The sequence below is a fragment of the Rhipicephalus sanguineus genome, chromosome 5, assembly GCF_013339695.2.
Source record: "Rhipicephalus sanguineus isolate Rsan-2018 chromosome 5, BIME_Rsan_1.4, whole genome shotgun sequence".
Lineage (NCBI taxonomy): Eukaryota > Metazoa > Arthropoda > Arachnida > Ixodida > Ixodidae > Rhipicephalus > Rhipicephalus sanguineus.
The window spans coordinates 186,907,105-187,969,604 of NC_051180.1; the positions used below are offsets into that span (position 1 = coordinate 186,907,105).

General features: G+C 47.2%; 7 protein-coding genes, 2 long non-coding RNA genes, 1 other non-coding gene and 1 pseudogene across 17 annotated transcripts; 4 read left to right on the forward strand and 7 right to left on the reverse strand.

The window, feature by feature from the left end:
* Positions 1–25,856: 25,856 nt before the first annotated feature.
* Positions 25,857–25,928, reverse strand: Trnar-ccu (transfer RNA arginine (anticodon CCU)). Its single transcript has one exon. It is a non-coding gene; the product is annotated as a tRNA-Arg (tRNA).
* Positions 25,929–63,269: 37,341 nt separating this feature from the next.
* LOC125758496 (uncharacterized) lies at positions 63,270–64,826 on the forward strand. Its single transcript, XR_007416129.1, has 3 exons — positions 63,270–63,349; positions 63,797–63,869; positions 64,741–64,826. It is a non-coding gene; the product is annotated as an uncharacterized LOC125758496 (long non-coding RNA).
* Positions 64,496–68,176, reverse strand: LOC125758495 (putative nuclease HARBI1). Its single transcript, XM_049415807.1, has 4 exons — positions 67,743–68,176; positions 66,870–66,987; positions 66,389–66,801; positions 64,496–64,927 (listed from the first exon to the last, which is right to left on the reverse strand). The coding sequence occupies exons 1-3, from the start codon at positions 68,031–68,033 to the stop codon at positions 66,533–66,535; spliced, it is 678 nt and encodes a 225-aa protein (XP_049271764.1). The 5' UTR covers positions 68,034–68,176; the 3' UTR covers positions 64,496–64,927; positions 66,389–66,532.
* A 13,058-nt stretch (positions 68,177–81,234) lies between these two features.
* On the reverse strand, positions 81,235–166,272 carry LOC119394517 (metaxin-2). 2 transcript variants are annotated; one of them, XM_037661841.2, is made up of 9 exons: positions 166,088–166,272; positions 165,895–165,942; positions 165,662–165,781; positions 165,529–165,605; positions 141,306–141,398; positions 128,192–128,230; positions 109,058–109,183; positions 96,355–96,431; positions 81,235–81,496 (listed from the first exon to the last, which is right to left on the reverse strand). In XM_037661841.2, exons 1-9 carry the CDS (start codon positions 166,131–166,133, stop codon positions 81,343–81,345), a joined length of 780 nt encoding a protein of 259 aa, XP_037517769.1. In that variant the 5' UTR covers positions 166,134–166,272; the 3' UTR covers positions 81,235–81,342. The 2 variants fall into 2 exon arrangements, with proteins under 2 accessions (XP_037517769.1, XP_049271762.1); XM_049415805.1 differs by lacking the exon at positions 128,192–128,230.
* LOC125758494 (uncharacterized) lies at positions 122,646–124,491 on the reverse strand. The gene has a single exon (XM_049415806.1). It carries the CDS (start codon positions 123,429–123,431, stop codon positions 122,694–122,696), a length of 738 nt encoding a protein of 245 aa, XP_049271763.1. The 5' UTR covers positions 123,432–124,491; the 3' UTR covers positions 122,646–122,693.
* A 7,660-nt stretch (positions 166,273–173,932) lies between the features above and the next one.
* On the forward strand, positions 173,933–175,334 carry LOC119394518 (pyruvate dehydrogenase protein X component). The gene has a single exon (XM_037661842.2). The coding sequence runs from the start codon at positions 173,963–173,965 to the stop codon at positions 175,316–175,318; it is 1,356 nt and encodes a 451-aa protein (XP_037517770.1). The 5' UTR covers positions 173,933–173,962; the 3' UTR covers positions 175,319–175,334.
* A 42,351-nt stretch (positions 175,335–217,685) lies between these two features.
* Positions 217,686–302,774, reverse strand: LOC119394520 (uncharacterized). Of its 5 annotated transcripts, none has more exons than XM_037661843.2 (6): positions 302,528–302,774; positions 302,175–302,247; positions 294,711–294,850; positions 265,372–265,569; positions 237,063–237,431; positions 217,686–218,025 (listed from the first exon to the last, which is right to left on the reverse strand). In XM_037661843.2, the coding sequence occupies exons 3-6, from the start codon at positions 294,819–294,821 to the stop codon at positions 217,792–217,794; spliced, it is 912 nt and encodes a 303-aa protein (XP_037517771.1). In that variant the 5' UTR covers positions 294,822–294,850; positions 302,175–302,247; positions 302,528–302,774; the 3' UTR covers positions 217,686–217,791. The 5 variants fall into 5 exon arrangements, with proteins under 5 accessions (XP_037517771.1, XP_037517772.1, XP_037517773.1 ...); XM_037661844.2 differs by having other exon boundaries at positions 302,470–302,774; XM_037661845.2 differs by lacking the exon at positions 302,175–302,247.
* Positions 302,775–338,115: 35,341 nt separating this feature from the next.
* On the forward strand, positions 338,116–340,695 carry LOC119394521 (uncharacterized). Of its 2 annotated transcripts, XR_005184163.2 has the most exons (4): positions 338,116–338,562; positions 338,647–338,768; positions 339,522–339,678; positions 340,494–340,695. It is a non-coding gene; the product is annotated as an uncharacterized LOC119394521 (long non-coding RNA). The 2 variants fall into 2 exon arrangements; XR_005184162.2 differs by having other exon boundaries at positions 338,116–338,768.
* Positions 340,696–353,856: 13,161 nt separating this feature from the next.
* On the reverse strand, positions 353,857–875,569 carry LOC119394522 (tight junction protein ZO-1). Its single transcript, XM_049416099.1, has 23 exons — positions 875,368–875,569; positions 847,731–847,778; positions 847,554–847,678; positions 826,892–826,994; positions 784,198–784,273; positions 756,341–756,444; positions 720,779–720,981; positions 666,430–666,521; positions 645,429–645,480; positions 603,337–603,496; positions 576,441–576,885; positions 540,058–540,105; positions 499,527–499,622; positions 470,375–470,958; positions 454,987–455,074; positions 450,484–450,488; positions 448,047–448,695; positions 438,997–439,092; positions 430,965–431,099; positions 408,879–408,985; positions 385,279–385,406; positions 378,573–378,620; positions 353,857–355,107 (listed from the first exon to the last, which is right to left on the reverse strand). Exons 1-23 carry the CDS (start codon positions 875,422–875,424, stop codon positions 354,894–354,896), a joined length of 3,663 nt encoding a protein of 1,220 aa, XP_049272056.1. The 5' UTR covers positions 875,425–875,569; the 3' UTR covers positions 353,857–354,893.
* LOC119394523 (uncharacterized) lies at positions 502,710–511,151 on the forward strand. Of its 2 annotated transcripts, none has more exons than XM_049415808.1 (3): positions 502,710–502,847; positions 505,264–505,446; positions 508,694–511,151. In XM_049415808.1, the coding sequence occupies exons 2-3, from the start codon at positions 505,443–505,445 to the stop codon at positions 509,806–509,808; spliced, it is 1,119 nt and encodes a 372-aa protein (XP_049271765.1). In that variant the 5' UTR covers positions 502,710–502,847; positions 505,264–505,442; the 3' UTR covers positions 509,809–511,151. The 2 variants fall into 2 exon arrangements, with proteins under 2 accessions (XP_049271765.1, XP_037517777.1); XM_037661849.2 differs by lacking the exon at positions 502,710–502,847 and adding an exon at positions 503,317–504,103.
* LOC119394524 (uncharacterized) lies at positions 711,106–712,519 on the reverse strand (annotated as a pseudogene).
* Positions 875,570–1,062,500: the final 186,931 nt, after the last annotated feature.

The window sequence follows — 1,062,500 nt, forward strand, 5'->3', positions numbered from 1 at the left end:
AGTGATGAAATGAACAGCAGGAGCACGTGTAATAGAATTCAGACACTCACTGCTGGAGCTGCGCAGCAAAAGGTTCAACGATGACTGGGAAACAACTTTCGTTAGTAAGATTATTCCATTCGGTAATTGTCCTAGGGAAAAAACGAATACTTGAATGTGTTATTACGGGCGGAGAATTGGATTATTGTAAAGGCATGCCTCTGCCTTGTGGCATATCCTGTGGAGAACAGAAAGTATATGTGATAAGTCTAACTTAAAATACCCTTTAACTACCGAAAGCAAAAGGTCAATCCCAATACTTATTTCTTTGTGTAGGTGTTGGGAGGTTGGCTTTTGCTAATTAAACATGTTATTGAAGTACGGCCGGACCGAACACTTATAATAAACCTAACAGCTCTCTTTTGAATTTTTTCCATTTCGCTGGTATTTTTTTCTAGTGTGAGGGCTAGAGCACTGCACGGGGCCGTGATTCTCGGCCCGGGCCCGGCCCGGGCCCGGGACTCGTTGAAATTTACCCGCCCGAGCCCGGCCGGCGACTCAAAGCGAGACCCGGGCCCGGCCCGAACCCGAGAAAAATTCGCCTACCCGCCCGGCCCCGGCCCGACCAAGATCTGGCCCGACAGCGGCCCGAGCCAATAATCTAGTGGTGTTGGCCCGAAGATAGAATCGACCGCAAGTGAGTTTTAAGTGCAAATATCTACGCATGCTTGACGCATGCTTCGCTAGTGGTATAATTATTCTACGGTATTTTCTGTAAAGGGGGCTGGTTCACCATGGAAACAGTGAGCGGACATACTGGGTACGATGAACATTTGTTTCGGCAGTGGTATACTGTACCTAATTTTCCAAGAATACAAGCGGGGATCATCAATAGCGTTTTGTAGCAGATATTGTAGGAATAAAAGTGATTTGCAGGATGAGCCCGGTTTTGATAGCAGCGCAATAAAACAGAGGGGACAGAAAACAGAACGCTCTCTTCACTTTGTTTTATTGCGCTCTCTATTGAAATTTCAATGGACACGAAAGTGAAACAATAAATCGGCTTACATTGATAAATTGTACTCTGGGAAATCTAATGTCGTTCGTTTCGCAAACACAGATGCATTAATGAAGGAGAAAATCAAGGTCAGGGTTTGATTTGTAAATTTCGCGCCAAAATCTCCACGCGCCTGTCAATTCATCCGGCCCTCCGGCGTGACAATAAGGATTTCAAAGAATATTTTTCGTATTTTGGCGATTTTGTCTTGTCGAAATTTCCTAAAGCTTCGTATGTCAAGTCTATGGCCCCCACGGAAGACAATGTACTTCATTTTTACCGATTAGGAACTGCGTAGGACTGAGCAGACACCAACAATATCTATGATGAGCTTGATGCGGAAATTTCAAAGTGGCGTCGCCAGCCGTAATTTCTGTTTGCGCGTTTTCGCGCTTCCCATGCCTCTTATCGAGGCAGCCGCGGTGATTTTGGAATTATGGAAGAGTAATTTACTAATATGTCAAAAATCGTTTTTTCCCCTTTAGTGTCCCTTTAAAGCATGCGGCTGTAACGAGGAAAGCCAACCGTGCAGCCTTCTGGACATGCTGGCACCTATCTTCATCATAGTAGCACCTTGCCACATCAAGAGAAATAGAGGGAAAAGGTCAACTTTATTACATTTGTTCTAAAGACACTAACCTAGATAAAAATTATAAACGAACAGCGCACACCACGTGCACTTTGGAAATGCGTACAAGAAGCCGAATGGAAAAAAAAGCAACCATTTGTCATAGCAGTCTTTTCATATATCACACCACTGCTATTATATACAGTCTATAAGCTTTTGTGTCATAGTTTATAGCTTATTTGTTCGCATGTTATTGTACAAAAAATCAATTATAAATAGATTCCACTATAAGCACACCATGCGCCGTTCCATCACATGTCCTACCGTGCTAAAGTTTCTTGCACTGCTTGCGCTAGCCGCAAAGGCGCACATCTGCCTTGAGAAATGTGAAGGCGTCGGCAGTCGTACAGTTCTTAACTTCCACCACTGGAGATAATTTAGGATGTCTTTTTGTTGGACCTCGCAGAATGAAAATAGCTGTCCAGCTAATCCCTTCATTTCTCTCGTTCCCGAACGTTGTGCCACTCTTCAATATAATCTATAAATGCTTCTGAGGGCTTCTCCTTGCAATTTTCAGCAGTGTTTGTTATGCACGGCTTGCACAGGGCTCTTTTCTGTCCATATTATAATGGTGGCTGCCTTCCTATCGATGTTGTACAGGTAGAAGGTGGCCTACGCTGGTAAGACTACGCTGGTAGGACTGGCAATAGGTGGACGAAGTGATTGCGACCTATTTTCGGGGTTCATTCCAGTTTGGTAATAAGGTGCGAATAATACTACTACTAATAATAATATGTGGGGTTTAACGTCCCAAACCGCGATATGATTATGAGAGACGCCGTAGTGGAGGACTCCGGAAATTTCGACCACCTGGGGTTCTTTAAAGTGCACTTAGATCTAAGTACACGGGCCTCAAACATTTTCGCCTCCATAGAAAATGCAGCCGCCGCGGCCGGGATTGATCCCGCGACCCTTCGGGTCAGCAGTCGAGTGCCATAACCACTAGACCACCGTGGCGAGCAAAGGTGCGAATAAGCTTACCGACGCTTACTCATTGGATGCATATGATTCGAGGTAAGGGGACATCCCCCGGCATAGACTTCGTGATTCTTATTTCAAGCCAGATATTTCGTCACGCTAATATACTTTGCCTTTAAACATGACCATACATGTTTAATGGACTTATGCTATTCCTGCACATTCCAACGCTGTTGTGGCAGTATCATGTAGCTCTCGCAATATATAGTGCCGGGGTCTTAAACACACGCCCCGTGGACCTCTCACTAGCGGCCTGCAGCCCGCAGATAACGGTCTTTGTCCCGTTTTTTTTTTTTTTGATTCATAAGTACGTTCTTGAGCTATACAGGCATGACAGGTCTAAAACATTTTTTTCGTGAGGCACCGCCTGCAGCCACCACGTGTTGATACGCAACCGTGAAACAAAACTGTTAGGGGTGTGCGAATATCAAATTTTTCGAATACGAATCGAATACGAATATCCACCTTCGAATATCGAATCGAATATCGAATATCAAAGGAAAAATGCCTCGACAGTAACAATATTTTATTTAACATGTAGCTATTTGAAAAAAAAAATAGCCTGACTGGCAAGACAACATACACTGCTATCTCCAGAAGACAATGTCCAGGCTAGCACAGTGCACATCACAACACAAGCGAATATCGCGGCACAATGAAAGTAATGACTAGATGTTATCATGAAGAAATATGAGTTTCTCCACATGATCAGGCAGCAGGCGCTCCCTTCTAACAGAGACAACCCCCCCCCCCCCCCCTGCCACTGAAAAGGCACGCTCGCTTGGAACAGAAGTGGCTGGTATAGGGAGGTGCATGGGGCAAAACTTTGCCAGACTGGGGTATCTGAAGGTGCCTACAGTCCGCCACCAGTCACATGGGTCACTGTCTTTCTTCAGAAGTGGTCCCGCATAGTGAACGAGTGGTAGTGCGGCACGTTACGGCCGCATAATATTGAAAATGTATGGTTACATGATCGCCAACAGCGCTGCACGTCGGAGATGCACCAGCAATAAATCATACATATTGGGACGCTCGTCGCAGGCAGATATCGTGCCTCCGTGTACTTACGATGTTTATCGCTCCTCTCGGCAACGTTTTTAGCTATACGAACGCAGCAGAAATGTGGAAGACGAGTTATTTTATGCATGATTCGAAACTATTCGAATACACGATTTTCGAATCGAATACGAATATTTCCAATGTAATATTCGACGAATATTCGAAACTTTCGAATATTTGCACACCCCTAAAAACTGTATATTGCAGAATTGGCGTCCAGATTTTAGTGCTTTTGGAGATAGGTATCGATATACTGGTGGAAACTTGCCGCCAAATACCCTTCAGAAATGACCCATATATGAAATCTTAAAGAGGTCTTTAAATAGCAACGTTAGCTTACATCTGGTAGAACCTATCCCCCCCTCCCTTTACTCCTACCTTCGTCACTGTCCTGGCCTTTGCGGAAGTAAATTTTCGTGAATGCGGCCCGTTAGCTGAGGCGAGCTTGAGACCCCTGATATAGCGGAACGAGACGAACGTTCATATGTTAACAATGTGGGCAAACAAAGCAGGCTGTGCATGACCATCTCGCGTCACATGACCACTGGGAGACTAGACGGAGCCACGGAAAAAAAAAATGTCTTTATAGGGGTTTTATGCAACGACACTGCGCGCAGTCTTTTCGTTTTAGTGGAGAGCTGGAACTTGCAAGAACGTTTCTAGCTACTCCCCTGCGGGTCGTAGCCAGAAATCTTTTTCGGGGGCGGCACCTCCTTGATCTGAAGTGGGGGCCGGGCAGGCAGACGCGATCGAGTGTCATTTTGAGCTCTGTATGTCATGGTAAAAAAATTTCGGGGAACGGGGCACGGTCCCGGTGTGCCCCCCCCCCCCCTGGCTACGCCCCTGGGGCTCCGTGATCGCACTTGCGATGATAAGTTATAGGTATAATTTTATTATGTTACATTTATTACTGCGATTACAGAATAATATTTGGAATATGAAATAATAAAGAATGCAAATAAAGCACGGAATGGCGGGATGTTAGCTGTATAATCGCCTGGTCTATTTACTTTCAGCTCGCCCGTTTCAGATAAATCAAGCAGCTCTATGTGCAAGAAGCGAAAGAAGATCAGTACTTGTCGCTCATAAAACTTCTTCAAATAGCTTGCCGCACATAAAAAAAAAAGAATCATTTTATCGAGATAAAATGTGAAACGTATATGTACGCGCAACGTATGAGGAACACACTTGAAAGGGACAGACACTAAAAAAAAAACAATTCTTCTATTATAAGTAAATTACTCGTAAAATTCCATATGCCACGCTCGCTGCGACAAGTCTTGGCAAGCGAGAAACACGCGCAAAAAAAAAAATGCGATTGCCGACGCCACCTTGAAAATTGTGCAACAAACACCGTGACGTCATAGATTCTGACGGCGTCTACTTAAATCTATGTAGTTCCTAATCGGTAAAAGTTAAGTACATTGACCTCTGAGAAAGCCATAAACTTAACGTTCCAAGTTTCATGAAGTTTCGCTGAACCAATGTCCCTAAAATACGACAAATACAGTTTGAAATCCGTGACGTCACGCACAGAGATTTCGGCGCGAAATTGAGAAATGGAACATTGCCCTTGATTTTCTCGTTATGATGGTGAAACTAATTACATTCGAGTTCACAGAGTATCAGTTTGAACCGATTCATTGCATCACTTTAGTGTCCCTTTAAGAACTGAGCAAAGTCCGAGCCCGGCCCGACCCGAGCCCGCCACCTCAAACCCGGGCCCGGCCCTAAGCCCGGAGCTTCAGACCCGAGCACGGCCCGGGCCCGCCGTGAAAACTACTTTACCCGGCCCGGCCCGGCCCACGGGCCGGGCCGGGCCCGGGTTTTCGGGTAGGCCCGAGCCCGTGCAGTGCTCTAGTGAGGGCACCAAATTATAGATGCATAATCTAAAGTAGGTTGAACAATTGCCTTAAATGCAATAAGGTGAACGGCGGGAGTGGAGAGCTTGAGAGCTCGTCTAAGATAAAATAGTTTGTAATTGAACGAACTTATTACAGTTTTAATATGTCTCGTCCAGTTAAGGTCATTCGAAACCCAAAGACCAAGGTAATTGTAGTGTTGTAGCTCCTGCAAAAAAAAAAAACATTATTGGCTGAATGTGCAAAATGAAGAGGGTTACGTTTGTGAGAAATTTTCATGAAAACGGTCTCTTTATATTTAACTGACATCTGCCATTTATCGCACCAACTATATAATGACCTTTTGAAACGCATCGTTTAAATGAATTTGGTCTGTATCGTGTTCTATTTCCGAGTATAGGATGCAGTCATCCGCATATAACTTGACATGTGCTATAACATTTATAAACAATAAAAAGAGGAGGGGCCCGAGCACGAATCCTTAGGGGACACCAGAGTCAACCGGTACTGTACGAGAACAATGATCACTGAAAAAGACATACTGTTTTCGATTCGAAAGATAACCGAAAATCCAATTTAGAAGCTGAGTATTTTCAAGAAATAAATCCAATTTGAAGAGTAATTTATTGTGAAAGAACATATCAAAAGCTTTAGCAAAATCCATAAAAATTGCATCTACCTGTTTTCCCGAATTAATAGATAGTGCGAAATTATGAACTGTAGTTACCGGCTGAGTACAAGTAGGAAATCCTTTCCTGGATCCGTGTTGTGAACCTGACAAAATATTGTGCTTATCTAGGAATTCTCAAATATTCTTATGTATTATATCCTCAAGTAGTTTACAGGAAGTTGAAATTAATGAGATCAGCCGATAGTTAGTAACAGAATGGGGATTTCCACTCTTATGTAGGGGCTTGACTTTAGCAGTTACCCAGTCATCCGGAACTTGACCATCTTTCAGAGATTTAGAAAAGAAAATTGTTAGGTAGTTTGAAACTCATTGTGCATAGCGTTTTAAGAACTCATTCGGTACTCCATCAGGACCTGAAGATTTTTTAACATCAAGCTTCAAAAGCAAATTAAAACCTCCCTCTTCACTTATGACAATATCCGAAAGGGGTGGGCTTGCCACATCAAATGTTTCCAGGACTTCATTATCCCTCGTAAAAACAGACTTAAAATGATCATTGAAAGCATTAGAAATAACAGACGAATCATTGGTTTCTACACCGTCAATTTCAAAAACATCAGTAGTCACAGAATTAGGCGAAATTAAACTCCAGAACCTCTCGGGAGACGAAGACATGAGACTCGGAAGTTGTTGGCCATAATAGTGTTCCTTGTCAGACAATACATTTGCTTTCACTTGAGAAGCAAGTTCAGAAATTCTTTGCTAGAGGATACCTACTTCTTTAAGTACCTTCGTGGATTTTTTAAACATTTGAGCCGCCTTCGAAACTGCAACGTTTCCCGAGAAATGCATGCGTTCTTTCCTTTCAATTTTTTTACAATGCGTGGAACAAATCTTTCAATACACTCATTCATAATGTCCTTGAAACGCTTCCACAAATAGTGCATATCAGCAGTGCAACTTGAAAAAGAATCAAATTCAAGTGATAGTAAGTTCAATATTGAAGTGTCATGTGCACGTGAAAAGTTTGGGAACGAGACCCTCTTGCAATTTTTCTTTAAAACAACATCAGAAAGCGTAAGTATCACAGCGTGACGATCAGATAATCTAGGGAGAACAGAGCACCTCGCTTGAGCAGAGATTGAGCCACTAATGAAAAAGAGATCTAGAATTGAACAAGAGTTCGCCTGTATTCGAGTAAATTAATCAACGATTTGCATCAAGTCAAAAGAAAACGCTATGTCCATCATTCTTTCACCAATTTTACAGTTAGGTTGTTGCAGAGAGACAGATCTCCAGCTAGAATTATCCGATCCTCAGGCTTCACGTGCGCGACAAGATAGTTGTGTAATTCATCCAGAACATCCATAGAAGAATTGGGTGGACGATAAATAGCCCCAATAACATACCTGGTCTTTCCGTAATACGCTTTGTAAAATATGCCCTCGACATTACGTATGTCATGCAATTTTGTAATTTGCAATGACTGTCTAAACAGGATCGCCACTCCACCACCTCTACTCCCACGGTCATTCCGGTACACACGGTAGCCCCGAGGAACAAATTCACTATCAAGTATATTATCGTGCAACCATGCTTCGGTTAGGATAGCAATGTGGGGACTATAGGCCAGGAGGGTTCCTTCCAATTCTGTGGTTTTGCTAATAACACTTCTACAGTTTAAATTTGGTATTTTCAGCGACTGAATGCTGCATATGTTCCGTCATTTTGCATTCTTTAGCTTAACACATGCATTTTTCGCTTCATCCCAACTAAACAAGTTCCCATCCACACTCAGTCGATTGTAGACAAGCTTTACTTTAGCACCGTTCTCTCTCTCTCTTTTTCGGAACTTTTCCACGGATTTCTGCATGCCTCACGAACCCTGTATGAAATATCTTCAGAAAAGGACAATACCGAGCCCTTTAACTTGTGCGTAACTTTCAAAACAGACATCTTCTCACAATAATCAATAAACTTTAGAATAACTGGTCTCTCTTTGTTTTCAATTATGCGGCCAAGCCTGTGGCATCTTTCAACAGTAATTGGCCTTATACCTAATTTATTCTCGAGGATTTCATTGACGCTATCTTGGAGCATCGGAGGTGTTTCCCTAGGGGATTCTTTTAGGCCATAAATGATTAAGTTATTTCTAGGCTCCGATTTTCAAAATCATTAACTTTGTCTTCAAGGGATGCTAATTAGATGCGAAGTATCTTATGGCGGAGTTCAATGCGGTGGTGGTGGTGGTGTGCGGCGTGACCACCCTTACTGCGCATGCGCATACCCTCTCCACTTCCCCTCTCCCCTCCCCTCTCCACATCCCCTTCCCCTTCTCCCCTTTCCCTCTCGCCTCCCCCTTTCCACTCTTCCTCTGAAACGCGGGCTAGACATGCCGAAATTCTCTCCTGCGCAACGCCGCGATGAGCACCAGCGCATGCACGTCCCCTCCCCCTCTCTCTCCTCTCCTACGGTGCCCCCCTCTCGCGTGCCTGCCGACTTCGTTGCCCGCTCGCCCTGTGAGAATTAACGGCCAGGCTAGAGCGAAGACAAGACGCGCGTAGCATTCCTCTTCGCGTTCCACGACGCGAGGTCGGTAGCATGCCCAAAGAACGCCAACGGAACGCGATCGTGCAAGTGCACCGGCTTCGCATCGCCTCATGGTCGCCTTTAGCGGGAAATGATGTAATTTTTAAAGACGATAGTCTTTCTTGGGGAACTTAAACGCAGAAATTTTGGTCTGTCTTTCTGTCTGTCTTTCTGTTTGTCGGCACGTCACTCGATTCAGCCACCCGGCCAAAGTTGAACCACTTGCCCAAAGGCCAGCCATCTTGAACGGCTTACTAGGTTCATACTTGTGTACATTGTTGATCAAAAAGCAAACATTACGCATATCTGAGGCGCAACATCACTAGGTAAGTATTAGGTGGTGTGTTCCTTTAATAGAAAATACATAGATACGTAATTCTAGAGACCCTAGTTTCTTAAGCTGCGCTGAAAATGCGACTGCGCTGAAACTTGCCTTCCTCCGTGCCCTCTGCACGAGCTCATTGTTGTGTTTCGGTTTCGGTTCAGTATTGCACTGTACGAATGCCATGGGGCGCCGCTCAGGCATTCCTGTTTTACCCAAGCGACGTGTAAATAAAAGAGTGTGTGGAGAGTACTCGTTGAGTGCAGACGTTTCTTCTGCTTCGGCGCTTCGCGCCAAACCGCGTGTTCGGGCTGGCTGGCGTCCCCGCCGGTCGCGTTGGTCACCGCCGGTCTTGGCCTGCCGCTGCGCCGGGACTACCAGCCCGCAACACAGCACTCATGCTTCCCGACATATTGCCAGATGGCGTCCATATCTCACGCAGCGCCTCTTCTATCGTCTTTAGACGACATTTGCAGCGAAGCACGCAGATACGCGGCCAATTTTTTTTTTGTTGCGTTTGAGTCATAGAATCTTCCATTTCTTTCACTTGTTTAGGTAATGAAGAAAATTTATTCATGTGACGCTCAATGGCATCAACTCGTTCTGCTAGCGTGTAAAATTTTTCTACTGAGTCTTTCTGATTGGCCTGTACATCCTCAACAGCTGCTTTCGTTGTTTTTTTTTTGCCAGTGAGTAGCTCAGATAGCATTTCCTTTACCGTAAGAGGACCACGATTAGTCTCAACGTCACCGCAAACCAACGGGTCAACAGGTATAGGTGCGACACAAGCAAAAACAAGTTTAAGACTCACGATAAACGGCAGCGCACGCTGGGTTAAGACCGAAACACAAAACACGAAAAAAGGACGACACAAGCGCTGAACTTCAACTGATCTTTATTGACCACCACAGTTGCTTAAATAGCATCTTGTTGCGCATGCGTGTAGCATCTGGCAGAGCAAGTTCAATAGACAATCCCATGAGCAGCAAAACCCAGAAGCCGCGATCAAAGCACAAAGCAAAAGCGAAAGATTACAAAATAAAAAACCCGATAAAACCAACACCAAAAACCAAACCACATCACGTGTTAATACCTAAAAACTTCCGCTCTTTTGAAGATAGGCCCTTCTGGCGTCAGTGGCGGAAGTACTGCTTAAAGTACTGCTGTGCAAGTAAGACACGGGATTCAGCTAAGACATTGTGCCTTACGTGCGCTCATAGACATGATAAACATCTGCACACAGGCATAGAAAGTTTATTTCGTGCTTTCTGTCAGGACAAAAAATAAAATAAAAAAGAAGCAGCCGCAGGCCCGTCTTCGTGCAACTCAAACAATCTCTTAGTATTTTTTGGTTCGCCCCTAGCAGCCAGTGCCATATCGCCAAAGCGCGCAGAACGAGAACGAGAATCTCTAATCATAAGGGTGCGAACTGTACCATGCGCACCACTGCTGGCGTTTCATTCGGAGCCGATAGTACGTGTAACAAGTTTTAATGTGCATCCAACTCGCCCAGTCTACGCTAGTTGTCCGCAATAACCCGCTGGTCAATGAAGTTAAAGGGACCGACAACCAATTTTTATGGTGCCCATTTTCTTTAGCGCAACGGAAAGCTTACCGGTGAGAGTGTTTAATCACGGAACGGTAACGTGGAAAACGCAGTGAAACATTTGTAATCAGAATTTTTCTATTTGCGGAGAATAAGAAGTCGTAAACACGAGTGACAACCCATGCTGCAAACACTGAGCGCGAGAGCGGTTCGTGTTCGAGCGCGGCGGTTTGCTGCGCATGCGTGCACTCCGCGCGCATGCGTCACGGCTCGACATGTTCCACTGGCTACCTACCGCGAAGGCAGCGCCGCTTCTCACCATGCAACTCGTTTTACCTCGTAAGCAGCACAAAATAGAGCGCGGGGATAGATAATAATATACATACTCTAATATTCAGGACTGATTATGGCACGCATGACAGCATCAGACTACTTGACTACGTACAGCAAAAAGGGATCGACTCCATAATCCAGCTTCAAGGCTCCTCTGCTAGGCTGCGCGACGTACCGGTTTTTGTTACTTTTAAGCACCATTTAAAAATATAAATCCTAATGACAACGCGAGAAGGATGCTGGACTCTCTCACTATATTTCACTGTCTTTTCATTTTTACCAGGATTTAATCACCCGTTGTGGCCAGTTGTCGGTCCCTTTAACTATTTTATTTTGTCGGCAAACGTTTCGTGTACACAAGCCCACATGACTACAATTGGGAGTGGATTGTGAATTTTAGTTCAGCTCGTGTCTGTGTACATAACGCTAAGTTTTGCGAATGAGCCGTAAAATTGTTCGCGCTTCTCTTCCAAAGCAGCGTAGACTCTCTTTAACTCGATTGGCGGGACGTTCACGCTTTCACGTAAGCTTATTCAACGCCATCCAGCCCAGTGAGTGACGCTACGAACTCGGGGGCATGATCCTGACCGCGATGGCTCTGTGTATGTAGAAGATTCGTTAAATGTTAACGTTTCTTGACCTCCTGCAATGCTAGCAGCCGCTTAAGAACTATCATTACAAGAAAGTACAGATAGTAGTCGAGGAACGCCATGCGACGCGAGCGAAATATAACGAAAATGCTGCTGTTCTAGCCAGAACCTAGCAGACGACAAAAGCCGAATCCCCGCCTTTGCGTCACCGGAGCGCCGATCGCAGAGCCGGCATCGGTGGCGCACGAGGCGAATAGCATGAATAAAAGCGGGGACAAAGGACATCCCTGTCTCAGCCCCTGCTTATATGCACGTTCTCCTTGCTACTTATTCATTCCCATTCTACGCAAACTGTATTAAATGCGAAGCATTTCTTAGCGAACCTAAGACACTTTGAGCGTTTCTATCTACGTATCTATCTATCTAGCCGCCTACGTCCGGGTGCTCTCGTGATCGCCTCCTTAACTTGTAGACAAAAATTGGCATGGGAGGGTAAGAGGGTTTGACGAATATGACTATCTGTAAAGTGGAGCTTTGAACTAGTTGGTTTTGCATTATGAAATAGTAACAGCGCGATGTTCTGCACGTTCTGTGTTGCTTCTCTTGTGTGTCCCCGTGTTACTTCACGCTGTTACTATTTGATAATGACTCCCTGGTCACGACATGAATAACGTGAAAATCCTGTCATGTACTATCGCGCTCAGTATGAGCTACATCATGCGAGCGCGAGGTCGAACGCTCTGCAAGGTTGCACAGTGGCGCCGACCATGGCATATTTTCGAGTTAACGGGAAAGAGCTTGGCTGCTCGTGCGAGCGCGCATCGCCCCCACTTGCTTGCTTTCACGCTCGAAGTTGTCGTTTTCGATGCTGATATCACTGCAGGGCAAAACGAGGGCAAGCGTGAAGGCAAGTGGAGGCGATGCACGCTCGCAGGGACAGCAAAACTCTCTCCCGATAACTCGAAAATATCCCATAATCGGCGCCACTGTACAGCCTTGCAGAGCGCTCGGCCACGCGCTCGCTTGATGTAGCTCATACGGAGCGCGATAGTACGTCGTCAAACCCGTTTTGGCCAGACACGTGTGACACATACCCGTATACCAGGAGCCGGGGTATACGGGTATACGCCACAGGTGATTGACAGTTTATATCTATGCCCAGGAAGAGCGAGAACAGACATTGGTAATTTAAATGCGTCGGCGTTAAGAAAAACCGACATCGGCAGCGGTGACCCGACAAATGTAAATAATAAAGATCAGGATCCCAGCAAGAATCGAACACAAGCATTCTGTGTGGCAGTCAGGCATTCTACCACCGAACCACGCCAGGTCTTGAAGCTACATTGGAAAAAGACCCTGTGCAGGCGTAACGTCGGTGCAACGTTAATTCTGGTTGCAGTGCTGGTTATCTAATTTTATAACAAAGCAATAAACGTTACATAAGTACTCCTATCATACAGGCTTCATGTCAGGTTAACGTCAGTTGTGGTTCCAGTGTTGGCTCCACTTTTGTAGCGGTCTAATAAACATTACATTTGTGTCTCTATGATCCCACAAGCTATATTCAAGCGTTGCCCGACCTCGGAGGAATACATTAACAAAAGTTACGTATGATATTCACATCATCGCATCGTAATGTGCACTTCGGTTCCACAGTACGGACGTCTGTGCTCTAACGTGAGTGCTGACGCACCCTTTAAACGCCAGTGTAGTCGACGTGCTTGGTAAGCCCACAATGGGTACACAACTTCTACACTGACGAAAACACGCCGATCCCCATCATAACGCTTGACTCAAAGCCAAAAAATGCAGCATAGAATACTACTCGCCGAGTGCTTCGCATGAAACCGATTCCCACAAGGCGTGGGATCTGCCAAAATATTTTTCTCGGTATATCTCCCTCAAAAGCTGTATACAGTCGTCGCCTACGCCCACTTCTTTCAATATGTCCCCCAAAATTTCCTCATAAACGTTGTCAAACGCTCCAGTCATGTCTAAAAGAGCCACGTACAAGGGCCTGTTTTCTATTTCAGATATTTCTATACACTAGGTAAGAACAAATGGGTTGTCGTCTAACCGCCTGCCGAATCCAAATCCATTCTGAAGTTCTCCCAAAATATCGTTATCTTCTGACCACATTTGTATTATTAATTTTACTGCCTGCATCGCCAACCTGCAGGGGCATACGTAGAAATTTTTTCGGGGGCGCACCTCCTTGATCTGAAGTGGGGGCCGGGCAGGCAGATGTGGTCGAGTGTGTTTTTGGGCTCTCTATGCCATAGAGTTTCTCACAATAATACCTAGAGGGAAATCTGGCGCCACCGTCTATGCCACTTTCTTCAGGGGCACCGTTACGGCGATGGAAATGACGGTATATGTGTCAATAAGGTTTGTGTTGGCTGGTGTTGAGCGAGGCTTCGGCTAAAAAGCGGATACGACTGCGCAAATAAAGCTTCTCTAAAACAAAAGTTTTATAAATGGATCTTATTCACGCGTATTATACTCTAGAATAATAGTCCACCCACCTGTACGGCATAACCAACCAACGAGAGATAGAAACACACGACAAGCTATTGCAGAGTCAACGCTGGCCTTGTCGTCTACCTTCCAGTTTTAGCGGCCGTTCGTTACTTTTTACGCTTCGTGAAACTGTATATCGACGCAGAAGTTTCCAAAGTGAAAGAAAACTCGTTTTTGTGCAAAAATAAAAAAATAGCTTACCACGTGCTCCTTCAGTACGAAATCAACCATTTTGACGCAAGGAACGCGTTGAAATCAGACGCGTCTTCGAGATGTCCGGGCTCTTCGTGAACGATACTAATCCGAGCCAAGTCCGAAGCTCACATATCCCAGCATTTCCATGCGTACAACAGCTCGCAGCGCCAGTTTTCCCTCTAACTAAATGTAAGAAACTCTACGCTGTATGCCATGGCAGAAAAATATTTCGGGGCCGGGGGGTGAGGGGGGAGGTAGGCGCACGGGCCCGGTGTATCGCATCCTGGATACGCCACTGCCAACCTGTATTCGTCTCGTGCGCCACCGATGACGGCGCTGCGAACGTCACTCCGGTGACGCAAAGGCGGGGATTCGGCTTTCGTCGTCTACTAGGCTCTGGCTAGAAAACCAGAATTTTCATAATAGTTCGCTGGCGTCACACGGCGTTCCTTGACTACTAGCTGTATTTTCTTTAGTAGCGTACGCATTTGGGCTGGTTGGTTCATCATCACGAGTGAAAAAACAGCGCTAAAAAGACGGGACAAGAAAGGACACGGGACCACGGCGCTGACTAACAACCAAATGTGTTTTATTCCTTCAGTCAGCATAAATATACTTCACCACTATCGCAATGAAACTACAGAAAATTCAGCCTGCGCAGGCAGTAAGGCGATCAATGGGACATGAATGCTATCTCCTTCGGAAGGAGGGAAATCGAGGGGAGGCTCACACATGCCTCGCCGCTATTGTGGTTGTGATAAGCCTCTGAAATGAGACGCGCGCGCTCGTCATGGTATTTTGACAAGAAAGTAGTATCTTTAAAAGATGGATGGCAACCGCAACTGTTACAATGGAGAGATAACTGACTATCGGTAGCTTGTTTCTGAACCTTGTTCGAATGCTCGCGCATGCGGTCATTAGCGCACCTCCCCGTTTGACCGACATAATAACGCCCACAAGAAAGTGGAATCTTGTACACAACACCTTGACGACATTCAACAAACTTCTGCCTGTGCTTCTTAGTGCACCTTCTTTTGTTTTCTACCTCTCGGTTGGCTTGCTGGCATAGGCTACCAAGCTTATTTTGGACAGAAAACAAGAGCCTAACGCCTGCCCTGCCGACAACTTTCTTGAGATTGTGCGCTACCTTGTGCACATACGGGATAACCGCAAGTTTTCTTCGAGTTCGTCTCGGATTGCACAGCAGCTGAGCGCTTGTTTTTAAAGCCTGCTACGAGGCTTTCGGCAACGTTAGTCAAAAGTGTTGCTGGAAAACCTGCGAGCTTCAGGCGTGCTACTTGTGAAAGAAAACTTGCCTCAACTTGGTGGTCACAAGACCTGTCTAGCGCCGCCTTCATGCAAGCTCTTGCAATTCCGCTTATTTTCTTCTTATGACAGCAGATTGGTGATCTGCACCAGAGATCACCAATCGGTCAACGTGCCCAGAGATCACCAATCGTCGTCTTCTTCCGTACTGTGCTCATCTCTGGCGCCCCGTGGCATCACCACCAGTGGCGAAGGCACCATCCCGGTGCTTGACTGGTCAGAATGACACCGCTTCAGCCGAGTGACGTGAACAATATCGCCACGCGCGTTTCTTTTTGTTATTTTTATGTAACTAGTCCATTGCACGCGTAGCCGCTGCCTTGCGCAAGCCGCGCCATAATGTCTGGGAACCTTCCAGATTATCTTAGAATCTTCTTATAGGTTTGAGCGCCCAAACGCGAACAGTTGAGATTATTCTGGAACTAACACGGCCACCAGCTATAAGGCTCGAATGTTCGATGCCGAATGTATAAATGCCGTCGCGCCTTACTGCAGATCAGATCATCAACGGCCTACGCTCTGTTCACCGCTATCAGTATACTGCGTGCCTTGCTTGCAATTTTAATTTCAGTTTGCCGGCCACAAGTTCGGCCAAATAAATAGTTACGTATTTCCGAGTTCTGCTGGAGTCTTCTTCGCCGTCACGACCACGTGACATCTGCTGGAGGTCCTGGATCGTCAATGTTCCGGACGCCCACACGTAGTCGGGATCCAAGTCCAAGTAGTCAAAAGGAACAACCTAAAGACATCCCGGACCGTCGAACTAGCCGCTGGCAGCTAGGACTCAAGGCAGAGTATGGACCCCTTCCGGGCAACGCCTGGCAACCAAACGCTGTGACCTCGACTGCAGCGATGACCGCCCCAGTAGCCCCTACATCGATCCGGCAACATCAGCCCCGGGAGCCACCAACCTTCCACGGGCCATCGCTAGAAGGTCCGGGGAGCTGGCTGGAAAGGTACGACCAGGTCGCCGTTTTCAACAATTGAACAAGTGAAGACAAACTACGGCACGCTTATTTCGCCTTAGAAGACACCGCTCGGACGTTGTTCGAGGACATGGTTCGAGAAGCCACGCTGACGACCTGGGACCTTTCTCGCGCCGCATTTCCGGACACCTTTGGCTGCGTCGTCCGCAAGGAAAGAGCCGAAACCCTGTTGGAGACCCGTGTACAGCTCCCGAACAAAAGCATCGGGATGTGCACTGAAAAAATGACCCGATTCAACGTAAGCAGACCACCGAGACGTTGAGTCCGAGAACCGACGGCGTGTTTTTATGCAGCAGCCAAGAGCAAAGACATAAACAAAAGCACGTCGTCTTCTTTTGTCAGTGTCCCTTTTCACGAGACTGTTGGCGCGCACATCGTATTCGTTCTCTGTCTATTTCGAGCGCGGCATTTGCCTCCCCTTAAAAGAGCATCGCCCCGATGCTATAGCTGAGCCAGTCATTCGCGCATAAAGTCACTTTGTACAAGCGACGGTGCTTCGTAGAGTCACTCGCTGACGTATGGTTTAATGCGCACTACGTGCACAAGTTCAGGTCGGTGCTGGCGACGCCTTGTACAGTTTGGGCTATCCGGGACGACCTCGTAGGTAACGTCACTTAGTCGTCGCAGCACTCGATAAGGTCTGAAGTATCTTCTGAGCAACTTTTCGGATAGTACCCGTCTTCGTACAGGCGTCCACACCCATACCCTGTCCCCGGTTTCGTACGTTACAGGTGTATGACGTAGGTTATAGCATCCTGCGTCGTACTCTTGCTGTTGGTATGTTCGCAGACGTGCGACCTGCCCGGGTGGAAGCCTACAGGTCAGCTGTGTCCGAGCAGCCGGTGCCCTGAAGACCGAGGTGGATCAGCTCCGGCGCGAATTGGAGGGACTCAAAATCATGCTTTTGAAGAACCACGACGCCGCTAAAGACGACGAAGCACCACAGCCGCCTCTTGACCCGCAGCTGCAGGCAATTCATGACTTCTTTTGCAACTTACTCGCTCCACTTGTAGAACGCATCGAGCACTTGGAGTCGAGAACGCATGAGGATTCTGACGCCGCATCATGCACGAGTGCAGAGGAGAGCAATGCGTCGATGAATTTTAAGTGCCGCTCGCGGAATCAACACAGCAAAGCCAGAAGCGATAATACCATATGCATGTCTAACGGTGAAGACGCTCGCGACCGACTTTCAAGTTTCGCGGCGAGTTCCTTACCACATATTGGGAAAGATCTTAACGCCTGGTTTCACCAAGTCGACTATTGGTTCAGAACCTTCAGCGTTCCTAACGAGGTCGCCATACCGTTCATTATTTCGAGCCTCCCAGCTAAAGACTTTACATGGATGCGTCACCACACAAAGGTGGCGGATATCACTACTTGGGCGGATATGAAAGCAGCGTTCCGCCGACGGTATAAAGGGCGAGACAGACGGTCCGATTTTCCATGCGATCCGACGGCCGACACCGCGGTGGGGGAGAGGGAATGGTGGCTGTACGATGCTATGAAAGGTCGCCATTCCGGTTTCCCCTTCGCCGTGTCGGACGTCGAATCGCATGAAAAATCGTACCGTCTGTCTGGCCCTTGACATGGACTGCGATGTCACGGCTAAGCAGCGAATGTTCGGAGCAACGCAACTGCGCCGGAGAGTCCTGTACAGACTTTGCATACCGCAAGTTGGACCTCATGGAACAATGCAATTATCCTGTAATACAACAAGAGAAGTGTCAGGTCATCATGGCTACGTTATCACCTAAAGCAAAGAAACATTTCTTCGACAAGACTTTTAGGCAGCTAGACGACATGATAAGTTCCTTTTTGTGCTTTGACCAGATCAGAAATTCTGAGGAAAGTGTTCAGACTGTGGTTGTGCAAGAATGCGAGAGTACGTCCGGAACGCAGTCCGCCAAACGCCGCGTTGACGCGAAGCGTTCGCCTCGAAAGCTTCTGCGCAATCGTCAGCGCACGGATAGTATAGAGTCCAGCGGTTCCTCAGATGATCAAGCAGCACAAAGAAACGCGCCTAAAAAAGATGACACAAATGGGAAGCCGTCTCCGTTGCGGCATTCGACGCATTCCGGGACGCGTGTTTTTGAAAGATCCCAAGGAAACGCCCCGAAAATTCGTAAACTGTGCTTGAACTGCTCCAGAAGTGGTCATTTTGTCACGCAGTGCCGTCTACCGCTAACTGCAGAATTTTTGAAGTGGCAGGAAGAATTTGAATCTTCCAGTCCAATACAGCGGGGAAACGGACAGCTGGTGACGCCAATACCCGCGAGCAGTCGCCAGTAATTGAGAAGGTGTCGTGTGCCTCAGAAGCGGGTACTTTTTCCGTTCCTGTCACCATCAACGTACAAACACCTAAAGGCATCTTGGACTCTGGAGCTGTCAAAAGTTTGATTACGGCACCACTAGTTGACAAACTCAAACTAAGAATAAGGCCTTTGTCCCTACGTTTGGTAGGAGCTAGCGGCCATCACCTGCAAAATTTGGGTCAAGTCAGAGCTGTGGTAACAGTGGATGACCAAACACTGCACCATGACTTTGTCGTTGTTCCCCGGTTACTTCACGAAGGAGTCCTTCTAGGTGACGACTTCTTGCGGGCCTCAAGAGCCGTCATCGACTGGGGCTCGGAGAGCTTTGCTATGTCTGTTCCTCGAAGGCTACGCAAGGTCTACCTGGTTAGGGAGCAAGCACTGCCAGCTTTATCTCGGAAGTTCGTTCCCGTGACCTGGCATCGTACAACTGAAGACAAGGATCATGTAATGGTCATCACAGGGACAAAGCTCTTGTACGACCGCTATTCAGTAATTGTGGAGCCCATGGTTGCAGACGCATCAGAAAATTCAGTCAAGGTCTTGATGACGAATTGTTCATCTCAAGCCGTCGTGCTTCCACATCAGATGACAATTGGTCCCATAGAAGAAGCAAGCGGAATTGAGGATATTGAGCTCTCTGCAGACGACTGCCAAGAGATCCTCCAAGTTTCATGCCTGCCTTCTCCTAAAGACCTTGATTCATCATCAGCTCGTACAGTCGTCGACCCGCAGCATCGGTCAATCTCAATCGGCGACGTTAGCTTTAACATCGGAACAACGTTATCTTCCAGCGAGCTGCAGGTCATCAAGGATTTGTTGGCGCAACATTCTGCTTGCTTTGCGCAATCAAGTACGGATGTAGGCTCCTGCACAGTTGAACGACATTGCATTCCAACTGGAAACGCAAAGCCAATATCGCAACGTCCTCGCAGATTGTCACCAGCACAGCGTGATCTCGTCAAAAGTATGATCAAGGACCTCATTGATGCCAATATAGTGCGACCTTCTCGGAGTCCTTGGGCGTCACCACTGGTCCTTGTAGCAAAGAAAGACGGGACGACGCGCATGTGCGTCGATTATCGACGTCTCAACGCAGTCACTGAGGACATCGTTTACCCTTTTCCGAGGATTGAAGATGCGCTGCAGGCACTCACTGGAAGCAAGTACTTCTCTGTTATGGACTTGGTGTCTGGATTATATCAGATCGCCATGCATCCAGATGACGTACAGAAGGCTGCCTTCGTTACGCCGTGGGGTCTTTACGAATTCCTTCGGATGCCATTTTTATTTATTTATTTATTTATTTATTTATTTATTTATTTATTTATTTATTTATTTATTTACAAGATACTGCAGGCCCGTCTTGGGCCCTAGCAGGAGGGGCAAAAGTGTACTCGTAAAGGCAATACATAGACACATTTACACACAGTGCATTGAAAGGAAAAACAAAAACAAAAGACAGTGTCTAATTTGTACAGCAAAGCACGCAAGTAATAATACCTTGAACATCTCAAAAAGTATGAGGAAAAGAAAAAAAAAGCAATATTCACACAAAAAGGAACATAATTAAAATAACCTATCATCAATCCTGAAAACTTTCAATTATTTTTATACTTTTGGCAGCGAGTTCCAGTCGTTAATTGTGCGCGGGAAAAATGAGAACTTGAATAGGTTAGTTTTGGTGCTGTATGGGGTTAGTGATTCTTCATGTCGATGCCTTGTAGTTCGCGACGCCAATGATGTCACGTAGGGCTCAGGGGGAAGTAACAATTGACGATTCTTCAAGTGAAACAGAAATTTCATTCTGTCATTTTTTCTTCGTAATTGCAATGATTTTATGCCATAAAGATTCATTAGTTGAGTCGGAGAGTCTGATTGGCGGTATTTAGAATAAATAAATCTGATTTTCGTTGTATCATCTCCAATGCATCGATATTCTTTTTCGTATGAGGGTCCCAGACAATGGATGCGTATTCCAGCTTGGGCCTTATAATGGATGAACATGCGAGTAGTTTGACATCAGGTGGTGTGTGTTTTAACTTATGTCGCAAAAAGCATAGCTTACGGAAGGCGGATGTGCAAATGTTCGAAATATGGGTGTTCCAACTGAGTGTACTAGTTATTGTGACGCCGAGGTATTTGTAGAGAGAGACCTTCGTTAGCTGTTCTGAAGGGAGACTATACGGAAAAGGTAAAATGTTTTTCTTTCTACTCATATTCATGAAAACCGTTTTGTCAGCGTTAAGTTGCATTTCCCACTCTTGACACCACATATGTATGTTTTGCAGGTTAGTATTCAGCAAGGCTTGATCACCCGGACATTTAATTTCATTAAAAAGCAAGCAATCATCTGCGAAAAGTCTAATTTGAACTGGTTCATTAATGACCTGGACGATGTCGTTGATGTATATGAGAAATAAAAGCGGGCCTAGTACGCTTCCTTGCGTCCTTGGCCTTAAAGGTGCCCCATTTACTTGTCAGCGAGCCGTGGATACAATCATTGACGGTATTAAATACGACAATGCCCTTGTCTATATGGATGACTGCGTAGTCTTCAGTCGGACATTTGAAGAACACGTTTCGCACCTTGAAAACATCTTTACAAGGTTCGAAAAAGCATCCTTAAAGTTCAAGCCACAGAAGTGTTTCTTCTTTTGCACTGCCATCAATTATCGTGGGCACGTTGTTACAAAAGATGGTGTATCTCCTGACCCATCGAAACTGGCAGCTGTTCAGATGTTCCGACCTCCTCGAAACGTCCAGGAACTACAGTCATTCATCGGGCTTACATCGTACTTCAGGAAGTTCATCCCGAATTACAGCGTTATCGCCGCACCTCTTCGATCACTCCTAAAGAAGAATTCTACTTATTCTTGGGAAGAGGATCAGCGAGTTGCCTTCGAGACATTAAAGCGCACTTTGTGTCAGCCACCTGTCCTCAAGCTGTTCTCTGAGAAGCCGGAATTTAGTGTCCAAGTGCACACAGACGCCTCTCGGCTCGGCTTGGGAGGTTTGCTGCTGCAAGAGGATGAAGAGCGCCGCTACCGTCCTGTACTATACTTGAGTAGATCGCTCAAAGGCGCAGAGCTGAATTATTCTTCGACGGAACTGGAAGCTCTCGCAGTTAAATGGGCATTAGAAGAGCTGCGACCATACCTGATAGGCCGAAAATTTCAAGTTGTCAGCGACCACCACGCGCTTTGCTGGGTTTTACGCTACAAGGAAGGAAACCAACGTCTGCTTTGTTGGTCGCTGATTTTGCAGGAGTTTGATTTTGACGTCATCTATAAGTCAGGAATCCTGCACAGCGCACCGGATTGTCTTTCCAGGAACCCTCCTATTGCTGCTGACGCAGACCAGATTCTTGCAGTGTCATATCCCTCACTGCGATCCTGTGACAACATGGGTGAGGAACAGCGTCAGGACGCATTTTGCGCTAAAGTTTTGGGTGTACTTAGGGGTGCGCTGGGCACAAAGAAACAACAAAAACGGGCCCAGAAGAAGTTCGTTACGCACAATGAAGTGTTGTATAAAAGAGACCAAGGCCCGGTCTGCAATCGATTTCTCCTCTGCCTTCCTTCCCAGCGGCAAGCTGATGCACTTAGGGAAATGCATGAAGGCCGATACGGTGGCCACATGGGCATCAGGCGAACATTCGATGCCTTAAGGTGCAAGTATTACTGGCCGAAGCTCTATGCGGATGTCAGACGGTACGTGCGTCACTGTGACCTTTGTCAGAGGATGAAGATGTCGACATCGGTGCCTTAAGGTCTACTACAGCCAATAGAAGTCCACAGCCCCTTCCACACAATTGGGATGGACATAATAGGACCCTTCAAGACTTCAAGAGGTTACAAGTACATCATCGTAGCCATTGATTACCTCACAAAGTTCGTTGAGGCAAAACCACTGAGGAACATAGAAGCTGCAACCGTCCAGAAGTTTGTTGAGCGACGGATCATCTTAAAGCACGGATGCCCAGCCACGATTATCACAGACCGCGGCACTCAAATGATGGCGCGCTCTACTGAAGCCTACTTCAAGCATCGGGGCATCAAACATGCTGCCACCACCGCATATCACCCCGCAGCAAACGGCTTGTGTGAAACGGCCAATAAGACAATCAAGCAGATGATAACCTTGACTACCGCCGGGGAGAAAAGTGGGCCGATGTTCTCCCATACGTTGTATTCTGTTACAACACGGGGTACCAAGACACGGTTCGCCAAACTCCATTCTTCTTGGTGTACGGTAGGGATCCGGTGCTGCCGTTAGATGTTGTATACAGCCGCCGAGAGCTTGAAGAGCTCAAAGAAGAATCTTGCTATTTCGCGGTATTGCGCGAACGACTGCAAAAAGCCAGGGAGCTCGCGGCCGCGCACATCCGACTGGCTCAAGATAAACAGAAGGAGCACTTCGACAAGCACCACAAGGACGTTGTGTTTGAAAGAGGGCAACTGGTGCTCCTCAAGGCTCCACCATCGGGTGTGAAATCCACAACGTCGTACACTGGTCCTCACAAGATAGTGAACAGACTGTCTCCCGTGAATTACGAGATCGAACTCGCAGACAACATGGGAAGTGACATAGTGCACGTAGAAAAACTGAGACCCTATCTGAGCCCCATTGCTCACATGGAGCAACCTCATGCTTCGGACTAGTGCGTACATGTGGGCCGTGAAGTGTAAATATTCGTTTGTGTTTGTGTGTACTTTTGCGTGCGTGAAAGTGGAAAGACTTTGATTGACTTTTGTAAATATTTATAAATCGGACTGTTTAGGTTAGTTTAGTTATGTTTCACCAATCTTCTGTTTGTGTTACTTGATGTATTACGTCGGGGCGACTAGTTTCAAAACCCGGGCATGTCACGAGCGATAGCAGACGACGCTCGGTTTGTGTCTCGCGCTTTCGCGCGAAGAAAACGAAGAAGATCGACGCCGAGCTCGCGCGCGCTCGGGCAGCTTCGCAGAATAAAGAAAAGGGCCTAGTAGTCCCTTCCTGGTCTCCAATGTGTTCGGTCGTCTTACGCCGCCTCGGAACCCATAGATTCTGACGGCCACAACGGCACGTCACAGTCACGGAGATCATTCCGGAGGTCACAACGATTGAAAAGGCCCTAGAAATGCTGGCAATACAACCCCCGCATGCCGACTACAAACTACGGGGAAGCACGTGCGCTCGACACCGGCGACCTGCGTGAGACGATCAGAGCGGTCGTGCGTGAAGAGCTGCAAAAGATGTTTTCTGCATTGCAACCCCAGGTGCATTCCATAGCGGACGTCGTTCGCGAGGAACTTCAGCATGCGCTGGGAGTTGCTGTACTGCCGCAACCTGAGCCGGAAGCCATGAGCTATGCTGCCGTTCCACGCCATGCTCTCGCCACTTCGCGCAATCACCAAAGCCTCGCGCCATCGCAGTTCCGTTGCCAAACACCGCCGCCACCTCCGACGCCATCCCACCCGCCTGCAGGCCAACGCTACGCCCCCCGCAAGACCGACGTTTGGCGTCCCCCTGACAACCGACCGCTCTGCTATCACTGCGGGGAAGCCGGCCACACCTACCGCCGCTGCCAGTACCGCCACGTACTACGGGTCTACGTGACTTCGACGTCAACGCACCGCCTCCACAGCGTGGTGAGCTCTCACGCGACATCGCCGACTACTTGGCCACCACTGCGTGGGCACCTCGACGTACGTCGTGTTCGCCGTCACCTGGACACTACTGGTCCCCTCAGCGACGACAGCAGTACAGCGGCCCTAACCGGGGCCGTTCCGCAAGCCCATATCCGGAAACCTAAGGGCAGCAACCGACGGAGGTGCGGTTGCTGTACGACGAACTACCGAAGATCCTCCGCCAGAACACGACGCGAACCAGATAGACTCCTGACGACGAAACCTCGCGCACTGAAGAAGACCTGACGACGCAACGCGTAAGCAACGGAACAAACCGACGCAGCCGTGATCCGACGCCACGACCTAATCGCAGCGCAAGACGACGAACTAGCGACCTCGACGTTCTTATCGACGGCCACAGCGTCACAGCTCTCGTCGATACTGGAGCCGGCTATACCATCATCAGTGGACCATTCGCCGCGAAGTTTAAGAAAGTTAAGACTGCTTGGGAAGGCCCCGAAATCCGTGCCGCTGGAGGCCATCTAATAACGCCGTCTGGAATCTGCACAGCAAGAGTCACCAGTAATAATCTTGCTTGTCCTGCGAGCTTCGTAATCTTGCAACACTGCTCCAGCGCTGTCATACTTGGCATGGACTTTTAGACCATCACGGCGCGGCCATCGACTTAAGAACTAAGTCGATAACTCTATCGTCGGGCAAAACGATAGCGCCGGATACGAATCCAGGTCAACGTGCCCAGAACGTGCTCGAGGATCAAGCCACCATCCCGCCTCGCTCCCGCGTCATAATTCCGGTTGGCTCCGAAAAATCTGAAGACATCGAAGGTGTCATCGAAAGCGATCAGCGTTTGCTGCTAGACCGTCACATTTGCGTCGCAAGAGGCATTGCTCGGTTGCATGAAGGAAAAGGAAGCGTGATGCTAACGAACTTCAGCCAAAAATACGGACACCTGAGCAGGGACAGGACGATTGCATACGTCGAAGAAATCATGGCCGCCAGCGATGCGTTTGCCTTTTCAGATACTGACGAAGCTACAACCACAACCCTAATACCTGAGCCACCCTTCGACGTAAACCCAAGTCTTCCCGCTCGCCAAAACCAACAGCTTCGATGCCTTCTGCTGGAGTACAAGGACCGTTTCTCGTCGTCATCGCGGGTCCGACAAACGCCCCTTGCTAAGCACCACATCATAACAGAATATTAATGAGAACTAACAGACAATAATGCCTAAGAAAGTATAGGGGATGTAATTCGTTGTAATTAGGATAAATTGTGAAGAAAGTAAAGTGGATGGAAAGATAACTTGCCGCCGGCAGGGACCGAACCTGCGACCTTCGAATAAGGCGTCCGATGCTCTAACACTGAGCTACGGCGGCGGTCATCCTCCCGTCCACTTTATGGGGTACATATGTGCATTTAAACCTGGGAGTGTTAGTCAGCGCCAGTCGCAGCCATGGCGGCGAGTGTGGAACACTTTTCTTTTTGCCTGTTGGCGTCACGTAGCACGTGATCTTTTTACGGGCTGGCAGCTGACCAATAATCCCTCGCATACTACCTGAAGGCATCAAGTCTGCCAGAACGAGACCCTCGCTATGAATGAAGGAAAGACGATTACTTTTAAGGGCTCGTTTCTTAGTTAGACACAATATTAATGAGAACTAACAGACAATAATGCCAAAGAAAGTAAAGGGATGTTATTCGTTGTAGTTAGGATAAATTGTGAAGAAAGTAAAGTGGATAAAAAGATAACTTGCCGCCGGCAGGGACCTGCCGGCGGCAAGTTATCTGGCCTAATCTCGCTATTAAGCGAGATTAGGCCGGAATAGTGTGGATTACGTCGGATTAAGATAATCCGGACCAAGATGAATGGCCTTGCGATCAGGTGATTAAACCCGACTAGATTAAATTAATCCGGATTAAGCTAATTCGGAATAATCTAACCTTGAACAAATCAATTTTGAGTATGCTGAGATTGCCTAGCCAGTTGGATGACTGAGTATAGCCACATTAGGCCAATCCAGGTTAAACCGGATTAAGCTAATCCTGCACAAGTCAATTTTGAGTAAGTTGAGATTGCCTAGCCACTTTTATGACTGAGTATGGCTAGATTAAGCCAATCCGAATTAGGCCGGATCAAGCTTTTTCGGACTGACCCGAACAAATCATTGACAAACCTGTGTTCCCGCCAAAACTACGCGAAGCTCAGATATGCCATCGCGAAGCTAACCTCAAGAAGAGAACAGCCATTTGGGCTAGTTGGTATCTTAAAGCAAAAAGGCGCACTGCGGGAACAAGGACATAAGAAGGGAGGAACCGACGACACAATGCGCACTCTCGCAACTGAAGGTTTATTGAAAGAGCACACATAAATACGTTACAAAAAAGGCACGTGGTGCAATTTACCTCGCCGAAACAAAACAAAACAAGATGGATATCCCCTTAACACTTGTCCGAGCACTGCACCACGTGCGGATGCTCACCTTTTTTCGTTGACGCGATGGTTCTATCTAAGCATCGAGATAAAACCACGCGCAAACTAATTGAAGCTTTTCACATAAAGAGATACGGGGATAGATGCTTTAGCCACCCTTCTATCGCCATAACAGAGATAGAGTATTCATATTTGATCAACACACTGCATTAAACTTGTGTGCCCTCCTCTCCCCCTCCCCCCCCCCCACGCAGTTTGAATTTTCTTTTTTCTTTTGTCCAGTTTTCTTCGAACTTCCTTTTTGTATAGACGCATGCGCCTTCATGATCTGTTAAGGGGATATCCATCTTGTTTTGTTTTGTTTCGGCGAGGTAAATTGCACCACGTGTCTTTTTTGTAGCGTATTTATGTGTGCTCTTTCAATAAACCTTCAGTTGCGAGAGTACGCTTTGTGTCGTCGGTTCCTCCCTTCTTATGTCCTTGTTCCCGCTGTGCGCCTTTTTGCTTTAACACAAGAACAGACCCCGCCAAAACTCCTCGACGCCTAAAGCACTATGACGTCCGCTGCAGCACCATGACTAGGTCACGTGTGGCATGACGCACATCACATGCATGACATTTTCATGTTATGTCCAGTCATTTATGCCCGTCATATGCTCTTGTCATGCCATGTCAATTTTGGTATACATCGAGTTAATAAAACGGCTGTTAAAGCCCCATGACCGGGTCATGTACGTCATGATGTACATTACATGATATTCGTGTTATGACCAGTCACTTATGTTCGTCGTACAGGGCTGGGCAAAGATACTTTGAAATTGTATCGCGATACGATACAAGGTACTTGGGCAAGAAGTGCTTGTGATACAGATACAAGATACTGGGGTAATAATTGTATCCGATACGATACTTTTGTAATTTTATCTTACGATACTTCGATACATTCGATACATTCGATACACCTCTGCAAGTAGTTGTGTGGTCAGAGGGATACAAAGTGAGATGGGAATTATCGCTGTCAGCAGCCCAGCTTACATGTAACGATGGACTTTTTATTGGCTGCAATGAGCATGCATGTTTGTGTGGAAAATTTAGAGGCAGTCTCTCTTCTACACAGTTCAAGGTGTAAAAATTCTTCTACCATATCCGTGCTCCGACATATCCAAAGTTTAATTGCGGTTCGAATGATTACGCATGCAAGATAACGAGGATCGGCGCAAGGTTTCTCTGTTATGTGACGCGCAGTCATTCATTGATATCGTCAGCTGGTAATAAAAGGGTAACTCAGTCAAGCCATTGGTCTGGGCGTGATAAGGCGTTGAATGTCGCAAGTTGGAGGAACACAGACGTAGAAGTTCTTCAACCACATTGGCCGTGAACTGACGGCCACGGTCACTAATTATCACGCGAGGGGGACCATGACGAAGTATTATGTAATGCAGCATGAACTGCGACACTTCGCCAGCAGTTGCAGAGGGTAGTGCTGCCGTCTCGCACAACCGAGTCAGGTAGCATGATCCAGCGGTTGCCTTTGAATGAACGTGGAAACGGTCCGATCAGGTCGATGCCTACTTGTTCGAAAGGTGAGCTGGGAAGTGCTACAGGCTTTAGGCAACCGGAAGGAGCGTTGGTAGGTCTTTTGTGACTCTGACACTCAGCGAAACTGTCTACGTATGTCTCCGTTGTCCATCTTTACGCAGCGCACGAAATTGACAAGGACACAAGAGAAGAGGACGGGACAAGCGCTGAGTCCAGCAAAATCTTTCTTTGGCACGATGGAGTGTCCGCATGGATCCTAAATGACCTGCAGTTGGGTCATCGTGCACGACACGTAAGACAGAAAAGAGAAGGGCTTCTGGCACCAGCAGAAGGTAGCGTGCACCTGTCGCGGAGAAATTGTTCTTATAAAGCACCCCATCCCGGACACAAAAACGACCTGCTCATGAGTCTTTCGCGGCAGAGAAAAGAGGCTCTAGAGTCGGATCCTCACTTTGCTGTCTCGCGAAGGTTGCGACGTCTGGGAAATCTCGGCGTACAGTTGCCATTACGTGGTCGAAGCTATCTGCATCACATTCCGTTGTACGCAGAGGCATCCTGGAAAGACAGCAGCGTCAGCATGTCGTCGCCAGCTCTTGTATGAGACAGTGAAGTTGTACTCTTGCAGACGCAGAGCCCATCGTGCAAGGAGTCCTGACGGATCCCGGATTGACGAGCCAGCACAGAGAGTGATGGTCCGTGACGATCGTAAACTGACGCCCGTACAGGTATGACCGAAACCGCTGAACAGCGAAAATAACAGCGAAGCATTCTTGTTCATTTACCGTGTAGTTGCGCTCGGGTTTGCTTAATGACCGACTTGCGTAGGCGATGACGTGTTCCCTGTTATCCAAGCGTTGGACTAGCACAGCACCAAGACCGACGCCACTCGCATCTCTGTGGACCTCTGTTGGCGCGGTAGGATTGAAGTGTCGGAGTATCGGCTGTGACGTCAGCAAGAACTTCAGCTGCCGAAATGAAGCTGAACACTCGGGCGTCCACTCAAATGGGGCATTCTTGCGCAGGAGGCTTGTCAAGGGATAAGCGACATCAGCAAAACGAGGAATGAATCGCCTAAAGTAGGAGCACAGCCCCAAGAAGGTCCGGAGTTCTTTGACAGACTGAGGTGGCTCGAATGCTTCAACAGCCTCTGTCTTTGCAGGGTCGGGCCTGACGCCGTCTTTGTCCACGAGATGTCCCAGCACCAAGGCTTGGCGTTCACCGAAATGGCATTTCTTGGAGTTGAGCACAAGAGAAGCCTTTTTTATGCAGCTGAGCACAATGCCTAGACGCTCGTTGTGCTCGTCAAATGTGCGTCCAAAGATAATAACATCATCGAGATAGCACATGCATATGTCCCATTTTAAACCCCGCAGAATGGCATCCATGAATCGTTCGAAGGTGGCGGGCGCGTTGCACAAGCCGAATGGCATAACGTTGAATTCAAAAAGCCCATCGGGTGTTAAGAACGCCGTTTTTTCTTTATCCTCGGTATGCATCGGGATTTGCCAATAGCCAAATCTCAAGTCGACGGAAGAAAAGTAAGAAGCCGAATAAAGACAGTCCAACGCATCGTCTATACGCGGAAGCGGGTAGACATTTTTCTTAGTAATGGCATTGAGCCGACGGTAATCGACACAAAATCGCCACCTTCCGTCCTTCTTTTTGACGAGAATGACAGGTGCGGCCCAAGGACTCGCAGACTCCTCAATTACTCCCTTTTGCTGCATTTCTTCAACTTGCTCGCTAATTATCTTGCGTTCAGTCGGTGATACCCGGTACGCCTTCTGTCGTATAGGGTTCGTTGATCCGGTGTTGATACGATGGCGTATTCGAGACGCTGGAATAGAGGATGCCTTATCGTTTTGCGAGAAGTCGAAGACTTGCGAGTGCTTGGCGCTCACTCGTGCTAAGAGACTTGCTTACCATCTGTAGTAGTTTCGAGTCCGAGGGGCCCGAATGGAAGGACTCGTCTGCGGCAGCCTCGAGTACAGCCAGTAAAGCAGGTGTTTCTTCTGTGAAGAGTGCGAGCTTCATGCCAGAAGGTAGAAGTATGGGCTGGGCCGTGTAATTCATCGTCCATAATCCAGAGCGTCCGTCAACTACCGACACCAAGCAATGTGGCACCAGCACGTGCTTCTTTACACAGGCTGAGTGGAGAGGTTCTGTTGCAGCGTCAAATGTAGTAGGAGCTGTACCGGAGGAAATTACCAGAACACACACGGTACACCACGCTGGAACAACGACATCATCGGCAACACAAAATACATTTTCTTGACGCGGCGAGTTCTCCATGAGTCCGGTCATAACCTCGGGATGTACCGAAAGCTCCCCACTTCGACAGTCAACAGTAGCACCGCACTCCCGCAAGAAATCTATGCCTAAAATAACGTCGTGTGTAGATCGAGGAATTACGGCGAATTCAGTGGTAAATACTCTGCCACACAAACATACATCTGCAGTACAAACACCGACCGGGCACAGTGTGTCACCACTAACACTACAAAACGTCGGCATTTTGTTCCACAAAAACATAACTTTTTGTCCCAGTATAGTTTTAAAACTAAGGCTCATCACGGAAATTGTTGCCCCAGTGTCTACAAGAGCCATAGTAGGAACATTGTCAACACACACGTGAACTTTGTTTTTCAGCATGAAGGCTGACGGAGGTGTATCGGTTGGCAGCGCACAGTATCCAGCGACCTCACCCCCATCGGCCGCACTGCCTAGTTTTCCGGTGGTGGTGACGGAAGGCGACGCCGCGGCGATGGCGATCGCGGAGCACATGAAGTAGGCGGTGGCGTTAAGCTGCGGTCGGAAGCTGGTGACGAGTTCCGGAAGTTGCCTTGACGAAGTCGACGACTGGAACTTTGACGTGTTGGCCATGACGTTGAAAAGGGTCGATCGTTAGACTGGTAGGACACTGGTGAAGGCACTTCTCGGAATTGCCGCCGACGGTCACAAAATCTGGAAATGTGGCCTGGGACGCCGCAACTGTAGCACACACGAGGAGGCCGAAATGAGCGGTGCACCTCGAACCCTTCATTTCCGTCAGCTGGCATGGGATATTTGTTCTGATCGTTGTAATATCTGTATCCCGTTGTCGTCGAAAATGTAGTGTGGAACCGTTGCGTCGGATAGGTGTTCTGTCGCTGCTCCTCGTTGGTGAAGCGAGGTCGGTTTGCCGACTCGGGCCGAAGCACAGCTCGGTGATTGTCCATGTTCGCGGCGTTAATAGATGGTGGTGATGAGACTGGAGGTAGTCCGGGCTCGGTACCTCGGGAGTCATCACGGCCGCAACGACCCATTTCGTGGCATCGGAGCAGCTCTTCCCGTACTATCTGTCGTATTGTCGACGACAGGTCGGACAGCGGGCTAGCATCGACGCTGGCTAGTGTGGGCACATTAGCCAAACGGCCAGATTTCGGCGCTATACGACGCATCTTGAGTGCTTCGAACGTCCGGCAGTGCTTCATGACGTCGGTCACAGATGTCAGGTGCTCTTTGGCAATCAAGAACTGGTACACATCTTCCGCTAAGCCTTTAAGAAGATGACCCACTTTATCTTCTTCGGACATACTGGGGTTCACCAGTTTACAAAGCTTTAAATTTCTTCAATGTACATAGTACAAGTCTCGCCAGGGAGCTGAGCCCTTTGGGACAGGGTGTGTTCAGCTCGCTTCTTCTTCGTGATGGAGTCCCCGAAGCACTTCTTTAGTTCCTCGACAAACGTTTCCCATGTCGTCAACGTATCCTCGTGGTTGTCGTACCACAGGAGGGCAGCGTTGGTGAGCGAAAGCACGACATGCGACAGCTGAGCGGTGGAGTCCCATCCGTTAAGTTTGCTCACCCGCTTGTACTGCTTCAGCCACTCGTCCACGACCTCCTCGCCAGTCCCGCCAAAGCTGGGTGGCTCCTTGTAGAGATGGGAATAAGCCATCGTCCTCGGAACTTCGGTTTCACGAGGCATGTCTCCTGTTGAGGGTGGTGGTAATCCCGCAAGGCGACGACTCCAACGAGGGCCAAGGTGTGGTAATTCCGTTGTTAGGTACTCAGGTTACCCCGCTCCTCCACCACTCTGTTACGAACTCGTAAACGAGGTTAATAGAGGTTTATTTACAGGGGACGGACGGCGAATGCGTGCCGGTACTGCGCGTCGTTCTTCTCTTCCTCACACCTCTATCGTTGTCGCTGCTGCTGCTTCACTGGATTGGACCCACTGTGACAATATCTTTCGGTCTTTCCTATCGTGCCCAAGCACCTCGTGGTACGTGGCCGGGAACTCTTCGGCATAGCAGTCGGCGTACATCTGGTCCCTTGCTCCTTGCGCCACGACTTCGGTTGCCGCAACAACGGAGGTGGTGGTGGTGTCAACAGCGGCGGCGCCGTAGCCGGTGGCCTCCACCGCCGTTCCTCCACCGGAGTCCCTCACAACAATGGCGGAGCCTGCTCCCTGGGTGACCGCGTCGCGGCGGGTAAGTTGCCTGGCGACGAGGTGGGCGCGCTCATTGTGGTTGGGCAGGGTGCCGGTGGGTCTTTGGCCGTTGGCATTGCTGCTGTTGCTTTTACGGCTGCTGGTGTAGATAGCTGCAATGTCCCCCATGTACGCGGGGAACCACTTGAGGGCTTTGTCCGTAATCGTGCCTGACCTGAAGTCCCCAGCCCTGGCGTTTAGCATGCGAGCCACCTCCTCGGACACCCAACCTTTGATGTAGTTGCGAATCGCTGATTTTGAGTCACTGATAATCAACGTGTCTTCCGCACCTCCATGGAGTACCGCGAGGGCTATGGCCATCTCTTCCGCAGCTTCGGCCGACCACAGCCTCGCAGATGCCGTGACCCGGACCTTTTCAGTCGTATCCACGACCGCCATGGAGAAAGCAGGTATCGCCGCTGTTGGCCGGCCTTGTCGTTGATGTTGCCGCTGGCGCTGTTGCCGTTGTTGTTGTAGCAGTAGTAACGGTGGTGGTGGTGGCGCCCCCAGCTCGTCTCGTACGTTCTGTTGGAGCGGCGGTGGTTGTGGTTGTTCCCCGTCGCCGTCGCCGGAGTGCCATGGATACCTGGCCGCATCGACGAAGAGGACGCCCTCTCGTCTTCCGTGTTGCTTCAGGATCGCTACCGCTCTGCGTTTTCGGCGTTGCAAGTCGTGCACGGGGTGCATGTTTCTGGGGATGTTTTCTGTCAGTATGGCGTCCCTGACTTCTGGTAGCAATGCTTCCTTCAGTCCCCGCGCCTCGTGATTCGAATCCCGAGCTGGTTCAGAATGTGTCTTCTCGTTCTGGTGCCCGACAGCCTCTCGAGCTGTGCGATTCTCTGCGCCTCGGCGATCTCGTCGAGCGTGTTGTGCACGCCCAGCTCGAGAAGCCTATAGATTTCCGTGTACTGGGGCACACCCAGGGTTGTCTTGAAGACCTTACGAATCGCCACGTTCAGCTTGTCGGTTTCGCTCCTGTTCCAGTCGGCGTACGCGGCGACGTACGCTATGTTGTAGCTTAGCGCGTACGCATGTAGCAGCTTTGTCACGTCGTGTTCCTTCAGCCCTTTCCCCTTTTTCGCTACCCGTCGCACAAGGTGCGTGGCGGCGGCCACTTTCTTCTGCAGTCGCGCAACCAGCTCGCGGTTGGCACCGTTCTCTTCCAGCCACAGGCCGAGCACTCGTATTTTGGACACCATCGGTATTCGGGTCCCATCCTTCGTCGTGACGTGGATTCCCAAACGACGGGCGTCCACTACAGCCTGCGGGTGAGGTCCTTTCTTGCGCGAACTATGCAGCAGAATTTCCTATTTATCTGGAGAGCAGACGAGTCCCGTGTCTTCGAGGTGCCGCTCCACCTCCCGGACGGCCCGCTGTAGTCTGTCTTGCATTTCGCCGACGCTCGTATTCTCCGTCGTCCACACGGTCACGTCGTCTGCATAGATCGTGTGATTGATACCCTCTATCGCGTCAAGACGCTCCGGTAGCCCGATCATGACGAGGTTGAAAAGCATGAGGGAAAGCACAGAGCCCTGCGGCGTACCCGCACCCCCATGCCAACCGTTCGCGGCAGAGCCCCGTCGATCTTGACCATCGCCTTGCGCCCGTTCAGGAAGCTGCTGAGGTAACGGTGGAACCTCGCACCGAGATCAAGTCGGCTTACCTTGCCCAATATAGCCGTGTGTTTCACGGTGTCGAAGGCGCTCTTCAGGTCTAATCCGAGCAGGGCGCGCACATGCGTGCTTGGTGCGTTAACGACCTGTTCCTTGATCTGCAGCATGGCATCCTGCGTGGAAAGCCCCCTCCGGAAACCGATTATGTGGGTGCCGAAGGCGTCCCGCTTTTCGAGGACCGTCGTCACCCTGTTGAGGCAGGCGTGCTCCATGACTTTCCCGACGCAGGACGTCAGGGAGATTGGCCGCATGTTTCGAACCTCTAGCGATTTACCTGGCTTGGGTATTAGAATCACGTCCGCGGTCTTCCATTCGTGCGGAATGCGGCCTTCTTTCCAGCACGCGTTGATGTACTGGCATAGCTTCTCGATGGCGTCATCGTTCAGGTTCCTCAGAACTTGGTTGGTGATCTTGTCACGACCGGGCGCCGACTTGGTCTTCAGTAGCTGGAGGACCGCTCTGATTTCCTGCACGGAAAAGTCCGCGTCTAGTTCCTCGTTGGGAGCCCCGCGGTATTCGAAATGACTCTGGCCTGCCGGGCGAGCGAGGTGCGTCTGCACGATCTCCTCCGCGAAGGCCTCCGGGTCGTCTTTGTACTTGTGTCGCAGTTTCGCCATCTGCACACGGGTCGCCGTTCTGGTGCTGATCGGGTCCAGCAGGGGCCTGCGAATCTTCCGGGTCCATCCTGCGCTCATGTTCCCGTCCATCGTATCGCACAGCTCCTGCCATTCCTGTTCGCACAGCCGAGCGCAGTGTGCCTCAATCTCTAGGTTAATCTCGGATATCTTCTTGCGCATCTTTCGGTTGAGTTTCTGCTTACTCGATCTCCGTTGCATGGATTTCTTGGCCGCTACGAGATGTCCCAGCCGGCTGTCCACTCTGGTTGGTTCGGGAACGCCATCATCGACGCCTCCGCGGGACCTGTCTCCGTCTTCTCCGGAAGGTCGTTGTCGCCAGTCTGTCAATTCGATTTCTTCTGTAGCTCTCTTTACGTCCGCGAGTGGTCTTCTGCACCATTCTCCGATATCCTCGATCGGACCATCCTGCTTCTCTCGTTCTCTGGTCTCTCGGAACTTGTCCCAGTCCACGACTCTGGCCTTTCAGCAGACATCCACCTCGCTTTCGTACTCTCCCACAGTCACGCACAGTACCCTGTGGTCGCTCCCCAGGTCCTCGAAGGAGTTCGACCAGGCGATCGCGCCCGCGTCCGACCAGATGAAGAGGTCGGGGGACGTGTCGCGGCACGCGCCCTGTCCGATCCTTGTGTGCGACGCCGGTTCATTGAGTAAAATCAGGCTGAGCTCGTCCATCAATCCGGCTAGCCTTTTCCCTTTCGGCGAGTCGGCTCCATATCCCCATTGCGTGTTCGGCGCGTTGAAGTCTCCGCAGATTAGGAGGGGACAGGAGGCGGCCTTGGCCATTGCTTCGCGAAAGAGGGCGCCGAAGTTGTGCGTGAGGCCTCTTTTTGAGGGGATGCTGTACACGTTAAGAACGAATAGGCCGGTCTTCATTGCTCCTCTGCAGGGCACGACTTCGATAAGGACGTGGTCCATGTCCGACTCTTCGCTGATATCAAGTGCATGTTCGATGAAGGCCGTCCCTCTCTTAACCAGGGTACACACCCTAACGTCCTTCCCCGTGCATTCGCAAGGGGGACCGCTAGTGACATAGCCCGGTAGCTGAGCCCGGTCGAAAGGTTCTTGCAAAGCAATCACATCGGGAAGTTTGTTTTAGGGGCGAAGCTCCTTAAAGCGGCACCCGTTCGTCCCTCGTAGTGCGTAACCAGTCGTAACGCTAGTACCAGATCTTGACCTCCAAGGTGGTGCCGGTGGGAGATTTCTCCTGTGCGTTGTTGAACAATAAAAAATTTGCAGCGTGCGCGTTAACTAAGAGCCGAATTCTTCTGTCTCTCATTCCTCATTAGCAGCCATTGGCATGTTCCAGTAGGAAACGTTAGTAGAAGTAGAAGTGTAAGTGTTAGCTAAAAGCCGACTTCTTGTGTCTCTCATTCCCATTAGCAGCCATTGTTTACCTCCAAGGTAGTGCCTGGTGAGATTTCTCCTGTGCGTGAAAAAAACAATAAAAATTTTGTTCAAAACGCCGTTGATTGATGAAATAAACCAACGAAAGACGCCAGATGTTTTCTAAAAGCAAAACGAAAAGACGTCAGATGTTTCTAAAGCAAAACGAAAGACGCCAGATGTTTTCTAAAGCAATGGTTTTCTAAACAGTGAAAATTCACAGCGTACATGTAAAATTAAAGTGAGCTGCAAGTCGTCATAACTCTCATCGAACCTTTAGTATAAACGCGCCCGATCTCACGTCGGTGATGATGTACTGGGCAGAATTCACGGAAGATTCACGGTTTACCGATGAACCTCCGCAGCTTCCCCACTCATCATCATTCACTCCGTGGATATGCTGTGATTTTTTCGAGAGCGTTTTCATGTATTGCATCATCGTTGCTTTTTTGTTTTTGAAGCCCCTACAGTTCCACTGCCAGACTATGCGTCTGCCGTCGGACTTGCGGGACGCAGCCATGGTGGTTATTCAAAGGTGTTAGGGGGGGGAGGCGACTATCCGTGCGTCCCTCCTGTCATTGTGGGTGGCGCTGGCGTTGTGGCCTCTGTTGAGAATGGTCGGAACGTTGACTACTTGTGGTAACGGTAACTCGGCTCCTGCGGGCTCGTGGCGTTCTTGTTGCTGTTGCTGCAGCTGCACGGTCCCACGTTCCAGATCTTCAATTTGCTTGCTCACGGCCGCGAGTTGGGTGTTGACCGCGGCATATTGCGCGTTCCGTTCCGCGTCGGATTCGTTCAGCCTCGTCAGGAGCGTCTCAAACATTCGCTCCGTCTTGTTCGTCAGTTTGTTCACAGTCTCTTCCATCACGTCTATCTTTCGGCCCCCGGGTCTGGGTCACTTAGGTTCTTGTGCGTGATTATCCGCGTCTTTCGAAGGCTGGGCATCGCTCGGGCTCTTGCGCTTGGAGCCCACCGCCGCCGGCGCTTCATATTCGCCGCCGCAGCACATGTCCCTCTCTCCTTCTCCTCCTGTGGCAGTCGCATCGCCTCGCTCGGCAGCCCCGCGGGGAGCAGAAGTGCAGAAGGATGGAATTCCTCCGAAGGGTCCTCCCATGCGCTTAAGCAGTTCGTTCAGCGTCTGTTGTAGCTCCTCGATTTTCCTCATTGATTTTTCGTTCTGCTTTCTGGCCCTGGTCAGCTCTTCTCTAAGTTCCTTATTCTCTTTCTCCATGTTCTCCATCCTCGCCGCCAGGTCGGGGTCGGGCGCTGCCCTCGGGCTGCCAGAGAGAGGGGGGCTCTGGACAGAGTCACCGTCTCTTTTCGCGACTGTCAGACCAGGTGAGCCTACGCGGCCCTCTCTGTTTCCCGCCAGGTGTGGGCCGCACTCCGTCTTGTGAGGGGTAGTTTCGGTTCTGGCTGTGGCTTCTGCTCCGACTCCGGCTTCGACTTCTGTTCTTACTTCGACTACGACTTCGGCTTTGGCTTCTTACCGGCGAGGGGGATCCGGATCTGGGTGGACCGCCAATGCCCCGTCGGGAGCGGGATGTCGATCTCGAGCGACTTCGGCGTTTTCCTTCCGCCGCACTATCACTGCACCCTGATGGTGATGGGGTACGCTCTTGTAAGCTTCTGCACCTTGCCCGCCACCTTCTCTGCTTCACTATGTGCGGCACCTTGTATTTGGCTTTGCACGTTCTGTCGGACGTACTCACAAATTCTCATATTCTGCAGCCTAAAGTTCACAGCAAGGTGCAAAAACGCGCTCGAAGAGAAAGTGAAACCATCAGTACGAACACATGCAGACGCCGATACATGCAGAAGCACCGTCGGTCGCCGCGAACCCGTAAGATCGCTGGCTTGAGGCTTCTTTCTGTTATGGAGCATTTGGTTATGCATGCAGTCCGCTCTAGCACTAACACGATATTTCACATAGCGTGCACTCAGCTACCGACTACATTTAACGCAAAGAGCCGGTTCAGGGATCTCCATCGCGTTGACCGCGTGAAGCGGGCGCTCCGTTTTCTGAAAAGAGACAGCGACTGTAAACTATCTTGTGCTTTCTGTTCGTCAAAAATTATTATTTTGACAGTAAAGAACATATTTCGCTTCGAAAGTACTAGCAGAAATGTCCTGGAGGGCTTCCACAAGGTGTTTTTGCAGAGCGCCGACAGCAAATCTTATGGGGAGCGCGCAGCAGTATCCTGCCTAGCACGCAGTCGAGGCGCGTCCGATAGAGGGCGACTTCGTAACTCCTCGCGCCCAATAGTACCGATGTTAGCGGTCTAAATGAGCGAATGTTATCCTTTTCTCCCTCGCCTTTATAGATCAAGTTCATTGTACTTTTTCGCCAACTGTCCGGCATTTGCCTTTGGCAGTGCGCTTTGGAATTTTTTCTTCAACCTTCTTCCAGTTGACATTCTCAAGTACTAAATCTTCCGCGGTAGCGCTCTCCATAATACCTTTACTCACCGGGGAAATCCCATGGACGATCTTTTTAACGAATCGGCTGTTACCTTTCGGATGTAACCTAGCGTTTTGTTTCCTTCCACTTTATTTCCTCCATCTACAATGTGTTGTTGCATCGCGACAGACTTCCTACATAGCGCTTTTATGTGGCTCCAAAATACTCTAGGCGCGGCCTTCTTTTTAGGGGCGAAGCACCTTAAAGGGACACAAAAGGCAAATAATTTATGTCAGAGTGAAAGCTCAATGTATGACAACGTCTAAAACGGCAATATTATCAACAGCAGTGTCCTGCTTACCGAGAAATTAAATTAAATGTATCACACGATGAGCGCCACGAGCGGCACATTTTGGAAATGATCCCGATGACGTGAGAGAGTTCGACAACGATTATAATCACTCGTGATCAAACTAGCTGCAATAAAAAAAAGAACATTCCGTGCATCAAGAGTCGTAATAAAATGCTGCTTGTTCGTTTCTGTTTGATTCATGGAAAACAGAACCTCTTTGGCGTTACCGAGGGGAACGGCGCGCGTGGTTCAAAGGTTCCGTTTTCGCTGAACTGCGCTTCGCCCGGCACCCTGCTTCGCTGACGCGGTCGCGTCTTAGTGGTAGTTTCGGTATCGCGTACTACCGCGTGTGTTTTGCGCGCTCGTGAAATTCGCTCTGACAGAAAGTTCGACGAAATGCCGCATGCATGTGATGTTGCCGGATGCCCGAATGGCGCACGCCGCCAGTGCACGCCGCCGCGCAGTAAAGGCGGTCAATGTTGGGCACGGCTAAAATCACTGGAACGGGAAAAGTACTGCGACCATCCTGCCCGCCGCCATATTTGGTCCAGCGCAGCCGAAGCTGCGGCGGCGCGGTGTTGATTTCACGCGGAGTAACGCATGTTTTACGCACTGCGTGCGCTTTTGCAGCCCCGAGAGAAGCATGCCGTTGTTCTCTAACTGATTAGGAAAGAAACAGCCGCAGTTTTCACACGCGCACGCACGCGTACTAACGCGATAAGGAAATGCGAACTGCGCGGCGTTTACGCGCTCCGCTGTCGGCATTTATTAAATGCGAAGCATTTCTTAGCGAACTTCTGCGAGTTTGAACGTAGTATCTATCTATCTATCTATCTATCTATCTATCTATCTATCTATCTATCTATCTATCTATCTATCTATCTATCTATCTATCTATCTATCTATCTATCTATCTATCCGCCCACGACTATGTGCTCTCCTGGGCGTTTCGTTAATCGTTAATGGGATGTACACCAAATTTCATATGGCATAACATGACTGTATGACGAATATAAACTACAGATGGTAACATGAAAATAATGATATGTACGCCATGTACGACATGATTTACATGCCACGCTCATGGTGCACTCGCGGCCGTTTCGCTAGCTTGATGCACAACAAAATTGATATGGCGTGACAAGAGTGTATGACGAACATAAGTTACTGGTCATAACGTGCAAATCATGGCAGGCATACCTTGTAAAACATGATTTACGTGACATGGTCTCGGGGCGCTCGCGGTCGTTAATGAAATGCATATATACCAAAATTTATATGGCGAGGTATTTCTGTATGATGAACGTTAGTGACAGGTGGTAACGTGAAAATTATGACTTGCATGTCATGTACATCACTTACTTGCCACGCTCATGGTGCGCTCGCGGCCGGTTCGGTAGATTGATATACACGAAAATTGGTATAGCGCGAGGTGACTGTATGACGAACATGAATGACAGGTGGTAACGTGAGAATCATGACATGCATGACATGTACGGCATGTACGGCATGGCTTACTATACACTGTCTTTGTGCGCTTCCGGCCGTTTCGTTAACTGGATGTATATCAAATTTGGTATGGCATGAGATGGGTGCGTGACGAACATAAATTATATGTCATGCGTTGTATATACCAGATTCTACATGCATGCATGAATGACAAACATGCGATATACAGTGAACTAGATGTCATACGCAGCTCTTTGCTGGCTGCTCCGCATTAGATTGATTTCCACAATGCGTGGGATCTGCCGGATTGACACAAAAGGCACAACTGTATGCAGTCACGTCACGCGCTATAGCATGCATATAAGCCAGCGAACCGGCCGCGGGTGCACGACGAGCATGGCATGTAAATCATGCCTTACATGACATGCGTGTGATTATTTTCATTTTACCACCTGGTATTTATGTTCGTCATAGTCACGTCACGCTATACCGATTTTGGTGCATATCAAGCCAGCGAACCGGCCGCGAACGCACCACGGACTTGGCATGTAAATCATGCCTTACATGACATGCGTGCCATTATTTTCATGTTACCACCTGGTATTTATGTTCGTCATACAGCCACGTCACGCAATACCGATTTTGGTGCATATAAAGCCAGAGAACCGGCTGCGAGTGCATCATAAGCATGGCATGTAAATGGTGCCTCACATGACATGCGTGCCTTTATTTTCATGGCACACACTGTCTTTTATGTTCGTAATAGAGTCACGTCACACAATAGCAATCTGTAGCAGTCAATCTTCATAGCGCACTGATCGTTATATGTGAGGCCAAAGGCCTCGTTTTACGCCAAATATAATTAAGAGCTGCCCGGCAATGTTATTGTGCATGAGCCTTCTGCGGCAACCACGCGTAACAAGCTGCACTGGTGCAGCGGAGACGCAAACATTCCCCGAAACAACATTTGCGAATTCTAAATGAAACGCTTGCCTCACAAATGCGGGTATCAGTCGTGGGAACAAATTTTTCGCGCCGTATTCTGTGCATCCACACAGCCCGTCACTTGGCATCTTTTTTCCCGCTGGGAATAGCAAAGAGGGTCTTGGCCGTTTCCCGCCTGTTGCTGCACCCAAAAGCGCAGCACCAGGCCTTCTGCGATGCCTCGAAGAAGTGTAAAATAGGTGCCTCGAAGAAGTGTAAAAGAAGTGCCTCGATAAAGTGTAAAAACGATACGGGATGTCGTAATGTTCCTGCACGCTTTTCTGAGGCTATAGAAACAATCGCCCTTCAAAGCGCCGTGCGTCGGCGGCCGGGAGACACTAGCGAGGCGAGCGAGCTGGACACTTTATGTGGCGAAGCCGCCGAAAGGGCGCGGCGGCGAAGAGAAAACGAACGCGGTACTTTTACCGTTCCAGTGACTTTAGGCACGACAGCAGTGACGTGAGAAACACGCTTTCAGGCTGGTGATTTGAAGTGCGCTAACGCGATGCGGACCACTAAAACGTGATGTTATTTCAAAATAAGCACTTCCTTGGCACAAAAGTAGCACTACGAGGTTTCTAGACCGTTATTTCAACAATCAACCAATCAACGTCGACTTAATATTTGCCTTTAGTGTCGCTTTAAGACCGAGGCATGTCCGTCCGTCCGAGTTGTCCGTGTTACACATCTAGTCGACTACTCGTCACGATTCGCTTCGTGGAGGTGCGTAGTTTTAACAATAGGTTTAACAATAGACTAATATCAATCATAATTGTGACAGAACAATATAAAACACCTGCAAGCACAAACCCTTTGTACTAGTTGGCGACTTCAACGTACACATTATGGACCTTACAACCTAGCTTTGTCGTCGGCTCTCACTGTCGAATGTCATGGTATATAGAAAACCGTTGCTATAGTCGAAACTTATATATGTGTGTATGTGAATAAAGAAAACAGGTTTACAATAGATGCACATCAATCATAATTGTGACAGAACAATATAAAACACCTACAAGCGCAAACCCTTTATACTAGTGGGCGACTTCAACGTAGACATTATGGACCTTAGGACCTAGCTGTGCCGCCGACTCTTTAAGTCACTTTATGTCACTCAATTTACATTATATGGGGCAACGCTCGGGTAACGTACGGTAACGGTTACTCACCCATACGATACCCAGAGCTTCGCCCACTCGTTGATTCACTTCGTGGACATGCGTGGATTTTTTTTTTTTTGAATCCCTCTCTCCCATCGTTCCCTTTCACATTTCATTTTTGCCTCGACCAATATCTGTACAGAAGGACAGACTAGTTGGTAGTGCATAATTCAGAACGGTAGCGCAAAGCAGCACACGGACGGCGACAGATCAAGACGGGACACAGCGACAGATCACGCGCTGTGTCCCGTCTTGATCTATCGCCGTCCGTGTGCTGCTTGCGCTACCGTTCTGAATTATGAACAATATCTTCTGTACAATAGATTTTTTCTCTAAATATCTCATTTTGTTGACTTCGTCCTGCGGCCGCTTCTTTTTTGTCTCTCTATGCTCCCGTGATGCTTCACGTCGCTTCTCGATCGCTTCCCGGATTTCCTTGTTCCACCAACTTTTTGGCTTTCTCTTTTCCTATCTCCTTCGTCATTACACGTAACAGCTCACAATACTCCCAGTCCTTGCCTGGCATTTTGCCTGCTTCTTCCTCGACTCATGCGGCTATATTTGTTATTCGTTTGCCATTTAAATACGAGCTGCCTTCGTTCTGGTAGCATGGATGGATGGGTGCTATGAGCGTCCCCTTTATAACGGGGCGGTGACAAGTGTGCCACCAGGCTCGACAAATAAAAAAAAGACTTCTTTTTTTTATGTTGTCCTAATGCATCTACTTCGATTAAATCTATCTTACTACAGAAAAAAAAAAACGTAAATTCACAGCCCAGTTATCTTCCCTTTACGGCAGAATGGCCTCATTTTTCCCTCTATTTATTTTTTCCTTTCTCTCTAATTTTCTGCCACCAATACTCTAACCGCCTCTAACTTATTTCAATCGCGGGTGTGTTCAGCTTTCCATCGTTGTCCCTAAAACCCAAGGCATGTAGTCTCGTGCCCAAACGCCTGGGTGGATATCTCCACATTCTTTTTTTTCTTTATTTTTTTTTATTCAGATACCGTAAGGGCCCAGAAGGCATTACATAGGGGGGGGGATACAGTTAATGTGGCAAATAAATAAAATACACACTGAACAATGAAATCAGAGTACATGAATAAGTAAACATCGAATGGTGTAAAAGCAGCTACGTGTGACAGTATTATAATACGTAAAAAAACAATCATAAAGTAAAGTTTCATAACAATAAACATCATCAGTATCACATGAAACTAATAGAAACAACACTAAATAGACAAGCGGAACAGAATAAATAAAACGCAATGTAAAAAAAAGAAAAAGAAAAGAACATAGAAAATCAGCACTAGTGAATTGAGAATTTTTCTATTGGCTTCCATTTTGTCCTAGAAATGACTTTAGGCTAGTTACAAATGAGTCATGATTCACAATGCGCACAATGTCAGCAGAAAGAAGATTCCATTCACGAATGGCGAGGAGAAGTGGCAGGGAGTGAAAAAAGAGATTAGTGCGGGCGAAAATAGGTTCAATTTTATGTTGGTGATCGAGTCGCGAAGATATATGACGAGCTGGCCTGATATTGAAGATATCGTGGGATGACTGATTGAAGTGAAGCTTATGAAAGAATGACAATAGTGTCAGCAACCTGCGATTTTCTAGAAGAGCTAAATTGAGTGAAGATTTTATTTCAGTTACGCTTGATGTTCGTAAGTAGTTTTTTGTGATGAAGCGAGCAGCCTTATTTTGTACCGACTCCAGTTTCTGTTTGAGGTAGGCCTGATGCGGATTCCAGATGAAGGAGGCATATTCGAGTTTTGAGCGTACTAAGGTTTTATAAGCAAGAAGTTTAGTTTCGGAGTTGGCCGGATGCAAATTACGCCTTATGAAGCCAAGTGATCTGGATGCTTTACTGACAATTGCGTCTGTATGGGTGTTCCATGACAGGTCTGATGACAAATGTACACCAAGGTATTTTATTGTGGATACAGAGTCTATGGGCATGTTGTTCAACGTGTAGTCGTAAAACACGAGGTTAGCCGTTGTCCCGAACGTGATAGCTTTTGTTTTGTTAACGTTAATTTGCATTTGCCAATTGTTGCACCATTTACTAAGATTTTCAAGGTCAGACTGAAGGAAGCTGGTGTCCTGAGGGTTACTGATTTGCCTGTAAATCACACAGTCGTCCGCAAATAATCTAACTGTGGAATGCATACCATTACTAATATCGTTAATATAAACTAAGAACAAGATAGGCCCGAGCACGGAACCCTACAATCAGAACATGCTCCGCCGTTTCTTTATCTTCCCCACAGCATGTGCATTGTTCTTCTTTACTGAATCTCGCTTTATAACTACGCGTTCTAAGGCAACCCGATCTCGCTTCAAACAGTAAAGCGCTTCCCCTTGAATTATCGTAAAATGCCTCCCTCCTTATTTCGTTTTTGCCCTTTCGGTAGTTACTCGGAACGGGCGTTTTTTTTTTCTTTTTTTTTTTTGCTGTTATACAATGAATCCTCTACGCCTCTCTGACTTTTCGCTCAACGCTCTTTGTTGCCGTATCCCCTACACTGCCAGCCGTATACTTGTTGGTGACTGTCCTAGTTCTTTTTCTCCACTGTGTGTCAACGCTCTTTCTATACTTCAACAGAATGCGTTGGTGGGCTAGTTGGTGAGAATCCATAGTGCTATGTTCTGTCTTCTTTCTTGTGGTGTCGTTTTTTGCGCTAAAAAAGCCCTATGGACTCTTCCTATACAAATAGCGGAACACCTTCTCTGCCCATCTACTCTCCTTCATATTCCTCAGCCTCTCTTCTAACCTTATTTTGCTCTGAGCTCCCCTTGCCTCAAAACTAGCTCATCCTATATCACCCTTTACAGCTTCATCTGTCGTCTTCCCGTGAGCACCCAACGCGAGGCTCCAACAGTCCTTTGATTTACATCCATGCCTGATTGCACCTCTGACCTCATGCACACCCCTACGTTCCCGGAACCATTACACCTTTCCACAGACCTCGAAGCACCTCGTACCTATTGTATCCCCACTACGCTCTGTGCTTCATTATTGCAGCACGTCCTGCGTCGGAGCGCCCCTAGCACAGCGAAACCCTCATAAACTGTCCGGTGATGGGATTGTGGCGCCCTCTCTCGGCCTAGCGGTGAAGCTCGGCGGCTGTTTCGCTTGGAACTGCGTGGCCATGCCGCCGTTCGCCTTTGTTCTATAAGTGCATTGCACTTAATAAATCTTGCTGACGGCGCGCGCAAGTCGCCGTAGGCGCCAATTTCCTTAAAGTTTTAAGAAATTACTTTCGAAAAGTTCTCATAACGTTCACGCAACAATATGGTTAGCTGTGTAATGGTGCAGCCGCGCGATCGCTTAAAGGGGTCATGAACCACTTTTCCAAGTAATGATCTAATGACCTCAGTATCGGAGTGTACTGCCTCCCGAATCGATTGCAGCAAAAATTTCTCGAATCCGTCAAGAATCAGCGGAGTTACGGGGTTTTGGCGCACGCTCCCAGCGCTTTCTCTCTTTTCTCGTGCCGACGAGCGCACTGGAAGCTAGACAGGGAGGGATGGCATGGGGGAAAGAAGTTACGTCAGCGCGCGTCATGAAACGCGATCGCTCTCCCGCTGTGATTCGCTTGCGCGAGTGCGGCTACCGTGTACTGAGGAGTGCGGCGCCGGCAAGTGGCGGCACCCCGCGGCAAGAAGCGCATCTGATCCGAACGCCACTCTCGATTTACGTCGGCTATCGGCCAATAAGCATGCCATGTCTCTTGCGACGTAAACTGACAGATCCGCGACGTAAACGGACAGACGCCCCGCCCACCGACGAGAGTGAGAACCGGCCTCTGTTTGAAAAGAGGGTACCTGGGGAAACGGCAACTTCGCGCTCCGCTTGTGGCCATTACGCGGCGCGCACGACTGTAATATTTGGCAGAGCAGTTCATAGCCGTGTCAGCTTTCCGCAGGATGTGTTTTAGGGGCGAAGCTCCTTAAGGCGGCACCCGTTCGTCCCTCGTAGTCGTCGTCATCGTAGTAGTCCGTAACAAGTCTTACGCTTTGACCTCCAAGGTGGTGCCGGTGGGAGATTTCTCCTGTGCGTTGTTGAACAATAAAAAATTCGCAGCGTGCGCGTTAACTAAAAGCCGAATTCTTCTGTCTCTCATTCCCCATTAGCAGCCATTGGCATGTTCCAGTAGGAAACGTTAGTAGAAGTAGAAGTGTAAGTGTTAGCTAAAAGCCGACTTCTTCTGTCTCTCATTCCCATTAGCAGCCATTGTTTACCTCCAAGGTAGTGCCTGGTGAGATTTCTCCTGTGCGTGATTAAACAATAAAAATTTTGTTCAAAACGCCGTTGATTGATGAAATAAACCAACGAAAGACGCCAGATGTTTTGTAAAAGCAGAACGAAAGAACGCCAGATGTTTTTCTTAAAGGGCCCCTCACCAGGCCACATAGCAAATTTTAGTTAGACGCTGGAAGTTCTTGTATGCCGAATGAAGAGCAGTATGCCGCAAGAATTTTTCAAATCGGTTCATTACGAGCTGAGAAAAACAATAATTTGTAGCGGCGCGAAACCATGATGCGAGGAGGCGAGTTTCAAACCCTTGCCACTCGCCCCGTGTAGCCTTAGCAAGCCAAATCCCTTCCCTGTCCTCTTCACTTGACACATACGCATGAACACGTCATGCGTATGCATGGTCACGTGCGCATGACGTGCCCGAGCCAGCCCGAGCACGCGAGCGGCGTTGCACGGCCACTACCTTTTTTTTATGTAGCGGCCGTGGGCGTTTTGTCGGCGTTCTCTGTGGTGTACTGCCTCTTTCTGCGGGACGGGCATGAAAGTTGAGACATTTGTGCGGGCACGAGAGTGGCGGTATCATGAGCCAGTTCCACATTAACGTTTACTTGGACGCGGTAGAATAAATGAGCATAATGAGTGCTCGAACGCGCCGGAACATTACTTTCGTTTCCAGGGCTGGCGTCTGCTCGATGCGCTAACCGCGGGGACACGAACGCATGGGAAACGGAGGCACATTAGCCCCGCATCTCGCTGCAATTCACGAAAAAAAAAATTAAAAAGACGCACACATTGCCTTTGTGCGTCTCATTATTTCTCTCAAGTTTTATCAATCTATTCAAGCAACAAATTACACAAACTACACATGTGTCAAATAATTATCGCAGTGTCACGTGCTACTGTTGGCGGCGTCAGAGCACAGTCGTCTACGTAGAGGAGCGACGTCACAGCATTACCATCTACGTAGGGCCATTTTCTCATGTACGTCATCCCCTCATTCTCTAAAGCGCGCGCCCGCGAGAGGAAGGGCAAGCAGCGTTCACCTGGAAATTTGACCCATTTCCGCGGCGCGTAGCGTTGCAAATTTTAGCAGACGTAATCGTGAACGCCAAGTGTATGCATTGCGCTCGTTAGCTCAAAACTGTCAAACCTGGTGAGGGGCCCTTTAAAGTGTAGTAGTAGTAGTTGTATGTAGCCACCTCGCCCGATCGTCAACGGGCGAGGTGGACCGGCAACGGCGCGAGGACCCTGCCGTACGAGAGTTAAATCACACTAAAAGACATACTTTGCGGGCGATACACTCTAGTGAGCTTTCAACTTTTCGTCTTAATGTACATGATAAAGAAATTATTTCTACGAAAAACGCAAGGCACACCTTGAGCAATATATTTGGTTTTGGGACGCTAAATGGAACCATGAGGCGATGCGAAGCCGGAGCACTTGCACGATCGCGTTCCGTTGGCTTTCGTTGGGCATGCTACCGACCTCGCGTCGTGGAACGCGCGTCCTGTCTTCCCTCTAGCCTTGCCTTTAATTCGCACAGGGCGAGCGGGGAATGCGGTCGCTCTTGGCGCTCTTTCGCTCGGGAGCGGACTTCTTCCTTGCATTTCACCGATCATAAGTGATAATGAAGGGACAACGTAAACCAACAGTACAATAAAAGTTTGATGTTTAATATATACACGATGTTTCACACTCTTTATATTATGTACTGGGCGCATTTCACGGAAGAGTTTCACGGTTTACAGATGATTCCCTCCGTAGCTTCGCCCCACTCATCATCATTCACCTCGTGGATATGCTGTGATTTTTTTTTCAACAAGCCCAAGGGGTGCTTCATGACCCCTTTAATTGAGGCTTCGTTATGGTATGCACCATTTATTCATACAGACAGACCAATGTAAGAGTGTCCGTCACATACAGTGAAACCTAGGTGATACGAATCTCACGGGACCACCAAAAATATTCGTATCATCCGAAATTCGTATCACCAGAATGCATGGAAAATCAACATGCGACAAAAGAAAGCTGGCGTACATTTAATTTATTGTTTTTCAGGGCCACAGCAACGTCACGAAGAACCCTGAATGATTGTCAGTGAAGTTTTTAGATGTCGGTAATCATACCAGCACTTTTAAATATACGGCCCGTACGCGCGTATTTAATTAATGAACCAGGTGCGTTGTGACCCGCGACAGCAGTAGCCCATTCCAAATTTTAGTATGCTTATTTGCATGACGCCGGAGTACTGCAGAGAGTGTAACAAAAGAAGCGCTTTGACGCTATGGATCAAGGCCACAAAGTTACAAGAACCACGGTCCTGCGTTATGATTTTGTTATCGCGGAGGTGCTGGCGATGTTTTTTGGGAGATTTACGGCCGTGCCCGCACAAGTGCAACCTCAACGGTCGCGCAAGTTGGCGTTGTGAGGCCTGACTCCTTCGCCAAGACCGTCCTCGCCTTCTTTCGGTCCTCGTCCACCTTTCATAGGATGTCTGATGCACGAGGCAGGCACGTGTAAACACAGTACAACGACAGCAGCCCGCCTCGTCGCGTTATAAAAAAAAAAAAAAAAGCAAGGCGCTAATGTCCTCAGTACAGTAGGTAGATGCATCTACGCACACTGATGTTCCCATTCTGCATGTCGACGTGGTACTAAACGCTCTAGCGATGCGAGCAAGCGAAACCGAAACTGGAACTGAAATCGGCTGCAAGATGCCTAACCATGGCCTAACTACTTGCGTAGTAACACAAATGTGCGGATGCCCCGGCCTCCGTAGCCTTCGCTCCAATGCCAAGATAAGTTGTCGCCGAGTATAGTATTCAATCCTCGGTGGATATACGCAGCATTTTTTACGCTGAAGCTTTCATCGAGCATTACCTTGGGGTGTTATCAGCACTCGTTCTTTGCCAGCGCGTGTTTTTTCGTGGTTTGAACGTCCCAGGAACATGAACCGTGCGTTGCTCGCGTGGCTTATCGCGAGCCGGCAACATGTTGAGATCTTGAGACGATGTCGCTGCGGCGGCACGCTACAGCTGAACTCTCCGAGTACGCCGTGTTGAACTCTCAACGAAAATACATCTCACGCAAAGTTGCATTCTTTAAATATTATACTGTGCATTAAATATTCGAACAAAAAAACGTTGCCTGTACACGTTACCGGCATTTTCTAGTCATTACGTTGACAGTTATTACGTGTAAAGAACGGCCTCATAACGAGAAGGTGCAAGTTTGTCGCCGAGTCACATGTAAGGCTGTCATCGTTAAAAATGAAGTTTTGCGTTAGGTTAAAAATTTTGCTTCTTTTGTTTTCAATGTAGCGAATAAAGCGTTGTTAGCTATCTGAACATCATGCGTGTAGTGTAGGATGGTTGGGAGGAGGCTACAGCGTGCAACACTGCTAGGCACAGCGATGATGGTAAGTGCACGTATTGTGCATCTAATTTTAAACGAAACGTTGCTCTCGTTTTTATTTTTGAAATAAAAAATATTTCGCTGCTGTGGTCACCGACGTATGTTATGTATAGAATTATCGCACGATTAAAATGCAAAAAAAAAAAAATTCCGTGTCTCACGCACGTGAAAAGTGAACATGAAAAGTGTTAGTTGCTCCAAGAAGTCGATGCCGATTAGCTGATATTTTATGGAATATCCTTCCGACTTGTGCTCGTAAATAACATGATACGCCGAGAATATTCGCGCTGACATCATTGCTTTCGGGGCCTACTGGCACCATTACAATTTCAACCCGTTGCAGCAAGGCAGTTTTGGGTCGCCGACTGAACGCTTGCCAAACTACCTCAGCGCGTAACCAAAGGTAGAGCACTCACGGTCGAATGTAACACATTTGCCGGAACAGCATTTTTTTTCAGTTTCGTGTGAAAAGTGCCACACACTCAAAACACCTGTTAACATTTCATACCAACAGGAGCGGATAAAGAATTTTTCCGAAGGAGGTCAGCTTTTCGGTGAACCTGATGTGTGCTCTTCTTGGAGTGTAATTTAAAAAAAAAATATGTAAGGGGGCGCGGTCAGGACATAAGGGCCACCCCTCTGAATTTGGCAATGATAGCACATGAAATGCTTGAAAAATACGCGTAGTGAAGCGACACGCGCGAGGCATCCCACCAAACGCTACCTTGTTAAACTTCACAGTCGAAAACAAACTACAAGCAACACGCTCCAGCACAATTGGTCCGTTCGCTGAGAATCGATGACGCGCACGAGCTACCTGTCTAACATCTCATTGTTATCGCAATGTAACAAACAAATTAAATTTGTCAACAGCAGCACAAGCATGCGCGAGTAGCCGCGATGCAGCTTTGAAGCTCGTACACGAAGCCAGTTTGTCTGTGCCTGCAAGCAAACGGCGCGAAAACTGTCTCCTTCCGCCATGTCACGAAAGAGTATTCTGTCAATACCCGGAAACACTGGCGCTCCGGCGTCCCAAAGAATTACGTCGTGATTACGTCACCGACACCATCTTGAATAATTTGCTAGTTCGGCGGCCTTTTAAAAGGGGCCGTAACTGAAGGTGAAATTGGCGCTAGTGTTCATGGAGATTCAAAATTAGAGCAGCCAATGGCAGCCTGCCGCCGTGCCGGCAAAGCTGTGCGCCCCGCGCCGGCCGCGCGCGTGCCGCGACCGGCCGCGATGCTATACTCGGCGACAACTTATCTTGGCATTGGAACGAAGGCTACGGAGGCGGGGCATCCACACATTTGTGTTACTACGCAAGTAGTTCGGCATCTTGCAGCCGATTTCAGTTCCAGTTTCGGTTTCGCTTGCTCGCATCGCTGGAGCGTTTAGCACCACGCCTACATGCAGAATTGGAACATCAGGGTGCTTAGATGCATCTACCTACTGTACCGTATATTGTCACAGGGTTGTTATGTTGACGAAGGCAGCAGTGGGCGTGTCGAAGATGAAATTCTTTATTTCGCCGAACTTGTGGGCGGGAACGAGTCAGTCAGAGCGTCGTCTGTCAATAATTTTGACAGTGGTGAAGCGTGTCGGCTTTTATACATGTTCTAGCGAATGTTCCAGCGTTATCGCTGGTGGCCACGTAATCTTTCGACTATTCGCATACCGCGCGCAATCTTAACGGAAAGATCTAGAACAATCGTGACGCTTCTGGAACATCGCATCGCGGTCTGCGCGCAAGATTCCAAACAGTCTTTGCGGATGAAGCCCGAAGACAACAAAATAAGACACATGGGAATATGATGAACGCCACCAAGCGCACACCGCAGCCTGAATACGGTGTTTGCTCGATTGTAACGCGATCACGATTGTAACGCGAGGGGCGACTTTAGTAGCAAAAATTTGGAGAAAAAGCTCGCATTGTATTCGAATAAATACGAAATGCAAGTACCATGATGCCGCTGAATTGGGTTTAGATTTAAGGAGAGCTCACGCTAAATTAAAGAGACTGACGCAGAATATTTTATCAAGCTTCGCTGGTCACACACCTTCACAGAGCGTAGTTTTTCGGCCGTAGGTATTTCATTGCGCATGAAGTAGCTGTGCACTTTGCGCCGCAATGCTGCCAACGCAAACGTGTAATAGCGCAGCAGCCGCGTTTTGCCGGTGATGCGCTTCTCAGTTTGGCCCGAGAAATTCAATTTCTTGCGCTTCGGGGAGGCAAGAGGAGCCCGCAGAGCTTCAGCCTTGATACGCTTAACTGTTCGCTCACTCATTCCGGTGAGCTCGGCGGCAGTCCGGCACACGTACTGCATTTGCAGACAAGTCACGCTGACGGCGCCTCACTCCAGCGATGACATTGCAGATAACTTGCGTCGTCTGGTGTGATAAGCCACTTTCTGTCACATTTAGAGTACAGCTTCTTTGGAGAACGAAACGGCGAGTTTGCGGCCGCACACGGTTCAGGCCAACGGTTCGGGCGGCATCGCGGACGCCATGTTTACTGAGACTCTGAGAGAGCAGGCGTGAGGAAAACGTGGTGCTGTCCAAAAAATAAAGACAGAAACAAACTTGAAGTTTACAATAACATTTTTTCACGAATGGCTTCCCATACTCGCTCTCTTTTTATAATGAAGGAGTCTTTATTTATTCGAGCTAGGTAACTTTTCGAATTAGAAAATAAATATAGGTACTATTTCTTGGGGCGCGCGCATGCAGGCACTTTGGCTCTGTAGCTTCCACAGTGGTGCCAAGAAAAGTTGTCGCCGAGTATAGTTTTGAATTCCTCGAAGAAAGTTCCGTTGTAGCACGAAGCGAGTGTTGAGAGCGGGCACCAGGCTGGCCGTGCAGGCAGGCTATGCTTGGCGGACACCTGCAAGTCTCCCGTTGTGGTTGGCGGGTCATTGTTCGCTCTTGATACTTACCGGAGTGGTCGTTACGTCAGCCGTGCTCCGTCGCCGCCGTACAGGAGCCCGTCCTAGTCGCTGGCCTTGACATAAAGTTTCGTGATGGTCCGTTACATGAAGCGAGCTTTGACCGGCGTGTGGAGTTTTTGTGGTGTTTGCGTGTTGTGCGCTCTTGCCTCCGTGGTGGCTAACGGCACGCACCATTCGTACATCATGCAACGGTGCACGGATACTTCAAGATCGGCCGAGTTCCGCAAGATTCTTCGAGGTTCCGAAAAACTAAAGGTGAGCATGCGGCTTGCGTTCGCAGCCACACATTTACGAATTGCAGTTGGACAACACAGTTATTGTTTTTTTTAATTACGGCTGAATCGTGAAAAGCACGATGTTGCAGTTAATATCGCTGTTCCTAGAAGGAATGAAATTAAAGCACTTGAGACTCATAGTTTAACTTTTGCGTCTATGACAGAACTGCGTGATGGAAGTGCGTTTTGCTTTTTTTGCCTGTTTATCACTCGCCATCGTTTAAATACGCGTTTCTGAGACTCAATAGGCAGTTTTAGAATAGCGTACGAAAAGCTTTGCGTTGGCTTTTCGCGCAACTGTGCATGCGTCGTAAACTAACCGCTTGCGGGCTCCCGTAGTGACGGAAATAGCGAGCCGCAAACGCTAACATAGCGTACGCTATTCTAAAACTGCCTAATGTATCGCAGCTTACACTGAGCCGAGACGACGAAACTACGTTTGCCTCATGCGACTGCGTAATTTGTATCGTTGGAATTAATAGTTTTCAATTGCTTTATTTCAGGACGGAAACGTTTTCGGAGTATTCGAGAAGGCAAGAACTGATGCGTTTGCCCAAGGAGGGGTTAACAGCTGTAGAATCAGCGCTCTGCGAAGTCTCGATCCGCAATTCAAGTGGACCAGCTTTCTATCCTGCCCCCAGTGCTTCTTCTCGGTGCGTGAATATGCTATGTGCTTACGGCTGAAGAAGTAGTTTGTGTGTTTATATATTGTCTCTGTTATTACCTATGGAAAAACCGCTCTAAGGATTCATGCATAGGCATGAGACATGTCCTATATGCAGAATTTTACTGTTTGTGTTTATCACAATGAAGTGCTCAGTGTACCCAACATGATGTCCTCCCTTCATTGGCGTTATATTCAGCTAGGCATTGTATTCGCGGTGAAAGAAAAGCTGCGTATAGGCTTATTTCACCTGGTCGTTGAGTAATACGCTTTTCTTCGAATGTCATGTTCTGCTGCATAAACTGACCATGGCCTGCATCCCGTTGCCACCAACTAACTTTCAAGTAGTGTTCAAGCACCATATATTGTGTCTTGCTCTTTTTAGCGCAATGTACTACTTACTGTGCTAAATCTTATCTTTTTCATTTTGTTTATCTGGTGAAGGTGTCCAGCATTTCATGTATATTTGTGCAAAATCTGAGCAAATATGTAAGTGGTTGTTTTGTGTTTCGTATCATTTCAACGGTTAATAAGTAAATCATTGCAATATTATTTCATATTTACATATTTTGCGCTTCGTTATGTTTTTGTCATGCACTGACATTTCGTTAAACTACATGATTACCTCTCATCAGAGGCTCCTCTGCACTTTGCTCGGTATTGCACCAAATGAAAATCGTGTTTCTTATATGTGTGTACGTCAAAGGGCCTACACTTTCAATGTGTTCGATTTTTTAATTTCTAAATTTTACAATGAGCTTTTGTGTTTAGTCATGCACACACTGTGAATTCTTCCCTTCTGTTCTTCTCCTGAACTTGTATCGTGCCCCATTACATGCAAATCTTGAGTTTCGGAAACAGAACAATAAAAAGAGGTAAATAAATGTTGTAGGTGGATTCATCCTTTATGCTCTAGCACATGCTGGCTGCGGGCAAACGCGAATGCGCGGCCAAGCACAGCACGCGCGCGAGCGCACGCGAACAAAAAAAAAAAAAAATCCCGGCGCGGGGCATAGGAGAGGAGAAAAAGCAAGCGTACAAAATAAAAAACGGTGCGCAGCATGGGAGAGGAGGAAAAGCAAGCGCACAAAAAAAAGAAAAAGAAAACGGCGCGCGGAGAGGGAGAAAGAGGGGTGGAGGCGAGCGGCTGTTGTTACTGTTGCCCTGACGACGTAAGCAACGTAATCGCTACGTCATCGCCCTTTGAGCTTGGCGGCCTTCTGCAAGGAGCGTAACTCAATAGCGCTCTCGGCGCTGTCGGCGCTTGCGTCGGCGCAGCGTTTGAATTTCGCGTCCTGTGGGAGGTATACGAAGAAACCGACCCTTGATTCTGTGATGAGTGCCCATGCTGTCACATACCGCATCTACTAAGAACGGCGAACGTAAATACGGCGTTAGTCGTAAGCAGTAGTCGCAGCAACGGAACGACCTGCCGCTTTTCGTCGGCCGCGAGGAAATCTATATATATAGTAACATCGAGGTTAGTTTCCTGCAAACATTTTTTCAGCATACCAGTTTCCTCAATCTGAGCAACACGGTACACGAAAATGTGCCGGCATTGCCGGTCCTATCCGCTCAACATGGCGGAAATGCACTCGACGGCCGCTACATGGCAGCAGATTTTGCATAAGGTTAGAGTGCCTCGATGCGCGCGCCCCCGCTTAGAGTGATGTCAGCTTTTGAAAGGGCAGGTGCCGCCTCCTCGGCCTTGGTGGCAGCGTGGCCGCCATTTTGAATCCCCCGCCCGGTCACTTGTGCGTGGAGCGCGTGCTGTTTTTAGGTCGGTGCTCGTTTCCCTCCAGTTTTATGCGCTCGCTACCGTCACCATGGCCGAGTGTTGCGTTCCGCTGTGCACCAATCATTCCAGAAACGCTGGGAGCTGTATCGTTTTAGAAGATACGAGGTTTCTTTGGACAGTAACAAGGAGGTTGAAAAAAACCTCCTTGGACAGTAAAAATCAAACGTGACAAGCGGCATCCGAAGAACACATTATGCACTTGCAGCGTAAATTTCCGGCCGGTATTTTGAATGCACATGCAAGGATAACTTCTGCCGGTGTTAACCTTGCGTAATAAATGGACACACTGATATCAGCTACATGCTTAAAATGCTTTGGTTCACGTGTGCATGAATCCTGCATTTTTCTTCGCATGCATTTTTTACTGCACTTGGTTGGTCCTGTATCTGCCTTTGATAATTGCTTTCGCTAATTTTGTGATTTGAAATGTATCATGGAATATATTATGCGCGTTTGTCTGCAGATCAGATCCTTCTTTTTTCCTAATAATAATTATTTGTGATAATTTACGTTCCAAGAATCCCGATATGATTATGAGAGGCGCCGTATATAGTGAAAGGCTCCCGAAATTTTGACCATGTGTTGTTCTTTAACGTGCACCTATATCTAAGTATGTGGGCCTCTGTCATTTCACCTCCATCGAAATGGGGCCGCTGCGGCCGGCATTCGATCCCGCAACCTTCGGGTCAGCAGTCAAGCACCATAACTAAAATCACGGCGGGTTCTTGTTTTTTATATTCTTTTCCGTGTTTCAAGTACGCCTTCTGTGCTGGTCTGATGCCCATGTATTTATGTGTGCAGTTAAATGTTATTTATCTTTCCCTGTTTCCGTGTTTGAAGGTTACAATTTCGTCCTGTTTTAAATAATTACGCAGTTCCTGTTTGTTTAATCATTTACGATCACTGTGAATCGACTAGTACTGGCACTTGTGTTTTATTTGTGTAATTGCTTCTGTCAGCGCAGCATTAATGAGCACAAATAAATGACCTGTACACTGGATATTAACGCGCGCGCGCCCACACACACACACACACACACACACACTCACACACACACACACACACACACACACACACACACACACACACACACACACACACACACACACACACACACACACACACTCTTATTTCTTTGAGCAAGCATAATTTATTAATAATGTAAGCCCTGAAGGCTCATACAGGAATGCGCATACAAACAGTTCTCGCGAAGCGTCTATACAAAGAAGACGGGGAAGCATTGTGTACAGTAGACACGCTATGTCAGTAAAAAAATACAAGAAACAAAGTCAAGTTGTACAATGAGTACGTCATGGAAAACCAGTTAATGAAATAAAAACTCACAGGCTCCTTTATGCGTTCGCTTAAGACGGCTCGAAAGCGAAAGCCATCTTCTTCTTCTCAATTTTTTGCGCACAAAGCGCGGTTTTGCATTGCCTCCAAGATCGGAGGCACCTCACCTGGTTTTGCACTGCCTCCGTGATCTGCCCACTTTTGACCAAGATACGATGTCATGTGATAACGGCATCATATGACGTCACGCCAAAATTTGTGAAGCCATGATGACGTCATATGGTGACGTCATCACGTGACGATGATATTTTGCATTTCTCGTCCCCAACGTCGTGGTACGCTGACGCCGTAGACGCGGGACGCCGACGGTGAAATTTCGCGTTTGATGAGGCATTTAAGGCTTTCGCCTTAAAAAAGTTGGCCGCGTATCTGCGTGCTTCGCTGCAAATGTCGTCTAAAGACAATAGAAGAGGCGCTGCGTGTGATATGGACGCCATCTGGAAATACGTCGGGAAACGTCAGTGCTGTGTTGCGGGCTGGTAGTCCCGGCGCAGCAGCAGGCGAAGACCGGCGGGGACGCCAGCCAGCCTGAACACGCGGTTTGTCGCGAAGCGCTGAAGCGTAAGAAACGCCCGCACTCAACGAGTACTCTCCACACACTCTTTCATTTACACGTCGTCTGGGTAAAAGGAATGCCAGAGCGGCGCCCCATGGCATTCGTGCAGTGCAATACAGAACCGAAACCGAAACACAACAATGAGCTCGTGCAGAGGGCACGGAGGAAGTGAAGTTTAACGCGCAGTCGCATTTTCAGCGCAGCTTAAGAAACTAGGGTCTTTAGAATTAAGTATGTATGCATTTTATAATAAAGGAACACACCACCTAATACTTGCCTAGTGATGTTGCGCCTCAGATATGCGTAATGTTTGCTTTTTGATCAACAACGTACACAAGTATGAACCTAGTCAGCCGTTCAAGATGGCTGGCCCTTGCGCAAGTGGTTCAACTTTAACCGGGTGGTTGAATCGAGGGACGTGCCGACAAACAGAAAGACAGACCAAATTTCTCTGTTTAAGTATCCCAAGAAAGACTATCGTCTTTAAAAATACGTACGCCACGGTGGTATAGTCACGGCCGCTACATAAAAAGAAACAGGTGTGTTTTTTTTATGTAGCGGCTGTGGTATAGTGGTGACGGAGCTCGGCTGCTGACCCGAAAGTCACGGGTTCGATCGCGGCTGCGGCGGTCGCATTTAGGTGGAGGCGAAATGCTAGAGGCCCGTGTACTGTGCGATCTCAGTGCAGGTTAAAGAACACCAGATGGTCAAAATTTATGGAGCCCTCCACTACGGCGTGCGTCATAATCATATCATGGTTCTGGCAAGTAAAACTTCAGATATTATTATTAAAAGAGACAAATAACCGACGCCGTGCATCTGCCGCACAAAGTGTAAAACAGTATTGGAAACACTCAGTAATATGTGCATTTCATTGGGCATGCGAGAAAACCAGCAGATACTCAGTTTCTAAGAAGTTGATTGTTGTACTCACCTGGTGGCGCAAGAGTGGTGCATAAAAAACTGTGTGCTCAGGAAATAAACTTTTGTTGGTAGTTTGCGCTCTGTGTGTTGTCGTCTCTTCTTTTAGTCCCTGTCTCGTTTGCGCGATTCAACCCTCAAGAACAGCAGATACAGAAAAAGAAACTGCAGATACAAAAAGAAGAAGGAAGAACGCACTGATACTGCGCGCATGCAAAGTTTTACGGCATACTACTCAACAACGTATTCATCGTTTTGATAAGGACTCAAGGGGCAACTCGAGTGCCGATACAGTAGCGCCTACAGATTGTGAGCGAGAAATGTGAGCAATATTAATGATAAAGAAGCTTTCGTTTTATTTTAGCAGGGTATTCGCACCATACTGCCCCTCGGCCCTTTATTCTGTGTACAATATGTATGATGGCATTTATAATAAACAAGTAAATTCTTTGCGAACTTAGCAAAATGAGCCAGCTTAGTCGCACTTAAGTAGCTTCGCAACACTAAATTGTGTGTGTTCATATACATATACTGCTGCTGCTGACATGTATACAAATACTTTAAACGATTGTTTGTGTATTTGGAATGCACAGCTTACGAGAAAATTAAGTAAGGCTTTAGACTGTCGTTTCCGGCGTAAGGAAGAGGATTGGTTTTCAACATAACGGAGTCTACGTCTACCCCTAGTGCATAACACATGCACAGGCCGTCAGCTTACATGAATTACATGCTTCCTTAATAAACATTTAGGCAACAACAGCAATAAAAGCTGCCCAAGCTTCAAAAAAGAAAAGAAAAAGAGAAAGCTCACTAGCGTGCACTTATTTCGGGACGTATCCGCGCACCGCAAGCGCTTTGTGTAGCGCGTTTCGCATACTGCCGAGCGGCGGCGGGATTCGCAATGGCGGCCGTCGTAGCAGACGAGGCGCCTGTCCTCACCCTCACCGGAGCGCGCGGGCATCAAGGCACCCTACATAAGGTCTATAAGAAGCCTCCACACGATGGTGCAAATACCACTGTGGGTGGAGTTCTACCTTGCCCGTAAACGTATTACGGTTTTCGCAATAACGGATCACCGGACAGGTCTACGTCACCAAGAACATGTGCCGCCCAGAAACGGTTCAGCCGTATTGTACAGTGGCACAAAGCACCACAGGACACCGCCGCTATTCAGACTAATGCCACTTATAGTTCCGATTACCTGGTGATTAGTAACAGAAGTAGAATTCAGGAAAGCTTAAACAAGGAAACCAAATATATCTAAGTAAAATAAAACAGCGGTTGCGTATCAGGCACAGCGAATAGGCATAGAAACACGATACAGGCAGTGCCCCCAAGAGCTAATAATAATTGTTGTGTTTGACGTCCCAAAACCACGATATGATCATGAGAGACGCTGTGATGGCGGGCTCCGGAAATTTTGACCACCTGGGGTTCTAAAACCTAAATATAAGCGCACGGGCCTCTAGCATTTTCCCTCTATCGGAATGCGGCCGCCGCGAACTTCGGGTCAGCAGTCAAGCGCCATAACCACTAGACCGCAGCGGCGGGTAACCCTTAATAGTTAGGAGAATTCAATTCAGTGCCTATAAAAAATTGCGTAAAACGGCTCTTTGGGACGATGTATGTTGGGGCGTATGTTGTCTGTTGACAAATAAAACACAACTGCCACTAGTCGATTCACAGTGATCGTAAATGATTAAACAAACAGGAACAACAGGATTAAACAAACAGGTTCCACTTCGAACCCGCAGACGGGTTCGAAGTGGAACAAAGGGGAGGCCTCGGGCAGTTCTATTTAGCGCTGTGCAGTCGGCGTGGTACAGTGTCTCTGTCGAGTTTCCCACCAAACCGCCGCATTCCCAAGTTCCGAACGCAAGACGTGCAAGTTTGTGCGAGTTCCAGTGAGCCGTCCGTCTCCCCCTCGAGGTCAGCGACACTTCCCGTCCCTTCCACCATTTCGGACTCTCATCCTCGCCGTCAGGGCGTGGCACTTGGATTGTGTGGTTCATGGCCTTCTGCTGGAGCACGGCCGGTCTAGAGGCGCGCGCTCGCTCCTTCGAGCGCGCGCCTCCAGACCGGCCGTGGCTGGAGGCAGAATGTCGGGTCGTCGAACCATGGGATACCATGGGAGAGGTTCTTTGCAGTACGTTCCACATGGGTCTCCTTTGCGCATGCGTGGCCACGCCTGGCAACCATGGGCAGCGCGCGCTGGCACCTAAAGTCCCTAGATTTTCCCCTGTTCTTTCGACTTTACTGGCACCCGCCTCACGCAAACGCCTGGCCTTGGAAAATATGGGCAGCGCGCGCTAGCAGACGCCGCACGCCGACGGCTATGAGGACCCAACTAAAAATGTCGCTCTACAACAGCCGAAATCAAGCTTAGAAAAATAGGAAAAAGGGACGAAGGCTCCCACGCGGGCACATTTGAAAGAAGTATTGGGCGTGCAGCTGCTACGATGGGCGATTATATGCGCTGCACGCAGGCATCCGCAGCGGCCCGCGACCCATGCATCTAGCTTCATGAAAATATTAAGGGTCTGTGCTTGTACTAGTCCATTCCATCCGATACAGATGTTACTTCAGTACATTTTGAAGGTGAAACCTTCAGCGCCAATAGGGCGGAACACGCGCACTGCGCCAGGGCTCGTCTCACCTCTTTGTAATTTGTCCTCGTTTGTGCTGAAGTTCTTACCTGCGAGGTTATGCAGCAACTAGGCCTATTAACGTGAGCGTTCGAACGGGTTGGTAATTCATCTAGAACATCTTGATGGCTTTCACCTTCCAGTCGTCTCAGGCAAATGCATAAGGGACCCTGAGTTTTTATTGTACTTCAGTACAGGCCATTTCATTGGGGCATCTTAGCACCTCCGTACGGTAAACGCCATAAGTACGGCAATGTCTAACGCACGCAAATGTCAGTCGCTACTAAAAAGTCCCGCAGGTGCTTACATCTTCTTCAGGTGCTGTCGCCACTGCAGGCTCCACAGTGACTCGCGCCGTAGGAAAAGTGGCACGGAATCTGCTCTCAACAAGTGCTGAGCGTAGTCGCAGCCGCGGCAAAGCGGCACTACCCCTACGCTCAGTATATTCTAGGGACCGTACTACCGCACTACCACACGCCCGACATGCCTGTGCCACAGAACACGCGACGGCCACGCATGCGCAAAGGAAAGCCATGTGGAACGTACTGCAAAGAACCTCTCCCTCGAACCATCCGATCGGCGGAAGCTGCGGCAGTGGAGTGACATACCCATAGGGCCAATGGGGACGTTTTTCCGCTTCCGGCGACGGTGGCGGTTCCTGAGGGGCGATCGGAGATCTGTTCGTTCCGCGTTCGTTCTGCGGTGCCTACGTCACAGAAGTGAGAGGAGGCGCAGCGCTCCCGCCTAGAACCGCCGAGAGGAAGAGAACAGCCAATCGTGAAGCGGACAGCTTTCCGGAAGTAGACGCGCATCCTGTGACGTCGGCACAGGGACCGTGAAGCGTTTCTCGCCTTTTAATAAATATAATTACTTTACAGAAAATTATTGTTTTTGCTTCTCAAGCTCAAACACTCTTTCAAACAGCAACAGCTTTGAGTGATGATATTTAATAATGGTAGTTTTTTTTGACGTCGTCGCTAGATGGTGTCGCGCACGCGAAAAAAAAAAAGAGAAAAGTAGCGGCTGACGTAGTTTCAAAATGTCGTCCGATCGCAACGTCTGCGTTGGTTCTCGGGTGTCGGATCGTCAAAAGGAGCTTCTGCTGGCTTTTGTGAAAGAGCACCCACAGATCGCGACGCTGTCGTGCCCGCTGGAGCCGTCTTTCACGAGGGAGGACCGGGACGACATGTGGCAGGAGCTAGTAGCGCTTTTGAACGAAGAAGTCCCTGCGCGTAACACCAGGGCCCAGTGGCAGGCCCGATGGAGGAATGAGCGCTACTATTCGCAGCAGGGTCTTGCCAAACTCCGAGGGCAGCAGAGGTGAGTGCGAGCACAATTGTATTGTGGTCGGTCATCTTACACGTCCCGCTTGTGCTTTACAGCGGCACCAGAGGCGGCCAGATTTCGGATTACCGCGGCCGCGTCGTGCTTGATAGGGACGAGTGTGCGAGGCCCATAGTTCGTGTGGTCTGAATCGGTAAGCACTGGCTTAGAATATCATTGTTACTTGTATGCTGCGAACAAGTGGGCTCGTTTGCTTCGAGCCATTACGCGCTGTTAGTTTTACTTTTTCAAACAATATCGAGTGGATCACCCGGCCGCCGCGTTAGCTGAGGTGCTAACACGTTGCGCCGCCCAGAACAGAATGCGAAACAGCCACATTTGCGGTGATGACGAAAGAACAGCCGCGAACTATATTTCGAAGCTCATTAGAGCACCCTACGTGTTCCAACCCATTTCTCAGACCCTCGAGTCGAGTGAGGTGCGTAGCCAGTAGGCTTGCCTCCCTCCACCCCTCTCTCCGAAGTCTGTGTGTCATAGCATGCCGCTGTTGAAACATTCTAAAAAAACATTGCTATTGTCCACTTCCATTCCATACTTCTTATTGCACTCAGTGTGTCAATCAAGAAACTTCTTATAACAGGTGAGCCCTGCTCCAGCTGCTACTGGTGTGGCTGAAGAGGATGTGGCCCAGGATCTTTCCCGTGCCCCAACTCGTAAGTTTCGCTGATGTTTTTGATTAACTGTAGATGGTGTTACATGCTCACAGGTGATGCTCATGCGTGCAGGCATATGTTTGTGAAGAGATGACATCTGTGGGCATAAAGACAAAAGGCTGCACAAAAAAAATTTGGCAAACGGTTGCAGGAGCTAGTTGTATGCATAACTGTCAGATGGAATAAACAGGTGTCCTGCCTTGCAGTTATGGTGAAATGTAGCAAAAAGGTAGCATTGCAAAAATGTTCAACATCTTGAAATGTTTCCCTGTTTTGTCAATTGCTTCAAAAGTGAAACTGAAAATGTGCTATTGCTAAATATACTGTTCAAAAAGCAAGCTCGTTATATAACTTTTTCACATACCATCATACACAAATGCACATGTTTGCACCTGTGTTACACCTGCTTGCTGTATGTTTCGCATACTGCAGCAGCTAGGGTTTCGGAAGGAGATTGTGTCAGTCATCGCGTAAAGCCGGGCAAACGATTGTGTAGCCCTGAAAAGGGCTGTTTGGTTGCTTCTCATGCAGAGATGGTTAGAGGCGTGAGATGCGTTTGATGAGATGAGCGAAAATGAATTCCGGCACCGCTTTGGTCTGTCCAAACGAGTGCGTTGAGAGAGAGAGAGAGAGATACGAAGAGGAAAGGCAGGGAGGTTAACCAAGCTTTGGCTCGGTTGGCTACCCTGCACTTGGGGTGCGGTTGTGCGGTGAACCAAGCACCATTCATGGATGCCGTTGGGTCAGTGGATTTTCAACAGAGAGGAAATTGTTGCACACACTGAAACTCTTCACGAACAGAAGCTTCCAGCGAAGAGTCGGTAGCAGGAAATTTATAGATGATAATGGCAACACATTTCTTGGTTTCCAGCTCATGCCGCAGCTGCGAGATGGGGGCAACCGGCAGGCCGAGGCGCTGGAGTTACTAGCCGCAAACACCAGGCGGCAGGGCCAGGCATCATTGGAAAGCTGCGCCAGGTTCAACTTCTCGGTGACGCGGTCCACAAATTGCAAGGCGTTGGTACCCTCGCCCGGGCCCTCATTGCAGCGGAAGGCACCTGCACAGTGATTTGTAAAGACTAGTTGTACATATATGTAGATTTATTTTTGTTCACATCACGAGCTATGATACGCTGGTTTGCTTCAATGGTGCCCTGCAATTTTCTTTCAGTTAATTTTCTTTTTCTGCATATCAGAAGCACTGATGTGCTGTTTCATTGTACATAGTAAAGTGTAGAGCAATGGTAAATCGTGTCCTGCGATGTCATTTGTTTTTAATCTCGTCGTGCGAGGTGATGCATTCAGCAGTTTTGTAGTACATGTGCATAGCACAGTGTGGTTTCATTTATAAATCATGTTTTGCCATGTCATTTTTTAAAATCTCATTATACAAAGTCATGCATTGAGCAATTTTGTAGTATATGCACAGAGTGCACTGTAGTGTATCTTTAATGTTTATAGTGTATACGTGTAGAATATTGTGGCACACTGTACGTTTTCTATCGATTTTTACACGTCCTAGAAAAAAAGAAAAGCGTTTGTGAAAGGTCTAGGTTGCACAATTTTGAAATATTGCAAGACCAAAAAACAGTTGACGAATACGTGTTCTGTTGCTTAGAAGTGTTTAGATAACAGGATTGGGTACAAACAGAAATCAATAATAGAGGAAGACATATCAGCAACCAACAACTTGCATTTTTTAGCGAGTTCAATTAATACCGGTTCGACTGTGCCTTGTTTTCATGTAATACAATGACTTTCGTGCTGCGAGACGCGTGTGTTGTTGCAGAGGAGCAGCAGGCACTTTGTAATAACTCCATTTGTATATTATAAAAGGAAGCTACTTTTGTATTCTTTTCCTTGGCATTAAATTTAAAGGATATTTATTTATTTTGCTTTTTATGTGCATTGCTCGTGATACTTGTAATAAAATTTCAATTCTGACACCACCCTTGTTGTTCATTTCATTTACAAGCACGATTCTTGTTGCACTAAAGCTACCGCATCTTGCTGTCCTGATTCAAACAGCCTTTTCCGGTTACCACTTTGGCTGTGAATGGCACCATGTGCCATTCACAGTTGAGCTCTCACTTGTGCTTAGTGTGAAGCGCCATATTTTACAACCTGGTCGAAGCATTTCATCAGCATGGCGTTGTGTGACAAGGGGGCATAGGTCGGCAAAATCACTCATGAGTCGACTCACTCAGATTCAGATCGAGCTGTGAGTCCAAGTGAGTAATACATTGGTGAGTTCGAGTCCGGGTGAAAACATTTTAGTGAGCCTGAGTCCGAGTGAATCCGCTTGAGGAAAATTTTGGTGAGTCTGAGTTTGAGTGAGCCCCAAGAGCAAAATATATTTCACGAGTGAGTCAGGGTGAGCTTCACATTTTTTGCCAACCTATTCAAGGGGGTTATTCATTGATAGGAGAACGCTGTTTCGTTGATATGTGTAGCAAACATTTGAAGCGTAGTAAAAAAAAAAACAGTGACAAACACATTGAACAAAGACAAACACGCACCACGCAATGCTGCCGAGGTCGTTGCAGGCGGCGGCGTACTCTGCGCAGGTGCTCAAGCATGCAGGCCCTGTAGTTCTCGAAACAGGTTCACTACACGGTTGCGCTGCTGCTGGCTCCCGTTGTGGTGGTGGTGGTGGTGGTAGCTCAGCTGCTGCTGGCAGCAGTCAGCATCGTCGGTGTCGTCATCGTTTCCTTCGAGAACAGGCTCATGTGCCGCCAACGCAATGTCGTGCAGAGCTGCACAAGCAGCAATGATGCTTGAGCAGCTGTGCACAAGCTTACAGCGATGCACCACTCCACAACATTGCGCATGGCGGTGTGGGCCTTGTTGTAGTGGTCATCAGGGGTGCCACGAGCTGGTCGTCCGGGCACTGGTGTCAGGAACCACGGTTCTAATGTATAGCTGGAGTCTCCTGCACGAGGTCGGCATGACAGCTGTAGTGATAACATCTTGAATGTGGCAAGCATTGACAGCACTTACCAAGCAAGCCGAAGTTTTGCTTCCAGGTGCTGACGGAGAGGGCTCCCCCGCCATACCCACTAGTCATGACATGACCCCAGGAAACATGGACTGACATCCAGAGGTCGGCATCACATGTCTGCAGAATTCAATTCAGTCAAAATTGTACCCATAAATGACCTTGGGTACAATGTTGGGTATTATGTTAATGTAACTACATCTGTCTTCACTGTTACTGACTGTTGAAACATAGCTATGGACAAATCATCGACAGGGTAGGACTTGTACCATAAGTTCTAACACGAGGACAATGCAGTGTCAAAGGGTAGTCTGCATGTTTACTGCTTGGAACAACCCATCTTTCAGCCACCAAAGCCTTTTAACCAAATTATTGCTGTATGTTTAAGGCAATGTATCACAAAATATCTACAACACGAAAAACTTCGACTGAAAAAAGGGTTATGAAACAATCCGTATTTAATGTACATGCTAGGGCGCGTTCCGAGGGACCGAAATAAAGTTTATTCATCCATCCATGTATTGATCCATGTAACGTCCATCACGACAATGAACAATAAGGACATACTACGGCACATTCTGGGAGCGCTAATCTCAACAAATACAAATCGAGAATCAAGCTTCGGGTACACATGGCGAACGAGCAACGGTAATATTATGCACTGTGCAGGCCGCTGAACCAAAGTGTACTCCGCGTCACATGATTTCATCGCTTATCCTAAGCGAAGTGCCCTGAAACGAACCAATTCCCGTTCTGGATAGATCGAAAATGCCGCTCCCACTTATACTCAGTTGCAACAGCCTCAGTAAAGCGGAAAGTTTAAGCGATATAAATGAAACAATTCGCTACGCATGCAATGCATGAATAATACTCACGATCATGGTGTTGAATGCGTAGAGTCCCTTCCCCGACATGTAATGCGTCGTGTCCGCGGAGCTCAGGCCATGGGGCTTCGGGATTGCGATGAGCGTACCATCCACGCACCCGACCACAACGGGAATCTGCCCGAGCCGCGCGAACGCCGCCTTTGTTCGCTCTTCGCGTCTGTGGTCTCCGGAAAAGGCCACCCACCGTTTTTGCCCGTGAGCGACAGTAATGGCGTGTTCCTGACGGACGACTGCGACAGGCCGCTGAATTCCTCGCAGCCGACAGCTCGCTGGAAGCATCCGATCGCAAAAATCTCAGCGCGCACAACGCCTTCCGCTCTGTTTAAATCCCACTGGTTCGTTGGCACCCGATGACGGGGCCGAGATCGTCGCACAACCAAGGTACAGTACGTTTCGAGAAACGAAAGCGACGCCGGAATTCACACTCGCTCATCTCTTCAAACGGATTTCGCACCATCTGCTTCGAGAAACGCCAACGTAGCAAGGAAGCACCGTTGCAAGCGCCATTTCCTCAAAATCAGCTGTTGCGGCAGCCGCAACCGCCGCATCACTCGAAATACATGCCGTGCGACGCCATTGTTCGCTCGAGAGAACGCGAGCGAACGGGCTCGCTCTCCGTTCACTTTTAGCAGACGACATGCTCGTTATGACGCGGCATGACGTCATCAAAAAAGAAAACATCAAGAAAAAAAAAGAAATGGCCACGCCCCTTAGAATGGCGTGAGTTGTCCGGCTTCAGCCAATCAGCGCGCTTGTTCTCCCCCAGGAGAACGAACAAGCGGAACGAACAGATCTCCGATCGCCCCTCTGGGCTGGGCGGTAGTTGACTGGATTTTGGATTTCTGCTGGAGGCGAGCCAATCCGAAAGGAAAAAATCCAATATGGCCGCGCCCGTTTGCGGTCGCTTCCTCGCTCGTGGTGCCGCCGGCCCCGCGGCCGCGACGTCGGTTCGAGCGTTTGCGCACTAATTGCTACTGCACTGTCTTCTCTCTTTATTGCCGATGTACGTACGTAATGTGTGTAGTTGTTTTTCTGCTTCGTTGTAGCCTCTGTGGTAGCATGGCGAATGGTGGCGAGCGGCGCCGTCGCAGCTGCATAGCAGCCGCTTTCGGCGCTCGCTCGAGAAGCAAAAAGCGCATATAACTTTCTTCGCATGACATTTTATTGAAGGAAACGTAAATTGCTGCACGTTTAGGCAATATTTGGGCTATAATATCGGTAACAATAACAAAAGAAAACGAAAAAGATTCGAAATACTGCTGTGGTAAAACCTGAATACAGGAATGCGTACATCGAGCACGCGTACAATATAAATAGGATACGAAAACGCATAATACAGCATAATACAATCACATAAGCAGGGTAAGCATATAAAGTGCTACATCAGCGTAAATAAGTGTACACATACGAGTTGTACAGATTATGACTAGCAGCATGAAGCGAAACAATCCCGCGCATTGAAATATATCATAACAAAACAAGTTGTTCGAATGGTTGGTGCATACTGTGCAAAAGATAATGACGCAACGCAAGCCGAAGAAAACAAGGGGTATAGGAAAAACACCCTTTCCTGTACTTTTTTTTTTATTGCCCTGCGTTGTGTCACTCCCTTTTGCACATACACACACACACATACTTATGCATATATGTACACAGAAAGTGCACCTAACAGTCATAGCCTTTGGCTCATGTAGACGAACCCATGGAGCATAAGTAGATCAATGTCATAATATGCTGCAGTGCTACAGCATATTGTAAAAGCAGTGAGACAAATCTACCATTTGGCTCAGCTATCCCTGATCATGTTTTCCTCCAGGTAAATGTGTTGTAGGCAAGCTCACGTGATGTGAACAGGACACAGCATGCTTTAATTTTCAAGTAATAAAGGGAGAAGAACGCAACAAAGTGTGGTCTAGACTCAGTTGCAGAGGTGACCTTTGAAATTTGTGGAAACATTGTGGTTGTGACTGGTGCATAACAGGAATGATCACAGGTCATTAGTCAAGTTCGAAGTTGTGCGAAATACTCAAGGTAACATGAAATATACACGAAGATAAGCATCTTATCAAAGAAATAAGTAGAGTAAAATGCAAAGTTGAACGCAGCTTCCCTATTATTTTTCTACCAGGTATCATGTTGGATCCATCACAATGTCAGAAGATTTTCTGAGCAGTACTTAAATTGCAGATGGGGAACGCTGCACAGTTTCATCATAATGTGTCACTAACTAGAACTGCATCACTTGTCATTCATTGGTTCAGGAAGTGGAATGTCGGAGTTTGCAGAGTTTAGTTAAACAAGAAACACAGTTGCTCTACACAAACAGTACGTTGTGAATAGTTTCAGTGAGTATGGATGCATGCTTCTACTTCAAACTAACATGCATGTCAACCGAGTCGCAGCTTCTGCACAAACCCCTCTGGAATCCTCACAGAGCTGAGCACTTCATCAATGTATCTTTTATGCCTGTGAATAGCTGACACCATCAGTTCTTTGCAGTGGCACAACAGTCATGACCAGAGGTTTGTAAGTGAAAAGTGAGAGAGCCCCTGGGTGCTGAAAATCTTTTGGACTTGGTGAGCACCTGAATTCATGCATGCTTCAACCTTTGTGGCCCGTTGCAGTGGTCTAGTGGTTACGGTGCTCAACTGCTGGCCCGAACGTAGTGGGATTGAATCCCGGCTGCATATCAATGGATGCAATATGCTGAGGACCATCTGCCTAGATTTAGGTGCACGTTAAAAAAACGCCAGATGCTCAAAATATCTGAAGTGCTCCACTACTGCATGCCTCATATTCGTATCATGGTTTTTGGACATAAAACCTCCACACTTTTTATTAATCAAACTGTTTTTGCAACGTTCATTGTGAATTAATCACACTGTTACTGTTTGTAAAGACTGCTTCAGTGTAAAACGAGTCGTCAGTATTATATAAATTTTGGCATTTTTTGGGAGGCTGGATGTTTGATTGCCTTCCAATCCATGTCAAGCAAACAGAAAGAAAGCAGAACGAGCAGGGTTTTCCAGTGCATTTTGGGAAGTGTTGGCATTTCCCAATACTAAAGCAATCCAGAACCTCTGGTTGTAATACTCATGCTGATAGGGGCACACAAGGCTTCAAAAAAAAAGTTAGTCGGTTAAACTTGTATAATACAAAAGTAACACAGCAGGAGCAAAAGTAGTCAATGCATTACATACAACCACAGCGGAATTATAAATACACATATATAAATATATACCTACATAAAAGATACATATATACATAAAAATACGTACATATACACATAAAAAAAGAAATAGTGCAACACATCTAAAAAATGGATAGGAAATGGGTGCAGAAGGCTGCACTAGAAATCCAATTTACATAATCATGTTCTAGAAAGGCACAGGATAAATTTAGCCTGCTACTTTACGTTATTGCTGGCAGAAGCACTGTGCCTTGACTTTGTTTCTCGTGTGTTTTTGTTTACAAATGTAATGTGCCAATGTAGCCTTGTGCGGCAGAATATTAAGAAATTTCTCAGTGCAGCCAACTGAACAGAAAATAGCTTGCCGGATTGGCATCCTTTCCACCAGATTTTTGCACACATTGGAAAAATGTGCACAATAGTTGATTTCATGTCTGAAGGCCGAATCTAATTCCTTTATGTAATTCAGACATGATTCAGAGGTTACTGCAATGGAACCGAGGAGTTTCTCGGGTACACCACTTTCCTTGAGTAGTGCAAAGAATTGGTGTCGTCCATGGAGAGAGCCTCCATCCACTTCAAGGAGTGTTCTCTCACATATGCACTCACTAGTCCTCAGTTCAAGAAAGCTGTTCACAAGAGTACCAGCGACATGGTACACAACATTTTCATACACCATGTCGGTCGCATCTTGTGAAGATGCCTGCAGATCAGATGAATCAGAGGCCTGCTGCGTGCTGTGGCTTGTGGTTGGTGTGCTGCTATAGTTGACAACAATGCAGATGCACTCTCCAAGTTGTTGAGGAAAGCAATTGTTGTCACCTCACAGTTTCCTTGAGAAAGCTTGAAGAGCTTGCCAATCCAAATATGTTTTAGAGCCGCCACGAATTGGTACACATTTGGTGTCTCATTGCAGCCATGTTTTTGACAAATGATTCCAAAAAAGTTTTCTAGGGGATCTTGCTGCAATCAACGTGTGAAAAGATGAGTGAAATCAAAGTCCTCTTTTAAACCAGTCCACAGCAACAACAAGGCTTTGATTGTAATCTGCCAACCTTTAACAGTGCGCGGCTGCTTGTCCCGAGGACTACCAAAGTGCCATTGGGCAATCCAACTGATGCATGACTCAAGGGAAGCACGGTGTTCCGACCCATCAATCATTGCATACCACAACTTATCATCCTGATTTTTTGGGGTTGAATTGTTCTGGCTGTCAAAAATCTTATCCATTCTTTCTGTGAACAGAGCTGTAAATTTAGCATCAAGAGGAAGCTCTTGAATGGCAATGAGAGTGGGGAGTGCCACAGAGACAGATTCACTGAATACTTGTGTGGCATACTTCACTCTTATGTCAGCCACGGCCGCTGGATGAAAAAGCGCACTTTTTATCCAGCGGCCGTGTGTCAGCAAAGGGCATCTTGTAGATATGTTGCTCTTTGAGCTTCCTTAGCAATCTTTCTTTTTTAGATGTTCAGTTGGTGTGTTAGAGGCGTGATTTGCGAGTATTTTTGTAAAAGGTTTCAATGTACGCCCAGTCAACAACCTCGGAGCCAATCGTGAGCTTGTGTTTTCTCAAATTATTCCGCGTGCATTTTATCAGGTGTGGGATGTCAAACATGAAGTATAGTTTGCAGTTGTTGACAGTAAAACATGGTTAATGAAGAGAATGGATCAGCATTCTTGACAGGCTGACATTGTTTGACCCTTGATCATAGATGACCACTTTTACCAAAAGACCTTTTTTTTTCAAGCTGCATAATTACATCTAATAGCAGCTTGTGCATTGCAAGAGCTGACGTTGCATTGCGGGACACTGCAAAGGCTACTGGCTGCATCCAAATTCTCGATATGCCAGACACAGCCATTAGAATGGCTGCATTTGCCACACGAGAAGTCCTTGTGTTTACATCATATGTGTAGCCAATCACTATATCTTTTGATTGATCGTACATCAAATGTCTTTTCAAGGCTATTTAATCGAATAAAAGACAGCATGCTTTGTCTTGCAGAGGCCAAGCTTTAATGATTGATTCTATTGCATCCATGGCACCTGGAATGATACCAGGTGTCATTGGGATTGTAAAAAGACAGGGCGTGCAAACATGGACACAAGAAGGAAGTCAGGACACCACAAACGCCGACTAACAACTGTTAGTCGGCGTTTGTGGTGTCCTGACTTCCTTCTTGTGTCCATGTTTGCACGCCCTGTCTTTTTACAATGAATACTTACCAACTAGCTCAGCTCTCTGTTATTCTAAGCGTCATTGGGATGTCTGCCAGCCAGCACCTGAGTGTCCGCACATGTGGCAAGTGAAGCATTTCTCTGAGGAAGCGTGAATTGAGAGTGAATTGTTTCATCCATTTGGACCAATGTTTTTTTGTTTTTTTTTGGGAATGTACCAAGCCTGATTCGTGCTTTAAGCAGTTCAAAAAAGGTCCTTTGACAAATCCGGTTCAAGCTTGTTTAAAACCTCCTGCTGCGTTACTCGCCTCGCCTCGTCCCTTTTTTTCATCTGACCGACTGCCTTGCGGTACCTTTCACTTCGTGAGTGAAGTGTTAGCAGCTTCTTTTTGGTGCGAAGGGTGTGCACAGAGCTGCGTTTTCTTCGCCCACTTTTTTGGCGTTTCTTGCATCTGCTCCGCGCTGCTGCCCTCCTTGGAAAATTGGAGGCCGCTCGGACTAGGCTCAGCTGAAAAAAAAAAGACATGGAAGAATGCGAAGGTATAGGCTTTCATCAGTCTAGTAGAGAAAAAAAAATCACGATTAAGCTATCAGGGCGCAATCACAGGGCTACTAATATACGGACCACTATGTGCTGCCATGCCATTTTTCATTGGAAGCAATGTGTATTCTGCGACTGAGACAGGAATCATAATTGATTTATACATTCCAAGCATTTTATCTTCAAAGAATCATCCATGATTAAGGAAATATCACAAAGCATTGCAAAAATGAACATTTCATGAAATGCTGAACAGAGGCAATGACATTTACAAAGTGGAGGATTTTGAATTATTCATCTCATAAATAGCTATCTGGGCTGCATAAGCCACATTTACATGAATGCACACCTTGATTGTGCATGATATTCCGCTGGCCTATCTCGCAGAGCTACACTCATCACAACAAATCGGACAGCACAATTTTCAGTGTGAACTATGTAGGTCCAACTGCACCCACCTTATATTTGAAATATAAATAATTGCGTGAACTAAATCACGGGTTGCAGGCCCTGAACTATATGTATGGTTTTGTCAACATTATAGGTTGTGACAATATTACACAGGCTTAGGTGTCCATATCTACTAGGAAAACATCACTACTACTGGTCCATACTTCCTTATGCAGATGCAGGATGTGTACTTTGCAATAATTTTCTCCCTCACTTTTGGCACTTACCATCACTTGGTGAAACCTGTGATGGTGGTGTGGGCCTTCTTGTGGTTGTGCTTGGCGAAGCGGCTGTTGAAAAAGAAATAAATATGCTATAAAAGGCTGGCAAGCAGGTATTTTAATACCCTCACTTTGCATTGCACGTGTGAATACTGAGCGCAGACTTATGGAGCGATTTTCACATGTGCCTGAGGAAAACTACTCAGTGTTTTCATCTCTATGGAATGAGCTCAACAAAGAAAGCACTGAGTCTATGCATTGATGTAGAAAAAGAAAAGATATCTATACCACGCAACAAAGTTTTCTTGCAGGGAGGTTGGTTTGTTGTGAACTCATACTGAGCTCCCCAAACACTAGAGGAGTAAGGACGGAAACAGGACAGAGTACAAACTATTTATACTGTGAGATGCCAAAAGCCATTTTCACTGCTCTATCTCCCTGTTTCTTCATTTTGCGTTTGTGCAGCATGCTATCAGTTCATCCATACCATGTAAACAGTGCACTCAGACATTTTTACTGGAAAGCATGCAAAATGCTTCTCTATGAGTGCAAGCTAACAACATTTTTTTTCCCCTAGAGTACATTTCCTGCATTTAAGGTTTACGCACAGCAATTGTTCTCATAGCACTGGTAATTGAAAAACAGCTGTGGCATTTCTACCTGCTGTTCTAATTTCAGAGAACAATCTGCTCGAGTGTGCAGGTGTAGAATACAAAATAGTACCGCTCTTTGTTTTTATTTTTTGCAAGCTATTCGTGCAGTATTACAGTGGCACCACCAACCAAATATTCTGTACCCTTTCATTCCAAGCAGAAAGGTGAAACAGATCCTTGTTCGGTACACCTACCTTCCACACTAGGGGGGCAGTCTCAGCAGCAGGGACGGCAGCTCGCTTGCAGTAAACTGGTTGTCTGCAATTAAAGTACTCGAACTTAGTCACCCTACGGTGAAAAAACAGCTGGTAGAGTAAATACACTTGCAAGCTTTTAAAGGCATGGCACTAAGCTTAATAAATGTGCTTGCTTTTAATCTCCACTAAATTATAATTACAGATAATTACATATATCCCGACAATATTCTCTGAATTAAAACTTGATATATGAAACACAACTCGATCGAGTTCTTGTTTTTCCACTGCTTTTGCGATTCGAAACGATATTGAAAGCTTATAAGGAATTATGGTGTATAAACGCTAAGCGCAAACAGCGCATTGAAAAAAAATACAGAAAAGTGAAAGGGTGGCGGTGGGGATGGGTCCAGATTAGAGAGGGAAAAAAAAAGTGGCCCCGCGCGATAAGCGCGGCCTGTTTCATGAACATCCAAAACCGAGCTTGGCCATGCCTTCGCCCGTTGGAAGCATCACGAGGGAGTAATGAAGAGATAAGCGAAACTGTTTCCGGGAGCTTCCCGAGAGCGAAAGGGGGCAGGTGGGTATCACGCTTGGTTCAAGGTCCCCCGTCGAGCAGCGCGGCAAGGTACGCCGAAGGGAAGGAATGCGGACAATTTACGGCGACAAAAATCCGAGCAGGCGGTCGGTGTGTAAACAGACACACAGATGAGGAACGCGGTGGTTTTCACTTGTGCAACACCGCAGCACACATTTGAATCTGAGGGCAGTGTCCCGAGTTCGCTACTGGGGCCTCCGCAATAACTTTGCGAGCGATACTTTCGTCGGCTACGAGCACCACCCATAAACTACACGGACATGATGTATACGCACGCATTAAAGCGCTTAAAAAAACAGCTGCAGCGAGCACAACAACTATCCCACTCCGTTAATGTTACTAGCACGCATAAGTTAAAGTAACACGTAACAAAACACCCTGAAGACACGGTTGCATGACACGGTAATCCGAATTGGTTAGATTTCATGAGATAGTAGAGGTAACGTCAGGCAGTGAGGCACGCACATATATACTAACGTGAGCAACCACAACTAGCGAACAGCTCCGCTTTTGAGAGGTGACGCGCGTCGAGCCACAAACTGCAGCCCGCCCACTAATTTTAACTTATTATCGTAACCATTTCTCAAACAGATAGCTGCAGCAACGGATGGCAGCAAGAAAATTCGCTGTTCATTCAGCAGTTTCAAATCATAACGGTCAACGACAGTCAAATCAAAACTTTGCGAACATCTTGGGAAATATATAATAGTGAACGTATAAATACCTGTGGTCAGCAGGGATTCTGAAGAAGTGTTCGCCTTCATTCCCCGAGGAATCGCACCACTTCACGCCGCAATAAAGGTGCGACATCGCTGCTCCTCGCTGCGGTGGTAAAGTTTGCGTTTCTACGCGCTCTCGTGCTTGCGCGTCGTCTGCTTGTGCGCTGCGCAGGCGTGATGGCGGCGGTGCCTAGCGGAGCCACGCACAGTCATGTTTACAAAACTTCTTTAAAACTTTGCCTTGTAATACTCGTAGCTGGTTATAGTTTAATGCAGAAGCACGTTTTTATTTACTACTGTGTACTACCGTGGCCGCGTTATTTTATTTTAATTAGGCTTACTGAGGCCTTCAATCCCCGCCCGTACCAGGTTCGCTGCAATCGTTTCGACGGTAGCGACGCCCCATGGCTCGGACGCCAAACTGCCATCATGCCTCGGGCCTGGCTGCGGAGGCCGGTTGCCTCAGTGTTGTCTGACTTGTCGCTATATAAACTGTAGACTCGTGTACATATTTTCTCTCTTCTCGATCCTCTGGGTCTGATGTAAATAAACATCCGTCCTTCTGTACGAGCGTCTCTCCTCTCTGCAAGGGATGGGTCCGGTGACGAGGGCCAGCTACCAAACGTAACCGGTCGGACCCGAGACTCAACAGCGTACGTTCGCGCGAGACGACGCGAGCACCACCACGTGACTCTATTCCATCAATAGGGACGCTCCCAGTTCATGTCTATCCTCGCTGGAAAACTCTGGTGGAAAGATAAAATAATGTCACGGCTTTTAGTTTTATATTCTGGTGATTTAGTGGCAGCAGTATCTGCTTGAGAAGCGGCGTTCAGCCAACGTTTATCGTTTCGCACGGCGGTGGTGCGATCGCAGTATCTTGTATCTAAGATACACGATACATACTTCAATGTATCGGAAATACAGATACTGATACGCGTCTTGCGAGATTTATCGCGATACAGATACAAGATACCCAAAGAGTATCTAAGATAGTGTCTAAGATACATGTATCTTCGATACTGCCCAGCACTGGCCTTTATCCCTTTCTCGTTCTCCAGCTTACAGCAATGCAATCATATGATTCCAAAAAAAACGCTTGTTCTGCTAGCGTGCCTGGATAGTCGAGTGGTTACGACGCTCGCCTTTGGACTGTGGGTACCTCAATTCGAATCCCACCTCGCAAAAAAAAAAAATGTTTTTATTTATTCTCCTCCTCCTCACGTTCCTCCAAGCGTTGCTAGGCGACGCATTTTTACGTCATCGCTCGACGGAGTTTCGCGACCACCAAGCTCGAGCTTAAACAGCTCCGCTGTTAAAAAAGGAAAAATAAACAAATAAAATAACTAACGGAATAATTACTTGTCTTAGTCTTTGTACGTACAGTCTGAATCACACTTCTCTTCAGCCACCGTTTACTGCAGAAAAAAAAAAACAAATATGAAGTGACCGATGCCGTACTGACACCAAACAGTCAGACCGCATATGCTCGATCATTGTGCTATAATTCAAGCACGAACGGAAGCAGTTGCGGAAGGCACCAGCGTCCACAACCATGTGCTCAATCGCTGTGTGATTCAGGCTGTAGCTACATATTTCCCTCAAAATATTTGCAAAATGAAAACACGCGTACAGCCGCGCTCAAGTTCTGCATTAGAGAGCACAGTAATACCATGAGGATTTTTTTCAGCAGCACCGCATTCAAGGAGCCGCTGCCGATTTCGGAAGAACGTGTCTGTACTGCAAAAAAAAATCGGCAGATCCCACGCATTGTGGGAATCGATGTAAAGCGAAGCAGAAAGCAAACAGCTACATACACCGTCTTGTTTGTCATTGAGGTTAATGAAGTCATTCATGTCGTGACATCTAGTTCGCTATATATCGCGAGATTGTCATACATGCATGCGTGTACAATTTGGCATATGCCATGCTAATGAAACATATATTCTTCTACATGTATACGATGCGTGACCTGGCATGCGTGTCGTGATTTATGTTCGTCACGCACTCCTGTCATGCCATACCAATTTAGGTACATATCCAGTTAACAAAACGGCCGCGAGTGCACCGTGAGCGTGGCGTCTAAGTCATACCCTATATGACATGCACTTCACGATTTTCGTGTTACCACCTGTTATTTATGTTCGTCATACAGTCACGTAGCGCAATACCAATTTTGGTGTATATGAAGCTAGCGAAACGGCCGCCAGCGCACCGTGGGCGTGTCAGGTATGTCATGCTTTACATGACATGCGTTTCAAGATTTCATGTTAACTCCTGTTTGTGTTCGTCACATAATGATGTCGCGCAATACCAATTTTGGTGTCGATCAATCCAGCGAAACAGCCGCCAGCGCACCATGAGCGTGGCACGTAAGTCATGTTGTACATGACATGCGTGTCATGATTTTCAAGTTAACTCCTGTTATTTGTGTTCATCACATAGTCACGTCGCGCAATACCAATTTTGGTGTATATCAAGCTAGCGAAACGGCCTCCTGCGCACCATGAGCATGGCACCAGTCATGCTTTACATAACATGCGTGTCATAATTTTCATGTTAACTCCTGTTATTTGTGTTCTTCACATAGTCATGTCGAGCAATACCAATTTTGGTGTCGATCAAGCTAGCGAAGCGCCCTCCAGCAAACCATGACCGTTGCACGTAAGTCATGCTTTACATAACATGCATGTCATGATTTTCATGTTAACTCCTGTTATTTGTGTTCGTCACATAGTCATGCCGCGCAATACCAATTTTGGTGTTGATCAAGCTAGCGAAGCAGCCGCCAGCGCACCATGAGCATGGCACGTAAGTCATGCTGTACATGACATGCGTGTCATGATTTTCATGTTACATCATTATTTGTGTTAGTCAAACAGTTACGTCACGCAATACCAATTTTGGTGTATACCAAGCTAGCGAAACGCCGCCAGCGCACCATGAGCGTGGCATGTAAATCATGCTTTATATGACATGCGTGTCATGATTTTCATGTTAACTCCTGTTATTTGTGTTCTTCACATAGTCATGTCGAGCAATACCAATTTTGGTGTCGATCAAGCTAGCGAAGAGCCCTCCAGCAAACCATGACCGTGGCACGTAAGTCATGCTTTACATAACATGCGTGTCATAATTTTCATGTTAACTCCTGTTATTTGTGTTCGTCACATAGTCATGCCGCGCAATACCAATTTTGGTGTTGATCAAGCTAGCGAAGCAGCCGCCAGCGCACCACGAGCGTGGCACGTAAGTCATGCTGTACATGACATGCGTGTCATGATTTTCATGTTACATCATTATTTGTGTTTGTCAAACAGTTACGTCACGCAATACCAATTTTGGTGTATACCAAGCTAGCGAAACGCCGCCAGCGCACCATGAGCGTGGCATGTAAATCATGCTTTATATGACATGCGTGTCATGATTTTCATGTTAACTCCTGTTATTTGTGTTCTTCACATAGTCATGTCGAGCAATACCAATTTTGGTGTCGATCACGCTAGCGAAGCGCCCTCCAGCAAACCATGACCGTGGCACGTAAGTCATGCTTTACATAACATGTGTGTCATGATTTTCATGTTAACTCCTGTTATTTGTGTTCGTCACATAGTCACGCCGCGCAATACCAATTTTGGTGTTGATCAAGCTAGCGAAGCAGCCGCCAGCGCACCATGAGCGTGGCACGTAAGTCATGCTGTACATGACATGCGTGCCATGATTTTTATGTTACATCATTATTTGTGTTTGTCAGACAGTTACGTCACGCAATGCGAATTTTGGTGTATACAAAGCTATCGAAACGCCGCCAGCGCACCATGAGCGTGGCATGTAAATCATGCTTTATATGACATGCGTGTCATGATTTTCATGTTAACTCCTGTTATTTGTGTTCGTCACACAGTCACGTCGCGAGATGAAAATTTTGGTGTATATCAAACTAGCCTAACGGCCGCCAGCGCAGCATGAGTGTGGTACGTAAGTCATGCTGTACATGACATTCGTGTCATGATTTTCATATTAACTCCTGTTATTTATGTTCGTCACACAGTCACGCCGCGCAATATCAATTTTGGTGTATATCAAGCTAGTGAAACGGCCACGAGCGCACCATGAGCGTGGCATGTAGATCATGCTGCACATGACATGCGTGTGATGATTTGCACTTTACGACCTGTCACTTGTGCTCGTCATACACTCTTGTCACGCCATACTAATTTTGGTATATATCGAATTAACGAAACTGCCGCAAGAGCACCAAGACAGTGGCATGTAAATCATGTCGTTCATGACATGGCTTTCATGATTTTCATGTTATGACCTGTCATTTATGTTCGTCATAAAGTCATGTTACGTCATACCAATTTTGGTGTACTTCCTATTAACGAAACGGCCAGGAGAGCACAAAGTCGTAGGCGGACGGACAGACAGACAGACAGACAGACAGACAGATAGATAGATAGATACGCTCAAAGTCACAGAAGTTCACTAGGAAATGCTTCGCATTTAAAATAAAATTATGATGATGATGTGTGACATCGCTTTGACTGCTCCTTGTATGGTATAAGAAGAACCAATTAAGCACCCGATTTATTGAAGAACCTTATTGAAAAAACAAATCCAAGGAAATCACTGCACAAGGAGTACGTACGCCAATAATTTTTCTTATTCGTTATTTTTATTTTTTGTATCGTCATGCATTGAGGCAGCACTGTAAATAATGCAATACAGCTCATCAACAACATGTCTATTTATCGAGGAGGAAGAGCACAGCACAAGGGAAATAAAAGTTCCCTGCAGTAATTCTGGTGATCACAATTTCAAGCTGTTAAAGTACACGCTACGAATCAGCAAAGTACTGTGATTCAACTCGGTGACACAGGTCGACTAAGTTGCTGAACCCACTGACAATCTGGCCCAACCGCCCATCAACAAGCTCCGTCGTCATCAGGCAATACAGGTGACCAAAGGTCAAGGCATCCAATTCAGTTGGCCTGCAAAAATAACAATTTGCATGATTATTCGCAGCAACAAAATAAATCACTCAATTAAACCGAATGTGGTCAAGTTCGAAACGGTGAGGACATACATTCCAAGGCGAACAGAAGTATTCTCGAATCATATAAGCGAAAACGCCACCTAGCGAGAGCGCGCGAAACAGGCTATCGAGGTCCACATAGCAGGCGACATTCATTTTCGCACGCGCGGTAGCAGTTCTAGCGGATCGATTCGTCGTCGGCAAAAGAAGGCATATGCAGTTTTTCTGCGTTTCACTAGGCACATCGGCGAGGATGATGGGATAGTATATTTTCACAAGTTTTCGCTTTTTGAGTGAACGGCGAAGAACGGTGAAAGAAATAACCAGCCTCCACATCGGCGAAGTTACTCTGACAATAGTTGTTTGCTCTCGGCACTTGAAAATCAAGTAATACTTCGCTAAGCTAAAAATTTGTTGCACTCTTTGAACGATATCAACGAATCATACGAATAACACAGCTGGAATGAATCGAAATCAGTTTATTGGGACGTCCCGAAGCGACTCGAGCTATGAGAGCAGTGGCGTAAATCCGGAACAATCACAAGGGGGGACACAGATCTTGCCATGGTGGCCATTTTGTTTTTTATAAATATAGGTTCTATTTTATTTACACAAGAACAAAATGATGCTTTGAAATAAAATTTTAAAAACTAGCCTCGGGTCCTAGCTCGCGTATTGCGTTGTTCTATAGAGTCTTCTCTGAACCAGTCGAGCGGCAGTTGCGATTTCAGTAGTCTTACACCTGAAGGAGTACTCAACACAGGTAACACAACAATATAAACAGCCATTTGAAAAAGCTGACTGCGCTATATTTAACTGTCAAGCAATTCAAGTGTATGATGTTTGAAAGACAAATCTTAAGGGAGGACACATTCAAGGGGTGCCTCCCCCCCCAACCTGAACACAAGGGAGGTCAGGTCCCCCCTGACCCCCCCCCCCTCCCGCGATTTATGCAAATGTATGGGACACTGCAGTGGAGGGCTCCGAATAATCTCGACCAGCTGGGTTTCTGACATCGCACAGTGCGCAGGCATCTAGCATTTCGCCTCCATCGAAATGCGACCTCCGCAACTGGGATTGAACCCTCGCCTTTCGGGTCAGCAGTTGCTCACCGTAACCAGTGCCACAGCGGCGGAGAGAGACAGATATTTTGAGCAGGCGCCCTGTGCGCCCAAGGTGGGTGACCTCCTTATAGCAGGTAGCCGCGGGCCTTCGCCATTTCTCGTGCCCGTTGAGCCAGGCTTCGCTGATTCTTCAGGTCTGGGCCCGATAGCTTGGCCTCGCACCATTCTTCGGTTAGTGTAGCGGTGCTAGGGTTTTGTATGCATCCCCATACCATATGGCATAGAGTGTCCGGGTCATCACAGTACTTGCAGTTGTACGAGTGCTCAGTCGGTGAGATGGTGAAGTAATATATGGTGAACATAAGTGCTTGTTTGCAATTCCCTGAGGGTTACCGCCTCTTCCCTAGTTAGGCTGGGGTGAGCTGGCGGAAAAGTTCTTCGGCCTAGCATATAGTGCTGTAAGATGTTGCTGTACTTTTTGGGTACATATTCCTTCCTCCTTAGTGGGTCTGTGGCGGCAGACAAAATCGAAATATTCGTAGCGCTGGTGTCAGCGTGCTTGCTGCATGCGCGGGCGTCAATGTCTCGTACACGCACTGGGGATGGCATCTGAGAAATAATTGACAGTTATAGTTTAGCGGGCTCAGCAGAATAGCGGGATCGAAATGCGCATGCACAGTACACTGAACGACCCGTAGCGTTTACCGCACGCACGCTATTTTTCAGATTTACCGTTACCGTATTTGCGTCGTTAAAGGGACCGACAACTGCCCAGAATATGAAATGAGTTGACTCCACTGATGTAAAGATTGTCCGTCGCATTGGCTCAAACCAACCCTGTTTTTTTCGTGAGAGATGGATTTATATTTTTATTTCTTAATTGAAAGTCGCGAAAAATGACCTGTGGCGCCTCTGGCGGCAAAAACATGAATGATCCAATAAAGACGGCCACGTGGCCGTTGATTGCTGTACGCGGTCGTCGATATTTTTGTTAGTATTGAAATATTGTTCGTTTCTTTATATTAAAAGGTATTACTCAATAATAATGCACATATAGGCCTGCGTTAGTAATAAGCATTAAAGTGGCGCTGCCTTTGCGTGACGTAATGATCCCATGCTCGTCAGCGCGTCTAGAGCAACTTTTCAGCGTGCTCATGCAACCGTGCACGTAGTTTCCAGGTCGCTAAGATTTTGGAGCGACATAGTTTCGCTACCTACACCTCGTCTCAGAAATGCGCGCTGCGACTCGGCGCGGCCGCGCATATGCGTAGTGACGTTTTCGATGACTTGGCTCGGCTCGTGCATCGAGAGAGTAACGACGCCGGGATAAGCCACCCATGACATAGGCGCAGGCAACCTTGGACACGTGCACACAACGCAGTACAAATACAGGGAAGGTGTATAATGCCCAAGGAGGATACGAGTGAAGCCGGCCGTCGCCATCTTGCCAGAGGCAGAAAGCGCGCTCCACGCCGTCGCGCACTGCTGCTTGCGTGCGTTATTTGACGCTGTGGGCATGTAAACACCAACGGTTTGACGATGGTTGCCTCTTGTGTCGCTTATGGACGTGCAAACAGGCTGAAGAAAGGTTGTGGCCTCACATTCTGCCCGTAAGTACGCGAAAATGTCTTCAATTGAGCCATTCCGCTCGCGTTACTGAGGGGTGCTAACTTCGCGCCGGATTGCTTTGACTGCTTACTAGAAGCCGTTTTTTTTCTCAGACTCGAGCATACGTAAATGGGCTGAGAGATCCGGCAGGAAGTGCAGTGACAGAAGAACTGAAAAAAAAAAAAGCTGGATTTGTTGGCTTTTTGATATGCATATGGGAACCACCGAAAGAATACTTGACGAGGTTGTTGGCCAGGATCAGCTGAAATACTTGCTGACAGACAAACGCAGTCAATGCCGAAAACCTCTTTGGGTTAATACGTGGATGAGGCGGACATAACAATGCAACAGCTGTATACAAGCACCTGTTGGTTCAGACGGATGCTATAGTTCAGGAAACTGTTCCTAAGACATTGTCTACATCTGGAATGCAGCCACTTGAATACAGTAGACTCTCAGTAAATGGAACCTGAAGGGACCAGGAAAATGTATTCCGTTTAACAGGAGCTCCGTTTACTGAGAGATGAACAGGGGGACAGAATCCAAGTATGAAACCAATCGTGTTAGATGCAGTTGTTCCGTTTAAGCAGCAGTTCCGTTTAAGAGATTTCCGTTTACTGAGAGTCTACTGTATATCTTGTATGCAGCCGCACTCATTCACATGCGCAGATCATCAGCCCTGCAGGCCGATACTGACCCGAAAGCCTCTCTGATTTTGCCGGTTTTGTGGTGCCATACATAGCAGGCTTCAATGCTCGAAAAGTTCGTGCAACAACTACATGTGAGCAGTGCATCACAGCCCTGCACTCAGGTGAGTTGCCCCTTTGATTAAATGGAAGAGCAGAGGTGGAACTATTTCACCATCGTAAGACGTAACTGACATGTGTGAAGAAGTAGAGAAAGGACTGGTACCTACAGGATGAATGTGATGCCATCATAACGGTGAATTATGGCAAAACACCTCATCTTGGAACTTGTCCTGGTAGCTTCCTCCGAGAAAAAGTGGTTCCATAAACTGGAGCAGCACATCCTTCACTTCGACCCGCTTGAATGTTTACAATTTGTGCAAGAAAATAGCTGAGGAATACGTAAAAGTGAGTATACGCCACATGACGAAGGAACGAAACGGAGAATGGATCAATAAAAGGTGAGACCACCTCTATCAAGGGCAATTTTACCTTCGGTAGGGCACCGGTCATCATGTTTTTCAACGTGCGTCTGATTTAAGCGTCTCTACCTAATGCATGTGCAGGCAAATTCACTTCTATATATGCCACTTGGCTGCTTACAAGTCGGAAATAAATGTTTGCAACGAGAACTACTTGATTTCATTGCTTTACAAACGTGAGCAACTTCATCGGCAGTGCCAAGAAGCGTGCGTGGGGCAGCGATTCGCTCCTTTCTGCCACTGGCAAGATGGCTGCCGTGCGCTCGGCGCGGCTTCACTCTCTCCAATAGGGGCGCATAGGCGGCTTCCACTCCAGCAAGTTCTATGTGTCCTCCTTGATAATGCCACATCATCTCATTGTAACAGCTTGTTATTTTCAAAAATAGTTGAAAAGCTATAAATAAAGATGGTTAAGCATAGTTACAGGAACTCCTGCGAAAGCAGAACGACGATAGCTTTCACAAATCGTGAAAAGGGCTGGCGGCATTGCTATCAATTCTCAGCGTTGCTGGAGGAAAGCTGCATCCGTGTTTAGAGCCTTTAAAGGAGTCCTGACACAAAAATTTTCGCCCCGCGTTTTTTTGCTGAAATGTGTTGCTGGGGGCCTGTTAGTCATAACACGGCACATCGTTTGCTGCAGCGCGCGACAGATGATTAATTACAAGCTCCTCATTACCGACACAGCCTCAGTTTCGGTTTGACAGAGCTCCAAAAACGACAAGCCGCCGGGTGCGACTATCACCACCTAGCGAGTGAAACGCTCGGTCAAGTGAGCACACAGAACAGTGACACGTTTCCGCGCGGTCTGTCGTCACCGGGCTCATCATCGTCTGATGGCGACGATTTTCTTGCGGTGGCGATGGAAGGAATTTTCGACGTGGCGAATCACTTCAGGTTTGATCCGCTGGTGAGGAGCGCTTCGTCAGGAAGCGCGTCAAAACAGAAATGGCGGCTACGACGTCATCATAACTTGTACCGCCTGCATTAGTTACGTAGGGGAAGTAGGGGGGTCACCTCGGGTCACCTCAGAGGGTGTCAATGCACCCGGTGCGGCCTACAATGCTGGATCGCGCTCGCGAACTTCAAAATTCATATAAAATACCTTCCAAGCTTTATTCGCTGTCGATATTTTGCAGATGGTACACGCACGTACACGAGAATCGATCCAGCCGGCTATCTCGGCCGCGAAATTTTGTGTCAGTACCCCTTTAAGATCGAAAAATACTGCTTGTAAAATAACTACGTGCTTTTGAGATTAACTACTGCAGCTACAAACACTGCGAAGGGTGAGCTTTCTGTCGTGTCGTAAAAAAATGGGTCGAGAAAAATCAGTTGTCGGTCCCTTTAATGTAGTGTACGTAAAACACGGCGGCGGTTTTGGACGCCCGCTTCGAACTGAATTTAGCGTTGATGTCGCCGGATCCACTTCTTTAAAGAACGGCTATTTGGGCTAGTTGGTTAAAGTGCATATCGAAAGGTTTGCAGCGCAAGCATGGTAGTGCTGAAGGAAAGACATAAAAGCTGGGTCGAGATACGGTGCGGATGTGGTGTTATCAGCCCCATGCAAAGTTGGCCAGATATGTAGGTTGATAGATGAACGCCTCAGTGAAATGTCAAGTATAAGGGGACGGGCATGCGCAGTGAAACATGCAAATAAATTTGTAGAATGCTCCGTGGGCGTGGTGTATAGGCTTTCTTTAACGTGTGGGCGCAGTTACATGGGACAGACTGGACGTTGTATAAGAGGTTAGCGTAACATAAGAATGACCTATGCAAAGGGGTAAGTTCCAACCTTGTGATGCACTGCAAAAGTTGCAGCTGTCAGCCTCAATTTCAAGCTGGGAGTATGTTCGAACGCCATAAAGACAAACTAACACAGAAAATTACTTAGGCGTATTATATTCGGAAATATGATGGCGAATGCGTGAGCCAGGCTTCGGTGGCCTTGCATGAAAAAGAATTCGTGCTTTTGGATAAGGGTTAGTCTGTTAATAGTTATCATTGTGCCTTAGTTTTATCGGACATGCCACCGAAATGTGTCACGTTACTGATGTCTGCTTGAAAAAGTTTTTACCTCTGTGTATATATATGTACATGGGCAGTGCCTCCTCTATAACTTTCAGTGCCTGGTAGAACACCCTCCCGCGGCCGTCGGCGCTTGCGTTTCCCCCGCTCGCCGCGACTGCGTGGTGGCGCTGTGCAAACAGGGTCGGGCGCTGAGCCGGTAGTGCTGGTGCGGGCGCGGCCTAGAGCGCTTGTTTGCTTTGCTCTGCCTTGACACGTGCGGTTGGGTTTAGCGAGTTGAATGCGATGGAAGATTTTTTGATCCTTTGTCGTGACCACGTAGCTTGCATGAATTGCGATGTCGTACTGCTGCGTGCCGCTGTGCAAGTCGGACGAAAAAAAGAAAGTGCCCGGACTGTATCCATCTGACCAGCTCCTTTTTGTCCTTGATACTTTGCGAGCTTTTGCAGACGGTGCGCTCAAAGGCAACCCAACTTTGGCGAAGCCGTTCAGTACCTTGACAAAGTACACAGTTCCAGCCCTCTGTGCATCAAGGCTCCTTAAATGCCAGAGTGATGGCAGCTATGACCACAGGGTGCGACACGTGAACCTCATATGTATTTACTTCCTCAAGCCACTCCTCTCGAACTATGCGTTTAAAGGGACACTAAAGAGAAACAATGAATCGGTTTAGATCGATAAATTGTGCTCCGAGAACTAATGTCGTTAACTTCGCCATCACTATAGGTTTATTAATAGAGGAGAAAATCGAGTTCAAAGTTTTATTAGGGTGATTCCACGTAAGATCGAACAATCGATGGCTGGTCGACCTCTCAAATTTGTTTCAAAATTTTATATATTATTGCCTGATGACTGGAAAGAAGAGATCCGCAATTTGTTTTGCCAACAAAAATTTTTTCGAAGCACAGGAAATCAATAATGACGAAGAGGCGGAGTACAGCGCTCATCCGCTCTGCTGTTTTGGCCAACTTTCGTTATGAATTGCACAAAATATATCAAAGTTAGGTAGCTGAAATTTCTTTAACTAAATATATGCATGTTTTTGCTTCTGCTCAGGTATTTTTAGTTTTGATGTGTAGTGTAGATCTTTTTATAAAAAACCTCAAAATAGTCCCAGGAGACGTTATTTTCTTTACTTTGAAGGTCTTTATCTCGAAAAATCCTTGTAGCAGAGCGACAAAAATTGCGCATTACGTTCTTCGCATCCTTATCTACCAAACTGCCGAATCTTATATTTATATAACTTTTCAGTAAAGAGACATGATCGGGCTACGTTAAAGAAAACACCGGACAATGAAAACTTCTGACAACAATTAAAAAAAAAACCCATTTTTCATATTTCTTAAACTTTGTCCACTTATTGTCCTCCACATCAGCTTTCATAATCATTGAAAACATGTAGCATAATGTCGTTGCACTAATAGTTACGACCCCTCCAATGAGACCCTTGGGCAAGGATTGGCAATTCCGACTTCTTGCCCAGCAAGTGTATAAAATGCAGGCAGGATTGAATTGCTTTTTTATTAAAAGGCCAGCAGGTACCGAAAAAGGTGTCGCCGGCACTGAAGACGTTAATTTTGAAATTATTTGGTCACTGCAGCAGCCACGAGCGCGGGGCTAGCGAGCAGGCGCGCGCGCACCCGAGATGCTCGTTGTAAGAGACGGCGCAGTGAGAGCTCGTTTCCGCGTCCTCAGACCGATTGAGTTCGAAACAGCAACACCTCCCGGGTGACTTGAACGGACGTGCACTGGAGCTTCGCTATTCTATCCGCCCTCTGTTCGCATCGCAGCTAGGCGCTGATAACAAGGCAGAGATGGAAGCAAGATGAGAACTCTATAAGGGAGCTATGAGCACTCGCTTCACGCACGCTGCTGCCAGAGAAACTGCGCTGCGCCAGTTGCGATCAGTGGAAAGCATTAACGTGGCGCTCCAGTGGCAAAGCAAAATATGGAATGTCAAAGGAAAGAAAAGCAAAACTATCGGTAACCGGACGCGCTTGCCTATTTTAGATGTCGGCAGCAGACGGCCTGAACTAGCCGCGCGTTCAGAGCTCTGTTCACACTTCATTCGGCGTGGATAGTTCTTGTGCTTTGCTCTTACTCTACTCCTCCTGTGCGTCTCATGGCGAGAAGGTATAGCTCGGAATGAGTGATGATGGCATATACTGTTGACGACGAAAAATAAAGTTAGTTGAAAGTTTGCGCTCGTCCGAGTCTCCTGAGTCCGTGTTTTTATGTGTGTGCGCATCAGTATTCTTTCCTTGCAAGTATGAACCAACTCGCCCAGCAGCAAGTTTTATTGGGTGGAACGTAGACTGATTTTGAATCGGGTTTTGTATAAGCTTGCTCCGCGGCCGAGTGCCAACAGCAACAGCAACTGCGGGTTTTGCCAAGTCTTGTGTTTGTTGCGAGCGAGCTCAAGAGCTTAGCGGTCGAGTAGGCCTTGCTTCTACCGATCATTGTCAGCATCTCAAGATATCCTGAAGTCGAGAAAATCGGGAAACGAAACTAGCAGCCGCACCTGCGCAAGTGATGCGCGGGCAGCGAGCGAAAGACCGCGAAACCCTGTTTGGGTGGCGGCGCCTGGCGGTGACCGGTTGTACTCGCGCCGACGGTCGCGCCTTTTGTTCTCCTCCCCATCCACCAGGCACTGAAAGTTATGGAGGAGGCACTGACATGGGTGTCGTGAACAATAAACCAGTTGGTAGTCAGCGCTCGTGTCGTCACTCTTTGCTTTCCGTTCCTCACTTTTACGTCTTTCTTTCAGCACTACCGTGCCTGCGCTGCAAACCTTTCAATATCCACTTCTTTCGTGGCAAACGACTGCTGCGTGAAGTCACCAGAATTGGTACTGTAGCCTGACGTCAAGCTAGTGTCGATGAAGATAGGTGAACTCTAAAAGAACTTGTTGTTGGGCTAGTTGGTAGATCATTTCCAAAACTTAATTAGAGCGCAACCACACGACACATTCACACACCCACACACCCAGACATGAGCGCTGTACGTGGTTGATGTCTGGGTGTGTGGGTGTGTGAATGTGTCGTGTGGTTGCGCTCTAATTAAGTTTTGGAGAAGATAGGTGAGCCACGGAAAAATTGACTTTATTATCGAAATAAAATATCTTATCAGCGTTTGCTGAGCTTCACATTTGCTCAGCACCGTCTCTGCATACAGGAGATTTGTATGACAGAGTAAATAAACTCGCTTTTGAAAAAAGGTGTCGGTACCCCTTTAAAGTGCAATACACAGTAATGGGCATGTTACCAGTAAAATGTATCAGTGTTACAGTTACAGTTACCTAAGCCAAAAAAGTAGCTCTGTTACAGTTACAGTGTTTCTAAAAGTAACCTGTTACAGTTACAGTTACTCTGGAAAAGTAACGTCATTACTTTTCCGTTACTGTATAAAATATGTAATAGATCACAAACCAAATTATGGAATTTATTTAATTAAAACGTACGAACGCATGCGGGTAGTTAAAATTGCATGAGGTAAAACACTAAACGAAGGAAACCTAAAAGGTGGCCCAACACCAGCATTTTTTGTGTAGGCCTCATTTTCTTGCATCATATTCTTTGTTCATGCACCATTGGTGAAAATGGACTCTATTTGCAAATAATAATAATAAATACCCTTCGATACTAAAAGTGGAAAATGTAGTTGATGCACTGGAACGACAGCATTATCCTAGGACGTTCATTAGCGATACCCAGAAGCGCATGCGAAGGGGAACGGAGAATGCGTCACAAGTGAAGACGACATCCATTGTGTTTATTCCCTATGTTCAAGGTGCACCAGACCCTGTTCGGATACACCTTGTTCCCCTGGGCGCAAAGCTCTCCTTGGAATATGTGTTCGTGAAACCCAAAGGCCGCACACCTGTGGACGATCAGAGTGGGGTGATCTACAAGCACGATATGGGGATTGCAACGCGACTTACATCGGCGAAACGGGCAGGAAAGGATAGACAAACGGGATATTGCTAAAGCAATCCATGCAACGCATCTAAGAAGGAGCTTGTTGAACACTGCTGGACAACTGGACATTGCTTTGACCTAAACAATGCGATGACGCTGGCTTGCGAACGGTGTTGGGGGTGGAGAAAACTCCTGGAATCGCGGATTATTCGCCGCGGCACATTGGCTTGCTACAACAACCGTGGCCCCCTACCAGACGTTTACAAAGACATGCATGACTAGTGCACTAGTCAACCTCAGCTCATTTTCTTTTCCTTTTTTGTTGCCAGAGTATCCTGAGGATATGCCACCTGCATAGGTCATTTTGTTAATAATTGTTGTCGGAGTAAACCTTTTACAATCAGTTCCAAAGAGCTTTTTAAAAATGCTTCGCTAGATATTTTCTGGCTCTCACCTGTTTTGCGCTCTGCTGCTTTCTAGCCACCTGTCAACACGATAAGCTCGGAGGCTCGGATGAAGGAGACTTTAAGCTTCGCGTCCTAATGATCCACCGGTACACCAAGAGCAGAGCTAGCAGCTCAAGTAACAAAAAGGATATATATATCGAAAAAAAAAAAAAACGGACGTGACCTTAGTAAGCTGTTTAGTGGCAACATGATTGATTTACGACATTTAGTTTGGAAGTACAGTCGAGCGTGACTTGAAGGTTATCGCGCATGCGTCGACCGAGAACTATAACAGCGCCACGTCCCAGAATCCTCTTTCGAGGAGAGGGAATATCAGGCAAGCTCCACTCACTCTCTTTGCTGTTCCTCAAGCTGCCAGCACTCCCATCTGAGGAAGGCATATTTTCATTTCCTTTTTCTTTTTTTTTATGGAGACACAATGTGCTTTGTTGAACTTGGCCAGCCGTTCAAACGAAGCAGTGCCAAGCACCAGCTTTACCAGATCTTCCCCAGGAATATTGTTATCCGCGGGGATAAGAGCCAACAAATAATACACTTGATCGCAAAAAAAATGGAAAGCTTAAAATAGAGAGCAGGGTGTACAGTTCGTCGTAGGGGTGATTGTTGTAGCATATGGAACAGCGAACGAGGCAGCGAAGACTGCATAATCTTGATTTTCACTGTTCCGAAACGTGCCGCTAGGCTGGTCGATGCTCGCGCGATAACCTTCAAATTGCGCTCGACTGTAAGCTTGAAGTTGCATTAAAAACCAACCTCGGTCTTCTCCAGGGAAGACAATCCTCTTAGCGACCTCCCCTCCTAAACTGCGAGGGGAGAGGTGTTGTGGAAAGGTGAAAGTGGAGAGGATATAAGAAAGTAACTGTAACAGTATTTCTTGTTACAGTTACTGTGTGCAATACACAGTCATGGGCATGAGTAACAGTGTTACAGTTACAAGTTCCTCTAACTTAAAAGTAACTAATGACAGTTACAAGTTACTGAAAAAATGCCACGCCTGCACGGAAAGCGCAGCACAGTCACAGCGAAAGCTCGAAGAGCGGCATTTCTAGAGCCCGTTATAAACTCTCTTGTGGCTACTAATACAACTACACTAGCAACGTACCCACTACGCCACAAATGATAATTTTTGTGAGGTTGGAAGCACCCACCACGACATTACTAGTCATTCTGCGGAGAAGCGAGGTGCCATCTGTAAATCATTATGTGCAGTTTCTTGATGCGACGGCTGATGACGATGAAAAATTATGACTGAGCCTTTTGTAATGGGTTGGAAGCTTTAAATGACCCACTAGTTACGTAATTTGCATTGTGTGACACCCGGCCGTTATTTCATTCTCCCACCACGCTTTATAACATACGCTAACTTGAGAAAGAGGTAGAGAGAGGGAATTAACTTTATTGAGACCCTCAGGAAATGGATCATGGGAGCCTTATGGGCTTCCTTGGCAGCCAATAGAAGTGCACTTGCGAGGAACCCACGACGCTATACATCATAATTTTTGTGAAGGAAGGAAGCAGTCACTACGCAATTTTTCGTCATTCCGCGCAGAACCGTGGTACCTACTAAACACCTGTAAGGCATTTTGTGCACTTTGTTGATGCTTTGGCTAATGACGATGAAGAATTATGGCAGAGCCCTTTGTAATGGGTTGGAAGCATTCAACAACTCACTCGTTGCGCAATTCGCGTTGTGTGATGCCTGGTTACAGAATTCGCATTGTGTGACACTTGGTTGTTATTTTACTCTTCTACCACGCTACATTACATATGTTAATGTGGTTCCTTCCCAACATGAAGACTGTATAGGGTCTTTTTGCAAAGCAGTTTCAAGCAGCAGCATGGCTCTAGGAGGAGGAGGAGGAGGAAGAAAAAGGGAAAGACAGGGAGGTTAGCCAGTTCTCAGACTGGCTGGCTACCCTGTGCTGAGGAAGGGGGAGTGAAAGATGATAGAAAAGAGATGTTACAAAAAGGAGAAAAAACAAAGAACAATAGTACGATAAACGACACTGCTTAAAGTCTGTCTATGAGACTAGTTTTGCGGAAAAAGCGCAATAACGCTTTCAAAGCTTTCCGTGCCGAGGATGGTTTCGGCATGGCTCTAAGGTAGGATACTGGGCTCCCACGCAGAAGGCCCAGGTTCGAACCTCGTCCCATTCTGGAAATTTTTTCTTATTTCGAGCAATAGTGGTTACGGACACCGGCGGCGGCTGCGGCGGACAACTACGGTGCCAAAAACGGCCCTTGTTGTGATCTCATAACAGCTTTCGCTGTAATAAAGTAGCTAGTTACCAGTAACGCATTACTAGTAACTAGTTACTGCCCAAGACTAGCAATACAGATGAGTTGCAAAAGACTGCAAGGCAGCTTACCTGCACAACAAAAATTCATGCACAATTGCAGTGCCTCCCCTCCTTGCTAAAACGCCGCCATTGTGCATGAGTTTTTGTTGTGCAGGAAAGCTGCCTAGTAGTTTTTGCAACTCGTCTATAAGCAGCTGAAAGTATTGCATGTTTCTCTCCCTCTTCCACCATCAGTGGCACTACGGCCTTGTTGTAAAAATATTTCCTATGCATCATCCTTTTTCTTTGTCAAAAAACTTTGGCTTAAACTTTCTTGGCAAACTTAGGTACCCTGACAGTTACTCGGCAACATTCTGTTCACGCTTTCCAGGTGGACGTTGTAGACCTTGCTCGAGCTGAATGAGTGAGCCCAAATATTTCATTTCAATAAAATGAAATGAAAGGTTCAAACTTTATCATGACGTAAAAAGAAAAGCATACCTGCCAAGTTTGGAGAAACGGAATCTGGGAGATTTACTCAACGGGGGGGGGGGGGTTATAAAGTATGCCGACCGCGGGCGGGGGGTACTGCGATAGCAATTATATGGACATTAGGCAGTTATAGAATAGCGTACGCAAAGCCTTGTGTTGGCTTTTCGCGCAACTGCGCATGCGTCGTACGCTAACTGCTTGCGGGCTCCCGTGACAGAAATAGCGGGCCGCAAACGCTAACTTAGCGTACGCTAATCTAAAACTGCCTACTGTCAGCGGGATTTTGCGGTCGCCGCTGATCTGTACAGAGTCCAAACCGATAACATCGCTTATGCATCGTCTGTTTCACGTGCGAGTAAAAGCGCGCTAGCGCTAGGGACGAACGAGGTTGAAGCAGAGATGAAACGACCAGGCCGTCACCGTCGCGCGAAGGGCACATGCGATAACATCACTCCGCGTGCGAGGCCTGTCGTCGCTTGCTTACCAGTTATTTCGTCGGGCAAGGGACCATAAGGGGCACCGTTGAAACGGGGACAGTCGCGATCTCGACAGACATCGGTAACGGCTACCCTTTTAAGTGCTGGTCTCTCCACTTAAAGCAGTAGTGACACAAAATTTTGAGGGCGAGATAACTTGTGGGATAGATTTTTTAAATTGCGTGTAGCGCATCTGTACGCGAAACGTCCCACCTCGCGTCACGACATCAAACAACAGCCACCTGCATCACGAGCTTGTGTTGGCGCCATAATTCTTGCGAGCGCTCTCTCCGAGCGAAAACGGAGCGCATCTTTTTTATGTACTTATGTACGCATCACAGGCAAGACGCGGCTGCAGCGCTATGACACGTTTGCGTTGGCAGCACTGCGGCACAAAGTGCACAGCTACTTCATGCGCAATGAAACTGAGTTGAACGTTTCTACCATTGTTAAAAAAAAAAAAGAAGAAGAATCCTTTCTACTACGTGGCCAGACAACTCTGCTCATGTGGCCAGACAAAGCACTGGACGCGCGGGGCAAAACTGGATTTCTGGGAGATTTTCCTATGACCCGTACAACCGGGAGAAACGTTCAAAATCCGGGAGTCTCCCGGGTAATCCGGGAGACTTGGCAGGTATGGAAAAGCTGGATTATGCAGAGAGAAGTATTAATGTTAATATGACACACCTCTGAGATTTGTCATGTAGTCTGGTGAGGGAGCCCGAACTAAATAACTGTACTTTCAAACACAGGATGACATTGGCACAATTGTTGACATGAAGCAAGATGACAGAATTATGTGCTATATAGTGAATTTCTATGTCCCATTGAGCATGCTTGTCCAATTTGTGTATGTCTACAGAAAAAAGGAATGCTGTGAACGGCTGCTGAATTGCATGTGACAAAATTCCTTTACACGTTTCTGGTGGCACATCCTGCTACCTGCTGAGGTGCACATCCGCGTAAAATGAAACAGATGAGGCTGAGTTTGTGGACTGTACACACATTGCCTAATGGGTGCAAAATTCATGGTGCCTATTTTCAGCACCCCACAAACCCTGTGAGAGTGCTGTCCGATAATTTCATGGCTGAGGCTGACTTGGCAAAAATGACAAGCCCAAGTCCATCAACTATGACGGAAGATGACCACTCGGCAAAAGCCTAATGATGCATATTTCTGAATTAGCAGGACATACAGCAGTGCATGGATACCCTCACGTTGCACGATTTTGTACATTCCTTCTCATTACTTCCGACACTCCAAATAATTGTTAAAAGGTTAAGCAATTGCTAAAGCAGGTGCTCAAGAACTACTCACTTGTCTCCGAAGAAGTAATTGCTTTGGCCCAAGCGTTCAGACAGTGCAGCACAACATGACTGCACTTCTTCAAACACCTTGACATGGAGATATAAAAAGAACACAAGCACAGCTTACAACACTAAGAGGCAGAACAGAAGAGGAAAAGACATCACTACTTCACTACTTGGCTATTCATTTTGGAAATGTGAACAAATGAGTCATTCAGAGAACGAGCTAGCAAGATTTATCACAACTGTAACCCACATCTACAGTGACCACTTTTCGAGTTACGACAAGGGTACATGCATGCCGACCAGCCAAGTTCAAATAAAATGGTGAAAGTTAATTTCAGAATTCAAATGACCAAAATCTGGGCTCACATAAAGGTGTGGGTGACAGTGGGGACCGTTAGTCATGGTCAGTGACCAAAAGATTAGACTGGGCAGAGCTGAATTAACACTTTTATTATCATCACCAATGCACGTAGGGCAATAGGAACATTTTAGGTACGTGTGATATCATTTGCACAGTTCAAAGAAAAAGCCCCAATGAAACCAAGCTCACAATACCATGGTATTATGCCGCACGTACAACCTAATTATATCGACTTTCAAATCTGGTGCACTTGGAATTTTTTTTTTGCGATAGGACTTAGAGGAACAATCCTAGCGAAAAACTTATAGGACTCATTCATTGCCATTCTCATGGCCCTAAGCATTGGCATTGTTGTGATGTCCTGTATAAAGTCCAACTGCAATAAAATCCTGCTGTGCCACGTGCATGGCTCGCTGTTTGATCAAAGAAAAGCATGCTGCACCATTTTCACACGCTGGTCAGGAAAGTGAAATGGGAATTGAGTGTGCGCTACTACAGGGAGGGTTTAAGGTTGATTAAGGTGGGTTCACACAACGAATCGATCCGCGGATGGCTGAGTCACATGACAGGAGAACTGTGAGCAGCCCGCTTGTGCCGTACACACACATAGGCCAGAAAGAGGGGAGAAAGCACGGGTTGAGGCCGGTTGAAACTGCAAACGATGCCGCACGCGTTTTCAAACAGAAACCCCATGTTCAAAGAGCCACCAGTGTGCTTGGCTGCCAAAAAGAAAAAAAGATCACTACCCTTACACCCTGTGGGGACAGTTGACCAGCGAAGCTGAAAGGGGTGGCCAGGGGTTTATCGCTGGGTTTATCATGGAGCCATTTCACTCTGTGAAGGTGGACAGCCAGCGAAGCTGTGTAGCACACAACACAGAGGTGACAATGAATTCTGATAAAAGGTACAGAAAGGTAGAGAAAGACCCTTTTTAATGTAGCGTATGCTCCTTTAACGCAAGGCGTGTTGTTGGGCTAGTCGGTTCATGATTTTGAGAAGGTTTTAAACTGCGCAAAGAAGACAAGATGAAAACAGGAATGCATACGCACAAGCGCAGAAGAACTTCCAACTGACTTTATCTATGGAAAGCAGGTGATTTATAGGTTCTTCAAAATAACAAAACATAAGAGCAAGGAACAATTGAAATGATGCTGTTAAAAACAACAACAAGAAAGCATGTGCATCACGTACGTGGGAGTGACCTGATGTGTCCATCTAAGAATTCTATTTCATCCCTTGATAGTGGCATGGAAGGAGAGCTGACACAGCTATCTCCCCTTTTTGCAATGAAAAACGCCTCAGTGACTTCCCTTTCAGCTCTAGACTTCGCCTTTGATAGGAATTGAGCCTTTTCCAGATGAGGCAAACAGTTTTTATTATTGCATCTCTTGCAATGCAAGGCAAAGTTGCTGCCCGTGCCGGTGCACAAGGATTGGTTGTGCTCCTGTGCATGCTCATTGAAACATCGGCTGGTTTGGCCTATGTAAGACAGGCCACATAAAAGGGGTATCTCATATACTATAACGTTAAAAACGCAACTAGTCAACTTCATATGAAGGTTCTTCTTGCATGACATCTCTTGTTTCAGGAAAGAAGGGAGAGGCAGGCAAGTGCTGTCAGGGGAGATGCAGATGAAATGTGCGTCCCCTCCCCTTGTCAGTCCAGTGTTTGTGTTGTGGGAATCGAGCGCGCCCTCCCCTTTGGCGCCTCGTTTCCCGGCTAGCGTGTGTATTGGCCCCGCACGGCTCGAGCGCCGGGAACCGCTGTTAATCGGCAGTATGGCGACCACGGCGGCGGCGCCAGGCCTTTTGTCTGGTGCGAGCCATGTGTCAGATTCCCGGCGCGCAGGCACACGTCCCGTCATGTCTGAACAAGCCACCACGCTAGCTTACGTCACTGCGCAACGCCTGTCCTCATTGGCCGCTAGTGACAACCCCCTTCCCCCATGAGTTCGCTTTTGTCTGGTGCGGGCCAGAGCCGTATATTCCTTCGGAGAGTTCGGCGGAGGGGCGGAGCCAACAACCATCCAAATTTAGCGGCGGTGCTGTCCGCCATTTTGTGCCGCGGCACTGTAAGCTCGCGTTGGCGTGCGCCCGCAACGCTCCGTCTCTGGCGAACCCTTTCTTCAGCGAGTTAAGGGGCTGATATACTCCAGCGTAACGTCGACGCGCGCGTACGCTCGGCACAGTGACGCTACACTAACAAACGTGCAGCACTCTATAGGCCAACACGCGATGCGACTGACACGCCCAGCGTCCGTCAAAGCGCCCCGGCTGCAGCCGGCGCGAGATGCGACATGCTGCATTCCACGCCGGCGACGTTATCCAGACTGAACTGCGTCTGTGTCTCTACGTGAAGAAGGGACGCCGAGTGTGCTCAATTGCGCATGCGTCAAGGCGACGTAGTGCGTCGCGCAAGTGGTAGTATAGAGTGCTCTGTTTTCGCGTCAACGTAACGTGACGAACCTAGCGTCGCCAACTCCCGCCGCCGCGGGGTGACGCGAACGCACGTCGGAGTATAACAGAGCCTTTAGAGCAGCCTACTGCGCTGCAAGCCCCCATTGCGACGTCCGTGCAGGTCCACGATGTTCCACGAAGCCGACACGTGCACGAACAGCAGCAAAGACACACCAGGTCGGTCACAGAGGAAGCATAAATGCTGACAGCGACGTCACGGGTACAGCATCACGAGAAACCTCGGCACGAAATGGCGTCGGCGGCGCGGAAGCGCGCTGTTGCGAGACTGGCGGCGAGATCAAAAGAGCGCCGAACTCTCCCAAAGGGAATATACGGCTCTGGTGCGGGCTTGCCCGCGTCAGATGCTCTCAGGCCTGCACGAGAGGTTGACGCGTTGTCCTGGCAGGTGGCCTTTCATTGGTGTGCTCGACTGCTGCCCTTTGTATGAAAGTCGTAGCGCCGCTGGCAAGCGTACTCGAACGGTCTTGCGGAGTTCCCTTTACGGCCTGCAAGCCCAAGACTGTCGCACTGTGCTGCATCTTGGGTTAATAAACCTGTGTTTGTTGACATCCTGCCTCAAGTGCCTTCCCTGTGCCGTGCCGGAGAGTCGACGAACCTGGCCGTAGCGTCTTTGTCCGCTGCGGCAGTGGAGAATGTCGTGTCCCTTGCCGGTCGCCTCGTAGGGTAAGCGTGTCGCAAACCCATCTCCACAGTGTTTGGATGCCTTACCTTCTTTATCTTTAGTAAAACTTGTTCTCGGGCTAGTTGGTTTTCCAGTGTAACCGTTCTTGGTAAGAGTGAAAATACCCTAGCGCGTGAAATCATGGAAGCATACTACATTAAAAAGAAGTGACACATCAGTGACACAACAGTGACACATCTGTTGTTCTGCGTGGTGGTGAATTTAGTTTCTTGCAATCCTTTTTAGATGAAACTGTGTTTGTCATTCTCCTTATCACGTGTATTTTGACAAGCGTGTGAGGCGATGTGAGTGCACATGGTTGCTACGGTTATATATGTTGCTGATTTTCTGGGAATAAAGTTAGCTGTGAGTGACGCCCTATTCTGTTCTGTCTTGAATCTTTCCTTGATGGTATGCATCTTCTTCTGTATTTCAGTAAGCTTCTTTATCCTGTTTTTCAACCCCTTGATTTTGGTGGTTTAGCAGGGTCTTTTACTGAACAGCCGCGGTTTTGCGTACCTACTGCCGCTTCAATTGGTACTATTATGTTTTGCCAATTCCATGTGCCGTATGCGCAATTCAACATTCACAAACTTTTTATTCAGTGCCACAGGAAGTGCTAATATCCCAAGGCAGATAAGCTTTCGTGCCTTCTTTCTTTTCCGCCGTTGTGTGCCCTTGCAGTTGTCAGTCGGCGTTTGTGGTGTCCTGAATTCTTTTTTTGTCCGTGTTTGCCCGCCCTGTCTTTTGGAATGAATACTTACCAATTAACTCAGCTCTCTGTTATACTAAGCTTCATTTATAGTACTCTGAGCCCTTTTCCATGTTCTCCTAATTATCTGAATAACCCCGCTTCTATGGCTTCTTTAAGTGCTATTTGTTTGTTCCGTGCTAGGACTATGTCGCGGTTTTTTAAGAATAGAGTTTGCTCTCTTGAAGTTCAACTTTTGTGCGCCTTTCTGCAACCGGACATGCAAGGAGGATTTGTGCCATACCATGGAATCCTGGTGTCAAGTCACATTCTACCAGGAGTGCCTCAAAGTCAGTTGCTCTACTCCGCGTGACGATCACCACCAGAAGCAGCTCTATGCCGATTGCATGAAGGTAGCTAACCAGCATGCGGAGGAATTCTTTCGGAGGGTGAAACTTCGTGAACTTCAGCCATGTAAGAGGAAGATTTTTTTCTACTGTTTCACCGCAAAGTAACTTATTAGTCCTCGGAGGAGCTGTCTTAGTGATGGTCAATGCAAAACCCCAGCCTTAGGTCCAAAATTTGTTTTTAAGCCTAACCTCAAACCAATAGACGTTTTAAGTCTGCCGCAAACTATCACTAGACTAGTCCCTGAAGAAGAGCGCTCGCACTGTATTTCAGACTGCATTGCTAGTACGAAGGGATCTAATATGCATGTTGAAAGTCCGGATCCTATGCGGCCTTTCGTTAAATATTGTGTGGAGAAGAAACTCAGGCCAGTTATTTCAGATGAGGAAGGGTATTTCGTAGTTATGCCGGACAGTATGTTCTCATAAAAAGCGTCAACAGCCATAAAAAGGAATTTTAGGACGGTGAAACTTAAACCATCGGTACTTGGGCAACGTGCTGTCGCCCTTTTGTTAGGACATAATCTAGACAGGATCGCTTCTAATGTCAAGAAGGCTAAATCGCTTTCTTTAGAATTGTTTTTTTCAGAAAAAACACATAAGAACAAGATTCCTTTTTGAGCAATTGTTTCAGAGAAAGGCACCTGGCAATTCGCTGTATCTAGCTACTTGTAGAACTCTTAGCCTTCGAGTTTTTCAGTCCCTTTTCGTATGCGTAATTCTCAGGCGCTAGGTCAGTTTCTTTCAGAGGAGAACTCCGAAGCTTGTAAGGCTTTTAGTATGGATATTGAAGACATTTATTACTCCCTACCACATCAAGGGTTGTTAAAATGTGTTAATGACTGTATTAATGAACAAGTGCAGGAAACAGTTTTCACCAAGAAATGTGGTGTTTCTATGGGGGCTTTTCTAGAAATTCTTTCCGTGTATTTAGAGTTGACACTGGTAGGTTGGAAAGAAGGCGTTTATGTGCAGAAATCAGGAATTTGTATTGATTCCAAGCTTGCTCCGATTCTTAGTTATGCATTTATACCTTAGCAAGATTGACAAACGTTAAGAAGGCACTTTGGGTAATTAATTCTATTAAGGTATGTCACCAGCTTTGAAAACGCATTTTGAAAAAAAAAACATTTTTAAAAATGTTTAGATTCTAAGAATCCCCAAACATTCAAGAATATCCTGCCGAAAGAATTATGTTTCTATCTTATTTAGTTCCGAAGTTATAGCCAATTCTCGAACATGTGGTGAATGGTTGCGAAACCGAAACTAGTGTTGTGTGGTAACAGAAAATGATGAGTTGGCGATAATTTTTCTGTTATATTTTGGTTTGATAAGTATAAACTTGTTTAAAGACAACTTGTAAGTCTTTCTTTTTTCAAACGATGCTTTAAATAGGCATAGGGACGCGTGAAGCTACGAGCGTCTCTGCTGTTTACTTTGCGCGCGCTTCATGCTACTGCTGTTAATGCTGCGTAGTTTGTCATTTTTATGATGGTAACAGAGTGTAGGAGCTATTTTCAGAGAAACAGGCATCGAACCTGGCCACCAAACTATCGTAGCATGCTACACTAGGGACCGATACCGTGTAAGAAAAGCCCAGCGTCAGTCGACTGGCGAAGCAAAACAACACCGGAAGAAAAGATGGGCAGCAACAAAAGCCAAAAAAGAGCTCATGGCATCTAAGGAGGGCCCTAGCTATGAGCCTGGTGGATATGAACTGTTTAGGGCATCATCATCATCCTGTTTGTCAAGCATTGGAAAACTTTAAACTCGTTTTTCTCAAAACTTGATTTTTGCACATTTTTGTTACGCAAACAGTAGTAACTTCATAGGGAATAAATATTTTCCACTGAAACTTTGTATCCTCGCTCCTTTATTACTGACCTGTGCACTGAACTAGTATCAATACAAACCATTGGTAAGTTTTTATGCAAAAATGCTTTATTTCAAGCATTGCAAAAAAAGGTCACCAATTTTTTCGTTTTCGTTCGTATTTTTACTGTAACTTGATTCCCAATCATCAAATGGCAAATATCCTAGTTCATTGCACAGTGTGTTAAGTTGGCTACCTTTGTGCCAACGGCACTCCATTCTCAAGTTATGACTGTTTGCGTAGAGGCTGAGTTTGGGCAATGTTTTGTCAATAACAAATCCCATTCTGATTTCTTTCACTCTTTTCTGCATATGAACATCATTTAAAATGATCCTTTATAAGCCCATTTTAAAATAAAATTGTAAAGGTCAAAATTTAAAAAAGTCTACAAAAAGGTGGTGACATACCTTAAGGTTTTTCGTTATGTGGATGGTTACTTGATATTTTGTAGTGGTGAGGACTGTCAATACGTGGTTACCTCAGTGGGTGAGAAATTTGAATTAAGTGAAGGACTGAACGTTACTAAAGAATTGCCTCATAATGATGTAATGCAGCTTCTGGACATTTCGTTAATGTTTCAGAAGAAACACATATGCTGGCAGTATTCTCCTAGACCAAAACCACTGTTAAACTTCTCCTCGAAGCGTTCTAAGGTAGTAAGAAATGGTATAGACATGTCACACCTTAGGTCTTCTTTCATTAAGTCATGTGAACACAAGATGAGTGCCAGCTTTAAAGCACAGGTTACGCATCTTTTAGATGTAGGTTCTCCTCACGTTGCAGTGGCCACTGCCCCTGAACGTTTAAAGAAGTAGGCTTTATTATGTCCGAGCATGGTTGCAGAAAGCAATAGGGAAAAATGTGTTGTAGGTACACCTTACATTCAGTGCGTCGTATTTCACAGGCTAAAGAAAGTGGGAAGTAGATACGGCGTTAATGTTGTTTTGACGGCTGCCAATAAGCTAGGTAAGATTTGTGCCGCTGTGCAGTGAAATAATGAGCGAGTAATAGATAAGAAGTGGACGGACATTTGCTTCGTAAAACACACCAACAAATTTACTGACTACCGCGCAAGTGTGGTGTGTAAGTTTCCTTTCAGCTGCGGCCGCTTCTACGTAAGACAGATGGGCCGCTGTATTAACCAGAGATTATAGGAACATAAGAGATCGCTAAGAGGAGGCTAACTTCTAATCTATCTTCACATTGTCGAGAGTGTAAGTGCATGCCAAAATTCGATGAATGCGCACTTTTGTACAGGCACAGGAATGAAAAAATGAGTAATGATTGAGGCATGGCATACCGATAATAGTGGTAGTGCATACGTGAGCCAACCGTTGATTAACTTGCATAAAGACGAAATCAAATGCCTTAACAGTTATCTTTCACGTAGACCTTCACATGTGCCGGATTGATAGGTTCACCTGTTGCCTGGGTATGCACAGATAAGTTTTCGTGCCTTGTTTCTTTTCTGCCGCTGCGCACCCATGCAGTTGTTAGTCGGCGTTTGTGGTGTCTTGACTTCCTTCTTGCGTCCTTGTTTGCACGCCCTGTCTTTTAGAATGAAGACTTACCAACTAGCTCAACTCTCTGTTATTCTAATCCCAAGGCTTCAAAGCTGTACATGGCACGATGTTCTTGCAGCAATGAGAAGTCCAGGTTTCCCAGTGAACAGGGAGGGGGAAGAGGGGGCAAGTTGTGTTAATTGTGCATCTAGATGAGAGTGAGTTTCACCAACTAACTGTTGGGATTTAGCATCCCAAAACCAGGACATGATTATGAGGGACACCGTAGTTGAGGGCTCCGAAAGTTTCAACCCTCTGAGGTTCTTTAATGTGCCCCTAAATCTAAGTACACAGGCCTCAAGCATTTTCGCCTCCACCAAAAATGAGAGGTGCACCAAATAAATGTCATTCCTGTGACCAAAATTTGGAAGTTTGCTTGTGCAAGGTTTATTCCAGCATTAGACTGCATGTCCTATACTAAATGCAGCTGCTAATAAGGGACGCACATGGGTGGAGGGCAAAGGCTGGCGTCCACTCTCCCTCCCCCCCTTCATGACACCTCTGATACAATGTACTATACGTGTGCTTGATCCCCGAAATTGCACCATTCGGGCAATGGGTGTGAAGAAGTCGTGGCAGAATTGCCGGCAGCTATAAATGGACTCGCGGGCATATTGCAGTTCGTAACAGCGATATTTAGTAACTGTATGCACTGTATGCTGTACACAAGCACAATTGTGCAGCCTCTTATGGCACTGCCACCATCTGTTGCTCATATTAGGTACTTCCAGCTGGCAAGCGAAAGGGCAATCTCCGTCAAGTCACCGTCGCTTGCAATGTCCCTCACGTTTTAATTATTGCGATTGTTGTGGTAGCTGAGGTGCCTTCCACACCACTGTAGAGTTTGTCATTGCCAAAGCGTCTGACACATTCAAAGCAGCACAAAGTCTTGTTGTCACATTCAAATTTCGTATTCGAATGCAAAAAAAAAATTATGTTCCATGTAATTTAAGCGTTCATTAATGTCACTTTTTTGTAAAATATCACGAGCAGGTGAGCGTCCCTAAATAGCAATGAACACATTTGATGAGAAGCCAGCCTATAACATAGACCCCTTCATGATGCTATGAAGTGTGGCAACTTGGCCAAGTTGGTGGGACATAATTCAATAATGAGAACAGCGCAAAAGCAAGGACTGACAAAGAAAACACCACACAGCGCTTGTTGAAAGTCAGCGCTATGTGGTGTTTTCTTCGTCAGTCCTTGTCTTTTGCGCTGTTCTCATTTTCAATTATGCCGCTTCATGAACAAGGGGTGGCTTCACCGCACAAACTTAGATTGCAAGATGGCGGACTTATACACAACTCTGGCTCCTAAAGGAGCCACATACAGTAACACTACCGCCGCAGAGTGCAGGCCACGTGCTCGTGTGTTCTTTTTCATATTTTTCTCTAGGTGGAAACTTTGCACGTGGCTGTTATGTTGAATTTGGAAACCAACTAAAAAAGTGGTTGCTCCCTAATCCCTAATCATCCTATTGCCACGCCCACTTCTTGTTCTTGTTTTATTTTGATGTATTTGGATTTGACCAGCAATGACGGTTAGCAATGCTCGGCGCTGAGAAGCTTCGTGATTGTAGTAGATCACTTTGTTAAGACTGCGCAAGCCGCGAACAGCCTAAATTATTCCAGAGCTAGCGAGACCACCAGTGATAAGACTGGAAAGTTCGATGCATGATGTATAAAAGATGGCACGTCACAGCCATGATCAGTTTTTATCGACGGCCGACGCCCAGTTCGCCGCTATCAGTGTACAGCATGTATTGCTGTAGTTTGAGTTTTCATTTCCCGGCCACAAGTTCGGCCAAATAAAGAGTTTCATATTGAACACGACGGCTGTTCACTTCGTCGACATCATGACCCCGTGACACTATACTCTAGCGGTGCATTTGTTGGTTATATTGACGTAGCCAGAAGGTGCTTGCCATACATTGTGGGCATGTTGCAAAACTTTTACATGAACCTAAACAATTGCTTGAACCCCAAAGTTTCTGCTGCCACAGAAAAAAACGGCACTTATACATACAGAATCCCAAAGAACAATAGTAGCATAGTGCTGCCTTTGATATCCTTACGACTCCTTTCCAGAACTAGTGCGGCACCTCTTCAACTTAGATTGAATAGAAGACAGTAGAAATATATTCAACAGAATTTGAATATAGAGAAGGTGAAATTACGTTGGATATTTAAGCAATGGATGATCCAGAAGGATGACTGTTCATTGCACTCATGCACTCAAGGAAGTGTGAACATTAGTTGTGCACCTGCCCTGCGCACGCACTCACGGACGCACGTGCACATCCCCTGTCACACTCCCTTATGGCAGTTGCGAACCTCTTCCTTGCATAAACAACATTCTAAATTGACAGAATGGCATGTCAGTAATTCCTCTGCTAGTACTTAACTGCCTCACCACGATCATCAAAGCAAAAATTGTCGCATTGATGTGAACATTCCTTAGCACATTTCCCTGCCTGTTTCCAGAAGTACCTCCTTTCCTAGACTACCAAGCTGGCAGACACCCCAGACGATACCAAAAGCTCCAGAACTAAAAGGCAGCAGAAATTTTGTGACACTCACCATAACTTGGCAGGCTGATTATGCCTGCTTTTGAACATAGCCCAAATCACGGTGTTAGAAGTACTATAGGTGGACCAACGGCACCTCCGCAAGAGGTGAACTTCTGTCCGTGGTTTGTGGCGCTTTGTGCACAGGGCCCTAGATGGCGCTACACTACCGGTGGCTCATGAGCAGTATCAGGCATGGTTGCTTCGGAGCCGCGAACGCCCCTCGAAATGAAGAAAAAACTGTGCTTTTGCGCTATAACGAGCACAAAAATAAATAAATAAATAAAGGCTGCGAATAAATTGAAATTTTGACGATACAGCCGTTATCCGTTGAATATGTTGACTTTGCCACCTCGAAGGTTCGTAATAGGAGGATGCTTTCCTCATTCGGAGATGTTAAATCGTGCATTTAAACATATGACAGTGACGTCACGCTGAAATATGACAGAAATTAGTTCTATTCGTAGAAGTATAGTTTAGATAGGAAAAATAACGTGTTAGCCGTAGTTTTACATCAGAAAATGAATACTGTCTTTGCTGTCCCGAACATTCGAAGTAATTTGCAGTCGTTGATCGTAGATAAAGAAATGTGTGACGAATACGACTTTTTAGCTGGTCGTGCATAAAATACTGAATTTTAGCGAATGCCAGCAGCTAAGTTTGAGGCGCCGACGAAGGACATGAAAAAGCATCCTGGTTTGGCACTGCGAGAAGGGGAGACATTAAGAGTGGTGGATATGTGTTTCCGATTCTTCTCTGTTGCTAACTGAGGGATATTTTTCACTGTTTATGTCTCGCATAGTCACCCGAAGACAGCATTACTACTTTGTATTTCAAGGAACACGTCGATCGCGGTGTGTGGAGTCTTTACGAGCGTAGCCAGTCAACCGACGTGGTACACCGGTTACGGTACTCGGCTGCTGACCGAAGTTCCCTAGTTCAATCCCAGCCGCGGCAGTTGCATTTTGATGGAGGCGACATGCCAGGGACCCGTGTACTCTACGATGTCAGTGCATGTTAAATAACACCACACTGCCGAAACTTGTGGAGCTCTGCTATGGCGTGCGTCATAATCATAACGTGGTTTCAGCACGTGAAACCCCAGATATTCTCATTGTTAACAAGCGTAGCTTTCCCACGGAGAGAGAAAGACTGCACACGCATGTACTCGTAGGTATGGTTAAAAAAAAAAAAAAAAAACGGGCCAACTCACGGCGTGGATGAACTCAAAATGAACTCAAAACTTTGTCGGCATGGCGTCATAAGCCAGAGCCACCTTTAGAGGTGTGCTCACAAGAACGTGCCCTTTGTACACTGCTTGCCACGTCTTCGTTATGTACCTCGGCTCGAAGTGCTTCTCGCACACGTAATCAGTCGACTGCAGCACGCGGTCCTTGAGCGGAATCGCATGGTGCCAAACCTTCAGGCGTTCCGCATCTCGGGGTGCAGCAAAAATAGACTTTTTCAGTGCAGGTCTTGTACCCAGAGTTGCACCGTGGCACAAAACACTTTTTGCCCATTTCACGGCTTTCTCACTCGAATAGCATGACCTGCCATCGCACAAAAAGAATTAAACGAGAAAGCAACGTGGTGACAACTGCTTTGTCCCCGTGGCTTTGTCTAAGGCGGAACAGAGATCGGCGCGCCGCTGCAAGCCCCATGACTGTTCCTGCCATCTCGTGGCGTGACAGCGCAGAGGAATCGAAGTTCGACGCAGCGAGCGCATGGCGCCGGTGCTGCGTCGTTCCACCTGTACTTCTAACACCGTGGCCCAGATGCAAAAGAAAAATAGCCCCTCTTTCCAAACATGTCAAAAACAAATCCACAAAACGTGAGGACAGCCAACATGAGTGCCGTCAATGAAGTAAAACGACTTTGACATTTTGGGCATTACATGCCAAAACCGTGTGATTACGAAGCAGTTTTCACTGCATGTGCACATAAATTAATGAAAATGAGCATTTCGGCCTTGCTGAAATGTGTCCGCTGCTGCTGGCAATCAAATTGGCAATCTCGTGCTTAACTGTGCTACACCATAGCCACTAAGGCTGATGAAATGGCAATATCACCCATCTTAGTGACTGAAGCTGTACAAGAAGTAATACGCACCTCTTCTAATGACTTTTCACTCCACTCGGAAACGGAGAGCTTTGCCAGAATCTGTCGTCTCCTTCGGAAGGACAGAATGTGGTTGAGGGGCCATGGATACACCGAACCATACCGTGGTTTTGTCACCTGCATGCACGATGCAAAAGCACAGGATCATTCAAGCATTGGAGCACATCCACAAAACAAAACAAAGAGCAGCATACTGTACGCAACAAAGACAATACAAAGGTCTACACAAGCAGAACTTGATTTAACCTCAATATGGATACTTCTATCCCAATAGAACTAGATTTATGGTTCACAATAACCTTTTGTTACCTAAAGTTCGCACTAATTATGGAAAAATGAGCCTTGTTTTTTCATCAATTTATTATGGAATTCACTATCACGTGATCTAAAACAAATAATGCACATTCATGTTTTTGAGCCAAAATTTAAAATGTGTTTATTCAACGTATAACTGCTGCGTTCCGTTAATTTTGTGAAGTTGTTTTGTATGTACAAAATTCGCTAAGTACTAACCTGAACATTTAGTATAGTACCTGTTGTTAGTAACACTTCAAAAAGGCTCTTGCTACTCCTTGTTCACTGTTTAGTTTTTCGAATGTATTAACAAAGGAGGTCCCGCCTGCGGTTTGTAATTTTGGGACCTCCTGACTGATTGCCTGACTGACTGATTGATTGATTGATTGATTGATTGATTGATTGATTGATTGATTGATTGATTGATTGATTGATTGATTGATTGATTGAGTGAGTGAGTGAGTGAGTGAGTGAGTGAGTGAGTGAGTGAGTGAGTGAGTGCTATAGAACAAACTACAAATGCAAAGGTGTCTGACGGGCTCAATATAACTTGCAACACAGAGGCGCGTGGCCTCACGAACTAAAAGATTGTGCATGGCTTCAAGTTGCCCTTATTTCCACAATCGGGGATAATCCCCAAGTGACAGAACATTGTTTAGTTGTGGAAGTAAAGGTTAGTGGAGGCCAAAAGCAATCTTTCATCTCTTGAGGCCACACGCTCCCATGTTGCAAGTCATATTGAGCGCGACTGTACAAAGGAGCCCCGCAACACCTTTCTAAGTAATCACTGAATGACCTCACTGTAGGAGCTTATTGCCTCATGAATCTCTTGGCACAAATTCCTCTTCGAATCCATCAACTATACATGAGGTTATAGGGATTTCTCGCAAGCTCTGACCACATTCTTCTTTCATCCCGATAGCACACTGGAAGCTACACAGGGAGGGATGACATATCCAGGTAGCACATTTCAAAGCAGTTTCAATGCACTAAACATCAAGCAATGTCTACCAAGGCGTGTTGCTCACGACACGCTTAGGAGTGAGCAAGCGTGCGCTGACAAACGTACCAGTGGTTTTGGAAATGAGAATGTGCATTGGTAGGTAATGTCATAGCGGGCCAAGTATTAGACAAGGGACAGACTCAGGCATGCCGTGTTTAAAATAGCACAGGTGTAGTATAGCTGGTGCCAAGGCTCATGAATGTAGAAGAATGCCATACATTTGGCAGACAACCATCGATCGTGGTCAGAAGTACAAATATGAAATATTTTCTCAGTGTTATTGAAGATGGAAACATACATACTTTTTATGTATTGAGCTTGGAATGAAAAATAGAAGTATTAAGGATGATATCACAACCATGAAATCAGCCTACGGCAGTGTCCATACATTCTACTATGTAGTCGGTCCATTTGACTACATAGTTGAAAAGGCACGAACAGACAACTACAAAGGAAGGCCAGAAGAAACAGGTCAACGCGCTACTAACAAGAGTTGTTCATAGCGTGTTGTCGTGTTTTTTCCAGCCTTCTTTTGTGATTGTATGTCCGCGCCTTTTCAAGTATGAATCCGAACCAACTCGCCCAACTTTCTGTCATCCCTTTGACTACGTTGTTTCAGAGGCCTTTCGAAACAACATTGTGTACAGTATTGAAACAATCCTGTTTCAAAGTCCTCCGAAAATTGCTCACTCTTCTCTTGTCAAACAACATAGTCAAAGGGACAGATTACGTTGTAAAAGAGATGGACACTCCCGTTGGCTGATTTCATAGTTGTGATAAGATCCTACACGATACTTGTATTCATATGAAATTAAATAAATGAATAATATGTACCGTTCCTATCCCTGTTATGTACAGTGCTACAATGTTTGACTCACATGTTTGACTCACATAGCAATTATATGGACATTAGGCAGTTATAGAATAGCGTACGCAAAGCTTTGCGTTGGCTTTTCGTGCAACTGCACACGCGTCGTACGCTAACCGCTTGCGGGGATGACGGAAATCCGCCTCGTGCATCGGTATGGTGGCGCCACCTCTCGGCTCAAGTGGTTGCACCCTCTCCCAACCCCCCATAGGATCCCATGCATTTTGAATGAAGTTTGCGATTCCGTTGCGCAAAAACAAACTAGCGCCATCTCTCGACAATACACCACACCGACGACCCAACACTTCTTGCTTCCACCGATATGCTAATGCTCCAAGGTGACCCCTCTCTCCACTTTCTTTTATTTCTTTCGGTGGCCATGAGAGCGCGCGCTGTGCACTGTGCAGTAGTGCACCCGACAAGACCGGCTGGGCGGGCTGGGCTCGTCGCTTTCGTCGCGTCTTCCTTGAACGTTGCAACGTTAATATTGTGTTAAGGCGGTGGCCACACGTCGGACGATGAGCCCTGATTTCGTTCAGCTGCCATCTCATCAACGGCAATGTTTCAGACGCCTCAGTTGTGTACTTTTGTCCGTTGGTTGCTGGACAAGATGGCCTCCTGCAAGACCGCGTTTTTCCAAGTCAGCTGTGTGTGTAGTTCTCGGCGTCGTAGCAGTTTGATGACGCGAGGACGTCAACTGGTGCTACATCGTGGGAACCGCTGAAGTGACTGCAAGCTTGACGACATTGTGCCAGAATATTCTAGCGTACTGTACGCGCACGACTGTGCTACACTTAAAATACCGCGCTTGGCCTCGCGCGTCAACCTGGTACGCCTGTGTGCAACAGTGCGTTGTTATCGTTGTTGCATCGTTTAATATTGAATAGCAATTGGAATACCGTTCTTGCAAAGGTAAGTGAAGCTGTAAGTAGTTGCCCTTCTATGCTCGCTACTCCATGAACATTACTTCTAGAATCGCATTTTATGTTGAGCTGCACATACCAAAGGAGAATCTAGCATACGCGTGCGCATTTCTTATATAAGTCTGAGTAATGCCATGCTCAATTTTAAGCGCATGTGTTAGAGGATTGTGGCTTCAATGGTGAAAGTGATTAGATATTCCGAAATATGTGATTGCAATGCAGTTAGAACTTTCTCATATGTTAACACGGTCTGTGAACAAAAAATAAACGCTGTGTGAATGTTTGTTGGTCATTTGCTAAAGTACTTTTACGCATTATTATGCAGCTGTGTCACGGCTGTTAAAACGTTCAGCAAGTTAGATTTTGGTTTTCTTGGCCTAGTTGAGTGCTACGAGTGTTGGGCGAAGATAAAAACGCGTGTCTTTTGTGCGTTTCTTAAGCAGGCATACAGCCGTAATAGTCATTGTTGTTGTACTGCTTGGGGTGTTCAATAAAACAAGAATGCTGTTTTGTACTGCAACAGTTTTTGTTTCATCTGTGTTAACAGATCACGCAAACAACTTGGACACATGCACGTAAGAAACGTACGCAGTGCATCGCGCGCACGCATAAAAAAACGGGCCTGTCATTTTAAAACAAATAATATAGAACAATCGACGTAACAAACGGCATGGTTGTCTAGTGGAGCAGCGTCGGCAGTACAAATATCAAACCAGAATGAAAAATGAATAGAAAAACGGCGAGTAACGGGCGCTTTGCCCATGGCTTCTACGAGCTGCGCGTATCCACCTTTCACCACCGTTCGCCGTTGGTGGCGCCACTAGTACAACTCAAAGCAGCAACGCACAAGGCGGATAGCGGGCTGCAAACGCTAACTTAGCGTACGCTAATCTAAAACTGCCTACTGTCAGCGGGATTTTGCGGTCGCTGCTGATCTGTACAGAGTCCAAACCGATAACATCGCTTACGCATTGTCTGTTTCACGTGCGAGTAAAAGTGCGCTAGTGCGAGGGACGAACGCGGTTGAAGCAGAGATGAAACGACCCGGCCGTCACCGTCGCGTGAAGGGCACATGTGATAACATCACTCCGCATGCGAGGCCTGTCATCGCTTGCTTACCAGTTATTTCGTCGGGCAAGGGACCATAAGGGGCGCCGTTGAGACGGGGACGGTCGCGATCTCGACAGACATCGGTAACAGCTACCCTTTTAAGTGCTGGTCTCTCCACTAAAAGCAGTAGTGACACAAAATTTTGAAGGCAAGATAACTTGTGGGATAGATTTTTTAAATTGCGTGTAGCGCATCTGTACGCAAAACGTCCCACCTCGCGTCACGACATCAAACAACAGCCACCTGCATCACGAGCTTGCGTTGGCGCCATAATTCTTGCGAGTGCTCTCTCCTAGCGAAAACAGAGCGCACCTTTTTTATACCCCGGTCACACTGGCAAATTTAGTGTCATTTTGAGCGAGTGCACTTACGCTCGCAGAGTGTCACTTTTGCAGCGCGCTGCTACACGAGAAAGAGAAGTGTGCTTTGCAAATGATGACAGTGGCAATTGGTGGTTCAGTAGCGCAACATATAGTTGTTATTTTTGGCAATGCTCGCAGTTTAATTGCTTATTATAGGCATGAACATAATTTACAACGAACTTTGCGCGTAAATGAAGTAAATATTGCAACCGCATAACGTCATTGGTCATCGCGATCCGAGACAATACAGTATCATATCCAACACGAATCGAAAACAAAAATGGCGGACTCCGGTGCAGAAGGGACGCGTAGTGGTGATGGACGTTTGGAGCGTGTTTTGGCAGCAATCATATGCTGCTCCCAAAGGCGTATGAGCGCCCACGTCTCTGCGTCGGACCACGTTGTCTTCGCGGAAGGGGCACCCGTGACACACGCCATCGCAAATGACCAAAAAATGACTGACCTGCACATGTGCAAGGAAGTAAACAACGTGACGGACGTGGCCATTGCACGTGCACGGCATGTGCTCACTGCTCCCGCATACCCCTAGCGGACGTGACCGCAAACTGCCCGAGGGCGAGAGTAGCGACGTTTTTGTTTTAGTATCATTTGTTTGAATACATGGCAGTATTCCTAATAACGAGAACGATGGTTTAAAAATACCATGATCATCGCTGTAGCGAGGCCGGCAGTCGGGTGAAGAACAACTTTATTGCCGTTTGGTTAGAGCTATATAAAGAGAAGAAGCGTGACGTAACATGTCACGTGATTATAGGTGTTAGGTGACGGCTGCACACCCAGCCGTGCTACATCTTCCTTCAATTGGGAACAAATCAATTATGCCTTTCCGGCTGCGGGTATCGACAGGGCTGGCGGCGAGTTCTGGTGCTTCGGCGTAGCTCTTGAGGATAGTGGTCTTCTCTTGGGTCATCGTCGCTGTGCGTCGTCCTCTCCCTCAGGTGTTCTCTTGTTCGCCTGAATTCTCGACCATCTTCTGTTCTTATGATTGCTGACCGGGGCGTGTTTGCTGGCCTCAGAAGTACCGCAGGCGACCACGTTCGCTGGAGGGTGTCGTATGTGGACACTGGCTGGCCTGGAGAATGGGGCAGTAGATCGTTCGTTCCACGGTTGTAATACACCTTCTGGCTTTGACGGATCTCCTGGAGCCTGCTGTGAACGGCTTTGCTTGGAACTGCCTCTGGTTCCAGGTGGCTGGTTGGTACAGGCAATAGGGTCCTGGTCTGCCGTCCCATGAGTCTCTTGTTGCTGCGAAAAACAAGACCATCCTGTGTGTGCAGTTCCTCTTTGTAGGACCAGTACTGATGAACACTTTCGGGCACCTCGCTCTTTTCAGGCCAGCTTGTTTCGGCGTAACCTCGAAGCTTGACCAGGGCAGGATCGTCATTCGTTGCCGCACGAAGGTCCCTCAGGCGCTGCTGCGAAGAATTCTTTGGCAAATTCACAGATTCCCAAATTCACAGTTCTTCGCTAATACACGCAGTTCTGTTAGCCACTCGTTAAACGTTTCACCTTCCTTTTGGTTTCTTGAACCAAATAGAAATTCTTGAAATGTTAAGTTGGTTGCGGGCCTGTAGTGCTCCTCAAATTTCTTAATTAGAACTTCAACATCATTTCTGTCTTCCGCCTCCTCGAACTTGAAGGTACTGTATGCCTTTCGAGCTTCTTCGCCTATGGTGACTAGCAACGTGGCTGCTTGAACATCCTTTGGCTGATCATTCAATCTTGTAGCGGCGGAAAAGAGCAGAAACTCACTTTTCCAAGTTTTCCAGGCAACCCAAGGGTCCTGTGACGTCTCCATGGGCTTCGGGGGCGGTAGTAGTGCGGACGCCATCGACGCATCCGCTGGGTTTCGCTGCCACCATGTAGCGAGGCCGGCAGTCGGGTGAAGAACAACTTTATTGCCGTTTGGTTAGAGCTATATAAAGAGAAGAAGCGTGACGTAACATGTCACGCGATTGTAGGTGGTGACGGCTGCACACCCAGCCGTGCTACAGTCGCGTTTTGCATTAGCGTATTTATTTGCAAGCCACTGCTGCCGAGGATAGACACTCCGTCGCAGCGAAGTGAGTTTGGCGAATGCACTTGCCGGCAAGTGTACTTTGCAGCGAGTGTCACTAAGCGTTCCTGTGTGACAGCGTGCAAATGACACTACCGGCGAAGTGCACTCGCTCAAAGTGCACTTAAGTTGCCCTGTGTGACAGGGGTATTAGTACTTATGTACGCATCACAGGCAAGACGCGGCTGCAGCGCTATGACACGTTTGCGTTGGCCGCACTGCGGCACAAAGTGCACAGCTACTTCATGCACAATGAAACTGAGTTGAATTTTTCTACCATCGTTAAAAAAAAAGAAGAAGAAGAATCCTTTCTACTACGTGGCCAGACAAAGCACTGGATGCGCAGGGCAAAACTGGATTTCCGGGAGATTTTCCTATGACCCGTACAACCAGGAGAAACGTTCAAAATCCGGGAGTCTCCCGGGTAATCCGGGAGACTTGGCAGGTATGCGCACTTCCACGCGGTTCGCGAGCAGCTGCCGAGAAGTAGGCTGCTCGAGCGACCGTGGCAAAAAAGTGGCGGCCATGATGTCATAACTTGTTGCAGCGTGGTCACATCAGGGAAGTAGGGGGCTTACCAAGAGTCACTTTTGAGGGTGTCAATAATGCGAGGGTGTCGATCACTGACGCAAACTTCAAGATTCATTTAAAATACCTTCCAAGCTATATTTCCTGTTGATATTTTGGAAATGATATACGCATGTTCACGGGAATCGATCCCGTAGGCTATGTCGGCCACAAAATTTTGTGTCAGAACCCCTTTAAACACTTCTTTTCCATGAGGGTCATTACACGCCAAAAGTTGCAGCCGTTTTGGTGACCATCTCAAATGTACTTGAAAAAAACTGTGTGGATTTATTGCATTGAAAATAGGGAAGTGCTAGAATATTTCGGAGAGAAAACATTTTTTGGTCACGTGGGAGCCTTCCGAATTTAGCAGAATGTCACCCGAGTGTGGTTTGTCAGAAAAATTATTCTGAGAGTATCGTTTGTTTCAATACAAAATTTGATTCAGATATCAAATAAAGGCCTTTGTGTAAGGTGTTTGAAGCTCAATAATATTTCTGCAATTTTTCTGCCATATACACCTCCAGAAATTTCGCTAAGTGTTCTATGTTTGCATTTTTTTTCCTTTAATATTGCACTATGTATGAATATCTGAGTCATGAATACTTACTCTACAGAAGGTATATTCTGCGTTAAAAACATTTTCAAACAACTGATGTTTCTAAATTTTACGAGAAAAAATCACAAATTTGAGAAAATCATCATTTTTTTCCACATTGAGCTTCCAATTTACCTTTGTGTGGAGACCACATTTCAAATGCCACATGGTGATATTTGACGTATCCACGATGTATCAAAATTAAAGCGAGTTAGCCAAAAACGCAACGTGCATGAAAAAGTAATTTAGTCAGCGTGGACAAAGAGAAATGTGCTCAAATTCACATAAAAACTGAAGTTCAAGGAGGCCTCTCTCATCATTCCTGAGAGTCAGCGCTGCCATCTTGGTATGGTTTGAAAGCCCCTACCTTCGCCTTTCTGTTCTCGCCCTCCTCGTATACAACGGGTCAAGAAAGAAAAGAATGACAACAAAGGCAGGTCTGACGAAATTCGCAATGTATACAGACCTCCAATTGGCTGTGGCTACGGCAAATTGCGCACCAACGCTACCGGTCAAGTGCTCGCCTCTGGCTTGCTTTGAGAACTTTGCCGATCCGCCGCTTCTTTGTTGGATAACTTCGCGACAGTAAATAGCAGTGAATCAACACTCAGTTTTGAAAACTTCGAAAAAAGACTCACGTGGCAGCGCTCCAAGAGCTGAGCGCACCTTAACCTGATGATATGCAGCGATAGAGAGGAGCCGCTTACTAAGGTTAGGCTCAAAGGAGACATCGATCGCACTGGACAGAAAAAGTCGAACACCTGCAATTCAGTACCGCATCGGCAACTAAAGCAAAGATCCGTGTCATCGAGCCACGGGGCAATGCAAATGTTACAGACATTGCGCCTGCACTGGTTCCCATAACTCGCCGGCCTCGCAGCCTTGCTTGCGTTCTTGCCGACTCATTCACCGTACCTAGCAGCATAGTCTGACGTTGATACCTGTTACTCAGAGGAAAATTGCTGGGATGTTTGTACACCACCTAGATGATAACAACACCCAAGAAAGCCGTTTTCCCTCACATGTCTCGCTCGTATGACGAATTCCCTGACTTTTACCAGCTTTCCTGGTCACTAGACATTCTGGTTACTGCATGGAAGTGCAATCTGCATAAATATTCTACGCATTTTTTTTTACCATCGAAAAAAAAAATGTTGTTATGAAGTTTATGTTTTCAGTACAACCTAAGACTATGTTGTGTGGTAAAGTGAATGCTGTCATGCTTCATAAAGAGAACTACTGGGCTGCTGTTTTGTGGGCAGTTTCGTGGACAGAATGCAGGGTTTATTAATTAACTGGTCCTCTGTAAACGAAATATTTGCTGTGTTAAACGAAATTCATGGTAATGGAAGGCTTCGTATCTCATTCGACAAGTTCTTTAACATGAACTTTCGCCGCAGTTGAGAAGCAGGACCAAGACACCAGTATACATATGCCGCGACCCCGTGTTTCCTCAGCAAAATTTCACAGGTGTCTGCTGCAGTTGGAGATGCTGATAAATCCTGACAGTCGTATCATATTAAAGAAAGTGCTCTATGTGACCTCTGCTTGAAGTTAGTTCAAACGAACAGTACTATTAATTTTCATGGAAAAAAGACACAGCAGTCTGTAAAAGCACATACGTGTACTAATCACCGTAATTAATGCAATCAGTCAATTTGTAGTAAATCAGTCGGACCCCCAGTGGGGAAATGAATATAAGTTTACTGACGCACACTCCTTTTATAGCATGAGTGATAACTCGTGATAAGGCCACTGCTATTTGCGTGGCTGATAAGCGATGAAATGTACATGTGACATCAGTACATAACACTCCTTCCTTCTAAGATTAGTTATACAAACAATACAAAGCTATGTTGGGCTTTCATTAATGCCATAATGTAGGACAGGCACGAAACGCGCCTGTCCAATGCTATTCACCGCGTGTTTACAGGAGGTTTACAGGGCCCTAGATTGGGAAGAGTTAGGGATAAGAGTTAATGGAGAGTATCTCAGTAACCTGCGATTCGCTGATGACATTGCATTGATGAGTAACGCGGGATATGAATTACAGCTCATGATTACTGAACTGGATACGGAAAGTAGAAGAGCAGGTCTGAAAATTAATATGCATAAAACTAAAGTGATGTGGAACAATCTTGGCAGAGAACAGCGCTTTGTGATGGGTGGCGAGACACTGGAAGTTGTAAAGGAGTACTTAGGACAGGTAGTAACCATGGAGCCGAACCATGAGAGTGAAATAACTAGAAGAATAAGGATGAGATGGGGCTCATTCGGCAAGCATTATCAAATCATGAATGATAGTCTACCACTATCCCTCAAGAGGAAGGTATATAACAGCTGCATCTTACCGGTACTTACCTACGGAGCAGAAACCTGGAGACTTACAAGGAGGGTTCAACTTAAATCGAGGACGACGCAGCGAGCGATGGAAAGGAAAATGATAGGTGTAACCTTAAGAGACAGGAAGAGAGCAGAGTGGGTCAGGGAACAAACGGGAGTTAAGGATATCATAGTTGAAATCAAGAAGAAGAAATGGATATGGGCCGGGCATGTAGCACGTCGGCAGGATAACCGGTGGTCATTAAGGGTAACTGACTGGATTCCAAGAGATGACAAACGCGTGAGGGGGAGACAGAAAATTAGGTGGGTAGATGAGATTAAGAAGTTTGTAGGTATAACGTGGCAGCAGAAAGCACAGGACCGGGTTGATTGGTGGAACATGGGAGAGGCCTTTGCCCTGCAGTGGGCGTAGACAGGCTGATGATGATGATGATGTAGGACAGGCCGTCGAACGTGCGTTGACCTTCGAGGCGCGATCGAATCTTTGTTGCCTTGGCTGGGGCAGTGTTGCCATGGGAGAAAGCTCGGCGTGGCAGCCCTCCCCGGTACCTTTGTCTGCTTCGGACCTCGTCCAGGCACTTCTCAGTTGGTTCCGATGTCGGTGATCGCGCTCGCCATTATCCAGTTGGACCGTGTACAACACTGGGCCTCTGACCGCCACTACTCTGGCCGCTTTTCACCTGGGACCTGGAGTGAAGCTTTTAGAGTAGACAGTGTCACCGACACAGTACCTCTTTGTCACTGGGTGGTGAACCTCAGGTGCATGTTGTCGGTCCGGATGAAGATGATCCAGCGCAGTTATCATTCTTCGCCTTGTCATCATTTCTACTGGCGATTTCCCTGTGACAGAATGTGGTGTCGTGTGCTGTTTAAACAGGAACCGCGAAATCTTGCACTGTGTTGATCTTTCTGTTGCTTTTTTAAAGCTTCTTTCACTTCTCTTTCCATCTTCTTGGCTCTGCCATTACTGGCGGGATGATAAGGTGCAGTAAAAACAGTACGCACACCATTACACTTCAAAAAAGTTTGCAACTCAGCACTTGTGAAGGCCGTTCCATTATCCGAAACGATAACGTCTGGCACACCATGTGTCACAAACGTTTTTCTTAAGCTTGTCACAATGGCCGCAGCTTTCGTTGGTGACATGATTTCAACCTCGACTCAGTAGCTGTATGCATCTACCACGATAAGGAATACATCTCCCTTGACTGGGCCCGCGAAATCCATGCGTAGACGACTCCAAGGTTGGTCTGGTTTGACCCAAAAGTGAATGGGAGCGTTGGGGTCACTTTGTCGGTTGCTCTGGCATGGCTGGCAGTACCGCACATACTCTTAAATCTGGTGATTCATTTTTGGCCACCACATGAGCCCTCTAGCTGCTGCTTTCATAGCGCTCATCCCCGGGTGATTTGCATGCAGGAGTTGGAGCACTCGCTCTCTTGCGGCTTCGGGAATTATCACGCGATTTCCCCAGAGTATGCAATCCCGGTGCAACGACAACTCTGTCTGCCTCACCTCGTATGGTGTACACATGCTCTCTAGTTGTGTTGAAGGCCACCCACTCAAGATCCAGTCCTTCACCTTGGCCAAGACGCTGTCTTTTTTGATCAGCTTGATGTCCGGTGCCTGTAACGGTGCACACTCGACAGCTTCCAGTAGAAGCACGTCTCCAGGTGGTTGTGGTTCGTCCTCATCCCCAAGGGCTGGCAGTCGACTGAGTGCATCAGCGTTGGAGTTGTCCTCGCCTCGCCTGTACTGGATGCGATAGTTATACACAGACAACAACAAGATCCACCGCAGCATTCTGGGCGACAGTACTTCTGGTACTCGCTTGTCCGTGTTAAATAAACCAAAAAGCGGTTTGCGATCTGTTATCACCATGAATTCTCGCCCAGCCAGGTACTGATGAAATCTTTTTACCCCGAAGACGATGGCCAGACCCTCCTTGTCAATTTGGGCATGGTTACGCTCACTTGCGTTCGTGAAGCATAAGCTATGGGTTGCTCCCTCCCGTCAGCTGCTTTATGGGCCAGCACCGCCCCCACCCCTATAGGGGATGCGTCACAGCACAGCATCAAGGGATGCTCGGGGTCATAAGAAACAAGCACGGCATCGGAGCTAAGTAGCTTCTTCAGCTTCTTGAAAGCTCATTGCTGTTCACCTTTCCACTCCCATTCGTGGTTGTGGTCTAGGAGCCGGTATAGAGGTTCCGCCGCTTCGGTCCTGCCCTTGAGGAAACTGCTGTAGAAGTTCAGTAGCCCCAAAAAGGCTTGCAGCTCCTTCTTGCTAGTTGGCGTTGGCACTTGCTGGATGGCGTCAGTCTTGCTTTGGCTCGGGTGGATCCCTGTATTATCAATCCGATGTCCCAAGAATTCAATGCTCGTCTGGTTGAATTCACGCTTTCCCTTGTTAACTCTTAACTGCGCTCTTTGCAAATGCAACAACACAGGCTCCAGTCTTTCTGCGTGCTTTGCTGCGTTACGTCCGGAAATCAGGATATCATCAAGATAAGCTTTAACACCAGGAATGCCTGCCAACAACGTATCGATGACTCGTTGAAACACCCATGGTGCGACAGAAATTCCTAACGGCAGCCGCCTGACCTTGTGTAGCCCCTTGATAGTGTTAAATGTGAGCACTTCGGCCGACACATCATCCAAAATAAGCTGTTGATAAGCTTGAGCTAGGTCGAGCTTAGTAAATATTTTGCTTGACCCAAGAGTCGATAATATTTCCGCGGCAGTAGGCAAAGGATACCTGCTGGTTTTAACTGCCTTATTTACCGTGCTACGGTAGTCACCGCAGAGACGTAAGGTTCCGTCTTTTTTCCTTACCACCACGAGTGGAGTTGCCCAGTTCGAGTACTCGACTGGTTCCCAGACTCCTTGTTCCACCAAGCGGTCCACTTCCTTGTCGACACCGTCCTTCAGTGCTAATGGAACTGTACGACTTTTGAGGAACTCTGGTTTGGAGCCGTCTTTCAGTCCGATGTGCACTGGCGGTCCATTTAAGCCAGGAAGGTCACTGTGAAACACCTCCGAAAATCGTTCATTCATTTGCAGAATTCCATGCAGCCCAATGCCAAAAGGGCTAAACAAGTTCCGCCCAAGAAAACTGTTACCTCTTTTCTTCACTACCAACAAAGGCAGTTTTGCCGTCCGACCCTTGAATTCTACCACAACACTTGCGCGACCAACTACAGGCAACGCCTCCTTTGACCAGGTTACAAGCATTGTGCTTGATTCTCGAAGGGGTATTTTACTTTGCCTTCCCTCGATTGAGCGAAACGTTTCTTCACTCACAGTTGAGCACGATGCTCCAGAATCAGTTTCCATGGCTACATTCCGCCCTTCAATCTGTTCTTCAACCATGAATTTTTCTTATTGTTCATTCACCTCACAAAGGGAAAATAATTCGGTCATTTCATAGGCGCCCTTGCTTCTTTCTTCTTCTGCTCGTGTGAAGTTTTTTTTTGAAACTTTCTAACCTCGTCTTTTGAACGACAGGCTTTCACTATGTGTCCGTTTTTTTTTGCACTTGAAACATGCCGCCTTTATAAAACTGCATAAATGCGGAGCGTGCTTACCTTTGCAGCGATAGCAACTGAAATCTTCTGCCGCTGTGTTTTGTTTTGTGCTAGTTGCTTGAATTAGGTGCTGGCTGTCTTTTGTCTCGTCTCGTCCCTGGTTGCGTATGTTGCACTGCTGATTTGCTGTAGCTTCAGCTGTCACGGCCATGTTGTACATGACCTGGAACGTAAGGTTGTGCTCGGCGAGAAGTCTCTGCTGTACTGCTTCTTTCCTGATGCCGCACACGAAACGATCCCGCATCATGATATCCAGTGGTAATTGCTTGTCCCCGAAACCGCAGTCTTCAGTTAGCTTCCGCAGAGCCGTGACATAGTCTGCCACCAATTCATCAGCCGCCTGGTTTCTTCTGTAGAACAAAAACCTTGCGTGCAGCTCGGAAGGCCTCAGATGCAGGTGCTTGCGAACGGTCGGCTTGACTTTGTCGTAGCTTGCCATGGTCGGTCTTACTGGCTTCACCAGGCTTACGATGAACCCGTACGCTGCTTCGCAGCAACAACTCAGCAGAACTGCTCTTTTCTGCTCCTCCGTTGTCATATTGTTCACGATGCAAAACATTTCTAACAGCTCGACGTACTCATCCCAAGACGCGTCCGTGCCAAGGCAATACTCACCGATCTTGCCGACAGCCATCCCGCCTTCTTCAACGGCGGCCTCGCTGGGCCGGTCCGCTTCGTCGCCAATGTAGTAAATCAGTCGGACGGCCAGTGGGGAAATGAACGTAGGCTTATTGACGCACACTCCTTTTATAGCATGAGTGATAACTCATGATAAGGCCACCGCTACTTGCGTGGGTGATAGGCGATGGAACGTACATGTGACGTTAGTACATAACACAATTAAAAGACTGCCATCCTACAAAAACTTTTAATTACTTTTCTCTAACTTCACAACAGTTAGAAACCATATTTACTTGATTTAATAATGTTATGATACAGAATGAGATGGTATAGTAGAGGCAGAAAACTTTCTTTCCACAGTATGGGGTAGTTGGCACTACTTGAGAGGGATACACCCCCCGCCCCACCCCTTTCGGCACAAAACATTAACCTCCAGAATTACCTCTGAATGGATTCCACAGTCCTGTGCAACTTTAGAAGGCAGCGGCCGCGTCAAAAGCAGATGCACACAAGCCTGCGCTCTACACTGATGTCATGAGCCGGAAGGATGGTGACCCTGACATCAGAGAGCACGGCAGAAAATATGAGCTGGACTAATTCTATAGTTGCGGAGGAAACCGGCTGCCGCGCTTCAATCACATGGGCTGCGCCTCTCCCTTCTTGCTTAGCTGTAGCCGACTATAAGTACGTAGTAGACCGCTGGAAAAAAATGCGGGCAGTTTGCACTAAGTCGCACAAAGCTCGGCACAGCAAAGCATGGGCCCCTCGTCGCTCGTACTCCCCGTCGACCAACACATCTAGCTTCGAGATGCGTGGCTTCCTCCTGGGGAGTACGCACTTTCTTAGGACGCCCCACAACTCTGGACACGATCGGACACAGCCAGGCTATGTGCTATAGAGCGGAGGATATGCACTACAGAGGTTGTGCGCAATGTCTCCGTCGGTGGGCGTGGCTTAGCTACTGCACATGCACAGCTTGGCCAGGTGGTGCGGTATCTGGTCGCTAGATGACGCGATGCTCGCTTTCACTTTCTTCTATTTTTTATTTCTCTCTATTTCTTTCTCTCTTTTGCTGACCTTCTCTTTTTCTCTCTTTCTCATTCTTTCTGTGCTACACTTTACTCTCTCCCCTCCATCTCTGCCTCCTCCTCACCATCACATCTCTCCTCCTCATGCTCGCTTCCCTTTCCCAACCCCTTGCTACACTATACTATGCAAGGCTATGCTATGTTCTGCTAACGTGCCTGGATAGCAGTGGTTAGGACGCTCGCTTTCGAATCAAGGGTACGCGGGTTTGTATCCCGCCTCGTGAAGAATTTTTTTTTTCAGTGAGAATTTTTCTTTTTCTTTATGTCTTTCTTTCTGTCTCTCTGTTTCTCTCTCTCTCTTTCTGTACTCGTTCTCAGGGTTATTACAGGCCACGCCATAGCAGTGAGTAGTGAGATTTGCCCAAGCTCTGTGGCACACACCCGTTCATGATGATGACAGTTTTCGGGCACGACCACTCATTCTGGTGCCGAGTTAGAACAGCTTCGCTGTTAAAAGCCTTGCACACACCAACTTAAACTATGATAAATCAATCAGTTATATCGATGCACTTGGCACAAGTTACAAAATTTTGCCAAAATGTAGCAGGTTTCACCACTCGGCACAGTTTGGCGCAATTGGTGCAATTGGCGCAGCTATCCCATCACTGGTCATTGCAATGCACCAAAGCAAGGTGACCAGAATACTACTGCTGATGCACTTTCAAGAATGCCACTCACAGGCGATGTGGAGGGGGAAGAGACAGGGGAGACCATTTGTGCTGTCTCACCATGCGTTACTCACGTAGAGTTTGCCACTGAAACAATGCCGGACCCATCGCTGCAACAGGTCATAAAGTGGGTGACTTCAACATGGCCTGCAGTGAAGATGTCGCCAGCCAAGGCAGTTCCGTTCTAGAGGGTGCGGACTGAGCTCTCAGACATTGGAGACCTCCTGCTTTGTGGCGACAAATTCGTTGTAACTTCATCTCTCGTAGTACGGCTGCTCGCCGCAGCTCACGTGTCTTATCCAGGAATAACAAGGACAAAGCAGAGACTACATGAGCAATACTGGTGGCCTGCTATGTGCAAACAAATAGAACAGTTGACTGCATCTTGTGGTGTATGCCAACCTGTTCACAAGTCTACAAAACTGGTGACACCACCTCTGCGGCCAGCTGACTTTTCTATCGGCACCATGGCACAAGCTAGGAATCGATATTGTGGGCCCCTTTTTTCAAATGTGCCTGCAGATTGTCGCGTCGCCATTACAGCCATTTATTCAGCAAGTGGCCATAGGTTTGTTTCTCAGCGAAAGTGACTGCTACAACAGTTAATTCCTTTCTACGAAGCATCTTCAGCAGGGAAGGACACCCAGACGAGACTGAGTGACCATGGTCTTCAGTTTAGAGCCTGTGAGTTAGACAGTTTTCTCAAAACATGGCATCAGCCACACATATATGGCAGTCTACCACCCGCAAGCTAATGGCCAGATAGAGAGGTTTAATCAGGTACTCAAAGAGTACGTTCAGGTCTGTACACGGGAACTGGGAACGTTGGCCTCTGCAGGAAGCCATCACCAAATATCCAAGAGTTTCATGCTGCACGCCACCACAGGAGTGAAGCCTTCTGCACAGCCGTCACCCCCCGAACAAAACTGGATCGGGCAGGAGCACCAGGTAAAATTTTTCCAACACCCGCAGGCAGTGTTGAAGGTCGTCCGCAATAGGGTAGCAGAAGAGCAGCAAGTAAGTAAGACCTACACCAACCACAGATGAGCTGTGAAGCATTCTCTGTTAACAACAGGTCAGCCCATAGGTTGCCAGACTACGTGCCTAAGGGCGCTACTCAAGCCCGTTCCCCATCCCTGACCGATGAGGTCAAGCCACTTGTAAACTTAATGAGGACCGCACCTGAAATCGGAATCAGTTGGCACCCTGCCCTCAACCAGTTACACCACCTATAGCCGCAAGAACTGTTCACCTGAAGCAGTAACATCGCTTGACAAGCCACAACAGGAAGACCATGACCAACTACAGCTGCCATCCGCTCGGATGTCTATGCACTCGTTGTGCAATACTTGGCGTTTTTTTGTTGTTGTTGTTGTTTTTTCTCACTTATTAGAGAATAATGCCCTCATGCCCAGCAAAGGTACGCAACTCCTTTTGATGAGTTTATCATTTTTAGTGGGAATTTTCGGTTTTTTTTAGAACAACAGCTTTTCAAAATAACAAACGATTGTTAGTGGTTCCTTGAGAGTCATTGCATCAAGATTTGACTGTATATAACTAAGTCGTTTAGTCTTTCTGAAAATGTACTTTATAAAGATTGGTAGCAAATTCCAGAATAACACCTTCAAATCCAGGCCACCATGTGTGTGTGTGACGTAGTAACGTGCCTTATCTCACCACCTCCCCTGCCTTACCAAGCATACAAAGTGACAAAGGCCTCCGCAGATAAGGGTTCGGCTTTCGAAGCTGTAGCATGTGCGGTAAAAAGTGACGAGGGGCACTGAATGTTCCAAGAACAGAGCAATGGAGACGAGGCTTGTCTGTAGCCACTTGTTTCTCTCCAACAGCACTCTTCGGGAGAAGCGGCTTAGTGCTGTTCTGTGCGTCAATTCGTCCCCCGGCAAAAACGCTCTAGTGTGTGTTTTCACTGCGGCTGGGTACTTAGTGACATCATTGTACACGTTGCCAGAAATACCTGCTCGTTTCAGTTTCAACACATCGGTTTATGATTTTATAAATTTACTGATGAGTCTCTAAGCAAACTGAACCACCCTAGCAGTTACAAGACTGTTAATACCATTTGAAAACGGCAATATTTTAATATGGTAAAAAATACACTGGAATGCCCCTCTAACATCAATGCACTAGAAAATCTATGGTTACATTGAACAGAAACAGCCAGAACACTTCATATATCGCACACTGGGCAGTGTGAAACATCTCAAGAAGTTGCCTTTTCCTCACAGAAGGGGGGTGTAATTAGGAATGGGCCGCACAGAGCGAGCAGAAACTTGCCATCGCGTGCAATGTGAAGAACGAAAGTCTGATGTTGCTTTTGCGTACAGCAAAAGCAATATACTGGACAAGGGTGTCAACGCCGGCTAGTTGGTATTTCATTGCAGGTTTTTTGGGTGTAGCGCCGCGTAAGAATTGGTAAGAAAGAAGATGAATGGTAAGAAGAAGATGATTCCTGTCATCTTCTTCCTTACCAATTCGTACGCGGCGCTACACCCAAAAACCTGCAAGCAAAAGCAACCCAAGAAGCGCGATACTGAAGAACAATGCCAACGTTAGGAGCAACAAGGACTAGAGACTTTGGCGCCCGACAAGTAATGCACAGCTGTGTATGAAGAAGCTGAGGCACTGTTTACATCGATACCATGTTTTCTCGAGGTACAACCCACACCCACAACTACAAACTGCGAAAATATAAACTCTACAAAAAGAAACTACATAACACCATGACGCTAACTTGCGCACCGAAGCTTGCACCAAAAATACAGCAAATTCCTTAAATATTTATATCGAATTATACAACATGTTGCACTAATTCTCTTTTTTTTAATGCAAGCTCGATATATGTGGGTTTGACTGCATCAAGAAGGCCCTACCGCTATTTCAAAGCAGTGAATATAAAATCACTGGTACAGGCATAAATTAAAAGGAAGCAAATAAGAGTCCCCTTACACCACCATTATTAATGGTTCAAAAAAGTGTTTGCGAGTAACTTGGCTTACCTCATAGTAAGTGTCGTCATTAGCCCAACAGATGTAAAGCTGCAAAGAAGTTTTGAAGATGCCAATAATTAGCAAATGAAAGACATCACAGTTCTACAGGTACAGCCAAGTGTACTGCGATTTTAATGCACTGTTAGCATGAAAAGTTTCAAAGCTATGGTATCTGAGGGAAAAAAACATTTCTGCAACTTGGGTATGCAGCCTGGCATTCAGATTTCCAGTTTGTGCTAGTACATACAAACGAGGTGTTGGCACTGTATGGCTGGCTATGAGCAGAAAAAACAGTTCAAAATGCTCTGTGAATTTTCGACGCTGACTGTATGTTGCAGACCATGATTACCTACGTTACTTGCACTATTCTGCCAATGGCCAAATGTTTAATTATAAAAAATCAGTTTCGCCTCAAGCGCGAACCAATGAATACGATAGCAAGAAATTGGAATGTCACAGGAAGAACGGCAAGCAGCTAGAAACTTGCTGCGAGCTGCTCAAGCACAAAGGTTGCGGGAAAAGAAAACACACAACACGAGTGAGAACTAACAACTGTCACCAGCTCGACACTTGCAGTGCCCTGCTCAAGCGCAAAGAAGGACGCACGGAAAGGACACACAGGTATACACAGGACGAGCGAGAACTGTCACAGCTGTTACTTCAACTAGCCACTACTTAGGCTCTTCTAGCTAGCAGCTCACTCCTTTCACAAACGTGGCCACTGCAGCGAGCAAAGTGACCTTCATGCGTTCTATAGCTTCAATGCAAACATTGCGGTGAAAGCACAAGACGTACAAAACTCCCCCCTCAAGAGATAATCATGCGAGCACGATCGACCACGCCCTGTATGTCAAAGTACAAGTCGGAGGCGCACATCCCAACTCCGGCGAAACACTAAAGTTTTAAAATTGGGGACCCAAGAAATTTTCTAGCTGCCAGGATGCATGTGCAGAACGCAAGCCACTCTCGGAATGCGAAGCGAGGAGTCGCAGCTTCGAATCCCCGGTGGCACACTCCAGAATTTTTTTTTGCAGCGACAGCAAAAGTCCGCCAAGAGCATCCATATAATTGCTATCGCAACAAAACATGCACACACACACATACACACAAAAAGTTAAGGCCATAGCTAAGGGCTGCTAACTTTTTAAGTACACAATGATTATGACATCTTGACAGCTGCATGCTTATATGTCAGGAGCAACTTTGCACACTCCAAGTGATCAAACTGATGTTGCTACATCATGTACATTTCTTACAAACTTTCGTTTTCACGCAATTCTGTAGGCTCCGAATAAAAGTGCATTGATTAGGAAAGTCGAGAGAGACATTTGACGTTCCCCCCAAAATTCAGGTTACATGAAAGTTCATGTTTGCCTCATGATGTGAACTTCGTTCTTCTGCAAACATTACATTTGACACAGGATCCGGAGAGTTACGGCAAGCGCTCAGGTTGTTGTCACACTGTACTTTCGAAACTGGAGCACTTATCGCCCCAAAACAGGCTAGCAAATATGTGTGGAGCTGGTAGCTGCCGGTCTTGCCAGTGGGTGATCAGCCTGTAACAATTACAACTTGTAACCATTAACAGGCTGATGAATATTTTCTGTGAACATGATGTTGACAGGGATGAACAAGCAGACCACTGAAATCTACTGGTATAAGGCAAAGAAGCGGATGACTGTTGCCAGGACCCCAGAGTTACAAGCAAAATGGATTGTTGGTTCAGGTGCAAGGATCAATTTCATGACATTATGGAGGCGGTAGCTAGACAAAACCAATTCTGGATACCCTATTGGACCTGCCATCTTTAAGGGAAGACGCTAGTATAAAAAAAAAACTAGGTGCCTTTAGCTGTGCTTAACAGACGTAATGGCACTAGCTGGATTAACTTCTGATGATGGCAACTATGTATGGAATATACAATTTTGGTAAACTTTGAGGACCCTTTATGTAAACTTATGTGTGTGAATGTACTCAGTCCACTAGGACCTGGTTGTTGGCCGTCGTCCACCTCCATTTTATGTGAGCGGAGCGAGCGTAAGCCAGTGCTAACGTGCACACGTCTAAAGGCGCGTTTATAGTCTAACGCGCTCGGTGCGCGAGCGAGCGTCGGTTTGCACCCGCAACACGCACCAAAATGCCACCTCGTCTATAGTTCGACGTGTGGTCCGATGCGTGCACTGACGGCTGCTCTCTTCAGAGTATGTGCAGCACGGTTCCCGACCCATGCACTGCTTTCAGCAACAAAACACCAGGAAAAGGCATCGACAAAACGCCGTGCAATGCACTGTGGACTGACCAAGCCGGTGCGAAGAACGCACTATTGGAGCAAAAGCAATCTCGACATCGATCGCATTGGAGAGCACTCGGAGTCGCCAGTTTGTTCACATCACATCTATCCCCATTCAATTAATTTCAATTATAATTACCCTTACAGTTAACTGGCCTTTTTCTGTATTAAGCTTGTGCTCCTATGTCATATCTATCATATAGAAACCTTACCAGCTCCTATTTATGCTGTTTTATTTTTGTTGGTTCTTTTTTTTAGAATTTATGGACTACCCACACTTGGTAATGAATCTGGGGCGCTCCGCAAGGAACTTGCTGTCGCCAGGTGCTAGCACCTAGCACCATAAAATTTCCTTAATATAAGGCCTAAAGCAAAAAAACTTTTGCTGTATACATATTTTTTAATGCTGATTTCAAATACAGTAAAACACTCATTAATTCGAACTCGGTTATTTCGAAATCTCGCTTAGGTTCGAAGGATTTGTGCGGTCCCGTATTTCGCAATGTAAATTTGAATGCATAATTTGAAGCGGCAGCCAGCACGAGCCTGGTTAATTCGAAAACTTTGGGTGCCATGTGCCAATTAATTCCTAATCCCGACTATGCAGCGAATCCGCGGAAACGACGGCCCTTAGGTGCCACGAGGCAATGTAATGTAGTGATACTAATGCGTGACAGGTGAAGTGCCCCTGCCTCGCTGCTGCCAGTGCAAAGAAAAAAAAAATCAAGCCATATTCAGGAAGTGAATAATGATTGAGGAGCTGGCTCGGAGATAATCGGGTAAATCGTGAATGCTCCGTACAATTCCTCTACTGTCATATAAAGACGTGACTACGTTGTTATAGTAGCTATTGTAGTCGGGCTGTTGTCGAACCACAAGCAGTCGCAGACCTTGCAGCTGTGGCCGAACGTATGGTCGAGGAAATCGAGGAAATGTGGTTTTTTTCTGCGTTAATATCATCATCAAAGCGCTCTAAGAACAAGAAGACTTCTCTTTCGCGGTGAGCTGCGCCTGTAGCGGTCGCCTCTGGAACTAAGGTTACGCTTACGGTGCAGGACTTTGCCCCAGCTTAAAAGAACCTGGCGAGCCAGCTCCCAAAAAGAAAAAAAGCAGTCTCGTAGTCAGCTGAAATGTGTGCCTGTGGAAAAGAAGACATGCTTCACTGCAAGACAGCAGTGACACGTGGGCAGCATGTCGCATGCTTCAACGTCAGCGCATCATGATTTACCCATTCTTTCTGGGAAAATAAAGAAATTAATAAAGGACATTTTGACAGAATTCGCGATGTATGCGAACCTCCAAAAGGCGGTTGTTCCGGCCATTTGCGCACTTGTGCTGCTGGCGGAGTTTTTTGCCAGCAATACCTACTTCGAAAACTTCAATGATCATGTTTTCCAGCCAAAACACCTCGCAAATTCCGTCCCACTGACCATTATTAAATTCTTGATTTTACCAGAAAGAATGGGCGAATGGTCGCATCATGACGTGCTGGCGCCGCGAGGAGCAGGTGACATGCTGCCCGCGTGTCACCACTGTGTTGCAGTGAAGCACGCCTTCTTATCCGCAGGCACGCATTTCAGCTGACCATGAAACGGTCTTTTTTTTCCTTTTCATTTTTTTTTTTTTGTGCTGGCAGCAGTGAGGCCGGCCGTTTCACCGGGTTTCCGGCAAAACTGGGACCGGGTATTGCTAGAAAACATAACCCCTTGGAGCCGCAAACTAGCAGGCACAGCAACGACCACCTCTGATTACTTTCAGTAATTCGAAGTTCCTTCCATCCTGCTTTTTTGTATGTTTCGTTAATTCGAAAACCCCGCTTAATTCGAAAATTTTTCGCAGTCCCAGTGACTTTGAATTAATGAAGTTTTACTGTATCTAAGCAGTTTTAGAGTGAGTTGCAGTTTTGTTCTGTATCAAGAAAATGTGTCAAAGGTAGGCATTTTTGCCTATCCCCCCCCCCCTTTTCTATAACGTAACTTCTATATTTAGGAACTATTAATGGCTCACATTTCTCTGCATCAACTGTAGAATGTCAATGCCAAAAACTTAGTGAGTGCAAAATATGTTAATGAGCATGAGAAATCAGAACCTGGGACATCTTAAAATGTTGAGACTGCAGTAACCAGTTAAAATTTGTAATAATTACACAAACAAGTTATCAAAATTTAAAGGAGATAATGCTACTCCTCACGTGTAAAAGAAAACATGGAAAAAGTCTCATCCAGATACCAAAAGTAAGGCGGGCAAACTCAAGAAGTTGCCAAAAATATCATCTTGAGAAAAAGCACGTTTTAAACTCTTCTATGTGGCAAAGATGCGCTTTTTATTACTTCTTCCTTCCTGGGAATTCTTGTTATACTGAATACGTGGTTTTGGGGAACCACTCATGACTGCTTGCCTTGTGGCTAACACCACAAGGCAAGTAGCCTAGTGATGTTAGCCAGGGAACTCTAAACAATGTGCAGTTTACGTAGTTTCTAACGGCCAGGTTGCACTCTTCACAGTTTTAGAAATGTACTGACATGAATTTTCAGAGGCGAGTTTACTCAGTCGTACAAATCTCCCGTATACAGATGGCTCTGCACTAGTGTGACGCTGAGCAAATGCCGATAAGATATATTATTTTGACATTAAAGCCCATTTTCCATTGGCACACCTACTGACATCAACACCAGCAATGACGTCAGGTTACAGTGTCAATTCTGATGACTTCACACACCAGTATCGCAGGCTGTGATGACATCAGGCACCAAAACATTCAAAATGGCTGTTTGTACATCACCAAAACATCACATCATGAGTCACCATCGAAGCCAGGAACGGAGCGGCTGAGGAAACATCACAATAACTTGCATGAGCACGTGACGAGAAGCTCATACTGTGTTGTGGTATGAGGGTACATTAGGAAGTGAAACTAGCTCTAAAAACCTACTGTAATTACTTTTTAGGGTGCACTCACACTTACCAGTACATTTCCTAGGATCTTGAGGGCTTGGCCTTTCATTAGGCGCGATAAAGCGACAACTCTAAGTTTTCCTGTCCGTACCCCTTTACAGGTTAAATGCAACCTTGACTTTCATGGTCATGAAAGTACTATACAAACTCAACTTGACAAAATAAGTAAAAACAAAGAACAAAAACTGGGCAAATTTCGAAAAAGCTTGCGTTTTTCGAGTAGCATTTCCCCAGAAGGCAACCTTTTGGGTCCACCTCACTAAACCAGTTCATTTTACCCTTTCTCCTTAGAGTGCATAGTTTTCTCGATTTCCATCTCGATCTGTCTACTTCACCACCCTTTGCCCGTACTTATCGCAACCTATATAAACACAGTCCTTATCGCTTTGAAACTACTGATCTAACTACTTCACCACCCTTTGCCCATACTTATCGCAACCTATATAAACACAGTCTTTATCGCTTTGAAACTACTGATCTAACTACTTCAACACCCTTTGCCCATACTTATCGCAACCTATATAAACAGTCTTGATCGCTTTGAAACTACCAATCTATCTACTTCAACACCCTTTGCCCATACTTATCGCAACCTATATAAACACAGTCTTTATCGCTTTGAAACTACCGATCTATCTACTTCAACACCCTTTGCCCATACTTATCGCAACCTATATAAACACAGTCTTTATCGCTTTGAAACTACTGATCCATCTACTTCAACACCCTTTGCCCATACTTATCGCAACCTATTAAACACAGTCTTTATCGCTTTGAAACTACTGATCTAACTACTTCACCACCCTTTGCCCATACTTATCGCAACCTATATAAACACAGTCTTTATCGCTTTGAAACTACTGATCTATCTACTTCAACACCCTTTGCCCATACTTATCGCAACCTATACAAACACAGTCTTTATCGCTTTGAAACTACTGATCTAACTACTTCAACACCCTTTGCCCATACTTATCGCAACCTATATAAACAGTCTTGATCGCTTTGAAACTACCAATCTATCTACTTCAACACCCTTTGCCCATACTTATCGCAACCTATAAAAACACAGTCTTGATCGCTTTGAAACTACTGATCTATCTACTTCACCACCCTTTGCCCATACTTATCGCAACCTATATAAACACAGTCTTTATCGCTTTGAAACTACTGATCTATCTACTTCAACACCCTTTGCCCACACTTATCGCAACCTATATAAACACAGTCTTTATCGCTTTGAAACTACCGATCTATCTTCTTCAACACCCTTTGCCCATACTTATCGCAACCTATATAAACACAGTCTTGATCGCTTTGAAACTACCGATCTATCTACTTTAACACCCTTTGCCCATACTTATCGCAACCTATATAAACACAGTCTTTATCGCTTTGAAACTACCGATCTATCTACTTCAACACCCTTTGCCCATACTTATCGCAACCTATATAAACACAGTCTTTATCGCTTTGAAACTACTGATCTATCTACTTCAACACCCTTTGCCCATACTTATCGCAACCTATATAAACACAGTCTTTATCGCTTTGAAACTACTGATCTATCTACTTCAACACCCTTTGCCCATACTTATCGCAACCTATATAAACACAGTCTTTATCGCTTTGAAACTACTGATCTAACTACTTCAACACCCTTTGCCCATACTTATCGCAACCTATATAAACAGTCTTGATCGCTTTGAAACTACCAATCTATCTACTTCAACACCCTTTGCCCATACTTATCGCAACCTATATAAACACAGTCTTTATCGCTTTGAAACTACCGATCTATCTACTTCAACACCCTTTGCCCATACTTATCGCAACCTATATAAACACAGTCTTTATCGCTTTGAAACTACTGATCTATCTACTTCAACACCCTTTGCCCATACTTATCGCAACCTATATAAACACAGTCTTTATCGCTTTGAAACTACTGATCTATCTACTTCACCACCCTTTGCCCATACTTATCGCAACCTATATAAACACAGTCTTTATCGCTTGAAACTACTGATCTAACTACTTCAACACCCTTTGCCATACTTATCGCAACCTATATAAACAGTCTTGATCGCTTTGAAACTACCAATCTATCTACTTCAACACCCTTTGCCCATACTTATCGCAACCTATATAAACACAGTCTTGATCGCTTTGAAACTACCGATCTATCTACTTCACCACCCTTTGCCCATACTTATCGCAACCTATATAAACACAGTCTTTATCGCTTTGAAACTACTGATCTATCTACTTCAACACCCTTTGCCCATACTTATCGCAACCTATATAAACACAGTCTTTATCGCTTTGAAACTACCGATCTATCTTCTTCAACACCCTTTGCCCATACTTATCGCAACCTATATAAACACAGTCTTTATCGCTTTGAAACTACTGATCTATCTACTTGAACACCCTTTGCCCATACTTATCGCAACCTATATAAACACAGTCTTGATCGCTTTGAAACTACCGATCTATCTACTTCAACACCCTTTGCCCATACTTATCGCAACCTATATAAACACAGTCTTTATCGCTTTGAAACTACAGATCTATCTACTTCAACACCCTTTGCCCATACTTATCGCAACCTATAAACAAAGTCTTGATCGCTTTGAAACTACCGATCTATCTACTTCAACACCCTTTGCCCATACTTATCGCAACCTATATAAACACAGTCTTTATCGCTTTGAAACTACTGATCCATCTACTTTAACACCCTTTGCCCATACTTATCGCAACCTATATAAACACAGTCTTGATCGCTTTGAAACTACCGATCTATCTACTTTAACACCCTTTGCCCATACTTATCGCAACCTACATACACAGTCTTTATCGCTTTGAAACTACCGATCCATCTACTTCACCACCCTTTGCTTATACTTATCGCAACCTATATGAACACAGTCTTTATCGCTTTGAAACTACCGATCCATCTACTTTAACACCCTTTGCCCATACTTATCGCAACCTATATAAACACAGTCTTTATCGCTTTGAAACTACCGATCTATCTACTTTAACACCCTTTGCCCATACTTATCGCAACCTATATAAACACAGTCTTGATCGCTTTGAAACTACTGATCTATCTACTTTAACACCCTTTGCCCATACTTATCGCAACCTATATAAACACAGTCTTGATCGCTTGAAACTACCGATCTATCTACTTTAACACCCTTTGCCCATACTTATCGCAACCTATATACACAGTCTTTATCACTTGAAACTACCGATCCATCTACTTCACCACCCTTTGCCCATACTTATCGCAACCTATATGAACACAGTCTTTATCGCTTTGAAACTACCAATCTATCTACTTTAACACCCTTTGCCCATACTTATCGCAACCTATATAAAACACAGTCTTGATCGCTTTGAAACTACCGATCTATCTACTTTAACACCCTTTGCCCATACTTATCGCAACCTATATACACAGTCTTTATCGCTTTTGAAACTACCGATCCATCTACTTTAACACCCTTTGCCCATACTTATCGCAACCTATATAAACACAGTCTTTATCGCTTTGAAACTACCGATCTATCTACTTCAACACCCTTTGCCCATACTTATCGCAACCTATATAAACACAGTCTTTATCGCTTTGAAACTACTGATCCATCTACTTCAACACCCTTTGCCCATACTTATCGCAACCTATATAAACACAGTCTTTATCGCTTTGAAACTACTGATCTAACTACTTCACCACCCTTTGCCCATACTTATCGCAACCTATATAAACACAGTCTTTATCGCTTTGAAACTACTGATCTATCTACTTCAACACCCTTTGCCCATACTTATCGCAACCTATATAAACACAGTCTTTATCGCTTTGAAACTACTGATCTAACTACTTCAACACCCTTTGCCCATACTTATCGCAACCTATATAAACAGTCTTGATCGCTTTGAAACTACCAATCTATCTACTTCAACACCCTTTGCCCATACTTATCGCAACCTATATAAACACAGTCTTGATCGCTTTGAAACTACTGATCTATCTACTTCACCACCCTTTGCCCATACTTATCGCAACCTATATAAACACAGTCTTTATCGCTTTGAAACTACTGATCTATCTACTTCAACACCCTTTGCCCATACTTATCGCAACCTATATAAACACAGTCTTTATCGCTTTGAAACTACCGATCTATCTTCTTCAACACCCTTTGCCCATACTTATCGCAACCTATATAAACACAGTCTTGATCGCTTTGAAACTACCGATCTATCTACTTTAACACCCTTTGCCCATACTTATCGCAACCTATATAAACACAGTCTTGATCGCTTTGAAACTACCGATCCATCTACTTCACCACCCTTTGCCCATACTTATCGCAACCTATATAAACACAGTCTTGATCGCTTTGAAACTACCGATCTATCTACTTTAACACCCTTTGCCCATACTTATCGCAACCTATATAAACAGTCTTTATCGCTTTGAAACTACCGATCCATCTACTTCACCACCCTTTGCCCATACTTATCGCAACCTATATAAACACAGTCTTGATCGCTTTGAAACTACCGATCTATCTACTTTAACACCCTTTGCCCATACTTATCGCAACCTATATAAACACAGTCTTGATCGCTTTGAAACTACCGATCTATCTACTTCACCACCCTTTGCCCATACTTATCGCAACCTATATGAAACACAGTCTTTATCGCTTTGAAACTACCGATCTATCTACTTAAGAGCCTTTGCCCATACTTATCGCAACCTATATAAACACAGTCTTGATCGCTTTGAAACTACCAATCCATCTACTCCACCACCCTTTGCCCATACTTATCGCAAACTATATAAACACAGTCTTTGTAAGTATGGCCCCAAAGTGGTGTGGTACTGTACCATACAGCATAGTGTGAGACACAGTAGCAGCCATCCATGGGAAGTGATGAAGTGGGGTCCCTTTTGTAGCCATTAGAAGTTTTTGAAGGCAGCACACATATTAAAGGGCTCATGAACCACTTTTCCAAGTAATGATCTAATGACCTTAGTATCGGAGTTTACTGCCTCCCGAATCGATTGCCGCAAAAATTTCTCGAATCTGTCAAGAATCAGCGAGTTATGGGGGTTTGGCACACGCTCTCAGCACTTTCTTTCTTTTCTCGCGCCGACGAGCGCACTGGAAGCTAGACAGGGAGGGATGGCACGGGTGTAAGAAGTTACGTCAGCGCGCGTCAATGAAACGCGATCGCATCTCCCCGCTGTGATTCGCATGCGCGAGTGCGGCTACCGTGTAAAGTTAGCGGACTGAGGTGTGCGGCGTGGGCAAGTGGCGGCACCCCGTGGCAATAAGCGCATCTCATCCGCTATCGGCCAATAAACATGCTATGTCTCCGCAACGCACGTGCAGACGCCCCGCCCAGCGACGAGAGTGAGAACCGGCCTCTGTTTGAAAAGAGGGCGCCTGAGGAAACGGCAACTTCGCGCTCCACTTGTGGCCTTTACGCGGCGCGCACGACTGTAATATTTTGCAGAGCAGTTCATAGCCGTGTCAGCTTTCCGCAGGTTGTGTTTTTTTCAACAAGCCCAAGGGGTGCTTCATGACCCTTTTAAGTACCATACTTCTGTGAAATTCTTTTTCCGTAACAAAGGTTTCAGTCAGTACCCCAATATTCAAATCAGGATAAGAGACTGAAAAATATTTCCTCCGGGAACTGCTTTCAAGGCTAAAGGTGCAGTGAAGTGGTTAACCAATTGTAGCGCTTACAGTAAAGATTTTGTTGGGGAAGTCCTGTTCAGTGAAAATGTGTGAATTTTTTATGGTGCCTATTAGACGGCAGTAAATTTTGTAATCTTATAATATCTGTTATAATCCTTTTTATAGTAGACAGAAGCTTGTCTTTATAAACACTGTTCAAATTTTGTCCCGCATCTTGAATTTGGCAATTTATATCACTTGCATAACTTTTATCTCGTTAATGAAACTTGTATGCATGAAAAGTTCATTCCGCTTCTTGTTTACGTTTTACATAAAATATTAGGTGCAGTAGTCCCTTCAGCAAAAAATATCTAGTGCAACCTACAAAAAAACACCTAAATTTTCCCATAGTACGGAAAGAGTTAATGTGCACCAAAATCTAAGTAACCGGTTGGTCTTTTCATCTCACTGCATCAAAATGTGGTCGCTATCAATCTAATCAAATCAAGCTTTTTTTTTTTTTGCAGTCTGTCAAGATACATGAACAAGGAGTGTGACAAAAGCTGTCCTGAAAGGGCTTGAACCACCCCTCGTGCTTGATGAAGAAACACAACAGAAAGCAGACACTGCTGTGAACAGCTCAGCCAAACCTTGCAGTCGCAAGAAGAGTTCACAAGGAAAGTTGCCACTTTCTCAAGTACCCTCTCTTATACGAGGCCCGTACGCTTTCTTCGGAGGGCTGTCATACAGCAGGTCTTTTGTGACACAACAGATTGCTGCTATTGGTCGATGGCCAGAATAAATCAAGAGCGGCGTTTGGATCACATGCGCGTCTTGCCGTGGAATGTCACCACATGCCAGGCACCGAGACTATACTTAGCTAGAACTGTTTTTTTGCAACACTAGTGCGCTCTGGAAGCACACCTGGAAAGAGTGACTGCGTTCATGATGTGCTCAAGCTCACAATGTGGGCGTCACGTAGCTTCTTTCCCCTATGTCATCGCTCGCTGTGCAGCTTCCAGTGTGCCCATCGGGACGAAAGGAGATAGAAGGTGCTTAAAGGGAAACTAAAGGCAGATATTAAGTCAATGTTGATTGTTGAAATAGCGGTCCAGAAACCTCATAGTGCTACTATTATGCCAAGGAAGTGCTTGTTTTGAAATAAAATCACGCTTTAGTGGTCCGCATCGCGTTAGCACACTTCAAATCACCCGCCTGAAATCAGAATTTCATAGTCACTGCTGCTGTGCCCAACGTTGCCCACCTTTACTGCGCGGCCACCGACACTACTAGCAGCAGAGCGAAAGTAGCGGGACCCACAGCAGCAACAACGGCCATCGAAGCTTTCCGCAATCACCGCAATGGATGTGGACGGAGAACTTGACAACGAGACATTGGCTCTTGATGCTAGGCTGTACGTTGCGGCAGTATGCGATCCCGAAACTACCGCTGAGACGCGACCGCATGAGCGAAGCAGGGCGCCGGGCGAAGCGCAGTTCGGCAAAAAACGGAACCTTTGAACCAAGCGCGCCGTTCCCCATGGCAACACCACAGAGGTTCTTTTTTCCATGAATCAAACGGAAACAAACAAACAGCATTTTATTACATCTTTTGATGCACGGAAGGTTCTTTTTTTATTGCTGCTAGTTGATTACCAGTGATTTATTGTAGGCAGACTCTCATACGTCATCGGGATCACTTCGAAAATGTCCCTCATGGCGCTCATCATGTGATACGTTTAGCTTAATTTCTTGGTAAGTAGGGCACTGCTGTTGATAATATTGCCGTTTTAGAAGTTGTCATACATTGAGCTTTCACTCTGATATAAATTGTTATTCGCCTTTAGTGTCCCTTTAAAGCATGCGACAAATCCCAGCAGCTCCGCTCGTTTTTGACAGATTTGAAAACTTTTTGCTGCAATCAATTCGCGAGACAATAAACTCCGATACTGAGGTCACTCGATGATTACTTGGAAAAGTGTTTTCAGCATCCCTTAAAAGCAACTTGATTATTTCACAACCCCATAAAAAACACAGAAAGAAAGCACAACAATGGTGCATATTACGCTAATGCATCAACTGCCAAGTCCATATGATCCATGGTAACTCAATTAAAAGTTCACGACTACTACAACAAGATTTTCTTTTATTGATAAACTATGGCGTACCTCAGAATTCACCAGTACAGTGTTGATTAAAGACATGTAGGCCCTTATGTCAGCTTTCTGTTGCACAGACAAGTTCTGGGTGAGCTGGATGCCCTGAAATGTAAGAAAAAAACACTAAATAATTACCCGAACTTATGCTTCAAGTATTGTCCACAGGTGACTTATGACTTGCATAATAATATTAATAATAATACCTGCGGTTTTACGTGCCGAAACCACGATATAATTATGAGGCATGCTGTAGTGGAGGGCTCTGGAAATTTCAACCACCTGGGGTTCTTAATGTGTACCCAAATCTAACTACACAAGCATTCAGCATTTTGCTTTCATCGAAAATATGACCGTTGCAGCCAGGATCAGACCCGCGACTTTGAGGTCAGTAGACGAGGCCCCGTAACCACTGCAGCCTGTGAGTGGCTGAAGTGAGGTGAATCCCGCAGCCTCCCATACGTCAGATGTCCAGCCGGTGTTTACTCTACTGCCACATTTCAAGGTGGTGCTGATATTGTTCACAGACTGCGCTGCTTTCTAGCAGGGCAGCTATGTAGCGCCAGTGCCATCACCACCAAAAAGATGATGAGGCCAGGCCACGAGCGATGCAAGAGCCTTGACGACCCTCAGACCCAAGAAATACAGAACTGAAGAAATCAGGTTCTTGTGCTGGAACTGTGTCTTGTTGGGTTAGTTGGTCTGTCATTACTGCTGCAAGAATCTAGCGCAAAAATTGCACATACACAAAGAGAAACAACAGACAAGGACAAGCGTTACTACCGACAGTTTATTCCGTCAACACTCCGCCGAAATATTTAGACTGAAGCAGGCCGTCATGTCCCTTTTATTTTTCGCGTGAAAGAGTAAATACCTTAACAAGTGAACAAAGCTGCTGTGCTCTTCAACAACCGAGTTCAAGACATCAATTTCTGCATTGTGCAAATAGATGGACGCTTTACTTATGCAAAGATCAGATTTTTTTTTTGTTGACAAAAATGATTCCAAGACCACTCGAGCCGTGTTGTTTGGCAATTTGCCTGAAGTAGTGGTCTCACAAAATGATTGCCTCCTCACTACATGTGCTAATGTGAGCAAACCAAATGTGCTAATCTGTCATTTTTTTTCTCACACGCTCCCGGAGCCATCTGTTGAACCAACATTTGGTTTGACTGATGTACACTTTTCCGTATGCCAAAGGAACGGTGCATACTACTACTGTCGCGCAAGGAGTGTTCATGCCTGCTTTGACAACCTCGTAGCGGTATTAGCGCGGCACATAAAACTCTGATATAAACCAACTCGCCCGATCAGCAACCCTTTTGACAACCTCGTTTGCTGTCATCACGAATACTCAGGAAAGAGCCTCGAAAGCTTGTTAGGAGACTACAGGAAAAGCATGCCTGTTTGCGACCTTCCTCAAGGCATAAACTGTTGGTCTCAGTCTCTAGCTGGGTCTATGCCCTTATCGTTCCGGTTCTGTTCTTTACCTCTTGCAGGAGTGATTAGGCTACGCACCAACCAGAGCCTGAGGGAACCCCCGCTGCCAACAGGCGGCGGCCAATCTGATTATCGAAGCTATGCTGCACTGTATGCGAGCACGACATTCAGAGCCAGGCACTGAAGCGCCCCTTTTTACGACCTTGGAGTGGGCCGAATCAAAACCCTTTCCGGCATGTGCCCTTCATCAAACCTTAGCCTGAGGCAATTCAGAAGTGAAGCTTAGACCTATCCTGCTTGTGTAAAAACATCTAAAATGCTCCCTGGGGAAGTAATGTCACCCTGCCTCCTTCGAAGAACTAAAAAGTTGTCAACATATCTAAAAACATGAGGTATTTCCCCTCCTTTAAATTCGTTTTCAAGTTCGCTGCAAACATCAGCTAAAATGATGCCACATAAATAGGGGCAACACTGGACAATGTGCAAACACCCCTACACTGCAGAAAAGCCTGCTCATCAAAAACAATAAAGGTCACACTAAGATAAAGTTCCAAAAGCATCAAAAATTGTCAATAGTAAGTAAGGCATGATTCTGGAAGTCACACACTCCACTCTCTTCAATACAATTCCTAACAGCACTAAGAGCCTACCCTGAGAAACAGAATACAGTAAAAGCTCTTTAATTCAACCCGTTAATTCGGAAAATCGGATAACTCTGACGTGTTCTCTTGCTCTGCAAGCATACGTACTGTTTAATGGCATCAAACTCTTGTTAATTTAGTCATACTTGGCTGCAACCCAGTTAATTCGGACGATCCTCGGAGCGCACCAAGCACGAAGCGCCCCAAATGTGCAACGCGAGGAAGTGAAAACGGCATACGTGAACAACCAAAACGGCCATGGGCCTTCGGATAGGCCTGGTAGCCATCTGAAACCTTACCACAATCGTGTTTTTGGCAACCAAGGCTTCAGCGGCTGCGGCAAACTTGTTTCGTTTTCGATTTTACTAGGCGCACACGAACTGCGTAAGTGCCATCTAGGATCGCTCTGATAGTGACTGGGCTCAAAGCTGCGACAAGCAGTAGTTTTGTGTTCGCCACGTGCCTTCAGAACTGTGTAGTCGCCATCTATGATTCTGTATTAGCGAGCCAGGTTTATTCAGCAGCAGGTGCGATGCTCAGCAGTTTCGTTTTGACTCTGTGCGTAGGCCGCGCACGTGCCTTCAGAACTGCGTGGACGCTATGCTCGTGTCTTTAGCAACCACGGTTTGCTCCACAGAGCATACAGCATTCAGTAGTTTCGTTTCGACTTCGGGCAATGTGCACACAATCTCACAAAACTCAAACATGGCGGAAGCTGCTGAAGAAGAAGAGCTTCAACTGCAGTCCGCATGCTGGCGCTGGCATAAAACACGCTTGCTCCATCGCGGTGGACCAATAATCAGTTGCCGTTCATTTTTTTTGGCGAAAAAATTATCGTCACGTGTGCATGGTAGTGTTGGTGATGCCGGTACGTAATAAGGGATGGGCTCAGAGCATGTTCCAGCTTAAGACATGGGGGTCTTGAGCCACAGTCACATCGTGAACGAAGTCTCGAATGACGAAAATTGCGGCTTTCACACTACTCCAGTGATGGAGCAACAATTTGATTTTTTGAAGCAGATTCTGGAGCAGAAAAAATGGTGCTTTGGAGCGGCCATAAGTGTTTTCGGAGAAGAAAAAATGCCAGTTTAGAGCAGCTATTGGTGTTTTCAGAGCAGATGGCAAAATATTCCAAACTCCTGGAGTTTAAAGCATTGTTTAAGCATCTCATAAACTATTAATATTTATTATTAAGCATATTGCAGATATTAATATTCTTATTAAACATATTACACATACAATAATCACTTCAAATTGCAAGAAACACAAGCACATGAATGGTCATTGAACAAAGTAAGATGAGCAACATATATTTCAAATACGAGTACTTGCAGCAGAAATGATATAAAAGCGATAAAATGAGCAGCAAATTACAAAAATTGCCACAATATCATGTAACTATTACCAAAGCAGCAGTTTATAATCGGTACGAGTTCAATATGTAATTTTCATATTTCACCAGAATAGCCAGCATTGAAAATTTCAAAAATAAAATAAGCTAAATGAGCTATACACTTAAAATGCCAGTTCTTCTGGCACACATAAGGTCAAAGCTGATAGAGTGGTAAATGTAATCAGTCACATATCAAAGTCGTCACAGCAGCAGTTAGTAATCAGTATGATAAACCAGGGATGCAACAGCTGAAATAGGATTTGGAGCAATTTTTGGAGCAGCAAAATGTTGCTTTTGGAGCAAAAAAATCCAAATTTGGAGCAGGTTACGAAAAAAAAACCTGAACTTTTTAGGCCGAAGTCCCAAATTTGGAGCAGTATAACAGAGAAGGCTTATTTTTAGAAAAAACAAAACTATGTAAAAACCATTTAACATCAGCTAATTCGTGCACAGTGCACATGAACACTGCTATTCCAATATAAGCAGTGTGTTGAGCTAAAGCCCCTCCATCGCGTCTGCTGCCGGCAAACACATGGAGGGGCTTTATGTTGAGCCACCCCACAGTGCGAACAACTAAGTCCACATTAGCATTTGCAGGACCTGTCAAATAATTCGACAGGCACTGAAATACTTATGTGGACCTGCGGACCGGGCAACCTGGAAATTTGGGAGATTCGTAAAGAAGGAAAAAGTGGGGGTAGCGAAAAAACAAACTGGCATACGCTTTTGTCTATTGTTTCTCAAGGCCGCGGAAACGCCATACACAGCAGCTCCAAATGATTGCCAATAATTTTGTAGACGTCAGCGATCATACTAGTACTCGTAATTACATGGCGCGTACACGAATGAGTAATTAAGGAACAAAATGTGCTGTGTCCCTGACAGCTAGCACCTAATAGCCCCTTCTAAATCTCAGTATGCTTTTCCATAGGACACCGTTGTACTGCAGCAAAAGTGGCTTAAAAAGCGTTCTGCACGCAATAAAACAAGCAACAGGAAATTTGAGAACTACTGTCCTTTTCTATTGCGATAGCAACTATATGGACACTCTCGACAAGTTTTTGCTGTCATCTCCCGTACAGTCGAACCCGACTATATCGAACCCGTTTACATCGAAATATTCTGTATATTGAACAACTTCTGAACACGGTATTAGTTACAGTGAGAATTATAACGAAAATTACGGTTACATCGAACAAGAATAGCAGCGACTCCCGATATATCGAACGTCAAGCGGGCAAAAGTACCCCCGGAAGTTGGCTTTCCCTCGTAGCGGCGGGGAAACTGGTGCTTTTCCCCTCCGCTCACTCCAAAAGTGGTTTAACCCGGCGGCGCATGACCTTCTCTCCCTACTGTGACCGCGCTGCGTCAGTCGAGCTTCCATCACCCCCCTGCAAAAAATGATCCTGACCCGCCCGCAGCGCTTGCTGAGACAGCCAATCGGGGCCTCTTGTACGGTCGTTGTGCGAGCGCGCGTGTCGTGCGAGTTATCTCCCTGCATTTCTCGTTCGTTGTGCTTCGCACCGTGCGCCTGTGCCGTGATGGCTAGTGTGAAGCGGCAGAATTTGCCTTTCGCCGTGAAGCTCGAAATTATAAATTGAGACGAATGCGGTGAGAAGAAGTCGGACGTCGCGGCAGCGTGCAAGATTCTGAGGAGCACTCTCGGCACGATCTTGAAGAATAAGGCCGAGATTAGGGATAAGCGGATGAAAGACCTGGTGCCCGTGGCGCCCGATGCGTACGCACGGCTGTGTATGAAGACGTCGAGGCAGCCGTGTACAAGTGCTTCATCGACGTTCGGTCGCGAAACGTGCCCGTCCGCCCCCATGATCGAACAAAAGCAAAGGACATGGCTTTTCTCCTTGGCAGGGAGGATTTTCAATGTGGCTCCGGTTGGCTACAGCGGTTCAAAGAAAGGCACGAGATTGTCCGCCAAGCGGTTACTGGCGAAAGCCGAGCTGTGGACTTCGACAGTGTTAACAAATGGATGCAAGAAACTTGCCCGACATTACAGCAACCATCCGAAAGTGCTTCAAACGTGTTGGCTTCCATGTGCCCAGTGATGACTGAAAATTCTCTGAAAATGACTCTGAAAATGAGTGCAACGAAGCCATTGCCGGTGTTGCCGAAGTTTGGAGCGAGCTGTCGAAATTTCCGGAAGCTGTTGACAGATCAACGGTCGACGAGTTTGTGAGTGCAGATGATGATGTCGTGACCGTGGATGAGATCGAAAACGAAGACTGCATTACCAACATCGTACCGAGCACAAGTGAAAGCGGGCACAATGAGCAAAGCAACGACGATCCTTTGCCCACATCCTCAGAGGTGATTGGTGCCCTCACACTAGTCCGGCGCTTCTGTGCGAATGTGGAAGGTTGCGGCCTCACCTGCTCCGACTCTTTAGACCATGTTGAGAAATGCGTGCTGTCGCAGGCAGCGAAGTTGCTCAAACAGAAAAAAATGGAAGACTATTTCAAGCGCAACTAAGCTAGCTTCATCAATAAAGTGCTTTTATGAATGGTATGTGAATTTATGACGTCCAATTCTTTAGCATGCTTATATCGAATTATGCCCTATATCGAACTGACAGGCGTTTTTTTGCGAGTTTGATATATCCGAGTTTGACTGTATAAAGTCCAAATTGATAACATACCCCTGCGCATAGTATGTTCTACCGCGGGTAAAAGCGCGCGAGTGCAGGCGACGAACGTGGCTGAAGCAGATATCAAACGAGCCAGCCCATCTCCGTCGCTCGGAGGACGTATGCGATAACACCACTCCGCTCAGGAGGCCTGCCGTCGAAGCATAGAGGAAACGCCTCGCCCCTCTTGAACGAGCATCAAAAGACGCGAGGGGGGGCGGGGGGGGCTGTCGCTCAAGTAGCAACTTTGAACTTTGATTCTGAGGACGCAGTCGCGATCGCTGGCGCATGCGCTATCTCGGCAGCCATCAGCGGGCGGCTCGTATATTCTGCTACGTACTGCGCTCTCAATGCGAAGACACTCTGCAGAAAGAGCATCTTTCCCTGGAGCGGCCGTATTCTCTTACACCAACGTTTTGTAGAGTTACGCGAGATCGGATACAAAAGAGTTTGCTGCCAGCCTCACTTCGTATAACATTACAATTTGTTGCTATCGCATTCACTGCTTCGTCCTTGCGGTGAAACTGAGTTTTTTTTTTTTCGCAAGGGGTTAGGGTCTCCGCGTCTGTATTGGATGACGAAGCCCACACTGCAGATGACTAATGCGGCCTCCATTTCTCGCTCAAATTTGCGCAACTGAGAAAATTTTAAGCTGGTCGGGCATTTTGGCACAGCGTGGCGCAATTTTAACCAAGTTCACGGTTTTGACTCAGCATGGCGCAAAAATAAGGAATTGTATCAAATTGGCGCAATTGGCACAGCTGTTGCATCCCTGGATAAACTAATCTCACACACATTTCACCGAAATAGTCTGCTTATAAGGTATACAACGAAATCAGATATATATCTACAATGCCAGTATATGTAGCATTGTCAATGTGCTAGTATACAGCTAGTATACAAGCTGCATACTAGATGACAGTACACAGCTTGTTTTGGTTTTCGTTTACAGGGCGTCTACCAAGTTGACATTTCTAAATTCCCTGAGTTTTCCAGGTTTTCCCCGAGTGCTTTTGCTAAAATTCCCTGAGTGAAACAGAACTTTGTTTTATGTCAAGATGGGTAGACACCATGTCACTCGATGATTTCACTGTCTAGTACGCACGTTAAAAAATAAAAATGACTTAATCCCATTTGAGTAGCACAGAGAACAGTTAAACCTCAATATAGCGAAGTTGGTAAAAGCGGCAATTTACTTCGTTATATCAAAACTTCTTTAAACTGAAATTCGACCTTTCATGCAAGGCATAGTTACCGAAGGATTAATTTTAAACTGAAAATGCCACAAGAATGCTCGACTAATACGGCAAAATGAATAAAAAAAACTTTCTTTTTTCGTGAAAAAAAATTTTTTTTGAGCCTGAGGTGCAGCAATCACATTTAGATGACTTGCCAGAGTGTCACGTGTAAGGACGAAACAAATTCAGGTTTAACGCACTGTGAAATTGCATTTATTCTGCTGCTGTGGCTTGCCAAATCCTCGTGCATTGCCCAAAGCAGTGTGACGCCTTTGCTATCATGTTGCCGAGCCAAATGATTTGCTCTCCACAAAAGCGCAACATCGAAAACCGTCGCACATTAGAAAAAGGAGTCACAGTTTCAACGCGAGAGCGAAATAGTGAATCCGACAGCAAGAACTAGGAATTTCATAAGAATATAGGCTAGCAGCTCACTCCTTCAGAAAACGCTGCCACTGCAGTAAGAGAAGTGACCTATCTATGGCTCAGGGGTGGATCCAGGTGCCTACGTTGAAGGGGGGGGGGGGTGTTCATCATTCTATCTGGTAGAGAGAGGGGGGGGAGTACAAAGGCTGAAGCCACCGCCTCAGCAGTGCATTTTGGTGGGTCACGCATGTTTACAACAGCCTAGAGGGGATTATGGCGGCACCTAGGAAGCCTTCGTTGGAAATGTGCATAAAGAAGCAAGAAAGGGTAGAGCGATGAGGAGAGAGGTAGAGAGCGGGGACAAGAGCCTCTTTACCCCTTTTAGGTAGTGGTAGGCAATGCAACCTGACAAAGGGGGAGGACGACAGGCACTGAAGGGAGGGGGCAGGGGCTGGCTTTGGGGGGCAATCGCCACTACCACTATGTAGCCCTCTGGATCCGCCACTACTATGGCTTCAACGGAAATTTTGCAATTAGAGCACAACACCTAAAAAGGTATGAGCCGTCTGCTGACCCCCTCTAAAGATACCGCGGAACACGTGACCACACCCACTGGTACAAAGTACGCCCTTCCTGTCGGACTCACGCAGCACCCCCCCCTCTATCTCCATGTGCCCATCGCGCAAAGGAGACGGTCGGCTCGTTTCATATCTGCTTAATAATCACGCACTTTCACGCGCACACACAGAGTATACGACGCGCGGGGTGATGTAATCGTGATTTGGACTTGATAAGGAAGATCATGGCGAAGGCAAAAAATTCGCCTGGAGTGTCTATATAATTGCTATCGCAAAAAGAAAACCAAAATAGCTGTGGCCTAAGATCGCATGAAAGCACGGCAACAGCCTGAATTATGGCACATCCGATTATGGTGGCCACATTGCTGTTTGGTGATTATGGATTATGGTGACCACACTGTTGCCGCCTCTGCAACTAATCATGTTTGTTACTTGGCACGCGGCGATAACAAAAACACCATATCGGGCACTAACGCACAGCACGCCAGACAAAGAATACAGAACTACACGGCGTAGTCACAGAACACTCTGAAAACATTGCGCAATACGATGTGCCATGGTTCCCGCATGCCATGCATTAGCCGGATTCTCTCCCACTCCACCGCCCCGAAGGCGAGAGCAGCATCAAAGTGCGCACTTTCCCCGCAGCCGCAGCGGCCGTTCGATTTGAAAAATGCGCTCACAAAACCTCGAGCCGGCGTTACCGCGACTTTCGTTCCCTTTCATTAAGGTTTCTGTGGATTTTCCCTGATGGGAGCACAATTTGCCTGAGTTTTCCCCGAGTATTTCCAGACCTACCCAAAATCCCTGAGATTTCCCGGTCGGTAGACACCCTGGTTTAGGCTCGCTGGATGGTCACATGGTTAAAGTTCTCTGTTTTCAGTTTCCCAGCACCATTATGGAGCAGGTTCGGAGCAGTTACTAACAATATTACACTTTGGAGCAACATGGAGCAGCATTTTTTCTTTGGAGCAGTTTGGAGCAATTGGAACAGCACTTCCATCACTGCTACTCATGTGCCCTTATTGTGCTTCATGAAATCAGCGTCATCTTCAGAGTTCCCCCCACGGAAAGGATCAGTAATCACAAGTGTCTTCAGATTCTTCCATAAAAATTTGCTGCCCCCTTTGCTCACTGTTGTGTCGTGCGACCCCTGGTGCCATGCTGAGACACCAGTGCTGTTGTGCTTTCTATTCATGCTACTGGGGGGAGCTGGGTCTCTGCCATGCCTCTGTGCTACCACCAATCCGGCGTGGCCATGCCGGTCATGTGACCCGTGCCTCGATGACCAATAGCCTTTCTTCTCCCTCCTTAAAACCGCCTGCAATAAACGCGGGAGAGCAGTCTCCCGTCAGTCTCGCCGAAGCTTGGTCTCTGCGTCGTCACTCCGCGCGCCCTCCTGTCGTTCGGCCTCTCCGTCGGCCCGCCGCGGGTTACGCCGCGCTCCTGCCCTACACAACAGCGTCGCCATCTGTATTTTCTTTTTGCACGTTTTCTCGCTTATCAAGCGTCTTCTCGCAGCAAGCATGGTGTTTTTGGTATCGTGGAAGACTACTTTATTAATGCGAGAAAAATCGTTTTGCTCTTTAGTGTCCCTTTAACAAACTTCCACTTTACGCTAGAAGTTGTGCAAACTCAAGGCACATTGTCAAGACAAGAGTGTCTCAAAACGGGTATTGTCAGAGGCTTTGTAAAGCCACATCACAACTGCAACACTGCATTTGTCTGAATGAATGCTGTCAAAACACACACACGTGCAGGCCACGCCCTAATACAAGTTCATAAAAGAGCAGACACTGAGTCACTTCTTGCATGGAGGCAGGCATACTCTAACATGCTGACACTGGAAAACTCCATAACCGGCCTGCTAATTCACAACTTACGTTACATTTACTTTTACTCGAAAAACAAAGGGTCTGTTTGCACCTCGGAGGCATGGTCTGTTTTCGTTGACTGCCAGCAACATAAAATTAACGTGCTATCCAATGATGCAAGAACTTGCGCTGAGATTTATTTTGTGACTGCTTTTCTGTTTTCCTGCTGAGTTGTGCCTTTCTATTGCCAAACTTGAGTCGATCAGAGAAATGAATTCATGTGGCTTGAACGATTTTGCGAAAGCTATGTCTGAGAAGCAACCGGGCAGCATAAAGGAAGTTGTTAAATATTGACAGAGTTGGTAACTAAGTTAGATTCATTTGCGTCAGACATTAAGTCTGACGTTGCTCGTATCAGTACCTCGAACGGAGAAGTTCGGTCTAGTCTTCAAAGATCTGTGCAATTCTTGAGTGATGGTTTTGAAAAACTCAAACTTGATGTTCAGGCTGTCCGGGGCGAGCTTTCTATGGTTGCGAGCTGCGTCGACTCGAGGACAACGACGTCATCGAGCGGGTGTCGGCATCCGAATGGGTGTCGCCACTCGTGGTCGTCCGTAAGAAGGACGGGGACATCCGCCTATGCGTCGATCTGAGAGAACCGAACAAGGCCATCGTCGTCGACGGGTTCCCACTGCCCCATGTGGATGAACTGCTTCAAATGTTGAATGGTGCGTCACACTTTTCAAAATTGGACTTAGCATCAGCATACCACCAACTGCTCCTAGAGGAATCTAGTAGAGATTTAACTACGTTCATTACACATGAAGTCAGTCAGTCAGTCAAGAACTTTATTCATCGGTCCTGAGGAGTTTAGGCCGCCGGGGGATCCAGGGGGGACACCCTAGCAGCCGCTACCGTAGGCGACGCCCGAGTCGGGGCGGGAACGTGATGGCGTTCCGCCAGTTCTTGGGCCCTCTGGACTGCCTTGAGTTGTTGGTGGAGCTCGGAGCTCCTGAGTGCCTCTTCCCAGTCGGACTCACTGGTGAGAGGTCCCTGAGGTAACGCGGGACATTGCCATAGCATGTGCGAGAGTGAACAATAGAGTTGTCTGCAATCTGGGCATTGGGGAGTGATTTCTGTGTTATAATGGCTCAGTCGGCCCCGTGATAGGTACGATCTTGTTTGTAGCATTCGAAAGGCTACCGCTTGCGCACGTTCGAGCTTTGTGTGTGGTAATGGGTATTGGCATCTGTTGTTGCGGTAGTGAGAGGTGATTTCGTGGAAGGTTAGTAAGGGGTCGTTAAACTGTATGTCTGGGCCCAGCTCTTCGGTGGCTGATTGATCGTCGCGGCGGGTGAGCTCTCGCGCTCGGTCATGAGCCGTTTCGTTGAGGTTGGGTTGTTGGGAATGGACGTCTTTGCCCATGTGGGCAGGGAACCAAGAGAGGCAGTGCGAACCCGTGTGCTTTCGTATTTGTAAGATGTGGGCTGCTTCACGCGCGATGTTGCCGGTTTCGTAAGCCCGAATGGCGGCGCGAGAGTCAGTGAAGACGCTAGTGTGCGAGGGGTCGGTCATCGCTAAAGCTATGGCGACCTGCTCGGCTATGGCGCTCGTTGCTAGCCTAACCGAAGCGGCTGAGCGTAGGGCTCCATCGCCATCTACTACTGCGAGTGCAAAGGTGGAGGAGTTGCCGTATTGCGCCGCATCGACGAATACGGTAGAGCCGCGATTCGCGGCGGTACGGTCGAGGATAGCGCGAGCGCGGGCCAGGCGTCTGCCTTTATTGTGGTGTGGGTGGACGTTTCGCGGGAATGGGGTTACCATGTAGGTTTCTCGGACATCTCTCGGGAGGGTTACTGCGCGTTCAAGGTAGGGGTGTGAGGACATGCCGGCTTCGTTTAGTAGTCGACGGCCTGCCTTGGAGGAGGAGAGGCGGACCACTTGGGCTGTGGTCTGGGCCTCGATCACTTCATCGATGTCGTTGTGCATACCTAGTTGGTCGAGACGGGAGGTACTCGTGTTTTGGGGTAGGCCGAGGACTTGTTTAATGCTTTTGCGCATGAGTGTGTTCAGCTTAGTCTTTTCCACTTTTGTCCAGTTGTGGGCAGAGGCGACGTAATTGATGTGGCTCATTAAGAACGCGTGGTATATGCGCAGGAGGTTGGCCTCACCGAGACCTTGCCTGCGACCCGAGACTCGCTGGATCAGTCGGAGCATGTTTTCCGTTTTAGTTGTGATATGTGTTATTGTACGTGCATGGCACCCGGTGGCCTCGACTAGGAGGCCGAGAATGCGTATGGAGTCAACGCGGGGTATTCGTTGCCCGTCTTTGGCTTGTAGTGCTATGGGAAGCTCGTGTAAAGGGGTTAGATTACGAACGCCTTGGCGAGATGGCCGGTACAGTAGCAATTCGGATTTCGTGGGTGACAGTCTCAGTCCGGTGTTTTGTAGGTAGGCTTCTGTGATATCGAGAGCGGTTTGAAGGGCTTGCTCTACTTCCGCCAGGGAACCTCCCGGGCACCAGATGGTGATGTCGTCCGCGTAAAGAGCATGGTTTATGTTGGGGATGTCGCGGAGTTTGTCAGACAGTCCCTTCATTACTATGTTGAAAAGAAGGGGCGAAATGACTGCCCCTTGTGGTGTCCCGTTGGGACCTAATGTGTATGTGTCGGATGTGAGTTGCGATACTCGTAGTTGAGCTTTCCTGTCTTGCAGGAAAGAACGGACGTATGCCTGGAATCTTTTACCGAGGCCAAGGCTGGCAATGGATTCCAGTATGAAGCGGTGGGAAACGGTGTCGAATGCTTTGGTGAGGTCTAGGGCGAGGATGCCGCGGACATCTCTCGTTTTTGAGTCGAAGATGTGCTTCTTTAGCAGTAACATGACGTCTTGTGTTGAGAGGTGTGGTCGGAACCCTACCATGTTGAATGGAAAGAGTTCGTGGTCCTCTATGTAGCGCGATATGCGATTAAGGATAGCATGTTCAGCTGCTTTACCTATACATGAGGTTAGGGAGATGGGGCGTATATTGTCAAAGTTGAGTGGTTTGCCAGGCTTTGGGAGGAAGACCACCGTGGCCGTGCGCCATTGTTCAGGCACGTGGCCGGTTTCCCACATGTGGTTTATGTCTTTCGTGAGTAGTGTGATGGCTTGGTCATCTAAGTTTCGCAACAGGCGGTTGGTTACCCTGTCGGGACCAGGGGCCGATCTACTGTTGAGGTTGTGCAAGGCTTCCCGAATTTCAGACTCCGTGAAGGGGTCATCGAGTTCGGGTATTGTTACACATTCTATTTGGGGGTAGTCGGTGGGGTGTGCGGTGTGTAGAGGAAGGTGTCGTTTGGCGATTTCCTCAAGGAAGGTTGTCTCCGTTCCTCCCGTCTTTTTGTGCGAGTGAAGGAGACGGTCTATGGCGTGACTCTGGTTGTCTTTTGTTTGGCGGTCGTCGAGCATGTGTTTTAGGAGGTTCCATTTACCTCCCGTTCGCATGCGGCCGTCGACCGCTGAGCAGAGTTCGTGCCATTGGAGTCGTGTGAGCTCCGTGCAGTATTGGGTGATGTCTCGGTTTAGTATTGCTATGCGTTTGCGTAAGCGTCTGTTGAGTCGTTGTGTTTTCCAGCGTGCAAGTAATGATGCTTTTGCCTCGAGCATGTGTGCGAGGTGTGGGTCCATCCTCGGGACGTCGAGCTCTATTTGTATGGTTTTCGTTGTTTTGGCTACGTCTTCCTGGAGTGAGGACAGTAGTTCGGTGAATGTGTTGTATGCGGTTGTGTTGTTTTTGCGGAGGGTGCGGAAGGCATCCCAGTCCGTTAGCGTGAATGTACGGGGTGGGGCTGTTGCGTTGGGTAGTTCGGTGCGTATGATGAAGTGATCGCTGCCCAGGTTCTCCTGCGTATTGGTCCAGGTATGGCCTGTGACGTTACGGGTGAATGCTAAGTCAGGTGTAGTGTCGCGGCGTACCGACGTGCCTAGTCTCGTAGGGAATCGGTGATCTGTAATTAGTGTGAGGGACAGGTCGTCTATTGCTCGCGTGAGGTTAGTGCCCTTGGCCGTTGCCTGGGGGTAACCCCATGACGGGTGGGGGGCGTTGAAGTCTCCCGCTATGATGAGCGGAGAGTTTCGCGCGTGGGTTGTGGCTTTTGTTAAGAGCGCGTGGAAGGACTGTCGATACTCCGACGGGGAGCTGTAAACGTTGAGAACGAAAACGCTTTGTTTTAATAATCGGTTTGGTATGAGTTCGATGAGTATCGCCTCTAGGCGGCTGCGGGTGGGTAACACGTCGTGTTCAATGAAAGCGAATTTCTTACTGATGAGTGTGGCTATGCCTCTCTTGGTCTCCCGTCGTTGTGAGATGGGGTGGTAACCCGATAGTGTGAGCTTGTCACATAAGGTTTCCTGCAGTAGTATTACGTGAGGCTTTTTGGGTTGAGCTTTAATGTACTGCTGCAGTGGGGTTTTGCGTTTCGCGTAGCTAGCGCAATTCCACTGCCAAATTTCTAGGGTGTCTTGGGTTGTGGAAGCCATGGTGATTAGATTAGAGTAGCTGGCCCAGGCAGGTGTGCCGTTGGATCCGTAGGAAGTGCTTGTTTCGCTTTGTGTTTAGCTTTTATGGTGGCTTTTTGCTCTAGTGCTTCTACCCGGCGTGACAAGGTGTGGATACTTTCGTTGTTTTCTCGTGTGAGACGGAGGATTTCGTTTAGAGTGTCTTGTGATGTGTCGCTGTCACCACTGACCGTTTCTGAGAGTGAGGGGGCTCTGCGCTTGGGTTTGCTAACGTCTACCGAGGGTGAGGGTACAGGTTTAGGGGCTGTGAGAGTTTGTATCTGTTGCCTCGCATCATTTAGTTGCGTGGTGAGCTGTTGTATGGTGGCCCGAAGGCCTGCTAGTTCTTGGCGTAGGGTTGTGACTATCTCGCTTTCATGCTCTGGCAATGAAGGCCGCGTTACCTGTTTAGTTGGTGGTGGGCTCCGTTGCGATTGTTGCTTCCCTTGGACTCGATCCGCCCATGTCAGCCCGGCCTGATGGGAGGGGGAGCGTCCCCTGGAGCGGGAGCGGCTGTGGAGGGCGCTGCGACGTCTCGCTGCCGGTGTGACGGAGCGGCTTCTCCTGGATGCCGCGGAGGTGCTCGAGGTGGCGCTGGAGTTGCGGGAGCTGGCTCCGCTCGGTCCCCGGGAGCGGCTACGGCCACGTTGACGACGTCGGCGCCGTCGTTGTCGCACGATGTACGGAACTTGAAACTTGCGCTTGCAGTCCTTGTCGGCGGTGGGGTGCGGTCCGCCGCAAAGGGTGCAGTGGGGCTTACACTGGTGGTTCTCGGGTGGGGTTTTGAGCCCACACGTCCGGCACCATGTTGTGTTGGGGTTGGGACAAACGTCTGCGCGATGGCCGAGGCTGCCGCAGTTGTAACAAACCTCCGTGTGCCTGCGGAAAAGCGTGCATCGAATTATGCTCGCCCCGCAGTACACATAATTGGGAACTTGCATTCCTTGGAATAGGATGGTCACGGCTGGGGTGTTCTTGATGCGTTTCACCTCCAGAGCACTGGGGTTGCGTTTTGTGACGATCAGTTCTCGGAGCTGGTTATCGTTGAGGTCGAGGTCGATGCCTCGGATGACGCCTTTGCAGGTGTCGTCAGGTGGAGCCGGGTATACCGCAACTCGGTACAAGGTGTCTCGCAGGCGGAGTTGCTGTACCGTGGTATAGGCTCGTGCGTTTCGTTCGCTAGGGGTACACACGACGAAAATGTTCTGGGTTACGTTAGGGCAAATTGAGTCTTCCGTGAGGTCCTGAGGAGCCAGGGCTGCGGCCATTGCCAGGGATTGCTCAAACTGCACCGGTGTGATTTTAGCCACGTTGAGGCCGTCTCGGGGCCTGACGATGATGCGGTATGTGTCCCTCGGTAGTTGAGGGAGTCTCGAGGTGGCGACGAGGCGTTCATACGCGCCTCTCGGTCCGGTGGTGCGGCCGCCGTTCCTTCGTCTGCCTCGTGTACTTGCGGGTCTTGCGTCTTGAGATTGCTTAGCTTTGCTCTTGCTTGGTTTACGGTTGTAGGCCGTAATCCAGCCCGGTCCATTCGCTTCTTCAGGCGAAATTGCTTCGCCGTCTACGATTTCCATGGTGAACGGGGGAAACTTGCGGGTTAGGCCTAGGCCTACCCGCCTTGGGTCGCCGGAGCTAGGCTTAGCCCGTCAAGGTTAGCGAGGCTGCGGCGTGGTTGGCACTTCGGAAGGCAAAATATGGAGAAAGAGCCTACCCACCGAAATAAATCCGGTGTCCACGGAATCCGTGTAACCTGCTGCGTTCGTTGGCGTGAAATTGACGGTGGGTTGAGGTGAAAAACCTCGCACAGTCATTGAAGATAGCGGAAGCCGATGTTTCCACGTCCGCACTGTTCGGCTTCTTCTTCTTCTTCCACACATGAAGGATTGTTTCGTTTTAAAAGAGTATGCTTTGGTCTAGCCTCCGCACCTGCGGTATTTCAAAGAATGATGTCTAGTATCTTGCAAGGCTGTAACAATGTTGCGTGTTACTTGGACGACATACTAGTATGGGGAAGCTCAAAGTCTGAGCATGATGCGAATTTGAAGAAAGTGTTAACCTGCATTGCGCAGAGTGGCATGAAACTGAACCAGAAATGCATTTTTGCGGTGAAGGAGTTAACGTTCCTGGGGCATAAAATTTCTGCAGAGGGTATATCGCCCATGGAAAGCAAAGTTCGGGCAATCCTTAATGCTCCTCCTCCTACGTGCCTGAAAACCCTTCAGTCCTTCCTTGGCCTTACAGGGTATTACGCAAAATTCCTTCACCACTACGCAGACCTCGTTGAGCCACTCCGCAACATGCTCAGACAGGGCCAACAATTTTCTTGGTCAGAAGATGCGCAACGCAGCTTTGAACAAGTGAAAGCTCGCCTTGCATGTGCTCCTGTCGTAAAAATGTTTGATCCTTCATTACCGGTGGTTGTTACGACAGATGCTTCTGATGTTGGTCTGGGTGCAGTGTTACAGCAACTTGTCGGTTCTCAGTTACACACCATCGCCTTTGCATCTAGGACCTTAACTCCTGCAGAACGAAAGTACTCTGTGGGCGAGAGAGAAGCATTAGCATGTCTATTTGCATGTGAGAGGTGGCACATCTATCTGTGGGGAAGGCGTTTCACGCTCAGGACGGATCACCAGGCAGTAGTTGCCCTGCTAGCGGCAGGTAACTCGGGCAGACGTCCTCTCCGTATCTCCAGGTGGTCGGCCAGGCTAATGTATTACAACTTCCACATAGAGTACTGCAAAGGGTCTGAGAACCGTGTGGCTGATGCATTGTCGAGGCTTCCATTACAAAATGATAGTTCTACTGTTCAGGACGAGGAGATTGTCTCCCTTGTAACCACTGTAGTCGACAAGCAGACTGTTCAGGCAGCTACTGCGTCTGATGAAGCATTGCAACGGGTCATTCACTACGTAACTCGAGGATGGCCCCAAAAAAAAACTCTAGACACAGCACTGATGTCCTACTCCCACGTACAGGAAGAGCTTTCTTTCGTTGACGGACTCCTGATGCGGGGCGAACGTGTAGTTATTCCAAATGTCCTAATACAGACTTTCTTGCAGTTAGCCCATGAGTCGCATCAGGGTATTGTTCGCACTAAGCAGCTGCTACGTGAGCGCTATTGGTGGCCTCACATGAATAGGTGTGTGGAAGAGTTTGTAAGGCAATGTCACATCTGCCAGCTCGCTGATAAGTCAGCTAAAACTACAGTACCTCCATTTCAGCCAGTACAGTGGCCTGAGCAGCCATGGCAGCAGTTAGGTATGGACATCATAGGTCCTCTGCGTACAGCTCCTAACCCTACATATGCTATCACCTTAATGGATTATTATTCTAAGTGGCCTGAAGTCCTTTTTACCAATTCAATCACGACGCAAGACGTCATTAAGCTGCTCAATGCTGCTTTCAGCCGTGAAGGTCTCCCTGAAACCTTAGTTACAGATAATGGACCCCAGTTTACGTCCAGAGAATTTCACGATTTCTTAAAGGAAAGAGGCATTGTCCATCACTTCTCATCCAACTATTACCCGCAGGCAAACGGGCTAATAGAGAGATTTAACCGTGTTCTCAAGGAACACATTCAGGTAGCTAAACTGCAACAGAAAGATGTCATTCAGAGCACTACAGAGTTCTTAGGGTCTTACAGGATCACTCCTCATTCTACTACTGGTTGTTCACCAGCTGTTCTGCTTCACGGTCGCCAACCGCGATCAACCTTAGACATCAGTAAACATAAGCTTCCGGGTTTGCCACAAACCTCTCCTGCAGCACTTCGTGAAAAGGTTCAGCAAAAGCAGCAGAATACTAAGTCCTATGTAGATGTGCGCAAGGGTGCCAAACAAACTCTGATTAAAGTAGGCGACAAGGTAAAGGTTAAGCTACATACGAAAAGTCCATTCAGGTTCAGCAAACCCCTTACAGTCCTACAACAAGTCAATCCGTCCACATTCCTCCTCAGCGATGGCAGGAAGTGGAATGCTTCAAAGTTAACGCTCGTTCCACATGTAGCTACAGCATCCCTTCCGTTAATGCCTCATTCTGAGCCCATCACTGATGCAGATCTCCTGTCTTGTTACGATGACTTGGGTAATCTTCCCTCTACTTCCAATACAGAGCTGTTGCCTCGGCAATCCATTCCTAGTGCCCCGGCTGTCCAGTGCGACGGCGCACCAGCTGAAGTGCACACTCCGATGCCTGCGACCCAGGATCAACCATTGGGACTTCAGGAGGAAAGTCCTGGGTGTTCCTCCTCACCTACAGTAAATGCACCAAATTCCAACACGGGGGAGGGAAGAGATGGGAATGGGTCTTCAAAGTCGGCTCAAGACAGCCGCAGCCCACAAAGTTTTTTGCCTGGGAGTGATGGGAATGGGTCTTCAGAGTTGGCTCATGGCAGCCACAATCCGCCAAGTTCTTCTGGGAGAGATGGGGACGGGTCTTCAAAGTCGGCTCCCGACAGCCGCAACTCTCAAAGTCTTCCTGCAGGGCCTGGGTCACGTCGCCCACAGCGGACGCGCAAGCCCCCAGCCCACTTGAAGGACTACATCACAGACTAAAGTAGTCCGCGTCTTCTGGGGCTATACTGCCTTAAGAGGCCCGCAGTATAGCCGCAGAGGTCTGTGCGTTTGTGTGAACTTTTCGTGAATAGTGCAAGCTGGCACTTGTGTTGGTATGGTGAAGTGACTTTTTTTTGTGTGTGTGTAACATCTAGGACTGAACTTCTGCGTATTGCAGGTGCCATCTTTATCGGAACTTGAATGTGAATTTTTTTAGTGGTTCCTGATGTACCACAGTTACAATTGTATAAGGATGCAATTCTTCCCAGGGCGGGACGATGTTGTGTCGTGCGACCCCTGGTGCCATGCTGAGACACCAGTGCTGTTGTGCTTTCTATTCATGCTACTGGGGGGAGCTGGGTCTCTGCCATGCCTCTGTGCTACCACCAATCCGGCGTGGCCATGCCGGTCATGTGACCCGTGCCTCGCGGACCAATAGCCTTTCTTCTCGCTCCTTAAAACCGCCTGCAATAAACGCGGGAGAGCAGTCTCCCGTCAGTCTCGCCGAAGCTTGGTCTCTGCGTCGTCACTCCGCGCGCCCTCCCGTCGTTCGGCCTCTCCGTCGGCCCGCCGCGGGTTACGCCGCGCTCCTGCCCTACACAACACTCACCATGTTTCTAAAAGGAATGTTATTGTTATGGGTCTTCGCAGAAAAGAAAATCTTCAGGCTACATAGTGGCTGTTAGGAACTAAATCATCATCACAAAACAGCACACTCACACGAAGATGAAAAAAAAAAGAAACAGACGATGCGAGTGCCGACTATCAACGAGCGTTGATAGACAGCGCTCGTATCATCGGTTTCTTTTCTTTTCGTCTTTGTGTGGGTGCGCTGTTTTGTGATGAAGCTTGGACAGGACAGGTGGTGCACACCACCTGTCCTGTAATCCCTGTCTCGTCCCTATCTCGTAATACAAAGCGCAAGAAGAAAACATATACAATGCAGCATAGCTTCAATAATCATGAAAGAATGTGAGCTTGGGCATGTTGGTATTCCATCTTAACACCTATCGTGCACAGAAGGGACAGGAACACAAGAGGTGCAACGCGGACACAGCACTAACTTCCAACAAATTATTTATTTACGAAGCAGTACAGGTAAAAATATGGGAAACAAGAAGCAACGCACACAGGCACATAAGTGCGAGATTAGACTTTTAAAACATCGATGATACATGTGAAAGATGTGCAGCCAAAGATAACATGAAAATACAACAAAAGAAATATTTACAAGATTACCAGGCCATGCTGCAGAAACCATCTGCAGCATGGTTTCTGCAGACCCAGCAACAGACATCTAGACCAATCATCATCATCGGCCTGCAGGGCAAAGACCTCCCCCATGTTTCGCCAATCAACCGGATCCTGTGCTTGCTGCCCACTTAACCCTCTGCATCCTTGTCCAATTTAGTAATCATGATTTGCAATTCGTCCCCCATGTCACTCATCAAGGCAATGTCATCAGCAAATTGCAGGTTACTGAGGCGCTCTCCATTAGCTCGTATCCCTAACCCTTCTCAATCTAGGGCCCTGAAAACCCCCTGTAAGCACGCGGCGAATAGCATTGGGAATATCGTGTCTGTCTTCCTTACATCCTTCTTTATTGGAATTTGATCACTTTCTTTGTGGAGGACTATGGTGGCTGTGGAGCTGCTGTAGATTTCTTCCAGTATTTTTATATCTGGTTTGTGGACGTCCTGATTCCGTAATGCCTGCACGACTGCCAAGATTTCGACCAAACCAAATGCTTTCTCAATCTATAATAGGGGTTGGTCATACTATTCCACGAATTTCATCACCTGTTTGTTTGTCCAGTAGCCTGCACGAAATCCTGCTTGATCCTTTGGTTGATCGACTTGTAAGGTAATCCTAATTCTATTAGCTATCATCTTGGCAAATAGCTTGTAGACAACGGACAGTAAGCTGGGCAGCCTGTCATTTTTGAAGTCCTTGACATCCCCTTTCTTATTTATTAGGGTGATGTTAGCATTCTTCCAAGATTCTGGTACCTTCACCATAAAGATACGCTTTGTATACAGGGTGGCCAGTTTTTCTAGCAACGTCTTTCAATAGATCTCATGCAATCTGATCCTCACCAGCAACTTTGCCTCTCTGAATTTCGTACAAGACTTCCTTTACTTGCCCTGCCATTACTTGTGGAATGACTAATTCCTCTGGGCTTCTTACATTATTGTCCTGGTTGTCCCAGACCGTACAGATCTCTGTAGAACCCCTCAGTGACATTGCCTTCCATGTCTCTGAGTGCATACATCTTGTTTTTGCCTGTACCCAGTTTTCTCTTCGCCACTTTTAGGCTTCGTCCGTTCTTTAGAGCATGTTCAATTCTCTCCATATTATACCCTCTTATCTTGGTTACCTTACACCTACTGATTAACTTTGAAAGCTCTGCAGTTCTATTTTGTCTGTCGGGGGCCATATTTAGTGAGAAAGAATGCAGGACACAGTTAAGCACTACGTCACCAGATGCAAACAATGTCAACTCCACAGGTGCCCTATGACCGCATCACCAGGTCTTCTTCAACCTATGCCACCAGCTTCACGATCATCCAGTGACAACCAATGGTTGATCGTATATGTTGCCTACCAGAACAATTATGCATAAACAGCAGCCATACCATCTTCCATGGCTGTGTGCATTGCAATGTTCATGCTTCGATTCATCATCCTTCGGCACAGTCTCCCCAATGTCATCATTAGTGACCGTGGTCATTAGTTCTTGCTTGGCTTCTGCAATCTGCAGGTCTGCCATTCAATGCCACATCACCTTCAGACAATTGGCATGGTAACAGAGCGTAAGAATAGAGCTAACATGCTGACCATGTACAGGTTTGTCCACTCTTGGATGAAGACGGCCAAGCGTGGCTATGCACACGAAGTGCCAGTGCATCTACAGCAAAGCAGCAGCTGTAGTGACAACACAAAGCGCCTATCATGGACCTGCGCTACCTCGCTTCGATGCATGGTCGACATCTTCCAATCACAAATGGTGGGAACACGTTCTCGACTTCATCCCCCATGTTTGTAATACTGCAAAGCATGAGACAATGTATTGCAGTCCTTTTAATCTCGTTTATGCACGTCCACCACTAAGTTGCACTGACACAATATTACTGTTAGACTTTCACAGTGAGTGCTCAGTGGTCTTGCTGAAGAAACCCAGCATATTGCTCGTCTTCACACTGTGGCATCGCTTTGTGTTGTCTGCTACAGCTGCTGCTTTGCTGTAGATGCACTGGCGCTTCGTGTGCATAGCCACGCTCGGCCGTCTTCACCCAAGAGTGGACAAACCTGTACATGGTCAGCATGTACAGAGGCGTCCACTTCCACCTTGAACACCGCACCGTGTGGCCGGCGCTCCGCGGGGCGCCTCTCGCGGGCGCTTGAGGAATAAGCGTGCAAGCGCAGTGACAGCTGTAGGTGGGGCCTTCGTCGAATCGTCTGCTAACGCGTGGCGGCTCCGCCAAATCGCGCTTGCTTTGCGGTGAAGCTGCCTTCGCTCTTGCTCTGTGCACGCAAATTGAGAATCCGGCACGGTTCTCGAGAAGTGCAGCGACTGCGCCTTGTTCCGTCAATCTTTTGCTCCTAGTGTTTCCTTTCTTTTCTGCATGCGATCTCACAAGTAATAAGCCTTGGCCCGTGCATGAGTAAAATTTCCAAGCCGCGCCGGAACTCCCACAACTAAGCTACTCAGCAGCTTTGTGCCCTACCAGAATGTTATCGCTGCTCTCGCGATTGTTCTTGGTCCGCCTAAAAGTTAGGCGCCGCAGAATGGGCGGTAAATACATTGTAAGGTCTGACATAACAGCTTTAAATGGTTGAAAGTTTCGATTGGTTAGTCATCTGAAAACGAAAGGATGTTGGCAGTTTTTCAAGTTCAGAGAAGTTGCATAACATTCGGGTCTTGCCAGCACATGCGCTAGAGAATCTATTTCGCCAATACGCCGCCCTAATTTGCTGCTCCTTTGCAAACGTGTTTCTTCGCACCATTCATGCAGCCAAATTAAGAAGCATTCGAATCGAGTATTCAGCTGAACTCATATCAGCCAATCAGTGCACCAAAGAAGCGCCGCTGTCAAATCTTTACTTCTGGAAGCAGGCGCTGAATGAAGCTTCTCTCCTGTGTTATGACTAGGCGACCCAAGGCCCGCTTATCGCTTTATATCTTTCTTGGCTCAAAATTTTAGCTCAACGCGGAAAGCTTTCAGTAAGCCTTCCATTCGCAGTGCAGTCAAACTTAGCTTTTCACTTAGCATTCGCAGTGCAGTCAAACTTAGCCAAAGTTTCAGCTGATGCGAACAATTGTGTTAGTCGCCGGAATATTCAAGCTGTTCGGCACAAAGCAGCTGAGTTGTTGTGGGAGTGCCAGTGTGGCTTGGAGATTTTACTCATGCAGGGACCATGGTTTATTACTTGTGGGATCACATGCAGAAAACAAAGAAAACAAGGAGCAAAAACTGGACAGACCGAGGCACAGTCACTGCGCTTCTCGAGAACCGTGCCTGACTCTCGATTTACGTGCGCATAGCAAGAGCGAAGTTAGCTTTACTGCAAAACAAGCGTGATTCGGAGGAGCCGCCGCGCTCTAGCAGCCGACGCGGCGAAGGCCCCACCTACAGCTGTCACTGCGCTTGTGCGCTAGTTCCCCAAGCGCCCGCCAGAGGCGCTCCGCGGAGCGCTGGTCGCATGGTGTGGTGTTCAAGGTAGAAGTGGACGCCTCTGCACAGCAGGAGCACTACAACAGCCAACATCAGTATGTCTCGTAAGCATAAAGGCCCAATGTGTTTTTCCTTGTCCGTGTTTTCTGGCACTGCTTAAAATGAATTTTGCTTATTTTCGAATTTACAGAGTAATTATAATAAGGGGCTCGTGACAGGAGCGTCTAAGGAACACAGGAGCACCATTACTTTGGCATGGTCAAAAATAACCGGAGTTGGGTTTTCACGCAGTAATGAAGTCACTCAAAACTAACAATGACTAGTTGAAACTTGCAATGTTTGCATACCCTTACCTTTGTATTGACAAATGCGACAATGGGGTCCATCTCGGCAATGACGAATGGCCCGCACTTGAGCACCGGCACATTGCCTAGAAAGAAAACGAGCTGCGTCATCGTAACTTGTGCACGCGTCCGTTTCCATTACCAGAAGGCGAAATGCTCTCGACGTTGGGGCGCATTTCCACCTCGTGGTCGAGGCCGGCCATCCGAAGGAATGTCTGGACGCCCAGGGAACTCGTACTCTCAGGTAGAAGTACCTGAGACTCTTTTTTTTTTTCACACGTACGTCCAAGGAAGACCACAGACAATTATTGCACACGGGACGACCTTGGAAACGGTGGCTTAAGATTTAAACAAAAAAAACAATCAATGGCTTACTTTCGAAAGACTGCAATACCTTAGCATCGTCGGGCCACGGCTGGCTGGCTGAGAAAATAAAAATGCAGGGAGTTGACTGTTATACACAATGCACACACGGAGAAGACCTGCACGGTTGTCCTTCTGCAGAAGGACGTAACCAGTTTCGCATGTCAAACAATTAAGAAAATTCACTAGGAGAATGAAAGCTTACCGCCCAGCTCAACAGCGATTGAGTCAGCCAAAAGTACTGAAGGCATAGCCACCGCAGGCACTGACAAAATACAGAAATAATGACTTAAACTTCGCTTTTATCTGCCTAAACTTTCACATGCAAATGCATGTATGATGCACGCAGACGCCCGCGATGCCCGCGACTATGTCAAGACGTGAGAATTGATGATGATGTGTGGCTTTGGATTTTGTAGCCGGTGTTACCGGTGTGGTGCATGGAGAGAGGAACACTCAAGGAGGTTAAAATAAAATTTGCTGGAGTGGAGGAGGCGCCCCTCAGCTGAAGCCGCGTGCCGCCATCTTGCCATAGGCAGAAAGCGCGCCTTCCGCAACGCATGCTGCAGCGGCCGCATAGATGTTCTAGCTGTTCTCTGGCGTGGTGGCGTCCGGACGCTGTTGGATACATTGTGCGTTGCGTACGGCTGTATAAATCGAGTGAAAAGGTACTCTGGGATGAAGTTTCAGTTGTAAGCAGAACATTTCGAGCTCGATGAAAACTTCTCTATATGCCGGAACATATGCTGACAGCCCGCAATCTGTCTGTAATTTCACATCTGACGGTCATTCTTTTTTCCTAACCGGTTTCGTAAGGACTCAAACGTTCGAAGCACGTCGGGGCAGGCTGTTTGACGGGAAGTCTGGCAGCCAAAAGACGGCGATCGCATATGTTAGAGGCACTTTTCGCCGAATTGTTTCGACTGGACTAGGCTGCGACCTGGGAGTTCTTCGACTAGCTGTGCTTGACGCATTCGTAAAACACTTGCAAAACCCAGTGATACACATTCTTGTGCTTGTTGCAGGGGCGTAGCCAAGGGGGGGGGGGGGGTTGGGGGGGTTCAAACCCCCCCCCCCGAAATTTTTCAATTTTGCTTGCGTATATAGGCACGCACACATACAAACGCACGCACGAACATACATAAAGTATGGTTGAACCCCCCCCGAAAAAAATTTCTGGCTACGCCCCTGGCTTGTTGATACCACTGGTGCGAAGCGCGAATAGGAAAATAACGCACCGCTTGCTATTCATTGAAATTATATAAATAGGCGAGATTTCGTTATCGGTTGCCCTGTTCGTGCTATAAAAGGGTAGCTCGCAACTACGAGGTTAAGTAACGTCATTTGGGCAATATACAAGGACCTGTTTTTTCTTACATTCGTGCATTTTTTCTTTATATTTGTATTTTGCTTTATGCAGTGCAGCGAGTAAAACCAGCGGGTCTGAACTGTGCAGTGCTCTTTCTAGCTGCAAATAAAGCGACCTAACCGATCGCCCAGGGGTACTCCGGCCGTTAGATGCGTTCAAATTGAAAAAAGTTGTTGAAGATGTGACAGTTGCATCACCTATACGGCATCATTACGAAGAAATGCTTCATCTTTTCCAAGAAGAGATAAAACAGTTCAAGATGAAAATTCTGCAGCAGAAAAATTGCACACTAACCAAAAAGAGCGAGGCTCGATCCTCAAGCGATAATAAAGGAGATCAAGGATCAAAAGCTCATGTCTGGGGCAGGGCGATGTTCACTGCAGCCTTCCCCCATACATACAGCAAACCCTAGGGCACGAAAAGACCAGAAAGACACGTATTCCATCCGTGCTGCGGGCGTTTGCGTTAACGCTGCACTTCTATTCTCCATCAGCTTACGAGTATGTACGCACGAAGTTTAATCGCGCACTGTCAGCAGAGCGCTCTATACGAGAACGGTGGACAGAATTCCATCAAAGGAAATGCTGGCTTCACAGATGAGTCACTGTCTCGAAAAAGCTAGCCCAATGCCGCACAAAAAACTCTACTGTACTTTGATTGTTGATGACAAATGAGAAAATATGTTGAGATTGTGACTAAAGTCACTAAACGGTTAGATATGCGGACTTTGGGACTGGAATACATGATGAGAGACTATGCTCGTTGGCTTAAACTTATGACTTATGCCACTTGGGCATTTTTAATTGATTCATTGACAGGGTAAGAGAGAGCAGCCGAGCCTACGAAATAGTATCGAAAAAGCTGTATCTATTGAAATAGTGTCGACTGGAAGCTGAATGCCCTTGAAGCACGTCCATGCAAAGCCAAAACTATTATTTTTGGAGCTTTTGAGCTTGTCTTGAAAAAAGAGATGGCTTTCAAGCCTTGACGAATATATATCCTTCTCGATGAGCATATCGAGTGTGGTGCTTTGGACCCACATTTATATTCCGCTCAAAGAAAGTGGCCGAACTCCATATATGCATAAGACTCCGTCACATGACGAACGAAATAAACAGGAAAATGAATGCCGAGAAGTGAAATCTGCTCTTACGAGGATAATTATTTAAAAAAAAAAACAGTGATACAGGCCCTTCGGTGTGCATGCTTGCAAGGAAAACGCCAAAAGAAACAGAATAAAACTGACCGCATTCTTATCTGCGATTTCGCTTCTTATTCTTGACAACTTCTCCCTTAATGTTCGCCATTATAACCATTAAAAACCACGGCGGAAAGACGCGGTCAGCGCGGCGGGCGCGCTTTGGCTCCCGTTTCTTGCCTATGGCAAGATGGCCGCCGCGCGCGCGGCGCGGCTTCACTGCGGCCCATTGGTAAGTATAGGCGGCCTCCACTCCAGCAAGTTTTATTTAAATATAGTGCCTAGAATATACTGGCTAGTGTGCTGAGCGGAGGGGGTTTCCTGTGGGAGGAGGTGGCAGGGCTGGTGATGCCTTCCAACTTTCGCCGGCAGGCGGCGACGCTTGTCGCAAAGGTGTAGCTGGGTGTAGGCCGCGCGCCGGTTTGGCCTCCGCAGCTTTAGTGTCTCGTGTCCGAATTTGTCTTGGAGACGTCTGCGCTGCTTTTATCGTGTTTGCGCTGTCCTTTGTGTACGCACGAGTAAATGAGAACTGCAAAGAGTAATGATGCAACGGGAGAAGCATCAGGGCAGGCAGAAAACATGCTTCGTTCCGCTGTGTCGGAGTGGCTATCACATTTTCTGTTGAAGTACAGATCGGGTTTTTCACTAATATGTTTGTATTAAGCAGTTGTTTGAGTATTTCCCTGCCCGTTTAACATTTTTCACTGTATTTTGCTGATTTAAGAACTGGTATTATGACTATTTGTATTGTGTCTCTTCTGTTGAGCGTTTGTTTACATTTATGTGTGCGCTGTGTGTTTTGAACATTACTTATGTTTGATAAGTTGATGGTTAAGTTGTGGAACAGTGGGATTTTTCATAGTGAAACTCAGATTATATTCTCAGTTATTAAGGTGGGGTGAAACTTCGAAAGTGAGTTTCAAAGCTTGGCTGTACAGCAGTGGTAATGAAAGCTATGACTAAAATTTGCGAGGTATCTTAAGGTGGATGCAGGTTGCAGTAAAGCTCAAAAATGGTTTGAAATTGTTTAGTATTTTTTATTTGTGTTTGTTTTTCTACTAATGTACTTTTTAAATAAGATCTGCCAGCTGCAGACCATTGCAATTTTGCATAAAGGTAGCTACTAACGCTTTACAGAAGTGGAACTAAAATTGTGAGCGTACAACAAAAACTATATTTGTTATGTTTTCTTACGTTTGTTGATTTATGAAAATTGCCACTTATGACTGATTTTTATACTAAAAAATACAAATGCGCATAGGCTACAGCTTCTAGTGCCAGTTATGTAAATGCCATTAGTTAACACGTGGAAATTTTTGTTTTCTAAGCCCACTAGTTCTCGAGAAAAAGGTACAGAAACTACAAAAATGTTCTTTTGAGAAAAACGCAGAAATAACGTAGGGGTACGCGAGCATTACCTCTCAATGTGTCAAACAAAAAGGACCTAAAATTCTTTTTGAAACTGTGAGTACCCAAATGTGATATCTGAAAGATAAAGAAATGTTGTATCAGGTAATTTTGAAATCCCAAAATTGAATTTTTTTTTTTTACCAAAGGAAGTCTCATCGCGCCTTAAACTGTTAGTTCATTGCGGTTAAAAACAAAAGCCCATATTCACAAAGGTGCCTTGCACTTGATTTTTTCAGGCAATATTTCAGCTAATCACAATGCTAGACTAAAGAAATTATCTAATTGAGATGTCGATCTTGACTAATGACCCTTGTTCGGTTTATTTGCACTTATCTTTCCTTCTGTTAAAATGAAATATTCAAGCTCCAGACACATTCGTACTGTTTTTTTTTTGTTTTTGTTTTTTTGTGAAGTCAGTAGTACCTTTCAGATAAAATGCATGAGTAGTGAATCCTATTCAGACTGGCTTGTGTTCATGGCATGTGGTCTAGAAAATACGGATGTCATGCTGGAAAACGCAGAACAGTGAAAGTGACCCCACCCCACCCTACATTTGCGTATAAACGATGCTCTGTTAACTACAGACTTGCTCATGTAGATACAACAATGCAGTAGCCACAGCTGAACTGCAGAAACACCGAAACAACCGATCCGAGAGTATGGGGCTTATGTTGATATCTGCAGCACTGAGTGTGCAATGTTCATCCTGCTTGAGAAAGCGAACAGTGTGCAAAAACTAGTGTTATAATGTCTGCAAGAAATATTAGTGTATTTGTGTAATACCAGCGTTACGCGGGAATTTGCGATTACTGCGACCTGCACCGAGTCAAATATCTGCTCGCAAGAATTATCGTAGCCACCGATCCGACTACCTCGGCGCATAATACACTCTTCAAATCCATGATGGTGCATCATACCGAGTGCGATGCGCCGCTAATATAATAAATTTGACCACGACTGAGCGGTGCGAATTGCAGTTGGCTGGATCGACTTCGAGTAAAATCGCTGCGTTGAAAACAGCGCGAAAACGGGATGAAGGCTAAGGATAACAAACAACACAAGCGCTGTTCCTTAGCCTTCGTCCCGTCTTCGCGCTGAACAGAATAAGATGTACTAACTGGCCCTTCAAAGCACCCTGCTATCGCCAGCGAATGTTCACGTGTAGCAGCGAAGAATCCGAGTCGGACTTGATCGCGATCGAAATTGCCGTGAGCCATCCTTACGACACGATTGCTTGCACCTAACGTGTCAACCTTGGCTGATTGTTTTCAACTGGCAAGTTGGGTGTATCGTAGTATATTAATTGTGACTTTTCTACTTCGCTTTGGTGGTGAAGCACAGTGTCTCGAAAGCTAGCAGACGACCGTGAGGTACGTGTGAAACCTTCATTTTGTAGTGCCCAATCAGTTGAGGATTCTCTGCGGGCAGTAATGTGCCGCTAAGATTTCCTTCTTGCGATCGAGTGTTCTGTCGAGTGTGTTAAAAGGAACGAAGAACACTGTATTCGCAGCAGAAAGCGCCGTGCTACGCAACCGCAAGCGCAGGAGCCACCGACGCGCGATGGACCTTAGTAGAGTCACTGGAAAATCAGAGTACCGCAAAGGTAGGCTGCACGCGGGCAACATTTGGTGGCGGCGGCCATGTCCCTTCCAGACCGTCCGGCGCGTTGCTAGCGTGTGTTGAGAAGTGTCCGATCTTTTAGCCTCAGTGCCGTGTTACGCTCGGCAGAACGGCATTATGTGTGTGTGTTTCTTCAAGAGGATATTAGAAGTGATTTCGAGCCATCGACAGGTATGGATCGACTGCGCGGTTAGCGGTGTAACTAATGAAACGTACGGCGAATGTTGCCATGTGCTCGCGAACTCTCTTCATGGCTTCATCGGTCTCTTTTCGTGTTACGCCCGGGCGTGTTCGCTGGGTCCGGAGCTGTAAACATAATTGCATTAGTGCAGTGACATCGTGCGAGATGCCAATTACTTCGACATTTGGTGAATCTAGACTCTTTGCGCTAGCTTTGCAGTCGGTGTTCCAGGTTTACTGCACTCGAGAACGTTATCGAACAACATCGAAAACATTCAGCATTGCGTCCTTCGATTGATCGCTGACGCATAGCTTGCTTGCGCACCGTGCTGGCTGTTCAACTGGTTGATATGTGTAATAGACGTTGTGTGTGTACGGTAATTGGAAGTTGTGCGCGACGTCTTGATTCGGAACGCCAGCAGCCGAACGCACGGGCGAATCGGCGTGCGGTAGGTAAGGTGCATCTTGCGATACGTAGAAAATAGGCCATCAAAAATGATTGACATCACTACTTAATTGTTTGATTTCCTATTTCTTGTCTCCTTAATATTCCCAATGTTGCAATGAATTTGCAAATATTTTGCTGTGTTCCGACAAACAGTTCTTTTTTTGGCGTTGCCAGCGCGTAAACAGCTGGGGTTCGGTTTCTGCACTGCTGCACATTTTTTTCATAATGCACTCTTATCAAAACTTCCTCGGCACGGTGCTTTGTGTTCTTTTGATCAGAAATAGCACATCCCGGAATTTCTAAAGCGCATGCTACTGCAATACAGTATGTAGACCTAGGGCTCGCGTAAAATCGACTCCCTCAATGCGTGGGATCTGCTCTTTTTTTTTTTTTGCTGTGACCATTTCTCACCAATTATACAGTATTTTAAGGGTACGCTCGGCGCAATACAGCATTAGCAGCATTTTTTTGCAACAAATTTAAAAATACGCTTGATAATATTGCCTTATACCAAGTTTATCAACAGAATTCCACGCTTCTGTTTCGTGCAGTGCCAAATGATCATGCCAAAATTGCCTTCAAGGTGTACCAGTAAACAGTTATTATTTTATTAAATCTTCGATTTCGCTCTCGTGCGTGATACGCTTATAACTCGGATAGCATGTGTAATCTGTTCAACGGATCGAGATATGAAAGCCGAGCAAATAGAAAGGTATGTAGTTTTCAATATCGCTGACCATAGCGAACCGAAAAAAAAAGTAAAGTTAATGTGATGATGAATCAACTTTTGTTAAGCCCAACTGTGCTGGTAGTGCACGCAGGCACCAGACGGGGCGGTTCCCTAGTTTCGGGACCCGTATGTATCTAGCAGCTCCTGGCCCCTGTCCGTCTGTGCAAGCTGAGTCGGTAGGGCGGGGCTGGATAACAAGGTCTCCCATCGCTCAAGTAAAGTTAGTGTAGTTCACTGCAGGAAGGAGTGTTATTCGAGGGGGGCGAATTCGTTCAGGCGAAATATGCAGCCACGTAGAACGGCGCTCTTTGACATTAATTTTTCCCACACGGCAAACAAGATTCCCAGAGTAGCTCACCAGTAACGTTCGATTGATGGTGAGCTACTCTCTTCTGGCATCTGCATGCAGTGGCGTAGCCAGGGGGTGGCACACCGGGCCCGTGACCCTCCCCCCCACCCACCGAAAAAAATGTCTGCTTACGCCCCTGTCTGCATGACGCGTTTAAAAAAAGCGACGAAGTACTTCTGGGGACCGTGGTACTGCTAAATGTCCGGCCACGCTCTGCATTGAACGCGCCTGCACCCAAAGCGCTTGGAAGGGATATGGCGGCGAAAGGTCACGTGATGCGAGTAAGCCAATCGCGTCGGCGGCGGCGCGCGGAAAACAGATGCGATACTCTGAAATTTTTCCAGTGACTCTAGACCTTAGCGAGTCGCAGCGCCGCCATGCGGTGACTGTGGGAAGGCATCAGCGCGGTGGCCACGCCAAAGCGCGCGCTCAGCACACTAGCCAGTATATTCTAACACTCCATGGTTGATAAAGAGCGCCAGTTTCCTCTCTAGGTTATTGTATAAAACTCTATGCATGGGGAGTTTCGCAATTCGTGTGATTGAAAAGAACATTGAAGAACTCTTGACTCTAGTCACGCTTCTTTCACTATATTATATAAACTCTATGGTATAAACTAGCGACTCCTCTAGCTTTTTAATAAAGAGGAGCCGCTGGTGGAAACATATGTTGTCAAAAAAAACAAAAAAATAGAGTTTGCTGAAATACGAAAGCGAAACTCTGCGTTTGGCGCTAGTCGCGAAACGGTGCGCCTACACTGGACGGCTGCGGTCGCTATGATGGCGCCCTTGGGGAAATGCAGCCGTCTCGTCCAAACATTTCGGCTGCTCGCCAAACTACGGTCGGTGTCACGCCATATACCGCGGCACAATGTCCATCAGACAGCGTACGTGTTGGGCGTCAAAGGCATCGAGCTTCGCATGCCCGCGCTGTCGCCCACCATGACAGAAGGCACGATCATCAAGTGGCTCAAGAGCGAAGGTGACACCGTCCAGCCGGGAGACGTTCTCTGCGAGATTCAGACCGACAAGGCGGTCGTCGCCTACGAAGTCGAAGACTCGGGTGTCCTCGCCAAGATTCTCAAACACGCAGACTCCGGAGTGCAGCCGCTCAACACGCTCATCGGACTCATGGTCGAGGAAGGACAGGACTGGAAAGATGTCGACGTCCCCGAGGAAACGGCCGCCGGCAGTATGCCGGCTGCCGCTGCCCAACCGGCAGCTTCCCAACCGAAGCCGGCGCGCGCAAGGGCGTCCATGGTTGGTCCGGCTGTGAAGCACCTCTTAAACATGTACGGGCTGAAAGCGGAGGACGTGCCGGCTACAGGTCCCCATAACGTACTGCTCAAGGCGGACGTCGCTCGGTATGTGTCCTCCAAAGGCGTCTCTGGAACAACTCCTCCCGAGCCGTCGCTTACTCAGGCTAGCCAGACGTTGGAGTACGAGGACGTGCCGTTGACCAACATGCGACGTGCGATCGCCAAGCGGCTGACCCTTTCGAAGACGACGATCCCCCACAGTTATATGAACGTCGTGTGCGACATCGACGAAACGCTCGAGACGCGAAAGAAGTACCTGGCCGAGGGAGTCAAGGTGTCTGTGAACGATTTCATCATCAAAGCGGCAGCGATGGCCTTGCATCGAGTGCCCGCCGTGAATGCTACGTGGAAACACGAAAGCGTCCAACTCTTGTCCGACATCGACATCTCCATCGCAGTGGCTACCGACACCGGCCTAATCACGCCCATCGTGAGATCCGCGGATGTTAGGGGCATCGAGGAAATCGCCGCCACCGTCAAAGAACTGGCCGGCCGAGCGCGCGAGGGCAAACTGAAGCCGAGCGAGTTCGAAGGGGGCTCGTTTTCCATCTCAAACTTGGGCATGTTCGGCATCTCGCAGTTCAGTGCAGTGATCAACCCTCCGCAGGCATCCATACTGGCCATAGGAGGATCCGCGCTGGTGCCTGGCTGCGATGGAAAGCCACGACACGCCATGGCTGCCACACTGTCGTACGACGCACGGGTCGTTACCGAGGAAAGTGCGGCCGAGTTTGTGAAGGCATTCAAAGATCACATGGAACAGCCACTCAACATGCTAGGAATGCCTCTTGCGAAGCACTCTGACAGACTGTAGGATATTTATTGCATCACTGACTGCTAGTCCTTGATACGTGTGTAACGCTAAAAAATAAACATTCTCGGCTGTGATCAGCATAATTTATTCAGCCAATAGGAAAAATATGAACAGGGGTAACCAAACAGAAAAAAAAAATAAGTACACACTCAATTTATGCAATACAAGCCACCGGAAATGTTCAACTTTGTCGCACATTGGGTTGATGATAATTGGCAGTGCGGAAGATCGCAAGCTTGCAGCACACCGTTCCACAAAAAACTATGATGAAAGTACATGCACACAAAAGCCTTCCACCAATGGTTGAGACAACAGCTTCAAAATCAAATCAGTGTCAGTAAATAATGACAGTACAAAGGCGCCCTCAATAGTCTACCACATTCACAACAGCTTAAAGGGACCGACAACCAATTTTCATGGTACCAATTTTCTTCAGCGCAACGGAAAGCTCACCAGTCAGAATGTCTAATCACGAATGGTAACGTGGAAAACGCGGCGAAACATTTGTAATGAGAATTTTTTCTTCTGCGGCGAATATGAAGTCGTATACACACGAGACAACATATGCTGCAAACAGTGAGTGCAAAAGTGGTTTGTGTTCGAGCGCGGTGAGTTACTGCGCATGCGCCGCGGCTCAACAGGGTCCACTGGCAGCCGCGAAGGCAGTGCCGCTTCTCACCGTGCAGCTCCTTAATATACATACTCTAACTTTTCAGCATCAGACTACGTACAGCAAAGTGATCGACTTCATAATCCAGCTTTAAGACTCTTCCGCTAGGTTGTGCGACATACCAGTTTTTGTTACTTTTACACAGATTTAAAAATATAAATCCTACTCATAACGCAAAAAGGATGCTGGAATCTGTTACTATATTTTACGGTTTTTTTCATTTATACCAGGATCTAATCACACGTTCTGGCCAGTTGTCGGTCCCTTTAAGTGAGCCCAGAATTATGGTAGTGAGAGTTGATGGCCATGTTTGCTGCCTGAGCTGTAAGGACTAAAAAATATTATATCACATCTGTCCACAACCTTGAGTGTAATACCGCCTACTCCTAATGCAATGAAATTTGTACAAAGAGTTGCGGCTGACTAGTCCAACTAGGGGTGTGTGTGAATATCAAATAATGTCTAATTTAGTCCTTGAGTCAAAGAATTTGTCAACTGAATCGTCGAACATTTCAAAACTGCACCAAATAAACAGAATTGGTGCAATAAATTTCCTCCCACAGTGTTAAGAGATCTTGCACAGCGTTGCCTGGAAAGCCTGTTTTTGTCATTCTCTAAAGGCTTATGTGCTTGTGGAGAATCTCCTCGCTTGTTTCTAAGGACTCATTTGTGGTTTTATTGCTAAAATACTAGAATGTGAATATCGCTTTACACTAAAATTCTAAAAACTGCTGTTCAATGTTTGAAAAGTATTCGATTTGATTCAGTTAGTTTCTGGCACTAATCAATTTGGTCTAAAAAATCGTCACTCACACTCTTGTGACAAGCACATAATGACAAGCAGCCACCTGGCTTATCAAATAGTGGTGCACTTGTAGCCAGTCTGGGTGACCAACTAAAAACTATAGTAGGATACAACTTTAGAAGTCTGCAGCATTTGCTCCCCAAAGGCGGACAAGCCTCCACCAATGGGTGCACACTCCAGAGTGAGGTCATACACGAACCGCGTGGCTGGTGCCAAGGGGGACTATTTCTTTAGCCGTGGAGGTGGTTGCATCCTACTATAGTTGCTCAGTTAATCGAGCGCTCCTATGTTTTTTACAGCGAAAGCTGTTATGAGATCACTTCAGCGGCCTTTTTTGGCGCCGTAGTTGTCCGCCGCCGGTGTCCGTAACCACTATCGCTCGAAATAAGAAAAAAAAAAAACGAAATAAGAAAACAATTCCAGGATGGAACAAGGTTCGAACCTGGGCCCTCTGCGTGGGAGCCCAGTATTCAACCTCTGAGCCATGCCGGTGCTTGAAACTGCTGTGCAAAAAGGTCCTACACAGGCTTCATGTAGGGAAGGAACCACATTAACATATGCAATATAGCGTGGTAGAAGAGTAAAATAAGCATCGAGCGTCGCACAACGCGAATTCTGTAACCAGACGTCACACAATGCGAATTGCGCAACGAGTAGGTTGTTGAATGCTTCCAACCCATTACAAAGGGCTCCGCCATAATTCTTCATTGTCATCAGGCACAGCATCAACAAAGTGCGCATAATGCCTTACATGCATTTAGCAGGTACCACCGCTCTCCGTAGAATGACGAAAAATGGCATAGTGCCTGCTTCCCTACTTCTCAAAAATTAGAATGATTTATGGCGTAGTAGGTTCCTCGCAAGTGCACTTGTATTGGTTGCTAAGGAAGCCCATAAGCGCGTGATCCATTTCCTCGGGGTCTCAGTAAAGTTCTTCGCCCCCCCTCTTTCTCCCACGTCAACGTATGTTATACAGCATGGCAGGCGAGGGAAATAGCGACCGGGCGTCACCCAATGCAAATTGCATTACTGGTGGGCAGTTTAAAGCTTCCAACCCATTACAAAGGGCTGAGCCATAATTCTTCATTGTCATCGGTCGGTGCGTCAACAAAGTGCACATAATCCTTTACAGATGTGTAGCTGGTGCCTCGCTTCTCCGCAGAATGACGAATAATGGCTTAGTAGGTGCTTCCCAACATCCCAAAAATTGTGATTTATGGCGTAGTGGGTACCTTGCTAATGTACTTGTATAAGTAGCCCCAAGAGAGCTTACAAGGGGCTCTAGAAACGCCGCTCTTCCAGCTTTCGCTGTGACTGTGCTGCGGTTTCAGCGCAGGCCTGGCATTTTTTAACAGCAAAGCTGTTTAGGCTGGAGCCAAGGCCGTTGATGTCTGCACAAAATAGGGCGGGCATGTGCCAAGCTGTTCTTAGCATAGCATAGCCATGCATAGCAAGGGGGTGGGAAAGGGAGGGTGAGGAAGAGAGAGGGCAATATGGAAAGAAGAAATAACTCAATCTGCATTGGCCAGATTGCACAGGTGTGTAACTGGCTTCAATTTTTGTCCACATTACGTGTATGCTTGCTTTCCTTTTTCTTTTTTTCAACTGATAAAAAAAGGTTCCAATCTAAGTGAATCTGGGCCAAGTGGAAATATGGGCCTGCTACAGCACTGTTCAATTTGACAACATGCAAGAGATTTACCATTTCACTATAGAAACATCTTCCAACTACTCCTCCCTCACACCCACAACAAAAAACAGAAAAAAAAAACTGCCACACCTAACTGGAGAAACTTAACGAGCATGTTGCAAAAGGCAACAAGCCTATGTCCAATTATGAAAAGTCGAGTTGGTCATGTTGATTATATCAGACAATGTATCTGGCTCTCATCTTGATTTTGCGACCAATTAGTGATGTCACCACACACGTAACCTTTCCCTTTGTGCAAGAACACAGGAGTATTTGCAAGTGTTAAAGAGGCCCTGCAACACCAAATGATCTCACTGCCGGAGTCTCTTGCCTCACGAATCCCTTGCTGCAGGAATTTTTAGAATCCATCAAGGAATAAGTCCCAGGCCCAGAGCACTCATTCAGATGGGCACGCTGGAGGGATGACAAGAAGCTATGTGAATGCGAGCCATGGCTTTGAGCATTTCAGACAATTGCCATTGTGGCCACCGTACCTACATGGCAAAAGAAGCACCACTGTTGTGCTAAAGTCTGCCTGAGCTTCGCGAGAACCTAGTCGTCCTCTGTCAGCTTGACTGACAGATAGTAGCCAAATACAGATTGCGCATCTTGAAGCAGTTTCAATTAAATAAACACCAATCAATGTCTTCCAAGGTGCGTAGCTCACGAGGAGCTTAGGAGTGAGCAAGCACGTACTGGCACAATGATTACATCGGGAGGTAATGTCATGGCAGGCTGTGACTGACTTGGGCACATAGTATTTGAAATAGCATGGGTGTAGTATGCCACATGCCGCCTCACATGAGAAAACAAAATGTTATGCAGACAACCGTTAGTCATGGCAGAAAGTACAAAGAAAATCCACACAGAATCTGTGATGCGTTGATTTTTCTGCAGGCCATCCCTGGAAGCCTGTTTTTGGGCGGCAGTGGCATGGCGTCTTTCATGTTCTTTGCAGCATTTGTCAGCCTATGGAACAGCCCAACAAAAGCAACATCATTGAAACACGGTTTCTGCAGAGGGCTTTCATTTCACCAACACAAAACATTTCAATCAGGAGCTCATAGCAATTGTCTTTTGTCGGATGAGAAATGTTTCCACGTTTAATACTTCTAAAATGTTTTTGAATACAGACACATACATCTATTTTATCCATTCAACTTCAATCAAGGAATACAAGTATTACTGAGAATGTTACCGCAATCAGCCAATGGCCGCGCCTATTTCTTCTACAACGTAGTCGGTCCTTTTGACAATGGAGTTTGCCGAGAGGAGAGTGAGTGATACATATTTGGCTGCCTCTGAAATGAATTCCCTGCTGCATGCAGTGATATAATGTTTGGCACACATGTTCAAAAGGTGTAACAATTGCCATAAAATTTCACTTTTTCCGATTTGTTTATGAGCAAGTAGTATATGGGTTGTCCCATCTAATAGCATCATAAAAGACACTATCAATGAGGTTACAAAGGCCCTACAAGGTATTGTAGGGCCCTTGTGACAAGCTACTACAGGACATCTTGCATTGGACATGCATAAAAAAAAAACACCACCTTGCCCAATGTAACAGCCGTTATGGTTTAATCAACACCATTCCTGTCTACTAATTTCTTGGTTAATTATAAAGGAAAAGTGAAACAAGTGACAACTTGGTTAACAATAGCTTGTGGCACCCCATATACCATTTTATATCGATGCATGCACCTGGCACATGGAGGGAAAAAAATAGGAGCGAGCATGCCTAGCATCCACAAGCCAACCTCCTCTGAAGCTGCTTGCGTTCGTGTCGCACTTCCCATGATGCCCCCATTTCATTTCCTTTTTGGGTGGACCCATGACCAAAAACAAAAATTGAACAGCGCGCGCGCCTAGCGTGCGCAAGCCATCCTCCTCAGACGCCACTCCACCCCTTGTTCTCCATGCACTGGTCACAATTCCCAGCATGCTCCCGTTTCATTTTTTATGGCTGGGCTTCAAAATTTTCACATCACGCTCCCTCCAAGTTTTTTTTCTTCCTCCATGACCTGGCAGATAGTGGATGTGAGGAAATTTTAGCAAATTGCCTCCAAGGTTCGCAGCGTGTTGGCAATGACCTCCGAGGCGATGGCAAAAAGCTGATCTGGCTCTTTCTGCGTTCTGCGTCACTTCTGGCCAGCAATAACAGTGGAACTTTTTCTTCTTGTTGGTAATTTTACGAGCTTTCTGTGACAGTTCTATATCAAGCATGTAAGATTTTTCATGGAGGCTGCTATATATTCGCACTATATGAAAGTGCAGTACTACTACTGGTAAGTAGGTTTTTCATGAACGGTCCAAAGCTTCATGTCAGTTAACTTAGGGACACTAAAGAGAAACAATGAATTGGTTTAGATTGATAAAGTGTGCTCGGAGAACTCTTGTGTAGTTTATTTCACCACCACAGGTTTATTATTAGAGGAGAAAACCAAGTTCAAAGTTTCATCTTTAAATTTCGCGCTGAACTTTGCAATTCGTGACGTAAAAGATTTCAAAGAGCATTTAACGTATTTTGGCGCCACTGGCTCGACGAAATTTCCACAAACTCGTTATGTCAAGTCTCTGGCCCCTTCAGAGGACAATGTACTTCGATTTAACCGATTAGGAACTACATAGGCCTAAGCAGGCGCCGTCAAAAATATGTGACGTCACGGCAAATGGTGCGGGAATTCCAAGGTGGCGTCTGTTGTGTCGTGCGACCCCTGGTGACTTGCTGAGACACCAGTGCTGTTGTGCTCTCTATTCATGCTACAAGGGGGAGCTAGGTCTCTGCCATGCCTCTTTGCTACCACCAATCCGGCGTGGCCATGCCGGTCATGTGACCCGTGCCTCGATGACCAATAGCCTTTCTTCTCCCTCCTTAAAACCGCCTGCAATAAACGCGGGAGAGCAGTCTCCCGTCAGTCTCGCCGAAGCTTGGTCTCTGCGTCGTCACTCCGCGCGCCCTCCTGTCGTTCGGCCTCTCCGTCGGCCCGCCGTGGGTTACGCCGCGCTCCTGCCCTACACAACAGCGTCGCCATCTGTATTTTCTTTTTGCACGTTTTCTCGCTTATCAAGCGTCTTCTCGCAGCAAGCATGGTGTTTTTGGTATCGTGGAAGACTACTTTATTAATGCGAGAAAAATCGTTTTGCTCTTTAGTGTCCCTTTAACCCTTTCGGCCCTGGCGGTGTCAATTGACACCATGACACAACATTTCCCCTAGCACCTCGGAAATGAAACCAAAACTCGCCATTCTTGAGGGAATACTTCTTCAATGATCCCCACTGCATTTGACACCAAAATGGTGACATGCTTGCGGAGCTGGGAGCTGTAGTGAAGTAGAAGCTTGACCGAAGTCATGGGTGACGCCGTGGCGGGTCAGCTGAGGCGGCTAAGCGCAATTTTAGGGTCGACGTACCGAAGCTGTTTCAATGAGTATCACTATGAAAAATGAGGCGTGGTTCACATTTTGTGTACTCTAGTGAATAACGGGAAAAAAGATGCCATTTTTCTCATTTCACAACCGCTGAGCCCTGATGACCTAATTTGATGTCATGTCTGTAAATCCATTAATAATTGCACCACTGGCTCAATTTTTCGTTTGTGGTCTTCTGAGGACATAACTATTAGGAAAACAAACACAAAAAATGTCCCCGACCAAAATAAAAAATCCAGGGCTGAAAGGGTTAACAAAACTTCCACTTTACGCTAGAAGTTGTGCAAACTCAAGGCACATTGTCAAGACAAGAGTGTCTCAAAACGGGTATTGTCAGAGGCTTTGTAAAGCCACATCACAACTGCAACACTGCATTTGTCTGAATGAATGCTGTCAAAACACACACACGTGCAGGCCACGCCCTAATACAAGTTCATAAAAGAGCAGACACTGAGTCACTTCTTGCATGGAGGCAGGCATACTCTAACATGCTGACACTGGAAAACTCCATAACCGGCCTGCTAATTCACAACTTACGTTACATTTACTTTTACTCGAAAAACAAAGGGTCTGTTTGCACCTCGGAGGCATGGTCTGTTTTCGTTGACTGCCAGCAACATAAAATTAACGTGCTATCCAATGATGCAAGAACTTGCGCTGAGATTTATTTTGTGACTGCTTTTCTGTTTTCCTGCTGAGTTGTGCCTTTCTATTGCCAAACTTGAGTCGATCAGAGAAATGAATTCATGTGGCTTGAACGATTTTGCGAAAGCTATGTCTGAGAAGCAACCGGGCAGCATAAAGGAAGTTGTTAAAATATTGACAGAGTTGGTAACTAAGTTAGATTCATTTGCGTCAGACATTAAGTCTGACGTTGCTCGTATCAGTACCTCGAACGGAGAAGTTCGGTCTAGTCTTCAAAGATCTGTGCAATTCTTGAGTGATGGTTTTGAAAAACTCAAACTTGATGTTCAGGCTGTCCGGGGCGAGCTTTCTATGGTTGGGGATGGAGTCACGCAGTGACGCACTGAGAGTGAACTCCTCAAAAAAGAGCTGAAGCAGGCTAGGAGTGAGTTAACTGAGCTTAAACAATGCTCAAGAAATACGAATGTAGAAATTCAGGGGCTTCCAGTTGTTCCAGAGGAAGATCTTCTGAAAGAAGTTGGGAAACTTGCGGGGTGTCTAAAGGCCAACATAAGAGACAGTGACATAGATGTTGTACACCGTGTGCCGTCTAAAGATAAGCGCAGGCCGCATGTGATCGTAAAGTTTCGCTCGAGAGCCGCCAGAGACAGAATGCTTTCGGCGGCAAAGAAAACTGAATGCAAGGGATTTGGGGTACGACGCAGATGCTTCCATCTACGTCATTGAACACCTCTGTCGCGAAAACAAAATTCTGCTAGCTAAAGCGAGACAAGCGAGGAAAGAAAAGAAATGGAAGTTCATCTGGGTGTCACAGGGCAAGATTCTGATGTGGAAATGAGAAAAGACGCCAGTTTTCTGCATAGCATGTGAGGAGGACTTGGCGCAAGTGGTTTAAGGGGGGAGGCTACCTTCGGATACCAACTTTTTTGTTTATTGAGATATCTTAATGAAATTTTCATGATAGACTCACAGCAAAAGCATTAGAAGAATTACAAAATTTCATGAAGTTATGTTCACTGGTTCTCAAGTTATGGCAGTATGTCAGAATAATGCACATGGTTCTCTTATCCCAGGCCTGGAGAACTTTCAAAAGGTACTGGAACTGTGAAATTAACTGTGATGATTCCCAGATTGATACTTCAGGGGGTAACAGAGCCCTTTTTTTGAATTTCCTTGCTGAAAAGTTTTAGCAGACCATCAAATTTAGTGTTGGTGATTAGGATATTATCAATCAAATTTTGATTAACTATAATAAATAACAGACACAATATATTGAAAAAATGGGCTTGTCACCCCCTCAGAAATTTATTCAAGTACATAATAAAAAAAGACTTATGGAAATTCGATGAGTGGTTCCAGAGATATGGCTGGGATAAGCAGCCTCACCAGCCAAAAAAGTCATTTTGAGAAAACGACGTTTGAAAGTTTTGAGCACATATGTAGTTCTAAAATGATCCTGCAGCATAACTGGAGGTGTCCTTTGGCACTCTCTTTCTTTGCCGCCTTTCCATCTTCTCTAGTGATCGATTCTTAGCCTTTTTCAAGCGCAGAGAATCTTTCTCGGCTGCCCGTTATATTGTAATGTGATTAGGCCATATGCTGTGGTGCTTTGCCAGCTTTCTTGTATTCGTGCTATCACTAAGTCTTTATTGCAATTGATCATTGAATAATTTTTATAGGATACTAAGAGTGGCTCTCATCATCACAGCCTATCCCTTCCTCCTAAATAACAGGCAATTACGGCCAAAACATTGGGGGAATAGAAATTCCTTAGCTGTTTATTCAAGACGCGAATTGGGCAGATGTAAATTCATCTCCCTGCTTCACTCAAGCTCACTTGTAAACCTCGAGTGTGATGCGCTTCACAATTCACCCGGTTGCGGCGAACACGGTTATCTGCGAGGCTTTTATTTTTTTTTTTTTTCAGATGATTCATGAGAGCTTGCGGCGATACCACGCACGGCTCCAAGCGCGCCTAAATTGCATCAACAGTGCTTTATTTCACCTCGAAGTGCTCGGCCGCGGAGTCCGGGAAATCTGCACGCGATGTTCTGGGTCGCGGCATTCGGTGACGATGCGCAATATCCCTAGGTGCGGCGACGAAAAATCGGCGCGCAACGTGTTTGGTCTCGCATTTCGGGACGCCGACGCGCGGCCGCTGCGCGACGAGCTTGGCTGTGGGGTCCGCTGCCGATGCGTAAAATTACCATCCGCGGTTCCGAGGAGCCGGCGGGCGATGCGCTGCGTTGCTTACGAAGAAGCACACTGCCGCTATTCCTCTAACGCGTTGTTCTTGCCCGCAAAGTTCGAGGTTCGTCTCGCACGCCGGCGCCGTGAGCGGAGTTAGGCCTAGCGACGACTCCGAGCAGTAGACGCGCCGGCCGCGGTGCCCGATGTTTGTTTCAAAGTACGTAATGCGTGGTCGCGAGTACAAGGAGTCGTCCCGCGATTATCTTCGTCACTACGTACGAAGTGTTGATAGCAGACCCTCCAACCGCTGATCCGACGAGTCAACTAAAGGGTCGGACCGAGACGCGCGCTTACGACGTTCGCTACGAGCGCGGCGTGCCATCTTAATCTGATCGGGCTTCCGCTTGCAGCTCCTAACTAAAACGTAGTTAAGTTCTAAGTGATCGTCGACTTCGAGCCGTGAACACATAACGAGTGCGAACGCGTCATAAAGACCGCGACTTTCGACAGCCGTGACCTCGCGAAGCGCAAGCAGCAGCCATGGCAGCAGCCGACGATCCCCCGAAGCGCGCATCGGACCAATGGCGAGGCGCGCTGGGGCAACATGGCGGACGCGGCCAATCGGAGGCCTCGAAACGACCTTCGGACATTTGCTTTTTGTGCGCTTGTTTTCGAAGGGAGGAGCCAACTGAGGCGGGGAATTCGAAGACGGAGAAATGCTCGTTCCGACGAGACCAAAATATCGGCGAACGGTGGCGCCGTTGCGGAGCTATTATTTTTTGAAAATCAGTGTTTTTTTGCGATTTCCGCAATAACTTTCGCCACCGTGGCAGGCGTAACAAATTTTTTAAAGCACTTCTACGTGGTTTTTGGTGAAGATATTTTGGAATCTGATAGAAAAGTGTCTACAGAAACTGAAAATGCGATTTTCAAAAAAACCGATTTTATGCCATTTTTCGCGATACGAAAGGCGCGTCCCCCCTTAAGAAGTTGTCGCGATAGAACTATGATTTTCTTAGTGGTGATCCTGTATGTTATTTTTCTTTTTGTTTTTTATTGCTTTGTTAAACAGGGAAATGTATTCCTGACGCTTTCTTACAGAGCTTTTGCATTCTACACGGCATATTTGTGTAACCATTGCCTCTATTTTTAATTGGTACTGTAGAAATGAACATATGCATTATTTGAGTAATATTGCTGCAAGTTGGATATGTGCCATTTTACTGAAAATTATATATCACTCATCTGTTTGTTATGCCTGGTTTTCAAACGTTGCACAATCAAAGTATGGTATCGTTGGTAACGACAAGCAATCGTTACAGAATGTTTTCATCTCTTTTTATTTATGCATCCTACTTAAGAGCTGGTACTTTGTTATATTCAGTATACCTACTGTCTGTTCATATGTGTTATCACCACTGCCTTCAAATGGACACTATACTCGGGGACAACTTTCTGTGGCAATGAAGGGAAAGCTACAGAGCCACAATGGACGTACCCTACCACTAATGAATGTAGTCCCACAATTGCGTCCATATTTTCTGCGTGAGATATATAAAATACTCCTTCATTTTCTACATGTAGCTTTTTGAGACGGAATGCAGCGCTCACAAGCGAGATATATGTATTTCTTTTACTTTATACGTTGTCACTTTGCGTTTTTGCGTGCGTGAAAAAGTCGCGCCTTTTACCCGTACCTTAGACGCTAAGCAGCGTTTGCATCAAAATGCAACGCTAGCCATCACTTTCCACGGCGTTACGAGACGCACGCCAAACCGGGCTACTTCGCGTAGCAGTACATGTGCAGACGCTCCGCCCTCGTAGCTTTCCCTTCAATGCCACAGAAAGTTGTCCCCGAGTATAATATGACGGGTTCTACTCCTTCTCAAGTGAATTCGCTTCTTAATGATCAAGGCATGTTACCCCTATCTGTGCTTCACATTCATGTGCAGTCAGCATGTTGCAAAGAAGCCGACCTCTGTGTTCTCCTTGATCAGTTTAAACATGAATTTTCATAGTTATGCTTGCAGAAACGTGGTACCTGGATGACTCGGACGTTATCAGTATCGAAGGCTATGATCCAGTGTACATAAATAGAAAAATAAGAGCCGGTGGCGGTGTATGTATTTACCTTAAACATGAAATGAGATGTGAATTTCCAAATGAATGGTCTCAATGCCCGAATGATATTGAAGTTGTATCTGTTAAAGTGGAAAACTTTGTGTTTGTGGCAGTGTACAGACCACCCGATGGCAATATTAACAATGGTATGCAGTTCTTAGATAACATGTGTTCTTTTGTTAATGGCCATAATTATAAGCTCGTATTGGGAGGTGACTTGAATGTCGATATGTTAGCAAACAGTGACAAGCAAAAGCATCTTTCCACACTTCTTGATTCCCACTTTCTATCAAATGTTATTGCCACTCCCACTCGTATTACTCAATCAAGTGCAACACTAATAGGCCTGTTCGTAACAAACTTGTCCTCTGAATCCATATTTGCAGGCACTATATCTACCGCTATCAGTGACCACCTTCCTATATTCTTTATTGCCCCCAAATCCCATTATCAGCCTAGGCAGCTCGCTTCTGGTATATATTATCGACCTGTTAATTCAAAATCTCTTTCGCACTTTCGTGAAGAAATTGAGCAAACGAATTGGGTGGAATTATTTTCTTTGTCCTCTGCTGATTTAGCTTATGACAATTTTATGCGAACGTTCAGTTCAATTTACAACAAACATTTTTCTCTTAGGGCTTTCAAAAAACCAAAGCGTGCTCGCAAACCTTGGATGACTACGGAGATTCTAAAAATGATGAAAGAGAAAGATAGATTATTTCATGTATTTCTAGGTACCCGAAATTTAGATGATTTGAAGATGTTTAAAAAACATAGAAATTCAGTTATTTAATTACAACAGCAAGCAAAACAAAATTATTACTATTCCATGTTTGAGGGCGTAACAGATACCAAACAAATGTGGAATAAGTTACACTCCGTCATATCTCCAGGTAGAGCTATAAATAACTTAGAACTTGTAGTTGACAATGAATTTATTAAAGGTAAGGAGTGAGTGGATAAGTTTAATGAATACTTCGTATCTATAACTGAAAGCACAAATCAAACAAGTGCTTTTGAGTACTTGCCAGTGCCGCTGAAGGAATAAATATATTTTTGTCCAACATATGGAGAAGAGGTAATAAAAGTATTTAAAAGTTTCAAAATGACTATGAGTGAGGATTTAATTGGTCTAAAAATGGAACCGATTAAACATGTTGTTGATCTTCTTAGCCCATGTCTGACACACATTTACAACCTTTACTTCAAAAATGGTATTTTCCCACAGAATATGAAGAATGCTAAGGTGGAGATAAAACAAAAATGGACAAAAAAACATTTTAACTAATTACAGGCCCACTTCCACTCTCCTGCTTTTCTCCAAAGGACTTGAAAAAATTATCCATATTAGACTATCAGACTTCTTTAACAAACATTCTGTTATAACTCAATCACAATATGATTTTAGATCAGATTTTTCAACCGAAAGCACCCTTCTCTTTCAAAAGGAATTGATTCTAAAAAATACAGAAGCCAAAAAAATAACACTGGGAATATTTTTAGATATGTATAAGGCCTTCGACAAGATTAACCACGATACATTATTAGGAAAGCTGCAGTGTTATGGAATTCGTGGTGTAGCCTACAATCTAATCCAGAGTTATTTAACAAACAGACACCAGTGTGTATTTATAGGCAGGATAATATCTTCTGTGCAAACTGTTAAATGTGGTGTTCCCAAAGGCAGCATATTGGGGCCGCTTTTGTTTATCACATTTATAAACGATATTGTACACGTTGACCTTTCAGCCCAATACATCATCTATGCAGATGACACAAGCCTATTCTTTTCAGGTACACACATAAATCATCTCGTGAATGTACAGTAAAACCTCATTATTTCGAACTCGGTTATTTCAAAATCATGCTTAATTCGAAGGGTTTCTGCGGTCCCGTATTTTGCAATGTAAATCTGAGTGGATATTTTGAAGCGGCGGTCAGCGCCAGCCCGGTAAATTCGAAAACTTTGGACGCCATGTGCCAATTCCCGATCCCGATTTAGCCGCAACTCCCCAGAAGCGACAGCCATTAGGAGCCACAGGGCAATGCAGTGTAGCGATATTAATGAGTGACAGTTGAAGCAACCCAGCCTCGCTGGTGCTAGACGCAAAAAAGTAATAAAGAAAAAAAGAAAACGTGGTCTCGTGGTCAGTTACAACGTGCACCTGCGGAAAATAAGACGTGCTTCACTGCAACACAGCGGTGACACGCAGGCAGCATGTCGCATGCTTCTCACAACGTCAGCGCGCCAAGATTTACCCATTCTTTTTCGGAAAAGAAAAGATAATAAAAGACGACCTGACGGAATTCATGATGTATGCAAACCTCCAATTGGCGGTTGCGATGACAATTTGCGCACTTGCATTGCTGGCGGAGTACTTGCCTGTAACGCGTACTTCGAAAACTCAGTTCGAAAACTTCAATGATCATGTGTTCCAGCCAGACCACATTGCGGATTCCGTCACACTGGACATTATCATATTCTTTATTTTACCAGAAATAATGGGCGAATGGTCGCATCATGACGCGCCGATGCTGCGAGGTGCAGGTGATATGCTGCCCGCGTGTCACCACTGTGCTGAAGTGAAGCACGCCTTTTTTTTTTTTCCGCAGGCACGCATTTCAGCTGACCACACAACTTCTTTTTTTTTCTTTTTTCTTTTTGCGCTGACAGCAGCGAGGCCCGCCGTTTTCCCGGGTTTGCGGCAAAAATGGGACCGGGTATTGCTGGAAAACGACCCTTGGAGCAGCAAACTAGAAGGCCCAACGACCACCTCCCAGACAACACAATAACAACCTCAGGACATCCTCAGTATGCCACCTTGAGGACATTATGATGCCCTCAGAACGTCCTGTTAAGGTACTAGAATGGCACTAATCCAGTCCTGTTGTCCATACTCATAACAACCTCAGGACGTCCTCAAAACAACACTTCAGGACTTTTTTAGTATGTTTTCAGAACAACCATTGTGCAGCCGGTTCGGTACCGTAGGCTGTGATATTTTGTATTACTACATATGATTTATTTTTTTAAGGTATTTACATACATTAAAGGAAAAACACCTCTGTAAGGTCTTATGTATGTATACTGCGTCAAGAAACGGAGAGGTGACAATAAGTGCTTGACTATGACAAAAAAAACAAAAAACAAAGCTTGTTGACTGAAATTCATTTATTTAAACAGTAATTAGTCCCGACTGGTTATGAGGACCGCTTTCTCAGGCATCCGAGTCCGAGTAGTCAGAGGCAGTGTCTGAAAAAAAAGCAATATTAAGGCATTCAACACAAATTTGCAAAGATGTTTTACTGTACCGGGCTACTCCTGCAGAAAAAGAGAAAGACGTCAAATAAAGGCAGTTACGATTTTAATGAAAAGATTAATACATGCAAAAGGAACCAGATGCTGTCCCGTGTAGAACAATGCTACATTTCATTACAGTCTCATGTGATGTCACCGCAGCATGCGACGACTGCGACTCAATGGCCCACGTTTGTAAGCTTCCTTGGAAGTCTGGCACAATGTCCTTGTCATCACGTGTATCGTGCACAGTGCACTCATTAGTGCTAGAGGCTCCGCTCTGACAGCCCACCAGTGCACTCGACACGGGCATCGAGTTAACTTGCCCGAGGTCGGGCCATGTGTTAGACGCAGATCGATTCCCCGTTATTCACATTGGGACTTTCCGAAGCACAATTCACCGCAATTTGTTCGACTGATGCCGATCCATTCATTGGAGCATCAGTCAGAGCGTTGAGTAACGTGAAGCACCCATCAACACGGCGATTGACCTCCCGTCGACGTCTACGATTTGCACTTTCAGATATCTCACTTTTGTTAACTGTACACTACACTGTACTGTACACACAAACAACAAATATGCGGTTTGCACTAACCTTCATTGCAAGATCCCACTCCTCCGTGCAAGATCCCATCTTGACAGTCAGTTGACTTGGAATGGCTTGGCTGGTTTGGCTACTTGACTATCCAGAACGGCAACGCATGGTCAATGGTTGCCAGCGGCTAGTTTGTTATTACACGCTACAGCGGCGGATATTCACTAATATATGGCTGCCACTTTTAAGAACATGTTATTTTAAATGACCATTTCGCAATATCAGCTTCGATACCCAAGATGATTAATTACTTGTGTTTCAGAAAGCGAAACGCGTAATTTGAAGCTTTTCAACCAAAAGAGAAGCAGCGAGGCGAAAAAATGCAATGACTGTGTGAAACAACCGTGCTGAGAAAATTTTCACGTAGGATATGCATCTACTTAGCGTGAAAAGGACGCGAGGAATCATATGTAAGCGCTCAGTGCATGCGTTGCATTTGTCATCCCCAAAAGGTCCCTGGAAGAACCTTTTCAGGATGATGATGATGATATGTGTTGTTTTGTGGCGCAAGGGCCAATGATGGCCAAAGAGCGCCAAAAGGTATTTGATGTGTAGGAGATGATGCGGTCAATGACAATGGCAGTGTGTAACGTTGGCTGTATATGGGCCTAAAAACGTTTGCTGTAAAGTGCGTAAGACATGAATAGCTGTTAAAAGAATGTTATGATTTCTGAGACATACAATGAGTGTGCTAGTATGGTATACATAAATGAACTTATCAAAGGAGATTCGTATGAAGGTAGCACTTCATACCTCGTCAGGGTCCTTGGAGACAAGGGCGACGAGTACGTGCTATAAGGTGTACAGTCATCGCAGCAGCGGCCTCTCAAGGTAGGCCGTGCTACGTATTTTTAGGATTAATAATATGCAGTGTGGTAGTTCTGTCAACAAAATTCAGGACTGTGTCTGTGTCAAATATTGGATCTCTTCCGAGGAACATTGCTGGGTGCAAGGGAATGTTTTCTCGGTAAGCCTGCTGAAAATACTTTTTTCTTTCAGGTTCAGCGTGCCGACACTCTAGGAGAGCGTGAAGAACTGTAAGCCCTTGACCACATTTATTGCAGGTGGGAGGGTCCTCACCAGTCAGCAAGTAGTTATGGGTAGTATAGGTATGACCTATTCTTAAGCGGCAGATCAAGTCCTCACGTCTACGGGACTTCGTCGTTGATGGCCAGTTACCTAAATAGGGTTTAATTAGGTGAAGTTTGTTTGATGTTTCTCTGTCCCACACGTTCTGCCAACAGCTTCTAAGTTTACTGCGAAGGAGTGGTTTCAAATCTGTAACAGGCACCGCTAAGGAAGTGTTGCCACCTTTCATCCCTGTTGATGTAGCAAGTTCGTCGGCAAGGACGTTTCCTTCAATCCCCCTGTGGCCCGGCACCCAACACAGAGTGACGCGCTGGTTTAACACGTACATGCCGCATAAAACAGAGTACAGATTGTGAACTACTGCATTTTTGTGCTTTTGGACTTTTACTAAGGCTTTAACTACGCTTAGAGAGTCAGTAAATATTACTGCCTTTTTTAACTCAAGGCTTTTTATGTGCTTTGCGGCAGTTAAAAGAGCGAAGGCCTCTGCTGTAAAGATGCTCGTTTCCGGGTGCATAACTCCCGATTGTGAATATGACGGGCCAATCGCTGCATATGCTACACCGGCATGCGACTTGGACGCGTCAGTGTAAAATGCTGGGCAAGCATATTTCTCTTTAAGTTCAAGGAAATGCATGTGGATATGCGCCTCTGGGGCATGTTTCGAAACTTCGACAAATGTCATGTCGCAGTCTATCTCTTGCCATGACCAGGGCGGTAGAGGGTTCGCTGGTGCCATTAGCGCATGCGTAAAAAGTGGGACATCCATGTCTTCACAGAACCTCCTCACGCGCAATGAGAAGGGCTCTCTAGCTGTAGTGCGGTTATGAAAAAGGGCCGCGCATGCAGTGTCATTAATGACAGAGCGATAAGGATGATATATATTTGCATTCACCTTCCAAAAGTATGCAACGCTAAGGTATTGCCTCTAGAAATTGAGTGACCATTCGTTGGATTCAACATAGAGACTTTGGACAGGACTAGTCCTAAAAGCACCGGTGGCAAGGCGGATGCCCAGATGATGGACCGGATCCAATACCTTCAGGGCGCTTGGTGCCGCAGAAGCATACACAATGCTACCGTAGTCCAAACGTGATCTTACAAGGCTTTTGTGTAGATTCAGTAGACACTTTCTGTCACTGCCCCATGTCGTGTGTGAAAGTATTTTGATTATATTCATAGTTTTTAGACATTTAGCTTTAAGGTACTTAATGTGGGGAAGGAAGGTGAGTTTTGAGTCTAGTATTAGACCTAAAAATTTGTGTTCTGTGCTCACAGGTAGTAACTGCCCGTAAAGCTGAATGTGAGGCTCTGGAACTAGTCCCCTCTTTTTTGTAAAAAGGACGCAAGAGCTTTTCTGGGGGTTAAGCTTAAACCCGTTTTGATTAGCCCATTTTGAGACTTTATTGAGGCCCAGTTGGATATGTCGTTCACAGATAGCGATATTACATGACTTAAACGCTATTTGCACATCATCCACATATATGGAATAAAACATGTTATGTGGGATAAAATTGCGCAGGGAGTTCATTTTTACAATAAAGAGCGTACAACTTAGTACTCCACCTTGTGGTACCCCAGTCTCCTGCACATATGGCTTAGATAACACGTTGCCAATTCTTACTCTGAACGTACGGTTGCTTAAGTAGCTTTCGATAACGTTTAACATATTACCACGGATACCAATTGCCGACAGGTCCTGCAGAATTCCGAAGCGCCACGTGGTGTCACATGCCTTTTCGAGGTCAAGGAACACTGCCAAGAAGTACTGCTTATGAACAAATGCATCGCGTATGTTAGCCTCAATGCGAACAAGGTGGTCGGTTGTTGAACGACTCTCTCTGAAGCCACACTGGTGTGGATCGAGCAGATTGTTCCATTCAAGATAATGTAACAGACGGCGATTTATCATTTTTTCAAATAGCTTGCATAAGCAACTGGTGAGCGCTATCGGGCGGTAGCTTGTTAATACAGATGGGTCTTTGCCATGTTTTAAAATGGGGACAATGATAGCCTCTTTCCATGCGACAGGAAGATATCCGGTGGCCCAAATATTGTTAAGTAGCGCAAGCAGTGTCATCTGAGTGTCTGCATGGAGGTTTTTAATCATGTCGTATACGACTCTGTCAGCTCCCGGTGCTGAGCTTTTGCATGTATTTAATGCAGCTCTCAGCTCGGCCATGTTAAAAGGACGGTTATATGGCTCATTTTGCTGGCAGTTGCGGTTGAGTGCCTTGCATTCCTCGGTTTCTTTGTATTTTCGGAATGATTCGGTGTAGTGCATGGAACTAGAAATGCTCTCAAAATGAGCACCAAGGGCATCTGCCTGCTCTTCCAAACTGTTTCCTTGCTCATCTACCAAGGGCAACGGATAAGTTTCCTGTCCCTTCAGCCTTCTCAGCCCATTCCATACCTTTCCTTCCTGCGTATACGAATTTATGCCAGAGATAAATTTCTCCCAGCTTTGTCTCCTGGCTTGCCGTCGGGTACGTCTTCCTTGTGATTTAGCCTGTTTAAATTCAACGAGATTTTCAGCGTTCGGATAACGGCGTAGTATGCCCCAAGCCTTATTTTGCTTCTTTCGCGCCTTTCTGCAGTCTTCATTCCACCAGGGAACACGTCTTTTGGATGAATAACCATTTGTTTCGGGGATGAACATTTGTGCAGAGTCAATGATAAAAGCAGTAAAATAGGTGACTGCGTCATCTATGTTTAAATTCTTCAAGAAATCTTGAGACAAGCGAGATGATTCCTTAAAACCCTTCCAGTCAGCCGACGCTAGCTTCCATCGAGGAAACTGTGGCAGAGAGCTTTGTTCCTCCCTTAACTTTAACAATGCAGGGGAGTGGTCACTTCCATACGGATTTCTGATCACATCCCATTCTAGATGTGGAAAAAGTGTTGCAGAACCAATTGCCAAGTCTATTGAGGAGTAAGAGTTATGCTGCGTGCTGTAGTAGGTCGGTTCCTTTTTATTAAAGAGACAGGCACCGGAACTAACTAGGAAGTTTTCTATCAATCTGCCTCTTCCGTCGCAGCGGGAGTCTCCCCACAGGCTGTTGTGGGCGTTAAAGTCACCGGCTAGAATGTACGGTTCCCGAAGCTGGTTAATTAAATTGTAAAATTTTGTCTTGCTCACTTGACAGTTTGGTGGGAGATATATTGAACAGATAGTAATTAATCGATTGAAGAGAATCCCTCGTATTGAGACTGCTTCAAGCTCGGTTTGAAGTGTGATCTGTTGGCAGGCAACAGACCTGTCTACAATAATCGCCACCCCACCGGACGAGGCATTAGCATTGTCACGGTCTTTGCGGAAAATAGCGAATTGTCGTAGAAAGTTCAATTGTTTCGGATTTAGATGTGTCTCCTGGACACAGAACACCTTAGGCTTATGGTTGCAGAGTAGTTCAGTTATGTCATCGAGATTGTGAATAAGTCCTCTCACGTTCCATTGCATTATCTGTGTGACCATGATGACAGAATAGAGGAGGGTGTTCTGCGTCTACTGGAGAACATTGGGTTATCAAGAGTCCTTTTCTGGACACTGGATTTTCTGCTTCCCTTTCGGGGCGCGCTCGATAGAGCTGCGCCGGTCTTTAGGCGCCAGAGGTGCCGGTGTTGTGTCCATTGCCTCCCGCGAGGCGCTGGACGCCCGCGCACGCAGGCTGACAGTCCGTGCTTCAGACCTAGCCTCGCGAGGCGTGGTCTTGAGGCCCGACGAACCTGGAGTCGCGGGACTCTGTAACTGAGTCGGTGGAGCAGCCTTAGCTACTGCCACCACGGGGGCGGGCGCCACAGCCAGCGGCTCGCTACAGGCGGGTCGTGGGAGTGACGCAGGCTGGTTCGACGCTGCCCCCTTACGCGCCGCATCAGCAAAGCTTCCTTTATGAAAAATGGAGCACCTTCTTCTGGCATCTTTATACGATATGTTTTCTCTTATTTTCAAGGTGATTATTTCTTTTCCTTTCTTCCAGGTTTCACAGGATCGAGAATATGCAGGATGATCGCCATCACAGTTTATGCAGTGGGCTTTGTCAGAGCAGTTTTCCGAAGAGTGGTCTTTCTCTCCACACTTTGCACAGGTAAGGTGGCCTCGACAGCTTTGAGAGCCGTGGCCATACTTCTGACATTTGAAGCATCGGCGCGGGTTTGGAATATAGGGTCTTACTCGGGTTTTTGTGTAGCCCGTTTCGAGGGTTTCTGGCAGGGTGCTTGAGGCAAAAGTTATGATTAAATGCTTTGTTGGTATTTCGGTGTTCTCTCGTCTGATCTTTATTCTTTCTACAGTGATGACATTCTGGTCCTTCCAACCATCCAAAAGCTCTGCTTCTGAAAGTTCCAGCAAGTCAGTTTCAGAGACTGCGCCTCGGACAGTGTTCAAAGATCGGTGGGGCGTTACTGTTACTGATGTGTCAGCAAAAGCTCTAATGTTAGCAAGTTTTTCATATTGTGCCTTGTCACACAGCTCCAGAAGGAGGTCGCCGCTTGCCATTTTGCTCGCTTTATATCCCGGTCCGATCGTTTGTGTCAGTGAATTCGCCACGAGGAATGGAGAAATCGCTCTTACTGGCTTCTCAGGTCTGTTGCTATGTATAACATGAGGCGGGGGAAAGACTCATTCTGCTTGAAAAGGAAGTTGACGGAGGCTTCGGTGCGCGCCCGCTTTGTGGCGGTGCGATCAGCTAGCAAGGGAAACGCTTTATGCATGACATGTATATTTCTTTCGGCAACGATGGCGGCCACCCACCACGGAGCCCAACGAGGGGACGGTACGAGTTTAGGATTACTTGCACGCGTCAGCCGTACATCATTGCTATAACCTAATGCGTCTAGACCAAGGTTGGCTATTTGCACAAGGTTAACCCTTGCCGCCAGGAAAAACGGAAGTTAATTGAAGAGAGGAGAGGACAGGAAAGGTGAACAGTGAGAGAGAAAGACGAAGATGTGGGAGAGAGATAGGAAAAGGCGACTGCCGATTTGCCCTGGGTGGGTCAGCCCAGGGGTGCCGTCTACGTATAAAGCGGCTCTGCGACTACCACAAAGCACTTCAACTGCGAAGCTGTTAGCGCTTGGACTCCACAATACCTTTGATGAGTTGGCTGAAGCGCAAGTGACCACACAGATTAACCGCCTGCTACAGACGCCAACCGGCAGAGAACTTCTTCAGAGGATCGGTCTCGGTGGACAAGTACAGGCACATGGAAGAGCTAAGGAATTGTCGTGCTTAGTCAGAGCCTGGTACAAGATATGTCCCCTACCGAAGAACATGGATCCAATTCTACATGCTGGAAGGCGTAAAGCAAGAGCAGCTTACATAGATAAAAAGACAAAATATTTGAATACGGCAAGATTTACAGACGCAGCACCATATCAGACTAATGCAAAAAATATGGTGGCTGTGGTCACAGACCGAAAAGGAAACATTACAAGTTGTGCCTCCATAGCCCAAGCCTCCATTACAGAAGCGGAGGAGATAGCGCTAGCACTGGCAATCAAGGAGGGCAGGGAGCGAAAAGCCCCACTGACAATAATCACGGATTCGAAGGCTGCATGTAGGAACTACGAAAGGGGTAGAATATGTACGAAGGCCTTCCAAATTCTAACCAAAGCTCCTAGAGATTTTCCAATTGAATACACCCAAACGATTATCTGGGCGCCAGGGCATGCGGGCGTCACCGGGAACCAGTTTGCGGATGAGGCGGCTCGAGGCTTCACAAATCACCGAGCTTCCTTGCACACTGCAATAGAGGACCCAACGCCCCTAGACCCTAATTTTGCTACAATTCTTCAGTATTACAGGGAGAATAGAAAACTCTATCCAGCACCGCATAAGAACCTCACAGCAATGGAATCTGCGGCGTTACGCAGACTCCAGACAAACACATACACGAACTTACACAGGCTACATGTATTCTACCCCACAGCATACAGAGATATATGTCCGTGGTGCGGGGCCCCACCAACTCTGTTTCACATTACATGGGAGTGTACACTTCACAACGAAGAACACCACAACATGAATAACACAGAGGAAAAATGGGAGGCACTGCTGTCCAGCTCGGCCTTTGATGATCAGCTTTGTCTGATCCAACGGGCAGAGAAGATGGCAAGGGCCAGCGGAGCCCTGGAATAGGGGCCCGACCATTTGCTTTGCTCCGCGTTATACGCAAATAAAGTTTCTCTCTCTCTCTCTGCCGGGGGGCCTTAAAGGTCCAATCACCCGGCGTCGGCTCAACCCCCAGGATCCCCTTTTCCCCGGACACGGCAAAGCCACGCACGGCGGGGCGTGGGAAAGGGTCGAAACCCCCCCGTTAGCTCGGGTCCGTGGTGTCGCTACACACCAAACGCCTGCTTACGCAGACGCCCCTGCGGGGAACCTTTTCAGGACAACTTGTTAGCGCGCTCTCGATATTGCTTTTGTCATCCCCAAAAGGTATCTGGAAGAACTTTTTCAGGACAACTTGTTGTCCTCAGAAAGCACTCGCAAAGACGTTTCCGGGTCAAACCAGCTCGTGTCGTACTCAATACGCACCAAGGACATCGAGAAATGTGCGAGGACGATTGTACCATTTGAGGACGACCTCGGGACGTCGAGTGTTGTCTGGGCTGATTACTTTCAGTAATTCAAAGTTCCTTGCATCCCGCTTTTTGTATGTTTCGTTAATCCGAAAACCCGCTTAATTCGAAAGTTTTTGACAGTCCCAGTGACTTTGAATTAATGAGGTTTTACTGTAGCTGACTCAACATTACAAAAGATATACACCTGGACTCTTAATAATTCTTTACTCATGAACTGTTCTAAAACAAAAGCTGTTCTTTTTTGTTCAAAGTCCCCACTTAATGAGGTCACTAGTTCCTATAATCTTATGTTAAACAACAGCAAAATTCAGTTCTCTTCTACCGCAAGATCTTTAGGCGTGGTTATTCATGAACATATGAAATTGGATCACCATACGGATCTTTTGTACAATAAGCTCTGCAAGGTCCTAGGTGTGCCGAGGAAATGTCAGCGTGTGTTAACAGTTGCTCAAAAACTTTTGGTATTCAATGCTCTCTTTACATCACATCTACGTTACTGCAACTTAATTTGCGGTAATAGAACAAAGCAATCCATAAGCAATCTCATTATCCTACAAAAAAAGGCTCTTTGTTCGGTTGCAAACCTTCCTTTTAACGCCCACACTTCACAAATCTTCGTTAAATATAATATAATCAAATTAGACATGCTCTAAAAATACTCCTTATTAATCTCCTTCAGGTCTGATACCATTAAAAGTCGTGGTTATACACGCAGTTGTGCTAATCTGCAAGCAAATCCTTCTATACGCCTAAACCGACACTCTCAACATTGGTATGTTCCGAGGCCAGGCACTAACTACGGTTTCGAGGCACTGTGTTATTGTTTCCAAATACTCTAAATAATTCTTCTATTATAAATATGCTTTGTTAAATATTTCCATAATAACATTTCCTTTTTGTAGAACTTATTTTCAATGTATAGCAAGTGCCTTGTTAGTTTGAATTGTGCTTAAATTTACTTTGCTTTTGCCGTCATGTTTTGCCACAGTGAATCTGGGACGTGGGGCACTGTCAAGCTGTTTTCATGCAGCTTTTTTTTTTCCCTGTCCCAACCACTTACTGTAAAACTGTACGTGGTAAATAAACTCAACTCAAATCAACCCTGCAGACCAAAAATGTAATGATAAAAACGTCAAGCAAAAGTGGCACAGTAGAAAGTGCGAAACTTTCTTTTAGAATTGTTTGATTAAGATCCACCGTAAAATCCTGAGCAAGCACTCCCCTCTCCTTTTCAGGAGATTTGAAATATGTGCCAATGACTGGGCAAGCCCCCTCCCTTTGCTGCCATTTTTTTTCAACCTGTTCTCCGTTACAGAATCCTGCAGCAACGATAACCAGGAACGCAAGTTCAGAAAGTCTTTAGATATGAGGACAATTCCTTAGTACTTTTACAGTGTGGTGCCTCAGGGTTGCCTTCCGAGTACTTTCATTCTCAAATTGTTTCACTCACAAATCGTCGGAACATTTCGCCCTTGTCATAACATGTGAAATTTCATACGAGGATTCTCTCTGGTTCAGTAAAAGCAGTAAATGCATGCACATTCAATAACGCATTTAATTAGAAGCACGGGTGTGCATTCTTTATTCTCAGCAACTATTCCGCCACCATCTTGAATTTTGGTCCGCGACCGAGCAAGGACTGAAATCTTGTCCATTGCTCGGGATTTTACGGTATCTAGTTTACACATGAATGCTGCACTATATGTTGTGTCTGCAAAAAAGTAAACCTCTACTACCAATCTAAAATACGTAATGCCTAGATTCTTTTAACTAGCTGCCAAAGTACAAGTAGTTCTTGCCAAGTTCAGTAGAATCTCACTACAAGAGGCAGTGTTACGAGGGACACTTGGTTATAAGAGACAGGTGAAAATTGTTTAGTTAGTTTTCCTATGCTCACCATGTTAACAAAATCACATACCAGAGACATGGTTACAAGAGACACTAATTTACTAAGGACGAGATTTTTTTTAGCTCCACAGAGTAAATTCTTCACTAGTTACAAAAGACGTAGCAGGCTCATGCAACGTGGCCTACATCATAGTACCAACTGGAATGAGCTGCAATTTTCACTCCCTTGGCTCGATTCTGTTTCGCAGCTGGATGGCGTTCCTTCCACAGTTGCGACTACAAAGTGTGCCAAACTTTGACGTTATGCTTCTATAATCACTGTCATTAGCATACTGACATCACTCACTGACAGAGTACCATGGAGTTGGCTTTCCATTGCAACGTCTGCGGTGCCGGCCGATTTTTATGGCAGTCGTATCGGAGAGCACTTAAAAGGCATTGTGAGCCACAGGAAGGCTTGCAGAGTGGAGTGCTTTAGCTCCCGACATTGGGAAGGAAGCTGACACAATCTGTAGTCACTGAAGAACAAACTACTACGAATGACTTCTTAAAGTCACCCAGTAGATTTCTTTAACACTGTTTGATGCTGATGTATAATGAAGTGATGTAATCTTGACTCCTCAGTGTTTTTACCATTTTTGGTTCTTGAGTCTCTTGAGTGTCTCTTGTAACAAGGTTTTACTGTACTACGGTTATCACTTCCAGGTTGTGTTATGAGGAGAACTCTAAGCAGGGAACCTTTAATTAAATTAGAAATTGTTGGGCATTTGTTTCAATGTAAGAGGAACACTGAAGTCTGTGGGATAGATCGTTCTACTGGAAGGAAACCATGCTGGGCTGCCCCGCATGTTCAATACTTGTTTTCCTGACACCATCCCCTTTCAGTGATTACTCATTTACAAGCTTTCCTCTCCACCCTTTACATGTAAAGGAAATTCATCAAATATTAAGGATGGCACACACAATTTTCCAAATCATGACAGGCAATTAACAGCTGTTTCTAAAGCATATAATCACTACATCTTGCTAGTACTAACACATGTGGCTGGAACTTGGAGAATAACAAAGAAACTCAAGAAGCAATTAAGAACTACATGGCATACAATGGAATGGAAAGTGATAAGCATAACATTATGAGATCAGAAGGGAGCAGAATAGGTCAGAGAACAAACAGAGGTAGCTGATATTTTTATATTTTAGTTGACATTCAAGGGACAGACAACCGCTCAGAACGAGAATTTAGATAACCCCTGTCGGGCGGGGCAATGCAGCGCCTCCGACTCGTATAAACAGAAACGAGCTGCGGGCGAACACCGGGGCTCGGCACGTATATCAGCTGGCTTCGGCGGTGTTTTCCTCGAAGCGCGCCTTCGGAAACGCGTGGTGGTGTTGGCCAGAACATCTCCATCAGCGCCTCGTACAACCGTGCGGGGGGCACAAGCCATTGCGGGGGACTCGGACAGCGACGGCAGGGAGCGTCTGCTCAACGAGCTCGGGGCTCCGATTTACGACTTGAAGTGCTCGCCACGGACTGCGACTCTGCCGAGCTAAATGACCTGACGACTATGGTGTTGAGATCTGGATGGCTGGAGGCATCCGAGCACCATGCTCGAACCGTGGGAACGTGACCTTCGCTCGAGAGCACCGTGCATGAACTTGTGAAGACCCCGTGCAGCAGTGTTTTTAAGAGACCTGGAGGGAGGGTCCGGGGGAGACGGATTTCGGAACGTGCCCCGAGTGCACATCGGAATAAACAAACTGCATTTTACCCAGTCTAAGTCTCCTCTCATCAGCGACATACGAGAGCCGGCTTTCTCGGTTCACACCGAAGAAAGGGGCACACGAACTTCACTGGCACAGTCGACAGGATGTCCTGCTGAGAAGACTGGGGAAAACATCCATCCTGGTGGAAGAGCAGACACGGGCCGACTCCACGGTGACGGACTCATCTCGGGTGTGAACTCAAGAGGCCGTAGCCGCTACTGCTGGAAGCGCGAGGTGCGCACGTGGGTGTCTCATTCCTCTATTGGCTCGCAGCTTGATATGACCAGTGGGTATAACTTGCGTAGTGGCGGGGTGAGCGAAAAGGAAACCTGACCAGAGTGGAGGGCTGACGAATGTGGGCTCGAACGCCGAGATGACTAGGGCCACGGGAGAGCCTTCGGGGGCGTCAGGCTCTGAGCAAATGGCGATGTTACAGATGCAGCTCTGCATTACAGAAATGGAATTAGCAATGGAACGGCTTAGAAACAACAGTGCCAGTGCCACCGCAAATGCCAAGAACGCAGAGGCAGCTCGGAGTGAGGACAGGAAATTGAGGTACACGAGCCTTTCGAAGGATGTGTTGGTGCCCATGCCTACTCAGGAATCACTCGTTCCATCGTGGTTCGACGACGTTGAGGCCACATTTGATTGCTATGATGTGCCACGTGAGTGGAGAGCGGAACTTCTGTTGCCTCGACTAAATGAGAGAGCCAGGGGCCTGCTCGTTCGACTCAGTGCGGATGAAAGGAAGGATTATTATATCCTCAAGGAAACCGTACTCAAAGGTCTCAGACTGTCTTCTGCTGAGTATTGCTGCCTCTTTACACAATCGAAAAAGCGCCGAGATGAGACATGGCCCCAATTTGCAGTGAGGCTTGAAAATTACTTGACTTATTACCTTAATGGCTACAAGCTTTGCAGCGTCAAGCAATTCAGAAATCTCATAGTAACGGACAGGCTTCGCGACACTCTGGGTGCGGAAGCCCGTTCTTTCGTCATTCAAAAAGAAACCCCGAACAAATTAATGCTTCCTGTGGAGGTCGCTGAATTGGCAGAAAGCTTCGAAGAAAGTAAGAGAGGATTCGCGAACTCAGGCGAGATAATGGGAGATGGAAAGCCAAAATCACTCCCTGATGCATGAAGGACTTCAGTAGGGGCAAACAAAACCGACAAAAAGAGCAGAGGTTACTTTGTCTGCAATTCCATGGAGCATTTTGCGCGAGACTGCCCGACAGCACGGGCAGCTAAAGCAAATTTGGTGCGGAAGGAAAATGCAGACAGTGATAGTGTAGTCGGTGTGGAGATGATTGCACAGGAAAACGCTGTGAAAGCACCTATATTTCACTCTATCGAGACAATTGACCTTGCGTGCGGTCAGTCACAGTTTCAAGGCAGCATAGATTCCGGTGCCGAGATAAGAGTCATCAGGAGGGCTGTAGTGCCGGGATATCAACCAACGGGAAACAACCTAAAATTGACGGGTGCATTTGGTGAGCAGGCAGTAGCTGAGTTAGCCTATGTTCCACTCAGATTGATTGGGAAACCCAGATACATTGGTCGCAAGGAAAGCGATAAGGGGATACTGTGCGCGGTCACTGATAAACTTGCAAGTGGGGTAGACACGCTCATAACCCCAGACACGTACCAGCAGTTATTGGAAGAAACTGCGGTTGTTCATGAACGCCCTGTCATGGAAAAGGTGCAGCTAAAGGCTAAGGAACGTGGTGAACCGTTACTAGTTACCGCGGAAGTTGAGGCGGTGTGCATCGACGATGGGGCACAGCAAACAGATCCGCTGGAGTGCGATGCAGATGTCGGTGAACGAGAGCGTTTCAGGCTAAGCCAGGTGGCTGATCCCAGCCTTAAAGAAGCGTGGGAACAAGCACGGGCGCGAACCGATGGAATGATTGGAATTGACGGGTTGCTGTACCATAAAGATAACGTGGCTGGTAGGCCATGCAATCAACTGGTGCTGCCACAGCCAAAACAGGCAGATGTACTGTGGTTAGCTCATGATTCGGGCTGGGCGGGTCACCTTGGCGAAAAGAAGACACTACAGCGGATTAAGACCGCTTTCTTTTGGCCCGCTGTGTCAGGTGATGTCAAGCGATACTGCCATAGCTGTCACCAGTGCCAGATTAAAGCATGTGTGAGAACACGCGACAGGGTACCGATGGTTCCGATCACGAGGCCAAACACCCCATTTCAGATAATCAATATCGATTGCATGGGCCCCATTGACCCGCCTTCTGCGAGGGGGCACAAGTACGCTTTGTGCGTGGCGAACCTCTGTACCAGGTGGCCTGAGGTCGTGTGCCTCCGCTCATTAACCGCTAAGGCAACTTGCGAAGCTCTGCTGCAGATATTTTCACGCATGGGCATACCTGAAATGATTTGCTCCGACCGCGGCACTAACTTCACAGCCCAGCTGACGCAAGAGTTTCTAGCTAAGATGGGTGCAACCCCACGTTTCTCTACTCCTGACCACCCGCATAGCAATGGCCTTGTGGAACGGTTCAATGGCATCTTTAAGAGCATGCTCTTCGATGTAATGCGCAAACATGGTCAGAACTGGGACAGACACGTGCCATTTCTTTTGTGAGCCTATCGTGAAGTTCCCAACGCAACCACAGGAATCGCTCCATTTGAGATGATGTTTGGGAGGACGCCTGTGGGACCGCTAACAATACTGCAGAAAACCTAGTCAAGGGTGTGGGTAGTGCCGGAGGGCCTAAACACTTCTGCAGTTGAATACTTAAACAAGCTAAAAGCAACACTACGGGACGTTAATGAGGAAGCAGAAGAGCTATTGGCTATAAATCAAGCGAAATCTGCAGCTCATTACAATCTAAGAGCTAAACATAAGGAATTCCAAGAGGGGGACCAAGTTCTTATGCAGGAGCCTAGCAACACAGGAAAACTAGCTCCGAAATGGACAGGACCGGCAACAGTGGTTTGCCCCGAGAGGCCGCACACATACTTAATCGAGTTAAATGACGGCAGTCGTCGAAGTGTTCATGAGAACAAGTTGCGTGAGTACGTAACTAGGGTAAGCTCCGTGGGAGTTACATTTGAAACCGACCAGGAGTTCGGGGATGTGCCAGCGCTCCGAGGAGCACGCAGGGAAGCAACAACTTCTACGCGAGAACAGATCACTTTAAAGACGGGCAGAAGCAAGAGCTAAGCGAGTTCGTAAGTAGCTATTCGCAAGTGTTTCAAGACACACCGGGCAGATGTAATGGATGAGTGCACAGCATCTGCCTAAAGACAGGGAGTAAACCCAAACGAGCCTACAACTACCGCGTGCCTCATGCCCTAAAAGGAGAGGTGAAATGTCAGGTTCAGGAGCTCTTGCATTTGGGGCTGATATATCCAACAGAGAGTAACTTCATGCACCCTGTGGTATGCGTGGCGAAAAAGGATGGGGGCATACGCCTATGCGTTGATTACAGACAGCTGAACGCCATCACTGAGCCCGATGCGTTTCCCATGGGCCGAGCAAATGAGTCTTTACGAAGTAGCGGTAGCCAATTACATCACAATAATCAACATGCTACGCGGGTATTGGCAGGTACCTCTAGACGAGGAGGCAAAGAAGTACACGGCTTTCGTCACACACAAAAGGCAGTATGCGTGGCAGGTGATGCCGCATGGTCTGCGCAACTCAGCTGCCACTTTTCAGCGCATCATGAATCAGGTTCTGGAGCTGCATAGGGAATATGCCTGCTCGTACATTGATGATGTGGCAGTGTACTCAAACACATGGGAGGACCACATGGGTCACTTAAGGCAGGTGCTACAGACGATAGCTCAGGTGGGACTAACTGCTAATGCTGAAAAATGCAAGTTTGCACAGCAGGAAGTCAGGTACCTTGGCCACATTATAGGTTCAGGTAAACACGCACCCGATCCAGAAAGGGTTTTGGCGGTTCAAAACATTTCTCGGCCGCAGAACAAACGCGAACTGCGGAGCTTTCTCGGGCTGTGTAATTATTACCGCGACTACATGCCCGGGTACTCTACATTAGTGTTACTGCTAACCGATTTGACAGGGCGACGGGTCCCACAGCAAATACCGTGGAGCAACGCCACACAAAAGGCCTTTGAAGCCATTAAGGAACAGTTATCAAGTGCGCCGACACTTCACGCGCCTGACATAAGCAAGGCCACATTCTGGCGACAGATGCATCCGATGTAGCTTTAGGAGCATGCCTTGCTCAAATCAATGAAAAAGGCAGGGAAATGCCGGTGGCTTTCCTCAGCAAGAAGCTAACACCGGCCGAAACCCGTTGGGCCACGATTGAGCGAGAGGCTTATGCTGTTATATGGGCATTACAACGTCTTGAGACGTGGCTATTTGGTGCAAGTGTCACGGTGGTGACTGACCATAATCCTCTAAAGTTCCTCACTTTGACGTCCCCTCAGAGTGCACGGCTGATGCGCTGGGCGCTGGCACTGCAGAAGTTCAATGTTACGGTATGCACAAAAAGGGTAAGCTTAACACGAACATGAACACGTTGTCTCTGCTGGTGAGCCCACACTCGCTGAGGTAGGATATGAATGCATGCATTGGAATTATGCTGGTCATGGCACTGTGAGCTTTTAGCGGAGTGGTACATCCCTACTTTGCACTCCCTCCGTGATTGACCTGTGTTACCCAGCCTCTACAGGAAGCAACAAATACTATACACATCAGACATTGGTGTGTTGCATCACGAGATGTTTATGCAACACAGTGGCGGCGGAGGTGTCGGGCGGGCCAATGCAGCGCCTGCGACTCGTATAAACAAAACCGAGCAGCTGGCAAATGCTGGGGGTCGGCACACATATCAGCTGGCTTCGTCAATGTTTTCCTGGAAGCGCGCCTTCGGAAACGCGTGGTGGTGTTGGCCGGAACGCGGTCAATAGCAGCTTCATCCAGCGAAAGGGAATTTGTATTGGTTCATGTGTTGCCCCAGTGCTCTGCAATATTTTTTTAGCTGCTATTGACCGCGTCTTGAATAACCTATTGGACAGCGAGAAAGTTCTATGAATTTTTAGATATGTAGACGACTTTCTCGTGATTTTAAGCACTAATCCCTTCCAGACGAATACTAGTGCTGTTGATTATATTTTAAACCTGTTTAGACGGCATGGAAAGGGTTTAACCTGCACCCATGAACTTCCTAACAATGACACCTTGCAATTTTTAGATCTTAATATGCTTTTAAGGGGGCAGCATATTTGCTGGAAGTACTCTCCGCGAGCCCAAAAAGAGCTTTTACCCTTTGACTCTGCTCGTAGTAAGGTTGTAAAACGAGCTATTGCATCACAATGCCTTGAATCGGTGCTGGCCAAGTCCTGCGTTCACTTGGCCCAGGATAGTTTTAATAGCCAGATTGAGCGCCTACAGGCGGCTGGGTTCCCCTGCTCGAACTTAACTGCTGTGTCCGAAACCCTCCTTCAGAAACTGAAGGGGAAGAAGAGGCCTGGCTCTGTTCGTGCAGCAAAAAGGCCGGAAGTGGTGCCGTATGTGCACAAAGTGGCACACAATTTAAAAAATGTGGCAAATAGGTACAATGCACCTATAGTTTTTTCAGCGCCGCATAAACTGGCTGGGCTATGCCCTCGCATTTCGGGACCACTTAAGAAACCAACGTGCGGAAAAAAGCACGTTTGACCCTACGTCACATGCGCCGTAGGCGTCGTGTACGAAATCCCACTCACTTGTGGCAAGGTTTATATCGGACAAACTGGTCGTTGTGTCAACGATCGAGCACGGGAATGCGAGCGATCTGTTAAAAATAATTTGACTTTTCATCTGCCTATGCATTGTAGGACCTGTGCCTGTGAGCCAGTGCTGTCTGGCATTCGAATTCTGGGCAGAAGTGGGAATACGCTGGCAAGAGAACTAATGGAGGCTTATCACATTAAAAAGAAAGACCGTGAATGTATCAATGACACTTCTGTTGTTCTGCGCAGTAAGGAAAGACTGATCTTAGAAACTTGGTTATGATGCAAATATGTTTTGCTATCCCGATCCTGATTAGCATTGTCGACTGTCATGTGCATTGCGCCTGCGCGCGCCACTCAGCTGTGTATATATGTAGGAAGACTTTTCTGAATAAAGCTTAGTTGCGAGTAGCGCCTGTTCTGTACATCAGTGTTCCTTCTTAGTCCTTGTCGATTTCGCGCTAGCCAATTTTGAAGATAAAAGATTTATGATGTTTTCCAGAGCGCCAATCCACGTGCATCAGTGGAAATTTAAGCGAGGCTGAAGGGAGTCAACTATGCTCTGGACTATTTTTTTCGGTTATTAAAGACATTTTTGATTGTGGCATTTGTAAATACAACAATACTGCCGGTCTCGACGCTTCTTTTTCCTCGTTTGATGATCACGCACGGCGGCATGGTTGACGTTAGTAGCTACTTGTGTTTGTTTGTATGTCCAAGTGTTTCCGGCCGTTCCCGACAGGGCGGCGCAACCTGTCCGCGGAAACTCCAGTGCTAGTTCCCCATTGGAATTGCTGTCAATTCTCAGCGTTGCTGGAGGAGACAACTGTACTTTTTTAGTGGTTTCTCAGATCGAAAAATTCTTCTTGCAAAATATACATGCACTTTTGGCATCAACCACTACAGGTTTAACCACCACTAAGGGGGAGCTTTTAGTTGCGCCGTAAAACAGTGGGTCGAGAAAAATCGGTTGTCAGTCCCTTTAGGCAAAAGAAAAGTGGGCGGGCCACATAATGACAGACAGTCGAAATCACTTCCGAGGGATGGAGCCATGGACAGCCGGATGGTGTGAGGAAATCAAGAAATTCGTCGGTATGTAAAACTGAATAGACTAACGAAGGCAAATCATTGGGAGAGGCCGATGATGATGGCCGCAGGCTCCAGTTGTGAATGGCACTGCACATAGCGTGCAGACACTGCATAAACCTCAGCGGCCATAAACAACTTTGCTGGGTGTCCCCAGACATGCCGTGATCCAAAAGAATCAGGTGCATATGATCCAACACCTGGCAAAAATTCCTCAGCCCTCCCTTTGCACTCAAAGGACATACTGCTAAACTACTTAACTGTCACACATCTTTCTACACAGAATAAGCAGGACATTGTGTCTGAAAAGGCATGTGCATAGTATTTTATAATTAGAAAACAGATTTGGTACGATATTTAATATCTCACAGTCATCTTTCCAAAACAGCATTTGTAATTCAATTCAATTAGACACGTTGTAATTGAAGCAGCCATACATTGAATGGTATAAAATGAAAAGGCTGCTCCCCAAAAGAAGAATTGGCTTTCCCATTTTCCTCTAATAAAATACAGAAAAGTTGAACTTTAAGAGAATCTAGGAGAAATTCAAACCCCCCTAGCTGTTATAAGCCTTCCAAAGCAGCAAATTTCTTTCTAGGTCGAGCAACAAGATGTATTTGTCAAGGCTAACTTAAATGCATCGCTCATTTTGTCAATTTCACTCCCTGCCGTGCAACCTTCATCTGCGATGCCATTAAGGGCAAGTCGACAGCAGCTGCAGCTGAAGCAGCTCAAGTCCACAGCAGGAAAAGAACTAAAAATATGCCACAAGGGATAGTCTCAGAAACAATGAACTGCTACCCATCTTTTGCATTAACGAGCAAAAACAAAGTATAGTTCACCCAATTGGCTGTCAATGTGAAAAAGACAGTAAACTTTTAGCTTTGCCAGGAAAGGTCAACACTACTTGCGAGGGCTTGATCACAGGATAAAAAAATTGCAGACAAAGGTAAGTGCCAAAGTCCAACAGAGTGTTCCAGAACGCAAAGCGATTGCACTGTTTTTGCTCAATTACGTGTTCTTGTTTTTCTTTCATTCAGCTAGAGGTAAACGTCGATATGACAAGCTTCAGTAGAATGAAATTCTCAATGCAATGAAGCATTTCAGTTTTTATAACTTCCTGTCCACAGAACACCGTGTACATTTTCAGCCTCAATGTAAAGAGCATGTTTATCCACAATTTTGATATACTAACAGTTACATCACTGCCGCAAAGGAATACTAAGGCAATAAATTGGAGCTCCCTCTGGTGCCAGTGATCAAATGTGGTTTTAGTGAACAGTCGCCGAAGTGGAGCAGCCCCTTCACCAGCCACGCCAAGGAAGAACCCGAGTCCTGGCCTTTTTCTGTGACAAGCATGAGTACACATAGAAGTGGCAGTACTACACACAGCGACCTCTCGCTTATCTTGCAAGCAATTGGGATTGTTCAGGAGAAAGTTGTCACCGACGAGGCAGCTTACAAGTAATCTCGATCGCTCACTCCGTGAGAAAAGAAAGATGTGGCCGCTTGTTTTCAGCTATCACAGAGCCAAAATGATTTCCATGATTTCGAATTCTAAAGGTGTTCTCGACATTCAGAAGAGTAGGACTCAGTCTCAGTGAAAGCAACTGGAACTTTCGTGCTTTCACTTTCGGTGTTTTTACCGCAAATGAAAGTTTTCTTTCGTCAGAGCACTGCTGCAACAAGTTCTGAGTAGCAGATATTTTTATTTATTTATATTTTTTTATTCAGCTCCCAGTTACCCACAAAGCTACCACTTCCATAAAGTTATGCTGGTGTTTAGTGATAATGCCAACATGCAGGACTTCTTTGATGCATAGCAGCGACAAATTTGCCATGTTGGAAAACAGTAAACGCAACAACTAGCAACCAAGGTGCCTCAATTTAGGTTGGCTTTCATGTGACTTTAGACCGAAGCTCTAGTTTTCGTGGGTGCAACGTTCTGAAGTTCATCGGACTAAATGGGGAGCGAGTGGCTCGGTTCGGCAAACATGACAACCTCGGCTAAACCTGGGCAAAACCTGAAGTTTCGATAGCTTCGCTTACTACCACAGCAAATTGGACCTGCGTTTCTTTTGGCTCTACAAGTGGCGTACAGAGTTCACCGGAGCAGCCATCATTGCTGGATTACTGGATTAACTTTCGTGCAGCACTCCCCGTGTAAAAAAGAATCCTTTGGCAACTATACTTGACGAAAGCCAGCAAAAGAACGGGACACGAGAAAAGGCAGACACACACACTGCTGGAAGCCTTTTCTCGTGTCCCGTTCTTTTGCTGGCTTTCGTCAAGTATCATGAACCAACTGGCCCAGATCTCAACTTTTTGGCAACTATACCTTGCAGAAAAGCTCAAATTTCAATTTAACAATGTTTAGATATAACAAAGTAAATTTGCAATTTTGCCGACTTAATTACATCCAGGTTTAAAGGGACACAGAAGGCAAATATCTAGTCGGCGTGGACTTTTGTAATACCATTCTAGAAATATCATAGTGCTTGTTGCATGCAGAGGAAATGCTTATTTTGAAAGAAAATCACGTTTTAGTGATCCACATACCATTAGCACAATTCAAACTGCCTGTCTCCGAAGGACTCGTGACGTAAGCACTCCCTAAAGCTGCCTTTAGCATGCGCTGAGCCAGCGCTTTCCATTCTCCGGCAACGTTGTGCCTCCATTAGAAATGCACGCAGGAATACTTCCTGTTATGCTTGTTTTCGTATCCTTTGCTGGCTGCTGCATTGTAATGCGATTTTTTCTGTGGATGCAATAATTACAATAAAGTGCCTGATACTCAGACACTGCTGTGTAGTGTCGGGAAGCTGTATGCAATCCAAGTGACACTGCGGGAGTATGGCCGCCCCACGTGTGCGTGTGTATTTGTGCTAGCGACGTTCGGTGAGCCTGTTTACGCTGCGGGTGCACCATGCCGCCGAAATGCAACTGGATCAACCCGTGTATACCGTGAAATCTGTGTGCACAGACTTCACTTGTATGATCCACGTCGGACCAATGTTCACCCCTCTGAGGAGCCGTGCAAAGGCACTTGAAGGCTTTGAAACGCGTAGAGGGATGGTTCACGAAAACAGCCACGATAATAATATTGTTACGGAGATGAAGTAAAGGAAGACGAAGGGCTGGTGAGCCTGACTGGCGCGCGAGTGCGGTCGTCAGCCATCTTGACTCTTTTTACAATTCTCTGTAAATACATATTGTATATACTCAAACAACCCCGTATCATATACGGTGCGTCGTGAAGTTGTTCAAGTCTGACAGGCCGTAGATGTCGAGGAACGACAAGCTCAGGACCTTCAATGCTGATGTTGCGACGGTAGAGGATGCCGTCATACAGCACGAACATACGGAATGTGGTGTCGGTGCTGCCAGACTGGATGGCGTCGATGATACTGCGCAATGACATATCTCGACGTTGTTCGGTACGCATATCACTCACAGTCAGTAAAAGCCATTACGCAGCTGTCTGGATCATGCGCAGCGGGGTCAGGAGGATCCACCGGGTGATGAAAAAGATAGTCTGCATCCTCGTGCAAACGTCCAGACTTGTAGGCATAGGTCGGCAAACTCACTCATGGGTCGACTCACTCAGACTCAGGTCGAGCCGTGAGTCTGAGTCTGAGTGAGTCCGGGTGAGTAATATTTTGGTGAGCTTGAGTTCGAGTGAGTTCGGTTGAATAAAACCTTAGAGAGTCTGAGTCCGAGTGAGTCTGGTTAAGGAAAATTTTGGTGAGTCCGAGTACAAGTGAGACCTAAGCGCAAAATATATTTCTTGAGTGAGTCTGAGTGAGCTCCACACTTTTTTGCCGACTTTTTTGCTGAAAGTGTGTAGATAGTTGTGCTCTATCTACAACTTCAGCATCGCTATCACCCTTATGTCTGCTCACGTTTATACTCCTGCCAACTCACACATACTTCAAAGCACTAGCATTCATATGCCAGCTCAACATTTATCAGTAAGGGCGTGAGTTACGGAGAAGGGGGGGGGGGGGGGAGCCGGGGAGCCGTTTGACCCCCTCCCCCTCTCTGCAAACTCTTTCACAGGAACTTCTTGATAAAAATATCTCGTGTGAGGCACCTTTTTCAATAAAAATGTCCTTACTGGGTTGCAACCACTGATAACTTATATTTGAAGGTACGATATCAAAAGGCATCAAGTAGAGCATCAAGTATGCAAGCTATTGGTGTTAAAGAGCATTGACACCATGATCGAAAAAGCCAATTATACGCTAACGGACACATGAGTCGACTCACTCAGACTCAATCAGACAGAACCGTGAGTCTGAGTCTGAGTGAGTCCGAGTGAATATTTTGTTGAGTTTGAGTCCGAGTGAGTCCGGCTGAGAAAAATTTCAGTGAGTCTGAGTCCGAGTGAGTCGAGTGGAGGAAAATTTTGGTGAGTCTGAGTCCGAGTGAGCTCTACGGACAAAATATATTTCATGAACAATTCTGAGTGAGCTCCGCATTTTTTGCCAACCTATGCTTGTAGGCGACTGTAAACGAAAATTCCTGGAGCCGCAAAGCCCAGCGAGCAAAACGTCCGGTCGGGTCCTTCAGAGAAGTGAGCCAGCAGAGAGCGTGGTGGCCCGTAACAACAGAGAACATGCGGCCAAATAAATATTGCCGGAACCTGGCGACAGCCCAAACTAAAGTCAAGCACTCTCTTTCGGTGATGGAATAATTTCTCTCGGGTGGAGAGAGCAGGCAACTGGCGTAAGCTATCACGCACTGTCAACCGTGCTGCCGATGAGCGAGAACTGCTCCGATACCGTGCCCGCTTGCGTCGGTGCGGACTTCTGTTGGAGCAGATGAATCAAAGTGGGCAAGTATGGGGGGAGTAGTCAAGAAGCCGATGAGAGCGGTGAACGCTTGAGCCTGCTCAGGGCTGCATGAGAATGTGGTATCCTTCCTCGGCAGATCTGTTAGTGGCCTAGCAACGTCGGCGAAGTTTCTCACAAAACGACAACGGTAAGAGCATAGGCTGATGAAGCTCCGCACGTCAGAAGTGGGGCACAGGAAAGCTGCAAACGGATCTGGTTGGACTCCGTCAGCGTTTACAACATGTAGCCCTTCCTATAAAATGTTTTACCTTTTTTGAAATACTGAAACCATTTCTTTATTCTTCCATTTCCCTTACATGGGCATGCATAATCCTAATAACAATATCTGGGGTTTAACGTCCCAAAACCACGATATGATTATGTAATAATAATAATAATAATATCTGGGGTTTAACGTCCCAAAACCACGATATGATTATGAGAGACGCCGTAGTGGAGGGCTCCGGAAATTTCGACCACCTGGGGTTCTTTAACGTGCACCTAAATCTAAGTACACGGGCCTCAAACATTTTCGCCTCCATCGAAAATGCAGCCGCCGCGGCCGGGATTTGATCCCGCGACCTTCGGGTCAGCAGTCGAGGCATGCATAATCCTGATGAGACTGATAAAACAGCACCGCAGGGAAGCAGTACTTTGAAGTGCGCATTACACAACTCGCTTACGTTACGGTTGGTTTTGCATTCCTCTGCACAAAAATGCAGCAAGCACACAATTACATTTCTTCTGTTCATCCCACTGTCACAGAAGCGCGTAATTTGAGGGTTGTGGGTTCAGATCCCACCGACGAAAAGGGTGATTCTTGGCCCATTTTAATTCATTTTCAATTTATGTCATAATAACTAGACAGCAATTAATGTCCCCTATGTTTTCCTTGGCCTAATAGTCAGTCGAATTCACTTGGTTGTGTCTGAAGAAGCATGGCACATGTCGAGCATAGGAATTCCCTCCATTGGAAAGTCACTGATTTCGTTGCTGCAGCTGCTCTTGGTGAAGTGGCATACACAATTCAGGCATCCGAAGACATTACTTGGACGGGGCTTTTTCTCTAAATTGCAGTTAGAGTGATCTTCACAAACCAGCAAAGCCTGCAAAACCGGAATAAAAGTCATGTTTATTTTCACCACGCATGTCACTAGGTTGCAGCCTTGAAGAAGACAAATCCGCTTGTCGGAACGTCGGCTCCAGCACGCACCCCTAGTTTTCGAATTTTTCAAAGCAAGCTTCAATCTTCCCCCGCCTCTTTTTATGGGAAGGAGGGGCTGGTTTTGGTGTCATGCTGGGGGCCGCAGGTTGCCGACCCCTGAGCTAGCCCAACCCACCAGCCTACCATATAAACACGTGGAAGGGTTGTGGGCCGCGCCCCGTTTTTCCAATCACATATCCGAATAAAAATAATAAATTTGCATAAAGGCCACAAAAACTCTTTACTTGACCCATGTTTTCAAAATTCAACAGGAACGACAAGTGCACTTCACGATGGTGCCAGCAGAAAGAAACTTTAACTTTTAAAGAACACAAGCAGCAAATAGGTTGCCTTCTGAGGCAAGTCATGCAAGTTTTCCGAATTGAAATAAGTGCTCCTCTGCTATGTGATGGAAGTGCGAAACGATGGCTATGCATTGACAATGAACATGTTGCGCATGAAGGCTCAAGCCGCGACACATGCGAAAAGCATACCACGTGATGAATTTAAAGCCAACTGAGTGCAAAAGGTTTTTGAAAAGAAAGGGCCTCTCCTTTTGGCTAAAGACCCTGCTGTGCCAGGGCCTTTTGGATGACTACAATGACATGGTGCTCAGCTTTCAGAAGCATGTTATTGGCCTGCACCGTGAATGGAATTGCATATTGTCCTAAACAGCAAATGCTGACCAGAACCCTGTGTGGTCTGACTGTCCTGAAAAACTGTACAGTCGAAGTTAAGGGTAAGAAGAGCGTCATCGTGCAGACAACCCGCGCTGAGAACCAATGCTGCACAGTTACGCTCTGTATTACCACGAATGGGCAGAGGTTATATGTTGTATTGAGAGGAAACAGAATTCCCAACAAAGTTTTCCCGAGGGAATCAGTCTGTGCCCAAGAAAAGGGGTGGATGATTGTGTGCTGGTGACGAAAGGTCTGGCAGAACAGCCCAGGCACCTTGTTGGCCAAGCAGTGACTCTTGGTCTTGGAGAGCTTCTGTGGTTACTTGACGGACAATATCAAGGAACAGCTGCACCAGATTGGCACAGACATGGCTGTTATTCCAGGCAGTCTCACAGGCATGCTGCAACCACTGGACTTCAGCATGAAGCGGCCTTCTAAGCTTGAATACCAAACACAGTAGTACACGGAATGGATGGCAAGCTACCAGCGGATGCCAACCAGACGGCTCGAGATGCCACGTTTCAGTTTCGAATGTAAGTCACTGTGCTGGATAAAGCCTGTGTGAAGCTTGCTGTCAATGGACATTGTATCCAAAACCTTTAAACTCATTGTAATCTCAAAAAGCTTGGATGTCGGCGAAGACGATTTCCTGTGTGACGAGTGTGCACCACGACACAGCACCAGCTCGAAATGGACTCTGCAAGCGGCGATGATTGAGCACACCGCAGTTACATGAACACAAGTCAAGCCCCAAATATAAAAAAAAGACACAACCGCACTCCATAACGAATTTCAATTAATGTAATCACTGGACTTGCACGGAGCACTGTGTGCTGTCCCAACCTTTTATTATTATTTTTTTTTGGCTTGGAGAATAGCAGCCCTCTTGAACTCAGCTGTGAATGAGCATCGAAAGATTTTATTGCCTAGAGCATTCTTGAAAATGGAGCACAACAAGGTGCAGCAATAGTACGTGGTCTTAAAAAAAATATGCACAACAGCCAAAGAAAGCTCTTTCATCGATTACTGGTACTTCCCAAACAAAGTGCTGCTGAGCCGCTGTTTACTGTCGGGTGTGGCACTGCTGACTGGAACAGCAGCTCGATTTCTATCAACGATCGACACTCCATATATGGCATGCACGGCTCTTATGGGAGTGTCGATTGTTGATGGAACAGCCGCTGTTCTAATCAGCTGTGGCATTCCTGACGACAAACAGCGGCTACATAAGTGTGAAAAGATGTGTGCGGCATTATATGTGATGGGTAGAGCCAGACAGCAAAGGTAAAGTGGTAACCATGCTGTAGCATCCCTGATTTCTAATTTATTGTGCAGTTACTAGTGGGACATGTTTCAGTTTCAAATGTAAGTCAACCCCCCCAACTTCAGATTTTAAATTTAAAAAGAAAAGGTTCATGCACTATATATGGTATATGTTGTATACTGCAATAAATGCTCTTCGTCTGGTAAGTGGTACGTTGTTTTTACTAGAAAAAAAATTTTTACACATTGCAGGTATATTATTAGGTCAAGTTCCAGCAACAATGCTTTCAGAAAGCTGTGGTCAGACATGGCCAGCATTTTTTTGCCAGACTGCAACAATGTAAAAAGAAATGTAGTAATAAATGTATAGGACATACAGCTAAAGAACGACCTACACTGCGCACTTCAAGAGAATCAATCGACTGAGACACACAGACACAACAGTTCTACGTCGTGCAGTACAACTTGTCAGCATAAATTACAATTCAGTTACAAAGCAGGCTGGACAAAACCACAATCACGTGTGACAGCAGTTGAAGTACGACAACATTACCCAGCAATTCTGATGTCTCCGCTTTGGCAATCTCTATGTTTCAATCATAAGCAAAACTGATTACCACAGACACGTTAGCAAAAGAGAGCGGCTGACTATGACTAACAGTGTTCAGGGCCGTCACAAGTGCATGTGCCTGCAGTGAAAAATAGCTGACAGAGCAGAAGAACAAAAGCACTAAAACTAGTTGAAGAGTAAGCAACCACACGCTTGCACCAAACTAAAGTGTCCCCAGTGGACTCACTGGTGTCGGAGGGCACAAGAAAGATGGTAAAAAAATTTGTTGAGCTCATCTAACAACTCACGGGATGAGTAGCTGCACACCAAGCTGGATTTCACTCGTGAGGAGGGAAGGCCAACAGAAAAGCTCCTTTGAGCGAGCAGTCATTACTCGAGAGTCCATGGTGAACATCAGCACCACAGCTCTTGCTTGCACATGGGACAAGTGGTGCGATCCTTGATGCTCCGGCGCAGGCAGTCGCCGTGAAACATGTGGCGGCACGGGGTGACACGAGCCAAGCTCATGCGCTGAAGGCACACGGGGCAGACGTCGTCGAGGCCCTTGAGCTCCTGCCGTGTGGCAAAGCGGAAGCGTCCCAGTCGAGCCCGCTCCTGCAGCAGCACCTTCAGGTGCCGATCCATGGCCTGCATTGAAGTAAAGCACTCCTTTGGGCTGGCTGCTAGTGGTTGAGAAACCCTGCGCTGCACATGCAGCACGAAACACTTACGGAAGGCACAATATGACAGCTGGGCGCAAACTATTCACCTTCAAAAGGCACCAACTGAAGCTGCTCTCAAAACGAAAGGAGGCAGTGAAAGTGTGAACAGAAAGGTAAGAAAGATTGCTTGCCCTTGTGCCAGCGATCCTTCCCAAGTTTGAGCAGAACAGGTTCATTGCTCATCAAGAGGCCTGTTTTATGCAACTGACAAACTGGTGAAGCTGCTCATAGGTCTTCGAAGTTTCCTCATTAACCTGTAGCGAAGACCCTTGAACTTTGCATGCAGAGCATTTTACAAAAGCCTCTCAATGGTGAGCTGTCAAAACACCGACCACCGCTGCCGCTCAATGCCAGGAAGTTCATCAGGCCACCTTTTTAAAATTTTGCTCGACGAGTAACTGAGAGAAATGCTGCCGCCAAGATGCTTGAAAGGAAGTCCCTGTCACAAAGAGTTCCTACGCTATAGTCTAAATTTCTTCAAGAAAATGAAGAAAATGAAAATGAAGAGTTCCTACGCTATAGTCTAAATTTCTTCAAGATGTGTGGCAAGAAATCTTGCCACACATCCCAAAAGCACAATTTGTGAGTCACAGAAGCAAAGAAGTGACACCTGGATCTTGTCTGGCACGCCAGTCTCCGTGCCAGCGCACATGCTGCCCCTTTTATAATTCGCAAGTGGGCCACGTGCACCACCACTCTGGAGCACGTGGTGCTATCTCGAGATAGCTGGTTGTGCATGGTTCCCACAAGTGTTAACACGTTAGCATCCCCTTTCTCAGAGTTGTTTTGAAACTTGGCCTCTGTGGCGGGCAGCAGCAAAACAGAGAAATAATGCAATCAAATAAACAAGGGATAAGCAAAGCATCCGAAGTCATGCTGAAAGTGTAAATCAGCACAAAATGTCCACTTTAAGTTATGGCAAGTATTCAGTGTAATTGAAGATTTGTCTCGTGCATGGCACTGCAACACAACACTATTCCTCAAAAGTCAGAGATGTAAAATACAGTATGAATGCTCGCAACACCCACTGGCGATGTACTTTCAAGCACAGCAGAGCAGAGAAATGAGCCTGGAGTACCCTTGCTGCCCCATTGTGCAAAGTGGCGCCATTTGGCCACCTCTCCTATTCTACCACCGTGGCCCGGATAATTGATTGTAGAGCTGGCTGTCCAAAATATTGGTCGTTGTTACACATTAACTCAATGGGGCCACTGACGGTTCCGTGAAGCTGTCTGAATTATCAAGTATGACTGGATTATTGGTGTCTTATTTATCAGTCAGTGAATGTATCGTGATACTCCTGGGTGGGAAGATACATGAGCTATGCTACCTGATTTAAATTTAAAGTGACTGCCAGATAAAATCGGAAAAGAGAAGCCGGTTGGAACTTCAAGGACGACGAAAAATGTACACAATAACAGTGCTCTTGAGAAGAGGTGCACAGGAGAACAGTTGTAGAGGCACGCGTTTTCGAGCACACTGTAAGAAAAATACTTGAGGTGTCGACACTCCACCCCACGGTGCGACCAGATAGTGTTCGGCGCTTCTGATCGTCTCCTCAAACGCCACTAGGTGGCGCCATGACGAGGAGTCCCATAGGGTGCCTCAATGCCAGCGCCTCTGCTACCAGGGTGGAGACACCTTCTGACCCACTCCGCAACGCTGTTTCTTCGTAAAGAGCCATATTGGTTCAAAAGTGCCAGGCGGAGTGCAGTGGCTAGCGCAGGGACGGTGCTCCTAACGCTTTGGTGTTTAAGTTATTAGATCAGTTCTTTGACCGCTATGACATGCTGCTGTGTGCCACTGTGTACTATTTCACATGCAAAAGGCCAACGAATGTTTCAGTTCCCTCGTAACAGCGAACGAAGAAAAAATGGGAGGAGCAAGTAAAACGTGACCGCTGGCATTCGACAGACAGTACAGAATAATGATGAACCACACAGCGCGAGTAAACAACGGGGACACAGGAAGGGAACACACACAGCGCTGACTTACAACAAAATTTATTGAAGCAACATTTCACATATATACAGGGGATCAGCCAACCACTGCGCATGTCATAGCAGATAACTTTCTAATCAACTTGGAAAAGCCGAACGGAGAAATTGCAATTCTTTATCTGATAAAAATATCGACGGCGAACTAACACATTTGTCACCCAACCTTTGAATCATCTCTGCTTCAATTATTTCACGGACATATTTATTTCTATGTTTACAAACCACGTCAGCTTCCTGAAAGACTGGTTTGCACGTGCAGTCATTACAGTGCAGAGCGAGAAGGCCTCCCTGTCCTTTCGTGACATTGCTGGCATGCTCACGGAACCTTTCATTGATACATCGGCCCGTTTGGCCGATGTAATGTTTACCACAACTTAGCGGTATAGAATAAACTACGCCTACTGCGCAGTCTTGAAAAGGCGCTCGGTGTTTCTTTGCGCAAGAAACTTCTTCATCGATAGCTCTGTCTGGTTGAGTTAACCTACACAAAGAGGCCAACTTAAGCGGGGCAGAGAATGCAGTTGGAACATGTGACTTCTGAGCGATTCGTTTGAGATTGTGTGCCACCTTATGAATGTAAGGGATGACCACTTTGTTCTTCGTGTTACTTGGTCGCGCCTCAGGTGGTCGCACCAGTTTTTTGAGCAGTCCTTCAGCTAGTGAAATTTGCAAATGCATCGGATAGCCCGCTAGAGATAAGCGCTCAGATTGGAGCTGCACTGCTTCTATCATTAGATGGGCACATGACTTTGACACAGCATTTCTGAAACAAAAACAAGCCACGCTTCTTTTCACCAATTTGGAGTGAGCTGACTGTATTCTATACCGCTAAGTTGTGGTAAACATTACATCGGCCAAACGGGCCGATGTATCAACGAAAGGTTCCGTGAGCATGCCAGCAATGTCACGAAAGGACAGGGAGGCCTTCTCGCTCTGCACTGTAATGACTGCACGTGCCATAACCAGTCTTTCAGGAAGCTGACGTGGTTTGTAAACATAGAAATAAATATGTCCGTGAAATAACTGAAGCAGAGATGATTCAAAGGTTGGGTGACAAATGTGTTAGTTTGCCGTCGATATTTTTATCAGATAAAGAATTGCAATTTCTCCGTTCGGCTTTTCCAAGTTGATTAGAAAGTTATCTGCTATGACATGCGCAGTGGTTGGCTGATCCCCTGTATATATGTGAAATGTTGCTTCAATAAATTTTGTTGTAAGTCAGCGTTGTGTGTGTTCCCTTCCTGTGTCCCCGTTGTTTACTCACGCTGTGTGGTTCATCATGCTTAACCAACACGCCCAAGTTCACTCTATTGCAAAGTACAGAATAGTACAGATTAGTTGTTGACTTGTCGCAGCATATGACTGTGCATTTTGATTGCTGGCTGTGAACATGCTCTTGGACAAATTCATGCTCAAATTAAATACTTGTCTTGCTATAGCTGCATGGCATAACCATTGTGTCTCTATTACAGCTTCTATTACCGAGGAGCTGTTACGCTTTTCATTAGGCCGTGCGGAGTCAACAGAAATTCAGCCCATATTGCCTATGCCTACTTAAGCCTAGATAAGCCTAGTTAAGACAAGTTATTCATAGCTCAGGCTAATTAAGCTTAATGAAGCCAATCAATACTAATCGATATCAATCGTACTGATCGATACTAATCGATACCAATAAGGCTGCCGGATTAAGCCAAGTTAAGCTTAAAAAAGCCTAGTTAGGCCAGTATATACCGGCCCAATTAAGCTTGGACCAATACTAGTGGATGCGAACCAATTAATCCAAATTATGCCAGATTTGTGTGGATTATGTCGGATTACGCTAATTGCAGGACCAAATAAGGCAGTGTTCAATTCAATTCAATTATGCTAATACGGGCCAAGATGAGATGGCCTAGGCATGAGGTAGATTACACTCGACTGGATTAAGTTAATCCGGATTCAGCAGGATTAACCTAATCTGGATTGAGGTAATCCTGAACAAGTCAATTTTGAGTAAGTCGAGAATGCTTAGCCAGTTGGATGAATCAGTATGGCCACATTAAACGAAGCCAAATTAAGTTAATCCGGATTAAGGTAGTCAAGTTAATTTTGAGGAAGTTGAAATTGCCTAGCCAGTTGAATGACTGAGTAAGGTCACATTAAGCCAATGCGGATTAGACCGGATTAAGCTAATCTGGATGAATGTAATCCTGAACAAGTCAATTTTGAGTAAGTTGAGATTGCCCGGCCAGTTCACGGAGTATGGCCAGATTACGCCAATCTGGATTAGCCCAGATTAGGCTCCGGATTAAGCTAATATTGAACAAGTTAATCTTGAGTAAGTTGAGATTGCATAGCCAGTTCAACGACTGAGTATGGCCACATTAGGTAGATCCGGATTAAGCTGGATTAAGCTAATCCTGAACAAGTTAATTTTGAGTAAGTCGAGAATGCCTAGCCAGTTGGATGGATCAGTGCGGCCACATTAAGCAAAGCCTGATTAAGCTAATCCGGATTAAGGTAGTCTTGAACAAGTTAATTTTGAGTAAGTTGAGATTGCCTAGCCAGTTGGATGACTGATTAGGCCACATTAAGCCGGTCCGGATTCAGCTGGATTAAGCTAATCCATATTAACGTAATCTTGGACAAGTCAATTTTGAGTAATTTGAGATTGCCCAGCCAGTTATTGACTGAGTATGGCCAGATTAAGCCACTCCGGATTAGCCCGGTTTAAGCTAATCTTGAACAAGTTCATTTTGAGTAAGTTGAGATTACGTAGCCAGTTCGATGACTGGCTACGTAATTAGGCCAATCCAGATAAAGCCGGATTAAGCTAATCCAGGTTCATCTAATTTTGAACAAGTGAATTTTGAGTAAGTTCAAATTGCGTAGCCAGTTCGATGACTTAGTATGGCCACATTAAGCCGATCCGGATTAAGCCAGTGTAAGCTAATTTGGATTAATCTAATCCTGAACAAGTCAAATTTGAGTAAGTTGAAATTGCTTAGCCAGTTTTATGACTGAGTATAGCCAGATTAAGCCAACCCAGATTAGTGCAGATTAAGCTCATTCGGATTGACCCAACCAAAGCATCACTGACGAACCCGTGTGAAGTTAGACACCCGTTCCCGCCAAAACAACGCGAAACTATGGTGGCTAGAAGGAAAGGTGTCAGCATCAGCGTGCCAGAGAGGGAGCGAGAATTCATCCAGATGCGGTGGCGCTGCTGTCGGCTCAGAGATGCCCACGCGCGCGTAGCAGCCGCTTTTCGTTGCAACTATTTCACGCTACCATGCGGATTATAACAAAGGCTAGCTGGCACTTTTCTGGCGGCTCGCTACAAAGCGTGCATTGGCACTGAAAACTAATGTTTTCAATTTACTTCCTTGTATATCAGCTACGTTTTCCACTCGCACCCCGAAGCGCTGGAAGACAGGGAATCAAGAATGACTTGCCGTGAGCTTGACACCAAAACAACGTCCGTGCAGTTTTCACTTTGATGCCACAGTGTTCTCCGTGACGTCTCAATGCAGGTAAAGGTATCAGCAACCATACTTGAATGCGTTATTTTTATTAGGGGTGTGCGAATAGTGAAATTTCATCTCGAATCGAATTCGAATCGAATAGTGCTGAATAGTGGTAAAAAATATGGAATAGTACGTATATTTACATGAAACTTGTACCACCAGTTACGGCAAGACAAAGGAAAAATCGGGGACGCTACGGGTTGGTGGCAGCTTTATTACGCGCTTGTTCAGAAGAGTATTTTTCTTCTGCTTTTCTGGGCGCGCAGGCATGTTGATAGAAGAACCGTCACTCCAGTTAGCAGGGGCCCTCTCAACGGCTAAAAAAAGTGGGTACGGTAGCTAGTTTTTTTTCCTATGGTCGTGGAATACGGCTTCAAATGTGCTCCATCTGTGGTCGTGCAATACTGCTTTATTTCGATGTGTACTCGGGGCCCAACAATCTTTGGGCACTCATTGACAGCAGTGTTTCACTACGCGCCGGAGCGATGGGAGTTCTTGAACGAGTGGTGCGGTGCGGCAGTGACAACTGCACAGCGGGAACAAATTTTCATATATGAATCCAAGCACCGCGGGTTTCGCGGGCCGCAGTCGGAATGTATTAGGTCGCCTGCAGCATACGCGACCGAACTAGGCAAGGAAAGTCCATGCCTTCGTTTCAGAGGCGAAGTTGTGAAGAGCTTGGCAGTTTTCTCATGTTCTTTTTTTTTTTACGCGTGCAAATTACGTGATCGTCTTTGAAATAAACATGCACTCGCTTTTGTAACAGATATCATATCGGTGAAAGTTTTCACGAAAGGCCTACTGTACCGATGTTAGCGTTACTTTTATCCACTCCACCCTAACCAAGTTGCACCTTTGTCGCGTTTTAGATATTCGTCCTGTCAAATTATACGAAACTTCGAATACTAGCTATTCGAAAGTCGAATTGAATTATTCGATTAGGTTATTCAATTCGAATTCGAAACTCAAATATTCGCACACCCCTAACTTTTATGACTTGCGCATCGAAAACCAAGGTCTGTTTGTACAAGCAAGACATTTATTTTGACACATTCTTACAATGCACCCAGGTGCAAAGCAGTGTCTTTGCTGTTTACACATCACTGTGGCATGGTCACATCGGTATGTACCGATCAAGTTCAAATCGGCACACCGCAGACGTTGTGAGAACACGTGCAAGCGAAACGTGCGGCGCCGGCGGTCGGCGGGTGTTCGCGACAGATCTCGGTACTGACGTGCGTGCCGCCCCGCGGCGGCATGAAATACCAGCATGCCTCCTTTGAAGGCGCGGCCGAGACGATGCTGACACCTCTCCTTCTAGCCACCATAGCGAAACTCAGACATGCCATCGCGAGGCTAACCACAGCACCAGGTGCCGCCAAAACTCTTCCGACGCCTACAGCAACACGACCAGGTCATGTATGTATGGATTTTGACACTGGCATGACCTCCAGCCATAACCAGGGCCACCTTGCAGTGCTGGCAACCTAGCAAAAACATTGTAAACATCGTTGACAGCTTGTCATGGCGTTCAACTTTGCACCCTATCAGCCAGCCAGAGTCTGAAAGGACGAATGGCGCAGTGTGGGGCATCCCAATTTTGGTCGTGGGCTTACATTACTTCAATGGGACGAGTGGCGGTGCCCTGATGGTGTCCAAATAATATAATAATTGTTGGGGTTTAATGTACCAAAAGAATGATGTGATTATCAGTGATGCTACCGAGGACTTCTGATTTGGAGCAATTTTTGGAGCAGCAAAATTTCCATATTGGAGCACTTTAGAGCAGCAAAAATTTCCATTTTGGAACAGATAAATTTGCATCTGGGAGCACTCTGTAGCAGCTAATTTTACATCCTGGAGTGCACTAGAGAAGCATATTGCATTAACATCCAAGCACCTGAATAATCATGATGGGGCTCTGATGAAGAGCTAGAAATATTTCGATTCATTGCAAATCTCATGGAAAAAATAATCTCAGGAGAACTCAATATTTCACTCAATAATGCAAAAATAAGGGCTCATGCAGATGAGTGTTCTGGATTAATCACTTCGGTGATTATTTTCGACACTAGCAAAAAAATGAAATACTGGATCAATAAAATTGTACGTTATGAAATAACACTCTAAATACATCTATGTGGTTATCAGCAAACGTTGTAGACAAACGCCGTGAAGTACAACTATGCCTCAATACCAAATAGTCCCACTGTCCTTAATGCATTCCCCTAGACAACTCCAAGGCAAACGCCAGGTTCTTTTTCTTCTCGATCAATGTGTCGATCCTCCCCCTCCCTCTCTGCAAGCTTTCTGCAGCTCACCTGATTTTGCACTACCTCCATGATCGACGCACCGATCCCGGAAGCAGTGCAAAGCGACGATGTCATATGATGATGTCATCACGTAACATCACGATATATGATGCCATGACAACGTCACAAGGTTTGACGATATACGACGTCATGATGACACCATCACGTGATGATTACTTTTTGCGTCAATCGATTGACGCTGCCGACGGTCAATTTTTGTGTTTGATGAAGCACCTAAGGCTTTCGCATTCATATTGCATATTGAACGTTAACAGCCTGGCCTTGCATATTGAACGTTAACAGCCTGGCCTTGCATACCAAACTGTCCTCCACCATGTCACCTCTGTGCCGTGCGCGAAACAGCTTCGCTTATCACCAACTTCACAGAGTGAAATGACTCCTGAATTTTCTTTTTATTTTTATTGTGATAGCAATTACATGGACACTCTTGACGGGTTTTTGCCGTCGCCCTAATTTTCCGTATAAAGTCCAAATTGATAACATCACCCCGTGCATTCTACCCACGGGTAAGAGCTCGCAAGCGCTGGCGACGTACGCGGCTGAAGCAGAGATTAGAGCCGGCCGGCTCCGTCACACGGACAGCGCAAGCGAAACATCTTCCCGCGTGCGCCACCGCCGTCGATTGCTCATTAAACAGAGAGGAAACGCCCCTCCCATCTTTCGTAAAGAGCATGAAGAGACGCCAGGAGAGGAGAGGGGGGACTGCATCGCTCGAAGGGCGCAGTCGCTGGCACGCACGCTATCTCGAGGCATCAGGAGACGGCTTGCAAACTTACGGTGCTCTCAACGCTTACTTTGCGTTTAGAGGACTCACAGAACGAAAACCGAAATCGCTTCGGTTCCTGGAGTGGCCATATTCCCTTAACCCAACGTTTTGCTGAGTTACGCAAGATCGGATCCAAAATAGTTAGCTGCAAGCCTTACTTCGTATAACAATACAATTTGTTGGTATCGCATTCATTTCTTCACCCTTAAGTGAAACTGAGTTTTTAAACCATCAGCAATTGACCCTGGAAAGCGAGGGGCGGATGTGTAACATGGCGTAGCCGCTTCACAGTGGGCTGTCAGCGACGGGCCCGCTACTGACAACTGCGCATATTAAAACGCAATTGTGGCTGCTCCGACCAGGAGGCATGCTTTTAGATAACAGGGGGACGACACAGGAACACAGACGTGCGCACGTCTGTGTTCCTGTGTCGTCCCCCTCTTACAGTTTTTAGCGCAGAACAAGAACAATGCAGTACCAACTAGCCCCCATTGAATCCTTATTGAATGCTTTTAGATGTGAAGCATCTTATAGCGGAGTTCAATCCGGTGGTGATGGTGGTGGTGTGCGGCGTGACCACCCTTACTGCGCATGCGCAAACCCTCTCCACTTCCCCTCCCCTTTCTCTCCCCCTCCCCTTTCCCACTCCCCTCTCCACTTCCTCTCTCCGCTCCCACTCGCCGATTTCCCTCTCCCCTTCCCTCTCCCCCTCTCCACTTCCCCTTTCTCCCCTCTCCACTCCCCCTCTGAAACGCGGGCTCTACATGCCGAAACACTGCTTGGCATCGCCTCATGGTCCCCTTTAGCGGGAGATGATGTGATTTTTTATTAATGAGATGACATTTTTAATAAGCAAGCAAAAAATTCGAATTGGAACCCTAGCACTAACAAGCTCGAAAGGGCAGGGCCTTTTAGGGGGTATTTACCACAGAGTGATTACAAACACGGATGTGATGGTGGAAGGAATTGCGAAAAAGCTCTTCTGTATGAAGATAAATGGATGAAGTATATCTCAGGAAAAGTGTCAACGCGTTCCCACCGGTCACGTGCTCTTCCATAGACGCGAAGCATGGGAGATTCGATATTGTTCCATATATCGATTGCTAGTGATCCCACATTTTATTCCGCTGTAGCACTCTGAAACGCGGTTCCGAAAAGACAGCACGGTTTATTAATGCATCTCCGCCATCGTTCCAACTACCTCTTCTTTCTCCTCAGCAGACCACCCACTATCAGTTCATGTCCCAAGTGTGTCGTGCCAGAAGAAGAAGAAAAGGATGCCACAGATGGGCCCCCCTGCAGACAAGTGGCCGTGGGCACCTGAAAAAGAAAATGATCAGACGGAGCTTGTCAGAATGGATGCCGGCTTGATCTTTTCAATGCTGACTGTGTCATCATGCCCATTACGCAGGATTGTAAAATGATGTTCAGAACGCTTGATGATTGGGAAAGGACCGTCATAGCGAGGCTGAAGAGCACGGCGAGACACATCAACACGAACAAAAACATGTGAAGATGTTTGTAGGTTTGCCGGCAGAAAAACATCATTCTTAGTGTGAGCTGAAGTTGGTGATGGGCGCAAGTTTTGCATGAAGATCCGCAGACGCTGGACGAAAGAAGATGGATCCGAAACACTCTGCGTAGTAACGGGGCTGACGAGGTCACCAGGCAAACGGAGTGTGCAGCCATAAACCATCTCGGCTACAGAGCAGGCAAGTTCTGGCCGAAGTGTTGAACGAAGACCGAGAAGCACGATGGGTAGCCAGCGCTGCCCAGGTGGGGCACCTAAAATGTACAAGCTGCGCTGCCCTGGAGAGCTAGCTGAGAAACATCCAGTAATATAGAGCCGCCGCGAGGCGTACGACGGCACGTTTCAACGTGCCCTCACATACCTCGTGGCATGTTCAAACGCATGCTGAACGTCATTCGACACTACCGCGGCTTTTGCTCGATGTGCGTCGTTTTGTTGGTACTTTGGAAAGCACAAGACTAGCGAAGATCGGGACACTTCGCTGCACTGTGGCGCAGCAGGCGAGCAGCGATGCCACCGATTATTTTCAGCTGCGGTTTCAGTGATGTGATGTGTGTGGACGGGTACCTTCGCGAGTGTGTGCTGTCGAAAGGACGGAAGCTGTCAAATGCGAATTATGTCTATGACGTGGAAGAAGCGGTTTTTCGCAAAGACAGCGATTGTGACCTTTCGGCGAAGTGCCAAGCACCGTACGACGTAAACTTCAGTCATAGCGTAGTTTAGCGCAAAAAACAGGCAACAGACGAGTGAGAGGACAAGGACACAGCGCATGCGCTGTGTCCTTGTCCTCTCACTCGTCTGTTGCCTGTTTTTTGCGCTAAACTACGCTATGACTGACTCGTTCCAACTCGCCCAACAAGCAACGTTGCTAAGACGTAAACTTACAGGTAAGTGTGTTCAAACTGCGCTAGCAAGCTCGACGGTGTATGCAGTGTGCTCGTTGTGTGCCCGCTTTGAAATAAAATTAGTGCCTCATGCAGCAATGAGAACATTCAGCTGTTTTGAGCCAGCATATCACATTTACGTAATCTGTAGTTACAGCTCTCGTATTATATTACAGAAGCTGTTTCCCTACACGCTTTCCTTTACGGTGTTTTTAACGGCTTGCATGTGCCCACTAAATGCTCGTATCGCAGTCTTTAAAAAAACGTTTTTGAAGCTGACGGTGAAGCGTGAAATAAATGTAAAAAGGCCGGTGTAAAGTGGAGATCAGTGGTGTTAGCGGAAATACAAACATGTCGCAGGTTTCGTGCTTTAACGACGTCGACTCGCCATCGTCTGCAGACCGTTTGCAAACTTGCGAGCGACCGTTGTCTAAGCCTGATACTTAAAAAAGAAATGCCTTTGAGGAACCTAGCGGTAATTGACTTCGTGGTGGTTCCGAGTTTGACATGCAGTGTGTGATCAGCAATGGAACATGCGTAGACAACACAGTTTTTCTAGCGGTCATGAATTTGTAACCGGTAACCGGTCTAGAGCTATGCACTAGAGAGTGACGTATAATACCGTTTTACTCGAATGTAACGCGACTTTTTTTTCTAGAGTTTTGCAACCTAAAGTCGACCCTCGCGTTACAATCGAATACCGAAAATTCTATTTTTTCTTCCTAGACGTAATGAAATGTCACCCAGGCGTTACAATCGAGTAAATACGGTATGTGTAATGTATGGTGCGATGCTTACACAACCTAAGCTGTCATGTGCTTTATTTAACTTTTTCAAGGCCAGTTTCAAATAAAAGATCTTTGATGTTTTCCAGAGCGCCAACCCATGTGCATCGGTGGAAAGCAAAGCCGAGGCAGTTAACTATGCTCTAGACTTTTTTTTTCAGTTATTAAAGACATTTTTCATTGTGGCATTTGTGAATACAACAATACCGCCGGTCTCGACGCTTCTTTTTCCTCGTTTGATGATCGCGCACGGCGGCATGGTTCACGTTAGCAGCCACTCGTATTTGTTTGCATGCCCGAGTGTTTCCGGCCGTGCCCAGCAGGGCGGCGCACCCTGTCCGTGAAAACTCCAGCACTGGTTCCCCATGGGGAGGTGCGATACCCAATCTTCGGCGTGAGGCTGCTAGGCGAGTGCTGCTTTTAGATGACGATGGAGTCTTTCTACAATGCCATTTGATGCTGGATGATACGCAGTTGTGCGAATGCGCTCACAGCCCAGTAGAGATGTGACAGAGGTGAAAAGCGCTGACTCAAACTGTCTGCCTCGATCAGTAGTCACCGTTGATGGTACGCCGAAACGGCTAATCCACGTAGCAAGAAAGGTACGAGCAACTGTTTCTGCCGTGATGTCAGGCATTGGAGCTGCTTCAGGCCACCTAGTGTACCTGTCAATACACGTAAGCAAATACGTATATCCCCGGCATGGAGGTAAAGGCCCGACAATGTCCAAATGAATGGTGTCGAAACGTGCATCAGGGAGAGAGAATTTTCTCCATGGAGGCTTGCTGTGCCGTTGTACCTTGGTACGCTGACACGCTGTGCAAGTGCGAACCCAGTCACGAATGTTAGCGCGTATGCGCGGCCAGACATAGCGTTCAGTGACCAGGCGTTGCGTAGCTCTTACGCCTGGATGGCAGATGGGGTGGAGGGTGTCAAAAACAGCACGACGCTGATGTGAAGGAACATAGATACGAGTGCAGTTGTGTGAAACATCGCACCAGAGCGTAACGTCGTCGTCGGGAAAGTTGACTTGTTCCAGTCGGAGGGAAGTTAGAGGATCGAAGTCATGGAAGCTCATCGTCTAATATCTGTGCCTCCGCAAGAGACAATGAAAGGTCGGTGGTGCCTGTCGTGGCATTGATGGTAATACAACTGAGAGCGTCCGCTGCACTGTTAAAGCTGCCTTTTACATAACATATGTCTGTGGTGAATTCGGCAATGAAAGCAAGGTGTCGAAGTTATCTAGGAGTGTGCGTGGCACTGCAGGAATGTAAAGCCGAAACAAGTGGCTTGTGGTCAGTAAGAATGGCAAATTGTCACCCATTCAAGGCAGTACCTGAAATGTCTCACCGCAAGGTAGGCCACGAGGAGCTCCCGCCCGAAAGTACTGTATCGGTGCTCAGTGTCGCGTAACTTTCGGGAAAAGAAGGAAATTGGAGCCCATGCACCATTGATCCATTGATGAAGGGCGGCTCCAACTGCTTCTGAAGAAGCGTCCACCATGAGGCTAGTGGGAGCAGTTGGTGAAGGGTGGTGCAGGAGGGTGACCTGGGCGAGTTTGGTCTTAACGGCGGCAAAAGCTTGATCTGCGACCGTGTCCCAGGGAAGTGCGGCTGACTCGGCTTTCAAAGTCGAGAGCAGTGCTTCCAGAGGCTGCAGCAGTGTAGAGCATGTAGGGACGAAGCGGCGATAAAAATTGACGAGTCCGAGAAAACGTCGCAGACTACGTATGGACGTGGGAGGCGGGTAGTCGATGATGGCTTGAACCTCGTCAGGTAGAGGAGTGATGCCATCTTTAGAGATTTGCTGTCTGAGGAATGCTATCTTCGAGACTCCAAACTGACACTTTTCTACATTGATGACAAAGTCGTAATCACGCAGTCGAGTGAAAAGCTCACGTAGATGTGCCTTGTGCGTTCCAGCGTCCTTGCTGGCAACGAGAAGATCGTCTAGTATATAGGCAAAGCGAAACGGCAAGCCTCTTGTGACTTCGTCTATGAAACACTGAAATGTCTGAGCTGCGTTTCTCAAACCGAAAGGCATTCGTAAATACTCATAAAGCCCAAATGGGGTAGCTGTTTGGGCTTGTTGGTTTGGCATCACACAGGTTGAAAGCGCAAAGGACGAAGACAGAGAAGAGGCTTGACACACACGAGCGCTGACTTACAACAGTATTTTATTCGGAACCAAGCAACCACATATATAGCTCAAAAATCGTGACACATCACGTGTGCGCTGTCGGCACAAAATTCATCTCACGACGCAAGAAACATAAGTCTTTCCTAAAAAGAGCAATAGACGGTTGTGATACACATGCGTCACCTAATCTATCAATTAACTCCGCCTCAGTGATCTCACGGGTTAACCGATTTCTATTTCTGCTCACAACTGAACACTCATCGTAAGACGGGTCACACGTGGTCATAACAGTGCAAGATCTACAGTGCTCATCTAAAAACCCCCCTCTCATCTCGGACACGTTGTAACGATCGCCAGATAAACTGCGATCTTTGTGCAGATTGACTAGCGTGTGTGCCCCAAAGAATAGTGAGTGCGATAAGAAGCATAAAACTTCTTTCGTTGACTGCGCAAAAAATACAGTTTATAAACTGCCTTTGACTTGTGGTAGCTGTTATGTTGGCCAAAGTGGACGATGCCTTAATGATTGTCCATTGTCCAATGTCCATTGTTTCTCAAGGCCACAGAACCACCGTGCACAGCAGCTCCAAATGATTGCAAATAATTTTGTAGGCGTCAGCGATCATACTAGTGCTCTTAATTACACGACGCGTGCACAAATGAGTAATTAAGGATCAAAATGTGCCGTGTCCCTGACAGCTATAGTACTAATAGCCCCTTCTAAATCTCAGCATGCTTTTCCGCAGGACACCAGTGTACTGCGCCAAAAGTGGCTTAAAAAGCGCTCTGCAGAACTACTGTCCTTTTCTATTGCGATAGCAACTATATGGACACTCTCAACGAGTTTTTGCCATCATCTCCCATATAAAGTCCTAATAGATAACATATCCCTGGGCACAGTATGTTCTACCGCGGGTAAAAGCACGCGAATGCGGGCGACAAACGTGGCTAAAGCAGATATCAAACGAGCCAGCCCATCTCCGTCGCTCGGAGGGCGTATGCGATAACACCACTCCGCTCGGGAAGCCTGCCATCAAAGCATAGAGGAAACGCCCCGCCCGTCTTGAATGAGCATGAAAAGACGCGAGAGGGGGCGGGGGGGGCCTGTCGCTCGAGTAGCAACTTTGAACTTTGATTCTAAGGTCGCGGTTGCGATCGCTGGCGCGTGCGCTATCTCGGCAGCCATCAGCGGGCGGTCGTTTTCCTTACACCAATGTTTTGTAGAGTTATCGGATACAAAAGAGTTTGCTGCCAGCCTCACTTCGTATAACATTACAATTCGTTGCTATCGCATTCATTGCTTCGTCCTTGCGGCGAAACTGAGTTTTTTTTTTTTTCGCAAGGGGTTAGGGTCTGCATGTCTGTATTGGATGACGATGCCCACACTGCAGATGACCAACGCGGCCTCCATTTCTTGCTCAAATTTGCGCAACTGAGAAAATTTTAAGATGGTCAAGCATTTTGGCTCAGCATGGTGCAATTTTAACCAATTTCACGGTTTTGGCTCAGCATGGCGCAAAAATAAGGAATTGTATCAAATTGGCACAATTGGCGCAGTTGTTGCATCCCTGGTTAAACTAATCTCACACACATTTCACCGAAATAGTCTGCTTGTAAGGTATACAACGAAATCACAGTGAAATGGAAATGGTGACACGCCACTTTCCTTATGAAAGCTCACACCAAAGAAAAGTTATTTCGCTACCCTGCGATGGCTCACTTTGTGCTCTACTACGGTCTGCCTGTGTCGAATTCGTTCGCAGCGAAATGGAAATGGTGACACGCCACTTTCCTTATGAAAGCTCACATCAAAGAAAAGTTATTTCGCTACCCTGCGATGGCTCACTTTGTGCTCTACTACGGTGTGCCTGTGTCAAATTTGTTCGCAGCGAAATGGAAATGGTGACACGGCACTTTCCTTATGAAAGCTCACATCAAAGAAAAGTTATTTCGCTACCCTGCGATGGATCACTTCGTGCTCGACTATGGTCGGCCTGTGTCAAATTTGTTCCCAGCGAAATCAAAGTGAGTATTATTAAAATGCCACTGTAGTAAAGACGGATGCCTTGATCGTGAAGGGATTATATATTTTGAGCCAGGAAGTACTGAAGGGGGTGTTCGAACGCTGGCCGGCGGCGACGACGTTTCGTTGAAAACCGGGACAGCATACCCCGAACCAGATATGAACAGCACGATGCACCAGCTAAGAACCAGGGAAAAGAATGTTTCCCATGGGAAAAACTGCAGGTAGTCATGCGTATGAGATTGCTTTTGTGGGTTATCACTCTGGCTCACTTGCAATCACAGTCATGCCAACTTTTGTTTAATTCTTTAACTTTCGTTTTAGTTAACCGCTGTTAAGTTTGTTTTTGCAGTAGTGAATTGGCGATTCGCGCACTGTCCTAATTTCTGAATTCGTTTTTCTACTTGTAGTGTGCGGTATCCACTGGTCAATCTCATATACATTTTGCTAATTTAATTGTTTCTCTTTTGTCGCCATTTGTATTATCTTGTGCATTGCTGTGCAGTGTATGTAAAGAGCTTCTTTTGTTTCCTGCTCCACACTCTACTTGCGTACTGAACGTCCAACAACCGCTTAATGAAATCGACAAACAATTAAGCCAAGGAAAGCATTGGGAACATTATTTGTGGTTTCTTAAAGGGACACTAAAGGCAAATAACAATTTATGTCAGAGTGAAAGCCCAATGTATGACAACTTCTAAAACGGCAATATTATCAACAGCAGTGCCCTACTTACCGAGAAATTAAGCTAAATGTATCACATGATGAGCGCCACGAGTGGGACATTTTCCAAGTGATCCCGATGACGTAGGGAAGTCGGCCTACAATAAATCACTAGTAATCAAACTAGCAGCAGTAAAAAAAGAACATTCTGAGCATCAAAAGACGTAATAAAATGCTGTTTGTTCGTTTCCGCTTGATTCATGGAAAACAAAACCTCCGTGGCGTTGCCATGGGGAACGGCGCGCGTGGTTCAAAGGTTCCGTTTTCGCCGAGCTGTGCCTCGCCCGTCTCAGTGGTAGTTTCGGGATCGCATACTGCCGTGCGTGTTTTGCGCGCTCGTGAAAGTCGCTCTGACAGAAAGTTCGACAAAATGCCGCATGCGTGTGATATTGCCGGATGCCCGAATGGTGCACAACGCCAGTGCTGCAGCAAGGAAACCGGTGTGTCTCTTCACTGGGTGCCGCGGAATGAACCCTTACGCTCGAAGTGGCTTAGTGTCATGCCATTGCGCCAGTGTGCTAAACAGTCAAAACCTCTGCGTGTGTGCTTGCTGCACTTTCGTACTGAGGATTACGAGACCAATCGCAACTTGGTGACGGCTTTGAATGTGCCCATCCGAGCAAGTCTTTGCCGCAGCGCCGTTGTTGCTACTGTGGGTCCCGCTACTTCCGCTCGGCTGCTACTAGTGTCGGCGGCCGCGCAGTAAAAGCGGGTAACGTTGGGCACGGCAGCAGTGACGTATGAGAGTCGTATTTTCAGGCGGGAGATTTGCAGCGCGCTAACGCGATGCGGACCACTAAAAACGTGATTTTATTTCAAAATAAGCACTTCCTTGGCACAAAAGCAGCGCTACGACGTTTCTGGACCGCTATTTCAACAATCAACGTCGACTTAATATTTGCCTTTAGTGTCCCTTTAACTGTATTGTAACAATTGAATGATTACAATGCAGTTAACTTATGTCCCCCATGCTTTCCTTGGCTTAATTGTATGTTGGTTTAATTAGTTGTGTATAATATAGAAAATGAGCCCCTCGGACAATTCCCCTACTTCGAACCTACAGGCTTGTCTTTCCTCGTCGACAACTTAGCATCAACAGTGTCGAGTGACTGCTTGTGACATGCAACATAGCCCAGAAACTCAAGTTCATGCAGTCATATACGCCGCAGCATGACAAAACACAGACAAAGCTTGAGACGTCACTGAGAAGAATTTCGCTGACACCACTTTGTTGGCTTCGTTAGCCGAAGGAGAAAAACAAAAAATGCCTCTGTCTCGTCCCGCTTGGCCCCCACGCTGCAGCGCTTCCAATGGAGGTGCGGCCGGCACATGCACTATAGCTAGAGTTGCCACCTTTCCCAGAGGCGGATGTCGCCGAAACTCGGGCAACGCGGTGGCGTCATTTCGGTACAGTCTGGCAACTCGGTTGTCTTCAGAGTTTTTTGAGGCGGTGTCTGATCATCCTGCGCACTTGTTTATGTGCCTAAAATGGCGTCATTTGACTCTGCTGTATGAGCTGCTGATTTGCTTCTTGCTCTGAGTGATAGCGAAAGCACAATTTGTGGCAGTAGTAGCAGCAGTGAACAATTTGTGGCAGTAGTAGCAGCAGTGATGATGATGAACTGTATGTGCTCTACAACATGATGATTAAAGAAATGTTCCCTGAGCTGCTGTGCACACGCCCGAAGATCATAGACTACGACGAAGAAGATAGTTCCATGTGCTCGTCCACATTTGTCAGCACAACACAAGAAAACGGCCCGCCTGCTTTATGAAACTGCATGGTCGAAATGTGCATTTTGCAGTGGCGACCCACGGAAACGCACAGAGCGGAAGCAGAAATAGTTTCCGGAGCCGGTTTACGTGACATATGCATAAACAACTTCCAGAGTGACCTGATGCGGAGCATTCACGTGTTTTACTGGCAAATTTGGCTTGGTGCAATCCGAGTGCTCGCTCCAGGATTTCGGCGGCCACTCCAGGTCTCCCAGTGGAATTTGCCATTATTGTTGAACAATAGACGCTGTAAGGCCGCATATGTCCGTAACATTAAGACATTCCCCTCGGTGCTGCATCACAGGGAACACACTGCAATTGAAAGCAGTGCTAAAGCCCTGACGGATGTCTGCGGAACGACCAGCTGAACATTCAATCTACCAATTAGTGAACTGACCAATCGACCTCTCACATGGCTGACAGTCTGGCTCTGTACTGCAAAGAAATTTGAGGAGTTGCATATAGCATGTAATAAATGCTTGACAAGTGGTTCTCACTTTGAGGCCCAAGTAGACGTTGAAGTAGCTGGCAAGCAGGCAGAGACCCCAGGCACCCCCACCATGGCCACCACCCCAGAAGGAGACGGCCACCACGAGCAGCAGGGTGGCCAGGGAGGAGGCCAATCGGCACAATACAGGCACCCACAGGGGTTCCAGATTCTCCAGGGAAGCCAACTGCAGCCAGCCTAGCACAGTGGGCAGCCGATCCTGGCATGCGCGCTCGGTCAGGGCAAAGTAGGCACTCGTCAGTGCCACGTACGGCCAGCTTGGGCTGAAGTGCTCCAGCCCTTGCTCCAAGCCAAACACGAGCAGCATGAAGACGCCCGTGATGACAAACGTTACACCCTTAGTCAGATCCAGCACCACCTGAGCATATGGGGAGTGTCACTCAATGTAACTCAGTTGCATCCCACACAAAATTACACTAGACTTCCAGCAATCCAACTCTGGTTAATTACAATCTTTCAGTTACGGTAATTCGATCTTGACTGAAGGTACTGGTTAGTGACCATACATTATTTCTATAGGACCAAACTTTCATTACTGCTATCCTCAAGTTAGCCTTTGCTAGATAATTCAATGTCAAGCGTTTGTCTTATATGCACTCGACACCAGTGGCGACCATATTAATGATTCTTATACTGTGACATCTGCTACGCAGCACTTGGATACACTGAACATGTTGAACACACTTAGAAGGTTGGCACATTGGACTAGTTGGTGCTCCATGATCAGAATCGTAATAGCGTGGAAGCAACACAAAGGACAAGAAGGGACCCAGACGAGCGCTATCTTTCAACTAAACTTTATTGTGAAACGAAAGAGCTTGTCTGCATCCCTTCTTGTTCTTTGTGTTGCTTCCGCGCTATTATGATTCTGATCATTGAACACACATCATTTTCCATTGAAATCACCTATTTTCAATCTGCCCCAGGGAGATTTAAGCATAAAAAAAATATACTTAACAATGAATTATTACACAACAGAGTAGTGATTTGGGCTAGTTGGATCAAATCAACATATCTTTTGTCCCTCGTCTTGCGTATGCACTTAGTACCATCATGAATGAATCATTACAGCATTTATCCACTTCACATGCGTGCCTATCTTATCTTTCATGAAAATGACTGGAATCATCCATGGGCACTGGTCATCTTTGGGCACTGGAACACTGCAATCCGATACAAAACTAAAACCAATACAGCAATCGCAATAATGTAGTTGACCTCGCCAGCGCCACTGCCATTGCAATTTCGAGGTCACGCAGTTTGTACAGCAGGACAATGATAAAAGCACTTTGGTCGGATTACTACGAGCAGCACACATGCACTTTCAAACGATAAGCTCTATCACTTGTACCGCTACCAGTAACAAGGCACACGACGTGTTCCTGCCGTTCTGAACAGTCACACATGTTGCGCGATGAACTAGCCTAGTGGTTATTCTGGTGTGGGTTGAGGAATCATTCAATATATGCCAGACTAGACCTGTACGCCGCCACCACCTATTTTTACTCACGCCGCTCGTGCCGCCTCCGAAGTCCCGAGAGTGATGACGCCGCCGCCGCCGTGCGCAATAATTGTGGCACACTGCCGTTTCCCAGGCAGCACAGCACATTGGTCCAATATTGTTTATACGTTGGCAAACGATGGCCCAATGATGGCCCATACAAACCACTATAAAACCAATGTTGGCAAGCCAGCCTACAAGGATGCCAATAATGGTCCATCTTTGCCAGCCAACATACAATATTGGTCGCGCCATTCTTTGAGGTTGGCAACAACGGCCCATGGTTGCCGATGTACATACGATATTGGCAGAACCAGGCCGTATGGATGGCAATATTGGGCCAGCTTATCCGTTGGTAAAACAATATTGGGTAAGTAATGGCAGTAGATCGGATATATTGTCCAGTCAGTCTGACTGGTTAAACAATATTGGACGGCCAATGCTACGCGCCGGACAATATTGTCCAGACTTACACGTTGTCGCTCCAATGTATCGGCAAGAATGTTTTTTTCCCCTCTTACCATCACTGAGTGAAGGTTAGCCCGAATCAAGCCACCACCTGCGCATGCACGCTATTATGAAAATCACTTTGTCCGGCATCCAGCGCACCTCAAAGAAGATTTCTGGTTATTATCAGATTGCTTTATTCTACAAATATTCTACAAAAGCCCCGCGTTACACGGCGGCGAAGGCATCACGCCATCCAACTGGGAGGCTGCATGCTTTTACTAGCCCCGGACTCGAGAACAGCTATGGGCCGTCCAACGGGCCCGCGACGCAAAAGAGACTTGGTATTTCTGTTCCGACGTGGGAGCGGCCCGGTCGAGTCCTAATCCGAAACGTGCTCTGAACCCATTCCTTATTACGTATAACAACGCGATTGTAGATGACGACCCCGCATTTCTGAAAGCCAGCGGCCGTTTCGGCCGTCCGCGAGTGTCGTTTTCGCTCCTTTGCATCGCATATTTGCGGCGCTTGGCGCTTGGCGCGTTCTGAGGTTCGTCCGAATTAACCCGGTTGCGGCCAAATATGACCGAATTACCGAGCGTTCGGAGCCATTAAACAATAAAGATGCTTGGCGGGACCAGAGAACAAGTCCTAATTATCTGACTTTCCGAATTAATGAGTGTGGAAGTAACGAGCTTTTACTGTATAAAGATGGCAAAAACAGTCCATTGTTGTCAGTCAACAAACAAAACTGGAAATTCCATTCTATAAGAAAGGGAACAATGGCGCACACAGGGTCTTGATTTTTAAGTTGGCATTTAGTGTGGCACAAAATATATCCTAAACAGTTGGACAAAATTTGTTTTAGAGATGTTGAGCAATGTAAAATAAGTACCAAGTTTTCAAGTGAGTTTTGCGCGCTGCTGGAAATACATCTATGAGAAAGGAAACACAGCACAACATCTCACTTTTCAATGCTTGTTAAAAGTTAATTGTGTGATACAGCCAACGTACACAACGCAACTGTATAAAAAAAACCCTGCCTTTACATTGATTGAAGCTGTATATAGCGTTGATGAGTTAATGGAGTAGAATAGAATTCTAGTATGCTTCTTTTGCGCACGCGCACCGAAATTTTTCTGACGGCTTTATTAGCGGCGAACAATCAAAACATTTCATGTCACTTCAACCACACCACGTATTTTTGTGTTTGCTACACGACTGGTTGGATTACAGGATTGTAACTTATTTGTGTGCGTGCTACAGCGACGTGCTCTCCAATACTACGGTATCGCCCGCGGAATCTCCAAATGAGCGATGAGTTATGTTTGGACTCTCAACGCTTCACGCAACCAGACGTGTTCACTTCGAACAAATGTTCTCGGTGATCGGGAGGCCGGAGAAGCAGCGCGACGCCATGTTTTGCTCAGCAATTTTACTTCCTTTCCTCCCGGCAGTGGGGTTGCGCGGGGGTGGCTGGTCATAAAACACTTGTCACTTGACGGCTGCTCCGCCCACGACGGTTCAAACGTGGCTCCGGGCTTTCAATGCCTTTGAAAACGAGAGGGGGGGGGGGGGAGGGAGATGGCGGGAACGACGGCACCTCGGAAGATGCGTACGCGTTTCGGCCCCTTCTGGCCGGCGGCTATTCTTCGTCAGTCAGTGGCGGACTGGCGGTTACTTTCCCTCGTTCGGGCTCCCGGTATCGGCGGGCGCGCGCGCCGCCGCGCGCCCCTCAGTATTCAGTCAAGAGTCATCGGGAAAAAACGGAGTCGGATACCGAGACAGGATGCCGCGATTCTATGGATACGGAGATTCGACGACGATGCCATAGTGAGAAGGCAGCTGTCCTGTTCTTCATCGGACTTGATTGTTTTGACTTTTGAAGAGCGATCCGCAGATGAGCGCCGATGTGTCCTGACAACTCGCAAACTTTCCGCCGGATTTTTGTGTTCGTATCGCGTTCAGTAAGTCGTTTCTTTCCTTAATCGCATGTTACTTTCCGTGTTTTTCATACGTGAAATATGTGCTGCGTTTATTAACGTCTACATTACCGTGTATTTTCTCTAAAATTGTTACTTTGTGAATACCCATGTGGTGGGCTTTGCTGTGCGCGTCGAAGCAGGTTAGTTAAGTCCTCGCCCTTAGCGATGTTTCTGCATTTGCGTTTGTTGTTTTGTTCTTTTCTCGCGTTGTAGTACGTCAGCTTAACACCCGTTTTTCATTTGCCCTTCGCCGCTCAATTCGCGCAAAGAAATGATGGATTTGTAACACACAAATTTTTATTAGTTGTAAAGTTGTCGCAGACTTTCAAGCTCTTGCCGCAGTCACCTTTTAATTAATAAATAGGCGATGAACTTCCTGGTAGTTCAACGTGGCTATGGATCTCGGCTGTATCGAATGTCTGTTCACGTGTAGATGTTCATTTATTTCATTTTGTATCACGCTTCGCTTTTCACTGACTTCCTTTTGAACCTTCGGTGAACTGACAAATCAAATAAGCGCTAACACCTAGGGAGGGCTGTGCGTGTTTGTGAGTGGTCTCGTTTCCCTGATTTCTAATATAAGGGCGTTATTCAAGGTAATTAGTGTAGGTTCTGTGCAGCTGTTATCTGCCAGCAAGCGGTCAGCAGAACAAAGCGCGAAATGCGAAATTATTTTCAAAACTTGCAGTATCTTTGCCATATGTATACATGCAGAATAAACTTGTGTGTACTCTCAGCTTTTGTACGCTGATTATCCCTGCTGCTTGCCTAAAAGCAAAAGCGTGGGCAACATGCATTTATTTACGTGCACAAAAATCTACCTCACGTTAAACTACACATTTAGTGGAAAATGTCGTAAAGATATTGACATAGCTAACGAAAAGGCTGGCAAGAACCAGCGTTAAACGCTGGAAATGAAAGAACGATGGTGCAGCCAACTATAAAGGCTGGCAAAAAATATTGGAGCTGCCAATATTTATACAATGTTGGCGATACGTACGACGGACAATGTTGGCTACAGCCATCCTTGCCATTATTGGCGATATGTTGGACGGACAATGTTGGCTACAGCCATCCTTGCCATTATTGGAAAGTCATTGGCATCCAATATTGGACCAATGCACATTTAGGTGTAGCAAACCCCCAAAAGCCAACGCAGGACCAATATTTCTGCCAATGTTTACCAACATTGTTCCGAGATTGGTCCAATGCCGGCGTGCTGCCTGGGTTGTCTTTTATTTTAATATGAACGGGGAATCTGGACCTAAAATACACCGCTTCACCATGGGAGCTCTTCTCGAATGTGTCCATGTAATGGACTGTCCATTTCAGCCGCCGATGATTGGCGGGAGCTCGGCGAGCAGCTCTCGACACAAATGAAAGGGACTGAATGCGCTTCAGCCATGGAGAAGAAAAATTTAGGCGGGAGTGCGACTAGCGTCTACAAGACAACCTCCTCTGAAGCCACTACCTCCTTGGGTTCGTGTCACAATTCCCACCATGCTCTTGTTTCATTTACTTTTTGTGGTGGGCTCATGGAAAAAAAACAATGACAAGCGCGCACGCCTAACGTCCACAAGCCAACCGCCTCCAACGCCGCTCCCCCCTCGTGCTCCATGCTTTGGTCACAACTCCCAGCATGCTTCTGTTTCATTGTTTATGGCTGGGGAGTTATTCTCGATGTGTCCCCCTAGTGGGCTGTCCAGTTCGAATGCCGCTGATTGGCTGGAGTTCGGCTAGCAGTGCACCCCGTTTCCGGTTCTTCTTCCTCAGCCTCATTTTGACGTCATGAAGCTTTCGCAACTCTCGACACAAATGAGAGGGATGGAATGCTCTTCAACGCAACAAACGCAGCCCACAGAGATTCGCTTTTGGGCGCCCGTCTCAGCAGCCCTGCATAAACTCTGATCGCGTTAGCCATAGAATTAGGTTTAATGCAGCAGCCCATTTAACGCACTTGTGAAGGTCGGTACGCATTCCCTGCATTGTTCTCAAACATCTGTGACACATTCATATGCAAGTTCAGGCTTGACAAGTTCCTGTTTTTGTACATTTTGTTCACATACTTCTTGCGATGGGAATGTGCTGGCGGTGTCAGTGCGTCGGCGTGGTGAAGAGTGAAGTGACACGACGGCTCACCGCTTTTTCGAAAAACTGAATGCGCTCTGCCAAAATGGACTGTGGACATCTCCTTTAGATGGACACACTGAGAATAGCTCCCCGGAAGTCGTATCTTTCTCTCCTTCAGAGGTCTCCGAGTATTGCCCGACCTCAACGCTGCGGTGTCCTCCAGCCTTAAAGGGCGACGAAGCAACTCACTGGATAGCATATTCGTGGAGACTTGGACCTAGTGCACTGTGCATAGATAAATAAAATAGATAAGTAATATATATTGATGCATTAGTACACTTTTTTCCTTTCATTTTTACTCGAGCGAATCGACAAATATATATAGAAGTAAAGGTAATGAAAAACTTGCAATAACAGATAGCTGAGCTAGTTGGTAGGCATTCATGTTAAAATGACATGACATGCAAACATGGACACAAGACAGCAGTCAAGAGAGTGACCAGTTATCTCTCACATACACCACCACGCACACTTGATTGATAGGTATCGCCTCTTCCCTGGAAATGAGCAAATGAGTATTTGTGTCTCTTCTTCTCTGCCGCTGTATGATTTTTCAGTTGTTAACGGTGTTTGTGGTGTCTTGATTACTCTCTTGTGTCCGTCTTTGCACGTCCTGTCTCTTTAGAAGGCCCCAAAATAGCCTCTGAAAATACAAAATCTAGCGCATTATTTTCTCTTGCTGTTTCTTGTCTTTTTAGCACATTTTGTGACTCCAGAACGGTGATTCACGTGACATTATTAGGGCACATACTCTCAATTCGTCCATATACAAGAAATATCAGTTGTGAATTGTCTCCCACCCTACTTTGCCATGCAGTCGCCTACCCGTTCTTCCTTGTCTCGCGTGACTAGTGTGCCCAATCAACTGATTTTGCTCCATTGCGTGTGTTTCCGACTGCGCAAGCAGATATGAAAGGTTTTGTCGACAAGTGCGAAATCCTGATTGGCTCAACGCTTGGTGCTGACATTGTACGCGTGCTTTATGAAGAACTATGTGCCAAGGAGATATCGCCTGCAAGAAGGGTAGTGAAGGCGAGAATGAAACCAATGGAAAAGGCATCGGATCATTTGATTCTTCGAACGGACGAATTCTTTACAGTGGAAACGATACAGCTTCACAGAAAAAAGGCGAGCCTACTTCCACAATTTTTGTATGTTTTTTGATTGCGATAACAATTATATTGACACTCTGGACAGGCCTTCACCGTCGCCGTCATGTTCTGTATAAAGTCCAAATCGATAACATCGCTCCGCGCATCCTATGTTGTACCCGCGAGTAAAAGCTCGCGAGGAACATGGCTGAAGCAGAGATGAAACAAGCTGGCCATCTCCGTCGCTCGGAGGGCGCATTTGATAACATCACCCCGCGTGCGAGTCCTGCTGTCAATTGCTCCTCAACCAGAAAGGAAACGCCCTGCCCGTCTTTCGCTGGGCGAAGGAGCATGAAAGGACGCCTGGGTAGGGGGGGGGGGGTGCGTGGTTCGAGCAACAATTATGAACTTTGACTATAAGGGCACGGTCGCGAGCGCTGGCACGTGCTATCTCGGCAGACATCAGCAAACGGCTCGTATACCCTTCTGCACGCTGTGATCTCACCGTTTCGTGCTGTGACCGCTGATATGACCAACTGCGTGAAAACCGATTGTCTCCCGGAAGCGGCCGTATTCCCATATACGAGCGTTTTGTAGAGTTACACGAGGTCAGACCAAGAAGAGTTAGGTGCTAGCCTTAGTTCGTATGACATTACGACATGTTGCTATCGCAATCAATCACTGCTTTGCCTTTTCAGCGAAACAGATTTTTTCCAGAATTCAAGGGACAAATTTCTCTCTCCACAAGCTCTTGAATATACCCCCCTCCTCCCAAGCCCACGCCACGCCGCCGCTGATCCGATGAACCCCGCGCTGTTCATGTGCCATCACTGGAGGTGGAAACACCGGCCCGCCGCCGCCGGCGAATTTGGGACCGGCGCACAGGTTTATGCCAGACATCATACACACTATTACATGCCATATATTCCGGTGTATAAGTCGCACCTTTGTATAAGACGCACCCCCTACTTTTTACAACTTTCGCGGAAAAAAAATTATAGATAAGACGCATCTATATTTAACTCTGTCAACATAATAAAACACAATGATGCACGCAGAGTACATTCATTGCAAAATGCGTAGTATGGCACTGAATATCTCTGTAAGCAGCAGTTTTATTAAGGTGCAGAAAACCGTTATTTATTCCACTGGATTCGAAGCCACATCCTCCGGTGCACTGTCAAAAGTTCTTCCACCTCGGTTGGCAGCATCGTTGGGTTGCCTTTGTCGGCCTCTGAGTAACTTTTACGCAGCGTTGTAAGCACCTTGAAGCCCATCGTTGGCGTTGCCTATATGGTGGCTACCATACCTCTACGACATTATGAGACTTGGCGGGAACACATAAACAACGAACGCCAGGGGCGTAGCCACGTTAGGGCACACCCGGGCCCGTGCCCCCCCCCCCGAAATTTTTTTTTGCCATAGCATACAGAGCAGAAAATGACACTCGACCACATCTGCCTGCTCGTCCCCACTACAGATCAAGGAGGTGCCCCCCCCCCGAAAAAAATTTCTGCCTACGCCCCTGACGAACGCACCACCTACACACACGCATACAAAACGTAAATGGCGACCGGAAGCCGGATGCTGCGGCTACTGCTGGACTGCAGTGACGTCTCACACGGAAACTGATGATGATGATAACGAAGTGGTACTTTCGCTTTTGTAACTGATACTGTGGGCGTTACAACGTTACAACGAACCATTGCGGTGCCCTTTGTTATTTATTGCCTCAGTTCCATGGGTTTAATGCTTCGTTTAAGAACAAACAATTCAAACAGTACAATGGGGCACGCGACAGTGGTGGCTTTTATTGCGGCCGTAATCTCCGTGGTGGCCGCACTGCTTGAACAGCAAGTAGCTGACATCTAAGACTGCAGCTGCTTCGTTGTTATAAAAAAATTAGATATATTTTTAAGAATGCTCTCGGCCTCAGTTTATCGTACTCATGAATTCTATATGGGGACAATTGGTCTCGCAGAATTGCATGACTTTTTGCATATACAAGACGCACCGTTGTATAAGACGCAACAGCGAAAAATATCAGAAAAAAGGTAGGTCTTATACACCAGAAGAAAATACGGTAGTTAGTGTGGCAATTGCAAAGGAGTCATTCAATAAAAGCTGGACATGCCAGACCTTGAGGAGCCTTAAGGAGCACCTTAACCTTAAGGAGCATGATATATCTTCTTTTTGAGAGTTATAAAGCAATGCTCAAGACGGACGGGCGTTAAAGGGGAACTCCAGCATATTTTTTACCATGTTAAGATATTGCTGTTTTCAGATGGCATTGACAGCGCTGCAATTGCTGGGGTGGTTCAATCTGCTTAGAGACTCGTCAATAATTTTAAATAACCAAAAACCAATGAGTCGAAACCGAAACGGGCAGCTGTTTCGTGCAATGTTTACAGTGACACAAAAGCGTTCTTGCCAGGGGATGAGTTGACTGTTGGAGGGAAACGAGTGACAACAGACATTCCTGGTCTTCATTGCTCTGTTCTTGGAACATTCAGCACTACACCAGCTTCCCCTCCATCACTTTTTGACGCACACAATACATCTTCGAAAACCTAACAATTATCTGTGGTGGCCGTCATCGCCATTGTTTTGTTGGAAAAAGAGCCCTTTTCATCGGGATCAGAGTCAATCCCAATCAAACTTTTTGATCGCGATCGACAATCATTGCTACTATATAGAGTACAAACTAATCCGGATCGAGTTTAGCGCAAATGTAAGTCAAATCGCAATCTGGAAGCCAGATGTCGATGAGTATATTGCGATCGTCTCGATCAAACCCAATCGCTATTAAAGTGACCGTGTAGCAGCACCTGATCCAGATCAAGCCTAATCCGGATCGGCCCTGATCGCGACCAAAAGTGCCCACAGGGCATTGTCTGCTATATGACGATTGACCTAATGGATGCCTATGTTTAATGTAAAAGAACTGCAGTTGCCCCTATTAAGCTGTATACTTTGAACAGACCTTCGAAAACAGCGCTTGTTTGCGCCACGAGATACCACGTCTAACAATGCTCACTGCACGTAGACTTATTTTTTAAGTGCTCTTTGGGCTGTATCGGATAGTACGCTCATAAAATTAGTGGCTTGGCTGTGAAGGCGCAGCCAATCTCAGTTACACTGTTGTGTCGCCGCGCCCTACTGGCCTCGGCACGAAAGGAACGCACGTTCACACGTTTTGCAAAGGCAGGTAAAGAATGAATGTTTATTATCTGCAGTAGGGCGTTAATATAAGATCGTGGTGAGGGGAAAGGGAGAAGGGAACAGAGCAAAGAAACTTTACGCGTGCGCAGTGGACAGCCAGTCTGTGACACAGCAGCCGATACAACATACACAAATATCCGCATGGAATATTCTTTGCAAAAAGCAGCTCGGCTAAAAGCAAATGTGCTACCTCTCCTGCAGCGCCACTTCCGAGAAAATAGAGCCGCTGTTTGTAAAGAACAAGCTTATAGTGCGAGATATCATCTTCGGTCCACCTTTTGTGGCAGTGAAACTTCTGTGTCATGTGTAAAACGGTGTATATTTGTGCAGTGATATACTGTTACCAGTGTTCTTTCTTGACAGTGTCTTTTTCAAAACATTACTACTTCATAACATACTTATGCACTAGCAATGATTCTGGTGTTGAATATGGTACAATGCTTTTTTTGGTAACGTATCAACCAACAAGTTGCGCGTGCATGAAAATAAAATATCCTGCTGAATTGCACTCTGATTATGGCTCTGATAATTTTCTTTGCCTGATAAAAATCACAATTGCAGCTCTGCTACTATAGTAACGTCATTTTTGTGTGAACTATCATGATACGTTACTCGGGGCATTTACTTATCCTCAAAGTACGGAATGTGTCCTCTCACAGGTAAACCGAGATCCAGTTTCTTTGACACCAACGTTAAAATACTGTTCTGAAAAATTTTTCTCCGGCGCTTCTGTTATTGCGGTAGATGAGTTAATAATAATAATATCTGGGGTTTAACATCCCAAAACCACAATACGATTATGAGAGACGCTGTAGTGGAGGGCTCCGGAAATTTCGACCACCTGAGGTTCTTTAATATGCACCTAAATCTAAGTACATGGGCCTCAAACATTTTCGCCTCCATAGAAAATGCAGCTGCCACAGCCAGGATTCGATCCCGCGACCTTCGGGTCAGCAGTCGAGCTCCATAACCACTATACCACCATGGCGGGGCACGGTAGATGAGTTACTGTTGGCGCCGCTTGATCGCACTGACACTGCGCAAGCATAATATTCAGTTTAGAGACCATCGCCCAAACCTACTTCCACGTGAAGATAACACATGGATGGACAATGTATTATCAATGAAGTCATTACAAAATGCGACGCTGTAATTACCGGTGTTGCACATGAGCGCAAAGTAAAGAGAAAAAAATCCATGCACAGGCGGACATGACGCAGCTAAACCATATCAAATGCAAATTTAAAGTATGTTATCATGTGGCAGAAAAAAACGTCTGCATGATGGAACGCTCCATAAAGCTCCTTTTAAATTAGCATGCCCCATTTACACAACTTTCGGAAGAAACAAATTTTTTAATAAACGTTCATTTCAGTGTTCTTGATCTTGTTATCACCATTTTTCAAAGTTTACTACACCACTGGAGCGAGCAAGTGGCTCAAAATCACGCGCCTCTGTTGAAGTCTGCGGTGAGTCTGTGAGAGCCGCGGCGAGAAATGGCGCCGTGCACAGGGCGCGCCGCCGCCTGGTGAGGAGAATTGAGGAGGAAACACGCGTGCAGAGGAGAGTGTTGTTACTTTCCTAGATAAAGGGGCTTTAGCTGTACTGGCGTTCCATGGATGTGAGGAAGCGCGATGCGAAAGCGACGGCTCGACGCTCACCGGACGGCTGTTCTTGGAGAAGTACTGCCCCAAGATCATAGGAGCTGGTGTCAGCTGAGATCGTGGTCTTGTATGCGGTGTTGCAGTGAGCCACCAGGGGCGTAGCCAGGGGGGGTTGGGGGGGTTCAAACCCCCCGAAATTTTTCAGTTTTGCTGGCGTATATATACACGCGCACATACAAATGCACGCACGAACATACATAAAGTATGGTTGAACCCCCCCCCGAAAAAAATTTCTGGCTACGCCCCTGTGAGCCACACAGTGGTCTGAGCACAGTAGCTTCTTCAGTTTGGAGAAGACAGACTGCTGCGCGGGGCCCCAAGTCCAGGCAGAGTTCTTGAGCAGCAATGCTCGGATCGGCGCAGTCACCTCCGAAACATGTGATAAGAAGCGTCCAATGTTGTCCACGAGGCCTAGTAGGCGACGGACCCCTGTGACATCTTCGGGTGGATGCATGGCTCGAATCGCTGCAACCTTGTCTGGGTCTGGAGAAATTCCTTCCGCGCTGACCAAGACGCCAAGGAACTTGACACTCAAAGTTGCAAACGAGCATTTCTCGCGGTTGAGCGTGACTCCTGCCTTTGCTAGCCCGTCCATGACTTGTCGGAGACTGCGGTCATGCTCAGAGCGTGTCTTCCCAAAGACGAGGATGTCGTCAATCATGTTCACCACACCCGCTTGGCCTTCAAGGATCCGGGACATCTGCCGCTGGAAGTATTCCAGTGCAGACGTGATCCCAAACGGCAGCCGGAGAAAGCAATAGCGTCCAAACGGGGTTATAAATGTGGTCAATTCTTGGGACTCTGGGGACAGCTTAACCTGGTGGAAGCTTGATGTTGCGTCTAACTTGGAGAAAACTGTAGCCTCTCCAAGCAATCCGAGGCATTGTTCCACTGTAGGGAGCACGTGACGCTCTCGAAGAATCACCTTATTGAGGCGAGTCAAGTCCACGCACAGCCAATAGCCGCCCGAGACCTTGGGGACGACAACCAGCCCAGCACACCAGTCAGTGGGTGTGTCCACTCGACGAATCATGCCCTCTGCTTCTAGCTTGTCTAGCTCAGTCTTGACGACGTTGCAGAGAGGGGGTGGAATGCGAAGGGGTACGCACAACGAGAAAGGCGTAACATTGGGTTGCAGCCTGATAGTGTAGGTTTCGGGGAGCGTCCCAAGTCCTCGGAAGAGACTGGGGTCGAGACAAAAGTCGGCCATGGGCTGTGAAGTCCTCGCGACTTCGTCGACAAACATGCAGACGCCCAAGGCTTGAATTGCCGGGAAGCCTAGCAGCGGGACCGTCTTGGTTGCTAGGACGTAGAGAAGCTGCTTGGTTGATTTTCCGTGCCACCACAGGGTAGCGACGTAAGTGCCTATGACCGGCAGGATGTTGTTGCCTGGGCCTTTCAGCTCACTCTTGAGGTCTTGAAGCTTCCGACGGGACGCCGGAAAACGTACTGGATACAACTGAAACTTCGGCGCAGGAGTCCACCTTGAAGGAAAGTGGGTGACCATCAACGAATATCTCGACGAACTTCGCGTTCAGGCGCTCTCCCGCAACTGCATGCAACAAGATGGAGCTGGCTGAAGGATTCCGTATGTGCTTCCCATTTACGCGCTTCTTTTTGCAGCACACGTTCTCGAAATGGCCACTCTTGCGACAAAAGTTGCACGACGCACTCCGAGTGGGACAGTCGGCACGAGGGTGTGACGCTCATCCACAGCATGGGCACAGCTGTTGCACTGTTTCACAGCTGGCGCTTGCTCTACCTTGCAAAGGCGAGCAGCATCAACGGCGAACGAAGATGCCTCTGCCGAGTCACGAGCTCCACGCTCGTTACCTGCATCTTTGTGCAACGTCACTTACGGGTTCCGACAGAGCTTGTCAGAGAGTTCGCGGTCGAGCAAGGCCACAAGAAAACGGTCTCGGACGAGCCGCTCTTTGACGTCGAGCGACGGATAGTTGCAAGACTTGACCATTGTCCGGAGCGCCGTAAAAAATGCGTCTGCCGTTTCACCTGGTTGCTGTGTATGGCGGTGGAAGCGCGTTGACTCTCACAGCTCATTCGGCGGGTGCACGAAGTGGTCGGTGAGCGCCTTCTTCACGGCGGCAGCGTCCTTCATATCCGCCTCGCCTAGCGTGGTCGACACAAGGACAACCCTGACTTGCGGGCCCATACAGTAGAGCATGGAGCGCACTTGTACCTCTGCCGGAGCGACGTAAAGTCCGGTAGCAAACGAGAAGTCCTCGAACTGCAGCAGCCATGTACACCATGAGCTGGAGTTATCAAAGTCGAACGGCGACGGTGGACGTAGCTGGGCCATGCCTTGCAAGAACGGAGGCCGACATCCCAGCGGAGCTCTCAACACCGGTTGTCGTCATGGCAGAGCAGCGGCGGCGGCGGCGGCGGGGCCGTGTCACAAGGATGCAAGCACGGGATGAGCGGAGATGGATCCCACCCACTTCTGACACCATGTCAAGCGCATCGGGCGAGTAAGTGACACGACAGCAGAGTCCCCTGGCGGACAAGACACGTCAGATTTATTGGCAGTCCTTATTAGATGCGAAGCATCTTATGGCGGAGTTCAAACCGGTGGTGGTGTGCGGCGTGACCACCCATACTGCGCATGCACAAACCCTCTCCACATCCCCTCTCCCCTCTTCTGTTCCCCTTTGAAACGCAGGCTCGACATGCCAAAACGCTGCTTCGCATCGCCTCATGGTCCCCTCTAGCGGGAGATGGTGTGATTTTGTTGAAACCAGTACATGCCGCGCTGCCATCTGGCGGTACTGTTGCACACCACATTAATGGTTGTAGCGGCATCATCATCATCATCATCGTTTTACCACTTACGCGCCGTGCCTCTCGCGCAGCTCATGCTCAGAGCTCGAGGCGCGAGCAGTAGAACGAGCTCACGCTGCTGGCGGTTAGGACGCTTGCAGCCGCCGTCGCAAGGTCGGTCGTCTCTCGAATAAAGTGGCGAGATTTCAGCACAACCACGTCGGCCGCCTTCACGTCTCTCTCTCTCTCGCTACAATTGGTGACCCGGACAATGGCGCCCTTTGACGACCGGCGCTGCAATGCTTCTGCAACTGTGCCCGCCGGTGAAGCCGTTCCTTCCTGCTTACCCACGAGCGTGGTTCTTACAGCTCGACACCTTCCTCGCGGTGAATGGCGTCACCGCGCAGCCACTAATGCACGACATCCTGCTTGACACCCTCCCGGCTAAGCTGCGTCATCTGTCCTTCGGGTCATCCTCCAGCCCGCAGCCATATGATGACCTCTGCCCTGCGGTGCTGGCCCGCTACGGCGAAATATACCGCCCGCTACCAGGGACCCGCGAGTTCCAGGTTTCCCCTCCGCCAAAGCGAGCGGTACCACCCAGCCCGCACCCCTCCCATGACCGCGACCTACCTTCCCCGGCCATGTCCCTTTCTCGCTCTCGTCCAGCCACCAGCGCAGCAGTTCCTGCGCCCGACCAACCACCCAACGAGGTTCCGAATGATGCTGCTACCTTCAACCGGTCCACCACGAGGTGCGTTCCTTCGCCACCCTCTGCCGACGGTCCATCAGGCATGCCCGCCATCCGCACGTCTTCTCCGACCTCGACGGCTCGCGACACCTCGGAGCCATCAGACTCCACGACCGTTACCCTGCAGCATGCCCTAGAGTCAGACACGGACATCGCATCGTCCACTATTCGCTCCCCAATTGTGGAGGATTCACCGTCCTCGTCCATCGACCATCACTACGTTTCAACAATCTCGACACAATGTGCGTCTTGCCAGCAGCGACCAGCATTGACCTTGCAGTCCACCGCAGCTGATGTTCGAGCACCGAACCAACACCGGCCAAACTTGCGAGACGCTGCTACGATGACAGAAGCGTCTGAGGACGAATGGCCTGGTTCGCTGATGGCAGAGCAGCCCGCAGACGCCACGTCTGCCACAAAGGCAGACATCCAACATGCTGACCTACACGCCAGCCCTCGTGTGCCGCCAAACCAAGGTGCTTCAACGGGCACAGGCGCGCTGTCGGACCCTCCGGCAGAGCCCACACCTGCGGTGTTCCACGACATACCTCCTCCGGAGTTCTTAACCCATATATGCCCAGTGTCCTACATATAGGACGCTTCTTTGGTGCACTGTAACATCGCTATTTCTTTAGCTGATGACTAGCGCCACCTACAGCACCTCAAGCAGGCCTCATTCCCAACGTGTGCAAGCCTAGACATTGCTTGCTCTTCATGCTGCCACGTGCCAACCACTTTCTCCAGGCAAACGCGTGCTTTGCATGAAAGATGTCATGGAGAGGAAGAAGTGCACGTGAAATGCCAACCGCTTTCTCCGGGCAAACATGCTTTGTATGAAAGATGTCATGGAAAGGAAGAAGTGCAATGTCGGTGTGCACGTGAAATGTTTCAAGGCTTACCAAACCCTCACATAGCACCCCTAATGCCCAGTGTTCTTTATGTATAGGACGGCTTGAAAAACAGTGTTGCGTTTGCCTGGCAGTAAATAAAGAACTTGTGCTTTCTTTTGAGGGTAGAAGTACACTTTCTGTGAAAATAAATAATTGTTTTGTCTTTGTAGAAGTACACTTTCTGTGAAAAAAAATAATTGTTCTGTTATTTTTTCTGAGTTTGGGCATATATGGGTTAATGGGGGACGCGAACCAGCAGCGGTGCACCTTGAATGCAGGCATGCCCTTCGACACGGCGCAAGTGTCTTCTACCGCTGCCCGATGCATTTACCTACCACGTGCCGTACACCTAATCACTACTCGCATTGCACGTGGCATGGTTCTGCAACCACGACGTTCCCGCGTCCGTTGACTTGTATACCCGTGCCAGCACGCCGGCCGCAATGCAACGCTGAGGTCGGCGTTGTGCAGCCACCGACGTCTCCATCACTACCCCCCCACTACCCATGTAAGCGGCTAAGTTGACCCTTTAGACACCGCTCAGGTCACAATGTCCACGTACCGACATCCGTGTCCGCGCTGTGCCCGCACAGGAAAGACCCATCGCAGCAGCTACTCGTCGATGGTTGCTCGTCGTGGCTTCACTGTGCCATTTCGCACTGTTTCGCACACATCGCCCGCACCGGCCCTTGTGCACCCGCCCTCAACTCCATCTGCAGGCACCACTGCCAGCCGCGCTACCGAAAGGCCCCATCAAGTCGTCGTGGGACCCGCCTGGGCACGACCCCAGCGTACTTTCGCCCAGTTCTCCGCCTGCTGCGCTTCTCCCAGAGCCGCCCGCAAGAACCAATGGTTCACGATAGTCCTTTATCGTTGACGACCTAGACTGCCCACGGACATTTTGTCCCGCGTCACCAGCCTTGTATATACGCCCCCATTGTTTTTCATTTCGGCTTCATTTCTGCGGGGGGGGGGGGGGGGGAGTAATCTGTAGCGGCATCATCATCATCATCCATCACGATCATCATCATCGTTTTACCACTTACGCACCGTGCCTCTCGCGCAGCTCATGCTCAGAGCTCGAGGCGCGAGCAGTAGAACGAGCTCACGCTGCTGGAGGTTAGAACGCTTGCAGCCGCCGTCGCAAGGTCGGTCGTCTCTCGAATAAAGTGGCGAGATTTCGGCACGGCCACGTAGGCCACCTTCACGTCTCTCTCTCTCTCTCGCTACATGGTACAGCCATCTAGTGGTACTGCGGTACACTACACTATCAACCAGCTGTGTTTTTCAGCACTGCCTTTTTATTTAGTGCAGAAAGACCGACTAAGGCTGGTCTGCCTCTCAGTAACACTTGCACCTAGCAAAGCTTTCTCGAGTTGCTTAACATATCGCATGTGGCGATCCTCTGCGCCGCTGCACTCAACCTTATTTCGTATCAAGCAAAGCATGTTTCTTGTTTCGGCTGATGTCATCACCCCTGGAGTAGCTGCGTCGACACTGCCGTGATCACGGTGCGTGACGCCACATTGTTTCGCTGAAGAAAATGGTCAAACCGGCTGATCTTGCAGGCAAGATCAGTGATAAAAAAATCCGTAAACAGGGGGTGGGTGCTCGAGCCAACGTTTCGACAAGTGGACTTGTGGACTTGTCTTCTTCAAGGCTAAGTGGACTTGTCTTCTTCAAGTCCACTTGTCGAAACGTTGGCTCGAGCACCCAACCCCTGTTTACGGATTTTTTCATCGCAGCTTCCATCTTCCACTTCCTGCCGTTTTTTGGAGTTCCTTTGAGGCAAGATCGGTGTAGCCCACCACTAAGTCCAGAGAATTGGCCTTCTCTGTCAATGTTGTGACTGGAAGGGGCTCCTCTCGCACGATACAACCAAACAATCAGCGCCGTTTTGACGTCCACAAACTTCGAGCCTCGAATACGCTTCTTTGATTAGGGCTACCTTTCTTTGCAGCATCAGTGACTTGCTTTGCTTTGGCTGCGTTATTCTCACCACATCGCACGGCTGACGAAAAAATCTGTGCGGCATGCCTTGCATAAATAAAATGGTGAAATAGCATGTCTGACAGTAAACAAAACGGCGTGTACGACCCGTGCTATTTTGCAGGGCCTGCCTCTGTGCACATCTATAGCGTCACATGACGTGACACAGGGTTGCTTGTCAATGTTGTTATGCCGCTAGGTTCAGACTTCACTTTCGGGAACAGAGTCTACTTCGTCGTAAGCACGGCAGCCTCACGCAAACCTTGCGAAACGGTTCGGCAGCAAAGCTTTTGTTACACTCTCAGTCAAGATTTTCGAGATAACCAAAAGTGGGCACAGAAATACTTCGAGATAAAGGGCAATAAATACATTGCACCTATGGGAAATCGTTTGGTACCACGAAAAACTTCGACTTAGCCGATTTTTTGATATATGCGAGTTCGAGTTAACGAGGTATTACTGTATGTCGATTCCAGATCACAAACTAGCCCAAGCTACTGTACTATGAAGTCATAGAGGCACCGGCAGAGCGAGAGGACTGACGGACCGGACAGCACAATCCACCACTTGTAAGACAACGTTCAGGCCGCAAGACACTTCTTTATTGTCTTCCGAGCCTAAGCCCCACTGCTCAGGCCCAAGCGGTGACAAGTATTTAGAGGTTAGAAGATGTTTCTAACTGGTGCGACAAGTGGCTCATGAAATTAAACATTAGTAAGTGTAAAGTTATGAGAGTAATGCATCACAATAAAGTTAATGACAATTTCTCCTATACCCTTAAAAACTCCACTTTAAACCCCGTTAGTAGTTACCGTTATCTTGGCGTGCATATAACCCACAACCTCTCTTGGAATATGCACGTTGAACATGTAATTAACAACGCAAATCGCATGCTTGGATTTCTCCGCCGTAATTTTTCATCCGTTCCTTCAGACTTAAAACTTAAATTGTACACAACACTCGTTAGATCCAAATTAGAATACTTGTTCTATTTGGGATCAATTTAGCTCCGTATTAACTAGAGCCCTTGAGTCCGTTCAGAACCGTGCAGCTCGTTTTGTGCTTTCCAATTACAACCGCTACGCCAGTGTCTCTCCAATGAAAGCTACCCTAGGTCTACCAACACTTAAGTCACGCCGTAAGTACTTCCGCTTAAACCTATTTCACAAAATCTTTTAGTACACGAATCCAACACTTAAAAATGATCTTTTCCTTCCCCCAGATTATGTATCACCACGGTTCGACCATAGTCTCAAAGTTAAAATTCCCATATGCCGCACTAACACTTGCCATGCTTCTTTTTTGCCGCAAACAAGCAGTGACAGGAACAACCTTCCTGCCTCCATTGCTGCAATCGAAGAATCTGCCGCCTTCAAAATAGCAGTTATTGATGTATTGTTCTCAGACCACTCCTCTCTGTAATGCCCTCGGGCCCTGAGAGTATGAAAATAAATAAATAAATAAATAAATAAGTGTATGAATAATGTTCACAATAGACAAGATAACAGGTCAGTAATTCTTGTACAAACAATGCACACTAATATGTTCTGAAAAACTGAACGCAAGAACAATAACGATACATTCAACGTCTGATTTTGGGCTGCAAGATCATCCAAAAATCAGGCAGCCCAAAAACATGTTTCTTTGACTTCGCTCAAGCGGTCAGATCACCACAGCCAAGTCCAAAATGGCTCCCAAGGCGTGGCAGTAAACATATCAGGCCTTTCACACAGGCTATCGTGAATGTGTTCGGTACCTGCCGGCTACCCTGCTTAACTATTTGCCAAGTGCCCATTGCTAGTTTGCGTCTAATGACAAGCGTCGCAAATAGCAGCGAAGTGTGAAAAAAAATATGGCTCTCCCGCATGACTGTGCCATGGCGCCAATTGTGAGACCAAGGTGCGAGTGTTTCGAAACGATGACACAAATGCTGTGGCGAGAGAGTGAATGATTCATCCGGCTATCGCCGATGCGTGTGCGCACAAACGATGTGCTAATGTCAGAAAACCTCTGCCACTTCACTGAAATGCAGCATTTGCTGTCGCAAGGTCGGACCCAAAAGAGTCAGCTGCTAGCCTTACTTCGTACAACAATACAATTTGTTGGTATTGCATTCATTGCTTTGCCCTTAAACGAAACTGTCATATTTTTCTTAACTGTCAGCTGTGACCCTGGAAAGCGAGGGGAGAATGCGTAACATGGCATAGCCACTTCACATTGGCCATTCCGACGTCAGGGCCGACAGCAACGGGCCCACTACAGACAGCTGAGAGTATTAAAACCGAATTACGGCTGCTCAGACCAGGAGGCATGCTTTTATTAATGAAATTACATTTTTTAAATCAAACAAAAAATTCGAATTGGGACTACCCTATCAGTCACAAGCTCGAAGGGCAGGGCCTTTTAGGGGGTACTTAACCGCAAGAGCAATTACGAACCCAGATGTGCTGGTGAAAGGAATTACGAAAAAGCTCTTCTGAAGATACATGGATAAAGTACATTTTCCATTCAGCGATGTCCAGAAACAGAAGTGACAGACATTTAGCGTCGCACGTACTGTTATATTAGGGAACACTGCTTTAATTACGTACCGTGCGACGCTTGAAACGAGCTATCAGCAGCGTTTCTGGAACAAACAACGTCCACCAATGAATCGCCGCCACACTTTCTCGTTACGGATTGGCCTAGACGTCACGAGCCTCTGCAGAGAGTGCGTTTTGCTGTCGAGCGGACATACACAATAGCAGCTACGTCGGCAACGAGCATGGCGTTATGGCTTACTCGGGACCACGTGCTCGGGACGCACGCGCGAGCTATGCAGAGGAATAATTATTGGTCTGTGGTTTTGACTTTGGCGGCGCCAAGATCAGACTGCACATGTTTTGACACGCCGTGACTGCCGGTGATAGACGACCCACAACCCAAGACTCTGGCGCAGTTTGGTGCAATTTCCGTCAATATTATCAGGATGGCGCAGTAAATCCTATTTGGCGCACTTTGGCGCAGGAGTAGAATCACTGAGTTAGCTGAGGACTATTATCATAATAGGGTTGTCAGCGATTAAGTCTTACTGGCGCGTTTGCTGCCTGCCACCATCACACGCCAGTATACAGTATAACCTATGTTGAAACTAAAGAAGTGGGGCATGGGCTTAGGGAGAGGCACGAGAGACAAAAAGGAGGGAAGAGAACGAAGGGTGATTCGGAGCTAGCCCGCATGAAGTAAAGACGTGTTCCAGATCTACGACCACGCGTCCTCGTTATTTATATTTGGTGCTGTGAAACCCGGGAGTGGTCATTCGTGGACTACAATGACTTCAGCCGAGCGTCTTCGGAAGGTGCGTGGAACTCTCAGGGTCAGTGTCTCTCGGATTATTACGCTCCTGACAGAACTGCTGCAGAATCCCGATGCCGAAGCGCGCCGTGTCATGAAGCACGTCAACGTTTTGAAGAGCAAAGAAGGAAGATCTTTGACATTATTGAAGACGAGGCACTTGACAAGAAAATCGAGGATTCTGCAGCATACCATGAGAAGGTTCTGTATGCAATTGCTGATGGGCAGTATTTCCTGTCTGAACGCGAACAGTCTGTTCACCTCCTGACAGGTGCTATCCGCCTTTTGCTTACGGCAGACATGACAGCGGAAACTACAACCAAGCTGGTTTGTGTACAATCGCCGACGACTGTGGCAGCATCTCCGAAGGCATGGAAGGAGACATGACAAGTTTCGATGACTCAGATTCCAACCACGAAAGCGGATTTTCTGCGAATCCGCAAAAGGATGAAAGCATTTCGATTGAAGTGGAAGGGACTAACACCGAATCTATGGTCATGACCTGCAGAGACATGGAGTTACCGAGCCAGGATCCAACGACTGAGGTCTCTTTTGGCGGTGGTGAAGCAGCGACGACGTGCGTGAAAGATGAACTTCTTGAACAATCACTTGACTCTGTTGATCCAGCACAGCTGTTAGACTACTGGACTGACGTGTCCGAAGAAATTGAACGTTTTGGCAGCATTTTGAAGTCCATTGTAGAACCAAGAAAAGAAGATCAACCAATGACTAATGTACAAAGCAGCCCAGTGGTAAATCAAACAAATAGTGGAAGCAGTGCCGTGAAGGTCAAGGACGAAGATGAACAGGATTCTGTCAACCACCAACTGAGGAAGCGTGCAAATGAAGAACCTGCTGACCGCCTTCCAACCAGCAATGATGGCTCCTTCGATCTCCCTGGCGGGGAAGCTAGCAGTCCTACTGCGTCTCCTGTGGCGTCTTCGTCGTTGGATGCACAGCCTGGACGTCAGGAATTTGTTTCGCTCAACTTCGAAGAACTGGACCAGCTTGTGACAAAACAAGGGGATGTTCGTCTAGAAAAGAAAGTGAAAGCGCTGCTTCTGCCTTGCGGACGTCGCCGAAGCGAACTCATCGCACGAGCCGAGTGCGCAAGCACATCAACCGGATTGTTCCCAGGCAGCAGAAGGAGAGCCAGGCACAGAAACACGCCGCTGATGTGATGAACCTATCGGAAGGAAATGCGTCCATGCCGGCATCCATCTCCGAATTCGGGATGTCGCAAGTTCGTGCTGCAGAAACAAAGATCGCCGCAGGTGTCCAGGCTCTTCGTTGAGGACACAACGCCATTACGTTGTGGTAAAGCATGGGCAGGAGAATCAGAATGCGGAACACACCACCAGTGTCGTGCCAGGATGGAAACGGCGGAGATGGAAATGCGCACATCATTTTCATGCCACCTCGGCGTGCTACCGCCCAGACCAGGCTTCAACGCAGATTCATGTTGGAGACGCGGGAATGGTGCAAGAAGAGGACATTTCTTCGAGTGACATCACTGTATTCCGGGCGAGATGCAATGGACAGAGCTCACTCGTTTCGTTCATCTTGAACCGGACCACGTTCTGAAGCCCTGTACATGGCTTGTGCATGTTGTCCCAGTGACTTTGAATTAACGAAGTTTTACTTATGTCACGTTCATCCCGTGCCCTCGGAGGATGTTGAAAATATAGAAGTGGGCTCAGGGAGAGGCGCGAGAGACAAAAAGGAGGGAAGAGAACGAAGGGGGATTCGGAGCTAGCCCTCATGAAGTAAAGACGTGTTCCAGATCTACGACCACGGGTCCTCGTTATTTATAACCTCGTTACAACGGACCTGTTTACAACAGACATTCGGATATTACATACCATTTTGCGGCCTTGTGCCGACCTCCGCATTTGTTCCATTGATTGAGCTTCGTTTACAATGGATTCTGGTACAACGGACATTCGGATATAATTGACTAAAATGTCAGGCCAGCAAGGTGGTCGGGACTCCTTTAGGGCGGACTTTTCTACCACGGACATACCAAATTCAATAACTTCCGACTTCAAACATCGCTTAGCATCCTTTCGGGACAGGAGCAGCACGCCGCCGATCTCCTGTCTGTCAATGATCAGCTATATGTCTATCTGTAGCGACAAAAAATCGGCGCGCAGCGTGCTTGGTGTTGCATTTTGGGGCGCTGACGTGCAAAATTGCTACCCGCTGCCACCGCTTCTCCGAGCGGTCGCTGCGCGGCGAGCTTGGCCGGTGGGTCTGCTGCCGATGCGCAAAGTACCCATTCACGGTTCTGAGGAGCCAGCGGACGATGCGATTCGTTGCTTGCGACGAAGGACATTGCGGCTTCTTCGCTTTCGCATGTCTGTAAGTGCGATGTTCTTGCCCGCAAAGTTCGGATTTGTCTCGTACATCGGCACCGTGTGCGGGGTTAGGCCTAGCCACGACATCGAGTAGAAAGCTTGGTTGCGATGTGCGTGGCCGCGGTGCCCAATGTTTCAAAGTACGTCATGCTCGATTGCGAGTGCAAAGAGTTGTCCCGCGGTGGTCTTCGTCATAAACTCCGAAGTGCTAAGAAGAACCTCTAACAGCGGGTCCAACGAGTCAATGCTATTAGAGACGCACGCCTGCGATGCTCGCGACGATTGCGGCGCGCTATCGCAATCTGATGATTGAGCTTCCGCTTGCAGCTGCCAAACTAAAGCGTTCTAAATTATCGTCGACCCGTGAACACAGAACGAGTGCGAACGCGTCACTAAGTAGCGCAATTTTCGACAGCCACGACCTCGCGACGCACAAGCAGCAGACAATCCCGAAGCGAGCACCACGGCAGAAGCAGCCAATCGGAGACCTTGAAATGAACTTCAAACGTGCTTTTTGTACGCTTGTTACAGTATGGAAGAGCTAGCTGAAACAAAGAACTTGAACACGGAGAAATGCTCTTTATGAGAAGCCCAAAACGGTGGCGCCCGGTTGCACCGTTGTCGAGCTATAGTTTTGAAAAACGCTTTTTTTTTGCTATTTCCGCAATATTCGCCAAGTCGGCAGACGCAAAAAAAAAATTTACAGCACTTCTACATAGTTTTCTGTGAAGATATTTTGGAATCGGATAGAAAATGGGCTACAGAAACTGAAACTGCAATTTTCCAACAATGGCATTTTTTTTTCTTTTTTTTTGGTCCCCCGTTAAATCTAAGACCATGTTCGTGACTCGTAATTCTCTCCGGTTATAACAGACCCATTTAGCGTTTACTTAAAAGTCTGTTGTAACAGTACTTGGATTTTAAATACTCCCTTTACAACAGACCAAAATCCTCTTCACTATGAAGGTCTGTTGTAATGAGGTTATACTGTATTTCCGGTGCTTGTCCTTAAAACAGTGCCACACCGCACTGTGACAGGGACCCCTTCAGATGCTGAGTATGCTTCAACGCATAACACCTTGGTACAGTCGAACACGAATATATCGAACTCGAAGGGGATCGCAAATTAGTTCGATGTATGAAAAATTCGATATAAAAAAATACAGGTCCCGGTACTTACCAGTGGCGAACGATCACCTACAATAGGCGCATTCAGGAATGACAACTAATTCCGCACACACGATGCAACAAAATGTTTTATTTGCATGAAAAAAAATCGCTTATCTTGGCTGCTTCTTTGTCTTCGAAATGAAGTTGAAGACACTGGCCTCGACCTTATTGAGGCTGTCTAGGTGCGACAGCCCGGTTCCCTCCATGTCGCCGCAACAACGGCGAACAAGCCGAATGCTGCTGCCACTTCAGCGGCAGAGTACACGTGTGCAGCCGCCGCCTCGTCCAGACGATCTTCGTCGCCACTTGAGCTGTCGGCCTGGGCATCCTGGGTCCCTGCGACCGCAGCTACAATGTCCTCATGAGCGACGCTCGCAACAGCCTGAACACTGCAGTCCGCTTCCATGAAATCGTTCGCAGACATTTCGGGTGGTACGGCAGCCATGAAGAGGAACGACAACTCGCGAAACAGGTTGTCTATGCGATCGTCGTCGCAGTCTTCACCGGTTTCCGCAAGTTCCGCCATCACGAAGCCTGCCTTCCGGAAGCAGTTGGCCACAGTGTCCGTCTTCATGTCTTGCCAGGTGCCCATCATCATTTGAATGGCACCAAGCAGGTCAACCTTCAGCTCGGTCGGTGCCCATGCATAGAGTGCCTGTTCAAGAACCAGGCAGAGAGTGCCTGTTCTACTTTCCCGTGGGCAGGAGCGCGCACACGACAGGCTCCCGACGTCCACTGCTCTGCTGCCTTTGCCTTGATATCTGCCTTGTTCTTCAACAAGGTGCTCAGCATGCTCCGTGGTATCCCGATGTCGTCCGCCACCGCCGAACTTTTTTCGCCCGCCTCAACACGCTGTATGGCTTTCAACTTCATCGCAAAGTCAAAGTTCTTGCGCTTCTTGACGCTAGCCATTGCTACACGAGAAGTGGAAAATTCAAATAGTCCGCAGCACCTTTGCAGAGCTCGCACAGCACGCACGCAAAAGAGGAATGCAGTGGTATGCGACAACTACGGAAGTGGACTCCGCCAACAAAGCGCTCGTGATCTGTCGCGATGGCGGCCCGCGATGGCTACCCGGGCTACCTGCGAGGGCAGCAGCAATGTACAAAAGTCGCGAGCTGTGGTTGGCTGAGCAAATACGAAAGGTGCGGGCTGTGGTTGGCTGATCAAAACTCACAAAACACCAACAAAAAAAAAGAAAGAAAAGGCGAAAGGAGGAGGTCGCCAGCTCCTTCATTCCTGCTCTCCGAGCCACCGGTAACGTGGAGAAAGCATGAGAAAGAGAGAGAGAAAAAAAAGAAAAAAAAGCCGTTCCGCAAGTTGGAGAATGCACCCAACAGGAGTGCAGTCTGAGCCCTCTCGCCCTCACGTTTTTCGAGCGTATCGGATGTCGGTGGAGGCGCGGTGCTGCAAAGGTCGCGGGGCGTAGCGAGTGCCAACGCACGCATACCTGCCAAGTTTGGAGAAACGGAATCCGGGAGATCTACTCAATGGGTGGGGGGGGGGTATAAAGTATGCCGACCCCGGGGGGGGGGGGGGGGGGGGGTACTGCAACAGCAATTATATGGACACTGTCAGCGGGATTTTGCGGTCGCCGCTGATCTGTACAGAGTCCAAACCGATAATATCGCTTACGCATCGTCTGTTTCACGTGCGAGTAAAAGCGCGCTAGCGCTAGGGACGAACGCGTTTGAAGCAGAGATGAAACGACCCGGCCGTCACCGTCGCGCGAAGGGCACATGCGATAACATCGCTCCGCGTGCGAGGCCTGTCGTCGCTTGCTTACCAGTTATTTCGTCGGGCAAGATTTTGTGTGTACACAAACGCATCATCTACGAAATATTAACGGCTGATATAACCTATAACACATTTAGGATGTGGCCAGACAACTTTGCTCATGTGGCCAGACAAAGCACTGGATGCGCGGGGCAAAACTGGATTTCCGGGAGATTTTCCTATGACCCATACAACCGGGAGAAACGTTCAAAATCCGGGAGTCTCCCGGGTAATCCAGGAGACTTGGCAGGTATGCGCACGCCTTCCAGCTCGCACGGTGTTCGATATATCCGATGGCGGGTAAAAATACCGTTCGATATAAACGTGCGGATTATATACTTTTACAGAGGATATTCAAGGGAACAATTTACGAGTTCGATATAGCTGAAAATTATATATATGTGGGTTCGATATATCCGGGTTGGACTGCATTGCGGCAAAGCTGACTTTTAGAATCTGCTACTGTCGCAAATGGGTGAACTTGCAAAAGTGCCGGTTCGAACCTGCCATATGTTCGAAGCAGCACAGGTGGTGGCTTCAGTTAATGCCGTTTCAGAGCTTGCAATTTGAGCAGAAAAACTGAAATTTCAGACGTTCTTGTACACTGACTCCATGTGGCTTGTGACAGTGCTGCGAAAGCATCAGAATTTCAAACATGTCCTAAACAATGGGCATCCAAAAAGTCGGAAGTTGACTGTAATTTGTTAAAATTCTCTAGTTACACAGAAAAAAATTTATTATCTGACAGCAATGTCATCAGGAATGTGTTTCCATTGCCAGAATATCATGGAGAAAAATGAAATGCCTGGAAGTATTAGTATTTCCAGTTTGAATTCTGACTTTGTTGTGATGATTGTTATGGTATGATAAGTAATGAGGCTATGAAGTCATTCAGAAAGGTTGGGTGATGGATGGTTTATTTGCTAGGTGCACTCAAAGCTTAGAAATTGAAAAATGGGCCGAAGAAAGTGTTTTTAGAGCCAAAATATGTATTTTTTTCTTAGGCGAAAAAAAAATTTGTTTCCACGAAACCAATTTCGAAATATTTCTCCTGGGTCTAAAACCTGTGCCTAGAGTAAATTTTATAAAAATTGGGAAGGATGACGTTCTGTTCCTTCTTATCTGGACACACCCTCGGAATGTGGGATGGTGGCCATGCCTAATGCACTTCAATGTATTTTTAAAGACATGATGGAAGGAGGCAAAAGTGCACCAACCTTAGTGACACTCATGGCAAGGTGTCGAATCTTGGATGTGTCGGACACATGTACGTAAGGTGTGTAGTCACGCAGGCTGAACACATTGGCAGCATAGTGGCACAGGTAGCAGAGGATGTTGTAGAAGAGTAGCGAGTAGAGGCCTGTCAAACGATCGTCCGGACAGAACCACCGGTCGCACAGCATGAAGAACAGGACCTGAGGAGCACCATTTCCCCCATTAGTATTCGCGCAGTACACAACAACAGCCAGCTCTCTAAATCACACAACGAGTAAAGTATGTTCTGCAGAACAGTGCTCACAAATTTAAGTGTGACAATTGAAGGCTATAAACCGTTTTCACAGAGAGGAGGAGCGTAGCCTCGAACCGGTGCATTTTCACCACTCTCTCTCTCTCCACCGCGTGTCCGACCATCCGGCCACTGCCGCTGGTGTGTGCGGATTCCCGCGTTTTGCATTGAGTGGAGCGTGAGAGGTCAGTGTGTTTCCATTTTTCGATGCGTAAAACAATTGTGCTGTCAAAAATCGAAATGTCCGACGAGAACAGGTCGACACGCTACCACTGCGCTGAGTTTGGCTGCGACAATAGCTATCGGAAGCGTAAAAGACTGGCAGCCGAGGCATGCGAAGTGCACCATGCTTTTAAATGACTTCGCTTCTCTTAGGTCGCACGCCTTCTTCTCCAACAAACAGTATATTATATGTGGTGTCTGCACTTATGGCCATTTCTTCGAGTCATCACACCAGCTTGCGATTGTACTTGGGTGCTGGTACACTTTATCATCAGCACCAAAGAGAACTGATGTCAAAGCTGACGATTAGTACACACAAAATGTTTCGCCGAGAGTTGTTTCCTCATAACATCAACACCTCCGATTTCTATGCTACAGCACATGATGTACAATGCCTGCGGCAAAAAAGTATTCCATCTTACTGCGTGCAATTACGAGATTATTGAATTAGCACTTTCCAATCTACATGACAGAAAGGCCCGCATGACATGTGTTCTTTGGCGCAGGTACGCGCCTCTAATGTTTCGTCGAGAGCAGGTGCTTTCTCGACTTGTCAATTTTGCAACGATAACTAGGGTGGAGTTATGACAACCGCACTTCTTTTTTTCACGCGGCAACCTGGGTGTTATGAATAATCGACCCACGTTCGTTAAAGCCAGGTTGTTACCTGAACACGTGCGCTCATCGTAATGTTTCTCAAATACTCACCAAAAAACAAACTGACAACAATGTTACCAAAAACGGGCGCCCTTTCGGCGTATCGCTTGTGGCGGCTTATGGCACCAAAGCAAACGTATACACCATGCCGTGCTTCCAGATGTGCAGCAGGCTTATTTCACTTTATGATCGTGTTGTTTCTATGCCGAATGTTTTACTCACCCGTCGTGCATCTGTTTCTTACACTGCGCAACGATTAGAGGCCACAAGCTTTTAACTACAACGACGATGACATGAATCAACACAGGCATCAGTGTCTGTGCTCCCTTCATTCTATGATCTTTGTATTGCAACGTGCCAAGCGGAACCAAATGGTCTTTTAGGGATTAGAGTTCCTTTCAACTTGAATAATCACGGCAAATAACCCGAGAGTTGTAGTGGACGCTGAGTGCTTTGTATAGTCGCTAATAAAGCCCCTATACCTTCAGAAAAGTACAGCTTTCTCTTGATCTACGCCGCTTCCTCCTCTCCACTCCTCTAATAAGGCGGCTGCGGTCACGTGGTAGCACGCGCCCTCTTTTTCGGTATTTTGTTTCCTTCGCCTCTCGGCGCCATGTTGAACGCTCCAACTTGCCATGTGCTGTGTGTTCGCCCCATGTGAAGTGCACGAAGTGTGAAGTGCACGTGTGCGTCTCGCTCGTTTTGTCGCGATGCCAGGTTGCTGTGCGTTTGGCTGCCACAACTGTGACACCCAAGGGAAAAAGTTTTCTGCCATTCCTCGCGGAAAAGAGAATGCAGGTCATCGCAAAGTCTGGCTCCACAGAATAGGTCAAGCAAATTTCGAGCAGAGATCAGCGCGGCTTTGTGAGGTATGTGCTCGTGCGTTTTAACTCTTAACAGGCATCTTGCTGTGCCGTGTAACATATGTGGTGTATTGCTTACTTAATGTCACGCAAAATTTTGTGTAATTTGTCATGCACAAAGACAGTCACTTGCTTGAGCAAGTGACTGTCTTGAACACCAGATGGTCGAAATTTCCAGAGCCCTCAACTACGGCGTGCCTCATAATCATATTGTGGTTTTGGCACGTAAAACCTCACATATTATTAACTCTGAAAGAACGAGTGTCATGCACTGCAACACTAGGTTGTGTTCCACACATTCTACTAACCTTTCACTGTGATGTGCGGATGGAAGGGCGAAGACAGAGCGAGCGTCGAAATGAAAGTGCAATAGCAAAAAAAAAAAAAAAACCTAGCGCGCAGAATTTATCGAAAGCCGTGCATTTACGTGCAGCTCCTCCATCATATCGTCTAATCTGGCGAACCACTTCTGGGTGACAGTCAGAACTTTCTGCAAATTCGGAACATGAGTGGGGCTTTAGTTCAGCGGACCACGGCTCACCAGCCGGCGTGTCATCATGATTTATCGTGTCACACATTTAGCGCATAAGTTTCAAAACGCTACAAATGGCATATATCACCTTTGCTGTACTTTTGCAAAATATCTCGCTTTGCATAAAAGTACGGCAATAAAAACATGTTTCAGAAAGGTATGCTCGTTGAGTGGGATCTTTAATCGATCTGCAGCCGCTGAAGATATTCGTTTGAAATTCGACACTTCAATAAAATGAGTGGGTTAATGTCGTTGGTTTTAGCATACTGGTTTTAAATCTTCATTTATTGGTTTAATAACTTCATTTATTGTCAAGCTGCTCCGCACAGGCCAAACGTCCCAGAACAGCGTACTGCGAGCACACGTCATTGGGCAGGCAAAAGAGATAATAATGATACATGTGGTTTTATGAGCCAAAACCACGATATGATTACGAGGCACACCGTAGTGTAGAGCTCCAGAAATTTTGACCGTCTGGTGTTCTTTAACGTGCACTGACATCACACAGTACGCGGGGCCTCGAGCATTTCACCTCTATCAAATTCCGACTGCCGCGGCCGGGACCGAACGCGCGACCTTTCGATCAGCAGGCGAGCGCCGAAACTGCTACATCGCCACGGCGGGCAGGCCGAGGAGATGTAACATATGTGAAATGTCATGAAGTTTTGACCGAGAACCTTCATGGGAATTGCAGGCATTGCTCCAGTTATACAGTAAAACCTCGGTAATTTGTACTCGGTTAATTGGGAATCCCGGATAATTTGTATTATTTGCGCGGTCCCAAATTTTTACATGTAAATTTAACCGGATAATTGGTGCGGCCAGTCTGCGACTTCCCGGTTAATTGGCACACTTGGCCGCCACTTCCAAGATATGCAAAGGGTGTTGCGAATCTCGGAGGCTGTAACTAAAACATGCATTTTTTTTTTGATGTACGGATCTCGAAGGCCATGTTTTTTTTTACCGGAAATACGTCGTAGACGCCATGTTTTAGCAATTGCCAGGCGGCGATGCGTGCGGTTGCGATCATGATCATCATCATCTCAACAGCGATGTTAGCCACTCTAGCGAAGTGAATGTTTTGTGGAGTCTTTGTGCCATTTGGATGTCGGCTGGCGAGCATTGTGCGATTCGGTGCGACTGCTCCATTTGTCTCCTGTCTCCGCTTGAGTGTCTTCCCTGTGAATTAGTTGATTGAGGTGTGCTTGGAAGGAAGATGCCGAAGTACAAGAGCTTGTCCCTGCACGAAAAGGTGTGCTTAATTGAAGAGGCCAGCAAGTCGACGGTGTCGAAAACGGCTCTCGCCGAAAAGCACCACGTGCCTCTGTCAACGCTGTGCAACATCATCAAGAATAAGGAGAAAATTCTCGATGCTTACAGCAAGACGCACTCGTCAAAGCGTACACGAGTACGCCCGCCTACGTACGCCGATGTTGAAGCAGCTCTGATCGACTGGCTGCAGAAAGCCAACGCAGCACACCTTCCTGTGAATGGGACCATATTGCGTGAGAAGGCCAACCAGCTGGCGCTGCAACTTGGACATTCTGAGTTTAAATGCAGCAATGGATGGTTTTGCCGATTTAAGGAGCGCAACAACCTGACATTCGTGACTGTTTGTGGCGAGAGTGGCAGCGCGGATCAGTCTGTTGTCGACGGCTGGAAGCAGCACACCTTGGCTCCACTACTCGCCAAGTACGAAGCAGCAGATGTTTACAACCTTGATGAAGCTGCTCTGTTCTACAAAATGTTGCCTACGAAGACGTTCGCTTTGAAGGAGGCAGACATTAAGGGGCGGAAACAGAACAAAGATAGAATCACTGTTTTGTTTGGTGCAAGCATGTGCGGTGAGCACAAGCTGCCACTGCTTGTTATTGGGAAGACAGAAAAGCCTCGTTGTTTCAAAAATGCACGACTGCCATCCAAGGATGACCTGATCTATAAAAACAACAAGAAAGCTTGGATGATGGCTGCACTCTGAAGAATACGTGCGGCACCTTGACCGCAAGTTTGCGGCCGCAGGGCGCAGCGTTTTGTTCGTCGTCGATAATTGCCCAGCTCACGGCGACATTCAGAACCTGCAGGCAATCAGGCTGGTCTTTCTACCCCCGAACATGACGTCCCTATCGCAGCCGATGGACCAGGGCGTCATACACCATACCAGGAAAATATATCGCTACAATCTGTTGAAGCGAATGCTCCTTTGCTATGACAACGGAAAGGAGTATAACATTGACCTCCTCGGTGGTATTTGCCTCATTGTTCACGCATGGAGGCAGGTGGAGGCCACCGTTATTCGACGGTGTTTTGAGCACGCCGGTTTTGTGAAAGAAGAGGCAACCTCCGCTGAGTTTGCTGTCACCGCTGTCACTTGCCCGTTTGATGAAGAAGGGGAGACTCTCTGCGCTCGATATGAGGCTTTGCACGCGGACGAGGAGTGCACTCCAATCGGATTCTCCGAGTACACAAATGTCGAGTGCACAGTGCAGACGTGTTACGCCGACATCGACAGCGAGATAGCTGCGAGATCGACCGATTCGGCCTCTAATGTTGACAGCGATGACGAGCCCTCCCGAGCACCCCCTTTGGCGGATGTCATCGATGCCTTGAGTGTTGTGCGCAGCTTCGTCGAGTGCAACGGCGGCGAGACTGAGATGCTGCGCCTCATTGACAGGCTGGAAAATATGACTTTCAGTGCTGAGAACTACTGAACGCGTCAGTCACGCATGGAGGAATTTTTCTCCAAGTAGGCTGACTTGCCACAATAAAGGTGTGACTTCCGTACATCACGTTTTCTGGCTGATTTCTTTGATTTCGCGTTGTTTAGGATAATTGGGAATCCCGCTTAATTGGGATATTTTTCTCGGTCCCGAGGCCTTCGAATTAACGAGGTTTTACTGTATGTGATAGAGATAGTTTATACGCATGGGAACTATTCCTTCCCAAACGGCGTGGCTGGACATCACAGCTGCCATGTAAATATTTCTTACCGATGCAATAAATTGCATGTCGTGTTTACAGAATTTTATGTCAACCTTTTTTAAGTAAACCCAGTTACCGATATCCGCGCCAGATACACAGGGAAACGCTACACTCCGAAAAAAACCGTAAACGACGCGCAATTTGCTACAAGTTGTACATGGCTTGCAGCAGCTCTTCTGGCGCACTATAAGGGAATTAGATGGTGCGCACACCCACACCAACTGAGAAAATGAACACAGAAATAAAGAGAATGATTACACACAGCCGTATGCGAGACATGGCACGCGGCCACGGCTGGACTGTGGCTAAAGGCTGTGGCTAAAGTGGCAGCACCAGCGCGCAACCGGCCTGAAAGCTTCACGCGTCCACCTGGCGCGTTCGAGGGGGTGCTGCCATCGCATGCGAAAGATGCGCAGGAGAGGAGGCGTTGGAGGGGACAGCAGATGGCAGTACTTTTACGAAGTATAGGGGCTTTAGTCGCTAATGGATGGCGCTGTCGGCATGCAAGCGCCCCCTGACATCGGGTATATAGTAGAGGGGCGGGTCGAATAAAGGGATTCTTGTTGCTACGAGCCGCGCTCGTGTCTTTACTCAGCGTCTCCGAACATAGTGTCAGACGCGCAGTTATGGACTCGACCAGCGTTGACCCGACAACCGGTACAGATGCTTCCAAGCTCAACGTTGTGCACGTCGGTACGCCGGGACTTCAGCCTCCATCACCGTTCAACTTCACAAGCCCTGGGGAATGGACAACATAGATAACAAGGTACAAAGATTACGCCTTTGCTGCCGGACTCAACACAGCCACCGTCGAGGTGTAAGTGCGAACACTCTTATATTGCATGGGTTCTCAAGCACATAGCGTCTTGTCATCGCTAGGACTGTCTGCTCCGGAAAACCTCCCATTTGCGGAAGTCAAGGCTAAGCTCACCTCGCATTTTGTTTACCCTGTCAATAAGATTTAAGAGAGCTGTCGATTTCACCGCCGAGTACAAGGAGAGCCGGTGGACGAATTCGTTACGGCACTTCGGAATCTTGTCAAGCGTTGTGGGTACAACAACGCCGACGTCGAAGACCGACTTGTGCGAGACAAGTTTGTCGTTGGATTGCGGAACGAGACGCTGTCAGACCAATTGCGCCGATGCACTAAACTTTCGGCAGAGGAAGCGTTGTGCCAAGCGCGTATTCATGAAGAGGCCGAAAAAGAGCGTCTATCCCGCACAAGTCTCAGCGAGAGCGGGGCCTTCGAAAGCTTAAACGTGGACGCGGTGCAATGCGCGAGGAATGCGCCACCGCATCGCAGCAAGTCGGTGCAGCCAACTCAGTCTACTTGCGATTACTGCGGCCGTGGTCAACACTCTTGAAAACAATGCCCAGCTCGCAAGGCCCCCTGCAATTTCTGCAAGAAGCAAGGTCACATTATTGCTGTTTGCCGGGCCAAGCATTGGAAGGTACTGTTAGGTTCAGTTGAACTTCACACGCTCAGTATGCGTCGGGCACGATATGCCGACATACATGTGAATGGTGTTACGAGCGGCGACGTTGACCGACGCGGACTCCGGGGGTAGCGTGGAGCTGAGCGGCGGGGGTCGTACCGCAGGCCCAGGGATGTCCAGAACAGCAGGAAGCCGAGGCAGAGAGACCGGCGTTGAGGAAACTTAACAGACGTTTATTTACAACATCATAGAGGACAGGATCGTCAGAACGACATCTAGTCCGACCGATCCGTGCCGAGCAGACGCTCTGCTGCTCCTTAAATACGCTTCATTCCCAAGATAGGGAAACTCCTTAATCAGCAAATGTCCAATCACAAATGAGCATGCCTTTGAAGCTGCATAACTAGCAAACGTCCAATCACAAGCATGCATGCCTTTGGAGGGTCCGTCTCTTCGACACATAGGTCACTGCCCCCAGGATGGCACGCCAGGGACCACTGCGCTCTCACTCTCCACGTCCGACCAGTTCGGAAGAAAATGGGGGGGGGGGTGTCCAAGAAGCAGGAAAACTCGTTTGGAGACAGCTGGCCCAGGACCTTCGTATCTGCTTTGTAACAGCTTTCCTGGCGGCAGGCCGAGACCTCGACGTACAAAGGTTAACCACCTTTGTGGGGAGAGGTCGATGAAGACAATGCTGGTATGCCGAAGTCGTGCACACCCCGATGCTGCTCTACTGCATTCCTCTGCCACCTCCGGTGATCTCGAACATCTAGTAGCGTCGTCCAAGTTCGGAGAACAGCTTCTTGCTCTGCTGGCCCACATTCCTTCTCGAAAGACAGCACCTGTGTCGACCCCGCGAGAACCACAACCGCCAAGCAGACAAGCGCCCGTACTCTCTCCCTGAGACCCACCAGGCTTTCACTTCAAACAAAATGACCTGTTCTCAATTACAATAGTAGCAGCAATTCCAACAGCCAAACCTGAAATAGGCTGCTCAAATCCACAAACCCATGTCGTGATGAAGCACGACCACAACAACAAAAAAAGGCAATTGTAAACCTGTCACATAAAAAAAATGAACCTAAATACACAAGCCAGAGTACTCGATGCCATCAAGTTCCCAGGGAACAACGAGTAAAGCCCTGAGCGTTGCCACTGTTCAATTCGTGGGACACCCTGACGTAATGCTTCATTGTGTCCTCGCATGACACGCAAGTGAAACCTTACAAAATATTTTCAAACTTAGCTTTCGTAAAACTCATGGAGGGCATTCTCCTTTTACGCACTCAACTCGCTCTGATGCGTGTCCCTATTCTCTTGATAGATAACATCGCACGCATAACGATAAAAAAAGAAAACATAGCTCTAAAACTAGCTATTTAACCATCAAAAGACAACGAGACCACAAAAGAAAACTATTTCATACAAAAAAAAAACAACTACCCTAAAAAAATCCCTTTTCAGGTTTCCAACGTCACCATTCCCCGAAAAGCTTACAGTCGCCTAAACAACTTTTGCGTCTCCCTCGTGGTTTCCAGCGAGTGAGCGCGCGCACAACCCTCTTCCCGAATGTGAGGTTCTTCTGCCGCAGCAACAAATCTGATCTGTTTGAAAACAGATAGGAATACTGTGTCGGCAGATAGTCAGACACAGCAGCCTTTGTATGCAATACGCCAAATGGGCCCTCGATGCAAACCTTAGCAATCGGAAGGCATACGTTTCGCGCTTCCGCTGCTTGCTTAAACCAAGCGCGTTCTCCTGTGAACTGCCCCGGTTCTACATAGGAGGAATGCACCACGTCCATTGTTGCTGCCGAATCTCGCAGCACGCGACACTCCTTTCCATTTACTCTGAGCTCTCGGATATATGGCTCCAAAAGTTGCGTGCTTTCCTTCCCGCTGTCAACTGACAGGCAAGCAACCTTTGGATTCTCGCAGTACGCCGCCATATGACCCGGCTTGTGGCAATTGTAGCACACAAGCGGACGCCTCTTTTCAAAAGCCCTCTTTTGGTGCTTTTCTTCAGCCGGACTGGCTTCTTTACCTGCCTCCCGTTTTTCTGCGGTTTCAGCGTTGCGCGCTCGATTATTTTGGACTGAATGTCCCTTCCACCGAGTTGCCTTTTTGATCTGGCCCTCCCGCTGGGGAATTTCTCTTCTATCAAACGCGCGGCGCGAGACGAACTCTTCCGCAAGCTCCGCGGCCTTCGAGACAGTGGTTACGTCCTCCCTGTCTTGCACCCAGAGCCTAACGTCTTGGGGCAAACGACGGTAAAACTGCTCGAGTCCGAAGCACTCCATCATTTTCTCTTTATCCTCAAACGCTTTAGCCTCTTTGAGCCACTCCCTCATATTAGACATTAACTTGTATGCGAAGTCAGCATACGACTCGTCTTTCTGCTTTACGGCGTTCCGGAACTTCTGCCTGAATGCTTCCGCTGACAATCTATACCTCTTTAGCAGGCTCGACTTGACCTGGTCGTAATCATCTGCTTCCTCTTTTGTCAAGCGGGCAATTACATCGGCAGCGTCACACGGTAGTAAGGTAAGCAAGCACTGCGGCCACATCGTTTTGGTAACACCCGCCTTCTCGCACGTGCGCTCGAAGTTTACCAAAAACAGACCTATGTCCTCTCCGGAGCGGTAGGGTTGCATTAGGTCTTTCATCCTGAACGACTTCCGTTCTACTCTACTAGACGCTTCGTTACCTCCACTATCACTTCGAGCCTTGAGCAGCTCGACTTCAAGGCGCTTCATCTCAAGCTCCCTTTCTTGCGCTTCGCGCCTTTCTTTTCTTTCTTCCGCTTCGCGCCTCTCATTTCTTTCTTCCGCTTCGCGCCTTAGCCTCTCATTTCTTTCTTCCGCTTCGCGCCTCTCAGTTCTTTTTTCCTCAATTAGCTCTAGACACTCTGAGAGCTCGTCGTCGTCTGCCTTAAGGTTCTCAATAGCCTCGATAATCTCTGGCTTTCTCATTTGTTCTCGAACATCCAAACTCAAACTTTTAGCTAACTCTAGCAAAAGCGGTTTTTTCAGTGCCTTCAGATTCATGGTTGCTGCAAGTGCTGCTAACTTCACTACTACTAAGACGCTACGTTCCTATGCACAGGTCAACGTAGAGTAGTTACCCAAAATTACCACCTTTAATACAAAACTCGAGACAAAGCCTGGTAAAATCTCAGTGAAGAAAAGTCAAGCACTCACCACACCCTGCAGCCATGATCTCGGCGGAGACGATCCCGATGCTGGCACGAGCTTGTTGCGACTTGTCATGAGCAGAATCCCGTCGCTGCCATCCAGTTGTTACGAGCGGCGACGTTGACCGACGCGGACTCCGGGGGTAGCGTGGAGCTGAGCGGCGGGGGTCGTACCGCAGGCCCAGGGATGTCCAGAACAGCAGGAAGCCGAGGCAGAGAGACCGGCGTTGAGGAAACTTAACAGACGTTTATTTACAACATCATAAAGGACAGGATCGTCAGAACGACATCTAGTCCGACCGATCCGTGCCGAGCAGACGCTCTGCTGCTCCTTAAATACGCTTCATTCCCAAGATAGGGAAACTCCTTAATCAGCAAATGTCCAATCACAAATGAGCATGCCTTTGAAGCTGCATAACTAGCAAACGTCCAATCACAAGCATGCATGCCTTTGGAGGGTCCGTCTCTTCGACACATAGGTCACTGCCCCCAGGATGGCACGCCAGGGACCACTGCGCTCTCACTCTCCACGTCCGACCAGTTCGGAAGAAAAGGGGGGGGGGTGTCCAAGAAGCAGGAAAACTCGTTTGGAGACAGCTGGCCCAGGACCTTCGTATCTGCTTTGTAACAATGGTCATCTCGCACACTTCAAGATAGACTCGAAAGCAGAAGTAACGGTGGTATCGCCTTCTTTCCCGGGATTACCGGCCCTTTTGGATAAAGCGGACGCCGAGGTGTCTGGTCCTGGAAATCAAAGATTGTGCGTTCTGGGAACTTTCACTGCTACAGTAGAACCCCGCTGATACGTTTTTGAAGGGACCGTAGGAAATAAACGTAAGAGACGGGAAACGTAAGAGCCGAAAAACAGGAAAAACGGCAAAATATTTAGTGGTACAGAATATTATTTCAATTCTTACGAGCAGCACGAAAATTGGAGCGCTCAGCCGCGATCTAGTCGATGGATAGAAACGCGGAGCTTAGGACGGCCTCATCCACAGAAATGTAATCAACGTATGTGATTTTTTTAACACCAACAGCTGTATGCATGAAAGAACTAAGCACACGCAATCACGAACGGCGCGGCGAGTCCGACCGCGAACCGCGCGCACGACCATGCGAGCTCCAACCAGCTCGAACTCCTCCCGTTCTCTGACAAATAACGATGATGATGAGTCTACGCCAACGCGATGGCAGAAGTGAATGCCAATCTCGAAGGCCTTGCTTTCGCAAGCAATTACGTCATACACGCCATGTTTGTGCAATACGAATCTCAAAGGCTATGCTTTTGTCAATAGTGAATGCCAATCTTGAAGGGCTTGCTTTCGCGAGCAGTTACGTCATAGACGCCATCTTTGCAATTTGAATCTCGAAGGCCATGCTTTTGTTTGCATCAATTGCAAGATTCTGTTGCTTGCACCTCTCATGCGGCTAATATTACGGTCAAATGAGGCCAAGCTGTGTGAAAATGCACCATGGCCGCTCTCTTTGGTAGTCACTCGGTCGGCTCCGAGCGCACTTCGCGACGTATCATACGGGAACGGTCCGACAGTTACGACGTAAAAGCGGGGTTCCCAATACATTGTATCCTATGGGAGCTATGCCGGGACCAGCGGAAAACGACGTAACAGCCGGGAAAACGCAGCAGTGAGGAACGTAACAGCGGGGTTCTACTGTACTTTGCAGTGGCATAACAAGGTCTCTGTGCAAACACTGTACAGTCAAACCTCGTTAATACGTACCCGCTTTAAGCGTACTAACGGTTAAAACGTAGTTGCGATGAATCCCCGACTGAGTCTCATAGAGCCTGATGCATTCGCTGACCGCTTAAGCCGTAGTGCTTCGTCCTACGCCTACCGGTTAGTGCGTACCCTACGTACCGCGATAACTTTTTGTGCCATAAAATTTTACTGCGCCGCTGAACTTCCGGACCCCCCAAAGTGCCGCCAAAGGTTTTCCATCTTCGAGAAGTGCGTAGATCGGTCGATCGCTGATTCCGACTTCCGCGCGACTGCGACGACGCTTTTGCGAGTAAGCACAGGGAAAGAACGAAGGTGAGGCGGCGGCCACCGAAGAACGTGCTAGCATGACTTATCGCCGACAACCTTATCACAATAAGTATCTTCAGATATCTGGTCGGGCTCGTGTGCGGCGCAGCACTACTTTAAGCCTACTGCACGCTTTTAATAGGCGACAACCTGAACGCGCTGGGCCGCCGATCGCTGCCGCCTCGTTGTGCGGGGCCGTGTTCAAGCGCGCGCCGCTTTGTAGAAACGAAAGCAGCTCGGCGTTGCGGATTTGAGCGTTGCTGGTCGCGGGCGACGAGAAACCTCTTTGTATTGACGCTATCACGATAAACGCACGCGTACCTACAGCAAGCGTAGCGCTGTTGTAACCATACTGCACGCTTTTATTGGGCGACCACCCAAACGCGCTTCCGTCCGCTGCCAGCACCGCTAGAGCGTCGCAGAGTGCGCATCGCTTGCAAGAAGTTCGTCATCGCCGCCGGCGCGTTAACTGAACCAGCTACTCGCCGCATCTGTGCACGGTCGGAGCTAAGTGGGTACGAAGCACACTCCCACGACAAATGCGCGCGTGCAGTGCAGCAAGCAGCCCAGCAGTGACGGCATGAGCTGAGAAGGCCACGCGCTGCACGCAACTAGCCAGGAGACGATCGGCTCCACGCAGCCGTACCGCGTTTCACTGAAACTGTCAGTTTTCGTTTAGTAGCAGATCGCGGTACAGACGCACACACACATAACCGACACTGTCCGTTCCGTCGCTATGTCGGTCACTGCGTATACCGGACCCTGTAATAGTTCCGAAATGCTCCTTCGCGTCGCCACCGCGCGCTATCGGCACTACCGGTCGGTCGTGCGAAAGTGCCAGAATCTTTTCTCCACTTTGGCAAAAACAAAGAAAAGGCTTTGCAATGGGTAGTTTAGGCAATATTTGCTGTGGCACTGTATATATTTCTTTGCTGGCGGCGATGGCATACGCGAGGAGATGCAAAATTTCACTTGGTGGTTAATGCGTACTACCGTTTAGTGCATAGTTATGCGGCGTTCCCGACAGGTACGCATTAACGAGGTTCCACTGTATGTCATCAAGAACCAGACGACACACCTTCTGGGATTACCGGCAACTGAAGACTTGGGCATCATTCAGTTTTTGGACTCTGTGGAAGGTATTCAGTCACCCCAAACTAGAATTTTTCGTGGCCTCGGGGAAGCGCAAGAAGAATACCATATTCGCATTGCTCAAGACGCTCACCCCTTTTCATTGAGTGTTCCTCGACGAATACCTCTGCCGCTACTTGAGCAGGTGAAGAAGGAATTGGATGAAATAGAAACCCAAGGAGTCATTCGCAAGGTTGACACGCCTACCATATGGTGTTCAGGCCTCGTTGTTGTGCCGAAGCCGTCGGGCGGGTACAGGCTATGTGTAGACTTAATGAAACTTAACAAGGTTATCCAGCGGGAACGCTACATTCTGCCAACAGTTGAAGACATCTTAGACCAGCTTGGTGGGGCACGAATTTTGTCTAAGCTCGATGCAAGATCCAGCTCCCACCAGATCGAACTAACTCGTGAGAGCAAAGAACTGACAACATTCATCACACCTTTTGGCCACTATTGCTACAAGCATCTTCCCTTTGGCATTGCGACAGCACCCGAGTATTTCCAACGCTTCATGTTGAGATTGCTCGAAGGCATCACTGGAGTCGTCAACATGATAGACAACATACTCGTCTTCGGCAGGAACCGTCAAGAGCACGACCAGCGTCTAGCTGACATCTTGGCGCTCAAGCGGGCATCACTCTTAACGAAAAGAAGTGTCAATTCAGAGTCTCTTCTGTCAAGTTCTTAGGAGTTGTCATCACCCAGCAGGGAATTAGTCCAGACCTGGACAAAGTCACGGCTATCATGGATCTTCCACCACCAATCGATGTCAGTAGTGTTCACCGATTACTTGGAATGGTAAACCATGTGGCTAGATTCATTCCAAACCTGTCTGAGATCTCTGCACCTTTTCGTGCTCTCCTCAACAAAAACAACGCATGGAGTTGGAGTTACAACCAAGAGCAAGCGTTCAAGAACATCAAGTCTTTGCTCAGCTCCGACGTATGTATGGCTATGTACAATTCCCATTACCCAACTGTAGTAGTACCAGCTGACGCAAGCTCTCATGGCCTCGGAGCCGTCTTACTCCAGGATCAACCTTCGGGAAATCGACCTGCCGTCGCCTGTGCTTCTAGATCTCCTACTGCTACAGAGGGACGCTACAGTCAAACAGAAGAAGTCTCTGGCTGTCACATGGGCTGTCACCCGGCATAGGCGTGCGCAGGGTTCCCCATCAGGGGGGGGCGAATGTTCATCGCAGCGCCCCCAACCCTACTAAGTCAATGTATGGGGCAGATTTTGCCCCCCCCCCCCCCCCCCTCTTAGTTGACTAGATGGGTCAATGTACGGGGCAGATTTTGCGCCCCCCGTCTTAGGTGATTAGGGGGGGCGGCCGCCTCCCTTGCCCCCCCTCTGCGCACGCCTATGTCACCCGGTTCGACCAATACCTACACGGACTAAGCTTTGAGGCCGAATCCAATTATCTTCCGCTTGTAGCCCTCCTTTCAAGTAAAGATCTGGACGTCTTGCCACCTCGAATTCAATGCATGCGGATCAAACTGATGTGCTATCAGTTCTCTGTCAAGTATGTTCCCGGAAAACTGCCAGCTACAGCCGACACACTATCACGAGCACCTTGCGACTTGCCAACTTCCAAAGCGGTCAGCAGCTTGGAAATCTATATAGGGGAAGTTCTTAAGAATCTACCTCCACAACTGGCAAGTCAGCTTGACTAGATCCGTCGTCTTCAAGCTCAAGATAGTGAATGCTCTTCGATTATTACTTATTGTGAGAGAGGCTGGCCGTCAAGAAGAGAGTTCCGACCCATTTAGCACCATACCGGAAGGAGCGAGAAAGACTGAGTGTTTACGATGGTTTACTCTTACTGGATCGCCGCATTGTCATCCCGTCGCCTCAACGCAAGGACATCCTCTCACTGCTGCACAAAGGACCTCAAGCTGTCCACCGCTGTCAAGAGCGCGCCTGAGAGTGCGTTTGGTGGCCCCATTGCAATCAGCACATCAAAGACCTTGTGACTCAATGTGCTAAGTGTGCTGAGACTCGAGCCGTGCATTCTGAGCCACTGATACCAACGCCAACACCAGAAAGACCATGGCAACGCCTGGGAATCGACTTGTTCCACTTGGAAGGACTTGACTACGTCCTGATTGTCGACAACTACTCCAGATTTCCCGAAGTAGTGACATTGGGAACTTCTTCAGCAAAAGCGGTCATTGCTGCAATCAAGAGTAGTTTTGCTCGCTTTGGGATACCAGACGCTGTGCGGACGGACAACGGACCTCAGTTCGCGTCCCAGGAGTTCGCCAACTTTGCACAAGCGTATAGATTCTGCCACGAGACCAGCAGCCCTCGATACCCTCAGAGTAATGGAGAGGCAGAGCGCATGGTGCGCACTGTGAAGGATATGCTGATGAAAAGCTCGGATCCGTACCTCACCCTGCTCGCATACCGAGACACACCCCCCCCACCTGGGGTTTCGGGCGTCTCTCCAGCTCAGTTACTTATGAGGAGGAGACTGCAAACTAGTCTTCCGGTTCTGCCTGAACGACTTCTTCCGGCCTTACCAAATCACAACGAATTTCAAGCACAGAATACTGCAGTGAAGTTGCAACAGGCGCAAGACTACAATCGCCGTCACGGTGCCACTCCTCCGATTCCTCTCAATATGGGGGAGGAAGTGTGGATAAAAGATATAGGTTGCAGCGATCGTGTTCTCAGCCCAGCTCAGCGACCAAGGTCGTATGTGGTCGAGACTCCCAGTGGTGTTGTCCAGAGGAACCGTTGCCATCTGGTGCCGTCCGTGGGTGTCAAGATGTCCAAGGACATCTTGACACCCACGCTATGGCTTCATCACCAACGCATCGAACCTTAGCTTCAAGTCCACCGAGAGCACTAGCCTCGAGGTCATCACCAGAAGCATCGTCACCAAGTGCTTCATGCGCATCACCTGTGCCGCCTGGAGAGATGCCTCCCTCACCTGATGTGCTAACTTTACCTGTGCAAGCAAGTGTGCCCCAGTGTAGTGAACCTAAGCGTACGTGTTGTGGCCGTACTGTGAAACCATTGCGCAGGTTGAACCTGTAACTATCCCGGGAGGAAAGATGTAGTGGACGCTGAGTGCTTTGTATATAATGGATGGCGCTGCGGGCATGCGAGCGCCCCCTGACATCGGGTATATAGTAGGGGGGCGGATCGAATAAAGGGATTCTTGTTGTTGCTACGAGCCGCGCTCGTGTCTTTACTCGGCGTCTCCGAACAAGTCACCTTAAACACTAATGCGCGCAGCTAGCGTGCAGCCGGACAATGGCCTACGTGTTCGCTCGTCTCCATTTACGTTTCACCGATTACTTCGAGAGTTGTCCTAAAACTTAACGCTTTTTTATAGTGCAAATTCCAAGAACCCCACAAGGCCAGCTATACCAAAACATACAAAGGAATTACCAATTTACACGTGCTGCTTAAGAACTGCATTGGCATTCTACTCACCGTCAGCGCTGCTGCGGGAACGTCTCGTGGCCCGCCGCTGCTTGCTGTTTCAGCCATTTTGAAGCTGACAGCTTAGCCATTACCTACTAGCGCCTTTACTCTCACGAAGCGTTGCTGTGTAGTGCTCGTGTACCGCGAAGAACAGTAATACCTTGTGAACTGAGTGCATATGCTGCATACACCGCCGCGAAACCCCACACACTGGAAGGGTGGCAAAAGATTGCAGACGCTAGACGGCGCTGCGGCGGTGAAGTGCTTTAAAAATGGCAGCCTCCTTGTGACTTGTGAAATTGGTGTATATAATGCAAGTACTTTCATTTCTAGAGTCTTCGGCTTGTGTCATAACCCCGTAATTTCAACTCGAATGCTCACATCAGAGCTTATAACGGCCAGATCATGACGTCATCATCTTGAGCAATTGTGCATGTGCCAGTTTTTATACTGAATGTTTTGATGTCGCGTTTCATACCATGGGCACTGCATCCAGGTCATTGCTTCTAAGCACTTTGCTTTTATCTTTTACTCTGTGCATTTTTAGCACCAATTCGTTCATTGCAATAACGTTACTGGTGCTCATGCAGTGCTTGTTGTACAGTCTATATTAACACTGTCTCTACTGTCAAGGCAGTGAACGGAGCTTTTTGATGCAATGGCGAGATGCTGAGCTCAAATGCAGTTATCGGAGTGCTGTGAAGGACACTAGCTAGTTAACATTCCGATAGGTCTGCAACAAATGATTGTGGTGGCATAAAGGGGTCTGCAACAGACAGGAGAAGGGAGGGCCTTTTCCCCAGGATTCCATGCCATTTTATACCCTGGGTGTCTCACACAGATGCAGCCATAAGAGCAATTCGCTATCCTATCAATTCACTGGAGCACTTGTTAGTCACTTTTTGTCAACACAAACTGCAGCATTTTCATAAACTTCAAATGAACAAGCCATAATGGCAGCCAACAGAACTGATGCCACTGCTTGCATATCTAGGTCAAATACCAACAGGAGAGCCTACTCATGTAAAAGAAATTCGCCAAAGAATAAGGATCGGCTGGTACACATATTGTAGACGTTAGGAACTAATGATCAGACTTATTAGTGTCACCAAAGCATGAAGTGTGCAACTACTGCATTTTATAAGTTTTAACATATGGGGCAGAAAGTGAGACAATAACTGTTGTGTTTTGAGTTGGCTTAGACGCTGTGCCCGTCAGAACCAGAGATGAGTCACCAGAGCACCGGTTGGGGCCGCAACATCAAGTGATTTATTTTTAAATGCCCATCCCAGTCCCCAACACAGGCGGTGCCACCAGACAGCGGGCTGAACACAGCCCTTCCTTCAAGAACTTGTTGCATAGGCTTACAAATTCAGACGGGCTGGTGGAACTACACGGCGGCCACTGCATGTTCTCATAACACCATCATCTCTAGAGTCGCTGCTGATGTCTGGTACTATGTTCAGTGCAGTGTCCAGTATGTCCGCCGTTGAATTTGCTGGAGAAGCACCCTGCGTTGTGTCCGTAGGAGTTGCAGGGTCCGTCTGATTCTGCTGTGAGAATCCCGACAGGTGTCAACGGTTACACTGCAGGACTGCACCTTGATCAGTCTCAATGATGCAACAGTGAGGTAATTGGCCCTCACTTACCACAGTAGCTCTAACTCCTGCAGGTCCAACCCATTCTCCCGTTTCCAGTAGAGGCCTAGCCCAATGACGGTGGTTAAGGTTGCGCTCACTTTTCGTCTTGTAAGACGCATCACTTGTGGCCACTGTGTCTCTAGCAGGTCAAGACGGTTGCAGGAACAGTTTCGTCTTCGGTATGCAAGTTCTGAGTTGTCTCCGACACCATTAGGAGCTGAGCAGGGTGGAAACCATTTATGCCCGTGGTATCTTTATAGCTGAGTAAAGGTCGCTCGATTTGTCAAGCAGTTCCTTCACTGTACGGACCATCCTTTCAGCCTCTCCGTTTGATTGAAGAGAATGAGGGCTGAAGGTCACGAGGGTCAAACCATGGCAAACTTCTTGAGCTCATGAGAGGAAAACGGTGGTCCATTATTTGATCTCGCAACTTCTGGGAATATGCTCTTGAGCACCTCGACGACCACAGAAGCTATTGAAGGTTGAAGGGTAATAGCCTCAGGGAAACGAAAGTAATAGTCCACAACGAGCAAAAACGTTTGCCCTTTGTTGTGGAAGAGATTTATACCAAGAACCTCCCATGGGGGACCCGGTGAAAGTGTGGACATAAGTGGCTCTGTTGGATTTATGCGAATACGAGCCGACTGTTCGCATCGAGCTACCATGGACTCAACGTCTCCAGCAATTCCCGGCCACCATGCCGAATTTCTGGCTTTCACTTTGCACTGGTTTATACCTTGACGTCTGTCGTGTAGCAAATTCAGGACTGCTGGTCTCAAAGAAGCAGGAACCACAATGCAGGGACCTTTGAGCAGAAGACCGTCGCAGACTGTGGTCTCGTTAGCTGCCATAGCATACTTCGTCATGTGTAAGGGCAGCTTCTTCATCTGAGGCCAAGCACATAGGGCGAAAGAAATGAGGGGTGTGCACTCACCATCTGTGCTTCGGGCTCTTTTGATGTCGTCCGGATTCAACGGCGAAGTTAAGGAAGCGTTAACAACTTCTGTTTCGAACATTTCCACGGTGTCAACGGGGAGAAAAAAACTTTGGTGGTATCCTCGAGAGAGCATCGGCAGCTGCTAGTAGTTTGCCCAGAACATACTGCATGGTGAACTGGTAGTGCATGAGCTTGAGGCGCAGCCTTTGGATTCGAGGAGGGAGCATATCAAGTTCCATTTTGCTGAACAGAGTGACTAGTGGTCAATGATCCGTTTCCATGACAAAGTTTATGCCACAGACTCATCAAACCTACACATTGCCCATGTCATCGCCAGAGCGTCCTTCGCTGTCTGACAGTATCTCTGTTCCGTGGCCTTCATGGAGTGAGAAGCAAACACCACTGGTCAACGTTTAAGTAGGGCAGCTCCTAGGCTGAAAGGACTGGCATCCGCCGAAATTGTGGTGGCACAGGAGGAGTGATACTTAACCATCCACCTATCTGATACCAGCAGTTTGATCTTGCTGAAGGCTGACTCTTGTTCGTAGTGCTATGACCAGGCCGTTTTTACACTCAGAAGAGCATGAAGGGGTACCGTGATCTTGGAGATGTTAGGAAGGTTAGCTAAGGGGTTCACCATCCCGAGAAATTGGTGAAGTTCGGCGATGGTCCTTGGGTGCTTCAAGAGTCTTGATAGCCTTTACTTTCACTGGATCGGGTCTGATGCCATATGCTAAGTAGACCGCACCTAAGAAAGGCACTTCGGACACACCAAAGCAGCACTTATCTTGGTTTAGAGTTATACCGGCTTTGGAAAGGCAAGAGAGGATTTGTTCCAAGTGGGCGTCGTGCTCTTTCTGGTCGCAACTGAAGACAAGAATGTTGTTGTCTATCATATTTGCCACACCTTCTTGACCATCGACGATCCTTGCCATCTGTTTTTGAAAATATTCCGGGGCCGATGTGATACCAAAAGGCAGGTGACAAAAGCAGTATCAACCAAAAGGTATCACGAAAGTTGTCAGCTCTTGAGACTCTGGAGCGAGCTTGACCTGGTGAAAACCGGCTCTAGCGTCCAGCTTGAGAAAACTTTTGGGTCACCTATCAGACCAAGAAGCTGCTCAACTGTTGGCGATATGTGGCGTTCTCGAAGCACAACCTCATTCAGACAAGTCAGGTCAACTCAAAATCTGTAGTCACCCACTGGAACTACTATAGTCGAGCCCGACTATATCGAACCCGTTTATATCAAATTATCCCGTATATCGAACAATTTCTAAACACAGTAAATTTACATTGAGAATATATAGTAAAAGTTACTGTTACATCGAACGAAAATAGCAACGACAACCGATATATCAAACTCCACGTGCCTCAAAAGTGCCCCAGCAAGTTGGCTTTCCCTCGCGGTGGCGGGGAAAACTGCCGGCACCACCCTAGAAAAAGTGGTTTAGACCCGGCTGTGCACGGCCGAACACCCCCCTGCAAAAAATGATCCTGGCCTGCTCGCAGCGCTTACAGCCAATCAGAGGCTGTCGTGCTTTCTCCGAGGCGTGGAGGCGGTACAAGTGAGCACCATTTTTTCTTTCTTTATGCTTGCGTGCCTGCTGCTGCCTCTTTTCCACGGGTTCAGCGTGGTCCGTGCTGGTGGTGTTGCCTGTTGGCGCTCTGTGAACTTTCTTGGCGCGCTGTCGTCATGGCTTGTGTAAAGAGGCAGAATTTGCCGTTCACCACGAAACTCGAAATCACAAATCGAGTCGAGCGCGGTGAGAAGAAGTCCAGCGTCGCCACCACATACGGATCGACATTTGACGAGTTCATCAGTGCGGACGATGATGTCGCCATCATGGGCCAGCTACAAGATGAGGAATACGTTGCAGACGTCGTGCCGACCACGAGCCAAAGCGACAGCAATAAGGAAATTGACGATGGCCCGTTGCCTACATCCTCCGAAGTGATTAGTGCACTTGCACTGGTCCGGCGCTATTGCGTGAATATACAAGGCTGCTCCGACTTGTTGGAAGTGGAGGCGTGCGTGCTGTCGCAGGCAGCGAAGCTGTTGAAACAGAAGAAAATCCAGGACTATTTTGTTCCAAAGTAGGGCACGCAAGTAAGCCACCATATTAATAAAGTACTTTCTTATTTGTATGTGCCTTTGTGTCATTAAATCCTATAGCGGGCCTATATCAAATTATGCCATATATCAAACTAATAAACGTTTTTTGGCGAGTTCAATATACCCGGGTTCGACTGTACTATGATTCCTGCCCACCAGGAGGTTGGTTTATCTATCCGATGAATTACTCCTTCGGCTTTCATTCTGTGAAGTCCCTGTCGAACCAACCCTTGCAATGGGATAGGGATACGCCTAGGTGCGCTAAGTGAGAATAGTACGGTGTCAGGTTTAAATCTGATGTGGTACTCATCCTTCAGCGTGCCGAGGCCCTTAAACAGTTCTGCAAGATGCTTCAGCCGGGGAGTCGTGCTACGTCTCCAAATAATCTGATGACCTGTAGTGCTCGCAGCACGGGGAATCCCGGTAGTGCAGTAGTGAGTGACTGCACTACATAGAGTCGCTGAGCACATCTTTTCCCTTGCCACAAGAGCTGGGCAACGTACAATCCCAGTACCCGAAGCGGTTGCATTCCTGGACCTGTCACCAACTTGTACATTTTGTTGAGCTGAAGAGCTATTGCAGGGAAATCAGCTGGCACTGCTGAGACTTCCACACTAGAGTCCACCTTGAAAGAGGCAGTATAGGGTAATCATCTATCGTGACGTCAACGTACTTAGCGTGCTCAGGTGCGACGACTCAGGTGCGCAAGCGCGCCGCGTGCCGGCTATCGCTTGCGCAACCGAGCGCGCCCGCGGTGCGGTTGGTTTCAAACGCGCGCCTTCTCCCATTTCTCTTGCTTGGAATGTGCTGCCACGCTTCGGGAATGCGTGGAATTTTTTTAATGCACCGATGTGTCTCAGTCATTTTTTTTTTGTTTTCCAAAGAGGCGCGGCGGCTTGCAGTTGCGCATCTGAACGCGCGCACGCGGTCCGGCTGGTTTTGTTTTCGTCCTTCGGGTGGTTTTCGCTTCTTGCGCCCGCAAAGCTGATGGCTCTTTGATTTCTAATCTCTCAAAGGGTGACCGCTTGTTACTCTCTCGTTTATTGCTCCCCGGGGCGCGATTACATCTGTTTCCGTGCGGCGCTAAATAACACAAACGACGCCGCCGTGATTGCGTTTCCTGTTTTGGGGTCTCGGAAACGTCTTGTTGGCGATAAGACGAAGGATTACTCTAGCTTTTTCACTCGTTTTGCTTTCCGGACGGGTGCACAACCATAGAGTTTTCTTCCGTGCGCTCACTGACGCAGTTCGCTTATGCTATGGAAGCGCACGCCGGTTGCTCTGCTGCCGGTGAGTCGAGCAGCGATTCTTCCGATGCGGACCCCCAAGTGCCGAATCAGAATCTGATTCATTGGATTTCAGTTTGTAAGACGAGGATTTTTTGACGAGTTCAGACTCCGATGACGATCAAGGAGCGACATCTGAAAAGCGTGCGCGCCAAGCCACGCTTCAAAAACTATCACACGCTGAAAAGTTTTTAGTGTTAGAGCACGAACATTTTTAACCGGAAAAGTACTCTGGTGCGCTTATTTTTGTATGTCTGTGAGCTATGTTTAATACAATGCATAATTTTTATTTATTACAACACTGTTAAAGTTTTTTTTAGGATTTTGCTTGATTTTACTACGAATAAACCATGTGTATGTAACAACAAAAATGATTTTTTTGTCACTTTACGGTCACGAAAAAAAATTTTAGACAATTTTTTTCTAAAATAGAACCGTCTAAAGGATTGATTTTGGCAATAAAAAAATTACACATTTTTGGACTGGATTACGCGAAAAAATTCGACCCTCAAAGGGTTAATGACGACTTGAAGTTACGCCACAACTGGTCCGAGAGGCAAGCATCTCTGAGGCCAGCCACGAACCTGTCATGCATGAGGTGCTCTTCGACTTCAACAGATGGGTAGCTGCGAGGCTTCACAAGTCCGCATAGTTCTGAGTAATAAGCGTCAACACTTTCGCCCAGTTCCTGAGTGTGCCTGTGAAAGCAAGAAGACTTGTAGAGCTCGTTAGTTGGGTGAATGAAGTGTTCGGTGAAACATTTGAAGACGGTCTCGTAGGAGAGCAGCTCATCCGCAGAAAGCGATAAAATGTCGAGCGGGGGACGACTTTTGGGGCCCATTGAACAGTGAACATACAGTATAACAGTGAACAGCGCTGCTACATGTGGCATCGTTGATCGTGACAGCATTCTGCACACAATGCGCATGTCTACTGGAAATGTCTGAAAAAATATCGAAGGTGGTTTAGGGGGCCCTTTAAAGTAAAGTTATTCGGGCTGCGTGAGCAATACGTGCCATTGTGGAAAATGACGGCGCGCTGCAGCAGCAAAAGTAAGCTGCGATGTACTACAGAAGTCAGTAAGGTTACTATGCATAGGCACCGTGCGTACGCTGCTTACAGGGCAACACCCCTCACCGTCAACGAAAGATAAGTTGACACATGTCACAGCGGAAATGAACATTGCCGTTGAGCAAGCCAAAGATGAAGCTTTTTCTACTTTACATATAAGGCTTGAAGATCGACCTAAAGGATTCTGCCGTTTAATCAAAACCAGCAAAAAGGACAAGATAACTACACCGGCCTTGCTACACAACGGCACCGCTGTTCACGATACCCACGCTAAGGCAATATACTTTAACTCTTTTTTCGGCTCATAGTGTTTGTGTGCAGTGATACCAATGATAATGCGCTAGTGTCCCGTTATGATAAATTGTGCCCAGTATGAATGGATGATTTGATTGGTGAATGGATTTACCCAGCATGGGATTGAATTACTTCTAGAACACGAACGCATGCAAAACGGAAGCACAAACAGAGCGACATGCGGGGAGGCACCCCACACCTCGCTGCAATTCACAGAAAAAAAAAATGAAAAAGGTGCACACATTCCCTTTATGTGACTCATTATTTCTCTCATATTTTATTCATCTATTCAAGCAACAAATTACACAAACTACACGTGTCGTGTCAAATAATCATCACAGTGTCACGTGCTACTGTTGGCAATCTCAGAGCACAGTCGTCTACGTAGAGGACCGACGTCACAGCACTACCGTCTACGTAGGGCCATTCCATCGTGTACGTCATCCCCTCATTCTCTGGACGTGCACCCGCGAGAAGGGCAATCAGCGTTCAGCTTAAAATTTGACCCATTTCTGCGGCACATAGCATTGCAAGTTTTGGCAGATGTGATCGTGAACGCCTGGTGTATGCACTGCGCTCGTCAGCTCAAAATTGTCAAACCTGGTGAGGGGCCCTTTAAGAAAGTCTGCAAGCTTTGCTTCGAGGTCTGGATATTTCCCCATTTTCAGCCCGTAGTGACTCTTCCTGATAGACGTGCAGCTGCAGATCTCCCTTCGTACTACTCACAGTCACAAGCCTCGGGCACACGAGAAAGATGAGACGCAGCTATATTCAGTGTGCAAAATAACTTTTCTTTGTCGTGCGCTTTCATAATGAAAGTGGCGCATCACAATTTGCACCTCACTGGGAAATGATACGATGTGCACAGGTCCTATGCGAAACAACACAAACTGACCACAAGTGCTCGGCTGCCCTTGTGTGACGGCGATAGCAATGCGTCTGACCTCTCTGATGGGAGTGCATAGCGCCACAAATGTGGTTTCAGTCTTGTACTCTATTCTAACGCACAGGCAATCTTTGTTCCCATTGTCGCTCTTGCTTAGCTTTTTTTTTTCACTCCTCTTGCGTTTGCCCCTCTGTCCATGGCGGATGAGAGAGCCCCAAGCTCTTGCATTCTTCGGTTCTCCTTTGTACTCCAGCAGGGGGAACCGAAGAACGTGGGGAGAATACAGGACACAATGGCTGGGGGTCCCAGTAAATCCCCCAATTCTTTTAGTTTCTTTCTTTCCTGATAAAGCCAGCACTATCCCCACATACAGGCTGTGAGTGAGGGAGATACCGGCTTTATCCGCTGACCTTTCTTTTTCGCTTATCTCGTTCCCTCCCTCCGTGTCGGGATTTGCTTCGCATCTTTGCATCATGAAGCGCCTCTTTCTTCTTCTTTTTTTTTTTTTTTTTTTTGCTTTCTCTCATTCACCTGAATGCCCCCACCAAGACTGCAATGTTAGTTGCACAGAATCGACAACATTTTCGATTACTGCGAAAGTTTGTCTGAAGCGGATTATTTTTTGCGTGGAGTCTATGGGAAACTAAACAAACATTTCCGTGTTGTTTGGCATAAGCGAGAATTCATCTTCACCAAGTTCGTCTTAATGAGATTTCACTGTATTTGTTCACGAATTGGGCATCTCAGTCGCCGCCGATGTCTTTGCTAACTGTACTGAACATTGTACCACATGGGCAATGAGCCCGTAGCTCCCTTTCCTTTGTCCTACTGCACCGTTCTGTCAAGAGTGCTTTGAGTGTACACAACAGGAGTAATATAACCCACGGCTGGCTGTCTTCTGCCCATCACCTTCGCCACTGGCCAGGAATGTGGCCGAGACATCTCAGGCAATGGACATGCCTGTGACCTGCGCAGCTGCCTTCAAACTTGCGCCCTTGTGAGTGCTACTTGCAACGAGAAGATGTGTCGGCACGAGCGACGCTTTCTCGCGCCGACTGCCATGTTGTCTTTGCAGATCCGGACATAGGTCAAGTCATCGAGTCAGGGCAGCTGTGTCAACCAGCGGCTGTGTCGCGGTGCACGGACATTCTTTACGGACATTTACACCCCATGTGTTGTCTTCTTTCGTAGAGCTTGTGTAGCTTTTTGTTTTAAGTTTCTTTGTCGACATATGTGTTGATTTAAGGTTGGGGGGATGTGGGAGTGCTATCACTTCCCAGTAAAGTTGTTTGCACCTCATGGCACACGCGTGTCCTGCGGATTAGTCGCAGTTAGGTTTAACAGCCACCAAGTGAGAGGTGGGGCTGCACTCGTGCTGGGTAGGGTTAGCGCGGTGGCGCCGCCTGGCGGCAGAGAGGTTAGGCCAGTGCACAGGAAACAGCAGAGAGTTTCTTTTGGGGTGTGGCAGCGTGCGTGGACAGACGTCTCTTGTGGTGGGTCCATGGGGGACGATACCGCAGCTCGTTCCCCGTGGGCCCCTCATGCCGAGTCAAACATTGGCGACGCCACATTCGCAATACATTGTGTGTGTTACGCTTTCTGCGTATTGTATTGGCATTGTACAGTAGAACCCCGCTGTTACGTTCCTCACTGCTGCGTTTTCCCGGCTGTTACGTCGTTTTCCGCCGGTCCCGGCATAGCTCCCATAGGATACAATGTATTGGGAACCCCGCTGTTACGTCGTAACTGTCGGACCGTTCCCGTATGATACGTCGCGAAGTGCGCCCGGAGCCGACCGAGTGACTACCAAAGAGAGCGGCCATGGTGCATTTTCACGCAGCTTGGCCTCGTTTGACCGTAATATTAGCCGCATGAGAGGCGCAAGCAACAGAATCTTTCAATTGATGCAAACAAAAGCATGGCCTTCGAGATTCAAATTGCAAAAATGGCGTCTATGACGTAACTGCTCGCGAAAGCAAGGCCTTCGAGATTGGCATTTACTATTGACAAAAGCATAGCCTTTGAGATTTGCATTGCACAAACATGGCGTGTATGACGTAATTGCTTGCGAAAGCAAGGCCTTCGAGATTGGCATTTACTTCTGCCATCACGTTGGCGTAGACTCATCATCATCGTTATTTGTCAGAGAACGGGAGGAGTTCGAGCTGGTTGGAGCTCGCATGGTCGTGCGTGCGGTTCGCGGTCGGACTCGCCGCGCCGGTCGTGATTGCGTGTGCTTAGTTCTTCATGCCTACAGCTGTTGGTGTTAAAAAAATTACATACGTTGATTACATTTCTGTGGATGAGGCCGTCCTAAGCTCCGCGTTTCTATCCATGACTAGATCGCGGCTGAGCGCGCCAATTTTCGTGCTGCTCGTAAGAATTGAAATAAAATTCTGTACCACTAAATATTTTGCCGTTTTTCCTGTTTTTCAGCTCTTACGTTTCCCGTCTCTTACGTTTATTTCCTACGGTCCCTTCAAAAACGTATCAGCGGGGTTCTACTGTATAAGGTTTTTGAGCGTGTTACTAGTTATGTATTAGATACAGCTGGCAAGCTCGCCGTGTTGCAGAAGCAGTTAATAAATGTACACGTATTTGTTCATTTGCCTGATGGCGTCTACTGTGTCTCTTTGTTCCATGAGCACAATTCATCTTCGAGCTCCTACAAGGTACTAGAGAGGGTACAGAATTTAGCGATAAGGCTTGTCCTCAATAACTACAGATGGCAATTTAACATACCCTTTGCAAAGGAGAGTTTAGGGTGAGAAATGCTGGAAATACGAAGGAAAAAGTTAAGATTAAGAATTTCATAACATATTTCATTCCAGAACAAGTATTGATAAAGGTAAGTACATATTTCGCCTGCACTACATCTCATCACGAAATGACCATACAAACAAGGTTAGAGCATACAAGTGCAGAACTGAGTCTTTCAAGAACACATTTTTTCCACGCACATATTCAGAATGAAATTTCCTAACCAATGATGTTGCCACAATGAACTCCAACACTGCCTTCTACTCCTTGTTATGATGCTTTGTTTCCTTCCAATACAAAAGTTCATGTTACTATTTCTAGCATACATGACTGTGTTGTCATGAAGAATATTGAGTTCGGTGTCCAATTCTTGTTACTCTTGCTATGATATAGAATACATTTTTATTGCGATAGCAGTTATATGGACAGTCTCAGCTGGTTTTTGTCCGTCCCCGTCGCCGCCGCCGCCGTCATTCACCGTATGCGTATAAGTATGTACTTATATATAAAAGTCCCAAAGAAAAATAATTCAGAAAAATGCTTCCGAAGCGCGGAATCGAACCAGGGACCTCTCGCTCCTTAGTGCGTGGCGGTAACCACTACGCCACGAAACACGGATCCTTTAGGTAGCTAACGGCGAGCGTTATATACACACCCTTTACTGCTGGCCGGACTCAAGAGACGGCAGGCGCTTATAAGCATTTCTTCATTACCAGCGAGATGGCACGATTGTCGCGCTGGGTGTTGGGCGCTCGGCGCGCTTTGAAGGTCGTCGTCCCGCTCCTGCAAACGCTGATGCTCTGCACCCTACAGGGTGCGGTCGCCTTCGTGCGCTTATCTCAAGGAAAGAAGGGGGGCGGGCGGAGGGTTGTATGTCTTGTGCTTTCCCCTCGATGTCCGCGCTGAAGTCACAGAGCGTACGAAGGTCACTTGGCTTGCCGCAGCGGCCGCGTTTGCGAAAGGAGCGCGCTGCGCAAACAGAAATAAGTAACAACTGCGACATTTGTTCGCGCTCGTCCTGTGTGTACCTGTGCATTTGTTTCGTGCGTCCTGCTTTTTACTGCAACTGATACCTGTAAATATAAAATGTCATTATTACCAATTATGTACTGTGTAGCGCCCCTCTGTAATGCCGTATGGCACTGAGGGTACTGCGATCAATAAATAAAATAAGAAACCACGGCTGCCCATTCCACTCGTAGCAAGCTAATGATGCATCTGCTGTGATAATGACCAACATGTGCACGACGCGTGCAGAGACATGCTGCTGCACTGATAACTGCTCACAAAAATGCAACACCCGATGAATCACACAAAAGTGAGCTGTTTACACACTCATGGTCGTGACGTATCCACGAGTAGTCTTGCGAACGAAGACGCATTCTTTGGTCGAAACAATGCTTGCTGCGCGAGTCCTCTCTTGTTCAGCCACTGTCAATCGTAGCCCCACAAAGAATCCTACAAGTGGGCACATCAAACGCACAGTGCTGCGACATTGTGGAACATTGTTACAAACCACAGAAAATATGCTAGCCAAGACAAGACATTATTGAATGCCCACCTGGTTAAGCAGTAGCAGCATGCCTTCACAGCGCTGAACAACGCCTTCTAGTCGGTCTCTGAAGGACTCCAATGCCTCCCACTGGGAGCGGAGCAGGCTCAGGAGCTCCATCTTGGGAGCCCTCTCATGGGTCAGACATTCTGTCAAAAGGAAGTGGCATGTGAAGTTTTCAAGTCCATATGCCTAGAACATTACAAAAGTACACCAACAAAATATAATGCCTCCTAAGAAGACCATAGAAGAGCATTTTGTAACAGGTAAGTTATACAGTCAACATCCTGATTTTTCAGACTTCCTGGGGGCCGCAAAATCATCCGAAAAGTGAGGTAATCCAACAACAAAATTTTCAAAGAAATGTGTCTTTCACTGCCCTCAACGATTCAAGTCTCCACAGTCAACTACAAGGCAAATATGGCTTACCGGTACACTTTTTAGGAATCTACGAGCGCATGCTTTGACAGGGTACAGATGTGTATTATTAACAAGTGTGTTATGTCCTTTGGCCCTCTTCCAATCTTGGCATGCCTGGTTGCGTAACATAGCGTTGTGGCAAAGCTGACACATGAAAACTGCTATGGCTGCCAGGAGATTTGCGCACACACGCTAGTTAGAGGATGTGAGACAATCAGCATATCGCCAGTGGCAGCTTTGATCAATACTGTTTGAAACCAGCATTTGTGGCTCAATGTGTGAAAAATTGGACAGTGAAGCACTTCACCATCTGACATTTCAGACGTCCTAAAATACTGGCTTTATGAAATATGTGCTTGTATCAGGTAGATAAGCCGAAGTGGTGCTTGCCTGCAAGCAGCATCTTCGGCACGTGCTCACCACTTGTGTGCCCTTTCCTGTACAGGGTACAAAACGTGTGCGAATAATGGCTGGGGGCTTTTTCTATTTACTGAAAACTGGTCCCTACTGTTACTCAGTCGATACCACAATCGATACATGGTATCAGAACGCGAAGCCACGACCACAGTGTTCGTGCTTGATAACGCAGAGGCGCGGAACTTATGAAGCCACCGGAGCCACTGCACGAATGTCTGAAGCACAAGCATTACAAGATGCCACGTCGAGAAGATATTGAATCGGAATTAGCTCGAGCACGCTTTATTACGCACCTTGACGCCAACTCGAGGTTTCACCAGATACCGCTGCATGATAAAACGTCAAGAATCTGTACGTTCCTGACTCCCTTCAGTCGTTACCATTTCTTGAGGCTGCCCTTCAGCATAGCCTCCATCCAGAAGTGTTTCAAAAGTCTATCAGCGAAATATTCGAGACGCTGCCAGGAGTGTTAGTATACGTCGATGACGTCATCGTATGGGGTACCACAAGACAAGAGCATGATGAGAGGTTACGAGCGGTAATGGAAGCAGCACAGAAAGCTGGCCCAACGTTCAATGAAGATAAATGCATCATTGGAGAGAGCAAGATATTTTTTTCTTGGTGACGTTATTGCAGCAGCGGCATATGCCCAGATCCTACCCTGGTCAGCCCTCTGCTAAATATGCCACCGCCGACGGACAAGCCACAACAGGCTCATTATAGCCCTGAAATTTGATGGCACCACCCCTTTAATGGGGACATTGAAGCACTCATCAGAAGATGCCCAGTTTGTCAGAAGTATGCATACCGGCAGCAAAGTGCTGGTATGCATGAACCGTGCAGTGCTGGAGCATGCATGGTACCAAGTAGGTGTCGATATTTTTCAGTGGGCCGCAAAATCGTATCTGGGCATTTTTGATGCACTATCCAACTTTCCAGAGGTGGAGCTTCTACGTGACACAAGAAGAGCCACAATTGTGACAAAGTTCAGCGCAGTCATTGCACGATATGGAATACCTATTGAGGTGTGTACAGATAATGGTCCGCAGTTTGCGAGCCATGAGTTTGCGTTGTTTGCAAAAAAGTACGACTTTAACACATTACGTCCAGCCTGCAGTTTCCTCGCTCGAATGGTCTCGCAGAAAAAGGTGTTCAAATAGTAAAACAAATTTTAAAAAAGACTTCGGAGATTAGAGATTATTTGTGGCTTGGACTGCTCACTTACAGGACCAGTCCGATAGAAGACGGTCAGTCACCTGGAGAGGACTGCTCACTTACAGGACCAGTCCGATAGAAGACGGTCAGTCACCTGGAGAGTTACTTCAGGGCAGATGATTTCGGACAACTCTTCCAGACTTGAGCGAAGCTCCATGACAGTCGGTAAAGAAACATGAACAGTACCGACCCCCAAGACATAGTCTTGCACCGCTACAAAGAGGCCAGGTTGTCAGAGTACAAGGAGACTCGTGGTCACTGAAAGCAAAGATTCTTAAAGGGACCGACAACTGATTTTTCTTGACCCAGTTTTTTACGGCGCGACAGGAAGCTTACCCTTCGTAGCGTTTGTAGCTGCAGTGGTTTATCCTAAAAGCACGTAGTTATTTTATAAGCAGTATTTTTCGATCTGAAAGGCTCCAAACACGCATGACGGCTTGCTCCAGCAATGCTGAGAATTGATAGCGATGCCGCTAGCCCCTGTGAAAGCTGTCGTTCTGCTTTCGCAGGAGTTACTGTAGCTATGCTTAACCACCTTTATTTTGAGATTTCAAACCATTTTTGAAAATAGCAAGCTGTTACAATGAGATGATGTGGCTTTATATACACCTTCTCGGTATTTGTACAGCGTTGTGTGCACCTGCGCCCAAGGTTGCCTGCGCCTATACATGGATGGCTTGTCCCGGCGTGGAATCATTACGCAAGCGAAGGCAGCGCCACTTTTGTTGCATACAACTAACGCAGGCCTATATGTACATTTTTATGGAGTAATATCTTTTAATATAAAGAAATGAACAATATTTCAGTACTAACAGAAAAGTCATCGAACGCATACACCAATCAATGGTCACGTGACCGGCTTCATCGGACCGTTTATGATTTTGCCGCCAGAGGCGCCAAAGGCCATTTTTCGCGACTTTCAACGAAGAAATAAAAATATAAATCCACCTCTCACGAGATAAACAGGGTTGGTTTCAGTCAATGCGACGGACAATCTTTCCATCAGTGCAGTCATCTCATTTCATGTTCTCGGCAGTTGTCGGTCCCTTTAATGCGGCTGATCAACCCAAGTAGTATCAGATTGCCACCGAAGACGGCAGGGTCTTGCACCGCAACCGACAACACCTCAGGGCTATGGCTGAGCCTTTCAGCATTTCGCTTAGTGTTGACGACATCCCCGATGACTTCAACGAAGACGGACACCCTTCCCAGGTCCAACCAAGTGACAGAAGCGCACCCAATGCAACACCCTCGAAGCGAGAACCAAGAAGACCACAGTGCGAAAGAAGGCAACCACGGCAGTTGAGATACGACGACAACTTCGTGCAAGTTCCGTCAACTCAAAACCTTCTGAAGTGCGTGCACAAACTTTTGATCGGTGTTTGGTGCTGTGCATTCTTTTGAATGGATTTGTGTTTGGTCAAAACGTTAGCAATTTAGTTTGTCATTCCAAGAGAGCAAGATGTATCATGAAGAGTGGTAAGCGCGACTAGACAGGGACGAAGAAAGAAAACAGACAAGGACACAGCGCTACTTTCAACTGATTTTTATTTTCGCTCGAACCGATAAATATATACCGAGCGAGCGGAAACAGCAGAAACAACAAATAGACAATCGTCTATTCGTCCCTGTCTAGTCGCGCTTACCACTCTTCATGGATGCAAACCAACTAGCCCGCCAACGTGTTTTAGCCAAGATGTATCAGGTAGATAAGTCAAAGTGGTGCGTGCCTGCAAGTAGCATGTTGGGCGCATGCTCACCGCTTGTGTGCCCTTTCCTGTACTGGGTATTAAACGTGTGCGAATAAAGGCTGGGGGGCTTCTTCTGTTTGCTGAAAATTGATCCCTACAGTTACTCAGTCGATACCACAATCGATACAGTGCTAGTGCCACAAAGGTGTCTGATAATTATTGAGTATAAACACTTAGTTGACTGCGTATGCAATGATTCATGACCCCGTAGAAGAGCGTCCATGAAGTAGGCTGTCACTGCATGAAACATGAAGGTCAGTATTGTTGGCGGCTGCATCAGCATTGCCACTGTTGTCAACTAACACTGCTCTACTGAGGAGGACACAGTTGTGGTGGCATATAGTGCAGTTTATTGTGCATTCTTCATAGGTATACCCAATGCTGCTCTATTAGCATCTTAAAACCTCCTCGTACAATTTCCTCTCCCTTTGTCCCTCAAACCCTTCAAGACTAACCAGTGTTGAAGGGGGTGGAGGAGCACAAGGAAACCTTGACAAAGCATCTGTCACTGATACACACACAAAAAATGAAAACAAGTTGTGTGGCACAACTACCTGTCCAAGAACTCGTTCATTTTCAGCGATGTGGAAGTGTCTCAATTAGGGGTGTGCGAATAGTGAAAGTTCATCTCGAATCAAATTCAAATCGAATAGTGCCGAATAGTGGCCAAAAATATCGAATACCAAAAAAATTTACTGAGAATTGAATGACAGAACAACGGCAATGCTGCGCCTCATCGTCATGACTGCTCCGGGCCCAAAAATCTTCAGGCGCCCGTTCAAAGCAGCATTTTAAATGTGCACCGGAACAATGGGGGTTTCTAAACGAGTGGTGCGGTACGGCAGTGGCGACTGCACAGCTTGAACAAATTCTCACGTGAAACCCATCATCATCATATTGCGGGCCAAAGTTTGGACGTTTCACGGTACTTGCAGCATACGCGACCGAACTACGCAAGAAGTCCATGCCTTCGTTTCGGAAGCCAAGTCATGACGGGCTTGACAGTTTTCTCATGTATTTTTCTTACATGTGGAAATGACATAATCTCCTTTAGAATAAACATGCGCTCGCTTTTGAACTAGGATATCAGTGAAAGTTTTAACGAAAGGCCTACTGTAACAATGTTAGTGTTAGTTTTAGCCACCCCACCCTAACCAAGTTGTACCATTGGCCATTGTCGTGTTTTAGATATTCATCATGTCGAATTATTCGAAACTTCGAATACTAGCTATTCAAAACTCGAATCAAATTATTCGATCAGGTATTATTCAATTCGAATTCGAAACTCGAATATTTGTACACCCCTAGTCTCAATGCATGATCCAGGTAGTGTCGATCTCATAGTGGATGCGGAGATCCATTTTTCTCAAGCGATCAAGTATTCCGTAGGCGACTTGCGTAGTTGTTAGAAATTGTTCCTCAAATGTATGATTGACCTTAAAGAGACAGTAAGTAAATCATCGCTATCATAGCTATGACTCTGGTTAATCTACTGTGGTCAAATGCTTTGCTGAAATCAATAAATGTATCTACACAATCTCTATTTCTTTCTTCAGTGTTATGCAGCATGATTGCCCTTTGTAAAACTATAATGCAGACTGTGTTAATTTCCTTTCAATTCCCTTTCAGAAACCACAGTGGGAGTGCTTATCATATAAGTGAGCTGCTATTTTGACTATTACTTTTTCCAATGCTTTTTAAAATACAGCTAAAACAGAGATAAGGTCATTTCTGACACACCCTCAAATGTGTGGTATTTCAGCCATCTTCTCTCTGCATAAAATAGTAAACGAGCTCTCTGCGTAAAAATAGTAAACGAAATTGCCCAATTGAAAATGTGGGCAATACAATGTGCCATAGTGTCTGGTGCATACTTCACAAGTTTTAATTGTCAATCAATATAATCGGTAGTTAATCCATTAGTACAACAAAAAACTTCCTTAGTGCTTGTGTAATAACAAAACTGCTGATTCTCTCATTCCGTATAAGACACGTGATCAGTAAAAGCTTTACCAGGTCCTCATGATGGCATAAATTTGATAAAAGAAAGTGTTGAATATTTCAACCACCTGTGGAGGACCTGTGTCAGCTACTAATTTCTAGAAAAATATGATATAACAAAAACGTTTCCTGAACAGTCTAGGATCACTATTTCTGGCTTTGTCTAGCAAATGATACTGGAAAAGTAGTTTGAACTTGTTCAGTTAATTTCACTGTGACTTGAAAGCATTCAGATCAGCCGAGTCACACATGAAAAGCTCGCTTTTTGTTATCATAGGTGCAGTTTACCCGGCCTCAGTATTTTGTTCTTTTGATTTTCTCACAGAAAGCGCGTAGAAGCCATAAATTTTATCTGGCACAGAACAAAGCAGTACAGCTGGCTTCAAATGAGTTGATGCTGTTGACAAAGTGCTCCACAGCTAACCCATTGATAGAAATAACAGACTACTTGACATTATCATGCCTGTGGTAATCTCATGATGACCCTTGTTTGTTTCGGGTAGCAGCTGTCAGTGCCCTCAAAGCCTTTGTTTTCTTAGTCTCCTACAACCTTAATAAATGTTAAGGCAATTTCTCTACTTGTTACTTTCCACATTTGTTTTTTTTTGTTTTTTTCAACAGAGCAGATTTTGATGCAAAGCCAGCAGTGCTGAAACAGTCTGGTCTCTCTATAATCCCAGGTGATCAGTACATTTTCTGTCATGGTTTCAGCACCGTGGCTATGCCCAGCTGTCAAAGTAAGTAGTCATGTCTACTTTCACCAAGTGCAACAGCAGTTAGCAACAGAGTTTTGCCTGTTTTGAAGCCACTTTATGTCTGCCAATAACATGTTACATGTACAGGTGCAACATACATTTATTATGATAATTTAGGACAACTGCCATTTGGGCATGTTGGTATAAGATCACGATTACAAAAGCACAACTAGAACTAAGTAGAACCCAGGACGTCCTGTGTTCTTAGTCTCCATTCTAGTTGTGCTTCTGTGATCATAATATGATAATGCAAGCTCATAATGCTACCATAACACAAGCGCCAATACAATGCCACGTTGCTTTTAGATGCAGCTTAAGAACACTTCTCTGACTAAAGCTGCTCTGCGGTTTCTCCGCAGGCACAACTGTCACCCACCAAGGCAAATGGGAAACATACGATTCCCGGTTAGCACACCGCATAATGCTACAAGATGAAGCGTCATGAACAATTGGAAAGCAGCTGCCCCAAAACGAAGTCCTTACTCTAGCAATCAGTTATGTCTTGTCCAGACGCGGTGCGTACGAAAATGCGTAGAAGCGTAAAGCCAACCTTCCGATCATGTTCAGCAAACCTCACGGTATCTGGTGAATAATAATAATAATAATAATAATAATAATAATAATAATAATAATAATAATAATAATAATAATAATAATAATAATAATAATAATAATATAATATCTGGGGTTTAACGTCCCATGGTATCTGGTGAAGTTTCCACGAAAACGAATAAAAGCATTGCGGACAACACTTACTCGCATGTCGAACATCATCAGCCGAGTGTCGCGCGCGCAAGGAAAAGAGCGAGCTCCGGCGCTAGGTCGGGTTATGCTTCAAGCACGAAATCTCAGCTGCGAAGGAACCGGACGAGTGTGGACCGCAAGAAAGTGCCGCTCAACTCAGCATGACTCACCGGCACAGAGAGCGTCGCACGCCTTCGGCTGGGATGACAAGCTCAGCTTCCAAGTGCGGATGAAGAAAGGCGCCTGGAATAGACGATATTCTCAGAGACGTGAATCTTCCCGGCTCTGGTTTTGACAGAACCTACAAGACGGCACTGCGCAAGGGACCCCTTTCCCACCGCGGAGATCACCCAAGATATGACAACATGTCACGATCAACTAAACAAAAAAGGATGCCCATAATGCGCACTATGAAACGGCGCTTTCGAATATGATAGGCCAGTAACAAAATACGCGATCACGTACTGTGTTCGTGGTAACCAGTTGACGTGCTACGCTGACTGATATATCGTGCGCGTCTCACCAGCTCAATCACCGATGGCGCGAACTTGCAGCGTTCTCCGAAGGCTGCTCACGGACGCAGTAGCCGCTGCTGTCCTTCCTGATGAGGTCGCACTGAAAGTTGCTCCGTGCTCCACGATTTCGAGAAAACAACCGAAGAAGTGAAAGACACACAACTTTCACCACGTTCACGACTACCGCACGCGCTCGTTGAGGAAGTAAACAAAAAAACTCAAGTTACAGTCTCTCGGTCACCGTGGTCTCGGTTGCCAACTTCGCCTTCTCTCAACTGTCCTTCTCTAAATTTGATAACTGTAATCACAACATTAAGCGTTTGCTTTTACTGGAATTTTAAGGGAAGATTGTAGCAATGTGGGGCATTCAATAACAATACGTGAAAGAAAACCGAGAGGAGTTTCGGTTTCGCTTGTCACGTGGTATCAGCGGCCGCGTCAGCTGTTTGTGGAGCGCTGCCGCGTCCTTTGAAAACGAGTTTTACGTTCGACCTGCGCTGCGGTCTCTTCATGCGCAGAGGTTTTCTCGAATTTTGAACGCAGTTGAACTCATTGTAATAAGAGTGGCTGCCTCCGAAGGCGACGAACATGCTGCTCTACTGCTCGGTGCTGCAGTGCCGGACGTAGGCAACGGAGTCTGCTGTCAGCCTGCACCGGTAACCGTGGAACAAGAAATTGCGTTAAGCGTGGGTTATGAAGCTAAGAGCCGGCAAGCAGCCATCGGCTACGAGTCGTGTGTGCAACAAGCACTTCCGAGACGATCGAAAAACTTTTGAGACGATCGTTCGCGCGCGCTTCCCGCCGTCCTTATCTCCAGCGGGATGGAAAAGGCGCTACCTTTTAGCAAGTGCAATACCATGTCAGAAACTTCCCGTGCGACCTCTTGATCGTCGGCGCCGTGCTCAGCGTCCACGAAATCGGCTGCAGATACCTAAGTCATTGTTTAGATATGTTGGAGTTAAAAACTCACAGGGTCCCTTATGCGTTCCCCTCAGATAACTGGAGGGCGAAAGTCAGCTTCTTTTTCTTGCTTCCCCACCCCTCTCCGAAAGCTTTCTTCACCCAACGCGGTTTTGCACTGCCTCCGTGATTGGTGGGCCGATCACGGAGGCTGCAGTGTGCAAAGCGACCATGTCCTGTGAATACGTCATCATGTGACGTCACGTTATAACGTCATAATGCCGTCACAAATTTTGGCGATCTGTCACGTCATCGCGTGCTGACGTTCTGCTTCACTCGTGTTGACGTCGCCGACGCGGGACGCCTACGCCGACGGTCAATATTCCCGTGATGAGGCATCTAAATCTTTCGCTTTCATAAGCTACACGACGGTTGCTGCTGGATGTACATACCGAGCGAGTCGAATGCTGCGGCTTACGCGTGCTGCATTTTTATGTTGGCAATAATAATCTTTCAGAGCTTGCGTTTTCCTGACGCAAACAGCTACGGGCTAAAAAAGCCCAAATTTATTTGTGCCACTCTCAAATTCAAGTTCGGCCTCTCCAAGGTTACTTTCTTGGAGTGTTACATATTTATGTGGGAAAGATGCCACGCTGTTTGCGTTAGGCACGACATGCTGCCGAAATTACTGGGCAAACTCGCCAAATAATGCTGAGCATTAAAATTTTGCATTTTACTCTTTATGCGTTGTTGTTACCGTGCTTTACGGCTACAAGTTGTCAAGTTGATGTGGATCCTTGTTCACAGACGACGTTTGCAGAACAAGTCCGGCGAACGCTACTGTATTTTCATAATTTTTCTTAGCGTTGCATGCTACTAGCGTTGCGGAGTTGCCACTCCGGCATTGGAATGACTCCGGAATCATTCCACATTTTTGCGACCCCTGAATGGAATGGGGACTCCGCTTGGAGGAATGGAATGGGATCGACATGTTCAGCGCAAAAAAGGAACACGAACACACAAGGAAGTGCACGACACAAGCTCTGTCGAACAACTGAAAGTTTAATGGAAGAAACGTCTCATATATAAGCATAAAGAAAAACAAAAAATCTTATCCCCCACCGTACTCACGTATGCTGTAGATATGTAATCTCAGCTTCTGTGAGAGCGATTGAAGGCTGGCCCGCATGTCTCTTGCTTTTATAATTTCAAACGCTTCAGCGATTTCACGCGTGCGCTGGTCCATATGTGCCTCATCATCACGACGGTTTTGTTTAGCTCGGCTGCGCATCCGCACTGCCGGCTTAATTCAATGGGAATTGAATTAAGCGCATTTTGAACGGAATGGAATTACGTCTTTTTCCGAAAATAGAGAACGTTTTCGTCTACGCGCTGTTTTTCAAACTTCAAACATTAGTTCTCGAATTTAACAATAAAGCAGTATTTTCACTGCGCGTAATTATCCCCGCGCGTTGGCTCCCATTGATACCCCCACACGAAAATGGCGAATACTCTGCCCAGCCCGATCTTTATCTCACGAGTAGTTTAGTACCTGACACACGTAAATAACCTTTGCGACAAGGAAGACATATTGCATGCCTGTGCACAGGCGAACACAGAAAGTTATCCTCACATTAGTATCGAAGCTTGGGCGTGTTGGTTAGACATCGAATATGTGTGCGTCGCCCTTCCTTGTTCCCATCTTCTCTTGCGCTGTATTCCCTCCGTTATGCTCACCCCATCCATGCTTACGAGGCGCGCTTGACGAGCGTGAGCTAGTGCTGAAGAGCAGTGCGGCCCAGTGTTCCGTATTCGATGCAAAGGCACAAGGTGCGCGAGCGGTGCACTGTTCCAACTAATACCAGCAGATGTAGAGGGTTTTGTTCCCCATTTACCAAATCTTAGTTTTCTCCATATTCACGACCGCTCCAGACGCGTGACAAAACTGCTTAGTCCTCTTGAACACTACTTTTGTCAGCATAAAAATGCGCTATGTCGTCATTTTATAGCATTAACACATTTAAGCTTAAACATATGAAAACACCATTCGTTCAAACATACTGATTATGCAAGTAGCGGGAGAACCGCCCCTATGGGAATTAGTAAGGTGGTTGTACTGCAGGAGATATGTCACCAAGCTAATAACCCTCGACCTTGGTGACGCGTTTTGCGCACCTTTGCAGTTCTTAACGCATCTGATATGACATCAGCTGTTCACTACTCGATAAAACTATCAAGATGCCTTTCCGACGTTGAGGAATTACAGGAATGTAATTGAACTGCCCGCGGCCATTCCTGGAATGGGCTAAGTTTTTTCATTCCGAGGAATTGAAAGGAATGGAATCGCGGCAAGTTCTAATTCCCCGGAATGGAATTGGAATGCAATGGAGGCGCCCATTCCGCAACACTGCATGCTACTACATGCTTGGCCTCGTAGACCGCTTCTCCTTCCATCAGCAATCTCTAAGTGGTGATGCTTTAAAACTTCACTGGATGGATGGATGGATGGATGGATGGATGGATGGATGGATGGATGGATGGATGGATGGATGGATGGATGGATGGATGGATGGATGGATGGATGGATGCTATGAGCGTCCCCTTTATAACGGGGCGGTGACATGTCTGCCACCAGGCTGGAAGAAAAAAGAAAAAAAAAAGAAAACTTCTTTGTTTCATTAAATCTATGTTATTATACCAAAAAATATAAATTCACGGTCCATCTCTCTACCTCTTAAGGCAGAATGACCTTATTTTTCCCCATTATTTATTTATTTTTGTACTTTATCTCTACTTTTCTGCCACGAATACTCTAACCGTCTCTTACTTATTTCTATCGCGGGCGAGTTCAGCTTTCCATTGTTGTCCCTAAAACCCAAGGCTTCATGTAGACTCGTGCCCACACGTATACCTGGGTGAATATCGCCACATTCAATCAGTACATGTTCCATCGTTCCCTTAGTTCCCCCGCAGCATGTACATTGTTGTTCTTCGTTACTGAATATCGCTTTATAACTACGCGTTCTAAGGCAGCCCGACCTTGCTTCAAACAGTAAAGCGCTTCCCCTTGAATTATCATAAAACCTTTCCCTCCTTATTTCGTTTTTTCCTTTTCGGTAGTTACTCAGAGCCGGCTTCTTTTCCATCGCTGTCATCCAATAAGTCCTCTCCACCTCTCTGACCTTCCGCTTAATGCTCCTTGTTGCCATATCGCCCGCACTGCCAGCCGTATATTTACTGGTGAGCCTCCTAGCTAGTTCTTTTCTCCACTGCGTGTCAACGCTTTTTCTATACAAATACCTGAAAACCTTCTCTGCCCATCTACTCTTCTTCATTTTCCTCAGCCTCTCTTCGAATCTCATTTTGCTCTGCGCTTCCCTCACTTCAAAGCCTGCCCATCCCATATCACCCTTTCTTCCCGTGAGCGCCCAACGCGAGGCGGCCCACCGTCCTTTGATTTACATCCATTCCTGATTGCACCGTTGACTTCATGCACATCACTGAGTTCCCAAATGTAAGCCCCGGAACCATCAGACCCTTCCACAGCCCTCGAAGCACCTCGTACCTATTGTATCCCCATAAAGCTCTGTGCTTCATAATTGCAGCATTCCTCTTTCCCTTTGCAACCGATGCTTTCTCTTGTACCTCCATATATCTATCCCCCTCATTTACCCATACTCCGAGGTACTTATACTCGCTTACCCTCGGTATATTTTTGGCCCTGTATTAAGACCGCATGGTCTTCGCGATCATTGAATACCATCAATCCACATTTTGTTGCACTAAATCCTAGTCCTAGAGCCTCACATTCCCTTCCGCATATATCTGCCAGTCGATGTATATCATCTTGACTGTCCGCAAATAAGACAATATCATCAGCATAAAATAGACCTGGAAGCTTCTGCTCAACCATCGTGGCGACCTGTTTGTGTGACAAATTAAATCCTATGTTGCTACCTTCTAGCGCTTTTTCCATCCTCACCATGTACAGCATGAATAACAGCGGGGACAAAGGACATCCCTGTCTCAGCCCCTTGCTAATTTCAACGCTGTCCTTGCTACTTATTCCTTCCCATTCTATAGAAACTCTATTTTCTCGGTATATTTCCCTCAAAAGCTGCATACAGTCGTCCCCTATGCCCACTTCTTTCAATATATCCCACAAAATTTCCTGATTAACATTGTCATACGCCCCGGTGATATCTAGGTAAGCTACGTATAATGGCCTGTTTTCTATTTTCGATATTTCTATACACTGAGTAAGAACAAACAGATTATCGTCTAACCGCCTGTCGATTCGAAATCCATTCTGAAGTTCTCCCAAAATATCATTTTGTTCCACCCACGCTTCTATTTTTAATTTTACTGCCTGCATCGCCAACCTGTATAGCACCGATGTAATGGTTAGCGGTCTATAATGTTATCCTTTTCTCTCATGCCTTTATAGATTAAGTTCATTCTACTTTTTCGCCAACTGTCTGGTATTCCCCTCTCCCGTAAGCCCTTTTCTACGGCTTTCAGCAGTGCTTCTTTAGTGTTATGTCTGAGTTCGTTAATGAGGCTGACGGGAACCCCATCTAAGCCCGGAGTAGTGCGCTTAGGAATTTTTCCTTCGGCCTTCTTCCAATTGAAATTCTGTAGTACTACATCTTCGTCGGTTGCACTGCTTTGCGTACTTTTACTCACCGGCTGTATCCCCTGGGCGCCCTTTTTAAACGAATCGGCTGTTATCTTTCGGATGTAACCTAGAGCTTCATACCCTTCCACAAGGGCGTCCGCAGAACTTTTTGCAGGGGGGTGCATCAGCAGGAAGGGGGGGGGGGGGGCTCGCATCCAACACAGGTAGCTTTTCTTTCACTGCCGTGACATCACCGGCAAGATTAGTCAATAGTAGTGTGTAACGTGCAAAGTTGGCAGGCAATCTTGAAGCTACTGCATAGAAAATTATAATCCGAAAATTCCAAGGGGGGGGGCAGCCGACCCCCCTTGCACCCCCCTCCGGACGCCCATGCCCTTCCAGTTGATTTCCTCCATCTACCAAACGTTGTTGCATTGTGACAGACTTCCTACCCAGTGCTTTTAGGTGGCTCCAAAATATCCTAGGCGCTGCCTTCCTCTTTTCGCGAATCTCTGTCATCCAGCGTTCACTTTCACCTTTAATTTTTGCCTCGACTAATTTCTGCACAATGGATTTTTGCTCTATAAATATATTTCCCATATTTGGTTGACTTCGTCCTGTGGCCGCTTCTCCTTTTTTGCCTGTCTGTGCTCCCGTGATGCCTCACGTCGCTTCTCGATCGCCTTTGTTCGGATTTCTTTGTTCCACCAACATTTTGGCTTTCTCTTTCCTTTCCAACAAATAGTTTTCTTCTCTTTTTCCATTTCTTTCGTGATTACATGTATCAGCTCACTATATACTTCCAGTCTTTGCCTGGTAGTTCGTCTACTTTTTCCTCGACTCTTGCAGCTATATTTGCTATTTGTTTGTCATTTAGATACAAGCTGCCAAACTTTGATTCTATGTTCTTACTTTCAGTTTTATATCCCATTTGTAATATTATGCGTTTATGATCACTACCCAAGCTGTTAATGCCTTCCTCGTCTATTCTCATCTCTCTAAGTTTGTCATATATTCCTTCTGTCATGAGACAATAATCAATGCTCGATTGCCTGTTTCCGACTTCCCACGTGATCTGCCCCTCACACTTAGGCCCCACGTTAACTATCTCAAGACTATGTTGCTCGCAGAGATCTAGCAATAACTTGCCATTGGTGTCTGAATATCCGTCAAGGTCATGAATGTGAGCTTTCATGTTCCCTAGAAGGATTATTTCGGCATCATGACCAAATTCTTTAATATCGGTGCTTATGCATTTCACTATCTCCAGATTCTTTTCTCTGCAGTTATTCCCCGTCCACAAGTAAGCTACACCTAGCCACGTTTTCTTTCCACCTACTGTGCCCGAAACCCAGAGGTGCTCTGAACACGTCTGTTTCACTCTATCCCATTTTGTTCTGCTATGAATTAGCATTCCAACACCCCCACCTCTCCTTTGTGATGTGATCCTGTTACATCCTTCCCAAATATAATTGTCAATATGTGGTGGCTCTTCCAAGTCCCTAAGGTGTGTTTCTGTAACCGCATAAACACCCATCTGTTCCTTGTTTAACTGTCCCTCAATCTCTAACCATTTTGCCTTTTTTCTGCCACCCTGCATGTTAATGTAACTAATTGCAACACGCGCCTTCTCCCTTCTTTTACCTTTTCTCTGGTTTTTCGCGATACTGACTGTCAAAGATTCCCGTTGGTTGTTTTCCTCGTTACAAGCTGCCCTGGACACCGAAGGGCCCGCGTGCCTCCCCTAAAAAGCTACTGCGCGTCCTGCAAGTCGCCAACCCACCTCATGACCAAGCCTCCTATCGAAGTGTATTCCGTCTCTTCGAAAACCACCCCACATGTTCACCTCTATGTTTATTTCCACTACCTCGATGCCTTTCTCTCGACTCATCTGCCATATCTCTTTGTTTGCGTCGACAACCGCTCTTTGCAGGTTGCAGTCACGCACCGGTACCTCCGGTATTGTGCATACCACTATCTGCACCTGTGGAGAAATGGCGCGCATGTCATCGAGCCCTTTCGCCAATGTGGTCGCTAGTTCGGCTGATTCTTCATTCAAGACGCCGTTTAGACCTCGCGCGATTATCACGAGGTTACGTCCATTAGCCTTAGTTGCGAGTTTTGCGCTAGCTTGTCTCATCACTGATCCCAGCCTATGTCCCGGGAACTTCCCTATTAAATCTCGTTTGTAGCCTCTCACCCTTTCCTTGACTGCTTCTGCGCATCTAACTAAATTCTAGTCCCCGGCGATTATCACGTGCTCCGACTTTTCTGCTGGACTGTCCCGCACCTGGCCACTGCCTCGGTTACTAGCGCGTGCCACTGCTGCTGTTTTGTCCCCTCCCCTTCCCAAAACTACTTCGCGGAAGGTGGGTCCTGTGACCCTTGCACCTGTCTTTTCCAAACCTGTTTCCCCCTTCGCGCCTACCACTGTTAGGGTCGATGCCCCATTGTTCCCGCTGTCGCTTGCTTCCTTGTTCACCACGGCTACCTTTGCAGGCATGGCTACCTTTGCTAATCCCTCCTCGGCTGACTTAAGCCTTTCCGCCATAGCCGTCGTTTTTTCCCGCTCTGTCGCTACCGCTTTCTCCAGCTCGAAGATTCTCACCATGAGCTCATTCTGGGCGGCCATAATTATTTCCATTTTCGCCTCTAACTCGCATTGCTTACACTTGGCGTCAGCTCTCTCTGTCGTCTAATCCTCACAAACCTCTATTTTCCGCCCCATTCCGCATCCTGAACACTTTACGGTCTTTTTGACCATGGCTATAGATCGTTCACACGGCGGATTAGATACACTTAAAGCCAAATGATATCACAAAACTCCGCAAGTATGATACACTTCAAAGCACCTGTGCACCTTTCAGCCACGTGGTGGCCGAACAAACAAATATTAAAAAAAAACACCCGAAGCGACTGTCACACCACTTTGTACCAACAGTACAAAGTTGTAAGCTCTATTAAGCTGCAATCTAGTGGCTTAACTAAAAAAAACAAGCTCGAATCATGCAAAAAAAAAAAAAAACACTTATCTGACGCTGTCATTCCGGAGCCCACGAAAAACACGTCCGTCCTCTAGCAGCACCAGTCCACCAAACATGCGAGAGGCGCCCCGACGCGCGGTGCTCGGAGGCAGCTTTTGCAGCTGCTGCGCCAGTTGTCACGTGATCATAGAGGGCGGTAGCGCGCTTCAAGCTGGGCCGGCTGGGCGGAGCCTACGCGCCGTGACGTCGCTACAAGGGCCCTACATATATCGACGGCGCCTACCGCTGCTTACAAACATGGAGTTTAGCAAAACTTGTGTTTGGGCAAGTTGGTTCATACTTGATGCGGAACAAACGAGCGCTATGGAACGGGGACATAGACAAGAGGCACACAGGACAGGCGCGCTCAACTTTCAACTGAGGTTTATTGAGCAAACATGAAAAATTTATACCAGCAACCAGCAAGAACGATAACATTTGTCACTCGTCCACCCGATGACAAAAGTGCCGAGACCTCTCCAAAAAGCCACTTCATGGCCGCGCACCAACGCTTAATCAGCTTCCTAGCTACCGCTCAAATGCGGCAGAAAACGTCCAAGGTTAAGGACCATGAAACACTTGCGTTTGCGCGCACTGCCTTTCTCAAGCGTTCACATGACAGAACAGAAACGGAAATCGTAGAAGCATACCATATCCACAAGTCCGGTGATAAGTGTATCAGTGTACCTTCTATCACACTCTGTGACAAGGAAGTCGCCTTCCTAGAAGGTTATCTGTAAGCTTCCTTTCCTTGGCGTACCTGTTTTGTTGCTGTTACTTGTTACTAGAGCTAAGCGGGTTATTTTTTAATTTTTTTAATTACTTCGTTTTCCACTGTTGTTCTGACGCAGCTCCTTGTTGTTTATAAGTATTGTTAATGACCTATTGTCGGTTTTCTTATCGTTTTTGACGCGACTCTTATGTGTTCAAGTTTTGTTTTTGATTTTTTATGCTGTTGTCAAAACTGTTTTCTTTTACTTACGCGGCTCATGGGTAAGAACTTTTTCGAGTTCCGTTCACCATATGCGCAGTGTCTATAGCCAACAAAAAATGTTTTTCCTGAATGAGTAGTTTGTTTCCACCTTTTTAGGAGGGTTCGTTGACGGCCTGTTTAGTCTATAGATGGCGCTAGCTTCCTTATGATGTTAAGCCTTGGTGAGTGCGCATGCATCTTTTGAGGTTTTTTTTTTTTTTTTAACGCAAGTGTTTCATGGTCCTTAATCTTGGACGTTTTCTGCCGCATTTGAGCGGTAGGAAGCTGATTCAGCGTTGGTGCGCGGCCATGAAGTGGCTTTTTGGAGAGGTCTCGGTACTTTTGTTATCGGGTGGATGAGTGACAAATGTTATCGCTCTTGCTGGTTGCTGGTATAAATTTTTCATGTTTGCTCAATAAACCTCAGTTGAAAGTTGAGCGCCTGTCCTGTGTGCCTCTTGTCTATGTCCCCGTTCAATAGCGCTCGTTTGTTCCGCATCACGTACAGATAGTCACGCCCCCTTACCCTAAACATGGCGAATTCTATCCCAGAACTCTTTGCAAAATCGAAACTGACGAAAAGACAGATCGAGAAGTGCTCCCCCGGTGAAGTGCTGTATTTTATGTCCAGATTCCCCGTTCGGATTAAAAGAAGTGACTAACGGCGGCGCACAGGTCTACGCGCGACCAGCAACTTTGAACCTAAGGGTGCGGTCGCGAACGCTGGCGCGCGCGCTATCTCGACAGCCATCACAGCGGGTGGCTCGTATACCCTTCTACGTGCTGCGCTCTCAACGCGAGGTGACTATGCGGACAGAGCATCTCTCCCTGCAGCGGCCGTATTCCTAACACCAGCGTTTTGTAGTTACGCGAGATCGGATACAAAACAGTTAGCTGCCAGCCTCACTCGTATATAACACTACAATTGGTTGCTATATCGTCATTGGTTCGCTGGTTCGGGGAGGGGGGCGTTGCCCAACTTTAAAACTTCACGTTAGTAACCAAATGCTCATTATTTTTGTTCTCAGTTGCATTGCTCAGTGCCATTTCATTATCTAAAATTTCGCATATTTCCGCTAAACATTGGGGAACACGTATCAGTGTTGTTGGTAAGAGGAGGGTGAAAGAGGGAAGGGCAGGCCACCTGCTCGATAAATGAGTATTCCCACAACGGCGAGCTCTAGTATTCCTTGAACGTAGTTTCGGAGTAAGCCTCCCTTTGTTACCCCGCCCCCTCCTCCCCATTGCCTTTTTTTCTGGCCGGTCGTGTTGCCAGAAAATGCCCTTTCTATCTCCGCAGCCTAAGGACGGTCAAACGGAGCTTTCGGAGTCGCGCTCGATTATACCCCGCGCACGTGCTCTCGGAGGCTTGCTCGGTACTTCGGCGAATATAATTCACAGCACCACTGCCTGCCTTCCTTTTTTTTTTTTTTTTTGGACCAGCCGCTGAAGGTTGACTAAAAGGTAACTTGTTCTGCACGCTTTGTGGGACCACGGCCGGGCTAGACTGCACGTGCGCGCTCAAGCGCGCACGTGCAGTCTAGCCCGGCCGTGGTGGGACGAAAGATGCCAGTTTGAATGACACAGAACAGACTCCTGTCTCTGAGAAAAAGATGGGAGAATTTGAAGACCCCTCGCTTTGCTGAAGAGCTGATGGCCCTGGGAGTGGGGAGGAAACTTTAGCTCGCTTCCATAAAGGCAGCAGTTGCTTTAGCAAAATAGTTGAGGCTTGTGCTCGTCGGTGCCTATTTGAAAGATGCAGGACGCAGAAGAAATCTTTTCTAGAAAGCCTGTTTCGCTCTTAACAAAAGCGCTGGGCTGTGTGAGGGGTGCTTCCCTAGTCTCGGATTGGGATGGACACAGCGACCACCTGAAAAAATTCTACGTTCTGAAAAATTGCCTTCGGTGAGGTGAAAAGCGGGGGGGGGGGTTGGGTTGGCTTATAGCTTTGGGGGGGGGCGATCGCCCAATCGCCCCCCCCCCCCCCTGGATCCGCCACTGATGCCAACTGTCCCAGTCGGGGCGCTCGACAAAAATCAATTTCTCTGAAAACATCTGAGAAAATTACACACACATAGACATTAGTTCTACAGTATTTTCCCAAAATAGTTTGAGCGGAAAAAATTTTTCGGGCACGTGAGCGCCATTTGAACTTCTAGATATGGTGGAAAAGCAGGTACGAAAGAAAAATTCGCTATAAATGGACCGTTTCATGCATTCATTCGACACTTGCTTTTTTGTGTTTTTGGAGCATCGCGCTTTCATTATAGGATAGTTGCTTAGAGTAGCTTTATATTTTTCACTCCTTGGCGCGTAGGTAAAATTGAGTAAATTGCAGCTGTAAGCACATTTATCGTACTTCATCGCTCTCACTTGTACATAACCATCATCATCGCCAGTGGGTTGGTTGGTTGCTGTTCTGAGCCGAGGCAGACATCGCGGAATAAACGCTGCTGCTGGCCCTGCCTGGTGAAGTCTTCCTGCGTCTTTCAGAGTGGTGGAGGTGGGTCAAGATCCCGACGTCCTCCTACGTTCGTGTCCCACCTGGAGCTACGATCCGGTCGCCGCTGGCGCCCGGCCACCCCAACACCACCCCCACAGCTATGCAGACAACGGAACCAACACCTAGCCCTAACCCTACCGCGCCGATGCCTGCGGCTGCCCTCCCTTCGTCCACTGTCACCAGCCCTCAGCGCGAACCACCCGTATTCGCTGGTCTCCGCGGTGACGACGTCGAGGACTGGCTCGACCTTTACAACCGTGTGCGTTCAGCCAATCGGTGGACCGAAGCGGAGAAGTTGAGCTATCTCCCATTCTACCTGACCGGCGTAGCCAAAACGTGGTATTTCAACCACGAAACTGACTTCGTCGATTGGTTGACCTTTGCCACCAAGCTGCGACAAATCTTCGGATGCTCGTCAGGTCGTTCCGAAACCGCAAAACAGAAGCTGGCTACGCGGGTTCAACTTGCACACGAGACATACACTTCATATATCGAGGATGTTTTGGCCCTCTGTCGCCGTGCGAACAGCGATATGACGGAAGCCGAGCGCGTTCGCCACATCCTTAAAGGAATTGGCACGATTGCGTTCAACGCCTTGGCTGTTAACAATCGGTTGAAAACATCATTTCCACATGCCAACGCCTTGACCAATTGCAGTCCCTCCGCCTTCAACAAGACAGCGATCCTCGCCTTATGCCTCCCTCTGATTTGAAAGCTCTTATCCGCGCCATCATCCGTGAAGAACTTCGAGACCTGGAACAGCAGCGGTCCACTGCCGTCTCAACTCCACCCGCACCGTTCGACCTGCGGAATCTTGTGAAGCAGGAGTTGGCGGCGTTTTCGGGAATTTTTTTTACAAAAGACGATTGCAGACCAAATACATCAATTATTTTTATAGAACTCTCCATAAAACGTACTATCTCCTAAAATTTTTGTTTTGCCTGTGTGCGACGCCCAGGCTCTAAAATAAAATCCTGAACTCAGAAAAAACGCTACATTGGCCTATGTTCAGACGTCTGTAGCACCCTAAGGTGGTCCAAGAAAAAATAAGCAGAAAAGCGCATACGATTGAGAATCAGATTACCTTCGTCCACAGAAAGTTTAATCGAAGTAGTTTTTGTTTTAGTCAAGAAAAAAATTTTTGAATTTTAGTCCCACCATTGCATTATTTTGCTATGGGGGCAGTACAAACCGACTGAATTTACTGAATAAAAAAAAAAGAGGTAGTGTATTCGTAGCACATGGTTTTCAGCTCCTTTTGTTAGTGCTTTATAATGTATATTACATATCAAGGAGATGATAAACAGAGGTAAAAATATAACAATACCATTGGCTTTGATGCCGAAATTCCCCAATAATGACTCGCGTTACTTATTGCATTGTTTACGCACACCGGAGGCGGCGGCGCCGGACAACTACGCCATAAAAATAGGCTGTTGTGATCTCATAACAGCTGTAAAACAATGCATGTTCCCAGACAGAGAAATTCTACTTTAACCAAAATCTGCTGCCTGCAACCATCCAAATAAGGATGCGAGAAGTAGCTTGGCATATCCCGTCCGTAGTGTCTCAGTCAACGGACGGAATGCGTGAATACGCGGCGCGTCGTCATATCGCGCGCCGTTCGTTGCGGAATACTTGCATGAACTCCGTTTGGATCCACTACAAATGACCACGCTCACGCCTCCTTTCTCCGGTTTCTATGAACTTTGAGACTTAATTTATTTTGACGCCAATTGGTTCTCAGAGCCGCATGCAATAAGTAACGCGATTCATTATTGGGGAATTTCGGCATCTAAGCCAATGGTATTGTTATATTTTACCTCTGTTTATAATCTCCTTGATATGTAATATACATTATAAAGCACTAACAAAAGGAGCTGAAAACCATGTGCTACGAATACACTACTTCTTTTTTTTTTATTCAGTAAATTCAGTCGGTTTGTACTGCCCCCATAGCAAAATATGCAATGGTGGGACTAAACCTCAAAAATTTCTTTCTTGACTAAAACAAAAACTACTTCGATTAAACTTTCTGTGGACGAAGGTAATCTGATTCGCAATCGTATGCGCTTTTCTGCTTATTTTTTCTTGGACCACCTTAGGGTGCTACAGACGTCTGAACATAGGCCAATGTAGCGTTTTTTCTGAGTTCAGGATTTTATTTTAGAGCTTGGGCGTCGCACACAGGCAAAACAAAAACTTTAGGAGATAGTACGTTTTATGGAGAGTTCAATAAAATAATTGATGCATTTGGTTACAATCGTCTTTTGTAAAAAAATTCCCGAAAACGCTGCAATTTACTCAATTTTACCTACGCGCCAAGGAGTGAAAAATATAAAGCTACTCTAAGCAACTGTCTTATAATGAAAGCCCGATGCTCCAAAAACACAAAAAAGCAAGTTTCAAATGAATGCATGAAACGGTCCATTTATAGCGAATTTTTCTTTCGTACCTGGTTTTCCACCATATCGAGAAGTTCAAATGGCGCTCACGTGCCCGAAAAATTTTTTCCGCTCAAAATATTTTGGGAAAATACTGTAGAACTAATGTCTATATGTGTGTAATTTTCTCAGATGTTTTCAGAGAAATTGATTTTTGTCGAGCGCCCCGACTGGGACAGTTGGCATGGAATGACCCTAGTTTTATCGAGTTAAGAGTGAACGTAAGCGATGTCATATCAGATGCATTAAAAACTGCAAAGGTGCGCAAAACACGTCACCAAGGTCGAGAGATAGTAGCTTGGTGACATATCTCCTGCAGTACAACCACCCTACTAATTCCCATAGGGGCAGTTCTCCCCCTACATGCATAATCAGCATGTTTGAACGAATGGTGATGTTTTCATATTGTTTAAGCTTAAACGTGTTAATGCTATAAAATGACGACATAGCGCATTTTTATACTGATAAAAGTAGTGTTCAAGAGGACTAAGCAGTTTTGTCACGCGTCTGGAGCGGTCGTGAATATGGAGAAAACTAAGATTTGGTAAATGGGGAACAAAACCCTCTACATCTGCTGGTATTAGTTGGAACAGTGCACCGCTCGGGCACCTTGTGCCTTTGCATCGAATACGGAACACTGGGCCGCACTACTCTTCAGCACTAGCTCACGCTTGTCAAGCGCGCCTCGTAAGCATGGATGGGGTGAGAATAACGGAGGGAATACAGCGCAAGAGAAGACGGGGACAAGGAAGGGCGACGCACACAGATCCGATGTCCAACCAACACGCCCAAGCTTCGATACTAATGTGAGGATAACTTTCGGTGTTCGCCTGTGCACAGGTATGCATGCAATGTCTTCCTTGTCGCAAAGGTTATTTACGTGTGTCAGGTACTAAACTAATCGTGAGATAAAGATCAGGCTGTGCAGAGTATTCGCCATTTTCGTGTGGGGGTATCAATGGGAGTCAACGCGCAGGGATAATTACGCAGTGAAAATGCTGCTTTATTGTTAAATTCGAGGCTCTGACTAACTAATGTTTGAAGTTTGAAAAACGGCGCGTAGACGAAAACGTTATCTATTTTCGGAAAAAGACGTAATTCCATTCCGTGCAAAATGCGCTTAATTCAATTCCCATTGAATTAAGCCGACAGTGCGGATGCGCAGCCGAGCTAAACAAAACCGCCGTGATGATGAGGCACATGGACCAGCGCACGCGTGAAATCGCTGAAGCGTTTGAAATTATAAAAGCAAGAGACAGATGCGTGAGCCAGTCTTCAATCGCTCTCACAGAAGCTGAGATTACATATATCTACAGCATACGTGAGTACATGCCTGGTGGGGGATAAGATTTTTTGTTTTTCTTTATGCTTATATATATATATATATATATATATATGACACGTGGCGCTTGTGTCGTGCACTTCCTTGTGTTTTCGTGTTCCCTTTTTGCGCTGAACATGTCGAGTCCCATTTCCATTCCGGGGTCGCAAAAATGTGAAATGATTCCGGAGTCATTTCAATGCCGGAGTGGCAACTCCGCAACACTGGTAGCATGCAACGTGAAGAAAAATTATGAAAATACAGTAGCGTTCGCCGGACTTGTTCTGCAAACGTCGTCTGTGAACAAGGACCCACATCAACTTGAAATAGCGGTGAAAGAAAGAGAAGTTATTGCAGCAACCTGTAGCCGCAAATCACATTAACAACAACGCATAAAGAGTAAGATGCAAAATTTTAATACTCAGCATTATTTGGCGAGTTGCCCAGCAATTTCGGCAGCATGTCGTGCCTAAGCCTAACGCAAACAGCGTGGCATCTTTCCCACATAAATATGTAAGACTCCGAGAAAGTAACATTGGAGAAGCCGAACTTATTTGAGAGTGGCACAAATAAATTTGGGCTTTTTTTAGCCCGTAGTGTTTGCGTCAGGAAAACGCAAGCTCTGAAAGATTATTATTCCAACATAAAAATGCAGCACGCGCGTAAGCCGCAGCATTCGACTCGCTCGGTATGTATACATCCACCAGCAAACGTCGTGTAGCTCAAGGAGGTTTAAATAAAACTCGCTGGAATCTGTAAAGTGAGCGACCGCCATATTAAGAACATCGAGTCGGACTGCGCGTGTGGCTTACCGCCGCGTCGGAGCTTGTCGTCGTCGTTTGATTTATTTTGGGCGATACGGCGAAAGAAAACGTGCACGCGCTTTGCCCGTCGTACTTTGAAGAACTCGTGGGACTGACTCGAGTACGTTACCGAGCGTTACCTTATTTATGGCCTCGAGGGCCACCACAGGAGAGACCGGCGCTGCTATCGCTATGACGTGGTAAACGCCATCACGTGTCTAAGGTAGCCACCCTAAAGGCCGAGACAGACGGTACGATTTTGCGTGCGATGCGGCGTCCGACACGGCGGTGGGGGAGAGGGAATGGTGGCTGTCCGATGCTATGAAAGGTCACCATTCCGGTTTTCCCACCGCCGTGTCGGACGCCGCATCGCATGGAAAATCGTACCGTCTGTCTCGGCCTTAACGTGTCTCTCCTTTGCCGCCGAAAGCTTTGCCAACGCTGCTCGCTGCATCTCATGCCCGAGGCTGAAGCTTTGTTTTTTCTTCAGCATGGTCTATTTCTCTGCGCCGCAGTGCCGAACGTATTCGACCGAGCCCGGTGTGCGTTTCCACGCATATCCCAAAACTAAGAAGCAGCGAGATGCGTGGTTGATAAAGCTTAGAATGGGGAAGCAACGCAGCATCCATTATCGCGTGTGTAGCAAGCACTTTTGCGAAGGAGATTTTGTGTACTGCGTTGGAGCTAAAATGTTCGGTAAGTAGTACGTGAGCCTTTCCGTGACTGTACACATAGGGATTTACGACGTTTATTCACGCCAGGCTGGAAAAGACGGTGCCTGGTTCCCGAAGCAGTGCCGTTGCAAAACCTTCCTGTCCGGCCCTTGGACCGTCCAAAACACACCGAGCGTCGCCGGAACCGGGAGCTGGATTATACAACGTGACTGTCTTCCTTCGGTTTACGTAACTTGTGGGGGGTTACGCGCAGCATGCGATGCGGAAACTGACTATTTGCTAGTCTTGCTGTAACTTCATTACGTAGGCCGCGGCGGCTGCATTTTCGATGGAGGCGAGAATGCTTGAGGCCCATGTACTTAGATTTAGGTGCACGTTAAAGACCCCAGGTTGTCGAAATTTCCGGAGCCCTCCACTACGGCGTCCCTCATAATCATATCGTGGTTTTGGGACGTTAAACCCCAGATATTATTATTATTTCATTGCGTAGTTTTTTTTTTCTTGCCAATTAGCGCACATGCAGCATCTCGCGATACCGTGTAAAGAAATTCCGTCGTAAACAAAAGCGGTTGGTGCGTTTGCGTGTTCTCTTGTGTGTGGTTGTTGTCTCAGTTTTATTTGTGAAGCGCTGTCATGTGGTTATGTATCGCCAGCTGCAAGTGATAGTCTAGCGAGCAGGGCTGTGTAGAATAAAGTTCCACTATACGAATTTGTTTTGTGCAGCGCTGGACTTAGGTAGTGTCAACATTCGGGGGAACTCGGGAACAGCTGTGCTTTTATGTGCAATGTTTCGTGTAGCTTATAAGCAAGTATTTACGGTGTCCCACGTGCAAAGTCGACCATTCATGAATCCAAAGAGAGGCTTTTTGGGGGTAGTTGGGGTGTGTGGAATGAATTGATAAAAAAGAAAAGCAGTGCAATGGAAAGCTTAGCATAGTGCTACACATGCACAATCAAAGCAAATCACTGCAATTTGCTAGAATGCATGCAGCTCGCTCTAATGCACTGTTAGAGTGTACACCATAATGAAAGCTGAAAAAAAAAAAAAACGCCAGGCCTGTGCTGAACCCGCAGCACAGTCACAGCGAAAGCTGGAAGAGCGGCGTTTCTAGAGCCTGTTAAGCTCTCTTGGGGCTACAATACAAGTACACTAGAAAGGTACCCACTACGCCATAAATCACAATTTTTGTGAAGTTGGGAAGCACCTACTAAGCCATTATTCGTCATTCTGCGGAGAAACGAGCCACCAGCTACACGTCTGTAAGGCATTATGTGCACTTTGTTGACGCGATGACTGCTGACGATGAAGAATTATGGCTCAGCCCTTTGTAATGGTTTGGAATCTTTAAACGGCCCACCAGTTATGTAATTTGCATTGGGTGACGCCCGGTCGCTATTTCCTACTCCCGTCATCCGTCATGCTGTATAACATATACGTTGACGTAGAGAGACGGGGGGGGGGGGGGGTAAGAACTTTACTGAGACATTTAGAAGAGCGATGAATTGGGCTAGTTGGTGGTCGTTCATGGTTTCCTTGTTGTGCTGCAGACATAGGCGTGCGCAGGGGGGGGGCCAAGGGGGCGAGAAGGGGGGGCGCAAAGTCAGCCCTATACATTGTAGGGGGGGCGAGAAGAGGGGCGCAAAGGCAGCCGCATACATTGACATAATAGGGAGGGGGGCGCTGCGACGAACCTTCGCCCCCCCTGAAGGGGAACCCTGCGCACGCTTATGGCTGCAGATGACGAGACGAGGACGGTAGGTCGATACAGGGACACAGAACAGGTGGTGCACAAACTTACAAGTGGTTTATTCACATCTTGCGAAGTGTCATATATAGGTTAACAATCAGATGGGATAGGGTGAAGGAAGGGAAAGTGCGAATAAGGTAGGCAAAAAGTAAATATAGATAATGCAAGCATATGACGTGTGCCATCTTGAGCTCAGACTAGAGCACTGCACGGGCCGTGATTCTCGGCCCGGGCCCGGCCCGGGCCCGGAACTCGTTGAAGTTTACCCGCCCGGGCCCGGCCCGGTGACTCAAAGCGAGACCCGGGCCCGGCCCGAACCCGAGAAAGTATTTCGCTTACCCGGCCCGGCCCGGCCCGACCGCAGATCGGGCCCGACAGGGGCCCGAGCCAATAATCTAGGCGGTGTTGCCCGTACATGGAATCGACAGCGAGGTGTTTTAAGGGGCTAATGTCTACGCTTTGTTGGTGCATGCTTCGCTAACATTTATGCTTTAACCTACGGTAACTTCTTGTAAAAAAGGGGCTCACGGTGTAAACTTGTAGTTGAGCGGGGGTATTTTTTCTGCAAATGCAATGGGGATCATCAAGAGCGCTTAGTAGCAGATATTGCAGTAAGGAAAGTGATTTACAGCATGGGTTATGTTTTGATAGGGAGCGCAATAAAAACAGTGGAAACAGAGAACAGTACGCTCTCTTCACTTTGTTTTTATTGCACTCTGCTGTGAAACTTAAAGCGTGCTCTAACGACAAAGTAAATTGTGCATCCTTCTGGACAAGTAGCACCTGTCTTCAGCATAGTAGCGCCTTGCTACAGCAAGAGAAATAGACGAAAAAAAGGCCATATTTATGACCTTCGATGTAAATAGACTAACCTAGATAAAAATTATAACGAACCATGTGCACCGCGTGTACTGTTTGAAATACGTACACAAGCAGCCCAAACGAAGAAAAAACTATTTGTCAAAGCATACTTTTCATATATATACCACACCACTGCTAGTATAGTTTTTGTGGCATAGTTTATAGTTTAGTTTTTCACATGTTATTGTCCCAAAAATTATATTATCAAAAGATTCCGGCTTGAAGCACACCATGCGCTGTTACATCCAATATCCAGCCGGGCTAAAGTTTCTTGCACTGCTCGCGCTAGCCGCAGGGGCGCACCTCTGCCTCGCGGATTGTGAAGGAGTCAGCAGTCGTTGTTCTTATCTTCCACCACTGGAGCAAATTTAGAAAGCATATGTGGACCTCTGCAGAATGAACATAGCAGCTGTACCTCATCCCTTCATTTCTCTCATTCCCGTACATCGTGCCACTCTTCAATATCATCTGTAAAACTCCTCTTTGGGGGCTTCACCTTGCAGTTTTCAGCAGTGTATGTTATGCCCGGTTTGTACTGTGCTCTTTTTTTTTCCATATTATAATGGTGTATGCCTTCCTAACGGTGTTGTACAGGTAGAAGGTGGACATTGCGCTACGCGGGTATGACTGGCAGGAGGTGGACGACGGGATTTCGGTCTAATTTTGGGGTTTGTTCCAGTTTGGTCATAAAGGCGCGAATAAGCTTCTCGACGTTTACTCATTTGATGCATATGGTTCGACGTAAGGGGGACATACCCGGTACGGTGGACCTATGCTATTCTTGCACATTCCAACGCTGTTGCGGCAGTATCATGTAGCTCTCGCACTATATAGCGCAGGGATTTCAGACACGTGGCCCTCGGGCTGCACGCGGCCCGTGGATCTCTCGCTAGCGGCCCGCGGCCCGCACATCGACGGTCTTCGTCCAGTTTTTTTTTTATTTTCTTTATAAGTACGTTCCTGAGTTACATAGACATGAAGGTCGAAAGCATTTTTTTTTCGTGAGGCACCCCCTGCCGTCACCATGTATTGATACATATCCGTGAAACAATTTAGTCATTTTAGAGATAGGGATCTATATGTTGTTGGAATCCTGCCGCCAAATCCCCTTCAGAAATGACCCATATGTGAAGTATGGGAAATTTTTTCTTTCAAATGGCAACGTGAGTTGACATTTTGTACAACCTATCCCCCCTTACTCCCTGATCCTCGCTCCTACCTTCGTCACTGTCCTGGCCCTGGAGGGAGTAAATTTTCGTGAATGCGGCCCGTTAGCTAAGGTGAGTTCGATAACCCTGATATAGTATAACTAGTCGAAAGCTCAGACGTTAACAATGTGAGCACACAAAGCAGGCTGTGCATGTCGAGCTCGCGTCACATGACCACTGGGAGCCGTGACGGAAAAAGAATGTGTGTTTATAGGGATTCTATGTAAAGATACCCCGCGCAGTCCTTGCATGCGTTTTAGTGAAAGGCTGGAACTTTCAAGAACGTTTCCCCACTTTGGAGCTCTGTGATCGTTCTTGAGATTATAAGTTAGAGGTATAAACTTAGTATATCACATTTATTACTGCGATTATAAAATAACAATTGGCATATAAAATAATAGCGAATGCAGTTAATAGACCACCGAATAGTGATATGTTAACTATGCAAGCGCCTGGTCTATTTACTTTAAACACGTATGTTTCAGATAAATGAGGTAGCCTTTATGCAACAAGCGTAAGTAGTTCAGTACTTGACCCTCATAAAACTTCTCCAAATAGCCTGCCCCAGATAAAAACAGCGTTTTTTTTTTCCGAGAGAAAGTGTGGAACATATATATGCACAACGTATGTGTAACGCACTTAAAGGGACACCAGGAACGTAGGCAGAAATTTTTTTCGGGTGGCGGCACCTCCTTGATCTGAAGTGCGGGCCGGGCAGGCAGATGTGGTCAAATCTCATTTTGTGCTTTGTATGCCATGGCAAAAAAAAAAAACAAAAAAAAACATTCGGGGGGGGGGGGGGGGCACGGGCCCGGTCGTCCACGCCCTTGCTACGCCGCTGAGGGAGACTAAAGAGACAAACGATTTTATTAGTGCAAGAAAATTACCATTTTAAAATTCCGAAATGACCACGCTCGCCGCGACAAGACACTTAGTGAGCGAGAAAACGCGCAAAAAGAAAATGTGGGTAGCGACGCTACCTTGAAATTCGCGCAGCAAGCGCCGTGACGTCACAGATTCCGACGGCGTCCACTGGGGCCTACGTAGTTCCTAATCGGTAAAAATGAAGTACATTGACCTCAGAGGGGGCCGTAGACTTAATATAGGTACCAAGTTTCAGAAAATTTCGTTGAGCGAATGTCGCCAAAATACGACCAATACACTTTGAAATCCGCGACGTCCCGCGCAGATATTTCGGCGCGAAATTTAAAAACGGAACTTTGACCTAGATTTTCTCCGCTATAAATAAACTTATGATGAAATTAATGACATTCGAGTTCTCAGAGTACACTTTACCAGCCTAAACCGATTCATTGTTTCACTTTAGTGCCCCCTTAAAAACTGAGTAAAGTCCAAGCCCGGCCCGACGCGAGCCCGCCACATCAAACCCGGGCCCGGCCCTAAGCCCGGAGCTCCAAGCCCGAGCCCGGCCCGGGCCCGCCGTGAAAACTGCTTTACCCGGCCCGGCCCGGCCCACGGGCCGGGCCGGGCTCGGGTTTTCGGGTAGGCCTGAGCCCGTGCAGTGCTCTAGCTCAGACAAATTTTTTCGCAGATCAGCGTACGCCACTTTCTAGAAATATAATAAATTTCTGCTTGCGTTAAATGTAACGAGGGTGTGCTGATGCGTTCCTCTTTTGCAGTTAAGATGAACAGGGCTTCTTTTATCTCCCTAGTGTCTTTATCACCACCACGTGCTAGCAGCGTCGTGTCGCGAAACTTCGGCGTGCAGGAACATCGTTTGCAATGCGCCGCAAGGTGACCTGCTCCTTGTAACTGCTGGCAAGCTTATCTGTGTTCCAAGAGGCGTTCATTGATGCAGCGTCCTGTCTGTCCTATATATTTCTTGCCGCAGGTTAAGGGAATACTGTATACAGCCTTAACGGCACATTGCACGAAGGGTTCTCGGTGGTTTATTGAGCACTGTTTCTTTGATTGGCTATTGTTTACTGCTTTGCAGAGCCCCTTAAGCTTATGAGGCGCTGAAAACAGGACATTGACTCCATATCTTTGCCCTACTTTCTTGAAACGGTGCGATATGCCATGCGCATACGGAATTACTGCCGCTTTGCTGAAGTCAACTTTCCCCCTTTCTTTTTCTTCGACTGCACGTGGGTTTTTGGTCTCTTTCAAAAGCTTTTCGCTGATTGCTACAAGCATGCTTTGGGGATAGCCACTGTCTTTTAATCTCTTCAACTGGTTGTTAAGGCCTAGAAGATGGTGGCAAGACTTTCTGAGCGCTTGCATGACAATGCTATGCCTCTTTTGATGAGTTTTGAATGGTTAGACTGGAAGCTTAGGATTTCTTTCTTTCCTCTGGTGTTATAATGCCAGCACGTGTGCTGCGTTTCGAACCGTATTTCTATATCGAGGAACTGCAGTCTAGATTGTTCTGGGATTTCGCAAGTGAAATCAAGACCTGAATGTGCGGTTTGGAACGCTTTGACAATATCTTCGGTGTTACGTACTACGCCTGGTTTGAGACATACTAAGAAATCGTCTACGTATCTGAAACAGGCTGATATGTCAAGGTCGTTCATTCGTTGGGCTAATTTACGATCGCCTTCCGCCAGGAACAGGTCGGACAACGGAGCAATACAGGAGCCAATTGAAATGCCTTCTCTCTGCATGTAAAAATTGCCATCATATTCAATGATTTGTGAACGTAGGTAAATCCTTAACAAGTCTAGAAAGACGTCTGCGCCACAGCCACACTGATTCTGAAACTTCACACATCCAAACAAGTTAATCGCAGATTCAACAGCACCTAACACGGCGCTTTGCGGAATGTTGAAAAATAAGTCTTTGGCATCAATGGAAAAACAATTTACAGTAGGGCAGTCCCTAAGGTACTCCACTACAGCGTCGGAGTTCCGGATCCTGAAAGGGTCTTCAATAGGTAGACTCCCCAGGTGAATCTGCAAGTAATTCGCAACATTCCTTTGCCACGTCTCCTTATCTTCTATAATAACACGAAATGGGTGTCCCTCTTTATCCGTCTTGACCGAGAAGAAGGGCTTGAGGCATAATTCCTTGCTTTGACGTACCGCTTTTTCTAGCTTTTCAAGTTGCGCCCCAGAGCATAGATGCACTGCTTCTTTCTTCAATTGTTTCGGCTTAATTTCATTCTTCGCTGCCTTGACAAAATTCTTTTCTATCGCACGGGTAGCTAAGTCCTTGTACGTTGGGTCGTCTATGACCACGAACGCTCCTGTCTTGTCAGAAAGCAGAAGCTTTAGACTTTGGCTTTTCAAAAACTTGGCCGCATCTGCAGATTCTAACTCTCTACGCTGTCGGCATAATTTGTTGTAGCTCGTGCCCTTTAAAATTTCCATGACGCAAGCAGACTTTTCTTCGTCGGGCGCGCGTCTGGCAACTGCTCTTGCCATGCTGAGAAACCTCAAAGGGTCAACCCGCGGTGGGGCAGCAAACTTCGGGCCTTTTTTTCAAAATGCTGGAAATTTCATCCGGTATAGCCTTCCCGGATAGGTTAACCAGTCCTGCTTCGTCCTCTTTCTTTCTGGTCCTCCGTCTAGGCAGGCCACCGAAAGAAGCCCTCCAAAAGATTTCCCCCCGTTTTTCGGCAAGTTCATGAAAGTACCTTGTCATGGTCTTTGAGGCAGTTTCCTCCAGTGACGTTTTGCAAATGGCCGTGATGTGGTCCTTGAAAGCTCGCACTTGCCTCCAGGTTTCGGTGCGAATGATTTTGCAGTCGCCTTGCGGTCTTTTCAGTCGGTGCCTTTTTTGTAGCAGTCCAGCCAAGATAGGAGTCGATAATCCATTTGAAAGCGCGTAGGTGAGAACACGGGTTCTTTGTCTTGCTTCAGCGATGGCGTCAACGAAGTAGTGGATTCGGTGAAGAAGTGAAGCGTGGGGAACATAGATGCCCGATGTACACGAAATAACGTTTAGAAGAGCGATGAATTGGGCTAGATGGTGGTCGTTCATGGTTTCCTTGTTGTGCTGCAGATGACGAGACGAGGACGGTAGGTCGATACAGGGACACAGGACAGGTGGTGCACAAACTTACAACTGGTTTATTCACATCTTGCGAAGTGTCAAATATAGGTTAACAATCAGATGGGATAGGGTGAAGGAAGGGAAAGTGCGAATAAGGTAGGCAAAAAGTAAATATAGATAATGCAAGCATATATGACGTGTGCCATCTTGAGCTCAGATAAATTTTTTCGCAGATCAAAGGACGCCACTTTCTATAAATTTTATTTCTGCTTGCGTTAAATGTAACGAGGGTGTGCTGATGCATTCCTCTTTCGCAGTTAAGATGAACAGGGCTTCTTTTATCTCCCTAGTGTCTTTATCACCACCACGTGCTAGCAGCGTCGTGTCGCGGAACTTCGGCGTGCAGGAACATCGTTTGCAATGCGCCGCGAGGTGACCTGCTCCTTGTAACTGCTGGCAAGCGTATCTGTGTTCCAAGAGGCGTTCATTGATGCAGCGTCCATATATATATATATATATATATATATATATATATATATATATATATATATTTATTCGTGCAATGTGCCGTTAAGGCTGTATACAGTATTCCCTTAACCTGCGGCAAGAAATATATAGCTATATATATATATATATATATATATATATATATATATATATATATATATATATATATATATATATATATATATATATATATATATATATATATAGCCAGCAGTTACAAGGAGCAGGTCACCTCGCGGCGCATTGCCAACGATGTTCCTGCACGCCGAAGTTCCGCGACACGACGCTGCTAGCACGTGGTGGTGATAAAGACACTAGGGAGATAAAAGAAGCCCTGTTCATCTTAACTGCAAAAGAGGAATGCATCAGCACACCCTCGTTACATTTAACGCAAGCAGAAATAAAATTTATAGAAAGTGGCGTCCGTTGATCTGCGAAAAAATTTATCTGAGCTCAAGATGGCACACGTCATATATGCTTGCATTATCTATATTTACTTTTTGCCTACCTTATTCGCACTTTCCCTTCCTTCACCCTATCCCATCTGATTGTTAACCTATATTTGACACTTCGCAAGATGTGAATAAAACAGTTGTAAGTTTGTGCACCACCTGTCCTGTGTCCCTGTATCGACCTACCGTCCTCGTCTCGTCATCTGCAGCACAACAAGGAAACCATTTACTGAGACCCCGAGGAAATGGATCATGCGCTTATGGGCTTCCTTGGCAACCAATACAAGTGCACTTGCAAGGAACCCACTACGCTATAAATCATTGTAACTTTTGAGAAGTAGGGCAGCAGACACTGTGCCATTTTTCGTCATCCTACGGAGAGCGTTGGTACCTGCTAAACGCATGTAAGGCATTATGCGCACTTTGTTGATGCTGTGCCTGATGACGATGAAGAATTATGGTACAGCCCTTTGTAATGGGTTGGAAGCATTCAACAATTCACTCGTTGCGCAATTCGCATTGTGTGACGCCTGGTTACAGAATTCGAGTTGTGCGACGCTTGGTGCTTATTTTACTCTTCTACCACGCTATATTGCATATGCTAATGTGGTTTCTTCCCGACATGAAGCCTGTATAGGACCTTTTTGCAAAGCAGTTTCAAGCACCGGCATGGCTGAGAGGTTGAATACTGGGCTCCCACGCAGAGGGCCCAGGTTCGAACCTCGTTCCATCCTGCAATTTTTTTCTTATTTCGTTTTTTTTTTCTTATTTCGAGCGATACTGGTTACGGACACCGGCGGCGGCGGCGGCGGACAACTACGGTGCCAAAGACGGCCGGTGAAATGATCTCACAGCTTTCGCTGTAAAAATTCATCGCATAGATGCTGCGGTTGTTACGTCTGCAAATGATCTGCCATTGGCAGAGGTCTTTGCCAAGGACAAAGAAGAAGCAGTGGACAATGAGCCGCAGCCCTCCACCAGTACAGCGGAATTCATAGACGAACAAGTGACTGCTGCTGCAGATATTGGTAAGCATACTGGTAACATTTTTTCACATGCAATAATATTTCTGCTTTCAAGGGTCACTCAAATTTATTCTTCGTGCTTCAGATGATCCCGTCAACATTGAAGTAGTGATGGCCGACATCGGTATTCAAGTTGACACAGCCAATGCCAGAAGACACCAGCCACTAAGTATATCAAATGTTCGGCACACGAGAGCCCTCAATGAGCTGACCGGTGTTCCATGTCGCGAACTTTTCTATAATTTACGCAATATCTATACTGACAGCTGCATATTGATGCAGTCTAAGAGCTTCTGCATATCTAATGAAGATGTAGTGCTTTTGAGTTTAAGTTGCGCCACAACCTGCCATTTTCTTTTCTGGGTGTCCTTTTTGTTATTCACCGCACCACAGCGTCGGATATTTTTAAGTCGACTGTCACCGTCCTTGCTGAAATCTTGAGGAAAGCAGTATACTGGCCAACCAAGGAAGCCATAGTTGACAATTTGACTGTGCACTTTAAGGACTATCCTAATGTGAGAGCTGTTCTAGACTGCACAGAGATTCCACTTCAACGACCAAAGGACATGGAGTCCCAGTTATTGACGTACAGCTGGTACAAAGGTACATACACTGCTAAGGTATTGGTGTCTGAAACCCCGGGTGGGCACATAACCTATGAGTCAGGCTTACGGGGGAAGGGCTTCAGACACCCACATAACTAAGGAAATAAGATACTGGAGAAGTTCCTTCCTTCCATTGATAGCATCATGGTCGACAAAGGGTTCCTTATTGATCAACTTTGCCTAGAGCATGATAAGGCAATGGTGCGTCCACCATTTTTACGAAAGCAGAAGCAACTTTCAAAGAATGATGCTGAAAACAATCAGAGTATTGCGGCTGCTCGTGTACATGTTGAGTGGGCTATCCAGCGCATGAAGGTATTCAAGATTCTCTCAGGGAACATTGGAATTGAGCTCTTTCCTTACATTGCCATTGTAAACATTGTAGCTGGCATTGTCAACCTCTCCAAGCCCATCTTCAGTCAGGATAAATATTTACCTCGGTAACCTTGTTTCAACATTTAAGTTTGGATGAATGAAAATTGTTGGACAGTGGTGCGGTCGTGTTGTTAAAGGGGTCATGAAGCACCCTTTGGGCTTGTTGAAAAAACACAACCTGCGGAAAGCTGACAAGGCTATGAACTGCTCTGCAAAATATTACAGTCGTGCGCGCCGCGTAAAGGCCACAAGCGGAGCGCGAAGTTGCCGTTTCCTCAGGCGCGCTCTTTTCAAACAGAGGCCGGTTCTCACTCTCGTCGGTGGGCGGGGCGTCTGCACGTTGACGTCGCGGAGACATAGCATGCTTATTGGCCGATAGCCGGATGAGATGCGCTTCTTGCCACGGGGTGCCGCCACTTGCCCGCGCCGCACTCCTCAGTCTGCTAACTTTACACGGTAGCCGCACTCGCGCATGCGAATCACAGCGGGAGAGCGATCGCGTTTCATGACGCGCGCTGACGTAACTTCTTACACCCGTGCCATCCCTCCCTGTCTAGCTTCCAGTGCGCTCGTCGGCGCGAGAAAAGAGAGGAAGCGCTGAGAGCGTGCGCCAAACCCCCATAACTCCGCTGATTCTTGATGGATTCGAGAAATTCTTGCGGCAATCGATTCGGGAGGCAGTTAACTCCGGTACTAAGGTCATTAGATCATTACTTGGAAAAGTGGATCATGACCCCTTTAAGTCACATTTTTTTTTTGCGGCCTGTGTGTCATCAGCGACATACTTTTTTTTTGCTAGATAACTGCCTGTATTTTATCTATTATGAGATCGTCCATTACATTTTGTCGACACTTTCATAGAGCTACTTCTGACATGCCTCTGAATTTTACATAATTAGTGCATAATTTTATGTAAAGCATGTATTCATGAAATGTTTGTATAATGTTCTACCTCCATTGTTTTGCTTACATTGAGAATCATGTACCTGCATGCTGAACTCGCAGTGGAGTAAGAACCTGTCAGGCCACACAGCCTTTAGCTCTTGCTCCTCTTTGTTGATGAGAAACAAATAAACATCAAACAACCAATGCCAGCCTGACATAGCATTCGCATGAATTGAAGTCATTCATGGTGAGGGAGTGATCAGCTCTCATGCAAGCTCAGTGATACAGTGACGAAAGGGAAGTCACTTGTATGGCTGAAAAAACAAACTTTCAGGATAGTCACCAGACTGAGCACGAATGTCTATATACTCTAGGTGTGTTGTGAGAACTAAGAGCATTTCATGGACATGTGCTATTTTTACTGCTTTATTTTGTCCTAGTGATTATAGCCATGGAAAGACCAAAGTTAGTTGCATGCTGAATGTCTTGAAATAAGTTTGTTTCGTGAAACAAGGTCAAAACACCTTCCTCCACATGTGTTGGATCCAAGCTGATTTGCGAGTTCCTGCATCAAAGATTTTCCAATCCAAGTGAGGAACTTGCTGCTGTTTGTGTCAGTGTTCGAGTATCCCATAGGGAGTATGTTTGATAGTCCATTTGCAATGCCTATAGTCATCACTCAGATCTGTAAACGTATAAGCAATGCGTATGTATCTTGTCTCAGCGGTAAATGGCCACACCTGTCACACTGTTGCCTTGTTGATGTCAAGATACACAGCAGTGCATGTCGCCTGTAGTGGCACCTCATGCTCTATCGAAATGTCCTAAAAATGCTGTACTGAGCAAATCTTCAATGCGTGGTCATGGCAAGTGCCTGCTGCATGTGCTGTCAAGTAGTGTACATTGACTGCTGTGATGTAGAGAGAACACAGTTGCTTGTGCATGCTTATGCAATTTGATTAAACAGAGTCAAGGTGGTGTGACGAAACTTGTGTATTTTCTTTGTAACAGTACAGTGATTTTCGAATCAGTTAACACTTCAACCACTATTGTCTTAATGCGACCTTACGTTGGCACAATTTCGTGAACAATGTGTAGTAGAACATAAAACAAAAAGAAGTACACATCTCTCTACGACATCATTGAATAAAACAACATCAAAGGGCACAGAAAGCAGCACACAGTTTGCATCGTTTTGGAAGACGAAAAAATCCGCACTGCTGACTTTGCAAAGTGGCATTTGGACTTGCACATGGCAATAATATTTGCTTGTTTTCTTCAGGTACAACTTTCCATTGTCACTGCTCATTTCCTTTACTTGGAACCTTTCCAAGCTAAGAGGGCACTTAATTTCTAGAACCCTGTTTGGGCAACAGTCACAACTAACTAGACCATCTGGGCTAGCCCCAATACACGGGTGGTCTTCTGAAACTAGAAGGCCACTGTTCTGAACTATAAGGTTTTGGTGGCCTGTGCAAGATACATGGGTTGCTCTTGCTGTTGCCTCCATCACAATGCCCCTAGCCATTGGGGCAGTTTGTATGGCCTGCGCCCGCAATCACAGTTCTTAATAGAGGTCTCGCGTCGTGTGGACCCATTCTTGTTCTCAACGTGTGCACTCTTGTGTACACAGCATATGCAATTGATGCAGTTATTAATACTTTCCTGTACTCTATCCAATCGGGTGATCTTGCTTGGTCTAATGTAAGTCTGAAGATTTCATTTGTGTGCATGTTAGTGAATGTATTAGTAAGGTGTGCATAAGTGTCCTGCATAGAGATGGCTCCAGCTGAAAGGGCCACTTTCACTGCCTGTACCAATGTTGGCGACTTCCTCGGGGAATAATCGTCTACTGGAGTGGCTGCACTGTTGCTTGTGTCCTTTCGGGCGGTCAGGAGAGGCACTGGACAGCTCCCTTCACTGGACTGTACCAATGTTGGTGACTTCCTTGGGGAATGATGGTCTGCTTGAGTGGATGTACTGTTGCTTGTGTTGTGCTGTACAGTCAGGAGAGGCACTGAACAGTGTCCTTCGCAATAGATTGAGCGCAAATGGACGGGACACAAGAAGACAAGACGACTACACGAGCGCTCACTACCAACTGGTTTTTATTCAGAAAAAACATGAGTATATAAAGCATAGTACACCACAAGTGCGCCTGCGCACACATCAAGTGAGAAAAAATTATTTTAAAAGTTATCTTAAATTCCACTGAATCAACTGAAACTCACTCCCCCGCCAGCATACCGACGTTTGGCTAACACAATCGGTGCCTTTCTTTTGGATGTGAAATGCCTCCCTCCAGAGCGCTCGTGTAGTCGTCTTGTCTTCTTGTGTCCCGTCCATTTGCGCTCAATCTATTACAGAATGAACCAACACGCCCAACAGAGCATTTTATTAGTGTCCTTCGCTGCACCTATTCTGCCTTTCAGATGTGTGGCATGTCATCGTTGAAGCACTGCTGCTCCGTCTTTCTGTGAAAAATAAAATGTCACAAAAAGCAATGTAGAGCACAGTACCCAAGAATTTCATCCTGTATAGACACATGACATGAAGCTGATCACACTATTAAAAAAAGTGTGATTACTTCTTGTGTTTCTTCAATGACAGTTATATAACATCATGCTGGCTAACATGAGAAGAGAACACAATGACGCTAAATGTGCAGCTTTGAAGTGTGACATGACAGATAAAATGAATAAATCTAAAACATGAAATAGGCACTGGTCATTTTCAAGCATGACTTACCGGCCCAAGCCTTTGAGTTTTTAATGCAAGACACATGACAACAACTAACTGTTTGTATCACATTCCATTCACTTTGGTACATGCACATACTGCAGTCATGGAAGGGCTGCTCCAATTGCTCCAAACTGCTCCAAAAGAGAAATGCTGCTCCATGCTGCTCCAAACTGTAATTTTTGTTAGTAACTGCTCCAAAATCGCACTGGTAAACTAAAAACAATGAACTTTAAGCACATGATCATCCCGCGAGCCTAAACGTAACAAAAAACAAGCTGTCTACTATCATTCTATATTTTGCGGACATTTTTCTTGGCAATGAAGAGAAGGCTGCAGAGCCAAACTTTGCGTGTGCTACCGCTGAAGAAAAATGGCCCACAATTGCGTCCTTGTTTTCTGCGTGATAATTAAGCAAAACAACATTGCTCTATTTTCTATGGGACACTGTTTGAAAAGAGGTGCAGCACGCACCAAGGAGATATAAAATTTATATCTGTTTTACTATGTGCAGTGTCATTTCACGTTTTTGCACGTGTGAAAACGTCGCAACTTTTACGTGCTCCTCACAGTCAAAATGGTGCCTTCCGGGCTCGTCGCCCTCCAGCTTTTCCGATGAGTCGCCGAAAGAATTTGTGACGAATTTCACTAGTAAATGGCTGTCTAAGCAGACGAAGCAAATAGTATGCAATATTATTATTCGACCATGGCCGCTCGAATAATTCAACAGCCATCACAAGAGATACGGAAGGTTCGCAAACTGAAACTAAATTCGAAACGCGCGCCAAACCGGACTCCTTCGCGGAGCAGTAATGTGCAGTAGCTCAGCCCCCGTAGCCTTTTCTTCATTGCCAAGAAAAGTTGTCTGCGAGTATAGTATGTACTATAGTATGCTAGTATAGAGTTTCTATACTAGCTTGATACTAACATATCAACAATGACACAAGTAGTGCCATTGTTGATATACCTATATCCGATTTAGCTGTATGTAGCTGTACATGACAGGCAGACTATTTTGGTAAAATGTGTGTGATACTAGTTCGATATCTTACTGATTACTAACTGCCGGTGGGAGGACTGTGACGTGTGACTGATCACACTTATCACTTTGTCATTTCCGACCTCATTTTTGCCACAAGAAATGGCAAGGCTGTTTTTTCAGCCTATCCGAACTTGGTTTCTTGTCTTTTTTTTTTTTTGAAATTTCAAATGCAGGCTATTTTGGTGAAATATGAAAATAACATATTCCTTTGCTCTGTTACCGATTATAAACTGTTCTATGTGATTCTAGTTTCTCTTATAATTTGGGGCTCAGGTTCATCGGTGTTATATCATTTTTGTCACAAATACCCAAAATTTAAATATATAGCTCATCTTACTTAGTGTTCAATGCCCACCCATCTGCTTAATTCTTTGTTTGTTGCAATTTGCAGTGATAATTGTACGCGCAATATCTTTAATAATAAGTAATAATACCTATGAGATGCTTAAATAATGCTTTAAACTCGAGGAGTCGTTTGGAATATTTTGCCATCTGCTCCGAAAATGTCAATAGCTGCTCCAAAATAGCATTTTTTCTGCTCCAGAGTGTGCTCCAAAAAAGCAAAATGTCGCTTCCATCACTGATACTGTTTTGGCTGTGGCAAAGTGCGGGTGACGTGTATGGCAGCTGGTATAATAGCCTCGCGAGGATGTCTCCTTCGGGAAGCACAACATTGTTTTTCCTTTGCTGAAACAAATGAGAAGCAATTTGCAGGATCGGAGCCAAAAACAGATAAAATTACAATTTACGACAGCGTATATACAAATTGGAGTTACTTTTATCCATTGTAAAAATGCTCATACTATGGAATATCCATGCAACCTACTGGGATAGATATTTGCCTTTTTTGCACACGGCAAGTCAACAACTTTTCTTGGTGCATACTTCTGTGATACGCCTGCCTTCTGGGCTTTAGCCCACCGCTGGGGCAAATCAGTTGAGGACAGAACTTCAAAGCTCTGTTTTGCATGTATGTGCAGGGGCACGGCTACCATGTGCTTGCATTTGTGTTCCCTAGCAAAAATTCTAATAGAAGCTTGTATTAGTCTAATAAGTTTTTCTATTAGATGTATTGGTCTTATAAAAATTTTTATTAGCCTAATAGATGGATGTATTAGTCTAATACATTCTCCTATTAGCCCTATTAGTTTGTATTAGTGAGCTGTATAAGACTTGTATTAGTCTAATAGGTCTCGTATAAGTTTTGGTCTGGCACCTATTCGGCTAATAGAAATATGGGTATTTGGTTTAACAAGCTGGATATTTGTATGTAAGTGTTCAACTGCAAAATTGATGACTCAATTGGTTCATCTATTAGCCTTATTAGTTTGTATTGGTATGTTATATATGACTTGTTGAAATTGATATTAGCCTAATAGGTAGATCGTACGGGCTTTTGTCCTGCACCTATATTAGGCTAATAGAAATATGGTTATTCTCTTAAACAAGCTAGGGCATCAAGTAAATGTTAAACCACAAAATTTGTGACATAAGGATGACCTCTGGGTTACTAGCATGTTTATGGTGGCGCATGTCAGGCATGCATCATTCTGATTCTGAAGAAGATTTTCTCGCGCTGTGCATAAAGTATATGTTTCACGAAAGAAAAGAGTACGGCATCTATTAATATGTGCCTCACATTTTGGAATTAACATCACAGAGCTATTGTGATCTGCACAATTTTCATAATAGCCTTGTTGCCCATATTGGCCAGACTTAAGGTTTTGATCCTTGTTCCTTGTAAATGCGACCATCACTGATTCCTTTCACAATGCCATCATGAGTTTCAGGTTGCCTTCTCTTCAACGTGTCCATTAAGCCCTATGACACTGCTTTGTCAAAAAGCATGACTTCAATTTGTTTCTTGAGGTCCAATGTAACAACAAATTTTGACCAGAGATTTCGGTGGTACAATGTGGGCATGAAAAAACCTTCTGACGAGGATTCGATATCACAGCTTCGCATGCTTGACAAAAATAGTGACGCTTGACAAGGTCATCCATCCACTGCCTGCACGCTTTCCTTAGCATCCAACTCGAAGTAGGAAGGACGGGCTTGCCCAGGAAAAGGTTAATTATTCCCACAAGCTTCTCCATTCCTGTCCAGTTCAGTGCTACTGACACAGTGTACGCCATCAGCGTAAGCATGGCATCTCTAACAGTCATGTCCGAGTTGGGAAGGCGTTCGCCAGAGAAGATGAGACAAAATTCACCAGCATCACCTTCGCACCTATATGTATCGCTGCAATCTTCAGCGGAACCACTAGATTCACTGTCAGACAGATTGCTAGCGACGCCGCAGCTTTCTGCACGATCACTTGCACTTCCACTTTGGTCGCTTGCATCGTTGTCAGAAGCTTCACGGGGCGAGTCACTCACGCCGGTATTTGCACTTGCGGCAGCACAGTTGACAAGAGGCGACTACCTGTGCGAAGGTGGCTTGGTGCACTGGCGGTTATCCTGGTACCTCGAAGATGTAGTACGTGATAATAAATAAGCCGCCTCCGGCTCCAAATAACGTTTCCTCCGCTCTGCAGTTTCAGACGTGCCGCCATCATGACGGATAGCGCCTAAGTGCCTTTTATCACTGCACCATATCCGAAAAATGAAAAACCAAGTCAGGACTCGACTGATTCAATTTGACTGAGACCGCGACTAAAAGAACAACGTTTGCTTGTTTGTTTTCTTGCTTTTTCCCTCTATGGCGATGGCGATCCTACTGTCCCATATAGACGGTGTATTTTATTAACTACTCATACAGTATAAGAAAGCAAAAAAAAAGCGAGAAAAAAATTTTAACATCGGAAAAATTGAACAACAAATTACACAGGCACGCAGACGCGTATTTGGTTTGGAGTGTGAATGAAACGTACTTACCGCTGGTGTCATGCCAAAAGCATAAACTTGCGCAAAGAACTCATACTTTTGTGATTACTTTTATTCCCGCGCAGATTCAGTGAATTTTTCCTCCGTAATGGGATTTGTGAGGATTTTAGAAATGTCCAAATGGTGCAAACTAAATTAGGATTTCTAGGCGCAAACTCACTTCCCACCCCATCAGCATCGTCACCGCCATCAGCTTTAACACGTGTGTTTCGCCGCTGGGCCTTCCGCCGCTGGGCCTAACGTTTCTTTCTCTGCGGTCTACGGCAAGCGAAGTTTGACAGCGCAGTTATATCACCACGTGTAAAACCTGCACAACGTACGCTTTACGCTTATGTGCGCTTCAAGGACGACGGCGTGAAGGTTGTCTGCACGAAGAAAGAATTAAGAGATTCTCTCCGTATAGTATCAAAGACTTCGACAACAAACAATGGTACAGTGTACGCTGGGATGACGAAAACAGCGGATATTTCAGAGCCCAGATTATGAAGTTGTTTGGTGAGTATGCTTTTGTTGTTCATTGTTTGATGGTGCAATTTCAGGGACAATCGATATATGCACATCGCGTGTACCTGTTTTCAGTAACCAAAGAGGAGGCTGATGCTTCCGCGGAAAGCTCGAGCAAGAGATTTTCCTGCCCCCAAATGCCTATGGACAGCAGTTTAGAAGGCGACACCGAAGCGAGTGGAGAATCCTACAGAAAGGTGAATCTTGCAAATGTTTGTTTAGCACTACTCAATTATTTAAGGCTGGACAGCGCTTTTTGGCGACGCCGATTTGCTGATGGCCTGCATGGTCGGATGACTTGTGCCTCACGTGTACCGATCTATGGGCCGCCGAACATTCTTTAACAGTGTTCTCAGTGTCCTCGTTCCCGTGAAATGAGTGAAGGCTTACAGCAAAGCTGCTGCATAGCCCCAAGCAACTGTACTGTGTAGTCCTAAGTCCGCTGAGTAGAAAATCGGGAGGAGCTCGCATATCATTACAGGATCATCAAAAATTAAATCCTGTTTTTGTCATTCCTTTGTTTGTTTATTTTGCCTACTTGAAAGCATGAATGGTTTCCCTACTTTAGCTATTTCATGACCATCTGCAAGTGAGTCTGTTTACTGACGCACATGCACCAGTTTGCATGGAGGTACAGTCAGTGTAGAGACAAGTAGCCAGCCAGACCGAAGGTATCTACTGCATTTCAGATAATCAATAACTACACATGCAACATCTCTATATGCGGCCAAATTTGTTGGCGCTGGCATACATAGCCAACAGAAGAATTGCACTGAGTTGGCACCGTAGTTCTTGCAAAGTTTAAGGCTGTAGCCGAGGCCAGCTTGAGTTGCTGTCAGCTGTTCAACCAGTAGAGAAGTGCAACGTACCATATCTGTGCATGCATACATACATTTCTGTGGTTTCTAGTTTTCACCAAATTATTATTTTTTTGCTTCTGCCTGTACCAGCACAAAAGAGAAAAACAAGTGCCAAAATCTCGTGTGAAGGATACCGAGGCACAGTTTAGGAAAAAACAGCTGGACCTTTTGTTTCCTCCTGAAGCATGAAAGGGAGGAGATTGTCTTCGGCAAGAAGTTGTGAGGCTGCGCAAGATCTTCAAAGCAGGTTTGTGATACAATTATCATGTTGGGCACTTCATTGAGATCATCCACTTTGCATGCACTTTCGATTTCTCTTTTGATAATTACTCTGTTGCCTTTTACCGTGCCCAGTAATGTAAGTTGTTTATCTGTTCTTCTATTATGTGACCTGCACAGCATGCAGTAGCATGTCACATTTTGTTAGAAATGATGAAAACACTCATAGTTATTTGTTAGTGCATTTTCAAATATCTGCTGCTTTATTTCGTTTACCTTTAATCTAATTTTTTTTCTCCATATTTTACTATGCATGATCCTCGGCATCCTCAATTATATGTCAAGTTCCCAAACCTGAAAGCTGACATAGCACGCCCTCTGAAATCTGAAGCTGAGCAGCAACAGTGCCCTTTATAGGGCACTGTTGCTGCTGCTAAAATTAAACATTGACAGCTGCGCAGTCTCATCTTCTTTAATTTAAGCTGGGGGAAAGAAGCAGAATAAAATTCCACTGGTGTTAAATTTTTTGCTGTTGTCTGATCTGATGTCAGCAAATGAGAAATTGTAGCATGTGTCAGCCATGTTGTTAATGGATGAAGCTCTGCCTCTGTAGTTTTTATTGCGACAGATGGTTGCCTGTTACTGCAGCTATTTGAATATTAGTTTCCGATTTAGTGTCGTATTTGTTTCATGTTTTCTGGAATAACGCATCTCGAGCTAGTTCGTTGAACATAACAAGGCAAAAACAGCGCGCACTTGACGTGGACGGACAGAAGGAACACAGTGCCTGTGTTCTGTGTTTGTGAGCTTAAAAAAGTGATTTACTTATGTGTTTGGTTCTAGATTTCTTCAGCCACTCCTCGGCCAGAAGTATCCATTTAAGGAGGTTGACCTCGCGGTAAAAATTGCGGACATCATGAAGGTACCGACGCCACCAACTCGGCAGCTAACACCACCACCTCAGCAGCCAAATGAGGAAGGTTAACTGTAGAGGGCTCACCTCACTTGACGATTTAAATAAAGTGTGTTTGTGTTTGACAACTGCCTTTGTGTCATATGCAGGGACATGCATGCCGCTGCCGCATGCTACGAGCAAAGCCTGCTCGCTGCCTGTGCAGGCACCTATTGATCTAATAGAGGCTATTAGTTTATGCGTATTAGCCTAATACAGGCTATTAGCTTATGCCTATAAGCCTAATACAGGCTATTAGTATATGCCTATAAGCCTAATACGGACTATTAGGTTATGCCTATGAGCCTAATACAGGCTATTAGTTTATGCCATGAGCCTAATACTGGCTATTAGTTCATGCCTATGAGCCTAATACAGGCTATTAGTTTATGCCTATGAGCCTAATACAGGCTATTAGTTTATGCCTATGAGCCTAATACAGGCTATTGGTCTTGTCCTATTAGTGTTGTCCAATAAGACTTGTACAGGCTATTAGTCTTATATACTGTATTAGTCTAATACATGTATTAGTGTCCATAACCTAGTAGGCTATTAGTTTTTCTATTAGAATTTTTGCTAGGGTTGCCTGTAACATTGTCAACTGTGCATTAGCATGGAGAAGTGAACCTTGTTTCTACAATTGAATATGCATGCTTATTACCTTAGTTCAATTCCAGTAGCAGAATATACAACTTGTGCAAGTAATAAATACATATTTATGCATGAAATATGCACATACACAATGCAGAAGCTAGGTGCGAGTGAAAATTCAGTGTTTCACATAAATAAATTCCCCTTTTTTCGAGTAAGAGCACACAATCATACCCTGCTTTGCAACTACACGATGCGGTGTCCACTTCTCTGCCCTTGATCACAACCTCGACCTCATGGGGAGAATGGCTTATTCCAGCTGTTCGCAGCACAAGGGCGGCGAGAGTGACTTTGTCTCGATGTTGCTCTTTTATGCTGCACATTCGGACATGGTCGGCCCCATACACTGCCTCTCCTTCCGTTAGCAGCCGCGATGTGCTGAACTGCTGGTCAACGTACTCGTTGATGCCAGAGACCGGCAGAGTCGCTGAAAACGAGATACGGTAATTGTAATTAGTAGTCGAACAAGCGATTCACACGTGCTGGCATGATATCACATCAGTCAATGTACCCCTCGCAGAGAAGCACAAAAAGCGGAAGTGAAGATAAAGGAGACAAAAATATATGCGGTTGAACTTCCACTTATTAAAATATATCTGTTATAAATCATCGCCCGGCAACATTTCTGGCTAAAGGGGTGAGCTGCACTCACCACGAGCGTTTTGGACATTGCTGTTATTGCGGCAAGATAACTTATGGCTATCTTTATGAAAGATCTCGCGAACGTAATAACCAATGTCGAAGCATCGTTAGCACTCGGCCATTTGATTACGCGCTGAAAACTAGGGCGAGTCGTTGCCGTGAACTGTACGCGGCAGTCTGCACTGATCGAAACGGTACCTCTCGGTCGCGCACCTTCCACGTAAAAGCAAGAGATAGGTGCGCGATGTCGCGCTTGCTTCAGTAAACAAATGTACACGAGATGCGAGGATGCTTCGAGTTACAGATTATTAGGTAAATTACTTAACTCACCTTTTACAAAAGTGGCCTTTCCACGTTCGGTATCCATGGCTCCGCGCGCACTCGCTCCGTCGAGAGTGCACGACGCGACGATGAAAGCGTGTTGGCTCATGAAATACCTTTTCTGGCAAACACACTGATTATTTCACAGCTAGTACAAGTGCATTCAACGCTTGCAAAACGAGAAAAAACATGGCTGAACACTGGCGACGTCGAACACTCCGCTCACTCAGAGCCACGTGATGCAGTTTTCTACGTCACAGAAAGATTCCGGCAGATGGTGCCACGGTATGTCCTCGCCACCAATATCCAATTTGTAATGTTATTCGTTTATGATCACTACCGAAGCTTTTAATCCCTTCCTCGTCTATTCTCATTTCTCTCAGTTTGTGATAAATTCTTTCAGACATGAGACAATAATCAATACTTGATTGTTTGTTTCCGACTTCCCATGTGATCTGGCCGTCACATTTAGGCCCCGTGTTTACTATCTCCAGACTATGTTGCTCGCAGAGATCTAGTAATAACTTCCCACTGGTGTCAATATCCGTTAAGGTCATGTATGTGGGCATTCATGTCCCCTAGAAGGTTGATTTCGGCCCCATTACCGAATTCCTTAATACCGCACTCATGCAATCCACTATCTCCTGATTCTTTTCTCTGCAGTTATTTCCCGTCCACAAGTAGGCAACCCCTAGCCACGTTTTCTTTCCACCTACTGTGCCCAAAACCCAGAGGTGCTCTGAACACGTCTGTTTCACTCTAACCAATCTGGCACCGCGGTGAATTAGCATTCCTACACCCCCACCTTTCCTTTCTGATACGATCCTATTGCACCCTTCCCAAACAGAATTTTCAATATGTGGTGGCTCTTCCAAGTCTCTAAGGTGTGTTTCTGTAACCACATAAATGCCTATCTGTTCTTTGTTTAACTGCTCCTCAGTCTCTAACCATTTTGCCTTTTTCTGCCACCCTGCATGTTTATGTAACTAATTGCAACACGCCCCTTCTCCCTTTATCTTTTACCTTTTTTCTGGTTTTTCGCAGTACTACCTGTCAAGAGTCCTCCTGGTTGTTTTCCCTCTTACTAGCTACCCCAGACTCCGAAGAGCCCACGTGCCCCCCCAAAAAGCTACTGCGTGTCCTGCCAGTCGCCAGCCCACCTCATGACCAAGCCTGTTATCGAAGTGAATTCTGCCTCTTTGGAAACCGCCCCACCTGTGCACCTCCCTGTTTATATCCACTACGTCGAGACCCTTCTCTCGACTAATTCGCCATATCTCTTTGTTTGCGTCGACAACTGCTCTTTGCAAGTTGCCGTTGCGCACTGGTACTTCCGGTACTGTGCATACTACAATTTGCACCTGGGTGGACACGGCGCGCATGTCATTGACCCCTTTCACCAAGGTCATCGCTAGTCCTCACGATTCTTTATTCAACATGTCATTTAGCCCTCCCGCAATTACCACGAGGTTACGTCTGTGAGCTTTAGCTGTGAGTTTTTCACTCGCTTGCCTCATGACTGTCCCCAGCGTGTGTCCTGGGAACGTCCCTATCGAAACTCTCTTATCACCTTTCACCCTTTCTTTGATTGCCTCTGCGCATCGGACTAAATTTGAGTCACCGGCAATAATGACCCGCTCAGGCATTCCTTCTGTAACCTGCACCTGGCTGCTGGCTAGGTGACTAGCGTGAGTCATGGCTGCCGCTTTGTCCCCTCCCTCCCTCAAAACTACTTCCCGGAAGCTGGGCCCTGTGACCACTGCACCTGCCTTTGTCATGCCTGATGTTCCCTTCTCCTCTCCCCCACGGGGGGCCGTTGCCCTGATGCTTCCACCATCACCTGCGTCTTCTTCGTTCCCTTTGATGACCTTCGATAGGCCCTCCTTGGCTGACCTGAGCCTTTCTCCCATGGCCTTCGTCTTCTCTCGCTCTGTCGCCAACGCATTCTCCAGCTCTGAGATTCTCATCGCGAGCCCACTCTGGAGAGCCATCATGTTTTCTCTTTTCTCCTCGAACTTGCATTGTCTACACTTGGCGTCAGCTTCTTCTGCCTTCTCGTCCACACAAACTTCCATCTTCCAACCTACGCCGCACCCTGAACACTTTACGGTCTTTTTGACCATGGCGAGATCTGTTCACCGATGCCCACGTGGTAGAAAACTGTCACAACAAATAATCACGGTGTACTAAATACACTGCCCTAAGTCAAAAGGAACCACAAAATCAATGAATAAGCTATACTTCAAAGCACCTGCGCATGCACATGGTTGGTTTACGTGCAGACCTCAGCCACGTGGTGGCAAAAAAAAAAAAAAAAAACCCACAGTAGAAAATAATACACAAAAAAAAAACAGTACAAAGTAATAAACCCAATCAAGCTTTACGCTAATACCTTATATACTCATAAAGCTACAGAGAGGCAAGCTCAAGTCATGCAAATACACTTATCTGTCACTGTCGTTCCGTCGTTCCGGAGCTCTAAAAAAACACGTCCTTCCTGCCTTGCTTCGTCCCGAAATCTCTAGACCTTATGCAAGATTGCTGCCATTTGTCGGAGGTTTGACGAAGCTGCCAATTCGGCGCCATGTTTGAGGCTTGTGTCTGAATTGTGTACTTGCTGTCGCTGCTATAACTTCTTGATTGTATTTGCTATGATAGCAGGCAATTGGGGCATGAAAACGTCAGACGAGTGTGTAAGAGTCAGCACACGTTACCGGCATTTCCTAGTTATTACGTTGACAATTATCACGCGTGTACAACTGCCTCACAAGGAGAAGGTATAAGTTCGTCACTGAGTCACATGTAAGCCTGTCGTCGTTGATAATGAAGCTTTGCGCTAGGTTATAAATTTAGTCTTCCTGTTTTCAGTGTAGCGAATGAAGCGTTTGTTAGCTGTCTGAATATCATGTGTGTAGTGTAGGATGGTTGGGAGAAAGCTTTAGTGCGCGACACGGCTAGGCACAGCGATGACGGTAAGAAAGTGCTCTTGACCCATTTTAAAGCGTATTTCATAAGGGACAGCCTACGTCAATCTGATGAATCTAATTTGAAATAAAACGTTGTCTTCTTTTTTATTTTTGAAATAAAAATATTCGACTGCCGTATGTTACGCATAGATTTACTATACAATTAAAATGTAAAAAAATTACGCATCTCTCGCACACGAATAGTGAACATGAAAGGTGTTAGTTGCTCCAAGAAGTAGGTGTCGATTAGCTGGTATTATATGCAATATCCTTCCGACATGTGCTCGTAAATAACGCGATGTGCCAATAATATTCGCATTCACATCGTCGTTTACGGGGGCTTACTGGCACCTTACAATTTCAACCCGTTACAGCAAGGCAGTTTTGGTTGCCGAATGAATGCTTGTGAAACCACCTCAGCGCGTACCCAACGGTAGCGCACCCACGATCGAATGTAGCATATGTATTTGCCGGAACAGCATTTTTTTTTCAGTTTTATACGAAAAGTGTCACACACTTGAAGCATCTGTTACCATTTCATAGCACACAGGGATGAATACAGGATTTTTCCGAAGAAGGATCAGCTTAAAAAATTGGGGGGGGGGGGGGGGTGCGGTCAGGACATCCGGGCTGCCCTTCTGAATTTGGCACTGACAGTACATGAAATACTTGAAAAATAGGCACAGTGAAGGAGTACGAGCGCAAAGCAACCCAACAAACGCCACCTTAAACTACGAACAACACGCTCCAGCCCAATCTGTCCGTTTGCTGAGAATCTATGACGCGCACGATCCTACCTGTCTAATATGTAATTGTTCCTGCAATGTAATAAACAAAGTAATGTTGTAAACAGCAGCGCAGGCATGCGCGAGTAGCCGCGATGCAGCTTTGAAGCTCGTACACGTAGCCATTTTTTCTGTGCCTGCAGGCACACGGCACGAAAACTGACTCGTTAGGGTATGACACGAAAGAATGTTCTCTGATGCTGTCACATAACGCATCTATTAAGAACAGTGAACGTAAACGGCGTTAGTCGCGAGCAGTAGCCGGAGTGACGGAACGATCTGACTTTTCTTATCGGCCGAGAGGCAATCTAATAACATGGAGGTTAGTTTCCTGCAAACCTTTTTTCAGTATCCCGGTTTACTCAATCTGAGCAACATGGCCACACAAAAATATGTCGGCATTGACGTTCCTATAAGCCGCCACATGTCGATATGTACGCTCCGTGTGTGCATATGTGGAGCGCGCTTAGCCTTCAACATGGCAGAAATGCGCACGGCGGCCGCTAGATGGCAGCAGATTTTGCATAAGGTCTATATTGCCACGCCCGCTTCTTCTTTTATTTTGATGTGTTCGAGTTTGACCAGCAAGGACGGTTATCAACGCTCGACGCTGGCCGTGAAGCAGTGTTCGAGAAGCTTCACGATTTTAGTAGATCGTTTTGTTAAGATTGCGTGCCGCACGCGAATGTTCCAGCTTTGTCGAGAGATAACGCCGCCACCAGCGATATTGCTGGAAAGTTCCATAGCGCCTGTATAAAAGCCGACGCGCTTGACCGCTTGTCAGTTGATCGACGGACGACGCCCTGTTCGCCGCTATCATTGTACAGCGTGTATTGCTGTAGTTCTAGTTCTCATTTTCCGGCCACAAGTTCGGCCAAATAAACACTTTCATCCTGCAAACGCCGACTGCTGTCTTCGTTGACGTCACGACCACGTGACATCTGGTGGAGGTGCAGCTTCTTCCATGATCCGGACGCCCCCGCGAAGTGCTGACCCAAGCCCAAGCCGCGACGAGGACGACGGCAAGGAGAACCCGGATCGTCGAACAAGCCGCAGGCAGAAGGGACTGCCGCCAGAGCACGGGCTCCTTCCCGAAAAAGACAGACAGCCGCAGATCCCAACATCGACCGCAGCGACGATGACCGACCCCGTGCAGCCTGCGCCGATCCTTCTTCGGCATCCCAAGGAGCCGCCAACCTTCCGCGGATCGTCGTTTGAAGACCCGGAAACCTGGCTTGAAACATACGACCGTGTCGCCATCTTTAACAACTGGACCAATGAAGACAAGCTGCGTCACGTGTACTTCTACCTCGAAGACGCGGCCAGAACCTGGTTCGAGAATCGGGAGTCCTCACTGCAGACCTGGGATCTTTTCCGCAGCGCATTCCTGCACACGTTCACAAGCGTCGTCCGCAGGGAAAGAGCCGCTTCTTTGCTGGAGACCCGGGTGCAGCTGCCAAACGAAAACGTCACCATCTTCACGGAAGAGATGACTCGACTTTTCCGTCAGGCCGACGCCGCGATGGCGGAAGACAAAAAAGTTCGCCTGCTCATGCGGGGTGTCAAACAAGAACTTTTCGCGGGACTTGTCCGCAACCCGCCCACGACGGTCGCCGAATTCCTCACCGAGGCTACGACTATTGAAAAGACACTGGACATGCGGACGAAACAGTACAACCGCTCGCCGCTGTCTGCAACCTATTCCGACGTGCACTCACTAGCCACCGACGACTTGCGCGAAACCATCCGAGCGATCGTGCGGGAGGAGTTGCGCAAGCTGTTACCTTCGCCGCAGCCTCAAGTGGATTCGATCGCCGACATTGTCCGCGAGGAAATCAAAGAGTCACTGGGTGTTCTTCAGCCGGCTCCGCCGCAGCTTGAAGCAATGAGTTATGCTGCTGCAGCCCGACGCAACGCCCTCCCTCCTCGCCCGCAGCAAGACGCCGCGCCGCCCCAGCTACCGCAAGGATTAAATCATGATCATGGGCGTTAGTTGTCAGCTACCGCAAGGATTAAATCATGATCATGGGCGTTAGTTGTCGGTATGGAGATGTGGCACCAGGCGTGAACGTCCACATTAAGCGGTGTTACAGTAGACCCCCGTTATCTGTTCGTCTTATCAGGAGTTCGGCTTATCAGAAGTGCCCTCAAAAAGAGACATGCTAACATGCCAAGTGCATCCAAATATGTTACTTGAAAACACTGAATGGAGTAGACTTACAATGCGGGCAGAAAGACAAGAAAAAGCATTTTTTTGGCTCGTCTAGATAAAAACTATGCCTTCAAGCAGAGTATTTACACGAATCTTACGAGCACCCGATTTCGTGTGTTCAAAAATAAAAATGCCCATGAAGATATTTGCTACCACATTTTAATGATAAAACTGTAACACGCTCCTATGTTGACGATTAGGAAAAAAATTTAAGAGACAAGCACAATTTTCCTTCAAAGAATGTAAAATTTATTGCCCTGGCAGTTCCTTTTCTTCTGTGAGCCTGTTTTGCTGGCTCTAAAATCACTTCTGGATACGCCTCGGTTGCGTGCTGTTGCCTTGACAAAGTCATTATACACTGAGTTGCTTAAGAAAGTCTGCAAGGTTTTCTTCGAGGTCCGGATATTTTCCCGTTTACGGCCCATAGTAACTTTTCCTGATCGACGTGCAGCTGAAGATATCCCATCGGGCTACTCACGGTCACAAGCCTCGCGACGAAAAAGACACAACGCAGCTATATTCACTATGCAGAATAGCCTTCCTTTGTCATGCGCTTCCATAATCAAAATGGCTCATCACAATTTGCACTTCACTGGGAACAGATACAATGTGCACAGGTCCTACGTGAACCAACACGAACTGACCACAAAATACGTGTGCTCGGCCGGCATTGTGTGATGGCGATGACAATGCACCTGACCCCTCTGATGGGAGTGCGCTGCGATCGTGGTTTCTGTTTCGTACTCGATTGTAATGAGCAGACCATTTTTGTTCCTGTTGTCGCTTTCTTTTTTTTTTCCCCGACTCCCCTTGCATTTGCCCCTCTGACCACGGCGGAGGGGCCCCAAGCTCTTGTGTTCTTCTCTTATCCTTTGTACTCCAGCTGGGAAACCGAAGAACGGGGAGGAATACAAAAGGACGCAATGGCTTGGAGGTCCAAGTTGTAAATCCCCCACTCTTTTTGTTGCTTTCTTTGCTGATAAAGCCCACACCTCTCCCAACCACAGGTTGAGGGTGAGAGGGGATACCGGCTTTATCCACTGACCGGTCTTCTTCTAGAACACATAATTAGGTTGCGCGAAAAAACACAGACGAAGAGGAGTACACAGGACGGGCGCAAAACTTCAACTGTGAAACGGAAGGCCAAAGCCGCCCAAACTGAATAGATATCAGGTCTTCTTCGTTTATCTCGCACCCTCCACGTCGCGATTTGCTTCAAGTCCGGGAAGTGCTGTTTTTCTTTTTCTTTTTGGTCGCCTGAATGCCCCACCAAGACTGCAGTGTTCGTTTCCAGAATCGCTAGCGTTGTTGATCACCGCGAAAGTTCGTCTTAACAGAAGAGTACAGCTGGGCGGTTCGTCTTAAGGGGGGAGGCTACCTTGGAAGGGCAACTTTTTTGTTTGTCGAGATATCCTATTGAAATTTTCAGGGTAGGCTAATAGCAAAGCCATTTGAATAACCCCAAAATTTCATGCATTTATGCTCACTGGTTCCCAAGTTACAGCCATTTATCAGGACAGTCCACATGGGTTTCTTAGTCAGGCTCTGGTGAATTTGGTAAATGTGCTAGCACTGTGAAATTCACTATGATGATTCCTGGATGGGTGCTCTACACTAAGACAAAGCTCATTTTTAAAATTTCCTTGCTGAAAATTTTTAGCAGGGCACTGGATTTAGTGTTTGCAGTGCGGCGGTTTGGGCACGTTGGTATTCCATCTTGAAAAAACTATGAGCACACAGAAAACACGGACGACAAAAAGACACACATATGCACACACGTAGGCGCTACTTCCAACAAAATTTATTCTTGTGATCCACTGCTACTTATAGCACACAATCAGCCCATATCGATGCGCCATACTCCCAACCCCCCCCCCCCCATTTGACACATTTTTATTTTGACGTTGTCATACCCAGGTATTCAAACTCTTTTTTTGTTAGTGCAATGGACGGCATGCTTACGCATTTTTCGCCCATCTTTTCAATCTGCTCTGCCTCGATTATCTCTCTTGTCAACTGATTTCGATTCTTGTTAACAATTCTACATTTGTCAAACAAAGGCACACAGCCACACTTCTTGCAATGTATCCCTAAAAAGCCACCAGCCACGTTCTGGACATTGTACGAGTGCTCACGTAAGCGGTCGTTGACGCAGCGACCGGTTTGTCCTATATAGCTGCGACCACACGACAACGGTAGGCAATAAACAACGCTATCAGCACATTCTACAAACTTGTTTTTGTGCTTCTTTTCACAGACACGTTTTCGCTGTGCTCCTGGAGCTGTCATCTTGCAGAGCTTCTTCAATTTTGTCGGGGCTGAAAAAACAACCCGCACATTGGCTCGCTGTGCGATTTTTTTCAAGTTATGGGAGACAGTGTGTATATACGGCAACACACTCATGTGTCGTCCGCGCTCGAACAAGTTAGTCGGAGGTTCATGTACACTTTTCATGTCTCGCAAGATGCGCTCCGCTACAGATACGAGTACAGGCTGTGGATAGCCAGCATCAGTCAGTCTTTTCCGCTGCAATTCAAAGCTCAAGGAAACCGAGTGGTGACACGACTTCCTCAAGGCGTTCTTGAAACAGAGGTTGGCAATTGCCCTCTTAACCAATTTAGAGTGACCATTCGGCACACTCTAAATTGGTTAAGAGGGCAATTGCCAACCTCTGACAATTTGACCAACCTCTAACAATTTAGAGTAACCATTCGGCACACTCTAAATTGGTTAAGAGGGCAATTGCCAACCTCTGTTTCAAGAACGCCTTGAGGAAGTCGTGTCACCACTCGGTTTCCTTGAGCTTTGAATTGCAGCGGAAAAGACTGACTGATGCTGGATATCCACAGCCTGTACTCGTATCTGTAGCGGAGCGCATCTTGCGAGACATGAAAAGTGTACATGAACCTCCGACTAACTTGTTCGAGCGCGGACGACACATGAGTGTGTTGCCGTATATACACACTGTCTCCCATAACTTGAAAAAAATCGCACAGCGAGCCAATGTGCGGGTTGTTTTTTCAGCCCCGACAAAATTGAAGAAGCTCTGCAAGATGACAGCTCCAGGAGCACAGCGAAAACGTGTCTGTGAAAAGAAGCACAAAAACAAGTTTGTAGAATGTGCTGATAGCGTTGTTTATTGCCTACCGTTGTCGTGTGGTCGCAGCTATATAGGACAAACCGGTCGCTGCGTCAACGACCGCTTACGTGAGCACTCATACAATGTCCAGAACGTGGCTGGTGGCTTTTTAGGGATACATTGCAAGAAGTGTGGCTGTGTGCCTTTGTTTGACAAATGTAGAATTGTTAACAAGAATCGAAATCAGTTGACAAGAGAGATAATCGAGGCAGAGCAGATTGAAAAGATGGGCGAAAAATGCGTAAGCATGCCGTCCATTGCACTAACAAAAAAAGAGTTTGAATACCTGGGTATGACAACGTCAAAATAAAAATGTGTCAAATGGGGGGGGGGGGGGGGGGTTGGGAGTATGGCGCATCGATATGGGCTGATTGTGTGCTATAAGTAGCAGTGGATCACAAGAATAAATTTTGTTGGAAGTAGCGCCTACGTGTGTGCATATGTGTGTCTTTTTGTCGTCCGTGTTTTCTGTGCGCTCATAGTTTTTTCAAGAGTGTTTGCCATTTGGCTTTTATCAATGAAATTTTAATTAATTATCACAAATTACAGACACAATAAATTTAAAAAGCGGCTTTGTCTTTGTTTGGGCAATTTATTCAGGTGCATAATAAAAAAAACCTGTCGGAAATCGGATGAATGGTTCCAGAGATATGTCTCGACTAAGCAGTATCACCAGCCAAAAAAGTCATTTCGAGATATTGGGCTTCGAAAGTTTCGATCACATATCTTGGTCTGAAATGACCCTGTAGATTAAAGAAAATGCGTTTTTATTGATTTCTGTTCTTTGCCACCTTTACTGGCTTTTATCTATTTTTCATACGAGTCGGGGTTGCGATCGCCGAGGTTGATTCGAGACGCCAAGCTCATTTCAACTATGCATTCACGTGCCGCTGGCGCACACTGGAGATACGAGGGCTGACACCGTCGATGCAATCGTCTTTACCGATACAGAGGTTGCTTCGTTGTGAAAAGGGCCATCATAATCGTTGTTGGAGGTGCGCTTGACCACGGTAACACAGTTTATATAACGATTCAGCGCACCAATCCACCGAACGCGCGTACCGTGACCAGCGGCGTGTCCGATAACACAACGATCGCAGGCACATGACACTTCTTAGTCGGCGGGCAGGATGCGATATCGTAAACACGGTGTAGAGTTCAGAAAGTGCCGCGAGCGATAACGAAATGCGAAGCTGCGATAACAAAGGCTGGCTGCACGACGGTGAGGCAGCTAAGAACGAAGCAAGCGCTAGCACTAGTCGCAACCGACGACGCACGGAGCAAGCCGCGGAGAAGGCCATCGCGTCATCGCGCGCGGCAGCCAATAGCAGCCGCGCGTTCCCCCACTCTCTCGAGGAACGCGCGCTTAGTCCAATGGTAGCTGCGCGTCGAGACGCGGGAAACTCAAACCCCTGCGAGCCCCCCCAATCATAAGCGAATCATGCTTCGGCCGCGCCACCACCCCTACCGCCGCGGGTGGTAAAGAAATGCGCGGGAATTCACGAACAAAACAAAACCAAGATGGCGCCGATCGGTTGAACGGCGCGGGAACGGTGCTCGCTCGAAGTTGGGCTTGTTTCGGCGCTTCTTTGGCCGGCGCAGCAGCTGCCGCTGCTCGTTATTACCCGATTTGACGTACTTTTACGATGTTTTAGGCGTTCATAATTACAGGAAAGGTCGTTTGTAATACGTACAGCCCAAATATACGGTTTTTCAAGAACCGAGATTTTCGCGATTTTTCGATTTTCAAAGGGCGCGTCCCCCCTTAAGCGAATTTTTTTTTGCATTGGGTCTATGGGAAACCAAACAAATGGTCCCGTCTTGTTCGGTATAAGCGATAATTCGTCTTAACCGAGTTTGTCTTAATGGGAGTTCACTGTATATCTGCCAAACAACAATAGACATTTTACAAGCTCTCATATACCAATGCACTATAAACAATCAACTACTTTTTTGATGACGCGTTTCACTTTCGTGTTATACACCGATTCCTATGACGGAGGGATCAGCCATAATTTTTACAACGTTTCGAATAACAGAGAGATGAGCTAGTTGGTAAGTATTCATTCTAAAAGACAGTGTGTGCAAACACAGACACAAGAAAGAAGTCAAGACACCACAGATGGCGTGGTGCGAAAACCAGAGTGGCGTTTGTGGCGTCTTGACTTCTTTCTTGTGTCAGTGTTTGCACACCCTGTTTTTTAAGAGTCATCAGTTGTCCCTGGATGCAGACTCGAAGAAACTAGTCATGAGGAACACTCGCAAGGGCCTCTACTGTCTTAACAGGCTGGCCTTTAGGGTATCTTCAGCGCCAGAAACCTTACAGCAAGGCATGCGAACCATGCTCAGTGGAATCCTCAAAGTACAGGTATACATGGCCGACGTTACTGTAGCGGAAACTTTGAACTTTGGTGAACCAGTCATGAACTGGTTGCATGTTGCAAACCAGTTAGCGAACAGTTATGAATATTGGTTTCTCTGAACTGGAAGTGAATCAACGCTAAATAGAACATGTTGACACCAAGCCCAAAATTATTGCACGTTTGACACTGCTTAAAACTGAGATTTATAGATTTATTAGACATATATACATAGTCCATTGATACATTGTGAGTGAGGCTCCTGTGTGGAAGTCAGAATGCTAGTTACTTAAGAAAAAATAAAATTCATCTTGGTCAGCACCAGTTCCTGTCTTCGGTACAAGATGTTGATCATTGTAATCACTCAGTTGATTGTCTTATGAGTGTGCTAAGCACAATTAGATGCTTACAGGACCACAGACCAAGTGTGGCAAATGAACAAGCGTGTAGATCACGCAGTGATTTTTGTGTCAAGAAAGAACTGTGCACCTTTCTTCTCAAGGAAGTTATTTGAGATTTACATAGGGATGCCCTACGCACTGCTTCATTGAGGATGACATGTGACTTTGCTTATCATCCTGCACAATGGCACCGCTTGAAATGAGGTGGGGCATGTTGCATGAACATGAACCAGAGCCTCTGGTACACAGGAAGATGCAGCAAAGGAACACGAGTTGCAGATGCTATCCAAGGCAAAAGGTCTATTGACAGTGATGCTCCCCTCCAAGTGCAAATGTAACAGCACATTTCAATATCTTCTAGCTCCTTAAATATTAAATTGGTTCGATGATTTGACTAATTTGTCTTGGAAAACGACACGAGATGGGATGTTAAAACTTGCCATGTATACAGCCCAAGTACACCTGGTGAGGGGCACCTTTAGCAGTAGATACACAGCATTGGTATTGCAAATTTCACCGGTAACTATATTTTTTGCCTATTTTAGTTCCAAGACTGTTCAGCAGTTGGTCCCTTTACCGTTGAAGTGCATAGTTCAGTCTAAAGAGGTAAGTTCAGCATCAGGCATGTATTTCACAACAGCTTTCATTGGAAGAGAACAGAATGTCAGCACATAAAGCAGCATTTCCCACTCTCACACACGCATTGGGCCTGGGAAACAATTCTGCTTTTTGGGCACCACTCGATGACCTTATCTGACTGTCACTGGTCTTGCACACAAGATGGCACAGGTTGCATGGCCATAGTTTTGGGCCACTAGGGAGCTTGGGGAGGGGGTGGTCGGGTTGGCTCTGGTTTTCGGTACAACTCAAAAGCAGAACCTCTGTGCTCCCTGTTAGACAGGTCGAGTGCAGAACGTGGTGGCAGGTTGAGGTAGGGGCCTCCATAGGGTGGTGGCTCCTCCGATGCCCCCGACCACGGCCGTGGCCGGGTAGGCTTTGGTGGAGGTACGGGCCGCCCATCAGACAGCCTGCAGTGTGCAAAGCGTTTCTTTCAAAAATCTACTTTAAATAATTTCACGGTTGATCACAAAAAAGAGAAGGGCGAAAACACAGGCCATGGGCTTTCATATTACTTTCTTTGCGCTTACGCACACACACACACACGCACACACATATAAAAATAGCAGTGGCAAAGGAATCACGCTCGTTCATCCAGTGGCCAATCGTAAGAACTGAGTTTTGCGTATAATGCGCGATATGGCTGTGCTGCGTCGTGCCGCTTTTAACGCGATCGCGTTAGAGAGCTCGTGTCGCAGAAATTCCGGTGTTGGTGTCGGCACCGTTGGTTGTGAGCGAACAATCGAGAAAGATGCAAATAAAATAAACATTAAAAATCTTCGGTCCCATTGAGGATTGAACCCGGGCTGTTTGCGTGGCAAGCAGATGTCCAACCACAAAGCCACGATGTTACTTGCAGCTGCTTCGAAAAAAAAAAAAAAACACTACATAAATGCCATGTAGTGGAAGGAGTCTCTTTAATGCATTTTGTTCGGCAGGTGTCACGACGAAAATGAGCCCATTCGGCGATTTGTAGGCGCATTGGGGAGGCCATCAAACTACGTCAAAAACGGCTGGGATAGTGCAGCCATCGCCGCTAAAAACACACACAAACTTTCAAACAGCTCTAAAAATGGACAACTATGTCCATCTAGTGGAAAACATATCAAGCCAATGCCTGCTAGGAGGCGTTGATCAAGCAAACAGCAAACGCTAGATAATGTGCTGCCATCTGTGAGGCATTGTGAGAAATATGTCTCGACTCTTCATGGCCTCCGAGATGGCGGGCGCGCGGCGTGTATCTCAGAGGCCATGCGACTCTTGCGCAGGGAAGTGCTTTAGATCGAAAACCTGTACCATTTGCGTGCGTGCGTGTGTCTGTGTGTGTAACAATACACATTAATAAGTATGCACTTAGTGGTTGAAGTGCGCACTAGGGGCCGAATTTCGCTATCGCGTTCAACTCTTAGACTGTCTACCATCCTTCATCACTTTTCTGTTTTGTACCGCAATAGAAAGCGTACCGCCTGAAGTGTCCAACCTTGCAGCGGTTTCTCTGGAAAGTGAGTAGAAATCTTTAAAACAGAATTTCTCTATCTGCGTTCGGTCTTCTTCCATTGGCGTGAAACATGCCCACAACACTGGTTGGTAGACGCGATGACGACTGTAGTGCCGGTAAAAATTAAAAACGAAAGCACGTGATTTCTATAGGATTACTTTATTTTTGCTGAACCCTATTGTAATGAATGTAACAGTCGTTTTCAGTGCCCTAGTGGTTAAATGAAGCCTTATTATACGATTACAGAACACTTGTTCTGCTGTAATCGCAGTCTATGCATTTATTTTAGCACTGCTGTTGCAATCCAAGCCAAGTCGATTCATAAAAAAGAGACAATAAATGCGCGTCTTCACAGCGCAGCACATGAGACATCCTAACAACAATACAGCGAGTGGCACAGTACGACCAGTGCGGAGAGCCGCATAGCATAGCGCATGAGTTGAAGCAGACAAAATCGAAGACGGTGCCGCAAGCAGCGCCACCGGGCACCTTTTTGGATGCGTGAGAAAAAAAAAGCAAAAAATTACTCTCTGACGCAATCGAAAGGTGCCTCAAGTGCGTGAAATACAATTTCAAGTTATACGTGTTTGTTTTTAAGCAAAATGATTCTACCTGCGAGGATTTGTCATACCAGTAGATTAAACCACATTGCCGTTGGGTGACGCTAGCGGTCATTCCTTCACAATCTTCAACATCAAATTAAAAATATAATTCCTTTTTTATGGGGCAAAAGCATGCTCGTTGCCGCCGATGTGACGAATGATCTTCTCATTTTCACCGCAATCAGAAAAATTTTTCCGAGCGGTAGACAGTCCCTTTAAGGGTCCCCCAATTTTTTCAACTTTGTTCTCTTATTAACCTTGTGGCACTTGAGAGGAAGCTAAAAAACTAAAACAATGATCTCAGTGCTGCGTGCCATGTTCTGTTTTGAGACGTTAAACCCAAAATATTATTATTACTGTTTGCGATCTCAAACTGTTTGCAGTATAATGCTAGCATGTGATTGTGTTCCTGCTGGAAAGAAGTACAGAAAAGGTGTAGCTCTGATGTCATCCCTTACTTTTTATTTTTTTTAATTTCTTTTACTCCATGTGACGTGCAATCTAGTAATACTGTCATATTACCAGTGTGCAGTGACGCTACCAAAGACTTCTGATTTGGAGCAATTTTTGGAGCAACAGAATTTTCATTTTGGAGCACTTTGGAGCAGGTAATTTTGCATCTGGGAGCACTCTAGAGCAGCTAATTTCACATTCCAGAGTACATCAGAGAAGCAAGTTGCATTTACATTCAAGCAACTGAATAGTTATTAGGGGGCTCTTATGAAGAGCTAGAAATATTTGGAGTCATTGCAAATCTCATGGAGAAGATCATCTCAGGAGCACTCCATATTTCACTCGACAATGCAAAAATAAGGGCGTCATGCAGTTGAGTGTTCTGGAATACCCTCTTAAGCAATTATTTTTGACACTAGCATATGAACAGAATACTGGATCAATAAAATTGTACTTCATAAAATAACACACTAAATACATCTATGTGGTTATCAGCAGACGTGGTAGACAAACGCAGCGACGTACAACAGTACCTCAATGCTAGAGTCACACTGTCCCTAATGCATTTACCTAAGATGACCCCAAGGCGAAAGCCGGGTTCTTCACTTAGCTAGCCCCAAAAAGCCAACATCCTCTGTCACTCGGGCCTCTCTGTGCTGTAGCAACAGCATTCTTGCAGTGTTTCCAGACTATTGTATGCGCATGCGCTGGGTTGTCTGGATGATGGAGATCAGCTTCAAGTGAGCTTCCGCGGAAATGTCCGAGAGTGCGTTCAACGGGGGACTACATAATATAACAAACATCATTTTCCTTTACATCAAAGCAGCATACAGCTAGGACATTCCGTTTGTATGCTGCCGAAAACCCCGTAGTGCCCTTTAGGGAGCAGTGCAAAAGAAAAACTCACGGAGTTCCTATGCGTTTGCCTAATATGACTTGAAGGCAAAAGCCATGTCCTTCTTTTTCTTCCCACTTTATCTACTGACCGTCCCTCGCACCTCTCTGAAAGCTTTCTGCACCTGACGTGGTTTTGCACTGTCTCCAGGATCGGAGGCATTGCAAGCTTTCTGCTCCTCACCTGGTTCTGCATTGCCTCCATGATTGACACACCGATCACGGAGGCAGTGCAAAGTGACAATGTCATGTGATGACGTCATCACGGGTTGTCACGGTGTATGACGTCATCACGTGATGATTTCTTGCATCACTCGTGTTGACGCCGCCGACGGTCAATTTTTGTGTTTGATGAGACGTCTAAGGCTTTCGCATTAATATTGCGTATTGAACGTTAACAGCCTGGCTGTTAACAACCTGGCATTACATACCGATCTGGCCTCCACCATGTCACCTCTGTGCCGTGCGCTGAACAGCTTCTTTCATGGTGCACCTCACAGAGTGGAATAGCTCCTCAATTTTAGAGCGCAGCTCTTAAGCGCCCGTCGCCGTCGCCATTGGTCATCGCCGTCGGTGGCGTAACCGATAAACATGAAAAAAATAAAATTAGAGATACCCAGGATCGAATGGGATTAGAACTCGAGCCCTCTGCGTGGCAATCGAGTATTCTACCACAGGGCCACGCTGGCGCTTGAAACTCATTTGCAAAAAGACCCTATGCAGGCGTCATGTCGGGCAAGGAATCGTGTTAACCGATGTAATATAGCGTGGCAGAAGAGTAAAATAGCAACCACTCATCACACAACACTAATTGCGCAACGAGGGTGTGGTTTAATATTTTCCACTTGCTGTAAAGCGCTCAGCCATAATTCATCATCATGAGCCACATCAACAAAGTGCAGATAATACCTTACAGATATGTAGCGGGTGCCTCGCTTATCTGCTGAATGACGAATAATGGCATAGTGGGTGCTGTCCTATTTAACGAAAATTATGCTTTAGGGCGTAGTCGATGCCTTGCGGAAAGCACAGTTGGCCTTGCCCCAACATGAAGCTGCGCTCAGAATTCACATTAGGCAGTACCGTAATCGTCGGTGAATTTTTAGGTGCGAAACACCTTAGGGTCTCTGCGTGTCGGCGGGCATTGTTGTCTGCTGTCGGGGCATGCAACGTCGAGTCCTGTCCATTTGCTTGCGTGCATCATCGTGTCCTGTCGATTTAGTTGAGTCAGTGATGCTACCGAGGACTTCTGATTTGGAGCAATTTTTGGAGCAGCAGAATTTCCGTTTTGGAGCACTTTGGAGCAGCAAAAATGTTCATCTTGGAGCACTTTGGAGCAGATAATTTTGCATCTGGGAGCACTCTGGAGCAGCAAATTTTACATCCTGCAGTGTACTACAGAAGCATATTGCATTAACATTCAAGCACCTGAATATTACTGTGGGGCTCTTATGAAGGCTAGAAATATTTCGATTCATTGCAAATCTGATGGAAAAAATCATCTCAGGAGAACTCCATACTTCACTCGCTAATGAAAAAATGAGGGCTCATGCAGTTGAGTGTTCTGAATTAACCCCTTCGGCGATTATTTTCGGCACTAGCAAATAAACAACTACCGGATCAATAAAATTGCAATTTATGAAATAACACTCTAAATACATCTACGTGGTTATCAGCAGGCGTGGTAGACAAACGCCGTGACGTAAAACAGTGAATCAATGCTAAAGAGTCACACTGTCCCTAATGTATTCCCCTGAGACGACTCAAAGGCGAAAGCCAAGTTCTTTTTCTCGATCGATGTGTTGATCCTGCCCCTCCCTCTCTGCAAGCTTTCTGCACCTCACCTGGTTTTGCGCTAGCTCCATGATCAGTGCACCAATCACAGAAGCAGTGTAAAGCGACGATGTCATGTGATGACGTCATCACGTGACATCACGATATATGACGCCATGATGACGTCACACGTTTTGACGATCTATGACTTGACGATGACATCACATGATGGTTATATTTTGCATCAATCGAACGCCGCCGACGGTCAATTTTTGTGTTTGATAAAGCATCTAAGGGTTTCGCATTGATATTGTGGATTGAACGTTAACAGCCTGGCCGTTAACAACCTGGTCTTACATACCAAACTGGCCTCCACCATGTCACCTCTGTGCCATGCGCGAAACAACTTCGCTTATCATCCACTTCACAGCTCCTCAATTAAAAAAAATTTATTGTGATAGCAATTATATGGACACTCTCGGCGGATTTTTGCCGTCGCCGTTGCCATAATTTTCCGTATAAAGTCCAAATTAATAACATCACCGCGCTCATTCTAGCCGCGGGTAAAAGCTCGCGAGCGCTGGCGACGAACGCGGCTGAAGCGGAGATTAAACTAGCCGGCCGTCTGTCTCCGTCGCACGGAGAGCGCATGAGATAACATCTTCCCGCGTGTGGGCCTGCCGTCGAATGCTCATCAAACGGAGAGGAAACGCCCCGCCCGTCTTTCGTAAGGAGCACGAAGGGACGCCAGGGGAGCGGAGGAGAGGACCGCATCGTTCGAAGGGCGCAGTCGCTTGCGCGCGCGCTATCTCGAGGCATCAGGAGACGGCTCGTGAACTTGCTGTGCTCTCAACGCTTACTTCGCGTTTAGAGAACTAAGAGCACCAAAACGCTTCGGTTCCTGGAGTGGCCATATTCCCTAAAACCAGCGTTTTGTTCAGTTACGCGAGATCGGATCCAAAAGAGTTAGCTGCTAGCTTTACTTCGTTTAATGATACAATTTGTTGGTATCGCATTCATTGCTTCGCCCTTCAGCGAAACTGAGTTTTTTTAACCGTCAGCTGTTGACCCTCGAAAGCGAGGGGCGGACGTGTAACATTGCGTAGCCGCTTCACTGTGGGCCGTCAGCGACGGGTCCGCTACTGACAGCTGCGCATTTGCGGCTGCTCCGACCAGGATATATGCTGTTATTAATGAGATTACATTTTTATAAAAGCAAGCGAAAAATTCGAATTGGAACCCTAGCTAGTGAGCTCAAAAGGGCAGGGCCTTTTAAGGGGTATTTAGCGCAGAGTGATTACAAACTCGGATGTGCTGGTGGAAGGAATTACGAAAAAGCTCTTCTGGATGAAGATCCATGGTTAAAGTATATCTGAGGAAAAGTGTCAACGCGTTCCCACCGTTCGCGTGCTCTTCCATAAACGCGAAGCAAGGAAAATTCGATATTGTTCCATATATCTACTGCTAGCGATCCCAGATTTCATTCCGCAATGTCCAGAAACGGAAGTGACAGACATTTTAGCGGCACGCATGTAGTTATTACTGAACACTGTTTTCATTATGTGCCGTACGACACTTGAAACGAGCTATCAGCAGCGTTTCGGGAACAGACGACGTCCGCCGATGAATTGCCGTCGCACTTTCTCGCTACTGATAGGCCTAGACGTCACGAGCCTCTGCGGAGAGCACGTTTTGCTGTCGAGCCGACTTGCAGAACAGAAGCTGCGTCGGCACCGTGCATGGCATCGTGGCTTACTCGGGACGCATGCACGAGCGCTATTTATTCAGCCGAATAATTCTTGGTCCATGGTTGCGACTTTGGCAGCCCCAAGATCAAGCTGCACATGTTCTGACGCGCAGGCGGTGCGATTGCCGGTGATAGACGCCGCCAAACCCGAGACTTTGGCGCAGTTTGGCGCAATTTTCGTTGATATTATCAGGATGGCGCAGTAAATACAATTTGGCGCACTTTGGCGCAGTTGGCGCAAGAGTGGAATCACTGGTTGAGTGCAAGAGAGGGCACCACCACCTCAGCGTTCGCCGTGTGGCGAGAGAGCGAATGGCGCGCGTTGACTATGGAAATGCTCTTTCTACAATAAACGCTGAACTACCAGCTCGCAAGGAACGAGAACGCACCCTCGCCCACGAGAGATAACGCTGACGATGGCAGCGTCTGCTAGCACTGCACTACCGTTCACCGGCCACCCCGTATATATAGGCACTGGACCTTGACCTGCAATGTAGTGCTGGCGGGAGATTTCTCTTGTGCGTAGTTGAATAATAAAGATTCACAGCGTGCATGTTTACTAAAAGCGGAGTGCGGGTCTCTGTGTGTAATCTTTCTTCTGTCTCTCATTGCCCATTAGCAATGATCTTACTGAGGGAAACACCGGCGCACACTGCATGCTTCGCCCCTCCACAGGTTTCACGTTAGTGGAGCTGAGACACCTTTTTTTAATTGCGAAGCATTTCTTAGCGAACTTCTGCGACTTTGAGCGCATCTCTCTATCTATCTATCTAGCCACCTACAACTTTGTGCTCTCCTGGCCGTTTCGTTAATGGGATATGTATGCCAAAATTGGTATGACATAACATGGCTGTATAAAGAACGTAAATGACAGGTCATAACATGAAAATCATGACATGCACGTCATGAACGGCATGATTTACATGCCGCGGTCTTCATGCTCTTGTGGCTGTTTCGTTAATTCAATATATACCAAAATTGGTATGATGTGACAGGAGTGTATGACGAACATAAGTGACAGGTTTTAAAGTGCAAATCATGACATGCATGTACTGTACAGCATGATTTACATGCTCGCGGCCGTTTAATTAAATAGATATATACTAAAATTAGTATGACGGCACATTTCCATATGATGAGCATAACTGACAGGTGCTAACATAAAAATCATGGCATGCATGTCATGTACGGCATGACTTACATGCCGTGCTCATGGTGCACTCGCGGCCGGTTCACTAGCTTGATATAGACCAAAGTTGGTATTGCGCGACATGACTGTATGACGAACATAAATGAAAGGTCCTAACATATAAATCATAAAAGGAGGAGTGCTACGCTGAAGCGATGAAGGAGACAAAGGAAGAGGATAAGGAAGTGTGTGTCTGTCTTGGAAGCAACTCGGGGTCAGCGTAGCAACCCTTCGCTCCTTTCATCTATTCATTCTTAAATTCTTAATTCATTCATTCGTAAATAAACACACCCTATCGTAACAATATGCATGTCATGTATGGTATGATTTACATGACACTGTCTTGGAGCGCTTCTGGCCGTATTGCTAACTGGATATATGCCAAAACTGGCATGGCATGAGATGAGTGCGTGACGAACATAAATGACATGTCATGCATTGTATATACTGCTAGAATATACCTTTCATTAGTGTGGTAGACACCAGATTGTACATGCATGCATACATGACAAATATGCAATATAGAGTGAACTAGATGTTATGAGATGAATTATTTCATTTGCCTCAAAGAAAAACCGGGCGATATATGCAGCTTTTTGGTGGCTGCTCATCGATTCGCACAGTACGTGAGACCTGTCGGATTTTTTTTATTGCGATAGCAATTATATGGACACTTTTGACGCGTTTTTGCCACCGCCGTTGCCATTGCCGTCATTTTCCGCATGAAGTCCAAATTGATAACATGAACCCACGCATCGTATGTTCAACCCGTGAGTAACAGCTCGCGAATGCTGCCGACGAACGCGGCTGAGGCGGAGATGAAACAAGCCGACCATCTCCGTTGCATGGAGGGCACATGCAATAACATCCACCAGCGTGCAAGACCTGCCATCGATTGCACATCAAACAGAGAGAACATGCCTCGCCTGTCTTTTGTAAGGAGCATGAAGGGACACCAGGGGAGAGAGGGGAAGGCTGCGTTGCTCGAAGGGCGCAGTTGCTGGCGCACGCACTATCTTGAGGCTTCAAGAGACGGCTCGTAAACTTGCTGTGCTCTCAACGCTTACTTCGCGTTTAGAGAACTGACAGCACGAAAACAGCTTCGGTCCCTGGAGTGGCAATATTCCCTTAAACCAGTGTTTTGTTGAGTTACGCAAGATCGGATCGAAAAGAGTTAGCTGCTAGCCTCTATCTTTTCGTCCACTTTACTTTCTTCACATTTATATCCTAATCACTACAAATAACACCCCCTATACTTTCCTTGGCATTATTGTCTGTTAGTTCTCATTAATGTTCATCTAACAAAGAAAAATGAGCCCTTAAAAGTCGCCTTCTTTCCTTCATTCATAGCGAGGATCTCGTTCTGGCAGACTTGATGCCTTCAGGTAGTATGCGAGGGATTATTGGTCAGCTACCAGCTCGTAAAAAGATCACGTGCTACGTGACGCCAACAGGCAGAAGAAGAGCGTTCGACACTCGCCACCATGGCTGCGATCGGCGCTGACTAACACTTCTAGGTTTAAATGCACACATATATACCCCATAAAGTGGACGGGAAGATGACCGCCGCCTTAGCTCAGTGGTAGAGCATCGGGCGTGTTATTTGAAGGTCGCAGGTTCGGTCCCTGCTGGCGGCAAGTTATCACTTCGTCCACTTTACTTTCTTCACATTTATATCCTAATCACTACAAATAACACCCTCTATACTTTCCTTGGCATTATTGTCTGTTAGTTCTCATTAATGTTGTGTCTAACAAAGAAAAACGAGCCCTTAAAAGTCGCCTTCTTTCCTTAATACAATTTATTGTAATAACGTTTAGTAGTGCTTCCACTGGGGCTAGTTGGTATGGCATTGCGAAGTGAGAAGAACTTGAAATAACGTTTAGTAGTGCTTCCACTGGGGCTAGTTGATATGACATTGCGAAGAACTCGAAATAAAGTTTAGTAGTGCTGCCACTGGGGCTAGTTGGTATGACACTGCGAAGTGAGAAGAACTCGAAACGACATTTAGTAGTGCTTCCACTGGGGCTACTTGGTATGACATTGCAAAGTGAGAAGAACTTGAAATAACGTTTAGTAGTGCTTCCACTGGGGCTAGTTGGTATGACATTGCGAAGAACTTGAAATAAAGTTTAGTAGTGCTTCCACTGGGGCTAGTTGGTATGACATTGCAAAGTGAGATGAACTCGAAATAACATTTAGTAGTGCTTCCACTGGGGCTAGTTGGTATGACATTGCAAAGTGAGAAGAACTTGAAATAACGTTTAGTAGTGCTTCCACTGGGGCTAGTTGGTATGACATTGCGAAGAACTCGAAATAAAGTTTAGTGGTGCTGCCACTGGGGCTAGTTGGTATGACACTGCGAAGTGAGAAGAACTCGAAACAACATTTAGTAGTGCTTCCACTGGGGCTAGTTGGTATGACATTGCGAAGAACTTGAAATAAAGTTTAGTAGTGCTTTCACTGGGGCTAGTTGGTATGACATTGCGAAGTGAGAACTCGAAATAATGTTTAGTAGTGCTTCTACTGGAGCTAGTTGGCATAGCATTGCGAAGTGAGAACTCGAAATAACGTTCAGTAGTGCTTCCACTGGGGCTAGTTGGTATGTCATTGCGAAGTGAGAACTCAATATAACGTTTAGTAGTGCTTCCACTGGGGCTGGAATAATGTTTAGTAAACAATAAACAACCAGGAGCCGCAGCAAGCGGAAGTGCAATGCGACTGATCGAGCTCGCCAATGACGTCAATTGCTGACATTGTGTCACGTTGCCGAAGTGGGCGGAGTCATGATGACGGGCTACGCCTCCTCCTCCCTGTGGAGGAGAAGGGTGGCGAGGCCGCGCGAGATTTTGAAACCAGCTGAAACGGATGTTCTAACCCCTGTAACTTCCTTATTATAGCACATACTCGCAAAATTCTTGTGGCAGCATGTTCACATAGCAAAAGTGCGCATATTTCTCTTCATTACAATTTTTGGACCTTGGGGTTGTTTACTGGCCCTTTAAGGCTTCTTAAGATACATTTTCTCTAAAACTACTATACGTACAGCGTTCGGGTTTGCTAAATTTTATTTGTCAGCATCTCTTCTTTCAATAAAACTTGAATTACAATTGCATTAGAAGTACTGACATTTCTGAAATTTTTTTAGCAAAGCAAGTACTTTTTGTCCTTATTTTTTAAGTAAAACTGGCAAAAAAATTAGAACTATGCCGCATGCGTACACCATTCTAGTTTAGTAGCTTCGTATCGATGTTTGGTTTATTCTGGCAAAAAATCAACTTTCTGTTTTTTCAAATCCTTTTGATAATGTGGCTAATGTAACAACAAAATTGATTTCAGGATACTGAGAGTTAAAGAGGAAAAACAAGTTTATTTCATGTTTTGTTCAAAAAGAAGATTTACTGAACAATTTAATTAATAGCAACCAGCCATATAGTCATCAGACGAATCAGCTTCTAGCTTCTTTTCTTGTTTTCTTGGTTGCCTGGCTTGTTTTGTCATCTTTTCTGTCTCGCAACTGGCCAAATACTGTCGATGGCAGTCAATCTCATGCAACCATATACCAGTGTTGCGCCTCTGTGATATGTCAAACGGCCTTGAGAACGTTTCCTCGGGCCATGCAGGCCTTTTTGAAAGTTTGAACGATTTTAAAGGTGGCAGTTCTGAGGGTTTCTGCTCCAAGGAACACGATCCATTGTGTTCTCTTTGAGTGCCATGGTTCCTCCGCATTCTGTGCAGACACAGTTACTTGTAATCGTGGTTAGTAGAAGCTCCACATTAATCAAAGCGTAGCCATTGTCACTACAGGTAAGATTTTGTCCTCGCGGTAACGCGGAATGAGGTCAAAGATTACTTGCTGAAAACTCGACTTGCTGCGCAACCAGCAGGAAAGAAGGAGGGAGACAGGAAAGAGCGCCCTCCTTCTTTCCTGCTGGTTGCGCAGCAAGTCAAGTTTACAAGTATGAACCCACTAGTCTGCAAAGAAGTTTTGCTGCTTGCTGAAGTGCTTGCACGACTGCTCCCGGTCTTGTTTCTGTTAGCAGCCAAAGCGTGTCGATTTGCAATTATACTGCGCTTTCTAAACAGTTGCTTTGATTTGTGAAAACGAGAATATCTTTTGCCGCTGCAACAAAATCAACAAAGGCGAAACTAAACTTCAAATAAATGCAAAGAATGGCGTCTCACTCACACAAGGCAAGTGGACTCGGTAAATGCCACGCGTGTTAAAGAAGACTGCACCACGTGCCTTTAGGTAGCTTATTAGCAGCTGTCAAAACAACATGAACACCGTATCTACTTGCCACTTTCTTCAGTTTGTGAAATACACAATGAATGTAAGGAATACCTACGACACGTTTTTTGCTATCACTTCCTTCAACCATGCTCGGATATAATAAAACCAACTTCTTTAAAGGAGTACTGACACGATTTTGAGACATCGCAAAAGGGACATTTTTTGTTTCCTCAGTATGCAGCGTCAACGCTCCACACACTGGAGACAGAGAACACGTATAAAATATTTTGCTTTGATTTTAAAGTTTTCGTCGCGGAGCATCTGCAAGCCAGCGTTGCTGCAATGAACATTATCCCGACGAGTCAACACAGTTCGCCTGAGTTTGCGTGCTCTGCATCATGCATGCAGGCTAAATCGCAGAAATCACTGTCAGGATCACTGGACGACGATTCACTCATCGTTGTTTATGTGCACCATGAGCAGATGACAGATTTCCGCTAGTATACGTCACGAGTTGCTGTCTCCTCGTGACATCACACTGCTATGACACGTCGCTGAGAAGCTGCCCTGTCGATATTGAAACCGAAAGTGTTTTTTTAAGGTAGCGGTAATAAAAATATATTCAATGCATTCCCAGGCACCACCATACTCGTTTCAGGTTTCTCGACACCAGTATTTGTATTAAGAGCAATATGCCTAAAATTTTTAAAATTCGTGTCAGTATTCCTTTAAACATTCAGTGACAGTGGCCACTGTAACGCGAGGATAACCTACATATTTTAGACGCATAACTTGTGTGTTAAAGCTGGCACTCATTTTGTGCTAACACGACTTGGTGAAGGAAGACTGAAGGCATGACATGGCTATACCGTTTTTAACGCAATAGCATTAGAGCTTGTGTCGCAATAATTCCGATGTCGGTGACGGTGTCGCAACAGACGCTTGTGAGCGAAAAATCGTCCGCGAGCGAAAAATCGAGAAAGATGCAAATAAAATAAACAATAAAAATCTTCGGTCCCATTGAGGACCGAACCCGGGCAGTTTGCGTGGCAAGCAGGTGTCCCACCACAAGGCCACAATGTTACTTGCAACTGTTTCGGGAAAAAACAGTACATAAATGCCATGTAGTGGAAGGAGTCTCCTTAACGCATTTTGTTCGGCAAGTGTTACGACGAAAATGAGCACATTCGGCGATTTGTAGGCCCATTGGCAAGGCCATCAAACTACGTTTTTTGCATGACGCTATGCTTCGACAAAAGCCGGGGTAGTGCAGCCATCGCTGCTAAAAACACACACGAACTTTCAAAGAGCTCCAAAAATGGACAACTATGTCCACCTAGCGGAAAACATAGCAAGCCAACGTCTTCTTTTATGGCCTCCGAGATAGCGGACGCGCGGCGTCCCCACCATCTCGGAGGCCATGCTCCTTTCTAGAGGAGGCGTTGATCAAGCAAACAGCAAACATTAGATAATGTGCTGCCATCTGTGCGGCATTGTGAGAAATATGTCTCGACTCTAGCAGAGGGAAGTGCTTTAGATCGAAAACCTGTACCAGTGCCTGTACCATTACTATAGATACACAGCGCGCACGTGTGTGTGTCTGTGTGTAACAACACACATTAATAAGTATGCACTTAGTGGTTGAAGTGCGCACTGGGGGCCGGATTTTGTTATTGCGTTCAACTCTTAAAGGCGAAGCTTAACACTTTCGTGACCGCACCTATTCCCATCGATAGTATGTTATCGATGACTTCAAGTTCAATTTTTGGCATTCTCTTAGCGGTTCTAGGCAGCTAACGCAATACAAAGGGTAAAATAGCATGTATTTTATCAGTTTTGTTTGCAAGCTTCTTTTTTCCACCGCGGGGAGATTTTTAAAGCTCGTTCGCAGTCGGGTAGGTGAGTGCTCGTTGTTTCAGACTTTGCGTCGACGTCGCTCGCGGGTGCTCCACAGAAACGGCGAATTTCGATGGATTCCGATTAATCTGAGCGGGAATCTCTGGATGATGGTAGCACCACACACACGGAAGACGACTTCGATTCGCCAGGCTTCAGTACAGAGGGCGAAAGTGCGTCAAACCTCCCTGGAACATCAGCAGCTATCCGCCGGTAAGTTTCGTCTTCTCCTTGGGTCGTTTTATGGCTGCCACGTGTCGATGTAAATGTATCCGGTGTGTACTAAAAATAACAGCTCTTATCTGCAAGGTGTTAATTTCATTCGGGCGGGAGCATTTGGCGCCGGCTGCAGAAAGAGCGCAGTTCTCTCCGCGAAGACGGCGCAGAGTGGACTTTGACCCAACGCTCCGGTGTGCTGCGCAGCAGCGTCTTCGTGTTGTTTTTCACCGCAGAAGTCGTCAGAGAGATATGCAACCACACAGATAAGTATGCGTGGATGCATACTTTCGAAAAGCTAACATACAGTGAGAGGATGGATCCATGGAGGGAGGTTACTAAAGAGAAGATGAGCAAGTTCGTCGCACTCCATAAGTACATGGTAATCGTTGAAGTCCCGCGCTTGCATTGGTGTTGGTGTCGACGACACATATTTCCAGACCTTCGTCCACCGTCAGTGATGCCACGGAAAAGGTTCAAGGCTTCTTGAATGTCTCTGATCTGAAGAAGACGACCGTCTCATCCCACGAGAAGCTTCACCACGTGTCTTCTCTATTGCAACACATGAACGATTCTTCTACGCTATTTTTAACCCCGTTGGAACCTTTCAGTGGATGAAAAAATGGTGAAATCTGAAGGTCGGTATGGTATTCGGCAGTATATGAGGGAAAAAGAAGTCAAATGAGGGTACAATTATGGATTTTTGCAGATTTAGAACAGGCTACACTGTTCATTTCAACGAATACAAAGGAATATTGAAAAATACCAGAACTGCAAACTATGCTAGGAAAGCTGAACAGAAAAGTTTTTTTTTTCCCCGAGACATGTGCAGCCAGCCTTTGTTTCACCACGTCGAAGGAAGGAAAACGGGAGAGAGGAAAGACAGGGATGTTAACCAGTTTGGCATAACCGGTATGCTACCCCGTACAGGGGGAAGGGATGGGGGAGATTGAAAGAAGAGTAAAGAAAGAGAGAAAGAGAGGGGAACACACACGCACACACATAACTTTACAGCACAGAGCGGCAGTCTTGTGCGGTATGCGGCATCATTAAAAAGTCTACAGCCACTCGTGTAAGCCTGTTGTCCTTAGGAATTTGAGCAATGCCTTGGTTGCTTGAATTCTCGATGACTTATCAGGATGACATTGTAGAACTGTTTCTAGTGTCAACGGTCTGTTGTGAAGACGAGCGAGAGCGAATATGAGGGATCGTCTCTGCGCATCGTAGCGAGGACAGTAGCAGAAGATATGCTGAAGGTCTCCTCGGTGCCACAGGCGTCGCAAAGAGCGTTGTCGGCCATCCCTATTCGAAACGAATATGACTTCGTGAAAGCCACTCTTAGCCACAAGCGGCATAGCAGAGTGGCCTCTCTTTGGCGGAGTCCAGATGGTAGTTGAAGTCGCCACAACTCGTTGAGGTGGTGTTGCCGATAGTTTTGGCTTCTTGAGGCATTCAGTGTTGAGTGCGAAATATTCTTTGCGATCCTTTGAAGCATGGCAGCAGCATCAGACCTTGAAAGGGGTATAGCCTCTTCCTTGTCGCTTTGCAAAGCTGACCGAGCAGCATTATCGGCATGTTCGTTGCCAAGCACGCCGCAGTGACTTGGCAACCATTGAAATGTCACTTGGTGTCCTTTCTCGAATGACGTATGAATGAGGTGTCTTATCTCGAATACCAGTTGTTCATATGGTCCATGCCGCAGCACCACATCGAGAAACTGCACTTTCAGTGGCATGATAGGCGCTAGTGCCTATATTCCTTTATTTATTTAAATAATCTTTGTACTTACAGAGCTTATATTTCCACTATTATTCTACGAGGGCTTTGCATTCAAAACGCATATTTCGATTTTTTTTTAATGTTTACTCTTTGCAGAGTAGCATTGATGTTTTTATGAATGTTTTTTTTCCTTTTGATGCATTTTTCTTTGTTTGATAATTTTTTTATTATATTCGAAATAAATCTGTTGTTTGGAATTAATACTTTTGGAAAGACCAATTCTTCTATCATTTGATACCCTACATTTAGCATCAATTATTTTCTGTGGCAAGAAAAAAATATTTCCTGGACTAGCCAAAAACAACCAATTTTTCCACGGTCACGAAAGTGTTAAGGGTCCCCCAATTTTTTACAGCCTTAGAATGCTTCGACAATTAGTTTTGAAGATCTAAAAGAATACTGCCGACATTAGTATGACAGAGAGCTGAGCTAGTTGGTAGGTATTCACATTAAAGGCTCAGGGCATGCAAACACAGATGCAAGAGAGAAGTCAAGACACCACAAACGCCGACTAACAACTGCAAAGGTGCACAATGGCGGAAAAGAAAGAAGGTATGAAATCTTATCTGCGCATGCTCATGCAGAAGGCGCATGCCCATGCAATGAGTGACTGGTGTCATCTACGAAATTCCGCTATGACGTGGGAACTCCTACTTAGAGCAAACTGGACGTTGGATGAACGATTGCGCAAAAGATAATGAGCTCTTAATTAAGAAGGCATAGGGAGCATTAGCTATAACACTAGATATTTCGAAGATTAGGTGCGTCTCAGCAGAACTATGGTGAAGAAAGGCTGTGTTTCCTCATTAGTAGAATATTAAATCACTTTTATGAACACAATTTACATATAGAGTGCTTTACGCTCGACCAACCTAAGCAGTATTATCTATAACATGGATTCTATACAGTATTCTATTTTTTCGTCCTCTTTCTGTGACCGTTTGTCTTTTGCTTTGAAGTAAACTGAGAAGTTTCATTATTTGTTTACCATACCAGGATTCATGCAAGATTATGTACCATATATTCACTGTATTGTTTTTCTTTGATCCTTTGCACTACTTTTTGGGATGATCATAGTGTGCACCTTTGCTATTTCAACTGTTTTGTATATATGATTTGTATCTATTCTACTGATTGAGGCACTGAAATTATTGAGACATTGTATTGATGTATTATAGTGATAGTAGGTTTGTGGCCAAATGCTGACCCAAGTCCAAGATACAGGGGGTGAGAGCATTGTCAAGCTGTGTAAAAGCAACTTTTTCTCTCACTCCTCATGATCTGTATATCTCATGAAAAAAATCTCCCCATCTCCCCGTAAAAGGGAACCCTGAGTAGTATGCGAAGCAGCCATGAGTAGACTTAAAGTTCTGTAAATCTTTTATTTTCTTCATCACTGTTCATGGTCCTCCCATTTGAGGTTCCCCTGATGTTGTTACTCGTCATATATGACTTTAAGCTCAGGGGAACGTTTCTACTTGAGTATAACAGCCTTGTGGTCCGTAAAGTATAAAGTTAATGGCTCTTGCTGCAAAGGAAAGTATGGGACATGTTATTTGTAATAATTGGAATATGAATGTGAAGAACGTAAAGTGGACGAAAAGATAACGTGCCACCGGCAGGGACCGCCGGCTCGGTCCCTGCTGGCAGCACGTTATCGTTTCGTCCACTTTACGTTCTTCACATTTATATTCCAATTATTACAAATAACATATCCTATACTTTCCTTGGCAATATTGCCTGTTAGTTCTCATTAATAATGTGTCTAACAAACAAAAACGAGCACTTAAACGCCGTCTTCTTTGCTGCAAAGGTTGTAGCTTGAAGTTTGAGAATGCGATGTCAATGCACGGACAAGCCGGGTCGGCTTGTCGAGGTGCCCGTTTCGCTTCGGCTTCGCGAGCCCGCTGCTCCGGATTGGCTTGATGATGTGCCGCGCTGCTGCTGTAGAAGAGAGCACGCCGGAGGAGAGGAGAGCGCCGCTAGCGACTTCCACTCGAACTAGAATGCGCGCCGGAGTGGAGCGAGCACTCTACTGCAGAGCCATCTAGTGAGTACTCCGAGTACTAGTGGCGCACTGGTTACGCCAGGGGGACAGGCCTCGTCATAAGCTGCTTCGCATCTAAAAACATCTATTCTATTGCATAGTATTATCTGCAGTTTTTAACTGTAGTGTAGTAATTATGAGATAAGTGGAAAGGAATAAAGGGGGATGAAAAAACAAACTGCCATCGGTAGGAACCGAACCTTCATATAATGTGGAGAACACGTGGAAGTATCCATTCATGTGCCCCTCAGTGGCACCATGAAGGTCAGCAGTATAGACCGCTTATAACGTAAGTCGCCGGAGTCGCGAATATCCGCACTATAACCAAAACAACCTTCTTCAAAGGCTGCACTTGCGCAAAACGTGTTGAGCATGTAGCCTCGCGTGTCCGATAATCGACATATGTGATTTGGGGCGCTTACAACCACTTAAATCTCCGAATGTTCAAAAATTAACCGCCATGACCCGCATTGCCAACGAAATGAACACGGGGAAAAAAAAGCAAACAAAACAAAGTGCCACCGTGGAAATTCGCCGACTACGTTTCAAGCCACCTCGAGGTATGCGCATTACACAGAAACCATGTTGAATCGCGACCGAAATTTCACGTGCTGAGCGGAACCGATCATTCGTTTTCACGGGCGTGCACGCGATGTCCAAAACATTGCAATCGGATCCGGAACCACCATTCGAGAGCTGCATGTGCCAACCATGCCCTCGTTTTCGTTAACGATATGATTCCCTTCCCTTCAAGTGCAGCCATCGCAAAAAGTTTCCTTGATTCTGCACCAAACTGCAACTTTTATCGCCTGCGGCCGCTACCGAAAAGCAACCAACGCTGATTAGGCCTAGCCTGCGGTTCAGCATGTTGTTGCGGGAAGTTTGTCCAAGACAACATGAAGATCGGACGTCGAAAAGATCGCACTCAAGCACTAACCCAAGCATAGGCGGAGAGTACGGGGGGGCTGAGGGGCTTGGGCCCCCCCCGGACTGCCTCATGGGGGGGCAGAGCCCCCCCTGGGGCCGGCCCAGGGTATTTTTTAAGAGCTTGGCTTAGGTCCCCGGGTCGTCCTGTCTGGCAGCTATTTCACAGGAGGCTGTTTATGCCTGCTTCTTTTTCATTTCAGCCATTTAAAGTTCGGCACATGGGCCAGTGACAAGTCAAACATTCAATGAAAAAATGCCCCTCAAACGGATTTTTACGTGCAGAATATGTTGTGCTGATGAACAACTGAAGCGACGACTTAAGCTATGACAAATTAAAAATTCACCGGCAATTACGATACTGCCTAATTCGTTGAGCGCAGCCTCGTGTTCGGGCAACGCCAGCTGTGTTTGAAGTTTTGACTATCCGCAGTTGTAGCAATGTAACATTCGTTACATATTGCCACAGAAACTTCCAGCGCTCGAGTGCTACGTACACTATATACTCTGTGCATTGCAGCTGTCGCGAACCAAGTGAAACGCCCACCGCCCCGTTACGACAAGCGAAGCCAGCCGCAGTGCACGTGCCAGCCCTGCATGCGCACGAGCGACAGAGGAAGAAAGCGAGGTTAGAGGCCAGTATCTCGTGATATCGACAGGTTCCGCGTTCGCTCTCTTTCGTCCTCGTTCGCGCTATCGGTTACGCTGCCGACGCCAACGGCGATGCCGCTCAACACAGGAATGCCTAAGAGCTGCGCTCTAATTGTCTTGAACCTCTTAGTGAATGGTTTTGAGAACACAAAAATGATACTGAGGATACAAAGCAATCCCGACACAGTCAGTCAGTGAACACTTTCGCACAAACTTACTCGCAAAAAAAAAAAAAGGGTAATTTCTTGGTTGCCTACATATTGGTACCCTTCGACATGCCTACTTATAAAAGTGCCGAGAAAAGATGGTACGCAGTTTTGATTTATCAGTAAAGGGTTTTACTAAAAGTTCGGCCACCAATGAGCAACTCCATTACTCGTCCAAATTCATAACCGCAGCTTCGCACAAGGTGTAGTGGTATCAAATGGTATTTGCTACCATCTCAGAATTACTTTCGGCCATCTTGAATTGAATTCACTGGCATATAATTAAAGCTTCCCGTGATAGCGTTAGCCCACTCTCTCCTGTGTGGCGCATGTTTTGACAAAGTAAAGCCGAACCCCACGCATTTCATGAATTGATTTTACGCGACGCAGTCAACGAGTCAGCGAAAAAGGTCGCCTGCGCGACCTTTCTCGCTTCGAGCCAAGAGTTACGAGGTGGATCGATGTCTGTGTAAACTGAAAAATAAATCTAGGGTCTTCCACTTACATATCTTCATTATGATATCGCGGGCACCTAAGAGACTAAAGTTACATTAAAATTCTTTAATTTGGAAGTTGGACTCTCTCTCTCTCTCTGTATATATATATATATATATATATATATATATATATATATATATATATATATATATATATATATATATATAAACTTATATATATTACTTTATATATTACTTTGTCAAAACATGTGCCACACAGGAGAGAGTGGGCTAACGCTATCACGGGAAGCTTTAATTATATGCCAGTGAATTCAATTCAAGATGGCCGAAAGTAATTCTGAGATGGTAGCAAATACCATTTGATACCACTACACCTTGTGCGAAGCTGCGGTTATGAATTTGGACGAGTAATGGAGTTGCTCATTGGTGGCCGACATTCTGACGAAGGCTGGCCCACCAGCCGAAACGTTAATAAAACTACATTTCGTACATGAGTCCTTCTTCTCACTCATATACAGGGTGTTTCAAGAAATGTGTCCAACCTTCTCAAAAACTCAGGAAAATGCGATATTTGCTCAGGGCTTTCAGAATTGCTTTTTCTGTAGCGGCAGGAATCTTAAGGTAGTTAATGACATCATTTAGGACAGTAATTAAGAAAGTTACAATAATTAACTTTTTAATTAGTGGAGTTAGGTGATTATGTTAAATGGGAGAATTGAAGTACTTCATGCGAGGAACCCTTCCGCGCTTTGAGATTTCGAAAAAGCGTCCTCTAGTAATTGTTGTGGCATAATGAAATTCAACCAAATGCAACGGCTTTCAACAGCGAAAGCCATCGAATTCGGTTGAATATCATTACTTCGTTATTTTTACTAGATGCCGCTTTTTCGAAATCTCAATGTTGGGATGGGTTTCTGGCACGAAGAACTTCAATTCCCCAATTTGAAACAGTCAACTAACTGCACTAATTAAAAAGTTAATAAATTTAACTTTCTTAATTACTGTCTCAAGTCATGTCTCTAACCATCTTAAAATGCCTAGCGCTACAGAAAAAGTCATTCACTCATTTTGGACGTCTCAGAAGAATGTGGCAGTTGCGTTCTTTCATGTTTCTGTTTAGGTTTCGCCATTGAATTTGGTTGAATTTCATTACTTTGTAATTATTACTAGATGCCACTTTCTCGAAATCTCAAAGTTAGGTTATGTTTCTGACATAAAGAACTTCAATTTTCCCATTTGACACAACGACCTAACTCCACTAATTAAAAAGTTAATTAATTTAACTTTTTTAATTACAGTCCTAAATAATTTCTTTAACCATCTTAAAATCTCTTCCACTACAGAAAAAACAATTCTGAAGTCAGTAGTCAAACATCGCATTTTCCTGATTTTTTTGAGAAGGTTGGACACATTTCTTGAAACACCCTGTATGTATATATATATATATATATATATATATATATATATATATATATATATATATATATATATATATGGAGAGTGAGAGAAATGTGGAAGAGCAAGTCGGGCCCCCGCCCCCTCCGGTAAAATGAAAACTCTCTGCCTATGAACCCAAGAACAGCGCGTGTGATACGAAGTTTGTGTTCGCGGCCGGCAGATCAACGCCGACAAAAGCCCGCCAAGCTCGTTTAAAGGGACACTAAAGGCAAATAACAATTTATGTCAGAGTGAAAGCCCAATGTATGACAACTTCTAAAACGGCAATATTATCAACAGCAGTGCCCTACTTACCGAGAAATTAAGCTAAATGTATCACATGATGAGCGCCACGAGTGGGACATTTTCGAAGTGATCCCGATGACGTAGGGAAGTCGGCCTACAATAAATCACTAGTAATCAAACTAGCAGCAGTAAAAAAAGAACATTCCGAGCATCAAAAGACGTAATAAAATGCTGTTTGTTCGTTTCCGCTTGATTCATGGAAAACAAAACCTCCGTGGCGTTGCCATGGGGAACGGCGCGCGTGGTTCAAAGGTTCCGTTTTCGCCGAACTGTGCCTCGCCCGTCTCAGTGGTAGTTTCGGGATCGCGTACTACCGTGCGTGTTTTGCGCGCTCGTGAAAGTCGCTCTGACAGAAAGTTCGACAAAATGCCGCATGCGTGTGATATTGCCGGATGCCCGAATGGTGCACAACGCCAGTGCTGCAGCAAGGAAACCGGTGTGTCTTTTCACTGGGTGCCGCGGAATGAACCCTTACGCTCGAAGTGGCTTAGTGTCATGCCATTGCGCCAGTGTGCTAAACAGACAAAACATCTGCGTGTGTGCTCGCTGCACTTTCGTACTGAGGATTACGAGACCAACCGCAACTTGGTGACGGCTTTGAATGTGCCCATCCGAGCAAGTCTTTGCCGCAGCGCCGTTGTTGCTACTGTGGGTCCGCTACTTCCGCTCGGCTGCTACTAGTGTCGGCGGCCGCGCAGTAAAAGCGGGCAACGTTGGGCACGGCAGCAGTGACGTATTAGAGTCGTATTTTCAGGCGGGAGATTTGAAGCGCGCTAACGCGATGCGGACCACTAAAAACGTGATTTTATTTCAAAATAAGCACTTCCTTGGCACAAAAGCAGCGCTACGAGGTTTCTGGACCGCTATTTCGACAATCAACGTCGACTTAATATTTGCCTTTAGTGTCCCTTTAAGTCCGCACACTGGCAGAAAAGGCGAAAGCTCGCGTCATGAAGCCGCGAAACTTTTCAATTTGCGGATGAGGTAGCAAACGCGATATCTGTAGCAAGTGTGATAACGACGACGCTTTTCCAGACAGGAAACTTACTTTAACGCGCACTTGACGAGGACGCGATGGTACGTTCCACGCGGAATGCACTGCCGGCAAGCGGCCGCGGAGCCTTGCCGCCGCCGGTGCAAAGGCTACTTCGTCGCCTAGGCAACCACCATCCTTCCCCACTCGGCGAGCCCGCACAGCGCTGCCGCGGTCTTTTTCCTCCCTCCGCCCCTCGTTCGTTCACTGTGCGTGCCCTCGCCCTTCGTAGCGACCTCGTCGCTCCCTCCCCAGCGGCGTACCTCCTTTGCGAACTGCACTCACTACCGCGTTTGTCAGAAATATTTTCCCGCAACCGCATTATAAACGGTATTTCATCTTGGGGGACTGCACAATAAGCGGTACGCATATACATGCGGTTCTATGGGAGGGTAAACAGCAGTCAAAAAAGACCGCATTATAACCGGTCCTGCACTATATGCGGTTACGTTATAAGTGGTCTGCACTTATTTGGCACTTTCATTGCTGCAAGTATTTAGAGCACCCAAAGTAAACGACAGCACAGACTGACCTGGGCTGGTATGGAGCTCTCTGCAGTTGGCTTGGCCGGTCAGGTGTCCTGCACAAACACAGCATGACACACTCACTTAACCATTGCAGCTGCCACTATGGTTATATATAAAAGAAAATACTGGGCTCTCAATGCATATATTAAAACAAAGTTTCAGTGTGAAGTTGCTCCGCTCTTACCACCAACAGCCATTTTGGCATTAACTTGAAAAAGTGTGTGCCTAGTGCTGTGTTGTCTGCTCTGAAATACTATGGATGCATGTTGTGCCGAGCTCCACAAGCCTTGGCAGCCAATAGCTCAGCATACATTTCCTTTATATAAATGAAGATTGTAACAACATCTAGGTCCATGGGCTGTACACAAAGACAATCACAAAGGATTTTGTGCCATATGAAACAAGGCAATATTTTAAAGAAACAAGATTAATTAACAGGACAAGAATTCTAACTATATTGTCACGGGGTCGTGACTTCAATGAAGGCAGCAGTCGGCGTGTCCAAGATGAAACTCTTTATTTGGCCGAATTTGTGGCCGAGAAACGGAAAGTCAAACTACAGCAATACACACTGCACACTGATAGCGGCGAACAGAGCATCGGTCGTCGATAATCTGATGATCGCTGGTACACGCTTCTTTTATACATCATGCATCGAACTTTCCAGCCTTATCACTGGTGATCACGCAAGCTCTGGAATAATATTGACTATTCGCGTCATGTGCGCTATCTTAACAAAATTATCTACTACAATCTGGAATGTTTCAGACATTCTGGCGCGGCTTGCGCAAGGCAGTAGTGACACGTGTAAGAGGGCGATAGCATAAAACATTGAAAGAAAGGAGCGCGTGTGCCCCCCTCTGAAAAGGCATCGTCCCGATGCTTGAAAAGAAGATGGAAGTGGATACAGAAATAAAGTGCAATAATAAAGCAAAAAGTACAGTCCCCAGGTTCGCTAATGTGCAAAAAACGGCTTAAGAGACACAACATGGACGACTTCAGGACGTGCGCGGTGCCGTTGAGAGTTCGTTATGCCGTCCGGGATAACCTCGTAGTCTAATAATAATAATAATAATAATAATAATAATAATAATAATAATAATAATAATAATAATAATAATAATAATAATAATATTAATAATAATACCTGAGGTTTAACATCCCAAAACCACGATATGATTATGAGAGATGCCGTAGTGGAAAGCTCCAGAAATTTCAACCACCTGGGGTTCTTTAACGTGTGCCTAAATCTAAACACACGGGCCTCAAACATTTTCGCCTCCATCGAAAATAACCTCGTAGCCTAGGGTGCCGAGACATTGGAGCATCTTGTATGGCCTGAAGTATCGCTGAAGAAGCTTTCTATGGTTGAGGCTTGGGCTAGTTGGTTCATGGTTAAACAGGGGAGAAAACAGTGCTAAATTGAGACAGGACACAAGACGAAAAAGGCACGACAACAGTGCTGACTTACAACTGATTTTATTTTGACATGTGGGCGCATATATATATCTTAACAGTCAAATAAAAAGAAAACAAACATGGTTCACTGGTGCCCGTCTCATCGACGTGCTTCATCACTGAGCGCCACAAGCACGTGCTGTACATGTCACCTACAGTTCAAAAAATCAATTTCTTTCTTTGACAGGGTTAGAGATGGCATGCTCTCTAAGAAGAAACTTCTCACTAAGTCCCCGTCGGCGTATCGGCGTCCAGACCCACACACGGTCACTGAGTTGGTATGCCATGTGGCGTCGTCGAAGATTATGTAGTGACAGCTGTCAACCCTCAGCTGGTTGCTGCAAGCTGTGGAGCTTCTTTGGCGCATTGCAAGTAAGCAGCGACGTCGAGATTGTCCACATCGGTGGCAGTTGGCATCACTGCGTTGAGCGTCGTTGCTGAGCTCCTTCCGTATACCAACTTGTATGACGTCATCTGCGTCGTTGTGTTGTACGCGAAGGTCACATACGAAAAAATGCAATCCCAGGTCTTGTGCTCGACGTCAACGTACATGGCCAGCATGTCGGCGATGGTCTTATTTAGACGCTCGGTGAGGCCATTGGTCTGCGGGTGGTAGGCAGTGGTCCGGCGGTGACTTGTCTGGCTGTATTCCAAGATCGCCTGAGTTAGTTCCGCAGTAAAGGCCGTACCTCTGTCAGTAATGAGGACCTCTGGGGCGCTGTGACGCAGAACAATGTTCTCAACGAAAAACTTGCCTGCCTCAACAGCACTGCCTTTGGGCAGGGCCCTTGTCTCTGCGTAGTGGGTGACGTAGTCGGTAGCTACGACGATCTATTTGTTTCCGGAATTCGACATCGAGAACGGCTGTAGTAAGTCCATCCCGATTGGTTGGAACGGCCGTTGAAGTGGCTCGATAGGCTGCAAAAGTCCGGCCGGCCTGGTCGCCGGTGTCTTGCATCGCTGACAGTCTCGGCAGGTCTTTACGTTCCGAGCAACATCGGTGGCAAGGCGCGGCCAGTATAGTGCTTTTCCTGTATTCTAGCGAGCGTGTGGGAAACACCGAGGTGTCCAGCCGTGGGATGATTGTGTAGAGCCTGGAGGACTTCTGGTCGCAATGCTGAGGGCACCATGAGAAGGTAGTTGGCTCGAAGTGGCGAGAAGTTCTTCTTTAGGAGAACGCCGTTTCGCAAGAAAAACGACGCCAGTCCTCGCGTGAATACCTTCGGAACAACAGCGGTCCTGCCTTCGAAGTATTCCACAAGGCGCCTGAGTTCCCGGTGGGCTCGCTGTCATTCGGCGAAGTCGTCGGCACTTATGGTTCCCAAGAAGCAGTCATCATCCTGTGTCATGAGTAAGGAGAGGACGTACGGACGACGAAGACGACAAAGTAGGAGGAGAAGCACGCGGAACAGGCACGAGCGCGTGCAGGGTAGCACACGGCGCGATGCGCGTGACACGAGCCGTAAACGAAGGCAGCAGTTCGATGAGCTGGCATTGTCTGCGTGGCTACTGGAGAAGAAGGTCGCATTGGCAGCTACGTTCTGTCAACGGGAAGGCAGCGGGCGTTCGATTCCGGAGGCCGTGACGCTGGCACTCCGTGGCGTGGCCGTTGACCTCGACGACGCTCGGGCGAGGCTCCTCGGAGGTGCTGCAGCACCTTGCGGCAATTCCGGACGCACCAGCAGCAGTCCCCCTTCAAGCTTCAGCCAGCAACAATCCCCGGGACGCCACGTCATCGGGTACAGCAGGGGCCGAGCTCGTACTTAGGCCTAAGCGACAGAGACGCCTTGCCACGTCAGCGACTGGGAAAAGGCTTACGGCAGCTTTGTGGTCTGTTATGCATCGGGACGACAGTTCATTGGGACGACAGAAGATCGTCGGCGACATCGACTGGGGAAACAGCACAATGGAGGCTGGACTTACGGCGTGTAACGGAACCAAGTAAGAGTGTTCCATTGGCGAGGCCTAAGTGGCCAGACAGACTCTAGTAGCGACGCGAGTCGGAGGTGTAGAAGTACTGAGAATTGTGTTTGTCTATTTTCGCATATTGTTCTAGTGTTTGTAAGATTTTCATTGTTAGTTGTTTTGAGTGTTTTTCTTATAGTTTTTCTTGTGTGCAATTAAATTATGTTTGCTGTGCCTACCTTCGCCTTTCAATCTATCTCAAACGCACACGCCTCTGAGATCGGTGACATCCTGGTCGTCCTGCGGCGGTGGGTCGATGGGGGCACGAGACAGGCAGTCGGCGTCAGAGGTGTCTTCCAAACTTGTAAACAACGGTAATGTCGAATTCTTGAAGTCTCTGACTCCACCATGCGAGGTGACCTGAAGGGTCTTTCAAGTTAGCTAGCCAACACAAGGCATGGTGGTCGCTCACAACTTTGAAGGGTCCGCCGTAGAGGTAAGGGCAAAACTTTGACGCAGCCTGGATAATGGCAATACACTCCTTTTCCGTTGTGGAAGAGTTCACTTCTGCCTTGGATATCGACTGACTAGCATAATTGATAACCCTTTCCAGTCCGTCCATCTTCCGCACAAGGACGGCGTCGAATCCTACACTGCCTGCGTCCGTATTCGTCGAAATGCACAAGTATCCGAGGCAGCTGCAGGCGTCGTTTAAGTTCTTGAAATGCTTCAACTTGCACTGTTTCCCACCTGAATTCAATGTCGGTCTTCGTGAGTTGCATTAGTGTGTCGGCGATCCGTGAAAAGTCCTTGACGAAGCGTCTGTAATAGGCGCGCAAGTCGAGAAATCGGCGTACAGCTTTCTTGTCAGTGGGTGGTGGGAAGGCAGCGATGGCCGCTGTTTTCCACGGGTCTGGGCGCACTCCGGACTTGCCGATCACGTGACCCAAAAGCAATAGCTCCTCGTACGCAAAGTGGCACTTTTCAGGCTTCAAGGTGAGGCTAGAGGTCTTGATTGCTTGAAGTACAGCGTCAAGGCGCCGGAGGTGATCGTCGAAGTTTGAGGTGAACACAATGACGTCGTGCAAGTACACGAGGCAAGTCTGCCACTTCAATCCTGCCAGTACTGTATCCATAATGCGTTGGAAAGTCGCAGGTGCCGAGCAAAGGCCAAAGGGCATGACCTTCAACTCGAAGAGGCCGTCTGGTGTTATAAAGGCAGTCTTCTCTCGGTATCTCTCGTTGACCTTGATTTGCCAATAGCCGGTCTTGAGGTCCATCGAAGAAAAGTACCGGGCAATGTGGAGTCGATCCAGGGTGTCGTCAATCCATGGGAGAGGGTACACGTCCTTTTTCGTGATCTTGTTCAGGTGGCGATAATCTACGCAGAAGCGTAGGGTTCCGTCTTTCTTCTTCACTAACATCACAGGTGACGCCCACGGATTCTTGGATGGCTGGATAATGTCGTCGTGTAGCATTTTGTCCACTTGTTTCTTTAATGCCTCGCGTTCTTGCGTCGAAGCTCTGTTTGGACTCTGACGGAGTGGTCTGGCACTTTCCTCTGTAATGATGCGATGTTTTGTGACGGGAGTCTGCCGAATTCTTGACGACAATGAAAAGCAGTCCTTGTATTGCAAGAGCAGGGTTTTGAGCTGTTCTTGCTTATGCTTCAGAAGGTTTGGATTGACGTCGAAAGCTGATTGAGGAGCTCAGTTCATCGGAGTAGATTCGGTAGAATCGGGGAGGGCGAAAGCACTGGTGGCTTGCAGAATTTCTTCGATGTAGGCAACCGTTGTGCCTTTGTTCACATGCTTGTACTCGGTGCTTGTGGTAGCGGCAGCGGCAGTAGGTGTGGCCGGCTTCTCCGCAGTGATAGCAGAGTGGACGGTGATCGGGGGTAAGCCACACGTTGGTCTTCCTTGGAGCGTTGCGCTGGCCGACAGTTGGGTGGTATGGCGTCGGTGGCGGAACTGCGATGGTGTGGCGTCTTCCTGTGGGCACCGAGGGGGAGTGCTACGACGTGCTGCAGCAACGTAGCTCATAGGCTCCGGATGAGGCTGTGGTGGTTTGGGAATGCCCAACACATGCTGGGCCTCTTCACGAACAATATCGGTGATCGAGTCCACTCGAGGCTGCGATTCCGGAAACATGTTACGCAGCTCTTCACACACGACCGCTCGGATGGTTTTGCACAGGTCATCAGTGCTGAGGGCTTGAACTTCGGCGTAGTCGGTTGTTGGTGAGCAGTGGTTGTACTGCCTTGCCCACATCTCAAGCGCCTTTTCTATTGTTGTGGCCTCTGTAAGGAATTCATTGACACTCTTGGGTGGGTTGCGAACAAGACTTGCAAACAGCTATTGCTTGATTCCTCGCATTAGGAACCGGAGCTTCTTCTCCTCAGACATGGCGGGGTCGGCATGACGGAGGAGGCGGGTCATTTCTTCAGTGTACATCCGGACGTTCTCATTCGGGAGCTGTACACGACTTTCCAGCAGGGTTTCCACCCTTTCCTTACGCACGATACTTGTGAAGGTTCCGAGGAATGCGGTGTGATATAGATTTCAGGTCGTCAGGGCGACCTCCCTGTTCTCGAACCAGGTCCTGGCTCTATCTTCAAGGGCGAAGTATACGTGACGAAGTTTCTCATCACAGTCCCAGTTGTTGAACTGGGCAACTCGGTCGTATTTTTCCAACCAGCTTTCTGGGTCCTTTATACATGCTCTTTTTTTTTTTAGAATACTACATACCTTACATATGCCACCCTCTATAAGGAGGCGGGGTGATTTGTCTCTTCGTGGTTCTGCTCTGCTGCAGGGCTCCACTGTGGCTTTGTAAAGAACGTAGTTGGGCAGTGTTGATTGAGTATGAGTTGCACTGGATATGACAAGAGCAGCTCCCTTACGAAGCACGTTGGCGTGAACAACAGTACAATCGACGGCAGTGTGCGACAAATAGCACAGAAGATAGTGCCTGAGAGGCTGACAGTAAGAAGTAGGCCTGATGAGATGACACGTGTTGCGAATCGGAGAATGCAGCGAAGAGACGCAGGCACCACGCCACAAAACTGAAAGACACCAAAGGTTTGTTAGTTGGCTCATGAGGTTCGGTTTTCCAAAGCTACTCAGGTGAAATTCAGAAGACTTTCTGAACAAAGGTTTTGAATTTAGTTGCGGTGTGTGCCGCAGACTGTGGTTTGATGACTTTACCACAATTGGCAATGTTAGAGAGTTGGCAAAGCGTAACCACATGTGCTGTCTCGGACAGTGATTGGCAATGTTCTTTGCTGAGCATAATGGCCTTGATTTTGAGTCTGCATCCCCCTATAGCCAAACAAGGCATGCTGCTCACCTGGGAGGTGGACGGGCTGCAGGTAGCCTCAGTGTTGCAGGTTGAGCTGTGCTACGAGTGAAGCGGTACGGGTCATGTGCTGCCACCTGTCGTCCGTATGCATCATAAGCTGGAGCTTCATAGCCAGCCTGCGTGAAGTTAATATGGACACAATGTGAAAGCAAGAATGCACTGTTTTCTCACATTGATGTACAGTGGCAAAAATGTAATGAAGACATTTTAAATTAAATCTTTGGTTTTATATGCTAAACCGTGACATAATTAGGAGGCATGTAATAGTGGGAGACTCCGATTAATTATTACCCGCTGGGGTACTTTAACTCGCACTCCCAAATCTAAGAACATGGGTGTTTTTGCATTGATCATAATGTGGTCGCTGTGGCTGAGAATAGGCGGATAGCAAAAACCCAATTTTTGCAAAAAATTGTGGGCCACAGTGCTCTTCTGCGCTGATTTCTGGTTTGAGATGCTGCGCCACTGTACGGGCACTGTTGCCTAGGCTATCACTTTTTCCATGTTTCAGCTAGCAGTCGTGGTTGTTTATTCTCACAAATTACTGCACGACATCTTGAGGGGTTGCGCAAATTAGCCGAATAACAGACGCAACCACTACTGGACAGTTATAAAAGGTGTGAACTCCCTTCACTCCTTCATTCGTTCGTTCATTCAAGTGGCCTGCACGTTCGGCCACATGCATGTTGTTTTGTAGCAGAGTCTTTTCACGCATGTTTTGTGCTTCATAAAGATTTGTTGGACGACACAGTTTCATGAAATATCTGTCCAATCTAAGACTTGTACATCTGTTTTCATGCTTCGAACTCATAAAATTGATTTGCTTTTGTGTTGCAAGGATACCATCTCAGGTTTGAAACAGTGAATGGCGATAGCAAAATATTTCTTACTGTAAAAGTGAACAACTCACGCAGTTTTCAGTTTTCTTTTCTTTTTGCGCCTCTGAATATTGCTTTTGTGAGTGTTCGTTCCCTCACACACTCAAACTCTGTGTCTCAAGGCATGCATAATTGTGCATGCTCAACATACACTTTTCTTTCAAGTTCCAGTCAAAGGTATCTGCACTTTAGACTTGCAAGTCTCTGAAATACTATAGACACCATACTATGTCACTCGTTCCAGAAGCAACACTGATTGTTCCACATCCTAGGCGATGTCATTAACTGAGCGGCCGTTTTGTTCTACTGGCCTTTTCCGCGCTCAGCAGTTTCCGTACATATGACAGAAAGTAAGCAATGCAAGTAAACTGGATTAGTGCACTTGATTGGACAGAGTTCCTGAACTGTTGTGATAAGTCCTTAAGTGATTAGGGAACGCATGAATTGACATTTGGCACCATGTGCTCAACAGAGTGTGAGTGATTCTGAGGTACGCAATGTTGATGCTTGAAAATACGAAATCAAGCTTATTCAGCAAAATATTACGGCATATTTTAAAGCATAACCGTATGCGTAAACTGGCTGCTGCAATTGAGACCCACCCCTCACCGTTTTCCATGTTTTATTCACTACTGCCCATTTCCACTTTCCACTTCGTTCTGTGAAAAGCAAAATATTTTTATCCGTTCCAAAAATAATTCAAGGACGCAATCACTGAACAGCCGGTAACAACCATGTCACAGATGTACAGGTGTTTCCTCCCCAATTACCCTGAACAGCACGCGCCATGATGCGCCATTTTGCTATCCACCTATTGAATCTGCACTTTAGTGCTTCGCTGTGTGTAACTGCTAAGCCATCACGACGAGTCAGCAAAAACAAGCCTCAATTAGTCATGGTCATGCATGTACGGCTGTGAAAGAACATTTAAAAGCGCACTCGTAGAACAATAACACACTTGTCACATGAAGCACATTTGTGTGAAAGTATCCCAGCCATCATGCACCACATTCTGGCTAAACGAAGTTCTCTATGTTGGTAACAACCAGAAGCTTGTTCGGAAAACGAGAACTTGCCCAAGTGATGCACACACTAGCAATTTACAGCCACATTAAAACAACAAGAAACTATGTTCTGCAGGAGAAGGGAAGAGGTAGAGCTGCGCGAATGGCAAAATTTTGGGTGCGAAGCCAATTCGAATATTGAAGTGTGAGTGCGAATCGAATCGAATATTTTTCGAATACTGCGAAGTGAAATCGCAGAAAGAAAAGTTAGAGAGGATTCCTAAACATATTCTTATGAGATAGCAACATGGAAGTGCTTCTTTTCGCTAGGTTAATGAAGCGCTGGCAGGGTGGTGTTTCATAGTTGTCTTATCAAGAATGAGGCAATGTAGAGGCTGAATTGTACTTGTGTACATGATTTGGTGCAACCAAAGTGTTGCCGACAACACTTTACACGTGATAGGCAAAGATGCCATTTCCTCAGCCTCTCTTCCTCTTTCAACTTCTGTGGAAGCCCAACTGATGTGGTGGACAAGGGTGTGCTCCCTTCAAGTCGGGAGTTCCAAATCTGCCTCGTAGACATCGATATATAAGAACATCTGAAATTTTGGATGCTAAAAGGCTTCGGCTTCCGATTTGTCGGACTTCCTGCCCAAATTTCAGGTCCAAAACAGCATTAATTGAGCCCCCACCTCTGCCACATCTTTCATCTCCATGTTGGAACCAGCGTTTTCTTGAGTTAATACATTTGCGACCATAGCGGAACTTGAAAGGTAGCTTTGCCGCAGTACCGGGGTGTGATGAAGTGAAGCATATTGAAAATCTAGGGACCACTTCCAATCGGATGTTGACTGTGCCTTGGCTAATACCTGTGACACACGGGCATGTTTGAAAGGCCATTGAGCCGATGGCCATCGAAACGCTACAACTCCATCGAACTCGATGGAGTTCTCGCGTTGCCACACGACGGTTTTCAACGGCCGTTGACTGATTCAGGTGTTTCTCGCAAACATTTTGTGGCGCTGCTAATCTTATTTTCGTTTTCATGTCGTCGTAAGTGAACTAAAATGAATCCACTTAAAAGCACACATTTGTGCGTTGTCTTGTTCTGAAATATAAAAAAAAATGTTTATACGTAATTATAAGTGCATTATTGGTTATAAGCAGAGTTGGTTATAAGTTTGCTGAACAGCGAAACTGTGGCTACGTTATAACCGCTTTACCCGTCCGGCCGCTTTTCCGAGTTCGCGAAGTTTACACGTAGTTTTGCCTGGTTTTGCGGTTACGTGTATTCATTTTGTTTCATTGGTTTCATCACGTGCCTGTTCCGCCATCATGAGTGACCGTGAAACAGATGACAAAGCCGCTATGGTGTTCTACGCGGCTGCGATCATGCAGCTTGATGCTGGGATCGAAGCGGCGAAAGAGGAAGCCGACGCCATCGAGAATGAGCTGTTGCTCGTGAACAATTTGCTGACGACTATGGATGCGGTGACAGAACGAAGCGTGAAATCACACAAATACTTTAGTAAATAAGTTACAACGCCCATGCACACTACTTTTAATGCATACTCGTTAAATTTTTCCTTTTCTAATCATGAGTACGAGCACACTGGGAATGAGAGGGCGCGGTGACGCTGTTTCCGCTTGCGCCGCTCGATGGCCGTCGAAGTTTCAATGGAGTTGTGGAGTGCTCCGTCGACTCGATGGGCCACTGACTCAATGGCCTTCGAAACTGCCCGTGTGGCAGCGCGTGCACCCCCGTTGAGTCAATAGACCATCGGTTCAATGGCCTTCGAAACGCCCGTGTGACACGGGTATAAGTTAAACTGTAACGGAGCTTGAAAGGCAGCTTTGGCGCAATACGGGGGTGTAATGAGGTGAAGCATACTGAAAATTTGAAGGGGTCACTTTCAATTGGACGTTGACTGTGGCTTTGGGAAGTTCGAATAGTAAAATTACAGTGTGAATTGAATCGAATAGCAAACACTATTCGAAAAATATTCGAAATTTCGAATATTCGCACACCCCTAGGAAGAGGCTTAAAGGGGTACTGACACAAAATTTTGTGGCCGAGATAGCCTATGGGATCGATTCTTGAGAACATGCGTACATCATCTGCAAAATATCAACAGCGAAGCTTGGAAGGTATTTTAAATGAATTTTGAAGTTTGCGTGAGCGATAGACACCCTCGTGCTATTGACACCCTCAAAGGTGACCCTCAGTGACCCCCCTACTTCTCTCACATGACCACGCTGCAACAAGTTATGATGACGTCATAGCCGCCATTTTTTTTGCCACGTTTGCTCCAGCAGCCTACTTCTCGGCAGCTGCTCATGAACCGCACGGAAGTGCATCACAGTTACTGTGTGCTGACGTGATCGAGCGCTGCACCCACTGGGTGGTGATAGTTGCACCCAGAGGCTTGTCGTTTTTGAAACCGAAACTGACACTGATTGGTAATGAGGAGCCTGTGATTAACTATCTGTCGCGCGTTGCAGCAAACGATGTGCCGTGTTATGACTAACAGGCTCCAAGCATCACATTGCAGCAAAAAAAAACGCTCAGCCAAAATTTTTGTGTCAGTACACCTTTAAGCTTACACAAGGATCTTTTGTTTTTTGGCAATAAAGAAGACATCCTTCAGCTTCCCAGTTTTCAACAGGGTGGTGCTGTGACAAGAATTCTAGATGGAGTGCTCTTAAGGTGAGCTTACTGAAGAGTAGCCTATCAAGATGGAAACAAAAAAAGTGTTGCAGAATCTCCTGTAGGAGTTGTCTAAGTGATGTGTGAGCATTGCATTTTATTGTAGGTAGCGGCCTACTCTGGAATGCCATTTTCGGATGGTATCGGCATAGCGTCTCATCATTTCTGTAGCGCCTGTCAGCGTTTCATCTGTATTGCACTCGTGTGCATGCCATGGGACAGCGTCTTGAATGCTGTGCCATAGCACATGCATCCTGCGACCACTGAAACGAGTGTTTGGCATTAAAATTTCACAACGTTTCAATTTTCCCGATGTGTACAATCCTTCTCAGCTTTACATCTTGTCCTGCAGAGGGCTTTGATTGCACTTCCACGAAATTCAATGAGACCTTCATAGAGAGTGTTATCTTGCTACAGTTGTTTTGCACAGTGGGTACAATGCATTCATTTAGGTCACATATGCTCATATTTTTCAAGAATTGGTAGCGTAAAGACAGCACTTGCCTTCAAAGCGTGAGGACCCAGGTTCAAACCCAAGCACCAGAGTGAAAACATTTTCTTTTATGCATTTACTTCTTTACAGCGGTGATTGTATGATGCAAAAAACAGACAGTTTTATTGTTGAATCAACATAACAATGCTTACACATTTAAAAACTAGAGGACACTTGAACTCTGTCTTCAAGAGCAGAATGCGGTACGTGAATGGGCCCCAATCGCATCATCTTCTAATTCGCTTACCAGGCTTTGCTTCCTGGACACCTCAACTGTGCTGCGAGGAAAACACTGACTGTTTGAAAGTCTCTTAGAATGCATGCCTACTGCAAGTGCAGTTGCAACGTGCCGACTATGCCATAATTCATGATACTGTCATGGGCGAGCCAAGAAAGAGAGCCAGGATCCCAGGTCTTCCCCGAAACTAGACCAGAGAAACGTTCTCTTCTTCTTGCATTCCTAAGCGTGCACGTGCTACAGCGGATGGCTCATACATGATGGCATGTGGCATTAGTCAGTCTCCTAGAAAAGAATTGTCTCCATGCTGTTTACGAGCGTAAATAAAATGAGAAAAGAAAGAGGGTTACTATACAAACGAAACAACTTTGACGTAAGGCAGAATGAATATGCTGCTGTCACAGAAAAAGTAAATAAAACAGGACAAAAGATGCAACAAAAACAAACAGAAAAGCAACAAAAAGAAGCTAAATAGTCTTTGTAGTAACGGTCACTCTGGTTGATTAATGGCGCGAGAAATATGGCATGAGCTGTGAAACATGAACGACATCAGTTTGGGGAAGCCGACAGGAAGGTCTTGAGGTGCCTTCGGGGAGAACATCGTAGGTTACGTTGCTGAGTCGCTGTGGAACCTTGTAAGGGCCAAAGTAGCGACGCAGCAACTTTTCTGACCGGCCACGCTGTCGGATGGAGGTCCACACCCACACTTCATCGCCTGGGTTGAAGGCGACAAGTCGGTGACAAAGATTGTAGCGGCGTGCGTCTGCAGTTTGGCGACACCGAATACGGCGTTGCGCGAGTTGACGGCCAGCCTCGGAGCGTTGAGCGAACATGGCAACAACCGTGTTAATCATTCCCAGGTTATTGGGAAGGAGCATGGCGTCGAGCATTGCGATGACCTCTCGACTGTGGATTAAGCGAAATGGGGTGAACCCTGTACTTTCTTGAACTGCAGTATTGTAAGAAAAAGGTATGTAAGGAAGAATGTCATCCCAGTTCTTGTGGTCAATGGCTAGATACAGTCAACATCCGATTTTTCGGACTCCCTAGGGACCGCGAAATCATCCGAAAAAGCGAATTCATGCTTTTTTACTCCGCTCAAGCAATCAAATCGTCACAGCCACATCCAAAATAGCTTTAATGCCTCCCAGTACACTTATCAGGCATTTTGGTGCGCGCCCAGGCTCTCGAAAATACATTCGGTACCTGCCGCGAACACCACTTAATTATACGTGCCAACCGCCGCTTGCATTTGCGTCTCGTGATGAGCGACGCTGATACCAGCAAAGCGCGGAATAAATTACGGCTGTCTCGCATGGAGCGTTTGGAAACGATGACGCGAAACACAAAGACTGTGGCGGAAGAGCGGACGACTCGTCTGGCTTTCCTTGATGCTTGTGCGCATCGATGTCGCCGAATCTCCGCCGATACAGCGGAGCGGAGGGCTCGCAAGGTGCAGCAGTGCGGAGGGCTCGCAAGGCAGCAGGAGCGCGGGCTCGCGGCCAAGAGCCTGCGGTGAGAGCTCGCGAGGCCGAAGAGTGACGTCAGCGTCGTGCGGACCCCGAGATACAAGCCCGCAAAGCTGAACCCTTTCATGACAAATACGTGCGTACGGTACAGCAACAGTACAGTGACGGTGTCAGCTTAGTTGGCGATGTGCTGCACACTGTGGCATCGGAGACTACCATCATCATCACTAGCAAGCATCACGGCTCGCCGGCTGCGTGTTCGGCTCGTGACACTCGCGCTACGAGTGAACTCGGGTGGGCTTGGTTCCATGCTGATGTGGATGTGGTTCCATGCTGCAGCAAGTGAAATTTTGGATCAAGAAAGGCTGGCCGAAATTTTTGTCTGAAGAGCAGATCCGCTTCCGGCCATACTTCAGTAAGAAGGCTGAACTCACGTACTACCAAGACTTAGTCTACTGGGGACACCGCATCGTGCTTCCCACCGCTCTAAACCGACGTATCTTGGACTTGCTCCATGAAACGCACCCAGGCATGGTGACCATGAAGAACATTGCAAGATCCCTGTTTTGGTTTCCGGGGCTAGACGGTGAGATCGAGCGATTGGTGCGGGAGTGTCCTGCTTGCGTACAGGCTGCAGCGATGCCTCCAGCGCAAACACCTGTACCATGGCCCACGACGGGAGAGAAATGGAGCCGGCTGCACGCTGACTATGCTGGTCCTATTGAAGGACACATGATACTGGTAGTCGTGGATTCCGAAACGAAGTGGATAGAAGCAGTCCCAACGAAATCTGCAACAGCAGAAGTGACAGTGGAGGCTCTCAGGGCGATGTTTGCAAGGTTCGGTCTACCTCGTACTCTTGTGACGGATAACGGACCTCAGTTCACGGGCTTCCACTTCCACAATTTCCTGGCTCAGAACCAAGTAAAACACTTGGCTACAGCGCCCTATCATCCACAATCAAATGGTTTAGCGAAGCGGGCCGTAAGAACGTTGAAGGAAGGCTTGAAGAAAAACTATGAAATTCCGCTGCAAACTCGAATATCTAGACTTCTGTTCCGTTATCGCCGTACGCCAGTGAAGGAGGGCAAGTCACCAGCGGAGCTCTTGCTGGGATATCAAATAAGAACAAAACTCGACTGCATTATGCCGACCACCGAGGCCGTGAAAGCAAAGCCGTGCAATGAACGTGAACAGCGATGGCAGGCTGGACAGCGTGTTTGGACTCGAACTTTTCAGCCACGCAAAAAGTGGATACCAGGTATCGTGCGTGACCAGCAGGGAAAGCGCATGGTCACAGTGGACACGACTCAGGGAACGGAACGGCGGCATTTTGACCAAGTGCGACGGCGGGACGTTTCGGTCGACGAATCGTGCGACACCGACACGCTATCGCCCCGTCAAGAGCTTTCGGGCGAAAGCGCAAGCGATTCGCTGACTCCGGCAACTCAACCTTTGCGGCGCTCAACGCGACAGCGCCGTCCTCCAGATTGTTTGAACTTTTAAGAAGGGAAGAAGCTGTGGCATCGGAGACTACCATCACCATCACTAGCAAGCATCACGGCTCGCCGGCTGCGTGTTCGGCTCGTGACGCTCGCGCTACGAGTGAACTCGGGTGGGCTTGGTTCCATGCTGATGTGGAATAAAGTGACACCGATGTTTCGTTAATTGAGTGGCGTGCTTCATAACACACACAACTAAAAACAATCAGCTTCACACGGCAGCAAATGCTGCCGTGTTGCTATACCGCACGCACGCATTTGTCATGAAAGAGTTCGTGATGCCTTCTCCATTCCTGTACGCACACGGGCACGGCAATGGCGAGCGGGTTTTGTTCGTGAATGTGACGCGTCTATGCGGCGCACTTGGCAGTCTCGCACAAAGAGGCAGCGTGAATGGCAGTGCGGCGCGTTTGGGTTCTCGTCTATTAAATGCGTTCAGTACGCATGCAACTGCGCTAGGCCACATGAGGCGTTTTTTTTTCGAAATGGGTCAAATCCATTCAAAGAGAATTTGAGAAAACGGCAAAAATTTGCTATGCAAACTAAATACAACGCTGTCAAAGCTATCCTATGATATGTTTTACATGTCGGCTAGGAGAAGTTTCTGGCCACAATCAATTAAAAAATATGCAGCGGATTTCACCATTATTAGCATGATAACTTTGGATTTGGCTCATTTCGAATTGAGACATGGAATTCAATGCGGTATTCTTGAAAAAACTTTATTGAAATTCGGGCAGTGGCACATTCTTGCTTCGTCGGCGTCGACATTGCTTTTGTTCATGATGTCGTCGACGTCTCGGGACCGATCTCTCGCCGATCTCTTCACTTCCATCAGAATCCATGATAATCCAGCTCCGAAAGGGCAAAAAAAGAAAAAACTTGCACAAACACCCAGAAAACAGGCAGAGTGGTCAGGCTAGGCGGGAAATCACACGGAGGCTTCCACGCTCGCCGAATCACGTGATTGCCGAAGCGCTCTACTATCGGCATACTGGATTTGACTCATTTCGATCCATACAGCGCATGGATCTGGCTCAATTTCGTTTTGAAACGGGATCTGTGAGCACACGTAGCTGTTGGTATTTGACTCATTTCGTTCCGATCTCTCTTTTAGAGGAAAGTTGAGAGAATGTACTTGCCAATGGAGCAATATTTGAGCTAGTTTCGGTTTCTGGATTTAGACCAATTCGAAAAAAAATGCCACACATGCACTACCGAGCAGTTAACTGAAGATGCTTATCGTAAGGGTTGTCAGTGATTAAGCCGTACTAGCACGTTTGCCACCTGCCGCCATCACGACTCCATGCATTTCCGCTGCTTATTCGTAAGACATCGCGGCACGGCGCCATGATAGCGGCCCCTTTGAATTTCTGGTCTGCTTCACCCCATAACACTTCGGCATTGCGGCAAAGCTGACTTTCAGACTCAGCTACTGTCGCAAACTGATTGACTCGCGAAAGCGCTGCTTTGAACCTACGAGATGATAGACGCGGCAGAGGTGGGGCTTCAATTAATGCCTGTCGGACCTGCAATTTGGGCAGAAAGTCCGAAAAATCGGACGCCGAAGAGTTTCAGCGTCCGAAATTTTGGACGTTCTTACACATCGACGTCTAGGCGCTGGTGCCGGTGCCACGAAAGCGTCCGAATTTTCGAGTATGTCCGGAAAATTGGGCGTCCGAAAAATTGGCAGTTGACTGTACATTGACAGCATGTCTGCAATTGTCTTGTTCAGTCAGCCTGTTTGTTTGAGGGTGACATGCCGTTGTGTTGCGATGTTCCGTGCCACTTGTCCTCAAGGCTTCCTACAGCATCTCTGCGGTGAAAGGTGTCCCACGATCAGTAATGACAACAGCTGGCGCTCCATGACGGAGGACGTACGATGCTGTTGACGAAAAAATGGGCGACGTCAGCTGCGGTAGCTTTTGGCAGTAAAGTGGTTGCTTGGGCGAGTTGGTACGACATACTTCACATAAAAAACAGCGCTAAAAAACGGCGGACAAGAGACGTCTGTGTCCTTCTTTCTCTTGTCTGCCATTTTTTAGCGCTGTTTTTTATGTGAAATTTTGGCAGTGCCTTTGTTTTGCAGTATTGTGTTAAGTAATCAGTGGTGACCACAATCCACTGATTTCCAGACGAAGACGGGAATGATCCCAGCAAATCCATGTCAACCTGATGAAATGGCGCCTTTGGTGTGGCTATTGGTTGTAGCAGTCCCGCTGGTCATACAGGTGAAATCTTACGTTGCTGACAGTCGCGACACGTGTGAGCATAGTGCTTTACAGTCTTCGCGAGACGTGGCCAATAGTAGGAGCGGTGAATTCGTTCCAATGTTCTGGTGTAGCCAAGGTGTCCGGACGATGGTTCGTCATGACATGATGATGATGATGATGACAAACTTTATTTATGTACAGGCAAAGCTCCTGTGGATTGCCTCGTAGGGGCCTTGCTGATGGTCGGGGCCCTTAGTCCAGGGCTCCGCTGGCTCTTGCCATCCGCTCTGCTCTCTGAACGAGCCTGATCTGGTCGTCGAGGGCCGGGCTGGACAGCAGTGCCTCCCATTGCTCACATGAGGTGTTCATGTTGTGGTGTTCGAGGTCGTGTAGTGTGCACTCCCATGTAATGTGGTACAGGGTTGGTGTGGCCCCGCACCATGGGCATTCATCCCTGTAAGATGTGGGGTGCATGTGGTGTAGTGTGTGTAGGTTTTTGTAGGTTCCGGTTTGGAGTTTACGCCATGCAGTGGCCTCCTTCGTCGCAAGCTTTTGATGAGGTGGTGGATACCGTAGGCGTCGCCCTCTGTGGTAATTCAGTATTGTGGCATACTGGAGGTCAACTGGCTCCGGGTCCGCTGCAGTCGACGTAAGGAGCGCTCGGAGCGCACGTAAAATATCTCCACGAAGTGAGGTTGGCGCAACTAGCCTGCATATGGCCAAAGTTCTTATAAAGGTCTCCATCCTGGAAACAAAAGGAGGCTAGGTGGCATGCGAAACTTCGAGGAAGACTGGATTTGCACCCTTCCAGGTAGTCAATGAGCGGGCTGAGCTCCAAGTAGTCGCACTGTTGTTGAGCGAAGTCAGTTGCTGATACAGAGGAAAATAATGTGTTGTCCTCTTCAAGATCAGCGTTGGCACTTCCGAATTGTGCAGGTGAGAGATGGTCAGCGTCGGTGTGTTTGCATCCTGACTAGTGAATGATGGTAGCGTCAAATTCTTCCAGCCAAAGGCTCCATCGTGCCGGACGACCTGAAGGATCTTTAGATTGGCGAGCCAGCAGAGATAATGGTGGCCGCTGACTACTCTGAATTGCGGCCATACAAGTATGGCTGAAACTTTGTTATGGCCCAAACAATGGCTAAGCATTCTTTTTCCGTTGCAGAGTGGTTTTCTCTGCAGATGATAACGCTCGGCTTGCATAGGCAATCACACGCTCTACGCCATTTTGCCAATGAACCAATACAGCTCCAAGTCCGACGTTGTTGACATTGGTGTCAGTGGCGTAGCCAAGGGGGGTGCTGACCGGGCTACAGCCCCCCCCCCCCCTGAAATTTTTTCGTACCGTCATGTACCGCCGACCAAAACAGCCGCCTATGCCAGAAATTATCTGGATTTTTTTCTAGGATTCTTTTCCACGGTCGAAAAGACACTTCGGAGCGAACATTGCTGATTTGGGCTGGCTGTCCTCGCTGTGCCCATGGCGTCCCTGTAACTGGCTGCCATGCTGGCTGCGCAGCGCATATGACCGTCGGAAATACCCTGCAAACAGTGCCATGGATTGCCATTTTGCGACGCAGAGACACGCTCATTGACGGGCTTCACTCCCCCATGCTGATGCCGTGCTACCGCGAATGAGTAAGCCGGACGCTCGGGATTAAGCTATAGAGAAGGTATTGTGAATACACCGTTGCGGCGGGGACGTCTTGAACTGAAAGGGTTACATATATTGTGCTAGCGGAGGGCCCAAAAAGGGGGTGGTCATCTTTGACAGCTGTTCAGGGATGTTTCGTTCTCTTGCCCCTGTACGGACAGCAGGGAATCGTTTTAGACAGTCTTCTGGCTTCGTCTTTCGGGCGAAAAGTACAGTACATCACAGTAAGCCAATTTCGTTGCTCTAAGGACCCTTTGCAGAAAAGTCATGTGTCTGTCACGGATTGCCAGTTTTGCGACCCGGCGCCACGCCGATTAACGGACGCTGCGCTGCCCCGCTTACCCGCGGGACCGCATGACCATGAGGGTTGTCTTTAGAGGCGAAGGGGTATTCTTCTTCGAACGTTCGCCACTGACGTTTGATCCTTTGTACCTGTACCGGTGGCGACGGCAGGGTCGTTGAAGGCCGCGATGTACCCCGAACCAGGCATAGACTGCAAGACGTACCGGCTGAGAGCCAAGGAAATGGACCATTCTCACGGTGAAGACTGCAGGTGGGCAAGCCATATGCGATCGCCGTAACAGGTTGTCACAATGAAACGCGCATGATTGGACCCATGTGGAGGTCCCTTTTGCCCCCGTAAGAGAAGCTGGGGACACGAAGCGATATCGGCCTGCTAATCAGTCTAGTTGCTTGTCTAACATCGTGTAGAAGCAAATCAGCAAATATTAGGGGCATGCGAATATCAAATTTTTCGAATACGAATCGAATACGAATATTCACCTTCAAATATCGAATATCAAAAGAAAAATGCCCCCACAGTAACAATATTTTATTTAACATGTAGCTATTTGAAAAAAAAAAACATTAACAGCCATACACTGCTATCTCTAGAACACAATGTCCAGGCTAGCACAATGCACATCACAACACAAGCAAATATCACGGCACAATGAAAGTAATGACTAGATCTTATCATGAAGAAGTATGAGTTGCTCCACATGATCAGGCAGCAGGCGCTTCCTTCTAAAAGAGACACCCCCCCCCCTGCCACTGAAAAGGCACGCTCGCTTGGAACAGAAGTTGCTGGTATAGGGAGCTACATGGGGCAAAGCTTTGCCAGACCGGGGTATCTGAAGGTGCCTACAGTCCGCCACCAGTCACATGGGTCACTGTCTTTCTTCAGAAGTGGTCCCGCTAGTGAACAAGTGGTAGTGCGGCACGTTACGGCCGCATAATATTGAAAATGTACGGCTACATGATCGCCAAGAGCGCTGCACGTTGGAGATGCACCAGCAATAAATCATACGTATTTGGGCGCTCGTCGCAGGCAGATATCGTGCCTCCGTGTACTTATGATGTTTATTGCTCCTCTCGGCAACGTTTTTAGCTATACGAACGCAGCAGAAATGTGGAAGACGAGTTATTTTATGCATGATAATCGAATCGCATATCCGAATTTTTCGAATACAAGATTTTCGAATCGAATACGAATATTTCGAATGTAATATTCGACGAATATTCGAAACTTTCGAATATTCGCACACCCCTAGCAAATATCCCTTCTGGAAGATTTTAGTGTGGCTCTGTATCAGCTGGCCACCTAAACTTAGCCGTTCGTCTAGTTGATACGCGTAAATAATATCTGCAACGTAGGCATCAGGACTTCAATCTCAAGTTAGCTCAACTTGCTTGAGATAACTTTCAAGCGCTAGCCCCCGGAAAGATCAACGTTGAAACTCCGCCGACATCGAGTCGTGCCAGACCTCTCTGTGACTTCTCTCATCCGATCGTCGGGGACTCAATGCTTCCGTTCATCGCACGTATGCCTTCATATGTTGATACTTTTGAACTTTCACATCTTTAGCTACCGTTAACTCGATTAACGTCCGGTGTTAACCTAGATGTACAGCCTGTGTTAATATCTACTAATGTTTGTTAATTGTATGATACTTGCCTCTTGTAAGCTGATTGATCGATTGTATACGTATGTTAGCTATGTTGGGTTTTATGGCTCAAAAATACGTATGTTAGTTTGCTTTAAGTGTTGTACTGCTGAAATTTCTTGAGCTACGATACCGCTAGATAAAGTTGTTTTGTTTTCCAAACACGTCTCTGATCTCTTCGCTGTGTTTGCTTGCGTATGGAACAACCTAACCTGCTGACTTCGCGCTGGCGACGCTAAAGTGGCAATTTGTAACAGTGTCACTGCACATTAAGGACTTTCCGGAAGATGTCCCCTCCCGTAAAGGACTTTAGAGTGCCCTTGTGTCAGGGCTATGAAACGATGAAATGGCCGTGTGCCGCGCGGGCTTGAAACGAAGAAAGTGCTCCGTTCCCATGATAAAATTGCAGGTGCAGGATGTACACATCTCTTTGAATGCAAAAATGTTCTAAAATATGGGTGAATTGATTATTGTAAAAGGTTTACTCCAATTTAACAAAACAATTATTAACAAAATGACATAGACGTTACGCCACATATGCACCCATGCACGCCCCTGCACAGGACATAGCTTCGACTCAAACGATGTGACGATATTGGCTCGGGAACAAAAGTGGGGCAAAGGAGAACTACTGGAATCGTGGTTCATTCGTCTTAAACCATCGGCTTGCAACAACAGCCGACGCCCCCTACTGGACATTTACAGGGACGTATGCGACATTGGTCGATCTCTGCTCATTTATTGCCAGTGTATATATACTGAGAGTGCCACCTACACAGGTGGTGAAACTAGACCCTCGAGAAAAACTGCTCTGCAATCCCATCCGCCGCAAGAAGACTCGCCAGCATAGGCGTGCGTGCACAGGGTTCCCCATCAGGGGGGGCAAAGGTTCATCGCAGCGCCCCCCCCACATCCTACTAAGTCAATGTATGGGGTAGACTTCGCCCCCCCCCCTCTTAGGTGATTAGAGGGGGGCGGCTGCCCCCCCCTGCCCCCCCCCCCCCCTTGTGCGCACGCCTATGCTCGCCAGCACTCATGCAGACTGGTCGACTCCTTGGCTCGTCGCACACTAGCTTTTGTTTACTTTTGAACTTGTGTTATAACAAGCCACTGTTTAGCATATGCTTTTGAACTGCTAGCGAATTGCGACTCGAGCTATATATGTTGACATGCCAGCCCCCCCTGAAAAAAATTTCTGGCTACGCCGCTGATTGGTGTGTAACTCTGCGTCAGCATTCTTGTCAAAGTGACCGAGTACACGCGGAGCCTGGAGATTGTTTCAGACGGTATTGAAGGCACGGCACTGACCGTGACCCCAAACAAATGGGACATCTTTTTTTGAACGTTGGTTGAGGGTTTCAGTGATATCAGAAAAACTTTTCCCAAAGCGTCTGTACTATGCACGCAGCCCCAGAAATGGGCGTAGATTGCACTTGTTTGTTGGCTTGGAAAATGCGGCAATGGCTCACAGCATGAACAAGAAACTGGAGTTCCTCGTAAGCAAAATGACATTTCTCAGGTTTCAAAGAAAGTCCAGCTGCCCGAATAGCCTGAAGAACTGTCTGTAGGTGCTGGACGTGCTGTTGAAACGTGTCTGAGAAGACCACCAAGTCGCCTAGGTAGACAAGAGATGATTGCCATTTCAGCCCAGAAAGAACAGTGTCCACCATTCTATGGAATTTCGAGTTATGCTCCGCTGGCGCCGAGCATAACCCAAAAGGAAGGACCTTGAACTCGTAGAGGCTCTCAGGAGTAATAAAAGTGGTCTTTTCGCGGTCACGCTCATCAACTGCGATTTGCCAGTAGCCACTGCATATATCCATGGAAGAGAAGTATCGAGCGTTCTGTATACGATCCAAGGGTTCGTCTATTTGGGGCAGAGGGTAAATGTCTTTCTTCGTGATTTTGTTCAGTTTCCGATAATCAACGTAAAAGCGCAGGGTACCACTTTTTCTCTTTACTAACACAACAAGGGAAGCCCAGGGACTGGTTGTTGGCTGGATGACATAGTCCTTGAGCATCTGCTGGACTTGATGATGTGTAGCGTCTTGTTCTTTTTGCGACACCCTAAAGGCATGCTGTTAAACGGGTCTCTCGGTGGGTTCGGTGATGATACGATGCTTGGCAAGCGGCGTCTGGTTAGCCTTCGAGGTTTTAGCAAAACAATCTCGAAATGAATCAAGTACTATATCCAAAACATGTTCCCGTTGTGCTGAAGGCAGACCCTGGTTTACGTCAAGAGTGCTCATGAATGCCTTGGCAGAATGGTCGCACAGGCAGCTAATGTTGAGGGACTTGGGTCGTCGGTAATATTCTCAAAGTATGCAATGACAGTGAGTCTTGTGAGATGACGATATTCCTCGCTGAAGTTCATGACCAGAAGGTGGGTCTGTCTGTCTGTAGGCTGAATAATTCCTCGGGCAATGCAGACTTGTTGAGCAAGAAGGAGAAAAATTCCCTTCTGCGATTTCAGCGTCAGGGACCTCCTGTTCACATTCAACGCTAACAAAGAAGCTGCTTTGAGGGGGAAGAGTCACAGATTTGGCAGACACTTGTAATTATACAGCGCATGCAGGCATGTGTAACTAAGGAAAAGAAAACTTGCTGTGTCTCACAGCTTGCACTAGTAGCCCCTTCCCAATCTCCGCATGCTTTTCCGCTGTCTACTGCGGCAAAAGTGACTTGCAAAGCATTCTGCACGCAATAGAACAGGGCGAGGAAATTTTAGAACCGCTACCTTTTCTGTCGCCGTGTCGTCTGTTCATCGAGAGATTTATGGTCATGGCCATACCATCAGAAGGATTGCTCAAGATTCGCGAGTCTCTCGGGCAAATAGGGCGATTTGGTTGGCAGGCAAATGGCCAATGTTTCCATTGAATACAGCGGTGGCACGCTGTCAACATTTTTACGTGAAGCTTCCGCTTTAATTTTCAAATGTCCATGTTGTAAAGCAGCATTGCAACCAGCAGGAAAAAAAATGTTTCAGGGTGTCCAACATAATGCGTGCCTACATCTTTTCTGTGCATCTGGATTGGATTGGATGATGATGTCCGAACTGCAGATGCCCAACGCGGCTCCTATTTCTCACTAAAATTAGTGCAACTGAGAAAATTTTCAGGCTGGTTGGGCATTTTGGCACAGTGTAGCACAATTTCAACAAATTTCACAGTTCTGGCGCAGCTGGCACAAAAATAAGGAATTTTATCAAATTGGCGCAATTGGCGCAGCTGTTGCACCCCTGGTTGCTGCTGTTCATGGTGCCAACGGGTCTCTGTCGGAACACTCGAGGCTGTGCTTGGCACATCATGAAGAAGAGTGTTATGAGTTGAGTGTACGCCTCTGCTTGGATTTAGGCCTAGATGCCGTAGCTAGTGGTGGAAGCCTCATGCGGCGCCCATGATTTTTTACCATCCCCAGCCGCTTTTGCGTGAATGATCTGCCTTTGCAAACAGAAAAATGCCACGATGGTGTCTTGACTTCTTTCTTGTGTCTGTTTGCACGCCCTGTCTTTTAGCTCCGCTCTCTGTTATTCTCAGGAAAAGAAAGGAGGTAACCACTCATCAATTAATAAAATGCACAGCCGTCATGGGCATAGGATTTCACAGATGTCACTGACAGCTTTCGCATAAAACAACTAAACTGCCTCAGGTGTTTGCATTGATGGACGTGTTGAAACCGTAGGCTTGCCCAGTAACCATCTTCGTAAGAAGCGCAAAATGCGCATACGTTGGACAAACTGAAACCATCTTCGTAACCATCTTCGTAAGAAGCGCAAAACGCGCATACGTTGGACAAACTGAAAGATGTGTCAATGAGCGAGTAAAAGAACATGATAATAAGGTGCAGAAAGGCGTGGATGGACACCTGGCTATCCACTGCAAGAATTGTGGTTGTGTGCCATACTTTGATAACACTTGCATTTTGTATCGCAACAGGGATATGTTAACGAGATTGATAGTTGAAGCTGCAGAAATGAAACGGGATGATATTGATTGTGTCAGTGCACCGTCTATCTCGCTTACGCAGAAGGAACTTCGTTTTTTGGATGGTGTGTTGGGCAATAATGGATGAGTAATAACCGGTATGACACGTGGGCTTTTTGTTTGTCTTCTTCCTTTCCTTTTTATATGTCGCGCTTCCGAATAAACGCTTAGTTGCAGTCAAGCGCTTGTGTTGTGTCTTTCTTTCTTGCTGTCCCTGTGTGTAGTTTTGCGCTTCTTACGAAGATGGATCTATACCAACTAGCCCGTTACACTTGTTTATTAAGTTGCTGTCATGAGTAAAGGGGCACGGGGCGCGCGCCGGACAGCGCAAGGCGTCGATGGTGTGCGGGGAATGGAAAAGTACCCGATGGTATGCACCCCCGCCACGTCGACGCAAGCCATTGGCCGGAGAAAGGCGCGTGCCACGCGACCCGAGCCGAGGTGAGAGACCACGGAAGCAGAGTTAGTCATTGTTCGGTGGAGTCGTCGAGGAGCAAGGTGGTGCAGGCCAGCGTCGCGTCCGCGACGGGAACAGCAGGGCTGAGTTCTGGAGGCAGCGTTGTGCATGCCCCGGGAGGGTGGCCGTCGACCTCGGGGTCTACCGAGCGAGGCGTCCCGGGCTTGCGGCAGCCTCATCACGCAGTTCTCGTGGCACCTGCGGCACTACCACAGCTCGGCAAGACGACGGCGACCCACCGACAATCACCGGAGAGCCACGTCGACAGTTAGAGCCCGTGGCACTGAGGAGAGGCCGACAGTTAGGCCTAACTGGGAGAGACCGGTTTTCTCCGAAAGGAAGGAAGCATCGGCGAGGAAGACGATCAGCGAGGCGTCTGATCGACGGCGATGGCCCGGAGACGTCGACAGGAGCTGCGACGACGGGACTGGGCGTCGACTTTGGACCACGAACCGAGTAAGCGGACACCGCGAACCGTAAGAACGCTCCATGGGTATCGCGAGTGACTGAGAGGAGCCAAGCAGAGCTAGAATGCTTTTCGATGTTTTGTCAGCGATAGCGCACTAGCCTAGGAATTTCCTAATGTACCAATATTGTTGTAAATTTTGAGTGTTCATTTTTGTGTGCCATGGTGTGTTAGATAAAGTTTTGTTTGCAGTGCCACCACGGTCTCTCCCGAGTCTCTCTTCTCTCTCCCAACTCCACTCCGCGTTGCAAGCGCTCCCGAGATACGTGACAGTTGCCCAGTAAAGTGCACTATAACGTATATAAATTTGAAGGCGCAAGTGAGCTCTTGTCGTGTCACAAATTATATATGCAAGCATCTGACCGGCGACAGTTTTGCGAGTTTTTTAGCGTGCTGCTAAGGGGGACATCACGCTCAGTGAGTGCCAGTGGCTAAAAACATGTTCTCTTCACAGCTGAAAGGCAATTGCTGGATCCATAGCACCTTACTTTTGACTGTCATGAAACACCAGGGGCCAAAAACGTCGATCTCCAAACGCGATAAATGCCTACGAAGTCATATGAGCAATTCGCAATTGTTGCAAAGAGTGTGCTATTACTAACAGTTGTTTAGTTAATAAGGCATAGGCTCAAATAATACAAATCACCGAGCAGACAGTTGTAGGAGTCCCATGCATGGTACCCTGCGACGTCATTCTGCAACGGCCACCGCTCACCGAGAGATCTGTTGTGAGTTTCGTACACATGAAAAAGAAGGCTGAATAAAATTATTCCATTTGGCTTCGAAAAATCACTGTTGTACTTTGCACATGCACAAACACATAACACACCCAACAGTTCATAATGTTTGAAATATGACCGGACAATCCCTTTAACTCTTTCAGTATGGCACCAGAGGCCATCAGACATAGAGTTCTGATGGCTTCAATTCTTCTGCAAAATGAAGTAGCAGCGCCTTGCAGAAAACAAATGCCATCTGGCATGCTCACTGACAACTCTTCTTCTTTGAGTTTCAGTTTCGTTTGTTTACATTTTGTGTCTTCCCTGCTCGCTAAAAGCACAATTTGAACCCCGGGTGGTTGTGACTTGTGGAAATCTCGCTGCCATTGCAAGCACTTTGGCCGCTTCTGCTGGTGATTTTTCCGATCCTAGCTGCAGTAATGACTCGACTGGATCATCTGATTTGAGTTTAAAGAAAGAAGCGCCAGCTCAGGTGCCGCTAACTTGGAATAACAGAGAGCTGAGCTAGATGGTAAGCATTCTAGTTAAAGAGACAGCGCGTGCAAACATGGACACCACAAATGCCCTCAACTTAATTACAAGCGCTCGTAGGTGAGTTTACTTTTGGACTTCACACTGTATATATAAAAAGAAAACATGCTCCATACTTCGTGACTGTGATTTAATTTTTGTGCTTAGGGCCTCGACAACGTATGGCAACTATATTTTGCCAAATGCAACAGGCCGTGTGAAGTTTCTGCCCACGTGACAACCAGGTGGCATGTTGGAGCAGCGCTGCAGAGCGACGCGTAGCGGTTCTCATGAGAAGTGGATTTCTATTTTTGTTTTTTACAAGTGAAGTTACCAAGACATTGTGTGAGAGCAGAAACAAATATGCCTGGATGAACATTTTGGATCGAGAGACTTACTCTCGACGTGACAGCTCCTGGGAGGAAGTTACTCCCACAATACAGAGATGGTGAAACTTATTGGGATGATTGCCTACATGGGTGTCGTGAAAGTGCTCCAACTCCACATTTACTAATGGGAAAGTAGAACATCATTAACCAAATCATTGGCACACGTGTACGTTCGTGGAAAACTATTTTTTCACTCTATAGATATCGTGTGCATCAACAGCTTCATTTTCTTACAAGAACACCGAAAAGGCAACCCAGCAGCCCCAAAGCTTTCAAGAAGCACCTATTTTAACCAATTGGCATTTATAGAAGAACTAATTCAGCAGATGTTTGAAAATGATGTAGTTGCACAAGGACATGCCCCGTTCTTCTCCCTGGACCCTGTTCGACACCACTGAAAGAGGATGGAGAAAAGAACAAAGTGGACGATTTGCTATGAGAAAACAAAGACACAAAACCGAACAAAAGTCACCTGCTCCACATGTGAAGTTCATCTTAGTTTCCTGCCTTCATGTGACTGCTTTGCCGAGAAAACGAAACAGTGGGGCTGATCGAGGGCTCGTTTCTTTGTTAGACCCAACCTGATGAAGCTAAGGAAGGTATAAGGGACATTGCTTGTAGGTTTTAAATGTAGCGCAGTAATTATGACATTAAATGGAAGTGCATGAAAAATCAACTTGCTACAGGTAGGAACCGAACCTAAACCTTCCGATACAATCTCGGATACAAGACCCCGAGTACGTACAAGGAGAGAATACTAGGGAATGGGAAAGGCAACGGCGGCTGCGAGAAGACCTCGGAGAAGGCCTACACCAATGCCCTTAAATCTACAAGAGGTGCGAACGCTTGGTTTAAGCGCGAGGTTTCGTCTCTGGAGTTTGGACATTCGTGTCGTGTCTGAGACTGTGTGCAGCTTAACTCAAACCTCTCTGCACTGAGAATCAACGTAGAAACAACTTAGCATCACCTAGCTGAAGCCTAGCTACGACCTAGAAGCAACCTAGAAACAACCTAGAAGCAACAAGATCAGTCTTCAGAATCGTCCAGTTTCGCTAAGCCTTGCGTGGCTTAGTACAAGCTTACCTGATTTTCTTTTTATGGACAGGCACCATTCGCACATTTTGCCGATCATGAGGTACATTGCATGTGTGTAAGGAAAACCTAAATATGTCAGCAAGAAATCTGCATATCTGTGCGGCATAACGTCATAAAAATGCATTAGAAATACCATCTCGTCCTTGAGTTTTTTTAGCATCAAGATTTAATAGCATCAATAAGACACCGTCCCTACTTATCACAATATTGTGATCAGGAGATGACGGTACACTTTGATGTTTATGTTCAGTCGGTTGAGTAAGAACACTTTAGAGGGGAATGCTGTGTGGTCTAAGGTCATCAGACTATTGAAAGTTAGGGCTGTTCACACACACACAAAAAAAGTGCAGTAACAACTTCATATTTTTGGGCATTCTAAGCAAACATGCATGCATGAGTGCATACATCATTTTCGTTTGACACGGTACAACTGCAGCAGCTTAAAGAGGCCCTACAATACTTCTCCAAGTAGCCATGGAATGGCTTCATTAACATTAAAGAAGCTTATTTCCTCACGAATCAACCGCAGAAAAAATGTTTAGAATCCGTCCAGTACGAGCAGAGTTACAAAGATTTGTCACATGCTGTAATTGCTTTTTCTCTTCTGTCGTCCTGACGAAAGCGCTGGAAGCTAAACAGGGAGGGGAGGCATGGGGGAACAAGGTACGTCACCTCGCGACCTTGAGCACTTTTTTTCTTCGATTGCACAACGTACTTTCAGTGCGATCGCGCGCGTGCGGGCAAGTGACGGCCTCTCGTAGCGGCCGCAGTAACTACCGTGCGCGCCATGTTCAAATCAGCCAATGGTGTGGAACTTCTGTCAGTGATGCCGTAAGCATCACTTGTTGAGAGAAGAGGAAGCGATTTTTAGCCGACTTTGAGAATTTATTGTAAATAGCAGGCCACATGTTGCGCTATAATGTTTGGCTCGCGTGTTCTCGGAAGCCTCGACTATCGATCGGCAGCGTTTTCTGACCATGCTGAAAAAGTGTTGCAGGGCCCCTTTAAACAAATATTTGCATTCCAAAAAGTACGACTGGTGACTGCTCTAAAAGGTTGTACTGCTGCTACAAAGTGAGCTTTTAGCTGCTCCAAAAGCTGTGCCAAAATGGCTTTGGTCAGTCACATCACTGTTACTAGAATTAGCTCTGAAATTAAAATTTTTATAATGCCTAGTGCACTTGTTTCTTAATTTTAATGTGACCAGGCATCACTCACAAAAACTGCTGCCCGTGTTGTTGCTCAGTGCAGCCACAATTAAGATTTATTGGTATGTTCTTGGTGATTCTACACAACACGAAAAGTTGCATACATTATGGAACTAGCGTAAACACCTAAGATAATGCTACACCATACAATGGTACATGTATAAAGGCTGATGCGTTTCACCAAAGATCAGATTACTGACAACCGCACTCACTGCTATCATGTACTGCGAGTGTTGCTTGTACTTAAAATACCAGACAGCTGAGCTAGTTGGTAGGTATTCATGTTAAAAAGATGGGGCGTGCAAACACGGACACAAGAAAGAAGTCAAGACACCACAAACAACTACTAACGACTGAAAAAGGCTCACAACAATGGAGAAGAAGGTAGGCACAAAAACTCATCTGCGAATTCCCAGGCAAGAGGCGATACCTATCAACCCGACTTGTACTGTCAGTGTTCCTTTTGCTGGGCACAAGTTTGCCTAATATTTAACTCAATCTTTACCGGTTTAACTGCCGAGTTCCCCGTCACAACTGCGTGACAATATTTGCACACCCCTACTTTTAACAGCTTCCCACAGCTCTATTTGTTTGTTTAAAATTGCTACCCCCAAATTAGCATACAGCAATTCTCACCAGAGGAGTACGCCCATTGGGTCGTTCCAAAGAAGCTGCCTTGTGTGCTGTGTTGATGTAGTCAGGACCACTAGGAAGAGCAGGTGGCGGCTCTCCACCTCCACGGCCTGCACTCATGATGACAATATTTTATTATTCAGCACAGACTGTGCATTGCTGACAGCTGTGAAAAACGATAAACATACTGCAAAGGCTCCGCTATACTTCAACATGGGATGTGTGCGGTTTGAAAACATCATGTTGGCTAAGCGTTACACGATACAGTCCAGTGGCTACTGACCACCGATGCATCCAGCAGCTTCTGGTGTGCTAGGACGTCACCAGGCTCCGCATAAAACAGTCTGCATTTCACGTATTTGTGACAGGCAACACTGCATTACTCCACATGCACTTCTCAAACTGCAGCCGGGAAGCCCGACTTGCACCTGGCATGGCATCGTCAACTTGACGTGACAGAACATTACCGCTGCATGCCCAGATGCTGAGTACGTCGGAGTATAACAGAGCCTTAAGACTGTGTACAATGCAAATTATCAAGCCCCACTCACTGGTAGTGCTATTGACAATTTGGTAAAAATGAATAGTCGTGCTCTGCTAACAGCGACCATTGCCATAGCAGGGTAGGAGGGGTTCCATCCTCTATTATCCATAGTTTTACATTCTTTACAGCTTAATCAGCCTAATTTCTTAAAAACTTATGGTATGTACGTACATCAGATATGCATACATGCACACACTTAGAAGTGAAAACCCACCCTGAAATAAAATTCTGGCTATGCTTCTGATACTGACAGTCACTCTGTCTGCATCACATAATCGGCATTCCAAACAAGTGTAACACAGCACTTCCAGTTTACCTAACACTCCACACTTACTTGGCATTAAGTTCCTTGCCCATTCAGCCAGTTCAATAAAGCAAAGGAGAGTTCATTAGACATGTCACAACCAGCGCTTAGACCCCTTTCAAATGCCAGTGTAAAAATATGGCGTCGACTGCTACTTTCAATGGGACACACATGCAACACTCATTGCAAGTTGCCACCAACACACGAGAGTGCCCACTCTCCCCATCTGGAGAAGACAGCGAGTGCACAAGCAAAAGCTGGAACAATTGAGAAAGAGGTTGTGATGCAGTCTCTAACAAAACAGACACCGCTGACGCGTGCCGAACATGCGAGAACATGCCCTTTCTCAAACACCCCCGATCCCGGAGCCATGACAAAGCATCTCAAACCCGGGCGCGAACCAATATAAGCCCACGGAGCTGACGATCGGTGTGTGAAGGAGTTGAGCAGTGAAGAACTCAGCCAGTCTTTCGGGACAGTGGTGCCGAGAGAAGACATGTAACCGGTCAACTGCGAAAGAAGAATTCCTGGTTAACTCTACAGTCAATGTGATCCAACGTGTGTCATGTTTCAGAAAGAAGTATCTCTGAGCCAAAACATTTTCCGCTGTTGACTGGACTGTGGACAAGCCTGGCGTATAGGAAAGGACATTCAGTGTTCTTGAATATTTTCTAATGCATGAGTGTATATTTGGAGCCCGATTGAGAATATAAATCTTTTTGTGTTGTCAACTGACTCAGTCCTTGGACCACAACCGGCATTCGCTGGTGCAGTAAAAGGTCTTAAATTGTGCATGCTTTGCTTCGGGGAATTGATATAATGTCAGTCCTTGGAATCTGCCCTGTGACTGCATCCCATTCACGGGAAGTGACATTCAGGTAAACTCATTGTTAGAAATGAAGCAGGTCAGAGACCATAACCAAAACAATATTATGTTTGAGGTCCATGAGCATAACACGCCAAGTAGACAGAAGGTTCTTAAAAGTGGCCTTGCAATGTTTTCTCAACATAATCCGAAAATGCTGTCGGTCAATTTTGTGCCTGGTTCGGGCCCAAAAGCACTGTGCTCTGACCCGGCCAAGCGTTTCTAAGTATGGGCCGTACCCAGCCAGGGCCCGAGAGATTTGGGCCTAGCTGATCCGGCCGCATTTGCCTGTTAGCCCTGGAGCATTTCCCAATCTTCAATTACCCTAGAGTAATGCAAAACCACCCAGTATTAACATATCCAAAGCTTCAGAATTCTGAAAATTATATGTTAAGTGTCCACCCCTCCAGTGTGTGTCAGCCGAAATATTCAGCCCCCTGCGGTCGTTGCAAGACTGCTGGAGGGGATGACGGAAATATTCAATAACTTGTAGTAGAAAGGGAAAGGCCAATAGGGGTGGAGATCATGCAGAGTGACAATGAACAGTCATTGAAAAAAAAACCAAAAGCGGTCCCAAGTGTTTGTTGATAAAGCAAGCCAGTGTTCCCACACTTCTCAGGCAATCCGCTAGCCAGTGTCATGTTGACGGCAGTGTGTGTAGGACAGTGTTGCACTGGACAGCAGCAAGAACGGGCACTTGCTCACTGCTTAGTGTTCAAGGGGCCCTGCAACACCTTTCTGAGTTATATTGGAATTCTCATTATTGATGTATGACTCTTCACGAGTCATATGCCGCAAAAATTTTTCAAATCCGTCAAGTCTAAGTGGTGTTACCAAATTAGAGAAATCACGTTCCGCAGCTTTCACCCTCCACTCTACGCCGCAAGCGCGCGGAAAGCTAGGCAGCGAGTCGAGGGAGGGATCGCAGAGGAGCGAGGCTCCGCCCAAGAGCGCCGGCGGAATTGTTTTCTTCATTTTTTTCTCTCTGACGTCTGGGCGCAACCACGTGGTCTGTGCCGCCACTTCCGGTCGGCTTACGTCGTTTTCGTCAAATGAGCCGATCGCACTGTGTATCGCGCGTGCTTGAAAACTGCGCGTCGGTTTGGTAATGTTGGGTGTGCACCTCGAACGCCGTAGTGTTTTCATCGCTCTGCCAACCATGGAAGCAAACCTGCGCGCTCGTTTGGAACGAATGACAGCTGAGATCGGTTTCGGCCCATACTCCGATACACCGCCTCGTAAGACGGCACTGGCAGACGACCCCGAAGCGCCGCCATTACCGGACGCCAGCATTGTTATCGGAGACATGCTGCGCCCCTGCCTCGGTCGGTCGTGAGAACGTGCCGATGATGCAGTTCCCAGCTGATGAGGCAACACTCGAACGGCCGCCACTCTCAACGGCAACCGGCGATGGTCAAAAGCACAGAAATATTCACGTTTTCGGCACTGCGCATGGCGAAGAAAACGGAACCATGCAACTACGAGCAGACGAGCTGTCGGTGAGACCGGAAGTGCTAACGGTGCTAATATTAATGTTTGTTCGGTGTTTTTAACGCGATAACAGAATATAAAACATACATATTATCTACTTATTGAACTCAAAATTAACAACGAAAGTAATAATGAGGGTGTTATCGTGATTATAACATCAGCCAATGGTGAAACTGCCGACAATCGCGTCATATTTTGCGGACTAATACATCATTTGTCGAGAGAAGAGGGAGCGATTTTCAGCTGACTTTGAGAATTTATTGTAAATTCCAGGCCGTGCGCATCGCTATAATATTTGGCTCGCGTGTTCTCGGGAGCCTCGACTACCGATCGGCAGCGCTTTTTGAGAATGCTCGAAAAGTGTTGCAGGGCCCCTTTCAGTGATGATGAGCAGGCGTTGGTGCATCCCGTTGTTTATACATTTAAAACAAACATGCTTTCCGTAGCCACCGTAGCGCTGTCTCAAAGCTTTTTGTTGGCCGTCTTCATTTTTGCTGCCTCGACTGGACAAGCGCCCATATCTAGATTAATGCATTTTCAGCGAAGTGGGGTGGGTGCTTCCACGGTATTTCATGGCATGTGAAGATGTCAGCCAGACACAGGATACTTCTGTGGAGACATTGGTAAGAACTTGTCACTACGTATGATTTCCCTTGGAATTGTTATAGCCCGACTATATCGAACCCGTTTATATCAAATTATCCCGTATATCGAACAATTTCTAAACGCGGTAAATTTACATTGAGAATATATAGCAAAAGTTACTGTTACATCGAACGAAAATAGCAACGACAACCGATATATCAAACTCCATGTGCCTCAAAAGTGCCCCAGCAAGTTGGCTTTCCCTCGCGGTGGCGGGGAAAACTGCCAGCGCCACCCTAGAAAAAGTGGTTTAGACCCGGTTGTGCACGGGCGAACACCCCCCTGCAAGAAATGATCCTGGCCCACTCGCAGCGCTTACAACCAATCAGAGGCTGTCGTGCTTTCTCCGAGGCGCGGAGGCGGTAGAAGTGAGCGCCATTTTTTCTTTCTTTATGCTTGTGTGCCTGCTGCTGCCTGTTTTCCTCGAGTCCTCATTCAGTGTGGTCCGTGCTGGTGCTGTTGCCTGTTGGTGCTCTGTGAACTTTATTGGCGCGCTGTCGTCATGGCTTGTGCAAAGAGGCAGAATTTGCCGTTCGCCGCGAAACTCGAAATCATAAATCGGGTCGAGCGCGGTGAAAAGAAGTCCGACGTCGCCACCACGTACAAAATTCCAAGGAGCACCTTGAGTACTATTCGCAAGTTCCATAGATTGTCACGCCGCCCCGCGGCCACCGGCGCAGTTTTTTCAAAGAGTATCGGAGTAACGCCAGGCAGCGGGGTCACTGGCGAGGCGGCGCTCCTGGGGTGCGATTTTTTTTTTTTCTTCGAGTTGTTGTTATCGCGGCTAGAATTGGCCAAATTCAAGGAATACAAAAACAATCGCACGTGCTGCGTGCCGCAGTGTACTAATAGAGCATCGATAAGAGTCAGCCTCCACTCCTTCCCAAGAGATGCAGCGAAGAAAAAGGAATGGATCGTCAAGTTGAAAATCGGCAAGTCGTTCACGCCGTCAATGAAAGTGTCAGCATTGACTTCTTCTGGAGCAACATAGGCAAGAAAATGAGAATACATGACTTATGTGCATGCCTTCGTTTATTTTTCTGAAGAGAATTGAGGCGTTGATTAAAAAAACAAAACAAAACAGAGCTTGCGACAGCGTGTGTCAGTGGCACTAACAGTGGCGTGGCTTTTGTGTAACATTTGTTCAGGTTTTACTTGCGTCCGGCCGCAGTTTGTGGTCGCCGCAACATCTCGCCTCGTCAGAAACGCATGTGCTTACATCTTGGGCCGCACCCCGTATGTCATCACTTGGACGAGCTCAAGCTGCCCAGTTGCGGTCAGCGCAGCGGGAACGAGTAGCTTAGGCAATGTCATATGCTCTAGAAAGACGCAACAGTTCGTGAAATACGCGCTCGGAGTCTTGGTATTTGTGGTTTTACGTGTCAAACCACGTTATGATCATGAGGCACTCTGTAGTGGAGCGCAGGCGTTCGTTAATGTGCAATGACATCGCACGGTATACACGGGCTTTTCGCATCCCACCTCTATCGCAACGCAACCGCCGCGACCGGGATCGAACACGTGACGTTTGGGTCAGCAGCCGAGCACCGTGACCGCCACACTACTGCGGCAGACAAGTAGAGAGCACTGAAGAACAGTAAGATTACTTTGTGTCGCCGAACGAAAGTGCACGAAAGGCACGTCTTGAGGACCGGCACAATTAGCGCGAAGAAAAAGATGAAAGACGAGCTAGAAACCTTCCCTGCCATCAGGGGCGTAGCCAGAAACTTTTTCGTTGGAGGGGGGGGGGGGGGGCGTGCACCTTCTTGATCTGAAGTTGGGGGTGGGCAGGCAAATGTGATCAAGTGTCATTTTGAGCTCCGTAGGCCATGGCAAAAAAAATTTCGTGGGGGGGGGGGGGGGGGGGCAAGGGCCCGGTGTGCCCCCCCCCCCCCCCCCCGCCCCCCTTGGCTACGCCACTGTCTGCCATATGTGAATTCCACCTCGTGGGGCTTCTGACGGACATGAGATGTCTGCAGGCAGAATCCTTGCACGACGACAGACGTACGATGCGCTGCAGGCCTTCACGCCACAACAAATGATGTGTTTGATATTCAGGACCTCTTCGCCTTCAGTGAGGCATCATATCCGCGTTTCTGAAGCGTCTAGGTGGCGCATAATATCTCTTAGCGACAGCGACCGCTAAAAAGGTAAAGCCATCGTCTTGCACAGAGCCAAAGAAAACACTGAGGTGCATGTCGCACATGTGTTAAGCGACCCCGATACTCTCTGTGGGTGCCATATTGACTCACCCTATGCGCCCCCTATAGGCGACGAAACTTGCGAATCCTGAAGAACAAGGCAGACATCAGGGCCAAGTCGGACAAAAGGCCAGGTGCCCGTGGCGCCCGACGTGTGCGCACTGCTGTGTACGAAGATGTTGAAGCGGCCGTTTACAAATGGTTTGTGGATGTTCGGTCGCGAAACATCCCGGTGTCCGGCCCTATGATCGAGCAGAAAGCCAAGGACCTTGCTTTCCTGCTTGGCAGGAACGATTTCCAAGGCGGTTCAGGCTGGTTCCAACGGTTCAAAGAACGGCACGACATCGTTGGCAAAGCTGTTACAGGTGAAAGCAGAGCGGCGGACCTGGACAGCGTAGACAAATGGCTCGAGCAAAACTGGCGAGATATCGCAGCAAGATATCAAGCCCAAGATATCTTCAATGCGGATGAAACCGCTCTATTTTGGCAAATGTTGCCAAACAAGACACTTGCGTGTCGTGGCGACAAGACTTGCGGCGGCAAGGCAAACAAAGCTCGTGTGTCGGTGCTGTTGGCAGCTAATTTAGACGGATCGAAAAAGCTTCGACCTCTGGTTATCGGGAAAAGCATGGCACCGTGGTGTTTTCGAAATGCGCTGTCGCTTCCAGTTACCTACCGAGCAAACTCAAAAGTGTGGATGACCGGGGAGCTTTTCGGCAGGTGGCTATCGTCGTGGAATGATGATTTGGTAGGCGAAAATCGCAAGGTGTGCCTGCTCGTGGACAATTGTTCATCGCATCACTGCAGTACGACCTTCAGCAACATCGAGCTGCGTTTTTTGCCCCCAAACGCTACGTCTGTACTGCAACCACTGGATCAAGGAGTTATACGCGCACTGAAAGCTGGCTATCGGAAGCGCCTGGTGGAGAGGCTGCTGCAGAACCTTCGTGTCGGCAGGGAGCTTAAGATTGACTTGCTCGGAGCTCTTTCTATGTTGAGTAGATCGTGGGCAGATGTCACGAAGGAGACAATCCAGAACTGCTTTAGGCATGCCGGCTTCCGCATGCCAGGTGATGACACCCGAAATTCCGATGACAGCACTGAAGACACCGCAGGTGTTTCCGCCGAAGTTTGGAGCGAGCTGGCAGAGTTCCCGGGAGCTATCGACAGATCGACATTCGACGAGTTCGTCAGTGCGGACGATGATGTCGCCATCATGGGTGAGCTACAAGATGAGGACTACGTTGCAGACGTCGTGTCGACCACGAGCCAAAGCGACAGCAATAAGGAAATTGACGATGGCCCATTGCCTACATCCTCCAAAGTGATTAGTGCACTTGCGTTGGTCCAGCGCTATTGCGTGAATGTGGAAGGTTGCGGCCTCAGCTGCTCCGACTCATTGGACAACGTGGAGGCGTGCGTGCTGTCGCAGGCAGCGAAGTCATTGACACAGAAGAAAATCCGGGACTATTTTGTTCCAAAGTAGGGCACGCAAGTAAGCCACCATATTAATAAAGTACTTTTCTTATTGTTATGTGCCTTTGTGTCAAAATCCTATAGCGGGCCTACATCAAATTATGCCATACATCGAACTAATAAACGTTTTTTGGCGAGTTCGATATACCCGGGTTCGACTGTATCTTCGGCTTATGCCTGTGAAACTTTTGCAAAATAGTTACAGGGCAATGTACGCAAAGACATAGCTGGCTGTCTCGTGGTTTAACTGCTGAAAGTGACTCAAGCAATGAGATGCCGCAGTGCAGGGCGTTAGATAATTTCAACCACCTAGGGTTCTTTAATGTGCACTGACGTCGCACAGTTCGTGGGCCTCCATTATTTTGCCTCCATCAAAATGAGATCACTGTAGTTGGGATCGAACACACATCTTTTGGGTCGACAGCAAAGCACCGTAACCACCAAGCCACAGGAGTGGCCCAGCTGTCTCATGTACAAAGCACTTAAAATTTAATCTGAATATTTATATCTGAAAAAACAATTGCGATATACAATGCCCAAGTTAGGTCATTAAACATAGTAGACATTTGTAGTTGAATCAAGTTTATATAAATTGGTGATGTGGAATTGCGATATACAATGCCCAAGTTAGGTCATTAAACATGGCAGACATTTATAGTTTGATCACGTTTATATAAATTGGTGATGCGGTGGGCTAATGCGAACATTTTTGAGCGCCATGACATCGTCCACATTTTGACGATAGAGGAAATTTATGCATTACTGACCAATCGTGACAAAGACAAGGGTGGCAGTAATGATCACCAAAAAATAAATGTTTTATACAATGGGCATCTGAGTTAAATGCTAATCCTTAATCGCTAATTGCTTGATGTTACACATGTGCAACTGCATTGCTAGTACAAAATTCCGGCAGATCCCACACATTGCGGGAATCAATTTCATGCGACGCAGTCAGCGAGTCGCAGCCTATGCCGGATTTTTGCTTTTAGCCAAACATTAGGAGGTGGATTGACATCTTCGTGAAAATTTAGTAGTTGTGTGCAATCAGGGAAATCGTCTATGAATCTGTGGCGTGTGACGGTGCTATGGTGTGTCTAATCTTGGCGTTGCGTTAGGGTGTTTTTTGTATGCTTGCGCAAGTCTACATATTTGATGCATTTGGACAATAAAGCTCAGTTGGAAGTTAGCGCTCTGTCCTCTTGTGTCGGTCTGCTCGGCCGTTTCTTCCCCGTAATGCGCTATACCACTTCAAGTACGACGAACCAACTCGCCCAATCTTCAACACTTGTGCATATCAGAAATTGAGTAGTGTGCGTATCACGAAATGCTAGTAACAAATGTTCAGAAATCCACTCAGACTGTTCTCTGTTTTGTATATGTGGTTCTCATTTCGGAATTATCTTTATTGCATGTATTTGTACTCGGCACATTTGCAAAACTAAGAATGTGTTCCAATGTTTTATGTATTTCTGTACAATTGTCAAGGGTATGCTGTTTTCTTGCCACACAGCCATGTGGGGAATAATGGGGTTTTGTCAAGCCGCTGCATGTGGCTTTTGCCCTCACGTTTGCTCTCTTTCTGTATATTGTGAAGAGAGAAATAAAGATATCGTTTCATCATGGGCTTACCAGGCACGCCGAGTACACTTGCGTGTAAAGGGTTGTTGATGGTCTGACGTAACGTCGGCACTCTATGTTACGAGCAGAGATATTTGCTTTATCGCCACGAAGTGCACAGTGCAGTGATGGAAGCGACATTTCACTTTTTGGAGCAGATTCTGGAGCAGAAAAAATGCTCATTTGGAGCAGCTATTTGTGTTTTCGGAGCAGATGGCAAAATATTCTAAACCACTCCTGGAGTATAAAGCACCATTAATGCGTTCCATAAATATCAATATTTGGTATTAAACATTGCACATACAATAATCACTGCAAATTGGAAGGAACAAATAATTACGCAGATGGATGGTCATTGAATACTAAGTAAGATGAGCTATATGTATAGTTAAAATACCAGCGTTTGCGGCATAAGTGATATAAAAGCAATAAATTTGAGCACCAAATTGTAAAAGTAACCACATTCACAGCAGCAGTTTACAATCGGTACAAGATCAAAGCAATCTATTATTTTCAGATTTCACCAAAATAGCCTGCATTGAAATTAAAAAAAAAAAAAAGCGGAATGAGCTATACACTTCGAATGGCAGTTCTTGTGGCATAAATGAGGCTTATCTGATAAAGCGATAAATGCAAACAGCCACACATGACAGTTGTCACAGCAGCAGTTAGTAATCAGTATGATATCAAACTAATCTGACAGACTTGTCAGGTACAAACATAAAGCTAAATCAGATATATATTGTGACAGAGTACTTGTGGCATTGTCAATATGATACTATGCAGCTAGTATACAACCAGCACACTATCATACTAGGATGATAGTATACAGCTTGTTTTTGATTTCGTTTAGGCTCGCTGGATGGTCACGTGGTTAAAGTTCATTGTTTTCAGTTTCCCAGCACCATTTTGGAGCAGGTTCGGAGCAGTTCCTAACAAAAATTAGTTTGGAGCAGTTTGGAGCACTTCCATCACTGACAGTGCGTTGCGATGATGTGCATATTGTAAGTAGCTGTTGTAAGTGTATTTGAACAATGCTTGACGGACATACGTAATGTTTGTATGTCCGTCACTACGTATGTCGTATGACATACATGTTTGTAGGTGTACATACGTAATGTTTATACATCGATATGCAAGTGGATAGCCAACACTGCAATCACAGTGGGCATTGTTCTGAAATAACGCTTGCATAGGGTTTCTTCTAAAGGTGTGTGAATATTTGAACTTTCGAATACAGTCGACGACCGATAATTCGGACTCCACGGGGAACGTAAATAAGTCCGAACTATCGAATGTCCGAAAAAACGAATGCGTCAGAAAAAAAATGCTTTTATTGACACTTCAGGGTCCCGGTGGCCGAAAAAAGTTGTCAATGCGTTGCTGCCCGCACTTCCGCTTACGTGCGACGAAGTCCGCCTGTATCTCCGCCAGTGCGATGTGAATGCTGTACGATGAGAGCTGGTTTCGTTCGTGAAGGCAACACGTCTGTGCGGTGCACTTAGGGGTCGCACAAAGAGGCAGCATGAATGGCGGTGCGGCGCGTTTGAGTTCTCCCGTATTAAATGCTTGCACTACGCATGCAACTGCACCAGGCCACATGCACTATCGAGCAGTTGACTGAAGATGCTTATCGTAAGGCTTGTCAGCGATTGAGCAGTACTGGCGCGTTTGCCACCTGCCGCCATCACGCCTCCGTGCATTTCCGCTGCTTATCCGTAAAGACATCGCCGCACGGCGCCGTGACAGCGCCCCTTTGAATTTCTGGTCTGCTTCAACCCATAACACTTAGCATTGCCGCAAAGCTGACTTTCGGCCTCTGCTACTGTCGCAAACAGGTCGACTCGCGAAACTTCTGGTTCGAACCTACGAGATGATAGACGCGGCAGAGGCGGGAGCTTCAATTATTGCCTTTTGGACCTGCAATTTGGGCAGAAAGTCCGAAAAATCGGACGCCGAAGAGTTTTAGCGTCCGAGATTTCCGCCGTTCTTGACCACTGACGTCTATGGGGCTGGTGACGGTACCGCGAAAGCGTCTGAATTTTCGAGCATGTCCGGAAAATCGGGCGTCCGAAAAATCGGCAGTTGACTGCATCTGCCGCGTTTCATTGTCGTCGGCGCGGCCTTCGGCGCTGGCTGTGAGGGCACCGTTGGCGCCATTTAACTCAGATCTTTTGAGACAGCAGAGCGTAAAATAAAGCAAGTCTCAAGATAAAAATGAACGCGTGCGCAAAATGCTTTACCGCAGACGCATTCGACAGGATGGCGGCGATAGCAGCGTAGCACGGGCATACAGGAACCAGAATGTAGGATGTTCGCAATGTCGATACGATTTCCCACAGTTGACCAGTGCCTCCAAGATCGGCATTTCCATTCACAAATCTCTGAAGCATAAAGTAGCGATTGAAATAAAGCCTCATAGATCACCAATTAGCTTTCATTTTGATCTCTGAGGCCATGGTACGGGTGCCGGAGGAGATTCGGTGTGCGCGACAGTCTCGGACAGGGTCCGGATTATCGAATGTAGATCTCGCAGCTGTCCGAATCGCAGCTGTCTCTCGCAGTCCGAATTACCGAGCATGTTTGAATTATCGGTGTCCGATTTATTGGTCGGCGACTGTATTTTTCGAATAGTGTTTGCTATCTGATTCAATTCACACCGGAATTTTACTATTCAAAGTATTCAAACTTCCGGGAAATAGATATAACGGTTTCATTCGCTTGAAATCAAATTACAACGCTTCTAAATGATGTGCGCAAACCAAATTCCATCTGCGCGTAGTGTTACAAGATCTTTCAAAACTATGGCATGCCGCTATGTTGACGATCAGAAGAAAAAAAAGGCAAGCACAATGCACCTTTAAATAATAAACATCTCAGGTTCGAGTGAGAATCGAACCCAGGCTGTCTGCGTGGCAAGCAGGTGTTCTACCACAGAGCCAAGCTATTGCTTGAAACTTCTTCGGAAAAAACATGTAGTGGAACAAGTATTCTCAACGCATGTAATATTTTATGGCCGAAGCGTAGAATTGCACCAGGTGTCAAAACATATGAATTGCGCAACGAGCGGGTGTTTTAAAAGCCCACCCATTACAAAGCGCTCAGACATACTTAATTATAATCAGCTGCAAAAGCATCAACGAAGTGAGCAGCTGCGTAGGCTCGCATGTTGCCTTACAGATGCATAGTAGTCCCTTCGCTGATTCGCAAAAGGAAGAATTATGGCGTAGTGGGCCCTCAACAACTGTACTTGCAGTAGGCATTCTAGGATAGTTCGAAATGGTCAATGTTACGTGCACAGTCGTTCGTTTCCGTATGGCATGATTGAGGCACGCGCCGACAACCGAAGCCAGGCTATCAATTGAGAAGGCGATGTGCACGGGGCCCGATTACGCTATCGCATTCTACTCTTGAAGGTAAAGCTCGAGCGTCCTTCAAATTTTTTTGCTGGGCTCCTGGGAAAAAAACAAAAATTAACGAGTGCGCGTGCCTAGCGTCCACAAGCCAACCTCTTCCGACGCCGCTCCCACCTCATGCTCCATAATCTGGTCACTATTCCCAGCATGCTCTTGTTTTATTTTTTTACAGCTGGACTTGTCTCGTGATGCTCCCTCCTAGCTTGTTTTTTCCCTCCACGTTAAGAATGTGCTCCGTCGCCATTTTGTGATGGTGATGTCACTACATCTGCCACTGACGGTCAGCTGTTGCTAATGCCGCGAATGTGGTTTCGGTTTTGTACTCCATTGACTCATTTTGCGAAACGTGCTTTCCGATTGATGTCCTGGTGCCGCGAAATCAGCCTCCGAGATAAACATTTACAGTGCAGACCACTTATAATGTAACCGCATATAGTGCAGGACCGGTTATAATGCGGTCTTTTTCGACTCCCGTTTACCCTCCCATAGAACCGCATGTATACGCATACCACTTATTGTGCAGTCCCCCAAGATGAAATACCGTTTATAATGCTGTTGCGAGAAAATATTTCTGACAAACGCGGTAGCGAGTGCGGTTCTCAAAGGAGGTACGCCGCTGGGGAGGGAGCGACGAGGTCGTTACGAAGGGCGAGGGCACGCACAGTGAACAAACGAGGGGCGGAGGGAGGAAAAAGACCGCGGCAGCGTTGTGCGGGCTCGCCGAGTGGGGAAGGATAGTGGTTGCCTAGGCGACGGAGTAGCCCTTGCACCGGCGGCGGCAAGGCTCCGCGGCCGCTTGCCGGCTGCGGAGCCTTGCCGATCGCGTCCTCATCAAGTGCACTTTAAAGTAAGTTTCCTGTCGGGAAAAGCGTCGTCGTTATCACACTTGCTACAGATATCGTGTTTGCTACCTCTTCCGCAAATTGAAAAGTTTTGCGGCTTCGTGACGCGAGCTTTCGCCTTTTTTACCATGCAAAAGGAATTGTTTTCTTTTTGGCCATGTTTTGCACTAAATTTTAACGCGAAATCATTACTTGGCCAGGAGGTTTGCGAAAGCGTGCACTTGTCAAGTGCCCGCAAAAGCCATGTGCCGAAAACATGTTACCTCTCCCACCAGAACTGACACTGGAGCCAATAACTGCTGTAGAAACCATCCGCAGCCACTGAGTAGGAGAGGCAAATCCACGCAGCAGATGAATAACTCCAGACTTGAAAGGAGCGCCCTTGTCTGCCACATCAGTTGAGCCTCCACCGAAGTTGGAGGAGAAAAGGTTGAGGAAATTGAGGAAATAGCGTCTTTTCCTTTCACGTGTAAAGAGTTGTCGACACCACTTTGGTTGTACCAAATCATGTAAATAAACACAATTTGGCCTCTTCATTGCCTCATTCTTTATAAGAGAACTAGGGAACGCCACTTCGCAGCACCCTTCCAGGGCGGCACCAACCTAGCCAAAAGAAACGCTTTCATGGTCCTGTATCATAAGAATATGCTTAGGAATCCCCAGCAACTTTTTTGCTGTAATTTCACATCGAAGTATCAGAAAAATATTCGAGAAATATTACAAGAATATTTGATTCGATTTGCACTTAAACTTTGCACTTAACTTTAATATAAGTCCGCGCTTGATAAATCCTGCGCGCACAAAGTGGAATTGGGCTTCAATCAGCAAGTTGGGCGATTCCTTTTGGCTGGCTACCCTCATAGCTTAATTGCAGGTGCTTGCGAAAGTCTCCTACAAAAACTGAAAGGTAAGAGGCCAACAAAAGAGAATGTTCAGAAAGATAAACTGCAGGTCATGCCTTACATCCATCGAGTATCTCATAACGTTGAAAAGGTGGCAAGCCGGTACGGTGTAAAGGTCGTCTTCTCAGCTCCATGTAAACTTAGTAGTGTATGCCCCATGGTAACAGGAAAGAGTAACAGTAAGCCTCAGTGTACAACAAGACACAGAACGAATTACACTGAATGCATTTGGGGGGTGGTTTACTTCATTCCACTGACTTGTGGCAGCTTGTATATTGGGCAGACGGGAAGGTGTTTTAACAATAGGGCGAGGGAACACCATTGGCATGTAACCAACAATGCAGGGGGTACTTTGGCGCAACATTGTAACAGATGTACGGGAAAAGATGAGGGTGGACTAAACACTTCAGGCAGACCTTTTCTTGAAAACACCAAGTTCCTGTTTAAATCGAGGGACCAGACTGAACGGGAGATTGTTGAAGCATATCACATCATTAAAGCTGGAGAAAAATGTATTAGCACGCCGTCTCTTTCATTATCGCTAGAAGAAGCTTTTCTGGAGAGTGCCCTGTAAAAAGCCGCTTGTTAGGGGTTTCTCCGTTGTTGGTTTGGTGGTTTTTCATGCAAAACTAGGGTGAGCGCCAGATGTGCGGATGGGTCTTAGTGTTTCACTTGAGTGCTTTTAATTTTGTCGCCCCCACCTTTACTCCTGTTATTTGTTGTATCTCATTGTGCCATACTTTTAGGTGTTCGGATGGTTTTACTTATACATTTGTTGAGCGTTAAATCCTTTGTTTTCATCAAGCGTTGTGACGTCATTGTCGTTTCTCTTTCTCCTTTGTTCAGGTTATCTGTTATGTCACAACCGCCTTTTTGTTTGCTTGTTTTGCTTTTCACATGCATTTTCATATTATTGTTTTTTTCACATGCGCAAAGTGCAGCGAGATTGGGGCCACGTTTTTTCCGATGTGCGTTTGGCCGCTATCTTGGGCTACGCTCTTATTCAGCAATGATAGTAAATTTGTCGGCACAGGAGAGATTGAAAAGATTGGTCACGTGTACAGGTTCCTGCTTTAAATATCTGTCCCTTGCTTTCCAGAAAATAAACAGTTGGCAGTCTGCGCTCGTGGTGTTCTGAATGTTTCTTTACTTGTGTTCTCGTCTTCTCGCGCAGTTTAAGAAAGTTTAAGATGACAGTGTCGGCTTGATTTTCGCGACGTCTTCGTTGAAGAAGCAAGGAAGGCTTGTTACCGCATTTACCCGCATAATTTGCGCCCTCGCATAATTTGCGCACCCCTAATATTTAGCCAGCTTTGCTAAAAAAAAATATTTACTCGCATATTTTGCGCTCCCCGCCCCGCTCGAGCCAGCTCGCCGGCGCGCGCTCACGGGGAAACATTGGACAACCGCGCCCCGCGGCCCTCACCGAGCAGGCGAGCGCAGTCATACACAAGACAGGCCGCGAGTGCGAAGTCCCTTCTTCTGATTACTTCATTCTATTCTCCGGAAACCGCTGAGACCGTACGAACCGTACCCGAACACCCAAACCTGTTCACGGGTTGTCGGAACTGTTCGGGCGTTCTCCCGCCGTGAGAATGCATGCACGCGACACGGCACGGACTACTTTCTGCATCGGAGGCGTGCGAGGGCCAGTCGCGCCAACATTTCCCCTCGCTGACCCTCCTCCTCTGCGTCCGCGCTGCGACGCAGCCTTCGTTGATTTCGGAAGTTTAGGTTTCGCGATCAACCAGTTGCGTTTTCACTGTTCTCTAGCGCTGGGCTACAATAACTATTCGGCAAAATTCAAGCTCACTGTTATAGAATTTGCCTAAGGAAACGGGAACCGTGCCGCGGAAGAGTACGCTTTTTAATACAAGACCGGGAAGGAGACCGTTCCGAGGACCGAAGCACGGAAAGTTTCCTGTTTCAAATATGTGCGAGAGCTTAGGCCCACCGGTATCGCCGTGCCGTGGCTCCTCGTTACTCCCAGCATTGTCGCGAAGAACTTCAAGAAGACGCCTCAACGTACTCGATGGAACCAAGGACGACGCGCTTTGGGAGGGCGGTGACAGCGGCCGCGGCGATGATTCTAAGTCGGACTTCTCAACCAGTGATTCTGACTAGACCGTGCATGACCGAATCTGGCTGGTTAAAGTACGTGCTAATTCTGTTAAAAACCCTTCGTTTGCGCTATAATTTATTTTCTTCTTTAATGTATTATATCGTACGTGTTAAGACTATATATTGTGCGTTATTTCAGATGTACTCGCGAAATCTCCGCTTAATTTGCGCACCCCCTTTTCGGAGCTCCAAATTCGTGAAAAAAAAGTGCGCAAATTATGCGAGTAAATACGGTATTTGTCATGAGCGAGCTGTCATTTTCAAAAAAACCGTTAGGGGACGAAGTTTGTGCTGCCATTTATTGTCAAGGCATTCTGTGCTCAGAAAAAACAATCGCCTCCGTTGGCGATGCTGCAGCTGTACTGGATGATGCCATGGCAATGTGTGTTTGCAAGGGAGCAATATTGGACAACGAATTCAGGCAAATGTTGCCGGTTTTGACGGTGAAGCAGCAAGCAGCAACATACATCAACAGAATCTACGTCTTCAGTGCCAAGTGCTCCGGGAAGGTCTTGTCCGATGCTAAGTGTGTTCAAGTGCTTTGATCTACAAGCGCCGCATGTATTTATTGTTCGGGTATTTAAACAATTGTGTTTTTTTCGTGTACAGGACTTATTTGCCCAGAGTGCAAGTCGCATCGAAAGCTACTGTTGACCAGAAAGTCATGCCAAAAAGCTCATGTGCCTAAGAAAGGAGCCCTTGCCCAGCACCTGAAGCTTCAGAGGCAAAAAAACAAGCATTTGAAGTATAGCACGACTGCATTGAAAAATCAACCGAAAGCAATGTCAGCTAAAAACAAAGCCATCACTGAGGAGGAATTTACCTCTAGGATAGAAGCCCTTCCTCCAAAACAGTGGGAAGCAACGCTTCACACGTTTAAATCGGCATCACGAAAAAGCTCAAAAGGCATGAGATATTTGAATGAATGGGTTTTGGAATGTCTTATAATGAAAATGAAGAGCGCAAAGCTTTATGAGCCCCTGAGGAAAGAAAATATTCTGTCACTGCCAAGTAAAACAACATTGCTCAAATATTAGAAGTCGTACAGAACAGGGTTTGACTTCTCCCCAAAGATTTTCAATGTGGTGAGTGAAAAGACAGCCACGATGGAGGAATACGCATGCCACGGTGGAATTATTGTAGATGAAATGCACCTTTCTGAGCATCTTTCTGTAACAACTGCTGGCCACATAGCTGGTTTTGTGGATCTAAGTAACTTTACATCTCCTAAAGATAGGCACATACCGTGTGACCATGGAATGGTTTCGATTTTCGTACCGTTCATTCGGAAATGGACTCAAATTCTGGCAGCATTTGCAACAAGAGGAAATGTCAATGGAGGTACCTTGACCAAGATCATGCTTGGCAAGAATTTTGGCAGAAAAAGCAGGCCTGAAAGGTGGACTTCATCACATAAGACGGTGCAAGTTGGAACAGACGCACGTGGACGCTAATGGGTGTCAAGTAGGGGTGTGCGAATATCAAATTTTTCGAATACGAATCGAATACGAATATCCACCTTCGAATATCGAATCGAATATCGAATATCAAAGGTAAAATGCCCCCACAGTAACAATATTTTATTTAACATGTAGCTATTTGAAAAAAAAAAAAAACATTAACAGCCTGACTGGCAACACAACATACACTGCTATCTCCAGAACACAATGTCCAGGCTAGCACAATGCACATCACAACACAAGCAAATATCACGGCACAATGAAAGTAATGACTAGATGTTATCATGAAGAAATATGAGTTGCTCCACATGATCAGGCAGCAGGCGCTCCCTTCTAACAGAGACCCCCCTCCCCCCTGCCACTGAAAAGGCACGCTCGCTTGGAACAGAAGTGGCTGGTATAGGGAGGTGCATGGGGCAAAGCTTAGCCAAACTGAGGTATCTGAAGGTGACTACAGTGCGCCACCAGTCACGTCGGTCACTGTCTTTCTTCAGAAGTGGTCCCGCATAGTGAACGACTGGTAGTGCGGCACGTTACAGCCGCGTAATATTGAAAATGTATGGTTACATGATCGCCAACAGCGCTGCACGTAGGATATGCACCGGCAATAAATCATACGTATTGGGGCGCTCGTCGCAGGCAGATATCGTGCCTCCGTGTACTTAGGATGTTTATCGCTCCTCTCGGCAACGGTTTTAGCTATACGAACGCAGCAGAAATGTGGAAGACAAGTTATTTTATGCATGATAATCGAATCGCATATTCGAATTTTTCGAATATTCGGAGTTATCGAATATTCGAAACTTTTCGAATACACGATTATCGAATCGAATACGAATATTTCGAATGTGATATTCGACGAATATTCGAACCTTTCGAATATTCGCACACCCCTAGTGTCAAGGCCTCCTTGAATGAGATCAAGTGTAGTGCACCACATCCAGCAGACGAGCTCCGTCAGTTCTACTTCATATATCAGATTTCCCTCATCTCCTCAAGTGCCTTCGAAACTGGCTGGTATGCTTGGATTTTCAAACACCGAAGGGTCAAGTAAGTACCTTAAGCATCAAAATAACGTGCTATTTAACCTACCACAATTTTTGTTCCAGTCACTCTAACTTTCAGTGGATTATCACTGCTTTGGTTATATGCAGGTGACTATGCGAGCTATTCGCAAGGCTTTGGAACTGGATGGCAGCAAAGTTACCCTGCAGGCTATGCATGGCATCACATCCAGCCATACACTCCCTAACAACTTCCGAGAAAATGCGAGTTGGCTTGGCAGTCCAGCTCTTCAGTGAAAAAGTAACACATGGGCTTCAGCTGCACAAAGCCAAGCTGGAACATCTGCGTGGTAGCATAGCAGCAACAATTCACTTTTTTTGAGTAAGCATTGCATAATTTAATATTTACCTAATTTTGTGCAACTGTAACTCTTTGCAGCTTTCTTAGCTGCACATACAGCTCACTGAAACATTCTTTTGCAGGATCATACATGGTCTTATAGAAGTCATGACATCTCGTTTTCCAGCTCAAGCACTCCGTCCCAACTCTCGATCAGCTGAGAAGTTAAACTCTTTTCTCACCTTTTTGTCAGAGTGGGAACGCCACACAAATGGGCAAAGGAGCTTTCTCAGTCAGTCCACAGCAACTGGACTAGTAACACTATCCAGTACCGTGTCGCTGTTGAAGTACTTGACCGAAAATGTAGGTTTCAAGTATTTGATGACAAGCAGGTTGAGCCAGGACCCTGTCAAACATCTCTTCGGCATCCTTAGACAGTCGTCAGGGTGCAATAGCCACCCGACACCTCAGCAGTTTATTGCTACAGTGAACTGTCTCAGCTTCAGCAATCTTGCGCATTCTGTTTCAAGGGGGAACTGTGAGCCTGCTGTTCTCAGTTCACTCTTGAATGCAGATGTTGGTGAGCAGAACACTTGCACTGGGAGGCAGAAGTTGATTGACAGGTTTCTCGACGATGGAAACCCAGATGCCGCAGATGCCTTACTCACTAAGGCTGAGCCAGATCATTCTCCTGTTGTTGTGGCATCAAGAGATCGCAGACTAATCTTTCACATTGCTGGTTATGTTGCAAGAAAGTTCATTCTTAAAACTGGTGGTGAGGAGTGCATTAACATTCTTTTGCTCACCAAGGAGGCAGCTGATGATTTGAATATGGCTGAGCTTGTCCGTTTGAAGGACAATGGCGGGTTACTTTATCCTGCAGGCAAGCTGTGCAAATTTGTGGCCGACCTCGAGGAGTCATTCACAACGTGCTTTAGCCTTTTAGAGCTGCACTCTGAAAGCATGCTTGACGTGTTAGACCTTGTCAAAAAAAGCAGCAAACTACGCTTGGATGCCCAGAACATGCTGAAGCCATAGCTGCTGACGTAACTGCATTTTACTTAACGACACGCCTGCATTTCTTCATGAAAAGTATCAATCGAGCTAACGACAAAAGGCGGCAGGCATCAAAGCATTTGAAGTTGAGTAGATGCTAAATGCGTGTGTACATGAAAGCTGTTGATCATGACGATCAAGATTTTTCCTGTCATTATTTTTGTAGTGAAGTAAGTTGTCAATAAACTCTTGAAGTGTGGTTTCATATGAACATGACTGTGGTGTCATTTTTCATAATCACACGTAAATCAAACGGCCATAATCGCCAAAAAACTTCGTGGCCATAACCCTGTTGTTTAAACAATGATGGAAAAGGTCCGACTGAGTAAAAGTATGGGGCAAACTTTGTGCCCATTAGGTCATTAGGGGGGACTTGTGCGCAGGCCTATGGTCATGCGAACAGTTAGCTTTGTACCTCATCACAATGGTACGTCGTTGTTTGGTGGCATTTGTAACCAAAAAATTACTCTTGAAGTCAAAGTTTCGCTGACAACACGAAAATCAGAATGCGGTATTCTTCGCGACTTAATAGTGATGTGGCCTTCGTACACGCCTTTTAAATATTTAACAACACTAGCCATCAGAACTTGTGGGCTTTCACCAGTAAGAAGGATGTAATTTTCGAATGGAATCGATAAACCAGCTGAAAAATGCAAAATAACAAGCAAAATTCTAAAAAATGCCGCGAGGTCTTGTCTTATGAAAAATTGCAGTGGCGCCACCTCGTGGCGTCAGTACGAAAACGGCTAGCTCACGCCTCGCTGCTCGCGCCGCTAGAAGTCTTCTAGTTCACTATAGTTGCGCCACACAAAACAATAATGACGCCGTTGAGGTCGGCGGAAGCGGAATAGGGAGTGGAAATGTGTCAGCACACCGTCGATAGTGTTGTCAGAAAAATAAGTTATGTTCCTCAATTCGTCAGTGCGCTGAAATTGTCACGTGGCCATAAAAGCGATGTATATATGTAGGGCAGATTTTCAATAAAAAACCAGTTGCTAGAGCGCTTCCGTCTGTGTGTCCGTGTGTCTTCCTCTAGTCCGTGTCTACTAGCGCTACCCTTCCAAGTATGGAAAAGCTGGCAGTGCCATCTAGCTGCAATTGAACCGACTACACCTTCCTGGTGGGACTTTCTGAACTTTTTTTTTTTCGAAATTCCCCCTGCAAAGTAGGGGTGCAACTCTTACACAAGTATATACGTATTACAAAAAAAAATAGTTGATGCTGAGAAGCGGTGCTGCATTTGTGGCAACCATGGGAATCGAAAATCAGTCTAAGCCATGGCACATGCACGTAGCATGCAAGCATGCAAGCATGCATGGTGCACAGCGAAGCACAAGCTTGAACCGCCGCAACACAGACTTGACTGACAGGGCCTCACTAGCTTGCTGGAGTATAATTGCTATTGCACTAGCGAACCACTGTTTGCAGCATGTGTAGTGCAGGACTTTGTTGGCACTGTACATCATAACATTTTAATAAGAAATATTTCGCGGCATTTTCTGCGCTACCATTCCATGATAACACAGTCTGACTGGTAAGCTTTTAGTTGCACTTAAGAAAACAGATACTATAGTGAAGACATGATGACAACAAACCAAACGAGCAAGCAAGCCACAGTGTCAATGGTAGCCAGGGGACACGAAATCGTGCCTGCAGGGACAAAGTCTGCTGGATGCCCACCGTTCTTCGACGCTCCACCCTTGACATTTCTTGACGTTCCACGACATCCCCGCATCAATAAATGATGTCACAATACCATAAAAATTGGTTGCCAGCCCCTTTGAAATTAAATTTGCACTGACCTGGGGAGCCAAATAGCCTTTCCTGGGCAGAACGTGAGAACCGAGGGGGCTTGCTACCTCGGTCCACCTGCGGTGGCTCTGGCAGCACTCGGGCCAGCTTGCCACCACCACCAATGCTGGGAGCCGAGTACAAGCCTGTGCAGACAAGGAGGGCAACAAGTGAACCGATATCAAAATCACTCTATCAGAGACATGCCAAGCAGATCTGCACAAGTGTGTGCACATCAGCTGCTCTATCCAAATTTCACAATAGAGTGAAACCCTGTTAATTTGAATTTACAATACCCGTAAGTATGCCCAAGCTAACCCAATGTGAAATTGCTTACTACATCAAGACCCATGTCTTGATCGCAGAAATGCCATTCACTACAGATTGCAAATCAGTTCTGCGGAACACTACAATGTGCACATCCTTGCTAGTGATGTGGCTGGCAACAGCATCTATCCATTTCACTGTAACCAGTGAGATTTTTTAGAAGCTGAAATGGCTGCAGCCACCATTTTTGAAATTTGGTCCCTTCCTCAGGGGGTGACTATAGTGGTTACAGTCGCTTCTCATCCTCTCACCTTAGCTCCTCCTTTCCATGGCATCTCGAAAGCCATGCACGTATAAAAAGGGCATCATTTCTAGCGACCAGTTGACGTTCCCTGACAGATCTCTACCAAGATGTTTACATTCAAGCCAGTGAAAGTGTACGCAAGCTGCAGCAGAATCAAACCTCAATACTCTGTAGCTTCCTCCCTCCTCGTTTGTGACATGCATCACTGAATGAAAAAATTACCGTGGTTAAACCAAATTTGTGAAGCAATAACTCAGTTTTGCTTGCCTTGGGACAGGTCGAGGCCATTGTTGCACAGAGATTCAAATCTAAAAAATTCAAAGCACTAACACGACAGAGAGAAGGAAGGGCTCAACACAAGCACTTGCAACAGAAAGTTTTATTGCATCCCAAGACAATATATAGCCAACCCTCTCCTTGCATACCACCCATGCATGCGCACTGTTACTTAATGCAACCACAGGAAAGAGACGCAGGCGTACAGCTGGCAGACAACTCCCCCCCCCCCCCCCCTTCCCCCACCTAACCCCTCTTTCTCCTTGAGCAGTAGCACCTCGATGGCAGACATGGCCAAAGATGGGTGACTGATACAGATGGATGCCCCACTCAGGGGTGAAAAAGCTGAAACTGAATTGGGAGCAGTTTTTGGAGCAGCAAAATTTTTATTTTGGAGCAGAAGAACCTCTATTTGAAACAGTTAGCGGCATTTTATACCTGTGTCGCACGTGCACTTTTGAAAGGCCTTCGAGTCAATGGCCATTGAAATGCCGCAACTCTATCGACTCGACAGAGTTGTCGCGCTGCTACACGGCAGTTTTTAATAGCCGTTGAGTGGTTCAGGCATTTTCCGCAAAAAATTGTGGGGCGCTGCAGATCTTTATTTTCGTATCCACGTTATCGACAGTTAAATAATATAAAGTCCCTTAAAAGCACAAATATGTCTGTTGTTTTCTTTAAACGTTTTATAAACTGTTTACGCGTAGTAACAAATACATAACTTGAGTTTAAGTTGTTGAGCAGCGAAACTGCAGTGAGCAAGAGACGGCCAGACAGCATGCACATCGCTGTTGTCGAGAGTATCGGCAGTTCGCACATTTCAAGTGGCAAGAATACTTCATAAAATAATTTATAACGCTCACATATACTGCTTCTAAAGCATACTGGTTAGATTTCTTTTTCTATTTGCGAGTGCGAGCACACTGTGAACGAGAGGGCACGTTCGCGCTGTTTCTGCTTCCGTTGCTCAATGGCCATCGAAGTTTCGGTGGAGTTGTGGAGTGCTTGTTAACTCGATAGACTACTGACTCGACGGCCTTCGAAACGTCCCGTGTAGCAGCTCGTGCTTGACCATTTAGTCAATAGAGTATCGGTTGGAAGGCCTTCGAAACGCCCGTGTGACACGGGTATAACATGTCTTAGGAGCTTGAAAAAACAAATTTTTTGCAACTTGGGGGGACAAGTACATATTTTAATTGGCTTAGAATACACCAAACACTAAAACAGCCTTTGGAGAAAGTTTTTTGAACAGATTATTGCTAAGTATGAACTACACTGCCTTTTTACATACCCTGTAAACTATCTAGCCCGTGTAACAAGCATATGCAATAATTGAAAAAGGGTTCTGCAAACTCGGTTCACCTCACACATTTGAAAAAAAAAAAAAAAATAAAACATCACACTTATCATAAAATTTAAAAAAATTGTGATTACACAAAAATTGTAGTTACATAGCAGTAGTCTTCTGCTTAAGATCAGTGATATAACTTAGCATATTTACTGCTTAGACTTTTTGTACGTCTGCTTATTAGCTTTTCAAGCTTACCAAGAGCTTCCTGTAGGTCAGTGTTACTATTTGGCAGGAGAACATCACAGTAAGCGCCTTTAGCTATCTGCTCAGCTGTGCGGTTGGCATAGCGTCAGGTGCAGGCCCGAAATTTTGGTGAAGTAGGTGTTTTTACCAAAAATAAATAATGAAAATAGGTGTTTTTCTCAAATAGTGAAGGTTTTTAACAAGTGCCCCCCCCCCCCCCCGGAAAAAATTCCTGGCTACGGGCCTGGTCAAGGGTACTGCACACTTTTAACAGACAAAAAAAGCGCGCTGCACCACCGTTCGCTTCTCGACGTACGCAACCACAGTATTAGCACTGCCCGCGTTGGCCTGTTTTCTTTTCTTTAATGTCAAAGGCCATCGGAAATTGATGCAGTACTCCCAATTCGCCCCCCTTACACCCCCCACCTTGAAGAAGGCTGCAGTCAGCGGGTTCAAAAGGGAACTTTTTATTCGTGTGAACTAGTGCCCAGGAAATGTAAACTTAATGTACAAGCAATACATGCTGTACACTGATAGCGGCAAATAGAGCGTTAGCTGTTGGTATTCTGACCATCAGGAGAGCGCATTGTCTTTTATACAGCAGTCATTGAACCTTCTAGTGTTATCGCTGGTGCTCGCGTAAGCTCTCGAATAAACTGGACAATTCGCGTCCTGCGCGTAATCTTAACAGAATGATCTCAAACAATCGCAAAGTCTCCAAAATATTGCATTGTGGTCTGCATCGAGCGTTCAGAGATCCAGCAATTCAGAGAAAACGCGGAGGGGACAATTGAGCAAAGCACAGAAAGCGTGGAGGGGGGAAAGGCACTGCGGAGAAGCCGCCTGTCACATGTAAGAGGTGACAGCAAAGACGCGGGAAAAGAAGAGGAAGATGCCAAGGGTAGCGTGACGTAAAATTAAGAGGATGGAAGAAGATGAGAACGAAGTGGGAGATATAAAAAAGAAGGTGACGTGGCCAAAGGGGGCCCTGAGTGTTCAAACGGCAGCACGTGAGCTTGGGACGAGCGTCGCCGGCCTGTGTTCCGAGCGCTCCGGCTCTTCCTCGTGCTACGGGATTGTACCGTAGCCACCGCCTGTTCGAGGACACGTCCAGGGACGTGGACCTGGGACTACCAGCAACGCCCAGGACGCGCCATCGGCTGTTGGCCCGAGCGCACCGACCTAAGGCACCGCTCCGCGGGTTTCGATCGAGCCAGTTTTTCTTCCTGGGAGACGGTGGCCATCGCAAGGACCTGCGACGCCCAGGTCACTGAATCCTGTGCTTCCCACCCTCAACCACAACGCCAGCCCACATTCTGCCACCGTTAAAGCCTGCGGCGTCGACTCGAACGCCGACTTCAATGCCTGTGCCTCCGCAATGCCTCGCCTCTGGGACAGAACGCCGTGAGTGGTGTAAGCGATGAACACTTCGTACTTGTAGCTGTGTATTTCCGTTACTCAATTGGTAACTGTGTTTAGCTCTAGTTTTATTTAGTGTGTTCCTTTTTCATGTTTGCAGCGGTTTGGGGTAACAATGTGTGTTTTTCTTTTTGTGTATAATTAAAATAGGCGCTTCTAACACTCTCGCCTCGTCCGTTCTTTCTAGCCAGCTGTTGTCCGAAGATCCGTAACTAAAGTAAGTGGCGAGCCTGCCAGGATACTTTTTCTTATTTTTTGTCATGGATCGCACGGATTTCGATGGGGCGGAAAGGATGGACTTGACGAAGATATTAGAGCTGGCTGCGAAGCTTGGCATGTCGAGTCAGGAAGCAATGAGGCTATGTGATCGCGAGGAAAAGAGGCTGAGGGATGAGCGAGCGGAGATACGCGAGGAGAGGCGTGAAGAGAGGTGTGAGGAGGAGGAACGCGACAAGAAGAGAATTGAGCACGAGAAAGCATTCCTCCTGTGGAAACAGCAGACTTTGGAGGTAGCAAGATGAGCACAGGTGATAGGGGCTCCACAGTACAAGGAGAACCTCAGAGAGTTACGCGAGTCTGCCCCAAAAAGTTAATGGCTCCATTTTACGACAGAAGAGACGACCTGGATGCATACTTGCACCGGTTTGAGCGAGCAGCCCTAGGTCAAGGCTGGGAGCGTAGTGAGTGGGCGACAGCGTTAAGCATGTGCTTAGTTGGTGAGGCCTTAAATGTCTTTGGTAGGATGACCGCCAGTGACTCAATGGACTACGACAAAGTCAAGAGGGTTCTCCTGAAGAGATTTAGGCTTACTGCAGAGGGTTTTCGCGAGACATTCCGCAGCGTGAAACCCGAGGACTGCGAGACAGCTAAGCAGTTTTCTTGCCGCTTGGCAAACTACTTTGACAGATGGTTAGATATGTCGAACACAGGAAAAGCCTTTGAAGAGGTACGTGACAAGATGATCACAGAGCAGTTTTTGGCCTCTTGTGGTCCAAAACTAGTGATTTTTCTGAAAGAACGAAAGCTGAATACCTTAGAAGAATTCGCCGATGGCGCAGATCAATTCCTGGAAGCTCAAGGGCTCAATAACTTAAGTAAAGTTAGAGAGGACGAACCGATGGTCCCGGAATTAAATTGAATCGTACCAAAGATGTACGGCGGTGCGCCTAAAGCCCCCATAAGATGTTTTCTTTGCGACAAGGTCGGGCACCGTGCAGCTGACTGCCGTACTAGTGCTGCAGCCCGAGAGATGCAGACCGCATGTCAAGGTTGCGAAAAGATCGGGCATACGTTGGAAGAATGCAGATATCGAGCGCAGGACAGGGTGGCGTGTGTTGCTGACTCGCATGCATCAGCTGCACTTCCTCAATCCAAGAAAGAAGGGACGCTACGGCAGAGTAGTGTGGTAAATGGAACGCCTGGTTTGAAAGCAGCAATGCTGGTGGTTGTAGGACGAATAAGCGATCGGCATATCTTGGTCGTAAGGGACAGCGGGGCCAACACAGTTCCGGTTCGGAAAAGCCTTGTGAAGGATGAGGACTTGACAAGAACATTGTCCTCCGTAACTCTTGTAGACGGCACGGTCAGGCACCTTCCCGAAGCCAAGATTTTTGTATCTACGCCATACTACGCAGGGCAGCTATTGGCGAAGTGTGTCGAACAACCGCTGTATGATATTATCTTGGGCAATGAACCAGGAATAAGAGACATGAATGAGCCTGATGTGGAGTGGAGCAGGCGTGAAACAGCACAGGAAAGAATATGCGCGGTCAGTTTTGCAGCGGCCGTAGAGACGAGGACTAAAGACAAGGCCAATGCACAGCAGCGTCTGCTTCACGCGTCAGCTACGTCGGTTTTAGGTGTACCACCGGCAGACATTGCGAAGGAGCAAAAGCATGACCCTAGCCCGCAAAGATGCTTTGAAAAGGTAGGGCAGGTACTAAAAAGGGGACGCAGTCGCACATCGTGGCACTTTCAAGTAGTCGATGGTCTTCTTGTTAGGAAACGCACATTAAGGTACGGGCGGAAGGTCCAGCAGTTAGTGGTACCAGACTGTCTTCGAGAGACAGTGTTGCACTGGGGACATTACAGCATTATGTCCGGACACCATGGTGTGCAGCAGACACTGTCGCGAATCACAGATAAATTCTTTTGGCCAGGTGTCCAAAGTGACATTAAACGTTATGTAAGGTCGTGTGAATTCTGAAAGCGCACATTTAGAAATAACATAATGGAGATGACTTGATCAGTAGAGTCAAATGGTTGTACCTTCGGACTCCTTCGTCTGTGTAATTTGGTTCGTGTTTCGAAGAAGTCAGGGTTGTGTTTGTGTTTTTGTGCTGTGTAAGGACATTGAGAGTGATGGTGATGATGATATGAATAAGAGTTTCAAGTGAACGATGGTGGCGATTGTGCATCAGTGGCGTACATTGAATGCATACAAGGCAAGGATGGCAATAGAGGACGAGTACTACACGGCAAGCTTGAGACTTATAGCCGACAACATTGTATTGGTGCTCGTCTGAGGAAAACGGAGGTTGGGAGCAGTTTTCTCCTGGAGAAAACTGTCGAAGAAGGGGGCCTTTGTCACATGTAAGAGGTGACAGCAAAGACGCGGGAAAAGAAGAGGAAGATGCCAAGGGTCGCGTGACGTAAAACTAAGAGGATGGAAGAAGATGAGAACGAAGTGGGAGACATAAAAAAGAAGGTGACGTGGCCATAGGGGGGCCCTGGGTGTTCGAACGGCAGCGCGTGAGCTTGGGACAAGCGTCGCCGTCCTGTGCTCCGGGCGCTCCGGCTCTTCCTCGTGCTACGGCATTGTACCGTAGCCACCGCCTGTTCGAGGACACGTCCAGGGACCTGGACCTGGGACTACCAGCAACGCCCAGGACGCGCCATCGGCTGTTGGCCCGAGCGCACCGACCTACGGCACCGCTCCGTAGGCTTCGACTGAGCCAGTTTCTCCTCCCAGGAGACGCTGGCCATTGCAAGGACCTGCGACGCCCAGGTCACTGAACCCTGTGCTTCCCACCCTCAACCACAACGCCAGCCCACATTCTGCCACCGTTAAAGCCTGCGGCATCGACTCGAACGCCGACTTCAATGCCTGTGCCTCCGCAACGCCTCGCCTCTGGAACAGAACGCCGTGAGTGGTGTAAGCGATGAATGCTTCATACTTGTAGCTGTTTATTTCCGTTACTCAATTGGTAACTGTGTTTAGCTCTAGTTTTATTTAGTGTGTTCCTTTTTCATGTTTGCAGTGGTTTGGGGTAACGATGTGTGTTTTTCTTTTTTTGTGTAGTTAAAATAGGTGTTTCTAACGCTCTCGCCTCGTCCGTTCTTTCTAGCCAGCTGTTGTCCGAAGATCCGTGACATTGCCATTGCCACGCGGTGGCTGTCTGCCACTTCATGCTTCACAAGTACAAAAGAGGGCCATTTTTGCACACCTGAATGAAAGTTTCTGAGTACAAAACGTGTCGTACGACCGCAGTTTTTCGCGGTGCTGAACATTGCTGCCGAATAATCGTATTTTCCGGTAATGTATTACACACAGCTCTATTGGGCTATTTTTATTTTCGCGATTGCGAGTGTAGGAACCGGGAAATCGTACTAAGCGGGAACGTATCAACGAGGTTCTACTGTACTCCTCCCGACATGACTTGTCCCCGGTCGCACAGTGCAGGACAAAACATTTCTTGCCCATCACAGGTTGACAAAACGATTTACGCCAAAAGGAATTATGCAAAAGCAACACACCTGCACCAACACACAGCACAGAAGTACTTGCAACTGCATGCGACATATGCGAATGGTGGCTCCCGAACATGCAGAGCCAACCCTCGGAGGATGGCTGAAATGCACTCAGCTCAGGAAGATCGGTCATTTCGCAATTGCACGGTTTGCGTGTGTGACATCATTAGGACGTCACAGCCGAAGCGGTATGATGCTCCGAACGTCGGTCAACTATGGCTTAACAGGCATTGCTGCTTTGCCATGTTTTGTTGACAGAAATTTTTGATTGGCTGACTAAGATGATGTGAGCTGTAGAGTTGAGGGGAACACACACTGGGAAATGTAAATTGTGCTTTTATAGCAATTAAATCAACCTGGATGATGAAATGAATCAAGGTATATTATTGAATGGACGACCAGCATTCTGAATACACATGTCATTCAAAATTTTCTGTAAACGCTTCATGATCCCTTTAATTAAGCATCTAAACTGGGCTATGTAAAAACTTACCCAAAGGACGCCGTCCATCGTTTGCAAGTGGTGGCCGAGTGCCTGGTTCTTCGTACACATCCGTCTCAGGGCGTCCGTAGGGTAGCCGTGTCTCAACTGCACAGGATTGCAAAATGTGCAGTTCTACAAGCAACAGCGCGTCTCAAAAGAAGTCATAGGCCTCAATGAGTGGAGCTGAAAAACTCTCACCAGTCAACATCACGAACCTATGTTATGTCCACCAAAAAATATAGACAACATTCTTTAATTGCTCCTGTCTTCTTTAGTGTACCGAACGCCATGCAAAACTTGGTGGACGCATACGCTTCGCCTTTAATAGTCAGATAACGTAATTGGGCCTATGACTTACAAACATGTACAATGTCTTGAAACATCTGCACTATCCCAAGAACTATGGCTGAAAGCACTGGGTACACAACCGGGCGGTGGTTGGTAGCGATGAATTGCTGGTGGTATCCATGGCCCATGTTGGCTACGATTCTGACTCCAACCCTGACTTCTTTTCTTACATTCATTGATTTTCACTCACAGACAACACCAGTTTTTCACTGACAACTAACGCCACCGACGCCAATGCCAACACTGGATTTTCTGTGACACGAGCTCTAAAATGCCACCGTGTTAAAATACACAGCAATCTCAAATCATGCCTGTCAGTTGTCAGTGTACTACATGCTATGCAAAAACATTTAGCAATCTCCAATCACCCCACTCTTTTGTCAACGCACTTGGTCAAGAAGTCATCCACATAACAAGTGGTCCTACTGTCTAATTCTTATGGTGCTTGTATTCTTTTGTATTGAGGCAAAAGCTTCAAATAGTTCATTGAACGAAAAAGCTGACAACCGACTCCACACACAATGGTTGGATGCCATGCACGCATCCACATAGCTGAGTGAGGAACACATGTTGTCCCACCAGATGTTGAGTGAAAGGAGAGAGCGAGGAGTGGTTTGGGGAGATACTCATTTCTGCAACCCTTCAGGCAGGGGAGTGAAAGAAGAGAGTGGTGCCAAACATAAATAAGCAGCACGAAACATACTCTCCCACAACACCCCCAAAGGTTGCTATTTTGAGCAGTAGACAGCATATGTGGCCCAAGTACAAACAAAGAAAAAGAAAAAAGAAGAAAAAGTGGCGCATAAAATAAATGGTATGTCCCTGTTACTTAAAATTTTTTTTGCGAAGTGCAAAGTCATTTTCTTATAAGAGAAGAACATTCAAGAAAAAACGTTCTGCAAATCTGTTAGCCGGCATCGCTACCAAGTGAAGTCAGACCAGCCATTAAAGGAGGGCTGTTCGCATGCGTGAATGTTGGTGCACCTGTTTTTCTAGTTCACCCGTAGGTGTCAAGAAGTTTTTGTAACAGTGGCACTCTGGCGTCACCTGCTGCAGTTGATGATAGCAAGCTGAAAACCCTAATTTTTGTGTCCCTGAGCACACTGTGTAGTAAGGTTGTTTCCTGCAGTGCGCTGCGTAGTTAAGCAAAGGGCATGTTGACTGCTGTAACTGTGTCACAGCTAACGATCAGGCACAACGATGAAAACTTAGTAAAGGTTCGTGATTCTTTTTGCTCTGTTGCGGCATCTAAAATGCTTGCTCTGCACCAATGTATGCGCATGCGCGCTCAAAGGCACACAGCATAAATACAGTTACACTATCTGCAATAAACGATTCTTGGCCTGTGCTTACTGACTGTGTTACTGCCGTGGCGCGACATTACAGTGGTGACGAGGATGGGACCACTTCGCTGGATCACATCATGGTAGTGTGATCGGCAGCGGGCACGCATCGGACGATGGCATCACGCCCCCCGGTTTTCGACGAAACGGTGAGGAGCTGGAGCACGTACAGGATACACCTGGAGGCTTATTTCGAGGGAAGTGAGATCACCGACAGAGCAAAGCGCCGAGCTCTTCTGGTGTCTTTGTTGAGCGATGATGTCGTCCGCCTATTGCAAGGTCGCCTTTCAACCGTATCAGTCAACAGCCGAACCTACAAGAAATTGTGTAATACCTGGAGGAACAGCACAACCCCCAAGTTAATGAAACAGCAGCAAGTTTCTCGTTCTTCATGCGCAGCAACAGAATGGTGAGAGCGTTCGGGAATACATCGCCGACCTCTGAAGATTGGCGAAGAATTGCGACTTCGGCGACTCCCTGAATCGGATGCTGCGAGACCGCATCGTATGCGGCATTCGGGATGATGATGCCCGTCGTTGCCTCCTCACGCGCAAGAAGCTAACTGTCGAGTAGGCGGAAGAATTTGCCATAGCATCGGAAAAAGCACTGAACGACGTGCGAGACATGCATGAAGGGCTCCCGGAGACGACGGTGAGCAGCACCAACGTTTTGCAGTCACAGCGAGGGCGGCGGCACTGGGCACAGTGGGGAATTAATGAAGCAAGCAGGCATTCGTGTGATCGATGTGGTGGCCCCCACGCTACGTGCACATGTCGTCATCGCAACGCAAGATGCTATCATTGTGGCATTAAAGGACAGCTGGCAAAGGTTTGCAGCCAGGGGCATTCCCGGGTGACGGGCGCATTTGCCGTACAGCCAACTGAAGGTGAGAGTGAAGAAGAGATGCTGCTTGCTCTCGTTGCTCACAGATCTAGCGACGGTGCTACACTGAAACCACACGAGGAAAATTTGGTGTGGTGGGGTCAGAATCTGTGTATGATCATAGACACGGGTTCTCCGAGAAGCATCTGAGAAGCATCACAAGTGGTGGCCGGCTCTGGAGAAGACGTCGCTCCGGTTAACATGCTTCTTGGGGCCATTACCTGTTGTCGGCCGGATAACTATGAATGTACAGTCGGGTTCAACGGTGGTAGAGAGCACGGTGATCGTTGTTGGCTGTCAGGAACTGCTTCTCTGTGGCCGGAACACTATAGAAGCATTTCGCAGGGCAGGGGTGTCCCTTTGGGACGACGGGAATTCCTCGAGTGTAAATGTGGTGCGTGAAAACGCCAAAGTGAATCCTCTGCTCGAAGAATTTTCGGATCTGTTTGAAGACAAGCTTGGCTGTTGCAAGCGGCCACCTGTGAAACTGCACCTCAAAGAGGGAGCCTGCCCATATTTCTGTAAAGCACGTACAGTGCCCTATGCTACGCGTGCGAAAGTCTCAGCCGAGATCGACCATCTTGTGCAAGGTGAGGTGCTCTCGCCGGTAAGTGTTTCAGAATGGGCAACTCCGGTGGTTCCAGTCGCAAAGAAGAACGACAACATACGGTTGTGCGGCGACTTCAAGTTGACCGTCAACCCAGCGTTGCACTTGGAACAATATCCCCTGCCCAAGGTTGAAGACAATTTCGCGGCTCTTTCTGGAGGCGAAGTCTTCACAACGCTGGACTTGCGCAATGCCTACAATCAGCTGCCGCTGGATGCAGAAGCCAGGAAGACAACTGTGCTAAACACACACTGAGGCCTGTATTGCTACAATCGACTAGCATTTGGGATTGTTTCAGCCCACGCCTTGTTTCAGCAATGCATGGAATCCATACTGCAAGGTGTGCCGAACGTCCAAGTGTACCTCGACGACATCGTCGTGGCGGAAAAGAGAAACGACATTTCCGTGCTCCGGCAGGTGTTTCAGCGGTTGCGGGAAAACAACCTGACGCTGAACAAAGCAAAGTGTCGATTTAGAGAAGCGCAAGTGTCGTTCCAAGGGCATTGCATCGATGCGGATGGCCTTCATCCCCTGCAAGACAACCTGGAGGCGGTACTAGCAGCGCCAAAGCCAGCATCGGTAAGCCAGCTGAAGTCTTTCGTGGGCTTGGTGACATACTATGCGAAGTTTTTGCCCAACTTGTTAATGACACTAGCACCTTTATATGGCCTACTGGCAAAAAGTGTGCAATGGAGCTGGGGGCCAGCGCATGACAGGGCATGTGAGGCAGTAAAGATTGCCTTAAGCAAGGCTAAATTTCTCGTTCACCATGACCCGCAAAAGCCTCTACGACTGGAGTGCGATGCGTTGGCGGTCGGCTTGGGCGCAGTGTGACAAGTGATCTTGTGTGCTGCACCAGCTGTAGTGCCGCCGGCTACTAGCGCCACTACTGCTGCGAGCGGAAGTGGGAGTGAGGAGACCAAGGCTGGGGCAGTGTGAAAGGAATAAACAGTTCATGTTGTGTTCTCGTTGAGCTCGGGTCTCGGCTCCACTTATTCCAGCAACATATAACAACTGGTGACGAAGACTGAACCGCCTGAACAACCATGCCTACTTTCGGTAGGATCGAAGCGTTCGAGGGGGAAGGCGACGCCTGGCCTGCGTACGTGGAGTGTGTTCCAGAGTTCTTCGAAGCCAACGACGTCGTGCCAGCAAAGAAAAGGTCAATATTTTTGAGCTGCTGCGAGCCTCGTACCTATGCACTACTTCGTAACCTCGTAAAGCCGGAAACGCCCCAAGATAAAATGCTCGACGAGATACTGGACGTACTTGGCAGGCACTACGCCCCCACCCCATCCGTCGTGGTGCAACGGTTTCGCTTCAATTCGAGGGGGCGTGCCGAAAGAGAAGCAGTCAGCGACCTTTTTGCGGCGCTCAAGTGTCTGTCCGAGCACTGCAGTTACAAAACCGAACTTAACAACATGCTAAGGAACCGAATTGTATATGGCATAAACAACGCAGTGATTCAGACGCAGCTACTCGAGATTCCCGACCTCACATTCGAGGACACGGTGAAAACTGCCTTGGCGATGGAAGCCGCTAAAAAGGATGCCAGTGAACTGTGCCAGGCAACTGCAAGTAGTTTACCGGGTTTGCCAACTCACCGGGTATCGTCCGCGGCCAAGAGCATCGTGTGTTACCAATGCGGCGACAGAGGTCATTTAGCGTCGCAGTGCAGACACAGAAAGTCGCAGTGTCACTACTGCAAGAAAGTGGGGCACTTGGCAGTCGTCTGTAACTTGCGGAAGGCCGAGTCATTCGCGAAGGGCTCAGGCAAGTTCGGACATGTGGCTTGTGCGGGGAAGACCAACGCATGGCTCGCACAGAGCAAAAAGGCCTGGCGGCGTAGCCACGGTAGCCATGTCGCCGATTAACGGCGGTTCCCGGCACTCGAGCCGCACGGGGCCAGCGCACGCGCTAGCTGGGGAATGAGGCGCCAAAGAGGAGGGCGCACTCAATTCCCACAATTTTTCTTTTGTGTAGTTACAGATGCTGAGATGCGCGTTTAGGTCGGTAGGAGTGTTTAAAGAATGGCTTTGTAGTCGGCATATCTGTGAATAAGCAGTGCTTGACTGTTGCGTGGTAAGTTAGTTTTAGCACGCAGTGTTGTTCCTCCGCTGCCGTTTTTCCAGGAAAAAAAGCTGCCTGTCCCATCAGATTAATGGCAAAGACTACCTGATAGCTTTTCGCTCAAGAACCTTAACACCGCGGAGCACAACTACTCGCAACTGGAAAAGGAAGCGCTCGTGCTAGTTTTCAGGGTTACAAGGTTTCGAGACTACCTTTTTGGTAATAAATTTTGTTTGGTGACTGATTATAAGCCACTGACGGGGCTGTTCCATCGCGACAAACCTATTCTGCAAATGGCGGCGGCCAAGATCCAGTGATGGGCACTACTATTATCCGCATATCAGTATGACATTAAGTACCGGAAAGGGCCATTGAATGCGAATGCTGACGCCTTGAGCCGTTTGCCTCTACCGGAACCAGCGCACCACGGTAAAGATGATCCAGTAGAATATGTGCTGCATGCACAAGCATTGACAGATTTATCTCTTTGCACGCAGCAGTTGGCTGACAGCACGAACGATGACGCTCTTCTGAGGCAAGTGAGGACATAGATTCTGCGTGGCTGGCCTAAACAACTCGGGCAGGAGCAACAGGGTTTCCTGTCATAGGCTTCCCAAGCAACGCTTAGCGGCGCTGCTGCTCTTGACAGGCAGCGCCATCTCTGGCAGAAAAAGGGAAACTGGGGCGTGATCAGCGAGCGCTTTCCCTTCTCGCCACCGCGTTGCCGCTCGCTTCCGTGCACGTGCAGAGCTCTCGCGGTGCACTTGCGGCGTCTCACGATGTACCGCGTGCAGTGCGGCTTCAAAAGGATCTTCAAGCTTGACTGGCACTTCCGCAAAGCGAACTTGATAAAATGAGGAAAGCTCGTCAATCACGTTAACGGTGAAGAGCAGACGATCGACGACAACCACGCTCGACTCAAAGCGAAATGCATTTCCCAAGTCGCGATTACGCCGTGTAGGACGTATACCTCGAGGTAAGTCTCACTCTGTCACGTTGAAGATGAATAATGGTCCACATGCACTCCGAAATGAAGCCGTACAAGCTATCGATGTTCTGTGGCGTGGACTACGAATCATATGATTGTTGTTTTGATATGGCATGCTTACAGTAGCAGCCGTGTACTTTCGTGAACAAACGTTTGCGGCGTGCGAAAAAAAGATTATACGGCCATGGCACTGCTTTCTGAGAAGGTTAGAGTCAAGTCCTCCATGCCGCTGGAGAATCACCCGCCGATTAAGACGCGAGGCAGCTAGCTGAGCTTCAACCACTGTGAAGCAAGATGAACTGCTCGCCTCGTTTTTTCGGCTCTCGCGTCATGCTTGCAGTCTCTTTTTATGATACCGACTTGACAGGCGTATAAGCCCTGTTGCGTGAACGCGGCTAGAAAATCGCACAAAGTCAGAAGGTGGTTAATTCAAGGTTGCAATTGCAAAGCATGTATGAAGTGCCAGTTATATTTAGCGGCTTAAATATATATCACCCCAATAAAGTGACAAAAACAAAGCAAACCTGCAGAACGATGTCAAAGCTTGCTGAAAATGCACAGACGTCCGTTCCGGCGTGATAAAGCAGCCTTCCCGACGCGTGAAATGCAGGCGCCGAACTTCTGACAATGTGCGGAGTTCAGTTGAATTCAACCAACCGCGCAACGCTAACGGTATAACGCGAATGTCAACGTTCAACAACGACGGGTAGGTCTCACGAGCACGGGGAATCAAAACACAAAGTTGCTTCACCTACAACCGTAACTGGACTTTAACAATGCGAGAAGACAGCGAGTAATCATTACTGTAGTCACTGCGTGCATGCGCCCTGTTACTTACCGATTCAGGTAGTCGGAACAAACGAAAGCGATGAACTCAGACAGCCAAAATAGAAGGCGAGACAGCGCTGTCAGCTATCCACGCTTGCCGCCTTTATTTCTCGTGCGACACGCCCGGGAACCGATACAGTTTAACACGTGAATCGTGTGCCTTGTCTGCACTGTTGTGGCTGGCCACTAAACCGCAATACTTCGGACCACGCTTGCGCTTCCGCGGGGTCGCTTCTGCCATCCTGGAAATGCGCAGCTTCGCACAGCAAGCCTCTCGGTTCAACGTGCCGAGCTGACGGCCCCGCAGTTACCCGCACCGAGAGAAGAACGCGAGCGCACGTGCGCTACCGCTACTGTGAAAGGGGCTGAGTCGGCCGCGCGACGGTTCAGTGTTGTCCGACAGAGCCGCAGCGCGGCTGGCGCGGCGCTGTCGTCGCGCCGCAAACTTTAGCTTGGGTTCCCTATACTTCACCCGCAGACACGAGCTTACTGTGAGTAAGGGACTAATCTACTGGGGTCATCGGGTTGTTCTGGCCGAAGCAGTGCAGTCAAATATTCTTCAACTACTCCACGATACCCATGCCGTCATGATGGCTATGAAGCGCCTGGCGCGCTCATTGTTTTGGTATCCCAGATTGGACCACGACATTGAAGAGTTGGTGCACAGCTGCCAGCCATGTGTTCAGAATTGGCCCATGCCAGCAAGGCAGGCCCCTTTCAGCTGGCCGAAAACCAACAAACGTTGATCTCGTTTGCACATTGACTACGCTGGACCGGTCAAAGGGCATATGATCTTGGTCATAGTGGATGCGGAAACTAAATGGTTGGAAGCAGTACCCCTCAAAACGGCTAGTGCAGAAACCCCAGTTGAAGTGCTGCGTGGTATGTTCGTGCGTTTTGGCCTGCCTCACACAGTGGTCTCCGACAATGGGCCACAATTTAACATTTCAGTGACTAAAAAATTCTTGGGAGATAAACATGTGCACCATGTCAACTCCCAGTAAAATGGATTGGCAGAGCGTGCTGTGCGCACCATTAAAGAAGGAATCAACAAAAACAAAGCGGGAAGTTTGCTCAGTTGAATTAACAAGTTCTTACTACGTTACAGGACAACACCGACTCAAGGCGGTCAATCGCCCACCGAGATGATGCTCGCTTTTCAGCCAATGACCCGTCTGAGCGCACATTTTCCAGAGGAGGTGGAACGGGACCCCGTGGTGAACACACCCACAGCACCGATGCAGCGTTTTCCTCATAGGGCGCCCGTGTGGTCACACCAGTACAATCAAGCCGGCGAGCGATGGTTACCCGGCACAGTGACCGCATCAACAGGTAGGCGCTTAGTCATGGTGGACAATACCGGAGGAATGCAGAGTCGTCACGCGGACAAACTGCGGCCACGTCTCCTCACAATGGTGGCAAAGCAGGAGCTCTGAGCAACCCGGTCTTCAGAGCAGCAACCCTCACCCTGCGATCCACCTTCACATGACCAACCTTCGGCAGGCGATAATATCGAGCCAACAGACTTATCGCTGGGCACATCGCAGTCTCCCAGTGAGACAAATTCAAGGACACCGACAGCGTCGGAACTTCGCAGGCGTTTTACGTGCATAAGAAGGCAGCCTGACAGACTTGGCTTCTAAGGGAAAGGAAGTGCCATGTCGCGGCATCCAAGATACCATAAAAACCCGCATATAGCTCGGACCCGCAATATAGTCCGGGGTGTAATTCGAGGATAGCAAACGCGAGAAAAAACGTTTTCACCTGAATATAGTCCGAGGAAAACAGAAAAATGCATTCAATGACACACTTCATTCATCGTCGTCATCGGACGCACTCTCTTTCGCAGCTCCCTTGTCGGAAATGTTCACCCACAGCACATCATCCTCAGTGCCATCAAGCGCGTTCGAGATGGAGCACTTTTTCAAGGCGTGGCAAACGAGCGCCTCGGGAATGCAGGCCCAAGCCTCGACTATCCACGAGCAGAGCATACCTGGCGAGGCCCGTTTCAGCCGTCTGGCAGGGGTCACTTTTGGTTCTCCGGACCTCATCCGCTCCACGTACAGGCGCTTGACATTGTCCTTAAATGGCTTATTAAGGCACACATCAAGCGGCTGCAGCTGTGGTGTCATCCCGGGAGAGATGACGACGAGCTCAGAGCAGGAGTCGCGCAGCAGTCGCTTTGCGGAGTCGGCCAGGTGACACCGAAACGCGTCGAGCACAAGCATCGAAGGGAGCCCCAGCAGTGCTCCGGGCCGTCGACACCGCACGGACTTTATCCAGTCAAGGACTAGCGATTCGTCCATCCACCCCTTGTCCTGGCAGCGGACGACGACATTTTTTGGGAACTTCTCCCCCTTCGGCAGCGTCTTTCGTTTGAACACCACGTAGGGTGGCAGCTTGCTATCGTCTGCCGTGCAGGACAACATTACAGTTACCCGCGTTTTATCGTTCCCAGTCGATCGCACGATAACTTGCCTGGAGCCTTTCTGATGCACCATCAGTGCTGAGGGCATATCCAGGTAGACCGGCGTTTCATCCGCATTGCCGATCTGGCCCAGCTGAAAGGGGACTGCCTTTCGCAATGCAATTACGTACTTTTGAAACGTCACAAGGTCCTCTTCGTAGCTCTCTGGCAGCTTCTGCGAGATCGACGTACGCCGACGTAGGGAGACCGTAGGAAGAACCCAGCGCGGCGCATGAAGCGAGACACCCAATGCTTGCTCGGTTTGAAATCCTCCGGCTGAATGCCTTTGTCTCGAGTGATCTCCCTTGCCTTCGCTTGTAGCAGCTCGATGTGCAGCTCGCTGCTCCCGCACAAAGTCTGTGAGTTCTCGTTCCATGTCAGAAACGCTCCATTTTTTGGTCCGCGGAAACTTTTTCACTGGCCGCTGCATGCAAAGAGGGCTTCCTTCTGCTTCCGCCAACCGCGAAAACTCCGCTCGCTGACTCCGAACTGTAGCTCCGCAAGCACAGTTGCCGATGGTTTCGGCAGCAGCGATAACTTTTCTTTTAAAAGCAGCCGAGTACTGCCTGCGTGGTCCTGACATGGCGTAAAATCACGGGAGCAAAATCGTGGCCGTCGTTATGGGCGCCAAGTTGAAGCAAAGGCCATTGACCACTGTAGCATGCGTGGGTCTGTAAGACTAACGCCGCTAACACTACCTAGCGCAGAAGCGCGGACACCTGATGATGATGATAGCACTGCGCTATGCCGAAACCGAAACTGAATTTGGGCCGAAAATTCTTGGGACCTGCATATAGTACGGGGCTGAAATTTCGCACCCTAAAATTTAGCCTCGGGCTATACGCGGGTTTTTACGGTACATGCTCTGCACCAATGTATGCGCATGCACGCACAAAGGCACACAGCATAAATACAGCTACGCTATCTGGAATAAACGATTCTTGGCCTGGTGCTTACTGACTGTTACTGCCGCGGCGCGATACTACACTTTACTTAGAAGAACTTCTAGTTGGGCGAGATGGTGCATGACTTATTGTAGGATATGTGTGCAAAGCTCGGATGAACACAGGAAAAAACGATGTAGACAGAAGGAGCGCAAACTATCAACTGATTTATTCGTTCTTGAAACAGCTTATATAAGCTTCTTCAAATGTCACAAGGAAAGGGGTTAAGGAGATAAATCAGTTGATAGTTTGCGCTCCTACTGTCTACGCCATTTTTTCCTGTGTTCGTCCGAGCTTTGCACACATATCCTACAATAGGACTACACTTTTCACAGCCCCAGACATGTATAACTCGTTTCTGAACTTGTGTTATCAGTTGATGGTAGTACAGTGACAACAAATGGACAAGCATGTCAATAATACGAGTGTTTTGAAAGCATGCATCACTCATGCTTTTAAACGATCAAGTATTAAAATTCCTCAGCAATAGAAAGTGCAAAGGCTAGTTTTGCTGACATCGTCTCACATTATTTGCTCCACAGAAAGCATGGCGCATACGTGGGGGATCGAGAGAGAAAAAAGAAAGAAGGAAGCTGCCATTCTTCGCATTTCTTATGTCTAGATTAATCGAGGAATGACTTGTAGCGCCACTCAATTAGAAAACGAACAGTAGAAGAATAGGACATAAGTGCTGAAGTGTCAGTGCTTGTGTCCTTCTCTCTGTTTCCTAATTGTCTTGTGCTTTAAGTCATTCCGCGACGAACATTCCCAAACCAGCCCAAATCGCTATACTGTGTCTGTACGTTTGCCTTCATCTATGCTGTATCAAAGCAATTTGGCTTAAACTGCACTGTGCCAGAAAAAGTAAATTAGTCAACACAGATGATGAGAAATGAGCTTGAAATTGCCAGCAACCAAGTTCACGGGGGCATCTGTCATCTTCCTCACCGAGTGCCACCATCTTGGTATGGCTCTAAAAGCTCACACTTTTACCTTTCCGTTTCCCCCTCCTCGTATACAATGGCTGCACATATAAAAGAGAGAGGGAATCAAACAAAAAGAATGATGATAAAGGCAGGCCTGATGAAATTTGCGATGTATGTGGGCCTTGGATTAGCTGTGGTTACGACAAATTGTGCACCAGTGCTTACGGCAGAGTGCTTGTGTGCGGGGTTGCTTTGCAAACTTTGCCAATCCACTGCTTTTTTGCTGGAACGGTGGACCTAATTTCTGTTCTGAAAACTTTGAAACCAGAACCGTGTAGCAGCGTGCGGGGATCCGAGCGCACCGTAACCTGATCCTGCGCAGCGATAGAAAGGAGGCACTTAATTGCTTAGTAACCCTTTCACTGCCCGGTTTTTTAGGGGCAAAGCACCTTAGGGTCTAGGCTTGTTCGTTGTGCGGTGTCCCTGCTCACAGCACAGCACCGTGTAAAATCCCCTAAAAAAGGTTTAATAATAGACTAATATCAACCATAACTGTGTGTTCCATACCACACATTCTCTTTTGGCCACAAAATAAAAAGGTCAAAACACCATAAAAATACTGACATTAAGCGCCCATCAATCAAGCATATGACAGCACAGTGCACGGTGGAGTGAAAATACACGAAAGGACGCTGCGTTGCAAATGCGTACGTAAACGCGTTCCAGACCACACATTCTCTTTCTGCCATGGATGAAAACGAACGTAAGGCGCGGCATGCGGTGGCTCAACGGGAACGCTGATGACAAGCTACTACGCTGGAGGTGAGGGCGCGGGAAGCGGCGGCAAAACGGCAAAAACGACAAGCTGACCCGAAGTTGAGGGCACGATCCCCAGTTCTTCGCCCACTCATCATTGCTCACTTCGTGGATATGCGTGGATTTTTTTTTGGCACAGCTACACACCCCATGCCATTTTTTTTTTTTCTGCATGTTATGCGGAAATTTTGTTAGCAATGCAGTAGGATGCTCTTAAGGAGATGTGAACATCTTTATGAAGCATTATGTCATCAAAATAAAAGTAGCACGCATTAACCCTTTAAGGCTTTTCGCCGTACATGTACGGCATCACCGCACAGGCACCAAAGTGTTTTCGCCGTACATATACGGCATAGATTGTATGTTTAAAACATGCGCCTTTTTCAATCATTTCTTTTGCCTGTGGAATTTTTTTCGTATGCCGATGTCTCTCCATTGTTGCTGTTTTGCTTCGCAAAGCGGTGCGCCAGCGGAGTGGCTGGTTTAAAGCATGTGCCTTTTTTGATCATTTCTCTTGCTTGGAATGTGCTGCCACGCTTTGGGAATACGTGGAATTTTTTTCATGCGCCGATGTCTCTCAGTTTTTTTTTTCTTTTTTTCTTTTGCTTTCCAAAGCGGCACCACGGCTTTCACTTGTGCATCAGAATGCGCGCACGTGGTGCGGCTGGTTTTGGTTTTATCCTTCGGGTGGTTATCGCTTCTCACACCCGCAAAGCTGATGGCTGTCTGGTTTCTAATCTCTCAAAGAGTGACTGCTTGTGACTCGCTCGTTTATTGCTCCCCGGGGCATGATTACATCTGTTTCCGTGCGGCGCTAAATTACACAAACTACACCGCCGTGGTTGCGTTTCCTCTTTTGGGGAGCACGAACATTTTCTACCGAAAAAGTACTCTGGTGCGCTTACTTTTGTATGTCTGTGAGTTATGTTTAAAGGGGTCATGAACCACCAAATGGCTTGGCGTGAACAACACCCTGGAATGAGTCGGACCCTTCCAAGGAATATATAGCCGAAAGGATTTTTTGAAAAGCTAAAGTAGGAACGGAGATATAGCGATTGCTATATTTACCCTCTCACCACCCTCTCAACTTGCTTCATTCCAAAGACGAGAGGGAGCGTCGTTCGAGGTGCCCCACCCAGTGCATTACGTCACCTCGCTTCAATGTTGTGTGGTTTCCTTTCCGCGTAACTTGGCGGTGTTGACGGCTGCTGCTGGCAACTAATAGTTCCGGTCAGCTGGTTCTCGCTGCGTGGTGCGGTGTGTCGCATCTGGGTTGTAAGCGCTGCCGCGACCTACTTGCATTGATACTGTCGTTACTTCGCTTATGTCGCACTGATACTGATATTTTGCATTGGTACTGTCATTACTTCGCTTCGTGACTTCACTTATGTCGTTCTTCCATCAAATCAAAACTAAACTAAAAAGAAAAGCTGGCAAGCCCTCGATGTAGCCGATTGGCACGGAATGTACACTCAGTATACACTTTTAGATAACGAACTGGCCAAGGCAGCCTGCCTCAACGCATGGAATAAAATCCAGTGCAGAAAAAACGCGACGCAAAAGAAAAAAAAAGAAAAAAAAAACGTGATTTTTTTAAAAGCGGCTGCTGTAAACGGGATGAAACGAGATAAAATGCCCTTCGACCTTCGGACGGCTGCAGCCCGCGTGCTCATCGGCAAGAGTGAGGAAATCAGACAGTCAGACGCGTCGGAATACAAGCAAGGTTTGAGAAAGCGTCGTGACGTATGCGCGCGCGAAGGAAAAAAAAAGCAAAAAAGAAACACGAGAAGAGAGTCGTTTTAGGCTGGCCCCAGCACCGTGCAGGATGCCCAAGCAAAGCCGTCATGGGATTACCTTGGCCTTGTGAACGCCGCTTCTGAACTGCCCAGCTGTGTCGGCCGTGTGTTGCGTGTTTTGTGCCTGCTCTCGCCACTGGACGTCAAATGCGTAGTTTGACGACAGTGCAGTATGCCTTACTGGCATAGGTCGGCAAAAAATGCGGAGCTCACTCAAACTCACTCATGAAATATATTTTGCCTTTAGAGCTCACTCGGACTCAGACTCACCAAAATTTTCCTCAACCGGACTCACACGGACTCAGACTCACTGAAATCTTTTACATCAGGACTCACTCAGACTCAAACTCACCAAAATATTACTCCCTCGGACTCACTCAGACTCAGACTCACGGCTCTATCTGAGTCCGAGTGAGTCTGAGTGAGTCGACTCATGAGGCCATTAGCGTATAATTGTCTTTTTCGACCATGGAATCAATGCTTTTTAACACCAATATCTTGCGTAAATGGTGCTCTACTTGGCGCCTTTTGATCTCGTACCTTCAAATAGGAGTTATCAGTGGTTACACTCCAGTAAGGACATTTTTATTCAAAGAGGTGCCTCACACGACATATTTTTATCAAGAACTTCCTGTGAGAGAGCTTGCGGGGGGGGGGGGGGTCTATCTGCTACCCCCCCCCCCCCCCTCTCCGTTACTCACGCCCTTGTTAATAAATATTGAGCTGGCGTATGAACGCTAGTGCTTTGAATTATGTATAAGTCGACAAGAGTGTAAACGTGAGCGGACATCAGGCTGATAGTGATGCTGAAGTTGTGTAGATAGGACCATAAGTCGGCAAAAAAGTGTGCAGCTCACTCAGACTCACTCAAGAAATATATTTTGCGCTTAGGGCTCATTCGGACTCAGACTCATTAAAATTTTCCTCAACCGGACTCACTCTGACTCAGACTCACTCGGACTCAAGCTCACCGAAATATTACTCACCCAGACTCACTCAGACTCAGACTCACGGCTCGATCTGAGTCTGAGCGAGTCTGAGTGAGTCGACTCATGAGTGAGTTTGCCTACCTATGCTTACTGGCATGGGTTTTACTGTGGGTGGGATATGGAGTGACAATGTCCCGGCGACTCAAGCGAGCCTGCCGCTGCGTATATTACCCAGCGAATGATGGGCACGCTGCATTCGCGGTACCATCGGAAACACAATGGTAAGTAATACTTATGTTTCCTTTGTTCGTGTGTCCTTATTGTCGATCGGGCAGCTGTAGGTGTTGTTCTGCACACTGTGTCGCATGATAAGTGCAATGAAAAATCGAAAAAAAAAGAAAGAAAAGTCGTTAGGCTCATATAGCGACGATGTGTAACGCGTGTTTAGAAATTCCTGTGAATATAGCCCATGCTTTGCACGCCCAGCCAATCGATGCGCGAGTGCGCCTTGAAAAAAGATGTTTGTACAACATAATTTCCTTCCTTGCGATAAAGCATAAATGAAGTGGAGTGCTTTCAAGGAGTATACACTAAAGAAAAAAAAAAAAAGGCCACTATTATCACGCAGTCATGTGATGAAGTGTGCATTGAGGCCAAATTTGTTTTCTGTTTATGCTGTTTCATGCTTGATTTGCTTGTTTCGGTCCTCCGTCTCGATGTCAATTTGTGAGCGTTGACATGTGGCATAATCGTCACATAATTATGACCATATGATGAAACATAATTATGGTCATATGATGTGACAGACATCCGCTAAGTGACAGTGTGTGTTGTGAAGAACATGCATTTTATGGTGTAGTCACTTCATTAGTCACATATCAGCACTGGAACTCGCCAGGGTTACATATGCATATTTATAGTCTTTAGGAGATGTATTAGTTGTGCAAGGCTATTTTAATCCCCATGTGTACCTTAGACAGCTTTAACCATTTAAATTAAATTTCAAGGTGTTACTAAAACTTGCCAATTGTGATTCTACACAAGTGGCCACTCACAAGTGTTGCGGGTCCCATAGTCCTCCTCTGGTGCACCACATGGCCTGCATTCACTTGGTGCTCGAGATGGGCTGCTCGGTGGTCCAGCCTGCAAAGCAAAGGGGTTGTGTACTCTGAAAAGGAAATGGCAAAGCAACACATAGACAAAGGACTACTTGTTCTCAACTGTCTCATTCAAAGCGTTCTTGGCAAGTATCTATTGCCATATATGCTACAGCTGTGAGCGATTCTGTGAGGCAGGCGAGTTGGCTTCCTGGTTGTGAAAGCAAAATAAACGGGACACAAACAGGAGGCACTTGCAACGGAATCAAAGACCATTCGTCGCAATGCTTGCCACTCATCCTTATAAATAGTTTATTTATTTAAAATATATTGCAGGCCCATATGGGCCCAGCCATGCCGAGTAAAAAATCAGGAGTAGCATACAAGTATTCCAAAGAGAGAAAAACAAATGTCAACGTCTCAACTGCAAAGTTAACAGATGCAGAATAAATCACATCTAATGAGTGAACAGAGTTTATCAATGATGTGTTCCATTAGCCAATAGAGCAGGAAAAAGAGTTTAAGGCATTAGTTCTCGCTTGATATGGAGCGAAGGATTCAGGGTGATGATGCCTTATTAGTCTGTAGTTAATGGGCTTAACACTTTTGTGACCGCACAAAAAACTGTTTTTGGGTAGACCAGAAAATACTTTTTTCCTGTCACAGAAATTGATTGATGCTAAAGTGTACAGTATCAAATGATAGAGGAAGAATTGGTCATTCCAACAGTATTAATTTCAAACAGATTTATTTCGGATATTATAATAACAAAGAAAATTGTAAGAAAAAGAAAAAAAATGAATAAGAACATCAATGCTACTCTTCACAAGGTAAATATTAAAAAAAATCAAAATATACACTTTGAATAAAGGCCCTTACAGAATAATACTGCAAATATAAGCTCTGTAAGCACAGAAGTTATTTACATATATACAAAAATATAAGCACTACTGCCTATCATGCCACCGTGCGAAGCAGTTTCTCGATGTGGTGAAACAAAGGTAGGCTGCACATGTGTCGCTGAAAACATTTTTTTTCTGCTCAACTTTCCTTTCTTCTTAGCATAGTTTGCAGTTCTGGTATATTTCAATTTTTGTGGTTGGTGCTGGGCACCCTGAGGCAACTTCCTGTGTATACGTTGAAATGAACAGTGTACCCACTTCCGAATCTGAAAAAAAACCCCCATAATTTGTATCCCCATTTGACCACTTTGTCCCTCATGTACTGCCGAATACAAGAACGACCTTTAAATTTCACCATTTTCTCATCCACGAAAAGGTTCCGACGCGGTTGAAAAAATTGTGCGGATGAATCGCTCATGTGTTGCAATAGAGACAACAAGTGGTGAAGCTTCCCGTGGTATGCGATGGTTGTCCTCTACGGATCAGAGACATTCAAGGAGGCAAGCAATGCCTTGAACCTTTTACGTGGCATCACTGACAGTGGACAAATGCCTGGAAATACGTGTCATTGACTCCCACGGCAATGCAGGTGCGGAGCTTGGATGATTCCCTTATACACCAGAAGTCCGGTAAACTTGCACAACTTTTCTTCAGTGGCCTCCCTTCAGGATCCATCCCTATCACTGTAAGTTGGCTTTTCGAAAACATGCATCCACACATACTTATTTGTGAGGTTGCATAACTTTCCGACAACTTTGGCGGTGAAAAACAATATGAAGAAGCTGTCGCACGGCACTCTGGAGCACTAGTTCAAGGTCCACCCAGGCACTTTTCGCGAAGAGAACTCCGTTCTTTGTGCAGCCAGCTCGAAGTTGCCCCGCCTGAGCAAAGTTGACGCCCTTCAGATAACAGCTGTGACCTTTAGTATCCGCCGGACGTGTTTGCATCAACACGCAGCAACCAGGGGTGCAACAGCCGAAATAGGATTTGGAGCAATTTTTGGAGCAGCAAAATGTTGCTTTTGGAGCACAAAAATTCAAATTTGGAGCAGGTTACGAAAAAAAAAACCTGAATTTCTTAGCCCGCAATCTCATATTTGGAGCAGTATAACAAAAAAGGCTTACTTTTAGAAAAGAAAACAAAAAAAGTCACAGCTTCGCCGCAAGGGCGAAGCAATGAATGCGATAGCAAGAAACTAATGCTATACGAAGTGAGGCTCGCCAGCGGATACTCTCAGTTTGAACAGCGCTCCTGTTGCAAAGGCAGCCAAAGCAGCGAAGGAAACTAGAGTGCTTTAAGTGCCGCGCTGTGACATTTGATAGTTCGCGCTCATCTTCTGTTTGTTTAGCGGCGTCCCTCGAGCTCGAGTGACTTTCGTACGCTCCGTAACATGAGCGCGGACATCACGGTGAAAGCGTGAAACATCCCTCTTCCCCTCAGCACGAGAAAACCGCGCAAGCAGACAGCGGAAGGGCAAGGTTCTCGCTGCGCAAATACAAGAAGAAGCGAGCGAGCTCGCCGACGACTTTTAGATCCGCCCGTCGCGCTCCTAGCGCCATCTCGCTGGTAATGAAGAAACGCTTATAAGCGCCTAGCGTCGCTGAGTCCGTCCAGCGGTAAAGGGTGTGTATATAACGCTCGCCGTTAGCTACGTGGAGGATCTGCGTTTCATGGCGTAGTGGTTAGCGCCACTCGCTGCAGAGCAAGAACTAGGTCCCTGGTTCAATTCCGCGCTTCGGAAGCATTTTTCTGAATTATTTTTGTTTGGGGCTTTTATATATATATACATACTTATACATATACGGTGCATGACGGCGGCGACGGCAAAATTCAGCCGAGACTGCCCATATAATTGCTATCGAAATAAAATATCTAAAAACCACCCAACATCAGCTAATTCGTGCACAGTGCACGTGAACACTGCTGTTTCAATAAAAGCAGTGTGTTGAGCCACCCCACAGTGCAAACAATGACTAAGTCCACATTAGCATTTGCAGGACCGGTCAAATAATTCGACAGGCATTGGAAATGCTATAGTGGAACTGCGAACCTGGAAATTTGGGAGATTCGTAAAGCAGGAGCAAGTGGGGGTAGCAAAGAAAACTGGCATACGCTTTTGTCTATTGCTCCTCAAGGCCGCAGAAACGCCATACACAACAGCTTCAAATGATTGCCAATAATTTTTTAGACGTCAGCGATCATGCTAGTACTTGTAGTTACGCGGCACATATTAACACTTTCGTGACCGCACCTATTCCCATTGATAGTATGTTATCGATGACTTCAAGATCAAGTTCTGGCACTCTCTCAGCGGTTCTGGACAGCTAACGCAATACAAAGCATAAAATAAACTTGTTTTTTATCAGTTTTGTTTGCGAGTTTGATTTTTCCACCGCGGGGAGATTTTTAAAGCTCGTTCGCAGTCGGGTAAGTGAGCACTCGTTGTTTCAGACTTCGCGTCGAGGCTGCTTGCGGGTGCTCCACAGAAACGGCGAATTTAGACGGATTCCGATTAATATGAGCGTGAATCTCTGGATGATGGTAGCACCACAGACACGGAAGACAACTTCGATTCGCCAGGCTTCAGTACGGACGGCGAAAGTGCGTCAAACCTCCCCGGAACATCAGCAGCTATCCGCCGGTAAGTTTCGTCTTCTCGTCGGGTCGTTTTATCGTCGATGTAAACGTATCCGGTGCGTTCTAAAAATAACAGCTCTTATCTGCAAGGTGTTAACTTCATTCGGGCAGGAGCAGTTGGCGCCGGCTGCAGAAAGAGCGCAGTTCTCTTCGCGAAGACGGCGCGGAGCGGACTTTGACCGAACACTCCGGTGTGCTGCGCGGCGGCATCTTCGTGTTGTTTTTTACCGCAGAAGTCATCAGAGAGATATGCAACCACACAGATAAGTATGCGTGGACGCAAACTTTCGAAAAGCCAACATACAGTGAGAGGGACGGATCCATGGAGGGAGGTTACTGAAGAGAAGATGAGCAAGTTCGTCTCACTCCATGTGTACATGGTAACCGTTGAAGTCCCGCGATTGCATTGGTGTTGGTGTCGACGACACACATTTCCAGGCCTTCGTCCACCGTCAGTGATGGAACGGAAAAGGTTCAAGGCTTCTTGAGTGTCTCTGATCTGCAGAAGATGACCGTCGAATCCCACGAGAATCTTCACCACGTGTCTTCTCTATTGCAACACATGAACGATTTTTCTACGTTATCTTTTAACCCCGTCGGAACCTTTCAGTGGATGAGAAAATGGTGAAATGTGAAGGTCGGTATGGTATTCGGTAGTATATGAGCGAGAAAGAGGTCAAATGAGGGTACAATTATGGATTTTTGCAGATTTGGAACAGGCTACACTGTTCATTCCAACAAATACACAGGAAAATTGATAAACACCAGAACTGCAAACTATGCTAGGAATGTTGAACAGAAAAAAATTGTTTTTTTTTTCCCGAAACATGCGCAGCCAGCCTTTGTTTCACCGCGTCGAGAACCTGCATCGCGCGGTGGCATGATAGGCACTAGTGCCTATATTCTTGTATTTATGTAAATAATCTTTGTACTTACAGAGCTTATAATTCTACTATTATTTTACGAGGGCTTTGCGTTCACAACGTATATTTCGATTTTTTTTAATGTGTAACCTTTGCAGAGTAGCATTGATGTTTCTTATGAACCTTTCTTCCTTTTTGATGCATTTTTCTTTGTTTGATAATTTTTTTATTATATTCGAAATAAATTCGTTGTTTGAAATTAATACTGCTGCAAAGACCAATTCTTCTTCTATCATTTGATACCCTACACTTTAGTATCAATTATCTTCTGCGGCAGGAAAAAAATATTTCCTGGACTAGCCAAAAACAACCGATTTTTCCGCGGTCACGAAAGTGTTAAGGAACAAAATGTGCTGTGTCCCTGACAGCTAGCACTAATAGCCCCTTCTAAATCTCAGTATGCTTTTCCGTAGGACACCATTGTACTGCGGCAAAAGTGGCTTAAAAAGCGTTCTGCACGCAATAAAACAAGCATCAGGAAATTTGAGACCTACTGTCCTTTTCTATTGCGATAGCAGCTATATGGACACTCTCGACAAGTTCTTGCCGTCATCTCCCGTATAAAGCCCAAATTGATAACATATCCCTGTGCATAGTATGTTCTGCCGCGGGTAAAAGCGCGCGAGTGCAGGCGACGAACGCGGCTGAAGCAGTTATCAAACGCGCCAGCCCATCTCCGTCGCTCGGAGCGCGCATGCGATAACACCACTCCGCTCAGGAAGTCTGCCACCGAAGCATAGAGGAAACTCCCTGCCCGTCTTGAACGAACATGAAAAGACGTGAAAGGGGGGCAGGGGGGCTGTCGCTCGAGCACCAACTTTGAACTTTGATTCTAAGGGCGCGGTCGCGATTGCTGGCGTGCGCGCTATCTCGGCAGCCATCAGCGGGCGGCTCGTATATTCTGCTACGTACTGCGCTCTCAATACGAAGACACTGTGCAGCAAGAGCATCTTTCCCTGGAGAAGCCGTATTATCTTACACCAACGTTTTGTAGAGTTACGCAAGATCGGATGCAAAACAGTTTGCTGCCAACCTCACTTCGTATACCATTACAATTTGTTGCTATAGGATTCATTGCTTCGTCCTTGCGGTGAAAGTGACTTAATTTTTCTTTTCTTTCACGGGGGGTTAAGGTCTGCGCGTCGTATTGGATGGCGATGCCCACACTGCAGATGAGCAACGCGGCCTCCATTTCTCGCTCAAATTTGCGCAACTGAGAAAATTTTAAGCTGTTAGGGCATTTTGGCGCAGCGTGGCGCAATTTTAACAAATTTCTCGGTTTTGGCGCAGCTTGGCGTAAAAATAAGGAATTATATCAAATTGGCGCAATTGGCGCAGCTGTTGCATCCCTGAGCAACGATAAAACGGCCCGAGGAGATAGCGAAACTTACCGGAGGATACCTGCTGATGTTCCGGGGCGGTTTAATGCACTTTCGCTATATGTACTGAACTCTGCTGAATCTAAGTCGTCTCCCGTGTGTGCTGCTACCATCATCAAAGGATTCCCGCTCAGATTCATTGGAATCCATCGAAATTCGCCGTTACCGTGGAGCACCCGCGACCGACGTTGATGCCATCACTGAAAGCACGAGTGCTCACCTTCCCGGCTGCGAAGGAGCTTTAAAAATCTCCCCGCGGCAGAAAAAAGAAGCTCACAAGCGAAAATGATAAAATACTTCCTCATTTACGCTTTGGATACCATGTTAGCAGTCCAGAAGCACTCAGAGAGCGCCAAAATTTTAGCTTGAAGCCATCAATAACATGCTATCGATGGGAATAGGCGCGGTCACGAAAGTGTTAAATATGGACCAGGATGTAAAGGGAGTTTGTTGTTTTGAAGGAGAAAAAGAAGCTTAGGCCTCAAAATTTTTTATCGTAATTGTAAAGTCTGTATACCATAAGTATGCATGATGGCTGTTGGCAAGTTTCTGCTACGATACAGCCAACAACAAAAAATTGGGATATGCTTGGTAATGGACGTTTTGTAAAAATCTGTAAGACTGCTTTCCTGCAAGGTTTTTAAATGCAAAGCAAGGGAACTTTTGCCATTTCTTTTCTTTCTTTCTTTCTTTTTTTTTGTGCTACCTGCATAGGAGGACATGAGTGTATGACAAACACGATTCACAGGTCATTACATGAATAACGTGACTTCCGCCTTGCATACGTCATGAAATCCTTTCCAGCAGTCATGTGTGGCACATACCCGCATACTGTGACCCATGTATGCTCCAGAGGTGATTCCCACTCTACATTAGCTAAGACTTTAGAAATCTTAACAGGACAGCATGAAGGAGCCCGTACCATAGACAGTGCAGTGCCAGTCTCGGTGGCACTGTCAATGGGTGAAATATCTCGATGGAAGCAAAGAACAAAAATCATGGATGGAGCTGGAATCAAACCCAGGCATTCTGTATGGCAGCACGTATTCTACCACAGAGTCACATTAGTGCTTCAATGTGCTTCGGAAAAAGTCCACAGGCTAGTGTAGTTTTGGCTATCTGCTTTTATAAGAATGTAATAAACATTACGTATGTACGTATGGCTACGGAAGCTATAGTGAAGTGCTGCTCGAATACGGCAACGACCGTCACTTATGATATGGACATCATCGCACTGTAGCATGCATTTCGCTGCAACAACACACGCCTCTGCCTAACGTGAGTGCCGGCGTTATGCCGGGCCATGAGCTACCCTTTTTATGCCAGTGTAGTCAGCGTGCCTGTTGAGCCCACAATATACACACTACTCAGTTTATACAATGACGTTGATCCACCTCGTAAGGCTTGGCTTAAATCAAAAAGTCCCGCTTAGACAGCTACTCGCTGACTGCTTCGCATGAAATAGATTCCCATAATGCACGAGATCTGCCCTATTTTAACACGAAAGTGTTTTATGCCGGGGTCCACCAAGACTTCACTGACGTATTTCCGTCACGGAAATGACGTCGAAAAAATGTACACGATCAGATGGCAAAGAAAAAAAGTTCCGTCAACGGGCATCGAACCCACGACTGCTCGGTCCACAACAACAGATGCCGGGCACGCTATCCACTGCGCCACGGTCACAGACTCTAGAGGCTTTACAAACGCGCCTTTTATATCTACCACTCTCCCTGTCGGTGGGGTGGTGTTGCCCTCTGGGAGTGGTAAGGTAGAGTAATTCGTCATTACTGTGGCCTCCGCAATTAGTACCTACAACGGGTGATACGTTCGTCCCATTCGGCGCGTTTTCAATAGAAGTGCAATTTTGTCAATGCCTTAACACACTGCGAGGTGGCGACCTTAACCCAAGCGTCGTAAAAGCGTCAGCCTCGCTCATAGCATCACGCTAATAAAAACCCAAAATAGCTCTGCGACGCGCGCCTGCCTCACCTCGCTGTAACGCCGCGTTACCCACTCACGCGCTCGCCCCGAGAAAAATTGCGGCCGGGCTACCGGGGCAGCACGACGCGCTTTGCGTTTCCCTCTAGTGCGGCCGTGGTGTTCAATCACATTTTAACATGCCACAGGATGGCGACCAAGTTCTGCGTCCAATATGCGACGCTCTTCTGGCTACCACAATTCGTTCTCTGATTACGCTTTCACCATTAACTAGTATAGCAACCACAAGGGTTTGTTTATTCATTGAACATGGATGTTGGTCGTCAGCATGGAGATCTACCACCAAGCATCAAAGTAGGTGCATCCACGCTAAATGGTGTTATAGCTGCCAGGCATCAATATACATTGTGCTAACTCTCTTATATCAATGTACAGTAAACATTCAGTTACTTCTATAAGGCCACGTTTTACTTTCGTGTTATTCCGATTCCTATGACGGAGGGATCAACCATGTTTTTTTTTCAACCAAGCACTCTCATTCACAGACTGCTTCTCTTGCTAATGCTTGGTGTTGCGACAACACTGGGCACGTCCACCATTTTTCGCTGGGTACAGTCGCGGAAATATCTGCTAGCACCTCCATTATGGGAGGCCGAGCAGCAGTCGTCAGCGAAACTTTCAGGCCAAGAAAATGCAGCCGTTTCTTTCAACATTCAGCACTGAATGGTCAGGCTGCGGACATCACTGTGCTGCCACAAATCGATGAGAACATCATACCAAGAGTTCTGAGAGCATAAAAACTAATCCGCACAGCCGCTGCAAGAGGCGCACCACTTTGCAAAGCTCGACTGTTGTTCTATAGTGACGTGCACTTCTGATCTGAGGTAGGCGTTTAAGAAAAGCATTTGTTGCCGAGAAGATCTGACTGTCAAACTTCTAAGATAAGCTTGCACTGCAATACGGTACGGTATTTAAAGATCTGGAGAAGTGCCACCCCTTAGGGTGACACCGTGGGCCGCTCCCAGTGGGGACAGTTAGACCTAGTCTAACCACCGCATCGCAGGCTCTCTGGACAGCAATACATGTACATTTTATTTACCAATGCGATTATAAGCACGCATCATGAACACATCTCAGATATCGAAACCAAACAGTATCTGCATGACTTGTGCAATGCTGTGCTGCTTTACGCAGTTCATTCCTTCAGCTAGAGGTATCTCTATACCCTTCGCGATGACATGTGTCATAGATTTTTCTAAAGAAGCAAGGCATGTACATTTACGTGAGCAGTGTGACGCAAAACAAACAAGACTGACCACGCATCTCAACTGCATACAAAGAGAGTGGCTCGAGTACGTATGTTTTTCTTTACTACACAGTGGTTGCTTATGGCATGTTTTGGACGTAATCTATTGTGCGGATTTAGTATTGTCATTCTGGTTTTCTTGAACGCTATATCTGTGCTTTCCTTTACACATTTTTTAAAAAGATTTCGCTCCTTTCTTTTGCACTCCACGGCAGCATCGCATTAAGGTGCGCTATTTGCAAACAGTATATGAGGGTCCGCAATCAGCAGAACGATGAGTGTGATAATCTACCGAACAAATGGTTGCACTATATGGGTTCCGTAACTCTTGCTCTAACGTACGTGTTCACAGCGCATGCTGTCTGAAGGAAGCAAAAAAAAGAAGAAAAAAGTCCCAGCTTCACCGCAAGGGCAAAGCAATGAATGTGATAGCAACAAACTGGAATACAAGAACGGCAGACTGGGCGTGTTGGTTCAGCGTACTTGAAGTGTAAGGTGCGATGACAACAACAGACAAGAGCACACGAACAGGGAGCGCCACTTCAACAATCGGAGCTAGGCAAAGATACTTTGAAAATGTATCACGATACGATACAAGATACGCGGGCAAGAAGTATTTGAAATACAGATACAAGATACTTCCTGAATTATTGTATCCAATACGATACTTCCCAGTGGTCTCTCAAGATACTTCAATACATTTGAAAATTTGTTATTATAGATCTATATAATGAAGCAGCAAATGCCTATTTACAAAAACATTTGCTCAAAATTTTCTTAACTGTGACCAACTTTGTTTAATTTTAATGAAATATTTATTGGCATCCTAAAACTTATGTCTTTCTTGCTCAAAGTACATTAGTTTCATTCCAAAACAACTTATTAGGATTGCTTTGACTGCTTAATATGACAGCGTTTTACACTGCGCTGACGTGGTTCTTGCTTGTCAGTTTTGTAACTGATAGGAGTCACTGTTCTAATTGCCAATCAGCTAGCGGTTTGTCATCTATTCACAAGAACGTCAGCAAAAAGCCTTCGCACGATGGTGCAAATACCGCTGTGCAGTCCTACTTTGTCCTTAAGCGTATTACCGGTTTCGCAGTACCTGACAACCTGACAGGTGTACACAGCAACAACGCTGGTAGCAATATATATCTTTTTTTTTTTTGTGACGTATCGTGTATACATTGAGGACATAGCTCCAATGACTTTTCATATTGTACTTATCAGCTGTCATAAAGCATTCGCTAGACGTGCCTTGAGCGAAACCGGCGCGCGGACCGTCAGCCTACCGCTTCTCAGGGACGATAGTTTCCTTGCAGCATGCGGCTGTCAAAAATACTGACGCACTGTGAAGCCGATGCCTAGAGCTGCAGCCGCTGATTTCGCCATGGTCCATGCGCTGGTTGTTTTGCTTGACGGTAGCGAACAAGAGCAGTCACATGGTCATATTTCGCAGGCTTTCTTTAAATGCTGGAAAGAATCGCCACGCAGCATGTACGGTACCACAAAAAATTGCATTGGTCGTTTTAGAATGCCCTCAACAACAGAACGAAACACACTTGGCCGTATCGTGAATTTTAAAAATGTTCCATAATTGATCATAGTTAATTAATCAATTAAGCACAATATAGAAAATACCGTAACGAGCACGACATCACGGGAAGTCACGTCGTTGGTTTCATCAGTTGATGTTCACCACTTTTTTTGTAAATATTTGGTTCTAGTTACGTGAACTACTGTAGAAACATGGGTTAAAAGCTGTGACAATTGAGCATTATGCATCATCAACTTAGATGTTAAGGTCAGACAATAGAAAACTCAGCACCTATGAAAAATTGCATAAAATAGCTCGTGGGGACGCTGATGAGAAAGATGGAGTTCTTGGTATTATAATGTTTCTCGAACCCCCTTCCTAACATCTTTAAGACATTTTCTTATAATTTCCATTATTATAATGTAAGCTCAATTTCGCTAGTTTACTAAGTCATAAGCAGAATTTTTGTTTCTGTATAATCAGGCATGGCCAGATTATTTTACCTTTGTTCTCAACATTGCCTTGACATAAAAGGAAACTCAAATGGAATGCAGATATGTTAATAGTAGGAACGATGCATACAGTAAAAAAAAAAAAAGAAAAACAATTAAGCAGGGAACGTATTTTAGCAGCAGGTTATAAAAACACATTGCAGTAAACAGATAGGAAAAACTATACAGATGCCTAGGTATTGTATGGGATGCAAACCGAGGACAGCAAAGAAAGCACATGTGCTCACTAGCAAATTATGATTACAAGTACTCCTTGAATAATTTGGCAGGAAGAACGCAGATACAGTGCGGCAAGATATCTTCTGTTACGTAAGTGCTTGTTCTGTTGGATTTAGCATCGGCACCGGTGGTGCGACGGTTGTTTTGATTTGCATATAACTCAATCGCATCGTATAATTATTTAATAAGTGTTGGGGTTTAATGTCCCAAAACCACGATATTATTATGACGGACGCTGTATAGTGAAGGGCTCCGGAAATTTCGACCACCTGGTATTCTTTAACATGCACCTAAAGCTAAGTACATGGGCCTCAAGCATTTTCGCCTCCATCGAAATGCAGCCGCCGCGGCTGCGATTCGATACCGTGACCTTCAGGTCAGTAGTCAAGCACCATAATCACTAGACCACCGTGGCTGGTCAATCAATAGCAACGTACATAAGACAAACTTACATCAACGAGACCTTTCAAATGGCTTATGTGTGAAAGCTTCAAGATGTACAGCAACCCCATTCTTGCATTCTTCAGACATAACGAAGCATCACGTAAAAGGAACTTTGAAATGACACTATAACGGCATCATAATGTGCGCGAAAGACACACCACCTATTGAAGTATCCAGCACAGTACAATGGCTAGGAGCAAGTGTTATGGTACCAAGAAAACTAAAAAGGAAGAAAATATTGAGGAAAATGAAGGTCGGCTGTGCGTAGACGTTCGCACGCTTGTTTTTGTCGAGATGGCGCAAGCGCCACCACATGACTCTGCTCCCCCAATAGGAACACACAGACCTCATCACATGCCCTCACTGGACGACACTGGCATATATAAAAATAATGTCACGGTCTCTAGTTTTATTCAGGTGGCGTAGTGGCAGCAGTATCAGCTTGAAAAGTGGAGATCAGCGAACGATTACTATTTCACACGGCGTTGTTTCTATAGCAGTATCTTGTATCTTAAGATACACGATACAGTATTGAATGTATCGGGAATACAGATACAGATACTCGTCTTGCGAGACGTATCGCGATACAGATACAAGATACTTAAAGAGTATCAAAGATAGTATCTAAGATACATGCATCTTTGATACTGCCCAGCACTGCCAACAATGCTTATTACGAAATGAGCACAGTATATATATACACCATGCACTGGCACAAATCATCAGTGCGCAGTCGCATTCAGGTAAAACAACTCCTTAGGTGATAGTGAAATTAAAGACATGCTAACACACTTATCGCCGGCTTCGATGATTTTCTTGGCCTCAATGATTAATCTGACCCATTTATCATGGCTTCTGGCGACAACAGAGCAGGTGCGAAAGCCAGGACTACATTGACAATCACGGAAATGAACTGCGAGGTGGCCCATTTCTACCGTTGTTATGGTGTCTCAGTGTATCGTTCAGGCATTGCTCGGTGTGGCCTTGTACTTCCTACCACAGGACAAGGGGATCTCATAGACCACACCCGTCTGACAGCTGACGTACTTGTTCTTGCAATTCACGATGCAGACCAGAGCTCTTTGGAAACGAGGGTTGGTCATCCTGCAGAACCTGGAAAGCTTTAACGGGGCAAAGAAGACCACCTTTACAATAACATGTTTAGCGATCTTTTTCAAATTATGGGACACGCGATGCAAATAGGGCATCACGGCTAGCTTTACGTTCTCTCGAGGCGGCTCGTCATTCATCATTCAGGTGGCAGTTTCGTGATTTCTTCAGCATCTTTTCCGCAACAGACACCAGAATAGCCAGTGGGTAGCCTGCCTCTTCTAGACGGTCAACCTGCTTGAGGAAACTAACTGTTGCTCTGTGTGGGCAGGAATACTTAAGAGCATTCAGCAAGCACATGTTGACGACACAGTCTTGCGAAGCTTGCATAGAGATGTGTGTTGGGGCCTTTGCGCCAATCGAGTCTTGTGTTGCAGACAGTGATTCTCCGTGGACGCACATAGCAACGTCTATAGGGGACAATGGCACTAGAGGGGTGCTGCCACTGCATATGGAGAAAAACTCATACCATAACTGTACACCTCTCTGCTCTTCCCTTCATGCTGCCTGGAGCTCTTAGTAAACTCCACGTGCACTGCACATGTTTCCGCGGGTTTTGTGGCACGCACGGCATTTTAAGAAGATCCCCGTGACTGAGGACTCTTTTTGTGGTGGCAATGCGACGAAAGGGCAGTGTCTGCTCAGCCACGTAAGAGATGCGGAGCAGGCAATAGCAAACAACATCATCCTGCTCTGGGCAAAGCCTATTTTGCAGTTTCCCACAAAATATACCTGCTACAAAATCGTGCTGCCTCTGTTGGTGACCATACATTTCCATCAGCGCTGCGTAAATATACAAAATACACCACCGCACAGCACAAATATAACACATGTGTACAAGCCTTTCGATAGTATGATATGGAATAGCGGCAGCAGCGTAAATATGGGGTGGCGCCGAGTCAACAGGCATTTCTCAACTAGTTATATATTATATATGGAGCAGGGAAAACATAAGTTAGCATCTATAAATAGAACCAAGTATGCCATTTATTTACCACTAATTACAAGGTCATTTTTTGAAAACTACATCTGGCAGGTGGCCTCCGTTTACACCAATGCATTGTTGCAAATGTTTCTTGAAGTTGCACAAGCGCCTCCATAGGACCTCATGAATGCCTGCAACTTCATCACCAATAGCTTGCTTGAGTTCTTGGATACTCATGATGCGCCTCCCGAACACACGGTCTTTCAGGAGTCCCCACAGAAAAAAGTCTGCTACACTGAGGTCGGGCGATCGAGCTCACTAATTGGTTACACGAAAATGAGAAATAACAGTTCCGAGCATTTCACGAACTAATCTTTGCCCTGACATACCACGGTGGCGCATATCATGAAATGGCGTCTGCCCCTTTACAATTTTAATTCCCGCCAACCACTAGAAGCTATCGCGGCAGCGCACTATTTACATTTGAAATGTGTTAGTTGGCTCCGCGCTACACTGTGTATAGCTTCGAATTTATAATACTGGTCAAAAGACAGAAGTTGAAAGCATTACAGTACTTGCTGCTTCAAGGCTGGTGCGACGAAGACATGGGCGTCCATCACCCAGTAACTCGACTGATCAGTGCAGTAGTGAAACATGAATGAATTCAGGTTATGTTCAATGCTTCATGGAAGTTCATGCACATACTCATTTTCTCTGCGTGCGTGAAAGCTGTTTAGAGCTATAAGGTGGGCTAATGGGTGTTCATTCATCTTAAAAGGTGCGCAAAGTAAATATAGTCACTGCACAGCACAAAACTATATTTACTCAATTTAATAATGCTAAGCCACAGATTGAGATAATAGTAGTCGTAGGAAACTTTATTTACACGGTATGGGGTAGCTGTATTGCTTGACAGCAGTGCACCCAGCTCTCCCCATTCTCAGCAGGAAACATTACTGTCTAGAATTCCCACTGACTAGATTCCATGGCCCTGTACAAATTTAGAAGGCCATGTCAATGCCATATGCACACAAGCCTACACCAATGTGCGTGCGCTTTCAATTGTCGTCATGAGCTGGACGAACGGTGACCCCACTGTCAGAGAGTACAGCCAAGAACATGAGCGAGACCATTTCACCCAGGCTGTGCCTCTCCTATCTTCTTAAATTGCACCAAACAATGAAGATGTAGATTGCTGGAAAAAACCTTGCACACATAAACTTAAAATTGAAAAAACACAGACAGCTGCACAGCAAGCACGCTGCATTGAAGAAGAATGAATGAAAGTTGCAGAACAGTCGAAGTCAGAGGAATAGATACACTACACCATGTGCATGTGTCATGCAAGAAAGTAATTGGGCACTCTTGGCCAAGTCGGCAGTATTAATGTACTACATGAAAAACCGAAAATATGGACACACACAAACTGCTGGGACAGTCAGAAAAGAAGTGACAGAAGAAGGGTCTAACATGCAGAAAAGTACACTATGGTGGGGAAATCAATGACATACAGGTGGTGGCCGCAGAGGAGGGAGGTAGGGTGGAGGCGGTGCCAAAGCATCCTCTTGGGTGGCCACACTGGGGTCACTGGAGGCCCGCACCAAACCCAAGCGGCGAGCCCCCTCTGACGCCAGCTCCAGGTCACTCTCGGGTGATGAAGCGTAGCTCAGCCGTGACGTGACAGGGAAGAGGAAGTCGTCTCCGATGGCCTCCTCAGGCTTATTCTCCGAGCACCAGATGCTGAGCTGCTGCTGCTTGTCCAGGGTCTCGCGCAACTTTTTGTACCACATGTCAGCACCTGTCAAGGCTACCGTGGAAGTGAACAAATGTCCCCACAGCCGCTCCAACTTGAGGGCCCTCTCGTAAAGCTTGCGCGCACTCTGTCGCATGGGCAACCGTGATCGCAACTCTTTGACGGCCTGTTTGCTTTCGGCTCGCAGGAACACAACGATGGGGTAGAACTGGGCATAGTTGAGTCGATCCACGGCTCCTGGGCTGACATCAAGAAGAGCGTGCTTGCCCTGCTCGACCACTTCGCGGATGGCACTGAGCCGAACAGCTGCTCCCTTGGGCTCCTCGACAGGGCCCCCCGGCTCTGCAATAAAAATGCCATCAACTTCTTGAGGCATACGTGGCACTGGCTAACACTTGAGGTTGCATATTGCACATAAATAAGCGTGAATATTGATGCACAGACATTCACCAACACAGCTCAACTGCTAGAGCAACGTACATATTGTGTGGAGGATGTGGGTTCAGCTCCCACAGGTGAGAAATTGTTTTCTTATCCATTTTGATTTCTGCACATTAATTAAGATGGCAAATAATTCATGTTTAAAGCAAAAGCTTTTTAAGCGCACATAGAACGAGGACAGAAGAACTAAGATTTTGACAGGACAGCGCTTAGCTCTTCTGTCCACGTTTTATGTGTGCTTAAAAAGCTTTTGCTTTAAACATGAATATTCATCAACTAGCCCACCTCACTGTCTTGTGGCAAATAATTCCCAAATAAGTCCCCCTCGTATTAAAATGGTTATAACATTGCAAGTGGAACACGAAAACACAAACAATGTCTGGTGAGTATGCTGACGCATTGCAGTTAAACCTTGACATAGCAAAGTGGGTAAAATCGGCACTTTACTTCGTAATACTAAGACCCGACCATCAATGAATAGCTTAATCATTTCATCATCATCATTTTCAGTTTATTTTATGTCCACTGCAGGATCCCCATCTCCATATACCTTTCCTGGTGTGAGCTGGTTCCATTTTTTTTAACCTGCAATCTTCCCAATTTCATCACTCCATCTAATCATCAGCTGTCCTCGCTACATCTTCCATCCCTTGGCATCCATCCCATTGCTCTAACCGAACAATGGTTGTCTGTACTTCATATAATGTGGCCTGTACAAGGTTCACTTCTTAATGTCAGCTACAATGTTGGCTACCCTTCTTTATTCTCCTATCTACTCTGCTGCCTTCCTGTCTCTTTACAGGGGTAAGCTCACAACAGCAGCCAATTTTGGTGGCAATGTTGTCCACTGCTGGCATCGGTGTCTGTGGCAGTCATCATGCACAATAATGAAAAAAATAGGGGCAAAACAGGAATCGAACCTGGGCAGGGCAGTTAAAGGGACACAAAAGGCAAATAAAATTTCTTGTCAGAGTGAAAGGACAATGTTTCAGAATGCCTAAAACGTCCATATTATCAACAGCAGTACTCTACTAATAGAGAAATTAAGGTAAATGTAGGAAACAACATGTGCCACCAGTAGGAAAATATGGAATGAGCCTGCTGACGTCAAGAGTTCCGAATGCAATTATTTACTGGTACTCAAACTACTTACAATAAAAAAATAACATTCAGCGTAATGAAAGACATAATAAAATTCCTCATGTGTGTTTCTCGTTAATTCCTGGAAAAAGGAAGTTGGCTTTACCATGGCGAATGGCGCGGGTCGTTCAAAAGTTCCGTTTTCGCCGGGCTGCGCTCCGCCCACATGGCTCATTTCAGTGGTAGTTTCCACTTGCGTAGTCGCATCTCAAAGGTAGTTTCATTATCGCACATTGTTGCGTGGGCTCTGCTGGCTCACAAAACTCACTCTAACTGCAATTTAGAGAAAATGCCGTGTCCATGTAATGTCTTCGGATGCCCGAATTTTGTACACCACTTTACCAAGAGTAGCTGCAGCAACGAAATCGACTTTCCAATGAGTGCCACGGAGGGAACTCCTACGCTCGAAGTGTCGAAGTGCCGCACTTGTGCTCTGCTCTCCTTTTTTGTGCTCGTCAATTTTTAGCACTTATTCTTTTAGTGTTCATGTATAGCAAACTAGCCCAGCAGTCTGTTCTGAGAAAGTATTCTAGTTCTGGTGAAAGCGCAACAGAGAGAGAGAAAGGCAAAGGAAAGGCAGGGAGGTTAACCCGGTTGTACCCTGTTTGCTACCCTACGGGGGGGAAGGGGAGAAAAGATGGTTAGTTGATCCCTCCGTCATAGGAATCGGTATAACACGAAAGTGAAACGTGTCGTCACAGAAGTAGTTTATTGTTTATGGTGCATTGGTATAGAGAGCTTGTACAATGTCTACTGTTGTTTGACAGATATAGCACCGCTTGATGCGGACGCATTGCACTCACGTTGACGCCTAGTGGCACATCCTACCTCGACAAACACCCACGATCATGATTTAACCCTTGCGGTAGCTGAATTTCTTAACATATACGTGGACTCCGCATATGGTGAATCCCGCGCAATGATGGCATCAACAAGCACATAATAAACTAACGCTTGATACGCACTCCTTCAAACCGTCGTGAAATGCGAACAGAAACGCTACGTGCGTCGTGTCTTCCCTCTAGCCTGGCCGTTAACTCTTGCAGGGCGAGCAGGGAACGCGGTGCGACAGCCAGGCGAGCGTCGGAGAGCTATTTGTCGATATGGATGGATGCTATGAGCGAGGCTTGCGCTAAAACCGCCACCTCACGGTGTGTTAAAGCGTTGACGAAATTAAACTTGTATTGGAAACGTGCCAAATGGGATGGTCGTTGCAACGGTGCATTTTTTTTGTTTTTTTAGCCTGGTGGCACAGATGTCCCCGCCATGTTATAAAGGGGACGCTCATAGCATCCATCCATTTAAGGTCACTGTGGGAGGCAAGTGTGAAAGATAAAAGGCGCGTTCATGTCGCCTCCGTAACGTGTTTGGCGGTAGCTCAGTGGGCTAAATGCCCTCCAGCCAACGTCGCGGACTGAGAGGTCATGGGTTCGATTCCCGTCAACGGAACTTTTTCTTATAGTTTTTTTTCTTTGCGATCTGATGGCATTCATTTTGCTGACGTACCTCCGTGACGGAAATACGTCCTGAAAGTCTTGGTGGACCCCAGCATAAAACACTTTCGTGTTAAAAAGAACATAGAAAGCAAAGAGGGAACAAGTAATACGTGCACACACGGACAGTCACAACTGACAAATATTTGAGATCTGTTCCTCTGCGGTTGTCCAAAAGTAGGCTAGAATTTGAGATGTTAAAAAAGGATTGCAAGGACTGGCTCGAAGGAATCCAGAACTTGCAGTGCGCATTGTTCTGACGAAGTTGTCATTTTGTTGAGGAGAGCGCGCATCATGGTCGTGATAGACCTCAACGAAATGTTGCTAGACAACGGAATGTGCTGGCGATGTGCCCGCTAAAGGCGGCTTTGGGGCTTGCTTACGTCACGAGTCTTTGAGAGGCGGGTGGTTTGAATTGTGCAAACACTATGCAGACCACTAAAGCGTGATTTTCTTTCAAACTAAGAATTTTCTTAGCCCAAAAGAAGCACTACGAGGTTTCTGGAATGGCATTTTCAAAAGCCCATGCCAAATTGTAATTTGTCTTTAGTGTCTTTTTAAGTATTATACCCGACAGCCATGCCAATGCTTGAGCCTTCTTCAGAAAAATACCTTTCCAGGCATCATGTCGGGGGAGGAATCATGCTCAGAGATGTGATATCGTGTGGCAGAGGCATAGAGTTGCACTAGATTTCAAAGCTTGCCACACATTACAAAGGGCTCAGCCATAATTCTTTATCATCATCACTCACAGCATCAACAAAGTGTGCAGCTGTAGGTGCACGTATTCACAGATAATCAGAGCCATAGCGCCGCACCTAGAGGAGAGCATGTGAAACAGACAATAGAGGTTCATGCAAAAGACTATATTAACTTTTGCACATGCGGTCGGAGTTATGGCGGATGGATTCCTTGTCAGTGAAGAAAAAAATGCATGACAAAGACGCTTTCTGCATGTCGCAATGCACATCGGTGAAAAGGTTTTGATATTTTTAATGATTGGTGAAGAACAGCGACAGAGATAGCCAATCTCCAAAGTTACTCCGATGATAGTTCTTGACAATTCACGTACTATAGCCGGATAGAACTTTAGAAGTCAGCGCCATTTCCCCTCAGACGGATGCACACAAGCCTGCACCAATGGCCGCGCACTGCAGACTAATGTCATGAGCCGGATGGCCGGTGACCCCGCCTTTGGAGAACATTGCCGAGTGCATGAGCAGGACTATTTCTTTAGTCGTGGAGGCGATCGGCTGCCACGCTCCAGTCATCTGGGCGGAATCTCTCCAGACTTCTTAAAGGAGTGGTGACACAAAAATTCGGACACAATTTAACTGTTGCATCACATTAATGGGTGCATATAGGTGCCATCTGTACAATATTAGCCACAAACACAGCCTAAAATGTATTTTAATTAATTGAGTTCTGAAGTTCGTGAAAGTGCCGAATTGGAAATAGAAGCAAAAAGTGATGATGTCATCATGTGGGGCCTTTTTGTAAACAACGTACGTCACGACTTATGGCTGGGTCACCAGAGGCGTGTACGAGATGGACAATGCTGGTGGCGACACCTGAATATGCATAGCATAATCAGAGACCTACAAAATAACACTGCAGCGCCTTACCCGCTTACTGACTCTGTGTAAAGGATTAGCAGTGAGATACTTAGCAACTCACAGTATTCTCATTGCTTTTTACGTGACAAGAATAGCAACGCGATGGAGAAAACAGAAAAAAAAACGTTATTGTAGTTGGACAAAAAGCCACAATATGTCGCTAACGGCTCCGCGGCTGCTGCTGCTACTGCAGCAGCTAGCAACAGCTCCGGTAACCAGGTATCCGCAAATGTTAGGAAGTCTACATAGAAACTAAAGCTCTCTACTGCCGGGATCGCATTGCGTTGTGGACAGATAACTGCTTCAGCGTTTCGACGTACGTACATGGGATTGGTATGCCTTGAGAACACAGCGTTGCCCAATCTAAATACGAGTCAGTAAAGCGTACATCACGTCACTTGCATGTTACACATAAACACGGTTACAGAACGCCAATGTTGTGATTTCACTGCTTGCTTTGTCACTTTTCAACCTGCTACTTTACAAATAATCTAAGCGAAAGTGTTTCAGCACGTCTAATGCTGCGGCTGCTCCAAGCCCCATGGAAAACGTCGCCTCAGTTGGACGATGATGACAAGAACAAAATCTCAACCACCGGCGAGATTCGCGAAGTGAATCAAGCTCTTCTGACTGATTTTTACACTCCTTCATCACCTATTCACCTCATCGGATGTTGCAGAGAAACGCAGAGCCGATAGTTTCCTCAACAGCCCACTTCATTAGGTTGGTCACTCAGCTAAGAGATGTCTACGAGCAAATGGAATATCAACCAGAATGGTATACGGCATTGGTGAGGTGCTTATCCTTACCGCTGTTCTAGCACACAATTGGAAAATCAGTTATGTGATGTATCCGCTATAGAGGTGATTGCGAATTCCGTAGTGCCTTCTGTTCGTCATTGTGTTGCGATAAGAGCATAATCAACATATTAGTTCTTTGTCTGTATTCAATTGCTTTCAAGTGCTATCCTATGTTGAATCATCATCATCATCATCAGCCTGTCTACGCCCACTGCAGGGCAAAGGCCTCTCCCATGTTCCGCCAATCAACCCGGTCCTGTGCTTTCTGTTGCCACGTTATACCTGCAAACTTCTTAATCTCATCTACCCACCTAATTTTCTGTCTTCCCCTCACGCGTTTGCCCTCTCTTGGAATCCAGTCAGTTACCCTTAATGACCACCGGTTATCCTGCCGACGTGCTACGTGGCCGGCCCACATCCATTTCTTCTTCTTAATTTCAACTATGATATCCTTAACCCCCGTTTGTTCCCTGACCCATTCTGCTCTCTTCCTGTCTCTTAAGGTTACACCTATCATTTTCCTTTCCATCGCTCGCTGCGTCGTCCTCAATTTAAGTTGAACTCTCTTTGTAAGTCTCCAGGTTTCTGCTCCATAGGTATGTACCGGTAAGATGCAGCTGTTATATACCTTCCTCTTGAGAGATAGTGGTAGACTACCATTCATGATTTGATAATGCTTGCCAAATGAGCCCCATCCCATCCTTATTCTTCTAGTTATTTCACTCTCATGGTTCGGCTCCGCGGTTACTACCTGTCCTAAGTAGACGTACTCCTTTACAACTTCCAGCGTCTCGCCACCTATCGCGAAGCGCTGTTCTCTGCCAAGATTGTTCCACATTACTTTAGTTTTATGCATATTAATTTTCAGACCTACTCTTCTACTTTCCGTATCCAGTTCAGTAATCATGAGCTGTAATTCGTCTCCCGTGTTACTCATCAATGCAATGTCATCAGCGAATCGCAGGTTACTGAGATACTCTCCATTAACTCTTATCCCTAATTCTTCCCAATCTAGGTCCCTGAAAACCTCCTGTAAACACGCGGTGAATAGCATTGGAGAGATCGTGTCTCCCTGTCGTACGCCCTTCTTTATTGGGATTCTGTCGCTTTCTTTATGAACGACTATAGTGGCTGTGGATGCGCTGTAGATTTCTTCCATTATGTTTATATAGGCTTCGTCGATGCCCTGATTCCGCAGTGCTTGCATGACTGCTGATGTCTCCACCGAATCAAATGCCTTCTCGTAATCTATGAAGGCTATGTATAGGGGTTGGTTGTATTCCGCGCATTTCTCTATCACCTGATTGATAGTATGAATATGGTCTATTGTTGAGAAGCCTGTACGAAATCCTGCCTGGTCCCTTGGTTGATTAAACTCTAATGTCGTATTAATCCTGTTAGCAATTACTTTTGTGAATAGCTTGTAGACAACGGACAGTAAGCTGATGGGCCTGTAATTTTTCAGGTCCTTGACGTCCCCTTTCTTATGGATCAAGATGATGTTGGCATTCTTCCAAGATTCTGGTATCCTCCCTGTCGAGAGACACTTCGTATACAGGGTGGCCAGTTTCTCTAACATAATCTCTCCACCGTCTTTCAACAGGTCTGATGTTACCTGATCCTCACCAGCGGCTTTGCCTCTTTGCATTCCCTTTAGGGCTATGTTGAATAAATACCATGAAAGAAAAAAAAAAGCACCGGCATGGTCCTGAGGTAGAACACTGGGCTCCCACCGAGAGGGCCCAGGTTCGAACCTCGTTCCATCCTGGAAATTTTTTCTTATTTCCTTTTTTTTTTCTTATTTCATGCGATAGCGGTTAAGGACACCGGCAGCGGCGGACAACTACGGTGCCAAAAACGGCCGTTGAAAGGATCTCATAACAGCTTTCGCTGTAAAACAGTGAATGCATGCGTGTTCCATAAAGCATTTCATTAGAAAGCACGTGTGTGCTTTCTTTATTCTGAGCAGATCTTACGTTCACAATGTCACTGGGTAGATGATTCCAGGCTCCAATTGTATTGGGGAAAAATGATTTGTTATATGCGGCACTTTTACAGAATATTTCTTTCACTTTTAGATTGTGATCCACTCGCAGACACATAATCAGGGCCATGCAAATATTTCGTCCGATCAATACCTGTTCGTGAATGGTAGATGTGAAATAATTTGAATTTATGAGTGAACCGTCATTTTTGAAGACTGTCCCATCCAATTAATTTTTCTGCTTTAGATGCACTGAATTGCCTTGAGTAATTTCGAATACAAACCGCACGGCTCTAGACAACTTTTCAATTAATGGGTCATGGCATACAACATCGAATGCCTTCTGGAAATCAAGAAATATGCAGTCTATCGTGCCACCTTTGTCCAACGCACTCGACAGGTCATGAGTCAATTCTGTTAGTTGCATGACACAGGAAAATCCACAGCGGAAGCCATGTTGGCCATTGTTTAGTAACGAGTTCTCGTTTAAACGTTTCATTATGCTTGAGAAAAGTACATGTTCGAGCACTTTGCAAACCGTACTGACTAACAACACAGGACGGTAGTTTAAAACCAAATTATGCGGTCCAGATTTGTGATTCAGTACAATGTGCGCCTTTTTCCAATCAGGAGGTAAACGACCCTCCTCTGTCGAATAATTGAAAAGTAGGCATAAATATTTAGAAATTGAGTGCGCACATAATTTCAATGAAACATTTGGTATATCGTCTGGACTGCTAGCTTTCGTAGGATCAAATTTTCTTTAGAAAGGCTTTGATTGCGTGCAAACTAAACTCAACCTTTTCCATAGAAATGCCAAAAAGTTTTCTGGGAACTTTTGTGAGTGTATGCGCATGGCTAGAAAATACCGATGTTAAAAAGAGATAAAGCATTCAGCTTTTTCACGGTTGTTACACAAACATGCTGTTGTCATCAATAGTCGGTATTGTTAAATTGTCTTTTCCATTTTTTTTTTTTTTGAAGACTTGCCACAATTCTTTTGGCCGATCTTTTATTCGAAATTCTAGGATTTCAAGGTAATTGGCCTTTGCTTTTTTTATGATGTCATTATTTTAGCCGTAAGCATTTGCAATTTTTCCTCTGCCGGTCTCTTTTTAAATTTATCGTATGCATTCAGCCACTTGCGAATTAATCTTTGTACATCTCTTGTAAACTAAGGGTTTATTTTTGCTGCGTTGCGATGTGATCAGCCATGAGGGTATGTGTTGCTGACGTAATTCGAAAAGCCGTCTTGAATTTTGATCCATGACCGAGCAAGCACCCCCCTCCAAATCTTGTCAGATTATCTTTCACCGCAGGGGGGGCACTTGCTCGGAATTTTACGGTAGTCTTATGGACAACACAACAAAAATTAATCGAAAACTGTATATTTTATGGGGTCAAACGTCCTGAAGCCACTCGGGCCATAAGAGGTGCTGCAGTGGAGGGCTCTGGATAATTTCGACCATGTGGGGTCCTTAACGTGCGCTGACATCACACGGTACGCGAGCCTCTAGCATTTCGCTTCCATCGAAGTGCAACCACCGTGGCTGGGACTGAACCCGTGTTTTTTGGGTCAACAGTCATGCACCGTGACCACTGCATTTAAGGTGAAAACTTCAGCGCAAACCAGGACGGACCACATCCTGGTTTGTTGTGACGTGGTCTGGACCATAGAGCTATGTGAATAGCAAAATTTTGGGTGTGAAGTGAATTCGAATATTGAAGTGTGAGTGCGAAGCGAATAGAATATTTTTCTAATACTTCGAAGTGAAATTGCAGAAAGAAAAGTTAGAGAGGATCCCTAAGCATATTCTTTTGAGATAGCAACATGAAAGTGCTTCTTTTCGCTAGGTTGACGAAGCACTGGCGGGGTGGTGTTTCATAGTTGTCTTAACAAAAATGAGGAAATGTAGAGAACAAATTCTATTTATGTACATGATTTGGTGCAACCAAAGTGTTGCCGACAACACTTTACACGTGATAGGCAAAGATGCCATTTCCTCAGCCTCTCCTCCTCTTTTAAGTTCTGTGGAAGCCCAACTGATGTGGCGGACAAGGGTGTGCTCCCTTCAAGTCCAGAGTTCCAAATCTGCCTCGTAGACGTCGATATATAAGAACATCTGAAATTTTGGATGCAATTTTTCGAACTTCCTGCCCAAATTTCAGGTCCAAAACAGCATTAATTGAGCCCCCACCTCTGCCACATCTTTCATCTCCATGTTGGAACCAGCGTTTTCTTGAGTTAGTACATTTGCGACCGTAGCAGAGCTTGAAAGGCAGCTTTGCCTCAATACCACGATGTAATGAGGTGAAGCATATTGAAAATCTAGGGACCACTTTTAATCGGACGTCGACTGTGTCTTGACAAAATTCAACTGTAACGGAGCTTGAAAGGCAGCTTTGCCGCAATACGGAAGTGTAATGGGGTAAAGCATATTGAAAATCTGAAGGGGTCACTTTCAATCGAACGTTGACTGTATTTGTTTTTGGGAAGCTCGAATAGTTCGAATAGTAAAATTCCAGTGCGAATCGAATCAAATAGCAAACACTATTAAAAAAATATTCGAAATTTCGAATATTTGCACACCCCTACCGGACCACTGTACCACACCGGCAGACAAAATCGGAATCTTCGCAGGGTCAGTGTGCTTGCTGTGTGGCGTCAACGTCTCGTATGTGCAATGGGGACGGCGTCAAGGCTCGAGATGATGGTTCCATTAGGGCAAGTAGTAGGTTTGTGCCTTGCTCTACAGGTGTCACGTGCTTGATTTCGTTGACTTGTGGGTACACGTACTACATGGGATAACCTGGCCGATGTCTCATCGCACGGTTCAGGGGGCTATGAAAGAAGCAGTTCACAGCAACCTTCAACGATACATAGCCGTAACAGCAGTGTAACAGCAGAATTGAGGGCACTGCAAATCTGCTCACGTATGTGGATCAGCTGACACACACACAGACAAATCAATAAGGCTCTCTCTGCAATACATGAAATGGTAGAACAAGTTTCTTGCCATCGTTTTTTTTTGGCCATGACTTCTCTCAACCCTTTTCTTGTAGGCCCGCTGAATCTGTTACGTGAAACCTTGTTAATTTGCTCAATTTATCATCATTGCCATATCCTTTGGATTTGAACATACCCAAGGATGCCATAAAGTAATTGGCAGACTAAGTTGCTGCAAAACACTGGTATGTCCTCAGGCTGCTCTAGGCAATCAGTATTTGATAAAACATGCCCACTGGCAACTCCCGACTGCGTTAGCCCACCTATCTACCAAACCACTATTGAAAGCTGCTGAAGACATCAGTTTCTCTGCCTTGCTGAGAGCAGCACTTACCTAGACGTGGATGAGAACAGCTGACATGAGTTTCCCCGTGACCGAAAGGCCAGTAGTGCAGAAGCATTGGCCATTGGTGATCAAATGCTCAGTAAAAACACTTCGCAGCAGCACTGTGATTTCATGTCCGTTCAAGATCATGCCAGACATTTACACGAACAATGCAACAACTTTTATTTCATTGTCAATGCTGTCCTTCATGATAACCAAAATGAAGTACTTGGCAGCAAGGACTCTCACCTTTGACAAAACACCGTGTTTTGAAGTCGCAGTCTAGAAAATGCTGTAGTTCCCATAGCGCAGAGCTGCACATGGACATTCTTACAGCGGCCATCTTCACCATTGTTGCTTAACTTTGCAGCGCCCCCTGAAATTTGCTTACACGCAAATTGCCTTGCAGATGCATCAAAATGCTGAATTATGGCATAGTGGGTACTTCATTACTTTGCAAAATGACTTACGGCATAGAGGGTGCTTCGTTACCGGACTTGCAATAGACGCCCTAAGAGACTTGAGACTGCGAGTTGGTAACCCATATTTAAATCAACAGCACACCAGTGAACCGTGCCCTGCAACTTGCCCTAGGAGAGTTTACAACGGGCCATATGAAAGCCACTCTTCCAGCTTATGCTGTGACTCTGCTACGTGTTCTGAGTAGGTTGGGCATTTTCATTCCATCATATATTACGTGGTCCTTAATTTCTTCTTGAGTTTGTCTTCATCCTCCAGGTTCCCACCCTAATAAAGCTTTGGCTGGGCTTTGTTGCTACATAACTTTTAACCCTTTCAGAAGCCACCGAGGAAGAACTGTCTCTAAGTGCGTCAAACCGATAGAACATTATTTCAAGGCATTGAATATTCTATTGAAACAAGAATAATGTCATAATATATTAATTTTTGTGCCTTATAGTGATCAATCGTAATTAAGTTGTAATTAAATATTTATTTATTGTGAAGCCATTCATGCTCTGTTTTTGCATGAATAGAATCAAATCTCAGGCTAGAAATATGGTGCAAATTAGTTTTTGGCTATGCCCATGTTGAGCAAAGAAAGATTACACTTTTGACGTGGCTCGCGGGAAGCAGCACATCGAACATGGTAGTGATTTCAGCAAAGTGACCATATTCAGCAGTACACTGCAAAATGAAGTTAAATGAAGACAAATTTATTATGTAGGAGGTTCAATTCATCTAAAGCTCTTTGTTAGCCACTAGTCGATACAACTAGAAGAAACATGTGGTGTACACAATTGTGTACATAGTGTCTCAAGGGGTTAAGGTGAAAGCTTCACTGCAAATTAGGACGGACCCCAAAGAAGAGATGAGACAAGCACTCATCTCTTCTTGGTGGTCTGTCCTGGTTTGCACTGAAGTTTTCATTTTAAAGAGACACTAAAGAGCAAAACGATTTTTCTCATATTAGTAAAGTACTCTTTCATGATACCAAAAACATCACACTTGCTACTAGAAGACGCTTAGTAAGCGAGAAAACTCGCAAAAACGAAATGTGGGTGGCGACGCCACCTAGAAGTTTCCGCACCATTCGCCGTGACGTCACATATTTTGACGGCGCCTACTAGAGACCTACGTAGTTCGTAATCTGTAAAAATAAAGTACATTGTCTTTTGAGGGGGCCATAGACAACATACCAAGTTTGGGGTAATTTTGTTGAGTCAATGGCACCAAAATATGATCAATACACTTTGAAATCCGTGATGTCACGTGGGGAGATTTCGGCGCGGCATTTAAAAATGAAACTTTGAACTTGATTTTCTCCTCTATTAATAAACCTGTGATGGCGAAATTAACAACATTAGATTTCTTAGAGAACAATTTATCGATCTAAACCGATTCATTGTTTCTCTTTAGTGTCCCTTTAAAGGCTTCCGCCCCATATGTTAGTAATGACAGTATACAATAGGTGTACACTTTCCACTTTAGGCAGAGCAGTTACCTTCCTATCATTAGTAGTGAGCGTCTGCCATAAGCCCTTCAGTCCATCCTTATTCTTTGGTAGGCTCCCCTTGATTCCCCTAGGTATTGGCCTCGAGGGTGACCTCTGGAGAGACTGGCGCTGCTGTCGCTGTGACGTAGTGACTTTTACTCACTCATTCTTCCTCTGCACAGCGGCACAAATCTTACGTAGCTTATTGGCAGCCGTGAAAACAACATTAACGCCTTATCTACTTCCTACTTTCTTTATCCTGTGAAATACGCAATGGATGTACAGTATACCTACGACACGTTTCTTCCTATCGCTTTCTGCAACCATGCTCGGACTTAACATAATGGACTTCTTTAAACGTTCAGCGACAGTGGCCGCTGCATTACGAGAATACCCTACATCTAAAAGACGTGTAACCTGCGCATTAAAGCTATCACTCATTTTGTGCTCACACGACTTGGTGAGGGCTGACTTAAGGCAAGACATGGCGATACCGTTTTTTACAACCTTCTGGTGCTTCGACGAAAAATTTAATAGCAGTTTTGACTATCTAGGAGCATACTGCCAGCACACGTGGTTCTTCCGAAACGTTAAGGAAATGTCTAGAAATTGTATTCCATTATCCTGAGGCACCTTTTTAGTAAAGTTCAACCTTCCTCCATTCAATTCAAATTTCTTGCTCACTGAGGTTACCACGGTTTCAAAGTCCTCACCACAACAAAAAATCAAGTAATCATCCACATAATGAGAAACCTTAATAACTGAATTACCTAAGGTGCCTTCCAAAAGTCTGTCAATCTTGCTAAGGTATAAATCACTAAGAACCGGAGCAACCTTAGAACCGCTGTGCAGAGGAAGAATGAGCGAGTAAAAGACAAGAAGCGGACCAATATTTGTTTCGTAAAACACGCCAACAAATTCACTGATTGCCGTACAAGCGTGGTGTATAAGGTCCCTTTCAGCTGCAGCCGCTTCTACGTAGGACAAACGGGCCGATGCATTAACCAGAGATTGTTGGAACATAAGAGATCGCTAACCAGAGGCTCACCTTCTAATCTATCTTTACATTGTCGAGATTGTAAGTGCACGCCACAATTCAATGAACGCGCAGTGTTGTACCGTCATAGAAATGAAGAAACACGCCTAATGATTGAAGCATGGCATATTGATAATATTGGTAGCGCATGCGTGAGCCAACCTTCGATTAACTTGCATAACGATGAAATCAAATGCCTTAACTACCACGTAGACCCCCACGCGTGGCAGATTGATAGGTTCGCCTATTGCATGGGCATGCGAAGATAAGTTTTCGTGCCTTCTTTCTTTTCCGCCGTTGTGCATCTCTTCAGTTGTTAGTCGGTGTTTGTGGTGTCCTGACTTCTTTCTTGTGTCCGTGTTTGCCCACCCTGTCTTTTTAGAATGAATTTTCGCATATATCGTCAAACCAATTACTCCAAACACGTGTGGCACATGCCCCTATATCGCGGGCCGTGGTATACGGTGTCACATATAGGAGGTGACAAAGAAAATGTGATAGAAGAAGAGGAAGACGTCAAGCGTAGCCTGACGTATAACCGCACGACGAGAAGAAGAGAAAAACGAAGGAGAAGATATAAAAGAGAACAGGACGTGGGCATCGGGGCCCTGGGTGTTCAATCGGGAGCGCGTGAGGCGGGCACGAGCGTCGCCGGCCTGTGTTCCGGGCGCTCCGGCTCCCTTTGTTCTACGGCATCGCACCGTAGGCTCGTGCTCCATCGCTCTACGGCATCGCACCGGCCGTTCAAGGACACGTCCTAGGAACTGAATGGCCGTCACGAACACCTGCAACGGCCAGGGAGCGTCATCGGCTTGTGTTCCGAGCGATTCGTCCTACGGCACCGCTCCGTAGGCCTCGTCTGAGCCAGGTCCTGTTCCCGGGTAACGCTGGCCAGCTCAAGAACCTGCGACGCACAGGTCGTTGAACTCCGAGCCTCGACAACGCCAGCTCCCGTTTCGTACCAGAGAAAGACAGCGTCGCCGACTTGTACGCCGGCGTTGACTCCAGTGCCCAACGCAACGCCTCGCCTCATCGTGAATCGGCACAGAACGCCGTGAGTTGTTTGAGCGAAGAACGCTTCGTGCTATATAGATGTTGGTTTCCTTCATTTTTTTTTGTGACAGCTTTATTTAGTGTCGGTATGTTTTATATGTTTGCAGTGGTTTGGGGTAAAAATGTGTTTTTCTTTTTGTGTGTAATTAAAATAGGTGTGTGTAACGCTCTCGTCTCGTCTGTTCCTTCTGGCCGATTGCTGTCCGGAGATCCGTGACAAAAATAAGTGGCGAGCCTGCCAGGATCCTTTTTCTTATTTTTTGTTGTGGGTCTGACGGATTTCTATTTGGCAGGGAGGATGGACTTGACGAAGATTTTAGAGTTAGCAGTAAAGCTTGGTTTGTCGGGTGAAGAAGCCATAAGCCTTTATGATCGCGAGGAAAAGAGGCTGAGGGATGAGCGAGCGGAGATGCGCGAGCAGAGGCGTAAAGAGAGGCGCGAAGAGGAGGAACGCGAAATCAGGAGGATTGAGCTCGAGAAGGAGTTCATTCTGCGGAAGCAGCAGACTTTAGAGCGAGGTTGTGAGAGGAGCACAGATGATAGGGGCTCCATAACAGAGACAGAACCTCCCAGATCGACGCGAGTCTGTCCCAGAAAATTGAGGGCTCATTTTGACGACCGACGAGGTGACATGGATGCATACTTGCATCGGTGTGGGCGGACAGCCGTAAGTCAAGGCGGGGATCACAAAGTGAGTTTGGCAAAGGCCACAGAGGAGAGACTAGACATAGGAAATAGAAAAGTGGATTTACTCCGGGAATTTGGAGGGCCTGATGTTCACAGCTGTGATGTGGTAGAAGAAATGACGAGGGACCATGGCAGCTGTATAACAGAAAAGGGACAATTAATTAGCAATAGCAAAGAATTGGACTCAGGTGTGGCTTGTAACTCCAGTAATGATGGTGGTAGCGAACGGCTCGCCGAAGATGATGATCAGGGACCTCAAGAAACAGTCGCTGCTTTGACTGGGGTCGCAGAAATCGAGAGCAGCAGTTTGCTGAAAGATACGCATCTTGAAGAAAAAAGCACAGGGCATACGCAAGACAAAGCAGTACTGGAGAGTGAGAGTTTCATTGGCTTGGCTGACACTTGCGGTGTTGCTCAGTCAAAGCATTGTAGAAAGAACGCCCTGAAAATTAATCACAGATACCTGGATGCTAAGAGAGTTGTGCAGAAGCTCGGCCATGGTTACGTAGTGAGGACGCACCCTAGAAAAGTCGTGTGGATGAGGCGTTCCATGATCGTTAGGAGCAGGAATAAAGGCAGCGTTTGTATTGAGCGTTCGCGACGATGCACAGTAAAAAGACGCGGAAGAAAGTCGCAAAAGACGCGCAGCGTGAGGAGAAAACGAATTTGGAATTTGATATTTCTTATGCGCTAGAAAAGGGATTGTGATTAACCAAAATGCGTAGCGCATAGAGCAAACGGTTTAACGGTGAAAGTCAAAAGTGTGTTAAACAGTCATGTGCAACAATTTGAAATGTGAGTACATGAAGTGCCTTGTGTAGTGTTCCTGAAACTGTTGTGCTGAGCGTTCTGCGAGCCTTGACGGTGATCAGTGAGGTGTTCTGAGTACATTCAAGACTGTGATGGCACTGGAGGACGAGTGTGATGGGGCTTAAGGGTCAGATTGAGACGGGTAGCACAAACTTCAGATAGTGGCGCGTCGGAAGACACTGAAGATTTTGAGCAGTTTTCTTCTGGAGAAAACTCTTGAAGAAGGGGGCCATTGTCACATATAGGAGGTGACAAAGAAAATGTGATAGAAGAAGAGGAAGACGTCAAGCGTAGCCTGACGTATAACCGCACGACGAGAAGAAGAGAAAAACGAAGGAGAAGATATAAAAGAGAACAGGACGTGGGCATCGGGGCCCTGGGTGTTCGATCGGGAGCGCGTGAGGCGGGCACGAGCGTCGCCGGCCTGTGTTCCGGGCGCTCCGGCTCCCTTTGTTCTACGGCATCGCACCGTAGGCTCGTGCTCCATCGCTCTACGGCATCGCACCGTAGTCACCGGCCGTTCAAGGACACGTCCTAGGAACTGAATGGCCGTCACGAACACCTGTAGCGGCCAAGGAGTGTCATCGACTTGTGTTGCGAGCGCTTCGTCCTACGGCACCGCTCCGTAGGCCTCGTCTGAGCCAGGTCCTGTTCCCGGGAAACGCTGGCCAGCTCAAGAACCTGCGACGCACAGGTCGTTGAACTCCGAGCCTCGACAACGCCAGCTCGCGTTCCGTACCAGAGAAAGACAGCGTCGCCGACTTGTACGCCGGCGTTGACTCCAGTGCCCAACGCAACGCCTCGCCTCATCGTGAATCGGCACAGAACGCCGTGAGTTGTTTGAGCGAAGAACGCTTCGTACTATATAGATGTTGGTTTCCTTCATTTTTTTTTTGTGACAGCTTCATTTAGTGTCGGTATGTTTTATATGTTTGCAATGGTTTGGGGTAAAAATGTGTGTTTTTCTTTTTGTGTGTAATTAAAATAGGTGTGTGTAACGCTCTCGTCTCGTCTGTTCCTTCTGGCCGATTGCTGTCCGGAGATCCGTGACATACGGTTATGCGCCACAGGTGATTGACCATCGCGTGAAGTGATTGAAGCGTACGAAATTGATTGCCAAAAAGGATAGTTGTGTGAGCGCTCCCTCTGTGACCCTCTCCACTAAGTAGATAGAGTTTTTGAACGTAAACATGCCCTAGGCTGCGTGCAAAATAATGAGTGTTAGGTTTGTTGTAACTTTATCTTGTGTTGGTGCTGTGCCTAATATTGATTTCATTGGCTTGATGTGCGCATATAAGGTTCCTCCTTCAGAGAATAAAGTATCAGTTGCAGTTTGGCACTTCGTCTTGTGCATTCTTCTGTTGTCCCCATCTTTGTGCGCTGTAGCCCTTCAAGATGATTGAACGTTAATATCTACCCAGGAACGGTGAGAACAGGCATAGGCAATTTAAATACGACAGCGTTAATAAAAACCGACACCGGCAGCGTTGACCCGATGAATACAAAGAATAAAAATTAGGACCCCAGCAGGAATCGAACCCAAGCATTCTGCATGGCAGTCAGGTATTCTACCACAGAGCCACGCCAGGTCAATAAACTGCTTTGGAAAAAGACCCTATGCAGGCGTAATGTCGGTGCAACGTCAATTGTGGTAGTAGCGCTGGCTATCTAATTTTATAACAAAGCAATAAACACTACATATGTACTTCTATGATACAGGCGTCATGTCGCGTGAACGTCAGTTGTGGTTCCAGTGTTGGCACCGTTTTTGTAGCAGTCTAATAAATTGTTGCTCCACCCCGGAGGAATACGCTGACAAATGTTATGTATGACATTCACATCATCGCACCGTAGTGTGCACTTCATTTAGATAACACAGACGTCTGCGCTCTAACGTGAGTGCTGATACAATGTCAGACCACAAATTACCATTTTAACGTAGTGTAGTCGGTGTGCCTCGTAAGTCCACGATGTGCACACAACTCCTCCATTTACAAAAAAATGTCGATCCATCTTGTAACGCTTGGCTCAAAGCCATGAAATACAGCATAGGAGTACTCGCAGACTGCTTCGCATGAAACCGATTCCCACAAAGCGTGGGATCTGCCGAATTTAAAAAAAAATCATTTTGTTTGATGTCCGGATGATCTCTTCTTTAAAAAAAAATACTGGATCAATAAAATTATACTTTATGAAATAACACAATAACTGCATCTATGTGATTATCAGCAGACGTGGTAGACAAACGCCGCGACGTACAACAGTGTCCCAATGCCAAAGAGTCGCACTGTCCTTAATGCCTTGCTCTATGACGACTCCAAGGCGAACGCCAGGTTCTTTTTCTTCTCGATCGACTGTGTTACTGGGTGCAACATGACGTCACTTAGCTAGCCTCAAAAAGCCAACCTCCTCCGACACTCCATTTCCTCTTTCTGAGGCCTCTCTGTGCTGTAGCAAGAGCCTTCTCTTCCAGACTATCGTATGCGCATGCACCAGGTTGCCTGCAAAATGGAGATCTGCTTCAAGTCGTGCTTCCGCGAAAGTGTCTGAAAGTGCGTTAAAAACGGAGGACTACATGATTTAACAAACTTCGTTTTCCTTTCACAGGGAAGCTGTCTTTGGCTAGAACATTCCGTTTGTGCTTCGCAAACCCCCTACTGCCCTCTAGGAATCGGTGCAAAAAACTTAGAGGCTCTCTTATGCATTTGCCTAAGACGACTCGAAGGCGAAAGCCGCCATCTTCTTCTTTTTCTTCTCACTCGATGTACTGAACCTCCCCCGCCCCTCTCTGAAAGCTTTCTGCACCTAACGTGGTTTTGCACCACCTCCAGGATCAAAAACATTGCAAGCTTTCTCCACGTCACCTGGTTTTGCGTTGTCTCCGTGATCGGCACACCGGTCACAGAGGCAGTACAAAGCGACGATGTCACGTGATGACTTCATCATGTGATGGCACGGTGTATGATGTCATGATGATGCCACAAGTATTGGCGATCTATGATGCCATCACGTGATGATCATTTTCAACAGCAAGGCTGTTCTTGGTCGATCCTTTCATGTCCGGGATTCGTAACGCTTGTGGGCCTCATAAACAGGAATGTGCCACAGACATTAGGTAAATCCCACCACTCACCACTAGTCGACTAAAAATAAAGGCAACGGTTAGCCCAACAAACGGGTATGTGCCACAGAAATTGGTTAAACCCCACTCCATACGACTTCCACTAAAAGGAAGAAAGTAGTCGAGGCTTTCATGTCCGCTGCCGTGCTAACGCTGATCATAAACGGGTATGTGCCACACAAAGTGAGTAAATCCCACTACTCAACACCGGTTCACTAAAAATGAAGAAAATTCGTCATCAAACGCTGATCATAAATGGGTATGTGCCACAGAAATGCTTTTTCAGAGGGGGGCACTGCCACACGTGCTGCTTGCTTTATTTTAATGTATTCGGGTTTAATCCACAAAAACTGTTAGCAAGGCTTCAATAAAACTTCTTCTCGGGCTAGTTGGTGTTGTATCCCAGACGTCATACTTTTAGCGCAAACACCAAGCCCTGTACTTGCAAACAGCTTGCCCTGTGCACTGTCTTCTTCTCTTCTCAGCCAGTTCGTTCTTTTTCTTCCTGTTTGCGCTAAAAGTATGACGTCTGGGGTGTTAGCAAGGCTCGGTGCAGAATGCGTTGCAACGTTCATGAAGCTTCGAGATTGTTTGGCATCATTTAATTAAAATTACACGCAGGAGGCGAATGGTCAAGTTTATTCTAGAGCTTATGCAAGGACCAGCGATAACGTTAGAAGGTTCGATGACTGACATATAAAAGATGACGCGTTGCAGCAATGATTGGATTACTGATGGCTGAAGCCATAGGTCGGCAAACTCATTCCTGAGTAGACTCACTCAGGCTCGGATCAAGACGTGAGTCTGAGTTCAAGCGAGTCTGTGTGAGTAATATTCGGGTCAGTTTGAGTCCGAGTGAGTCCGGTTGAGAAAAATTTTAGTGAGTCTGAGTGAGTCCAGTTGAGTAAAACTTTGGTGAGTCTGAGTCCGAGTGAGCCTTAAGCGCAAAATATATTTTTTGAGCGAGTCTGAGTGAGCTCCACATTTTTTGCCGACCTATGGTCCTGTCTACTCAGCTTCAGCATTACAATTCAGGCTTATGTCAGCTCACATTTATACGCACGTTTACTAAGGTCTACTCCCACATACTTCAGCGCACTAGCGTTCATACACCAGATTAACATTTAATGATCAGAGGCGTGAGTTTTGACCGCCCTCCACAAAATTTTTCACAAGAACTTCTTGATAAAAATATCTCATGTGAGTCATATCTATCTTTCAATATAAATGTTGTTCTGGATTGCGACCCCTGTCAACTCCTATTTGAAGGTACAGTATCAAAACGCGGTGTTAAAAAGCATTGACAGCGCGGTTGAAACAGCTAATTATACACTAAGGGACTCATGAGTCGAGTCACTCAGACTCCGATCTAGCCGTGAGTCTGAGTTTGAGTGAGCACAAGTGAGTAATAGTTTGGTGAGCTTTAGTCTGAGTGAGTCCAGTTGAGAAAATGTTTTGTGAGTCTGAGTCCGAGTGAGTCCAGTTGAGGAAAGCTTTGGTGAGTGTGCCCTGAGGGCAAAATATATTTCAGGAGTGAGTGTAAGTGCGCTTCACATATTTTGCTGACGTATGGCCGACACTCTGTTTGCTGCTGCTATTATTGTAAAGCGTGTATTTTGTATACATCGACTTTTTGTTTCCCGGGCACAAGTTCGCCCAAATAAAGAGTTTCGTCTTGAACACGCCGACTGCTGCCTTCAACATCACAACCGCATGTTAAAAGCACCGTGATTTGATTTTTAGCGAATGAAACCGTTATATTTATTTTCTGGATATTCGAACGTTCGAATAGTAAAATTCCGGTGCGAATCAAATCGAACAGCAAACACTATTCAAATAATATTCGAAAGTTCGAATATTTGCACACCCCCAAGGAAAGCCTAGCAGAGATCGCGAGATAAAGAGAAAGAGAGAGAGAAAAAAAAGGAAAGAAAAAAGAAAGAATACAAAGCCAAGCATAGGTAGCAAGAAGAAAGGAAAGAAAGTATAAACAATAACTTTCATGTGTGCGCAAGCTGCGATAAAATATATCTTTGAAGGACAAGTGGGAATGCTGCATGGGAAACAGAGACCATTTCTTGAGAGTTTATTCGATTGTTTAATTGTTCATGAAAAAATATGAATATTTAAGAAGACTAATTCTGGCAGCAAATTTGTGCACCTTTATTGTGTCATCAGTACGGGCAGATATGTACATAGGCTGTAATATGTAGTGTTCTCTTTGAATGCCCGTTAAGGCATGAAACAGAGACAAACGTAAATGTTTGTGCCTGTCTTCAAGAAGAAGCAATCCTGAAGTATTGCTGATTTCAACAGACCCTTCAAAAAATTCATGATCACCAGTAGCGAAACGAGCCGCTCTCAGCCATGGACATAGGACGCCATCCTTCCGTACATAACCTTCACTAATAACACGGCAGTGCAAGAAACAACACACATCACGCCATTCAGGCTAGTTTACACAAGCAGCCCCTCGGCTATGCTTGACGTCATGCTGCCGGCCATCAGTGACGAAGACAACCTGGACGTTGAGCTCTACATTCAGCATGCTGAAGAAGCCCGACAGCTCGCCCACCCATGCATCAAGAATCAGCAGACAACCAAAAACTGCCATTACAATCTTCGACGATGCTTTGTGGAATACCAGCCCGGCAACAGCGTCCGGCTCTGGACACTGATGTGGACGATGTGGACTCAGCGGAAAACTTCTTCGGCGATACTTCAGCCCATACAAGGTGCTTTGACGTCTCGGCACTCTAGACTGCAAGGTGATCTCAGACGGCATTATGATCTCTCAGCGGCGCCGCACACGACCTGAAAGTCATTGTCTATGTCATGCACCCTTCAACTCTTTTATACGAGTAAGCGAACCTGAGCATTCTACTTTTTGGTTTCTTTATTATTGTTCTTTCTTTGTGTATGCATGTGTCTTCCCCATCCATGTTCTCTTTTAAACATCATATTGTTTCAGAGGGGGGCAATGCTACACGCTTCTTTTTGCATTCTTATGTAACCGGCCTGTCACACGTATAACCATTGCCTTGTGCAAACTGCGGCCGAATGCCTGGGAACCTTCCAGATTATTTTAGAATCTTCTAGAGTTTAATCTGGAATTAACCCGGCCGCCAACAACAACGCTGGAACCTTCGATGCCACAGGTAAAAATGTCAACACGCTTTACTGCTGATCAGATTTCTCGATGGTCGACGACCGTTCTTGCCGCTATCAGTTTACAGCGTGAATTGCCATGTACTTTGACTTTTCATTTGCCAGGCACAAGGTCGCTCAAATAGTTAGGTATTTCCCAGTCTTGCTGCAGCCTTTGTCACCGTTACACCACATGATAATATAAAGGTAGACTTTCAATAGGCCACTAATAAAGTTAGAAAGTTAGCAGAGCTAAGTCCCATCAGGTTCTGGAAGGAGACCTCTGCATTTTCTGCTATACAGTCGAGCCCGACTATATCGAACCCGTTTATATCAAATTATCCCGTATATCGAACAATTTCTAAACACGGTAAATTTACATTGAGAATATATAGCAAAAGTTACCGTTACATCAAACGAAAATAGCAACGACAACCGATATATCAAACTCCATGTGCCTCAAACGTGCCCCAGCAAGTTGGCTTTCCCTCGCGGCGGCGGGGAAAACTGCCGGCGCCACCCTAGAAAAAGTGGTTTAGACCCGGTTGTGCACGGGCGAACACCCCCCTGCAAGAAATGATCCTGGCCCGCTCGTAGCTCTTACAGCCAATAAGAGGCCGTCGTGCTTTCTCCGAGGCGCGGAGGCGGTAGAAGTGAGCGCCATTTTTTCTTTCTTTATGCTTGTGTGCCTGCTGCTGCCTGTTTTCCTCGAGTCCTCATTCAGCATGGTCCGTGCTGGTGGTGTTGCCTGTTGCTGCTCTGTGAACTTTATTGGCGCGCTGTCGTCATGGCTTGTGCAAAGAGGCAGAATTTGCCGTTCGCCGCGAAACTCGAAATCATAAATCGGGTCGAGCGCGGTGAAAAGAAGTCCGTGTTTCCGCCGAAGTTTGGAGCGAGCTGGCAGAGTTCCCGGGAGCTATCGACGGATCGACATTCGACGAGTTCGTCAGTGTGGACGATGATGTCGCCATCATGGGTGAGCTACAAGATGAGGACTACGTTGCAGACGTCGTGTCGACCACGAGCCAAAGCGACAGCAATAAGGAAATTGACGATGGCCCATTGCCTACATCCTCCGAAGTGATTAGTGCACTTGCGTTGGTCCGGCGCTATTGCGTGAATGTGGAAGGTTGCGGCCTCAGCTGCTCCGACTCGTTGGACAACGTGGAGGCGTGCGTGCTGTCGCAGGCAGCGAAGTCGTTGACACAGAAGAAAATCCAGGACTATTTTGTTCCAAAGTAGGGCACGCAAGTAAGCCACCATATTAATAAAGTACTTTTCTTATTGTTATGTGCCTTTGTGTCAAAATCCTCTAGCGGGCCTATATCGAATTATGCCATATATCGAACTAATAAACGTTTTTTGGCGAGTTCGATATACCCGGGTTCGACTGTATATGCCAACAGTCCATGCTCAGATACAGAATAAAAAAAAATCCTCGGCATAACGAAAAAGGCATATCGAATAGCAAGTTTATCCGTTAAAAGCTAAACCAATTCATCAGATTTGTGAAGAATGGAAGGATCTCAGACTTTCAGCTGTTTTAACAAAAAAATTACACCATTTCCCACTAAAGGGAACCATGTGGGGATGCGAAGCAGCACTGGGTGTTCACTTGTGTTTCCAGTGTTGTTCCATTTGTATGTTTCAGTGTATGTTTCATTTGTGTGTGGAGTTGTGTATATGTTGTGTACCGCTTATGTTACCCCCCCAGCTCGATGTTTCCGTTGCGCTTCAGCTTCGCGTTGCCTCGCAGCTTTGAGATTCGCTTGCCAGCATTGCAGTTTACGTTCAGCTTCGTGAGCGTCCATAGCGCTGTTGCGAGTGCAACGCTTGCCGGCGTTGCCGTTTATGTTCAGCTTCGCGAGCATCCATAGCGCCGTTGCAAAGGAAAGTGCAACGGGAGCGAGCGCGCCGCATTATATACGAGCGCACAGCTGTGGTGGAGAGAGAGAAACGGGAGAGGAGAAACGAAGCGGAGGCAGCGCTCACGCCGCCTCCTCCACCCCACCTCCTCGCGTGAGCGCGAGGAAAGGGGGGAGAGTTGCCGCATGCGCAGTGGGGAGCGGACACGTGAGGGAAGGACGGACAAAGCCCCGAGCAAAAGCTGCTTCGCATCTAAAACATACTAATGTAGTGCTGCCACGAGCTCTTCTCCCTAACAGTTCACCGAAACGAAAGATTTACTTGGTGAGCTTTTGCAGAAAACAATATTTACAATGCATTTACAGAAAATTTGCTCATGCTACTTGGTAAGTGAGTAAGCGCACAAGCGCTCAAAATCCTTCTCCAAGAACGTTGTTTTCATCTTCACTTCCTTGGAATTATTGTGAATTGCTTCTGAGGTCTTGTCTTCAAAATTTGAATTAGCAGGAACAACTAATTCACGTTCCTTGTCCTCTTGTAACAAGCACAAATAATTCGGCGAAAATGAGACACCTTTTCCAAAGTGTTGATTTCTCTTCACGACCTGTCCGGGGTTCCTGGCTTGACGGGGCCATCTACACGTTCAAGAAGGCAACTTGCAATACACTCGGTCAGCTTTGGTCTCTTTACTTATGGTCTACAGCACGGAGTAAGATAAGAGATGAGTGCAAGCTCCGCCGCCGCTCAACGCATTCACTCAGGACAAACCGTGCAACACAGACGGGGATGTCTAGTTCATTCCTTTGCTCTCTCCCTCCGCTCCTCTTCACGCTTTCCCCTTGTGCTCCTAACCAACTACTCACAACGTGTAGTGCCACCTGTCGATGCACATGGAAATCATTCTACACCTGCTCTCATGAAGGCATGCGCTGACTGGTGCACGTGCACAGATTGACCGTGTGCGGCTGGAACCGGAGCTAGGTTTAACATCAGCTGTGCACAGAGTGAATTCCTTCTTCTGGGGTGACGCTGAATTTTGGTTCTTTCCTAAGCATTGATGCACCATCTTCAGGTCTATTTACCCCCCCAAGTGAGATCAGACAACTAGATTTGTTACCTTGCGTCTTTAAGATGGGAGCAAATAGCGAAAGATACGAAACGGTAAAAGAGCAACAGCGAGGACACTCACTGTTGTTCAGCACCCTGCCGGTGGTTCTCTCACCGTCCCGTGTGTAGTGCTGTTTGTTCCTAACTTCATGATGCACCAACCGGCCCAGTTAGGTGCACATCTTGCATCTTGTTCTTTTATTCAGTATAGCCAGAGGCAAGCAAGGCATGTTGTTGGGCTAGTCGGTTCATGGTTTCAAAAAGGCTTTAAACTGCGCGATGAAGATGGGACGACAACAGGAACACATACACACAAGTGCAGAACTTCCAACTGACTTTATTTGCGGAAAGCAGGCGATTTAAAGGTTCTACAAAATAACAAACATAAGAGCAAGGAACATCACTACTTCACTTCTCCACAAGTTTCACTCGACAGGTCGAGCGTCTGCTCTCTGCTGGCTATCCACAACACTTGCTTCTCAGCACATCCGAAAGCCTGCTTCAAAAGCTAAAATCCTCAGAAAAGCAAGAGAAATGTTTGGACCAAAAGCCACCTTTTGTCGTGCCTTATTTGTATTGTCTGTCCCACAACGTTAAGAAGGCCGCACAACGGTACGGAATTCGCGTCGTCTTCCCTGCGCCTTGCAAACTTCAAAAAGTGTGCCCAGTCCAGACAAGAACAAAACAAGATTCCAACATTATTTACGAGATACCCCTTTTGTGCGGTCGGTCTTACATCGGCCAAACCGACCGATGTTTTAATGAGCGAGCACAGGAGCAACCCCGATCTTTGTGCACCGGCACGGGCAACAATCTCGCCCTGCATTGCAAGAGGTGCGGTAGCAAGAGCTGTTTGCCTCATCTTGAAAAGACAAAGTACTTATCGAAGGCTAAGTCGAGAACTGAAAGGGAAGTCATTGAGGCGTTTTTCATTGCAAAAAGGGGAGACAGCTGTGTCAGCTCCTTCGATATCGTTATCAAGAGACGAAATAGAATTCAATTCTTAGATGGACATATCAGGTGACTCCCGCGTACGTGATGCGCATGCGCCTTTGTTGTTGTTCTTAACTGTGTCATTGCGATTGTTCTTTGCTCTTATGTTTGTTACTTTGAAGAACCTTTAAAGGGCTCCTAAACCACCTCCGATATTTTTTCAAACATTTAAAGTAAACATGCACATTGTGTGCAGAATACCGTCACGATCAATGATGCCACACGTGACAGTGCTACAAGCCGCGGGCGTGCCACAAATTCCAAGAAACAATCCCTTCTCCTGTCCGGGGCTTTCTGGCTTCGCTAGTGACGTGTGTGACGTGAACGTGTTGAATCTGTGATGCGGTATGCAGGTGATGCTGAGATTGGTCGAACAAGAACCTATGACTTCCGGTTAGTCTGCAAGCAGCTACCCCTGCTCCTTGCTGTTCTTCGTCGTGTTGCCTGCATGCGCGTGCTTGCGAATAGACTAGTGTGGCCCGTAACGCAACTGCCAAATCGCTAGCGTACCGGCACAGTCAAGCCTAGCGGTCTGATAAGCTGCGCAGACTGAATTCGACAGCATTTCACGATGGCTTTCACGCATCAGTGTGCGGTGCTTGGCTGCAAAAGCGCTGACTGGGAAAACAAAAAGACGCGACACGTGTTACCGTATGGGTCCATCATGCTGGTGATCCTTTGAAGGTGTGCACGCAACACAGGGTGAGTACCGACACGATTCGTAGGAACGCGAGCCGGCACGGCAACAACAGCAGTTAGCCGAGAAGCACGAAGTTCACGAAGTCGCGGCAACCGGAAGTGCCCGCTGTTTCGAAGAGCGCGTCAACGATGACGGTATGTCACGTGAGACTGGGAGGAGCACTCGGCGAGGAGGGCGAAGCGGCTTTGGGAGAGGAGACTAGCTGACGAGCGGTGGGTAGCGAAGGAAAGAGTGAAATGAGCGATCGCAGCGTTTTGATTGTCAGACGCGTGTAACTCCACTATTACGGCACCGTTTTGAAAAATTCTCATGGCTACGTGTTCGTTGTAGACTCATGAACAACTGTCACACCACAACTAAATTTCCACCTCTAGGTAGTTTAGGGGCCCTTTAAATCACCTGCTTTCCGCAAATAAAGTCGTTTGGAAGTTCTGCGCTTGTGTGTGTGTATGTGTTCCTGTTGTCATCCCGTCTTCATCGCGCAGTTTATAACCTTTTTTGGAAGACAGAAGTAAGTTGCGGATGACAGAAACTTCGTTTCTGTCATCCCAGCTACCAAGGGCTGGTTGTATTGCAACTTTTGCGCAGCAGTCCAATGGTAAAAGCAGATGACGCGTAACCCGTCCCGATAGAAGTGTAACTTGTCACCAGAGTTCGGAACAGAGGATCTTGCAGAGGTGCTTGACATGCACGCAAGAAAGGCACTACCAAAGAGAAACAGCAGCTCAGTAGGAGTGACACCGTTGCAGATGCAATAGGTGTAAAATCTAGAGCGGCACATTGCTACTTCGCTTCTCCACAAGAGAAGCAATAGAACTGCAATAAAGAAAGGCCTCAGACAAGAGATACAATTTCTTCAATGTTCACTGCATGCTTAGAAGTGTTTAAACAACTAGACTGGGAAGAAATAGGCATAAAGATTTACAAAGAATATCTTAGCAACTTACTATTTACAGACGACATAAGGCTCTCTAGCAAGGATAAAGGTAGGCCTAACTGAGAAAGTACTAAAGCAAAACTAAACATGAATATGTGAAAGAGAGAGAGTTCGTATTTGGCAATCAATCTTTGCAGCCTGTACAAGAGACCGAGGTCAATTACTAACAGGAGAGCCAACTCATGAAAAGAAAATTAGTCGAATAAGGATAGGCTGGAGCGAATGCAGCAGGCAATCTACCAATGTCTCAAAAGCAAAAAGTGTACAATCGTTGCATACTGTCAGTTATGACGTATACGGGTTTGAAACTTGTGGCATAACAAAGAAACTCGAGAAAAAGACCACACAGCGTGCAATAGAACGGAAGACATTAAGCAATAGGAAGACAGTTCAATGGGTGAGAGAACAAATAGTGCAAGACATTGAGCAAAAGAAACAGACCTCGGCTGGCCACCACAGAATGGATACCAAGAGATGCAGCCGAGGAGAGCAGTAAGTTAGATGAAGTAAAAAACTTAAATGTTTGCAAGTATAGAATAGTATCAGCGTGCACAAGAGAGGGCTCCATTTACCCACCCATGCTTTCCTTGGCCTTACTTGTTGGATTCATGTGGCTTTGTGATCTCATCGAAAGTCTTGAAATTTAAAAGCCCGAACCTAACATGACATCTGCCGAGAAAGGAGTTGACTCACGTGGGCAGGCGTACTTGTCCGGATAGTCCCTGAGAAGCCTCTCTCGAGCCACATCTGCCATAGGTCCAAACAGCACCACAGGCCGGATGAATCCCGCTGCACAAGTTGTTCTCTTTGCCAACACTTCTTTGGAACCACATGACACCTCAAGCTTATGTTAAATATATTCCAGCGAGGTACAGACACAAGACCATACAAGTTCCATATTGCCCTTGCCTAGCAACGTGTGCAGATGATTTGCCAGTGTTTTGATTGAGGGGAAGAGACTGGAAAGAGAGATAAGTAAAGTCCTTGCACATCAGAAAGTTGGGCACTCAGATGTGTGCGAGTGAACCTTCTTTTCGATAAAAAAACTTCAATTTTTCACATGTCTCTAATTTTACATGCACTAATCGTGTTAAGCTCTGTGAAAGGGGGTGGTGGTGCTAGGTTGTGTTTGCATGTTTCTTACCGCATTGGTTCTTTACGTGTGCGTGGCAGGCTTTGACAAACTATGTTCGTGTTAACTTTCAGACCACCATTTGTCCCGTGTGTTTCTTTTTTTGTGTGCTTGCGTCTGTACTTTGCTGGAAGCTCCACATTGTCATCATATATCAACTGGCCCAAAAAACCACACTACTCAAATGTAAGAGAAAATGAACAAAAATATGCCAGTGAAGGATATTTATTAAAGGGACACTAAAGAGGAACAATGAATTGGTTTAGATCGATAAATTGTGCTCTGAGAAGTCTAATGTCGTTAATTTTGCCATCATAGGTTTATTAATAGAGGAGGAAATCAAGTTCAAAGTATCATTTTTAAATTTTGCGCCGAAACCTCCCCGCGTGACATCACATATTTCAAAGTGTATTTATCATATTTCGGCGCCATTGGCTCAACAAAATTACCCCAAACTTGGTATGTTAAGTCTATGGACCCCTCAGAGGACAATGCACTTCACTTTTATCGATTAGGAACTACGTAGTCCCTAGTAGGCACCGTCAAAATATGTGACGTCACGGCGAATGGCGCGGAAACTTCTAGGTGGCATCGCCACCCACATTTTCTTTTTGCGCGTTTTCTCGTGTACTAAGCGTCTTGCAGCAAGCGTGGTGTTTTTGGCGTCGTGAAAGAGTACTTTACTTATATGAGAAAAATCGTTTTGCTCTTTAGTGTCCCTTTAATTACTATACAGTGTTTAGGAGTAGGCCGCAGGCTATTAAATGTGTACACAACTGCTGCTGTAAATCTCTGCTCACTACATGAATTTGCACACATGGATGCCCAGCTAAGCTTCCTTGATAAGTTTCTGTTCATTACACTCAAGAGACTTCACTCCTGTTAGGTTTCGATAGCATCATGTGCATTGGCTTTCTGTTTTTTAATGATTCCATTCCCGGCTATTATGCCAAAAGATTGTGATGCCATCTATATTGGCTGCTACATTTCACCACTGAAAACAACCGCAGCATCTGCCGTGAGGTGCATCTGCTGTGAGGTGCATCTGCCGTGTGGTGCAACATCTACATGAAAACGAAAAATTGCCTGTTGTGTCTCATTGGAACTTTGCCAGGCCATAAAGTGCCGGTTGGCAGCTACATGAGGCATTCCTCAATGTGTCCCATGTGGCACCACCAATGAAGCAAACAGTAGTTGTGTGCTGTAGCCTTCTTTTCATCCCAGCTCTGTGCACTAACAGTCTGAAGAAATTGTTATTCAATGTTTGTTTAGTTTGCCCACAATTTCTGAGTGGTTAAAAATAAGTGCATTTTAAAGCAGCAGAGTTTTGTCGCAATGAATCCAGCTACTGCTTGTTCACAGCAAAAAAGAGGCATGGAAAGGGCAAGCATGGAACAACCAAACTTTAAGTTGAATCTTTTTTAAAAAAGGATGTATAAATTGAGGGGGGCAAATCTCGCTTTTTTTTTTAAATTTAACTTGCTGCATCCCGCCATCAGTAAGAAAAGGTGTTGGGAGGTGGGGGCATGTCTGCCCTTGCACGATGATTATGCCAGCTTTGGTGGCGTTAATGTCGGCAGGATAGAGCAAGAGTAGGCTCATTATTTGGCAGTGAAATTGTAGAGGAATCAAAAACAAAAAGGCCACAATGATGCAATACATAAAATCACTTTCAAGTAAACAAAATCCTGGACATTATCATTCTCCAAGAACCCAATGACAATGTCAAATTATTGAAACTGAAATCAAACTGCATGGGTGACGAAACACTCGTAGAAGTTGACAGGACGGGCGCAGACTAACAGCTGAATTTATTGAAAACGTCAATCTTACATTTCTGACAACACACATGCGCACAAGCACTCGCGACAGTATCACACACTAGTATATTCAAGGCCATTTATCTACCCTAAAAATTCAAAATCTTTTTTTGTGTAGATAGACAGATGGTTCACTAATGCACTTATCTGAACCAAGCCTCAGAATCACAGACGCTTATCAGGTTACACTAAATGCAGCCCATACATATCCAGAATGGGGTGAGCGACAACGGTTGTCACACTAAAGGAGGTAGGACTGCATGGGAAGACACCAAATCTGAATGGCGGGAGGACACTCACGGAGACAGTAAACAAACTCGTGGTCCGAAATTTCTGATGTAGAAATAACCGCACACTTGTAGGATGTGAACGTGCTGCCGTGAGTTTTCCCAATAAGTGCTGTAATAAAGAAGTTACAGAGTATAGAACAACCCGCTTCGGCTGGTTTAGGTTTTTTGCCCGGCCTTCCCAACCTTCTCAGCGGAGGAAAGGGGTAGGCAACCCTTTGTCGTGACTCCACCTACTTGGGAAAGGTAACACAATGTCAGCAATTACGTCATCGGTGCACAGCCAACAATCGAGCGAGGCTTCCTCACATGTAGCTCATGTCATAGCGGCACGAGGAGAACAAGGCACTGGCGAGGTACGCACCCTTCCCTTAATGGAAAAGTCGCGGGACACTTTTTCATTTCGGAGGCTTTCATTCCGGCACTACCGCTTGTCCCGGTAGTCTCGGGGCTCTAGCAAAACAACAGAGGGCAGTACAGGACAATGAAAATGCGGACTGCACAGTGAAAACTGCATCACCACAGGGCTAAGGCGCCATTTCGTAGTGCAAAGGACCAATAGACCTTTTTCAAGCACCGCAGCGCCACCCGTGGGCGCGCAAGCGCTTATGGGAAATGTGTGTACATCCAGCCGCCCAGCAGAGTCAAGCGTAGCCTTTCCCAGCGCGTCTTTCGCTGATCGGCAGCTACCGAATCGAAAAGATTTTCTGCAGCGCCTTTTCTGGTGAAGACATCGTACCAGCTTATGTGTCAGCGTCGTCTGGAACACTCAGAGGTAGGAGGGGGCCATCAATCAGTGCATTTTTCCTCAGCATTGTAGGCGTTGTTGGGAGGTAGTCGCTTCGCACATAAACGAGGAGACATGTTGGCGCGGCGTGTTGGCAGTATTCTAATATTCTAGTAATATCTCGCGACTCGACTACAGGTGCGTGCGATTAAACAAGCGAGGGTGTTCCTGCGTGCACGCTCTCACAAATTTGGAACGTGCGTGTTTCGTGCGACGAGAACGCTGTCGTATGAGCGATCCGCAGTGTCGGTTGTCGATTAACCAAACATGGCATGTAAGTAAAAAGCATTTTCAAGAATGCACTATCTGGTATACAGCCTTTCCCCGGAGCGTGTGTTGAACATTGCAAAATGAGCTCTAGATTATGCAGCTAAACTACAACTACGGTGATTAGCGTGAAATGTCCGGATCCGTATCATCCTAAAGTGACGGGTGCAATCGCTAGCGTACGTGCGCCCGTATTTTGTAGTGATTTGTTTTCTAGTCCTCTTCATCTGTGATCGCGAAGGCACGAGCCAACGCCGAAGGGCGAAAATAGGAGCAGATGAGAGGGAAGTAATCTTAACTGCCGCACGATGAAGAGACGATTTGCGAGTGCCTAACGATCTGCTGTGTGAACATCTAAGCGAACTTTTATATGTGGAGATTTCGTTTTTGTAAAATGTTATGCTATGTGAACTATCCTGTTGCGTGAACATTTTTATTGCAGTATTGAGACTGAGTGTGTGAATGTTAGTTTATGTGTTTATTTGTCGAGTTTTGTGATTGTTGACATTACGATCACAGCTGTCATGTAAGGGAAGAAGCCACACATAGGCCCCATAAAATGCAGCCTCTGGTTGTTATTAGCATCGTGAGGTTTCACAGTGGCACATCCTAATATATGTCATCATCTGCTAAGTACATGCATTTTCACTTCTACGTGTGTGTTCCTTCATTTAGGATGGCGCCAGCTAGAGGAAGAACTGGGCAAACATGCTGTGTGCCGGGGTGTGACAACAACAGCATAAAAGACAAAGGCTTGTCGTGGCACGTATTTCCAAGTGACCTCACCCTGAGGAAAATATGGCTCAAACGAATAAATAGGAAAGGGCCTGGAGGGAAATATGCTCTTTGGCAACCAAAACCGAGCAACAGAGTATGTGGGGTCCATTTTAATGTTACAGGCCAAAGGGCCTACGAGGATGTTCTTCCAAGGTTTTTCCCATCAAAAACATACCCACCCTGGACAAAAGAAACTCATCGTAAGTTGTGCAAGGTTACAAAATTCAAGGCATTTTTTACCTTTCACTGAGCTGGTCCATGCCACCCTTTTTACCACCAACAAGAACATGCATTCGTAAGCATGCATGCCAGGCCGCAGCATGTCTGCGAGATTGCTTAAATATATCATGAATATGAATGGCCTAGCGAACTGCCCATGCCCGCAATACCTTGTGTTGACCATTGCAAAATTAGCTCCATAGACATGACGGGGAGTGTAGCTGTACATAAACACATAAACGTGTGTAAGACTCATCGGGAAGTGGTGTCTAAGATCAGCCTAAACAGAGACATGATAACTGAACTACTGTGCTATTGGCTGTGATATATATAATGATTTTGTTCAAAAGTCCTGGTGCTTGTGTTAAGGCTTATGGGACAGCATAGCAGCAGCACTCAGTTTAGTATTCTTGTTTGGTCAAGTTATATACTTCCAGCTGGTATGGTTCTGATAGTTGTGAACTTCTAGAGTGGGTGCCATTCAAGCATGAATTTAGAATGTAAGGGCCTGTTTGTTGCAATATGAGAGGGTTGTAAAATTAGTGTTTCTTGAACAAAATCAAGTAAAATGAATTACTTTGCATGCAAAGAAATTTTTAATTTAGTAGATAGATTTTGGGGCAAGTATGCATGTCTACTCGCGGACAACTTTTTTGGCAATAAAGGGAAAGCTATGGGGATAGAGCTTCTGCACATGTACTTTTATGCAAGGTTCGGTTCAGCACGCGTCTCGTGCCACTGTGGAAAGTGATGTCTTCGAGAAATCAGCGTTGCATTCCGACGCAGACACCGCTTAGTGTTTGAGGTACACGTAATAGGCGGGACTTCCTCACACATCCAAAAACGCAGTGTGACAGCGTATGAAGTGATATAGAAATATTTCACTGGTGTGTGTTGCATCCTGTCTCAAAGAGCTGCATGTAGAAAATAAAGGAGTAGTTTTTGTATCTTACTTGAAACTACTGACTATATTGATTGGCGATAGGATACACGATTTTCCTCTGTAGCCTTCGCTTCATTGCCAAGAAAAGTTGTCCGCGAGTACAGTGCGTTCTTTTATGAAGGCTGTGTAGGTTGCCTTATTACTGAAAAGTGCACCATGTCTCAAGAGTACAGCCACAGCTGTTCTGCATATTCATAGGTTCTGCAAAAAGACAGAAACAGCAACATGAGCCCACACCACCTTGTGGAGAACAGCCAACAGAGGAGCTGGTATTCCTGCCTGAACTGGATGTGGCCAGCGTGGTGACCTTGGGTGCCCCAGCCTTGTTGTCTGAACAAGTTGCCACTGAAGAGCAGTGCCCCTCAAAGACTCAGCATATGGGTAAATTGTTCTGGAGTTTTGCAATTTTTAACAATTTCACTGCAAAAATTGACAGCGTAAATAAAAATTGCTTTCTTCAGTCACTAGAATTTCAGTTACTTTTAGATGCAACATACATCAAATGTGGTGCAATAGTTGTCGAGGAAAACAATTTTTTTCATTACAATGTACATAGATCAGAGCCCTTGAGCTAGTTTCTTCTTGAAGCTACAATGTTAACCACAAGAGAAAACGAACAAAAAAATACACGGCATAGCAAAGTGATCAAAGCTTTGCCTGCAACTGTCACATGCATAACAATCTTAGAAAGGATCATATGACAGGCAGTTGTTACACAAGTCTTTCATCCTGCTAATCTGTACTGCTCGAATGCAAAATAGAGCTCTGTAAGTAAGTCTTAACAGGAACTCCGGTGATTTTTCGATACTCACCGATTTCAATTAAACTTTCAAGATATGTTCTCTTCGGTACCTTGATATGTGCCAAATTATACAACCTTAAGTCATTTAGTTTTTTTTTTACAAAAGGCATTTTAAAAATTGGTAGCCAATTCCGGAATCACGCCTGTTAACGCGGGCCACCCTGTATATGTGACGTAACGTGCCTACTCTTCTCCACCCCCGCCTTGCCCAGCAGGCGGTTGCAGTGCGCGTTTTCTTCTATGAGGCAGCGACGCAAGCACAGTTGTTCGGTTTTGTTAGCTGCATAGCGTGTTAGTCGTCTATGACATCCGTCTTTGCAGTAAGCACGCACAATATTGAGCAACAAGGAGATCAATGCAGGGCACGTCAGCTACTTCACGTGCCGGCGGGTCGAAATCAAAAGGCGATGCTTCCGCGCTGAGATAGTAGCTGCAATTATCGCTGAACTATATTCACTGGTAAGTTCAGACGGGCTGGCACAGCTAGATTTCGCGTCGGATGACATCACCGGCTTGCTTTTCGCGCGATAGAAGGAGCATGTGGGCTATGTTTACTCCTTGGCAAGCTGCGGCGGCGTGTAGCGTATTTCGTGACGTCATCGCATGCCCAGCACGGAGCAGCTCCCTATTTCGGTTTCGATTTCAACTTACCGTGTACTGCTCATTTAAAATTATTGACTAGTCTCTCAGCAAAACAAACCCCTCTCGCTGTTACAGGACTGTTAATACTACTTGAAACTTGCATTATCTCAATGCCAATGCAATGTCGAAAATGCACCGGAGTTGCCCTTTAAAGGAGTGGTGACAGAAATATTGTGAACTTCCATTCCTTGTTCCTAATGAGTGGCTACTGACTCGTTAATAGCAGCAGCAAAACACATTTTTCCCAGAACGAGACGAATGTTTAATTATAAGCTCAAATGTTGCGACAGAAGGTGATTTCGAAGAGCTCTTGGGGGTCCGGTGATGTGGTCGGCCTACTTGTTAAGAAATACCATTAGGTGACCGCGAACACCAGTGACTTCACTGGCTAGCTGCTGCCATGTTGTCAGCGCTGCTGTTTCATCAGCTGTGTTGAGCACTGCTAATGCTTGTTTCCTCTATCATCATACTACATTGCTTATTTATTGCGGCGATTGATGAAAGAGCCGGGAGGAGTGTAAAAATATGTCAGAAACGCTTGATTCACTTTGCGAATCTCGTCGGTGGCTGCGATTATGTTCTTGTAATTATCGTCCAACTCAGGCAACGATTTTCATGAGGCTCGGAGCAGCCGCAGCATTAGGTGTGCTGAAACATTTTTGCTCCAATCATTAGTAACGTAGCGGGTTGAAAAGTGAAGGAAACAGTGAAATCACAACATTAGCGCTCTCTAACATTGTGTATGTGTAACATGTGAGTTGTGTGATGTAGGTTTTACAGACTCATATTTAGACTGGGCAACACTGCATTCTAAAGGCATACGAATCCCACGCACATATGTCGGGAGTTCCGAAGTAGTTATCTGTCCACTATGCAGTACGACATCAACAGTAGAGAGCTTTAGTTTGTCTTAGAATAACAGAGAGCTGAGCTAGTTGGTAAGTATTCATTCTAAATAGACAGGACGTGCGAACACGGACACAAGAAAGAAGTCAGCACACCACAAACGCCGACTAACAACTGAAGAGATGCACAATGGCAGAAAAGAAAGAAGGCACGAAAACTTATCTGCGCATGCCCCTGCAATAGACGAACCCATCAATCCAGCACGTGTGGGGGTAGGAAGAAACATGTCGTAGGTATACTGTACATTCATTGCGTACCTCACAGGCTAAAAAAAAGTAGGAAGTAGATGCGGCGTTAATGTTGTTTTTACAGCTGCCAATAAGCTAGGTAAGATTTGTGCCACTGTGTGGAGGAAGAATGAGCGAGTAAAAGACAAGAAGCGGAGCGATATTTGTTTCATAAAACACACCAACAAATTCACTGATTGCTGTGCAAGTGTGGTGTATAAGATCCCTTGCAGCTGGGCCGCTTCTACGTAGGACAGACGGGCCACTGCATTAACCAGAGATTATTGGAACATAAGGGATCGCCAGCCGGTGGCTCACCTTCTAATCTATCTTTACCTTGTTGAGAGTGCAAGTGTACGCCAAAATTCGATGAATGCGCAGTTTTGTACTGGCATAGGAATGAAGAAACGCGCCTGATGATTGAGGCATGGCATATCGAGAACAGTGGTAGCGCATGCGTGAGCCAACCGTCGATTAACTTGCATAAAGATGAAATCAAATGTTTTAACAATTATCTTTCACGTAGACCCCCACGCGTGCCGGATTGATAGGTACACATATTGCATGGGCATGCGCAGATAAGTTTTCGGGCCTTCTTTCATTTCCGCCGTTGTGCGTCTCTTCAGTTGTTAGTCGGCGTTTGTGGTGTCCCAACTTCTTTCTTGTGTCCATGTTTGCACGCCCTGTCTTTTTAGAATGATTTAGTTTGTCGGTAGACTTCCTAACATTTGCTGACACCCAGTCTCCGGAGCCGTTGACGGCACCAGCAGCAGCAGCGTAAAGCCCCTGGAAAATAACTTTACAGAAGTGGAACTGGTAGCAACATCTTATGGTGTTTTTCCAAGTACAGTTGAGTTTTTTTTTGTATCCTCACTCGTGTCACTTTTCGTGTCGAAAACAAATGAGAATACTGTGTGTGGATAATTCCTTACCTGCCATTGCTTAGTACGCAGTCAGTAAGCAGTTAAGTCGCTTCAGTGTTGTGTTTGTAGGTCTCTGGTTAAGCTTTGAAATACAACTAATTTGCATCCTTAATGCTCTGAATTTACAGATCACCCTTACAGTGTTGCCCAAACAAGCCCCCGGAAAGCAGTCTCTGAGCAGAAGCTACTTGCTGCTTCGCTGCTGGAGTCAACGAACCAACTTCACAGGGAAGTTCAAGAACTTGCAGCACGTAACACAGACCTCCAGGACAGAGAAAAGCACTTGGAGAGAAAGCTTGCTCACATGCAAGCTGAAAGACTTCGGGCACCTCAGCTACCTGACACAACAAAGTCGCAGGAAATGTTAGCTGATGCCAAAATGTTGAGATTCTACACAAGCTTTCAATCTGCGCAGAGATACATGCTGTTCATTAAGTTTGTAGAAGATGGGTTATCAGCTTATCAAGATGTAACGGGTCAAGGTATTCCATGTGTAATGCACATGATGGACCAAGTGACACTCGTGCTCATGAGGTTCAGATTGAACCTTCCTGAGCAAGATCTTGCGTACAGGTTTGGCACGAGTTTGACCAGTGTAAGCCGCATCTTTTCATTTTGGACTGAATTTCTAGCGGCTTACCTCGGACGGGTGCCTCACTGGCCCAGTCGTGAAATCGTCAAAAGATTCATGCCTCAGGTGTTTAAAGATACCTATCCAACTACAAGAGTTATCTTAGACTGCACAGAAATATTCATAAAAACCCCTAGTGATTACACTGTGCAGAGTGCCACTTATTCAGCGTACAAAGGTCAGAATACAGCAAAAGGACTTGTTGGTATATCTCCAAACGGCATGGTGACTTTTGTTGCTGACCTTGCTCCAGGAAGGCTTTCTGATAAAGAGATAACACGGTGCAGTGGTCTGTACAAAAAGCTGGAGCAAGGCGACTCAGTAATGGCTGATAGAGGATTTTTGATTGAAGATGATCTTACTGAGCTTGGCGTGTCACTAAATATTCCGCCGTTTATGAAAGGAAAATCCCAGCTGTCATTACAGGATGAACAAGAGACGAGAAAAATTGCTAAAGTCAGGATTCATGTTGAACGTGTGATTGGCCAACTGAAGACTTTCAAAGTTCTTAAACAGGTATACCCAATCACAATGTCACGGAAGCTGAACTCTGTGTGGAAGGCGTGTGCCTACGTGTACAATTTCATGAACGAACCTTTGGTTGATCGATGATCATAGAAGAGGAAGCATTGAAAAATTCTGTCAACATTCTCATAGCACTCGTGTCATTCTGCTCATGGGATACGAAGGACACTGCAGAGGAGGATCCCACATTATTTTTGATAACGTGCAGTGCCTTTGTGCGCATAATTTGGCATCTTTCTTCACGTTTTTTTTTTTTCCTAGACTTCAATTTTTAGGCTGTGCTCGACCTGTCCGCTTCCTATAAGTGTTGCTGTAATTTTCTCATGATCATCCTTGCCCTATTTAGTTCCAGTCCTGGACTAAGGCCTCTCCCAATGATCTCAATGCACCCTATATCTTGTACAAGCCGATTCCATTTTATCCCTGCGTACCTCCTTTCATCACGCCATCTAACTTGCTGTCTTCATCGAGTGCATTTCCCCTCCCTTGGTAACGATGCTGTTGCTTAATCGTCCACGTGTTCTCTGTCCTACACATTAAGTGACCAGCCCAGGACCATTTATTGAGCTTGAAGTCAACTAGAATATCCGCTACTTGTGTCTGTTCCATGATCCATTTGGCTGTTTTCCGCTCTCTCAATGTTGCTTTCACAATTTTCTGTTCCATTGCATGCTGCATGATGCTTAACTTTTTCTGTAGTTTCTTTATGTTCTCTGTTTCAGCACCCATATGTTAGAAATTGCAGTATCGAGTTATTGTATGCTTTCACTTTTTAAGGATAGTGGCATGTTGCCGCTCATTAGTCACGAGTGCTTGCCGTATGCAATCCAGCCCGTTATTCTTCAGTGAATTTCCTTTTCCTAAGCAAGCTCCCCTATTAGTAATTGACCTAGGTATGCATATTATTGTGGAGACTTTTTTTCTAATCATAACCCCTCTCTCTTTCTAGGCTATTGGGCATTATGCTTGTGTTCAGCCTATTTATTTTTGGCCCTATTATATGCTTTCTTGGTTTCAGTTCTGAATTTTTGGGGGGAGGAGGATTTATTCCCATTGTTGCGTAATAATGCTATGTCGTCCCCAAATCGCAGATAGCCAAGATATTCGTCAGGTTTTATTCCTAACCCCTCTTTCTATTGCCATCTTATTCTGCCTTTTGTGAAGAAGCAAGGTAGCTGTAGAGTCTAGATGTCGGCTTGCATATTTATACATGTTACAGGTGCTCCTTTCTAACTCTGTGCTATCAGGACTGCTGGTATCTCAGCCAAGTTGAAGGACTTTTCATAGTCTATGAAAGTTAAATAAAGGGGTTTGTTATACTCGCCACATTTCTCAATTACCTGTGATTCATCGAAGAATATCTTGCCTGAAGCTGCCTTGCTCATCAATTTCAACTAGCCGAGCTTCCCATCTTGCTGTTTTGTGTACTAGTATTTCACATTTGTGACCTGTTAAAAAAGATGTGTTGTTGTCGTAACAAAAAAATCACAGTTGTTCGTTCACATATGGCCTTGTCGATGGTTGATTCCGCGAAATGGATTGATGGATTACGCAGTACATGTTTACAAAGTTACGATTTTCATGTTTAGCATGTGTCCCATGCTGTCTATATGGCTGATTATTTGTTGAATACACAGCCAGAAAATCATTATGAATGTCTTTCAGTAAAGCATTTTGATGTGCACTGTTTGATTCAATCAAGACCAACTTGTTGGTAAAACCAATTTATTGCACTTCATAAATATGCAGCATAACATTTTGTACAGGTACACATTCAACACCCCTCTTAGCACTTTTCGACATTCAAGAACGTGCACAAGGGATGATCAGCAGTGATAAAAAGTAGGAGTGTGCGAATATTCGAGTTTCGAATTCGAATCGAATAATACCTAACCGAATAATTCGATTTGACTTTCGAATAGCTAGTATTTGAAGTTTCGAATAATTCGACAGGACGAATATCTAAAACGCGACAAAGGTCAATGGTGTTACTTAGCTAGGTTGGGATTGCTAAAACTAACACTAACATCGGTACAGTAGGCCTTTCGTTAAAATTTTCACAGATATCCTGGTACAAAAGTGAGTGCATGTTTATTTTAAAGGCGATTATGTAATTTTCACAAGTAAAAAAAAAACGTGAGAAAACTGACAAGCACTTTACAACTTCGCCTCTGAAGCGAAGACACGGACTTTTTTTGCGATAGTTCGGTCGCGTATGCAGCAGGCGCCGTAAAACATCCTGACTTCGGCTCGTGAAACCCTCGGTGATTGGATTCACATATTAAAATTTGTTCACGCTGTGCAGTCGTCACTGCCGCACTGCACCACTCTTTAAAAAACTCCCATCGTTCCGGCACGTAGTTAAAACGCTGCTGTGAACGGGCGCCCGAAGATTTTTGGGCGACGCGGGTACCCATGGAGATAAAGCACAATCGCGCGACCATACATGACGCGAAATTGAATCCGTATTCCGCGACCAATAGGGGGGGGGGTAGAACTAGCTACCGTACCTCCTTCTTTTAGCCGTTAGAAGGTCACAAGAGCCCCTGCTAACTGGAGTGACGCCTCTTCTATCAACATGCCTGCGCAGTACGCGCCCATGAAGGCAGAAGAAAAATACCCTTCTGAACAAGCGAGTAATAAAGCTGCTACCAAGCTGTAGCGTCCCTGACTTTGGCGGTACCGCTTCGTGAAAATATACGTACTATTCAATATTTGATATTCGATATTTTTGGCCACTATTCGATTCGATTCGAGATGGAATTTCACTATTCGCACACCCTTAATAAAAAGCCTTGCATACAGACTGTATCCAAAGCACATTCTCATTGTGCCTTGAATAGTAGCAAATGACTAGAAATTCCAATAGTTCTATTCTGGCAGTGCTGTTGCCTACTCACAACATATAATTACACAAGGCCCGGCTCCACCTTGATTGAAATTCTGATAGAGGGGGTGTTTTATAGAACATAAATATTGAAAAGTGCCCCCTTCCTTGAGGAAAATTTTTGGCTGCAGGCCTGGTTGGCATAACACAGGACACACACACTGTTATCTATACAGGATGCTTTGTACATACCATGCAACAAGGGGCAGCCTTTTGCTGCTGTTCTACTCATTGTAAAAGTGGCTATGCTTGCAAAAGTTCATTTTTAACACCCTGAAGAAAGAAAGCGCTGAACACCTATATATATCACAGATGCCTTTTAAAATAAGATGTGTATTCTGAACAGCTAACTTATGTGAAGGCTTTTTTAAAGAGACCGACAACCAATTTTATGGTGCCTATTTTCTTTGGCGCAAAGGAAAGCTTGCTGGTCAGAGTGTCTAGTCACGGAATGGTAACGTGAAAAATGCCGCGATACACTTGTAATCAGAATTTGTCTATATGCGGCAAATATGAAGTCCTATACACACATGAAAACACAGGTACACTGGGGTTTACACACAAACCTATGGGGAAAACTTCTACATTTTGCAGGTCTTTATACTTATTGATGGCACTCGCTTCATTTTCCAGGCCTGCCTTCATGAATTTAGTAGCAGGAGCTGATCTTGAGCCTCTGATAGAGGCAACAAATTTTTCAGTCACAGGGGCTTTTCTTGTTACAACGTCTCTAAAGCGAGACGCAGTTATTCTTTTCTTTCTTTCTTCATGCCAGAGAGGGACACTACTCTGGCCCCTTGTCATTTCTTCTAGGGCGTGAGCTTCTTCAAGTGACAGAGCACAAGCACTCATGTCCTCTTGTGTTTGATAGTCTGCTGCACACAATGGCAGCCTTATTTGTTGTTGTGGTGTGGGCACACTTTCAGCTGGCTGGTCAAGTTTATTCGGTTCATATCCGGCCTCCTCAATCACCGCAACTAACATGGGAGAGAGCCCGGATTCTTGGAAACCTGTACATAATTTCTTCAGGGCAGACACTTTCATCGGAACGTTCAGCTTTTCAGCTGAGCATTCTTGTTGTCGAGGCACTTTACCTGGCTGGTGCCTAGTAAATTGCAGATCTGAAAAGCTGGTCACCCCAAGTTTACGCTTTGTGCTCCGACACCCCCATGCTTTTGGTTTCGATGTGCACGATACACTATCTGGTACAAATAGGTGGCCCATGCGTTGAACATCTAGCAAGTACCACAGTAAAGCAGCGACATGCTTGCACACGCCACCTGCGCCAGCCGCACATGTGCACCTGCCGCTTTCAACTTTGCCGCCTGAGGAGAGTATGCAGCTAGTCTCGTATATCTTGGCTAGTGAAAAGGATGCTTGGACACTTGCTTTAACAAATGTACTGTCCTTGTCATAGTGCAAAAGCACAGATCCAACCTTGTCGGCTTTGAACATGCGATATCCAGCAGTGCAGTGCTTCTCGGCGCCATGGGCTCTTTCATGCTGCTTGATGCTTTCTTCACAAAATTCTGCAGGAAAATCTTTGAGTTGCTTGGTCCATGGGCCTCTTGGAACCTGAAGTTCTTGTTGTGGAGTGAGCACCGGCCTGCAATGAACAGCACAAACATAGCAAATCAATGTAACAAATAAAAACATGGTAGATATAAAACTGTTACTTCAACACCTGGAACAATATGTCATAGGCACGCTTGGTCCTGGTAAAACGTAGTTGAGTTGTCTATTTTAATCTACACAGAACAGTCTCAAATGCACCACTGATTCTTTTTGCTTGCTTGCATTCCTCTTATTCAAGAATGCAGTGACAGAAATGTTGCAATAAACTAGTCCTGGAATGTTTCGTTTTGTAACCTGTGTGTTGTGCTCTAAAATAAAACATTGCTCAACCCTCGCTCAACTATATCACTGTGTTTTTGTTAGAGTTGATGACATTTCCAATCATCAGAAAAGCATTGCTTTGATGTACACACGAGGTTATGATTCATTTTCTGCGCTTTCATATATCGTATGTCTCTTGCCTTTTAGGTTGTATGAATAAATTTTTGCACCATTTTTTGTAGCAATATAAGTGAGCCCACTTGAATAGTAAAAACAAAGTTGTACACGACGTGGCAGTTGCATGAAAAATAATACATCAGAAAAGAGGATGGGTATACAAATACGTACACAGCTGAACACAACGAGATGACACAAACGCTGACTAACCAGCTCAACTTTCTGACATTCATAAAAATAGAAAAGCATAATTACAAAAGTCTTGGAAGCCTATGCTAATCATAGCGGGCAGATTATTTTCCTTGGCACATGAATTTGGGCACTTCACAAATAAAATGTTCATAATATATCATCTGTTATAACTTGTTTGTGGCCACGAGTGGAAAACAGCACTTAAAATATGGGACAAGGAAGGACGCAAGACCACAGCTACATGGTGTTGCGTCCTTTCTTGTCCCGGCTTTTAAGCACTGTTTTTCCCACTCGTAATAACACACAAGCCCCCACAATGAGTTTTAAACACACTGTCAGTTCATAATAGTGCAGACTGCATCATATTATTTTTGTCAGTATTAATAACCTTCTAGAAATATCAAATCCGATCACTGTGACTAAGAAAATGCCCAGTTACAGCACATTCGAAGCTTTAGATGCTCAGGTCATTCTGCTCCCGAAATTGCTCTTTAATACAGAACCTAGGTATGACAAGTTTCGGATAGGATAGAGCCCAAAATATATAGGTACAGGACTGCATGTCAGTGTGTGCTAGCTTTGGGCATGTTGACACGTGTTTGAACGTTTGAAATCTACGCAACATTATGGCTATCAGTGCGGTTCCCGTAATTTCGCTAGTCGATGCTCTTCGATAACTGCTGTCGTACAGTTTTTCTAAAACGCCACGCTGAGTAGATATAACTGCAGCCGGCACATACATTAGCAGCTCAAAATCTTGCACGTTCGTCAGTCGCTGTAAGTTCAACATTAACTCATATTATCTGCTCTTGAATAACACTGTTTGACCTCCGAACCATACGAAAGAAGCACCCAAGTGCGTCACCCGATTCTAAATGCAACATATCGCCATGCTACCCCGGGCGGCGCAGCCGGCTGTTTACAGTCTGGACAAAGCTCCAGTTTTCTAGTTTTTTCAAAATGAACACTCACCTCTTTTTCACAGATGTCATTGCTGCAGCACACGCGAAGCAGTTGATCAGTTATTCTGAAGATGCGACCCTGAAAATATTCGAGAGCAAAGCATAGTAGTCACGGTGAGCGTGCGCCTGTTTTGTGCACGTATATCTATTTTGGACGCGCAAATATAAATGATACGTACGTTTCACGATGCGGATGAACAGGCTACGTCGACAGACTGCATTCACCAAACTCGGATTTTTTTTTTTTTCGTGTCGTAGCTTCGATCACACAGCTGTCACTGCGTCGGGCGCTTGCTTAACCGAGCTCGCCTCCGCCGGTGTACACACATTTCCCATACTGCACTGCGCGCTCGCAGTGGCTTCTGGGATAGCTTGAAAAAGGTCTATTGACCAAGTCGGTGCTGCATAATATTGCCCATGGGCAAGATTACATTACTTTGTGTATGAGCAGGATTGGACAGGTGCTGGAGAGGGGCACGGGAATAGTTTTTTGAAATGGAGTGGCTGCACGGTCCGCAGCACTGTGACATTCGCAAAATGTGATCACTGCGGCCTTCTGCACAAATTAGCGAGCTTGTTTGGGAGGTGTAAAAAAAAAGTTGGAGCCTGTTTACTGGCCCTTTAATAACACTGACAGGAACGTGCACGGCAAGAGTCACTGTTCATGATCGGACTTACCCTGCGACATTCGTCACCTTGAAGGAATGCTCGCAAGAGAGAATTCTCGGTATGGACTTCTTAAGGGGGGACACTGCCCTTAAAAAATTTTCTTTACTTCTCGATCGATTTTGATGAAACTTGGTGACTTTATGTATATTTGTGTGCTGATTTCAAATATGCACTTACTTTTGTAGTATAATGTGTAGTTTTTAAAATAGAAAATATTTCATGTGCCTTTTGGGGAGCAAGATTATTTCTCAACTGAGTGTGTTACAAAGTTAATCAGCATGTCACAATAATCTGCAACCAGAACTGTGTGCAGTGCAACAAAAATGAATGTTCTAAACCCATTTGAACAAAAGTTATAGTATGTTGAACATTCGCGAGTGAGTCAATTTCAAGCTGGAATTTCACTCGTGAATGTTCAACATACCATAACTTTTGTTCTAATGGGTGTAGAACATCCATTTTTGTTGCACTGCACACAATTCTGATTCCAGATTATTGTGATATGCTGATTTAATTTGTAACTCACTCAGTTTAGAAAAAATATTGCTCCCCAAAGGGCACATGAAATATTTTGTATTTCAAAAAATACACATTATACTACAAATATAATTGCATATTTGAAATTAGCACACAAATTTACATAAACTCTGACAGTTTCATCCAAATCGATCCAGAAATAAAAAACTTTTTCAAGTGCCATGTCCCCCATTAAACCAGCATGGTGCTGTCATCAACCTGAGATCCGAGTCGATAATGCTATCTTCAGAACAAGAGTTACAGTGACACAAGAAACCGGGCCTTGAGTGTACAGAGGCAACGGAAATAAACGCAAACATTGCGGCACACAGTTTTTATCGCTCTCCAATTTTGGTGGCAATAAAAAGATGCTAGAGTGGTCCTTCATTGCGTCATGGATGACTCTAGTGGCTTCTTATTACCATCCAGGCTACAACGGCTTGAAAAGAAATGAGAAACAGCAGAGGACACAGATGCCGCACTGTTCACGTTTCTTACCATCGCAATGGTACTCAAAGACCAGGTCACCATACTGCCTCACTAGAGCGTCATCATTTCTGTAGGCATGGAGAAATCCGCAGATATAGAAGGCATCATCAAGGACAACCAGCACCTATTGGTAGACCGCGCCATTGACAGTTCTGACGAAATCTGCTGTGAACTTCAAGTGAGAAACCCCTCAGATCAAAGCATTCGAGGAGCTAAAACAACTCCTGCAGTTGCCGCGCGTTCTTTCTCACTTACACAAGCATACCAAAACCGAAATTTACACAGATGCAAGCACTGTAGGACTCGGCGGCGTGCTTGTACAGAGAAGAAACGGTCTTGAAAGACTCATTGCCTATGATAGCCGGTCGCTGTCAAAAGTCGAAGCCAACTATTCAACGATGAAAAAGGAATGCCTTGCCACCATCTGCACTGCATCAAAGTTATGCCCCTGCAAGTGGCGAGCTACCATCACGTCTTGAGTTGGCTGACAAACCTAAAGAACCCTTTCGATCGCATTGCACGGTGGAGCCTCAGACTCCGAGAATTCGACATCACTGTGATGCACAAGTACAGACAGAAACACTCAGAAGCTGACTGCTTGTCTACACCCATACTGATCCGCTGCTGCAAAACTAGAAGGATCAGAACACATTCCTGAGAACCTTAAGCACGGACGAATTTACCGAACGACAGTGGACTGATCCACAACTATGAAGCCTTGTAGAGTACCTAGAAGGCAATACCGATGTCATCCCGACAACATTCAGGCGTGAATTGTCTTTCTTCCGCTTGCCAAATGGCGTACTTGCAAAGAACTTCTTAACAGACCGCGCCAACTACCTTGCTGTTGTTCCCTCGGCACGAAGTCTGGAGATTCTCCAGGTCCTGCATGACGACGTAACTGCTGGTTACCTCGGCTACTTGCATACACTTGCAAGGATTCACGAGAAGTATTGTTGGCCGCACCTCAATTTTGATGTCGCCCATTATGCAAGCACTTGCGATGGAAGACACTGCCAACTAGCTCAGCCGGACTTCGGTAGTCCATCGAGTCACCTCACCAACTGTTCTAGCAAATTCGAATGATCTTAGTGGGGTTGCTCCTGACGTCGACTTCTGGAAGTAAATGGATTGTCATAGCCACAGAATACTTCACCCCCTACGCCGAAACAAGGGCCTCGCACAAAGCCAGTGCTGCCGAGGTAGCCAAGTTTTGTTGAAAACATCGTCCTGCGTCATGGTGCCCCAGAGGTCTTCATCACCAAGATAGGTCCTTATCCAGGGTTCGCACAGATTTGAAAGGAGAAAATTCAAGAATATTCAAAGAACTTAAAAGACCTGTCACACGTTTTTCAAGGATTGAAATATGGCTCAAATTGCTTTGTTAAATCAGGAAGTTTATAAAATCGAGAAAGGGGTTTTTCAATCCTTCGAAACATAAAACTGTAACATAGAGACACCCAAAGTCTACCACGGCATGGCTTCTGCCGCTTACCCATGCATGCTCGTGTGAAAAGTCTGTTGTACCGAACATTGAGCCTCACATATGTGGTCCAGGCGATGCCGGCCAGGTGGACAGTGCTGTGAAATACTATGACATGCAGAACGAATGCAGTGATTATGCGAGCAGGGCGAGCAAGAAAGTTGCGGGGAGACGATCAGTGTTAGTTGTCACATAAATCATGAAATAACGAAAGCACACAGTAGTGTTCCTGCGGGAGCATAGACAGGAACAATAAACCACCGCCACCCATAGTACCCTCTGGTACGCAACAGCGCGACTGTTGCATCCACTGTTCCATGCATGTGGGTGCGTGTAGCATTGATGTGATTGACTGAAGCTGTTTTGGAGCAGGTTTTTGGAGCAACAAAAAGTGCGTTTTGGAGCAGGAAAAAGGGCTTTTGGAGCAGACAAAAGTGCATTTTGCAGCAGAAAAACAGTTTTTGGAGTAGCTAAAAGCTCACTGCCAAGTGGAAAAATGGACCGTATGAAGCAAAACAGTCAAATAAGGAGGAACTCTTCTGAAATAAAAAGTTCTGTTCAATAATGAGTGTTTGCATAACACCAGTGGATCACCGCACAGCCCCGTAAGCGTAAACATTGGCATTGCAGTCTTATAATGGCTTAGAGTGGCCAAACAAACAACGCAGGTAGGGTTTCCCCGACTACATTTTTCAAACCACGATACACGCACAAAACATTTATTTCCATCAAAGGAACTCGCGTACGCCTTTCTGGGACACACACACGTGAATGGACCAATAAGGGACGGCGTAGCTGGCTGTCGCAAAAGCAGACATCAAAGCTTCGCTTGAGGCCAAGTGAAAACTAAGTGCCAAAGTCCGCTCCACCATAGTGACAAGCGATGATAGACACGAAAGCCGAAAGGCTTCGTGCCTTTTTTTACCTGCCTTTAATCTACTGCTGCGTTAGCCGCATACCTTCGGAGCTCGTAGTCGCTATCGATGATCGCGCTGATAGTGACCGTGGTTTCGTGAGCGGCGAATGCGGCAAACGGTAGTTCCGTTTTCAATCCACGTGCGCTGGCCGTGCACGTGCCCTCAAAACTACGTTGTTTGTTGCTATCTACGATTGCATCTGCCGCTGTTTTGACCGTGGCGTTTGCGGAAAGCAGCGTCACTTCGACAGGGTGAGCGTTGGATGCGCATGCACTTTCGGAGTTCCGTCAGTTTCGTCGTCGCCATACATGATCATGTCAAAAGCGACCGCAGTATCGTCCACAGCGGTTGTGGCAAACGACAACCACAGTTATGATAGTGTGCACGCTGGCCGCGCGCGTAGTTCCGAATCTTCCAGCATTCTGCTCTCGGCCGTCGCTCGACGGATTCGGTACTAAAGTTCGTAAAACCTGCCGCGACGCAAAAAAGTGTTCGGAACATCCGAATTTCGGCCCATTTGACACAGTGGAAGTCGGCTGGGGAATTGCGTGAATTCGTATCAGCCAGTTACGTTTACATCAATGCCTCCTAAATTCGTTTACTATGGGTTCGCAAAAAGCCTGGATCGGATTGGGTTGCAAATTTTGTCAATGTGGCTAGATCACGCACAGAAATTTCGATATCCGGGAGATTTTCTTGCCAACCATACCAACGTAAGAAATGGTCGAAACCCGGTAGTCTCTAAAAAAATCCGGGAGACTTGGCAGGTATGCACTATGTAGGAGGCTTCCGTTCGTTTGCAGGAAAACTGTTTAGCGATTTCGAAGTCCGTGAACATCCTCAGAAATAGAGATGTGGCCGTATCTGCTCAATAGAAAGCAATTTATTTGAAAGTAATTCCCAGAACAAAGAGAGAGTCTGCACGAACCACGCGGTCGCCTGAGAGCGTAGCTGAACACTGCGAGAAGTCCAAATATGTCTGACATGCAGGTCTTTGGAGTTTTCAGCACACCTGCTGAATTCCGGTGCTGCTTCGTGGCCTCAATATGCCTCTCGCTTGTAACATGCCGCTTTATTGCTGCAAAACCATGCTGTTCACAGTTAATAGTCTGACTGCAGACAATGCAAAATCCACTGGCATCACTGCATTGGCTACAGCAAGGTGATATAATATCACCATTTTCATCCATCTTGTTCAGGATGTCGACAATGAACTTGGTGGAATGACCTGAGGCTCATAGACGGCGAGACACGAAGAATGCGAAAAGCAAATCTCCTCAAGAAACGTGCAGCGATATGCTTTTTGCAAATACCGCCGAGGACGGAATAGTCTTTGTTGCTAGTCGTTCCACGGCAAACCTAGTTTTCCATGAGTTTTACTCCCCGAGTGGAGTCGCATTCCGTGAAAATCCTCAAACACCACCAAGCTGCCAATTAACTGCGCCAGTTCACGGCTGGTGCGAAGCTTGCCCGCCATCTTGCCAGCTTTTCGGTTTGCGGTAACCGCGGTTAGGAGACTCTGCTGTTATGTCTGCTTTAGAGTTACTGTATATGCTACCTTTGGCAGCATATACAGTAACTCCAGTCTGCTGTGTAGCTACCCCTAACCGTAGTCAGCTTAACCACGGTTAAGGTTGTCCGTGTGACAGGGGTATAACACTGGTTCGAGCAGCGGAACTTAAAAAAGGCGGCAAAAACAAGACAGACAAGGACGTCGCTGTACTAACGACTGAAATTTTCAGCTCGTGGCGAGCCGCTCCTACCAAAGTGCATTTTACAGCGAAAGCTGTTACGAGATCATTTCAACGACCATTTTTGGTGCCATAGCTGCCGCTGCCGGTGTCCATACCCGCTATTGCACGAAATAAGAAAAAAAAGGAAATAAGAAAAAATTTCCAGGATGTAACGAGGTTCAAACCTGGGCCCTCTGCGTGGGAGCCCAGTGTTCTACCTCAGGACCATGCCGGTGCTTGAAAATGTGTTGCAAAAGGACCCTATACAGGCTTCATGTCGGGAAGGAACCACATTAACATATGTAATGTAGTGTGGTAGAAGAGTAAAATAACAACCAGGCATCACACAAACGCGAATTCTGTAAGCGGGCGTCACACAATGCAAATTGCGCAACGAGTGGGTTGTTGAGTGCTTCCAACCCATTACAAAGGCCTCTACGATAATTCTTCATCGTCATCAGCCACAGCATCAACAAAGTGCACATATTGCCTTACAGGTGTTTAGTGAGTACCACGGTTCTCCGCAGAATGACGAAAAATTGCATAGTGGCTGCTTCCCTACTTCACAAAAATTATAATTTATAGCATACTGTGTTCCTCGCTAGTGCACTTCTATTGGTTGCCAAGGAAGCCCATAAGGCTCTGATGATCGATTTCCTCAGGCTCTCAATAAAGTTAATTCCCTCTCTCTCTCGGTCTCCGTTTCTCCGGTTAACGTATGTTATAAAGCGTGGTGGGATAGTTAAATAACTACCGGGCGTCACACAATATGAATTACGTAACTAGTGGGTCGTTCAAAGCTTCCAACCCATTACAAAGGGCTCAGCCATAATTCTTCATCGTCATCAACCGTCGCATCAACAAAATGCACATAATGCCTTACAGATGGTACCTCGCTTCTCCGCAGAATAACGAATGATGTCGTGATGGGTGCTTCCCTACTTCCCAAAAATTATGATTTGTGGCATTGTGGGTACATTGCTAATGTACTTGTATTAGTAGCCACAAGAGAGTTCATAACAGGCTCTACAAATGCCGCTCTTCCAGCTTTCGCTGTGACTGTGCTGCGCTTTCCGCGCAGGCCTGGCGTGGAATTTTTTGGAGGGTCACGCCAATTTACAACAGTCTGGAGATAATTATGTGGGCCCCGAAAGCCTGAGCAAGCCAAACTAGCGCTTAACGAGCCTTCCCATCAATCTACGTCTGGTCAGGTCCCCCAGAAAGCGCCGGGCCGGGGAATGGGTTCGTGCTTAATTTTTCGCGGAGAAAGTACCGCGAAAAATGAAGCACGAACCCATTCTTCTCGCAGCATGAAAATTTTGCCGGGCGGAAGCTTTGGAGTGTCGCATTTTGCCGGCGGCGGCGGGCTGCACACGTTTTTACGCTAGTGTGCTTATAGTTTGGCGCAGTTTTGGCGCAGAACAGCGGAGATGAAGCAGGATGTAGCAGGTTTGACTGGTTTCACGTCTTGGTGCAATATGGTGCAATTGGCGCAGCTATCAAATCACTGGTGTAGCCTTGTCAAAATAAAACCAGGCGTGACTATGGGTGACATATGTTTTAACGCAATAGCGTTAGTGCCCGTGCTAGAAGAAAAAAGCCATATGTGTAAGAAAAAAAAAGTTAGCGCTTATTTTTACTAATTTATTTCAGAAAAAAATTCCTTAAATTGGTTTTTGTTTCAAGTTAGTTTCGTTCAGGTTGACAACAACGTTGAACCTAATGCAAGTTTCTTCCTTATATTTGGGACTACGTTGATTTGCGCCGTTTCCCACTTGAATGACACGTCAGTCTTCGTAAGGTGTGTTAGAGGCTCGGTGATTCGTGAAAATTCCTTGACGAAGCGTCTGTAGTAGGGGCACAAGCCGAGAAATCAGCATATGGCGTTCTTGTTGGTTGGTAGCAGGAAGGCAGCGATGACACCTGTTTTCCGCGGGTCTGGGAGCACTCCAGTCTTGCTGATCACGTGACCCAAAAAGAACAGCTCCTCGTACATGAAGCGGCACTTTTCAGGCTTCAAGGTGAGTCCGAAGATCTTGATTACTTGAAGTACAGCTTCAAGGCGCCGAAGGTGTTCACCGAAGTTTGAGGAAAACACAACAACGTCGTCCAGGTACACGAGGCATGTCTGCCACTTCAAGCCGGCCAGTACTGTATCCATAACACGTTGAAATGTCGTGGGTGCTGAGCAAGGACCAAAGGGCATGACCTTGAACTCGAACAGGCCCTCTGGTGTTCTAAAGGCAGTCTTTTCTCGATCTCTCTCGTTGACTTTGATTTGCCAGTAGCCGGTCTTGAGATCCATTGATGAAAAGTACTTTGTGTTGTGCAGTGACTTAGCAAGTCCATCCCCGGTATCACATTTCTGGAGCAATGTTGTCAGATTACTAAGCTCGCAAGATAAGTCCGGTTATTAATAGTGACTCTTGCAGTGCAGACTCCAGCCGGCGTTATTAAGTGGCCTCCAGCGGTCCGGATTTCGGGGCCTTGCCACGCAGTCCTAATTTTCTTCAACTTTGTCGTGAACGGTCCACTGGTGACAGAATAGTGTACTCCAGTGTCGACAAGAGCGGTGACATTGCGGCCGTCGAACAGTACGCCGAGGTCATTAGTCCGTCGCCTTGCGTTCCCGTTAGGTCGCGGCGTCGAATCACGGCTACGTTGGTTTGCTCCGCTGCTTCCATGTTGCGTCGTCAGGGCTCTGTTCGGCTTGCGGGGTGTGTTCTTTAGATTTCATCGTGGCGTCGAAAGATCTTCGATGTTTCATCGTACAGCAACTGCACCTCCATCGGTTGCTGTCTTCAGTTTTCCAGATACGGGCTAGGCGACCGGCCCCAGGTTGGGCCAGTGTACTGGCGGCGCTGCGGTGAGACATAGCAGCCTGGCGATGGCGAATGGGAAGGTTGTCGAGGTATCCACAGCGCTCTTGCGAGGTAGTTGGTGATGTCGCGTGGTCGTTCACACAGCTGTGGACGCGAAGCGTGAATGGCAAACCTAGACAGTCGCATCTGTCGGTACTGGCAGCAGTGGTAGGTGTGGCCAGCTTCTCTGCAATGGTAGCAGAGTGGGTGGCGGTCGGGGGTGCACCAAATGTTGGTTTTCCTAGGCATGTATTGCTGGCCTGTTGGCGGGCCGTATGACATTAGTGGGGGTAGCGGTGGTGCCTGGCGGCGGAACTGCTGCGCCGGTGCAGCGTCTTGACGTGGGTGTGGAAGGGGAGGGGTGTTGCCTCGAGCTGCAGCAGCATAGCTCATTGCTTGCAGCTGCGGCTATGGCGGTTTGAGGGTACCACCCAATGATTGCTGGATTTACTCTCGAACAAGATCTACGATTGAGGAAACTTGAGGTAGGGACGACGGGAACATACGAAGAGGCTCCTCACATACTATGGCCCTTATGGTCTCGCGCAGGTCATCTGAGCAGAGTGACTGAATGTCTGCGTAGAGCGGCGATTGAATTGCCAGGTGCTCATTTCCAGTGTCTTTTCTATTGTTGTTGCCTCTGAGATAAATTCCTGGACGGTATTTGGTGGATTCCTCAGAAGTCCAGCGAAGACCTGTTCCTTTACTCGTCGCATGAAGAAACGAACCTTCTTCTCTTCAGGCATGTTGGGGTCAGTGTGGCAGAACAGTTGGGTAATTTCTTCCGCGAAGATGGTCACGTTTTCGTTAGGGAGTTGCACCCATGTCTCCAGGTTGCGGCCCTTTTCTATCGGACAATGCTCGTGAACGTCTTCAAAAAAGCACTGCGAAAGAGGTCCCATGTTCAAAGTGTGGACTCCCGGTTCTCGAGCCATGTCCTTGCTGCTTCTTCCAGGTAAAAGTACACGTCGCACAGCTTGTTGTCGGCGTTCCAGTTGTTAAATGTTGCAACCCTTTCGAACGTCTCCAGCCAGGTTTCGAGGTCTTCACATGGCGAACCACCGAATGTCGGCGGCTCCCTGGGCGGCTGCACTACTATCGCAGCAGGGGACGCTGCGGCCGTCATTGTGCCTGTTGTCTTTGTCGGCGTGGCTTTTGGCTTGTCCGGTAGGGGTCGGTATTGTGGGGGTAGTCCTTTCAGTCTGTGGCTGGCTCGAATGTCGCTAATGGTGTCGGTGTCTTCTTCGCGACGTCGGCTGGGTTCACTGTTTGACGGGGGCGCCCGGAACATGAACGAACAGCACCTCCACCAGATGTCACGGGGTCGTAACGTCAACGAAGGCAGCAGTTGGTGTGTCAGACTAAACTCTTTATTTGGCCGAACTTGTGGCCAGGAAACGGAAAGTCAAACTACAGCAATACACACTGTACACTGATAGTGGCGAACAGAGCACCGGCCGTCGATAAAACTGGTCCACAGCAAGGCGTGTCGGCATTTATACATGTGGCATCGAACATTCGAGCCTTATCGCAGGTGGCTGTGTTAGTTCGAGAATAAACTCAGCTGTTCGCGTTTGCACGCTCAAGCCCAACAGATGATCCCAAAACAATCTCAAATGTCCCCAGACATTTTGGCACAGTTTGCGCAAGGCAGCAGCTACATGTGCAATGGGCTGGTAACAGAAAACATAGAAAGAAAGGAGCGTGTGTGGTAATATCCTCCCCGTAACAATATTTTTTAGAACATCACACTGAAGAGCCACTATATTACAGTAAACAAAGCGAGAATGCTACGAATGAAAGAGAAAGATAGAAATACTTTTACTAAAAAATACCTTAGAAAATAAAAAGCTATGAACATCATTTTCCTAGGATAGGAAAACTCTCTGCAAGGCCAGTACATGAAGGAAGCAAGGTATTGCAAAAAACAAAGCAAACTCTGAAGTACAATGTTAAAATTTTATTAAATTAGCTTAGTTCACATTCAGTCAATAAAAGTAGAACAAAATGCTTTTTTTAACAACGACAAAGAAGGAAACAATGCAAAGCACACAATAAGCTGAAAATAACCTAAAAAATTAGCACGCTGCGAAAGAAAGAGCGCTGGCATGCAGCTTTGTCTTCTCGCGCTGCAAAAACACATTTTCTCCATTCACCATGAAGTCATCCGTTCGAATAATATCGGTGGCATATAAAAATGTTTTTCGCACACTATAACGTCTTCAGAATCGAAGATAAATCCGCCAGCTTCCTGTCGTGGTATTACACATTTCCATTCATCTCTCTCATCGCCGTCCCTCAGCAAATTAAACGAAACCTTTTCGCTAGTACCTCTGTAGCCGGAGTGACAACCCGGTACACTGCAAGTCTTCTGCATTGTCACTCACGTACACCATCCATGTCTTCGCACACATTTCTGACAGCCGTCAGTCACACAAATTTAGAAAAACAAGAAAAAGTGAACGCCGATGCCGCCAGATTCCTCGGGACCATGCTCTCCCTACGCAGCAAAGCTCTGATGATGTGTTGTGTTGAATGGCACAAGGGCCAGTTATAGCCAAAGAGCACCATGTCATGTGGTAGTGAATTTCCAGTGTAGTCTATGCGATGAATAAATGAGTTGCTAATGGTAGATGTGACGTGGCTGTATAAGGGCCTGGGTATAAATGCGGAAGTTATCCAAGTAATAAAACTATGAGAATGACGAATGATGTGAGCTATGCGCATAAAACCTCCATTACAAAGAGATGATAGCCTAAAATCCATGGAAAGCACTAGTGTTCGAGAGGGTGCTTGAAGTCAAGAAGTGAGCACTTGTGCTATAAAAAGTTGTTTCACTGAAGCTTCAGCTGCACTACGGATGACTAAGCCAGATTATTTTGTAACTTGTTGACATCTTTTAAAAACTTTAGGACTGTTTTGAAATCAAAAAGCGTCTGGCTCATTGCTAAGAAAAAATGCTGGATGAAGAGGAATGTGTTCACGATATGTGAGGTGAAAGTACTTTTTATGCTGAGTTTCTATTTTGGGACACTGGATGAGAACATGGAGGACTGTAAAGGTGTCGCCACACCCGTCACATCTGGGGGATCACTTCCATTAAGGGGATAAGAGTGTGTTCCATGGGCATGTCCTATCCTTAACCTGCAAAGAAGTACTTTCTTATACAGTCGAACCCGTTTATAACCAACACGAAAGTGCCATGAAAACTGGTTGTTATATCAGTAGTTCGTTGTAAATGGACTCGCCCTCAAAAACATGCACTAGCGACCAAGCCGCTTTTTTTTTTCGGAGCATTTTTGTTGAAACCCCTCTGGTGAGAAGTTAGGCCTTTTCACCTTGTGAAGTGACGCCCACCGCGTGCACGAGTGAATCAAACTGCCTTTGCAGTGAACCGACACCGTTTCACTGAACCGCGGTACCGCCACGTGGAGCCGATCATCCCTGGCTAGTTGCGTGCAGTGCGTCGCCTACATGGCTCCCGCCATCATTGCCGGGCCACTTGCTGTATGATGTGCATCTGTGCGCTCTTTGTGCCCGCTTCACTTGTTACCGTGCACGGGTGCGGCGAGTAGCCTGTTTGTTCAACGTGGCGAAGACAAGCATTTTGCAAGCAACGTGCACTCTACGTCTCCGCGATGCTCTGACGGTCCTGCACGACAGGCGTGGGGCGCATTGTGTTGTCACCTAATAAAGCACGAAGTATACGCTCGCTGTAAGTGCATCGACGTTTCTCGGTGACCGTGCCGCTCAACACCAGCGAGCTACTTTCCTTTCTACGAAGTGATGCGCACTTTATCTCGCACGGCGCGGCGAACTTGCAAATGGCAGCATTGTGCGCTTGTACTGCTTGTACCGTTGTCAATCCGAACAGTGTACGCCACACGTGCAGCCAAGCCGACAGCTGCAGATGACTGTGATAAGGTTGTCAGCAATAAGTCATAATGGCACATTCATCGCCGGCCACCACATCGCCTTCACTCCCTTCTGATGCTTGTCCCATCGCCGCAATCGTGCCGAGGTCATAATCATTGATCGGCCGGTCTCTGCCGTTAACGAAAAGACATTTTGCGGCACATTGTGGCATCGGTGCAGTTAACTTTTAAGCACCGGAAAGTTATCGCCGTCATGGCTTCTTGTGTTCAAGGCCTAGGTTCATCGTAGGCGGTCGGAGCTGCAGAGAACGGCACCAGAAAAGGCTGCCGTGTGAAAGCTGACCACAAGGCTTCATGCTGCCTCCTATTTCTTTTTTCTTTTTATTTGTCACTGCCATTCTGCAACTGAAGAAATGCCAGAAAAGTGAGTGACCTCGCTTGCAGCGTCTGAAATCAGCATGCGGTGCTCGCCGATCTAGGGTATCTTCGTCACAATTAAACTGGAGTGGGGCACACGTGAGACTGCCCCTCTCATGCTTTAGAAGGCCCGGTTTAACTTTTTTTCGTTTCGTATACGCCATATTTTTACCGCGACTGTGTCTGAAGTGTTCGTTGTAAAAGTAGGAGGCTTTGAAAAATGTTCACTATATGTGGACGCAATTTCAATGGGTAGCATAGGAAAAACGTAAGTGCACCGAAATATGGTCGTTATAACCGATAAATTGTTATATCTGGAATCGTTATAAGTGGGTTCGACTGTACTGTACTAGTAGCGGTGGTGGTAAGAGAGTGGGAAGAAGAGGCCACCTTCTCGAGATATGAGTGCCCACAGCAGTGAGTGCCAAGCCAGGCTACCTCTTTCCAGTATGAGACCAGCACTGGGAATCAAACCAAGTACTTCCCGCATCGGAGGCGGATCATCTATCCACTCAACTGCCGCTGCAGTAGGATGGTTCATACTTATGCGAGATGGTTACAACACAACACCAGGAGAAGAATCCAGGGAAGAAAAAAGTGTCAACTTGCAATTCGATTTATTTGAAGAAGGCAAGTTACCTTTATACCAGACAGCCATGTGTAGCCATACATGTGTAGAGAATGTGCAGCCATACATGTGTAGAGAATAATCAAAGAATAACCACATGTTTATGGAAGCATTCTATCCAGAATTGGAATTCTACTCTGTGCAGGGTCACTGATGTATCACTGACACAGACACCACATTCCACATTGATAAAATGAGCCCCATTAATTTTTGTGCCACAGTATTCTTGCTAGCTCCGAGTATGCGGATATTTGAAACACCCAGCCTACCCACGCAGGATTCACAGGGGTGAGATGGCTGAAATCGATTTGGGAGCAGTTTTGGGAGCAGCAAAATTTCAATTTAGGAGCAGGTGAACCTTGTTTGGGAGCAGTTAGCGGCGTTTATTATGTAATTTTTGGAGCTTGAAAAAACAAATTTGTAGCAACTTGGAGGAACAAGCACATATTTTAATCGGCTTAGAATACACATAATATTCAAAAAGCCTCTGGAGAAAGCTTTTTTGAACAGATTATCGCCTGGTATGAACTACACTACCTTTTTACAAACCACGTAATTTATATAACCCTGGTAACAACATATGAAATAGATTAAAAAAAAGTTTTTCCAGGTAGGTTCACTTTACATTTGAAAATAAGAAAAGAAAAAATATCACACTTCTCAAATAATAAAGGCATGTAGGACTGCATGTCTTACACCTTTCTACAATTTTTAGATACCGTATTTCCTAAAGTAGACCCTGCTACTCTATATAACCTGAACCCCCAACTACAAACCACCAGAAAATAAGGTACTTAAAAAGAGTCTCTGCGTATTGCCACGTGCAGTCTTTTTTGTATTTCCATGTAACCGATCTGTTACACACATAGCCACTGCTTCTTGCAAACCGCACCCGAATGTCTGGGAAGCTTCCAGATTATTTTAGAATCTTCTGATAGGCTTGAGCGCAAACGAGGACAGTTGAGTTTGTTCTGGAACTAGCGCAGCCTGTAATTTCACTTCAAAGTATTTGAAAAATATTCGAGAAATATTAGAAAATTATTCGATTTGCACTCAAACTTTCTTATTCAAATTCGCTTCGCACTCAAAATTTTGGTATTCGCACGGCTCTAGTTTTGGCACCTTAAATGTGCGAACTGCACATACTCTCGACAACAGCAACGTGCTCGTCTTCATCATGCTGTCTCACCATGTCTCACTCACTAGAGTTTCTTTGCTAAACAAGTTTATAAGTAAATCCAGTTGCAGACCGTTTTTCAGACTCGACAGGAACCACCGAAAAATCCGAATAATTGGGAGTCCGAAAAAAAAGATTCGCTGGTAAAAAACACCTTTATTGGCCCAGCGGCCAGGAAAAACTTGTCAATGCGCGTCTGTACACATGCACGTTTACGCGAGACCAGATCGGCCTGTATTTCAGCCAATATTTGGCCACCCCTGGTGGGTTGGCAAGTCATCATGGCAGTCACTGTCCACATGCGCCGGTTCGAGTAGCTAATGGACGATCTCATCGCCCAACGAAAAGTCCCAAGAAACTTTGGATTGAGGTCGGCTGCCTTCCACCTGGCGAATAATCGCTGCTTTTTTCACCATCGCCAGGGCCTTGTAGTTGCCGCTTTTCTTTAGTTCCGATGGTGCACATGGAACACGCGGCATCGTACCCACTTCAGCTGATCGGGCCTCGCACGCCAAGCAACAAACAAGGGAGCGAGACACAAAGCTCGGGATGGAAATCAGGCCTAGCCATAGAAACATCTGACAATGCAAACCCTCAAACACCAAATGGGAACGACGTTGGGCTAGTTGATGTTGCACCGCTCGTGTTGTGCTCTCTGTTGTGTCGTGCGACCCCTGGTGCCATGCTGAGACACCAGTGCTGTTGTGCTTTCTATTCATGCTACTGGGGGGAGCTGGGTTTCTGCCATGCCTCTGTGCTACCACCAATCCGGCGTGGTCATGCCGGTCATGTGACCCGTGCCTCGCTGACCAATAGCCTTTCTTTTCTCTCCTTAAAACCGCCTGCAATAAACGCGGGAGAGCAGTCTCCCGTCAGTCTCGCCGAAGCTTGGTCTCTGCGTCGTCACTTACGCGCCCTCCCGTCGTTGGGCCTCTCCGTCGGCCCGCCGCGGGTTACGCCGCGCTCCTGCCCTACACAACACATGGCGACGAGGTAGTTGAACCGCTACGCTACTACGACAGGCGACGCCAGGAAGAGCACGACGTACGTGACACTACGCTACGGGTCACATTTTTCTGCTGCGCGTCGGTGCTGCTTCCTGCACGCTACAAGCGCGTCTACCTGACTTTTCTTTGTTCCCGCTCCGGCTCCCTCTACGACGCCACCTTCCTGCTTGAGCCTACTGCCTACCTCCTGCACACATGGCGGCCCATTTTGCAAACCTTCCTCCGTTCCTCAACGTGCCCGGCACGCCTCCTATTCCGTGGCATAAATGGAAAAAAATTTTCCAGGTACACCTGAAGGCGGCCGGCGGAAGCGGCTGGGAGGACGAAAGACGCGCGTCAGCACTTCTCAGCGCGCTCGGTGTCGAAGGCCAGCGGAAATACTTCGCCGCGCAGGAGCAGCTCGAAGCTCAAGGCGTCCAAAATGCTCCACACACAGCCAGCACGCCGGCGGCGTTGGGCACAGGTGCGGTGTCGACGACGGAAGCGGCGGCGGCGACGGAGTACGACACGTTGCTACAATTCCTAGACGGGCTCTTTGCCGAGACGACTAACGTGCTAGCCGAGCGGCACCTATTCACGAGCCGCGAACAACTGCCCGGCGAAACCTTCCTCGAATTCGTCGCAGCTCTCAAGGAGAAAGCCCTCTCGTGCAAGTTTGGCGCCACTTACGACGACAGAGTGCGGGACCAAGTAATTCACGGAGTCGCCAACGCACATGTACGCGCCAAGCTACTGTCGTACGGGGAAGCCCTTACGCTGCAGAAAGCCGAAGAAGTTGGACGCGACTTGGAAGCGCTCAACAAAGCCAACGCGGCATTCGGAGAAAATGAACGGCTACTCGGCTCGCTCGCCGGGGACGGCGGTAGCGTCCAGCGCGTCGCACGTGGCTACGCAGCAGCATCACAAAATGGCGGGTCGGCTTCCTCGGCGGCCCCGCATGTGACTCAACATGGCGGCGGCTTCCCCCCCAACTCGGGTGGCCGCGTCCAAGATGGCTACGTGGGCTCGTCAGCGCGCCTCCAGGACGGCGTTCGCGGCCAAGATGGTCAGCCTGCTTCCAAGCCTCTAGTTGGCCCTTGTTTTCGCTGCGGCAAGTCAGGGCATTTGGCCAATTCCAGAAATTGTCCGGCAAAAAACAAAACTTGCCAATTTTGCCACATCAAGGGGCATTTCGCGGCAGTCTGCCGTAGACGGCAAGCGTCGGTGCAAGAAGTTGCCCCCGTCCAAGACGCTGACTCCGGCACTGCCACAGTCCTGTCCGTGCAAGCTGCGCCGACTAGCCCAAGAGACTTGCGCATCCCTGTTATCGTCGGCGGACATAGCCACATGTCATTGCTGGTGGACACCGGAGCGTCGTCATCATTGATGACCAAGAAGGACTTCGACACGCTTTTCGCTTCGAAGCATCGCCTGCTGCCAGCGTCAGTTCGCTTGAAAAATTTTTCGAAGCATCGCATACCGGTTCTGGGCTATTTCCGCACAGACTTGCAGCATCATGGCAAGCGGGCCTTTGTCACCTTCTACGTGACAGCACACGGCACTTCACTGCTGGGGCTCGACGCCGTCCAGCAGTTGGGACTCCTGATCGACGGCGCAACGTTGACGTGTCGTCCGGCTACACCAGTTTCATCGCAGCTTCCTACAGGTGTACCTCCGGGGTTCGAGCACCTGCATAGCGGAGCCCTGGGACGTGTCAAGGACTACGTCCACCGGGCCAAGAGGCGGCAGCACATCGTGCCACTGTCTGCCAAGCTGTGTCGGCTGCCTCTGGCGCTACGGCAGCAGGACGCCGACGGCTCCAGGACGACGACGGCCGCGGTCGGCGGCCGCATTCAAGATTGCGCATCAGCAACCAGGTGTTCCCTGCGCAGGCCATTCGCGGTGGCCCTGCTGTCCAGTGGGACTCTACATCTGCGGAAGCGCAGCTTCAATTGCCTGCGACCCAGTATCACCCGTTGGGACTTCAGGAGGAAAGTCCTGGATATTCCTCCTCACCTGCAGTAAATGCACCGAATTCCAACACGGGGGAGGGAAGTAATGCGACTGGGTCTTCAGAATCGGCTCACGGCAGCCGCAATCCACCAAGTTCTTGGAGAGATTGGGACAGGTCTTCAAAGTCGGCTCCCGACAGCCGCAACTCTCAAAGTCTTCCTGCAGGGCCTGGGACACGTCGCCCACAGCGGACGCGCAAGCCCCCAGCCCACTTGAAGGACTACATCACAGACTAAAGTAGTCCGCATCTTCTGGGGCTATACTGCCTTAGAGGCCCGCAGTATAGCCGCAGAGGTCTAGTGCGTTCGTGTGGAACTTTTCGTGCATAGTGCAAGCTGGCACTTGTGTTGGCGTGGTGAAGTGACTTTTTTTTGTGTGTGTAACATAGGTTGTAATATGTACATCTAGGACTGAACTTCTGCGTATTGCAGGTGCCATCTTTAGGGGAACTTGAATGTGAATTTTTTAGTGGTTCCTGATGTACCACAGTTACAATTGTATAAGGATACAATTCTTCCCAGGGCGGGACGATGTTGTGTCGTGCGAACCCTGGTGCCATGCTGAGACACCAGTGCTGTTGTGCTTTCTATTCATGCTACTGGGGGGAGCTGGGTCTCTGCCATGCCTCTGTGCTACCACCAATCCGGCGTGGTCATGCCGGTCATGTGACACGTGCCTCGCTGACCAATAGCCTTTCTTTTCTCTCCTTAAAACCGCCTGCAATAAACGCGGGAGAGCAGTCTCCCGTCAGTCTCGCCGAAGCTTGGTCTCTGCGTCGTCACTCCGCGCGCCCTCCCGTCGTTCGGCCTCTCCGTCGGCCCGCCGCGGGTTACGCCGCGCTCCTGCCCTACACAACACTCTCTTTGTCCAAGTTAGGATCCGTGTCGTACTCATGCGCGCTGTTATTCACCTCAAATGCTGCACCGAGCTGACTCAAATCTTGGCTTGGCTTGGCCTGCTGTTCGGCCATGGTAGCCGTTCAATGGATACTTGACTGGTTAAAGCCAAAAGGCAACCATTACCTGTAGCCAACAAACATAACCTTCGAGATCCTTAACCCCTTGAGGGTTTTTGCCGTACATGTACGGCAGAAGCTTCCTGGTACCAAAGGGTTTTCGTCGTACATGTATGGCATAGCGTTTATTTTTAAAACGCGTGCCTTTTTCAATCATTTCTCTTGCTTGGAATGTGCTGCCAGGCTTTGGGAATATGTTGAATTTTTTAATGCACCGATGTCTCTCCGTCTTTTTTTTTTTTTTTTTTTGCTTTCCAAAGCGGTGCGGCGGCTTTCAATTGCGCATCAGAACGCGCACACGCGGTCCGGCTGGTTTCGGTTTCACCCTTAGGTTGGTTTTCGCTTCTTGCGCCCGCAAAGCTGATGGCTGTTTGGTTTCTAATCTCTCAAAGGGTCACCGCTTGTTACTCGCTCGTTTATTGCTCCCCGGCCACGATTACATCTGTTGTTCTCCCCAGCTGGTTCGAAAGAGAAGTTAAGAGTTGCACCTCGACACCGCCGTTGTCACTCCCCCTGAGGAAGGAATCAAGTTGATTCCGAAACATCGGGAATTAAACCCATTTTTTTTTGGTTGGAGCCTTTTGAAAGTCTTAATTAATTAACCCAACCAGACAGGCAAATCTGTCAAAATGTTCAGCTTTAAGTCTATACGTACTGACTTTGGACTAGAGGTAGCGCAACTTGCCAAAAACTACATAAAGTCCATGAAAGGAATATCCACCTTCAAGACTCATCTGGAATTCACCAGGAATTGCAAGGAAAACAACATCGTGCCACAAAGCCTCCGGCTACGCCGCCCTGTGAATACCCCGGAAGGTCGGGAAATCATCTACAAGGCCGAGCAAAGACTGGTGACCGCTCGGATACATGAGTGCCACGATGTGCTCCGAAGGAAAGAAGTGGACGAGTTCTTCGACCGACAGCAACTGGAACACCAGGTACTGAATCTTCCCTCTTCAATAGAATCGTTTGCAAAAGCTACCGCCTCCTCAGAAGCTGCAAAACACCGTGCATCACAGGAGAAGAAACTCGCCGTTCTTGCCAACAAAACAAAAAAACAAGAAATGATTGTCCAGCATCTTGTAACCAACCTATCGACAAGGGGTCTCACAGCCGAAGAAACTTCAGTACTCTCTAAAGGTCAAAAATTCAGTGTTACCACGGACAAACCCCCCATTCCGAAGATGGTCGCCGCACTGGAAAACGGCATCAGAAACCTAGAAGCCAGTGTTAGAGATCAAGTGAGACTCAAAGCAATTGGCATTATCAGCTCGACAAAAAACCGCACGAAAGAGAGAAACCTGTCTCCAGGTGAAATGAGCGCACTAAGAAACCTGCGAAAAGACACAACCATAGTAATCCTACCAGCAGAAAAGGGCAACTCCACCGTTCTCCTGAACACACGCAACTACGAGGAGAAAGTATCAACATTGTTAAGCTCTGTAGACTACGAGAAGCTAAAAAAGGATCCCACCACAGGAACACAACAGGTATTGACCAAAACACTGGCAGAAATATTCCGGGACAAACCAAAACTTTCACTACCTTTACCTGCAACTAATATGCAGAAACGGGTCAGCCCCAGCGTTCTACGGCCTCCCGAAAATTCACAAATCTGGAGTCCCCCTGCGCCCAATAGTAGACTTCTCGCGCTCACCTATGCGATCACTATCCACGTACCTGCACCGGATAATTTCACCCCTGACCGGAAAGACCACGTCTCATGTGTGCAACGCGGATGACTTCGTCGGACTAACATCAAACCTGTGACTGGGGAACGACGAGTGCCTGGTATCGTTTGATGTGGTGTCTCTGTTCACCAGCATACCGATGCAACTGGCAGTCGCCGTGACCCGGGACGCCCTAGAAAGCGACAGTGATCTGAACGAGAGAACTCCATTGAGTGTGGACGAAATTTATCGACTCCTGGAACTCTGCCTATCAAATACGTATTTCAGGGTGTCTACCGAGTTGACCATTCTAAATTCCCTGAGTTTTCCAGGTTTTCCCCGAGTGTTTTTGCTGAAATTCCCTGAGTGAAACAGAACTTTGCTTTATGTCAAGATGGGTAGACACCATGTCGCTCGGTGATGTCACTCTCTAATACGCATATTAGAAAATGAAAACGACTTAATCCCATTTGAATAGTACATAGAACAGATAAACCTCAATATAGCGAAGTTGGTAAAAGCGGCAACTCACTTCGTTATATCGAAACTTCGTTAAACTGAAATTCGACCTTTCATGCAAGGCATAGTTACTGAAGGATTAATCTTAAACTGAAAATGCCACAAGAATGCTCAACTAATATGGCAACACGAAAAAACTTTTTTTAAATTTTTTGTGTGAAAAAAAATCAATTTTGTTGAGCCTGAGATGCAGCAATCACAGTTAGATGCCTTGCCAGAGTGTCACATGTAAAGACGAAACAAATGCGGGTTTAATGCACTGTGGAATTGCGCTTGTTCTGCTGCTGCGGGTTGTTGTCAAATCCTCGCGCGTTGCCCAGAGCAATGCAACGCCTTTGCTATCATGGCTCTTTGCTATCATGTTGCTCTCCACGAACGCACAACACCGAAAACCATCCCACGTTAGAAAAAAAGAGTCACAGTTTCACCGCGAGAGCAAAATAGTAAATCCGATAGCAACAAAGAGGAATTTTATATGAATATAGGCTAGCAGCTCACTCCTTCAGGAAATGCAGCCGCTGCACTAAGAGAAGTGCCCTATGTATGATCTATGGCTCAGGGGCGGATTCAGGTACATAATGGGGGGGGGGGGGTAAAAAGGCTGAAGCCAACACTCAGCAGTGCATTTTGGTGGGTCACGCATATTTACAACAGCCCGGAGGGGATTATGGCGGTGCCTAAGAAGCCTTCGTTGGAAATGTGCATAGGGAAGCAGGAAAGGGTAGAGCAATGAGAGGTAGAGAGCAGGGACAAGATTCTCTTTACCCCTTTTGGACAGTGGCAGGCAAAGCAACCTGACAAAGGGGGCAAACTCGACAAGCAGCCTGACAAAGGAGGTGGACGATCGCCGCTACCGCCCCCCCCCCCCCCCCCGGGATATGCCACTGCTATGGCTTAAACGGAAGTTTTGCAATTAGAGCACAACACCTACAAAGGTATGAGCCGTCTGCTGATCCCCACTAAAGATACCGCGGTGCACGCGACCACGCCCGCTGGTACAAAGTACGCACTTCCTGTCGGACACACGCAGCCCCCTCCCCCCACCTTCCCAACGCGCCGGCTCCTATCTCCATGTGCCCATCGCGCGAACGAGACGGTCAGCTCGTTTCATCTCTGCTTAAGCCCCGTTCGTCGGCAGCGCTCGCGCACTTTCACTCGCACATGGAGCATACGAAGCGCGAGGTGATCAGGGGTGAGACGGCTGAAATCGATTTGGGAGCAGTTTTGGGAGCAGCAAAATTTCAATTTAGGAGCAGGAGAACCTTGTTTGGGAGCAGTTAGCGGCATTTATTATGTCATTTTTGGAGCTTGAAAACACAAATTTGTAGTAACTTGGAGGAACAAGCACATATTTTAATCGGCTTAGAATACACATAACATTCAAAGAGCCTTTGGAGAAAGCTTTTTTTAACAGATTATTGCCAGGTATGAACTACACTACCTTTTTACAAACCACGTAATTTATATAACCCTGGTAACAACATATGAAATAGATTAAAAAAAAAGTTTTTCCAGGTAGGTTCACTTTACATTTGAAAATAAGAAAAGAAAAAATATCACACTTTTCAAATAATAAAAAAAAGTCACAGTTTCACCGCAAGGGCGAAGCAATGAATGCGATAGCAACAAATTGTAGTGTTACACGAAGTAAGGCTGGCAGCTAACTGTTTTGTATCCGATCTCGCGTAACTATAAAACGATGGTGTAAGAAAATACGGCCGCTCCAGGGAGCCATGTTCTCCGCATAGTCACTTCGCTTTGAGAGCGCAGCACGTAGAAGCGTATACGAGCCGCCCGCCCCGCTGTGATGGCTTTCGAGATAGCGCGCGCGCGCGCGCCAGTGATCGCGACCGCGCAAAGTTCAAAGTTGCTCCTCGCGCGACACTACCCCCCCCCCCCCTCGCGTCTTCGTGTCTTTTAAGGCTTGTTAAAAACGGGCGGGGCGTTTCCTGTCTGCTTCGACGGCAGGCCTTCCGAGCGGGGTGATGTTATCGCATGCAGCCTCCGAGCGACGGCAATGGGCCGGCTCGTTTGCTTCGGCTGCGTACGTCGCCTCTGCTCACGTGCTTTTACCCGCTGTAGAACATACAATTCGCGGGGGGATCTTATCAATTTGGACTTCATACCGGAAGGACATGACGGCGACGGCAAGAACCCCTCGAGACTGTCCATATAATTGCTATCGCAATAAAAACTGATTGCACACATAGCAGTACGTCTTTGAACGGTCAATGAATGATTCCGACTAGCACGCGATTGCGGCGACGCCTTCGCGCGTAACATCAGGAAAGAACAAAAGCGGTATGGCCACCGACGAACGCGCCAGTATGACCACCCCCATAGGCGTGCGCACGAAGGGGGGGGGGGGGCAAGTCGATACCGCCCATACTTTGACTTAATCGGAAGGAGGGGCGCTGCGATTAATATTTGCCCTCCCTGAAGGGCGAACCCTCAGGAAGCTTTCGAATAGCGTACGCAAAGCTTTGCGTTGGCTTTTCGCACAACTGCGCATGCGTCGTACGCTAACCGCTTGCGGGCTCCCGTTAAGTGACGGAAATAGCGGGCCGCAAACGCTAACGCTAACTTAGCGTACGCTATTCGAAAACTGCCTAAAATAAAGCGCCTTCAGCCATCTGCTCGGCTGCGCGGGTGGCGTAGCGTCAAGTGTACCGCACGCTTTTAATAGGTGATGACAAAAGCGCGCTGCGCCACCGTTCGCTGCCACCTCGTGAGGGACCGCCTTTAAAAATGCGTCGCGAGCGCCGCGAAACCTTACCCCTCGGACACTACGTCGTTACCGCTCGGACACTACACATATTTACAACCGCTCAGAGGCGATTATCACAGCACTATGGAAGCCTCTATTACAAAGGCGCGTAAAAGGACACGCTTGGGCGCGTTAACGTGTTCTGCGAACGTATCCCTGGCGCTGCTTCTAAAGTTACGTTTTCCCACGCTGAAAGTGACGCGGGCTTGAAAATTCTTGATTGTGGGGCCGTTTCGGCGCAGTTCGGCGCAATTTTTGCAATTTTTATGCTTTTGGAGCAGCTTGGCGCAGGAAAACGGAATCGTATCAAAAATGCGCAATATGCGCAGCTGTCTCACCCCTGGATTCATAGTGCACAGGTAAACATGAACTAATCTTATTCGTAATCAAAGTCTTGTATAAAAAGGGCCTTCTTCAAACAAAGTTAGTTAGTTTTTCCCCTCCTGGGCCTTGCGCAACCATTTGCACAAGACAACATAACATGTGGTTATACTACAATCTTGCCACTCACGGGGAGACTGACTGATGACAACGTGAAAGTACTCACGATGCTTCAGGGCCACACGTTCATAGGCTGGAAATTTGGACAAGCCTTCTGCAAAGAAACACGTGAAACACACATTAACTGATGCATGAGTCTCTTTCTGCAAGACATTTTTCACTTCAATAATAATCAATCAAAGCAGTGGCAAGGTGGCCATAGTTTCTGAATAAGGACTGTAATGTACTAGCTTTGTTTTCACAGCCATTCTATAAAATGCCAGAGCCAACGACTAGTATAGTATGTACCATTTAACACAGTATATATTATTCTCGTTTCGTTACTTGTATCCAGCTGTTTATCGTAGTGCATTGTAGAAAAAAAGTGTAAGCAAATTAACTTGAGGATAACCTTTATTATGGTGGTACAAAATGAGTGACAACAAATGTGACAGCATTTAAAGTGCTTTCTAACAGGCAAAAAGCATTAATACACTGAACCTGAAAGAGGTTCACCATAAATGTCCAGAACACAGCCAGCATTCTCTGCTGTGAAGTGCCACTAAGTCACTAAATGCCACCAACTGCCTACACCATGACAAAAAATATTGCATTCATTTGATGCTGATAGGACATTATTATTTAACAGGTTAAATGAAACAAGCACTAAAAAAATACCAGTACATGCAGCTAACTTACTTGACAGTATTTGCATATTCTAACACACTCTAATAATAATAATAATACACGTTTTATTATTTAAAACTAGAAGAGGATAGCAGAGCATCTATTGTAATTTCCCGAGCCATCGCACATCACCCAGTTATTGCCCCCATCCGAACCCCTGTCAGGCAAAATATCGACTACATCAAAAAACTACCAAGTCAACGACCGCACCCAGAGAATGTAAACCACAGACCTCAAAATTTGTGAAAAATACCCTCCCAAATGTCACGAACTAACAGACAATCAAGCCAAGGAAAGTTTAGGGAATGTTATTTGTAGTACAGTATAACATCATTACAACAGACCTTCATAGTGAAGAGGATATTGGTCTGTTGTAAAGGGAGTGTAAAATACAAGTACTGTTACAACATACTTTTATGTAAACACTGAATGGGTCTGTTATAACCGGAGAGAATTATGGGTCACAAACATGGTTCATTTTTAACGGGGGACAAAAAAAAAAGCGATTTCTGGAAAATCGCGTTTTCAGTTTCTGTAGCCCATTTTCTATCTGATTCCAAAATATCTTTACTGAAAACTACAGGAAGTGCTATAAAATTTTTTTTTTGCGTCTGCCGACTTGGCGAAAATTGTGGAAATAGCAAAAAAAAAAAAAAAGCGTTTTTCACATTATAGCTCGGCAACGGCGCAACCGGGTGCCACCATTTTGGGCTTGTCGTAAAGAGCATTTCTCCGTGTTCAAGTTCTCCATTTCAGCTAGCTCCTCCATTCAGTAACAAGCGTACAAAAAGCACATGCTTGAAGTTCAATTCAAGGCCTTCGATTGGCTGCTTCTGACATGATGCTCGCTTCGGGATCGTTGTATGCTGTTTGTGCGTCGTGATGTCGTGGCTGTCAAAAATTACGCTACTTAGTGACGCGTTTGCACTCGTTCTGTGTTCACGTGTCGATGATAATTTAGAACGCTTTAGCTTGGCAGCTGCAAGCGGATCACTCAATCATCAGATTACGATAGCGTGCCGCACTCGTCGCGAATATCGCAGACGTGCGTAGACGTGCATAGGACATCGTAGATGTGCGACTGTAATAGCATTGACTCGTTGGACCCGCTAGAGGTTCTTATCAGCACTTCAGAGCTTATGACGAAGACCACCATGGGACAACTCTTTGTACTTGCAATCAAGCATGACGTACTTTAAAACATCGGGCGCAGCAGCCACGCACATCGCAACCAAGCTTTCTACTCGATGTCATGGCTAGGCCTAACTCCGCTCACAGTGCCGATGTACGAGACAAATCCGAACTTTGCGGGCAAGAACATTGCGCTAGCGGACATGCGAAAACGAAGAAGCCACAATGTCCTTCATTGCAAGCAACGAATCGCATCGCCCGCCAGCTCCTCAGAACTGCAGATGGGTATTTTGTGCATCGGCAGCGGACCCCCCGGCCAAACTCACTGCGCAGCGACCGCTCGGAGAAGCGGTGGCATAATCAAAACGCAACACAGAGCTCGTGCGTGCCGATTTTTTGTCGCTACAGCTAGACATAGCTGATCATTGACAGACTGGAGATAGGCAGCCTTCGTTCTTAAATCGGTATGTCAATATCCGTGGTGCGCTGTTCCCGTCCCGAAAGTATGCTAAGCGATGTTTGAAGTCGGAAGTTATTGAATTTGGTATGTCTGTGGTAAAAAGTTCGCTCTAAAGGAGTCCTGACCACCTTGCTGGCCTGACATTTTAGTCAATTATATCCGAATGTCCGTTGTACCAGAATCTGTTGTAAACGAAGCTCAATCAATGGAACGAATACGGAGGTCGGCATCACGCCGCAAACTGGTATGTAATATCTGAATGTCTGTTGTAAACAGATCCGTTGTGATGAGGTTATACTGTAATTGCGATATAAGTGAGAAGAAATTAAAGTGGTCAAAAAGATAACTGCTTAAAAAGAAGGAGTATTGGTCAGCCGCCAACCTGTAAAAAAAGATCACGTGCTACGTGATGCCAGCAGGCAGAAAAAAGAGTGTTCTACACTTGCCGCCATGGCTACGGAAGGCGCTGATTAACACTACCAGGTTTAAATGCACAGATATACCCGATAATGTGGATGGGAGAGAGTGACTGCCGCCGTAGCTCAATTGGTAGAGCATTGGATGCGTTATTCGAAGGTTGCACGTTTGGTCCCTGCTGGCAGCAAGTTATCTTTTCGTCCACTTTAATTTCTTCTAGCTTACTGTATATACTCGTGTATAAGCCACACTCTTTTTCATCAAATCTTGCTCAGGTGCGGGTTATACATGAATCAGGCCTATAGCTACACATAAACACCTTGTAGTGCCACTGCGCCTACTGTGTTGGATAATTCAAAAACTGGTGACAAATATGAACATTTTATCTCACTATTCAATGCCTAATCACTGTCGGACAAGCTCAGCTCATCGGCCCTCTCACCACTGTCAAATGAGTTCACCTCATTGGCGCGCTCCCAGAGCTGATCGTCCCTGTGTCGTCTATCGCATTTGTTAGCCCCATGACCTTAAAGCTCTTTGCGATGGTCTCCACTGAAAACAAATGCCACGCGTCCATCATCCAAATGCACACTTGCTGAAGAGACGCTCGCTTCAGTCAGTTTCGCGGTTGCCCAAGGCCATCCACTCGGTGTAGCAACTCCGAAATTCTGTCTTGAACGGCTGGTTTACGCAAACGTCGAGCGGTTGCAACACGCTAGTCAAGCCTCCAGGAATCATGGCCAAGTCCGTTCAGCAGTTGGCCAGCCGAGTCTTCACTCGGTCAGTTAGGTGCCCTCTAAAGATGACCGCAACGAGGTCCTCTTCAAGTTTTGGGAACTTGCACTGTTTCCCATGGAAAGCCTTCCGAGTTTGGGTGGCCTCAGGCAAGGTCTTGCATTGGCATACACCAGCAGCGAACACACTTTTCATCGACGTCGAACTTGCACCCAGCCTCTCATTTACCCTGTTCCTAAGCATATTTTGCCACTTGAAGTTTAAAGCCTTGTAGGACCGTCTGTGCTTGCCCATTGCTTTCATTTGTTCACGTTGAAAAGCACGCAGTCTGCCACACGATGCTAGATTGACACAGTGCACGCAACACAACAGACTCTGCAGGCAGTCCACACACTCCCTAACAACGCACCGGATAACAAAGGCCAAATGGCGCTGGGCAAGGAGGATACCAAAAAAACTAGAAAAGCAGCGGTACGTCGTGTCGCTTAACGACAATGATAATGGTGTGTGGCGAGTGGCAAAAGCTAACATGTCATCTTGTAGCACTTTGCTACAAGATGGGTGAGAGACTGGGTGCGTTTTTTTCCATGGCCTCTAAGATTGGGACGCAGTGGTAAGCCTGCCGCTGCATGTAATCTCAGAGTTCATTGTAGTACTTGCGTGAAAACAAACGGGGACGAAGAAAGGAGACACACGGACAAGTGCAATTGTTATATGCGCGGATGGTGTGTGCTCTCTGGCGGAAGCGCGCAGATCACGTTGGGCTTTTAAGCAAACGCTTTTTTCAAAAATAAATCAGTTGTTAGATTGCGCTTGTCCGTGTGTCTCCTTTCTTCGTCCCCGTTTGTTTTCGCGCAAGTACTACAATGAATTCGTTCCAACTAGGCCGGCTAGCAGTTTTGCTTCTAATCTCAGAGGCCATGCTTTTGGTACGTTCCCTCTGCGTGGAAGCCCAGTATTCTACCTCAGAGCATGCCGGTGCTTGAAACTGCTTTGCAAAAAGACCCTACACAGGCTTCATGTCGGGAAGGAACAACATTACAGTATTTATTTTTATTTGCTTACAGAAATACTTCAGGCCACATGGCCCAAGCAGGAGTGAGAATACAAAAGCATCAAAACTTTGCACAACAAAGCTGGATAACAAGCCATAATACCAACAGAATCCGAAAGAAGAAATGCAGGTAATACAGGCGGTGTAAAGGCAATACAAATAACCGATTGTGAATACAATGACAGTGCAACAAATCATCAAGTGAATGAAATAGAACCAATACTAATTAAACTGGAAAAAGAGACTGTTTACAGAGTAACCTAGGAGGAGGCACTTAACACTTTCGTGACCGCAGAAAACTCGGTTGTTTTTGCTAGTCCAGAAAATATTTTTTTCCTGTCACAGAAAATAATTGATGCTAAAGTGTAGGGTATCAAATGATAGAGGAAGAATTGGTCATTCCAAACGTAATTCCAAACAATGGATTTATTTCGAATATAACAAAAAAATTATGAAACAAAGAAAAATGCATAAAAGAAAAAAATATTCATAAAAACATCAATGCTACTCTGCAAAGGGTAAACATAAAAAAAATTGAAATATACGTTTTCAACGCAAAGCCCTCGTATAATAATAGTGGAAATATAAGCTCTGTAAGGACAAAGATTATTTACATAAATACAAAAATATAGGCACTAGTGCCTATCATGCCACCGCGCGATGCAGTTTATTGACGCAGTGAAACAAAGGCTGGGTGCGCATGTTACGGGAAAAAAAAAATTTTTTAGGGGAGAAGCTCCTTAGGGTGTGGGTCGTTCCCTCCTCTGTAGTAGTAGTAGTAGTATCAATGTAGCCAGCTCTAGTTTAATGAATTGCTCACTAGATGAGCAATTCACTAGATATCATAATTTACAAGACAATCTCGTAGTGTTCCTTGATTTAATCACACTAAAAGACATACTTTGCGGGCGATATACTCTAGTGAGCTTTCAACTTTTCGTCTTAATGTACATGATAAAGAAATTATTTCTACGAAAAACGCAAAGCACACCTTGAGCAAGTTGTTTGGTTTTGGGACACTTTATGTGCAGTAAACGTCGTGCATTGTTCGCGAAGCCAGAGCACTCGCACGATCGCCTTCCGTTGGCTTTTGTTGGGCATGCTACTGACCTTGCGTCGTGGAACGCGAAGAAGAACGCTACGCGTGTCGTGTCTTCCCTCTAGCCTTGCCGTTAATTCTCACAGGGTGAGCGGGGAACGCGGTCGCTCTTGGCGCGCTTTCTCTTTCGCTCGGAGTCGCGCTTGCTCTTGGTGCGCTTTCTCTTTCACTTGGGAGCGGACACTTTCCCTGCATATCACTGATCACAAAGCGGTGATAATGAAGGGACCACGTAAACCAACAGTACAATAAAAGTTTGATGTTTAATATATACACGGTGTTTCACACTTTTTATATCATGTACTGGGCGAATTTCACGGAAGAGTTTCATGGTTTACCGATGATTCCCTTCGGATCTTCGCCCCACTCATCATCATTCACCCCATGGATATGCTGTGATTTTTTTCTGAACTTTCCTAGCATAGTTTGCAGTTCTGGTATTTTTCAATTTTCCTGTGTATTCGTTGAAATGAACAGTTTAGCCTGTTCCAAATCTGCAAAAATCCATAATTGTGCCCTCATTTGACCTCTTTCTCCCTCATATACTGCTGAATGCCATACGGACTTTCAGATTTCAACACTTTCTCATCCACTGAAAGGTTCCAACGGGGTTAAAAAATAGCGTACAAGAATCGTTCATGTGTTGCAATAGAGAAGACACGTGGCGAAGCTTCTCGTGGGATGCGACGGTCGTCTTCTTCAGATCAGAGACACTCAAGAAGCCTTCAACCTTTTCCGTGGCATCACTGACAGTGGACGAAGGCCTGGAAATACGTGTCATTGACTCCCACGGCAATGCAGGTGCGGAGCTTGGATGATTCCCTTATACACCAGAAGTCCGGCAAACTTGCACAACTCCTCTTCAGTGGCCTCCCTTCAGGATCCATCCCTATCACTGTAAATTGGCTTTTCGAAAGTATGCACACTTATCTGTGTGGTTGCATATCTCTCCAATGACTTGTGCGGTGAAAAACAACATGAAGACGCCACCGTGCGGCACAACGAAGCGTTGGGTCAAAGTCCACTCTGCGCCGTCTTCGCGGAGAGAACTGCGCTTTCTGCAGCCAGCGCCAAATGCTCCCGCCCGAATGAAGTTAACACCTTGCAGATAAGAGCTGTTATTTTTAGTACACACCTGATACGTTTACATAGACGCACAGCAGCGATAAAACGACCCGAGGAGAAGACAAAACTTACTGGCGGATAGCTGCTCACGTTCTGGAGAGGTTTGACTCACTTTCACCGTCCGTACTGAAGCCTGGCAAATTGAAGTCGTCTTCCGTATCCGTGTTGCTACCATCATCCAGAGATTCCTGCTCAGATTAACCGGAATCCGTCGAAATTCGCCGTTTCTGTGGAGCACCCGCCAGCGGCGTCGACGCGAAGTCTGAAACAACGAGCGCTCACCTACCCAACTGCGAACAAGCTTTAAAAATCTCCCCGCAGTGGAAAAAAGAAACTCAGAAACAAAACTGATAAAAAACATGTTATTTTACCCTTTGTATTGCGTTGGCTGTCCAGAACCGCTCAGAGAGTGCCAAAACTTGAACTTGAAGTCATCGATAACATACTATCGATAAGAATAGGTGCGGTCATGAAAGTGTTAACTGTGCTAAGGACAATAGTTGCAATATCATACTGGTATAGCGCAGCTCAGTTTGAGCATGAAAAAAAGAGGCAACAGCGGAAAAGGAAACACAGGCAACAGGATGAGCGCTGTTGCCTGTGTTTTCTTCTCCGCTGTTGCCTCTTTCTTTCATGCTCAAACTGAGCTGCGCTATACCAGTACGATATTGCCACGCCCTTGTTCATGTTTTATTTTGCTGTATTCAGTTTTCGCCCACACAAAGACTGTCAGCAACGCTCAGCACAAACCGCGCCTCATTGTTCGAGAAGCTTCGCGATTATTGTAGATCGTTTTGTTAAGATTGTGCACAGGCCGCGAACAGCCTAGATTATTCCAGAGCTTGCGCGACCACCAGTGATAAGACTGGAATATTCGACGTCACATGTATTAATGCCGACGCACTTCACCACTTGTCAGGTGATCGACGGTCGACGCTCTGTTCGCCGCTATCAGTGTATTGCTGAAGTTTGACTTTCAGTTTCCCAGCCACAAGTTCAGCCAAATAAAGAGTTCATCTCAGACGTGCTGACTGCTGCCTTCGTCGACGTCACGACCCCGTGACATCTGGTGGAGGTGCTGGTTCGTCCATGTTCCGGACGCTCACACGCAGTCGGGATCCAAGTAGTCAAGAAGAAGAACTACACGACATCCCAGACTGTCGAACTAGCCGCTGGCAGCTAGGACTCAAGCCAGAGTACGGACCTCTTCCCGGCAACGCCAGGCAACCTAACGCTGTGACCTCGACTGTAACGATGACCCCCCCAGTAGCTCCAACATCGATCCGGCTACATCAGCCCCGGCAGCCGCCAACCTTCCACGGGTCATCGCTAGAAGATCCGGAGAGCTGGCTGAAAAGGTACGACCGGGTCGCCGTTTTCAACAATTGGACAAGTGAAGACAAACTGCGGCACGTGTATTTCGCCTTAGAAGACACCACTCGGACATGGTTTGAGAACAGAGAAGCCACGCTGACGACGTGGGACCTTTTTCGCGCCACATTTCTGGACACCTTCGGCGGCGGCGTCCACAAGGAAAGAACCGAAACCCTGTTGGAGACCCGTGTACAGCTCCCGAACGAAAGCATCGGGATGTACACCGAAGAAATGACCCGATTGTACCGGCACGCTGACCCCGCTATGTCCGAAGAAAGAAAGCTTCGTTTCCTTATGCGGGGAGTGAAGCGAGAGCTTTTTGCCGGACTTGTACGCAACCCGCCCAAGACAGTCACGGAGTTCAGTTCAGAGGCCACAACAATTGAAAAGGCCCAAGAAATGCGTACGAGGCAATACAACCGCCGCATGCTGACGACGAACTACGGGGAAGCACATGCTCTGGGCTCCGACGACTTGCGTGAGACGATAAGGGCGGTCGTGTGCGAAGAGCTCCGAAAGATGTTTCCTGCATTCCATAGCCGACGTCGTTCGCAAGGAACTTCAGCATTCGCTGGGAGTTGCTGCACCGCCGCAACCCGAGCCGGAAGCTATGAAGTATGCTGCCGTTTCACGCCATGCTGTCGCCACTCCGCACAATCACCAACGCCCTGCGCCGTCGCAGTTCCGCCGCCAGATACCGCCGCCACCTCCGACACCATCCCGCTCGCCTGCAGGCCAAAGCTACATCCCCCGAAAAACCGACGTTTGGCACGCCCCTGATAACCGCCCGCTCTGCTACCACTGCAGGGAGGCCGGCCATACGTACCGCCGCTGCCAGTACTGACAGATGGGGCTACGCGGATTCGCCGTCAACGCGCCGCGCCCGCAGCCAGGCGAACGGTCTCGCAACACCGACGACTACCTCAACGAAACACAGTGGCAAGAGCGACGACCTTCCCGCTCGCCGTCGCCCGGCCGCTACATGTCACCGCACTGTCGGCAGCACACTGGCCCAAACCGGAGCCAGTCGCCTAGCCCGTATCCAGGAAACTAAGGGCAGCAACTGATGGAGGTGCGGTTGCTGTACGATGAAATGCCGAAGATCCTCCGTGTCGGCCGCCGCCGACCACAATGCGACGAGAGCTGCAGAACACGATGCGAAGCAGACGAAGCCCTGATGACGAAACCTTGGTCCCTGAAGAAGGCCTGTCGACACGACGTAGAAGCAGCGGGACAAGCCGACCTAGCTGTGGCCCGACGCCGTGATTTAACCGCAACGCAAGACGACGGATTAGTGGCCTCGACGTACTATTCGACGGCCACAACGTCACCGCTCTCGTCGACACTGGAGCCGACTATTCTGTCATCAGTGGACCATTCGCCACAAGATTGAAGACAGTTAGGACCGCTTGGCAAGGCCCCGAAATCCGGACCGCTGAGGGCCATCTAATAACTCCGGCTGGAGTCTGCACCGCAAGAGCCACCATCAATAACCGGACTTATCCTGCGAGCTTTGTAATCTTACACCATTGCTCCAGGGATGTGATACTTGTGATGGACTTCCTAAGCCACCACGGCGCCGTCATCGATCTGAGTCAATAACACTGACCTCAGAAAAAGCGCTGCCGCCCCACTCGACGCCAAAAAACCCCGTATTGAATATGATAGAACAGCACATCACCATTCCGCCTCTCTCCAGCATCATCATTTCCGTCGGCACCGAAGAACCCGCAGACCCTGAAGGTGTCATCGAGGGCGATCAGCACCTACTTCTGAACAGTCAGATTTGCATCGCAAGAGGCATAGCCGAGCTGCATGATGGCAAAACAAAGGTAGTGCTGACAAACTTCAGCCACGAATATAGGCGCCTCAACATTGGTACGACGGTCGCCTACATCCACGAATTCGTGGATGCCAGCAATGCTTTCGCCCTCTTCGATGCTACCAAACCTGCTTCGACGGATCGACGAACCCAACCAGATTTCGAAGTCAACCTGAGCCTCCCAAAGCACACGCAAGACCAGCTAAAAGGCCTGTTCCTACAATTCAAGGACTGCTTCTCGTCGTCGTCAAGAATTCGACAGACCCCAGTCGCGAAACATCGCATAATAACAGAAGAAAGTGCCCGACCAATCCGTCAGAGCCCGCACCGAGTTTCGACACGAGAACGCGAGGCCGTCAAGAAACAGGCTGACGAAATGCTACGCGACGACATCATCCAGCCATCCAAGAGTCCGTGGGCGTCACCTGTGGTGCTAGCGAGGAAGAAGGATGGAACCCTACGTTTTTGCGTCGACTATCGTCGCCTGAACAAGGTCACGAAGAAGTACGTGTACCCTCTCCCACGAATAGACGACGCCCTAGATCGACTCCACAACGCCAAGTACTTTTCGTCGATGGACCTCAAGACCTGCTACTGGCAAATCGAAGTCAACGAGAGAGACCGAGAAAAGATTGCCTTCATAACATCAGACGGCCTGTTCGAGTTCAAGGTCATGCCCTTTTGTCTTTGCTCGGCACCCGCGACTTTCCAATGTGTCATGGATACAGTACTGGTTGGCTTGAAGTGGCAGACTTGCCTCATGTACTTGGACGACGTCGTTGTGTTTGCCTCAAACTTCGACGAACACCTACGGCGGCTTGAAGCTGTACTTCAAGCAATAAAGAGCTCCGGACGCACCCTGAAGCCAGAAAAGTGTCGCTTTGCGTACGAGGAGCTCTTGTTCTTGGGACACATGATAAGCAAGTCCGGAGTACGCCCTGACACGCAGAAGACAGTCGCCATCGCTACATTCCCGCCACCTGCCGACAAGAAGGCCGTGCGTCAATTTCTCGGCCTGTGCGCATATTACAGGCGGTTCGTCAAAAACTTTGCCCGCATCACTGAGCCACTTACTAACTTTACCAGGACTGACGTCGAGTTCAAGTGGGAAACGCCGCAGGAGGAAGCATTTTAAGAACTAAAACGACGCCTGCAGACGCCTCCGTTACTCGCGCATTTTGACGAATACGCCCAAACAGAAGTGCACACCAACGTAAGCAATGCAGGACTCGGCGCCGTTCTTGTGCAGAGGACTGACGGATTGGAAAGGGTGATCAGCTATGCTAGCCGGTCGCTATAAAAGGTGGCAGCCAACTATCCTACGACAGAAAAGCAGTGCCTTGCCATAATCTGGGCTACACCAAAGTTTCACCCCTACCTTTACGGCAGGCCCTTCAAAGTTGTTAGCGACCACCACGACCTGTGTTGGCTAGTTAACTTGAAGGACGCTTCAGGTCGTCTCGCACGATGGAGCTTGAGACTTCAAGAATTCGACATCACTGTCATTTACAAGTCCGGAAGAAAACACTCTGACGCCGACTGCCTGTCTCGTGGCCCCGTGGACCCGCCTCTGCAAGACGACCAGGATGATGACTACTTCTTGGGATCCATAAGTGCCGATGACTTCGCTGAACAACAGCGATCCGACCCGGAACTCAGAGGCCTTATGGAACTCAGAGACCTCGAGGGCAAGTACGCCGTCGTTCCGAAAGCGCTCAAGTGAGCACTTGCATCGTTTTTCTTAGACAACGGCGTTCTCCAAAAGAAGAACTTCTCACCACATCGAGCCAAGTACCTTCTCATGGTGCCTTCAGAATTGCAACCAGAAGTCCTCCAGGCCCTGCACGACAACCCGACAGCAGGACACCTCGGTGTTTCCCGAATGCTGGCAAGAATACAGGAAAAGTACTACTGGCCGCACTTTGCCGCCGATGTCTCTCGCTACGTAAGGACACGCCGTGACTGTCAGCGACGTAAGACACCGCCAACAAGACCAGCAGGCTTTCTTCAGCCGATCGAGCCACCTCGGCGACCGTTCCAGCAGATCGGGATGGACCTCCTGGGACCATTCCCAACGTCGACTAGTGGTAATAAGTGGATCATCGTAGCTACCGACTAGCTGACCCGCTACACCGAAACAAGGGCCCTACCTAGAGGCAGTGCTGCCGAGGTAGCGAAGTTCTTCATTGAAGACATCGTTCTGCGTCATGGCGCCCCAGAGGTCCTCATCACCGACAGAGGTACGGCGTTTACTGCGGAGCTAACTCAGGCGATCTTGAGGTACAGCCAGAGAAGCCACCGCCGGACCACTGCCTACCACCCTCAGACCAATGGCCTCACCGAGCGGCTAAATAAGACCATCGCTGACATGCTGGCCATGTACGTTGACGTCGAGCACAAGACGTGGGATGCCATCCTTCCGTACGTGACATTCGCATACAACACCGCTGTGCAAGAAACGACGCAGGTGACGCCTTACACGTTGGTCTACGGAAGGAGCCCAGCAACGACGCTCGGCGCAATGCTGCCAACAGCCACTGACGAAGACAATCTCGACGTCGTTGCCTATTTGCAACGCGCCGAAGAAGCTTGACAGCTCGCCCACCTGCGCATCAAGAACCAGCAGAGGGTCGACAGCCGCCACTATAATCTTCGACGATGCCACATGGAATACCAACCTGTTGACCGTGCGTGGGTTTGGACGCCGATACGCCGTCGGGGACTTAGCGAGAAGCTTCTTCGGCGATACTTCGGGCCATACAAGGTGCTTCGACGTCTCGGCGCTCTAGACAACGAGGTTATCCCGGACGGCATTATGAGCTCTCAAAGGCGCCGTGCACGATCTGAAGTCGTCCATGTCGTGCACCTTAAGCAGTTTTATGCGCATTAGTGAACCTTAGGACTGTACCTTTTGCTTTATTATTGTAATTTTGCTTGTACTTATTGCTTGTTGTAATTTATTTGTGTATGCACTTGTTTTTCTATGTTCTGTCACAAGCATTGGGACGATGCTTTTTCAGAGGGGGGCAATGCCACGCCCGCTTCATGTTTTATTTTGCTGCATTCGGTTTTCACCCACAAAGACTGTCAGCAACGCTTGGCGCAAACCGCGCCTCATTGTTCGAGAAGCTTCGCGATTATTGTAGATCGTTTTCTTAAGATTGCGCGCAGGCCGCGAACAGCCTAGATTATTCCAGAGCTTGTGCGACCACCAGTGATAAGACTGGAATATTCGACGTCACATGTATAAATGCTGACGCACTTCACCACTTGTCAGTTGATCGAGGGTCGACGCTCTGTTCGCCGCTATCAGTGTATTGCTGTAGTTTGACTTTCAGTTTCCCGGCCACAAGTTCGGCCAAATAAAGAGTTTCATCTCCGATGTGCTGACTGCTGCCTTCGTCGATCTCACGACCCCGTGACAATATTGTAATGCACCAACTTGCCCAATCTGCAGTACTTGACAATAGTTGGTCAGGTGGCAGGTTATTCCATTCTGTAGTTGTTTGCGGAAAGAATGAGAATTTAAATACATTTGTTCTGGCAAAATAAGGAGTTATAAAAAGCGGATGAGTATGACGAGTGAACCGTGATGCAAGTGGAGATAAGTATGGAGCTGGGTTAAGTCTGGGCTTCCGATTAAGCAAAGAATATAAAAACTTTAAACGCTGATCTTTGCGCCGGGACTGCAAAGAAAAGACCTGATGAGATTCCATAAATGACGTAATGCAAAACTGGTAGCCGTAGAAAGAAAAAGTAAATCGCACAGCCTTTCGCTGGATTTTTTTCAAGCGCGTTAATATTAAAGTTGGTGTACGGGTCCCATATAATAGAAGCATATTCAAGCTTAGGCCGGATCAGGTGCTCATAAGCCAGACGCTTAAAGGGACACAAAAGGCAAATATTAAGTTGACGTTGATTGTTTAAATAGCGGTTCAGAAACCTCGTAGTGCTACTTTTGTGCCATGGAAGTGATTATTTTGAAATAAAATCATGTTTGAGTGGTCCGCATCGCGTTAGCACACTTCAAATCACCTGCCTGAAAGCGGTCTTTCTCACGTCACTGTTGTCGTGCCCAGCGTTGCCCGCCTTTACTGCGCTACTAGTGATTAATTGTGATTACTAGTGATTAATTGTAGTCGGACTATCTCATGTCATCGGCATCAATTAAAAAATGTCCCACTCGTGGTGCTCATCGTGTGGCACATTTAGCTTAATTTCTCGGTAAGTAGGGCACCGCTGTTGATAACATTGCCATTTTAGACGTTGTCATACATTGAGCTTTCACTCTGACATAAATTATTTGCCTTTAGTCTCCTTTAACATGTGGTGGTGAATTTTTAAGCTTGTGTCGTATAAAGCAAAGTTTGCGAAGCGCAGCAGAACATGTGTTAGCAATATGGGTGTTCCAACATAAATTATTTGTTAGAGTGACATCGAGATGTGTAATGTAGTGTGGTAGAAGAGTAAAATAACAACCAGGCGTCACACAATGCAAAGTGCGTAACAAGTGTATTGTTGAATGCTTCCAACCCATTACAAAGGGCTCTGTAATAATTCTGCATCGTCGTCAGGCACAGCATCAACAAAGTGCACATGATGTCTTACATGTGTTTAGCGGGTACCACGGTTCTCTGCGGAATGACAAAAAATGCATAGTGGCTGCTTCCTTACTTCACAAAAATTACGATGATTTATAGCGTAGTGGGTTCCTCGCAAGTACACTTGTATTGGTTGCCAAGGAAACCCATAAAGCCCCCATGATCCATTTCTTGAGGATCTCAATAAAGTTCTTTCTGTCTCTCTGTCTCTTTCTCACGTTAACGTATGTTATATAGCGTGGTGGGAGGGTGAAATAATGACCGGGCGTCACACAATGCGAATTACGTACCTAGTAGGTCGTTTAAAGCTTCCAACCCATTACAAAGGGATAAGCCATAATTCTTCATCGTCATCAGCCGTCGCATCAACAAAATGCACATTATGCCTTACAGATGTGTAGCTGGTACCTCGCTTCTCCGCAGAGTGACGAATAATGGCGTAGTGGGTGCATCCTACCTTCACAAAAATTATGATTTATGGCGTAGTGGGTACTTTGCTAGTCTACTTGTATTAGTAGACCCAAGAGAGTTTACAACGGGCTCTTGAAATGCCGCTCTTGCACCTTTCGCTGCGACTGTGCTGCGCTTTCCGCGAAGGTCTGGCGTTTTTTTTTTTGTTGTTGTTGAAACGTTCGACCATTATTATCTTTCAGAGATGAGACCACGATCTTAACCCTTTGAGGGTTTACGCCGTACATGTACGTGATTGCCTGCATGTTTAAAACTTGCGTCTTTTTCTATCATTTCTCTTGCTTGGCATGTGCTGCCACACTTTGGGAATACGTGGAATATTTTTCATGCGCCGATGTCTCTTCATTTTATGTTTTCCTTTTTAAAGCGGCGCACCTGATTTAGTTTGTGGATCCGAGCGCGCGCGTGCGCGCGATGAGGCTGGTTTTGCACGCCTTTTTCAGTCACCTCTCTTTCTTGGCATGTGCTGGCACACTTTGGGAATACGTGGAATTTTTTTTCATGCGCCAGTGTCTGTCTGCTGTTCTTTTTTTTTCCCAAATTGCCGCACTGGCTTTCGCATGTGCATCCAAGTGCGCGCGCGGTGCGGCCGGTTTTGGTTTCGCCTTTCGGGTGGTTATCACTTCTCGCAGCTGCAAACCTGATGGCTGTCTGATTTAGAATCTCTCAAACGATACAGCAGCAGAGCAACAGGCGTGCACTTCTATAGTGTAAGCGAACTGCGTGAGTGAGCGCACAGAAGAAAACTGAGTGAAAAAGTTATATATATATATTATAAAGGTGATTTATTAAATGTGTAGCTGGTCGCTGGTCGCGCAATGCACCGAGAGCAGTTCGCTAGCTCGAGCCTCTGCTGCACACTCGATGATGCTGCCCCTGCGCCAGAGTACTTCCTCTTCGTTACAATTGCCCCGCTGAAAAAACAAGGAGCCATCCTGGCGACTAGTCGTCTGCAGGGACCGTAGAACCATGATACGGCTTGAGTCTCTGTACGTGTACAACCTCGCGGTTGCAACGGCGCAGGTCAGACGGCGGCGTGAGAGGCTCAATAAGGTAGTTCACTGGAGAAGTCTGTTCTAAAACGCGGTATGGCCCATCGTACTTAGGAAGAAGTTTGGAAGAGAGCCCTGGTGTGCGATGTGGCACTGAAAGCCACACAAGGGCACCCGGAAGAAAAACGGGAGTCGAGTTCTGGGCATCGTGGATTGCTTTTTGGCGGTTCTGGTCATCGGAGGTAAAGCGGCGGGCCAGCTGGCGACACTCTTCTGCGTGTCTGGCGGCGTCCAAGATCGGCGGGCATTCGGACGTGTCCGGTCGATAGGGCAGAATGGTGTCAATGGTGTGGGAAGGGTGACGACCGTAAAGGAGGTAAAAAGGGGAGAAACCAGTCGTAGCTTGCGTCGCGGTATTGTAGGCGTAGGTTATGAGTGGAAGAACTAGGTCCCAATTAGAGTGATCAGGTGTGACGTACATAGCGAGCATGTCACCAAGAGTTCTATTAAAGCGCTCTGTAATGCCATTTGTTTGGGGATGATAAGCGGTGCATGTGCGATGTACAATAGCACACTCAGCGAGCAGTTTTTCAATGACCTCGGATAAGAAGGCACGGCCACGGTCGCTGAGGAGTTCTCGAGAACCTCCATGACGCAGCACAAAACGGCGCAGTATGAAAGTGGCGACATCCTGTGCTGTAGCACTTTGAAGAGCAGCAGTCTCGGCATAGCGTGTCAAGTGGTCGACTGCAGCTATTATCCACCTGTTGCCGGTAGGAGTCAATGGAAGCGGCCCATAAAAATCTATACCGACCCGATCGAAAGGTTGGGAAGGGCATGGCAGAGGCTGTAGCTCACCGGCGGAGACGTGCGGTGGAGATTTTCGGCGCTGACATTCGCGGCAAGAGCGGACGAAGTTGCGGACGAAGGTATACATGCCACGCCAGTAGTAACGGTGTCGCAGTCTTTCGTACGTCTTGAAGACTCCTGCGTGGCCACACTGTGGGTCAGCGTGAAAAGAGGAACAGATCTCCGACCTCAAGGCTCGCGGGACGACGAGCAGCCACTTGCGACCTTCGAGTGCATAGTTGCGTCGATAGAGGAGCTTGTCACGAATCGCAAAGTGCGGAACTTGGCGCCGGAGCGTTCGTGATGTTGGAACTTTAGAGGGGTCGGAGAGAAGGTCGAGAAGAGACGATGTCCACGGGTCATTGCGTTGCTCCACAGCAATGTTGTCGAAGTCAAGAGATGACAATGTGCTCTCACATGCGGAGTCAGCAGTGGCCGTCAGGGAGAGAGGGGAACGTCGTTGACTGTGATCGGGTTCTTCGCCAGCAGCATCTGAAAAGCGTCATCATCAATCCCTTTCATTATGTGCTTGATTTTGTCAGTTTCCGTCATGGCAGCGTTCACGCGTCTGCACAGGTCGACAACGTCTTCGATATAGCTGGTGAACGTTTCACCTGTCTCTTGTGCGCGTGTGCGCAAACGCTGCTCGGCTCGGAGTTTTCGGACGGCGGGTCGGTCGAATACTGCCGTAATTGACGTTTTGAACAGCGGCCATGTTCTGACGTCTCCCTCGTGGTTCTTGAACCAAAGACTGGCCACGCCCGCGAGATAGAACGACACGCGTGTCAACTTGTCCGCGTCCGTCCATTTGTTTAGAGCGCTCACCCGTTCGTAGGTTGACAGCCAATCTTCAACGTCGTTGTCGTCTGTTCCGCTGAAGATTGGAGGCTCTCGCTGCGGAACAGTGCCAGGACAGGTGGCAGGTGGCGATGGAAGCGTCTGCTGGTTGGCGTCCGGCATAGCAGAAGGTAGCCGCCGAGAACGGAGATCCAGGATGGTAGGGGGACGGTAGAGGGAACGTTACCCAGCACGGCTCCACCAAATATAAAGGCGATTTATTGAGTGTGTAGCTGGTCGCTGGTCGCGCAATGCACCGAGAGCAGTTCGCTAGCTCGAGCCTCTGCTGCACACTCGATGATGCTGCCCCTGCGCCAGAGTACTTCCTCTTCGTTACAATATATATATATATATATATATATATATATATATATATATATATATAGATATATATATATATATACACATATACATACATATAATCCTTTGCCTTATCACTAAAGACACGGAGTGAGATTTTCCGAGTCCCCAAAACAGGAAACGCAACCACGGCGGCATCGCTTGTGTAATTTAGCGCCGCACGGAAACAGATCTAGTCACGCTCTGAGGAGCAATAAACGAGAGAGTGACAAGTGGAGTGGCGATTCATCCTATCTGGGCTGTTCTCCAAGTGCTGAATCAGAATCTGATTCATTGGATGTCAGTTCGTCAGACGAGAATTTACTTACGAGTTCAAACTTCAGTGATAATGAAGGAGCGACATCTCGACCATCACAGGCTGAAAAATTTTTAGTGTTACAGCAAAAACATTATTTACCGGAATAGTAATCTGGTGTGCTTATTTTTGTACGTCTGTGAGCTATGTTTAATGCAATGCATAGTTTTTATTTACAAGAAATCGTAGAGGCCTAAGTGTTTTCTGTACGATTTTGCTTGATGTTACTCACGAATAAACCATGTGTATTTAACAAGAAAAATGATTTTTTGTCACTTTACAGTCACGCACAAAAATTTTTAGACAAGTTGCTTCCTAAATAGAATTGTCTGAAGAATTTAATTCAGGAATAAAAAAATACACAATAATTAGTCGGGTCTTAATATGCAAGGTCTTAATTAGCAATGCCTTAATTGACATAGTCGCCTTGATTGGCTTGACTGCAATGCGAGGTGACGTCATAGCTAGGCACAGCTTTTTTTTCCGCGCCTCGTGGCACAACGAAAACCTTAACAGCTCCGCTGTAAAACCTGATAAGGAAGGTGAGCCGTCATATAGCAGAGAATGCTGTATTTAAGAAATAATCTCGTTTCTTAGTGGTGAACAGAAGGCATGCTAATACAGGCATGACAAAGACGAGCAATTTCAGCCACTGCCTGCTTGATAACGGCTCTTTCCTGAAATCCTGATAACGGCGTTATCAGGATTTCATTTTTTTTAGATGCGAAGCAGCTTTTGCTCGGGGCTGTGTACGGTGGCGGTGGTGGCGTCCGCGCTCCACTGCGCATGTGCCTAATCTCTCTCCCACTGTCTTCCTTTACGCAGATGTTTGGTCGCATTCTCTCCTCTCCTCCCCCGCGCTGCAGCTGCGACGCAGCCTCTCCTCCCACGTGATGCAGCCACGCTGCAACCAAATACAGCCTGTAACCCACTCTCTCCTCTCCTTCCCCCATTTCATGTGTATATAAGCGCGTGTACTTGGCCGGCTTCCGTCATTCTCGCTTTGCTCCTGTTCAGATGAGTTGCAACGTCAAAGTCGGCACCACTCGTTCACTCGGCGCTAGCAGAAAGCAATGCACAAACACAACATAATGATAACACAAACACTAAATACAAACCTCACACACTAACGGAAACGCCAAGTGAATGTAACGGAAGCTTGGTGTGCGCCCCCATTGCTGCTTCGCATCCGCTCATGGTTCCCTTGAGTGGGAGATGGTGTAATTTTTTGTTTGTTTCTTTGAGCAGTTCTTGTGTCATTACTTTTGTGTGAATGACCCCCAAAAATAAGGCAGCCTCGCACTAGTTGTGCTGAGCCTTAAGGAGGTGCGGAGCTGGGCGGCCTTCTTTGTTTCTCTTTAGCTTTCTTTTTATTTCTTTCTCTCTTCTCTGTTTTTTTTCTGTCTTTTTCTCTTTGTTCATTTATTTCCTCCTCTCTCTCCCTATCCATGTCTTTTTGTTTCTTGCTCTTTCTATCTTTATTCCCTTTCTAACAGGGCAGCAAGTTGGGCTAGTTGGTTGATGTTCATTCTTCAAAGGTATACTGCGCTATAAGAAACAAGGACACAGAAAAGGGGGGGACAACACATGCGCAGACTCACAACTGGTTCACTTCACTTATAGCGCAGTATACCTTTGAAGAATGAATTCCCTTTCTCTCTCTCTCTATTTCACGCTCACTTTCTCTCTCCTTATTTCTTTCTCTCTCTTTGATTTTCTCTTTTTCATTATTTCTATGCTGTGCTTTACTCTCTTCCTTCCTCCTCACCCTCACTTCCCTTTCCCACCCCCTTGGTATACTATACTATACAAGGCCATGCTATACGTTGCTAGCGTGCCTGGATAGCCGTGTGGTTAGGGCGCTTGCCTTCATATCGTGGGTATGCAGGATCGGATCTCGCGTGCTGAACTGTAGCAATTTTCCGCTGAGCAAAGTATTGCGACAAGTCCTACACACATGCATTTCCTCATGATCCGTCAATGCGGGAAACATTTCGCGTAGCACTTGGAGGCGGAGAGAACGCTTCTTTAAGTCACGCATAGAGTTTATCATCCAGAGGTTCACGTCAAACCAGAGTCGGTCAGAGACGCGACACGAGTGCCCAAACTCTGTGGTGAGGAATTGTTGCTGAAAACGGCCGTGTGCTCCTCCTGCCGAGTTATGAGCTCAACATTGTGCATTCGATCCGGACTGTGATGGCACGCATCACAGTCCGGATCGATTCCTCTCTTGAGCGGCGTAGTCAGGGTCTTCGGCTTGGCATCGTCATTTCTCTGCTTCATCGGCTCCAGTCGTTGATTGCATTCTAGCCTAACCAGGTGACATTGTTCCTGATATGTAACTTTTTCTGCGGAAGCACGAACCTCCTTTGGCCTGCCCATGGAGACAGCAAGGTGAAGACGAGGACAGTATGTGACACGGCGTTCTTTATACCACCATTTTTTAGGTGAGAAGCAGTCCACAGAGACAAGGCACAAAAGGAAAAAAAAACGAATTGACAGGACAACCGCTGCTAGATGAGCGAGTTGGTGACAGTTCAGCTCGCCCAACTATCGGCTTTAATGAACATTATACCGCCATAAACGTCATTGATTTATCATTATACAGTAAAACCTCGTTAATTCGAAGGCCTCGGGACCGAGAAAAATATCCCAATTAAGCGGGATTCCCAATTATCCGAAACAACGCGAAATCAAAGAAATCAGCCAGAAAACGTGATGTACGGAAGTCACACCTTTATTGTGGCAAGTCGGCCTACTTGGAGAAAAATTCCTCCATGCGTGACTGACGCGTTCGGTAGTTCCCAGCACTGAAAGTCATATTTTCCAGCCTGTCAATGAGGCGCAGCATCTCAGCCTCGCCGCCGTTGCACTCGACGAAGCTGCGCACAACACTCAAGGCATCGATGACATCCGCCAAAGGGGGTGCTCGGGAGGGCTCGTCATCGCTGTCAACATTAGAGGCCGAATCGGTCGATCTCGCAGCTATCTCGCTGTCGATGTCGGCGTAACATGTCTGCACTGTGCACTCGACATTTGCGTACTCGGAGAATCCGATTGGAGTGCACTCCTCGTCCGCGTGCAAAGCCTCATATCGAGCGCAGAGAGTCTCCCCTTCTTCATCAAACGGGCAAGTGACAGCGGTGACAGCAAACTCAGCGGAGGTTGCCTCTTCTTTCACAAAACCGGCGTGCTCAAAACACCGTCGAATAACGGTGGCCTCCACCTGCCTCCATGCGTGAACAATGAGGCAAATACCACCGAGGAGGTCAATGTTATACTCCTTTCCGTTGTCATAGCAAAGGAGCACTCGCTTCAACAGATTGTAGCGATATATTTTCCTGGTATGGTGTATGACGCCCTGGTCCATCGGCTGCGATAGCGACGTCGTGTTCGGGGGTAGAAAGACCAGCCTGATTGCCTGCAGGTTCTGAATGTCGCCGTGAGCTGGGCAATTATCGACGACGAACAAAACGCTGCGCCCTGCGGCCGCAAACTTGCAGTCAAGGTGCCGCACGTATTCTTCAAAGAGTGCAGCCGTCATCCAAGCTTTCTTGTTGTTTTTATAGATCAGGTCATCCTTGGATGGCAGTCGTGCATTTTTGAAACAACGAGGCTTTTCTGTCTTCCCAATAACAAGCAGTGGCAGCTTGTGCTCACCGCACATGCTTGCACCAAACAAAACAGTGATTCTATCTTTGTTCTGTTTCCGCCCCTTAATGTCTGCCTCCTTCAAAGCGAACGTCTTCGTAGGCAACATTTTGTAGAACAGAGCAGCTTCATCAAGGTTGTAAACATCTGCTGCTTCGTACTTGGCGAGTGGTGGAGCCAAGGTGTGCTGCTTCCAGCCGTCGACAACAGACTGATCCGCGCTGCCACTCTCGCCACAAACAGTCACGAATGTCAGGTTGTTGCGCTCCTTAAATCGGCAAAACCATCCATTGCTGCATTTAAACTCAGAATGTCCAAGTTGCAGTGCCAGCTGGTTGGCCTTCTCACGCAATATGGTCCCATTCACAGGAAGGTGTGCTGCGTTGGCTTTCTGCAGCCAGTCGATCAGAGCTGCTTCAACGTCGGCATACGTAGGCGGGCGTACTCGTGTACGCTTTGACGAGTGCGTCTTGCTGTAAGCATCAAGAATTTTCTCCTTATTCTTGATGATGTTGCACAGCGTTGACAGAGGCACGTGGTGCTTTTCGGCGAGAGCCGTTTTCGATGCCGTCGACTTGCTGGCCTCTTCAATTAAGCACACCTTTTCGTGCAGGGACAAGCTCTTGTACTTCGGCATCTTCCTTCCAAGCACACCTCAATCAACTAATTCACAGGGAAGACACTCAAGCGGAGACAGGAGACAAATGGAGCAGTCGCACCGAATCGCACAATGCTCGCCAGCCGACATCCAAATGGCACAAAGACTCCACAAAACATTCACTTCGCTAGAGTGGCTAACATCGCTGTTGAGATGATGATGATCATGATCGCAACCGCACGCATCGCCGCCTGGCAATTGCTAAAACATGGCGTCTACGACGTATTTCCGGTAAAAAAAAACATGGCCTTCGATATCCGTACATCAAAAAAAAAAATGCATGTTTTAGTTACAGCCTCCGAGATTCGCAACACCCTTTGCATATCTTGGAAGTCGCGGCCAAGTGTGCCAATTAACCGGGAAGTCGCAGACTGGCCGCACCAATTATCCGGTTAAATTTACATGTAAAAATTTGGGACCGCGCAAATAATACAAATTATCCGGGATTCCCAATTAACCGAGTACAAATTACCGAGGTTTTACTGTACCTATATGGTGAAGTAACGCACTTTTGGCAGGGACAAAGGGGCATGACATGAATGCATGACAAACATGAATGGCTGACACTGACATGAATATCATGTCATGTACATCATGGCAAGGTCTTGGTGCTCTTTTAGCCACACCATTAACTGGATATACTATACCAACATTGACAAACATGAATTGCACACCATGACCAAATGGCGACGTTTTGGTGCTTTCGTGGTCATTTCATCAACTTGATTTTTACCAAAGGCATGATGTGACATTAGTGCATAACCAGCATGAATTATAGGTCACGATATGAATAGCATGAATGCATGTTCTGAACGACACGAACTGCATGACAAGGCACCATGCGATGTGATGGAGGTCATTCATTACGTTGCTGAGTACTACAATGGGTATCGTATGACAAACATGAACGACAGGTGACCACATGAATGTTCATGATTTGTGATCACCTGTCAAGCAACTACTGTCACCTCCTGAAAAGGGGGCGGCTGGATCTGTCACTGTAAACACCACATGTGCGTGCACATACCACACTGCGCCCGCCCAGTTTTTACCCTGAGCAACATGGAGAGACACAGAAGCATCAGCCATGGAGTGCCAGCGCTAGTCCACAAGATTTAGTAAAACCTAGTAGCGTGCTAGTACGTGCCACAAGAATCCGAACGGGAGAAGACGACGACGACACGCCAAGCACGAGATGGTTGCGCCTGTTCCTGTTTGCTACGTCATGCAAGCGTGTCATCAACCGACAACAGCAAGTATATCTCGTGACGCCACCTCGAGCAATAGCATACAGCTTATCACCATGGCTTCACCGTAGTAGCCCATAAAAATGAGGCACGCAAAATAAAACATAGCGAGGGTTTCAGCCAACTACTTGGACGAGGACAGAAGGGGAAACGACACACTGCTGGACTAGCAACTGAACGTTTATTGAAACTTTCCTTGCATTTTTATAGCATTCGATAGCAAATGCAATGCTCACTGATTCCCAGATTAGTTATTTCTGCACGTGAATCTTTTTTATTTTTCTGTAAGTAGTATGGAAAGTGTGCTGATGCATGATTGTCCGCTTTCGTCGATAGCCATGGCTTCTAAAATTTAAAAGCGAGTGAATGCGAGCCAGTTGGTACGTATCTATAGTTTAAAACAGCGTGAAGTAGACACGGACAAGAATGCACACAAGACTAGTGCTGACTGCCAACTGCTAGTTCATTGTAAAAACAAGCAAATATACACTGAAACAGAAAACTCGTGGAAGGGAAACATATGACAGCTTCTAGCAGTGCATGCGTCCAGCGGCACATTATTGTTCAGTCAGTCAAGCGATTAGTTATGGAGATAGCAACACTACTTGTCTGTTAGATTAATGGAGGGCGTGCTAACACATGCTTCATCTTTACATTTCATTTTGAAATCCTCATAAACTTCACGTGCAGTATGGCCCTTGTATGTGCGCAGCACCCGGGTCTCCTGAAAATGTGGTAGGCAGCCATACTTAGCACAGTGAATGGCCAAATTGCTACCGCTTCTTGCCTTGAGGTTGTTGCCATGTTCGCGCAGATGGTCGTTCAGGCAACAGCCCGTCTGCCCGATATAGGCACTCCCACATGATGTCGGGATCTCGTACACTACCTCGCACCTGCATGGGACATAGTTCGTTGAGTGCTTCTTGATGGCTTGATCCTTCTCATTCACCTTCTTACAAAGGGAGCTCAGTTTGTTGAGGGCCGAGAATACCACATGGACCTCCGCTCGCCCAGCGGCCTTCTTGATGCGGTGAGATACACTTTGCACATACGTAATAACCACTGTCTTAGACTTTTGAAGGATTGGTTGGATGCGTTCCCTAATGGACCTTACTTCTTGCAAAAGAGCAGCAGTCAAAGAAGACAGCAGCTCTCCGGGTAGCTAATCTCCTTTGGCCTCTGAACTTGCGACCCATAGCTGCTTGCGATTGAGTGGTGGCAGGAGTGAACTAAGGCATTTCTCAGGGCCCCGCAAGCGATGGCTCGTTTCACAATCTTTGAGTGATTTGATGAAAATGGCAGAAGGAGCTTCTCCGAGCGTGGTGCATAAGACCAGCAGGTATGGTTTCAGCCAAAGTAGATTTCCATGTCAAGGAAGCGAATCTTGCTTTCAACAGGTAGCTCTCGGGTGAAGGTAAGGCCTGCAAAACAGGACCGGAACATGCTAAATATTCTTTCCACTTTCTGGTTGGACCCGGCATATCACCAGGAAATCATCTATACATGACGGAAGATCCTGACCCAGCCGGCAGGCTGAAGCTTCTTGTCAAGGATCCCATCATTTGTCTTTGCTTCTTGCTAAAATCTGGATGTCGTGCAGTTTGACTGTGCACTTGCATTTGCGATTGTGAAAGGTGAGATGTCCAGCAGGGGTTCTTTCCAATCTTGCCACATGCTCTCTTGTCCTGTCATTGAGGCATCTGCCCGTTTGTCTTATGCATCTTTGGCCGCATAATAGTGGAATAACGTAAATGACCCTGGTTCGGCACGCGTTTTATTTTTATATGTGATCTTTGCTGCATTGGTTCCTCTCACGGCTATCATTGATTTGCCCACACATCGAATAAGCCTTGTCTGGTACAGAACATACAACCGAGATTCCTTCTTTCCCGGCTATTTTCTTTAGTTTGTGGGTCACGCCATGTACATATGGTATGACGACTGCATTTTTCTTCTTCTGTTCAGCTCTTTCTTCTTTGCCTGGGTTTTTCCTTGCTTGAACTTTCTTCAGTAGTCCTTCGGCGACTGCTTTGACGAGGCTACTAGGGTAGCCTGCGTTGTTTAGTCACGTGACCTGGTGCATGAAACTTTCTTGCATGCTGTGGTGGCATGAATTTTTTAGTGCAGATTATAGAACCATCGTAACAATGGCTCGTTTCACATTCTTCGAGTGATCGGAATTGTAGGGCAAAAAGGCACTGCATGAGCGTGTTTCATACCTTCAGCATGCATGTTCTTCTTTGAAGATTAGACCCTGGTCCACGAACCTGATTTGCTTCCTTTCCGACATCTCATAGATGAAGTTTAACTCTGGCATTACTTCGTGGAAAGTGCTGTATGGTAAAGTAAGTGCTGTCGTGCTACATGGAGAGAATCGTTCAACTGCTGTTCTATAGGCAGTTTACAAAACACAGGATTTAGTAATTAACTGGTCCTTCATGCCTGAAATGTTCGCTGAGTTTAACACTTTCATGACCACGCCTATTCTCATCGTTAGTATGCTAACGATGACTTCAAGTTTAAATTTTTGCGCTCTCTGTGCACTTCTGGACAGCTAATGGCATGGGTAAAGGAGCATGTTTTTTATCTGTTTCCCTTGTGAGTTTCTTTATTCCGCTGCGGGGAGATCTCTAAAGCTGGTTCACAGTCGGGTAGGTGAGCGCTCGTGGTTTCGGTTATGGCATTGACGTGGCTCGGGGGTGCTCCACGGAAACAGCAAATTTTGACAAATTTCGATGAATCTGAGCAGGAATCTCTGGATCATGGTAGCAGCACAGACACAGAAGATGACTTCGATTCGTCAGACTTCAGTACGGACGACGAAAGTGCACCAAATTGCCCCGGAACATCAGCAGCTATTCGCCGGGAAGTTTCGTCCTCTCCTCGGGCCGTTTTATCGCTTCCGCGCGTCGATGTAAACGTATCCGGTGCGTACCAAAGGTCACAGCTCTTATCTGCAAAGGGTCAACTACGTTCGTGTGGGAGTATTTGGTGCCAGCTGCAGAAAGAGCGGAGTTCTCTCCGCGAAGATGGCATGGAATGGACCTTGACCTAGTGCTCTGGAGTGCTGCGCGGCGGCTTCTTCGTGTTGTTTTTCCCCGCAGAAGTTGTCAGAGAGATATGCAACCGCACAAATAAGTATGTGTGGATGCATATTTTTGAAGAGCCAATGCACAGCGAGTCAACCTTTGTTTCACCGCATCGAGAAAGTGCTTCGCGCGGTGGCATGATAGGCACTAGTTCTTATATTTTTGCATGTATGAAAATAACCTTTGTACTTAGAGAGCTTATATTTGCACTATTATTATATAAGGGCTTCGCATTCAAAACATATACTTCGATTTTTTTTGTTTACCCTGCGCAGAGTAGCATTGATGTTTTGATGATTTTTTTTCTTTTTGATGCACGTTTCTTTGTTTTGATAATTTTTTGATAATATTCAAAAGAAGTCTATTGTTTGAAATTAATACTGTTAGAAAGACCAATCCTTCCTCTCTCATTTGATGCCCTACACTTTAGATCATTTATTTCTGTGGCAGGAAAAAAATATTTCCTGAACTACCCAAAAACGACCTATTTTTCCATCGTCACGAAAGTGTTAATGAAATGCACGGTAATGAAAGGTTTCGTATCTCATTCGACAAGTTCTTTAACGTGAACTTTTGCAGCAGTTGAGAAACAGGATCGAGATGCTAATACAGTCAATCCCGGATATATTGAACTCGGATATATAGAATTATTGGCTATATCATATAGTTGAGAAATCCCCTTGAATTTCCCATGAAAAAGTATGGGGCTGGTGCGCACGTATATCGAACTCCTGCACAGCGAAACATCCACTATATCAAATGCTGCGGCGCGCCAAAGCCCAGAAAGTGCATTTTTCCTGACAAATATTGATCATTTTTCGGCCACATTCTAACAAGTTCCAATCCCTCGTCGCGTGCAGGTGACGAAAAGGCGGTGTTATTCCATTGCGTTGATCTAGTTCGTTGCGCAGCTCTTGTCAGTGCACCGGTATATTTGATGCGTGATCCACAGGTTTTAACGCGCGGGCATAGTGTTTTTCAAAGAGGCTGATTGCCGAGGGCACCAAAATGAGAATGCGAAGTGGCTCGGCAGCCTCGCAGTAATGTTTGCATGCCCTTCCTTGTTTGTTAACGCACGATGGCATGCATAGAGTTTTTTACAATAATACCTAGAGGGGAATCTCGCGCTAGTGTCTACGTGGGCTACTTGAACGGCGCTTCAACCACCATGGCATACCTGCCAAGTTTGGAGAAACGGAATCCGGGAGATTTACTCAACGGGGGGGGGGGGGGGGGGGGGGGGGGGGGGGGGGTAGGGCAGTTTTAGAATAGCGTGCGCGAAGCTGTGCGTTGGCTTCTTGCGCAACTGCGCATGCGTCGTGTGCTAACCGCTTGCGGGCTCCCATTAGGCAGTTTTAGAATAGCGTACGCAAATCTTTGCGTTGGCTTTTCGCGCAACTGCGCATGTGTCGTACACTAACCGCTTGCGGGCTCCCGTTAAAGGCCAACTCCGGCGATTTTTTGCCCATGTCAAAGTAATGGTGCTTTTATATTCCTGAGACGCTCCTGTCACGGGTTCGATAGCAGAAACACTCGGCAAATTGGAGAATAATTTTAAATAAGCAAAAAAGCGCAACACCGAAACCGAAACCCGACCGAGCATACTGTCTTCGCGTGACGTATAAGTGGTTACAAAACCGGAAATCATGCAAGGCATGCTGGTCCCGCCAGCACGTAGTATGAAAGCTGCGAAAGCGGCGAAGAGCAGACGCTCAGTTGAAAGGTGACTCTGTCGGAAATCTTGTGTGTGACTGACCGTGCCACGTGCACAAGCTGAGCTGTCGGAAAATGACAGCGGCGATTCTGACGCATTTGGAGGCCAACTGTAATGGCCATTCCTCTTCGATGAAGTGGAACACACCTGTTTAGCTCTTTGCTTGCCTGGTTGCACATTCCACCGCCAGATGACACCACCTGTCCAGGCAGTTCAAGTTTGTGGGCCGTGATCGGGTAAAATGCTATCGCTGAGAAGTTCGCAGACTAACTAAAGCTTCTTAATATTGCTATGGGAAGAGTGCATAAGTTTGGCAATAGCGACGTTCAACATTGCGTTGGTACGGCCGAAGGAATTTAATATAAGCCAAGTATGAACCACCTTTCGCACCATTAGGTTACGTTGTTTCGCACGATGCCCGGTCACGGTGCACCCTATATATGCTACGGAAAGTGTTTCCATGGTGTTCACGGTGTGCATTCTTTAGCCGGTACGGTATTACCGTACTTTCCGTGCAGTAAATCGGCATTGCTAGCTAAAACACTCTAATATAGAGACGCAGGGTAATCGTTAGGTGCGAGTGTTTCGTGACTGGGGAATCGTGTGCAGCCCACAACACGACACCACTTGCCACACATCGCATACATTACCACAAGGAACTGAAATTCACACGCCCAGCCAACGAAGCGCTCGCCAAACACTCGCGGTTGTTGCCTTGCGGATAGCAGACACTCTAGGGGCCCCTCGGTTCCGTCACTTCCGCTTAACAAAAATGACGTCACGCACACAATGTTGCTAATAATTCTGGGAAGCGAGGTGGGGAGAGTCGGGGCAATCAATAAAATTCATTTGCAATGAATCTGCGTATGCCTCCAGCTTGTAATTTGGCATATATAACGGGAACGTGAAAAGGAACGTACCCAGCGAATTTTATTGAGATCCATGGATCTCGAAAAATCACCGGAGTTGGCCTTTAAGTGACGGAAATAGCGGGCCGCAAATGCTAACGCTAACTTAGCGTACGCTATTCTAAAACTGCCTACTGTCAGCGGGATTTTGCGGTCGCCGCTGATCTGTACAAAGTCCAAACCGATAACATCGCTTGCGCATCGTCTGTTTCACGTGCGAGTAAAAGCGCGCTAGCACTAGGGACGAACGCGGTTGAAGCAGAGATGAAACGACCCGGCCGTCACCGTCGCGCGAAGGGCACATGCGATAACATCGCTCCGCGTGCGAGGCCTGTCGTCGCTTGCTCACCAGTTATTTAGTCAGGCAAGGGACCATAAGGGGTGCCGTTGAGACGGGGACGGTCGCGAGCGCTGGCGAACGCGCTATCTCGATAGACATCGGTAACGGCTACCCTTTTAAGTGTTGCGCTCTCCACTTAAAGCAGTAGTGACAAAATTCTGAAGGCGAGTTAATTGTGGGATAGATTTGTGTGTACAAAAACGCATCATCTACGAAATATTAATGGCTGATATAACCTATAACACATTTAGGATCAATCTTTAAATTGCGTGCTGCGCATCTGTACGCGGAACGTCCCACCTCGTGTCACGACATCAAACAACAGCCACCTGCATCACGAGCTTGTGTTGGCGCCATAATTCTTGCGAACGCTCTCTCCTAGCGAAAAGAGAGCGCACCTTTCTTTATGTACTTATATGTACGCATTACAGGCAAGACGCGGCTGCAGCGCTATGACACGTTTGCGTTGGCAGCACTGTGGCACAAAGTGCACAGCTACTTCATGCGCAATGCAACTGAGTTGAACCTTTCTACCATCGTTAAAAAAAAAGAAGAAGAATCCTTTCGTCCTTTCTACTACATGGCCAGACAACTTTTCTTATGTGGCCAGACAAAGCACTGGACGCGCAGGGCAGAACTGGATTTCCGGGAGATTTTCCTATGACCCGTACAACCGGGAGAAACGTTCAAAATCCGGGAGTCTCCTGGGTAATCCGGGAGACTTGGCAGGTATGCCATGGGAATGATGGGAAGTACAGGCTTCGGATTTGCTTCGGATGGATTAGGCTCCTGAGATTTGCGACGCTTGTTTGCCGATTGTAAAAAAAGCGATATGAAGTTATTTTCAATTAAAACTTGCTTCAGTCTTCTGGACGTAAAACTTGTTGCAATAAGATTGCGTGACCGTGAGATGGAACTACGGCCCCTAGAATATACTGGCTAGTCTCCGCTCTCCGCCGCGGCCTCTCGGGGATGCCTGCAGCGGTGGCGCTGCGCGCAATCGGAGTTCCTTGAGCAGACGCCCCGCCCGCGACTCTCGCTTACGGACGGGCTGGCGGAGCCGTTTACAACCGCGCCCTCGCGTTTGCTCACCTTTTCACGTCGAACGCCTGCGGTGTTTGCTTTTATTACAGAACGTGGCATTGAGTACAAATAAGTAAGGAATACCTTAGCGCTAGTTAAAGTTGAAGAAGAGCACGAAGTCTGGCGTCACACAAGTTTCCCAGTGATGACCGCCATCCATCAGTGTATCCGTCCTGCTTATCACTTCACGAGACAGAATTGAGAGCATCAGAATTTTTAATCTTTATTGGTTGTTGGTTATTGACGAAACCCATGTCAAGGTTATCCTTGACATGGGTTTCGTCAGCGTCATTTAACTGCATCTTCTCAACTTTAGCAGCTTCATTCTTTGTGGCTCTACTTCTCTTTCCCTGTTCAGTGATTTCGTGAAGAAGCGGAATATAAGTAAAATGTAAAACTTCATGAGGCTTTTTGTGATGAAATTTGAATGTTCTTCACATCCCAGATGAGGCAAATCTGTTTTTTTCAAGAAAGCGCTGAAATCCACAATGCTCTTTTCATGCCTAGCTTACATCACGCTGAAATAAGTGGTAGAACTATTTTCAAGTTTTGCAATAGCTGCTTTGAATAGTCCGGAGGGGTATATCAGGCCTCCGTTATCAAAGTGCGCTGTGAATAGGGAGGCCTGATCACTCCCCGTAGCTGTGTTTCTGTCTGATGCGAGACATGTTGCGCAAGTCTCGCACTGTGTCTTCTTTAGTGTCTTACGCGCCACATAACCAGTAATGTAGTAAGTCAGCATATCGTGGCTTTTTTTTTTTTTCACGTATGCACTGTGGTCTGTGCCTGACGCTAGTGCAGTCTCCGCGCCACTGAAGTCTCCACCATCAATGAGGCTGTCAACGACGTCAATTGTGGCAGGCGTGTGTGACTTATGCCATTCCCAGATAAAAGAGAGCTGATGACTTGCGGCGAACAGTTCCCCGACTTTGGTGGTCTGGCGAGGTTATAAAATGCAAGGGCATTTATAGTAATCAAACACTGAGCAGCAGTGGGATGATCATTTGTGCCAGAAGACTGCCGAACAATTCCAAATATATTTTCCAGCTTGTCCTGGCTTAAATTTGAGGTCATCAAATATGTAAAACCAGCAGACCTGAGGAATTCGAGCAGCTGCACTGTGCTGTCAATTGTGACACGGAGCCCTTCTGCTGTGCTCGATGAAAGGAAACCGCCAATTGTGTTGGTGGCACGTGTCTCCCATCCTTTTAAATAACCCAGAAATTCTTTCAGAAACGCACAGTTAGGTGAATTTGGGTAGAGGGCTTTTTTTGGCGTTCGGGAGGTCATTATTCTAATTAACTTGTTCATATCTTCAATAAAGCTTTGAGTTGGCTCCACGGGGCCAAAAGCTTTCTCGGCCTTGTCGGAATACAAAAATAACCCCCTAATGACCCCCTAATAACCCCCTAATGACATTGTACAGGGACGAATCCTCGTCGCTTGCTGGAGGGACACTTTAGGCTCCTTTTCGGTTGTCTAAAGCGTATAAAAAATAGTATTTCTATTTTTTTTTAATACTTTCATGAGGACATGTGTGCTCGCTACCCGCTTGCGAAAGGGAGACCTATACCGAAGAACAACCTAAACATGAATAGCCGAAAGGCGAAAAGCAGCGCGAGTCTGTCATGTGTGTTCTCTGTTTTGGAAATGTAACCAATTTCGAATACCTTGTACTACGATGCGAGAGAACGGTCATCTATCCCTATACCTCAAAAAAAAAAAAAAAAAAGCAAACGAAAGAAATAAGCAGCGCGAAACATGTGTGCGGTGGGCGAGCAGTCGACAAACTGACATTGAACGACACATCTGGTTGAGTATTTCTTGTGCCGCGAGTGTGTTCTTGCGGCATGCAACAGTGTCATTAAAAAACGAACCTATATATTTTCAGTGGAAGGAGCCAAAAACCAAATACAACGCACATTATGAAAGCCAACACCCCTTTCATTTTATAATTTCGAACCTTGTGGCAAGATACTCGTGGAAAAGATCCCATATGTCTGTTCTTTGGCTGATACACATGGTTCTGATGTGCCAAGCTGCTCCTGTAAATGTTTCAGCCCGTTGGAGGAGCAACTTAATATTTGTGGCGTCTTAGCTATATTCTCCCGGCTGCCGCCAACCTGGACCGCAGCAAGGACAACAATAAAGTTTTGTGTGTGTGTGTGTGTGTGTGTGTGTGTGTGTGTGTGTGTGTGTGTGTATATATATATATATATATATATATATATATATTGTAGGACAGTAAATAGATCTAATAATACTTTGAGCGAAATCGTATGAACTTAGCTTATCGTTAAAAAAAATCTTCTCCAACATTACAATGTCTGTAATTAATATACTGACCCATTCTGAGAACTGCATTGCGTTTATTGTCTCCGTAACACATCGAGAACCAACCTTTATGATTACGAGACTTAGCACGCTAAATATATCTGAAGTAACGTTCCAGTCTCTGCCCACACGAACAGAACGAAAACGTGGAGTTCATGTGGGAGCGCAAAATAAAAGGCAAGGCGCGATACTCCACCAATTCCTCCTGCGCGACATGCACCGTGCAGGCGCTCCGATGGATCGCAGCGCCCCCTGCGCAAGCATCCGCAGCGCGGACGCTGCCTTGCATGGGGACGGCGCAGAGACGGCAGACTAGCCAGTATATTCTAGGGACCGTAATGGAACTCAAACATGGACAAATTCAACCACCAGGGCATGCATTGCTCTGCAATTGTGTTCCAGATTTGGCATCACAGTATAATGAATTATTTTCTTTACAACACTTAAAACAAACGCACTTGTCTTTCCCTCGAAAGTACGCATTATCTATTTATGGAAATAACAGTACCGTATTGAGTGAGAAACAGTTAACGTATTATCTGCTGCAATGCCAGATGCGTCTGTCCAAGTGGCCTGCCCCCAACGCATCTCTTGTTTTGTTGTGAAGTCGAGTCAGAGGAGCGTGACGGTGCATCTACTTAGCTTCGGCGTTGTTTTGCAGCTGATTTTAACGAGTTTTGGCAAGACGCGCTTATCAAACAAATGTGAACTCTATGCACTTTCCTTCACTGGCATGGGATGCTACATCTATGCGCAGAGGTGAGTGCACGACGCTTTGCTAAAACTGTCATATACAACCTGTAAAGCTACAACGTGGCAGAAACCCAAGAAACCTAGTGGTCTTCAGCCTCTTTGAACAACAAAGGCACTCCTTGAATGCTTTTCAACGGACCCCACTGCCCACGCCTCGCAAGGAACGAAACTGAAACTGTAGAAAAAGATCCGGAGACAGTTCGCTAGCTAATGAAATCCAATCCGAAGCCTGTACTTCCCATCATTCTACATCATTCTCATGGTGGTTGAACGATCGCAGCGCCAGTTTCCTCTCTAGGTTATTGTATGAAACTCTATGATGGCACGCGGGCCCAAAAAGCATGGCCTTTGAGATGTGCAATCTCGTTATGTATTTTTGGCGTTTTCGGTTTTAAAACACACATCTCAGAGGCTGCGCTTTTTTTCGCATTTCTCGCCAAAGCAGCAGCTGCCTTCTACAAAGCCACAAGTGTCATCGCCATCGTCAACATGTCGACGGTGGAGAAATGTATGTGCAGCGTTGTCTCTTGTAGCATGTGGACTTGTGTACTTCTTGCTTCGTTCTTGTTAAATCGTCATTTGGGAGTCGAACTAAACATTGTCCCGCTCATAGCGATAAAAATGTGCTTGGAGCAACGTCAAGTAAAGCACAGTCGCGCACCGTTTCCTTGCGAGCCTTGGTGCCAGGTGTCGACTTCGGGTGCGTCATGACTGCTTACTACTGCGTACGGTGCGTCAGTGAATTTTCCGACTTATTACGTTTTCAGGTGCCTTATCAGACAGGAGCACAGCGAGTGACTTCATCGGTGCAGATAACGACGTAGCTGTTTCTGACTGCATCGATGCTGAGACCATAGCTGACGTTGCCGGTGTTGCAGAAATGGACCCGTGCGGTTTGAAGATGCCAATGCCGCCGCTGCCACCGCTGAACCCTTTACCACGCTAGAGAGCTTGCATCGGCGTTCAGCGTCGATCACCGCTGTTGTGGCCGAAGGTGCTGAATTTGCTTAATTGGAAGGCTTCAATGATATTGACGATGACTTGATGAATTCACGGCGCGCAAGAAGCAAGACAAGTTTGCAGACTATTTTCATGCTAAATAAAGTGCAGTTACTTGCAAAAGAAGTTGTCATCTTGCTCTTTAGCATATGTGAGCGAATCATCACGTTCGCGCTTTTTACGATTTCCGAAAACTGTGTCGAGGCCTGCAGTGTTTTAATTTAAGCCTTAAATATGCATATTTTGTATTTCGAATTCTCGATATATCGAACTATTTCGTGGTCACCTTCGAGTTCGATATATCCAGGATCGACTGTATACATATGCTGCGACTCCTTGTCTTCTCAGGTAAATTTCACAGGCCTCCGCCGCTGCCGGAATTGTTGAAAAATCCTGACTGTAGTGTTGTACTAAAACAAACGCTCTGCATGACCTCTCCCTGAAGTTAATGAGAACAACAGTACTACCAACTTTTATGAAATAAAGAAAACAAAGAAACAACATAATGGTCTGTTCAAGCACATGCACATACTTCATACACAATCAAGTAAAAGGCTGGCCTCCAACAAAAACCTGCAATTGCACTAAGCATTACTTTTCTCTAACTCCACAACAGTTAGTAACTGTATTTATTTGATTTATTAATGTTATGCTGCCAAATTAGATAGTAGCAGTTGTAGATAACATTATTTACGCAGTGTGGGGCGCATTTGGTATTGCTTGACAGGGGTGCACTCACATGTCACCCCCCTTCGGCAGGAAATGTTAACATCTAGAATAACCGCTGAATTGATTCTATAGACCTCTGCAACTTTACCCGGCAGTGGCTTCCTCAAAAGAAAATGCCTACAAGCCTGTCCCATTTGCGTACGCATCACACTGACGTCCTGAGCTGGACAGACTCTGACCCCGACCTTGAAAAGCACAGCCAACAACATGAGCGGGGCTATTTCTTAAGTCACGAATGCAATTGGTTACCCTACTTTGGTCACCAGGGCTGCGTCTTACCCGTCTTCTTAAGTTGTACACTCACTATAGACACGTAGCAGGCTGCACGAACGTAGCAGGCTGCTGGGAGAACCTTATGCGCATAAACTTAAAATTTTGATCAATCGATTAGGTATATCAAGTGCCTGCTGCATTGTTTGTCTCCGACAGGCCAAAAAAACGTCATGATGCATGCTTGGCGCAAATTATGAGAATTTTTTGTTGAAATGTAGCAGGATGTAGCAGGTTTCAGCTCTCAGCACAGTGTAGCACAATTGGCACAGCTATCACATCACAGAACCTTCTTTCTCTGTCATGATTTTTTAGCATTGTACAACTACTGCAATTGCAGGATCACAAGTGCTGAAACACACATACCTGGATCCTCCCAGGGGTCACCACACTTGGCACGAGCAGCCCTCCGGCGGCGCCGGAAGAAAGAGGTGCGGCTGGTGTCAGCATCTCGGCGTCTAGCCTGTTGAGCGGCCAGTTCCTCGGCACGCGCTGAATTGGGAATGAGGCCCCGCTGAATCTCCTGATGATTGCGGCTCAGGCGATAGGCGAGCCAGCTGCCCAGGGTGCCATTGTGCAGGGTGTCCACCACGCGGAAAACTTCCCCAGGGTGCAATGCGAGCTCGCCCTTGTTAGTGGGCTCATGGCTGAAGTGTGCTCGCACGTGGAACGAGTCGCCCTTCTGGCTGCTGACTACTTCCTCATACTCTTCCCGAGCTGTCTGCACAAACAGCTGCACGGGGCCCTGTAGCTGCACCAGGAGCTGGACCGCTTCCTCACGGGTCGCCCACCGCACGTCCACACCATTCACCTGCGTGTTTGGCTTTTGCATAACTTGGGCCCACAATAAGAAAGGTTCATTCCCATAGAGGTAGCATGCATTTCCGTCATGTTACAAAAAGGCAATACCAAAATCAACCAAGTGCAGAGTTCGTACAAGTTTCACAGGAGAAAATTCGAGGATTCAATAACCGCTTTCTCACTTTGTTTTAACACAAAACATGCTTTTACCTTAAAGAAATTTCAAGGTCCATCACGTTTTTCAAGGACTAAGAAATGGCATCCAAATGAGGATATATTTTTACTAAAACACTGTTTCAAATTCTGACTTAATTTAGTACACTTATACATGTATAGTTCAAACTCACCTTAACGAAGTCATCATCATGCTCAAATTGCTTTGTTAAATCGGGAAGTTTGTAAAATTGAAAAAGGGGTTTTTCAGTCCTTCGAAACCTAAAATTCACTGGAGACACCCAAAATCTACCACGGTATTGCTTCTGCCACTCACCCACGCATGCTCGTGTGAAAAGTCTGTTCAGGTGTACCGAACATTGAGCCTCACATATGTGGTCCAGGCGATGCTGGCCAGGTGGACAGTGCCGTGAAATACTATGACATGCAGCCGAAATGTAAAGATGGGGAGACCGAATGCAGTGATTATGCGAGCAGGGCGAGCAAGAAAGTTGCAAGGAGACAATCAGTGTTATTTGCCACATAAATAATGAAATAACGAAAGCACACAGTAGTGTTCCTGTGGGAGCATAGACAGGAACAATAAACCACCGCCACCCATAGTACCATCTGGTACGTAACAGTGCGACTGTCGCATCCACTGTACCATGCATCTGGGTGCGTATAGCCTTGTCAAAATAAAACCAGGCTCGTGACTATGGGTGACATATGTTTTAATGCAAGAGCCTTAGTGCCCGCGCTAGAAGAAAAAAGCCACCTGTGTAAAAAATTCGAAAAAAGTTAGCGCCTTTTTTTTACTAATTTATTTCAGACGGGTAAGGAGTGAAATGAACAATAGGACAAGGCATCAAGAAACAGAACACATGCAAACTCGCATGCTGCATTGTTTCTGAAATGGAAAGTTTGCCACACTGACACTACTTTACAAGAGAAAGCCGGTTGCACTCTGACCTTTAGGCAACACTGGTCCCGAAATTCAATAGTTTTTCAAGGACATAATACAATTACAGGACCTTCGAGGGTCTTGAAAACGTACTATTAAATTCAAGGGTTTTCAAGGACCTGTAGGAATGCTGCAAGTGTCAAGTGATATGAACAAGTGAGACTAGAGTGAGCCCATTAAAGAAACTGTCCACAATTCCCATTATCGTGCTTATGAAAAGGTTGCGCCTCACAATGACAGGAACAAGCGCACTTTTGCTTCTTTGAAGGGTAAAGGCTTGGGCAAGTTGGTTCATTGGGCAAAGAAGGGAAAACAGCGTTGAATTTTTGGACGAACACACAGGAAGACAGACAACGATAGGTGCTGACTTACAACTGATCTTTATTTCTGTGAAGTAGGCACATTTATACCATGTCAGTGAAAACACACGTGACTGCCATTAATGTGCTATCATCACTCTGAGATCAACATCACTGCATCACCACTCTGCGTCACAAATAAGCGTGAATCATCTGAATGATAAAAAGTCAATTTCTTTTTGAGAGAGGGTTAGAGATGCCATACTAACACATTTATCTTTAAGGCGTACTATTTCAGCTGCTTCAATTATTTCTCTAGTTCTTTTTTCTTTATGTCTGGCATAAACAGTTGTCTCGTGAAACTTCAGTGCGCAGCCACAATCCCTACAATGGATACCGAGGTGGCCACTGATAGCTTTTTGTACGTAAGTAAGCAGCGGTACTGAACAAAAAACCAAAAACTCAGCTTCGTAGAATGCGCAGAACATGTGTATTCGATCCTGCTGTCCTGCGGTGAAAGATACGTAGGTGAAACAGGAAGGTGCTTAAATGTAAGGTTGAAGGAACACGAGTAGTATTTGCAATGCCCACGAACTATAGGTGGCGCGCCGTGCGATTCAAGATGGTGCCTGGAGGAGGGTCAACCCGTTTGTTAGCATAGGAACAGATAGGACGTGCGGACGTACGGCCCGTGCCACTTTCACCGGATGAAGTCATGAGCTGCACTGAAATGGATATGAGACCAAAATACTTTCCCAAACCATGGAAAGTGCTCGCCACATAATTATTTGCTGCGGTGTGAAATATTTTAGCTCCGTTACCTTGCATCAACAATGCTTTGCGAAATCCTGTGCGAGCTGCAGAAAACTGCTTGAACTGAAATTGGATTATGAACTGAACAGCACTCCGAGGTAGTACATACCGAGCCTGGCTGAAGGATTTGCCGCAGTAGTAGGCCGCCAGCGAGTAGCGCCATCGCTGCTGCACGGGACCGCATGTTTAACGTACATGGTGATGGTTTGCAAACATATTACGCCGTTGTCATTACTTGCGCAGTCAGAAACGCAGAGTTACTTCTTCAACGGAACACAAGCATTCAGTAGCATCCAGTAGCATTCAGTAGCATTAACATCCCATTCAGTAGTGCTTGTGTCTGTCACTGATATCGGAGGCATGTGCTTCGGAGATAGATTGAATAGGCGCCGATAGGCACAGCAAACATAGTTTAATTGCAAATAGGAAAACTATAAGAAAACTCAACACTCAAAAAACAACCAACAGCGAAAACCTTATAAACACACTAAAGAAACATGCGAAAATAAACAAACACAATTCTCAGTACTTCCGAACATCTGACTAGCGTCGCTGCTAGAGTCTGTCTGGCCACTTAGGCCTCACTGTCTAATCATAGTTTGTAGTCCGAAAGGAACACCCTTACTTGGTTCCGTCAAACGCCGTAAGTCCAGCCTCCATTGTGTTGGGTCCCCAGTCGATGTAGTCGACGATCCTCTGTCGTCCCGATGAAACTGTCCTCCCGATGCACAACAGCCCACCAAGCTGCCGTAAGCCTTTTCCCAGTCGCTAACGTGGCAGGGCGTCTCTGTCACTTAGGCCCAAGTATGCGATCGACCCCTGCTGTGACTGATGACGTGGCATCCAGGAGATTGTTGCTGGCCGAAGTTCAAAGGGGGACTGCCGCTGGTGCGTCGGGAACTGTCGCAAGGTGCTGCAGCACCTCCGAGGAGCCTCGCCCGAGCGTCGTTGAGGCCAACGGCCACGCCACGCAGTGCCAGCGTCATGGCCTCCGGAATGGAACGGCCGCTGCCTCCTGTTGACAGAACGTAGCTGCCAATGCGACCTTCTTCTCCCGTAGCCACGCAAACAATGCCAGCTCATCGAACTGCTGCCTCCGTTTATGGCTCGTGTCATGCGCATCGAGCTGTGTGCTAGCAGGCATGAGCTCGTGCCTGTTCCGCGTGCTTCTCCTCCTACTATGTCGTCTTCGTTGTCCATACGCCCTCTCCTTACTCATGATAGTGTCACTGTCATGTGCAATTCACTTCACTCGTATGTTGCAGGTTCGATCAGCACGATCGAAACATGAATATCGAAAAGAATGCACACGTATGCTTTTCGCAACGAACAAGAATTCGACGTTGCGAAAAATTCGTCGAACAACGCCATTCGGAAGGTACCGGTGAAGTACAGGAGAAGTTAGCCAAGAGGCGTGGATTGAGGCTGTGACTGCACATTTCATCGCACTAACCATTTCGCTTCACTAATCGAGCTCGAGCGTGTTGGCAGCATGCCGCACAAGGATATTATACATCAAATACAATCAGTGACTTACAAGCGTGAACAAACATTAAAGGGGACGTGAAGTGCAACTCGCTCCTCGTGAGTTAGCAGCTGATTGTTCATCGTCACTGTCACTCTCGGTGCTTTCACAGCCTTCTACGTCCAGTGAAAAATCCTCGTCGTCAAGATGCTTTCTTTCAACTTCACTGCTGAAAGCAATCTGTAGAATTTCCTCCGCCGAATGACTTCTTCGACCACTCAGCGTCACCACATTTAAAATCAGAGAAACGTCTGGGCGCGAAGAACATTTTGCTCTCAAACCGGTCAACAAGCAAATAGTAAATCGCTTGCAGTGTGCTGCCACCTATCAACAAATGTACAAAAACAGGCAGCGCAGCACCGGCTATGAAAGCAACACAACACTGGTGATGGACGCCGTTGAGAGCGTTCGCTCCACGAAAGGCGTGGAGTGGACGCGTCTTCGAATGACTGAAACATCGCTCGCATGATTCATGATAGCGCTTTCCTGACAAAGGATACAGGCCCTATTTTAATGTATCGCCAACTTGAGATGAGCACATCGCGAGCCCACGCGACCTCCCACGTACAATGTTTTGGGATTCATGCACTACAAAAAACACTGACGAATGCTACATGCAAGTAAAACAGGGTGAGTTTCAACTCAAAATTTCAAACGATAACATTTAACTAACCTACGTGGCTAGAGAAAACCTCGCGAAGCTAATATGTGTACGCTGTGGGCTATCATAGAAAGCGCGAGTTGTCACATATTTTCACGAAAACTTCGCGTCTCGCAAGAATGAATCAGACTTCTTGTGTCAAGGAGGGCCCGGTTTGTTCACTCATGTAGGGAACATGTAAGGTCGTACTGTTCCTTTCTTGCCAAGGCGTTAACACTGAGGCTAGCACAGCCAAACAAGGGAGCGACTGCATTGTGCTGCCATTTTGTTGTCTACTAAACCTCCTCGAGAGGATGCTCCTGAATTCCTCTTGGCGGCGCGACAGTCTATGGGCATTGCGAATAACGTACAAAAAGCTATCAGTGGCCACCTCAGTATCTATTGTAGGGATTGTGGCTGCACACCGAAGTTTCACGAGACAACTGTTATTGCCAGACATTAAGAATAAAGAATTACAGAAATAATTGAAGCAGCTGAAATAGTACGCCTTAAGGATAAATGTGTTAGTATGGCATCTCTAACCCTCTCTCAAAAAGAAATTGACTTTTTTTTTAACATTCAGATGATTCACGCTTGTTTGTGACACAGAGTGGTGATGCGGTGATGTTAATGTAAGAGTGATGATAGCACATTAATGGTAGTCACGTGTGTTTTCACTGACATGGTATAAATTTGCCTACTTCACAGAAATAAAGATAAGTTGTAAGTCAGCGCCTGTCGTCGTCTGTCTTCCTGTGTGTTCGTCCAAAAATTCAGCGCCGTTTTCCCTTCTTTGCTTCTTGGACATGACGTCATAGTTCAAAATCAGCACTGAAACTCACACAAAGGCAATATGGAGTAACTTTCAGCAGTGAAACATGTTTTTAGATGCTTGAAAACAGTGTCCACATGTAAGTAAATGCACAATCGCCAAAGTCCAAACACATGACGTTGAACACAATTTGTGAATAAAAAATTTTTGCATAAAAGAAAAAAAACAACGTGGGAAGTCCGCACTAAGTCGTGCAAAGCTTGGCACAGCGAAGCACAGGCCCTTCGCTGCTCGTATTCCCTGTTGACCCGACACGTCTAGCTTCGAGATGCGTGGCTTCCTCCTCAGGAGTACGCACTTTCTTGGACACCCCATGACTGTCTCGGCCCAATTGGGTGCACAGCCAGGCCATGCACAGTAGAGCGGAGGTGTCGCACGATGTCTCCGTCGGTGGACGTGGTTTAGCTACTGCGCATGCATGACTTGCCCAGATAACGCAGTATCTGGCCGTCATACGACGCAATGCTTGCTTTCTCTTTCTTTCTATCTTAATTTCTCTCTCCCTACTTATTTCTCTCTATTTCGCTGCTCTTCTCTCTTTCACTTGTTCTGCATTTCTTTCTCTCTTTCTCATTCTTTCTGTGCTACGCCTTACTCTCTCCCCTCCTCCTTTTCCTTCTCCTTCTCACCATCACATCTCTCCTCCTCTCGCTCACTTCAATTTCCCTCCCCTTTGATACACTATACTATACAAGGCTATGCTATGCACTGCTAGCGTGCCTGGATAGTGGAATGGTTAGGACGCTCGCCTTTGGATCGAGGGTATGCGGGGGTTTGAATCCCGCCTTGTGAAGAATTTTTTTCGGCAAGAATTTCTCTCTTTCTCATTCTTTATATTTTTCTTTCTTTCTACCTCTCCGTTTCTTTCTTTCATGTTCATGAATGGTATCCTCAGCGACACCATTTGCTCTTCGACCTCGTCGAGTCGCGGTAGTGATGCAGGCTTGACTGGATATGTAAAGCGATTGGTGACGCTAAACTGAGGAACACAGCTACACACATTTGTGTCCCGGCACTTCCTACACAACCTTCGTTCACTGTGGTCAGTCTCTTCAGGAAACATGTCTCGCAGAACTTGGTAGGCCTTTGCATGCTTTTCATTGCGCTGCACAGAGCTTGTCGTAGACAAGTTGGCGTGGAGCCATTGTCTTTCACACGCCTGTCTTTCACACAAACTCGAGGGCTAGAAACTCGCGTGCAAACCTAGAATTGGCTCCCTCGGTACTTGTATGAGCCTTTTGTTGCTTGCAATTGGCCAGCCCAACTCCAGGTTGACTGTGCCTGGCTCATTTCCCCTTGCCGCGTCCCTCATCCTTTCTCGCTGGGCATATTCCGGATCCACATAAGCCGGGTCTAAATGTTGCCTTTGACCTCATTCTCGATCTGCAGCACGCCAAGCCTCGCGGTAAGCAGCCTCTTCTTCAGGTGTGTGGACCTTCTTTGGACGCCCCATGGCTACAAACTGCCTTAACACGGCTATGATCAGCCCCTTTTATGGCATTCTCCAAGGAAAGCGCATGCACACTAAGTCTATTTTACGATGTATTTTATGACCTAAATTGTTGCTAGGCGACATTTTATTTTAAACATGGCGCAGTTGTACTTAGCTGTCAAGGTAGTATTGGCGCGAGCTGTTGCCACGGTCTACGCGCGGCTCTGCTCACGTCACTCGAGCTGTTGCGGTAGCTAGGCGCGGCTGATGTGTGGACTGTTCCCATCAGTGGGCATGACTAGGCAGCGGCTTCTCTCCGTTGCTACTGCTTCGGCGCATGCACGGCTTCACGAGGTTATGCCAGGTGGTGCGCAGCTGTGGCTTGGTCGGTTGCTAGGCATTGGCACGGCGAGGTTTTTTGCGAAGCAGGGGCGTTTTCATGCCGTGCCTAACAACTTTGCTGTTAAAAAAAATTCTGAAATTTTGTGAGTAAACTGCTCCAGTTGCAGATAGGTCGGACAATAAGCTTTCATTTGCACAGAGAAAACAATGTGCCTGAAAATCTTGTCTGTCCCTTTAAAGGGGCCCTCTAGCACTTTTGAAGCGCCTATTTTTATTTATGGGTTCCGTAGACTAATGGCTGGGGATAATTTTAGCCATAGGTAAAAGCACCAATACCAATAGATTTATCATGTTAATCATGCAATGAAATCGCTACATCGCTGCCGACCGCATCAACGTGTAGTGGCGCTCACGATAACTATTGCATGCGGAAATGATGGAGAAGAGCCAAGCCTATGCATCAAAAAAGAGATCATTATTGTGTTTTCTTTTGCATGCTTTTCCATTGAACACCAAACAGATGCCATTGCAAAAAGAAAAAGACTACGACAAGAGGGGCGCTGGCTGCGCCTCTGGCTTTCTTGCTTGCACAAGTCGGATGTCCACACAAAAGGCTTCTCTGGCTTCTTTCTCTTGCTTGAGTACACACACGAGCGGCCATGTCATGGTTTTTGTCGAAACGGTGCAAATGTCCCCCCTTCGATTTCAAGGAATCTTTGCTTGACGTACTTTTTATACCAACACAAACAGATAGTGATGTCAAAAAGAAACAGAAGCTGTGCAATTTGGAAACCCGGTAGGGGCACCTTCTTCATTGTTACTACCACATGATAATATCTTCCTGTGCTTTTTCAATAAACTTCAGTTGCTAGTAGTGCGTCGTCCTGCCGTCTTCGTTCCTCTCTGTTCTTGGATTTTTTTGGATTCCTTCATCGATGTTTCTGCAACAATCTATTTAGTGAGACCACATCTTTAGAACACTGTTAGATTTGAAGAGCAGAAGCCATGCAATGCCAATTATTATGTGTGATTTCTGTGTGCCATACCATAATCAGATACAACTTTATAGGGCAGGAGAGGCCTCGCCCAGATCACCAATGTCAGGCAGCCTGCACGTCTAATGAAATGAAATAGACCCTCCCACTCATGTACTTGGCAGTGTTTTGGAATAACGGGGTCATCGACCATGTGGTCACATGACATCTATCTGAAGCGCAAACTTCTTGGGACAGGTTTATCAGCTTTTCTGGACGAACTACCTTGTAAAGTTTAAAAGAGTTGACTATTGGGCGAGTTGGTGTTTCGACATAGAACTGTGGCACTATCTGTGGCACTATCACATAATGAAATACACTTGTTGGAAAAGGGGTAGGCATGCGCGTGGTGCAGCGAGGCTGTTTGCAAAGGGACACGTCACCCTGGTGGTGCACGTTCCTCAGATAGTTTAATGCGTTGCTCATTTTTTAAATGCAAGGCATTTCTTAGCGAACCTTTGGCACTTTGAGCGTTTCTATCTACGTATCTATCTATCTATCTGTCTATCTAGCCGCCTACGTCTCGGTGTTCTTATAATCGCCCCCTTAGCTTGGTGTCGACCAAAATTGGCATGGGAGGGTAAGAGGATTTGACGAATATGACTCTGGGGTCATGACATGAATAACGTGAAAATCCTGTCGCGTACGTCGTCAAACCATTTCCTCCAGATGCGTGTGGCAGATACCCGTTCACCACGGGCCACGATGTACGGGTATGCGCCACAGGTGATTGACAGTTTATATCTACCCAGGAACGGCGAGAACAGACATTGGTAACTTACATACGAGAGCATTAAGAAAAACCGACATCGGCAGCGTGGACCCGACGAATGGAAAGAACGAACATTAGGATCCCAGCAGGAATCGAACCCAAGCGTTCTGCGTGGCAATCAGGTATTCTACCACTCAGCCACGCCAGGTCTATAAACTGGTTTGGAAAAAGAGCCTACGCAGGCGTAATGTCGGTGCAACGTCAATTGTGGTTGTAGTGCTGGCTATCTAATTTTGCAAGGAAGCAATAAACACTACATGATACTCGTACGATGTGTACTCCTACAAGACAGGCGTCATATCTGTTTAACGTTGGTAGTTGCAGTGTTGGCTCCGCCTTTCTAGCAGTATAATAAATATTGCATTTGTACTCCTTTGATTCAGCAAACTATATTAGCGAGTTTTAGTATAGCGGAAAACAGCAAACGCAAGGATTTAGCGTTAGCGTTCGCGTTGTGTGCTCCTAACTGCGCATGAGCAGAACGTAAACGTAGCCCGAGCTTTACGTACGAACGCTATTTCTGGAACATAGCGTTCAACGCTAACGCACGCAAGAGATCCCGTACGTAAGGCAAGATGGCGGTGCCTGTTGAAGCGAGAGCCGTCCACTTCGAATCTTTGTAGCCGTCGTCCTGCATTATTAAACTTATTCATTCCCTAATAATGTTCGTGTTTGATTTAGATTTGAGTAATGAGGCTTCGCCAACCGTGTACCGCCGATAAAATAGCTCCGTTTTTGAGATACAAAGTGGACTTGCGCTGCAGAAGGCTTAGCAAGATTTGTTTGCAAGGTTCGCTCATGTTTTCTGTAGCAGCGCAGAGATGGCGACGCTGTCTTTAGTCACCTCTTTCCAAGATACGGCCACAAGTGAAGCAGATACATGTCAGGCGTCGTTTCCCTTCATGCCTTTCGCGGCAGTGCATGAATGTGACGCGTGATGCGTCCCAGCTTAAAAAGGCCAAGTAATAGGGGTCTTGAAGAATTCTCGAACGCGGCATGTCGACAGAAACCAGTGTGTCAGAACTCAACACTTCTGCAAACGCGACATGGAGACGCAACAGTCGTGACTTTGGATCAGCTCGACTTGGTGGTGCTTTTGTGGATTCTACAGTGCATTTAGTGTTTTTATGTCTAGATGGCGCCGTATGTGCTTGCGTTAGCGTTAGCGGGAATGCCTTCCGCTGTACTAAAAGACCACCAGTTGGCACGCAGCGCGTTCTGTTTTAGCGTTAGCGTTGAGACGCACGCTAACGCTAACGTAAGCGTTTCCCGCTATACTAAAACTCGCTATTGAGGCATTGCTCGACCCCGGAGGAATACATTAACAAAAGTTACGTATGATATTCACATCATCGTACCGTAAAGTGCATATAGTCCGTAAGAACGACGCAGTGTCCTCTTCATTTATTACGAGGCTGGGCGATGGCCTCGTGCTGACCGAGGATGATACCAGATTGATTTACAGCCGCTTTGTAGACTAGGCTACGTAGGCCACATACGCCCAGGTAGTCTACGAAAACGACAAGCGCCATCCACTGATGTTGGCCTACGTAGCACTATCCAGGCCTACCAGCCTCGACGGCCTATATCGACAGGCAATTTGTCGATATAATGGCCGAGGCATTCACAATTTCCGACAGCTGTACTATATATACTTCATACTTCATTACACATGGACCCCTCGTCACCGCTATCACGACCGGATCCGATAACAAATCATGACCAGCTGCTGGTGCTCACTGATCACGGTGATGATGTGCTTGTTCAGGAACTGTTAAGAACCTCTTCCACACATGCACACGGGTTCGTGAAACGTGCGTGCGTTCTCCATAATAAGGGACAAGTATAAGCACTACATATGAGCTTACCGCTTCTGGTGTTGGTAATACGCACGTTGGTGTTGGCAGCGTTACCCAACTGTGAACAACTTGTTATATAACACATATGCGGCTCTCCAACATATATGCATGCGTATAAAATTTATACAGATCTTTAGCGTCATTTTGTGACGTTTCGCTCAGTAAAAAAGATTACCCCATAGTGACCTTCCCGCCGCATGCTTCGTGTAACATCGACTCACACGGTACGTGGAATCTGCCGAACTTTTTTTTTGTTATCAGGCAGGGTTTTGCCGTGGTTGCTTTGTTTGTTAGTTTTCTTGCGTGTGATTTATGCGATTAAAAACCAGTTGAAGTGTAGCGCCTGTCCTGTGTCGTTCTCTTCTTTTCCGTCTACGTTTTTTGCGCTTCGCCCACAATGGATAGAAATCATCGTAAGTAGCGCAACTAGACAGGACACACAGGAAAGAACAGACGAGCACAGACGAGCACCTGTGCTCGTCTGATCCTTGCTGTGTGTCCTGTCTAGTTGCGCTACTTACGATGGTTTTTATACCTTGAAAAGTTGTACCAAACTATAAGTTCGCTTTGCCAGGACGTCAGCTGTGCATGCTTGGCTGCAGTTTGTCATTGTATTTCACGAGAGCACCATTTCTGGCCGTGCATGAGTATTTCACGTGGCTTGCTGAGCCAAGGCAGCAACTGCCGGCTGCTCTCGGCTTTGCGAGTAATGCAAACGTGGACTGCTAGAACAGCCAGAACAGGCACAGCTGGGTTATGAAAAGTGAGTCCTCCAGTAGCCCCCTATGCAGCCCCCATCATGGGGTGCTTATCATGACGGCTTTCTTATAATGTACGACATAGGCCACAACGTAAATTGCGCAAGTTGCCAATTTCTGCACTACAACAAACACAGCACACTTCAAAGGCTGCACATGTGCAAAACATGTAGACTGTGTATTCAAGAATCTAAGCACGTGGAGGGGGATTTACATCAACTTATATTTGCCAATGTTGGAAGGTTACATCAGAACTGACAACTGGGTGAGTTGGTGTACCTCCATCTTGAACGAATACTAGCGCGACAAAAACGAGGACGAGAACAGCGCTGTAGTCTGTCTTTTCTATTCTCGTCCTCGTTTTTGTCGCCCTAGTATTCGCTCAAGTTGAAAGGTTAATGCCTGAGGGCCCGTGATGCCGATAAAATGAATGCAGGAAAAAGGAATGCTTCAAAGGACAGTCACCCACAAATTGTTCGGGCCTTCTCAGTAATGCACACTTCTCTACGACACCTGCACCTACAGCAGTGGTGCGATGTTGTATGCGTTCCAAACATCACGGCTCACAATGACCAATCGCGTGCGGCTCGATAGAACGGACCGCCTCCGTTCCATTTTGGAACGCGTACAAGGTCACGCCACTGAATGCCAACAGAAACTGCAGTTGGACATTTTGGCCACATGCCAAAAACAAGGCACACACACACCACTGAAATGTCGCACATGCCATCAACACCCTTCCTATTGTTGTCAATATAATTAATTTGCTCTCTGAATGTGGCCACTGAAAACCATTTTGTTTACTGTACATGAAGCCATACCTCACTCGCATGGAGCAACTTTAAAGCCGAAAAATTCGGCAGATCCCACACCTTGTGGAAACAGATTTCATGCAAAGCAGTCAGCCAGTAGAAGTTGTCTATGATGCATTTGTTAGCATGGAGCCAAGCGTTACGAGGTGGATCGACGTGTTTCTGTAAAAGGAGGAGTTGTGTGTACATCGTAAGCTTACCAGGGACGTCGCCTACACTGGCATTTAAAGGGTAACTTATGGTCTGAAGTAACGTCAGCACTCACATTAGAGCACGGACGTCAATATATTATCGAAACGTAGTGCACATTATGGTGCGAGGATGTGAATATCAGACGTAACTTTCATTAGCGTCTTCTTCCGGGGTCGAGCAATGCTTGAATATAGCATGCTGAATCATACAGGGTGTCTACCGAGTTGACATTTCTAAAGTCCCTGAGTTTTCCAGGTTTTCCCTGAGTGTTTTTGCTAAAATTCCCTGAGTGAAACAGAACTTCGTTTTATGTCATGATATGTAGACACCATGTTGCTCGATGATGTCACTCTCTAGTACGCACGTTTAAAATAAAATGACTTAATACCATCTGAATAGTACAAAGAACAGTTAAACCTCAACACAGCTAAGTTGGTAAAAGCGGCAATTTACTTCGTTATATCAAAACTTCGTTAAGCTGAAATTCGACCATTCATGCAAGGCATAGTTACCGAAGGATTAATACTAAACAGAAAATTCCACAAGAATGCTCGGCAGCATGAAAAAGCTTTTCTTTTGCATGAAAAAAAAAGTTTTGTTGAGCCTAAGGCACAGCAATCACAATTATATGCCTTGCCTGAGTGTCATGTGTAAAGACGAAACAAATGCAGGTTTAATGCAGTGTGGAATTGGGCTTATTCTGCTGCTGCAGCTTGTCAAATCCTCACGTGTTGCCCGGAGCAGTGCGATGCCTTTGCTATCATGTTGCCCAGCCAAACCATTTGCTCTCCACGAACGCGGAACATCGAAAACCGTCGTACGTTAGAAAAAAAGAGTCACAATTTCACCGCGAGAGCGAAATAGTGAATCCGATAGTAACGAATAGGAATTTTACACGAATATAGGCTAGCAGCTCACTCCTTCAGGAAACGCAGCCGCTGCAGTAGAAGTGACCTATGTATGGCTCAGGGGCGTATCCAGGTGCCTACTTTGAGGCGGGGGGAGAACAAAGGCTGAAGCCACCGCCTCAGCAGTGCATTTTCGTGGGTCACGCACATTTACAACAGCCCAGGTGGGATTATGGCGGCGTCCAAGCCGTCGTTAGAAATGTGCATAGGGAAGCAGGAAAGGGCATAGCAATGAGGAGAGAGGTGAAGAGCAGGGACAAGATTTTTTTTACCTTTTTCTGGGCAGTGGTAGGCAAAGCAGCCTGACAAAGGGGGCAAACTCAACAGGCAGCCTGTCAAAGGAGGTGGACGACAGGCACTGAAGGGAGGGGAGGCGATCGCCGCTACCCCCCCCCCTTTCTGGATCCGCCACTGCTATGGCTTCAACGGAAGTTTTTTAATTAGAGCAAAACACCTACAAAGGTATGAGTCGTCTGCTGATCCCCTCTAAACATACCGCGGCACAAGCGACCATACCCGCTGGTACAAAGTACGCACTTCCTATCGGACTCACACAGCCTACCCCCCGCCCCCCTCACCAACCCTCCGGCTCCTATCTCCAGGTGCGATGTGGACTTGACAAGGAAGGTCATGGCGAAGGCAAAAAATTAGCCTGAAGTGTCTATATAATTGCTATCGCAAAAAAAAAGCAATATAGCTGCGGGCTAAGATCGCATGAAAGCACTGCAACAGCCTGAATTACGGCACATCCGATTATGGTGGCCACGTTACTGTTTTCCGACATCGCGTGCCGAATCGAGCAAGTGGGACGCATGCCGGTGTCGCGAATTTCGGTCGCCGCTATGCCTTGGCCCTGAAAAGTTTTGTGATTCGGCTTTGTAGCAAAACATCCACATAGGCAGTGGTGTGGCTGGTAATTGCGAGCTGCAGCCCCAAAAAATATCTGTCGACTGCCTAAACCTTGTTTCAGCAGTGCCCTCACTGGGAAAAAAAAAAAAAAAAGAGGTTTGACTTGCGGAAAAATGGGCCTGTTAGTTACGCTCGCTCTCGCCTGGAAATTTATTCTATTCTTCACAGAGTCCTAAATAGCATCTTTAAAGCTCAGGATCAGAGTGAGTGAGCTCTCCGATAACCGCCAACAAGCGTCGCCGTCTTTTTTTCGCCGATCGGGATGGCTTGCAAGACACCAGCGTTGTCGGCGACATCCACTTCCTGAACGATCGCGATCGCTTGCAAGATAACTCAAGCTCGTTACATCTACTACAACTAATCACGCTTGTTACTTGACACGCGACGATAACAAAAACACCATATCGGGCGCTAACGCACAGCACGCGCGACAAATAATACAGAACTACACCTTGTAGTCACAGAACATCCTGACAACATTGCGCAATACGATGTGCCTTGGTTCATGGTTCCCGCATGCCACGCATTAGCCGGTTTTCTCCCACTCTCTACCACTCCAAAGGCGGGGAGAGCATCGAGGTGCTCTCCCCGCCTTCGGAGTGGTAGAGAGTGGTAGAGAGTTGGATTTGAAAATTGCGTTCACAAAATCTTGAGCCAGCGTTACCGCGATTTTCGTTCCCTTTCAATAAATTACTCTGAATTTTCCCTGATGAGAGCCCAATTTCACTGAGTTTTCCCTGAGTTTTTCCAAAATATCCAAAATCCCTGAGAATTCCCGGTTTTACCGGTCGGCAGACACTCTGATCATAGGGATACAAATGTAAGGTTTATTAGACTGCTATAAAAGCGGAGGCAATACTGGAACCACAATTGACATTAACACAGCATGATGCCTGTGTCATAGGAGTACATATATAATGTCGATTTCTTTGTTATAAAATTAGATAGCCAGAACTGCAACCATAACTGACGTTGCACCGACATTACATCTGCATAGGGTCTTTTTCCGAAGCAGTTTCAAGGCCTGGCATGGCTTTGTGGTGAAATAGCTGACTCAGTGATGCTACCGAGGACTTCTGATTTGGAGCAATTTTTGGAGCAGCAAAATTTCCGTTTTGGAGCACTTTGGAGCAGCAAAATTTTCATCTTGGAGCACTTTGGAGCAGATAATTTTGCATTTGGGAGCACTTTGGAGCAGCGAATTTTATATCCTGGAGTGCAATACAGAAGCATATTGCATTATCACTCAAGCACCTGAGTATTGGGGCTCTTATGAAGGCTAGAAATATTTCGATTCACTGCAAATCTCATGGAAAAAATCATCTCAGGAGCATAGGCGTGCGCACAGGGGGAGGGGGGGGGGGGCGCCCCCCCCTAATCACCTAAGGGGGGAAGGCGCGAAATCTGCCCCGTACATCAGGGGCGTAGCCAAGGGGGGGGGGGTTGGGGGGGTTCAAACTCCCCCCGAAATTTTTCAGTTTCGCTTGCGTATGTATACACGTACACATACAAATGCACGCACGAACATTCATAAAGTATGCTTGAACCCCCCCCCCCCCCCGAAAAAAATTTCTGGCTACGCCCCTGCCGTACATTGACCCTTGCGATAGCAATTCTATGGACACTCTCGGCGGATTTTTGCCGTCGCCGTTGCCGTAATTTTCCGTATATAGTCCAAATTAATAACATCACCACGCGCATTCTAGCCGCGGGTAAAAGCTCGCGAGCGCTGGCGACGAACGCGGCTGAAGCGGAGATTAAACTAGCCGGCCGTCTGTCTCCGCCGCACGGACAGCGCATGAGATAACATCTTCCCGCGTGCGGGCCTGCCGTCGATTGCTCATCAAACAGAGAGGAAACGCCCCGCCCGTCTTTCGTAAGGAGCATGACGGGACGCAAGGGGAGCGGAAGGGGGGGGGGACCGCATCGTTCGAAGGGCGCAGTCGCTTGCGCGCGCGCTATCTCGAGGCATCAGGAGACGGCTCGTAAACTTGCAGTGCTCTCAACGCTTACTTCGCGTTTAGAAAACTCGGAGCAAGCGAACGCTTCGGTTCCTGGAGGGGCCATATTCCCTTAAACCAGCGTTTTGTTGAGTTACGCGAGATCGGATCCAAAAGAGTTAGCTGCTAGTCTTCGTTTCACAATACAATTTTAGGGGCGAAGCTCCTTAAGGCGGCACCCGTTCGTCCCTCGTAGTCGTCGTGGTCGTAGTAGTGAGTAACAAGTCTTACGCTTTGACCTCCAAGGTGGTGCCGGTGGGAGATTTCTCCTGTGCGTTGTTGAACAATAAAAAATTCGCAGCGTGCGCGTTAACTAAAAGCCGAATTCTTCTGTCTCTCATTCCCCATTAGCAGCCATTGGCATGTTCCAGTAGGAAACGTTAGTAGAAGTAGAAGTGTAAGTGTTAGCTAAAAGCCGACTTCTTCTGTCTCTCATTGCCATTAGCAGCCATTGTTTACCTCCAAGGTAGTGCCTGGTGAGATTTCTCCTGTGCGTGATTAAACAATAAAAATTTTGTTCAAAACGCCGTTGATTGATGAAATAAACCAACGAAAGACGTCAGATGTTTTGTAAAAGCAGAACGAAAGAACGCCAGATGTTTTTCTTAAAGTGTAGTAGTAGTAGTTGCATGTAGCCACCTCGCCCGATCGTCAACGGGCGAGATGGACCGGCAACGGCGCGAGGACTCTGCCGTACGAGAGTTAAATCACACTAAAAGACATACTTTGCGGGCGATACACTCTAGTGAGCTTTCAACTTTTCGTCTTAATGTACATGATAAAGAAATTATTTCTACGAAAAACGCAAGGCACACCTTGAGCAATATGTTTGGTTTTGGGACGCTAAATGGAACCATGAGGCGATGCGAAGCCGGAGCACTTGCACGATCGCGTTCCGTTGGCTTTCGTTGGGCATGCTACCGACCTCGCGTCGTGGAACGCGCGTCCTGTCTTCCCTCTAGCCTTGCCTTTAATTAGCACAGGGCGAGCGGGGAATGCGGTCGCTCTTGGCGCTCTTTCGCTCGGGAGCGGACTTCTTCCTTGCATTTCACCGATCACAAGTGATAATGAAGGGACCACGTAAACCAACAGTACAATAAAAGTTTGATGTTTAATATATACACGATGTTTCACACTCTTTATATTATGTACTGGGCGCATTTCACGGAAGAGTTTCACGGTTTACAGATGATTCCCTCCGTAGCTTCGCCCCACTCATCATCATTCACCCCGTGGATATGCTGTGATTTTTTTTTTTGGTATCGCATTCATTTCTTCGCTCTTAAGCGAAACTTAGTTTTTTTAACCGTTAGCTATTGACCCCCGAAAGCGAGGGGCGGACGTGTAACATGGCGTAGCCGCTTCACTGTGGGCCGTCAGCGACGGGCCCGCTAATGACAGCTGCGCATTTGCGGCTGCTCCGACCAGGAGATATGATTTTACTAATCAGATGACATTTTTAAAAAAGCAAGCATAAAATTCCAATTGGAACCCTAGCACGTGAGCTCGAAAGGGCAGGGCCTTTTAGGGGGTATTTACCGCAGAGTGATTACAAACTCAGACGTGCTGACGGAAGGAATTACGAAAAAGCTGTTCTGGATGAAGATCCATGGATAAAGTATATCTGAGGAAAAGTGTCAACGCGTTTCCACCGTTCGCGTGCTCTTCCATAAACGCAAAGCAAGGAAAATTCGATATTGTCCCATATATCTACTGCGAGCGATCCCAGATTTCATTCCGCGATGTCCAGAAACAGAAGTGACAGACATTTTAGCGGCACTCATGTAGTTATTACTGAACATTGCTTTCCTTACGTGCCGTGCGACGCTTGAAACGAGCTATCAGCAGCGTTTCTGGAACAGACGACGTCCGCCGATGAATCGCCGTCGCACTTTCTCGCTACCGATAGGCCTAGACGTCACGAGCCTCTGCGGAGAGCGCGTTTTGCTGTCGAGCCGACTTGCAGAACAGAAGCTGCGTCGGCACCGTGCATGGCATCGTGGCTTACTCGGAACGCACGCGCGAGCGCTATTTATTCAGCGGAATAATTCTTGGTCCATGATTGCGACTTTATTGGCAGCCCCAAGATCGAGCTGCACATGTTCTGACGCGCCGGCGGTGCGATTGCCGGTGATAGACGCCCCCAATCCCGAGACTTTGGCGCAATTTGGCGCAAATTTCGTCGATATTATCAGGATGGCGCAGTAAATACAATTTGGCGCACTTTGGCGCAGGAGTGGAATCACTGCTGCCACGTAGAATGCTCGGGTTCGGTTTCTGCTGAGATCCCAATTTTTATTGTGAGAGCAATTATATGGACACTCTCGGCGGAATTTCGCCGTCGCCGTCATGTCCCGGATATATATATATATATATATATAGGTATATATGCATAAAAGCCACAAATAAAAACAACTCAGAATAAAGGAATTCAAAATTGCGCGACCAAGGATTCGAACCTGCGACCCCTCCCTCGGCAGCACGCTGCCTTAGACAATTACACCATGCATCATTCGTTCTCCAGGATACCAACAGCAGAATACAAACGCGCGTGGCGTTGGGTGAAATGCACGGGACACCACACGTGATGAAATTAAAATTACGCGAGGCACGGGCCATGCTGCATCGTTGTCCGTGCTGCGTTTACGTCGTATCGCTGGCGACCAGGGGCGGATCCAGCCACTCATTTTAGGGGGGGCGGTCGCTTGAAGAAAACCGGAGAGGGGGGGGGGGGGGGGCTCACTTTTGTTTTTAGTGTTACTATTATTAAAAGAACCCCATCACAGCATAAATACTGTTACTTTCTACTTAAAGTGGTTCCACTAATTTGTCCTCATCAGTTTCCTAATCTTAATAAATTGGAAGAATTATACAAATTACGGGCTACCACACTTCAGATATATGCCCATTTTGCTGCGCTAAGCCTTTGTTAGAAATCGGGTTGCGTGGCCGGTGCGAACACGGGTTCGCGTCTTGCCGGACAGTCATCAGGATAAGTTGATGGAAGGAAGAAAACTATACAAGTAATTTACATTATCCAGATCACAGGAACAGGCACGGTGCCCGGATTAAATTAGCAGATTGAGGTCCACCCCATTTTCCCTCTCTCCACGCTGTCACCACACCAGGATTCTACCAATCCTGGAACCTTTGTAGGGTCATAATATGATGAGCACACACCTCAACTTAAAAATTCAATGTCCCGTTGATCGCGCAAGACTTCAGAGGTTGAGGACCGCCATCTTTCACGATCCTTCCGGCGATTAGGAGGCTCGTTGACCTCGCGTTGTCACCACTTGTACTTGGATTATTCGTTTGGACAAAAGTCATCCGTATGGTGCCGAACATGCGGCAGGGACGACACGGCAGGTGCACGGTGCGCTATTAGTCTTTTATAAAGTTGCGGAAACATGGAACACAAATAGGGTACGGGATTACGGTAGCGCTCCTCCTCTCTCGCTCGTCCGCTCCCAGTTCCAGTGACGCACTAGTGCGTCTCCCGAACGACAGGTGGATCGTTAAAGGGACCGACAACTGATTTTTCTCGACCCAGTTTTTTACGGCGCAACAGGAAGCTCACCCTTCGTAGCGTTTGTAGCTGCAGTGGTTTATCCGAAAAGCACGTAGTTATTTTATAAGCAGTATTTTTCGATCTGAAAGTCTCCAAACACGCATGGAGGCTTGCTCCAGCAACGCTGAGAATTGATAGCGATGCCGCTAGTCCTTGTGAAAGCTGTCGTTGTTCTGCTTTCGCACGAGTTACTGTAATTATGCTTAACCACCCTTATTTTGAGCTTTCCAACCATTTTTGAAAACAGCAAGCCGTCACAATGAGATGTGTGGCTTTATACACCTTCCCGGTATTTGTACAGCGTTGTGTGCGCCTGCGCCCAAGGTTGCCTGCGCCTGTGTCATGGATGGCTTGTCCCGGCGTCGTTGCTCTCTCGATACACGAGCTAAGCCAAGTAATCGAAAACGTAACTGTGCATATGCACGGCCGCACCGAGTAGCAGCGCGCGTCATTTCTGAGACGAAATGTAGGTAGCAAAACTATGTCGCTCCAAAATCTTAGCGACCTGGAAACTGCGTGCACGGTTGCATGAGCATGATGAAAAGTTACTCAAGACGCGCTGACGAGCATGGGATCATTACGTCACGTGAAGGCAGCGCCACTTTAATGCATCCTACTAACGCAGGCCTATATATACATTATTATGGAGTGATGCCTTTTAATATAAAGAAACTAACAATATTTCAATACTAACAATAAAATCGTCTACCGCGTACCGCAATCAACGGTCACGTGGCCGTCTGCATCGGATCATTCATGTTTTTGCCGCCAGAGGCACCACAGGCCATTTTTCGCGACTTTCAATTAAGAAATAAAAATATAAATCCATCTGTCACGAAAAAAACAGGGTTCGTTTGAGTCAATGCGACGGACAATCTTTACATCAGTGGAGTCAACTCATTTCATATTCTGCGCAGTTGTTGGTCCCTTCAAGAATGCATGGGCTGACAGGCAATAATGAGGCGTGACACCACACAGTAAATTTCTACAAAAGCTTTTATGGTGTTCGGGTGCCTTTACCGCAATTAGCAGCGGTGAAAGCACAACGAGCGAGAAAGGAAGAGCAGTACCGTAATACCGTTGTTGCTTTCCCTCAACCAACTCCACGTCGTTTTCAGTCGCTGAGAAGCGAGGTCAAACCTTTCAAGGTGACAAGGCACGAGTGGCGGCTCTTAGAAGCCTTCTTGATAAAGAAACAAGGAGAGAAATGCGTGAGTGAACCGTCATAGCGTTTCTGACAGCCGGATCAGGGGAGGCACGCGAGTGTAGGGAGGTGGTTTTGGAGCTGCGCATGTGCCGTTTGCAAATGAAACTATTTATTTTAGAGAGTGCTTCAAAATAAATAAAGCACTGCTCCACTTGCTCATCTCCACGCGTACGTCGCATCGTTTTAACAAGTAAAACGAAGACAGCAACGACAAAGCAGAACGGCAGCAGCATCACAGACGACGAAAATTAGCAAGTGGCACAGTGCTTACGCATATTTACGTAAGCCTTGCAAGTGACTTTCTGCATAATACCTTTAAAAATAGCTCCGCACTTTGTAACCGAAAGAATAAATCGCAATGTGCGTATTAACATCATATCGGGCTGAGCATGAGCAAGAGATGCTGAATATATGAGCGTGCGACATATCGCTTGTACTTTAGCAAAATTATCTCAGTCAGTGTGGCATTGCTTCAGTACATTTGAAACTTCTGAGCACAAAATCGTGGGCAGCATTTATTTCATGCAAAAAAAACAATTCGTGTTCATATTCTTCTACATGTCTTGGAAAACATACCTTGAAGTTTAACATGTGGAAAAAATATACTGAAGAAAAAAGTATACTTAATTCAATCATAGTGTTATAGTGGATTCTGTAGGATATTCATACATTCCTCGTAACTGCATTAGAATGGCTGCAGAAAGATACACTATAGTCAGTTTGCGGATTTCTTGGCTGCTCTGAACTGGTTAATGACGACAAATTGCAGGATATACTTGGCTGAATACTGGCGTGACCAGTTGGTATCTCCAATACTGCAACTAGCAATGGTAGGCACGTTTCAAGTCTTCTTGAACTCAGAAACAAAAGAATCAAGGGGTGACGATATCAAACCGAAAGTTCTAAACGCAAGCTATATATTTGTGCATGACCTACGCTTACCTCTCGTCGCCGGGACGGGTCAAGTGGCAACCACAGTACCAGTCTCCAGATTCATACGAATCGGGTAGCAACGCGCGCGTCTAGACACTCGCAGGACGGTGGGACAGTTCGCCAGCCACCTGTGCCTTGTCAATGCGCACTGCTGTTTCCCGCCAAATTTGTGAGTGGAAATCCTTGGCGTAAACAGAGGCGATGCAGTCACTTTCCTTTCACTCCTACGCTGTAAGAAGCGCAGTGCAACGTCAATCCTGCAGCATTGGGACTGCCATCCGAAAAACCTGCAGCTGCCGTGGACAGGCACGTAGGCAAGGGGAGCCCCCCCCCCCCCCCCGAAATTCGTCCAGTCTTCTATATTCCCGGGCAACTTTTTGTTTAGTTTTGCCATGGAAAGACTTTCTTTCGAACAATTAGGCCTTCCCCCCCCTCCCCCCCCCCCCAAAAAATCCTGGCTACGTGCCTGGCCGTGGAAGCTCTCCCATGCTTTTCGCCGAAAGAATAAAGAGAGAAAGGAGTGAAAGGTGAGACCACGCGTGAGACTAAAACGTTTTAGCAAGATGCGGCAGTGACGGTAATACCCTGCGTTCTAGTAACTTCGGCAGCCTAATACCTGCAGGTGCATCGTTTCAAGAACCTCTTACCTTTGAGTTCTTAAGAAGGACAACTTCATGCCAAGCGACAAGCTGCATTGGGAATGCCGGAAAAAACGGTGACGTGAAGAACACTGTTTCATCCCGTCGACGGCAACAAACCAGAGTTTCCTACAGGCTTTGTTTCGTTGTCATAACCATCTCTGGTTCAGATATGTCAGCGATGTGTGCAATCCAGCGTCTTGCCTTACGCCGCGAAGAGACTTTGTTAGAGGAGTACTGACACAAAATTTTGAAGGCGAGATAACTTGTGGGATAGATTTCGGTGGACACACACGCATCACCTACGAAATATCGATGGATAATATTGCCTAGAACATATTTAAAATCGATTTTAAAGTGCGTGTAGCGCCACTGCACACGAAGCTCGCCTTTGCTTTTCGTGTAACCAACCAACCACCACCTGCGCCACGAGTTTGTGCTGGCTGTCACGATTCTTGCGAGCGCTCTCTCCTAGCAGACTTTTTGAACGGGAAGAGGGGGCACACTTTCACGGGAGTGCAAATGCTGATGTCCTTGCCACGGCAGTGCATTTTTGGGGGGTCACGCATACTTACAACGCCTCAGAGGGGATTATAGCAGCATTCATGAAAGCCTTCGTTGAAAAGAGTTGACACGGTGCGCATGTGCACGCGGTTTTGTGTGCTCACGTAGTCAACTATGTTTTAGGAAGTTGAAATGGCTCCAGCCACAGTTTGAAGAGAGCCGAACGTTTCGGGATAGATTCGGTCCCTTCCTCAGGGGGTGACTGCGTTGGTCATGGAAGCATGGCCGTGTCTTGTTCTCTCACCACGGCTCCGGCTTTCCCTTTCCCCCACGTTCCTAGAGAGCGGTTTACATTTGCAGGTGTGTGCTGAATTTGCGGAGACTCGAGCAAGAGCCTCCTTCGCAGATTCCTTTCTGTTTCTAGAACAGAAGCGCCATCAAAGTCGATTTTATGGTCGTGCTTCTCGCAGTGCTCTGCAAGAGCGCTGCGCTGCGCTTCCATCTTCCTGACGTCGTTCTTGTGTTGGCGTATTCTCTCCGGGAAACACTTGCTCTCGCCTATGTAGCTGGCTGGACACCTTGTAGACTACGCCTTCGTGATGGTCGGTCTTTCGGCCTCGGTAGCAAGCGGGTGAGCGTCGATTCCGGTTTTTGTAATTACTGTGACCCCCGATTTTCCGAAGACCCTGGAAAGCTGTCCACTGATGCCCGGCACATATGGAATGACGACGCGCTGGGCCGGCTTCTTCGATTCCATTGTAGCCGGTGGGGTGGCCAGGGAAGGAGGGTGGTCGCATAGTGTGTCTCTCGCTGTCTCTTTGCGGTACGGTGGCTGCCCTCTCGATACAATTAAATAACTATTTACATGATAACTATTCTGTGTTCACTCCGCGCTCTCTGAAACCGAAACTGCGGCTGGGCGCTATAAAACCATCTACAAATAATTAACCGTCACGTGCTCCAGGAAACGAGCTTTCCATCCGTAATAAGTGATTCGTAGGAAAAACAAGATCCAAACTTTTTGTGTCAGTGCCCCTTTAAGCTGCCACATCCTTTTGCTTAGGAAGCAAGGGGGTTGAGGAGATGAAATTCTTGGATAAAGAAGAAGAGAAAAGCACAGGATAGTAACCGGTCTCTAGTCAAGAAGAACATCTCAATCCTCCTGTCCAGGGGAGGGGGATTAAATAGCAGAACAGAGGCTCATCGTCGTTGGAAAAGATGAAAAGGGGGTGAAAAAAGTTCGAGGAAAGACGAGGGCACCATCTAGAGTGCCCAGAACACAAACTGCCAGGCTGGGGCAACTCTTTAGAAAGACCGGCGGGTGTCCGGCGGCACTGGGAATCGAACCCGGTAGCTTCCGCATTGGAAACGGACGCTCTAGCCATTCGGCTTCCTCTGCGGTTTGGGTAGTGGTAGCCGGGGCAACCTGACAAAGGAGGTGGACGCAGGCACTAGAGGGAGGGGGGGGGCGTGTCACACAGTCTTTGGGGGGGTGATCGCCCCTACCGCCCCCCCTCTGGATCCGTCACTGCTGGCGACCCACGCTAGTTTTCCATTTTGGAGTTGTAGCGCCGCGCCACGCGTAGCTAGTCGGCCAGGGAAAAAGAAGAGTGTCTCGTGGCTCGTCGTGGCGTGAGCTCGTGGGAACGCTTTCACTCTTGTAGGCTTATGCCACAGGAGGGAAGAAACGAGACGGCTGAACCAGAATCATGGTATATATCTTACACCGTGACCAGAATCCTGAGGCTAAAATTACAGTGCAAATGCACGAGACACCCACAAAGAAAAGAAACATACAACACAAGCACTGACTAACAACTGCTTCATTTTTTCTGTTATGTTTTAACAAATATTTATTGACTGCTTGGTGCCGCACACATGGCAGTTACACGGGAAGACAGAGGAAACCTGGACACAGGCGCGCACAGTCCCACACTCAGGGTTGCTAAGGGGTCATGCCACTTCATGCCAACACTGACGCCACACCCCCCCCCCCCCCCCCCACACTTACATGTAAACTCCCTCTAAAGGTCTAACCGATTTGGAGGCCCGTGAGAGTGCTGCGGTCGGTTTTTCGCAACTTGTTTGTGCTGCTTTGGAGCTGAAGCATTTTGAGCCGGTTCTCTCTGTCAATCGAAGAAGAATTCCAGTGTTGAGTCTTCTTTTGACTCTGCCTTGGAACTTACTGGGTCTGCTGTCTGCCTCCGGCGTATCTGTCTAAGAGTCCCTCCCTTTTTGAGTTTTTACTACCAAGAGCCGATTTCCTTGCACTTCCACCACCTCTACCGGTAGCCAAGGTTCACCAGTGCCAAAGTTTTTACAGAAGACCAGATCACCTTTTTGGTAGCAACTTGTCTTTTCTGTTAATGACACTTCTGCGGCCCTCATGACCAAATCTAGCTTGGTTCAGCTTAACTGTCAGCTGCTTTGTCCCTTAGTCAGCAAGAGTCAAGGGCGTAAAATGAGATGCCATGACAACAGTTATCAACTTGCGCCAACATCTACTACTGGTTTGGCTCTCAATACTTTCGCACAGCCTCTCTACTAAACCACTTGCTCAGTGTCACATTCTGTACCAAACCATCAACACCGCATTGCCTGTAAATTACATTGCTGAGTCACTCCCCACAACACCACATCAGCACCCTTATGGGCGTGAGACAGTACACACGTGCCATCTGCCTGAGTCAACAGGATGGCTACGCTTCATTCCCAAGGTATCAAAATGAAGCTAGATTTACCAGCGCAAAAGACGAAACACTTAAGAAGGAACACACACACACAGCGCTGAACTCACAATTGATTTATTACTTTGAACGCAGGGCCTTTTTCTAGGCACGCGTCGAAGCAACAGAAAGATAACATGAAGAAAAAGACCCTGCGTTTGAAGTAATAAACCACTTGTGAGTTCAGTGCTGTGTGTGCGTGTTCCTTCCTAAGTGTTTCGTCTTTTTGCGCTGGTAAATCTATCTTAATCATGAACCAACTCGCCCAAGCAGCAGTTTTAGCAAAATGAAGCCCCTGATTATGCAAACGGCCATGCCACAACTGCGAAAGAGCCAGTGTTCCTGACAGCCGGACCTTTGAGATTTGTCATTGGCAAAAACACACGGGTGAAGAAGAACAGCAGAAGCGTGCCCAGTAGATAGCCAAGCTGCCCAAGCACTTCATTTCACATTAGGTGTGAAAAGACAGCAGCCCAATATTTAAACCGATTACATGTGGAATAGTTGTTAAAAGAGTGTGAAACAGCATGTAGGTTGTCTTGAAAAAGTTGATCTGCCACTGTTGGCACCAGTAACAAAACCTTTTACAAAATTACATGGTCAGCATGTAATTCATGCCAGATGATCAAAGTGCTTGCCTTGAGGAGGCGGTCACCCGGTTGTAGACCCTGCAGGGAAGCAGGGCTGCCTGGCTGCACAGCAGTGACAAAGACACCAGCCTGGTTGCCACCAGTGAGCCGCAAGCCAACATTACTGCCACTCTCCTTGTGGAAGCACACCAGCCGCGGCTCTGCCCCCCTGCAATGCAAGACAGCTTAAGGTCATCAAATGATGATGAGGATATATAGTATACAGCATTGAGTGGCAGAGGACACGTGTGATCAGTGACAATGGGTAAGTCAACAGGTAAGGAAAAATAGTTCCCGACAAAAAGAAAGGCAACCTCAAAGCAACCTTTTCAAGTTTGCAAACCACTTACATCACAAAACAAGAACAAATGTGAAATAAAATACATCATAGTTTAACTTTCGTTTTAGCCTTCTGAGAGTAATATTTCTCTAAGCGCTTTCATAATAGTTTACCAGGAAATTCCAGGATTTAGGAGCTTTGTAGCTAACGGGAGCCTAAAATTCTATGCACTAAAAGTGAATATTGTTTCTTTCTTTATTGTTTTATTTAGGACAAAATTGAAATTGTCCTAGGAGACAGGCTAAAGACCAACATTGCCTATCTGGGCCGTGCCACCTATACAACAGCAGAAGCAGTATGATGGCATTTACAAATGTGACGGGCCCACCACTGACAGCTGTGCACATAAAACAGTAATGCGGCTGCCCCGACCAACAGGCATGCTTTTATTACTGAGTCAAAATTTTAAAAAATAAACTAAGCAAAAAATTCACGTCGCCGCTGCCCAGTGGGCTGTCAGTGATGGGCCCGGCACTGACAGCCGCGCACATTAAAATCGAAATGCGGCTGCCCCGACCAACAGCCATGCTTTTATTAATGAGACGAAATTAACAAAAATAAAGCAAGCAAAAATTCACTTTGGGAACCTAGCACTCATGAGCTCAAAAAGGCGAGGCCTTTTAGGTGGTATTTGCCACAAGAGCGTTTACAAACCAGGATGTGCCGATGGAAGGAATTACGAAAAAGCTCTTCTGGATGAAGATCCATGGATAAAGTATAGTATTTGAGGAAAAGTGTCATCGCGTTCCCACCGTTCAAACGCTCTTCCATGGACACGAAGCAGGGAAATTCGATATTGTTTCAGATATCTGTTGCTAGCGTTCCCAGATTTCATTCCGTGATGTCCAAAACAGAAGTGACAGACATTTTAGTGACACACGCGTAGTTATTACTGAAAACTGCTTTCATTATGCGCGGTGCAACGGTTACAATGAACTATCAGCAGCGTTTCTGAACAGACAACGTCCGTCGATAAGCGCCACCACACTTTCACGCTACCGATTGGCTTCTGGATGTCATGAGTTTCTGCAGAGAGTGCACTTGCCAACTTGCACAACAGAAGCTGTGCGGCAACGTGCATGGCATCGTGGCTTACATGGGACCCGTGCGCGAGTGCTGTTTATTGAGCGGAATAATTCTTGGTCCGTGTTTGCGACTTTGGCAGCCCGAAGATCAAGCTGTACATGTTCTGACGCACCAGCGGTGCGATTGCCGGTGATAGACGCCCCCAAACCCAAGTCTCTGGTGCAGTTTGGCGTAATTTCTGTCGGTATTATCAGGACAGCGCAGTAAATCCAATATGGCGCACTTTGGCGCAGGAGTGGAATCACTGCGTTAGAGTGACTTTCACGAGTATGCAAAACATGCAACAGTACGCGATAAAAAAATTACCACTAAGACGCGACTACGTAAGCCGAGAGCAGCCCGGCAAAAACAAGACTTTTAAACCACCAACGTTGTTCTCCTTGATAATGCCAAGTTCTTTTTTCCATGAATGAAACAGAAATGCAGAAGCAGCATTTTTAGTTTGAGTACTACCGTAAAATCCCGAGCAAGCGTCCCCACCCTACCAAGCACCCCCCTCCCTTTTTCTGGCGATTTGCAATATCCACCAATGACCGAGCAAGCACCCCCCCCCGCCATTTTTTATTGCTTCATTCAATGTTTTTATTCGCTTTTGCGATGGCATTAATGACAGTGAATGCATGCCTATAAAATAATGCTTAGAATAACAGAGAGCTGAGCTAGTTGGTACGTATTCATTTAAAAAAAAAAGAGACAGGGCGTGCAAACACAGACACAAGAAAGAAGTCAGGACACCACAAACGCCGACTAAACAACTGAAGAGATGCACAACGGCTGAAAAGAAAGAAGGCACGAAAACCTATCTGAGACTTTTAAACCACCCACGTTGTTCTCCTTGATAATGCCAAGTTCTTTTTTCCATGAATGAAACAGAAACAAGCAGCATTTTTAGTTTGAGTACTACCATAAAATCCCGAGCAAGCGCTGAAGAGACGCACAACGACGATGGAGATGAAATCAAATGCCTTAACAGTTATCTTCCACGTAGACCGCCACGCGTGCCGGATTGATAGGTTCGCCTGTGTCATGGGCATGCGCAGATAGGTTTTCGTGCCTTCTTTCTTTTCAGCTGTTGTGCGTCTCTTCAGTTGTTAGTCGGCGTTTGTGGTGTCCTGACTTCTTTCTTGTGTCCGTGTTTGCACGTCCTGTCTCTTTTTTTTAGAATAAAATAATGCATTTCATTGGAAACACGCGCAACTCTTTCACTGCCATCTTGAATATTGATCCGTGACCGAGCAAACCCCCCCCCCCCATGTATTGTCGGATTATCTTTCACCGTAGGGGGGGCTTGCCATTTTACGTTAGCGAATAACTGTACTCAGGACTCTTGACGTCATCAGACTCATTCCAAACTGTCCCGCTGGTGGCGCACATGGTGTCCTCATTTATCTTAATTTCTCTATTAGTACAGCACTGCGGTTGATAATAATGACGTTTTAGGCATTCTCAAACATTCACCTTTCACTCTGACATAAATTGTTATTTGCCTTTAGTGTCCCTTTAATGTGCACTTAAGAGAGCACTGTCTTTCATTTAAGAATCCTAATGCTTTGCATCTTGCATTGCATTGCAACACGTGTGGCTCCTCACCTGTTTTTGACGATGGAGAGATATTGTCAAGACATAATTGCCAGACAACTAGACAGGTGATCGAGGCCTTCCACATTAACCGAATGGGTGATGGATGCATAAGTCAAGCATTGTTGTCTCTTACGAACAAGGAGTTTGCCTACCTGCTCAGCACGTGTGCCATTAGGTGATATGCAATGTTTCCTTTCCCAACAGTTTTAACACTTCGGCGCAATGTTCATACGTTCTCACTCTTACCTTCATATGTTTTTGAAATAAATTTTTCTAGTTGCAAGTCGGCGCTCATTCCTGTCCCTTTTGTTTCACTCCATCTTCCTCGTTTTCAAGCTATACCAAGCATGGTACCTGATGGCGTATTCAGATGGGCGATTTTGAGCGCACTGAAAAGTAGTCACGCGTTCAGTTCATAGAATCCGAGCGCTCGAACTACCTTTGGTTGGTTCTTTCGGAGCGTCAGCCTCTGACTCGGAGTGCACCCAACCACTCTGACTTCGAAGTGAGAGCGTGGTGCGATCTGGCTGGGAGGGGGGGCCACGTGACACTAGACGCCGCATTTACCGGCAGGTGACAGAGTGACAGCGCGAGCATGCATTTCGGAAGGGGAGAGCATCGGTTGCGTAATACTTTGTACACGTGTGTTGTATTGTGTTCGTGGAGTCTATGAGCGTTTGTGTGGTGAGTTCACATGTACCAAGCCATAACTGCACCATGTCAAAACAGAGGTGGCTACTTAAGGCAGAGGAAACATAAATGGTGTTACAGCGCAGCTCGCAGACGAATGTCTTCACATCGATGACGCTGAGAAACTTAACAGCGTATGCTAACGCATTACATACGAGCACAAAGCTTAATCGTGTTGGCAAAAACAAGTGCTCTATGCCGAGCTCGCACGTGATAGTGAACAGTGTAGGCGACGGCTGGCGTCCGCTATGCTAGGTCTACTTCTCGGAGTCGTGAGTGACGGCGAGCTGTTGCGATGTGCTCGTCGTTCGCGAAGGCGTAGTTTTAGTGGTTATTTTGTGATAAAACGAAGCGTGGCTGTGCAATGTTGTTTGTTTTGTGCTTCATTATGGGGATACGAAGACCTCCGAGTGTGCATGCCGAGGCCACCGAGGCGCCGTATGTGGGCAGAGCCTACGGCTCATTGCTCGTTCGCCCATTGTGTGCTGAATCGCCATATGCCGCATGCCGGACATCCGACGGCCCACGCTGGATCGGAGGCAAAATCATACCGTCTGCCTCGCCCTTAAACCAGCAGCTCGGACGATGACGCTAGCTCGGATGGTCGACCGCATTTGTCGATGTTTACCCGGTGGCGCTACAGGGGCGCTGCTCCAAGATCGTTGATCCATTCGATTGGTACACTACCTCTCGCGCTCTGATTGCGGGCTGCCTTCGCATCTGCTGACTCCGAGCCAGAGGACCGGAGCTACCAACCGAATACGCCAGTAACTACCTGAACAACTAGTCCAACTTTCAGTACTATCGCAACTACAAATTGCACTGCCCTTTCTGTCTTTATACTTTACAGGGATTCTTATTCAATTGCACACAAAAATCCGCGTGTGTGTACATGACCCATCTTTTTGGTTGCTCTGCACGCTAGCAGAGTGGCAGTCACTCTCGCTATAAATCCCGCAGCAGCCCTAACGGTTAGAGCTGTGAGCCCCTTTCCTGCAGTTCATGGACGGTGGCGGGTCTCAGGCCAGAGGGGACAAAGGCAAGTCTGACTGAAAGTGTTCATTCACTCAAATTCACACAAAAACACTTGAGCGGCGAAGCATTCCATTCTGCACGCGCTAGGGAAAACAATAAACAAAGAGCAAGCACATGTCAAGAGAGTGATAATCATTCACTCACTTAATGTGGCTTTTGCACTCCACCCTGCACGGTTGTTCACCCTTGATCGCCAAGGCGCTGCAGGGGTTGATGGCGGTAGTCGTATTCACGGATTGGTTGACATGTGTTCGGACACACCTCTCAAGACTGAAGCCCCAGAGGCCCGAGGAAGCGACGCGCATTCTCGAGCTGAGAGGAAGAATCTTCCCAGAAAGGAAGGAATGGGTTGTCTCGGCTGCAGAACCGGTGCAAAGGGCAGCAGGGCTGGCACAATGGCCTCTCCAACGCAAACCCCTTCCACAGCTGCGCGCGTGAACATATCACGAGCCAAGATGCCACCGCGTTGAAGACAATGCGTTGTGCATGCAACCCCTCAGCTTCTATAATCGCTGTTGTGCTCTCACACCAACTGTGCCATTGAGTTGGATTTCCGTCGCAGCGTCCGCGGCACTGGTTGCTTCGTATGCCGGCAGTATCAAAGAGCACCTTAAAAGTATTTTGAGCCACAGAGGGGCTCGCAAAGTGAAGTGCTTTATCTTAAAGAGATGGGAAGAAAGCTAACACAATCTGCAGTCATTAACCCCTCGAGGGTTTTCGCCGTACATGTACGGCAGAAGCTTCCTGGTACCAAAGGGTTTTCGTCGTACATGTACGGCATAGCGTTTATTCTTAAAATGCGCGCCTTTTTCGATCATTTCTCTTGCTTTACATGCGCTTCCACACTTTGGGGATACGCGGAATTTTTTTCATGCCCCGATGTCTCTCCGTTGTTGCTTTTTTTATGCTTCGCAAATTGGCACGCCGGCTATCGCTTGCACAACCGAGCGCACCCCCGGTGCGGTTGGTTTCAAACATGCGTCTTCTTCGATCATTTCTCTTGCTTGGAATGTGCTGCCATGCTTCGGGAATACGTGTAATTTTTTTAATGCGCTGATGTCTCTCCATCTTATTTTTTTTTTGCTTTCTAAAGCGGTGCAGCAGCTTTCATTGCGCATCAAAATGCGCGCACGCGGTCCGGCTGGGTTCGGTTTCGTCCTTCGCGTGGTTTTCGCTTCTTGTGCCCGCAAAGCTGATGGCTGTTTGGTTTCTAATCTCTCAAAGGGTGACCGCTTGTTACACAAACGACGCCGCCGTGATTGCGTTTCCTGTTTTGGGGTCTCGGAAAAACTCACGTCTTGTTGGCGATAAGACGAAGGATTGCTGTAGCTTTTTCATTTGTTTTGCTTTCCGGATGGGCGCACAACTATAGAGTTTTCTTCCGTGCACTCACTGACAGATTTTGCTTGATTTTACTATGAATAAACCATGTGTATGTAACAACAAAACTTACTTGTTTTGTCACTTCACGGTCACGAAAAAAATTTTTAGACAATTTTTTTTCTTAAATAGAATTGTCTGAAGAATTTATTTCGGCCGTAAAAAAAATACACATTCTTAGACTGGATTTCGCGAAAAAATTCAACCCTCAAAGGGTTAAGTGCAAACTACGATGAAAAATTCGGCAGATCCCACGTACCGTGGTAGTCGACGTTATGCGAAGCATGCGGCGGGTAGGTGAGTGTGGCGTAACTTTTTTTACTTAGCGACACGTTACGAAATGACGCTAGAGATTAGACCGACTTCTCAACATGTTTAGAATTTTGTTTACAAGAGCCCTTGGTTACAACAGACATGTTTCCTGGGTCCCTTGTTAGACACAACTTAATGAAACCAATAGACAGTGAAGCCAAGGAAGGTATAGGGAGCATTATTTTTTATTGTAGTGTACTAATTATGATATAAATGAAAGAAATTAAAGTGGGCAAAAAAAAAATTTCCCGCCAGTAGGGTCCGAACCTACAACCTTCAAATAATGTGCCCGATGCTCTACCGATTGACCTATGTCGGTGGTCGTCCTCCCGTCCACTTTATTGGGTATTTCCATGGAAAGAAATACGCCCAATATCGCATCTTCATATGAGTGTACAGTGTGTCAAATATATTTAATGAGAATGTTGTGAGAAAAACAGGTGAAAGTAACACTTTTCACATGAGTGATATTCTTTACTGCCTTGTTTTTTCTTGCAATTAATAGTATTTTCAATCATGCAAGAACTAGGTCCCCAAGATTTGTTTTGAATACACTATTTATTAATGGAGCTTGTTGGACAGGTTGGTCTTTAGGTAGCTGACATCCGAGACCACAGCCACTTCACCATTATAGCCAAATTTAGCTTTTTTTTTTTTGTACAAATGCTGTCGTGCACGGTTTATCATACCCGAGAATAAACATGGACATATTGGTCAAGCAAGAGCGCATGACATTTTGCATATATAAGATGCCCCATTGCATAAGACACCCCAACGGAAAACACAGGAAGGGTTGCTGTGGTTGAATGCAACTAAACCAAGTTTGTGAAGTGATGGCTCAGTTTTGCTTCCTCTGGGAAAGGATGAGACCATTCGTTAGCAGAAGCTTAACTTCATTGCATGTCTTGGTTTAGGCAAGGAAAACGAGAAGTCTGCATGCCACGACAATGGAGCCAGCGTGTTGCACCACAAGACAGACACTGCTCGGTGACATCAGTGCTCTCGGGGCAAACGCACAAGAGTGAACTTGTATGCAGCCAGCGCCTCAGGCGATGGCCACACAAAAGATTGACATTGAGCTGCTGTTCGCTTTCACACTGATGTTTGCTCAATGTCTTTCCCCGGCATTGACTTTGGCTGAGCTTGAAGGCCAAGTGCATGCACACAGGCGTTGTCAGCAGTTTGTATTGGAAAAAGTAGAGTTATCACTCTAAAAATATACACCGTATACACTGGAGAAGTTAAGAAACACGCTGTAAATCTCCTGTTAAGACATAATTATGGCTATTTCCATTCTGATGTTTCCATTGTGGAAACCATAGGTTACAGGTTCGGTATGCACTGGCTGCGTGTTGTTTTTAGATGCGAAGTATCTCTTGCTCGGGGGTATGTAACGCGGCATGGTCATCCGCATGCAGCGTTGTAGTCCGCACTCACACTACGCATGCGCGACTCTCCTCCTTCCCTCTTTCCAACAGCTGCGCGTTACTCTCTCCACTTCTCTACCAGCACTTGCTTGCACTTCTCCTGCGTTCACGCTTCTGCTCTCACGGCGCATGCGCTACTCTCCTCCTCTAGTCTCCTCTCCTTCAAATGGCAGAGTGCTGCGCGCGTTCAGTCCAGCGCTTGCCTCGGTTGGCTCCTCTGAAATGCGGGCTCAACATGCCAAAATTCTCTCCTGCGCAGCGCCGTGATGAGGGCCAGCGCATGCGCGTCCCCTCCCCCTCTCTCTCGTGTGCCTGTCGACATTCCCCGCACGCCCTGTGAGAATTAACGGCCAGGCTAGAGGGAAGACACGACACGCGCAGTGTTCCTCTTCGCGTTCCACGACGCGAGGTCGGTAGCATGCACAGTGAACGCCAACTGAACGCGATCGTGCAAGCGCTCCGGCTTCGCATCGCCTCATGGTCCCCTTTACCGGGAGATGGTGTAATTTTTAATCCACTTTGTTTATTTTTCCTCCATCTCGCAATTGCTCTTCAATAAAAAAAGCTCACAATCATGTCGCCACAAGTGCGAGTTTGTTTGCAGCAATTGCAGCAGAATGCAGTTTTGCTTGGACAAGCTACACAATGCCGTAATTGTCATCCATGATCACAGGACTAATAACAATGAGCAGTAGTTCCATTTTTGAGCACTATGTCTAACATGGTGGGAGTTCTTGAAGAAAGATTCTACCGCAGCCCGCATATGCATCAAACTCGCCGGCTGCATAGTGGTGAATGAATGATCTGTTGCTGAGCCCTTCAATGGTGAACATTTTATCGCGATGTGCGTGTGCTAGTGCAAAGCGTGTTTCAGATGAACACACAGGTCTTGCGATGCAGTCACGCTGTTCTCGAAGTCAAGAGCCAACGAGAAATCTTCGAGTTGCCATCGAAATATCGCAGCATTCCTAAGCAAATGCCTTTTGTTTAAGTGATAGCGCTCATGAAAACTTTGGTGAAGCAGATCATATGTACCCCAACAATTTGTTCGTTGAGACATTTTTCGCATAGTTTTCAATGAGCAGCTGATGAGGAACTGAAAATTTCTCGCTATGGCGGCGTTCATTATAGCAGGATTCGACTTATCACAATGACACCTTGAGCTTGGTGAGAAAGCACATCCTGCGGAAAGCACACACTGCCACCAGAGGAAAATGCCAGTTGCACTTCACTTTTCCTTATGCTTAATTATTTCCTCTTGATGGCTTAGCACAACGACTGAACTTAATCGGCCAGTAAACAACCTCAGAGTCCAAAATTTGTGATGGAGAGATAACTGCCACTTGTATGATGCCGCAAGAATTTTGCAAATAGGTGCTGTAAGTATCGAAACAGTTGCCGCCAGAGAAATAACGCCAGTTGCGCCAACTGCGCACTTGTATGATGCCGCAAGAATTTTGCAAATAGGTGCTGTAAGTGTCGAAACAGTTGCCGCCAGCGAAATAACACCAAATGCGCTTAACTTCTCCTAATGCTTCATTATTTCCTCTAGTGATGGCATATAACAACGACTGAACTTAACGAAGTAAGGCTGATTGGTGCATCATCTTGTGGAAAACCAGAGCCCTCACATAAGACACAGTACGACAGGGTTGCCAGATCCAAAAGACATAAAATAGCCAGAAAATTGGAAAAGCTAGCCACAATGTAGCCAACTTGAGTCAAGGGCAGTAGAAGTAGCCAGAAGTAGCCACGTGTGATTCTAAAGCATTTTCACGCGTGTGCGAGAACAACCATGACCTTTTTATTTAAATGACTTCATGCAAACGCGTTTCGGTGGAAATGTGAATGAGTACAACATGAACAATGCAAAGTCACAATTGCTGAGATTGAAGCATAATTTGTTGACTTCAGAAATCATATTAAGCATCATGACAAAATTTTTTCACTGTAGCAAAAATGACTTTCTCTCTTCAGGCGTCCTGCATGGCTGCTCTGAACAATAATAGAAGTAACAACAATAAAAATGAGTGTAGGGCATGAATGTGCTCAAGACCACCGTTGCTGGGATTAAGGCAAAAACTGTAATCACTTTCGCAGTCATTCCTTGCGTGATGACGAAGTACGAGCAGTTAATATTCCAGTCGCAGTCCGTACCTAATCCTAAGATATGACACAAGTGGTACGTCGGTTATCCGATTTGTAGTGTCGGTGAGTGCAGAATGCCCTAGATGCGGAGCGCTTTCGATCGTCCTGTTCACTTCCGATTGGGTTTTAAAGTCACATTCAGGAATACGTGGTCTGCAAAATGAGGCCCCGTGCAACAGTTCTCCGTGAGTCCTGGCCACGCATTTCTTTTGTTTTTGTGCGCAAGCCGTACTTGAAGGACAGCTGGTTATAAAGGTGGTGATTCTTTTCTTTACTCCCCAACATTGACCCTTACTCATGCTAAGGCCACTGAGCCACCCTTTTCAGTAAAGTTTATTCTCTGTGTAATGCAAGTGCCTAATTCAATTTTGTGAGATGGAAACACGTTTTGGTCGTTGTATTTTAGCACCACATACTTGAACGCCAGCGGTAGCAATGTCTCCAGACATTGACAATTTGGCCCGAGTTGAAGGAACAAGAAAGAAGCCGAAAAGTAGCGAAGACGCTTATTCTGCCGCCACCAGCCTAAAAAGTACCCAAATTGGCAACCCTGCTGGATGACAGTGGGGGTTCAGTTCGTAGTCAGCTGGTCATTGTGCCCTTCGAAAGAAATTGCCACCAGAGAAGAATACCAGTGGCGCATCACTTTTCGTTACGCTTCATTATTGCCCCGTGTGATGGCTCACCATGAAACTGGCAGATCCTCGAAAATAAGCCCGTGACACGAGTTACATATAGTAACAGCATCCATCATCATATAGAAACAGCATCCATCATTAAACTCTGCAATAACCATTATAAACAGGCTTGAGCACAGATACTTTCAAATTATATCGTGATACAAGGTACTCGGTCAAGGAGTACTTGGGATGCAGATACAAGATACTACCGCAATAATTGCATCCAATACAATACTTTCCATTTGTATCTTCAGATACTTTGATACAATACCTTATTTGTTATTATACATCTAAATATTGCAACAGCAAATGGCTATATGCCCAAAAATGTTTGCTCAGTGATGCTACCAAGGACTCTTGATTTGGAGCAATTTTTGGAGCAGCAAAATTTTCATTTTGGAGCACTTTGGAGCAGCAAAAAGTTCCATCTTGGAGCACTCTGGAGCAGCTAATTTTGCATCTTGGAGCATGGTGGAGCAGCTAATTTCACATCGTGGAGTACACTGAAGAAGCATGTTGCATTTATATTCAAGCACCTGAATAATTATTATAGGGCTCTTATGAAGAGCTAGAAATATTTCGATTCATTGCAAATCACATGGAGAAAATCATCTCAGGAGCACTCCATATTTTACTCGATAATGCAAAAATAATGGCCTCATGCGCTTAAGTGCTCTCGAATGACCTATTCACCGATTTTTTTTTTTCAGAACTAGCAAATAAACAAAATACTGGATATTCAAAGCTGTACTTTATGAAATAACACTCTAAATACATCTACGTAATTATCAGCAGAAGTGGTAGACAAACACCGCGACTGCGACATACAACAGTGCCTCAATGCTAAAGATTCACACAATTGCCAATGCATTTCCCTAAAGTGACTCAAAGGTAAAGGCATGTTTATTTTTCTCCTCGATCAATTGCATCGCTGGGCGCAACATGACATCACTTAGCTGGGCTCAGAAAGCCAACGGCGTCTTTCGACACTCCCCTTTTTCTGAGGTCCTGTCTGTGCTGTAGCAAGAGCATCCTCACAATACTTCCACACTATCGCTTGCGCGTGCGCTGTGTTGCCCGGAAGATGGAGAACTGCTTTAAGCCGAGCATCCGTGAAAGTGTCCGAAAGAGCATTCAATGGGGGACTACATGATATAACAAACTTCGTTTTCCTTTTACAGCGAAGCTGTATACGGCTAGGACATTCCCTAGCACCCTCGAGAGGGAAGTGCAAAAAATAATGCATATTGAGCGTTAACAGCCCGGCCGTTAAAAACCTGGCCTTGCATACCAAACTGGCGTCCACCATGTCATATCTGTGCCGGGCACTAAAAGCTTCGCTGGTCGTCCAGCTTACCGAGTGGAATGGCTCCTCATTTTTTGACAGTGAAGTTGTTTAAGCTACCAGCAACTTGTGCTCCGTCGTGCAAAGCTACATAGGTGGGTATGCGCGACAGGAATTGGGTCAAGCCCCACTACCGAGTACAGCAGGTACGAGCATTAAACGAAAACTACTCGGTGAAGTGGAGCACGTGAAACACGTGAAAAGAGAGAGACAGAAAGAAAGAGAGGGAAAAAAAGAGAAAGAAAGATAGCAATAGAAAGCAAGAGAAAAAATAGAGACAAAGAAAGAAAATAAAGACATAAAAAGATAAGAAGGCCGAAAAAGACATAAAGAGAGAAGAAAACGACAAGACACGAAAAAGAGATAGAAGAAACAAAGAGCAAGATTGAATGAAAGAAAGGAGCAGAGAGAGAAACAAAGAAGCAATAAATAGATAGAGAGGGAAAGGCAAGAGAAAGAAAGATAGAAAGAGTGCGAAAGAAAAAAATAGAAAGAAACCAATACAAAAAGAGATAGAAAAGAAATAGAAGAAATAAAGAAAAAAATAAAAAGAAACAAGGATGACCACCCAGCTCAACTCTTGCTTCAGGCTTGGCACCACTAGTGCGAAGGTGCCATAATTAATTTTTCTTTTTATTGCGAAAGCATTTATATGCACACTCTCGACGGGTTATTGGAGTCGCCGAGGCCATCATTTTCAGTATAAAGTTCAAACTGATAACACCACCCCGCGCATGATAACATCTCTCCGCGCATCGTATGTTCTACATACGAGTTACAGCTGGCGACGAACACGGCTGAAGCGGAGATGAAACGAGCCGGCCGTCTCCGTCGCACGAAGGGCGCATGCGATAACATCACCCTGCGCGTGAGGCCTGCTGTCCAGTGCTCATCAAGCAGAGAGCAAACGCCCCGCCCGTCTTTCCTAAGGAGCATGAAGTGACAGGAGTGGAGGTGGGAGGGGTCGCTGCGTCGCTCAAAGGGCGCGGTCACTGGTGCGCGTGCTATCTCGACAGGTATGAGGAGACTGGTCGTAAACTTGCTGTGCTCGCAACGCTTACTTCACATATAAAGAACTGAAAGCACGACAATCACTTCGGCCTCCGAAGCAGCCACGTTCTCTTAAAGGGGCCCTGCAACACTCTTTGAGCAGGGTCAAAAAGCGCTGCCAATCGGTAGTCGAGGCTCCTGAGAACACGCGAGCCAAATATTATAGCGAAGCGAGCGGCCTGGAATTTACAATAAATTCTTAAAGTCAGCTGAAAATCGCTCCCTCTTCTCTTGACAAATGATGTATTAGTCTGCAATATATGACGCGATTGTCAGCAGTTCCACCATTGGCTGATGTTATAATCACGATAACACCCTCATTATTACCTTCGTTGTTAATTGTGAGTTCCATATGTAGATAATCTGTATGTTTATATTGTGTTATGCCGTTAAAACACTGAACAAACATTATTATTAGCACTTCCGGTCTCACCGACAGCTCGTCTGCTCGTAGTTGCGTGGTTGCCTTTTCTTCACCATGCGCAGTGTGGAAATCGTGAATATTTCTGTGCTTTTGACCATCGCCGGTTGCCTTTGAGAGTGGCAGCCGTTCAAGTGTTGCCTCGTCAGCTGGAAACTGCATCGTCGGCACGTTCTCATGACCGACCGAGGCAGCGGTGCAGCATTTCTCCGATAACAATGCTGGCGCCGGCTAGTTTATGATACCTGTGTTCGCTGTGTGGCGAGAGTCCCGTTCGCTGTCTGTTCAGTATGTCATCGAGCCGTACCTCGTCGTATCCTCCCCGTAGTCTCACGTTCCCGAGAAACCGCAACACGGCAACCAAGCAGACTCGCATTCACGGTAGCTGCAGACAGCCGGGCAATGGGTCCGCGCTGGCCCGATGCCCCACGATCCTTTCTTCTAGTATTTAGCTCTTTGTTGTCAGCCCGCACTCGCTGTGCGCCCGCATTCGAAGAGCAAACAGCATCGAAGTACCGCCACTGGGAGAAGGGTGCACGCAGCTTTGCCATGTTGAATACGATTCAAGCGCGAGCAGTGCGACGAGGCGGTGTATCGGAGTGTGGGTCGAAACCCATCTCAGCTGTCATTCGTTCCAAGCGCGCACGCAGGTTTGCGTCCATGGTTGGCAGAGCGATGAAAACACTACGGCAGTTCGAGGTGCACACCCAACATTACCAAACCGACTCGCAGTTTTCAAGCACGCGCGATACACGGTGCGATGGGCTCCGCTCGACGACGACCACGCAAGCCGACCGGAAGTGGCGCCACTGACCACGTGGTCGCGCCGAGATGCCAGAGAGGAAAAAATGAGGAAAAAAAAATGCCGCCGACGCTGACGTAACTCTTGGGCACCTCCTCGCACCTCCGCCCTCCCTCCCTCCACGCCCCGCGCAGCTTTCTGCTCGCTGGCGGCGTTAAGTGGAGGGAGAAAGCTGCGGAACGTGATTTCTATAATTTGGTAACACCACTTAGACTTGACGGATTCGAAAAATTTTTGCGGCATATGACTCGTGAAGAGTCATACATCAATAATGAGACTATTCCAATATAACTAAGGAAGGTGTTGCAGGGCCTTTTTAAATCTGCGTTCTGTTGAGTTACGCGAGATTGGATTCAAAAGAGTTACCTGCTAGCCTTACACTGTATAACAATGCAATTTGTTACGATCGCATTCACTGCTTCGCATTTAAGGAAACTAATTTTTTTTAACCATCAGTTACTGACCCTGGAAAGCGAGGGGCGGACGTATAACATAGAGTAGCCGCTTCACAGTGGGCCTTCCGACAACAGGGCCATCAGCGACGGGCCCGCTACTGACAGCCCCCTGCGCAAATTAAAACAGATTTGTAGCTGCTCCGACCAGGAGGCATTCTATTATTAATGAGATGACATTTGAGAAAAAGAACAAAGAAAATATTCGAATTGGGTCCTAACACTCACGAGCTCAGAAGGGCAGGGCCTTTCATTACTGCAAAAGCAGTTACCAACCAGGATGTGCTGGTGGAAGAAAATTACGAAAAAGGCCCTCTGGATGAAGATTCATGAATAAAGTATATTTGATGAAAAGTGACAACGCGTTCCCACTGCTAACGTGCCCTTCCATGGACATGAAGCACGCAAAATTCGACATTGCTCTAGTTTTCCCTAGTTTCATTCCGTGATGTCCAGAAACAGAAGTGACAGACATTCTAGCGGCACGCGTGTAGTTGTTATTACTTAGCATTCCTTCATTTATGTGCCGTGAAACTCCTGAAACGAGCTATCAGCAGCGTTTCTAGAACAGACGACGTCCGCCGATGAATCGCCGCCTCACTTTCACGCTACCAATTTGCCTAGGCATCATGAGCTTCTGCGGAGGATGCATTTTGCAGTCGAGCCGACTTGCACAACGGAAGCTGCGTCGGCACCGATCATGGCGTCATGGATCGGGATGCACGCGCAAGCGCTGTTTATTCAGTGGACTAATTCTTGGTCCGTGGTTGTGACTTTGGCGGCCCCAAGATCAAGCTGCACGAGTTTTGACGCGCCTCTGGTGCGGTTGCCGTTGATAGACACCCCGAAACCCGAGACTCTGGCGCAGTTTGGCGTAATTTTCGTCGATTTTATCAGGATGGCGCAGTAAATTGAATTTGGCGCACTTGGTCGCAGTTGGCGCCGGAGTGGAATCACTGGTTTGCTTGAAAATTCTTTTAACTGCAACCAGTTTTGTTTAATTCGAATGAAATGTCTGTCAGTACCTCAAAGGCTTTACAATTTGCATGTTAGTTTCATTCCGAAACAACTCATCGGGGTTTCTACAGCAGTTTAACATGACAACTTTTATACACTATGCTGTCAGTGGTTTCTCCTTGTCACTTTTGTAATTGGTGGGAGTCGTCACTCTGCTTGCTGACCAGCAAGTGAGTTGCCATCTAGTCCCAAGAACTTCAATAAGAAGCCTCCGCTCAATGGCACAAACAGTGGTGTGGAGTTTCAGCTTGTCCATAAACGTACGAGGGTGGTCTGGAAAGTTCTCGGCCTGATGTAGAAAAAAGCATTTTGGACCTTCAAAATTATTTTTATTTTTCAATATAGTCTCCTCTCAACTCTACACACTTGGTCCATCGATGTTTCAGAGCCAGGATTCCGTCCTTAAAATGACTTTGTGCAAGTTCTGAAAAGTACTCATCAACAGTAGCAATCGCTTCTTCTTCATTTGATGAAAAACGTTGCCCACCAAGAAAGAAATTCAGTTTTGGGAACAGGTGGTAGTCCGACGGGGCCAAGTCAGGAGAATAGGGTAGGTGCTCCAACAATTCGTATTTCAAATCGTGCAATTTAGACATTGCAAAATGCCCTTTGCGCACCGGTGTATTGTCTTGCTTGAAAGATGATTTCTTCTGCAAACCTGGTCTTTTCTCACGAATTTTCTGATCCAATTGAGTTAAGAGGTCAGAATAATACTCCCCAGTTATGATTTTACCCTTTTCAAGATATTCCACACGCAGAATGCCTTTAGCGTCCCAAAAAACAGAGGCCATCACCTTTCCTGAGGAGGTAACTGACTTGGCTTTCTTTGGTGCAGAGGACCCGGCTTCAGTCCACTGCTTTGATTGTTGTTTCGATTCCAGTGTGTAATGGTGAATCCAAGTTTCATCCATTGACATAAATTTGCGCAAAAAGACCGCTGGATTTTTGTTATACAGCTCCAAAGCATGCTGTGACATCGTCATGCGGATGCGTTTTTGCTCAGGAGCAAGGACGCATGGCACCCATCTTGCACAGAGCTTATTCATGAGTAGTTCGTTATGCAAAAGGCGACCTACACGCTCCACTGAGATGCCAAGAGCCTCGGCAATTTCACGCAACTTCACTCTCCTGTCTTCCAAAACCATATCGTGCACACGGCCAATCAATTCAGGAGTTGTTGCACTTTTTGGGCGCCTTTCACGCGGGTCATCTTCAATGCTCTTTCTTTCCCGCTTAAACTCAGCAGCCCATTTCTTGACTGTGGAGTATGAAGGTGAATCTTGCTTGTAAACTTTAACAAACCTTTGGTGAATTTCATTCAGAGATAAACCTTCTTTTACAAAAAACTTTATCACCGCAAGGTACTCAAGCTTCTCCATGCATTACGGTGCTTCACACTAAACCCACTGTGATCGACTGTCAAAACCAAACTGCTAATCGGCACTAAATGGCATTTCATCTGAGACGTACAGAGACTGGTATGAACGTGCACATGAGTGCTGCAAGTTCTAGCTTGCGTGATTCTTATAGAGACCGCCCTCGTATTACCGTTTACACAATACCGTTATCACCGGACAGGTACAGCAGCAACAACACTGGTAACCACATTTTTTGTGACACATCGTGTATACCAGTGTTTCTCAGCCATGAATTTTCGGGGACCCTTGTGGACTGGTGGATTGGATGAGAGACCCTTTGCAGTGAAAAGGAGAAAGGTGGGGGGAGGTGACAACACAGTATGCAGTGTGAAGGATTTTATTGAAATGGGTCTCTGTGGACCCCCCTGGGTTCCACGAAACCCCATTTGAGAACTGCTAGTGTATATACTGTCACATGGTCATGATAGCGAAGAAGGCAGCAGTCGGCGTGTTCAAGACGAACTCTTTATTTGGGTGAACTTGTGCTCGGGAAACAAAAAGTCAACGTGCATGCATACAAGCTTTACACTGATAGCGGCAAACAAAGCGTTGGCCTTTTATAGTTGCGGCATCTAAGCTTCCAACGTTATCGCTGGTAGCCAAATTAGTTGCAGAACAAACTCTATCAATTACGTTTGGCGCAAAGTCTTATCGGAAGATTCTGAAATAATCTGGAAGGTTTCCAGATATTCGGTAACAGCTAGCACAAGGCACTAGTTATACGTGTAACGGACAAGTTACATAAGAATACAAAAAGAAGCGCAGGTGGCACTGCCCCCCTCTGAAAAAGAATCCTCCCGATGCTTAAAACAAAACCTGGAAAGCAGAAAAAATATCCATACACAAAGAAACAACAATACTAAAGGAAGCAAAAACTCGAGTCCTCGGGTTTGCTAACACGTATAAAACAACTTAAGGCGCACAACATGGACGACTTCAGGCCGTGTGCGGTGCTACTGAGAGTTCGTAATGCCGTCCAGCATGACCTCGTAGTGCAGAGTGCTTAGACGTCGAAACACCTTGCATGGGCCAAAGTATCGCAGAAGTTTTTTGCTGAGTCCATGTCGGCATATCGGCGTCCAGATCCATGCACGGTCGCCGGGCTGGTATTTCACGCATTGTCGAAGCTTATAACAGTGGCTGTCGGTCGTCTGCTGATTCTTGACGCGTAGGAGGGCGAGCTGTCAGGCTTCTTTGGCCCGCTGAAGGCAGAGAGCAACATCCAAGTTGCCCTCGTCATTGACGATCAGCAGCATGGCGTCAAGCGCCGTCGAAGGGCTCCTTCTGTAAACTAGCTTGAACGGTGTCATGTGCGCCGTTTCTTGCACTGCCGTGTTATAAGCAAAGGTTATGTATGGAAGAATGGTGTCCTGTGTCTCGTGTTCAACGCCGACGTACATTGCCAGCATGTTGGCGAGGGTTTTGTTTAACCGCTCAGTGAGGCCATTCGTCTGCGGGTGGTAGGCAGTTGTCTGTCGGTGACTTGTCTGACTGTATTCCAATATCACTTGTGTTAGCTCTGCCGTAAAAGCCGTACCTCTGTTAGTGATGACGACTTCTGGAGCGCCGTGATGCAGTAGGACATTCTCAACTAGGAATTTCGCTACTTCGGCACCACTGCAGGGTCCCAGTTTCAGACTAGTGGGTCAGGTAGCCCGTAACTACAACGATCCACTTATTACCAATGTTCATGTCAGAAATGGGCCCAGTAATTCCATCCCAATTTGCTGGAACAGTCGTTGAGGTCATTCAATAGGCTGAAGAGAAAAGCCTGATCAACTTTTCTTGCGCAAACTTAAGAAAGGAACTGAACACAGCGAAGAAAGACGTACAAGACACATCAGTGCAGACTATCAACTGTTTATTACGGAGAACAACATGATGTATAAAGTGTGTAAGCACTTCGTCAACTGTGCTCAGCCAAAAGGAAATTGAGCTAATGAACGAGGCTAGATGGCGTCGGTAGCTAGGGCATCACTGCGCATGCGTGTGGTCACTGTAATGCCATGCGCGTTTATAAACTTTATTTTGATGTATTCAAGTTTCAGCGAAAAAAATTGTTAACAATGCTTGGCGCAGACCATGGCGCAATGCTTGAGAAGGTTCGCAATTATTTGAGATTGTTCTGTTAAGATTATGCATAGAACGTCAATAGTCAAGTTTATTCAAGAGTGTGGGATGCCGTGTCGATGGAAGGAAGCATCCCAACATGAAACATAACGACTGTTTATTAGCTTAGTAGCAGCGGCACGGCGAGCATACCGATGCTGCGCTCAGTCGGGCAGCGAAGGAATGATGACTTCCGAGCTTGGCAGCTTGGGTTTATAGCCACTGTCGGTGACGTAAGCCTCCGGTGACGCTACGGTGGTGCTGTCCCTTATCGGAGGCGTGGTGCAGCATGCAGCTGTGTCACGCCGGGCTAGCTAGCGACGAGGCGGAGGCTGCGCCGGTTTGTGCGCAGTGTTGCCACATCAACCCCCCGCGGAGTGCCGAGCCCTCAGGGTCTGTAGAAATCTGGGAGGTGTACCAGACGTCCAGAGCGTGTCGTGAAAGGAGCGGGCTGCGATGTCGGCGCCTGTGGATAGATGCCTGTCGATGGAGTGGTGCTGCCTGGTTCGTTCACAGCGATGTATGCGGGCTTGAGCCGGTAGATCGAGACGCGGATGTCGTTCCCATTCAGGTGCAGCGTGAAGTTTTTGTCGTCGCAATGGACGACCAGGTAGGGTCCGCTGTAGGGTGGCTGGAAAGGCCTGCGGACGGTGTCGTCGCGGAGGAAAGCGTGCGTGCACAATGCTAGCTCCTTGAACACGAAAGGTGTAGCCTTGCTGTGGTGGGCTGCAGGTGACGGGCATAAGGCGGTGATGGTGCGTCAGAGCCGGGCGACGAGGTCAGTGGGATCCAACGTCGTAGTGCTGGATGGCAGTGCAGCAAGAAATTCACCTGGGAGACGGACTGGTTCCTCGTAGACGAGCTCTGCTGGTGTAGCGTGGAACAGGCCCGTAGCCGGGGGGGAAGGGGGGGGGGCGCTAGCCCCCCCCTCGAAATTTTTATGATACATGGTGTTTTACCAAAAATAAATAATAAAAATAGGCGTTTTTCTCCAATAGTCAAGGCTTTCAGCAATTCGGCCCCCCCCCCCCCCCCCAAAAAAAAAATTCCTGGCTACGGGCCTGGCGTGGAAGTCCGGCTTGAAGGTGGCGCGAAGAATGAGGATCACGGCTGGGATGGCCTCAAGCCAGGTTGAGTGCGGGTGGCACATAATGGCTGCTTTGAACTGTCAGTGGAAACGCTCGATCATTCTGTTGCGCAGGGGTGGTAACTGGTGGTCCTCAAGCGTTCAAAACCGATGGTCAGCCCGAGGAGCCTGAAAAGGTGCGACTCGAACTGTCGTCCTTGGTCGGTGGTTACGCGGCGGGGGGCGCCGAAATGAGCAATCCAGCCGGTAAAGAAGGCCGAGGTGACATCTTCCGCGGTGATTCCCTCGAGGGGCCACGCCTCGGGCCATCGAGTGTACCGGTCGATGGCGGTGAGGCAGTAGTGATAGGGTCCAGCCGGGGTAAAGGGTCCTATGATGTCGAGGTGGACGTGCTCAAACCGACCAGAGGGCTGAGGGAATGTTCCGAGTGGTGACGTGGCGTGCCTAGTGACTTTAGCGCGTTGGCATTGAATGCAGGAGCGCGCCCAGGTGTGACAATCCCGCTGCATGGAGGGCCATACATAGTGGTCAGCCACGAGGCATGTAGAGGCGTGTATGCCGGGATGGCTGAGGTTATGGAGCTGGTTGAAAAGACCACGGCGATGAGACAGGGGCACATAGGGCCTGCTTCGTCCTGTCGACATGTCGCAACAGATTGTGGTTGTCGACCCTGGAATGGGGACTTGTTGCAGCTGTAGTGAGGACCTGCCCTTGAGAAGTTCCTGCAGTTCGGTGTCTGTAGTCTGAGCCTCGGCAAGGACGTCGGCTGTTATCTGCACCGAGCTGATGGCTGCTACACGTGAAAGCGCGTCGGCGACCACGTTGTCTTTCCCGCTGACATGTTGGATGTTGGTGGTGAACTGTGCAATGAACGAGACTTGGTTCTGCTGTACAGGCGGGAGTTTGTCGCGACTTTGAGAGAAGGCGTAGGTAAGGGGCTTGTCATGGTCTCTAGATGGTTAAACACAACACAGGAGCATTGAGGATAACGAAAAAATGCTTTATGTGAAAAGACCATTAAGCTATTTACATAAGAAGTAGTGAAAAAAGCCCGACTATATAAACAACCATCCCTTGTGCACACTATCCCAAAACTAATAAAAAAAACGCCAGGCTTGCGCGGAAAGCGCAGCACAGTCACAGCGATAGCTTGAAGAGCAGCATTTCTAGAGCTCGTTGTAAACTCTCTTGGTGATGCTAATCGAAGTAAACTAGCAAGGTACCCACTACGTCATAAATCACATTATTTGTGAAGTTGGGAAGCACCTACAACGCCATTATTCATCATTCTGCGCAAAAACAAGGTACCAGCTACACATCTGTAAGCCGTTATGTGCACTTTGTTGACGTGACGACTGATGAAGATGAAGAATTGTGGCTCAGCCCTTTGTAAAGCGTTGGAAGCTTTCAACAGCTCACCAGTTACATAATTCGCATTGTGTGATTGCCGGTCGCTATTTCGCTCTCCCACCAAGCAATATACCATACGTTGATGTGAGAAAGAGAGAGAGAGGGGGGGAAGAAATTTATTGAGACCCTGATGAAATGGCTCATGCGCTTATGGGCTTCCTTGGCAACCAATACAAGTGCACTTGCGAGGAACCCACTACGCTATATATCACTGTAATTTTTGAGAAGTAGGGAAGCAGGCACTATGCCATTTTTCGTCATTCTACGGAGAGCCGTGGTACCTGCTAAATGCGTGTAAGGCATTATGCGCACTTTGTTGATCCTGTGACTGATGACGATGAAGAATTATGGTGGAGACCTTTGTAATGGGTTGGAAGCATTCATAACCTACTCGTTGCGCCATTCGCATTGTGTGACGCCTGGTTACAGAATTCGCGTTGTGCGACGCTTGATGCTTATTTTACTCTTCTACCACGCTATATTGCATATGCTAATGTGGTTCCTTCCTGACATGAAGCCTGCATAGGACCTTTTTGCAAAGCAGTTTCAAGCACCGGCATGGCTCAGAGGTTGAATACTGGGCTCACCCGCAGAGGGCCTAGGTTCGAACCTCGTTCTATCCTGGAATTTTTTTCTTATTTCGTTTTTTTTTCTTATTTCGAGCGATAGTGGTTACGGACACCGGTGGCGGCGGCGGACACTTACGGCACCAAAAACGGCCGCTGAAATGATCTCATAACAGCTTTCGCTGTAAAATATTTACAGTTTCATCACGGGTTACTGGCGTTGACGTGGCAGCTCCTGTGCTGAGGCGACGACTTGTTGTGTCCGCAAAGTGCGTTGCTTCACCGGAGCACGACCGTCTGTAGCACCGTCGGGTAGCTGCAGTTGCCAGTCACCGCTGCGTCAGGTACTTGCATTGGCTGTCCCGCTCGTCGTCCGATGCGTGACCCACAGAGCATAGCCGCAGAACATCTGCGCGTCCTCAGGAGCAGGGTCTCGCTGATGTGAGCTGGTCGCCCTCCTCGTCATGCCTCCCAGGTCACAGTGCGTTGCTGCGAAGGCTGGGGTAAAATTCCAGGAGCTGTGCTGGCAGACCTCAGGCGAACGCCCTGCCTCGACCACCGCTCGCCCGCGCCTCTGCCCGTTCCAAGCGCCCACTGCCTTCCTTCTTCTCCTCGCCGGCCACGCCGCCTCTCGTGCCTGTTCTTCTCCCTCTTCTTCTTTGCGTTCTTTATTGATTTCTCCTTCAATGTATGGTCTTCTTCTTTCTTTATTCTATATTTCTTTGTTTGATATCTGTCTTTTCTCTCATTTCTTCTTCCTCTACTTGTCCCTTTTCTGCCACAAGTCAACAAATTCATGACAATGATACGCCCTCCTTTTGAAGAGTTTTTCGGCATAAAAAACTGCTCCTGACGTCCCAGGGCCTTCCGTCTTTAATGTGTCATATACACGTTCCCTTGATGCACTTCACCGGCGCACTCACATCACACCACATCACTAATCATTTCACCACACCTCACTGCTATTTCACTAAACGTCACATCAGATGTGTCGTTGGACAGTTCAAAGTTCATGTAATATTATAATGTCATTGCGCCCCCTAGTCACAACTACAACCACAGCATTCACTACAACAACAACGATGGACCTTTCCCCCATTGTCGTTACGAGGTCCTGCTCATAAAATCAGCACCCACGTTCTCTCTTCCTTTCACGTACTCGACATGAAAGCTATATTCTTGTAACGCAAGACTCCATCGCATCACTCGCGCATTAGTTAGCTTGGCTTTGCTTAAATACTTGAGTGGCTGATGATCGGTTTGCACTCTGAAATGTCTCCCATAAAGGTAAATGTGAAATCGTTTCACAGCCCAGACCAGAGCTAGGCATTCCTTTTCAACTGCTGAGTCATGCCTTTCTCGCTCAATCAAGCGCTTGCTTGCGTAGAACACTAGATGTAGCGTATTGTCCTTTTCCTGCAGCAGCACAGCCCCCAGCGCTTTTCCTGATGCATCAGTGCGCAGAACAAATTCTTGTTCTAGGTTGGGTGCTAGCAGAATAGGCGGTTCAGCCATGCGCTGCTTGAGTGTCTCAAATGCAGACTCTTGCACTTTCATCCATTCAATCGTATTGCTGGCGCCTTTCTTCGTCAGTTCCACTATCTTGGCGTAATGTGGAATGAAATCTCTGTAAAATCCTGTCAACCCCAAGAAGGACCGTACTTCTTTTTTGGTCTTCGATGGCCTTGCTGCTTGGATCTTCTCGAGGATGTCTTCTTTTGTGGCTATGTGACCCAGTCCCAACTTGTGCCCAAGGAAAGTGACCGCTTGAAACCCAAATTCACATTTGTTTGTCTTAATTGTCAATCTGGCCTCCTGTAATCTTCGAAAGAGCTTTTCCAATGTTTCCAGGTGCTCCCTCCACGTGTCTGTAGCCACAAGGATGTCGTTAATATAGTGCTCCACGTTATTAAGACCACGCAGAACTCTCCTCATCAGTTTTGTGAACAAGGATGTCGTTAATATAGTGCTCCACGTTATTAAGACCACGCAGAACTCTCCTCATCAGTTTTGTGAACACGACTGCTGCGGTCTTGAGTCCAAACGGCATATACTTGAATTGAAATAGTCCTCGTGTACATGAAAACGCCGTCTTTTCTTTGGATGTACAGTAGACTCTCAGTAAACGGAAATCTGTTAAACGGAACTGCTGCTTAAACGGAACAACTGCATCTAATATAATTGGTTTCATATTTGGATTCTGCACTCCTGTTCATCTCTCAGTAAATGGAACTCCTGTTAAACGGAACACATTTCCTTGGTCCCTTCAGGTTCCGTTTAACGAGAGTCTACTGTATTCTCCATAGATATCTGCCAATACCCCTTGGCCAAATCTAACTTCGAAAAGAACCTTTTCCCGCCGACCTTTGCAAAGACCACATCCACTCTCGGTATTGGTTCCGAGTCCGCCAAGAGTATGTTGTTTAACCGTCTAAAGTCCACACAAATTCTGTTGGAACCGTCAGGTTTCTTTACCACAACCAAAGGTGCGTTGTAAGGTGATGTCGACCTCTCTATAATACAAGACGGAGCATCTCATCTACCTCCTTTTCAATGGACTCTTGTACCACCAACGGCAAAGGGTACTGCTTGACGTAAACTGGCATCATAGTGGTACAGTCTAGCTTGCATTCAATGACATTGGTTCTCCCTGGAATGTCAGAGAATAATTCACCATATTTCTCCAATAGTGTTTGAAGTTCCGCTGCTTCTCTCGTCTCCAGTTCTGGATTGATCACAACCTTCTCCAGCCCCATGCTCTTCTTGTAGTTGCAAGTTTGCACTTCAATGTCGTCTTTCTCTTCTGTCACAACCATACACGCCACTTCTAATCCTTTTGGCTCATTTCTCTCCTCATATTTTTTTAACATGTTTATATGAAATACTTTCTTGGCATTGTTCACTAGCAGTTCGTAGTCTACTTTGTTCTTTTTCTGTGTAACCTGGAATGGGCCCTTCCACTGCATCACCAGTTTATTTCCATCACAGGGTAATAATACTAGAGCCTTGTCTCCCGGTTTCAGATTCCTTGACACAGCCTTCTTGTTGCAATATCCCTTATATCGTTCCTTTGCTTCACTCAGACTTTGATGCGCTAACTTGCATGCTTCTTCAAGCTTCTTTCGCAGTTCTAAGACGTACGTATAAGTCGTCTTAACATCGTTGTCAAGGTCTTCATTTGCCCATACCTCTTTCAGCACCGTTAAAGGTCCTCTAACCGTGCGACCATACAACATCTCAAAAGGTGAGAAGTTAAGGCTTGCTTGCCGCACTTCCCGGTATGCAAACAACAGTGCTGGCAAGTAACGATCCCAATTAGTAGGTCTTTCTTGGCACATTTTCTTAACCATGTTCTTTAAAGTGCCGTTAAATCTTTCCACCAGTCCATTGGACATGGGGTGATACGGCGTAGTGAGCATCTGCTCAATTGATAGCAGCCTATTGAACTCCTTCATAAGCTCAGATGTAAAATTCGAACCTCTGTCGCTTAGTATTTCTTTTGGGAGACCGTACCTAGAGAATATCTCTAGTAAGGCCTCAGCGACATGGATTGCATCTATACTTTTCCGTGCAATGGCTTCTGGAAATCTTGTCGCCATGTCAACCATCGTGAGAACATATCGGTTCCCTTTGGTAGAAGCCGGCGTGATTGGACCTATGATATCCATTGCTACTCTCTGGAATGGTACTTCAATGACTGGCATGTTTCCCAAGGGTGCTCGGCCTACTCGTCCTTTGGGAAATGTCCTCTGGCAGACGTCACGAGACTTTACGTATCTCTTCACTTCGCTCTGTAGACCCGGCCAAAAGAAATCCTCAGTGATCTTCGCAACCATCCTTCTTATGCCCTGATGGCCTGCCAAAATGCTGTCGTGTGCCAAAATACCGCTTGTCGTGGATCCTTCGGTACGATCAACTACAAAGCTTCCCTTCCCGACACAAACCGGCATCTTCCCTTTGCATTTCAGCAAACTCTTGCGGCGTGACCTTTAATACCTCGACTGCAGGCACTTTCAGCGCAGCTAACGGCCGGCGTGTCTCTCTTTTGCAAGATCTTGTTGTCACAGCCAACGATACTGCTTGGACAGGCTCTCTGCCCCCAATCCTCATTGCTTTATCGTCGTCCTTATATTCACCATGTACTTCCAACCCCCTCTGAGGCAGTGCTGTTGCTCTTGCGCCTGTACTCCTCCACGTTGGATCAGGCTCATCCACTTTCCTGACGCCTGGTAGATTACCCAACTTGAGGTCGTAGAGTGGTTCCTCGACACACTTGACTGTAATCCAACCGCTGTAATAAGGTGTTGACACCTGTATCTTGGCTTCGGGTGAGCATCGAACTGTACTGTCAACCAGTATAACAGACGTTTCACCTGCCATGTCTTCTTCGCGCACCAAACTCCGTCTCACCAAGGCTATATTTGTGCCGCTATCTCGAAGCACCCTGACTTGCATTCCATACACCTCTCCATAAACAACCGGTAGATACGGTGTTTCATCCCTTTGCTGAGTGCTATCTCTGTTCTTGTTGTCTTTGCCAGTTCCGTTATCAGGAGCTTTCTTGTCCAAATCTATCATGCGTGGTACTACTTTCTTCATCGGGACTACACAAGCAGCTTGGCCCTTGTTCCATAGTCGGCAATCTTCAGTGCGATGCCCTTTCCGTTTACAGTGTTTGCAAAACACCTGCATCTTACTGTTGTCTCCTCCGAAACGACAGTCCCGGGCACGATGACCGACACGGTTACGCAAGAAACACCTCAGCATTTTAGGTATAGCACCCACCATTGCTTGCTTTTCCCCACCTTCCATTTTATGGGGATTTTCCTTTGTTTTAGTTAAGTTGTTGGAGCCTTGCGCTTCAAGAAATTGATCAGAACACTCAGCATAGTCATTGAGCCGCTTCAATGCTCGTTCTTTAAGGAAGACACTCAGGTTTGGACTACAAGTCAAGAATTGCTCAATCATGATTCTGTCTCGGACACATTCATATGTCTTCTGTGTGTCAGACATTTCTATCCATCTCTCAAAATAGTTTGTTAATCTACAAACAAATTGTTTACCCGTCTCTGCGTCTTTGGGTTTACATTTTCGAAATCTTTCTCGAAATCCTTCAGCTGTTAACCTGAATCGCTGAAGCAGAGCCTTTTTGACCTTGTCGTAGTCCACAGACTCGGACGCCGGCATTCTTCCAAACACACTCAAGGCTTCGCCTACTAAACATAAAGTCAGTGCTGTCGCCCACTCGCGTCTCTCCCATCCTTAACCCACAGCTATTCTTTCAAAACGGTGCAGATAAGCATCTAGATCATCCCTTTTATCATCAAAGGGAGCCATTACCTTCCGCGGACAAATGCTCTTTGCTCTAGGAAGCTCCTGTACCTCAGATACGGATGACCTACTCTCATCATCTCTTATGTTGGAGGCGTCTGCTAATCGCAACTTTTAGAGCAGAATCTCTTTCTCAGCTTCAAGTGCCTCGCGAGCTTCCTTTTCCGCGTGTTCAAACAAGGTTAGCGACTCCTCTCGGCTGAGTCCCAGCGCAGTAGCGATTCCCAACAATTTTTCGTAATCCATGCTCCCATGCTGTGAGAGACCAGTTGGGTAGGATAATCAATTCTGGCAGACTCGCCAATATTTTGTCATGGTCTCTAGAAGGTTAAACACAACACAGGAACACCGAGGATAACGAAAAAATGCTTTATGTGAAAAGACCATTAAACTATTTACATAAGAAGTAGTGAAAAAAGCCCGACTATATAAACAACCATCCCTTGTGCACACTATCCCAAAACTAATAAAAAATATTCACAGTTTCATCACGGGTTACTGGCGTTAACATGGCAGCTCCTATGCTGAGGCGACGACTTGTCGTGTCCGCGAAGTGCGTTGCTTCACCGGAGCACGACCGTCTGTAGCACCGTCGGGTAGCTGCAGTTGCCAGTCACCGCCGCGTCAGGTACTTGCATTGGCTGTCCCGCTCGTCGTCCGGTGCGCGACCCATGGAGCATAGCCGCAGAACATCTGCGCGTCCTCAGGAGCAGGGTCTCGCTGATGCGAGCTGGTCACCCTCCTGGTCATGCCTCCCAGGTCACAGTGTGTTGCTGCGAAGGATGGGGTAAAATTCCAGGAGCTGTGCTGGCGGACCTCAGGCGAACGCCTTGCTTCGACCACCGCTCGTCCGCGCCTCTGCCCGTTCCAAGCGCCCACTGCCTTCCTTCTTCTCCTCGCCGGCCACGTCGCCTCTCGTGCCTGTTCTTCTCCCTCTTCTTCTTTGCGTTCTTTATTGATTTCTCCTTCAATGTATGGTCTTCTTCTTTTTTTATTCTACATTTCTTCGTTTGACATCTGTCTTTTCTCTCATTTCTTCTTCTTCTACTTCTCCCTCTTCTGCCACAAGTCAACAAATTCATGACAGGTCTTGCGGTCGGTATAGATGGTGCAGTTCTGTGCTTCGAGAATATGGCGAAAGTGTTGCACTGCTTCGTATATCGCCAGAAGTTCTCTGTAGTAGGCTCGCAAATTTGTCGCGCCGGTGGTTGTGGTTTCGTCAGTGGAACTGGCGGTTCAAGGGGTCGTTTTCCGAGCTGCGAGTTTCTTGGAGAAGAACGCCAAGGTATGCAGGTGTTGTCCACGCGTTGCATGAGGGCGGCGCCGATGGCGAAGCTAGATGCGTCCGTGAAGAGTCCCAAGAGAGCTTCTGGCACGGGATGGGTGAGGAGCGTGGCAGTGTAGAGGGCGGCTTTGTATTCTTCGAAAGTTTTCGCTAACGTCGGTGTCCACATGATGGGTTGGTTTCCTCGTAGCCCAGCCAAAGCATCATGAAGGGGAGCCTGGTAGTCGGCTGCGTGTGGCAAGGAACGCCTGTAAATGTTCAGCATGCCGAGGAAACGGCGAAGGTCTTTAGCGGTAGTGGGTTGAGGGTAATTTTGCGGGTCCGAGATACGTTGGGGCATGGGCCGAGTTCCCTCAGATGAAACTTCGTGGCCGAGGAAGCGGACGACGGAAGCGCCTAGTGTACTGTTTTGGGTATTGACGAGTAGACCATGGTCATCGAGGCGTTGGAACATCAGACGAAGGTGCCTGTGGTGCTCTTCGGTGTCGCGGGAGAATACCAGTATGTCGTCAAGGTAAACGAAGCAGAAGTCGAGGCCACGGACGACTTCGTTGATGAAGCACTGAAAGGTTTGTCCAGCGTTCCTCAGGGCGAAGCTCATGAAGGGAAACTCGAACAAGCCAAAGGGAGTGATGATTGCCGTTTTCGGGATGTCATCCGGACTGACGGGTATCTGTGTGTAGGCCTTCACCAAGTCTAGTATGGAGAACACGTGGCAGCCATGAATGCGATAGGCAAAGTCCTGTATGTGGTGGATGGGGTACCGGTCCGGGATGGTGCGTGCGTTGAGCGCACGGTAGTCCCCACGGGCCGCCAGCCTTCGGTCTTCTTCGGAACAAGGTGAAGTGGCGAGGCCCATGAACCGTCAGAGCGGTGGGCGATTCCTTCAGGGAGCATGGCCTCGAACTCTGCTTTGGCTATGCGCATGCGGTCCGGGGCAAGGCGGCGGGCGTGGCAGAAAACCCGGGGGCCTGAAGTGGTCCGGATGTAGTGCACGGTGGTGTGCTGCACTTTGCGTGGCAGTCCGCTGGGGCACGTCAATCCGGGAAATTCAGCGAGGATGGCGTGGTACGACGAATGATTGTCAACTCTGAGTACTTTGATGCTTGGCTGTTGGGCGGTCGTTTGCTGGCCTGGTGTGGAATGTCCCGTTGTCACGTCAGTGAGGAGGTCGTTGCGGCGGTCCCAGAAGGAGGTTGTAGTGGGCTGGGAAGTCTGAGCCAATGAATGGCTCAGCTACGTCGGCGATGACAAAATTCCAGTGAAGGTCACGATGTAAGTTTCTGAACTGGATGTGCAGGCGGAGCGAGCCGTACGTCTTGATTGTGGAGCGGTTTGCCGCAATGAGCTCGAAAGACGTAGGTGGACGAGGACCTTGAAGATGGGATCGCGGGTAGGAGCAAATGCCAGAACCGCTGTCGACAAGGGACCACTGCTTCGTGATTTAGTCGGTGACGAAGATGCGACGGCCTCCAGGTCGGCAGCTTGCGGCCGTCTCTACGAGCTGCTGTTGGCGTTTTCTGCATGAGCAGCGGAACAGGGTGGTCGGCATTGCCGGGCTCTGTCCCCGAAGCGTCGGTGGTAGTAACACGGGCCATTGTTATCGGGTTGCCGCGACGAAGTAATGTTACAGTCGCGGCTTTGCGAGTGGCGGCGCTGGTGCATCGAAAGACATTCACCCAGGTGTTGTTGAATGGAAGTGAGCTGTCGGTCGATGTCGTCGATACGGCATGCAAGCTCTGTGGTGTTCAGCGGTGCGGCGACAGCCTGGATAGCGGGCGAAAACTGCGGCAAGGAGACCTCGATGACGCAATCAGCGATCTCGGCAAGTTGGCCGAGAGGTAGTGTCAGCTGAGCCTGCAGAATTGCCTCAATGTGCAGTGGAAGTCGTTGGAGCCAAAGTGATCGCAGGAAAGATTCCCGGACTTCCATGTTATCCGCGAGAGCACGCATGTAGCGGAGTAATTGCGAAGGTTTGCGCTCGGCAAGTTCTGCGCACCGAAGTTGTCACACTTTCTGGTCTTCCGAGAGTGACAGCCGGTGGATGAGTTCGGTCTTGAGATATTCGTACAGGTTGGCCGTTGGTGGGTTGGCAAGGAAAACCCGGACCTCGTTCGCGTAGCGGGCATCCAGGTGGGCGACAATGTAATCGTAGCGGGTCCGGTCATGTGTGATGCGCGCCAGGGAGAACTGAGCCTCGACTTGGGCGAACCATACCTCGGGCGAGTCCTCCCAAAATGGCGGAAGCTACACAGTGACACGCCAGACGTCCAGGTCGGCAGCGGCCGCGATGGTAGCAGCGCCTGCATTGACAGTGACCGTTGGAACGGAGCTTTGGGGGCATTGTCTGCATGAGGCTCTACGAAATCGTCGGGTGAATGCGGTTCATTTTGCATGCGCTGCTGCTGTTCCTGAAGTTGCTGTTGAATTTGATCCACTTGCTGGCAAAGAGCAGCAAGGGCTTCTGGGTCGGCCATAGCGGTGCGGTTTGTTCGGTTTCTGGGTCACCAGATGTCGGATACCGTGTCGATGGAAGGACGCATCCCACCATGAAACATAACGACTGTTTATTAGCGTAGTAGCAGCGGCCGGGCGAGCATACCGACGCTGCGCTCAGTCGGGTAGCGAAGGAATCAGAACTTCTGAGCTTGGCAGCTTGGGTTTATAGCTACCGTCGGTGACGTAAGCCTCCGGTGACGCTACGGTGGCGCTGTCCCTTATCGGAGGCATGGTGCAGCATGCAGCCGTGTCATGCCGGGCTAGCTAGTGACGAGGCGGAGGCTGCGCCGGTTTGTGCGCAATGTGTCGCCACAAAAGCTTACACGAGCACTAACGATAACGCTAGAAGGTTCAATAACTACTTTATGAAAGATGACGCGGTCCACCGATGATCAGATTACTCGACGGCCGACGACTGGTCACACCGCTATCGGTTTACAGTGTAAATCGCTTGCATGCTGTCTTCTCATTTTCCAGGCACAGGTTCACCCAAATAAAAAGTTTAGCCTTGAACACACCCACTGCTGCCTTCGTCAACGTAACGAACACATGACATCTGATGGAGGTGCTGCTTCGTTCATGATCCGGACGCCCGCAATGTGCTCACCCAAGCCCAAGCCATGAATAAGCTGACGCTAACGACAACTCGGATCATCGAACTAGCCGCAGGCAGAAGGGACTACAGCCAGAGTGCTTGCTGCTTCCCAAATCCACCAGGCAGCATAAGACTCTCATATCCACCTTGACTGCAGTGACAGGGTGTCTACCGAGTTGACATTGCCAAATTCCCCGCGTTTTCGAGGTTTTCCCCGAGTGTTTTTGGTAAAATTCCCCGAGTGAAACAGAACCTTGTTTTATGTCAAGATGAGTAGACACCATGTCGGTCGATGATGTCACCCTCTAGTACGCACATTAAAAATTAAAAATGACTTAATCCCATTTGAATAGCAAGAGAACAGTTAAGCCTCAATGTAGCGAAGTTGGTAAAAGCAGCAATTTACTTCGTCATATCGAAACATCACTAAACTGAAATCTGACCTTTCATGCAAGGAATAGTTAGCGAAGGATTAACTTTAAACTGAAAATGCCACCAGAATGTTCGACTAATACAGCAACATGAAAAAACTTTTAGTTTTTTTTTTGCATGAAAAAAAAATCAATTTTGTTGAGCCTAAGGCGCAGCAATCACAATTATATGCCTTGCCTGAGTGTCACGTGTAAAGACGAAGCAAATGCAGGTTTAATGCACTGTGGAATTGGGCTTATTCTGCTGCTGCAGCTTGTCAAATCCTCACGTGTTGCCCGGAGCAGTGCGATGCCTTTGCTATCATGTTGCCCAGCCAAACCATTTGCTCTCCACGAACACGCAACATCGACAACCGTCGCACGTTAGAAAAAAGAGACAGTGTCAACGCGAGAGCGAAATAATGAATCCGATAGCAACAAGTAGGAGTTTTACACGAGTATTGGTTAGCAGCTCACTTCTTCAGGAAACGCAGCCACTGCAGTAAGAGAAGTGACCTATCTATGGGTAGGAGGGAGGTGGGGGGTGGGAGTACAAAGGCTGAAGCCACCGCCTCAGCAGTGCATTTTGCTGGGTCACGCATATTTACAACAGCCCAGAGGGGATTATGGCAGTACCTAAGAAGCCTTTATTGGAAATGTGCATAGGGAAGCAGGAAAGGGTGGAGAGATGAGGAGAGAGGTAGAGAACGGAAACAAGATTCTCCTTACCCCATGAAGGCAGTGGTAGGCAAAGCAACCTCGCAAAGGGGGGAAATTCAACAGGCAGCCTGACAAAGGGGGTGGACGACAGGCGCTGAATGGAGGGGCGGGTAGAGTTACTGTATATGCTACCTTTAGGTAGCAGAGTTGCGCATCTATCTTCCAAACGCCGCTAGCAACCATGCATTGCGGAGAAGGTGATGCTCGGACCAATTTTTGTATTTCTCGACGCTGCCACTGCAGCAAACTGAATTAACACTAGTCATCAACAGCCAATGTTTATCGCCGGTCTTCGACATGCAAAACATGTTAATCGGCGACACGGTAGGCATGTCACCTGCAAAACTGGAGGGCGACTTCACCGCATAACTGCGGTTGCTAGCCAGACCTATGCGCAACTCTGCTGCCTAAAGGTAGCATACACAGTAAATCTAGGGGTGGGGGCTGGCACAGGTATTGGGGGGGGCAATCGCCGCTACCGCATCCCCCCCCTCCGCCCACCTCTGGATCTGCCACTGCTATGGCTTTAGCAGAAGTTTTCCAATTAGAGCACAACACCTACAAAGGTATGAGCCATCTGCTTATCCCCTCTAAAGATACTGGGCACACGCGACCACACCCGCTGGTAGAAACTACGCACTCCTGTCGAACTCACGCAGCCCTCCTCCGCCCTCCCCAACCCTCCGGCTCCTATCTCCATATGCCCATCGCGCAAAGGAGACGTTCAGCTCGTTTCATCTCTGCTTACGCCCAGTTCGTCGGCAGCACTTGCGCACTTTCACTCGCACATAGAGTATACGACGTGTGCAGTGATGCAGTCATGATTTGGACTTGATAAGGAAGATCATGGCGAAGGCGAAAAATTCGCCTGGAGTGTCTATATAATTGCTATCACAAAAAAAAGCAAAATAGCTGCGGGCTAAGATCGCATGAAAGCACGGCAACAGCCTGAATTACAGCACATCCGATTATGGTGGCCACGTTTCTGTTTTCCGACATCGTGCGCCGAATCGAGCAAGTGGGACCCGTGCCGGTATCACGAATTTTGGTCACCACTATGCCTTGGCTGTGAAATGTTTTATAATTCGGCTTTGTAGCAAAACATCCACATAAGCAGTGGTGTGGCTGGTAATTGCGAGCTGGAACCCCAAAAAATATCGGTCAACTGCCTAAAACTTGTTTCAGTAGTGCCCTCACCGGGAAAAAAAAAGAGAAAGAAAGGAAAAAAGCTTTTTAACTAGCTGTAAATGGGCCTGTTAGTTACGCTTGCTCTCGCCTGGAAATTTACTCTATTCTTCACAGAATCCTAAATAGCATCATTGAAGCTCGGGACCACAGCGAGTGAGCTCTCCGATAACCACTAAAAAGCGACGTCGTCTTTTTTCTCGCCGATCGGGATGGCTTGCAAGATACCAGCCTTCTCAACGACATCCGCTTCCTGAACGATCGCAATCAATTGCAAGATAACTCAAGATCGTTACATCCACTGCTACCGCTTCTACAACTAATCGTGATTGTTACTCGACATGCGGTGACAACAGAAACACCATATCGGGCGCTAATGCACAGCACGTGCTACAAAGAATGCAGAACTACACGTCGTAGTCATAGAACACCCTGACAACGTTGTGCGATAGGATGGGCCATGGTTCATGGTTCCTCCATGCCATGCATTAGCAGGATTCTCCCCCATTCCACCGCTCCGAAGGAGAGAAGAGCATCGAGGTGCGCCCCTTCCCCACAGCCCTTCGATTTGAAAAATGCGTTCACAAAATCTAGAGCCAGCATTATCGCGACTTTTGTTCCCTTTCACAGTGATGCTACCGAGGACTTCAGATTTGGAGCAATTCTTGGAGCAGCAAAATTTCCATTCTGGAGCACTTTGGAGCAGCAAAAATTTTCATCTTGGAGCACTTTGGAGCAGATAATTCTGCATCTGGGAGCACTTTGGAGCAGCTTACATCCTGGAGTGCACTAGAGAAGCAAATTGCATTAACATTCAAGCATCTGAATAATTATTATGGGGCTCTTATGAAGACCTAGAAATATTTTGATTCATTGCAAATCTCATGGAAAAAAATCATCCCAGGAGAACTCCATACTTCACTCGATGATGAAAAAATAAAGGCTCATGCAGCTGAATGTTCTGGATTAACCTCTTCGCTTTATTTTCGACAATGGCAAATAAACAGAATACCACATCAATAAAACTGTAGTTTATGAAATAACACTCTAAATACATATATGTGGTTATTAGCAGATGTGGTAGACAAACGCCGTGACATACAGCCGTGCCTCAATGCCAAAGAGTCACACTGTCCCTAAGCATTCCCCTAATAATATCTGGGGTTTAACGTCCCAAAACCATGATATGATTATAAGAGAAGCCATAGTGGAAGGCTCCGGAAATTTCGACCACCTGGGGTTCTTTAACGTGCACCTAAATCTAAGTACACGTGCCTCAAACAGTTTTGCCTAATGCACTCCCCTAAGACAACTCCAAGGCGAAAGTCAGGTTCTTTTTCTTCTCGATCGATGTGTTGATCTTAATAAAATGTTTTGTTTGGCACATTGGTTCATTCTGTAACAGACTGAGTGCAAACGGAAGGGACACAAGAATACAAGATGACTACACGAGCGCTCACGAAGCAACGGCAATGTGGCTTACCAAAAAAGCTGGATCGCTGACGAGTCAAGGAATATAAAAAACAGGGCCCACTGCAGAAGAAAGGCAACTTAATAAAATGCTTTGTTGGGTGTGTTGGATCATTCTGTAATAGACTGAGTGCAAACGGACGAGACACAAGAATACAAGACGACTACACGTGTGCTCACGAAGCTACGGCAATGTGGCTTACCAAAAATGCTGGATCGCTGACAAGTGAAGGGACATAAAAAACAGGGCCCACTGTAGAAGAAAGGTAACTTAATAAGATGTTTTTTGCTGGGCGCGTTGGTTCATTTGGTAAGCCACATTGCCGTTGCTTCGCGAGCGCTCGTGTAGTCGTCTTGTCTTCTTGTGTCTCATCCGTTTGTGCTAAGTCTATTACAGATGTGTTGGTCCTACAAACTCCCTCTCTGCAAGCTTTCTGCAACTCACCTGGTTTTGCACTAGCTCCATGATCGGTGCACCGATCACGGAAGCAGTGCAAAGCGATGATGTCATGTGATGACGTCATCACGTGACGTCACAATATATGACGCCATGATGACATAAAAAATTCTGAGGATCTATGACGTGATGATGACGCCATCACATGATTACTTTTTGTATCAATCGATTGACGCTGTTCACAGTCAATTTCAGTGTTTGAAACATCTAAGGCTTTCGCATTATTATTGCGTATTGAGCATTAACAGCCTGGCCGTTAACAACCTGGCCTTACATACCAAACTGTCCTCCACCATGTCACCTCAGTGCCGTGCGCGAAAGAGCTTCGCTTATCATTCACTTCACAAAGGGGAATGGCTCCTTATTTTTAAAATTTTTATTGTGACAGCAATTATACGGACACTCTCGACGGGTTTTTGCCGTCGCCGTCACCGTAATTTTCCGTATAAAGTCCAAATTGCTAACATCCCCCCGCGCATTCTAGCCACGGGTTAAAGCTCGCGAGCGCTGGCGACGAACGCGGTCTGAAGCGGAGATTAACAAGTCGGCTGTCCCTGTTGCACGGAGAACGCATGCGATAACATCTTCCCATGTGCGGGTCTGCCCTCCATGGCTCATCAGAGAGGAAACACTCCACCCATCTTTCGTAAGGAGCATGAAGGGACGCCAGGGGAGGCGAGGGGGGGCGCATCGTTCGAAGGGCGCAGTCACCTGTGCGCGCGCTATCTGGAGGCATCAGGACACGGCTCGTATAAACTTGCTGTACTCTCAACGCTTACTTCGCGTTTAGAGAACTCACAGCACGAAAAGGCTTCGGTTTCTGGACAGTCATATTTCACAAAGCCAGCGTTTTGTTGAGTTACGCGAGATCGGATCCAAAAGAGTTAGCTGCTAGCCCTACTTCGTATAACAATACAATTTGTTGGTATGGCATTCATTGCTTCGCCCTTACGCGAAACTGAGTTTTTTTTTAACTGTCAGCTATTGACCCTGGAAAGCAAGGGGCGGACATGTAGCATGACGTAGCCGCTTCACTGTGGGCCGTCAGCGACGGGCCCGCTACTGACAGCAGCGCATAATAAAACGCAATTGCGGCTGCTCCGACCAGGAAGCATGGTTTTATTAATGAGATGATATTTTTAAACAAGCAACCAAAAAATTCGAATTGGAACCCTAGCACTCACGAGCTCAAAAGGGCAGGGCCTTTTAGGGGGTATTCACCGCAGAGTGATTACAAACTCTGATGTGCTGGTGGAAGGAATTATGAAAAAGCTCTTCTGGATGAAGATCCATGGATAGAGTATATCTGAGGAAAAGTGTCAACGCGTTCCCACCGTTCACGTGCTCTTCCATAGACGCGAAGCACGGAAAATTTGATGTTTCATATATCTATTGCTAGAGATCCCAGATTACATTCCACAATGTCCAGAAACAGAAGACCCGCAACGAAAACACGCTTTGTGCTGCGGGGACGGCAATCGTGCTTCTGTACGGGCTGGCATCTGATGTTTATCCACCTTTTGGATGCTCGCAGCTGATGACTGTAGCTCAAGTGAGTATTTCGTGGCTTCTTCAATGTTGTTCGAGATAGTCAGCGCACGTTCAAGCGTAAGCGAAGTTCCTTCCAGAAGTAGGCGTTCCCGAAGAACATGGTTGCTCGTTTTCGCTACAAGCTGGTCACGAATGAAGTCGTCAGTTTGCTTCCCGAAGTTGCAGGTCAATGCCAACTTGCGCAGTGCCGTGACGAATGCTGCTGCGGTCTCCCCTGGCAGTTGGGTGCGTTGTCCGAACCGGTGCCGTTCCACGACGATGTTCATTTTAGCAGTAAAGTAGGCGTCCAACGTAGCCACCGCTGCATCGTACTCGTCGCTCGGCCGCTTTCTTCTTTTCCCGCTGTATGCGGTAATGCGTAGTACAATCGCTGGCCTTCCACCCCCAAGCAGTGCAACAGCAAAGTTTTACGGCAAGCAGATGAGTGGACGTCGCTCCCTGATGCCAGGAGATAATTCTTGAAAAGGCGGTGCCACTGCGTCCATGGAAGGGTAGGCTTCCCGGGCATCGGCAGGAACTCGGGCAGTTGGTGCAGGCTCGTTGCTTCAGCTCTCGGTCACTTCACCACTCGTCGCCAACTGTGGTATCCGCTGCCGTGCCCTGCCGAACTACATTGGAGAGCCGCAGGATCGCGAAGTAACTACACCGACCCAGTACCTCAAACAACTCTGTTTATTCTTAGTCCGTGATGGTTAATATACACAGATGTTAGCTGACATGATAAGGCGCGTGCATCTGCGCATGCCTAGGGCTATCTAGATGATAACGCACATGCTGAATAGAACAGATACAGGATACCAAAGAGTATCTAAGGTAGTAACGAAGATACGTGTATCTTCGGTACTGCAAAGCACTGCCATTAAACATAGAAACATATAAATAGCACCCATTGCCTCGCTTGGTTTTTCCTCTCCAATCGTAGAGAACTATTTGTGCATAATAGGCAACCGGAAACAAGAGTCGCAAGGAGTTGAGAAGTTAAGTGATCTACTAAGAGAAGAGAGCCGAGACAACAGCTAAACTGGAAGGAAAAGCAAAGACTAACAAATTAAACTGTTTATGAAAATATCTAGGGACCAAAATCTTTTTATTTATAAAAAAAAAATTTGGGGAGGGGCGAAGCATGTAGGGAAGGGTGTTTCAGCTGCACTAAAGTGAAACCTGTGGAGGAGCGAAGCATGTAGTGTGCGCCAGTTTCCCACAGCAAAATCACTGCTAATGGGCAATGAAAGACAGAAGAAAGATTAGACACAGAGCCGCAGTCCGCTTTTAGTTAACGTGCACGCTGCGAATCTGTTGTTCAACTACGCACAAGAGAAATCTCGCAGCAGGACTACATTGCAGGTCAAGATCCAGTGCCTATATATACAGGGTGGCCAGTGAACGGCTATGCAGCGCGAGCAGTTGGTTTTTCCAAGAAAATAGCTAGCAGACACTGCCTGCGTCGGCGTTGTCCCCGGCGGGCGAGGGCGCGTTCTCGTTCCTTGCGAGCTGGTAGTTCACCGTTCATCGCAGAAAGAGCATTTCCATAGTCAACGCACGCCGTTCGCTCTCTCTCGCCACACGGCGAGCGCTGAGGCGGTGGCGCCCTCTCTTGCGCTCAAGCAAATGGACAGGACACGACGATGCACGCGGTGACAGCAGACGACGATGCACCGTCGACAAGCCGATACCCTAAAGTGTTTCGCCCCTAAAAGGAATGCCACCAGAAATGGAGCCGAAGTCGGCGCATCTTGAACGATGCGTCAAGAGTTATCAGTCAAGCAGATCAAGATAGGCCCTTCTGTACTGTGCTTATGCGGGTGTTTTTCTAACTTTCCGCAGTGGGCACAATGTGCCTAGTATGAGAACCCCTTTATTCAGCCGTGCTCGAGTCGAAATCACATTGATAATGATATATCCAGATGACGAAGATGCACAAGTGATGATGATATGTAAAGAGGAGGAAGAGTCATTCACTTTTCGCGCTCACACTAGAACTACAGCATCCTGCGCTCCATGGGGTCGTACAGGACTGGTGGCCACACATCATGATGCAATTTCCCAAATACAGTAGAACCCCGCTGATACGTTTTTGAAGGGACCGTAGGAAATAAACGTAAGAGACGGGAAACGTAAGAGCCGAAAAACAGGAAAAACGGCAAAATATTTAGTGGTACAGAATTTTATTTCAATTCTTACGAGCAGCACGAAAATTGGCGCGCTCAGCCGCGATCTAGTCGATGGATAGAAACGCGGAGCTTACGACGGCCTCATCCACAGAAATGTAATCAACGTATGTGATTTTTTTAAAACCAACAGCTGTAGGCATGAAAGAACTAAGCACACGCAATCACGACCGGCGCGGCGAGTCCGACCACGAACCGCACGCGCGACCATGCAAGCTCCAACCAGCTCGAACTCCTCCCGCTCTCCGACAAATAACGATGATGATGAGTCTACGCCAACGCGATGGCAGAAGTGAATGCCAATCTCGAAGGCCTTGCTTTTGCAAGCAGTTACGTCATACACGCCATGTTTGTGCAATGCAAATCTCAAAGGCTATGCTTTTGTCAATAGTAAATGCCAATCTCGAAGGCCTTGCTTTCGCGAGCAGTTACGTCATAGACGCCATCTTTGCAATTTGAATCTCGAAGGCCATGCTTTTGTTTGCATCAATTGAAAGATTCTGTTGCTTGCGCCTCTCATGCGGCTAATATTACGGTCAAACGAGGCCAGGCTGCGTGAAAATGCACCATGGCGGCTCTCTTTGGTAGTCACTCGGTCGGCTCCGAGCGCACTTCGCGACGTATCATACGGGAACGGTCCGACAGTTACGACGTAACAGCGGGGTTCCCAATACATTGTATCCTATGGGAGCTATGCCGGGACCGGCGGAAAACGACGTAACAGCCGGGAAAACGCAGCAGTGAGGAACGTAACAGCGGGGTTCTACTGTAATATGAGTCGACATTGGCACTTGGCAGAGCAGTTAACGAGGGATTCAAAGTAAGTTATTGTTCCGCAAATATAGCTTCCTCTATAATAATTCTTCAAAAGCTAATTAAAAAATACACTCTTCCAAGTCATTAGCTTACACATTCCCTAGTTGTTTACTTGTTCTTGGCAGTGACCTTCTTGCGTTTCTTTCCTGTGTGAGTCCATTTGATGTGATTGATGTGATGTGTGGCAAAGGAGAGGTGTACTTCACAGGCGTACCTGCAAGATGCACCTTAATTCATTTTTCTTTTTGCAAGTTTACACATCTTTATGACGAATAGGGGGTATTACTAAGGTTTGTACTAATAAAGGCACCAACCCCTCATTTGCAGAAAAAAGGTACCTCAGGTGGGCCCTTCCCGGAAAGGATCCGGGGTGTGTACCTTGTTCCAGTACACTCTAGCAACAGAGCTCACTCTGCTCTGGCTTCTGGCAAGGTGATGCACTTCCAACCCTTTCAACTTCTGCAAACGCAGCCTCACTGCCCTTTCCTTAAAAGGCGCAGCTGGAGGAACTTGGCATGTTTTGGGCAGAGCGGCCCACTGCTGCTAAATGAACTGACTAAGAGAGGCTCAGCACCTGAAATGCCAGAACCTTGCTCCACTCAAATTTCACTTATGTAGAAGAATCTTGGTGACTTTTTGTTTTTTAATTCATAGTTTCTTCTTATATTTATTATTATTATTAAACAATAAACAATGCGATGCCCTTCGTAAAATATTTTTTCGTTATTTCATTTGTCTTTTTCTGAAATAGGCAACTGAAAATCTGACATCTGCAATAAAAAAAATCTATCCGGTGGGGTCACACTAGGTAAAAAGAATTGACTGTCAAAGGTTTCAAGTATGCATATATGCCCATCATTTAGTGCCCATTACTATTTATTTTCCTGCATGTATAGATGTTTGAAGCTTTAAGAACATTGTCCACTACGGTATTGCTCCGTTCTGGCCCCCGAATTCCGGCTCAGGTATGCCGGAATCTGTGTGCTGTGCAATACGTTGCAGTAATTGTGCCAAAGTTTTGATGAACAATAGCTCCATGTACCAGAGCACTCAGCTCCCAGAGGCACATTGTTTGGCTGGCATGAGTTCCAGAGAAGTCCTGTGAGAAATTCATTTTCTTCACACTTTCTCAATGCTGAGATGCATGGGGATGCCAAGAAAAGCAGTCATCAGTTCAATAGGATGTACATGAAGCGAAGCTTTTGGTTGCTATAAGAACCATGTGATAAAGAAATGCATTTTCATTAAAATAACTCACGTTGAACTTCGTCTTGCCAACGGGTCCTCCTCCCCCCCCTCATGGCCGTACTCTGCATAAGAATTGGGGCAAAAGCATGTTCCCGTTACAAAGATTTGCATACGAGTGTCAGGCAGCAAGATTTTTCAAAGCTAGCAACAGAATGCTCATCATTTTCTATTCATGTTAAGGCAAAATTATCAAGTGTTGCATGAAAGACTATTTATTAGCATGACACTGACAATACCATACAAGATGTGATTGCAGCAAAGCTCTTTCCACGTGCCAAGGAAAAGTAGCCTTCTCATGGCTACTATCCCCTTGAGTAACAGGCCAAAAACTTGGCCTGCCTTCCTTCACCTCTGCAGTCTGCATAAATAGTTCTTTTTCAAACACATGCGAACTTATATACCTGTGCATGAATTAAGCTTTCTGTTCAAACATCCACACTGCAATGCAAAGCCACACACATATCAGTGTTAAGCTTGTGGTCACAGGTAAAGGAAGATGCCGACTAAATACAAAAAGAATTTTAAAACAGCAGGCATTTAAGCACCCGAATGGGGGCCTTGTTCACAATGAAGCAATGGCCGAAGGATGGGGTAATTATGCATGTGCAAATAAATGGCACAAACAGCGTGCATAAATAGTAGGAAAGCTGGCGTCATTGCAGTTCAGCGTGTTACCAGTAGTTTGGGTTAGTCGTAACGACTGGAGATGAAGTCTCGAGGTTAAATTGCTTTCAGTACCTAATAAATGTGCACTGGCACAGTCAATATCATATCTTCTTGATATAGAATGCTCGGCAAGAGCACTAGAAGAGACCTTTTTTCACATCATCATAGTGTTTCTTCATGCGCCTTTGCAAATCAAGTCTCGCCGATGTAGAGGTGAGATCAAGGAATAGCAAACACGACATCAGCGTTTCTTTCTTTTGGAAGCTTGTCCTCCAACTTTTTTGAGCAGTTTGACATTTTTCCACTGGCACATGTGCTATGTACACATCAAAAGAACAATGTATGCGAGCTAAGGCCTCACTGGTACCGGAAGCATACGGTTCGCATCGCATTTAAGATGAGCAGACATGGAGGAGGAACAAATTGGCAGGCAGGATAACTGGCACTGTACCGAATTCACAAAAGATGCTGGGTCACCATTGCTGGAAAGCTCAAGATAGATGATTTCCAAGTCTTTTTCCAAGCCTTTTTGGAGAGCTGCACATTTGTGAGCGATGTGAGGAGAATTGGCCGCTTTTGAGCGACTGTATGACTGATGAGAAAGAAAAGTGGGTGTGCCCAGATAAGAATGAACATGAGGTCCCGGTCACCATTCCTTATTTTGATGAAAAGCTGTGGGTTTAAAACAATTACTTCTCAGTTAGTGTTGCGAAAAAAGATGCTTTCGCCTAAAAAAGATATACAAGTTCTGGCCACAAGAAACACTTTCCCACCAACTTTGCAATTTCTTACCTTTGAGCGCATCAAGAGCAAAAACAGTTCAGTTTTTGGTGACAATATTTGTTCCCATGAAAAAATGAGCAAATTCTATCTTATGAGTATGTTATTTCCTTAAAATGTTATTTCCCTTTGCTGTCAAAAGACTTTTGCGGTCCGCTGTCTCCACTGTCACTCCCCCTAAAGAAGGAATCGAGTTGATTCCAAAACGTCGGGAAATAAACCCATTTTTGGTTGGAGCCCTTTGAAAGTCTTAATTAATTAACCCAACCAGACAGGCAAATCTGTCAAAATGTTCATCTTTAAGTCTATACGTATTGACTTTGGACTAGAGTTAGCGCAACTTGCCAAAAACTACATAAAGTCTATGAAAGGAATATCCACCTTCGAGACCCATCTGGAATTCACCAGGAATTGCAAGGAAAACAACATCGTGCCACAAAGCCTCCGACTACGCCGCCCTGTGAATACCCTGGAAGGTCGGGAAATCATCTACAAGGCCGAGCAAAGAATGGTGACGGCTCAGATACATGAGTGCCTGCGCTGTGCTTCGGAGGAAGGAGGTGGACGCGTTCTTCGCCCAACGACAGCTGGAACACCAGGTACCGAATCTTCTCTCTTCAATAGAATTGTTTGCAAAAGCTACCGCTTCCTCAGAAGCCGCAAAACACCGCACATCACAGGAGAAGAAACTCGCCGTTCTTGTCAACAAAACAAAAAAACAAGAAATGATTGACCAGCATCTTGTAACCAACCTATTGACAAGGGTTCTCACAACCGAAGAAACTTCAGTACTCTCTAAAGGCCAAAAATTCAGTGTTACCACGGACAAACCCCCCATTCCGAAGATGGTCGCCACACTGGAGAATGGCATCCGAAACCTAGAACCCAGTGTTAGAGATCAAGTGCGAGTGAAAGCAATTGGCATTACAGTTGAACCCCTTTATAAGAGACACTGATATAAGAGACACCTGGGGTATAAGAGACACCAGTGTGCTACATGAAAGTAAGGGCCGATAGGAAAATGCATAACTCAGTACCCTGCTTATAAGAGGCACCTCATATAACAGGCAAGAATTTCTCCCCCATGCGTGCCTCTTATAAAGGGGTTCAACTGTATCAGCTCGATGAAGAACCTCACGAAAGAAAGAAACCTGTCTCCAGGTGAAATGAGCGCACTAAGAAACCTACAAAAAGACACAACTATAGTAATCCTACCTGCAGACAAGGGCAACTCCACCGTTCTCCTGAACACACGCGACTACGAGGAGAAAGTATCAACACTGTTAAGCTCTGTAGACTACGAGAGGCTAAAAAAGGATCCCACCAAAGGAACACAACAAGTATTGAACAAGACGCTAGCAGAAATATTCTGGGACAAACCAAACTTTCGTTACCTTTACATCCAACTAATATGCAGAAACACGTCAGCTCCAGCATTCTACGGCCTCCCGAAAATTCACAAATCTGGAGTCCCCCTGCGCCCAATAGTTAGACTTCTTGCGCTCACCAATGCGATCACTATCCACGTAGTACCTGCACCGGATAATTTCACCCCTAACCGGAAAGACCACGTCTCATGTGCGCAACACGGATGACTTCGTTGGACTGACATCAAGGCTACGACTAGAGAACGACGAGTGCCTGGTATCGTTTGATGTAGTGTCTCTGTTCACCAGCATACCGATACAACTGGCAGTCGCCGTAACCCGGGATGCCCTAGAACGCGACAGTGCTCTGAATGAGAGAACTCCTTTGAGCGTGGACGAAATCTGTCGACTCCGGGAACTGTGCCTATCAAATACGTATTTTTCCTTTAAAGGCGAATACTACAGGCAGACAAGAGGAGCACCAATGGGAGCCTCAATCTCCGTCACCGTGGCCAACATCACCATGGAAAACATCGAAGAGACAGCCCTGAGCACCTTTGCATGGAAACCCAAAGTGTTCTTCAGGTACGCGGACAATTGTTTCTGCATTATAACATCACAAGTCCCCAACCTACTCAGCCATCTAAACTCCATAGAACCGGACATTCAGTCCACTTGTGAGTGCGAAAAAGATCGATCCCTTCAATTCCTTGATTTACTAATCAAGCGAGTGGGAGATTCCCTAAGTTTTTCAGTCTACCGCAAACCTACGCATACAGGCCGCTACCTGCACTTTAATTCAAATCACCCTGCACGCTACGAAACATCAGTAGTCAACACTTTGATAACAAGAACGGAACCGCATTGCACATTAGAATCAGACAGGAGGAAAGAAAGAAACACCGTGTTCAACGAACTCCAAAAAAAAACGGCTACCCACCCCATTTCATTCGGAAAGCAGTCCGGCAACAAAAAAGAAAAATACTTCCAACGGATCCCCCAGCGTCGCCGCCTTCCCAGAAGCGAATCTCTCTCCCCTACGTGAAAGGCACCAGTGAAGCCATGAGCAGACTCTTACAGAAGGAAGGCATAACGGTCGCACACAAGCCAACCAACACAATAAATCTTCTTCTACCAAAACCCAGGGACCTTCCACCAAGAGAAAGAGCGCAAGGCGTCGTCTACAAGATCAAATGTTCCGACTGCCAGGCCGCATACATTGGCGAAACAAAAAACTTGAGCGAAAGAATTAAACAGCACAAAAACGACGTCAGGACGTTCTTAAGACAACGGAACCCCCTTGCAGAACACTCGGAAGATGCCGACCATAAGATTGACTTTGAAAAAACCGAAATCCTAACAACAGAAACTAACCAACAAAAACAACTGTTACTGGAGTCGTGGTTCATTCAAAACACCGAAGGCAACTTAAACCGATGTAAGGGAAACCTGCCGTCAGTATACATTCACGGACTAGCCACAGCAAGAAAAACCAATTCAAACAAAGTCGCGAGGGAGCAAAACCGTCCCCGGCCGCCCCCGGCCCATCCAATCCCACGCAACCGCAACTCCCTCAGCACTCTCACCACCAAAGAAGACGCGCCTTCCCTCCTTCTCCCCAGCTGGTTCGAAAGAGAAGTTAAGAGTTGCACCTCGACGCCTCCGCTGTCACCCCCCCTGAAGAAGGAATCGAGTTGATTCCGAAACGTCGGGAAATAAACCCATTTTTGGTTGGAGCCCTTTGAAAGTCTTAATGAATGTGGACACTGAGTTTCAAGCCATGTGAAGAAACACGCGGTGTGTGACGCACCTCCGAGTTGATTTGTACAGTGCCGCCACTGAAGGGGATACTATAGAGTTATTGTTAAGAGAGCACGTGGAAGTCGAGTTTGACTGCTCAGAGCTGAAAATCATTAGTAGAGACCGGAACTTCAGGCAAAATGCCTATTTTTTCCTGAAGTCCGTTTCGAGCCTATTTAACATATAAACACGAACTAAGGGAAGGGAAAGGTTTTAATCAAACATTTATTGTGCCCATAAGTGCCTATTTCGAGGTTCATGCCTATATCAGCTTTTCGGCGCCTAAAAATGCCTTTTCGCGTTCGTCGAGTACTCATTTTTCTTAAATGAGCTGTTCATATGGAGGAAACGAAGAAGCACTTAGTGTGGCGACATTAAATACAACACGCGCATAGTGCACTAGTTATGTTTTTTTCGTTCATGTTTTTACCACCCGTTAAGGGGAGATGCGGGTCGAAGACACTTTTTTTTTTTTTTTTAAATATTCATCCTAGAGCAATGAAACTTGGGGTGTTCGTAGAGATTTTTACGCTGATTTCAAATATATAATTAGTTTTCTTGGAAGCTGCATACTTTTAGTTCTGCAACATGACAAAGTGAAAAACTTAAGCCTTTTGCCCCCCCCCCCCCTTTTCAGACCTAAACATCAATAATGTTTTAGAATTGATAGTTCATAATGTTTCAAATAAAGTGTGGAATGCAAATAACTAATTAGGAAGTCCATACAAAATATGTACTAGACGTGAAAAATTTTAACGTGGGAAGTTCATATTTCTCTTACCCTAGTAAAAGTTTACATAACTTTCTTTTATTATATAATAAGAATATTAAAACTTAAACAAGATAATTGGATTTCTTGTACTTTGGAAAAAATTTGGGAAAAATTTCATGCAGATCTGAGCACCAGAAGTACCCGAAAAAGGAGGAACACATTGACAAAAATGGCAAAATTTGTGTTTTGAGAAAAACGAGTTTTAAAGTCAAAATTGCATGTTTATTTATCAAAGACGTCATTGAATGTGACGAAATTTGTACACAAGAAAGAACAATCCTCCTTGTAGTGGCCACTGCCATTAAAATGCGCCAGCACCATAGGTTTGGCCCTCACGGCTCTTGCGAGCTGACTCCTTGACAAGAGATTTTTTCTTCAGCGCACGCCGACGCCGCGTGAAACTTCACAGGCCGGTGACCGCACTTCCTACGGCTTTCTTCATCCGTAACGGATAAGCACTCAAGAAAAGCGTTGTTCAGCTGCGCTGCTCGACGAGACACGGATCCTGCAAGTAGGCTTCACAGCACACACAGGCGCGCAGCGGCCAATGGCGGCTCCCGATCCGTACCACGTGATTTAAAGCCAGTCGCGGCGCTCGAAAAAAGGCGGCAAAAGCGTGCTTCTCTTTATTATTTCTTGCGCTGCAGCAGCGCAGGGAAATTGTCGTTATTTGAAGAGTGAGGCTCGGCTCTTCGCCTCATGTGGTCGACAAGGGCGAGCGGCGGCGCATTATCAGCGGCAAGGTGCTCGAAGATGACACACTTTCGGCCTTTTGACAGCCACCTTGTGCTTTTCAGATGCAATTTTAAAGCATTTCCAGTTGAATCTCGACATAGTTTTTTTTTTTTTCAGAACAGTAGAGGTACTAATCTTAACAAAACAGGTGAAAACAAAAAATCGATAATTTTTTAGAAAACTCGTGTTTTTCGACCCGCATCTCCCGTTAAGGCGAGATTATAGTGCGACGTAGGGTAGACTCGCGCATCAGACCATAGTTCGACACACTGCCACAGCCAACATATAACTGGACTCGGCCGATGCGCTCTGATGCATGTGACGCTCGCCAACGCGCTGATAATGTCGGACTGTAAACGCGCCTTTACGTGAGTGGGGCTAGAGTGTACCTCAGCTAGGCAAAGCGAGGCGAGCCTAGTGCTAGTCGACCCCCCCCCCCAAAAGATCTCCGTCACTTGGTTCGAGATTAGTGCAGCTCGGTGGTTGCGTGAGGGAGGCTAGAGTGTAGTCTAGCGAGCCAAAGCTAAGCTAGGCTAGCGCTGCAGCCTACAGCCTACACGTCAGTTTCGTTGGCATTTATGTTCTTCATAACGGCAGTTGTCGGAAGTCTGCCAAGCAATGCCGAAGTAAAAGACGCTGAAAAGTGTCCTTGTCAGGCAATGGACCGGTGGATCGCAGTGCTACTCCGTCGATGGAGAGACGGTATTTTGCCATCCACGTGGAAAGCAGGTAAGAAGACATTGGAAAGATCAACAATATTTTGCGCTTGACGTCCACTCGGAAACACGCACAGGCATAAAGCTCCCAACATTGTTTACGCAACTGCCAATTTGAATAACCACTGAACCTGCGCAAATAATATGCATTTTGTGGTAGTTTAATGGGCACTCAGATTCATTGTTTTGTTATTTTTATATCCACCACTGTGAACTCGCATGCAACAGGAAATGTGCGGCGCATTCTCGGCCGAATACAGGTATAAGCATTTCGATTTTAAAATGCACACTTGGGCTCGTGCTATCTAACTTCGCCATGTCATCAGCATTTGTCAACAGCCGCAAGAGAAAAAAGTACAAGCGCAAGTGCACTAAAGAAGTTCCACGTATCCAACACACCTTCCAAGTGCAATTCGCTCTTTTCTTCACGCAGGTACCGTGTGAAAAAAAAAAGTGTCATCTGGAGCAGCATGAGAAAACAACGTTGCATCAAGCCAACGCTCTCCGCAACCAACCTTCAAAGTCGAGGCAGTCGTTCTTGTCGGAAACTTTTCCTGAAGGAAAGAGAAATGAATTCAGCGCAGACTTACGCGAAGCATTGGTCGCTGCTAACATCCTATGGGCGAAGATCGAAAATATGACATTCAAGAATTTTTCGCGAAAGTAGTGCAGACAAAATATACCATCAGAGTCCACGCTTCGCAAGCAGTACCTGCGGCCAATGTACGAGGACACGCTAGCAAAAATCAGACGAGAACTCAGTCAATCATGCATATTGATTTCAGTGGACGAGACAACAGATGCGACCGGACAATTACTTGGACATTTTGTAGTTGGAAAGCTGGATGCAAAAGACAAGACAACAACTTTCTTGGTATGCTCGAAACAACTAGAAAAAACGAGCGGCGATACCATCGCCTACTTAGTCCTTGAGGGTACTGTACGCCTCTGGATCCCACGACGAGTGAGTACTGCTGCTTTACACTGATGCAGCAGCTTGTGTGCACAAGGCTGCTGCACTTCTCGAGGTCTCTTATCCAGAATTATTGCATGTCCCTTGTCTTGCCCATGGGATTCATCGGGTCTGTGAAGAGCTGAGAAAGTCGTTCAGTTCTGTTAACGAACTAATAGCTGCAGACAAGGCAGTGTTCCTTAAGGCACCTTCGCACATTCGTGCCTTAGAGAGCAGTTGCCGGATGTGCCTCTTCCACCAGAGCCCGCTGTTACCCGCTGGGGACATGGCTGAAGGCAGTGGACTACTACAACAAACACTTCGCTGGTGTTATTAACAGCTTTGCAGCGGACGAGAGCATCGCCGTGCGAAGAGCCCAGACTGTTCTACACCACGATACACTTGAATCTGACTTGGCATATTTGTGTGCTCATTTCACTTTCCTTGCAGAAAGCATATAAAGTTCGGGCACCAGTCTGACTCGGAGTGTTGAGCTAATGTTGGACATGCAGGAAAGGTTCGCCACCGTCCCCAATGGACCTGTCACTAACAGGGTCACTTCGAAGTTTAATCCGTCTTGGACAGGAATCCCGGATTTTATGTGCTAAAACAAGTGTCTAAATTTCTGAGCGGTGCAGATGTGAAGATTCCAGATGCAATTAGAGCATCGAAAGTGCCGGACTACAAGTACGCTCCACTATCTTCAGTGGACATCGAGTGTTCTTTTTCCGCATACAAACAAATACTGACTGAAAGAAGGCACAGCTTCAGGCCCGAAAACCTTGAGATGGTGCTTGTTTGCCACTGTTTATGTCTTTCTCATAGTTTCCAATCACCCTGGATTTCACCTAAATCTGTTCAAATGGTTATTCTTCGCTTACTTATTTTCATGAAAAAAATAAAATTAACTTTTCCAGAGCACAGGATTTGCCTGCTGTGTTTGTTAGAAGTCGAAGATTTGTCCTGAAACACGCTGCTGAAGTAATTATGAATTGTGCCTATATATGCCTAAACGACGCCTATTTTTAACGCCTATTTATGCCTAAATGACAGTTTTTAGGACCTATTATAGGTGCCTAAAACTTTGTTTTTTTTGTGCCTGAACTTCCGGTCTCTACTTATGACGAAGGCTACCGTGGGACAACTTTTTGTACTCGCAATCGAGCATCACGTACTTTGAAACCGCGGGCACCGTGGCCACGCACATCGTAACCGAGCTTTCTACTCGATGTCGCGGCTAGGCCTAACTCCGCTCACGGTGCCGATGTACGAGACAAATCCGAACTTTGCGGGCAAGAACATCGTGCTAGCGGACATGCGAAAGCGAAGAAGCCGCAATGTCCTTCGTCGCAAGCAACGAATCGCATCGCCCGCTGGCTCCTCAGAACAGCGGATGGGCATTTTGCCCATCGGCAGCGGACCCCCCCCCCAGCTCGCCGCGCAGCGACCGCTCGGAGAATGCAGCGGCTAGAAATTTCGCGCGTCAGCGTCCCAAAATGCAACACTAAGCACGCTGCGCGCCGATTTTTTGTCGCTACAGCTAGGCATAGCTGATCATTGACAGACCGGAGATCGTCGGTGGCCTTCGTTCTTAAATCGGTACGTGGATATCCACGGCGCGCTGTTCGCGTCCCGAAAGTATGCTGAGCGATGTTTGAAGTCGGAAGTTATTGAATTCGGTACGTCCATGGCAGAAAAGTCCGCTCTAAAGGAGTCCTGACCACCTTGCTGGCCTGACATTTTAGTCAATTATATCCGAATGTTCGCTGTACCAGAATCCGTTGTAAACGAAGCTCAATCAATGGAACAAATATGATAACACTGCAAATTTGTATGTAATATCCGAATGTCTGTTGTAAACAGATCCGTTGTAACGAGGTTATACTGTACTTCTGGTGTTCCTCAGGGCTGTGTCCTTTGTCATCTCTGATCTACTTTCATGACCTTCCATCTCATATAACATGCAGCATATGTTTGTTTAGTGACAACTTCATATTATACTGTAAAATTATGACTCATGCAGATCATCTTGAATTACAACAGGATCTTCAGAAAATCACACTCTGGTGCTCGAAGTGGCGAATAACAGGTAACACTGACTGCCCCGGAAAGGCGTTGGTCCCGGGTTCAAACCCCAGACCAGGATGAATTTTTCGGCGACTATGAGGCTTTCTTTCTGAGAAATCTACATGGATTTCCTTGTGGCTTCGTGCTACAAACGGGTGGTGTCACAATGTTAGTTGCTAACACGCAGCGCCCTCGCGCGGCGCTGTTGCTTTGTGTGTTGGGGCGTCACGCCTGGAGACTGGAAGATGGGGACGCGGGAAAAATAAAGACTCAGTTTGTTTTGGGCTCTGGTAGCGCCATGCCTCCTTTTGCTATCGAGGTCCTGATGGCCTCCTAGTATAGCTAGTCTCCGGCTATCCTCGAAGAAAGCCACTAAAACGTCGAAAAAGGGACAACTGAGAGGCAGAAGCAGAGACAGCTATTAAATGTCAGTTGTTAGTAGCCACCTCTGTGTCACTGTCCTTGCTTCGGCCTCTCAGTTATGCCTGTTTCGACGTTTTAGTGCCTTTCTTCGAGTGTAGCAGTCTGTATGCCTGGAGCTGTGAGTAAAGGAACAGTATATGATGAAAAGTCTCCCCTGAACTTCCCAATGACATTTTGAGTGTGACTGATCTATTAACCCCTTGAGGGTTTTTGCCGTACATGTACGGCAGAAGCTTCCTGGTACCAAAGGGTTTTCGTCATACATGTACGGCATAGCGTTTATTTTTAAAACGCGCGCCTTTTTCGATAATTTCTCTTGCTGGGCTTGTGCTGCCACGCTTCAGGAATACGTGGAATTTTTTTCACGCGACGATGCTTTCGTTGTATTTTTTTCTTGCTTCCCAAAAAGGCGCGCCGGCTATTCGCGGCGAGATCGACCTATAGGTGGCAGCACCGTCACCCCACTAGTGTGGATACTGGTTTCGTGTGGTGTGTGTAGAAGTGCACGGCGCTTCTGTTTTCACATCGTAATTTTGTGTTCCGTACACGCAGAAAACTCTTCGTTATCGATAATGAGGTTTTGTTCGGTGCCACAATGCCGCACGTACTGCACAGATCCAGGAATAAGCTTCCATTTTTATCCCACCGACGCGGAACGTCGCCGAGTGTGGCTCGTTAGGCTTCGTAACGGCAGGACGCCTTCCAAGTACGCGATGGTGTGCAGCACTTCGACGACGGTGCATTCGCGTTCGCAGACGAGAAAGAATGGTGAGTAGTCAGCGATAACTTCGCTAATGTGTGCATTTATATGCTTGTTGCTGCTGTGCACTACGAGCGTGAAGACGGTCGCAGTAAGCGAGCGCTCGGGGACGCTTCCCTGTGCTTTGATTTTCCTACACTTCCACAGAAAAATTAAGCGAGAATCAATCGAGAAAGAAGAAAATTAATTCATGGAATTTATTCTTTGTCATTCATGTACCGTCTGCGCTGTGAATGCAAAGTTTGTTCGCGCTTGGCTATGGGTCTGTTTAAACGAGAGTCCTCGAGCCCTTTTGTAGTTCGTGCATGTTCCATTGTGTTTACACGGCCGCGAGAACAGTTCTCAGTATTCTGCAGGGCAAGTACGTGCACCGAAACGCGGCAAGTGTGTATGCACGATCTGGTGCATAGTAAATTGTATCGTTTTATGAGCCCTCACACGCCACGTAAGCGATGAAATTGCGCGAGCGAGTTTATTGCAACTGTTCTTGATGAATATATTTTTCTCGCTCGCTCTTTTTTTTAAGGGTTTTCGCGGAAGAGATTGAGGCCTGACGCACTTCCGACACTGAACTTGCCACAGCGCAAATTTGACAGGCATAAGCTACCTCGCAAGTACACGGGTGTCTTTGTATACATTTCGCCACAAGTTATAATTGCGCAAGGCAACTCAGTTTTGCGATTTCCGTGTCATTCCATTTTCTGTTCTGTTTAGGGGACAATTTAAGTACCGAATTAAGTGTGAGACGTGACTTGACAGAAATATTTCTCTGCAGTGGGACCAGGACCGTACACAACTAAAGCTCATCGCGTAACCTATAAACGACAGTCCCGAAGTTATACACCTAACCACAACGCGCAAGTGCATGAGAGCCTTTTTTTTAACCACCGAGCCGCTAAAAGGCTATATTCACATGAGATTTAATACTTCTCATCTTTAGGACAACGCCAAGTGCACTTTGCAATGCGCTTGAACCACAGAGCGGCACCTACACTGATATGACTCTCATGAACGGACGGTACGACGACCACACACAGCACTCTCGAGAAGTGCACTCACTGATCTTATTACAGTACATATACAGCCGATCAAAGCCAAATGCTTCTTTACATGTTGTCAGGCATACGTACGAGCGGTTAAAGTTGCACCAACGCAAGGGAACAAACCGCCTTTTGAGGCCCTGCATGACGTACATGCACATGCAAACACAACGCGGCTAGCAGACGACGCATGGAGCAATCCACACTAGGCGCGCTTCAGCCAGTAGCCGCCAGGCGGCGACTCCTCCGCTCGATCTCGCGGCCAGCGCGTTCGCGGTGCAGCTAGTTTAAAGTGCGCACCTTTTTCAATCCTTTCTCTTGCTTTGCATGTGCTGCCACGCTTCGGAAATACGTGAAATTTTTTTCATGCGCCGATGTCTCTCCGTTGTTGCTTATTTATGCTTCGCAAAATGGCGCGCACGCTGCGCAGTTGGTTTGAAACGCACGCCTTCTTCGATCATTTCTCTTGCTTGGAATGTGCTGCCACACTTCGGGGCTAGGTGAAAATTTTTTAATGCGCCGATGTCTGTCGCCATCTTTTCTTTTGTGCTTTCGAAAGAGGCGCGGCGGCGCACGTGGTCCGGCTGGTTTCGGTTTCGTCCATCGGGTGGTTTTCGCGTCTTGCGCCCGCAAAGCTGATGGCTGTTTGGTTTCTAATCTCTCAAAGCGTGACCGCTTGCTACTCTCTCGTTTATTGCTCCCTGGGCGCGATTACATCTGCTTCCGTGCGGTGCTGAATTACATAAACGACGCCGCCGTGATTGCGTTTCCTGTTTTGAGGCCTCGGAAAAACTAACTACGTCTTGTTGGCGATAAGACGAAGGATTACTGTAGCTTTTTCACTTGTTTTGCTTTCCGGACGGGTGCACAACCATAGAGTTTTCTTCCGTGCGCTTACTGATGCAGTTCGCTTACGCCATCAAAGCGTGCGCCGGTTGCTCTGCTGCTGGCGAGTTGAGCAGCGATTCTTCCGATGCGGACTGTTCCCCAAGTGCCGAATCAGAATCTGATTAATTGGATTTCAGTTTGTCAGACGAGAATTTTTTGACGAGTTCAGACTCCGATGACGATCAAGGAGCGACATCTGAAAAGCGCGCGTGGCGAGCCATGCTTCAAAGACTATCACACGCTGAAAAGCTTTTAGTGTTAGAGCACAAACATTTTTACCCTGAAAAGTACTCTGGTGCGCTTATTTTTGTATGTCTGTGAGGTATGCTTAATACAATGCATAATTTTTATTTATAAAGAAACTGAAGTTTTTTTTTAAAGATTTTGCTTGATTTTACTACGAATAAACCATGTGTATGTAACAACAAAAATGGTTTTTTTGTCACTTTACGGTCATGAAAAAAAATTTGAGACAATTTTTTTCTGAAATAGAATCATCTGAAGAATTTATTTCAGCAATAAAAAAATTACACATTTTTGGACTGGATTTCACGAAAAAATTCGACCCTCAAAGGGTTAATTGAGGACACATATTCTTGCCATGATGACCTTTCCGCCTGCCTCCGCACATACCGTGCTTTTGCTTTGGCGCGTTTCAAGTTTATCAGGTTACTGTAGGTGGGGCATCTTTCTCCGGATACCCCATGCCTTAATTTGCCATTTCATTGCCTGCATACACTCGTGTCGACCAGCTTCTTACGCACAATGCTCCATGACTGCTTTTTCTGCCGCTGCTATTAGCACTGCTGTGACTTTTTGATTAATTTACTCTGTGCTCAAATCGGGTGTAAGTACGTCTTTGAGTTTTGTGTTTGATCTAACCTAGAGGCCAGTCCACATGCTGCAACTTCCAGCAGCATGGTTTAGAGTTAATGGTAGCAAATGTGAATGACCTTTTGATGATGGAAAGCAAATGATCACTTCAACATGAAGTATCGCGAACATCCCATTTAAATTGATTAAAAATAGATGGTGAACAAAAGACTATACCAAGACCCATAAACTTGAGTGAGGTGGGTAAAAATATGTAGGTGAAACCGAGCTTAAGAGACCTGAGTTGGTTGACAAGATAAAATCTTCAATGACTTGCCCTCTATTGCCTGTTTTCTTGCTGCCCCAGACTGTACAATGAGCATTAAAATCACCAACTAAAAGGAATTGTTATGGCAGCTCTGCTGCTAAGTCTTCAAGTTGTCGGAGGGTTGCATGTTCATGAGGTGAAATGTAAGGTGAACAGATGGAGGTGGCTTTGTGGGATAAAATCCTAACAGCTTCCCAAGAGGTATTTGATTTGATATCACGGGCAGCAGTGCCACTTTTTATGATAGTCGGCTGGCATGCTTACGGTCCCTTTCAAAATACAGGAAGTTTGCACTAAGTCTTGCGAAGCTTGGCATAGCGAAGCACGAGCCCATCACCGCTCGCTGGGCAACCTATTTTTCTATATTTCTCTACAGAGCTGGGCAGCCTTCTCTTTAGTTTTCTCTTTCTTTTTCTCTCTACTCTCTGTCTTCTATGTCTATCTATTTCTTTCTTTCTCTCTCACTCTTGTCTGTCTTCCTTTCCTATCTTTGTATCACTTTTTTTTCTCTTTCTTTGATTCTCTCTGCATTTCTTCCTCTCCATTCCCCTCTTTCTCATTCTTTATATGGTATGCTTTACACTCTACCCTCCTCCTTACCCTGCTCCCCACCCTGACTTCCCTTTTCCACCCCCTTGCTATAAGATACTATACAGGGCTATCCTATGTTCTGTCTGCGTGCCTGGTTAGCCGAGTGGTTAAGACGCTCGCCTTCGGATCGTGGGTACATGGGTTCGAATCTCGCCGCCTCATGAGGAACTTTTTCACCAAGATTTTCTCTCTCTTTCTTTCCGTCTCTTTCTCTCTTCCCCCTCCTCCTCACCCTAACATTTCTCAGTCACTTTGTGCTTTTCCCTTGCTATACGCTGGACAAATCGGCACACGTGTTTTGGGAGCGAAGATGAAGGAGAAAGACAAAGAAGAGGCCGAAGAGAGCGCGTGCCGGTTCATGATGATGATAATTATGGGTCACAAGACGCTACGCCAAACTGGAACAGCTTCCCTGTTTAAAACCGTAAAATCTTTTTAAAAGGTGCTGTTTTTGGGGCCTAGATATCATTTTTGTAGACAAAGTGCTACAAAGTTGTGTATATAACACTGACTGCTTATCACGTAAGTCGCTGGAGTCGCAAATATCCGCATTATAAGCGGTACCACACTGTAATCAACACAACATTTTAACACGAAAGTGTTTTATGCCGGGGTCCACCAAGACTTTCATGACATATTTCCGTCACGGAAGTACGTCAGCAAAATAAATGCCATCAGATGGCAAAGAAAAAAAAACTATAAGAAAAAGTTCCGTTCACAGGAGTCGAACCAATGACATCACGGCCCGCGACGATGGCTGGCGGTTTAGCCCACTGAGCTACCGCCAAACGCATTACAGAGGCTACATGTTACACCTGATTTGCCTTTTATCTTTCACACTGTCCTCTCACAGTGCTCTTCGATGGACGGATGGAAGCTATGAGCGTCCCCTATATGACGGGGCGTTGACATGGGTGTCACCAGGCTCGAAAAAAAGAACTTTGCCTCCGCAATTACCTCCAGCAACGCGCCGTTGCAACGACCGTTGCAATAGGCGCGTTTCCAACAGTTTAATTTCATCAACGCTTTAACAGACCGCGAGGCGGCGGTTTTATCCCAAGCGAGGAAAGCGAGGAAGCCTTGCTCATAGCATCCATCCATATCGAGAAATAGCTCCCCGACGCTCGCCTGGCTGTCGCACCGCGTTCCCCGCTCGCCCTGTGAGAATTGAAGGCCAGGCTAGAGAAGACATGACGCTCGTCGCGTTTCTCTTCGCGTTTTACAACACTTTGAAGGAGTGCGTATCGAGTGTCAGTGCTTACTTTGTGATCGCTGATGCCATCTTTGCGTGGGGTTCACCATATGTGGCATCCACCTATATTATGACAACTTCAGCTACCGCAGTGGTTAAATCATGGTCATGGGCGTTAGTTGTCGGTATGGAGATGTGCCGCTAGGCGTCAACGTGGGTGCGTCCACATCAAGAGATGCTATATCTGCCAAACAACAATAGATATTGTACAAGCTCTAATATGCCAATGCACTATAAACAATCAACTCTTTCTGTGACGACGCATTTCACTTTCGTGTTTTACACCGATTCCTATGACCGAGGGATCAGCCATAAATTTTTAAAGGCTGCATGTATGCAAAACATGACCAACAGGCAGCCACGCGATTCTGACAATCGAGGCTTGCGGTATGCGAATACATGAAGTTCTATGGGAGGGTAAATGGGAGTCAGAAAAAACCACCGCATTATAGCCGGTTACAATATAAATAACGCAGAAGTTCGGGGGAAGATGGAAATTTTGTCAACATGAAGTGTTTCTAGAGCCGATGTTTCGACAAGTGGACTTGTCTTCGTCAAGGCTGCAACTGCTTTCCTGAGCGTGTATGTGTGTGTGTATGCTTTGTACCCTCTCCTCCAACCCAAACAAAGGAAGAGTTCGCGAAAAAAAAAAAAAAAAAAACGAAAGAAGATATTTTGCTGAATCACGGTTGTCAGAAGGAAGCACCTTGTGACAATGATAATGTCACGGGCACAAGCACGGTGACAAATTCCTAGAAGAAGGGCTTAATTCTCACTGGTTTTCACTGTGTATGTTCCATATCGAATCGAATAAAGAGCCCCTTTCAACAACCGAAGAGTGGCGCTGCCAATGCAAAGAGTTTTTGCTTTCTTTCTTCTTCTTCTTCTTTTTTCTTTCTTTTTTTTTTTTTTTGAAGACAGCCAGAGCGGTTAGGGTGGCGGCACCTGCAAGCGACTAGATGAGGTTTGAAGAAAGGGGGTGGGTGAAGGGGACGCCTGCGCACGTGTCCGCGGCGGCAAGAACGCTGGCTTGAGGGTGCAGGCCTGTCTGCCTGGCCGCCTCGTGCACACACGCATGCACAAGCAAACACACAAGAGAACGCTTGCTCTCGCCTCGCAGTCGCCGGGGCTTCGATCGCGCCATGTGTGATGCCGGCACTTCGCGCTCCGTTGGTGGCGGAGCAACCACAGAAGATGCATGCAGCTCCAGCTCATGCCAAAATGACAAAATTCGGGGCAAAATTCCTAGGCTGTTGGCGGCAAAAGTTCGTTATATAAAGGGTGCCTCCCGCTGCCACTTCATTACATAAAGGTCGCAGATACATATGTCTCTGTGCAGTAATGGTGGGGAATGGCAAAACTTCACAATACTGAGGAATTGGTTGTACGGAGGTTTGTTATAGGCAGGTTTACCTGTATTTGTGTTTGGGATCGCATTTGAGTATTTGGTTATAAATGGTAGCGGCTGGTTGGGCTGTGCTACGGGGGACTCTTCTAACTAGTGTTGATTTCCTATCTAATTTACATGGTTCATTGTAGACCTTGTCTAGAGCGTCATGCAGGTAATTTCTTTCAACTATTGTTTCCTTTAGGTTGCATTATTCAGTGAAATGCCTACCTCCATTCTATCCTTCTCTGAGAGAGGGAGAAGGGGGGCGAGGCCGAGCGAAAAACCAAAAGCCAGCCAAAAACCCCTACAACTTCTTTATTAAGCCACTTCTTCATGAAATTCTTGTGGCAGCATGACCACATCAGACAAGTGCTTAGTTACCTCTTGATCAGAAATTTTGAACCTCAGGATTGTTACTGGCCCTTTAAAGGGGTACCGACACAAATTTGAGGAATTCTCATATTGTTGCCCTAAAGAAAAGCACTGGTGACAAGAACACTAAAAAGAGTGGTTGCTCGGAAGAAATTGAATATATCTTTAATATCGCTTTTAGGAAAGCCACTTTCGGTTTTGATATCAAGAGGGCGGTATCAGTCACGTGGGGACAGCAACTCTCAACGTTCTAGCAGCACTCTGTAGTCTGCTGTCACTTGCATGTCAGAAGTTCAGGGGAAGATGGAAGCATGAGGAGATGAAAAACTGTTGAACACGGGTTGTCACTCGAGCCAACGTTTCGACAAGTGGTCTCGTCTTCTCAGGGCAGCAACTGAAGAAAACAAGACCACTCGTTGAAACGTTGGCTACAGTGCCACCCCATGTACAACCATTTTTCGTCTCGTCAGTTGTACCTGTTGCATGTAAACAACAACAAGTGGACTGCTGTCCAGTGGCTCCAACAGCAATTTTCGCTGCATCCAGGACAGAGTTTGCAAACCTAATGGACTGTGTTGACTCATCATGATAATGTCCACTGCGGTGGGGTTGGCTTGCTGATAGTGCGTGACAAAAACTTAAAAATCAAACTACAATATTTTATGCATGTTTCCTGGCTTTAGTGTGTGGAGTGTGTTAACACTGCAAGGAAACAAAAAAAAACGTCCCTTTTACAATCCCTCAAAATCGTGTCAGTGCTCCTTTAAAACTCTCGCAGCACATAGAGCACTATGTCGACAGGCTTTGCACAGTCATAGGTGCTCAAGTTTGTCCATTCAGGCTTTGAGAAACACATACTCACTGCTGAGATTGTCACGATCACGAACTAAGTCGCATCAACATGACGAAACAAGTGGAAGGGCACGCACTCACTACAGCGCACAAATTCTCCTCATCAAACCTCCCAGTTATTCACACCATGATCTGCACTCTTTACAAGATGATGGCCTGTCTTCTTGACAAGCAAAACTGCTATTGGAAATAACGTGAGGGAAGGAAAGAAGAAACTGAAACAAAGAAACGTCACATAGCAGTGAGTGAATGACCACTGCTTTATGACCAAAGTAACCCGTAGCAAGGAGGATACACCATGCCACACTTGCAAAGCCTTAGGCAAAGTGCAGGTGCTTTATTTTTGGCTCACTGTGCACCTTCCTTGCAACTAGCCAGTGTGCAGGGCACCCTATTAAGCCGATTTCGATCAGTGCTTTTACAAGACCATAACTTTTCCCTCAGTATTCCCAGTTTTAGCGATGGAAGCAACATTTGAATTTGTGGAGCAGATTCTGGAGCAGAAAAAAGGGTGCTTCGGAGCAGATCACAAAATATTTCAAACGACTCCCGGAGTTTAAAGCATCATTTAGGTATCTGATAAATATTAATATTTATTATAAACACATTGCACATAAGATAATCACTTCGATTTGCAAGAAACAAATAATTAAGCAAATGGACAGTCATTGAACACAAAGTAAGATGAGCAACATAGATTTAAAATACCAGTACTTGTGACAGAAATGATAAAGCTAAGCACCAAATTACAAAAGTAGCCACAACCACATGCAACTCTTGCCAAAGCAGCAGTTTATAATCGGTACAAGTCCAATATGTTATTTTCATATTTTGCCAAAATAGCCAGCATTGCAATTTTCAAAAATAAATTAAGCTAAATGAGCTATACACTTAAAATGCCAGTTCTTGTGGCATAAATGAGGTCAAAGCTGATAGTGGTAAATGTAATCAGTCACACATCAAATTCGTCACAGCAGCAGTTAGTAATCCGTATGATATTGAACTAATCTCAGACACATTTAACCAAAATAGTCTGCTTGTCACATACAAATATACAGCTAAATCAGATATATATCGACAATGGCAGTACATGTAGCATTGTCAGTATGATAGTATACAGCTAGTATACAAGCTGCATACTACATGACAGTATACAGCTTGTTTTTGTTTTCATTTAGGCATGCTGGATGGTCACATGGTTAAAGTTCACCGCTTGTTGAATCTACCGCGGGAAAACGACTCAAGAGTACCATGCCACCATCAGCGAGTACTTCAAAGAAGGCCACGCGGAAAGATTAGTGCCGTCGGCACCCCTTGGACCGACCGTCCAATACCTGCCTCATCATGCGGCAGTCCGACGTGAGGCCGTGCCTACAAAGGTCCGCGCCGTGTTCAATGCCTCATCCCACGAATACGGTAAACCGTCTTTGGACGACATGCTCGATAAAGGCATCGATTGGGAGGAGCCTCTACCACCTGACGTCGATGACTTGTGGAAGAAGACGGCATCGGAACATCCTCAGCTTTCTGGCCCTCGCATTCGACGTTGCCTCTCTCTGACATCTCAAGATCAGGGAGGCGTGACAGTAGATGACCACCCTGTAACGCAACTCTGCGTGGAACCCGAAGAAGCACGGGCGCTGACACGATCGCACCTCCCAACCAGCAAGCACGTCGAGGGGCTACCAGCAAGAACTTGCGACTGTTGGCATGGTTCCACCATGCAGTACTCGCGAAGGCGTGTGAAACACAAGGAGCTTTTCCGACTGTGGAAACAAAGAAAGAAGGCTTGCGCCTCGAGCTCTCCGATCGCTGCGAGCCATCGCCTTCGTCGCGACTGCGCGTTTGTGTCTTCGTCAATGCCAATGACGACAGCGTGTCAGCGCTGCAGTGGGAATTCGTCAGAGTGGTCGAGGCGTTTACCGGCAAGTCCGGTGCACTGCTAGTCGGCTGTACCTCTCGCAAGCAAACGACAACAGCGCGGCCCCGGGAGGATGTTGAATCTACCGCGGGAAAACGTTGGCGGGAAACGCCATGCCACGCACAAGACGCGCGAAGAAGCGGGCGTAAGGCGGGGCTGCTCGTGAGCACGCAATAAAGGGAAAAGAAGGAAGAAGTGTTCAACCAGGGCAACACGGGTGTCGGTCTCTTCTCTGTCGCTACACCGTTCTCCGTTTCCGAGCAGGTTCGGAGCAGTTACCGACAAATATTACACTTTGGAGCAGCACAGAGCAGAATTTCTCTTTTGGAGCAGTTTGGAGCAATTGGAGCAGCACTTCCACCACTGCACTGGTCGCCCTGCTAATTGTATCAAAGATGCATGCATCTGTACTGCTCTGTACCTTATCACATCCCATAAACTTGCAGCACAAAGAGAGCTCAACTAAGCTTCCTCCAATAGCATAGCAACACAACAAGATAAAAACACACAGAGAAATGCACAGTACCAGAAGACATGCGGGGCTGCACAGGTCTTGGTGGAGTCTCGGGCTGATCCAGTTGGCCGGAGTCCACCAGCGGCCCTCGATTACGTCCAAACCTGCACCATTCATTAGTGTCTCGTCATCATGAGCAGCAGCTATGTTCTTTGCAGGACAAACACCTCTCCCAATGATCTCCAATTTACACTGTTTTGTGCCAGCTGATTCCATTTTATGGTTTATTTTATCACCTCACCTCATTCTCTTGGTATGTCCGTAATAATATTTTGGGGGGTATTATTTGTCAAAACTGCGAGGTGGTTATGAGGCATGTTGTAGTGGAGGCATCTAGATAATTTTGACCACTTGGGCGATCTTTAACGTGCACAATATTGCACAGTACATGGGCCTCTAACATTTTGCCTGCATCAAAATGCGACCGCCATTGCCGGGATCGAACCCACTTTTTTGGGTCAGCAGCCAAGCACTGTAACCATGTAGGATATGCACCTACCAACTCGAGCCCACATCAAGCCTATCTAATCACTGCACTGGAAGTCATTCAAAATCCAGCCGCCCAATTTGTTCATTCCTCATAATCATATGACGCCAGTACTTCATAACCTGATGAAACTAACACACAATGAAGCCAAGGACAGTATAGGAGAGTAGTAATTATGACTAGAGGCCGGATTTTTAGGCAACACTGTATGTGTTATGCCTAAATAAAGCTTATTTACTTATTTACCTTAACAAGCTCGTTTTAGGCGGCAAAAATAGGCAGGCAAAACAATGTTTTAGGCTTCCAAAATCGTAAATATAGGCACAATAAATTTTCACATTAATGCAAATAATTTCAAACGATGACGTCCACGACCTCTATCTACGACAAGAAAACAAAAATGTTATTGCTTAAGAGGGCACAAAGGCACCAACAGCTGAACATAGCTGGCGCAATTATGCTTTGTCTCACACAGTTTCCAGAACACTGTCTCTCCCGTGTTCTGCACAGTTAGTGAAGTGTCCACTGTCGAACCAACACGCTTCTGGGTGTCTTTTTGGCATGATTGAGAAGGGCAGAGCAGGAGCAGATAGCCAGATCGCTAAAAGACCAGAAGAGAGGGATTCCTCCTAATGGCCGAGTTGAATCGCGTAGAGCCACCAGCAATGAACCACTGGCGTAGGTGGGGGGGGGGGCTCTGGGGGGTTCAGCAACCCCACCTCCCCCCACCGAAACTTTTAAGTTTTGCATGAGTATATATATATACATGCACACATACAAACACACGCAAAACATACATTATGTATGGCTGAACGGCCCCACCTCCGAAAAACATTTCTGCCTACGCTACTGCAGTCAACACCTGACAAAGTAAATTACAAACAAAACAAAAGCCGCATGCACATCCCATTTGTCTTTCTTTTTTTGCTCTTCACTCTCCTTTCCACTGACAGCTCTCCGCGATCTCGCATTCGTCAACCGCTCGCACCAGGTCAGTGCGGAGGCAAATGCTCGCATGCGTGTCCCACTTCACTGCTGCTAACCGTTGTTTCCACAAGTTGGTTGAACTAAATGACTAGGTTGAACCCCATAGTTCCGAACACTCAATGTTGCACAGTAACAAACTGCACCCAGGAGCGATACTCAAGGCTAAATAGTGTTCGTATAAGCACCAATTTCTAAAATAGGCATTTATATGCATTTGTAAGCATTCAGGCACAAACACCAAACACAGGCATTTAGAGGCACTATAAAAACACTATGAAAGCCCTTCTTAGCCTCTAATTCATGCTCATATATCAAAGTGGTGTGATAGGAGCGCAAGGAACAAAATAGGCATTTGCCTAAAATCCGGTCTCTAATTATGACATAAGTGAAAAAGAATTAAAGTGGATGAAAAAGCAACTTTGCTTTTTTGGTATGGACCGAACCTACAACCTTCGGATAACACGTTCAATTTTCTACCAATTGAGCTGCGCCAGCGGCCACTCTCCAGTCCACTTTGGTGCGTATTTTTGTGAGTGGAAACCTGGCAGTGTTAGCCAGCGCCACTCATAGCCATGACACCAAGTGTGGAACACTCTTTTTTGTATTTCATGCTTCAAAGCTTAAAGGGGCCCTCCAACACTCTTCAACACCCCATTTTTTACTCGTGGATCGCGTAGACTGAGGTACGGACAAACCAGTGCAGCAAGAACGGCAGCGATAGCGGAACGCAGTACGAAGTTATTCAATTTAGAAAATTCAAAATACAAGAAAAAAATGCCTACCCTCAACTCTATTTTCGCGGGGTCACGTGACCACATTTCACTCTCTGCTGTGACGTCGGATGGAGCTCCAATGAAATGGGTTGAAAGCTCTTACGTAGGGGAAGCTCGCACACCATTGTTGCCTGTTCAGTCGAATGTATTGATGACGCTGTTGCTATAGCAACAACAAGCAACGTGGTGCCTGACCAGGCCGTTTTGTTTACACGGTCGAACAGCTGGGTGAGGCTGGTAGAAATGAGCTTCCCAGACTTGACAGACCACTTTTATAGGCACGAGCAGCACAAGCAAGAACCCCGGAGAAGACAGACGAAAGAGAATCCTTTCGCGTGGACTTCCGATCCGCGCAAGCGAAGCATCCAGAGGCGAGATGGAAGCCAGCGCCTCTGTTGCGCTTTGTGGTTGTAGCAATCTTTTTTTTTTTTTTGCGATGGCGTCTGTTTGAGGACCAATGAAAAGCTCGGAAAAGAAAAATTAAACTCACTAATAATCTAAATTTTGATGCTACACCACGATTGCTTCTAACGTAACATTCGTCCTCTGATAGGCTGCGCCAATCTTCGTCATTTCCGCCCACATAGTTCTAGCGAGCGCCACTATGCGCTGATGCGGTCGGCAGCGATGCGGTGACTTCATTGCACGATTAAAATACTAAATAATATGATATCGGTGCTTAGACCTATGCTAAAATTATCCCCAGCCATCGACCTACGCAAAACACAAACAAAAAATAGGTGCTTCAAAAGTGTTGGAGGGCCCCTTTAATCTGGTCTACTGTCCCTCTCTCATTGTCGCCACCTTGCCTTTTCTTTAGTACTTTTATTCTTCTCACACCAGCACTGTATACACGAATTTCAAAGCACTTCACCGCCGCAGCGCCATCTAGCATCTGCGATGTTTCGCCATCCTTCCGGTGTGTGGGGTTCCGCAGCGGTGTATGCAGTCTACAGTCGAACACGGATATATCGAACCCATATATCGAATTTTTGGCTATATCGAACTCGTAAGTTATCCCCTTGAAAATCCTTTGTAAAAGTATAGAAATTCGCACGTATATATCGAACGGTATTTTTACCCGCCATCGGATATATATCGAATACCGCGCGAGCTGGAAGGCGGGCTGCGGCGCTCGCTGAGCCCCGCGACCTTCGCGGCACTGCGCCTCAGCCAACACCTGAAACGCTCGAAAAACGTGAGGGCGAGAGGGCTCGGACTGTACTCCTGCTGGGCGCGTTCTCCAACTTGTGGAACAGCTTTTTTTTTTCTCTCTTTCTCCTACGCTCTTCGTGTTATCGTCGGCTCGGAAAGCAGGAACAAAGGAGCCGGCAGCCTGCTCCTTTCGCATTTTCTTTCTTTCTTTTTTTTGTTGCTGTTTTGTGAGTTTTGATCAGCCAACCGCAGCTCGCCCCTTTCGTATTTGCTCAGCCAACCACAGCTCGCGCCTTTCGTACATCGCTGCTGTTCTCGCAGGTAGCCCAAGCGCCCGGGTAGCCATCGCCGCAATCGCGTTTTGTTGGCGGAGTTCACTTCCGTGAACTCCGCCAACATTCGCATACCACCGCATTCCTCTTTTGCATGCGTGCTCCCCTGCGAGCTCAAAAACATCGAGCTGAAGTTTCTGCTGGCCAACACGACAGTGAAGCTGCAACTGCTCGACCAGGGCATCATGAGGTCCTTCAAGGTGGGCTGAAGGTTGACCTGCTTGGTGCCATTCAAATGGTGACGGGCGCCTGGCGAGACGTGAGGACGGACACAGTGGCCAACTGCTTCTGGAAGGCAGGCTTCGTGACAGCGGAACTTTTGGAAACCAGTGAAGACGGCGACGACAAGCACACAGATGACGCATTTCACGAGTTGTCGTCCGTCTTCCCGGCTGCCGTTACACCCGAAGTGTCTGCGGACGATTTTGAGGAAGTGGACTGCAATGTTCAGGCTGTTGCGAGCCTCGCTGACGAGGACATTGTAGCTGCAGTCGCAGGGACCCAGGATGCCCAGGCCAACAGCTCAAGTGGCGAGAAAAATTGTCTGGACTAAGCGGCGGCTACACGCGCGTACTCCGCTGCTGAAGTGGCGGCAGTGTTCGGCTCGATTTGCCGTTTTTGCGGCGACGTGGAGTGAACCAGGCTGTCGCACCTGGACAGCCTCGATAAGATCGAGGCCAGCGTCTTCAACTTCATTTGGAAAACGAAGAAGCAGGCCAAAATAAGCGATTTTTTTTTTTCGCACAAATAAAACATTCTGTTGCATTGTGTGTGTAGAATTAGTTGTCATTCCTGAATGCGCCGATTGTAGGTGATCGTCCGCCACTGGTAAGGTCTCGGGGCCTGTATTTTTTAATATCGGATTTTTCATATATCGAACTAATTCGCGATCCCCTTCAAGTTCGATATATCCGTGCTCGACTGTATACGCTCAGTTCACAAGGTTTTGCTGTTCTTCGCAGTACACGAGCAAAACACAGCAACGTCTCGCGAGTGTAAAGGCGCTAGTGAATAATCACTAAGCTGTCAGCTTCAAAATGGCTAAAATAGCAAGCAGCAGCAGCCCACGGGACGTTCCCGCAGCAGCGCCTACAATGAGTAGAAAACCAATGCAGTTCTTAGCCCTTTAATGCCTGAATTACGAAAGCGTCCAAGAAAAAAATTGTTTTTTCACTTTTCAGCTTTAAATAGCAACATTTAATTATATCCGCAGTTTTATTATCCAAAATGCCACTTTTAATGCATACTTTTAGGTATGTTGCGAATTCGCGACAACTGGCACTTAAGTCAACATATAGCTCAATACAGGGATATGTTCAAGGCAACGCAACTAAGGCATCGCCGCATCGATAAAGCGGATCTGTTCAGGGCGACGTAACTTGGCATCATCATTGTTGATAAATGCAAGTTTGACTTTGTTGTCTCCCAATGATCACGTGACATCGTGTCGGCCACCGTGTGAGCCCTAGACTCCGCCACCCAGTATAGCCGACTCCTTGGGAGTCGACAGCATGACATGAATGTGACTGCACCGAGAAATTGATCTAGCTCGTGACGAGACAGGGCCAGTTCTTTTTTATGATTTTTCTGCATCGCAAAACGATGTGATCCATGAACGTGTCATAAAAAATTTCCTTGAAATACTCAATATGAGCTCGGACAGTGTCATATTGAGGAAGAGTGGTTTTCCAGTGTGGCATTTTCTTTTGTCCTTCACAGTGTTTTTTTCACCGCACTGCATGTTTTAGAGAAGCACGTGGTTGGTCTACCGCATCTTCGTCTTCATCCTCACTGATCGATAGATAGACACTCGCGCTTGTGCATAAGGATCGCGATCGATATCGTCGTCTCCGCTGTCACTGAAAAAGGTGTCGTCACTTTTATCTTCAAGTGGCAAGCGCGTGCGAAGCCCTTCATTTCCGTAAATGGGACGAAGTCCATCATGAACTTGTCATACCGGCAGTCATCACTGACTGACTCAAATTCGCGACGTACCGAAGAAACAAGGATCGCGCAAGAAAAAACGTACTTCAAAACAACGTAACATGTCGTGTGCGACGTCTTGGATGTGTGCATGTCGAAAACATTTTATAGGAGATGGAACATACGTCTCTCAGGCAGAAAACAACGAAGAAGTCAGCACTGTTGCACGTGCTCCATGCTCTCCGCTAACTGATACACAACGCTGGGTTCCAGTTTGGAATACCTTACATGAGATGGCGCTAGATGGCTTATGCTAAGAGCTATGTTCGCCGCAAATACATGACAGCCGGCGTTTAAGGCAGCACGCGTTTCGTGTGTTACTTGGAAAGCGTCTTTCGGTATGTCCCGAATTCACGACAACCGGCAGTAAAGGGTTAAAGGAGTCCCGACACAAAAATTTTCGCCCCGCGTTTTTTTGTTGCAATGTGATGCTGGGGGCCTGTTAGTCATAACACGGCACATCATTTGCTGCAGGGCGCGACAGATAATTAATTACAAGCTCCTCATTACCGACACAGCCTCAGTTTCGGTTTGACAGAGCTCCAAAAACGACAAGCCGCCGGGTGCAACTATCACTACCTCGCGAGTGAAACGCTTGGTCACGTGAGCACACAGAACGGTGACCTATTTCCGTGCGGTCTGTCGTCGCCGGGCTCATTGTCGTCTGATGGCGACGATTTTCTTGCGGCGGGGATGGAAGGAATTTTCGAAGTGGCGAATCACTTCAGGTTTGACCCGCTGGCGAGGAGCGATTCGTCGGGAAGCATGTCAAAACAGAAATGGCGGCTACGACGTCATCATAAATTGTACCGGCTGCAACGGTTACGTAGGGGAAGTAGGGGGGTCACCTCCGGTCACCTCCGAGGGTGTCAATGCACCAGGTGCAGCCTATAATGCTGGATCACGCTTGCGGACTTCAAAATTCATATAAAATACCTTCCAAGCTTTATTCGCTGTTGATATTTTGCAGATGGTACACTCACGTACACGGGAATCGATTCAGCAGGCTATCTCGGCCGCGAAATTTTGTGTCAGTACCCCTTTAAGCAGCACGTGTAAATTGGTAATTGCTTTGTATACGTTTTGTTATAGCTGGCCTTGTGGGGTTCTCGGAATATGCACTATAAAAGAGCCTTAACTTTTAGGACAACTCTCAAAGTAATCGGTGAAATGTAAATGGAGACGAGCGAACACGTAGGCCATTATCCGGCTGCACGCTAGGTGCGCGCATTGGCGACTCTCGTGTTTCTTTGCCATGATTATTCAAGTTCAACGTAACTCTAATCCCTAACAGACCATTTGGTTCTGCTTGGCATGTTGCAATACAAAGTTCGTGGAACGAAGTTAGCACAAACACCGATGCCTGTGTTGATTCGTGTCATCGTAGTTAAAAGCTTGTGGCCTCTGATCATTGCGCAGGATAAGAAACAGATGTACGATGGGTGAGCTCAAAATTCGGCGTAGAAACAACATGATTATAAAATGAAAATAAGCCTGTTGCACATCTGGAAGCACCTCATGGCATAAGCTCGCTTCGGCATGAGCAGCCTTCACCAGAGATACGCCGAAAGGGCACCTGCTTTTGGTAACATTCTTGTTTGTTTTTTGGAAAGTATTTGAGAAGCATTATGACAAGTGCAGGTGTTCAGGTAACGACATGGCATTAACGAACATGGGTCGATTATTCACGACACCCAGGTTGCCGCGCGAAAAAAAAAAAGTGCGGTTGTCCTAATGCTACCCCAGTTATCGTCACAAAATTGACAAGTCGAGAAAGAATGTGCTCTCGACGAAACATTAGAGGTGCGTACCTGCGCCAAAGAACACAAGTCATGTGGGCCTTTCTGTCATGTAGATTGGAAAGTGCTAATTCGATAATCTCGTAATTGCATGCACTAAGATGGAACATTTTCTAGCCGCAGGCATTGTACATCATGTGTTGTAGCATAGAAATCAGAGGTGTTGATGTTATGAGAAAACAACTCTTGGCCAAACATTTTGTGTATTAATTGTCAGCTTTGACATCGGTTCTCTTTGGTGCAGGTGATAAAGTGTACCAGCACCCAAGCACAATCACAAGCTGGTGTGATGACTTGAAGAAATGGGCATAAGTGCTGACACCACATATAATATACTATTTGTTGGAGAAGAAGGCGTGCAATCTAAGAGAAGCGAAGTCATTTAAAGGGCCCCTCACCAGGTTTGACAATTTTGAGCTAACGAGCGCAATGCATACACTGGGCGTTCACGATCACGTCTGTCAAAATTTGCAACGCTACGCACCGCGGAAATGGGTCAAATTTCAAGGTGAACGCTGCTTGCCCTTCCTCTCATGGGCGCGCGCTTTAGAGAATGAGGGGATGACGTACATGAGAAAATGGCCCTACGTAGATGGTAGTGCTGTGACTTCGCTCCTCTACATAGACGACTGTGCTCTGACGTCGCCAACAGTAGCACGTGACACTGCGATAATTATTTGACACGACATGTGTAGTTTGCGTAATTTTTTGCTTGAATAGACTAATAAAACTTGAGAGAAATAATGATACACACAAAGGGAATGTGTGCGTCTTTTTCATTTATTTTCGTGAATTGCAGCAAGATGTGGGGCTAATGTGCTTTCCTTTCCCATGCGTTCGTGTCCCCGCGGTTAGCACATTGAGCAGACGCCAGCCCTGGAAACGAAAGTAATGTTCTGGCGCGTTCGAGCACTCATTATGCTCATTTATTCTACCGCGTCCAAGTAAACGTTAATGCGGCACTGGCTCATGATACCGCCACTCTCGTGCCCGTACAAATATCTCAACTTTCATGCCCGCCCCGCAGAAACAGGCAGTACACCCCAGAGAACGCCGAAAAAACGCCCACGGCCGCTACCTAAAAAGAAAGGCAGCGGCCGTGCAATGCCGCTCGCGTGCTCGGGCTGGCTCAGGCACGTCATGCACACGTGATCATGCATGTGCATGACGTGTTCACGCGTATGTGTCAAGTGAAGAGGGCAGGGAAGGGATTTGGCTTGCTAAGGCTACACGGGGCGAGTGGCAAGGGTTTGAAACTCGCCTCCTCGCATCATGGCTTCGTGCCGCTACAAATTATTCTTTTTCTCAGCTCGTAATGAACCGATTTGAAAAATTCTTGCGGCATACTGCTCTTCATTCGGCACACAACAACTTCCAGCATCTCACTAAAATTTACTATGTGGCCTGGTGAGGGGCCCTTTAAAAGCTTGGTGCACTTCGCATGCCTCGGCTGCCAGTCTTTTAGGCTTCCGATGGTTGTTGTCGCAGCCAAACAAAGCGCAGTGGTAGCGTGTTGACCTGTTATCGTCCGACATTTCGATTTTCAGCAGCACAATTGCTTTAGCGCGTCGAAAAATGGAAACACAGTGACCTCTCATGCACCACGCAATGCAAAGCGCAGGAATCCGCACACACCAGCGGCAGTGGGGGGAAAATGCACCGGTTCGAGGCTACGCTCCTCCTCTCCGTGAAAACAGTCTATACCAGCAATGCAGCACACATATCCTAGTGCACCAGTCATCCACTTCAAGTTGCCCGCCCACCATCACACACCACTATGTTTTCTTGCTTCATTCTTTCTTAAAGCAGCTTCAGACAGGAACCCACCATGGTGGTCTAGAAGTTATGGTGCTCGACTGCACACCCAAAAGTTGCGGTGGCCGCACTTTGAGAGATGAAAATGCTTGAGGTCAACATTAAGAAGCCCCCAGGTGGTCAAAATTTATGGAACCCTCCACTACGGCCTCTCTCATAATCATATCATGGTTTCGGGGCGTAAAACCCAAACAATTATTATTATTATCATTATTCTAAACAGGAACAGTCTCTCTTATGACATCATTGTCACCACCTCATCATGCATTTTCCAAGAACACATAAATAATAACCTTCAATGTTGAATTAACTTTCACTGTTTGTTTTTTTTTATTTGAAGTGGAATCCCTACCCACTATGTAACAACACCCCATGGAGGGGAGCCTTTAAAGAAACAAAACTGAACCGAGCCACTCCGCACTTTGAACCGAACCGAGCCACTCCGCACTTTGATCACGCGACGTTTATCAAGTATGGAAAAACGAAAACAGAAAGAGAAATAATCGAGGCAGCTCATATTAAGAAGTCTGGTAGCAAGTGTGTAAGTAGGTTTTGTATGAAGGTTTTGTATGGTCACCCATGATGCGTTTGAGTTGATGCTAACATGTGCGCATGCATAAAAGCGGGCTTCGTGCTTTTCAATAAATCAGTTGGAAGTCAGCGCCAGTCTATGTCGTTTGTGTGTCTTCTCTTGTCTTCGTACCATTGCGCTGCACATACTCAGTATATTTCAAGAACCGAGCCACATTGTTAAAGTTGTGGCTCTCTTGGTATTCAGCTCCAATATCGGCTACCCCTGTCCTCTGTTCCAATCTGATCTTTTTTATCACTTAATGTTGTGCCTATCATTTTTTGTTTGATCACATGCTGCACGGCCCTTAATTCCTTCTCGAGTTTAATTGTTATTATCCATGTTTGTGCCCCATATTGTCACATGGTCGTCGCGTTGACGAAGGCAGCATTCGTAGCAGCAGTCGGAGTGTTCAAGATGAAACTCTTTATTTGGGCAAACCTGTGCCCGGGAAATGAAAACTCAAACAACAGCAATACACGCTGTACACTGATAGTGGTGAACAGAGCGTCGGCCATCGATATTCTGATCTGCGGCTAGGCGCCCAGCATTTATACATGTGGCATCAACCATTCTTATCACTGGTGTCCTATCACTGGTGCTATCACTGGTGGCTGCGCTAGTTCCAGAACAAACTCAACTGTTCGCATTTGAGCGCTCAGGCCTATCAGAAGATTCTAAAATAATCTGGCGGCTTCTGAGACATTCGGGCCCGGTTTGCAAAAGGCAGTGGCTATACGTGTAACGGATTGGTTACACAGAAATACAAAAAGGAGTGCACGCAGCATTGCCGCCTCTGAAAAAGCATCGCCCTGATGCTTAAAACAGAACATGTAAAGGGAAAAACATGCATACACAAAGAAACAACAATAATAAAGAAAGCAAAATGTAGAGTCCTCAGGTTCGCTAATGCATATAAAACTGTTCAAGGCGCACGACATCAACAAGTTCAGGTTGTGTGCTCAGAGTTCGTAATGCCATCCGGGATGACCTCGTAGTCCACAGCGCCAAGATGTCGAAGCACCTTGTATGGGCCAAAGTATCACTGAAGAAGTTTTTCGAGGAGTCCATGTCGGCTTATCGGTGTCGAGACCCAGGCACAGTCGCCGGGCTGGTATTCCACGAAGTGTTGTCGAACATTGCAACGGCAGCTGTCGGTAGTTTGCTGATTCTTGATGCGTAAGCGGGTGCGCTGTCGGGCTTCTTCGGCGCGCTGAAGGTAGAGCGCAACGTCCAGGTTGTCCTCGTCACTGACGGTCGGCAGCATGGCATCGAGCGTCGTCGATGGGCTCCTTCCGTAAACTAGTTTGAATGGCATCGTGTGTGTTGTTTCTTGCACTGCCCTGTTGTATGCGAATGTTATGTACGGAAGGATGGCGTCCCATGTCTTGTGCTCGACGTCGACGTACATGGCCAGCATGCCGCCGATGGTTTTATTTAAAAGCTCGGTGAGGCCACTGGTCTGTGGGTGGTAGGCAGTGGTACGGCGGTGGCTTGTCTGGCGGTATCCCAAGATCGCTTGGCTTAGGCCAGCAGTAAAAGCCATACCTCTGTTGGTGATGAGGACCTCCGGGGCGCCATGATGAAGGACTGTTCTCAACGAAGAAGTTGGCTACCTTGGCGGCACTTCCTTAGGCAGGGCCCTAGTTTCGGCATAGCGGGTGAGGGAGTGAGTGGCTACGCCAATTCACTTGTTGCCGGACGTCGACATCGAAAATGGAGTAGAGCACCAAGTCGGGCTAGTTGGTTAAGATTCATTATGACGAATAAAACTGCGCTAAAAACACAAAGACAAAGACGAGGAAAACAGGACTTTAAACGTTCAGTTGTGAGTCTGCGCGAGTCCTGTTTTCCTCGTCTTTGTCTTTGTGTTTTTAGCGCAGTTTTATTCGTCATAATGAATCGAAAATGGCCCCAGCAAGTCCATCCCGATCTGCTGGAAAGGTCACCGAGGTGGATGGACTGGCTGAAGAAATCCCGCTGGCCTTGTCGGCAGTGTCTTGCGTCGCTGTCAGTCCCAGCATGTCCGCACGTAACGAGCGACGTCAGCGGTAAGGCATGGCCAGTAGTAGCTTTCTTGTATCCTCGCAAGTGTGCGAGAAAAACCGAGGTGACCAGCCGTCGGGTCGTCGTGCAGGGCCTGCACTTTGAAGGGCCTGCCGTGGAGGTAGGGGTGAAACCAGTCTTTGGCAGTAACTAATTCCTAGTAACGAGTTACCGGTAACTAGTTCCTTTTTTCAGTAACTTGTAACTGTAACTAGTTACATTTAAGTTAGAGGAACTTGTGACTGTAACACTTACTTTTTTACACAGTAACTGTCGGGAAATACCGTTACAGTTACTTCTGTGTTAATAAAAATTATGCACAGCAGCATACGTTTATGGCCGATGTTAAACGATTTCACCATATCCTCCCCACCATTCAACTTTCCACAATACGGCTCCCCTCTCAGTTTAGGAGAGGAGGTCGCTAAGAGGATTACATTCCCTGCAGAAGACCGAGGTGGGAGGTTCGTCATTAACACAACTTCAAGTTTACTTGTAAACTAGATGTCGTAAATCACTCATGTTGCAACTGAACAGCTTGGTAAGTTCACGTCAATTTTTTTAGGGGCTTAGCTCCTCTTAGTCTAACCTTGTCACGTCTCCGTTGTCCGGCGTAAACGGATCTCCCGTATGATGCAATAGAAGGCGCTGTCTCATAGAAGTACATACAAACTGCAGTTCAGGGACGATATTCTAGATGGCGCTGTACACAATCTGTGTCGTCATCACCATTTCTCGTCTCATTTCCTAGATGGCGTTGGTCCAATAGAATTGTGTGCAATATGGCGCTTGTGTGAATCGACACTAAATGGCGCTGGAAGTGCCGCTGCTCTCCGATCTGCGCGGGGATGCGCGGGGCGCGAGCGCCTCTCTCATTCTCCTGGATCGTCGCCGTACGTGTCGGATCATTGGCGGAGCATGGACGATGCGCAGCGGCGGGCGCTCGCTTGGCGGCAGCCAGGCGGATCCCGTGACTGTGCGCGCCATGGACGCCGCTGCGAAACGGGCTCAACGAGAAGCGAATCCCGGGACCATGATTGCTTCAGGAGCTTCGCCCAAGCTCTTCATCATTCACCCGTGGATATGCTGTAATTTTTTTTCAGCACATATATCTTCTTTTTTTTTCACTTGAGCTTCTAGCTCTGTTCTTGGTGTACATGTGGAGCATTAGGACGCCTAGCTTGTAGTCTCCTTCATCAGTGGCTCCAAGCTAATCATGTTTGACAGGCGGCTAGAAAGCAGCAGCGCGCAAAGCGGCTGAGAGCCAGCAATACCGTGAACTAGCTATGCAATTTTTTAAAACCTCTATGGAACTGACTGTAAAGGGTTTACTGCGACTTAACACAACAACTATTAACAAAATGACATAGACGTTTCGCCTCCTATGCAGGTGGCATCCTCAGGTTGTTGCGAGCTGATGCGTCACGGCTAGCGAACCACGATTCCAGGAGTTTTGGAAAGGGCAGTGGCTATGTGTGTAACGGATCGGTTACATAGAAATACAAAAAGGAGTGCACGTGGCATTATGTTAGTACAGCTCAAACACAATGGCTGCACACTTTCCACTTTACGGACAACAGTAAGTTGTTAATCATGATTTAGGAATGTCCACCATGGCTCTCCAGCCCATTCTTATTCAGTGAATAGACCTTTTCATAATCGGCAAGTGCTCTTCCCTGCACTGCATAATCACCCAACTAATGGCGGTACCTGCCATGCTTCAAGTTGAGACGGGCTCGTAGTTTCACATGCAAGGAATCATCTACTCTGCACGTTTATGTCAAGAGAGCTGAGTCTACATTTCCCCCGTCATAGCGCAAGTAAACTGCACTCGAACAAACTGCTTGCAGTAAGTAACTAGCCGCCATTAGTTGGGCAAACTGCATAGCAGGAAAGGTGGCTTTACAATTATGAAAAGGGTCTATTTCCTTGGCATAAGAAGGCTCTCCTGTTAGTAACTGACCTAAATATACGAGCGAGCTGAAAAGTTCCTGGCTTTGTCATCTCTCACTCAGAATTGAAAGATAAAACATAGGACCATATGAAAGCTTGATATTTGTTAACTGTGCAAGTATGAAATATGTCTGATTTTCACAACTAGTGTCAATTGCAGACGGAACGTGAGATGGCAGACGTATAAGCAGGCTTCTTGTAGGGGAAGTTACTGGGCATCATGAAGTTTTTGTTTCTACAGGAAAAGGTCTACAAAGGACATTCAGACTGAAATGTCAGAAACACTGGTGCAAAAGTGTCCTTCCTATGGCACACTCAAAAGCTGCCTCTCTCGTTTCAAGACATGACATTTTACCATTGAATATGAATTGCGCAGTGGCTACCAACAACCTCGAGGGATCCGGTAAAAAGCTACACTGTTCTACAAGCTAATTCTTGATGATAGGAGAATACCTTCCGGAAAGATAATCCCGTTCCTGGGAATGTGCCAGGAGTGTGTTGATTTTATCAACATCAATATCCTACACATGTGCAAGCATTCAGCAAAGTGGGTGCCGAAATGTTTCAACAGTGAACAATGAGCATTCGCACCCGTCCAAAGTTGTGGCTGCCAAACTGAAGACCTTACTTTTCCACTTGGTCCACCACCGCTCCTATTCACTTGACCTGGCCCCTTCCAACTACAGTAAAAGCTTGTTCATTCGGATTTCACGGCACGGGAATAACCCTCCGATTTAACCGAATTACCGAAAGCATCAATAAAACAATAAATGTCTATTACATCATTTCACTTTCATTTTCTTGGGGAATACGCTAATTCATTCATTAGTTTGCATAAGAGCAGTGCAAAAGCCGCATTTTTCGTCATTTGTGAATTTGTTCACAATGTGAACGTGGCTCAAGAACCTCGAGCCTTAATCAGAAACGTGCTCTGAACCCATTCCTTATTACGTATAACAACGCAATTGTAGATAACGACTGCACCTTTCTGAAAGCCAGCGGCCGTTTCAGACGACCGCGAGCGCCGTTTTCGCTCTTTTGCATTGCATATTTGCGGGCGTTTCGCGCTCGGCGCGTTCCGAGGTTCGTCCAAATTAACCGGATTGTGGCCAAACATGACTGTATTAACGAGAGTTTGATGCCCATGTAGAGCTTTTGCCCATGTAGCTTTCAGGGCACTCATTGGGCGGAAAGGAGAGGGATAGAGGCAGAGCCGAGTGACGTCAGCTGGTGGAGAGAACTTCCCACAGACGTCCCCCGCTGACACAAGCAAGGCAAACCGAGAGGGAGGCCAGTGTTAGCAGACTGCTCTGGTGGCTTGTACTCTCGACACTACACGTTTCACCAACTGCTGATGACAAAAGCACCAGTGCGCTTAAAGAGCGTGGAATTAGGCTTTTGAGATCTGCACTGCTGCCTTTTGCAGAATGCACACCAAAGTCTTGTGCACACCTATTAGGTGATAAATTCACTCTGCTGTGCCCTTTGGCTGGGTTTCTTTTTTTTTTTTTTTCTCCTGAGGAAATTGTTCACGTTACAGATCTGTCAACTATAGTTCTCCTTAGTAAGGCCTTGGTGATGAAAGTGGGTAATAAGAATTTAACCGCCGTATTCACAAACCGACCTTAACTTATCGCGGTAAGGCTACTTACGAAAGGAAGAGAAAAGTATAAGAAAAGGATAAGGTGAGTTTCAAAAACCTGCCTTATCTTGCCATAAGTGCGCCTTATGAAAGGCGTCCTTAACTCGTCAAGTATGTGCCCTGGGAGCCAGGGTAGGTAAAGTTTTGTTACAAAATGATTACTTCGAGCAACAATAAATTAGTTTCATTGCAAGAAACCAATAATGGTATGCACAAAAGCACCCATGCGTAAACACCAAAAATGTTTGCTAAGGCACCGCCCGCTTTTGGTGAAATCCGCATTCTTTGTCTGGCCACATTTGTTGAACCCCCGTCGACACAGTCGGGCCGCGAGAGCACGATTGCTATTTCGACGTCTTCTCATGTAGGTTTTTGCTTTGTTCGTTGACGCTACTTTCGTGCTCGCTTCAGCGTTTATCGTTATCTCTCACTTTTGTTTACTTCACTTGATTTATGCAATTGGTTGAGCGGTTTAGAGTCTTTTGCCTTCTTAAATTGCGTTCATTATGAAACGACGCACCAGGCGAACTTCAACGACGAAGAGTGTGGCATCGCGGCCATGTCGCGGCGTCTTGGCGGATCTCGTCAACAAGTACCGTGAGGTACTGCGTTGTTGACTTTCTTTCGGGCCATGAATGTGAACGAACTTCGTAAACAGTGTACTCTGTGCGTGTGTGTGTTATCTTGTGAGTTTCTTGAATACAATGTTTACCGCCACCACCACCACCACCATCGGTATTTTGCTGCAGAGGCAGCACTGCGAGCAACTTCTTCACGGCACTTTTTCTAAAGCGGAAGCGACACAGAAATTCGTGCCCATCGTAGGTCTCCATCGGGTTCCACTGAGGATTCACCGCGGCGGGTACGCGTATGCATACGCTGTGCCGTTCAATATTTTTTATTACGGTCCACATATAATCAACGAACTGCGCATAGTTGTCCCCCGCCATGTTGTGTGTCTACAAGGAAGCCTTAAGGTAGGTCATAGGCTACCTTAACCGAGCCTTACTTATGACGGCGAAAAGTACGAGGAAAGTTCTGCGATAAGTACAAGGTTCGTTCTTGAAACGCGTTAAGGGCGGACTTATGGTTAAGGGCGACTTAAGTCGTAAGGATAAGGTTAAGTTAGGTTCGTGAATACATGGGTAAGTATCTTTTGCAGCTGGCTGGCTTTCTGTTAACAAATAATTCATGTTTAAAGCAAAAGTTTTTAAGCGCACGAAAAACGAGGACAGAAGAACTAAGAATTTGACAGGACAGCACTTAACTCACAACTGAATTTTTATTGAACAGAATAATATTTAAAAGCAGTACAGAACCAATTGCACATGCGTAGTCGAACAAGAGGCACAACTGCCCTCAGAACCAGGACAAAGATAACAGCATAGTGAAAGTAACAATCTTCACTTATCAAGAAAGTCATACTCCTTATCATGTAATGATGGGTGGTTGAGTAACACAGTCATGGCCCCTTTTTCTAATATGAAATACCTCCACCATTTCACGTGTTGACTGATCTTTATGCTTAAGCAATATCTCAGTTTTATGCAACATAGGATAACAACCACATTTATGGCGATGCATTGTGAGATGTAAATGGGCTGAAGCTTTCAAGGATGTGTGGTGTTCCATAAGGCATTTGTTTACGCCTTATGGAATAACACAGACTGACCAATGTAAACGCCTTATGGAATTTACCAGGCTGACCAATGTAAACCTTACCGCAAGAAATTGGAATCATATGAATGACTTTCAAAACACACTCCACGTACTGGTGAGGTTTTCGATGTTTCACCGGACAAACACTTAGCTGCTTCGGTTTATTAACCATAGGGCACAAGCGTGCCAGCCTGTTTCTTGCTGTGAACTTCACGTCCACGCTATACCTGCTTCCAATATGCTTCAAGTTGTGTGTTGCACGTAGGGAATGAAAGCCGTCTTGCGGTTTTTTGAAGTGGCTGCTTCCGCTGCGCACCCCTTTTTCCCCCTCTTGACATCTTTGATTAAACTGTTGCACACTGAATTCACCAACTGCTGGGGGTAGCTAGATTCCTGGAATTTCACTACTTGTCTTCTTCAACTATCGCTTTTGCAAAGCTGCCATGAAACATGTTTTCACAATGACCCTCTTAATTAATTTTGAATGCCCGGACCTGTAATCTAGCACTGGTTTGACAATTCTTGGGCGATAACCCCAGGAAATACGCTCACTAATAAAGACCAATCATAAATCTATAAACTGCAATTCTTGGTTTTTGAGCAGCTCTGAGGTGAAGCAAAGGCCTATGCTATTTTGCCTGAAAACCTTTATGACGATAACCACTTCTCGGGATGAGTCCACTTCTCGGGGGGGAAAAAAGAGGCGCACTTTCTAGAACACTTTAGTCGGGGCTCGGTTATGTCCTGGTCCGTGCCTGCGATGTCGTGTCCGGGACCACTTCGTAGTTCATGTCGCTGATGCAGCGTAGTACTTTATATGGGCCAAAATACCGGTGTTGTGTAGGGCAGGAGCGCGGCGTAACCCGCGGTGGGCCGACGGAGAGGCCGAACGACGGGAGGGCGCGTTAAGTGACGACGCAGAGACCAAGCTTCGGCGAGACTGACGGGAGACTGCTCTCCCGCGTTTATTGCAGGTGGTTTTAAGGAGGGAGAAGAAAGGCTATTGGTCAGCGAGGCACGGGTCACATGACCGGCATGACCACGCCGGATTGGTGGTAGCAAAGAGGCATGGCAGAGACCCAGCTCCCCCCAGTAGCATGAATAGAGAGCACAACAGCGCTGGTGTCTCAGCACGTCACCAGGGGTCACGACACAACATCGTCCCGCCCTGGGAAGAATTGCATCCTTATACAATTCTAACTGTGGTACCTGCAATACGCAGAAGTTCAGTCTAGGAGAACACACACAACCTAGGTTACAGAAAATTCATCTCACCGACACCTAACACAAGTGCCAGCTTGCACTATTCACAAAAAGTTCACACACACGCACTAGACCTTTGTGGCTATACTGCGGGCCTCTAAGGCAGTATAGCCCCAGAAGACGTGGACTACTTTAGTCTGTGATGTAGTCCTTCAAGTGGGCTGGGGGCTTACGTGTCCGCTGTGGGCGACATGACCCAGGCCCTGCAGGAAGACTTTGAGAGTTGCGGCTGTCGGGAGCCGACTTTGAAGACCTGTCCCCATCTCTCCCAGAAGAACTTGGTGGATTGCGGCTGCCATGAGCCGACTCTGAAGACCCATTCCCATCACTCCCAGGCAAAAAACTGTGGGCTGCGGCTGTCTTGAGCCGACTTTGAAGACCCATTCCCATCTCTTCCCTCCCCCGTGTTGGAATTTGATGCATTTACTGTAGGTGAGGAGGAACACCCAGGACTTTCCTCCTGAAGTCCTGATGGTTTATCCTGGGTCGCAGGCATCGGAGTGTGCACTTCGGCTGGTGCGCCGTCGCACTGGACAGCCGGGCCACTAGGAATGGATTGCCGAGGCAACAGCTCATTCAACATTTGAAGCAGTTCATCCACATGGGGCAGTGGGAACCCGTCGATGACGATGGCCTTGTTCGGTTCTCTCAGATCGACACAGAGGCGGATGCCCCCGTCTTTCTTACGGACGACCACGAGTGGCGACACCCATTCGGATGCCGACACCCGCTCGATGACGTCGTTGTCTTCGAGTCGACGCAGCTCGCTGGCGACTTGTTGCCGGAGCGCCAGAGGCAGGCGACGCAGCTTGGCGGACACTGGTACGATGTCCGGCCGCCTCTTGACCCGGTGGACGTAGTCCCTGACAAGTCCCAGCTCCCTGTCGAACAGGTGCTCGAACCCCGGAGGCACACCTGCAGGAAGCTGCGAGGAAACGGGTGAAGCCAGACGACACGTTAGCGTTGCGCCGTCGATCAGGAGTCCCAACTGCTGGATGGCGTCAAGCCCCAGCAGTGAAGTGCCGTGTGCTGTCACGTAGAAGGTGACAAAGGCCCGCTTGTCATGGTGCTGCAAGTCTGTGCGGAAATACCCTAGGACCGGTATGCGGTGCTTCGAAAAATTCTGCAGTTGGATGAACGTTTGGAGCAGTCGGTGCTTAGAAGCGAAAAGCATGTCGAAGTCCTTCTTGGTCATTAACGATGCAGTGGCTCCGGTGTCCACCAGCAATGACATGTGGCCATGTCCTCCGACGACAACAGGGATGCGCAAGTCCCTTGGGTTAGTCGGCGCAGCTTGCACGGACAGGACTGTGGCAGTGCCGGAGTCAGTGTCTTGGACGGGGGCAACTTCCTGCACCGACGCTTGCCGTTTACGGCAGACTGCCGTGAAATGCCCCTTGATGCAGCAAAATTGGCAAGTTTTGTTTTTGGCCGGACAATTTCTGGAATTTGCCAAATGCCCTGACTTGCCGCAGTGAAAACAAGTGCCAACTTGAGGCTTGGAAGCAGGCAGACCCTCTTGGCCGCGAACACCGTCCTGGAGGCGCGCTGATGAGCCCACGTAGCCATCTTGGACGCGGCCACCCGAGTTGGGGGGGAAGCCGCCGCCATGTTGAGTCACATGCGGGGCCGCCGAGGAAGCCGACCCGCCATTTTGTGATGCTGCTGCGTAGCCACGTGCGACGCGCTGGACGCTACCGCCGTCCCCCGCGAGCGAGCCGAGTAGCCGTTCATTCTCTCCAAATGTCGCGTTGGCTTTGTTGAGCGCCTCCAAGTCGCGTCCAACTTCTTCGGCTTTCTGCAGCGTAAAGGCTTCCCCGTACGACAGTAGTTTGGCTCGTACATGTGCGTTGGCGACCCCGTGAATTACTTGGTCCCGCACTCTGTCGTCGTAAGTGGCGCCAAACTTGCACGAGAGGGCTTTCTCCTTGAGAGCTGCGACAAATTCGAGGAAGGTTTCGCCGGGCAGTTGTTCACGGCTAGTGAACAGGTGCCGCTCGGCTAGCACGTTAGTCATCTCGGCGAAGAGCTCGTCCAGGAATTGTAGCAACGTCTCGTACTCCATCGCCGCCGCCGTCACTTCCGTCGTCGACACCGCACCCGTGCCCAACAACGCCGGCGTGCTGGCTGTGTGTGGAGCATTTTGGACGCCTTGTACTTCAAGCTGCTCCTGCGCGGCGAAGTATTTCCGCTGGCCCTCGACACCGAGCGCACTGAGAAGTGCTCACGTGTGTCTTTCGTCCTCCCAGCCACTTCCGCCGGCCGCCTGCAGGTGTACCTGGAAAATTTTTCGATTTATGCCACAGAATAGGAGGCGTGCTGGGCACGTCGAGGAATGGCGGAAAGTTGACAAAAAGGGCCGCCATGTGTGCAGGATGTAGGCAGTAGGCTCAAGCAGGAAATTGGCGTCGTAGAGGAAACCAGAGCGGGAACAAAGAAAAGTCACAACTTGTAGGTTTGGGCGAGTCGGTTCATGATGCGAAAACTAGAAGCAGCGCGAAAAAAACGACGACAAAAATAGGAACACACACAACAGGACTACAACACACAACAGTCCTGTTGTGTGTGTTCCTATTTTTGTCGTCGTTTTTTTCGCGCTGCTTCTAGTTTTCGCAAAGAAAAGTCAGGTCGACGCCAATGTAGCAAGCAGGAAGGACAAAGCACCGACGTGCAGGAGAAATGTGACTCGAGGTAGGTGTCACTCACGTCATACTCTTCCTGGCGTTGCCTGTCGTAGTAGCGTTGCGGTTCAACTATCTCGTCGCCATGTGTTGTGTAGGGCAGGAGCGCGGCGTAACCCGCGGCGGGCCAACGGAGAGGCCGAACGACGGGAGGGCGCATAAAGTGACGATGCGGAGACCAAGCTTCGGCGAGACTGACGGGAGACTGCTCTCTCACGTTTATTGCAGGTGGTTTTAAGGAGGGAGAAGAAAGGCTATTGGTCAGCGAGGCACGGGTCACATGACCGGCATGACCACGCCGGATTGGTGGTGGCAAAGAGGCGTGGCAGAGACCCAGCTCCCCCCAGTAGCATGAATAGAGAGCACAACAGCACTGGTGTCTTAGCATGTCACCAGGGGTCGCACGGCACAACAACCGGCTCGGTAACTTTTCACTGAGGCCACGATGACGAACGGGCGTCCACACCAAAACTTGGTTTCCAAGGTTATAGGCACTTCCCTGTGGCGGATGTTGTAGCGTCGTGTGTCTGCCTGCTGCTGCTGGCTGACGTGCAGTCTCGCGAGCTGCCTCGGGACGCTCTGCGAATTCCCCGGTGTCAGTTGCCAACTCGGCGGCGTCTTGACACGGCAGCATAGAGTCAAGCATCGTCTGCACTTCGCGGCCGTAGAGAAGCCGAAATGGTGTGAATTGTGTGGTCTGTTGCACGGTGGTGTTATACGCAAAGGTCACGTATGGCAAGATTCAGTCCCATGTATTGTGCTGGACGTCGATGTACACTGCGATCGTGTCTGCGAGCGTCTTATCCAGTCGTTCGATAAGTCCGTTGGTCTGCGAATGGTACACGGCCGTCTTTCGGCATCTAGTGTTGCTTAGTTCAAAAACCTCCTCAGTAAGCTGCACCGTGAATGCTGTCCCTCTGTCTGTTACTACACTGCACGGGGCACCGTGTCGCAACACGATGTGGCGCATGAAGAATTGCGCTGCCTCGGAAGCCGTGGCTCGTGGGGTCGCCTGCGTTTCAGCGTAGCGTGTTTAGTAGTCAGTCGCAACGATCACCCATTTGTTGCCGTCAGCAGACAGGGGAAATGGCCCGAGAATGTCCATGCCGACTTGGTCGAAAGGCGTGCAAGGTGCCTCAATTGGCTGAAGTAAGCCAGCCGGCTTAACAGATGGCTTTTTTCGGCGCTGGCATTCACGACAGCCTTTAACGTGCTGTTTTGACGCTCGCCGAAAGTCCAAGCCAATAGTACCTCTCGCTTACTCTGCCAAGAGTTCTTGAGAAGCCTAGGTGGCCAGATGTGGGTTCGTCATGGCAAGCGAAGAGGACGTCGTTGAGCATGTCTCTGGGAACCACTAGGAGGTAAGTACGGCCGTTCGAACGGGCGTTCTTCTTATACACAGTGATGTGATTGGCTGAAGCTGTTTTGGAGCAGGGTTTCGGAGCAGCAAAAAGTGCGTTTTGGAGCAGGAAAAGGGGCTTTTGGAGCAGCCAAAAACGCATTTTGGAGCAGGGAAAGCAGCTATTGGAGCAGCTAAAAGATCACTGCCAAGCGAAAAAAATGGACCGTATGAAGCAAAACAGACAAATAAGAAGGAACTCTTTTGAAATAAAAAGTTCTGTCCAATAATGGGTGTTTACATAACACTATTGGATCACTGAACAGCCCCGTAAGCGTAAACATTGGCATTGCGGTCTTATAATGGCTTATAGTGGCCAAACAAACAACGCAGGTAGTTTCCCAACTACAGTAGAATCTCGGTGATACGAATCTGAAGGGGGAGCGACAACATTCGTATCGCCCAAAATTTCATATCATCAAAAAACTAGCAAAATCTGTTTTCATATGCAAAAAACATTTATTTCCGTCCAAAGAACTCATGTACGCCTTTCTGTGACACACATGAACAGACCAATAAGGGATGGCGCAGCTGGCTGCCGCGAAAGCACGCGTCGAAGCTTCGCGGCAAACTAAGTGCCACAGTTCGCTCCACCATAGTGACAAGCGAACATCGACACGAACGCTGAAAGGTTTCTTGCCTTTTGTAGCGTTAGCTACACTTGCCTAGCCGGAGCTGATTTCGCGTGGATCCTCATGAGCCGTGCTGCGCATGCGCGAGGATCAGTGATGTCACACAGCTGGCTCACCGGAGCCGGCATCTCACGCGCTCTCCGCCACCGCCGCGCGCGGCTCGCCGCTGCTGGTCTGCGCGTTCGGGAGGAGTGGCGTCGTAGCCGCGGCAGACACAATGGCGCCAGCCCGCGCGCAGACTCCGCCACCGCCGCACGCGACTCACCGCTCGTCTGCGCATTTGAGAGGAGTGACATCGAAGCCATGGCAGACACAATGGCGCCGGCGCGCGCACAGCTATTCGCCTTCGCTGTGCAGTCGCCGTCTGACACTGCGCTGGAGCCGCTTGAGAGTGCCTCTGACTGGTGTTTGCAGGTGGGTAACGCCATGGAGCAGGAGAGCGCAGAAGCTGCTCAACGGCGCATAAGAGCCGAGAAGCTTACCTCATCGGATCCCGATGTAGTTGCCTGGCAATGAGCGGTTCAGCGTACGAAGAATGAACAGAAGAAGGCTAATAATCTTAGACAATCTGGAAAGCTAAGAATAATCAGCTTAACCTTTGCTAACGCTACGTATATCCTGGCATAGCCGAGCTAAGCCACTGCAAATTTTTTTTATTAGATGCGAAGCAGCTTTTGCTTGGGGCTGTGTCCGTCCTTCCCTCACGCGTCCGCTTCCCCACGCGCATGTACCAACTCTCCCTCCTCTCCTTGCGTGAGCGCGAGGAGGTGGGGTGGAGGAGGTGACGTGAGCTCTGCCTCCGCTTCGTTTCTCCTCTCCCGTTTCTCTCTCTCCGCCACAGCTGTGCGCTCGTATATAATTCGGCGCGCGCTCGCTCCCGTTGCACTCTTCTTCGCAACGGCGCAGTGGACGCTGGCGCAGCTGAACGTAAGCGGCAACGCCGGCAAGCGAATCTCGAAGCTGCGCGGCAACGCGAAGCCGAAGCGCAACGGAAACGAGCTGCAGGGGGGGGAGGTAACATAAGCGGTACACAACATATACACAACTCCACACACAAATGGAACAACAATGGAAACACAAGTGAACACCCAGCACTGCTTCGCATCCCCACATGGTTCCCTTTAGTGGGAGATGGTGTAATTTTTTACGACGATATTCCCTTTAACCTACCGCTGCATTAGCCGCGTACCTTCGGAGCTCGTAGTCGCTATCGGTGATCGCGTTGATAGCGACCGTGGTTTCGTGCGCAGCGGATGCGGCAAACGGTAGTTCCGTTTTCAATCCGCGTGCGCTGGCCGCGCACGTGCCTTCAAAACCACGTCGCTTGTTGCTATCTATGATCGCATCTGCCGCGATCAAACCGCGGTTTTGACCGCGGCGTTTGCAAAAAGCAGCGTCACTTTGACAGGGTGAGCGTAGGACGCGCGTGCACTTTTGGAATTTCGTTGTCGCCATACATGATCGTGTCAAGAGCGACCGCGGTATCGTCCACAGCGGTTGTGGCAAACGATAACCACAGTTCTGACAGTGTGCGCGCTGCCCGCGTGCGTACTTCCGAAGCTTCCAGCATTCTGCTCTCGGCCGTCGCTCGACGGAGTCAGTACCAAAGTTCGTATCACCCACCGCGACGCGGAAAAATGTTCGGAACGTCCGAATTTCAGCCCATTCGACACAGTGGAATTCGGCTCGAGAAATGCGAGAATTCGTATCAGCCGGTTACGTTTACATCAATGCATCCTAAATTCGTTTACTATGGGTTCGCAAAAAGCCTGGATCGGATTGGGTTGCAATTTTTGTCAATGTGGCTAGATCACGCACAGAAATTTCGATTTCCGGGAGATTTTCCTGCCAACCATACCAACATAAGAAATGGTCGAAACCCGGGAGTCTCCAGGAAAATCCGGGAGACTTGGCAGGTATGCACTATGTAGGAGGCTTCCGTTCGCTTGCAGGAAAACTGTTTAGCGATATCGGAGTCCGTGAACATCCTCGGAAATGGAGATGTGGCCGTATCTGCCCAAGAGAAAGGAATTTCTTTGAGAGTAATTCCCAAAACGAAGAGTCTGCAGGAACCACGCGGTCGCCTGAGAGCGTAGCTGAACACTGTGAGAAGTCCAAATACGTCTGACATGCAGGTCTTTGGAGTTTCTAGTACACCTGCTGAATTCCGGTGCTGCTTCGTGGCCTCAATGTGCCTCTTGCTTGTAGCATGCCGCTTTATCGCTGAAAAACCATGCTGTTCGCAGTTAATAGTCTGACTGCAGACAATGCAAAATCCACTGGCATCGCTGCCTTGGCGACACCAAGATGATATAGTGTCACCATTTTCGTCCATCTTGTTCAGGATGTCGACATTGAACTTGGTGGAACGACCTGAGGCTCTGAGACGGCGAGACACGAACAATGCGAAAAGCAATTTCCCTCAAGAAACGTGTGGCGATACGCTTTTTTGCTAATCCCGCCGAGGACGGAATAAGTCTTTCTTGCTAGCCGTTCCACGGCGAACCTAGTTTTCCACGAGTCTTGCTCCCCGACTGGAGTTGCGTTCCGCGAAAATCCTCAAACAACACGAAGCTGCCAATTAACTGCGCCAGTTGACGGCTGGTGCGAAGCTTATTCGCCATCTTGCCAGATTCTCGGTTTACAGCAACCGCGCTTAGGAGACTTCTGTTATGTCTGCTGTAGAGTTACTTTATATGCTACATTTGGTAGCATATAGTCTACGTGTAGCTACCCCTAACCATAGTCTGCTTAACCGGTTAATAAGGCTGTCCGTGTGACAGGGGTGTAACACTGGTTCGAGCAGCGGAACTTAAAAACGGGGCAAAAACAAGACAGACAAGGACGTCGCTGAACAGCTGGAATTTTCAGCTCGCGGCGAGCCGCTCCTTCCAAAGTGCTTTTTTGGGGTGTCACGCCAATTTACAACAGTCTGGAGAGGATTATGTCGGCCCCCAAAAGCCTGGGCAAGCCAAACTAGCGCTTAACGAGCCTTCCTATCAATCTGCGTCGTCAGGTCCCCCAGAAAGCACCGGGCAGCGTGCCGCGAAAAATGATGCACGAACCCATTCCTCTCGCGGCACAAAAATTTTGCCGCGCGGCAGCTTTGGAATGTCGCGTTTTGCCGCCGGCGGCGCGCTGCGCACGTTTTTACGCTAGTGTGCTTAAAGTTTGGCACAGTTTTGGCGCAGAACAGCCGAGATGTAGCAGGTTTCCCGTCTTGGCGCAGTTTGGCGCAGCTATCACATCACTGTATACAACACGCCGTCTCGCAGACAGAACGACGTCATCGAGCGGAACAGATGACGTGGTATGGCTGTGCCACAGCCCTCTAAATGATCGATGATTGGTCGAATCTCTGCGTCCTCTCGCTGCCGACTGCTTAAGTCCGACGAGCTGATGGCGCCCAAGAAACCGTCATCGCCCTCTGCTCCCTGACTGACGACATGAATGCGTGCGCGCGACAGTGTGTCAGCGTCTTCATGCTTACGGCCAGACTTATAAATGACGGTGACGTCAAATTCCTGTAGCCGCAAGCTCCACCGTGCTAGTCGTTCTCAAGGGTCACGCATGTTTGTCAACCAACAGAGGTCATGGTGGTCTGTCACTACTTTGAAGGGGCGACCATAAAAGTAGGGGCAAAACTTGGTGATCGCCCAAACGACTGCGAGGCACTCTTTCTCGGTGGTCGAATAATTCGCCTCGGCATGGGACAGTGAACGGCTGGCACAGGATATGAGTCTTTCTACGCCATCTTGACGCTGAATGAGCACTGCGCTGAGATCAATGTTACTGGCATCAGTATGCACCTCCGTGTCAGCATCATTGTCAAAATGAGTGAGAACGGGTGCTGATTGCATGCGCTGTTGCAGATCAGCAAAATCCACCTGTTGCTCATTATCCCAGATAAATGGCGTGTCGTCCCTTGTGAGGTGAGTCAGGGGTTCCGCTATCTGCGAAAAGCCGTGAGTAAACCTGCGATAGTAGGCGCACAAACCAAGGAAGTGCCGGACGGCTTTCTTATCGACAGGAGCTGGTAATGTGGCCACAGCGGCAAGCTTGTCTGTATCGGGCCGGACACCTTTGGCGCTTACTACAAGCCTAAGAAACTTGAGCTCCACATAACCGAAGTGGCACTTCTCTGGCTTCAGTGTGAGGTATGCCAATCGGATAGCTTCTAGCACATTCCAAGCGGTGAAGATGTTGCTCGAACGTTGCAGAAAAGACCACCACATCGTCAAGGTACAAAAGAAAAGTCTGCCACTTCAATCCTGTGAGGACTGTGTCCATCATCCGCTAGAAAGTTGCAGACGCTGAACACAAGCCGAAAGGTAGCACTCGAAATTGGTAGAGGCCGTCTGGAGTCACGAAGGCTGTTTTCTCACGGTCTCGCTCATCTACCTCGATTTGCCAGTACCCACTCTTCAGATCGAGAGAAGAGAAACAGTGGGCACGGTGAAGTCTATCTAACGAGTCGTCGATACGCGGCAGTGGGTACACGTCCTCTTTAGTGACGTTAACTTCCGGTAGTCGACGCAAAAGTGTAGCAACCTGTCTTTCTTTTACAGCGAAAGCTGTTATGAGATCACAACAAGGGCCGTTTGTGGCGCCGTAGTTGTCCGCTGCCGCCGCCGCCGGTGTCCGTAACCACTATCGCTCGAAATAAGAAAAAAAATGAAATAAGAAAAAATTTCCAGGATGGAGCAAGGTTCGAACCTGGGCCCTCTGCATGTGAGCCCAGTATTCAACCTCAGAGCCATACCCATGCTTGAAACTGCATTGCAAAATGACCCTATACAGGCTTCATGTCGGGAAGGAACCACATTAACATATGTAATGTAGCGTGGTAGAAGAGTAAAATAACAATCAAGTGTCACACAACGCGAATTCTGTAAGCAGGTGTCACACAATGCGAATTTCGCAACGAGTGGGTTGTGTGAATGCTTCCAACCCATTACAAAGGCTTCTGCCATAATCGTCGTCATCAGCCACAGCATCAACAAAGTGGACATAATGCCTTACAGGTGTTTAGCAGCTACCACGGTTCTGCGTAGAATGAAGAAAAATTGCTTAGTGGCTGCTTCCGTACTTCACAAAAATGATGATGATTTATAGCGTAGTGGGTTCCTCGCAAGTGTACTTCTATTGGTTGCGAAGGAAGCCCATAACGCTCCCATGATCCATTTGCTCAGGGTCTCAATAAGGTTAATGCCCTCTCTCTATCTCTTTGTCTCGTTAGCGTATGTTATAAACCGTGGTGGGAGAGTGAAATAACAACCGGGCATCACACAGTGCGAATTACGTAACTAGTGGGTCCTTTAAAGCTTCCAACCCATTACAAAGGGATCAGCCATAATTCTTCATCGTCATCAACCGTCGCATCAAGAAACTGCTCATAATGCCTTACAGATGGTACCTCGCTTCTCCGCAGAATGACGAGTAATGTCGTAGTGGGTGCTTCCCAACTTCACAAAAATTATGATTTGTGGTGTAGTGGGTACGTTCTTAGTGTACTTGTATCAGTAGCCACAAGAAAGTTTATAACGGGCTCTAGAAATGCCGCTCTTCGAGCTTTCGCTTTGACCGTGCTGCGCTTTCCGCGCAGGCCTGGCGTTTTTTCACAAGGACGACTGGAGATGACCACGTGCTGTTGGATGGTTCGATGACGCCATCGTCGAACATCTCGCGGACTTGTGTACGTATTGCTTTGCGTTCTTTTGCCGACACGCAGTAAGGGTGCTGGTTTATTGGGCGTGCATCCTTGTACGTGATGATCCTGTGCCGAGTGATGGATGTCTGTCGCACCTTTGAGGAACTTGCGAAGCAGGACCTGAATTGTAGCAAGAGCGTGCACAGAGCAGTCTGGTTATTGGACGACAGTGCAGGACTGATGACGATGTTACCCAGTCTGCGGTGTCCACTGCTTCCGATGTTAAACAGTTGTTAACGCTTGCTACTTCATTGGCAAATACTATCAAAGTGCCGCGGAAAAGGTGTCGATGCTCGTTGCTAAAGTTGGTAACAAGCAATTGCGATCGGCCACCACAAAGCTGTATGGCACTTCTAGCTATGCAAATGCCTTGTTTCAGCACGCGTTCTAAGTTTGTTTCGGCCACATCTTCACCATTGCCCAAACCACAGCATGTGACGTCGACCAGGACACTTGCTCGTGGAGGAAGCGTTACGCTGTCTGCAGAAACACGCCCGTTCGTCCGTTCGTACGTCAACACACCCGTTCGTCGTCCTGCAGGTCGATTGCTCGCTCGGCTGAGAACGTGACATGCTACTCTTGCAGATCAATAATAGCGCCATGCTCCTGCAGAAAGTCAACTCCAAGAATGACGTTGCGGGAGCACTCGCGTTGGACAAGGCAGCTTGATACGAATGTATATCCTTGAATGTGAACCCTAGTAGCGCAGGCGCCCAGTGGAGAAACGACGTGGCCACCAGCTGTCCGAATCTGCGAGTTATGCCACAGCATGATTACTTTCTGCAGCTGCGTTGCCAGTTTCCCGCTTAATATAGAATAGTCTGCGCCGGTGTCCAACAACACATTAACCGCGTAACCATCAATCGCCAATATCAATCATAATTGTGACAAAGCAACATAAAACACCTAGAAGCACGAACCCTTTATACTAGACGGTGATTTCAACGTAGACATTATGGACCTTAGGACCTAGCTTCATCGTCGACGCTCACTGTCCGCTGTCATGGTGGTTAGAAAACCATTGCTATAGTCGAAACATGTGTATGTGAATCAAAAAAAAATTTACAATAGACAAACAACAATCGTAATTGTGACAAAACAATATAAAACACCTACAAGCATAAACCCTTTATACTAGTCGGTGACTTCAACGTACACATTATGGACCTTAGGACCGAGTTTTGTCATCGACTCTATGTCACTCAATTTACATTATATGGGGCAACGCTCGGGTAACATATGTGAGACACAAAAAAAAAAGGCTGTACAGTACACTAATATCAGACATAATTGTGACAACAATATAAAACTCCTGAAAGCACAAACCCTTTATTTATACTAGTCGGCGACTACAACGTAGACATTATGGACCTTAGGACCTAGCTTCGCCCACTCGTCATCATTCACTTTGTGAAGGTGCATTCCCTACCACGCATTCTCTTTCTGCCACAAAATAAAAAGGCCAAAACACCATAAAAATACCGACATTAAGCGCCCATCAATCAAGCATATGACAGCACAATGCACGGTGGAGTGAAAATACACGAGAGGACACTCCGGTGCAAATGCATACGTAAGCGCATTCCAGACCACACATTTTCTTTTGGCCATGTATGAAAACGAACGTAAGGCATGGCATGTGGCAGCTCCACGGGAACGCCGACGACAAGCTACTACTCCGGAGGCGAGGGCGCGGGAAGCGGCGGCAAAACGGCAAAAACGACAAACACGAGATTTAACGTTACCAAGCGATCCCCAGTGCTTCACCCACTCGTCATCATTCACTTTGTGGATATGTGTGGGTTTTTTTATAATGAACACTTACCAACTAGTTCAGCTCTCTGTTATTCAAACTATCGATAGTAAAAAAGAACTATTGATAACACCATCGATAGTAAATTCAATAGTACTATGGATAGTACAAAATCAACCGCACGTATTCATTGCAGCACAAACTTAGTTCTCCAAGTGCGTGGTATATGGCGGAGCAGGAAGAGGAGGCTGAGTGACAAAAAAGTTGACATGCTTGTGTTTCTTCACCAGAATACTTGACTGACACATGACAATTAGGTTGAACTGTTCATATGAAGAGGAAGAAAGCTGGTACGTGTGCTTGTCTCCAAATTCATGTTGCATCTTGTGATTTCAAAATAAAGTGTCCTCCCCGTAACGATATCGTAAGGTGTAACTGGTAACTTTTAATTACGAATTTATTGATGGACATACTACGGCATTTTTACTGCGGAAATGATTTATTTCTTCCGCCAAAATTTTGCTCATAAATTAATTTTAACTGAGTATTGCTTAGCGCTATCGCAGATGTTTCAGCAATGTTGTCGGCCAACAAGAGCATACAGTGGAACCCTGATTATCCAACTTTGAGGGGGACCACACAAAACTGTCGTATAATGCGGGCATCGTATAATCGAAAAACTAAAAATATTGGCAGTGGCAACCAGCCTTGCCCAAAAAAGGGGAACAGACTGTCTCAATAGCCCACGACATGACCCTGAAGTTCTCCAAGGAAGGTAGATTAAATTATTTTAGAAAATGGCAGCTAATGGCAGCATTACTTAGTTGAAGGAAGCGTGAGCGAATCGTTATCCTTAACTTTAAAACATTGAATCCAACGCGCATCTTTCTCCCGATAAATTGAGTCCGAAAAGTGCCTGCACATGAAAACGAAACCGAAACCGCGTCAGCAACAGCCTCCCATCAGAAGAGTCAGACACAGTGTCATCACCATCCCATAAAGGCGACAGAGCACGACTTTGCGTAGGATGCTTTCATGTGCGACTGAGCCATGCGCATCATATTTGTTCCCTTGTGCAGTGCAACTGGTGATGTCCCGCTGTTATTATAAATGTTCACGTCAAGCTAAAGTTATTGCACTGTAAAAATAGCTGCGTCGTGTCCTTTTGCATGCTCAAGGCCTGTGACTGCGAGTGCCGCAAACAAAGGCGGATCAGCTGTATGACGACCAGGAAAAGTTTCCATGGACCGAAAACGTGAAAGTATCCAAATCTCAAAGATGGGCTTTAAGACCAGCTAAGGCTTCTCTGTGTACTAGATAGAGCTTGTCTAGGTAACGACCCTGGATATGCACGAGATCGAGGCATATCCTGTAGCGATTTTAAAAGCCAGGAAAACTGGAGCGGTGCACAGCCTCCCCCAACGACATGCCCCTTCTGCGTTGCTCCAGCCACAGAAGCAACGATCGATCATTTACTTGGGACCTGTCCGGGCCTTCACAAGGCTCGCACCCGCCACCTACGAGGCCTTGACTACCGCCCCGGTCGACCACCCGACTTAACGCGCTGGACGCACGGGCCGTTGCATCGACCGCTCCTGGCCTTTATCAGCGAATCTGAACTCTTTCCTTTTATTTAACTTATGCCGTAGGGCATACTGGCGCCAATAAAAAAAAAAAAAAAGAAAACTGGAGCACAGAAGTGCATGAACTGCAAGGAGAATAAATTTTCCTTTCTAAGAAGGTGTACTGTATCACTCTCTACTTTACAAATCGACAACCTAGGAGAACATAAGTTCTTTTTTTGCACTCACAAATAGTTGGTCGCGTCTGATTCGAATAAAGAAGGTGATTTTTTCTCTCGGACGAAATCGGAAAGTCGTCATAAGATGCAGGACCGGCGTAAAATTGCGTTGTATAACCAAGGTTTTTAATACACTATTTCTATGGGGGTTTTGCCGAGACCGAACCGGGGGCAAAACAGGGGGACGTATATAATCGAGGTTCCACTGTAATTATTCACAGTGGTAGTAGTACTACTGATGGTACTATCGATAATACTATCGATAGTTTATCGATACTAGAACCAGAGTCCTTCAATGCTTTTCTGGTCAAGAAACTCTGTCCGCAGTTTTATACAGGGACAGAGGCTGCCGCTAGGGTCGCCGCGGTCAATGCAAGGGCATTCGTGCGCGCGCGCTGAGCTCGGCTGACTGCTGTGCCAGTTCGAGGCAATGGTTTATCTTGCACCAAACCACAATAATTCAACTACCACTCATACATCACCTGACATACAAAGTGGTTGTTGCATGCACGTGTAAAAAACTTACTTTCGAGTTTTTTTTTTTTAAATCAAGGCTACGAAGGATCCATCGTGCCGACGTAGCAATATTGGCAGGGGTGAGACGGCTGAAATCGATTTGGGAGCAGTTTTGGGAGCAGCAAAATTTCAATTTAGGAGCAGGAGAACCTTGTTTGGGAGCAGTTAGTGGCATTTATTATGTCGTTTTTGGAGCTTGAAAAAAACAAATTTGTAGCAACTTGGAGGAAGAAACGCACATTTTAATCGGCTTAGAATACACATAAAGTTCAAAGAGCCTTTGGAGAAAGCTTTTTTTTAAACAGATTATTGCCAGGTATGAACTACACTACCTTTTTACAAACTACGCAATTTATATAACCCGGGTAACAACATATGAAATAGATGAAAAAGTTTTTTAACTAGGTTCACTTTACATTTGAAAATAAAAAAAGAAAAAACATCACATTTTTCAAATAATAAAAAAAACTGATTGCACAAGAATTGTAGTCACATAGCAGTAGGTCTTTGAATGGTCAATGAACGATTCTTACTAGCACGCGATTGCGGCGATGCCTTCACGTGTAACATCAGGAAAGAACAAAAGCGGTATGGCGGCCACCGATGAACGCATGGGGGGGGGGGGGGGGTCACATATACAGTCAACTGCCGATTTTTTGGACATGCTCGAAAATTCGGACACTATCGCGGCACCGTCACCAGCCCCATAGACGTCAATGTATAAAAACGTCCGAAATTTCGGACGCTGAAACTCTTCGGTGTCCGATTTTTCGGACTTTCTGCCCGAATTGTGGGTCCGAAAGGCATTAATTGGAGCCCTCACCTCTGCCGCGTCAATCATCTCTTAGGTTTGAACCAGCGCGTACGCGAGTCGATCTGTGTGCGACAGTAGCAGAGTCCGAAAGTCAGCTTTGCCGCAATGCCGAAGCGTTATGGGGTGAAGCAGACCAGAAATTCAAAGGGGCCGCTATCGCGGCGCCGTGCGGCGATGTTACGGATAAGCAGCGGAAATGCACGGAGGCGTGATGGCGGCAGCTGGCAAACGCTCCGGTACGACTTAATCGCTGACAACCCTTACGATAAGCATCTTCAGTTAACTGCTCGGTAGTGCACGTGGCCTAGCGCAGTTGCATGCGTACTGCACGCATTTAATAGGCGAGAGCCCAAATGCGCCGCGCCGCCATTCCTGCTGCCTCTTTGTGCGAGACCGCTAAGTGCGCTGCATAGACGCGTTGCCTTCGCGGACGAAACCAGCTCGCCATTGCCACGCCCGTGTGCGGTCAAGAACTAAGTGCGCATCACGAACCATAGAGTTAATATACTGACTCTAGAGGAAAAGCTGGGCCGCGAGACCTATAACCACAAGAACGCTGACATCTTGGAACGTTGTCATTCTTGCCATCACATATCAATCCTAAAGAAGAATCTGCACAATTAAAAACTTGCGGATATTGTTTTGTGTTTATTTTGAATACTTCTACGAAAGAATACGACGGCTATTTATGCAATTCACTGCGCGCGGAAAGGAGCGTTTGCAGGCTCATTAACTAGATGGCACCACCATATCAACACTCGCGAGCACGCGAGCGTGTGCTTGCGGCCGATTGCGCCGGTTTGCGCGTCGTGTTAAAGCCCCTGAAACTTCGTTCGCGTCGTGTATCTCGTAGTTGTTATAGTGTCCCGTTGTGTGCGTTTTCTGTCGCCGCATACCACTCGACTTCATGTGACAGCCCTTTTTTCTTTTGAGCTGGAAACTTCAGTGCATCAGTGCAAACCAGGACGGACGGCAAAGAAGAGATGAGACAAGCACTGAAAGTTATGTACGAACTAGTCGCAACCGATTTTTTAAATACTTTTTAACCGTGATAAAGCTTCGTGGGCCGTGCAACTTTAGTTTCGATTGAAGCTTTCGGGAGATGTCTCACTCACATTCGCCGCTGCATGCTGCAATCGACATTTTTCTGCTTTACGGCTCTCTGCGCTGAACTACGGCAGCAATGAGTTGAAAAAGAATGTGGATACAGGTGTCTCGCCATTGCAAGTCGAATCAGCGCGCGACCACGGCCTACGGACTACGGACTTTACTTCGAGCTGCGAATCTGTCGAGTGACCTCTGTGCCAGCGAACGGAGAAACTTAGGTAGGGAGTGCCTAGTAAAAACCATGCACAAACAGGTGGAAAATTTAACTGTTATCAACCGGACCAGCTGCACAGACAACCGTACACTAACACACGGCTTCACGCATCAAAACACAGCTGATGTTCTCTGAACAGCGCGTAGCTAGCTGGCTCAGGTTGGTAGATTAGAACTGATTACTACCGTCAAATATAGCGAGCGTCTCAGGGTCTGGCAACGCTGGCAACGATCGTTTTGTTCCATCATGGCGGAACCCATGCGGTTATAGGTTTCAATGCATGGGCCCTATGGGGAGCTTTTCCTCTAGAGTTGGTATATTAACTCTATGTCACGAACCCTTTCATGATAAATGCGTGCGTACGATACAGCAACAGTAAAGTGACGGCGTCAGTTTAGTTGGCGATGTACTGCACACAACTAGAAACGATCGGCTTGATACGGCAGCAAATGCTGCGTATCGGCGGCGATTCGGCGATGTGTGTGCGCATATGCGCACACGCATCGGGGAATGCCGGACGAGTCGTCCGCTCTTCCGCCACAGTCTTTGTGTTCCGCGTCATCGTTTACAAACACTTCATGTGAGATAGCCGCAATCTATTCCGCGCTTTGCTGTTATCAGCGGCGCTCATCACGAGATGTAAAAGTGGCGGTTGGCACGTACGTAGTTAAGCGGGGTTCGCGGCAGGTACCGAATGTATTTGCGAGAGCGTGGGCGCGCACTAAAATGCCTGATAATTGTACTGGGAGGCATTAAAGCTATTTCGGACGTGGCTGTGGCGATTTGACCGCTTAAGCGGAATAAAAAAGCATGAATTTGTTTTTTCGGTCTGCCCGATTTTTCGGACGATTTCGCGGTCCCTAGGGAGTCCGAAAAATCGGCAGTTGACTGTTTACAACCACTCAGAGGCGATTACCACAGCACTATGGAAGCCTCCATTACAAAGGCGCGTAGAAGGACACGCTTGGGCGCGTTAACATGTTCTGCGAACGTATCCCTGGCGCTGCTTCTAAAGTTACGTTTTCCCATGCTGAAACTGATGCAGGCTTGAAAATTCTTGCTTGCGGGGTCGTTTCGGCGCAATTTTTGCAATTTTTATGCTTTCGGAGCAGCTTGGCGCAGGAAAACGGAATCGTATCAAAAATGCGCAATATGCGCAGCTGTCTCACCCCTGATATTGGCTGTATATGTTGCTCCAGTGCGGTTCCTTACCTCAGGCAATGGAACACGAGAGTATTTATTCAGGCACGGGATATTTACTTAGACTTGTGACACTGCACAAGCCTTACAAACCCACCAACTTGCAAGCTGAAGTCTCGCAGCGAGCGTTGAGCCAGCGCCGATCGTGCTATTTACAATCAGGCCGTCTACGTCGCGGGAGTTTAACACGGCCGCATTACAAGAAAAGCTCTACATTCCTGTGTTTACAGTTCATAAAAGCTAACTTCACTTCGCTGCAGCCTACCTCAAAGAGCTTCGGCAACACTTGAAATCAAGAGTGACGAAGCTTTCGCAAGGCAACGTCCGTATGCCGCGTGAATACCCGCTTAACTCAGGGACCTATAACCTAGCCTTAACTTCGAGTTTGTAACCACGTTGTCCATTTTCTACGAGTAACTTTGGCAACTTCATGTTACGTGGACATTGCACGAGTGAAAGTGGGTCGCACTTTACATTGTGCAGCGTCGCAAGGGCACTTGGCCATCTCCAATCTTCGAGCTGGTGGCACCTTCACAAATCACAACATGCGTTACTTTGACTGCTTAGACGGACTACGTCTGCACCGCGTGATGCAAAGATTTTCTTAAAAAAGACTGCAGAGGGGAGAAAACAGCGAGAGCCAAGCACACGCAGCAGTACGCGATACCGAAACTGCCACTGAGACAGGCAGCTCGGCGAAAACGGAACTTTTGAACCACTCGCGCCGTTCCCATGGTAGCGCCAAGAGGTTCTTTTTTCTATGAATCAAACAGAAACGAACAAGCAGCATTTTATTACGTCTTTTGATGCACGAAAGGTTCATTTTTTTATTGCAACTAGTTTGATTAGTAGTGGTTAATTGTACTCGGGACTCTCCGACGTCATCGGGATCATTTACAAAATGTCCCACTCGTGGCGCACATCGTGTCCTACATTTACCTTAATTTCTCGATTACTAGAGCACTGCTGTTGATACTATTGACGTTTTAGACGTTCTCACACATTGACCTTTCACTCTGATATAAATTGTTATTTGCCTTTAGCGTCCCTTTAAGTGAAAGGAAACCGTGTTTCGCTAATCTAGAGAAAATAAACACGTGGTCGCAAGCAGAGCTCTGTTGTGTTTTCGGATGATTCGGAACGTGAAAAATGTAACACAGGTCAAAATACCCAAAAAACATGTCCCACTGCGTCCATACTTCACTATAATTGCTTACTTCAATGCATGTGTTTGAGAACATCTCATTGTTGAGCCACTAATTTACTGTATTCAAAGCAAGAATGCTACAACTGAAAGAGAAAGATAGAAAAACTGTTATTGGGAAAATACCTCCGAAAATAGAAAGCTCTGAGCGACATTTTCCTAGCGTAGGAAAACCCTCTGCAAAGGCCAGTACATGAAGGGAGCAAGCTATTGCAAAAGACAAAGCAAACTCTGAAGTACAATATAAAAATAAAAAAAGTTTGCTTAGTTGACATTCAGTCAATAAAAATAGCAAAAAAATTCTTTTTTTAACAACGGCAAGCAAAGAAACAATGCAAAGCACCTTATTAGGCTGGAAAGAACCTAAAAAACTAGCAAGCTGCGAACTAAACAGCGCCAGCCCGCACCTTCCCTTCAAAGACACATTTTCTCCATTCACTATCAAGTCATTCGTTCGAATAATGTCGGTTGCGTCAAAATGTTTCTCGCACACACTAACATGTTCAGAATAGAAGATAAATCCGCTAGCTTCCTGTCGCGATATTGCACGTTTCTATTCATACCTCTCATCACCATCCCTCGGCAAACTAAACAACGACACCTTTCCACTCGTACCTCTGTCTAGAGCCGGAGTGACCACCCGGTACATAGTAAGTCTTCAGCATTGTCACTCATGTGCACCATCCGTGTCCTCGCACACATTTCTCACAGCCGTCATTCACACAAATTTTTTAAAAACGAGGAAAACTGAACGCCGATGCCGCTAGATTCCTCGGGCCCCCAGCTCTCCCTACGCAGCGAAGCTCTCCTTAATGCCCCCACGCACTCCTAACACCGCCACGCCGCATCTGCGGCGACATAGCAATAATAATATCTGGGGTTTAACGTCCCAAAACCATGATATGATTATGAGAGACGCCGTAGTGGAGGGCTCCGGAAATTTCGACCACCTGGGGTTCTTTAACGTGCACCTAAATCTAAATACACGGGCCTCAAACATTTTCGCCTCCATCGAAAATGCAGCCGCCGCGGCCGGGATTCAATCCCGCGACCTTCGGGTAAGCAGTCGAGCGCCATAACCACTAGACCACCGTGGCGGGGCAACGGTGACATAGCAAGCTCTCGCCATATTGTTAAAGAAGAGTTTCATGACCAGAAAAGCATTGAAGGACTCTGGTAGTTCTATCGAAAGTTTCTTTACACTAACGATAGTTTCGAAACAACTACTGAAACTATCGATAGTAATTTACCGATAGTATTGCATCACTAACACTTGCTCGAAATTTTATGACTGGCATAGCAACAGAGTGGACGGACACAGGTATCTGCTTTGCGCAATACATGTGTGCGTGTCTGTTTAGTGATCTGCTCCTGAGCAAAAACTGACACCGTCTCATTGAAAAGCATTACTGCTGCGTGAAGCCGATCGTGTCTGGCTAGCTGCATGCAGTGTGTAGTCTACTCAACTCACGCCATTTGCTGTACCGTAGGCGGGCTTTTTGCCATGAGAGCATTCTTTCTACCACTCCACTCCAGACCGTGCATGAGTGCGGTAAATAGCTTGTTTTGTCAACACAGCAATGACAAGCTTCCTGCAAGCAACCCAAAGTAGCTTTTCCACAGTGCTCTAGCAGTCCTGCACGAGAAGGCAGCAGCGGACGAATGTGCAGTGCATTCGTGTCGTCGCATAATCCAAGCTTACAACGTTTACAACAGCGCTGCACTTGCTGTATCATACGCACGTGTTTAGCAGTTCAGCAAAGTTTCGTAACACCCATGCCGCGCACGGCGGCGCAGCGTGCTTAGGTTGTCACTAATTAAAGGCATGCAGTACACTTAGAGCAGCGCTATGCCACATGCATGGCTGAGCAGACAGCTGAAGATACTCACTGTGACAGTGTTGTTCATGATAAGTCATACTGGTGGGTTCATCAGTGGCTGCTACCTCATCTTCGCCCTTTTCTGATGCTTATACGTAAAGACATCACCACAATCGCGTGGAAGTCAGAATAATTGATTAGCCAGTCTCAGCAGTTACCAAAAAGGCGGGAGACCTTTTTGTGTTACATTGCCAGATAAGAGGTGCAGTTAACGCGTATGCAACAAAAGGTACTGCAGTATGCACTAACCAACAAGCATAAGACGAACCACTACAACTTGCGGGGTTCTGGGCGGCAGCTGGCCCGGAACCTCTCAGAGACGAGGCCGAGACAGCAAGGAACACGCCTTTATCATTCCAGGGCTCAACCGTGACTGCCCGTCAACGGCCGCTGAGCGCGAGCCACAAGCACACCCGTGCCCATCAGTCTCTTCTACCATTGGCGCACTCACGGCTGCCGCTCCCATAAATCTTAATGATCAGCGAAAACATAAGGCTCTATGAGACTCGGTGAGAGATATTCCACAACTACAGTAAAAACTCATTAATTCGAACTCGGTTATTTCAAAATCCCACTTAATCCGAAGTATTTCTGCGGTCCCATATTTTGTAATATAAACATGAGTGGATAATTTCAAGAGGCAGTCAGCACCAGCCCAGTTAATTCGAAAACTTTGTGTGCTATGTGGCAATTCCCGATGCCAATTTCGCTGTAAATCCGCGGAAACGACGGCCCTTTAAAGCCGCAAAGCAATGCAACGTAGCGATGCTAATGAGTGATAGGTGAAGCACTCCAGCCTCGCTCTTGCAAGTGGAAACAAAAAAAAACAGTCCCGTGCGATGCTGAAATGTGCGCCTGCGGAAAAGAAGGCGTTTCACTGCAGCACAGCTGTGACAGGTGGGCAGCATGTCGCGTGCTTCTCGCGACATCAGCGTGTCATGATTCACCCGTTCTTTCTAGGAAAATAAAGAAAATAATAAAGGACAGTCTGACAAACTTCGTCATGTATGCGAGCCTCCGAGTGGCGGTTGCTCCAGCAATTTGTGCACTTACACTGCTGGTGGAGTTCTCGTCTGCAACACCTACTTCTCAGTTCAAAAATTCAATGATCATGTTTTCCAGCCAGAACACATCGCGAATTCCATCAGACTGGCCATTATTATCGTCATACTGAACTTCTCAAAACAGCGCTAGGACAGGACATAGAAAGAAGTGACAAGACCAAGCGCTGACTAACAACAACGAGTCTATTTCGCTGTAGCCTATTTCACTGTAGCGAAATATACACCCTCGGAAAAACAAGTGAAATGATATTAAGACAAGCACTCCTTTATGGCACATGCGTGGATAATATAGTAAGTGGTCAAGATATTCATGTTCTTTTTTCAGCAAGTCTATGGAAGCCATGCTTACGAATGAGTCGTTGCATGTGTGAATCATGTATGCCTCGAAGATCTCTATGGTGCATTGAAAAGATGCAAGACTCAATGCACCAGAGAGATCTTCGAGGCCCACGCGATTCACACGCACAACTACTCATCCGTAAGCATGGCTTCTGTAGACTTGATGAAAAAAAGGATGATTATCTTGACCACTGACTATTATCCACGCATGTGCCGTAAAGGAGTGCTTGTCTTCATATCATTTTACTTGAACGAAAGAAGGGGAATTTTAAGGCCTCGTTTTTTTTTTGTTAGACACAACATTATTTAAACGAACAGATAAGAAAGCCAAGGAAAATATAGGGGATGTGATTTGTAGTAATTATGATGCAAATGTGAAGAAGGTAGAGTAGACAAAAAGATAGCTTGCCGCCAGCAGGGACCGAACCTGCGACCTTCGAATAACGCCCCAATGCTCTACCACTGAGCTACGGCGGCGGTCATCCTCTTGTCGACTTTGTGGGGTATATAGGTGCGTTTAAATGTAGGAGTAGCCATGACAGCAAGCGTGGAACACTCTTTTTCTGCCTGCTGGCGTCACAAAGCACGTCACCGTTTTACGAGCTGGCAGCTGACCAATAATCCCTTGCATGGCTACTAGCGGCGTTGACTAACACTCTTACGTTTAAATGCACATATACAGTCAAGATCCAATTTTTCGGACTCCCTAGGGGCCGCGAAATCGTCCGAAAAATCGGACAGTCCGAAAAAACGAATTCATGCTTTTTTTTTTTTATTCCGCTCAAGCAGTCCAATCGCCACAGCAACATCAGAAATAGTACACTTATGAGGCATTTTGGTGTGCACCCAGGCTCTCGCAAATACATTCGGCACCTGCCGCGAACCCATACCTGCCAAGTTTGGAGAAACGGAATCCGGGAGATGTACACAACGGGGGGGGGGGGGGGTACTGCGATAGCAATAATATGGACACTGTCAGCGGGATTTTGCGGTCGCCGCTGATTTGTACAGAGTCCCAACCGATAACATTGCTTACGCATCGTCTGTTTCATGTGCGAGTAAAAGCGCGCTAGCGCTAGAGACGAACGCGGTTGAAGCAGGATGAAACGATCCGGCCGTCCCCGTCGCGCGAAGGGCGCATGCGATAACATCGCTCCGCGTGCGAGGCCTGTCGTCGCTTGCTTACCAGTTATTTCGTCGGGCAAGAGTGAGCGAGCGAACAGTTAAGCGTATCAAGGCTGAAGTTCTGCGGGCCCCACTTCCCTCCCCGAAGCGCAAGAAATTGAATTCCTCGGGCCATATGAGAAGCGCATCACCGGCAGGACGCGGCTGCAGCGCTATGACACGTTTGCGTTGGCAGCACTGCGGCGCAAAGTGCACAGCTACTTCATGCGCAATGAAAATGAGTTGAACCTTTCTACCATCGTTAAAAAAAAGAAGAATCCTTTCTACTACGTGGCCAGACAACTTTGCTCATGTGGCCAGACAAAGCACTGGACGCGCGGAGCAAAACTGGATTTCCGGGAGATTTTTCTATGACCCGTACAACCGGGAGAAACGTTCAAAATCCGGAAGTCTCCCGGGTAATCCGGGAGACTTGGCAGGTATGCGAACCCCACCTAACTACGTGACAACCGCCACTTGCAAATTTGCGTCTCATGATGAGCGCCGCTGACACCAGCAAAGTGCGGAATAGATTACGGCTCTCTTGCATGGAGCGTTTGGAAACGATGACGCAGAACACAGACTGTGGCGAAAGAGCAGACGACTCGTCCGGCTTTCCCCAATGCATGTGCACAAGTAAACAACGCACACACACATCGCCGAATCTCCGTTGATACGCAGCATTTGCTGCCGTGCGAAGCCGATCGTTTCTAGTTGTCGCAGCACATCGACGACTAAGTTGACGTCGTCACTGTACTGTTGCTTTACTGTACGCGCGCATTTGTCATGAAAGGGTTCGTGATGCACACTTTGTTCCTGACCGCACACTGGTGCAGCAATGGCGAGCTGGTTTCGTTCGTGAAGGCAACGAGTCTGTGCGGCGCACTTAGCGGTCTCACACAAAGAGACAACATAAATAGCGGCGCGGCGCATTTGATTTCTCGCCTATTAAATGCATGCAGAACGCATGCAACTGTGCTAGGCCACATGCACTACCGAGCAGTTAAATGAAGATGCTTATCACAATGGTTGTCAGCGATTAAGCGTTACTGGCACTTTTGACCCCTGCCACCATCGCTCCTCCGTGCATCTCCGCTGCTTCTCCGTGAGGACCTCGCTGCATGGCGCCATGATAGCGGCCCCTTTGAATTTCTGGTCTGCTCCACCAACACCACCTAGACTTTTAAGGCCTCTCCACGGCTCAGTGACGTCACCCTACTATGACGACACTGGACGGTTGGCTTCCGCCACTCGTGCTGAGAATGCCGCTTCGAAACATTCTTTTTCGTTAATCATATTTTTGCAGCAAAAAGCCTGATTTTTTTTCGTCCTCGTTTGCACGCAGGTGTGCCCCTTTACCTTTGGACATGCTGTTACTGATTTGATTATGTATCAATATGCAGATTCGTTAAGTCACGTTTTAAACATTTTCTATTTGAAATAATGAGTGCTAGGAACTTTCAGAAATCTTGTTTTATTTTCACAAGAGAGGCATGAGAAGTGAGGAGCTAATCAAAGCTGTTTCACCACGAAAGCTTACATTGCAATAAGCCAATACAACATAAAGCTGCTCTGCAAGCACAAGAATGCACACTCTATACAGAAATACAATACATTGACATTGACCAGTCCTTGTTGCACAAAAGTTATTTATAAGCAGATGCACCCCCCAATCGCACAATCGAACAAGTAACGCAAACTTAAAATAGCTCAGCAAGCACAAGAATATATACTATATGGATATACAACACAAAAATAGGTTTCACCCGCCACGGTGGTCTAGTGGTTATGGTGCTCGACTGCTAACTACGTTGAAGTTGAAGGTGGGAAATTAGTGGAGGTCGTGGGATCGAATCCCGGCCGCAGCGCCCGCGTTTTCGATGGAAGAGAAAATGCTTGAGACCCGTGTACTTAGATTTAAGTGCACATTAAAAAACCTCAGGTGGTCGAAATTTCAGAAGCCCTCCACTACAGCATCTCTCATAGTCATATCGTGATTTTGGGACGTTAAACCCCACATGTTATAAAATCGGACGCGTTATTCGAAGGTCGCAGGTTTGGTCCCTGCCGGCGGCAAGTTATCTTTTCGTCCACTTTACTTTCTTCACACTTTATCCTAATTACAACGAATAACATCCCCTATACTTTCTTTGGCATTATTGTCTATTAGTTTCTCATTAATATTGTGTCTAACAAAGAAACGAGCTGTTAAAAGTCATCGTCTTTCCTTCATTCATAGCGAGAGTCTCGTTCTGGCAGACTTGATGCCTTCAGGTAGTATGCGAGGGATTAGTGGTCAGCTGCCAGCTCGTAAAAAGATCACATGCTACGTGACGCCAACAGGCAGAAAAAAGAGTGTTCCACACTCGCCGCCATGGCTTCGACTGGCACTGGCTAACACTCCTAGCTTTAAATGAACATATATACCCCATAAAGCGGATGGGAGGACGACCGCCGCCGTAGCTCAGTGGTAGAGCATCGGATGCATTATTCGAAGGTCGCAGGTTCGGTCCCTGCCGGCAGCAAGTTATCTTTTTGTCCACTTTACTTTCTTCACACTTTATCCTAATTATAACGAATAACATCCCCTATACTTTCTTTGGCATTATTGTTTGTTAGTTCTCATTAATATTGTGTCTAACTAAGAAACGAGCCCTTAAAAGTAATCGTCTTTCCTTCAAAATAGGTTTCGACACTTTGACATTGAATAATGAAAAAAAAGAAAGTCGCAAGTTCATGAAGCAATTAGTTTTTCTGAGTCTTCAGTTTTGGCTCTTTTTCCTTTGCAGCCTTGTCAGCTACAAGTTGATCATTTTTTCTTTTGCAAAAGTTATTTATTAACGTGTTAGCTGCTGCACTTAGGACATGGTGCATTACTACTCACGGGGTGTGTCCATTCTCACACACATCAAAATCGATGCTGTCAGTTATTAAATCATGTGTGAGTGCCAAAAGAGCTTCCTTTTGATTTGGCAGAGCACGAAATTGTGTTGCATGCTGTTCACTTCTAAGTTTGTCTATAACTATTTCTGCTGTAAGAACAGCGTTTATTATTGCAGGCTGAGGAAACTTGAGACCATCACGGTTCATAGCCTACACCAATTCTCCACCTTCAACGTCAATGTTGTCTTCTAGCATCAAATTTCCTTTGCAAGCCATGCATGCAAGCTTTTTTTAATGCAGCATGGGCACAGTAACCAGCAACGTAGGTGGTTGCATGGAGATTCGGTGCCTTCTTGTCAAAGTCAGAGTCTGCCAGCTCAATGTCAAAGTTGTCGAGCACATCATCATTTACTGCCACTGCAGCTGTTGCAGTTTCCATTTCTGGGAGCTCCAGAATATTTTGCAGACGAAGTTTTCGCTCAGACTCATACACTTTTCTTATGGAAATGTGACATTGCGCACTGGAGAGTTGGCGATACTTGCCAAACCTGTCTTCCAGACAATCCGTCTGAAACTTTCCTAACAGCATATAGTCTAGGTGCATTTCCTCTAAGCAATACTTAGTCACCTTTACTAAGGTGTCTGTCGTGAGACGGAGGGCACTGTGCGTCTCCCTTGTCCGTATGCCTGTGTCAAACTTCAAAGACTGCCACAGATCTAGCCACTTCACTAGACTCAACAAAAACTGGACCTGGGGACTTGTTACTGAGGCAATCGGTGACTGCAGCTCGTCACGAAGCCGAATGCCCTTGTTGCATGTCTTTACATTTACAATGCTCCACCACTTCGTTATAATTTCTAAGAACTCTGCAGTTCCAACCACATGCTCGAGCTGAAGTCTGGACAGGTTCGAAGAGCTGCCGCTGTAGAGAGGTTGAAAATTTTAAGTGCAAGCATGACATTTTGGTGCTCAATTTTCGATGGATTGAGAGCTTTTGTTGTAAGCATTGGTGCAGATTTAATCAGCTGACTCTGTTCTTTTGAGTGAAGCTCTCGAAGAGTCTTAAGTGAAGCTGTAAGTATTGGTGGTTTTTCGCTAGGTCCTGTGGGGCTAGGAAAGAACATGCGTGTTCCAGCATTTTGCTGGTTAATCCATTTGTTCCTTATACACTTCAATAAGTGTACAGGGTCAATTAGAAAAAAAGAGGGGGCGTTCAGAGTCTGCAGGGTGTCTATATACACTCTGAAGTTTGCGGGGCACCCCAAAAAGTGACATTGTTTTACGGTTGATGGAGTTGTTATCACTTATGACTGCAACGATACGTAAACCGACATTCTCCGGCTCAGTAATAATGCTATGCAAAATGGTATGAGGCTGCTCCACACTCATGCGCTCTACCGGCAGTATGTGCACTACATTTTTCTGAGATGAAAGCAAGCTTTGCATCATGAAGACGTGAGCTGTCTTCGCTGCATTTGAGCTATTACATGCTGCACCAACAATTACTCCTCCCTTATAATCAAAATAAGGCTGCAAGTGGATTTCATCCATCATGAGAATCACAGTTATCTCATCTTCCTTCATTGTAGTGAAAAGCTTCTTTGCATAGGATAGGAACAAAGCGCCTTGCTGCTCGTGTGCCGGGCTTACTTTGTAGGAATCGCATGTACGACATATTGTTGACTGATGTGGTAGCCTAATGTTCCCAGAACTGCGTAGAAACCTGTAGGCATGCGGATAAACTGTAAATAAAATGCTCAAAAACACTAGCAGCTCTGGAGAATACCGCAATGAGTTGCAGTGCTTGACAAAGAGAAGAGCAACTTGCTCTTTAAGAAATCTGACAGCATTCAGTTGCTCGACGTTTGACAGGTCACAATTAGAGGCATCTTGAAGAAGAGAAAGTGTCAAGGTCAGTAAATGGGTAATTCTGTCTTCTTCCTCAGACGAAAACTTTTGATCTAAGGTCTCAACATCATCTAGCAAGCGTGTCAAGAGACGCATATCATTCATTTTCACAGGAATAGTATCTACGCCATCAGTTGTAGTGAGCTGCACATATCGACAGTAAACTTTCGCAGTGAGGTCCTGTGAGATCACGATCGACAGCCAAATACAAGAGGCATCAACAGAAGCAAGACTGAAAAAAACCACGCTGGTGGGTCGGGATATAACATTCCAGAAGCTGGAAAGCTTGATTTCTGGAACTCGCTCCAACAGAGCCTGGAAAGTGTCGATGTTGTTGCTTGATTCTTCCTCCTCGTGGGTCTGAAGTGATGCGGCGATGGCTTCCCGCAAGGACGCTGCTTCAAGGCGCATCCTCTTTTCACAAGATGCTTCTCGAGACGTGGCTGTAGCAGGTGCGGAGAGGTGCGCGGGACAGTTCGGGAAAACACTAGGAACGGCTTCGGCGCTAAAGCGAGCAGTCTTGAGTTTTGCCTCGACGACATTGCCTGTTTTCGAGTCCACATAACTAGAAGTCCCAATGTCTGACGCTCGGAAGTGCCGTTCACAGACATGGACACCAAACACAAAGAAGTTGGCATATCTAGGAGAGCTAACATGGCGAGTGAAACAGCGAACACAATACTTAAGACCCGCGTCGCGCAGCATGTCAGCATTTAAAGATAGCGGAAAAAAATGTCACGATTTTGCCACTTTCCACTGAGCATTTTCTGGGCACGAAATCAGCATGTGGAATGGCTTTTAACCATTGCCTTCTTCTGTCAGCGTCAGCCGGTAATGTGAACACGTGCACAGCCTTCTCCTCATAGTAGTTCCCGCAGCAGCCGGGAACGCAGCAGTGCCCTGACATTTCGACGAATAGCCCAGAAAATGTCACACGCACATGTCACTTTTAAGGTTGTATCCCTCGATTGTCATCCAAGAAATCGCCGCAGGAGCCAAACTTCAGCAAATGGCGAAGAAACGTCGAAGAAACACAAGTAACGTCCACGAAAAACGTGCAAACTTGACGATGACGATGTCCACAGCATTGGCGATGTCTCAACTCACACTACTGTTGTGAAATTACTATTATAAAGAGCTGCCCAATTATAATTTTTTAAATTGTGCATCAGCAAAAACAGACACAAAAGTTTTCGCACTGTGCAAGGTGGGTTTTGCACCTTGTGTATTAGTCAAAATTATTATTTTGTTTTTTGAGCGAAAGTACGCCTCCGAGTACTCAGTATTCATGTGGTTTGAAACGGTGCGGGAAGCGCCGGTGAGAGAACGATTGCAGCAGTCACCAGGGGGCACTGCCTCGCCAGTCGCGGCGGCGTGTTCTCCCGCCATCGTAGTGTGGTGACATCACGCGCCATAGCAGCAATCGTGGAGAGGCCTTAAAAGTCTAGGTGGTGTTGGCTCCACCCCATAACACTTCGGCATTGTGGCAAAGCTGACTTTTGGACTCTGCTATTGTCGCAAACCAATCGACTCGCGAAAGCGCTGGTTCGAACCTACGATATGATAGACGCAGCAGAGGTGGGGGCTTCAATTAATGCCTTTCGGACCTGGAATTTGAGCAGAAAGTCCGAAAAATCGAAAGCGGGAGAGTTGCAGCGTGCGAAATTTCGGACGTTCTTATACATTGACGTCTATGGGGCTGGTGACGGTGCCGCGAAAGCGTCTGAATTTTCGAGCATGTCCGGAAAATCAGGCATCCAAAAAATTGGCAGTCGACTGTATACCCCATAAAGTGGACGAGAGGATGACCACCGCCGTAGCTCAGTGGTAGGGCATCAGACGCATTATTCGAACGTCGCAGGTTCAGTCCCTGCCGGCGGCAAGTTATCTTTTAGTCCACTTCACTTTCTTCACATTTACATCATAATTACTAGAAATAACATCCCCTATACTTCCCCTGGCTTTCTTGTCTGTTAGTTCTAAATATCATTTTACTTTTTTTTTTCCATGGATATACTATATTCCGCTACGGCGTAATAAATTCGTTAGTCATTGCTTGCTCTTCTCACTTCTTTCTATGTCCAGTCCTAGCACTGTTTTCAGAAGTTCAGTCATCATCATCATCATCAGCCTGTCTATGCCCACTGCAGGGCAACGGCTTCTCCCATGTTCCGCCAATGAACCCGGTCCTGTGCTTTCTGCTGCCACGTTATACCTACAAACTTCCTTCTAAAAAGACAGGGCGTGCAAACACGGACACAAGAAGAAGTCAGGACACCACAAACGCATAGATCTTCCACGTATCTTCCACGTAGACCACCACGCTTGCCGGACTGATAGGTTCGCCTGTTGCATGGGCATGCGCAGATAAGTTTTCGTGCCTTCTTTCTTTTCAGCCGTTGTGCGTCTCTTCAGTTGTTATTCAGCGTTTGTGGTGTCCTGACTTCTTTCTTGTGTCCGTGTTTGCACGCCCTGTCTTTTTGGAATGAATACTTACCACCTAGCTCAGCTCTCTGTTATTCTGAGCTACAAACTTCGTAATCTCATCTACCCACCTAATTTTCTGTCTCCCCCTCACGCGTTTGCCATCTCTTGGAATCCAGTCAGTTACCCTTAATGACCACTGGTTATCCTGCCGACGTGCTACGTGCCCGGCCGATATCCATTTCTTCTTCTTGATTTCAACCATGATATCCTTAACCTCCGTTTGTTCCCTGACCCACTCTGCTCTCTTCCTGTCTCTTAAGGTTACACCTACCAGATACCAGAATCTTGGAGGAATGCCAACATCATCTTGATCCGTACGAAAGGGAACTTCAAGGACCTGAAAAATTACAGGCCCATCAGCTTACTGTCCGTTGTCTACAAGCTATTTACAAAAGTAATTGCTGACAGAATTAATACGACATTAGAGTTCAATCAACCAAGGGACCAGGCAGGATTTCGTACAGGCTTCTCAACAATAGACCATATTCATACTATCAATCAGGTGATAGAGAAATGCGCAGAATACAATCAACCCCTATACATAGCCTTCATAGATTACGAGAAGGCATTTGATTCGGTGGAGACATCAGCAGTCATGCAGGCACTGCGGAATCAGGGCCTCGACGAAGCCTATATAAACATAATGAAAGAAATCTACAGCGGATCCACAGCCACTATAGTCCTCCATAAAGAAAGCGACAGAATCCCAATAAAGAAGGGCGTAAGGCAGGGAGACACGATCTCTCCAATGCTATTCACCGCGTGTTTACAGGAGGTTTTCAGGGCCCTAGATTGGGAAGAATTAGGGATAAGTTAATGGAGAGTATTTCAGTAACCTGTGATTCGCTGATGACATTGCATTGATGAGTAACGCGAGAGACGAATTACAGCTCATGATTACTGAACTGAATACGGAAAGTAGAAGAGTAGGTCTGAAAGTTAATATGCATAAAACTAAAGTAATGTGGAACAATCTTGGCAGAGAACAGCGCTTTGCGATAGGGGGCGAGACACTGGAAATTGTAAAGGAGTACGTCTACTTAGGACAGGTAGTAACCGCGGAGCCGAAGCATGAGAGTGAAATAACTAGAAGAATAAGGATAGGATGGGGCTCATTCGGCAAGCATTATCAAATCATGAATGGTAGTCTACAACTATCCCTCAAGAGGAAGGTATATAACAGCTGCATCTTACCGGTACTTACTTACGGAGCAGAAACCGTGAGACTTACAAAGAGGGTTCAACTGAAATTGAGGACAGAAGTTCAGTATCTCCCAACAACCCCGCATTAATACTCTACATCAGTTCACGTCATGCTCCGTGGGCCCTTTCATTGTTCCTGCTTTGCATCAACCCTCTTCATGTGCCATCTAGCTCGCTGCTACGAGTTGCAGAGCTCGCCTTCCAACGTTCCCGATCAGACGGGTTTCTGTATAGGGGGCCCATTCCAAATGTCGCAAGACCAAGAGATGAAACTATGCCGTTTTCTTCACACAGAAATGCACAGGCAGATCCTACTACTTAAAGAAGCCCTGTTCCAGGCCTGTCTCCACATGTGCCCCATCGGACACCACCACCAAAAGTTCACCAAGGAACTGAAAACGGCCCAGCAAGTCGCAGAATTGGTGTGGCACAGCAAATTCGTGCACTTTCCCCGGAAAGCGCGACCTTGTCCTTCGTACAATGCTGTGACACTTGTTGAAGATCCTCTTCCCGTCATACCTCAGGACGTCCAAGAAGTCCTGCAGTTGGGACCAAAGTGCTTGTTTTCATATCATTTTACTTGTTTTTCCGAGGGCACATATTCCGCTACGGCGAAATAAACTCGTTGTTGGTCAGTGCTTGGTCTTGTCACTTCTTTCTATGACCCGTCCTAGTGCTGTTTTCAAAAATTCAGTATGTACCAACAAGCCCAAAAAGAATGGGCAAACAGTCGCATCAAGACGTGCTGACGCTGCAAGGAGCATGAGACATAATGTCCCCCTGTCACCACTGTGTTGCAGTGACACGTCTTCTTTTCCACAGGCGAGCATTTCACCGAACCACAAGACCCCCTTCCTTTTTTTTCCCTCACTGGCAGCAACGAGGCTGAGGTGCTTTACCAATGAATCATCAGCATCGCTACATTGCATTGCCTTACGAATCTTAAAGGCCGTGGTTTCCCCAGGTTTGCAGCAAAATCAGGATCAGGTATTGAGGGAAAACGTAACCCTTGGAGCATCTGCTTACCTTCAGTAATTCAAAGATTTTTTGCATCCCGCTTTTGTAAGTTTTGCTAATTTGAAAACCCGCTTAATTAGACGACTTTTCACAGTCCTAGTGACTTTTAATTAAAGAGGTTTTACTGCACGTATTAATCATTAGTATGTTTAAAGTGGGTATGTATTAACGAGGTTTCACTGCATAATCTTTTGCACACGAGAGATGGCACACCTTAATAATGCATTTTCAGCACCTTGTTACGAACAAGAAGGGACAGAAAAAGAGCGAGTGTGGCTTGACGCTCATTCTGTCCCTTTTTTGTGTTGTAACGTTGCGCCACATCTGTCAAGTAGCTATGCACCAACCAGCCCAACATAGTGTATTGCTATGTTTTCACCCAGCCATGCTCAGTTTATACACTTACTCAGCAGCCGAGTTCCATACACAACAGGTTCGATTCGAAATTTGTGCTGACGATCATTGTGGTAGGTGAAAAGATGTACGATAAATTTGTCCCATAGCCTTCTTTTTCAGTGAACATTCTTTCCTTGCTGCTATTTCATCTTCAATTTGTTGTGAAGGCATGAATGGTGGCACATGTGGTCGAACATACTACATAAATTAGATGAATTGCAAGTACAGTTTGAAAAATGAACTTCAGTAAACTGCAGGGGTGACACGGCTGAAATTGATTTGGGAGCAGTTTTGGGAGCAGCAAAGTTTCAATTTAGGAGCAGGAGAACCTTGTTTAGGAGCAGTTAGCGGCATTTATTGTGTCGTTTTTGGAGCTTGAAAAAACAAATTTGTAGCAATTTGGAGGAACAAGCACATATTTTAATCGGCTTAGAATACACATAACATTCAGACAGCCCTTGGAGAAAGCTTTCTTTACAGATTATCGCTAGGTATGAACTACACTACCTTTTTACAAACCACGTAATTTATATAACCCGGGTAACAACATATGAAATAAAAAAAAAAGTTTTTCCAACTAGGTTCACTTTACATTTGAAAATATGAAAAGAAAAAACATCACACTTCTCAAATAATAAAAAAAAAAACTGATTGCACAAGAATTGTAGTCACGTAGCAGTAGATCTTTGCTTTAGATAAGCAATACCATTTAGCAGATTATTGCTTTGACTTTTTGTTGGTCTGCTTTATTTAGCTTTTCAAGCTTCCCCAGAGCTTCCTCCTGTAGGTCAGTGTTCCCCTTCATGGAAGGGGGGGGGGGGGAGGATGAGCGCAAAGTCTGCCCCATACCGCCCATACTTTGATTTAATCGGGATTGGGGGCGCTGCAATGAACCTTCGCCTAGAGTTACTGTATATGCTACCTTTAGGTAGCAGAGTTGCACATCTGTCTTCCAAACGCTACTAGCAACCATGCATTGCGGAGAAGCCGATGCTCAGACCAATTTTTGTATTTCTCGACGCCGCCGCGGCAGCAAACTGAATTAACACTAGTCATCGACAGCCAATGTTTATCGCCGGTCTTCGACACACCAGGAATGTTAATAGGCGACACGGTAGTCATGTCGCCTACAAAAACGGAGTGCGACTTCACCGCATGGCTGTGGTTGCTAGTCAGACCTATGCGCAACTCTGCTGCCTAAAGGTAGCATATACAGTAACTCTAACTTCGCCCTCCCTGAAGGGGAACGAACCCTGCGTACGCCTATAAGCACCCGATCACAATAAAACGCCTTCAGCTACCTGCTCGGCCGCGCGGGTGGCGTAGCGTCAAGTGTACCACACGCTTTTAATTAACAGGTGATAACAAAAGTGCGCTGCACCACCGTTCGCTGCCCCCTCGTGCGGGACCGCCTTCAAGAATGGGTCGCGAGCGCCGAGAAACCTTACCGCTCGGACACTAAGTGATCAAACGCGCGCAGGTACGGCGCTGCAAGCGTAGCGCCGTTGTAAGCGTAATAGTTTGGAAACGCTCCTTGATGTCACCACCATGTGCTATAACAGTCGTACCAGAGAGCCCGAATCAGCACTGCGGCAAATGAACAAAGAAAAAAAGGTTTTGTCGTGCGCACTATTTACAGGGGCACTGCATTTATTTCCTCCTTGGCGGCATCGGCACCAGCCAGGAAATGTAAATTAAAACTTGATGGTTAGTGCCTACTTCCGTTTAATGCGTAGTTATGCCGCGTTCACGGCAGGTATGTTTTAACGAGGTTAAGGCATGCAGCCAGAAATATTCACTCTATCCACACGAAAAATACTCACCTTTGCTCATTGCGGGAGAACACATGCAGCAGCGTCGACATCAAACCCGTAGCTAGCAGAGGAACAAGCTATGCACAATAAAGAAACTTAGAGTGAACAACCCCGCTACACACTACGTATGCCACTCGATAGTTCTCACTACACAACAGTTGACAGTAGCGTCAGAACACTCAGCCTACCGAGAAGCAGCAAGCTAGCGGAGCGGCAGCGCATTTGGGAGGGTGGGGGGGGGGGGGGAAGGTCACATATATTTACAACCGCCCAGAGGTGATTATCACAGCACTATGGAAGCCTCCATTACAAAGGCGCGTAGAAGGACACGCTTGGGCGCGTTAACGTGTTCTGCGAACGTATCACTGGCTCTGCTTCTAAAGCTACGTTTTCCCATGCTGAAGCTGACCTGGGCTTGAAAATTCTTGCTCGTGAGGCCGTTTCGGCGCAGTTCGGCACAATTTTTGCGATTTTTATGCTTTTGTAGCAGCTTGGCGCACGAAAACGGAATCGTATCAAAAATGCGCAATATGCGCAGCTGTCTCACCCCTGAAATTGTTTTGCATGATCTTGACTGAGAACAAAATTACGTATTTAACGTCTGCTATTTTTTAGTGTGGCCATTAAAAATTACACGAATTCTTAAGAGGTGCTGCCGCTGTTTTTGAAAGCCAAGCAAGTAATTACAAAATGCCCCATCAGCACAGACCTGGAAAGGTTGTTCTTGTCATCTGCACGAGTGGGCTGCTGCACGTACAGATTCTGGTTGGCTGCACGCTCTTCTGTGGGGCGAGTGTGGCTAGGCTTGCACACATCTTCACGTTGAAGCACCAACTGTAGCCGCTCTTTGCTGGCCTCGAGTAGCTTGCGTGCCTCCTTCAAGCTCAGGCCCTCCGTGCTGGTGCTGTTGATCTGAAAACATTGTGCATGGAATTCGCGATTTCATTCACCTCTACAAAAGAACATATATAGCCCCTCAGATATCTAGCACGTACTTATGGCTCTGCATTTGCAACTCCCAGAGGCACTTTCAAAAGAGTGCACATTAGAAAGGTGATGTTATTCTTGTTATTCTTGAAAATAACTGTCCACCCTTGTGACCTCAAGTCGTTTCTTGAACAATGGAACAATTTGGGCTAGTTGCTATAACTTCATCTTCAAACAGTGTACATACAAGAAGACACAAACAAGAACTGATGGCACAAGCGCTGTATCAACAGAATTTTGTATTCAACACAACAGCAAAAAAGAAAGAGATCATGTGCTATGTGACGCCAGTTGGCTAAAAAAGGAGTGTTCCATGCTCGCCGTCATGGCTATGAGCGGCGCTGACTACCACTCCCACGTTTGAATGCAGATATATATCCAATAAAGTGGACGAGAGGACAACTTCCAACTGTTTATTTCATGCCTTTCACACCCATTTTATACATGCACGAGAAAACACAACTTATCTTGCACGTGTTCTTATTTCCTTTTCCGTCATTTCCTTTTCCAACAAAGAAATTGATGCGGAGCTCACACACAAGCTTCCCAATTTCGCTAAAGCTTCGGCTTCTTTTATTTCCCGTGTGAGCTGATGGCTAAACGGCCGATAACAATACAGCTATACAGATTAGGGGAGCACCCACAACCTTTGCAGTGCACCACTAGGAACCCTTCCGCTAAAAGCTAATTTCTCGCGTTATAGCTGTGTTCACGGAGTCTGTCATTCAGACACCATTTAGTCTGCCCTATATAGTACTTCCCGCATGATAATGAAAGCTTGTAACTTGAGGAAAAACTGTAATGACGCAAACAAGACGGGGACGAAGCGAAGACACGAACAGACAGACACGGGCGCCAAGGGCGCCCGTGTCTGTCTGTTTGTGTCTTCGCTTCGTCCCCGTCTTGTTTGCGTCATTACAGTTTTTCCTCAAGTTATGAACCAACTAGCTCAGCAACAAGCCCTGTTGAAAGCTTGTAGACTACACAGCGCACACAATCAAGAAATCTAATGAGGTGTTTCTTAACACAAGCTGACCGAGTGACATTATTTGGGCAGGTCAGTTTGCAAAGCTCCCCTAGTTTTTTGGGCGCTGAAAAATTGACATGTACGTTAGCCCGCTGGGCCACTTTTTTCAGGTTGTGGGAAATGTTGTATGCTTTTTTTATGTGGATGTCACGGTGTACCATACTGACTGTGGCAGGTCACTCGACGTGAATTCTCCATCTGAAACATACATACACACATTTTATAAATACACAAACAACTCGCATTATACACAGACAAGAGAACAAAAAGATTACACTATGTAGTCCACAGTTTGCTCACAAGAGGAGTGAAAAGACAGGGTGCGCACATCCCGATTATCACTGGCTGGAAATCAGGAGCGTCTCAGAAGTGATGCTATGGCGTCGTTGATTCGGTGCCCGCCGTTGAACTGCGAGTCAGGTGTCCAGGCGGCGTGTCACGAAAGGGTCCTGTCGGTTCACCGCAGGACCGCTGACGCATATGCACTGCTTGACTGCCCAAGAACTTGTGCCGACCGTTTGGAAAAATCAGTTTTCTTTGTGTATTTCATGCACATATTGGGGTCATGCAATCATTGTTTGGGTTGCCTGGTTTTCGAGCTCCGGAAACATTGCCAATAATTACATTGTAGATTGAGGAGTCCATACACATTGCCATAGTTTCTCCAATATAGTATGGTGATGACACTGTAATAAATGCTTCCGGTAGAACATGGGTACTTCCATCAACAAAAGTGACCGTCATTTACCGTTAAGGGATTCTAGAGGTACGAAGCTTCTGCGCACCACAATGGTGTTGCACCCGGTATCTCGCAGTACAGATGCTACAGCGTGTCCATTTAAAACCCCTGTCGTCACCGGCATATTCCTTTCAGTACTATATTCTTGGTTATGTATCGGTGCTGATCACATCGCCTACAGAAGTCCTTCAATTTTCCTCTTCGGTCATCCTTTCAACAGACCCAGGTTCAACATACCCTAGTTGTGCCGTATCTTTGGACGCAGAATGGGAGCTCTGGAGAAGACAAGACACCTCGTCACGTCGTGACCCTTTCTATATGCACAGTTTCGCCTCGTGTCCGTGTCGACGATATTTCATGCAAAATGGCGCTTTCGTCTTGGCACGGCAGTTTGGAGCCGTGTGCCCAGGTCTGCCACATAAGATGCACTTTGTGATTGTAGTTTCTCCATCTTGGCCAGGTTTTCAGTTGAGTGTCGCTTCCCGCAGATTCTTCCTTAAAGGGGCCATGACACGGTCACCCACTGATTTGTGGTTTTCAGTGAAATCTAGAAGTAGAGGGTCTATTATGCCTATACAGATTTCAAAAGTGGGCCGTAAAAGAATATTTCAGTGCAAAACAAGCCTTAGATGTGATTCCCATGGCGCGTGTGACATCACGTGCCGCACGGAACGGAGCCGTCGTCTTCTACCAAAGTTTCAGCCGCTGCAAATCGTTCAATTTCAGTGCCAAGCTGAAGAAAGCTAAAATATCTCGATATCCCGAAGGCTGGACACCTCGGTGTTTCCTGCACGCTCGCCAGAATACAGCAGAAATACTACTGGCCACGCTTTGCTGCTGACGTCGCCCACTACGTTAAGACTTCCCAAGATTGCCAGCGACGGAAACACCGCCGACTAGGCCAGTGGGACTTCTGCAGCCAATCGAACCACCTCACCCCAGCAAATTGGGATGGACCTACTGGGGCCATTCCCTTCCGGCAATAAGTGGATCGTCATAGCAACTGACTACCTCACCCGCTACGCCGAGACAAAGGCCTTGCCCAAAGGCAGTGCCGCCGAGGTAGCCAAGTTCTTCGTGGAGAACATCGTCTTGCGTCATGGCACCCCAGAGGTCCTCATCACAGACAAGAGGTACCACCTTTACTGCGGACCTAACTCAGACGATCTTCAAATACAGCGAAACAAGCCACCGCCGCAGCACCGCCTACCACCCGCAGACCAATGGGCTCACCGAGCGTCTAAATAAGAGACATGCTGGCCATGTACGTCGACGTTGAGCAGAAGACGTGGGACGCCGTCCTTCTGTATGTAACCTTCACTTACAACACGGCTGTCCAAGAAACAACACAGATGATGCCGTACAAGTTGGTCTACAAAAGGAGCCCGGCGACGAGGTTCAACAGCATGCTACCCAACATCACCGACGAAGAAAGTCTCGACGCCGCCGCTTACTTACAACGTGCCGAAGAAGCTTGACAGCTCGCCCACCTTCGCATCAAGACCCAGCAGCACAATGACAGCCGTCGCTACAATCTTCGACGATGCTTCGTGGAGTACCAGCCCGGCGACCGTGTCTGGGTCTGGATGCCAATACGACGACGCGGACTGAGAAAGAAGCTTCTCTGACGATACTTTGGACCGTACAGGGTACTTCGACGTCTCGGCGCACTCGACTACGAGGCTGCCTCTGACGGCATAACGAGCTCTCAGAGGCACCGAGCTTGACCCGAGGTCAAGCATGTGGTGCGCCCTAAACTATACTATGCTTGTTAACGCACCTGAGGACTCTAATGTTTGCTTGCTTTATTAGTTTTCTTTAGTATTGCATTTATTCATGTTCTGTTCTTAAGCATCGGGACGATGCTTTTTCAGAGGGGGGCATTGCCGCGCGTCTTATTTTTCATGAGTTGAAGCTTCACCCACAAAGACTGTGGGCATCGCGCTGCGCAGGCCGTGCCGCGATGTGTAAGAAGCTTCGCGATTGTTTTAGAACGTTCCATTAAGATTGCGCGCCGCACGCGAATGTTCCAGCTTCGTCGAGAGATAACGCAGCCACCAGCGATATCGCTGGAAAGTTCGATAGCACCTGTATAAAAGTCGACGCGCTTGACCGCTTGTCAGTTTTATCGACGACAGATGCTCTGTTGACCGCCATCAGCGTACTGTGTGTATTGCTGTAATTTGACTTTTGATTTCCCGGCCACAAGTTCGGCCAAATAAAGAGTTTCATCTTCGATACACCGACTGCTGCTTTCGTCGACGTCACGACCACGTGACACTATCATCACCCTGACGCTTTTTGTCATCCACTCTCTCAACTCTGCCCCCGACAAGCCTACTCGTTCCCCAAGTTCAAGTAATGTCCACGTGTCCATAGCATCTGCAGTCAAACACACTTATAACGATCCCCAATATAACGATCTATCAGTCATAACGACTATATTTCGGTGCACTTAAGATTTTCCTTGCTACCCATTGAAATTGCGTCCACATATAGTGAACATTTTTCAAAGCCTCCTACTTTTACAACGAACACTTCAGACACGGTCGCGGTAAAAATATGGTGCAGACGAAGCGACAAAAAAAGTTTTAAAACAGGCCTTCTAAAGCATGACAGGGGCACAAGCGCGCGTGCCCCGCTCCAGTTTACTTGCGACCACCATGCTTGCGACTAAGATAGCCTAGATCGGCAAGCACCGCACGCAGATTTCGGACGCTGCGAGCGAGGTCGCTCACTTTCCAGGCGTTTCTTCAGTGGCAGTATGGCAGCGAGGAATTAAAAAAGAAAGAAATAAGAGGCTGCATGAAGGCTTGCGGTCAGCTTTTCGCACGGCAACCTTTTCTGGCGCCGTTCTCTGTAGCTACGACCGATATACGAAGAACCTATGCCTTGGAACGCAAGAAGTCATAAAATACAGCAATAACCACGATAACTTTTCGGTGCATGAAAGTTCACTGCGTTGACGCCACAATGTGCCGCAAAATGTCTTTCGTCTTTTTTGGTAACGGCAGAGACCAGTCAATCAATGATTACGACTTCCGCGCAATTGCAGTGATGCCTTCCCAGATAGGCATCAGAAGAGAGCGAAGACAATGTGGTGGCCGGCGATGAACGTGCTATTATGACTTATCACCGACAACCTTATAACAGTCACCTGCAGCTGTCTGCACAGCTGTATGCGTGGCGTAAACTATTCAGATTGACGGCGGTACAAGCAGTACCAGAGCGATGCTGCCGTTCGCAAGTTCGCCGCGCCGCGTGAAATAAAGTACGCATCAATTTGAGGAAACGAAAGTAGCTCGCTGCAGTGGTGTTGAGCGACACGGGCACCAAGAGGCACAGGCACCAAAAAATGTCGATGCACTTATAGCGAGTGTATACTGCGTGTTTTATTAGGCGACAACCCAAGCGCGCCGTGCCTCGTCGTGCAGGGCCGTCAGAGCAACGCGGGGACGTAGAGTGTGCGTCTGCGCGTTACTTGCAAAATGCTTGTCTTCGCCACATTGAACGAACAGGCTGCTCGCCGCATCTGTGCATGGTCCGAAGTGAAGCGGGCACGAAGAACGCACAAATGTGCGTAATACAGCAAGCGGCCCGGCAGTGATGGCGTGAGCCGTGTAGGCAACGCGCTGCATGCAACTAGCCAGACATGATCATCTCCAGATGGCGGTACCGCGGTTCAGTAAAACGGTGTCAGTTCACTACAAAGGCTGTTTATTTCACTTACAGTGAACTAACACTGTAATTCACTCGTGCACACAGCGGGCGTCGCTTCACAAAGTGAAAAGGCTTAATGTGACACCGAAGGAAGGGTTGTTAGCACTTTTGTGCTAACAACCCTTCCTGTGTGCAGGAAAGAAAAGCGGTTTGGCTGCTAAATGCACGTTTTTGAGGGCGAATCCATTTACAACGAACTACTGATATAACGACCATTTTTCACGGCACTTTTGAGTTCGTTATAAACGGGTTAGACTGTACTATGTGCCTGTGCCACTGAGAACCACTTCCTCTTGTCGTGTTTTCCGTTGCACACACACACAAACACACATTTCATAAATACACAAACAACTCACGTTATACAGACAAGAAAACAAAGAGATTACATTATGTACTCCACAGTTTGCTTACAAGAGGAGTAAAAAGTCAGGGTGCACACATCCCCATTATATCAGGCTGGATATCAGGAGCATTCCAGGAGCGATGCTACAGTGTCGTAGACTCAGTGCTCGCCGTTGAACTGGGAGTGAGGTGGCCAGGCGGCGTGTCAGAAAAGGGTGCTGTCGGTTCACCGCAGGATGGCTGACGTAGATGCAGTGCTTGACTGCCCAAGAACATGAGCCAACCATTTAGAGCCATAGGCTAAAGGACATGAGGCATCCGCAGGAGCCAGGATTGCTCGTCGGAATGGCTGTTTCTTCCACCGTTGTTGCTTCTCTCCTCCGCCTCTTCTTTTTCCTCTCTAGATGCTCGCGCCACGAGTTTCTCGCGTCGCTCTTCTTTCTTTGTTGCTGTCGTTTATCACCTTTTTTTTTTTTGCGTTCCTACATGCACCGCATGTCAGTGAATCTTTGAGAATGCATTCGGCAGTGGACACCTGTAACAGAATTCGAAAGCCTGCTTCGGTTAGACGCTTGCTTTGGGTCTCGAAACTGGACGCCATCTTGTGATGACACAATTTGGTCAGGGCATTTTTAAAACACAAGTTCGCGATGCCTCTTTTAATGAGCTTTGAATACATGGAAACAAAACAAAGAAGAGGCTCATTTGCTTGCGGCTCATAGGATTACTTTGTCTACAACGCTACCAAACACCAAAGTGTGCAAAGCTTTTCATTTTGTCGATGACTTTCTGTTTTCAATTGACTGTGCCTCTGTTGACATAGAAGTGAAGGTTGACAAGGTATTGCCTGCGATTAAGGAATGCCTTGCGCCCCTTGAAGTCACTTGCGAACTTCCACAAGGAGATTCTATCCGTTTTTGTACATCCGGTTATTTTTCTTAGAAAAGCAATTGTGCTGGTTGTATGAGCCGTGAGCAAATAAGCCTCTTCTTTCTTTTGTTTCCGCGCACTCAAAACTCATTAAGAGAGGCATCGTGAACTTGTGTTTTAGAGATGCCCTGACCAAATCGTGTCATCATAAGATGGTGTCTAGTTTCAAGACTCAAAGTAACTGCCTAACCGAAGCAGGCTATCTAATTCTGTTACAGGTGTCCGTTGCCGAACACATTCTCAAAGATTCACATAAAGAAAACAGGCATGAAGTTTCAGAGTACTCGGGCTCCAAGGTCGGTGTGATCCTTAATTGCACACTATTTCCCACAAATTGAAAAAAGTGGCCCAGCGAGCTAACATAAACGTCATTTTTTTCAACGCCCAAAAAACTAGGGGAGATTTGCAAAGTGACTTGCCCAAATAATGTTGCTCACTCAGCTTGTGATAAGAAACACCACGTTAGATTTGTTGATTGTTTGTGCTGTGTAGTCTACAAGTTTGCATTATCATGTGGGAAGTACTACATAGGCCTGACTGGCTGCCCAGGCGGCGCTGCGAAAACGGTGCTAAAAAGCGCCCCCTACGATAAGTTCTTTGGTTTCGAGTAGTCAGACTGGCGGCCGCATGCAGCACTAAGCTCAGATGCGCAATGGAGCCGCCGCTGTCGGTTGTGCTGCGCTTTGGATCTCGGCCAATTTCTGGCGTGGCTGAGTTCTTCAGGCCAAGCAATCTGCGTAAACGCAGGAAGCTCGTCAACGGCAAGTATGTTTACGACGTGCAGGAGATTGAAGGAACCATTTCGGCGCGCTGCAATTCGCAAGTGCAGCGAATCTCATACGACGTTGAACTCGAGTTAAGTTTTACGAGGCATGCTCACGCGATTAACGACAGTGCATAAACGAAAAGATTGCTGTTAAGAAAACCGAAATGATTTGCATTACACGACGAAACGGAATCAAGAAAGGTCCAGTGACGAAGGGTAGCCGTCGGCGGCCCGAATGAGCGCATTCGCGCCGTGTGCCGTTTTCTGCCGCATTCAGTCGCAAACACACTTTTTCCCCGTGCACGGTCGTAATTTTCAACATTTGCTTCTAGGGAATTCGTCAAATTCTGTCAGCGTGCGGTGGTGGTCGAGAAGCGACGGCGCGCAATGTTTACAGCCGGCCGGCTGTAAGCTGCCGGAAAAATCGTAGGCACATACGCAGGGTGACTCATGGCATCGTCTTTCTCGTTTCCCACGAAATGCCGGCTGCATATCCTCGTGATCGCCGTCGGCAGCCACGGCGTGCCGTCTGGACTGCACACAGGGAATATATACATATATAAATGCGTCCACGCGCGTACGAAAAGTAATCAGCACGTTACGTTGCAAACCACGTTTTGCTCGCGTACTCACTTCACGCGTCGGACGGCACGTATCCAGCGGTTCCGTCGCTCCACTTCGTACGGCTTTCAGGGGAACCAGTAAAACCGCACATTAGGATCCTTACCCCAATGTTCGAGGCAATTAACCACGCAACAATAACGGCGGCGACCGCGCTTCGGGACCGCGCGCTGCTCAGAGCCGTCGCCCGGACCAACTGCTTTCGGCACGGTTTGTTGAAGCAGGGATCGCTCGTCAAACATGTCAGACTCTGCAGGCATAGCGGACAAGTTCCTGCGGACGTTTTAAGCACTTTTTGAGCCTGAAAACCAGGCGCAAAATTAAGTAAAACGCTCAAAGCAACTGAGAACTGCGTAACTTGCCGGTCGGCGTCCATTTTTGACTACCCAAGCAACTTCGGCGGACGCCACCAGGCTCCGCCACAGTACTCAAAACTCCAGCGCGTCAGCCCTATAGGGGAGACCCGCTCAAGTTTCTCTGCCAACGCCATCGCATGCCATTCCCCTACTGGAGAAAGCGAACTTAAGCTGTCTGCTACGATCCCTCCGCTCCTCTTGGTTCCCACGCACATGTGCAGCTCACTCTGCACATGAAACGTCTCTCGTTCAGCGATGTCGTCCCAACAGGGGGCTGGTAATTACTGTTGCTCTTTTACTGCCCAGTGGTTGTTTATAATGCCTTCTGGTCGTAATCTATCACGCAGATTTAGTACTGCCATTCCCGTTTTCTTGAACGCTATACGTGAGCATTCACTGACATATCTGAAGAGGGCGTGCGAGTGCGAAGCTGGATATGAGGTGCCCTCTAGGATGTAGATAAAAAGCATGTTTTATGAATAAACGGGGGTCACTTTGGCTGGGGACTTGGAGTGTGTGTATCGATTCCACGGCCCTCGAGCTTCGGCCTGCATCCTCGGCCTCCTCGGCTCGAACTCACCTACCACAATATCTCTGTAAGATATTGCGCTCTTCGCTTTCGCATCCCACGGCAACGTTGCATTACCATGTGCTATTGCAAACAGCATACAAGGGCCCGCGATCAGCGGAAAGATGAGTGCGATGATCTACCATGCGGCGCTGGTATCAAGGCGCCCTAGATCTAAGGTCCCTGTATTTTTCAAACGTAGCACAAACTATTCTACAAAAAAGGGAAGGGAGAATCTCCTCCCCGCCCTGTACGTACCTCCTCACCCCTTCAATGTTTTGTACTCCCCTATTGGACCAGGCTCGAGAGGTGACCAGTAATCCCCCTCACCCCCCGCTGCTTTTGCCGAAAAACAATGCAATTATTGAGCATAGAAACACCGGCGTACGTGTGCACTGTACGCGAGTGCAGGCCTTTTACATTTTGCAAGATGTCATCGGCTGCAGCAAGATGCCAACTTGCTGCGCTGTGACATTATCGGCCATGTTTTCTCGCAGAGTTTTGATACTAACAGGGGTGAGACGGCTGAAATCGATTTGGGAGCAGTTTTGGAAGCAGCAAAATTTCAATTTAGGAGCAGGAGAACCTTAATAGAATGCGTTGCTGGGCGAGTTGGTGCATTGTCTACAAATAAAAGCAGAGCGCGAAAAAGACGGGACACAAGAGACAAGAAGACGGGACAGGCGCTCACTACCAACTGATTTTATTACGAAAGAATTGGGGGAAAATATAGAGAGCGTACGCAGTATGCCGCAGTATGCAGTAGATGTTCTGATGATTAGCTTTGTGATGTGTGCGCAGGCGCGCTTGTGACGTACGCTCTCTATATTTTCCCCCAATTCTTTCGTAATAAAATCAGTTGGTAGTGAGCGCCCGTCCCATCTTCTTGTCTCTTGTGTCCCGTCTTTTTCGCGCTCTGCTTTTATTTGTAGACAGGAGAACCTTGTTTGGGAGCAGTTAGCGGCATTTATTATGTCACTTTTGGAGCTTGAAAAAACAAATTTGTAGCAACTTGGAGGAACAAGCACATATTTTAATCGGCTTAGAATACACATAACATTCAAACAGCCTTGAAAGCTTCTTTTAACAGATTATCGCCAGGCATGAACTACACTACCTTTTTACAAACCACGCAATTAATATAACCCGGGTAACAACATATGAAATAGATGAAAAACGTTTTTCCAACTAGGTTCACTTTACATTTGAAAAGAAGAAAAGAAAAAACACCACACTTCTCAAATAATAAAAAAAACAACTGATTGCACAAGAATTGTAGCCGCATAGCAGTAGACCTTTGCTTTAGATAGGCAATACCATTTAGCAGATTACTGCTGTGACTTTTTGTTGGTCTGCTTATTTAGCTTTTCAAGCTTCCCCAGAGCTTCCTGTAGGACAGTGTTCCCCTTCGTGGAAGGGGGGGGGGGGGGAGGATGAGCGCAAAGTCTGCCCCATACCGCCCATACTTTGACTTAATCGGGATTGGGGGCACTGCGATGAACCTTCGCCCTCCCTGAAGGGGAACGAACCCTGCGTACGCCTATAAGCACCCAATCACAATAAAGCGCCTTCAGCTATCTGCTTGGCCGCGCGAGTGGCGTCGCGTCAAGTGTACCGCACGCTTTTAATAGGTGATAACAAAAGCACGCTGCACCACCGTTCACTGCCACCTCGTGCGGGACCGCCTTCAAGAATGGGTCGCGAGAGCCGAGAAACCTTACCACTCAAACACTACGTCGTCAAACGCGCATGCGTACGGCGCTGCAAGCGTAGCGCTGTTGTAAGCGTAATAGTTTCGAAACGCTCCTTGATGTCGCCACCACGTGCTATTGGCCTCGAGATCTTGGAGTGCCGCCCTCTCGCGTGTGACGTCAGAGCAGGGACTCTGCTCTCAACCGGGCTGCAGCAGCCGCTGCTCCTGTATGCAGATCGTCTGCTTCAGGCGGGAACTTTGTCGATTGAACAGCCTCGCGACGGTCAACTAACGCCTGCAACGAATGTTTCCAAGTGTAATCTTGAACTTGTTTTAGTTGCGGCCCAATCGACAGGGCCAAGAAATCCCTCGGATGGCCGTCGAGTGTGTCGATGCCACCGACCGCATTGCTGGTAAGAAAGCGAAACCACGTGTGAGTGTTCTCGCTTGTTATCTTGTTTCCGCCGCACGATACTAATTCGTTTGGATGTTTCTTTCGATATTTCAGTAAGCGTGCCGATCTCCAGCATCTACAAGTATGTAGATAAAGCTTGTGAAAGGGCGCGGTGCCTCATCAAGGGCGAGGCGGTGTATGACGCGGGCCACGTTGTTGAATGCGTGGTCGAGGCCGTCAACGGAGATCGCATCACCGTCGCAGCTCTCGTCCTGCAAACAAGTGCGCAAGTGCCGCCTTGTTGCACACCCCCTGCCGATGCCCATGATCGCAGTTTGTCCCGTAATGTTGGTTCAGTGAGAACGATATTACGTCGTAGCTCATATTAACACCGCACAGGGCCGTCGCATGAGTATTAGAATATAACAAATAGTTAATCGCTGATTATACCACTCACAGGGTCACAGAGATTAACGTGGCAAAGGCAAGCTGGGTCGAGTTTCACGCCACGCAGCCTAACGAAAAGCTTAAAGAGCTCCGCTTTTAAAAAAGTGTCTGTGCTGCCTCAGCTGAAAACTTTTAGAGAATGTACATTAAACAGCGGCAACAGGTTTCACTTATGAATTTATGATAAGCAGTCTGCTAGGCGCGTGCTTGCCTTCATAAGTAAAATACGTATGTACGCCATCTAAATACAGCCATAGTCTCATATCCTGCGCCGCTCAGCTGAGCTCACGAGGCGCGTTTTCCTGCGAGGCGATTTGGAGGCCGTGTCGTCGGCTCCTTCTCTAGGGGCCTTCGCGGCAGGTTGTGGGACGGCACCGCACCTGGTGTACGTCGCCTATGCTTATAGCCTGCGTGCAATAAACGGCTTAAGTATTGGCGAGGCGCTTAAATGCGGTCACAGGCTTACCTAAGAGTCGCGCGTATACGGTGGGTAGCAGAAGTCACTGTCCGCGAAGTGTTTTTTCCACACTGTTGATGAAGGCGTGGGGCGCTTTCCCATTCGGAACTTGACTATCCACTTCTTCTTCAGCTTCGGGTCCTTAGGATAGTTGTGAAAGCTAACGCCTTTTTCACGAGCGGACGGAGTGCACTGAGAACAATATACTTCACCATTGCGCAGCACTCACCGCGGAGACAAGCGGCCGCAGTTCCAAGAAACAAAGAGCTGTAGTTCTAAGTGAACGTTAAAAGCAGACCAACGGTTGTTCGAACAGCGTCAGTAGCCACCATACGCAAGATAACGAACTGAACTGCTTTTTTGTTGAGATTTACCACAACGGTGGTTTCAGCATGGCACTGGGCCTACGTAGCAGACGAAAGCGCGCAAATCCCTGCTCTGACGTCATACAGGCACCGTTCGCAGTGCCGCCATCGGTCGCACACCAGGCCAATACGACAGTCGTACGAGAGAGCCTGAATCAGCGCTGTGGCAAACGAACAAACAAAAAAAGGCTTTGTCGTGCGCACTTGAGATGCTATTTACAGGGGCACTGCATTTATTTCCTCTTTGGCGGCGGCGGCGCAAGTCAGGAGATGCAAATTGAAACTTGGTGGTTAGTGCCTACTACCGTTTAATGCGTAGCTATGCCACGTTCATGGCAGGTATGTTTTAACGAGGTTAACGCATGCAGCCGGAAATATTCGCTCTATCCACACGAAAAATGCTCACCTTTGCTCATTGCGGGCGAACACACGCAGCAGCGTCGACATCAAACCCGTAGCTAGCAGAGGAACAAGCTATGCACAATAAAGAAACGGAGAGTGAACAATCCCGCTATACGCTACGTATGCCACTCGATAGTTTTCGCTACACGACAGTTGACAGTAGCGTCAGAACACTCAGCCTACCGAGAAGCAGCAAGCTAGCGGAGCAGCAGCGCATTTGGGCGGGTGGGGTGGGGGGTGGGGGGGGAAGGTCACATATATTTACAACCGCTCAGAGGCGATTATCGCAGCACTATGGAAGCCTCCATTACAAAGGCGCGTAGAAGGACACGCTTGGGCACGTTAACGTGTTCTGCGAACATATCACTGGCTCTGCTTCTAAAGTTACGTTTTCCCATGCTGAAGCTGACCCGGGCTTGAAAATTCTTGCTTGTGAGGCCATTTCAGCGCAGTTCGGCACAATTTTTGCGATTTTTATGATTTTGTAGCAGCTTGGCGCAGAAAAACGGAATCGTATCAAAAATGCGCAATATGCGCAGCTGTCTCCCCCCTGATATTATTGAAAGCATATTCTACCTAAATCGTATTGGACACTGGTACGAGAAGCTGCAGACAGTAATTGCAGCGAAATCCTTAGTGTTTGCAATTTCCCTTTCATTATGCGAAAATTTACTGCACCGTTTCGGGAAAATAATTCTTAAAGAGCTCTGCTTTCTCTCTCATCCCTGGCACGACCCACAAATTTCAGTAAATTCAGTTGCCACAAGTATTAAGTTGAAGATTTACTCCAAAAAAATTGAACTTGTTTTTTTTTTAGCGTTCATTTTGCCAAAGTGCATAAATAGAGAGTGGTGATGAGATGTGAAGGTTAAAAAGAGACGTGGCACGTACCTAGCACCAATTGATGAGCGTATTTTACTACGCAATATGCTGCGAAGCTGACCAACTTTAGGCGCAACTATAATTTTAAGGGGTTTGTTCTTTAACCCTTTAATCTTTTTTGGTTTGAACTATATGTTCATTTGAAAGCGAGTGTAAGTGTTCTTTTTATTCTTCATGTTGTCGGTTTTTATACATCATTTTTAACTTATCCTCATTTCACAGTGTTTTTGTTACTAATCCTCTGCATTCAATTATAATTAATATAAGACAGTTGCTGCACATTTATTTAAGACGCGTTTTATTATTTTGCTGTGGTTCTGACCAAAGTTTTAAAGTAAACATTTTACTCGTAAATAAACAGTACCTATTCAGTGTAAGGACACCATCCTGTGTAAAGACACCATTTTCGTCGCTGTTTGCAATCCTGTTTACGCAAGAAGCAAGATGTCTTGCAGCATACTTTGGCCGTATTTCTGTAGGCAAATTGCAGACGGTGTAATGGATGATGTCTGTATTTTCCAGTTTGATGTAGCTTCTGATTTTCCGAAATGCATCTGTAGTAAACAGAAACACCACGGCTTCTGAAGAACAACTGGTAAAGACTTTCTAGTATTGCGTTTAACATGTTCTACCTCTTGTTTTCCTGGTGTGAGCAACACATCCCACACTATTAACTCAATTACAATGCAAAAATTTCAAGTTTTTCGCAGGTGTTGTCAAACAGGCCCCCGATCTAGAAAGCTCTTCGTGCGTAAGGTGCCGCAACGAGACTTGTTATGTATAGAGACCGGAACTTAAGGCACGGAAAAACAGGGTTTTAGGCACCTATTATAGGCCCAGACAATCATCATTTAGGCATATATAGGTGTTAGATACTATCGTTTAGGCATATATAGGCTGGATTCATAATTACTTCAGCAGCGTATTTCAGCACAAGTTTTCGACTTCTAATGAACACAAAAGACGAATTCTGTGCTTTGGGAAACGTTAATTTTATTTTCTTCATGTAAAGTTCGACAAGAATCACCATTTGAACAGATATACTTGAAAGCTAGGGTGATTTGGCACTATGAGAAAGGCTTTGGAAGCAATGACAAAACAGTACAGCCTCAAGGTTTTCAGGCTTGAAGTTGTGCCTTTCAGTCAGTCTTTGTGTGCGGAAAAAGAATGCTCACCATCCACTGAAGTTAGCGGTGCGTGCTTGTAGTGCAGAATGTTCGGTAGTGAAGCTTCAACTGGAATCTTGGGATGTTCTTCGCTCAGAACCTTGGACACTTCTTTTAGCACAGAAAATCCAGGATTTCTGTCCAAGACAGGTTTAAGCTTTGAGATAACCCCCTCAGCAACAGGTCCATTTGGGACAGTGGCGAACCTTTTCTGGACGTCCAAATTAGCTCAACACTCCTAGTCAGAATGGCGCCCAAACTTTCAAGAGTCTTCTGCTAGGAAAGTAAAATGATCACACAAATATGCCAAGTCAGATTTAAGTGTATCGTGGTGTAGAACATCTTGGGCCCTTCTCACGGCGGTGCGGTCATCTGCTGCAATGACAGCATTAACACGAGCGAAGTGCTTGTTGTAGTAGTCCACAGTGGGTAACAATGGGCTCTGGTGGAAGAGGCACATTTGGTAACTGCTCTTTAAATGAATGAATGCGCCTTAATGAACGAAGGCACCTTAACGAACACTGCCTTGCCTGCAGCTCTTACTCCGTCTCTTTAAAAATTTTATGCCGTAATACATCTTTTCTATTATTTGCTGTTTATCGAGCCCCTGATTCCACTCCACAAATTCTTCAATATCTGCATGAACACATGGCATCTTTTGTACACAATAAAGTTTTTTTAATAGGCGATTTCAATCTACCGGGCCTTGACTGGATTCACGGTACATATAGCGCCAATGTAAGCGTAAACAATGAACATTTGCATGACATTATTTTGATGCACAACTTGCAGCAAGTGGTTACTGAGCCTACACGAATTAGCGCTGCTTCTGCTTCAATACTTGACCTTATATTTACTGGCCAGACTTTTCAAGATTTTTCTACTTCTGTTGAACAAGGCATTTCTGATCACAAACTTTGGCTTTTTCCTGCACCGTCGATCTTCCCAAGTCTACTAGTTGTAAAACTGTTTCTGTAAAGCACTTACACGCGCCAATGATGAGAACGTACTAGATTACCTTGATGATCGTCTAAGTGCTTTTGGGGGGCATGACGCTGCTAAACTTTGGGACGAATTTAAGACTATTTGTATGCACTGTATCGACAACTTTATTCCAAACAGAACTAAAAAAACATCCAAACCTACTTCCTGGATGACGCGAGATAGTGCATGCGAAGAGAAAAGTCAAACGTCTGAGACGATGGGGTATTTCTCGTGACGTAATCATACCATACCAACCTAAATTAACCGAGGCTGTTAGGGCAGCTAAACTTCGTAACTTTCAGTTTACCCTGCCTAACTTCATCCGAACTGCTCCCAGCAAGTTTTGGAGCTTTCTCAGCAAAAAAAGTAAACCAGTCGACCATATTATGCATGAGGGCAATCCTGTCATCGCTAAATGAGAGATCGCTGCTCACTTCAATGCTTATTTTAATAGTATATTCTCAAACTCACCTGTTCCCCGTTGCATGAATCACACATCTGTGAAGGATGACATTAGTTTTGTTTCTTTGCCTGGCATCTTTTCTATGCTCTTGAATATAAAAACAAAATCATCACCCAGGCTTGACAACTTACCAAACGTGTTTCTTCACAGATACGCCAAAATGCTATCGCGTTTTCTTGTTATCATCTTTCGTGCATCACTATCTTTAGCAGTGCTTCCGAACGACTGGCTATCTGCTCGTGTCATTCTAATCCTAAAGACAGGCAATCCATCATTAGTTTATCACTAACCTCCTCTTGTTGTAAACTTTTAGAACACATTATTGCTAACGAAATCACAAGGTTTGTTGATGATCAAGCTATTCTAACTCCTATGCAGCATGGTTTTAGGAAGGGCCTCTCCACTGTAACCCAATTAACTACTGTAATTCAGTCTCGCTAGCGTTCTCGACAAATCCGGACAAACTGACATCATATTTCTGGATTTTAAGAAAGCGTTTGATCGCGTGTCACATGCGAAACTAATTGAAAAGCTTGTTCATCTGGATGTTCCCTCATACCTAGTAAATTGGATTTCTGCATACCTCACTAACCGTAGGCAATTTGTTGCAATTGATAACTGCTCTTCGAGTGACCTTCCCGTAACTTCTGGCGTTCCCCAAAGAAGTGTTCTTGTACCTTTATTATTTAATATATATATTAATGACATAGTTGACTCTATTACTGAACCTGTACAGATAAAATTATTCGCTGATGACTCCTTACTCTTTAATGAAATCACCTGCCAGCAAGACCAAATCACCCTAAACTCCAGCCTTCAAAAAATTTTAACATGGTGTGAATGCTGGGACATGCAGCTTAATAGCGATAAAACAGTATTTACGAAAATCACCGAAAAAATTAATAAGCTTTCATTTACTTATAGTCTCGCATCCATGCCACTTACAGAGGTTGATGAATATAAGTACCTAGGTGTCATCATAACTAATAATCTCGGTTGGAACTCCCACATATCTTACCCTTTGCGACTCAGCCTTCAAAAAACTCTGCTACCTCAGACACAAATTAAAACATGCTCCTGCCGAAACCCGTCTAACCGCTTACACCTCTCTTGTCCGTCCTAAGCTTGAATATGCAGCTATTGTATGGGATCCTTACACTAAAACTAACATCGATGCGCTAGAGAGGATTCAACGTAAAGCAGTAAGATTCATCTTCTCTAAATATCGCTCCAGTGACTCTCCAAGTGATCTAATGGCTCAACGCAACATTCAGTCCTTGCAACTAAGAAGAAAAATTCACAGGCTTAAATTTCTATTCATACTGTATAATAATAAATTGTCTCTTTCTCCTGAACCTTACTTACATAAAGCCTCTCACTGCTCGCCGAACAAGACATCACCACTCTGCCACATTAACGCCTTACAATACCAGAACCAGCATCTTTAAGTATTCCTTTTTCCCTCAAACAGTAGCCGACTGGAACAGCCTACCTCTCAGTACACTCAGCAACATCGACTCTATCGCATCCATTACATCTTAAATCTAGCCCTTCCTCTTTCAATACAGTGCTCCAGTATTTTTTTCCTTCATTTTTTTTGCTACTCCTTTGTACATTGATTAAATAGTTATGTATTGTTTATCTTCTCATATTGTATATTATTTTCTTTGTATCACATTTATTTTAATGCTCGTTTACTTGTTGGTAGATTCACTTTGTTGTTGCTTTGTATAGACCCTCCTTGTATATTATTGTTGATACTTGCACACTTTGTACTTTTGTTTGTACTTTTCCCCTCCTGCCTGGGCCTTGTAAGGCCTGCAGTATTCCTAAATAAATAAATAAAATAAATAAAATTAGTTTGTGAGCAGAGCTGAACGACTTTCTCAGCTTTTCACAAACCCGATGAATCTCATTGGCAAGATAAGTGACGTGCAAGAATTCTAGATAAACGACCTCAAGAAGTGCAGCAGACGAGCTGCTGCATCTGTGTAGAGCAGCAGTACTCGGTCGTCATGGGCTCCAAATGTGTACAATACCCTCAAGGATGAGTGCACAAATGGAATCACCACTTGTTCTTTCTAGTTTATTCGAGCATACCAAGAAAGGTGTTGCTTTCTGTTCTGCATGCAACTTTCAAACCACAAAAGGTCCCAGTAGTCGTCCGTATCATCTGTCGTCTCGTCCGCTGAAATCCACGTTTGATTCACTGAGTTCTGATTTTTTATAACGTCTCCTCGGACGTTGGTCGCAGGTACTGCTTGCGAAAAGTGGACTCTGATGGTATATTTTGCTTGCAGTACTTCTGCGAAAAATTCCTGAATGCCTTGTTTTCGATCTTCGCCCAAGAGATTTTAGCAGCGACTAACCCTTGCATAAGTCTCGCTGAATTCACTTCTCTTTCCTTGAGCAAAAGTTTCGGACAAGAACAACAATCTTGACACTGACGGCTGGTTGCGCAGAGCGTTGCCTTGATGCAACATGGTTTTTTCGTCATGCTCAAGACACCGCTTATTTTGTACCTGCGAGAAGAAAAAGCGAATAGAGCTATGAAAGTGTAACGGATATGCAGTGATGCTACCGAGGACTTCTGATTTGAAGCAATTTTTGGAGCAGCAAGACTTCCGTTTTGGAGCACTTTGGAGCAGCAAAAGTTTCATCTTGGAGCACTTTGGAGCAGATAATTTTGCATCTGGGAGCACTTTGGAGCAGCGAATTTTACATCCTGGAGTGCAATACAGAAGCATATTGCATTAACATTCAAGCACCTGAGCATTACTATGGGCCTCTTATGAAGGCTAGAAATATTTCGATTCATTGCAAATCTCATGGAAAAAATCATCTCAGGAGCATAGGCGTGCGCACAGGGGGGCGGCCGCCCCCCCCTAATCACCTAAGAGGGGGGGGGCACAAAATCTGCCCCGTACATTGACCCTTGCGATAGCAATTATATGGACACTCTCGGCGGATTTTTGCCGTCGCCGTTGCCGTGATTTTCCGTATAAAGTCCAAATTAATAACATCACCACGCGCATTCTAGCCGCGGGTAAAAGCTCGCGAGCGCTGGCGACGAACGCGGCTGAAGCGGAGATTAAACTAGCCGGCTGTCTGTCTCCGCCGCACGGACAGCGCATGAGATAACATCTTCCCGCGTGCGGGCCTGCCGTCGATTGCTCATCAAACAGAGAGGAAACGCCCCGCCCGTCTTTTGTAAGGAGCATGAAGGGACGCCAGGGGAGCGGAAGGGGGGGGGGGGACCGCATCGTTCGAAGGGCGCAGTCGCTTGCGCGCGCGCTATCTCGAGGCATCAGGAGACGGCTCGTAAACTTGCTGTGCTCTCAACGCTTACTTCGCGTTTAGAGAACTCAGAGCAAGAAAACGCTTCGGTTCCTGGAGGGGCCATATTCCCTTAAACCAGCGTTTTGTTGAGTTACGAGAGATCGGATCCAAAAGAGTTAGCTGCTAGTCTTATTTCGTTTCACAATACATTTTTTTTGTATCGCATTCATTGCTTCGCTCTTAAGCGAAACTGAGTTTTTTTAACCGTTAGCTATTGACCCCCGAAAGCGAGGGGAGGGGCGGACGTGTAACATGGCGTAGCCGCTTCACTGTGGGCCGTCAGCGACGGGCCCGCTACTGACAGCTGCGCATTTGCGGCTGCTCCGACCAGGAGATATGATTTTACTAATGAGATGACATTTTTAAAAAAGCAAGCAAAAAATTCGAATTGGAACCCTAGCACGTGAGCTCGAAAGGGCAGGGCCTTTTAGGGGGTATTTACCGCAGAGTGATTACAAACTCGGACGTGCTGGCGGAAGGAATTACGAAAAAGCTGTTCTGGATGAAGATCCATGAATAAAGTATATCTGAGGAAAAGCATCAACGCGTTTCCACCGTTCGCGTGCTCTTCCATAAACGCGAAGCAAGGAAAATTCGATATTGTCCCATATATCTACTGCGAGCGATCCCAGATTTCATTCCGCGATGTCCGGAAACAGAAGTGACAGACATTTTAGCGGCACTCATGTAGTTATTACTGAACATTGCTTTCCCTACGTGCCGTGCGACGCTTGAAACGAGCTATCAGCAGCGTTTCTAGAACAGACGACGTCCGCCGATGAATCGCCGTCGCACTTTCTCGCTACCGATAGGCCTAGACGTCGCGAGCCTCTGCGGAGAGCGCGTTTTGCTGTCGAGCCGACTTGCAGAACAGAAGCTGCGTCGGCACCGTGCATGGCATCGTGGCTTACTCGGAACGCACGCGCGAGCGCTATTTATTCAGCGGAATAATTCTTGGTCCATGATTGCGACTTTATTGGCAGCCCCAAGATCGAGCTGCACATGTTCTGACGCGCCGGCGGTGCGATTGCCGGTGATAGACGCCCCCAAACCCGAGACTTTGGCGCAGTTTGGCGCAAATTTCGTCGATATTATCAGGATGGCGCAGTAAATACAATTTGGCGCACTTTGGCGCAGTTGGCGCAGGAGTGGAATCACTGGATATGTGGAACTTTATACGTGCAACTTGGATGCGTGGTTCAGCTGTTGTTCAAATTGGCAGTAGAGTAAGCATTGTTGGATGCTTAATGTATGCCTATCCGTGTCTCAGAGTTGACGTCGAACACAAAATTTTGTTGATACTTTAAATGCCTCCTCACTGCTTTCCGCATGGTTGGCAAAATACCATTTCTCCATCCACGGAGTAGCACTGCGAGCCCCTAGTCCATGGCCGGACAAGCACACTTTTCGGCGTCTTTTTCTTTGGCATTGCTTGGCAGGCTTCCGAAAGCTGCCGTTAAGAATATAAATGCGAACGAAACTGACGTGTAGGCAGCAGTGGCTGTAGTTGAGTAAATTAGAACTGTCGAGAGGCCGCGCTGCAGTCACATAAAACTTCAGGCGCACCGCACCACGCGCAAGAAATGCTAGGTGCTTGGGAGGCCGCCAGCATACTTTTGATGTAACTTGGTAGGTCACTGCCTATTATTCATGCCTAATGCATGCCATGAAGTCATGCACCCATATCTGTAGTAGCAGTTGAAATATTTATTCAAGCTCATCAATGCATTAAAGGCGTTAAAATTCACAATTACTCGTGTTCGCAGGCTGCAACACGCATACGCCCAATGCAGACGCTCACGACAGCTCCATTTTAAAGCGACGACACCACCGCCGCTACGTTCACCCATCGGTGCGATAGCCAAGATTTGGCAAAGCCGCTTCGTTCGTTACACTGCCCCTTCTAGTACCCCATAGCTGTAGGCTGCAGCGCTAGCCTAGCGAGCCAAAGCGAGGCTAGTCTACACTCTAGCCTCACTCACGCAACAACCGTGCTGCCCTGCTCTCGACACCAAGTGATGGAGATCTTCCGGGAGGCCCACTGGCACTAGCCTAACCTTGGTTTGCCTCACTGGGGTATACTCTAGCTTCGCTCACATAACAGCCACGAAAGCAAAAAAAATTAAATATAACATCACTAGCGCGCATTGTAGTTTATATCGTCATGACAAGTGCTTCTTCTTTCCCTCCAAATCAACGGCTTACTTTAGCAAAACGTGTACTCGACAAACACAAAGAAAGGCATTTTTAGGTGCTTAAAAGCTGATAAAGACACGAACCTCAAAATAGGTACATATAGGAACAATAAATGTTTGATTAAGTTGTTTCCCTTGCCTTAGTTCGTGTTTATGTGTTAAATAGGCTCGAAATGGACTCCAGGAAAAAATAGGCATTTTTATTGAAGTTCCGGTCTCTAGTTATATATGTCGGTACCAATGTGAGATTTGTTCCCCACAAAACACTAGATGAGAGTTAAGGTACCAACTAGCCACAAAATATTTTTACTACACATCTTGCATGCAAACAGCTTTGTGAATCTGCGCCCAGAATTGTCGCGCTTCAAGCAAGCGCTTCGAAGCCCCACATGTGGGCTGGGCGCGCCTTGCAAGTCTCGCTCGCTAATGGCTGCCGAGAGTGACGGGCGAGGAGGAAACAGCGCTGAAAAGAAGAGCTTGCGCTACCTTTGAATAATACAGAGACCTTAACTAGATCTACCAAACAGCTCCATATACTGTACGGCTTCATAAATCTTAGCTCTGTGTTCGCAGCACACGCTGACCAACGAAAGCAAAAGAAAATAAAAGGGAGGGATAAGGGGGTGTAAAGCAAAGGGCAGACGAGGCATGCGGACTACGTACTTCGGTGCACACTGCTTTGCGAAGCTTGCAAAGAGATGCCTGTTGGGATGTTTGCGCCGATCGAGTCTCGTTGGCGGCGCTGATTTTCTGCCGACACGCGCAGCAGCATCTATGGCACTGCGTATACACACGCTTATACAGGGTGTCCCAGCTATCTTTAGCCAAGGGTTAAAAAATACAATATTAGAGGCAGGCGAGTGAAATCAGTTGCAAATTGCTGACAGTCACCTTGCACACTACAGACAATTTTTTGTTTGGCAATTAACTAATTTGTTAATTAGGACGATTTAACTAAATTGCTAAATATTGACTTTAGGCAAGAAATGCTGCTTGCAAAATTTGAGAGCGTCTTCAGAAACCCCAATTGCATTATTTGCGATAAAGAAAGTCTCACGTATACCATTTTTTCCAAGCTGCAAAGAAAGCCCGCGAAATACAAAAAGAACCACGTGACTAGCGCCCACACGCGTTGCGCGAATGCTGCCCTCAGCCGTGGTTTGAGCGAACGAAATCAGCTGCGGCCGCGACTCGCCGTCTGCGTTGCAGCGGTAGGCCGATAAGTTAAAGGTGGTTTCTTGGCCCGCGCTCGCTACAACTTGCACCGTCACGCGCGCCAACTGGCTGGCAACGGGCCAAGAAACCACCGCCCACTTATCGGCCTACCACTGCAACGGAGCCGGCGAGTCGTGGCCGCAGCTGATTTCGTTCGCTCAAACCACGGCTGAGGGCAGCATTCTCACGGCGCGCGCGGGCGCTAGTCACGTTGTTCTTTTTGTATTTCGCGGGACGAGCTGGCCAGACACCTGGAGCAGATTCGGGCTGCCCAGGAACTGCTTGCACCTCAGGCAGACTTCCGCGTGGGCCGGAATCTTTGACCTGACTCGACATACGTATCACCTGGAACTTGTGCCGAGGCTCCCTGCACACCACATTGTTCCTGCAGACCACGATTGCTCTGCTGCGGATCAGAGGAGGGGAAAACTGCTAAGTCAGGGCATGTTGCTATGTCCTTAAAATTGGAAGCCAACTCTGGTGTAGCGGTGTAAGGCACCAACTGCTCAGGTTCCAGATGCAACCACCGTCCAGTTCATATGTGTCTTGATGCCTACGCTTGACGACGGTGAATGGGTGCGAATAGCTGCAGGTGCCCTTATGTACATGACCTGGCAGCTTAACACATACGCGTTGCCCCGGTATCGATGGCACGCTCTTGGCGGTTCGGCGTCTATCCGTGTAACTTTGCTGTTCTGTTGAAGCTCGGCTACCCTTTGGTGCAAGGCTTTAAGTTCCTTGACGGGTTCCTGGGAAATATTGCTAGTTTGGGGAATACCCACCAAGTCTAGCTTTATTCACAGGTGCCGGCCATGTAGAAGTAACGCACGTCTCTGACCAGTCGTAGCCTGTGGTGTGCAACAGTACAAGCCAAGGCATTCCGTAATGGCTTCTTTCAAGGGTCGCCACTCTAGCAAGCATATTTCGATATATTCTTTTGGTACATTCAGTACTTTTAGTATTGAATCTTTCCACTTGACCATTGGCTGATGGGTGATACACTGAAGAAAAGGTATGCTTGATCCCCCTGTTTTGCAAAAACTGCTCGAACTCGTTGGAAGTCAACTGCAACCCATAGTCGCTGACCAGCTCGTCAGGGCAGCCTTCACGGCTGAACACGCCGCGCAGGGAACATGTTATTCTTGCAGTCATGACACTGCGAGTAAAGCAGACTTCGGGCCATTTGCTGTGGTAGCCCACAAGCATAATTGAAAACGACGTTCTGGTGATGCGTTTGCAAATGGACCCACAGCATCTATGCCCAACTTTTTCCATGGTGCCGCCGGAAATTCCACTGGTTGTAAGGGTGGCACCACTGGCTTTGCCGTTTTGTCTACGGACTGGCAGACAGCGCAGGATCTAACCATTTCTTCCACTTGCCTAGCCAGTCTCGGCCACCAGTATTCATCACGCTCTTTGTTGCCGTAAGGGATACGGCAACAAAGAGTGCTAAGCGAAAAGTTACAGAGGCGGAGAGGATTTATTGGATAACAGCGATGGAAAAAAAACCGGCTCTGAGTAACTACCGAAAGGGAAAAAACGAAATAAGGAGGGAGTAATTTTATGATAATTCAAGGGGAAGCGCTTTACTGTTTGAAGCAAAGTCGGGTTGCTTTAAAATGCGCAATTATAAAGATAGATTCAGTAAGGAAGAAGAAATATGTACATGCTTTGGGACAGCTAAAGAAACAACTGAGCATGTTCTGATTGGATGTGGAGATATCCACTCAGGCGTGTATTTGGGCACAAGCCTACATGAATCTTTCGGTTTTAGGGACAATAGAAAGCTGAACACGTCCATGATAGAAATAAGAGACAGTTAGCGTATTGGTGGTAGAAAAGTAGAGAGCAAAGACAAAAATAAATAGTAGGAAAAATGAGGTCATTCTGCTGTAAGGGGCAGAATGCTAGGCTGTAAATTTAGGCTTTTTCTCTATGGTAAGATCGCATTAATCAAAGAAGACAAGGCATTAGGCCAGCTTTAAAAAAGTCTTTTTTCTTTTTGTCTAGCCTGCTGGTGCACGTCACCGGCCCGCTATAAAGGGGACGCTCATAGCATCCATCCATCCATTCACCCCCCATTGTGCACTTGTATCAACGTGTCACTAATGCATGTGCCGTGCAATTGCTCCTGCAAGAAATCTGTCTCAGGAAAGCATGGTTCACGTATGTGGACAACTGTAATGCAGAGGCAAATTCAAAAGTTTGTTTTACAGCGAAGCTAGATATGGCTAGGAGGTGGGAAAATGTCACGGTCTGTGAGTGCGCAGAAACTATAGTGAAGCAATGCTAGCATAAGCTACCTCGAAGGGTCTCTGCGCTTGCACTAGTTTCTCTTCAGGTTTCGTCAGCATATGTAGTTGGATGATAACCGCCACAGCAGGAATCGCTACCTATCAAATCCGTTATGTGTTCTTTAGGGTAACGTCACCAAATGCAAAGTTTGAAGCAAGCATCCTTTAAATGTTGTGACAGGAAAAGCAAAAGCTACAACAGAAGGGACTTCAATCGATTCTAGCACGTGATAAACACCGGGGTCGCACGTTCCTGCTTCACTGGTTAACTGTACGGAGTGCTTGGGCGTTACTTTTTAACAGCGATGGTTCTATACACCAATTTCACAAGGAGGCTGCCATTTTTAAAGCACTTCACAGCCGCAGCGCCATCTAGCGTCTGCAATGTTTCACCGCCCTTCCGGTGTGTGGGGTTCTGCGGCGCTGTATGCAGCGTATACACTCAGTTCACAAGGTATTGCTGTTCTTCGCGGTACACGGGCAAAACACAACAACGCTTCGCGAGTGTAAAGGCGCTAGAAGGTAATCGCTAAGCTGTCAGATTCAAGGTGGCTGAAACAGCAAGCAGTAGCAGCCCACGAGACGTTCCTGCAGCAGCACCGACGATGAGTCGAATGCCAATGCAGTTCTTAAGCGGTATGTGTAGATTTGTAATTGCTATGTATGTTTCGTTATAGGTGGTCTTGAGGGGTTCTTGGAATATGCACTATAAAATAGCGTTAACTTCTAGGACAACTATTGAAGTAGTCGCTGAAACATAAATGGAGACGAGCGAACACATACGCCATTGTCCGGCTGCGCACTAGGTGCGCGCATTAGTGTTTAAGGTGACTCTCTGGTTTCCTTGCCTTGATTATTCAAGTTTAACGTAACTCTAATACCTAACAGACCAGTTGAACCGGTTCCGCTTGGCACGTTGCAATACAAAGTTCATGGAACGAAGGGAGCACAAACACCGATGCCTGTGTTGATTCGTGTCGTCATCATAGTTAAAAGCTTTTGGCCTCTGATCGTTGTGCAGGATAAGAAACAGATGTACGACGGATAATCCCAATATTCGGCGTAGAAATAACATCATGATAAAATGAAAATAAGTCTGTTGCACATCTGGAAGCACGGCATGGCATAAGTTTGCTTCGGCGCGAGCAGCCACCACTAGTGATACGCCGAAAGGGCGCCCGTTTTTGGTAACATTATTGTCAGTTTGTTTTTTGGCGAGTACTTGAGGATCATTAAAACGAGTGCACGTGTTCAGGCAACGACCTGGTTTTAACGAACGTGGGTCGATTATTCACGACACCCAGGTTGCAGCGCAAAACAAACAAACAAAAACGCCAGGCCTGCGCGGAAAGCGCAGCACAGTCACAGCGAAAGCTGGAAGAGCGGCATTTCTAGAGCCTGTTATAAACTCTCTTGTGGCTACTAATACAAGTAAACTAGCAACGTACCCACTACGCCACAAATCATAATTTTTGTGAAGTTGGGAAGCACCCATCACGACATTATTCGTCATTCTGCGGAGAAACGAGCTACGATATGTACGGCATTACGTGCAGTTTCTTGATGCGACAGTTGATGACAATGAAGAATTATGGCTGAGCCATTTGTAATGGGTTGGAAGCTTTAAACAACCCACTAGTTACGTAATTCGCTTCGTGTGACGCCCAGTCGTTATTTTACTCTCCCACCACGCTATATAACATAAGTCAACGTCAGAAAGAGGGAGACAGGGAAAGAACTTTAGCGAGACCCTGAGAAAATGCATCATGGAAGCCTTATGGGCTTCCTTGGCAACCTATAGAAGTGCACTTGCGAGGAACCCACTACGCTATAAATGATCATAAGTTTTTGAAGTAGGGAAGCAGCCACTATTTCATTTTTCGTCATGCTGCGGAGAATCGTGGTACCCGCTAAACACCTTTAAGGCATTATGCGCACTTTCTGGATGCTGTGGCTGATGACGATGAAGAATTATGGGAGTGCCCTTTGTAATGGGTTGGAAGCATTCAACAACCCACTCGTTGCGCAATTCGCATTGTGTGACGCTTGGTTAAAAAATACGGGTTGTGTGACGCTTGCTTGTTATTTTACTCTTCTACCACGCTACATTACATGTGTTAATGTGGTTCGTTCGCGGAATGAAGCCTGTATAGGGTCTTTTTGCAACGCAGTTTCAAGCACCGGCATGGCTCTGTGGTAGAACACTGGGCTCACACGCAGAGGGCCCAGGTTTGAACCTCGTCCAATCCTGGAAATCTTTTCTTATTTAGTTTTTTTTTCTTATTTCGAGCGCTAGTGGCTACGGACACCGGCGGCAGCGGACAACTACAGCGCCAAAAACGGCCCTTGTTGTTATCTCATAACAGCTTTCGCTGTAAAAAGGTGCGATCATCATAACGCTACCCCAGTTATCTTCACAAAATTGACAAGTCGAGAAAGAACGTGCTCTAGACAAAATGTTAGAGGCGCATACCTGCGCCAAAGAACACAAGTCACGTGGGCCTTTCTGTCATGTATATTGGAAAATTGCTAATTCGATAATTTCGAAATTGCACACACTAAGATGAAACATTTTCTAGCCACAGGCATTGTAAATCATGTGCTGTAGCATAGAAATAAGACATGTTTATGTTATGAGAGAACAACTCTTGGCCAAACATTTTGTGTATTAATCATCAGCTTTGACATTGGTCCTCTCTGGTGCTGATGATAAAGTGTACTACCAGCACCCAATCACAACCACAAGCTTGTGTGATGACTTGAAGAAATGGCCATAAGTGCAGACACCACATATAATATACTATTTGTCAGAGAAGAACGTGTGCGAGCTAAGAGAAGTGAAGTCATTTAAAAGCATTGTGCACTTCGCACGCCTCAGCTGCCAGTCTGTTAGGATTCTGATAGCTGTTGCAGCAGCCAAACACAGCGCATTGGTAGCGCATCGACCTGTTCTCGTCTGACATTTCGATTTTTGGCACCACAATTGCTTTAGCGCGTCGAAAATGGAAACACACTGACCTCAAGCACCACGCAGTGCAAAATGCGGGAATCCGCACACACCAGCAGCAGTGGCGGAGAGAGAGAGAGAAGTGAAAATGCGCCGGTTCAAGGCTACACTCCTCCTCTCCGTAAAAACGGTCTATAGCTGGCCGAAAGTGTCCATGGTCACCAGAACACTATCATCATCAACGGGTACGTGCTACAGCCATTGGGCAAATCCCACTACTCACAACTGGTCCACTAAAAATGAGGAAGGCCACAGTTAGCCCAAGAAATGGCTGCGAAGCGACGGCAGCGAGCCATAAAAAGATAAAAAGACAGAAAAACATACAGAGAGATATACAAAGGAAGCGATAGAAAGAAAGATAAACAGAAAACTAGAAGAAATAAAGGAGTTAAAGACATAAAAAGATCAAAAGACACAAAAACATACAGAGAGACATAGAAAGAAAGGAAGCGATAGAAAGAAAGATAAACAGAAAAATAGAAGAAATAAAGGAGATAAAAGACATAAAACGATGAAAAGACAGAAAAACATACAGAGAGATATAGAATGGAAGCGATAGAAAGAAAGATAAACAGAAAAATAGAAGAAATAAAGGAGATAAAATACATAAAAAGATGAAGAGACAGAAAAACATACAGAGAGACATAGAAAGAAAGGAAGCGATAGAAAGAAAGATAAACAGAAAAATAGAAGAAATAAAGGAGATAAAAGACATAAAACGATGAAAAGACAGAAAAACATACAGAGAGACATAGAAAGAAAGGAAGCGATAGAAAGAAAGATAAACAGAAAAATAGAAGAAATAAAGGAGATAAAAGACATAAAACGATGAAAAGACAGAAAAACATACAGAGAGACATAGAAAGAAAGGAAGCGATAGAAAGAAAGATAAACAGAAAAATAGAAGAAATAAAGGAGATAAAAGACATAAAACGATGAAAAGACAGAAAAACATACAGAGAGACATAGAAAGAAAGGAAGCGATAGAAAGATAAACAGAAAAATAGAAGAAATAAAGGAGATAAAAGACATAAAAGATGAAAAGACAGAAAAACATACAGAGAGATATACAAACAAAGGAAGCGATAGAAAGATAAACAGAAAAATAGAAGAAATAAAGGAGATAAAAGACATAAAAAGATGAAAAGACAGAAAAACATACAGAGAGATATACAAACAAAGGAAGCGATAGAAAGATAAACAGAAAAATAGAAGAAATAAAGGAGATAAAATACATAAAAAGATGAAGAGACAGAAAAACATACAGAGAGATATAGAAAGGAAGCGATAGAAAGAAAGATAAACAGAAAAATAGAAGAAATAAAGGAGATAAAATACATAAAAAGATGAAGAGACAGAAAAACATACAGAGAGATATACAAACAAAGGAAGCGATAGAAAGATAAACAGAAAACTAGAAGAAATAAAGGAGTTAAAGACATAAAAAGATCAAAAGACACAAAAACATACAGAGAGATATACAAAGGAAGCGATAGAAAGATAAACAGAAAAATAGAAGAAATAAAGGAGATAAAAGGCATAAAAAGATGTAGAGACAGAAAAACATACAGAGAGATATACAAACAAAGGAAGCGATAGAAAGATAAACAGAAAAATAGAAGAAATAAAGGAGATAAAAGACATAAAAAGATGAAAAGACAGAAAAACATACAGAGAGATATACAAACAAAGGAAGCGATAGAAAGATAAACAGAAAAATAGAAAAAATAAAGGAGATAAAATACATAAAAAGATGAAGAGACAGAAAAACATACAGAGAGATATAGAATGGAAGCGATAGAAAGAAAGATAAACAGAAAAATAGAAGAAATAAAGGAGATAAAATACATAAAAAGATGAAGAGACAGAAAAACATACAGAGAGATATAGAAAGGAAGCGATAGAAAGAAAGATAAACAGAAAAATAGAAGAAATAAAGGAGATAAAATACATAAAAAGATGAAGAGACAGAAAAACATACAGAGAGATATACAAACAAAGGAAGCGATAGAAAGATAAACAGAAAAATAGAAGAAATAAAGGAGATAAAATATATAAAAAGATGAAGAGACAGAAAAACATACGGAGAGATATACAAACAAAGGAAGCGATAGAAAGATAAACAGAAAAATAGAAGAAATAAAGGAGTTAAATACATAAAAAGATGAAGAGACAGAAAAACATACAGAGAGATATAGAAAGGAAGCGATAGAAAGAAAGATAAACAGAAAAATAGAAGAAATAAAGGAGATAAAAGACATAAAAAGATGAAGAGACAGAAAAACATACAGAAAGATATACAAACAAAGGAAGCGATAGAAAGATAAACAGAAAAATAGAAGAAATAAAGGAGATAAAAGACATAAAAGATGAAAAGACAGAAAAACATACAGAGAGATATACAAACAAAGGAAGCGATAGAAAGATAAACAGAAAAATAGAAGAAATAAAGGAGATAAAAGACATAAAAAGATGAAAAGACAGAAAAACATACAGAGAGATATACAAACAAAGGAAGCGATAGAAAGATAAACAGAAAAATAGAAGAAATAAAGGAGATAAAATACATAAAAAGATGAAGAGACAGAAAAACATACAGAGAGATATAGAAAGGAAGCGATAGAAAGAAAGATAAACAGAAAAATAGAAGAAATAAAGCAGATAAAATACATAAAAAGATGAAGAGACAGAAAAACATACAGAGAGATATACAAACAAAGGAAGCGATAGAAAGATAAACAGAAAAATAGAAGAAATAAAGGAGATAAAAGACATAAAAGATGAAAAGACAGAAAAACATACAGAGAGATATACAAAGGAAGCGATAGAAGGATAAACAGAAAAATAGAAGAAATAAAGGAGATAAAAGACATAAAAAGATGAAAAGACAGAAAAACATACAGAGAGATATACAAAGGAAGCGATAGAAAGATAAACAGAAAAATAGAAGAAATAAAGGAGATAAAAGACATAAAAAGATGTAGAGACAGAAAAACATACAGAGAGATATACAAACAAAGGAAGCGATAGAAAGATAAACAGAAAAATAGAAGAAATAAAGGAGATAAAATACATAAAAAGATGAAGAGACAGAAAAACATACAGAGAGATATACAAACAAAGGAAGCGATAGAAAGATAAACAGAAAAATAGAAGAAATAAAGGAGATAAAAGACATAAAAAGATGAAAAGACAGAAAAACATACAGAGAGATATACAAACAAAGGAAGCGATAGAAAGATAAACAGAAAAATAGAAGAAATAAAGGAGATAAAATACATAAAAAGATGAAGAGACAGAAAAACATACAGAGAGATATACAAACAAAGGAAGCGATAGAAAGATAAACAGAAAAATAGAAGAAATAAAGGAGATAAAAGACATAAAAGATGAAAAGACAGAAAAACATACAGAGAGATATACAAACAAAGGAAGCGATAGAAAGATAAACAGAAAAATAGAAGAAATAAAGGAGATAAAAGACATAAAAGATGAAAAGACAGAAAAACATAAAGAGAGATATACAAACAAAGGAAGCGATAGAAAGATAAACAGAAAAATAGAAGAAATAAAGGAGATAAAAGACATAAAAGATGAAAAGACAGAAAAACATACAGAGAGATATACAAACAAAGGAAGCGATAGAAAGATAAACAGAAAAATAGAAGAAATAAAGGAGATAAAAGACATACAAGATGAAAAGACAGAAAAACATACAGAGAGAATTACAAACAAAGGAAGCGATAGAAAGATAAAAAGAAAAATAGAAGAAATAAAGGAGATAAAATACATAAAAAGATGAAGAGACAGAAAAACATACAGAGAGATATAGAACGGAAGCGATAGAAAGAAAGATAAACAGAAAAATAGAAGAAATAAAGGAGATAAAATACATAAAAAGATGAAGAGACAGAAAAACATACAGAGAGATATACAAACAAAGGAAGCGATAGAAAGATAAACAGAAAAATAGAAGAAATAAAGGAGATAAAAGACATAAAAAGATGAAAAGACAGAAAAACATACAGAGAGATATACAAACAAAGGAAGCAATAGAAAGATAAACAGAAAAATAGAAGAAATAAAGGAGATAAAATACATAAAAAGATGAAGAGACAGAAAAACATACAGAGAGATATAGAAAGGAAGCGATAGAAAGAAAGATAAACAGAAAAATAGAAGAAATAAAGGAGATAAAATACATAAAAAGATGAAGAGACAGAAAAACATACAGAGAGATATACAAACAAAGGAAGCGATAGAAAGATAAACAGAAAAATAGAAGAAATAAAGGAGTAAAAGACATAAAAAGATGAAGAGACAGAAAAACATACAGAGAGATATAGAAAGGAAGCGATAGAAAGAAAGATAAACAGAAAAATAGAAGAAATAAAGGAGATAAAATACATAAAAAGATGAAAAGACAGAAAAACATACAGAGAGACATAGAAAGAAAGGAAGCGATAGAAAGAAAGATAAACAGAAAAATAAAGAAATAAAGGAGATAAAAGACATAAAAAGATGAAAATACAGAAATACAGAGAGAGAGAAAGTGATAGAAAAAAAAGAAGGAGAAACATGGACAGAAATAAAGGGAATAAAGACATACAAGGACAGAAAGACAGGGAAAGAGATAGAAAGAAAGAGACACAAAAGAGAGATAGGAAATACAGAGAGCAAGACAAAAAGAGAAAGAAAGAGAGAAATAAAGAGAGAGAGAAAAAGAAAGGGAAGAGAGAACATAAAGACAGAAAGAGCATGAAAGAAAGAAAAGTCACCGTTTCGCCTCAAGAGTGAAGCAATGAATGCGATAGCAAGAAATTGGAATATCACAGGAAGAATGGCAAGCAGCTAGAAACTTGCTGCGTGCTGCTCAAGCACAAAAGACGCAGGAAATGAAAACACACAAGGCGAGTGCGAACTAACAACTGTCACAGCTCGACACATGCAGCGCGCTGCTCAAACACAAAGAAGGACGTACTAAAAGAACACACAAAGGACGAGCGCGAACCGTCACAGTTGTTACTTCAACTAGCCCCTACTTTGGCTCTTCTAGCTAGCAGCTCACTCCTTTTGCAAACACGGCCGCTGTAGCGAGCAAAGTAACCTTCGTGCAGTCTGTAGCTTCAACGCAAACTTTGCGGTGAAAGCACAAGATGTACAAAACTCCCCCTCAAGACATAAGTGCGAGAGCACAGTCAACCATGCCCTGTATGTCAAAGTACAAGTTGGAGGTGCACATCCCAACTCTGGCGAAACACTGGAGAGTTTTATAATTGGGGACCCAAGAAATCTGCGAGCCGCCAGGACGCATGGGAAAACGCAAGTCACTCTCGAACTCTTGCGCTCACGTTGTCCCAAGACCCCAGGGGCTTCCTTTGGGCGGCAAACATAACCGGGGAGCGCACGACCTCAAGAGAAGAAAATAAAGACCGCGTTTGGCAGTGGCACGTGAAGTCACGGCTTGCATTCCCTGCGGGCATCGATTCTGGTCACTAAAATAAAGCTTCATTTGGGTCTAGTTGGCACATACTATTCCTGAGGCTAAAATTACAGCGCAAATGCACTTCTTTGTCCTTTTCACTTCTTCTTTACTTGTTTGTCCGTGAAACCATCTGAATATAATTTCATGTCTTCACATATCTCATACACTGCCATCCTTGTTACACATTTTGGTTTAGAGCTATTGTTGTGTGCGCATGTGTGGTAAAGTTGCCTTGAGCTTGTAGATGCATTGGCGTATGAAAGAATAAAGGAGTTGTTAGTCAGCGCTTGCGCCGTACATTTCTTCGTGGGTGTCTTGTGCATTTGCGCTGTAATTTTAGCCTCAGGATTCTGATCACGATGTAACATATATACTGTGATTCTGGTTCAGCCATCTTGTTTCTTCCCTCCTGCGGCATAAGCCTACAAGAGCCAAAGCGTTCCCACTAGCTCGCACCACCACTAGCAAAGAGACGCTTGTCGTTTTCCCTGGCCAACTGGCCACAAGTGGCGCAGTGCTAAAACCCCAAAATGGAAAACTAGCATGGGTAGCCAGCGATACGATGCAAACGCAGTGCGGGCAATGATGCAGCATGGCGTGCATCTCACATAATTTTAATTTCGCCACGTGTGGCACCCCGTGCGTTTCACCGAATGCCACGTGCATTTGTATTCTGCCATTAGTATCCTGCAGTACAAATGACGCATGGCATAATTGTCTAAGGCAGCGCACTGTGGAGCGACGGATCGCAGGTTCGAATCCCCGATGGAGTACTTCGGATTTTTTTTCTTCTGAATTATTTTAATTTGTGGCTTTTATTTACATACATATACATATACGGGACAGGACAGCGATGGCGACTGCAAAAATCCGCCGACAGTGTCCATATAATTGCTATCGCAAGAAAATAGAAACACATACAAAAATAAATAAATGAAACAACAGAGACAGAAATAAATAAAGCTCTTCATTCAGGCTTGGCACCAGTAGTGCAAAGCTGCCGTAATTTTTGCTTTAGATTCAGACTGTTTCCTGGTCCATCCGTAAAGACAGCAAGCAGTCTGTCGAACATAGGATCTTAAAATGAGGGGCGCAAATTATGGCAAGCACAAGGAATGAAGGAAAATGGACAAAACAGGACTTGTTTCACCATCTAGCCCCACAAGACCTTTAAATTACAGGAGATCTGGCACACAACTCCTTCTTCATGTGTATTGGCATGTTTTCTTTTTTTGTTATTAAGTAAACACAATCCAACCAACTAGTCCCATCACCAGAGCACAGAGCTGACCCAGCTCAACTGGGCCTTGGCAAGAGGGACACCATACCTGCCTGCCTTCACGTTATCGGTTGCTCCAACTGTGTGGCCTTGAATTGCTTCACACTGAACTGAATTGTATATCAATAAGGACAAGGCCTAACCTCACCTTGAGTACGATGTCACCTTCCTGCAGTGTACCATCTCGCTCGGCCAGAGACCGACTGCACACTTCCTTCACAAAGATACGGCAGCCGAGCACAATGCCAAAGTCTGCAAAGAAGTATCATCGTGCTATTGACACCAAGGCACATGCATCGTTGTATCATCACGGCCAGTATCAGCTACAAGCATTGTTGCTCCTCCCCTACATTGTGTAATAAATGGCCTTTACGCAATATGCTGTGCTTGTGGCAAATGATGGCCACAAAGTTCATTAATGCGCAATGCATGTGCACGATGCACTGAGGAGGTGGCAGTAACTTATCATACCTGCACTGCCTCATTGAGAGGGCTAAGACTTTTACAGCTGTCACTCTTAACAGAAGCATTCCTGTAACTGAAAATCACGTGGGTCAAGAGAGTGAAGAAATAAGATCACAGGTATCATATTTACACAACTGTAAGTCAAGCCCCCTATATTTGAAACCAAGAATAGATCATGCGAGTGCATCGGATAACAGAAGCTTGTTAACTAAAGACCAATGTCCTCATTGGTCATCAGAAAACCAGCCCTTTCCATGTACTTCGACGTCCAGGCCCTGCTGGCCTTGCAGTGCTTTTTTGGTATTGTGTCTGTCAAAACAAAAAAAAAAAGCCCTTCAGAAAGCCAAGAAAATGGTGCTGTTCCACGACACAGAAAAGTAGGCGTGCAAACCCCGACACAAGAGAAGAGATAAAGACAACACAAATGCCAGAGTGTTAGTTATCTTGATCTCTTCTCTTGTGTCAGTGTTTGAAGGCCTAGCTTTTTGTATCATGAATCCTTACTAACTAGCTCAACTTGCTATTGTTCCATCAAATACCGGCGTCTCCCAAACTAATCACCACTGAGCTGCAGTTCACCATCGGCAGTGGTGATTGAAAGAGGCATGCACAGGGTATCTGTCATGGTAAAAGGGCGTTAAGGAGGAAATATGAAGAGAACGAAAAAGAAGCAAGTTCAAAGGAAAATATCAAGAAAACAATGCAAAAAAGAACATCTAGAAGATCATGATGATACACAGTGGTTAGTGACGCAAGGGCCAGTGATGGCCAAAGAGCGCCAAAACACTTAGAGAGTGTTCAATGATAGTGTAAGGTCGCTTTATAAGGTCCTAAAATTCTGTGCACTAAAATTCTGTGCACTAAAATTCTGTGCCTCGCAAGGACCCTTGCAAGGGCCCGCAGGACAGTGCGGTCAAAGAAGGTGGTTCCATAGCAGCATCCTCTTTAAGAGAATGTGCTATGTACCCCATGGGCAATGACTGTCAATGTGGCGGCAACCTTTAGGAAGTTTAAAACAGATTGGTGATCAAAGAGTGGTTCACTACTAAAAAAAGACATTTGATCCCTCTGTCATAGGAATCGGTATAACACGAAAGTGAACTATGTCTTCAAAGGAGTAGGTGATTATTGTACATTGATGTATGAGAGCTTGCACAATGTCTATTGGTGTTTGGCAGCTATAGCACCGTTTGACGTGAATGCACCCATGTTGACACCTAGTGGTGCATCTCAATCTCAATGACTAACGCCCATGATCATGATTTAACCATTGTGATAGCTGCAGTAGTTAACATACACCTGGCCCAGCATATCGTGAATCCCGCACAAAGATGGCATCAACAAGCACATAATAGGCACTGGTACTTGATATGCACTCATTCAAAGCATCGTCATTTGATGAGAGAAACGCCATGGTTTGCGCTCCCCAGTAATATGGTAACTTACGCCATGCCTACGCCTATGCTCATGCACATACGACACAGCGGTTCATGAACTCAAGAGGGAGAGTTCGTAGCTTGAGCCATGAACACGGGAAGGCATTCCATTAACCGCTGGCGTCTCTCTCACAGCACCAAATCACTCACTGCATAAAGTTTCCTAGAACACTTACTAGAGGGAACTCTGGCGCTAGTGTCTATGGGAGTTGCAACGCATGGCGCTTCAGCCTGCATGGGGATGATGGGTAGTCCAGTAAAGCTCGTTAATTTGATACTCGTTAATTCCAAAAATCGGATAATTAGGACGTATTCTCTGGTCCTGGCAAGCATGTGTATTGTTTAATGGCTTCAAACTCTCGTTAATTCGGTGATATTTGGCCGCAACCCGGTTAATTCGGACGAACCTTGGAACACGCCGAGCGCCGCAAATATGCGATGCAAAAGAGAGAAAACGGTGCTCGCGAACGGCCGAAACAGCCGCTGGCTTTCAGAAAGGCGTGGTCGTCATCTACAATCGCGTTGTTATACGTAATAAGGAATGGGTTCAGAGCACCGTTTCGAATCAACCCCTTGAGGGTTTTCGCCGTACATGCACGGCAGAAGCTTCCTGGTACCAAAGGGTTTTCGTCGTACATGTATGGCATAGCATTTATTTTTAAAACGCGCGCCATTTTCGATCATTTCTCTTGCTTGGCCTGTGCTGCCACACTTCGGGAATACATTTTTTTTTTTTGCTTCCCAAAACGGCGCGCCGGCTATCGCTTGCCCATCCGAGTGCGCTTGCGGTGCAGCTGGTTTAAAGTGCGCGCCTTTTGCAATCATTTCTCTTCCTTTGCATGTGCTGCCACGCTTCGGGAATACGTGGAGTTTTTTTCATGCGCCGATGTCTCTCTGTTGTTGCTTTTTTTATGCTTCGCAAAACGGCACACCGGCTATCGCTTGCGCAACCGAGCGCGCCCGCGGTGCAGTTGGTTTCCAACGCATGCCATTTTCGATAATTTCTCCTGCTTGGAATGTGCTGCCTCGCTTCGAGAATACGTGCAATGTCGCTCTTTTTTTTTTTTTTGCTTTCCAAAGCGGCACAGCGGCTTTCAGTTGCACATCAGAATGCACACACGCGGTTCGGCCAGTTTCGGTTTCGTCCTTCGGGTGGTTTTCGCTTGTTGCGCCTGCAAAGCTGATGTCTGTTTGTAGTAGAACAGCGCCGGCAAAAACAACAGACCAGACGAGGAGAAGGACACGTAACACAAGCGCCTTGTGTTACGTGTCCTTCTCCTCGTCTGGTCTGTTGTTTTCGCCGGCGCTGTTCTACTACGATTATGAACCAACTAGCCCAAAAGTACATTTTGACATGTCTGTTTGGTTTCTGATCTCTCAAAGGGTGACCGCTTGTTACTCTCTCGTTTATTGCTCCCCGAAGTGCGATTACATCTGTTTCCGTGCGGCGCTGAATTACACAAATGACGCCGCTGTGATTGCGTTTCCTGTTTGGGGGTCTCGGAAAAGCTAACTACTTCTTGTTGGCGATTAAACGAAGGATTACTGGAGCTTTTCACTCGTTTTGCTTTCTGGACGGGCGCACAACCATGAAGTTTTCTTCCGTGCGCTCACTGACGCAGTTCGCTTCCGCTGTGGATGCGCGCGCCGGTTGCTCTGCTGCCGGTGAGTCGAGCAGCGATTCTTCCGATGCGGACGATTCCCCAAGTGCCGAATCAGAATCTGATTCATTGGATTTCAGTCTGTCAAACGAGGACAATGTATAATTTTTATTTATAAAAAACTGTTAAGTTTCGTTTTAGGATTTTGCTTGATTTTACTACGAATAACGCATGTGTATGTTACAACAAAAATAATTTTTTGTCACTTTACGGCCACGGAAAAAAATTTTAGACAATTTTTTTCTTAAATAGAATCGTCTGAAGAATTTATTTCAGAAATAAAAAATTACACATTTTTGGACTGGATTTCGCGAAAAAAATTCGAGCCTCAGGGGGTTAAGACTCGTGGTTCTTGAGCCACGTTCACATAGTGAACGAATTCCGAATGATAAAAAATGCGGCTTTTGCACTGCTCTTATGCAAAATAATTAATGAATTTGCGTATTCCTCAAGAAAATAAATGTGAAATGATGCAACAGACATTTATTTATTCTTTTCTTGATACTTTCGATAATTCGGCATTCTGTTAATTCGGAGGGTTTTCCAGCGCCGTGAAATCTGAATTAACGAGCTTTTACTGCATACGGATTTGTCTAAACTTCGTTCTTTTGGCTCCGTTTGGCTCCGCGTTGCCTGCATCCGCTTTGTCGCAAAACGAAGTTCAACAAAAGTCAGCAGTCCCACTTTAACTTTTTTATGCACACCAATTCAAATCTGGTCACGAAGTTCACAACGCTTCATTCTTTTATCCGAAACAAACGCCAAAACACAGCAATAAAGAAAGCCACAAGTGCGTTCGAAGCCGTAAGCACGAAGATTAGGCAAATCCGTGTACTACCCATCATTCCCATGGTGGCTGAACGATCGCAGCACCAGAGTCCCCTCTAGTTAATTTTAGGAAACACTATGACTCACTGTGCAACATTTGCCCATCGACGTCACTGATTTTCTGCGCTGCTCATTCTAGCAGTTTTATTAGCCAGTGCTATCGTACTCGAAGCAGTAGGCGGCGGAAGAAAGCGGTTGGAGCATGTGGAAGCTGCTCTAGTCTGTCGACAAGTCGTCACGCTAACACTACGCGACAGGCAAAGCACATACCGCATCGTCACCAAACTGAATCATAGCATACGGCGCATTGCACTGACCGTACAGTTTCCTACAATAATGTATTGAAAGCATCCATTGCACTAAAACTACAGAATCACTCCCTGTCGGTACTTGTTAGTGTCATGATGCAGTACTTCACTTCGCCGCTTCTAGACAGCGACATCGCCCCACCAACGAATATCACTGTGAGAGGGAAGTGTGAGAGATATGTCCAATCTAAAAGTCGTGCCAACGTTGCTGCTTCCATTGTCACTTCTCAACATGCTAGTTTATAAAAATCGAAGGGAAAATGCTTCAGCAACCCTGCATAATGCAGCAGCTCCAAGGCTAACAGAAATCGTTGCCTCTCTCGGACAACAACAATGACAAGGACACATTGCAGCCACTGGGAAGATCCAAGCAGTGAATCACGGTTTGCTTACTTATATTTGTGCTCTTTCCAGCTCCTATAGTGGGATACAACTTAAGAAGTCTGGAGACGACCACAGTGTGGATGTCAATCGCCTCCACAACTGAAGAAAGGGACTCGTTCACGCACTCAACAATGTTCTCAGAAGGTGGGGTCACTGGGCGTCTGGCTCATGAAGCTAGTCCGGAGTGCACGCCCCTTGGTGTGGGCTTGTTTGCATCTTCCTTTCAGCAGGAAATGCCACAGACTTGTATATAATTATAGGTAAGCACCATTGTTTCAGTATCACAGACACGCACACACAGTGTTCACATAGCAGACAAAATAGGAGCACTGCACGCCGCATGACAACAATTGTTTACAGGCAATGCCATGTACGTCACAAAGGCTCAAAATGCTTTTCGAAATCAAAGTTGCCACCAGTTGTAGCATACGACGTTTGACATGCGCTGGCGCAAATGAGTTTGAATACGATGATTAAAGAGTCAGTAGCCACTGATACCGCAAAGAACAAAGCTTCAAAAATTTTGTGTCCCCACTCCTCCAACAAATATAGCACTTTAAATCAGCAGAAGTGGCAGACAAACACCACAACATATGACAGAAGCTCAATTTAGATCATTGGACGCGTTATCTGAAGGTGGTAGGTTGTCTTTCGTTCCACTTAAATTTCTTTATATTTATATCCTAACTACAGATAAAAACTACAAATGATGCCCCTATATTTTCCTTGGCCTCACTGTCAATTGGTTTCATTAGTACCATAGCTTCTGTAAGCGCGAAAGACACATAACGCGGATGTCTTTCGCGCTTACAGAAGCTATCAGTCAGTACCAACTAGCCCGATCTCAAGGCTTGCCAAGGTTTCATTAGGTTGTTGCATATATAAATGCGAAACAAACACACAAACCAAATGGGAGAACTTGGAACAAGGAGGCACGCAGCATCACGGTGTCTACCAATTTAATCTTTCCACATTCCCTGACTTTTCCAGCTTTTCCATGATCATTCTAAGCAAATTCCATGACTGGTAAGTCTGCTTGGAAAACTCTGCGCATTGGACACAAGTCTTCGAGTGGTTTCAAACAAAAAAGAAAAAAAATTAAAACGATGGAGCCCTCACGTAAACTGCGAGCCATGCCGCTTTATTACATTCCCCTTGGCTGAAACATCCTTTACAATAAATAAAATATTTAAAGAACACAATAACTGTGCATCTACAAACAAAACAGAAAAGCTGGTTTATTTGCATAGGCAATGGTTTTACTGCTCCAAAGATTCACTCTCTTGCTGCACCATAGAGCCCCGGAACTGTGCGTCTTCCATCAGCTTTTGCTTCTTACGATTCAAGCTCTTTCACAAGAGCCAGTTATCTTCTTTCTTTCAACGTCCGATAAGTCCAACTGTCCCTTCTATTTCCTCTCAAAGTCTTCTTTCCATCTGATGCTGGCACCTTAAACCATGTTTATCATCTTGTCTGTCACGTCAGCTTCTGCAACACCACCTCCTGTGGACACCTATTCATACACTAACCTTTATGCTGAAAGCGTAAATAATACGCTTAATATTAAATAATATGCTTAATATTTTCCATAAGACATTCCTTGCTTACTGAAAATTCCCACTCCACGGAAGAATTTACATTTGCCGCGATTCACTCCGCCTGTTAGTTTGCAAACTACAGCTGCTAAAGTGAGCACATGGGCAAGCTGTTCTTCGAATTAGTGCTAAAGTGACTGTGATATCGGCAGTATCTTGATGTGCCGAGTGATAAGTCCAGACGATCCATGGACGGGGAACCACTGCCTTTTATTTTGATGGCAATCGCTTATATACAGATGATATCATTGACAGCGCCCCCTATACACAACACATTCTCCATTCATAATAAGATAACAAAACAACAAAAGTCAATCTACTTTCGCGCACTCACTTCAAAGCACATGACACATGACGTTCTTGCAGTTAGGCAAGCTCGTAGTCTTGATAACGTGTTGGCATTCTTCTTGTTTGTTCTGGCCTGGTGCATGATGGTGCTGTGGTTGTGGTCAACAATGACTGAGAGATGTCCTGCTGATTGGCAACCTCTAACATGGGCACCGTTACTGTGGGTTGTGCACCGTCAGAATGGTTAGTGCTTCCCTGGGTGTCTTCTGATGGCCCCACTTCCGATTCATTCATGACTATAGGGGTCTTTTGGCTTAGCCATCTTCCCTATGTGAAGATCCATGTCGCAGGAAAACCCTGAGGCTGTGCTGCGTCGCACTGTAACCGCGTCAGCTAGTGCTTGTGCCTGTCCTGTCCCTACTTTACCAATTCCTGTTAACTTTGATGCGTTCCATTTCGTCCCATCTACCAGCAAAAACGAATTCGTGCCCACTTGTCTCTCCACCTGGATTGGCAAAGAAAATTTGTGTTTCGTCTTTGGTCCCCTTTGTTTTACTTTTGCGAAATCTCCTGGCTCAATGACAGACGCTCTGGCACCTCGTTTTTCATCGACGAACTTTTTTTGTTCGTTGTTGCTGCTCCTTAACGAGCTGTTTCAACTCTTCCATGGCGACACGCGGCTCCTCAAAAAATTCCCTTTCTGGGAGGCCAACAACATACAGTCATGTTCTGGGTTTTATTCCATGCAGCAGGTAAGACGGTGACGCTCCTGTAGTTGCATGTGGGGTGGCCCTATAAACACCCAGGTAGTCCCCGATTGCCTCCTTCAGTGGTCTTCACTCCAATGCCGCAACCTGCGTATACTCCTTCAGAACGCGCTTGAACGGCTCAATTTGACCATTGCATTGTGGGTAGGTAGTACAATGTTGTAACACAGTGCTAAATTCCCCGGTCTCGTAAAAACTGCTCAAAACATGTCAACGTGAACTGACGTCCATTGTCAGTCACAATGCTTTTCGGGTACCCTTCTCTCGAAAAAATTTCCAAGAGTACTTTCACTACTGCCTGTGCAGTTATTGTGGACACGAATGCCACTTCAGGCCACTTGCAAATAGTGATTGCAAACCTGCATTCTGGAGGGGCTCGCTCCATCGGCCCAACGATGTCAATTCCAAGCTTTTCCCATGGCTTCTCGGGCCACTGTACTGGCTCCAATGGGGCCTTTACAGTTTTTGCAGATTTATCTGATGCTTTGCAGACAGCACAATTTCTAACCAGAGATTCAACATCACTGTCCATTCCGGGCCACCAGTACTGTTCCCTCAACCGTTGTTTGGTCCTTACAGTGCCTGGATGCGATTCATGTGCCATCATGACCAGCCTGGAAGTGAGTGCTGCTGGGGGAACGACCCGTTCAGCGCAAAACAGTACAATGGCGGTAAATCGGGCTAGTTGGTTGCTCACGATTGTAAAATAACAGCGCAAAAGACGACAGACGAACACACAGAGACAAATGAGCGCTGACTTCCAACTGGTTTATTTATGCGGAAACAGAAATTTATAGCACTCACATATCACAAGAAACAGAAAATTACATCATGCGCAGAAAATCCTTTTCTTTATGAAAAAGAGCTATGGAAGGAGTGCTGACGCACTGATCACTAACTAAGCACTGAGCTCAGCGAGCTAATGTTCATGTTGCATTTTCTGCACCTGATAAGTTGTCTAAGATTTGCAGGATCACTGACCCGAACCGCAAAGAAGTTGCAGTATGCACTATTAAGCACAAGATTAAGTTTGTCCAGTGCACAGTGAACTCTGTATACCATGTACCATTATCGTGCGGAAAATTGTACATTGGCCAGACGGGCAGATGACTAAATTCTAGATTATCTGAACACAAGTACAATGTAGAAAAATATAAGCAAGGCAATCTAGCTCATCACTGTTCTTGCTGCAGGTGCGTTCCGTTGTTTGTCAAGTCGAGTGTCGTCGCTAAAAACTGGGAACAGATTACGCGTGAGATCATAGAAGCTGACCGGATTGATAAGCTTGGTGATCAGTGCATCAGCACTCCTTCCATAGCTCTTTTTCATAAAGAAAAGGATTTTCTGCGCATGATGTAATTTTCTGTTTCTTGTGATATGTGAGTGCTATAAATTTCTGTTTCCGCATAAATAAACCAGTTGGAAGTCAGCACTTGTTTGTCTCTGTGTGTTCGTCCGTCGTCTTTTGTGCTGTTATTTTACGATCGCGAAACAGTAGTCCATCTATGACCGACAGTTCTTCTTGTATACGAAAAAACAACCTTAGTTTTTCAGCTAAACAGCGCTTTTCCGGCCATCTGGACATGACATACTGCGCCACCTCATTTAACACTGAATCCTCAGCTGTTGCTGCTTGCAACTCACTCATTTTGATCATGCTTGTGGGGTCTGAGCGATAACGCCGCCGCTCTCGGAACACACGGAGACAGTTCATGCGGTCGTGCAACGAACGTGGACGTTTATTAAACACTTCTTTACATACGACGCGGCCCACACCCTCCCGGGCTACCGCGCCTACCGTGCTACGACGGGCACGCCACTTGCGTCCATTTATGTACGCACCGACGTTCCCGTCGAACCACTTGACATCCCCTCCACTCTCCTTAAATATTTTATTGGTGTGGTCTATTACCAACCCTCTTCTCGTATCTCTCTCACCCTTATGTCTTTTTACAATCCCCCTGCCACATCTTCTTTGTTCAATGCCCTTGGCGAATTCCTCCACTCTCTTCCTTTGACTACCCATATCCTCCTTGGGGGTGACTTCAATGCTCCTCAAAGGCTCTGGGGTTACCCCCAGACACTCAAACCAGGCCACCTTCTGCACTGTCTTGCCCAGGAACGTCACCTCACCCTTCTTAACACTCCTGACACCCCTACTCGAGCGGGCACTGCCTCACAGCACTTCACTACACCCGACCTCACTTTCTCTCGGGGTTCGCTTCCTTTTCATTGGCAGGTGTCAGCCGAAACCTTTTTCAGTGACCACTTTCTCATACACATCACCACTTCTCTTTCCCACATGACTCGGACACACCAAGTTGTTCACACTGACTGGGAGGCATTCCGCACTAATCTCCTTTCTGACTCATATGAAAGTTACGACGACTGGACATCGCGGATCTCTGCAGCACTGGCATCCAGCAGCCGTCGCGCTCGTTTTCGACACCCCATTCCTGACCCTGATCCTCACTTTCTCCGTTTATGGCGTCGTCATAAACGTTTGCAACGCTCTTTCCGCTCCCAGCCGCATAACGTCCAACTCTCCTCCCGCATTGATGCTCTGCGTGCTGAAATCGTGGCTTACGGCGCATCCCTCGAGCACTCTCGTTGGAACGCGCTGTGTGACGGCCTCGACTCCGCATTGCACTCGCGATCCACATGGTCTCTTTTTAGATCTCTATTAGGTACTAAGCCTGCCCTTGCTCCCACCTTAGCTAAAGCGTTTACCAAGGAGGTTTAAAAAAATTCTGGAGTGGAAGCTCTCGCAACGCCTTGCCAGCAAAAGTGAAGCCGGCTTTTGCCCACCAAAGAGCTCGGAAACGTGCTCTTTTCTGGTGGTGCCTACTTAGAGATCATATGGCTTTGATCTGTTAGTCTAAGTACTACGTTAATTATCAAATAAAAGATCGTTGTTGCCGACGAAAGTAACCCGTCGAGGGGAGCATTGGCGATTGATCTCCAATAAAATTTGCCGTGACATTGAGGCTTACAATCGAAAACTAGTAGCACAAAGACACACTTGGAGCTGTATCTGACACGTAAAAGCTGCCATATTGAACTCGTCTGGCATGCGAGGATAACGCTCGCTTTCCTTCGCCAAACGCCGACGGTTTATCATGCCCCTACTAAGATGGCGGGCGCAGCCGCCATATTGTGGTGGGCACGGCTTCACTCTTGCGCAATAATCGCCACTCCAGCAATTTTTCTTTAACCTCCTTGGCGTTTACTCACGGGACTCCGTCTGATGTCTTTGACAATTTAACCTCTCTGTATCTCCCGCCTCCCTTAACACCTACCTACCCAGATTCTGAGGGGAACTGGCCCTTCAGGAAACCCTTCTACCCAGATTACTGTGGTGATATTAACCCAGACCTAGATCACCCATTCACCCTCAGGGAGCTTGAAGCTGCCCTGGCAACTCATTCTAATCGCTCGGCTCCCAGTGAGGATGAGATGACATATACTACACTCCGCAATCTTCCCGACAATGCTAAAGAATTCCTCTTAAAAACATTCAACGAAGCATGGGACAGCGGCTGTCTTCCGAACTCTTGGACATCCTCTCTTATTTGCATGATTCCAAAGCCGGGCAAGTCTCCATCCCTCTCTAACCTTCGCCCTATCTTTTTGACGTCGTGCATAGGCAAGACCTTTGAGCGAATGGCCCTGACTCGCCTGTCTGATTTTATTGAGGTGAGAGAGTTCTTCCCCCATTCTCTTATCAGCTTCCGACGTCCTGTCTGTGCGCAGGACATGTTCCTCGTCCTCCAGCACACATTTCTCTTACCTTCTCGCAATCAGATTCATGGTCTTGTACCCGTTGATGTCCGTAAGGCATTCGATGGTAGTTGCCATGACCACATATTGGCTCAGCTCTCCTCCCTTTCATGTGGTTCCCGCATGTATTCTTACATCCGGTCCTTCCTTTCTAATCGAGTAGCTCGCTTTAGAGTCGATACTCATCTGTCCAACCCGCACTCCGTCACCCGCAGCACTCCTCAAGGTGCCGTACTATCTCCTACCCTATTCAATATGGCTATGGGCCCTCTTGCCTCCCAACTATCTGAAATTCTTGACCTCCATCATATTTTTTATACCGATGACATCACTCTCTGGTGTACGTCTGGATCTCCCGGACAAGTGCAGGATGCGTTACAGTGTGGCCTAGATCTTATCGCTTCCTTTCTTTCCACTGCTGGCCTGTCTCCTGCTCCAGAGAAATCTGAGCTGCTTTTGCTCAATCGCTCCGCTTACCAGCGCTCCCACAATGATCTCATCTCCCTTCATCTTTCTGGCTCTCCCATTCCTACCGTTCAACAATGCAAAGTTCTTGGCTTCCCTTTGCATGCGGCCAAGAACGCGCAGGCCCTCCATCACGCTGTCAGGACCTGCCACTCAGTAACTCACCTCCTGCGACGTGTTGTCACTCGGCAGTCGGGTCTCAACGAGGCTCATGCGTACCGTGTTGCTCATGCGCTCGCCTTCAGCAAGTTCCTGTACTATATACCTTACGTTCAATTTACCCAATCCCAACTTAACACCCTCGAAAGAGCTCTGTTAGGCCTCTACAAGGCAGCTCTCAACCTCCCTATCACTACCTCTACCACTAAGCTCTTTGCCACTGTCCTCTTCCATCCACTACGTTCTCTTCTTTCGCTCCACCACGACTCTCAGATTGCGCGTCTTTCTCTTACCCGTCAGGGTCAATGGCTATTGGCCCAAGCGGGTATCCCTCACATTCCAGTTCCCATTGCCACCTTGCCTCCTCCCGCGTACACCCCTGCTCCCAATCTTCGTATCCTTCCTCTCCCGTCCAACATGTCCCCCATTCTGCACGCCGGGCGTCGTCACGCGGCAGCGCAGCATCATTCCCCTCCTTTTTATACACAGAGAGTTGCCTATACGGATGCCTCGTTCGTGGCTCCTCGGGGTTCGTGCGGCTACGCTATCTACCATCCACACCTTTTGACACCTGAAACCCACACCAGCGGGCCATACCTACACCCGCCCGATGTACTTTCGCTCGAGGTCCTTTCCATTGTCCATGCCTTACAGTCATTTTCTTCCCTCCCTTCACTCCCCGAGTACACGATATACTCTGACTCTTACGCCGCCATTCGTAACATACAGAACCGCACATTACCCCCATACCTCCAACAGGAGGTTGAGCGAGCTGTCTATGCACTGCAACCTTCCCCCGTCTTCCTATGCTGGGTTCCTGGGCAATCGGGGATTGATGGCAATGAGCTAGCTCACCGGCTCGCCCGTGATATATTGCACCGGGCACCGTTCATTCCCTGGCCCACACCTTCGGAAGACAGTGGGAGCTCCGTCAAGAAAGATGGGAAGATCTCCCTGCGCCGTACTATCAAGGAGGTATACCTACAGCTCCGACTCGACAAACGTCTTTACCCTCCTCCTCATCCATCTCTCACTCTGCTAGAGGCTCGAATTCTACGGCACATCCAAATGAATTGCCTGATCACCCCCTTTAGCCTTTTTCTTTATAAATATAGATCGGACCCCTGCTGTCCCAATTGCCCATCAACATATGCAGACCTGTCACACTGCCTTTTCTACTGCCCAACTGCTCAGCAATCCAGCTCTTATCCTCCCCTTTCCCTTTTCATCACCACCTGGCTCGACTGGATCAGCGCTGAAGGGGAAGAAGAACAGCGTCGACTGATCGCGCAGGCGGTCGAAATGCTCGGCCTATGAATTTGGCTGAAGAAAAGTCTTCTACTACTACTACTACTACTACTACTACAGTAAAAGCTCGTTAATTCGACACCCATTAATTCGGAAATTCGGATAATTCGGACGGCTCTATTGGTCCCGGCCAAAGTGCATGTTAATCTATGGGACCAAACCTTCGTTAATTCGTCAGAATTCGGCTCCGCACCGCTTAATTCGGACAAATGCTGACGGCTGATGCTACACAAAAGTGTGGTAAAGCAGCGCTGACACCACTGGAGTGAAACCGAAACCTGAGTGGCATCGCCATCATAATCAACTAACGGGGGCGATCGCAGCGTCACCGAACGTCGGCGTCTTCTTTCTTCTCCACTGTGCCTCCGAGTTAGAGTGACCTAGAATAGGGGGAGTGTCCAAAGCGCCGGCTCCCGCGTGGGCCTTTTGCGGTGAACTCCCGCGCCGCGGCGCTGCTGCGCCGGACCCGTGGGCTTTCCGCGCTCGGGAAGCGCGCGGAAAGCGAGGGGCGTCTGCTATGCGCTGTAGTTTCTTGCGCTGAGTTTCCGCACAGGGCGCTTGAAGTCAACTTAGCTTTAATAATGCGTTGCGGAATGGATCTTATCCATCTTTAAGCGTTCTGTTTGTGCTGGGGCAACAACAGAATGCAAAAAAATCATGTGTCAAGCGGCATCAGCGTGGCCTAGTTCCGGCGGTAGAGTTCGATAACGTTGGTGCGTGCGTAAAAACGCGCAAAACAAACACGCACACGGAAAGAACGAAAAAAACCTTATTCTCACTTGTAATTGGGAATAGCATCACGCATGCAAGAATTAAGAGTAATAAAAAAGGGTAATTACACGCGCAGTCAGCTGAAGTACTTAAGCACAGTGACCACTTCACACTACGAGCTTTTTACTCATGGTCGCCAGCGGTTTGCTAGCCATATGTACACAGCTTTATTCGAAAATTTGTTAACCTCCCCTAGCACTTATTATGGACAAATCACACAGGGAAAACGTAAGGGAAACAACAGAAAGAGTAGAGACGGCCATACGACCGCAATGCTGTTGGCTTATTTTTGCTTCTCAGGTAGCCTACAACAAGGTACACCTTGCGCAAACATTTGAAAGAAAAACAATGCTAGGTGAACTAACCTTATACCACAAGTTTTTGCATAAAGGGTGTAATACAGAAAATGTTTTACAAATATCCAGATAGCATGAAATAAAGTTACAAATACACCGATTCTTGCTGTACAAGTTAAATAGCCGCCTGAACTAAAATACGGTAATAAATTTACAAATATGAAAGTGTAATCTTTCATTCACTTCAGAAAATTGCTCAATTACAGAGATCTCTTATGTACCTTGCCTGAAAAAATCCAGCATGAGGTTACACACACACACACACACATATATATATATATATATATATATACATATATATATATATATATACATATATATATATATATATATATATATATATATATATATATATATATATATATATATATATATATATATGTATATATATATCTATGTATATATATATATCTATGTATATATATATATATATATATATATATATATATATATATATATATATATATATATATATATGTGTGTATATATATATATATCTATATATATATATATATCTATGTATATATATATATATCTATATATATATATATATATATATATATATATATATATATATATATATATATATAATATTACATGTTTCGGAGCTGTGGTCACTCATGCGTCGGTCTTGTCTCTATCTACAGGAATCGCTGAACGTCAGTATATGAAACCCTCGCGCGGAGATGCGTGCATTGCTTCAAGCCTTCGCCATACGAAATGAAAACAGCTTCAAACAACTCATTCTCAACTTCAGATATTTTTACGGTTCTCGGAGGTTAGCGTCCGCGCGTTTCAGTGACTTTCCAAAAAGATGTGGACGAGTGGTTACATAAAATACAATTGTTTCCGTGGCAATTGAGTGCGCGTCAACAGGGCACCCGACCGCAATTTCCCGCTTTTTCCTGATGAGCTCAATATAACGTCCACCACGCTTTCGTGCTGAAGCTCCGGATTTCTTAAACAGCATGCCTGGTCATCTCTTTAATACATATAGAGAGATGACAGGGCGGGTTAAGCAAGTCTCTTTCGTCCCGCAGACGCGTGCAATCAGCTGCTCTGAGCTGATAATTATGTATGTTTTCGGGCGATCGCTCGTAACATGAAGTGAGACATACACGATATTGCACTGTTATCATATCATTTACTTTAGTTTGTCTTGTTTTTTTTAAGGCAGAATTCCGCATAAAATTGACCGAAAATTAACCGTCGGCGTCACGCGTCGCCAACACGAGTGATGCACAAAATCATCACGTGATGACGTCACAAATCGACAAAATTTGTCGATTTTGTCGGACAGGGGTGGGGGAGGATCAATGCATCGACCGACGAAAAAGAACAAAATGGCTTTCGTTTTCGTGTCGTCTCAGGTAAATTGCATAAGGGACCGTGTTTTTTTTTTTTCACGAATTTTTTTCGCATACATTTTACCTGTGCGGTCAGTTCTTCAAAATATATGGGTAAGTCTTACATGTTGACATCAATATTGGTGACCACCGCGTTTTTATCACCTGACGGAGACAAATCGTCAGACCGCACGTACATCGTCAGAATTATTTCTGGCCGAAGAAAGCGGGTTTGCGCGCCACACGCCATATTATTATTGTTAGTCGTTACGCAAACGGCAAGCATGTCAAGTTTGTGATGCCATGACCTATCAGTCATGTTAGGCATACATAATTTCGTGCCCCTCCATGCCAACTTTCGTGTATACCAAGTGAACGAGACGCGAGTTGCGCTAGTAATTTTTTTACTTTTGGTAACGCGGCCATGCCTTCGGACACATTCGGCTTCGCATGAAAAGGCTTCATACAGCAGAGCGCGGGAGGCAGCATTGTAAAACAAATCGAACGCACGAAATAAAAGATAGGATATGAAGGGTGAAAACGCACGAGCTACCCATTTACTACGTGCATATCTGCTACGTTCACCTGGTTACGTCCATTTTCTTCTCTCTTGCGGCAAGTTTACGTTCGTCATTCCTCACGAAAGTAAATTAAGCGCCTTCTCTCACGATGAAGTGCGCGCAGAATGCGGTCCTCAAACAGCCACATAAGTGTAGACCATTGCGGTGACAAATCAGCCGAAAGGAAAAATACGAAATCCCCGTTTCACAACGCCAAAACGAGTTCTTTGTGCGATGAGTCGCTGCAATACTATGTTGCAGTGACGCAGTATTAAATATTGCCCATATTTCCGCAATTTTGGGTTATAGCGACCAAATTATCAGGCGCGTAGCAGACGCTCGCCGCTTTGGCGCGGCTTCCGCCGCGGAGAAAGTCCACGGGTCCGGTACGGCAGCGCCGCGGCGCGGAAGTTCACCGCAAAAGGCCCTCGCTCCCCCCATGTATTCGCGCGGCGCTTTGGACACTCCCCCTATTCTAGGTCACTCTATCCGAGTTGTCCGAGTCTCCGACGCCATTTTCCCTTGTGTTGTCGTGTCGGCGCCATCGCTTGTTGCGGAGTTCTCTTTTCTTTTTCTTCCTTTGTGACCGTATTTGCATGCCATTACCATCGTGCGCTACAGTGATGGCAACGCCGAAAAAGCGGCAGAAGTACGAAGCAAAGAACTTGGCGACTAAAGTGGAAATTTCGGAAGCACTGAAGAACGGCGAATCGCGACAGCACGTTATGACCAAGTACAACGTGAAGCGGAGCACGTTGGGAACGTACGTGAAAAATGAACAACAGATTCGACAAGCCTTCGAAAGCGAGAAGTTTCGTGCATCTAGAAAGCGGTTGCGAACCGCAGCTCATCCCCAGCTCGAAGAAGCTTTGCTCCGGTGGATTACCGACTGTCGCAACGCGCATCTGCCTTTGAGCGGACCTCTCATCATGGCGCAAGGTGAGAAGTACGCTGCAATGATGAACATTGAATCGTTCAAAGCGTCAGAAGGTTGGTTTGCGAGGTTTCGAGAGAGACACGAACTTGTCTTCAGAAGTGTGTGCGGCGAAAAGGCCAGCGTTGACGAAAGCGTGACCACCGAGTGGAGAAATGTGAAGCTGCTGGAGCACATCGCCGCATATGAACCACGTGACGTGTTCAATGCAGATGAAACTGCTCTATTTTTCAGAGCTCTGCCCGACAAGACGGTGACTTTCAAAGGGGACGCGTGCATTGGTGGCAAGAAGTGCAAGCAAAGGATAACTGTGCTTCTTGCCGCCAATATGACTGGCACGGAGCGCTTGCCACTACTTGTCATCGGGAAGGCGCATAAGCCACGTTGTTTTAAGAACGTCAAAAGCCTTCCTGTCGAGTACACAGCGAACAGGAAGGCTTGGATGACCTCGGACATTTTTCGCGGCTGGCTGCAGCAGTTAGACCGGCACTTCACGTCCGAGGACCGCAAGATAATTATGGTTGTTGACAACTGCAGTGCCCATAACTGTACAGTCGAACTGAAGAGCATCAAAGTAGTTTTTTTGCCGCCCAACACTACGTCTACTCTTCAGCCGATGGACCAGGGTATCATTCACTACGTGAAGTCGAAGCACCGCAAGCACCTGCTAGAGCGAATGATCCTATGCTCAGAAGCTGGAACGTTGTATCAAGTGGACTTACTCGGCGCATTGCACATCATCGCCCACGTGTGGAAAAACACTCCGCCGCAAGTCATCGCCAACTGTTTTCGGCACAGCGGTTTTGTGAGGCCCGAGCATGCCGCAGTAACTGACGATGGCATCGACGAGGTGTCAGCCGAGTCCACCGACGATGACTGCCCGACCTTCGATGCTGTCCTTCCCACAGATGTGACCCTTCAGGACTACATCGCGATTGATCATGGTGTCGCCACGACTGGTCTCCTGACCGATGAAGACATTATTAATGATGTCACAGGCGCCCAGGAAGACCACGATTCCGACGATGAGTCATGCGAGGAGATGCAGCCGCGACCTCATCGCACCTCACGGGAAATCTCGGAGGCGCTTTTAATATTTGAGGACGTTCGCCTGAACAGTCCCGACAGCTTGCGTGCTGTTGGCCATTTGGAACAGTTACGAAAAATTGCAATGTCAGCCGTAATCTGCGCGAAAACGCAGACGACAATCACAAAATACTTCAGCAAATAAAGGTATGCCTCTGCAGCTTGATTTTAATGTTGTTTTTCCTGTTCATTCGTTAATTCGGCATTCGGTTAATTCGGACATTTTTTCTGGTCCCGTGAAATCCGAATTAACAAGCTTTTACTGTACTACTACTACTACTACTACTACTACTACTACTACTACATACGACGAGCTCGCCGGCCGAATCCTATTAGTAACAAGTAACACGCTAAACCTTATACACTGACAATGAATACTGGGAAAAACAACACACACTCAAGACAACATAAGACATACAATACACCATAACATAAGACATACATAAGACATACAATACAATACAAATGCGAAGGCGGCGGCGCCAATGCACAACTCACCACGAGGGCGTGAGGGAAGCGAGCCACAGTATCGTCCCCCCCCCCCCCCCCCCAGGACCTACCGCGAGGAGATTTCCATCAATGCGCGCCGCCACACCCCAAAAGAGACTCCTTACTGTTTCTATGCGCCGGCCTAAATTCTCCACGGTGACGCTGCCAGCGCCACCGCCGGTGAACTCGGAGTTGCAGCCAGTGCATCCCTGACCTTGGCCGATCGTCTCTGTTTACGCGCCAAGCACGTGCGTTGCAAACACAGCAGCCGCGCCCAAGTTACGGCAGTCGCCCTTACAGGGTGTGATAGCACCCCCACATGCTGGAAACCACAGCAGCTAGTACTTCCTCCACAGGGTCGTCCTCTGCAGGGGTGAACGGTAGCCTAGAAAGCGCATCTACAACGACATTGGCGTTCCCCTTTGTGTACTGCACAGTGAAGTTGTATCTCAGAAGTCTAGCAGACCAGCGTTCAATACGCAGTGGCCATCTCCCAACCCCATTTGTGGGCAGCAGTGTCACCAAAGCCTGATGGTCGGTTCATAAGACAATCTTGCGGCCCCACAGATAAACATGCCAATGTTCGCACGCCCATAAACATGCCAGCGCCTCTCGTTCCCAGATAGAGTACTTGCATTCTGGTGGCGTTAGTGTCCTCGAAGCGAATGCCACTGTACGTACTTTTCCGTCGACTACCTGCTGTAGCACATTTATTTTGATGGCAATCGCTTATATATAGATGATATCACTCACAGCGCCCCCTATACACAACAGTGACAATGAAAGAGGTGGAAGAACAAAGTTTGCGGGTGGAATTTTGCTATAAACTTGGGGAAACTTTCACAGAGACATTTCAATTGCTTATCCAAGCATACGGGGAGGACCGTATGAGTCGCACACAGTGCTATGAGTGGTTTAGGTGTTTTGAACAAGGCAGAATGTCGGTCGGTGACGATCCCAAGACTGGATGACCTTCGACATTAGCAGATGATGACCACGTCGAGAGATTTCGTGCTGTGATTCTCGGAAATCGTTGTTTAACTGCTTGAGAGGTTGCTGATGAAGTGGGTATCAGCGTAGGATCATGCCATGAAATTTCTAGTGACAAACATGAGATGCGTCATGTCAGTGCAAAATTCGTGCCGCGTTTGTTCACTGACGATCAGAAACGGACAAGTGTTGAAATTAGCCAGGAACTGCTCGCCACTGCCAATGACAATGAAAACTTTCTTAAGAACATCATAACAGGTGATGAGACATGGATTTATGGCTATGATGTTGAAACAAAGGTGCAGTCACAGTGAGTGGGCTAAGGTTCTCCTCGTCCAAAAAAGCATGCATCAGTTGGTCAAAGATGAAGGTGATGTTGGTTGTGTTTTTTTATTGCAAAGGCATTGTCCATCAGGAATATATACCACATGGTCAGATAGTAAACGAAGTCTACCAGGGAATTCTAGCGCGTTTGAGAGATTCTTTGAGCAGTAAGAGGCCTGAAATGTGGAAAGACCAGACTTGGATGCTGCATCATGATAATGTGGCGGCTCACTCCTTGTCTGCAGTTATTCAGCAAAACACCACCATATTCTCCTGATCTATCCCCAGCAGACTTTTCTATTTCCCAAACTTAAAACCATGTTGAAAAGACATCATTTCCAAACCCCAGAGGAGATTCACAACAATGCAAGAAGAGACCCGAGTGCCATCCCAGAAAGTGTATTCCAGAAGGCTTTCCGAAAATTGAAGAAACAATAGGATCAGTGCATTGCCAGTAGAAGCGACTACTTTGAGGGGGACAGTGCTAAAATGTTGTACAATAAGCGGTAAAGGTGTTATAGCAAAAGTTCAGTTTCTTTTGAACCCACCGCTTTCCCACACATTTCCGCACGTTTCCGCACCCACACGTTTCTGCTATCCTGCAGCAAGGCATATGTCAGCCAGACCGGACGCTGCGTGAATGACAACTGCTCGCCCAGTTGTGTCCCCGCATATACTGTCTGATAGCAGCAAGAAGCGGAGTGTTTTTATGAACAACCACAAGTCATATGCAAAATGCGCTACACGTGTAGTACACGTTTCCACTGTCCTGCGGCAAGGCATATGTCGGCCCGACTGGACGACGCGTGAATGAGCAGGCAAGGGAACACAAGATATCTTTAAAATGTAAAGATGGAGCGCATTTGCCTGCGCATTGCCACGCACAACAGTGAGCCACGGCTGGACAAGATAAGGATTCTCGGCAGAAGCAAGGATACGGCCACTCGAGAATTATTCGAGGCATTTCATGTTAGGAAACTGGGGAATCGTGTATCAGCGGCACATCAATTTCCCTCTTCCCTTCGGAAAGTCGTTTTTTAGAAAGTGTGATGATGGTGATGTGATGCATGAAGGTATGTTGTTTGGCACTTTGCACAGGAAAACACTGTTACTATTAGCCTATGCACCATGCTGCAATCAATCAGTCGAAAGTTAGCACTCACATTGCTCCTTCTCCCTCCTTTTTTTTGCCGTTTTGCGTTAAATGACCATAGTTTTATGGTCAATACACAGTATGAACCGACTAGCCCAACAGCAAGTACTTCTCAGAAAGTCCTGGATGTCACATAGGGGGACACAAAAACAACGAGAGAAACCATTGGAAATCATTCGTCATGACGCCGCTTGTCTTGATTGATAGGTATCGCCTCTTGCGTGGGAATGAGCAAATAAGTATTTGTGTCTACATTCTTTTCCGCCGCTGCAGGCAGTGTATGAATTTTCAGTTGTTAGTGGCGTTTCTGGTGTCTTGACTACTCTCTTGCGTCAGTGTTTGCATGCCCTGTTTTTTAAAAGGCCTCAAAACAACCTCTGAAAATACAAAAAACGAGCGCGTTATTCTCTCTTGGCATTTCTCCCCTTTTTTGTGCACTTCATGATGCCAGAACACTGATTCACGTGACACCATTAGGGTACATACTCTCGACTGGTCCATATACAAGAAATAACAGTTGTGAACTGCCCCCCACACTGCCTTGCCATGCAGTCGCCCACCTGCTCTTGCTTGTCTCGCACGATTATCTTGCGCGATTAACTGATTTCACAATTAACTGATTTTGCAAATGAGCATGCAGAGATAACAGAATGCAGCTGACAAGAGCGAAATCCTGATAGGTTCAATTTTTTATTGTGAAAGCAATTATATGGACACTCCGGACAGGTTTTCACCATCGCGGTCATGTTCCCTATAAAATCCAAATCAATAGCATCGCTCCGCACATCGTATGTTCTACCCGCGAGTAAAAGCTCGCGAGCACTAGCAAGGAACATGGCTAAGACAGAGATGAAACAAGCTGGCCATCTCATCGCACGGGGAGCGCATGCAATGACATCAACCCGCGTGCGAGGCATGCCGTCGATTGCTCCTCAAGCGGAAAATAAACGCCCCACCCATCTTTCACTGGGTGAAGGGAAACCGGGGGAGGGGGACTGCGTGGCTCGAGCAGCAACTGTGAACATTTACTATAAGGGCGTGGTCGCAAGTGCTGGCACGCACGCTGTCTCGGCAGACATCAGCGAACAGCTTGTATACCCTTCTAGGCGCTGTGATCTCACTGCTTTGTGCTGTGACCACTGAAATGACAAACTGCACGAAAACCGCTTCTCTCCACGGAGCAGTGTTTTTGCCATACACCAGCGTTTTGTAGAGTTACGCGAGATCGGATCAAAAAGAGTTAGCTGCTAGCCGTAGTTCAAATAACATTACGACATGTTGCTATTGCATTCACTGCTTCGCCCTTTCGGTGAAAGACATTTGTTTCAGAATTCAAGGAACAAATTTCTCTCCCCACCAACTCTCGAACCCCCCTTCCACCCACAGCGCCACGCTGCCGCTGATCCGATGAACCCCGTGCCATTCACGCGCCGCCGCCGGAGGTGGAAACACCGGCGTGCCGCCGCCGGTGATTTTGGGACCGGCACACAGGTCTAATTAAAACAGGACAATTTAGGGCTAAGTAATGCACATACTTTCGTCTCCACTGTCTTCAATTTGGGTCAAATGCTTAGGTCAGAGCCGACATTATCTTTAGAGACCAAATTCGTCACGACATGACGCGGTTATCTTGAGCAATCGCACATACCACTCGCTATACTAAAAAATTCGATGTCGCGTTTGAATCCCTGAGTACTGTACCTGGAAATATGTATGGTTTCATCATGTTACACAGGTTTGTGATTTTGTTCAGACAAGGTGTGTATTTTTGGTCAAAAGTAAGAGGTGTGTCTTAGTCTGCATGTTAAAAAAAATGGTTATATTGTATATTTTTAAAACCCATTTTAGTGTGCCCTTTGCCATGTTTTTCAAAACATCATTTGTGTGTCGATTCACTGCTGTTTCTTTGGAGTGTGAAAAAAGTTGACTGCCTGCTGCTAAATATCATAGGGGCAGGCCTTTGTCAAGCCGCTATAATAGCAGCTTTTTGCTCCTTTCCTAGTATTTGTGTCCTGAAGATGAATGCTGACATAAAGGGATGGAATGGGATCTCTAGGCCACTGGCATGCATGACATGAGGCATATCAAAAATCCGTGAACACTGGGTGTCGCTGGAGTCAACGTTTCGACAAGCGAACTTGTCTTCTTCAAAGCTGCAACTGCTTTCCTTACCCTGTGTTTGTATACTCTTCGTACCCTGTCCTTTCTGGGCGAACTTGTGCCCAGAAAACTAAGCAACTGAATGCACAAGCACAGCACTCTGTACACTGATGGCGGCAGCGACATTCGTCAGGCGTCGGTAATCTGGTCGGCAGTAAGGCGCATTGGCGTTTATGCATGTGACATTGAAGATGACAAAGTCGCATTACATGAAAATAAGTTCGTTACATCCGAAAATTCATTATAAATGTATATTTGTAACACTGTATCTATGACAAGACTATTCTTCATTTACTTCATTATAACCAATGATTCGTTATATCCGTGTTCGTTATATCGAGGTTTGAGTGTATTTGTCTTTCTGCAGATAAGTGAGGTACCCGCTACGCATCTGTATGGCATTATGTGCACTTTGTTGATGCTGAATGTGGCTGATGACGATGAAAAACTATGGCAGATCACTTTGTAGTGGGTGGGAAGCTTTAAACCACGCTTATTGCGCAATTAGCACTATGTGACGCCTGGTTGTTATTTTACTCTTCTGCCATGCTATTGTAGCGCATCCTCTTACATCGCACCCCGAAGCCAGCGCCTGCGGCATCGCAAAGAAACAAAATAAAAACTCTCGTGCTATGCCGCCGCCGCCGCTGATCGGGCGGCGCGGGGAAGACAGGGGACAAGTCGAACCGCGATCCTTCTCTCCTATTTCTCCTCTTTCCCTTTTGCATTGCCCCACGCGCCTGCTCGCGCTTTTGGGAAACACTTAAAACTGACTCGGAAATTGTTGCTGCTATTTACCGTCCCCCAAATGGTAACATCGCGAATTTTCTTAATTTTTTTGAGTCTTTCTTAGAATATATCAACTCAAACAAATATCGGCTTGTGTGCGGTGGTGATTTTAATATAAACCTTTTGGAGGACACTCAAAGTACGTGCGAGTTCATATCGTGCCTTCACTCATCTGGATTTATAAATCTAATATCAACGCCAACTCGTATCACAGTAACCAGTTCATCACTGTTAGACATGGTGATTACGAATGCTGACACACTTGTTTCTAACGCCGGTACTATTTCATCAGACATAAGTGACCACTGTCCAGTGTTCATGCAATACAGTTCCTCAAAAACAGAAAAGAGGCGTCAACATCAAACTGTCCAAGTACAAAATATCACTGATGAGTCACTGCAGGCTTTCAAGCGTGCCGTTAGCATGCATGACTGGTCTTTCGTTTATATGATTAAAGATGTTCATGAAGCGTACCTAAAATTTATAGAATCTTTTACAAATATCTACCTCACTCATTTTCCTTTTAAAACGTTTAAACCGTCAAAGAGAATAAGAAAACCTTGGGTCACATTTGCTATTAGGCGTTTGATAAACCGAAAAAATAAGCTTTTCCATGCATTCTTGAAATCGCGAGAGGAAGAATTACTACAGCAGTATAAAGCTTTCAGAAATAAACTAAACGGCGCTCTTCGAAAGGCGAAGATAGCGTATTATGAAAAGTTGTTTTCTGGTATCTGTACAAGGTACCCTGATGCAGCTTGGAAAGCAATAAACAGTGTTTTAGGACGCAACAAGGCAGACTTCATGCCACGTGAAATTACGTTAAACAATCGCGTACTAACTGGTGCAATACTTGCTGATTCTTTCAATAAATATTTCACTTCTGGTATACCGTCAATTAAGAATACCCTGCAGATGAATAGCTCAATTATTAGAAATGCTGAAAGCATATTTCTCAACCCGGCAGACGAACCAGAAGTATTCAGAACATTTATGAGTCTTAAGAATAGCAGTGCATTAGATATCGACAATCTTCAGATCGGTCCCATAAAATTTGTTTTAGAGCATTTAGCCCTGTACTTGTGTACATATTTAATTTAGCAGTAGAGTCCGGGGAATTTCCCCGTGAAATGAAGCGCTCTCGTGTGTCTGTTCTGTTTAAAGGTGGCGACAAAAACTTGCTGGGAAACTATCGCCCAATATCGATTATTCCGGTGTTTGCTAAGGGTTTCGAAAAAATGCTACATTCCAGATTATCCAACTTTTTCACTAGAAGTGACATTATAAGCGACGCTCAGTTTGGTTTCCGTAAAGGAAGGTCTACGGAGTTAGCTTTGTTAAGGCTAAAAGAAATTATTTTAGAGAACATCGAAAACAGGCTATTTACATTAGGTTTGTTCATTGATTTCACCAAGGCTTTCGATTCCATTGACCATAGCACGCTACTTCATAAGTTAGAAATCTATGGTGTTCGAGGCACTCCCCTGGCTTTAATAGAATCATATTTAGCAGAACGATCACAATGTGTGTGTTTAGGTAACCATCACTCATCTTCACTGCCTGTCAGTAGAGGTGTCCCGCAAGGAAGTGTATTAGGGCCCCTTCTTTTCAATGTTTTTATAAATGATATTGTTAATATCAACAAGTCGGTAAAATTTATAATATATGCTGATGATGCCACGGTCTTGTTTTCCGGCGCAGATACAGATAGGTTGATAGAAAGTTGTAATCGTTTCTTTTGCAATATTACATCATGGTCACTATCAAATAAACTTAAAATTAACCCTAAGAAAACGAAGGTAATAATATTTAGAGCTAGAAATAAAATTCTGAACGTTAAACAAGATATTATTTGTGCAGACCAAAAAATAGATATTGTAGAAGAACATAAAATTCTCGGTGTAACATTTTCATCTCATCTAAGTTGGGACTCTCACGTAAGTCATTTATGCAAGAAACTTTCTTTTACAGCGGGAGCTCTGTCGCGTTGTCGAGAAATTCTCCCTAGACAAATAAAAGTCAGCATATATCAAGCACTGTTTCAATCACATATAAATTACTGCAGTCTGGTTTGGCTTACTACAACTCAACGTAACATCAACAGAATATTGCTTTTGCAGAAGAAAGCTGTCCGTCACATTGCCATCATTGGTTATTTATCACCGACATCGACATATTTTCGCAAGTACAGTATAATTAAAATCCAATATATATACGAGTTCCGCATCCTGCGATCATTTTACATATGTTCTTCTTCATTTAAACAATTTATCGAGTTAACTGCTGCACTGCAACGCAACAGTCATGCTATCAATACTCGTAATGTAGGAGGATGGCTCATACCGCGCTTTCGCACTGACTATAAACTGCAGTCATTGAAATATAACCTCCCATGTATTCTTAATAAGCATAAACATTTACATAAACCTGCGCTAAATACATTACGTGAAATATTTCTGAATTACTAATGTATTCATACATTTCAATTATTTCTTAATGTTGTACTACATTTCACTGTATATTGTTGTATATGATTAGCTACCATGCTTCTCTATTACTATATTGTGTTGATGTTATTGTTTCGTGTAGTTTACTGCCACAATTACAGGTGTACTATTGCTGTTTGTTTTTTTCCCTTGTACTTGTAGTATTATAATTTCTTTTCTGTAAATAAATTTCAGTATTCTGTTGGTGTTTGTTGTTAGAGATGTATTTATTGAAAAATCATTCCCTGTTACGCTTACACGGGTATTGTTATACGCTTTGTTTTTGTAAATATTTTATTTGTACCATGTGTGATATATCTTGTACATTTGGTGCAAATATTTTCACCTGTCACTTGTTGCCATGTAATTGGTTTTCTGGGCCCTAGTCAAGCTGTTTCATTACAGCTTTTAGCCCAGGAGACCATCCAGAATGTAATGTTTTCGTTTTATTCTGGAAAATAAAGAGAATGAATGAATGAATGAATAAACAGTTCCTAACCAGATATTGTAGCTCTCGGTTCCTCCTGCGCGCACTCTACACTATATTACACATGTTAACGCGATCCCTTGACCGACATGACACCCGAATAGGGTCTTTTTGCAATGGAGTTTCAAGCACCAGCGTGGCTCTGTGGTAGAATACTTGACTACCATGCAGAGGACTCGGGTTCAAATCCTATCCGATCTTGGATATTCTTTGTTTTTTTCATTTTTTCTAATTTTGTGCGACAGTGGTTACGGACATTGGTGGCAGCGGACAGCTACCCCACTGGCACTGTGATGTGATAAGAGCTTTCGCTGTGAAAAAAAGAAGCGAGCATGGCAGTATGGTGTACCTATTGAAAAGAATGGAAGGTCAATCCTTTGGTTGTGTTGGTCATTCACAGCACAACTTGCACATTCTTATCGGCAGAGAGTCCAGGTGGGCCTTGAAAATAAACTGTGGTACTGCTTTTTGAACGAAAAAACAGCGCTAGAACAGGACGAAGACAAGAGGACACAAGACGAGAGGACACTGTATCCTCTCGTCTTCGTCCTGTTCTAGTGCTGTTTCTTCGTTCAAAAAGCAGTATGTACCAACCAGCCCAATTTAAGACGTTAAAACTGTGGTACATACCGTCTTTCTTCTTGGCTCTAGTCAGCGTTACACGCACCGCCTCTGCATGGCCCAGGATAACACGGCGTTTGATCACCTGTGTGGCAAAGAAGGAGTGACTGCTGTAATAAACGGATCACAGTAGGCATTCTGCTTGCAAGTACTACAGCACATTGAAACAGCACATTCTGGACACGCATGTATGGCAAATAGTCTGGCCTCATTAGCCCATGCCATGTGACCACACACACACAGTGGAAAACACACTCGTAACTGAGTACCTGACAACTAGTGATTAAAATTATTGGCAGAGTTTTGGGCCAAAATATCACAGTTATCGTGCTTGTATTTATCTTGCATACATCCAAAGCTTAATTATTTTTAGAGCTGTGCGAATAGCAAAATTTTTGGTGCGAAGCGAGTTCGAATATTGAAGTGTGAGTGCGAATCGAATCGAATATTTTTCGAATATTTCTCGAATATTCCGAGAATGTTTTTCGAATACTTTGAAGGAAAATTGCAGAAAAAAGAGTTAGAGGATTCCTAAGCATATTCTTATGAGATAGCAACGTGAAAGTGTTTCTTTTCGATAGGTTGATGAAGCACTGGCGGGGTGGTGTTTCATAGTTGTCTTATCAAGAATGAGGCAATGTAGAGGCCGAATTGTATTTATGTACATGATTTGGTGCAACCAAAGTGTCTCCGACAACACTTTACACATTATAGGCAAAAATGCCATTTCCTCAGCCTCTCCTCCTCTGATGCCCAACTGATGTGGCGGACAAGGGTCTGCTCCATTCAAGTCCGGAGTTCCAAATCTGCCTCGTAGACTTCGATATATAAGAACATCCAAAATTTTGGATGCTAAAAAGTTTTGGCTTCCGATTTTTCGGACTTCCTGCTCAAATTTCAGGTCCAAAACAGCATTAATTGAGCCCCCACCTCTGTCACATCTTTCATCTCCATGTTGGAACGAGCGTTTTCTTGAGTTAATACATTTGAGACCGTAGCAGAGCTTGAAAGGCAGCTTTGCCGCAATACCGGGGTGTGATGAGGTGAAGCATCTTGAAAATCTAGGGACCACTTCCAATCGGGCGTTGTGTCTTGTGCCTTCATCAACCAACACTGGGAACAAGGCACGGTGCCAGCAATGTAGAAACACGCAAGAATAATGATGATCCCCAAACCAGGCAAGAAGTTGGCAATCGAAAACCTCAGACCCATTTCGCTGACATCCTGCCTCGGCAAGGTGTACGAAAGAATCATAAACACAAGACTGCAGAAGCACTTGGAAGATAATAAGCACCTGCCCGACACCATGTTCGGTTTCCGTGCTGGCCTGCCGTCGCAGGACGTACTACTACAACTCAAGGAAGAGGTTCTCAGCAACATTTCCCGCAACGGTGAACACGTCCTCTTAGCCATCGACATTAAAGGGGCTTTTGACAACATCAGCCACCAAGGAATACTGGAGGGGCTCGCAAACACCAACTGTGGTGAAAGAACATACAAGTACATTCAGAGCTTCTTAAGCCAACGCACGGCGGAGTTGAAGATCGGAGAGCTCCAGACTCCTGCATACCAACCTCCCAACAAGGGCACGCCGCAAGAAGCAGTAATATCACCCACGCTCTTCAACACAGCCATGGTCGGCCTTGCCATAAACTGCAGCAGGTAGAAGAGCTCCGACACGCCTTCTATGCAGACGACATGACACTCTGGACCACAAAAAGATCACTCGCTTTTCTGAAAAGGAAGAGCGCCTGCAAACTGCAGCTCACATCATCCAAGAATATGTCAGCCAGAGGGGTCTACAGTGCTCCCCAGAGAAATCTGAAATCTTACGTGTATGGCGAAGCAGACGTAACCACGCAGCCTCCACAGACCCATCATAAAAACTTGAGGTATACCTCAATGGAAACCTGATACCAGAGAAACCATTGATCAGGATCCTGGGCATGTGGCTGCAGAGTAACCAACGAGCCACCCACACCCTTATGCTCCTCCAAACCAGCGTCAAGGCTATATCACGCATGATATCTCGGGTGACATCTAAGAAAAGAGGGATGAAGGAAGGAGACACCCTTCGACTTGTTCGAAGCCTGGTGGTAAGCCGAATAACATATAGCCTACCTTATTATAATCTCACACAATCTGAGACCAGACGGGCCGACACCCTCTTGAGAATGGCATTCAAGACTGCTCTCCATCTGCCGACGAGTACGTCCACTGAGAAGTTGATGGCACTGGGGCTTCATAACACCCTTGGCGAACTTGTTGAAGCCCTTCACATCTCACAACAACAGAGACTTGAGCGTACTCGCACGGGCCAGCAGGTCCTAAAAACCCTAGGATTCCAAGCCTCGACGAGAGCCCAGGAAAGCTGCGAGATACCTCGTCATGTCCGGGAGTGCTATCACGTTGCCCCAATTCCACGCAACATGGACCCCAACCTACACAGCGGCAGAAGAAGAGCAAGGGCCCAATACTTCCAGAAAACCTATCGATTCCAAACTACAGCCCGTTTTACAGACGCCGCCATGTATGGGACGACAACTAAAGGAGCAGTGGCAGTGGTATGTGACCGCCGAGGCCACATAACCTCTGGAGCATCTGTCCGCCCTTGCAAGATCACAGAAGCCGAAAAGCTGGCCATCGCACTTGCCATCCGCGAAGGCCTGCATGCAAACAAGCCGTTGACAATACTCACAGACTCCCAGCAGGCCTGCAGGAACTTCCTGCAGGGCAGAATTGTGCGGCACATGTCCTTGCACAAATACCAAGGGAAGGCAAGGACGACTCCTACATACAGACCGTCATATGGATACCAGGCCACTCTGGTATCACGGGTAACCTGCACGCCGACCGGGCAGCTCGAGGCTTCGTACACAACCGAGCGCTCCTTACGTCGACTGCAGCGGACCCGGAGCCAGTTGACCTCCAGTATGCCACAATACTGAATTACCACAGAGGGCGACCCTGTACCAACCCTGTACCACATTACATGGGAGTGCACACTACACAACCTCGAACACCACAACATGAACACCTCATGTGAGCAATGGGAGTCACTGCTGTCCAGCCCGGCCCTCGACGACCAGATCAGACTCGTTCAGAGAGCAGAGCGGATGGCAAGAGCCAGCGGACTAAGGGCCCCGACCATCAGCAAGGCCCCTACGGGGCAATCCACAGGAGCTTTGCCTGTACATAAATAAAGTTTGTCATCATCATCTTAGCAAAGTTCGGCCGTAACGGAGCTTGAAAGGCAGCTTTGCCGCAATACCGGGGTGTGACGAGGTGAAGCAAATTTAGGGACCATTTCCAATCGGAGGTTGACTGTGTCTTGGCAAAGTTCGACCGTAACGGAGCTTAAAAGGCAGCTTTGCCGCAATACCGGAGTGTGATGAGGTGAAGCATAATAAAAATCTAGGGACCACTTGCAATCAGATGTTGACTGTCTCTTGGCAAAGTTCGACCGTAACAGAGCTTGAAAGGCAGCTTTGCCGCAATACGAGAGTGTAATGAGGTGAAGCATATTAAAAATCTGAAGGGGTCACTTTCAATCGGACGTTGACTGTATTTGTTTTTGGGAAGTTCGAATAGATCAAATAGTAAAATTCCAGTGCGAATCGAATCGAATAGCAAACACTATCCGAAAAATATTCGAAATTTCGAATATTCGCACACCCCTCATTATTTTATTTTTTTCAATATTGTCACGGGGTCGTGACGTCGACGAAGACAACAGCTGGCGTGGTCAAGATGAAACTCTTTATTTGGCCGAACTTGTGGCTGGGAAATAAAAACTCAAACTGCAGCAATACACGCTGTACACTGATAGCGGCGAACTGGGCGTCGGCCGTCGAAAAACTGACAAGTGGTGAAGCGTGTTGGTATTTATACATGTGTCGTCGAATATGCCAGCGTTATCGCTGCTTGCTGCGCAAACTCTAGAATAAGCTCGAGTGTTCGCATCTTGCGCGCAATCTTAACAAAACGATCTACAATAATCGGGAAGCTTCTCGAACAATGAGGCGCGGTTTGTGCTGAGCATTGCTGACAGTCAGAAAACCGAATACAGCAAAAGTGATAATAAGAAATGCACGTGGCAATATCATCTAGTGGAATTACATTGAGTAGGAATATAAGAATAAGAAAAGTGTTCAAAGAAACAATGATACATTGCTACATTCATGTACCACAAGAGAGAAGCAAGAAGGGGAAACAGATCAAGGGCTCGTTTTCTTTCCGAGACACAACCCAATGAAGCCAAGGAAGTTATAGGGGAAGTTATTTGTAGTCTTTCAAATGTAGTGTGGTAATTATGATGTACCGCCGCCACCACTGATGTCATACCGTCCACCCGTCACCCTGTGCTACGCTCCGAGGAGGACCGACGGTTTGGAGTGCCCCTGACCACCACTAGCTCTGCTATCACTGTAGGGAGGCCAGCCATACCAAAGTTACTAGATTAGCTTATGTTTGAAAACTGTTAGGCGGAGTATGTCATCTTTTCATCTCCCACCGCACGGTGACGCTCGCCGCATGGTCAGCCCGACATTCTGGTTCGTCAAAACGTGTTGCGTAGGTCGTTGTTGGTGTTACTGTGGTGTTGTGTTTTGATCATCATGTCTCATTTGTCTGACGTGCGTTGTGTTGTAACCAACAGACATGCCGCATTGCTTCGTGACCGGCTGCAAGAGCAATTATGGTTCTAAAGGACCTGCTGAGAAGCGGAATTTTTCCGGGCGCCTGGTGATGGCACACACCTTCAAGTGTGGCAGCATGCTGTCCAACGACTCGACAAGCAGCTCACAGGCTTGTTCTTGTGTCATGTGTAACCTCCATTTGCAATACAGTGGCGTGATGAAAGAGTTTGCGCACAACATTAACAGCGATGTTGTGAACATTCCGCGTGACAAAAGGGCTCTCTCAAGGACGACGCTGTCCCCCGTTTGGTCCCCAACTGCCCTTCATTCCTGTCCAAACCGGCATGAAAACTGAAGCAACCTGCTGTGTGGATGGTGCCTCCCGTCAAGTTGCGCAAAAACAAGGTGATCATATCATACAAGCCCACAAGCCAGCCTGCACGATAAGGAATGCAACTCCCCTGTTTGTGGCCCTATACCGTACGTCACTGTACAGCGAGCTCCTGGATATGGCAAATACAGGCTAGAGAATTCTAGGCTAGTCTATTGAAGATGTTGACGTTAGTGTCGTTGTGTACTAGCTCAAAGTGCTGTGCAATGCTGTCCCTGGAGTTGAGAAGGTTGTTGTAGTCTCTAGCTTCCTTATTTTTCAGTGAGTGCCAATAGACGAGATGTGTCATCGCCATAGGTCAGCAAACTCACTCATGAGTCGACTCACTCAGACTCAGATCGGTCTGTGAGTCTGAGTTTAAGTGAGTCCGGGTCAGTAATCTTTTGGTGAGTCTGAGTCCGAGTGAGCCCTAAGCGCGAAATATATATCTTGAGTGAGTCTGAGTGAGCTCCACCTTTTATTGCCGACCTATAGTCCTATCTACCCATCTTCAGCATTACTGTCACCCTCATATCGGCTTACATTTATACTCAAGTCTATTCCCACATATCTCAACGCACTCACGTTCATGTGCCACCTCAATATTTATTGGTCACAGACGTGAATTGGGAGAGGTGCCATGACCTCCCCCCGCAAGCTCTTTCACGGAAAGGTCTTGATAAAATTATGTCGTTTGAGCCGGGTATTTCATAAAAATGTCCTTACTGGATCGCTGGATCACTGATAACTCGTATTTGAAGGTATAAGATCAAAAGGCGTATCGAAGAGCCCCGATTATATGAGATATTGGCATTAAAGAGCATTGACACCACGGTCGAAAAAAGGTAGTTTTATGCTCGCGGAATCATGAGTCGAACTCACTCAGGCTCACTCAGACTCAAGCCACACCATGAGTCTGAGTCTCAGTGAGTCCGGCTGAGTAATATGCTTGTGAGTTTGAGTCCGAGTGAGTCCGGTTGAGAAAAGGTTTAGTATGTCTGAGTCCGAGTGAGCCCGGTTCGAGAAAATTTTGGTGACTCCGAGTCCGAGTGAGCCCTCAGAGTAGAATATATTTGTTGAGCGAGTCTGAGTGAGCTCCAACTCTTTTGCCGACCTATGGTCGTCGGCAGTGCACGCTAAAAGTGAAAATATTGATGTGCAGTCAGTTAAATACCTGAAGTGCTTACTTGGGTATAAGGAGAAGTTAAATTTCTGCGAAGGCTGTCTTACCAAGTCCTATCCTTCTGTATCAACAAGCTCGGGGTCTATACTCGGCATGGCAGTACAGCCGCCCATTTTTTTAACCTGAATGCGCGAGCGTCGACTGGCAAGTCAATAAAGGCCGTATAATGGAGCACAGTGGCGAAATGAACGAGAAAACGCGTGCGTGCAATGAGCAGTGCTGTTCAGCTGTCTTCTGCTAGGCTGTTCCGTGAACTGGTCAACACCCTCGCTTCTTTTGAGCACCGTTATCGTCATCCTTTTTTCTTTTCTGAACGCTGCCATCAAGTTATAAAGAAAAGGAAAATGGCCGTGCTTGAGATGGATGGGATGTGACATACGCCCGTTGATTATACTACGTGCGTATTAGCATTTTTTTTCTTCCTCCTGAGGTTGACGCAGCACTTTTCTGAGGGTAAAAAGATACCTGCTACCGCAAGCCAAAAACAGGACAAAAAGCAAGCAGAAAAAGGCAGGTAAGGTTGGGTCAGTTTCGCATAACAGCCTGGCAGACGAAAGCTGCACAGAAGTGTTCACTGTGCACATACGCGTATTCTTCATTTCGCCGCTGCACTCCGTTATACGGCCCTTATCAATTCTGCGGTTGACGCTCACGCGTTCAGGTTAAAACAATGGATGGCTGCACATGGTGAAGAAAAACGAGCACGACACTGCTTAAAGTCATCCAGGGTGAGTACAGATCCTTGAAACCCTCAAAAACACTTCAATTTGTAAAGTACATTTTCAAGGCCAATGAAAGTCCTGGAATGTCTTTCTGTCTTTGTAAACTTTTGAAATTCGGAATCACTTCAGTCGAAAGTTTGCAATGCAGCCTGATTTCCGTGGTAGATTAGCATCAATCTGTCAAACTTCCCATTACGCAGGGTTCGTATGGATTTCTAAAGCAAAAATTCAAGGATATTCAAGGACTTTCCAGGACCGGTCCCAGGCTTTTCGAGGACTCAGAGCGGCATGCAAAGCTGGAAATTTTTACTTAAAATTTGAAAAAAATACTAATTTTATTGCACTTACAATAAATAAATACATACACATCACAATTATAATAAATATGCCTAGTCGTCTTCTCAAGATCACAACACACAATGAACGCTTAGAAAAGCAGTTGAGGTTTTTCCAGTATAAGCTTGAAGTGTTGTGTTATTTCACATATATAAATAAATGTTTATTACAATGACTAGCCTGGATCACTTTGCAAGTCCACAACACTACAAAAAAGAACGAAAGGCTCAGACACAGAATGAACTCTTACAACAGCAGTTGACATTTCTCCAGTGTAAGCTTGGTGAAGTTCACCAAACATATTCTAAGCATTCGGCGTAATGTTATTTAACTTACATAAAGAGAAGTAAATGTATCAGAGGTACGCACTTGACGTGATGCGCGAGGAGGGCTAGTGGCAGGGTCGCCATTTTGCAGGTCCGTGCGCTCGCCACACGCGCTGTGTCCGAGATTCGAGCTATATTGACAAAGCGGTGTCCGAGCTACATTGACAAAGGTACTAAACATCAGTGGTAAAGTTGCTCCACTGTAGCTCACTGTAGCTTCACCTCTTGCTCAAGAGGGAAAGTGGGACCAGGCAGACCGAGAGGAGAAGCGAAAGAAAGGGCAAGAAAAGCAGCACTGGCAGGGAGCCAGCACCAAAGAGAGGTACGCGTATCTCGCTTCGTGCGTTCGCGGTTTCACGCGGTAAAACTTTTTTTTTTTTCCCGTGCAGTTCTGCAAAACGGAACCATGCGCGCTCGCGCTGAAGTACTGTTTCTGAAATATGGATTTCGTCAGGTCGACGCCACTCTACCACATTGGGGTGGTCGCAATGCCAATGTGAGAGTGCATTACTCAGGAAATTCAAGGACCTTCAAAAAAATTCCTAGACTTTCAAGGGCCTTGAAAACGCATTTTTCAAATTCCAGGGTCTTCAAGGATTTCAAGGACCTGTACGCACCCTGAATTTAGAAAAGCAGTATGCCAGCACAGTGCACATACGCTCTGTTAATTGCATGGAAAAAAGAAACAGCGTTAATGACGCAAAAGACACGTACTGTGCCTTCGGCGCTGGCTCCCTTCCAGAGTTGCACTGTTTTCCTCATGCCTTGTCCTATCGTTCATTTCACTCCCCACCCATCGGTCTTGCTTTCTCTCTCCATTTATCTCCTTGCGACTTCATACTGTCTCCTGCTTTTATGCTGCCATCTTCCCCTTCAAGCGAGTTGCGCAGAAATTAGTACTCTAACAAACTGAAGCCCTGCTAATACTAGGAAAGTCTCGGTAAATGTTCTCAACATTTGTTGTGTGTGGTGAATTACTTTAGACGTGACCAAGGCTAGAGATTTCTACAGTATAATGAGAACATACATACAGTGAAACCTCGGTGATAAGAATCTCACGGGACCACCAAAAATATTCTTATCATCCGAAATTCGTATCACCAGAAAGCATGGAAAATTAACATGCGACAAAAGAAAGCTGGCGTACATTTTCATTTATTGTTTGTCAAGGCTGCGGCAACGTCAGGAAAAATCTTGAATGATTGTCAGTGAACTTTTTATATGTCGGCAATCGTAACAGCACTCGTAAATATACGGCCGTACGCACGCATTTAATTAGTGAACCAGGTGCGTTGTGACCCGCGACACTCGGAGGCCATGACGCGTCTCTGAAGGTTTATTCTGACCGTAAGAAAAGCGTTTTTTTTTACACCGTGATTCTGATGATTTGTCGGTGCGGCGCGCATGCCCACGCTTGCGTTCCCGCGCTCGCACGTACTTGGCGCGTCTTGCGCGACAGCGCGGACAGCATCTCTTCGTACCTGGGTGGTACCGAACGTTCGTATCAAACGTCGCCGGGTGAAAATCAGTTCGCAAGAACCGTACTCCATTACATTGCAGGCCAATGGGCCTTGGCCGGGACCAACGAAAAATTCGTATCACCACGAAATTCGTATGAGCTGTGATCATATCACCGAGGTCACTGTATCATATCACTGTATATTAAAAGTGCAACAAACTACTAGCCATAATTTTTAAACGTTACTATAGTAAAAAAAAAGAACCTCCTTTGGATGACGTTTTTCAGTCCTTGAAGAAACTGTGACAAGGCCTTGAATATCCTTGAATTTCCTCCCTTGAAACCTCCACATATCTGCCTCCACATATCAGCCCAAGATGCTAGGCAAGCTTTGTGTAAGTGAAAACTCAGGCTCTCTTCTGTTTCATTCGTCGAGGCTCAAGCAATGCCATCTTAAGTAATTCCCAACACACAAATGTTCCGGACAGGTGCTGAGACTTCTCTAGTATTAGCAAGGCTTGACATCATTACAGTGCAAAAACCACATGCACTGCTCGCTTGACAGGCAGAGCAGCAGCATAAATGCAGGAGGCAAGAGTTAAGTCGTGAGAAGTAGAGAGAGAGAAAGTGAGACAAGATGAACTGGCGGGTGAGGAGTCAAATGAACAATAGGACAAGGCACAAAGAACAGAATACATGCAAGTTTGCTGCATCGACGCTAATCTACAACAGAAAGCAGATCGCACTGTGGACTTTAGACTGCACTGGTCCCAAAATTCAAGGGATTTCAAAGGACAGAATATAATTCCAGGACCTTCAAGAGCCTTGAAAATCTACTTTCCAAACTCAAGGGTTTTCAAGGACCTGTATGAACCCTGCTGTAAAAGCGTAACGTCAACTGGCAATTTTCGGAGCAAATTTTGTTAGGCATAGAATGAAATAAATGGCCTTCACAAACAGACACGAGAGTAATAAACAACATCGGTTATTTTTGTGACGAGCAGTCTCACAGTCAAACTACGTGTCTTAACGCGCAAGGCCAGTAGCACGCCATCCCTCAGATCAATATTTCTATCGTACGGCATAAAAATACAAACTGAAATGTTGTAAAACGAATGTACTGGAAATGCATTTGGTGGTGGTGGTGGTGAAAAGCATTTATTAACAAAAGAGAGGTGTGGGACCTCTTTAGAAGGTCCTACAGACGAGTCTCTATTCCGGGACCCCATTGGTTGACACCGCCCTGGCTCTCTATGCCAAGGCCTGTTGGGCCTGAAAGTCTGAGCAGCCAAGCAGGGCAATGCCCAGTCCTCTCGTGTAGGGTTATGGTGAGGAGTAAGGGCTGTGTTGTTTTGACAGGCCCACACCATGTCACAGGTGTCCAATACCTCCCCACAGTGCTGGCACTGTCCTGTGACCGTAGGGTCGAAATGTTTTATTATTGCAGGCCTTAACATCGTGTTGGTCTGGGGTCCTAATAAGATGCGCTTGTCTGCTTTCCTCAACCCCCTTGCGGAAGTAGGGTAGTGGCGATGACTTTCCTTATAATATTCCAGAATTTCCCTATACCGGAGTCTGTCTCCATTGGGATTGATAGAGGTAACCCAGAAATGAGCGTTCAGAGCAGGCGGCCACAGAGCCAAGTGAGCGCAGTTGTTGGGCCGGCACCACCACACCGCAAGAGGAGACAGAAAGGGGACACATTTTAGCGCACGGCTCGGGCAGAGCTTGCAAACTGAAGCTGTCCTACGGCTATGCCTCGTAGGCTGCACATCAAAAGGACGAGCGGTACAGCCGCTGCGGGGACCTGAAGCTGCGGTGACCTGACACTGCGGGGACCTGACGGTGCTGCTGACGGCCGTGCATCAGCGACACAACGAACTTCGTGGACGCGTCGAGCCTTACAACTCGACACCGTAACCGCAGCTTGTCAAGGCCATGCACCTGAAATGCACTGTAAATACGACTTACTAGTTTGTGTACATAGTGTTTAAGGGAGTGTTATAGGGTATTTTGAGTGTTTTCGCTGCTTCTTCTTTACATAGTTAGGTTTTCTCTGTCATAGAGAATTTTTCATTCTCCTCAGTGTTCCTGTTTCGTTTTCCATCGATAGAGACCCTGACAATTACCACTGGATAGGAACCTCGGTTACCGCAACTTCAATGTGCTAGATGATCAAGTCACTATTCCACCTCGCTCCAGCGTCACAATTTCCGCCAGTACCGCAAAACCTGCCGACATCAACGGCGTCATCGAGAGTGATCAACGTTTGCTGCTAGACTGGGAAATTCATGTCGCAAGAGAGATTTACGTCTCCTCCATTTCCTTCATGCTCGATTGCATGAAAAAAAAAAAGGAAAGCATGATACTAACGAACCTCAACCACAAACACAAACACCACAGCAGGGGCACGACGATAGCGCACATCAAAGAAATTGTCGTCATCAGCGATGCCTTCTAAGATTCCGACAAAGCTACAATGACGATCTCCATGTCTGACCCAACATTCTACATTAATCTGAGCCTTTCAACTTGCGAAATGAAACACCTCCAAAGTCTTCTACATAGTACAATACAAAGACTATTTTTCATCATCATTAAAGCCTCGACAAACACCAGTTGTCAAGCATTACATCATAACAAAAGAAAATGCTTGTCTATTCCATCACAAGTCCCTATCAAGTTTCAATGCAAGAACGACAAGGTATAAAGCAAAAAGTGGACAAAATGCTGCGGGACAGCATCAAACAGCCATCAAGGAGTTTGCGTGCAGACTCCTTGATGGTGCTTCATCAAGACAGGAGTCTTGATGAAGAAGGATGGAAATCTGCATTTCTGCGTCAATTACCGCTGCCTGAACAAAAAGATGAAAAAGGACATACAAGCATTACGATGGATAAACGACGCCATGGATCGACTCAGCAATCCAAAGTATTTTTAGTCAATGGTCCTCAAGATAGGCTACAGGCAAACTGAGGTTAACAAGAGCGATCTACAAAAGACGGCCTTTTTGACACCAGACGACCTGTTGGAGTTCAAGGTCATGCCATTGAGTCATTGCTCGGCACGAGCAATGTTTCAACACGTGATGGACATGGTGCTGGCTGGCTTGAAGTAGCAACCTTGTCTAGTCTACTTGGATGATGTTGTCGTCTTCACCTTGTGGCAGCCACGACCACTGCCTGGCTGGCTAGATTGTGCCATGTGCTGCACAGTGGCGATGTGTGTGGCCCACTCGTGTGCCGTAAAAGCAGGAGCCGGCACACTGCCACAGAGTTGAGGGCAGACTGGCAGAAGGAGTGGTGGACAATGTGGCCGGCAGAGTGTTGTCATGCGTGTTGTGCAGTCCCGGGGCACTACAAGGGTAGTTGTGCAACGTCATCTTTCGTTGTTTCCTGCAAGTCTATTCGTAGTGTTTCCACTGGTAAATGTGTTATACGAGTTCTTTTTAACGATCTTGCTGTGCCTACTTTTGGGAAGATGACATGAAACCCTACAGACTGAAACATCGAGGGACACCTACAACACCTCAGAACTGTTCTTCAAGCAATCAGGTCATGTGGGCTCACATTGAAACCAGAAAGGTGCCCTTCTGCGCATGTTAGCGCACGTCATCAGCAGGTCTGGAGTTCATCCCTAACTACAAAAGACAGCTGCCATTGCGAATTTCCCGTCACCCAGCGACAAGAAGGCAATACACATATTTCTCAGTTGGTGGGCATATTACAGGTGCTTTGTCACAAACCTTTCATGTGTCGCAGAGCCATTAATCTACATTATTTAATCAGACGTCAACTTCAGGTGGGAAACAGCAGAGCAAGAAGCTTTTCAAGAACTAAAGCGACGCTTGCAAGTACCGCCGATTCTTGAAGACTTTGACAATGACATCGATATAGAAATCCATATCGATGCAAGCAGTGCGGGTCTTGAGAACCTGCTTGTACAGAGATCACACACACAAGAAAGGATCAGCACTTACGCTAGCCGATCACTATCAGGCTGAAGCGAATTATTTCACTAGCAAAAAAAATAAAAATTCACCGCCATATCCACGAAGTGAATGATGTTATAGGAGCTTCAGTGATGTGATTGACTGAAGCTGTTTTGGAGCAGGTTTTTGGAGCAGCAAAAAGTGCGTTATGGAGCAGGAAAAAGGGCTTTTGGAGCAGCCAAAAACGCATATTGGAGCAGGGAAAGCAACTATTGGAGCAGCTAAGAGATCACTGCCAAGCGAAAAAATGGATCGTATGAAGCAAAACAGTCAAATAAGAAGGAACTCTTTTGAAATAAAAAGTTCTCTCAATAATGGGCGTTCGCATAACACTGTTGGATCACTGAACAGCCCCGTAAGCGTAAAGATTGGCGTTGCGGTCTTATAATGGCTTAGAGTGGCCAAACAAACAACGCAGGTAGTTTCCCAACTACAGTAGAATCTCGGTGATACAAATCTGAAGGAGGAGCGACAATATTTGTATCGCCCAAAATTTCATATCATCAAACAACTAGCAAAATCTGTTTTCAAACCACGATATACGCATAAAACATTTATTTCCGTCAAAAGAACTCGCGTACGCCTTTCTGGGACACACGTGAATGGACCAATAAGGGACGGCGCAGCTGGCTGCCGCGAAAGCACGCGTCAAAGCTACGCTTGAAGCCAACTGAAAACTAAATGCCCCAGTCCGCTCCACCATAGTGACAAGCGAACATCGACACAAACGCTGAAAGGTTTCGTTCCTTTTTTTATTAGATGCGAAGCAGCTTTTGCTCGGGGCTGTGTCCGTCCTTCCCTCACGCGTCCGCTTCCTCACGCGCATGCGCCAACTCTCCCCCCTCTCCTTGTGTGAGCGCGAGGAGTTGGGGTGGAGGAGGTGGCGTGAGCGCTGCCTCCGCTTCTCCTCTCCCGTTTCTCTCTCTCCGCCACAACTGTGCGCTCGTATATAATGCGGCGCGCGCTCGCTCCCGTTGCACACCTTCGCAACGGCGCTGTGGACGCTGGCGAAGCTGAACGTTAACGGCAATGCCGGCAAGCGAATCTCGAAGCTGCGCGGCAACGCGAAGCCGAAGCGCAACGGAAACGAGCTGGGGGGGGGGGGGGTAACATAAGCGGTACCCAACATATACACAACTCCACACACAAATGGAACAACAATGGAAACACAAGTGAACACCCAGCGCTGCTTCGCATCCCCACATGGTTCCCTTTAGTGGGAGATGGTGTAATTTTTTACGACTATATTCTCTTTAACCTACTGCTGCGTTAGCCGCGTACCTTCGTAGCTCGTAGTCGCTATCGGTGATCGCATTGATAGCGACCGTGGTTTCGTGCGCAGCGGATGCGGCAAACGGTAGTTCCCCTTTTCAATCTGCGTGCGCTGGCCGCGCACGTGCCTTCAAAACCACGTCGCTTGTTGCTATCTATGATGGCATGTGCCGCGATCAAACCGCGGTTTTGACCGCGGCGTTTGCGGAAAGCAGCGTCACTTTGACAGGATGAGTGTTGGACGCGCGTGCACTTTCGGAGTTCCGTCAGTTTCGTCGTCGCCATACACGATGGTGTCAAGAGCGACCGCAATATCGTCCACAGCGGTTGTGGCAAACGATAACTACAGTTCTGACAGTGTGCGCGCTGCCCGTGCGCGTACTTCCGAAGCTTCCAGCATTCTGCTCTCGGCCGTCGCTCGAGGGATTCGGTACCAAAGTTCGTATCACCCACCGCGATGCGGAAAAATGTTCGGAACATCCGAATTTCGGCCCATTCGACACAGTGGAATTCGACTCGGGAATTGCGCGAATTCGTATCAGCCGGTCACACTTACATCAATGCATCCTAAATTCGTTTACTACGGTTTCGCAAAAAGCCTGCATCGGATTGGGTTGCAATTTTTGTCAATGTGGCTAGATCACGCACAGAAATTTCGATTTCTTCGAGTTTACTGAAGTTCCGGGAAATTTTCCTGCCAACCATACCAACGTAAGAAATGGTCGAAACCCGGGAGTCTCCAGGAAAATCCGGGAGACTTGGCAGGTATGCACTATGTAGAAGGCTTCCGTTCGCTTGCAGGAAAACTGTTTAGCGATATCGGAGTCCGTGAACATCCTCGGAAATAGAGATGTGACCGTATCTGCCCAAGAGAAAGGAATTTCTTTGAGAGTAATTCCCAGAACGAAGAGAGAGTCTGCACGAACCACGCGGTCGCCTGAGAGCGTAGCTGAACACTGCGAGAAGTCCAAATACGTCCGACATGCAGGTCTTTGGAGTTTCCACTACACCTGCTGAATTCCGGTGCTGCTTCGTGGCTTCAATGTGCCCCTTGCTTGTAGCATGCCGCTTTATCGCTGAAAAACCATGCTGCTCGCAGTTAAAAGTCTGACTGCAGACAATGCCAAATCCACTGGCATCGCTGCCTTGGCGACATCGAGATGATATAGTGTCACCATTTTCGTCCATCTTGTTCAGGATGTCGACGTTGAACTTGGTGGAATGACCTGAGGCTCTGAGACGGCGAGACACGAACAATGCGAAAAGCAATTTCCCTCAAGAAACGTGTAGCTATACGCTGTATGCTAATCCCGCCGAGGACGGAATAAGTCTTTGTTGCTAGCCGTTCCACGGCGAACCTAGTTTTCCACGAGTTTTGCTCCGCGACTGGAGTCGCGTTCCGTGAAAATCCTCAAACAACACGAAGCTGCCAATTAATTGCGCCGGTTCACGGCTGGTGCGAAGCTTGTCCGCCATCTTGCCAGATTCTCGATTTACGGTAACCGCGTTTAGGAGACTCTGCTGTTATGTCTGCTGTAGAGTTACTGTATATGCTACATTTGGTAGCACATACATTAACTCTAGTCTGCTATGTAGCTACCCCTAACCGTAGTGAGCTTAACTGGTTAATAAGGCTGTCCGTGTGACAGGGATATAACACTGATTCGAGCAGCGGAACTTAAAAAAGGGGCAAAAACAAGACAGACAAGTACGTCGCTGTACTAACAACTGAAATTTTCAGCTCGCGGCGAGCCGCTCCTTCCAAAGTGCTTTTTTGGGGGTCATGCCAATTTACAACAGTCTGGAGAGGATTATGTCGGTCCCCAAAAGCCTGAGCAAGTCAGACTAGTGCTTAACAAGCCTTCCTATCAATCTGCGTCCGGTCAGGTCCCCCAGAAAGCGCCGGGCGGCGTGCCGCGAAAAATGATGCACGAACCCATTCCTCTCGCGGCACGAAAATTTTGCCGCGCGGCAGCTTTGGAGTGGCGCGTTTTGCCGCCGGCGGCGCGCTGCGCACGTTTTTACGCTAGTGTGCTTAAAGTTTGGCGCAGTTTTGGCGCAGAACAGCGGAGATGTAGCAGGATGTAGCAGGTTTCCCGTCTTGGCGCAGTTTGGCGCAATTGGCGCAGCTATCACATCACTGTAGCTTGCTCGGAGATGATCGGGTAACCCGCGAATGCTCCGTACACATTCCTCTACCATCATATATAGACGTGACAACGTTGTTATACATGCATTACATCCACAATGTTTTTTAATTTACGGTTGGATCCACTATATACATTTTGATGAAGAATATATACATTTGGATGAACTATAAACATTATATATACACAAAAGATGTTGTTTTACCAAGTTCAAACACATTCCTCTACCATCGTATATAAACGTGACAACGTTGTTATATATGCGTTACATCCACAATGTTTATTAATGTAAGGCTGGATGCTCTATATACATTTTGATGAAGTATATATACATTTCGATGAACTATAAACATTATATATACACAAGAGATCTTGTTTTACCATGTTCAAGAAGGGCGTCCCTCGATGAGTTCGGGGACTGGCTTCCCTTTAAAGATAATTGCTATATGATGGATGAACTATATGCATTACATATACACAAGAGATGTTCTTTTACAAAGTACAAGAAAGGCGTCCCTCGATGAGCTTGGGGACTCGTTTCCCTTTAAAGATGATTGCTTTATGATCAGTAAAGTATGTTGCCAAGGGATCATCGATGATGGAACGCAATGGAAAGTTCGAGAAAAGGCAACATCGATACAGGTGCCCCTGATGGTGGTGGGACGTTTGCAGTCGTATGATACGCATCGGAGAGCGTAACGTGACATCATGTGTTGGCTGGTTACTAGAGAGTTTTAGTGCTGAGACCCCAAGCCACCTGCGTATGCACACTCTTGCGTTCCTTTGTACTCCCAGCCGCATCCACTAAGAATACAAAAGAGCGCAAGGGCCCGCGCGCCCCCAAGCCCGCGAGAACCCAGCAATAAAACTCTCTATTGGCAAGGCGAGATCTTCCCGAGCTGCTGCTGCATCGCGAGCCCGTCGCGCTGCTGCCGTTCATGCTGCGGAGCGGCAACGAAGAGCGTTCACTTAGTGAGTTCTCGGCGAAGAGAAAGGAAGCCAGCAAAACAAGCGGTGCGGCCCTCGAGCAGTCACCTAACTAGCGCTTGCGCCGAGCGTGGTGTGTGCCGCCTTCAGCGGCGGCGCCATCTAGTGAGCATGCTTGAAATCACCGGAGAGAGCGCAGCTGCGCCGAGCGTGGTGTGTGCCGCCGCGCCGACGGTCACGCAGGTGAGGACAAGGCGCGAGCATAAGCTTGGCGAGCAGGCTCCTAAAAAGAGTGCCAACATGAAAATTTCGACCCTACACAGTGGGCTGTATCGGTAGGCCCCTCAAAGTCATGAGCGACCACCATGCCCCGTGTTGGCTAGAAAACTTGAAAGAACCTTCAGGTCGCCTCACACAATGAAGTCTCAGACTTCCAGAATTCCACGTCTCTGCGGTATAAAATCTGGACCAAAGCGCTACAGTGCAGACTGCTTGTCCCACACTCTCATTGAACCAGCACGACAAAACAACCTCATCGACAACATTTTCTTGGGAAACGATAAGCACTGACGACTCTGCCACACAAAAGCAAGTGGATCCTCAGCTAAGAAGCAATTGGTTGCAGCACGAACTCGACACAAGGACAAATGAAGGCACGAAGAAGACACACACTCAGTGCTACTACAACAACTTGCCCTCCACACTCAGTCATGTGGTTGTCAGGCAAACTCTAACAGGGTTGTCATAAGGACGAGATTTTGGGTTGTCATAAGGATGAGATTACCCACCTCATCGTAGAAGCTGAGTATATCGATGCTCTTGGTGATATCTCCACTAGCAAGCCATCCATATCATTGTCCACTAAAAAGTTAGTTTTCCCGCGGAAACGCTGACGATCCGTTACTGTGCAGTTATCACTTGTTATGGTGCTGTTCTATAGGCGACTCCCTCACGCATGTCTCTTGTTAAGTTCAGTGATGCGTGTGTGGTGTATATAGGGTGGTCGGGTCTGGAAAATAAACATTGTTGTTGCTAGTAGCACTGCGTATGCGCCTTCTTCGTGCCTTCTTTTGTCCTTGCGTTGAGTTCGCGCCGCAACCAACTGCTTCTGATGATCTACCAACAAGCCCACTTTGCGACTCTCACTGAGCTAAGATGTCTTGCAGAATACTTGTAAGGCAAGACCAACATTGTTCCTAAGGTAATTTCTCAGGGACCTTCTCTGTTTTCTTTGCAAGACGACATCCCTCGTAAAAAAGAAAATCTCGCCAGCCCACAACAGCGACCTTCTGGTCATGCCTTGTGCGTTGTGACCGGATGTGCTGCAAGCGCTGCATCACAACCCTATTGTCGGCCAGCTCAGGTTTTCGCGTAGCTTGCAAGGATACAAAACAAGTATTACTGGCCACGCCTGACCACTGAAGCCACTCATTACGTCAGGACGTGCCAAGATAGCCAGTGACGCAAGACACCACCTGTAAGACCGACAAGATCGCTACCTCCGTGTCAACCATTTCAGCAAATCGGGATGGATTTATTGGGGCCATTCTAAACATCAACAACTGGCAATAAATGGATCGCCGTAACCCCAGACTACATCAACCGGTATGCTGAAACAAAAGCCCCACCCAGAAAAGGCTGTGCAGCCGAAGTAACAATGCTCTTCGTCAAGAACATCCTCCTACGAGTTGATGCACCAGAAGTCTTCATCACGAACAGAGGGACAGCACTCACAGCAGCGCTTACATTCTGCAGTACAGCCAGACTAGTCACCAAAGAACAACTGCATACCAACCACAGGCCTTAAGAAACAACTAGACCCTTGCCGACATGTTTGCCATGTACAGTACAATCCACTGTTAAAGGGGACACTCCTATGAGCACCTTTCATTTTGCTGGCCCTCTAACAGGAAGTGTACAGGGAAACATTGTTCATCCACTGCACGAGTCTGTCAAAAAGACACTGAGCTGTCAACCAGCAGTAGTTTTATGCAAATCTAAGCCACTATGTTTTTCCAAGAGAGCCAAATCTAAACATGCCCTGCACGCAAGTGTTCCCTTTAATAGTGGACCCGCCTGTACATCCACATTGAGCACAAGACATGGGATGCCACCATTCAAGCTTGTTCACAGAAGGAGCCCTGCAATGACGCTCGACGCCATGCTCCTGAACGTCACCGAGCAAGAAAATCCTGACATCAAGACAAACATTTAAGGCACTTTGCTGGGCTAGTTGGAATACTTAACCATAATGCAATTCCAACTCTCAAGTGAAAAAGGGAAAGCGAATTGAATGCGATAGCAACAAAGTGGAATGTCATATGAAGAAAGGCTAGCAGCTCACTGCTTTAGCAAACACGGCCGCTGCTGCAAGCAAAGTGACCTTCGTGCGGTCTATGGCTTCAACACAAACATTGCGACGAAGGAGATAAGTGTGCGAGCACAGGCAACCACACCCTGTAGGTCAAAGCACCGAGCCGAAGGCGCCGCCCCACTCTGGCAAAAAAACATCTCGCGGGTGATAATGAACACACCTCTGCCACGTTGAAGCACCACAGAGATGTGTGTACCGCCAACGGTAAAAGGTGTATATAAATAGCTCGCCATTAATATGCTGGAGGATGTAAGCATTGTGGCCGAGTAGTTAAACGCGTCGCTACGTGGAGTGAGGGGTCACAGGTTCAAGTCCCCGGTCGCACACTTCTGAAAAATTATCTTCTGAACTATTTTTCCTTTGTGAGTTTTATGCACATATACATACCTACAAATATATGAAACAGCACGGCAGTGCCGATGGTGACGGCAAGAACCCGCCAATAGTCACCATACAATTTCTATCACAATACAATAATGATGAATCAACTTTTATTAGGCCCAACTGTGTTGGTAGTGCATGCAGGCACCAGATGGGGCGGTTCCCTAGTTTCGGGACCCGTATGTATCCAGCAGCTCCTGGCCCCTGTCCGTCAGTGCAAGCCGAGTCGGTTGGGTGGGGCTGGATAACAAGGTCTCCCATCGCTCAAGGGATTGGGGATCGGGGGTGTTGGGGGGAAGGGAAGGAGGGGGGTTCTTGAGTTCTGTGCACTCCGTCAAGATGTGCGGCAGGGTGCCATTCTCTCTCTTGTAAAACGGACAGAGCGTGTCGTGTTCCGCAGGGTACATGCGGTTCATCAGTACAGGATGCGCAAGCGATCCCACCTGCACTCGACGCAGTATCATCTGTTGTTGCCTGGTCAGTTCGGGGTGTGGTTCTGGCAGTCTGCACCTTTCCTCTCGGTAAATCCGAGTAATGTCCCGAAAGCTGGTAACCGGGTGCGGTAGCTCTTTCGGCTCATGCTCGGCCCGGAGTGACATTTCTCAGGCATGATAGTCTGCAATGGTGTTGCCTGCTACCTGCGAGTGAGCCGGGACCCACACGAGCTCTACGGCTCTTCCCGGAGGCTCGCACTTGGACAGAATGGCTCAGGCCAACATGCAGACACGGAAAGAAAAAGGGACAGTCCAGCATTCTTACTGTCCTTTTTTTCTTTCCACGTCTGCATGTTTCTTTTTTTTCATTTTTTGCTTAAGCATTGGAAATGCATCAAAGAAGCCAGACAGCTTACCCACCTACGTATGAAGACTCAGGAGAGAACCTACATACAGTCATTACAACCTTCGACGACTCTTCGTGGAATGCCAGTCTAGCAACTGTGTTTGGTTCTGGACAACAATACGCCGACGAGGGCTCAGCAACAAACCTCGACGTCACATTGGGCCATATAAATAAGGTAGGTGTGTGCGAATAGTGAAATTTAGAACCGAATTGAATACAAATTGGATAGCGGTGACACTGAATCGAATACAAATACAGATTGAATGCCATTCGAATAGTTTTCGAATAGTAAGGCAACCATTTTCAAAGTAGCCCTAGAATGGCAACATAACCACATTCGAAACAGCCCAAGAATTCCACTACATTTTGTTTGAAACAAATATTCACCAGCTTTTACACAGCAACATTATGATTACCTTTAACCGACAAAAAGATGCCACAATCACGTAAATTGATGCAAGCTCGTGTACTGTAGCAACTATAGCCTCAGATTTATATTGTAACTGCAGCCTGAACTACAGCAGTGACTACAGTGCTCAAGGTGGCACTTTGTCAACAGCTTTTAAATAAAAGCGATATGTGAATATTAGACGATATTCGTGAGTCATCAGGAATATCATGACGAGGATGATGGATCGATGACCCTGTCGCTTTGGCGACACTGGAGCTTCATAAAAACGCCTTCATCCTGTGGTCAATATAGTAGTGATAGTCCCGCAAAAAACCTTGGACTGCATGCATCTTGGTAATTCGATGATTAAAACAAGAGACGTTACCCCTCTCTGTTCCAATGCTTCATTCCTCTGAGGTTTTTCATCGGTGCTTATTATTTTAAATACAGGAAAACATCATTGATACGTTCCCGCTTAGTACGATTTCGCGGCTCCTACGCTCGCAAAAAACAAAAACTAACCCAATAGAGCTATGGTAATACGTTCCGGTTAATACATTCCTGGAAAATACAATTATTCAGCAGCAACGTTCAGCACCACGCGAAAATGCAGTCGTATGATACGTTCTGAAGCCAGAAACTCTGATTCAAGTCTGCAAAAAGGGCCCTCTCGTGTATTTGTGAAGCGCTAAATGGCAGACTGCTGCAGTGTGGTGACGACAGCTTCTCCGCAGTACCTAATTTCCCCCCTCCGCACTTTCTCTGTTTTGCTCAATTGTCCCCTCCACGTCTACTCCGAATTACTCGATCGTCGACTCCGTGTCTTCCCCGAATCGCTCGATCGCCCCATCAGCCACTGCCTCAGCTCTCAACCACACACCAACACAAAGGTAGGCAGCCACGCCATCAAAATGTTCACACGGAAAGAATGGAGGCTGTCGTTCCTCCAGTCCGCGACGGTTCGGTACGAGACCTATGGAAGTGCACGTGCCGCCGCTGCTACACAACACACCGTGCCACATAACCATAGCAACGGCGCCATTCTGCGCAGTGTATATGGCCGATAAGACGTCGTTTCCTCCACATTTTTCACCCAGAGTGCGTTCGTTTTCGGGTTGCTCCGCCCATCGCGCAGTGCACTTCGTCGCCGTTCGTTTTTCTCTGGCTTGACAATTCTGCCTACCCGCGGGGGGCCAGTACCTGCCAGGACAAATTTGTTCTGGAAGAGATCTGAAAGGTTTCTAGCTATCAGACACCAAAAAGAGACGATGTGCACTCGCTGCCATCTTTGAGAGGACTCGACAGATCGCAGTGCGGCGCTTGGGGACTTCACCTTCGGTTGCAATTACGCTTGGCGTTGTCTTTTAAAGCCCGTTCCGCCATGCGAGATGGTGCGATTACAAATGGCGGTGAACATACCGCCGCATGTCTCAAGTTAAGACAGAACACAAACTGATCAGCGCATGTGTGCGCCGTAGTATGCGATATCCGCGAGCAGCTGTCGCTTTCGGAGACGCTTATCATTTTCGTGAGATTTCGCATATCGTGTTCTACCGTGATTGTTACATGCACTGCGCAGAGTTGAGCTTGTTAAACCATTAGCGCCGCGGTAGTTTTCTTCACTGACGGGGCAAGTCGTGCGTGATCGTATCTCGATTACGTATGCATGAGTATATCGCTTCAGCTCTTCGGCATACCTAGCCACATATTTCCAAGCGGCAATGCAGAAATAACCGACACTCACACGGCGCAATGTTTCGTTTGCTGCCAAGGCGGTAGCGTTACTTTACATTTAAGCTGGTAGTCCAAGCATTCGATTTTGCAATATCCGGGTTGTCTTGGGATTTGAACACACGTGACCACGGCATTTTTTCCTGGCAGGACCGGAACTAGGTGGCGACCTCTGGGTGCCATCGAGATGCCAGAAGTTCAAAAATCGAAGAGTCCCTCTATGTTTTTTGAGAAATAAATGTTTTTTGCCCTTGCACCTCAATATGGGCTTGTCAGCCACAATTTTTACTGAATTCGGATCATACAATTATTTTTTGCGGTTTTTTTGGAAACATATCAATGAGGTTCTACTGTATGTATATTCGAAAAATATTCAATATTTCTAGTATGCACTATTCGAATAAAGTACCGTATCGTAGAGCACTATTTGATTCGTTATTCGAGATTTGCAAATATTCACACACCCCTAATATAAGGCAGTCCAACGGCTTAGCGCACAGGACTACGCGATTGTCCCCAACCGCATTATGACCTGTCAGCGGTGTCGCACACATCCCGAAATCGTCTACGTGGTGTACCTTAAACCTTTTTTGTGCACGCAGATGAACTGTGAAACTTTATTTCAATGTTACTTTCTTAACTTCTTTTGGATGTTCTGTTTTCAGAATTGGGATGATGCTTTTCCAGAGGGGGCAATGCCATGCGCACTTCTTTCCGTGCGCTGCATGCCGCTGGCCGCGCCGGAAGGTCTGAAAGCCTTCCCAATTGTTTTGGACTTTCTGATAAGATTACAAGCACAAAGCAAGGAGTAGAGTTTATTCTGGAATTAACATGGCCACAAAAAACAATGCTGGAATCTTCGATCCTGCATGCATAAAAGCTGACACGTTCTACCAACAATCAGTTTTATCGACAACCTACGGTTGTGCTTGCTGTTATCGTTGCACTTAGACTGTTACTTCTTTTTTTTTTTCTGGGCACACGTTTGCCCGATAAAGAGTTGTCTTTACCAGCTTGAGTTTTGAGTTCATCGTACATACAAGCACATCACAATACGCCACATGTAAAGCCAAAATAAACACAGCTCTAACGCACTACGGTAAGAAGTGAAGCTACTGCATCCATTACACCGCTACAGCTTCTCAATAAAGCCTTGGGTATTGCTCAGTGTGGTGAGACACCTATGTTACCATGTCAGTCAAAGAAAACAGCATTGAAAACCCAGATGAGAAAGGAAAAACAAGAACATTGTTATATTTTTGCTTTGTTCTCCATGTCTGCAGTACCGTTTTCTTCCATATATTCATACCAACAAACTTGGAATCGAGCGCTTCTTAGTTACTATGTCCACCGAACAAAACCACTAGCTCTCCACTCGATGCACTGAACACACGACGTTGATAACCATCACATGCCAGAAGAGCTTTGGTCTTAAGTTGAATGAAAGTAAGGCAACAACATGAATCCTGGCACAGAATATAAACTTTTCTGTTTTGTGAGATTGTGTGAGCATCAACATGTCTGAAGGATCAAACACGACACAGTGTGGTGTTGCCAATTTCAATGGACGCTGTGCCACTGAAATTTCAGTGTTCAACGAATGTCTGGTAAGTCAGGCAATACCTGAGGCTGTAAGTCAAGCCACATAGCTTTATAGAGCAGGTAGCAGTGCAAGATGTAACTGTGAATAGCTCTAAGAAAAAAATCGGTAAGCTGCGTAAAATTTGTGCAAAATGGAATCGGCTCGAACAGGACAGGGTAAATTGGACATCATTGGGACACAAAATAAGCTGAGATGACTTAAAAGGTGTTACAGCAGTGCCTTTTCACGAAACAAAACTTGTTTGTGGTAAAAGCACCAGTTAGTTCTGATTGCTTTTGCTGGGAATTTATTCTACCCTTAGAGTCAAGAAGAGCTTTTTCTGAGTTTGCGATCATGGAGCTCTGTGATGTCGGTACACAAGTGGTGATAGTTATCCTTTGCTAGATTAGTGAGCTTATATGGCTGTGCATGCTTGTCAAATAACAAGAGGACCAAGCCAGGCGCATGGCCAGTGGTGGTCCAGCCAGTTTAGGATTTCGAGAAATTTTTGAAGCAGGAAAATTAAGATGTTTTCGAGTAGAGGCAACTGTGTTTCAGAGCAGGTTTGGAACAGACAAGGGGTCACTTGGAGCAGTACAGCAGTATGTCTGCAACTTTTTAGTGTATATCTTACTAGTGCATAAACAGGAAATGATGCTCCAATTCAGTAGAACCTCATTAATATGTTTTTGAAAAAAACGCGAAAAATAAATGTATGATAAGGGAAAACGTACAATCTGAACCCAGTAAAAATCGAGGCTGACAAACCCATATTGAGGTGCAAGGGCAAAAACATTTATTTCTCAAAAAGCATATAGGCAGTCTTCGATTTTCGAACTTCTGGCATCTTGCTGGCACCCAGAAGTCCGCCATCTAGTTCCGGTCCCGACAGGAAACAACGTCGTGGTCACGTGTGTAGAAATCCCGAGACAACCCGGATATTGCAAAATCGAACACTAGGACAACCAGCGTAAACGTAAAGAAACGCTACCGCCATGGCAGAAAACGAAACATTGCGCCACGTGAGCGTTGGTTCTTTCTGCATTGCTACTTGGAATAATGTGGCTAGGTTTGCCGAAGAGCCAAAGCGATAATCTCGAGCATACGCAATCGGTATACGATCACGCGCGACCCGCCCCGTCCTTGAAGAAAAAAAAAACCGCCCCGCTTACGGCTTAACAAGCTCAACTCTGCGCAGTGCATGTAACAATTGCGGTACAACACGATATGCGAAATCTCACGAAAGTGATAAGCATCCCCGAAAGCAACAGCTGCTCACAGCTATCACATACTACGTCATCATCAGTTTGCGTTCTGTCTTAATTTGAGACATGCGGCGGTATGTGCGCCGCCACTCGAAATCGTATCATCTCACACGGTGGAACGGGCTTTAAAAGATAATGCCAGGTGTAATAGCAACTGAAGGTGAAGTCCCCAAGTGCCCGCATTGCGATCTGTCGAGTCCTCATAAAGATGGCGGCGAGCGCGCGTCGTCTCATTTTGGCGTCCGATAGCCAGAAACCTTCCAGATATCTTCCACAACAAATTTCCTGGTAGGTTCTGGCTACCAGGAGGTAGGCAGAATTATCAAACCAGAGAAAAACGAACAGCAACTGGAAGTGCGCCGCGCAATGGGCGGGGCAAACTGAAAACGAACGCACTCTGAGTGAAAAGTGGAGGAAATGATGTCTTATCGGCCATATACACTGCACACAATGGCAGCATTGCTATGGTTACGTGGCACGGCGTGTGCTGTAGTGGCGGCAGCACGTGCGTTTTCGTAGGTCTCACCGAACCGTAGCCAGACTGGAGGAACGACAGCCTCCATTCCTTCCGTGTCAAGATTTTAACGGGCAGCGTGGCTGCATGCTTTCGGGTCAGTGTGTGGTTGACAGAGAGAGGAGGCAATGGCTGAGGGGGCGATCAAGTAATTCGGAGAAGATGCGGAGGGGACAATTGAGCAAAGCAGGGAATGTGCGAAGGGAGAAAATTAGGCACTGCAGAGAAGCCGCCGTCGCCGCGCCGTGGTAGTCTACCACTTAGCGCTTCACAACTACACGAGAGGGCCCTTTTTGCAGACCTGAATGCGAGTTTCTGGCTGCGGAACGTACCATACGACCGCAGTTTCGCGCAGTGCTGAACATTGTTGCTGAATAATCGTATTTTCCGGGAACGTATTAACCGGAACGTATTACACATAGCTGTCATGAGTAAAGGGGCACGGGGCGCGTGCCGGACGGCGGAATGCGTCGATGGTGTGCGGGGAACGGAAAAGTACGCGATGGTGTGCACCCCCGCCACGTCCACGCACGCCATTGGCCGGGGAAAGGCTCGTGCCACGCGACCCGAACTGAGGTGCGGAACCCCAGAGGAAGAGAGAGTCATTGTTCGGTGGAGTTGGCCAAGAGGAAGGTGGTGCAAGCCAGCATCGCATCTGCGACGGGAACAGCAGGGCTGAGTTCTGGAGGCAGCGTTGCGTATGTCCCGGGAGGGTGGCCGTCGCCCTTGGTGTCTACCGAGCGAGGCGTCCCGGGCTTGCGGCAGCCTCATCACGCAGTTCTCGTGGCACCTACGGCACTACCCCAGCTCGACGAAATGGCAACCCACCTACAATCACAGAGCCACGTCAGTAGTTGGACCCCTTGGCACCGAGGAGAGGCCGACAGTTAGGCCTAGCTGGGAGGGACTGGTGTTCTCGACAGAGAACGAGGTGTCGGCAACGAAGATGATCAGCGAGGCGCCTGATCACCGACGACAGCCCTGAGACGTTGACAGGAGCTTCGACGATGGGACAGCGCGTCGACATTGGAACTGGATCGAGTCATCGGACACCATGATCCGTAAGAATGTTCCATTAGTAGCGCGACTGACTGAGAGGCCATAGTGGCCAGACTCTCGAGTTGAGAGGAGACAGACATAGCCCAAAGGTTTTGTAATGTTAGTGATTGCGCACTAACTCAGGATTTCCACACTTGTTGATTTTTGTTGTAAATTTTGAGAGTGTGTTAACATTGTTTGCCGTGGTGTGAGATAAAGTTTTGTTTGAAGTGCCACCACGGTGTCTCCCGAGTCTCTCTTCTCTCTCTCTCCCAACTCCACTCCGCATTGCAAGCGCTCCTGAGATACGTGACATAATAAGTGACAAGCCTGCCAGGATTTTTCCAGCGTTGGGCCCAGTCACGTATCGTCGGGGGTTGCAAGGATGGATTAGAAGATATTAAGTAGGGGTGTGCGAATATTCGAAATTTCGAATATTTCTCTAATAATGTTTGCTATTCGATTCGATTCGCACTGAAATTTTACTATTCGAACTATTCGAACTTCCCTAAGACAAATGCAGTCAACGTCCAGTTGAAAGTGACCCCTTCAGATTTTCAATATGCTTCACCTCATTACACTCTCGTATTGCGGCAAAGCTGCCTTTCAAGCTCCGTTACGGTCGAATTTAGCCAAGAGGCAAAGTCCGGTTGGAAGTGGTCCCTAGATTTTAACATGCTTCACCTCATCACACCCCCGCATTGCGGCAAAGCTGCCTTTCAAGCTCCGCTACGGTCGCAAATGTATTAACTCAAGAAAACGCTGGTTCCAATATGGAGATGAAAGATGTGGCAGAGTTGGGGGCTCAATTAATGCTGTTTTGGACCTGAAATTTGGGCAGGAAGTCCGAAAAATTGGACGCCGAAGCTTTTTAGCATCCAAAATTTCAGATGTTCTTATATATCGACGTCTACAAGGCAGATTTGGAACTCCGGACTTTAAGGGAGCACACCCTTGTCTGCCACATCAGTTTGGCTTCCACAGAAGTTGAAAGAGGAGGAGAGGCTGAGGAAATGGCATCTCTGCCTATCACGTGTAAAGTGTTGTCGGTAACACTTTGGTTGCACCAAATGATGTACATAAATACAATTCGGCCTCTACATTGCCTCATTCTTGATAAGAAAGACAACTATGAAATATGACCCCACCAGCGCTTCATCAATCTAGCGAAAAGAAACACTTTCATGTTGCTATCTCACAAGAACATACTTAGGGATTCTCTGCAACTTTTTCTGTAATTTCACTTCGAATTATTCGAAAAATGATTGAGAAATATTCGAAAATTATTCGAAATTATTCGATTCGATTCGCACTCAATCTTTATTATTCGAATTCACTTCGCACCCAAAATTTTGCTATTCGCACAGCTCTAATATTAAGTCATTCGGGAGAAAAAGCTGAATAACGAGCAAGGGCTACAGTTTAATAAAGAAGAGAGAGAACGCCGTCGACAAGAATTCGAGGGAGAACGCGTGATAGCGTTAGAAGCATATGCTCGAGAAAAACAAGAACTCGAGTTCAAACTGCGATTGGCAGAAGCCAAAGCCAAAGGGTGCATTGGACAGGATGAGAGAAGGCCGATAGAGGTTTCAATGGGAGAAGTCAGTGTGCCTGATTTTGAGATTTCTGTCTCCACTGAGGAAAGGGGCAGTGAGCTTGCTAGTTGTGCAAAGCAGATCAGTATTTTAAGGAATGAACAGAAGATAAAGAGCTCAGATGTTGCATATAGGGATAGTAAAGCAACAGGTAGCGAATTGCATGCCATTGGTGTTGAAGAGGGCACGGAGGTGCATAACGCGACGCCTCCAGACAGCAGGGAAGCTGAGTATAGCTCTTCGTTGATGAGCATGCATATTCAAAGTAAAAGTGTGTCGCAATCACGAGACAAAACACCAGAGAGGAGTGGGATGAGCGGAGTGTCTCATATGCAGGGTGGTAAACGCGTAAGAGTGAAAGGGACGCAGACAGCTCCAAGGGTAGTGAGAAGGGGTGGCAATTTTCAGAACGCAAGAAGAGTTCCCCAAGCTGTGAACAGTAGACGCGGGAGACGAAAAAGAAAGAGCATTGTGAAAACGCGTAAAGTGGGTTTTGATTATTTGGATGCAGAGAGAGTGGTGCATGTAACCAGTGCCAGATATAGAAGTAGGACGCAGCCTGGGAAAGGTGGTTCAAAGAGGCGTCGGGTGAATAGAAACAGAAGTGTCAGCGGTAGTGAGCGTTCGAGACATTGTGTTACCAATAGGAGAAGGAAAAAATTGAAGAAGATGCGCAATGTGAAGAAACACAGGATTAAGCTCGGTGGAGTGAATTGGTGACTGCTCTTGTGGAAAATAGATTCTCTGCAGTGGAAAGGACATTGAGGATATTAATGGATAACTTTATCTGAGTAGAGCTCGAATGACAGTGTATTATGCCGATTTTTGATGAGTGAGTGCTGTGTACTCCGCGTAGCTAGCTCGGCGAGTGTAGAAACTGTGGTCTAGAGTGTTACGAACGATGAACTTGTGAATATTGTGAACGGTCGAGTGCAGTGTTTGATGACATGTTCGCGAAAGTGCATGGTGATGACCAGTGTACAGTGAAAGTAAGTGTGAACACAAGACAAGAGGGTAGAAGTCATAAGTTACCAGACAACAACAGAAGGGTAGAGGGCCGCAACCCTGAAGAGGAGGACAAAAGCAGTTTTTTACGAAAAAACTCTTAAAAGGTGTGTCATGAGTAAAGGGGCACGGGACACATGCCGGACAGCACTATGCGTCGATGGTGTGCGGGGAATGGAAAAGCACTCAATGGTGTGCACCCTCGCCACGTCGACGCGAGCCATTGGCCGGAGAAAGGCACGTGCCACGCGACCCGAACTGACGTGCGGAACCCCAGAGGAACAAGCAGGCATTGTTCGGTGGAGTTGGCCAAGAGGAAGGTGGTGCAAGCCAGCGTCGCGTCCGCGACGGGAACAGCAGGGCCCAGTTCTGGAGGCAGCGGTGCGAGAGGTTCGGGAGGTGGCCGTCGACCTTGGTGTCTACCGAGCGAGGCTTCCCGGACTTGCGGCAGCCTCATCGCAGCAGTTCTCGAGGATCCTGCGGCACTACCCCAGCTCGACAAGAAGGTGGCAACCCACCAACAATCACCGGAGAGCCGTGTCGACAGTTCGAGCCAGTGGCACTGAGGGTAGGCCAAGGGTTAGGCCTAACCGGAAAACACCGATGTTCTCCGAGAGGAAAAAAGCATCGGCGAGGAAGACGATCAGCGAGGCGTCTGATTGACAACGAGGACTATGAGACGTCGACAAGAGTTTCGACGACGGGACAGCGCGTCAATTTGGGCACTGGATCGAGTCATCGGACACCACGATCCGTAAGAACATTCCCTTGGTCGCGCAACTGACTGAGAGGCCACAGTGGCCAGACGTTCGAGTTGAGAGGAGCTAGATATAGCTCGAATGCCTTGTAGTTAGTGAGTGCGCACTAACTTAGCATGTTTGCACTTGTTACTTTTTATTGTAAATTTTGAGTGCGTGTTTATGTTGGTTTGCCGTGGTGTGTGACATAAAGTGGGTTTGCTGTGACACCACGGTCTCCCGACTCCCTATCTCTCCCAACCCCACTCCGCGTTGCAAGGAAGCCACGTCGGTAGTTGGACCTTGTGGCACCGAGGAGGGGCCGACAGTTAGGCCTAGCTGGGAGGGACCGGTGTTCTCGACAGAGAACGAGGCGTCGGCAACGAAGATGATCCGCGAGGCGCCTGATCACCGACGACGGCCATGAGACGTCGACAGGAGCTTCGACGATGGGACAGCGCGTCGACTTTGGAACTGGATCGAGTCATCGGACACCATGATCCGTAAGAATGTTCCATTAGTAGTGCGACTGACTGAGAGGCCATAGTGGCCAGACTCTCAAGTTGAGAGGAGAGAGACATAGGCCGAAGGTTTTGTAATGTTAGTGATTGCGCACTAACTCAGGATTTCCACACTTGTTGATTTTTGTTGTAAATTTTGAGAGTGTGTTAACGTTGTTTGCCGTGGTGTGTGAGATAAAGATTTGTTTGCAGTGCCACCACGGTGTATCCCGAGTCTCTCTTCTCTCTCTCTCCCAACTCCACTCCGCATTGCAAGCGCTCCCGAGATACGTGACAATAGCTCTATTGGGTTAGCTTTTGTTTTTGCGAGCGTAGGAGCCAGGAAATCGTGCTAAGCGGGAACGTATCAACGAGTTTCTACTGTATCAACAAGGAGATAAGACCAACACTCAGAGAGCAGTTATTAATGAAGCTCTTCTCATTAAATAATGTCCTGTGCCGACTTTAACTCAACATACAAGATGTGCATTGCGGTGAAGCATTAGTGACAAGGTCAGCATGCAGGGGTGAGATGGCTAAAACTGAATTGGGAGCAGCTTTTGGAGCAGCAAAATTTCGATTTTGGAGCAGAAGAACCTTGATTTCGAGCATTTAGCAGCATTTAATATGCCGTCCTAGGAGCTTGAAAAACAAATTTGTAGCAACTTGGAGGCACAAGTACATATTTTAATTGGCTTAGAATACACATCACACTGAAACAGCCTTTGGAGGAAGATTTTTTAACGGATTATCGCCAGGTATGAATTACACTAACTTTATACATACCACGCGACCTATCTAGCCCGTTTAAAAAGCATACGAAATAATTGAAAAAAAGGTTCTGAAAACTAGGTTCACCTCACACATTTGAAAAAAAAAAACTAAAAACCATCATACCCGTAAAAGATAAAGAACATGGCTGATCCCTCCGTCATAGGAATCAGTATAAGACGAAAGTGAAACGTGTCTTCACAGAAGTAGTGCTTATTGTGTAGTGATATATGAGAGCTGCCAAACATGAATGTCTATTCATGTTTGGCAGCTATTGGCGGTGAGGAGTTACGGAGTCGCCCTCTATCGGATGCACCTCGATTGCGTGCTAGGTAGGATACCACCGGCGCATTCCCCATAGGTTTTGCTGTCGGCGCTTTACAAAAACACCTCGTGGAAGCCCTCCAGGGCATTTGTGTAAGTACTTTCGAAAGGAACTGTGCTCTTTACTGTCAAAGTAATCATTTTCGATGAACTGAAAGCACAAGATAGTCTACAGTCACTGTCTCTTAGCAGAAAACCGAGCACCCGCTTCCCGCAGTCACTGCGTTGGAGACCCCTGAACCGGCGTCTTGCGTGAAAGGTAGCCCCTCGCTGAGTGCAAACTATGTGAAATATTTCGTTAGAGTAGACTGCCTGTATAACCAAACGAAGCATAACAGAAAGAAGCCTCAAGCCAGCGATCGGACGGGTTCGCGACGACCGACGGTGCCTGTCATGAGTAAAGGGGCACGGGGCGCGCGCCGGACAGCGCAAGGCGTCGATGGTGTGCGGGGAATGGAAAAGTATCCGATGGTGTGCACCCCCGCCACGTCGACGCAAGCCATTGGCCGGAGAAAGGCGCGTGCCACGCGACCCGAGCTGAGGTGAGAGACCACAGAAGAAGAGTTAGGCATTGTTCGGTGGGGTCGTCGAGGAGCAAGGTGATGCAGGCCAGCGTCGCGTCCGCGACGGGAACAGCAGGGCTGAGTTCTGGAGGCAGCGTTGTGCATGCCCCAGGAGGGTGGCCGTCGACCTCGGTGTCTACCGAGCGAGGCTTCCCGGGCTTGTGGCAGCCTCATCACGCAGTTCTCGTGGCACCTGCGGCACTACCACAGCTCGGCAAGACGACGACGACGACCCACCGACAATCACCGGAGAGCCACGTTGACAGTTAGAGCCCGTGGCACTGAGGAGAGGCCGGCAGTTAGGCCTAACAGGGAGAGACCGGTGGACCCGACGGAGAACGAGGCATCGGCAAGGAGGATGATCAGTGAGGCGTCTGATCAACGACGGCGGCCCTGAGACTACGGCAGGAGCTGCGATGACGAGACTGGGCGTCGACTTTGGAACTGGATTGACTCAGCGGACTCCACGAACGGAGTAAGAACGTTCCATGTGTAGCGCGACTAACTGAGAGGCCATAGTGGCCAGGCGCTCGAGTAGAGAGGGCCTAGACATAGCTCAAATGTTTTGTAGCGTTAGTGATTGCGCACTAACTCAGCATGTTTGCACTTGTTGATTCTTATTGTAAATTTTGAGTGCGTGTGAGTATTTTGGTTTGCCGTGGTGTGTGCGATAAAGTTTTGTTTGCAGTGCCACCACGGTGTCTCCCGAGTCTCTCTTATCTCTCTCTCTCCCAACTCCACTCCGCGTTGCAAGCGCTCCCGAGATACGTGACAGTGCCTCTGCATGTATGAGCGTCTGCATGTATGTTCATACTGATGGTTTCGCTTTTGCTACGAGCGCGTTTTGGCACCGCGCTGTGAACACTGCGCCGTAAAATATGAGAATTTGTGAGTACACAAACAACTACTGTTGCACGGACGCTATCAGAGCAGTTCAAAAACAATTTTGTTACAACTACGGCGTCGGTGCGCATGGCAACTTTGTGATGTGCCGTCCCAACGATTCAGTGTTTTTTTTTCGGTCCAAACTCATGTGCATTTCAATGTCATATGACAAGTTGTCTCGCACTGCGTATTGATCGATCTTCTCAGCGGGCAAATGCCGCTGCTTCTGTTTCATTATTCAGTGCATTCGTTTCGTTTCGTGCTTACACAAAACGTGAGCAAATGCGACTCCTTTTTTAATGCTCCTTAATTATCGTTTCCTTTGCATTCCAGTGAACTTGCCGCTCTCTGTCATCAACATATTCATAGACCAAAGCTTCACCACTTCGAGATTGCTGGTGGAAGGAGAAGCAGTCTACGAGACCGAGCATGTATTGTAGCATGCAACGCCAAGGAAAAGAAAGAAAATACAGTAACGTTCACCGGACTTGTTCTGCAAACTTCGGCTGTGAACTAGGACCCACACGAGCTTGAAATAGCGGTGAATAAAATAGAAGTTATTGCAGCAACCAGCAGCTGCAAAACAGGATAATAATTATTTGGCAAGTACCCCAGCAATTTTGGCAGCAGTGCCGTGTCTAACACCAACAGGGTGGCATATCTTTCCCACGAAAATAAATGAGGCTCCAAGAAAATACATGAGGTTGGAGAGGCCCAACGTGGGTTTGAGAGTGGCACAAATAAATTTGGGCTTTTTAGCACATAGTGTTTGCACCAGGGGAACGCAAGCTTGACTGAAAAAATGTTATTGCCAACATAAATGCAGCACACAGCCGCAGCATTTGACTCTCTCGCTATGTACATCCACCAGCAAACGTCGTGTAGCTTATGAAGGCAAAAGCCTTAGATGCCTCTTCAAACGAGAAGATTGACCGTCGGCGGCGTCAAGACGAGTGACGCAAAAAACAATCGTCACGTGATGACGTCACCATAAGATATCACAGATCTCCTAAATTTGTAACTTCATTGTAACATGTAATATCATGTGACATCACCATGACGTGACATAACGTGATGTCACATGATGACGTATTCACACGACATGGTCCCTTTGCATTGCCGCCGATTGCGGAGGCAATGCAAAACGTCGTGTAGCTTATGAAGGTGAAAGCCCTAGATGCCTCATCAAACGGAAAGATTGCCCATCGGCGTCCCGCATCGGCGGCGTCAACACGAGTGATGCAAAAAATAATTGTCACGTGATCGCGTGACCATATGACGTCATAATGACATCACAGGTCACTAAAACATGTAGCGTCATTATGACGTCACATAATGTGACGTCACATGACATATTCACACGTCATGGTCGCTTTGCATTGCCTCCGTGACCGATCACGGAGGCAATGCAATGCAGTCACGGAGGCCGTGCAAAACTGCGTTAGGTGCAGAACGCTTCTGGAGGGGGGCGCGGGAGAATCAATACATCGACTGACAAGAATAAGATGGCTTTCACCTTCTAGTCATCTTTGACGAATGCATAAGAGACCCTGTGGGTTTTTTAACACGAAAGTATTTTATGCCGGGGTCCACCAAGTACATCCGTCACGGATATGACGTTGATAAAGTGAACGCCAGCGGATGAGAAAGAAAAAAACCCAAGAAAAAGATCCCCACTGGGAATCGAACCCACGACCTTGCGGCCGCGACGGCAAGCGCCCGACGTCCTACCAAGTAAGCTAACTTGGCAGATGCGGGACACTGCGCGAACGCGCCTTATATCTTTCGCACATTCTCTCTTTCACACGGTGGTCACTGTTGGCGGTGTAGGTAGGCAGGGCGGGGCGGTGCCGCCGTCTGTGAGAGGTGAAGAGAAGTAATGCTTCACGATCGACACTTACTAGCGCTTACTCCGAGATTGCGCGCGATATCGGAGCTCATGGTTAAAGCGTCTCGATACCAGCGAGGTACACTGGCCGCGCTGGCGTCGCCGAGGCACCCTTGACGCAGCTACGTCGTTACGTTCTTTGCCTTTCGCTTCGTGTTAGCGTGCGTCGGCTCATCGTAGTAGTGCAGCTTCCACATGCACCAACGGGATTTCTCCGCCACCGACTGCTTCGATTGCGAGAGCACCAACTAACAAAACTGCTGCAATACGCATTGCAGAAAGGACGCGATTTCGACGGGCGAATGTCGTGCCTTGGTGGAGCGAGACCAGCGCCTGCGAGACAGGTTACGAACTCTACCTCCCGTGTTGCTGAAGCGCAGTGTGTGCTGATGAGCGCAGGCGTCGGTCACCCATTGCTAGAAAGCGCACACTGTGTCGTTTCTCTCCTTAATTGACGAAGCTTTGAAGAAGTGCATACCGGGTACCAGTGTTGATTATGTGCTTGTTGATATCATCCTTAGGCGGGATTCATGATTCGCTGTGTCCAAATATATGTTCACAATGTCAGCTAGCACAACGGTTTAATCATGATCATGGGCGTTAGTCGTCGCGATAGAGACATGCCGTCAACATAGGTGCATCCACGTCAAACGGTGCCGTAGCTGCCCAACACGAATATACATTGTACAAGCTCTCATATATCACTACACAATAATCACTATTTCTGTGAATACACGTTTCACTTTCGTGTTATACCGATTCCTATGATGGAGGGATCAGCTATGCTTTTTAATTCAAAGTATCTAAACAATGACTTGCGCATCTGCAGCCGATTTTGTGGACGCTGAGCACGGGGCCGACGATCAAGAGGTCGCATGGGAGGGTTCCGAGATGGTATCGCACGTGGTAAAAGGTAGCGCCTTTTCCATCCTGTGGCAGATAAGTATCATTTGCCGGCGGTAAGCGCCCGTGAGCCATCGTCTTAGTGCGAGCTGTCTGCTACAAAAGTCTTCGTCGCGGAAGTGCTTGTTGCACACAAGACTCGTAGCCGATGGCTACTTGCCTGTCCCTAGCTTTACAACCCATGCTTCACGCAGTTTCTTGTCCCGCTGTTATCAGTGCAGGCTGACGGCTGACACTGGGCTCCATTGCGTAAGCCGGGCACTGCGGCACCGAGCGGTAGAGCTCCATGTTCGTCGCCTTCGGAGGCAGCCACTCTATTACAATGGTTTCAATTGAGCAGAAAATGCGAGAAAACTTTCGTATTTGAAGAGACCGCAGCGCATGTGGTACTTGAAACTCGTTCTCAAAGCACGCGGCAGCGCTCCACAGGCAGCCGACGCGGCCGCTGAGACCACGTGATCCTGCCAAGCACGTCACACCGACAGTGGCGCCGGCGTCTCCAGTGGTGGGCCCCGAGGCCAATGGCACCGTTTGACGTGGATGCACCCATGTTGAAGCTTAGTGGCATGTCTCCATCGCGACGACTAATGCTCTGCAGTAGGGTACGAATTTGGGCTGGTTGGTGCATGACTTCAAGTAGAAAACAGCGCTACGAGACGGGACAAAGAAAGGGCACAAACACGGCGCTGACTATCAACCAAATGTGCTTTATTCCACCAGTCCGCATGTTTATACTCCACCATGACTAAAGAAAGCATAACAAAAAAGCAGAAAAAGCCCGGTCAGCGTTTCTGTCGAGTTAAGGATTTCTTCGTCTTTGCGCAGGCTGACCGGGCTTTTTCTGCTTTTTTGTTATGCTTTCTTTAGTCATGGTGGAGTATAAATATGCGAACTGGTGGAATAAAGCACATTTGGTTGATAGTCAGTGCCGTGTTTGTGCCCTTTCTTTGTCCCGTCTCGTAGCGCTGTTTTCTACTTGAAGACTAATGCTCATGATCATGATTAAACCGTTTTGGTAGCTGAAGTTGTTAACATATATTTGGCCACAGCGAATCGTGAATCTCGCGTAAGGATGATATCAACAAGCTCATAATCAACATTGGTACCTGATATGCACTTCTTCAAAACATCGTCAATTAAGGAGAGAAACGGCATGGCGTGCGCTTTCTAGTAATGGGTAACCGACGCCTGTGCTCATGCATACACTACCACACAGCGCTTCAGCAACATGGGAGGCAGAGGTTTGTAGCTTGAGCCGCAAACGCGTGCGTCCCGCTGGCCTCTGTCTCGCTCCACCAAGGCATGACATTCAGCCGTCGAAATCGTGTCCTTTCTGCAACACGTATTGCAGCAGTTTTGTTAGACGGTGCCTCCGCAATTGAAGTAATCGAGGCGGAGCAAGTAGTCGGGGTGGTGCATGTGGAAGCTGCACTACTCCAATGAGGCGGCGCACGCTAACACAAAGCGAAAGGCAAAGAATGTAACTGCGTCTAGGTTGCCTCGGGGATGCCAGCGCGGCCAGTGTCGCTCACTGGTATCGAGATGCTTTAACCATGACCTCCGATATCGCGCGCAATCTCGGAGTAAGCGCTGGTTAGCTAGTAAGTGTCGATCGTGACACATTACTTTTTTTCACCCCTTACAGACGGCGGCGCCGCTCCGCCTACCTACACTACCAACAGAGAGCACCATGCGAGAGAGAATGTGTGAAAGGTATAAGGCGCGTTCGTGAAGTGTCTAGCTTCTGCCAAGGTAGCTTAGTCGTTTGAGCATCAGGCACTTACCGTCACGGCCGCAACATCGTCGGTTCGATTCACAGCGGCGGACCTTTTTCTTGGTTTTTTTTTTTCTTTCTCACCCGTTGGCGTCTATTTTATCAACGTCATATCAATAACGGATGTACTTGGTGGACCCCGGCATAAAACAGTGTTAAAAAAAAATTGTGATTGCACAAGAATTGTAGTTACATACCAATAGGCCATTGTTGAGATCAGTGATATGATTTAGCAGATTACTGCTTTGACTTGTTGTAGGTCTGCTTATTTAGCGTTTCAAGTTTCCCCAGAGCTTCCTGCAGGTCAGTGTTACTCTTTTTCGGGAGACCATCACAATAAGTGCCTTTAGCTATCTGCTCGGCCGCGCCGTTGGCATAGCGTCAAGTGTTCTGCACGCTTTTAACAGACGACAACAAAAGCACACTGCACCGCCGTTCGCTACCATCTCGTGCAGGACCACCTTCAAGAGTGCGGCGCGGGTGCCAAGAAACATCGCCGCACTGACTATCTCGTTAAACGCATGCATACAGTACTGCAAGTGTAGCGCCGTTGTAAGTGTACTGCATGCCTTTATTAGGGGACGACACAAATGCACTTCGCATCAGTCCGCTGCCACCTTCTTGTGCAAAACCGCTAGAGCATCACGGAGACGCATCGCATGCACGAACCTAGTTGCTGCGTTGATGCAACAAGGTACTCTCCTCACCCTTGCACGGTATGGGGCGTAACGGTATGAACACTCATATGGGAAACGTCCGCATAGGTGTGACCACACACAGCAGCGTCGATACGAAAACTGCAACAACAAAGAACCCGAGAGTCAACCCTGCTATGCATGCCACTCGATAGTTTTCGCTAAGCGACAGTAACACCAGACCACACAGCCTAGTGAGTAAAAGCAGCGAGCTCGGGGCACGGCAGCACATTTTAAGAGGGGGGTCATGCATATTTACAACAGCCAGAGGAGATTATGGCGGCACCACGGGAGCCTTCATTAGACAGGTGCATAGAAGAAACACGCTCAGGCGCGTCTATGTGTACTGCGAATGTCTTTTTTTCTTGGTATATCCTGGCGCTCCTTCGAAAATTATGTTGTCAACTCTGCATTTTTTTTCCATTGAAGTTGACCTGCGCATCAAAAGCCCTGCTTTCGAGGCTGTTTTAAAGCAGTTCGGTGCAATTTTTGCAATTTTTATGCTTTTGGCGTAACCTGGCGCAGGAAAACAGAATCGTATCAAAAATGCACAATATGCGCAGCTGTCACACCCCTGACTGAAGCTCCCCTCAAGGCCAAGCTTGAGGAGCTCACGCTGCATGTGAAACATATTTGCAAATGGGTAAAACAGCACAAAAGGACACAAAGCACAAGCGAAGGAACACACCGGATGAGCGCATGCACGTGAAACATCTCTCGTTAGCGATGCCACATCTGCTGAAGACTGGTGATTATTGTTGTATTGTTAACTGCCATAACAGCACTGTAAACACAAAGGGGTTGATTCCACCTATAAAATTTTACTGATTCCCAAATAGCTGGCACCAAAAAGGCAAACAGGCATGGCTTACTGTAGTGTGCTGAAGAAGGTAAACAAATTTTGCTGCATGCACTAGCAGTGCTTGACGCAGTTCACACGTGCAGAGAAAATGAATATCTGCACAGAGCATTGAACACAACTCGACTTCATTCCTGCTTCACAAATCCACTGATACATGTCCGCATCTTGGTTGCGCTGGCACTGCAGCAGAACTTACTAAAGTGCATTCAACTTCCGTTTTTTCACCAGTATTAAAGGAGCACTGACACAAAAATTTTGCACCTTGTTTTTTCTGTTGCAATAGATAGCTTATGATCCACTTATCACGGCTGCAAACCTCGTTTGCGCGAGTGCGCGACGGTTATTTATTTAGAGACGTTTTTAGAGCACCCAGTCGCAGTTTCGGTTTCAAAGAGCACCACCGAGCTAGGCAGCACTACTTCCGGAGGACGGGTAGACACAGCTGGTCATGTGACCACGCAAAATTGTGACGTAGGCGACGCGCGAGAGTGGGTGCGGCGGGCGCCGCACTTACGGTTCGTCTGCTACGCAAGTTCGTCTGACGCGGGACGCTTCGAGCTGCTTGCTTTTTGATCCGCGTTTTTCGCGCTAGAAGCGCGGCCGTCGTCCGTGTCGTTGCCAGGCATGGTTCGAGCAGTCAATAGAGCGTTTTAGTCTGTCCGGCATTAAAAAAGGCGTCGTGTAAAACCAAATAAAATGTCCCCAAGGTGGCACTAGGTCAAGTGGCGCCAGCTATGGAGGATTAGAAACAACTAACAAAAGCGTAATCTATGTCCTCCGAGCATTCGGAAGCGCCCATTTCGACTCGTTAACCCTACAGCATCGATTATTTGACTATGGCTCTCAAAAACGGCGCCGAATCAGGACGAATACATTGCTGTCGAAGCTTAAGGACATGAATCTAAAGCAAATGGAAGCATCAGTTCGGAGCTTACACGCTACAGAGCGCACGGCGGCCACTTGATAGATTCGAAGTGGACGACAACGCTTTTGGCAGTGCGGCCATGTTTTTCGGAGGCGCGAATGCCTCGCCGGGGAAGCTGGCCATGCACGTTGGACAGCTCTCGCGTGTGCGGCAACGGCCGATGTTCTGCGGCACCACGCCGTTGCGGCAGGCTTGCCGCTAGCGTGAGCGGGCCATAACATCTGCCAAATGGCACGACGAGCGAACAGCGGAAGGGAGCACAACTAGCACACACAAAGCCGCAGGCACGGAGGAAGAAATGGCAGGTAGCACAAGCGCAAGGGTACAACCAGCAACCAGCCAACACAAACTCGTGACGTAGGTTTGTTTACATACCCGCCGCGTTGATGTCGGCGTCGCCAGGTGCTCGCATCTCGCTCAGTCGCGCGGCATGCACTTTAAAGTTGATTTTAAATATGTTCTAGGCTATATTGGCCTTTGATATTTCGTAGACGTTGTGCATGGCTCCACATACATATATTTCACTCATTATCTCGCCTTCGAAATTTTGTGTCAGTGCTCCTTTAAAAGTTTACGAAGATATACACAGTGTGGTGCGAAGCCAACTTAGATGTTTCAAACTGATGACGAAGCCATTGATGAGGACCTATGGAGGCGCATGAGCGACTTCAAGAAACGTTCGCAAAAATGCATTGATGTAAAAGGAAGCCATCCGCCAGTTGTAATTTTCAAGAAATGACCTCGTAATTAATAGTAAATAAGTCACATACTTGGTCCTATTTGTAGACACCTATTTTTTTTCTCTGCTTCCATATATAATATATGACGAGCTGAAAAATGTCAGCTGACTCTGTGCCACCCTGCATTTTTCGCTTCTGCCACTATTTTATATCGTAGGTGACGTACTAGCGAAAGGCGTGTACAATACGTCATGTTTGTGTTGTGCGGTGATATATTCTTACGAGAATGGAAATCTGGGCGACTTTGTAAGAATGCATCATAGAGCATGTAGCGCAAAAAATGCATAGACACAAGCCAGGAACATAAACATGAGATGTCTCGTTTTTACGTTCCTGGCTTGTCTACTTATTTTTTGCGCTACCTGCTATATGATGATATATTCTGCCTCTTTACGCAATGCCGACGGAAATGCATGGTCGCCAAAAGAGGTGACATGGATTTCTAGCAGATATATTTTGTGAGAAACTGCAAAAAGCACTTCACCCAGACCAGGCTATTCGTCTGCTATTACCTGTTCCGTGTCTCCTAGAAGGCTGAGCCGACGTGCCCTTTTGCTGTTACTGAAATTTGGAACAACCCCTAGAGTCACCACCGGGATTGCTCGAGGTAAACTTCAAATGATCCAGCAAAGGCTAATTTCAGAAGTGAAGTGACCCAAGTTCAGCTCCATTAAAATGTTTTCAAGGAAATTTCACTTCAAGGAAAAGCTTTAGTCAGTGAAGACATAACAACATGCACGCCAACAACAAAGAAAAAAGGAAATGCCCCTATTCCACAGGAATAAAAGGCACACATCAATCTAACAACCAAGCTATGTGGGCGTGAGAGGTCAAGACACAGTTGGCCTTTCCTATACACTCAAAGCTCATTATAACAGTCACATCTGCCACGAAAATAACTTTGTTATATCCAAAATTTCGTTATAAACATTTATTTGTAACGCTGTAGCTATGACAAGACTATTCTTCATTTAGTTCGTTATAACCGATAATTCGTTATATCCGCGTTCGTTATATCGAGGTTTGAGTAGTGCAATTGTAGCAGCTCACCAGATTCACTGTGCGGCCACACTCCCGCAGCACTTGCACAGCAGTCGCATAGTCCACATTCTCCAGTGACAGCCCATTGGCACTGACCACCCGATCATTGATCCTGAAAAGATGACAAACCACTCGAATGAGCTTTCGGTTCAGGATGGTGCAAAAACGAATGACCAACTAACAACATCTAGGAGAATCACTGCAGAGCTTGACAGTCGTAGTCTATACCAGTATGTCTAACCAACAAGCTCAAACTAAAGCTTGGCTAATAGCCGGCATTGCTAACAACCAAGGTCAATGACTACTTTCGTCCTATCCGTACCTCTCAGGACTATGAACATAGAAAGGTACAAAATCACAACTTCTTAAGGGGTAAACAGCTTGATGTTAGCTCGTTTATTGCCCACACTGATGCAAGTTCACTTCTTCACTGTGGGGGCACTGGCACATGCAAATGATGCCATTGCATGCAAACAGTCCTGCTGTGCTAGGACATTTTATTTTTCAACGTACACATTTTTCTAAGCCTGCGGAACATATATATGGCGGCCTGCGTGAGCCTTTGTGACCCACCGGCAGCGCCTTCCGAGAATTCCATTGGGAAACCCAATGAGGCAACACTTCAGGTCTAAGTGCAGCGAGAAGACACAGCTGGTGTCCAACCTGCAGGCAAGGCCCATTGCAGAACACAGCAAAATGACATCCCTGAGGAGAGGCAATGCCAGACACATTGGGCGCACATGGAAGAAGGCTTATTGCGAAATGCTTGGAATGACATTCCTGTGGCCGCATTCCAGGGGATGCTAGTGCTTTTCACTGTTACAAGCTGAACAGCAAAAGTGCCATGTCATCAACCTACTAGCAAGCGACAGTTGAACTCAAAGTTCAAAGCTGTGGGTCCATGAGCACCACCATTGTGCCCACAGCCTATTACAACTGCACAAAGGAAATTACTGGGCAATTTGGCAAAAGATGCTTCCTTGTTCTTGTGTCATTGAGGAAAGTTCCTCACCACCGGATAACATTTTTATAAAAAGGGTCAACAACCAAACAGCGAGCCCTTGGGGGCCAGTGGACAAGTTCTTCAGGCCACATATCCGGATGACCCATCCACTGCCCACAGATAAGTGCACTGCATTCTAGTGATTGCCCTGCCACGAGTTGGAGTGGCATGTGGCCATCATGAGAACCAATCGGCTTACAGCTAACCCTTGCGTCCGGTCTACGTTCCCCTGTTTTAACCTTTGGGGACCAATAGTGACCAAGGATTATAAGCAGCCACCGGAGCTGTGTGGGGGGCAGAGAGATCCAGCAAAGAAAGGAGATGAGCGGACCAGGAACCAAGGGCCCCAAGGGCCACTGGAACCAAGGGCCACTGAGCTGCACGCATGATCTGTATACTTTGAATACAGTCGAACACAGATATATCGAACCCACATATATCGGATTTTCGGCTATATCGAACTTGGAAATTATCCCCTTGACAATCCTTTGTAAAAGTATAGAAATTCGCACGTCTATATCGAACGGCATTTTTACCCGCCATCGGATATATCGAACGCCGCGCGAGCTGGAAGGCGCGCTTCGGCACTAGCTGAGCCCCGCGACCTTCGCAGCACCGCGCCTCAGCCCACACCCGAAACGCTCGAAAAACGTGAGGGCGAGAGGGCTCGGACTGTACTCCTGCTGGGCGCGTTCTCCAACTTGTGGAACGGCTTTTTTTTTTCTCTCTCTCTTTCTCTTACGCTCTCCGCATTACCGTCAGCTCGGAGAGCAGGAACGAAGGAGCCAGCGGCCTCCTCTTTTCGCCTTTTCTTTCTTTTTTTTTGTTGCTGTTTTGTGAGTTTTGATCAGCCAACCACAGCCCACCCCTTTCGTATTTGCCCAGCCAACCACAGCTCGCGCCTTTCGTACATCGTTGCTGCCCTCGCCCGGGCGCCCGGGTAGCTATCGCCGCCATCGCGACTCATCGCGAGCGCTTTGTTGGCGGAGTTCACTTCCGTGAGTTGTCGCATACCACCGCATTCCTCTTTTGCGTGCATGCTCCCCTGCGAGCTCAAAAACATCGAGCTGAAGTTTCTGCTCACCAACACGACAGCGAAGCTGCAACTGCTCGACCAGGGCATCATCAAGTTCCTCAAGGTGGGCTGAAGGTTGGCCTGCTTGGTGCCATTCAAATGGTGACGGGCATCTGGCGAGACGTGAAGACAAACACAGTGGCCAACTGCTTCCGGAAGACAGGCTTCGTGACGGCGGAACTTGCGGAAACCAGTGAAGACGGCGACAACAAGTGCATAGACGACGCATTTCACGAGTTGTCGTCCCTCTTCCCGGCTGCCATTCCACCCGAAGTGTCTGCGGACAATTTTGAGGAAGCGGACTGCAATGTTCAGGCTGTTGCGAGCCTCGCTGACAAGGACATTGTAGCTGCGGTCGCAGGGACCCAGGATGCCCAAGCCGACAGCTCAAGTGGCGATGAAGTTGTCCGGACGAGGCGGCGGCTACACGCGCGTACTCCGCCGCTTAAGTGGCGGCAGCGTTTGGCTCGATTTGCCGTTTTTGCGGCGACATGGAGTGAACCGGGCTGTCGCACCTGGACAGCCTCGATAAGATCGAGGCCAGTGTCTTCAACTTCATTTCGAAGACGAAGAAGCAGGCCAAGATAAGCGATTTTTTTTCGCGCAAATAAAACATTCTGTTGCATCGTGTGTATGGAATTAGTTGTCACTCTTGAACGCGACGATTGTAGGTGATCGTCTGCCACTGGTAAGGTCTCGGGGCCTGTATTTTTTTTATATCGAATGTTTCATATATCGAACTAATTCGCGATCCCCTTTGAGTGTGATATATCCGTGTTCGACTGTATTGGCTGGCTTAGTGAATTGAGCAATATGGGGACGGCGGCAAGAGGGATGCCGTGGAGAGTTAGAAGATTCATTGTGGTCGTAGCGCAATAAATGTAGACAGAAGAGAAGAGAACCACACGAGACAGGCGCTAAACTTCAACTGGTTTCTTTATTCACAGAAGTGACATGCATGAAAACTAACATATAAAGCAACCACGACAATCACCCAGCCTGATAACACAGGAAACTACAACACATTCTACTAACTAATTAGAGGAGAAAAACAGGCACTAACAGGGTGATGTGTCCTTTTGCGATCACTCATGACGCACCCCGCACATGCTTACTGCTTTTCCAACAACTCTATTTCATTTTCTAATAGCGCCACAGAAGACTGGCTCATACAAGAATTTCCATGTTTCTTGATCTGATATGCTTCCACAACCTCACATGCCCTCTGGTTTTTATGATGATCACTGAAGTTTCACCAAAGACCAGTGCGCAGCTGCAACTCCTGCAGTGCATTACCAAAAATCAAATGCCTTAACAGTTATCTTCCACATAGACCGCCACGCGTGCCGGATTGACAGGTTCGCCAGTTGCATGGGCATGCGCAGATAAGTTTTCATGCCTTCTTTCTTTTCAGCCGTTGTGCGTCTCTTCAGTTGTTAGTCGGCGTTTGTGGTGTCCTGACTTCTTTCTTGTGTCCGTGTTTGCATGCCCTGTCTTTTTAGAATGAATACTTACCAACTAGCTCAGCTCTCTGTTGTTCTAAACCAAATGGGAATAAGGTGTGCCAATGAATCCTCACCAACTAGCCCAATTAGCAGTTCTGTTGAGATAGAAGATGCTGAAGTGCGTGTGTGGTGCAAAGCGCTCGTGCTGGTGGCCTGTGCGTTGTTGCTGGGTGCTTCTTGGTGTGGCAGGCACGGCTGTCTTGGAGCAACTGAAGACTGAGACTACAGGCTGGGACTACAGGGATGCCGTTGTCTCCCACACTGGCGCCTGCAATGTGGGGTTCCAGCCACATTGAGGGGAGGCCACATCGCATCAGCTGTTCCACTTCTCATGAATGACCACCGCCCGGGCTACACGAACTTCGGCGGCCATGAGACCTGGTAAGTGATGCCAGAGACAGACAAACGAAGGTGAGTGGCTGCGTCGCCTCTGCCACAGCTCACACAGAAAAGCCAGGAGTTCTACCAACTAGCAAGCCAACGTCACGACGTAGCAGCAGGCCGGAGTCATGTCAGCCAGAGAGAAGGATGCCCGCAATGCCAGGATTGAGAATTGTTTGCAGGAGCGGGCTTTGTCCAAGGTTTCCGAAGTCAATGGCGTGAAAAAAGTCCAAAAGATGGACCTCAATGACAAGAAGAACAGGTAATCTGATGAAAAGTACGAGGAAGGCACTGTTGACAACGGCAAGGGTGATGACGACGATGCCATTCTCGATGGAGAGGAAGGGGACGACTTCGAGGAAGACAAAAACAGCAGGTGGGGCAGAACGAAGAATGCTTTATTCAACTGTGAGCCTCTCTAGAAGAAAGACATTGATTAGCAAGAAGAGCAAGGAGCGTCAGGCGTCTGGAGCCTGCTGCACCCTCCCATACACTGCCCATTTGAAGTGGCTAGCCAGCCTTCCTGCAGTGGAATCCTGTGACTTGGTGGCTGCACCTCACCAACGACGACCTGCTACTTGCATTTTACCAAGCGAGGTCACAGGGGAGCAGGTGGGCGTCTCAGCCCGGGTATGGTTTAGGACCTGCAGGTATCTTAAAACACCTCGAAAGGTTTGCAACCTGCAGATGGAAAACCTCGATCCCAGAGCTGCACTACCTAGCCTGCTGCACTTCTTCGCATCCTTGCTCGGTGCACCAGCTCTCCATGTTTCACCACCGGTGGAAGCATTGTTGCAGCAGGCTGCTGTGGGTTAGCGCCATCGAATATGCATAGAGAGAGGGGAAGTATGGGGATGGCCACAACAGGGACGCCACAGAGAGATAGAAGATGCTGAAGTGCGTGTGTGGCATGAGATGTTTGTGCTGGTGGCGGTGTGTCGTTGCCAGGCGCTCCCGGGCGTCGCAGGCATGGCTGCCTTGGCGGAACTGAAGACTGAGACTGCAGGCTCGGACTACAGAGACGCGGTCGTCTCCCATGATAAGGGGGGAGGAGGGGAGGGCTATGTTAGGGTAAATGGGTCATCTTGGTTTCAAGCTTGATATTTTTAAACAACTGGCCTGTATTTTATTGTGAGGTTTTGCGTGCTAAATAATAATGCTTTTGGTCTTCAATTAGCACAATTTCTTCCCTCCAGCTTTTCTTATATTAGTACCTGTATTTGGGAAACAAATTTTAGGCTGCATGCAAAGTTAATGGTACCTTTACTCAGAAACAAACAGTATGAATGCCACATTTTGCACACTAATTTCACATAATAGTAGATTTAATCCCTAGCTAAAAGAATGGGTACCTATATTTCTGAAAAAAAAATGATGACCTCACTCGTCAGGTACACTAAGAGAGACTTTCCCGTTTATTTATTTATTTATTTTATTTATACATGTACCTACAGCGCCCTCTAGGGGCATTGTTGTAGGGGGGCTTACAAATCAAAAGTACATACACGTCAAAGAAAAGAAATTGCTCAGTTCAAAACAACACAAATCAAAATAGGTTAATCTGTTAATCTGTTTTTTTTCTGAATAATAACTGAAACAGTTTTTCTAAGTTTTAAGTTCAGACAATTTGGAATGGATTTCAGTATAATCTGAGAAAATTTCAGCATAAATAGTTAGATAGTTTTCTAGAAAAGTTACATCAAAGTTTGAAAATCTTCAATACCTATAGTGATCTTGAGAAACTTGAACTGGTACAGCGCATTACGGGGAAAGAAGCGGCCGAGCAGACCGATGCAAGAGGACAGAGCGCTCTGTCCTCTTGTGTCGGTGTGCTTGGCCGTTTCTTCTTTCCCCGTAATGCGCTATACCAGTTCAAGTACGACGAACCAACTCGTCCAATCTTCAACACTTGTGATCTTGAGAAAAATGCAATTTTAACCCTTTGTGCTCCAAAACCTTCATCCACCTTCCATCTGTTCTGGCCCGCAGCTAAAAAAAAGCAAAGGTCAAATAAAAGAAGTTTACTTACTCCTTTAGAGATAATGCATAATGCAGTCAGAAAACACATGCCTGAATTAACAACAAAAAATACTTGTCTGGCAGTGGCCGACAAGCGACCGGTGTAGCCGTGCTGCGTTGTCGGAAGGGGCTTCACAATGGACCAAAAGGGGTTCATTTTAAGAATACGCACGGAAAGCGCTCAATATAGAAACTAATGACTGCACTACAAAAGCATTCCTGGTGAGAAAATTTGCTATCAACATTAATAAAAATGGCAGAAATTGAATATATTGAACTTATCTAGCCATATTTAATATAAAAAAAGATACATACACATATAAACGATGACTAAAAACAACACGTAAACAAACCCTCCCATCCGTCAGGGTTTGTTTACGTGACTGCGTTCGTCCTGTCTGCTTCTACTCTGGTGTCTCATCCTAAGCGCAGTTAAAGTTTTCATAATAATTCATCCGTCAGGAGGCACGGTTTACGGCACTATTTCGAAATGACTTCGAGCACACATGCATGCTCACCACTACATGGTTTTCGTCGTCACTGTGTGTATTATCTTCGAGTAATGAAATAAAAAAATAGTTTTTGTGAGTGATGTAACCTACAATATGCCCTTAAACTTATCATTGAAATCACACTATCCTCCCTCAGATTTTCCCAACTTCAAACGCAGGCCCATAATTGTTGAGACTCTCAAGGGCTTTGGCTATCATTAGCCTAACACCAACAGGTCATCGCTCATGAACCCTAAGACACTGGAGATTGACAGCATTCAAATGAAACCAATAAAATATGTATTCTAATTTACCACTCCAGCACATGTGGCATTTTTAACATGACACCTGAGTTGGGAGTTTTCCCAGAAGATATGAAAAGAAATGGGGAGCTGTCCAGGAGGGGCAGTGTGTGGTTAACAGCGCAAAAGTGCACAGACAAAGAGGAGACCACACGACGTGAGCGCTCGTGTCGTCAGGGCTCCTCTTTGTCTGTGTCCCATATATATGCTGCCACAGATTGCGTATTTCTTCATTTTTATCTGATCGGGCTACACCCACAAAAACTGTTACCACCGCTCGGCGCAGGCCGCGTCATAATGTTTGGGGAAACTTCACGATAGTTTCAGACTATTCTGATGGCTGCGTGCACAATGTGAGCACTCGAGTTTATTCCAGAGCTAACGCAATACCAGCAATACTGCTGGAATTTTCAACCACTCAAGTATAAAAGACAATGTGTGCCAACGACCAACAAATTATCGACGACTGACGTCCGTACTCGCCATTGAGTGTTGCTTGTACATCGAGACTTTCTTTCCCCAGGCACAAGTTCACCAATAAAAAGGTTTCATCTTTACTGGGTTGAGTTTCGGGTCCTTCGCCGTCACAACCATGAGACGTATGGTGGAGGTGCCGGTAAATTCATGTTCCGGATGACCAAGAAAAGCCGTGAACCAAGCCCGAGCCGTAAAGACGAAACGAAAGTCATCGCGAATCACTGCACTAGCCTCAGGCAGCAAGGACTACCATCAGAATATGGGCTTCTTCGGGAAATGACAAAAAAGATCTTGGCCATCACTACCACATTAGCTACATTGACAGCCGATCATGCTTCAACAACCTAGAGAGCCACCAACTATACACGCACCATTGTGCAAAGATCCAGAAAGCTGGCTGGAAATATACAACTGGGTCGCTGCTTTTAACAACTGGGACTGCAACGAGAAAAGGCTCCACATGTATGTTTCCATCGAAGATAGCACCAGGACTTGGTGCAGAAATCAAAGTCCACGCTAACAACTTGGGACCTCTTTTGCACAGCATTCCTGGATACTTCCACAAGTGTCGTCCATAAAGAGAGGGCTGAAGCTTTCCTTCAAAACTACATTCAGCTTCCAAAGAAAAACATCAGTGCGTACACTGAGGAGATGACTTGTTGGAGCAGCCATGACAACCCTGCTAAGACTGAAGGGAAGAAAAATTGCTTCTTAATGCAGGGAGTGAAGCAAGAACTGCTCGCCGGCCTTCTATGTAACCCACCGAAGACGATCAACAAATTTCTTTCGGAGGTCGCGACGACTGAAAAGGCACTAGAGATCATGCTATGATACATTTAGAAGGGTACGCATTTGGGCTGGTTGGTTCATGATTACGGGTGAAAAACAGCGCTTCTTGTCCCGTCTTTTTAGCGCTGTTTTTCACCCGTAACTATGATACCTGTTTTGATGCAAGGTATCATAGCATGATCTCTATAGTGAGGGTCTCGTTCTGGCAGACTTGATGCCTTATTGGTCAGCTGCCAGCTCGTAAAAAGATCACGTGCTACATGACGCCAAAAGGGAAAAAAAGAGTGCTCCACACTTGCCGCCATGGCTGCGATCAGCGCTGACTAACACTCCTAGGTTTAAATGCACATGTATACCCCATAAAGTGGACGAGACGATGACCGTCGCCGTAGCTCAGTGGTAGAGCATCGGACGCGTTATTCAAAGGTCGCAGGTTCGGTCCCTGCCGGCGGCAAGTTAATTTTTCGTCCACTTTACTTTCTTCACATTTATGTCATAATTACTACCAATAACATCCCCTATACTTTACTTGGCATTATTGTCTGTTAGTTTTCATTAATATTGTTTTGATACAATGTGTGATGCCCTTTAAGCATAACTGCATCATTTCATCATAAACCTAATGCATGTTACCTTGTTTCTACCTGTGGAACTTCAACACTGGATTCTGCAGTTACAAGTGTTCATTTTTTTCTTTTTTTCTTTGTAATGTAAGCTGTTGCAATGTGTTCTTATTAATTTATATTTCTACTGAAAATGTGTTGTATTGTTGCTGATAATCCTGTTTCTCCATCCTTTTATTTTCTTGCTGTTTATTTAACCTATTGATAAGGCTGTTGTCCCATTGATGTAAATTCTCTTTTTGAACTTTATTTTGAGCAACACAGTTTGCTGTAAGCGCGCCAAAGTGTGCTTTTGGGGGGGGCCCGAGCTAATCAAGCTGCTTCTCAGAATAACAGAGAGCTGAGCTAGTTGGTAAGTATTCATTCTAAAAAAAATGAGCTGAAAAGCTAGTTCTCAGCTTTTCCTCCCTGGCTCCCTAATCTTATTGATGAAAAAGAAAGGACCTATTGCTATTACTATTATTATTATTATTAGATGCGGACAAGATAGCACAACCATCCCTCACCCACAAGGAGCTACACCGAAGCCCTTAGCAGTGGCGACCTGCACGAGACCACCATAGCGGTCGTGCAAGAGCTTTGTAAGCTGATACCTGAATCGCAGCCTCCGGTACAGTCAATTGCTGACACTGTTCATCAAGAAATTCAGCCAACAGTGCATTGCTAAACCACCACATCACCAGCCGGAAGCCATGTCCTACACCGCTGCAGTATGCCATAACACTCCCCATCCACAGCCATGTCAAGATGCCACACCACCGCAGTTATGTCACCATACACCGCTGCCACTATCGATGCCATACCGTTTCCCAATCGGCCAGCGATAATAAGCTTTGAGGAAGACCGATGTTTGGCACACTGCTGACCGCCAGCCGCTTTGCTACCACTGAGGTGAAGCCACACCTACAGCCCTGCCAGTACCGTGAGATGAGATTGCATGCCTTTACTGTTAACGTGCCACGTCCACAGCGAGGTGAACGACCGCACAACATCGCAGACTACCTCGCAGGAGTGGAGTGGGCAACCTGACAACCTTCCCATTCTCTGTCGTCAGGCCACTACACCTCACAACAATGTCGGCAGTACACCGGCTCTACTCGGGGCCAATCCGTGAGCATGTATCCAGGAAACTAACAAGCAGATATCGATGGAGGTGCGGCTGCTGTTGATCGCAATACCAAAGATCCTCTGCCGCCGCCGCTGCGACGAATTTCTAAGAAAAAGCTGCCAGAGCCAAACGGAGCCCTGAAAACCAAACTTAGTGACTAGAAGACTTGATGATGCCACTTAGCAGCAGCAAAACAAGCTGACGCAGCTGTGATCTGACGCTGCGGCCTAACTGAAGCACGAGACGACGAACAACTTACATTAACATGCTTATCGACAGCCACAGTGTCATCACTATGGTTAATACCGAAGCAGATGACTCTTTTTTCAGTGGGCCATTCACCACTACCTAAAATACGTGGCGCAACGTTACGAACGAGCAGAAAAAAGAAACGTTCATAACGTTGTAACATAATGTTCGTAATGTTCGTTCATAACGTTGCGCCACATCTTTTAGGAAGAACGCTGTGCCAGTCTAGCTATGCACCAACTAGCCCAACACAGCATGTTGCCATTCACCATGAATTTGAAGGCTAAGACTACCTGAAAGGGCCCCAAGACCCAGGCACCTGCAGGTCATCTATTAATGCCGGCTGGAATTTGCACAGTGAGAGTCCCGGTTAATAACCGAATTTATGCTGCATCCTTCGTAATCCTACACCCCTCCTCAAGGGATGCCATTCTTGGTATGTACTTTTTAAGCCACAACTGCGCAGTCCCGGACCCGAAAAAGCACTGCTACCGCACACGCCGCCAGGAAAGCATGCCTTGAATGTGCTGGAGGGTGATTCCACAAGAGATCAAACATGCATGTCCGGGTGATATTTTGTTTTTTCTGGGTTGTTTATATGTTATGTGGGCACATTCAAAGTCCACGGAACCGAAAATTTTATTTTCAAAAAATGCTCCCAGCACACCAAAATAATATTTGAAGGTGGCAGCGTGGGCGTCTTGTTTCTGCTCACTGCAATATTTTCGTATTTCACGGCCAAATTAACGCGAACTATAAACGTTTAGAAAATTTGTTCTGCTGGTTTTAATACACATTACTGTGAATTACATCCATGCGTTTTTTATGCCGTCCTCAAAAGGAAAACAATTTTAAAAAATGGCAAACACGGCCCAAATCAAAAAAGTTTGCTACGTTTGATGCGCCTTGGCACCTTTCCTATTTCACATAGAAATTTCAAAACAGTGTCAATTATAGAACAGAGCCTATGCAACGTTTCTGCAGAAGATAGTTTTCCTACAAGCAGCGTGAAAGAAGAAAAAATTGTTGAAAAAGCGAGTTTTTTCAGAAATGCTCATTTTCAAAAAATAATACAAAAAAAAACTCCAGTCTCAATATTGACAACGATTTTTTATCGAAAAGCGCTTATGTCAGTGAAAACACGGTTTTACTATCATATGTCCTCATTTGCTTCGTTCACGAGATATAACGGGCCAAAATGACCCTTGCTGTGTGGATGTGGGGGTACTACCCCCCTGTAAAGTCGTTTGCGCCTCATGGCGCAAGCACGTCTCGCAGATTAGCCGCAGTTAGCATAAACAGCTGCCGAGCACGCGGTGGCGCTGTGCTCGCGCAATGCAGGCTTAGCGCGGTTGTGCCGGCAGCGCCGCTTGGGAGGTTAGGCCAATGTACAGGAAACAGCAGCGAGTCTCTTTGGGGTTTGGTAGCGTGCGTGGATGGACGTCTCTCCCGGTGGGTCTGTGGGGGACGATACCGCAGCTCGTTTCCCACAGGCCCCTCATGTTGAGTTGTACGTCGGTGACATCGCACACGCGGTACATTGTGTGTGTTATAATTTCTGTGTATTGTATTGGCATTGTGTAAGGTTACTAGTTGCGTATCAGATTCGGCAGGCGAGCTCATTGTGAGGTAAAAGCAGGTTAATAAATGTAGACGTGTTGGTTGTTGCCCGAAGGCGTGAACTATCTCCATGTGTTCCGGACGCGGCGCTTTCTTCAGACCCCACAGTATGCACACTTTTTTTTTCTTCCATGCTCTGTCTTGAGCATCCGGACGATGCTTTTTCAGAGAAGGGCAATGCCACGCACGCTTCTTTTACCATTTTTATGTAACCGACCCGTTCCTTGTGAAACCACTGCCTTGCTGCGCCACACTGGAATGTCAAACATTCTCGATTATTTAGTAGCGTTTATTCTGGAACTAACATGGCCACCAACGATAAGGCTGGAATCTTCAATGCCGCATGCATAAATGCCAATGAGCCTTACCGCTGATCAGATTACCAACGACAGACATCTGTGCTTGCCGCTTTCGCTCCACTTTGAATGTTGCTTTTTTTAGTGGGCACAAGTTCGCCCAATAAAGCGTTTCGTCTTCACCAGCTGCATTGTCCTTTCTTTCCCATCACAACCACGTGAACGTGACAATAGCATGCAAGGACGCATCACGGCGTTGCTCGTTGGCAATGTGGATCAGTTGGAAAACAGAAGACGCAAGCGTTGGTGTCTGTCACATGTAAGATGTGACAGGAAAATGTAATAGAAGAAAAGGACGACATCAAGCGTAGAGTGACGTCGAACGAAGAGGATGGAAGAAGAGGAGAATGAAGTGGGCGATATAGAAAAGAAGGTGACGTGGCCAGAGGTGGCCCTGAGTGTTCGAACGGCAGCGGGTGAGCTTGGAAAGCTGGGGACGAGCGTTGCCGGCCTGTGTTCCGGGCGCTCCGGCTCTTCCTCGTGCTACGGCATCGTACCGTAGCCACCGCCTGTTTGAGGACACGTCCACGGACCTGGACCTGGGACTACCAGCAACGCCCAGGACGCGCCATCGGCTGTTGGCACGAGCGCACCGACCTACGGCACCGCTCCGTAGGCTTCGACTGAGCCAGTTTCTCCTCCCGGGAGACGCTGGCCATCTCAAGAACCTGCGACGCCCAGGTCACTGAACCCGGTGCTGCCCACCCTCATCTACAACGCCAGCCCGCATTCGGCCACGGTTAAAGCCTGGGGCATTGACTCGGACGCCGACTTCAACGCCTGTGCCTTCGCAATGCCTTGCCTCTGGGACAGAACGCCGCGAATGGTGTAAGCGATGAACGCTTCGTACTTTTAGCTGTTTATTTCCGTTACTCAACTGATAACTGTGTTTAGCGCTAGTTTTATTTTTGTGTGTTCCTTTTTAATGTTTGCAGTGGTTTGGGATAACAACGTGTGTTTTTCTTTTTTGTGTGTAATTAAAATAGTTGTGTGTAACGCTCTCGCCTCGTCCGTTCTTTCTGGCCAGCTGTTGTCCGAAGATCCGTGACAGTGTCGGTGTCAGCGATGGTGCTCAATTCATCTACCGGATAACAAGATAGGCAGTCTGCATCCTGATGTAGGCGTCCCGACTTGTACATCACTGTGTAGGTATATTCTAGCAGTCACATGGCCCAGTGACCGAGCCAGCCAGTAGGATCCTTTAGCGACGAAATTAACAGACAGAATGGTGGTCTGTGATTACAGAGAAAAGCATGCCATCTAAATATAGACGGAACTTGGAGACTACCCAGACAAGAGCAAGGCATTCACATTCTATATAATGGAATAGTTCTGCTCTGCAGGTGTGAGGAGGCGGCTGCCGCAAGCGATGACGCGGTCGTGCCCTTGTTGGCATTGCACTAAGACGGTGTAAGGTTCAGAAAAACCAGCACCCCAGGGGGAGGCCGATGGCGCCGGTATGCCCGTAACGTCGCCCTACGCAAACAGAGAGAAGGCATGCGGATAGAGACGGCAGTCACCTGGGCAGTAAACAATGCCACCATTACTGGACTCGTGTTAAAGAGACAGGGCGTGCAAACACGGACACAAGAGAGAAGTCAACTGTCTCTTTAACATGAATACTTACCGCCTAGCTCAGCTCTCTGTTATTCAAAGCTTTATTACTGGACTGCAAGGATAGTCATCAAGGGCAAGTTGAGGCTGCGAGCAAAGCCAGTGGCGGCATACGGGCGTCGTTAACTGGAAATTCTCCCGCGTGGGCGCTACCGGGAAGAAATGCCACTCTCTCTCCTGTGGAGCACCTTCCCCACGTGTACAGCTGCAGGGATGCCAAGATCGGCGAGACCACCAGGAGGGGGAGGTGGGTGGTTTTCAAGAAAAAGAAAAGCAGGACCATGGGAGGGGACGGCAATATGGTCTGAGCTGTGCGACTGCTAAGCAGGGCTCGGGTCTCCCGACGTTGGACGATGTCCAAAGTAAATGACCAGAACTTGTAAATATTGTAGTGGATCATACCAACGAAGTGACTGGCGCGTGAAGGGGAGTCTAGTGAAAGAGAACAAAAAGGATGGAGTTGTGTTGGATCGTGTTTGTCTGAGTTGCTCTTGTACGTTACATTTGGTGGCAGCGGTGACAACGGTAACCCATGCTTACACGGAGCAAGGCTTCCGCGGCGACAGCAATAGTCGGTGGTTCAGCGATGAACCCTATGGAGGACGATACGTCGTCGCCGGCCGTGGGACCTGCTGTCCCGACTACGGAGGGAAGCTTCGCAGAGGCCGCGGGAGCCCCAGTCTCATCAAACATCCCGCCACCCGCAACCCGTCAGCATCTTCCGTCGCAGTTTGATGTCCAGGGCGCACCAACTCCCCCTCCACAGTCAAGCACAGGGCCCAGTCTACCTACGGCAGATTGCCTACAAGCCCTGGCTTCAAAAGGTGAGGCCGACAGAAGAGCCCTCATGCAAGATTTCGAGACTCGCTTTGCTACTCGTCTGCTATCTCTTGAGACCGCGCTTGCCCAGCGTACCTCCACGGCAGATGACGTCGTCGCAGACCTAGCTGTACGGGTCTCTGTCATCGAGGCACAGTCTAACCGTCAGCAACTCGTGTCTACGTCGGTCGAACAAAACAACATCGGTCGAGCTCAGTCTCGGTTTTTTGGAGCACACCTTCCACCACCTACCTTTGATGTTACCACATCGTGGGCAGCATTTCTGGTGCAGTTCAAGTCTGTTGCTACCCTAAACGGCTGGACAGTTCAAGACAAAGCCCAGGTGCTCGTTCTGCAACTCCGTGACGCCGCGGCTGAATACCTCGAGTACATTCCCCAAGGCATCCGCTCGAACTATGAAGCACTGGTGTCGGCGCTCGAAAGCCGATTTGGTGACCGTCATCTTCTTCAGCTCTACCTCACACAACTGAAACACGTCCGGCAGGGTCAGCGAGACTTTCAAGAACTCGCTGCTCACGTCGATAGCTTGTCCCGGAAGGCCTTGTAGGGTTGCCCTACCGCAACCATGGACCTTATTGCTGCTGATGCCTTTGTTGACCCCATCAATAACAGAAACGTCCAGCGCTTCGTCCGCCTCGCTCGTCCGATCGACGTACCATCAGCTCTAGCCGTCGCTCTTGAGGCAGAGATACAAGAACGCTCGCAAGCAGCTGAAGGTGCGTACCGGAGGCCAACCTACACGGACGTGCCCTCCGGGGCCCGAAACTCTCCTGCTCGGCTACACGAGCCTACAGCGATGTTTCGCGGCTACCACTGCAACGACGTTGGGCATTTTGCTCGTAAGTGCCCTGGAATGCCCGAGTCGCTGCCAAACTCGGTTGCTCGTGCAAAGTTTCCCTTGGGAAACTACAATGCGGGCCGCCGAGGGCAGGACCCCGCATGATGACTGAAGCCCCTCTTCTTTCACTTGGCCCCTTCACCGAGATGCTAACTCTGCCGGTGAAGCTTGGAGATCCGCCGCAGCGTGTTGAAGCACTTGTGGACACAGGGGCTGCCTTCAGTTTTCTCACGTCGAGTTTCTTGTTTGGAAGATTTTCGGTGAACCCTGCAAAGGTCGACCAACCCCATCTCGTCCTGGCTGACAGAGCTGCTCTATCTAGCCTAGGCGAAGTCTGCTTGAATGTTTGTGCGCTTGGGAAGAAAGCGAGACATCGGTTCCTTGTCGTCCCAAACCTGTGTGTGCCAGTGATCTTAGGCTGTGATTGGTGTGCAGCATTTGGCGTTCGTTTGCAGTTTAGCGGCACTGATTGCACCATTGACCTGATATCTACCACGTCGATACCACCGCCAGCAACTCTTGAAGCCTCCAATAAAGCTTGTCCTTGGCAGTCGTATTTCCCGTTACATCAAGTCATTTACAGCACTGTTCACAAAGTCTGTTCCATGCTCGCTGCACTCTACCACATGATGAAAAGTCTGGTTACTAAATTTTCTTCGCAATTCGGCATTCCAAACACGAGGACGTGTATGGCCGTTGGTGCAAACAGAAGTGAGCAACCCGAAGTTGGAAAATCATCACCTCTTTTGCATCCTGTGATTACGGCAACTTCAGTTACCATACCCTTGTCGTCTGCTGCGTGGGTGCCCATTTACAGCCACGCGAAGTCTTTTGCCAACACGGACATTCTTGTAGAAAGCGCCGTTTGCTCCCGGCCTGGAGGTGAATTCGCAATGCCGTGGGCCCTTCATCACTGTTCCGGCAATACCTTTGCAGTGCTTGTCTTCAATCTGTCCGACAGTAACCTGCGCGTGCCGTCAGACACCGTTCTCGGTACCTGTACCTACCTTGAAGCCCCGTCTGTCGTGGCAGTAGTGCAGCCCGGAGCACCTTCCCCACCAGCTACTTCGCCCTTAGACTGGAATGAATTCAACTTCGGTCCCAACTTAACTCCGTCACAGAAATCGGAGATTCAAGCACTTCTACGAAAATTCCGTAACTGCGTGGCCATGTCACCCAGTGAGCTCGGCCACACTCCCTTGGTGCAGCACAGAATCGATACCGGCTCTGAAATTCCTATTCGACATCACCCGCGGCGAGTCTCTGCCTCTGAACGCGCAGAAATCGCTAAGCAAGTGGATGACATGCTTAAACGTGGTATCATATCGCGCTCGTCCAGTCCCTGGTCGTCCCCCGTAGTACTCGTCAGAAAGAAAGACGGCACGATTCGTTTCTGTGTAGATTATCGACGACTACACAGTGTCACCAAACCGGACGTGTATCCATTGCCTCGTCTTGATGATGCCCTTGACCGCCTGCATGGTGCCAGTTTTTTCACTACGTTGGATCTTCTTTCTGGCTATTGGCAAGTGGAACTAGACCCAAAGGACGCTGAGAAGACCGCCTTTACAACTCCCGACGGACTATACCAGTTTAACCGCCTGCCATTTGGCCTCTCCAACGCTCCCGCTACATTTCAGCGATTAATGGACCGGGTTCTTGGGCATCTGAAGTGGTCGATGGCTTTGGTTTACTTAGACGACATGATCGTTTATGCTCCTACATTTCCCGAACACCTCAGGCGCTTGGAAATGGTCCTGCGTGCTCTACAAGACGCTCGTCTTTGCCTTAAGCCTTCAAAGTGCTTCTTCGGCTTCTCGGAAGTTACTTACTTGGGACACGTAGTCAGCGCCAAAGGCATGAGCCCTGATCCGACCAAGCTCCAAGCCATCGCCTGTATTCCGCCTCCCACCACGGCTAAGCAGCTTAAAGGTTTCCTAGGCTTTGCTTCATATTTCCGGCGCTTTGTCCCTGACTTCGCTTCCCGCGCAGCACCTCTCAACGAATTGTTGAAGAAAGAAGTTCGCTGGAAATGGGGTCCCGATCAAGAAGCTGCCTTCCGCGACCTCCAGACTGCCCTTCAGGCACCACCGACACTCGCGCACTATGACGAGAATGCGCCGACTATTCTACACACGGATGCCAGCGGGCTTGGCCTCGGAGCTGTTCTCTTGCAACCTAACCAGGACGGCCAGGAGAGGCCGGTCGCTTATGCTAGCCGCCGGCTCAGTGAACCAGAGAGCCGATACCACGCCTCCGAACTTGAGTGCCTGGCGGTAGTTTGGGCAGTCGAAAAATTTCGCCCGTACGTTTATGGTAAAACCTTCACGGTTGTTACCGACAACGTCGCCCTTCACTGGCTTCAAACAAAAAAAAGACCTCAACGCTAAGTTAGCCAGGTGGGCTCTAAAGCTGCCAGATTATACCTTTTCCGTTGTCCATCGGAGTGGCGCTCGCCATCAGGACGCTGACTACCTTTCTCGCCACCCGACAGCTCTCAACGGCACCTCGCCAGTCACCGCAGTGCTTGATTTACGCGCCGCACAGCCACAAGACGCAGAAATCCTCGATATAATCCAGCGGTTGTCCGGGGAAGTACGCACTCCCAAGCGTCGTCGTGAAAGTCTCGCTGCGTCTTATGTCGTCCAAGATGGAATCCTTTTTCACCGAAATCATCAGGATGGGTCGTGTGTGCCTGTCGTGCCTGCAGCCATGCAACAATCGGTGCTGTTCATGTGCCATGACACCCCGACTGCCGGTCACCTCGGGCTTCACCAGACGCTGGCACGCATCAAAGAGAGCTTTTGGTGGCGGCGCATGCAGACTGACGTCTCCCGCTACGTTTTGTCGTGCACGGTCTGTCAGGCACGGAAGGCCGTCACAAATCCGCCACCGGTCCCCATGCAACCTATTCATCCTCCGGAAACGCCTTTTGAGATAGTGGGACTTGACCACATGGGCCCGTTTCCACGTACGTCGCGCGGCAACAGGTTCCTCATTGTTGCCACGGACTATCTCACGAAGTGGACCGAAATCAGGGCCGTCCCTAACTCTTCGGCGCAGCACGTCCTCACGTTCATAAACGAGTGCATCGTTTTTCGACACGGTACACCACGCTTGCTCATCACGGACCACGGCACGGCCTTCACATCGCGTGCATTCAGAAACCTATTGAATAACCATGGAATTCAACATGCAGCGGCCACCCCTCAGCACCCACAAACAAACGGTCTGGTGGAACGTACAAACCGTACCATAAAGGACATACTGTCGTCGTACGTGAGTCCTAGTCATGACAACTGGGACGAATACGTTGCCGCAGCTGTCTTCGCCCTCAATACGTCACAGCAGGAAATCACATGGGAGTCACCGTTCAAACTTGTCTATGGAAGGACGCCAAGGCTTCCGCAAGAGAGTTTCTTTGGTTTGAACACAACGGCGCACCACCGTCCGGGCGACACCAGTACTGCGGAGCTCCTTCGGAAGGCTCGCTTTAGAGCGCACCTGGCCATAGCGCATCACCAGGCGAAATTCCGCTCGCCTTCCCGTGAGAATTACACCGCTTTCAAACCGGGAGACCTAGTGCTGGTTAGACGCACCCAGCGTGCGCCACAGCGCTGCCAGAAGTTTCTTCCCCGGTTTTCGGGTCCATTTCGGGTGGTGAAAGCACTAGGCCCTGTTACGTTCCGCTTGGAAGTTATTCCAGAACTGGGCACCAAAAGCCGAAACCGTGTTTTTCCCGCCCATGCAAGACAGTTGAAACTTTATGTGCCGCGTGATTTTTGTATTCCCGCCTCTTCGTCTTCAAGCTCCGACTCTGGGAGAGAGGGGGTGGCGAATGTAGTGGATCATACCAACGAAGTGACTGGCGCGTGAAGGGGAGTCTAGTGAAAGAGAACAAAAAGGATGGAGTTGTGTTGGATCGTGTTTGTCTGAGTTGCTCTTGTACGTTACAATATGTTGTAAATAAGTTTCCTTTTGTAACCATTGCAGTATATAAAACTCTTCTGCCATAATCTCCAAGCCTCTGACGTGCAAGTCACCGCAAGGACAGTCTCTGACGGGGCACCTTGAGTGCAAGAACTTCACCAGCCCAATGTTCAGCCTCTGGCTGAATTGCGAATCCTGAGATCGCGGAAGAAGAACTCAACTTTTCTGATGGCTTCGATCCAATGACCACTGACATCGGCTCAGACATTCGTAGGAGCGGACGGTTCACAGTGGTTCAATATAGGCGGTGTCATCAAAATTGTGATGAGGTGTGAAAAAGCGGCACTTGAGTGGAACGCCAAATATAAGGCAGGTCTTTCTTCAGGTCAGTGAGTGATCAGCGATTGCTGTGAAATCTTTCATGAGCCGTCTGAAGTAGAAACAGTCCCACAAAACATCGGACGTCTTTGACTGACTGGGGTACGTGAAATTTTGTGACTGCACAAATTTTCTACGGGACCGGCTGCACACAGGAAGCATCGATGAGGTGGCCCAACACTGACCCATCGGCAGCCGAAGTGACACTTAAATGAGCCCAGCCTTGCGAAAGACGTCAAGAGTAGCTGACAAACGCTAAAGGTGGGTCTCAAATGTAGGAGAAAATACAAGGACGTTGTCTAGGTAACAAAGGCATGTTGATTATCTGAACCCTTGTAGCAGAGAGTCCATCATACGCTCAAACGTGGCTGTGGCATTGCATAGACCGTACTCAGTACTCACTTAATTTGATGCAATTATCATCCTATAATTAACTTCTTACTAAACTTACTACCTCATTTAATTTTCCTTAAGTATCATAATCTCATACACGTACAGTCATTTGTAGGGCTTTAGCTCTCCTAAACGTCAGTAAGTCGAGTCATGTAAATGCTCCTTTGTTTTACAGGACTGTTCTGCAGATGCTTTCCAAGACTTCTACTGCACAAGCCTATTTTGTCTTCTTCTTAATCATCTTGGATTTTGCAGAGATGAGATGAGTCTCTTGAACAAAGTTTCTGCTCTTTTTTAAATGTTTCATCACGCAACCGCCACAACGATGAAGTCAGCATACATACAGCTCACGTGCATGGATCCACAAGATGCGTGGGTTGTTCCAGGCTAATTTGCTGTGTTGGCTTTTTTTGTACACACTAGCTTTTCACCATGCAACCCTCATTACCAGACACAAGGCTTTGCCTTAATAACATTACTTTCTTTTTCATTTTTGTTTTATTGTTAATGAATAACAAATGCACCATGCCCATGAAAAATATTTTTGTCATTTTATGCTCATGCTAAAAAAATGAGGCAAAAGCTTTTTCGAAATAGGCCATTCTGAAGATTTTACATATGCCCTAAAATGATTGACCCTGTGGGGGTGGCAGCTGGTGAAGCAAGGGGTAAGTACGTACTGGAGCTTCCCTTCAGCAGGTCCGGCTCGAAGCACATCTGAGATGACAATCGATGGCTCGCCACTGGTGAAGTGTGGGTTGTCACGGCCACCACTGACAGCAATGCCAAACCCGTAGCCAGGCACCTGCGGGAAGCAATCCTGCAGCCATCCTGCCATTTCTGGCCACAGTACTTACCCGCCCCAGTGTCACGTGGTGGTGCTCCCAGCGAGTCCGCTCACCGCCCTGTAATACATGGTCACATCATTACTGCCTGTAATCACAGGGAAGGATGTCTGTACAAGGAAACCAGTCAAAGGTAAATCTAGTTTATTTTGGTGCAGTCAGTGTGAACGCGAACGTCCAGCTGGAGGCCCAAATGTGTCTAATAGGGTAGATTTTTATACTCAATTGGAAGGTTCAGAAAGACAATACGAGCTCCTACTGTATCCATTTATGGTTGCTCAATATTTGACATTTCAATTGACATTAGGGTGATGTTATGATGACGAAAAAAGCTCTCTCACTTAGAAGGCAAGAATGCTGTTCTCACAGCCACATGATTTTCTGCCTCCGGAATGGAATACTGTACCTTTACCAGAGTGGCCCGGACAGTCCGTCAGTGCTGAAGGAATGTCCTGTTTTTGGGGGGGTTTTTTTACGGTACTTCCACTGTGTCTATGTATTTTTGCGCTGTTTCAGTTCATCAGTCTGTCAGTGCTAGTACAGTAAATCAATGTCTATACAACCCAGGGACATAGTCGACACCACCTCACTAGAATTCCATTTGATCAAGTCAGCACAAATCCGCTTGAAACAAAAGGATTGCAGTATCTTGAGACTAGGGTACTTCATACAATGTGGTGTTCCAAAAGATGTGTAACGTGCCTATGAAAGTAAAGCTGCTATGAGGGCTACAACTTCGTGACTGTTCACTCTGCCAGACATTGACAAAAGAAAAACGAAAGCCACACGCGGGGTGATGCATATACTCGCAACTGATTTATTTCCATGCCAGACACTTACTTATGTACAACACAAACAGAAGGGAGAAAGAAAAAAAAAAACAAAATGAACAGCAAGAACCAAAAAGCACATGTTGCACAACAGATAAACAAGTCACTGCCCACAACAAACACTTGCAAAGCAATTACACCTCAGGTTTCATGGCTGCCTTAAAAAAAAACAATTTCTATTTGAGATGGGATGATCGAAGGTGAGCTGACGCAGCCTACACTGGTATGAACAAGAAAATCTTAGATAATTTGTCTTTCTGTTTGATTTGATGCGCACTTCAGCAGTTCTGTGTCCAAAAAAGACTGCTTGCATTTGCACGCAGCACAGTGTGTGGCCAAGTTACCAGGATCGGTTAACAGTGAGCATGCGTAATTATTTTCTTTAAGCTGTACATTAGGACATCAGCTTGTGGGTTATGCAGATGAAGTCGTTTGCTGCATTTCACTGCCTTCCAACAAGTACATTGGCAAGATGGGCTGGTTTGTTAAAGGGGTCATGAAGCACCCCTTGGGCTGATTGAAAAAACACATCCTGCGGAAAGCTGACACGGCTATGAACTGCTCTGCCAAATATTACAGTCGTGCGCGCCGCGTAATGGCCACAAGCGGAGCGCGAAGTTGCCGTTTCCCCAGGCACCCTCTTTTCAAACAGAGGCCGGTTCTCACTCTCGTCGGTGGGCGGGGCGTCTGTCCGCTGTACGTCGCAAGAGACATAGCATGCTTATTGGCCGATAGCCGACGTAAATCGAGAGCGGCGTTCGGATCAGATGCGCTTCTTGCCGCGGGGTGCCGTCACTTGCCGGCGCCGCACTCCTCAGTACACGGTAGCCGCACTCGCGCAAGCGAATCACAGCGGGAGAGCGATCGCGTTTCATGACGCGCGCTGGCGTAACTTCTTTCCCCCATGCCATCCCTCCCTGTCTAGCTTCCAGTGCGCTCGCCGGCACGAGAAAAGAGAGAAAGCGCTGGGAGCGTGCGCCAAACCCCCGTAACTCCGCTGATTCTTGACGGATTCGAGAAATTTTTGCGGCAATCGATTCGGGAGGCAGTACACTCCGATACTGAGGCCATTAGATCATTACTTGGAAAAGTGGTTCATGACCCCTTTAATGCACAGTTGAGAGAACATAATAGACCCTTTTCATAATTATAAAACTAGCTTTCCTGCGATGCAGTTAGCCCTACTACTGGTGGCTATACAGTCGGATACAACTTTAGAAGTCAACGGCACCAATGGGTGCGCACTCCACCAGGCTGACATCATGAGCTGGGCGGCCAGTGACCCCGCCTTCAGAGAACATTGCCAAGTGCATGAGCGAGACTATTTGTTCAGTCACAGAGGCGGTCAGCTGCCGTGCTTCGGTCATCTGGGCAGGGCCTCTTTGGACTTCTTAAGTTGTATCCAACTATAGTTACTTCTGTAAACAGCGTGCTCAAGCACAGTTTGCTTGTGCGATGACATGGAAAATGTAGACTCAGTTCTCTTGACAAACATGCATAATAGACAAGCACGTGCAACTAGGACCTCCCCTCGCCTTGAAACATGACAGGTGCCGCCATTAATTGGGCGAATATGCAGCGCAGAGAAGTGCACTTACGGATTATGAAAAGGGTCTATCACGCATGCTCACTGTTACCCATCCTGGTAAGTTGGTCACGCACTGCAGTGTGCAAATACAAGCCGTCTTTTTTGGACACCAGACTGTTGAAGTGTGCATCTAATCAAACAGAGAAATTATCTAGGCTTTTCTTATTCATACCAGCAAAAACCGCATCAGCTCAGCTTTAGTTGTCCTATCTCAAAAAGAAATTGAATTTTTAAAGGCAGCCTTTGACATAATTGCTTTGCAAGTGTTTATTGTGGACAGTGACATGTTTAAGTGATGTGCAACATGTGATTTTTGGTTCTGGCTGTTCTTCTCACTTTTCCTCTTTCTGTTTCCTTTTCGTGTTGTATATAAGTGTCTGGCCCGGAAAGTAATCAGTAGACCTCTCCCTGTTTGCAAACAGTGACATCACTGCGAGTGCCCCACTAAAGAGCCCCACCCTTGGAGCAGGCGCTGGTGGGCAAAAAAGTGTGTCTGCATTCTGCACATTGCTATTTTCTCAAGTCACACCTTTAAAAAGAAGAGTCACTGCCTCTAATGCACAATTCTGTTAGGTCAACACATTGCGATTTGCTCGTCGTAGATGACAGTCATATAAAAACCTTATGCTCTTCAAAAGCAAACGTTGTACATTTTCACGATGACTGGAGTTTGTAGAAATATTTGCATGGCATGGATGTGAACGTATTCGATTTCCGTTGAGACCTCTGCACTGCAGTTTTAAATGATGTACACACGCCCAGAAAAGTTTTCGGGACGTGAGCTCCACTTTAAATACGAATTTCTGCTCTGTTAGTGCACTGCGCTTCTTACCTAGCAGGTAGCTGCGTAGATCGCAAGGACTACTACAGAATGGAACATCTATTTGGAGGCTATGCTCTCAGACAAAGCGGGAATACTTCTTTTTCGGAAATTTCGTGTCCCGCAAACTTTTGGGTGGGGGGTACAGCATTGGCAGCAACATGGCTTAAGCTGCTGTGTGCAACGTCATGGATTAGATTCTTGCTCATGGCACAAAATTCTGATCAGAGATGAATGGAAAAAAAAAGAGAAAAGAAACACCCGTTGCCATGCATTCGATTGAGGTTAACAAATCCCTGTGAAAATTAAGTGGGGTGAGACTTCGTTTGGTCAAAAAATTTGATTTTGAGATTTTACAATCATATGATTTAGAATGTCTTTATCTTTCAGAAAATTTATCACACTTGGGCACTGGCGGTTTCAAAATTAATTTTTGCCCCTTTTTCTTCAGCAAGTTGACAGGAAAAGTGGGCATACCTCTATGTAATCCTTGCGTGTTTTTTCAGAACAACATTTTTGGAGGTTTTTGTACTTTTTTCTTGGAAACTTTTGCTTTTCTCGGAAACTTTTTCTCGGAAACAAAAATTCTCACGTGTTAACTAGTGGCATGTACTATCCGCGTCAAATGAAACCCGAACACCGGCAAGCCTTCGCAATGGTATAGTGCGCGCTGTCCAGTTATCATTGATGAGTTGCATTGATGAGTAACGAGGGAGATGAATTACAGCTCATGATTACTGAACTGGATACGGAAAGTGAAAGAGTAGGTCTGAAAATTAATATGCATAAAACTAAAGTAATGTGGAACAATCTTGGCAGAGAACAGCGCTTTGCGATAGGTGGCGAGACACTGGAAGTTGTAAAGGAGTACGTCTACTTAGGACAGGTAGTAACCGCGGAGCCGAACCATGAGAGTGAAATATCTAGAAAAATAAGGATGGGTTGGGGCTCATTCGGCAAGCATTATCAAATCATGAATGGTAATCTACCACTATCCCTCAAGAGGAAGGTATATAACAGCTGCATCTTACCGGTACTTACCTACGGAGCAGAAACCTGGAGACTTACAAAGAGGGTTCAACTTAAATTGAGGACGACGCAGCGAGCGATGGAAAGGAAAATGATAGGTGTAACCTTAAGAGACAGGAAGAGAGCAGAGTGGGTCAGGGAACAAACGGGGGTTAAGGACATCATAGTTGAAATCAAGAAGAAGAAATGGATATGGGCCGGGCACGTAGCACGTCGGCAGGATAACCGGTGGTCATTAAGGGTAACTGACTGGATTCCAAGAGATGGCAAACGCGTGAGGGGGAGACAGAAAATTAAGTGGGTAGATGAGATTAAGAAGTTTGCCGGTATAACATGGCAGCAGAAAGCACAGGACCGGGTTGATTGGCGGAACATGGGAGAGGCCTTTGCCCTGCAGTGGGCGTAGACAGGCTGATGATGATGATGATGATGATGTCCAGTTATCACCATGGGCTGGCGCGCATATGCGCAGTGCAGTCAAACTGGATGTGCGCACCTGTGACTGTTGATGACAGGACGGCACGCACTATACCATGTGAAGGTTTGCCGCTGTTCGGGTTTCATTTGATGCGGATAGTACATAACTGGAACTATAATCAGTAGTAGCCTAGGCACATTTGTGTTTTATGAGTGGCAATTTTCATACATGGACAAACGTAAAAAAAACATAACAAATCCACTTTTTCTTGTACGTTCTACTTTTGTAAAGCGTTGGTTGCTACCTTTGTACAAAATTTCAAGACTCCGCAAAAAGTATATCTCAACAAAAAAGTACATATGTACAAAAAAATAAAAACAATGAATATAATTTAAAACTGATTTTGAGCTCAAATGCAACCTGCATCCATCTTTAAATTACCTTGCAAATTTTACAGTCATAGAGTTTGTTACCACTCCTATAGAGCCGAATTTTGAAACTCATTTTCAAAGTATCACCCCAGCTTAAAGCGAAGTTCTCCCCTGAGGCCTTCCTCATAACCCACTGAGTAGTTTGGCATCGTTAAACACAGTAAATTGATTATATACATAATCTCTTGCGCTGTTACTTCGTGTATCTGATGCCTACATCGTGTTTGCATGCTTGCTTTCCAGCTTTAGGCTTGATACACAAACTTGGGATGTGCATTGTGACTTCGTAAAGGTCGAGCGATAAAGGTGAGCTAACACGAATATTGTAGTGGGAAAGACACAGACTTGAATATGTAGAGCTGTAATCACAACTGGTTAAGCGAGCAGCACTTCCACCAGCCAACAGCCACGCCAGTCCTTCTTTTCGTCTTCTTGATCGTGATGCCACTGGTACGTAGCATTACCCCCGGTGGCAGAAGCACCGTCCCGGAGCTTTAAAGGTTGTTTTCAGAAGCACTGTTGTGGGCCTTGAGCTGTGAGACGTGACCAACATCACTGGACCGAACAACAGATGTGATGGACAGATAGGGCCAATCACATAGGTAACAGGTGTTACTTGACTCAGTACACAGTAAGGTCCCGTGTAACGACAAAAAGTTTTTCAAGTAGGCCCACCTGACGATGAGGGGACCAGAGCAGCACAACGGTACCAGGAGAGAAATGTGTGTCTCGATGTGAAGCCCCATACCAACGTCATTGGTTGGTCTGCGACGTTGTCAGGCAAGCGCGGACGAGCTGACGGGCATGATCGACTGGCACGATAGCATCACGGGCATACTCACTGGTGGACACAGTACTGGCTGAAATGACTGTGTCTAGTGGTGAAGTCGGCTCTCTTCAGTACAATAGATAGAAAGGGGAACAGCCTGCTGTGTCGTGACGCGATGAATTGTACGCGAAAGTTGCATAGGGTAGGGCAAGATCCCAGTCTCGGTGGTCCGGCAACACATACATAGCGAGCATATCTTTAAGAGTGCGATTAAAGCATTACGTGATGCCATTGGTTTGAGGGTGGTAAGCAGTGGTCAGTTTGTGCTGCGTGGAACAGGAATGCAGATGTCGGCGATGACTTGAGATAGGAATGTATGGCCACGGTCCATGAGCAGCTGTCTTGGGCCACCGTGAACCAATATAACGTCCTGTAACAGGAAGTCAGCAACGTCGGTTGCACAACTTGTCAGTAGAGCTCGCGTAATTGTGTAGCATGTAGCATCCACTTGTTTCCCAACGTTGATGCAGGAAAAGGACCAAGCAGGTCTAACCCAACACGGTAAAACGATTCCGTGGCTATGTTGATTGGTTGAAGATGGCCAGCGATTAGCAGCAACGGTGTTTTGCGACGTTGACATAACTCACACGTGGCGATGTATCGGCGTACCAAGCGAGCAAAGCCTGGCCAGTAGAAACGGCGTCGTATGCACTCGTACGTGCGAGATATGCCAAGGCATCCAGCTGTGGGTGCATCGTGAAGTTCAGCGAGGACACTGAGTCATAAATGCTTAGGCACGACAATAAGGTCAGGCTCGTCAGGTCGGAAATTGCAGTGGTATAGGACACCCTCTTGAAACACAAAGTGACGGACAGAGGCATCGCTTGGAGAAGATTCTGTGCGGCTGATGATGTCAAGCAGCAGTGGATCCCGTTTCTGTTCTTCCCCAATGTGAACGAAGTCGGACACTGAAAAGATGGAGTGCACCGTGGTCACATCAGCGTCATTAGGATCGTTGACAGGGTACCGGAAGAGGCAATCAACATCCTGGTGCAGGCGTCCAGATTTGTACACGATCATGTAGGAAAATTCTTGCAGGTGCACAGCCAAGCTACCGAGCCGCCCGAGGGATCTTTACGCAAGTTCAGCTAGCAGAGCGCATGGTGGTCGGTAACTACCGGAAATGGGCGTCCATATAGGTATGGCCTGAATTTTGCAACCGCCCAAACGAGAGCCAAGCACTTGCGCTCTGTTATGGAATAATTGCGTTCAGGGGTGGATAGGAGGCAGCTGGCATATGCAATAACGCAGTCATAACCACGTTGTCACTGAGCTAGCACTGCGCCAATGCCATGGCCACTTGCATCCGTACGGATCTCAGTAGGGGCAGCAGGGTCGAAGTGGGCCAAAATCAGAAGAGTAGTAAGGAGCACGATGAGATTAGAGAATACAGAAGCCTCTTCTGAGCCCCATGAAAACGGGACGCCTCGCTTGAGGAGCTGCGTAAGAGGTCTCGCTATATCTGCAAAGTTTTTCATGACGTGTCGGATGCAAGAACATAGTCCAAGAAAGCTGCGAACATCCTTTGCGGAATGTGGCACACAGGAAAGTTTTTGACTGCGCTGATTTTTGCCGGGTCTGGTTGTACACCGTTAGCGTCCACTAAATGGCCAAGTACTGTAATTTGGCGGCGGCCAAAGCAATATTTGGACAAGTTCAGCTGCAGTCCAGCACGACGGAAGATGTCTAAGATGGCTGACAGGTGCTCTATATGAGTGTCAAATGTTGGGGAAAAAACATCTTCCAAGGAACACAAACAGGTGGACCATTTAAAGCCTCTGAGCAGAGAGTCCATCGTTCCTTCAAATTGATATAGGCCATCGGTGGTTATAAATGCCGTCTTTTCATGATCCACATCATCCACCTCAAACTGCCAGTACTCAGAAGGTAGGTCTATGGAGGAAAAAGAGTGGACACCATAGAGGCAATCAAGGGCATCATCTATTCGTGGCAGAGGGTACATGCCCTTTTTTTTTTGTTATTCTGTTTAGGTGTCGATAATTGACAAAGAAATGCCATGTGTAGTCTTTCTTGCGGACTAGAAGGACAGGGGATGCCCAAGGACTGCAGGATGGCTCAATGATGTGCTTGGCGACCATTTTGTCGACCTCACCTTGGATAATTTGACGCTCACTCACCGACACGCGATATGGACGCCTATGAATAAGAGGCTCGTCACTAGTGTTTATGTGATGGGTCACAACAGTAGGTTGTCCCCCCCACAATTCTCTTCTCCCCCTCTTTGCCCCCTCAAGATCAAACATAATCATTACACAGTGGATAAGCTCCCTGCCCCCCTCAAAGGGATTCACTTGTCGTGGCTGCCCCCCCCAGTCAAAAAATCCTGGCACCACCCCTGGATTGAAGGAGGGGGTTCAGGGGACATTGGTGCCACTGTAGCAGGAGCGGCTGCTTCAAGTTCACGCTTGACGAGTCGTGTTAAGTTAGCGCAGGCATCTGGTGGACGATATGTGTCGAGGCAAGATGACGTCGCTGTGGTATTCGGAAGGCGCTGGAACTGATGTGACATGCGCTTGCTTTTAACCTGTTCCAGGCAGCAACATTCTTGAATGATCACATCAACAGATAAAACGTTATTGAACACCAGCAGGTTCAATAATGCGTCGACGGCGATACCCTTGAGGATGTGCGCAATTTTTTCTGGCTCGGACATGTTTTCATCGGCTTTGCGGCAGAGTGCTAGGACATTCTGAATATAGCTGATGTAGGGCTCAGTGGAAGTTTGCACGCGAGTTGATCATTCATTCTTTGTGACTAGTCGACGACCAGAAAGGTTTCCAAAAAGCTCACGGATCTTTTCCTTGAAGCTGTCCCAGCTTGTAATGTCATGCTCGAGGGTGTCAAACGAGACACAAAAGGTTCCGTCGAGGTAAAAGATGACACTCGCGAGTATGAGTGTGGGGTCCCACCTGCAACTGGCGTTGACACGTTCGTACAGGCACAGCCATTAGTCGACATCAGGACCATCGAGGCCTGAGAACATGCCAGAGTCTTTCAAGACGGGAAGCGTGACGAAAGTTGTTGCGGCCGGTGGGGTGGCAGGCTGGGCAGAAGGCGTAACGATTGGAGTAAATTAGTCGAGTCCTGAGAGGTCATGTTGAAAGCTGCGAGTGAACGCCCACTGCAGAATTCTGTGGCAAGGACGGGGATTGCACTGCTCCACCAAATATGTTACGGGAAAGACACAGACATGAATATGTAGATGTATTTACAACTGGTTCGGCGAGCAGCACTGACAATGCAACAGCTCGCGCCAGTCTATCTTTTCTCGTCCTTCTCTTCGTCTTCTTGATCGCGATGCCTCTGGTACGTAGCAATATGACAAACAAGCACCTCCACTGTTTCCATCAGGACGTATGTGATCTCTGTTAAAACGCGATACTACCTTCAATGAGTTTACGTATTCGCCGTGGCAAAGTGTGCATGCTGCTTTGGCAATGCTAAAACATGCTGGGAGCTCATGCGTAGTCCTACCCAGTGATGGAAGCGACATTTTGCTTTTTGGAGCAGATTCTGGAGCAGTAAAAAAATGCTAGTTTGGAGCAGCAATTGGTGTTTTCGGAGCTGATAGCCATGCTTACGGACTTGCCAGCGTATTGTCACGTGGTCGTGACGTCGACGAACACAGCAGTCGGCGTTTGTAGGATGAAACTGTTTATTTGGCCGAACTTGTGGCCGGAAAATGAGAACTAGAACTACAGCAGTGCACGCTGTACAATGATAGCGGCGAACAGGGCGTCGTCCGTCGATCAACTGACAAGCGATCAAGCGCGTCGGCTTTTATACAGGCGCTATCGAACTTTCCAGCAATATCGCTGGTGGCGGCGTTATCTCTAGACAAAACTGGAATATTCGCGTGCGGGGCGCAATCTTAACAAACCGATCTACTACAATCGCGACGCTTCTAGAACACTACTTCGCGGACAGCGTCGAGCGTTGATAACCGTCCCTGCCGGTCAAACCCAAATACATCAAAACAAGACAAGAAGTGGGCGTGGCATTGCCCCCCTCTGAAAAAGCATCGTCCCGATGCTTATGAAGGAACATAGAAGAGAAAAAAACAACACAAAACAAGTGCATACACAAATAAATTACAATAACGAAGGAAAAAATAGAGTCCCCAGGCTCGCTAATGCGCAAAAAACGGCTTAAGGCGCACGACATGGACGACTTCAGGTCGCGCACGGCGCCGCTGAGAGTTCGTAATGCCGTCAGGGGCAACCTCATAGTCGAGTGCGCCGAGGCGTCGAAGTACCCTGTACGGTCCGAAGTATCGTCGAAGAAGCTTCTCACTAAGTCCTCGTCGGCGTATTGGCGTCCATACCCATACACGGTCACCGGGTTGGTATTCCATGTGGCGTCGTCGAAGGTTGTAGCGGCGGCTGTCAGTCGTCTGCTGGTTCTTTATCCGTAGGCGGGCGAGCTGTCGTGCTTCTTCGGCACGCTGTAGGTAGGTGGTCACGTCGATGTTTTCCTCGTCGGTCACGTTTGGTAGCATGGCGTCGAGCGTCGTTGCCGGGCTCCGTCCGTAGACCAACTTGTATGGCGTCATCTGTGTCGTTTCCTGTACGGCCGTGTTGTACGCGAAGGTCACGTACGGAAGGATGGCGTCCCACGTCTTGTGTTCGACGTCGACGTACATGGCCAGCATGTCGGCGATGGTCTTATTTAGACGCTCGGTGAGGCCGTTGGTCTGTGGGTGGTACGCGGTGGTGCGGCGATGGCTTGTGCGGCTGTATTCCAAGATCACCTGAGTTAGGTCAGCCGTGAACGCTGTACCTCTGTCGGTGATGAGAACCTCTGGGGCGCCGTGTCGAAGGACGATGCTCTCAACGAAGAACTTGGCTACCTCAGCCGCACTGCCTTTGGGCAGGGCTTTTGTATCGGCGTAGCGGGTGAGGTAGTCGGTAGCCACGACGATCCATTTATTTCCGCAAGTCGACGTTGGGAACGGCCCCAGGAGGTCCATCCCGATCTGCTGGAATGGTCGCCGAGGAGGCTCGATCGGCTGAAGGAAGCCTGCTGGTCTTGTGGGCGGTGTCTTCCGTCGCTGACAGTCTCGGCACGTCCTTACGTAGCGAGTGACGTCGGCGGCAAGGCGCGGCCAGTAGTACTTTTTGTGTACTCGTGCGAGCGTTCGGGAAAGTCCGAGGTGTCCAGCCGTCGGGTCGTCGTGCAGGGCATGCAAAATTTCTGGTCGCAGTCCCGAAGGTACAACGATAAGGTAGCTGGCTCAGGCCGGAGAGAAGTTCTTCTTTACGAGGACGTTGTTTTTCAAAGAAAATGATGCCAATCCTCGCCTGAATACTTTTGGGACAACGATGGTCCTGCCCTCCAGGTATTCCACTAGACCCTTCAGTTCAGGGTCGGCTCGCTGTCGTTCGGCGAAGTCTTCGGTACTTATGGCTCCCAAGAAGCTGTCATCATCCTGGTCGTCGGGCGTTGGTGGGTCGACGGGGGCACGAGACAAGCAGTCGGCGTCGGAGTGTTTCCTTCCGGACTTGTACACGACAGTAATGTCAAATTCTTGAAGTCTCAGGCTCCACCGTGCGAGGCGACCTGAAGGGTCCTTCAAGTTAGCTAGCCAACACAAGGCGTGATGGTCGCTCACAACTTTGAAGGGCCTGCCGTAGAGATAGGGGCGAAACTTTGACGTAGCCCAGATGATGGCGAGGCACTCCTTTTCTGTTGTGGAATAGTTGACCTCTCCTTTAGACAGCGACCGGCTAGCATAACTGATAACCCTTTCCAGTCCGCCCGCCCGCTGCACAAGGACGGCGCCGAGTCCTATGCTGCTTGCATCGGTGTGAATCTCCGTATCGGCGTATTCGTCGAAATGCGCAAGTATCGGAGGTGTCTGCAGGCGTCGTTTCAGTTCATGAAATGCTTCGACTTGCGCTGTTTGCCACCTGAATTCGACGTCGGTCTTCGTGAGCTGCGTTAGTGGCTCGGCGATCCGTGAAAAGTCTTTGACAAAGCGTCTGTAATAGGCACAGAAGCCGAGAAATCGGCGCACGGCCTTCTTGTCGGTGGGTGGCGGGAAAGCGGCTATGGCAGCTGTTTTCTGCGGGTCTGGGAGCACTCCAGTCTTGCTGATCACGTGACCCAGAAACAAGAGCTCCTCGTACGCGAAGCGGCACTTTTCTGGCTTCAGGGTGAGCCCGGAGTTCTTGATTGCTTGAAGTACGGATTGAAGTCGCTGGAGGTGTTCGTCGAAGTTCGAGGAATACGCAACGACGTCGTCCAAGTAAACAAGGCAAGTCTGCCACTTCAAGCCAGCTAATACAGTATCCATGACTCATTGGAAAGTCGCAGGTGCCGAGCAAAGACCGAAGGGCATGACCTTGAACTCGAACAGGCCGTCCGGCGTTATAAAGGCGGTCTTTTCTCGGTCTCTCTCGTCGACTTCAATTTGCCAGTAGCCGGTCTTGAGGTCCATCGACGAAAAGTAATTCGCGTTGTGGAGTCGATCCAGGGTGTCGTCTATCCGTGGGAGAGGGTATACGTCCTTCTTTGTGATTTTGTTCAGGCGACGATAATCGACGCAGAAACGTAGGGTCCCATCCTTCTTCTTCACTAACACCACGGGAGACGCCCACGGGCTGTTGGACGGCTGGATGATGTCGTCGCGTAGCATTTCATCGACTTGTTTCTTAACGGCCTCCCGTTCCCGCGTCGAAACCCGGTAGGGACTCTGACGGAGTGGTCGAGCATTTTCTTCTGTTATGATGCGGTGCTTAGCAAGGGGCGTTTGTCGGACCCGCGACAACGACGAGAAACAGTCCCTGTATTCCTGCAGAAGGCGTCGAAGCTGTTGCTGTTGGCGAGCGGGAAGTCTTGGGTTTACGTCGAAGGGTGGCTCAGGGATCGTCGTCGTAGCTTCGTCAGAATCTGAAAAGGCAAACGCATCGCTGACGGCCAAGATTTCTTCGATGTATGCAATCGTCGTGCCCCTGCTCAGGTGTCTGTATTCCTGGCTGAAATTCGTTAGCATCACGCTTCCTTTCCCTTCATACAGCCGAGCAATGCCTCTTGCGACGCAAATGTCACGGTCTAGCAGCAAACCCTGATCGCTCTCGATGACACCTTCGATGCATTCAGCCGTTTCGGTGCCGACGGGAATTATGATGCTGGATCTAGGAGGAATGGTGACTTGATCCTCGAGCACGTTGAGGGCATGTTGACATGGGTTCGTATTCGATGGTGTCGCTTTCTCCGACGATAGGGTTATCGACTTGGTTCTTAAGTCGATGACGGCGCCGTGGTCACTTAGGAAGTCCATTCCAAGTATCACATCCCTGGAGCAGTTTTGTAGGATTACAAAGCTCGCAGGATAAGTCCGGTTGTTGATAGTGACTCTCGCCGTGCATACACCAATCGGCGTTATTAGATGGCCTCCAGCAGGACGGATCTCGGGGCCTTCCCAAGCAGTCCTAACTTTCTTCAACTTTGCTGCGAACGGCCCACTGATGACGGAATAGTCGGCTCCAGTATCGACGAGAGCGGTGACGTTGTGGCCGTCGATCAGAACGTCGAGGTCGCTAGTCCGCCGTCTTGCGTTGCGGTTACGTCGCGGCGTCGGGTCACGGCTACGTCGGTTTGCACCGCTGCTTCCGCGTTGCGTCGTCAGGTCTGCTTCCGGTCGCAAAGTTTCGTCTTCGGGACGTCGACGTCGTTCGGCGTGCGGCAGGGGCTCGGAACTTCGTCGTGGTGTCGTCGTCGACGGCGGAGGATCTTCAGCATTTCGTCATTCAGCAACCGCACCTCCATCGGTTGCTGCCCTTAGTTTTCCGGATACGGGCTAGGCGACCGGCCCCGGTTTGGGCCAGTGTACTGCCGGCGGTGCGGTGACATGTAGCGGCCGGGCGACGGTGAGCGGGAAGGTCATCGTTCTTGCCACTGTGTGCCTGTGAGGTAGTCGTCGATGTCGCGAGGTCGTTCGCCTGGCTGCGGGCGCGGCGCGTTGACGGGGAATCCACGTAGCCCCATCTGACGGTACTGGCAGCGGCGGTACGTGTGGCCGGCCTCCCCGCAGTGGTAGCAGAGCGGGCGGTTGTCAGGGGCACGCCAGACATCGGTCTTCCTCGGGGTGTAGCACTGGCCGACAGGTGGGCGGTAGGGCGTCGGTGGCGGCGGCGGCGTCTGGCCGACAGGTGGACGGTAGGGCGTCGCTGGCGGCGTCTGGCGACGGTACTGCGGCGGTGTGTCGTCTTGGCGTGGGCGTGGAGGAGGAGCATGACGGCGGGCTGCAGCAGCATAGCTCATAGCTTGCGGCTGCGGCTCTGGTAGCTGAGGCGCACCGAGTGAATGCTGAATCTCCTGGCGCACGACGTCGGCGATGGAATCCACTTGAGGTTGCGACGAAGGTAGAATTTTTCGCAGCTCCTCTTGCACGATTGCTCGAATCGTCTCACGCAGGTCGGCGGATCCTAGTGCTTGAACGTCGGCGTAGCTTGTGGTCGAGAAGCTGCGGTTGTATTGGCGTGTTCGCATCTCAAGCGTTTTCTCGATTGTTGTTGCTTCGGAGACAAATTCTTCGACGGTATTCGGCGGATTCCTCATAAGTCCAGCGAAGAGCTGTTCCTTTACTCCTCGCATGAGGAAGCGGACTTTCTTGTCCTCGGGCATGGCAGGGTCAGCGTGGCGAAATAGCCGGGTCATTTCCTCTGCAAAGATGGCCACGCTTTCATTTGGAAGTTGGACCCGTGTCTCCAGCAAGGCTGCGGCCCTTTTCTTTCGGACGACGCTTGTGAACGTCTCCAGGAAAGCGCTGCGAAAGGCGTCCCAGGTTCGAAGAGTGGACTCCCGATTCTCGAACCAGGTCCTTGCTGCATCTTCCAGGTAAAAGTAGACGTGGCGCAGCTTGTCCTCGGAGTCCCAGTTGTTGAACGCTGAGACCCTTTCGAAGGTCTCGAGCCAGGTTTCAGGGTCTTCGAATGACGACCCGCGGAAAGTTGGCGGCTCCTTGGGCTGCCGGAGAAGTATCGGCGCAGGCTGCACGGGGTCGGTCATCGTCGCTGCGGTCGGTGTTGGGACCTGGGGCTGCCTGGTGTTTTCGGGAAGGAGCCCGTACTCTGGCTGCAGTCCCTTCTGCCTGCGGCTTGTTCGACGATCCGGGTTTTCTTTGCCGTCGTCCTTCTCGCGGCTTGGGCTTGGGTCAGCACTTCGCGGGGGCGTCCGGATCATGGGAGAAGCAGCACCTCCACCAGATGTCACGTGGTCGTGACGTCGACGAACACAGCAGTCGGCGTTTGTAGGATGAAACTGTTTATTTGGCCGAACTTGTGGCCGGAAAATGAGAACTAGAACTACAGCAGTGCACGCTGTACAATGATAGCGGCGAACAGGGCGTCGTCCGTCGATCAACTGACAAGCGATCAAGCGCGTCGGCTTTTATACAGGCGCTATCGAACTTTCCAGCAATATCGCTGGTGGCGGCGTTATCTCTAGACAAAACTGGAATATTCGCGTGCGGGGCGCAATCTTAACAAACCGATCTACTACAATCGCGACGCTTCTAGAACACTACTTCGCGGACAGCGTTGAGCGTTGATAACCGTCCCTGACGGTCAAACCCGAATACATCAAAACAAGACAAGAAGTGGGCGTGGCAGTATATTCCCATGTCATTTGGGTGCACAGGTTCGCCGACTGAAGCATCCTCAGTGACTGATCAATGAATGGCGATATCTGCTGAGTCCTTTTGTTGTCTCTTGAATTTGAATACGGAATCTTTTTTTGGAAAGTAAGTGAGGATCATGTTCAACTGGCACTTCAGCAGAGGGCATTGGTGTGGCAGCTCGTTGTCAATGCTGATTCACACAGCAGACACAGAAACAAGTGGCAAAAAGAGAGAGGGTGAGAGATGTCTACTGAAAAAAAAAAGGGGGGGAAACGTGGCGCCCCAAAATAACTTTCGCACTTTCCCAAGGGCCTTTTTTCTTGTCACACGTTCTTAAAAACATTTACTCATTCTGCCACGGTGTCTTAGTCTTCCCATCTTGAAGGAAAGTGGAAATTTTAAGGGCTCGTTTTTCTTTGTTATACACAATATTGCTACATGTAGGCTGCCGGAATCCATATTGTCGACGCGCGTGTGTGCCCGACGAAGAGGACGAAGGTCGCTAGCTGCTCGAGCTCGGAGCCGGATTGCTCGGCGCTGCAACCGTTCTTGCAAATATATCTTGTGAATAGCGACTTGTAAAAGCGACTGTCACTCACGTAACATATTTGGTGGAGGTGGAACGTTCCCCGTCCTCATCACGCAGCTCCGCAGTGGCCGCGTCATCCAGCCTCTCGCCATGGCTTCCAATGACAACCCGTCCCCATCTCCATCTGCGGCACCTACGACAACCTTTGTTGCGGTCCCCACCCCCCGCGATCCCGGGACATTCTCTGCGCAACCTGGCCTCGACGTCGACTACTGGCTTCGCCTGTATGAACGGGTCAGTCAAACTCACCGGTGGGACCCTACCATGATGCTCGCTAATGTTCTCTTCTACTTGGACGGAACCCCGCGCATCTGGTACGAAACACATGAGACCGAGCTCACCAGCTGGGACACGTTCAAGGAGAAGCTACGTGACATCTTTGGGAACCCGACCGGTCGCCACGCAGCTGCACGACAAGAGCTCGCTACCCGTGTCCAGTCACCTACTGAGTCGTATGTCTCATACATACAAGAAGTGCTTGCACTTTGCCGGAAAGTGGACGAGGCAATGCCCGAAGCTGACAAAGTGGGTCACGTTTTGAAAGGCATCGCGGACGACGCTTTCCATTTGCTGGTCTACACCAACGTCTCGACTATCGACCGCATCATTCAAGAATGCCGCCGTTTCGAAACGGCCAAAAGCCGTCGTGTGCACCCTCAATTTTCTCGGTTGCCAAACACGGCTGCCACGTCCACCTGCTCCGATTCCGCCGCTACACCGCCCTTTGAGCAGAGTGTAACGCGTATCGTCCGACGGGAACTTGAAGCGGCAAGTCCAGCGCCGTTCCAGCCCTCTCCATTCGACCATGCCACTATACAACCAACCCCCGCGGTCTCCGTTATTCAGGCGGTCGTACGACAAGAATTCGCCAACCTCGGGTTCCCTGTCGCCTGCCCCGTCTCTCGCCCCTCGTCCCGACCAATGCCCATGAATGCATCTCGAAGTGACCCATTCGTTCCTCCACGATCTCGCAACCCAGCGGAATGGCGAACTCCCGACGACAGACCCATCTGCTTCCGGTGCCACCGCGTTGGTCATGTCTCCCGCTACTGCCGCGCCACTTGGACGCCGCCATATAGGACCCAATTTTTCTCGCCTTCCCGCCCATATGAAGATCTTCGCCGGTATTCGCCCAGCCGTACAGACCCTACTTGTGACACACCTAACAGCCGCCCTCCTGCTCGTTCACCGTCCCCTCAACGCCGTCGTTCCCCGTCGCCCCAACCCCGCCGCCACCCCTCGCCGCCCAACTTTGCATCGTACCCGACGGAAAACTAGATCGTGCAGCTCCTGGAGGTAGTGCTGCATCATCTCCTTCTGAACCAAATCCTCCGTTGACGCTTCCTACGAACAAGAACCTCATCGATGTGCATGTGGACGGTATTTCTTTGACGGCTCTAGTCGATACTGGAGCTCACGTGTCCATAATCAGTGCTCGTCTTTGTCGCCGACTGAAAAAAGTCCTCACACCTGCTACTACAAAAGCTGTACGCGTCGCCGATGGCGGAACTGTTCCTGTCACTGGAATGTGTACAGCTCGCATAAGCATCGCCGACCGTTACGTTCCTGTCCTATTCACGGTGCTCCATAATTGTCCTCATGACCTCATCCTAGGGATGGACTTCCTGTCGACCCATTCTGCCCTGATAGACTGTTCCGCTGGTACTCTTTGCTTGGACCTTCCTCTTCAGCCGGATATTCAGCCCGACCTCCCACACAGCCTCTGCACCTCGGATTTCATCCGCCTACCGCCTAAAGCCCTAACATTCGCCGAATTCACAACGACTTCATCAGTGTTGGATGGGCACTACGTCGTCACGCCGATTACTGATGTACTTCTGGCACGTGACATCACTGTGCCTCACTGCGTCATAACTATAGCCTCTAACCGGGTACATCTCCCAGTCATAAATTTCGGCTTCACGAAGCAAGTCCTCCCTCAAGGCATCTTAATCGCCACGTTGCGGTCCTTAGCCGATGACCACGTCACCTCTTTTGCTGCAGATGTATGCTCCAATCTTCCTTGTCGCCCACCCGATACCACAAGCCTCGACATGGCATTACGCCCCATGATTGCCCCAGACCTCCCCCCAGCGCAATCAGCCGCCCTCATCCGCCTTTTGGCTTCTTACCGCGAGATCTTCGACCTTGACAATCGACCACTCGGCCAAACTTCTCTTGTGCAGCACCGTATCAACACAGGTGATGCTGTTCCCATTCACCGTCGACCGTATCGGGTGTCCGTATCGGAGCGCCAGATTATTCAAGAAGAAGTAAACAAGATGTTAGCTAAAGGCATTATTGAGCCTTCATCGAGCCCTTGGGCGTCACTCGTCGTCCTGGTTAAAAAGAAAGACAACACGTGGCGTTTCTGCATCGATTACCGGCATCTAAATCGAATTACGAAAAAGGACGTGTATCCTTTGCCCCGCATTGATGACGCTCTCGATTGTCTCCATGGCGCACGCTACTTTTCATCCATAGACCTTCGCTCCGGTTATTGGCAGATTGCCGTGGACGAGAAAGACCAAGAAAAGACCGCCTTCGTCACTCCCGATGGCCTGTACCAATTCAAGGTTATGCCCTTCGGTCTATGCAACGCCCCAGCCACGTTCGAGCGCATGATGGACTCTCTGCTACAAGGGTTCAAATGGTCAACATGCCTTTGTTACCTAGACGACGTCCTCGTATTTTCACCTACATTTGAGACCCACCTTGAGCGTCTGTCGGCTATTCTCGACGTCTTCCGCAATGCTGGCCTCCAGTTGAACTCGTCGAAGTGTCACTTCGGCCGCCAACAGATTACAGTGTTGGGTCACCTCGTTGATGCTTCTGGTGTGCGGCCGGACCCTGAGAAAATTCGTGCCGTCACCAGTTTCCCAGTACCCCAATCCGCCAAAGATGTTCGGAGTTTTGTGGGACTCTGTTCCTATTTCCGGCGGTTCGTGAAAGACTTTGCAGCAATCGCTCGACCACTTACTGATCTTCTAAAGAAAGACGTCCCATTTTCGTGGGGGTCCACTCAAGCTGCCGCCTTCTCTCACCTCATCACAATTTTGACGACGCCACCTATATTGGCCCACTTTGACCCATCCGCCCCGACTGAGGTCCGAACTGATGCCAGTGGTCACGGGATCGGAGCCGTCTTCGCCCAACGTCAGCAGGGACACGACCGCGTTATCGCCTACGCTAGTCGCCTCCTTACACCTGCGGAGCGCAACTATTCGATCACCGAAAGAGAATGCCTTGCTCTTGTCTGGGCGGTCTCCAAGTTCCGTCCATATTTATATGGCACTCACTTCTCCGTAGTCACCGACCACCACGCGCTCTGCTGGCTTTCATCATTAAGGGATCCCACAGGTCGACTTGGTCGCTGGGCTCTGCGACTACAAGAGTACACTTTTGCAGTGACGTACAAGTCTGCACGCCTGCATCAGGACGCCGACTGCCTATCTCGCTACCCGGTTGGTGAGTCGCGCACCGTCCCTGACACCGACGCTTGCGTGTGCACCGTTTCCCAACTGACCCACATAGCCGACGAGCAACGCCGTGATGCATCCTTACGGGCTATCATCGAGTGCCTCGAAGCCTCACCTTCGGACCGATCTCATCGCTCGTTCGTACTCCAGAATGGTACGCTATACCGCCACAACTTTCATCCAGACGGACCATCCCTGCTGCTCGTTGTACCCAAACACCTCCGCTCCGCTGTACTCCACGAACTTCACGACGTTCCAACTGCCGGTCACCTTGGTGTGTCCCGCACATACGACCGAATCCGCCGTCGCTTCTATTGGCCAGGTCTCGCACGCTCCGTCAGACGATACGTCGCGGCGTGTGAGAAATGTCAACGCCGCAAAACACCATCGACGCTTCCGGCTGGGTGCCTTCAACCCCTCGACATTTCGTCCGAACCCTTCTTTCGCGTCGGCTTGGACCTACTCGGCCCTTTTCCCCTGTCTTCTGCTGGCAACAGGTGGATAGCTGTGGCCACAGACTACGCCACACGCTACGCCATCACACGAGCTCTTCCAACAAGCTGCGCCACAGATGTCGCCGATTTCCTTCTGCGCGACGTGATCTTGCAACACGGTGCTCCACGCCAGCTGCTCACGGACCGTGGCCGCACATTTCTATCGAGAGTCATAGCGGACATCCTGCGTTCATGTGAAACGCGGCATAAGCTCACTACGTCGTACCATCCGCAAACGAATGGCCTCACGGAGCGTCTGAACCGAACCCTAACAGACATGCTTTCAAAGTATGTTTCCTCAGACCACTCTGACTGGGACCTTGCTCTACCGTACGTGACATTTGCCTACAATTCCTCGCGCCATGACACGGCTGGTTACTCCCCATTTTTCCTGCTGTTCGGCCGCGAACCCACATTGCCCCTTGATACACTCATTCCGTTGCCAGCAGCTCCGACCACTGAATACGCCCTGGACGCTATCAGCCGGGCCGCTCATGCACGCGAAGCCGCTCGTACTCGCCTTCTGACCTCCCAAGAGAACCAACGCCGTCGGTATGATCAACGACACCGCGACGTACACTTTTCGCCCGGTTCTTTGGTTCTGCTGTGGTCTCCGACCCGGCACGTTGGCCTGTCCGACAAACTGCTCTCTCGGTACACAGGGCCATACCGAGTGCTTCGTGCGGTGACTCCCGTCACCTATGAAATCGCTCCTGCTGACTCGTCGTCTTCATCCACCCCGCATGCCAGCGACATCGTACACGTCGCACGCCTGAAGCAGTACCACTCGCCCAATGACGTTGACGTCTAGATGCGCCGAGACGGCGCCTTTGCGCCGGGGGTTATGCTACATGTAGGCTGCCGGAATCCATATTGTCGACGCGCGTGTGTGCCCGACGAAGAGGACGAAGGTCGCTAGCTGCTCGAGCTCGGAGCCGGATTGCTCGGCGCTGCAACCGTTCTTGCAAATATATCTTGTGAATAGCGACTTGTAAAAGCGACTGTCACTCACGTAACAATATTAATAAGAACTAACAGACAATAATGCCAAGGAAAGTATAAGGGATGTCATTAGTAGTAAATGTAATGTAACTGTGAAGAAAAGTGGACGAAAAGATAACTTGCCGTGGGCAGGGACCGAACCTGCGACCTTCGAATAATGCGTCCGATGCTCTACCAACTGAGCTACCGCGGCGGCCATTCCCCCGTCCACTTTATGGGGTATATATATGCATTTTAAACGTGGAGTGTCAGTCAGCGCCGCCAGTAGCCATGACAGCGAGTGTGGAACACTTTTTCTGCCATTTGGCATCACGTAGTACGTGAACTTATTACGAGCTGGGAGCTGACCAATAATCCCTCGCATACCACCTGAAAGCATCAAGTCTTCGCAACGTATGGATTTCGTATGGCATTCGTGCTTGCTCGGGGTCCCTGCGTGTGTGCAGTACTGCGGCATGGCTGGCAGCGCACGCACCAGTTACTCCAAGGCTTGCTCAGAAATGCAAAAACCACAATATATATGCTTAAACTAATATCGTCATATGCTCGTGCTGTACAACCTCCGGGGGTGTGCGGTTGCTTCAACGAACGAGCCGCGTGTGAGGTCGCCTTTCATCTTGTCACACCAATGCGTCTCATTCATCCGCTCTCAACAAAATTGAGGAAAAATGCATGACCACCTTGCTGCATCCATTAAGAGACAGATGACACCATATACCTGCAGGAAATGCAAGCCCCGAAGAAAATAGAAAACACATGCCTAGAAGCTTGGCGGATGGATCAGATGCCTTCTAATCTTTAGAAATTTGGGTGAGCATTGTCCTGACACTTCAGAACACATACGGTTCCTTCTTTAGAGTTCGAGAAAGTGAGACACATGAGGAGGGCTTCTTTTCTTGTTCGGCGGGTATCAAAGGGCGCTTCAGGCGGCGGCGATGCTCGTCAGCAAAAGAACACAACAGTGTGAGGGCTTGACCGGTGGGAATGAGTTGAAGAATAAAAGGGGGTGGGGAGCTTCTTAGATGTGTGGATGTGTCGAGGTGGACTGTGAGATGAGAGACAGGAGGATACTTTTTCTTTTTTCTTGTGCAGAGAGGAGCGAAGGCCCTACGTGTAGGTTGCCTTGAGCACTTGGGGTCGTTTGGATGTGCCAACATTCATTTCCGGTAATTGGTTTCAGCTGCGAGGACAATAGTTTCAGGAAAATTGATTCAGCGGTCTGCGTCTTCAAAGTGTTCGCGCCTGTGGCGTTGCGATCTTTTGTGAAATTGTGGACTTCTTTCCAGTCTTTCTTTCAGGTTCTAAGTTCCGCTGATGCAGCTGGTGTCGCAGCCTGCATGAACAACTTTGTAGAAGATGCCTTGGCTTCGCTGTTTCACTGGCCGGTCTTTGGGAGTAGGCAGAGGACACACTATTATGTTCGTAAACGTGTGATAGTTTTGCTGGCGCCTCAGATAGTGGAGTGATGCACTTCTGTGGAGCTGTTGATTGTGGGAGGCCTGTCGCTCGATTTCTTAGCTTGTGTTGTTGTGTTTTACCGCGAAAGCTGTTATGGAATCACAACAAGGGCCATTTTTGGCGTTGTAGTTGTCCGCCGTTGCCGGTGTCTGTAACCGCTATCGCACAAAATAAGAAAAGAAAAAGAAATATGAAAAAAATTACAGGATGGAACGGGGTTCGAACCTGGGTCCTCTGCATTGGAGCCCAGTATTCAAGCCATGCTGGTGCTTGAAACAGCTTTGCAAAAAGACCCTATACAGGCTTCATGTCGGGAAGGAATGACATTAACATACGTAATGTAGCACGGTAGAAGAGTAAAATGACAACCAGGCATCACACAACGCGAATTCTGTAACCAGGCGTCACACAACGCGACTTGCGCAATGAGTGGGTTGTTGAATGCTTCCAACCCATTACAAAGGGCTCTGGCATAATTCTTCATCGTCATCAGGCACAGCATCAACAAAGTGCACATAATGCCTTACAGGTGTTTACCGGGTACCACGGATCTTCGCGGAATGATGAAAAATGGCATAGTGGATGCTTCCCTACTTCATAAAAATTATGATGATTTATAGCATAGTGGGTTCCTCGCAAGTGCACTTCTATTGGTTGACTAGGAGGCCCAAAGGCACCCATGATCCATTTTCTCAGGGCCTCAATAAAGTTCGCTCCCCCTCTCTCTCTTTCTCACATTAACGTATGTTATATAGCGTGGTGGGGAGAGTGAAATAACAACCGGGTGTCACACAATGCGAATTACGTAACTAGTGGGTCGTTTAAAGCTTCAAACCCATTACAAAGGGCTCAGCCATCATTCTTCATCGTCATCAGCCATCGCATCGACAAAGCGCACAAAATGCCTTACGGATGGTGCCTCGATTTTCCACAGAATGACGAATAATGGCGCAGTGGGTGCCTCCCAACTTCACAAAAATTATGATTTGTGGCGTAGTGCGCACGTTGCTAGTGTACTTGTCCAAGAGAGTTTATAACGGACTCTAGAAATGCCACGCAGGCCTGGCGTTTTTTTTTTTTTTTGGAAGTGAATTGCTTTCTGAATAAAAGATTTCAGAAGAGTGGCCTGTTGGGCGAATTGGTTGGGCGTTTGTGTGGTCCTTTCTTTGTCCCTGTTTTTTGCACTAAAGTCTACTAAGAAAGATTTGGGGAAGCAGTTTTTGGCGAGTTTCCCGAACGTATCGTGTTTTTCTTTTCTTTCCACGTTGTGTGCTGCAGTGCATTCCAGCTCTTCGAATTAATGTCTTCACTACTCATGTATTGCGGATTTTTGGGTGGTCTGAAGTAAACTAAAGATATCTACCTGTGTAGGTGTGTTTGCACACTTTTATTTTTAGGTTACGAGAACATCCAGAAACGACAGGGAGTCTTCTATTTCAAGGGTAAACTGAATACTTGTGCGATAGAATTTAGATGAGAGAATAATTGTGACTTAGGATCTCTCGATGCTTGAATGACAGTCACTGAGACGTATCAGAGAAAGATTTTTAACTGCAGCTGGAATGAATTAGGAGCTCGTTCCTCGATGCGTTCCATTGTTATATTTGCCATGGCGACCGACATGGGCCCAGAGTTCCCAATAGTTAATTGTTTATGAGAAAGTTTGAATATTTAGCAAACTTAATGTACTTTGATAAGGCAAGAAAAAGAAGATTCGCACCACATGTGGAAGGTCGCAAGTGCTTCAAATGCTTTTTTTTCCGTTTTGGAGGATCGATAGTTACCTTGATTCGACCCTGCCAATTTGAATTGTGTTGTACCCTGTTTGCATGCCAACAGTGGCGCTAACTGGTAAGACCTTAAATCTAAAGGTCATTTTAGCGGTGACACGCGAGTATAGACTTTAGAGCTTGCTGTCGAATTAGTGCCTTCATTCTCATTTTGTATTTCGCAGAGTCCATCCATGATGCAAAAAGAATGTTTGTCCGTAAGAGCACATATTATTGACTATTTAAAGGAAAACAAAGATGCTCCATGAGGAACACAAGTCGTGTTCGCTATAATGTCAAGGATTTAAAAACAAGTAACGAGAATGCCACTGGCATCGAAACTGGAAATGTGCATCACGCTTAAGCGTGTTTCGTTTCCAGAGCGAGTAAGGCCATTAAATGTATATAAAAATGCTTGTTATTTCTATAAAATTAGTTTATAATGTCGAATTTGAAGAAAGTTGCGCATTCAAGGCAAGACGAACATAATCTGTTTATTGTGCAACTTCGTCATCGCGCCCTTAGTGCCATTAAATCAAGCCATGTGACGCTGACAATTTAATGGTATATAGGTACCTGAGATCTTAATCTCTAATTGCACCAGAAGTGTTCAAGTGAACCAGGTATTATTTCCATATATGCAAGTCAGTGCTGTAGATTTGCCAGTGTGAACCGGATCATAACGTTATAAATGGTATACAGCACTATGAACTCTTATTCCGTATCCACATGTATTTCAAGAAAATAATTCCTGAAATTCCCCATTGACAGCTATCTTCCCATTTGTTCATACGACAGCTTCCTCATTGAAGTTCCCCATTGCCCAATGGGGTGGTGCCATTGAGGAAGAGTGCACAATGATACACAACCAGCCACCACTAATTCACACTCTGCAAAATAGTTACTGCACATGCATGAGTAAGTATATTTTCCAAACGAACAATCACAGGCTAACTGAGCAGACCGTTATTTCCATTCAACACCAGTCCCTGCCCTTTTTTTTGTTTCTTTCTCCCTTGCTCTCCGTACACCAGGGGCGTAGCCAAGGGGGGGTTGGGGGGGTTCAAACCCCGCCCGAATTTTTTCAGTTTTGCTTGCGTATATATACACGCACACATACAAACGCACGCACGAACATGCATAAAGTATGGTTGAACCCCCCCCCCCCCCGGAAAAAATTTCTGGCTACGCCCCTGCTGTACACCATAGAGCTTACTTTGAGGCGTGACATTCACACAGCAATTTCTGAAAAGCCTTTGAGGTGCCCATGCACCTCCGCTTGAATGTGCTTAGGCCCAGAAAAGTAATCTTTCGTTTGAGAAACAATCTTGCAGGTTTTCCAGTCCCTGTTGCCCAAACACCATCCAGCCTAGCTGCTTTTCCTCCTAAATGTTCTCTGGAAGCCTGCAGCTGGAATGCTCCCTACAAACACTTTCCGCACAGCACAGTGTGCTCAACAAAGCTTCAACTTGGGCTAGTTTGTATGACATTCTATGACATATTGGGCAGACCAGATGTTGCACAAATATAGCATTAAGAGAACATAGATGTGCTGCTACAGAGACGCAAATGCCTTCTGCTGCCCCAAGTGAGGCCGCCTTTAGTGACTACTGCTAGATCAGTTAGCACTATACATGCGGAACCTAAGAGCTTGAAATGACTAGCTTTCATGTGTACATCCATGATGTCCTTTTGCGAAAAGAAAGAGCTGAAAGTATGTGTCCTGTTCTCTTAGTCCTTCGTGCCTTTCACGCAGCACAACTACATTAGACAGACAGTGTTACTGACACTTGCACACACCTATTTGCCATGCCGCTGCCTAAAGATGAACCTAAAGCTATTGTATGTTTTTCTTCTTGGATGTGGGTGCGAAAAGACAAAGGGACACTTGTGCCAGTGTCTTTCTTCCCTTCCACTTCCAAGACGCATGACGGACCAACAAGCCCGCATCACTACCCTCGTCAGTATGTTTTTCACTGCCCTTGCTCATTTCCCGCATGACTTTCGCTGCACTACTTCATTGTTCCAATGCTTTGACATTCCCCTTCTATCGGATGCTGCCCACCACTGCAAGCTGTTAGGTACACTGGTCTGTTATCGCCTACTCCAGTAATTGACATGCCATGACACAGCTGCAGACATTCATTCTGCTCATACACCTTGGACTGACATTACAATTGCTTGTCCCCAACAAATGTCGCTTGCCCTGGTATAAATCACCATGACATCATCTCCTTTTAATAACTGCAACATGTATTAGTGCAACACAGATAGGCAAAGGCCTCCGGCACACACGAAGAGAGGCGCTAGTGATGGCACTCGGGTTTCATGGTCACCTGCTTCTGACGACTGCACTTTTCACAACATCAGACCACAAAGTTGTCAGATATCTTACATAATTCTTCAATTACTATCCCGGGGCTGCGATTGGTAAACGAAATCAATTACATTTTCAAGGAAAGTGATTGTTACTTATGTAATGTGCCTGCCACTGCCTTGTGGAGGCCGAATGTTTCCCAACCATGGAACGGCGTCAAACGGTCACTTGTGATCGCCTAATCCGGATCGAATTTCTCGATCGCGATTGGCCTTCTTAGCCATGCTCCGGGAGTGTGTCAATCACTTTTGAGAAATTTAATCAAGCTGGGGCTTAATCGCTATCACCAGTGCACCGTGTGACGCAAGTATCAGAAATGGGGTACCTAAATCAATTTTATTAATGAGTACATTATACACGACAACATTACTATTGCAATCAGCAAATGGAGAAGATCACAGTTAAGGTTTGCGGTATTTTGCGCGTTTACAACCAGTCGAAGGCGCGCACATCAAGCCGCATTCCTCTCCACTTTTCTGGGGCACCGAGAGGTGGCGTCAACCACATCTGCGAGATTTCGTGAAATCGGAAAGCTTTGCTATTTCTGAAATCTGACATTTTCTATTTCAAAATGCGGCGCACTACATCGCTAATCCAGGCGTGATGTTCACAACTTGTGCACAAACCCACGTTAACATCGGGCCACCTAATGAATGCAAAGCACGATGACATTGTCGACTAGCTAGACATCGGATTGTTTGGTTGTCGAAGCTGTTCCGGTGCCGAGCTTTCTGAGAATTCAAATCACCCGGCGTGGAAACACCTGTCAGTGTGAGCTAGCCGACACCCATGCGACACCCGACAAGACTGCAAGCATGCGGAAACAAAAGAAGCTGGCGGCGCGCGAGTACACTGGGGCCACCTAGTGCAAGCCGAGCGGCAGGCACACCAACCTGTTCGAGAGGACTGTTCTTGTCCATGGCGAGAAATCCAAAACAGAGCGTCTTCATAGGGAATGCACACACTCGGACGACGCACAGACACGCGGTGCCAGACGCCGGGTCCAGCCTCGACGAGCGGCGCACTGCGTGGCCGTTGCCGCTTTGGCCAATGGGAGGCCAAAGAAGTTTTCAAAGGGGAAGGGCAGCAGATCCGGTCTTGTTTGCCCCTCCTTGCCGGAGAGGAGGATGCGATTACCGATGCAGCCCATGCCGCCGGGCAAACCACGAGTCGCTCGGAGGATTTGACGCTCGGCAGTTGTCTCGTCCGCGATGTCCTCTCGCCGATCCGTGTTGCGTCCGCGAACTTCTAGCTCTAACCGCTTCCCCATATTTCCTATCATTACTTCCCCTTTTGTCGCCCCTGCTGCGCTCCGATAACTTCCTCTGCTTTTTCTTCCTACTTTTCTGTTTTTCCCCAACGTTCATTTCCCATCCACATCAAACCACATCAGTCAGCCGCCACGATGCTCCGAAGCAACCACAGATATTCTTCAGGAATCCAATATATATCCGCGGTTGTAATGGATATCCACTGGAGATCCGTAAATCTCCGCTGGAGTCATAGGCGGAGAGTTTTCATTTTACCGGAGGGGGCGGGGGCCCGACTTGCTCTTCCACATTTGTCTCTCACTTTCCATATATATATATATATATATATATATATATATATATATATATATATATATATATATATATATATATATATATATATATATATATATATATATATATATATATAGAGAGAGAGAGAGAGAGAGAGAGAGAGACAGAGAGTCCAACTTCCAAATTAAAGAATTCAATGTAACTTTATAAGTCTCTTAGGTGCCCTCAATATCATAATGAAGATATGTAAGTGGAAGACCTTAGATTTATTTTTCAATTTATACAAAGACATCGATTCACCTCGTAACTCTTGGCTCGAAGCGAAAAAGGTCGAGGCGACCTTTTTCGTTGACTCGTTGAGTGCGTCGCGGAAAATTGATGCACGCAATGCGTGGGGTTTATTAATAGGCTTTACATGCGCCACACAGGAGAGAGTGGGCTAACGCTATCACGGGAAGCTTTAATTATGCCAGTGAGTTCAATTCAAGATGGCCGAAAGTAATTCTGAGATGGTAGCAAATACCATTTGCTACCACTACACCTTGTGCGAGGCTGCGGTTATGGATCTGGACGAATAATGGAGTTGCTCATTGGTGGCCGAACTTTTAGTAAAACCCTTTACCGATAAATCAAAACTGCGTACTATCTTTTCTCGGCACTTTTATAAGCAGGCATGCTGAATGGTACCAATATATAGGCAACAAGAAATTACCCTTTTTTTTTTTTTTTTTGCGAGTAAGTTTGTGCGAAAGCGTTCACTGACTGACTGTGTCGGGATTGCTTTGTATTCTCAGTATCATTTTTGCGTTCTCAAAACCAGGGGCGTAGCCAGAAATTTTTTTCGGGGGGGGGGGGGGGGGGTTCAACCATACTTTATGTATATTCGTGCGTGCGTTTGTATGTGTGCGTGTATATATACGCAAGCAAAACTAAAGATTTCGGGGGGGGGGGCTTGAACCCCCCCACCCCCCCCCCCCCCTTGGCTACGCCCCTGCTCAAAACCATTCACTACGGGGTTCAAGACAATTAGAGCGCAGCTCTTAGGCGTCCGTTCCTGCGTTGAGCGGTATCGCCGTTCAACGGACGAAAGAGATCGAACGAGGAGTTTGTCGATATCACGAGATACTGGCCTCTAACCTCGCTTTCTTCCTCTGTCGCGCGCGCTGGCCCCTCGGTCGGAGCTCATGCGCATGCAGGGTTGGCACGTGCACTGCGGCTGGCTTCGCTTGTCGAAACCAAGGAGGTTTAAAAGAAATTCTGGAGTGGAATATCTTGAAATGCCTTGCCAGCGAAAGTGAAGCCAGCTTTTGCCCACCAAAGAGCTCGGAAACATGCTCTTTTCTTGTGGTGCCTACTTAGAGATCAAATGGCTTTGATCTGTTAGTGTAAATGCTACGTTAATTATAAATAAAAGATCGTTGTTGCCGACAAAAGTAACCCGCCGAGAGGAGTATTGACGATTGCAGGCATGCTGAATGGTACCAATGTATAGGCAACAAGAAATTACCCGTTTTTTTTTATTGGCGAGTAAGTTTGTGCGAAAGCGTTCACTGACTGACTGTGTCGGGATTGCTTTGTATTCTCAGTATCATTTTTGCGTTCTCAAAACCAGGGGCGTAGCCAGAAATTTTTTTCGGGGGGGGGGGGGGGGGGTTCAACCATACTTTATGTATATTCGTGCGTGCGTTTGTATGTGTGCGTGTATATATACGCAAGCAAAACTAAAAATTTCGGGGGGGGGGGGGGGTTGAACCCCCCCAACCCCACCCCCCCCTTGGCTACGCCCCTGCTCAAAACCATTCACTACGGGGTTCAAGACAATTAGAGCGCAGCTCTTAGGCGTCCGTTCCTGCGTTGAGCGGTATCGCCGTTCAACGGACGAAAGAGATCGAACGCGGAGTTTGTCGATATCACGAGATACTGGCCTCTAACCTCGCTTTCTTCCTCTGTCGCGCGCGCTGGCCCCTCGGTCGGAGCTCGTGCGCATGCAGGGTTGGCACGTGCACTGCGGCTGGCTTCGCTTGTCGAAACCAAGGAGGTTTAAAATGGTCGAAACGGGGCTGTGGGCGTTTCACTTGGTTCGCGACAGTATGCACAGAGTATATAGTGTGCGTAGCACTCGAGCGCTGGCACTTTCTGTGGCAATATGCAATGAATGTTACATTGCTGCAACTGCGGATAGTCAAAACTTCAAATACAGCTGGCATTGCCCGAACACGAGGCTGCGCTCAGCGAATTAGGCAGTAACGTAATGGCCGGTGAATTTTTAAATGCGAAGCATTTCTTAGCGAACTTCTGCGACTTTGAGCGTGTCTATCTATCTATCTATCTATCTATCTATCTATCTATCTATCTATCTATCTATCTATCTATCTATCTATCTATCTATCTATCTATCTATCTATCTAGCCGCCTACGACTTTGTGCTCTCCTGGCCGTTTCGTTAATCGGGTGTATACCAAAATTGGTGTGTCATAACATGGCCTTATTACGAACATAAATGACAGGTCATATCATGAAAATCATGACACGCATGTCATGAACAGCATGATTTACATTCCACGGCCTTTGGGCTCCCTGGCCGTTCCGTTAATCGGATGTGTACCAAAATTGGTGTGTCATAACGTGGCCTTATCACGAACATAAATGACAGGTCATATCATGAAAATCATGACACGCATGTCATGAACAGCATGATTTACATTCAACGGCGTTTGGGCTCTTGCGGCCGTTCCATTAATTTCATATATACCAAAATTGGTACGGCGTGACAAGAGTTCATGACGAACATAATGACAGGTCCTAACATATGCAAATCATGACGCGCATGTCATGTGCAGCATGATTTTCATGACATGGTCTCGGGGCGCTCGCGGCCGTTTAAATGAAGGGATACATACGAAAACTGGTATGACGAGACATTTCTGTATGACGAACATAACTGACACGTGGTAACATGAAAATCATGACATGCATGTCATGTATGACATGATTTACATGCCACGCTCATGGCGCACTCGCGGCCGTTTCGCTTGCGTGATATACACCAAAATCGGTGTTACGCGACACGACAGTATGACGAACGTAAGTGCGACGTGGTAGCATGAAAATCATGACATGCAAGTCATGTACGACCTGATTTACATGCCGCGCTCATGGTGCGCTAGCGGCAGTTTCAGTAGATTGATATACACCAAAATTGGTATTGTACGATGTGACTGTATGAAGAACATGAATACCAGTTGGTAAGATGAAAACCGTGACATCAGGCACGTAGCCAGGATTTTTTTTCGGGGGGGGGGGGGGATCAAGGCCTAATTGTTCAAAAGAAAGTCTTTCCATGGCAAAAATAAAACAAAAGTTGCCCGGGAATATAGGAGGCCGGACGAATTTCGGGGGGGGGGGGGCCCAGGGCCCCACCCCCTTGCCTACGTGCCTGCGTGACATGCATGTCATGTATGTCATGATTTAATTGCCACGCTCATGATGCATTCGCGGCCGCTTCGCTAGCTCGATGTACACCAAAATTGGTATTGCGCGAAGCGACTGTATGACGAAGGTAAATGAGACGTGGTAACATGAAAATCATGACATGCATGCCATGCACGACATGATTTACATGTCATGCTCATGACGCACTCGTGCCGTTTCGCTTGCTTGACATACACCAAAATTGGTATTGCGCGACGCGGCTGCATGACGAACGTAAATGAGAGGTGGTAACATGGAAATCATGACATGCAGGTTATGTATGTCATGATTTACATGCCGCGCTCATTTTTAATTTGTCATAGCTTAAGTCGTCGCTTCAGTTGTTCTTCAGCACAACATATTCTGCACGTAAAAATCCGTTTGAGGGGCATTTTTCCGTTGAATGTTTGACTTGTCACTGGCCCATGTGCCGAACTTTAAATGGCTGAAATGAAAAAGAAGCGGGCACAAACAGCCTCCTGTGAAATAGCTGCCAGACAGGACGGCCCGGGGACCTAAGCCAAGCTCTTAAAAAATACCCTGGGCCAGCAAAACTTCTTTGCAGACTAGTTGGTTCATACTTGTAAACTACCCTGGGCCGGCGCCAGGGGGGGCATGCCCCCCCCATGTTGCAGTCGGGGGAGGGGGGGCAAGCCTCCCCCCCCCCCCCGTACTCTCCGCCTATGGCTGGAGTTCAATCGGAAGTCCGACAGATGTTGAAAAAAGCATTTTTGCAGACTCACCGGATATCCACAACGGGATCCTGTCGTGGACATATTATGGACCTTATAGATGTCTTGCACCGACGTCACGGAAACCCCATATGTTGGAGCACCAGCATGTGGAGACGCGACGCTAGCGATGCCACATTAATGCTATCAAAACATCACATGCAGGTTATTTCATTACGCACGCGCAGAGGCGCTCCTGCCACGTCGTTTTCACATTGTCGCGATTTGTTTGTCATCAAAACCACCATCGTGGAGTACCAGTACATTCAGAAGCGGTGTCCATGACGTCACGTGCAAGCCATCTATACGTGTGTTGTGCCTGAATGTACACTGCTCACAGATTCAAACACGGCAGACATATTGACACAAGAACAAAGCAACACTCAAATAAAGAAGAGACACGTACACAGGAAGGGCGCTACGTGTCTGTTCCTTACTCTAGCATTCCATTACATTTGTTCGGATGTCCAAGTTATCACCGACTAGCCCAAGTGTCTGCGTCAGAATAACGACGGGTATGCACAATTGCTCGAGTTAAGTGCGTTATGTTGCTACAAATGCAGCCGCCAAAAGTAATATTACCTCCAGGGGTGTGGCCAGGGGGGGGGGGGTCGAACCCCCCCGAAATTTTTCAATTTTGCATGTGTAGATGTACACGCACACATACAAAAGCACGCACGAACATACATAAAGTATGGTTGAATCCCCCCCCCCCCCCGAAAAAAATTTGTGGCTACGCCCCTGATTACCTCTGATATGAGGGTTAAAGTTGAATTTACACCAATGCGACACGAACTGAAGATGCTAGAAATGAAATTGCATTCATAACTTATATAGCTTTAAATTGCACAGTTTCAACCTCTGAGCGCTGAACAATGCCTAAGTGGGATGGAAAGCATAAGGGTGTGGGCCCAGAGCCACTCACCAAGGAACGCAATTGATACCCAAGTGGCAAGTTATAAATTACATATATTTACCGATAAATAAAATACAAAACTTTTCGCATAAAACAGAAGAAAGTAGCTTATCGTGTATCGGTAACATAAAATGCTTCTACAAAAGTACTGTCTCTCGCCGTTCCTTGTCTTTGTGGTGAGAGCCTATTCACACAACGAATCCTTTGAGTTGAAGAGTTAATTGCTTGGCTTGCGGATGTCACGATAGGTCTACCCATAGCACAGCGTGACTGGGAGCTGCAGAAGTGTCAGCAAAAGACTCCACTGTGGCCTCTATAGAGTTGCATGCAACTATGCCTGCCACCAACAGAAAGCCCGAAACAGCAGCAGCCACTTGGAAAAGCAACCAGAACAGCAGCCACCTTGCTGGTCCATGGTACGGTAGACCGCCTCACCTGGTTTCCTGGTTTTATAGACCAGAAAAGCACAGGCATTGTGTGTAATAAGCTCAAGGCAGTGACACTTTCATAGGTCTTGAGTAATGTTGCTCAGGGTTTTTAAATGAAGTAGAAGGCCAGCTTCAGTTATATGGGCTGTACACAACTAAACCCAATGGGCATTGAAACTCCCTCGGACAACCGAATAAAATCCGAACGTCCACGTCCTAAGCAGTTGTCCAGGGGATATCCGATGGATACTAATGTCGGATTAAATTTTTACATCCGTTTGGTTTTCTCCAGCGGACGTCCTCGGGACATAAAATGCAGGACATATCTCCAGTAGCGTACGAATCTAACTTGTTTCGGGCTTTATTTGCGAACTTCTGGTTTCCGGTACTTATGAATCAAGGATATGTCTTTGAGGGCCATCATGCGCGCGATAGGTCGACTTTTCAACAGAAAATGTGATGTACATAATTCACGACGCTTTTCAAGTACTTATAACTACAGCAGCCAAGCCTATATATCGCTTTCAAAAACTCCACGGTCATCTCTTACAGCGCAGAAAGCGCGCCGCGCCCGAGAAAACCCGCACGCTGCCAGTATGGCCACCACGGGTGTTTATTGGAAGCTGCAATCAATGTCGGGATTTGCGTTACGCTTTAAATCATTTTTATTGGCGCGAAGCAAGGGAACAAAGGCGGCGAATCCGCCTCCCCTGTAATATATAGTGAGGATGCAAGCTCATGGAGCGCTTAATAATTTTATTCTGGAAGTATCAAGGAAAATAAATTTTAAGTAAATGTCTTTTGTTTTATAAAAATTACACCATCTCCCGCTAAAGGGGACCATGAGGCGATGCGAAGCCGGAGCACTTGCACGATCGCCTTCCGTTGGCGTTCGTTGGGCATGCTACCGACCTCGCGTCGTGGAACGCGAAGAGGGACGCTACGCGCGTCGTATCTTCCATCTAGCCTGGCCGTTAATTCTCACAGGGCGAGCGGGGAACGCGGTCGACAGGCGGGCGAGAGGGGGCAGCGTAGGAGAGGAGAGAGAAGAGGAGGGGACGCGCATGCGCTCGAGCTCATCGCGGCGTTGCGCAGGAGAGAATTTCGGCATGTCTAGCCCGCGTTTCAGAGGAAGAGTGGAAAGGGGGAGGGGATAGGGGAAGTGGAGAGGGGTATGGGAGAGGGGAGGGGAGAGGAAAAGTGGAGAGGGGAAGGGGAGAGGGTGAGTGGAGAGGGGAAGGTGAGAGGGGTAGAGGACATGGGGAATGGTGAGCAGGAGTGGAGAGGAGGTGTGTGGAGAGGGTATGCGCATGCGCAGTAAGGGTGGTCACGCCGCACACCACCACCACCACCTCCACCACCGGATTGAGCTCCGCCTTAAGATACTTCGCATCTAAAAGTTGGCGGCGTATCTGCGTGTTTCGCTGCAAATGTTGTCGAAAGATCTTCTGCCAGCCATACTACATGAGTCCGCTGAATCGCCGCATCTGGCTCATAGCGTCTCATTGTCAGCACAGCAGAAAAAACACTAGCATTTTCAGCGCAGCCTAAGAAACACTAGGGTCTTTAAAATTACGTATCTACTAAAGGAACACACCATGTAATATTTACGTAGTGATGTTGCGCCTCAGATATGGTAATATTTGCTTTTTGATCGACAATGTTCACAAGTATGAACCCCGCTACCAGTTCAAGATGGCTGGGCGTTATGTAAGTAGTTAAACTTTCACCGGGTGGCTGAATCGGGTGACATGCAGGCAGACAGACCAAAGTGTTTGCGTTTAAGTTCCCCAAGAAAGACTATCGTCTTTATTAATTGACGATATGGCGTGCAAAGTCACGCTGAGGCGGCGACGCCCTTTAAAGGGGCCCTCTAACACTCTTCAACCCCCCATTCTTTACTCGTGGATTGCGTAGACTGAAGTATGGACGAACAAGTGCAGCAAGAACGGCAGCGATGGCGGCACGCAGTACGAAGTTATTCAATTTAGAAAATTCAAAATACAAGAAAAAAAAAATGCCTACCCTCAACTCGATTTTCGCGGGGTCACATGACCACATTTCACTCTCTGCTGTGACGTCGGATGGAGCTCCAATGAAATGGGCTGAAAGCTCTTACGTAGGGGAAGCTCGCACACTATTGTTGCTTCTCCTTTCCAACGTATTGCTGACGTCGTTGCCATAGTAACAAATGTGGTTCCTGAAACCTGACTTGTCAGACTCAGAACTTGAGCGGGCGCTACCCATGTAACACAAAACCTCTAAAAGACGTCTCGAAACGGCTACGGACGGCTATAGACGTCTTGGTTTACGAGAAGATCAAGAATAGACATTTTTGCAAAATAAAGCACTCGCCTCTCAAATATGCCTGCGTACTGTTTATTACCGTTTTCAACAGCTACGACATAGCCAGAGTGTATTCTGCCAAAGAAGTCCACAACGTCTACTTTGAGACATTTTTAGACATTGTGGGGGAAAGTGCGCGCGCAACGACTATTTAAATGATTCTTCAAATGTTTTGTCCACGAGCGCAGAGACGCCAAAACGGCATGTCTAAAGAGCGGTGACTGTCGCTTTAGTGAAAGAAGAGACGCAGAAAACAAAGCCCTCAAAATAATTGGTTTCGCTCCGCAACGCGGGTTTCTATCAGCAGGCGCTAAACCATATAGAGCGTTTTTGCCGGCGTTTCCTGGCGTTGCGTCCCTCGGCGTCGTCGCATCAACGCCGTCAGAGAGGGCGGCAAACCATATGATGGATGGATGGATGGATGGATGCTATGAGCGTCCCCTTTATAACGGGGCGGTGACAAATGTGCCACCAGGCTCGAAAAAAAAAAAAACAACCTTTACTCTTTTTTTTTTTTTTTAGCGTTGGCCTAGTGTCTTTACTTCAATTAAAACTGTTTTACTCCAGAAGAAAAAAAAAACGTTAAGTTTTCAGCTCCGTTCTGTGCCCTTTACGGCAGAATGTCCTTATTTTTTCCCATTACTTATTTTTGTCCTTTCTCTCTAGTTTTCTGCCACCAATACTCTAACCGTCTCTTACTTATTTCAATCGCGGGTGTGTTCAGCTTTCCATTGTCTCTAAAACCCAAGGCGTCATGTAGGCTCGTGCCCAAACGTACACCTGGGCGGATATCTCCACATTCAATCAGAACATGCTCCGCCGTTTCCTGATCTTCCCCACAGCACGTGCATTGTTCTTCTTCTTTACTGAATCTCGCTTTATAACTACCCGTTCTAAGGCAACCCGATCTCGCTTCAAACAGTAAAGCGCTTCCCATTGAATTGTCGTAAAATGCCTCCCTCCTTATTTCATTTTTGCCCTTTCGGTAGTTACTCAAAGCCGGTTTTTTCTCCATAGCTGCCATCCAGTAAATCCTCTCCGCCTCTCTGACTTTTCGCTAACGCTCTTTGTTGACATACTGCTTACACTACCAGCCGTATATTTACTAGTGAGCCTCCTAGTTCTTTTTCTCCACTGTGTGTCCACGCTCTTCCTATACAAGTAACGGAACACCTTCTCTGCCCATCTACTCTCCTTCATATTCCTTAGCCTTTCTTCGTACCTTATTTTGCTCTGAGCCTCCCTCGCCTCAAAACCTGCCCATCCCATATCGCCCTTTACAGCCTCATTTGTCGTCTTCCCGTGAGCACCCAACGCGAGGCGTCCCACAGTCCTTTGATTTACATCCATTCCCGATTGCACCTCTGCCCTCATGCAGACCACTGAGTTCCCAAAAGTAAGCCCCGGAACCATTACACCTTTCCACAGACCTCGAAGCACCTCGTACCTATTGTATCCCCACAATGCTCTGTGCTTCATTATTGCAGCATTCCTCTTTCCTTTTGCTGCTGAGGCTTTTTCCTGTACCTCCATGTACCTGTCACCCTCATTTATCCATACTCCGAGGTACTTGTATTCGCTCGCCCTCGGTATTTCTTGGCCCTGTATTGACACCGCCTGATCACAAGGGTCATTGAATACCATCAATCCACATTTTTTTTACACTAAATCCTAGTCCTAGAGCGTTAGCTCAGCGTCACACAGTGTGACCAGAGGGAATGAACCTGACACCTCGTAAAACAGTGTACAGTTCTCGTCAATGGACCAACAAGATATATTCCTGATTATAGCTTTTATGTCTCATTAGCAGTTCTGTGGTGCAGAAAACGAGTCACAGTGACACAACGCCACCAAAAAGTTTTTTTTTTTATTTGACTTGTAGCGCCAGCTATTGGCATTAAGAAGAAGCACAAACTTGTAATATATGGCCTCTGAGCTTGAAGCTGCCGTACATCTTTGAGGCTACGTATTCGGCCAATACACTCATTCCTGCTAAGCCTACCGATGAGCTTGAGTACGGCACTCGGAAAGACTTCAAAGATATCACGATCGCTTTGCTGTCGAAGCTTCTAGGGAACAAGCTAAGTCAAATACAAGCATCAGTTGAGAACTTAAGGGCCACACAGTGCACGGCGACGACTTATTAGATCCGAGGCGGGCGGCAGCCATCTTGGCAGCAGCGATGACGCCGTTACGTAGCGGAAGTCGCTGCCAGCCGCACGCTGATTGGTTCTGCGTCCATCGAACTGCTTCCGGCGTCGACGCTGTCGCCCGTGATGTCTGGACCGTCCAGAGGTGGACGTTTCGGCCACCGTCACCGGTAGCGTCGACGTCGAGGGACGCCGGCGTACGAAACGCCGGGAAAACGCCGGCAAAAAACGCTCTATATGGTTCGGCCTTAAGCCCCCGCAACGCTCGCGCAACAGCGAACGACAACAGAAGCAAACGCAGGCAAGCCAGGCAAGCATGCTACTGATGCTACGCAGTCGGAGGCTCGAAGCGGGTGTTGTGTTGTCGAAGCGCGCATGCCAGCGCATGCTCCTAGTGGAGATCAGTGGTTTACCCCTGCATTGGAGAACATCTTTTCACTCGGCGCTCCACCTTGACTCAATGTCGATGGCAGATACACCTATTGGCAGGAATGTTCACTAAATGTAGAGCAATAGGCGGGATCACTTTGTGAAAACCGTTGTGTCTTTTCTGTTGTATGGTGACGCTGTGCTCAGCTCGGTCAAGTGAAGGGTGAGGCTTGTTTCAGAATACTTGTTCCCATAGAGTTTCTTACAAAATGTAGGAAATTCTATGCTTGTTCCTTCCTCCCCCTTTCCCCTCTTCCTCCACTAGTTCGCGCCAGCCGCCAGGCGCCATTTCACAGCGGCTCTATCGGCAGCAGAGCTAGGCGACGGCCGGCGGTCATTTGCGTTTTGTGTAGCGTTGTCAGCTTTTGTTTGTGAACGGATGAACGGATTACGGGCTGTTTGGCGTCAAGTAACGGTGATCATACTGTCTGTCGCATATTTTCCATCAGTGTTTGGTGAAACAAGCTTTACTGTGTGTCATTAGCGCACTCAGGATTTCTCTCAAGGGGGGGTTGAACTTCTGACAAGATTACAGGAGTGCGGGGGGGGGGGGGGCAAGCACATTGCATAATATGACATTTCCTTGCTTCAGCTGGAGTAATGCGACAACAAATAAAATACCAAATAATAATAATAATAATAATAATAATAATAATAATAATAATAATAATAATAATAATAATAACATGAATTATGATGATGATTATTCAGCGTTTTACAGAAAGGTCTTGAAATAACTTGACAAGGCCAAAAAACCGTTCAGTGGAGCAGTGCACGTAGAAAATAAACCACAAATTGAACCGACATGTCGGCTGGCGTGCGGTTGCGCAATGATGTTAAAACTTTATTGCTATGGTAGGTAGCGCATACAAACAGGACGCAAGAAAGGCACATGAAGACACCCAGCGCCGTGTGTGTGTTTTCGTGTGCGTTTCTTGTGTCCCGTGTATTTGCACTACCAGGCAGTGTAATAAGAAAATGCCATACGAACAAGCCCGCATGCATGGCAACTTTAAATTTCCTACGCTTCCTTGGAGTCTCACCAAACAATAAATTTCAAAGCGCACCATAAATATTACTTATAAACTGCATAGTATTGATTATAAATAGCATGTACAGTTCAGTGCAGCCCACGTACAGTACAATTCTCAGCTCACGGATAAACTGCATTAGAGCCGCACTTACTGACTTTCCAGCGTGGATTCCCAGGTCACTCCGGCGCATATAGGTTCGGCGGCTGAACCATCCTTAGTAAAAATTGACTGGTTAATGGACGCATGAGACGACGATATCTGCTGAGTTACCGGTTCCTCTATGGACGTAATCGGGCATTCCGGTGTTGTTGCTGCGTCGCTTGAATATGAACACGAAATCCTTTTTGGGTAGTAGGTGAGGATGTGTTCGACCATAGCCTCGTTCGACTGGCGCTTCGAGAGAGGGCTTCAGATTCACGCAGCAAACACAGCAACAAGTTCTAGCAAGCAAACTGAACGTGCACGCATGTGTGCACATCAAACTTTGTAGTTTCCGTCCGATGTACATGCAAAAAAGAAGTGGTAAAAAGAGAGGGCGAGAGACGTTTACTGAGAAAAAGAAAAGGAAACGTGCCGCCCCAAGCCCCAACAGACTTTCCGCACTTTCCCAAGGTTCTTTTTTTCTTAGAAGATGTCGTTAAAAAATTGGCCGCGTATCTGCGTGCTTCGCTGCAAATGTCGTCTAAAGACGATAGAAGAGGCGCTGCGTGAGATATGGGCCATCTGGCAATACGTCGGGAAACATGAGTGCTGTGTTGCGGGCTGGTAGTCCCGGCGCAGCGGCAGGCGAAGACCGGCGGTGACCAACGCGACCGGTGGGGACGCCGGCCAGCCCGAACACGCTGTTTGGCGCGATGCGCCGAAGGAGAAGAAACGTCCGCACTCAACGAGTACTCTCCACAAACTTTACATGTCGCCTGGGTAAAACAGGAATGCCAGAGCGGCGCCCCCTGTCATTCGTACAATGCAATACTGAACCGAAACCGAAACACAACATGAGCTTGTGCAGAGGGCACGGAGGAAGACAAGTTTCAGCGCAGTCGCATTTTCGGCTCACCTTAAGAAACTAGGGTTGTAACATTGTAGGGCGAGTAGGGCCAGGAGGACCGTCACGACGAAAACCTGCCTCCTCAGTCGTATTCGCCTGGAACGTTGGTGTGGCTTCGCGTTCCCTCCTCCGCTCCTGGCCTTTCCACAAAGCTACTGCCTAAGTACGAAGGCCCCTACCGTGTCCTACGTCAAGCATCCCCAGTTAACTATATGATTGAGCCTGTTCAATCATCTACGAACCGCCGTCGTCGCGGCCGCGAGACTTTTCACGTCGATCGACTGAAGCCGCATTATGACCCACCAGTTGTACCTGTTCCTTAGGTGATTTGTAACATGGCTAGGGCGCAGACAAGAACGCCTGCGAAAGAAGACGACGAAGACGGTTGTTGTTGGCGCTCGCGCTTGCTCGGCTTGGACCGCTGATCGCTTCAGCTGTGGCAATCTTTTAATAAACGCGTTACTGTCTCAATGTTAAACGCATACCATCAAGGTCTTTAAAATTGCGTATCTATGTATTTTCTGTTAAAGGAACACACCGCCTAATACTTACCTAGTGATGTTGCGCCTCAGATATGCGTAATGTTTGCTTTTTGATCAACAATGTACACAAGTATGAACCTATTCAGCCGTTCACGATGGCTGGCCCTTGGGCAAGTGGTTCAACTTTGGCCGAGTGGCTGAATCGAGGGACGTGCCGACAAACAGAAAGACAGACAGAAGGACAGACAGAAAGACAGACCAAAATTTCTGCGTTTAAGTTCCCCAAGAAAGACTATCGTCTTTAAAAATGCGCGACAACTCCGTTGCAGCCATTAAGCGACAGACGGTACCATTCACCAGCAGCCCCGAAGAAAATAGAAAACACGTGCGTCGAAGCTTGGCGGATGGATCAGATGCCGCCGACGCCTTCTTATCTTCAAAATTTGAGTGAGCATTGTCCCGAAACCATACGGTTCCCTCTTCGGAGTTTGAGGAAGGGAAACACATGAATAGGGCTTCTTTTCTTGTTCGGCGGGTATGGAAGGGTGCTTCAGGCGGCGGCGGTGCTTGTCGGCAAAAGAACAGAGCAGTGCAAGGGCTTGACCGGAAGGCACGAGTTGAACAGTGAAGGGGGTGGGGAGCTTTTTAGACGCATTCGTCGAAGTGGGTGCGCAGATGCCTCTCTCTCTTTTTTTTTCTTTCTTTTTTTTTGTAAGCTGTACACAAGGGGTAGGTTGCATTGAGCGCGGTTCACGTTGTTTGGGTCGTTAACATATGTCAGGATTCATTTCCGGTAGTTGGTTTCAACTGCGAAAACTGTTATTTCAGGAAAATTGATTCGGTGGTCCGCGTCCTCGGAATCTTCGGCTATGAGTTGCGCTCTCTTGCAAAATTGGTTCCCGCCTTTCTTTCAGGTTCTCGGTTCAGCTGGTGTCTTGAATTTTCTCTTTCGGCGGCCGGTCATTGGGAGCGATGGTTTCGATCACTACTCGGATAGTAGAGACTGATGCATTTCTGTGGTGGTGTTGATTGGAAAAGGGGGGGGGGGGGGGGAGTGTTGCTGGATTTATCAGCTTGCGTCGTGTTTTTGGAAGTGAACTGCTTTCTGAATAAATGACTTTCCGTAGCTGTTCTTGGTGAGTTTCTTGAATATATCATCTGTTTTTCTTTTGTTTTTTCACGTTGTGCGCTGCAGTATGTTCCGGCTCTTCGTATTAATGTCTAAGACTAATATATTCCGCTTTTTGGGGGGGTCTGAAGAAAACCGAAGGTATCGACTTGTGTAGGTGTTTTTGCAGAGTTTTATTTTCAGGCTACGGGAACATCCAAACACGGCCGAGAGTCTTATGTTTTAAGGGCGAATTGAATTCTCGTTCAATGAAATTTATATGAGAAAAATTATGACGTAGGATCTCTTGACGATCGAAAAACAGTCGTTTAGACGTATCTGAGAAATATTTTTGGTTGCGGCTGGAGTGAAATGAGAGCTCGTCCCTCGATGTGTTCCATTATATTTGCCGTGGCATATGCTCTGTTGTAGTAATCAAAGGGGCAAGAAAATAAAAAAAGGGCCAGACTGACAACCCGTGAAAGCATATTTTTTCTTGGAAAGCTGCGCCCCGCTACGGTGGTCTAGTGATAAGTTATGGCGCCCGACTGCTGACCCGAAGGTCGCGGGATCGAATCCCGGCCGCGGCAGCTGCATTTTCATGGAGGCGAAAATATGATTGAGGCCCGTGTATTTAGATTTAGGTGCACGTTAAAGAACCCCAGGGGTTCAAAATTTCAGGAGCCCTTCACTACGGCGTCCCTCATAATGATATCGTGGTTTTGGGACGTTAAACCCCAGATATTATTATTGGAAAGCTGCTTCCCTGGAAATTTAGGAACGCAGAGCCATAGAGCACGCCATAGAGCACTCCTCAATTTAGGAGTAGATGAGTGAATACAACACATTTCTAGAGCCAGTCAGGAAAAGCCGACCTCAGGACACCTCTGGATATGAACCTTGGACTACCGGTGAGAAGGACAGCGGGGCAGTTACGGGAGGGGGGGGGGGGGGGTTGGTCGGCCTCAGGGGGGGGTTAAAAACCCCCGAACCCCCCCCCCCCCCGTCGGTGCGCCACTGAGCTGCGCCCCCGAAAAATCTGAATTTATTAGAATCCGAGGCCGAGGCCGTCAAATTCACGAGCCGGTCAACCTCTTTCTAGGAGACCACCAGATAAGAGAGGTCCAGAAAATGCAAGTCCTCGGACTCTGGCTTCAGAGCAACAAGTGAGTGGACCACACAATCAAAACTTTCAGAACAGTGGTGAAGCAGATCTCCCGTATGATTTATAGAGTCACCTATCACCGAAAAGGTTTCAAGGAAGCTGAGACGCTCCGGCTTGTTCAGGCTTTTGTCCTCAGTCGGCTCACATATATAGTCTTCCTTTCCAGGACCAAAAATAAAACAGATCTAAAGGCCCTACATGCGTTGATCCGAACATCGTACAAAGCGGCTCTCGGCCTGCCAATCGGAACATCTACTGAACGCCTGGAAGCCCTCGGTAAACACAATAATTATGAGGAGTTACGCGCGGCAGTGCTCATTTCTCAACGCGAAAGCCTTAGGTTAACCACTCCTGGGAGAAAATTGCTATGCCGTGTATAGGTTATCCATCTCGTCCTCAGTATGCGGGAGAAGAACTGGAGTCAGTGGCCAAACAGGTACGTGAAAGGATCTTAGTAGCCCCTATTCCCAAAAACATGAGCCCATAATACCACAAAGGTCGTAGAAGCGCCCGAGCTCGCAGTTACAGCGGCAATTCGAGGGAAATCTTGACACAGTGTACACAGATGTCTCCCGATGCGGTACCAACAAGTCAAGGGCTTCTGACATGCACCACTGCTCGAGCCGCGTCCGCGAATACCGCAGAAGCTTCAGCCATCGCGCTAGCTATTAAAACTAAGGATATCCTGGGACAATCATCGCTTATTCTTACCGATTCCAAGGTCGCATATCGACTCTTTCTCACGGGGAGACTACCGCACAGCACCATTCGCCTATTAGGACTCGACCTAAGCAGGACCATGCGATGATCTGGTGCCCGGGTCATGCAGGACTCGATGGCAGTGAGAGAGCGGATGGCGCAGCTCGTGCTTTTAAGGCCCGAACACACGTACGCGTTGCAGCGCGTCAACGCGTGACTTTTTGACGCGGCGTCGTGTCCTCTCCCCATGGAGAGGGAGGGCGCGCAGCTTCGCGTAGTCGAGGGCGCGACGCCGCGTCAAAAAGTCACGCGTTGACGCGCTGCAACGCGTACGTGTGTTCGGGCCTTTATCAACCGAGCGACCGACCACTCAGACGAACATCCTTCGTATACCGCGAGACATCCTTGAGCACCAACGGCTTGAGCGACGACAGTACAGTCCACCACACCCTGATCTATTCGGGCGGGACTCTTACGACTGGCGCCGTATACAAACACATACATATCCGAACCTTTATTTGAAACATGCCATTCACCCCACAATGTACAGCGATAGCTGTCCGTGGTGCGCAGGCAGGCCCACTCTCGCCCACATAACGTGGGATTGCCAGAACAGGCCACCAGAAATTAACTAGCCGCAAACAGCCGGCAAAATTTCCGGAAGGGAGCAGTGAGAGACTTTGCTCGCCAGCGAGGATCGGGTAGTGCAACTATAGCACTCCTCGACCAGGCGCGGCGGGCCGCTCAAGCCAGTGGAGCCCTGGAATAGGGGCCTCACCCACCCGCTCCCTAAACATTTTTTTTATTTTATTTATTTTTTCCCCTCAATAAACGTCGTTTTGATATATATATTGCCTGACTTGTTAGTTTTCCAGTCTGCAGCCGACAATAACCACTGTCGAAAGGGGGGGGGGGCTTAACATTTCTCAGTGAGGGGGCTAGCGCCCCCCTTGCCCCCCCAGTAGATACGCCTATGCTTGTTTCCAGATGCCAGTGCACATGAACTGGTTGTGAAATGAGGCTGATTGAAGCCGCCGGCTTACCTTCGTCTGAGCAGGGTTCTGTGATGCAAGGTGGCATCATGTGATCCAACTTAGCACGTCACAACGACTGCAGCGCTCGTGTCTCCAGTGGTGGGTCTTGGGCACAATAGAACTAAAGAGGTACACGAAGTAGAACTGTAACGGCAAATTATCTTATTACGATCCCATTTATGCCATTCTTACTGTGAACTTAGATTTAACAAGAAAGAAAATGGCGAAATTTAACTGAAGGATATAATGTACTAATAAACTTTCTTGTAGTGATCACTAACGCAATCCGGCCACGATTCGTCAAGAGCTATTCATCGTGGTATCCTCCTTAATCATTTTTATTTTGCTTCTGCCGGTGAGCGCGGAGGTAATGGCGGCAGCCACGTGTAGTTTGACTACAGCGATGTCGGCGCCTTTTATACGAGCGAGCTTCGCAGTGATTCTGCGTGGGATTTCACACGTAGAGAACTATGGGGCTTCGATGGTTTTGATCACATGGTACATTTCTCCTCACTGGCACCCTCCCACATGCTCTTCGGATGCGTGCCGCATTCCACGGGCGGATTGAGTGGCCCTGCATGGCCCTGCTCTCAGTTCTCTGCCTCGCCTCTCCTCACTCCCAGTTCTCCCAAAGGGAACTGTCATTAATAAAAACACAAAATTAAATACGCGTGTACACAAACAGTATTCGGAAACTGGACGCTTCGCTTGCCGTCGACGAAAACGAGGCTTCGCTTTCCGTCGATCGCTGCCACAAAGAGCTGCCGCGAGAGCACGGGGATCATTTGAGACTCACTGAAATGCAATCCTGCTTCTATGGCTAGATCTTCGCTGCGAGGTTCAATGTCTGCAACCACATCGATCGCGGCAATCACGAAACACGCGGCTAGCAGCGGTCATTTGCACACGTGGTGACGTATCATCGCGCCTTCTAACTCGTTGAGAACAATGAGATTCGTGACGACATTGCTACAGCACCGAATCTGGGGCGACAGAAATCGAGTAAGAGATATTCGGTCTTTGCTTACAAATATTTTTATAATAAGTCATCTTTTCACACCCAACCAAAACTGCACGCATTCTTCAATACCCCTGTTCATTTCAGTGCGACTTCATATACCTCACACACACACACACACACACGCGCGCGCGCGCGCGCGTGTGTGTGTGTGTGTGTGCGCGCAGACACGATGCGACATCAGCCCACAAACGTCGTCGCCCCCACACATCAGATATACTTCTGGAGCCCCTGTAAAAAAGGAAAGCAAAATATGTCTAAGTGAAATAGATGAGCGGTTCCGTATCAAACACAGTAAATAAGTATAGAAACCGATACAGGCGGCACCCCCAAGGGCTAATACTCTAATTGTTGCGTTTTACGTCCCAAAACCACGATATGATTACGAGAGATGTCGTAGCGGAGGGCTCCGAAAATTTCGACAACCTGGGGTTCTAAAACCTAAGTATAAGCGCACGGGCTTCTAGCATTTTGCCTCTATCGAAATACGGCCGCCGCGACCTTCGGATCAGCAGTTAAGCACCATAACCACTAGACAACCGCGGCGGGTAAACCCTAATAGCTGTGGCAATTAAGCATTTAAAGTAAGACCACAGAATATTCAGTGCCTATGGAAAAATAGCGCAAAACCACTCGTCGGGACGCTAATGAGAAAAACGGAGCATTTGGTAGAACAACGTCTCTCCAGTCCCTTTGCCAACATCTGTAAGATGGCTCCTAATAATTTACGTTATTATAATGCCAACTCAATTTCGCTGTTTTATTATGTAGTACGCAAAAATTTTGCTACTGGATACCCCAGGCGCACCCGGATTATTATATATTTGCTCTAAACATCGCCTTTACATAACGGTAAGTTCAAGTGGACTATAGTAAACAGTAGCAGAACTGACGCAGACAGTCAAGAGGAAGAATAAAGCAGAGATCTTATCTTGTTAGCACGTTAAAGACATATTGCAGTAAGCAGTCCGGAAAAAACAATACAGACGCATAGTTAATGTATGGGATGGAAAATAAGGACAGCTTAGAAAGAGCTTGTGCTAACAATCAAATTATGATTTTAATAACTCAAAAGAGAAAACTCACTGAATAGAAGAGAGAGAGAGGTACGCCGAGATAGCTTCTGTTAGCTGAATGTTTGTTGTTAGATGTAGCATCGGGTAGTTCTATAGATGTTAGAAATCAATGAAGTCAATCAAGTCAATCTCGTTGCATGTAAGTCAAACTTACATCCACGAGATTCTTCAAGTCGCCGATGTGTAAAATTCACGAGACGCAAAGCAACCCCACTCTTGCATTCTTCAGACTTCGTAACGAAGCACAATGCAAGAGATCACAACACTACAGAGGCATCAGAATTTCTGCGAAGGACACCGCACGCATTGGAATGCGCGGCACAGGACAGTGGCTAAGAGCCAAGTGTCATGGCACTGACACCACTAAAAAGAAGGAAAAAAAAAAACGAAAGGTTTGCTAGGCGCAGACGTTTGCGCGCTTGTCTATCGAGACGCGATCGCTACCACGTGACTCTGCTCAATCAATAGGGACGCTCAGAGCTCATCGCCTGCCCTCGCTTGCGAACTCTCGCGGAAAGATAAAATACTCTAACTGCCCTTAGTTTAATTCTGGTGGCTTAGTGGCAACAGTATCAGATTGAGAAGGGAAGTTCAGTCAGCGTTTATTCTTTTGCGCTTTGGTGTTGCGATCGCAGTATCTTGTATCTTAAGATACACGATACATTCTTCAATGTATCAGAAATACAGATACTGATACACGTCTTGCGAGACGTATCGCGATACAGATACAAGACACACAAAGTGCATCTAAAATAATATCTAAGATACATGTATTTTCGATACTGCCCAGCACTGGACGTATATGTATGCAGCAGCGCTTTCGTTTGGGCTAGTTGGTGTATACTTGGAACATAATGCATGGCTGCGCTAAAAAAACACGGATAAGGAAGACATGTACACAGGACGGGCGCAAACTTCCAACTTTATTACCGAATGCCAAAGCGAGCATACATAAACATAAATCGCATCATCACGTGCTCTCCCCCATCGTGACATACATATATCAGCGACACACCCCCTTAGGGCCATCTTTCTTTCCAACATGATCATGAAATGGTCGCGCGCAAACAATTCAGATGGCTAAAAGAAAATTACACCATCTCCCGCTAAAGGGAACCATATGCGTGGATGCGAAGCAGCGGGGAGATGGTTAGCTTGAGCGTCTCTGCAGTCCATGCCATTGGTGTCGTCGTGGGATTCTTCAGCGAGGGAAGAAGAGCACGAGCGCCCCAATGGAGGTCAGTGTCAGTGGAGCGCCCCGCGTCTAGAGCATAGAGTTTCCTAAAATTAACTAGAGGGAACTCTGGCGCTGCGATCGTTCAGCCACCATGGGAATGATGGGTAGTACACGGATTTGCCTAGTCTTTGTACTTCCCTGGTAGCACAAAACATTGCTGCAACATTGTCATAGTGTTGCCTTTCAATGTTGTTACAACGTGGATAATGTCCGCCTTCAGTAGCATTCCCGCAACATTGACAAGAGACATTGCAACAACATTGCTGAATCATTCAGGCAACGTCGCTAAAACATTATATAATATTGCAACAACATTTTATTAACGTTGCTTTCGCAGCATTGCAGCATTAGAGAAACGTTTGCACGCACGCTGCACACCATTCAGACAGCATTGCTGAAGCATTAAATAATGCTATAAAAATGGTTATTAGCGCTACTGCCACAATACTGCAACATTAGAAAAAACATTTTCGTGCATCCTGCACCTCACTGAAGGTAGTAGTGATCTTGAACCATTTGTCTTTTTGCAGCGCAACAGTCAATCAAAGGTGAGCAGGAAAACAAAATTGTATGGAAGAACACTTTATTGTCCCCGATATGAACACTAATAATCTGATGAATCCTCTTCCCTGATGGACACATCTGGCATGCAGGCTCCGATGTCGCTCGGCTGCTGAAAAAAATAAATTATATTCATGCATTAGTCTTAACAGAAGTCATTCATTAGGCTCATTATAATAATTTGTGCCCCATCAACATGTCACAGTTTTAAAAGAATACAACCACAGAAATTAGGCAAAGAGTTTTTTTTTCCGGCAGCTGTTGATGTCACCTTTAAATACAAACATATATTTTTCCAGGGAGTTGTATAATTCACAGCCCTTTCAAAAATGTGCATGAAGAGTAGTGTAGCTCTTGCGTTTGAAAAAGATACTCGTGTCACCAGAAGTGGCAATCCCTAGTATGAAATTTTTTAGCCCACTAGCGAGCCTAATGTTATGCTGGCGGGAGGCCACGTGGCAACTGCATCTTCAAGATTACGTGTGAAGCAGTACAGAGAGACAAGACACGAAAGGAACGAAGCGACAAGACACCGCTGCATTCGCAAGTAGTTTATTTTGAAAAAACAAGGTTATTACATATATACCAGCGTACTACGTGTGACAATGACTTTCAAGTTATGACAGTTTCCGGTGATCTTCCAAAAAAAGACTTCACAATCACTCAGAACAACGGACGCTTAGCTGATACAATCACCTTTTCTTTTAGGGACGTGGAAAGTCTCGATCACTTCCCTGGTCAGCTGATCCTTGTGATTGGAAAGTATCTCAGTTTCAGGGAAAAGCGGCGTCCAACCACATTCCAAGCAATTCCGTTTAATGTGTGAATGAACATTGTTTGTTAGTGATCTCTTGTGTTCTGAAAGCCGTGTGTTAACGATCAATAACAAACAATGTTCATTCACACATTAAACGGCATTGCTTGGAATGTGGTTGCATGCCGCTTTTCCGTGAAACTGAGATATATTCTAATCACAAGGATCAGCTGACCAGGGAAGTGATGGAGGCTTTCCACGTCCCTAAAAGAAAAGGTGATTGAATCAGCCAAGCATTAGTTGTTCTGAGCGATTGTGAAGTCTTTTTTGGAAGATCACCGGAAACTGTTATAACTTGAGTCACTGTCACACGTGGTACACTGGTATGTATGCCTATAACCTTGTTTTCTTCAAAATAAACTAGTTGCGAGTGCAGCGGTGTCCTGTCGTTTCGTTTTTTTTTTGTGCCTTGTCTTCGTGCGCTGCTTCACACGTAAACATGAACTATCACCAACTCGCCGAACTTTCAACTTCATCTTCAAGAGCTGCAAAATTTGTATTCAACAAGGGCACTTGCTATCCTCCTTTGTACTAGTGAGTGGTGAATGGACTAGGCTTTCACAAGCACGGGCGCATTGTATTTGTGTACATGCCTCACAGTGCCCTAGAACTGCATTACACTGCTACGCACAAGGCAGCGGGTTCAATTCCCGGCCACGCTGGCCATATCTTGTGGGAGCCACAATGCACACATGCTTGTGTACTTCTGCTCTGGCATGTGTTTTCAACGTGTCACATCAAAAGGCAATAAGATATGTCGCACTCTTGAATTAAGGAGAGACGTGGTACTTTAAAACATTTCTTTAATTCTTGATCGATTTTGACGGAAATTGGAAAGTTTAAGAATATTTGTGTGCGAATTTCAAATATGCAATTGTCATTTTTTTCTATGATAAGTAGTTTCCAGGATATCAGACAAATACTTCTTTGTTTAATGCCTAATTAGCTAATTAACCGCAACCTGCACTAATGTGCAATCCACAGAATACATTCAGAATGTAGTGTGGCGTAAAGTATAAATCATTGCTTTAGGCCATTTCCAAGCAGAGTCGCGGGCTGTTGCACCCGATTTAAAAAATGCCCTCATTAATACTCGAAACAAAACCTTCATTTATAACATTTCCTCATGAAAGTACTACAACAAAATTTGCCTCATGACACATCGCATCTACTTATATTACAAGCAAAAAAAGAAATCAATGATAACCCAGGTATAACAAAAGATATTGCTCCTCCATCACAGGAAGAGCATGAAAAATTGTTTGCTGTTCGCCTTCAATTTAAAGGGCAGGATGCATGATTTTGGTTTTTTAAAGTAAGATATGGATAACAAATGACAGTATGCTACTGTATGCAGCAATGAAAATTTGTAACCAGGTGCAGGATGATGTCAGGAATGTGAAAAGATGAAAAGACAATGACAGAAGAAAGACAAAAATGTTTGTCACAACAAGCAGTTTCTTTGTGTAACAAAGAAAATGTTAAGGCTAGCAAGCCACATAATCAAGGCACATAATTAGGACTTAGTAAAGTTAAGTAGTGTTGCAGAAGAAGGCATTGGGTACCATTTCTGAATCCTTGAAGGAGCATAGCGCAGCCAGTCTGCAGCATATGAACGTTTCGTACATTTTCGGCAATCCGCCGCCGTCTCCGACGAGATGACACTTCACCAATCGAACTTCTTCATATCCGCACAATACACATGTCACCGCGACGCCGCCAACGGAGCACAATCACAGAACACTACACCCAGAGAACATCATCTTGACTCATCTTGACTACACACAACAAAGGTGCTGCGTCAACACGTGGTATACAAGCAGGTAAACGAACCGAACCGAACGAACCGCAACGCACATGGTAGCGGACTGAGTTATATGTGGTGTTATTACATGATTTATTATAAATAAAATAATGCAGCCTGTAAATTAGACAGGAACGCTACAGCGGCAGCTGCACTGACTGTTAATAACTATTGAACGTTTCCTTGGCACGTTCGTGCCTCCATTTCGGGTTTTCTAGGTATCACACTGCGGCGCGCAAATTCAAATCTGTCCGCACGACGTCTGACGACGTCGGTGTCCGTTGTGTGTGCTTAGCCTAACTATACTGCCTTGAACCTGGTCACGATTTCATTTTATGACTATATATCCGCGGAGTATGATTAACAGCTCGACGCTCCACGAGCTACATGGCATGCAAGGAGTTTGTGAATGTTCGGACAGTGAACAGATAGAGCTCGACAAATAAAATAAAATACACCAAAAAAAAGGACTTACCACGTTTCCCAATGCTGCAGGGACCCATCGCGTAAGAACTTCACGAGGGTCGTTCTCGAACAGAATGAGAGAAATTGCCGGCATGGCGTGCACAAAAGATGTGATTATAACTCATTATAACGTGTTCTTGCGCGGTGGGCGTACTGGCGGCGGGATTGTGCAGCTTAATTTGATCGCTGTAATGTTTAATGTGAGAATCTGCTTGAAGTGTATGCATGCTTATCAAAAAATTCTAGGCCAGAAAATAATGCTCTATACGGTTGCTCTAGTTTGCTTCAGCGAGTTTGCGCTTATAGTCGGCCACACCGTTCCCGCCCGTCATCTCCGTAGATGTTGCCTCAGACTTTCGCTGCATGCAAACAGCGCAACAATGGCCTCTAAGACGCATATAATTTTATTTTATTTTAAATGACGACGTTGCCTACAACTACTTATTGTGGATTAAACAGGTTCTCAGATATGTGTTATCATACGCAGTAGATATTTTGCTTCGTTGTCAACGAATAAATCTCCGAGTAACAAGTACGAATCTAGGAGGCCGTCCTACAGCTTGGACATGCAGTTGTGTTTGGACTTCGCAAGTGCCAAAACAGGCTACGATAATGCAGAAAAAAAATGTGGTCACAATTTTTTACGTACTATTCATTTTAAAGTGACGACCATTGAGATATACGGTTGCATCGTGCGCCGTATCACGAGCCAGAATCTAGGAAGTCAGCATAAACTCGCGTTGCTGTGATTAATTTCGCAGATGAAGTTTTCTCCTCCATTTATCGATACTGCTTCAATACATGCTCATGACTGCGTCAAGTTGTGGCAAGTCGCGGAAGTTGAAAGATTAAAAAAAAAGGTGCATGCGATGTGCTAGTGCTTCAAGAAAATATTGTGATTTTAAGGTACCCTGCAGCGTTTTTTGCGTGCACGCCATTCTTGCTAAGTGCATAGGCAAGTGTTTCTATGTTCCGCTTGAATATCGCCAGTGAATGTTGCAGTTACATCGACGGGATAATGCTGCGGCGTTGTCTACCGACATCGCGTTAACATTGTTAAACAACGTTTCATCAACATTGCTGGAAAGCAATGCCAACGTTTTAGGAGTTGTCAATGTTGCAGCAACATTACCATAAGTTGTCCAACGTTGGGCACCAAAACGCAACGTTCGAAACATTGCTGTAATGTTGCAGCAACATCTTGTGCTAGCAGGGTTGCGGGCTTCGAACGCACTTGTGGCTTTGTTTATTGCTGTGTTTTGGTTTTCTTTCAGATAAAAGAATGGATCGTTGTGAACTTCGGGACCAGATTTGAATTGGAGAGCCTAAAAAAAGTTAAGTGGTGAAGTGGAACTGTTGAACGTTTGCTGAACTTCATCTTGCGACAAAGCGGATGCAGGCGACGCCCAGCCAAACGGAGCCGAAAGTACGAAGTTTAGACAAATCCGTGTACTATCCATCATTCCCATGCTGGCTGTAGCGCCATGCGTTGCAGCTCCCATAGACACTAGCGCCAGAGTTCCCTCTAGTAAGTATTGTAGGAAACTCTATGGTCTAGAGCCACAGAAGCAGAGGCGGCCATCGGCCGCTCGTGCCGTCGCTGCTGCCTACTCGTGGCAGGAGAGAATGAGACGCGTGAGAGGGGGAGTGGAGAAGGGGAGGTGAAGTGGAGAGGTGTGTGGAGAGGGTTTGCGCATGCGCAGTAAGGGTGGTCACGCCGCACACCACTACTACCACCACCACCACCACCGGATTGAACTCTGCCATAAGATGCTTGGCATCTAATATATACTGAAAAAACGAAAAAAAGAATGGACAGAATTACACAACGACTATAAACAAACAGATCAAAAGTTACAAACCGTGACACTGAGTGCCATTCATACAACGAAATCTAAAAATTGAACCTCTTTCGGAAGCAGTGTCAAAGAAGGCATGCTTGCGCATTTGTCAGATTTTCTATTAATAAAATGAGCCTCAACAACTTTCCTTTGCAACTTGTAGTTTGATTTGGACAAGAAGACCGTGTCTTCAAACATGGGCGTGCATCCGCAACTCCTGCAGTGAAAGTCTAGGTGCCCCCCCCTCCCCCGGCGTTTCTGCGTATATATATATAATGCTTCGTTGTATTAACGCGAAAGTGTTTTATGCCGGGGTCCACCAAGATTTCCGTGACGTATTTCCGTCACGGAAATGATGTGAAAAAATGCACACGATCAGATGGCACAGAAAAAAAGGTTCCGTCACCGGGAGTCAAACCCACGACCTCTCGGTCCACGACAACAGATGCCGGGCACGCTATCCACTGCGCCACGGTCCCACACTCTGGAGGCTTTACAAACGCGCCTTCAATATCTCACACTTTCCTCTAGTAGCGCTCTTGGTCGGCGGGGCGGTATCGGCGTCTCCTATGTGATACTAGACTAGACCTGTGCCTAAATGGCCTTTCATCTCCCTCGATTCTCCACTGGGGAAGGGGGGACATCGATCCAGTCAGGCCCGCGTCATAGCTCCTAAACTCCACCCTAAAATGTTTTTGCCGCGCCCCTTTTAAGCAGAGGCGAGAGTGACGGCTGAGTTGGTCACGTCACTGGCGTCTAAAGAAACTGTAAAAGATTTACTCTGACTTAACACAATGACAGACGTTTCGCCACCTATGCGGGTGGCATTCTCAGTACGCAGTGGCAACAAATGAGCGGATATCGATCAGTCCACTTGTCACATACGTCCTTGTAAACGTCCGTTGGGGGGCCGTGGTTGTTGTTGCAAGCCGAGGCGTTGCGCCGAATGAACCACGACTCCAGGAGTTTTCTTTGCCCCCACCTTCATTCAAGAGCTAGTGTCGTCGCATTGCTTAGGTCGAAGCCATGCCCTGTGCAGAGCTGTGCATAGAGGGCGAAACATCTATGTCATTTTGTAATTAATTGTTGTGTTAAGACGGAGTAAACCTTAAGAGAGATGTCGTATGCATCCTGAACCTGCGATTTCCTCATGGGAACGGAGTGATGTCTTCGGTTCCAACCTGCGCAGCACACGGTCATATCATTGTTTTATACCCCTGACCCACGGGCACTCCAAAGTCTCTTACGTGAGGGGACATCTTCCGGAAATACGTTCATGCGCAGTAACACACAACAAAAAAGTATCTCCCTCCCGGCAATGTTCCTTTTCGGGAAAGCAGATCCGACATTTACTTTTCGAACGCAAAGGGTGCTCTGGCATTCAGCGTGCACAACTGAACAATGCTGCCTTTAACCGAAGGCAGGGGCGTCAACCCCCCCCCCCCCCCCCGAAAAAATTTTCAGTTTTGCTTGCGTATACACACACGCACACATACAAACTCACGCACGAACATACATAAAGTATGGTTGCACCCCCCCCCCCCTTGAAACGAAAAAAATTTCTGGCTACGACCCTGACCGATGGTTCTGTGGGTGCTGCCTAATCAACTCTGTGATGTTGTTTGTATGCATGACCACCTAAACATGCACTACCGAGGCCGTGACATCACCCATTGTACGCCCGCATCACGTCGCTAGCGCCACCTTATTGAATTCCGACAATGACCGTTGCATTGTAAAACGTGTGCTTCATTGTAGTCTGCACATTGGGCGCCGTCAAGAAAAGCCCCAACTAACGCGTGGCTTTTTCAAATGTTTTCTCTCTTGCCGATTTAACTGAAAACACTAGATTTTATCACTTAGTTGGTAAAAGCGAAAAATCTAGGGACCTTAGATTTAAAGTAGCGCCTCATTTTTTTCACTCATTCTCTGTCTCTCTCTTTTTCCCGGTGCTTACTTGAGAAATCGGAGCTGATCGCGGAAGTCACGAATCACCTGAACAACTTAGTGCGGTGCAATGTGTCCTCGGCGCAACTTCTTTCTGAAAAAATTTGGCAGATCCCACGCGTTGTGGGAATCAGTTTCATGCGAAGCAGCCAGCGAGTACTTCTATGCTGTATTATATGGCTTTGAGCCAAGCGTTACGAGTTGGGTCGACGTGTTTTTGTAAGTGTAATAGCTGTCTGCACATCATGGGCTTACCCTAGCCACGTCCACAACACTGACTTTCACAGGGTAAGTTATGGTGTGACGTAACGTCACGTAAAATACGTTAGTATTACCGAAACTAAGTGCACTTATGGTGCAATCATATGAATATCATAGGTAACTTCCCTCCTGGATCGAGCAATGCTTCAATATAGCTTGCTGAATCATAGGAATACAAATGTAATGTTTATAACACTGTTATAAAGGTGGAGCCAATACTGGAACCACCGACGTTAATCTGATATGAAACCCGTATCTAAGGAGTGCCTATGTAGTGCTTATTGCTTTCTCGCAAAATTAGCCAGCACCACAACCACAACTGACGTTGCACCGCCATTACGCCTGCATAGGCTGTTTTGTCAAACCAGTTTATAGATCTGGCGTGGCTCTGTGGTAGAATACCAGGCAGAATGCTTGGGTTCGATTCCTGCTGGGATCCTAATTTTCATTCTTTCCATCGTCTGGTCAACGCTGCCGATGCTGCTGAGAGTTAAGAAAAACCTTTCTTAACTCTCTCGCACTTAAATTACCATTGCCTGTTCTCGCCGTTCAAGGTAGATATAAACTGTCAATCACCTGTGGCGCATACCCGTACACCGCGGCCCGTGGTAAGCGGGTATGTGCCACACGTGTCTAGAGGAAAGGGTTTGGCGACGTACACGACAGGATTTTCACGTTATTCATGTCATGACCTGACAGTCACATTCGTCAAATCTTCTTACCCTCCCATGCCACTTTTAGTCTACACCAAGTAAGGAGGCGATCATGAGAGCACCAAGACGTAGGCGGCTGGATAGATAGATATATAGATAGATAGATTCGTAGGTAGAAACGCTCAAAGTGACAAAGGTTCGCTAAGAAATGCTTCGCATTTAAAAGGTTCCTTCAGAACAACCATGGGGTCTTACTGCCAAGTACTGTACTTTTGCCCGTATCTCAGTGATATTAGTTCAAAAGGCGGCCGTCTCTGTTGAAAACGACTCGCCGCTGCCTGCACAGTGGCAACAGAACAAAGAGTCCCTGGCCAGCCGTCAAAGATGACCACGTTCTTTTAGGAGCTGGCTCACCAGATTCTTAAAGGGAAGCTGAAGCACTTAAAAAAAAAAAAGACTTTGGAATGTGTAATCATAGTTTGATCCTTGCTGAATTCGAAAACCAATGTAAGAGTCCACAGAAGTGAACGCAAATGACATTTCTTGGCAAAAAAAAAAAAAAACAGCGGCTGCAGCCGCAGGGCTTCTTGAACTGCTGAGTGAAGGCGGTGACGTCAACTTCGTTGTGCCACGTCATCGGCGCCATCAGCTCTGTAAAAGCATGGCCTTCGAGATCAGTACCACCAACGCGCGCAGCCAAAAGTAGTCACGGAGGCCACGGCTCCGACAAAACCACGGTGGTAGAATAAAACAGGTGGCCCATCGAGCGCCGCGAGCGCGTCGCCGTACTGCTCGAGTTGCTCGCAGTCGCCGCTAGGTTCGCGACGAGTTTTTGGGTACTGTAGCATATACAGTAACTCTATTTGGGCCGAAAGACGCGCACCGCAAGCTCTCGCTGTGCTGTAAAAACCGGTTTCTTTAGCTAATTTTGTTGCTTTAAACGGTTGTTTGTGCTCTTACTAGCTTGTAGTGACTGTCTGCCCAGCTTCGACCGCAAAAGTAAGAGCGCCAGGCTTTATGAAGCTTAAAATTTTTTATTCGGCGCGGGTAGGCCTGATATGACTGTCACAGGGTGCCGATTGTAAGAGACGCGCGCGTATTTTTTTTTTTTTTTTCGAAAGCGTGAGAATTCCTACCGGCGAGTGTACAGAGTAAAAAAAAAAAATCACAGCATATCCACGGAATGAATGATGATGAGTGGGCGAAGCTGCGGAGGTTCATCGGTAAACCGTGAATCTTCCGTGAATTCTGCCCAGTACATCATCACCGACATGAGGAGGAGAACGACTTTATTTATCCCAAGAGGGAAGGGTGCGGTGGTGGAGGGAGCAGAGGAGCCTACCCGGCGTAGGTCTCCGCTACCCTCTTGGCCCAATCCAGGATCTGGTCCTGGACCTCGGGCGCCGAGCTGCACATAGCAGCCTCCCACAGCTCCTTGCTACTAATGTTTAGTGAGTTAGGTGGTGGGTTCAGAGTACAACCCCACATGATATGATCGAGATTGGCTCATTGTTGGCAGAAAATGCATAAAGGGGAGGGATATATCGACTAAAACGCGTTCTTGGGCTAGTTGGTGCATGGTCTGACAAAAATTTGGAGGCACAAAGGAACAAGGACAAGAAATGACAGGACCGGTGCCAAACTAACAACTGTTTTATTGGAAAGAACATTGCATTCCAGGTAGCTTCACGCGCATGCGCGAGTCACATTGACAATCACAGTAACAGAATGACAACCTAATTTGAGCTATCAAACATGTCTAAAAAGTGCAATTCGTTGCGATATAAGTTCAAGGAAGGCACACTAACACATTGGGCACCCTTCTTATTTATGCAAAAAGCCTCCAACAATTCTCTGGCCACCTGGTTTTGACTTTTTCCAAGCACCCTGGTTTCAAAAAACCGGGGCGCGCATGCGCAGAACTTGCAATGCGAAGGCAAGTGTAAACCAGATACACTGTTAAGGGAGGCTTCATGTTCCTTTAATCGAACATTTAAACATCGACCAGTCTGGCCGATGTATGTCCTACCACAGCTGAGGGGTATTTCGTAAACCACCCCAACTACGCATGGGCAATACGGTTTTACATGCTGTATGTCACAGGCGGCCTTAATGTTTTTCTCAGACACACGGGCGCATAGCCGCGAGAGCTTGTTAGGGGCGGAAAACACCACGGGAACATCGTGTCTGCCCACAACCTTCTTCAGGTTGTGGGCGACCTTATGAATATAGGGTATAATTTCCGGCCTTTCCTTATGCTGATTGGGTTCCGCCCTTTTTCGCATGCCTTTCAATTTCTTGAGCAAGCTCTCCGAAACACTAGTTATGACTGAGGACGGAAAACCAGCTGATTGCAGACGCGATACCTGATAATCAAAACTGTGGACCATCATGTGTTCGCAAGATCTGCTTAGCGCGGAATGCAGGCACATTGTCGCTATGCCTCTCTTAACATTTTTAGAGTGCGCCGATTGAAAATTAAGCAACTCCTTTTTAGCACGAGGACGATATGACCAGCACGTGAAGTTATCGTTAAAGCTTATTCTGATATCTAGGAATTGCAGTTCCTTATTATTGGATTCCTCGTAAGTAAAAGTCAGGCTCATTCCATGGGGTTTAAAAGTGGTTAAAACTTTGTCCAAGGCAGTACTGTAACTCAATTGGTTAGTAGAGTTCAATATCACCAGGAAGTCATCGACGTATCGAAATATCTTAAAATCTTTACCAAGCTGGCCAAGGCAGTGAAAAAGTGCAAGGGTACTAGTTTAGCGGTGTTTTTTACCGTTAAGACCCATAAATTAGAAATGCCCTTCCGTTCCATTGTGAGCGAACGCGGCACGTGGCAACACCAGCTCAGCAAATTTCTCCTGTCACAACTTAACGGGCTTCAAATTGATGACCCATTTTCCGTTAAGAACTCGCTAGATGTGATTGCCTTTTTGAGAGAAAATTCCCCTGTACGGCATGGTTTTTCCATTGATGTTGTCGACCTGTTTTATTCGGTACCACATTCTGAACTGCTTCCTTGCGTCAGGAGTTGCATTGAGAAGAACGGAGTGGTGTCGTTTCAGAATGCTTGCGGAATTTCTGTAGAAGATTTTATGTCACTTCTGGAATTTTATCTTAATAGTACCGTGGTTTCTTATAATGACAAGCTTTTTGTACAGAGGAAAGGCATATGCATCGGCTCGTGTGTGGCGCCGGTGCTGTGCAACATTTTCTTGTCGTCCATTGACTCAGTTTTGAATGAAGCTATTGACTCTAAAGATTTTAAGATATTTCGATACGTCGATGACTTCCTGGTGATATTGAACTCTACTAACCAATTGAGTTACAGTACTGCCTTGGACAAAGTTTTAACCACTTTTAAATCCCATGGAAGGAGCCTGACTTTTACTTACGAGGAATCCAATAATAAGGAACTGCAATTCCTAGATATCAGAATAAGCTTTAACGATAACTTCACGTGCTGGTCATATCGTCCTCGTGCTAAAAAGGAGTTGCTTAATTTTCAATCGGCGCACTCTAAAAATGTTAAGAGAGGCATAGCGACAATGTGCCTGCATTCCGCGCTAAGCAGATCTTGCGAACACATGATGGTCCACAGTTTTGATTATCAGGTATCGCGTCTGCAATCAGCTGGTTTTCCGTCCTCAGTCATAACTAGTGTTTCGGAGAGCTTGCTCAAGAAATTGAAAGGCATGCGAAAAAGGGCGGAACCCAATCAGCATAAGGCAGGGCCGTACCCAGGAATTTTTTTCGGGGGGGGTTTGCGTGTAGAACGGCTGCCATTTTTTAAGATTTATACTGGCTTATTTTCGTGAATAAAACAAGTACATCGCTTACTTGTAATAATTCGATGGTACTTTTCAATTATTTGTACCCAAATAAAGAAATTGGTATGTCAACCTCAAATTCTGGTTAAAGCAAGAAATAAGTTTGGACAATAGCACCACCAAAGCCGGGGACACCGCGACCAACGGCTCCTGATGAAGTAACACAATGTAACCGCGGTACAAAAACGGTATGTATGTGTTACAAGCTGCCACTCTAGCGTCGCCAGCGCGAAGTCGGCGACGGGAATGGCAGCAGGTTAGGTCGTTCCGTACGTAAGCAGAGACAGTGAAGAGATCAGAGACGTGTGTGGGGAAAAACAAAACTCTAGTGATATTGCAGCACTGCAGAGGAATCTAGGAATATTGCAGAGGAATCTAGTACAACACTTAATACCAACTAACAAAATACATATGAAATCAATAAATCAGCTTACAAGAGAGAAGTATTACAAACTACACAAAACTAACCAACAATAAAACTACAGATGAGAAAGTCTGAAGGTATAAACAGGTGAAGGGATACCTGTGATGACCGGCAGCGTTGAGTCCACGACGATCGGATGCGAGAAGTCAGAGAGAGTTCTGGCACAACTGCGATGTCGGCGGTGTTGCAGCGCTGGTGTTTCCGGGAGGCTAGTGCTTGAAGCCGATCTCGGGCAGGTTGAGCTTACTCGAGATTCAAGTAGCGATGCCTACGTTACAGACGTTAATTTCGCGTCACAACTAGACGAATGGCTAAGTTTAGGTGGCCAGCCGATACGGAGCCACAACCACTTAAGGGATACTCCGTCCGCTTCATCGGTTCGAACTTTCTTGAAGTAAGACGCAAGACTCCTTTGCTTCGTTGTTGCAGAGTGTCTTTTCATTTTGCTGCCGCAATCCTGTGCACGCACACAGAAGTGGCCAGTGGCTCCAAAAAGACGTTTGCGACTGCTTCGACTGCCTGGCGTGAACGGCGGGCGATGTTTTCTTCCTCTCTTATCCACTTTACAGTGGCTAGAATGTAGAAGTGTGATGAACGCGCCGGCTCCCGCGTGGCGCATGTGTTTTCTGAACGCCGCTACAGCTGGTGTGCATGCAGGCCCATTATTGTACTCCCGCTGCAGCAAACTGGATTAACGCTACTTAAAGACCTTTTCACAGAAGACTCCATGGGCACTGCATACTCCCCTTAATATACGTGAACCCCCAAGAATGCACTGCCGAGACATTTGCACTCCCGTGGTACAGTCCAGAAAGGAGGTGTTGCTCCGTTCCTGTGAAAAAGTCACCTTTTCACAGACGGCTCCCTGGGCGCCTGCATAATTCTCTCTGGGCTGCGCTAATTAAATAGCCGTGACCCCCCAAAAATGCACTTTGTAGGCTGTGACGTCAGCCTCTGTACTCCCGCGCGCAGCCCAGCTTGGCGGCGTTCTTTCTCTTCTGTGAAAGTTGACCGCTGGTGCCGGACTGTGTGCCGGCTGTATCCTCGCTTTGTGCCCTTTGTAGGGAGGCGCATATACCTTCTGTGTACAGAAGAGGTAGATTTCCTTGCGTGTGGTTAAGGTTGTTCGAAGTTGCTCGGATATGCCAGTCTTTCAGTAGATGTCATCTTCGATGATTCGTTTCGGTGGCGAGGACTACAGTTTGAGAAAAGCTTACCCTGCAGCCTGCGTCCTCGGAATGCGCCGCTGAGTTTTTCCGCTTAGGGGTTTCGTTCCCTGGCAAATTTGCGCACGTCGTGTTGGTGTTGCCGTTGCTGTCGAACTGTTTACCTTCACAGAAGGAGACGCGCTTTTCGTAGGAACCCAAAGCCTACACGTGCGGTCCGCACAGACGGATAACTTCTCCAGCGGCAATGCACAAGGAAAGCATCTGGAATCAATAAAGGAGCTGCTACGGGGTGAAAGACTCGAAGGAACGCGAGGGCGAAGTGCAAAGCTGTACAAATAGGGCAGGTGCGCGTGCGGGGGAGGGAGCGCTGAGGTGTTCTGGTAAAAGGGTAGGTTTGAAGAAAGGAAGAAGAGGGAAGCAATGCCAGGAAAGTTGCAGTGTAACTTTGGCAGCTGGTGGTCGCTGTGAAGGCGCGTGAATATTTTAGTATCACCCGAAAAGTTAAAGCATCAAAAAAATTTCGGGGGGGGGTCAGAACCCCCTCAACCCCCCCCTAGTTACGGGCCTGGCATAAGGAAAGGCCGGAAATTATACCCTATATTCATAAGGTCGCCCACAACCTGAAGAAGGTTGTGGGCAGACACGATGTTCCCGTGGTGTTTTCCGCCCCTAACAAGCTCTCGCGGCTATGCGCCCGTGTGTCTGAGAAAAACATTAAGGCCGCCTGTGACATACAGCATGTAAAACCGTATTGCCCGTGCGTAGTTGGGGTGGTTTACGAAATACCCCTCAGCTGTGGTAGGACTTACATCGGCCAGACTGGTCGATGTTTAAATGTTCGATTAAAGGAACATGAAGCCTCCCTTAACAGTGTATCTGGTTTACGCTTGCCTTCGCACTGCAAGTTCTGCGCATGCGCGCCCCGGTTCTTTGAAACCAGGGTGCTTGGAAAAAAGTCGAAACCAGGTGGCCAGAGAATTGTTGGAGGCTTTTTGCATAAATAAGAAGGGTGCCCAATGTGTTAGTGTGCCTTCCTTGAACTTATATCGCAACGAATTGCACTTTTTAGACATGTTTGATAACTCAAATTAGGTTGTCATTCTGTTACTGTGATTGTCAATGTGACTCGCGCATGCGCGTGAAGCTACCTGGAATGCAATGTTCTTTCCAATAAAACAGTTGTTAGTTTGGCACCGGTCCTGTCATTTCTTGTCCTTGTTCCTTTGTGCCTCCAAATTTTTGTCAGAGGGATATATCGCAGGGTGTATAAGATGGCGAAAAGAGGGGGTAGGGAACGTACGGGTCTGTAACTGGCGCCAAAGTATTTCGTGGTGTAGATTCGATGAGAGTTATGACGACTTGCAGCTCACTTTAATTTTACATGTACGCTGTGAATTTTCATTGTTTAATCACGCACAGGAGAAATCGCACACACGCGCTACCTTGGAGGTCAAAATCCAGTGCCTATATATACGGGGTGGTCAGTGAATGGTTGTGCAGCGCGAGCGGTCGGTTTTTTCAATCAAGACGCTGCCGCGACGCTGCCGCGACGCTGCCTCGCGACGCTGCCTGCGTCGGCGCCGCTGCGCCGCGAGGCAAGATAAGGGGGGGGGGGGAGGAGAAAGAGGGGGAAGCGTAGGAGAGGAGAGGGCGATACATATCACGTGCTGTCGCAGCGCATTGTCTTTAGGGAGCCTTCATGTGTGCACGCCCCCTCCGTTTTAGGGGAGGGGGCTCCTTAAGGCGGCACCCGTTCGTCCCTCGTAGTCGTAGTCGTAGTAGTCGTAGTCGTAGTGCGTAACCAGTCTTACGCTTTGACCTCCAAGGTGGTGCCGGTGGGAGATTTTTCCTGTGCGTTGTTGAACAATAAAAAATTCGCAGCGTTAGCTAAAAGCCGACTTCTTCTGTCTCTCATTCCCATTAGCAGCCATTCTTTACCTCCAAGGCAGTGCCTGGTGAGATTTCTCCTGTGCGTGATTAAACAATAAAAATTTTGTTCAAAACGCCGTTGATTGATGAAATAAACCAACGAAAGACGCCAGATGTTTTGTAAAAGCAAAACGAAAGAACGCCAGATGTTTCTAAAGCAAAACGAAAAGACGCCAGCTGCTTAACGAAAGACGCCAGATGTTTTCTAAAGCAATGGTTTTCTAAACAATGAAAATTCACAGCGTACATGTAAAATTAAAGTGAGCTGCAAGTCGTCATAACTCATCGAACCTTTAGTAGAAACGCGCCCGATCTCACGTCGGTGACGATGTACTGGGCAGAATTCACGGAAGATTCACGGTTTACCGATGAACCTCCGCAGCTTCGCCCACTCATCATCATTCACTCCGTGGATATGCTGTGATTTTTTAAGACTGGTTACACACTACGACGGGACGAACGGGTGCCGCTATAAGGAGCTTCGCCCCTAAAAAGCATTTGGTTTTCACGTTATCGTATGTATGTCGGAGGACTGTAGCTGGCTGTCTTTCCGTGGAATTGCATTTCTCCACAACTGCAGTCGCTTTTCGTCTTTCGGCGCGGAGAAAAGACACAGCTTTTGTTTGCACGTTTTGTAGCCAGATTTCAATTTGGAGCGAAGCATTTTCGTCTCATGGTGGCCGCCGAGATCGAGCCACCGTGGTTTCAGCCGTGGTTCCAGCTTACAAAGTGAGCGGAAACACTGATGCGGTCGCGCGCGTTGGTTTGATAGAACGCAACAAACGCGACGCATCAGAGCGGATCTCAAGCCGTGGGATCACCTAATCCCGACCACCGTGATCTGGCCGTGATCATGACTCGAAGGATCATTGCGACTTTGCGACGCTGATTGCGTCGCATAGGGACGCTTTTGCTCTTCGGATGCTTGCAACAGGGGCGTAGCCAGAAATTTTTTTCGGGGTGGGGGGGGGGGTTCAACCATACTTTATGTATGTTCGTGCGTGCGTTTGTATGTGTGCGTGCATATATACGCAAGCAAAACTGAAAAATTTCGGGGAGGGTTTGAACCTCCCCCCAACCCCCCCCCCCCCCCTTGGCTATGCCCCTGGCTTACACCCACGAACGCCTCCGCATTTATCGAAGATGACCAAGCAGAAAGGAAGAGACGCCGCTGCAACGCTGGTTGCGTTGCATGCTTTCATTAGTGGCGCGTCCGTTCTAAGCGACGGCAACTCTTCAGTGTTGCTCAAGGCCTCTCTGGTGTAATAAATACACCGCGGATCTCTTTCTCAAAAGTTAAAGGTGTAAATTGCAGTTTAAATGCTCGCGACGCACGCTGGCCACATGCTTTCAAATGCGCCGGAGCGGAGATATCGGCCCAGAGTATACCTGCTGCCACCTTGCGGAAAAGCGGCGGCAACTCGAGCACCTCCGTGACACGCGCGGCGCATTGGGGGAGCGACGCGTCGGGCCACTCAAAACTACCGACTATGACGTAGTTCCGGTTAGTTCATTTCCACGCCCACACTTTTGGCGCGCTTGCTTGTGGGGGAGCAAGACGAACTTTTCTTTCACGTATTTTAAAGCTCCTGCTGCCACAACAGCGAAAAAAATTACGCCATCGTCGACAATAATGTTGGTCCTTGTTAACAACAAAGTTTTACCGAATTGTAAAACCACTTCAGCATCCCTTTAAGCTGGGGTGAAGTCCCGCGTCATAACCGTAACCTTAGTTCCAGAGGCGAAGTCTTCTTTCTCTTGTTCTTCGAGCGCCTTGATGATGATATTAACGCAGGCAAAACCCCATATAGCATAGCCAACTGTAGCATGCGGCGCTCGCTCCACTCCGGCGCGTGCTCTAGTTTGACAGGGCCACAGCTGCGCGCTTCATCTCTCTTTCGACAGCCGTCAGTCAGTGCGCTTCGATACTAATAACATGAACGAAGAAGACAAGGCGGCGGAGAGGAGGGCTCGCAAGGCAGCCGCAGTGCGGGCTCGCCGCCAAGACCCTGCGGTGAGAGCTCGCGAGGCCGCAGAGAGACGTCAGCGTCGTGCAGACCCCGCGAAGCCGAAGCCGCGAGGAAACGGCGGCAAGAGAACCTCGAAGAGGTACGGGCGCGGGATGAAGCGGCCAAGCGCCGAAAGCGGTCGCTACCTGAAGTTGGTGGCGCCGACGCGCGCTTCAAGCGCGATTTCCTCGATCACACGTTCGGCCACAGCTGCAAGGTCTGCGACCGCTTGTGGTTCGACAACAACCTACTCGCCGGGTATTTTACGTTTGCGGCCATAACCTGCGAATTCACATTCGTTCGTCGCTACTCGCGATATCCGCTTTTCGAAGACTCCAGCCGCCGAGTCAAAATAAGCCGACGTGCAAGCGCCAATTACGACCACATTCTGGATTACCGAAGCTAGAATGACCTAGAATTCTGAAGCCGTTAACGTGAGAGGACTAAAGCCCCTGAGAGGGCGGATAGCTGGTGCCATCTAGCGGGGCCGAGATGTACCAGGCAAGCACAAACACGGCCGCCTGGATCATCGGCGCGCGGCGGTTTGTAGAAACGTGGTACATTCTACTTCTGGTGTAAATGCCTTGCAGCGACGTAATTACCAATAAGTTGCCTTTTTTATCCGTTTTTCCTTCAAAAACACTAGGTGAACACAAACGTGTCCACGATTGTGGTCACAAGATGTTGGCACCACCGCTCGGTAACCCAGTACTAGGTATTCCTACACCCTTTTGCATATACCGGGATGCCGTCCACGCTAAAAGCCTCTATTGCAATTTTGCCGCAGCGATGATTGAATCGCTGATTAAATTACATATAGTTTGAATGAAGTTATTATCATCATTTAGTGGTTTGCGCAAACGTAAAGGGATACGTTTGCGTACGTACGTAAACGTTTACGTATGGGAAGCTAAACCTTTTCTAAAACATGCGGTCCGGTACACGGTAAACGTAATCCGGTATTCCGGTAACACGGTAACGTAAAAAAGTATACGTACAGGCTGAAAGCCCAAAATAGAGAGCTTTAGCTAGTTACGGAAATACGGAACGCAAATACGCTACCGTATGACGGTACCGCTCCTCCTTTCCAGGTCGTCGACATTTTGCCGGCGAAGGCACGCCAACATCACAAAAGATTTTTCAAAAGTTACTGTGGGGTTGTCACGCCTCATTGTTGCCCGTCAGCCCACGCATTGTTAACGAGACACCTGTCATTTGCGGTACGCATTGTCACTGGAACGGGGAGCGGCAAAAGCACAACCAGCGGGAAAAGAGGAACGCTACCGTACTGCCTTACCGTCAGGGCTTAAAGTCAGGGGGGGGCCCAGGGGCAGGGGTGTAGCCAGGAATTTTTTTCGGGGGGGGGGGGGGGGGGTTCAACCATACTTTATGTTCGTGCGTGTGTTTGTATGTGTGCGTGTACATATACGCAAACAAAACTGAAAAATTTCGGGGGGGGGGAGGTTTGAACCCCCCCCTTGGCTACGCCCCTTCCCGGGGGGCCCGGAAACCCCTCCAATTTTTTAGGAGGGGCTCGGCCCCCCTCGGCAGGTCAACTGTAGCACTGCGGCCCCCATTTGACAAGCACTGGAGTTTATTTTTTAGGGGCGAAGCTCCTTAAGGCGGCACCCGTTCGTCCCTCGTAGTCGTAGTAGTCGTAGTGCGTAACCAGTCTTACGCTTTCACCTCCAAGGTGGTGCCGGTGGGAGATTTTTCCTGTGCGTTGTTGAACAATAAAAAATTCGCAGCGTGCGCGTTAACTAAAAGCCGAATTCTTCTGTCTCTCATTCCCCATTAGCAGCCATTGGCATGTTCCAGTAGGAAACGTTAGTAGAAGTAGAAGTGTAAGTGTTAGCTAAAAGCCGACTTCTTCTGTCTCTCATTCCCAGTAGTAAGGTGGATAATTGGGCAAGTTGGTATATCTTCATCTTAACACAGCGCACACCAGTGGCGTAGCCAGGAATTTTGTTCGGGGGGGGCTCACGTTGCAGCGCGACCTCCTCATTGAATTTTTAGAACGACTAAGTATATGAATAACATTTATTTATTAATTAATTAATTTATTTATTTATTTATTTATTTATTTATTTATTTATTTATTATATCCTCAAAGGTCCCATCTGGGACTTTACATGAGGGGTGGGCGTCATAAAATGGCGGTATCGATGAAGGTGTATGTTAGGATGTGGTTGAGTCTGCTTCCTGGATGGCATTTTTGAAGCGCGCAAAATCGCGGATGACTGCTGCTTCGTTCGGAAGGTCATTCCAGTCTCGGGTGGTGCGCAAAAAGAAGGGCTGCTGAAATGAGGTGGTGTGGGCACATGGCGGAATCACAGCATTTGGATGACTTGTGCGATGACCTCGATGGACCGGCTGGATGAGGTGGTTGTCACGCGGGGTTGAATAAAAGAATCTGTGAAAAAGGCAGAGACGTGCAATACGACGACGAAGAGCGAGGGTAGAAAGATTGAACTGGGATTTGAGGGCGGAGACGCTCGAGTATAGCGGGAATGATCTGAAACAATGAATCTGGTTACTCGGTTCTGTACTGACTCAAGTATTTCGATATGATTAGTTTGGCGGGGGTCAAAGACAGCAGCTGCATACTCAAGTTTTGGTCTGACAATGGTGTTATAAGCGAGTAGTTTAACGGAAGGTGGTGCCATGGAAATGTTACGGCGTATGTACCCGAGAGCGCGGTTATCGGAGTGAATTATGTGATTTATATGGTCGCCCCAAGATAGGTTACTCGAAAGATGGACACGCAGGTATTTAATCGAGTCAGTAGCAGCTATATGACAGTTGTTGATTGTGTAAGTAGCCGGCGTGTGGTTTCGGCGACGATGGAAAGAAATTAGTAATGTCTTTTTCGCATTAAGGGACATCAACCAGGTGGTACACCACTGCTGAATGCGTGAGAGGTCATGCTGTAGAGAGGAGACATCGGTGGGGTTATTTATAGGGCGGTAGAGGACACAATCATCAGCAAAAAGACGGATGTTAGATTCATCGGAAAGCAGAATATCGTTAATGTATATTAGGAATAAAAGAGGCCCTAGGACGATACCCTGGGGCACGCTGGACAAGACATGCGAGAGGTCGGAGGAGTGATCATTAACATGCACGAATTGTTTACGGTTTGTTAGGAATGCTTTAATCCAGCTAAAACGTGCCGATGAAGGTTTAGACGCGAGGTTTTTTGAAGGAGACGGGAGTGGGGTACCTTATCGAAGGCTTTTTCAAAATCTAAGAACAGTGTGTCAATTGGGATGTTACGGTCCATATGAAGGTGAATGTCGTGCAGGAATAATGTTAGTTGGGTCTCGCATGAGTGATCTTTACGAAAGCCATGTTGGTTTGGGTGAAAGAAGTTTACGGATGATAAAAATGTAGCAACATGAGAAAAGATGACGTGTTCCATGATCTTTGAACAAACACTATGAGCGAGATTGGTCGGTAGTAACCTGCAAATGAGCGGTCACCTTTCTTGAAGACCGGAAAGACCTTCCCAACTCTCCAGTCTAATGGGACTTCACCTGTGTCGGGTGACTGCTGAAAAATGATTGACAATATGGAACTGCATACATGTTTAGCATTTTTCAGAATTTTGGCGTTTATGCCATCTATACCGCATGACTAAGAGCTCTTTAATTGTTTAATAACTTTTACAATTCCCTCTGAATTGAATGCAATCTTTGGTATTGGCGGAAAAGCAAAATGCGGAAAATCAGGAAGTTCGTTGTTAGGTTCGTTAGTAAAGACGGAACAAAATGCAGAGTTGACGGATGGAACGTCGCAGTCGGCAACGGGGGATCCAGAAGTGTCACAAAGAGAGACTGTGGTTTTGCCGTCCGGTTTCATAATTTTCCAAAAGCGGCGTGGGTATGTACATGTATTACCATGTACATACATTGTCACTGGTATTACCATTAATATGTATTACCAGTGACAATTTGTATTAGATGCTGCAAATCACTTCTTGAATGCTGCCCTCTGTTAAGAACGAGTAAGAAATGTGTTTTTTCGTAAAAATATTATGTTGGCATGCCCGCAAAATCTTTCCAGGAATAACTGACTTCAATCTTTTCAATATTTGTGTTTGTGTGTGTGTGTAACAGGTACGGCAAATATCACGTAAACTTCGGAACTGCATCAGCTTTGAACTGAAGAGGTGCCTGATAACAAAAAAATGAAGTCCACGAAATAACCAGGATTTTAATGCAGATTTTTTACGCAAAATGTTCATCTTTTTGCACAAGTGATGCGGCCAGGGAAAAGCAAGAATGGGAATACACCTCGAATACGGGCAAAATATAAGTCACCGGAAACAGTGCGCAGTATGCTTACGCAAAACTTCACAAATGTACATTTAAATATGCAATCAATAAACGGAACTAAGCAATGATCACTATACATAATGGCCAACTGATATGTCCTTGGGCCAAGCTGCTGTCTCGGACGCACCATGTAAACAGAACTATAAAGGAAGAGCGCAGAAATAACGAAAGAAACTACTTCGAAACTGTTTTAAAAGTGCGAACCACTATTGTGCACTCAATTTAAAGGAAGGTTGCCGCTTCTAGTTCAAAAAGCAATGAAGAACAAAAACGACAAATGAAAGTAACAAACAATGCTGTTAGTACGGCTTCCCAATAGTTGAATTTGTTTGGTAACGCCGCGTATGCCGACCCCTCAGTGAACAAGGTGAAGCTGTCGATTGGCTGGTAATGTCCACCTGATGCCCGTATTCTTATGTTTATATTAGGTCACAGTGTTAACTGCTAAAAGGTACAAAATCCTCACCGCTTTAATAGGTGGTGAACAATAATATTGCGTCAGAATTACGGGCTCATTGACCTGAACTCTGGAAGAGTAGTGTCTTTTCCTTTCGTTTGCGCTGATTTTTGTCCTGCTCGGTATCAAAGGACAACGTTGACCCGGCGAGGAAGCTTAGCGAAGCGGTCAATGACTTCCGACACGCTGATGTCGACATTTCTGTGGGCGTACAGAAGTGTCTGGCCAACCATGCGTTCCTCAGACATCGTGGAGCGTAAGTAGTTCTTAAGTAACCTCATACTTGAAAACGTTCCCTCTGCGCTGGCAGTGGTCACTGGAAGGGTGACTAGAATCCGGAGTAGCTTGTACACATTCGCACAGAACCTGCTGTCGCAATGAGAGAGGGCATCGGTTCCTGTACCGGGGCTCTGGTTTGCTGCTTTGTTCGCCCACTTTGTCCACCATAGTCGTAGTTCTCCAAAACCAGCCCTCGTTTCGACGTCATGCGCAAAAACGGTCAAGAGATTTTCTGCTCCTTTCTCCCGATCATCTTGCATTGATGGTATTGCGGATGATACAATTAATGAAAAGTCCTTTAGAAGTGTCCTGTGCTTTTCGAACCGTTGGTTTAACTGGGCTAGTACGTGGTTCATGAACGGAATGAACAGGGTTCTGCGAAAATATTCTTCCGCACTTTCGAATGCATTGCTCCCAAGGTTTTGCTTCCGGACACCGGCTCGACGGCTGGTGATCTCCACATTCAGTTTTTCTGCCAATGCCTGCATTTGTGCAAATATTTTTGAAAAAGAAACATTCGTGTTCTTGCGGTCACTTTCAATTATCTGCTGTATCACTTCTATGTCGTCAATGGCAGCGCTCATGTCGATACTCCTCGTCTGCAGCTTATTTGACAGGCAAAGTCAGTGTTAACACGTGTTCCGTCACATGCAGGCTTACAAGGAACGCTGGTGAAAAGAGTGCCAACATTAGACTGTTTGCCTGCACTGGACTTTCGCCATTTCCGTTAAACTTAGTCTCCTCTAGTGCTGCGATCAACGGCTGAAAGAGGCTCACAAATGAAAGCACTGCATCGTGCTTCTCGGCCCAGCGCGTTTCGCATAGTCCCAAAAGGCGCTGCCTTGTAGGCTCAGGACAGCTCAAACTTGTCACTTTTCGCAAAACGTGTGAGCGGCTAGAAGATTTACGGAAAAAGGCTGACGTCGCCTTCAGAGCCCCAAAACAGTTTCGAATGTCTGTGATGGAGCATGCTGCACACACAACTAGATAAAGGGAGTGACACGCGCTGTGAGTACATAGAGTGCGGCTGGATATTTCTCACGGACAGCAGCTTGAACACCATTCGTTTTGTCGGCCATCGAACTTGCACCACCGTAGCCTTGACCACGGAGGTGCTGCATGTTAATTACCATTTCTATAAGGAGCCTTGTGATGGTGTCGGCCAGGGCCCGGCCATTTGGTCGTGAATTGGCACAAAGCCTAAGAACACTTCTTCGATTCCGTTCGCATCCTTATTAAGGTACCTTGCACAAACAGTAAGCTGCTCGATACCAGCAACATCCGTCGTTTCATCAGCAAGTACGGAGAAGCAGCCTGCAGCGTTTACTTTTGCGACAGGCTTTCCTTGATGATTGCAGCAGAGATTTCTATAATGTGGTTTTGTACATATAAACTAAAATATGAGGCCTTATTTGGGCAACTTTCCAAATGCTTTTTTTGATCTGTGTCGCCACAATCCGCGCGCATGTGAAGCAGCTCTTTGAAGTTGCCTGTATTTGTAGAGGAGGCTGTGCTTGAATCCATGGGACCACCGTCTCTATGTCCACGGAGAGCCACACCTTGCCACCCGCAAAAGAGAACTGTCTCAACAATAGGCTGTAACTTCCTTCGGATCTCTCTTATTTGAATTTGCCTGCCATGGACCAGCTGATCAACAACACTGGGCACACATCCTGAGAAGGTTTGAAGAAAACTATCGGCTACCAGATGAGCGTCAGTGTGATATTTAGTGACCTCATATGCACCGAAGACTTCGAGGGCGTGCTTCCACTTTTGAAATGGCTTGGATACGAGGGCCTTAGTGCGCGCATGTTGGCCCTTGCCAATCTCACTTCTGCTAAAAAGGACACACACTCGGCAAAACGCACCCTCTTGAAGCGCTGAGAAGCTAAGCCATCGGTACCTGTCCAGCCAAGCCACGTAAACATTCGTTTCTGCTTAAAATCGTTCATAGACTTAAACATATAGCATGGCGGAGGAATCTAAGGAGAAGCTAGCAGTTGATGTTTTATGTCATCATCCACTTTTGAGCCATCTGCATAGGTCGGCAAAAATTGTGGAGCTCACTCAGACTCACTCATGCAATATATTTTGCCCTTAGGGCTCACTCGGACTCAGACTCACCAAACTTTTCCTCATCCGGACTCACTCGGACTCAGACTCACTATAATTTTTCTCAACCGGACTCACTCGGACTCAGACTCACCAATATTTTATTCACTCGAACTCACTCAGACTCAGACTCACGGCTCGATCCGAGTCTGAGTGAGTCTGAGTGAGTCGACTCGTGAGTCCGTTAGCATTAAATTATCCTTTTTCTACCTTATTGTCAATGCTCTTTAACGTCAATATCTCGCATAATCGGTGCGCTACTTAGCACCTTTTGATCTCGTACCTTCAAATACGAGTTATCTGAGTTTGCAGTTCAGTAAGGACCTTTTTTTTGGAAGTCATGACTCACACAAGATAGTTTTATCAGTAACTTCCCGTGAAAAAGTTTGCGAGGGGAGGTCAAGGCACCTCCTCCCCTCTCCCTCCTCAAATCACGCCTCTGATCAATAAATATTGAGCTGACGCATGAACGGTAGCGCGTAGAAGTATGCGGGAGTATACACGTCAGCTGACATAGGGCTGATAGTAATGCTAAAATTGAGTAGATAGGGCCATAGGTCGGGAAAAATTGTGGAGCTCACTCAGACTCACTCATGCAATACATTTTGCCCTTAGGGCTCACTCGGACTCAGACTCACCAAAATATTTCCCAACCGAACTCACTCGGACTCAGACTCACAAAATCTTTACTCACCCGGACTCACTCAGACTCAGACTCACGGCTCGATCCGAGTCTGAGTGAGTCTGAGTGAGTCGACTCGTGAGTCCGTTAGCATTAAATTATCCTTTTTCTACCTTATTGTCAATGCTCTTTAACGTCAATATCTCGCATAATCGGTGCGCTACTTAGCACCTTTTGATCTCGTACCTTCAAATACGAGTTATCTGAGTTTGCAGTTCAGTAAGGACCTTTTTTTTGGAAGTCATGACTCACACAAGATAGTTTTATCAGTAACTTCCCGTGAAAAAGTTTGCGAGGGGAGGTCAAGGCACCTCCTCCCCTCTCCCTCCTCAAATCACGCCTCTGATCAATAAATATTGAGCTGACGCATGAACGGTAGCGCGTAGAAGTATGCGGGAGTATACACGTCAGCTGACATAGGGCTGATAGTAATGCTAAAATTGAGTAGATAGGGCCATAGGTCGGGAAAAATTGTGGAGCTCACTCAGACTCACTCATGCAATACATTTTGCCCTTAGGGCTCACTCGGACTCAGACTCACCAAAATATTTCCCAACCGAACTCACTCGGACTCAGACTCACAAAATCTTTACTCACCCGGACTCACTCAGACTCAGACTCACGGCTCGATCCGAGTCTGAGTGAGTCTGAGTGAGTCGACTCGTGAGTCCGTTAGCATTAAATTATCCTTTTTCTACCTTATTGTCAATGCTCTTTAACGTCAATATCTCGCATAATCGGTGCGCTACTTAGCACCTTTTGATCTCGTACCTTCAAATACGAGTTATCTGAGTTTGCAGTTCAGTAAGGACCTTTTTTTTGGAAGTCATGACTCACACAAGATAGTTTTATCAGTAACTTCCCGTGAAAAAGTTTGCGAGGGGAGGTCAAGGCACCTCCTCCCCTCTCCCTCCTCAAATCACGCCTCTGATCAATAAATATTGAGCTGACGCATGAACGGTAGCGCGTAGAAGTATGCGGGAGTATACACGTCAGCTGACATAGGGCTGATAGTAATGCTAAAATTGAGTAGATAGGGCCATAGGTCGGGAAAAATTGTGGAGCTCACTCAGACTCACTCATGCAATACATTTTGCCCTTAGGGCTCACTCGGACTCAGACTCACCAAAATTTTCCTCAACCGGACTCACTCGGACTCAGACTCACCAAAATATTTCCCAACCGAACTCACTCGGACTCAGACTCACAAAATCTTTACTCACCCGGACTCACTCAGACTCAGACTCACGTCTCGATATGAGTCTGAGTGAGTCTGAGTGAGTCGACTCATGAGTGAGTTTGCCGACCTATGGCCATCTGTGTACAGCCCGATATCAAACTTGCTTCTGCTAACATTTTGAGGGTCATAAAAAGATAAATAATTAAATAAATGATAATCAGGCTGAAGCCCAATAAATCCCACCACCCGGGTGACGCCGCTGGTTGGTGGTGTATGAGAGCACGAAAAATTTCGGGGGGGGCTGAAGCCCCATAAGCCCCCCCCCCTGGCTACGCCCCTGGCGCACACACACGAACACAGAAGAATAAGGAAACGACGACACGAGCGCTGACTATCAACTGAAATTTTTATTGACCACACACATATAAATATACACATTGAAGGGTCACATGATGAAACATATGCGTATCAGTTTACACTTTTATGACATTAGGCGCGAGTTCGGCAGAACAAGATATCACACTTCTTACGTGGCATCTGAAAAGCTAATCTCCTTTTCCAGGAGATTAATTGAGGCCTGACTAATACATCCCTCTCCCCCCTTCTTGATGTGGAAGGCTTCGATGATTTCTCTGACTGTGCGATCTCGATGTCTGTATATGACGCTTGTGTCTTTGAGGACAGGATAGCAATTGCACTTACTACAATGGGCAGCCAAGTGGGCATGCTCATTTTTCTTTAGCGTCGTTCTGTGCTCTCTGAGCCTTATGTTAACGCATCTGCCCGTTTGACCGATGTAAGACGCACCACAGGACAACGGTATTTTATACACAACATTCGTGGCACATGAAACAAAGCACTTATCATCTACATGACTAATTCCACACCCTCCTTTCCCTTTGTTACCCTTGCCGTCACACCTTCTTTGCACCGCTGCGCATATGCTACTCGTCTTTAAGGGCGCTGAGAACACGACGTTCACTCCAAACCGCCTACCTATTTTTTTTACACCGTGAGACATTTTGTGCACATACGGAATAAGTGCTAAATGCTTCTTATTCCTGCTATCATCCTCGTCTTTTCCTTGTTTCTTGTTTTGTAACTTTACCCATTTCAATAGCTTTGTTGCTGTCATTCTAAGGACCGAGTTAGGGTAATCTGCCACTTTCAATCTGTTTATCTGCTCTAAAAAACTTTCTGCTACTGCGTGATGACACGAGCGAGTTAGAGCGGCACGCAAACACGTGAAGGCCACCCCATTTTTGATTAGTTTGGAATGCCCTGACCCATAGTCTAGTAACGGCTTCGCTGTCCTGGGCTTATACATCCAGCATACATGGTTGCGTTCAAACTTTAATTGCAGGTCCAGGAATTGTAACTTGTTTTGCTGTGGGGTCTCCATCGTGAACTTTAACCCATGTCCACATTCTTGGAATGCTTTCAGGACACAACCGGCGTTTAGTGTAAAACCTTCACTTCTTATCATTACTAAGTAGTCATCCACATATCTACACACCAGACTGGCCACATCTTTTAACTTCTTCGTTACACCTCTGTCTACAAAACTAAGAAAAATATTGCTTAGGACCGGAGCAACCTTGGACCCGATACACACCCCATTGCGCTGAAGAAACAGTTTGTTATTCCACCCAACTACAGTGGACCTGCAGTACATGGACAACACCTCCATAAAAGCTTCAATTGATACACCACACATGTTCCGAAAATCCATTTCATCATTTTCTAGAATACAATCTTTTACACATTCCATCAGCTTATTATGGGGCAAAGAGTAATATAGGTCAGAGACATCGATACTTAAGGCTCTGCATTCCCGGAAGTCTCGTTCCTTCAAGGCCTTAACTACAGCTTCAGAATTTTGAACCAGAAATTGGTCTTCCAACCTCAAAGAAGACAGATGTTTTTGGAGGTAAGCGGAGACGGCGAGCTGCCAAGTGCCCTTCTCTGATACAATAGTCCTAAACGGGATGCCTGGTTTATGTGTCTTCGCAGAAAAGAAAACTTCCAACTGAAGTTTCTTGGCATTTTTCACATCGGACGCCAAACGATCAAGATTCAGCTCATCGAGCAACTTCAAGGCACGTCGCTTTAAGCGATGAGCTGAATCTTGATCGTTTGGCGTCCGATGTGAAAAATGCCAATGCGCATTTTTCAGACAATGCGCTGCGACAGTACGTGATATGTATCGCCCTCTCCTCTCCTACGCTTCCCCCTCTTTCTCCTCCCCCCCCCTTATCTTGCCTCGCGGCGCAGCGGCGCCGACGCAGGCAGCGTCGCGAGGCAGCGTCGCGGCAGCGTCTTGATTGAAAAAACCGACCGCTCGCGCTGCACAACCATTCACTGACCACCCCGTATATATAGGCACTGGATTTTGACCTCCAAGGTAGCGCGTGTGTGCGATTTCTCCTGTGCGTGATTAAACAATGAAAATTCACAGCGTACATGTAAAATTAAAGTGAGCTGCAAGTCGTCATAACTCTCATCGAATCTACTCCACGAAATACTTTGGCGCCAGTTACAGACCCGTACGTTCCCTACCCCCTCTTTTCGCCATCTTATACACCCTGCGATATATCCCTCTGACAAAAATTTGGAGGCACAAAGGAACAAGGACAAGAAATGACAGGACCGGTGCCAAACTAACAACTGTTTTATTGGAAAGAACATTGCATTCCAGGTAGCTTCACGCGCATGCGCGAGTCACATTGACAATCACAGTAACAGAATGACAACCTAATTTGAATTATCAAACATGTCTAAAAAGTGCAATTCGTTGCGATATAAGTTCAAGGAAGGCACACTAACACATTGGGCACCCTTCTTATTTATGCAAAAAGCCTCCAACAATTCTCTGGCCACCTGGTTTCGACTTTTTTCCAAGCACCCTGGTTTCAAAAAACCGGGGCGCGCATGCGCAGAACTTGCAGTGCGAAGGCAAGCGTAAACCAGATACACTGTTAAGGGAGGCTTCATGTTCCTTTAATCGAACATTTAAACATCGACCAGTCTGGCCGATGTAAGTCCTACCACAGCTGAGGGGTATTTCGTAAACCACCCCAACTACGCACGGGCAATACGGTTTTACATGCTGTATGTCACAGGCGGCCTTAATGTTTTTCTCAGACACACGGGCGCATAGCCGCGAGAGCTTGTTAGGGGCGGAAAACACCACGGGAACATCGTGTCTGCCCACAACCTTCTTCAGGTTGTGGGCGACCTTATGAATATAGGGTATAATTTCCGGCCTTTCCTTATGCTGATTGGGTTCCGCCCTTTTTAGCATGCCTTTCAATTTCTTGAGCAAGCTCTCCGAAACACTAGTTATGACTGAGGACGGAAAACCAGCTGATTGCAGACGCGATACCTGATAATCAAAACTGTGGACCATCATGTGTTCGCAAGATCTGCTTAGCGCGGAATGCAGGCACATTGTCGCTATGCCTCTCTTAACATTTTTAGAGTGCGCCGATTGAAAATTAAGCAACTCCTTTTTAGCACGAGGACGATATGACCAGCACGTGAAGTTATCGTTAAAGCTTATTCTGATATCTAGGAATTGCAGTTCCTTATTATTGGATTCCTCGTAAGTAAAAGTCAGGCTCCTTCCATGGGATTTAAAAGTGGTTAAAACTTTGTCCAAGGCAGTACTGTAACTCAATTGGTTAGTAGAGTTCAATATCACCAGGAAGTCATCGACGTATCGAAATATCTTAAAATCTTTAGAGTCAATAGCTTCATTCAAAACTGAGTCAATGGACGACAAGAAAATGTTGCACAGCACCGGCGCCACACACGAGCCGATGCATATGCCTTTCCTCTGTACAAAAAGCTTGTCATTATAAGAAACCACGGTACTATTAAGATAAAATTCCAGAAGTGACATAAAATCTTCTACAGAAATTCCGCAAGCATTCTGAAACGACACCACTCCGTTCTTCTCAATGCAACTCCTGACGCAAGGAAGCAGTTCAGAATGTGGTACCGAATAAAACAGGTCGACAGCATCAATGGAAAAACCATGCCGTACAGGGGAATTTTCTCTCAAAAAGGCAATCACATCTAGCGAGTTCTTAACGGAAAATGGGTCATCAATTTGAAGCCCGTTAAGTTGTGACAGGAGAAATTTGCTGAGCTGGTGTTGCCACGTGCCGCGTTCGCTCACAATGGAACGGAAGGGCATTTCTAATTTATGGGTCTTAACGGCAAAAAACACCGCTAAACTAGTACCCTTGCACTTTTTCACTGCCTTGGCCAGCTTGGTAAAGATTTTAAGATATTTCGATACGTCGATGACTTCCTGGTGATATTGAACTCTACTAACCAATTGAGTTACAGTACTGCCTTGGACAAAGTTTTAACCACTTTTAAATCCCATGGAAGGAGCCTGACTTTTACTTACGAGGAATCCAATAATAAGGAACTGCAATTCCTAGATATCAGAATAAGCTTTAACGATAACTTCACGTGCTGGTCATATCGCTTAAAGCGACGTGCCTTGAAGTTGCTCGATGAGCTGAATCTTGATCGTTTGGCGTCCGATGTGAAAAATGCCAAGAAACTTCAGTTGGAAGTTTTCTTTTCTGCGAAGACACATAAACCAGGCATCCCGTTTAGGACTATTGTATCAGAGAAGGGCACTTGGCAGCTCGCCGTCTCCGCTTACCTCCAAAAACATCTGTCTTCTTTGAGGTTGGAAGACCAATTTCTGGTTCAAAATTCTGAAGCTGTAGTTAAGGCCTTGAAGGAACGAGACTTCCGGGAATGCAGAGCCTTAAGTATCGATGTCTCTGACCTATATTACTCTTTGCCCCATAATAAGCTGATGGAATGTGTAAAAGATTGTATTCTAGAAAATGATGAAATGGGTTTTCGGAACATGTGTGGTGTATCAATTGAAGCTTTTATGGAGGTGTTGTCCATGTACTGCAGGTCCACTGTAGTTGGGTGGAATAACAAACTGTTTCTTCAGCGCAATGGGGTGTGTATCGGGTCCAAGGTTGCTCCGGTCCTAAGCAATATTTTTCTTAGTTTTGTAGACAGAGGTGTAACGAAGAAGTTAAAAGATGTGGCCAGTCTGGTGTGTAGATATGTGGATGACTACTTAGTAATGATAAGAAGTGAAGGTTTTACACTAAACGTCGGTTGTGTCCTGAAAGCATTCCAAGAATGTGGACATGGGTTAAAGTTCACGATGGAGACCCCACAGCAAAACAAGTTACAATTCCTGGACCTGCAATTAAAGTTTGAACGCAACCATGTATGCTGGATGTATAAGCCCAGGACAGCGAAGCCGTTACTAGACTATGGGTCAGGGCATTCCAAACTAATCAAAAATGGGGTGGCCTTCACGTGTTTGCGTGCCGCTCTAACTCGCTCGTGTCATCACGCAGTAGCAGAAAGTTTTTTAGAGCAGATAAACAGATTGAAAGTGGCAGATTACCCTAACTCGGTCCTTAGAATGACAGCAACAAAGCTATTGAAATGGATAAAGTTACAAAACAAGAAACAAGGAAAAGACGAGGATGATAGCAGGAATAAGAAGCATTTAGCACTTATTCCGTATGTGCATAAAATGTCTCACGGTGTAAAGAAAATAGGTAGGCGGTTTGGAGTGAACGTCGTGTTCTCAGCGCCCTTAAAGACGAGTAGCATATGCGCAGCGGTGCAAAGAAGGTGTGACGGCAAGGGTAACAAAGGGAAAGGAGGGTGTGGAATTAGTCATGTAGATGATAAGTGCTTTGTTTCATGTGCCACGAATGTTGTGTATAAAATACCGTTGTCCTGTGGTGCGTCTTACATCGGTCAAACGGGCAGATGCGTTAACATAAGGCTCAGAGAGCACAGAACGACGCTAAAGAAAAATGAGCATGCCCACTTGGCTGCCCATTGTAGTAAGTGCAATTGCTATCCTGTCCTCAAAGACACAAGCGTCATATACAGACATCGAGATCGCACAGTCAGAGAAATCATCGAAGCCTTCCACATCAAGAAGGGGGGAGAGGGATGTATTAGTCAGGCCTCAATTAATCTCCTGGAAAAGGAGATTAGCTTTTTAGATGCCACGTAAGAAGTGTGATATCTTGTTCTGCCCAACTCGCGCCTAATGTCATAAAAGTGTAAACTGATACGCATATGTTTCATCATGTGACCCTTCAATGTGTATATTTATGTGTGTGGTGAATAAAAATTTCAGTTGATAGTCAGCGCTCGTGTCGTCGTTTCCTTATTCTTCTGTGTTCGTGTGTGTGCGCTGTGTTAAGATGTCTCATTCCCATTAGCAGCCATTGTTTACCTCCAAGGTAGTGCCTGGTGAGATTTCTCCTGTGCGTGATTAAACAATAAAAATTTTGTTCAAAACGCCGTTGATTGATGAAATAAACCAACGAAAGACGCCAGGTGTTTTGTAAAAGCAAAACGAAAGAACGCCAGATGTTTCTAAAGCAAAACGAAAAGACGCCAGCTGCTTAAGAAAGACGCCAGATGTTTTCTAAAGCAATGGTTTTCTAAACAATGAAAATTCACAGCGTACATGTAAAATTAAAGTGAGCTGCAAGTCGTCATAACTCATCGAACCTTTAGTATAAACGCGCCCGATCTCACGTCGGTGATGATGTACTGGGCAGAATTCACGGAAGATTCACGGTTTACCCATGAACCTCCGCAGCTTCACCCACTCATCATCATTCACTCCGTGGATATGCTGTGATTTTTTTTATGCAGTATTGCTTTGTGGAGGTGAATTTAGCTCTCCACTCTTTTGAATAATGATATATTCGCAATTATTCAATTTATGGGGCGTCATAAAAAATAATAAAAATTCGGCAGATCCCACGTACTGTGAGAGTCGCTGTTATGCGAAGCATGCGGCGGGAAGGTGACTGTGGCGTAATTTTTTTTTACTGAGCGAAACGTTACAAAATGGCGCTTAAAGATATTTATAAATTTTATACGCACACATATTTGTTGAAGAGCCACATACGTGTTATATAACCAGTTGTTTACAGTTGGGTAACGTTGCCAACGGCAATGTGGGTATTACCAACACCAGAAGCAGTAAGCTGCTTCTGGTTCCTGACAGTTCCTGACAGTTCTTGAACAAGGTCATCATCACCGTCGTCAGTGAGCACAACAGCTGGTCATGACTTGTTACTGGATCCGGTTGTGATCGCGGTGACTAGGGCTCCATGTGTAGTGAAGTATGAGGTATAGTGCAGATGTTGGAAATCTTTGATGCCTCGGTCATTTCGTCGACAAATTGTCTGTCGATAGAGCCGGCGACATGTCGGAACCTGAAGTCGCCCTTCGCGTTGGTGAGGTATAGGCCGTCGAGGCTGGTAGGCCTGGATAGTGCTACGTAGACCAACATCAGTGGATGGCGCTTGTCGTATTCGTAGACTACCTGGGCGTATGTGGCCTACGTAGCCTAGTCTACAACGCGGCTCTCAGTCAATCTGGCATCATCCTCGGTCAACATGAGGCCATCGCCCAGCCTGGTAAGAAATGAAGAGGACACTGCTCCGTTCTGGCGGACTGAGCGCACGTTACGGTACGATGATGTGAATATTGCCACGCCCACTTCTTGTCTTGTTTTGATGTAATCGGGTTTGACCGGCAGGGACGGTTATCAACGCTCGACGCTGTCCGCGAAGTAGTGTTCTAGAAGCGTCGCGATTGTAGTAGATCGGTTTGTTAAGATTGCGCCCCGCACGCGAATGTTCCAGTTTTGTCTAGAGATAACGCCGCCACCAGCGATATTGCTGGAAAGTTCGATAGCGCCTGTATAAAAGCCGACGCGCTTGATCGCTTGTCAGTTGATCGACGGACGACGCCCTGTTCGCCGCTATCATTGTACAGCGTGCATTGCTGTAGTTCTAGTTCTCATTTTCCGGCCACAAGTTCGGCCAAATAAACAGTTTCATCCTACAAACGCCGACTGCTGTCTTCGTCGACGTCACGACCACGTGACATCTGGTGGAGGTGCTGCTTCATGATCCGGACGCCACCGCGGAGCGCTGACCCAAGCCCAAGCCGCGAAGAAGACGACTCTAAGGACAACCCGGATCCTCGAACCAGCCGCCGGCAGAAAGGACTACCCCCCCAATACGGACTCCTACCGGATAAGCCAAAAGCCACGGCGACAAGAACAACAGGCACGATGACGGCCGCAGCGAACCCTGCCGCGATAGTGATGCAGCCGCCCAGGGAGCCGCCGACATTTCGTGGTTCGCCATGTGAAGACCCCGAAACCTGGCTGGAGACGTTCGAAAGGGTCGCAACATTTAACAACTGGAACGCCGACGACAAGCTGCGCCACGTGTACTTCTACCTGGAAGAAGCAGCAAGGACATGGCTCGAGAACCGGGAGTCCACGCTTCGAACCTGGGATCTCTTTCGTAGTGCTTTTTTGGAGACGTTCACGAGCGTCGTTCGAAAGGAAAGGGCCGCATCCTTGCTGGAGACACGGGTTCAGCTCCCGAACGAAAACGTGAGCATCTTCGCGGAAGAAATGACCCGGCTGTTCCGCCACGCTGACCCGAACATGCCCGAAGAAAAGAAGGTTCGTTTCCTCATGCGAGGAGTAAAGGAACAGCTCTTCGCTGGCCTTATGAGGAATCCGCCGAATACCGTCCAAGAATTTGTCTCCGAAGCAACAACAATCGAAAAAACGCTTGAGATGCGAACACGGCAATACAACCGCAGCCTCTCGACCACAAGCTACGCCGACGTTCAAGCGCTAGGATCCGCCGACCTGCGTGAGACGATTCGAGCAATCGTGCAAGAGGAGCTGCGAAAACTTCTACCTTCGTCGCAACCTCAAGTAGATTCCATCGCCGACCTCGTGCGCCAGGAGATCCAGCATTCACTCGGTGCGCCTCAGCTAGTAGAGCCGCAGCCGCAAGCTATGAGCTATGCTGCTGCAGCCCGCCGTCATGCTCCTCCTCCACGCCCACGCCAAGACGATACACCGCCGCAGTACCGTCGCCAGACGCCGCCGCCGCCACCGATGCCCTACCATCCACCTGTCGGCCATACGCAGCCGCCGCCACCGACGCCCTACCGCCCACCTGTCGGCCAGCGCTACACCCCGAGGAAGACCGATGTCTGGCGCGCCCCTGACAACCGCCCGCTCTGCTACCATTGCGGGGAGGCCGGCCACACGTACCGCCGCTGCCAGTACCGACAGATGGGACTACGAGGATTCGCCATCAACGCGCCGCGCCCGAAGCCAGGCGAACGGCCTCGCGACATCGACGACTACCTAACCGGAACGCAGTGGCAAGAACGACGTCCTTCACGCTCGCCGTCGCCCGGCCGCTATATGTCACCGCACCGCCGGCCGTACACTGGCCCAAACCGGGGCCGGTCGCCTAGCCCGTATGCGGAAAACTAAGGGCAGCAACCGATGGAGGTGCGGTTGCTGTACGACGAACTACCGAAGATCCTCCGCCGACGACGACGACGTCGCGACGAAACCTTCAGAACACGACGCGAACCAGACAGACCCCTGACGACGAGATCTTGCGGACCAAAGAAGACCCGACGACGCAACATGGAAGCAGCGGAACAAACCGACGCAGCCGTGACCCGACGCCGAGACCCAACCGCAACGCAAGACGACGAACTAGCGACCTCGACGTTCTCATCGACGGCCACAACGTAACCGCTCTCGTCGATACTGGAGCCGACTATGGCGTCATCAGTGGGCCCTTCGCCACGAAGTTGAAGAAAGTTAAGACCGCTTGGGAAGGCCCCGAAATCCGCACCGCCGGAGGTCATCTGATAACGCCGATTGGTGTCTGCACGGCGAGAGTCACCATCAATAACCGGACCTATCCTGCGAGCTTTGTAATCCTGCAAAACTGCTCCAGGGATGCAATACTTGGAATGGACTTCCTAAGTGAACACGGCGCCGTCATCGACCTGAGGTCCGAGTCGATAACACTAACCTCAGATAAAGCGCTCCCGCCCCGCGCGACGCCAGGGAACCATGCATTGAATGTGATAGAAGAGCAGGTGACCATTCCGCCGCGTTCCAGCGTCATTATTTCCGTCGGCACCGAAAAAGCTGAAGACATCGAAGGTGTCATCGAGAGCGATCAGCGTTTGCTGCTAGACCGTGACATTTGCGTCGCAAGGGGCATTGCTCGGTTGCATGAAGGAAAAGGAAGCGTGATGCTAACGAACTTCAGCCAGGGATACAGACACCTGAGCAGGGGCACGACGATTGCATACATTGAAGAAATCTTGGCCGTCAGCGATGCGTTTGCCTTTTCAGATTCTGACGAAGCTACGACGACGATCCCTGAGCCACCCTTCGACGTAAACCTAAGTCTTCCCGCTCGCCAACAGCAACAGCTCCGACGCCTTCTGCAGGAATACAGGGAGTGTTTCTCGTCGTCATCGCGGGTCCGACAAACGCCCCTTGCTAAGCACCGCATCATAACAGAAGAAAATGCTCGACCACTCCGTCAGAGTCCCTACCGGGTTTCGACGCGGGAACGGGAGGCCGTTAAGAAACAAGTCGATGAAATGCTACGCGACGACATCATCCAGCCGTCCAACAGCCCGTGGGCGTCTCCCGTGGTGTTAGTGAAGAAGAAGGATGGGACCCTACGTTTCTGCGTCGATTATCGTCGCCTGAACAAAATCACAAAGAAGGACGTGTACCCTCTCCCACGGATAGACGACACCCTGGATCGACTCCACGACGCGAATTACTTTTCGTCGATGGACCTCAAGACCGGCTACTGGCAAATTGAAGTCGACGAGAGAGACCGAGAAAAGACCGCCTTTATAACACCGGACGGCCTGTTCGAGTTCAAGGTCATGCCTTTCGGTCTTTGCTCGGCGCCTGCGACTTTCCAACGAGTCATGGATACTGTGTTAGCTGGCTTGAAGTGGCAGACTTGCCTTGTTTACTTGGACGACGTCGTTGTGTATTCCTCGAACTTCGACGAACACCTCCAGCGACTTCAATCCGTACTTCAAGCAATCAAGAACTCCGGGCTCACCCTGAAGCCAGAAAAGTGCCGCTTCGCGTACGAGGAGCTCTTGTTTTTGGGTCACGTGATCAGCAAGACTGGAGTGCTCCCAGACCCGCAGAAAACAGCTGCCATCGCCGCTTTCCCGCCACCCACCGACAAGAAGGCCGTGCGCCGATTTCTCGGCTTGTGCGCCTATTACAGACGCTTTGTCAAAGACTTTTCACGGATCGCCGAGCCACTAACGCAGCTCATGAAGACCGACGTCGAATTCAGGTGGCAAACAGCGCAAGTCGAAGCATTTCATGAACTGAAACGACGTCTGCAGACACCTCCGATACTTGCGCATTTCGACGAATACGCCGATACGGAGATTCACACCGATGCAAGCAGCATAGGACTCGGCGCCGTCCTTGTGCAGCGGACGGGCGGACTGGAAAGGGTTATCAGTTATGCTAGCCGGTCTCTGTCTAAAGCAGAGGTCAACTATTCCACAACAGAAAAGGAGTGCCTCGCCATCATCTGGGCTACGTCAAAGTTTCGCCCCTACCTCTACGGCAGGCCGTTCAAAGTTGTGAGCGACCATCACGCCTTGTGTTGGCTAGCTAACTTGAAGGACCCTTCAGGTCGCCTCGCACGGTGGAGCCTAAGACTTCAAGAATTTGACATTACTGTCGTCTACAAGTCCGGAAGGAAACACTCCGACGCCGACTGCTTGTCTCGTGCCCCCGTCGACCCACCAACGCCCGACGACCAGGATGATGACAGCTTCTTGGGAGCCATAAGTACCGAAGACTTCGCCGAACGACAGCGAGCCGACCCGGAACTGAAGGATCTAGTGGAATACCTGGAGGGCAGGACCGTCGTTGTCCCAAAAGTATTCAGGCGAGGATTGGCATCATTTTCCTTGAAAAACAACGTCCTCGTAAAGAAGAACTTCACTCCGGCTCGAGCAACTACCTTATCGTTGTACCTTTGGGACTGCGACCAGAAATTTTGCATGCCCTGCACGACGACCCAACGGCTGGACACCTCGGACTTTCCCGAACGCTCGCACGAGTACAAGAAAAGTACTACTGGCCGCGCCTTGCCGCCGACGTCACTCGCTACGTAAGGACGTGCCGAGACTGTCAGCGACGGAAGACACCGCCCACAAGACCAGCAGGCTTCCTTCAGCCGATCGAGCCTCCTCGGCGACCATTCCAGCAGATCGGGATGGACCTCCTGGGGCCGTTCCCAACGTCGACTTGCGGAAATAAATGGATCGTCGTGGCTACCGACTACCTCACCCGCTACGCCGAAACAAAAGCCCTGCCCAAAGGCAGTGCCGCTGAGGTAGCCAAGTTCTTCGTTGAGAACATCGTCCTTCGACACGGCGCCCCAGAGGTTCTCATCACCGACAGAGGTACGGCGTTCACGGCTGACCTGACTCAGGCGATCTTGGAATACAGCCACACAAGCCACCGCCGCACCACCGCGTACCACCCACAGACCAACGGCCTCACCGAGCGTCTAAATAAGACCATCGCCGACATGCTGGCCATGTACGTCGACGTCGAACACAAGACGTGGGACGCCATCCTTCCGTACGTGACCTTCGCGTACAACACGGCCGTACAGGAAACGACGCAGATGACGCCATACAAGTTGGTCTACGGACGGAGCCCGGCAACGACGCTCGACGCCATGCTACCAAACGTGACCGACGAGGAAAACATCGACGTGACCACCTACCTACAGCGCGCCGAAGAAGCACGACAGCTCGCCCGCCTACGGATAAAGAACCAGCAGACGACTGACAGCCGCCGCTACAACCTTCGACGACACCACATGGAATACCAACCCGGTGACCGTGTATGGGTATGGACGCCAATACGCCGACGAGGACTTAGTGAGAAGCTTCTTCGACGATACTTCGGACCGTACAGGGTACTTCGACGCCTCGGCGCACTCGACTATGAGGTTGCCCCTGACGGCATTACGAACTCTCAGCGGCGCCGTGCGCGACCTGAAGTCGTCCATGTCGTGCGCCTTAAGCCGTTTTTTGCGCGTTAGCGAGCCTGGGGACTCTATTTTTTTCCTTCGTTATTGTAATTTATTTGTGTATGCACTTGTTTTGTTTTGTTTTTTTTTTCTTTTCTATGTTCTTTCATAAGCATCGGGACGATGCTTTTTCAGAGGGGGGCAATGCCACGCCCACTTCTTGTCTTGTTTTGATGTATTCGGGTTTGACCGGCAGGGACGGTTATCAACGCTCGACGCTGTCCGCGAAGTAGTGTTCTAGAAGCGTCGCGATTGTAGTAGATCGGTTTGTTAAGATTGCGCCCCGCACGCGAATGTTCCAGTTTTGTCTAGAGATAACGCCGCCACCAGCGATATTGCTGGAAAGTTCGATAGCGCCTGTATAAAAGCCGACGCGCTTGATCGCTTGTCAGTTGATCGACGGACGACGCCCTGTTCGCCGCTATCATTGTACAGCGTGCATTGCTGTAGTTCTAGTTCTCATTTTCCGGCCACAAGTTCGGCCAAATAAACAGTTTCATCCTACAAACGCCGACTGCTGTCTTCGTCGACGTCACGACCACGTGACAATATCATACGTAACTTTACTTAAAAGGCAGTTTTAGAATAGCGTACGCAAATCTTTGCGTTGGCTTTTCGCGCAACTGCGCATGCGTCGTACGCTAACCGCTTGTGGGCTCCCGTTAAGTGACAGAAATGGCGGGCCGCAAACGCTAACGCTAACTTAGCGTACGCTATTCTAAAACTGCCTAATGTATTTCTCCGGTGTCGAGCAATGCTTCAATATAGCTTGCTGAACCATAGGAATAAAAATATGATGTTTATTAGACTGCTATAAAAGCGGAGCCAACACCGGGACCACAGACTTCAATCTGATATGACACTGTATCGTAGGAGTATCATGTAGTGGTTATTGCTTTCTTGCAAAATTAGATAGCCAGCACCATAACCACAAGTGACGTTGCACCGGCATTACGCCTGCATAGGCTGTTTTTCCAAACAAGTTTGTATACCTGGCGTGGCTCTGTGGTAGAATACCTGATTGCCACGCAGAATGCTTGGGTTCGATTCCTGCTGGGATCCCAATTTTCATTCTTTCCATTCGTCGGGTCAACGCTGCTGATCTCGGATTTTCTTAACGCTCTCTCATTTAAATTACCAATGTCTGTTGTCGCCGTTCCTGGGTAGATATAAACGGTCAGTCACCTGTGGCGCATACCCGTACGCAGCGGCCCGTGGTAAACGGGTATGTGCCACACGTGTCTAGAAGAAAGGATTTAAGGACGTACGCGACAGGATTTTTGCGTTATTCATGTCATGACCCGACAGTCATATTCGTCAAATCTTCTTACCCTCCCATGCCAATTTCGGTCCACACCAAGTTAATTAAGGAGGCGATCATGAGAGCGCCCAGACGTAGGCGGCTAGATAGATAGATACGTAGATAGAAACGCTCAAAGTGCCAAAGGTTCGCTAAGAAAGGCTTCGCATTTAATAAAAAGAATGAACAAAACAGGTTTCATCGACTGCTGGATGCAATTGCCCGAGACGCTGCACACCATGGGTCACCACCATGTTCGACTGAGCTTCCTGGCACAACACACTTTTCAAAGAGGCACCTGTGCGTGAGGCTACCTGTTCGTCAATCAGTGAAGGTTCACCTTCGTCTCTTTAGGTCAACAGTCAATCTTCATTTGTTTATTTGCGTATTACGAGTATGTTGCAATGCGAAAAACGCATGTATATTGCCTACTTTTTTAGGCATGTACGTGTAAAAATAAAATATAGCATTGTCATGCCAGAGGTTCTCAGTGCAGTGCGCGAACTAATGTTCTGCTTTGCAGCTAGACTTATTTGGTTTGAGTTCGCATATCGTTATCCTTTGACATCCCAAGTTATTTTTGAAAAAATATTTCTAAGGTGCCCTCTTTTTAGTGGTTCATTGGAGCGGCACATTGAGCAAATACGCAAAATAGACTCTGAATGATATATTTGTTTGTGGAACATTCATAATCATTCGTTCAGTTTTACAGACAGTTGGCTTCACTACACTGTGATCATACCAAACACAGCCTAATCCTGTGGGCTGCGGGAGTTCTGACGAAACTGACGTTCACCACCCAGAACAAGACACACACACACACACACACACACACACACACACACACACACACACACACACACACACACACACACACACACACACACACACACACACACACACACACACACACACACACACACACACACACACACACACACACACACACACACACACACACACACACACACACACACACACACACACACACACACACACACACACACATATATAGTTGCAGCAAGGAAGTCACGTTGGCCCCGGTAGAATAAGGAACAAGAGCGAGTACGACGCACGTTGGTTTTTGCGGTATGTTTACTGACGTTTAGGCTGGTCCACCAGCCGAAACGTCAGTAAACATACCGCAAAAACCAACGTGCGTCGTACTCTCTCTTGTTCCTTATATATATATGTATATATATATATATATATATATATATATATATATATATATATATATATATATATATATATATATATATATATAGTAGTGGGAAAAGAATTCACGCGGACCGTGATAGAATAAGGAATGAAGAAAGAAACTACGACTTTCGTTGGTTTGGCACTGTATATTTCACTAACGTTTCGTCTGGTGGACCAGACTTTAGTGGTGGACCAGAACGTTAGTGAAAATATACAGTGGCAAACCAACGAAAGTCGTAGTTTCTTTCTTCACTCCTTATATATATATATATATATATATATATATATATATATATATATATATATATATATATATATATATATATATATATATATATATATATATATATATATATATATATATATGTATATATATATATATATATATATATATATATATATATATATATAAATATATATATATATATATATATATATATATATATATATAGGTCGCCGCTCTATGAGGGCCCCCCTTCCGATGAAGAGAGACTTTAAAGGGCCCCTCACCAGGTTTGCCAATGTTGAGCTAACGAGCGCAATGCATACACTGGGCGTTCACGATCACGTCTGCCAATATTTGCAACGCGCCGCGGAAATGGGTTAAATTTCAAGGTGAACGCTGCTTGCCCTTCCTCTCGCGGGCGCACGCCCAGAGAATGAGGGGATGACGTATATGAGAAAATGGCCCTACGCAGATGGTAGTGCTGTGACGTCGCTCCTCTACATAGACGACTATGTTCTGACGTCGCCAACAGTACCACGTGACACTGCGATAATTATTTGACACCACGTGTAGTTTGTGTGATTTGTTGCTTGAATAGATTAATAAAACTTAAGAGAAATAATGAGACACACAAAGGGAATGTGTGCGTCATTTTTTTTCGTGAATAGTAGTGCTGTGACGTCGCTCCTCTACATAGACGACTATGCTCTGACGTCGCCAACAGTACCACGTGACACTGCGATAATTATTTGACACCACGTGTAGTTTGTGTGATTTGTTGCTTGAATAGATTAATAAAACTTGAGAGAAATAATGAGACACACAAAGGGAATGTGTGCGTCATTTTTTTTCGTGAATTGCAGCTAGATGCGGGGCTAATGTGCCTCCGTTTCCCATGCGTTCGTGTCCCCGCGGTCAGCGCGTCGAGCAGGCGCCAGCCATGGAAACGAAAGTAATGTTCTGGCGAGTTCGAGCACTCATTATGCTCATTTATTCTACCGCGTCCACGTAAACATTAATGCGGCACTGGTTCATGATACCGGCACTCTCGTGCCCGTAGAAATGTCGCAACTTTTATGCTCGTCCCGCAGAAACAGGCAGTACACCACAGAGACGCCGACACAACGCCCACGGCCGCTACATAAAAAAAAAAAAAAATTGGCCGCGTATCTGCGTGCTTCGCTGCAAATGTCGTCGAAAGACGATAGTCTTGCGCCGGTCGTTCTACACGAGACCTCCGCCAAAGGCCAAGTATGTAGAGAGGCCGAACGAGTATTGCGTGCGGCCAAACTGCAAGAGAGAAAACGCGACCGGTGGGGACGCCGGCCAGCCCGAACACGCTGTTTGGCGTGATGCGCCGAAGGAGAAGAAACGTCCGCACTCAACGAGTACTCTCCACAAACTCTCTTATTTACACATCGCCTGGGTAAAGCAGGAATGCCAGAGCGGCGGCCCCTGTCATTCGTACAATGCAACACTAAACCGAAACCGAAAGACACCATGAGCTTGTGTAGAGGGCACGGAGGAAGACAAGTTTCAGCGCAGTCGCATTTTCAGCGCAACTTAAGAAACTAGGGTCTTTAAAATTGCGTGTCTATGTATTTTCTATTAAAGAAACACAGCATCTAATACTTACCTAATGATGTTGCGCCTCAGATATGCGTAATATTTACTTTTTGATCGACAACGTTCACAAGTATGAGCAGCCGTACCAGTTCAAGATGGGCGGGCGGTAAGCAAGTGGTTCAACTTTGGCCGTGTGGCTGAATCGAGTGACGTGCCGACAAACAGAAAGACAGACCAAAATTTCGGCGTTTAAGTTCCCCAAGAAAGACTATCGTGTTTAAAAAGGTAGCGGCCGTGCAACGCCGCTCGCGTGCTCTCGCTGGCTCGAACACGTCACGCGCACGTGACCATGCATGCGCATGACGTCTTCATGCGTCTGTGTCAAGTGAAGAGGGTAGGGAAGGGATTTGGACTGCACTGCAGTGGTAGCGTGCGTCATCCCGTCCAAGGCCATGAGCAGGCAGTGCCGGCTGCCCTTCCCGGCGAGCTCCACGGCTGCGGAGCTGGCGGGACTACTTCACCTGGCGGCGGACCTGCTGGCCGATGACATCCCCGCCGTGCCGAATGCGATCCTCTTCGACAGCAAGGTGGCACTGCAGACACTGGCCAACCATCGCCGCGCCGGGCTCACTGGAAACCTCCTGGCAACCAAGTTTCGGGCACTCGCGGCATCCGGGTCATCCGTCTCCTTCCACTGGCTGCCCTCTCACGTGGGCATAGCTGGCAACGAGGAGACGGACAGACTGGCCAAGGCAGCACACCAGCCAGGCATCCCCATCACCCAGGCCGTGGCGGCCAGGGACTACTCGCAGGCCCGCCTCAGGAAGCTCCTCGTCACAGTCCACCCGGACCGGAGGGTGGCCAACGGGCGGGGACCAAAGCTTCTCCCAGAGACGGGTCTCACCAGGAGGGAACGAGCCTCCCTGCTGCGATTGCGGACCGGCTGTGTTTGGACCGCCGACCGCCGTTACTTGAAGGGTCGCTGCGCCTCCCCAGCCTGCAGCCGCTGCGGTGACCCCGAGACCCTCGATCACCTCCTTTGTACCTGCCCCGGATTGGCAAAGGAACGCTCGACAGTCACCACAGCCTACCGGAGACAGGGCCTTCCTGCCACCACCCTGGAGCACCTCCTCTTCCCATCCCGTCCCCATCTACCAGCGCTCCGGAGCCTGGCGGATTTCCTCGAGGAGACGGGAATCGCGGCCTACCACTGAGACCGGGGCCCTTGCCACCCCTATACTTGCTGCCGGCCTGCTGCTGTTCGTACTGAAGACCTCTGCGCCACCACACCTTTAACCTTCTGTCTCCTATCTACTGTCATCCCATCTCCCTATCCCGCAGGCGCTGCGCCGTTCTCCCGACCGGGCTGCAGAAATTAGGCGTCTTTTCCTCTTCAAACCACTACCACCAAGGGTTTGAAACTCGCCTCCTCGCATCGTGGTTTCGCGCCGCTACAAATTATTGTTTTTCTCAGCTCGTAATGAACCGATCTGAAAAATTCTTGCGGCATACTGCTCTTCATTTGGCACACAACAACTTCCAGCGTCTAACTAAAATTTGCTATGTGGCCTGGTGAGGGACCCTTTAAGCCCTGCCTCTCTAATAATAGAGTCTTTTAAAGAGACACTAAAGGCAAATAACAATTTATGTCAGAGTGAAAGCTCAATGTATGACAACGCCTAAAACGGCAATATTGTCAACAGCAGTGTCCTACTTGCCGAGAAATTAAGCTAAATGTATCACACGATGAGCGCCACGTGAGGCACATTTTAGAAATGATCCCGATGACGTGAGAGAGTTCGACTACAATTAATCACTCGTAATCAAACTAGCTGCAGCAAAAAAAAAAAAAAAAGCCGCACCTCCCCGAAGGGGATCGTGAGGAAATGCGAATGCATTTGGGTGCACCCGATAAGTGTGCGATTAATTAATGAAGAGAGACGAGAGTGTGCACGTAGAGGCGTAATGCTTGAGTTGCATTGTGTTACACTTCCTCCTAGTGGTATCGTTGCCGCGAGAGATTCGACTTCACCGATTTCCATCGCTTACAAGACACCAAAGCGCTCCCTCCCTGCATGATATATATAGGTCCGAGCGCGGAGAGGAGGAGCGCCCGAGGTTTCTCTCCGCCGAGCGAGCTCCGCGATGCGAGCGCCCTCACCGGGTACACTCCTCCTCTTCCTTACCCTCCACTGCTCCGCGATGCGAGTGCCATCACACGCCCGCGCGCTCCTCTTCTCCCTTACCCTCCGCCGCTCACCAGCTGCTCCGGTTGCTAGGCGCGCGCAGCTGTTGCTAGGGGCGAGGAGGAGCGCGCGCGGAGAGATAACACCTGTGCGCACGCCGGCCAGGGACGCAGGACAACCCCCGACTAAGAAATGCATTCGCATTTAAAAAAGAAACTTCCGTGCATCAGGAGGCGTAATAAAATGCTGCTTCTTCGTTTCTGTTTGATTCATGAAAAAAAGAACCATGGGGAACGGCGCGCGTGGCTCAAAGGTTCTGTTTTCGCCGAACTGCGCTTCGCCCGGCACCCTGCTTCGCTCACGCGGTCGCGTCTCAGTGGTAGTTTCGGTATCGCGTACTGCCGCCTGTGTTTTGCGCGCTCGTGAAAGTCGCTCTGACAGAAAGTTCGACAAAATGCCGCATGCATGTGATGTTGCCGGATGCCCGAATGGCGCACGCCGCTAGTGCACGCCGCCGTGCAGTAAAGGCGGGCAACGTTGGGCACGGCAGCAGTGACGTGAGAAACACCGCTTTCAGGCGGGTGGGTGATTTGAAGTGCGCTAACGCGATGCGGACCACTAAAACGTGATTTTATTTCCAAAAAAGGACTTCCTAGGCACAAAAGTAACACTATGAGGTTTCTGGACCGTTATGTCAACAATCAACGTCGACTTAATATTGCCTTTAGTGTCCCTTTAACACGGTACGGAAATACAGCACGCAAATACGGTAAGGCCGTACGGTAGCGCTCCTCCTTTCCCGCTCGTTGTACTTTTGCCGGTGAAGGCACCCCAACACCACAAAAATTCCACAAGCGTTTTCAAAAATTAGTGTGGAGTTGTCACGCCTTATTGTTGCCTGTCAGCCTACCCCAAGTGAAGTCGGCCGACGGCCGATGGTTGGTAAACTGGGCAGCGCTCGACAACCGGTATTGTCAGCCGACCACTGGCGGCCCATAGTGGTGCCCTAATCGGCAACCAATTACGCCGGTTGTTAGTTGGCCGAAGACGTTCAGCCAACGGTCAGGAAACGTTAGGGAAAGAGTCGGCACCCAATGCTCGGGCGACCAAACGTGGTCCTCCGTATGGCCATGCTTTGCTACCTACCACGTTGGCAGGTGCTATGAGCCAGCGACAAGCCGACATTGCATTATATCTGTGGGCGCAAATCTTTTTCCTACACAGCGCGCATTATTTCTCGGTCAGCGAATATTTCTTGTTTGAGCGTTCAGCGCCGGCTGTCACTAGATTGTGCTAGATTATTTGCACAAGATTGTCTACAATGTTGGCCTACGGCCTTGGGCCTATGTTACCAGCCAATGGTCGGCTGGTGTAAGGCCAACCCAACCTCGGACCAACTCTGTCATCCAAGCTCGGGCCATGGATGTCGACGTCGGCCATGCACGTTGGTCCAGCACAGAGCCGAGGTCGTTTTTTCAGTTAGGACGCATTGTTAACGAGGAACCTGTCGTTCGGGGGCCGCACTGTCACTGTAACTGGGAGCGGGTTAAGCACAACGAGAGGGAAAGGAGGAGCGTTACCGTACTGACCTACCGTATTTGCGCAACGTATTTCCGTACCTTTATTAAAGACTACTTAGTAACTTACTCCTTCGCGGTAGCAGGGCTTAGCTTGGGAAAGCGGAGCCCGTTAATCAGCGTGTCGCTGCTTCGCAAAATGGCAATGCGTGGCGCTACGCCTCTGTTTGCAGGGTATTAAATGCGAAGCATTTCTTAGCGAACTTCTGCGACTTTGAGCGTATCTATCTATCTATCTATCTATCTATCTATCTATCTATCTATCTATCTATCTATCTATCTATCTATCTATCTATCTATCTATCTATCTATCTATCTATCTATCTATCTATCTATCTATCTATCTATCTATCTATCTATCTATCTATCTATCTATCTATCTATCTATCTATCTATCTATCTATCTAGCCGCCTACGACTTTGTGCTCTCCTGGCCGTTTTGTTAATCGGATGTATACCAAAATTGGTGTGGCATAACATGACCTTATTAGGAATATAAATGACAGGTCATAACATGAAAATCATGGCATCCATGTCATGAACAGCATGATTTACATTCCACAGCCTTGGGGCTCTTGCGGCCGTTCCGTTAATTTCATGTATGCCAACATTGGTATGGCGTGACAAGAGTTCATGACGAACATAATGACAGGTCCTAACGTGCAAATCATGACACGCATGTCATGTGCAGCATGATTTACATGACATGGTCTCGGCGCGCTCGCGGCCGTGTAAATGAATGGATATATACGAAAACTGGTATGACGAGACATTTCTGCATGACCAACATAACTGACATGTGCTAACATGAAAATAATGACATGCATGTCATGTATGTCATGATTTACATGCCACGCTCATGATGCACTGGCGGCCGCTTCGCTAACTTGATATACACCAAAATTGGTATTGCGCGACGCGACTCTATGACGGACGTAAATGAGAGGTGGTAACATGAAAATCATGACATGCATGAGATGTACGACATGATTTACATGTCATGCTCACGGCGCACTCGTGGCCGTTTCGCTTGCTTGATATACACCAAAATTGGTATTAAGCGACGCGACTGTATGACGAAGGTAAATGAGAGGTGGTAACATCGAAATCATGACATGCATGACATGTACGACATGATTTACATGCCATGCTCGTGGCGCAATCGTGGCCGTTTCGCTAGATTGATATGCACCAAAATTGGTATTGCGCGATGTGACTGTATGAAGAACATGAATAACAGGTGGTAACATGAAAACTATGACATGCATGTCATGTATGTCATGATTTACATGTCACGCTCATGGTGCATTCGCGGCCGTTTCGCTAGCTTGATATACACCAAAACTAGTATTGCACGACACGACTGTATGACGAACGTAAATGAGAGGTGGTTACATGAAAATCATGACATGCAAGTCATGTACAACATGATTTACATGCCACGCTCATGATGTATTCGCGGCCGGTTCGCTAGCATGATATATTTTGAATCTACCGCAGCAAAAGGTTGGCGGGAAACGCCATGCCGCGCACAAGACGCGCGAAGAAGCGGGCGTATGGCGGGGCTCCGCGTGAGCATGCAAGAAAGAAAGAGGAAGTGTTGAACCAGGGCAACACGGGTGTCGGTCTCTTCTCTGTCGCTACATTATTGGTGCCGAAAACCCGGGAGAAGGCTGACATCCTACGTACCGTACCGAAGATGGACAAGCTACGTAGGCATCGAGGCGCCCTTCGCGGGGCCACTACCCGACTCCTGTCTGAGGCCACCGAGATCCTCCTGCAAGGCACAGTACCGTCTTCCGCCGACTTGCAGGAGCTCATCGACGGGCTTCGTGACAAAGACACAGCTCTTGCCGAACTGGACAAGCAGATCGCCGACGCCCTTGACGGTGAGGAGTTCGACGAGGAAATTATGGGCGCTCTTGATTACCATGAGAAGATCGTGAAATCCATCAGCAGGCTTCGGTCCGCGATGAACGCGCGTGCAGCGGTTGGTTCTACCGTCACCGAAACCAACCAGCCGAGGCATGCGGGTACAGTTGACGGCGCCAGCAGCTCCATGGGAGCTGCCCACTCGGAGGCCATCGGCCAATACCTTGCCGATCCCACTAGACCACGAGCACCGGGTTTGCGAGTCGCCTTGCCGAAACTTCAAGTGCCCGTCTTCAGCGGCGAGAACCGTGAGTGGCAGGGGTTCTGGGAGCACTACGAGGCGACCATTCACACGCACCCCGATCTCACCGGTATCGAGAAGTTCAAGTACTTGAAGACGAACTTGGCCGGCGCTGCGAAGCGGGCCATTGAAGGAATAAGCCTTACAGAAGCGAACTACAACATCGCCGTCAAGGTGCTCACCGAAAGGTTCGGGCGAAAGGATCTTCTCATCGATGACCACATCGACAGCCTCCTTGCCATCGAACCAATCGAGACATCGTCGCAAGTAGCAAGGCTGCGTGACCTGTACGAGCAAATACAGTTCAGGACCGGCTGTTTGGAAAGTCTTGACATACCGTCTTCAGAGTACGCGGTTGTTTTGCACCGGGTGCTGATGCGCTCATTGCCAGAGGACCTGGCGATCCAGTACTGAAAGCGCACTAAGACCGGAGCAGACGCCGCGGACTCTGCAGTCCAATCGAGAGACGAGCAAGTCAAGGCAATCTTGAAGTTCCTTCAAGTGGAAGTCGAAAGTAGAGAGGAGAGTCGAGCGTCACGCGAGAAGGCCACTTCAGGGAGACCGTCGACGAACCGCAAGGCTGCGGACACCTCACCACCGCCACATCTACCGTCCGCTCTAGCCCTGACAGCACGGTCATCATCGCCAGGTGCCACTTCAAGGCCTGAACAGACAATATGTCCCCGCTGCGGCATATCATGCCACTTGACGCGTGATTGCCGGGCCGCGCTATCCGCAGAAGAAAAGCACCAACGCCTTTCCAGCAATAGCTGCTGCTTCAGGTGCGGGAAGCAAGGGCACATTGCTCGCAGTTGCCGGAGTTCGGATGTGGCTCACATCAGCTCTGTGGAAAGTTGTTTTGTCTGGTGGAAATTGTGCAGTTACAGAAAAATAACTCGTGTGATCGCCTGTCTGCAGCTTTCGGGATCATCTAGACCACGGTTTCAGGACTGTGAGTAGGTTTTTGGACATTTTATGGCCGTTTTGATGTCGACTGCGTCTCCGCCTAGCACAGCCTAACGCTAGCGGTGCACAAACGCGGCGGCTCGGCGGTTGCCGACGCCCCCGGCGTTCCTTCAGAGCCCCGTTGTGGAGACCCGACGGCAATGGAGGTGACCGTGGAGGGTACTGAAATTACCCCCGAAGAATTTAGAGCCGCGGAATGGATCACGAAAGTGGGAAGACATGTCAAAGAGCTACAGGACTCCGCTAGAGATGACAGACAAGGACGCCAAAACGGCAACGCCCGGACAGAGTGCGGAGCCGAGCCCGGCGAAGACAAGATGAAGACGGCGGCGGCGAACGCCGCATACAAAAAGCTGGGGCACAAGATCGCGGAACGCTCAGTTGCGTCGTACCTCCCGCGGTTGCCGGCAAACGACTACAAAATAATCATTCGTCCGAAGAGCGGGCTGGCGCTCGCCAAAGTTCCGAACACCAGGCTGAGTGCGGCGGTACGCATGGCAGCGCAAATTCCTTGGGTCAAGGGACAAGAAAAGGAAGTGCTGATTGTTAATGACAAGCAAGGCACCCTGATTTTCAGCACTCCAGACATGAACACTGTCTGGAAGGTGAGCAGGATTAAGTCTATCGAGATTGAAGGCAAGAACTACGACGTCACGGCGTACCTCGCGCCGCACGAGGATAGCGGGCGCGGTGTGGTACGCGGCATCGACCCGAGATTGACAATAGAGGAACTGACAGAGGCATTCGGTAACCCGAGGAACCCGCCGATACTTGGCGTTAGGAAGCTGGGCAACCCCAGTTCGGCAGTCATCATCTTCAAGAACGAGACAGTTCCCAGGTGGATGTACTGTTACGGCGTACCTCTGAAGTGCGTGCTCTACAAGAAACGATACGAGGTGTGCTACCGATGTGGTGAGCTAGGACACAGATCGGACGTGTGTATCAGCGACCAAGTTCACTGCCGGGGATGCGGAATGACAGCTCCGCCTGAGGACCACGCATGTGAGCCCAAGTGCAAGCTGTGTGGCAAAGGTCATCTGACAGCGGACTGGAAATGCAAAGAAGCTTTCAGGACCCCTTACACGATAAAGTAGAGGCAGTGGGAGGCCTGGCGGCGCATGGAAGAGGAAGAGCGGAAGACGAAGGAGGCCCAAGAGCAAACGCGCAGACTGGAAGAGAATCAAGGAAGGTCCAGGAGCCGGTCGAAACACCGGAGCGGGTCGAGAGGGAGGGCAGGTTCCTTCCCACGACTACCGCAAAGGCAGGAAGGAGAGCAGCCACCGTTGACCGGTGCAGTGACTGAGGGGACATCCGGCGGTGCTGTCCTCAACAGTGGGAGACCCACGTCGCCGATTCGTAAGGTGGGTTGGGGAGATAGGGCCTCCCAGGATAAACGGGATGAAGAAATGTTTGTGATTAAGGAAGAAAATCGCGTGCTTAAAGAGCAGCTAGCGGTGATGACTAAGCAAATAGAGGAGCTTAAAATAGCGATTAAGTCGTCTAACACAGCACTGGTTTCCCAACCGCAAGTGCCACAGAAGCCAAATGTAGAAGTGTTGGAGGAGCAGATCGCTGCGCCGCCCCCAGCTAAGAGGGCGAAAGAGGTGGAAAAGCCCGTGATAGATAAGAACATAGAAACAGTGATAGACATGAAAATAGCAAAACTGGAGGCTAACTTTGAGGCCAAATCTACCCAGGACGATGAATGGCGTAAGGCCTTCGAGAAACGGAGGTTGGGTATGTTCCAAAATCTCACACAGCAGTTGCATCAGCGAGATAACAATCTCACAGAGCGGCTACATCAGCGCGATAATAAACTCACTGAAGAACTTAAAAACGGAATTCGCGAAAAGGGACCGTGCGTATGAACAGCTCACCCAACAAGTATTAGGCAGGCCGATGAATAACCTTAATGACAATCATGGCTCACAGATCCAGTAAAACTACCGTTTGGCAATGGAACTGTAGAGGCTTCACGCGCAAGCGTGCGGTCCTGCAGGAATTCCTGAGGAAAGGGGATCGACCGGAGGTAATAGCATTACAGGAATGCGGGAAAAAGGCGACATTGCCGGGCTATAAATCCTACGTAAGCGAAGGCGCAAGCACGCAGGTGGCCACCCTGGTCAGGCGAAATGTTACGGCGGTGCAGCATGACATCGGGAATGCACACGTCGATCACGTTCTCATAGAACTGATACCACGAAAAAAGAAAGACGGTAGCTTGTTCATATTAAATATATACAGCTCTCCCAGACAAAGGCGATGCGACTTTGGGGATCTCTTTGCGACAACGCGACGTAAGACTAGGCACAACAACCCGTTGCTGATCGTCGGGGACTTTAACGCTCACCACACGGCATGGGGATATAAGCAGGCTTCAATTAAGGGTAGGAAATTGTGGGACGACATACAAACTCATAATCTGGATCTAATAACCGACCCGATGCAGCCCACGAGGAAGGGAAATAGTGTCGCGGTTGACACATCTCCCGACCTCACTTTGACGGGTAGCGGCACTAGTGCCACATGGTGCAACACGAACGAGGACCTAGGCAGCGACCACAAGATCATAGAAGTGGTGGTAGAGGGAGGCCCGGCAACACCTCGGAAACGGAGGGTAGAGGCCGTAAATTGGGACTCTTTCAGGGACCTTAGGGACGACCCGACTCCTATCTGTGACATTGCCGAGTGGTGCGATGGGGTGCTGCGGACTGTTTAAGGCAGCCACCGAAGTGGTGGAAACCGAAGGGGACAACGAAGTGGTAGACAGGAGATTAGTAAATCTCTGGAGGAAAAAGAAAGGGTTAGAGAACCGACTTCAACGGAGGAGATGGGATCGGAATATCCGGAAACAAAATAGCGGCTTAAACAGGCAAATTGAAGAGCACGCCATCACGCTCACGAAGCAAAATTGGGGGAACGTCTTCAGGAGATGGATAGGAATATGAGCACCGCCGGAACGTGGCGACTTCTTCGCCACCTCTTAGATCCGGATAGCACAAAGGCAGCGTCTAAACAGCAATTGGACAGGATGGCGCACCAATTTGACGGCACTAAGAAGGAACTCCTAGAAGAAGTTCGGAAGCGTTACATCAACCCCGCCGGATCTGAACCACTCCCGGATTACGGAGGGAGAGAAAACTCCGCCCTAGACGCCCCTATCTCCCTGGCTGAGGTGAGAGCGGAGATTAATTGGCTCAGGACTAAATCAGCGGCAGGGCCGGACAGAGTGACCAACAAAATGCTCCGTAATTTAGACGATAGGTCCATCGCTAACCTCGCAACGTACATGCAGGAGTGTTGGGAAAAGGGGACGATACCGCAGGAGTGGAAACTCGCAAACGTCATTTTCATTCCCAAGCCGGGTAAAAAACTGAGTTTCGAGAACCTCAGACCGATATCGCTAACGTCTTGCGTGGGTAAGCTTATGGAGCATGTCGTTCAGACGCGGCTCAATAGGTACATGGAAGAAAATGGTTTGTATCCTGACACCATGATCGGTTTTCGACCAAAACTATCGGCATGTGACGTCATGCTACAGCTCAAGGACCAAATTATAGAGAAGCCAACGCGAGACACAAAAGTGATCGTGGGGTTAGATGTGGCAAAGGCATTTGACAACGTGAGGCACGTGTCGATCTTAGAGAATCTGACCTCACTGAACGTCGGGAAGAGAGTTTACCACTACATCAAGGACTTCCTTTCGAACAGGAAAGCCACCTTAAAGATAGGGGAAGAATCCATCGAGGACATTAAATTAGGCAACAGGGGGACGCCGCAGGGCTCGGTGTTATCACCAACCCTTTTCAACTTTGTGATGTTGAAACTGCCTGAACAGTTAAGAGATATTGCGAATCTAAATCACACCATTTATGCGGTCGACTTAACATTATGGATTAACAAGGGCAGTGACGGGCAAATTGAAAGTTCCCTGCAAAACGCCATTGATAAAATCGTAGAGTACCTGAAACCCAAAGGACTTAAATGTTCAGCCGAAAAGTCGGAAGCACTGTTCCTCATGCCCCCCGGACAACGGCGGCTCCACATGCAGCCTGAAGTGGACATCCACTTGTATATTAATGGCGCAGAGATCCCCGCGGTCGACAGTATCCGCGTCCTCGGGCTGAGGATTCAGGCGAACCGGAAGAATCATGAAATGCTTGCCAGGTTAGAAGCCAGTTCAAGTCAGACATGTCGTCTCATCGGACGAATAGCGAACAGGCACGCTGGGATGAAGGAGGCGAACCTTCTTAGGCTCGTGCAAACCTTCATAATAAGTAGGATAGTTTACGTGGCACCTTACCTCAAATTAAACCAAGCGGAGCGGAACAAGCTCGATACCATTATCAGAAAAAGTGTGAAAGTCGCGCTCGGACTTCCCCCGAACACGTCCACTGACAGACTCATGAAATTAGGCGTATCGAACACACTCGATGAGCTGATTGAGGCTACCGTTACCGCACAGCATCAAAGGCTACTCGGATCTAAAACGGGGAGAGCAATATTAGAGAGATTGGGTTACGAGCCTAAGCGTGAGCAAGTGCGCTCAAAAGACATACCGGGACAGATCAGGGACAGAATAAAGATACCTCCGCTACCCAGAAACATGAACCCTGCCTTTCACGAAGGCAGACGTAAAGCCAGGGCAGAGGCATTACAAGCCAAGTACACCAGTCGACAGGACGTCCTGTATACAGACGCAGCGGAATATGAGAACAAAGCGGCACACACGGCAGTGGCAGTCAGGGATAACGGCGCCCTGATGGCGTGCTGCACAGTCAGTGGTGTTGAGACTGTAGAGGCCGAGGAAGTGGCCATAGCCTTGGCCATCAGCCAAGAGGGGGTCAGGGTGGTCATCAGTGACTCCAAAAACGCCGTGAGGAACTATGAATCGGGAAGGGTGACGGAGACTGCCGTCCGTATATTAAACACGTTAGGGAGACCCAGAGAGATTATTCTGCTCGTCTGGGCACCAGCTCACCAGGGACTTAGAGGGAACGAGGAGGCTCATTCGGTCGCCCGAGGTCTCACTTACCGGTCGACCCCCGGAACCTCACCAGTTACCGAACTTCGAAAAAGAAGTGAGGATATGCTCGCATATCATGAAATCATAACACAGTACAGGCTGAATCGGCAAGTATACCCAGGTGCGGATAGATCGCTCAATAAGAAAGACGAGGTTATGTGGCGAAAGTTGCAGACGGGGGTTTTTCCAAACCCCGTACTTTACAGCAAGTGGCACCCAGAAGTTTTCCGGTCCCAGTGCAAATTTTGTGATGAGGCAGCGAATTTGGTCCACATGGTGTGGACATGTCCGAGTCAGAACGATGGTTCCCACACACTAGAATCCTGGGAGGCCCTGCTCCGCAACCCAGACCCCAACGTCCAGCGGGACCTCATCAGTCAAGCCCTTGCTGCTGCCGTGTCTCAAGGGATTCCGGCCGACGGCTAGGGGCGACGGGCAATGCCTGACGTAATTGACTGATTTTAAAAATAAAGTTTTTTCTCTCTCTCTCTCTCGCAGTTGCCGAACCGCAGCCTGGCCTAAGTGCGACCGATGCTCAGGACGCCATATTTCTGCTCTGTGCGACATCTGGGGCCGACGAGGATCCGACAGTCCACAACCGACTGGAGCTGAAAACCGAGAGGCGGCCACACAGCGAGAAAAGCACGTAACAACGGCTCCTGCTAGCAGCACGCGTTCGTCGTCGGTGTTGCTACAAACAGCCACAGTGTGGGCATCCGGAACCCGTGGCTGTGTGCCAGTGCGACTGCTGCTTGACACCGGCAGCCAACGGACGTTCATCCGAAAAGACTTGTCGCAGCAGCTTTGCCTGCCTTCCACTGGATATGAAGAGATGGATGTCTACACATTCGGCGGGTCAAAACACCCACGACATTACCAGTGCCGAAGGGTGAACGTCACGCTCTGTGGACGTATTGAGCCGATCGTCGTCGATGTTGAAGCTCTGGAGGTGCCAGAGGTCTGCACCGTTGTCATGAGTAAGGAGAGGACGTATGGACGACGAAGACGACGAAGTAGGAGAAGAAGCACGGGGAACAGGCACGAGCGCGTGCAGGGTAGCACACGGCGCGATGCGCGTGACACGAGCCGTAAAAGAAGGCAGCAGTTGGATGAGCTGGCATGCTGGCATTGTTTGCGTGGCTACTGGAGAAGAAGGTCGCATTGGCAGCTACGTTCTGTCAACGGGAAGGCAGCGGGCGTTCGATACCGGAGGCCGTGACGCTGGCACTCCGTGGCGTGGCCGTTGACCTCGACGACGCTCGGGCGAGGCTCCTCGGAGGTGCTGCAGCACCTTGCGGCAATCCCGGACGCACCAACAGCAGTCCCCCTTCAAGCTTCAGCCAGCAACAATCCCCGGGACGCCACGTCATCGGGTACAGCAGGGGCCGAGCTCGTACTTAGGCCTAAGCGACAGAGACGCCTTGCCACGTCAGCGACTGGGAAAAGGCTTACGGCAGCTTCGTGGTCTGTTATGCATCGGGACGACAGTTCATCGGGACGACAGAGGATCGTCGGCGACATCGGCTGGGGAACCCGCACAACGGAGGCTGGACTTACGGCGTGTAACGGAACCAAGTAAGAGTGTTCCATTGGCGAGGCCTAAGTGGCCAGACAGACTCTAGTAGCGACGCGAGTCGGAGGTGTAGAAGTACTGAGAATTGTGTTTGTCTATTTTCGCATATTGCTCTAGTGTTTGTAAGATTTTCATTGTTAGTTGTTTTGAGTGTTTTTCTTATAGTTTTCTTGTGTGTAATTAAATTATGTTTGCGGTGTCTACCTGCGCCTTCTCAATCTATCTCCAACGCACACGCCTCCGAGATCGGTGACAAAACAATTGGCGAGCCTGCCAGGATTCAATCCGGCCCAGTCACCGATTCTCAGTTGGTAATAAGTTGGCGCGGAGATGGATTGGGAGCGCTTGACGGCGGTAGCTAAAGATCTAGGAATGACTAAGGAGGAGACTCTGAAGTTTTTTGAAAATGCCCAAATAGAACAGGATAAGCAGATAGCACTGAAGGTGAGGGAACGCGAGTATGAACGAGAGAAACAGGAGCGCGAATTTGAACGCGAAAAAGAGCTTCTCGAATTAAAGTTGAGACTAGCGCAACTTAATGGTGTTCCGCAGGATGTCCAGAGTGTCATGTCAGCATCCTCTGGCTCGCAGTCACCCAAAACTACCCGAATATGTCCGAGGAAGTTAATGGCTCCGTTCGATGAAAGACGTGATGACTTGGACGCCTATTTACACAGATTTGAACGGATTGCCAGGGGTCAAGGTTGGGACAGAAGGGAGTGGGCAACAGCACTCAGCCTTTGTCTGGTAGGAGAAGCCTTAAGTGTTTTTGGCCGAATGCCCGCCGATGACATCATGGATTACGATAAAGTCAAGAAAACATTGTTGCAAAGATTTAGGTTGACGGCGGAAGGCTTCCGTGAGCGGTTTCGTGGGTGCAAGCCAGAGAATGCAGAGACAGCGAAGCAGTTTGTGTGCCGCTTGTCAAATTATTTTGAAAGATGGATGGAGATGGCGAATGTAGAAAAAACATATGAAGGCGTACGTGATTGCATGGTCGTGGAGCAATTGTTGAATTGTTGCAGTAACAAGTTAAGTGTTTTCCTGAAAGAACGAAAGGTAGCCTCATTTGATGATGTAGCAGAGCATGCTGATCAGTATTTGGAGGCCCAGGGATTTAGAAACCTAGGGAAGGCAAATGAAGGCTGTGACAAAGCAAGAACAGATGAGACAAAGGGTAGACCTCAGGGGGTACCGAACACGTCACAGCGACCACTCAGGTGTTTCCTGTGTAACCGCATTGGGCACCGAGCTATGAATTGTCGAACTGGAGATGGTCGTTCACAAGTAGTGGTGTGTCAGTTGTGCAACAGAAGGGGACACCGAGCGAACGAGTGTAGGTCAGGGACTACAGACAAAGTAGCCTGTATAGTGGACTCCCAGGATGGTAGCACAAGAGAAGTTGGGACTAAAGACAAAGTAGCTTGTATAGTGGACTCACAGAGGGATAGCGTGGAAGAAGGACAACAGGCACAGAAAGAAGAGTCGGGTAAGAACGAAAGTAAGCTGTACTCTCAAGGAGTTGGGTTACCGGTCGTAGACGGAGAGGTGCATGGACAAAGGGTGAAAGTTTTGAGAGATACAGGCACAAATATTGTTTTGGTGAAAAGGAGCTTAGTAGACGAATCGAATCTAACAGGGGAGTACGCAACAGTCATTTTGGTGGATAGTTCGGTGAGAAGGCTTCCAGAAGCTCGGATAAAAGTTGCAAGTCCATATTACACAGCTTGAAGTCCAGGGTTTGACGGAAACCCGTCTGGTCGGGAAAATTCATGGTGGGAATGTTGTGTGTTGTGTGTGTGTGTTTTTTTGTGTTTATTTCAACGATTGGTCGGTGCTTGCCATTCCCACCATTACACAGGTTGGGTGACAGCAAAGTGCTTGGAGAAGCCTATGTACGACCTGATTTTGGGTAATGTGCCGGGAGTCAGGAAAGTAGATGAGCCGGATACGAACTGGGAAAACAACAGGGACGTGGTAGATGAACAGAATACAACCAGTGGTAGAGTAGCGGAACCAAAGGAGAGTGGTAAGAAGGAATCATGCCACGACAGAGTAAGAGAAGTGCAGACGCCAATAGCAGAAGTGGCATTGGCAGCAATTACGAGAGCGGCGGCAAAGAGAGAAGCAGAGGCCACAAGATTGAAGGTGGCGACCATGCAGAGTATAGATGTAACTCCTACGGAGTTCCGAGAAGAGCAGAAAAAGGATGAATCGTTGAAGGGTTGTTTTCAGAAGGTAGGGGAACCATTCAAGAAACAGCGAAGCAGGAATGTATTTGAGTTCCAAATACACGATGGAATATTGTATAGGAGATGCCAGTTAAGTTCAGGAAGGGAAGTACTACAGCTGATGGCACCCAAAGCTTTCAGGAAAGCGATACTTATCTTGGGGCATGACAGTGCCATGGCAGGGCATCAAGGAGTTAAGGACACGCTTACTAGAACTACAGAAGAATTCTTTTGGCCTGGGATTCAGTCAGAAGTTATAAGGTATGTGAAGTCCTGTGAGGTGTGTCAGCACACAGTACCAAAAGGGAGAGTAGGCAGAAAGAAATTATTCGACCGAGGCTTTCGCCGTGGTTCCTTATATGCACAAGATAGCGCACAATCTTAAGAAAGTGGCACAGCGAGTTAATGTGAAGGTGGTCTTTACGGCCCCCCAAAAATTGAGTCGCCTGTGCAAGCTGTCCGTTCCTCCGTCCAGACCCACCCTCGGTTGCACTACTAAACATGCAAATAAATTTAGAGATTGTATCTGTAATGTGGTGTATCAGCTGCAGTTATCGTGTGGAAGATATTACGTCGGTCAAACAGGTCGTTGTATAAATGAGAGGCTGAAGGAACATAAGTACAATGTGAATCATTATAAACAAGGATGGCTGTTCGTTCACTGCAGCACGTGTGGCTGCCGGCCAATATTTTCAGAGTGTACTATTGTTGCTACATGCAGGGATCGCACCACACGCGAGATCATAGAGGCAGAAAAGATATGCGCATTGAAAGATGCTTGTGTTAGCACCCCTTCTGTCGCGCTCACCGATAAAGAAAAGTTGTTCCTTCGCTTGTCGGTGTGATGTACTTATGCATTACCATTGTGTTTCGCGCATGACTAGTGCAACTGGTGACTGTATAAAAGCGAAGAGCTTCGCAAGAAATAAACTGTTGGCAGTTCAGCGCTCTGTCTCTTCTCTTCTATCTCCTCCGGTCGTTTGCGCTGTTAAGCACTCTTTGTCATGTTATACTAACACGCCCAATCCTACTGTCTCTTACGTCTTTGGACGACATGCTCGATAAAGGCATCGATTGGGAGGAGCCTCTACCACCTGACGTCGAGGACTTGTGGAAGAAGACGGCATCGGAACATCCTCAGCTTTCTGGCCTTCGCATTCCACGTTGCCTCTCACTGACATCTCAAGATCAGGGAGGCGTGACAGTAGATGACCACCCTGTAACGCAACTCTGCGTGGAACCCGAAGAAGCACGGGCGCTGACACGATCGCACCTCCCAACCAGCAAGCACGTCGAGGGGCTACCAGCAAGAACTTGCGACTGTTGGCATGATTCCACCATGCAGGACTCGCGAAGGCGTGTGAAACACAAGGCGCTTTTCCGACTGTGGAAACAAAGAAAGAAGGCTTGCGCCTCGAGCGCTCCGATCGCTGCCAGCCATCGTCTTCGTCGCGACTGCGCGTTTGTGTCTTCGTCAATGCCAATGACGACAGCGTGTCAGCGCTGCAGTCGGAATTCGTCAGAGTGGTCGAGGCGTTTCCAGGCAGGGACGACATCAACAGGTATTTCGAAAACGCCCATCCAAACCACCGGCAAGTCCGGCGCATTGCTAGTCAGCTGTACCTCTCGCAAGCAAACGACCACAGCGCGGCCCCGGGAGGATGTTGAATCTACCGCGGCAAAAGGTTGGCGGGAAACGCCATGCCGCGCACAAGACGCGCGAAGAAGCGGGCGTATGGCGGGGCTCCGCGTGAGCATGCAAGAAAGAAAGAGGAAGTGTTGAACCAGGGCAACACGGGTGTCGGTCTCTTCTCTGTCGCTACAATATACACCAAAACTGGTATTGCGCGCCGGGACTGTATGGCGAACATAAATGACAGATGGTAACTTGAAAATCATGATATGCATATCATTCACGGCATGATTTACATGCCACGCTTCATGGTGCGCTCGCGGCCGGTTCGCTAGTTTGATATACACCAAAATTGGTATTACGCGACGGGACTGTATGGCGAACATAAATGAGAGGTGGTAACATGAATATCATGACATACATGTCATATTGGACGACATGATTTATATGACACTGTCATGGTGGCGCTTGCGGCCGTTTTGTTAACTGGATATATACCAAAATTTGGTATGGCACGAGACGAAGTGCGTGATGAACATAAATGACAGGTCATACATTGTATATACCAGAATACACGTTTCACTGACATGGTATATACCAGATTGTACATGCATGCGTGCATGGGAAACATGCGATATATGTTGAAGTAGACGCCATGGCATGAATGATTTCATTTGGCTAAAAGACGAACAAGGCGATGTGTACAGCTCTTTGCTGGCTGCTTCGCATTACATCGATTCCCACAGTGCGTGGGATCTGCCGGATTTTTTCTGACGGTCACGAGCTGCACAGCCACATAAAGGGCCGCTAGGGGTCAGCAATGTTCGCAACAAAGTGTATTTTCGACTGTGAAAAGGAATTCTGGAAAAATTCGGGATGATTTGCGGCGCAGATGGCTGTTTTGGTCGGCGGTACATGGCAGTGCGAAAAATTTTCAAGGGAGAGGAGGGGCTGAAGCCCCACAAGCCACCCCCCTGCCTACGCCCCTGATGAGGACCTCTGGGGTGCCATGACACAGGATGATGTTCTCAACGAAGAACTTGGCTACCTCGGTGACACTGCCTTTGGGTGGTAGGGCCCTTGTCTCGGCGTAGCGGGTGAGGTAGTCGGTCGCTACGGCGATCCATCTTTTTCCGCAATTCCACTTCGGGAACGGCCCCAGTCAGTGCTGGGCAGTATCGAAGATACATGTATCTTAGATACCATCTTAGATACTCTTCGGGTATCGTGCATCTGTATCGCGATACGTCTCGTAACGCGTGTATCAGTATCTGTATTTCCGATACATTGAAGAATGTATCGTGTATCTTAAGATACAAGATACTGCAACCGCACAACCACCGCGCGAAACAATCAACGTTTAGCAATACATTTTGTCGGGCTAGTTGGTTCATGACTTCTGAAGGAAAAAATTGTAGCGCTGAGCAACACACGAACAGACAGAGAGGACGGGACTGGCGCTATCCCGTCCTCTCTGTCTGTCCGTGTGTTGCTCAGCGCTACAATTTTTTCCTTCACAATCAACGTTGCAGTATAGAGAAGCGAGTTGGGCTAGTTGGTGCGTATTAGCTGCGGACACATCTACTAGCGCAAAGAACACAAAGGACGAGGTAAATACGGCGGACAGGACGCAGCGATAAACTTCAACTGATCATTTACTTCCACAAGAAACAGGAAATAACAAGCTGCGCAGGAGGCTGCGCCACACGGAAGAAAACATCCAAAAACGTCCCCATAAACGTCACGGCTTTTTTTTCCTTCACATGCCCTAAGTTGATGAATCGTGTGATACCTAGTCCAACGGTTCTATGCACAGATTACGTTCCAAGTATGCGCACTCCCTTGTTGCTTAGGGCCAGCGACGGTGCGCTTACACACCGATCACCCGCTTTTTTTATGCAGAAGGCCTCCTGTCAGGGCGCGCCTGAAGTATAGAGTAACAAAAAATTCTGCTTACTACTAAGTAAAATAGCGAAAATCAGTCTGCATTATAATAACGTAAATTATTAGGAGCCATCTTAAGTATGTTAGCAAAGGTACTTGAGAAACACTGTTACACCGAACGCGCCGTTTTTCTAATGAGCGGCCCAAGGAGCCGTTTTACGCTATTTTCCGTAGGCACTGAATTTAATTATCCTAGCTATTAGGGGTTACCCGCCGCAGTCACCTTGTGGTTATGGTGCTTGACTGCTGACCCGAAGGTCGCGGCGGCCGCATTTCGATTAAGAGAATATGCCAGAGGCCCGTGTGCTCATATTTAGGTTTTACAACCTTAGGTGGTCGAAATTTCCGGAGCCGTCCATTAGAGCGTGTTACGAGTGGCGTCGGTGGCCGACGCGGACCCAGGGGGTAGCGTGGAGCTGAGCGGCGGGAGTCGTACCGCAGGCCCAGGGACGTCCAGAACAGCAGGAAGCCGAGGCAGAGAGACCGGCGTTGAGAAAAACTTAACAGACGTTTATTTAAAACATCATAGAGGACAGGATCGTCAGAACGACATCTAGTCCGATCGATCCGCGCCGAGCAGACGCTCTGCTGCTCCTTAAATACGCTTCATTTCCAAGATTGGGAAACTCAACTGCAAATGTCCAATCACAAACGTGCATGCCTTTGAAGCTCCATAACTAGCAAACGTCCAATGACAAACGTGCATGCCTTTGGAGGGTCCGTCTCTTTGACACATAGGTCACCGCCCCCAGGATGGCACGCCAGGGACCACTGCACTCTCACTCTCCACGTCCGACCAGTTCGGAAGAAAGGGGGGGGGGGGGGCAATGTCACTTCGGGGAACTGAAAACCTTTGACAAACAAAGGCACCAGCTTTCACCAAAACACACTCGTTGCAAACACGCGTTCCACGGAGGAGACCCGGCTGAAGGACTTGATTGCAGTCACCCTTGTACCATACAGCCGGCATTCCTCGCATACTGGAGAGGCCCGCGCGTAGCTGCCACCGTGCAGCCGAAGCGCCCAGCTGAGGGAAAGACGGCAGGTGTAGGTGACAAATCCATTCTCCGAAATGAGGGGGGTCCAAGAAGCGGGAAGACTCGTTTGGGGGCAGCTGGCCCAGGACCCTCGCATCTGCTTTGTAACAAGCGTCTCTCGTAATCATATCATGGTTCTGGGACGCAAAACGCAAGTTATTACTTATTGGGGGTGCCGGCTGTATCATGTTTCTCTACTTATTCGCTGTGTTTGACAAGGAACAGCTTTTCTATTGTGCTTATATATATTTGTTTTCCTTGTTTAGGCTTCTTTTACTGTTACTAATCACCAGGTAATCGGAGCTATAAGTGAGAATAGTGTGAGTAGCGGCGGTGTCCTGCAGCGCTTTATGCAACTGTGCAATACGTCTGAAACGTTTCTTCGCTGCACATGTTCTTGGCGACGTACATATTGTCACGTGGTCGTGACGTCGACGAAGACAGCAGTCACAACGTCCGAGAATAAACTGTTTATTTGGCCGAACTTGTGGCCGGGAAACTGAAAGTCAAACTAGAGCAATACACTGATAGCGGCGAACAGAGCGTCGACCGTCGATCAACTGACAAGCGATCAGGCGCGTCGGCTTTTATACAGGCGCTATCGAACTTTCCAGCAATATCGCTGGTGGCGGCGTTATCTCTAGACAAAACTGGAACATTCGCGTGCGGGGCGCAATCTTAACAAACCGATCTACTACAATCGCGACGCTTCAAGAACACTACTTCGCGGACAGCGTCGAGCGTTGATAACCGTCCCTGCCGGTCAAACCCGAATACATCAAAACAAGACAAGAATTGGGCGTGGCATTGCCCCCCTCTGAAAAAGCATCGTCCCGATGCTTATGAAAGAACATAGCAGGGAAAAAAAAACAAAACAAGTGCATACACAAATAAATTACAATAACGAAGGAAAAAATAGAGTCCCCAGACTTCAGGTCGCGCACGGCGCCGCTGAGAGTTCGTAATGCCGTCAGGGGCAACCTCATAGTCGAGTGCGCCGAGGCGTCGAAGTACCCTGTACGGTCCGAAGTATCGTCGAAGAAGCTTCTCACTAAGTCCTCGTCGGCGTATTGGCGTCCATACCCATACACGATCACCGGGTTGGTATTCCATGTGGCGTCGTCGAAGGTTGTAGCGGCGGCTGTCAGTCGTCTGCTGGTTCTTTATCCGTAGGCGGGCGAGCTGTCGTGCTTCTTCGGCGCGCTGTAGGTAGGTGGTCACGTGGATGTTTTCCTCGTCGGTCACGTATGGTAGCATGGCGTCGAGCGTCGTTGCCGGGCTCCGTCCGTAGACCAACTTGTATGGCGTCATCTGCGTCGTTTCCTGTACGGCCGTGTTGTACGCGAAGGTCACGTACGGAAGGATGGCGTCCCACGTCTTGTGTTCGACGTCGACTTACACGGCCAGCATGTCGGCGATGGTTTTATTTAGACGCTCGGTGAGGCCGTTGGTCTGTGGGTGGTACGCGGTGGTGCGGCGATGGCTTGTGTGGCTGTGTTCCAAGATCGCCTGAGTTAGGTCAGCCGTGAACGCCGTACCTCTGTCGGTGATGAGAACCTCTGGGGCGCCGTGTCGAAGGACGATGCTCTCAACGAAGAACTTGGCTACCTCAGCGGCACTGCCTTTGGGCAGGGCTTTTGTTTCGGCGTAGTGGGTGAGGTAGTCGGTAGCCACGACGATCCATTTATTTCCGCAAGTCGACGTTGGGAACGGCCCCAGGAGGTCCATCCCGATCTGCTGGAATGGTCGCCGAGGAGGCTCGATCGGCTGAAGGAAGCCTGCTGGTCTTGTGGGCGGTGCCTTCCGTCGCTGACAGTCTCGGCACGTCCTTACGTAGCGAGTGACGTCGGCGGCAAGGCGCGGCCAGTAGTACTTTTCGTGTACTCGTGCGAGCGTTCGGGAAAGTCCGAGGTGTCCAGCCGTCGGGTCGTCGTGCAGGGCATGCAAAATTTCTGGTCGCAGTCCCGAAGGTACAACGATAAGGTAGTTGGCTCGGGCCGGAGAGAAGTTCTTCTTTACGAGGACGTTGTTTTTCAAAGAAAATGATGCCAATCCTCGCCTGAATACTTTTGGGACAACAATAGTCCTGCCCTCCAGGTATTCCACTAGACCCTTCAGTTCAGGGTCGGCTCGCTGTCGTTCGGCGAAGTCTTCGGTACTTATGGCTCCCAAGAAGCTGTCATCATCCTGGTCGTCGGGCGTTGGTGGGTCGACGGGGGCACGAGACAAGCAGTCGGCGTCGGAGTGTTTCCTTCCGGACTTGTACACGACAGTAATGTCAAATTCTTGAAGTCTCAGGCTCCACCGTGCGAGGCGACCTGAAGGGTCCTTCAAGTTAGCTAGCCAACACAAGGCGTGATGGTCGCTCACAACTTTGAAGGGCCTGCCGTAGAGATAGGGGCGAAACTTTGACGTAGCCCATATGATGGCGAGGCACTCCTTTTCTGTTGTGGAATAGTTGACCTCTGCTTTAGACAGCGACCGGCTAGCATAACTGATAACCCTTTCCAGTCCGCCCGCCCGCTGCACAAGGACGGCGCCGAGTCCTATGCTGCTTGCATCGGTGTGAATCTCCGTATCGGCGTATTCGTCGAAATGCGCAAGTATCGGAGGTGTCTGCAGGCGTCGTTTCAGTTCATGAAATGCTTCGACTTGCGCTGTTTGCCACCTGAATTCGACGTCAGTCTTCGTGAGCTGCGTTAGTGGCTCGGCGATCCGTGAAAAGTCTTTGACAAAGCGTCTGTAATAGACGCACAAGCCGAGAAATCGGCGCACGGCCTTCTTGTCGGTGGGTGGCGGGAAAGCGGCGATGGCAGCTGTTTTCTGCGGGTCTGGGAGCACTCCAGTCTTGCTGATCACGTGACCCAGAAACAAGAGCTCCTCGTACGCGAAGCGGCACTTTTCTGGCTTCAGGGTGAGCCCGGAGTTCTTGATTGCTTGAAGTACGGATTGAAGTCGCTGGAGGTGTTCGTCGAAGTTCGAGGAATACACAACGACGTCGTCCAAGTAAACAAGGCAAGTCTGCCACTTCAAGCCAGCTAATACAGTATCCATGACTCGTTGGAAAGTCGCAGGTGCCGAGCAAAGACCGAAGGGCATGACCTTGAACTCGAACAGGCCGTCCGGCGTTATAAAGGCGGTCTTTTCTCGGTCTCTCTCGTCGACTTCAATTTGCCAGTAGCCGGTCTTGAGGTCCATCGACGAAAAGTAATTCGCGTTGTGGAGTCGATCCAGGGTGTCGTCTATCCGTGGGAGAGGGTATACGTCCTTTTTTGTGATTTTGTTCAGGCGACGATAATCGACGCAGAAACGTAGGGTCCCATCCTTCTTCTTCACTAACACCACGGGAGACGCCCACGGGCTGTTGGACGGCTGGATGATGTCGTCGCGTAGCATTTCATCGACTTGTTTCTTAACGGCCTCCCGTTCCCGCGTCGAAACCCGGTAGGGACTCTGACGGAGTGGTCGAGCATTTTCTTCTGTGATGATGCGGTGCTTAGCAAGGGGCGTTTGTCGGTCCCGCGACGACGACGAGAAACAGTCCCTGTATTCCTGCAGAAGGCGTCGAAGCTGTTGCTGTTGGCGAGCGGGAAGACTTGGGTTTACGTCGAAGGGTGGCTCAGGGATCGTCGTCGTAGCTTCGTCAGAATCTGAAAAGGCAAACGCGTCGCTGACGGCCAAGATTTCTTCGATGTATGCAATCGTCGTGCCCCTGCTCAGGTGTCTGTATTCCTGGCTGAAATTCGTTAACATCACGCTTCCTTTCCCTTCATACAGCCGAGCAATGCCTCTTGCGACGCAAATGTCACGGTCTAGCAGCAAACCCTGATCGCTCTCGATGACACCTTCGATGCATTCAGCCGTTTCGGTGCCGACGGGAATTATGATGCTGGATCTAGGAGGAATGGTGACTTGATCCTCGAGCACGTTCAGGGCATGTTGACATGGGTTCGTATCCGGTGGTGTCGCTTTCTCCGATGATAGGGTTATCGACTTGGTTCTTAAGTCGATGACGGCGCCGTGGTCACTTAGGAAGTCCATTCCAAGTATCACATCCCTGGAGCAGTTTTGTAGGATCTTCGTCGCGGTGTCGTCGTCGACGGCGGAGGATCTTCAGCATTTCGTCGTTCAGCAACCGCACCTCCATCGGTTGCTGCCCTTAGTTTTCCGGATACGGGCTAGGCGACCGGCCCCGGTTTGGGCCAGTGTACTGCCGGCGGTGCGGTGACATGTAGCGGCCGGGCGACGGTGAGCGGGAAGGTCGTCGTTCTTGCCACTGTGTGCCTGTGAGGTAGTCGTCGATGTCGCGAGGCCGTTCGCCTGGCTGCGGGCGCGGCGCGTTGACGGGGAATCCGCGTAGCCCCATCTGACGGTACTGGCAGTGGCGGTACGTGTGGCCGGCCTCCCCGCAGTGGTAGCAGAGCGGGCGGTTGTCGGGGGCAGGCCAGACATCGGTCTTCCTCGGGGTGTAGCGCTGGCCGACAGGTGGGCGGTAGGGCGTCGGTGGCGGCGGCGGCGTCTGGCCGACAGGTGGACGGTAGGGCGTCGCTGGCGGCGTCTGGCGACGGTACTGCGGCGGTGTGTCGTCTTGGCGTGGGCGTGGAGGAGGAGCATGACGGCGGGCTGCAGCAGCATAGCTCATAGCTTGCGGCTGCGGCTCTGCTAGCTGAGGCGCACCGAGTGAATGCTGGATCTCCTGGCGCACGACGTCGGCGATGAAATCCACTTGAGGTTGCGACGAAGGTAGAATTTTTCGCAGCTCCTCTTGCACGATTGCTCGAATCGTCTCACGCAGGTCGGCGGATCCTAGTGCTTGAACGTCGGCGTAGCTTGTGGTCGAGAAGCTGCGGTTGTATTGCCGTGTTCGCATCTCAAGCGTTTTCTCGATTGTTGTTGCTTCGGAGACAAATTCTTCGACGGTATTCGGCGGATTCCTCATAAGTCCAGCGAATAGCTGTTCCTTTACTCCTCGCATGAGGAAGCGGACTTTCTTGTCCTCGGGCATGGCAGGGTCAGCGTGGCGAAATAGACGGGTCATTTCCTCTGCAAAGATGGCCACGCTTTCATTTGGGAGTTGGACCCGTGTCTCCAGCAAGGCTGCGGCCCTTTCCTTTCGGACGACGCTTGTGAACGTCTCCAGGAAAGCGCTGCGAAAGGCGTCCCAGGTTCGAAGAGTGGACTCCCGATTCTCGAACCAGGTCCTTGCTGCATCTTCCAGGTAAAAGTAGACGTGGCGCAGCTTGTCCTCGGAGTCCCAGTTGTTGAACGCTGAGACCCTTTCGAAGGTCTCGAGCCAGGTTTCCGGGTCTTCGAATGACGACCCGCGGAAAGTTGGCGGCTCCTTGGGCTGCCGGAGAAGTATCGGCGCAGGCTGCACGGGGTCGGTCATCGTCGCTGCGGTCGGTGTTGGGACCTGGGGCTGCCTGGTGTTTTCGGGAAGGAGCCCGTACTCTGGCTGCAGCCCCTTTTGCCTGCGGCTTGTTCGACGATCCGGGTTTTCTTTGCCGTCGTCCTCCTCGCGGCTTGGGCTTGGGTCAGCGCTTCGCGGGGGCGTCCGGATCATGGAAGAAGCAGCACCTCCACCAGATGTCACGTGGTCGTGACGTCGACGAAGACAGCAGTCACAACGTCCGAGAATAAACTGTTTATTTGGCCGAACTTGTGGCCGGGAAACTGAAAGTCAAACTAGAGCAATACACTGATAGCGGCGAACAGAGCGTCGACCGTCGATCAACCGACAAGCGATCAGGCGCGTCGGCTTTTATACAGGCGCTATCGAACTTTCCAGCAATATCGCTGGTGGCGGCGTTATCTCTAGACAAAACTGGAACATTCGCGTGCGGGGCGCAATCTTAACAAACCGATCTACTACAATCGCGACGCTTCTAGAACACTACTTCGCGGACAGCGTCGAGCGTTGGTAACCGTCCCTGCCGGTCAAACCCGAATACATCAAAACAAGACAAGAAGTGGGCGTGGCAATATGTCCGGTGATACGTTATTGCGAAAACCTTAATACGTTTACGGGCAAGGCAGGCTCCACAGCGGTATTTGCACCATCGTGCGGAGACTTCTTATTGAAGTTCTTGTGATTAGATGAGAACCCGCTAGCTGGTCGGCAAGCAGAGCAGCGACTCTCATCACTTACGAAAGCGACAAGCAAAAACCGCTGTCAGCGAAGTGTATAAAGAGCTGTCATGTTAAGCAGCTAAAACAACGCGAATAAGTTGCTTAGAACTGAACTAATGTACTTTGAGCAAGAAGTACAAATGTTTTGAGATAGTAACAAACATTTCATTTGGATGAAACGAAATTGGTCGCAGTGAAGAAATTTCAAGCCAAAATTTTAGCGCGCAGGCGTTTGGTTGCTACATTTATAGATATAACTATTTTCCGCATGTATCGAAGTATCTTAAGATACAATTAGAATGTATCGTATCGGATACAATCAGTGTTGCAGTATCTGTATCTGTCTCAAATACTTCTTGCCTGATATCTTGTATCGTATCACGATACAATTTCAAAGTATCTTTGCCCAGCCCTGGCCTCAGTAGTCCGTCCCGATTTGCTGAACGGCCGGTGGCTCAATGGGCAGCAGAGTCCGGCTGGCCTAGTCGGCGGTGTCTTCAGTCGCTGACAGTCTCGACAAGTCTTTACATAGTCGGTGACGTCAGCAGTCAGACGAGCCAGTAGTACTTGTATTCTCGCAAGGGCGGTAAAATCCAAGTTCCAGCCAGCGCGTCGTCATGCAAAGCCGCCAGACCTTTGGACCAATGCTGAAGATACTACGAGAGTAGTTTCCAGTAGTGGCGAGAAGTTTCTCCTTAGGAGAACGCCGTCCCGCAAGAAACCCACATACACCATCCGCGCTTAATACGTTGGAACAGTACGGTGGGTGTGTGGTCTTGTCGGCGTATCCACATGACCTTGGTTTCCGGGTCAGCTCGCTGTTGTTTTGGCGACGTCAGCAGCACTTAAGGTTCTCAAGAAGTAGTCACCATCCTGGTCGTCCTGCGGCGGGGGTCAACGGGGGCACAGGACAGGCAGTCGCGTCAGAGGCTTTCGTCCGGCAAAGACAACCCACATTGGCAAGCTCTCGTGTATCAATGTACAATAAACATTCAACTACTCTGGTAGACACGTTTCACTTTCGTGTTATAGCGATTCACGATGGAGGGATCAGCCATGTTTTTAGTTTCCTTGCTCATCCGTATATGCGTGTTGGCATTTCCGCAATGCACTATGTCATCGTACAAAATTTACTTATGTGTAAGGCACATAGGTCAGTCTATGATACATTACTTTTCTTGTTCGCACTTATATCCTTTGTGCTTATCTGCACGGTAAAATCTGTATTCGTCTTCATTGTATAACGTCAACTGATATACAGTTCGGCAATTACATTTTTCTTGCGCGTGGAGAAGTCCTCAACTAAATGCATGGGTCTGCATATTTGGAAGGGGGACTCTGCCTAGGTAAACGTTTTGAGGGAAGTATATCCTTCTGTATTCGTATTGTGCGTGACAGTTCAACAGATTATGTTTGAAATTGTAAAGGCTCCCTTTTTGAATAAACATTGTTCGTAACATATATTTTAAATTTATGCATGATTGTTTTTGAAGACGGGAAATGACGACGTAGTCATTAATGTTACTCTGGAATTACATTAGAAATGCAAGCCTTTGGGTCAAATAAGGCAATATTAAAAATACTCATAAGAGACGGTAGACGAAACAGCCATTTGCAAGCAGCTAAGTAGCAAGTATGCATATTTTATTGTGTAGCCTTAGTCAAATTGTAGAAACAAACCAGAGAAGGCTGCCTTTCACATCGTGATCTAGACCGTACACACTACCAACAAGATTATTTGGAGTTATTTGTTGCAGTGGATATGGATAAAATATAAAGAAAGATTTTTACTTATTCGGAAAATGCAAATTTCTATGAGATTTGCTTCTAATTTAATGAAATAGTTAGTAGAGAAATAAAAACTATGGTCATGGTTAAAATTCCCATCCTAGAATCTGAGAAATCTTTTCTGTAAAGTCACATGCTAGGTATAAAAAGATAATAAACGCGCGCGAACGTGCGTGCTTGTGTGCGCGTGCGCATTGCTTTTTGTGCGTGCACATTAGAATGTGGTTCCGAAGGTTATCCTGGAATCAGCTGGAACGCGTGGCTTAGCGGGTACCTCGAACCCCTCCCCCACGAAAGTCTTCCGGAGCCTCTGCACGACATGGTGCCCGAATATTATCATTCACAGCATATGACGCAGTCCATCAGGAAACTCACCCACACCTGCCGTGGAAAACCAATTGCTTATTACCCATAAACAAATGAGCTAACGGAGTGTGTCGACAGAACACTGACCGATGTTGTCCATTTACGTAGACTATGAGCACCGTACATGAGACAAGATACTACCGTATGCCATATTCGACATACGGTGGACCAGCATTTGTCAAACGCGTTTGTCCACCAGCAACCGAAACGTTAGCCAATATGCTGTGCAAAACCAACGTGCGTCGTAGTCTTCTTTGTTCCTTATTCTGCCGGGGCCACGGTGATGTATTTGCCCTATCTATCTATCTATCTATCTATCTATCTATCTATCTATCTATCTATCTATCTATCTATCTATCTATCTATCTATCTATCTATATATCTATCTATCTATCTATCTATCTATCTATCTATCTATCTATCTATCTATCTATCTATCATCTATCTATCTAGCTGTCTGTCTGTCTGTCTGTCTGTCTGTCTGTCTGTCTGTCTGTCTGTCTGTCTGTCTGTATATCTATCTATCTATCTATCTAATCTATCTATCTATCTCTATCTATCTATCTATCTATCTATCTATCTATCTATCTATCTATCTATCTATCTATCTATCTATCTACTATCTCTATCTATCTATCTATCTATCTAATCTACTATCTATCTATCTATCTATCTATCTATCTATCTATCTATCTATCTATCTATCTATCTATCTATTGACACCACACCACGACGAGCTGGTCCCGCGGCCGGAACGTCAGTCCTTGCTGTGCGATTTTCCCCACCTTTCTTAACTTTACTACCGGGTCCAAAGACACTTTCTTCTTCACGTATATTGTCGCGTGCGAAAAGAAGGTCCCGGGCAAGAAATACCACGCAGGCAGAAAGACTGACGCAGGTCTAACATATGGCCACGCAAAAAAAAAAAAGACGAGACCGCACGCGCAGTTCCAAACGACTTCTTCATTTGTTTTTGCTGGATGCGGCTCATGCTCGCCGCAGTTCATGACGAGGTGGCACTATTCCCCCACTGAAAAAAAAAAGCATCGCCCCGATTCTCGTGCAAGTGGACACACTTAAAGAGAAAAGACCAAACGAGCACAGTGTAGGCACTTCGTAAAAAAGAAATGTAATAAGGCCGAGGAACAGTCGCACTAACGCGTGAATTACGGCTTGATTCGTACAACGTGAACAATCTCTGGGTAGTGCTTTCGACGTTGGGGCGGCATGGTTCCATCTGGGACAACCTCATAGTTCACGTCACTCATGCGACGCACCACTTTGTACGGTCCAAAGTAGCGACTCAGGAGCTTTTCGGAAACCCTTGGCGGCGAACCAGAGTCCGTACCCAAACTTGATCTCCTGAGTGGTATGCGACTTGATGGCGAAGATTATAGCGGCCTGCGTCTGCAGTTTGCTGTTGCGTGATGTGGAGTCGTGCCAACTGGCGAGCCTCTTCGGCGTATTGAGTAAGCTGCTCAGCGTCAGTGTAAGCGAAGCGTCGTAGTCGTTGGCAGCAGAGCGTCCAGCATGGCTTGGACCTCACGCCCGTAGACGAGACGGAACGGCGTGAGTCGTGTTGTTTCCTGGATGGCAGTGTTGTACGCAAGTGTTACGTACGGCAGGACCTGATCCCCGTCTTGTGCTGAACGTCCACATACATGAATAACGTGTCGGCGATGGTATTGTTCAACCGTTCCGTCTGCGGATGATATGCCGTCGTCTTGCGATGGTTCGTGTGCTGAGTTTCGATACGTCGTCATAAGCTGGGTCGTGAAAGCTGTTCCTCTATCAGTGACCACGCATGACAAGGCGGCATGCCGAAGAGCGATCTGGTCGATGAAAAACTCGGCGACATAAAGTCAAGTTTTATTTCAGCTTGTACATACAAACTAAGGATGGCGAGAAAAAAGCAGCGAATTTTATGCCGCTTGACGAGCCTCGCCACCTTTACATGTCAGCAGTAGTCACAAGCAGAAAACAGCCATTGTACAGATAATTTGTGCAAGTATTCGTGCATGTGCAAAAAAACAAATAATAATAATAACATTGACAAAAAGACCTATGTATCATAATTGGCAACAGTACTGCGAGTGTAAAACAATAACACAGATTGATACAATACATGAAGACATGAGAAAACGCTTGATATTACGATGGCACAGATTGCTGAATAATGCTCTTGCGAATGGCAGAAAGAGACATAGTATTTAGGCAGTCATAAAATGAAGTATTCAAGAACTTTGGCTCAATATAACTCAACATAGAAAAACCATAGTTGTTCTACACTTTGGTAATACGTAACTACTTTGTACTCTGGTGTCATATGATGAGTGGCGAAACGTAAGTGGAACAATTTTAGAAAAAAAGGAATCATTTTTTCTTGTTATTGTTTATAGAAACATGCCAATCTGTAGTCGAATAATTTGTTTTTGCAGAGTTTGTAGTCTTAGTATGTTTGACAACGTTTATTGCCCAGACTATTTGTCTGGGCAATACAAAAGACTATATTGCCCAGGCAATAGCTAATGTGGGAATAAAAAAAGGCATAGTACAAAGTAAGCTTAGTTTTAGCTGGAAAAATATCTCTGTTACGCGAAGCGATTCTTATGGTTCTAGAGAGTGTTGAAGAAAGATTATTAACATGTGCGTCCCATGACATTGCACTGCTGAACGTTATTCCTAAGGATTTAAAGGTGTCCACATACTCAATCACAGTACCGCCTAGATATAAGAGGGCCGTAGAAAACTTGTTTTCATTTAGGAAGGAAGAGTACTGCTTTCGTTTTCTGTTTGTTTATTTTTGAAGAGTCAACTGATGACCACTTGGTAAGTGATGAGAGCGCGTGGTTTGCGATTTCTGCTAAGTGTTGTATATCATTAGAAGAAAAAAAGAGGCTGGTGTCGTCTGCATACATATTGCATTTTGCATGGGTGCTGATGTTAGGAATATCTATATATACATTAAATAGCAGTGGCCCCAAAATGCTACCCTGAGGGACACCATTCGAAATACTTCGAATCTGAGGCGCAATGGTTAATGACTAAGTATTGAGACCGTGAGCCCAGGTATGACTTTATTACGTTAAGGGCGTGTCCCGTGATCCACAGTGCTCTAATTTCGCAAAAAGAATGTCGTGACTGAAGCAGTCGAAGGCTTTGCTGAAATGAACTAAAATACATGAGTTAAAGCTGCGGCTCTAAATTTTTCATATATTCGTTTTGAACAAGTAGCGCATGCTCCGTAGATCTGTTTTGTGTTAAAGCCATATTGACAGTCAGTTATTACGGAATGTTTAAGAAAAAAGCTGTTGAGGACGAACGCGGAGTAACACGTTGGAAAAATGCGGAAAGAATTGACACTGGCCTGTAGATCTCAAAATATTCGTGTCTCCTTTTTTTATAAATCACGGTCACCTGGCTAATTGCATATCAGCAGGGAATCGAGCTGTTGTAAGTGCGGTGTTATACCTGTATGTTAGACGTGGCGTAATTATGTCCAGAACATACTTCACTGGCCGACTTTGAATATCATCAAGGACTACAGGTATCTTTTAACTTTCTGCATATTGAAATAGCCTCCGTTTCATCCGTTGGTGCAAGAAATGGGGGATGATATTAGTTTGTCGCCTAGAAAACTAGAGATGTCAGCATTGAAATACTGTGACCTACCTCAGAGAAAAATTATTCAGCGAGGTTAGCGAGATGCGAGCCGGGTGTTTCGTTGCCTTCAGTTACTAATTTGTTAGATTCCTGTCACGCATGTTTCTATTTAAAAGCATGTTTAGGCATCCCCATTTTTCTTTCGGGTTTTAGAAAGATGTTAATCGAATAAATTATTGTTATAAGCAGTTCTAGCTACTCTAATTTCTCTATTCAAGCGGTTACACAGTGATTTGTATTCTGCTAGTACGTCCTGCGTCTCTTGTTTTGATGAACATCGCAAACATCTTGTGCTTTCTTTTCACTTGTCGTCGTAAGCTGACTGGTCATCCAGGTGGTTACGAGCATTCTTAGATTTATGGAACAATGGGAAAGCACCCGTTGTACAATAAAAGGAAAATTTCTAGAATTTATGGTAAGCACACTAAGCTGTGTTTTCTCCGTATACTGGAGCCCATATCCACTAAAGCAATGCGGTCCTGATTGTTCGAGCCTCTCTAGAGATATATGTTGCCGCTGAGTCTTTGCATTTGCTTTTGAACAGATTTGCTTTCCAGGAAACAGGAAAACAGGCAAGTGGTCACTTATATCGACTGCTATTGCGGCCCGACAAGAGTGCCCTATCGCTATTAGTAATTATAGGTCGAGCACGAAGAGCAAGTAGCAGTGATTCGTGTAGGACTAGCAATTACATTGTTAAAAACCAGTAGCCTGGATGTAGCAATGATAACTGCTGCTGCGCTGGGCTGGAAGTGCTCATATCTATGTTGAAGTCTACAGCTATACAAGAAGGAAATTTTTCTGAATTGAAAAAGAATATTCGCTTTCAAGGTAATCGAAACATGTGGATAAGTTTCCCTGAGGGGGGCAAACATTTTATAAGGACATAAAATGTTTGACAGGCCGACTTCACAGCTAGCATTTCAATATCAGCGTTACAAAAGCAGTGTTCAGATAACAGTTCACAGACACCCTTGTATTTCACCAGTAGGGCAACACCTCCCCCCACGGTTCGTTGTACAGTTAACATAGAAAGAATTATAACCGGGCATGCGCAGAACATCAGTATCATAGCGATACCAGTTTCGATTAAACAGATTACGTCAACCGAGTTTGTTAAGCCTGCCCAAAAATGAGTCAATTTATGAACTTTGTTTACAGCAGATTTGCATGTTAAAATGTATTATTTCAACTTACTTTTCTCTGTGCCAACATGTGTATTAAGCTGTGCGGAGGTGGAAAGAGGTTGTGGTGCCAGAGGCGAGAAAAGAACAAGTCATGCATCAGTAGTAATGACTCTGCATGTTGAGAATGACGTCGGACTACGTCATTCTCAACAAATCGGCTTGACAATTGATCCGAATGACATCGAAGTCTCCGTTTTGCGTGCTAGTATGCTGCCGTTCATTGTTCACACGTATTTCCAAGACGTTTCCCTTTCCTTCCGATGGCTGCGCCCAAGAAGGCGTTTGTTGTGTGGTCTCAATTGTTCATTGGCGTAGATCCGCTGTTTGGGCCCCGTGAAGCCAATATCAGTGGTTGACAGTTTGCTTTCTTTGCTGCCTCAAGAAAATGGTTTCGTTTCGTTCGGGTCGCGAATCTGATTATTAGATTAGCATCATTACTCCTTTTTGGCCTTGACGCTGTGGGCGATGCCAATGTCTGCTAGGTCGAGAGGAACCTTGACAGTCTGCGCAATTTTCAAGGCCATCTCAGCGGCTCTGTCCTTAACGTGAGTGCAAGCCCTTTCTTTCTACATTGTTGAGCCTGCTGTATTGTTATAGTTCTAGGATTTTACTTTCAGCTTTAGTTAGCCTTTCAGCTATGTCCTTGTTTTCTTGCCTTAGAGCAGCGTAGTCCTCCCTTGTCCCTCTTGAGCTCAGCAGTTCAAAGTTTGTAGTTCTGCTACAGCGCTTTTGAAGTCATCAGCTGTGCTAGTACAAAAGTTAGGCTCTGATCATCGTCGGATTTTCGGTGCGCATTCATTCGCGCATTTCGCACATCGGAAGCTGTAGCTCGTTGTAGGCCCTTGTCTCAGCGTATCTCGTTGGGTAATCTGTCGCTACGACGATCCACTTGTCACCAGCAGATGACAGCGTAAAATGGCCCCAGTAAATCCATTCCTATTTGATCGAACGGCGCCCTAGGTGGTGTGATTGGTTGCAGCAGGCCCACAGGCTTCAGTGGCGGAGGTCTACGGCGATGGCATTCACGGCAGCTTTTTACATAGCGCTTCACGTATGCAGCAAACTTTGGGCCAGTAGTATACGCATGTTGAACTCTGGCGAGGGTTCGTGAAGAACCTAAGTGACCGGATGTGGGCTCGTCATGGCAGGCAAGAAGAGTCGTCTTGCATGTCAGAAGGGACGACTAACAGGTAGGCTTTCCCATTGCCGTTCGAGTTATCCTTGTACGAGACACCACTACACAGACAGAACGACAAGAGATTGCGAGAAAGGTGTCGAGGTACGGGAGTGTTGCGTCCTTCTAGATTGTCGATAATTGCGGGAATCTCGGCGTCCTTGTTTGTCGTGCGAACAAGTCACTTGCAGTGAAGACTCCGAGGAAGCCATTGTCATCCTCAGTGTCGCTATCACAAACGTCAGTATGTGCACGGCACAACGAATCAGCATCTTCGTGCTTGCGGCCTGATTCTTGTAAACGAAGGCTCCATCGTGCCAACCGCCCAGACGGGGGTCTCGTAAACTGGCTAACCAGTACAATGAATGATTGTCGGTCACTACCTTGAAGTGACGACCGTAGAGGTAAGGCCTGAATGGCCCATACTACTGCGGGGCACTCTTTCTCTGAGGTAGAATAGTTCGTCTCGGCGCGAGAGAGGGTACGGCTGGCGTAACCCATTAAACCACAAATATCTCTGCGATGTACGAATAAGATCCAAAAGTCTAAATCTATGAATGACATCTGTGAGACGTCCCAGACACGCACAGTTTTTTGCACTCAAATTTATGAACGTCTATGGTATGCTGTTTTACAAAAAAAAAAAAAATCACAGCATATCCACGGAGTGAATGATGATGAGTGGGCGAAGCTGCGGAGGTTCATGGGTAAACCGTGAATCTTCCGTGAATTCTGCCCAGTACATCATCACCGACGTGAGATCGGGCGCGTTTATACTAAAGGTTCGATGAGTTATGACGACTTGCAGCGCACTTTAATTTTACATGTACGCTGTGAATTTTCATTGTTTAGAAAACCATTGCTTAGAAAACATCTGGCGTCTTTCGTTAAGCAGCTGGCGTCTTTTCGTTTTGCTTTAGAAACATCTGGCGTTCTTTCGTTTTGCTTTTACAAAACATCTGGCGTCTTTTGTTGGTTTATTTCATCAATCAACGGCGTTCTGAACAAAATTTTTATTGTTTAATCACGCACAGGAGAAATCTCACCAGGCACTACCTTGGGTAAAGAATGGCTGCTAATGGGAATGAGAGACAGAAGAAGTCGGCTTTTAGCTAACGCTGCGAATTTTTTATTGTTCAACAACGCACAGGAAAAATCTCCCACCGGCACCACCTTGCAGGTCAAAGCGTAATACTGGTTACATACTACGCTACGAGGGACGAACGGGTGCCGCTATAAGGAGCTTCGCCCTTAAAAAAAAAACGGCTTATAGATTTTTTAATATGACCTCTAATATATGTTGCAGAAGCTTTACAATTCCACAGACCATGGAGATTTTCTTTGATAACCTCTAGAGAACGTTACCCAGAGGTCAGATGTTGCAAGGACTCGTAGACGCGGGAAATGGACAAATGAAAGATTTATTTGACGATATGACAAATCAAAAGTTTTAGTTTTGAGTTTCGCGCCGAAGCCGTGTTGATGTCACGTTACTGATTATAACCTTGCTTTTTCCTTCGTTTTATGGTCACACTGATTCACTTCAAGTCTGATAATCGAGACCACCCATATTTTATTCTCTGGCTTCTTCTACAATATAATTCATTTGTACCAATTAATAAGCAATTATGTGGGTCTTAGCAGACCCCCTTAATATCTATGACGTCACCGAACGGGACCTTGAATATATATATATATATATTATATATATATTATATATAATATATATGGAATGAAGAAGGAAACTACGACTTTCGTTGATTCGTAGTTTCTTTCTTCATTCCTTATGCTATCGGGGTCCGCGTGATTCTTTTCCCACTACTATATATATATGTAGCGAAGCTTATTGGAACTCTGAAGTGGGTCGTCCTCTCCGGCCCCTTCTAGTGGGTTGCTCTCTTCGGACAGAGCGCAGCTCAGAGTCGGCACCCGCCTTGACTGTCGCAGTCGTTTATCGTCGCCGAGTGCCCGCAAATAAACGTCTTTATAATTTGGTGGAGGGTGCTGGGCTTTCACAACAACTTCGGCCCTCATTCGATGCCCCTGGCTCTTCGATCCCGTACCCTGCCGCCTACGATGCCTCAAGACGCCTCCCAGCAAACGGCCCCGCCTACACCGACCTCATGCCCAGGTTGCCTCGTATCCGCGACCCTCCGGTCTTCACCGGCGCAGATGGCACCGACGTAGAGGACTGGCTCGCGATTTACGAGCGCGTGAGTGTCCCCAATAAATGGGACGAGGCAGGAAAACTGACTAACCTGGTTTTTCTCGCGGGTGTGGCGGGCTTGTGGTACAACAACCACGCATCAGATTTTACAACGTGGTCCGACTTCAAGACCGCCATTATCAATGTGTTTGGCCGCCCTGCCGTTCGTAAGCTGCAGGCCGAACAGCGCTTACGTGAACGCGCTCAGCAGGCCGGTGAATCATTCACCAGTTACATTGAAGACGTCCTCGATTTCTGTAAGAAAGCCGACGCCACCATGTCCGAAGCTGACAAGATCCGGCACATCATGAAAGGCATCGACGACGACGCCTTCACCATGCTCCTCGCCAAGAACCCTAGCACAGTGGCTGAGGTCATCACACTGTGCCAAAGCTACGAGGAGCTGCGCCGGCAGCGCTGATGACGCGTCGACCTCCATCGCGCGACGCCGACCTGCTGTCTGCTGTCACGCATCACATCGACACTGGCGCCCAACCACCGCTGCGGCAACGTCCATATCGCGTATCTCCAGCAGAGCGTCGTGTAATTACCGAGCAAGTCGAAGACATGCTTCGCCGCGATGTTATTCGACCCTCAACAGCCCGTGGGCGTCCCCTGTCGTTCTCGTTGCGAAGAAGGACGGCTCTGTGCGGTTCTGCGTGGACTACCGCCGACTCAATAAGATCACCCGTAAGGACGTTTATCCCCTCCCTCGAATAGACGACGCCATTGACAGCCTGCAAGGAGCAGAATTCTTTTCGTCGCTCGATTTGCGCTCAGGGTACTGGCAAGTCCCCATGGCTGATGACGCTCGACCGAAACAGCGTTTGTCACACCCGACGGCTTGTACGAATTCAACGTCATGCCGTTTGGGCTGTGTAATGCGCCCGCGACCTTTGAGCGCATGATGGATTCCGTTCTGCGCAACTTGAAATGGCACACGTGCCTGTGCTACCTCGACGACGTCGTCGTTTTCGCCCCGGACTTCTCCACGCATCTTCAACGCCTCAGACTCGTTTTGACCCGTTTGAGCGACGCCGGGCTACAACTGAACCTAAAGAAGTGCCGATTTGCAGCACGGCAGCTGACAATACTCGGCTACGTCGTGTCCAAGGACGGAATTCTACCCGATCCAGCCAAGCTTCGGGCCGTGACAGAGTACCCCAAACCTACGTCCGTCAAAGAACTGCGCAGTTTTGTAGGACTATGCTCCTACTTTCGACGCTTCATACGAAACTTCGCGACTATCATATCGCCGCTGACAAAGCTCCTTGGCAGCAACGGGCCTCTGAATACGTGGTCGTCAGAGTGCGACGCCGCTTTCGCGAAGCTCCGTCGTTTGTTGACGTCTCCTCCGATACTACGCCACTACGACCCTACGGCCCCTACAGAGGTACACACGGACGCCAGCGGTGTTGGCCTCGGCGCTGTCCTTGCACAGCGCAAACGTGGGTTCCCGGAATATGTCGTGGCATATGCAAGTCGCACGCTTACTAAAGCCGACACCAATTACACCGTCACGGAGAAAGAATGCCTGGCCATCATCTGGGCCCTTACGAAGTTCCGACCATATTTGTATGGTCGCCCGTTTGATGTCGTCACCGACCATCATGCGCTGTGCTGGTTGTCGTCATTGAAAGATCCTTCAGGCCGTCTCGCCCGTTGGGCACTTCGCCTGCAAGACTACGACATCCGCGTACTGTACCGCAACGGACGCCAGCATGCTGACGCCGACGCCCTGTCGCGCTCTCCCTTGCCTGACGACAATGCCCACGGCTCAGTGTCTCCCTTGCCGTTTCTTCCATCGACATTCAGACAATCGCTACCGAACAGCGCAAGGATCGCTGGATTGCCTCACTGATGGACTTGCTGACGGATCCATCGGCAACACCATCCACTCGCGCGTTGCGTCGTCAAGCCCACCATTTCGCCGTTCGCGACGACCTCCTCCACCGACGCAACTACAGCGGCGACGGCCGCCAGTGGCTACTAGTAATACCCCGAAGTCTGCGTTCTGACATATGCGAATCGTTCCACGCTGATCCGCAGTGTGCGCATTCTGGGGTATCGAAAACTTACCACCGCATCCGCCAACGGTACTTTTGGCGAGGGATGTACCGCTACGTGCAGAAGTTCGTTCGCTCCTGCATCGATTGTCAGCGCCGCAAAACTTCAACGCACCTGTCGCCGGCAGGTCTGCAACCTCTACCTTGCCCTGACCGGCCGTTTGGGCGTGTTGGCATCGATTTGTATGGACCACTTCCTCTGACGTCTGCTGGTAACCGCTGGGCCATCGTCGCTGTAGACCACCTCACGCGATACGCCGAAACTGCCGCCCTCCCAGCGGCTACAGCGCGCGATGTGGCCTCCTTCCTGCTCCACCGATTCATGCTACGTCACGGTCCACCTCAGGAGCTACTCAGCGATCGAGGCCGTGTCTTCTTGTCGGAAGTCGTCGAAGCTTCTCAAAGAGTGCAACGTTGTTCACCGCAAAACTACTGCTACCACCCGCAGACGAATGGCCTCACCGAACGCTTTAACCGTACGCTCGGCGACATGCTCTCCATGTACGTAGCCGCCGATCACACCAACTGGGATGCCATTCTGCCCTTCGTCACCTACGCCTACAATACCGCCGCTCAGAGCACCACTGGTTTTTCTCCCTTTTCTTATTGTATGGCAGGCACCCCTCGCACACAATCGACACAATCCTTCCATACAAGCCGGATCGGTCTGAGTGTGCGCCGATTTCTGCTACCGCCCGACTTGCTGAAGAATGTCGCGAACTTGCCAAGACCTTCACTACGCATGACCAAGAGCGGCAGAGGAGCATTAGCGGTGACAGAATCACTTCTGAGCCGACGTTCCTCCCTGGAGCGCTCGTATGGCTCTCGATCCCTACCACTGCACCTGGCCTCTCTTCAAAACTACAGCCGAAATACGAAGGCCCCTACCGTGTTGTTGAACGCACATCCCCTGTAAACTATCTGATCGAACCAATCGATCCATCCTCGGACATGCGCCGTCGAGGGCGCGACATTGTAAACGTGGAGCGCCTCAAGGCGTACCATGACCCGCTCATTGTGACAAGTTGTTAGGTCGCCAGGAGGCTCCCTTTACGCCCCGGAGTAATTGTAGCGAAGCTTATTGGAACTCTGAAGTGGGTCGTCCTCTCCGGCCCCTTCTAGTGGGTTGCTCTCTTCGGACAGAGCGCAGCTCAGAGTCGGCACCCGCCTTGACTGTCGCAGTCGTTTATCGTCGCCGAGTGCCCGCAAATAAACGTCTTTATAATATATATATATATACTTTGCGAAGTAGAGGACGTGCAACACGAAAACTTTTTAATAATAAAGTTTAATAAAGATTAATAAAAATTTTCGTGTTGCACGTCCTCTACTTCGCAAAGCATTGATTCGACTGGATCCAAGGACCACCCATATTTTATTCTCTGGCTTCTTCTACAATATAATTCATTTGTACCAATTAATAAGCAATTATGTGGGTCTTAGCAGACCCCCTTAATATCTATGACGTCACCGAACGGGACCTTGAATATATATATATTATATATATAATATATATTATATTATATATATATATATATATATATATATATATATATATATGGAATGAAGAAGGAAACTACGACTTTCGTTGATTCGTAGTTCTTTCTTCATTCCTTATTCTATCGGGTCCGCGTGATTCTTTTCCCACTACTATATATATAATATAGATTATATATAATATATATATTATATATATATATATATTATAATAATATATATATATATCTATACTTTGCGAAGTAGAGGACGTGCAACACGAAAACTTTTAATAATAAAAGTTAATAAAGGATTAATAAAAGTTTTCGTGTTGCACGTCCTCTACTTCGCAAAGCATTGATTCGACTGGATCCAAGGACACTTCCTTCCTATATATATATATATATTATATAGATATATATATATATATATATTATTATATATATATATGAAGAAGGAAGTGTCCTTGGATCCAGTCGAATCAATGCTTTGCGAAGTAGAGACGTGCAACACGAAAACTTTTTATTAATCTTTTATTAAACTTTATATATATATATATTTTAATATATATATATATTATATATATATAATATATATATATATATATTATATATATATTATATATATATATATATATATTGCGCGTTTTCTGGTTTCCGGAGCACCTTCTCTCGGCGAGATTGTTTACAGTGTTGCGTAAGGCTAATATACAAATTGCAGAATTAAACTGCAAGTTTAATTTTTTCTCTTGTGTCCGTTTAAATTTGTATGGACCCCTGGAAACAGAGCGCATATATTATATCAGCTACACCCGTACTATCTGTAGTCATTTCTCTCTGTTGTAAATGCGGTGGCAAACCGCCACGTGATGTGCGCGCTGTCATTGCGCATGCGCCAAGTTTCTATTCCTTGTTTTCTGTCACATACTTTCCCTTTCCACTTTACTTATATATATGCGTGCAATAAACGCTTTTTGGTTGTTCTCGGCTGACACGGAATCATCAACGTCTCCGTCCTTTCATGACGGCAGCAGGCTGCTCCGCTATGCACACTCTCTATATATTAATCACCTGTTGCATGAGAAGATCAGTTTAGTCGCAAGGGTGAATCAATGCAGGTCAAACTCAACAAAATGGCTAGCGTGGGAAACGCGGGCGCTACGCGAACGAGGCGACCTCGTACGTTATATCTCTTCAACGCAAATTGAGCGGTGAGAACACAGCACAGACAAGGGTATATGAGCCGTCGTATAATACCTATGAAGATAACACGCGCCCGACTGCGCCTGGCCGCTCAATGTACGCTGTTTCAGCCGGAGCCACGCCCCCCATCCCGGGACCCCTCATGAACCTTTCGCGCGACGGAAGACGACCGCGTTTTCTCTCCGTTTGAGTATCGATCGTCGGCTGCTCTCGCATGCTTCGTCATTGGACTTGAAACGTAACTTAACGGCGACGATGACGTCAAAAATGCACCTTGAGTGTTAAATGCGATAGAGACAAAGTGAGACACTGAAGTATTTCTCGAAAGGGAACAATTTAATGCTGTCGCAATGATGTTACATTTCGAGAAAATATTGGACACAGCTCGATGCGTTGAAAGCATGTTTAGTCTGCGATACCTTGCAGTGCACAAAATCCAAGTTCAGGCGCAGGCAAGGAATTGTCCTCCGAGCTTCAGCTGCCACTCTCAGGGGCTATGCTTTTAATATCACGATCCCGTGGTATTCAAAGCAATACCAACGAGGCTGAAGCTTTCCTCGCGAGCAGAACAATGGCCTCAATATATGCGTGATTTAATTCAGTAGGCGCCGCGCAGACGTAAGTTTCAACGCCACTTTTTCGGCAGCAAGACCACACTTACGACCTGCTCACCGGCGCATCCCTACGGAGGCGTGTGGAGCTAAAAATTGGCGTGTAGGGACCGGAGGTACCGCCAGGTGCCGCCACAACTTTCCCCCATAGCAGACGACGCACGACCGTTGTGGTGAAACTCGTGGGGTTCGCGTTTCTGTCATTGTTTTTCTAGTCTCTAACGCGTGGAAGGAGCAATCCATGATTTAACGTCTCGAAGCAACATTCTGGCTGTGAGACGCACCGTGGTGGCGGCTCCGGGAAGTCGTTACTGGATCTCAATCTCCGCGCGAGCGCTTTTGCGTCCCCATCTAAGTGCAGGCAACGAAAGCAATATGCGACACATACCCAGATAACGTAGCCTTATTTCCTCACTTTATTTGTGCAGCGGCGCCTTACCTAACCGCTGTCTAGCAGCCGCAAAAATAATTCGTTCGTGGGGGACGGTGCGATCTAGTACAAGTTGAAACTGAAGTTTCTACGACGCATGAAGACGACATGCGGTACGAACGACGCTGCGATGACCCTGTAAGTTTTCATGACCTGCCCGTTGCCCTTCAAGTATCGGTTGTCATACGCGCACGGATGACGACAGAAGGGCGCAGTTTGCTATCGTCTGCCTGGTAGCACAAGATGTTGCTGCAACATTACAGCAATGTTTCGAACGTTGCGTTTTGGTGCCCAACGTTGGACAACTTATGGTAATGTTGCTACAACATTGACAACTCCTAAAACGTTGGCATTGCTTTCCAGCAATGTTGATGAAACGTTGTTTAACAATGTTAACGCGATGTCGGTAGACAACGCCGCAGCATTCCCGTCGATGTAACCTGCAACATTCACTGGCGATATTCAAGCGGAACAGACACTTGCCTATGCACTTAGCAAGAATGGCGTGCACGCAAAAAACGCTGCAGGGTACCTTAAATCACAATATTTTCTTGAAGCACTAGCACATCGCATGCACCTTTTTTTTTAATCTTTCAACTTTCGCGACTTGCCACAACTTGACGCAGTCATGAGCATGTATTAAGCAGTATCGATAAATGGAGGAGAAACTTCATCTGCGAAATCACACAGCAACGCGAGTTTATATGACTTCCTAGATTCTGGCTCGTGATACGGCGCACGATGCAACCGTATATCTCAATGGTCGTCACTTTAAAATGAATAGTACGAAAAAATTGTGACCACATTTTTTCTGCATTATCGTAGCCTGTTTTGGCACTTGCGAAGTCCAAACACAACTGCATGTCCAAGCTGTAGCACGGCCTCCTAGATTCGTACTTGTTACTCGGAGATTTATTCGTTGACAACGAAGCAAAATATCTACTGCGTATGATAACACATATCTGAGAACCTGTTTAATCCACAATAAGTAGTTGTAGGCAACGTCGTCATTTAAATAAAATAAAAATTATATGCGTCTTAGAGGCCATTGTTGCGCTGTTTGCATGCAGCGAAAGTCTGAGGCAACATCTACGGAGATGACGGGTGGGACGGTGTGGCCGACTATAAGCGCAAACTCGCTGAAGCAAACTAGAGCAACCGTATAGAGCATTATTTTCTGGCCTAGATTTTTTTATAAGCATGCATACACTTCAAGCAGATTCTCACATTAAACATTACAGCGATCAAATCACTGCCGCAGTACGCCCACCGCGCAAGAACACGTTATAATCAGTTATAATCACATCTTTTGTGCACGCCATGCCGGCGATTTCTCTCATTCTGTTCGAGAACGACCCTCGTGAAGTTCTTACGCGATGGGTCCCTGCAGCATTGGAAACGTGGTAAGTCCTTTTTTTGGTGTATTTTATTTGTCGAGCTCTATCTGTTCACTGTCCGAACATTCACAAACTCCTTGCATGCCATGTAGCTCGTGGAGCGTCGAGCTGTTAATCATACTCCGCGGATATGTAGTCATAAAATGAAATCGTGACCAGGTTCAAGGCAGTATAGTTAGGCTAAGCAGACACAACGGACACCGACGTCGTCAGACGTCGTGCGGACAGATTTGAATTTGCGCGCCGCAGTGTGATACCTAGAAACCCGAAATGGAGGCACGAACGTGCCAAGGAAACGTTCAATAGTTATTAACAGTCAGTGCAGCTGCCGCTGTAGCGTTCCTGTCTAATTTACAGGCCGCATTATTTTATTTATAATAAATCATGTAATAACACCACATATAACTCAGTCCGCTACCATGTGCGTTGCGGTTCGTTCGGTTCGTTCGTTCACCTGCTTGTATACCACGTGTTGACGCAGCACCTTTGTTGTGTAGTCAAGATGAGTCAAGATGATGTTCTCTGGGTGTAGTGTTCTGTGATTGTGCTCCGTTGGCGGCGTCGCGGTGACATGTGTATTGTGCGGATATGAAGAAGTTCGATTGGTGAAGTGTCATCTCGTCGGAGACGGCGGCGGATTGCCGAAAATGTACGAAACGTTCATATGCTGCAGACTGGCTGCGCTATGCTCCTTCAAGGATTCAGAAATGGTACCCAATGCCTTTCTTCTGCAACACTACTTAACTTTACTAAGTCCTAATTATGTGCCTTGATTATGTGGCTTGCTAGCCTTAACATTTTCTTTGTTACACAAAGAAACTGCTTGTTGTGACAAACATTTTTGTCTTTCTTCTGTCATTGTCTTTTCATCTTTTCACATTCCTGACATCATCTGCACCTGGTTACAAATTTTCATTGCTGCATACAGTAGCATACTGTCATTTGTTATCCATATCTTACTTTAAAAAACCAAAATCATGCATCCTGCCCTTTAAATTGAAGGCGAACAGCAAACAATTTTTCATGCTCTTCCTGTGATGGAGGAGCAATATCTTTTGTTATACCTGGGTTATCATTGATTTCTTTTTTTGCTTCTAATATAAGTAGATGCGATATGTGTCATGAGGCAAATTTTGTTGTAGTACTTTCATGAGGAATGTTATAAATGAAGGTTTTGTTTCGAGTATTAATGAGGGCATTTTTTAAATCGGGTGCAACAGCCCGCGACTCTGCTTGGAAATGGCCTAAAGCAATGATTTATACTTTACGGCACACTACATTCTGAATGTATTCTGTGGATTGCACATTAGTGCAGGTTGCGGTTAATTAGCTAATTAGGCATTAAACAAAGAAGTATTTGTCTGATATCCTGGAAACTACTTATCATAGAAAAAAATAACAATTGCATATTTAAAATTCGCACACAAATATTCTTAAACTTTCCAATTTCCGTCAAAATCGATCAAGAATTAAAGAAATGTTTTAAAGTACCACGTCTCCTTAATTCAGAGTGCAATATCTTATTGCCTTTTGATGTGACACGTTGAAAACAATGCCAGGAGCAGCAGAAGTACACAAGCATGTGTGCATTGTGGCTCCCACAAGATATGGCCAGCGTGGCCGGGAATTGAACCCGCTGCCTTGTGCGTAGCAGTGTAATGCAGTTCTAGGGCACTGTGAGGCATGTACACAAATACAATGCGCCCGTGCTTGTGAAAGCCTAGTCCATTCACCACTCACTAGTACAAAGGAGGATAGCAAGTGCCCTTGTTGAATACAAATTTTGCAGCTCTTAGATGAAGTTGAAAGTTCGGCGAGTTGGTGATAGTTCATGTTTACGTGTGAAGCAGCGCACGAAGACAAGGCACAAAAAAAAAAAACGACACAGGACACCGCTGCACTCGCAACTAGTTTATTTTGAAGAAACAAGGTTATATACATACATACCAGTGTACCACGTGTGACAGTGACTCAAGTTATAACAGTTTCCGGTGATCTTCCAAAAAAGACTTGACAATCGCTCAGAATAACCAATGCTTGGCTGATTCAATCACCTTTTCTTTTAGGGACGTGGAAAGCCTCCATCACTTCCCTGGTCAGCTGATCCTTGTGATTAGAAAGTATCTCAGTTTCACGGAAAAGCGGCATGCAACCACATTCCAAGCAATGTCGTTTAATGTGTGAATGAACATTGTTTGTTATTGATCGTTAACACACGGCTTTCAGAACACAAGAGATCACTAACAAACAATGTTCATTCACACATTAAACGGAATTGCTTGGAATGTGGTTGGACGCCGCTTTTCCCTGAAACTGAGATACTTTCCAATCACAAGGATCAGCTGACCAGGGAAGTGATCGAGACTTTCCACGTCCCCAAAAGAAAAGGTGATTGTATCAGCCAAGCGTCCGTTGTTCTGAGTGATTGTGAAGTCTTTTTTTGGAAGATCACCGGAAACTGTTATAACTTGAAAGTCATTGTCACACGTAGTACGCTGGTATATATGTAATAGCCTTGTTTTTTCAAAATAAACTACTTGCGAATGCAGCGGTGTCCTGTCGCTTTGTTTCTTTTGTGCCTTGTCTCTCTGCACTGCTTCACACGTAATCTTAAGATGCAGTTGCCACGTGGCCTCCCGCCAGCATAACATTGGGGCTCGCTAGTGGGCTAAAAAATTTCATACTAGGGATTGCCACTTCTGGTGACACGAGTATCTTTTTTCAAACGCAAGAGCTACACTACTCTTTCATGCACATTTTTGAAAGGGCTGTGAATTATACAACTCCCTGGAAAAATATATGTTTGTATTAAAGGTGACATCAACAGCTGCCGGAAAAAAAACTCTTTGCCTAATTTTTGTGGTGGTATTCTTTTAAAACCGTGACATGTTGATGGGGCACAAATTATTATAATGAGCCTAATGAATGACTTCTGTTAAGACTAATGCATGAATATAATTTAATTTTTTCAGCAGCCGAGCGACATCGGAGCCTGCATGCCAGATGTGTCCATCAGGGAAGAGGATTCATCCGATTATTAGTGTTCATATCGGGGACAATAAAGTGTTCTTCCATACAATTTTGTTTCCTGCTCACCTTTGATTGACTGTTGTGCTGCAAGAAGACAGTCAGTTCAGGGATACCTAATGGTTCAAAATCGCTACTACCTTCAGTGAGGTGCAGGATGCACGAAAATGTTTTTTCTAATGTTGCAGTACTGTGGCAGTAGGCGCTAATAACCATTTTTATAGCATTATTTAATGCTTCAGCAATGCTGCCTGAATGGTGTGCAGCGTGCGTGCAAACGTTTCTCTAATGCTGCAATGCTGCGAAAGCAACGTTAATAAAATGTTGTTGCAATATTATATAATGTTTTAGCGACGTTGCCTGAATGATTCAGCAATGTTGTTGCAATGTTTCTTGTCAATGTTGCGGGAATGCTACTGAAGGCGGACATTATCCACGTTGTAACAACATTGAAAGGCAACACTATGACAATGTTGCAGCAATGTTTTGTGCTACCAGGGTGGGTGCTTGAACGTCTAACGATGGAAGCGTGCGACAAAACCGGCGGATTATCATAACGTTTCTCGCACATACAAATATTATCAAACAGTTTATTGCAGTTATGGCCTCTGTTCGAGCGTCGCTGGCATTGCCGCGTCTCACACCGGCGATGCGACCACGCTTTTACTGCTGGAGCATTCACATACAAAGCGTTACGAGACAACAGCTCTTGCGCGCTCTATTTCCATCATAGGAATAACGATGTATAGAAACGCGAGTTTCATTTATAATGTAAAGCATGCTTTTTAACTGGCTAAATCACTTTGCACTGTCCTTAGTTATATTCCACGAACTTTTAGCATTAACCCACATGGCATTTCCCAACAATAATGTACTATTCCTGATGCTGCCTGAGGCTTCAGCTGCCATTGTTTCCTTCACATCATCATAGGCGTGCGCAGAGGGAGGGCAGGGAGCCCCCCCCCCCCCTCCTAGTCACCTAAGAAGAGGGGACGCAAAGTCTGCCCAATACATTGACTTAATAGGGAGGGGGGGCACCGCAATGAGCCTTCCTTCGCCCCCCCCCCCCCAAGGAACCCTGCGCACGCCAATGCACATCATGCGTGTGATGCATGATGTACCGACACACATCAAAAGCCTCTGTGGCATGAGATTCGGAATTTTATTTCACGTGATGCCTTCACCCTTACATAAAATGCTTAGCAGACAAGTCCCTTATACCGCTATAAGTCCTATAAATGTGCATAAATTGCTTGCTCAGTGCTAAAAATTGGAATTTTCCTACAAGTTTAACGCTCAAAACATTCGTAAGTGGCTGTATTCACAGTTTACAATGGCAGGAAACAGATAAGTAAGCTTATGGTTCAAACGAATGTCTTATTCCCAGAATGAATGGCACACTGTAGCACCAGTAGTAAATAATATTCTAGTCCAAACATTGCTTTTTAAGCATCAAATACCAATACAGGAAAATCTAACCTGCAACGAAAGTGTTGATACCTGCAAAATGCAATTTATTAGTGCACAAAAACATTAACAGTGCAATCAACAATACTCTAGTAAAAAAAGTGAACAGTACAACCAAGGACATAAAGGAATATATAGATGCACAAACTACCTAGCACCCCACGCTTTTCCTACAGTCCATCAGCGTTCCATCTGCAATAACTACTGGCAGAACTAAAATTCAGCCCTGCTCAAAGCAAAATACTGCCCGAGGACCCAGTAAACACTGCTTTTGGGACCAGACAAAATCTCCCAGATATCCAACAACTTATCTCAATGCAGGGGTGAATATCCGGATGTCATTATCATGACCCGACTATTCTGTGTCCACTGCAGGGTAAAGACCTCTCGCAATGATCTCTTGCCCCGTCTTGCACACGCCAATTCCGTTTTATCCCTCAATTATCAATTTTTGAATTTCATCAAGCCACCTAACTCGGCTGTTTACCTCGCTGCGCTAGCCATCCTCGATATCCACTCCGTCGCTCTCGCTACACGTTGGTTATAGGTCCTGTGCACTACGTTGCTTGCCCAGCTCTACTTTTTTCTATTAAAGATAGATGTGACAAGCGATAGCCTTCGAGTGCCACAACGTCAAGCGAACGCACGCACGCACCAAGCAGAACAGCGGCTTGGCGGCTGCAGAGATGGGGGTAAGTTGTGGCGCCAAGGCGTGCTGCGGCACTTTGGAGAACTAAAAAAAGCAAACAAGCAAAAGCAAATCTGGCGACACGGGGAGCGGCGGCATGAGCAGGTCGTAAGAGCAAGACATAAAACCGACGTCAAATGACGTCACGGCCGCCATGTTTCAAACAATTTTTTAGTTTACATGTTAGCCGCATTAGCCGTTTTTAACGGTATTGGCGCTGTTGTCGCGGTTATCGCTTTTGGCGGGCTGCTTATGTTAGTTTATGTCGTTGTTGTGGTTGCCGTGTTGGCCGTGGTTGGCCGTGTTTCTGTCCACGCTCATGCTGCGTTATGAGCACAGTGTTCATAGCCAAGTCACACTGAATGCGTGTAGCTCGAGGAACTGTGTACGTATGTTCACCGCGTGTCTTACGGCGGTTTTCGTTTGTTTGTGTCAGTGACCCGGCGGGTAAACTTGAGCTGTTACCTTGCCGCATTGTTTGGACATGCCTTTTCATTGTCCATTTAGAGACTAGACATTCTGATGACATTGATTTCTCTTCCCTCATCCACTCTCTTGATATAACAGAGAGAGCGGGACACGCAGAAAGTATTGCGCTCATTCCAGCGCTTCAAGTCTCGAAACGTGATTCGCATGTGGGTTTCGCGAGTTCTTTAGGTTTTTTTTATTGTACTCCCACGGCAGCTGGATGAAAAAGCGCACGGATACGGCCTGCCGCGTGCTCCGAAACCGACGTGAGAGGTCTAGTTTCTCGGACCACCGCCACGGCGCCACCGGGGGTGGGGAAGGAAGGATTTCGCGGGCGCCCGCGGGATCACATGCGCGGCGCGCTTGCGGCAGTAAAGGCCAAACCCCATATACGCGAAAATGCACGAGACAGCGACGAGCGACGCGACGTAGATCGTCTTCGCGCAAGCGGTCGCACGGATGGCCAAACCCCATTCACGCGACGGCTTCGGCGAACGATCTCCACTGTTGCTGGCATGAGGGTGTTCACTCGTACCAAAAGTGGCCCGTCGTCAGCGGTATTCAATATAAATACGATGTTTTGTTGCATAATGGTACATAAAATGTTTATCATTGTCTTGCAGCATTTTTTTCGATACCATCACTGCTGCTACGTGCCGCCAAGCCGCGTCACAGACGGCGCGGGACTTGTAGTTCCCGTCTCTGAGGTCCCCAACGCACGTTCGTGTTCAACATCAACGTTGCGCTCGTTGCCGTTGGCCATTTTGATGAACGTTGTTGTTGATGCGCGTCGATAAGAAAGTGGCGGAAATCAGGAATACGTCACTGATGCATCTTGTTCCGGTGTTTTGCTATTGGCTGCTTGAGCACAGCACTTCCGGGCGACGAGCGACGGATTCCAAATCTGAAAAACCGAGCGATCGCGCGAAATCGACCACGCGACACGTCGCGCGAACGGCTCGTTTCGTCGCTCATAGCATCGCTCGTCGCTGTCGCGTGCATTTTCGCGCATATGGGGTTTGGGCTTTATGCTTCAGCGCGTGCGTCTTCATGTGACGCCCAAAATCTTCTGTTAAAATCTATATAGCGTGTAGCGTGTACATATCAGTTAATTACCGATCTTGCTTGTACATACCTGCAGCTCTTGTGAATTTTTAGTTTTGCATTGCCCAAGATGCAACTTCGCGCACCGATCGCTTTTCGCGGAAAAAGTAATCGTGAGCATATTTTGCTGTTGTTACCCCTGTCACACGGCCACCACCGAACTCCGTTTATCTCCGTTCAGCGTTGAACTACTTAATGGAGCTTAACCAGAATGGAGTTGTGGCCGTGCTACACGGCTCGGTGCAAGCTTTCGACGGTTGCCGCATGGGGCACAAACAGCGCTGCTGCGCTGTTTGTGCCCCGTGCCTTTTCCATTCAAGGGGAAGCGCTTTACTGTTTGAAGCGAGATCGGGTTGCCTTAGAACGGGTAGTTATAAAGCGAGATTCAGTAAAGAAGAAGAACAATGCACGTGCTGCGGGAAGATAAGGAAACGGCGGAGCATGTTCTGATTGAATGTGGAGACATCCACTCAGGTGTACGTTTGGGCACGAGCCTACATGACGCCTTGGGTTTTAGAGACAATGGAAAGCTGAACACACCCGCGAGTGAAATAAGTAAGAGACGGTTAGAGTATTGGTGGCAGAAAATTAGAGAGAAAGGATAAAAATAAATATTGAAAAAAAGGACATTCTGCCGTAAAGGGCAGAGAACGGAACTGAAAACTTCAGCTTTTTTTTTTTCTGGAGTTAGGTAGTTTTAATTGAAGTAAGACACTAGGCCAACGCTAAGAAAAAGAAGAGTAAAGGTTTTTTTTTTTTTTTTGTCGAGCCTGGTGGCACACTTGTCACCGCCCCGTTATAAAGGGGACGCTCATAGCATCCATCCATCCATCCGTTCGTCGAAACGTCTAACTTTTTGTCTGTGTAGTCGCCTTTAAAGCAACAAAAACGTGTTTTGTGTGTTGATGTAGTGCTCGGAATCACCATTGCTGTCACAGTGCTTGTGCGTGCGCCTCACACGTGCAGAAACAATATGGCGCGACGCTTCACAGCGGCGGCTTGGCGAGGCGTTGATGTGGAGAGTACAAGCGCTGATGTCCGAAAAAATACAACTAAAACTTGCACTACGGGGCGTGAAATGCTACGCAAAAAAGAGCAAAATTATAATTGAGTTCATTAGGACCATTTTGCTAGTGCGGTTTTCAGCGTAGCAGTAGCTGGCTGGGAACGAGAATACTCCATCGAGCCGAAATGGTCATTACCGAACTCCCTCCACCAAAAGCTCCATTTAACTTCCTCAGTGAAATGGTGACCGTGTGACATGAACCCCACGTCCCTCGAAGAAAAGACGAGGGAGTTAAACGGAGTTCACGGGTGCCCGTGTGGCAGGAGAAGACCACAACTAACTGACCTGGAGGCGCTACACCTATCCTAATGCATGGAAATTCTTTATTTTGGCTCTGAAAATGTCGCTTCAGATTTAATCATTTCATTTAGAAAAAGTGATCTCAGAAATTGCGGCGGCCACCGTTTATTTAACACCAAAATACGATAATTTTTTTTTCCTTTCTCCAAACATGTCTGTTGTACACATATATACGATACAGATCGTATGCAACAGCCACGAAATAATGCTCAGCATGTGTGCGACCATCTCATAGAAGGAGATTCGAGCCACTTGGAAATTTCAGTGGGTGATATTTTTCGGGGAGAATATTCTAGAGCCAGGCCCGTAGCCAGGGGGGGGGGCAGCCCCCCCCCCCAAAAAAAATTTGATGACACATGGTGTTTTATCGAAAATAAATCATGCAAATAGGCATTTTTCTCAAATAGTCAAGGTTTTCAGCAAGTGCCCCCCCCCCCCCTCCGAAAAAAATTCCTGGCTACGGGCCTACCTAGCTCGAGCGCGCATACAAGTTGGCGGCCGGCAGATATACAGCTACACTGCGAACACGCGGTCCTCCAACCACTGCCGGCCTTCAGCCTGTGCCGTCCGTGTCGTTCGTCAGGTTCCCTATCTGTTGAACAAATCCAAGGAACCAAGTGCGCGCCAAGGAATAGCACAAAAAGAAGTGCTACATCCCGTACCAGCCAAGCATATGAAAGGGAAATAGACAACCACCGTTTGTAGCACGAAGCCACAAGGAAATCCATAAGGATTTCTCAGAAAGAAAGCCCTTAGTTGCCGAAAAATTCGTCCTGGTCCGGGGATCGAACCCGGGACCAACGCCTATCCGGGCGGTCGCTCTACCAATTGAGCTAACCAGGAAGCTAGCAATTGGCAGCGCGAGGGCGAATCCATCGACAACTCGAAGCAACTGGATACATATTGCAAATCAGTTCTGCGGAAACCCGCAAGGTGGCGGAAGGGTTAAGAAAGGGAAAATAGACAACCACCCCTTTGTAGCACGAAGCCACAAGGAAATCCATACGGATTTCTCAGAAAGAAAGCCTCTTAGTTGCCGAAAAATTCGTCCTGGTCCGGGGATCGAACCCGGGACCAACGCCTATCCGGGGCGGTCGCTCTACCAATTGAGCTAACCAGGAAGCCAAGCATATGTTTACGTTTACACAACCACGGCCGCTGGCTGCAAAGGTTGTTGCATCCAGCGACCGTGACACCACCTTCACGTTTTCTCTTAGCTCTCGTTTTTTTTTTATCTAATCCCCGCCTTTCAGCCCACGGAACCTTTGTCATTGGTTCCGGTTGTTTCCGAACGCTGTCGCGTTGCGGTGTCGTGCGTTGTCCCGTAATGCCATGTGGTACTGATGTTGGTTGCCGTGAAAAGCACGTTTCATTGAGAGAATTGGGCTGTCTGCGGTCATTTGCGGAAGCGAACAGACTCAAACTTACCTTAGCAAAACACGCGGAGACAAAAAAGTGCGGAAAAGCGGCTGGTGGGCGACGACAAGGGTTTATTTTAAACAAATTACATGACAGCCAACACACACGTTGACAGCCACTCACAGAGACAAAGTAAGGATGGTTGCTTTCGAAAGAGCTATGGTAAACAAAAAAAAGGGGGGGGGGGGGTACACGCTTTGCTTATGCTCGTCTCTGTTTTCTTTACTAATACTTTTTTTCGTTATTTTTTATTATTTAATTGTTATGCGTCCAGCTTGTGAGCCCAAATTTTGGCTTCGCTGCCTACTTAGTCTGTACCGACCATAAGACCATTCGTTGTGGTCTTTTGATGTTAGCCGCTGTACAGGCAATGGCGAAACTTCGTTGCGCACCAACATGCTCGTCTTCTGACAGTCTCCGTCATTTGGTTCTGTCATCTATTACTGTTTATTTTTCTGTTATGGTATTGTCGACAAAGGCACCCGTGCTCGCTCCAATGAAGGCACGTGTACTCGATTGTCCTACATCAGCCGTGGTTTTTGCGTGCTACTACGTGTGTAAATATGAAAAACGTGGTTGTCACTTGACCCGGCAGTCTCGAAAAAAAAAACTGGGTAAGCGAATGTCACGCATGAATATATATAGCTTGAGTTGATCCCCGCCATTTCGTTTCTTTTTTCTTGAGAATTATTTCTTGAGTTAAGAAAATTTTAGTTGTGGCCTATTATTCAGCTTCATTCAGTCAGCTTCATTCTTCGAGATATTAGTCACTCCAGTAATCGGCCTTATATATATCAATTTGTTGACATTGCACCGCTAAGAACTGTCAAGAAATTTGCAAGCCACTTTTAATGAATATATACTTCCGCAGCCTTTTCAACAAAATTACGAGGAGTGTGTCGTTATATCTGTAGAATCCACTAGTATCAAGCATCCGAAACTTCATTACTTTTCAGCACAGTAATCGTCTATCAGAAATCACAAAAAAGATTCAAATTATGTTTTTACATATATTTTCTGTGTATAAAGAACATGAACGTGTATTGTCGGATGTTTCAAATAATACTTGCCAAGCATTTCCGCTGAGAAAAATCAAATGTGCTGAAGCAGTGTCACCGAAATCGAAATATGTTAAAGTAACAAACGATGCATTCATTACGCACCCATAAGTATAACACACCTTTTTCACACATTCAGCGCCTTATAGTGTCGCTACGTGCATTGTGGAATATTTTATCAGACAAAAAGCAAAAAGATGGTCCCGAAAAAAAAAAGTGCCAGGCGCTCGGCACGTACACGGAAATTTAAGTGGCTGTTTCACCAGATTATGCGAACGGACCTCAACTGACTGCACGATATGTCATTACTGCGATAGATGAGATAGAAAAAAAAATCCTTAGAATACTGAGTGGTATCACTGTTGTGACAACCACCAACTAATTTGCTGCTGCTGCTGCCCCCAACGGAGCCGCCGGCACCCGTTTCCCCGTCCCGCCCCGTCACGCCGCAGCGGCCGCACTGAGACTACGGCGGACACGCGCTCTCCCATAGAAAGATGCCCGACGCGGCAGGCCGTACCGTGCGCTTTTTTTCATCCAGCAGCCGTGGTACTCATGTCTGCAACGTTCTTGTGCGACAAAGTGGGGCAACAAAGTGCAACAAGGGCCTGTGCCTTCGCTTCGCCTCACAGCATGCGTGGTATATAGGCTCCGTTCTCTACTCGATATATTCGACATACTGGCCGCCCGCTATAGTTTGTGCTAGTCTTGATGTCCTTATTACGCGTTGGGTCATCTGTAGATAATGGGCCTGTAGTGTGTTTGCCCGTTCAGTTATGAGTTTAAGGCGTCTGATTAGCTCGCTTGTGTACGACGCCGTTGGAACGTCACCGTAACGGGTGGTAGTCCTGTAGTTTTGAATTCGATTGCTCACACGTTTATGAAACTTAAGTGATTGCTCGAAAGAGGTGTGTGTCGATGCCGGCTGTGGCGGTCGCATTCAATGGAGGCAAAATGCTGCAAGTCGTGTACTGTGCGATGTCAGTGCACGTTAACCCCAGGTTTTCGAAATTTCCGGAGCCCTCCACTGCGACATGCCTCGTAGTTTTGGCACGTAAATCCTCAGAAATTTTTCATTAAGTAATTGCTTATTGTGACGAAAAAAGCGAGGTGAGGTCGTTCACTTCGGAAGAAAGCCATATACGAGAAGGTAGCGTTTTCGGTTTGTTCGCAGGGCCTGCGCAGCAGCCTGAGGTATCATGTTCCAGAACACGTCATTGTGAGTTTTGGAAGGTGGTTTCTACCTTGGACGCTTATGACCAAACAGGACCTACTGAGAAATGCCACTCAGTTCTAATATGAAAGTGGGTATAATTTTTATGCTCCATTTCACAGCGCTTAGAAGTCGTTAGCAACAAATAGTTGCAATATCGAATTTGCTCAGTGTCTGAAAGAGCATTGTAACTTTGTTATATGAGTACTACCATATCTTGGATGCCCTCTGCCATCTTTTTGAAAGGAAAATGTGCAAGTGCATGGCAGGGGGCCTCATCTGACTCATGTATGGCAGAACTAAATTGGAAGATGTTGTTGTGCTTGCAAAAACACCATGTAAAATGTTGTTTCTAGTTCCAAATTTAACTTGTAGCATGCTTTAAACAAGAACAACATTATTCAATTTAGCATAGACATACTGTATCGCAGTTTCTTAAATGGTTAAAGCAGTGATTTTGACGGGCAGCATGAATGATATATCAGATTACACTCTGCGCATATACATATCAACAAAGAAGGGAATGTGCCAGATTGTCTGCAGGCAGGACACGTTTGCCATAGCTTATCATTACCACCGTGGTATCATTTTGTGGAAAGCGTATTTTGGGATATGCACATCTGTCTGCTTCCAGTTTGCCTAATTTCAGCTTTTACAGTTTATTATTAAGTTTCTGATTTTGCGCACTATGCATGAAAACTTTGATTAGTATGGTTAGATACAATGTGACAGTAATTCAGACCTTCTTTTACATTTTGGAATGTTACTGTTGGGCATGCTTGAAGTTTATAGTGCACAAGAAACATGCCTACAACAGTTCTTTCAAACCTTCAGACCCAACTATAAGCAAAACATGATTTACAACACATGTGTGCAGCATGGAGAAAAGTTTGTCATATTGCAAGTTATACTATGAGATAGAGATATGGAAGGATGTTGTGTAGAGGTAATACCTAAATTATCTATCAATTCTGCCTCAATAATTTCATAGGTCAGATTGCTGCTGCTTTGCTAAGAATTTTAAAGGCTAAGTAAACAGGAATATGTGAGACAATGCAGCACAAAGCCCACTTGCACAACGAAACACCAGCCAGTTAGTTGACTGTGCAGAGTCAGCTGTCTATAACATGCATTGTACACTATGCTAGTGTATGCAGAAGGTCTCCAACTGATTGCTTCCAAGAACACTAGAACAGCACGGCAGTAGCTGCATTAAGGGTCTGTTGATGCACGCTGCAATAAATAAAAACAATGAAAGCATTGCGGAATCGAATTAGCTTTATCGAGTCTGTACAATGTTTAGCAAGTACAGCAGTTGACTGACCTATAAAATTATTGAGGTGGAATTGATCTATTTGGGTGATACCTGTGTGTAAATACAGTCTGTCTCCCAACAAGCTTTCGTACCTGTGATTTCACATAAATTCTAGATCACGCAAGCTGCGCATGCGTGATCTAGAATATGTGTTGCATGTATTTTTGTGCACTCTTAATATAAGCTTCTTAACTGTCACCAGCGTGTTTCATGTTTTCTGCTTGTCCTTGTCTTGTGTGCTTTGTGGTTCAGTGACTGTGTAGGTGCTTTACTAACAAGAGCTTACTCGCATAATGCAGGCGTAGGACGTATCTTATTTCAGAGATATGTAATCTGCTATCTTTAAACTGTGCAGGGTGAAGGTGGTCACTGCTCCATGAACTCTTGGTCACCTGTGAGCGCGAGCACCTGCAGTGACTGAGTTGCATCGATCGTAGAGGGAATTGCCACAAGTAGCATCGTCGGATGGAGCACGGACTGCCATATGCACTGACCATGCACGCCGAATTTCGTTATGGGCATCTTGTCTACTGGCATCTCGTAAAAGCTCTCTAGCATCATTGGATGCCTTAAACAGCAGCAAGTGAGTATCATAGCAGAGTAAAATCCAGCGTGTGAACATAAAGAAGCACATCTATGCACCGCACACCTTCAGACCTAGATATTTCACCTTATGGAAACTAGCAAGCATTCACAAAGAGCTGCACCTGCAGTGAGTGACTGTCATTGCAACATGAACTGATACCTTAATGTCGGCTGGTGTTTTTGCAAGACATTTGTGATTTGTCGTTGCAGAAAGGATGCCATATTATTTCAAGTGACCACAACATAACCAGTTCATTTAAGTCAGTGCTTCCCTCATTCTACTTCAAGACCTTTGAGAATTGATGGTTATGACCTTGAGGTTTAGGTAAACGCCCATATCACTGGGCCAAGTCAGTGTTTTTCTCCTTTTGCACATTTCTCATGCCACATTTTTACTTGTGCATTATGAATTGTTCCCTATTTTACTTAATATGTCACACCGATCTGTCAGTACAGTGAATGTTCTACTGGCCGTGGCAGTCGCACTTTTGATGGAGGTGAAAATGCTAGAGGCCACTGTATTGTGTGATGCCGGTGCACATTAAAGGGTCACTAAGAGCAAAACGATTTTTCTCGCATTAGTAAAGTAGTCTTCCACGATACCAAAAACGCCACTCTTGCTGCGAGACGACGCTTAATAAGCGAGAAAACAAGCAAAAAGAAAATACAGGTGGCGACGCCACCTTTGAATTCCCGCACCATTTGCAGTGACGTCACATATTTTTGACGGCGCCTGCTTGGGCGCACGTAGTTCCTAATCGGTTAAATCGAAGTACAGTGTCCTCTGAGGGGGCCAGAGACTTGACATAACGAGTTTGTGGAAATTTCGTCGAGCCAGTGGCGCCAAAATACGTTAAATGCTCTTTGAAGTCTTTTACGTCACGAATTACAAAGTTCGGCGCGAAATTTAAAAATGAAACTTTGAACTTGGTTTTCTCGTCTAATAATAAACCTATGGTGGTGAAATAAACTACACAAGAGTTCTCCGAGCACACTTTATCAATCTAAACCAATTCATTGTTTCCCTTTAGTGTCCCTTTAAAGAACCTCTGAGGTTTGAAATTTTCGGAGCCCTCCATTACGGAATGCTTTATAATCATCGGGATTTTGGCACGTAACGCCCCAGAAATTAATATAGTATGAATGTTCTTACTGGTCTCTCTGGGTTCAGTGAACTTTTGGAGCAGCTGCCAACCTTATGAGATCATAGAAATAATTTTAGTCGCACTCTGTAGCTTCTTAGTCTACCCTGTTCAAATATAAAGTGTTTTTTAAGCACTACGGATCATTTATAAAAATTCTGTGACAGTTGCACTCGTGTCGTTATTGCACATGAACTTCATGTCTAGATGGATGGAAATACTTTTCAGAAGCTAAAATTATATTGATGCGACTAATTAACGAAAATTCATTAATTAACTTTTTAATTATTCCATTCAGGGCAGTCTTTTATATTAGAAACTTGTAGTGCGTGTCAATTTATGGCATACGTTTTTTTAATAATTGCGAAAGTTGCACGTAGTTAGATATTCATCATCGAATTTTAAGGGTGAAATTGAAACTAATGGCGCCCGGCGCACAGGAAACGTTCTGTTGCATAAGACCAGAACTACACGTGACAAGGAAGTGACCAAATTTTAATCAAGGCGTGCTGGATCAGAATGTGGTCAGGGAGATCGGCACACATTCTGAGATACTCTACTGGGAATAACAAGGTGTGGGTTCGAGCTAGTTGGAAGGAAATGGCCTTCTTGGAAGGAACACTACATTTGGGGGAGGGAGTAGCTGATGCGCGCTGACACACTGCACACCTGTGCCATTGGTTTTTCTTTTGTCATAGTCAAATTTGTGTATATATATATATGTCACTTGTTGATAATAAAATCAGTTGGAAGTTTGCGCCCGTCCGTGTCTGTCTCGTCCGTTGTCTGAGAAAATTTTGCGCAAGAAGTGTTGATCTACTGGGCAGCTTATTTTTGGGTGGAATGTGTGATGTTAATCTGTTTCTCTTTAAACTATAAACAGGCGCAAAAATTATTTTGCTCGTCTGTGAGAAGTGCCACAGTGGCTGCCCTAATTTTATGTTTCACAGACAAAGAAAAGGTTGATATTACGTTTTCCTGGCACACAGCTCAAAATCAACAAATAAGCACCAACCGCTGCTCGCAAAGGTGAGGTGATCCGCTGGCGCAGGTGTAATGATTTGCCGCTTTTTATGAAAAGATACGGCCAAGATATGCCTTCATTAAAATTTCGTCACTTCCTTGTCACTGGTAGTTTCGGTCTGATGCAAAAAATGGTTGCATTTCCTGCATGCTGAATGTGATGAGTTTCAGTATTACCCTTACAATTGGATTGTGAGCATTTGAAATTATGTGCAACTTTTGTGATTTCTAAAAAAGGGTATGCCAGATATTGTCATACATCAAAACTTTCTAATATTACCAACTACCCTCAAGTCAATTGTTAATTAGTCACAGAAGTGTCATTTTAGCTGTGGCAAAGTATTTCAGCTTTGACGTAGAGTTTGTGTGCAAAAACAATGGGAGCCTTCGTATCATAGGATTGTTATTAACAAATCTATATTGCCTAAAAACACGGTGTATTTTGCAATGTAGGCTCTTGCTGTATTGTTTGTCTGCTACCTAGTCATTTCTATTTACAATATCCGTAACTGCTTGGTGAGCCGTAGCATGCATTTTCACTCATTTGTTTAAGATTTTTAAATATGCTACTTATTTTAACATTGCTACCCAACTACAACAGCTTTTACACGATGTTTCTGTAGGAGTGCTTCACCTGACATTGGTGCCATATTCTAGGTATTTCGTCATCGTTCTTCATTTATGTACATTTTCTCAAGCTTCGTTTTCCTTCACTATTGTGGCAGTGTATATATCTCGCCATGCCATTATTTAGTGCTGCATTTTAATGCTAATGCCTTACAGTTCTGCCTTCTGTTTCATAACAGTTTTTTTTATCAACAATGTCAATATTGCTGGCAAGCTGTCATGCTGCTGTGCTTGCTGTGCTATGCAAATTTCTTGCTGCAGGAGGTTTCACTCAACATGTTTTGTAATTTCATTTTATTGCGATAGCAATTATGTGGACAGTCTCGGCTGGAAAATGTCCGTCCCCGTCGCCGTCATTCACCGTATATGTATAAGTATGTATAGATATAGAAAAGCCACAAAGAAAAATAATTAAGAAATTCTTTCCGACGCGCGGAATCGAACGGGCAACCTCTCGCTTTGCAGCCCACCGCGTTAGACGTTAGGCCACGGCAGCACCGTCTTTCAGCTTGCTAACGGCGAGCTATTTATATACACCATGTAATTCAGCATGCTTTCTTAGTGGCCACAGAGATGGCGCGACGTGCGCGCGTGTGGCGCGCTTTAAAGATCGTCGCCCCGCTCCTGTGAACGCCGTTGCTCTTCGCTCTACAGGGCGTGGTCGCTTTCGTGCGCTTATCTCGAGGAAAGAAGGGGCGGCCGGTGGGATGCTTCGCTTCGCTCGCTGCAGCGGCCGCGTTTGCGAAAGGAGCGCGCTGTTCAAACAGAAATAAGTAACTGTGACAATTAGTTCGCGCTCGTCTTGTGTGTACCTGTTCGTTCGTTTCGTGCGCCCTGCTTTATGTTTGAGCAGTGCGCTTCAGGTGTCGAGCTGTGGCGCATTAGTTCGCGCTCGTCTTGTGTGCGTTCTTTTCGTGCGTCCTTTGGGCTCGAGCGACGCGCTGGCAATTTCGAGCTGCTTTCCGTTCTTCGCGTTACATTACAATTTATTGCTATCGCATTCATTGCTTCGCCGTTGCGGCGAAACTGTGACTTTTTTATATAATTTGTTCAAAAATGTAGAGTCGAACTCAATATGACTTGCAACACTAGTGTGCGTGGCCTCCCAAGCGCGATTGCGCATAGCTTCAGCTTTTCCTCATTTCCACAACTGAATGATATATTCTTATTTGTGATCATCTCCATGTGATAGAACGCGTTTACCTGTGCGAACAAGGGCTAGAGGAAGCCATAAGTGATCTCCAAGCTCGTGAGGCCACGTGCTCCCGTGTTGCAAGTAATATTGAGCGCGACTGTACATGATTAAGTTGTTTATGTACTGACTCGCTGAAGCTAAATATGTGTACTTGTATACCAGATGCTACTCTTTCTATGTATTTGTTGCGCCGCATCAGTTCAGAGAGACACTTTTGTTCAGTGTTTTACGCGTGTTCAGTATTCACCTGTATATAATAATAATAATAATATCTGGGGTTTAACGTCCCAAAACCACCATATGATTATGAGAGACGCCGTAGTGGAGGGCTCCGGAAATTTCGACCACCTGGGGTTCTTTAACGTGCACCTAAATCTAAGTACACGGGCCTCAAACGTTTTCGCCTCCATCGAAAAGCAGCCGCCGCGGCCGGGATTCGATCCCGCGACCTTCGGGTCAGCACTCGAGCGCCATAACCACTAGACCACCATGGCGGGGCGGTATTCACCTGTGCATCTTTTTCTTTAGCATCAGGTTTTCTTAACATCGCTGTTATTACAAGTATTTTGTGAATCAAGATAGCCTTGTTCTGAAGACACACTGAGAACCAGTTTTATTTTGTAAATTTTCGTTACAAGTAGGACTATTGTAAATCAGTGGCCACCACCATTGAAAACAAGCCAACTTATGTTAGTACATGTGTGCCTGTATTCATGTAAACTTGTCTATTTATAGGGTAAAATGTTGTTTGCGGGCAGCTATCAGCCACCACCATTTGCTGAAAAGCGTTAAATGCTACTATCTACTACCTTTTACATGTGATAGCATTTATGAAGAATAAACTGAGTACGAATATCTCCCACGGTTTATTGTACCTATAACTTTACACAACTACTACAGATTAGTAAATGATGCGCCCACTGAGTTCTAAGAGCTTACATTAGCAGCTCATGCAAGTATATATAGACTGCATTATTTGCAAATGTAAGCTTTGAGAACTCTGGACACATCATTTACTAATTGAAATTCCAGGGGAAGGCCACGTAGAGTAGCTAGCGCATCTCCACAGTACGTCACATATGCATGGGGGCGACGTAAATCTGACCTTACTGCCAAGTACAGGATGTTGATAGCATGTCACAAATGTCCAGGTGCGACATGTGGTCAACGTTTTTTTAACGTGATTCGGGCGGCCGATTGTTGGTTGTGGCAACGTCGATTCTTGGTAAAATTGATAAAAAAGATCATCTGATGGATATGTCTAAGGTGCCGCTAAGAACATCTTTTGGACGTTGATGTGATATATGTGGTTTACTGGGAAGCCATTACTCGCTCAGTGCCTTCTTGGTGTTGGACAAGGACGGCGCCCAGACCTATATTGCTCGCGTCGGTATGAACTTCAGTGGCAGCATCCTCGTCGAAGTGAGCAAGGATTGGTGGTGCCTGCAAACGCTCCCGTAGATTTATGAAATCCGCGTCCTGTTCTTCATTTCAGGTGAATGGTACATCTTCAGGTGTGAGGCGAGTCGGAGGTTCGGCAATCCTAGAAAAATTGGTGATGAAGCGGTGATAGTAGGCGCAGAGGCCGAGGAAGCGACGTACTGCTTTCTTGTCACGGGAAAGGAGGCTACGGCGGTGGTCTTGTCGGGGTCAGGTTGAACGCCGCCTGCGCTCACACGGCCCAGAAATTTAAGTTCTTTTTAACCGAAGTGGCATTTTTCTGGCTTCAGCGTGAGGTTTGCAGAGCGGAGCGCTTTCAGAACAGCCTTTGTCGGATTCTGCGCTCTGAAATTTGGCGGCAGGTACGTCTTCTGTATGACTGGTTGAAGGCTACATGCTACTCGCGGGACACTTCTACCGTGGCCGAGAAGAAATTTGGTTGCTACAAACGTCTAGCAGCTCACACTACTGAATTCTGGTGGGTGCAGCTTCTGCTACAACTTCGGTCGAGGTGTTCGCCGAGGAAGGACGCAACGCAAGCCAACGCTGGTGGCTACCATGTTCTCGGTGATGTCAGGCTTCCTGACGAAGTTGCGCATTTGTTAAGGAAAGGTCCGAAGTTTAGCACGGAACCAAGTATTCCAGCACATGAGCTGCTGGTATTGAATAGGCGCATCTCAAGGAAAGCTGAACTGGAAGACCAGGAACGGTGCCTCCTTGATGGAGTGGATACCTTGCGTAGGACTGTCAACAAGGACTCCCCACCTTCGTCGGCTCTGATCAAGGAAACGGTGTCGTTTTTCAAAGACAATGAACTGCGGTTGTTATTAAGTGACAAGGAGGGTAATTTTGTAGTATCCCCGGCTGCAGTCTTCAACGACAAAGCCATCCAGGCTGTCAACAAGAACTTCATTCCGTCCACAGCGAAACCTCACAAGGTAAAAAGCAAAGCAGTTTCCTTGTTGGATAACGTAGGCCTCACCAAACTTGCTAAAGGCGTCAAACAATGCAAAGTGCTCGCTCTTGAAGTTTTTTTCACTGCTAAGACGCACAAATTGGATGTGCCTTTCCGTACAATAGTCAGTGAAAACAATTGTTGGCAGATTTTAGTTAGCCGCTTTTTGCAAAGGCAGTTGAATCTGCTGACCATTGAAGATCCTTTCGGCATAAAAAACTCCTCCGATGTTGTTTCCTTTCTGAGAGACAGCCACTCAGTTGTCAACTTTTTTTCTGTGGACGTCGAAGATTTATATTATTCGATACCGCACGATGAGCTTTTTCGCTGTGTGATGGCCTGCATCGAAGAAAATGGAGAGTTAGACTTTCGCAATGCTACTGGAATGTCCTCAGAAAAATTCTTGTCCGTTCTTGAGTTTTATCTAAGCGCAACTTTTATCTCGTTCGAAAACCAGCTATTTATTCAAAAAAAAGGGTGTGTGTATTGGTTCGTGTGTGGCGCCTGCTCTTTGTAATATTTTTTTATCCTTTGTCGACCGTGCTCTTAAGAGTGTTTTAGACAATGACCTGGTCCAGATTTTTAGATATATTGACGATTTCCTTGTTTTGATAAAACAAACTAACCACGAAGGCTCTGGCGCAGTAGCTGATATTTTATCTCTGTTCAAGGACAACGGCAAGGGTTTAACCTTCACACACGAACTCACAAAGGATGGCAAACTGCAGTTTCTGGATCTACAACTTTCCTTACAAGCAGGTCATGCCTGCTGGATGTACTCGCCGCGTGCACGTAAGGGTCTTCTGCCATACGAGTCTGCGCACTCTAAGGTTGTGAAACGTGCCATTGCCATGATGTGTCTTGAATCATCATTAATGAAATCGTGCCATCACACAGCTAACGAGAGCTTTAACGCGCAGTTAAAAAGGTTGCAGGATGCGCGTTACCCAAGTGTGGTTGTGACGTCGGTCTCTGAAGTTTTGCTTCAGAAGCTGAAAGGCAAGCGCCAGAGGTGTAGAAACGACACAGAGAAGAAGCCAGTAGTAGTGCCGTATTGCCATAAAGTGGCTCACAATCTTAAGAATGTGGCCACTAGGTACCAAATCCCGGTTGTATTTTCTGCCCCCCGGAAACTGTCTATGTTGTGCAGGCGTGTTTGTAAAGAAAACAAAAAGCCGCAATGTGAAAAGAGACACCAGAAGTTTGTCGAGTGCAGCGTAGGGGTGGTCTACAAGATTCCACTCTCTTGTGGCAAAGTGTATGTAGGTCAATCAGGCCGCTGTGTGAATGAGCGCCTTAAAGAACATGAGCGATCCCTGCCGACTGGTACAGGCTCACATTTAGCTCAACACTGCAAGAAATGCAATTGTCAAGCCTTGTTTAGACTAACCACTATCTTAAAGAAGAGTCGTGACACCACCGCCCGAGAATTATCGGAAGCTTTTTTCATTCAATCATTGGGGTCGCAGTGCATTAGTGTGCCTTCCATTACCTTGGTTTCTGCTGAATTTTGCTTTTTGGATGCGCTTTCATGATTGCGCTCAGGTGTCCAAGGTGTAGTGGTTGTGCGCTTAGGGTGCACGGCGCATGTCCTACCGGTATCTGGCTGCTATAAAGAGTGGAGTGACGCAATAAACTATGTCAGTTGAGAGTAGCGCTGTGTTCCGTCTTCTTTCTTGTGGTGTCGTTTTTTGCGCTAAAAAAGCAATATAGAACAGCCTGCATACGCTTCAGGTGCTCCTCAAAGGTGATCAAAGAGACAATGACAACATCGAGATAAACTAGGCAAGTGTGACAGCGGTGAGAACACTGTCCATCATTCTTTGGAATGTCGCTGGCGCGGAACACAGGCTGAAGGGGAGCATCTTGAATTCATAGAGGCCATCCGGTGTAACAAAAGCAGTTTTTCACGTTCGTCACCCTCAATCTCCCAGTATCCGCTTTTCAAGTCTATAGATGAAGAATACTTGGCCCGCCGCAGTCTGTCCAGTGAATCATCGATGCGCGGCAAAAGATACACGTCTTTTTTAGTCACACAATTTAGTTTCCTGTAGTCAACGCAGAAACGCAATGTTCCATCTATTTTCTTGAACGACTGGCGATGACCACGGACTATTGGATGTCTGTATATCATCTTGAAGCATTAGCGCACCCAGGATTTCTCTCAGGGGGGGAGGGGTTGAAATTCTGAGAGGACTACAGGAATGCGGGATGGGGGGGGGCAGGTACATTGCATAATACGCAACGACAAATAATAATAATAATAATAATAATAATAATAATAATAATAATAATAATAATAATAATAATAATAATAATAATAATAATAATAATAATAATAATCAATCAATCAATCAATCAATCAATGATTTATTTAACGTGCCCAGGAACAACCGTAAGGTCTTTGTGCTGGCGCACGCAAAAAAAAAACAATAAAAATAAACAATACAATACAGACAGTTTTCAGAAATAAAAAGAGCAAAAACACGTAGACAAAGAGAAATGAACACAAAAGGGGAGGAGTAAAATAAGACAACACGAGAAATATTGACGGGGCATAAAAAATTAGATTGCATATATACAACTATGTGGAAAGACTGAGAAGGGAAGACTTTGTACATTGTGCCACACTATGTCAAAACAGTGCAAAGCTCGGATAAAAACAATGATTGTGGGCTATGAAAAACGTCAAGATCAAGAAAATTAACATTATAGAGACTTTGTATTCTGTGAACGGTAGAGTGTTGGAAGAAGCAGGCGGGTACATGAAACGGTCTGTTCTCTCTGGTTAACTTACGCGGAATTCGAAAATTTACACAATTGAGAAGTACAGGGCAGGATACGATACCGTGTACTAGCTTGTAAAGAAATAAGAGATCAGAGCGATTTCGTCGGCAGTGAAGTGATGGCAGTGATAATAATTCAGCAGTACTTGAACGAGATCCAGAGTCATTTTTAGCAAAGCGATGGTTATATATGCTGAGGAATTTTTTCTGGACTCGTTCAATGGTGTTACCGCTGGATATAGCAATGCCATTCCATATCACGGACGCATACTCAAGTTGCGGAAGACATATTGCCGTGTACAATTTGTGTAGGGCCATGGGAGACCTGAATTCTCGAGATATTCTACAAACACATCCGAGAGAACGAAGGCCCCGCATAGCAGCACGCTTAACGTGAGAAGAAAAGTTTAACGCGCTGTCAACAACAGCACCAAGATCACTGATTTCATAAACCTTGCATAACGGCACAGAATTGACAGAGTATTGAAATGACACGCTAGATGTTTTGCGAGTGATAGACATGAATTTTGTCTTCGAGGTATTCAGAGAAAGGTTATTACCGTCGCACCATTCGGAAAAAGAGCGCAAGTCTGACTGCAGCAAGCGACAGTCGTTAACTGAATGAATTTCCTTAAAAATCTTGATGTCATCGGCATACAAGAGGAAAGAAGAATTACGAATGGCAAAAGAAACATCATTAACGTAAATTAAAAATAGGAGTGGGCCTAATACCGACCCTTGAGGGACCCCACTAGTCACTTTATACAAAGAAGACGTTTGGCCATTTACGGCAACATAATATCTATTGAGCAGATAGCTCTGCAGGAGATTCACAACTGACAAGTCAACATCAAAGTGCGCAAGTTTAACCATAATCAGCGTGTGGCTTACTACGTCAAAAGCCTTGCTCAGGTCACAGTAAATTACGTCAACCTGTCCTCTCTGAGAAATAGGTGTGGAGATCTGCGTCATGAAACTAGCAAGATTTGTGGTAGTTGAGCGGCCAGCGAGAAAACCATGTTGATTAGGAATCAATGAGTTTTTCACACTAAAAGACAATATGTCGTGAAGAGCCAGCTCGAAGATCTTTGATGTGGCACATAGTAGAGAAATCGGGCGATAATTAGAAGCATCTGTTTTAGAGCCCGACTTAAATACTGGAAAAACACGAGCAGTTTTCCACATGCTTGGAAATGTGGAAGTGTCCAGGCAGTTATTAAATATCGTAGTTAGTACTGGGACAAATATACTACCATAAGCTTTTAGTATGGCGGAGGGGATGCCATCTGGCCCACATGATAAGGATGGTTTTAAGCGCTTAATGCATTCGCAGATAAGATTTTCATCCAGCGACAAAGCACTGGATGAGCTAACCGCCTGCTTGGGCTGTTGTCTGATATCAGTGCTAGAGTCTGAGGCCTTATAAACGGATGAGAAATGCGTGGCAAAACAGTCAGCGACGGCATGCACTTCTACCCCATTTCAGTCCAGTAGTCTGAAGGACTCTCCGCTTTTGCTGGACCGTTTACGTACATACTTCCAAAATAATAATAAGAATAATAATAATCAATCAAACGTTTATTTAACGTGCCCAGGAACAACCATAAGGTCTTTGTACTTGCGCACGAAAAAAAAACAAACAAAACAAACAAACAAAACAAACAAACAAAGGAGGCCAACATTCATAATAAAATATCAGGGAGAAAAAACGTTATAAAATTGCACATATACAGCTATGCGCAGAAAAAAAAAAGGTCAACAATGTACGAGGCTATGCAAGTACAGTGCAAAGCTCGGAGCAGAACAACGACTGGGAGCTGTGAAAAACATCTAGCTCCAAAAAGTAAGCATTGTAAAGACGTTGTATCCTGCCAATGGTCGAATGTTCACATAGGCAGGCGGTTACATGAAAAGGTCTATTCTCTCTGGTCAGCTTACGCGGAATTCGGAAATTAGGACAGTTGAGCAGTACAGGGCAGGATATGATACCATGCACAAGCTTGTAAAGAGATAACAGATCAGCGCGATTTCGTCGGCAGCAAAGTTATGGCAATGATAATAATCCAGCAGCGTTAGAACGAGATCCAGAGTCATTTCTAGCGAAACGATGGTTGTAAATGCTTAGGAATTTTTTCTGGACTCGCTCAATGGCGTTGCTGCTGGAATTAGGAATGCCATTCCAGATCACAGATGCATACTGTGATAGGAAGACATAGCGCGGTGTACAGTTTTCGGAAGGGCATAGGAGAACGAAATTCTCTAGACATTCTGCAAACACAGCCTAGGGTGCGAAGACCCCGCAAAGCAACACGCTTAGTGTGAGCAGAAAAGTGTAAGGTGCTATCAAAAAGAACACCTAGATGATTGATCTCACATACCTTACACAACGACACAGAATTGACAGAATATAAAAATTGCACACTAGATGTTTTTCGAGTGAAACTCATTACCTTAGTTTTTGAAATATTTAGGGTGAGGTTATTGCTCCTGCACCATTCAGAAAAAGAACACATATCAGATTGCAGCAAGCGACAATCGATAACTGAATGAATTTCCTTAAATACCTTTATGTCATCGGCATACAAAAGGAAAGGAGAATTCCGAATGACAGAAGAAACATCATTAACATAAATTAAAAAGAGGAGTGGGCCCAGTACCGACCCTTGAGGAACCCCACTAGTAGCTTTGTACAAAGAGGTCGTTTGGCCACTAACGGCAACATAACATGATCTATCAAGAAGATAGCTATGGAGGAGATTCACAATTGAAGAATCAACATCAAAGTGTGCAAGTTTATCCACAAGCAGCAAATGGCTGACAACGTCAAAAGCTTTGCTGAGGTCACAGTAAATAGCGTCAACCTGTCCTCTCTGCGAAATAGGCGTGGAGACTTGCGTCATGAAACTGGCAAGATTAGTGACAGCTGAGCGGCCAGCGAGAAACCCATGCTGATTCACAATCAATGATTTTTTTTACATCAAAAGACAATATTTTGTGAAGAGCAAGCTCAAAGATTTTGGATGCGGCACAAAGAAGGGAAATAGGGCGGTAGTTCGAGACGTCAATTTTACAGCCAGACTTAAATACTGGGAAAACACGAGCAGTTTTCCACATGCTAGGAAAAGTTGAAGTATGCAGACATTTATTAAATATGGTAGTCAATACTGGTACAAGTATACTGCCATGGGCTTTTAGTATGGCAGAGGGGATGCCATCTGGGCCAGCTGAAAATGATGGTTTCAGGCGCTTAATGCAATGTGAAATGGAATCTTCATCTAGCGACACAGCATCAGCTGTGCCAACTGCCTTAACCTGTCGACCATTACTAACTACAGAGGCTGGAGACTTATAAGCAGATGAGAAATGCATGGCAAAACAGTCAGCAACGGCTTGAACTTCTACTCCATTTGGGTCCAGTATCCTGAAGGACTGGCCACTTTTGCTCGACCGTTTGCGCACATACTTGCAAAACTCAGCCGGCCTGTCAGACGCGCTTTTTTCTAAAAATGAAATATATAGACTGTGATCCCGTTTATAAAGGCGTTTACAAAGAGTACGACAACGACAGAATTCTTCCTTCAAATGAGTTGATGGAGAACATTTATACTTCCTGTGTGCACGATCTTTACATTTCAGTGCACTTATAAGTTCTGATGAGAACCAGGAGGGATATTTACAATGATTAGGTGTATACTGGGGAATGAACTTGCGCATGCTAGTCAAGATAAGTTCCGTAAACTAATCGACTTGATCATCAACATTGGGTTTGTCAGTTACCAGTGACCAATCTGTGGTGGACAAGTCATGGTACAAGCCAACGTAGTCACCTCGCTTGAAGGCAAATCTGGGCGTTTTGTCGATTTTTCTGGGAAAGCTTGGTTTTTCTGGTGAAATACAGTGTTAGTTTGAGTGGTGGGTGAAATTTGTCAGGACGAACAAGAGAGATGTGAGAGAGTGATACTTCGATAGGTTGACTATTAGAAATAATAATAATAATAATAATAATAATAATAATAATAATAATAATAATAATAATAATAATAATAATAATAATATCAAATGTGATGATGATGATGACCGTTCAGCGAAGCAGTGCACGTAGAAAATAAACGGCAAATAGAAAATAAACGGCAAATTGAACAAACCAACGCGTAATATAGTTCCAACAAAGATGTCTGACAAATACTTGTTTTTGTAAATTTTTCAGCTTCATGTAGTGATGAGGGTGCTGACTGGCGGTCGCGCAATGCTGTTTAAAAAAATAATTACTATGGTAGCGCAAACAAATGGGACGCAAGGAATAAGGCACACGATGACACCCGGCGCCGTGTGCCTTTCTTGTGTTCCATTTATTGTATCTTGTGTCCGATAACCACAGTAATAAAGAAACGTCATACAAACAAGCCCCATTGGCAACTTTAGCAGTTGAAAAACTCTGCAATTAAGAATTTTGTGCATAATGCGAGCAGAACATCCTATATTATACTTCCTTCGAGCCTCGCCAAACTACAAATCTACAAACAAGCCCCATTGGCAACTTTAGCAGTTGAAAAACTCTGCAATTAAGAATTTTGTGCATAATGCGAGCAGAACATCCTATATTATACTTCCTTCGAGCCTCGCCAAACTACAAATCTGAAAGTGCATCGTAAATATTGATTATGAACTTTGTGGCATTGAATATAAACAGTATGCACAGCTCAGTGCAGCAGACGTACAGTACAATCCTCAGCGCACGGATAAACTGCATTGTAGCCACGCTTACCGATTTGCCATGTCATACGGGCGCACAGGTTCGGCGACTGAAGTACCCTCTGATAAGTGACTGATCGATTGACGCATCTGAAGGAGATATGTGCTGAGTCATCGGTTTCTTTTTTGGCCGTAATCGGGCATTCCGGTGTTGTTGCTGCGTCTCTTGAACTGGAACCCAGAATCTTTGTCGGGAAGTAGGTGAGGATCGTGTTCGACTGGCGCTTCAGCGAGGTTCCTGTGGTGTGGTAGCTCACTGTCGACGCAGACTCGCGCAGCAGACAAAGAAGCAATTTCCAGCAAGCGAACTGAACGTGTATATGGATGCACATCGTAGCTTCCGTCCGATGTACTACAACATACAAAAAAGAAGTGGTGAAAAGAGAGAGAGCGAGAGTTGTCTACTGAAAAAAAAAAAAAGAAAACGTGGCTCCCCAATATACCTTCCGCACTTTCCAAAGCCCTTTTTTCTTATCACACGTCCTTCAAAACATTTACTCATTCTGGAACGTCGTCTTACTCCTCCCATCTTTGCAACGTATTGCCACGCCCACTTCTTATTTTATTTTGATCTTTTTTGGGTTTGACCAGCAAGGACGGTTATCAACGCTCGAGGCTGTCCGCGAAGCAGTGTTCAAGAAGCTTCTCGATTGTAGTAGATCGTTTTGTTAAGATTTCGCGCCGCACGCGAATGTTGCAGCTTTATCGAGAGATAACGCCGCCACCAGCGATATCGCTGGAAAGTTCGATAGCGCCTGTATAAAAGCCGACGCACTTCACCGCTTGTCAGTTGATCGACGGTCGACGCTCTGTTCGCCACTATCAGTGTATTGCTTTTCAGTTTCCCGGCCACAAGTTCGGCCAAATAAAGAGTTTCATCTCTGACGTGCTGACTGCTGCCTTCGTCAACGTCACGACCACGTGACATCTGGTGGAGGTGCTGGGTATTGATGCGCAGGCGGGCGAGCTGTCGAGCTTCCTCGGCACGTTGTAAGTAAGCGGCGGCGGTTTCCTTCGTCGGTGACGTTCGGTAGCATGGCGTCGAGCGTCGTCGCCGGGGTCCTTCCGTAGACCAAGTTGTACGGCGTCATCTGCGTCGTTTCTTGGATGGCCATGTTGTAAGCGAAGGTCACGTACGGAAGGACGGCGTCCCACGTCTTGTGCTCAACGTCGACGTATGTACATGGCCAGCATGTCGGCGATGGTCTTATTTAGACGCTCGGTGAGGCCATTGGTCTGCGGGTGGTAGGCGGTGGTGCGGCGGTGGCTCGTCTCGCTGTATTTTAAGATCGCCTCAGTTAGGTCCGCAGTAAAGGCGGTACCTCTGTCTGTGATGAGGACCTCTGGGGCGCCATGACGCAAGACGATGTTCTCCACGAAGAACTTGGCTACCTCGGCGGCACTGCCTTTGGGCAAGGCCTTTGTCTCGGCGTAGCGGTTGAGGCAGTCAGTTGCTACGACGATCCACTTGTTGCCGGAAGTCGACGTCGGTAACGGCCCCAGTAGGTCCATCCCGATTTACTGGAACGGCCGGTGAGGTGGTTCGATTAGCTGCAGAAGTCCCGCGGGCCTAGTCGGCGGTGTCTTCCGTCGCTGGCAATCTCGGCAAGTCTTAACGTAGTGGGCGACGTCGGCAGCAAGGCGTGGCCAGTAGTATTTTTCCTGTATTCGAGCGTGCGGGAAACACCGAGGTGCCCAGCCGTCGGGTCGTCGTGTAGGGCCTGGAGGACCTCTGGTCGCAATGATTAGGGCACGACAAGAAGGTAGTCGGTTCGAAGTGGCGAAAAGTTCTTCATGAAAACGCCGTTCCGTAAGAAAAACGACGGCAGTGCTCGCTTGAATACCCTCTGAACAACGGCGGTCTTGCACTCGAGGTACTCCATAAGGCCCCCCAGTTCCGCGTCGGCTCGTTGCCTTTCGGCGAAGTCGTCGGCACTTATAGTTCCGAGAAAGCAGTCGTCGTCGTCCTCTTGCGGCGGCGCGTCGACGGGGGCTCGGGACAGGCAGTCGGCGTCAGAGTGTTTTCGTCCGGACTTGTACACGACGGTAATGTCGAATTCTTGAAGCCTCAGACTCCATCGTGCGAGACGACATGAAGGGTCTTTCAAGTTAGCTAGCCAACATAAGGCGTGATGGTCACTGACAAAAGGGCCTGCCATAGAGGTAGGGGCGAAACTTTGACGTAGCCCAGATGATGGCAAGACATTCCTTTTCTGTTGTGAAATAGTTGGCTTCTGCCTTGGATAGTGACCGGCTAGCGTAACTGATAACCCTTTCAAGCCCGTCAGTCTTTTGCACAAGGACGGCACCGAGTCCTACGCTGCTTGCGTCGGTGTGTATTTCCGTACCGGCGCAATCTTCGAAATGCGCAAGTATGGGTGGCATCTGCAGTCGTCGTTTAAGTTCTTGAAATGCTTGCACTTGCGCCGTTTCCCACCTGAATTCCACGTTAACCTTCGTGAGAAGCGTCAGTGGTTCGGCGATCCGTGAAAAGTTTTTGACGAAGCGTCTGTAATAGGCGCATAAGCCGAGAAATCGGCGCACGGTCTTCTTGTCGGTGGGTGGCGCGAAGTCGGCGACGGCAGCTGCTTTCCGCGGGTCTGGGCGCACTCCAGATTTGCTGACCACATGACCGAGAAACAGGAGCTCATCTTATGCAAATCGGCACTTTTCTGGCTTCAGGGTCAGTCCAGACGTCTTGATTGCTTGAAGTACTGCCTCAAGCCGCCGGAGATGCTCATCGAAGGTCGAGGAAAACACAACGGCGTCGTCCAAGTACACCAGGCACGTCTGCCACTTCAATCCGGCCAGTCCGGTGTCCATGACGCGCTGGAACGTCGCAGGTGCCGAGCAAAGACCGAAAGGCATGACCTTGAACTCAAAGAGGCCGTCGGGTGTTATAAAAGCGGTCTTTTCTTGGTCTCTTTCGTCTACTTCGATCTGCCGATAGCCGGTCTTGAGGTCCATCGACGAAAAGTACGTCGCGTTGTGAAGTCGATCCAGGGTGTCGTCTATCCGTGGGAGGGTGTACACGTGGTCATCCCGGACGGCATTACGAACTCCCAACGACGCCGCGCACGACCTGAAGTCGTCCATGTCGTGCGCCTTAAGCCGTTTTTTGCACGTTAGCGAACCTCGGGACTCTACTTTTACCTTTGTTATTGTAATTTATTTATGTATGCACTTGTTTTTTTCCCTCTTTCTTTCACAAGCATCGGGACGATGCGTTTTCAGAGGGGGGCAATGCCACGCCCACTTCCTATTTTATTTTGATGTTTTTTGGGTTTGACCAGCAAGGACGGTTATCAACGCTCGAGGCTGTCCGCGAAGCAGTGTTCGAGAAGCTTCTCGATTGTAGTAGATCGTTTTGTTAAGATTTTGCGCCGCACGCGAATGTTCGAGCTTTATCGAGAGATAACGCCGCCACCAATGATATCGCTGGAAAGTTGGATAGCGCCTGTATAAAAGCCGACGCACTTCACCGCTTGTCAGTTGATCGACGGTCGACGCTCTGTTCGCCGCTATCACGGTGTATTGCTTTTCAGTTTCCAGGCCACAAGTACGGCCAAATAAAGAGTTTCATCTCTGACGTGCTGACTGCTGCCTTCGTCAACGTCACGACCACGTGACAGTATGCATTTCGCATATCATTCGTGCTTGCTTGGGGTCCCTGCGGGCATGCAGTACTGCGGCATGGCTGGCGACGCACACACTAGTTGCTCCAAGGCTTGCTCAGAAATGCGGCAACCACAGTGTATGTGCTTAAACTAATATCATCATGTGCTCGTGCAGTACGGCCTCCGGGGTTTGCTGTCGCTTTGACGAACGAGCCGCGTACGAGGTCGCCTTTCTTCTCGCCGCTCCGTCCGTACGCTGTCAACAAAGTTAAGAAAATTTGCAAGACCACCCCACTGGAGACACCATTTGCCTGCAAACCCCGAAGAAAACAGAAAGCACATGTTTCGAAGTGCCGCCGACGTCCTCTTTGGAACTTTGAGTGAGCATTGTCCCTACGTTTCGGAATCCATACGGTTCCTTCTTGACAATTCAAGGGAGGGAGACAAACGAAGACGGTTTCTTTTCTTGTTCGGCGGGTATGAAAGGGTGAGTCAGGCGGCGGCGGTGCTCGTAAGCAAAAAAACTGAGGAGTGCTTGGGCTTGACCGGTGGGAATGAGTTGAAGAGTAAAAGGGGGTGGGAAGATCCCTTGGCGTGTGGATGTGTCAAGGTCAACTGTTAGATGAGGGACAGGGAAAGGGGGATACTTGGAGTGCCGGACTGTGTGAGGCTGTACGCAGACATCTTTTTTTCTTTTTTCTTACGCTCTGCGCAGGGAGAAGCGAAGAGACTACGTGTAGGTTGCCTTGAGCGTGGTTCACGATCGGGATCACTTGGATCTGCCAGCATCCATTTCCGGCAATTAGTTTCAGCTGCGAGGACTGCAGTTTCAAGAAAGTTGATTCGGCGGTCTGCGTCTTTGCAAAATTGTGGACGTCTTTCCCATCCTTTTTACAGGTTCTCAGTTCCGCTGATGCAGCTGGCGTCACTGTCGCGTTGCGGCTTAGCGAAAGGCCATGCGCATCCGGGCCGGCCGCAGGAGCAGAGAAAGGGACTGAGCTGCTTCCGATGCGCGCGAGATAACGTCAATCAACCTTTATTCCATGCAACCATCATACATATATAGCAGACACTCATGTGAGCAATGATGTCGCGTACAAGCAACACTTTACAATTGTGGGCGACAGCGCCAGATAACGCGGAAACTTGACGCGCATAGGCGCTATCACCACATCTCCCCTTCTTTATTAATACGCTGACAGTTGCAACCAACTTAGCAGCACTGCCAGCGAAAGAACACTTTGCAGAAACAAACAATGCGCAAGAAACAATATAGTCATCTGCTGAACCTGTAGCGGTCCGGCTGTTGAACAAGACGACCAGATCGCGTTCGGTATTCAAGAAGGTCAGTTCCCGGCAAGGAAGGGCTAGATAGATCGTCAGGTGCCATGCTGTCTGTAACGCGATTAGATTTCTGTTCCGTTTCTACCCGACTATGAATTGCCTGAGGAAAATCATAGCTACCTCCGTCATCCTCACCTTCTTTTGGCTGTGAAACAAAGCGAACCAAGGATTTCCTGTTTCTTTCTAGAACTACACCAGTGGATAGTCTAACCACATACGACCTCGGCCGCTCAGCAAGTCGCAAGACTCGCGCTTTTGCTTTGCAGTCCGTCACCCAGACTTCCGCGCCCGGTTCGAGTGCTCGCAACGAAGTAGCCCTATGACGACGGTTGAAGTTCCTACGCTGCCGCTGTCGGGCGGTCGTATCATGGCTTCTGAACTTCTTCAGGTTCACCGTCTGAGGCAGAAGGCTGGTTGGACGGACAGGCACCGTTGTGCGTAGCCGCCTGCCCATTAGAAGTTCTGCAGGGCTTTTCCCAAGTAGCCCCTGAGTGTCCCTGTACACTAGAGAAAGATATGGGTCCTTCGCTTTTGTAATGAGACATTTAATTGTCTGGACCATCCTCTCTACTTCACCATTTGCCTGGGGGTACCTGGGGGCTAGACGTCACAGCGCGATAACCGTAGTTGCGAGCAAACAACTTGTATTCCTGCGACACAAAATGCGCTCCATTATCAGACATAACAACTTCTGGTATGCCATGTCTTGCCACGGCCGGTCTGGAGGCGCGCGCTCGCTCCTTCCTTTACGGCCTGCGCACGGGAGGCTGTTGCTACCTATGGCCGCAATTCCGTGGGGGCGCTCCGAGCCAACTGCTCCTAGAGTCACTGGAAAATTTTCAGAGTATCGCATCTGTTTTCCGCGCGCCGCCGCCGACGCGATTGGCTTACTCGCATCACGTGACCTCTCGCCGCCATATCCCTTCCAAGCGCTTTGGGTGCAGGCGCGTTCAATGCAGAGCGTGGCCGGACATTTTAGCATTATCCCGGTTCGCAGAAGTACTTCGTCACTTTTTTAAACGCGTCATGCAGACGGGCGTAAGCAGACATTTTTTTCGGGGGGGGGGGGACACGGGCCAGGTGTGCCACCCCCTGACTACGCCACTGCATGCAGATGCCAGAAGAGATTAGCTCACCATCAATCGAACGTGACTGGTGAGCTACTCTGGGAATCTCGTTTGCCGTGTGGGAAAAATTAATGTCAAAGAGCGCCGTTTACGTGGCTGCATAGTTGGCCTGAACGAATTCGCCCCCCACGAATAACACTCCTTCGTGCAGTGAACTACACTAAATTTGCTGGAAAAGATCTTATGCGACAGGATACTTCACCTTTTCGGTTCGCTGTGGTCAGCGATATTGATAACTACATACCTTTCTATTTGCTCGGCTATTTATATCTCGATCTGTTGAACAGATTACGCATGCTATCTGAGTAATAATCGTGTCGCGCACGAGAGCGAAATCGAAGATTTATTAAAATAATAACTGTTTACTGGTGTACCTTGAAGGCAATTGTGGCATGATCTTTCGCATTGCACAAAACAGAAGCGTGGAACTCTGTTGATAAACTTGGTATAAGGCAATGTTATCAAGCGTACTTTTACATTTGTTGCAAAAAAATGCTGCGAATGCTGCATTGCACCGAGCGTACCCTTAAAATACTGTATAGTTGATAAGAAATGGTCACAGCAAAAAAACAAAAAAAAAAGCAGATCCCACGCATTGAGGGAGTCGATTTTATGCGAGCTCTAGCTCTATATATATATACATTCTGTGTTGCAGTAGCATGCGCTTTAAAAACTTCGGGATGTGCTATTTCTGATCAAAAGAAGATAAAGCACCGTGCCGAGGAAGTTTTATTAAAAGTGCATTATGAAAAAAAAAAAAGTGCAGCAGTGCAGAAACCGAACCCCAGCTGTTTACGCGCTGGCAACGCCAAAAAAAGAACTGTTTGTCGGAACACAGCAAAATATTTGCAAATTCATTGCAACGTTGGGAGTATTAAGGAGACAAGAAATAGGAAATGAAACAATTAAGTAGTGATGTCAATAATTTTTGATGGCCTATTTTCTACGTATCGTAAGATAAGATGCACCTTACCTACCGCACGCCGATTCGCCCGTGCGTTCGGCTGCTGGCGTTCCGAATCAAGACGTCGCGCACAACTTCCAATTACCGTACACACACAATTTCTACAACACATATCAACCAGTTGAACAGCAAGCACGGTGCGCAAGCAAGCTGTGCGTCAGCGATCAGTCGAAGGAAGCAATGTTGAATGTTCTCGATGTTGTTCGATAACGTTCTCGAGTGCAGTGAACCTGAACACCGACTGCAAAGCTAGCGCAAACAGTCAAGATTCACCAAATGTCGAAGTAAATTGCATCTCGCACGATATCACTGCGCTAATGCAACTATGTTTACAGATCCGGACCTAGCGAACACGCCCGGGCGTGACACGAAAAGAGACCGATGAAGCCATGAAGAAAGTTCGCGAGCACATGGCAGCATTCGCCGTACGTTTCATTAGTTACACCGCTAACCACGCAGTCGATCCATACCTGTCGATGACTCGAAATCACTTCTAATATCCTCTTGAAGAAACACAGACACATAATGTCGTTCTGCCGAGCGTAACACGGCACTGAGGCTAAAAGATCGGTCACTTCTCAACACACGCTAGCAACGCGCCGGACGGCCTGGAAGGGACATGGCCGCCGCCACCCAATGTTGCCCGCGTGCAGCCTACCTTTGCGGTACTCTGATTTTCCAGTGACTCTAACTGCTCCCTAACTCACTCCCGGCCGTGGCGGAGGCTAGTGCGTGCAGGGAGTGCTCGGCTTCCGACTTACCGTGGCGCTTTCTGAAGTTACTCGATATGGTATTCATGGTACCAATGCGATAGAAACATGGTGGCAAGTATATATGATGACTCTGGTAAATTCCGCTTTACAGAAGTGGTGGCGCAGGCCGCTCATAAGCCCGCTTCTGTTGCTCGGCAAAGCATCGACGCGGTTATAACACAGCCTTGTTTTTTTTCTTAGGTTTCTGTAACTTCGAGAATAAGTAAGAGGATGAACATTGCATTTGGTTGAGGAAACGGTTTAATCATGGTTTAGGAAATATTTATTTCAAATGTATGTGCCGGCCGTCGCTGTACTTGAAAATAACAAAATTGCACATTTTTTGTTGGAGGCATCTTAAATCGTGCTTTAATATTGAAACAAATACTTCAAAAAAGTGAAAGTCACTGCATAATGGGGACTGCCACGCTGCAGACGAAGAGGAAACATACAAAACTTCCAGAGAATCCTTTCAATGGGGAACAGAATGTTCTCCTTGGTACTACAACAATATGCGCATGAAGAATTGAAAAAAAAATCACTGCTGGTAAAACACTGCAGTGACGATCACAGTTTAAAGGAGTCAAGTCTGTCAGAGCCTGATATGCTTCCGCGAGGGCTTGTGAATAAAACCGGAAGGCCTGTCATTCTGATCTGTTAACTTTTTGGTGTAGTTAATAAGAAGAATCCGCAGAAACTTCTCAGAAATAATATGAGCCAGCACTCTCGCGCGACTCTTGTCCACACCTTCCGGACAGTCCAGAAGTGGCGAATCTTCAAGGTATGGCTCAACAGTCAATTGCAGAGTCTCGAGGATTTTCGTTCGAGGAAGATATTTGACTGCTTTCTCGAAGAACGTCACAATTGTGTCCAGCATTGATAGTAACTCCGGCTTTGGGTAGTGTAGATCATAGGCTTCTTGCTGACGGAGAAGATGATACAAAGGACTGCTCGTTTTGTTTGTCGTCACTAGCATGGCGCATGTTTCGCAACCGACATCAGTGATGAGTTTGGCAATGTAACCACCTACATACACCAAGCCTGAATAGGCAACAGAGTTCGGTGGTTTGCGAGGAGGTTCTCGCAGAACTTCAAGTTCCTCAATAACATCTTCCGGAATAGACACCGCCGCTTCTTCAATGTTTTCGTCGCGAATGCCCATGTCTTTTGAAGGTAGCGCCTTTTCCTTGACAATGTGGGTCAAAGCAGCTGTGACGGCTCTTGCGTCTAGCGCGTCATTGCCCCCGCACATTGCCCTCAATTTTCCAAACAATGCCTCTATAGGATCACTGTTAAATTTCTTCGTGAGCACATAGTTTACTCCTTTTTCTCAGAAGAAATCGGACTGTCTCCACTGTGGACTTCGTGGTGAAAAGCAGGGTAGTGTACGTCTCGTCTGTAAAGTTTCCAACGCCAGCAGCGACAGAAGAATCCTGGATGCGCTTAATGTAGCCTGAAAATTCATTTTCCAGCCACAGCAATTTAAGCACACGGGCCTCAGGCATTTTCGCCTCCATCGAATATAAGGTGGTCGGGTCTTAAAAAATATTGTTGTTGCTAGTAGCGCTGCGTGTGCGTCTTCTATTGCCGAGTGCCGAGAAAGGCAGACTGTCCCCACACGCAACTGTACTTCCTTTCACCGCTTGCTACAACCGAAAGAAGTAATTAGCACGAGAAATTGGTCGGGCACAGCTGATTTACAACACGAAGCGCATGCGGCGAAACGCGCTTTGGGCGGTTGGCTCGCGACGCCCTCACGCGGAGCGCGCCGTCGTGACTGTATAGAAAAAGTTCCATTGTACTCCCGGCGGCTGCTCAGGCCGTAAGGGAAGGAGCGAGCGCGCGCCTCTAGACCGGCCGTGGTCTTGCAAAGAAATTTTTTAGGTGCGTAATGACAGTGGCACACGTTGTAGATGTTAACAAATCAATCTCTGGGTACCTAGAAAAATAATCCACGACTACCAAATACCATTTTCCTTGAATATGGCAGAGATCAGCGCCTAGTTTTTGCCAAGGACGCTGTGGAGTGGTTGTCGGGATCATTGGTTCTGACTTTTGGTGTCTGTGCTCGGCGCATACGCGGCAATCGGTAACCAAAGCTTTCAGCTGACAACTCAACCCTGGCCACCATACCGACTCTTTGGCTCGAGCTCTGCATTTTTCGATTACCAGGTGACTCTCGTGCAAGCGTATCAAGACCTCTGAGCGCAATTTTCGAGGAATGACCAACCTCACACCTTTAAGTAGCACGCCTTCAGCAACTGTAAGCGTGGCTCTTTCCTGCCAATATGGACGCAATACCATCGGAAGAGATGAGAATTTTGGCCACCCTTTCCGACTGAATTTTACGAGTGCTTGACAAACTTCGTAAGCGGCTTGTTCTGCTTTCACTCTCTCGAAGAGGCTGGCCTCGACCGCGTTTGACAAGCATCCTGAAACGTGCTTGCTGACGTCACTAACAGACAGTGCATTATCACTTTATTTTCCCCGAATCGGGGCCCTCGACAACACATATGCAGTAACTAGGCTCTTGCCCGGGACATGCACAACTTCATAGCTGAACCGCATGAGCCTCATGCGAAAACGCTGAATGCGAGGTGGTAAACATCTAAAGTAGATTTTCCCGGCAAGGTTACAAGAGGTTTGTGGTCGGTTTCACACACAATTTCAAGACCTTTGATGTATCCTTCGAATCGTTCTGCCGCCCACGTCATTGGTAGTGCTTCTTTTTCAATCTGGGAATATCTGGTTTCGGCAGGCGTCAACGAGCGCGATGCAAAGGCAACGGGTCGTTTTTCGTTGTTTGGTTGAACTTGCATCAGTACCGCCCCCAAACCGAATGATGACGCATCGGCGGAAAGAATCGTAGGGTACCTTGCATCATAGCTAGCCATGACGCGCGCCGAACCGATAGCGTCTTTAACGTACGACAGCGCTTGCTCTTGGGCTGATCCCCGCGTCCATTCAGAACTCTTCAAAAGCAAGTGACGTAACGGCGCCGTTTTTGAGGCCAAATCTGGTATGAATCTTGCCAGATGATTAGTCATACCGAGCAGCCGTCGAACGTCAGACACGTTATTTGGCGTCGGCAGTTCTTTGATGGCCCGGACCTTTTCAGGGTCCGGCCTGATTCCGTCTCTACTTAGAACACAACCAAGAAAATTTATCTCGGTTACTCCAAAAAAAAAAACACTTTTCTTTGTTTAGCGTAACGCCAGCACTCATGAGACGGTCTAAAGTAAGACGCAGACGCCCATCATGTTGAGCTTGGTCGCAGCCATAAATGAGCACATCAACCATCATGTTTACCATGCCTGAGATTCCTTCCGAATCTGCGACATTTTCTTTTGAAAAAACTCAGGTGCTGACGTTATTCCAAACGGTAGCCTCTGAAAACAGTATCGCCCAAATGGCGTAATGAAGGTAGTTAACAATTAGCTTTCCGGCGACAACTTGATCTGATAAAATCCGGAATTAGCGTCCACCTTCGAAAAGACCGATGTCCCACTTAACAGACCAAGGCTATCTTCAACAGTTGGCATAACATAGCGCTCACGAAGTACTCTTCTGTTTAGTTGCGTCAAGTCCACGCAAATACGAACGTCTCCAGAAGGTTTGAGTACTGGTACAATACCCGCGCACCATTTTGTTGGTTCATCTACTTTGTGGATTACGTCGTCTCGCTCCATACGCTCGAGCTCCTGCTTAACTCGGTCCCGCAGGGCCGTGGCGTAGCCAGGAATTTTGTTCGGGGGGGGGGGGGGGGGGCTCACGTTGCAGCGCGACCTCCTCATTGAATTTTTAGAACGACTAAGTATATGAATCACATTTATTTATTTATTTATTTATTTAGTTATTTATTTATTTATTTATTTATTTATTTATTTATTTATTTATTTATTTATTTATTTATTTATTTATTATATCCTCAAAGGTCCCGTATGGGACTTTACATGAGGGATGCGCGTCATAAGATGGCAGTATCGATGAAGGTGTATGTTAGGACGTGGTTGAGTCTGCTTCCTGGATGGCATTTTTGAAGCGCGCAAAATCGCGGATGACTGCTGCTTCGTTCGGAAGGTCATTCCAGTCTCGGGCGGTGCGCAGAAAGAAGGACTGCTGAAATGAGGTGGTGTGGGCACGTGGCGGAATCACAGCATGTGGATGACTTGTGCGATGACCTCGATGGACCGGCTGGATGAGGTGGTTGTCACGCGGGGTTGAATAAAAGAATCTGTGAAAAAGGCAGAGACGTGCAATACGACGACGAAGAGCGAGGGTAGAAAGATTTAACTGGGATTTGAGGGCGGAGACGCTCGAATAGCGGGAATAATCTGAAACAATGAATCTGCTTGCTCGGTTCTGTACTGACTCAAGTATTTCGATATGATTAGTTTGGTGGGGGTCAAAGACAGCAGATGCATATTCAAGTTTTGGTCTGACAATGGTTTTATAAGCGAGTAGTTTAACGGAAGGTGGTGCCATTGAAATGTTACGGCGTATGTACCCGAGAGCGCGGTTAGCGGAGTGAATTATGTGATTTATATGGTCGCCCCAAGATAGGTCACCCGAAAGATGGACACACAGTCATTTAATCGATTCAGTAGCAGCTATATGATAGTTGTTGATTGTGTAAGTAGCCGGCGTGTGGTTTCGGCGACGATGGAAAAAAATTAGTGATGTTTTTTTCGCATTAAGGGACATCAACCATGTGGTACACCACTGCTGAATGCCTGAGAGGTCATGCTGTAGAGAGGAGACATCGGTGGGGTTATTTATAGGGCGGTAGAGGACACAATCATCAGCAAAAAGACGAATGTTAGATTCAACGGAAAGCGGAATATCGTTAATGTATATTAGGAATAAAAGAGGACCTAGGACGGTACCCTGGGGCACGCCGGACAAGACATGCGAGAGGTCGGAGGAGTGATCATTAACATGCACGAATTGTTTATGGTTTGTTAGGAATACTTTAATCCAGTTAAAACATGCCGATGAAGGTTTAGACGCGAGGTTTTTAGAAGGAGACGGGAGTGGGGTACCTTATCGAAGGCTTTTTTCAAAATCTAAGAACAGTGTGTCAATTGGGATGTTACGGTCCATATGAAGGTGAATGTCGTGCAGGAATAATGTTAGTTGGGTCTCGCATGAGTGATCTTTACGAAAGCCATGTTGGTTTGGGTGAAAGAAGTTTACGGATGATAAACATGTAGCAATATGATAAAAGATGACGTGTTCCATGATATTTGAATAAACACTAGTGAGCGAGATTGGTCAGTAGTAACCTGCAAATGAGCGGTCACCTTCCTTGAAGACCGCAATGACCTTCCCAACTCTCCAGTCTAATGGGATTTCACCTGTGTCGAGTGAATGCTGAAAAATGATTCACAATATGGAACTGCATACATGTTTAGTATTTTTCAGAATTTTGGCGTTTATGCCATCTATACCGCATGACGAAGAGTTCTTTAATTGGTTAATAACTTTTACAATTCCCTCTGAATTGAATTCAATCTTTGGCATTGGCGGAAAAGCAAAATGCGGAAAATCCGGAAGTTCGTTGTTAGGTTCGTTAGTAAAGACGGAACAAAATGCAGAGTTGACGGATGGAACGTCGCAGTCGGCAACGGGCGATCCAGAAGTGTCAAAAAGAGAGACTGTGGTTTTCTCGTCCGGTTTCATAATTTTCCAAAAGCGGCGTGGGTATGTACTTGTATTACCATGTACATACATTGTCACTGGTGTTACACTGGTATTATTGTCACTGGTATTATTTAATGCTGCATTAACATGTATTACCAGTGACAGTTTGTATTAGATGCTGCAAATCACTTCTTGAATGCTGCCCTCTGTTAAGAACGAGTAAGAAATGTGATTTTTTCGTAAAAATATTGTTGGCATGCCCGCAAAATCTTTCCAGGAATAACTGTCTTCAATCTTTTCAATATTTGTGTGTGTGTGTGTGTGTGTGTGTGTGTGTGTGTGTGTGTGTGTGTGTGTGTGTGTGTGTGTGTGTGTGTGTGTGTGTGTGTGTGTGTGTGTGTGTGTGTGTGTGTGTGTGTGTGTGTGTGTGTGTGTGTGTGTGTGTGTGTGTGTGTGTGTGTGTGTGTGTGTGTGTGTGTGTGTGTGTGTGTGTGTGTGTGTGTGTGTGTGTGTGTGTGTGTGTGTGCGGGAATCCGTAGAGCAAGTCACCATTAGCAGGCGGATTTATCCCACGAGCTTCGCAGTCATACAGTGTTGCTTGAGAGATGTCATCCTTGGTATTGTTATGACTGGCAGTCGGTGCCGACGCACTGGCCATCAGAATCGGCCGGCGAGGTGTTCTCCCACTGCTAGAACACCTGTATCCTTCCTGGAAACGGAATTCCCGGGACGGCAAGTGACCGACAATGGGCAGAATCTCGACCTCAAAGTCGGGGACGGCCAAGTTGGAGAAGTTTCCACAATGGGCCACCTGGGTTTGGATTGGGTGCTCACGATGCAGCGCGACCTCCTCATTGAATTTTTCGAACGACTAAGTATATGAATAACATGTATTACCGGTGACAATTTGCATTAGATGTTGCAAATCACTACTTGAATGCTGCACACTGCCAAGAACGAGTAAGAAATGTGTTTTTTCATAAAAATATTATGTTACCATGCCTGCAAAATCTTTTCAGGTATAACTGTCGTCAATCTTTTCAAATTTTTAATTTTTTTGTGTGTAACAGGTACGGCAAATATCACGTAAACTTCGGAACTGCATCAGTTTTGAACTGAAGAAGCGCCTGATAACAAAAAAAAATGAAGTCCACAAAATAACCAGGACGAGATAAAATATTTTAATGCAGATTGTTTACGCAAAATGTTCATCTTTTTGCACAAATGATGCGGCCAGGGAAAAGCAAGAATGAGCAAGTACACCTCGAATACGGGCAAAACATGTCACCGGAAACAGTGCGCAGTATGCTTACGCAAAACGTCACAAATGTACATTTAAATATGCAATCAATAAACGAAACTAAGCAATGATCACTATACATAATGCCCAACTGATATGTCCTTGGGCCAAGCTGCTGTCTCGGACGCACCATGTGCACAGAACTATAAAGGAAGAGCGCAGAAATAACGAAAGAAACTATTTCAAAACTGTTTTAAAAGTGCGAACCACTATTGTGCACTCAATATAAAAGGAAGGTTGCCGCTTCTAGTTCAAAAAGCAATGGAGAACAAAAACGACGAATGAAAGTAACAAACAATGCGGCTAGTACGGCTTCACAATAGTTGAATTTGTTTGGTAACGCCGCGTATGCCGACCTCTCAGTGAACAAGGTGAAGCTGTCGATTGGCTGGTAATGTCCACCTGATGCCCGTATTCTTATGTTTATATTAGGTCACAGTGTTAACTGCTAAAAGGTAAAAAAATCCTCACGGCTTTAAAAGGTGGTGAACAATAATATTGCGTCAGAATTACGGGCTCATTGACCTGAACTCTGGAACAGCAGTGTCTTTTCCTTTCGTTTCCGCTGATTTTTGTCCTGCTCGGTATCAAAGGACAACGTTGACCCGGCGAGGAAGCTTAGCAAAACGGTCAATGACTTCCGACACGCTGATGTCGACATTTCTGTGGGCGTACAGAAGTGCCTGGCCAACCATGCGTTCCTCAGACATCGTGGAGCGTAAGTAGTTCTTAAGTAACCTCATGCTTGAAAACGTTCTCTCTGCGCTGGCAGTGGTCACTGGAAGGGTGGCTGGAATATGGAGTAGCTTGTACACATTCGCATACACATTCGCATAGAGAGGGCATCGGTTCCTGTACTGGGGCGATGGTTTGCTGCTTCGTTCGTCCGCTTTGTCCACCATAGTCGCAGTTCTCCCAAAGCAGCCCTCGTTTCGACGTCATGCGCAAAAATGGTCAGGAGATTTTCTGCTCATTTCTCCCGATCATCTTGCATTGGTGGTATTGCGGATGGTACAATTAATGAAAAGTCCTTTAGAAGTGCCCTGTGCTTTTCGAACCGTTGGTTTAACTGGGCTAGTAGGTGGTCCATGAACGGAATGAACAGGGTTCTGCGAAAATATTCTTCCGCGCTTTCGAATGCATTGCTCCCAACGTTTTGCTTCCGGACACCGGCTCGACGGCTGGTGATTCCCACATTCAGTTTTTCTGCCAATGCCTCCACTTGTGCAAACATTTTTGAGAAAGAAGCATTCGTGTTCTTGCGGTCACTTTCAATTGTCTGCTGTATCACTTCTATGTCGTCAATGGCAGCGCTCATGTCGATACTCCTCGTCTGCAGCTTCTTTGACAGTGGCAAAGTCAGTGCTAACACGTGCTCCATCACATGCAGGCTTACAAGGAACGCTGGTGAAAAGAGTGCCAACATTAGACTATTTGCCTGCACTGGACTTTCGCCATTTCCGTTAAACTTAATCTCCTCTAGTGCTGCGATCAACGGCTCAAAGAGGCTCACAAATGAAAGCGCTGCATCGTGCTTCTCGGCCCAGCGCGTTTCGCATAGTCCCAAAAGGCGCTGCCTTGTAGACACGGGACAGCTCAAACTTATCATTTTTCACGAAACGTGTGAGCGGCTAGAATATTTACGGAAAAAGACTGACGTCGCCTTCAGAGTCCCAAAACAGTTTCGAATGTCTGTGATGGAGCATGCGCAGTGAGTACATAGAGTGCGGCTGGATATTTCTCAAGAACAACAGCTTGAACACCATTCCTTTTGTCGGCCATCGAACTTGCACCATCGTAGCCTTGACCACGGAGATGCTGCATGTTAATTCCCATTTCTATAAGGAGCCTTATGATAGTGTCGGCGAGGGCCCGGCCATTTGGTCGTGAATTGGCACAAAGCCTAAGAACACTTCTTCGATTCCGTTCGCATCCTTATTAAGGTATCTTGAAGTTGCTCGATACCAGCAACATCCGTCGTTTCATCAGCAAGTACGGAGAAGCAGCCTGCCACGTTTACTTTTGCGACTATAGGCTTTCCTTGATGATTGCAGCAGAGATTTTCATAATGTGGTTTTGTACATCTGGACTACAATATGAGGCCTTATTTGGGCAACTTTCCAAATGCTTTTTAGATCTGTGTCGCCACAATCCGCGCGCATGCGAAGCAGCTCTCTGAAGTAGCCTGTATTCGTAGAGGAGGCTGTGCTTGAATCCATGGGGCCACTGTCTCTATGTCCACGGAGAGCCACACCTTGCCGCCCGCAAAAGAGAACCGTCTCAACAATCGGCTATAACTTCCTTCGGGTATCTCTTATTTGAATTTGCCTGCCATGGTCCAGCTGATCAACAACATTGGGCACACATCCTGAGAAGGTTTGCAGAAAACTATCGGCTACCAGATGAGCGTCAGTGTGATATTTAGTGACTTCATGTGCACCGACGATTTCGAGGGCGTGCTTCCACTTTCGAAATGGCTTGGATACGAGGGCCTTAGTGCGCGCATGTTGGCCCTTGCCAATCACTTCTGCTAAAAAGATAAAACAATCCGTAAACAGGGGGTGGGTGCTCGAGCCAACGTTTCGACAAGTGGACTTGTCTTCTTCAAAGCTGGAACTGATTTCCTTAGCTATCGTGTGTATATGCTTCATGCCTCTCCACCAGAAGAGAAAAGGGGTGGGTGGGTGGGGGGAGAGGCCACCGTGACGACTGGGTGAGTCATAAGGAACGCGAAAAAAAAAGAACAAAAAGCGGGGGGCGGGAGACGGGAGGGTGTACGTTTCGCTGAATGATTGTCAACGGAAGCACGTGGCATTTTAACAATAGTAGGCTCGAAACGTCTAGAAGAAGGGATTAACTCTCATTCGTTTTCGTTGTGTATGTACCATACCGAATAGATTCAAGAGCCCCCTTAGAAACGTTAATGCCTGCTGGCTGGAGTGTATTGAACTTGTGAATAAGGTATGACTCTGTATATTTTCTGTCTCTTGGGGACCGGAAGTTTGACTGAAGTATGTAAGTTTGAGATCTTCGAAGTTGTGACCTGCTACATTAAAATGCTGTGCCACTGCTTTGGGTAACTTCTTCGCTGTGTCCGCGCGATGCCCGTTTAATCTAACATTAACAGGCTGTCCCGTTTCGCCAATGTACCGTTTTTGACAATATGAGCATTCGATCACGTAGATGACGTTTGAACTAGTGCAGGTAAAACTAGATTTTATGTGATAGACGTAATCGCCTCCGGTGCTTTTAACTATAACGTCATCTTGAAGGTGCTTACAAGTCTTACATCTTGGACGAGAACAAGGTGTTATGTGGGCAGTAGAATGAGGGTTTACTATTGAGGGTTTGTTAATGAGGGTTTATTAATGAGGGAATGAAGGACACACACTCGGCAAAACGCATCCTCTTGAAGCGCTGAGTAGCTAAGCCATCGGTACCTGTCTAGCCAAGCCACGTAAACCATCGTTTCTGCTTAAAATCGTTCATAGACTTAAACATATAGCATGGCGGAGGAATCCAAGGAGAAGCTAGCAGTTGATGTTTTGTGTCATCATCCACTTTTGAGCCATCTGTGTAGAGCCCGATATCAAACTTGCTTCTGCTAACATTTTGAGGGTCAGAAAAAGATAATTAAATAAATCATAATCAGGCTGAAGCCCAAGAAATCCCACCACCCGGGTGACGCCGCTGGTTGGTGGTGTATGAGAGCACGAAAAATTTCGGGGGCGTGGGCTGAAGCCCCATAAGCCCCCCCCCCCCCGGCTACGCCCCTGCCGCAGGGGTAAGGCAATGCGACGAGCAACCTGAATAGCAAAGGGTACAGAGTTCGGCTTCAGTCTGATATTGTATTCCCCTTTCATAGCTCCCAGACTACCGAAAAGCTGAGGGTAGGAAGCTTCAATGGCTGTCGCGCTACTGACCGAGTCAGCGAACTTGATCAGCTCAAGGGCTTCGAGCGCTGGGAGACCCAAAAGTATCGAGCGCAAAGGTGAGACCACGTACACCGTTTGTCGGACAATGCGTTGTTTCCACTGGATAGTGGCAAGAAACTTTCCGAGAACATGCAGTGGCTTATTCGCAGGGCTGTTAAGGTTATGTCGCACTTCTATAATTTGGTAGGCAATCCCGGAAACGTTGAGGGTACAACGGACACTTCTGCACCCGAATCAAGTTTAGCGAACACCAGAGTGCCGTTAATGATAACTTGAGCATACCGAAAATGAGAGTGCTCCTCATTTACCACGCCTACGAAATACGCCCCCTTGTCCATATGGAGAGAAGAAAGCTGTACCTTCTTTCGCTCGCCTGCAGCCTTTTTCCGACACACCACTGCGAAATGTCCGGAACAACCGCAGTAGTTGCATTTCGCAGCTCGTGCCGGGCAGGAGGTCCTCGGGTGCTCTCCTTGACCGCAGTTGGGGCATGAACTGGGGGTGAGAGGTCGGTAGGACTGTGGTCTGGTGCGTTGAACTTGTGTGACAGGTGCAGCGGTCCTTGACGAGGTGCCGGAATGCTGTCCTGAAGAATTCTTCCGGGGCTGCCGTTGTTTGTTGACCGCGTCCAGGTTGCTTGCTGGCTGGCGCTGCCGAAGGTTCGTCGCTGGTTTCTCGCAGCTGTTGCTGCTGTCGTTGGACGGTCTCCTTCAAGCGAGCTTTTGCCAAAGCGCTGGCGAGTGTCAAATTTTCATCCATTTGCAGAGACTCCGAGAGCTTGGCATCACTGAGGCCGACTACAAACCGGTCGCGGATCATGCGTTCCTTTTCCTTGTAGTCGCACCGGTCCGCCAGTGTGTGCAACGCGGTGATGAATTGGTCGACTGACTCTCTAGGTTGTTGTATGCGTCGGTGAAAACATGCGCTCTCGTAAACGAGGTTCCGTGCGGCCACGAAGTGATCGTCGAACTTTTTTCTGACTTCATACTGCTTCTGCTGTTGTTCAGATAGTGCGAAGGTCGAAAAGATCTCTCTCGCTTGCCTGCCCATTGTGTAGAGTAGAGTCCGGACTTGCGCTTCTTCACTTCGCTCATTTAAGCCAGAGGCAAAGCGGTAGTCGTCGAATAGTTGGATCCAGGAAGGCCATTCGGACGTCCGGTCGAAGTCAAACGTTGGCGGAGCTGAAACAGCGAACATGCCGTGAACTGGCTTGACTTCTTTGTCTTCTGACATGTCGCCGCTTGACGAAGACTGGTGCAATGCCTCTCGAATATCAGAAGACTGCCACTTCTGACACCATGTCGTGTTGCGGCCTAGCGAAAGGCCATGCGCATCCGGGACGGCCGCAGGAGCAGAGAAAGGGACTGAGCCGCTTCCGATGCGCGCGAGATAACGTCAATCAACCTTTATTCCATGCAACCAGCATACATATTGTTACGAGGCATTCTGCATGAGCACGCCGTTGGAGACAACCCAGGGACGAAGAGACAGTAGCAGACACTCATGTGACCAATGACGTCACGTACAAGCAACACTTTACAATTGTGGGCGACAGCGCCAGATAACGCGGACACTTGACGCGCATAGGCGCTATCACCTCAGTCACAGCCAGTACAAGCAGTTTTCTTGAAGATGCCTTGGGTTCGCTCTTCCGGTGGCCAGTCTTTTGGGGAAGGCAGAGAACGCGCTATTGTGTTCGTAATGCTGAAAACATTTTCACGAGCCGCCCGTCCCCATCGTCGGCTGCGGGCCACGCGCTCGGAGGGGTGGGACTTCAACAAGACCGTTTCTTTCCATCTTTTTTTCGGCACCCTATTACGCCGGCGGCTTTTCGAACATGTCGTTTCGCTTTGAAGTCGCGCGCGCGGCGCCGTTTGCGGTTTCGAACTGGCTTCGATCCGGGCTTTTACCCTCCCGATTCGGACTGTACGTGTGTATGGCGCAAACTACAGTGTACTAGCGCAAACGGACGGGCCATTCGCGGTCTTACTGTCACGTGACTCAGCCTTCCGCGGAAACGAGCGATGGTTTCGCTGGCGCCATGGATAGCGGAGAGTGATGTAACTTACGTATTTCTGTCGTGGTGTCGTTTGGGGAGGCTTGTCGCTGGATTTCTCAGCTTTCGTCGTTGCGTTTTTGCAAGTGAATTGCTTTCTGAATAAAAGATTTTGGGTAGCCGTTCTTGGCGAGTTTCCTGAGTATATCGTGTTTTTCTTGTTTTACCTTCTTCGAGCTGTGTGCTGCATGCAGTGGGTTCCTGCTCTTTGCATTAATATCTTTACTACTGATGCATTGCGGATTTTCGGGAGTTCTGAAGTGAACTGAAAATATCGACTTGTGTAGATGTGTTTGCACAGTTTTATTTTCAGGTTACGAGAACATCCAGAAACGACAGGGAGTCTTCTGTTTCAAGGATGAACTGAATATGCGTTCGAAAAATTTAGATGAGAGAATAATTGCGACTTATGATCTCCTGATGCTCGAATGACAGTCGTTGAGACGTATCTGAGAAAGATTTTTGGCTGCGGCTGCAATGAATCAAGAGCTTGTTCCTCGATGTGTTTCAATGTTATATTTGCCATGGCGACAGACGTGGGCACAGGGTTCCAAATAGTGAAAGATTTATGAGAAAATTTACATATTTAGCAAACTTAACGCATTGTGATAAGACAAGAAAAAGAATATTCGCACCATACGTATCTGGAAGGACCCAAGTGCTTCAAGTGCTCTTCTTTTTTTTTTTCGTTTTGGAGGATCGATAGTTACCTTGATTCGGTCTTGCCAATTTGAATTACGTTAGACCCCGTTTGCATGTCGAAAGTGGCGCTAATTGGTAAGACATTAAATATAAAGGGAATTTTAGCGGTGACACAAGGCTATAGACTTTAGAGCTTGCCGTCGTATGAATGCCTTCATATTCATTTTGTGCTTTGTAGAACCCATCTATGACAAAAAAAGAATGTTTGTCGGCAAGGAGAGCGTATATTATTGACTATTTAAAGGAAAACAAAGGTGCTCCGTGACGGACACAATTCGTATTCACGATAATATCAAGGCTTTAAGAAAAAGTAACGAGACCAGCATCGCAACAGGAAATGTTCATCACGCTTAAGCGAGTTTCGTTTCCATAGCGAGTAAGGCATTGAATGTACATGAAAACGCTTGTTTATTTCTATAAATTAAGTTTTATGACGTAGAATTTGAAAAAGTTGCACATTCGAGGCAAAACCAACACATATTTGTTGCGCAACTTCGTCGTCGCGCCATTAGTGCCATTAAATCAAGCCATATGACACCGACAATTTAATGGTATTTAGGCGCTTCATATCTTAATCTCCAATTGCATTAGAAGCGTCCCAGTGAACCAGGTACAATTTGCATGTGTGCAGGTGTGAACCTGTGCGAACCGGATAATGACGTTATAAACGGTAAACAACACTGCGAACTCCCGTTCTGGACTTACATGTATGTAGCACTGCGTACACAGCTGGATGAGCTGCTATACGTAATACTTTTTGATGTCGCATGCACTGTGCACCAACGTCTGTGGCTAAGTCACGCGGTGCATTATCATTGTACACAGCCACTTTTAGACTTCCCCCGAAAATCAAATAAATGAAAAATAACAATATCTTGTTTAGAAGATTACGAAATATCTCATTGCTCTACTGCAGTAATCAGAGGGGACAAGAAAAGAAGAGTCAAACTGACGATCCGTGAAAGCATATTTTCTTTCGTCCAAAACTGCTTCACTGGAAGTGAACACAGAGTCACAGAACATGCGGTTTGCGCTCTTTCAATTTAGGAGTAGATGAGTGAATACAGCACATTTCTAGAGTAAATGAGGGAAATTCGACCTGAAACCACCTCTTGAATTGAAATGACAACGTCAACGAGCGTTTGATTCTCGGGGACAACGAACGTGAAGCAGTTATATGGGGGGGGGGGGGGTTACAGCCTCCTCACCCCCCCCCCCCCCCCCCACGTCGGTGCGCCACTGTCTTGAAGCATCTCTTTGACTTGCGCATTTATCACTTCACGTTCTTTGGTCGAAACTCGGTAAGGCTGTTGTTTAAAGGAGCACTGACACAAAATTTCGAAGGCGAGATAATGAGTGAAATAGATGTATGTGGAGCTATACACAACGTCTACGAAATATCAAGGGCCAATATAGCCTACAACATATTTAAAATCAATTTTAAAGTGCATGCCGCGCGACTGAGCGAGATGCGAGCACCTCGCGACGCCGACATTAACGTGGCGGTTATGTAAACAAACCTACGTCACGAGTTTGTGTTGGCTGGTTGCTGGTTGTGCCCTTGCGCTTGTGCGCTTGTGCTACCTGCCATTCCTTCCTCCGTGCCTGTGGCTTTGCGTGTGCTGTTTGTGCTCCCTTCCGCTGTTCGCTCGTCGTGCCATTTGGCAGATGTTATGGCACGACAAAAAAAAACAAGGTGCAAAATTTTTGTGTCATTGCTCCTTTAATGGGCGAGGCATCGGTGCGCGTAATAATCCTGTGCTTCGTGATGGGCGTTTGACGCACCTTCGAAAACGAAGCGAAGCACCCTTGGAATTTAATCAGCAATTCAGGCAGCGCTATTCGTTCTTGCTCCGAGAGGCTCGAATTCATGTCCACCTTTCCGAGCGCTGAAGAGATGTCTGTCTATGTCGATTGGAGCCCACTGTGCATAGATGTCGCCGTAAAACATTCAACGACGTCTTCTACGGGGTAGGCGAAAGCTATGGCAGTGCGACGAAAAAGGTGCCGCTGCTCATTACTAAATTTCGTCACAAGCAGCGTGGCACGGCTGTTGCGAAGCGTGACGTGGCTGCGGGCAGCGCAGATACCTATGCTAAACAAAAGTGCCAAGTTGCCTTCGGCGACTGCCTCACCGTCACGTATTTCGTCACACACGACGCAAACCAGGACGCTTGAACGCGGGGGCAACGTGATGCTGTCGGGAGAAACGCGAAACGTGCTGAGATGACGGTCATCGGGTTTCTCTGCTGCTCTTTCTTTTTAGAATGTGACGGTGCGCTCTCGAAGGTGCCGATTCCCGTATAAAGTCGACGCCTAAGATGAGGTCTCGGGAGCATTCAGGAAGTATAAGGCAACTGTAGAGAAAAGTTTTCCGCTCATGATGGAATAGTCGGCCCCTGTGTCTACTAAAGCACTAGTATCGTGGCGGCCGTCAAGCACGACAGGTACGTCTAGGGAGAGTCGGCTTTCGAGTTCAGGTGCTGTCGTCGTCGAATCGCTGCTGGTCCGTACTCGCGTCGATGGGAGGCCTCGCTCGCGTTGACTGTCAGCGGCCTCCCCCGAAGGTCGCTGTCTTTTGTTCTCCCGTGTAGGGCTTGGCGAACGCGCTTACGCCGCCACTGGGTTGTTCAGAAAATCTGGAGAAGATCGTCTTGGAGACGGTGATCGCGACTGCCGCCGCAACGGCAGTGGCATGCGCTGCTGGGACAGGTATTCCTCGATCGCTCTCGGTCTTTACCAAATTTTGGCCTTGGCGAGTCGACGGCAAAACCCCGGAGTCCAAGGCGGCGATATGGGCATTCGCGGTATACATGTCTGGCTTCGCCACAGTGATAGCACATCGACCGCCTGTCCGGTTTGCGCCATACGTCCGATTTCCTTGGGAGCGGCTGCCGATTCTCGAAATGCTGGATCGGTAGCCCTGATGGAAGTGTATCGTGTGGCGTAGGGTGTACAAAGCGCGGTGGAGTAGGAATGTAACGGCTCACAGCCTCGGCGTATGATGCACGTCGGGACTCCGTCGGCACGGGTGAGGTAACATCGCTGGAAAGCGGGACTTGCAGAGCCTGCTGTACTTCGCTCCTAATGAGGCTGGAGATGGATACTGCAGCAGTAGGTTGAGGCGGGCAGTGAAGCCTTTGCAGCTCGTCGCGTACCACTGATCTGATGAGGTCGCAGAGAGCTTCGATATTGATGTTACTGCCGGCAGCTCCAATCTGGCCCATCGGTGAAGCGACATTGACCTAGCGGTAGTACACAGCCGACCGCTGCTGCAGTACTTTTTCCATGGTCGTGGCTTCGGTTAAAAACTCCGCCACAGTTTTCGGGGGACTTCGAACGAGACCAGTGAACAGTTGCTCCTTAACTCCTCGCATTGAGTGACGCAGCTTCTTCTGCCATAGTCGGGTCAGCGCGACGGAGGAGACTCATCATGTCCTCAACGTACACTAAACAAACATTTAACCAGCTGGGAGGTCTTGGGGGATGATGCTCCCGCTTAAGTCCGGTGACCTCACCCAACTCGAACACATCAGAATGTACCGGAGTGTATACTGTGAGCACAATATTCATAACATGCTTCCTTCATTCTCTTCACCTGTATGTAATCATCATCACTGTGAGCGTCATGTTCGTTCTGAGAGTTGGTCAAGGGGCTCTGTTGAATAAAAGGCGTCGAGACCACGACTGTGCTGTGGAGTACATATACTAGCGGGATCAGCTGGTTATAAAATAGCTGTTGAAAGTTAGCGCTGTGGTGTCTCATGTGCCTTCTTTTGTCCGTGTCTTTGGCCTGCGCTACCATCAATTATCATGCAACCATACCAACAAGCACAAATCGCCACCCTCATCGACTCTCCAAGGGAATTGCAGTAGCGTCGAGTCTTCTTCGCTTCACCAACGGCACCGCCGGTCTCGTTGTACTCAACGTCACAAATGAGCCGATTCTGCTTCCTAAAGGCTCTGCTGTAGTTTGCGGCGTGGACAAACAACCTCTCTCTGTAGTGGCTACGAATACTGATGCGGCGCAACCAAGCTCACTTACAGATACTCCTCCTGCTACGGCTCTCGCCAATGCAATCAGCCCGGATCTGACTCCGCCGCAAGCAGATGAACTACCAGCGCTGTTGTCGAAGCATAAATCTTCCTTCGACATACGTTCCCCTATTCTAGGACAGACTTCGGTGGCAGCTCATCGCATACACACTGATGGAACTTCTATTGTCCGCCGCCGACCATACCGTGTATCTACTAGCGCACGCGAGATCATCGACAAGCACGTTACCGATATGCTCAAGCAAAATATCATCCGCCCCTCCGCAAGCCCTTGGTCCTCACCTGTCGTTCTCGTGCGCAAGAAAGACGGCTTGGTGCGATTCTGCGTTGACTACCGTGCCTTGAACAAAATAACCAGAAAAGACGTAAATCACTTGCCTCGCATTGATGATGCCTTAGATTCGTTGCAAGGAGCGGAATATTTTTTAAGCCTTGACCTGCACTCCGGTTACTGGCAAATTCCCATGCACGAGGATGATAAGGAGAAAACTACCTTTGCCACACTTGACGGGCTTTACGAATTTAACGTCATGCCTTTTGGGCTCTGCAATGCGCCAGCCACCTTTGAACGAATGATGGACACTGTACTGCGGGGCCTTAAGTGGAAGACATGCTTATGTTACCTTGACGACGTAGTCATATTTTCTTCAACATTCGAACAACACTTGCAGAGCTTAGACGAAGTTCTGACGTGTTTCGCAGATGCTGGTCTCCAGCTGAATACCAAAAAGTGCCGCTTTGCAAGCAAAACCATTAAAGTACTTGGACATCTCGTCAGCAAAGACGGAATTCGGCCTGACCCCGACAAGATTGCCGCCGTTCTTCGCTTCCCGACGCCTCACCGTTCCAAAATGCTCCACAGCTTTCTTGGCCTCGCCTCTTCCGGCGCTTCATACGCGACTTCGTCACCATAGCCCCGCCGCTTCACCAACTTCTTTCCTCGGGAACTTCATACGTATGGTCGGACTAGTGCCAAATGGCTTTTGACACATTGAAACGTGCCCTCACCTCTGAGCCAGTGCTTTGTCATTTCGATGACACCGCGCCCACTATCCTCCATACTGATGCCAGCGGTCATGGAGTCGGCGCTGCTCTTTTGCAACGACACGCGAGTTCGGAAGAACGTGTGATCGCATACGCAAGTCGGACCCTGACATGTGCCGAGAAAAAAACTATACCATCACTGAGCAGGAGTGCCTCGCCGTTGTCTGGGCCATTCAGAAATTTCGACCTTATCTCCACGGCCGCCACTTTACCGTTGAGACTGACCACCACGCTCTGTGCTGTCTGTCGGCATTAAAAAACTTGTCTGGACGCCTCGGTCGCTGGATACTTCGTCTTAAGAATATGACTTTGACGTCACGTACAAATCCGGCAAGAAACACAACGATGCAGATGCCCTCAGCCGTTGTCCGTTACCTCTATCGTCAGACATAACCGGCCTGTCGCAATCCGTGAGCGACCCCATCAACGAGTCTTCGGCAGTTCTTTCATTCGCCGCTCTCAATATGCTTCCTTCTTTACGCAATGAGACGTTTGCGTCTCACCAACGCAGCGACGCTTACTGCCACTCCATTATGCAACGCCTTCGCGGCTCTTCGCGTCCTCCTAACGCCCGTGCCCGCCGCCAGTTGCAGAACCTAAAGATTGAGAACTCAATCCTATACCGCTATATCTTCCACCCCGAAGGACAGCGTTGGGTTCCCGTCGCTCCTCGCTCACTCAGAGCACAGATATTGGCAGCATTTCACGACGACCCCAAGGCTGGTCATCTCGGCTTTCACAAGACCTATGAACGTATCCGCAGTCGCTTTGCTTGGCCTGCACTCTCCACTTGCGTAGCGCGATACGTTGCTTCATGCTCGCTCTGGCAGCGCCGCAAACGACCCACTTCATCTCCCGCGGGACCCCTACAACCTCTTCCATGTCCTGACGCTGACGCTCCATTCGAGGTCATTGGGACCGATCTCTACGGACCACTGCCAATATCAGCAAGCGGTAAGCGATGGATTATCACTACAGTAGACCACTTGACAAGGTACGCAGAAACAGCTGCACTACCTTCCGGATCAGCGGAGGACATTGCCACCTTCTTCTTGGAAGCTATCTTCCTGCGACATGGCGCGCCGCGTGTGCTTTTGAGTGACCGCGGCAAGGCGTTTCTGTCGAAACTACACGAGGACGTTCCCCACGCATGTAACGCCATACATAAGACGATTTCCAGCTACCATCCCCAGAATAATGGCCTCACCGAGCGCTTTCATCGAACTCTCTCCGATATGATCTCCATGTATATCAACGCCGACCACACAAAGTGGGATATACCACCTTGCCGTTCGTGACATTCGCGTACAATACCGCTACGCAGCGCACCACGGGCTACTCACCCTTCTTTCTTGTCTACGGCCGTCAACCGACGTCTCCCCTAGACGTCTCTTTTTTTGATGTCCCCGTGGGGTCGTCGGCGTCGTCGAGTGAGCACTTTATCTCTCGCCTTGCCGCTTCTCGCTACCGCGCCCGCCTCAATACCGAGGTGAGTCAACAGGATCGGAAGGCTCGCTACGATGACTTTCACCGCGACGTTCACTTCAATCCCGGAGATGAAGTATTGCTGTTGACCCCTACGCGAGTTCCTGGCCTATGCGATAAGTTTTAGCCACGTTTTATCGGCCCCTATGCTATCGTCAAGCAAACTTCTCCCGTGAACTATCGGGTAACTCCCGTTGTCATGCCTTCCGACAGCCCTTGCCGCGGCACAGCGGTTGTCCACGTTTCCCGCTTAAAACCATTCCTACGACGTACACAACCGTCATAAACAGCGGCCAGGTTGGCCGCTTCAGCGCGAGGGGGAAATTAGTGCGAGCACAATATTCACAACATGCTTCCTTCATTCTCTTCACTGTAAGTAATCATCATCACTGTGAGCGTCATCTTCGTTCTGAGCGTTGGTCAGGCGGCTCTTTTGAATAAAAGGCGTCGAGACCAAGACTGTGCTGCGGTCTTTCAATACGTTCATTAACGGCCTCTCTCCTCCCGCGGGCGATGGACGGAGGAAAAGGGCGCCCATTCCCTGATTATACTCCGGTGTTCATGCCGCAAGACCAAGGGGCTTATACCCAGTCTGTGGGGCCATCCTCTTTCATGATGATGCCTGCATGCACGCTCCATTCTTTGAAGCTCGTCTCGGAGTGGCTCTCGCAGAGACAGGGGAACCCGCCGGGCTGTTTGTACAACTGGCCTTGCCGAAGGTTGCATGACTATGCTGTAGGGCTTCTTTAGGCAGCCTAGCCCCTGGAAGACATGCTTGTAATCATTAATTGCTTCGTACTCTGAAGCACTGACACTGGCCACCATCCGTTGAACGAGCCCCAAGGCTTAGCTTGCGCCCAGTCCCAGTAAAGCTTGGCGGCCGTTCTTTACGACGAAAAATTTCACGGTGGTGGAAAAGTTACCTAGAGTACATGATTTCCAGTTTCGCCGTTCCGAAGTGAGTAATCACGCCCCCGGTGTAAGCTCGCAGCACCACACCTGTAGGCGTCAACTCTTCCGCCCCCGGGATCTTGCGGTACACCGAGAACGGTGGCAGGTTGGCCTGTGAACCAGTGTCCACCTTGAAGGCTATGTTTTTTCCAGCAATTTAAGCTTCCACTTTTGAATCTTTGCTGCCTCCTCTGTCAGTTCCAATTTCTAGAACGTAAAAGTTGTCGTCACTGCTGTCCTTGATCACTTGGCCAACTCCAGACACTTCTTGACAACAAACCGCGAAGTGGTGAAGCTTGCGACATTCATTGCACCTTTTCCCGTAGGCCGGACACTTTCTTGGCAAAGTGTCGTCGGTTGCCCCTTTTGCAACGGCACTCCTTGCAACTCTCATCACTTTTGCCTCGCGATGTTGTCGCGTGCCTTGAAACAGCATCGACGCGGTTCTCCGTGACGTTCCAGACCACCTTTAGCTGTGCCAATGATTCTGCCACCTTGCACACTTCTTCCGCTTTCAGCAATGTTAAAGAATTTTCTGAAAGCATTTTTTCTCGCAGCTTCGAGTCATTCGTGCCAAACACGATTTGATCCCTGATCAAAGAATCTCGCTGCTCTCCAAAGTTGCATTGCGCGGCTTGCCTTTTGAGGTCGTGGACAAACTTCTCGAAAGGTTCTCCCTCCGCCTGCTTCCTTGACCGAAACACGTAGCGTTCGTGAACTTCGTTGCTCACCTCAGCACAGTAGGACTCGAATTTCCCAGCGAGCGTTGCGTAGTCGTCCTTGCTTTCGTCTTCCTCGAACTTCAACGTTTAAGCACGTCGATCACCGGCTACGCTTAGCAGCAGCGCCGCTTTTGCAGCTTCGCTTCGAGGATGCTCCTTCGTTGTGGTCGCCTGCAGGAACAGGTCCAACTTCTGTCTGAAGCGCCTCCGAGAAGTTGCCGGTCAGTTGCAAGGGGGCCGGAGTTCCATCGTTGTCGCCGGTATCCCACTTCTGACACCATGTAACGCGTCACGTGTCTGACAAAGGACAGAGGCAACTACATGTTGGACGGGAACAAGAACAGCAGGATTTATTAACACGTCTTTATATAGGTGATGGGGCAGTCTCAGTGATAAACGCACGGATCACGGTATCACCGCCACAACACGATAACACTGTCAACACGCTGTCACGATAACGCAGACAGCGCATGTCCGATACAGTATCATTTGGAAACTTAGCATCATCGAGTTAGTGAAATCGAACCCTCTTATAACAACCAACATGGCACAGGCCAAGCCACCCGAATCGAAGTGCAGCGAGGATTGTGCGAAGCCTTCGGCCGCGTTCGGAAAAAAGAATTTGTTCCGTGCACCTTGTGGACATTGCAAGCGACTAAAGCGCCAACGAAGGGTTGTCATCGACAGCAGCAAGTTGCGAGAACCTTAATCGTGTGATGATGCCGTGCAGCAAACGACACACTGTGATCTCGCAAGTGGCGAACAAGGGGACGGTCGCGGGTGCGGCGCAAAACTGGTGAGTGAGCCCTTTTTAAATATCTGCGTCATCTTTGTCGAAAAGTGCTAAAATTGGGTACTGTTATGTTGATAACCAAACAGGTTACCAAGACTAAGCTAGCTTTACAAGGTGGCGGTAAAAAACCAGTGAAAATTTCGAAAATGCGTTGTTTGGACCACGTGCTTTAAAAAATATAACTGCGGCAAGTTTAAACACATCACTGTAATATTTGGAGCGTGGAGTGACTAGAGATACGCATTAATGGAAAACACCATAATTGTGGGTTGATTCAATAAAGAGTTATCAATAGAGGCCGGATTTTTAGGCACTAAAAAAGCTCGTTTTAGGCGCCAGAAATAGGCAGGCAAAACAATGTTTTAGGTTTCCAAAATCGTAAATATAGGCACAACATATTTTTACATAAATGCAAATAATTTCAAACCAAGACGTGCACGACCTCTATCAACGACAGGAAAACAAAAATGTTATTGCTTAAGATGGCACAGAGGCGTCAACATTTGAACCTAGCGTGTTTTGTCCCGCACGGTTCGCACTCCCGTGTACTGCAGAGTGAGTCAAGTGTCCACTTTCGAATCAACGCACTCCTGAGTGTCTTTCCGGCATTACTGAGAAGTGCAGAGCATGGCAGGAGCAGACAACCATATTGCTAAAACACCAGAAGCGAGGGATTCCTCCATTGGCCGGATCGAATTGCGTACAGCCAATTTCTCCCGTGGCAGTGAACCCTTGGCGTATCCAGGCGTGGGGAGGGGGGTTCAACCCCCCCCCCCCTGAAACAGATTTCTGGTTACGCTGCTGCAGTGAACACCTTAAAACGTAAATTATAAACAAAACAAAAGCTACGTGCATATCACATCCTTTTTTTTTTTTTTGCTCTTCACTCTCTTTTCCATTGACGGCTCTACGCGGTTTCATATTCGCCAACCGCTCGGGCTTTGTCAGCGCGGCCGCGAATGGTCACCGGCGTGTACCGCTTCACTGCTGCTAGCGGTTGTTGGTTAGTTGAACTAGAGGTCTAGGTTGAACCCCATAGTTCCCAACAGTAAATATTACGCGGTAACATGAATAACGCTGTCAAACAGCACTCGGGAGCGAAACTTGAGGCTAAATAGCGTTCATATAAGCGCCAATTTTGAAAATAGGCATTTATAGGCATTTGTAAGCATTTAGGCACGAACGCGAAAAATAGGCATTTATAGGCACTATAAAAACACTATGAAAGCCCTTCTTAACCTCTAATTCATGCTCATATATCAAAATGGCGCGATAGGAGCGCAAGGAACAAAATAGGCATTTGCCTAAAATCCGGTCTCTAGTCATCAAGTGTTATAAGTAAACATAATTGGTAAAAATATATTTTTGCTCTGGTTAGTATAAATAAAGGGTAATTTTAGTCCGCTTTCGATATTAATAAACGCCAGGTCGAGGTCTATCACTACGTGTAAATAATCTTGATCTTTCATGTAAATTGAACTAATAGAACATGAAAAACTTAAATCAGTACCAATTTTTTATAAATTTAGGGAATCGAGCTAGAGAAAGGTGTTTGGTGGAGATTTTTAGAACGCATGTACGTGCTCATTTTGGTGAAAAAAATATTTTGATATAGTAAGTGCTATCCGAGATATCAATATAGAAATGTAATTTACATTTCGCAGGATGTGGCCCGTCCATAACAAGAAAGGGAAAGAGGGGGCTGACGAGACCAGCTTGTGGGTGACGGGGAATGCGAAAGGAAGGCAGGGGTCGCTTGGCACAAAAACGGATTGTGGGGCTTTTGACGTTTCGTTGCATGGGGGATTATAGTACTAGTAATGGTTTGAGGATAAAAAATTCGGCAGATTCCACGTACCGTGGGAGTCTATGTTATGCGAAGCATGCGGCGGGAAGATGACTGTGGCGTAATTTTTCTTACTGAGCGAAACGTTACAAAATGACGCTAAAGACTTGTATAAGTTTTATACGCACACATATGTTGAAGAGCCGCATATGTGTTATATAACCAGTTGTCTACAATTGGGTAACGCTGCCAACGGCAACGTGGGTATTACCAACACCAGAAGCGGTAAGCTGAAGTGCTTATACTTGTCCCTCATGACGGAGAACGCACGCACGTTTCACGAACCCGTGTGCATGTGTGAAACAGGTTCTTGACAGTTCTTGAACAAGGTGATCATCACCGTGATCAGTGAGCACCAGCAGCTGGTCATGACTTGTAATCGGATACGGTCCTGATCGCGGTGACGAGGGGTCCATGTGTAATGAAGTATGAGGTATAGTACAGCGGTTGGAAATCGTGGATGCCTCGATCATGTCGTCGACAAATTCTCTGTCGATAAAGCCGGCGACATGTCGGGACCTGAAGTCAGCCTTCGCGTTGGTGAGGTATAGGCCGTCGAGGCTGATAGGCCTGGAGTGCTACGTAGACCAACATTAGTGGATGGCGCTTGTCGTATTCGTAGACTACCTGTTGCGTATGTGGCCTACGTAGCCTAGTCTACAAAGCGGCTATCAATCAATCTGGCATCATCCTCGGTCAGCATGTGACCATCGCCCAGCCTCGTAAGAAACGAAGAGGACACTGCGTTGTTCAGGCGGACTAAGCGCACTTTACGATGCCATGATGTGAATATCATGCGTAACTTTCGTTAATGTATTCCTCCGGGATCGAGAAATGCTTCAATATAGCTTGCTGAATCATAGGAATACAAATGTAATGTTTATTAGACTGCTATAGAAGCGGAGCCAGCACTGGAACTACATACGTTAATCTGATATGACGCCTGTATCGTAGGCATATGCAGATTTTCTGGACACCAGCGGCCTAGTTCGCGTGAACGACACCACGTGCGTATCGACCTTAAAGAATTCAAAAGTCCCGCCATGACGTATGTAGTGACGCGGCACTAAATAAAAGAGAATCAAAAGAAAGGCTACACACGCCCCGTGACTGTCGCTTCACCTCAGTGCGCAGAAAAGACAGCGCTGTGTGTCGGCGTTATCTCGACGGCGACGACTGGCAATGAATCGGCAGTTTTCTAGACGTACCGTGCCAAATGTCTGGCCGTTATAGACGCACCCGCGATGCATCAAGAGAATCGTGTTTTTTATTTGTTTGTTTTTTTAGTTTCTTGCGCGGCCTTACCGGTGAGCTTTTAGAGCAGCATGCTGCTTTCCGAGTTTCTTTTTGAGCTAGCGGGAACCATTATGTTTGGGTACGAACAGGATATTGTGGTTGCATAATAACCGAATTTCCTTTGGTGTACCACTTAGGTGTTGCTAGTTTGCTCCTTGCGTTACCTCAAATTAAAACTGTATAAGTTTGAGAACGGTAGGAATGACAGTAAAAAAACAGAAGTTAAAGATAGTGTTTATTTGTTTTCATTTAGTTCTTATCGAAATGTGGCTGCCACCGCAAGCTTGGCGCCGTCGAAGCGGGTGTGCAAAAATGATGCCGTCGTTGAAAGATGATCTTGTACACCGGAAAATGTGCACTTGGTCAGTTTTTTTGTTAGGAATGAACGTATAGTAGAACACATACGACCGATGCGTTGTGCAATAACCTCTAGATCTGCCCCGCGCAAAAAAGGCACTTATCTAACCTATCTAATTTCTTCTTTTCCTTTCTTCTTTCTTTCTTTTTCTTTTTTTTTCCACAGTCGACTGACTCATATGCTACAGGTGATTGTCTTGAATCCTGTTGGCGCAGGTACACCAACAGGTTACTCTAATGGCCTGGAAGCTGTCGTGAAGCTCTCCATTCATGTTCTGTAGGCGCAGACTCTTTCAACTTTGCAAAGCACAAAGTCGATCATGAATCACCTACAGGCCCAATAGTCCACTTTGATGAGCACAAAGAGTTTCAGAAAAGCGAATTTTGACGTTTTTGCGCTGACAACAATGATTGGTCATGCAACATAATATAGTAACTATTCGTACAACCTCTGAAAATCACTTCTTTATTCTGTATCACTCCTGATGTAGAATACAAAATGCATTTGACTTGCACACCAACGGCCGGATCACAAGACACAGCAGAGAAAAGCGAACCCTCACATCAGAGAAAAGCGAACACATCGCTTGCCGAAGGCATTGATATCCGATCGACATCTATCTCATCTGAACAAGATTTCTGATCTGAACACCATTTTGCAGCCTGAAACTAGGAAGGAACCTTCACAAGAATGTGTCCAGCACCACTACGAATTTGCGTTCCATACCCAGACAAACGACCTTACCGTGCGAATTAATCAGAGTACCCAGGGAAGACTCGCTCCATATAATGCAGTAGAGCAGAAAGGAGAGGACGATTGGGACGTCCACTTTCCGGCAGCTGGCATTGCAGTTAATACATCGCTGCAGACGTCTACTGGTGTGAGGCCGTACATAGACGTGTATGAAAAGCTGCCCAAGTTGAAAGCGGTTCTCAGTCTAGATACTCCTGTTAGCGTCACATTTATGTACACGTTAAAGAACCCCAGCTGATTAAAAATTTCCGAAGCCCTCCACTACGACGTCCCTGAAAATCATGCCGTGATTTGGGGACGTTAAACACCAAGAATTATTATTGCTCTTAGCTCCACACGGTGTGACAGCCGCAGCGCGTGACAGCCGTAACAGTCTGCCAGAAGATCAGAGTTGCGGCGATGAAAAAAGCCACACAAGCGCAAAAAAAGGCGCTCCTATGACTGCTGCCGCCTACTTGCCCCGGCGTACAACATCGAAGACGCGTTGTGGGTGCGAAAGGGAGGCAGCTGACCGAGGAGTGGCACCCTCGTGAAGTTCGAGGGTGCCACTCCCGTGTCATTAGATATCTGGTTTTTTGTCAGTTCTGCCAATCTCTCTCTTTTCTTTCTTCACTCTCTCTCTCTCTCACACACACACACACACACACACACACACATATATATATATATATATATATATATATATATATATATATATATATATATATATATATATATATATATATATATATATATATATATATATATATTGTCAGGGAAGAGAACAGAGACAACGCCCGTACGCTAGGCCGGCTGTTCTTATTCTGCCGCTTCGTCGTTCTCTTCCTCCGCTTGCCTAGCACAAGCCCTTCCGCGAGCGGCGCTGCCTTCATTACAATATATATATATATATATATATTGTAATGCAGAGAAACAAGAGACATAGACACAACGCCTGTTCAATAGGCCGGCTGTTCTATTCTGCCTCGTCTTTCTCTTCCTCGTGCTGGTCAAGCACGAGGGCCCAAGCTACGCTTCCGCTCATGGTCCTCACACTCGGCCATGACTGCGAATGAACGAAGCCGCCGACAGTGTCTCTGGTGGCTGACGTTGACTGTGTCGCCGTGGTCGGTCGATACAACGCCGCTGGGCTTGCCTTTGTGCTTGGCGGATGACGTCTGGCGGTCGGCATTGGCTGTGCCGCGGTGGTCGGTTTTGCTTACGCCACGACTTGTCTTGCAGAGTTGCCGAACATTCTGGGGGGCGATGCTGGCTGTGTCGGGGGGGTCGCAGAAGGCCTCGGTCGCGCTGTGGCCTAACGTGGTGAGCGGTGGAAGACGACGCGAGCAGTTGGCACTTTTTTCGCAACCTCGGCACAAGCTTCCGCACTGCCGCGTCATCAATTCTCACTACTTTAGTACCACACACAAGTGGATACTGTGCGTGCCACAGAACTTCGTGTTCTTTGGTCGTAAGGGAGCAACACTTGGATCGAAGTGGCATGTCATTGATGTCTCTGGCGTTGTGGTCTCTCCGTCCTTCATCCAAGAGACATCCTTGAACGGGATGTGAGCGTCCATGCAAACGCTTTCCGGTGCGCGTCTGCAATATGCTAGAAACGCCGACTGTTGTCATTGATGTGACAGCATCGCTGCGGAATTCATCAGTCACGCCATCGGCGCACTTAGGCTGTACTGGCCGGTCTCTTGTACCAGCAGCCTGGATCTTACTCAGGGCAAGGTGACCATATGCGCACTCGGCCAATGACTGCGATGAACTTTGCGTACTGAGCTCCGGTGGGTCTGAGAGCACATTAATATCGATTGCTGGCATGGGCTCCTCCAGCTTGGGAACGGTTAGCGTGTTGGAAAACGGAGGAGCCGGCTTGTCCACGTGCCAAGGTGAAGATAAGCCTGGCGCTCGCGTGATCGACTTCTGTGGCTTGGAGGCAGGCTTGGTCACGAGAAAGGAAGGTCGTGAGGTGGGTCGCGACAATGAGTTTGAGTTCTCGACAACCAAGTGCAGCTGGCGGCCTGTGTCGGTGTCTGGCGCGGAGCGTTCCGCGAAGCTTCCTGTGAAGGAGCTGCAGGACACAGCTGTACCATCGGGCCGGGGTTCAGGAGCGGAGATGTTGGTGCAGTGCACATCTACACCATCGTGATGCAGCTCTTGATCTCGGTCACCGAGGAAGGGCAGGGTAGTAGGGGCCCGAGATGCACCATTGAGGTTGTGCGTCTCACAGCTGCCATGAGTGGTACACAGTGAGTCGGTAGGGGAGGGGCTACAGGTATGTGAAAGCGGGCGAAATACGTAAGTCAACCTGGCGCACCATTCAGTCCAGGATTGTTGTTTGACGCCTTCGTAGCCATGCCATGCCTTGGCAGCATCGCGAAGGCGGTCGATGGCCACCAGCCATTTCCGATGATCCGGCCAGGCATGGCGGGCGGCGAGGTCGTTTACTGCTTTGATCCACAGAACGGCATTATCCTGGAATCCTCGGAACTCCGGTAGTTCCGATGCAACCGCTGATGGTAATGTGGACTGCAACGATCTGGAGGCTCTGGCGGCGAAACGGTCTAGTTCCTGGGCAAGCAAGGATGTCGCCCGCATGACGTCCGTGGGAAGGTTGAGCGAGGATCCCGAGGAGACAGTGGAGATGGCCGTGGAGAATACTGGCCCTCCGGTACTCACGGCGGTGGTTGAGAACCCACAGTTTGAAGGCGCCAAGCTGTGAAGCTGTTCGGACAAGCGCGTGGCTGCGCGGATGATCCTCGTAGCATCGTCGGGTGAGCCGCCTGGAGAACCATTGGCTGCGGCCGCGGAATATGTTTTCGTCGCAGCAATCAGCGTGGCGATGTCCTCAATCAGGGAAGCGTGGTAAACACGATGAATGCAATCACCGGTACAATACCGTCGTGTCGCCGAGGAGGCCTGGACGCCTTCCCCGGACGGTGCTTGTAGCGCCGCAAGGTAAGCGGGTGTCGAGGAGGCTTGGACGCCGTCCCCGCCGTACTGTGCTTCCTGCGGCGGCAGGCTTGCGGTTTCCATGCCCTAGAAAGCGTGGACGGCGTTCCTTGACTGGCGGCTCCGCAAAGCGGAAAACAGACGAGCAGAGGAAGTTTCTGCCTTAAGGCTCCGTGTTCGACGGCTGCGCCATTGTAATGCAGAGAAACAAGAGACATAGACACAACGCCTGTTCAATAGGCCGGCTGTTCTATTCTGCCTCGTCTTTCTCTTCCTCGTGCTGGTCAAGCACGAGGGCCCAAGCTACGCTTCCGCTCATGGTCCTCACAATATATATATATATATATATATATATATTGTGGCGAAGCAATTGGTGCTGCTTAACGGTTGCGCTCTCCAGCGGCTCCTAGTGGGTCGTCCTCTTCAAAACGCCGCTCGCGCTCTCGGAGCCCGTGCTTTTGCCTTGACTGTCGCCATAGTGCATTGTCGCCGAGTGCCGTCCAATAAACAGCTTAACAAATTGGTGGAGAGTGCTGTGCTCCCATTCAATGCCCCTGGAGCTTCGTTCCCGTACTCTGCCATCTACCATGCCCCAAGACGCCGCTCAGCAAACGCCGCCTCCCACACCGACCACCTGTCCCGGTGTCCCACGCATCCGCGATCCACCTATCTTCACTGGCGCCGATGGTACCGACGTGGAGGACTGGCTCGCAATTTACGAGCGCGTGAGCGTACCCAACAAATGGGACGAAGCAGGCAAGTTGAGCAACTTAGTCTTCTACCTCGCGGGAGTAGCAAGTTTGTGGTACAACAACCACGCGTCCGATTTTGCTACTTGGACTGATTTCAAAACCGCCGTCATCAACGTTTTTGGCCGCCCTGCAGTTCGTAAGCTGCAAGCAGAACAGCGCTTACGCGAACGAGCTCAGCAGGCCGGTGAATCTTTCACCAGTTATATCGAAGACGTCCTGGACTTGTGTAAGAAAGCCAACGGCACCATGTCCGAGTCTGACAAGATCCGGAACATTATGAAGGGCATTGACGACGATGCATTCACCATGTTGCTCGCTAAAAACCCTTCCACCGTGGCCGAGGTCATCACACTGTGCCAGAGCTACGAGGAGCTCCGCCGGCAACGTTCGATGACCCGTCGCTCTCCATCACGCGACGATGAGCTTGCTGGCTTGGCGGCCATACCTGACCAGGCCACGCTGCTGGCAGAAATGAAGGCATTCGTGCGCGAGGAAATCGCACGCCAGTTCTCTCTCCTGGCCTTCGCCCACCCGCCGCACGTTCAACAGTCGTCGACGACCCTTCTTCCTCCCATTCGCCGAGCGATTGAGCAGGAAATCGCGGAGGTGATGCCTGAGTACCACCAGCAACCTCCGGCTCCTGCGCCACAGAGTTACGCTCAGGTTGTCGCCAGGACGCACCCGGCAATCCCTGCGGCTGCACCGTTGAGTTACGCCGAAGCCGCCGCTAGACCTCCGTCCTTCGAAGCGGGCGTGCCGGCTACGTATGCTGCCGTCATCCCTAGGCCCCGACTGCAACCAACCTTGCAGTCATTTCAGCAGCCGCCCCGTCAATCGCATCCTGCGACGTGGGCGGGACCTGCCCCGGCGAACCGATGGCGCACACCCGACAATCGGCCCATCTGCTTTGCCTGCGGTTATGCCGGTCACGTGGCCCGTTACTGCCATCGCGTGCAGCCACCTCGAGTCGCGTCAACCACCACCAGCCAGTCCAGCCGTGCATTCTACGACCCGCCTATGTCGCCGACGTCACGCCCAGCTCCATCCACTCGCCGCTCTCCGTCTCCACGCCGTCGCTCACTGTCACCAATGCGGCCACGTTCTGTCGCACGAGAGCAGGAAAACTAGTCGTCGCAGTCCACGAGGCAAGGGCTGCGACGCTATCGAACTGTAAAAGCCCTCAGCGAAGTCCATCGAATGTCATAGACGTGTTTGTGGACGGTGTTCGCGCATCTGCCCTTGTCGACACTGGAGCCGCCGTATCCGTTATGGACGCAAAACTTAGCCGCTTACTTCGAAAAGTGACGACGCCACTTTCTGGGATGTCCCTCCGTACCGCCAGCTCCCAGTGTATTAGGCCTACAGCAGTATGCACTTCTCGCGTCGTCATTCAGGACGTTCTGTACGACGTCGAGTTCATCATAATTGCTGCATGCTCCCACGACGTCATCCTAGGATGGGATTTTCTCTCCCGCCACGACGCCATAATTCACTGCGCACCAGCCGCCCTCGAACTCTCACCGTTCTCACATTTGACGCCGGCAGACAGTCCATCGGCATTCACCAAGACCCTCGTCAAAGACGATACCAAAGTTCCTCCGAACTCGTCGACGGCTGTGCCAGTTTACTGCGCCGGTCTCTGCGACACAATTGCACTCCTTTCACCATCTGACCGCGTTTGCACTATGAAAGGGTTGCTGGTACCTTTCGCGACCGTGCAAGTCACTCAGGGTTGCACCGCTATTTTTGTTACCAACCCATCCCCGCACAGTGTTACGTTGGTGCGAGGGGAATGTCTCGGCAGAGTGGAGCCCCTCGAAGACGCACAAGTTCTGGACGCACCCGATGACTCGCACTGCACCAGTTCCCGTACCATCAGTGCCGTTTCCACGTCTGATTCCTCACCCGCGGATGTATTTGGTCCCTCCATTGCTGACAACCTTACGTCGGCCCAGCGTTCCCAGCTTCTGTGCCTGTTGGAAGAATTTCGTTCTTCTTTCGATGTCGGGCAAACTTCTCTCGGCCGCACGTCCGCTGTTACGCATCGCATCGACACTGGCGCCCAACCACCACTGCGGCAACGTCCATATCGCGTGTCTCCCACAGAACGTCGGGTAATTAATGAGCAAGTGGACGATATGCTTCGACGCGACGTTATTCGACCCTCGGACAGCCCGTGGGCGTCTCCTGTTGTTCTCGTTGCCAAGAAGGACGGTTCTGTGCGCTTCTGTGTGGACTACCGAAGGCTCAACAAGATCACTCGGAAGGATGTTTATCCACTGCCGCGAATCGACGACGCGATTGACAGCCTCCAAGGAGCAGAATACTTTTCATCTCTCGATTTGCGCTCGGGGTACTGGCAAGTACCCATGGCTGATGACGCTCGACCGAAGACAGCCTTTGTCACGCCCGACGGCTTGTACGAGTTCAACGTCATGCCGTTTGGTCTGTGCAATGCGCCCGCGACCTTCGAGCGCATGATGGACACCGTTCTGCGCAACTTGAAATGGCACACGTGCTTGTGTTACCTGGACGACGTCGTCGTTTTCGCTCCGGACTTCTCCACGCATCTTCAACGTCTGCGGCATGTTTTGACGCGTTTGACCAACGCCGGCCTCCAACTGAACTTGAAGAAGTGCCGATTTGCAGCACGGCAGCTGACAATCCTAGGCTACGTCGTGTCCAAGGACGGCATCCTTCCCGATCCGGCCAAGCTTCGGGCCGTGGCCGAATTTCCCAAACCAACGTCCGTCAAAGAACTGCGCAGTTTCGTAGGACTGTGCTCCTATTTTCGACGTTTCATACGCAACTTTGCCACCATCATATCGCCGCTGACGAAGCTCCTTGGAAGTAACGGACCCCTACATTCGTGGTCGTCCGAATGCGACGACGCGTTCGCAAAGCTCCGTCGTTTGTTGACGTCTCCTCCCATACTACGCCACTACGACCCTACGGCCCCAACGGAGGTACACACGGACGCCAGCGGTGTAGGCCTCGGTGCTGTTCTTGCGCAACGCAAACCAGGGTTCCCCGAATATGTCGTCGCCTACGCAAGTCGTACGCTTACTAGAGCCGAGACCAATTACACTGTCACGGAAAAAGAGTGCCTGGCGATCATCTGGGCCCTTACAAAATTCCGACCTTATTTGTATGGTCGCCCATTTGATGTCGTCACCGATCACCACGCACTGTGCTGGCTGTCGTCATTGAAGGATCCCTCGGGCCGTCTCGCCCGTTGGGCACTTCGCCTGCAAGACTACGACATCCGCGTGCTGTACCGCAACGGACGTCAGCATGCTGACGCCGACGCCCTCTCGCGTTCCCCCTTGCCTGACGACAATGCCTCCTGCTCAGTGTCTCACACTGCTGTTTCTTCTATCGATGTTCACACCATCGCTACCGAGCAGCGCAAGGATAAATGGATCGCTTCGCTAATAGACTTGCTCACTGATCCGTCGACAACACCAACCACTCGCGCGTTGCGTCGTCAAGCTCACCATTTCGCCATTCGTGACGACCTACTGCACCGACGCAATTACAACGACGACGGCCGCCAGTGGCTACTTGTGATACCCCGAAGTCTGCGTGCTGAAATATGCGAGTCCTTCCACTCTGATCCGCAATGCGCGCACTCTGGGGTATCCAAAACTTACCACCGCATTCGACAACGATACTTCTGGCGAGGGATGTACCGCTACGTGCAGAAGTTCGTCCGCTCCTGCCTCGATTGCCAACGCCGAAAACCTTCAACGCACGTGTCACCAGTCGGTCTACAACCATTACCTTGCCCTAACCGTCCGTTTGGGCGCGTGGGCATCGATTTGTATGGACCACTTCCTCTGACGTCGGCTGGTAACCGTTGGGCCATCGTCGCCGTTGACCATCTAACGCGATACGCCGAAACCGCTGCCCTCCCAGCGGCTACAGCGCGTGATGTTGCCTCCTTCCTGCTACACCGATTCATGCTGCGTCACGGTCCACCCCAGGAGCTTCTCAGCGATCGAGGCCGTGTCTTCTTGTCGGAAGTCGTCGAAGCCATTCTCAAAGAGTGCCATGCTGTTCATCGCAAAACTACTGCTTACCACCCGCAGACGAATGGCCTAACCGAACGCTTCAACCGCACGCTCGGCGACATGCTCTCAATGTACGTCGCCGCCGATCACACAAATTGGGATGCCATTCTGCCCTTCGTCACCTACGCCTATAATACCGCCCCTCAGAGCACTACTGGGTTTTCACCCTTCTTCCTGTTGTACGGAAGGCACCCGTTGCACACCATTGACACGATACTACCCTACAAGCCGGATCCATCTGATTGTGCGCCTATTTCTGACACAGCCAGGCTTGCTGAAGAGTGTCGCGAGCTTGCAAAGGCCTTTACAACGCGCGAACAAGAGCGGCAGAAGAGCCTTCGCGGTGGCACCACCACTTCTGAGTCCACGTTCCTCCCCGGAGCGCTCGTATGGCTCTCGGTCCCTACCACTGCAACCGGCCTCTCCTCAAAACTACTGCCGAAATACGAAGGCCCCTACCGGGTCGTCGAGCGCACATCCCCGGTCAACTACCTGATCGAACCCATCGAACCAGCTTCGGACATGCGCCGTCGAGGGCGCGACATAGTCAACGTGGAGCGCCTTAAGGCCTACTATGACCCACTCATAGTAACGAGCTGTTAGGTCGCCGGACGGCTCCCTTTTCGTACCCGGGGTAATTGTGGCGAAGCAATTGGTGCTGCTTAACGGTTGCGCTCTCCAGCGGCTCCTAGTGGGTCGTCCTCTTCAAAACGCCGCTCGCGCTCTCGGAGCCCGTGCTTTTGCCTTGACTGTCGCCATAGTGCATTGTCGCCGAGTGCCGTCCAATAAACAGCTTAACAATATATATATATATATATATATATATATAAAGTTTGCAACGGGTATAAGCCAGTCAAGGAGGAGAGGAAGAAGACCTGAGTTGGTGGAGTGTGCCGACGCCATCATTACCCTACCATCAACCTCTCCTGTAAATAACCATACTTAAACCTTAACCGTAACAGTTTTCTGGTGGCAGTGCTGGGTAGTACGACCAAGACGACGGAGCCGCTACTGCTAACGCTACGCCGAAGCCGATGCCTCGTTCGACTGCCTCCAACACTACCGGAGATCCCGATGTCCAACAACGGCGACCCACAGTAATCTTCGACTCCTCCGTCACGGACAACCGGAGCCTGGATGCGTCAGATGTAGCCATGGCCTTTCTCAAGAAAACCCGGCGAGAACATGGAGGAATGGCTCATCCACTACAAGCGTGTGAGAATTGGAACAGCTGCAATCCCACGGCTCAGCTAGAGTATGTCTCTCTCTTCCTCACAGACACTGCGTTGTTGTGGTTGGAAAACCGCGAAGAATGACTAATGACCTGAGATCCCTTCGCTTCTGAAATCATAGAGTGCTTCGGAGATTCGACCACGAAAAGAAAGCGGGCAGAGGAGACATTGCTTCAGCGTGCTCAAATGCTAGATAAGGCCTGTGCTACGTACATAGAGGTGATCCTCAAGTTGTGCAAGTCGGTGAATCATCAAATGTCCGAAAAGGACAAAGTTGGGAACCTTCTGAGAGGCCTTGCCGAGGATGTGTACAACTACTCCATCGGCAAGGACAGTCTCGCTTTGGTCGCTGACGTCATCAAGCATTGCCGCACATTTGAGACCTTGAAGCTACGCCGTATCTCGCCAAAGTTCGGCCGGTTAGCTAACGTGGCAATGATTGCGAGCGTCGAAGACAGCTACACTTTCCAGTTTGAACTTACGGCGACAGTACGGCAAATTGTCCGCAAAGAACTCGAACGACACATCAAATCAGTGAATGCCGAACAGCCCGGTTGCGATTATAGCGCCCACAACCGACCTCATGAACCTGCATCCGCTGTATCCTCGCTGTCGGCCATGTCCGGCGTTGCAGACTGTCGAGCAGAACACTGCACGGGCCGTGATATTCGGCCCGGGCCCGGCCCGGGCCCGGAACTCGTTCAAGTTTACCCGCCCGAGCCCGGCCCGGTGATTCAATGCGAGACCCGGGCCCGGCCCGGACCCGAGAAAAAATTTCGCCTACCCGGCCCGGCCCGGCCCGACTGCAGATCAGGCCCGACAGAGGCCCGATCCAATATAATAGGTGGTATTGCCAGAACATAGAATCTGCTGCAACGTGTTAAGTAGCAAATATCTGCACTTTAATGGCGAATGTGTCGCTAACAATTCTACTTTAACCTACGGTAATTTCGTGTAAAAAGGGGCTCACGGTTGAAACAGTTGAGTGGACATACTGGGTACAATGGATGTTTGCTCTGCAATGGTATACTTTTTTTATTGCGTATACGATGGGGATCATCAAGAGCGTTTTGTAGGAGATATTGCAGAAAGGAAAGTGATTTGCAGCATGAGTTCAATTTCGATAGGAAGTGCAATAAAAACAGAGGAGACAGAGAACAGAATGCTCACCTCAATTTGTTTTTATTGCGCTCTTTACTGAAACCTAAAATATGGTCTAACGGCAAATACAATCATGCAGCCGGCTTCTGGATATGTAACACCTGTCTTCAGCATTGTAGCACTTTGCCACATCAAGATAGACGAAGAAAGCCAAGTTTATTACCTTGTTGTAAATACATTAATCTAGATAAAAATTATAACGAACCGTGTGCACCACAAGTACTATTAGAAATACATATAAGCAGCCGAAAGGAGGAAAAAAGTATTCGTGGTAGCATTCTTTTCATATATCACACCACTGCTACTATATATGCAGTCCATAAGTCTTTTGTTACATATCTTATAGTTTATTTCTTCACGTGTTATTGTGCAAAAAATCAAATTATCTGGAGATTCCGGCTTTAAGCACGCCATCTATACCGTTGCATCACATATCCTGCCATGCTGAAGTGTCGCGCACTACATGCGCTAGCAGCAGGGTGCACATCTGCCTTGCGAATTGTGAAGGTGTCGGCAGTCGTTGTTCTTAACTTCCACCACTGGAGCAAACTTAGGATGTCTTTGTGGACCTCTGCAAAATGAACGTAGCTGTGCAGCTTATCCCTTCATTTCTATCGTTCCCGAACGTCTTGACACTATTCAGTATCACCTATAAAACTTCTCCTTGAGGGCCTCTCCTTGCAGTTTTCAGCAGTGTATGTTATGCACGGCTTCCACCCGCTCTTTTTTCTTTCTATGTCATATTGCTCTATGCCTTCCTAACGATGTTGTACTGGTAGAAGGTGATCACTGGACTACGCGGGTATACGATTGGCAGGAGGTGGACGAAGCGATTTCGATCTATTTTCGGTGTTCGTTACTGTTTGGTAATAAAGCCTTGAATAAGCTTCTCGGCGCTTAATCAGTAAATGCATATGGCTCGAGGTAAAGGGACATCACCCGGCACGGAATTCGTAATTGCTTTTTTTCATGCGTGATATTTCGTTCAGCAATTATATTTTGCCTCACGCCTTATGCTGTTTGAACCTACGCTATTCCTGCACATTCCAACGGTGTTGCGGCAGTATCATGTAGTTCTCACACTATACCTCTATAGCGCAGGGTACCCAAACACGCGGCCCGTGGGCCTCTCCCTTGAGGCCCACGGCCCGCGCATGACTATCTTCGTACCATTTTTTTCATTTTCTTGATAAGTATTTTTTTAAAGGGGTACTGACACAAATATTTTCAATTGTCGTTTTTTTGCGTCAAATGAAAGGTCAAGCCCTCAAGAGGATAAAAAAACGTAGTGCTAAGTGCGAGTGCGCCCTGAAAAATTATAGTATGTTTTTAAAAGCTAGTTTCGGTTCGGACTGTACCCTGACGTCACCACACGGTATGAGCTTCTCGTCACGTGCTCGCACAATATATAGTTACGTTTCCACGGCCGCTCCGCATCGTGGCTCCGTTTCCGTTGGTGACGCACAAGCGGCCATTTTGGAAGTTTTGATGACGCACAAGCGGCCATCTTGGAAGTTCTGGCACCTAACGTCATCACAACTAGCCAGACTGCTGCGTGAAGTCACCAGAATTCGTACTGTAGCCTGACGTCAAGCTATTGTCGATGTCAGTAGGTGCGCCATAGAAAAATGGACTTTATTATCAAATGAAAACATCTTATCAGCATTTGCTGAGCTTCACACTTGCTGATAGCCGTCTCTGCATACAGGAGATTTGTATGGAAGAGTAAACTCGCCTTCGAAAAATGGTGTCAGTACCCCTTTAAGCTACACAGTCATAGGTCCAAAGCTTTGTTGTCATGAGGCATCCCCTGCGGCTACCATGTGTTGATACCTAATCGTGAAACAAAACTCCATATTTGAAAATTGGCGTCCAGGTTTTAGTCATGTTGAAGATAGGTATCGATATGTTGTTGGAATCCTGCCACCAAATACCCTTCACAAACGACCCATATGTAATATATCGAAAAGCTCTTCTTTTAAATGGCAATGTTAGCTGACATTTGATAAGGCCTAGCCCCTCCCCCTTTGCATTTTGGATATAAAGTGATAAGGAACGCAAATAAAACACAGAATAACGACATGTTAACTATATAAGCGCCTGGTATATCTACTTTTAGCTCGCCCGTTTAAGATAAATCAAGTAGCCCCGTATGCAAGGAGCAAAACATGTTCAGTACTTGTCCCTAATAAAATACTCCAAATAGCTTGCCCCACATAAAAAGGCGTTTTTTCGAGAGAAAATGTGAAACATATATGTATAAACAACGCATGTGGAACAAACTTGAAGGGGCACTAGAAAGGAAAGCAATTTTTATTATCAGTAAATTACTATTTTGCAATTCCTAAATCACCCCGCTCGCCGGGACAAGGCTCTTGGTAGTGAGAAAACTCGCAAAAAGATAAATGCGGATGGCGACGTCCCCTTGAATTTCGCACAGCAGACGCCGTGACATCATAAATTCTGACGGCGTCTAATGAGGCCTACGTAGTTTTTAATCACCAAAAATGAAGTACATTGACCTCTGAAGGGACCAAGACTTAACATACCGAGTGTCAGGAAATTTTGTAGAGCCAATGTCTCCCAAATATGACAAACACAGTTTGAAATCCCTGACGTCATGCTCGGAGTTTCGGCGCGAAATTAAAAAAATGGGATAATGACCTTCATTTTCTCGTCTGATAATTAGCTTATGATGGCGAAATTAACGACATTCAAGTTCTTAGAGTACACATTATCAGTCTAAAACGATTCACTGTTTCACTATAGTGCCCATTTAAGAACCGAACAAAGTCCTAGCTCGGCCAGATCCGAGCCCGCCACCTCAAACCCGGCCCGGCCCTAAGCCCGGGGCTTCAAGCCCGAGCCCGGCCCGGGCCCGCCGTGAAAGCCACTTTACCCGGCCCGGCCCGGCCCACAGGCCGGGCCGGGCCCGGGTTTCCGGGTAGGTCCGAGCCCGTGCAGTGCTCTACTGTCGAGTCGATGAGCAACGACAGCACCGACGTTCCTTTCCCGATGACATGACGCACGCCCAACGCGTTCGTAGGGATACGACCACGAATTCACTCATACCCATTGCAATATATACATATGCAGCTTTTCTGGACACCAGCGGCCTAGTTCGCGTGAACGACACCACGTGGCGTATCGACCTTAAAGAATTCAAAAGTTCCGCCATGACGTATGCAGTGACGCGGCACTAAATAAAAGAGAATCAAAAGAAACAGTACACACGCCCCGAGACTGTCGCTTCACCTCAGTGCGCAGAAAAGAGAGCGCTGTGTGTCGGCGTTATCTCGACGGCGACAACTGGCAATGAATCGGCAGTTTTTATAGACGTGCCACGCCAAATGTCTGGCCGTTATACATGCGCCCGCGATGCATCAAGAGAATCGTGCTTTTATTTGTTTGTTTAGTTTCTTGCGCTGCCGTACCGGTGGGATATTGAAGCAGCATGCTGCTTTCCGAGTTTCTTTTTGAGCTAGCGGGAACCATTATGTTTGGGTACGAACAGGATATTGTGGTTGCATAATAACCGAATTTCCTTTGGTGTACCACTTAGGTGCTGCTAGTTTGCTCCTTACGTTACCTCAAATTAAAACTGGATAAGTTTGAGAACGCTAGGAATAAGAGTAAAAAAAAGAAATTAAAGATAGTTTTTATGTGTTTTCATTTCGTTCTTATTGAAATGTGACTGCCACCGCAAGCTTGGCGCCGTCAAAGCGGGTGTGCAAAAATGATACAGTCGTTGAAAGATGATCTTGTACACCGGAAAATGTGAACTTGGTTAGTTTTTTTGTTAGGAATGAACGTATAGTAGAACATATACGACTGACGTGTTGTGTAATAATCTCTAGATCTGCCGTCTATCCCGTTAAAAAAGGTACTTATCTATCCTAATTGCATTTCTTCTTTTTCTTTCTTTTTTTCCCTTTTTTTTCACACGGTCGACCGACTCATATGCTCGAGGTGATTGTCTTGAATCCTGTTGGCGCAGGTACACCAATACGTTACTCTAATGGGCTGGAAGTTCTCCTGAAGCTCTCCTTTTATGTTCTGTAGGCGCAGTCTTTTTCAACTTTGCACTACAGCAAGCACAAAGTCGATCATGAATCACCTACTGGCCCAATCGTCCACTTTGATCAGCACAAAGAAATTCATAAGAGCGAATTTTGGCGTTTTTGCGCTGACAACAACGATTGTTAATGCAACATAATATAGTAACTATTCCTACAAGCTCTCAAAATCACTTTGTTCTGTATCACTCCTGATGTAGAATACAAAATGCCTTTGACTTGCTCAACAACGGGTCACAAGACACATCAGAGAAAAGCGAACCCTTTAATTCCCCCTTCTTTCGTTCACCCAGCATATGAAAATTTCTTCAGTTGTGAGTGGAGCTCCTTCTGTTTCCACGAAGATGTGCAGGCGTTCCAAAGGAAATCTTAACCCTTTCTTTCCAGGAGGTTCCCTTAAGAAAACAATGGTGTTTATGCGCACAGGAATTTTGATTAGTAGTTTTTCACTCGTAGCAATGACTGAAAAATACCAGTCTTCAGCCAGATAAAGCCTAGCGAAATCTGCTTTTCCCCTTAATCTCTACTGCTTTTCAAGCAGTAGTCTTCTTCCTCTGAAAGCCCAACGGAAAATGACCCATGCCGAATAGAATGATTACAGCTCCGCTCGAGGGTCTTCAAAACCGGAGCTTTTTTTTGTACTTCATGATGCAAAATATCAGCCGCGTATTGAATCCTGGAATCTTCTGGCTTGATAGGAATGTCAAAGCTGCGAAGGCATTCCTGGTTGGGATTCTTTTTTGGCTCAAACGTGTAGGCCCACCTTGAAAGTCCCTTCCACTGTATCGGGTAGTTTTGTCTCTATTGTAGATAAGGAAATCATAGTAAAATAGATAGTAAGAAATATATAATTCAATATTAAATTTTACTGCAACATAAAAGTTGCAATAGAAATACGCGTGAAAGCGACTAAGAAAAATTAATAATATTTCAGAAGACACGATAACTGGCATGTAGCCTCGACTTTAATAATAGGATATCTGCACACAGGTGTGAAGTCTGGTTAATGTGCATCAATAGCACGTGCTATCATAGATGGCATGCGTTTTAGAAACACCCTCTAGAAATGGTATTCCCTCTCAGCTTTGTCTGAGTGGAAATAGCTCAGAATTAAATTCCTGTCAATCTGATAACATGTTATTTTTTTTTCTTAGATTAGGCCCTAAATCTGCCCTAAATGGTGGCTCTGCGCTGTACAGCGCACACGTGTTCTGTACAGCGCAGAGCCACCATTTAGGGCAGATTTGTAGTGACGCGGAAATTACCTCCTTGATAGTGAGAATGTTCAAATATGTATACACAATAACCTTCTCAATATTTACTTATGGACAAATATTTGGGATCGTGGAACATGAGG

Coding starts and splice junctions, on each gene's coding strand:
- LOC125758495 (XM_049415807.1), bottom strand. CDS start 68,033: ATGCTTCCAGCGAGCTGTCGGCTGCGAGGAATTCAGCGGCCTGTCGCA. Junction 66,988..67,742: donor ACGCATTCAACACCATGATC/GTGAGTATTATT, acceptor TGAATTCTGCAG/ACATGTGATGCCGACCTCTG. Junction 66,802..66,869: donor GCAAAACTTCGGCTTGCTTG/GTAAGTGCTGTC, acceptor GACCTCGTGCAG/GAGACTCCAGCTATACATTA.
- LOC125758494 (XM_049415806.1), bottom strand. CDS start 123,431: ATGGCTGTCGGCAAGATCGGTGAGTATTGCCTTGGCACGGACGCGTCT.
- LOC119394517 (XM_037661841.2), bottom strand. CDS start 166,133: ATGCCTTCAGTACTTTTGGCTGACTCAATCGCTGTTGAGCTGGGCG. Junction 109,184..128,191: donor ATGACGACACTTACTATGAG/GTAAGCCAAGTT, acceptor TCGTGCATGCAG/GTGACAAAACCACGGTATGG. Junction 81,497..96,354: donor AATTACTTCTTCGGAGACAA/GTGAGTAGTTCT, acceptor TTATTTTTGCAG/GCCAACTGAATTGGATGCCT.
- LOC119394518 (XM_037661842.2), top strand. CDS start 173,963: ATGATGGCGCCCTTGGGGAAATGCAGCCGTCTCGTCCAAACATTTCGG.
- LOC119394520 (XM_037661845.2), bottom strand. CDS start 294,821: ATGGAGCTCCTGAGCCTGCTCCGCTCCCAGTGGGAGGCATTGGAGTCC. Junction 265,570..294,710: donor TGCTGCTACTGCTTAACCAG/GTGGGCATTCAA, acceptor GGTGCTCCTCAG/GTCCTGTTCTTCATGCTGTG. Junction 237,432..265,371: donor TTGCCATGAGTGTCACTAAG/GTTGGTGCACTT, acceptor CCATATGCTCAG/GTGGTGCTGGATCTGACTAA.
- LOC119394523 (XM_037661849.2), top strand. CDS start 503,743: ATGTCATCATCTGCTAAGTACATGCATTTTCACTTCTACGTGTGTGTT. Junction 504,104..505,263: donor CTGGACAAAAGAAACTCATC/GTAAGTTGTGCA, acceptor GCATATTCATAG/GTTCTGCAAAAAGACAGAAA. Junction 505,447..508,693: donor CTCAAAGACTCAGCATATGG/GTAAATTGTTCT, acceptor CTGAATTTACAG/ATCACCCTTACAGTGTTGCC.
- LOC119394522 (XM_049416099.1), bottom strand. CDS start 875,424: ATGAAGACGCTCTGTTTTGGATTTCTCGCCATGGACAAGAACAGTCCT. Junction 826,995..847,553: donor CCTGCTGAAGGGAAGCTCCA/GTACGTACTTAC, acceptor TCATCTTTTCAG/GATCAATGATCGGGTGGTCA. Junction 431,100..438,996: donor CGATGGACGGCGTCCTTTGG/GTAAGTTTTTAC, acceptor TTGTCTGCACAG/GCTTGTACTCGGCTCCCAGC.